Source organism: Muntiacus reevesi, chromosome X, assembly GCF_963930625.1.
Source record: "Muntiacus reevesi chromosome X, mMunRee1.1, whole genome shotgun sequence".
NCBI lineage: Eukaryota > Metazoa > Chordata > Mammalia > Artiodactyla > Cervidae > Muntiacus > Muntiacus reevesi.
In genome coordinates, this window is record NC_089271.1 from 9,119,398 (window position 1) to 10,171,655 (window position 1,052,258).

A 1,052,258-nucleotide genomic window follows, 5' to 3' on the forward strand; every position below is an offset into this window, starting at 1 on the left:
TGTGCTTGGGGGTGACAGCTATCATGGTTTAATGGATGCTATTTTAATCTTTAAAATATTAACATGAAAGTGTTACATAGTGTGGCTCTTCTATTAGCTCCAGGGTATCTACACTGGGTTACTGTGAGCCTCCTGGCTCGTGATTTCTAAAGCAATGTCAGTCTTTAGGCTTTAATCCAGAGAATATTTTTGGCACATCACAGAGAAGAATGGAGTTGGGGAGGTGGGGAGTACAGGACTTTTGATTCTGGCTAAAATGTACAAAGTCCTAGCAGAGCATCATTCTTACTCTAACCACCAAAATAAGCCTGATGAGCTACAAAAATCAAACTTTTATCAACTCCTTTCAAGAGTAGAGGATGCAAAGAATCCTAAAGGAACAAATTTCTAGAAAACAATGAGTTAGTCCCAAGTGAGAGGAGAGCCATTAAGTGTTCTCACTCACAGCAGAATGACAAGTGGAGATGAAATTCAGACGGAAAGCGTAAGGAGAAAGTAGCCAAGTTGCAGTGAAAGTTCAGTGGTCATGTGTGGCGGACATGTGGACGACATCAAGAGTTCAGCCACAGAGCGAGTCTATGCTGAGCCATCAAATCATTCCCATGGTGTGTCACCAAGTTCTCAGAAGTATTGTGCCAAAGGTTGGGGCAGGACAGAAAATAGATTCCCCATTGGAGGAATAGGGCCTTTCCCAAGGAAATGGCAACCCTCTCCAGTATTCTTGCCTGAGATATCCCATGGACAGAGGAGCCTGGCAGACTACAGTTCATGGGGTCACAAAGAATCGGACAACACTGAGCAACTGAACAACAAGTGCAAAGCAGCCATCTCCCATCTCCAAAAGCAGACCTGATTAAAGTATATCTGTGGCCCTCTGGTCTCTGAGGTCCCAAAGGCCTGGGGCTTGTCAGCTGAGAGAAATTCACCTATGACATTCCTGTTAAGTCAGCAATAGAAGAACAATAAGAACCTACAAATTACCAAGGAAATGTGACCTTAAATCCAAGCTGAAAAGACTGACATCAAATACTGGTGAGGCTAGGGAGCAACTAGAATTCTTGTACATTTCTCGTCAGAGTTTAAAACAGTACAACCACTGTGGAGAAATATTTGGCCATTTCTTTTAATTAATTACTTTATTTTATTTGGAGAATAATTACAATATTGCGATGGTTTTGGCCATACTTCAGGATGAGTCAGCCCCAGGTATACATGTGTCCCCCTCCCATCTTGAACCCCCTTACTTCCCTCCTCCTCCTAGCCTTCTAGGTTGTCCCCATTTCTAACAGTCAAACACACATCAGTCCTAAGAACCAACACTCTGCTCCTGGGTCATAATCTGAGATAAATAAAAATGTATGTCCAAAAAAGATTTATTTACAAATGACCAAAGCAGTATAACTGATGAGCTCGAAATTGGAGACTACTTGTGGGTTCAGCAACATGTAGGTAAAGTTTTGTGTGTTCACACAATACAATACTAGTAAGCAACCTGACTTACCCATACAATCAAAAACATAGATGATTCTCAGAAACATGCTGAGTGACAGAAGCAAAACATAAGAGTACACAGGTATCTATCCATTTATATGAAGTTCTAAAACAGGAAAAATAATGCATGGTGATAAAACCCAAGTTGAATTAGCCAGTGAGGGGCACAAGAGAGCTTTTTGGGATAATGGAAATATTCTATTTTTTTTTTCGGCTTTGGATGGCTAATACATGTCGTTGTCAAAATTTAGCTAAAATGAAGATTTGTGCAATTTACTAGAGCTTAATTATACCTTGCTTTTAAAAGGTATAAGGTTAAATACTGCCCTTTCCAAGTACGGGAATGAGTCAGCTCCAAACTGAGTCCATGATATCAGAGTTAAACGCCAGGTCCTGTAGGCCACCCAAGGTCAATATAAAACAATCACAGCACTTCTCTTATTCAGAGCTTTTGACAGTCAGGTGCAGACATGACGGGACATGCTAGAAAAAAGGCACAATCCCACACCTCATGAGTGATTCTCTCCTTTCATCTGTTTACGGGACATGCTAGAAAAAAGGCACAATCCCACACCTCATGAGTGATTCTCTCCTTTCATCTGTTTCTACCCAGTGTTATCTCATGCTGAGTTATCCAAAACCTGCTGATGTGTCACTGCTATAACCTCTCAGTGTCAGCCTTTAATTGCTCAGGGTCAGTCCTTAAAACACTGGGGACTCCCACTCTAACTGCACAGAGCTTATCAATGTATGGCTCGTTAGAGCTCTACTGCTTGCTTATTTTGTTATTGCCATTTCTGATCTTAACTTCTCCACACAGGCAAACACTTCCATAAGGTTCCTCTGACATGCTCCAAAATGACTCCTCCTAGAGATAGAAAGTGGTACTATGTTTCAAAAGAACAGCATCGGAATATGTATATATTATCTATAGTGAAACAGATCACCAGCCCAGGTTGGATGCATAAGACAAGTGCTTGGGCCTGGTGCACTGGGAAGACCCAGAGGAATCGGGTGGAGAGGGAGGTGGGAGGGGGGATCGGAATGGGGAATACATGTAACTCCATGGCTGATTCATGTCAATGTATGACAAAACCCACTACAATATTGTAAAGTAATTAGCCTCCAACTAATAAAAATAAATGAAAAAAAAAAAAGAAAGTGGTATTACACAATAGGGTGACCGGAGTTGAGAAAACAAGTATCTTGTCTTAATACTGCCTAAAATGGCACTTCTCACACTTGTTTGTGCATAGGAAGCATCAAGTAATATTGTTAAAATTATGATTCTGATTGAGCAGGCCTGGAGTGGAGTCCAGGGTTCTAAATGTCTAGCAAGTTCCCAGGTCCTGGGGTGTTGCTGGTCCACAGTCCACACTTTGAGTTTAAGGCCAAAGTTTTCCTTTCTCTTCAGTTTCTGGAAGGTGCCTCTCTCCATGTGTGAATTCTCAGTCCAGGCTTCAATTTTTGACTGTTTCAGGTTCAAACGTGCAAGGTACGGTTCCAGCAGTGGACCAAGGTTAGCTTTTGGAATTCAAAATAAACAACCTGGAAAGGCATTTTAGTTTTCATAGATTAACTCAAAATTATTCCATCTCTTCTCATGTCCTCCCATCATCCATCTGTAGGACTCCCATTGATCAGCAGCTTCCACAGAGTAGGCAGACCTTCCAGAAGCATCTAGGATCAGACAACAGGTCATAGGCAGGAGCTTCACCAAGACTTCAGCTCACATCAGGTAGGAGGTACATCCTGACTGACAGAGAAATAGGGATGCAGGTCAGTAAGTTTCTCTCTGGATTGGGTCAGAGCCTGCTTCCATAACCAAGTGGGGAAAACAGCTTCCTTACCCACTGAATCTGCTGGGTACAATGATGTTTCTCATATGGACACACAGGAAAAGAGACTTTGCCCCAGAGTGACCTTTTGGCAACAGCATTCTAAGAGATGGTAAGATTATAATGACAGCATGGTATTTGGCATCCAAGTTCTTGAATCATTCAAAAAATATTTAAGATGTGATCTTTACTCAAGAATTCCAGAAACTTTTTAAAAAATACACTTGAGACATTGAATCTAAATAATTCAGAATATTCATAAATTCCCCAACCATTTAAGCACTTGATTCATTATTTAGGAAAAACTTTATATGCAAAACAAGAAATAAACAGTGCTTAACATAATGGCATAGAAGACTTATTGCAACTGATCAGGTTTAATTGGATGAGTGGCATTAGTCCTTGACCACATGACTATTTTGTGAAAAAATAAATCACAAACAAACAAAACATACAAGGGGGCCACAGAGGATGAGATGGTTGGAGGGCATCACTGACTCAATGGACATGAGCAGACTCCAGGAGATAGTGAAGGAAAGGGAAGCCTGGCACGGTATAGTCCATGGGGTTGCAAAGAGTCGGACACAACTCAGTGGCTGAACAACAACATACACAACATGGCAGCGAAAGAAGTCTTCAATCTGCTCATAGTTTTGCTAAATCAAACTCTTAGAGCAAAACAGACAGAACACTCTCTGACATAAATCACAGCCAGATCCTCTATGACCCACTCCCAGAGCAATGGAAGTAAAAACAAAAATAAACAAATGGGACCTAATTAAACTTAAAAGCTTTTACACAATGAAGGAAAACTATAAGCGAGGTGAAAAGACAGCCTTCAGAATGGGAGAAAATAATAGCAAACGAAACAACTGACAAAGAATTAATCTCCAAAATATATAAGCAGCTCGTGCAGCACAATACCAGAAAAAGGAACAATCCAATCAAAAAGTGGGCAAAAGACCTAAACATACATTTCTCCAAAGAAGACATACAGATGGCTAATAAATACGTGAAAAGATGCTCAATATCACTCATTATTAGAAAAATGAAAATCAAAACCATGAGGTATCATCTCACATCAGTCAGAATGACCATCAGCAAAAAGTCTACAAACAGTAAATGCTGGAAAGGGCATGGAGAAAAGGGAACCCTTTTACACTGTTGGTGAGGATGCAAACTGGTACAGACACTATGGAGAACAGTGTGGAGATTCCTTAAAAACTGGGAAGAGAACTGCCATACAACCCAGCAATCCCACTGGTGGGCATGCATCCTGAGGGAAACAGAAGTGAAAGAGACACGTGCACCCCAATGTTCACTGCAGCACTGTTTATAATAGCCAGGACATGGAAGCAACCTAATGTCCATCGGCAGGCAAGTGGATAAGGAAGTTGTGGTACATACACAATGGAGCATTACTCAGCTATAAAAAGGAACTCCCCTGAGTCAGTTCTAATGAGGTGGATGAAACTGGAGCCTATTATGCAGAGTGAAGTCAGAAAGAGAAACACAAATACTGTATATTAACACATATATATGGAATTTAGAAAGACAGTAATGATGACCTATATGCAAGTCAGCAAAAGAGACACAGATGTAAAGAACAGACTTTTGGACTCAGTGGGAGAGGGTGAGGGTGGGATGATTTGAGAGAATAACACTTAAACATTACCTTATGTAAAATAGATGACCAAGTGCAAGTTCGAAGGATGAAGCAGGGCACCCACAGCTGGTGCTCTGGGACAATCCAGGGGATGGGGTGAGGAGGGAGGTGGGAGGGTGAGTCAGGATGGGGGGCACATGTGTACCATGGCTGATTCGTGTTGACGTATGGCAAAAACTATCACAATATTGTAAAGTAGTTATCCTCCAATTAAAATTAATTAATTAATTTAAAAATAGGCTTTAGTTTCCAAGCTCTTCCAAGTCTCCAAGCTCTCAGCATTTCTCTTTGCCTTCTAAGGGCTTGTGGCTCAGGCTGGGGGCAGGGTGGCGGTTTCTGCTCAGTCAGAGATCTCCCTTGTATTGTCTTTTGGAAATGAAGTAAAGGCCCTTTCATTTCGGGTGAAATTTCTCTTGGTAGACTGGATCTAGGCTGGCCTTTGGAGAGATCAAGCTATGAGCCTTTGGAGTGGGAGCACTGACTCCAAGACCCTAGACTACTAGAGAACTAACTCTAGGAAATACCAAATAGTGAGAACTCACACAAAGGAAACCACTTGAATACAAGTGGTAATCCAAGTCTATGCCCTGAGCAGTAATGCTGAAGAAGCTGAAGTCGAACGAATCTATGAAGACCTACAAGACCTTCTAGAACTAACACCCAAAAAGATATCCTTTTCATTATAGGGGACTGGAATGCAAAAGTAGGAAGTCAAGAAACACCTGGAGTAACAGGCAAATTTGCCCTTGGAGTACATAATGAAGCAGGGCAAAGGCTAATAAAGTTTTGCCAAGAGAACGCACTGGTCAGAGCAAACACCCTCTTCCAACAACACAAGAGAAGACTCTACACATGGACATCACCAGATGGTCAACATCAAAATCAGACTGATTATATTCTTTGCAGCCAAAGATGGAGAAGCTCTATATAGTCAGCAAAAACAAGACCAGGAGCTGACTGTGACTCAGATCATAAAATCCTTATTGCCAAATTCAGACTTAAATTGAAGAAAATAGGGAAAACCACTATAACATTCAGGTATGGCTTTAATGAAATCCCTTACCAATATACAGTGGAAGTGACAAATAGATTCAAGGGACTAGATCTGATAGAGTGCCTGATGAACTATGTACAGAGGTTCGTGACATCGTAAAGGAGACAGGGATCAAGACCATCCCCAAGAAAAGGAAATGCAAAAAAGTAAAATGGCTGTCTGAGAAGGCCTATCAAATAGCTGTGAATAGAAGAGAAGTGAAAAGCAAAGGAGAAAAGGAAAGATATACTCATTTGAATGCAGAGTCCCAAAGAATAGGAAGGAGACATAAGAAAGCCTTCCTCAGTGACCAATGCAAAGAAATAGAGGAAAACAATAGAAAGGGAAAGACTAGAGATCTCTTCAAGAAAATTAGAGCTACCAAGGGAACGTTTCATGCAAAGATGGGCTCAATAAAGGACAGAAATGGTATGGACCTAACAGAAGCAGAAGATATTAAGAAGAGGTGGCAAGAATACACAGAAGAACTGTACAAAAAAATCTTCACAACCCAGATAATCACAATGGTGTGATCACTCACCTAGAGCCACACATCCTGGAATGTGAAGTCAAGTGGGTCTTAGAAAGCATGACTATGAACAAAGCTAGTGGAGGTGATGGAATTCCAGTTGAGCTATTTCAAATCCTGAAAGATGATGCTGTGAAAGTGCTGCACTCAATATGCCAGCAAATCTGGAAAACTCAGCAGTGACCACAGGACTGGAAAAGGTCAGTTTTGATTCCAATCCCAAAGAAAGGCAATGCCAAAGAATGTTCGAACTACCGCACAATTGCACTCATCTCACATGCTAGTAAAGTAATGCTCAAAATTCTCCAAGCCAGTCTTCAACAATATGTGAACCGTGAACTTCCAGATATTCAAGCTGGTTTTAGAAAAGGTAGAGGAACCAGAGGTCAAATTGCCAACATCTGCTGGATCATCAAAAAAGCAAGAGAGTTCCAGAAAAACAACTATTTCTGCTTTATTGACTATGCCAAGGTCTTTGTGTGGATCACAAGAAACTTTGGAAAATTCTGAAAGAGACGGGAATACCAGACCACCTGACCTGCCTCTTGAGAAATCTGTATGCAGGTCAGGAAGCAACAGTTGGGACTGGACATGGAACAACAGACTGGTCCCACATAGGAAAAGGAGTACATCAAGGGTGTATATTGTCACCTGGCTTATTTAACTTATATGCAGAGTACATCATGAGAAACACTGGTCTGGAGGAAGCACAAGCTGGAATCAAGATTGCCGGGAGAAATGTCAATAACCTCAGATATGCAGATGACATCACCCTTATGGCAGAAAGTGAGGAAGAACTAAAAAGCCTCTTGGTGAAAGTGAAAGAGGAGAGTGAAAAAGTTGGCTTAAAGCTCAACATTCAGAAAACTAAGATCATGGCATCCGGTCCCATCACTTCATGGCAAATTGACGTGGAAACAGTGGCAGACATTATTTTTCTGGGCTCCAAAATCACTGCAGATGGTAACTGCAGCCATGAAATTAAAAGACGCTTACTCCTTGGAAGGAAAGTTATGACCAACTTTAGACAGCATGTTAAAAAGCAGAGACAGGACTTTGCCAACAAAGGTCCATCTAGTCAAAGTTTTTGTTTTTCCAGTGGTCATGTATGGATGTAAGAGTTGGACTATAAAGAAAGCTGAGCACCGAAAAATTGATGCTTTTGAAGTGTGGTGTTGGAGAAGACTCTTGAGAGTCCTTTGGACTGCAAGGAGATCAGTCCTGAGTGTTCATTGGAAGGACTGATGTTGAAGTTGAAACTTCAATACTTTGGCCACCTGATGCGAAGAGCTGACTCATTTGAAAAGACCCTGATGCTGGGAAAGATTGAGGGCAGGAGGAGAAGGGGATGACAGAGGATGAGATGGTTGGATGGCATCACCGACTCAGTTGACACGAGTTTGGGTAACCTCCGGGAGTTACTGATAGACAGGGAGGCCTGGAGTGCTGCAGTCCATGGGCTCTCAAAGAGTTGGACATGACTGAGTGACTGAACTGAACTGAATACAATACCTGGCATCAACCAAACACCATCAGCACCCTGTGCAGGATGCCTCATCTAAACAACAAATAAGAAAAATACAAACCAAATCATCAGCAGACATGATTGCCACCTCACTCAACCTTGTCCATCAGAGGAAAAACAAATAAGCAGACAAAAAGTCAGCACAAATCTCACCCTATACGAAGCCTACACAAACTACTGGACCAACCTTAGGAGGGCAGAAACCAAAAGGAAGAAAGAATTCAACCTTGAAGCCTGGGAAAAGGAGACCTCAAACACAATTATTTTAAAAAAATAAATAATGAAGATAAGCCCCTCATAGTGTGAAGAAAGTTTAGGAGTTCTAAATTTGCTTAACCAGCTTAAAAATGTATAAATAAATTGTAAATGGAGGCATCCAGTTAAGTGCTGCCTCTAAGGTTCAGGAATCTACCTAAAAACAGAAATCTGGGGGTTTATTAAGAAACAGATCAGAGGAGTTGTGCTGGGATTTGTGGTACTCAACAACACAACTATATAAGCACTTACATAAGCAGTCAACTATTTTATTTTCATTGCTTTCCTTCCCTTCTAAAAGTCTAAAACTCTGCCATCCTAGGACATTATAACACTTGCTCAAGGTTGTGGGAATCTTTACTCCTAAAAAGCAATTCTGTATAACTTAACATTGCAATACTCAAGCATTCACTGAGCATTGGCCCAATATTTTGTTAGCAATTATAAAGTGTATATTATCAATCAAGCCTAGTTTTCCTAACATCACTTTAGCTGAAGCGTCAGGATTTCTCTCCAGACTCAAAATGAGTGATAAAATCTGCAGGTGATAGGATATCTGAGGATAATCAGAGTGAAACTGAATTATTACAGAAAATCCTTGGGTTCTTCTTCAGCATAGTATAATCACATTGTCACCCTCACTACAATCACCACTGTCACCCTTATACTACATCATTATAATCATCACCATTACTGTCACCATCATAAACTAGTGATAGCACAGAAAATATAGAAGTTTCATTGAAAATAATTTTGGCAGTAACTATTAAACCTTACAAATTTATATCCCAATTCCTCTCCAAGGTATCTGTATGACAGAAATACATGGGTACCAAAGAAAAGCATGGAAAAAATTATAAAAATGTGAATACTCACCAATAAAATTACATACTCCTAACAGGAATATTTCTAGGCAAATTGACTCTAAAATTTACATATAAATAGAAAATTGTTTGAAACAAGGAAAAATTACAAAACATCCTAAATAATTTCAAAGGCAGTTTACTTAACAAATGTTTATCAAGTAGCTATTGTGTCAAGTACCATTTTTAGACAAAGGGATGACTAAATAAAATCTTGGTATGTTACTACTGCAGAACACTGGGCTGCATGCAATAAGAATAAAAAACACCTAATCAACTAATGTGGGGAAAAAAACCTCTAAGACATGTGCTGTGAAGTTAAAACAAATCATGGTAAAATATATGCAGTACAGTGCAATTTGACTCCCATAATAAAAATCATCTCAATCTGAGCCTATAAAAATCCAACTAAATAGAAAGTAATCCAGGACAATACCTTATGAACAGGGATGATTACTTCTGGAGAGGAAAGTGGAATTGAATAAGCCATGGACAATTTTGGCTTTGTGTAATATTTGAATTTTTACCAGAAGAATGTGTTTATTACATGCATACCTAAAATTTACCAGGCTACCTGAAAAAATACTGATAAAGTATTACTTGTTAAAATCTAGTCTAGAACAAACTTAATAGGATGTTTTCAAATACCCTCATTGTTGGTCAATTTCCTAGGAATTCAAACTTTGTAGGCTAATGTCAGACCAAGTTTATTTTTGTTAAAAGACAGGAAGGCAAGTGGTAAGAGAAAGGACACACCAGGATGGTGTTTGCCATCTGTTAAATGTGGGTTTTAATCCCTATTCTGGTACCTGATAAACACATATGTTTTTAGAATGTATACTTTAAGTAGCAAGCAACATGATGCCTAACAAAAAGGGACTTAAACAACAGGGGTTTGTTCACTCACACAACTAGAAACCCAGAAACAGAACACTGACAAGAAAGAAAACTTTAACAGTTCTCACCTGACTTTTACCTCATAGTTGCAATATGGCTGCTACAGCTCCAACAAAACACCACATCCTTGTAAGACAGCAGTCCAGTGTAAGAAGGAACAAGGTCTTTTATATATGTAGGTCTCTACCTTATTAGGGAGGATAGGTTTTCACAACAGTTCCCACATTTCCCCCTTAGATTTAATTGACCAGAACCAAGTCATATAGCTACCTTCAAGTGAAACACTGGGAAAGAGAGAATAATGTTTGACTTAAGCTCAAACATAGTTCATATCCTGAGACTGAGCCCTCTGTCCCTGAGCACATAATTACCCACTGCCCACAGTAATTCTGGATTCCTCTGTTAACAAAAGAATGAAGAAACCACCACTGAACAGCCAGTCTTCTCAGGTGGCTCACTGGTAAAGAATCCACCTTCCAATGCAGGAGATGTCGGAGACACAGGTTCCATCCCTGGGTCAGGAAGAGCCCCTGGAGGAGGAATGGCAACACACTCCAGTATTCTTGCCTGGATCATCCCATGGACAGAGGGACCTGGTGGACTACAGCCCAGGGGATTGCAGACACCTGGACAGACTGAGCACGCATGCACGCACACACTGAATAGCCAGTGAACTGCTACAATAAGTAGTTAAAGATTCAGTTTGTTCATCTGTAAATTGGGGCAAATGACTTATTCTCAGAATTGCTTGGTACACTAAATGAGATAGTATATGGTGAGCACTTTGCTTATACTAAGTTCTTGATCAATGTCAGTTTTTGTCCACAATCACTTTCATCAATAATTATGGCATTATTTCTACACTGAGCCTTTTAAAAGATAGACACCAGGAAAAGTAGGAGCTGAAATACATAGATACAGTTCTCCATCCCTTGCATTCAGATATTCCTATGTACATAATATATATATATATATATTCTGCAACCAGAAATGTCATTATCTGTCTGAAATGCCAAATTGGTTTCTGCAAAGAGTCCTGTTTCCGTCCACCTGCAATGCAGGAGACCCTGGTTTAATTCCTGGGTCAGGAAGATCCCCTGGAGAAGGGATAGGCTACCCACTCCAGTATTCCTGGGTTTCCCTGGTGGCTCAGCTGGTAAAGAACCGGCCTGCAATGTGGGAGACCTGGGTTCAATCCCTGGGTTGGGAAGATCCCCTGGAGAAGGGAAAGGCTACCCACTCCAGTATTCTGACCTGGAGAATTCCTCGGAATACATAGTCCATGGGGTCGCAAAGAGTCAGACATGCCTGAGTGACTTTCACTTCAAAGAGTCCTGTACAAAGCAACACAGTTAAGTAATAGAAGTCATTAGAGGAGATATACCATCAAGGAAAGACTTTCTCAATATTAATTTCAAGTTTGTCTCTTGATGAACAAAGGGATCACCACATGGGTGCTAACTGGACACTATTACCTTATGTGGCAGAAAGGAAGAGGGAGCCAGGTCTCCCCGGCCCCTTCTGTAAGGGCACTAACCCCAGACTCCCGTTTCCCTCTCACAGCTAAGGAGGAGACCTTTACTTTCCCAGGAAAGACATCTTCTTGCCAATTTCAAAGCAGTAACGCCCCAAGTCCTTCGCACAAGATGGCAACTTAAAATTACTCCACTATAAATAATCTGATGACAAATTTGGCAGTTTGATTTTAGCCACAGTGGGAAGGGGAAGAGCTAAAGGGCCCAGAGTTGGGCTTCTCTCCTTCCAAGTGGACAGATTCACCTCGAGCAGCGGTTCTCACCCTTGAGTGTGTATCTGAGTCACCTGGCCGCTGCTGCTGCTAAGTCGCTTCAGTCAGGTCCAACTCCTCATGATCCCATGGACTGTAGCCTGCCAGGCTCCTCTGTTTCAAGGGATTCTCCAGGCAAGAGTACTGGAGGAAGTTGCCATGCCCTGAGTGTGTTACATCACAGATCTCTGGGTCTCGCTCCCAGTAGGTCTAAGGTGGACTCTATAGTTCTAATAAGCTCCCAAGTGATGCTCAGGATGCTCTCCTCTCAGAGAACCACTGCCTGAGGGATGCAGGAGTCATGCCTGTAAGCGACAGCATTGGCCTCTCCGTGAATCCCCACCTGTGAACTCAGGCTCAACCCCAGTCAAACAACAGAGAGCAGAGCATGCGAAATGTATGACATTTCTGAATAACTTCAAATTATTTCCAGCCTGCAGAACTTGAGACTAGACGACTTCATTTGGGGGTAGACCCCCTTCAAGGAAACTTGAAGGGAAAGGCCACCTATCCAAATAAGCCGGCTTCTCACTACCTCACGTGCTGACTTGCCAACAAAGAGAGAACAAAATCACATTCAAATTCTAAACGCTTTTAAGGGTGTACGGGTATTTCAAGTCCATGATCCTTTCCTTTCTTTTAGGTCTCAAGAGTGTAGGGCTTGTTGCCTCTTTGCCATCACAAAAAGCCAGGACTGCCTTGTGCACTGTCACAAAATGCAAGAGCGTGGCCCAGACGAACTGCCAGGCTGAGCCTGCTGTCAACTGCGTGGCCAACAAAGGACCAAAGAGCTGGATTAGACAAAAAATTTCTCCTGTCGTTTGAGGCAACAGATTTTTCCAAGCAATATTTTAATTTGCATACCAAGCCAGATTCCCTCTTGGAGGACGGATAGAGAACATTCCATCGTGTAAGACAATACTCATTCCCATAGAGTGATGTCAGGGCCCAGCGAGCAACGCTCTTTCTGAGATTCCTTTCCTGGCCGTTAAGGTTCCTGTTATAAAATTTTAACCACTTCAGAATCGGGCAAGAGGTTGCAAATCTCTGTTAGTGTTTTTACAAAAGCAAAAGAGACAAGGCTGTCATCAACTGCCTCATGCACAATTATTTAATGACTTTTCCCTCCTGGTATGAATAGGATTTCTGCAATCTATCTTCACCTCCCAGGACTTTCTTCTCCCAGGAATACCAATTTGGGTAGTTTATTTCTGCCAGCTTTTGACGTGCAGGGAGCAGTCTGATTGTTTGCTAAAATGATAGGAGGCATTTCAGGGCTCTAGGACTAAATCCTGGTAGGAATTTTGAGGTTAATAGGAAACACACTGGGCATTTTGCTAGTTAGGGGAATACCACGGCACAGGGAAGATTAAGGACAAAATGCTCTCTAACGCATAAATGATAGAAAATGGTGTGAAGAAGTACAGCACAGCAGGGAGATTCTGCCAAGAGCCTCTTCTTAGGGTTACTTGAAAAAATACCACGTTAAAAAGAAATACACTATTTCATCTACTAACTAATCAGGTATCATTTTCTCTCTCTGCATATGTATCCCATAATTTTAAGATTAAACAAAAAACTTGTATTCCATTTGAACTCTAACCATGTGCTACTTTTTCATTGTGAAAAAGTTACTTTTTCATTGTGAAAAAATAGATATAGGACACTGAGGGAAAAATCCAGTATCAACCAGCCTGAAATAACTGACTTTTAGTCAATTTAACAGTGCTAAGTTTTTTAAAACAGGAGTATAGTTGGTTTACAATGTTGTGTTACTTTCTGCTGTGCAGAACAGTGAATCAGTTATGCATATACACATATCCACTCTTTTTTAGATTCTTTTCTCATGTAGGTCATTACAGAGTTTTGAGTAGATTTCAATGCACTATACAGTAAGTTCTTATTAGTTATCTATTTTATATATAGCAGTGTGTGTCAATCCCAATCTAACAGAGCTAATTTTAAGATTAAAAAAAAAACGAATACAGAAAAACTTGAAATCCCCTTGATTTTTCCCCATGTCCTATTCACCTCTCACTATTGAATTTGTTGGGAGTCTTCCCTATACAGGGTTTTGTCCTTTTATTTTATATACATATATTCCAGAACAATGCTGAATATAGTGTTATATGTTTTCTAATATCTATAGGAAACTGTTACTCGTGAACCCATGGACTATCGCCTGCCAGGCTCCTCTGTCCATGGGATTCTCCAGGCAAGAATACTGCAGTGGGTGGCCATTCTCTTCTCTAGGGAATCTTCCCGATCCAGTGATCAAATCCAGGTCTCCTGCATTGCAGACAGATTCTTCACCGTCTGAGCCACCAGGTAATCCCAATATCTATATAGCTGCTATCAATACAGCACATATGATACTGAAACTTGATTTTTTTTTCATTCAGTGTTATATTTTTGAGCCTGTCTATACATAGAGACTAAGGTCATTTTTAAAGGCAGCATCACCTTCCCCTTCTATAAACACACTACAATTTGTATTTGTATTTAGCCAGCTGATAAAAGCTTCGAGTGTTGTCCATTTTAGACAATTACAAACAATGCTGCAAAGATGTGTCTCCTTCATTTTCTAGAGGCTATATTGGACTTCATCAAGGACAGAATGTTGGAGTTTCTGCACACTTCCAGCTTTGCTCGATAACATCAAAACACTCTCCCAAGAGGGGATCGCAATTAGTATTCTGATCAGAAGCACTGACAGTTTCTGTTTTTCCTCATTTTGGCAAAACTCCAACTATGTCATTCTTAAGTTATTCCACTCATCCAAGGATCCCTGATCAACAGCCAAGATGAGTTTCCTGCTCACAGCTAGAATGAGATGACAGTGGACAGATCTTACCTCTACCTCTGCCCACTAGCATCCCCTATTTCTACAAACAGAGCCTCTCTTTTCTACAGAGAACTGCCCTCCCACACTGAGTTGTTAGTCACAGTCACAAAGGAGCTTCTCTCTAGGTAGAATGACCCATCACAGATAGAGACCAGAAGAGAAACAACCAGAATTTCTCACGGGCAATGAGAGAAAATCTCAAGCTTACTTGAGATTTTAAGTAACTTGAGAAGGAATAAACTGTCTTTGTCTGCCTGTGGATAAATGAACAAAAAAGAAAGAGGAATCAAGGTTAGACAGAAATTTCTCTCCTAGGTATAGATCCACAAGAACTGAAGACAGGGGCTGGAACAGATATTTACACACCAATCTTTGTTTAGCATTATTCAAAATTGCCAAAAGATGGAAATGCTGATCCATGAATAGATGAGTGGATAAACAAACTGTGATATATCATGCAATGGAATATTATTCAGCCATAAAAAGAAATAAGGTACTGATACTTGCAATAAAATGGATGAACCTGGAAAGCATTACATTATGTAAAATAAGCCAGATACAAAGAGATAAATATTGTGTAATTTCACTTATATGAAATATCTACAATAGGTAATTTTATGAAGACAGAAAGGATATTAGAGGTTACCACAGGTGAGGGGGAAGGGGAAAGGCGAGTTACTGCTTCATGAGAACAGAGCTTGTTTAAGGTGATGGAGAAGCTTTTGAAGCAAATAGTGATGATGTTTGTACACATTGTTAAGGTAGGTAATACCACTGAATCACACACTTGAAAACAGTGAAGATAGTATATTTTATATGTATTTTATCTCAAAGCATTTAAAAAACCAGAAAACCATTGAGATGAAAAGAAGAAAAAGATTAGATATACAGACAGAAAGACAAACACATATATCTCCCAATGACATTGTTTGACTTCCTGGATCCCACCATGCCTGATGTCAGAACTAATTATTTTATTCCTTAGTTATATAAATCAGTGTATTCTATTTTTTTATTTGTCTTGTTTGAATTGGTTTTCTGTCACTGGGAATTGAAATAATCCTAGATCAAGCATAACAGTGTATGGTCAGAAAGGGAAAATATTTGATCTCCAAATCCACTTGGGTTCTAAACCTTTCTTTAAAAAAAATAACTCTGCTGTTTACAGGCAATCATTCCAATCTTATCCTAATTGAGCTTATGTGCAGGCTATTGAGGAGCTGGTAATAGCTTGAATAAATATGACAATCCTTTAATTTCCCTTCACTGCTTGATACAAGGTCTATCCTAGTCCAATTTGTTCCAGATACATCTCTCCTCTGGTTAATGGGCTAAGGAGAACTGGGTGACATGCTGAAGAGGATATAAAGGAAAAAAAGAGTCCACAACAATGAGAAGGTGGACATTCAAAAATGATTCTTTACTACCAAGCAGAAGAGAAAAGATCCAAGATCTGAAGGCAAAATAATTCTCCCATTTTAAGCGATCATTCTGACCTGGCGAGTGAGTGATTCCATTCAGAGTCACCATCCATTCCTAGAGGAAACAGGAGACCCCTCCTTTTTTGTAAAGACAAGTAAGGATTCTGCCTTGATATCACATTTCGCTCTTCAGTAAGGAAACTGACAAATCCTCAGTGGCAAAGAAGAAGGGGAGGAGGAGAAAGAGAATCCCTTTCCTTGTGTTTATCTCTTCATGTAATTTGGTATTTCTGTCTTCACATAAGTTTACCAACAGACAACATAAATATAGCAAGATAAAAATAATGGAATATGTGTAAAACGAGATGAGTAATTTTAGACCTTAAATTCATGGGAACAATTATACTTTGAATCCAACAGTTCCTCCTTTCTCACATATGGCAAACCTGACTAACTTGCCTGTAATCCTGCTCTTAATATGACTTTAAATGAAGCAAAAAAGAAAATAAAACTGTTTGCAAAGAGACAAGCTACAAGATTAAAAGTATTATTTATTGTAGAATTTCTTAAAGACTTCAATAGGAGAGGGGAACAACAAAACTGTGCAGGATTCCAAAACTAGTAATAAGTGTGATGAAAATCCTAGCAATGCAATGGTCGTCGGGAGAGGCAAGAAAGAAAGAAGAGGTTTCCCTGTGTGGAATAAGGAAAGGAAAAGCACATCGAGTGTAAACTGGAAGACCCTAGAGATTGCAATAGGGAAAATCCAAATATTAGTAAGAGACTACATTGCTTTAGAAGTCTTTTCATGTGTTTACTAGCCATCTGTATGTCTTCTTTGGAGAAATGTCTGTTTAGGTCTTTTGCCCACTTTTTCACTGGTTCATGACCTTTTTTGCAATTGAGCTTCATGAGCTGTTTGCATATTTTGGATATTAATTCTTTGTCAGTTGTTTCATTTGCTATTATCTCCCATTATGAGGGCTCTCTTTTCACCTTGCTTATGGTTTCCTTCATTGCGCAAAAGCTCTTAAGCTTAATTAGGTCCCATTTGTTTATTTTTGTTTTTATTTCCATTACTCTGGGAGTGGGTCATAGAGGATCTGGCTGTGATTTATGTCAGAGAATGCTCTGCCTATGTTTTCTTCTAGGAATTTTGTAGTTTCTGGTCTTACATTTAGGTCTTTAATCCATTTTGAGAAGACATACAGATGGCTAATAAACACATGAAAAGATGCTCAGCATCACTCATTACTTGTTCAGTCACTCAGTCATGTCCAACTCTTTGTGACCCCATGGACTGCAGCACCCCAGGCCTCCCTGTCCTTCACCATCTCCCGGAGCTTGCTCAAACTCATGTCAATTTGGTCAGTAATGGCATCCAACCATCTCATCCTCTGTTGTCCCCTTCTCCTCCTACCTTCAGTCTTTCCCAGCATCAAGGTCTTTTCCTATGGCTCTTTGCATCTGGTGGTCAAGGTACTGGAGCTTGCATTTCTTCACTCATTATTAGAGAAATGCAAATCAAAATGCAAAAATCACAATGAGGTATCATATCATACCAGTCAGAATGGCCATCACCAAGAAGTTTACGAACAATAAATGCTGGAGAGGGCATGGAAAAAAGGGAACCCTCTTACACTGCTGATGGGAATGCAAACTGGTACAGCCACTATGGGGAACAGTGTGGAGATTCCTTAAAAAACTGGGAAGAGAACTGCCATATGACCCAACAATCCCACTGCTGGATGTACATCCTGAGGAAACCAGAATTGAAAGAGACACATGTACCCCAATGTTCACTGCAGCACTGTTTACAATAGCTAGGACATGGAATGTCCTAGATGTCCACTGGTAGATGAATGGATAAGGAAGTTGTGATACATATACACAATGGAATATTACTCAGCTATAAAAAGGAACACATTTGAGTCAGTTCTAATGAGGTAGATGACTTGGAGCCTATTTTACAGAGTGAAGTAACTCAGAAAGAGAAAGACAAACACTATATATTAATGTATATATATGGAATTTAGAAAGATGGTACTGACAATCCTACAAGCAGGGCAGCAAAGGAGACACAGATGTAACGAATAGACTTTAGGGCTGAGTGGGAGAAGGCGAGGATGGGATGATTTGAGAGAATAACATTGAAACATGTACATTACCATACATAAAATGGATGACCTGTGCAAGTTCGAAGGAAAAAGCAGGGCACCCACAGCTGGTGCTCTGGGACAACCCAGAGGGATAGGGTGGGGAGGGAGGTGGGAGGGGGGTTCAGGATGGGGAGGACACATGTATACTTGTGACTGATTTATTGTTGATGTATGGCAAAAACCATCACAATATTGTAAAGTAATCATCCTCCAATTAAAATAAATTAATTAATTTTAAATAAAGAAGTCTTCACAGTGGCCAAGCACTACAAATGCAAATTCAAAAGGAAATTAGGCAAAGTATAACAAACTAGTCTCTGTTCCACATGAAAAGAAAAACACAAAGATAGAAAAAGAATACTGTGACATTATGGAATTTTTTTGTCCAACGTTTCTCTTCTTTCCTTTTTCTCCCCGCAGCTCTGGAACAGCTCCATAAGGACTGGAAGGAAAAGAGAGCAAGGGAACAAAGGAAACTCCTTTTGAAAAACAAATGGGGTTTCCAAACTTCATTTATACTGCTCTTCATCCAGTTTAGTCTGTTTCTTTCTTCTCTAAATGCTGACATGGTTGCTTTTTCTGCCTGGTATTCATAAGCAAGACATTTTTGAAATATGTAGCTTCATACCAGTAATGGGGTGGGGTGGGACACCACACAAAGGAGCCTGCCTTCCAAATATTAGCACAAAGAACTGCTTCTTGAAATATGTCACATTTCCAACTCTGGGAAGGCACTGCTAGCCGAGGAAGCAACAGGAATGGATGACAATGTATAGTTCATATCTCATTATAACACAATCAAAAATATGAGCTGCTATTTCCACTTCTGATACCATGTGAGTTTTCAGTTCGTTTCACATTCATGGAGGTTTAGTTGAATGAATAATGCCATAGAGGGAAAAAGCTATTTGGCAGAAAAGAGGTACAAGGAGGGGAAAGGAGGAATAAGTGACATGGCAAGTCATTTGATACTACCAGCTAAGCTCCAGAATTGGGGTTTTGAGGATAATTCCAAACAAAATCCCAGACGTTGGTTTGGAAACTGTTTCTCTAATCCGTGCTCTACTTTTGTGGCATTCCAATGAATGATATCCTCAAATTTTAAGTGTTTTCTTCAAACAGAATTTCCTGTGAATTGGTAACAAATAATTTAATTGAATTGAAGAAAACACAATTAATGTTGAGAAGGACAAGTTGTCTCTGAATCTGTTAGAGGAAGATCTATTCTGTTTTGGTCAAAGTATAAATGAGTTATAAAGAATTGTTTATACAGTTCTATAATGAATTTGAGGGCTTACTTAAAATACTGAATAATTAAATGTATTACAAAGAGTTGGATTCTTTATTAAAAATCCATATTATTGGTGGTTACCAGTGGGAAAGGGGAGGGGCAACAGAGAGGTGGGGAAGTAGGAGGCAAAAACTATTGAGTGAAAGATGCACTACAAAGATGTATTATACAGCACAGGCAATATAGTCAGTATTTTATAATGACTGTAAATGGGCTGCAACTTTGGAAACTTGTATAAACATTAAAAATAAATTTAAAATTCATTTTAATTCAAGGCCAGAGTCTGAATTTCCTTTCTGCAGTTTCTTAATCTCATTTACACAACTATTTCCTTGTATCCCTTCATTGGCTCACTCTTTTAAATGCTGAGATCTGTAAAACTGCTGATACATATGTTAATAACTATCATTTATTAAACAGCTAACTAGTCACTTCACACAATATCTAATTTTATCCTTGACACAATGTTTTCATCTGCATTTAACAGATGAGAAAGCAAGTCCCTGAGGTGTTGCTAACTTGACTAAGGCTGCATTTATTTTTTTTTTTTTTTTTTATTTTTTATTTTTTTAATATTATTTTATTAGTTGGAGGCCAATCACTTTACAACATTTCAGTGGGTTTTGTCATACATTGACATGAATCAGCCATATAGTTACATGTATTCCCCATCCCGATCCCCCCTCCCACCTCCCTCCCCACCCGACTCCTCAGGGTCCTCCCAGTGCACCAGGCCCGAGCACCTGACTCTTGTATCCCACCTGGGCTGGTGGTCCGTTTCACCATAGATAATATACATGCTGTTCTTTCAAAACATCCCACCCTCACGTTCTCCCCCAGAGTTCAAAAGTCTGTTCTGTATTTCTGTGTCTCTTTTTCTGTTTTGCATATAGGGTTATCGCCACCATCTATCTAAATTCCGTATATATGTGTTACTATATTGTAATGTTCTTTATCTTTCTGACTTACTTCACTCTGTATAATGGGCTCCAGTTTCATCCATCTCATTAGAACTGATTCAAATGAATTCTTTTTAACGGCTGAGTAATATTCCATGGTGTATATGTACCACAGCTTTAAGGCTGCATTTAAATGCAGATCTAACACCAAAGCCTGTGCAGTTTTCACTCTGCCACGCTATCTCCAACTGAAAGAAGATGGCCATACCACCATAAAGGAGATAATGCTAACATAGCAATGAAATGTTTATAAAGAATAAATAGAACAAACTATATCAGAGAAAAGACCTTTTCCAAAATATTAGTCACAAGAGCTTTCAAAAAAGTTCTAGAACCACATCTCTTTATTCCTAAATCATTAGTATTACTCCATTATTAACATTTATACAAAATTATATTAAAATTATTAAAATAAGATCTTTTAAAAGGTAGGGAAATACCAGGGCCCTTTTCTGGAAGACTGAATAAAAAAGGTCAATCAATTGGTTTAATGCTATTTCCCCAAGAATCCAAGTGAACTTCATTTTGACTGTGGGACTATTTTCTTTGGCAGGGAGGTGAAGAATCAGGTGAAAATGGTTATAAAGTTTTATGAAAATTACAAGAAATTTTTGAAATGTAATAATGAAGATAGATTTGCTCAACATCACAGCACTGTTTACAATAGCTAGGACATGGAAGCAACCTAGATATCCATCAGCAGACGAATGGACATATACACAATGGAATATTACTCAGCTGTTTAAAAGAATACATTTGAATCAGTTCTAATGAGGTAGATGAAACTGGAACCTATTATACAGAGTGAAGTAACTCAGAAAGAAAACCACCAATACAGTATACTAACGCATATATATTTGGAATTTAGAAAGATGGTAACAATGACCCTATATGTGAGATAGCCAAAGAGACACAGAGATAAAGAACAGACTTTTGGACTCTGTGGGAGAAGGTGAGGGTGGGATGATTTGAGAGAATAGCATTGAAACATGTATATTACCATATGTGAAATAGATCACCAGTCCAGGTTCGATGCATGTGACAGGGTGCTCAGGGCTGGTGCACTGGGATGACCCTGAGGGATGGGATGGGGAGGGAGGTGGGAAGGGGGTTCAGGATGGGGGACATGTGTACACCCGTGGCTGATTTGTGTCAATGTATGGCGAAAGCCACTATAATATTATAAAGTAATTAGCCTCCAATTAAAATAATTAAAAAACATTGCTTTAAAACATGAAATAAAGTTACAATCATAAAAGGGTATGGCATTAACATGAGAAAAGACGAAGAGGTTCAAATAAACATGTAAGAATGTAACGTCTGTTCAAGTGATTGTTTCAATTACAAAGGGCAATGCATTTGAAAGGAAGAGAAGGAAGGACGGGAATGGAACACTGAAAGGAAACTGAAATGCAGGTGTACATATGGCATGTTAAGGATTCAATGAACACCAACAGGAATACAAGAGAGTAGCTGGGGATTAGGGAAAGCACATAGGAGGTTTGCAGGCCAAAATCCCAGGCTATATTTAGGCTTTATCCAACAGTTATATGACTCAGGGAACTCAACCTGGGGCTCTGTAACAAGCTAGAGGAGTGGGAGGTGGGAGGGAGGTTAAAGAGGGAGGGGACACATGTATCTATGGCTGACTCATGTTGATGTATGACACAGGGCAACACAATATTATAAAGCAATTTTCCTTCAATTAAAAATAGATAAGTTTGGAAAAAAAAGATTCCTAAGAAAAAGTTTGAAGGAGACAGGGAATTAGCAGAGCAAGGGTAGAAGACTAATATGTATTGGGTTCTGACTGTTGTCCGAAGTGTTATCCTCAGAAACTGACATAGATCATTAAATCCTCGTCACAACCCTATGATTTTGGTATTTTTCAATTAGTAGCTTGCTGTGCTGGGTACTGTCCATTCTGTTTTTATTTTTTGTAGTAATATTTGTACTTTTTTGTATGGTTTTTTTTTTTTGTAATATTTGTCTTGTTATTTTGAATTTTTCTCGTAGTGTGCTATTAGTAAAACAAAAAGATTTTCCATTTAAGAGAATACAGTTATGAGTATAAAATTAAAGTCAAAAACTAGTATTGTTAATTTGAGTTGGAAATATGTATTATTAATATGAAATCATACATTTTAAAAATATGTACTGTCTGGTTCTGATGAGTAAAATGACCAGTAGAAATAAATGGCCAAACCTTTAGGTTCTGCCTCTAATTTTATCCCCCCTTCTGACATGGATCAGAGTTTCTTGGAGGAATGGCCAATTCAAGATCTGGTTCAGTGGCAGGGAAGATACAAGATGAACTCAGGATATTTTGTAGTGCCAGAAATCAAGGAAGATTTCAAAGACAAATAGAATCATTTCAAAAGGACAGTGGAACCACTTTAAAGAGGCTCCTACTAGTCAAATCTATGAAAATCTGAGCAAACAGTGACTACAGTTCAGTATCCACACTTTCTAAGTATTAACTGTAGAAACAAAGGCTGGGGGAAGTGAGATACTTTGTCCAAGAACATTCAGCCAGTAAGAAGTGAAGTTGATGCTGACAGTTTTCATGACTTCAAAGTGGTGCTCCTACCATATAACATGCTCCTTGACCAAAGAATGCTTAACTGAAAAGACAAGTGCAGAAGTGAGGAGCATAAGAGACAGCTAGAAAGAGGCAAGTAAGGAAGCCTGAACGCACTCTTCATTGGGAAAGAATTTTCTACTAAGTAGCTCCATGCAAAGCTACCAAAAAATGACTACAGACACCCAAGCAGTGGCTGGGTAAGATGGAGTATTAGAGAAACCACTCAAGTCCTTCCAATACTGATGTCCAGATGTACCTCATGGTGACATTTCCCTTTAATGTCCCTGTGTATGCTTGTGCTTGGACATGAGTTTGGGTAGGCTCCGGGAGTTGGTGATGGACAGGGAGGCCTGGCGTGCTGCAGCTCATGGGATTGCAAAGAGTCGGACACGACTGAGCGACTAAACTGAACTGAACTGATGCTTGTGCAAAGTCACTCAGTCATGTCCGACTCCTGCGACCCCATGGACTGTAAGCTACCAGGCTCCTCGATCCATGGGATTCTCCAGGCAAGAATATTAGAGTGGGTCGCCATGCGCTCTTCCAGGGGATCTTCCTGACCCAGGGATCGAACTTGCGTCTCTTATGTCTCCTGCATGGGCAGGCAGGTTCTTTACCTGTGCCACCTTCCTGTAATCGTGGTCAAATGCCTGCTCATAACAGAATGTTCTTGAGCTCAGGTATCTCTGGAGAAGGGAATGGCAAACCACTTCAGTATTCTTTCCTTGAGAACCCCATGAATAGTAGGAAAAGACAAAAAGATGGAAAAAAAATAGGAAAAGACAGTGAAAGATGAACCCCCTCCACCCCAGGTCGGTAGGTGTCCAATATGCTACTGGAGAAGAGTGGAAAAATGGCTCCAGAAGGAATGAAGAGGCTAAGCCAAAGCAGAAAGCAGGCTCAGTTGTGGATGCGTCTGGTGGTGAAAGTAAAGTCTGACACTGTAAAGGGCAATATTGCATAGGAACTTCAAATATTAAGACCATGAATCAAGATGCCTAATGGCGTGTTAATTATCCCTCAATTCACCCTGGTGCCCTTGGGGGCCTACAGCCAGTCCTGGAATTCAGTGCCCCATGACCTCCTAGTGTTTCCCAGAAGGTTACAGTAACTCTTCTCACAGTTTTGCCCACAACTTTCACTTTAACAAAGTGAAAGTCACTCAGTCATGTCCAATTCTTTGTGACCCCATGGACTGAACAGTCCATGGAATTCTCCAGGCCAGAATACTGGAGTGGGCAGCCTTTCCCCTCTCCAGGGGATCTCCCCAACTCAGGGATTGAACCCAGGTCTCCCGCAGTGCAAGTGGATTCTTGACCAGCTGAGACACCAAGAAAGCCCAACAGGGACCCTATCCCTCCTTTAATTTCACAAAGCACGGCTAAGACCAGGTTCTAGAAGTTAATCAAATTTTACTGGCTACATGAGGCTAATAGGAAGTTAGATGGGAACTAGTGCAGCTCCTGGTATCCACCATGTTATAGAGTAGAGCCCACCTTCCATTACTCACTCATCCTGGGAGGGGTTTTGACTGTTGTCTCCCCCATACCCCAACTCTCCTGGGACTTAGAGAGAGGAAATGCTAGTTTATCCTTGATTACCAGCCTCAGGTTCCCTTCCTGTGAGGGTTCAACTCCAGCCTGCTATGAATTATTATTATGCACATGGCTCACAGTTACAGCTTCCCTTTGGCATAACCAAAAAGTTTACTGTGGGCATTTTTCTTGCCACAACTGAAGAGCAATCATCCTCAAAGTGGAATCAACCATCCATCTCCAGCAACAAAATAAACCACAGAAACTTCAACACTAGCATGTCTTTTTCTCCCAAGGCTCAAATATCCCAGGACTAATTTCTTCAATTAAGGCTCAGGGTTAAAATTCTGGGACTGTCTTTTATCTAGATTCAGAAGTCTCAGAGAAAGAGAAGCTGTCCCCAAGCTCATGACCTAGCAGGCAAAAAGCAGCCTTGACATGAGGGAGGGAAGGATCCAGACAGGGGACCCATGTCCTCTCCAGAGCAAATGCCAAGAAACTGATGACTCTCACCTCCTCCCATCCATTTTATGATTCAGCCAGATCCAAGAATTTCACTCCATTCTGTGTCTCAACTAAGAAGTTGTACTTATGTACTATGACCTCTGGCGGGAGTGTTTTAGAGACATGCAAGGTGATCGAAAGGCAGGCCATGTTCCTCCTTCTCTCCCTCCCTCCCTTCCCCTCTCCTCTCCCTTTTTCTAAGCTCATCTGCCTACTGACAGTTTTGGACCCCATCCAGGAGCCAATCGGACAAGAGAAGATGCACACGCTCCACTGTTGGAGCCTGGCTCTGTACCCTTGGGGGCTGAGCTCTATGGACTACATGAATCAGCAGTTGCTCCAGATGGAGCCCTCTTCCTCTGCCATAAGCCATGTGGGCTTCTGCAGTTGAGTCAGGCACCAGCTCCAGCCCTGTGGGGTCCTAGGATGCAAGGAACAGACCTCATGGGTCTCAGCACGAAGCCCATACGTGTGTTCCTCACTGTGACAAGGTTTAGGGGCAGAAGTCCCCTGCCTTCATTCTTGGGGTTAGGAATGGTAGGACTCTCAGTGCTACTTCCTCAAAAAAAAAAAAAAAAAAAACAACTCCCTCACAAATGTATCTTTCTCCTCTATCCTCCTGACTATCATCTTCCATGTCAGTGACTCCTCTGTTCCGGGTTTCTTTGACTTATTCAGAATGATGGGCCTGGTGGGCTCTTGGAATGTGGTGTCCCTTGTCTTTGTTCCCCTGGAAGAGCCCCATTTTAACAACATAGGATGTTACAGAAATGCTTGAATATGTAAGATTACCTTTTCAAAGAATTCCAGTGGTGGTGTTCCTGGAGGGAAATGGATGGGCAAAGAAGGCCAGAACTGACACGCATTTTTCATTCTCTTGGGGGATTTTTGTATCATGTACATGAATGTTAGAGCTAATAGACGGAACCTAAGGAAACTGCCAACATTTGACAACTTTCAATCTACCATTTTCAGATGATCTTGTTTGTCCTCAACACAGTCAACTGCAGGAAATCAGAGGTGAATTATTTGATATTTCTCCCACCATCCAATCATGACAACTGTTAAGTGGCCTAAGCTGTCCTTCATCTCTTGCTCTCAAAACTTGACCCTGCTGTATAATTTTCCGGCTTCCATCTTCTACTCACCAAGTTTGCTTCTGGAAGCAGAAAAGAAGCAGAATAGAACCTATGGAAGACAGGAACATTCCCACTCTGTCCCTACGCTATGTCCAATACTCTCACCAAGGACCCAGACAAACAACCCTCTTGTTTTCTGCTGAATTTATTCTCACTGCCAACAGGCCAATGAAGAGAGAGTGTCATTACATGGCACAGATGCCCATTCAAGGATCTGCCACAGATTCAGCCTCATGTGTAGACATATCTGTCTCCCACATTACATGATTCTTTTTTTAAGGAAAAAGGTTATGTCTTTATCCCCCAAATGAGAACAGTGCAAAGATCAGGACAGTAGGTTCTCAACAAATGATTACTGAATGAACAAATGACCTTGTTATGAACGCTGGCATGATTTCATAGCATAAATGAACTCAGCAAATACTTGACGCCGTCAACTCCTTATTCTGGTTACAGGGCAAGAGTCTGTCTCAACGTGCAGGGGGATACAACTGTGAATCATTAGCGTATGCAGACTCAATTACTCAATGGGCCGTGTATGATAGATGTCTTGGATACACAGTCCTAGCACACAGAAACGCACTCTTTCTGAAAACATCTCTTGACAAAGGGTAGCCAGTAAGACCCTGGCTCCTACAGACGATAATTCCGTTATGCCTCACAGCCTCCAAATTTCTATCTTGCTTCTAAGTGATGAGGAATTTCAAGTCTCCAAGGAGGACAAATAACAGGAGAAAACTTGGTCAGGAAACTCCAGGCCCCCAGGGCTAGAGTTTAGAAAACACTTATGCAGGTGAGGCCGCTTTCAAGAAGTTTCGACTATATAAATTCCTCTTTGTCAGACTTACGCTGTATTAGTCTAAGACAGTTATTATATTTTCTTATTATAAGCATGCACTGTGTCCTGCACCTGGAGCACTTGCCAAATTGCAGATTTATTCCTCTTTCTATACATCTGTGAAAAGAATGTGTGTTCTGTTTCATCAGGGAGTTACTTGAAGTCACAGATTGCTAACTCCAAATGAATAGAAACAGTGATTAATCTTGGAGATACGAGCTCGCCACTATTCATGTAACAGATGTCCGTTATGATGAGTTACACATTTGTTCCATGTTTACAGTAAAATACAAAAAGAAGATTCAACTATTTTGTTTAAAAAAAAACAAAAGAAGGAAGGAAAAGAATGAATGGGGGAGGGGGGTAGGGAATTAGAACATACTGGAAAGTGTTTATTCAGGTGCCAGGTTAGATGCGATCTCGACATTCAGTACGTCCACAGGGTGGCAGGTAAGGAGGCAGGGAGCAAGGGATAAGCTGGGGTAAACGTTCCTGGCTTCATGTCAGGGTGTGGATATTAACTCAGTTCATCTCCCTTGGCTGACAGAAGCACTAATGCCAAAACCGGCAATTTCATCAACATCAGCTACACAGAAGATGGGATTTCAGAGGAAGGCATGAGAAAAGGGAGACTGATGTATGTAATTTTATTCAAATAATTAAAAACAAAGTTGGCAGTCTATCTTCCTGTCAAGAAGAATAAATATCAGACTATGGAGTTGGAAGGCCAAGTGTAAGAGGCTTCCTGCTGCTCCATCTTAACTTGGGTCCAATACAAACTTTAGAGTTGACTCTTCACAAAAACATCCATTCAAAGTGATCTTCCTCTGTGCTTTTGCAGTTACCCTGAGCAGAGCTAAGGCGGAGAAGAGGACACACGCAAGGGTTAAGTGCGGAGGGGGCTGCCCGCCTGAGTCACGTGAGAGCTGATAGTTCCATAGCCACAAACACAGGGTTTGTATAACCCTGAGCTATTTCTCTAAAATATAAAAGGATGAGTGCAAGAGAAGTTTCCAGAACTTTCCTTTCTCTCATTATTTGATTCCTGTCCTCACAAATCCAGAAATAAAGCAAAGCCTGCAATATGATAGGAACTAAGTACATATGTATACACACACACACACACACACACACACACACTTAAATGAGGTAAATGAGCATGGGCTGGACCGCACCAAAGACATGTGCACATGGATTATATTTATCAATAGATTAATTATCTTACATATTTACAGGCTCAATGGATTATAGCAGAGGCAGTATCACAAGAAGAATCTTTTCTGAGTGTTAAAACATGGCTGTAACATGTCCTGAACTATACCTCTCCAGAGTTTCTTTTTTAAAAATATATTGATTTATTTACTTTTGGCTGTGCTGGGTCTTTCATGTGGCACATAGGCTTTTTGCTGCTGTGTGCACTCCTCATTGCGGTGGCCTCTCTTGTTGCAGAGTACAGGCTCTAGGCGCTCAGTCTCAGTAGCTGTGGTGCACAGGCTTAGTTGCCCAGCAGCATGTGGAATCTTCCCAGACCAGGGATCGAACCTATGTCCCCTGCATTGGCAGGTGGATGCTTAACCACTGGACTACCAGGCAAGCCCCCAGAAGTTTCTTTTTAATAGCAATACTTTTAAGAAGAGAAAAGAAACTCCATTTTGTTATTTAATAAAGAGATGGGATTAGCAAGACCAGTCAGTAAAAAATGAATAATTTCAACAGACTCACTGAGGGTTTTGCTTTTAAAGCATTTTGATCACTATTCCTCTCTATTTCCAAGAATGTATCATGTGCCTGCTTAGTCATTTTGGTCCTGTCTGACTCCTTGTGACCCCATGGACTGTAGCCCACCAGGCTCCTCTGTCCATGGGATTCTCCAGGCAAGAATACTGGAGTGGGTTGCCATTTCCTTCTGTATCAAACCTCTTCAATTGCTCCTAACATGCTGAATTTTAAGATGTAAAAGACTCCAATTCTACATCTCAACCTTTCTTGTTATTATTTGAACATTATGAGAGAAGGGAGCAATCCTCCTTGCATTTGTGACAGTCACAGTTCCAGTTAGAGACTGGAAGTATCCTTCAGAAAAGTCCTCGTGCTGATGACATTTCTGGGAGCCAGTAAGGCAGCAAGAGCCTATCTGTCTACCTTAAGCAATGCAGAGAGGGACACACTGCAAAGGGAGCCAAAATAATTAAAGAATTCAGCTTACTAAAAATGACACATTGCTGGTTCAAAAGGACACATGAACCTCAATGTTCATTGCAGCACTGTTTACAGTAACCAAGACATTGAAGCAGTCCATCGACAAAGGAATGGATAAAGAAATGAAAGTGAAAGTCACTCAGTGGTGTCTGACTCTTTGCAACCCGATGGACTATATAGTCCATGGAATTCTCCAGGCCAGAATACTGGAAAGTCAGTAGCCATTCCCTTCTCCTAGGGATCTTCCCAACCCAGGGATCAAACCCAGGTCTCCCACATTGCATGAGGATTCTTTACCAGCAGAGTCACGAGGGAAGCCCAAGAATACTGGAGTGGGTAGCCTATCCCTTCTCCAGGAGATCTTCCCGACCCAGGAATTGAACCGGCATCTCCTGCATTGCAGGCAGATTCTTTACCAACTGAGCTATCAGGGAAACCATAGGAGATGAGGTATATATATACAATGCAGTATTACTCACCCATAAAAAAAAGAATGAAATAATGTCATTTGCAGCAACACAGATGGACCTAGAGATTATCATACTAAGTGAAGTCAGACAGAGAAATATTGTACCATATCCCTTATATGGTGAATCTAAAAAGAAATTATACAAATGAACTTACTCACAAAATGGAATGGGGGGAAGTGAGGAGGGATACTTATGGGAGGAAGAGGGATGAGTTTGGGATGGACATGTATACGCTGCTATATTTAAAATGGATAATCAGCAAGGACCTACTGTACAGCACAGGGAAATCTACTCAGTGTTATATAGCAACCTAAATGAAAAAAGAACTTGAAAAAGAATAGATACATGTATATGTATAACTCAATCACTTTGCTGGTCACCTGAAACTATCACTACATTATTCATCAACTATATGCCAATATTTTTTTAAAGTTTAAAATCAAAATAAAAAAAAATAACTGTTGCAATGCCATGTTCAAAGTGTTAGTAAGTAAGTACTTGGAGCCAGATGAAAGAGTCTTGTGGGCGTTCTCCATCTCTCTGTCAAATAAAATTGAATATTTTTATTTAGTCTAATCCCAGCAAGTGAACTAAGTTGATGACAGAGAAAGGAAGCTTCCATTTTTGAAGGCAGTAGGAATTACAATAATATAGGGGTCAGCAAGCTTTCTGTAAAGGGCCAAAGAGCAAATGTTGTTGGCTCTGTGTGCCAGAGGACCTTTGCTGCAGATAACTATCGTGATAGGGAAAGCAGTCATGGTCAAAAAAAAAAAAAAAAGGCAGAGCTGTGTTTCAATAAAACTTTATAAAGGTAGGTGACATGACAGGATGGATTTAGCTCCCAAGCCAGAGTTTGCTGACCCCTGGGATAAAACATGGATGTCTCTCCAAAACAGACTACAGATGCCAAACCTAAGGCCCCATTGAAAATTACAGTGCTTTTCATGCCCTGTACTTCTAAACCATACTTAGTACTACGTTTCTTGAGTGCATCTTCACAATCTTCCAATGGCATGTTTCTTAAATAAATCAGAGATGTACTTCTCAAACTATCTGCATAAGCTTAGATTTGACCAAGAAAATAAAGTCATTCAAAACATCCCAGCAATAAAGAAGTATTAGGGCTTGTATCAGGTTTGGAATATCTAGAGGTCAAGCAGGCTGATAACAAAATGGGAAAAAAAAAAAAGAAAGTCACTACCAAAATGCAGGAAAGTAGACACTTGAATCCACCAGCCCACCCCAGTAATATGGGTGGTTACCAAAAGCTCTATAGAAATCTGTTCCAATATCCAAGATTTTATGAACATCTCCTGCCCTCACCCCCAGCAGCTATCTCTGTCCACACCAGCAAAGCATCTTGGTCTCCAACACTCCCTAAAAAGCCACTGTGAGTCTTCTTCCTGCCTGACAGGAGGACATGCAGCTGCAATCACCCCTGAACATAATAACTTCTATTCCTTTCATCTGAACAAAGCTCACGTTACTCTCTTTGGCAGACTCTAACTCCAGACCATACAGGGAAGGGAATTGGAAGGGATGCTGTGCCCACCTGCTCTTCAGCGATGTAGAAGCGATCTTCAGAGGGGAAGTCGTCATACCTACTTGACAATGGCTAGGCCATCGCACTCCTCTCCTTGGTCAGGCAGCATCCATCCATCTCCCATTACTCCTTTTTAATTTACAAATAAAATAAACAACATAGTGTTTCTGTCCTACTTGTTGCAGGGATTCCCTATCCACCCCAAACTCACTCAAGCTTCCCCCACAAGTGGAGCCACCAAGTCCTGTTTGGTATTTTATCCACAAATGGCTGATGACTGTCCTTTAGTTCAATCACAATAGCTCTTTTCCTGGTGGCTCATATGGTCAAGAATCGGCCTGCAATGCGGGAGACCCTGGGTGCAATCTCTGGGTCAGGCAGATCCCCTGAAGGAGGCAATAGCAACCCACTTCAATATTCTTGCTTGGGGAGTCTCATGGACAGAGGAGCCTGATGGGCTGCAATCCATGGGGTCTCAATGAGTCAGACAAGACAGAGTGACTAACACCTTTACTGGGCAATGTAAAAACTGAAATACAGGTTTCACTCACTCCTTACTCCATAACAGTGGGAAGGAGGATGGATTTCATTGATATATACAGATATATCCCTTCAAAACAGGAAGAAAAATGCCTTAATACAACCCTCATTTCTACAACTGGTCACATGACCACTGTTAGTTCTTACACCTATCTCTTTTATTACTCACAGGGAGTAGCATACACCCAGAACACTCAAGTAGCATCACCATGGATTAAGAACACCCAGCTGGCATCTGCCACCCGCCTGCCATCATCAGGTGCCTGCCTTGCCTTGTGCATGAGTCCAGCCTCGGTTTCTCCAGCTCCTGGCCACCCCCCCCCAACATACCCTACAGTCTCACCCCCTTTAATGACCCACTTCTTGGCAACTCCCTGGCTCAAGGGAAGCAGAGAGATTAGAGCTGGGTGAGTAATGAAAGGAGCAAAGCCCATCCAGGCCACCATGTTTCTAAATCCACATGCTCCTCCTACCCCCGTGTTTTAACCTTTAAATCTGGTCTCTGGTCTTCTAGATGGGTACAGAATTGAACTTCACCTTCAGTTACTATCATCTCTTTCTTTCTCTTTTCCTCTCTCCCCTTCTCCCCCTCCCTCCCCTCTCTTTCTCTGAAATCTACTAGATTTTAGAGAGAGTATCCTCATTCAAATTACACCTAAAAGGCATGGATTAGCTCTCTTTGATCTAAGCTGGGTAGCTGAGTTGATTACAGACTGGGGTTCATGGATTTAGATTCGGCATGAACACATTTTGCTTTGTGCTAAGGAAAAGCCTATTTCAGAACTTCAAAGTCTAACTCCCCCAGCCAGCCAGCTCTCAAATGTGTGCTGGTGGTCAAGGGCAAGGATAATATGTGTGATGGTTCAGTGCAAGCGCTACCCCCAGCCCTAAGAAACTGATAGAAACATCTTCTCCTTAATGACAGGTGTTTTAATGGGCAAGGGATAATGAGGTTTTATTTCACAAAAAAAAAAAAAAAAAAAGGAAATAAAGGTCAAAATGTTAATATCATCTGAATAAGCTTTGCCAATAAAAGCCCCCACAATATCCAGTTAAGAATACCAGTTTCCAAATCCTCTCTCATTCTCTCCACCCTCCCTTCCCACGTGTGTGTACCCCCACATACACACCCACACATGGGCACACACACAATAATCAAAGAATTATGTAAGACAGGTCAAAATGGATTTCAACTAGTATAAGCGTTGCTTAAAGGGTCAGAAGGACCCAAGTTCCAGTTTTGCTCTGCCCTTACTATGATTCCCTTATCATGCTATTTAACATCTGTAAGCATCAATTTTCTCCATTAGTAAAGTGTGGATAATTTTAATTTTCTGAAGAAAATTATCACCAACTTTGAGTGAGGTGATATAGGCTGTGGCATGACCTTTTAAAATCTTACTGAAGCACTAACCTGCCTACTGAAGAGTTAATTATCTAGGGAACACATGTCTGTTTGATTTTCTTTTATTTGATTAGAATTCACATGCTCTGAAGTCATATATTAATACATTGATTTTTATCCAGTGGTAAAGATAACCTCAAAGGTTATGGTTTTATTGCCCTGTAGGATTTTAACCAGTTTTGAATCTACCCTAGCAATATTATTCTAACACGCTATTTTCCCCTCAAAATGTCTATAAATATTGAATTCTTCAAAATGCCCATGGCATCATCTTAACCCTCTTAGGGTTTCCATCATTAATGAGTCAAATAAATTCTTCACAGGCATTCATTCTCTATTTGTGTGAGACTCCTTTTTTTCAGCTCTTTAAAAATTACACACTGACAGTACCTATACCATGAAGTTGCTATGAGAATTAAATAAAATAATGCAAAAAAGTCCTGATATTTTAAGCAGTTAATGAATATTAACTATTATCGTTAGCTGTAATTAAATGCAGTATGATGCACAGGAAATAAAAAATGTAGCATACTCCTAACTTCTCCCAGAGATACCCATGCAGTTAAAATAAAAATAAAGAGAATATTCATTTAATATTCAGCTCCACCTTGATCTCCCTTGGGACTTTTGAATCCTCTAGAATCTAGACCAGTGAATTAAGCTTTTGAACTAATAGCTATTTTCATGGATGATGCCAGCCCTTATAATTGGGTGGATCTACAACTGTGTACAGAATAAAGAATCTGTTCCACAAAGAAAAAGAACTTCCCCACTTCACCTGGCCAATAGTAGATAATAAAATTAAAGTTGGGATTAAAGTAAAAATAATTTTTCTTCTCCATCCTCCTTTGATATACCCAATCATTATTCCTCATTTTATTTCCTTCAATTTTAGTGGGTTATTTTCTCTGGCTTTTACATCCCCCCTATCTTCCTTTGTCTGATTTCATTCAGTAACTGCTGAAAATAATGGTGTTTGCTCACACAAAAAAACCTGGTTCCTCTAATTTCGCTATGATTTTGGTTGCCATTCATACACAAACGGCTTTTTCAAATTATAAATCTTAAAAAAGCAAACTCAGATTATTTTTAGTTTTTGTTTTTTGAATTTTTTTTTGTTTGTTTATCCATTTTTTAGAACTTGGCATAGGAGTTAAATCAGCTTTGGCTCAGAGGAACCAACTGAATTGAGTAATTCTATAAGTGTTGAAACAACACTGCAGAAGCAACACATAACCTTTCCATACTGATGTCGAGAGAAGAATAAAAAAGCATCTATAAAAATAAACACAAGTACTGGGGCACAATTTCCACAGAGAAGTACAAGGGCAACAAATGGAACTGGGATTTACTCTGAGCTGTACACAAACCACAGAGAGCCTGGGTCATCAAATACTTTTTAAATACCTTCAAACACTGAAACACAATGCAGAAACCTACTGCACTCATTTTAAAAAGCAAACAAGGGAACACAGGGACTTAAATCAAGATTAAACATTCAGCTGTTGTTCCCTTCCAGTGAACCAAAGAGCAGCCAGTTGAATTTGAAGGAAAGTGAAGAAGATAAATAACACATGTAGCACTCAACAGTTCTATTTGCAGAGCTTACTCATGTGTCTAGACATGATCAGACATTTTATACACACACACACATACTTCAGATACGTACTCATGTGTGTTATGTTGTGTTGTCTACCTGTCTGTTTCATATACTGATTTATTCATACCAACACACATTTCCTAGCCTTTGAAATGGGTGAACACCACCACTAAGCAAGTGAAGAAATCAGTTGAGGCAGCCCTCCTGCATGATGACTCTGCCGCTGCTGCTGCTGCTAAGTCGCTTCAGTCGTGTCCGACTCTGTGCAACCCCATAGACGACAGCCCACCAGGCTCTGCCATCCCTGGGCTTCTCCAGGCAAGAACACTGGAGTGGGTTGCCATTTCCTTCTCCAATGCATGAAAGTGAAAAGTGAAAGTGAAGTCGCTCAGTCATGTCCGACTCTTAGCGACCCCATGGACTGCAGCCTACCAGGTTCCTCCGTCCATGGGATGTTCCAGGCAAGAGCACTGGAGTGGGGTGCCATTGCCTTCTCCCATGATGACTCTAGCCCCTGCCTATTCCAAGTGTGGTCCCTATATCAGTAGCACCAGCACCACCTGGGAGCTTGTTAGAGATGCAGAGTCTCAGATTCCACCCCAGATCTCATGAATCAATACCAAGATTTTAACCAGATTCTCTGGTGGTCTGTATGTACAAATTCAAGTCTGAGAAGGACTGCCCTAGATCCACGCTATCCAGTACAAGTGGCGATGAGCCACTTGTCTATTCAACTGACATGTGATTAGTGAGACTGAGAAATTGCCTTATTATAATTATTAAAATGTAAATCTAAAATATAATACTTTATTCCATTACTGGAATACTTCTAAATATGTTGGGAACAACTCTGATATATGAATCTAAATACAGGTCAAGTATTTCTGGAAGAAGCACAAGCTGGAATCAAGATTGCTGTGAGAAATATCAATAACCTCAGATATGCAGACGACGACACCCTTATGGCAGAAAGTGAAGAGAAACTAAAAAGCGTCTTGATGAAAGTGAAGGAGGAGAGTGAAAAAGTTGGCTTAAAGCTCAACATTCAGAAAACTAAGATTATGGCATCTGGTCCCATCACTTCATGGCAAATAGATGGGGAAACAGTGGAAGCAGTGTCAGACTATTTTTTGGGCTCCAAAATCACTGCAGATGGTGACTGCAGCCATGAAATTAAAAGATGCTTACTCCTTGGAAGGAAAGTTATGACCAACCTGGATAGCATATTTAAAAGCAGAGACATTACTTTGCCAACAAAGGTCCGTCTAGTCAAGGCTATGGTTTTTCCAGTGGTCATGTATGGATGTGAGAGTTGGACTGTGAAGAAAGCTGAGTGCCGAAGAATTTATGCTTTTGAACTGTGGTGTTGGAGAAGACTCTTGAGAGTTCCTTGGACTGCAAGGAGGTCCAACCAGTCCATCCTAAAGGAGATCAGTCCTGGGTGTTCATTGGAAGGACTGATGTTGAAGCTGAAACTCCAATACTTTGGCCACCTCATACGAAGTGTTGACTCATTGGAAAAGACCCTGATGCTGGGAAGGATTGGGGGCAGGAGGAGAAGGGGATGACAGAAGATAAGATGGCTGGATGCTATCACCGACTCGGTGGACATGGGTTTGGGTAGACTCCGGGAGTTGGTGATGGACAGGGAGGCCTGGTGTGCTGTGATTCATGGGGTCGCAAGGAGTCGGACATGACTGAGCGATTGAACTGAACTGATTTCCAATGATAACCTAGTATCTGAATTGAGAAAGTGCTCTAAATGTAAAATACATACCAGATTTCAAAGACCTAGCATGAAAAAAAATGTATGCAACATGGGTCACTGATCATTTTCTAGAATGATTCGAGGTTAAAATACAATTTCAGATATGTTGAGTTAAAAAGTTCACGTGCTTCTCTTTTACTTTCAAAAATATGACTACTAGAAAATAATGTCTCAGGTATTATTTCTACTGGACTGTACTGTTTTAGATCCATGGGTCTCAAACTCTAAAATTACTGGTGCCTGGGTTTCAATCCCAGGAATTCTGGTGAAATTGGTCTGGGGTGAACCTGGGCATTAGAATTTTTAAATGCTCCCCAGTGATTCTATCGAGCTGCCAAGATTGAGAACCACCACCCCAAGTTAACATAGATTCATTAATCGTAACTGACAAATAATGACCTCCTAAGGACCTTATGTCTTTTAAGAGCTTCCATCATTCCTCAACTCAAAGGTGGAACTGGAGAAGTACTGTACTGCCCGTTTCTTACCTGGAGGGCAAAAGCGTCCCCATGGGTGTTATCAGGGCCAGTGGCTAGATGAGATTATTCTACCTCAACTCCAAGCAGAATCAGACAGACCAAAAATATGAAAATCAAGGTCCTCTCAGTTATCTCCAGAAATCTGTCCCCAGCAATTTCAGCAATTCATTTCTACATCCAATGCACTGGGTCTCCAACTTCTTTGTACTTAGAATAGTAGGTTTAAAAGCAGAATTGCTGGGCCTGAGTGAGTCCCAGAACTCTGTGGTAGGGTTACAAATCACCCAGGATTGCCCAGACTGTCCCATTTGGGTTTCTAGCACCACATCCTGGGAGCAGCTCAGCTCTGGGCCAACCAGCCCAAGAGGACATCCTACCTCGATGTAGTGTGTGTGTAACAAGTGGTCCAGGTGACTGCTGTGGACACCAAGTGTGCAGTTTGAGAACGATGCTGAGAAACACGGGTTGTTGAATATTTTCTAGTGACATCCTTTCTGGATTAACCAACTGCACTAAAAAGCAGCCATTGAAGTGACACAAATAGTTCAGCAAATAACTACTGGAGAAAAGCTCTCACCTAATGAAATTTATCAGTAAGTTATGTAAAACCATATGCAAGAGCAGCTACCAAAGAGGTCACCCTGGGTAGCTTTAAAGGGAATGATTTCAATGTCAAGAATTCAGCAGCTAGGAGCTGGGGAGGCCAAGTCAGTGTATGGCATGAAGGCATGTCAACCTGAAGTTTGATCACTGCTTCTGTCATTTGCTAGCTGTGTGACTTTGGTAAAGTTCCTTGATGTCTCTGTGCCTGACTGTTTTCTTCTGGGATGATGAAATGAGTCATTCATACCAACACTGAAACTTAGACATCAGAGTAAAAAACAATGCATGTGGCAGACATATTCCAGTTGAGGGACACCCTACAACATACCTGACCAGTCCTCCAAGGTCTTGATAAGCAAGGACAGCACGACCAACTGTCACAGCCAAGGGAAGCTCCAGGGGACAAGATGATCTACTGTCATGTGGCATCCTGGATGGCACTCTGGAACAGAAAAAGGACATGAGATAAAAACTAACAAACTTCCGGGATGTCCCTGGAGTTTCAGTGGTTAAGACTTCACCTTCCAATGCAGGAGGGTGGGTTCAATCCCTGGTTGGGGAACTAAGACCCCACATGCCTCGCTGTGTATCCAAAAGATTTAAATAAATAAACAAAAGGAATACGAAGAGAAAAGCTTTATTTAAAAACAAACAAAATTCAAATCAAGAATGAACATTAATATTAATGTATCAAAGTTGGTTTACTTCTTGTGACAAATGCACTATACTCATGGGAGACAAGAATAGCACAAACTGAGTGTGGCGTTAAGGGAACTCTCTATGTCTTTACAACTTTTCAGTAGATCTAAAACAACTCTAATTTTAAAGGTTTATTATCAAAAAAACGCCTAGCATGGGAGCACACAGGTCAGAATTACACAGTTAAAACCATAGTCACTATTATTGTGGATGATATGTGTGTGTGTGCGCGCACGTGTGCACTTAGTTGCTCAGCAGTGTCCGACTTGTTTGTGACCCCATGAACTATAGCCCACCAGACTCCTCTGTCCATGAAATTCTCCAGGCAAGAATACTGGAGTGGGTCGCCATTTCCTCCTCCAGGGGATCTTCCCCACCCAGGGATCGAACCCACGTCTCCTGCATTGGCAGGCAGGTTCTTTACCACTGAGCCACCTGGGAAGCCCTATTATGGATGATACCAAAGAAGAAACCAGCATCTTGATACAACATTTTCAAGAGAAACTAGGAGCTTGAAACCTTGGAGATGGGTTGAAAGAAGATGAGAGTGAATATGCAGAAGCCATAAAGATGGTTTCTGTCGTCTACAGCCAGACCCAGGCCTGTAGCTCCTGTCACATGACCCTGCTTCTTTTCTCCCTGATATTGCTCAGAGGCTATAATTACTTTCTTCACTCAAATGTTCCCAGTTCTGAGCCCAAACTCCTGTACCCCTCTGCCTGTGCACACACATGCCAGCTAGAGGGTCAGCATCAAATAGTGGAGGAAAACCACTATGGACTAGCCAGAGGTGCCTCAGATGGTAAACAATCTGTCTGTAGTGCAGGAGACCCAGGTTCGACCCCTGGGAAAAGAAGATCCCCTGGAGAAGGAAAAGGCAACCCATTCCAGTATTGTTGCCTGAGAAATCCCATGGACAGAGGAGCCTGGCGGGCTACAGTCCATGGGGTTGGACATGGCTAAGCAAATAATACTTTCACTTCACAGAACCAGAACCCTTTTCAGCCATGTTATCTCCTCCAAGCCTCCTTGCTGCTCCTCTACCTCTCAAAAAATAAAAGCACACAAGCCAATAAATGCAAACACCACCACTCCACTGACCAAGTAACCTCGCTTGGTGGGGGCGGGGAAGGCCTCATCCTCAGGGTTCGGTTATATTTGCAAATACAGGTGATGGAGCTTAAACGAATACTTTAATATTTACCTGGACTATACTGTATCTTGTGTTTCCGATTTCATTTAAGCTTCAGGGGAAAAAAAAGCTGTCAGATAAGCAGGGCAGATGTTTTTACCTCTATTTGGGTGATGTAAAAAGTTTCCCAGAGAAAGGCAGGAAGGAAGGAAGGGAGGGAAGAAAGAAATTTCAGGAGACAAGCGGATTCATACAGTTAATTTGTGGGTCCCTGTATTAAGCTACTGGGGCTGCCCTTATATCACGGGCTAGGGGGCTTAAACAAGAGAAATTGGCTTCCTCACAGTTCTGGAGTCTGCAAGTCCCAAAGCAAGGGGCAGTTGGGGTGGGTTTCTGGTACAAGCTCTCTTCTTGGCAGCAGATGGCCGCTTTTGCTGCGTCCTCTCCGGTGGAGAAGGAAGGGGCTGGGTTTCTTCGTCCTCTTCTTCCAAGAACACCAGGGCTAGTGAATTAGCACCTCTCTCAGCTGGCCTCACTTAACTTTAATTACCTTCTCAAAAAAAAAAAAGAAAAAAATCCTTCTCCAAAGGCAGTCACAGCTGAGGCTAGGACGTCACCATTGAATTCGGCCGGGGTGGGGGAGGTAGGGGGCAGGTGTGTAGGTGTGTTAGTTGCTCAGTCATGTCTGACTCTTTGCGCCCCCATGGACTGTAGCCCGCCAGACTCCTCTGTCCATGGGATTCCTCGGCAAGAATACTGGAGTGGGTTGCCACGCCCTTCTCCAGGGGATCGTCCTTACCCAGGGATCAAACACAGGTCTCCAGCACTGCCGGAGGGTAGGGAATGGCACCCCCCACCCAGAAACCCAATTCCATCCATAAAAGGGTGCTATCTGACCAGGGGCAGAAGAGTTCATTGGATGACAGGGATGAGCTAACTCTTAGAGGATGGGAAGAACAACCAATTGGACTAGAGGTCAGCTCACTCTGGCGATCGGGTCAAATTCAAAGGTCATCTTTGTTAAGTCAAGAAGCTTTTATTGGAGCTCCATCATGCCCAATCATCTGCATTTTGCCCAGGGCTGCTTTCCCGCTAGGCTGGCTGAGTAGACTAGGGGCTCCTGAAGCCCCGGACATGAACTTTCCTGTCTTTTAAAGAAAAAGTGCACCAGCTCCTGGGTTAGACCAATCTGTGATAGTTGGTGCCATCTACAAGATGATCCTTACCTCCTTAGATTGGTAATCCTGCCACTTCACTGGGAGCAGAAGTGACTTCCAGAGTCACAGTCCACAGGCACAGAGCTCAAGAGAAGAACTCGATCGAGGGAACAGAAGGTTCACAAGACTGTCTTTTCCAGGCCACCCCACTGCAGGGCCTAAGGCTTTTCTTAGACCTTGGAACTGTGTGTTGGTATCAGCCCTCAGCACTGTGGCTTCCGACAACCCTCATCCTTACAGACTCTTGTCACTCAGGCCCAAAAATGACATGGCTGTTTCCAGTCATACCCTATCCGTGTTGGCTATGAGTTATTGTAGGCGCTCAGTTCCTTGAAATTTTATTTTGTTTCAGTTTTGCATGTGTTTTGTATGATTAGGATTTCCATAGAAAGCAGATCACTTGAATTAAGGGAGCATTGCAAATAATTATGGAGACCTTAAGGGGTTTCCAGGGAAAATTTCGGGACCGTTAATCCCAGATGCAATTGTGGGTCCTTTTCATTATTAGACAGTATGTTCCCTTTTCTTTTCAACATCCGATATTGAAGTCATGGTGTTTTCCTTATTGTATTGATTATAACCCGGGTTCCTTTTTATAGAGATATTTGTCAATAGAAAACATTTCTTAGATCCTCTTTGAATTAGTAGAGACATTCCCCAAATTATTTACTCAAGAATCCAGAGCCTTCTCATTAGGCCTATGGTAGGACTTAAGGAGGCAAAACTACAATTGGGATAAATTTTACTGTTGGCAAATGGATCTTGTTATTATTTGACTTACTGATCTTCCTGTCCATACAGACAGATCATTTGCATGTAGATTCCTACTGCTTTAGTCTGTCCAGTATCACTTGCTCTGAGGGACATCCTGTCTCCCATTGCATGTAGTCTTGTGTGGGCTATCAATTGCAACACTCCAGGCTGCCCGCAAATAGTATTACCCTGTTCTACCCCTTGACATAGTCATCCATTCAAAAGAAAGTATGTGACCTGATAGGAGCTGATTAACCAGGATGTTAAAGAAGCTCTGAGAGAGGCTGTCACACAGAAGGACACCAGGCTGAGAGAGGGAGGCAGAGTCCCCAGATCCAGACCTTCCTAAAGCCTTACCCAGCCCTGGACTTCCTAGGAATGTGGACCAATAAATTCTTTTTTCTGTTTGACTAATTCCAGTTGGGCTTCTCACTCAAAGCCCCAAATGTCCTCACTGATATAACACACTTCCAGATAGATTTCTAAGTATTCTCAGGAATATGCATAAGCAAATTTCAGAGGGTGCAGGGCACTGAGCACTGGGATCCATGAGTCCTAATCCCAGCTGCAACCTTAGAACTCCCAGGCAATCCCTCTGCCAGCTTCAGGGGCTTTAGAAATGGAGAACCTATGGGACATGGGATCCAACCCAGTTTCTTGGATATATTGGGATGGCCAAAAGTTTGTTTGGGTTTTTGTAACAAGGAGATCAAACCAGTCAATCCTAAAGGAAGCTAACCCTGAATATTCATTGGAAGGACTGATGCTGAAGTTGAAGCTCCAATACTTTGGCCACCTGATGCAAGGAGCCAACTTATTAGAAAAGACCCTGATGCTGGGAAAGATTGAGGGCAGGAGGAGAAGGGGACGACAGAGAGTGAGATGGTTGGATGGCATCACCGACTCAATGGACATGAGTTTGAGCAAGCTCCAGGAGGATGGTGAAGAACAGGAAAGCCTGGCGTGCTGCAGTCCATGGGGTTGCAAAGAGTCGGACACGACTTAGCAACTGAACAACAATAACACCTGAATGAACTTTTTAGCCAACCCAGTATTTATGCCTTCTCTTATGCACAAAAGTACATTCTGGACTTGCTTTCTTAAATTCCATTTCTCCCTGACCTTTGGCCCTTCTTGGCGTGGAAGGCAGACAAAATCCATGAGCATGTAACACTGATGGTATCAATCTTGGGAAAGAAGAGAAGACCGAGTAGGTTGAGTGGCTGGACCTCCACCATTGATAATGCTTGACAGGGTGGTCAGGCTAAAGTCTGGGGCCAGGGTTGGACGCCAATCCTACCAGTGGTCCCAAGCACCACAGAGGTAACCAGGAAGGAGAAATAAACCACACTCCACCACCAAATGGCTGCAAAATTACCCCTTCAGTGAAGACCCATGGTTTTCTCCTTTGTTTTCCAGAAGATACATTTCTAAACCCATCCAAAGTCTGCCTCACTAGATTCTTTAACTGTCACCTGAAGTGTTAGCTATGACCCAGTTTCTGGAGATAAACTCTACAACCTCCCTCCTCCCCCAGGAAAGTTCCTGCCCAAGGCCCATCCACACCAGCCAAAATTCTGATCCAAGTGGCTGGCAGTTACCTTAATGCCAGTGATACTGGGCACTTATATGTGTTTGCAGGTCATGATAAATAAGTACCCTTCTTTGTTGTCTTGTTTCCTTGCCGTTTACCTTGGCTTCCTCTGCTTCAAACCGATAGGAACGAAAGTCAGTTTTTAAAATGCACAAGAAAGGGAAAACTCTTTAGGTTAAAGGCGGTCCACCAAGGTGCTAATTCCATCTTTGGTAGGTTTTTCCCAGGACTGTGTTCCTCATCCAGGAATTTCCCTGAGCTTGGTGGTTTGCTGGTCCAAATTCCAGTTTTAAATAAATAAACCAGCTGAAGTGCTGGGTTGCCCCAGGGACTAGCAGGCAGTTTCTGAACTTCCATCGCCCCCCAGTGGCAGTTTCTTAAATCATTGTGTTAGTTACTCAAAAGAATTTAGGTAATGCCTTTTCCCTCCAAAGTCATCTTAAAAAAATGGGTTTTTTTTTAATCTCACACTGCAGATTATCAAATGTTTGTGTGGAGATGTGTTAGTAATGTTGAGTTTATAGGTGCTCTTTCGCAGGGTCATCAGTTCAGTTCAGTCGCTCAGTCGTGTCCGACTCTTTGCGACCCCATAAATCACAGCACGCCAGGCCTCCCTGTCCATCACCAACTCCCGGAGTTTACCCAAACTCATGTCCATCGAGTTGGTGATGCCATCTAGCCATCTCATCCTCTGTCGTCCCCTTCTCCCACAGAGCCATAGATTCATGCAATTGACAAGAATCATGCAATTGACAGATCTCACCAATCAGGATGCCCTTTGGAAAAAGTTCTTACCTATCACAGCTGTAGAGGCCAATATTAAAGTGATTACCCAAACGAGATTTTTTTTTTTTAATTTAGAGGATCCAAATTTGGGTTTCCACTTTTCTGAGTCAATTAAATCACTGTCATTATGATTTCTAAACTCATGCTATCCCTTTGTAAATTTTTCCACCATAAAATGTTTTGTAACATTGTCTGAGAAGGCGAGAAAACATTTAAAGCCAAAAACTATGAAGATTTTTGAACCACATATATATATATACACATATATATGTGTGTGTGTGTGTGTGTGTATATATATATATATATATATATATATATATAAACTTTGTAAAAGCCAGCCTCAAACTCATACAAATAACTAGAAATTATCACTGTGAGGTTGTCAAAACTTGTAGCAGATGAATTAAGACATGAAGTCGCAGAATCAAAGGAATAAAAAAGTTTTAGTGATTTCAAACCTCAACCAGATTAAACTCAGAACTAGGTGATAGAGTTGCCCTGAGTCATCGCATGGAGATGTTTAATGATCCTGAAGAGTCTCCATGGTCAGTAGGAACTGATGAACCACATTTAATCCATCTCCGCCCCATCCACCCACCCATCACCCCATCCCCTTATCCTTTCACCCACCCACCCATCCGTCCACCCTCCCACTCATCTGTTTAGGCAGGTTTAGAAAGATACTGTGTGGAAAACAAAAGAGAAAAAGTGTTTCTTCACTGCAAGAATAACTTTGCATCCACTTGGCCATGTGCTATGGGCTTTGTTTCTCTGCCCTGATTACCTCCATCCAACCATCTAAACATTAGGTATGTGCCAGACGTTCTGTGACTCCCAAGGCAAGAAGATGGATAAGATGTACTACCTGTTGTCATGGTTTTCAAAGCAAATGAGACTTTCAAGATTTTTTCAACATGGTCTCTATTCTAAGGCTTCATTCTCAGAGAAGGTGGGAATAACCAGCACCAAATCAATACGTTTTGAAAAGACCTTGAGCAGGTAGCATCAGGAAGCCTAGAGACTTAGTCAGCCTTGACTGCATGGGTTAGAGATGAGAACTCTGCCCTCCATAGCCACTGAATGTTTTCTCTGAAGAACAAACTGTAGGCTCTGTGGGATTCTAAAAACACAAGCTTTTATGAGATAGAGAGCGAGTATATGTATGGAACAGCTGAAGAATATTTTTATGGCATCATAAGCTCAGAGCCTCCTGTCAAATGCAGTCAATGCTTTTTGGTGGCTGGTATAAAGTGTTTTACCTCATGTTTGAGCAAAGGAGGAAGTGGAATTTCAGAAAGCAAGTCCAGGCAGAAGAGGCTTATTTTCAACTCATAAAAGGGAAGGTTCTTGCCTCCCTATCCTAGCAGTGGAGTTACTACTTCTGCTTATTTTTTCTGATCACAGTAAATTCTTTGGGTTCACCACCTGCTAGACCCCACCCCCACTCTGCTTTTAAATTAGAAGCTGGGTTTATAGTCCTTTAAATAATACTGACCTCGTGCTGACCCCCTACACATCAAGCATTCCTGCCACTCCTAAATCCGGAGTGGAAGTGTGTGCCCTTCAGCTTCCTTTACTCAGATCCTGACTTCTTTCCGGCCAAAACAGTCTCTTCCTCTGGCCACCTGTTCCCCTCACCTTTGCTGGATAAATTTCATCAAATCTCTTTTGCTCAAGTATCCTGAATCCTAGTGATCTGAGGGCCTCATTGTTAGTGCCAAAGTCTATCATTTCTTCCTTTTTCATGTCTAGCATAATATCTTGCACGTGTGTGTGAGTTCCGCTCAGCCGTGTCAAACTCTTTGCAACCCCATGAACTATAGCCCACCAGGCTCCTCTGTCCATTAAATTTTCCAGGGCAGAATACTGCAATGGGTTGCCATTCCCTTTTCCAGGGGGTCTTCCCAACCCAGGGACTGAACCCAGGTCTGCTGAGCTTCCCTGACAGCTCAGTTGGTAAAGAATCCAACTGCAATGCAGGAGACCCCGGTTTGATTCCTAGGTCAGGAAGATCCGCTGGTGAAGGGATCGGCTACCCGCTCCATTATTCTTGGGCTTCCCTTGTGGCTCAGCTGGTAAAGAATCCATCTGCAGTGCAGAATACCCGGGTTTGATCCCTGGATTGGGAAGATACCCCGAAGAAGGGAAAGGCTACCCACTCCAGTATTCTGGCCTGGAGGATTCCATGGACTATAAAGTCCATGGGGTCGCAAAGAGTTGGACACGCCTGAGTGACTTTCACTTTCACTCCTGCACAACAGATTCTTTACCATCTGAGCCATCACGGAAGCCCCCTTGTACATAGTAGGTGCTTAATAATTTGTTAAAAGCAAGGGAAGGGGGAGTAGCAGGGGGAGAAAGACAGAAGGAAGGAGGAAGGACAGAAGGAAGAGAGAGAGTGAGGGAGAAGAGAAAATAATAAAGAAAGAAAGGAAAGGCAGAGTAAAGAATTCTTTTACAAGGGCCTACTATCTCTCTGGGCTCCCCTGCTGGCTCAGTGGTAAAGAATCCACCTTCCAATGCAGAAGACGTGGGGTCGATCCCTGGTTCAGGAAGATCCTCTGGAGAAGGAAATGGCAACCCACTCCAGTCTTCTTGCCTGGAGAATCCCATGGACAGAGGAGCCTGGTGGGTACAGTCCACAGGGTGGTAAAAGAGTTGGATATGATTTAGCAACTAAACAATAACAGTTCTCTCTCTAGTAAACACCACCCACCAATTAAATACCCACTTTTTCTTAATGTATGTCCTAAGCAAACTTTTGCGGAGAAGGCAAAGGCACCCCACTCCAGTACTCTTGCCTGGAAAATCCCATGGACGGAGGAGCCTGGTAGGCTGCGGTCCATGGGATCGCTAGGAGTCGGACACGACTGAGCGACTTCACTTTCACTTTTCACTTTCATGCATTGGAGAAGGAAATGGCAACCCACTCCAGTGTTCTTGCCTGGAGAATCCCAGGACGGGGTAGCCTGGTGGGCTGCCGTCTGTGGGGTTGCACAGAGTCGGACACGACTGAAGCGACTTAGCAGCAGCAGCAAGCAAACTTTTGAAGTTTGTTTTCAGTGATGTGACTTTACACAAACGTAATCTCTTAGATTTAATACTTTAAAGTGATGCTTTTCAGCGTTTTCTCGTGGTCCTTTGGAGTAAAGACTGACCTGTTCTCTGTTAAAATAAAATAATGCAACCCCGCGCACAAACACACACAAAATTTTCAGGAAATCATTAAAGTAGCAGATAGAAAAGTCTTCAATGTAGCCCTTTTCCTACCACACAATTCTTACCTACATTGTCTAAGTGTTCGCAGAGAGCAAAGCAGATGAACGCACAACAACACAAAATTCAAAGATGTTCCCAGAAACAGAATTTCCCTTAAGCATTTAACAACTAGTATAATACACAATCATTTCTGGAATCTGCGTGATTCAGTAAAGGATATATTTTGTGCTGTTTCCCGAGGAATAGTAGCCCATTTTTTTCTGTTAGTCACTTTTTGGTGTTAGAATTTCCAGCACCATAGCAGACTCACCCGAGGATAAATATATCTGGATGGGGGAGCCCTTGGAGGTGATCCTCAAGCTACATGAGTGCAGCCCGATCCTTTCTCAACTCAGAGGGCCCAGTGCTCAGTGCTGCTGCTGCTGCTGCTAAGTCGCTTCAGTCGTGTCCGACTCTGTGTGATCCCATAGACGGCAACCCACCAGGCTCCCCGTCCCTGGGATTCTCCAGGCAAGAACACTGGAGTGGGTGCTCAGTGCTACTACCCTGAAAAAAGCAATGGAATTGAGTATGAGGCCAGTATGAGAAATTATAAAGGAATTTTAAAAAATGTATCAACTACATTATTTTATTGATAATTACTTTTGAACTTATTTTGATAAAGCTAGGGGCTAATTATATAATGATTGTATCAATAAATGGTAGAATAGTCATATTCATCTCGTCTACTCACTAGATATATTATAAAGCTGAATTAATTGGGGGTAACTCAAAACTTTAGACAAACGTCCTGCTTCCACATGAGATGAGACCTAAGCAATTTTCCCTCACAAGGAGGTACTTTAAAGTAATGCTTCTTGAAATATCTGCAGTGAAGTACTAGTTTTTTTTAAAATTTGTAATCAATTGCCAACCAATATTTTGGTTAAAAACAAAAACCAAAACAGTACTAATGGGATGAAATAAAATGCAAACATACAAAATGTACCCCAAAGTTCTTTATTATCAGATTCATGAGATGTAAAATTATTCTCTTAAATGGCTATCCAAGTTTTTCTAAATGCTGGCTCTCAATTTCTGTACTTCTTTCCAAAGATAACACATAGGGGAATTGAAAGTCTTACTGTCAAAGTGTGCTTCTTGGACCAGGAGCACTGGCATCACTTGGGTGCTTGTGAGAAATACAAATGCAGACTCTCACACCCCATGAAGGCTAATGGAATCAGCATCTGCATTTGAACAGCCTTTCTGAAGGATATGTACACCCAGTAAAGTGTGAGACACACTGGTCTAAACTAGAAAATCCAAGGCAATTGTACACAACTCAGGGAACTCAAACTGGTGCTCTGTGATAACCTAGAGGGGTGGGATGGTTTGGGAAGTGGGAGGAAGGCTCAAGAGGAAGGGGACATATGTATACCGATGGCTGATTCATGTTGATATATGGCAGAAACCAACACAACACAATATTGTAAAGCAATTATCCTCCAATTAAAAATAAATAAAAAAAAAAGCAATTGTATAGATACACAGACACACACATATAACTTTAAGACCATAGAATGTTTTATTATCAATTCACATTTTGTACAATATTTATTTAATAGTATCACCCTTAACCAAAGTGTAAGCCTTCATCAGCTAGGCCTGGCCTTCCTATCCCCCCAGGGCTCAAGATCTGAGTCACCTGAATCTCCAGGTCCTGGGAAGATCAAGTTTCCCTAAGTCACATGGTGCTTCTCAGAGATCTATGTTCCTATGGTCACCTCTGCCTCTGGACTCCTCTTTCTACCTGGGCTGACTGAGTTCACATTGACCCAGATGAAAAAAATCAACCCTTCTATCATCTTGTATGGAAATCCATTTGCCAAAGCTTTTGTTGATTTTGTTAAAACTCAGAATAAAACACAGCTACATGGATATTTCATGAACATTATTTAAAAAAAAAACTACATGCCAATCTAAAAATTTAACCCAATGCTTAATGGATAAATAACACTAGACACACTGCCCCCTTCCCCCCCCAAAATTAGGAATATCCATAGCAACTTCCCTGAGTTAATATTTTTATTTTGCTGGAAAGTCCTAACCCACATAATCAGTAAAAAATTACAGGCATTCTAGTTAGAAATAAGGAGGTAAAATTATTATAAGTTGAAATTATATAACAGAATCCCTAGAAAATCTGGAAAATCAAAGATAATAAACAAAAAGTAAGACTAACAACAACCTGTGAATTCAAAACATAAGGCAAATGTAGTCAAAAGCTTTCATATGGCGGATTCATGTCAATATATGGCAAAAATCACTACAATATTGTAAAGTAATTAGCCTCCAATAATAAAAATAATTGGGAAGAAAATAAATTTGAAGATATAAAAAAGGAAAAGATCTCCCTGACATTACAAAAACAAAGTTTAAATAACAAGTAATAAACTCAGCATTTTTAAATGATTTTAAGAAACACTTTAAAATCATAGTGAGGGACACAAAAGAAGACTTGAACATTTGGGAAGGTACTGCATGTTCATGTATAGGATGACACATTTTTCTAAAGAGTTCTAGTTTTCCTAAATATATAAATTTAACATAATCCCAGTAAAATTACCATCCAGATTTTCAACAACAACAAACAACCTTGACAGCCAACTTCAAATTTCATTCAGAAATATAAGCAAGCAAAAGTATCAAGAAAAATTCTGAAAAAGAATAATGAGAGGAGAATTATGCTAGATGGTCCCAATACTTAAACTAACATGGTACTGGTGTGTTTGTGGACATAATGGCTCAGAGTACAAAGTCCAAAAATAGATCCACATACACGTGGGAATTTAGTGTCTTAATAATGAGCATGCATGCATGCTCTGTTGCTCAGTCACGTTCGACTCTTTGCAACCCTATGGCCAAATTCCTCTGTCCATGGGCTATTCCCAGGCAAGAATACTGGAGCAGGTTGCCATTTTCTCCTCCTGCAGTTCTTCCCGACCCAGGGATAGATGATGTCTTAAATCTATGTGTGTAGGGGGATATGGGGGGATGATTTATTGAAAAACTAGCCCTGACACAATTGAGTAAATGAAAAAGATAGAGGGGAGATTAGAGCTGTACTTCATTCCTTACACCAGAATAAATTTCAAACATATTAAGGGTTTAAAGTAAACAGGTGAAATTTTTTTAACCTGAAAAAAGAGAAGAATTCATTTAGGACTTAAATGAAAGTACTAACCATGCCCCAACACCTAGAAACCATAAAAGAAAAGGCTGTGAAATTAAGGTACATAAAAATTACTCAAAGCAAAATTCACCACAAAGAAAAACAAAAGAAAAATGACCAACTGAGACAATATCTCTAGCTCATCATTATGAACTGAATTGTGCATTTCCCCTCCAAATTCACGCGTCAAAGGTCTAACCCAAATATGACTATATTTGGTGTTCGGGTCTTCCGGGAGGAAATCAAAGTCAATTAGGTCGTTAGAGCCCAGCCCTAATCTGAAAGGCCGGGGGTCCTCACAGGAAGAGGCACCAGAGAACTCCCTCTCTGCACGTGCATGGAGAAGAGGCCAAGACGGCAGCTGTCTCCAAGCCAGGAAACCAGAAACCAACCCTGATAGCACCTTGATCTAAAGCTCTAACCTCCAGAACAAAACAAATTTCTGTTGTTTAAGCCCTTCAGTCTGTATTATTCTGTTACGGCAACTCAAGCAGACTAATACACTCATACTTTAGAAAAAGAGCTAATTTCTTTACTATGTAAATAGGTTCTACAAAATCAGTAGCAAAAAGAGCAATACATTGTATTGATGAAGGTGTAGGGAAACACATGCATTCCAGGAGGGACGGGTCAACTGGTATAACGACCTATTGATGGTAATTTGGAAATACCTATCAAAGATAAAAGCAACTTCCTCTTGACCCAGTCATTTTGATTCCAGGTGTTTATTCCACAGATGTGCTCACATGTGAGAAACAATGTATAAATACAATATTACTCAATGCAGCATTGTTAGTAATGGGAAAGGATTAGAAACAATCTAATTTGCTGTTCACTAATAAGAGACCGGTTATGTAAAGTATATTAATCTATCCAATGGAATAGTGTACAACTGTTAAATAACAACAAAAGGGAACACTGTACACATCAATGTGGAAAACCTCTAAGATATCTTAACTAAAGGAAAAAGAAAATAGGTATAATATTGCATCTAACAGGTCTGATACACTGCACTAACTATTAGCCTTTAAAGATCAATTCATGGTGATATTTGTATGTTATAAAAGTACTTAATGCCACTAAATGGCACCCCACTCCAGTACTCTTGCCTGGAAAATCCCATGGACGGAGGAGCCTGGTAGGCTGCGGTCCATGGGGTCTCGAAAAGTCGGAGGCGACTGAGCGACTTCACTTTCACTTTTCACTTTCACACATTGGAGAAGGAAATGGCAGCCCACTCCAGTGTTCTTGCCTGGAGAATCCCAGGGACGGGGGAGCCTGGTGGGCTGCCGTCTATGGGGTCGCACAGAGTTGGACACGACTGAAGTGACTTAGCAGCAGCAATGCCACTAAATTTTACACTTACTTAAAAGCAGCCAAAATGGTTTTTCAAAAAGACAATTCAGAGGTCATCTCCTCCAGAGTAAAGGCCATAAAATGAAGTTTCTCAGTCATGTCCAACTCCTTGTGACCCCATGGACTGTAGCCTAGCATGCTCCTCCATCCATGGGATTTTCCAGGCAAGAGTACTGGACTGGGTTGCCATTTCCTTCTCCAAAGGATCTTCCGGACCCAGGGATTGAACCCGGGTCTCCTGCATTATAGGCAGATGCTTTACTGTCTGAGCCACCAGGCTAAACACATTTTCTTTATACTCCCACAGTAAGTTTATAAAGTAACCACAATGAATAAAATCACCTGAGGATGTGTCTGTCTCAGCACCTAGAGTACTGGTGAGGTGGCAGGGAATGTGTCCCACCCATCCCATAGCCTCCAAGACTGGCCCCACATCCAGCATGTGGTAGCAGTTCAGGAAATATTTCCTTTGCTGATTTCGGACTCAAGCCTGCAACATCAACTTCTGCTGAGTGTCCAGCCTGCTGACCTGCCCTGCAAATTTAAGATTTGGCAGTCCTCACATTTCTAAGGATATAGCTAGTTATATCTCTTATTGGTTCTGTTTCTTTGGAGAACCCTAATTTGGGGCAAAAGAGAACTCCTCAGATGACCTCACACATTAGGCTTCCTACTAACATGGCTGCCTCTGCTTCTGATGTAACATCAAGGAAAGTGCAGCTGAAGAGGAACCTTGAGCAAATTAGTAGAGCGGCCCCAGAGAAGAAGAGCAAGAGTATTATATTTTAGCATTTATGTTGACAATTTATTGCCTATCAGGCTCCTTTGTCCATGGGATTTCCCAGGCAAGAATACTACAGTGGATTGCCATTTCCTATTCCAGGGAACCTTTCCGACTCAGGGATTCAAACCGTGTCTCTTGAGTCTCCTGCTTTGGCAGGTGGATTCTTTACCACTAATGCCACGTGGGAAGCCCCTTATAATTCACAGTATATTTCTTTGGCTATAAAGCCTTATATAGCCATCGCTGGAGAGAAAAGACAGAGAGACAGACAGAGAGAGAGAGAGAAAGAGAGTGAGAGGAGAGAAAATCCAAATCTTTGCTATATTCTATCTTTTAAATATGTATACCAATAACTCTGCACTTAGAGCCTGCATATCTTTGGTTTTTATTGTATAAGGAGACCATGCAATAAAATAATATCACAAACATCTGTACCTAGGATTCAATAGATAAAACATGAATTTTAATATCCCCTGAAGCATATTTCTTGGAAAACTGTGTCTGATGTGGTGGTGGTAGAAGAATGGTTTGTCAACTTTATCCCCACTTTCCAGTGAATCCAAACCACTTGAGAGAGCCTTCCCCTCCTTCTCTTATAGCCACTTATAACTTACCTTCTTGACTTTCCTTCCATTTTTACTTTTCTTCTCTCCAATTTATTAATTCATAATGCTTACAATAACAAATAAAACTGATGAAGAGGCAGGAATACGTCTAGGCGGTTGAGCCAAGCATGCCCTTCTCAGTAGGGAAGCTCAGCTAGTCTGAAGGCTCTTTAGTAAATACGGAATGATAACAAAGAAAAAAGCCTTGGAGACGACCACCATTCACATTTGTGGTTTTACCAGTCAACCACGCCAGATGACTTACAGTTTTTTATTTGCAACCAGCACTTACTTTCCTGAGTTTCAGTTCTATGCTCTGAATTGCTTCTTGGATTTCACTGCTCATAACCATTGTCATCACAACGGCAGTGTGTCCAACATTGAACTCATCTTGCCCTGAAATCTACATATTTCTCAAAATCAGCAGCCATTTCTGATACTTCCTCTCATCTTACCTTCTTACCCCTAGCTTTCTCTTTACACAGTAACTTGGTAATTTCAGACATAGTCTACCATATTGTTGTTCCCCTTCAAAAGAAAAATTATGTTACATGGTCCTTGGCTATAGTTTATACTTTAGAAGTGAACAGCAAATCTAACACCTGCAGGAAATTTCATTAGCATAACCCTATTATTGCTCCTAGAATGTGAAGTCAAGTGGGTCTTAGGAAGCATCACTACAACAAAGCTAGTGGAGATGATGGAATTCCAGTTGAGCTATTTCAAATCCTAAAAGATGATGATGCTGTGAAAGTGCTGCACTCAATATGCCAGCAAATTTGGAAAACTCAACAGTGGTCACAGGACTGGAACAGGTCAGTTTGCATTCCAATCCCAAAGAAAGGCAATGCCACAGAATGCTCAAACTACTACACACACAATTGACCTCATCCACACGCTAGTAAAGTAATGCTCAAAATTCTCCAAGCCAGGCGTCAACAGTACATGAACCATGAACTTCCAGATGTTCAAGCTGGATTCAGAAAAGGCAGAGGAACCAGAGATCAAATTGCCAACATCTGCTGGATCATCGAAAAAGCAAGAGAGCTCCAGAAAAACATCTATATCTGCTTTATTGACTACTCCAAAAAGCCTTTGACTGTGTGGATCACAACAAACTGTGGAAAATTCTTAAAGAGATGGGAATACCGACCACCTGACCTGCCTCCTAATAAACCTGTATGCAGGTCAGGAAGCAACAGTTAGAACTGGACATGGAACAACAGACTGGTTCCAAATAGGAAAAGGAGTACGTCAAGGCTGTATATTGTCACCCTGCTTATTTAACTTATATGCAGAGTACATCATGAGAAACACTGGGCTGGAAGAAGTACAGGTTGGAATCAAGATTGCCAGGAGAAATATCAATAACCTCAGATATGCAGATGACACCACCCTTATAGCAGAAAGTGAAGGGGAACTGAAAAGCGTCTTGATGAAAGTGAAAGAGGAGAGTGAAAAAGTTGGCTCAAAACTCAACATTCAGAAAATTAAGATCTGGTCCCATCACTTCATGGCAAATAGATGGGGAAACAATGAAAACAGTGAGAGACTTTTTATTCTGGGGGCTTCAAAATCACTGTAGATGGTGATTGCAGCCATGAAATTAAAAGACGCTTGTTCCTTGGAAGAAAAGTTATGACCAACCTAGACAGCATATTCAAAAGCAGAGACATTACTTTGCCCACAAAGGCCTGTCTAGTCAAAGCTTTGGTTTTTCCAGCAGTCATGTATGGATGTGAGAGTTGGACTATAGAGAAAGCTGAGTGCTGAAGAATTGATGCTTTTGAACTGTGGTGTTGGAGAAGACTCTTGAGAGTCTCCTAGACAGCAAGGAGATCTAACCAGTCCATCCTAAAGGAAATCAGTCCTGAAAATTCATTGGAAGGACTGATGCTGAAGATGAAGCTCCAATACTTTGGCCACCTGATGCGAAGGACTGATTGGAAGAGACCCTGATGCTGGGAAAGTTGAAGGCAGGAGGAGAAGGGGACAACAGAGGATGAGATGGTTGAATGGCATCACTGACTCAATGGACACAAATTTGAATAGGCTCTAGGAGTTGGTGATGGACAGGGAAGCCTGGTGTGCTGCAGTCCATGGGGTCACAAAGAGTTGGACATGACTGAGCAACTGAACTGAACTGAACTGATTCTTGCTTCATTTTTCTTTGTGGTAATTATTATCTAGTGGTAAAGAATCCACCTGTCAATGCAGGAGACACACAAAATGCAGGCTTGATTTTGAGAATAGGAAGATCTCCTGGAGTAGGAAGTGGCAACCCACTTCAGTATAATTGCTTGGAAAACCCCATAGACAGAGGAGCCTAAAGGGCTACAGTCCATGGGGTCACAAAGAGTTGGACATGACTGAGCGACTGAGCACACACATACATGCAATTATTAGTAAACTAGATCCATTACCAATTATTTCCACAGGGAAGAAAGGATGAAATCTCCCACTCCTCAAAGCAAGACTATCCTGAGGTTTCCTGCCTAGGCGGGTGGTAACTCACAAAAGCTCCTCTCCAGAGAAATGTGCATGTCACCCGCCATGACCAGTGTTACTCCATTACTTCCAGTCTACCATGTTAAATCTGCTCACCAGTAATGGCACACTTGTGATGTGACAACAACTGGCCTAATAATTTAATCATAATAACATAACAATAATAAGTTGCTGGTGTTAGCAAGGGAGTTACATATTTTTTAATTGGTTATCACAATTAATCAAAAGAATCTCTCAAGGTTGTAAAAATTTTACCAGACCCACTCCCACAATTAACATTTTAGGATAACAGGATTTGAATTTAACAACAGAAAGATCCTACTAGACCCACTCCCATAATATACAGTCTAAAATATCAGGATTGGCCAGAAGGTTTTCAGGAAGGGGAAACTGTCCTCAAGCAGGATACATTGTTGGTATATAATCCCCAATACAGAGTTTAAACTGAGTTGTTTATTGTGTTCTGTGTTGTTTATGTTGTTATTGTGTTTATTGAGTTGTTTATCAGTTCGAGGCTTAAAGAAAAAAACGTTTCTTGTGACTAAGACTAAGGAATGTGGGGGGGTGCAGGAAATTTGTCCTTTCCTCCTCCTTGAGAATTCCAGACCCCTATCTCCTCCTCGAGAACCCCAGACCTCTCTCCTTGGGGACCCCCAGACTCGTTATCAATCTGCCTAGGAACTGACTCTCTCAAATCGCTACCTCTAGTGTGACAACCAAAAACGACTCCAGACATCGCCAACTGGATAGGATGAGGGCACCAGAACTCCATCTCCGCTGGAGAAGCACTGCTGTAGACGGAAGCAAGGGCCTGCCTCCTATCAAACCTCATACATGATGGAGTCCCGAACACAGTAAAAGGCTGGGCGTCTCCCTGTCAGCACTCATCAGAGGACAACCTGCAGTTTTTTTTAACTGGTCCTGTGGCAGGCCTGTCAATGCCCTCCCAGGCAGGTTTCAAGGAGAGTTCAGTCTTAAATAAGTTCCGCTATAAATGACAGAAACTTTTTCAAACAGTGACGCCCTGTGTACCTCTGGACACACGGAAGTAGAGTTCAGAGAAGTTGGGAGTGATCCACAATAAAAGGTGGTTACCTATAATCAGGGAATTAATTCACTTTTTAGAGGTTTATGTTAAGAGACCCTGGTCTCATAAAAACTAAATAAAACACACACACACACACACACACACGCACGAGGCCTGGAACTTATTAGCGATAATATAGTCTCTGAAGTTATTACAATAGTATTAAAAATATTAAGCGGGATCATAACCTCCAGTAATTGAATTTTACTGGCAACAAATTCCTTTGATGAAAAGGGGCATTGATCTCAGAGAGTGCGAGGCAGCCCTGGCCCCTGAGACAGACATGACGTGGACATGGTCCCACTGAGCACAGATGTGGCGAGTCCCGGTGAATCTGGGCAGACCTCTGCAGCCCTGAGCTACAAGGATGCTCACCAGCTCTGTCTTAGCAACTTGCCCTCGTGTATTCAGGCCTCAGCAAAGACAGTGAAGGTCACGAGCAGGCTGCCAAGGGATGGTCCCGGACCTTACTGCAGAGCGGTGAAGAGTGAAGTTGAGAAAAGCAAACTTCTCCCTGTTGTCAGGTGAGTAATTCTTCGTAAAACCCTCCTCTGGCTTCACATCTCACTTAGAAGAAAATACACCACCCCCTGCCCCCTGCTGCTGTGTCCTGTGAAATCCAGCTCCCATATCCTCTCCTACCTTCTGCCCTCACTCACCCCATGCAGGCCCCACTGGATTTTCCTGGGTCATTCCAATCACAGGACCTCTCCTGTGCCATCACCACCGTCTGGACCACTCTTTGTCCTCATTTTACACGGCTAGGTCCTTCTCATCATTCAGGCCTCAGCTAAAATGCCCCTCCCCGCCCCAACCACTAAAGAGAGAGGGCTTCCTGATGCCCATAGCTAAAGCTGTATTCAGGATCTCCATCTGTCCTGTGCATGCCGATCTCCTGGGGAGCCTGCTACAATGCAGACTTGGACTCAGCAGTGGGGGGATGCTATTGAAGCTGTGATTCTACATTTCTAACAAGCTCCCAGGAGATGCAAATCTGCTGCTTCATGGACCACAACACTTTGAGTAGCAGTGTCACCCTTCAATTCCCGCCATACTGTGTGCTGTGCTAAATCACTTTAGTCATGTCTGACTCTTTGGCACCCCATGCATTGTAGCCCGCCAGGCTCCTCTGTCCATGGGATTCTCCAGGCAAGAATACTGGAATGGGTTGCCATGCCCTCCTCCAGGGGATCTTTCTGACCCAGGGATCAAACCTGTGTCTCTTATGTCTCCTGTATTGGCAAGTGGATTCTTTACCACTAGCGCCACCTGTTTCATTTTCTTCATGGTATCTCTCATACTTTGAAATCATCTGTTCATGTATTGGATCGTTCATTGGCTGGTTGATCGATTTGTTTACTTAGAAGGTAAATTCTGTAAGAGTCAGGACTTTGTCCACTGTGTTCACCTTTGTATTCTCAGCACTTAACACAAGCCCTGGCATATCACAGATGTGCATACATCACAAAGCACACAGATGCTCTATACATACTGTTGAATAAGTGATGTTGTTCAAGATTCATTGACTCTTTCACCCTTTCAGTGCCTGCTTACTGGCTGCTTCAGTGACTGCTCATTTATAAACCAGTGTCTAGGCTGCAAGTAATGGGACAGTGCTAGCCATTCAAATGCCAGGCAGGAATTGCTAGTTCCAGGTCCAAGCTGAGATATGAAGTTTGTACTAGAATTTAAATCTGCTGTCACTAAGCACAATTTTAGTGGATATGATGTATTTTTCATAGCAAGAGGTTCCTGATGAAGGAAGCAATGCCTTACTTTTCCTCTAGTCCAAGCTCCTCATCTCATGGCAGACTGGTAACAATGTGTGAACCAGACCCATTGGGGTGACACATTTTGAGTAGCACTAATATAAGGAATAGAAACCTTAAAATATATTTTCTAATTTCTTTTTTAAAAAAATAATTTTTTAATTTTAATTGGACGCTAATTACAATATTGTGGTGGTTTTTGCCATACATTGACATGAATCAGCCACAGGTGCACATAACCATAGGTAGGTAAAATAAATATACTTTAAAATACATAATGACGAAATATTTTTGTCATGTACTGCAATAATGTATTGTATGAGAGACAAGAAATTGACCCCCTGTTCTTCCCTCCTAGCTATGCCCTCCCAGGTCACCTGCACTCCATCATAACCATGAATTTTTCCATTTTTTCCCTGATGGAGTCTTCCTGCCACTTCCACCACACCCTTGCATGTTTCCATGCCCATCCCCCACCCCCACATGACCGTGACCCTCCTTGCTGCGTGGCCTTACATGCCTCATCTGGGTCACAGTCCTCCTGCCACACCCCTGTTTTCTCCTTGGCCACATGGAATTTTTTACACACATGGATATGAGGAAGGAACAGAATTCTGGGAGTTAAGCAGATCTATGGGAAAGAATATCAGATTTTGAGAGACATGGAACAATGAGAAAGAACAGATGGGGAATATGTGTAACTCCATGGCTGATTCATGTCAATGTATGACAAAACCCACTGAAATGTTGTGAAGTAATTAGCCTCCAACTAATAAAAAAAGTTAAAAAAAAGTTTAAAAAAAAGACTCATAGATACAGAGAAGAAATAGGTGGTGCCAGAGGCTAGGGGTTGGGGGCAGGGTAAAATAGGTGAAATGGTGAAATGATACAAACTTCCGGTTATAAAAAAGTTCTCAGGATATAATATACAGCATGACAACTACAGTTAATAGTACTGCATTATATATTTGAAAATTGCTAACTGAGTAGATCTTAAAAGTTTTCATCACAAGAAAACACTTTGTATCTAAGTGTGTGATGGATGTTGACTGGACTTATTGTGGTGATCATTTCCCTGTATGTACATATACTAAATCATTATGTTGTATACCTGAAACTAGCACAACGTACACCAACTTTATCTCAATTAAAAAAACAACCCCTTCATCACAAAAGTAATGGGAAAGATGGAATTATGGGAGAAGCAGAGAATTGTGGGGGGAAAATAGAATTGTGAGAGAGGGTAATTCAGGAAAGAATAAAGAATTGTGGAAAGCATAGGGAATTCTGGGAAAGAACACAGAGATGTGGGAGACACAGGGACTTGTGGGATAAACAAAACTGTGGGGGGAGGGAAAGTGGGTATGGGGAAAATTGTGAAAGAAATCAGAATATTATGAGAGAAAAGAATTGTGAGAGAGAATGAATAATTGTGGAAGAGATGGGGAATTATAGGAGAAATGGAAGTATGGGAAAGAAAGAAGAATTGTGCAAGAGATGAAGAACTGTGAGAGCTCTGAGAACAAAGTAACACTTTGTAAACAGAAGTAATTGCAGGTCTGGAAAGGAGACTCATTTTACCAGGACCAGTCATAAATTTTGTTTGTAAATCTAAAAGAGATTCAGCTTTTCCTCTTTGCTAAACCCTGGGTCTGACAGTAGCAGTTCATTTCACATTACCATGGATTGGCAAACCTGTTTACACTGCCTGAGTATGTGCATGCACACACACACACACACACACACACACACACACACACTCACACACAAAAGCACACAAATGCACACATGCATATACACATACACACATATAAATACACACCTTGGAAATTTCATATGTGAGCAGAAATAACCTAATAACATGGCTGGGAATTTTTTTTAAAACCTCCTAAAAATAAAGCAAAATGGAAAAGTGATAGAAAATGAGAGAAAATATAAGAAAATTATACTGCCAGTCTAGGAATCTAACATATGAGTAATAGAAGCTCCTTAAAAGAGAGAATGAAGAAAGATGAGGGGAGCAAATTACTAAGAAAATTAATAACATAAGAAAATACTGAAACAGAACAGGACCCTGTGGTCCTTGCTCCCCTACCATATCCTCTGCCTTCCTTTTGCCTGTGGAAAACTTTAGTCAAAGAATAAGTTTAGTCAGAGAATTGAGAAATGCCGAAACAAAGGAAAACAGTCAAAGGAGACTAAATAATAATAATGTAGTCATTAAGCATAGTCAAGGACCTTTGGTTCTTTCTCAAGGGCTATAGATAATATTCTGAGCCATATTCTGTGAGCTGTCTTATAGATACCAAAACAATTCTGAGAACTGACCACAAAGAAATGGGAACAAGTGGACCCTGGGACAGAAGATTAACTGTACCTAAAACAATCAAGATGATGCTGGTCAGACCACTGATGATCAATTTGAAGATGACTGTTAGAGATGACTATGCTGTCTCTGCATGTAACCCCGTCCCCCACCACATCTGTCTATAAAAGCTCTCAACTTTTATAGACAGAGGGAATCAACCTTTGGACAGATGTCCCCCACCCTCCCCCTCAGTTGCTGGCATCTAAAATAAAGCAACCTTTCCTTTCCACCAATCTGGCCTGTTCATTGACTTTTGAGCGGCAAGCAGCCAGAGCCACCATAAACTCCTTTCAGTAACAAGATCTCTAACATGAAAGATATGAGTATTCAGAATGAATGGGCCCATCAAGTGCAAAGCCAGTGAAAGCAAAGAGCACATCTTTTCAGACCACTATAAAGAAGAGAAGATCCTAAAAATATCGAGGAAGAAAACAAAACAAAACAAACAAAAAAAAAGAAATGACATCTGATTTCTCAATATCAACAACGGAAACTAGAAGATAATGACACAATTACTTAACAACTTGGAATGAAATGTTTCTAAGCCTAGAATTATATATCCAAGCTACCCGTCAAGTGGGAGGGTAAAACACAGACATTTTGGATTTCCAAGACCTTAAAAACTGATGTGCTTCCAAAACAATGCAAAGAAAAATACACAGCATCCAGGAACCAGAGATCCAAATCAAGACAGGAAAAGGTTGACAGCAAGGTCCAGGAAGACAACAGGCAGAAGTCACTTCAAACAGTCTAGAACTGGGCAGTGGCAGAGGTGAGGTGTTTATCCAAGAGTGAAGACTCAAGGGGGTGGGGGAAAGAAAACATATACAGTAGTTATTTGGAGAAATAAATGGCAATCCACTTCAGTATTCTTGCCTGGAAAATTCCATGGACAGAGAAGCCTGGCAGGCTACAGTCCACAGAGTTGCAAAGAGTCGGACACGACTGAGCGACTGAGCGTACATATAGAGTGAAAGCGAAGTCATTCAGTCATGTCCGACTCTTTGCGACCCCATGGACTGTAGCCTACCAGGATACTCCATCCATAGGATTTTCCAGGCAACAGTACTGGAGTAGGTTGCCATTTCCTTCTCCAGGGGATCTTCCTAATCCAGGGATCCAACCCCAGTCTCCCGCATTGTAGGCAGACGTTTTACTGTCTGAGCCACATATAGAGTAGTTGATATATTTGAATGCTGACAAGTAATCATTTAAAACTAAACAAAGGGGAAAAAGGAAAAACAAGGATTAAATTCTAATGGAAATTTTGTACAAGAAAAACTGTCACCAGCAGTCATTACAAATATTTTTATAGTCATAATAATGTAGATACTAAAGTCCTAAAGGAAATCAGTCCTGAATACTCATTGGGAGGACTGATGCTGAAGCTGAAGCTCCAATATTTTGGTCACCTGATGCAAAGAGCCGACTTATAGGAAAAGACCCTGATGCTGGGAAAGACTGAAGGCAGGAGAAGGGAACAATAGAGGATGAGATGGTTGGATGGCATCACCAACTTGATGGACATGAGTTTGAGCAAGCTCTGGGAGTTGGTGATGGACAGGGAAGCCTGGCGTGCTGCAGTCCATGGGGTCACAAAGTCAGACACGACTGAGCGACTGAACTGAACTGAATGTAAATAGTAAACATGATTTATCCAAAATGGTTTATAACTATTGGTAGAAGGGAGGGATGCACGTGTATGTGTGTGCACGTTTGTGTTAGCATGTTACTTAGAATGTGGAGGGACAAACAAGAAGAAACAATTCAGAAAGCGGAAACTGAGGCCGAAGGTTCCTGCCACAGTCTTGTCACCCACCTACTGCTTTTCCTGTAACTCCCAGCATTAGCATTAGTAGCGCCTTCTCTATAATGAATTCTTCTACTTACTCCTTCCTTTCTATCCACTTGCTGCACATCAACCTCACAATAGTCACTTCTTCCAAAAGGCCAGGAATAATCTGCACATCCATATACTGAGATGCAAATATGGTTATTTGTCTGCATGCCCATCTCTTCAATTACCAAAGGTTCTTGCCCTCTTTGTGAAACGTGCCCCTTTGGAATCTGGTGAAGTGTGTTACCTTCTCAAAACAGTATTTTTACGTGTATAAAACAAATTACAAAAGAAGCCAATTACAGTCGCTCCTCAGTATCCATGGGGGTGTGGTTCCAGAACCCACCACAGATCCCCAAACCCAAAGAAACTTAAGTCCCACAGTCAGCCTTCCATATCCATGATTCAACCACTTCCAGATTCTAGTATTTATTGGAAAGAAAAAACCCGCATGTAAATGGACATGTGCAGTTCAAGCCCATGTTATTCAAAGGTTGACTGTATATTGAAATATAGTTATTAGTTATCAATATAGTAAAAAAAACAGATTGTGTAGGTTAGAGGCTAGGTTCCCCAGGAAATACACACCAAAGTAATATAGTTATTTAAAATGATGTCTTGATGCAGTTTTGAGGCTCTGGCTAGAGGCTGGTCAGTTCCCTGACTTGAGCATCTAAGCCCACAGCCCCCAGTCACCTCCCTTACTGGGATCTCATATTCTGGGGCACTATCTACCTGCCCTCATCACCCCTGGGCCAGGTACCAAACAACTGGGGATAGCTCCTATGCTCCAGAGTCTGCTGAAATTATTCAAATCTGCCAATCCTCAACCTGCTTGCCCTGCTTGCTGGCTACTCTGTCCCTGTGATTTCCCAGGCAAGAATACTGGAGCTGATTGCTGTTTCTTCCTCCAGGGGATCTTCCCCACCCAGGGATTGAAACTGTATCTCTTGCATTTCCTGCACTAGCAGGTGGATTCTTTACCACTATGCCACACTGGAAGCCCTCTTTCCTATGGAAATCATAATAAAGGCTCATGCCCACAGTTCCCTTCTCCATCCCTACCTAGTGGTCACCCAATGCCCCCATGTGTGGCACCTCATGGTGTGATACGTACTCTGACTCTTGGGATCTGTGAGTATAATAAACTATCTTTTTAATAGTAGTCATTTTCTGTCATCAAATCTTAGTAAAATTACACTTATTAAAAAGGCTGAGATTCCACAAGATTTGTGCATACAAATGTCCTCATGAACAACTTTGAGAGTGATGGAAAGACAAGGCAAAGGGAAAAATCGAACTGATGCAGTCAGAGTGGGAGCCTCAGCTCATCCTAAGAGCAGCTCTGAAACTGCGATGGCCCTTCTGAGTTGTCCCCCTTGAGGCTAGGGGCCTGGGCTTAGGTGCGCTGCAGCCTATCCCCAGAGAGGGAATATGATTTTGCCTGAAGCAGTTCTCTTAGGCACGGGGCAATTCCCAGAAAGAGACTTCAGAGATGCACTAAGGGGATACAGAAAGACATAGGCTTTTTATTTACATTTTAAATAACAAGATAAACTTACTTTAATTTTAAAGTAGTAATGAATAGTAGTATTTTGAGACAGAAATAACAATTATATGTAACATAATTTCTCTGTAATTGCTATCAGTGCCACATATAGCTAACACTATCAGGATTTGTCGCCTGCCTTCCTGATGGTAAAAAATACTTTCTGTTAGAGGCAAGCGAAAATACAGACCTTCAAATCCACACAGATGGTTGGATGGCATCACCGACTCAATGGACATGAGTTTGGGTAAACTCTGCGAGTTGGCGATGGACACGGAGGCCTGGCGTGCTGCAGTCCATTGGGTCGCAGAGTCGGACACGACTGAGCGACTGAACTGAACTGAACTGAAATCCACACAACCTGCTAAGACCTGCGGAGCCGAGAACTTTTGTTCATTTCTGGACCTCCAGATTCGGCCACAGCTCTGCATACCTACTGATGTTTCTTGAGTCATTACTATAATTAAAACTGACGGGTTACAACTTAAAAGGTAGAAATTTTAAAACTCTTCCAATGCAACGCCTCCGCAGCTTAAAGCGCCTCTCCCTACGGAAAGTCTCCGTTCAAGCCGAGAGGGCTCGGTCGGTTCCGCCAGGAGGGGCGGGGCCAGAGAGGGGCTTTACCTTTATAGGCCGAGGAGGACAGGAGGGGCGGGGCCTACTCCATTGTGATGGACAGAAACCCTCCCCCTTCTGCCGGTGCGCCCGCCTCCCACGCGCCCGGAAGTCCTGCCTTCGGAAGAGGAAGTAGCGGCGTGAGCGAGAGCCGGCGGTGACCCGGGCAACAGCGGTGACCGAACGAGGGGAGGGGAAGGTGGTGGCGGCGGTTTAACGCTGCCACTCCGCGCCGGAGTTGGCGGTTAGAGGCGGGACCGGTAGCCGGGTACAGGAGTCAGGTGCGGAGGGGCAGACTGGCTGAAGCAGAGGCCGGGGGCGGTGTCTGGGATTCCCGGACTCGACGGTGCCACGCGCGGGGACCGTGCGAGGAAGATTGCGGCCGCGCTGTGCCCTCCGCTGACCTTTCCTTCCTTCTTGGCGTCTCTTTTCTGCGCCATACTCTTCCCAGTCCCCCAGCCCCTTGCCTACCCCTAGTGCCGCGGGTCTAGTCTGGCCTCGGTGGGTTTCCTCTCTCATCGGATCACCACCTCGGGACCCTCTTTCCTCCAACCCCGGGCCTACAGCCCCCACGCTATGACATGGTTTCTCAGGGACTGTCTCACTTCACCCGCCAAGTCCGCACACCCTTAGAAACGTCCCCCTAAAGGTGTAGATTTCACACTAGTATGTCCCAAAGGGGGTGATCTCTTAAAGCTGTCCCTCATCAAAGTGGAGGGCGAAGTGGAGCCCCTGCCCAGTACATTTCTATAAAGGTGACAAGAAGGAAAAACAAGGGTTGGCCAGATTAAGAATACTAAGGGAGTAGGGGGAACCCAGGCATCAAGCACTCATCTCTCTGGTTTGGCCTGTGTGAATTTAGAATCGCTTGGATTCAACACTGCGAGTCCCACCATGGGCTTGTCTGCATCCACCCCTGCTGCTTCGGTTCAGACCTCTACCCCTGCTGCTTCAGATCATCAGACAGCAGCCCCAACGTCTGGATGCCCAATGCATGAAGGGAAAGTGAAAGGTAATGGACCATTTATCTAGAAGATAAAAAGAGAATTCTCAAAAAGAACTCTGAGGAGGCGGTATAGCATGCTGGTGAGGCTCCTAAGGCCTGGGAGTGGGGTGACCTGGGTTTGGTCCTTCTGTTGTTACTACAGGGTATGTGACTGTAGACAAATTACTTCTCTTAAGTCTTAACCCATCATCACCTGTAAGCTGAGGATATAGTATTGCCCAGGGTTATGGTCATGACTGAAATTGTGCATAAGCGAGGAGGGATTGCTCCATACATCAGCCCCCACTCCAACAATTTGCTATTGTCTACTTTAGTGGGTTTTTAAGCTGGGGAGGCAAGCCCCCCTCAGCCCAGAGGACACTTGGCAATGCCTGGAGGCCTTTCTGCACGTTGTAACTCAGAGGGGAGGATGCATCTAATGAGAAGACAGGAGTGCTGCTAAATATCTTCCAATATACAGTGCAGACCCTGCAACAGACAGTCACCTGGCCCCGGATGTCGAGAGTGCCCAGGCCGAGAAGCTTTGGTCTAGATCATGTTGTCTTTCTTTATCCAGACAGCTTTACTCCTCCCTCTGTTGGATTACTCTCTGTGTAAAAAATAAGTCATTGTCTGATGGACTTGCTGTTCATTTTTTTAGTGCAAAAGTGAGACTTGAAATGCTTTCCTTTTTCATTGGTCCACCTGCCGCTTTAGACTGTCTTTGTAAAAGTATGTCCTGAATCCACCAGATGTGTGACTTCTTGTTTCCAGACATGAGGGCAGGAAGCAGTTAGCATGCTTACCTAGTGCTGACGCTTCCTGTGTTACAGCTGTTCATTCCTTCGATCGGCCCACAAGAATTTGCTCCCTGCCCACCGTGTGCCAAGCACTGAGTGGTTTTGTGTTTTTTCCACTGAGAGAACAGCAGTGTCTAAAACAGACAAAAATCCTTTGCCTAGTGGAGGTTGCATTCTCATCCTCAAAATCCTGGATGGTACGCCTCCCCCCCACCCCTTGTTTCGTAGTTAAGGAAACTTACAAGTCACACAGCTAGTAAGTGGCAAAGCCAGGGAAAACTCTGGGGCCTTGAATAAAGACCAGTCCAGAGCTCTAGGGTTTCTCCTTACAGGCAGAATGGAGGCAGACTTGGAAGAAGCAGGTGTGTGTCTGTTCTGAGCATCCCCAGAAAGCCACACAGCCCTGTCTAGGCTCTGATTTCATTTGCTGTGTTCCTAGGAGAGCTGTCAGATGAATTTGCATTAGGAAAGATGGGTATCTGGAGGACACTGAAGGGGCTACTGGTTCTCTGATATGAAAAACGTAAACAGGATTTTCTTTCCAACACCAGTTGGGACCAGTGCACCAGAAGAGCCTGGCGAGGAGAGGGGTGGAACAAGTCTCCCTCCACCCCTCAGTAGATAGCTCTGCAGGGTCCTCGCAGAGGACCTTTTGCGTGTAGGGCGCCCAGAGTTCCGTGTCTCCTTGGTGTTCACTGTTGCTGCCTAAGATAAGGGTTCCTTTACACCAGCTGTCTTTTCCTGGGCCATAGCTCTCCCCTTGCCTGCCCGCCTCCTGTGTCTATACCGCTTTCCCGGCCCACACACTTGTTTCCAACAGCACCCGGGATCCTTGGGCATTGACTCCCCCGCCTGCTGCTGTTCTCGAAGTGGCATCTGGATCCCATGTGGACTGGGGGACGTTTTCTTTAGTGAGTGCCTTTGCTTGATGAACTTGCTATCCCCTGACAGTGAATCGCGCCTTGGCCAAGTGGTCTAGTTTTCGTCCTAGAGCAGGACACAAGCACAGCAGCATCCTGAATCTTCTCCACGGCCCTTTTGGACGGCTCCTCTGCTCATTTTTATCTCCTGTCCCCAGTCCCTGAGAGGAGACGTCCATAATGGAAGCCTGGCCTCCTGTGCCCTGGTGGGAGTTGGGTCTTGTCTGGAACTGGGGAATAGAAACGTCGGGGAGGCCCATTCACGGGGGGCCCTGCCCCCAGAGGTACCTCTGTAACAGCTCATAGCAATTCCCTGCTCCGTTTCCTAACACCCTGCTGTGGGCAGTACCTACTCTTGCCAATGCTGAGACTCTGGGGCTTTATTTTTCTTGGGAGAGTAACACAATAGGAGAATGGGTACCCATTTCTTTTCCAAGGGGAAGGTTAATTTATGGAGCCTCTTCCTGGTCTGTAGGATGTTAGATTGTCGGCCGGCTTAGCTCTTGGTAGCTGTGACCAGTAGAATCCTGACTTTGGCTGTGCTGGTGATCCCCGGTCAGACATTTGACTTTTGGGGGCCCAGATTGAGAGCCAGATGTCCTGCCTTTGTGGTGACAGTGTTTTCACCCTTCATCTCTTTCAGGCTGTCCAGTGAATGCCGAGCCGTCGGACTCAACCTGTGGGAGCAAAACGAGCTCTGTGCCTGCACACCAGGAGCGCGCCTATGAGTACGTGCAGTGTCCCATCACCGGCGCCAAGGCTGGGAACAAGGAGAACCTGGATCCTGCTAACCTGGTAATCCTCGACCAGCCCCTCTGCCCAGAAGTTTTTAATGTAGGGATGCTCTTACAGGCTCCCTAACTACAGGCTGCTACGATTGATCCTTCTGTCCTTTTAAAACGGAGAAGTCTGATTTTTCATCCATAGTGAAAAATCTAGACTCTGTCACTAAGTGTAGTTTCAGAGAGCGCCTGGGAAAGCGATGGGCTGTCCCCAAGTGCCAGACCAGGCTTACCTGGAATCAGCCACACCAGAGGATGTTGCTTTGCAGGTAGAGTATTTGGTGGGCGGGAGATCTATTAGGAGCACGGCTAGAATTCGGAAAGGTGTTGCTGGTTTGGGGAAACACCATAGACACACTGCAAGATTGGGGTGCCTCTTAAGGCGCAGCTGGGTGCCAGCCGTGTGTGACTGCCAGTGACAGAATGCCATCGAGAAAGTGGTGGTATTCTGTTTTGTATATATATCAGTACACATACACATCTATCGCCCCATCTTTTCCAGAAATTTGTAGCAGTGCCTGCCCATCATGGTATTAGTTTTTCCTTTCTAATCCTTGAGAAAGAGACCAAATGTTTGACTGTAGCATGTATTTACTATTTATGTGAAGTCAACAAGGAAAAGATTTTCTGGGCTCTGACTTTTCACAACTGAGAGGCCTGAAACTGATGTCACTGGTTTAATAAGAAAACTGGGCTGTGTATGTGATGCCTTGCTTGCCAGGAAGTAATTATGTTGCTTGTTTCTACTTTGTATTTCCAACCTTTTTTTTTTTTTTTAAACCCACTTATTTTACATAGATGCCACCTCCTAATCAAACACCAGCCCCCGACCAGCCGTTTCCACTATCTACTGTGAGAGAGGAATCGTCTATTCCGAGGGCAGATTCAGATAAAAAGTGGGTTTATCCTTCTGAACAGATGTTCTGGAATGCAATGTTAAGGAAAGGGTGAGTGAGTGAACATATTCCTGAGGCTATAAATTTGCTTGTGAATCTAACCTTTTTAACATTTAATTTTTAGATGAATCTAATCTAAGAATTAAATGTTAGAGGTTTTATCCCCCAGGTGTACAGTAAATTTTTATACTAACGAACTGATTTTTCAGACTTAACCAGAATATAAGTGCAATGTATTAGGATTCTTCAGAGAAACAGAACTAAAAAGATATATATATCTTACTATATGTATAGAGATTTATGGTAAGGAACTGACTCATAGTTATGAAGGTGGAGAAGTTCCACAATCAGCTCTGCAGGCTGGAGACCCAGGAGTCTATATTTCAGTTCAGGTCCAAAGGCAAGAAGAGAAACCAATGTCCCTGTTGGAAGGCAGGCAGGCAGAAGGAGTTCCCTCTTGCAGAAGCTCCGCCTTTTTGTTCTTTTTGTTTTGTTTCAGCTTTTAGAGCTGGGCCGTCTCTGCCCATTTAAATGTTAATCTCATCTAGAATAATGTTTGACCAACTATCTGGGTACCCCATGGCCCAATCAAGCTGACACATAAAACTAACCCATCACAGCCAGTAAGTTTTTTTAAGCACCACTGCTACATAAAATACTTAGAAAAGGGGAATTTGTGATACTAATTGAAAAAGTGTCACTTGAAAAATCGAGGGATCCTTGATATTTGGATAAACCGGATTTTTGGTGACACAGTGAAATGAATACATGGCGTTCTCAGTAATCTTTGTCAAGTTTTACCAAATGTTCTTTCCTAGGTGGAAATGGAAGGATGAGGATATTAGTCAGAAAGACATGTATAATATCATTAGGATTCACAACCAGAATAATGAGCAAGCTTGGAAAGAGATTTTGAAATGGGAAGCCCTTCACGCTGCGTAAGTATGTTTGAGAGCTTAAAAAACCATTCTTCCAGCATCATTCTGATTTCATAGCTGCTTTCTATGAAAGAAATACAGAAGAGCTTTAGTCCAACACTGTGCTATTCTATTAAAACATTTTAGGTAGCAGGCCTGTCTCAGTGACTTGGTGACAGACTGCCCCACTCAGCCATGTAAAATGCCAACTATTTAATTATGCTCGTGGGTTCAGTGAGTCCCAAGTGCAGAAAGGACAGAGCAGGGATGGCTGCTCTCTGCTCCCTGATGCGTGGGGTCGCAGCCACCAAGACTTAGTGGTCAGGGATGGCTGGACAGCTGTGGGCTGGAAGCCTTCGAAGGCCCCATTTACTCCCCTGGTAAGTGATACCATGCCAGCTCTCAGCTAGGACGCCTGCCCATGGCCTCTATGTGGCTGCTTTGGCTTCTTCACACCATGGTGACTGGGTTCCCAGAGCTAGAGTTACAGAAAGCTCCAGGGACACTGCATCTCTGTGATGACCGAGTCTGGGAAGTCCCATGGTGTCACAAGCCTGCCCAGATGCAAGGGGAGGGGCTTAGACCCCAGTTCTCAACAGGAGGAGCATCACAGTCCATTCCAGGCAGAGCACAGGGGCTAGAAACTCTAGAATGCTCTCTGCCCCAAGGGAGCTGGGGAAGATTTTGTTCACATAGCAGCATGTATTGAATCCCCATCAGGAGTAAACATCAAGAGGCATCTTTGCACATGATCATTTTTTTGGGGGAGATGAGGCTTCCCTGGTGGCTCAAATGGTAAAAAATCTGCCTGCAATGCATAAGACCCAGGTTTGATCCCTGTGTCAGGAAGATCCCCTGGAGAATGGATTGACAGCCCACTCCAGTATCTTGCCTGGAGAATCCCATAGTCAGAGGAGCCTGGTAGGTTGCAGTTCACGGGGTTGCAAAGTTGGACACGACTGAGAAACTACACACTTTTTCTCTAGGAGACCAGCTAAATGCAGTGTGAGTTAGGGGCGATGGGCCATCAGTCTGTTCAGAGCCATGGTCCTCACGCCTGAGCTGCCTCAGCATCACCTAGGGGTTTGTTGCAATACTGAGCGCTGGGCCCCGCCCCCAGGGTTTCTGATTCAGTCGATCTGGGGTGAGCATTTCCAAAGTGGTGCCTGTTTGAGGGCTCCACCTGGAGAAGGGTAGGGGATGGGGGCATGTCTCCATGAAGCCAGATATCATCATGATTGGTGGCTCATGTTTTTAATTCATGGCAAAATGTGATTAACTTCTTGGACAAAATCCACTTAATGTGGAGACCTATGCTGCAGGTGTGCTGTTGTTAAAGCTGAGAATGAAAGGAGCTTGGCTAGTCCTCAGTTGGGGGCCCATCACACGTGGGATGCTTTGCTCCAACCCAGTTCATTAAAGAGACCTGTCTAGGCCAAAGTGTGTCTTTACAGTGACAGCAGCTGCCAAGACAAGTGGCCTCTTGTATTTTCCACTCCCCCTGCAGGGGACAGTGCTGTGTGCCTTATGCCAGACGACCAGGAGACTCCCCCCGCCCCACCCCGGGCCCCCGTGAGTTTGGGGGTTGGGGCTGGCAGGGCATCTAGAAAGTTCAAGCCCAGGGTCTGCCCAGAGAGTGAGTAGATTGTCTCAGCAGGACCCTGTGCCCCCACCCATCAGCTTGTGTACAGTTATTTAGAGAGATGGTCCAACACTGATTACATTAGTTCCTAGGGAGAGCAGCAGTTTTCCTCCTTCATGAAGGTTGCTTGTTGGTTTCAAACGAGAGAGGCGTATAGGGTTTTCTTACATTCATCTGGAAAAAACCCCAGCTGCTCTTTGTGCAAGAGGAGAGTTCCTGCCTGATACCTGACCTTTTTTCCTGCGAGTACACCATGTGGACAGGCCCTGACCCCCGACTCCTGCCAAAAGCAGCAGATGCTCAGAGGGAAGGGGAGGGAGTGGCATGCAGTTGATCCAGAAGTTAAAGCACAGCATTTTTTTAAGCAAATAGGGATATTTCTGTGAGGTTTTTCAAAGTTACCTTTCTCTAATATTATGTAAAATGTATACAGAAAAATGTGTGTCATGGAGAAACTGCAACGTTCGTTCTGTTTTTCAAGGGAAAGAGAGTTATCTTAATAGATACTTCTTCTTTGGGGATTTCTAGTGAGTGTCCTTGTGGTCCATCCCTGATCCGGTTTGGAGGCAAAGCGAAAGAGTATTCGCCACGGGCAAGAATTCGCTCCTGGATGGGGTGAGTGTCTGCAGAAATGTCCTGTTCCTGAGGTCACGGTCTGCTTGCTCTTGGCATTAAAACCAGGCAGTCGAAGAACGGCAGTGCCGTCTTGTGAACCAAGCTTCACTTTCAGCTGCAGACCTCTTGTGCTCCCTCCAGGTGGCGCTGGCGGGCAGCTCGCGGTTACTACCCGTCGACTTCTCATAGGCCTGACCGGAGTCACCTTCTCTGTGTTCTGGCGCTGTCCCCTTGCTCCTCCCGCACTCCAGCTCTGTCCGCCTGTGCACGCCACGCTCCCTGTTGTGGGGTTCACAGCTCCCACCTGCTTCCCTGGTGGCTCAGCTGGTAAAGAATCCGCCTGCATTGCGGGAGGCCTGGGTTCGATCCCTGGGTTGGGAAGATCCCCTGGAGAAGGGAAAGGCTACCCATTCCAGTATTCTGGCCTGGAGAATTCCACGGACTGTATAGCCGATGGAGTCGCAAAGAATCAGACACGACTGAGCGACTTTCACTTTCCCCTGCATTTCTGCAGGCGCCGAGCTGACCTCCCCAGCCTGGCTGTGCTTCCTGCCATTGACCTTCTTCCCTTGTAGCAGATGAGCTGTCCGCTGATGGGGGCGCCTCCCGCTTTCCAGCCCTACCTTCCCACAGCACTGTGGACCGTGCTTATCGAAGTCTCACCTTTCTTCCGAGGTGGACTCCGAGAGCCAGCCTCCCTACACACTGCCCTGCTGGCTTTCTTGCCGCCCAAACCCCGCTCAGCATCACACAGGCGTTGTAACCCCCACCAGCATGTCTTCATTCCAGGTACGAGCTGCCTTTCGATAGGCATGACTGGATCATCAACCGTTGCGGGACGGAAGTAAGATATGTCATTGACTACTACGATGGTGGTGAGGTCAACCAAGACTACCAGTTCACCATTCTGGACGTGCGGCCCGCTTTGGATTCTCTCTCGGCCGTATGGGACCGGATGAAGGTGGCCTGGTGGCGCTGGACTTCCTAAGCACTGCGTTGTCAGAGATGAGAAAATAGAAACAATTTTTTTTTCTGAAAAGTACATTAAACTATTTTCCCCAAACTGAATTGCACTCCTGATGTAACAGGGATGTCCAGGGGGTCACCCTGTCTTCCATGCCACTTAGCAAAGGGTACTCAGCACGTGCTCTTCTGAGTTCCGTTTGTACCTTACAGTTGACGGCACATCATTTTAAGTTTTCTTCCCATGTAGAGAAGTGGTAGGCCCTCCGAGTTTTTCCTTTAACTGCAGTATTGTCTGTGTATTTGATCTAAAAAGTCTAAACTTCTGCAAAAGACCTTTGCTGAAAATATGGAGAGAGCTGGTCTTTTCCCTCCCTGTTTTATTTTATTTTTTTTCCCTCCCTGTTTTAAATACTGATGCATAGATCTGAAAGCCCACGGGATGCTCAGCTTTGACCTGGTCCAATATTTTATTTAAAAGTGTTCTGTTAGGCTTTTTTATACAAGTTACCAGCATTTCTCAAGTCCATCTAATATAGTGGTGACCCCTGAAGAAAATATAGCCACACACTGGCAATGTACTCAGCCAACCTAAGGTGTGTGTGTCTTGCTCTCCAAATTCTTGCTGTTGTGATTTTTTTTTTCAGACTGGACCTTGATCCAGAATAATTTCAACTCCCCTACAACTTGATGGCATAAGTGTGTTGGGAGTATGTGTCTTAACTTTTTAAGTATTTTCCTTTTAATTCCCATTGTTCTGACATGTAACTGTGTTCCATGTAAGCAGGCTTCACTGTTCTGGCATTTGACAACTTACTCCCATTCTGGAGTTCATCCCTTCCCCTGCCTAAAGCCTTCCTCTTGTCCGCCTCGCCTGAACCTTGAAGGTCTGGCTGAAGTCACAACGCTAGGGATGGTCCTGTTCTAAAACATGGTATTTTATCCATTGCTAGAATTCACAAGAATATTTTTCCCAAATGTAGAATGGTTACATCAGCTCACTCTCCGTTCACATCTGTTTTTTAAGAGATTTCTGAGTTTGCCACTGAAATTCTTTGTATCAGTCACCCACACACTGGTTGTTCAACTTACAGCAGCATGATACGACTGTTGGTGGTTTTTGTTTTAAGTGTTTATAGTATTAACTCATTTATCCTGAGTATCGTGGAGTTAAGTTAGTACATGAACTTAGCAGTCTGGAGTGATTCATTTGGTATGAATGGTGTGTCTGTGTGGAGTTTCAAAAATCCAACAACCTTAAACTACGTTTCAAAATATTTGTGTATTTTCAAAGAAAATAAAACTGATACTTAACAGGTTTTGAAAATCTATTAAGAGTAATTTTATACTTCATCAGACAGAAATAATCTTTACAGAAATGACAGCTATAGTCTTTCTGCTGGAGGTAGCCATTTTCGTGATTGAGCACATACTTTTCATTAGCTGAGGAAAGGAGTTACTGTTGGCATGTTTTTTGGTTCTAAATGCCATTGAGTAAGTACAGGTTAAGGCATTATTATGAGAAACCAAGTGTTGTATCTGGAAACTGAAAATTGACCCACTGGCGAGGAAGCACCCCTTTTTAAAGGATTCTAATATTTCTTGAGAAAAACTACCTCTAAAGTAAACTGTCTTGTGAACCTGATGACAAGATACACCCTCCACCTGGGGAGAAAAGGGTGCAGCCTATTGGATGTTAGAGCTGCTTGGTGTCTAAATTATACTTGATCAGATCCAGGGATCAATACTCTGTTCTGATAGGAGATTCCATTTATAACTTGAAATCATTTTGGATATTCTCCAGGCTTTTAAGGTACGACTTTCGTCATAGGCTATTGAGGATTAGAACAAAGTACTGCACTCGAGGCTAAGGATTAGCAAACAAGGTGGGGGTGCCAGCTGGGACTGCAGATGAAAATGTAGTAGTGTTCCTAGTAGTGCCCTGACTCCCGTCCACTCTTGAAATGTTTATGACACTCTCCATCCTATCGGGAACACAAAAATGCAAAAGGTCCAGCCCCCACCTGCAGGGGACTCATAACCTTAGGGAGGACAGTCTATAAATGCAATGCTGATTTAAAAAGAGTTGTGTTAATCCATGGGTTAAATGCAAGTTCACTTAAGTATTTTTTAATATATATTGAATATACAGTTACCAATTTTTTAATGAGACACAAGTACGGTTTATCCCCCATCAGCTACTCCTCCTTAACTGAAGAGTTGCACATTTCACACCTTACCGCTGCAACAACTATGGGAGTTATACCATGAATCATTTTTGTCACCATAGGCTTGAGGCTGTGTGTGGTGATCAAGAATACTTTCTCTTGAAAAGATACCTCCACTCCACCCCACCCCACCCTGTTCACTGCAGCATTATATACAACAGCCCAGAACAACCTGTGCCTGCTCATGAATGAGTGGATAAAACATCATATCATGTGTGTGTGTACGTGCATACATGCTAAGTCGCTTCAGTTGTGTCCAACTCTTTGCGACCCTATGGACTATACCCTGCCAGGCTCCTCTGTCCATGGGATTTCCCAGGCAAGAATACTGGAGTGGGTTGCCATGCCCTCCTCCAGGGGATCATCCCCACCCAGGAATCAAACCTGGGTCTCCTGCATTGTAAGCAGATTCTTTACCATCTGAGTCAGTAGGGAAGCCCAATTAAAGCTCAATTTTTTTAAAAAAAAGGAAAAACAAACCCGTGTCCTGGGGGCAGACGGCTGGTTTAGAGCCACGTCTCAGCCCTTCACTTGCTATGTAATCTTAAGGTCTCTGGGCCTCAGCTTTCTTGGCCATAAAAAAAACAACTGAGTGGTTTTGTTTGTTTGGGATGCTGTTACAAATACCATCGACTGGGTAGCTTATAAACAACAGAAATTCATCACTCACCGTTCCCGAGGCCAGAAATCGTCAGAGTAAGGCGCTGGAAGATTCTGTGTCTGTAAGAAGGACCTGCTCCCTGGCTCAGAGATGGCGTCTTTGGGCTTGTTCTCGTGAAAGGGGAGAGCATGGGGGTCTCTTACAGGCTGATAATCCCATTCCTGAGGCTCCACACTCTTGACCTAATCACCTCCCAAATGACCTGAACCCACTGGGAGCCCACAGCCTGGAAAGGCTTAATGAACATCAGCTGGGCCTAGTCATTCACGAGGAAAAGGCGCGGCTAGGAATCAAAGAGGAACTGAGGAACAGTACCCACCCTTTGCCTTGCTTCTCCCAGATGAGTCTGTCTAAAGAGGGAGCAGAAGGTCTCCTTTTGATTTTGGTTACTCCTAAGAATTAGCTTGCTCTAAAGGAGCCCGTGTTTTTTAAAATTGCTAAAGGGAAACAGATGGGTAGCACTCTTTGACCTTTTAAAAACCATAAACATGACAGGGTGACATTTGGTTTTGTACTATGCCAGATCCGCTTGACAAAACTAAAGATTATAATTAGGCCGTTGTGCTTCTTAACCTGAGATGTAGCTCATGGTGTCCTCAGGATGACAAAGGTGTCCCCTCCATGAAAACTTCAAAGGTGCATGCCTGCTCAGTCCTGTCTGATTTGATTCTTTGCGACCTCATGGACTGTAGCCCACTAGGCTCCTCTGTTTATGAATTTTTTTACAGGCAAGAATACTGACCTGGGTTGCCATTTCCTCCTCCAGAGGATCTTCCTGACCCAGGGATCAAACTGACATCTCCTGTGTCTCCTGCATTGGCAGGCAGATTCTTTACCACAGAGTCACCTGGGAAACCCAACTTAATATGTCTTCAGATTAAAAACATTACAAGGTTATGTTTACTGCAAGTAAAAGGTATGCAAAATCAATTCAAAAGCAATGCATCATGTGGAAAGTATTCTAATATTTTTTTTCTGAAATCATGAACATCAGCTGTGCCTAGTCATTCACGAGGAAAAGGCACGGCTAGGAATCAAAGAGGAACTGAGGAACAGTACCCACCCCTTGCCTTGCTTCTCCCAGATGAGTCTGTCTAAAGAGGGAGCAGAAGGTCTCCTTTTGATTTTGGTATTGAAAAATAAAGTTTCTAAGAAAAGTTTATTTGTGGGGAGCCTACATCTATTTGGGCAATGAGGCTTATGTTTATAGTTAGCTTTTACTTCATGCTTTAACATATACATTGTCACATGTGACGAGGGCTGCAGAAACTTCATATGGAGTGGTATAACACAGGAATTGTGAGAAATGATTTCACCCGTTAACAGTTGAGTGGAGTCCTGATGGATGATTAAAGGATATTATCTTGGAGCTCTGTGCAGAATCACCTGTTTTTTAAAAAGATTTTTTATGGCCGCACACTGGGCCTTGGTTGCTATGCACCGGCTTTCTCTAGTTGCAACGAGTGGGCGCTACTCTCTAGCTGCAGGCTTCTCTTGTTGTAGAGCATGGGTTCTAGAGCGTGGACTAGGGAGTTGCAACACTCGGGCTCAGGACTGGTGGCACACGTGCTTAGCTGCTCGGCATGTGGGATCTTCCCAGACCAGGGATCGAACCCGTGTGCCCTGCATTGGCAGGCAAATTCTTAACCTTCAGACCACCAGGGAAGCCCCAGAATCATCCTTTAAACACGTTGCTATTCCTTTTACATTTAGGATGAGTTACTGTGACGAGTTCCTGTGGCCCTTCAATGGCTGGGTGCAGAATATTATCAGGATGGTTTTGGGGGGCAGGTAACAGACCCTGCTGGCACTTGCAACATTGGGTGTGTGCCTGGTCAGCTGTACCTCTCCAGACGACTCTGCCTTCCATGCACAATTTCAACTTCATCTTCATAGGTTTCCCTGGTGGTTCAGATGGTAAAGAATCTGCCTGCAATGTGGGAGACCTGGGTTTGATCTCTGGGTCGGGAAGATCCCCTGGAGGAGGGCATGGCAACCTACTCCAGTATTCTTGCCTGGAGAATCCCATGGACAGAGGAGCCTGGCGGGCCACAGACCACGGGGTCGCACTGAGTAGGACATGACTGAGTGACTAACATTTAATGGGCTAACTCGTTTCATCACCATCAGATGGCTTCTGTTAACAGACGCTGTCTGAGCTTTAGATCCTTGCTTATGGCTAGTAGATAAGAGGTGGGGTGGGAGGGGGAAGTCTCCCACAACACATGGAAAATAAGGTTTCTCTTTAATCATTTGGGTCAATTTGGTACTAAGCCTGTGTCCTCATACCCCTCCCATTTTACATTCCCAGGAGAGTGCCTGGTGCTTAGATTAACCAGAGGAATCGTCTGCAGAACACTGCAGTGCCCACTACAGAATTATATCACTAAACAGTGATAAAATCCCAATGATAAAATGAAAAATAACTTCATTATTTTTCCTTCACTCTCGTAGATAGGCGTTTCAAATCTGGAGGTGGTGGCTAGTGTAACAGAAGAAGACAAGCTTGGGGATCTTCATTTCTGTATTGACTCTCTGCATTGGCTAAGGGGTTTGAACAATCACTTTAGGTCTATAAGGCTAACTCACTTCATTCTTCATATGGCATAATAAGATTCCATTGTATGGATGGAGTACATTTTTTTTTTAAATCCGGTCATTAGTTGATGGACTTTTGGGTCTTTCCATAGATCCTCCTAAAGGTTCCTTTATGACCATAATTGTAGGTTTTATGTGGCCTATTTCTCTCACATTTGATGGACTGGGTGATGCTATGTTTTAAGCTAAGGAAAAATAATGTGCTTTGAAAACCTACTTCAGACTAGTGAAGTGCAGTGGATGCACTCTTAAAATTTCACACCATTCCTGGTTAACCAATGCTTTCTTTTTCCTCTATAAAATGGGCTTAGAAACAAACCAAAAGTCCATCAACTAATGACTGGATAAAAAAAAATTGTTGTCCATTCATATAACGGAATCTATTCAGCCATACAAAGAATGAAGTACTGATTCCTGCTACAAGATGGATGAATCTTGAAAAGAACGTGCTAAGTGATACAAAGGGCTGGAGACTGTTTGATTCTATTTATAGAAATGTCCAGCATAGGTAAATGTATAGAGGCAGAAAGTAGATTGGTGGTTGCCATAGTTGGGGTGAGGGAGGAATTGGGAATGAGTGCCAATGGGTTTAGGGTTTTCTTTCAGGGGTGATGAAAATGTTCTAAAACTGATGCTTGTGCAACTGTTACTCTACTGGAAACCACTGAAGTGTACACTTTAAATGTATCAAATGTCTGGTTTCTCATTATAGTTCAATAAATTTACCTGAAAAACAGGGGGAAAATGTGCTAGCTGATCCCTCTATTAACTGCCTAGTCAGTCTACCAAGAGTCAGTAACTCAGTTAAGTCAAACAAAAGAAGATGTGATATAAATGCATAAACCAAATCCATACCTACTAAGGAATGATTGATAAGAGTTGAAAGCAGAATCAGTACAAATACGGCCATGAAATTGGAAAGGGTTGGGGAAATACTGTAAAAATCCAGGAGAACTCTCGGTTCATTGTTTCACGGTGGTTTCTTCGATTTGCTGCAAAGAAACTGGAAGTGGGATGTTAGACAGTGGCTGTGGATGGACTAAGAATGCAAAGCTGGGCCCTCCCACACCCAGAGAAAGAAATGGCTTCGGCTCCACAGTGGAAACTTAGTAAACGGTGTCTGTTTATGTGCTGTTAAAACATAAGACAAAAATCATTTTATGATCTCCTGTTTCACCTGACTTAAAAAAATATGATTCCATACTGTTCAGGCAAAGTATTGCATTAGAGCAACATTTTGGATCTTGCTGCCTTTCCCCCTCTCCACCTCTCCCTCATCTGTGGTCTCACCAGCTAGATGCTCCTCAAAATTTTGTGGAGATCAAATCCCCTGGAGGGCTTGTTAAAATGCAGATTGCTGGGCCCCATCTCCAGGGGCCTGATTCAGTCTCATGAGAATTGGCATTCCTAAGAGGAGAGTGTGCCCAAGAGATGCTAACGTTGCTGACCGGGGTCTGAGCTTCACTGGACTCTGCATCCTTCAAATCCTCTGCGCTTCCACGCACCCCATCTTCACGATGTATTTACAATTGCCATGTATTTACAATTGCCACGTATTTACACAGCCATGGGTCAAAGTCCCAGGTAGGAAATGGGAAAGTGAAGGTTACATGTAAATGCCACTTGTCCTTTGTGGCTTATTCCCAAGGGTTCCTTGACCTCCTCCTGCTCTCCTTGGTTCTGAATGTTGCACAATCCCACCTTTGTCTTGTTTTCATAATGAAAACCTTTCCTTAGAAAGTTCATCCTCTCACATCACTTCAGTAAGCGATGCTGGGGTGGGGGGGGGGGGTTGTGGGCAGAGGACGATGACAATGGGGTGAATGCAATGACCTCTCAGCTGGGACAGAAAACCCCTCTGTTAGTGGGTGCTCTTTCTTTGTGAGTCGTGGTCTCAAAAGGCAAACCCTCTCCTGGTGGCCGCTCCCTTGAGCTGCAGAGGTGTTCTGGGTGGTCTCTGCTCCTTGAGCTCTGTTCATCATATTCAGTTGCAAGGGCATAACGAACTGCCACAATCGAAGTGGTTTTTAACAATAGAAATGGATTCTCTCACAGTTCTGGAAGCAACAAGTAAGATCAAAATGTTGACAGAGCTGTGCCAAAAGCTGCTAGAAGGTCTATTTCAGGCCTCTCCCCCAAAGTTCTGGCAGTTCTTGGCTGGTGCTAGAACTTCAGTCTTCACAAGGTGTTCTTTCTGGGTACATGTCTGTGTCCCTATCCAAATTCCCCCTTTTTATTAGAACAACAGTCTTACAAGATTAGGGCCCACCCTAATGACCCCATCTTAACTTGATCATCTGCAGAGAACCTGTTACCAAATGAGGCCATGCTGGCAGGTACTGAGGGCTAGGACTTCAGCATCTTTTCCATAGTGGACGCAACTCAACCCACAACATGCTCATTTGCAGAATGGCTGAGATTTCTCATGGGGGCCAGGCAGCCTGTCCCCCTGGCGTCTGAGAGCTGTCACTGCCGAATGGCTTCTTTGCACACTTCGCTCAGCAGTGACACGGCACACCAGCACCGCCCTGGTCCCCAGCAAGTCTCTGCCCTTCGGCCAAGCTTGGCTGTGCTCAGGGCCACAGTGACATCTGCCCCTCCAGATGGGCTCAGCGGCTGATGGAAGTCTCCTGGTGGGAGGCCAGGGAAAGGGCAAGGCAACCAGCTCACCTCCTGCAAAGTGCCAGGAAGGAAAATGAAGCAGGCGACCCACCTGCCCACAGCCTCCCCTCATGGCAGACTTTCCCAAGCAGGTTCCCGACCCAGATTCTGAGTCTTTGACCAAGTAAAATGATTTGAATTTAGGAGGACTCTGAACACTGATTTGCTGTGATCCTTTCCTGCGTGATTAAACATGTTTCTGATTCATTCTCTAAGTCATTTCCCCTGCTGGAGAAGACCCACTCAGAACCCCAGACATGGCATCAAGACGGCTTTAAGCTGAAGACATTTGAGATTCAACAGATGCAGAAAAAAACCTTTTAGAGCTTGCCTTATCTGACTAAAAGCAACTTGTGGGAAATGAAGCTACTATAAATCCCCTCTCTGGGGGAGTTTTATGGTTCCGAGGGAGACAGAAAGACTGCTCATACCTGTATAGACCATCCTTATCACAAACTTGCTTATCTCCTGTCTGGTTTCCTGAAAACTCGTTTGTTTTTTCAAACAAACCTATTTGCTTTGCCCTTAGAAATTGTTTCTCTCCACTGCCTTTTCCCTACTAGGTTAGGTCTGTAAACCTTTAACCATTTAAGGAGCCAGATACTTCCTTTGTTGGTTTCTGTATGCATGTGAAATAAATCCTTTTTGCCAGGCGATTAAGAGGGTATGGGAAAGTTTTTTCCCTTCAAACCCACTCCAGTATTCTTGCCTGGAGAACCCCATGGACATAGGAGACTGGTAGGCTACAGTCCATAGGGTCGCAGAGAGTCAGACACGACTGAAGTGACTTAACAGGCTCACACATACACACACACACACACACACACCCTCTAAGCAAAGGTGGGCATCTTGTTTGTAGAGAAACAAGAAAACAGCTTTGCTCCCGGAGGTTCAGTTCAAACAGCAGGTCTGCACACTTGGATGCACGCATGCTCAGCTGCTTCAGTCGTTTTCAAATCTTTGTGAGCCTATGAACCACAGCCCGCCAGGCTCCTCTGTCCGTGGGATTCTCTAGGCAAGAATACTGGAGTGGGTTGCCATGCCCTCCTCCAGGGGATCTTCCGACCCAGGAATTGAACCTGCACCTCCTGCATCTCCTGCATTGCAAGTGGATTCTTTACCCACTAGCACCACCTGGGAAGCCCCACACGTGGATGGCCCACCACCAAATCCTGGTTCTGTCACCTTCCAGCTATGCAACCTTGGGCAACTCATTTGATGTCACTCTGGGTCTTTCGTGCTCCCTGGAACATGAGGATAGTCATGATTCCTGTCTACTGCTTATGAGGGGTGAAAGAGTTAATGTGAGTGAAATACTTAGACCAGAGCAGGTGTCGTTAATAAATGTTAGCTCATCATGCTGCATAAAAACCACTGGTGAACAGATGTTGGTCAAATTGAATTGAGAGACTCTTCTGACCTTTCTGTGACATCGGGGGGCCTGCAGTTGGGGCTGCTGTTGTGGGCACCATGGGGGACCGCAGGCCACACCAGGCCAGGGGTCCGAACTTCCAGAGACCAGTGTCTGGACCTCTCCACCTTCACGAAGTCATCCTATGCCAAAGAATTCCAAGCTTTATCGGAATTTTCCTTTGTTTTTGATTTTTTTTTTCTCAAGAACATTTGCTGCTGATTTAGTCTTGTTTTAAAATTCTGTCCGGTCAAGATGTTGACTTGTTTTCATCTCAGTGTGACTCTTACTCAGTCATTTCTTTTTTTCTCGGTTCTGGTGCCTCCTGCAGTTTGCTTATCAGAGTGATGTACACATGGGCCTGGACGGGGACCTGGTATCTCCTTCGATTTGATCCCAATGCTGTTTGTCTGCCGAGCAGATGTGTATTAAAATGTGCATAAGAAAAAGAAGCAAGCTGGGCTTATTTAGAAACTTCTTCAATTTGCACAAACTCCATTGGTAGAAGAGATTTTTTTTTTCTATGAAAACCCACAACACACGTATGTTAATAGCCACTTAGATTAAGACAAATTCCTGTTTGGCCATTTGGGTCCTATCATTGTGCCTCATTGCCAGACACATAAAAATAGTGATTCAGTATTCAAAGATGCAAGACTTTTGTGTCACCAAGTAGCTTTCTTCTTGACTGTAGGATCTCTTTGCTCCTAGGAATTAGTGACCTCTACAGCCTTTTAAATAGTTTTGTCCAACTTGAAAGAGTTTATTATTTTTTTTTCTTGTCAGGTATTCTATCACTTACAAGGTGTTAGAAGTGACTCCACCTTTGACTCGGGTCTTTGTGCCTTGTGTGTGTGTGTTTTAGAACAGCTTATTTTCAAAGTGATAAAGGCATCTGAGAAACAAGCTTTCACTCACTGAGTTAACAATATGGCCGCTGGCCTAAACCATCTAGAGAGGGAGAGTGAATATTGTTCATTACATGGACATACATGGGCATATATTGGCAGAGCACACACACACACACACACACACACACACACACACACACACACAATTGCATTACATAAAAATATTCTGAGCCATGTTTTCTGGACTATTCTAGATCTGACCATTAATAGATAAACATACTTTACCTTTTAAGACACAGACATCTACCTCAGGGCCATCTGATCTGGCAGTTTTAAAAAAATAGGACTGTTAGGGCAAAAACTTGGCGGTGGGGTCAGGGCAATCCCATATATCAGGTAGTTGAGTCCAAAAAGGAGAAAGAGAACTAGCCAGACGTGGGTTAAATTCAAAGCCAAGAAAATACAGCGTCAACAGGAGGAGGACAAGGGGAGGTGGCATGGGAAAGCAACCTGTGATCTACAATCAGGCAGCATTTGCTCTGGGGCTTGTTTGCAACTCTGGGCTGTGTGGGGGCAGCCAGAAAGAGCCAGAGGCCAGCAGGCAAATCCTTCCCACATTCCTGCCAGTGGTAGAAGTGCTGGACCCAAGGGCAGAGCCCGAAGACACCTATCACTGCCCGCCCACCCGGGCCCCAGTTAAGAAATGTCAGACAGCATTGCTAGACTTCATCATTCCAACCCTGAAACAGAAGGAGCATCCAAGGCCTGTAGTGTAGATATAACATACAAGGATTGTGTTGAGAAACACTTGTCCACCATGTGGGAAACCACCCGAGTTCCCATCTACTTCCTCATCAACAACTGAGTTTCAAATGAATGACAATCAACCTTCACTTGCAACAAATATCAATTTCACTGGGTTATGTCTCCAAGCCACCTACGACTTTTTATTAGCTCTTTAGTTGTATGTGGATTGGAGAAGGCAAGGGCACCCCACTCCAGTACTCTTGCCTGGAAAATCCCATGGACAGAGGAGCCTGGTAGGCTGCAGTCCATGAGGTCACGAAGAGTTGGACACGACTGAGAGACTTCACCTTCACTTTTCACTTTCATGCATTGGAGAAGGAAATGGCAACCCACTCCAGTGTTCTTGCCTGGGGAATCCCAGGGACGGGGGAGCCTGGTGGGCTGCCGTCTATGGGGTCGCACAGAGTCGGATGCGACTGAAGTGACTTAGCAGCAGCAGCTGTATGTGGATAGTACTGCCACTATTCATTACATTTGGACTTGTAGATAGGGAAGTGTGTATGTGGAATGGTGTGTGGGTTCATTCATGAGATTTAATGCCATTGAACAAAGCCTTTGCTTTAACTTTTTATTCATTATGGCACAAGTAAGAACTTGAAGAAACACCACTGAAAATGTCATCGCCAATATGAAAATTAAGAGTAGCATGTTTTATAAAAAAAAAATCTTTTTCTATGATACACATTCCCTTATGAAGTGAAAAAAAAAAATCTCATAAAATACAGAAGCAAATTGCCACCTGCTGGTCAAAAATTGCTTTGCAGTTGAAAAACTTCAAATTTACTGCTGAAGTATGGTAGGAACATTTTACATTACACAGAAAATTACCAAAGAAAACATTTCCTCAGCCTTTGGCACAGTGTAAATACAGAGCTCCGTTTTTTTCCAAATATGATTTACTTCACAAAGCACTGCATATAATTTGGTTAATACTGATGATGGGGCAAAAGGAAAAACCATGTTCTGTAATTTGAATACTCTCTTTTCACTCAAACACTTAATAGTTGGATTCCAGTTTATAGTTTTGAAAAATACATAGAAATCGTACATTATAAATATATATTATATATGGTCTATATAAAGTTGAATTTGACCTAAAATGGGAAGGACAAGTTCTTAATTATTCTTTCTTTGTCAGGCACGGCCTTTCTCTTGTTTCATTAACTGAATTCTTTCTAAACAGATTCTAAAAATATATTCCATAATGTATCAAATTTAATATTTTCCTTAAAACATATTCAATATGAAAAAGCATTCAGTGACTATATTCTTTTTGTATCTCACTACTATATAAAAATATGGCTTCTCATATTCTGTTCTATTTTGCTTTGTTAGTGTTATTCTTAGGCATTGAAAGAAGGGCTGTCCCCAGTTAAAAGCTATGGCAAAAGCACAGAAACCCGCTTGTGCATATTCTAGAACATTCTATAGAATCTCATTACTTAGAATAAGTGACTAAAAAATGTGTTCCTTCTGTTTTCTGTGAATATAACATATAGGATTATCATACATAATCTGTTACAGAATATACAGGAGTCAAAACTGAAGACACATAAATACAATTAAGCTATACCAAAGCGAGAATTTTATCTTATACAGAGCCAATGTGAATAGCTTTTAGATCGGACGTTAGCATACATTTTTGTTTTATTCTGAAGGCTGGCTATGCAATAGAATCTTATTATAAAGGGTCAGGGTCCTAGGGTGCTCTAACTTTAAGTGAACTGACTTTTCTCGTGTTTATTTTTTAAAGTGTAAAAGAAGAAAAACAAGTAAGTGCCCAATTGTCCAACACCCACTTTTTCCCCTACTGAGTGGAAGAAGGCTGTTTGGGAGGTGAGGGGTGAGCGTGGGGGGCTCAGACCAGCGTTTCCGGGAGGGCATCGGGGTTGTCGGTGGACAGGAGCTCCCAGATCTGCCATCGCTCCCTCTGCCAGTCGAGCCAGTTGGGTTCCCCCAAGGTCTTACTGTTCTGATCACCGGCGGGACTGGGGTAGGCGCTGCTCGCTTTCTGCTGGGCGGCCTGGTGCCCTCGCTGCGGCTCGACTGTTTGACTTCCCTCCTGCGAAGCTGTTCCGGAGCCTTCTTCCAGCCTCCGCGGCCTCCACAGCGGTGGCTCGGCGGCTTGGTGGGCCGGGGATGCTACGGTTGACTTTCCTGGACCAGGATAAGGAGGAGGAGGCCGCTTGTCGTGCCTGGTACCCTCTGCAGGTCTCTGGGGCAGAGGCTTGGCTCTCCTCTGCGGCCAGGCCCCCTCCGGCTCGCTCTCGGCGAGGTCCTCGGCGCTGCTCAGAGTCCAGCTCGGCTCCGGCCTCGGCCTCGGGGTGGGCTGCCCGCCGCCCTGGATGTGGGGCGTGCTGCAGACGCGGGCCACCGGGGCGTGCGCCCTCGCCTCGGCCGCCGGGCTCGTGGTCTGAGTCCTCTGAATAGCCTGCGCACTGCTATCCAGTTCTGTGGGGCTCCCCTGCCATCGGGGCCAATTGGGGGACAGGTTCCCTTGAGACAGGGAGCAGGGCCCCGGGCGGAGGGAGCTGCTTTCAAAAATGTCGCCGTAGGAACCTGGGAGCCAGAGAGAAGGACGAGAAATGCAATTGGTTTGTAGCCTCCCTCTTGGGGTGCCTTGCCAGTTGCAAAAAAATTTTTTAAAGCACAGGACACGCTTAGCTGTGGCTGACTACAGTAGAAAACTTCCTTGTAAGAGACCAGACCAAGAGGCCTTGATTATCCGCACGATTCATGTAACAGCTCCAAAGACAGATGCCTGAACTCGGGCAGCTTCACTGTCAAATGAGACTAAAGAGTCCTGTGCCTTAATTTCTGCCTTTGGAAAGCCCCTCTCTGCCGTGCTTATGGAAACTTTTCTGAACCTAGAAGGTAAAAGGAACGTTCTCTTCCTGTTCAGTGCAACTTGCAATCCCGAGGAGACATACATTATAGTATTTCCATGTTTATCTTGTGTCAATCAAAGCCGTAGGAATAAATGAATTGAATTGAAAATGCCCCATTTAGTGCCAGAAGCTGAAGGCAGCAGCCCCTGTGTATATTCTATCCCTACCACTTTGGGGGAGACTGGCTCCTCATTCACCCATCATCCCCTTTTTTTCCTGGATGATATTTCCCAGCCTCCCTTGCAGTTAGGACAGCCACATAGATAAGGTCTGGCTAACAAATGTGGAGAGGTGAGATGGAAGCCATTTCTAGGCCTGGTCTAGTAGGAAAAACACCAAATGCACTCCTAGTTGTCTGGACTTGCTCTCTTCCCTCAACTTCTAGCCCACCATGGAGCAACCATGGAAGACTCTGAGGCCTCTGAGGATGGGGGAGCCACTGGCTAGATCGAACTTGAGCTGAGCCCCTGCATGACTGGAGCAGAATATTCCCACCCCTCAGTACCCTGCACAATCCACATTGGACTGGGTAGTGAGGATAAATCAACCTGTGAAAGGTTAAGCCACTGACATTTAGGAGATGTTTGTAACCTTCCCCAACAGATACAACTTTCTTCAGGAAATTGAAAGGAGAGCAAAACAGTGTGTTTCACAAGCAAATGAGTTCCTGGGGTGTATGTCCCTATGCTGCCTGTCTCCTGTTGATTTGCACTATCCTCTCATTTCTTAAAAAGTAAGCAGGGAGATCATTTTGGGGGGAGAGGGGCATATAAGCATTTACACAGGGACAGATCAGACTTGAGCTAGCAGAAGGAAAACAGAGCAGGATATTTTGGAATAATTTATCCTTGGGGAAAAAGACAGTAAAGCAGTTCATGGGATAAGGTGAGATGTACTTAGATAATGGATCAATACTCAAATACTCAAACTGGAGTAGAGGCCATTAAAATAAAAATGCACCATGCTTTAAAAATGTAATATGGGAGGTATTACAAAACAATGAAAAAGGGAATACACACACACACATACACACAGGGAAACAATAAAACAATTCACACACTTCATATTATATGCCCTCCTCCAGGAGATCTTCCCAACCCAGGGATCGAACCCAGGTCTCCCACGTTGCGGGAGGATTCTTTATCATCTGAGCCACCAGGGAAGCCCTCATATTATATATTAACATATATTCCAGATGGATTAAAGAATTAACGGTTAAAATAATGAAATATTGTGACAGAGAAAAGTGTATAGATGACTAATTCGCCAATGCTTAAGTAAAAGTTAAGATGAATTTTGTGAAAGAATTCACACACAAGAGATAGAATTACTCATGTAAAACTTTAAAAAATGCCCAGATATGCAAAAAGGGAGAAAATGCAAGGAATATCAGTGGCAAACAATGTGGTCAAAGGGTTAATGCCTTTATTATAAGAAGAGTTTATAAGAATCAATTTTAAAAACACTAGCATACATAAATAGCCAATGACATAAGGATAATCTGTGGGTGAAATTCAGCTGATTAATAGAAAAATTGAAAAATACTGGTGAGAAATACAGGCAAATGATAATAAGAAATACAATTTTGTTTTTTAAAGAAACCCAAATGCAAAGCTAGTGATTTGCAATACCAATGAGATTAAAGTGACATGGACAATACTGTGAAATGGCGCTGCCACTATGGCTTATGGAACACAAGCCACTGTATCCTCTATGGAATGTGAAGTGGCTATACCTCTGAATTCTTGGATAGGTTCATTATATTTTGACCCACTTTCTTATTCTGTTTGTTTGTTTGGTTTTCTTTTTTTTTGGCTGCATCACACAGCTTGCAGGATCTTATATCCCCAACCAGAGATGGAACCCAGGTCCCCAGAAGTGGAAGCACGGAGCCCTAACTACTGGACCACCAAGGAATTTTCCTATTTTCTGACCTTTCTATTTTAGATTTATAACTGGCTTTCTAAAATTTTGTGAACTTTTTTTACAATTTAAAATACAAAATCCAAAAAGTACATAAAAGAGGTCCCTGACATTAACTTATTGCAATATCACTAAAAAAATGGAAACAACCCAGTGGTCCCAACACTGGGCTATAAACTATGAATATGCATCCAAAATACTACACAGCCCTTAACAACAATAATGGAAAATAACTGGAGAATGAAAGGTAGACAAATCATATAAAGGTACACAGTCAGAATGATTATAACTATCTTTAAAAACTCTTGCAAATGAAATGAAATAAAGTCAAAGATTGATGTACTGTGGTGCAAAGGTATAGCTTTATCTCCTTTCCCCCTATTTCCAGCTGGGAAATGGGATATTTCCTGTTATATCAGTAAACAAGGATGTCACAGCCCTCAGTGACTGTAGCCCTCCAATGTGAGCCACCCTGAAGAAACTCAGGGAAAAAAAAGAATACCTGTCACCTAGAAGCTATCAGATGGTGGCCACTTCCTGCAGCCACTCCCTGTGGTGAGCCCTGAGGAAGCTCAGGACAGGAAAATACAGGATACTGGCCCCAGGTAGCTGAGGTGCAGATCAAAGGAATGATTTCAGTGGCCCCAGGCACTTGCATCTTCCCAGACAGGGAAAAGTGCTAAATTCCTTAACTCGAGATATCTGGTTTCCTTTAATTAACAATAATCTGTTGACACTCAGACTACCTACCCTTTGTTACAAACGTCTATATAACCTGGCTCCTTCCCTTGCCTCCTCAGAGCAGTTCTTTCACACTACTCCAAGTCTCCCCAGCTTGGAGTCCTAAAAATTCCCCCCAAATAAAATATAACACTCAACTTTTAGGTTGTGAATATTCTCCCTAAGTCGACACAGCATTTTTCAAATAATATCTGAGAAGCGTGTAATATGATGATAGTAAGGTGAAAAGCAAAGAAAGTTAACTTTAAAAGTAAGTGCAATATTAGTTTTAAAATATAATCCTTTACCTGTCATTCCTGGGTCTTTGGATCCACTTTTTAATGTTGAATGCCAAGTTCCCCAGATATTGAAAGCCTCCTCTGCCATATCTAGGAAGAAGTGTAAAAAAAAAGGTATGTAACTCAAAATGAAAACTGAAGATTAGAAACAAATCAATCAATATTTTTATGACACCTCTTCTACTCAAAGTACTATATTCGAGATTGTGATGAATACAAGACAGAATATGATGCAGACCTGCCTTTTAAGAGGCCTATTCCATTTGAGGTTCACAAAAAGGCTCTTTCTCTGTGATGGCTGTGGTAGACAGAGTAAGTCATGATCCCCAGAATCTGTGAAGATGTTACAGTGAAAAGAGTCTTGCAGGTGTTCCTAAGTTCTGGATTTTGGAATGAGGAGATGATCCTGGATTATCTGTGTGAGCCGAGTGTAATCACAAAGGTCTTTATAAGAGGGAAGCAAGATAGAAGATGCTATGTTTCTGGCTTTAAAGATGGAGGAAAGGGCCATGAACCAAGGAATGCAGGCAGCCTCAGAAGCTGGAAAAGGCAAGGAAACAGATTGTTCCCTAAAGTCTCCAGAAGGAACACAGCCCTGTGGACCCATTTTAGATTTCTGACGCCTAGAACTGTATGATAATAAATTTTTGTGTTGTTTTAAATCACTAAGTTTGTGTTCACTTGTTATGGCAGCCCTAGGAAATGAGTAGAATTGTCATGGGTGACAACAGCTCCAACCGCATCAACATAGAGACAGGGGAACAAGGGTTATAGTTCGTTTATCTTGCCTAGGGAATACTCCTCTGCGGCATCAGCAGACTCACAGTCCTGCATGTGTTTATTCATACACTCCCCCTAATCTGTCTGTAAATAATTACAGACAAAGGTTCTATCTTAGGTGTTCCCACCATCTCACTTAATTCTTACTACAATCCTGAAACCTAAGAGCTTCCCAGGTGGCTCACTGGTAAGGAGCCCACCTGTCAATGCAGGAGACATGGGTTCAATTCCTGGGTCAGGAAGATTCCCTGGAGAAGGAAATGACAACCCACTCCAGTACTCTTGCCTGGAAAATTCCACAGACAGAGGAGCCTGGCGGGCTACAGTCTGTGAGGTCACAAAGAGTCAGACACAACTTAGCATCTAAGCAAACTAATTTGGCAATGTGATGATAATGACTATTTCCAGAAGCAAATGTCTAGCGGTGCTTCCCTGTGTTCATGGGTACATATGCATTCATTCTCTCATTTAATCCTGAAGAGATGTCCCTGAGTCCATTTCACGGATGAGGCAAGTACTTTCACATTTTAAAAAGAAATTTTATGCCTGATAGAAACACCAATTACTGTGTTCACTGTAAATTAAAAGAAATTTTTGAAACAAATACTTGTGAAATAAAAATAAAGCTGCTATGATTAAACACACCAAAAAAAAAGCAGCTCTTTCAGAGTGACTCTTCAGATAAAACTATATATTTGTGATACAGCAGCAAGAATTTGTACTGTGTCTTCCAATGATCAGTTAAAAAGTATCCTGTGAATCCTGACCCTGAGGAATTGTTCTGTGGAGGGGGAGTACAAATCGAACATTCAATGGTCAAACCCATTTGAGAAAACCATCCCCTCCCTCCCACTGTGGAAATTCATGGTGCCTGCTAGCAGTGTAAAGGTTTTGGGTTAACTCAGCCTTTCCCAAATGTATTTGACCATGGAAATCTTCTTTTGCCTAAAAGTCTTCATTGGCATGGAGACTTATTTGGAACATGCCTGCTCATTATATAGTGAGTTCAGCTTGTTCTCTGTATAAAAGTAACAGCAATGGTGGGGTGCCATCTTAGATGAAAAGATATGTACCCAAGCCCACAGGCCAGGAGCCAGCAAGTTCCTTGGATGCTGGACAGTCAGTTGGGACTGTCTGGGGCTCACCCAGCTGGAGACAGCTTCCCACCTAGCTGGGTGTGCAGGGACTCGGACCCAGGATCGGTGTTCGGCAGATCCTCAGTAAATGCTCATTGAATTAGGGAAACGTGAAACAAGGAAGGGTTGGAGACCAGGTCCGAAGCACCCACACCAGGCCACATGCAATCAGAGGGACTGGATGAATTACCTTTGCCAAGCTTTGGCCCAGGAGAACTCTCCCTCGACTTCGAGGAGGGCAAGAGGCCCACCCGGCGCACACACGGCTCCGGCCCTTTGTAAAGCTTCTCTGAGCCCCCCGGCACCGCGTCCTCTTGCATAGCCAGCAGGGAACGCTCAGACAGCACAGGGGAGTTGTTGTCATAAGGGGAGAGGTCTCCGCTGGAGGCCTTGTTGGAGTCTGTGGACGAGTGCCTTCCTCCCATGGAAAAGGAGACTTCTGACCTCAGCATGTCAGGGCTTCTGGCACAAGGAGACAATTACAGGCGCGTGAGTGTGTTAGCAATGAGAGACCATATTCAAACCAGCGGACAGGTTTACAAATGACGGCAGGAGAATGTGTGGACACAGGGGCTGAAACAAAAAGAGTTTCTGAGCAAGGTTCCAAGACTCCTGTGTCAATCAGGTGAAAGCGTTTCTATGAAATGGCCAGCAGATGGCAGCAAAACCCAACAGATGTCACAGGAAACGGCAGGGCGAAGTGATGAAACCCTTTCTTCAAGGTGCATTGCTGAAATGCCTGTTGGATCAATCCCTGTTTCCATTTAAAAATTAAAATCTGATGCTCACTATCTGTTAAATAGGGAAAACTGTAGATAACTCTAGCTTTCCTGAATATCCTGAATTAAAAGTAATTCAGACAAAACTATGATTGAAACGTTACATGCAATTTATGGACACCTTTTCTCCTTTCACCCAAATACTAATGTAAATCAATCCATCCTTCCTGACAACGATGATGATGGTGGTAGTGGTGGGAATAACTGTTTTATGGATAAAATGGTGGCTAAAAAGATAAATATATGACCGTCACTGGAGTCCATAATATTTAAATACACCTGGAAGGATTCTACAAGGCACGAGTGCTTTTACAAATTGATGTAAAGCGTACTTATGAGCACATCCATTAAGTTTTATATGAGCATGAGTTGTCACAGCAACAGAAATAATGGTGAAAATGTGAGCCGAACAGGAAAACAAGAACATCAGGAATATGACAAGAGTGTTTGAAGTCTTACCTGGGAACATCTGTATTTTCTACTTTCCTCAAAACAGTGGCCCTGACAACATCTTAAAGGGAAATGATCACAGATTGATTAAAAGTTCCCAAACCTGCTTCTGCCGCCCCCCACCCCTCGCCCCACTTCACTTCTCTTGCCTTTACTTTCCTTTGGATTCATTTTTCAAGACAAATCCTTGGTGATCTTATAGAAGGTAACCCTGTGCCTGAGCAAGCCCTTTCTAATCTAAGGGTTCTGTGCATGCAGGAGGAGAAAGGAATCTGTCAGGGGGTCCGACTTTACTGGGGGCTCGGGCAGGGCTTACTGCCAGGGGAAGGCAACTCAGCTGTGACATGCTTTCCCTGTCACCGAGGCGGTCAGGGCCCCAAGCACTTTCTGCTGAGGGACTTTCTTACCCACATGGAATAAACAGTCCTTTCCTTGCCCCCCTTTATTTTTTTTTTTTTTCCTTGCCCCCCTTTAAACCAATGACTGATGACCTTATGGGAAAGAGCCAGAGGACAACCACGAGGATTGTTTTCCAGAAACTTTAGGCTTCCAATGAATGAAGGAAAAATAAAAGGAACTTACTACTTCGGCTGGAAAAGTGGAGGAAAAAAACGATTTAACTGCCATCATTTAATTAAAGGGTAAACTCTCCCTGATTCTATGGAAGGAACACAGGACAAAACAAACGAACCCTTGTCTGTCATCATGGGGTTTGACTCTCATTGAGGACACTCCACTGTGAGAATGAGCAAATACAAATGTGTTGAATTGGTAGTCACACAGAGCTTAGCTCAGAATCTGGGTTCTACATTCCGACCAGGGCTAGACATCAAATTGCTGGGCTAATTTCAGTTGTTTTTCCCTGTTTAATTGACATTTCTCCATTCATTAATGAAAGCGTCTTATGTCTACTCGGCAAGAATAAGTCACAGTGTTATTTCGATAAGAGTGGGCACATAAAACCTGCTTTTATGAGCTGTTTTAAAGAGAGTCTAGTCAATTCCTTTGCCAAATTAAAATAACTATCAGGGCCACAGATGCTTTTGGGCTCCCTTACAATAGGAAGAGAGTTTTGGAAAGGCCATATTGTAGCTCATGGAGACACAATGGTTTGGTCTCATATCTTGCTCATCTGTCTTACAAAACATACAGAAGAGAATATATAGTGCAAAACATTTTAAGTTGCAGATTCAGTCAACAGTTATGTGCATCAGGAAAAAACCCCCATGAAAGAAATTTCTTGAACATCTCAACTACTAGGGACAGTACTTCTGACATGGCAGTGTCCCCATCACCTGGGAAATGCATCGCTGGTTGGAAATGTGAATTCGCAGGCTGCCTTTGGATGTCCTGATGGGACTGGCGATCACAAGTAGGGCCCAGGGCCAAGTAAACCCGCAGGGCCCCACAGTGAGAATAATGACTAGAATTTCAAGATGCTGACAGCAGATCATTAAGCCAAATGGGTGCTGCTTCTGAGGACTGAAAGGGAACCTCTGGGGCAGGGCTTTAAAAGCCCTCCAGGTAATTTTGATACTTGGGGCAAGTCAGATACCAAACCTGAGATACCAAGCCTACCTGCCCTCCCTCACCGCATAGATGTGCCCATGGGCTATGGATCTCCTCGGAGGCAAGTCAGCAGAGAGATCACAGATAATGGTCACAGCCTCAGCCCCGGCTGGCAGTGGGGGAATGGGGTGGTTCTGACCTCAAGCTGGCAGGGCTACAGTGGATTAGAGGAGAGAGCACACCCATCGCAGTCAGCTCCGGCCTGCAGGAGCCAGATCGCTGAATGCCATCTGGTTATGGATCAGAACATGATAAGGGGAGGGAGGTGGGCAGGAGGGGCCAAGCTGCCTTTCTCTGCTCTTCGGTGTCATTCTCCAAGTCAAGCCACCGAGGTCACCACAGCTGCCGCCCCCATCAGGGAGAAACTGGAGAAGGAGGCCAGAGCTAATCCCTGGGGGTGGAGGCGAAAGCAGCAGACACAGCCCATGAGCCTCCTCGGGGAGGGGGGGTGGCTGGGTCACCCCCAGGAACATGGGCAGGTGGGGGATCCCTCTTTCCCCAGCCAGTGTACTTAGCCATGGAAGCTGATGCAGGTTGAGTGCACATGGCAAACAGCTTGGGGTAGACTCTTGTGTGAAGCAACCCCTTGGCCTGGCAGAAGCACATAAGTTGGTGTTCACATAGAATTCATTGTGTGGCAGCAACTGGATGAAGTTACTGTTAACAACTCTGATCACATGTCGAGAAAGGACCGAAAAAAATGAGGGGATGGTGACGTTACATGGGGTCGAGACTCTGAGAATGTATTTGATAAATACTCTTTAAAATCATGGGCTTCCCTGATAGCTTAGCTGGTAAAGAATACGCCTGCAAGGCAGGAGACCCCGGTTTGATTCCTGGGTCGGGAAGATTCGTTGGAGAAGGGATAGGCTACCCACTCCAGCATTCCTGGGCTTCCCTGTGGCTCAGATGGTAAAGAATCTGCCTGCAATGCAGCAGGCCTGGGTTTGATCTCTGGGATGGGAAGTCCCCCTGGAGAAGGGAAAGGCTACCCCCTCCAGTACTCTGGCCTGGAGAATTCCATGGACTGTATAGTTTAAAATTATTCAAAATCAATAGTAAAATGCCTTGTTTCATGCTTACAGTTGGTGGCTCTTTTGTATGTTTAAAGTATTTCCTGTTTATCATTTTAATTTCTCAGCAGAGGTCAGTAAGGTGGTGGCCAAATTTGCCTAAGAACCCACGCCCAGGAGTTGTCTTTCCATGTGTGTGCATGTGTGCTCAATCATATCCGACTCTCTGAGACCCCATGGCCTATAGCCCACCAGGCTCCTCTGTCCATGGAATTTCCCAGGCAAGAATACTGGAGTGGGTTGCCATTTCCTCTTCCAGGGGATCTGTCCAATCCATGGATCAAACCTGCGTCTCCTGTACTGGCCGGCAGATTCTTTACCACTGGGTCACCTGGGAAGCCTTGTCTTTCCACACAAGAGCCCACCAATTAATGAAATAAAACAATGATATTTACTCCTCAGAAGTCTCACTATAATATTGGCAGTTCAGAGTTTTCAAAAATTGTAGTGTCACTCCATTGCTTTATCATTAAATCAACTGGAAAGAAATCAAGGACCTTCCCTGTGAGTATCTTTGAACAAAATGAGACAAGCTGTCACTGATGTCGTCTCTAAGATTTGCCTCTAAGATGATTCACCTCTCGGAAGACAGTTCAGCGCTCCAAGTAAAGGGCTAAAATATTCATGTGTTTATTTATATAAAATATTTACTCTAAGCAGTGAGAAATCGTTGAGAGGCGCATGGTGTTCTGTCTCTCTAGGTGTCCGAATTTCATGGACTGAGGTGGGGAATGCTGAGTGGGTACACTGCCAGTTGACATGGGTTTGCCTCCATGACTGGAGAGCTTTCCCATGAGCCCTGAAAGCCTCGGGACCATCCACGGCATGCATGGCCAGCCTGGCCAACCAAACAAGCATGAGATGGACACGGAGAGCGAATTGCTTTCTCACCCTTAGCTGGTCCTTCCAGGTCAGGGTGTAAACACGCTGGCAGGGTACTGTGGGCAGGCCTGCACTGCAGCCGGAGGCACAGAACTCGTTCTGTGGATAGATGGAAAACTCCGGTTCAATCACCGGAAAGTGGCCGGCCTGGCCCCTGGCTGAGCGACCCCAGTGAGAAAAATCCTTAGGGATTTCAAACTTGCTTTGGTTTCATGCTTGGCTCAGCCGTGAACTGATAAACCTCCGTCTGTTGGAACTCAAAGCACATAACCATCGTTGACACTGTTAATTGTAATGGGAAAGGAATCCAGTGCCACAGTCACTCTGGATTTATGGAAGATTTTCACATTCATCATGTTCACTTCGGCAAAACATCCCTTATGCAGAATCCTAGGGACAAAGGCAGCCCGCTCCAAAGAGAAGCTGACATGGATCTACACTCCCACCAGGAGATAAACCTGGACATTAGAACTTGCCCAGGTCTTCTAAAATTTTTGTTGCCATTTTGTCCATTGGAGATCTTTGGCGATTACCTTGGTTTTTAAAAATTGCTACATTTAATTGTTGTTCATTCTGATGATTGTTTTAGCACACCCTTAAAACTTGCACCTCACTTTCCTCACCCTGGTCCCAGCCCTGCTCTGTTCTGTTGCAAATGCCTGTGTTTACCACACCTTGTCTTCTTTGATTCTGTTCTCATCCCCTATTTCCTTACATCCCTAAATCAAGGAGGGGGGCGGATCTATTCTAAGTATCTTTGAAAAAAAAAAGAGCATATAATTCCAATAAATATACCAGACAAGCAATTAAAAAACTAGAAGTCTTGCCTTTTTAGTAATATAAATCTCTTCTAATCTCCTCTTGGCATTCCATTTTGGTTGAAGCCAAAAGTGTAAGTAGACAAGCACAAGGAGAAGTAATGAATCCTCCTTTCACTCCCCTGGTTCTGTTGTCACATACAGAAGAGGAAACAACTCAAATGGAAACATGAAATTCCCAAATATTACTAAATGTTTCATCTTTCAAAACAGAAATTATGATGAGTATGTTCTTGTTCTAGGTTTCACACTATTTTGAAAACTTACTTGTCCACTCCAATTAAAATCTTATGTGGTTTCCACGTGGGGCACAGGAACCTAAAACCTTATTTAGGTATGTGAATTGATGGCACAGAACAGAAGCTTCAGGAAATAAATCAAAGAGTTGGAAGAGAATAATGAGGGAGCTTGTGCATATCACTGCACTTACGGAGTTCATTTTAGAAGCTACTGTTGCTTTCCACTCTGTGGTCTTCCTGAAAATCCCTTCCATTCTTACCTTTTATAGCCCTTGTAGCTGAGTTTTCACTAAATAAAATCTTCAGAACAAGAATTCTGTCCATTTCCATTGTGCCACAGCTTATCCAGGTTCTCCACCTCATGACCTGCAAACGGAACCGCTTCCTGTTCCTTTCAAATTCTACCTGGCCTGATGCAATCCGGTCATCTTCCCAACTTCGGTGCCTTTCATCCTCACCCCTCTGTCTATTCCAGAACCATGCCATCCATCATCCCAATGCCAGTTAGATCAGGTGGGCTTTGCCTTTTCATATAGTGCCACAACTTGACACGGATGGGTTCTCTCGTGCCACAATGCCTTCATAAGTTGCTGTCTCATGGATAGCAAGGCAGAATCTAGTGACATCCCACTTAAAACTACTTACAACTACTTACCAACTCCTACTTTGGTAAGTAGTTATAAATGAACAGAATGATGAAATGCCAAGCAATGTGATAATGATCATTAACAAATACTAAGCATTTATTTAAAGCCAAATACTGTTCTAATAATACAGCCAAATAACTATAAAGTTAGTATGACTTTTTCCTCTTTTTTTTTTTTTTTGGCCGCATGAGATCTCATAAGATCTTAGTTCCCTGACCAGGGATCAGACCTGCAACCCCCCTGTATTGTAAGTGCGGAGTCTTAACCACTGGACTGCCAGGGAACTCCTCATCGCAGTATGACTTTTTATCTCTAGTTTACAGATGAGGAAACTGAGACAGAGAGAGAAATTGATTTACCCAAGACAGCACAGCTAACCAGCAGTGGAAATGGGATCTGGACTCAGGCAATCGGCTCTGAATTCAAACCTCATGACGAGCGTGTTGTATCATACAAGGGTGTGCTATTGATGGGTAATTGGCATGCCAGTGTTGCCAGCACTGGGGTACTGCAATTTGTCACCACTGTAATCTATCATGACCACGATCTCTCATCACTCTAATTCTTCGCCACTGCTTCTTGGTTTAGGCACCACCGCTAAGCCTGCCATTTAAGGCTTCTGCCCTCTGTGCTGGCCAGCTTTTTTTACCGTGTCCCCAGCCAGCTGACATATTTACTTTTATGACCAGGCCCTGGTTCAAGCTCCCCAAACATCCAGGCCTATTGACAACCTCTCCAGCCCTACAAAGTTCCCTTCAAATCCTTGCTCTTCTCAGAAGCTATCCATGAGACAGCAGGAGACATTTCTTTCTCTCCTCCAAAGTTCATGTGGATTTATGGTCTGGGGCACTGGCTGCCTTCTCTGTCAACACAGAGCCCCCTTTGGAATGTAACAAATCACCTAACCTCAACTCTCTGGATGACAGGAAATATGTAGTATCTACAGGGGCAGCTCTCAGCTGGCAGTTCTTAGCCCGGCCACTTGGGAGAGAATCACACGGGAGCTTTGAAAATCCCGGTGTCCAGACTGCACCCCAGAATAAATGAATCCGAATGTCTAGGGGGGGCACCCGGATGGAGTTCAGGTTCAGGCACTTCAGGTTCCCTGGGTGATCCGAATGGGAAGACAAGGCTGAGAACCAGGGGCCCAGCACATACCATTTGTCCCTTGGAGGCCTACTTCAACAAACCTGCAAGCTCTTAAAGATGTGAGCTTTTATAAATAGGATGGATAAACAAGGTCCTACTGTAGAGCACAGGGAACTATACTCAGTATCTTGTGATAAACCATGTTGGAAAAGAATCTAAAAATGAATGTATATATATGTATATACATATATATGTACATATGTGTGTGTGTACAACAGAATCACTTTGTGGTATGGCAGAAATTAACACAATGTTGTAAATCAATGATACTTCAATTAAAAAAAAAATTGAAAAAAAATTGCCTTGAGATTTTAAGCTTTTGCTCCTCAAAGTGTGGACCATGGCCCAGTCACATAAGAGTACCATCTCAGGGTCTGTTAAAAATGCAGTTTCTCAGGCTCCCTCCCCAGACATACTGATTCAGAGAGTCTTTTAACAAGAACTCCTGGTGATCCAGATGCACAGTGAAGTGGAGAAGCGTGCTTTAAAGCCTGCAGAGACTGTCTACAGCTCGAGGGTTAGGACTGGCAAGCCTCAAACGACCATTAAAAATCCATATTTATTTTTTAACGTATGTGTTTTCATTTCCTGGCAGCATTATCACCCTTCTGAGCTGCTGTTTGACCTGTATCCAGAGAAAGAAACCAAACACTCACTTCTCCTCCTTACTTAGCCAGTCTTCTCCCAAAGATTTCTGTTCCATGGCGCTCATCTGTGACATCTTCAACGCTCCTGTGAGCTCACCTCCCTTTCCTTGAAGCCCTGTCACTCACCTAACATCTTGGAATGGGGTCAGCTTGCAATTCTTATTCCTATGGGGACAGGCAACAGAAGAGGCTAAACCACTCTACAGCTTGGGATGGGCTTAATATGATTCCTCCTTTTCCTAAGAGTAGAGAAAGAAAGGCCGATTTATTGGCATTTATATGCAAAGAATGTACTTGAAAACCACACAGAAATAACTTCTGTTACCTATTCTTCAACGTATAATATTCATGTACTTTTAAATGCCATGTAAAAGCAAGAAATTCAGCAAGTCAAAAATCAGTGTTTTTTTTTAGGTGTGTGTTTTCTAGCTTTCCCACAGAGAAGTGGTTTAAAGGCAACTTAACAGGGGATTCACTGAGAGAAGGCCACAATGTCTGTTCTCTTGCACAGGGGAAGGAAATAAGTAAGTTCCTTTAAATTCTGGTGGCACAAGATCTACTACGAAGAAAAGCCCTGTGTTACTTTAAATTGGAATCTACACCTTGATGATAGCTAGGTATCTCGGGAAATTTTAAGAAAGCCTAATTCTCTGATATGAAAAGCAAGACCATGAAATGCTAGCCCATGTATATCATTTGAATTAATTTTTATTCTCTCCTTGCTCTTAGGGCTTGAATCTAGGCAGAATGTCTTACTTGAAGCAGAAATTATCTTGATAATGATTGGCACAGAAATGGATTTTAAAAAGTGCTCTTGAAAGGATGATCCACTTAAAATTTCTTCCCTGCTCTACAGGACATAGAGTGAAACTGAAGTGAGCAGGGTAATTAACGTAATGACCCAGGAAAGAAGAAGGCCTGAACAATGTGCAATTTCTTTCCACCAAGTTTCTGTAAAGAACATAATTTTTAAATATTTGAAATAGTTTTAAATGAAAATTAGTACATCAAATCTAACATCAGTATAAAAGAACAATTTAATGCATGTCCATTTTTCCAAGATACCACTGAATAAGACAGACCATTACAGTATTTATGTATGATTAAGAGAGAAAATGCTATGACTTAACTGAAGACATGTCAGTGATTATAAGATTAACCTCAAACTTATGGATACCAAGGAGGGGAAAGGGTGGGATGGATTGGGAGATTGGAACTGACATATATACACACTACTATGTCTAAAATAGATAACAAATGAGAACCTCCTATATAGCACAGGGAACTCTACTCAATGTTCTATAATGACCTACACGGGAAAAGAGTCTGAAAAAGAGGGGATCTGTGTATACGTATAACTGATTCACTTTGCAGTACACCTGAAACTAACACAACATTGTAAAGCAACTACACTCCAATAAAAAATTAACAAAAAAGATTAATCTTAATTTCAGAGATCATAAAACCTGGGGAAAAATGTGTCTTAGAAGTGTTGAAATTCGGCAGATTAAAAAGCACAGCATAAATGACACTTTTACGAAGGATCACAACTTCCTGTCACAAATTTAGGGTTTGGCGCCTTGATGGCAGCATCACACCTGGTTCAGGATGCAATTTTGTCCCCTTAACTGGCTTTGTTAAATGTTCGGCACCCTCCATACACTCTGCCTCTATAGCAAATGGTGAAGAGCAATCATAAAATCTAGCCAGCAGGAAAAATTCAGTGCTTCTCCTCTGGGGGAAAAAATGGTGGCAAACCATAGCCTACAGCAAGGCTTGTTTTTTCCTCATTGCAAACAAGGGGGCCTGTGGAGATCAGTGTGTGTTTCTGTCAAAACGATGCTAGCTGTAAAGAGTGGGCAAGTCGAGAAGGTGAGCATGTCTCATTTCAAATGGCCACCTAGGCCTTGGCTGAGGCGTGTCCTGTGGTTTGGTGATGTACCTGTCCCTCTGGTAAGTTACACAGGTAAGATGCACCCAGGCGCATCACTGGGGGCTGCTGAGCACAGTTTTAAGGATTGTATAAGTGGAATCACTGATGCATATCACTGTCAGTTCCTGCGCTTCCTGCCAGTGTGATTTAGTGGCTTTTTTTTTTTTCTGGTAAACACAGTCTCAGGGGGCTGGAAAAAGACAAAAAATGAAACAGAAAATCCCCAAAGGCAGTTTCTAATTTGACAAGTGAATTTTCTTTTTAGGGGGACAGATCAGATTTGCTGGGAAGTCACCAAAATTCCACTCAAGTCACCCTGCGTGGAGTTATGTAAACTTTTCTAATTCTTTGGAAATGGAAACAAGACATCCCCGACATGATTTAAGAAGATGGAAAAACGAGCATACTCACGAAGACTGGGAGGCCTTCCTTCTGAGTAGATAGTCCACCACATCCGGATCGGTCTCTAACAGGCTGATCAGCACTTCATTCTGCAGATCCGGGGGAACCTGCACAGACCAAGTGTCGAGGCATAAATAAAACCGCTCCAGCAAGAGGCAAACTGTGGTCACTGGCAGTCTGACACTAGTGTCTAAAAGGATGCCTCAGAAGTTATCTACAGTCCATGGGGTCACACAGACAACAAAAGGTGTAAGAGAACAGAGGGATTTGTTGGTTAACACCAAATCTACACCAATCCATGCAGCCAGTTTCATTCTTAGAACAAACTGGATGATTACCAGAGTCATGCTCACTGGGCTTCCCTGGTCACTCAGACAGTAAAGAATTTGCCTGCAATGCAGGAGACTCAGGTTAAATCCCAGTGTTGGGAAGATCCACTGGAGAAGGGAATGGCAACCCACTCCAATATTCTCACCTGGAGAATTCCATGGAGAGAGGTACAGTCCAGGGGTCACAAACAGTTGGACATGACTGAGTAAATAACACTTTCACTTCACTTTCATATTCACTACTCAATTCAATTCAAGTGGGATGAACTGTCACTCCACTCGTGACTGGAGATAGAGCCTAACCACTTGGAAACCTCTGTTGCTTGGATTCGATTTTCTTGACTTTGAATGAGCAAAATATTGTGGTTAACAGTAATGGTGTTCATAACTTCTTTTCCAAATGGGGACACTTTCTAGAGTTCATATTTATAACTAAGCCCAGGCAACAGGCAGAAATGAGGGTTGTCTTGGGCGGTTCTGGAACATATGATTAGTTTATTGGGGACAGACCCTGCAGCCAGAGGCTGCTTGTGTTTGAGTTCCAGTATATGGCTGTGGGGCTTTGGGCAATGGACCTAACCTTTCCCGGGCTCAGGCTCTCATCTGGAAACAGTAAGAGGACTCACCACAAAGGGCTGATTGATGTGGTGATGCAAAGGACTTATGACATGTTGAGAACTTAGAACAGCACCTGGCAGATAGTAGACACTCCAAAAATGCTGCTACTACATTTGCAGATGTCAGCTTGTCATTCAATGCCTGCCTTCACTTGTTTCTTGCATCCTGGTCCATCAACAATTAAGAGATTTTTGCTTCACAATGGGATGAGGCATGCTCTAGAATTTTATAGATAAGCATCATGTGTCTCCCTAAGCTTAATCCTCAGGGCATGAGAGGATGGCCTTCCAATCCTAAATCACTCGTGTAGGACTTTTCTAGAAAAAAAGATTGAACTCAGCTCCAGTGGTTTTCTACCCTGTAGATGCTCAACCAAAGGAAATTTCAACAATTGAGGGAAAATACATTTTCATTCTGATTTTCTCATATGTGGGCTCGGAGACAAGACTCTTAAAATTTGTGGGGACAAGTCTTCTGAGAGTAAGTGGTTGGTGGAAGAATTTGCCTCCTGCCTCTTGCAGAACTCAATTCATCTTGAGCTCTAAGAAGCTGGAAACAATTTTATTAAGAAGAACAAGGATAAGAGAGCAACAAAATGCTTTCTTCCTCTCATAAATCTGTTCTTCCTACTTCATTCTGAATCTTCATTAATGACATTGCCAAACCCTAGTCACACAGGCTAAAACTCTGGGTTGTATTCAAGCTTCTCTGTGTCCTTTCCCTTCTACATTCAGAGCCCACTTGATTTCACCTCCAAGATGCCTGTTACTTCTTCCCTCTCTTTTCCATTCCAGCTGCAATGATCCAAGTTTGACCCTCATTATCCCTAACTGCTCCCCAACCTTCAGCTTGAGGGTGAGGTGTACCCTCGCCTAAATCAATGATTCTTTCATTCCCAGACTGAAGCATGGGCGCTTGAGTGATGAGCATGCTTCATTAGAAGCATGAAAAGCAATGAAAAGCTGTGAGAACTTCCCAGGGGCTTTGGAGAGACAGGATACAGTGCTGACAACTGAAGAAACAATTCCAAGAAGTGGAGAGAAAGAAAAGGGGTCTCGACATCATTTAGAGTCCCAGGTAAAGCCATGCCTGAAGCCACATTTGCTCTTGGATTATTCAGCTGTGTGAGCCCCCAAATTCCTTAAGCTGGTTTGAGCTTTTAATTGAAAACAAAGATCCATCCTGATGGGCCTTTGATACAACAGTTTGCTAACCTGTTGTCGTTCAGTCGCTCAGTGACGTCTGACTCTTTGACCCCACGGGCTGCAGCACACCAGGCTTTCCTGTCCTTCACTCTCTCCCGGAGTTTGCTCAAACTCATGTCCATCGAGTCAGTGGTGCCATCCAACCATCTCATCCTCAGTTGCTCCCTTCTCCTCCTGCCTTCAATCTTGCCCAGTATGAGTCTTTCCCAATGAGTCAGCTCTTCGCATCAGGTGGCCAGAATACTGGAGCTTCAGTTTCTAACTTGCGTACTCTCTATCTCCCTTAACACAGACATCAAATTTCTTCTCTGCCTGGTTGTCACAATGCTCTGATCAAGACACTTGACCAAAACCATTTTTAATCAAAGCCATCCCCTCACTTGTTTGCCTCAATCTGTTTCCCATCTTTGCGCCTAGCAGTCATACCCACACACATTCTATTTCAGTACCACTGTGCTTCTCATTCTGACCTTTTCCCACCTCATCCCTTTAATTCATTACATAAATATTTGGTGAATGCTTCCCAAGTGCCAGGCACTGGATTCTGGGATTCAGCAACAAACCAAACAGACAAGAATTCATGTCTCCTTGAAGCTGACAGTGAATATGGGAAGACTGGCACTAAAGAAATAAACAGAAAACATAGCAAGGATCACTTGGACAAAGATAAAGTCAAGACAGGGAACAAAGAATCCTGGGTGGGAGCGTGCCATTTAAATGGAATTGTCAGAGAAACTGACATTTTAGCAGAGAACGGAAAGGAGGAAGGAATTGGAGAAAATCATTCCAAGGAGAAGGGAGAAAGAAATAGCAAGATGTTGAGTCAGGAGCAGTGAGGAGGCCAGGGAAGTTGGAACAGAGTGAGAGGAAGAAGGCAAGTGGTAGGAAGTAGGTCAGGTAACCAAGGCCAGATGTTGCGGAGTCTTATAATTTCTGTTCTCAATCTAAGTAGGCAGGGAGCCTCTGGAAGTTCTGAGCAGAAGATGAACACAACTTGTCATCACTCTGGCTACCGAGTTGCTAGGAGATTGCAAAGAAGCAAGGGGTGAAGCTGGGAGCGCAGATGGGGGAATTGTGGATACATCCAGAAGAGAGGTAAGGGAAGGCAGAGCCAGCATGGTGAGTGGATGAGAAATATTTGGATCCTGGAGACAGTGAAAGTAGAGACCACAGCAGCAGCTAATCGACTGGGTGGAGAGAGAGAAGGAAGAGGAGAGGGAGCAGCAGATGAAGAAGAAGAGAGGCTGACGTCAACGTCCCCAGGAAGGATGGGCTTGCTGTTAACTGATACAGAGAAGTTGCAGGACCAGGAGGAGGCTGGGGGTAGAGCCTAGGGCTGTGGCTTCCCTAGAGACTCAGACAGTAAAGAATCTGCCTGCAACGCAGGAGACCCAGGTTGGCTCCCTGGGTGGGGCTTATCCCGGGAGAAGGGATAGGCTACCCACTCCAGTATTCTTGCCTGGAAAATCCCATAGACAGAGGAGTCTGGTGGGCTACAGTCCATGGGGTCACAAAGAGTCGGACACGACTGAGTGACTAGCACTTTCACTTCACTTTGGTATAAGAGTGAGAGGCCTGTGAGACATCCAAATGAAGGAAAGCTCTAGTAAGTGATCAGGAATAAGGATCTGGGGTTCAGGAAGAGTCCTGGGTTGAACATAGAAATTTGGGGGACACACATATAGATAGTTCTTAAAGCTCGATGATCAAGTGCAATGGCCTAGGCATGAGAATGAAAGGAGAGGAGAGGAGCAGGACTTTTAGGTCCAGAATGGGAGTATCTGTTCTCTTACTTTATTGAATACATTAAATCAATTAAAAGACTGACAATGTTTACAAACAACATGACCCAACAGATATACATGATTCCATCAGTTTTTCCAGAAGTAAAATTCAAAGGGTGAAAATGAGAAGAGAGAGAACTCATTAAAAAAAAAATGAACTGTGAAGCAAAAAATAGGCCAACAATGTATACAATAAATTTTTTTTAAAAAAAGAAACTTTCACAAGCAAATTAGAAAAACTATCTGTATTTTTGTCCAGTTAGTTTAATTTAAAATTTCCTATGCTTAGACATGTAATAAAAAATTTTGCTCCAAGTGCCAAATCCATTCCCACTAAGAATAAACAACTGGATTGGATGGCCTCCGGAGTGGTGCAAACATCACAATATCAGTTCTCTGATCAGCCCAGATTCATCATTAGAATAGCTTACAGGAAGGATCATTATTTGAAAATAACTTTGCATAAATTTTCAAAAACCATTCTGCAATTCAGAGTTTTACTCATTCAACTAGGCTTCATTCCTAACAAATTACAATTTTTGACGTTTATTTTCTGTAGCATATGTGACCTTTACTTACTAGCCAATGCAAATAGAAAGGGTTGGTGCTATAACCCTATCTACAGTTCCTTTCTAAAAGACTCTTGGTACTATTTTGCGTTGGAGACACTATTTACAAATGACTGGGTAGATAGCTTAAATAGGTATGGATCTGTGTATTGCAGGAAGGGTAGGTACTATTTTCCTATGTATTACACAAGACTGACTACAGTGTATAACACATAATCCATTATTTTAATTAATTTATTCATAGCCCAGCTTGTTACAAAATGATTTAAAGCAGCTTTCAAAATTCACATGATAAAACCACGTTTGTTTAAAAAATAAAGGAATAGTTCAGAAAATTGGAGCCAGTGGGAAAATGAAAGTAGAGAATTTGAAATGATGCCTGGAACTGACTTTTAATATTCATACAACAGCATCCAGTGCTGTTTTCCCAATAATTCCTCTTATCTGTGTCCACATTTGCACATTTCATTTCCTACTATTTAATAAAAATTTTGAATTACTGGCTCAGTTCAATAGGATGAGTATTCATTTTCTATTAATTTAGATACTTAATAGAGAAACCAAAGTGAAGAGAATGAACTGACAGGAAATAGCAACTCACAGCGAGGAAGAAGAAATACCCAGGCAGACCATCCACACATACATTCCTTTTCAGTAATTAGGATGCTGTTGAAAGAATATCTGGCCAAGAATCGATAGCTCCTGAGCTCCAGTTTTGGCTCTGCTGCTTATAATTAACATAAACTTAGGAAACATCAACCATCTTCTTTAGGAATCTCTTCCTGCATCTGGAAATCTGAACATAACCTATCTGTCCCCTTCTCCTTTATGGGGATGTTATGTGGATCAAAGGGCTAACAAATTTGAAAGTACTTTAAAGAACTTTAGAGAACTTTAAAGAACTTTAGAGAATTTAAAGAACTTTAGAATAAAAACTGTATTGGAAATAGACAAAATAAGTCAAACACTTAAAAGAAAAAACTAAAAGCAGATCACTTGGAGATGTGAATATTTGTTCTGAGATTTTTTTTCTTGCCTAACAGCCATCAATTTCCACCTCTTATCCTGGGTGCTTGCAAGGAAACATTACATTCCTCTTCTCTTCTGCCTAACACTTCTGGTGGGTAACGAAGTTCTGGGATTTCCTCTAAACCTGTCTCCATTCTTGACTTCCCCTTGAATTTCTAGAGTTACACTATATGACCTCTTGAAGCTAGACTCTGTGTAGCTTCTACCTTTTGGCTTTTTCTCTTCTGTCAGACCTCAGGTCTTCGGGCTGGTCACATTGTCAGAAAGCAGGGATTATCTGACTTGACTGCCTGGATCTTCGAGAGGTTGCGGTTCTCTGTCAACTGGCCTCCTTTCACAGCTACGTCAAGATCATATGGGCCAATACTGGCCATGGGACCCCAACGGGGGTCTTATAGAAGCTTCTAGAAAAGGCTCTCCTTCTTATTGACAAGAGATACAGGAGATAAACCATCTCTCTTTGTGACTGGATATGATCATGGCTGCAAGAGCTGCTGAAAATGATTGTGGTCACTTCAGCTAAAGATGGCGGACCAGAGAGAGGATAAGTGCAACTGAGCTGCTAAAATTGTGCCCCCAGGCTTGTTATTATGTGAGATAATATTGAATTGGTCAAAAAGTTCATTTGGGTTTTTCCATAACATCTTTGAACAAATTTTCTGGTCAGCCCAATAAATCTGGATGTTTGCCACCACCTATAGTTGATTGTTCTCCACCTTGCTGTTGGAACTCCTACCAGCATATCCAGGACGGTTCACCCACTCACTCATTTGCTCACACACTCAATTTTATGCTCTTTCAGAACACAAGCTAGGTTGGTGCTTCCTCTGCAATGGATACTGAATGAATGTTGTTGGAATGGCTACTACTACTAATAAAAAATAACCAGGATTACTGGTCTTCATGGTGTACACTGGTGTAGTTGTTTCTCTCTTCTTGGAAGTGGTACCAATCTCAGGCTATAGGAAAATTTCCTTGTTACTCATTTTTAGAGTTGGAAAATAAATTTCCTTTTCCAACTGAGGATCACTAGAATTTTTCTAAGTTCTTAAACTACTGTTGCCATCAATACAAAAACTCTAAAAATGAAATGTATGACTCAATAATCAAAATTTTTTTCTTCTGGGACTTTGTATATAGTGAAACGGAAACTAAGGAGTAGGATCGTGAAAAGCATATTACTTTTTTTAAATCAATCAATTCTGAACGTTTAAGTAAAGGAACCAAACCCATCCCAAAGGGCTTCTTCCTTTACAATTTATTGTTTCAAAGCAAAATCTCCATTGGGTTTTACTCGAGTATTTAGCAACTTTAGATATTTTCTAAGTGTACCATATATGGTTGGGTTTATTTGGAAACTGAACTCCTTAGATTTTCATATGTTCCTTCAAAGGAAAATGCTATTTCAAAAATCAAAAGAACTTTGGACTCTCCTGCTTGAAAGAAAAAATGTAAACACTGCACATATGAAGGAATAAAACTGTCACAATTAAAATCCACCCTATCAAATTAAAAATGAAACCTTGAATGATTGCCTCGGGTATAACTGCTATGATGTATTTTATTCCATAAACCACAGAGAGGGAAAAATGGTTTGAGTTTTCTCCATTTACTAAGTCACCATAACAAACCATTAAGGGCATCTGAAAGAGCAGTTCCCAGGACCCAGTCCTACTCTTCTAACTTGCCACTAGGTGTCCCACACCAATTCACCACTTGGCACTGAGCCAAAAAGGATGCTTTGAATTGAAAACTTTTTAACACTCCCCAGCAGAAGTAGATGTCACTGCAAGTTATGAGGACATTTCTTTTCAGCTAACAAACACACTCAAAGAAATCACTTTGGCTATTTATGGGAGCAAAAGCTCAAACATGGGCAGGCCAGCCTTGGACCTTGGTGCAGCTCTGGTTTGGAGGATGGCTTAATATTATGTAAAGAGGTCTCAGTGCATTTGAAGGGTCAGAATGCATTAAGAAATTCAGAAAATTTTTCTCACGTGCCAACCCATGCCAGGCAGCGTTTTTGGCAATTAGGAAGCATTCATGAACAAATATAGTCTAAGAGCCAAGGATTCATGGAGCTATGATGGGGGATGACTTGTGGAAGATGAAGAGCACAGAGCAATCTTTGCTCCATGGCAACAGGTTACAGGAAGTAGAAACAGATCAGGTGTAATACACATCGGCTTCTCTCCCCCTGCGTGTGTACCAACAGTGTATGTATTCTGTCATTGCAGACAGGGACAAAGTGAGCTGGCTCCAGCACGAACACACACTGGCTCTTGTAGCCATCTGCTGACCCGGACATCGAGTGGGCCAGTGTTATGATCAGTTCAGAAGGACTGATGCTGTTGAAGGTCCCCTTTACTCCCCATTTTCAAATTGGCTAAAATATTCTCCCCCACCCACCCCTGGCCAAATGGACTCCAAATATGAGACATCATATTAAAGTACCTCATCTTTTGTGTAGGGGAGAGTATCACACTGTAATAATAGTTCACTTATAGTTGTTGCATCACTTGGGCAAACACTCTTGGCTTACTTCTCATGAAATCATGGTGAAATTTAGAATAAATTATTATGATGTACATAATAACTAGCCCAACTCCTGGCACACGAACAGTGGTTATTTAAAAAAGAAAAACAGTGGTTATATAAAAAGGGAAGTGGAAATCACATATAATTATCTAGCTATGTCGATAGGGGGTGGTCTCTAGTTTGATGATCTGGGTTGCTGCTTGACTCCTTTTGACTTGGCATGCAAAAGAAATTTTAAGAAAATGTAATTTGTGCCGGGAAAGAAGAGAACACAGAGCAAAGCTTGGCTTCTGAGCTTGGAATCCTCATCACAGCCTCTGACCCTTGCTCCCAGTAGTTCTCATTCGAAATTTCCCACGTGTGCTGTGCTGAGTCCCAGCTAAGGCTGACCAATCAGCAGGGTGGGAACGCTCTGGCGTTCCCACGTCTCCACTGTGCTCGGCACTTTCCATCAGCCCATAAGGGCGGTGCCTTTGCCTCTTTCCCTCTCTTCAAAAAAGAAGCCCTAGTAGTATCAGCCCTGAGAGGGAGCGGACTCCACTCTGCTCTGAAGCTCTTATTAATTCCAAGCACCACGGTGAATTCTCCCTGGCAGTCCCAACATCAGTTACAGAAGCCACAACTTTCAGAACAATTAATGGGTCCCTGATGGAGTCGGTGAATGCTTTCTGCCTCCCAGTGATACTACTGGTCATATGCATGAATCTTCGCTTTGATTTTCAGTGTTCCCAGAGAGAGTATGATTGTGTGTTTTCAATTTTTAGATAGTTACTGATATCAGATATAGAGGGTTATGATTTAAAGGTTGGGGAATCTAAGGTGTATGAGTACTGAATAAAAAACAAACAACAAAACACATTTTTTCTTACCAATACAGTATTACAGTAAGTATTTTTTTAAACAAATAATTACTGAGCTCCCATTTTCTGCCAAGTACTTTCTAGGTGCTGTGGATATCAGTGAATAAAACAAGGAAAAATCTCTGCTTTCATAAAGTTTGCATTCTATTAGGCTTCAACAAGCATAATAAATAAATACACAGTGAGTTGAAGGTGCTAAGTGCTATAGCTGAAAGGAAGAGAAGAATAAAGGGCTTGGAGTAAATATATGTGCGAGCATGTCACAGTGTCACACGCGTGGTGCAGATGGGCATCACTGCCAAGGCAACACCTGGAGGTACTTTGATAGGGCAGGCACCTGATCAATTTCATGTAATAATAGCAGTGATTTCTCTCTGTTTCTGAAGTGTCTGTGTGTGTGTGTGTCTGTGTGTGTGTGTGTGTGTGTGTTAGTTGTTCATCCATGTCTAACTCTTTGCCACCCCATGGACTATAGCCTGACAGGCTGCTCTGTTCATGGGGTTTCTCAGGCAAGAATACCGGAGTGGGTAAGATACCTTCTCCAGGGTATCTTCATGACCCAGGGATTGAACCCAGGTCTCCTGCATTGCAGGCAGATTCTTTACTGTCTGAGCCACTGGGGAAGCCCTTTGATGTACCTAGTATATGCTGTTAAGTGCCTTAAGATATCATTTGTAATTCTCAAAATAATCCTGTAAAGCTTCATCTTTTATTTATTTTTTTTTTGTTTCCAACAGAAAAATGAAGACTTAGCATAGGGCCAAGACCACATAGCAAATACCTGGCTCAGCAGAGATTTGAATTCTGAGAGCTGTTTGTAAAGCTCACAGTCCTCCCACCATTTGGGGAGTTTCCCAAGATGTGGTTTTCCCAAGGTGTGATTAGGAAACTAGCAGAAAGCCCTGGAGGCATTCATTAGTGCACAATTCTGGGCTCCATCTCATTGCTACTCAGTTTGATTCTCTGGAGTGCAGCCCAGGAATCTGAATGTCTGACAAATTTTTCTTATGGCTCTGCTGCATGTCCAAGTTTGAGAACTGTGATTTTAATCGGCTGCTTTGGTCTTTTCATAGAGTGATCATGGTGGTGGGTGTTATCATGACCTCTTTCCAGCTGGATGATTTCTAACCCAGTGTCTGAAAAGCAAACATTCAGTAAAAAAAAAAAAAAGACTGTCTTAGCCACACTCTCAAACTGAAGATTAGCCTCTAAAGCTGGGTATCACTTCTGTGTTCTGGGACAAAGTCAGGTTCTTTATGGCACTTTCCCATTAAGTCAGATACTGGCCACTTGGGAAAGGCAGTGTCAACATGTGGAAATGAAGGACATTATAACACTCAGAATAAGCTTTGGGTCCCTGCCAGGCCTTTGTGGGTTTTTATATCCCTTTCATCAGTTCTATGGAACCACTGCCTCCAGAATGCATTTTGCCTTGAAGGACGAACTCACAGCCACCTTTTCTAACAAGTCTTCCTTTCTGAAGCCAATGGGAAGTGATGCCTCCCACTCTGACCTCGTAAACACTTCCAAGAACTGTGAAAGAGTACAAACTGCTAACCACCTTTAACCATTAGGTTCTGTCTAGCTTCATCCTTTCTTGTTTGGAATTACTGCGCTACGTCTGAAAGCTTCTTAAAATAAAACAAAATGAAACAGCTATATACAGGAATGAATTTCTGTCCATTCACACAGACCAGCTTTGCCAACCAGTCACCAGCTTCAGTATAACAAACTAGATTCTGAAATGCCAAATATTCCAAAAAGCATCTGCGAGTGAGGAGATTAATTAATAAAAAGAGGTGAAGCTAGGGCATACAACTGTGCAGATTTTAGAACTAGAAGGGGTCTTGGTTATTATTCATTCTAACCTAGTCCTTTGATAATTAAAGAAATGGAAATCAAAGAAGATGAGGTCTCAGAGCTAATGTATAAGTGTTAGTTGCTCAGTCGTGTCCAACTCTTTCTGACCCCATGGACTGAGCCCACCAGGTACCTCTGTCCATGGGATTCTCCAGGCAAGAATACTGGAGTGAGTTGCCATTTCCTCCTCCAGGAGATCTTCCTGACTCAGGGATTGAACACGGGTCTCCTGCATTGCAGGCAGATCCTTTACCATCTGAGCCACCAGAGAATCCATGTATAGTAAAGAGAGGACTACAGCAAAGTCAGTTTTCTTTTTACTGACCTATGCTAGAGATCTTTGTCCTGTCCTCCTCCTTCACTGTCCCTTTTCTCAATATATAAATCTCATAGGCTGTCTAAGGAGATCAACAGTGCTTACAAGAATGGTTAACTTACTCTGAGAAAGGTATCCTTAATTCCTCCATGCCCATACCTTTTCATAAGGAGTAAGGATCAGTAATACGGAAATCATATGCCACAGAGATACCACTGAGTCATTCATTAATCCAACCAATATTTCTTGTGTTTCCACCATGTACCAGGTGAAACGGTAATGCAGTAAAGAAAGTAAATGGAAATGAACAAAAATTCACTCCAACAGGAAGCTTATATTCTAGTGGGGAAGCACAAACAAGAGAAATGAATAAAGCCCTTAAGAGTAATGATGAGTGCTAAGAGGAAAAAGCAGGGAGTGGGAATAGGAAGTGAGGATGTGCGTGCATGGTGGTGGGCTGTATTTTAGACAAGGTGGCCACAGAAGGCCTTGTTGAGAAGTACAGATCACAACTGGGGAACGAAAATATGGGCTACTACCCAAGAGAATTCTGACATCAGTCTCTACAGGGAATGGCAGACAGAGATGAGATCTGGAAAATGCTGGGAAAGATTTAAGTATTGACATTCTTCTGGTGCTGTTAATAATCTAGGCAGTGGGAAATAGAAGTAGAAGAATGGAACAATTAAAATGGTGGCAGACTTTGAAGGAGGACATGAAGCAATTTGCTAGTATCTGAGTTGAAAAGAAATGTCTGATGGTTTGTGGTTTCACATAAAGAACTTAGAATACAGAATTTAGAGAATGGAATTCAGATTGACAAGAGGCATTATTATTATTTTTTTAAATCTACAGAGCATGAAGCAATGCCAAGACTACTTGGCAAGATGATATGTGACTTTAAATTTGATGAAAATGTTGAAAAATTCAAACATCTGATTCACCCAAAGTGAAAGAAAAATTGAAGTCGCTCAGTCGTGTCCGACTCGTTGGGACCCCATGGACTGTAACCTACCAGGCTCCTCCATCCACGGAATTTTCCAGGCAAGAGTACTGGAGTGGGTTGCCATTTCCTTCTCCAAAATATGTAATTAATTATGAGGATTTTGGCTGAAGGGTGAAATTTATATTGTTGTTGTTGTTTAGTTGTTAAGTTGTATTAAGTCTTCTGTGACCCTATGGACTGTAGCCTGCCAGGCTCCCTCTGTCCATGAGATTTCTCAGGTGAGAATACTGGAGTTGGTTGTCATTTCCTCCTCCAGAGGGTCTTCCCAACCCAGTGATCGAACCTGAATCTCCTGCATTGGCAAGTGGATTCTTTGCCACTGAACTACCAAGGAAGCCCTGAAATTTATATAGAGTTCATGAAAATTTCCGTGCTTTTTGAGAGTCTACTGCATGCAACACATAGGCAGTGCCTCAGAGACTCAAAGAGGAGCAAGACACATTTCTACCTCAGTGAACTTTTCACTGCAGTAGATCCATTTTCACTTCCTCCTGGGCATCCAGAAGGAATTCATTTCTCCACTTCCCTTGCAGTGAAGTACAGTTTGTGGCTTCCATTTCCCTTGCAGTGAAGTACAGTTTGTGGCTGAGTTCTGGCCAATGGGATTAGAGTGGGCAGGATGGATATCCCTTCTAGGTTTGGCCCATGAAATCCTAGGGGATTGAAGAGTCTCAAAATGCAAGGAACTGGGGCCCCTATGTCACCAGCAGGAGGCCTGTCCACTAAACATCCAATTAAAATTTATGTGGTATTTGTGTCTGTTGTGCTGAAGTGCTAACATCTGAGCCAATTTGTGTTACCCAAGTCATACAATTATTGATGAACATTAGTATAGAATTTTACAGTTTGCAGAATGCTTTCACATATCAAAGGATTCTGGGAACCGCCCTGGGAAACAGGTCATATTTTAATTTTTTCTCCATCTCCCCAAAACTGAAATTGATGCTTATTGAATACTGAATTACTTGGTCATGATCGCAAAGGTGCAACAGAGACAGCAAATATTCTAAACCACTGGCTCTCAAATTTACAAAAATAACTGATATAAGACAAGGATGGAAATAAATCTAATGCAAGGCCTTTGATAAACATAGACAAAATATTAGGGAAATTCAAAAGAGGGAACTAGCACACTCAGCTGAAGAAGCCATTAAAGGTTCTAGTGGAATAGGTAAGATTTATAGTGAGCATTTGCAAATTCAAAAAAGAAATGTGTGAAGAACCATTGAGAAGATTCCTGCAAATTTTGACATGTGCTACGAGTGGTGAATAGACACAGAAGAGAGTTGGCATTTGTTCTAATGATCCAAGGGAAGTGGGAGCTAGCAATGCAGTTTTTCTGAAGGAAAACAGGAACCAGTAATTCAATACAAATCAAAAAAATATTTACTGAGTGCCTGCCAGATGGAGAGCCTTCCAAAATTGTACAGAGGATACAGAGAGGAGATAACAAGGGCACAGCCTGTGTTTTAAATGCGTTTATAGTCTACTGGGGGAAATAGCCATACATGACTTCAACACAATGTTAAGATAAACATCAATAGGAACAGTAATAGGGTTCAAGGGACAGAGAAGTGACTTGGCAGAGTGATGTGAGAAGGACACAGGGAAGATAGGTAGAGCTTCATGCAGGAAGCAGAATCTCCAGATTGACCTTGGAGGAGGGGCCATTGCTGAGGATGGTTATTTATAAATACATGAATTCATGGGGGCCACATGTAATTCCAAAAAGAAGTCTTTTTATCAATGTTGGGGGCAAGGACACTGCTATACAATTAATCAAATGACTCCAAAACATGACAATTGTTTAGGAGACAATGAAGTGAAATTTTTAATTTGGATATATTTGTTTAAACCTGGAATCATAAACTTACAGTGATGTCATAGGTATGTACGTATCTATTCCTATTGAAATTGCCTGGCTTCCAGCGAATTCAGTCAATGACCAGTACTATGAGCCAAAAGATGGTGTGCCAGTTTCATTATGCCACCAAAAGGCAATCAAAAGGCAGCTTACTGAGATGTCCTGCCAAACACGGGACACTCACCATGAACAGGGCTTCATAGTTTTCAATCATTTTCTGCACCACAGCGATGATGGCTGTGCTCTCTTCAGCGCGGGCCGAACTCTGCACTGAGAACTCTTTGTCTGATGACTTCTGCTTGTGCAGCAGGTTGGGTCCAAATATGGTGGCCAAGTTTAGAGATGTCATTTTGTTCCCAGTGACCTACAGAAGCAGAGGATACAAGGATGGTTGTGATTTTTGCTTTTCAAAACACTGAGTGGTTAAATAATCAATAGAATCCTTTTACTTTCTCATTTTTTTTTCTGCAAGGACCACATCATCTCTGTCAGAATCCATGAAGGGCATCATATTTTCCTTTTGCTTCATATCTTGAAGCATAGCTCAGTGGTCATCTCAATAGCATACTGAGTAAAATTTTAGAATGCTGTTTTTGTGAAACTGGTACTGTATAAAATGTCTATCCTGTCTGCTCTCAAAAAATATTGATGTTCATCCATTCAACTGACCATCTATCCATCCCTCTATCTATCCCTTTATTCATCAACCCATCATCTCTTTATTACTCCATCCACTCAGTACCCACCATAGATAGGCATTTTTCATGGATTCTAATTACTCAAAAGTTTTTTCAACAAAGACCACAAACCACTCCTTATTTTAAAGGGTTCACATTCTAGAGGAGAAAAGCAATTGATCAATTACAAGTAGTCAAGAAGATCCCCTGGAGGAGGGCATGGCAACCCACTCCAGTATTCTTGCCTAAGAAATCCCATGGACAGAGGAGCCTGTCTGGCTATAGCCCATCCATGGGGTCAGAAAGAGTCAGACACAACTGAACTGACTGAGCACACACGCACGAGGATAAAGTTTGAAACTATCAACTCTGGAGGCCCCAGGGAAGACACTCCAAAGAGGAGGCAACATTTGCCCAAAACCTTGAAGGAGAATAGAGTTTGCCAGGCTGAAAAACAGAGGAGCTGGCGCAGGGGGCACCTTCACAGTGGTGAGAACACTGTGTGCAAAGACAGAAATAGATAAAAAATGCCAAGGCACCCCAGGAAGCTCAGCGAGGCAGAGGGTGCTACAGGAAGGCCTGGTGAGGGCCAGGTGAAAGTCATTGCTACGTGTCCCCTGGGGGGCAAACCTGCTCCTAGTTAAGTACCACTGATCTAGGCCAGTTATTTCTCCTGTTGAAATCAGTTGAAAACCTATAAATGCCCAGGTAAGGGTGGCAACTGTGGCTGCTTGGGGAGGCTCCTTTGCCTGGGAAGGTCTGCACGGCCTTCGAGAAGCAGTTGGAGGCACAGCATAAAATTCAAACACAGAATCAGTTCCTGACTCACAGCTGAGATTCAGCCTCTGGAGTCCCCATCTTGTCCCATGGAGCTCTGAGCGGATGGCTACCCAGCCCCGCAAGCCCAGCGTGGCGCTTGCCTGCGTGGGTGCTCAGTAGATCAGTCGTGTCCGACTCCTTGCGACCCCATGGATTGTAGCCTGCCAGGCTCCTCTGTCCATGGGATTCTTCAGGCAAGAATACTGGAGTGGGTTGCCATTCCCTGCTCCAGGGGATCTTCCCAATCCAGGGATCGAACCTGAGTCTCCTGCGTTGGCAAGGGGATTCTTTATCATTACCACTAAAGTAAAGATAAAGGGGTGCGTTATTTTTAGAAGGCGAGGCCGTTTTCAGGTTTGCCGCCAAGTGTAATGATTTCATGTGGTAAACACTGGGAACTTTTAAGAAATTGCCCTTTATGTACAACGGTTCAATTCCATTTTTCCTTTGTTTCATTTCATTGATATAAAACTTGACAAGTTTTCATGTTATTTTTCATTTCTCTTCCTGGAAACTCATGGCTGAGGATAAAACCAAATGTGCTCTATTTTCAGATTCATCCCTTTAGAACTCAGAGGCATTTGGAATGCTTCCCTTTCCCCTCTTAAAGTAATATTGGGGTTTTCTAATTAAAACAACAACAACAACAACAACAACCACACAGTCAAATAGAAGATTTTGTTTTCTTTGAAAAGAATGTTTAGTACAAGGACAATCCAGAACCCTGCTTCCACTTGCTCGCCTTCTCCTGGTGCTATTTTGGGAATACAACACAAGCCCGCTGTTAAAATGCACCAAGATTCCAGCTGCAGACCACGCTGCTGTGGTTTGTTAACGCTTTTTTTTTGTTTTGGTTTGGTTTTACTTAATCGTCTTTTAAACTGGAAAGGAGATTTGCTCACAGACGGCATCCACCTTTGTCGCCCATGTTACAGCATCTCTCGCGTGCACGCTTGCCGCCATCACTTTTCTCTATGACTGGCTAATATAATGTGCACTTGGGCTTGCTCCGTTATTTATCAGAGAATTCAAGGAAAACATTTATCTCTAAATAAGCATCCTAGATCATTTCTAGGCCAAATATGAATAGCTCACATTTATTAAAAGTTCAGCATGTCGGTGAGGGAGAGAAGGATTGGGAGTTTGGGTTTAGCAGAAGTAAACTTAAACATAGAATGGATAAACAACAAGGTCCTACTGTAGAGCTCAGGGAGATATATACAATGCGTGCTCCTGTGTGCTCCATCACTAACTTGTGTCCGACTCTTTTCTAACCTCATGGACTGTAGCCTGCCAGGCTCCTCTGTCCATGGGATTTTCCAGGCAAGAATACTGGAGTGGGTTGCCACTTCCTTCTCCAGGGAATCTTCCTGACTCAGGGATCGAATCCAGGTCTCCTGTATTGTAGGCAGATTCTTTACCATTTAAGCCACCGGGCAAGCCCTACTTGAGCCACTACCCTGTAATAAACCATCCTGGAAAAGAATATGAAAGAGAATGTACCTATATGACCAAATTACTTTGCTGCACAGCAGAAATAAACACAATACTATAAATCAGCTATACGTCAGTAAAATAGAAAACTTCTTCAAGTTTAGCACATAGAGTCACTGGGCTAGGGGCTTTCCACAGATTGTTGTGATTCCTTCTCACTACTCACAAGACAAAGCCACTGCTGCCATCATCCTTATTTTACAGACAAGGGAAGGGATGCACAGAGCCTGGTTCCAGGCAGCCTCTGCCCCTCACTCTTGCTGGCAAAGCCAGCATAGCGGGCACTTGGGAAAACTGACTCCAAAGCCCGGCCAGGGTGAGGACAGTTAGGTACTGACTCTGCTACAGATCCAAAGTCAAGCTTCCACTTCCTTGAGGTCTGTATCTCATCAAAGGCCCGTAATCCTGGCCCTGTGTTGGTGGTCTGTAACTTCTTTTTGCCTCGTAAGATTCTCTGAAGGACTGGACGCCAGCTATGGATCCTCTCTCTCTCTCTCACACACACACACAAAGTATACACTCACACCACATATTCCATGCCATGCCGGGGAGTTCTTAGATAACCTGAAAACCACTGCTCTAGACGTTTCCATGATGTTCCTGCAATATTCTCTCTAGAGGAAATGAAATCTTTCTTACATTTGGGAATTTCTCTTTTCCCCTAAGGAGCAAAGCAAATAGCAAAATGGAATAAAGCAAAACAAACCCAAGATAGCAAAACATTTGATAAAATACCACTATTTTTCCCCCTAAAGCACTCATTTACTGGTCAATAGTTTTTCTCATGCCCTTCTTTTAGACATCTTTAAGATCCCGTCACTGATGCATGGGAATTTAGGCACCTATTAGGAAAGAAATATTACATTCATCTTATAAAAGAGGAAGTTCAGATCTCCCCCTACCCCGACTCTATTTTCCCTCCTCTTCCTCTGTTTTATAAAAACAATTTCATGTAGTAAGGTGCTGGCAGAGCCTGTGTGGACCTCCAAGCTCCTTGACACTCTGCATCATTTTTCTTCCTTTTGCAATGCGTAATAACTGCCCAACAGACAGGTAACACACCTAGCACGAACTAACAAACAGGTAAGAGCAAAAGTTGAAAACTGCTTTGTTTCTTGACTGTATTTTACAGTTGAATTTTTCTCTCACTCCAGTGTGCTCATTCTGAGTTTTCTACCTGCTCATACCAAACCAACTTACATCATGAATTAAGAACCTCTCTCTCATTCCTCCTCCCTTACCCTTCTTTTCTACCAGGAGGGGTTTTCAGCTAACTCCCATTCCTAGGCCATACTTAGGTGGCCTGCTTACTTAACTCCTGCACACTCTTTGATACGGAGTTTCAATTCAATCTCCTCTGCAAAGCCATTCCTAACTTTTCTGGTCTACGTTCACCACTTCATCTCTGGAGTTCTGTAGTGACTCTCTGTTGAGATTTCTAATTCTATATTTGCCTTGTGTTTTTACCCCCTCCACCTTCTAGGATGCCATGGCATTCTGGGAATATGAATGAGAAAATTCCTGAACGATGCTCACTGGTTTAGAGGAACACAGAGTAGGTACTCAGAACATACATGATTCAGATACCAAGGCCACTCTCATATGGAAGCATTTATAATGTGAAGTGCTACTTTCCACATTGCTATTCCTACGAAACCTTCCTGACTCACTGTCTTCCTGTCTCAAACCAATCTACAACATAGATTATATCACCTTAGTCAAATCCTTCCAAAGATTCATGGCTTAAAAGAATCAACTACCTACCGCTGACAAAAGCATTCAGGACTCTGGGAACTTAGCCCAATTTCCTCTCAGACCTCATCAGTACTTTCCCACGATGCAGCCTCTAGTCCATGATGGCTGTGTGGGCTACATCTTCCTGTAACTTCTGAACATTTCATGGAAGCAATGCTCTCCTCATATTTCCTCTGTCTCTCTAATTTTTGGTTACTGGTCCTTCATTTTGACTCAAGGTTTAGGTTAAGAGTGTCTAGAAACCCTTATCATCTCTTGCGTCCCATACAACTTTGCTGTTATCAGCAAATTTTTCTATGTCTTGTAATAAACTAGTTTTCTCAATGACTGTGCAGTACCAGTTGAAGAAGTTTTGTTTCCAAAGTTTAGGTAAGGAAATCCAGGTTTAGGAGGTTAACAGATTTGTCCAAGAACACAGAATCAGTGAGCTATAAAGCTACTAAGTGTTCACAACCAGGGTGGGCTCCCCATGATCCCCGAGGAAGGGGGGACTTCCCAGGCAGCACTAGTGGTAAAGAACCTGCCTGCCAATGCAGGAGATGTAATACATGTGGGTTCAATCCCTCGATCAGGAAAATTCCCTGGAGAAGGGCATGGCAATCCACTCCAGTATTCTTGCCTAGAGAATCCCATGGACAGAGGAGCGTGGTGGGCTACAGTCCATGGAGCCACAGAGAGTCGGACACAACTGAAGTGACTTAGCACGCACACACACAAGGATGTTTTCTTTTCTTTGCCATAGGCAATGCAGTCTTGTTCAGCATTTGGACTGAAAGAAAGTCTGAAAATGATTCTAAAAAGGCACAAGTGAGTTCCACTGGACATTTTGCTTTCCTCAATGCCTTCTCAATCACCTAAAACCTGACTTTCTTCGCACATAGTACTTAAGAAATGTCAGAGAGGCGTTTCATGTACCTAGGAACCCAGACAGGGCTCTGCCTTAACCCAATGATTAGGCAGATGATTCTATAGCTTATAGTCAATAAAGGCTGACACCCAGTCGGGTAATATAACTACTTAACAATTATGCGAATTACAGTATATCCAGTGAAGAGCAGTGTCTGCTGAAGGAAGGTGTCAGTGTCATATTATGAAACCTGAAGCCAGCAGAGTTTCACTAATAACTGCTATGAAGATAAACAGCTAACTCAGGGAAGTTCCATTCTCACACTGATAGGGATGAGGAGGATAAGAAAGGTAGAATTGCCTTTCTAGATTAAAGCGAAAAAAATTACATATGAGCATGGCCTTAGGGAAAGGAACCTGACAATTACAGAAATGAACCCATGACACAGCTGAGTTCTGCTTAATAGGATTTAAAATAGAAAGCTCCTGAGGTAAGTAAGCTTGGAATGTCTTTGGCTCCTTCTTATTGATTTACAATGCATGTTAGCATGGTGAAGGGCCTGATATCTCCTGGGGAATAAAAGGTCAGGGAGAAGTATGTGCATGGTTTCCAAAAAGGGAAGCAGGTCTCTTGTTAGGGTTAAGATTAAATAAGTTGCTTGCTAATAGGTCACTTAAAATTGAGGCCAGCATTTCTTCTTTGTTCAAGGGAGAAAGTGGAAAATACCTTGAAGCACCAAAGAACACCAAGAGCCTAAGACCTCAGATTGGGGGCCAAGTCCAACAAGAACATTCCAGAGGCATCCAGAGGACTGTGGAGAACCTGTCTTTAGCAGCTGATACCAGGTGGCACTGAGATATTGTTGTTTAGTCACTCGGTTGTGTCCAACTCTTTGCAACTGCATGGACTGTAGCCTGCCAGGCCCCTCTGTCCATGGGATTCTCCAGGCAAGAATATTGGAGTGGGTTGCCACGCCCTCCTCCAGGAGATCTCCCTGACCCAGGGATTGAACCCACGTTCCCTGCCTTGGCGGGCGGATTCTTTACTGCTGAGCCACCAGGGAAGCCGCCTTATTCTTTTTTAGCTCTGCCTTTCCAAACAGGAAAAAGGAAGAGGCGAGCATGCGTGGCAGCGGCGGGGTGCGCACCTCTTGGCCGTCCTTGCTGACGTTGTCCTCGGCGTGCCTGGCCACGATGGACAGGAACTGCAGCAGGCGGTGGAGCGTGTCGCAGTTGCAGGGAGGTAGCAGGTAGATGAGGAGTTGCAAGGTGCCTAGCTGTTCCTCTGGCTCCAGCACTGAGCAAGACAAGAAAAGGGGCTCTAAGTAAGCTAAGGCGGAGGGCACACCCTTCCGGCTCAACTGTCTTCAGAAAGGGATTAACAAGACAAGTCACCTTTCATTCCTGCCCCCCGCCCTTGGTTTAGCAATTCAACAGTAAGGTTCTGAGGGATAGAAAGATAAACGCGACCTGGGGAAATGTAACACCCACAGAGATCATTCTAATCCTGGGTAGAAAGGTAATTTCCCTTACTTTCTTCTTTTTCCTTCCCTTGGTGGAAATCCTCACATACTTTAGGGATCACAGCCCATTTGCGAACCATGTGGGAATGTTCTAAAATCTGAGTTTCTAACAGATCGAAGGCCCTGGTCGGTTCAGCAGGACACAAGAGGTAGACTTTTTGTTGACAATAAGCGAGACCCGGTGCAAAGTCAGGGTCTTCTCTCTTGTGAGCCTGTCACCTGCAGCAGGAAGGAACGCACGGAGGCTCACAGAGTTCTGCCCACTTCCTCCTCCCGGTCGCCTTCCTGTTCTCCTTTGGGGATCTGTGTCTCTAGCCCTGAACCAACCACATTGCAAGTCCCGGTCCTGGGCTCTACCTGGAATATTTCCCATCTCCCTTTCTCACTCTGGGTTCCAGAAATGCAAACTCATTTTTAGGCATGGACTCAATCCTCTCTGTTACTCCAAAGCATCAATTTGTAGCACTTTCTACTATCCTAGAGTCATCTGAAGGCATCCCCAATTTTTCTTGGCTACTTCCATTTGTTTCATGGCAACTTTCTTCCTGCCAATTCTCCCCAGGATAAGTCTCACAAAATTCCCCCAATAGCCCGATCATTAGAGACAGATAAGTCAGGTCAAAATAGCTATTAGGAAACATATGCACAAGGTTTTGATGAGTGAGTGGGGCATCCCATAAGACATTCCTGCAGATGGCTGGATTACATACAGAGGGTGTTGATGAAAGCCGTGTACAGCTCCCTGGTGAGCAGGGGGTCTGGCATGTCCCTCAGGAACTCCTTCAACAAGGCAGCCACATCATGGACGCTGTGCTCCTCCTCCAGGGAGACATCAACCCCACGGTCAAACTCCTCACGTAGCTGGAAAGACAATAGTTCCAGTGGCAGTCTCGGAACAGTACACCTCAACGTTCAGTACCCAGCAAAAGAAGTGCTGTGACACACAGCCCCGAGGAGTGGGTTTACCCAGACCCCGGGAAGGAGAAGCAAACAACGTGTGACCTTGATCTACAGCATCTATGCAAACCCAGCCCTGAATATATGAAGTGAAAGTGTTAGTTTCACAATATATATATGTATGTATGTATACACACACACACACACATACACACATATATATAGCCACCAGGGAAGCCCATTTAAGTCCATATATATGTGTATATATCTATAGCCACCTGGTGGCTAAGACTACAAAGAATCTGCCTGCAATGCAGGAGACCTGGGTTCGATTCCTGGGTCAGGAAGATCCCTTGGAGAAGGGAATGGCAACACACTCCAGTAGTTTTGCTTGGAGAATCCCATGGACAGAGGAGCCTGATGGGTTACAGTCCAAGGGGTCACAAAGAGTCAGACACAACTGAGTGAATAACACTTTCACTTTTATATATATATATATATATATATATATATATATATATATATATATATATAAACACATAGGAAATCCATTATTAAATAAAAGTATCAGTGGGTTTACTGTTAATGACACAAGAAGCAGGGCTTGATAATGACATCCAGAAGGTTGGGAGGAAGAGCTAAGGGGTTAGGTCAACTCTAATCGTGGGAGGGAGGAATTAATCCATTGTATAGCAGTTTTGCATGTCAGCAATTTTACCACGTTGGAATTCTGACATTTTCCACAAATACTAGACAAGGAAGCAGAGAGATTTTTCTGCAAACGATGAAATTAAACACCCTAAGGAACCATTTCTTACTCTGAGGCTTGAAGGGTGACAATAACTGAATAAAATCTGCCTTAGATTTGTCAAAGTAGCTTTATTAACATTTTCCAGGAAGATTGCCTGCCTTCATCATTATCCTCACTTCTTTAGCATTTATCACAGTAGGGAAACACAATAGCCAGAAGGAAGTCATAACTCTACACCCTACTTTCATCTCGGGCAGCTCAACTTCTCTTAGGTATTGTTCTCTGCTGTTAAAATAAGTTAGCGAGTTTATGAATCTGCTCTAGGCAGTAAACTTCTGTAAGTGTTTATGTGCTCTGTCATTCATTCAAGAAGGATGTACCTGCTGTGTACCGGGGCCTTCTTAGAGGTCCTCAAAATATGGTGATGAGTCAAGAGGCAAAGCCCTTCCCCTCCTCCATCTCTCAGACAGGTGATAAACTGGTAATCCCATCACTCACTAATTAGCTCTTAATACTATGACAATTGTTCTGAAGAAAAAGTGTAGGGGGTTATGAAGTGATATAACAAGATCAAATGGTGAGGTGGAGCATACAGATGCTTGAAATCTGACCACTTATTTTATATATATATATATATATATGTATATATATATATATACACACACACACACACACACACACACACACACACATATATATATAAATATATATATAGCTTTTTTGGAGAGTCCATAAATAAATCTCCATGCAAAGGTTTTCCTTTGGGTGAATAAAGATATAACTGAGGAATAATGTCTGTCACTAGCCACCTCTCCACCTGATAAGAATACTCTCCTGAATGGCTCATCAATTCCAGATTACTCATCCTTAGCGTGCACCAGGCAGCCAGAACGAAGAAGGCTTCTATTGGCACCACTCCTATTCATGACCATTCAAACATACCATGTTTCTTTTCTGAGCGAGAACACACACACACATGCATGTGCATGCTGAAAGAAAGGATTGTGGAAAGAGCCTGATCTAAACTGTGTGCCTTGAATTAAATGTCTTTATCTCTCTAAGCCTCAGAAGTGGGTGAAAAGGGCTTGTCTCTCAGCTGGTGGGCGAATTCAGTGAGGTAACGTTTTTGAAAATATTCTGCAGCTCTGCACAGGAGGCCTAAGAAATGTTACTATGCTATCTTCTTCCTGCTAGTCCTATTGTGAAATGTGAAATGTTGTTCAATAGTCTTTAAAGTGACTATTATAAATAAAAACCAACCAACCAACCAACCAAACAGAAAACATACTTCTTTTGAAAACACCCTTTTGTCTGGACAAAAGAAGACACAAGAAGGCATTTATTTCACTTAGTTTCAATAATATGAACAAATATCTTTTCTTCAGCTTCATCCAACTAAAATTTTTTTTCATTTGGCTTCAGTTTTGAATTGCTGGGTTCCTTACTTCTTTCTGTTGGAACCAACAGAGGGAAAATAATATTTTCATTTTCTTTTAGCCAACATATGAATTTTTTTCTCAAAGGAAGGTTTGTCTTTTATGAAGCTGTCATGAACACTGATATCTGCCTAATCATAGGAACCTGCTTCTGAAGCTCTAATTCCAAACTTCTCTTGCAAGAAATCTGGAAAGTGTTGGAGGAAACTGAAGGGTACAATCCCCACATGGAAGATGAATTGGGGAATCAATGGTTCCATAGAAAATGAATACAATTATTTTTGAGAAGTTAAAGCTATGAAAAGCTGTAGCATTTTCACAGAAGAGATATTAACAGGATTACTTATATTGCATGTTGGTAGAAGTGAGTACTATATAATTGTTTTCTATTTATTTTCACTTACTGATCAGGTACTCTCTGAATCTCCTGCATTTACAGTGTCAATAAAATGTTTATAAATTAGTTTTGTTTTGTTGTACATGCCATGGGCACGTCTAGACATTGTGCTTTCAATTGTATGATCCTAAATCTTTCTGAGCTTCTGAGTTTGCCTTTTACTTTTTGGGACTCAATTATACCATAATCAGTGAGATGGTGCAGAAAAGATACTCAGAAATGAATTTGCGTAAGCTCGAACTTTGCACAAGGTAATTCACCTAGAAGTCAAGTGAAATGGACAATATCATCTCCACTTTTCACTTACTTGTCTCACTCTCTTTTTTGAGCTTCCAACTCGGAATATCCCCACTGTCTGAAGGCCTGCAAATGAGGAAACAAAATCTTCAGTCCTGTTTTATGGTTTCAAACTGGAGCAAATCAAAATAGATATAAAACAAAATGCCAATACCACACTGCAACATGCAGCATAATGGTGACTTGACAGCATGCATTAATGCTTATTTATGCCATGCTAGATTCACCAGGTACCTAGAAGTTAGCCCTGCTAGTACCAGGATCATTTTACATTAAACTCCTCTTATTAAAAATTGTTCTTGTGATATTATGTATTTCCACACTTCTTCCATATGAAAAAAATAATGTAACATTTTCTTCATTATTCAGAAGAATTAAACACGAGTTCTCTATGAATTTCCAGCCCTTTATCAATTTGAAGATAGCTATTTCTTGTCTCACTGATCATAATTAAAGCATGTACTTATGAAAGAAAATCTATAATGTGCAGAAAAATGTAAAAAATAATATACTTTAAAAATACCTGGTGCAGAAGTAATGATTTAATATTTTGATTTATTTCTGTCCAGTCTTTTCTACATGAAAAAATTATATATAGAGAGAGGAAATACTGCTGCATTTACTTAATATTATGTCACAAGAATTTTTTAAGCCAATAAAAATTCTGTGTAAATGTTACTTAAAATGGATGCAAAATACTCTATTGCATTAATGTGTCTTAGAAGTGGGATTATGGGGCCAATGCATCAAGAAGATTTATCTAGTCCTAAATGTCAGTAGTGCCAAGGTTGAGAAGCCTTGCTCCAAAAAATTAGGTATCGTAAACAATCGATCACAAATTAGAAAGGTCAACAATAGTTCCTCAGTATCATTAAATATCCAGTCAAAATTCAGATAAGGTTCATAAACTGTGAACTGATCACAAACTGTGATCAGTTGGTGCACCTTGCACTCTCTTAATGTGTATGTTTCTCCCCTCACTGTTTATACATTTTCCTTGTCATAATTGGTTTGATGAAGATATAGCGCTGATTTCCCACTGTAGATTCCCTCACTGTTTGGATGAAGACACTCTGCAGTGCCATTTATATGTTCCTTTCTCCCCTTTATTTCCTCTAAAGAGACAGTGTCAGTTTTCTCTTATTCCGCTTAGAATTTGGGGGCAAGAATACTTCACAAGAGCTATTACGCACTTCTTTTAAGGGGGCAGAGAATGTCTGAAGGACTCATTTTCCTATGCAAGCCATCAGTCACCGCCACTGCTGATCATCACCTACATTCACTGTTTCATTGCTGGCTCACTTTCTCTTCATTTGGGATACTCGTTGTAAGGGCAATGCCAGATTGTAGCTGCCCATGGCTGTTTTGCTGCCACATGAAGAGGGCTGGGTGTGAGAGTCAACAGACCGTGAAAACATGGTAAATGCACCAGCAAACAGACCCATGCACTCATGGCATCATTTGCAACCTGAATCTGCCTGATCCTGAATCTAGATAAGATTTTCAGACTCCCAGTATGTAAATAGGATTGGAGGGGGGGTGTATGCTTTGCTTAATCTAGTTTTATCTGGGTTCTTCTCTTGCCACTGAAAGAGTTCTGACTAGTCCAGTATATAATTAAATTGGAAAGAGTTTAAAATCTTTATAACATTATTTCTTTCCATCCTGAAACAAAGTAGACATCTTATTTGGTTCTTAATTCCTTACTGTCTCTTGGTAAAGCTTTGCGGTTTTTTTCACAGAAATTTCTTACTTCTTATTTCAGGTATTCTAGCTATACTGTACATTTGATATTAATATAAATGAATTATTTTATTGGTATAGTACATAATATTATTGCTCTTATATAAGATGTGGATATATTTTTGTATATTTATTTTATGGTCTTGCCACATTGTGTATTATGTATAAGACTTTTAAAATTGATTTTCTAGAGTTTCTCAGTTAGAAAATATAATGTCCAAAAATATCTAAAAATATAATACCCCAAAAATGGGCTATTTTTATCACTTTTATATCTTATATTTGTTACCCTGAATTTCCAAAATAATTTGAGAGAATCATGCTGAGAGGCTAGTCATTGCTGATTTGCTCTTGGGTGGAGTTTCTGCTCTGCATCAATTCTCAAAAGACTTCTGTTCCTTCCTTGTTGTTGCCATCAATTTGTCTGTCATATAATTGAGTCCAGTCAACCCCCAGCCTAATTTATTGCTTCTACCTCTGTGGGGACTTGAAAACAACAGAATAAAGATATTAGAATCAAACACAGAATTATATGTCTTCATCTACAAGCTGAGCATAATAAGTATCCACCTCAAAAGTTGTTCAATGATTCAATTAATCAATGCACATAAAATATATAGACTTGTATATGGCACCTACAGAGAGATACAGGCCCTGACTGGTCTAAATGAGAATCTCCATGCAAACAGAAAACTTGACTATAACAGTGCTGTGCTGTGGTCAGTTGCTCAGTCATGTCCGACTCTTTGTGACCCCATGGACTGCGGTCCACCATGGGGTGGACTCCATCCATCCATGAGTCCACGGCTCCTCCATCCAGGGGATTCTTCAGGCAAGAATACTGGAGTGGATTGTCATTTCCTTCTCCAGGGCATTTTCCTGACCCAAGGATCGAATCCGTGTCTCCTGCATTGGCGGGCAGATTCTTTACCATGGAGACACCTGGTAAGCCCTTATTATAATAGTATGACTTCACAATTTTAATTTTGGCTGCATTATTTTCTTGTTGGTTCAATGGTTTCCAAATAGCTGAAATTTCTACATAAGTGAGATATCACATAAGGGCACTTTCTTCCCATGTGAGATTATTCCTTTGCTTGAATTCCTCCAATCTGGGCAGAAATGTCTATTTCTATGTCATTATTTCCTCAATTATAGTACTTTTCCACTCAGTAAATGTGACCGTGATTTTGAAAATAACTATTAATAGCTAGTGATTGATTACTGTAATTTCTATGTATCAATTGGTTATAATCTAAGTTTTTAATTAGTTAATTTTTAGGCAGAGCAGATGACAACCTTCAGATAGCCAATGCCATTCTCTGACATAAACTTTAGAGTCCTTTTCCTCAAGAAGATGCAGTCCAGGCATTCAGTAACCTTGACTTGAGACAGTCACTGAGAAAAAACAGGTGTCCATCAAAAAAGTCATAGATCTGGCAAAGAAATGGGATGTTGCTGGACCCTGTCCCAGAGATTGATGCTATCATTTTTCTCTCCTTTTCATCAGAAGCTGGAATGGAAACTAGACCCCAGGCACCTGAATCTCAGACAGGGAATTCAAGTAACGAGGGCAGGCATAATAAATCGAGGGCACCACCTTCAACTCAGCCTAAATCTGAGAGACAGAAGAGAGTCTGACTCTTTGTTATATTGTCTGGTTTCTTTGTTTGTTTTTGTTTGAAATGTGTGGTTCAGAGAAAACAAGGATGGTTAAGGAATTTTGGCCTAATAGTAGAGAAAGCATTTGGTGAAGTAAAAGTGGGGAAGGGTAGTGTACACGAATATAGACAGAGTCAAGACTACTGTCCAAGACCGTTTGTTTTTTTCCCGTCTCTCTCCCTTTTGTTTTGTTTTGTTTTGTTATTGTGTGTGTAAGTCCAACACTGATTTGAGAGAGAATGAAAAGATCTTTGACAAATATCTATAAGGCCAAAGTGACTCAAACTCTCTGCTATCCATTTCAAAAACTGGCAAATAAAGTCTTACAAAAATTGCTTTTGAAGTTTGCTCTTTTTTGTGATTAAGATTAATATCTGTTTGAATTTGAGCCTGTCTCTTATTTTTTCCAGAGCCATTTGGTCTAAGCATCATGGAAACTCAGAACAGAATCAGGGCCTTGAAAGATCATGCAGGTTATCCTCTTTCCTTTAGGCCCTAAAGTGCACTGTAACTACTTCGCACACCACCCCTGCCCTAAGAAAACATGAACTGCCCTGTTTTTCAGTAATCTTAAAGGAAATGCTATTTCACAAATTAAAATTCATGAAAATTTATTTTCCAACAGAAAATATAAAGACATGCCAAGTTTTCTTTCACAAAAGCAGTTACTCAACCTGTCACTGCATTTTTGCATGATTGGAGCAGAATTTTCTCATTTAGAATTCTTTAAAGTGCCTACACTTCACTCTCTACATTCTTTACAAGGAAAAATTATAACTATAAAAGTATTAGTCACTTTTTCTACCTCGTAGTCAAGTATAGGCTGAATTTATATATTCATGGTACTATACTCTTTACTTGCTAAGCTATTTTGAAATATAATTTTGTTTGTGTAATACTGATTAAACATTTACATTGTTATCATGATACTAAGTTTTGGGAATTCCAAATGTCTAAGATATTTTTCTTGATGTCCAGTTTATCTTCTAAGGAGAAGAGGTAGATAAACAAACACACGAACATACACACATACATCTACATATTAAAATTTTGTATAAGCAAAGCTTTAATACATATTAATTATATTAAGTCACTCATATGTTATCTAGTGATTTCCATATATAACGAGTTGATTAATTTTTGTAAAGCCCCTCTTTTATTAGAAAGGAATGGATGAGAATGTTAATGCAGTTATGTGTGTATATCTTCAGGATTTATTTTTCTGTTTCTGTTTTCTTTATTATGATGAGTACATCATTTTTATAGTATAAAGGTAATTACAGTGATGTACGTGAATTATTTCTCAATAAAACTGGAAAAAAGAAGCAATTAATAAACTCCTCTCATTCCATAAAATGCATGTTAACATTATAGCAAACAAATTCAGGTTGTAGACATGGCAGTTTGATGAGCCAAAAATCTAAAGTTCAACAAAGATTCTAAAGAACCGTACATAGCTTTAAAGTCAGCATATTAAGTGGAACTGAGTTGCCAAGACCACCTGACCTGCCTCTTGAGAAACCTGTATGCAGGTCAAGAAGCAACAGTTAGAAGTGGACATGGAACAATAGACTGGTTCCAAATAGGAAAAGAAGTACGTCAAGGTTGTACATTGTCACCCTGCTTATTTAATTTATATGCAGAGTACATCATGAGAAACGTTGGGCTGGAGGAATCACAAGCTGGAATCAAGATTGCCAGGTGAAATATCAATAACCTCAGATACGCAGATGACACCACCCTTATGGCACAAAGTGTAGAAGAACTAAAGAGCCTCTTGATGAAAGTGAAAGAGGAGAGTGAAAAAGTTGGCTTAAAGCTCAACATGAAAACTAAGATCATGGCATCGGTCCCATCACTTCATGGCAAATAGATGGGGAAACAATGGAAACAGTGAGAGATTTTATTTATTTATTTATTTATTTGTGCTCCAAAATCACTGCAGATGGTGATTGCAGCCATGAAATTAAAAGACACTTACTCCTTGGAAGGAAAGTTATGACCAACCTAGACAGCATATTAAAAAGGAGAGATATTACTTTGCCAACAAAGGTCTGTCTAGTCAAGGCTATGGTTTATCCAGTAGTCATGTATGGATGTGAGAGTTGGACTATAAAGAAAGCTGAGTGCCGAAGAATTGATGCTTTTGAACTGTGGTGTTGGACAAGACTCTTGAGAGTCCCTTGGACTGCAAGGAGATCCAACCAGTCCATCCTAAAGGAGATCAGTTCTGGGTGTTCATTGGAAGGTCTGATGTTGAAGCTGAAACTCCAATACTTTGGCCACCTGATGCAAAGAGCTGACTCCTTTGAAAAGACCCTGATGCTGGGAAAGATGGAGGACAGGAGGAGAAGGGGACAACAGAGGATGAGATGGTTGGATGGCATCACTGACTCAATGGACATGAGTTTCGGTAGACTCCGGGAGTTGGTGTTGAACAGGGAGGCCTGGTGTGCTGTGGTTCATGGGATCACAAAGAGTTGGACATGACTGAGTGACCGAACGGAACTGAGTTGCCAAAAGGGGCACTATGAAGAAATTTTAAGTGAACATCTTTCCCCAAAAATGCAAATAACAATACAGAAAACTATTGTCCAAAAGTACATATTTTCTATTCACTTAAGGAATGGTTTCCTGATCTTTTTTTGTAAAGAAGTTGATTCTTTCTTTTAAAGGAAGCCTTGAGTAACCTCAACATATAAAGAACATAGAAGTAGATCTGCTTTGTTTAAAGGAGGTCCTGAGGATAACCCAGCCCAACATACCTTATCCTCCCTTCAATTTCCTGTCTCCAGTGTCACTTCTGAGGACTCTTTGGCTCTAGGGAGTTTGAATATCATCAAGTTTATCCCCACCTCATATCTTGTTTATCCCTACTGGGGTTATGCCAACACTGTGTAAACTTTCTTCACAAAGGAAGTTTCGACATAGAGCCTGATCAAATGAGTATAGAATTGAAATTGGGTGTTTAAATGAATAATGCTTGAATACATGCAAGTACTTGATTGCTGACACACAAGTCGGCTTACCATGTTTTTCAAGATGTTGACAGCAGCTGTCCACCAGCCTGGGGACCTGCCTGTAAATAGGATTCAGGCTGAGTTTCTTATCTCTGGCTTTTTCTTTTTTATTTTGAGCCTCAGCAGGCAAGGAGAGCTGTAATGCTTCCAGCAGTCGAGACTGATTGTCATCAAGATCGGTGATAGAATCCACTGACATTGCACCCTGCAAATTATACACAGACATGAACAAAGAGGACAGATGGAGAAAATAAAAACTGCTTCCCCCAATGCTGTCCAATAAATACTTTGGCCCACTTGAAATTATACTGTTTAATTGTGCTGTTTCTATTTTAAAAGGAAAAAAACCAAACACCTTTTGAAAAAGGAAACCTTCACGACATAGGGTAAGGTACTGACAGTTACAATTTCAACAATAGACAACTTTTTCCAAATGGAAGACAAGAGATGGCAAACATACAATTAAAATAGTTTGACCCAACCACGTCATTCCTTGAAACAAGAAAAAAAAAAATCACATACTTGATGAATGAGGTAAAGTCAGAGAATGCTTGTGAATTAAAAAAAAAAATTCAACTATGGCTCTAGAAAGTAGATTTTAAAATAGGATTCCATAAACAATCTTAGTTTGGTTTTCCCCAGAAGTGGCACAATGTACTTTATTAGGGGAACAGTCCCAGGAGACGGCTGTAGGGGAGTGGGGAAATGAGAAAGGGAAGTGAAGGCAGCCAGCGAAGGGAGCCTCGCCAAGCCCGTGACAAGCCTGTGGGCATCTGGAGCCCAACTTCCCTGGGAACCTGGACGATCATGTAGGTCACGTACCTCAGAGCTATTCCTGCTAAGGAGTGAGGGAGCTGAAGTATTTATCACAAGTCTCCAGAGTCATTGATTAAGGGCAACTTCTGGTAGGGGTAGGGAGGTGACATTAATGCCTTGCTACTTGCAGGCTGTCATCTGCATGGGTGGGTGTCTCTGGCCATCAGAGAGAGCCTCCAGCCAAGAGATGAGGTTAATGACAGGTGGAAAGAGGGCTGGCACGCTAGGAATGGTAAGAACTAAGGGTAAGGGCACAGGGCACCAGTGATGTCTGTATGACCACCGACTCTTTGATGAAACCTAGAGGAAGAAGTTGGCAGCTGGTGTCCTAAGGCCTGGACAGAGGGGAGGGCATTGGGGAGGCTCATTGCCTGGGCTCTAGAGTCTCAGAAAGCTCATACATGGCATTTTGGTGTCATTGCCTTGTAGACTTATACACACAGTCTGAGAGATTGTGATGGGACTGGAAGAACACTTCCATCATGCAAATGCAAATATTCTTGGATGCTGTCATTTCTTCAGTTTTAAACATAGGGAAACCCTGAAAACAGCGATGGGTAGCTCAGGTACCCCTGAATCTTGGAGAGGTTCTAAATGTTGGAGGCTGACTGAGCATTGTGGATTTTAACTGGGAAGTGTCTGGGGTTTTAACTAGGGTAGGAGTTGATGGCTAGAGATGGCAAAGATTTGCGCTTTCAGGCAAGAGGAAAAGGAGAGACCTCTCAATGACCCAGGAAGTTTCAGAGATATTTATCTCCTGATTCAGCTAATCATCAACCAATTTGCCTGGAAACTCAGCTTTCCTGGATTGAAATGTGAAATCTGAAGTGCTAAATAACAGCACAGTGCCTGGAACATGGTATTCACTTAATAAATGGAGTCATATTATTGTGTGCTGCGTGCTAAGTTGCTTCAATTGTGTCTGACTCTTTGTGACCCCATGGACAGCAGCCCGTCAAGTTCCTCTGTCCATGGGATTCTCCAGGCAAGAATACTGGAATGGGTTGTCATGCCCTCCTCCAGGGGAATCTTCCTGACCCAGGGATCAAACCCATGTCTCTTATATCTCCTGAATTGGCAGGCGGGTTCTTTACCACTAGCACCACCTACCATGTTATTACAGTATTGATTTGAAAAAGGATGTGTGTGTGTGTGTGTGTTTCTACAGTTATGTTGGGGGAAAAAAACATGCCCTATTGGTAAGAAAAAAATCTCACTGTTTATGAAATAAGTGTAAGTAGGTGTTAGTCGCTCAGTCCTGTCCGATCCTTGGCGACCCCATGGACTGCAGCCTGCCAGGCTTCTCCGTCCATGGGATTCTCCGGGTAAGAGTACTGGAATGGATAGTCATTCCCTTCTCCAGGGGATCTTCCTGACCCAGGGGTCAAACCTGAGTCTCCTGCATTGCAGGCAGCTTTTTTATCATCTGAGCCACCAGGGAAGCCCTGTTTATGAAGACCAGTAGCCAATTTACTTAGCCAGGCATAGTTCTTAGATGAGATGAAGACATTAACAAAAACACTTGGCCCTGCCCTCAAGCCTCACAGTCTCACAGGAAATTCTGGTAACAACAGAAGATCACACTAGAGCAGGGTCAGTGGTGATGTTGTAGAATGCTCTGAATATCATGGGTAACTAAGGAGAGGCACCCAATACCTTTGAAAGGGGTCAGGGAAAGGTTGTGAGGGTGTGTCATGTGTCTCGGGGCCAGTGCAAATTCTCCCTGAATGGGGTTGTTGACAGATACTTGGACACAAACTATATTTCCAGTTTTCACATAAGCCAAGACTCAGAGAATAACCTTAGAACTCTTCCGTTGTCCTAACTTCAGTGTCAGAGAAAACACTGGCCAACTCACCCTCCTCCTGGCCCGAGGAGCCGGCTCCGGGGTATTGGGAGACGTTGACTCATTTGGTGTTTCTGAGGTGGAGCTGAGAGATGAGTTACTGCTTGAGAGTTCTTTGTTTTGTCTTTTATTTCCAAATGGGAGGAGGGAAGCCACAAAATCGGAGGCATCCTTGTGCTCGTCCCTCTGCGAGTCCTGCTTGAGTTTATAGGCCCGGTCATTTGCGATAACTTGGGATAAGGGCATTCCAAACGCCTGCGGGATGAACTCTGGAATCAAAAGAACAAGCATTCACTTTCAGAGGAAGAGCAGACCAGGGAAGACTCTCAGTCATGTTGCAGATTGAAGGGCAGACATATTCAAATGACTGTTTTCTGAAGAACTGATTCATCCATCAAAATATGGACATGACTTGGGTCTGTCAGAGAGGCCAAAGTTTCTATCTCAGTAAAGAAAGTCAGTTTGTTTAAAGAACAAGGGTTTTAGAAATCTAGGCTACCAGTTTTTCTCCATGTATCTCAAGAACGCTTAAAGGAAATAACTTTACAGAGAAAGGAGACATTTCTGATAGGATGAACATGGTCTATACAGTCCATGGAATTCTCCAAGCCAGAATACTGGAGTGGGTAGTGTTTCCCTTCTCCAGGGGATCTTTCCAACCTAAGAATTGAACCTAGGTCTCCAGCATCAGGCGATTCTTTACTAGCTGAGCCACAAGGGAAGCCCAAGAATACTGGAGTGGGTAGCCTATTCCTTCTCCAGTGGATCTTCCTGACCCAGGAATCAAACTGGGGTCTCCTGAATTGCAGTCAGAGTCTTTACTAACTGAGCTATCAGGGAAGCCCCCTCATAGGTACACCATTTTACAAACTTAAGTCTTTAATTGATGTCTCAAGAACCCCCAAAGCTGACAAGGCCTGAGAAGACTGTGCGTATACATTCATTCAACAGGCACTTACTGAATATCTATATGTACTGTGTCAAGCTATGCAGTGGGGATTATGCTCTTGCAGGCTTCAGAATGTGGGGTGGGGTGAGGGAGTAGGGAATCAGATACATAAATAATTATAATTGGGTCTATCATGTGCTATAGTGGCTTCCTTGGTGACTCAGTGATAAAGAACCCGCCTGTCAATGCAGGAGACCCGGGTTCGATCCCCCCTGCATCGGGAAGATCCCCTGGAGGAGGGCATCGTAACTCACTTCAGTATTCTTGCCTGGAGAATCCCATGGACAGTGGAGCCTGATGGGCTATAGTTTACGAGGTCTCAAAAGAGTCCAACACAACTGATTCACTAAACCACCACCACACGGGCTGTTAGGAGAGAGATGCAGAAAGCCTGAAATTCAAGTAAGTGGTTACACTTCAAGTCTCCAAGTCAAAGACCAGCACCTGAGATGACAACCCAAGAGGCAGAGGAGCAGCTGGGGAAGGAGTTTGTTCAGTTCTTTCTTTGTGTTTTTTGTCCCCACATGCTGCCTCCAATTGCTGGGTTTGTGCTGTCACTCTCATGATCTACATTCAAGCCATTCTCCTGGCCACACGCAGAAGTGGATTCTCACCACCAACTATCTGGTGAAGGGCCCGGGATATAATTTGTTACATCTTCCAGGAAGGACAATTTTGGGGAAGGAGCATCATGGAGATGCAGACAGTTGCATTCTGGGTCTCTAGAGTAAATCCATTTGTATACACATATATTGTAAGCACACCAGTCCTTAGGGTCAGGCATTTTATTGGCAATATTTTAAATTCATGCTGAAAAGCATTAATAATTAAATTAAATGGATCATTCCTTTGAGGCTCAAAATTATACCCCCTAGCAGCAGAAACTGGAGTCTAGCCTCGCCCTTGTTTTTATAACCCTTGTGAATAAAACCAGAATGATCAAGGGAAAACAATTCAAAGGTTGAAAAGGCGAACATTAAATCAGGTGGAAAGAGGCTCTAAAAGGTTTTCCTCTTTGATCCATGGCAACAGCTTGAACATCACCGGGCCAGTACTCAAATCTGCAGTAAAAGCAGAAATGGCACTTGAGAAGTCTGCACCTCTTGTTCTGTCAAAACATGCAATTTATTTTGAAGTGAAAAATCAAAACTTCCACATTCTGGATTTTCAGAGGATGCTTCTAACCCTCTATAACCAAACTAGTCAGCACACGATGGTACAAAAAATAATTTAGGCATGTGTTTTGAGGATCAATGTGGACAGGATAGTAAGATCCAATAGTCACTACTGGTAAAAGGTCATTTTCACCACTAGCAAAATTAGAAACCAAAAGACGCAGCTCAGGATTTATTGTGTCTATCAGTGCTATCTTGTCTATGGGAATAATCAGTTTTCCTTCCAAAAGGTTGGGGCAAGTCTAGGAACATGTGTATGGCAAGGCTGATAGCTATTTGGAATACATAAAAACTTTTGGAGAGTAATAACAGCAGAAAGGACATTGATAAATGTATCAAATGACCTGTGTCTGCTCAAGTAGGCATATTCATAGCAGGGATTTAATATGACATGAGGAGTATTGATTTCTTTTCGAGACATTTTATCCATATAAAGGGAATCAACCAGCTTCGGCTAGATATTTCTAATATCCTTGGCAAAAAAGAAGAAATATGGTTTCCCTTGGTATCTCTCATTTTTCATATCTAAAAGTTTGCTGCTCTACTTGTAAATTGGAATAATGGAATACAAATGTAGCAGATGGAATACATAAAGTCATTCTCCCCATTCAAGAGATGTAGCCACCTGTAACAGATTTTTATTTCTCTCTAATAGGCTTTCTTCCCTGGCTGAGTTTATTTATTTTTTCAGTGGTAGTGTTTGATCTAATCTCTTTAATTTCTCACTGCTTTCTCTGGAGAACTCTCACAAGCTTGAGAGAAGAGACAGATCTCTCTATGCCCTGAACTTGTGTCTCAGTGTCTAGTTGCTGGAAAGTTCTCGGCAGGCTTCCTTGAATATGATTGCTTCTCGAAATGTGGTTATTGTAAAATTGAGGATTCAGCCCAACTGGGTTGAGCAAAACCTTCCTTTTTGTGTAAATAAAGTGCTGGACACAGGCTTATCTGTGGGCTCGAACATCATCTGTTGGGGGGAAAAGGGAACCTACGGACTCTGTGCTGATAGCTGTTAATAAAATTGATAATGGGTTTTGCAAACCATAAAGACATTAACCAAGAGTCAGTGTTCTGGGCCCAGGGACAGTGTGTATCATGTTCTGATCTATTGTCTGCACTTCCTAAGGAGATGGCATCCACTGCCGTCCTTACTGCAGAGGCTGTCTCCCTTCCCTCCCCGTGGTCCTGGGGCCCTGGAGGTGGTGTGCTGGTCTCTCAGCTCCCTGCAGCCATTTCCAGATCCTTCCCTCCCACTGCATGGCTGAAACCTGAGGCTGCAAGCTTCCTTGGCACCCCTGCTCATCGCTCTCGTCTACCCTGGCAGTCGGAACCCTAGGCCACCATCATCCCAGGTGACGTGGATGTCTACCTAAATGACCCATCTGATTCTCTGTTCTCACATCTCCTTGGCTTCCTCCTCCCCTTCTGTTTTCCTGCATGCCACCTTTTTTCACCAGCGCCCTCAGTCCCATCCTGGACCTTACCTTCACCAGAACTAAGTGCAGGGCAGCAAAGGAGACACAGATGTAAAGAAGAGACGTTTGGACTCAGGGGGAGAAGGAGCAAGCAGGATGGTTTGAGAGAATAGCACTGAAACATATATATTACCATATGTAAAATAGATAGCCAGTGGGACTTTGATGTATGATGCAGGGCACCCAAAGCCAGTCCTCTGGGACGATCTGGAGGGGTGGGGTAGGGAGGTGGTGGGGGCTGAGGTTCAGGATGGAGGGGACACATGTATGCCAATGGTCGATTCATGTTGATGTATGGCAAAAACCATCACAATACTGTAAAGTAATTATCCTCCAATTAAAACAAATTTAAAAGTTAAAAAAATTAGACACACAAAAAAGTGATCTGGCATCTGGATTCAGGCTTCCTCCCTCCACTGTTGTGTCACAACCCCAACCCAAGATCATGTTTTACACTGCGGTGTGACAGTCCTTTCAAAGATACCATTAAGCCATCCCTCCTTAATTTAAAGAGTAGTAACAAATACTTGATGTTTCAACCGTTATTTAATATGACACAGAATGAAGTTGTATCAACTATTCTTCTATAGGGCTACTTCACAGCTCACTTGTAGTAACACATCTAGACAGGGAGGGACAATTAAACATGGCATGATATCATTTCAGCATAAAGAAAACTCTGAACTATCACCAGAGTTTATGTCGATAAACATATGGCATCATCCGAAAGTATCCTATAGAGTGGGGACCTAGCTTCCAGACTTAGGCTATGGTAAAACCTATTCCCCTTGTGCTCTGATTAGGAACAATATTAACTGGAACAAAGCAGCTATTTTTAAACCTTTTTTTTCCCCAAAGTGATTCTTTTTGGCAGAAGAAAAATTTTTTGAAGTTCTGAAAGTTGAAAATACTTTTTGGATGCCAAGTAATTTAACTAAGAGAAATGAAGGACTTGAAAGTATTCTGTATGAAAATTCATGTTTTTGAACCAGCATCAATCCTGAATTGGTTTCCATATGGAAATCAAGTCATATGGGCACTGCTTAAAGTGGCAGGAGGGACACAGAAGTGTCACAGGATCTGCTGTATATTATGTTAAGGCAATTCAACAAAACACAGGACATGATTCATTCTGATTGAATCAATTAATATAGCAGCATATCAAACATTTAATGAGTCACTCTATTGGGAGGGCAATTTGATTCTAAAAAGCTTCTCCTATCTATTTTTAGATGACCTAATCCAAAAGGTCATTTAGAGTTTCCTGTTTTCCTTCTTTTACTCTTGAATTCAAATGATTGCCATTTTTCACATGTGCAGCTGTTATGAACCCAAATGGTAATATTCAAATGGAAGAAAACAATGTGAACTGACCACAACTGTGAGAATCCTGCACACTGCTCGATCATACCCTGGTTCCCAGGACATCCATGTGATGGGTGTGTGGACATACATAGGACTTTCTAGTCAGAAAAAAAATGCCATGTCATTAAGCTTCACTTAAGCCTAGGATATCATCTTGTTAACTATCAAAGCTACAAAAAAAAAAAAAAAAAAAAAACACCACAACCACCTCTTATGCCATATATCTTGATATTTCTTTCCTTAGTTGGATGCGTGATGTATCTTTTCCTTGGAATCACCAGAATCTGCCTTCCTTTTCCCAGCCGGCACCCCGTGCAACCTCATACAACACTGCCAAATTTTCAGTGAGCCTATATAATATCTAAATACGATTTGGTCTGAAAAATGTATACTAGCCCAGTGCATACTGGTTGATTACTTCCCCTGGCCCTTCCTGCCCAACCCTTACTTCCTGCTGTTTTCTTGTATAGAGAGGCACACATACATCTCCCTCTGCTGAGGGAATTAAAACATCTGCAAAAAAAAAAAGAAATGCTCATTGTTTCACTTAACACGAATGGGCACTTCTGAAGAATCACCTCAAGTCTACATTATGTGTGTTCAGATCCCAGTACCAATATCATCATCCTAGAATAAACAACTTTAAAGACAACACATTACTAATATCAGTCTGGATGATCCCTTTAACAACTCTAAAACACCGAGGATTACTCTAACCTAACGAGATAAAGATGGCCCATGGCAGGAGTAGGATGAGTAAAAACTCTATTTTAAAAAGCTACCCTGGCTACTAATATTCATTTAAAATATAAGGGCATGAATTTATGAATTAATTGAACAGAATACAATTTTTTCAGACAATGATGGGTAGCTGAAGAAGAGTAAATATCCTTTGCATTCACTATGCTAGCATTAGATTCTGCTACAGTAGACTGTGCCCTGATGAGAATACTGGTTAACATGGACCAGAGTTCTCATCTTAGAAGGTGCACGTTGGTAGTTATAAAACGACTCATGCCCAGTACCTCTAGAGACCAATGGGGTCAGATTTTCTGAGGTGGGGACATTGGAATATTTAAAGGTTTCACAAATTATTCTATCAATACAATGCAGTCAGGGGCAGGGATCCTTGATGTTTTCATGTCCTTTCCTCCAGCTGGAGGTAAACATTTGAAATGTCTGGAGATATTTTGGTTGGGTGTGGTGGTACCAGCATCGAGTGGTAGAGACCAGGGACGCTTATATTAAACATCTCAGACAATGTACAGGACAGCCCCCACAGCAAAGAATTATTCCGTCGAAAATGTCAATAGTCCCACGATTGAGACATCCTGCTCTAAGGGAAGTAAAACATTAGTTTTCTATTCTCTAGAATTCTGTTTTAAATTTTATTTTTAAAATTTATCTTTTAATTGGAGGAAAGTTGTTTTACAATATTGTGATGGGTTCTGCCATATGACAATGCAAATCAACCATAATCATACATATATATCATATAAATCACCTCCCGCTTGAGTCTTCCTCCCCTCCCACCACCCCACCTCTCTAGACCATCACAGAGTGCCTGCAACTTCTCACCAGCTCTCAGTTTTATACATGGTAGTGTATAAATGTCTATGCTACTTTCTCCGTTCGTCCCTCTATTTCCTTCCCTCACTGTGTCCATAAGTCTGTTCTCTATATTTGTATTTCCATTCCTTCCCTGCAAATAGGTTCATCAATACCATTTTTGTTCTATGAGGATTCTTTATCTCTTTTTAGTCCAAGAACCAGATGTCATGACCCTTTAGGCACAATTCAAGATATGGGTGTAGAGTCTGGGATCAGTGGTGTATCTAGGTCTTGTCTAATACTTATCACAATGCATTTATTTTTATACCTTTGATTTCATTGCCTTTCATTGCCTTTTCAAGCAGAAATTTGATCATTATATAAAAGAACTCCAAGGCAAGACATAAGGCCTCCCTTACTCGACACTCATTCACTATGACACATAAAATGGAAATACATTCATATGACCACACCACTCAGCAGTCATTTCATATGAAGACGTAGAATCAAGCCACAAAAAGATGTACTGGGCTAATGGGGCCCAGGTGCCCATTATGCAGCCTCAATGAATATTAGTTAAAAAGGAACACAAATACCTCTGAGAGAGTGGCTAAACTATTGGTTTTCTAAATATCCACGGAAGGGGACAGTATGAAGAGAGTCAACCATTCCCAAAACACACAGGGCAAAAAAAAATGAGCATGCTGAGATCTAACATTACAATGCTGACAACAGCCCATCGTCACTAACCATGAGGATGAGACTATTTCTTTCCAGTAGAAATGGTAGGCAAATCCAAACTCTTTCTCATTCAACTAGCCCTGCCTAACTATCTAGATTTGCCAGACAGCTGGTTAGCGTTAGAGATGCTATCCATGACTACTCAACCCAGGTTTTCCTTATACATTGCTAATTGGCCAGCTTCATAATTGGAACCATGAACTTGGCATGAATCATACTTTGCTCAAACCAACTGAACTCATCAATTCAGTACAGGGCCACTTGAACACAAAAGAGTAGACCCAAACAGCCTTTAATGGCATTCCACTGTAGAAATCCAGTTTACATAATAGAGTTGAACCACGTAAATCAATGCAATTCAAAAACCCCAGCAAATTCAACCAGTATGCTCTATGGAAGACACATTTGCTTTAGTTCATTCTGTCTTTTACCTCTGTCTTTGTTTTTCTCCTTCCCGAGTGAATCCAGTTTCTTTCTCAAAGATTTCTTTCTCTTTTGTCCATCTGTAAATATTAAAAAAATGAAAAGTTGTAAAAACAAGCAGATAAATGACAGTTTACATTTTCAATAAATACATTTGAGCAGAGGCATGACCTTTCACTTTACTCATAATTTGGCATTTTAAACAGAGTAATGGCCTTGAAAATGCGTGAAAATTCTTAACTTGGGTTGAACATATAGCCAGAATCTTGGTGTATGCTCTTTAACTCTATTTCAACCATGGAAAGTACAGGAAACTTATCTCTTTCAGAAGCCATTTAGTTTTGACACTTAGATATGTTAACTTTTACTATTACATGAGTCTTTTCATATGTATGCAACCTAATGTCATCTCAAATTAAATCTCCATGAGAGGGGAGTCAACAGTACACACAGCTTTGACATCCATGAGCTAATAGAGTGTAACTGAATAAGGAAGTGAATTTGGGGTCCGTAGAACTCAAATTTAATCATTGTTACACCATTTACTAATCCTGTGACTTTGGATAAGTCTCAGGGTCCTCATCTATAAAATGGGAATTTCATGGAGTTCCTGCGAAGATTAAATAAAATGTTGCATATAAAGTGCTTAATGGGGAGCCTGACACATTCCATAAATTCAGATCTACTCTCTTTTGGGGGAGGCGGGTTTCATAGTATTCCATAGTATGGCTATACCATAACTTAACCATTCCCCATCACCCCCACTGATGGCCATTTGGGCTGTTTCTAATTTTTACTAGAATAAATAAGGCATTTATCCTTTCAGCATCTTATATATGCACTTGCAACAAATGTACTTCACTGATTAACTCACTAAAGAATATAGATACCTCCCATATCAGTAGGCAGCTGCAAATGAATTCCTAGTATGTCACCATAAAATATTGGCAGTTATCATAGTGAGAATGTGTTTTGGAATAATGCAGCTATCAACTTCATGTGTAGGAAGTGCAAGTCAGGACTCTGCACTGCTACCCATCAGTAGAAATGCAGCCCATGCTGCAAGGAAACTTGGGTTTAAAAGGGGATTAAGAATTGTTATTTTTCACAAGATATCTTTAATAGTGTAGTAAAGCAAGAGATTGAGTCCAATACAACTTAAAGGCAAGACTGATATCAGGACAAGACAGACTAGGCATTCGTCAACAGAAATGAGCATTCCTGGGATCCTCATGGGGCTGCAGATGTTCCCCACGCCTCCTCTCTGAATTTTTGGAGTCAGAAGACATCACGATAAAATCAACAGGCACACGCAACCCCTCTTTCCCTTCAAAATGCAAAGGAATATGCCCATTAAACGAACATAGTTCATGAGAGTCTTCACTTCTGCAGTTATGAAATATATAGGTGAAAATGATGTAAATCAGTTGTGATGTGGCAAAGAGCCATCAATCTCTTTCATCAAGTGTATGTTCTTATCTTCAGTGTCTAAAAGATGATCTTACCACAGGGCCTACCATGATCTGTTACATCATATAAACATTAATCTCTATATGTTGCATCATATAGACATCATATACATTATCATATAGATATATTATACCATATAGACATTAAGCATACTAACTGCACAAGAATCTAATCTGTTCTTCAAATAGAACTGACATATCTTTTACTTTGTAATGCTGTGGCTACCTGAAGCAAAGAGCCAACTCATTGGAAAAGATCCTGATGCTGGGAAAGATTGAAGGCAAAAAGAGAAAGGCCAGCAGAGGATGAGATGGTTGGATGGTGTCACCGACACAATGGAGATGAATTTGAGCAAACTCCGGGAGATAGTGAAGGACAAAGGAGCCTGGTGTGCTGCTGCAGTCCATGGGGTCACAAAGAGTCAGACATGACTTAGTGACTGAACAACAACAACACTTTGCTCATCACTAGTTCATATCACCAAATATATTTGACTATATTAAGAGCATATTCCTTTAAAAATTCTAGCATCTCTTCATTTTAATAGTTGAGCCAGAAGAATAACTAAACCATATATTAAATCCTAAGGGATTTATTTTTCATAACCGGTGGACATATCTTAAATTTCAAACAAGTTGTCAAAGAACCAGAATATATATAGGATAGGAGACATTTTCTTTTAAGATAGAGCAAATTTTAAAATTTTTTTTTAATTAGAGGATGTAGGATATGTGTAGATGTATATAAATATAAATATAAATATAAATATAAATATACAGTGTAAGTAATAATGAAGAAGTCAACTCTCACATAACCAGCAGCCAAGTTCAGATGTAGACTACTGCTAGTACCCGAGAAGCCTCCAGAGAGGGAATCATACTGAAGGTATTCTTTCATGCCTCAATTACATATTTCATTCATTAATACTTGCTAAAATTCACCCTGTTGAGGCAGGTAGGGAAAGTGTTAGTCGCTCAGTTGTGTTCAAATCTTGGTGAACCCCACCAGGCTCCTCTGTTCATGGAATTCTCCAGGCAAGAATACTTGAGTGGGTAGCCATTCTCTTCTCCAGGGGCTCTTCCCAACCCAGGAATTGAACCCAGGTCTCCTGCACTGAAGGCACATTCTTTAAAATGCCCCTAAATAGACAGAGGTGAATGTTATTAATAGGCAACTAAACAAAATGATGGATGATGTGCAATAACGTGTAAGGAAATTTCTCATTTAAAATCCTCAGGAAAAACAAACAGAGCTGTGCAATAAAACTGCTCACTCCTTCCTTGCGATCCATCAGTAGTTTGCTGATTGATTCTTCAGTTTTTGAAGAATGTCTTTTGTTCCCATAGAGCACAGACAATCTGCTCAAGAGACTGCCGTACCATGCGCTTACAACCATACAGAACAGTTTATGTTCAACCCATCAGTCCTCGGATGCCAGAAAGTGTGATAAGGGCCATTCCATCTTTGAAAGTAATTTAAGCTTCCTGACTATCCATACTGCACAGTAATGTTTTTACAATGCAAATAGTGATGAGCATATGCTTAGAACCAGACATGGAACAACTGACTGGTTCCAAATTGGGAAAGGAGTATGTCAAGGCTGTATATTGTCACCCAGCTTATCTAACTTATATACAGAGTACATGTGAAATGCCAGGCTGGATGAGTCACAAGCTGGAATCAAGATTGCTGGGAGAAATATCAACAACTTTGGATATGCAAATGATACCACTCTAATGGCAGAAAGTGAAGAGAAACTAAAGAGCCTCTTGATGAGGGTGAAAGAGGAGAGTGAAAAAGCTGGCTTGCAACTCAACATTAAAAAAGAAAAAAAAAAAAAACTAAGATCATGACATCTAGTCCCATCACTTTATGGCAAATAGAAGCAGTGACAGATTTTATTTTCTTGAGTTCCAAAATCACTGAGGATGGTGACTGCACCGTGAAATTAAAAGAAGCTGTGACAAACCTAGATAGTGCATTAAGAAGCAAAGGACCTTGCCAACAAAGGTCCGTATAGTCAAAGGTATGGTTTTTCCAGTAGTCATGCACAGATGTGAGAGCCGGATCATAAAGAAGGCTGAGCACCAAAGAATTGATGCTTTTGAATTATGGTGCTAGAGAAGACTCTTGAGAGTGACTTGGGCAGCAAGGAGCTCAAACCATTCAATCCTAAAGAAAATCAACTCTGAATATTCATTGGAAGAATTGTTGCTAAAGCTGAAACTTCAATACTTTGATCACCTGATGTGAAGAGCTGACTCATTGGAAAATAGCCCAATGGTAGGAAAGACTGAAGACAAAAGGAGAAGGGGGTGGCAGAGGATGAGACAGTTAGATAGTATCACTGATTCAATGGACATGGATTTGAGCAAACTCTGGGAGATACTGGAGGACAGAGGAGCCTGGTAGGCTGCAGTCCATGGAGTCACAAAGAGTCGGACATGACTTAGCAACTGAACAACAACAATATGCTTACTAACTGGTCCCAGAGTGGGTACCATCTTATGGGCTACAGTGACCTGGAGAGAAAATTGGGGTCACACATCCTGATCAAAGGCATCTTGGAACAAGCACTAGAGGATTGCCCTCCATGTGCCTGCAGGAGACCACATCCTAGATGGGAGAGCCCACAGACATACATGAAACAATAGCAGGTGGCAAGACAGCAAGCCTTCCACATCCAAGTGACCACAGAGCAAAGGAGTCATTGGTATGGAGTGTGGTTAATCTAGCCCTCTTGGGAGAGGCCAGTACCAAACAGGGTCTCTGGAGAGTTGAGAACAACAAAACATGAGCTCGTCCCTTAGGAGAGGCTTTTCATGGTCTCACTTGCTTTCAGGTAGTGGTGGTTTCTCTAGCTAGATGAGAAGTTCTCTGAGGGTAGAACCGTATCTCCTAGGCTTTTGTCCCCCTCCAGGTAAAGAGCACAGACCAGGGCACGCCAAGAGGACTTGTCAGCACTGTCTATGACCAGAAGTCAGACGGAGGTTTTGGGTTGGTTCCAGGGAGAGCCCAGGGCCACTGAAGTATACAATTCCTAATTTTAATCAGATAAGATCAGATTCAGAGAATAGAGGTTATTAAAGAGTATTTTCCATATTAAGTTGATTCTAGAGATAGTAAGGGTAAAAAATATTGTCCAAGGAAAGACTCATTTTTGGTGACAGAAGAGTAAGGGTTGCTTTTGGGGGATGGCGACTGACTGCAAAGGGGCACGAAGGAGCCTCCCGGTGTGCTTGGATTGTTCCTTATCTTGATCTGGTTGTTGGTTGCATGATCCATGAGCTATACATATTAAAAACCCATTGAGTTGTACATGTGGACATTCATATTTATTTACATTACTATATATATGTTATTCCTCAATAAAAATAACAAAAGACTTTGTCATGTTTATGGAATGGCACCAATGTAAAAATTACACTAACTGAATGGGGCTGCAAACTCAGCAAGAAACTCCTGAACCACCAGAAAGTTCTCACACCTCTAACTTTTCTAAGTTTCTGAATGCCCATGATCTCATCCAGCAAGCATGACTTCCTTGTGACACAGGCATACAGGGACAATGAAGAGCTAGTGATTTTGGAGTATGTACTAGAAGTTGAGCATCCTTGGTCTCATTCATTACATTCTCATAGCAGCTCTACAAAGCTCACACTATTATATTTTGGGATTTTATAGATGATGTTAGGAGAGGTTAAGTAACTTGTCCAGGGCAGAAGTTGGTAAGGGATAAATTTAAACTTGCACCCAGTACTAGCCCACACCAAACTGGTGCTCTTGATTTCTCACTGTAGGGAGGAAAATATGGTGTCTGTTTGAGGGAGGAGACATTAAAGACCAGATACTGGGAGCACCATGTCCAAAGTAATACAGAGTTATAGAGGAAAGAGAAACTAACAATATTTGAGTTCTAAATGTTCACCAGGATGGGCATCAATTATTTTTGCATGTATGATATCATCTAATACATATCAGCATACAATCTACTCATGTAGCCTTTTGATCTATCCATCTTGCAGTTGAGAAAATTAACATCAGAGAACTAAAGGAAATTGTCCCCAAATCACAGGACTGGTAGGTGGTAGAACTGAAATCCAAACTCCTAATACAGCTCTTTCTAAAAATCCTGACTCTGTCTTGAGAGGGGTGACTAGGAGAACTCAGATACTTGTGATGAGAAGCTGAAAATCCTTTGTTTAAGGTCACTAGGCCTCTGCATCATGGGAGATGGTTCTGGAGGTATTTGTAAAACAGTGGCGGTTCATCTGTGAGGGTCATTTAGACTCTGCCCTACAAGAAGTCTGAGTGATGGGCAAGAACATGCTAAGGCCCATTCCTTAGTGAAGCAATAGCAGAAAATGGATGTAGACAGCCAAATTCAGAGATGCACCTGGATATGGGACTGGGCATCAACATTTAAGTCCCTTGAAATTCCTTCACTCACAGAGTTCCATAAAGATCACATTACTGGAAAGGAGAAGAAACTGCCTGTGCAAATTGCCTGAGACATGAAATGAAGTCAAACAGAACTAAGTGCAACTCTGGGGACAAAATCCTCTTCTAAAACCCACAGAACTAGTCCAGTGGGTTTGACATGACCATACCCAGATCTTCACCCCACTACTCGGGTTGTTTAGCCTGCACAGTGATTAATTGATTGATTTAATTGAAGTATAGTTGATTTACAATGTTGTGTTAGTTTCAAGTGTAGAGCAAAGTGATTCAGTTATACATACATATGTATATATATATGCATGTGTATGTGTGTATTCTTTTTCAGATTCTTTTCCCTTATAGGTTATTACAAAATATTGAGTAGAGCTCCTTGTCCTATACAGTAGGATCTTGTTCATAATTTATTGTATATATCAGTAGTGTGTATATGTTAATCCCAAACTCCTAATTTCTCTCTCCCTTCCTTTCCCCTTATGGTTCCCCATAAGTTTGTTTTCTATGTCCTTATATCTATTTCTGTTTTGTAAATAAGTTCATTTGTACCTTTTTTTTAAAAGACTGCACATATAAGTGATATCATATGTCTTTCTCTGTCTGGCTTACTTACTCAGTATGATCATCTCAAAGTCACATGGAGATTTGCAAAAACTTAAGCTCTAAGGTGAAATCTTGGGAAGTTCACATATGTGTCTGGATTCCCGACCTCTTAAGGAAGGTGTGAGAACTGGCAGCACCAGTCCCGCAGTCCTCACACTCCCCGCAGGCCAGCAGAGACACCCATGCCCCTGAGCCATGGCACACCTGGCAAGCCTTGGAGTTTGCAACTCCATCCTAGCCTAAAAGGGAGGTTCTAGCTTGCTTCAAATCTTCAAAAAAATTCCTGCGGAGAAAAGTTGAAGGAATGCTTTTTGGCAGCACCTCTCCCACTTTCCCCAACCACAGCTGCCTCGCTATTTACTTGCACCAGAAAAACAGTCTCTTAGAGAACGCAAACCAAAGGAATTCATAGGCAGTGAGGGGAGCTCAGTTACAGAGTGAGGAAAAAATGACATAAAAAAGACACACTTAGGTGGCAGAATGGGAAGTGGCCCTTTAGAAACTGCAAATAATTTATGCCACACTTTTTCAGCCTTGGCATGAATGACATGTGGGGCTGGATAACTCTGTCCTGAGGGGCTGTCCTCTCTACAGGGGGGTATTTAGTAGCATCTCTGACTTTAGTTTATCAGATGCCAGAACACCCACCCATTCTCTGTTGTGACAAATGATAAGGCCTCTGGACATGACCAAGTGTCCCTCAGGGACAAAACCACTCTGGTTGACCACCAGTGGTCTGTGCATAACTCTATCTAGAGAATAGCTATGGGTCAAACCATGTAACATCTGAACTAGAAAACATTGTCATTTTCCGACTGGTCACAATACTCAACTTTAATCTCAGTATCTCTTTTTAAAAGAACAATATAAAAATGTTTACAAATCAATGAGCCTTTATATATAATGATGAATTTTGGACACAGTAACAAGTTCCATTAATTTATAAAGAAACGTGAGTCTGCCTATAGCTATCTTTATACCAAAGTCCTGATTACAGGTAGGGGGATATAGCAAACTCCGTGAGTCAACAACTTTTTATTTCTTTCCATGATGTTTTTTTTTTTTTTTCTCCTCTGATGGGGTTGGGGGCAGGGAGGGGGACACCAGATCGTGTCATCTGGTGGGGAACAGTTGTGTGAATGGAGCATCTTTAGCATTCAGGGAAGACTTGGGGAGACCATTTCTTCTTCTTCTTCTTTTTTTAAGAGGGCTAAACATGGTGGGGGTGAAGAGACCTACTGGCCAGCCCTTCATTGGCCAGAACTAGGATTCGGGAGGAAATTGTAGGAAGACACTTTTGGGGGTAAATGGAACTGCTCAGCAGTGGAATGTGTAGCCTCACAAAAAAGCGCTGCTCCCTGTGGCTTCACTCTTGGACGCTCTCTGTCTTGGGGCCCTCACTCTGAGGCAGGGGGGAACCACGGCATGAGGAGCCCTTTGCAAAGGGCTCTGTGGTGAGGAAGAGGAGTCTCCAGCCAGCAGCCGGGTGAGCGAGCCTGAACCATGATCCTCCAGGCCAGTCACAGAGGATGACTGCACTCAGATGACTGCAGCCATGGGTCAGCTGGATGGAAACATAAACCAGAACCTGAACCGGAACAACCAGGGTAAGGTATTCCCAGAAATTATAACATAAGAAATGCTTGTTATTTAAAAAAAAAGAAAAAGAAAAAATAATGCTCAGCTAAATGCATGTAGTATCCTGAATGGGATCCTGGAACAGAAAAAGGATATTATTAGTGGGGAAACTGTTGAAATCTAGTGTGGCTTCCCTGGAGGCTCAGACAATAAAGCATCTGCCTGCAACGCGGGAGACCCAAGTTTGATCCCTGGGTTGGGAAGATTCCCTGGAGAAGGGAATGGCAACCCACTCCAGTATTCTCTCCTGGAGAATTCCATGGGGTTGCAAAGAATCTGACATGACTGAGCAGCTAACCCAAACAAAGTCTGTAGTTCAGGTGAGAATAACATACCAATGTTGGTTTCTTGGTTGTGATAAGGGCACCAAGGTTATAAAAGATGCTGTCATTAGGGGGAATTGGGTGAAGGGCATAGGGGGACTCTATTATTTTGGTAACTTTTCTGCCAATCAAAAATGACTCCCAAATTAAGCATTGTTTTGTTTTTTTTTAATGCCCTTTCCCCCCGGCACTAGGTGAATTCAAGCAAAGGCCGAAGACTCATTTGTCAAGCATGTGAGAAAGTGGAGGCTTGTAGTGCTCATTTAAGTACTTCTGAAACACACACATAAAGCTGAACTTTATGGGAAGAAGGTGACTCACAAGCCAGTTTCTGACCTAGCTGCAACTATTGAAATAATCTTCCTAATCATATCCCTCTGATCGGAAAGAAAACATGTGTCTAGGCCAATATAAAGAATCCATTTATCTGCCATTCTGTGTAGCATGTTTTCTGGAAAGGGAGTGGACAGTTGAGAGGCTTGACCAGATCTGTTTTTATGGCACTGGTGATGTTTTCATATGTGGCTAGTTAGATGATCTTTAGATACTTCCTATTTCTTAGGTTCTCTAAATCGTTTTTCTTTTTAAGTTTATCTAGACTTTGTACCTGTCATGTGCATCCAAGAACACTGATTAGTACAGAATCTGTTTACTTTTCATGTTCTGATGCCTATTCTGATAAACCAAAATGTAGTTTTAAATTGGATGTGTGAAAGTACATTAGGTGAGTTACAATCCACAGTTACAATCTGTGGATGTCTTATAAAAGCAGTTACTAAAACTATGTTTAATCCTTCACTAAAACTAAAATTCATCCTTTGTTCTCATCTGCATCCCCTTTCGATGGCTCTCAAGCCACAGATCTCCCCAAAATAAGGCAAGTGAAAGACTATACCAGATAGTTTATTTCCAGTTTGGAGCTCTGTCAAAGAAGTAATAATATTATTTATGGTCCCTGGCACCTGAAGGCCATTCGTTGGGCCCACACTCCAAGTCTAGTGTTTTTGGATAACTAATCTCATTGATGTAAGTTAATTTGGCTAAATAAATCAGCATTGGAAAATGATATAGGAACTGATGAGAGCTGGGCAACCAAAACGCTAGTCCAGATCATATTCCAGGAAAATTCAAGCTGGACAATGGAACCAGTTACTGCCACACGCATGTGCAGTGGAATGAGTTCAAAAGAGCCCCTGCCACTTCAAGTTGCCTGCTTCATATTCAAAGTACATCAAAAGAAGAGGAAAGGAGAGCAGCCTGGACAGGAAAGAGTAGTAATTACCAGGAAAGTGGCCACCTCTGCTTCTTGGCCGGAAATGTGGCAACAATCCTAGGATATGGGAACCACTGGAGCCAGTGAGACCCTCTGGCCTAAGAGTTAAATTGGGATTAACCCCAGATATTTAGGACAGGAGCCAAAGGAGGGCTCTGTCCTCTATTCTAAAACAAGTAACCTCCGTAAGGGATGATGCAGGGTGCACTGTCCAGGCTCCAGAGCTCAGGCCCAGTAGTCGTGGCGCCTGGGCTTAGCCGCTGTGTGGCATGTGGGATCTTCCCGGATCAGGGATTGAACATGTATCTCCTGCATTGGCAGGTGGATTCTTTACTACTGAGCCACCAGGGAAGCTCCTCAAATTCAGTCTTAAAGGATGAAATTACCCTTTTCAGGAGCCTTTGAATTTTGGTGGGGATTTCTCCCAATATATCACATGGTGCCTGCTGAGTCTAGGAAATCCGTTCTTGTCCTAAGTCTCTTAGTGTTTTATTCCTAGTAATCCAAACTTTTATCAAGCAAGTGTTCTACTGGTGAAAAAAGATGAGAAAATCTCAAATTCAGGGGGGGACCCTGATAGTTTCTCTAGTGGGAACTACGGCTCTAGAGAGTGAAAAGCAAGAATTCTGGAAGAAAACAATCTACGTGGAAAAAGTGACAAACAATGTGTTGGAGCACAAACTGGCTCTGCCTTTCAGTCAACTTTGAATCTCACTGTATATAGAGATATTCATGCTATTTTCAAGAAATATTTCATGCAATGGACTCTTGGTTATTTAATCAAATCTATATAGGTTAAAGTTTCCATTTATGTATCACCTTATCCTTGGCATTTTTTCCATTAACCTTGATTGAAATGGAAAGCAGGTAGAAACCGGGTCACTGAGTCATTCTTCTTGGTTTAAATTCCAATCTATCCAACACTATTTCTTCATCCTGCTATCACCTTGTGGATTAGAGTTTTCAAAATCTAATTTCCAAAGTGTCTGTGTTTCTTGGGGAAGGAAATATTTACGGTATTCTTAAGCAATGCTGATGTCTCCCTTAGGGCCAAGGCTCCCCAAAGTACTTGAGAAATGTAGTAATCCCCACAGTTTACATGTTGAAGTGGCGGTGAAATTATCAAAGCTGTGGTCAGAAACTAAGAACATTCTGTGAGACTCACTGTTGTAAAGAAAGACAGCTCTTGGAGGTCACCATGCTTCCAGCTAAACTAAACACTAAGAAACCTTTCTCCTTTCGTGTAAATTATTTGGCAAGGTAATTAGTTCTGAAATTTTTTCTCAAGAGGAAAAAAAAAAAGACCTTGTAGATTCTTGAACCTCAAAACAAGTAAGGTTCTAGGACAGAAAACATTGAACTATTTGACTTGTCCAGCATGTCTCGTTATTCTACCAAAATGTGAGGTAGAAAAGCTGTCTGCATGGCTTGGATGCCATGGGCTTAAAAGCTCAACTATGGTTTTTTCCTTAACCAGGCATTCTGTGTAATCACTGCTTACTGTAATAACTGGTCGTGAACAAATTATACCCTACAAGGACCTTTTCCTTGCTGTCATTTTTTCCACTTTCAAGTACTATGAGTTAAGAAAAAAATAAATAAATAAAGGTATAAGCTCGTGATCCAAAAGAACAGCTCTGCTGTTACCTTCTCTCAAACTAGGAGCTAGTCTGCCCTTCCAGGCTCTTGAATGTGCAACTCTTATTGTGCATACATTGAGTTGAAAACAGTATTTTTAACTTAGTCTATGGAGGTATTGTATTTGCAGAAACAAAAGTGTCCAAATATCAGGACAAGAAAAATGGCTTTTGGCAAGTCATTTCCTTAAGTTTTATTTTTTTTCCTGGAGCGTAAAGGAAAGCAAGGAGGTAGGAGAACAAAAAGACAGAAAGCATTCATCCCAAAGAAATACCCTAGATCGGTAACTCAAGGATATAAAATTGCAAATTAGAGGTGTTTCAGCATTACTTGTTTTAAAGCCAAAGCTTGCAGGTCAAGTTGAAAAGACTCAGACAAGGGCATTGACATATGGTGTGATTTTTGATCTCTCTAAGGAGCTAATGCTACCTACCTTCTCTGGATAGATACCATTTCATAATGAATAAGCAAGAAAGGAATCAATTATCTTTAAGTCATAGACTTTAATCCTTGGAAACGCCTCCAAATTTCTGCCAGTTGCTGTCATGAAAACAGCTGTCATAGATTCAGTCACTGGCTCAATGGTACAATTGGATGAAGACTATTAAGCTCCTCATCCTTTCCTTTCCCATTCCTATTTTTGATTATTCTTTGAACCATTTGAGTAGTTCTTTATGATATGTATGCTTGCTAAGTCGCTTCAGTTGTGTCCAACTCTGTGTGACCCCAAGGACTGTAGCCCACCAGGCTCCTCTGTCCATGGGATTCTCCAGGCAAGAATACTGGAGTGGGTTGCCATTTCCTTCTCCGGGGGTCTTCCCAACCCAGGCATCGAACCTGGGCCTCCTGTATTGCAGGCTGATTCTTTACTGCTGAGCCACCAGGGAAGCCCCTTATGCTATAGAAATACCATACAAGTAACTGTGCTATGATTAAATCTTTAATCCTTTCCATTCAGCTTCTTAATTACTTCCTGAGCAGCAAAAGCAAAACACTGTTAGACACGAATGCAAACCAATTTAAGAATGGTTTCCTCCCTACTGCTTGTTTGCGATGGCAGATGACATTGCTGTTATGGACAAAAATAGTTTCTAATCTAAACCCATCTTTATCCTACTCCACCCCCCATCCAATTGTTTCTTCCCCTGTTTTGTTAGGTGCTCACCCTCTGTGTGGTCATGCATCCCGAGATGAGTTCTCACCCCAGGCTCAGGAAAGGAATCTTAAGTCTAGTTCTTTCTGCCATACTGATTTGGGCACTGGCAGGTGTTGCAATTCTAGGGGTTGAGAAGGGAGGGGAGCCTGCTAGGAGACAGCAGCGGAAATCCTTTTTTGCTATTAAAAAATACTTGCTGAAGGGTCACTGCTCTTCTCTGCCTCTTCATGCCGCCACCGAAGCAGTGATACCGATGCCACCACAGTCATTTTTTGACGAGGGAAGCCAGACAAAGAAGGAAGTGATCCATGACTGGGGCAGAGAGAAAAGGTGGAAGCCGCTGAATTAATAAGTCCTGGAATCAGCCTATCTGTGGGCTCCTAGTAAAGAAATATAGCCAATTGCTTTGCTATATGTCACTTGCAGCCAAAGCATCTTTAATGGTGGATTAATTCAAAACTGTAGCAGGATGTTATATTTACACTAGCCTTGTCAGATAATGCAGGCAGTCCTAGAAGATTTGGATTTGAAAGGCATCTGAGATAAGGAAGGAGGGCAGGAACAGGAAGATTAGACTACAAAGAACTGCAAATCTGTAAATAAGTGAAGTCCTTAAAGACAAAGATAGCTAAATGCTCAGTTATCAAACCAGATAGTAATAATAAGGCTAAAAATCAACCCATGCTGGAGATAAACATTATTAAAGTCACCCATCTGATGCATAACTTACATTCCTATAACTTGCATGGTGGCTTCAGTTGTGTAAGCAACTCATTAAAATATTGACATTTCTTTCTTGTTTAGTTTCACCAAAGGAATTTATTACTCACTTTGAAGAAAAAATATTTGATCACATATAATATAAACACTAAAACATCTGAGAGTTATGAAGATCTGATAACTAAAAAAAACACTCAATTATTGAAAAATAAAACTAAGATAGTGAAGAAAATGAAATGAATGGGATGGTATAGTTGACCAATCACATGGATAATAACTGTGAATTACAATATCAAATTAATTAATGTTAATCTCTTAAATCAGAGGTCAGCAAGTTTTTTCTGTAAAGGTCTAGCCTGCAAATATTTTTGGCTTTGTGGGCCACATGGTCTCTGCCAAAACTATTCCACCCTGCTGTTGAAGCACTAAAGTAGCCTTAGACAATACAGAGACAAATGAGTATGCTGCATTTTAATAAAAATTTATTTACAAAAACAGGCAGTGGGCTGAAATTGGCCTGTGGGCTGTAATTTGCCCTTTCCAATTTTCAATGAAGACCTCCTTAAACTACTTTCCCACAGCTTTCCACTTACAAATATGTTAGAGACATCCACTGATTGAATTTTTAAATCATCTTGAGGGCTCAATTTCAAATTATCTAGAAAGCTTGATGGATTTAAAAAAAACACTCAGTATTTAATTTCAATTAATACTTATTTGCCTTTGTTTTGCCCAAAGGGAAACAAAGAAAAAAGCAAAAATGGAAGCTCCTATTCATATTTCAAGGATGGGACATTCTGGGTAATTATCAAGTTTACTTTTGGGCCATGATCCCAAAAGAGAAAACAGTGTAGTCTTGAAATGTTTGAAAGGTGCCAGAATATTTCAGAAAATGCAGTGACAAAAGTTTTGTTCAAGATGCCAAAGCCTTGTGCAGTAATAGCTGCTACTCCAACAAAGATATATCCATACATGTAAATGTAATCAGTAGGGACAAGAGCTCAGATAGAAACCTATATTGTCTGAGAACATGAAGGAAGCCATTTGTGAACATGAAGGCACAAAACATATGGCTTAAATACCCACTGACTATTGCACTGACTTGCCTGCTTGGCACCAGAACAGAATCATAGAGCAGCACACACTCGAGAATTTGACGTGGTAAAAGCCCTGGGGTATAGAGGAGAGCATCCAAGAAGAAAATTTCAAAACAAAACAAAACAAAACAAACCTGCAGCGAAACCTGGCTGTCACTTCTGGGTTTTCCTGGAATAGGTAGATAAGGCAACTTCTATCTGTCAGGGCCTCCACAGGTCACTTGGATAGGATGCTATCCCTTGCTCTGGGTTTTAACACAGTTGATGTATCTGTGCTTTCTCTAGCAACAGACTAAGAACTCCTTGAGGATATGGACTACTTTTTTTTTTTTTAACTTTTGGCTGCCCTGGGTCTTTGCTGTTGCACACAGGCTTTCTCTAGTTACAGTGCTCGGGACCTACTCTCTAGTTCTAGCACGCGAGCTTCTCATTACAGTGTCTTCTCTTGTTGTGGAGCTCAGGCTCTAGGGTGCTTGGGCTTCGTTAGTTGTGGTGTGCAGGCTTAGTTGTCCTACAGCATGTGGCATCTTCCCACACCAGGGATCGAACTCATGTCCCCTGCATTGGGGGAGGTGGATTCTTAACCACTGGACCACCAGGGAAGTCCCTGTGGATTATTTTTGACATGACATTATAGCTTCTGTCAGAGGTTTCTACCTCTTCAGAACTTAATACTCCACATAGACCCCTCCTTCAGGCTGTACGCCCAGCTTGGTATAGGTGAGGGAGCAGTGAAGTGGCACGGAAGCCCCTGGGTGACACTCCACTGTTGGGCTCCAGGTAGAGAAGGCACTAGATGCTTAGGCCGAGGATCTAGCCTCTTTCTGTGGCCCTAGGGAAACTGACCCACCCATCTTACCAAGGCCCTAAGGACCACAGTAACAAACAAGTGAAAGTTTTCTATGCTGACATTTTTTTGTTCTTTGTGATCATCTCTTCTCCATTCCATCTGCTTTGCAAGATTGCATTATTCAAACTGTGGGTCATAACTTATTAATGAATCATGAAAATTTAGTGGCTCATAGAAGAGAACATTGTAGAGGTGTATCTCAGATAACAATAAGCATCATTTATTTGGCTTGTGTGTTTGATGGGCTGAGATGTAAAACGTATTTCTCACTATAGATTTTGGACAAGAAGTTTGAAACCTTCTCCTCTAAGACAAACTTAAATCTGTGGGGCATGCTCAGCCCAGGCTACAAACCGAGTGGATTCCTTCTTTAAGTGAAAGAGTATTGCAAATAGCTTTGATAGTAACCTCAGTAGGCAAGGGGGGCCTTGGGAGTTGGTTTTTCAACAAAGGAATAGATTCTGTGGTTGAAGATTACTCTGCTGCTTTTTAGGTGTAGTGGGCAGAATTGGAGAGAAGTCTTGAATTGAGGAAAGCAGAGTCTATGGTTATAGTTAAAGTGAGACATAATGACAGGGTGACCTAGGATTGAGGGTAGATACAAGACAAAGTGATATGGTGATTATATGATAATGATGATGATGACGAATGACTTTTCTTGAGATTATAAAACGTTGGGCGATGTTTTCAGCTCAACATGGTTATTACTTTGCTCAAATATCCTGTCAACCCTGTGGGACCATCAATCAAAGTCGGAAACTGGGCATAGGGTGAAGCAATAGGGAAGCACTGCCATTTCAAAATCATTACTGAGGATCCTGTAGAACACAAGAGAAAGATGATTGGTGGTCTTCAGAGAGGTAGGGAAGAGGGAAGTCAGGAGCTTACTTTTAAAGGTAAATATACAGGTATGCATACATGTTTTCATGCATTCCTCAAAGATTTTGCTGAGAGTCACTGGAGCATTGCGCAGTATAACCAGTGTTCCAGATTCAGAAACAAATAAGAAATAGCCTCATCCCATGGGAAATCACAACTCTCTGGGGCGATCACAGCATTGATGACTGTGAACACATACATAAAAGATGCAACTACCTCTACAGCTCATACACTAGAGACATTTGCTGAGCCCAGTGGTCTAACATTATTTTTTGGTCACCCTATTTGGTGATTGTTTCCTATCAGCATTTTTACCTACACTGGAGTTTAGGGATCTGAAAGTAGGTTTCAACTTCATTTTTATTGGGTTGGGCAAAAATCGCAAATGAATTTTTCAAGCAACCCATAGTTACACAGAAAGCTCTGATAAACAGTTCTAGCATTTCACCTCTTCAAGTGGACAACAGCAGCAGGGATAATGCAGAAATTGAACAGTTATAGTTTCTGTCTAGTGTTGTTACACAAACACCCAAGATCAATTGCCTTGTCCACCAGGTTGCCCTTATTTTTTAAAATCAACATTCAAATTACAAACCAAAGACAGCTGCAGTGTTAACCAACCAAGAATGTCATTCTCTTGATTTCATTGAGTTGTTTATTTGGGTTTTACACAGCCTGAGGGACAATGGTGAGGGACCATTTCATAAGGAAGCCATATAACTGAGCAATTTTGAGGCATCAGGGTACTCTTTTATTAGACTATTGTCCACATTTTCTTAAACCATCAGCTATTCCTCATTCCATGATACTGTTTTCAAAATATGTAAACAAAGCCTTTCTCAATGTTGATACCAGAAATTAAGTGAAGAAAAAAACAGTACTGAAGAAAACTTGAATATGTATTTCTCTCTTGTGAAACTATTCAGCTTTAAATATTTAGTTTCCATTATAATGAGGTTAAGCCATATCACCTACACTAACCTCCTTTACATACTGGGCATCAACCAGTCACTTCCTTTCATTTTACCTTAGAGCAGAGGTCAGCAATTTTTCTTTCCTGTAAAAGGCCAGATAGTAAATGTTTGACACTCTGTGAGGCATAAGGACTCACAGCTATTTAACTCTGCCACTGATGCTCAAAAGCAGCCATAGGCAATACGTAAATGAATAAGCATAGCTGTGTGCCAATAAGATTGTATTTACAAAAACAGATGGTGAGCTGAGTTTGGCCAGTGGGTGCCAGTTCACTAACCCTTGTCTTAGACCATTTGTATTAAAATGCTATCTAAATTGAATATCCATATTAACTGAACCTAATACATAAACACAACTCAGTTGATGCGACAAGTTCGTGAAAAGCATTGTTGCTATTGTTGTTTTTTAGTTGTTCAGTCATGTCCAACTCTTTTGCGACCCCACGGACTGTAGCCTGCCAGGCTCCTCTGTCCATGGGAGTTCCCAGGCAAGAATACTGGAGTGGATGGCCATTTCCTCCTCCAAGGGATCTTCCTGACCCAGGGACTGAACCCCGATCTCCTGAGTCTCCTGCATTGGCAGGCAGAGTCTTTGGTACTGAGCCATCAGGGAAGCCCGTGAAGGCCATTAGATGTTTAATTTCTTGATCATGATCTCTGCATTTGTCTCCTGGGTCTGCTGTTAAGGATTAACCCATTTATAGACTAGACAGTCTGATTCAAGAGCCTATGCCAAGAGCAGCCTTTGACCAGGTAGAAACATTCCATGGTTGCCTCCATGGGAAAATCTCAAGCTCACAGGAAAACTCTACTGATAGATACGATCCCTCCCACTGAAAGACACCCTTATTTCTACACTAGGTTCTCTATAGCATCTTCAAAATTTCCTCATTGAATGGCTTAAGTCTAGATGGGGGTAACAAATTAAACTCATCAGTCATCTTACAAGGTTTATGTAAATCTTACTCATTTTTATTGTGTGTGTCTTCTGGCTGAATAGATATAGAGAAGGGAGGAATCACAAGATTGGAGAATCCTAGGTTCCTGCATGACTGTGTGGCGGACAGTCCACTCTCCTGATCATTATGGCCAACCTGCATTAGATGGTGCCTGAAAGACACTTTTATACTATTAAGGTACTAAGTGGTTAGCCTATCTCGACTAATATATATATAGCCTATCTTTACAAGTATATATCTGTGAGATACATTTGTGGAAGTAGCTTTATTGGGTCATTTCAAAGTTGCATGCATGCTAGCTAAGTCCCTTCAGTCGTATCTGATTCTGTGCAATCTATGGACTCTAGCCCGCCAGGCTCCTCTGTCCATAGGATTCTCCAGGCAAGAATACTGGAGTGGCTTGCCATGCCCTTCTCCAGGGGATCTTCTTGACCCAGGGATTGAACCCGTGACTCTTAGGTCTTCTGCATTGGCAGGCAGGTTCTTTACCATTAGCACCACCTGGGAAGCCCAGCGTTGTCAAACTGCCTTGAAAGCTGCTGCAACAATTAGATTATCAACAGTATATGAGAGTCTGTTTTCTGAGAAAATATACTATCCAACTTTTGGAGTCATTCCAATCTAAGAGGAAAAAATAATCTCCTTGTTGTTGAGCTTGCATTTCCTAAATGAATATGAGGGTGAGAGCACCTTTACAGATATTTATAAATCATTTGAATTTCTTTTCCTGTGAGATGCATATAATTTGTCCACATTTTAATTATTTTCTTTCTCATATTAATTTGTAATAAAGCTTTTTATCTTAGAGAAGTTAGCCTTTAGTTTTTCAAATGTGTTATACATTTCTATTTATTTGTTTATTTACTTTTTTCCCACACAGATGATTCTATTCTTTTTTAAATGTAGTGAAACAGGTCACTCTATGTTTTCTGTGTAGTGACTTCCTCTATGTAAAAATATATTAATATCTAGCTATGTTTTGTTTTAGTGCATTCATAGTTTCATTTTTTAAATCTTCAAATCTTTCTTCCACATCAATTTATTTTGATATAAGGAGCAAGGTCAGAATATCAATTTTTCCTCTCAATGGTAGTCTCATTGTCACAAATACAATAATAATCCATCATTTCTCCCTGATAAGAAATGCAATGTTTATGTCATAAGTTCTCACATTTATTTTAGCTCAATTCTGAACTCTATTATCTTCCATTGATCTGCCTGTTGTGAAGCAGTACAATATTCTTTTAATTGCTTTCGTTTTATAACATTTAATAAATGGCCAGGGATAATTTCTGCTTGACCTCTTTTTCAGAGTTTCCCCCGTCTACTTACTTTCATATACTTTCATTTGCCAAGATGATGTGTGGATCAATTTAGTGATATTGCAAAAATTAATTCTTTAAGTATGTTTTCCGGAACCATGTCCAGTTTACAGATAATTTAGGGCATAATTGATATCTTTATATAATTGATTCTTCTTAAGAAAAATATGTTTTTTACATTTATTTCTAACTTCTCTTCTTATTCAGCTTAGATTCCATGGTCTGAGACTATAATCACTGTCTTGTAAACTGTAAAAGTTTCTTACAGGTGCTGTAACAGATGATCACAAACTTAGTGGCTAAAATGACTTAAATTTATTACTGACATTTCTGGAGACCAGAAGTCTGAAATGAGTCTCACTTGCTAAAAGCAAGGTGTCAGCAGGGTTGCATTCCGTCCTAGAGGCTCTAGTGAGAATCTGTTTCCTTGCCTTTCTTTAGTTTCTAGAGGCTGCCTGCATTCTTCGACTTGTGGCCCTTTCCTCTATCATCAAAGCCAGCAGCAATGCATCTCTCTGACTATTCCTCCAAAGTCATATCTCTCTTTGACTACAGCTAGGAAAGTTTCTTTGCTTTTTAGTACTCATGTGATTAGTTTTGATCCTCCCAGATAATCCAGAATAATCTTGCTGTCTCAAAGACCCAAGTTGATCACATTTGCATAGTTGATTTAGACATGTGAAGGAAATAGTCAAAGATTCCAGGCCATCTTTGACGGGTCTAGGATTCTTCTTACCACAGATTTCTCAACTGCCATGTCCCTTCCTACCATGATTGAACTCAACTAGAAAATCCTAACTCCACTGAGAGGAGATTTGGATTAACTAAGGCTGGGGAACTCAAAGTACAAAATGGTGTGCTTGCTTTAGCAGTGGTTAGCTGCCCTGATGCTGGAAAAGATTGAGGGCAGGAGGAGAAAGGGGCAACAGAGGATGAGATGGTTAGATGGCATCACTGACTCAATGGACATGAATTTGAGCAATCTCTGGGAGATAATGAAGGACAGGGAAGCCTGGCTTGCTACAGTCCATGGGGTCACAAAGAGTCGGACATCACTGAGCAACTGAACAACAAAAACAACAACAAAGCTGCCCAGATGTTTATTTTGCAATTTAAATTCCCAGCATCTAACCCCGAATAGACCTTTTGGGCTGCCCCACAATCCTGCAACACTGCTGGTCCATTCACTTCCTGCTTTTCCATTCTTTTCCTCTTTCCTCAAACCTCCAGGACCTCCTTCTTATCCCCACTCCTAACAGATGAAATCATTTCTTATTTTGCTGAGAGAGGAGAGGCAATCTGGAGTGAAATTCCACATGCTTTCCCATCATCTAATCTGCCTGCATCTGTATCCACATAACCCATGTCCACCTTCTACTAAACCTCAGGAGGAGCTCAAACTCTCTACCTGTGGCTTTGGATCCCACCACTGCAGTCCACGCTAGGAAATAACTCCAGTAATTTCCTAACCCTCAACCTTCAGTACTTCCCTCTCTATGGTGAATCCCAGCAGCTGATGAATACATTATATTATCAATCATTCGAGCCATGGAAGCACCAGTCTCATAGAGGAAGACAGTCCTCCAAACATATCCATAAATAAATTCCTATAGTCATTCCAGAGGCTTCCCAGGTGGCACAGTGGTAAAGAATCTGCCTGCCAATGTAGGAGGTACAGGAGATGTGGGGTTGTTCCTAGGGTCTGGAAGATCCCCTGGAGAAGGAAATGGCAACCCACTCCAGTATTCTTGCCTGGAAAATCTCCATGGACAGAGGAGCCTGGCGGGCTACAGTCCACGGGGTCGCAAAGAGTTGGACGTGACTGAGTGATTGAGCACGCAGGCGCAGTCATTCTAAGGTAACAAAGAGCAAAATTGTGAGCTTGAATATGTTTCCATTTTCATTGTACCCACTATCTCAGTAGGCTTTATATCATTAGTTTAGGTTCTAGACCGTGGCGTTTGTATTTATTTTCCTGAGTAAATTCATACAGTGACTCTGACTCTGTTTAGAACCTCTATTTAGGTTTTTGCATGGAACAAAAGCGGCCAGCCTCAGACCAAAGCTGCCATCACAGCACTCAGCACCGGCCATGCATTTGATCTTGGTAAATATTCAATGTCTATAATCATCTCACCCAAACAGTAGTTTTAGAACTCTTGGGTGATGTCTGTTTTTTCCCACCCAGCCACACACTTCCTTCTCTCTTTCATAAGTAAGAGATGATTTGCAAATCATTAGCTCCCATTTTGATAGAAACTGTCAAAGTAACTCCTGTAGCCCAAACAGCTTTGAACATCTTGATAGAACAAATCTTTCCCTGAATGTACTAGGACCCACATAGTCGCAGAAATAAGCAATGGAGACAGAGCTTCTAGCAGATAAGTTCTATAAAATTCTCTGTTTGTTAAAGGTTATTTATTTAATGGACTCTTTAAAGAGCAAGAAAAAAGAGAAACATCAAATTAACGGATTTGAAAACAAAATTACAAAGAATATTTATTTCTTGTTATCTCATCTGATATGTCTCAAATCTGGGTTTCACATAACTTTTTAGAGTCATCATTTCCTTCACTATAAATTGTGCTTGCCAACATTTCTAATAAAATTTTTTCTTAGGAACTGAAAGATCATCTGTTCTTATAAAACAGAGACAGGGCTCTTGGATCCCACTTGGGCCATCTTGTTAATTAATAGGGAAGCAAGGGCAGGTTTCGTCTCCACCTTAAAACCAAACAAAGACAAGATGAGGCAGAATGAGATTGTCCTAGGAAGAAGCAGCAACCCGGCCTGATGGCGATTAATACTCATTTTTCACCAACTGCCAAAGGGATTTTCTTCTTACTTGAGGTGAGGATCTCTGTGTCACATTAGCATGAAAAGATATAACAAGGCTAGGAATTTCCTCCTGGGAGGAACTGGCTACGGTTGTGGTGTCAAGTAGTGAGGTGAAGTCACTCAGTCGTGTCCGACTCTTTGCGACCCCATGGACTGTAGACCCCCAGGCTCCTCCGTCCATGGAATTTTCTAGGCAAGAGTATTGGAGTGGGTTGCCGTTTCCTTCTCCAGGGGATCTTCCCAACCCAGGGATCAAACCCGGGTCTCCCTCACTTTGGGCAGACGCTTTACCGTCTGAGCCACCAGGGAATCAGAGTATGATGCAAAAGCCACAGGAGCCATGCATCAGTCAGTAAAATGTGCCTGTCCCACCAGTCCCTTGGCCTAACCTACATCTGTCTTCTCCTGAACTCTTTCATGGCCTTCAACAGAGTCCAAGATACCAGTTTAAAGAATAAAAGTGGCCCCTCTTGCCACTTCTGTTTAACATAGTATTGGGAGTCCGAGCCACAGCCATCAGACAAGGAAAAGAAATAAAAGGCATCCAAATTAGACGGGAATAAGTAAAACTACCACTATTTGCAGAGGACATGATATTTTCTATAGGAAACCCTAAAGTCTCCACCAAAATAGTATTAGAACTAATCAATGAATTCAGTAAAGTAGCAGGATGCAAGAATAATATACAGAAATCAGTTGCTTTTCTATACAATAATAATGAACTATCAGAAAAAAGTAAAAAAAAAATTCATTTAAAATCACATCAAAAAGAATAAAATACTTGGGAATAAACTTAACCAAGGAGGTGAAAAACCTATACTCTGAAAACTATAAAAGATTGATGAAGAAAACTGAAAATAATAGAAAGAAATAGAAAGATATCCCATGCTCTTGGACTGGAAGAATTAATATTATTTAAATGGCCATACTACCCAAAGCAATCTACAGATTTAATGCAATACCTATTAAAATACCCATGACACTTTCCACAGAACTAGAACAAATAATCCTAAAATTTGTATGGAACCACACAAGACCTGGGATTGCCAAAGCAATCTTGAGAATAAAGAACAAAGTTGGAGATATCACCTTCCCAGTCCTTAGACTACAGTAATCCAAGCAGTGTGGTACTGATACAGAATTAGGCACATAGAGCCCAGAAATAAACTGACACACCTCTGGTCAATTAGTCTATGACAAAGGAGGCAAGAATACACAATGGAGAAAAGACAGTCTCTTGGATAAGTGGTGCTGGGAAAACTCAACAGCTACATGTAAAAAAAATGAGATTAGGACTTCCCTGGTGGTTCACTGGTAGAGAAACTGCCTGCCAATGCAGGGGACATGGGTTCAATCCCTAGTCTGGGAAGATTCTACATGCTGCAGAGCAACTAAGCCCATGCGCCACAACTATGGAGTCTGAGTTCTGGAGCCCGCAAACTGCAACTACTGAAGCCCACGTGCTCTAGAGCCCATGCTCTCCAATGACAGAAGCTACTTCAATGAGCAGCCTGTAGGCCACAACTAGAGAGTAGCCCCCAGTCACCACAACTAAAGAAAGCCCAGGGGCAGCAACAAAGACCCAGTGCAAGCAAAAATAAATAAAACATAATTTTTTTTAAAAGAGTCAATGCAAACAAATGAGATTAGAACACTTTCTCATGCCATATACAAAAATAAACTCAAAATGGATTAAAGACCTAAATATAAGACTTGAAATCATAAAGTTCATAAGCAAAACACTCTTCAACATGTCGGAGCAATATTTTCTTGGATCTATCTCCTAAGGAAGAAGAAATAAAAGCAAAAATAAACAAACAGGGTGTAATTAAACTTAAAATTTTGCCCTTGAAAAAACAAAAAGATAACCTATGGGGACTCTCAGTGGTTAGGAATCCATGCTTCCAATGCAGGGGACACAAGTTAGATCCCTGGTCAGGGAACTAAGATCCCACATGCCATGCAGTAGAGAAGAAGGGGAAAAAAAAGACAACTTCGGAATGGGAGAAAATTTTTGCAATGTGACCAATAAGGGGGTGTATGTATCCAACATACAAAAACAGCTCATACAACTCAGTATTAAAGAAAACAAATAACGCAACTAAAAAACAGGCAGATGACCTGAATAGACATTTTTCCAAAAAGGGAAATGCAGGTGGCCAAGAGGCAGATAAAAAGATGCTCAGCATCACTAACTATCAGAAAAATGCAAATCAAAATCACAATGAGATATCACCTCACATCTGCCAAATGGATGTCATCACAAAGTCTACAAACAACAAATGTTGGCGAGGATGTGGAGAAAGGGGAATCCTTCAACACTCTTTGTGGGAATGTAAACTGGTGCAGCCACTGTGGAAAATAATATGGAGGGTCCTCAGAAAACTAAAAATAGAACTACCATATTATCCAGCAGTTCCACTCGAGTATAGCCTAGAAAAAAACACACATTCAAATTGTTTCGTTGCTAACTCATGTCCGACTATTTGTGACCCCATGGACTGTAGCCCATCAAGCTCCTCAGTCCATGGGATTTCCCAGGCAAGAATACTGGAGTGGGTTGCCATTTCCTCCTCCAAGAGATCTTCCTGACCCAGGAATCTAACACGCGTCTCCTGCATTAGCAGGCAGATTCTTTATCACTGAACCAAGGCACATGTACCCCAATATTTCATGACAGAATTATTTATAATTGCCAAGATATGGAAGCAACTGAAGTATTCACAACATATGAGTGGATAAAGAAGATGGGGTATATATATATATATATATATATATATATATATATATATATATATATATGTATATACACACACACACAATAGAATATTACTCAGGAATAAAAAGAAAGAAATTCTGCCATTTGAAGCAATGTGGATGGACTTAGAGAATATTATGCTTAGTGAAATCAGTCAGACAGAGAAAGACAAATACTGAATGATACCACTCATATGTGGAATGCAAAAAATAAATGAATGTATATAGCACAACAGAAATAGACTCATGGATATAGAAAACAAACTAATGATTACAAGTTTGGAATGGGAAGAGATGGGCAAGACTGGGATATGGGATTAAGAGGTATGAAGTACTATGTATAAAATAGATAAGCATCTAGGATATATTGTACAGCACAAGGAACCATAACCATTATCTTACACTAACTTTGGAGTATAGTCTGTAAAAATACTGAATCACTATGCTGTATACATGAAACTAATATAACACTGTAGACCAACTATACTAAAATTTTTTAAAGAATTTTTTAAGGAAAAGAATAAAAGCGGCCCTGAAAGTCATCATCCAGTGAAAAATTCTGGGGGGTCAGTGTTTTTGTCCTGCTCTCTCTAGTCAATGAAACTGAACCTCCTACTAGAGAGGTGAATTACACAAGCTCACCCGTGGAGGGGAAATGACCAGACAAGTCCTCATGTTCTAGTCTTCAGACTCCCACGCTAGTACTGTTTCCATTAGCCACAAATAAGCCCAGAAAATAGCCCCATCGGCACTGTTGTTGACGAAATGTAAGCACGTGTGTTCATGTGTATATTCAGGTTGCTCAATCTCTACATTTGGGCCCTTGGGACCTGACAATGCTTGCTGTGAGGGACTGTCCAGTGTATTATAGGATGTTTAACAGCATCCCTGGCTTCTAACCCCTAGATGTCAGCTGCATCCTTCCTCTAAGCTGTGAAAACTGAAAGTGGAGCCAGACATTGCTAAATTCTGGGGATTTAAACCTGAGGCTGCGGGAACCATCCTTGGTTGAGAACCACGTATCTACGTGTATGTGCGTATGCATGATATGAATTATTTTATGAATAACTATTCATGAAGCATTCCCTCGATCCCTCAATAAAAGAAAACAAAGGAGGAGTTCTGCAGATACTGAAATCTGTCAAAGCAATCTAGCTTTTATATATAAGTTTTAGGCACAGCAGCCAACACTCTTTTTATGTCAGGTTTACTCTATTTGTGTAGAATCACAGCTTTTCACTTCACCTCAAATTACCTTTCTGTATACGCTAACGCATATTTAAAAGTGCCTTTATAGAAAATAGAAAACATTCAGAAATAGGCTTTACAGATCAAAGGCTTTCAAATATATGTTTCCCATTTTTACCAGAATCAGGATCTGTGTTTGTAAAAACATCAGACAACTAGGTCTGCACTGGCTTCAGCATTATAATGGTGAACCTTAACAGAGAATGCCAGGTGGATAAAAATGAGTTAACATTGGTATAATAACTGATTCTGGGTTTGCATAAGGTCAAAGGATGATTTTAACAGAATTGCTAAACCATTTAACTGGTTATTTTGAAATCATATTGAGATGGTTTTTCTTCTAATTTTTTAGGTTGACTTTTTTGAAACTTCTTTTTAACTGGTTGTGCTGAAGCCACATAGACTGTTGAGATGCACGTGGCTTTCCCCTTTAATGCTCCAAGTCAATCTTCTTTTTAATAAACATATTAGTTGACATGTAAACTGTCCTATTGAACACATCTTTCAAACCGGACCCCAATGCCAGCCAATGACCCCAGAAGCTGTAGCTTCCTTCCTGGATCTGTGGTGGGGCTGAGACGAATCTGCAGCTTGTAACTCTGGCAGAGCTTTTGTTTGACTGGCAACACCCCCCACGGAATGGCAAAATGGGGCCTTACCTTTGGGAATGGTGATCTGACAACTCAGGTCACAGTCCTGCTGCAGCTGATAAAAAGCCACTTCCTGTAGGCGGGCTCGCTCCAACTCTGAGAGGCTCTGGATGGGCACTGACCTCAGCCGCACGCTGCGGCCCGACATACTGTTCCAGGTGAAATCACCCTGCAGACCAAAGGGGGAAACATCAACGGTCACACAGTGATCTGCGACTCACAAACCTCAGCCTCTCCCTCAACTGGTCATAATGTCAAGCAAACTTCATTTTTGTGTTTCAAAATCAGCTCTCAGTCCGTAAAATCCAACCCACTCTTGGTTAACTGTGGATTTTCTCAGTCAATTGCAAACATCCCAGTCTGGAGAATCTTCTAGGTCACCCGATCTCATAAAATGACACAAAAAAAACCATGTGGAAAGATACTTCAAGATACTGCTTCCTCTCTTTTATGGGAACACATGCAAACTTTTTCATTTTTATTTCTCAGTAACAGAAAACACTACTGCTAATTGCCATCATGCAAAGGCTAACAGAGTTTTGCCAAGAGAATGCACTGGTAATAACAAACAGCCTTGTACAACAACACAAGAGACGACTCTACACATGGACATCACCAGATGGTCAATACCGAAATCAGATGGATTCTATTATTTGCAGCCAAAAGATGGGAAAGCTCTAGACAGTCAGCAAAAATAAGACCAGGAGCTGACTGTGACTCAGATCATGAACTCCTTATTACAAAATTCAGACTTAAATTGAAGAAAGTAGGGAAAACCACTAGATCATTCAGGTATGACCTAAATCAAATCCCTTATGATTATATAGTAGAAGTAACAAATAGATTCAAGGGATTAGATCTGATAGACTGAGTGCCTGATGAACTATGGATGGAGGTTCATGACATTGCACAGGAAACAGGGATCAAGGCCATCCCCAAGAAAAAGAAATGCAAAATGGTTGTCTGAGGAAGACTTAGAAATAGCTTAGAAAAGAAGAGAAGCGAAAGGCAAAGGAGAAAAGGAAAGATATACCCATTAGAATGCAGAGTTCCAAAAAATAGCAAGGAGAGATAAGAAAGCCTTCCTCATAGAGGAAAATGACAGAATGGGAAAGACTAGAGATCTCTTCAAGAAAATTAGAGATACCAAGGGAACATTTCATGCAAAGATGGACACAATAAAGGACAGAAAATATATGGACCTAACCAAAGGAGAAGATATTAAGCAGAGGTGGCAAGAATGCACAGAAGAACTATACAAAAAAGATCTTCATGACCTAGATAACCACGATGGTGTGATCACTCACCTAGAGTCAGACATCCTGGAATGCAAAGTCAAGAGATGGGAATACCAGACAACCTGACCTGCCTCCTGAGAAATCTGTACACAGGTCAAGAAGCAACAGTTAGAACTGGATATGGAACAATGGACTGGTTCCAAATCAGGAAAGGAGTACATCAAGGCTGTATATTGTCACCTTGCTTATTTAACTTATATTCAGTGTACATCATGTGAAATGCTGGGCTGGATGAAGCACAAGCTGGAATCAAGATTGCTGGGAGAAATATTAGTAACCTCAGAGATGCAGATGACACCACCCTTATGGAAGAAAGTGAAAAACTAAAGAGCCTCTTGAGGAAAGTGAAAGAGGAGAGTGAAAATGTTGACTTAAAACTCAGCATTCAAAAAACTAAGATCATGGCATCTGGTCCCATCATTTCATAGCAAATAGATGGAGAAACGATGGAAACAGTGACAGATTTTATTTTGGGGGGCTCCAAAATCACTGCAGATGGTGACTGCAGCCATGAAATTAAAAGATGCTTACTCTTTGGAAGAAAAGCCATGTCCAACCTAGACAGCATATTCAAAAGCAGAGACATCACTTTGCCAACAAAGGTCTGTCTAGTCAAAGCTATGGTTTTTCCAGTAGTCATGTATGGATGTGAGATTTGGACTGTAAAGAAAGCTGAGTGCCAAAGAATTGATGCTTTTGTACTGTGGTGTTGGAGAAGACTCTTGAGAGTCCCTTGGACTACAAGGAGATCCAACCAGTCCATCCTAAAGGAGATCAGTCCTGAATATTCGTTGGAAGGACTGATGCTGAAGCTGAAATTACAATACTTTGGCCACCTGATGTGAAGAACTAACTCATTGGAAAAGACCCTGGTGCTGGGAAAGATTGAAGGCAGGAGGAGAAGGGGATGACAGAGGATGAGATGGTTGTATAGCATCACTGACACAATGGATATGAGTTGGAGCAAGCTCCAGTTGGTGATGGACAGGTAATTCTGGTGTGCACGGGGTCACAAAGAGTCAGACACAACTGAGTGACTGAACTGAATTGCCATCATGCACGCTAGACATGGGAATGGAAACATATGTTGATAGCCTCCCGTGTACCAGTGATGGTGTCAAGGGATTTTTAGTTACTCCTTCAAACAACCTTAAGAGGCAGTTAGCGTTTCTGACCTTATCTTGTATAATATTTAATAACAACTATATAATAATACAATCTAGTATATTTATAATATATGACACAATGCATTATTATTATATATAATATATACTTATGATGCATTATCACAATGTTTACTTAGGCTACATTATGTTGATATTATAGTAATATATAGCAGGTATAAATATAATATGGCTTCCCAGGTGGCTCACTGGGTAAATAATCCACCTGCAATGCAGGAGATGTGGGTTAGATCACTGCATTGGGAAAATCTCCTGGAAGAGGGCATGGCAACCCACTCCAGTATTCTGGCCTGGAGAATCCCATGGACAGAGGAGCCTGGTGGGCTACAGTCCACAGGGCTGCAAAGAGTTGGACATGACTGAAGCGACTGAGCAAATGCAGCACACAAATATAATATAGATTAATTGAGGCTTAAGAAGGTTAAGTAATTTCCCCCAAATTGTAAAACTTACAAGACTTGAAATCAACCAGGACTTAAACTAAAAAGACTTAGGCTTCCTCGGTGTGTATGCCCAGAAGTGGTATTGCTGGGTCATATGGTAGTTCTATTTCCAGTTTTTTAAGAAATCTCCACACTGTTTTCCATAGTGGCTGTACTAGTTTGCATTCCCACCAACAGTGTAAGAGGGTTCCCTTTTCTCCACACCCTCTCCAGCATTTATTGCTTGTAGACTTTTGGATAGCAGCCATCCTGACTGGTGTGTAATGGTATCTCATTGTGGTTTTGATTTGCATTTCTCTAATAATGAGTGATGTTGAGCATCTTTTCGTGTGTTTGTTAGCCATCTGTATGTCTTCTTTGGAGAAATGTCTGTTTAGTTCTTTGGCCCATTTTTTGATTGGGTCATTTATTTTTCTGGAATTGAGCTTCAGGAGTTGCTTGTATATTTTTGAGATTAATCCTTTGTCTGTTTCTTCATTTGCTATTATTTTCTCCCAATCTGAGGGCTGTCTTTTCACCTTACTTATAGTTTCCTTTGTAGTGCAAAAGCTTTTAAGTTTCATTAGGTCCCATTTGTTTAGTTTTGCTTTTATTTCCAATATTCTGGGAGGTGGGTCATAGAGGATCCTGCTGAGATTTATGTCAGAGAGTGTTTTGCCTATGTTCTCCTCTAGGAGTTTTATAGTTTCTGGTCTTACATTTAGATCTTTAATCCATTTTGAGTTTATTTTTGTGTATGGTGTTAGAAAGTGTTCTAGTTTCATTCTTTTACAAGTGGTTGACCAGTTTTCCCAGCACCACTTGTTAAAGAGGTTGTCTTTTTTCCATTGTATATCCTTGCCTCCTTTGTCAAAGATAAGGTATCCATAGGTTCGTGGATTTATCTCTGGGCTTTCTATTCTGTTCCATTGATCTATATTTCTGTCTTTGTGCCAGTACCATACTGTCTTGATAACTGTGGCTTTGTAGTAGAGTCTGAAGTCAGGGAGGGTGATTCCTCCAGTTCCATTCTTCTTTCTCAAGATTACTTTGGCTATTCGTGGTTTTCTGTATTTCCATACAAATTGTGAAATTATTTGTTCTAGTTCTGTGAAAAATACCGTTGGTAGCTTGATAGGGATTGCATTGAATCTATAGATTGCTTTGGGTAGAATAGCCATTTTGACAATATTGATTCTTCCAATACACACCGAGGAAACCAGATCTGAAAGAGACACGTGCACCCCAATGTTCATCGCAGCACTGTTTATAATAGCCAGGACATGGAAGCAACCTAGATGCCCATCAGCAGATGAATGGATAAGGAAGCTGTGGTACATATACACCATGGAATATTACTCAGCCGTTAAAAAGAATTCATTTGAATCAGTTCTAATGAGATAGACGAGACTGGAGCCCATTATACAGAGTGAAGTAAGCCAGAAAGATAAAGAACATTACAGCATACTAACACATATATACGGAATTTAGAAAGATGGTAACGATGACCCTATATGCAAAACAGAAAAAGAAACACAGAAGTACAGAACAGACTTTTGAACTCTGTGGGAGAAGGTGAGGGTGGGATGTTTCAAAAGAACAGCATGTATATTATCTATGGTGAATCAGATCACTAGCCCAGGTGGGATGCATGAGACGAGTGCTCGGGCCTGGTGCACTGGGAGGACCCAGAGGAGTCCGGTGGAGAGGGAGGTGGGAGGGGGGATCGGGATGGGGAATACGTGTAACTCAATGGCTGATTCATGTCAATGTATGACAAAACCCACTGAAATGTTGTGAAGTAATTGGCCTCCAACTAATAAAATAAAATTAAAAAAATAAATAAATAAATAAAAAATAAGAAGACTTAGGCTTTTAAATTGTATGCTAAATTGTAACCACTGAGTTTCTATTTTATAGCAATCTAATGAGTTATTTTCATCATTGTAAGTATACAGGTATGATAGATAAAAAGTACACATACATATGGACATGTGATGTGAAAATACTCCATATAAAAGAATCAAAGCAGAGATTCCCACAATCCTGGGTTTGTTTGTGTGCACACATACACACCGCTGATTCCACTGAGAGTGAATATCTCTACCCTTGACACAGACAGTGAGAAAGTGATGACATAAGAAACAATACCTCGCAGTCCTCTGAAACCTAATGTCCCCTCACAGAGAAGGAATTCCTAGGAATCACAGATATCAGCCAGGGTACAACAGCTTTGATGAGGTAGCTATTGTTTCCTCAACAATCAAGAAAAGTTCTGGGAGAAGGAACAGTGTTGGGCCCCACAGACACAGCCAGGGATTTGCTGTGGATGCGGGAAACATTAAGGAATCCCCAAAGAGTTCATCACTGTCATTAATTATTCACCTGAAAGAAGAGAGACAGAAAGACTGGCCCCAGAAACTATTAAGACACCTTTCTTCCATACTGGTAGCAAATTCCTGCCTAAATGGTTTATTCCAAAGAGTAAATGGAAGTATACTAATTCTTGGATTTTTTCCCCTCTTTATCTGGGATTTCACTGATTGATTTATTCATTGTTTTAGCAAATGGAGACATCATACTCCGGTGTGCATCCTCAGTTGCTCAGTCGTGTCCGACTCTTTGTGACCCCATGGAGCCCGCCAGGCTCCTCTGTTCATGAGATTTTCCAGGCAATAATACTGGAGTGGGTTGCCATTTCCTCCTCCAGGAGATCTTCTCTACCCAGGGATCAAACCCGTGTCTCTTCCTTGGCCAGTGGATTCTTTACCACTGAACCACTTTGGCAGAAGTAGAAAATAAACCAGGGTAAGCAAAGAATATAGTATGTTGAATAACAACAGCTAAGGATGGGGGAGGGAAAGCAGGGAAGGGGTCGGCAGTGTTAGCAGAGGACAAAGATTTACAGTGTTAGATTGGGTGGGGGGGAGCCGCTGGGAAAGACCTCACAGGGAAGGCTATGTTTCATTAAACATGCACACACAAGTGCATCTCAGATGGGAAGTTCCAGATGAGTTGGTTATTTCTTTTTTTTTTTTTTTTGGCTTTACCACAAAGCAAGTGGGATCTTAGTTCCCCGACCAGGGATTGAACTCAGGTCCCCTGCATTGGAACTCCCCGGGGATTTTTAAATATGAAGTTTAGGTATCAAATGGAGCCCATTGCTACCTGAAGTGTCAAAATGGAATTACATACCTATTCTTTAAAAGCATTTAGAATATATGCCCTCCAATGGCTCTGTTATCTGTAGCAGGGGTTGGCTATCTTTTTCTGTAAAAGGCCAGAAAGTAAATATTTCAGGCTTTGTGGGCCACGTGGTCACTGTCAAAACTACTCAGATCTGCCTTTGTGGCATGAAAGCAACCATAGTTTATAAGTGAATGGGTATGGCTGTGTGCCAATCAAACTTCATTTACAAAAGAAGGTGAAGGCTGGATTTGGACAGTGGGCCACAATTTGCAACCTATGTATATTAGTTTATGGCTCAAGTGAAATAAACCAATCCCTACAAGATACTTTTTTTTATTTACTATGTCCTCCAGGGCTTCCCTGATGGCTCAGTGGTAAAGAACCTGGGTATAAAGCAGGAAACATAGGTTCAATCCCTGGGTTGTGAGGATCTCCTGAAGAAGGAACTGGCAGCCCACTCTAGGATTCTTGACTGGAAAATTTCATGGACAGAGAACCTAGCAGGCTATAGTTCATGGGGTTCATGGGGGTTGCAAAGAGTCAGACATGACTGAGTAAACAACAACAAATGTCCTGCTGCATAATTAATTTGAACAAAATGTAATGAACACCTATTACATGCTAAAAACAGTACTAGGCTTGAGATTATCAAAATGACAACAGTCCTTGTCCTTAAGGAGTTGAATTTTGGTACGAAGAACACACTCAGTCCATGAAATACAGAGATGGTGATATTAGAAGTAAGAGCCAAATGCAATGGGATGCCTAGAATAAAAGGCTTTGATATCAATCTGGGGATGAAGGAAAGCTTTATAGGAAGGCAGTGTTTCACTGGAGGCTTGAAGTTGAGTAAGAAGAGTAAGGGTTTGCTCAGTAGAAATGCAACATTGAAAAAAAAAATCAGTGGGTGCCAAGGCAAATGAATTTGAGAGAACAGGCTTGTTTGGGGGAAATTACAAGGCTAGAAGAAAGGAAACAGCAGGAGGTAAAGCCACATAGAAATCAGGGCCAGTTCCTGGAGAGCTATCTCTGTAGGATTTTACTCAGCCAGTGATGGCTAGTCATTAAGGAACCTTGGTTAAGAGAGGAACATGATCAGATTTGCATAAGGGAAAGGTGACTGGAAACACAGTTAGTTCTATAGGAATTGAGGGAGAAAGCAAGCCGAAGATGCAGAGATCAGAAGAGACACTGGACTAGGTAGGATGCTGGTTGAAATTGGAATAGATGGAGAGATACTTAGAACCACAAAGATGCTTGGGGACAAACTGTATCTAGTGGGAGGTTGAGAAGGGGCAATCTAGGATGACTTAAACATTTCTGGTTTGAGCAACTGGGAGGATGATACACTAAATCACCAAGATGAGAATGAGCAGAAGGGAATTAGGTCTGGTGTGTGTGTGTGTGTGTGAGTGTGTGTGTGGGGGCATGTGGAGAAGAAAGATGTTCAAATTTTGAAAGTGATATTTTATCTCTAAAAATAAATAAATAAAACACATTCCCAAATCTGGCAAAATAGAAGCCGGCCAGTTTACATCTTTCTTGAGTCTTCTTCTCTCAACTACATTAGTCCCTTTGCAATCAAGTAATACATAGTTTTGGAAACTGTTCACAAATGACTACACTTAGCATAATAAAAAACGAAGTGTGGTGTTTTAAATTCCTCTGAGTCCATTATACATCATAGCCCATGACTCTTAACTTTGTAGAATTTGTAACTTCTTTGGAAAATTTGGAATTATTAGCCAAAAGGGAGAAAAGGCTTGGTCTATTTGTAAAGACTTGAATGTATGGGGTTGCTATCTCCTGCAATTTTAGTTCTTGCAGCAGTTGATGGTTCCAGAGAAGGCTACAGACAAACCCAGAAAGAGGAAAGAATGGGGCACGTTCTTGAAAGCACAGCAACTGCATTGATCAGGCTTTGGAAACGTCATTTCTCAAAGGAGATGAAACTGTCCCCAGAATCAATTGGTTCTTAACCCCATCCTTAGGACATGGCTGAAAAAACAATGTTCCTAGGAGAGAAAGTTATCAAATAATAAATGAACAGGGACTATGAAGACATCTCAAAAGCTGTGTATTATCAAATGTGTGACATCTTAAAAATATCATTCAGTTACATTTTTGATTATGGGTAATGGACCAAGTTGTTTCATAATCACAAACATAATGTACCAGAAACTTGAATAATTGAAGCCGAAAGAGTTCATTCAGACTTGGAAAAGCCTGTATGGGCTACTTCAGTTCATCACCCTTCATCCTCTCCACCATCCCATTGTCTTTTGCTACTACTTGCCAATCAGCAGTCATAATACATCAAATAATCTCCATCTTCCCCTAGGTCCCAATTTTCTCAGTGTTCCCAGTTTATATTTCCACCATTGTGAATTTTTCATGACTGTGTTTCAAATTAAGTACGTGCAATTTCAACATGTTTTTTTAAAGTTGGAAACACGAGGTTCATTTTGGGGAAATTATAAAATGAACACAACTCACAGGCTAAACCCATATTCTTTCACAATATCTTGTGATAAAGTCAGGAGGTGTGTGACTGGTCTAAATGACCTAGAACAGTATTCTTCATTTTAATTTTTATCCTTAATGCAGTAGAGACATTTTGAGAATAAGATGTCTAATTTCAGAGCCAAGCACACATAGAGCAAGGAAATGTCACAACACAATGGCTGGGAAAGCTGCAAACATGTCTTAGAATTACAGTTGGATTGCTTTTTAAGGTATGATAATTTAGTGATCCAGGGGTCAGGAAGATCCCCTGGGGAAGGAAATGGCAACCCACTTCAATATTCTTGCCTGGAGAATCCCATGGACAGAGGAGACTGGTGGGATATGGTCCATGGCGTCGCAGAATCAGACTCAAATGAGCGACTAAATAACAACAACTGTATAGAGTACAGTAGTACAATATCTTTATTTCAAGTCCAGGATGTCCAGAGACAAACATAAAGGCTTGCTATTTTTTGTGTTTGTTTGTTTTTTATGTATTATTTGTATGAAAAGTATTATAAACTTATTACAGTACAGTACTATATAGCCAACTGTGTTAGTTGGGCACCTAGGCTAACTTTGTTGAACTTAACGAATAAATTGGACTTCTGATCTCAATCTTGGAACAGAGCTCTTTCATATGTAGGGGACTTAGGATACTTAGTTGAATGCATCCACCTTCCTTGTCTCAATCCACATCATCCTTTAAACTTAAAGAACTTTTTCTCAAAACATTCATCCAAGGTTTATGCAAGTTATCCTAAAGTTCAAATCAGAGTATTCTCAATGAAGCATTCTCAATGAAGTCTAAAATCAGCTTTTTTTCTTCCTGCCTCCTCACTTCTTCATTCAGGTTGCTACAGCTTAGGACAGAGTCCCCAGATGCGGCGCCCATGGGAACCATACAGACTAGTGTGTGTGTGGGGGGGGCAGTCCATGAGCTTTCCACATCTCCTGGTTGCCTCTTCCTAGAATCCCCAGAATCACAGTGCTTATGTGTGTAAAATATATTTGCCTTTATATTATGAAAACTGTCAAATATGAGCAAAGACAGAGACTAGACTAATAACCTCACAGAAGTTTTGGTGCAGTATCTGCTCTGCAGTTGAGCACATATATTGAGCATATATATGGTTTTCTGATTGGCCCACGCAATCAGGATTGAGAATCACTGTGGTCAAATGTTGACCAGATTCGGGTTGGGTTCTAGTAAGTCTGCTCTCCCTAGAAAATTCAAGACACTCACTACCACCAAAGAAAGATGCAACTTTACCAGAAGATGCGATTTTCTGAAACAAAATGTGAGCTTTAAGGCACCCAGCAGTAAGCGTGTTCTGCTTTCTTTTATTGAACAAATGCAGTGATGCCATAACCTCATTCATTCCTCATTCATTCAACAACCACAACAGCAAATGACTTGAACCTGACACTCAGAGATGAAAGCCTATACTCTTAGCCACTACAACATCCTGGCTGGTGGATACAAAGCTTGAGAGATGCTCTTCAGCCTGCAATCCGTTCTGCGGAGGCAGAGAGAAGTATAGTGCGGAGTTGCTAGACAGAAGGTGTGGCAGCCAGAATAATAACCCCTGCCCCCAAAGATGGCCACCTCTTAATTCCTGTGACTGTGTTGCCTTACCTGGCAAAAGGGGCTGTGTAGATGTGATTAAGTTAAGGGATCCTGAGACAGTGAGGTTATTATGGATTATCCAGACGAATGCACCATCATCAAAGAGTCCTTACCAGAGGGAGGAAGAGGTGGCTGTGTGTGTGTGTGTGTGTGTGTGTGTGAGAGAGAGAGAGAGAGAGAGAGAGAGATTGATTTGAAGATACTAGGCTGACACCTTTAAAGATGGAGGAAAGAGCCATAAGTCAAGAAATGTAGGCAGCTACTGAAAGCTGGAAAAGGTAAGGCACAGATTTTCCCCCAGAGCCCCCAAAAGGAATGCAGCCTTTGATCTCAGTAGAGTGAGACTGACATTCAAAACTGTATGACATTAAATTTCTGATGCTTTCAATTTATGATAATTTGTCACAATAGGAAACTAACAGAGAAGGAATAGGAGGGAGCATTAGAAGAGAATGTTGGTGAGGTCAAGGGGACTGAGTTCAGATGACAATAAGCTCCCAAACACTGTAGAAGGTAGATCAAGACCTGTCAGATTTTTATCTCCTGGTGCTAAAGTGCTACTTCACACTATAGGTATCCCACCAATGATTTAAGCTGTAAAGTTTCCAAGACTGGAATCCTGAAAGCACTTTTTCCACTAACTAGAATTTTAGAAAGTTACACATAGTAAATATTTCAGGCTTGTGGTTCATATAATCTTTGTCACAACTACTCAGATCTGCCAATGCAGCACAAAGGCGGCCATAAACCACATGTAAACAAAAGCTCCAATAAAATTTTAGTCATCAGTTCAGTTCAGTCGCTCAGTTGTGTCTAACTCTTTGAGATCCCATGGACTGCAGCATGCCAGGCCTCCCTTTCCATCACCAACTCCTGGATTTTACCCAAACTCAACTCCATTGAGTCGGTGATGTCATCCAACCATCTCATCCTCTGTTGTCCCCTTCTCCTCCTGCTGTCAATCTTTCCCAGCATCAGGGTCTTTTCAAATGAGTCAGTTTTTCGCATCAGGTGGTCAAAGTTGAGCCACCAAATATCAGGTGGCTGAGTTTCAGCTTCATCAGTCCTTCCAAGGAACACCCAGGACTGATCTCCTTTAGGATGGACTGGTTGGATCTCCTTGCAGTCCAAGGGACTCTCAAGAGTCTTCTACAATGCCACAGTTCAAAAGCATCAATTCTTTGGCGCTCAGCTTTCTTTACAGTTCAACTCTCACATCCATACGTGACTATTGGAAGAACCATAGCCTTGACTAGACAACTAGACGGACCTTTGTTGGCAAAGTAATGTCTCTGCTTTTTAATATGCTGTCTAGGTTGGTCATAACTTTCCTTCCAAGGAGTAAGTGTCTTTTAGTCATAGACACTAAAATTCTAATATCATATAATTTTCAAGTTACAAAATAATATTCTTCTGACTTTTTTCAACCATTTAAAAATGCAAAAACCATTCTAGGCATGGAGGTCATACAAAAACAATTTGGCCCACTGACTGTAGTTTGCCAACCCTTGGTATAAAGAGATTGGATCCTATGCATATTTATTTGGCCTCTACTCTCACGTGGTCAAGACCCAGTCCCTAGCACCCTGCATCATGAGCTATATATATCAGCTTGATTCATGAGAGCAAGAGCCTTGTCTGCTTTACTGACCTTGGTGTTCCCAGTACCCAAGATAGTACCTGGCAAATAATTATCACTGAAGAAGAAATAATTCACAAATAATAAATATCTGTCAGTCTAAGGACTACATGAATAAGGTACATCATGAGTCCAATAGGAAATTGGAACCTCACCAACTCACGTAATACTGTGTCTATGAGGGAGAATATCTTCTGGATTTGAATAAATTGCTAAGAAACAGTCTTTTGAAACAAAGCCTGTAGATGAGCCCCCAAATGCCAGAATATGAGGGCAGAAAATACGTGTAAGAATATCAGACCTGTGGAATAACGAAACTATGACACTCACACATCAGATCTCTTATGAGCAGGAAGACACAAACACAAAGGTCAAATGTTGCCTTGTGACACTCACTACACGGGCCACGAAGCAATAAACAAGCACCCAGAAGCATGCCAAAGCCCACCAGCACAGCCTAGATGTTTCTGGCTGTTCCTCAATTCTGAAATACACACTCCAGGCCAGCATTTTTCTTCGGTGACTGTTTATCTCCTAAGTGGATGACTCATTTTAAGGCTCTCCAGATCCAGTTTTTGAGAGGTTGTCACAGGATTTTTTTCTTTTAGATTGAAAGTGGAAGATTTCTAATTTACTTTCATTTCATAAATGTGAGGTTGAAAGTGACCCAATGTTTCTGGGTAGACAAAAGATCTTGATTTTATAAAAACATCCTTTCATTCTGGGATACCATGGGACAGCATTAATAAAGGGTAACAAAAGGATATAGCAGAGTGATTCTTGGGGGTGATTTTGCCCCCTCAGGGGACATTTGGCAATTTCTGGAAACATTTTTGGCTATCAGGACTCTCGGGTGGGGTTTCCTACTAGCAACTAGTGAGTAGACATCAGGGATTGGCTCAACATCCTGCCATACAGAGGACAGCCCCCTGTGCCCATAACGAGAACTACCTGGCTCCAAATGTTCATGATACAGAGATGGAGAGAGCCTGGCCTAGCGTAAGTTAGGTCTGCTGTTAGGTCCAAATCACACACAATCTCCTTAAAATGATGGTGTCAGAAGATATTAACACTCATGTATCAGTTTTGTTTATCATCAAAGGTATGCACCCTTATACATACCCTTATGCCTGCTATCCATGATTATGTATATTATACATGTATTATTCTGTATATCATATAAATAAACAAGCAGAATCCTAGAAGTTATTTAGAATTAGCATTAAGAAGCACAAGCACCACAAGTCAATTTAAAAGAGATAAACAAAAAAGCCTCAAATCTTCATTAATTGGAGAACAAATCACCGAAAGCATTAACTAAAGAGATTTCCTTCCCACCAGAAGTATATGTCTCCACATTGAGAAAAAAGAAGCAAAAGGCAAACTGAAAAACCAACCATCTAATATCTGTGATTTATTCGGAAAAGTCATTCTTTTGAGCTAAATCGCATCTTTACAAACAGACTTGATTTTCCCATGAAACAAAATTGATTGAAATAATTTTGGTTTTGGTCTATACCACATTGTTTTCTTATGCCCTGGAGACTAGTCTCTAATTGCAGCATCCCTTTAACCTTATCCAACTGTAAACTTCTCAAAGCCCAGTGAGCCAACAAGTGATGCAAGGCTGCTCAAAATATAATCTGTAGACCTGGGGCAGTGGAATTACCTGGGCAGATGATTCTTGTCAACATGTAGCTTTGGGGGCTCTAAGGCAGATTCAGGGAATTAGAGTCACAAGGAACAGGACCCAAGTACCTTGCCATAAACCAGAATCCTCAGGAGATTCTCATCTTTGCACAATAAAGATTGAGACCCACTGGGATGGCAGTAAAGACTTGGATTCACATGGTTATGAGCTCTTTGGCTTGATTCAGAACATCTCTAAGCCTCAGTTTTCTCATAAATAAGATGGAGCAAAGAATAAGACTTACTCCCAGGTTTGTAGTGATGGTACAAGACAATGGAAGTGAATTGCTTGCTGAGTATGATGAGTTCCCAGCAAGCCCTGAATACATGGTAATTAAAGTTATAATTGGACTTCACTGGTGGCTCAGATGGTAAAGAATCTGCCTGCCATGTAGGAGACTGGAGTTTGGTCACTGGGTTAGGAAGATCCCCTGGAGAAGGGAATGGCAACCCACTTGAGTATCCTTGCCTGGAGAATTCCATGAATAGAGGAGCCTGAAGGGTCGCAAAGAGTCAGACTGGACCGAGTGACTAAGCATGTTTACACACACACAAAGTTATAATTAATTTTAACCATCATTCCTCTAAATTGGTCTCCCTTTCAAAAACTTAGCAGTTTTAGTGATACCAAAAACTCTTAAGAAATGTATGTTGAATTCATGAATAAACGATTCCACTATGAGTAAGATGGAGGAGGGTGTGGCAACCAACTCCAGATTCTTGCCTGAAGAATCCCATGGACAGAGGAGCCTGGTGGGCTACAGGCCATAGTGTTGCATAGAGTCGGACACGACTGAAGCGACTTAGCATGCATGCATGCACAGCTGAACTGTGATTCCGCATAGGTGAGAAGCAGAAGAAAAGACCAGATCAGTAAGTTAAGGGTGGGAAAATTGGCATGCCACTTAGATAAACCATGCCTGGGGCTGAATTTCTTTTGTTTTCTACTGTGGCCACCTGTCATTTACTAATAATTAATACTTGCTGAAGTATGGCGTAAGTTTAAATACCAGGCTCACAACCAACATTTCTGAAAAGGGCTGCCTAGTTCTTTATAACTCCAAAATAAACACATCTCCAGTGGCAAGGAAATCCCTTCCTCATGAGTTTCCGGGCAAAGTTGAGGGTGTTTGCATAGCTGTGACACTCCTGTTTGGACTCTTCAAAGAGGTTATTCCCTTATGAACTCAACAAAATAACTTTTGCTAATTCTTCTTCTCTTGATTCTTCAAGTACTCCTTCTCAACAGATCTTTAGGAATATTTAATACTTCTAAATGGTAACCCACTCCAGTACTCTTGCCTGGAAAATTCCATGAATGGAGGAGCCTGGTAGGCTGCAGTCCATGGGGTCGCAAAGAGTCGGACACGACTGAGAGACTTGACTTTCACTTTTCACTTTCATGCATTGGAGAAGGAAATGGCAACCCACTCCAGTGTTCTTGCTGGAAGAATCCCAGGGACGGGGGAGCCTGGTGGGCTGACGTCTATGGGGTCGCACAGAGTCGGTCACAACTGAAGTGACGTAGCAGCGTATCTCGGTTAATTTTGTATTATTTATCTATTCTGCATTTTTTTTTCAAAAACAGAAATTCTAGTAAATTTTGAACATTTGGTTGGTATAACAGTGCATTTTTACTTTTTGCCTTAGTCTATTAGCTATCGATTGCTAGTACAAAAGTTGCCAAAATATGTTAGAGTAACATGATGGAAAAATGGACTTCACTCATTCAGCAAATATTAACGAGCACCTTTGATAAGCCAGGCACCATTCTAGATACTGTGGATTCACTGGGGAACAAAACAAAGAGCTCTTCTGTCATGGAGTGTCCAGGCCAGTGGAGGAAACTGATAAGAAATAAACATAATCAATGAGTCGATTACATAGCAAGTTAAAAGGTGATAAGCCCCAAAGAAAAAGAGAAGGTAGAGGAAAGAGAGGGGCATCAGGAATGTTGAGAAGGTTTCCAGGGCAACCTTACTGAGAAGGTGATATTTGAACTAACTCTTATAGAGGTGAGGTAATGAGTCAGGCAAATTTCAGGAGATGAGCATCCCAGACAAGGATGAGTTGACACAGGGGCAGCTTGGGGCAGTGGCTAAAAGCAAAGGTTGGCAAGCTTGGCTGCCTGGGCTTGAGTCCCAGTTCTGCCACTTTCCAGCCATGTGGCTTTTCACAAGCTTATTTTCTTTCTCTCCCCATGCTTCGTTTTCCTAATCTATGAAATGGGGATGATGACAAGCCAGGGCCTGGCAAATTATTGCCTGTGAACCAAACCCCATCTACTGATTGTTTTTGCAAATAAAGTTTTATTGGCACATAGCCACAGTCATTCCTTTCAGAACTGTCTACAACTGCTTTCACACTACAATGGCGGAGTTGAGTGGTTCTAACAGAGACTGTCTGGCCGGTCAAGGTGGAAATATTTACTATATGACTTTTTATAGAGAAAGTTTGCTGGCTCCTGGACTAGACTAAAAGTAAAGGCACGCCTATGATTAGGGTTTCTCTTTGGGATCATCATTCTCCTCTCCTAAGATTTTGTTTCTCTGAGCAACATCCCAAAGAACCTATAAAGAGATCATATGACACAGTAAGACTTGGGGATATTGTAAAGTATGTAAAAGCTAAAGTGAAATAAAAGTGGTTCTCTGCAAATGGCCTATTTGTCTGGATTACCGATAAACCAAAATTGAAATGAACATTGTGAAACCCAGTGCTGTGCTACCACCACTCAAAAAACAATAAACAAACAAACAAAAAAAAAAACTCTCAAATGTCACTCATCACGTACATCTTGTTTCCAGTGGAAAAAACCTTTGACAAGGAAGAGACACAACCACATATTTGAAGTTCCCAAAGGCGAAAACGTCAAAACAAAAGGCCAGTTTCATCTCTGTGTATCCTGAGTTGAATTGTGGACTTGTCTACCAGCCACCAATTTAATTCTGAGTTTTAAGCTTCACTTGAATCTTGGATGGGGAAGAGATAAAAGAGCCTGCACAGATCCCAAGAGTGTGGAAAAATGGAAATCCTTGCAGGAATTAGAAACTTCTCAATGACAGCTCCAGCAGCTGATGGTTTTGCTTGTCTTTCTATAATTAAATTTAGTTCACTGAAATTAGAATGACAGACCTCCAGAGATGGATTGGACCTTGGAGATATAGCTAACATTGTCCACTCTCTGCTAGCTACTGTTCTAACTCCTTTATTTATATTAACTCATGTAATTCTTACAACAACTCTAAGAACTTTGTTACCATTATTATCCCCATATTTCAGATGAGTCAAGATCACGCACCTAGTAAATGGCAGAATTGGAATTTGAAGCCGGGATGTAGATTCCAGAATCTAGACACTCACAACCACATGTATTTCACCACTTCTCCTGATGAATCAATCTGATCCCTACCTTTACAAAGGAGCGAAGAAAAATCCAAAGAAGTTAGGTGACCCCTGCAGTAGCAGTGGGATCTGCATTGTAAGAGTCACAGTCTACCTTTTCCACCACCGAATCTTTTCATTCTGAGACATACTCTTGTAACAGTATAAACCAGAGATTATGTAAAAATGCTAAAGCTTAAGGTTTTACTCTTTTATAAAGCAGAGCACATTTGATTTATGATTAGGCTTATCTAATGTCTGAGCTGTTCTGCAAAGCCCATACTTATCATAGCCACGGCAACTAAAATATTGCCCTGAGTTTAAGAAGTCTAGAGGGGGAAATAAGCTACTTTTACCCTTTCAGACCTGAAAACAGCCTGTGCTGAATCTTTGTAGAAATCAGCCCAGATTCACTTCATCACGGCATGCTCCTTTCTGGTCCGATTTGCCCATTTCAAGCTGCTCCAATATCATCAATCAATCTAAAAATAATGTTCCCATAAATCTCCATTGGCACAGGCAGACTTAGCTGTCACACATCTCAGACACTGATCAATCCACTTTTCTGCCCAAATCACAAGACAAATGTGGAAGAATCACAACATTATATCACAATAATCTGGAAAAGAGGAAGTATAGATATTTATATTGCTTACCCATGAATTACATTCAGCTGTGTCTTTGCTGTCCTCTCTAATTTCACTGAGCTAAGCTTGGAGTAGGAACTTGAGTCTGTTTAAAAAAAATTATTTTTTTGATGAAAAATACATCCTGAAATGGCAGATTGCAGCGAGTGTCTGAGAGATGGCCCAGCTGGCATAGCTGTGACTCCCACGATACCTTTTGTTGCCAGAGACCTCCGCTACCATAAGTCTTGGGACCAAAAAAAAAAAAAAGTGCTATCTTTTCATCGAACCATTGAGAAGTTCCTGTCCCTTCAGAATGGAGGCAGGCTGTGTCGCTGAGTGAGTGAGTGAGTGAGTGTGCCAGTGACTGAGTGTGTGTGTGTGTGTGTGTGTGTGAAAGCAGTGCTAAGGGGGAGGAACAAAAAGAATGCAGAGAAATTGAAACTGGATTTCCTGATTTTTATTTTAATAAGACTATTTTGAAGAGATATTCTGGAGTTAGAAAAGGATTCCTCTAAAAAAAAATCCCCTTTTCCACAGGGATCTACAAATGGTAATTGGACTGTAACTGTGCAAACTGTCCTTATTAGGAATCAACCAAAGAATGACAGAAGCCTCGGGTGAAACTTCTGAGAGCGTGATAAAGCACATAGGGTGTTTTCTTTGTTTAGGATAAAGTCTCAATTCTTACATTCCATTTTAAAAACACTGACTTCTTCATTTTTCTAACACTAGTAAAAAAAAAAAATTAAAAAAGCAAAAAGGTTTCATTCTCCCTTATACTGAAGCACAACACATGCTCTGAATTTTACGCTCTTTGTAAAACAATAGTCCTTGAGAAGTTGTTCATTTCCTGCACGGGGGTGTGGAGGTCAGAGTGGGTGTAACCACTGCGGCCCTGTTTAAGAGGGTGCAGGTTGGGGGTGGGGGCAGCGGGGAGACAGCCTTGAAGAGCAGAGAGAAAAGGAAAGATTAAAAACATATCCTGATCACTAATTACCTTGATCTCCATGTATTCCACATGGCACTGAACCAAAAATAACTCAAAAAGACATCTTTGTTTTCCAGTCAATATGAAGTTATAGTTCTCCTGTGGTCGCAAGTGAGTTCCAACAAAAGAATCACTGTGATTATAACTGACAAACTGAGAAATGATTTCATGGAAGAGCTTACTGACTCAAAATTTAGGGACTCGGTACATTTTTTACTAGGATTCTGTGAGGTTAATCATCACTTGATATAAGCCACACACAGCTTCTGTTGCTCCTGATATTTATTTAGTGAGAGGAAAGAATTTAAAAACAATAAAATACATCAGATGTTTTTCTTTACTAGAACAATTACACTTACAGAGAAATGCAGAGTGAAAATTTACCTGTTGTAGCATATACCCTCACCCCCACTACCCTCAAAACTCAGATATTGAAAAGTCATCATTTCAGCAGATAGTGAATAAGGTTCAAGTAATCTGAATACTCATTTATGGAATTTAGACTCACCAATCAAGTTATTTAATATAATACTTTGCATGGAAATGATAAGTATGAGATTCATTTGTCATTGTTGGGCAAGTGGTCTTTCAGTTTATGAATAGATGGAAGCAGCCTGTAATCCTCAGTGAGTCCTTATTAATTGTCAGATATTGTTCTAAACATTTTATGGGCATTGACTCATTTAACCGATGAAAGAATTTTAAAAAGTAGTTTATATTTTTATCCCCATATAATAGATGAAAAACAGAAGCTCAAGAGGTTAAGTAACTTACTCCCAAATTCACAGCTCATAAGTAATGCAGCTGTGATCCCAATTATGAAATTGGCTGGAAGACAAAGCCATGGTTCACAAATAGCCGTAGTCGGAGCCATGTCATGGTGTTCAGTAAGAAATAGACACAGGGATTTAATGAGTACAGTTACCTAAGCCTGGAGTGGCCTGTTCATTTGATGGAGACATACACAGTCAGGTCCATAAATGTTTCATGAGAAAGTGAGCATTTCTTCAAGTGGCTAATCTCAAATAATCTCAAGAGACAATGTCTTGTGAAATTCCTAGTTTTGCACTTTCAGGGCAAAAATATTATAGAAGCACTCTCAAACTTTTGGAGTGAACAAATTTCTGATGATACCACCGTTTTGCTTAAAACCCTTTGATGTATTCTCTTTAGCTCATGGATAAAGTTTTAAGAGTGGAACCAAGTCAAGCTTTGAGAGGATATGCAGAAATAATAGAGAAGTTGTGTATCTCTGGCATTCTTTGGAAAAATGCATTCAAGCCAGAAAAACAAAGGAATCTTCTTTAAGATTCAAATATTCTTTAAGTAGAACCAAGAAGAGGCCAAAAAGTCACCCAAACAGCCTTTGAAATAAGTATCAGGAAGTAATCATAAGGTCCAATCTGTGGAAGAGTTTTGCCACCCAGAAAAAAATGCCAGGAGCATGGTGATCTTTTACCCACTTAACTCTTGATTAGCCAAGGATACCAAGCAACAATTTACAGCCTCAAAATCTAAGCCATTAAGCATTTACTCCTGACTCTTACTCTGGATTATTACTGTTTATATCACTGGGGACATTTTGCACTTTCAGGGCAAAAATATTATAGAACCACTCTCAACCTTTTGGAATGAACACACTTCTGATGATACCAACGTTTTGCTTAAAACCCTTTGATGTCTCTCCTCTTTAGCTCATGGATAAAGTTCAGATTCCTCAGCATGGCATCCATTGCCATGTGTGCTGATTTAAACAGAATAAAATCAAATATTCATTGCAAAACAGAAAATAATAACAATAATTGAAAATACTGAGCATGTATTAGGTGATATGCACTACACATGTGCTATGTATTCACTTCCACAATTGCATTTTACAGGTGTGGTCATGGAGCAATAGAAACAGAGGAAAAGACTCACAGGCTGCACAAAGACTTCTTCATGGGCTCTCAGCTAGATGACCCATCCCAGTCTCCTCTGCACAGAGTAGAGGTCATATGACTAAACTCTAAGCAATGGACTGCAGGAGGAAGTGATAGGCTTCATTTCTAGCCTTGGCCCATAAAAACCTGGAGACAACATCTCTCAAAGCTACATGAGGTCACCCCAGGCATGGGCCACACTTCTCAATATTCATGCCCGAGTGTCCCCTGCTCTTCAGTTCTGACCACCTCTGCGATGACCACCTCTTAACCAATCAAACATGGCAGAAATGACAGTGAGATAGTTTTGGACCTAAGACTTAAGAAGTCCTGGAGATTTCCACTTTTGCATTCTTGGGACCCTGGAACCACCATGTCTTAACTGTGGCTACTCTACTGGAAAGACCACCTGGAGAGGCCACATGGAGTGTGAGAAGAGCTTAGCTGTCCCAATGTCTCAGCTCAATCCAGCTTCCAGACAACTTCCCAGTTGAGTGAAGTCTTATGAGTGACCTCTGTCAAGGCCAGTAGAAGTGTTCAGCTGAGCCCAGATCAGATTGCAGGACCATCAGCAAATAAAGCAGTGGTTGTTTTAGGCTATCGAAGCTGGGGGGGGGGCGGGGAAGGTGGGGGTTGTTTTGAGGCAGTGAATAGCCAAATCAATACCTTCTTGTGTTGAAGATAGTGGAGCAACAGGAAAAAACAGCTTGGGTCCTTGAAACCTTTAAACGTTGTTTGGAACACAGCCATCCTATCAATCATAGAGACTATGATTGATACTATACAAAAGTGAAAGTGAAAGAGAAAGGCACTCAGTTGTGTCCAACTCGTTGTGACCCCATGGACTGTTCTCCAGTCAAGAATACTGGAGTGGGTAGCCTTTTCCTTCTCCAGGGGATCTTCCCAACCCAGGGATTGAACCCAGGTCTCCTGAATTGCAGGCAGATTCTTTACCAGCTGAGCCACCAGGAAAACCCAACAATATGAGTGAGTAACAAACTTTATGGTGAGATTTGGGAACATTTGTGGTATGGCAATCAACCTCACCTTTTTAAACTTCTTTTGTACACACGGATCACAATTCTAAACAGTTTGAATCTGGATTCTTACCCCTGGAACTTCTCCTGTACTTCTCCCCACTGATCCACGTGGCAGGTCATTCCTTCAGTTTCTACATTTTCACATGGAAAGAGAGTAGCTGATCAACCAGATGATAAAGTAAAAACTATTCTTTATAAGTCATTTTGCAGAACATGTAGAAAGTCTTTTATGAACAAGAGGATAAATATATGTTTAATGACATCCTCCAGGTTTTAAATAATAGCAAATATTTAGAAATAGGTGATGCTTCTATCTTTTAGAATTATGACTTGATATGATGAAATGGCATAGTGAAATTTCATCTAGATCATATTTATTACTGATAAACGTTTGCTGGTCCAATTACCTTCTTTTGACCAGTAACATAGAACTGGCCCTTGAGGTGTTAATATTTTTTGTGATGGTACATAAAAAATGTGAAAAATTGTTAAGGACATTTCAATCCTTCTGATACTGTACAGAGTACAGTGAAGATGTGATATCTTTTAGTTGCATTATCAGACTCTACCTTTATATTGGGCTTCCCCGGTGGCTCAGCAGTAAAGAATCCACCTTCAATGCAAGGGTTTTATCCCGGGGCCAGGAAGGTCCCCTGGAGGAGGAAGTGGCAATCTACTCCAATATTCTTGCCTGGAAAATCCCATGGACAGAGGAGCCTGGTGGGCTACAGTCCATGGGGTAGCAAACGAGTGGGATATGACTGAGCGACTAAACAACAACAACAAGTAAAAACACAGAAGGACGATTCTGCATTCTCTCATGGCTATCATTCATTTGCTTCCCTAACAATACATATCTGTCCTCTTCACTCCCAGCACTTGACCTTTGTCTAATTTCTAGTATCCTCTTGCTCCTACTGTCACCCACTTGCAGACAGACAAACTTTCAGATCCTTCGGATCTAAATATCTACCATCAAGGCCAAGTATTAGATATCTGGAAAGTTACTAAAGGCCACAAATCTGAAACAATCAAACCACAACAAAGAATCTCTAACACCTGGTGGTGGTGGTTTAGTCGCTAAGGCCTGTTCAACTCTTGCAACCCCATGGACTGTAGCTTATCAGGCTCCTCTGTCCATGGGATTCTCCAGGCAAGAATACTGGAGTGGGTTGCCATTTCCTTCTCCAGGGGATCTTCCCAACTCAGGAAATGAACCCAGGTCTCCTGCATTGCAGGCAGATTCTTTACCGACTGAGCTATGAGGGAAGCCCAACACTTAGTTAGGGCTTACTGAATATTTGCTATACTACTCTAGGAGGCAGGTACTAGGATTGTTCTCCTTTTGCAGACAAGAAAGTAACTTGCTTGAATTCACACCCAGGCAGCCTGTTTCCAAGTGCAATGGGTTTAACCCTCAGGCTATATCACAGCATGCCAGGGACATTTTCTTCACGAGTCTCTTGGAAGACACGTGCGTGAAGTGAGTACAGCACAAAGCCCCTGACAAGGACTGGATGGCCCCTCCGTGACTGGGAGAAATCTGGTAAATGCATGGAGGGCAGCCGAGTTCCCAAAGCCTTTATGAAACAGAGGGACAGAAATGTGCACACACAGAGGCAGGGCAGCTACAAGAAACAAACAGAAAGCTGAGGTGGAGATTACCTCCGGGAGCAAGAGTGGGAGACTGGTGTCTGAAGGAAGGACACACAGGCATTTTAGAAAACCTTCCGGGTCATATCCTTTACAGGTCAGAACACACACGCCAAGTTTTGGGATAGAGGTGTGACACAGTGAACGGGGTGCTTGAGGAAAGATGAATAACGCAACCTGGTGCACGACAGGAAGGGAGAGCAAGAGGAAGTAAACATTGAGGTCTAGAGTGTGAGTGGTAAAGGGAGGCTCTGCGCATGGCACCAACTGACAGAAAGGGCCTTTGAGCAGTGTAAGAAATCAAAGCCTAAAGCGGTCCACTTTCAAGGACAACTAACCTAGAGTGACAGCCTATTGGTGTAATAGCCATTAGGATGCTCGCACAGGAAAATCCAGACAAAGGGAGAATGGAATGCCTAGGATTTTCACTCGGGCTCATTCTATTGGTGAATTCAAAACATACGAATGGGAAGAAGAGTGCAAGGAGAATAATAAATCCAGGTGCCATTCGGGAAGATTGTTAACTCCCTAGTACTTAACCAGTGAGGAACTGGGGAGGGGTTAGGGTGCCTGATGAAAAACCCATTGTAACCACTCTGGGTGTGCCTGCCCACGGGCCACCCTATCTTGCAAGACCATCATTAAAGCCTTGCTTCCCACTGCACCTCGTGTCTCCAAATCCATTCTTTGGGTTTGGGCCCATGGGTTTTATTTCCCACAGGAGCAATAAAGCAAGTAGTGCTTAGAGATGTTTTCTTTATGATAGTCCCTCAGTTTGTCCAATAAATGTGGATTCCCCAGAGAGTCGGATCCAATATTACACTGGGAGAAACACTTTCAGGGGCACAGTGAGATGTTCGCATCTCATTTTCAAGTATATGCCTCTGTTACTAGACTACAGAAAAAAAAAGTCTAGTTTTAACAATATTCTTGGAATATTTGCTACAAAAGCAAAATCAGTTCAGATGCAGGTGGTGACAAATTTTAGAACAAACTCTACAAGGACTGCCTGCAATGCGGGAGACCTGGGTTCTATCCCTGGGTTGGGAAGATCCCTGGAAAAGGAAATGGCTACCCACTCCAGTATTCTGGCCTGGAGAATTCCATGAACTGTATAGTCCATGGGGTTGCAAAGAGTTGGACACAACTGAGTAACTTTCACTACAAGGACCAGTCTTTCTCTAACCTGGCTGCACATTAGAATTACTTGGTGTATACCTCAATTAAAAATAGAAAAGAATTACTTGGTGTAGTTTTCAAAAATACTCATGCCCTCGACCCCCTCCAGACCAGAGAGGTTCATTAGACTTTTCTGTGATTATGGAAATTTTTCTACTGTCTGATATGCTAGCCACTAGCTCATGCTAATGAGCTCTTGAGATGTGACTAAGCAGTCACTGAACTTTTAATTTTCTTTCATCTTCATTGATATAAATGTAAGTAGCCACTGTGGTGAGTGGCTATCATATTGGACAGTGAAGGAAGAAGTCAAATCAGTGAGACTCTTCAGGGTTGGGTTGCAGGTACAGGCAGGTTTACAAAACTCTCCAGGGGAATCCAATGTGTGGTCCAGGATGAGAATCATTGCAAAGATCTGCGATTAAGGAAATCATCAGTGGTGGCAAATTTCTTGCACTTTTTCTATAAGGCATTACTTTTCTCCAAATTCCACTTAGTGTGTGCCATGCACCGTCACCTCTCTTCCTGCTGTCCCCACTTCTCCCTTCTCACATCCTGCCACACTGCCATGTGAAAGATACGCTGTCTAGTCCTTTATTTACTGACCCTGCCAGATTTCCCTGATACCAAGGGTAGATTCTGATCCTTTTCCCTTCTCTCTCAGGGGCGGCAGAAATAAAACCTAATAATGCTACCAAGTAAGAATTCAGTCCCCACATTTGTACACCCATAATTTAAAAATTGTTTTCCCTTGCACAGGCTTGATCCAGATGCCACTTTCTATGATTACTGCCATGGACATGATGAGGAATATTTTTAATGGTAGCACAGTGAAGCAGCCACAGTCTTTGAGGTGTGATAAACAGGTCTCATCTGCTCATTTGCCACTGTTTCCTTCAAATGGGATGTGGATGACAGCACAGTGGTTGCAGGGCAGGCTCTGTGGTCCCTTTGAATCCCAGTTCAGCCCACAGCTAGCCATGTCTGTATCTAACCACTCTAAGCCTCAGTTACAGGGTCCTGTGGGAGACCTAGAGAACAAACTAGTGGTTACCAGTGGGGAGAGGGGATGGGGAAGGAGCCAGACAGAGGTAGGGGAGTAAGAGGTACAAACTATTAGGTATAACACAAGCTGCAAGGATACTTTATACAACAAGAGGAATATAGCCAATTTTTTTGGTAACAACTATAAATGGAGTATAACCTTTAAAATTGTGAATCACTCTATTTACACCTGCAACTTATATAATATTGTACAGCAACTATGTGAAAGTGAAAGTGTTAGTTGCTCAGTTGTGTCTGACTCTGCAACCTAAGAGTAGCCCACCAGGCTCCTCTGTCCATGGGATTCTCCAGGCAAGAATACTGGAGGGAGTTGCGGTGCTCTCCTCCAGAGGATCTTCCCAACCCAGGGATCTAACCTGGGTCTCCCACATTGCAGGCGGATTCTTTACCATCTGAGCCACCAGGGAAGCCCACTATACGTTAATTTAAAAAAATAGTCCTGTGGGGAGGATTGAGCAATGCGTGTAGTATGCAGGATGAATGAGACATGTGCTACACACACACTCTCCTACCCCCAGATTTTGGCACCATACCCTGCCATTTTGTGGTGAGTAAAGCAAATAACAGGACAAACTTTTGGGAGGAAATCATTCATAAAAGCATGTTCCAAGCAGTGATTAATTAATGTGGCAATATGAAGACAATTTGGAAAATGGTTACAAGGAAAAATAACATGATTCTGTGATTTTCAAAAAATATTGAACTTATTTATTCTAATGAGTCTTCACTCTGATTGATTTCCATACCACCAGTTAATATTAATGGGACAAGGAAGTATGTGCTAATAAACATAGATAAATAATTTATTCATAAAAATTGTAAGACTCAGAATTCCAGGGTTCAGTGATATCAACATCAGAAGCATACTGTACAATCTCCAGGCACATTATCCCTTTGTCGAGCTTTCTCAATGTAGTCTAACAACATGTTCCAATATTATTTTCAATTAAAAACACTATTGATTGATTTTCTACCCTGAGTTTTCCTGCCTTCTTCCTTGTTAAATATCTATGGGTAGAAAAAATATTTAATGTAAGAAAACCTAAAATTACAATCCATTAGCATCATCAGAGTTTGTAGTCAACACAACTATCAATGGTAAGGATTGCTTGTCAGTGACTCACAGCACAGATAAGATAAGCAGGGAGCTATGCGCCATCCCCAGGGAATTTAGATAGGTGAGGAATAACTAACATTTCTTGTGGATGTAAATATGTGTGTGTGTGCTAAGTTGCTTCAGTTGTGTCCGATTCTTTGCGATCCTGTGGACTGCAGCCCACCAGGTACCACTGCCCATGGGATTCTCTAGGCAAGAATACTGGAGTGGGCTGCCATTTTCTTCTCCAGGGGATCTTCCTGACCCAGGGATCAAATCCACCTCTCTTATGTCTCCTGCATTGGCAGGTGGGTTCTTTACCATTAATGCCACCTATAGCCATCATTATTCCTAACCCTAATTATGTATTCCTTGTTTTAATCATTAAATAATTTTATGAGGTAAGGTATATTAATATGTATTCATTTCACAGATAAATAAATCAAGCACTAGGTGATTAACTTGTCCCAGAAAATAGATTGTAAGTGACTGAGCTGGGATTCAAATTCATGAGCCTTAACCCCAGAGTTTGGGGTCTTAACCACCCCACTATGCTACCTCCCTGTGAGTACCAAACTCTTTTCTCAAAGTATGGGCGGTATGACTCAAAAAGTACATCAGAATGACTGCATGAGGGCACTTGAGGCTGATCTCAAATCCTCTCTCATTTAGTTTTCTTACAAAATAAAATTCTGAAGTTTCTAAATTATCTGATATCAAAAATAAATTTCTCCTAGCATTGATTCAGGCATAACTTGACCTTGAGGTGGCAACTGTCGATCTAGAGGACAGGTGGATGGACTACAGCCCTGGCTACATCCAGCCCCTGCTTGCTTTTGTAAACTAGAGCCCAGTCAAGGTCCATTCATTTCCACCTTGTCTAGGGCCATGACTGATAGAATGGCAGAGTTGAGTGGTTGCACTAGAGATGTGTGACTTCCAATGACTAATATTTACAACTTCACAGAAAAAGTTCGTTGATCCTATTCTAGACTCATTGAAAAGAAATCACCAGACATGCAGCACAGGAAATGAGAGTTGCAAAGGAATCACATCTTTTTACAACTCCCATTGCAACATGTATGTATGTATGAGCAGATGAATCTATAGATTGCTCAATAGTATAGTTTTCCTTTGTCTCTTTTGAGGTCCCAAACGACCTAAACCCTGGAGCTACATAGGGAATAACTTGTGATGTCTCACTGTGGAGGGAGGGAAGAGAGGATGGGGAATGTTTAAATGTCAGATATTTTCCCAGAAAACTCTAACTTCATAGGCTGCCTCCCTCCTCTGCAACTATCACACTCACCATTCCGCCCACCACATTTTAGCTAATTTCTTGACATTTTAAACATCAGAAATCTATTTGACTCTTTATATTTGGGCCTTTTCACTCTGCCTAGATTGCACATAGACATGGCATTTCGAAGAAATAGCACTTACATTTTGTGCTTTTGCATATTTGTTGATTGAAAGAAAGCTTTCGGGAAAGTACACTTCTGAGTCTAAACTGAAAACAATTTTGTGTCCATTAGCAAGGAAACAACAAGACTGGCAGGCAATACTTATATTTAGGACACTTGTTCTAAAGTAGCTAAAATCACTTCCAATAAAAATGAAAAAATCTTACTTTCTGGCTTTTTACTATTAAGTGTCAGAACATGTAAAAGGGGCAACTTAATTTGCAGAACAACACAAAATGCCAGGTATTACATAAAAACAAGCCATCTGCACTTACTGGCACAGAGGTGACTTTTTAGTTGCCATGTTTCAGACTTTTTTTCTTCCAGAAATGTTTTCTCTTCAATATACTATGTTTAAAATGATAAAAAGTGTTTCACAGACCTGTCTAAATACTTCTGCTTTGACATAAGGAACAAATGCTTCCTTTGAGCAATGAAATGTACAGAAACTGAAGTCTAAAAAGTAAATTATAGTAAAATATTACTGGGGCTTGAAGAGGTAAAACAAATGGATGCATTTTTAATAGACTTTACTTCTTAGAGCAGTTTCAGTTTCCTAGTAAATCTGAGTAGAAGGTTCAGAGACTCCCATACAACTCCTGCCCCTACTCAGCAGCGCCTTCCCCATTCCCAGCATCCTCATCAGAGGGGCACATTTGTTAGAACTGACAAACCTGCACTGATATGTCACCATCAGGCTAAGTCCATAGTTTACATTAGGGTTCATGTGTGATGTTGTATGTTCTACTGGTCTGGACAAATATGTAATGACATGTATTCACAATTATAGTATCATCTACAGTCATTTCATTGCCCTAAAAATCCTCTGTGCTCTACCTATCCATCTCTCTCTTCCCCTACCTCTGGCAATCACCGATTTTCTCATTGTTTCCATGGTTTTTGCCTTTTCCAGAATATCATCTAGTTGGAATCATGCAGTACATAGTCATTTCCGATTGGCTTTTTCTACTATGCATTTAAGTTTCTTCATGTCTTTTCACGGCTTGATAGATCATTTCTTTTTCTTTTTTTTTGATAGATCATTTCTTTTTAGCTGATCTTGAGCTAATTTTGTGAACAGTGTAAGGTCTGTGTCTAGAGTTGTTGTTTTGCTTGTGGATGTCCAATTTTTCCAGCACCATTTGTTGAAGAGACTAACTTTTCTCCATTGTCTGGCCTTTGCGCTTGTGGGAGAGATCAATTGACTGTATTTATGTGGGTCTCCTTCTGGGCTCTTTATTCTGTTCCACTGATCTGTTTGTCTATCCTTGTGCCAATACCACACTGTCTTGATGACTGTCATTTCATACTAAGTCTTGAAGTCAGATAGTGTCACTCCTCCAACTTTGCTCTCCTTCAATTGTGTTGGCTGTTCTGGGTCTCTTGTCTCCACATATAAATGTTAGAATCAGTTTGCCAGTATCCACCAAAATGACTTGCTGGGATTTTGACTGGAATTGCCTTGAATGTGTAGATCAAGTTGAGAAGAACTGACATCTTGACACCATCAAGTCTTCTTATCCATAAACATGCAGAATCTCTCCATTTATTTAATTCTTCCTTGTTTTTATTCATTGAAGTTGTGTAGTTTTCCTCATATAGATGGTGTACAAATTTGGTTACATTTATACCTAAGTCCTTCATTTTGGGGGCTGCTAATATAAATGGTATTATGGTATAAGTTTAAATTCTACTTGTTGAATGCTGGTATATAGGAAAGTGATTTTGTATATTAACCTTGTGTCCTAAAACCTTGCTATAATTGCCTATTAGTTTCAGGAGTTTTGTTGATCGTTTTAGATTTTCTATGTACATGATCACATCATCTGTGTACCTGGTAGAGATCCAGGAGGTAAAAACTTACAAAAGTGTGGGGACCTCCCAATGATTGGGTCTCCCGGAGGTTTTTAACTCTCAGAGTTATTCACACTGAGTCTCCAGCAATTCATCAATGCATTCAGGTTTCCCCACTCCAGCATTGGTTCCCTTAGAGATTGCTGCTTCAATAAGTTGTGATTCTCGGTATTCACCTGTTGATCTCTCCAATTTTTAGAGGCATCAGTGTGTCCTCTGACTTTCCTTCTCTAATGGATCTAAGCAGAGTTGTTGACTTTTCAGTTTGTTCAGACTTGTACTTGTTAGGTGGAGGGGTGTCTTCCAAGCTTTTTACATGTCAGACCAGATACCCAAAGTTTTGATACAATGTTTTAAAGATAAAATTTACATACCATAGAAATCATCATTTTACAGTATATGAGTTAGTGGGGTTTTTTTTTAGTATATTCACAAATATATGCAACCATTACCATTATCTAATTCTGTAATATTTTAATCACCCCCAGAAAAAACTCTATACCCATTAGCAGTCACTCTCCACTCCCCCTTCATCTCTGGTCCTGACCACCACCAATCTACTCTATGTCTCCATATATTTGCCAATCTTTGACTTTTAACTTAAGTGGAATTATACAAAACGTGACCTTTTCTTTCTGGTTTCTTTCTCTTAGCATGTTTCCAAGGTTCATCCATACTGTAGCACACATTAGTACTTCATTCCTTCTTATGACTGAATAACACTATATGAATATGCCAAATATTGTATAACCATTCATCAATTGATGGATATTTGGGTTGCTTTCACTTTTTGGCCATTTTGAGTAAAGCTGTACATGTATTCATTTTAACATGTTTTCAATTCTCTTGAGTTACATGCCTAGGAGTGAAATTGCTGGATCATATGATAACACTACAAATAGCCAAACAAAAGCAACAACAAATACTTAAACAACATGAGTTCGAACACCAACACTTTAAAATATTTTTAATGTAAAACTCATTTTTCAATTCGTTCTTTTCATGTGAAATAAAATATCAAGTACAAGCAAACCTATACAGTACTTCCACTTCATATAGATTCGCTTTGGAGCTTTTACTAAGCAGTGAGAAGGAATAAAATTCTTCAATTTATTTTCTTTTCACAGGCTGATGATCATGAGTGGCTTGAAAAATTTAAACATTTGGAGTGTTCATTTTTTTTTTGGAAACTGAGCCAGGTAATGGCTATATCAAAAAGAGCAAGTAAAGTCTTAATCCCTTTATGCTCACATTTTAATTCCGATGACTAAGTGTTGATATCTAGCCTGGCAATTTTACGTGTTTAAAAAAATAAACTACAGTTCAGAGTCTAGTTCCTTTCAAGGAGATATTCTTGTCTATATAAGGAGAGAAGCTAAAAACAAAATAACTGCACAGAATAGCTCATTAGCCTTGTTTTAATTACCCTTGTGTTCTTTGATTTTATTGTTCTTTGGGTGAGAAAAAGCCAGAAGAGCTTAGTACCTCTTGCAAGGTAGTCATTCCATCCTGCAACATTTAATAGGGCCAGAAGCAAATAAATAAGAAAGATAATCAAGCTTTCTTTCTGACTCTCAGAGCTTCTTTTTGGCTCTACAGAACAGTCCCTCACAGCCTTCATTGTTGACAAATGGAGAAGCCACTAGACAGATAATGTGGCTGGCAGAATAATAGCCTCCCCAAAGATGTTCACACCCTAATCCCTGAAACCTGAAAATACAGTTAATCCTTGAGCAACATGGGTTTGAATTGCGCAAATTCACTAACATGCAGATTTTTTTCCCCAAAAGTAAAAACTACAGTACTACATGATCTGCAGTTGGTTGATATGGAAGCATAGATGCAGAGGAATTGCATTTATGGAGGGCCACTGTAAGTTAGATGTGTATGTTCAACTGTGCAGGGGGTCACTGCCCCTGATGCCCACTCTTGCACTGTTCAAGGTTCAACTTATGTTGCCATGGCAAAAGGGACTTTGCTGATGTAATTAAAGTAATGACTTTGAGACGTAGCGAGGCCCTGGATTACCCGAATGGGCCCAATATAAATACCTGGGCCTTTGAAATAGAAGCACATTTTCCAGCAAATTTCACAGTGATAGAGAGATATGACTATGGAAAATTGGTCAGAAAGATGCAATCTTGTTGGCTGTGAAGTTGGAGATAGGGTTCCAAGAGCCTAGGAATGTGGGTGGCTCCTAAAAGCTAGAAAAGGCAAAAAAAAAAAAAAAAAAAAAAAGGATTCTCTTCTAGAGCTTCCTGAAGTACTGCAGCCCTGTGGATATTTTGATTTTAGTCCATAGTGACCTGTGTCAGGTTCTAACCTACAGAGCTGTAAGATAATGTGTGTATCATTGTAAGCCATTGATTTTGTGGTAATTAGTTACAGCAGCAATAGAAAAGGAATCCAGGGGGAGTCAGAAAATGTCTATGCCTTACAAGGGACACATAAACTATTTAATGCAGGATTTCCCAAACTGTTCCATGATCAATTAACTTTGAGAAAGTTGTTCATGTGAGCCCCACCTTAAAGAGTCACAATTACTATAACTAAGGAAAACTTGAGAAGTCCCAAAGAGGGAGCATGGTAACTCAGGGTATCTTTTAAATGCACTTGCTATAATCTCACCTCTTTTTCTTTTTTTCTTTTCAGAACATGTCTTCACACCCCTCAGATTCCTCTGAACAGACCTGGGAAATGCTGAGCTAATCCTACCTGCTCAGCTGAGAACCTGAGACCGAAAGGAAAGAAATGACTCGCCATGATGGCACTTTGGCAACACAACGGCTCAGCCCAGCATCACAGTCCTCATCTAGAACCCTGTTCAGAAAACCACTCTGTCCCACTGACAAGAAGACAACATTCCCTGGAATCCAGACTATGAGGCGAGACTCATCCCAACAAAGCTCATAACATAAAATTCTCTCCTCAATAATAGCAAAAACAACATGGCTGCTTTAACACTGAACTTAATTTTATTATTTAAAATAAAAGGGTTTAACAAACTATTGAAAATTTACCAATTTCATATTAACAAGAGGAACACAGTAAAATACTTCCCCCACGGTGACTCTATTCCTGAAAATGCCTAACTTTGCTGCCGGAGTTCATTTTCCACAAACTCTGGTTCCCATGAAGGATAATTTGAGAAGGAACAGAGGTACAACCAAATGCTGCTGTTTTCCTCCCTAGCACTTAAATAATGCTTTCTCCACATTTCCCACTGCCTGTTCCAAGAGCACTGTCCTTTGATGTTTTTCAGATACACATTATCCACATCCTTTTCCAGAAAGTGAATACTTTTTTCCACCACCTAGGTTTTTAAATAATAATAATAAAGATTACAACTGATAAAGCTAACAACTCAGAATGCTCATTTTGTGCCAAAGTCTGTGCTACAAGCTTCATGTGAGGAATCTCACTTAATCTTTATAACACCCGATTAAGTTAAGTATTACTATTAATATCTCTGTTTTTACAGATGAGTCAACTGTGGCACAGAGAATCTGAGTGCTCTGCCCAAGGTCAAGTGACAGGAAGTAGTGGAATCCTCCATGTAATCTGACTTAGAGCCAGGGGCCTTGTAAGCGGTAGTCCAGTGGTTCTCCACTGGGGGTGGTTCTACCCCTCAGACTTTTGGCAGAGGCACTGTTGGTTGTCACAACTGAGGGGTGGAGTGCTACTGGCATCTCATGGGCAGAGGCCAGGGATGCTGCGAGACATCCTAGAGGACCCAGGACAGCCCCCAAAGCAAAGGAAGATTCCGCTCGAAGTGTCAAGAGCTCCAAGGTTAGGAAACACTGCCCAAACCAAATGCCTCCTCAGGACAGGGTATTCTGAGTGCGCTAATTGTTGGTAGGACGTGTGCCTTCTCATTTCTAGGTTAGAACCTCTATCTGGGAAATGAGTTTATCTCAACCAGGGATGGGGCCACTTAGAATCACAGGGTCCACTTGGTGCATCTTCTCATAGCGTCAATTTACTCAATAGTTTCAGCTGGTACTTTCACACTCTGCCCTGCCATCCTGGAATACTACACTATTTTAATTTTGTCCTTCAATGGCCACGTGGGAAAAGCAGTAGCCCACCAGGGCATGAAGATTTGGCTTTTCATTAGCCTTGTCCTTATAGTCCAAAAGACGCAACAGCAGTGTCTGTGTCACAGGCAATGCAGATAGCAAAGGGGTGCAGCCACAACTGGGTTGCTTGGGATGTAGCTAAAATATTTTGGGAGAGCAGTTTTTGTATATCTACTCAGAATATAATTGTGCATACCATTTGATCCTGCAATTCTATTTCTAAAAATGTATTTTGTAGAAATACGGAATGTGCAAGATACATTTACAAAGATATTCACCTCAACATCAGCTCTGATAGCAAAACACAAACTCCATAACAGTAAAAATGTTTGCCTATGTTCACCAAAACATGCATTCAAGACTGTTCACAGCAGCGTTATTTGCAACAATCAAAGTCTGTAAAGTACACAAACACTCATCAAAGTAGAATGGATAAATTGTGGTAAATATATCCACACAATGGAATGCTGTGTAGCAATGAGAATGAATAAACAAACTTCCACCACCTACAACAATATGGATGAATTCCACAGAAATCATTCTGAGCAAAAGAAGTCTGACACAAAAGAGAACATACTGTATAAAACCCTAAATGCAAAGCATAATAGGCAAATCTGTGCTGTAAAAAGACAAATCAGGAGATACTGTAGGTGAGAAGTGACTGGAAGGGAGTTCAAGGGGAGCCCAGGGTGCTGGTCATGTTGTTTCCCCATATGGTATAGGTGTGTTCACTTTGGGGAAACAAGAAGTTGTAAGCTTATATATGATAGATGCCCTTTTCTACATGTGTGTTCTATTTTATAGGGGCTTCCCCGGTGACTCAGTGGTAAAGAAAATGCCTGCAATGCAGGAACCGCAGCAAATGCAGGTTCGATCCCTGGGTTGGGAAGATCCCCTGGAGGAGGCATGGCAATCTACTCCAGTATTCTTGCCTGGAGAATCCCATGGACAGAGGAGCTTGGCAGGCTAGAGTCCATGGGGTCGCAAAGAGTCGGATACGACTGAAGCAACTTAGCACTCACACACCCGCATCTATTCTCTCTCTCTCTCCCTCTCTCATATATATATATACACACACACATACATACATACATATATAAACATCAGCAACCTAAATATCCATCGGTGAGTAACTAGCTACATAAGCTACAAAATGGGATATCTAATCAATGGAATTCTATGCAACCATTAAGAAAAGTGAAGTAGCACTCTCTATAAAAACTTTGGAAAATGTCCACGCTATATAAAGGCAAACACGAAAGTTGCAGAACAGCATGATGTCTATCATAAATTTTATAGGAAACACATGTGAGTGTAAGCACTGAAAAAGCAGAAAGAATATTCTCAAATGGTTAATAGTAACTTTTGCTTGAAGAGGGGCTTCTTAGGGATTTTTACATTCTGCCTAATGTATTTCAATATTGTTTGAGTTTATTTACTAAGATGTATTATGTTTGTACTCAGAGAAGAAGGGCATAGAGAAAATTAAAATGAACAAGATATGCCTTACATTTGAGACAGTTATTATGTCATCACGTGGGAAGTAAGGGGTTTTGCTGGATGAAGGCAATGCTAATGAGATAAACCTAGTGCCTTGCTTGCAGGGTTCCTAATTGAATCCAGTGAGGGTAGTCACTGTTGGTTTGTTGCTGGCAATCTTAACAATTGATTCAAATTAACACTTGTTTGCTGGGCTGCTCCACATCCAAATCTAGTTGTGGTGTGGCCACCGCAAACGGGATTCTTGGCCACACAAAGAATATGTCTACAAAACGACAAAACAATTGGATTTGTTTGATTACATGAACAAAACTGTATATTCAGAGGAAGGAAAAATCAAAACAGCTACACCCAAAGTAACCTACCCAGATGGGTGGTTCATGAAATTCACTCACTCATTGAATCAACATTTTAGCAGCCTCATGCGGACTCTGTGAGAGAATCTGTTTGAAATGAAATACTCGTAGATAAACCAACAGACCATGGAAAACACTTTTTTCTTGAACCATCATCAACAAATATTTTCTGAGTGCCCACCGTGGGTTTGTCGTCATGCTAAAACTCAGTGGGTCCAATATCCCTATTGTTTTTTAAACTTTTTATTTTGTGTTGGAGTATAGCTGATAAATATTGTGATAGTTTCAGGTGGACAGCAGAGGGACTCAGTCATATGTAAACATGTACCCCTTCTCCCCCAAACTCCCCTCTCATCCAGGCTGCCACATACCACTGGGCAAAGTTCTCTGTGCTGTAGAGTTGGTCCTTGTTGGTTCTCCATTTTAAACATAGCAGTGTGTACTGACACTATTATTTTATAACCAATTGCAAATGTCACTGTGCTGAATGTACTTAATTCCACTCATGGCACTGAAAGGAACTTCACTTAAAAGAAAGAACCATTGATTTGGGTAAAGTTGATAGAACTACAGCTTTTCATACACAGTAAATGTCTACAAGACATATATTAACAATTCATAAGCTAGACTAGATTATGTCCCATGGAATTCAACCCTGGCTGCACATTATATTCAACTGAAACAGAATTTCTAGAGGTGCCATCTGGCCACCTATGGTTGTAAAAGCTCCCCAGGTCATTCAAAACCACGACGAATTGGAGCCATTGCTCAGACCAATTAAATCAGAAGCTAGGTGGAATGGGACACAGAGTGTTATTTAAAAGCTACCCAAGTGGCTCTAAACTATAACCTGCACTGAAACAAATTTCTTCTAAATTTATATTGTAAAAGAATCAGAGATGGCCCTTCAAGAAGCATTTTGTAAAGGGACCCAATATGACTTATGTGAAATGGAGTATTTCCTGCCATATCAATAAATAAGAATGTCACAGCCATTGGTGATTCTAGCCTTCCAAATGTGAATTTTTGAGTCCGGAAAGTGCTGAGGAGTGGGGTCGGGGTAGGGGTGGGGGTAGGATGGGTGAAAAAGCGTCAGCGGCAGCCATCAGCCCCAGGCTGAGATGCATAGGAAAGGAATGATTTCAGGGAACCCAGAGTCTTGCGTCTATCCATACATAGAAAAGTACTAAATTCCTTAACTTCAGATATCTGGTTTTCCTTAATTAACAATAATCTTTTGATGTTCCGACTATCTAGCCCTATTGCAAACTTCTATATAACCTGACTGACTCCTTTCCCCACCTCCTGGGAACAGTTCTCTCAGGATTACTTGAGATGCTGTCTCCAGGTCTTGAGGTCCTAAAAATTCCCATCTAATAGAACATAACTCTCAAGTCCTAGGCTGTGACTACCTTTTTTGTTGACACTTGGTTTCAGTGTGTGCAGTTTTACTAGAAAGTTGATCACAAAGTGGTATTCTACCATGTTATGGATTCAGATGTTTCAGCTAATGTGTATATATGAGCTAGCAGTTTGTTAAGTGCTTAACAGGCTTAAACACTAGTCCACGTGTTTGATTGGCATTATTTCATTTAATCTTCATAATAATTCTATAAAGAACTGAGTGGGAAGAGTCTGATAACACTGTCATACACAGGGCATCAAGTCCTAGACAGTCAAGGTTACATAGACTCAGGCAGTTTGAGAAAACACTTCCTTAAAATTGAGAGCAGGAAATGGGCCAATTATTATCTTCATAACTTTAAGATTCCCACTCTGACCAGGGCAGATCTTGAGAACTAGCATTCATTTGTAAATGGGTTACAGGGAGGAGGAGGGCCTCGTCCACTCACCGAAAAAAGGTCACGCTTATAAACTGACTTTCTGAAGTGTACACATTTCTGAAGCCACGTGTTTCCTCTCTTTATTCATTCCTTAGAGTAAGTTAGATTAGTAGGATATGATTTAAATTGCGATTGCCTGCTTGTTTTCATTATCCACAGTTTAAATCAAATCTCATGCTTCTTTTTGCTGTTCAAGGGGTATTTATAATCTGCAGTAGAATTTTAAAGCTGAGTTAAGCATAACTCTCTGAGAACGATTAATACAGTGTTACAATTGTAGCATAGAACATGCCAAATCCAAATTGATATACATTTTAAATTATTGGCACCATGATTCCAAACATGCATATTGAAGGTGAAGACCACTGGGATATACCATTTTCTTTTTTAAATAACAATTTTAATCTCTTTTAATACTCTGAAAAGTGGGTGGTTTTTCCCATCAGATATTTTTTTCAACAGAAATTTTTATCCAAATAACTCATTTCCCCTATTTATCTCTTCACTTTTCTAAAAGAAATCATAGAATTTTAAAACTCGGGGTTCATCATTCAGATTGTCAAAGACCCTGAAACAGTGGTTTTTCCACCACAGAAGCTGGGTGCAGGTATCCACCCCACTTTCTACACCTCTACACTCAGCTCAATTCTTAGGTAAGTATAGATTTGTGGTTCTCAACTGGGAGCACTTTTGTTCCCCTTCCTCCCCAGGGAACATAGGGCCATGTCTGGAGACATATTTGTCTATCACTGGGAGAGGAGGTGGTTCTGGCATCTGGAGGATAGAGGCCCGGGATCCTGCTAACATATTACAGTGCACAGGACGGCCCCCACAGCAAAGAATGATCTGGTCCAAATGCCAAGGATGCTGACCCTGAGAAACCCTGCTAGAGAGGTTCTTCAAGATCCATTTTCCAACCACATATTGTATGATACCAGTTATATGAAACGTCCAGGATAGACAAACCCATCCAGACGGAAAGCAGATTGGTAGGTGTTTAGGGCTTGGGCAAATGGAAATAGGGAGCAATTGCTAATGAGTATGGGATTTCTTTTCAGGTGATGAAAATGTTTTGAAACTAGATTGTGGGGATGGTTACAAACTTTGTAAAGATACAAAAATATAGTAAAGCCCACTCAGCTGTACACTCTAAACAGGTAAACTTTATGATATGTAAATGCTAGGACAATAAAGTTATTAAAATTCTTTTTATAGACCTTTCATTAAGTAGCTTTTATTTCTGACTAAGCAAGGGCATTTTTGAATAGCTCTAGGTTTGGCTGGAGAATATTCTGTGGCAGCCCTTATTAAATGCAATTCTGTATTTTATAGGAAAGATTACAGACTTTCATTTTTTAAATTAAGATGTTCCCAGAATGTTATTGTTTTTTTCCATAATATTATTTGGCCTGGGATCCCTGCAGATATTGCATTTATCTGTGAGCTAATAGGTCAGGAGTGCCTGGGACAGGGCGGGTACCCAGGGGTCTGGTCTACTCTAGCTCTCATTGTGATGTTGAAGTCATCTCATTGTGATGATGAAGTCAGCCAACCACTTCCCACTTCAACTTCCTCATTCCTGACAAACTTTCTTGTTAGAAACCCAAGAAAAAAAAAAGCGCGGTGAAAGCAAATGCATAATGCTTCACTGTAGCCAATTGTACACAACTCACATTCCTTGCCCTGGCATCCAGGTCTCTCTCTTCCCACCAGCCACTTGTATCGCTAATTTTCAATCTCAAATCCCTGCTCCTGCCCAGGTGGTCTTCTTCTGCATACCCAAGTGCCCTCTGCATTTTTCCATTTCTGCTGTTTCCAGTGACAAAGCCCTGTGGTGGAATAGCCTTTACATCTATCCAAATCCTCTGCATTCCCAAAGTCCAGACACCCTTCTACATTTTTCCAAAGCCTCTGATTCATGGTAAATGACAGCAGGTATTTCAGGTAAGGAATTGTACATTTAACTGCTAAGAGCATGGAAGCACAACGAGATGTCACCTCTGGACCTTGTCTTATACTCCAACTTTGACCTCACACTATATGCAGCAGCGCTGGCTTCCTGCCAGTTCTCCAACACGCTGAGCCTGCCTCCATGTTGATGCCTTTGTGTTGGCTCTCACCCTAGAGATGCTCAGGTGTTGGTTAAAACTGACCACCCTATTGTAACTTGCAACTCAGCATTTTAATGCCCCTTAGCCAGCTCTGTATTTCCTTAGCCCTTCTCATCTTTTAACATATCTTTTATTTATCATATCTATTGTGCATATTGCTCTCTGCGAGACTGTGAACAGGGATCTCTGTCTTTAGTTCACTGATACACTCCATGAATGTAGAACATGCCTTGCACGTGGAAGGTAATCTATTATTTAAACATGTTAAATGCTAGAACATCAGATGACACTTAATAAATTTTAGTTTCATCATCATTGCTGTCGTCACCATCAACTGTATCATCATGGGGCAACTCTTATACTTTTATTCCATACCACTGCACTGTGTTTAGCCTTTCCTGGTTCTGTATTTTATATACTGTATAAAGATGGGGTAAGCTTCTTAAGGGGAGAGACCAATGGCATGTATATATTTTTGATATGTCTTCTTTTCCGATTGAGATATAATTCACTTGCCATGAAATTCACAACTTGAAAGTTCACAATTGAGTGACTTTCAGTATAGTCAAACGGTTGTACAACCATCACCACTATTCTAATTCCAGAACATTTCCATCACCCTCTTCATAAAAACCCCAAACCCGTTAGCAGTCCCTCCTCATGCTTCTCTCCCCCACATCCTGGCAACCAGGAATTTAATTTCTGTCCCTATGGATTTGGTTATCTTGGCATTTCGAAAAGGGAATCATACAATATACGGTCTTTTGTGTCTGGCTTCTTTCAGTTAGCATCATGTGTTCAAGGTTCAGCCATGCTGCAGCACTTGCCAGGACTTCATTCTTTTTTATGGCTGAATAATATTGTGTTGTATGGATATCATGCCACATGTGTGCTAGGCTTTGAATATTACAGATACTCAATAAACATTTTATCCCAATGATTTAAAAATTCTGGAAGCATATGGAATGCCTCTGAGAAGAAACTCAGCACAGGACTATGATTCTCCTAAGAGCGCATGATGAGATGATGCATGAGGTAACATAAAAAATAGAGATTTTATGATTTTTCAAGCTGTGTTAGCGTTATACTGGGGCAAATGTCATCTACAATTAGAACAAACTTGTACTCACTCCATTGAATTCTGTGATAGGTGACTGCATCTCTTTAATTTCAAGTAAAAATTCCTATGATAAAATGGATGTGAGTAGAATTATTGGCTTCCTGGTGGTGCTAGTGGTAAAGAATCTGCCTGCCAATACAGGAGACACCGGAGACTCAGGTTCAATCCCTGGGTCGGGAAGAACTTCTGGTATTCCTGCTAATTTATTTCCTCAGAGTTATAGCAACTTCAAATGTAGTTAATATTCCAGACATACCATTCATGATGTGACCTTTTGAATAGAAGTTTGGAAATAACTCTCAACTACTATCACTGAATTTTATATAATTGAGGGATGTGATAAAGAAAACACTAGCTGAAAGGCTGCTTACAGTGCTGTCCATGTTCAAAGGACCATGAGCTAAAACAGTAACCAGAATGGATGCCAGAAATGACAACACAACCAGAACTGTGGACATGGCCTCCACTTAGGTTTTACCATCTATTTCTTGTTTCCTGTAGAGTTAGCTGATCATAGGAAAATAGTATTCTAACATTTTACACTTATGTCCTTGTGGGTAATTCCTTAAGAAATGAACATGAAAGATATCCTACTGAATTGTAACAAAGTAAAAATTTTCTGTCCAAGAACAATAGAAGAAATTCTGCATATCAAATATGTGAGAATGATCATCTCCAACCTTTTGGGTGGTGAAATGTTTCCTTTGCTGTGCCTCCTTGAGCAAGTCGTGAAATAGTCTTAACATTGGAAATCATGTTTAGGAAGAGTCAATTGTATGCTCAAGACATTACCAGCTTCCTGTTACTGATGTTTCCCCATTTTCCAGGTAGTGAGGTAAGCATACAAGAGTCAAGAACACTGGTTCAAGTCAAGCATCATGGCTCAATGGCCCAACCATAACTCTAACCTATGCTGTCCTTTGCCAAAGGCACGTTCTCTCCACCATAGCATATTGCTTTTGTTTGGAGACTACCAATCTGTGTATGTGTACATTGAATTCCCTTAGGAAAGTGCAACTTACTTTGGTGTATTTTGCTCAATAAGCAGAAATAAAAATGCTTGTTCTTATGTTACTGTGTTACCTCTGTTAACACAGACATAACATTTTCACTCCCGACAATTACCAGTTAATTATAACCCAAACAACATACTATCCATCTGCATATAATTTCCCTTACTGAAAACTGCCCCACCAGATACTTAGGAAATGCTTACAGACCTGACAAATTACAAGCCGTTCCGTGTGTGCTTATATTATTCAGATAGCTTTCACTAGTGATCTAAAAGGGACCCTATAGCTTTTTAAAAATCATTTCTTTTGTCTTTGATTTGTATGTTCAGCTTTTATTCCCCCTGAGAATGATTATTAAATAAACCTAGGGCTTGTGAAAGATCCAGACCTATCACTCAGCACTCTCTGAACATGGATAAGCAATATTATACCCTAAACTTCTTGTATCTCTCCTGTATTTGTTCTGTTCACCAATTATTTAAAAGAAATAAAATCTTGGTTTCCCAAAAGCTTTCAGGAACTTAGATAACTACTCTTAATATTTTCGTGACCATCTCCCGAACTGGAGAAAGGGAGAGAGGGGGAAGGAGGGGAAGAGGAAAGAGGAGGAGAAAGAGAATCATTTCAGAGCCAAAGGACTTTAAAAACCTTTTTTTCCCACTTAACTATGTCGCGAAGAGTTGGACACAACTGAACAACTGAACTGAACTAATGTATCACAAGCATCTTTCTATATCACCAAATACAGATGGATACCCTTTATATGTGCCACAGTGGATTTGAACCAGTCCCCCATTGGGAGGCATTTTGTTCTAGATATCGGTTCATAAACACTTCTATCTACTTTATATTGTCCTTGGAAACAGCAGGCACTGCCTATAACTGAATCTTTCCCTGGTGATTTAGCACATGGGTATCTGCTCATGTCCAATCACTGCAGGACCTCAGGCTGAAAGACTGAAGCAATCCCATGGAAAATTAATATGCCCCTCCCCAGTCCAGCCAGAGGACTCCTGGAAGACTCTAGGGGGGCCGCCTTTCCCACAGCCCCCGCGTCTTTTGGGGTCACTGTGCTCCTTCTCCTCTCTCCTCATCCCTTTCTCCTCCACAAGCGCAGACAGAGGCGGAGAGTGTATTCACTTCCTGAAGGTGAGAAGGACCATCTGTTCCAGCACCCTCTCCTAGCATTCTCCACCCCGATGCAGAGTGAAGAATACTTCTAGGAACTGTGAGCAGTTTGAGAATTGGGCCACTGGCCTATTCATCCTTGTCCTCCAGCGCCAATGAGTGTGCTAGGCACACACGAAGCGCTCAGCAATGGCCACTGAAGTCAGATCACAGCTTTGGCCTCTGAGGGATGAGTTAAGATTTTAGGGTCCTGGGGCCATCTCCCTTCACTGCAGCACTATTGTATTTCCTGCTGCTTCAGTAAAGTCTCCTTTTTTCATTTCAGGACTCTTGGGGCTTGCTGAGCCAGTCACCACCTTTGATCACCACCTTGAATACCAACACCAAGCATTTCTGTTTTCTTATATGCGCCATTCTTCTTTCTAATTCTTCACCCCTGTTACTGATGCTTTTTTTTAATCCCAAGTCTACTCACTTACTAAATGTTGTTAGCCAGTAAGAAGATTCCTGTTTTTCCCCATAGCTTCAAAGGACCAGCCATTAAACATAGTTGAGTTCAGGATATTCTGGAATATGTACTGATGGCTTGGAGTCAATAAAATATGTGAATATGGGTGAGAGAGGTTAGGTTTTTTTGCAGTTATTCTTTTTAAATTACACCTTGTGCTGAAGTCTAAAAAGCTAATAATAATAATAATAATAAAACTATTATATCAAGCAAATTAACGCAGTTTCAAATAAGGAAAAAAAATCAATTTTATCTATCATAGTATATTACAATTTAAACTAACAGGTCAGAGCCAAATATAATGAGGATGTTGTGATAACTGATTCTAAATCCTTTACAGCATCTCCCTTTTTAGCTCCTTATCAGAGGCTGTTTGCATGAAAGTCCATAGGAGCACTGACAGCAATCCCGAGTTATCCATCTTAGTTGTTTAAAAGCTCAGCTAAATTACTGCAAGATTTCTCTGTTTAGGAGACTCCACATAGATTAAGGACATTTGAAATATTTTCATTATATCATGGGTAACTTCTCTACATTTTCATCAATTAATTGACACATTTATCCAGCACCTACTTTGTAAAAGAGATTTTTCTAGTTACCAAAGAGCTTCCAAGGAAGTATGACACAATACCTGACTTTTAAAGGTTGCAAAGGGAAGTCAGTGTGTTTATTGGAATCAATGAGTGATGGTGTCCCTGGGTTCTGAAGAGGGTACAATTCCACTCCAGCAAGGCACCCAAACAAAACAACCAGCCTGGAGAATATTTTCTTTTAAGTAAATGTCTACAAAAGAAACACTTAAAATCTGACTTTAGTTCCAGCTACATAAGAAAATCCACTCCTGAAATTATTCTAGAATACTAGACAGTTGTAGATCTGCTTTAAAAGAAGATTCAAGAAATGGGCTCCTATAGATGATAAGAAAGTCTTCTGGAACTCATAGCACCTCACTTATCCCAATGTCACTTGCATACCTCAACCACTGCTGAAAACCAGGAAGTTGAGCAAAGCGGTGAAATGCAAAAACAAAACAAAATATCCTCCCAGCATTCAAAAACCAAGGTCACAATACTGCAAGTTCTGAGCTTTTCTCATAAGTGAGCCTCCCAGGCCACCTCAGCTTAGAGCGTCTCTTTACTTACGGTTCACACATATTCCTAACACGCTTGGCCATGTGATTTTCCAGCATACTGTAAATCAGAAGATTACAAGGGGAGAGTTGCTAGGATACGGAACGTGAGAACAGCAAAATGTGATGGGTTGTAAGTCAAGAAAAAGAATAACTACGAAAAAATGGGCAAAAGAACTTATTAAAAAACTATAAAGCACCACGTGAAAATTTTCTGTATGTATGAAATTTGTTGTTGAGTATCTAACTTTTTGTCTGAGGCCAGGCATTGCAGGAAGTGAAGACATTTAAGATATGCTTCTGCTCAGAGCTCAAGGGTGCTTTGGCTCTTGACTTCCATGGCTTCTCTTTACTAAAAGTAGTTGATTGGGACAAAGTAAGGAGTGTGACGACAGTGGGTTAGATTCTAGTTGCCTTGGATTAACCTATGCTTGGCTCATCTCTTTTCATACTCCTGGAGTTGGTGATGGACAGGGAAGCCTGGAGTGCTGCAGTCCATGGGGTCGCAGAGTCAGACATGACTGAGCGACTGAACTGAACTGAACTGAACTGCCTTATCTCTGACCACTGGCAGGCAGGGACCATTTGGTTCTTGATTTGTGCCAAAATTCCAGCCTGAGGTCCTTCCACATGAATTGCATGTCCTGCAGCCCCTGCTTGATTCCACAAAATTCAGGAGGGAGTTAGAGCAGCTGTTTCTGGGCCAGAAGGTGTCTGAATGTAATGTTTTTATAACCCTTTCTTGGACCTTCCTTGTTCCCATTAAGCAAGAGTGGGAACCTATATGGGCATTTATTCACTAGTCATTTTGGAGAAAAGCTTTTGAAAACAAGAATAAAATCATTCATGTATCAATATTTGTCCCCTAAGTAATACAAACGGTCCTAGGTTCATAAGTATTCAACATATATATTTGAAATGAATGCATAAGGGGATAAAGACACATCCTGGGGTCATTCTATCACAGATATTCCATGGATATTTCCATAGAGGAAAATATTTTATTTTTGTGATGCATTTTTGAAATAGTGATTTTTTTTTTAAAAAAAAGAAAATACTTGATGTCAGAGAATAAGAAAAACAATATCACAAATACTTTGGAAGTGTTATAGCCTCTACCTAACAAAATAAGCCTAATAAGTTCAGTCTAGTAAGTTCTGTTTTATAAAGTTAACTTATTCATAAATGAAACAACTGCTCATATGAAAATTTTTTCAATTGAAAAACATTGAGTAACTGTTAAATTGCCTGTGGGACCTAAATTAGTGGAAGAGATTTTAAGCATAGGGATCCATAGTTTAGTACCTTGTGACTTGGGATATTCAGTGGGGGGAAATAAATAGAAAGAACCACATTGTTTCTATTGTATTTGCCATTACACTGAACAAGTACCCATGGTGGACTGGCAATGACTCACTATCTGATGGACGAGAGAAATTAATGCCATAATAAAGAATCATTTTGCTGATCCTTGTAGCCAAATGTATGACACTTTCTCATTGTTGAAAGGCGAAGCAAAATAATGAGACATATTTTGTAAACCTACAAAACCACTATTAGTTCACAAATGACTTGTCCTTATTCTTTTCAGGCACTTCAATATACGTAGTTAAATAAAATGAGGAGAAAGATTGCGAAAGCATATAATATGGTCTACATTTCCCTTCCTCTCCCTCGTACTGTCCCTCCTACTCTCCCTTATCTCCTTGTCACACACCTCCCACCTCCCCTCCCTCCAAGTAAGCTGACATCACTTCTCCATCCATTTTGCAACTTCCTTCAAAAGGAATCCTTCTTACCTTTGACATATAATAAATACACTCATGAATAAATGCAAACTATGGACACAATTGACTTTTAGAAGCATATTCTATGTTCCCTTTCAATCACATACTTGACTCTTTTAACTCTCCACTTTTTCTTTTGTAATTTCTGTCTCTCTGGTTGAGGGGTCTACCTTACCTTTCTTCATAATGGTTGTTCATTTTCTACTAATTCATCCCCAAGGCTTATCTTAGAATCTTATTTGTTAGCATTTTTAAACATTAACTGTGTGCCAAGTGCTGGGGCTGAGGAAGGTGATAACTTTCCATTCCCACCAGAGATGTCTCTCATTTAGTTTTTACACGAATCCGCTTGGTAGGCTCTAGAATTGTCTTAATTTTACTGATGAGGAAACTGAGGCTCAGATAGGCTACATATCTTCTCAAGTCAATCAACCCTTGGTGAAGCTGGGTTCAGGACCCACAGGTAAATCTAACCTCCAGTTCTTAATACTATATTGCCTTTCATGGATATTATCTCCTTGAATTTAATTTAGCCAATGTGGAGTATCAATATAAAGATATATGTACATGAACAAGCTTTAGAAATATTACTTAAGTAGTCAAAAAGATCCAGCTATACTGCTAGCAGTATCTGGGCATATAATGAGAATTTCCTTTATTGATCAATAATGATAGTCTCCTCATCAGCTACCTCTTATCATAGTCACAAATTTTGTTTTTTAAATATATTCTTCTTTTTAAATATTCTTTTCCATTATGATTTATCACAGAATACTGAATATAGTTCCATGTGTTATACAGCTGTTGCTGTTGAGTTGCTAAGCCATGTCCGACTCTTTGCAACACCTCGCTCAGCTCCTCTATCCATGGGGTTCTCCTGGCAAGAATACTAGAGTGGGTAGCCATTTCCTTCTCTGACAAATTTTGCTTTTTTACTGATCATATTTTAGAACAAAATAAAAATCCATATGCTTTACTAAGGTAGAAGAATAAAAAAATTTAATAGCTAGATTGGAGGTCCTCTCAGAACAGGGCTTTGGTTATTGTTCAGGCAAAGCAAAGGCTGCTGTGAACATGGGGATAAGACAACCAAAAGGACAGTTAGGAGTCTCTGAAAGAAAAAAAAAGAATAGAATTCAGATTTGCTTATGAGAGAATGTGGGATTGGACCAGAAGGATGTAGGTTAAGAAGGGCCATCATACTAAACGAGGCTGAGCTGCTGTGTGGGGTCGGGGAGCCAGGACAATGCTTCCTGTGATATACATTTGTTTGCAGGAATCAAAACGTGTTTTTAAGTGTGTGGTGTGGTATGTGGTATGTCCCTGGCCTTGTCCTTCAAATCACGAATAAAAGTTTGGTTACTGGGAGAACCTTGAGTTCATGGTGGCTTGGATGGCAGATGGGTTACAGAATCAGGCCAAGGAGAAGGGCCTTTATCCTCTCTTTTGGTGGACACCAGAATGGTGATAAAGGTGATTCCTTTGTCACTTTTATCACCATAAAGGTTGATAAAGGTTGGAGAAGGTGATAAAGGAATTTTCACAGAGAACAGAGAAAATATCTTCAATGGAAGTAGCAAAAAGAGCAGTGGTGATCCTGAAATTATAATTCCTCAGAGAATTATTGGCAAGAGCTTTGGGATTTTACCAGAATGGAGATTTCAATCAATTTATCCTGATCTGAGGGCTGGGGAACTCTAGAGGACACATCGATTAGACTTATAGAAACACAACCATCTAACATTTTTTGGTAAAGAACAATGTTATGTTCGTTAGAACCAGGGAACAGACAATGACATGGCTGTTTCTTAATAGTAAATCTGAAATATCAGCATGTGCAGTCAACTCATTTGCTGACCTAAAAACAGACTGATGAATTTTTTTGCCTGTTAAACCTATTATTGCCTATAATGAAAGACTATATGCACTAATCACAACATACAGTCTTATATTTGATCACAGCTTCTAAAAGTCATGATGCAGGGATTTTTAGTTACACTCAACACATTTTTCCTTCAGAAACCTGATTGGTTGCTCTAGATGCTGTGAATGGTATAAAATGAGCTCTTAGTTGGAAGAAATCTAAAGAATCAAGCATCCCTGAGTTTCAGACAGAAACTTACTGAGTACGTGTGTTCAAAGGTATGTGGATTTTATTCATAATTTGGTATCCTTTCTATTGTACTTACTTCTTTTTCTGCATTTCATGTTCAAAAGATGCAAATGTGTTCTGCATTTCTCATAACTTATGGTGTCAATATTCAGTTGCTTCTTCAGCTGGACCATGATTAAATTAAACTGATTACTTAAATGAATTGTTACTTTCTCATGCAGCAAAATGTTTGTCTATATTTCTTTAAATTTTAGGTCCAGAATCCCAAAGCATTTTTCAGGACCAAATTTCACAGCAAAATATTTAATTACTTATCAATTAAGGCAAAAGTAATTTTTCACAGGCTGTGATACATTACTTAGGAAAACATTTCATTTAATTCCATCAAACAGAACCATCAACAAAATGGTTTTCCTCATTAATGCAAACTTCAAAAAAAAAGACAGATTTAGGAGGTAAAAATGTCAGTGTACTTCTCATAGCCTGCATTATTACACCTGATACTCATTTCCGATGCAAATTTAAGGCTTTTCTTCTGACAGTTCTCAAAGTTAGCCAGTAATTTGCACCACAAGGCAATGTATTTTAGGATGCCTTGTTTTGCTTCATGTTCCAAGGGTCTTATTTGTGGAATAATTACAGTGCAGTGTCAAACAAAAGGAAAATGTCATCATCTAAATATGGAATCTTTTCAATAAAAGTCATTCAACATTCAGAGAATAATCACAGAATATTAGCACCGTCCTCTCCCCTCTCTTCAACCACATCTTTTGCTCCACATCTGGAGCTCAAGGATGTTATCTGAGGGTCTTAAGTCCTTTCAGTCAGAAGACCTGAAATTAAATTCCACCCCTTCCTTATTCTATTTTCTCAGATGACTGATCTTTAACAGTATCACTGCTCAGGTGGACGGTACCAAAACCAACCTTTCTGTGCCTCCTGGTTCTAAAAGTATCAAATAGTATGCACCTTGATGATCTCAATTTTTAGAGTTAATTCTATTTTTAATCATTTTAATTATAACCTACATTTAGCTTCTATGACTCTACAGGCTATATAGGTATAGGAAAATGGCCTGCAAATTCATGTCATTTATGTCCCTAAAGCTTGTTCAGCTCTCAGCCTAAATGAAAAACATCTTTATTACCACTGTAGTTCCAGAAACAATAAAATGGGTTGAGAACTGGAATCATATAGGAATGACGTAATCTCACAAGAAATGGTCCATCCTTTTTATTAGCAACAGACTAATATAGATTTTTATGTGGGTTTTATGAAGCATTAATTATGTCCTTCTTTGAGAAGAGATAAGAAAAGTGGATGTTGACTTGTATTTCAGGGCTACCAAGAAATGGGGACCTGGATTTTGTTTGCCTGCCTCCTGGGAGCAGCCTTCTCTATGCCTGTGAGTAAAACCCCTCCTTCAAAAGTAAATGTCCAGTTTCACAAGCTTGAAAACAAGTCTGCCCCACAGTGGGTAAACATTAGGGTTTAAAACAGTACATGATCAAATTTCCTCAAATGTCTCTGTGTTTAAGAAGCACTTTGAAGAGCTTGTTATAAAAAATGGATTCCCAGATGCTTCTGTCAAAGATTCTGATTGAGTACAGTTGGGGTGGGGCCCAGGACTCTGTATTTTAACAAGCACCCCAGGAGATTCTATTGGAACAGTTAGCCTGTAAATATCATCACCCATCTCTAGATGGAGGAAACTTTTGGAAGGGACCCTTGAAAGGCCTCCAGAGAAAGTATTCAACCAGCCTTAGGCAAATATTACAAAAATGTCAGTTTTCTCTAGAATTCAACTTTTCACAAGTATCCAAATATTTTCCTGCTCCCCCATGTCCACTGCTGTTGACCTTCAGAGGGTAAGATTTTGTGTTAGAAATTCCTTTCTTGAAACATCTCCCTGTTCTAAGAGACCTCATCCTTTTGGGTGTACCTGTTAAGCGTAGGACGTCCATGTGCTTGTCTGGAATCCAATCTATGCTCAATACATATGGATACATGTTATATTCAGATGTACCAAGGGCTGGGAGGTCTGACCAATTTTCTCTAAATACAGGTACACAAGAGATTAGATCACATGCAGGCAAAGCAGGATCCATCTGTTTTTCAGTGGCCTAAAGAGCAGTTGATACAACCAGAAGCCAGCAAAGCTTGAATATCTGCCTCCTCTCTTCCTCTCTCACCCATAAGACCAAGATTCTGTGCTCTGCCTTCCTGAAATCCTGCATTGTGGCAATTCCTAGGTCCCTGAGGGCCCTAGCATTACAAATTCAGTCCCTTTTCCCCTCTTCAATTTACCCCTATTCTCTGAGGGCTTCTATCAAGAATATAGAGGAAAGGCAGTTAACTAAAAGGAAAACAATTCACATTCAGATGAGAGGAATAAACCCTCTTATTAAATTTGAGCATTTTACAAGAACAGAGCCTTAATCAGCTCACAGCCTGAGGGGGATGGTCTGAATGGTCCTCCTCTCCCTCTTCCCCCCACCCCCCAGGGCCAATCAGAATTCCACAATGCAGGCATCAATCACTTGGCCTCCACTTTTGACAAGACAGATAGTCCTGGTTTCAATAATTATTCAGGTTGTTTTTTATTTTGAGCTTCAAAATGTTTCTACCATAGAAACATTGACAGACTCATAAAAAGATGACAGAATAATAAAAAGAATCAGCCAAAACTTCATAAATCAACTCTTTTATTTCCCATGGGATTTATACTGTTTCCACTGTAACACACCCATCTTGTTTTCACATTCATCGATTCACACATAGTTGTTTCTTTTGTTGCTGCTCATGTGTTATTTACTTAGCATACCAATTATGAGTAATATCTTTTACTTAACCACATATCCACCTCCTGATTTATAAGGGAATGTTCGTGAGACAATTCTCTTCTTGCTGGCATTTTGCAATTGTGTAAGAAAAACATATCCTTCTTCCCAACTGGGAGACGTGGAATATTGCCTGCCACATCAGTAAACAAAGGATGTCACAGTCATCAGTGATTGCAGCCCCCTTCAGGGTGAGCTGGTGAGCCCTAGGGGACCTCAGGGGGGAAGGAATACCTGCCATCTAGAAGCAAGCAGATTGCAGTCACTCCCAAAGGTGAGCCCTGAAGAAACTTTCAGGAAAGTAGAACACAGGATGCTGGCCCCAGATAGCTGAGGTGCATATCAAAGGAAAGATTTCAGTGAGCCCAGACTCCTGCACCTTCCTATATACAGAAAAAGCACTAAATTCCTTGAGAGATCTGGTTTTCTTTCATTAACAATAATCTTTTGACATTCAGTCTACCTGCCCTTTGTTACCAAATTCTTATACATCCTGGCTCCCCACCATTGCCTCCTCAGAGCAGTTTTCTCTGGGTAACTAGAGATGTTGCTTCCTGGTCTTGAAGCCCTAAAAATTCCCACTGAATAAACTATAACTCTCAACTTTTAGGTTGTGAATATTTTTTCAGTAGACAGCTTCATCAAGAAATAAAATGATGGGTGGGCTAGAGTAAGACTGATTGACAACATGGACGGAGAAGATCAGGGGAGGATAAATGTATGCTGGTTTCTGTTCCTAGGACATCTAGTTGTTCTGGACCTCTTTAAAATAAGAGGGCTCCTCTTCTACACAGGGTACATGTTCAAACTAAAAGTAGACCTCAAATATATTCTGCACTATATAGATTTTTTAAAAGTAGCTGCAGTCTCTCTTAATGTGAAAATTGCATATTGACTTAATCTCTTTCCCTCTCTCTCTCTCTCTCTCTCCCCCCTTCTTTCTCTCCCCCTCCCTCTTTTCTTCCTCTTTCTCATTCTTTTTCTTCTCATTTCCCCCTTCCTATAAAAGCTACCACCTCATCCTGGGCACCCTGGTTATATCAACTTCAGCTATGAGGTAATTTTTCTCTTTACTAATTTTGACCATTGTTTGAGTTAACAATGCCCTGGGCTCTGTAAAGAATAGTGTGTTGATTCTTCATTCAAGATGTTTCTCAGTCCCACCTTTTCAGTTCTCACTACCAGCTTCCTGGTTTAAGCCCTGGTGGGTTATCCCAGCCTTCATTGCCCCATAACCCTCCTACCTGGCCTCTCTGACTTAGTTTCTCCTCCTTATATGGCTATAAAATTTATCTCCCATGAACTACCACTCAGGGGGACTGCACGGTAGGGCAGAAATGAACTCTGGCTGAACAGCTTTGTTCTATCCCAGCCTGTAAAACATGGGGAATCAGGTAAGATGTTATTTAAGATCCTTTCCAACTGGAAAACTCCCAATTCTAAGATATTCATACTCTGTGTATCTCCCTCATTTGTCCTTACTGAAATATTAGTGACCAAGTGGTCTGTGAGAGCAATGGAAAGCATGAGATTTCTGGAAAGTGGGTTTGAGGCTCTCCTCACCCCCATACTTACCATGAGACATTAGGTCAATCATTCTCTCTCTCTAGAACTTTGGTTTCCTCATCTGGAGAAGGGAAATAATGATAATATCCTGACTTCAAAATATTGTTTGGGGAGCAAAATAGTTAAGCAATATCAAAGGTGCTTTGTTAAGTATGACTTGAGCAAAGTTAATAATTGTTTATTGTATTGATATCAAATACCATACTACTATCTGAAGGAGTCGTTGGACCTGAGGTGAACCAAATACATACTGCTTAGAAAGAAGGAAAAATCTTACTTTTTTCATAGGTTCAAATGACAATCCATGAGTTTGTTTACTCATACAAACTGACGGAAAGCGTTAATAAAAATTTGAGGCAAGATTTTCTATTATATCTTAAAAGGATGACATATGTGACCTGAAAACCTGTGTTTCTAGTATAAGGGACAGTGTTTCTGCCTCCTTTATTTTTTTCCATTGTTACATCACATCAAAAAAGGATATAATTAAAATTATATCACATTAATTTTCTGTTTTTTCTCTTGTAAAGAAGAGCAGGAGCTGAGGAATTAAACAGACTTACAACTTTTATAATCTCAGTCAAGCTCATGAGCCTCTTTAACTCTCCATGACCTTGTCTGTAAAAGTGAAAGTGATGATACTTGCCTCAGAATATGTAAGAAAACATGAAAAATGTGTAGGATGGCTGTAAGGTGGAACCTCACACGTAGGAGGCACCTAACAAATGTTTACCTTATTCTTTCTTCCTTAGAACTCCTATTTTCAGGGTATCAGTATTGACAAGACTGCATTAGTGAGTCTTTATTCCATGCAACGAAATTAAAACAAATGTATTCTAATCTCTCTTTCTCTTAAGGTGCTCACCCCTCTGAAGTGGTACCAGAGCATGATAAGACACCCGGTATGTAGATGTTTTGGTTCTTTATTCCCTTAAAATATTAAGCATGCATTTCAATTCCCTTTTTAAGTGAGGCAACATATCTATGCCACATATAGACACTAATGGGAAATCTAGGTGGTAAGCGGTCAAATCTGTATACACAGTTAGAAATTCTTGCACAGGGAAAAAAAACTGAGTAAATATTAATATTGCCATAATGACAAAGAAAACATTGCTGCTTCTCCAGTTGGAAGTCAATGGAGCGGATGGTAAACCTGACTCTTTGTTTCTCACCAGTACACTTCCTATGGTTACGAACCCATGGGTGGATGGCTGCACCACCAAATCATTCCCGTGGTGTCCCAGCAGACTCCCCAGAATCACGCCCTGCAGCCTCATCACCACATCCCCATGGTGCCAGCTCAGCAGCCCGTGGTCCCCCAGCAGCCAATGATGCCAGTTCCTGGCCAACACTCCATGACTCCAACCCAACACCACCAGCCAAACCTCCCTCTGCCCGCCCAGCAGCCCTTCCAGCCCCAGTCCATCCAGCCGCAGCCTCACCAGCCCCTGCAGCCCCTGCAGCCCCTGCAGCCCTTGCAGCCCCTGCAGCCCCTGCAGCCCCAGCCGCCCGTGCACCCCATCCAGCCCTTGCCGCCACAGCCACCTCTGCCTCCGATATTCCCCATGCAGCCTTTGCCCCCCATGCTTCCTGACCTGCCTCTGGAAGCTTGGCCAGCAACAGACAAGACCAAGCGGGAGGAAGTGGTGAGTACACCTTGAAGTCACTACAACACTTCTCAAAACGGGCGCGCGAAAATGGCCCCCCAGAGCTTGAAAATCTCTCACAGTCCAGGGTCTACAGTTTCAGCTCAGCTCCAGCTCAGTGATTCTCTGAGTCCAAGTGTGTGTTGTAAGTTTATATTATAAACGAGCTCATCTATATGGCTGAGTAATTAACACAATAGCTTTTATGGTGGATGTAAACTCTATAATTACTTTGAATTCCTACCAGAAGATCTATTATTGAAAGCTGTTAATTTGACAGACAGTACTATAAGGGAACATTAGTTCTCTTTATCTTTCAAAGGTTTGACCAGCAAGAATAGGCTAGAACTGAACTGGAGATTTCTTTTTAAAGGGTAATTGTTGCCAATGAGGGGATGCAGATATTTGAACAGGTAGGTGGGAGATCTCTTTGAAAACCTAAAGGAAAATTACTTGTTTAAAGTGGTTTTGAATCTAACTTGGAGGAAGCTAAACTAGACAGATTGCTAGATTCTTTTTCAGTGCTGGGATTCTGTAGATTTTTTTAAGCAATAAGTCTTAAAGGACAAAATATCCTTTCATTACAGAAAGCTCTTTCCCACTCTTCCAAATGAGTGGGAAATAGTCATTAAGTGACCCTTATCCATATATATAAACCCTCACTTTTGTGTATAAGAGATTATGTAATTCTACTGTATGTATGTCTTCAAATGTAATTCCAAGCTATAAATGTTATTAATGATTTTCTACTGAGAAAGTGAGGGGTGGGGTAGAAATGACCTGGATGGGGAGCCGGGTTACCTGGGTTCCAATTATAACTCTGCACCTAAAAAGGAGATGCTATTTAACAAGTCACTTCAACTATATGGGTGTTTTCCCTTTAAAATGAGAGAAAGTAACTAAATCCGATAACTTTCAAGCCTTTGTCTAAGAACAAATACCATAGTTTTCCAATAAAATTATATGTTATATAAGGCTTCAAAATTATGGGCATATTTGTGGAGAACACAGGCATATTTGTGGAAAATATGGAGCACATTTGAAAAATGATTGTATTCCAAATAATCTGGTGCCTACAGTTGATTATTCTAGTCTAAGGTACAGGTTACCTCTTTGTATAGAAAATGTGTTTATCTCAAAAAAATGCATTTATCTCTTTATTAATAGTTAATGTCATGAACTTTATAAACCTTGTCAGAGCTATTCACCGGAAAGGTGACTTTGCATAGGTAGTTTGCACTCTTTAAAACTCCCATCTAAAATTAGAGTTAAATAGTGATAGCATCTTAGAGTTGTCTTAAGAAAATAAAGTGATGAGTTCAGAAATGACCATGCAGAAAGGACTCAACAAAAGGCAGCAATTGTTATTTCATTATTCGATAATTGTTTTAAGTATTCTGAAGGCAGGGGCCTCCATCCTGGACACCTCTTATCTAATGACTATGAGACAACAAAGAAAGTTTGAAAATTATAGAGTTCAACTTCAATGGCTATAATATTGTTTTGGCAAAATTGAAGCCATATTTGTTACTATAAATGGTATTCACTAAGAATATTTGTAAATTGCTTTACTTGCTTGTTTTGCAATTTTTTTCCAGGATTAAAAGATCAGAAAATGAGAAAAGACCTGAAGTAAATACTTCAGTTGCTTTCAGAAAGACACAAGAACACAAAGATTTTTTCCTACCACCACCTTACTTAGTAAATTCTGTAACTAAAAATAAGCAAACAATAAAAAGTTTTAAAAATCATTCCTGATTTTGTGCTGAATTAAACTTAAAATTTCATGTAACTGGAAAGAAGATATTATAAATGGATCTTCTTGAATAAGATAGGAACTGCTCATTTACACCTACAAATTGACCATTCTGCAGGCAAATGAGGACTATATTTCTTTTTAGAGACAATTTAAATTACACCATCTCAAAACTTTTAAAAAATAGAAGTTTACATAGTAGTTGTAATAGTTGGTAATGTGAAAAATTATGAACAAGTATATAGTCACTGAGTCAGAACAAAATGTTGTTGTTCAGTTGCTCAATGATGTCCGACTCTTTGTGACCCCATGGATGGTAGCCCACCAGACTCCTCTATTCATGAGATTTCCCAGGCAAGAATACTAGAGTGGGTTGCCATTTCCTCCTCCAGGGAATCTTCCCAACCCAGGGATCGAACCTGCATCTCCTGCATTGGCAAGAGAATTCTTTACCACTAAAGCACCTGGGAAGCCAGAACCAAATGAAGGGAAGTTTATATGAAGAATTCTTTACATTAAAAATATAAGCTTTTCTGAAATGTTTATATTACAAAACAACTGAAAACTTGGAGCAGTGGTTTTATACCTCACACCACATTAGTAACCAAAATCTGGTCTTTTGATCTCATTCTACTGAAAGCAATTTTTTAATGAAATTATGTGACACATAAAATAATGTACTGAATTTTAAATCTTTGAGGCATTTTCCTAAGAAAACTTTTATTAAATGGAGCTTCAAATAGGGAACCACAGCAGTTTTATATACAAGTCATTTCTTTCACTTCATAATCTTTAAGATGATAAATTCTACTGTATAGTCTTCAAAATGTTAACAGATGCATAAAATGGACTCAATACAGTTTTACTTTCCCACTTATATTTATATTTGAATTCTTTTCTCCTCCTACACCCAAACAGAATTGTAAACAGTTTTTTTAGGGTTTATATTACACAGTACCCACAGTAACTTTATTCCAATACCTTTATGATTAAGACCCCTTAATCATTTTCTGAAATGAATAAACATTACTGGGAGGGTGTCAATATTCAAGCAAATAACCTGATTTTAAAGAATTTAGAGTAAATTAAAAAGTCAGAAATAAAGCTTTTAATCAACTGACATGGGCCAATTCTAATCAATTTAGTATATATTTATTAATCACCCTCTAGGGTAAGGCACTATCCCGTGTCCTGATAAAAATGGTAAGTCCCCATCCTTAAGGAATCTAGAATCTACTGAAGGGCTAAAATAAGCTCACAAATAATGATAAGAGAAAGCCTAATAGTGTTAACACCATGACAGAGGTATTGTCAAAATGCCTTGGCAAATATGAAAGAAAGTGTTAGTCACTCAGTCATGTCCAAGTCTTTGCGACCCCATGGACTGTAGCCCGCCAGACTCCCCTGTCCATGGGATTATCTTGGCAAGAACACTGGAGTGTGTTGGCATTTCTTTCTACAGGGGATCTTCCCGACCCAGGCAGGCATCATTAGCCATGTGTCCAACAGTTTTCTTCACCACTCGGTCCTTGTTGGCAGTGCTGGAATTAATCCCAGCATCAGGCTTTCCACAAATTCAGGAGGGAGGAGCCCCCTCCCCTGTCCCACAGAACAAATACTCACTCCTCCAATTATAGCATCAATTACTACAAAATACCATATAACCACACCAAATGTGGCATCTGTTTTCCTCCTTAGTGATTGGTTTAGGGATTGGTTGTGTTGGAACCTGAACAATGAATGAGGCCAAAAGGGAAATCTAATAGGAGAGGCGGAGCTTCTGGGGAAAAGAATTACTCCCTAATTAAAACTGTGTACCTAAGTTGTTACCGAGCCTATAAAGCAATTATCCTTCAATTAAAAAATAAATACATTAAAAAACCCCAAAAAACTGTGTATACACATGCTAGGGCAAAGTGCTGTTCTGTCTTTGGATCTATTTGTTTGAGGATGTGATAGCTGGAGTTGTGTCTGCCGTCTCGTAACCAGGGGGGACAAGTAGAAAGGCAGAAAGTCTCTAGGTCTTCGGTGCCCCTGAAATAACCAACCTTGGAACCATCTATCTCTAGATGAATGATGCACTCTATTTCCATGCTAGTGTCTTTCAATTGTGGGTAATAATTGATTAGTGGGTCATGACATCGACATCAAGAGCCTTGTCATTTATGTCATGACAGCCAACTTTCTCTTCCAACAATGTAACGCTTATATGATCAGGACTAAGGAGAATTGTTTTGTCAATGACTTTCCTGAAAAAAAAAACATCTAGTAGAAAGATAGAAATATATATCCTGGTAGAGTCTCCAAAATATATGCCCCCAACACACTTGTCTTCCACGGCTCATGAAAATATTGCCATTATGTTTATACATACTGAAAAACATTTTAAGGATGTAAGGAATGATGTTACTTGAAAACTATGTGTGATATTGAAAAGAACACAAAATTTCAAATCAGACTCGAGTTGCTTTCAAGTTTTCTGATATAAGAGGATTCTCTATTTGGGAAGGTCACTGACAAAATTATTCTAGTTTTAAAATAATTCAAATTATATACATATATTCAAATCACATATCTGAATTACAGGGAAAAGTTCAGGCTCTGAACTGAGGACTGCTCACTATGGAATGAGGCGTCCTGCGTAAGTGACAAGAAACTGAAACTTCTGTATTAAATGCCCAAACATATGTTTTAACAAACCATTTTCATCATAGTCTTCTATAATGGACATGCATGTTAACCACAACATAGGATCTATTTGATGGTCCAGAATGAGACATATGAACATCCCATCACTGAAGTGAGTTGTCTTGGAAATTTAGAAGCAATAAAGCTCTGATGCCTGTTTTAAATTACCTGATATTAGGTTGTCAGTCTAACCATTCCTTTCTGCTCCAGGCAATTCCTTCTTTTTGTTAGTGTATATTTACATCTTCTAATATGTAGGTTACTTTGTATTCATTTTCTTCCTAACAAAATAAAGTACATTGACCTTTGGATTGTTATTCTGGTCACTTTGAGGTTATTTTATTTCCTGATTGCCTATATGTAGCAGATGACTGCAGTCGACAATTGACATGTAGATGTGTGTGGCTACCTAGTGTAACACAAAGTATCACCACGGAATGTAACAAAACTGATGTAAATTAAATAAAAAAGAGCATTTCTAATTCATTCAAACTCAAGCTTAGCTGCCCAATGTTATATGTTTTTGAATAAAATATGGAAGAAAAATCACTAGATACTAATGACTAAGACTCAAAGTATAGGCTGAAATAAATAGCAACACTGATCATAAACATACTAATAAACACAAACATATATAAAAACTTCTTAAATCAGCAAAAAAGAAACACAAGAGTATATTATTGACAAAGGTGTGCTATGTCTTTGAAATTAAGCTAAAAATACAGATGAAGTTGAGTATATAACCTCAAGGAAATTCTCATCTCACCATAACCACTCCCATGTCACTAATACATTTAAAATCTGTTCTGCTCTCATTCACTCCTTGTTGGTGAGGGCTTCAATATGCATAACTTTCCCAGGGTGCAAATATATGTCTAGGAATTACCCAAAGAGAGTCATCAAAATGTATGGTAAGACATGTTCAAAGATGATGATTATGTATTCTACTGAGAACCTGCATCTCTGAAATTTGTCTGTATGTATCTGAAGGAATTATGTGGTAAAAAGTATCTCTAGAAGAAAATTTATTAGTGGAAAAAATGTGATAAAGTAAAATCTAAGACCAAGACTGTATATCAAATGTGAACATTACGTGTAGCCATAACATGTAAACAGGGCTTCCCTGGTGGCTCAGACCATAAAGAATCTGCCTGCAGTGTGGGAGACTCAGGTTTGATCCCTGGGTGGGGAAGATCCCCTGGAGAAGAGAATGGTAACCCACTCCAGTATTCATGCCTGGAGAATCCCATGGACTGTAGCCTCAGACCTTGGGATCACAGAGTCGGACACAACTGAGTGACTAACACTTCACTTTTCATAATGTGTAGATAATCTGAACACACATATATAAATGTGTGTAGAAAAAAACTAGAAGGAAGATACATCTCTTTGTATGAAGATCCAATTTTTCTACAAAAAACATAATAAATTACTTCTGTAATCAAGAACAAATTTAATTTTTCAAGTTTGTTTTCCCTTTTTTCTGCTTCAATTCAGACATACCTCCCTTCAGTTCCCTTTGATGTGAGTTTTGGATCTTAGTGAGTCCCCTTCAGGTAAATTCCCAGCAGAAATCAGTTTATATGTACTTGATTTTTCAGAGAAATATTTGGACCAAAGAAGGGTGAAAGGAATGAGGCAACTGGCTTTAGCAGGAACAAAAACGAATAATACAGTCAAACAACAAAGAAGATATGAGCATTGTAAAGTTAAGGAAAAAGAATTTAGAAACAACAAAAATAAAGTAAAATAGAAATGATCACCAAAGCAGCTCCTACTGAAATTCTATCAGAGATTAGCTGGATTCAAAGAGCAGGCAGGTCAAAGAGAAAACTCAGTGTCTAAGTCCTAACCCCTTAAAGAGAGAAGGCTTGTGATGACTTCAAATTAAATGGGTTAGTTCTCTTTTGATTCAAATAATACCTAAACTACTTGCCCACTTAAAATTAGTCAATTATCTAATTTTACTTTTGGGCTTCAACTGGCTATAATGTATATTTTTCTCTCCTATGCTTAATTACATCGGGTCTGAATCATCTGAAGAGTTCAACTTCAGTCAATACCCATTCCAATTAACCAGAAAATGCTCACAGTTCACTTATTAGAAAGGGCAAAGGAAAATGCAGTTTAACATGCTAATTTCTAGGCTCTATTTTCATAACCCCCTATTTTTTTATGGAAGTTTGGTTTTATTAAATTGAAAACAATTTGAAAGAAAACCCAAGATTGGCATCTTAAATTCATGAGTAATGCTTATTACTCCTTGCCAGATATATGGCTCTTGGATAATGAGCTATTTGGAAGGCAAGAGTCCTTTAACAATACTGTGCAGCAGCAAAATTAGAATAAAAGTGTAAGACATGTTATTATAATATATGCATTGTTAGCATGCAAAGAGGATGGGAAATGAAGGATTACCTGGAAGTAATCGTCACTTAGTTAGAAAGAGTAATAGTTGTCACATTTTACAAATCAAAATTTAAGGTGATAATATAATGAAATATTTAAAATCAAAGACATATGCTGACTGGTAATTATGCTCTACACTTGGCACTGTTCAGTAAAGATCCTCAAGTGGCTATTCAAATTTTTTTTAATGAAAATGAAATTAATTTTCAAATTCAGTTCCTCAGTCACACGAGACACATGTGGCTAGTGGCTACCACATTGGACTGCAAAGATGCAGAACATTTCTTTTACCACCCAGAGTTTTACTAGACAGTGCCTCCTGAGGTAGAAAAGCAACTCCTAGGAATTCAAAGATTTTAAACAAAAGATGAAACAAACAGACTTGCCGGTTAAAAGTGAATATCTCAACTATCCATTACAAGTTATTTTCCAAGCACTCCAGGAAGTATGATCCTGTATGGGAATTTTCTAAGAACCCTAGAAACACCCTTCTCTTCCTCAGGCTGAATCACACACTCCAAAATGGTTTCCTTTCTAGTGTTCTTTTAATATAGACAAATCCAGAGTTCAGCTAAATTGATTTTTCTGCTTGTAAGAGACACTTTTAGTTCCAAAAAAAATGGTCATTTATTTCCAGTCCTCTACCAGCCACATCCACACTGGAGGTAGAAGGCGGGGGCTGCCCTTGACCTAGGGTTTCACTGGAATTAGGCCAAAGTGTAAGCTGATGGAAAGATAAAGAAAAAAATAACAAACTTTCGTCCATCCCTGAGAGTGGCTGACTGCCTGTAAGCGTTGGGAAATATTTACATTCTTTTCTATTTTGTGGTTCAAACCAACAGCACAACATAGGATAAATGGCTACCTGCGTGCTTGAGAGTACACACACAGACAGACACACTTGCATGTCCACGAAGTTTACCTCCAGTAAAAGGACATGTGCTATTTGAACAATTTGAAATTTGAAATAAAACTTTTCTCCATTCCAATCGTTTAGAAACTATATGGCCATTGTACTAATCATCATTATCAAGGCATATTATATGTCTTTCAATACAAAAATACAAGGGGAAAAGATCAAGTTGTTCATTTTATTTACAAACAAAGTCAAGTTGACCACTTCCTCTCACAACTCAACACAAAAACACTGAATTTTCTCCCATATCTGACGTTTGCCCCTTAGCAATAAACACTTGCTAAAAAGACTGAGTTTAAGGTCAAGGCTTTAAAAAGAATACAAAATAGCAAGGAACTGTATTGATTTTTCTTAAAAGGGATTTGATTGTGGCTCAACATGGGGATCACAAGAGAAAAATGATTTCAACCAGTTTCCCACATTTCCAGAACATAGTGGCCTCTAGCTGTGTTCCACATTGCTTTAATAAAACACCCATCAGCCTGTGTTTGTTGTGAAATTCTCGTTAATTGGAATTTTTAGTTGTTGTTTCATGATTTGCCTTACAATTCCCTTTGCTCCCATTTGATCTAGAGCCTTATCAGTAGGGAGTCACTAGCTGAAATTTACTTATTCCAAAACACTTCCCTGCTGGGAAGAATTCATCCTGTCTTCATCTGAAACACCTGAATCTTCTAGAAATAAATAATACTTGAGAGATAAGACGGGCTTCCCTGGTAGGTCAGACAGTAAAAAATCTGCCTATAATGCAGGAGATGCAAGTTCAATCCTTGGGTCAGAAGATCCCCTGGAGAAGGGAATGGCTATCCATCTAGTCTTCATCTGAAACACCTGACTCTTCTAGAAATAGATAATGCTTGAGGAGTAAGATAGGGCTGGGAATGGTGAGGACAGGACAGGTTGGGGTGAGGGAAAAGAAATGGTCATGTAGGTCCCAAAATACCTCCCTCAATAAATCATGCCTGAATCACCCATCAAAAAAATCAAGATCAGTGAAGGCCCCTTACAAATAACAGGCACTAGGGTCAACAAAAAATAGCCCAAGGTGCAGCATTTATTTTCTTTTTCTTAATCAAAAAAATTTTACAACAATGTTAAATATCTCCCACAGAACAGCCAGATCTTGTTTTCCTCTTCAAAGAATTTTCCATGCTTCGAATTTGTCTGTGGAATGTGGGGGTTCTGGGGTCACAATTGTGACCTTGGCCTATCTGATGTGGAAACTTGGATGAGTTTCTTGCCTCTCTATGCCTCAATTTCTTCATCTATAAGTAGTACTAACGTCCATCTCTGAGTCCTTTTATGTCAACACGCTCTACCACTCATATTCAGAAAGGGGGAGCCTTCTTCTCCTGGCTTTATAGACCCACAAAGGGAACACTACACAGGTGGAAGCAGGGACTGATACAGAATTTGAAAGTATGAAAGCTTTCTCTGCCAAAGGCTCCAAAGTCGAACACAACTGCCTTGCGTCAATGGGCCAGCTCTGACATAGAGCCAGCTGAACACCTCTCTCACTATGGCTGTGCTCCGTGGCCCCTGCCTTCTATCTGACACCCCCCAGAGGCTGTTCTCTGCCACCTCTAAGATCACTCTAAGGGCAGAAGGAGGGTAAAGCCACCGGGAGGGCAGCATGAGCTCACCGGCAGCCAGAGCACTAGAAAGTCTCCCTCGGAATGTCTTCCTTTTACCTTCTTTGTAAGGCCTGGCCCCCGTATATAGCAACTTCCAACTCTGAACCTCTCCTTGCTAATTCCACTCCAGGCATTTCTTTACCGAATTGTGTTTCTTTAGAGCAGGGGGTACTCAACCAGGCGGCAGTGGTTTCTAGGGCACATATGGCAACGTCTGGAGTCACCATGCGGGGATGCAGATAGGCCTGAAGTGGTACTATCAGCATCTAGTAGGGAGAGACCAGGGATGCTGCTGACCGTCCTCAATGCACAAGACAGACCCCCACAACAGAGAATGACCCAGCCTTAAATGTCAGCACTGGTCATGTTGAGAAACCCTACTCTGGAAAACAACACCAACACTGAGTCATGCTGTGTGCTCAAAACCTAAGATATAGAAAGAATGAGACTCTGGACAAGTGTCTGAGTCTGTATGCATTTTAAAAACATCACTGAGAAAGAAAACCCAAAAGCTCACATCTCAAAGTTAGCAAACTTGCTATAGGACCTCATACAAAAGGATTTTCACTTCCTGTATCAACTGCATCAGAAAACTCTAAACAGCTTGGGGAGTGACCAGGCTGTTAAAGAAAACGTGCAAGATGAAGAGATGGTCACTCTAGGATTAAATCAACTGATTTGTCTAAATCAAGGCAATTCTGCAGAAATTAGAATAGTTATTTGCTTCTTCTGAAGTTACATAAAAGTGGTTGTGTTAGCCAAGTGAGAAAGGAGGAGAAAAATAATCAGATCATTAGCCATTAGAATAAGCACTGAATTAGAGCTTATTGGTTTGTTTGGGAAACATCTGGTTTTTAAATTTGCTTGAATTTGGCAGAATAATGAGATAAGTAGTTGTGTGCAAAGAGTGGACAGGAATTTAAGATGCCTTAATTCTCACGATTTTCAGAACCATCACTCTCCCAATATTTGATGAGTAAAGTTTTGGTCACAAAATTATTACCAAAAGCCTCTGACAATCATAGGAATATAAAGCAGTGTGATGTAAGTAAAGGAGACCTACTTTGATTGAGTGCAGACCTTGGGAAACCTACAATATTTGAGAGAATCAAGACACAGAACATCTTATCTGTGCAAATATCAAACTCAAGACACTCTTCCAAGTGTGATTAAGGCCCTCCCTCCTGGCCTCCATACACCACAGATCAGGAGAATGACCATACATGAGCTTCAGTTCAATGCCTCCTCATCTGGAGACCTTTTCTTGTTGGTCTACACAGGCTGGAGTGCTCAGGCCTCGAGGTTTCCCAGGATATATGTTGGGTGTGCCTCTATTTCAAGAAACTACTTGTTTCTACTTTGGTCTCTCTACTAACTGGCAAACTCCTTGAGGGAGATTTAGAAAAATATCTGGAGGCTGGTCAGTATGCTTAATATCTACTCAAGGAACTGTCATTTGCATTAAAAAGTTACCACACAGTCCTATAAAAGTAAAGATGATAATAATAACACCAAACATTTACTGGACTCTTGTTATAGTCTAGGCACTGTTCTAAGCACATGACATGTATTGGCTCCTTCAATTTTCACAACCTTATAGAGGAAACCTTGTCTCTGTACTCAGTTTATAGATGAGGAGGTGTTCAAACATTCAACTTGAAAAAGAAATTAGGTATTTCTTAAAACACAAACCCTGTCCCATGTTTGATGAGTATCATTTTAAAGGTTAACTAATTTGTCATCTGCCCCTAGGATCCTAACTAAACCAATTTATATTGCTAAGAGCAAATAAAAATTCAACTGATCAGAGTCATAAAGCTTGTCTCCTCTTGCCACTTAATTTTTCCTGTCCATTTGACCTCCCAAGGATGTGATAAGGAGTTCATTGTAAAGAAAGCTACAGAACTCTCAATCCAATAACTCCTCTGCAGTTGTGGTGAACCATCACACATGGGGAGGAAAGCTCTGCAAATATGGGCAAGTTTCCCCACTCCAGGGCAGCTTTGCCATGGCAACCAGGAGAGACTCATCCATCCCGCCTGTGAGTGTGAACCTGAGCATGAACGGCCCTCACCCTTTCCTTGGCTCCAAAAGGTGGATTGAAAACAAACAAACACAAGTCCAGACCTTATGGGAACAGCTAGGTGCTGTCTTTCATTGATTCATTCAGAGAAAGCTACAGTGGGAACCAAGGACATTTAGGAAATTCAGGCCTTGGCCCTACATTATCTTGCTTCCCAGGAGGCGCACTGAACTCATGCCCAACACGTATGGAGAGGCCATTTCAAGTGGCATCCTAAAGAATGGTCAGAATAGGAAGGTTGCTGACATATTCTTCTCAGGACATTAACTCAGAACTAATTGGCTGGCATACTTTCTCTACCCGGCACTTGATGTCCAGATTAAAATACATGAAAAGGTTCAGTATCTCAACAGCCTCCTGCACTGAAGCCTCCACACATCCTAGCTATCGAGGTGGCACTCCCAACTGGCTCCCCCCACAGTGTGCTGACTAGAGAAGGAAACGTTTGTGAATTTGCACAGTGACATGCAGAACAAACTCAGGCTCAGAAGGAAGATTCACAAAATCCAATGTTCGCCCTGTCATGAGGAACTTGGGCTCAACCTTGTTTCCACAAATACTCTGTTCTTAATCTGGAAATATCCACAAATGAGCAACTGCAAAAAAAATTTTTTAATAGAAAAAAACAGTGATGGATTTTTAACCATATTTACTGAACATTGCTTAAATGCACAATTCCTATCAGTAGGATTTCCGAAGAGAGTTGGAAAACAAAAGGGGATTTACTGCCTGTGTGGCTCATTTTCCCACAGGTAGAAAAAAAACTGTGTTGGATGAACGGTGTTAGGTAGCTTGGAACCTGTAGTCACTGCAGCCTGAGTTGATTTCTGTTATTGCTGCTAATACTGTAAATAACCAGAATTGCAGTATTTAAGTCTTTGCCCTCTTTCAAAATGGATCATTCAACAGATTATAAATGACGGTGACTTAAGACAAAAATAAATTTTCTCCAAAAGTAATTTGGTTTTTAACAAATTAAATAATTTTCATGTATTTACAATACTTTTAACAATATATAGATAGTGGCAATGTGCACACGATAGAGAGAGGAAGAACTCCATATATGAATTGAAGTAGATGGTCATGTAGTTTAAGGTAAGAGACTGCTGATCTGTAGGAAGGTCTGTGGCTTCACCTTCTTGGTGTTAAAAACATTCATCAAATAAGCTAATGTTTAATATGATGCCTTCTGTTCCTTTAGGAAGGATTCAAAGAAACCTTTACTTGTAGCTATATAAAATGAGCAAGTATCTAAGCTCTGTGAACACTTTCGGAATATTCTAAATTTTTAGGTCTTTCTCTGAAATCATAAAAAGCTGGAACCACAAAAAACAAGGTTTGTACCAGAGGTTGCAAGCAGCAAAACCAAGGCTTTCTGCTTTTCTCCATCAGTCATCTGTCTTTGCCGCATGCAAGAGTCAGACCACATTTTGTGGTTTCACATCAGTACCCATTCTGCCTGTAAATGTCATAGAATCTTCATCCTCCATTGTACTGAAGGGAAGGGCACGATTTGCCCTTTTCCCGAATTTTCATGATTTTATGGCATCCAAAGATCCAGACCCAAAGAGAAGCTCAAAAGCAAAGGTACTTAATCTCGGTTCTACCACAGGTTAGCCAGGTGACCCTGCCATCGTCAAATCCGTCCCTACATTCAGTTTCTCTGTTTCAGAAAAATATTGCAATCAAAGGCCACTAAGATGCATGCAACACTAACAATATAAGCCAATGTGCATTGCTAAAGTCAAATTGCATCCATTTTCAAATACTGAGAAAACAGCCAAAAGGAAAGGTGCCGAAGAAATGGCAGGTCCTTACTGAGATTTGCTTTAAGTGTTCAATAAAAATGAGTGTCTTGGCAATGATATGTAGTGTTTCAGTCAGCCTGGCTTGAAAGCTCTGAACCTTCTCCTAAAGCAACAGGCAGAGACATCTGAAGTGTCATTTGAACCATCTGAACTTTGAAGCTGAAAGAGACTCGGGTGCTGGCACCAGCTAGTCAATCCCTCCAAAGTGACTGCTTCTCTCACCCTTTCCTGCTTGTGTCTACCTTCCCCCGTTGCAGCTCCAGGACTATTAGCCCATGAAGCCATCCACGATCTTATTGGCTTGGGTCCTGCTGCGCTTCAGGCAGGAGACACAAACACAGACAGCCTGAAATGTACACACCACATCTTCTTACCTCTGCAGGGTCCTTACACCTCAGTAGCAGCAGCAGCTCCAGGCAGAACTGACCTCCCATCCTCCCCACGCAGAGCCCCTGGCCAGTGTGGGAACAGAGAAGGAGGCTGGAGACAGGGATACTGCTTGGGGAGCTGGAGGAGCCGGGCAGGCAGGCTCCCCAGCTGGAATGCGTAGCTAGAGGCCCTGGGAGGGAGAAGGCCTGGGGTCACTGTGATCCTCTGAGTCAGACACCCTGGGGAACTCTCAGCTCTGAAAGGCCTCCTTTGGCACACGAGGCAGAAAGGCACCGAGAACTTACTAGGGGGAAAGTTCTGAAAGTTATAAATCTGAGGTAAATGGTTACACGGGCGTATACCAGTTTAAAGTAAATGGTAGAGGTGCAATATGAATGCTGGAGGGGGCACATCATTTACATGATATGCTAATTCATATATCTGATAAGGGACTTGGACCCAGAATATATAAAGAAATCTTACAGCCCAATCATAAAAAAACAAATACCCCAACTTTTAAATGGGCAAAGACTCTTAATAGACATTTCTCTGAAGGAAATATACAAATGGCCAATAAGGATATGAAAAGAAAGATGCTTGACAGCATTAGCCATCAGGGCAATACAAATCAAAATCATGATGAGACACTCCATTACACCCACTCGGATGGATACAAAGAACTGTTGGCAAGGATGTGGAGAAATTGGAGCTCTCACACAATGCTGGTCTGAATGTAAATGCTTTGAAAACAGTTTTCAGTTTCTCAAAATGTTAAATGTGAAGTTATCAAGTGACCCAACAATTCCACTCCTAACTATATGCCCAAGAGAAATGAAAATATTTATCCACACAAAAACTTGTACACAAAATGATTCACAGCAGCATTACTGATAATAGCCAAAAAATGGAAACAACCCAAATGTCCATCAACCAATGAATAAGCAAACAAAATGTGACATACCTATACAATGGAATTACTCAGCCATAAGAAGGAAGAACTGATACATGCTCCAGTGTGGATGAACCTTGAAAACATTACACTGAATGAAAGAAACTAACCATAACAGATGACATATTGTGTGATTCCAGTCCTATGACGTGCCCAGAAGAGGCAAATCTATAGAGTGGCAAAAGATTAGTGGTTGCCAGGGGCTGAGGCAGACGGGAGCACTGGGTGCAGCAATGACTAAGAGGCACAGGGTTTCTTTTGGGGCTGATGAAACTTTTAAAATTGATGGCGGTAGTCTTTGCAAAACTCTGACTATACTGTTAAATTATACCCATTAAATGAGTGAATTGTAAGGTATGTGAATTAAACCTCAATAAAACTGTTTCATTCAAAAATGAAGTGTTAAAAAAAATGAAGTGTTAGCTCTTGCTTATTCCCATGCCAGAACCCTTCCCCAATTACCCTGGGCTCCTCTGAGATCACCATGACTCGGGCAGGTTCACCTACGTGGCTTGCCAGGGGCCATGGCGAGACAGGGCTTCTGTCAAGCATGAGCTGTGACTCCTGGCCCCTGGCAAATCGGGACCCTTCTCCTCAGCTTCCTTTCTAGGACACTTCTGATAAGACTTCTGCTCCAGCTTCGTGGTTTGGCCCCTCTCGGCCCTGACTCCTTCATTCCCTGGTGGTGACTCCCTTCCTAGCACACCCACGGTTCCCATTGGTGAGAGTCCTTCTGAACTTACACCTGCTCCAGTATCACATGGAGCAACCCACCCTCTCCAAATACATGAGGCGTGACTTAAGCACAGTGGCCCTGACAGCACAGTCACTTTTTCATAGCTGAAATTCAGTAGTTAACTGCTACTCTTCACCTTGTTTTTTTTCTTGAAGAAAAAGGAGCTTTTTTTTTTCAGCATTTTAAAAAATAATGAGTATTGCCTCTACATGCTCTTGTGCATTTTTACAATTATAAGTAAAAATGAAATTATCAGGTGATGCCAATGAAGCAAGCAATTCAATGAGGAGAAAATCACAGTACTCACTGGGTTAAAGAGATTCAACATTCTTATATAATTTTATCATTCACAAAGAGAACTACATTAGAGTTACTGACATTTTAATTAATGATACTCATTATTATTATTATTTGCTTATTTCTATAGCCTTTATCTTTCCAAACTATTCTTGGGCACAATATGCCAGTGCCCAAGAACATCATTTTCTTCATGATAACTAGTTACACCCTATCCCCTGCTCAAGATTTTGTTTGAATCAGAGCATTCTGATATTAGGACAAAAGTCTTAAGGGAAAGGTTCACGAGAGGCCCCAATTAATAATCATGCGTAGTGTTTGGAATTTATCACATTTTGGACCAACGTGTGATTTTTGTCTACTTGGATTTGTTGGAAATTTTTCAACCTTTAAAGGTCCTTAAAACTTTTCATTTTTATGTAAATCAAAACTGCCATGAAGTCCCACCTCACATAGGTCAGAACGTCCATCATCAAAAAATGTACAAACGCTAAATGCTGGAGAGGGTGTCGGGAAAAGAGACCCTTCCTACACTGCTGGCGGGAATGTCGGTCGGCGCAGACACCATGGAGAACAGCGTGGAGGTTCCTCAGAGAACTAAGAATAGAGGTGCACGTGACCCTGCAATGCCACTCCTGGGCATATATCCAGAGAAAATAATAATTTGGAAAGATGCATACACCCCAATGTTCACTGCAGCACTTTTTACAATATCCAAGACATAGAAACAAGCTAAATGTCCTTCAACAGATGAATGGGTAAATAAGATGTGGTGTATATATATAATGGAATACCATCAGACATAAAAATAATGAAATAATGCCATCTGCAGCAACATGAGTGGACCTAGAGATTGTCATACTAAGTGAAACAAGTCAAAAAGAGAACGATAAATAACATACATTATCAGTTACAGGTGGAATCTAAAATATGACACAAATGAAGTTATCTTTGAGATGGACTCACAGACATAGAGAACAGACATGTGGTTGCCAACGAGGAGGGATGGATTGGGAGTTTGGGACTAGTGAATGCAAGATAACAACAAGGTCCTACTGTATAGCACAGGGAACTATATTCAATATCGTGTGATAAATCATAATGGAAAAGAATGTGAAAAAGAATATATATATATGTATAACTGAGTCACTTTGCTCTAAAGCAGAAATTAAACTCATTGCAAATCAACTCTACTTCAGCAAAATAAATGTTTTAAAAAATTATTCATTTTTACAAGTTGGTACCACTGCCCTCTGAAGAACATCGGTGGAGGAGAAGGCTTTTCCATCTGAGGATAAGCAAGGTTGCAAATGAATGCTCACAATAGACCCCTTCTGTGTTAGTTCTGTGCCGAAATGTTCATACAGGCTTTTTCTCAAGCACATTTGAGTGCTGTGGGTAATAGATGTCATATAATAAAACTCAGAGGCACACGCTTATGTTACTTTTTAAGGAAAAAAAAGTGGGGGGGGGATCAAAGGGTTTAACAATTTTATTCACTGGATGATATTCAGTGACTCTGAAAATTTGGCCACTGCTCAGGTTTGTGAATTTCTATGGAAAACGAACTGTGTTTGGCAAGCTTGATGAAATATGAAGCTGATAAAAAAATGTTTCATGCTTTCTCAAGACCTTATGCCACTAACTGTGTGGGATTGGAAAAACTGTTCAAATGTCAATTTAAATGTCACTTTAAACACTGTAAATAAATGACTTTCTATACCCATATGAATTAATATAATTCTGTTGATTTCAGATCATAACTTGAACTGAAGTTTCTTTGAGTTTTAACTAGGAAATGTTTCATGGAGAACATGAACTTCAGAGTAGGCAAGTTGAGCTCAGTTGAGTTCTAATCAGAATCCGAAATGTTCATGCAATGCATTATTTTACACTGTGGAGAATTGACTGAAAACTCAATTGACACAAAGGTTGTTAGGAAGCAGGTCCTGAACTCAAAAAGAAAGGAGTAGGCCAAAAGAAATAAAACATTATTGGAACAGCCCAAATCATTATGTAAAAGAACACTGTGGTGAATTCCGTTGCAGAGTTCATGACTCGTGAACATTATCTCCAAACCAGTCATCTCTTGAGTTTTATAGAGTTGACTCTCCAACTGCCTTCTTGACCTTCCATCTGGTATCTCAGGGTCATCTCAAACTTCACTTATCCAATGCTGAACTCTTGACTTTCCTTTCTGGCAAATGTCTTTGTACCTAAGCCTCCCACATCTTAAAAGGTGTTTGTAAAGCATTTATCTCTGTGCCTGGCGTGCAGATCTGCTCAATAAAGGTTGATGACGATGATATTGATGATGATTGATAGTAATGAAGATGATTTTTATGCATCCAATTAGTTGAGCCAGAAACCAAATGGCTTTTCTTAATTCTTTTCTTCACTTCATGCCCCACATTTAATCTATTCCCAGTTTCTGTCAACTCTGCCTTCAAAAAAAAAAAAATCAGGAAACCAACCCCTCTCTCCAACTCTGCTGTCATCATCCCACCTCCAGCCTCCATCATATTACTCTTGAACAGCCTTCCAGTCAACCTAACTATGTCCACTCTTGCCCTTGCCCTTGTTCCTTCTTCCCAGAGGGGAAACCAGAATGATTTTCTTAAACACAAACCTTCATTACCAAAACATATATGGTGCTTGGGTCTGGAAGATTCCTTGGAGGAGGGCATGGCAACCCACTCCAGTATTCTCATCTGGAGAATCCCATGGACAGGAGAGCCTGGCGGGCTATAGTCCATGGGGCCACAAAGACTGGACATGACTGAAATGACTTAGCATGCACCATATGGTGCTTATCATGTATTTATTAAATATGTTAAACATCCTAATGAAGTAGGTACTATTATTGCTTCCATTTTACAGGTAAGGGATTGAGTAAGGAGGGCAAAGCCACAATTCACACTCAATCAGTCCGAGTCCAGAGCCAGGCTTTCAACTGCTACACAAAATACCATTCCATACTCAAGCTTTTAAAAAATAACAAACAAGCAAAGCCTGTCAATTTACTTCATTTAAAGTACAGTCCATCTGCACAGGACTGCCCTGAGCAAAATGGTCTGGGCTGACTTCCTCAGCCAACCCATCTTTCCTCTTTCTTTCCTCCTGTTGTCCTGACCCTCATAAACAAGACAAGCTGGGTACTGCACAGGGCTTTCTACCCGTGCTGTTGTTCCCTGAGCCTGACCTGTTCTTCCCAGGAATTTTCATAGGCCTGCCTCCTCCTTCTTTATTCTTTAATCCCACTCCCTTGCTAAAGGCTTCTCTGAGCTTCTCAATCTTAAATCAATGTTCTCTGGTTTCTTGATCTCAACATTCCGTTGATTTTCTTCTCAGCACTTATCTCAGCTTGTAATTGCTTTCATATGCTTGTCCATTTGTCTATTGACTGTCTCTCCCATTGGTCTGGAGGCTTCACAAGGATAATATTGTTCATGACTGTATTTCCACCACTGAGCATATTGCCCTGCACATAGTGGGTGCTGAGAATTTTGATAAAAGATTGGATGAAGACAAGAAGGCTTTGGTAATATGAAATATCCACTTAGACCACTGGTTCTCCAAGTGTGACTGGAATCACCTACGAATGCTTTTTTCAAATCAAAGTAGAGCCCCAGGACCGTTATTTTAAGCACTTACTTTTAAGGCCTATCACAGTCTTGTAAAGAATTTTTATAATTTTGATTTTGACATGATTTGGCAGTGAGTACTCATAGAATTCTTGTTTGGCTGTTATTTTTAAGTGATCATTGTATGTTTTCAGGAATACTTGCTAGGAGAGAAAAATGTACATTATAAATCGCTTTTACATGTGATAAGATTGTTAAAAATACTGACGGAGAAATTGACATACTACATTTTTAGGTAAGAAATTACATTATTACCTTGGGAGCCAATAATTTCCTTTTCAGCTTGTAGACATTTGTGGGGGTTCCTGGAGAGCTTGAAGTTCCCAGGCCCCATAATCAGATAATGGTGTGTAATGGACAAAATGGACCTGCTGGAGTCAGCCCTGAATCTACCACAACAGGATTACTGCCCAGGAATCTGCATTTTAAGAAATTTTTCAGGAAATTCCTATGCAAATAAAATTTGAAAGCTATTTTTTTTCTTTGTCTAGACTTATGTGTATTGTTTTAGAAAAATATACAACAGAAAGCAGTGCCCACTCTTTAAATCTGTGGTTTAATTATGAGAAATCCAAGATAATGTTTCACATAAAGGAAAAACATACACTACTAATTGATGTTAAGCTCATTACGTGTTGGGAAATGCAGATTATCAATAGTTTTTTCAGGAAAATGAATCATCTTTGTTAAATATCTTTTGTGAGCCTACAGGTCCACAGGGGATGAAAGGGACTGGCATTTCTCACCTGGAGGGGAAGGATGAATCATTTGGCCAGATAGAAAGAATAGGAAGGTAAGTGTCTCAGACCATAACTTGACTGTTTTAAGCTATAAGTGGATAGTGTTAAGAACATTAAAATTGTAAGCAGGAGGGCTTCCCTGGTGGTCCAGCAGTTAAGAATCTGCCTTGCCAATGCAGGGGACATGGGTTCAGTCCCTGGACTGGGAAGATGCCACATGCTGCAGGGCAACTAAGCCCAGTGCTCCACAGCTACTGAGCCCCCGCACCTAGACCCCATGCTGGAGATGCTGGAGATGAGTTCCTGCCTGGTCCACCGTGACCTTCCTCTCTTCACATGGCCCTTCCCTGCTCAAAATCCTTCCACTGTTCTTCAGTCAACTGAGATCTTTCGGCACAAGACCCTAGACTTTCCATGAAAGTGAAGTGAAATCGCTCAGTCGTGTCCGACTGTTTGCGACCCTGTGGACTGTAGCCTACCAGGCTTCTCTGTCCATGGGATTCTCCAGGCAAGGATACTGGAGTGGGTTGCCATTTCCTTCTCCATGACCTGACCCTAGTTCAGGCTTCCAAATCCTCTTGCCCTTCTTCCCAGCAAAGCCTGCACTCCAGCTCAACAGAACTGCTCACTCTCCTGCTTTGCAGATTCTCTCTTTGCTTTTCTCATTTGCCTTCTCCAGGGTTCCCTTGACCCTCATATTTCCCATTAAATATCCCATCTGCTATTACTCCCTAGTTTATGTAGCCAAGCAGGACCTTTCTTTCTGAATTCCCTGACTGCTTCAACTGCTTCCCAACCTCCCTCTCTATGGTTTTCCCCAGCTGAGTCAATCTAAGTTCGTCCCTCCAGTGACTCAGGCGAAAAACCTTGTCTTCCTATCACCTCTGACTCCGTATCGTACCCCACAGCCAATCCGTTAGTGAATCTCACTGTCACTATGTTCAAAACATGGTAGAATCTGACCTTTTCTCTTTGTTTCCACTGTTCCACTCTGGTCCAGGCTAAAATCATCTCTCACCTCGATTAATAATACAAATTTCTAAATGACTCAGCATAGAAAGTGGTTCTGCAAACCCTCCCTAAAATACTCATTTCTCATTCCTCCTCATTGAAGATAATTTTCCCTGAGAAAGTCTTCAGATTGTTAGTGAGTCACTTCCAGTCTTATCTTTTTCTAGAAAGGTATTTACGTAGATGACCCTGAAAAAAAAAATAGGGGTGCAGAAGAGCTCTCCCAAGTCCCACAGTGGGGACTAGGACTGCTACAGAGAGTGGTTATTCTTTGGCAGTTCACAGGATTCTTAATGAGACCTGAATTACCCTTTTTTGCTCAGAACAAAATAGTACTGTTCCATGAAGTATGTTTATTCTTCACGTGGACACAGTGTGTAGAGTGGGCATTCGCATATATGTAAGGGCCAGATGAGCTGATCTTGGTAATATCACCCTTCCGGCCCATAACTGATCCTGGAACCCAGATGAAAGCACGTGAAGGAAAGGTATCTGGAGGCTTCTGCAAAATCTTGCTTTGACTGTTAGCGAGAGACACAGGAAGACGGAAAGCTTTTCTTCCTCTCTGTCAGGGTTTCTCAACCTCAGCACTGTTGACAGTTGCGGTCATCTGTCATGGGGACTGCCCATGCTTAGCAGCAACACTAGCCTTCACCCACTGGATGCCAGTAGCATCTCTTCAGTTGTTAGAATCAACAACGTCTCCAGACATTGTCTCCTGGGGATGGATTACCACAAGTTGGGAACCACTGCCCTAAACATTGTCAGATTTATCCCCAGACTTCCACAGGTTCTCTCAATAAGAGCTTAGAGATATTTAGTCAATCAGTCAGTGGCTCAGTCATGTCCGACTCTTTGCGACCACAACGACTATAGACTGCCAGGCTCCTCTGTCCATGGGATTCTTCAGGCAAGAAGACTGGACTGGGTAGCCATTCCCTTTTCCAAGGGACCTTCTCAACCCAGGGATCAAACCCAGGTCTTCTGTATTGCAGGCAGATTCTTTACAGTCTGGGCCACCAGGGAAGCTATAGAGATGCTTAGAGAAACATAAAGTCAAGAGAATTGCAGGAAAAAGACCAGAGTCACTGAATGAAACCCGTCATACTTGTGAAATTTTGGGTGACACAAGCCTCTACAATTCCTAATTATTTAAGCTGGTTTAAGTGGGTTTTCCTATTATTATCAGCGAGGAGCATCAAACTGATCCAAGGTCCACCATCACAGTTCACAGCACATTGCTTTATTCCAGGGCATCCTACAGCTTGGAGAAATGAGCCAAGTCCCAGCTTGGGGCACAATTCTATGGGTTCAGCTTTATGTTTAGGACAGAAATAAAATGGCTCATTTTCCCATTTGTTAATTACTGCTTATCCACATTTGTTATGGAATTGTATAATTTCAAAGCAGGAAGTGATTTTAGGGAAGGAGAATTAAGCTAAAACCAACGTCTATGTTTATCTTCAAAGGAAGGCTTTCCAAAGAGGATTAAGCCATGTGCCTGCAAATATCAGGAAAAGAGCCATTATCCACTTCAAAACACTTCCTGAACATGACGAGTCACCATCCATCTTGCGTAAAAAGCAAAGGGAGACATTTTCTTATGGTCACATACACTTGAATATTCCTTCTCCTTAAATAGGAATTTTGCATGGTTTCAATGACTAAATCAATTATTTATTTACAGTGAACTTCCTGTCATTTCTGTGCACAGATCTGTCATTTAATTTTACCATCTATTTTTTAAAATCTGAAAACTGATGCACAAACTAGAGCTGGCATAAATAACAGACTATTCCATTTGGGGTATAGTGAGGAGGAGGAGAAGATAAAAAATTGTAATCCATTTCTTATGACTTTTATTTTTATGTACTATTAGTTTGCATTATTGTTGCTTATTATAAAAGCAATGCAAGCTTACAATTATAAAATCAGAAATACAAAAAATAAACAAAAGGAATAATATCTAATAATCCATAATCCAAGAATCACTGATTATATTTTAGTGAATATTCTCCCAAATATTTTTCTTGCATATTGAGATATTTCTTCCCAAATAGTATCATTTTATTTTGAAATCTACTTTAAGGTATTTTAAAACTTTCTTTTTATTAGATGTTTAAGTTGTTCCTAACATGTCCCCATTGTAAACAGTGCTTCATATGAATGGCTGGTTGAAAATGAGTTATACATGCTCAAAAATAAAAATGCAAGAATAAAACACAAAACAAAAAAATTCTACAAAATGGACCGAATATCACTGGCATCAGAGTTCCGCTACCATTCACTTGTACATCCAATCACAGAAAGCAGCCTCAAAGAGGACAAATGAGAAAGAAGAGAAAACCAGCTTTGCAGCAAAGGAAGCTACCCCTGAGACAGATGTGGTAGGACAAACACTAAATGAACCTAATGGAGAAGCATGTCACAAATGAGTCCCAAGCAGAGTTTCTCAGTTTGTAAGTCATAAAGTCATTACCTAGCGAAAAAAAGAAAAAAGGCTGTCTTCAATCATATAATTGTGAAAAATAAATAGCTTGCTCCTTAAAATCCTGTGATGGCAATTCCAAATATCTAGATTTGCATATGTATCCACATGTCTACGTTTATTTATATTTGTCTGCATGTATATCTATATTTGTATTAATATCTGTATTGATGCCTATTACCTACGTCTATATCTATAAACATACCTGTAACTGTACCTGTATATCCATCCACCTATCCATCCGCTGCCCATCTACATACCAGTGGTTCTCAGACTTGAATATGCATCAGAATTCCCTGGAGGGCTTCTTGTTAAAACCAAGGTTCCTCTATCCTGTCCCCAGCTTCTGATTCAGCACGTCTTTGACACAATCTAAGAATCTGCATTTCTAGTAAGTTCCCAGGTGATGCAATGCTGCTGGTGTGAAACCTACACTTTGAGAAGCCCTGCTTATACTTTATCTCTCACTACCAATCTATATTTTAGTGAACATATGGTTATCCCCACATGCTTGAATTTCATTATCATAAATTGTTAATAAAAACCCTAGTGCTACATACTATACAAAACAGATATTATGGTGCTTTCAAATTCTTTCCACGTAATTCAATAAAAAATTATAATATATAAAAATTATCACCATGTACCTTCTTCCTCCTAGGAGAAAAGTTAAATTGTGGTACATTTCTTGCTTTTACTTGGTTTTCACTGCCTTTGGCTTTTAACTTGATGTATTTACATCTTAACGATTCAGATTTATTTTCCAAACAGTGAGATGAAACAGGGACGACGCAAAGGCAGCTTCATTTTGAAATTGGCCAAGCTCTTGTAAACAACCTCTTGACAGATCAATTTATAATTCTCTAAACAGTTGGGGAAAATATCACACAGAAAAGCAGATGTTTTTCTCCTAACTTCTCTCTCTCTTTTTCTTTTTAGGTCTACAGTACCGAACCAACCATATTATCCTGAGTAAATTTTGGCTTTGCTGGATGTCAACCATGTTAGCCATACTCAAGATGTGGTTCAAAGAGCAAAGCTTCTCAGACAGTTCTGTGGCCTGCTTCCTCATGTTCATTTGATAGCGCTTGATTTAGGGGTTGTGTTGGCTCATGTTTGCAGCATGCAATGGGAACACAGTTGCCCAAATGCCAACTTTAGCCTAAATAAAAGCTAGGCCTGCATTTCTTCAGGGTTAAGTTAAAGAAAATGGGCTGTGCTGTCTCAGACCCCACTGGGTACCAATTAGTGGGAGGCAAGATGTATATACAAGGAAATGTAATTGGTGACTTTAATGGGTAAACAATTGCAGGATTGAGAAAAAGAAAGTCACTTTGCTCTGGTGCAGTTGAGAAAAACCTCATATTCCATTTGTTCAAATCCTTGAGAAACAAACATTATTTCTCCATAAAGTGAAATGCAGTTATTGAAAAAGGAGGCAAATTTTTACAGAAGAGGTCAAAGCAAAGACTGTCTGAAGGAGGAGTTAATATGTGACAAGAGAGGAAATAATCCCAAGAATGATGAATGCCACTACTGAAATGATTATAAATTACAGGCCACCCACAACCTATCCTGAATGTCTTTCATGGTGGGAGAACAGGATAGATGGAAGAATGGGGGAAAAAAATCTTGTGCCCTAATGGAGAAAAAGTAAGATGTGTGCTTTGACCAGTTCAGAGAAAGTCTCTTTTTCCACCTCAATATATCTGTAGATCGACAGATGTGTGTGCATGTACACACTCACATCAAACTTTATGGAATAATTCCAATTTATCTGTAAGATCCTCTCATTCCCATTAAGCATTCAAAATGCCCCTAACTGCAAATGTTTCAGCAAATCGCCGCTGAAACAATGATACAGTCAGCAATCATTGTTTAAACTCAACATTAAAAAAACTAAGATCATGGCATCTGGTCCCATTGCTTCATGGCAAATAGATGGGGAAACAATGGAAACTGTGAGAGACTTTATTTTCTTGGGCTCCAAAATCACTGCAGATGGTGACTGCAGCCATGAAATTAAAAGACACTTGCTATTTGGAAGAAAAGCTATGACAAACCTAGACAGCATACTAAAAAGCAGAGACATTACTTTGCCGACAAATGTCCATCTAGTCAAAGCTATGGTTTTTCCAGTAGTCGTGTATGGATTTGAGAATTGGACCATAAAGAAAGCTGAGTGCCAAAGAATTGATGCTTTTAAACTGTGATGTTAGAAAAGATGCCTATTGGGCTTCCCTTGTGGCTCAGCTGGTAAAGAAAAGATGCCTAAGAGTCCCTTGGACTGCAGGGAGATCAAACCAGTTCATCCTAAAGGAAATCAGTCCTGATTGTTCATTGGAAGGACTGATGCTGAAGATGAAGCTACAATACTTAGGCTACCTGATGCGAAGAACTGGACTTATTGGAAAAGACCCTGATGCTGGGCAAGATTGAAGGCAGAAGAAAGGGACGACAGAGGATGAGATGGTTGGATGGCATCACCGACTCGATTGACATGAGTTTGAGCAAGTTCTGGGAGTTGGTGACAGACAGGGAAGCCTGGCGTGCTGCAGTCCATGGGGTCACAAAGAGTCGGCCATGACTGAGTAACTGAACTGAGTCAACAATACTGAAGTAAAATTGCCACTTAAAAAATGTCAAAAAGAAATTACTCATAGGCTGTATAATAATACAAATATCTGCATTTTAACATTTACAGCTGTATATGTGTTAGGTTGTGATTTTTGTGTTAAAGACATGCCCAATATAAAAAGATAATTTATTGCAAATTGTGAAGATAATTTACTGGAAGCATTACAATAGTAGAAATGGTGGCTATAAGAGTTTTCATATGCAACAGTTGGCCTATAGTTTTAATTTGTTTGATTAGGCACAAATTGAGTTGCAAAATGCTATTTTGAAGTAAAAATTAGTACAAAAGATGCAGTAAGTAAACATTTTTCAAAGTGAGTATCTTTTCTAAAGATGTGTAATCTTTAAAGAATAGTAACTATGCTACTCACAAGGAACTTCTTAATACAGTGAATGCATGCATGAATAGAAGAATACATTTTAAAAAATCTGTTGGTTCTCAGATCTTAGCTCCCAGAACTTCAACAGATATCACACACACACACACACACACAGACACACACACACACACACATTTTCAAATTGAATGTAATCCTATTTTTTTAAAAATTGTGCCAAAAGAAGTTATTTGCCATCACACCAAAAGATGCAGTTTGGCTATAGCCATTATAGCAGCTTCCACATTGTTCAAATTAAGATTTTTAAAGCACAATAACACACAAAGCAGTTATCAAAACATGTTTGCTTCAGAAATTCAAAAACACTTGTCACAGGAATTGAGTGAAACTTTTTATTCCCGTCGTTAATATAAACTGACCATAAATATCAAAGCTGCTGGTATCTTAGCGGGAAATCCTTATGAAGGAATTGCAGTTAAAATGATAACTAGAAAATGAGATAAGTGACCAACTAAGGAATTATCTTTTCTTTGTACTGTGATGAGACATACATGAGTAAAACAGCTGGCATCCTCAGTGAAACACTAATGTCAACTTTAGAGATGCAAAATGTCCCAGGTCTGAGGAGCATCTCAAAAAACTGTTGGAGAAAAAGAAAAATATTCTAGTGAATCATCTCCTGTACAGAGTTTCTCAACCTTGGTATTCCTGACATTTGAGGCCAGGTCATTCTTTGTCATGGGAGGCTGTCCTGGACATTGAAGGATGTTGAACAGCACCCCTGGTCTCCACTCCCTAGATGCCAGAAGCCAACCACCAACTCCCACTTCTGACAACAAAAATGTCTCCAGACACTGCAAAAGTGTCTTGGGGTGGGAGTGAGGGAATTCTTCCAGTTAAAAGCATTGACAGCACACATTTATATAAACTTGCTTGATCAATTGTAGTAAATACTATAAAACTGTTCAAAAGTTTATATTCATACAGAACTCATTTTGTTAATTTTGCCAAAGTGCTGTATACAAATTTTTGTATTTTATCACAACAGATTGACAAATCTGGAGCAACTGCTTTTTAGACATAGACATTATTAAAATCCACTAAAATACTTCTGATTATCTTGAGAAAATTCTAAAGATTCTCATGCAGAATTTGTAATTTGAGGCTTAAACAATGCTCTCTCCAGAATGGAAGCACAGATTGTGTTATCATTGGAAACTACGTGGGAATGATGTTGCTTATGTTATACTTTAAATGAAGGAAAACAATCTGTTTCTCCTATTTGGACAGAGTCTCAGAGTAATATTACTGAGGATGGTATACCTTGAAATTCTAAAATTTTTACATTAGTTATCACATATAGATAAATATTGATAATTTGTATTAATTACTCAGGAATCAGCTGGCAAAAACCCTCCGTAAGGAGATTATTTCAGAAATAGTCAATTACAATAACCATTTAAGTGAGATTTTACCCTTAAAATTTGTCTTAGTAGCACTTGCTAGTAAAATGAACAAAGAAAAAGTGTGCAGGTCAAAGGTGGTTGACTCTACTTAGTTTTTTAATCTGCGGAATTAATTTTCCAAATAAGGAAAATGACAAATTTTCTTAGCCAAATCTATTTAAAAATATGTGACTACATTACTTAATGATAATAGATCCAGAGATTAAAATACTTATCAACAACTATGAAAATTATGATTTATTCACTGACATTGCAGACGAATTATTCAAATTTGACAAGAAATGTCAGGAAATTTTAAGAATAATTATTGAGCAAGTCAAGTGAGGACAAACTGCCTACTTCAATAATAAGACAAAATATGAACGGTCTTATTATTTTCTAAATTGTTTATTTCTTTCTCATTTCTTTTTATAATTTTCTGAGAAAGATGATTCATTTATCACTAAGTGTAATCATATTATCATATCACCAGAAGAAATTTCATATAATTAAATGCATATCAGAATAAAATCTTTGTTAGTCTGTACAATAAATTATTGGTTCAGAAAATACTGCCACTCTGTTATTCACATTCCCACACAAATAAACATCTCAGACCTAAATTTTCATTTTGCAATTATTTGACATTTATTATTGAAATTATAAAAACTGAAATTATAAGAGTCTAAAATAGATTTCATTTGAAAAAGGAAAACATCCCAGATCAAAATTCTTTAAAAAAATACAGCTCTATTTTTCTTGCTAGATTAGTAGTTCTCAACTAGAGTGACTTTCCACCTTAGAGGACATTTGCGGATATAAGGAGGCATTTCTGGGTATCACAACAAGGGGAGGTACAGTACCACTGGCATTTAGAGGGTAGAGATCAGAGATGCTGCTAACATCCCACAATGTATAGGACAGCCCTTCATTAAAAAAAAAAAAATCTGGTCCCAAAGATAATAGTGCTGAGGCTGAGAAGCCTTGCTCTAGATGAAAGTATTTCTTGGTTTAATTTGTGTAACAAAGCAAGAATCACCCAATTCAAATATGATGAGAATCCCTTATTGGAGAGTATGTTATTACCAAAGACAGTTTTCTTCCTCCATGGAAGGCAGAAATTTAACTACCCTTCTTGCTATTGTTGGCATCTTTGGGAACAGGAAACAAAATGGAAGATTGAAGGGACAGTAGAAACAGTCTGAAATGAGTAATCCTTACACTGCTATTCTCTAATTGAATGTATCTTATTTGAGCAGAAAGTAAGTATTAATACTTTGATACTGAGTGAGAAGCAATGCCTTCACTGCAAAACAGGAATCGCTTGACATGATAAGAAAAATGCATCATAAAAACTAAAACAGCTAAAGCTTAAGCAATGAGTTTGAATAACTGTCTTTTTCCCCACCCTGATGTCAGCCATAGTGATATTCTGTACTGCTTAGGATTCACTATAAAAATCAAACTTTTAACAGCCCTAAGTAAACATCTTCATTTTCCACAGACCTAAGTGATGGCAGAGTAATATGATTGCTTACAGCTGCAAATGCCTCATCATGAACTAAACACTTGTTAAACTCTGGCTAAAATTTCTCTTCAGTGTCTTATTAGTGTCTTTTCCAAATAAAATCATTTTTTAAACTGATTCACTCAATAATGCCATGGTAGAAACCCTTAATTAAGTCATGAATAGACAATGCAAATAATCCACGGATTACACAATAAATGCACATTAAATTAAAACAAAACAACCTATGTTCCTAAATATAAATTACTTTATCATTTATACTAGGGACTAGCAGTGTGCAAATTTCTCATGTTTTACTCCACCCAAAGGAAATAAAAATAGAAAACATCATACTATGAAGGGAAAAAGAAATTTCCTGTGTGTTTACTTTTCCTGGGTGTCTATGAGTTTTTAGGTTATGGGTCACCACCATTTCAGGAAATTGGTGTCAAGTTTCAGAATGGGTTAGGAGTGAGAAGGCAAGGTAAGCAAAGGGCATCTGGCATTCATTGCTACTAAGAAAGAAACAAAGTCTTGCTCACACAATCTATTGCAAAGACTTGAAAAAAAAACATTCCTTGTGAATTGCAAATAGTTCAGGACAAAATATATCAGTAATTTACCCTTCAGTATGAATTACTTTAATCATATACTTCTGTTCTAAAGCCAAACTGAGTTCAGCCGTTTTAAGCTTGGGAGAGACTTGATGTTGCTGGATGTTTTGCAAAGTACCAAATAATTTTGGAAAGGTAAACACCTCTGGGAAGGGTACACAAAGTAAGCACCATAATCCAAAAGTATTATCACTATTGGTGAGTATAGAGGCATTTGGATACCCAAAGAAAAGCAAGAAACATCACTTCACCAAAACACAGATATTGTGGGTTCATTTAGTGACTACTTACCAAGCCCTCTACTAGGTACCAGGAATGCAGGTGCTGGGGTAAAAACAAAGGATAAACAACAAATCCTGCTGTATAGTTCAGGGAACTATATTCAATATCCCAGGATAAAGTGTAAAGGAAAAGAATATAAAAAAGAATGTGTATATATATGTATAACTGAATCACTTTGTTATCAGCAGAAATTAACACAACACTGTAAATCAATTATACTTCAAAAAAAAAAAAAAGGAATAGTTGAGACTGAGCCTAACTTCACATTGCTTCCTAGGAATTTTGAGTCAAATATAACCTGTTTCTGAGTAGTACCTTATGCTAAAGAGGAAAACAGACTGTTTATCAAAACAAAAGGACTTCACCTACAACCAGCTTAGTGACCAAGAAGTTACCCCAGACCTTTGGTTAATTTACTCCCTTACAAGGCAATTTACAGGAATGTCCTAAAGCATGAATATAGGCATTGCTGATTTAGTCAGAGCCTGGGGGCATGCATTAACTTGGCGCCCATTCAAATATTCACTGATAGTTTACATTGAATCCCTGACACTAGAAGAAAATCACTCTTGTGTTGTGAATGCTGTTGTTTTGGTATTAAATTGGTGATAGTGTCCTCATTTTACTGAAGGAAGAATAATTAGGTATCGAAAGTCATTTCCAGACTTTGTATTGTTCATCCCGAAACATCTGAGTAGTATTACTTTGAGGCAGTGTAGCTATGGTACAGGAATGTTCAGTTCAGTTCTGACTCTTTGCGACCCCATGGACTGCAGCACGCCAGGCCTCTCTGTCCATCACCAACTCCCAGAGTCCACCCAAACTCATGTCCATTGAGTCAATGATGCCATTCAACCATTTCATCCTGTCATCCCCTTCTCCTCCTGCCCTCAATCTTTCCCAGCATCAGGATCTTTTCAAATGAGTCAGCTCTTCGCATCAGGTGGCCAAAGTATTGGAGTTTCAGCTTCAACATCAGTCCTTCCAATGAATAATCAAGACAGATTTCCTTTAGGATGGACTGGTTGGATCTCCTTGCAGTCCAAGGGATTCTCAAGTGTCTTCTCCAACACCACAGATCAAAAGCATCAATTTGGTGCTCAGATTTCTTTATAGTCCAAATCTCACATCCATACATGACCACTGGAAAAACCATAGCCTTGACTAGACGGACCTTTGTTGACACAGGAATGTACCCAGCGATTTAGAGGACCAGCATTTAGTGGACCAGATTGGGTGGAAAGCAGTACAAAATCTTTTTAGTACAACTTATCTCCCAAGTCAAAAGTTAGTTTGGTGCCCTGGAGTTGCCAAAAGTCATCTAAAGGTTCTTGTGTACAAAAATTCTACTGTCATTTAATTTTCAACCCATTCAATCCAAAGAATATTAACCCACAGCTAGATTGGTCTTCAGACTAAATAACTGAATGTTCTCTACAAATTCTCCCAGGACTATAAAATAGCTAATCTGTCAAAGGAAATTGATTTGATAATCATAGAGGGATGATGGGGACTCATTAAAACAGGCAAGTGGTAGAAAGGTGCTTTTCCTCTAAATGGCAGCTCTAGATTCTTTGTAATTCAACTAATCCCATTAAACCTACACAAGAGTAGGTTCCTCACTTTAATAATAAATTTCAGGAAGGCTGACAGAGCTGAGCACTGTTGACACCAGGATTATGCGATCATTTTGGGAAGTTCCTGTAGCTGCTGGTGGGAGACTGATTTATTCATTCTGTCTCTATTGGTAAAGATTTTATGGATCAACATTGGAGTAGTCTTTTTTTTCAACATTGCAATTTAGTGATTAAATAGTCCTAATTAACCTTTTGCTCTCTATCTCATTTCTTTACAATAAGTTGTTCAAAAACTCCATCTGTGTCAAAAAAATGTTGGGCTGGCCAAAAAGTTCATTCGGTTTTAAGTTCAAAAAGATTTTTCACTTTCACAAAGAACTTTATTGAACAACATATTCATGAACCAAACGAATTTTTTGGCCCAAGCCAATATATTCTCAGGTAGATTCTGGCCATCGTTTTATAACCACCACCACCAGCACCTCCACTACAATAACAACAGCAACAACTAAAGCTAACAATTGTTTAACACTTACTACTGATGGGCTACAGTCAGGAGGCTGCAAAGAGTCAGACATGACTGAGTGACTGAGCACATACACAGAGGCCAGCTACTCTTCTAGGCATAATTCTAAGCCCAAGGTGCACCACCATGCTGGCTAAAAGTCCTAAGGAAATTTCTCAAGGAGAAATTTCTCAAGGAGGTGTGGGTTCGATCCCTGGGTCAGGAAGATCCTCTGGAAAATGAAATGGCAATCCACGCCAGTGTTCTTGCCTATAAAATTCCATGGACTAGGATCCTGGCAGGCAACAGTCACAAAGAGTTGGGCACAATTAGGAATGCATGCTCAAGATACACATGTGTCTTAGAATTCCAGAAAGTATAGTAACTACCATTTTGGCATCTCTGAATAGGATAGCCTAATGTTGAAAAAAACAAGTGTCATCCTTCGTGCATTCCACAAATAGTCACTGAGGGCCTCCTATGTGTCAGGCTCCAGATATACTCACTCATTCAGTCATCATGACAACACCAGTGTCCCCACTCACTGTCCAGGCAGAAAGGTATACAAACTTGCCCACAGACCCACAGCTAGCAAGTGGCAGCATCAAAATGAAGACAATAGATCTGATTAATCATTCAAGTCACTTGGTGAATGTGGTCACCATTCATGTTGGCACTCTAGCTGGAATCTTCAGGATTTCCCCCTTCCTGCTCTCCCTTATTACCACCACTAAACTGGCCAGTTCTCCCCAGTGACCTCTCTTCCTTATTCCTCTCCATTCTCACACTCTCGCCTTGGCCCAAGTCCAAATAAGCTTTTTTTTTTCTTTTGGTTTTATATTGAGGCGAAGTTCAACAAAATCCAATTAGCCATTTTTAAAGTGTACTCTTCAATGGCATTTACTACATTCACAGTGTTGTGCAACCATTGGTCTAGTTCTCAAACAGTTTTACCATCCCATGAGGAAAGTCAGTAGTAGGACTAAGTAATCTCTCCTCATTCTCCCTCTCTCCCTCCAACCCCTGGAAACCACTCAAGCATTTTCTGTCTCTATGGATTTGCCTATTCCGGATGTTTCCTATAAATGAAACTGTATAATATGTGACCCAATGTTTCCAGGGTTCACCCATGCTGTAGCATGAATCAGTGCTTCATTCCCTTTAATGGCCAAACAATGTTCCATTGTATAGCTAGACCACATTTTGTTTATTCATTCACCTGTTGATGGACATCCAGCTTGCTTTCCCTGTCTGGTTATTGTAAACAGAGCGGCAGTGAACATTCACGTATAAGAATTGTTTTGAATATCTGTTTTCAATTCTTTTGAAACATACCTCAGAGTAGAATTGCATCTTTTAAGCATCTACCTAGGGGTGGGATTGCTGAGTCATGTGGTAATTCTAAGGTTTACCTCCTTGATGAGCCCCTCATAGGCTTTTGAATGGACTCATGTGTTAGGATAGTCTCCCTACCCGCAGCCTCCTGTTCTCTAATCCCTTCTGCTCATTGCCAGCAGAAGTTTATTGATGCCATTCCATAGCTTATAAACTTTCAAGAGTTACCCAGTATGTGAAAGGACAACTGACAATCCTTCAGGGCTTTGGACAACCTCCTGGCCTGAAACATGCTGGTTTCATCCTACCTCTCAGTCTATGCCCCATTTTCCTTAGACTGTCTGTTCCTTCCCCCTTCCTCTCCCCTCCATACCATTACCCTAGTCTCCAATCATAGCACATACACTTTTTCAGGAATATGGCCCAAATAGACTAGCAAGATGAAATTTCTTTCCAAGTATGAACACTGCCTATCCTGGAGACTCACTCAAACGACATCTCTTTCAAACTGATTTCAATAATCCTCCCTTCCTTTCCCCAACTGGAAACCATCACTGCTTTATCTGCTCTCCCCTAGACATTTTATCTGGACCATTGTCAGGACATTTGTCCCAAAGACTTTTCTTCCTAAAGACTTATGTGTAAGTCTTATCTCTTGTATAACATGTAAATTCCATGAGAGCCAAAATCATATTGTGTCTACATTGCCAATCATAATGCTTTGAACACAGTGAACATTTAAAGGATGCTTGATGAAGGACTGAATGAGGGAATAAAGCCAGAGGGAATGAATACAGTCACATCTGAGATGTGAGCATCTCTTTTGCATGACTTAGGACTCCAGCTGAACATGAATTAATGGCTTGATCATAGAGACTGGTATGTGGAGGCAAATCCCAAAAGCAAAGCCTACTTGACTAGCTATGTGACTTTGGGCAAGTGAATTAAACTTGCTGTGCCTCAGCTGCCTCATCTGCAAAATGCAAATAATCTAGGTTTGCTTTGAGTATTAAAATGAACTAATATTTATGATGCTGTTATAGTGCCTGGCATATGGTCAGTAGTTTAGAGAGCTTGTTAAATAAAATAAGTAAAATAAATGAGCTAACACTAAGCAAGTAAAACTGCTTAAGACAGGTAGGATGAGCACAGGGTTCTGCGAGCTGCAAAGTAAAGGCAGTTAGGCCCACAAACCAAACTATCTGAATTCAAATGCAATATAGGTGGTGTTCATTTACTATGTGTTCTTCTTTCATTTGATTAGATTTGGAGGTCTGCAGCCATCATGGGGAAGCACTTTTGGTCTCATCCTGGTATTCCGCCTCACCAAGTGTTGTCTTGGGGAAGATAACTGATAACTATTGGTTGACTGGACTTCCCTGGGCAAATAAAGTGATTAGCTGTAACCGAGGATGGCTGACTTTAAAATCAACTGTGAAGCTATGTATAAACAGCTAACAAAATTCAGGGTATTGCTAAGTCAATGAGAGTAAAGTACCTAAGGACAAGAACATTTCCAAACTGTTTACTTCTGATTGTAATCTATTCATTTCAGTTTCTTTAATAGACTTTAAAGGGTTAGCTAAGTGGGTTCTCACAAGTACTAGAGGCATCACTCACACTCAGCAAATGTCTTTCTGCTACCCTTATTTTCAACAGGCTTCTTTTAGATATATCCCCTAGAAATAGGCCTTCTCAATTTGAGTAAACTCAATTATCTAGGGTTTTTTTTTTTTCCGTACTTGCCATCACAGAACCTCCCAATGACACCTGGTTTACTCTTGTATTTAGAGTGCTGATGAATCTTAGAGATGTATGTATTCATGTATTCACCTTCATTTGTAAATTTTTAGGGTGCAAACTAAATTGTTCTAAAGAGCACACGCATTCCCTTGTGCACAGTGCAGAAACTTTACCTCCTGATACACATGCAGTGTATGTGTAATCACTGGTGATTTCAGAAGGCTCCTCCATCCCCGAATCGGGTGGAGCCTTTCTTCCCATGTTAATAAACAAGGTTTGAATCAATGCCAATGGTTTTGAGAAAGTGTATTCTTTAATTAAATGGCTTATTTTGAGACAATTGTAGATTCATGTTCAGATGGAAGAAATAATACATAGGGCCTTTTTGTACCCTTTACCTAGCCTCCTCCAGTGGTAATATCTTGCATACAACATCACAACCAGGAAACTAACACTGATAGCATACAAAGACTTTATTCAGACTTAACCAGTTTTACCTGCACTCATTTGTGGGTGTAAAGGTGTATGTATATTTCATTCTATGCGATTTTATCACATGTGTAGATTTATGTGACTACCACAACAGTCGAAACACAGAACATTCCATAGTCACGAGGATCCCTCCTGCTACCCTCTTTATGTTACTCTCACTTCCCTCTCAATCCACCACCTTCTTAAATCTGGCAACCACTAATCTGTTTTCCATTTCGATAATTTTGCCATTTCAAGTATGTTACATAAATGAGATCATATAGCATGTAGTTTGTTGGGAGGACAGGCTTTATTCACTCAGTATACGTTCCCTGAGACCCACCCAAGTTGTTGAATGTATCAATAGCTCATTTTTTTATTGTCAAATTATATTCTAGAGTATGACCCACTACCACAGTTTATTTAACAAAAATGCATTTTGGATTCAATGCAATCTTATTAGCTGCACCAATGCTACAGAATATGACTTGACAGGGGACTTACATAAACTATCTTGTTTTTATTACAAGACCTCCACTATGAAGTGAAAAATGAAACCAATTCCTTGTATATTTTAAATGAAAGCTTGCACAGGTGTTTCAGTCAGCTAAATATTTTAGCCTGGACTATTTTAGCTCTAAATTATTCAAATAATTATCTCAAAAATTTCTATGTAATTTAGCATGCAGAGAATACTTCTGTTTGAGGGGGTGGTATATTCCTCAATCAGATGTTATTTTTCTGCTAACACTATACCATTTTTACTAGTGATCATAATTATCGAGATTTAGTCTTCTGGCGATTTTCTCCTTCAGAATTTACAAGGAGCTTACAAAAGTTCAAATGCACTGTATTTTTGGCAAAGGACCCTCATGCTTTGTCTGCATTTTACTGCTTCCTTTGCACCTGGGAAGAGCTATTTTAGGACTGTCTAGACAATCACCCCAGCTTTAAAGGTCTTTTCCTTTCTTGTCACATAATCGCTGAGTATGGAGGGTAATAAATAGAAGATGCTGGCACTCTCTCATCAAATATACTGTTCAAATAGAGTCAGGAACAAGAATGCCTTTGGTCTGGCTCACAAAACTGAGAGGCTTTAATATATGGTCCCATACTTGCACCAACTGATCCATCTTTAAACCAACAAGAAGGTCTCCTGCCATCCACACTTTTGCACTTTAGTATCAGAATTACACTTTTTGGTTGAACTGTATGAAATGGTTAATTTTTTTGTACCATTTTGGATCTATAAAAATGGCAATTTCAAATGATTCAACTCAAGAGATCTGGGAAGGAATCTAGACATGGTCTGGTTTCATTTCCCTTCTCCAGTTCCCAGGAAACACTAACGCTGACTCTAGTGGTGACCCAGAATGCACAGCTTCTGCAGGCCACTCTTGCCATTACAGGAAACAAGTATGATCCCTGGACATTCTCCACATGCTTGTTCAATCTAATTCCTCTGGGTCAGTTAGTAAGATCCCAGGGGCACATGCACAGATTAAGTCTACTTCACCTCTTACAGTCCTTTCTTTCAAAAGGTGACAGACAGCTTTCAAGTTCTCCACACGAGTCCTAGAGCCCACTATCTCCAGGCCCCTTAATGGGTCCTGAGAATGCTTCCTCTTGTCTGATCCTCCAGAGAATCTTTCTACTAACAATCTCTGATGATAACAGTATTTCTTTTTAGAGGGAAAAAAATGCACCAGGATGGAGATAAATAGACGAAAAGGCAAATATAGATATAGATATGAAACAATAATCAACCAGTTTTATTTACTTCCTTATGTTTTGTTATTAGAATATTTATTTTTCTATAAGGTACCAACATACGTTATTTTACTGCAAACACTATACCATTTCTAATGTCACTTTCAAATGCTTTCTCTACCCTTACCTCTCTGTTTTTCCCATTTTCTCCACTGCTGTTAGTGAAAGTCGCTCAGTCGTGTCTGACTCTCTGTGACTCCATGGACCCCACTTTTGCTTATGTGCACCATCTTCCTCATTTCTTCCTTCATTAGCCACTTGATCACGAGCTTCTTTGCTGCTGCTCTTCCTCCTTTCAGGCTCTAAATGGTGGCACTCCTCATGGCCCTGTTCTAGGCTAACATCACTTAAATCAAATCTTCTCAAGACGTGCCCAGGGTCTGTGAATCTCTTGAATCAGATTCGTCAGAAATAAGCTCCATGAAAGAAGCAAACTTTTAACATGAATTACTGAATTCTCAGCACCTGGAAAAGTCTCAGGCCTACTTCCGTGCTCAATAAATATTTGTGGAGGAAATGGATTACCTGAAGTGCTTGTGGAAATCATGTTCCTGGTAAGTACTCTTGGACTCCTAAACTGGAATCACAGTTTATCTGGCATTTGAGAACCCAAATTTCTGCTCTTCTATTACATGACCTTTCATCCAATACCCTCTCCCCACTCCTCATTCTTCAGTGCTCTGAGAAGCCTTTCCAGAACCCAATCTCTGCTGAGACTAAGTCAGATCTCTTTATTATGCTCTCTCATAGAATCCTTTTCTCTGTGAAACTTACTGTCACTCTAATTTTACACATATGTGTGAGACTGTTCAATGAAGTCCTGTCTCTCCTGCCAGTTTGCCTCCAATCTTGTAGGTTCCTCTTTAACATTATATCCCTACTTCCTCATCTGAGTCACACTCATTGTGGGCCCTCAATAAATAGAAGTGAATGAATTCATACTTGTAATATGGATTGAAAGTGAAAAGTGTAAGTTGCTCAGTTGTGTCCAACTCTTTGAGACCCCACGGACTTATACAGTCCAAAGAATTCTCCAGGCCAGAATACTGGAGTAGGTAGCCTTTCCCTTCTCCAGGGGATCTTCCCAACCCAGGGACCAAACCCAGGTCTCCCACATTGCAGATGGATTCTTTACCAGCTGAGCCACCAGGGAAGCCCTCTACCTCTAAAATGTATTTCAAATCCATCCCTTCTACATCTCCACAGTTGCTGCCTATCAGCAGTCAACTGGATGGTTGCTATGGTCCAGTAACTGCCCTGTGTCCATTCTCACTCTATAACAAACAACTTTCTACACAGAACTCAAAACATCAATCAAATCATCTCCAGGTACAGACTTACCTGATGGTGTCCTGCTGCAAGGGAATGAAGTTGATAGGCCATAGCTAGACCCTGCCTATCTGTCCGCAGAAACCTCATGCCATTGCTTCCTTCTCTCTCTTGGGACTGCTGACCCCCGTTTTCCATATAATGTTCCTTCCGCATGGAATGATTGCCCATGTGTCCCCACCCCTTGCTCATTTCACATAGCTGGCTCCTTCTTCGACTTCGGTCCTCAGATATACTGCCAGCTTCTCAGAGCCACCTTTTCTAACATTCTGTCTAAAATGAGGTTCCATCTTCTGATACTTGTTATCATAGGGATCTGCTTATTGTTGTTGTTCAGTCACTAAGTCATGTCCGACTCTTCATGACCCCGTGAACTGCAGCATGCCAGGCTTCCCTGTCCTTCACTATCTCCTGAAGTTTGCTCAAATTCATGTCCATTGAGTCGATGGTGCCATTCAACCATCTCATCCTCTGCTGCCCCCTTCTCTTCCTGCCCTCTATCTTTCCCAGCATCAGGGTCTTTTCAAATGAGTCAGCTCTTCACATCAGGTAGCCAAACTATTGGAGCTTCAGCTTCAGCATCAGTCCTTCCAATCAATATTCAGGGTTGATTTCCTTTAGGATTGAATGGTTTGATCACTTTGCTGTCCAAGGAATTCTCAAGAGTCTTCCCCAGCACATTTCAAAAGCACCAATTCTTCATTACTCAATCTTCTTTCTGGTACAGCTCTCACATCTCTACATGACTACTGGTAAACCATAGCTTTGACTATACAGACCTTTGTTGGCAAAGTGATGTCTCTGTTTTTAATGTGCTGTCTAAGTTTGTCATAGCTTTTCATAGGTATGTCATAGGAGCAAGCAGGATCTGTTTACTACACAGCATTTACTACACATTGGAATTACAGATTTACTTTTGTTCATTATCTTGTTTCTGCATGGAAAGCTCCATGTAAATCTTATTCACTATTTCATCCCCAGAATCTCAAACAGAACCTAGCACATGACAGACTGTACTGTGAATGAATGGAGAAGGAAAAAAATAGCTAAAACAGAAGAGCACCAACAGATTTTTGATGATAGGTCCTGGGGCGGTTCAGGGAGGGGTTGGCTATGAAGGGGCAGCAGGAGGGAATCTGTGGGGTGGGGGGACTGACAGAACTCTTCTGGGTCCCTATTGTAGTGGTGGTTAAACAATTTTATGCATTTGTCAAAACTCAGAATTGCACCCCTCCAAAAGATGAATTTTACTATATGTAAATTAAAAATAAATTAATCATATTATATGTTTTTGAAACCTGTCATTCCAGAATAAATAAAAAATGGGTCAAAGAACTAAACAGACATTTCTCCAAAGAAGACATACAGACGGCTAACAAACACATGAAAAGATGCTCAACATCACTCATTGTCAGAGAAACGTAAATCAAAACCACAATGAGGTACCATCTCACACCAGTCAGGATGGCTGCTATCCAAAAGTCTACAAACAATAAATGCTGGAGAGGGTGTGGAGAAAAGGGAACCCTCTTACACTGTTGGTGGGAATGCAAACTAGTACAGCCACTATGGAGAACAGTGTGGAGATTTCTTAAAAAACTGGAAATAGAACTGCCATATGACCCAGCAGTCCCACTCCTGGGCATACACACCGAGGAAACCAGATCTGAAAGAGACACGTGTACCCCAATGTTCATCACAGCACTGTTTATAATAGCCAGGACATGGAAGCAACCTAGATACCCATCAGCAGATGAATGGATAAGAACGCTGTGGTACATATACACCATGGAATATTACTCAGCCATTAAAAGGAAAACATTTGAATCAGTTCTAATGAGGTGGATGAAACTGGAGCCTATAATACAGAGTGAAGTAAGCCAGAAAGAAAAACAGCAATACAGTATACTAATGCATATATATGGCATCTAGAAAGATGGTAATGATAACCCTATATGCGAGACAGCAAAAGAGACACAGATGTATAGAACAGTCTTTTGGACTCTGTGGGAGAAGGCGAGGGTGGGATGATTTGAGCGAATAGCATTGAGACATGTATATTATCATATATGAAACGGATTGCCTTCCAGGTTCGATGCATGAGACAAGGTGCTTAGGGCTGGTGCACTGGGATGACCCTGAGGGATGGGATGGGGAGGGAGGTGGGAAGGGGGTTCAGGATGGGGGACACATGTACACCCATGACTGATTCATGTCAATGTATGGCAAAAACCACTACAATATTGTAAAGTAATTAGCCTCCAATTATAATAAATAATTTTTTAAAAAGTAAAATAAATAAATAAATAATTGTTGTATTGTCAAAAAAACAAAACAAAATAGAATAAACCTAAGAATCCAAGTTTCCTAGGTTTGGGGCTCTTTTGTGGGGTCAGTTAACTTCCTGGTTTCGTGGTCAAGTAGTGACTCAAACCATACTTGCCCTATTCTCATTTATCAGTTTAAAGAAAGGAAATGGGAAATAAAGATGTGGAGGTTAAACAATACAAGAAAAAACACAGTGGTAAAATAATATTTAAAATAATAACGTGATAAAATGTCAGCATTTATTTGTGACATCTGGCTCTGTTTTTATTGGCTCACCACAGTGGTGCCTCCCACACATACACCCATGGCTGACCTCTGCTTGGTACAAGTGATAATGACTAAACTTCACATATTATGCTGGCATAATCTATCCCTTCCCTGGAGGGCTGTCGCACACAGGGAATTACAGTTTCACGGTCGAACAATGTTTCTTTCTCAAAATATACCACAGTCAACTTTCATTAGAACGAAGTTATACAGGCTGATAAATTGTTGTTTTTTGCCAAATCATTACTCATATTCACCCAATATTTACCCAATATAAGCCACTGACAAACCCCATTCAATTGGGGGAAAGCAGGATGCAGAGATATTAATAGATTCTTTAGATGTGAGTTGCATTCTCTAAAGTAATCATATGACATACAAATTTCATCTTATGACCTTCCTACCCACCCCCACTATTGACTTTCATCCATTAGAACATGTTGATGGATATACCATCTCAACATGAAATATTTGGATATCTGACTGATTTAGGGAAAGGGAAATGGTGAGATAATTTCCTCTTTTATCAAGCTGAATCACTGAGTTCGCTCTGTTGCTATGCTCACATAAGTCAATGCCATAGCAACTTCTCGGTTTGCTCTTAAACACTGGAGCAGAACGATGCTATTAGGTATATTTTTTTCAATTCTTAGATTTTATTTGTTCCATTAGAAGTGTAGATTTTATATTTTACAGTACAGGGCTATTTAGTTATCCTTTGGAAGTCTTATCATTGTTGACTGCCATATATATCATCAATGTCAGTACAACAGAAGTGCTTACTTGTTGGAAAATTCTCCCATAGTTTCCCTTTATTTTTCTCAATCCCTAGCTCATAATTAAAGTTTGTGCTTTGAACAGTATAGACTGGATCTTATTTGGGACTTTTTGGGTGAGGATCCTGAATTTAAATGGGACTGAAATATGCAATATAAAATTCATGAAATACAGAAATGCATGAACTTCTCACAAACCCACTTGAGTAAATTCAGTAAAAGCCTAATTATCCCTTGGTATGTACTAGGAAGTGTGCCAGGTTCTAGAAAGAGATCAAATCTTCACTATCAAGGGATTCAGAAAATATCTAAGAGGCAGAGATAAGAGCATATTCTAGTTTCTATGAGCTCTTGCTGTGGAAAATGAGGGACATGTACTTTGCTTCTTCAGGGTTTAGGTTTTTCACCTACAAAATATGCTGTAATATCTAACTTAAGGCTAGTTTATGAAAATCACAAACCACATCACCTTTATTGCTGCTATCTTTAGAGTGTCATGGGCTGATGAACTGGAAAAATAATTGACTTGTTTCTGAAATAGGTTTCAGATTCCATGTTTAATTCTATGATTATTTAGCCACCTATGTCAATATTCTAATTCGTTAGGGAATTAGGATTTGTTATTTGATATAGGAAATAAATTTCACTGAAATTTTAGATATCCATCCACCATCCTACAATCATGTGTTAATGTATCCAAAACTAGGAAAATTCTGTTCAAGTCATTTTTGATTTAGACATCTCCTTATAATTTGAAGAATGTGCATCATGTACCTTAGATGCATTTTAAAATGTCTCAGGGTATTGTCACCTTTTTATTTCTGATAAGGGGGACAGCTGAATGTTCTTAACACTGGACTTGCTCTGGACAGGAAGTTTACTGAAGCTAGCACCTGTTGCTCTTAGAAGTGGGCGCAAAAGGTTTAATTCCATAGGTCTGTCCTGATTGTAATCATGAAACTGGAAGGTTCTTGTACTTACTGATGGATTATATTCTAAAATTATGTGTACACTACGATGAAATAGTGATTGCATTCTTAGGAATATTAACTTCTTGCCTTCATAGATAGTCCTGAGGTTATGCATTTGAGAAGCTATTACACATTTTACATCTGTAATTCTCAGTGTGTTCCCAGGTCCAGAAGAGTCTGTCTCCGCTGGAAGCTCTTGTTAGAAATTTAGAAATTCAAGTGCTTAAACACCACACCAGACCTAGGGAATCAGACACTCAGGGTGGGGACCAGCAGTCTGTATTTTAACAAGCCTTCCAGGGGATTTCAATGCATGCTCAATTTTGAGAGCCACTGCTTTACATAATTCACATTTTTTATTTGGGATCATACATATACTTAGGTTGAGAAATAGTTGTTTTCTTTTTTTGATGTATCCTTTGTGGCTATTTGCTTGTTTTTGTGTTACTTTTGGTATTCTGAGAAAAGTAGGATTTCTGCCTATTCTAGTGAGGTTAAGACACGAGACCACCTAGTTCCTGAAAAAGTTCAAAGTCACTTTAAAAATGCATTATTAGAGAAATAATAAGAGGATGACTAATTTGAATAATTTAGCAATTTGGAACTGAAGAAATAACAATGGCTTAGAGTCAGAGGGACTTCAGTCCAACACTTAGAGGTTAACTAGGAGTTTCTGAACCTCAGCACAACTGACATAGTGGCATTTGGGGCTGGATAGGGATTTTTTGTTTGTTTTTTTCTTTTTTTCTCATTCTTTTATTTTTGGCCACACTGCACAGCATGAGGAATCTCAGTTCTCCCACCAGGGATCAAACTCATGTCCCCTTCAGTGGAAGTTCAGAGTCTTAACCGCTGGACCTCCAGGGAAGTCCTGGGGCTGAAGAGTTTTATGTTGAGAGGTGAGGCAGTAGGATGTTCTGGCAGCATCCCTGCTTTCTCTACTCACTAGAAGCCAGTAGCATCCTCAACCAACATGTGCCAATCAAGTGTCTTATTGTCAAATGTTTCCCTGGTCGGGTGGGGGGTGAACAAATAGCCCCCATTGGAGAACCACAGGGTTAAACAACTTTAATCAGTTCCACTAGTCCAGCAGAAGTTCTCAACCTTGGCTGCACAGAAGAATCAATTAAAAATGCTAACACTTTCGGTTCATTCCAGCCTGGTCATATCAAATCTCTGTGGGTAGGCTCAGGGATCCACAGGTTCTTTACCAAAGCTCAACCAGTGGTACTAAGGTTCAGCCAAGACTTTATAAGCACTGCAGTGACATCACTGTGCCTTAATTTCCTCACCCAGGAGACGACTGCAATACTATCTGTTCCAACCACCGCACGGGACATTCCAAAGATTGAATGACAGAATGCGGGAGCATTTGTTCCACAAAGCATTAAATGTGTCAAGGGCAGCAGAGAAAAATAATGCATTTGAATAAGTCACTATAGAAATGAAAAGCTGTCTTCAGTCCTTGATTATGAATTACGATGATTTATACTCACTGTCTCTTAATCATACATCTCATTTACCACATGGAAGAGATATAGGGAATTTGCAAAGTCTCTCTTGGAAGCAAACTCATAGCATTAATTTAGTCCTGAATGGACAGAAAAATGTATCAAATCAGGTCAAATTCGTCTACTGTGTACCAGTGATAATTTGCACATCTAAAATCAATTAGCTAATCTTTCCATCCTTTTGGCTCTCAAGAAATTCACTTTAATAAGTAGGAAAAATGCAGATCCATCTAAGAATAAATCGCCTCTTTAAAAATTGTTAGAATGTGGAAAAATCATACACATTAAAAGTCTGGTATAGGCTTCGACTGTGTTCATATGTATTATTTCTTTTTAAAAATGATTTAAATATCTGAATCAAACTGAGGGACAAATATTTGTTTTTTTCTGCACTTTTCTTTATGTTTGAAATATTTGACTAAACCTAAAAGTGAAAGCCGCTCAGTCCTGTCTTCTCTTTGTGACCCCATGGACTATACAATTCAAGTAATTCTCCAGGCCAGAATACTGGAGTGGGTAGCCTTTCCCTTCTCCAAGGGATCTTCCCAACCCAGGGATCGAACCCAGGTCTCCTGCATTTCAGGCGGATTTTTACCAGCTGAGCCACCACGGAAGCCCTAAACCTAAAAGAGGATGATAAAATTGGTTTGGACAAAGAACAGAGAATACTCCAAAGGAAAATAAAGTTGAAAATGTATGCTTCATTTGGTGTCAGGTGACCAAGGACACTCCACAAGGATGGAGAAATCAGCTAAAGGCAAAGGGGATTTATCTCACCGACTCAGGTCACATTGCTGGCATATTTGGGTAGGGGATACCAGGCCTTTGACACTGAAGTTCAGTCTTGAACTTGCCCAACATGTAAGGAATAACAATATGTTATTACATATTTATATGTACATACATATTACATATGTTATTACATATTATATGTAATAACAAAATGTTATCAGCTTATTTTTGTCAAATGTTCTACTAGCTTTTAAACTAAGCAGTCTATCATGAAATGTCTGCTTCTACCCTCCTGTGCATGTGTGCTCAGTCACTTCAGTCCGACTCTTTGCGACCCCATGGACTGCAGCCCGCCAGGCTCCTCTGTTCATGGGATTCTCCAGGCCAGAATACTGGAGTGGATAGCCATTCCCCTCTCCAGGGGATCTTCCCAACCCAGGGATTGAATCCGGGTCTCCAACATTGAAGGAGGGTTCTTTACCATTGATCCACTAGGGAAGCCCTGGAAAACTTCAGCCTGAGGGCCAAATCCAGTTTGCCATCTGTTTCTATATATACGGTATTAATTTAATACAGCTTGGTGTCTCTGGACGCTTTCAGTTACAAATTCAGAGTTGAGTAGTTGCAATAAAAATCTGTGTGGCCCCAAAACCTAAAATATTTACCATCTGACCTTTTACAAAAAACTTTCCTAACTCCTGTCCTAAAATGTTAACATATAGAATTTTCCTTTAGATCAAAATAATTGGACAAAATAAAATGTTTTACAATGATTTTTATATTGTAGTCATGTGGTAATATACAATTTATACTATATTTACCTTTTAATACCAATAAACCAATTATAAAGATTACAGTGTTAATTACCACATTTTCTCTTTAAAAAAACTAATGTGGTCTACCAAAAAACTTATCAGAGGATGTGTTGATGATTAATTATTTAATATGTTGTTAAAATATCACTGTTTGATTGTTTCTCAAACTGGCCCTTTCCTAAAGTAAAACTATTTTTCTTGTATAGCTATTTTCAGTTTAATAACTGAATAGGTAAAAACATTTATGGAAATTTATTGACAAAGAATTCTTCACTTTTGAAAGAAACGAAAAGTCATATTTGCATGCTAAGGAGAAATGTAAAGTAACAATGTCTTTCAGTCCTTATAAATAATTACCTTAGTAGAGAGTAACGATGACATGTATGTGTCAACATAAGTAATAGCTTATTTTTAGTTCATTTCACATGCCTAGACTTTCCAGTGCTTGGGGAAATTTTAAGAAAAGGAGATACGTTTGTAGCTACATAAAATTGTATCATTCCCAGAAGCCTCAGAAACTGAAAACGAGACTTTAATGATCTCCTCAAAATGACCTCAATATAGGAAAATGATAAGTAATAAAACAAAGAGAATACAGAACTATGGTTGCCAAGGCAACCATAATCATAATTCCTTTGAATTTTAGTGAAGCATGCACTGCAGTTCAATCTAAGTTCATCATTCCTTAAGAAGCTTATATAAATTCAAACTACTTATTATCTACAGCAGTATCATTCTAATCAAGCAGATAATGACAGGCATGTAGAACAGGAACTGGAATGCCCATGGCATTCACGTTATGGAAGAAAGATGGGAAAACGACACTTGCTAGCATATGCAATGGCCAAGAGAACAGTTCTTTCCATTCTGTTCCATTCAAGACACACTTGTGGTACTAGGCTGGCTGCTGCCATGTATGGAAATGTGAGTCTTATACATAGATAATGGAATAAACACAGATTAAATGAGCTACAATCTCCTTGTAGATTCCCATAGCCCTAGAGAGCTACAACAAACTATAGAATGGCTGGTAAGCACAATCCACAGATTACCATTTGAAGACTTTTTCCCTAAAGGTAAATATGTGTGACCATCAGTTTGCCGTCAGAGTGAAGAAAATAAAATCTTTTCCGTAAAATTTTGAGGAAGCTATTATTGCTCATTTGTATCTCATTTGATGCCATCTTTAGGACTGAAGAGGATATTGTTTACTCCAGGCAATTGTCAATATCTGGGAGGTTGGGTAGCCAGAGTTTGCCTTGATGGATGCTAAACAATCTCTGCTTGTATTCTCCTACTCAGACACTCCCCAGTCTGAAAGTTTGTAAAGATGGCTGGATGTTTGAAAGTCTAAATGCATTTGCCCATGGAAACAGTGGTATACATAGTTGTTTTGGTCCCAAGGCCAGCTGATATAGTCTCATTTAATCCATAACACACTAGATATGCAGAGTGGGAAATATAAGTGGGAACACCGTTCTTCTCAGACTCTGGAAAAGAGAGAAGACTGTCCATCACAGTATGCATAAATTAGCACTGGGTAGGGTACAGAGGTCCCTGTATGTGCCCCTAGGTCAGAGAACATCTCCTGTGAGTACTGCTTCCTGGATCCATCTCAGTAGCCTGGCCCACTGTAGAGACTCCATCCATATCTTGCTGGATAAATAAAATAATGAGCACTTTGCCATGTAATTCTGTGCTAGTCATTTTAGCATTTCTGAGATTCTCCTTCCCTGTAAATTAGATATTTGGAAAGAGTAGCCTAGGCACTATGCTTGCCTTGTTCTCCATTTATGGGTAACTCATTTGACCCCTGTTTTCTTTTTTTGATACTATGGGGATAACAATGGTTCCCACAAAGGGCAGATGGGAAGATGCATCATGAAGATGGAGATGGAGTTAGAATAAGCCTTTTACCACTGGTAGAGAATGGAATATTATGGTTTTGGAAAGGACACTGCTGAAAAAAATAGACACCTTCTAGCTTCTTTCACTGGACCAATAATGCAATAACACTCTCCAAATACATACTCACAGCAAAGCCCTTTTTTTAATAACTCCCATCCCATCTTTCTAGTGTCTCCTTTCCTTGATTTTTTTTCCTTTATGTCTTTTTTTTCTTCGACACTTAACCACCATCTCCCTTACTTTATTTTCCGCTGTCTATTTATTGGCTATCCCTTGGCAAATAGATGGGGGAAAAGATGGAAACAGTGACAGACTTTATTTTCTTGGGCTCCAAAATCACTGCGGAGAGTGACTGCAACCGTGAAATTTAAAGATGCTTGCTCATTGGAAGCAAAGGTATGGCAAACCTAAACAGTGTATTAAAAAGCAGAGACATCACTTGGCCGAATAGTCAAAGCTATGATTTTTCCATTAGTCATATACAGATGTGAAAGTTGGACCATAAAAAGAGCTGAGTACCAAAGAATTGATGATTTTGAACTGTGGTGCTGGAGAAGACTCTTGAGAGTCCTTTGGACAGCAAGATCCAACCAGTCCATCCTAAAGGAAATCAACCCTGAATATTGATTGGAAGGACTAATGCTGAAGCTGAAGCTCCAATACTTTGGCCACCTGATACGAAGAACTGACTCATTGGAAAAGACCCTGATAATGGGAAAGAATGAGGGCAGGAAGAGAAGGGGGCAACAGAGGATGAGATGGTTAGATGGCATTATCAACTCAACGGACATGAGTTTGAGCAAACTCCAGGAGATGGTGAAGGATAGGGAAGCCTGGCGTGCTGCAGTCCATGGGGTCACAAAGAGATGGACACAACTGAGCAACTGAACAACAACATTAAGCATGCAATAACATTATGTCTAAAAATGTACGTATCTTTATTTTAAAATATTGCTAAAAAATACTAACCATCACCCGAGCCTTCAGCAGGTTACAGTATTAATAGCAACATCAAAGGTCACTGATCACAGACCACCATCACAAATATAAAAATAATGAAAACGTTGGAATTATTGTGAGAATTACCTAACTGTGAGACAGGGACACAAAGTAAGCAAATGACGTTGAAAAAAAACGGTGTAGATAGACTGCCTGTCACAGGGTTGCTGCAACCTTCAATCTGTGAAAAAAAGCATTATCTATGAAGCATGATAAAGTGAAGCTCAAAAAGATGAGTGATGCCTGTAAACTTGTAGAAAAATGGAATGCTGCTTGGATTTTAGGCTATATACTGAAGCCAGGGAGCCACCCTGGTACAGTGGAAAACAGCTCAAGGCAGGAGATACCAGACCCTCAGAATCAGGGGGTATGTGTTTGAATTTTTGCTCTGCCTCCTAATGCCTATTGACTTTGAGCAGTTAGAGAACCTCCCATGTTTCAGTTTTATCATTTTAAAAACTGGAATATGATCCATGCCTTGCAAAACTGTTGTGAGAGTTAAATGAAAAGATGGAAATAAACCCAGGAAACTGAAGGCCTTTAACAGGTGACAGACATTCTCACTGTTTCTCATCACACTCTTAGCTCTGCCCTCACTACAGCAGCCTTACTCAAGTCCCTTAATTCCTCTGGTCTCCAGTTCCCTTTCCTACACAATAAACAACTGGGTTAGAATGATTCCAAATAGACCTGCTACTCTGAAAACCCTATACACTTCCTTTTACTTTCCCAAGTATGTAATTATCAGACTGGGTGAAACAGACCTTTTAGAGATAATCTAGATTGATCTAGAGAGGCTTATTAAGTATGATGAATTGTCTGTGTTATAATTCTATACTCATAATCTTAAAGTATCATTTTTACTTAAAAAAAAAACCCTTCTGGAAGAAAAGTTTTCCATGTCTCAGCAATTCCAACTCCAGATAGTTTTTCAATGCTTGGGAGGGGCTGAAGGGGCCCAATAATATAAGGATAAATGTCGTTAGGTGCTGAAATCTTCCTTTTGCATTTATGACTGTGTCCCAAAACAGAATCCTAGAAAAGAGAAGTGTGGTTCATAAATACCGAGAGGCCTCCTAGGGATCCAGTAGGATTTCATGTACATTTGTGATTTATATTTAAATTTGTTATTCATTGACAAGTTCCCACAGGCTACAGTCCATGGGGTCTCAAAGAGTCAGGCATGACTCAGCGACTACTACTAATACTACATTTATAATGCCTCGAGCGGGGTGAACTTAACAACTTGTGAATCATAAAAAAAGGAAGAAAATCAAGTTACTAAACAAATTATCTTCCCTTTGAGTCATATGCACCCCATAAGATAACTCTGACGTAGCACTTACATCACAGAGATATTTACTTATGATGAATAGGAAACAATTTCCTTGCTGCCATCTAGCCTTTAAAAATCCTTTTTAAAAATTTATATATTCAAAGAGCTTCTAGGGGAAAAAATCTTTTAGGTCTGTAACTTCTGCAGGAAATAAATGGCCTGAAATATTTCCAAATACACTACTGAGAAAGAGCTCTCTTGAGTACAAACACAATTTTTGAAATCTTAGAGCATATCTTGGTTTGAACAACACACCTTTGGGTCATATTCAAAGTACACAACTTTGGGTCAAATTCAAACTATGCACGCACACGCACACAAACACACACACCACGGTACCACCCACTTCTCTTATTTCCTCTTACAACCAGAAAACGGAATGTTTTACTGCAACAGCACACACCCTTTCAATTTGCATAAATATAATGCCTTTAACCCATTAAAGAAGCACAAAAACATCATCAGGGCTGAAATCAGTCAAAATGAATAATACATGTTTAAAATAAAAATAAACCTGCAATTTTAATGTAAATTTTACATGGATAAATAGCTACTATGTTAAAATAAACATCTGCATCACACAATTAAATATAAGTGACCTAGGAACGCCCAACTTACAAATATCCTGTACATGGGAATAGTCAACCCAAGCGAGCGGACCAGGACCAGGGCAGGCTCTCCCCAGACTTGAAGTTGGGAGAATTCCCCTAGGATTCACCTTAGTTTCTTCCTGCTGGATACCGACGATGGCAGTGGTCAGAGAAGGGGGAAATGGGTAGCCATGATTATCAAGCCACCACAGCACTCCCTTCCCACTATGCTCACCAAGGAATCCATTTCCTATAAATGTTACAAAGAGTGCCTGGGTTCCCAGGCCGGTCCATCAGAAGTCCACTGGACCCAAAGTGCAGCTGGAACTGTGCTATTAATACCAGGCTGACTTCCCATCTGGAAGCCAACTCCAGTCCTGACAGTGCTCGTCAGCTCTGTTATGGTTAAATGGATTTGTAGGCGGTCCTGGGAGCCTGCCAGTTAGAACATCCTTTCTGTGGGAAAATTCCTGTGAGGCCCAAACAACTCACTGACAAACACAGTTGTAGTAGACCACATGTTGGGAGACCCTTAGGCATTGACAAATCAATCCTCACCCTTTCCTTCTGGAAATGCCTGGGTGAATACTATAATAAACCCTTGCACAAATAAACATATGGCAAGACCAAGAGTCGGCACATGACCTGCTCCATGGTAACCAGTGGGTATTTTTGCTGCCAACATTAATGTGAAAACAGATCTACTCCTCCCCTGATGCACACATGTACATGCATATAGACACCTTACACACATGCACACATACACACACTCCACTATACAATGCTCCATGCAAATATGTTTCCATCTATACAGAAATGTCTTTGTCTTCTCCTGAGGAAAAGATGAACCATAACCCAGCCCTGAGCTCTGTACTCTAAATGTTGTTCTCTTGCCTGCACTTGATTGTGGGGCTTGATTTGCTCTTGTTAATCCTCATTCTCAACTGACTCTCCCAAGTTCAAAAGACAACTTTGGGACAACCAGGCAAAGTATGGGACAGGAAGTGAAAGAATCATAATCAAGATTAGTGCGTGCATGCGTGTGCTCTCAGTCGTGTCTGACTCTGCAACCCCATGAACTGTAGTCCACCAGACTCTGCTGTCCATGGAATTTTCCAGACAAGAATACTGGAGTGGGTTGTCATTTACTGCTCCAGAATCAAGTTTAGACTTGGGACCTAAACAACATCATGTTCAAATCAACTGAGAAACTCACTATTACATAATAGTTCTCTTAAATTAGTGAAACGTGTGCAAAAGATACTGCTCTCATCAATGGCAGGAAGAATTTGGTACAAACTGATAAATTACAATTTCAAATGGTCCCTCCCTCACACACACAGCTAATAAGGCAAAAGAGGAGATGTTGGATAATTACACTAGGAGATGAAGGGTATTCCCAGCCTAGGCAACTTAAAAACACATACTGTTAACCAGTCCAAATGAAGCAATGGACCTACTGAAGCAGGCACATCTGGTATATCCTCAGTTGATCCAGCAAAAGAAGCCAAGGGCCTTTATTATTTATCTAAAGACAGCATAGGAATCATTGAAGGTCAGGGTAGTGTATGAAAGAGCAGAGGGTCTTCCAAATGCTCAGAGTCACTAACCAAAGGAAAAGGACAAAGATAGGGATCAAGCTCACTATGGTGACTTGCCTTCCAGGGAGAGGGCCAGAAGAGAGATTTCAGTACCCTGAATCAACTCCCTTAATTCTCCAATACAGAGCCATAAATGACACTTCAGCTTTGTTGTTATATCTTTCTTACTTAACCATCCAAAGGATAAAATATTCTAGCACCATGGAGAATCCAAAGTGAAGTAAGAGCAGGCTTGGGTTTATTTCTTAAAATAAGTGCCCAAGAATGATCTTTCAAGTTGGCATATCAAATATCAATATATGTATACTTTGTACTAAGTATACATACTATGTTTACTCAGGTGGATGTATATATACTGTGTATATGTGTATGAATACATACTATTTTTTCCATACAACATATATATTAACCCACTTGAAAAATGCCTTCAAAGTGTATTAATGAGTACAGCCATCCATGGGTAGCTAATTAGAAATTAATGCCTTGCTAATTAACATGTTTCCAAACTGAAGGTAAGCTATAAGTATGCACATCTGCTTCAGTTGTGAAATGCAATATCCTTTGCACTATTGCACACGTTTCAACAAAAATCTGCCCTCCAGGGTAGACAGAGCTCCTTGAAATATTCAGTCTGATCAATACACAAAGGTAAGCCCCACCCCTCCAAAGGGGTTCTCTTAAGACATTTGGAAAGACAGCAAGAAAGAATTTCCCCATCCAAGTTAGGTTAACTTGCATGGTGGTGTGGAGTTGGAGAAGGTATTAATTTCACACAGTGCTTTCTCCCAGGCAAAAGTATTTTAAAATAAAAACAGTGGGGAACAAAGTTTTAATTTCAAGTTACCCTGAGAACTAAGCTCCTTCTTTCCAGGGAATTTACCCAGCATGATCAGTGCTTAGAAGTCTTCAGTGTTGATGTATTTGCTGGAGTGTCCTCATTTGACCAGAAGCAATCTGTCTCAGGCAACAGTAAAACTCACACTGTACTGAAGAAAACAAATTATGGGTGGCATGTATGTCAACCTGGGATCAGGTGCCCCAAGGGCCACATTCATTTCTCGACAGTTGATCACATCAAGTTTAGGATGAGTTTGAATAGCTGGCATGTGGCCCAAATGAATTTTACCCTGACTCCCTCACTCCTTGTTTCAATTCCGTCTTCTCTAATTGTTCCACTTCCTTTTTGGTTAAGTCTCCTTGACCTCATCATTGGGGAAGGTGTGCCCATACAGTGGCGCACCTTCGCCAATAAAGGGTCTAGGATTTCTTATGAGACAATCATCTTTTGTGACGGCATCAGGTATAATTTTCATGCAACTAACACCCCAAAATTATGTCCTTTTCATTATAGGGGACTGGAATGCAGAAGTAGGAAGTCAAGAAACACCTGGAGTAACAGGCAAATTTGGCCCTGGAGGACAGAATGAAGCAGGGCAAAGGCTAATAGAGTTTTGCCAAGAGAACTCACTGGTCATAGCAAACACCCTCTTCCACCAATACAAGAAAAGACTCTACACATGGACATCACCAGATGGTCAATACCAAAATCAGATTGATTGTTATTTATAGCCAAAGATGAAGAAGTTCTATACAGTCAGCAAAAATAAGACCAGGAGCTAACCATGGCTCAGATCATGAACTCATTGTCAAATTCATACTTAAATTGAAGAAAATAGGAAAAATCACTAGACCATTCAGGTATGACCTAAATCAAATCCTTTACACTTATACAGTGGAAGTGACAAATAGATTCAAGGGATTAGATCTGACAGAGTGCCTGAAGAACTATGGACAGAAGTTCATGACACTGTACAGGAGACAGGGATCAAAACCATCCCCAAGAAAAACAAATGCAAAAAAGCAAAATGGCTGTCTGAGGAGGCCTTACAAATAGCTGTGAAAAGAAGAGAAGTGAAAAGCAAAGGAGAAAAGGAAAGATATTCCCATTTGAATGCAGAGTTCCAAAGAATAGCAAGGAGAGATAAGAAAGCCTTCCTCAGTGATCAGTGCAAAGAAATAGAGGAAAACAATAAAATGGGAAAGACTAGAGATCTCTTCAAGAAAATAAGAGATACCAAGGGAACATTTCATGCAAAGATGGGCACAATAAAGGACAGAAATGCTATGGACCTAACAGAAGAAGACATTAAGAAGAGGTGGCAAGAAAACACAGAAGAACTATACAAAAAAGATCTTCACGACCCAGATAATCACAATGGTGTGATCACTCACCTAGAGCCAGACATCCTGGAATGTGAAGTCAAGTGGGTCTTAGGAAGCATCACTATGAATAAAGTTAATAGAGGTGATGGAATTCCAGTTGAGCTATTTCAAATCCTGAAAGATGATGCTGTGAAAGTGCTGCACTCAATATGCCAGCAAATTTGGAAAACCCAGCAGTGGCCACAGGACTGGAAAAGGTCCATTTTCATTCCAGTCCCAAAGAAAGGCAATGCCAAAGAATGCTTGAACTATTGCACAATTGGACTCATCTCACATGCTAGTAAAGTAATGCTCAAAATTCTCCAAGCCAGGCTTCAACAGTGAACCGTGAACTTCCAGATGTTCAAGCTGGATTTAGAAAAGGCAGAGGAACAAGAGATCAAATTGCCAACATCCATCGAATCACTGAAAAAGCAAGAGAGTTCCAGAAAAACATCTATTTCTGCTTTACTGACTATGCCAAAGCCTTTGACTGTGTGGATCACAACATACTGTGGAAAACTCTTAAAGAGATGGGAATACCAGACCACCTGACCTGCCTCTTGAGAAATCTGTATGCAGGTCAAGAAGCAATAGTTAGAACCGGGCATGGAACAACAGATTGGTTCCAAATAGGGAAAGGGGTACATCAAGGCTATATATTGTCACCCTATTTATTTAACTTACATGCAGAGTACATAATGAGAAACAACTGGGTTGGATGAAGCACAAGCTGGAACCAAGATTGACGGGAGAAATATCAATAACCTCAGTTATGCAGAAGACACCACCCTTATGGTAGAAAGTGAAGAAGAACTAAAGAGCCTCCTGATGAAAGTGAAAGAGGAGAGTGAAAAAGTTGGCTTAAAACTCAACATTCAGAAAACTAAGATCATGGCATCCAGTCCCATCACTTCATGACAAATAGATGGGGAAACAATGGAAACAGTGATAGACTTTATTTTTCTGGGCTTCAAAATCACTGCAGATGGTGACTGCAGCCATGAAATTAAAAGACACTTACTCCTTGGAAGAAAGGTTATGACCAACCTAGACAGCATATTAAAAAACAGAGACATTACTTTGCCAACAAAGGTCCATCTAGTAAAAGCTATGGTTTTTCCAGTAGTCATGTATGGATGTGAGAGTTGGACCATAAAGAAAGCTGAGCGCTGAAGAATTGATGCTTTTGAACTGTGGTATTGGAGAAAACGCTTGAGAGTCCCTTGGACTGCAAGGAAACCCAACCAGTCCATCCTAAAGGAGATCAGTCCTGAAGATTCACTGGAAGGATGATGCAGAAGCTGAAACTCCAATACTTTGTCCACGTGATGTGAAGAACTGACTCATCTGAAAAGACCCTAATGCTGGGAAAGATTGAAGGCAGGACGAGAAGGGGACAACAGAGGATGAGATGGTTGGATGGCATCACCGACTCAATGGACGTGAGTTTGAGTAAACTCTGGGAGTTGGTGATGGACAGGGAGACCTGGAGTGCTGCAGTCCATGGGTTGCAAAGAGTTGGACATGACTAAGTGACTGAACTGAAGTGAACATGTACTTATACACCTGGAGGAGGGCATGGCAACTCACTCCAGTACTCCAGTACTCCATGGCAACTCTCATGCCTGGAGAATCCCATAGACAGAGGAGCCTGACGGGCTGCAGTCCAATGGGTTGCAAAGAGTCAGACATGACTGAAGCAACTTAGCACGTACACACACACACACACACACACACACACACACACAGTGATAATGGTGGAGTGGTAGGTAGCCTTTACCATTTCACACTTCTTTAGTGGTTTCTATTATCTACCAAAGAGAATCTAAAAGTTGTGAATGCCCAAACTGGTGAGGGTCAGTGTATAACACCTAAGCCTACAACACTGGTGTGATGATTAAATGAGATAATAATTGCCAAGCATTTAAGACAGAACCTGGCATCTATAAAGAGACACAACCACCATCACCACAATCACCATCATCATCATTACTATCATTATAATCATCATTATTACCACCACTATTATCACCATCATCATCATTTTGACTATTAGTTATAGGATTTTAGTTAAGAAAGGAATGTGCTCTATGATAGAGTAAACTCAAAGGTAAACACAGTAATATATAGTTCTTGTATTAACAGGGGTGCCCCAGTAGGGTATCAGCCTCGATATATTTTCCCCATGGATGACTCCAAAAGGTTTAGGTAAATGACCAATTTCAGTGAAGTATTGGACAAATTTTTTCTGGAAATTTACCAGATATAACATGTAGCAGAAATGGTTACACATTCAAATGGATGTGAAAACTATGAATATCGTGTACTAACTACTAGGAAGAATAGATAATAGGAAAAAGAATTAGAGTTTTAAACTATAGTTTAAACTTATAATAATTTAATTAGATCAAAAGTTTAGAATGAGACTAAAACAAAAAGATTCAAAAAATTAGAGAGAAGTCTGCATTTAAATTGTAGCAAAATTAATCTGGGATAGAGAAGCAGTTTGAGAAAGAGGCAGAGCTCTTAGATTGTCCACAAAGCTCAAATGAAGTCTGACAAAAGTGCTCAACCAGGTAATGGAAACTTGGGCAGCATGAAAAGAACTTTAGAATCCAACCTGATAAAAATGGTAATGCAATGTATCCCATTCAGGTCAGGGCACTCCTGGAGCATCAAACTCTGTTCTGGAGGCCACATCTTTGGAAGACATTGACCCATCCAGCAAACCCTGAAGGGAGCAGTGTGGATGGGGGAGGGAAAGTTCTAGATATATCATCACTTAATAAATCTATTAATTTCACAAATGGATATGAGTCTGTTTAGTCTGGAGTGGTGGGACTTCCCAGGTGACTTAGAAGGCAAACAATCCGCCTGCAGTGCAGGAGACCCGGGTTCGATCCCTGGGTTGGGAAGATCCCCTGAGAAGGGAAGGGCTACCCACTCCAGCATTCTTGCCTGAAGAAGTCCACGGACAGAGGAACCTGAAAGACTACAGTCCCTGGGGTCGCAAAGAGTCATACACAACTGAGAGACCTTCACACATTACAGTCTGGAGTGGCAGAGACTGCGGGGTACGAGAAATGCTGGCTTAAAATATTTGAGTGGCCATCAAGGCAATTCAGTAGTACCTCTGGCCTATCTTTCAAGAGAGCAGATTTCAAAAGACTGGATGGGAATTTCTGGGGGTAGGCCTGGACCTTTCCCCAGGAGATTCCTTCTAAAGAAAACATTAACCCAAGGATAAGTGGCTTGGGGGGAAGAGAACTCTTTAAATTCAGAGGTTCCTGTAGCTAACCATTTGATTATATATTACCAGTGTGGAGAAAAAGGATTCCTACTTTGGGTGAGAGGCCAAGTACATGATCTCTGAGGTCACACCACCAAGATTCAATTCTCCTACACTGTTTTGATGAAATATTAGAAGAACAGGTATAAAAAACCCCAGGGCTTCCCTTGTGGCTCAGGTGGTAAAGAATCTGCCTGCAATGTGGGAGACCTGGGTTCGATCCCTGGGTTGGAAAGATCCCCTAGAGAAGGAAAAGGCTACCCACTCCAGTATTCTGGCCTGGAGAATTCCATGGACTATACAGTCCATGGGGTCATATACAGTTGGACATGACTGAGCGAGTTTCACTCTCCTTCATGAAGAAGAGGCAAGGGTTCCTTAAGGAAGAAGAGGATGCTTAGAAATGAGAGAGAAGAAATTTATTGATGGCTTTGGGTGGCTGAGGTGTGTAGCAAGTGGTGTAGTCTCCATGATAAGTGGATTCATGCTAATTAATTAATAAAGGCCTGAACCAAACTTTAGAATTTTAAGACTGGTCCTAGGAATGATGCCTTATGTTTTTTCATGTTCCCTACAGTATCTGAGGCAGTAGGCATGTGGCAGGTGTTCACCAACCACTTGCTGCTTGGTTAACTTTCCATTTTTTCTTCAGGGGATTCAGGTTAAAGAATGAGGAATAATTAGCCAACAGTGGAAACTCTGGTTTGTTAAAGTGGCTATTTGCTTGACTCCTTTCACTAGGGTGTATGATTCTAATCTGACTGGAAGTATTTTGATGTCAGAATGATAAAAATTGCTTTGGTTGTTTTGTGGCAAAATATCATAGTATCAATATGTTTGTTTGTTTGTTTTGGCCATGCCATGCATTCAGTATGTGGGATCTTAGTTCCCCAACCATTTCCCCTTCAGTGGAAGCATGGAATTCTATCCACTGGACTGCCAGGGAATTCCCTGGGGTTTTTTCCTTAAATACTTTCATCACTGCTAAATTTTTTGCCTTTTGAAAAACATTGTTATACATTTTTATATCTGGTGGGACATTAATGAACTTTGCTAGACTGTCATTCAATATTGTAGTGATTTAATATAATTACTTGATATAATATTCTAAGATATGTGGCATATATTTTATTATGTGCACATTTTAAGATCTAATAAAACTTTCTAGGAGATTTACATCCATCTATGCACTATATAGTTAAATTACACCAAAAGAAATTGAGAATTTATCATATAATTAAATAACATAAAATATCCACCTTGCCTTGACCCAGAAATGAGGGAAATGATGTTACAGTGTTAAACAAGTATAGAACATGATCGCAGGGCATATTTGCTAGAAGGCATAATATCTTCAAATATTCCCTTTTCCTCTTTATTTCTATGTTGGTAATACACTTAGTACTAACTGAGACTGTGCCTCTAATTAATTTGTTTTCACCTTTTGTTCCTGGGGAATTTCATCATAGCTATATTACCTGCCAGTAGATGATAGTTCAGGTCAACTGAGAATGCCACCACGATCTCTCCTGCAGTCTCTGAGTATTTCATTGTGGATTTTAATTGCAATAGCGTGCTTATAACCCAACCCCAAACTGCACTGAATTGGGAAGTCATATTCAGTCACCTTTTATAATTAATATCAAAATAACAGATACATACACAGTGCATCATTCTTCACATTTCATCATTGGACTTAATCACTGCCAGAGCATTGAGGATGGATAAAATCCAAGGGACTCTGATTCACAGGATTCTTGACTTTTCTCTCATTCAGTTGGTGGGAAATTCTCTTCAAGTTAGATGAGGGATACAGTTAGAGAAATCTGCACCCTACACTCTCATGATTTGGCTCCTTTTCTTATTGGTCTTCAAATCTGATATGTATTTTGGTCAGTTGATCAGACTTCTAATTCTATCCATTGCATTCAAATAGCTATAGTACTTTTTCTCCTTTCTTCTCCCAAGTTTGCAGTATTCTCATGTATGGAGTCCTTCTGGCTAGTGGCACAGGACTGTCTGAACACCACAAAGCATCTTTCCTCTGTGCTAATAAGTCACTTAAAGCCCAAGTAGTGTCTTGGATATTTATAAGTCATGACCAGTAGTGTCCTAGGGACACAGTGATTTCCCTAATAAATATCTGCTATATGAACAGAGGAACTAGAAGTACCAACCAGGTATGCTTCTTCTCAAACTTGGGTCTTCACTATGATTTTTTTAAAAAATTGAGATATAATTCACATACCATAAAATTAACCAATTTGAAGTGTGCAACACTTCATGGCAAATCGATGGGGAAACAATGGAAACAGTGACAAACTCTATTTTTTGGGGCCCCAAAATCACTGCAGATGGTGACTGCAGCCATGAAATTAAAAGACACTTGCTCCTTGGAAGAAAAGTTATGACAAACCTAGACAGCATATTAAAAAGCAGAGACATTATTTTGCCAACAAAGGTCCATCTAGTCAAAGCTATGGTGTTTCCAGTAGTCATGTATGGATGTGAGAGTTCAACCATGAAGAAAGTAGAGCATTGAAGAATTGATGCTTTCGAACTGTGGTGTTGGAGAAGACACTTGAGAGTCCCTTGGACTGCAAGGAGATCCAACCAGTCCATCCTAAAGGAAATCAGTCCTGAATATTCACTGGAAGGACAGATGCTCAAGCTGAAACTCCAATAATTTGGCTACCTGATGTGAAGAACTGACTCACTGGAAAAGACCTGATGCTGAGAAAGATTGAAGGCGGGAGGAGAAGGGGACAACAGAGGATGAGATGGTTGGATGGCATCACCGACTCAATGGACATGGGTTTGGGTGGACTCCGGGAGCTGGTGATGGACAGGGATGCCTGGTGTGCTGCAGTCCATGGGGTCGCAAACAGTCGGACATGACTCAGCGACTGAACTGAACTGAAAGTGTGCAACTCAATGGGTTTTAGGATATTCATAGACTTGTGCAACCATCACCACAATCAATTTCAGAACATTTTCATCACCCCTAAAAGAAACCCATACTTAATAACACTTACTCCCCATTCCAATCTCCCCCAGTCCCTGGCAACCATGAATTTCCTTTCTTTGTCTGTGGATTTGCCTGTTCTGGGTACTGCATATAAATGCAGTCAAACAGTATGGGCCTTTTGTGTTTAGATTCTTTACTTAGTGTAATGTTTTCAAGTCTCATCCATGTTGTAAAATATATCATTCCTTTTTGGGACTGAATAGAATTCTATTATATGCATATATCACATTTGCTTATCCATTTATTGATGGATATTTAGATTCTTTTGATTTTGTGGCTATTATAAATAATGCTGCCATGAACATTCATATACATGTTTCTGTATGGACATAGGTTTTCATTTCTCTTAGGAATACATTCAGGAGTGGAATTTCCAGGTCATATGATAATTCTTTTCTTAATTATCTTGTTTTCCTCAGAGAGCCATAAATGATCTCAGTCCTTTTGTAAATTCTCCCATAATTTAGTAATTCTATTGCTTTTTTATAAGAGAAAAATCAGTTCCAGTTATTTTATTCTGTTTTATCATCATAAAGGTCATCCATTCATGTCTAGTAATGGTTTAATGGAAAGTCCTGCAGAAACTCAAAAATTAAATCCTATGTATTTATCTTCCTAAAAATAAATCCATCTTAGTTTAGAAAAAATCTGTATGTAACAGAATGGGTAAATTCTCCATTGATTAATAATACAAATGGACCAACCTGAATTAGTGATGTCATAAAAAACTTTTTTTTAATTTATTTATTATTTTACTTTACAATATTGTATTGGTTTTGCCATACATTGACTTGAATCTTACATGTGTTCCCCATCCTGAACCCCCCTCCCGCCTCCCTCCCCATCCCATCCCTCTGGGTCATCCTAGTGCACCAGCCCCGAGCACCCTATCTCATGCATCAAACCTGGACTGGCGATTCATTTCACATATCATAATTTACATGTTTCAATGTCATTCTCCCATATCATCCCACCCTCAGCCTCTCCCACAGAGTCCAAAAGACTGTTCAATACATCTGTGTCTCTTTTGCTGTCTCGCATACAGGGTTATCGTTACCATCTTTCTAGATGCCATATATATGCATTAGTATACTGTAATGCTGTTTTTCTTTCTGGCTTACTTCACTCTCTATAATAGGCTCCAGTTTCATCCACCTCATTAGAACTGATACAAATGTATTCTTTTTAAAACTTTTTATGTGCAACTTTTTTAGAAAATATTCAGGAATACATATAATCACTCAGAATAAAAGAAGAAACTTAATTAGAAAATAAGAGGAACATTTATAATTAACAAGTTCATTACTTCTGTAAATATCTCTTAAAGGAAAGGTAACCAAACAGTCTTGCTCATAAATATTAAAATTATAACCTCCAAATCTCATTTAACATATACTAAAAGGTTTGCTCAAAACATATATCAGCAAACTTCCGAACACCATATTTCAATACATTCACTATTCCAAGCCACCTTAGTATAAGCTAATTGCACACTGCATTGCTTCACACTTTAAAACAATTTTCCTTCCCTTGTCTTCTAAGATGCTTCAATGAAATCATTTTGTAAAAATCCACTGGGATTGAAGACCATTAGCAATTTATCAATCAGTCACACAGATAAAATGTGACTTTGAATCTTATACAAATACCATTCACAAATGCAAACTGTTTTTCTACATCTTTAGTTGATGAAGAGAATATACAAACACAGTCCCTCTGATACTTCACTTTGAAGGTCCTCTTAAAATAAAAAGAAAAAAAATCATAGAAAATAAAGTTGAGGTACAAGATCTTTGAGCAGTGTCATCCCTACTGATTCTGCTTTATGAGATGGCTACTGAGCTCCACAAATCACTATCAAGTCCACTATCCTTAAAATCCAAGTGTTATGCCTTATCCCGAATGGATGTTAAGCATGTTAAGGGAAATGAAATCTCTAGGGTCAGCATCAGGAGTGTTGACAAGGAAATCCACAAGCATGGTGCAATGTGGATTGTTTTTCAAACTGGTTCCAAACTATAAAAAGCCCACAAACACACATTAGAGCTGCCTTCCTTTCACAACTTGAAACAATCCCAGTTCACATAAATCCTCACTCTGCCCAGTTTCCGTGCTAGGAATACCGGCTATTTTAGCATTTACCTCAGGCAAACGACATTAGCAAGGCAAATTACTACTTGGCCGAGTACACGACTCTGAGGTGGTCTGCTCTGCCTGCTGTTTTTCTGTGTGCAGGTAACAATTACATGGTGGTGGTTTAACTGGTAAGTTGTGTCTGACTCTTGCAACCCCATGGACTATAGCCTGCCAGGCTCCTCTGTCCATGGGATTCTCCAGACAAGAACACTGGAGTGGGGTGCCAATTCTCACCAATGCAGAGGTAACTGCAAACCATTTATATCTTAGTAAGAAGGAAGAAAGTAATAGATGTTGGGGTGTCATTTCCCAGATATGTATGAAGTTTCTTTGTAGTATCAATGACAAATTGTCAACTAACCTCAGCTGGTAAAGTCCACTGAACTTGCTTCTAGACAACCTGAATTGGAAGTTCTCTTCTACCAATATTTATCCATGACCTTGGGAAACTTACTTAACTTGGTTAGCAGCCTCTATTGCTGATCCAACAGTCATTTCCCCTTCCCCACTCCTTCCAAATAGAGGCCTGACACTGTTTGGCTATTTAATCTTCCCCCAAGTGACAAAGGGGAGATGACCCATCTCATTGTCAGAGGGGTCCATCTGACAGATCCTCACTGTTTTTAGTAAGTTGCAATTATACCACTGCATTTGCCAGGATTGTTTTAAGAAGGGAAATGGATAGCAGATTAAGTTAAATTGCATGACAATTAGAAAAAGAGCAAGACACAGAAAGAACTGTGGCTCTCAATAAGATGCAAGTATAATTCCCTCTATGGGAAAAGAAGTTGCTGTTAGGCAACCTGGGGCACTGCCACTGCACAGGGGTGAAGTTTACATGAGCTTACTTGACTATCAGGTCCAACATGGCTGCTTGAGCTCTGGACGGTATATTTGCCAACAGGAAGCCCTCATTAGTGGGGGCTTAGTTACACGGCCACAATTAGTTGTATGGGAGGCAGTGAAAGGTGGGCGGGGAGAAGGGGCAGCAACTGGCAGTCATTGCCACAGCATGTGACCAAATTTCAGCTAATGAGATATGAAGAAGCTTCTAGGGAAGTCTCTAGCTAAGAAGGAGAAAGGAAGAGATGGCCTGTACTTCTTCTTCCAGTCACTGTTACTGTCAATTTGATGTCTGGGACTGAGGCAGCCATCTTGCTGCAAGCCCAAGAGTAAAGCCAACACATGGAGCAGGCCAGAGCCTGCAGGAGGAAAGATCAACCACTCTAATATTCTGTCCAAGGATCCCATGCCACTCTGAAATTCTTATTATGTTAGACTGCAATCTCATTGCTATTCCATTATGTTGGAGAGACAGTATTCTGGTACTTGTAGCTGAATCCCTTCTAATTCATTCAACCTGGCCCATAGACCTTCCTAATTTGAAGACAGTTATTTCTTCCTCTTGGTCTGTACCTTCACAAGCTAAAAATTCTAGTGATATAAACAACCAACCAATTGTTGTTTAATCACTATTATCAAAATATACTTTGGTTACTCCTTCTTTTAATTTAAAAATGAATACAGGAAACCATACTGCATTCATTTACTCAGGTACACAAATTTGTACTAGAAAACATAACAGTTTTGAAATCTTGGCTTCACCATTTCTGGCACAATGATCTGGAGCAAGTAATTTGGTCTCTGAGAGCCACAGTTTCCTTATATGTTTAAAAAGAAAGGAAAATACCATCTTTTTTTAGGAGTGTGTGAATGTCAGAAATACACATAAATGACATAATGTCAGATATACAGTAGGTGCTCAACAACTGGCAACTGTTATATTGAGAGTACTAACAGTCTCAGTCAGGAAGCTGGGGGTCCCTAAGCGGCAGGAGGAAATAAAACTGCAAGTGGCAGATGTTTTTCTTCTTTTCTCCTCTAATCCTGTGTTGTCATGGCGACACCTATTTCCACCTGAACTTACTTTATTTCAAATCTTGAGCTAACCAGTGCATTTTCCTTATGGAAATGTCTTTCTTAAGCTATCTTAATGAACTATGCATTTGCTTGGAAATCTGCCTTTTTTCAAGATTCATGTCAAATGTTTTATGGCCCAGGATGATTCAACTTGTGCCAATGCTATCTCAAAATGCATGTTGTTTGTGAGGGGCCTGGTGCAACTCTCTAAGTTCTGAGGCATTTCCTTTCTCTAATTAGCAGCTTGCTAATAGGTATATAACTCTTTGCTAAAAACTAGCAAGGGAGCACTCTTTTTGTCCCCTTCTGATGTATATGTCAGAAGCTTTCACTATCTCTCTTTTTTTTTTTTAATTTTATTTTATTAGTTGGAGGCCAATTACTTCACAACATTTCAGTGGGTTTTGTCATACATTGACGCGAATCAGCCATTGAGTTACACGTATTCCCCATCCCGATCCCCCCTCCCACCTCCCTCTCCACCCGACTCCTCTGGGTCCTCCCAGTGCACCAGGCCCGAGCACTTGTCTCATGCTTCCCACCTGGGCTAGTGATCTGATTCACCATAGATAATATACATGCTGTTCTTTTGAAACATCCCACCCTCACCTTCTCCCACGGAGTTCAAAAGTCTGTTCTGTACTTCTGTGTTTCTTTTTCTGTTTTGCATATAGGGTCATCGTTACCATCTTTCTAAATTCCGTATATATGTGTTAGTATGCTGTAATGTTCTTTATCTTTCTGGCTTACTTCACTCTGTATAATGGGCTCCAGTTTCGTCCATCTCATTAGAACTGATTCAAATGAATTCTTTTTAACGGCTGAGTAATATTCCATGGTGTATATGTACCACAGCTTCCTTATCCATTCATCTGCGGATGGGCATCTAGGCTGCTTCCATGTCCTGGCTATTATAAACAGTGCTGCGATGAACATTGGGGTGCACGTGTCTCTTTCAGATCTGGTTTCCTCGGTGTGTATGCCCAGAAGTGGTATTGCTGGGGCAAAATAAATGACCCAATCAAAAAATGGGCCAAAGAACTAAACAGACATTTCTCCAAAGAAGACATACAGATGGCTAACAAACACACGAAAAGATGCTCAACATCACTCATTATTAGAGAAATGCAAATCAAAACCATAATGAGATACCATTACACGCCAGTCAGGATGGCTGCTATCCAAAAGTCTACAAGCAATAAATGCTGGAGAGGGTGTGGAGAAAAGGGAACCCTCTTACACTGTTGGTGGGAATGCAAACTAGTACAGCCACTATGTAAAACAGTGTGGAAATTTCTTAAAAAACTGGAAATAGAACTGCCATATGACCCAGCAATATCACTATCTCTTTTATACTTTGAAAGTGAAAGTCACTCAGCCGTATCCGACTCTTTGCAACCCCACAGATATACAGTCCATGGAATTCTCCAGGCCAGAGTACGGGAGTGGGTAGCCATTCCCTTCCCCAAGGGATCTTCCCAACCCGAGGACTGAACCCAGATCTCCCACATTGCAGGTGGATTCTTTACCAGCTGAGCCACCAGGGAAGCCCCTTTTATACTTTAATAAGACTTTATTACCCAGAAAACTCTGAGAGATCAAGCCTCATCACTGGCTCCGGGTTGAATTCCTCTCCTCTGGAGGCCATGAATCCCAGTGTCATTCATGGCTCCTAACAGCAACCTTTCTATACCATGGGCAGCCACTGAGGACACAAAGATGAAATGGATTGATCTCATTCAGAGTTGCGTTCCTTCCTTCTTTCCCTCCTTCTTTCATGTCTTTATACACATGTACATACATATATATTCCACCAAGTTTCAGAAGGCACTGAAAGCAGTCAGAGGGCAAATATACAAATGACAGCAATGTTTTACCTTAGAGAATAAAGAACTCAGAGAACTATGAGTTGTCAAAGACAGCAGAAAGAAGGAAGCAGCAGATGACACAAATGAAGAGAAACCTTGAGGGAAAGAGGAGAGTCAAGCTATTAGAGACTAGAGAGAAGAAATGGTTAAAGAAGAGAGAGGGTGGTTGAGGGGGGTTGATGGGAGAGAGGCAAACGGAGGGAGATTAAGCAAGAGACTGAAATAGTGAGTGGGTAGGTGAAGTTGAATCTACAGCCTGGTAAATGTCTACCATCATTAAAGACTCAAGTTTTTTGCACAGTGATGAGTTCCTTCTGGGTCATGCGTGGAGTGGTGTTACATTGCTCCCAAGTATTAAGAGGTTTTTCTCCTCTTCCATTCCTTCTCTTGTAACTTTATGATGAATTTTTACTATCTGAAAAAGCATGTCTCTATTCTCTGAAATACAAGTGATCCTGAAACAAAGTAAATGGTAGCAGAGCCATGGAATTAACACGGTGAAGGGAATGTGAGTACAGTGTTAAGTGAAGAGGGCTGAAATGAAAAGGTATTTAAGAGCAGCTGAAGGAAAAGATGCCTGCAAAGGAGATTAAGATGTATTGCTTTGAATGTAGGGAGAGAAATAAAGGAACTATGGAAAAGAGGTTGCCAGGGAGAAACAGAGCTGAATTCAAAGGTCACAGGGCTTAAATGCAATAAGGACTTGTCTTTCTGAACTGGCAATGAGGTTGTCCATAACCTTGGAAAAAGCAGAATCAAGAGAGTGATAGGGTTAAAGTCAGCTGGCAGAGGATTGAGAAGTGAATAGAGATGAGTATGTGAAGTTGTTTTGAGTATAAACTACCTACATGCAAGGTGTAGCTATTTAAAAAAACAGATAAGATGGTTTTCAGGAGAGGTTTGCTCAAGGAAAGGTTTTGATATGAGGAGATAATTAAGTGTGTAGAAGAGAAGCTGAAGCTAGAGGAAAGTGAGATGATACTATTTGGAGCTGACCCTGAGGAAGCATGACTGCATGGAATTTGGGTAGGAAGACAAATTCTTTACCTCTGAGATTGAAAGAAATAGGGCCTGGCAGCTTATTTGAATTTCATTTGTGATCAGTCTTTTGCCACAAGACAAATTGACACAGTGCTTTCAAATGGAACTATCTAACAAAGGAATAGTTCAAGCTTTAAAGTAGCTTGGTTTAAGCTCATGAAGTATCATGCATAGACAATATGACTGTCCATAATTTGCCAATTATTGTCTTTTGCTCGGGATCATAAGCCCATTTCATAAGAGCACTGCTGGGGCTGGGTTTCTGGAAGTGATGAATCTCACAGTTGTGGCTGGTCAATGAATCACCCAGGAAGTTTGAGAGACCAGGATGTTGTTACCTCCAGATCTTGAAGCTTCCAGGCTTCAACCCTATCAGGAAGGCACATCTGCTTCTCCAAATGAAGGAAACAGACAAGAATAGAAGAGGCAGTTGGCAAAGCCTCCAGGTTAGCCTCTGCCCTCTCCTTTCTTATTTCCTGTGCTGACCCGGAACCATCTATGTGAGCGGTCTTGCAGCAATTCTGCACTCTGAGAGGAGAACTAAAACAGGAATGATGGCTAGTGCTTTTTTTTTCTTCAGCATCTCTGAAAAGCCAACTGATTCATTTACTCACCCCACAAATTTTAATTGATTCCCTACTATGTACTAGAGTTATTCCAGGTGCTGGAAAGGAGTGCTGGTAATAAAATGAATTTCTTATGTAGTATACAAGGCTATGGGTATCACATATGGACCAATTATTAATAAAGAATCTTGTATAGCACAGGGAACTGTACTCAATATCTTGCAATAATCTATCATATAATGGAACAGAATCTGAAAAAGGATATATATATATACATATATATATACACATATATATGTATGAATCACTTTGCTGTACACTTGAAACTAACATGACACTGTAAATTAGCAATACTTCAACTTAAAAAAATAAGTTTAAAAAATGTGGTGCTTCTAGAGGAGAAAAAAAAAGGATTCTTATGTTTTATCTAAACGGATGCATCTGTAAATCTCACTAAGCATATTGCATTACTGTTTACAAAATAATGAGGTTGTTGTTTATTTTTCAGCATGGAAGATGCACACGTTGTGCTTTTCATTTATGAGGTACAGATCAGGGTGGACAAACCCTTAAGATAAATACTCCATTCTGAAACCCACAAAAAATAATGAACTTTCAAAAGCTTACATGTATTCAAAGTTTCATCCTGGCCCATTTGCCTAATGGTTCCATATCTGTCAGAAGATCCAGGTGACACATTAGAGAGGGCAAGTTTATTTTCTTATCATCTAAAACAGCATTCTTATCCCTCCTCCAATACTAACTTCTAACTTGCCTTAATTATCACATTTGGATTCACTTCCAGTAATCTGTTTGAAATTGTTTTAAGATTTTTAAATTAAAAAAAAGTTAGACTATATCACTTCTTTAAGATATAGGACTGAAAAAAGAACAAAGATGCTTTCAATTTATGACTCCCATAAGGTTAACTCTTATTCTAAAATCATGCTTCCTAATATTGCTGTTGTCAAACTTAAAGGGTATTATCTATTCTGTTATGTTCTATAGTATTATGTCTACCTCTCTATCTCCGTAGCCTACAAAAATACCTGACAAAGGATGAAAAGGTTTAATAAAATAATTTAATAAACAAGTATTTGTCACCCTTTTAAAATTTGTAGGCTTGAAGCTTCCCATCTCTTTGCTTCCACTTTTTACAGACTAGAGAAACCTAATATTTCCAAGGATTCTCAACATACAAGACTTAGATGCTATAACTGAGGTGCCCATATGCCCCAGTTGGCTTAGGGTCATTCCAGTTTATGCCTAATATGCCAGTGTCTTGACTGCTAGTGGTGTTTCCAAAGTGTCCTGGTTTAAATGAAACTGTATCCACTATTCCCCTGGGTTCTCTTGAGGCCCTCTATAATAGTCTACATGTGAATTTCAGGAACAGGTGAACCCTTTCTTGTCCATTGCAGTAATTTGTGTTTGTTTTGTTTCTCAGTCCTCTTTCTGATGTTTCTATGGATCTTCAGACTATTCAGTAGGGATTGTCTATGAAAAGTCTAAGCCAGCCTTTTTCAAATTTTGAAGTGTAATGTATCACCTGGAGCTGTTGTGAAAATTTGGATTCTATTCAGCAAGTCTGAGATGGGGACAGAAATTCTGCATTTTCAATAGACTTCCAGGTGATACTGATACTGCTGGCCTGACGGTCACACTTTGAGCGGTGAGGGTCTGCAAGTATTCCTAATTAACCACAATGTAGAGACCAGCCACTGTGATATAGTATCACTTAGAGCTTATGAGCTTGTGCCATGGATGTCACAGCATTGAAGACAAATCCTGACTCTATCACTTCTTACCTATGTGATCTTGATCTCTCTAAGTAAGCCTCAGTTTTCTTACAGGTAAGATAGAAAGAATAAGGTCTATCTTAGGGGAATGGTGTGAGGATGATATGAGATAATATATGTTAAACAATCCTGTTCTCATCCCTTGAAAATGTTAAAAAATGGTGGCAGTTGAAACTGTTGTCATCATAATAATTAAAATGCAGTTTGCCTTCTTCCCCATTCCACTCTACCCAGTACTTCCTTGCCATTTCTTCCATTTTACTCAAAGCTTAACATTAGAAGGTACTCAAGATAAACATCAGAAAGTAATGAAGACTATGAATCGTTCCTTAAAAATGGACGTGTATACTAAATTATCAAGTTGTCTGTACAGGCAGGAGTTACAGTCAGAGTTTGGACAGATTCACAGGAAAGCAGGAACAAACATTTAGCTGAAAGTTGGTGATAAACTCCAGTTCATGGATGTGCAATCGGCACTGGGCAGCTTCAATTCTCCACACCATGGCTGCCTCCCTGAGTTGTCAACTGTCAGTAGTGGCAGCCATGAGCAATCTGACTGTAATACTCTTCTAAAACCCAATATTACCAGCAGAAGAAACAGTGAATATCAGAAGAATGAGGGGGGGGCGGTGAACAAACAGACTCTTCAAATGAGATCTTGGTTTAAACTTTGTCCCCCTTTTTTTCCTAAATGTGTATCAGGAGGCAAAATTCCAAATATTTCAGTTTCACTTTCTTTCCTTTAGTCTTTGGAAAGTCACATAACCGGAATCTTTGTTTTAACTATCATAAAGTGATAGGATTGAAATAGAATTTTGTAAACAATAACTTGCTATTTAAATGAATGCGGTCACAATCATTCTTGGAGCCATCAAAATTATTATCCTCTTCCTCATCTTTAAGGTCATCTACAGCTATAAACATTTCTCTTTCCTCTGATGTCAGTCCTAATGTAGGACTAATGTTCTTTCTCTGGGTAGAGTCAACAATGGAAGGGAAAAAGCAAGATCAGAAACTCGGATAATTCTCTCACTGGAAAAGTTATCTCTGACTATCTGGTCATTGTAAAACTGGATGATGAATTCAAAATCACAATGTGCTGTGCTTTTACCTCCTACAATCCAAAGCTCACTGTAGACTATACTTTTCTATTGATTCATCCATTGACTTATTCATTTAACACCAGACTTTACCACAGTAACTATGGCATGAAGAGCATAGGAAAATGACTCTCCCACTGAGAGTTCAAAGAGCTACCTGGGAATGTTTCCTGAAGTCTATCACTATCTGCAAGCTAATCATGCTCCATCCTGAGATAACTATCTTGGCACCTGGACGCCAGGTCATTTTCAAAGGACATCTACAATAGAAAATATGCTCATAATAAAGACTGGCCCAACTATCAGGAAGACTGAAATAGGAAATGTATTTATTAAGATGATCAAAATTAACATATTTTTCCACCACAGTTGCACTTGGCACTGACATCTCATTTGATGCCTAAATCTCAAAAATTTCTTAAGGTCTGTGTAGACAGGGAGAAAAATCTCTAGCACATTTCTATTATCTTATTGAAGGGATGGCTGTTTCCTAAAGAATGGACAGCAAGGACATGGGCAGCATCAAAATAAAGATGTTCACTCAAGTGTTTCTCTCACCAAATTGGTTCAACAGGCATACAGCTGTCTATCCTCTAAGCTAGCAGCTGACAAACTATGACCCATCAACCAAACTCAGTCCCTCTTGTTATTGTAAAGTTTAATTGGAACCCACAATGCACATTCATTTATGTATTTTTAGGGCTATTTTTTATGCTAAAATGATAGTGTTATAGCAGAGGCCATAAGGCCAAAAAAACCTAAAATATTTACTATCTGGCCCTAACTAACTAAAATGTTGTTGTTATTCAGTTGCTAAGTCATATCCAGTTTTTTGCAATCCCATGCATGCCAGATTCCTCTGTCCTCCACTAAAATAATTCAACTTGCCCTGACAAATAATTGACTTAAATTGAAGCATTCATAAACATCTTCAATAATTTAAAATAATTATAATCCTTAACAGAGACATTAAAAGCTATTACAAAGAAGTTTTTATTAAAAATTTCGCTATCAATATCCCTTTGGTATATAGTTAATCACTGACAAATGAATCAAATATTACTTGTGAGAAAGATAATGCCTAGTTTTACATACTGAGTGGGAAAAGACAGGTAGTAACATAGATATTCAGTATCTTTGATTTCTGCAAGTATATTGTAAATACTAGTACTTGAGTTTATGCTCACATCCTAAGTATCAACATAATAATTTGGAATAGACAAATACATCCAAAAGACTTCTCTGTAACATAAGAAATGTCCCTGTATCTACTCAATTTAGATTTAATGTATCTCATTAAATATTAAAAAATGCAAATGTATAATTATTTGAGGACCAAGAGTCAATATGGAAAAACTAAATGAAAAAAAAAACTCGGTGTATTGCTTTTAATTTTAAGACATGAATACTCACATTTGATAAAACAAAAAGGGAAACACGACCATCTGCCATAAATAATTTGCAACTTAACATCCAAACTGCTTTTGAAATGTTCCTTCTCTCTCCTTCCAAAGGCCTTCAAGTATCTGCTACAGCTTTATTTTCATGATGTCTGGATGTGTCATTAAAATCAGATGGGAAATTCAACAAAAGTGTATTTTTCTAGGTAAATGAAGTACATAATTAACATCTATATTTATTTATTACCACTTTTACTATCTCTTGCCAATATGTACAATTAGATATTATTTTTCTTACTACAAATACTTTCCGATTAATGAATCAGTGATTAACTATACACTATAACTATATAAGTGGTTAGTGATAAAGAATGATTTTATTTTTTAAAATCTCCATGTTTAGAGTATTAATCTCATATTCCTCATTTCGTGTGCATCTTAAGAGTTAAGAAATTGTTAATAACTTAATTAAAGCAATGGTTTACAATTCTAATTGTACTGAAAAGCTAAGAAATGACTTTGGAAATACAAAAGCCAAGACAACTATTGTTGCTTTATTCCTTTCTCTTTTATCAGGTGCAAAAAATGACTCAAGAAATGCTTACCATATGGAGATATTGAAATAAAAATTATTCATAAAAATTCCTAAACATGAAACTAAAGGTTCTAATATTCTGAATTTTTATATGAATGAGTTCTAGTTTCTTTTTTTACTTCTATATATATATATTTTTAGTTAGAATGTTAAATCTCTGCCTGTCAGTATTGACCCTGTAAAGAGCTTGTGGTAGCCAATCCTCAATTCCAGAATATGTGAATGTTAGTAGGAGAGAAATCAGCCCAACAAATTCATGTAAAACAAGAGATCATGTTTTTTCCACTTTTGCGGAAAAAATGCCACATCACTAGCCTTCTCAAATTCATAATAATGACACCAAAAAGAAAAAAAAGAAGAAAAGAATAAAGCAAGAAAGAAAATGGTAGCAACGTTTGCCCAGATTTCTAAAGCACAAGGTTTAACATTTGACCAGAGAACTTTCTAACTTTTGAAAATTAAATCCTTCTCTCTGGATTTAGATAATAGGAAGTTTGCATTTCAAGCACATAAACAACATAAGGAATTCTGCCTTCACTATGAAAAGCAATTTACCAGCACTCCCCAAGATGTGACATTCTGAAGGTCATATTTTGAGGATGAAATTTAAATGAAAGGCATAGATACAGCTTAACCAGTTTTTCCCAACTGAGCTTCACTGGAATGGGATGACTGAACATCTGTGAACACCATAGTAACATGGGCACAGGTAGTGTTGGTGAGGTAAATTTGATTTGTGATTTATTTCCTTTGCGGTGGGACTGTGAATGATGAAAAATAAGACACGGCGTTTGTAACCAAACTTCTCTTTCCTCTAGGAAATACAACTGGGACTAAATTAATCAGCATTTGACTAAAAGAGCAGCACCCACCCTTCTGATTACTATTTCAATGTTCAAGCAATTTCTTGTTATTAATTGAGACCAAGCAATTATCTGCCTTTCAGCTGTGTAACATAAAATACCAGAGTCAAGGCCAATTACCCATGGAAATTATCCAAAGATACAACCAGAGGGCCCAAAAGATATCTCTACAGCTTGGCCTGCTGAGGCAAAGGGCTGGGGTTTCAAGAGGAGCCCTCTTCTCGGAGTCACCACAGTCCAGACATGCTCTCCGTGGTACTAGACACAGAGTGAGTCAACCCAGGGCAGCTTTAAAATCCAAAACTGGATTCAAGAGGACTGCAGCTTACTTGGTAAGGAACTTGGGAACCACCACTGAGATATTAAGAAAGTCTGTCTCTAGGTTAGAGATTCTGTCTTTCCAGCCCTTGGGGTGTTTCAAACAACAGGAGCTTGGAAAACCTCTAAGGAAGATTATTTACTAGGACAAAGCAAATATAAAACACCTCCAGCATCACAAACAATGCTGTAAAAATTTAAAGTGTCAGTTTTTAAAAATTTCCTTTGCAAGACTGATCTGCAATGATTTTTTCTGTCAATTCCCCAGAAGTGGGCAATCTAATACAATCTTTGGAGCTATGGTTTTAACGGCTAATCACATGTTTGTTTAGTCAAATTGGAAAACCAAATAACTTTGAAAGAGTATGTCTTCCCTGGAATGTGCTAATTTCTAGTTACTCATGGCTATGTGTAAGAATTTAAACTAAAATCTGCTCGTCACATTAACAGACAAAAAGGGCTTTGTCTATCTAAAATGACTTCCTACGCAGGAACCTAAGTGATAGCAAGATGTTACAACAGTTGACTCATTCTTTAAGAATCAGCTCCTCCATTATGTCACATCTCTGATGAAATGTCACCTTCTGAGAAAGCTTTCCTTAGCATCCTACCAATTCTGGTCCATCATTCTGTCTGCTTATTTATTACCATCTGGCACATTATGTATTTATTGATTTGTTGATTTGTTGTCAATCTCCCTATTCTGTGTAATCTCTAAAAAGGATGTAACCTTTTTATTCACTGACATAGCTATCATGTCTAGAAGAGTAATTCTGTTTTTTTTTTGTATATGCTCAGTAAATAATTATAGAATGAGTTTATGAATGGAATCTCCTGAAAATGAATATAGAATTTTGTGCATGAGCATTTCTATGGAGAGAAAAATGTATAACTTAGATCTTATTCTGTACAGATTAGGTCTGTGGTCTAAAAGACAAAAAAACCTCAGTTACACATGTGTAATTCCATTCCATTATCAGTAACATTATTATCAGCAATATCCATAAATAAAAAAATTCTGCAGCTGACCAAATGCTCACTTTATTAGAATTCTACAACATAAACAAGGATAAATTGAGGAAGCAATGATATAGAATGTTTATATTTTAAAAGTTTGTCATTGTTGTTGTAAAAGTGGTAAAATTTACACTGAAAATATTTTAATCCATACTAAATATTTTAGGTCACTCCAAATTTTATTCTGACCCTTCCTACTGAACACATAGATATATTTACATACGTGTAATCAATAACTATGTACTTTTTGTCTGTCAAGGTCTCCCTAAGAAATTTTAGCAGGAGCTCCAGAAGGTCGAGTTCGGGTGTAGAACTTGGGGCCTTCTAAGGCAAACTGATACAAGCCTAGGTTGTGAGTCTCAGCACCAGTGACTTCTCCCTGATATGTCTCCTTCTTCACCTATCTTGTCTGCTCAAATTTAAACTTCATTGGCCAGAGCTGAAGGAGTCACCAAAGTGAAACAATGTGTGTGCATGGAGATAAGAATTGTGGATTAGAGTGAGGGTTAGGAGGGGAAGTTGAAGAAAGACAGAAAAAGATTGGGTCAAGAATGTACAAAAATAGAGACCAAAGGGGCTTGAAGAAAAGTGATAAGAAAATTAAATTAGAGAGAAAAGAATAGGAAGATAAAACAAGTTCAAAACAGCCATAAATAGCCAAATATATAAGAAATGCAAACAAAATGGTAAAGAAAAGGAAAGAATTATAATAATAAAGAAAAAAAGAAATATATGGTAAAGGAAAAATAGAATGCAAAAGGGGAGCTAAATAGAGATACACCATGAAAAGAGAAAACAAAACATATATGTATGTATGTATACACACACACACACATACATATATAAAATCAAACTGATCACATGAACCACAGCCTTGTCTAACTCGATGAAACTATGAGCCATGCCGTGTAGGGCCACCCAAGATGGATGGGTTATGGTGGAGAGTTCTGAAAAAACGTGGTCCACTGGAGAATGGAATGGCAAACCACTTCAGTATTCTTGCCTTGAGAACCCCCTGAACAGTATGAAAAGGCAAAAAGATATGACACTGAAAGATGAACTCCCCAGGTCAGCAGCTGCCCAATATGCTACCAAAGAGTGGAGAAATAACTCCAGAAAGAATGAAGAGACGGAACCAAAGTGAAAACAATGTCCAGTTGTGGATGTGACGGGTGATGGAAGTAAAGTCCAATGCTGTAAAGAGCAATATTGCATAGGAACCTGGAATGTTAGGTCCATGAATCAAGGTAAATTAGAAGTGATCAAACAGGAGATGGCAAGAGTGAACATCGACATTTTAGGAATCCGTGAACTAAAATGGACTGGAATGGGTGAATTTAACTCAGATGACCATTATATTTACTACTGTGGGCAAGAATCCCTTAGAAGCAATGGAGTAGCCCTCATAGTCAACAAAAGAGTCCGAAATGCAGTACTTGGATGCAATCTCAAAAATGACAGAATGATCTCTGTTTGTTTCCAAGGCAAACATACACAGAGAAGGGAGGAAAAAGAGATGGTCATGTGCAAACACTCCCAAACCTGGAGGAGGGTGATGGGGAACACAGTACCAGAAACACATCCACTGAATAGATGGTGTGGTGGGCACAATAACAGCCCCCTAAAGAGGCCCACACACTAACCCCTGGAGCCTTGTAAAGGGGACTTCACAGCTGCAATTAAGTGTACGGGCCCTGAGACAGTGATATTACCCTGGATTATCCAGTTGGACCTAATCTAATCCCATGGGTCTTGAAAAGCCAGAGCCTTTCCTAGCCTGGTTCTGTGATGTGATGGTGGAAGAAAGGCACAAAGGCACAAAGAGATGCCACACTGCTACTTTGCTAACTGTGAACCCCCAATTCACAGTACATTCTTCCACTCCCTGCCCGGCCTTCAACCTTGATCCTTGCCTCAGATGAAGCTCCAACTCTCAGCAGTAAAATCATGTGAAGACTCTCTTAATTCAAGAGTGAAATGAAGGAAACAAGTATTATGAGCACCAGAAATCTTAAAACACACACACACACAAAGAGGTGATCAGAAAATTAAAGTATGTGGAAACATGTCTTTTTGTTCTTAAGATTCCTAAAAACATGCATAGAAGGAATCAAAGGCCTCCCTTCTTATCTAGGCTCTGTCATTTATTAGATGGTATGATCTTGGTTAACTATTTGACTCTCTTCTATAAACCAGTACTAGTAATGCTTACTTGTTTTCCCCACCCCACAAAGCAGAAATAGTTAATATGACTATTACATAATAGAGTCTATATACTCTACACCCCTGTACAAAAGTAAAATCTTGCTACTAATCATTGGTTCTAGATCATTCACTGTCCTCTGGCCTTAAATTATAATATTCTGAGACACTGTACCTTTCCTAGAGATCAATAAACATTGATAACATTTTAGCATTCCTTTTTCCTGCCTACCAAACTACACAAATGAGCGGCTGATTTCTAGTGACTTACTTGAGAATTGAGGGGAAAATGTGTCCTTGAAAAAAAGTGAGTGATTCCTGTTAGTGAAACAACAAAACATCCATCGATTTTTCTCATAAATTTCCTACAGATTATCTCTCTTAAAATATGTCCCACCTGAGTACAAGTGACCTCTGACCCAGTGTTTACGACAAGTTCCATGCTATATGTTGTAGAGCCTTTGAATGTATGACACAGAAAAGCTCGTGGGGAAGTCCTGTTTTGTTGCCATGATACCCCCAACTCAATGTGTTGTCTTCACACTGGAAGGATCTAAACAGACAGGAGGTCTTAGGAATGCTCCCTGTTTTTCTTAGGCTGTCATTCAGGTTCCCCTATATTATCTCTTGGTCACTGCTCACTTTGGCATTGTTATTTTAGTTGCTCAGTCGTGTCCAACTTGTTGTGACCCCATGGACTGTAGCCCACGAGGCTCTTCTGTCCATGGGATTTCCCAGGCAGGAATACTGGAGTGGGTTGCCGTTTCCTTCTCCAGGGAATCTTCCCGACCCAGGGATCAAACCTGCATCTCCTGCATTGAAGGCAGATTCTTTCCCGCTGAGCCATGGTGGAAGCCCCATTTTGGCACAGGAAAAGATAAAGTAACCCAAACTCTGGAGTCTACAAGAATTCTTCAGAAATGACAAGGAGGAATCAGCAAACAAGTTAGGTTCCTGCAGAGCATACAATTCTATGAATTCTCACCAGAAATAAAAATGTGTGCCATGAGATTTAACAAATAAAATCCTTTAACAACAAATAGCAATATTTATTCCTTTGGACCCTTAAAAAATTATGACTGACATGCCTCCACTTTTTTGTTTGTCTGTCATGCAGGGGCTTGAACTATTCAGACAATCTTAAATGTGGAAGGAAACCCAAAGCTTTCCAGTGAACTTTCCTCTCAAGATGGGGAAGCTCTGAGACTCCCTCTGGCCAGAGTTGATGAGCTTCATATCGTGTTTCTAACTAAGGTTATTTAATGAGCACGGTTCTCTGGTTTCCTGTGGCAGCCTTAAACTCTGCCCTTAGAGCCTGTGAGAGGAGGCCGTGAAGACTGTGATGGATGAGGGGAGAGAGGAAAACCAGGGAGAGGAGCTCTACCGTCCTGAGACCTCTGGGACTCTGCAGACATTCCTGCACACCTCGGGGCTCTCTGAAGACCTCCCGATTACAGCAAGAGTTCGTTCCGTCACAGCCACAGTGGAGAAGCAGATACATGGGGAAAAGAGACACATCTTCAGAGGCCCCTGTGTTCAGAAACAGCCTGTTGCAGTTCCCCATTCTCACGCAGAGCAAACTAGCCCTCATTCTGCAGCTCGGTGGAGCGGTTCATGCCCCAGCCTCATGCTCTGAACACCAGCCCCTCAAAGGCCGGAAGTGAGTGGCTTAGTAACATCTTTGCCTAGCTCTGGAGGTGGGGTAGATGTGCTATGCTACTTCTCAAAATGACACTTTGTTCACTTTTCGGTTGTTACGTGAATAACGTTGAGGAAAATGGAAGTCAATACATACACGGTAAAACTTCACTTCTTTGGAAAACTCCCACATCTATTTCCCAACCTCCCTTAGCAGTGTCTGATCAACGAGCATTCTAGAGTGCGTTCATCAGTGATGCTGCTGTCCCCAAATCCTCAGGTTGCCACGTGGTTTGACCTTTCTTTTTCTACTTAGCAAAGTCACAGCAACTTTGTACAGAGATCATATAAATGCCTTAGTGAATTGTTTTATCCTTTATTCACTTGCCAAATCCTCTACTCAATAAGCATTTATCCTTATTGAACTTTTTGAACTTCTGGGCTTCCCTCGTGGCTCAGACAGTAAAGAGCCCACCTGCAATGCAGGAGACTGTGGTTTGATCCCTGGGTGGGGAAGATCCCCTGTAGAAGGAAATGGCAACCCACTCCAGTATTCTTTCTTACCTGGAGAATCCCATGGACAGAGGAGCTTGGCGGGCTACAGTCCATGGGGTTGCAAAGAGTTGGACATGACTGAGTGACTAACACACTTTTTATTGAACTTCTCTATATATATGTTAGCCTATAGGTTTAATGATTTTTACTTTTGACCACTTAACAACAGAATAAAATATTTACAGTAAATATTCTGCCACCAAAATGATATAACCATAACTAAGATGCATCAGTTTGATTCCTTCACATCAGGAAACAATTGATGCTGAAGACTCATACTCTAGTGTTGGCTCCTAAACTTGGCTGTTTTAAAAAATATAGTTTCACTCAAAACACTGTAATGACCTATATGGGAAAAGACTCTAAAAAAGAGTGGATATATGTATATGCATAACTGATTCACTTTGCTGTACACTTGAAACTAACACAACATTGTAAATCAATTATACTTCAAAAACATTTTTTAAAATATATGGTTTCTGAGTATCCCAGCTACTCAATCCTGGACCCAGGAGAAGCAGATCAGGGAATCTGTCTACCACCCTGAGTGATCTGAATGCAGCCAAACTTTACAGACCACTTTAGGAGAATACTCATTTCTTCTAACTTTAATATAAATGGTGAAGGAAAAAATAGATGAGTTAGAAAACCTTCTCTAGGTTTTACAAAAATTTTAACCTTCTGAAATCAAAGGAGTCCATCAGTAAAATGACTAAATTAGAGGATACTGTGCTTTTTTCAAACTTTAAATAAATACTATTTTCTAAGTTCTAGCAGTGTTGTTTAAGGAACGAGGCAGAGAATGGTGTGGCACTGCAGCACAAACTACCTGAACATGTATGTATGTCTTGTCTGAAATGTTTATTCTTTACAGTGTATTCTTGCCTGTAATGTATTCCCCATACAAATCACATAAAATACCAAGTAATGAGCAACTTTTCTGAAGAGAGACCCAGATCAAAATATTTATTCCACTGGCTCTCCAAAAAACAATTTATGGTCCAAAAAAGTGTACATACAGAGTTGAAGACCTGTTTGGTAACTGTCAGTAAATCAGAAATTCATGCAATTTTCAATTTAACACTTTGGGCTTTTATCCTCTTCAACAGGTCATTACTAAGTTCAATTGCAAGCCTAATTTTAGATAATCAAACCCAAAACCAAACCAGTGCTTAGACTCACATTTTTTTAACTTGGACTGAGTCTCCAAGACTTCCCTCCTTAGGCTGAGAAAACAGGAAAAAAAGAGCCCCCTAGACTTTCAGCTGGGCATGGTTCCTGGGTTTGTAACTCTGCTGATTTCCCCATGAGTCACACTTGTTCCTAGTAAATGCCAGACTTTCCCCTTTTGGATGCCTGCAGAGAAACTTCTATTCAACAATGGAACACTGAAAGTGATGAGGAAACCATACAATTGTGTCCAGCTCAATATAACACACAATGGCCTGGGGTTTCACAGCAGAGCTTGTCCCACTTGAGTGTGCAAGAATGACGGAGAAGACGTGTTGAAACACATATTCCTGGACCCCAGTTCCAGAGTTTTCTGTTCACTAGTTCTAGTATGGGGCCCGTGATTCTGCATTTCTAACAAGCTTCTAAGTGATTCAGAAGATGTTGGTCCAAGTACCACATTTTGTATAGCATTAGTTTAAGGCAAGTTTCCTCTGCCTCAATACTATCTACCTTTGGAGCCAGATAATTCTATGTTGCGAGGGCCATTGTGTGCATTATATGATGCTTAGCAACATCCCTGGTCTCTATCCACTAGATGCCAGTACCTCCTCCACAGATGTGACAACCAAAATTGCCTCCAGACACTGGCAAATGTCCTTAGGGGTCAAATTGCCCCCACTGAGGACCACTGGCTTAGAGAACGAGTTCTGAATAAAAAAAGATCTGAGTTGGGGGTGGAGGAGGGATAGAGTCGAGTCTGGGGCTAGGAGATACAAACTACTAAATATAAGATGGATAAACAAGGTCCTACTATAGAGTACAGGGGACTACATTCAATATCCTGTGATAAACCATAATGGAAAAGAATACACACACACACACACACACACACACACACACACACACACGCATAGGGCTTCCCAGGTGGCACAAGTGGTAAAGAATCTGCCTGCCAGTGCAAGAGACATAAGAGATACGGGTTTGATCCCTGTGTCACAAAGATCCCCCAGAGAAGGAAATGGCAATCCACTCTAGTATCCTTGCCTGGAGAACCCCACAGACAGAGGAGCCTGGAGGGCTACAGTCCGTGGAGTTGAAAGAGCCAGACACAACTGAGCATGCACACGCCACATCACATATGTATAACTGAATCACTGCACTGTGCAGCAGAAGTTAACACAATATTGCAAATCTACTATATACTTCAATTAAAAAAAAAAAGATCTGAGTTGAAGTCTGACTGAACCATTTTCCTATCCATGTGACTCAGTGTAGCAATGTCCAGATTGTTAAATCAAGAGTGGGATAGTCCAACCCCACAGAGTTGTTGCAAGGACGGATTGACCCAGGATGTATGTGATCATGAAGCATGGAGCCTGGCTCTCAAGCAGGGTTCAATAAGAGGTGGTGGGTGTGCTTTTTTTAAAAAAGACAGTGTTTGTGTGAGTTGACACTCTCCAAACTCTGTTTATCACAAAAGGGTAAATTTCTGTCTACTGAGTTAGAGAAATTAGTGTTCAGAGGCAAAAACAATAAAATAAGCCCAACATCTATTTCTATAGTCATGAACTGTGCCAAATATGCCGAACACAGTGTTGTGATCCTGAAATTATCTTGATTTAAGACATAGTTGGGTTTCTCAAGTTCTCTCTAAAGCAAAATGGTATGCCCGTTTGTCAAATCTCTTTCATCCCAATGACCTTAGAAGATAAGGACGACTGTTGTCCAAAAAGCAAAAACAACCAAAGGTGTTGAGACAAGAATTTCACAAGAAACTGGCTAAAAAATGTGCAACATTTACACATCTCATAAGCTATCAACACTGCTATGAGGAACTCGATTGTTAGTTTTTCTCTTTCGCCACCAGGAGGAGTACAGAACTTTCTCACAGGGTCACAAGCATGTGTCAGATATGCATTACAGAGGCTGGCGGAGTTGCGTAAAGCTTTTAGTTACTTCCTAACAGGATAAAAATATCTCCTGGCGTGAAATCAGCAGAAAAGTCTGTACAAACCAGTTCTGGATATAAGGTTCTTTAAAGTTTTTCTATTCCAAACACTGCAGCAACAGCTATTTTTGATCCTGGGAGGCAAGAAATGACAAAGTTAACCATTTCCTGGTGCTCTTTCTTTCTTTATATTTAAGATGAAGAATTAGGAATAAGACAAGTAAAATATAATGCTACGTAAAAGAAAGTTCTGCAATTTAGAGATAAAAAATGCGTATGGCCAGTGGCCAACAATTTATTATGAAGAAGAGTATAGAAAGAGGTGCACTTAAAGAATGTAAGTGGAAACAGCCACTTGGCTCCCTTTAGCATCTCTGAACCAAGTATTAAGATGATGCTATTCACATCCCTACCCAGTTCTTTCCACTTTTATCTATTCCGTCAGCCAGTAGCAGACATGTTATCAATATCTTGGTAATTCTGTGAGCAAAATTTCTCAAGGCTTTTATTTTCACAGTGTATTTTAATATCCCAGTACAGTAATTTTTATGGCTTTTCAATGAATAATGAAATCCTCCAAGATAGAACAACAAGCATTTAGGCAAAGGAACCACAATGGTTTTCAGATAATCTCTATGTTCATGGAATAATTTGAAGCTGCTTTGAATGTCTCTATCTATACAAGGTCAAATAGTAAGATTGATGATAGCGAAGATGATGGTGTGATCATGTTGGTTGTTGTAGTGACGGTGGTAATGATAAATAAGATGATATTGGTGATGAAGATGCTAATTGACTTTAGCTCCATTTCCTGAAAGCCTACCACCATAGAACTGGTACTGGGCTAAGCAATTAATATCAAGAGCTAGTTAAAACTTCTCCCAACCTAGGGTTTCCCTGATGGTCCAGTGGTGAGGCTCTGCACTCTCAATGCAGGGGCTCTGGGTTCAATCCCTGGTCGGGGAACTAGATCCCACATGCAAAACAACTAATAGTTTGGATGCTGAGAACCCACAGGCCAAAACTAAGAGCTGATGCAGCAAGATAAATAAACAAATATTTATAAAACTTCTCCCAACCTTTGGAGGAAAGTATGGAGCTGTCTTCATTTACTTGTTTTAAAGCTAGGGTATCCAGATAATTCTCAAAAACCTTTCAGTGCCCTAAAACACAAGTAAATAAGTGAACAGATAGATATAAAAATTTTTGTTAACCAAATACTAAATTGGGCTTCCCAGGCAGTGCTAGTGGTAAAGAATCCACCTGCAATGCAGGAGACACAGCTTTGATCCCTGGGTGGGGAAGACCCCCTGGAGAAGGAAATGGCAACCCACTCTGGTATTCTTGCCTGGAGAATCCAATGGACAGAGAAACCTGGCGAGCTACAATCCATGGGGTCACAAAGAGTCAGACACAACTAAATCGACTTAGCACACACACACACACATTCTAAATTAATGATTATTATGTAGAAAATGCTTTTATGTTCAAACAAAATTCCATAAAGCTGTGTTTGTGAAGGCTGGCTCTGCTCTGGTGAGTTACTGGCCCATTTTCATTGATGTCCATGTAAAATGAGGCAGGAATATGCATACCATATGGATTCTGCACAGAAGTTTTTCTTACTATGATGCAGTCTTTATAATTTTCTCTATAGTTGTAACATTTTTACAATGAGCATGTGCTGTGTGTTCAACCAAAATGAATACAGCTTTGTCATCTTAGAACAAACAAAAGATGTAGCTTCCAAGGATATTCTCAGAAATAATCACTTGTAGTTAAGAGTCTGAAACATGGATGTACATATTTATTAAACTGTTTCCTAAGTCATTAAAGAGTCACTGAGTTTTTACCAAAACAAGTAAAAGTACAAGTGAAACTAACAAAAATACTAATGAAAATGCACCTGTAACAAAAGTCAAAAATAGTTAAGTCCAAAGAAGTCTACACTTATATCAAATTTCACTTCAATTTATCTATTAGGAATTTACCTAAATGGAGATGTGGGTGTGACATCTATAGTCATATTATTAGCAACAATAATTATTATTTTATATCTGGATATGTGAACTCTGTATTATTTATTAGATTCTCTATTTCCTCTTGTCTAAAATGACTTTAGGGCTTGAGCCAAAGCCACCCCTAAGTAAAAGACATGAGTCAGATTAGCATTTACCAGAACATTCCAAAATCAATAAAGCATGTATTTTTAAGAGCCTTTTTTTGCTGGTTATCTTTAGGTCAGCGAAGGAAAGAGTTTAAAGAACTAGGACTAGGAGTTCCACAAATAAACAGTCTACTTCATGGTTCCTTGTGGAGAAAAATCTGGAAACTCTCAAGGGGATTTTATCGCTGATCTTAAGTGACTTGACAAAACTCAAGATCTCAAATGAGGGAAATCCTTTGGATGGTGAGGGTTTGCCTACTATCTTCTCAGAGTGAATTCTAAAACTAAAATTTATTCTAGATTTACTGTATAGCATAGCAAATTATGCGCAATATCTTATGATAAACTATAATGGAAAAGAACTGAAAAAATAATATATGTGTATGTGTGTGTGTAACTGAATCACTTTGCTGTATACCTGAAACTAACACACTATTGTAAATCAACCATACTCTAATTTAAAAAAAGACTTATTTTAACAACAAGTCAAGAAGATTACAAAAGGACTTTGCTGGATATTACCTCTTTCTTCCTATACCTTCTCTACAAAACAATACAAGGTGAGTATGAAGCTCATGAAAAATAGCATTTATGTGGTTTTATTACTGATTCTTGTTTGTGGTCCCTGCCATTAGTGACTGTGCTGTTCTCATCCCAAATTTCTGACCCATATCCTGAATCTGTAATTTCAGACACAAATGATCAGCCTGAGATATGACTGAGAGGATAAACCTGCTCATTCATCTCCACCTCTCTTAAAACAGTAACAAAGTTGTTATTTCCTATCATTTCAGAGAAAGGTCCACTCTCCACTTTGTGTATAAAATTCAGTTGACTATGGCTTATGAAGAAATAGGCTGAGGAGTGATGAAACTTGAGAAAATATGAGGACTGGAGAAGGGAGAAATTATCAAAACTATAAAAGGAAATAGAGCTTGGGCCAGAAAGAGAGAAGGGTGTTTCCCTCTGTCTCTGAGCATAAATTAGAAAATACCCAAAGTCTATTCACATATTCCTCTGATTCATAGTTGAAACTTGAAAAGATAGTAAAATAAAGGAGTGAAAGAGTTTTAATGCTTGACAAAAAGGGCAAAGAACATTGCAATATCAGTTTGATGGGAAAAAAATATACAATAAGGGAAAAAACTCATAGGATAGCCAATGAGATAGACAAAAAGCGTATGAAAAAAAAAAGCAAGAAAAATCAGGATCGATCTGTTATACTTTGTTGTCACCAGGAAACATGAATGCTTTCAAGGATGGTGCTACTGTTTACAACAGCTAGGACATGGAAGCAACCTAGATGTCCAGCGGCAGAGGAATGGATAAGAAAGTTGTGGTACATATACACAATGGAATATTACTCAGCTATTAAAAAGAATGCATTTGAGACAGTTCTAATGATGTGGATGAAACTGGAGCCTATTATACAGAGTGAAGTAAGTCAGAAAGAAAAACACCAATACAGTATATTAACACATATATATGGAATTTAGAAAGATGGTGACAATGACCCTATATGTGAGATAGCAAAAGAGACACAGATATAAAGAACAGACTTTTGGACTCTGTGGGAGAAGGTGAAGGTGGGATGATTTGAGAGAATAGCATTGAAACATGTATATTACCATATGAGAAATAGATGACCAGTCCAAGTTCAATGCACGAAACAGGGCACTCAAAGCCAGTGCACTGGGACAGTCCAGAGGGATGGAATGGGGAGGGTGGTGGGAGGGGGTTTCGGGACGCGAGGAAACATGTGCACCCGTGGCTGATTCATGTCAATGTAGTGCAAAAACCACCTCAATAAAATAATTTAAAAATAAATTAAAAAAAAAAAAATAAATAAAGTTAAGTAAAAGGATGGTGCTAAATGGACAAATGAGGCAACTGTGAGGAGTTCTGACTGATGAATTATGACAATTTAAGCAACAAAACAAAAACATAATTTTATGAAAAGCCATGAGAACACATTCTCATGAGAACACATAAGGAAGCAGCTGCAGAGGAAGAAGAAGAGGAGCTGGAGAAGGCGGGAGCCATAGGCGGGATCCTCGCCATGGGGCCATGGACCTAAAACGGTGGAAGGTACTGGCCAGAACCTGCTTCTTCCCGTGGGCCCTGTGGCTGAGGACTGGCTGGACTGCCGGGCCCTGTGCCCCAGCTGGAAGCGCCATGAGGTTTTTCACAAGTCAGGTGCCACCTGTGGATGCTCAGACACCTACTACCAGGGTCCTTACACTGGATGGCTTCCTTGGTGACTCAGATGGTAAAGAATCTGCCTGAAATGCAGGAGACCCAGGTTCAATCCCTGGGTCGGGAAGATCCCCTGGAGAAGGAAATGGCAACCCACTCCAGTATTCTTGCCTGAAGAAGTCCACGGACGGAGAAGCCTGGTGGGCTATATAGTCCATGGGGTCGCAAAGAGTCAGACATGACTGAGCAACTAACACTTTCACTTTCATGAGAAAACATTAATACTCAAAACAAGTGACATGATATGCAAGAAAGGTGTACATTACTGGTGGTTTGGTCACTAAGTCATGTCCAACTCTTGTGTTCCCAAGGACTGTAGCCCGCCAGGCTCCTCTATCTACAGCATTTTCCAGGCAAGAATACTGGAGTGGGTTACCATTTCCTTCTCCAGGGGATCTTCCCGACCCAGGGATTGAACCTGGGTCTCCTGCATTGCAGGCGGATTCTTTACCAGCTGAGCCACCAGGGAAGCCCTAATTGCCCCCAGGAATATTTACTGGAAATGCTGTACACTGATGGACCCACACACACGCTTATCCAGTTCAAGATTTGCTGAATCCCATTGGGTGAAGATGAGCAGTGAGATGTCGCACAAGGTGTTTCCAACTAGATAGGGAGTGCAGAACAGCGGTTCTCAACCCTGGCTACACATGAAAATCATTTGGGGAGATTTTTTAAAGTATCAGTGCTGGGGCACTACCTGCAGACCAATTCAATCAGAATCTCTGGAGGTGGGACTTGGGCTCTAATATGTTTGAAAGTTTCCCATCCCAGTCTAGAGGGGCCAGAGAACCACTGGTCTAGAATCTAGGATGACCAGCCAGCCTGGACTTGCCTAGTTTTAGCTCTGAAAGTCCTACGTCCCAGAAAACCCCTCAGTCCTGGGAAAACAAGGATGATAGATCATTTTTTCCAATCAGGCAATAAAAAATTGTTGCAGATATTTTCAATGAAAATCAAATAAGAAAATACTGATCTGAAGTAAAATTCTTGGATATAAGTAACCAAAATCCACCAGATTGCAGGAGAAGGTTGAGGCTCAGAAAATACTACTGCTCTATGAATGACTGTAGCTCAATAAAGGCCACTGAGGTTGTAGCACCAGGTTGGCAAACTCCAGTTCTTGGTGTCTTGGTCCAGAAATTGCTCACTGAAACAGCTGAATTTTAACTTTGGAGCCACATTCTCAACCAATAACTCTGTATCCACAATCTCTGTTTTCCTCATTTGGGTCAGTAAACCTGGGGTCAGAAATTCTGCAAAGTACTCAGTTCAGTTCAGTTCAGTTGCTCAGTCGTGTCCGACTATTTGCAACCCCATGAATCGCAGCACACCAGGCCTCCCTGTCCATCACTAACTCCTGGAGTTTACTCAAACTCATGTCCATCGAGTCAGTGATGCCATCCAGCCATCTCATCCTCTGTCGTCCCCTTCTCCTCCTGCCCCCAATCCCTGCCAGCATCAGGGTCTTTTCCAGTGAGTCAACTCTTCACACGAGGTGGCCAAAGTATTGGAGTTTCAGCTTCAGCATCAGTCCTTCCAATGAACACCCAGGACTGATCTCCTTTAGGATGGACCGGTTGGATCTCCTTGTAGTCCAAGGGACTCTCAAGAGTCTTCTCCAACACCACAGTTCAAAAGCATCGATTTTTCGGTGCTCAGCTTTCTTCACAGTCCAACTCTCACATCCATACATAACCACTGGAAAAACCATAGCCTTGACTAGATGGACCTTTGTTGGCAAAGTAATGTCTCTGCTTTTTAATATGCTGTCTAAGTTGGTCATAACTTTCCTTCCAAGGAGTAAGCGTCTTTTAATTTCATGGCTGCAATCACCATCTGCAGTGATTTTGGAGCCCAGAAAAATAAAGTCAGCCACTATTTCCACTGTTTCCCCTGTTTCCCCATCTATTTCCCATGAAGTGATGGAACCAGATGCCATGATCTTAGTTTTCTGAATGTTGAGCTTTAAGCCAACTTTTTCACTCTCCTCTTTCACTTTCATCAAGAGGCTTTTTAGTATACTAATCACTAATTCTAAGACTAAGGCTAATGCTAACGATAATGCAGGTGCTGGTACAACTAATAATGGTAATTCTATTAGTAGCAGTAACGTGAATACTAATGCTGATACTGGTACTAGAACAAACACGAACAAAAGCACTAGTACTGCTGTTAAAACTGATATTAATGTTAATATTATTGCTAAGTATTAACATCACTAGCAATGCAGCTAATAGTAGTACTACTAATACTAACACTAGTGCTGAGCCTAGTATAACACAAAAACACTAATATTAGTCTGAATACTAGTATTAGTACTAATAACAATGCAAATACTAATGTCAGTGCTGGTACTACTATAATGCTAATGCTAGTACCAATGCTAGCACTGATATTAGCATTAACAATAATAATTAGCAAAAAATAATATTAACACTGGTACTAGTACTTATACTAGCACTACTACCAGTACTACTTACACTAGCACTAATACCAGTACTCCTATTAGCACTAATACTTGTGCTAGTGTTAATTGAACTTAAATATTATTGCTATTGCTAGTGTTAGTATTGATAGTAGTACCAGTACCAATATAGGCCCTAGTTCTAATACTAGTAAAATACATAGGGCTAATAAAGAGATTAATACAACTTTCATTTAGATACTATTGAGCTGAGTATGATAGCCTCTGGAGTCAATACGTTAGGATATGCACATTTCATTTGTGCTTTGCAGTCTTTGAAATGTATGGAAGAATCTGACATATTAAACTTATGATTTTAATTAAAATACTTAGGGTTTAAGGACTTAAGTTTGTAATCACTGGTCAAATATTCGAGAAAAATCTAATGTATTAAATTTGGAAATTTAGACTTTTTAAGGATTATTTAGTTGCTCAGTGAAATTTTAAGGATTAAATTTGGAAATCTCATTGGCTGGTATTTAAAGGATCAACAGAAAAGCAGTATTTCTTTTTACATTGATGCAAACCTGTTAAGATTTACAAGTGAAATGAGATTTATAAATTAAACTTAGAGGCTTTAAAATGGTGTTTGGAAAAGTACAACTGGGTATGGATATACTGGGTCTTTCGTGAAGCTGGAGTCAATGTTAATATTCTTGTATACACCATGGAATATTACTCAGCCGTTAAAAAGAATTCATTTGAATCAGTTCTAATGAGATGGATGAAACTGGAGCCCATTATACAGAGTGAAGTAAGTCAGAAAGATAAAGAACATTACAGCATACTAACACATATATATGGAATTTAGAAAGATGGTAATGATAACCCTATATGCAAAACAGAAAAAGAGACACAGAAGTACAGAACAGACTTTTGAACTCTGTGGGAGAAGGTGAGGGTGGGATGTTTTGAAAGAACAGCATGTATATTATCTATGGTGAAACAGACCACCAGCCCAGGTGGGATGCATGAGACAAGTGCTCGGGCCTGGTGCACTGGGAGGACCCAGAGGAATCGGGTGGAGAGGGAGGTGGGAGGGGGGATCGGGATGGGGAATACGTGTAACTCTATGGCTGATTCGTGTCAATGTATGACAAAACCCACTGAAATGTTGTGACGTAATTGGCCTCCAACTAATAAAATAAAATTAAAAAAAAATATTCTTGTACCTGGGCACACACAAACAAAAGCTCAGGCTTTGAAAATCAAAAGTCAGGTGATATTTCTGGAACAGGTGTGGTGTTGTGGTCTCAGAGGGGACAAGAAACCAAGACTATTTGTGTAAAACTAGAAGAGGGAAAGGGACATAGCAGGCACAATGAATCCATCCTTAAGTTTGAATGAAAAGGCCGAAGGGAGCCCACACATATATTGTGTTGTGGGAGCCTCCACTGCACCATCACTGGGATGAATCCAAGGGGCCTTTTTCTGCCATGATTCAGATACTAGGATTGAGAGCATGTGGCATACATTTTAGCAGCGAGGCAAGTTACGAATTATTTTGGAAGAACTAGCTGAAGGAACAAAATGACAGCCGCTGGTGGGGCTTAGTAGAAATACCCTCAAGCAAGCCAAGGAGAAAGACTCTTTAGATATTATTTAGAAGTGCAACAGCGACAACAGGGTTTAAGGAGAGGCTGGCTCCTGGGTTACCAGGCAGGTGAGCTTGTCTTGTGGGAAGGGGAGAGGTGAATCCAGACGTGACGAGATGCCTGAGGCCTGGGTTGGTCTCCCTGGCCCAGAGCCACCAACCATAATAGGAACCTGTGAGCCCGGCAGACATGAGGTGTCACTCTGAAATGCTCAGGTGGGGCCAACAGGGACATAAGAGCATCGATCTGAAATAACCAGTGCACAAACAAAACACACGAGCCTCAAGTTAAAAATAACAGGCGGGTGAGGATCAAAAAGGCAAAGGGAACAGCGTCAAGTGAAACATACGCTCCCAGCATTTTAAAACACACTTAAGAATCCACAAAATGCGAGCATGTCATTTAAGGATGGAAAAATGAGTAAGACGGGGCACAAAGGAAAGAAAGAAAATTAAGCTGTAAGGAGGAAAAAGAGGCAAGTAATAATGGGAAACATAAATGGGGATTGGGGATAATGATCTGCTGGCAAAAGAAGAAATACCCGTTTTAAAACAATAAAGGTTTTTCAGGTGGAATGAGGTTAACAGTTGAAATGAAGGCAGCAGTCAAAAGAAGGTCATGAATTAAGTGGACTAGACTGAGCCAGTTGTTTCCTTGCAAGTCCAGGTCTGAGCAAAGGAAAAACACTGGGGAAAAATCATTTGGTTAAAAAATAATAATCGAGGATAGGCAAAAGAGTTTGGTCAGCACTGTGTAGATAGGAAGAAAGCAGGCCACAGGTAAATGTGGGGAAGTGATGGATGAAGAAGGATAAAGGAGTGGAGCTGGATCTCCTTACATCAGCAGATGTCAACCCTGGCTGCACTCTGGAATTACCTGGGCAGCCTGAAAACATACCTATGCCCCTCTTGAGACAAGTGAGCTGGCATGTCTGGGGCTGGGACCTAAGCACAACATTTCTTCTGCTCCAGTGAGCAGCCAGGGCGGAGACCCACTGCTTTGCACAACCAGAGTAAAAGTGTGAGGTCCCCTGTCTTGAGATTAGCAGGCCAAAACAGGCACTTGCACCTGCAGCACTCCAATAACTGTGGTCAAAGTAATTTTCTTAATTTAACTTGGCAGATAAATGACTTGATTTTCCACTTGACTTAAAGAGCTTAAAAATTCAGAAAGGAGAAAGTTTTCTCAACTAATTACTGTAAATATTTGTAACCATCTCTAAATAGAAATCCAATGTAGTAGTGCTCTTCACACTGTTATCAATTCACCCAGCCACAAAATAAAAACTAGCAACACTGAGAAATGAAGTGTCTTATTTAGATCATAAAATATCTGTAGAATCTTTTTTTAAAGTGAAGCATAGTTGATGTACAATGTTGTTTTAGTTTCTGGTGTATAGCAAAGTGATTTCGTTTTATTTATATATATAATTACATATATATGTATTATGTATATTTTACATAGATTTGATATATATACATATTTTTCCATTATGGTTTATTACATGAAACTGAATAGTTCCCTGTGCTATACGGTAGGACTTTGCTGTTTATCTATTTTGTATATAGTAGTGTGCATCCGCTAATCTCAAGCTCCTAATCTATCCCTCCCCCGCCCCCTACCGCTTTGGTAACCATAAGTTTGTCTTCTATGTCTATGAGTCTGTCTCTGCTTTGTAAATAAGTTCATTTGTGTCACATTTCCCATACCACATGTAAGTGATATCATATGGCATTTGTCTCTCGCTCTCTGACTTACTTCACTTAGTGACGCAAACGGCATTATTTCATTCTTTTTATGGCTGAGTAATACTCCATTGCATATATGGACCAGCTCTTTACCACTCACCTGTCAATGCACACTTAGGTTGCTTCCTTGTTGTGGCTATTGTCAACAGTGCTGCAGCAAACGTTGGGGTTGTAGATGCATCTTCCTGAATTAGGATTTTCTCCAGATATATGCCCCGGAGAGGGATTGCTGATCATGCAGCAACTCTAGTTTTAGGTTTTTAAGATACCTGGATTATTTTTCCTTCATTTCTACCTTACATCTTACATCAGTGGTTCTCAATAGGGGCAGTTTTGCCCCCTCAGAGGACACTGGGCAATGTTGCAGGCATTTTTTGATTGTCACAACTGGGGACATGCTACTGGCAGCTAGTGAGTAGAGTCCAGGGATGCTGCTAACAGCTTAAAATGCACAAGACAGCGCTGGAAGCAGCAAAGAACAACTCAGCTCAAAATATCAATGGTGCCAAGGCTGAGAAACCCTGCTCTAAACAATGAAGTTAATGTTTCCACAAATAATAACTAATATACACTGCCTTCCAATTTCAGCACAAATGAAACAATTTTCAACATGCACAAATTATATGCCAAAATAAAGAAAAACAAAAATGCCTGCCACAGAACATTAAACCACTAATAAAATCATTTGGTGGGTTTACCACAGTTAAAGATGGAGGACTAGAGAATCAGTATGCTAAAATGAAAACTGGGTTTCCAATTGAATTTGATTTTGGAGTTTACATTCAAACTAGCTGAAAGTCCTTTAAATGAAGACTTCTAAAGAGCACACTTTATTATCAATATTTAACAAATGGTGCCTGAAATAATATACCCACATTGAACATTACATTTTAAACTCCTCATATCATATATTTGTAGGAAAAAAAAAATGAAGTTTTTTAAAGCCATACACTTATATTTATTTCTACCAAACCACTTAGTAAATGTACTCATTTTATAGAAATCAAAATGAATCTGAGATAATAAGATGATTTTCAGGACAGCAAAGCAAGTAGATATTGAGAAGTAATACAACTCCAAACAAGGAAAGTGGGTGAGGCTAGAGATGAAGAAAAAGTCTTACCGGGCTTAAAGACAACTGAAACTAATCAGTTATCTCCAGTCCCTGATCTGTGGTAACAATTCTAAAATGTAAACTGAAGACTATTTTAGAGGAAGATTTACAAATTATTAAGACTATTTGTAGTACGTCAGAAAACACTGAAACATGACTGGGTGTTCTAAAACAGGCGATTTAAATTATTGATGAAATCAAGTACTTGGTACATGCATTCATGCTCAGTTGAGTCCAACTCTCTGCGACCCCACGGACTGTAGCCCACCTGGCTCCTCTGTCCATGGGATGATTCCGGGCAAGAATACTGGAGTGAGTTGCCATTTCCTCTTCCAGGGGATCTTCCCAACTCAGATATCAAACCCAAGCTCCTGCAGCTCCTGCACTGGCAGGCGGACTCTATTACTGTGCTACCTGGGAAGCCCCGAGTACCTAATAGTTATCCATTATTGAGGGCCTATGAATGGGAAATACCAAGTCACTGGTTGTCAAACTTGGCCCCACAGTCTACTCTGATCAACTGAAGATTGGAGGTGCTTTTCTTTAAAAATGATGCTTGGGCTCTTCCCAAGAACAAATGAATCAGAATCTCCAGAAGTGAAGATTCTCCTGGCCTTTGGCATGATATTGTATAGCACATCTCAAACTTCAATGTGTATGTAGATTGTCTAAGGATCTTACTACAATGTCAATTCTGATTAAGTGAGTCTGGATGTGCCTGAAGTTTTGCATTTCTTGAAACCAATAGTCCTGGTCTAAGGGCCACACATTTGATATAGAAGTGCCGAAAGTTTCCTGGATTCTAATTTGCAGCCAGCATTGAGAACCATCAATAATAGTTGAGCCCCTAGCTTTGGGCTGGGCGCTATGTGGGCATAGAGATGAAGCAGAAAATTTTTTAAAAAGCATTCCTCAAGTAAGGAATTATTCCATCCTAAATCAGAGCTTTCACTGTTATGCAATCCACATATCTTTATCTTAGCTTCCAGTGTGGGCTAAAACAACCCAGTTACTCCTTTGGAAGGGCAGCCATTCCATGTTGATTTTATATCAACACAGGCAACAGTCATCAGATTTAGCATTTGCTGTTCTCTCTTCTGGAATGTTCTGATTTCAGCAGAGTTCTACATGGTAGGCTCCTTCTTCTCTCAAGGTACTACTCTCAACCCTACACCATCACTCTCATTTCCTTATCCTGTTTTTCTTCTTCAGGTATTGACTATTGATTAACTAATCAATAATAATAACTGATTGGTGAGCTCAAAGAAACCCACAGCCATTCCAAGCCCTGCTGAAACATGAAGGTATCCTGATTGTTCATCAGTAGAGGAGGGTTGGGGGAGAGAAATATTAAAGGGGTAGCAAGTAATAAACAATCTTAGAAAACATACTGGCTCATACTTGGGGGGGGAGTCTTTACATTTATACAATAACCTCTCATCAATTATCTCATTCAATGCTCAGGAAAAACTTATGAAGTAGAGTAGGGATTATCCCCATCCTCAAGATGGGAAAACTGAGCTTTTGAGATGCCACCGAGCATCTCAAAAATAACAGAAATAGAAACAAAGACCCCTGGATTCCAGGGTCCCTTAGCTTCACCTAGATGCCTTCTTTATTTGTTCAACACGCTCTGAAGAACCAAGGATACAATCCTAAGAATACACACACATTTGAAATGAATATTCAGAAAGTAAATTTTACCCCATTACCATCTAGAATGAGAAAGTAAGGGCCATGAGCTCCATCCAACAAATGTGTTCATCACACTCCTTACTTTCTCCTGTGATTCCTGATGGGGCCATTTCCATTGCCTAAGTGTAAAGTACTAGGAATTTTCTGATAAAGACACTGCCAAATTCATGAAATAGTCAGTCCCCTTGGGTTACTCATGATTTTAAAGCAGTCACTGAATTTTTTATTTAAAGGAAATAGAATTTCAAATTGTTATGGATTCTGCTGCTGCTGCTAAGTCACTTCAGTCGTGTCCGACTCTGTGCGACTCCGTAGACGGCAGCCCGCCAGGCTCCCCCGTCCCTGGGATTCTCCAGGCAAGAACACTGGAGTGGGTTGCCATTTCCTTCTCCAATGCATGAAAGTGAAAAGTGAAAATGAAGTCGCTCAGTCGTGTCCAACTCTTAGTGATCCCATGGACTGCAGCCTACCAGGCTCCTCCGTCCATGGGATTTTCCAGGCAAGAGCACTGGAGTGGGGTGCCATTGCCTTCTCAGGATTCTAATCTCTGGATTCTAAAATTTATAAAAGCTGAGTAATAGCACTATAAGAGATCATATAATAATTACGAATCTGTCAGAGAACAATTTAAGCTTTTGAAATCGTGACTTTTTCCTACTTAAAAAATAATAATGTTTGTCTTAAAAAATAAAGAAGTAAAAAGCAAAAACCAAAACGCCAGAAATTGACTGTGAAAAGAGGAAATCCTCTATAGTTCCACTCCCTAAAGAGAGTCAGTGTAGGAGAAGGAAATGGCAACCCACTCCAGTGTTCTTGCCTGGGAATTCCCTTGGAGAGAGGAAGGAGCCTGGCTGGCTACAGTCCAAGGGGTTGCTGGAGTCTGGGCTGCACTAAACCATCATCATCAACCTGCATTTAAAAATTATTAGAAAGCCAAACAAGGTGTTTTTGAAAAAAAAAATTGATGAGTTTATCTCTATACTCTTTGTTGTTATGACCAAAATACAAAATACTAAAATGGTTTGTTTCAAATGTTAAATCTTATAAAGAGACTCATTTCCATTTTAGTGCAACAATAAAGAGAAAGACACTGAGAGGAAAAAAAGAATGTAGAAACTGTTTATGATTGCCCTCTTAGGTCATCTTTTTAAATAAACTCATGATTTCACTGAAAAAAAAAAAAAAAAAAGCCAAACAAGGACAATTTGAAATATTGGTCAACAAAGCTTTCTTTAATGGAAACCATGCACTCCCCAACCCCCATTAAGAGGACATTTCCAATAAAAATTTTCCCTTAAGAAAAAAAAAGAAAGCCAGTGTAAATGATAATGATAGAAATAATGATAAAGCTTTACAGAAAATTGAATCTTGGAGAGATTAAGTAACTTATTTAAGGTCACAACTTTGAGTAGTAAACCTATGATTTCACCTGAGAGTTGTTTGAGTCCAGAGCCTGAATTCTAATTCATGGTATTTTTACTTTGTTTTTAAGCTAAGAAAACTGTATTTTTAATAGTGATGAACATTAACTCAAAAAAGCTTCTTTATAACTGCCAGAATATCTTTGCAATTGAGTGATAATTCCAGAAAGTGTACTTGGTAATAACTGAAATCAAATATCAAGCTCATGTAGACTTTTAGAAATAGAGTATAATAAACTTTCATAGGAGGTGGAGTAAATGGTTGATCTGGAAGTGCCAAATGGTATGTGGGAAGATGTTGAAAAATAGGGATCCTTTGCAATTCACTTGGGTTACCTTTTCTTTCTAAATGGAAATTTGGGGTAAAATGAATGTGTACTCACAGATAAGAACAGTAGAGATTATTTCCCCTGCACAAACCTCACACATCATATGAATCTTTGCCTGAAAGTGTACATTTATGTGCGATATCATGGATGAACCTCAAAAACATGAAACTGTGTGAATGAAATGAATCACAAAAAGGTCATATACTATATTAGTCTACTTATTTGAAATGTCCACAAAAGGCAAATCTACTGAGATAGAAAGTAGGTTAGCAGTTGCCAGGGGCTGGGGGTGGGAAGAGGGTGTGAATGCAAATGGGCAGGAGCAATCACATTGGGGTGATGGAAATGTTTTAAAGAAGATTGCAGGACTGTCTGCACAGTTGTGTACATTTGTTAAAAGTCATTGTATCATACACTTAAACTGGGTGAATTTTGTGATATGCACCTAATATGTTAATAAAATTATTTTAAAAGTATGCATTACTAAGAGAATAAAAAAGTACTTAGTTGCAAGGGAGGAAAATACACTCAAACTTAAGATAAATTATTTACTATTATATTTTTCCTTTCTAGGGCGTTCTCTTAGAAAAATCAAAATACAATAAATGAGAACACCATCATTTTTTTTTTTTTTTTTACTACTTACTCAGGATTTACAGTGATCTGACCAAGCATTCGTCTGTGGTTGATATAGAAATATCCCATTGCTAGACACCAGACTTCTAAGAAATTCAACTTTCTAAAATCAGAAGTAAAACAGACATCTGAACAACTATCAGGATTGTCTACATAATTTATGGGGCCCTAAGCAAAATGAAAATGCAGGACCTCTTGCTCAAAAAGTATTCAGAATTTCAAGATGGTGACTGCAGAGCATTTCGCCATGCATGAAGCCCTTCTGGGCATTGGGCCCTGAGTGACTGCTCAGATCTCATGCCCATGAAGCCAGTCCTAGCAATCAAACTAGTTGTCATAAAAGATCTGGGCCAAGGCTTTACTCACAAACTTTATTCTATTAATATTACAGAACTCCACAAACTCTCATTTGTTTTTCTTCAATATGCATACCTAGTGACCTTGTTTCTCTAAGTCACAGGCTGTAATCAGAGTCAACAAATGAGAAGTGAGTGAATGCTTTCAAAAGGAAGAAGCCTCCTGATGGGAAACATGAAGAAAGAGACACTAAAATCAAACACAGATATATGAATCATTAAAATGAGGCCAAGGAAGAGTGACTTTTTCCATCACATCTTCTGTTTGTAAAAAGGCTGACATTTTAGAGAATATTTATCCAAAACAAAAGTGAGGACTGAGTGGGGCAGCAGTGTGCTGGCAAAATGCTTAATAATTAACTCTGGGAGAAAGCCCTGATTTGCAGCCTTTGTCAATTTCCATGGTGTAAATACTCCCACTGGGGCAGACTTCAGGGTACCAAGGTAGGGAAATAGAACATGGAGCTGGAAAGAGATACACACAATTGGTTTTCCATCCAGTACAAGCCAGCTCCAGCACACTGCTGAAATGGGGGAAACATCAGGTGCTACAGAAAGTGAAAATACAAGACAGACCCAAGGCTCAGGAGGAGAAATAAAATTCAGTTCTGTTTCCTAATAAAACATTTTGTTCTAAGAGTTAGCAAAGAAAGAGATGGTAACTGTTGCTATTTGTTAAAATGGGATTTTAATTCCAGTGGCAAAATCATCATGGATAATCAAAAACTGACTACATAACTATTTCCCTTGTCATTTTCCTCCCCAAAATAATTATGATTTCACAGTTAAAGATTGTATGCTTAAAGACAATCAATTGTGAAAAGAGCTGAATGCTATGCCAGTGATATGGTTTTTTAAAAAATAGTATTTGTTTTTAAAAAGAAGAGCATAGCCCAGTAAAAATATTTCCTCTTTTCTGTTCTAATGGTTTAACCTACGAATCACCCTGTAGGAGTATTATCGTATCAGAAACATGGAACTCATACTCTTTATAGCAAAAGCATAAGACTTCACCATCAGTTTTAGTGTTAGTGTAGTTTTAGCTTCCAATATAATAGAGGGTAGTCTTCCCTAGTGACTCAGACAGTGAAGAGTCCGCCTGCAGTGAGGGAGACCCAGGTTCGATCCCTGGGTCAGCAAGATTCTCTGGAGAAGGGAATGGCAACGAACTCCAGTATTCTTGCCTAGAAAATCCCATGGACGGAGGAGCCTGGTGGGCCCCAACCCATGGGGTTGCAAAGAGTCAGACATGACTGAGAGACTAGCACACACACAGAAAAGAGGGTAAATGGGATACTGAAAAGTAAACACTTCAAATCACAATAGGTTATGTTGAGAATCACTAACCCGCACTACAGCTCCCATCTCAGGAGAACTCTAGAACCTCTTAAGAGTCAAGAGAACTCAAACTGGGTCTCTGCAACAACATAGAGGGGTAGGATGGGGTGAGAGCTGGGAGGGAGGCTCAAGAGAGAGGGGACATATGTACACCTATGGCTCATCCATGTTGATGCATGGCAGAAACCAACACAATATTGGAATTATCCTTCAATTAAAAATAACATAAATTAAGAAAAAAAAAGGACAAGAAGTCAACCAAATTCTGGCTCTGGGCATGACGCCACACAAGACACTTCCTTGATGGTATCCAAGATGGGAGCCATCTTGCTCACCCAATGCTCCACATTTCTCCAGCCCCTTCTCATTTGTCCTTCTTTTACTTAGAGGTGACAAAAGACAATCCTGAGTGATTGCCCCTCTTATAGTAACTGCTCGCTCCTTCAAAGTGAGCAGAGGTCAAAGTGATCTCGTTCTGTGTGCATGTTAAGTCACTTCAGTCATGTCTGACTCTTTGTGACCCTATGGACTGTAGCCTGTCAGGCTCTTCTGTCCATGGGAATTCTCCAAGCAAGAATACTGGAGTGGGTTGCCATTTCTTTTTCCAGGGGATCTTCCCAACCCAGGGATCAAACTTTCATCTCTTATGTCTATTGCATTGGTAGGCGGGTTCTTTACCACTGCTACTGCTGCTGCTGCTACTGCTGCTGCTGCTGCTGCCGCTGCTGCTGCTGCTGCCAAGTCGCTTCAGTCGTGTCCGACTCTGTGCGACCCCATAGACGGCAGCCCACCAGGCCTCCCCCGTCCCTGGGATTCTCCAGGCAAGAACACTGGAGTGGGTTGCCATTGCCTTCTCCAATGCATGAAAGTGAAAAGTGAAAGTGAAGTCGCTCAGTTGTGTCCGACTCTTCGCGACCCCATGGACTGCAGCCCACCAGGCTCCTCCGTCCATGGGATTTTCCAGGCAAGAGTACTGGAGTGGGGTGCCATTGCCTTCTCCACTAGCACCACCTAAATCTTGTGATAAAACTGTAGTCAGTCCACTTATTCTTTCAAAAGTATATATTGAGTGCTTATTATAACCAGGCCTGTTCTGGGACTCATAATTTTGTCATTCTTGGTAGATACTGATTCAGTATGTAAATTCAGAGAGAGCACTTGGAAGGCAAGGTAATATACTATGCACCTAGCAGCCCATTTGAAAATAAGTTCTGGGATGAATCCCAAAATGAGAAACACTGACATATTAAAGAAGCCTCTACAGCTGCGATTATACTCATTACATCTGTTTAACATAAGCTCTATTTTTTAAAAAATATCTCAGAGCCTGTCTGGAAATTTTAGTTTCAATCCAGTGTCTTCTCTGCCTTTATAACTTACTGTCATGAGTACATGTGACATCCTACTTAATTTTACATCCTTTAAGCATAGAAGATTTGATAACACTCATTATTTTAGCCCACTAAAATACACACACACCACCACCACCACCACCACCACCACACCACACACCCTAAATGATTAGTTGAGGGGGAACGACTGCCAGTAGGAACTGCTCATAAATGGCGCCAATCTTTGGGAAGCCACTACCCAATAGATAAATACAGGTTTGCCATTCTTGGGAGAAGTTGGTAATACAAACCACTGCCATGAGATATCCCCTGCATGTCAGAACCATGACAAGAAGAGCTGCCTCCAGAGCAGAAAACTTACTGTCAGGCTGCCCGGCTGTAGACAGGCTCAAGGTCTTTGAACCTCTCTTCCATGATCCATGCTTGGCCTCTAGAGAAAGATCAACATTGTTGATCTTTCAATATACCAAGAAAGAACAATAACTCCCAAGAACACTAGTAGCATAGAAGTTCCTAAAAGTTTGAGAAGGGAGGATTGGGGATGGAGAGCTCAAATCATTATCAAGGCCATGGAGGCACACAGGAAAGGGTAGCCTAGCCTGCAAGGGGCTAAGTATGTATGTATGTGTAGAATATATAAATATACATGCATATGTGCATAACATACAATATGAAAAGATGTAATATGAAAATTGTAATACATATGTTCTATAATGTAAAATGTTACAATGTATATATTTTATCTCACATACTTAATTTCATTGCTATCTTAGACTGCATGAAAATTCCTGCAGCCAGCTGCCCTCTGAAACCTGGAATAATGTCAGGCCCAACAGAATTCTCATCTTTATTCAACTTAATGAGTGTGTTCTTTGAGAGACAGACTAGAGTAAGCACTCTAGTGACAAATTGCATGGGATTACACTAATTACTTGGCTGACCTCAAGCAAGTTACTGAAACTCTCCATTTCCTCATCTATAAAATGGGGACAATAACTGTATGTGTTCGCTAGTGTTTTTAATCAAGATTAAACAGGTTAGTAGTTGTAAAAACCCTAAACCAGTGCTTGGTAAATAGTAAGTGTTTTGTAAGTGCTAATAAAACCTTGAACCCATGGGAGAATCTCATTGTTCTTGTATGTTCACAGAGTCAATATGAATTTCACTCATCTGTATTTAATATGAAGACACAATTCACTCTTAGCTTCTTAGTTTTCCTTTGGAATAAACAAACCTCTTTTCAGAGTCCAAACAAACCACAGAAGAATTTTTAAGTCAGTTTTAAAATTGATATGATTTACAAACTGGAATAGAAGTGCCAATCTCTCTCCTTGAGCACATCAAGTGATCAACATCTTCTTCCTAAATGCAAGCCAGTTCCATCCACACATGCTCTGGCATTGCTGATTTGACATTTTTATATTATGTAATTAAGAAATCAAATGAAAACCATTTGATACTACTGTTAAATCACTAAAAGGCACACTATAAGATGTGTTTTAATGATCATATTCTTATATTTGGATAATTATACTTTCATATGGCATAAGAAGTCTTTTATTTCAACAGTCTGTAGTTTGATTCTTTTCATTCTTAACATGGTTTAGGGATTCCACATATCTTAATTTCTCTTGACTGGTAGTTGAAGAAAGAAAAACATGAAACCAGACACACTGCAGGTGAAAGCAACTTATGGACAATTTATTTTTGAGTCCAGAGGACTTAAACTTTTAGAAGGTTCCTTGTCTCTCTTTAGCCTAGAGTCTCAAGCAGCTTTTATACTGACAAGTCAACAGATTAACATTCTTGATGATTCACTGTTTCAAAATAACTCACATTGTACTTCCAAAGTTACTGCTAGAAATATTGCTGGCATTTATTTTCTTAAGCATATTTGCTAAGTGGTACTGAAACAAAAAAGCCCAAGAGAAAAATCAGACCTTCTACATTTGGACAAAAGGAGGACACACACAGAGTTCTGTTCTTTCTCTAAAATAGGATGGATTAAATAATAGGCTTGAGTGGTGTTTTTGAGCATGACATTGTGGGAGGGAGACAATCAATATGAATTCTGAGAAGCAAAGGCTGTTCCTTGAATAGGCGGTCATTACCACACCTGTCGCTCAGAAATGGGCTATTGTGATTGTATGCGCCACCTCCACAAAACAGAGCTTTTTCATATTCATAGCCTTAGGACTTAGTAGTTCTTGGCACCCAGTAGGAAATTAAGAAACATTTCCTAAGATGATGACTGAACAAATGGATCGCTGTCTTAAGAAGCTTGTAGTCGAATTTGGGAAGTGAGACTAACATGTGTGAGGGAGCTCATCCTGAAGACAAAACGTGACATCAACAGGCTTGTGCAGCTCAAAATGTCTAAGAGGATGTGGACAAATCAGAACCTTTACATGCCACTGGTGGGAATGTAAAATGGTGCAGCCACTTTGAAAGCGATCTGGCAGTTTCTTAAATGGATAAACATAGAGGATGACCCAGCAATTCCACTCCTAGGTATATTTCATTTCAAGAGAAAGGAAAACATATGTCTACACAAAATTTCGAATGTGAATCCTCTTAGCAGTATTATACATAACAAAGAATGGAAAAACCCAAATGTCCATCAACTGATGAATGGATAAACAATTGTGGTATACCCATACAATGAAAGATAATTCAGTCATAAAAAGAAATGAAGTTTTGATACATGTTACAGCATGGATCAACCTTGGATCAACCTTACACTAAGTGAAAAAAAGGCAAACACATATTGCACATTTCCACTTATATGAAGTATCTAGAGGCAGAAAGTAGGTTAGTGGTTCTCAGAGGTGGGAGTGGGTGTGTTGAAGGGAAATGGCAGGGAGCTGACTGCAAATGGAAGCCGCATTGCTTTTTCAGGTGATGAGAAAATGTTCTCAAATATGTGGTTATGGATGCACAGCTCTGTGAATGTACTAAAACCCACTGTATTGCCCACTTTAAAATTGTGTATGTAATGCTATGTGAATTCCATTTTTTTTAAGATGCCAAAGAGACATGGGTACAGGAATTCAGTAGAGAGAGAAATCAAGCTTAGAAGACCTGCAGAGACTTCCAGGAGAATTAGAAAGCTGAACTAGGTCTCAGGAATGCACTGGATTTAGGTGGGAGGTGGGAGGTGGGAGGGCATTTTGGATGAAAGGAAGAAAATGCAAAGTGAGGCTAGTCATTGTTCCAATCATGAAAAGAACGGCCAACACATGTTGTAACACGATTGTCAGTAAACTTGTGCTTTCCCTCACCAAAAAGTACATCTGCCTCTACTTCAGGTGGAATTCATAGCTGAAGAAAAGGCAGCCAAAATGCAAACCATGGAAGCCTCTATTTTCACTCCTGTGGCTTAGCATTTTAAGACACTAACTTTTAGATTTCTACATTAGACTCAATGTTTAACACTAACCTAGCTTGACCTTTCACTGTATAATGATACTTGTCTTATGACTGTGCAGTATTCTATTTCTTTCCCAATATGTGAGGGTCTGAATTTCAAGAAGGGGGATGTCTATGTATACGCGGGGAAAGCAACTGCAGTTCCTAGTCATGTTAGGAGATTTGGAAATCCCTTGTGCTGTTTGTTTTGATAAGTTTTCAATAGTTTACTATTCGACATTAGAGGTCATGCCTCCATTTGGAATCAGCTCCACTCAGGAGACTGTATCATGGTGTTGCATAGCAGAATGCTATTTAAAAATAACAATCTCAGCACATTCATCAACATTCCAAAAATACTCTGCTTGGCTCTAATGGCAGGATCTGAGAACACGCTGGTCATGATGACCACAAACTTTGGGAGGGATTCTTCCTGAAACACAGCTCGGTGGGGCAAAAGAGAAAAAGTATTTCTGGGATCAGAAGGACATCTAAGGGAAGCTAAGCCAGCCTCGCACCCTCATTCTGACAATTGTTATAGGTAGGCATCACCTTGACTTTAACACCCACAGTTTTATGTCCAGCCAGCACAAAACCGAACAGTTTTTACCTAGACGATCCTAATAGCCTAGGCAAAACCTTGAATGAAAAGAGACTATATAAACTCTAGAAAAATACATGTCTAGAGTAGGCTTCTCAATCTCATACCCTTGTCATTCAGGGCTGGATAATTCTTTGTGGTGGAAGCTGTCCTGCACATTGTAGATATTTAGCCAGCATCACTGATCTTGAACCAATATACTCTAGTAACACACCACCCCTACCCCACTAGTGAAAACCAAAAATGTCTCCAAACATTTCCAAATGTCCCCTGGTGGGGGAGGGCAAAACTGATTGAGTGAGAATCAACTGTCTAGTATGTAAATGACACTGGGTGAGCAGATTTACCAAGGTACATCTATTAGGCATATATTATTAAAATTCAATGAGTTCTTTTGACACTTTACATGTTTAAGTGATTTTTAAGGGTATTTCTCTATAAGCTGGCATACTCTGGAATGCTGATACCCTCTCAGACCACAACCAACAACTGTTTCTAAAAAACAAAAACTACCCTGGCTGCAAAAAGGCAAAGTAATCAACATTTACCTGCACACGGTGGAAGTATCATCATGGGTGTTGTTTCATCTGTACACATGAACATTGACACTATATGATAAAAGATTACCATCCACTTTGATTTCAACGTCTCTGAATGTTTCCCAAACACTAAAGACTGTGAGTCATGCTTCAAGCCCATGTCTAATTTAAGCAAAACTTTATATAGCAAATGAATTAACAAAATAGATGAGCTCTCTCTCCATTTTACAGGAGGAAATGCATCATACAACTCAGGCTTTATGACATAGGAGTCGCCTCTCCCTTAGGATGACTTTGTCTGAAATCGTGTTTGTATCAAGAGGTCTAGCAACCGCTGGCTCACTCTGTGAGTATCAGCTCCAAGATGCTGCCCTGGCAACCGAGCCACACTTGCAATGTAACAAACCCTGAAACTGGAAGCAAAAAGAGTCTTGCATCTAAGCACTGGGTCTAAATGTTTCACACATGAGCACTGTTTGAACTATCTATTCCTCTTTCGCCTGCCACTTCCCTTCTACCCAGGGCCCTATTACATAAAGGCTTAGGTGTTCTGGGGAATAAGTGGGCGTTAATTGTGGCAGGGTGTGGGAGGATGCCTAGGTTACCTCCTGTATTACACACTCTATTTAGGAGGTGGGCAATTCCTATTTATATAACCCCTGATGAAGATACACCCCAGCAATTTGGGAGCGGGGGGATGGCCAAAACAAGTACGTAATGTCACTTGAACACCTTGTGCTAAGTGCGAATCTGATTACTGCTTTCACCTTCTTAGAAAGAAACAGGTATCACTGCAAACAATAGTTTGCGGTAGCTGCCCAGTGTAGGAAAGCAGGGGGCTGAAATTCAAAGCCAAGTGGGACACCAGCAGAGAAAAGTAGCTAGGCTTTACCATGCAACATGAAAACACGACTCCACCCGCACTGCACCTACCGAGACTCTAGATCCTGAGTGCTTCAGTAGGAGAACAGAAAGGCAGTCCTGGGGTGCCCAGAGCTGGTCTGTAGGATGGGAGAGAGTGGAGAGGCCCACTGATTGATATGAAAACTTCCACAGCAGAGAACTGAGTCAAATCTGTTGCCTTTTGGGTTCTAATTCAGTCCTCTAAAGCCTTAATGTCAAATACAGTAGCCACTGGCCTTCGTGGCTATTTAGTGTTTGAAATGTGGCTAGTCGCAATTAAAACATGCTAGGAGTGCAAAATACATGCCATATTTCAAAGATTGAAATGAAATATACATATATACACACACACACACACACACACACACACACACACACACACACACACACACACATATCCTTACTAATTTTACTACTGACTGCATATCAAAATGGTAACAGTTCAGACGTTAGGTGAAACAAAATATATTACTGTTTCTTTTTACCTTTTTTAAAAAAACATCTAATTTTTGTGAAAAATTTAAATTACCTATGTGGTTTGAATTAAATTTCTACTGGATACTGCTGGTCTGAAAGCTGAATGTTACTTTAAGGCATGATTTATGTTGAGCTTGGAGACGCTTTCATAAGAAAGTGTTGCTTGACTGAGCTTGGCTATCTACTGCAAAATGTTAACTTCAAACATCCTTGAAAACTAAAATTTCATTCACTGCCTCCTTGGCAAAATCTGTCGGATAAACAAATCTGATGTTTTGAGACATGAAAGCGATGGTTAACAATGTAAGTAAATTTTCTTCCTTTGCAGACATACTTAAACCATGTTAAAGTAGAGATGAAACAGGCTCTAACATTGAAACGGACCTATAATTAGGTGCTAATGTTAAATATCCTGCAATGTTTCAAAAAGACACATAGATGGAGAAAGGCCAGGCCTATACAAGGCAGGAGAGGAGAAAATGTTGAATATATGAATGCAAATATGTTACAGATATCTGAGTTCAAATACTCTATGTTTTCCAGGTACTACTTGCTTTTTGGCCCCTCCTCTCCATCTTCACCACCACCTGGATGATTCACGGGGTCAGAGGCAAAGCCATTTTCTTCATCTCTCAGATGAGCCTCTCCACCCGTGGCATCTCCCATTGCTCAGCTGTATTGTACCCCACCAATGGAAACCACCCTAACTTTTGTCTCCAAGAAGTCTTCAGGTTGGCAACAAGGTCACCCTTGCATCAAAGCCTTAAATTTTAACTCCACATATCTCACCTGAGCAAGAGTCTAAAGATGAACATGAGGCTCATTAAGCATCAAGACTCCCAATCTAGTCAAGTCAATCTTCAGTCCTTTTAATGGAATGTATAGATTAAAATATAAAATAATCCTTTTCATTTGCATTTGTTCAATTTATCTAGAAACCATTCTGTGTAGTTAAAACTCAATGAAAGTAATAGCGCCTGCCAACAAGAACCAAACTTTCTTTTCAGTTTGTAAATTTTATGTCCCTGAAAGCCTCTCCTTAAGAAATTTTGTATTTGTGGGTGGTTATAGATTTTTTTTTTTTCTAATCTAGACCTCAAAGAAAATGTGGTCAAAGGATACCGCTATGGGTAACCTCAGGAAGGAAAAATGTCTCCAAAAATATTTTTTATAAAGAGTAGGTCACAGCTCTTAAGGCCCAGTACAGCAAATCCTCAGAGACCCTGGATCATCTGGGAATGAGTCATTCCAGATAAGCACACATCCTGGATAGCCCAAAGTTTATGCTCTAACCATCTTCTTGGAAGAGCTTTCATTTTTCTGCTGGAGACATTTCTTGTTTTTTAGGCCACTGAACCAGTTAGTCTTATAGACATAATTAGAGGTGAAAATGCAGATCCAATACAGAGCTGAGTGAGTCTGTCATGGTATAACCACATGAAGTGAGGGTGTCTCCAGCCATCCACAGTGACAATTATTGTGACTGATGTCCTTTCAATGTGGTGATCAGTGGCCTTAGGCCATATGGGGCTGCTGGCTGCCTCTCCTGCGAATGCTAGAGCAGTTCTTGGTTCTACCTCCTTACTGACTTTTCTCTTTTCCCCTGTCAACAGTATGGGCAAATTGCTATCCCACTGTTGAAAGTCACCTCCACCACTTAAGGGGCCGTGATGCCCACTTTGAGGTCCCAAGTGACCAGAATGTTGCCAGCACATAATCTCTACCATCCTTCTCCTCTTCACTGCCCCTTCTTTGTCTAAAATTGCTTTTTCACACTTACTATTTCTCAAGATGAGTTTCTCATGCATCTATTACCAATCGGGTAACATGTCCTTTCCTTCTATAAGACAAAATTCATGAAGAATGACACCACCGGGTAAAAGCACATGCTCTCCAGATCCCAGCTCAACTTCTCAGAAGAATTTCTTTTCCCTTTTCTTCCTCCTTTCCTCTCTTCCCTCCTTCATTTCCTTTCTTTTTTTATCATTAGTCATTTCTGCAGGCTTGTATCCTAAAAACTAAGGGCTTACTATATGATTTTATATAATCACAGGGAAAAACCCAACTAACTTTAGAATTTGAATGGTCTGGCAAGGATACTGGAAATCCTTGGTTCCTATACTAAATACTGAATTGCTGTACAATTAATTTCTAGTCAAATAATCAATTTCTGCTCCAGTTTTATTAATGATGATAATTAAGTCAATAGCAAAAGAGTAAAGGGTATTGTTTCCCCTTGGAAAGATGAAAAACAGTTTAACATGAAGGAGTCTGAATCTGGTCTTTGGAGTCGGCTAACAGAAATTCAAAACCTAGTGCCACCATTTAATACCCTGTGACTCTGGGAAAGTTACTTAGCCTCTGCAAACCTCAGTTTCCTTATCTATAGACTAGGATAAAGAACTCCCACTAGAAAGTTGTTCTTTTTTTTTTGTTTTGTTTTGTTTTTTTTTTTTTAAATATTATTTTATTAGTTGGAGGCCAATCACTTTACAACATTTCAGTGGGTTTTGTCATACATTGACATGAATCAGCCATATAGTTACATGTATTCCCCATCCCGATCCCCCCTCCCACCTCCCTCCCCACCCGACTCCTCAGGGTCCTCCCAGTGCACCAGGCCCGAGCACCTGACTCATGTATCCCACCTGGGCTGGTGGTCCGTTTCACCATAGATAATATACATGCTGTTCTTTCAAAACATCCCACCCTCACGTTCTCCCCCAGAGTTCAAAAGTCTGTTCTGTATTTCTGTGTCTCTTTTTCTGTTTTGCATATAGGGTTATCGCCACCATCTATCTAAATTCCGTATATATGTGTTAGTATACTGTAATGTTCTTTATCTTTCTGACTTACTTCACTCTGTATAATGGGCTCCAGTTTCATCCATCTCATTAGAACTGATTCAAATGAATTCTTTTTAACGGCTGAGTAATATTCCATGGTGTATATGTACCACAGCTTCCTTATCCATTCGTCTGCTGATGGGCATCTAGGTTGCTTCCATGTCCTGGCTATTATAAACAGTGCTGCGATGAACATTGGGGTGCACGTGTCTCTTTCAGATCTGGATTCCTCAGTGTGTATGCCCAGAAGTGGTATTGCTGGGTCATATGGCAGTTCTATTTCCAGTTTTTTAAGAAATCTCCACACTGTTTTCCATAGTGGCTGTACTAGTTTGCATTCCCACCAACAGTGTAAGAGGGTTCCCTTTTCTCCACACCCTCTCCAGCATTTATTGCTTGTAGACTTTTGGATAGCAGCCATCCTGACTGGCGTGTAATGGTACCTCATTGTGGTTTTGATTTGCATTTCTCTGATGATGAGTGATGTTGAGCATCTTTTCATGTGTTTGTTAGCCATCTGTATGTCTTCTTTGGAGAAATGTCTGTTTAGTTCTTTGGCCCATTTTTTGATTGGGTCGTTTATTTTTCTGGAATTGAGCTTCAGGAGTTGCTTGTATATTTTTGAGATTAATCCTTTGTCTGTTTCCTCATTTGTTATTATTTTCTCCCAATCTGAGGGCTGTCTTTTCACCTTACTTATAGTTTCCTTTGTTGTGCAAAACCTTTTAATTTTCATTAGGTCCCATTTGTTTATTTTTGCTTTTATTTCCAATATTCTGGGAGGTGGGTCATAGAAGATCTTGCTGTGATTTATGTCGGAGAGTGTTTTGCCTATGTTCTCCTCTAGGAGTTTTATAGTTTCTGGTCTTACATTTAGATCTTTAATCCATTTTGAGTTTATTTTTGTGTATGGTGTTAGGAAGTGTTCTAGTTTCATTCTTTTACAAGTGGTTAACCAGTTTTCCCAGCACCACTTGTTAAAGAGATTGTCTTTTTTCCATTGTATATCCTTGCCTCCTTTGTCAAAGATAAGCTGTCCATAGGTTCGTGGATTTATCTCTGGGCTTTCTATTCTGTTCCATTGATCTATATTTCTGTCTTTGTGCCAGTACCATACTGTTTTGATGACTGTGGCTTTGTAGTAGAGTCTGAAGTCAGGCAGGTTGATTCCTCCAGTTCCATTCTTCTTTCTCAAGATTACTTTGGCTATTCGAGGTTTTTTGTATTTCCATACAAATTGTGAAATTATTTGTTCTAGTTCTGTGAAAAATACCGTTGGTAGCTTGATAGGGATTGCATTGAATCTATAGATTGCTTTGGGTAGAATAGCCATTTTGACAATATTGATTCTTCCAATCCATGAACACGGTATGTTTCTCCATCTGTTTGTGTCCTCTTTGATTTCTTTCATCAGTGTTTTATAGTTTTCTATGTACAGGTCTTTTGTTTCTTTAGGTAGGTATACTTCTAAGTATTTTATTCTTTTTGTTGCAATGGTGAATGGTATTGTTTCCTTAATTTCTCTTTCTGTTTTCTCATTGTTAGTGTATAGGAATGCAAGGGATTTCTGTGTGTTAATTTTATATCCTGCAACTTTACTATATTCATTGATTAGCTCTAGTAATTTTCTGGTAGAGTCTTTAGGGTTTTCTATGTAGAGGATCATGTCATCTGCAAACAGCGAGAGTTTCACTTCTTCTTTTCCTATCTGGATTCCTTTTATGTCTTTTTCTGCTCTGATTGCTGTGGCCAAAACTTCCAACACTATGTTGAATAGTAGTGGTGAGAGTGGGCATCCTTGTCTTGTTCCTGATTTCAGAGGAAATGCTTTCAATTTTTCACCATTGAGGGTGATGCTTGCTGTGGGTTTGTCATATATAGCTTTTATTATGTTGAGGTATGTTCCTTCTATTCCTGCTTTCTGGAGAGTTTTAATCATAAATGAGTGTTGAATTTTGTCAAAGGCTTTCTCTGCATCTATTGAGATAATCATATGTTTTTTATCTTTCAATTTGTTAATGTGGTGTATTACGTTGATCGATTTGCGGATATTAAAGAATCCTTGCATTCCTGGGATAAAGCCCACTTGGTCATGGTGTATGATTTTTTTAATATGTTGTTGGATTCTGTTTGCTAGAATTTTGTTAAGGATTTTTGCATCTATGTTCATCAGTGATATTGGCCTGTAGTTTTCTTTTTTTGTGGCATCTTTGTCTGGTTTTGGAATTAGGGTGATGGTGGCCTCATAGAATGAGTTTGGAAGTTTACCTTCTTCTGCAATTTTCTGGAAGAGTTTGAGTAAGATAGGTGTTAGCTCTTCTCTAAATTTTTGGTAGAATTCAGCTGTGAAGCCATCTGGTCCTGGGCTTTTGTTTGCTGGAAGATTTCTGATTACAGTTTCGATTTCCTTGCTTGTGATGGCTCTGTTAAGATCTTCTATTTCTTCCTGGTTCAGTTTTGGAAAGTTATACTTTTCTAAGAATTTGTCCATTTCATCCAAGTTGTCCATTTTATTGGCATAGAGCTGCTGGTAGTAGTCTCTTATGATCCTTTGTATTTCAGTGTTGTCTGTTGTGATCTCACCCTTTTCATTTCTTATTTTGTTAATTTGGTTCTTCTCTCTTTGTTTCTTAATGAGTCTTGCTAATGGTTTGTCAATTTTGTTTATTTTTTCAAAAAACCAGCTTTTAGCTTTGTTGATTTTTAGAAAGTTGTTCTTATGATTAGAAAGTACACATAAAGGCACAGAGTAAAATGTTCAATACAGAGGAGGTATGTGGAGAAACATCTTTTCCTCACTTCGATCCCCTGGCAATAGAAGACTAAACTGGACCTCAGCAGAGGAGGGTAATCCTTGAACAACTGAGAGCAGGCAAGAATGCATTTTCCAAGATATTAGTCTTTCTTCCTTTAGAGGTTCATGGTACTGTTTGGCCTAGGGCATTCTGACTGAGCTTGCTATAAACACGCGCGCGCGCACACACACACACACAGAAAGTAAACACATACAAACACACCGCCCCCCCTCACACACACCATCACCACAACTACCACACCAGTTAAACAGATTATGCTACATTTGCCTACAAATGTCCACATAAAACGCACCCTAGTTTCCTGTGGTTGGCAGTCATGGTTGCTCCCAGCATGTTGGCCCTGATTATTGTGTGGGATATGTGGGTTTGGGGCCCTAAAATATTCCCAAGTTTTCAGTGAGAGGCCACACTATGCTCTCGTCAACAGTCCTTGCTCATTCTGTTTCTCAAAGCATAAAATAAACTGCCTGTCATATATATTTTGAGTAAACTGAGAAGTTTCTTAAGTACATGTATGGCAAACCAACTCATAAATATTGGGCTAGCAAAAAATTCATTCGAGTTTTTCCATAATGCAAACGAAATTTTTGGTCAATCCAATAGATAACCAAGGAGCTTTTGTTCCATAGGTAAATGTCCTTAGACAATGACCTTACCGTGGAATACATCATTCAAGTCTGGCATTGGTTGGCTTTATCATTATTTTTTTTTGGCTTTATTATTTTTATAACTACTTTATAAAGATAAAATTCACATACTATATAATTCATGCATTTAAAATGCTCAATTCAATAGTTTTTAGTATGTTCATGGGGTTTTGTAACCATCACTACAACCATTTTAGAGCATTGTTGTCACCTCCAAAAGAAACCTCTTAAATATTAGTAGTCACTCCCCATTATCTCCCACACAGTCCTAGGGAAGCATCAATCTACTTTCTGGCTCTGTGGATTTGCCTATTCTGGACCTTTCAAAATAAATGAAATCATATGACGTGAATTTTTGTGTCTGGCTTCTCTCATTTAGCATGATGTTTTCAAGGTTCATCCATGCCATAGCATTCTTCATTCTTTTTATTGCAGACTAATATTCCATTATGTGGGTATACCAACTTTCATTTACTCATTCATTAGTTAATGGACATGTGAATTGTTTCTACTTTTTGACCACTATGCATAATGTTGCTATGAACATTCATATATAAGTTTGTATGTGGATACACATTTCACTGCTCTTGGGTAGATATCTAGATGTGGAATTGATGAGTCATATGGTAATATTATATTTAACTTTTTGAGGAACTGCCAGACTGTTTTCCAAAGTGGCAGTACCATTTTACATTCCCACCATCAAGGTATGAGGGTTCCAATTTTCCCATCTTCTAACCAACACTTGTTATTATCTGTCATTTTGACTATTATCATCCTAGAAGTTATAAGATGGTTCATCCCTGTGGTTTTGATTTGCATTTCTCTGATGACTAATGATTTTGAGCATGTCTTCCTGTCCTTATTGGCCAACTGTATGCATGTTACATATGTTTACTGGCCATTTGGAAGTAAATGGGGTGGAGGCATATGATGAAATTCAACAGAATTGTGAAGGAATCAGATATAGGAATGTATCTTATAGTTCTTTTCTTTTTCTTTTTTTTTTTTTTTTAATTTCTGCTAACACAGTGAATGTCCTAAGGAATTTGTGAGTAACTATACTCCTGAGACTGGAATTTGTGAGCTAACCATAAATGACTTAACCAAAACATGATGAAATGCTTTTCAACAAAATGCTGGAGGAAGCAGTGAGATTAATAACTAAAGAAAACAAATCACTTCAATAACATAACTTTAAAAAAAAACTATGAAAATAAAGCTATACGTCATCCAACCATTAGGTGAAGGTATTATCACTGGTCCTTGTGTCAAAGATGAAGACCCCAATCTGGTAACCCGTCAAGCAGAATCTACTGAAGTGACATAGTGTGTGGGGGTGGGAGGAATGGGATGATTAATAGCAAAAATAACAACCAACTTCTCAGTGCACACTAACTGAGAAGCGTTGTTGCAAACAGTGAGGCAAGCACTGTATGAGTTTCACCTACAATATCTGTTGCCCTTGCCACAACTCTGTAAGATATTCTAATTGCTGTTCTTTGCAGAGGTTTGCTGAACTATTACTAAGAAGGGCAACACAATTCTCTCCATGCCCACATTCATCTCTGCTGAGGTTGGCAGCCGCTGGAGGCTCCGAGAGCACAAACTTCCCTCCAGGTAACAAAAACCCACCCTTACCCATATCTGATTGGTCCAGGGGTGTTGACTGACCAACAGTCACTGAATAGTAGGGGTCCATGAAGAGACATGCTGGCATCATTCTCCTCGCACAGATGCCACTGCTCAAACTGAACTAACTAATGGGATTCTCTCTCTTCCTAGTTACCTGAGAGATGTAGTCATTGCTGCTCAGTGGGTGACAGAGCAGGAGGATCCAGGAACAGTCAGAAGTAGACATTAAAGTAGTAGAATTCCAAAGTGAGTGAGTGAGTGAAAGTTGCTCAGTCGTGTCCAACTCTTTGTGACCCCATGGACTGTATGTAGCCTGCTAGGCTCCTCTGTCCATGGAATTCTCCAGGTAAGAATAATGGATTGGGTAGCTGTTCCCTTCTCCAGAGGATCTTCCCAACCCAGGGATAGAATCTAGGTCTTCTGCATTGCAGGTGGATTTTTTACCATCTGAGCCACCAGGGAAGCCCAGAATCCCACAGTAGTCATCCATGAATTCTTCCTATTGGAGTTGACAAGATATGCTGGGCTGGAGATCCTGTGGATATCCTGGCAATAAAGAACCTCCTATCTTGAGTATCCAAAGGTTCTAACACAACTTCATCATGTCTTTTTTTATGTATGAGGAAATTGATCACAACACACACACACACACATCACACCATTTAAAAATTTTCAATAGCTTCTTCTTGGTCCTAGGCTATAATCCAATATTATTCTATGGCCTATAAGACCCTGTCATTCTTTTTGCCCACGCCCATCCACTTCTCCAAATGTTTCTTATGTTCTCTCCCCCTTACTCACTCTGAACTTTCTTCATTCAGTTATTTGAACCTGCTATTCCTCTTTGTTCAGGGTCTTTGCACAAACTACTCCTTCTTTCTGGAGGGCTTTCTCCCTCTCCTGGTCAACCTAATATCTCTTCAGCCTGGATATCTTGCCATAAACATCACTTCTCCAGGCATAAAAGATATATGTGCCACAGCCAGCTCGATCTGGTTCCACAGCCCTCAGAAAAGAGTAAGGGTGGGCATCTCTGAATTGTACCCCATGATTCACTGGAAGGGCTTCCTTGGTGGCTCAGATGGTAAAGAATCTGCCTGCAATGCAGGAGACCCAGGTTTGATCCTTGGGTTGGGAAGATCCCCTGGAGGAGGAAATGGTAACCCACTCCAGTACTCTTGCCTGGAGAATTCCATGGACAGAGTAGCCTGCAGGCCACAGTCCACAGGGTCAAAAAAGAGTCAGACATGACTGAGCGACTAAAACTTTCACTTTCACATTTATTGGAAACCTAAGTCAAGTGTGTTCACTCAGGAGCATGAACAGGGACCTATGGCCACATACCCTCTGGCCTTCTCAGAGTCTTGCAGCCAAGAGCTAGGGCTAGAGTGCTGTTGAACTTGGGGGCCCCTGTCACATCCTCCCATGAAGCTGCAAACATAGTGCCAGGCCTTCATACTCACAGAGACACACAGGCCTAGGCAAGGAGAGGAGGAGGGACCCTTGGGCATGCACTTTGCTTTCTGTAATGGATACTGCTGGGATGGAGTGGAATTTTATTTTTTTAAGGATACTGCTCTAAATAAATAATGATTTTGTGATTGCTAAAAGAGCACTACAGAAAATAGTGTTGTAAAGCAAATAATCACCTTCTAATGTGCCTTTGTTTAAAACGGAAATTAACAAAACTAAGATAGCACTTTGCTTAGAAAGTTGAATTTCTTAGAAGTCCAGAGTGTCTAGTTCAGTAGGATGTTTCTGTGTTAACCACAAATGTATGCTTGCTCAGATGTGTGTGAACCCCAAATAAAGAATAAAAAATTGGGCTTTGTCTCATTTCTTACATTTTTATTTTTCTAAGTGGGTGGTCTAGAAGGGAAAAAGATGTACTATAATTTTACTCATGTATTTCAAGTCTGGCTGTGTAAGATTGATTTCAGTCCTTCATTTGCAAGTATATACTTTCTGATTCTCTTATTCAGGCCTACTCTTTACAAATAACTTTATTGAGATGTACTTTGCCTATCATAAAATTCACTTATAAATTTACCAAAATCTGCAACCACCACCACAGTCCAGATGGAGCACATCTCAGTCATTCTAACAACATTCCTGGTGACCATGAGGAGTCATTCCCCTTTTCCATTCCTAGCCTCAGGCAACCACTAATCTACTTTCTATCTCTATAGATTTGTGGAAAGTATTATATCTTCCACACACACATACGGAATATAAATCAAAAATACATCTCTTTTTAACAAAATCCTACTTATACACCAAGATTTTGCTGTTTGCAATGTTTAAAGTATTTTTAGTAACAAATAAATGAAAGGTTGCAAAGAAACCTCTGAAAAACAGTCCTACAAGCAACATGTTTTTCCACTGTAAAATACTACTTTAAAGCTTATGACAACCAACCAACAGACAGCATTTTTCCATCATGCAATGTTTTCCTCATTAAAGTCAAAAGTGTCCATTTTACTCTCTTCCAGTATTCCTATCCCCTCAACCCCAATCAAACTCTTCACAGGTTTATAGCACATATTCTTAACTTCATGTGCAGACAAAACCCTAGAGAAGTTTAGTCTCCTCCAAATTTGGATCACGAGCTGAAGCAAGCAAATGAAACTTCCCCAAATGACATCCTGTTCCATAGCTTTTAAGAGCTATGATAAAGTTTCTAGACTCTCTTTAAAGATATTCTGGAAATTCATCAGACTAGTCATAAAGCCACTAACTTCCTTAGCAACCCGGTAATATTGTGAGCTTTCCAAGTTAATTATAGATCTTGTTATTTTAAGAAACAATCATTAATTGAGATCTTTTAATTAAATTAACAAGAGGTTTTTAAATAGGTTCTACAAAATAACCCTTTGCCCCTTAACAACCAATGAAAAAAATTCTTATCATGGTAAGTTAAAGAACTGACCATTGGTCAACATGACAAATGTATGAAATTAAGTCATTTCCCCATAACTCTCCAGCCCAGCACAACTGTGAAAGTAGATAAATCACGTTTCATTTGAGTTTGTACCACCCAGTTTACTGCCCTAAAACACAACAGCCTTGTTCGGGCCAATTCACAGACTTCTGACAGCAGCCTTCACAGGCCCCAGGTCGCCGGTTTCTGAGTCTAGTACACTGGTTCTCACAAGGGTGCTGACCTGGTTTCTATTTTCAACTGGAATTTCCTCCTCTGGGGTGACAGGATCCCCACCCTCAGGGGCATTCACCCGGTTTTCTGTTCAGTGCCGCTGTTCCATAACTTGCCCCTCACTCTGGAACTGAAGGGAATTCCAGGCTCGCCTCCTGCAGAGTCCAATGACAAGAACACTCTCGGACATTATGCTTCACATATGGCGAGAATCGGGTTTTGTGAGCGTCCCAAGTTCCTCTTAGGAGACACCAAGGTGATATTTACTCAGGAAGGTGCTGAGATCTAAGACAAAACCTGCAGGAAATGATAGCGGGGAGGCCAGGTTGTAGGGCTAAAACTGTAAAGACATCTCCATTCAAAGGGTCACAAGAATGTGGAAGAGTCAGGCAAAAGAAACATCACAAAGCATAAGATGGGGCCACATCCCTTGGCAAAACACTGGCTGCCCTGGAGGACCAACAGCTCTCTCACCACCCAGCTCTTGTGGCTGCACTCAGCAAGCTATATAGATTTTAAAGAGTTTAAAGAAAAGGGCATTGGTGTTTTTAGGGTCAGCCCTTGGAGGCCCTTTACATTCTTTGCTCTGAGGGAGTTCTGGACAAACTAATGTAAAAATCGCAAATGCAAAACAAGAGCCAGCACTTTAAACCAAGGAGTAAATGACATTTTTCCGAGTTCAACTCTCCATTTTGAAGGGGTAAGAATAGCAAGGTTTGCGAAAATTTTTCTGCCGAGAATGTTTACAAAATAAGCTATGTGCTTAGTCCCTCAGTCGTGTCCAACTCTTTGCAATCCTATGGACTGTAGCCTGCCAGGTTCCTCTGTTCATGGGACTCTCCAGGCAAAAATACTGGAGTGGGTTGCCATGTCCTCCTCCAGGGGACCTTCCCAACCCAGAAATTGAACTGGGGTCTCCTGCATTGCAGGCAGATTCTTTACCAGCTGACCTATGAGGGAAGATATGAGAAAACACAACTTTTAACTTAAAACTTGCAGAGGGTTTTCTGGTGACTTAGAGAAGGAAACGAAGAGGATAGGTTTTAGACACTATAAGCTATATGTGAATGCATCGTACTTTTTAATTAAGAGGAAGTCTGAGAGTAGAATCTAGACATTATCCTTTTTCGAAATTTTCCTTTAGCACTGGACTCACATCTGGTTCTCCACACATTCTAGTGAATAAATGAATTTTCAGTGTTATTGTGCCCTTATCTGAATACACTCAACTTTCTTCTCCACACGGACCATATGTGCCCCCTTTCTTTTGCCCTCGCTCTTATATAATAGTGAGCTTCCCTGGTGGCTTCAGACGGTAAAGAATCTGCCTGCAACACAGGAGACTGGGGTTCAATCTCTGGGTCAGGAAGATCCCCTGGAGAAGGGAAGGGCTACCCACTCCAGTTTTTTTGCCTGAAAAATCCATGGACAGAGGAACCTGGCAGGCTATAGTCCATGGGGTCACCAAGAGTTGGACATGACTGAGTCACTAACACACTTATAACAGTAGATCTATCTACAGCATCTGTGGTCATTTGAGACACAGCTTCAGACCAGAAATCCACAAACTTTTTGGGTAAAGAACCAGATAGAAGATATTTTAGAGTCTGCATGCCATAGAATCTGTCACAACTACTCAACTCTGCTGGTATAACCTGAAAGCAGTCATAGTTGATATATAAATGAAAGGGCATGGCTATTTTCATGGACACTAAAATGTTTATTGCACATAATGTTCACATGTGATGAACTAGTCCTCTTTGGATTTTTTCCCACTATTTCAAAATGCAATACTTCTCTATTCTTACCTTGCAGGCTGCTAAAAAAATAAGGCAGGCAGCGGCCCAGATTTGGCCCATGGGCCACAGTCTGCTGGCCTCCGATTTAGACAACTGAGTGACTGTGACATGCTAGGTGCTCTACTAGGTGTGACCACCTACAGAGCAAACTGAAAAACAAAATGGGATTTGGCAACTGTTCAGTCAGTTGATTTGCTAGAGGAAGACAGGGCAAAGGTTTGAAACTTCAGAGAGGAAACTCTGTGTGTGTGCATTATTTTTAATTTCGTTTATCCATGTACATGGCAAAGTTGATCAAACTCATCAGCTAATTTCCAAATGTTAGCTCTGATTTGTTTGAACTACGGTATTAATATTTGTTTCTTCTGATTGTAAATGACCTCATCCACAACCTCAGAAGAAGGTTTTAAAAACGGGAGCCAAATTTATAAATCTTTGTAAAGTGATACTAGTAAATTAAAACGAATTAAAAAATCTCCTGGGAGGTGAATGTTTCCCTTTTAATATATTGAGGAACCAGTGTTGCTAAGCCCAAGGAAACAGGGGAAGACTGTGATGAGTCTGTTTAAATGTTAATAGATTCAGTCTATTTCTATAATATTCCCTCAACATCTATTCAGTATATATCCAATCAATGTGGATTTGTGGAGACTGGTATCAGAAAGATCATCCCATTATCCTGCCTCTCTTGCTTAATTAGGTCATAAGGAAATACATATTGATATACATAACAGAAAGGAATCATTGAGCAAATAGGAAAAAATTGAGATAGATTTGCATCTTCTTAAAAATGTCAGTATTTTCAAATTTTGATTACATACTGTGGGAAAGTGAATGATTTGCCCTATTTCTTCACCCCTTACTGTGGTCACACCCTTGCCATGGCCCCATCATGGAGGAAGTCTATTTCCTCACTCAGTGACATCAGGCTTGGTCATGAGTTGCCTTGGTCAATGGTAGACCAAGAGATGAGACCAATGGGTAGAGATGAGAGTGCACCTGAGCTCAGCCTGCGCATTAAGAATCCTTAGTCAATTCCACTTGTCATGTTGTGCATCTGCACTTCTCCAAATAAATGCCACCCCACCAACCTAGATCCTAGAATAAACACATGTAGAATGGAATCGTTAAGAAGTCAAGCCCTGTAGGGCTGGCAGCTTGACCTCGGCTCCTTTAGTTGAGTTCTGCCCAAATAAAGCCACACATCTGTGAAAATAAGTGATGGTTGTTTTAAGCCACTGATTTTCAAAGTAGGTTTCTTATGCAGCAATTTAGTGTGTCAATAGCTAACTGAAAGAAACACAATTCTACATTTTTGATAACACAGCATAAAGCACCATTTTGTGTGTCTGTCTGCACATGTGTATGCATGGCCGGAGTTCTCTATTTCATTCCTTTCTAGTGATATCCAAAATAAAATAGTGTCCCCCAGTGCTGAAATCTCCTGGAAGGCCCCATAGCTCTTCATACCCAGGTTCTTCCTACAGTCCCTACAATGGGATATGAAGGACCCACAGGGTAATGAGGGCCTTCCCTGCCTATTGAATTGAAAGCAATAGGTTGGTCTAAGAGGTTTTAAAAAATATTTTCTGTTCTAATAAAGATCAAGGGAAATCATATAGTAAAACTGATAAGTAGTAAAAACCAATAATTCAAGTATCCAGTAAGAGTGGGCCTATGTTAGAAGAATCAGGCAGCATCAGCTCTTTTTACAACTTTTTTTAAAATAGTGGGAACCAAATAAATGCAGGAAGTCTTTAGAACTGTGTCCCGAATGATAAGGTTTCACTCTGCAGCCATCCTGAATAAAAACAGCTATTGAGGGTTTTTTTTGAACCAGCTAATCTTGATAAGGTTCAAACGTTTCCCCAAGAGAGGTCTATGAACTGCCACTCCCTTCGAATTGAATGAATAAAAATTCATGTGTACCATTAACATCAGGGTTTATATAACGCTTGTGCTGCCCAGCTGGGTTGTGGCTACTGCAAATGCATGTGGGACTTGTGTTTATCCTTGTTCATAAATACCTTTGTACGGTACAGTGCCTGCTCTCTTGTACCTTTTCCAGGCGGCTGCAAGTTCAACCATGCAGTTGTCATTCCTGAAATGGATGTTCCACTAGAACAGCCATGCAGAGAAGGAGCATGGAGCATTCATGCAGGAGCTAAATTCTGTGCTGTTTCAAGTAAAAGCACTTTGCTAAAGAAAACACAACAGTTGGAATTACAAAATAACCACAATGCTCAGCTAAAAATACCAAACAGGATGTTCTTTATTTGTGGTTGTATATGTTACTAACAACAAGAACATCAAAATCCTCTCGGATCTCATTGTCAATTCACCTTAAGTTTCTCCTGTTAGGTCTCTGGACCTTTCTGACATAAATGATCAATGGAGACAAGAATGTTCCTGCTGTGCCAGAAGGACAGAGGAAGTAATTTAAAAGGTGGCATTTTATGAAGAACGGGTCAGTGGTTGCCCGGATTAGAGAAGGAGGTAGGAGGTAGTGTGGGTGTGACTACAAAGGGGTAGCATGAGAGAGCTCTTCTGTGGTGATGGAACAGTCTCATATCTTCAATGTGGTGGCAGATACGCCAATCTAGACACATGATAAAATTGCCCAGACATCTCTCTGTCTCGCTCTCCGTCTCTCTGACTGTCCCTCCCTCCCTCACAAAATACGAAGGAATGCATGTAAAAAACTGGTGAATCAGGAACAATGTCTATAGTCAAGTTGACAGCATTATACCAATGTGAATTTCCTGATTTTGAAATTGTTCTTTGTAATTATGTAATTGTAATTATGGAAGATGCTATCATTGAGGGAAGCTGCATAAAGGGTATATGAACTCTCTTGGTTTTACTGTACTTTTGTAACTTGCTATGACTCTAGAATATTTACGATTTATGCAAAGCTTTTAAAACTGTCATTTCAAAGGTAACATCTCAACCCAGTGCCATTTTGCAGTCAGCCACCATGCAGTGGTTCAAGCACCGAGACTCGGCAGTCAAACTGATGAGGACTTGAGTCCTGCTTACTAGCTGTTGTGACCTTGAAAGAGATCTAAACTCAGTGCCTTGGTTTCCTCATCCTATAAGTGGGAATGATAATAGGACCTACCTCACAGGGGTCTTTAAAGGATTAAATGAGATACTACAGGTAATATGTCCAGAGTTCATGGAAAGCATTCAGTAAGTGTTGGCTGTTATTATTATTAAGGCGGTAAATCAGTCTAAGTACTTCTAAGAGCATTAAGTTCTTGATTAACTTGGCTGACATTCAAGCCCACACTAAGTGCCAGGCACATGCTTCATGTGACCAGGAGATGGAGCCTAGACATGGGCCCTGGGTTTGGTCTCTGTCCCTATGGGTTTTTCAGTTCTATAATGAATATGATCTTTAAAGATGCAATTTACATGCAAGATGGATGTTATGAAAGTGGAAACACAGAGGCCTTGAGGAGGAACTAACTTAAGAATGAGAGGCCCTTTCTGCAGTCAAGGTTGAAATGGGAGCTTTCTCTCTGCTAACTTACTGGAGTACAGGATGGTTCAACTGCAGTGTTCAGCTGCAAGCACTCCTTTACCAACAGACAGAAATGAGAATAAAGCACAGGTTAACCCATTGGTGTTGATGTATAACTTTAATGGTTAGAACTCTTTACCCATCAACCAGAAAAAGACTAAATCCATTCTTCCTTTATCGTTCTTTAGAGAAGACATTAAACTATCCCCAGGGGTATAGAGGAAAAGGAACTTATTATAGTTTAAGTTTGTTTTAATAAATTTAGATCAAAGCATTTCTGAATTAAGTATGGAGTTTCTTGATTTTAAATTAATTACAATACCTATGTAAATACATCACTGTATAATACGTGATAAGTAAGGGCTTTAACAAGCTTTGAATATTAAAGGCATGCACATCATATACAGGTGGAGTTGGCATGACACATTACTAGCTTAAATATGGTAATATAGATAACCCATGGGGAGAGGAAAGAGCCACTGTAAGCAGTTTGGGAGTCCTCTATATACTCAGGAATTTAGGGTCTTTCTTAATGCAATTAAACTTCAAACAAGACTGACATGCATATGATGAATTTTCTATTTGCCAATTCTCCCCCATGTCTGCCAAAACAAAGCAAAAAATGTCCTCCCTTTTCTGTGTTGGCCTTTGCCCTCTGAAACTGATCTCAGTGGATTTTGTTGGGTTTAGTACTAGAAGGAGATGAGTGAGCAGAAGACCAAGAGGTCAGAGTGTTCATCTCTCATCCCACTCCACCCCTGCTTCTCTATATTTTGCCCTTGCTGCAATCCTCACTGGGTACCTTTCCAGGGTCCCTTCCTGCGAGGTGGGCTGTCAACGGGTTTTGGTAATGGTGGACCCTCTCTGTCTCCCTGTGGTCATGGCTTCCCCACTGCTAATTTCTCTGTACCTTACCACCCTTGTTGATTCTGGTTAATAGCCCTTTCCTTAGGCATTTTTGAGTGTCCCATCTGTTTCCTGTCACATTCTTATGGATACAATGCCCTTCTCTGTGAGTCAGTAACTAAGGTGGGAGAACACCTTATCTTTTGAGATCGAAGTTAAGACTGTGGTTTACATTTTGCTCAGACCATCAAACTGACATCATAATGGAACTGTTACAGGTCATGTGCATAAATACTCACATAAATAATACTACGTGTGACCATTTTCAAATTCCCTCAGCAAACCTGACATCCCATTTTCTTGGGAAACGATTATTACTCTGTGGATTGAATTAAAACGGCACTGCTAAATAAGGACTTCAGAGCGATATCCAAGAGCCCTGTCCACAATGGGCGGAGCTCATGTCCTGTGTTCCCTGGCACGGGGGAGCTCAGCAAATACACAACTGACGTGCTCCGCACACTGGTGACATACTTTTAGCTTCTTTATTTCACTTGGATGGACACCTTTCTTTACCAAGATCTCAATCAGCTATAGAAAGGGGTCATTCAAAAAATATTTTTAAAATTGATTCATCTGAACATCTTTTGCTGTTTCCATGGCAACTTCCCCCAAAGCCATAACTCTAAATTCCTCTGAAAACTTCATCTCAGAAATCTAATGTATTTGGCACTCCAAACACTCAAATTTTACTATACAAATTTAACTTGGAAGAATTCTAATACTGTGTCAAACAACCAAAAAAAAAAAAAGGAGAGAAAATCCTGACCAGTTTTTATTTTCATTTCAAAGGACCATGACATCTTTCAAGGAAAGAGCCCTCATCAACACTGCTCATATTTGAGCAAAGTAGTCTCGTACTTTGTGTATAATTTACCCAAACTGAGATGTATCCCACAGCCACATCCAAGCAGTCACCATAAAGACAGAGAAAGCAGTACCATATAAGGATGGGTGGTAGTCCTTATTGTTTCATTTGATCTATCTTTAAGTTTTTAAGTATTCAGAAAGTACTTAAGAACAAAACAAATCAGAATAGTTGGTCTTCTGAAAATAAGATTAGAACCAGAAAATCTGAGAAGGTACATTAAAAGATATTAAATTAACTGTATTCATTTGTAAACCTTGGCGATCTTAGTCCAAAATTTTGCAAGCTCCTAAGACTTTTAAAACTATTTACTCCCCCATTACTTCAGAACTTACAGTCTAAGACAGGCCATGCTAATTAACATTCACTGATGTGGCCAGGACTTGAGAAGGGGCCCCACAGTCCTTGTCAGTGGCAGATAGAATGCCAACACACCTGCCACCCTGGGCTGATTGGGAGTTCTGTGGGTTGTTGTTGCTTGTTTTTTTTTTTTTTTTTTTTTTTTTTTTTGCAGTTGACATTTGTTCATTTATTAACCCTTCATCATGCAAACTGCTATTTCAAGGCAATATATCATTATATAGAATTATTGGCCAATAGTCCACATCTCTGACTAATGGGAGACCTTCCCTCTCCCCCTTAAAATTAACATGAAATCAAATAACCTGTTCCAGCCAGTCAAATGCTCCCATGTAAGACTTTGCCACTCCAAGAAGTAATATAGAGAAAGAAGGATAGTTAGAAACCATTTAAGTCTGAGTACAAATCATAGGATGATGAAGATCATAGCAAATAATATAATTTTTAAAATTCTAAAGGAATTAAGCACTTATTATGTTAAATCCAATGCCTTTGAATCAGTTTGCCTCCTTAGCAATAGAAGTGGACAATGACTCAAATCTGACTGATCTTGTCACTCTGTCCTCCTGGGTTGTCGAGGGGCCCACACTGGACCAAGGAGGTGTGTCTTGACTGGGAGATTTTTAACCAGGATGGAATTGAGAGAGAAGAGCTGAGAGAAGCTAACTTTCTCCTTCTCACTTTTGTTTTTCTTTCAGTGCCTTTGCATTTTCCCCAGAGCAGGCCAGTCTGCATCACATCCTCAACAAGTGATTGTTGGAGAGTGGTGGACCCTAGCTCCCCACTCACCTACAGTCATGGACTCAACATCCAAGCATGCAGGCTTTGGGAGAATCCCTCACATCCTAGTTGGGAGATGATGATCACTAGTTTTAGAGCATCACCGACTTGATGGACATGAGTTTGAGTAGGCTCCGGGAGTTGGTGATGAACAGGGAAGCCTGGCGTGCTGCAGTCCATGGAGTCACAAAGAGTTGGACATGACTGCGAGACTGAACTGAACTGAACTGAATTCTAGAGCCATGACTACCATGTTTAATAAACTGCTATTCCAGCTATCTCAGAATAGAGGTAGTGAACTGAGACAAGATCGTTAGACACTGATGCATCAAGAAGTCAGCTGAAGTCTGACACAAGAGAGAAGACAGGAAATGTTTAAAAACAAGATCCAAGATGACAAAGGGCATCAGGAGTTGAGGAGTGAAGAAGCAAAAAGCCCAAGGCAATGAGGCTTCTAGAAGGTCCACCATCACCCTTCCCCCACGGTGTGAAACATGATGCTCATAGCCATGACTCACTCACATCTGGAAGAGGTAACTCACATTTTGTCTCACTCTTAAACAGTAGGGAAAGACATACAATTCTTTTGAGAGAGCACAATACAAAATGAACCTCTCAAACAGCAAAGATGTTGATGTCTACAGAGATAAATCTAAGGCAAAGTTCCTTAATTTCAGCACTACTGACTTTGGGAATGGACAAAGCAAACTCAGGTCTCTACCTACTAGGTGCCAGTAGCATGTCTTGCCAGCTGTGACAACAACAATGCCTCCAGACATTTCTCACTGTCCCCTGGTTGAGAGCCACTGGCTTAGACTGCCTAGAAAACAGATGCTGAGGGACATTTTTGCCCTCACACTATGGGAGAGGAAGCATTCCTACGCCTCTTGTACTCTTAGCTCATTCAGCTGAAATGAAAATGTCAGGTTACAAAACGAAAGACCTCTCTGAAAACTGGTACTCCATTACCTCAGAGTCACCTCAGGAGAAGCCCTACGTTGAACTCTCTGGATCCCTTTTACTGCTGAATCTAGACTTTGTAGAGGCTTCTTGAACAATATCTGGTCCACCATGTATTTCAATCATTTGGTGGTTTCCAAACATGGCTGTTGTCAGAATCACTGATGCCAAGCCTTAGGCCTTGAAGAGTCTCATTTAGTGGAAATTGGGTGAAGCCCTCAAGCCAGTACATTCTGCAGTCATCAGCTGATGATGAGCGAAGTTTTGAATCCACTGTGGATTGTGGTGTGTATAGGTGAAACCACTCAAGTAGCCAGATTCATTTCTTCATGGATGTTTATTGTGTGCCCATTCTGTACCAGGACCCATTCTAGGCAGTGGGAATATAATGGGAAAAGAATGATGAGGTCCTTGCCCTGAATGTAGGGAGTCCAACACATCTAATATAATACTAAGTAGTGGAGCAGACAATGAATGCAGCATCTAGTGTGCTATGATCAATGGATTGATGGAATCAGAAGCACTTTGGAGTGAGCAGTCGAGGAAGTGAGTTTTTTCCTCCGCAACTTACAGGATACACACACACACACACACACACACACACACACACACACACACAACATCCAAGGCAGAAGAGACAGCAGGAACAAAGGTCGAGGGCAGGAAAGAACTGGTCACATTTGAGGAACAGAAAGTACACTGATGTGGCTGAGCAGTGTTAAGCTGAGGGAGGGTGTCAGGAAGCAGGGAGATTTACACAGGAGGACTTGGAAGGCCAAGGTCATAGATGAAGGTATTAGTCTAAGTGTAATGGAAACCAATCAGAGAGCTTTAAGCACTGAAATGTCACAATCTCATTTTTTAAAAAGATCTCAACTGGTCCCACGACTGGACTATAGGGTTACCATGTTGTCTTAGTGAGGATGACGGATGCTGTGTGTTCGGGTTTAGATGACAGCAGTGCAGGTGGAAAGAAGAGGATGAATTTGGAGAGTGCTATGAAAACAGACCTGGCAGGGCCAGGTTCAAGGTGGGGGATGCAGGAAAGGGAGGGCTTCAGGATGACCCCTAGGTGTCTGGCTTGGGCAGCTCACCAAGTCACTGACCATTTACTGAGGTAGAAAAGGCCAAGAGTGATACAGGTGAGGGACAGGTGAGAAACCAAAAACCCAGTGAAGAGTACATACAACTGGACAATAATATCACGACCAAGTTGAGACTCAAGTGAATTTGGTTCAGAGTTATCCCCAGGTGGGGAACAGAAAAAGTAAATAATACAAGTTTATGATCAGAAAGGACTGAGGCCAAGGGTAGTATCTGTTTTCTTATGATTAACAGATATCTCTGCTACACAACATGCAACAGGAATACGACTGTTTATCAACTAGCACTGGTGCTTAACAAGGGCTTTGAGGGACTTTCCTGGTGGTCCAATGGTTAAGAGTCTATCTGTCAATGAGGGGAACATGGGTTTGATCCTTGATCTGGGAACGAGGATCCCACATGCCACGGGGCAACTGAGACCCCTCACGGCAACAATTGAGCCCGCATGCCCTAGAGCCTGTGCTCCACAACAAGAGAAGCCACCGCAATGAGAAGACCACACACAACAACTAGGGAGTGGTCCCTGCTCACCACAACTAGAGAAATCCCAACAGGCAGCAATAAAGAGTCTGTGCACTGCAAGGAAGACTCAGCACAACCATAGTCATTAAATAAATAACATTTTAAAAAAGAAGTGTTTTGAAGGATGGGAGATGTGGCTTCCTAAGATGATGAGAGTTCCAGACCAAAGAGGTTATATTCAGGGGAAACTCAGGGCAGCAGGAAAGAAAGTGTGTCGGGAGGTGGGGATGGGGAATGGAAAAGGTATCCACCATTAGTAGAGGTGTTAAGGTGATTCAACAATCTCCCACTGATTTGCAACTTGCAAAATCTGGGTTTTTGTGAGGAGACAAATGAGTAGCAAGCAGAGTATTATAAAAGTGAATTCTGAGCCATGCAGCAGGCCAGTACAAATTCCACTGAATTTCCTAAGATGTCTACACTGGCAGAACTGATGGATGATGACTGATCCATATCAGATCAGTGCTACAAAGGTGCCTAGTTCTGGGTGTCTTTGGAATACCAAAGAATAGCCTGTAATCAGGAGCTTCCCGGCAGCTCAGCAGTAAAGAATCCTCCAGGAATGCAGAGAGACGGGTTCAATCCCTGGGTCTGGAAGATCCCCTGGAGGAAGACAGGGCAACCCACTACAATATTCTTGCTTGGAGAATCCCATGGACAGAGGAGCCTGGTGGGCTGCAGTTCACAGGGTCACAAAAAGTCAGACATGACTGAAGCGACTGAGCACGCACACACTCATCCTGTAACCAACACCACTGAATTATTAAGCAGACTTAATGGCTTTAAAGTCTTTCAAAATCAAATGTTCATAGAAAGCAAACTTGGAAACTTTCATAATAAGACCTCAACAGATTTGGGTGAGGAAAGGCTCCCTGCCAGGGTAAGCAGCTTAGCCCTTCCAGTGGGTTCCTTAGGGAGGAGGAACCATAAGCAGAGAAAGAGTCAGTGTTTAGTAACGAGGCCATGGTCAAGAGCATAGAGGATGCGGGTCTGCACCAAACAGGAAGTGATGTCAGCAGCAGAGAAGCTCAGAAGTGGACCAGTCCAAGGGACGAAAATGGCTGCATGTTGACAGCTAGACTCCATGGGGGGATATCCCAAATCAGAGCCTAAGTCCCTTGCTTTTTGCCACACCTCAGTGAACAGAACACACGTAACCCATCCATAGACTTATCTTTAAAGGCAGCAACATGAAACATTATTGTTCCTCTTTCACAAAAAGAGGGTGAAAATAAGTGAGTGCCTCCAGGGAGATGCTGGGGATAATAGTATTCCGTAAGTTGTTCTAAAACGCCTCCGATAAGTTGTTCTAAAACTAATACTCAGTGTAGTGATTCTACTGAAGTCACCATACTTAATTGCACAGGTTGTCATGAAATTAGGCATTTGTCACAAGATCTTGGTAGATGATCAAGGTTTGCAATATTCTCTTTGGAGTTAATGGAAGAAAGCATATGAGGACTGTTGGGAAAGGCAGATTAAGGTAATCTTTAACTCAGGCCAAGCGACCTGACTTTTGGGGGCTCAGCAAAAGGGGGAGAACATTGCTAAGGCCGCGATCAGTGAAACTAGGCTGACTCATTCTTATACCCCCAGCACTCGGGCTGCATTTGAGGCTCTTTCTGAACCTCTGTGTTGGTCTTTCTCTGAAGTTCTGCATGTTCTTTGAATAGAATATATATAATATTCAGAACATTTACTCTGTCTTCTCTTTCTCAGTCTCACTACACAGTAAATGTTACATCTTCTTAAAAATATACATGAAAATTAGATAGACCAGGGGGTCTCCAGTGGGAGCAATCTTGCCCTCTACGGGACATTTGGCCCTGTCTGGAGATACATTTGGTTATCACAGCTGGGGGTGGGTGGGGCTATGGTACTGGTATCTAGTAGGCAGATATCAAGGATGCTGCTAAACATTGTTTGGAGTACGGGACAGCCCCACAACAAAGAACAATCCTACTCAAAACATTCATTTTGCCGAGGCTGAGAAACACATGATGAAATGGCATTCAACTTAATGGATGTGCAAATTTGGGGTCTTGTCTATAGCAGTCCAGTTAAAGAGCTATCAGGCTGTGTAATTCAACCATATGAAGGGTCACATTAAGTCACTGAAAGTAGGATATTTGATTGTTTGTTTATTCTGGTGACAAAAGAGGAAAAAGGGAGGAAAATTTGGCTCTTTTAACTCAATTTTCTGAGTCAAATGAGCTCTGTGGGATCAGGGCACGTGCATAAAACTCTCTGTTCTGTCAACAACTCCACATGTGCCACCTTGAACTCCACCACTCTAAACTTGGATTTCTTCAACCACAAAATAGAAAACCTAACCCACCAGCTGGATTTGAGGCTGAAATTGACACAGACAGCGTCCAAACACTTTGCAACGTGTGTAGGACAATAACAGTGAGAAGCTGCAGTTTCTCTAGGAGTGCTGCCAGGCAAGCACTGATTTGCGCATGTCATCCTTGACCCTCTATAGCCCCTCCAAATGCAGTCTGGCTGGCTCAGTATCCTAAGCATCTCTAAAATATGCTGACTGCACTCAACCTCCAGCTCAGTTCAGGTAGAGAGCATCTCCTCTCATGTCTCCCTGCTCCAAATGCCAGGAAGCACGCACTTTGACGCCTCCTCACCCTCTACCCCATCCTGGGACCAAAGGAGGATTTTCAAAATGCAAAGCTGACCAAGTCACCAAAACGCATCAAAGGATGACACCCAGCTGGGAGGATGGAGTCACCATAAACTCCATGTGGGAAAACCGTGGGAGGAAAGGTTGGGAGGAAAATGTTGGCTGCATTTTTGTTTTGATGATAAAACAAGACGGTTGTGCTATACTTCAGGAAAGTGCTAACTGATTTTATAAATGCAGGATGCTCTTCTCTGCTTAAGTGTTTTGTACTTCTCTCTTTGTCACTATTAGGACCATTTGAAAAGATGAGTGAAGAACTCAGCAATTCTTAAGATTTTCACTATTTAATCATCTTTGGAAAAATGGCTGAATACCTGGCCCACAAAAATGTTTAATGAACATTTGAGTAAAATGTGAGCCACTGATTTCTTAAATGCAGTCTCCCCTTGGTCAAATGAAAAAAAAAAAGCACTGAAGAAAGAATATTACTTGCCCCTGGATTAGATTTCAGAGGAGGCAAGAGGTACTGAGGACACCTGAGGATAATTCTTTTCTAGAAGATACAGACAAAAAAAAAAAAAAAAAAAAAAAAACAGCCCCCAGGACTCCAGGATAATACACAATGGGGCAAAACCAAGTTGGGCAAAATAAGAGGAATATTTATGCAAAAAGGCAAAAGAAGCTCTTGGATTTACCTCAATCACTGTGGGGGAAGCAGACAAAGAGTGCAGCGTTAGAATAGACCTTAAGCCATAGAGGGTTATGTTAATATGAAAAACAATGGGTCACACTTAATAAAGAACATTCTTTTGACTTGTGACTGATACAGCGCTGCTGAGCGCTGCTGCTTTGTCATTCTAAAGTATGCTTCAGAGGACCGGGGTGACTTCTTCCGACCAGAGAGCCAACATATTCTCTCTGGAATCTTCCTTCTGAGTCTTAACTCAGAAAATATGTATGTAGTGATCTGTGCTAGAATACAGGGCGATTTCATCAGCATATCTTCAGAGAGCAAGAGGAGGTTTTAACATCTGCCTGACTCTTAAGTTTTTGCTTTTAGGAAAATGAGACATCTGATTGAAAATAATTTTTAATTTGTTTCGTGATGCATTGAGTGTATTTGCATAATTAAGGCAATAAGATTTTTTTTTAAGGAGTCAGTTCTCACCTTTCCTCCCTCACCTTGTAAATGATATTGACACTTCAGATTACAATTCAAAGGGCACCAGCACACAGTTCAAAATCAGAAGAAGGTAGTGGGATGAGATGCTGATTAGACATAATGAGCACAGACCCTAGATCTTTCTGGGCAAAGAAACCTCTGCTGAAAATGGGTTGCCCTTAATACCGCTTTAAAAGGCAAATCGCTGAGCGCTAGTGTCTCAAAAAAAAAAAAAAACAAAAAAGAACAGGCATTAGTAACTTACTAGTGTCTCCCCGGGCATTTCAAGGCAAGTAACGCTGGCAAAACTAGAGAAAGAGCCGTCATAGGTTCCTAGAACGGGTGCCTGAGAAGGGACCTTAACGATTTCCTAATTCAGGCCCTCATTTTTTTTTTTTTTCCAGCGCAGCAAAGTGAAACCACAGAAGGTCGCGGTGAGCCCAACCTGTCGTGTCCCCCCCACCCCGCCCCGCCCGCAACCAGCCACTCTACTAAGGCCCCGGGAACCAGTTGGAGCAGCTCCCCGGGACCTCTGCACCTACCACCCCTGTTCACCTCGACTCCTTCCTTGAAAGCTTTCCCTTTTCTAAATGTGGAGAGTGCATTGTGGAGTTCACGAATTCCCAGCAGATAACTGCCTCTGCCTTATTATAAATATTGATGATTCCTAACTTTCCGTGTTAATTCTCCCCAGTTTTGAAAGCTGGCCCCCAGAATGTCCCATCTCAATAGTGAAAATCATGTCAGGGAGAACTCAGTAAAGCAGCAGATGCCAGAACAACTGCAGTGCCCCACGTCAAAGCCACACATCTACCACAGAGACATGTCCAAAGGCTGGGGTAAATTAACACAGATGCCTGTTGGCTTCCTGGAGGCGGCGCTCAGAATCTTCACAAGTAGTACTCATTCCTCAGAAACATCTCTTGGTTCAATGGACTTTTCTTTCTTAAGTCTTCTCTCTTTCTCAAAAAGAATCTCAGTCTACAATCTGGATCTGGTCGGTCCCATCACTCACCTAGAAATCTTGACTCCTTCTTTAAAGGAGGCAAACTCCCCGAGTTTTATGTCTGGTGTGCCCTGCCGCCCCCCGCTCCGCGCAGTGTCTGGCATACAGGAGGACCCCAAGAAATGTGGAATATTTGAGTCAACAGGAAGGGAGGCCGCCGACACACGACACCCTACCACCTTCTTATATTAAATCAGAAAGCGTGCAATCTTGTGTCCTGTTACAAACTCCTAGGGAAATGCACGCCCCCTTTCCAAGGAGCAAACCGGCGCACCCCAAGGCGCCCTGCAGGGCTTCTCCGGAGGGTCCACTGGTCACACGCTGGGATCGCCAAATTTCCCTGCCTCCCGTCCAGTTCTCTGTGGGTTCTTGCGGTGTATATCACCAAAGGTTGGGTAGGCGAAGCTGGGCCCAGCCCCGGGAGTCCCATTTCTCAGCCTTGGCCAGAGAGGCGGCGGCAGGGTCCAGCCCCCGGCCCCAAACGCAGTGACCACTGCGCGGGGCAGACGACCACGGGCTCCGGGACTGGGGGATCCCTTTCCAAGGGGCACTCGAGTTTCTGAACAGGTGACACTCGGGGTGATGCACGCGGCACTCTCCAACCCCCTCCCCCGAATCACACACCGAGGACCTCTGCGGAGCCCCGGATCCTTTTAACTCCGCGCTGTCCCCCCAGGTCGGCCGCGTGGCGCCCCCTGTCGCCTCTGCGCGCGCCGGGACACTCACCGCATAGTGCAGCTGCGGTTTCTCGCGGTTCACCGGGTCCCCCATGTCGCCACCGGGGGAGGAGTGGCGGGCTCTGGGGCTCAGGCTGGGGTCGTGGCGCCTCTCTGGGGTCCCCCTATTTTACCGCCATCGTCGGGCAGCCCCTGGACTCGAGCCCTGCTCCCTGCGCCCGGAGCGCGGTGCAAAGCGTCCGGGGCACCAGCGTCCCGCCGCGGAGCCGGTGGGGACAGGGAGGAGGCGACGGCGAAGGGGAAGGAGGAGGAGGAGGAGGAGGGAGAGGCCGAGTCAGATTCGATGGGCGGGCGTTTAATTCCTTCCGCTCCTGCCGGGCCCCAGTCTCGACCGCCGCCGCCAGCTGTTTGGGGGCTATAGCGACCGAGCGCGCCCACGACAGGTGTCAGGGCGGCCGGCGCTCGGAACGCCTGCCACCCCGCCCCTCCCCGAGCCCACGGGCCCCGGGGTGCCAGGGCCGGGGCTGCTCACGCCTTCACCACCAGCGAGAGGGAGAGCGCTTGGGTCTCCAAGAAAGAGACTTTGACTAACTTTGAAGGAGGTGTGGGCCTGACGCCGAAAGCCGATTCGGAACCGGCCCCCGGCGAGGGTGGGGTTTCGGTCTTTGGAAAGCCTTCCTCTGAGAGAATCTCAGTGGCGGGAACCTTAGGAGCCGGCAGGCCAGAGAGGGGCCAAGTCAGCTGCCTCGGGGAGCTGTTGAGGAGGGGGAGGCCGGGCTGGAGGCTTGCTGGGCCACGCCACTTCGGGCCAACTGAGTCCCAGAGGGCGTGCGGGACCTGGGCATGTCTAGGGAACCCGGCGGCACGGGGGAGTCCTGGAAAATCTGCAGGAACTCAGCTGGCACTGAGGACTGGCGTGGGTGCCAGGATGAAGCTGAGTTGGGGGTGGGGGGAGTGCTCGGAACCCTCCTTTCTTTGTCTTAGCAAATCAGAAAACAACACAGCGAGGATTTGGAAAGAGAAGAAACACACACTATTTCCAAATGCTGCCAGATTAACCGAATGATTTTAGCACACACTGCAGATTCACAACGCCACCTAAAACGGACTTCTACTTCGTAATCCCCTGGTGGAAGCCTACACTTTGAGCGCCAAGGTCCCTCCCCAAGCCTGATATTCTGTGATTTGCCAGCAGCCTCTCACAAGCTACATCCAGATAAAGGTAGGGATTGGGACCAGAGTAGAGAAACTCCAGACTCTGTGAAATCATTCATTCCAAGCCCAAGACGGGTGGCTATCAAGTAGAGGATGGATTTGTGGGTGGTTTGTGTCAATTCCGGGCTTCCCAGGTGACTCAGTGGTAAAGAATCTGCCTGCCAATGCGGGGGACACAGGTTCGATCTCTGAATAGGGAAGATCCCCTGGAGAAGGAAATGGCAACCCACTCCAGTACTCTTGCCTGGACAGTCCCACGGACAGAGGAGCCTGGTGGGCTACAGTCCTTGGGGTTGCAAAGAGTCAGACACAACTGAGCATGCATGCAGATGTGTCAGTTCTTCACAGCTGTGAGAATGTGAAGCCAGGGGTGCAGGTATCCTAAAGAATCTACTACTAGATACCATGACAGTTCATCTGCCTGGAAAACTGTAAGATTACATCTTCTAGAGTTGACCATATGCCTACCCTCTGACCCCATTCGTAAATATATAGAGAAATGGGTGCCAGTGTCCTTCTCATGTACAAGAATGTTCATAATATCTTTAAACAGAATCACCAACATGGAAACTATCCAAATGCCCATCAACTGGTTGGTGTGTGATGAACGAACCTTGGTCCCTCCATACAAGAGAACACATACTGCTCAGCAATGACAGGAAAATGCTACTGTTGGACATGACGACATGGATTATTCTCACAAACGCTGTGTCCAGAGAGAGAAATCAGACTGAAAAAGAGAACGTACTATAAGATTCCATTTATTTATTCAGAAGTTGAAATTCACATGTTGAACATGAAATTCACATGTTGAACATGGCGATAGCAACCAGAATCATGATTTCCAAGATGTGGAGGTGGTACTCACTGGAAGGGGATGCAAGGGAACCTTTTAGGGTTCTGAAAATGTTCTGTATCCTATTCTGTATGACAGCTACCCAAGGACACTCATGTGTAAAAATTCACTGAGTGGTACAGTTCAGATATGGGCAATTTACACCCTTCTCCATGTGTATTTTATACTGTGATAGCAAAGAAACAAAAATAAATTTAAACTCAGCCCCCTACCCAAACCAGGAACTTCCAGCCAGAGTGCTACCAATCTTAAGAGAAAGTCAGTTTCACCATTTGCCCAGGTCTCCTCCCTGCAGCCTGCCTTGCTCAGATCACCTTTGCCTCTACAGAGTGGGTGAAGAGAGTGAACCCAGTCACCTGGGAGGCCCTCCCTACTCTCAGACACATCCAGGCAGAGCTGGAAAAACAACACATTAAAGTCCCCTCTTCACTTTCACTCTGCTCCGCTGCTGAAAGCAACCCTAAGAGCTATGTCATCAAAGACCCTCAGAACAAGGAGAAGCAGTACAAGTTTCGCTACAAGGCACCCTTAAGAGAATGCTGCTAGAGCGGCCAAAGGAGGGCATGCATATGCAAATGCCCCACGTCGGACCTCTGCTTCCTGGTGCTCTATTTAGAAAGAGGAACTCTCTAGCCTAATGACTTCTTCCTCTATTACACCTGTCATTAAGCCCTCAAAGCTAAAAATCCCTTTCCCTAAAAAAAAAAAAAAAAAAAAACTGTTTCATGATCTATCTATCTATCTACATATACACAGTAATATTCGGGTCCCTGGATTAAAAAAAAAAAAAAACTTAAACATAGTGCTTTGATCATTACCCTTGAATATGTCACCTCCAGGTCAAAATTGGGTTATCTTAGATCTTGGTTTGTTTGTACTCTGTCTTTGAAAAATTTATTAAGTCACTAAACAGCATTGCTGTAAGCCAAAAATAATTCATCACTCCCCAAACTGTGTACTTACACTTTTGGAATGACTTCTGTCTGCTAGCAGATTTCTTGCTAAATTGTCATTGTTAAGTTGGACTTAAATTTTCAAGGGCAACAGGGTTGTTTCTTTCTGTGTTTGAAAGGTTTGAGGAGATAGGACAAAGCATCTAAGAAAAGAAATCATCAGTCCATGCTGCAAGACTCTTCAATTCATCTCTGAGTGAGTTATGCACCTCTTCAGTTCTCAATCCATTTCTTCAAGACTTGACAAGGGATCTAGAAGATTGTGCAGAACTCTAAGAGGTTTGCTAAATCTTGAACAGTTTAATCATATGATATCCCTCTTATTCAGTTCAGTTCAGTTCAGTTCAGTCACTCAGTTGTGTCCGACTCTTTGCGACTCCATGAACCACAGCAGGCCAGGCCTCCCTGTCTATCACCAACTCCCGGATATATGGAGTCTTAAAAAATGATAAAAAGGAAATTATTTACAAAACAGAAAGAGTAGAAAACAAACATGGTTACCGAAGGGGGAGGGATAAATTAGGAATTGGGGGTTAACAGATGTATACTACTATATTCAATACCTTGTAATAACCTATAATATAAAAGATTCTGAAAAAGAATATATGTGTATGCATATATATGCATAACTGAATCACTTTGCTGTAACATTGTAAATTAATGTTACACCTGAAACATTGTAAATCAACTATAATTCAATAAAAATCTTAAACAATTTGAATTCCACACAATATTTTTATTTGAATCTATTTCAAGGTATATTTTAAACACCACTCTAAGAAAAAATTCTTTTTTACACATCTCTACTTCCAAGTATCCTTCCCATGTCACTAGGTTACTTATTCAATGAATATTCTAAGTGTGTATAATTTGCAGTTATTGTTCTAGGTCATTTAACCTATTCACTAAATGGCAGGTGGTTTCAAAATTCAGGTTTGATCTTTTGGGGTGATGGAGGGCGATGAAAAGAACATATAAAAACCTCACTTCAGAAAAGCCTGAAGTTCATATCATTCACTGGTTAGGTTAAGAGCCTGCTGAGTTAATGCTCTCTTTTGGTTAGTCATCTTTTTTTAAAATAAATTTCTCTAATGTTTACAATTTTCCCCAGAGAGGACTCAAAAATAATCTCTAGGAGTTCCTCTACTAGCATCACTTTTAAGAGAAAATATGTCACGCTATCAGTGGCATTTTCATGACTTCCTATCCCCAAATATTACAGCATTTCCAGTACTGACAGCTGCCCTCTCGGCCAGGACATTTAAATTAAAATCCCTGTTTGCATTTACTCTGCCTGCCTATAAACTGAGTTAATATTTTCCACATTTCATGCCAACCCAAGGGTGATTACATTTTTTAAAGGAAAACTTTTTCTAAATCCATGAAAGCAAATTCAGCTTAAGGGTGTAGGAGGAGCTGAAGGCCCACATGAGAACTAAAATGCACTTAGATCAGAGGACGAGGCCCTTCTTGCACACCCAGCCCTGTCGTTGACAGAGCAGGTATGGGACCTTCTTAGATGGGGAACCTCTTCCTCCAAACCCACTTCCTATACTCTTCCATCCTACTTACCCTGTCAACTCACCTCCAACAGTGTTTTTAAATTTTTGAAACAGAAAAATTGATAACATACAATGTGTAGCTAAATGAATTATTGCAAAACACACACCCATCTAACCATCACTGAGATCAAGGAATAGAATATTGCTCGTGTCCTTCAGCTGCCTTATAACACCCTCCCTTCAACCCTAAACCAGGGCAGACACCGTCTTGTCTTTTACAGAGCTATTTGCTTCCCTTTTATAGCAGGGTTTCTCAATCTCAGCACTACTGACACTTGGGGACCAATAATCCCCCCACCGGCTTTACTGAGCTATACCTGACATGGTGCAAATTTAAGGCGTACAATGTGGTAACTTGATACACACACACAATGTGAAATGATCATAAGATTACTTAACACCTCCATCATTTCACACAGTGAACAATTTTTGTGTGTGTGATGAGAACATTTAAGATCTACACTCTTAGCAGCTTTCAAGTGTACAATACAGTCCTGTTACCTAAAGTCACCATGCTGCACATTAGATCTCTCAAAATTTATTTCATAACGGCAAGTTTTTAATCCTTTGACCAACATCTCCTCATCCCCTCACTGCCGGTCCCTGATAACTAGCCATCTATTCTCTATTTCTGAATTCAGTTTTTTTTTAGATTCCACAAGTAAGTGAGATCAAACAGTATTTGTGTTTCTCTGCTTTATTTCACTTAACAGAATTCCTTCAAGGTCTATTAATGTTGTCTCAAATGGTAGGAATTTTTGTGGCTGAATAACATTCCATTGTACATATATGCACCATATTTTCTTTATCCATTCATCCATGTAGATGGACACTAACATTGTTTTCATACCTTGGCTATTGTGAATAATGCTACAGTGACCATGGGAATGCAGATGTCTCTTAGAGACCTTGATTTTAATTCTTCTGGATATATACACAGAAGTGGGATTGCTGGATCATACGGTAGTTCTATTTTTAATTCTAAATTTTTTGAGGAACCTTCGTACTGTTTTTGACAATGGCTGTGCCAATTTCCATTCTCACTAACAGTGTACTAGTGCTCCTTTTCTCTACATTCTTGCCAATCCTTTTAATCTCTTGTCTTTTTGATAACAGCTATCCTAACAGGTGTAAGGTGATACCTGATTATGGTTTTTATTTGCATTTCCCTGATGGTTAGTGATATTGAGCATCTTTTCGTGTGCCTGTTGGCCATCTGTATCCCTTCTTTGGAAAAACATCTGTTTGGGTCCTTTGCACATTTTTTAATCAGATAAATTTTTGTTTTGCTACTGAGTTCTTAGAATTCTTTATATATTTTGGATATTAACCCCTTATCAGATATGTGGTTTGCAAGTATTTTCTCCTGTCCCTTAGATTTCCTCTTTGTTTTGTTGATTATTTCTTTCGCTGTTCAGAAGTTTTTAGCTTCATGCAGTCTCAATAGTTTATTTTTGCTTTGATTTTGCTTGTGATTTTCGTGTCACACCAATAATTCCATATTGTGGAGGCCATCCTGTGCATCACAGGATGTTTAGCAGCATCCCAGACATCTACCCACCTGATGAAAGTATTATCTCCTTCCCGCAGTTGTGACAAGCCAAAGTATCCCTGGACACTGAAAATGTCCCCTGCACGAAGAGAGGCATGATCACCCCTATTCGAGGAACACTACTTTTTAGAAAGTTATATGTTCACAAATTTTAGAGCTTAGCGTTGCCTTCTTTCTAATTTTATATAAATGGATTCATAATAATATTTTTATTGCATCTGGTTTCTTTTACTCAACATCATGTTTCTAACGTTCTTCCACGTTGTCATATGTAGCTATGGTTTGTTCATTCCCACTGCTGTCTAGTAGTCCATTGTCTATGTTTACTGCTGGCGGACATTAGTGTCCTTTTCAGTTTTGGACTACTGAAAACACACAGCTTGAACATCAGTATACCTATCTCCTTGTGCACATGTGCCTGCCCTTGAATAGGGTACAAACGTGGAAACAGAACTGCTGGCTCATAGGCATGCATACCTTCAACTTTACTGGACAATGCCCAAGAGTTCTCCAAACTGATTGTACCAATTAGAATCTTTATTTACACTACAGTATAAATAGACTGAACATAGTTTATATAAAGGCTGAATACAGTTTAAAATTGTCTCTTTTCTAGGTTTTCTCATGGGGCTATGAAGATAAAATTCAGGAAATCAAACTCCAGGATTGGGAAGGAGAAATGGGGAAGCAGGCTTAAGGTCCTTCTTGTCCAAAATCACATGTCTCTTGCAAATGAAGAAAGACCTACCAGCTATGCCAGGGTCATGGAATTAGAAACACTATTGCTGAGTCCATCCACATGTATGGGTAAAAGTAACGGATAACCAGTTAATCTTCTGAGTGAAGGAGGTTATATTTTTAGGCAGAAGTTCAGCATACAGTATGGTGGGGGCAAACCTCAGCAACCAAACTGTAAATAAAAGTGACACTTAAGGAATTACCATTTTGCTCCACAGCCATAATCTTCCCCCTTTACTTTTAACCTTAACAGGGATATGGGGATGGGACAGATCCAAGGAAGAATGAAGTACCCCATTCCTTTCTCCAGGCACACTAGAGAGAGATAATGCCAGCCAAAAACAGACCTGGTCCAATGACCAGTGACTAAGCAATTCCTGGAGGTCCCAAGAATGATGCCTAGGGCTGTGGTGATACAGGACAGAGGAGACAGTATCACTCTTGCCCTCAACCTTGACCCCTACTACAGAGAATATCAAGAAGTTATGCATCAACAACTGGAACTGCGAATCTGATGATCTGTGGATGCAGGGAAAGAAGGTGCGGGTGAAAACAAAAGTGACCATTACTTTTGTTCACTGGTTCAGTTTAGTAGCACTGATTTGCCCTTTTCTTGCCATTTTGATATTTTCACTGAAGAATTGCTACTCAGTGACTTGGAGCCAAGGAGAGTGCCCTTAAAAAGTATCCACAGAGAGATGTTTCTAAAATAAATTTTCCATTTCAGGCTCATTAGGCAAAAAACAAAAACAAAAACAAACAAACAAACAAACAAAAAACAGAGACATTCCCTCTAGTTATGACTTCCCAAAAAACAGTTGGAGAATCAAGAAACTACTTTTCACCATATCCATAATTTAATGTTATTCTATTATCTCCACCCAGCCAATTACAACCTCCTTTCCTCTGCACGGTGTTACAAGCATGTAAAGCCTATAGAACACTCATGACAATACCAATGCTGCAGGTGCTAATTTGGGATGATATCAATTCCACTAATTAGTGAGCACCAACATCACTGGCCCTTTGTTCAACCAGAGGCTTTACAAATAGCAAATCTAGATCCTCAGAATAATTGTGTGAGGAGAGTATGATTATCTCCATTTTATTCATGAGAGTACTTCACTTGTTTCACACATCTGGTAAATGGTGGGGCTGAGATGTAAATGAAGTTGGGTCCAAATCTCTTCACAGGCCATTCCAGTGTGTTTCGAAGTAGAGACTCTTTGATAAGTCAGATTCATTCATTAGATCGCTGTGGTGTCTTCTTATGAAGAGGGGAGACAGATGCTGTCAGTTCCCCATCCGTACCTCCTAGGCCAGTGGTTCTCAGCAGGGACACAGGTAACATCTGGAGATACTTTTTATTGACCCAACTGTGTGGGGGTACCACTTAAATCTAGTGGGTATAAGCAAGGGATGTTGCTAAACATCCTACAATGCACAAAATCCCCACTCCGGAGAACTAGCCTGCCCAAAACATCAAGGGTACAGAGGTTGAGAAACAAATATTTCATAGACATAAGAAATTCGCTCTTTAATAATTTCCACTTAGCAGTACACCTCACAACAACAACACATTTTCTTTTAGTGGAGTGGGTCTTGTGCCAACAAAGAAAATAAGGAAACATTTTCCTAGAGTGGAAGACTAGGACTGAGGTTTGGAACTTACATGCAAGTGGGTTTCCACTCAGTATGGCTTGTCAGAAGGCTAACAGATGGTGCAAAAAACTGACCATTTGCGTGATCAAAACTGGCAGCTATTATTAGAGTCATTTAGAGCACTTGACTAGTCACCCAAGGAAACCACTGTTACATCCTCAAAAATCCCCGGTTTTGGAGTTTCAGCAGTATTATGAATGATGACACCCATTTCAAGCAATTCCACATGTATCAGTCCCCTCCCCTAATTAATCTATTTTGTGATTATGATTTCCATTTTTTATAGGGAGCAGAACATATAAGGCAAATGTTAAGAGTTCGCTGTTAGGAGTGTAATAAAATGAGGAGAATGAAACAGAGTGTCCTTTGCTTGCCAAGTCACCTAACCTATCTGTATCCCATTAATCCACCAAATAGAGAGCATGGGCCAGAGTTTCAGATCTCCAAGGAATGCTTGGCACATAAAGGTTGAATATCAACAGTTTAGCATTGCCTTCTTTGCCTTGCTGTGCAATGGAGCTAAGTCTAATTTCTTGATTCTTTTCTTTGGGACCATGCTCTGAAAAAGTCTGGCAGGGTCTGGAGACACACTAGGGGATGGCCTATTGGTAATCAGTAGGTAGTGGCTAGTGATATTTAATTCCACAGTGAACAAGACAATCCCTACCCCCCACCAACACACACGTATGCAAAACAAAGAATGATCTGGTCCCAAATGCTTATACTGCCAAGGTTGACGAACCCTACTTTATGGATACAATTGTCCTTCTGGTCACAATAATCCTAATATATCAGAATTCTATGTGTTAGACTAGGACACTTGCTTATTTCAAGCTTGGTTGCCATCTTTCTTCATGTTCATAGACACAACATACATGGAAAGATATTACCTGGAGAGACAATAAGACTTCCTCTCCCTTTCAGCAGAAGATGGGACAAAAGGAAAAGGGATCAGGAAGAAATAGCTAATCAGTGTTTCTGAAAATATGGTCTTTAGGAACACATGCATCAGAATCACTTGGGGTGGGATTTAAAAAAATAGATTGTGTAGACCTCCCCAAAATATGTTAAATCAGAATTTCTTAGAGCACCACCTCAGGAATAATATTTTTAGCAAGATCCCTTGATTGTTGTCATGTACAACATAGTTGGAGAACCAGTGCCATCCTAGGAGTAAGATGCAGAAAGAAATGCTTAGAAAGGCTGAGTGACTCGTTCAAGGTCAAGCGGCGGGCATACGACAATGTCAGGACCCACCCAGAGCTCTGGATTTAATGTTGAAAAAAGGTGGAAATATCTCTAAATGTTTGAAAAAACAAGCAATAATCAGATTCGTAATTACTGAAGAATAGATGAACATAACATTTGACCTCACTGATCATAACCCAGAGCCTACTGAGAGACTTGTAACATTTTCCTGTGGTTTTGTCAAGTTTTCTCTTCAGTGTCTTTCTGACTAACAGTAAAAAGAATGCTACACATTATTGACTTCAAAGCTCTTAGGGATAACTGATCTCTGTTAAATTTTATTTTTCAAGACCATGGAACTCTCTTTCTCACATTAACATGTCCAGAAATGACAAATGTGTATAAATTACACAAATTGTTAGTCTTTTTAGATATTCCAAAGGGAAAAATTCCTTCACATACTATTGAAAAAAAAAAAAACAAACAACAACCTTCCTACCTAGAAATAATTCTTTGTCTCCCGTCTTGGCAAAGCAAAGTTGTCAGCCACTAGTTCCTTATGGTTGATGGGACAGTCTGAGATTTGGAACAAAAGAGAGCTGTTTTGTACATCTTAACAGACAATATGACAGCTTCAAGGCTATAATTTTGCATTTATGTGAAGTCACATTTTTACAGAGGTCTGATCAAAAGAACAAAGAAAATTCAGTCTGGGAAAGTTGAAGATGCACATGAGGACAATGATGAACGATTTGAGGAGAGGTCATGTGTAAGAAAGGAAAGCTTGCTCAGCTTTCTCCAGAAGGCTGGACTAGGATCAAGAGTGGAAATTATGAAGAAACAGATTTTGGCTCAGCATAAGAAACAACTTTCTATATTTGACCTGGCAATTCCACTCCTAGGTATACAACGAAGAGAAATGAAAACATATGTCCACACAAAAACTTGTACACTTATGTTCACAGCAGTTTTATTTATAACAGTCAAAGGTAGAAACAATTCAAATGTTAATCAGCTGATGAGCGGATAAATCAAATGTGGTCTATCCATACACTGGAACACTATTTGGTCATAAAAAGGAATGAAATGCTGTCATATGCTAAAACATGGATGAATCTTGAAAACATTATGCTAAGTGAAAGCATCCAGTCACAAAAGACCACATATTACATGATTCCATGTATACAAAATGTTCATAACAGGAAAAGCTACAGAGACCAAAAGTAGGTCCATGGCTATGTAGGGCTGGGGACAGAGGGGTTGAAGAGCTGAGAGGGTTGATAGCTAGAGGGCTCACAGTTTCTTTTTGGGGTGGTGACAATGTTCTAAAATTAATTATGGGGATGGTTTCACAGTTCTGAATGTATGAAAAACCACTGAATTATTCACTCTAAATGGGTGAATGTATGAAATGTGAATTCTGTGCTGTGTGCTCTGCTTAGTCACTCAGTCGTGTCCGAGTCTGTGTGACCCTGTGGACTGCAGCCCTCCAGGCTCCTCTGTCCATGGGGATTCTCCAGGCAAGAATACTGCAGTGGGTTGCCATGCCCTCCTCCAGGGGATCTTCCCAACCCAGGGATTGAACCCAGGTCTCTGCATTGCAGGTAGATTCTTTTCTATCTCCATAAAACTATGAAAGACAGAGACAGACACAGAGAGAAGGGAGAGAGGGAAGAAGGGAAAGGAAAGGAAGGAAAGAAGGAAGATCTCTATAATAAATTGACTAATGCAAGAGAAGGAGGCAGCTATCCTGGGAGGTATGCGCTCTTCCCAGTGATATTTAGAATGAGCCTGTATGGCCATCAGCTTAAGGGGCTGTTACCATGTAAGCGGGTTCACTATAGGATCTGCAACTCTAAAATGTCAGCTAGTGTTTTATCCCTTTCCTGTTTCCCTGATGATCACATGTGTGGTTCAAGGTTAAAGACTGGCTTCTATTCATTCATTCAGTTCATCCTTTCATTCATTCTTTCAATGCCAAATGAAGGCCCTATGCTGTCTCTCTCTTAATAACACAGTTGCTTCTTGCCTTAGGTAGAGTTCCTCAGAAACAGTCACTAAGACAAGTATTCATGGGTAAGTGATTTATTAAGGACATGTTCCCAGGAGGAACTGGTAAAGGGTGAGAATAACAGGGTATGAAAGGGGAGGGAGTCAAGTAATGGTGTGATTTCTGGCAGTCTCAGTCTCAGTCTGATCCTGAGGGGAGCTTTGGAGTTATCCCACCTCAAGCCAAAGGAGCTGAGCTTACATATTCTCACAGCCACCAATCATGGGCTATGGGATGCCCCAGGGTGATGTAAACTCCCAAGCATTTCCTGTTCTTTGTGGGCACAGGGAAACTGCTCAAGAACCCCAAGGGAAATCCTCAGAAGAAGTTCACAGATGTTGGTCATTAGAAGCAAACCACACAGAAACAGGGGGATGAAACAGACACACAGAATGGTAAAAGATCTGAGATATTCTGGGCAGAGTACCAACAGCAAGCATCCACTACACTTTTTGGTTGAAAACTTGTTAAGCTCTAAAAGCTGTTTATGACTGTTCCTATGTCCAGATATCCTGAGCAGAGTAGAAGCTGGCAGCCCCCAGATGTATTTCCAGTGAAGTATGAATTGATCTTCCAAGACTTCATATTCCAGCTTGCCCCCTTCCTGGCTGATAAATACTATATCTGGCATCTTTGCCCACAGTAGACTTACTTCATTTCATATGCTGAAAATCTTCTGAAGTGATTAATCTGCTCATACAGGGAATTTCTGCACTATGGGGAATTTCTCAGCAGCTTTAGCATCTCCAGTTGCCATTTAGTGATGGACTTTAAGTTTGGATAAATTTCAAAAACTGCAAAACCATGGAACTATTCACAACTAGTTTATTTTACTTATTGGATTTATTTCTTTCCCTTGGATTATTATAAATAGGTCTAAGATGGAAACAACCTAAATATCCATCAACAGATAAATGAATCAAGAAGATGTTGTGCATATACACAGTGGAATACTACTCAGCCATAAAAAAACAAAAGAATGCCATTCGCAGTAACATGGATGTACCCAGAGATTATCATACTAAATTAAGTAAACCAGACAGAGAACAAAAAAATACCACATGATATCACTTTTATGTGGACTTTAAAATATGACACAAATGAAGCTATCTATGAAAAAGAAACAGACTCACAGACATAGAGAACAGACCAGACTTGTGGTTACCAAGGTGGGGGGTGAGGGATGGGTGGGAGGTTTGGGGGTTAGCTGATGTAAGCTATTACATAGTGAATAGATAAACAAGGTCCTACTGTAGGGCACACAGTAGGAACTACATTCAGTACCCTATGGTAAACTATAATGGAAAAGAATATAAAAAAGAATGTATATATAACTGAATCACTTTGCTGCACAGCAGTGATTAACACAAAACTGTACATCAACTATACTTCAACTCAAAAAAATAGGTCTAAAATGTTGATTCCCCAGACATACAGTTAAATCTTTCTCTGCTTCATCAATCATTTTATGACATCATTTGTTGATTACCATCTTTTTCTGGGGACTAAATTAGTATACATGTGTGTATTTATTTAGCAGTTAGAAACGTGCTGGGCATATATAAACTCTATATCAGCTGTTTGCTATTATCACATAGGGATAGAACTCTCAGGTTGCATGATGAGGTTTTTGTCCTCAAAGCTATTCTTCCTGCCAAGAGACTTGCAACAATTTTTCTGACCTATTTGGATTTTGAAAAATTGTTCCTATCTTGTATTTCTTTCTGCTACTTCTTACTAGCATTTTCTTCTCTCACTTCCTCTGAGGTTATCATACAAGATGGGGTTAATGGCAAAACTCAGCACCAAACAGAAGTACTGTAAATATTAGGTAAATTGAAAAACAAGGTTGGGGGGGGAAGCAGAAACAAAGATAGCTCCCAGAACCTCTTAGTGCATATTTTGATGATGAGGAGAGAGCCAGAGAGCTTTATTCCAGAGTATGGTTTTGTTTGTATCTATGAAAGCGCACAAACTGAAATTCCATAAATAGAGGAGCTTCTGTACCACTTTCTATTGCTAGTATCTTTTATTCCTCTGAAGTCTGTCCCCAGGATTTCAGTTCATGATGAGCATTTAATATATGCATGACAGCTGATGTTAAAATGTGTTACAGGGGCACAAAGCATTCTAGCAGGGGCATAAAGCATCAGAGAAAAATCCAGGAAAATACCAAAGGTAGAAAACCATCACTCAAATAATTTACAAAAAAACCTGAAAAGGAAGGCATGTTGTACTTTAACATTTTTTTGGTGCAAGGGGAGATGTTTATCTCAGATCTGGCATAGGAGTAAGAATGGTTTTTATATTTCTAAATGGTTGAAAGAAAAATCAAAAGAATAGTATTTGATGACTTTCAAATTATGTGAAATTCACACTTCAGCATCCATAAATAAAGTCTTTCTGGAGCACAGTCATATCCATTCATATATGTATTTATCTATGGCTGATTCCAACAGCCTAACACATTTGTTCTGTTACAGAATTTTTTTGCTGACCCCTGACTTAGAAAACTAAAATAGCACTTTATTTCGTTTGCTCTTTTTTCTCCTTTTAGTATTCATCTTCTCCCTCCTGGAGTTTTATAAGTCTTTCCTTTGGACTTAAAAAATGTATCTTTCATATATTTGTTTCTATTAACATCTCAATTATTTTATTTCATTTGTAGCCCTCAAGTAGACAGACAACTTGCCTAAGATAAACCAGCCTGTTTAGAGCAGGCAGACTTCCAAACTGGATTCTCTTTTTCCGCATATCTAAGCTTTCAGAGACACACCTTTGTTATTTCTAGAAGTCTCAGGTAAATGTGTGTGGGATTCATTTGGTGTGCAGAAGGCAGCCCCCACTCCCATTTTTTCTACAGCAATATAAATCATAACCAAAAGCAAACATTCCTTCGTTGTGTTTGTATTCACTAGTCTCAAATCATTTGTCAAAGTATTTCCCTCTCATTGATTGGGGTTTTCAGCTGCTGCTGCTGCTAAGTCGCTTCAGTCGTGTCCGACTCTGTGCGACCCCATAGACGGCAGCCCACCAGGCTCCTGGATTCTCCAGGCAAGAACACTGGTGTGGGTTGCCATTTCTTTCTCCAATGCTTGAAAGTGGAAAGTGAAAGTGAACCTGCTCAGTCTTGTCCGACTCTTAGCAACCCCATGGACTGGAGCCTACCAGGCTCCTCCATCCGTGTTCCAGGCAAGAGCACTGGAGTGGGGTGCCTTCTCCGTGGGGTTTTCTAATTCTCATTAAAAAAAAAGCTTTTCCTGTGCCCTCGCCTTGCAAGTATAAACCTGTTTTTGGATACATGCTGTTTCTCCAAAATCACCCCAAATTTGAATAGACTTTGCACATGTCTACACTGGGTTCAATTATACACCACATCATGTGTTCTGAGATGAGAAAAGCAGAAGATTCTAGAACACTCATGTCTACATTTGGCCCATAGAGTCTGACGATTTTGTTATGCCTTAAAAGCCTTATGACATTTCAAGGAAGCAAACTTAAATTGTTATTTATTTTTATGGCATCAATTTTTTAACAGCCTGTGACTTCTAAGTCTTCTGAGTACCTCACATATTAGCTCATTTAGTCTGTATGACTTCCCTGGTGGTTCAGTTGGTAAAGAATCTGCCTGCAACGCAGGAGACACAGGTTCGATCCCTGGGTCGGGAAGATCCCTGGAGGAGGGCATGGCAACCCACTCCAGTACTCTTGCCTGGAGAAGCCCATGGACAGAGGAGCCTGGCGTGCTGCCGTCCATGGGGTCACAAAGGGCGACTGAACTGAACTGAACTAATCAGCCAAAAATTTGGGTAATTCTTTAAAAAGACCTGGCTATTTCTTCTGAACTTCTCCTTTAAAAGCTGCCTGAGTTTCTGGCTTTGGAATAATACTTTAATCCTTTTTAAAATCTAAAATTGATGTTTTGGAGAAGTGCACACATCTTAAGCAGCTTCCCACACAAGACTGGGCAGCCAGCCAGAATTCAAGAGTGCAGTTGAGGCAGACAACACAGCATACAAACAGCTCCCTCAGTCTCCAGCGCCTCTTTACAACCTCACAATGTTAAGACTAAACAGAAATGGGGGGAAAATCCTCTTTCCAAAAGGCCTTCCTAGGATCCATGAAATACATATTCAGCTGACCTTGCAGCCTTCACTTTCTCCTTGGGCCAGAAAGCCCAGGGGCACAGGGTCTGCTCAGGAGGTTAATCCAGTGCAGCTTAGATACAACCTTCTTATCCTGGGCAGGGGCTGCTTGCAGCTGAGACCACCTAGGCGGCCACACTGTCAGGGGGATGTAGTCTAATGCAGAAAGCCAGAAACAGAAAATGTGTCCCATTTGTTACTGAGACTAGAATGCAAGCATAGTCTCAAACAAAGGGCTGGACCTGTTGTGGAGACTCCTGAGATTGTACGAGGAAGAACACATCATCTAGGCAACATTTTTAATAGAAAACTGACTACTCACTGCAAGGTTTCCATCATTTAAAGGATATGGATTTTTTATGGGGGGGGGGGTGGTGCTCCTTATTGAGGCATAATACGTATATAAACTGAACGGTATTGAATTCATAAGTGCATAACAGTGCATTTTGCAAAGTGAACATCCCTGTTTAATGACTACTTAGAACAAGAAAAAACCTGCTCCCAACCTTTACTCCATAAAAGGAACCACTCTCCTGACCAACACCATCATAGATTTTATTTGCCTTTTTTCTGAACTTTGGATGAATAGAATCCTGCAGTAGACAGTCTTCTTTTTTTTTTTTAATCTGGTGTCTTTCATCACTATTGCATGTTACCAGTCTAGGGTTATTAATGAATAGTGCTGATAAGAACATTCTAGAACATGGTTTTTGGTGAACATAGGTAAGAATTTCTGTTGGGTATATACCTGAGAATAGAATAGCTCCATTATAGGGAGTACATATATTCTGCTTTACCAGTACTGTCCAGTAGTTGCCCAAAATATTGGTACCAACCAATACTGCTACCAGAAATGTATGAGAATTCCAGTTGTCCCATATTAATGCAAAACTTGATATTATCAGTTCTCACTCTTCCTTAATTAGAGCCATTCTGATGGGCACTCAGTGGTACTGTACTGTGGTTTTAAATAACGTCTCCCTGATGACTAATGAGTTAGAGCACTTTTCATATGTGTATTGGCCTTCAGAGATCCCTTTTGCAGAGTCCGTTCCATTCTTTTGCCCATTTTTCCATCCGGTTATCTGTCTAGAATAGGGGTTGGCAATGTTTTCACATAAAGGGACAGATGGAAAATATTTTTGGTCTTGCAGGCCAGACAGTCTCTGTCACAACTCAACTTGGTTGTGACAATGCAAAGCATTCATATACTATACATAAATTAATGGGTGTGGCTGAGTCCCAATGAAACCTTTTTTACCAAAATAGTCAGTGGGTTAAATTTAGCCCACAGGCATTTGTCCACCTCTGGCTTAGAAGATCTACATGGTTTTGATTTTTCAATATCAGCAAAAGTGGAATTGTATACCAAAACTTACTATCTATCCAGTATCCATTCTTCTATTATTTATTTGTACCATGACAATGAAGAGGTGCCAATTATGGCAGGTATTAACCTGGCTGAAAAAATTAAAGATAACAGAGACCAAGCATTGGGTGGAAGGCTTCTAAGAAATCATTAAAAGGAAACTCTCTCAGCAAGGATGACCCTCTGAGCTCCACTTTTCCTTATTCTTTCTGTCCAAAATATGGATGTGATGGCTGGATATATAAAAGACAGTTTGTGATCACGAGACAATCTTGAATAGGAAATCTGGCACTAGGAATGACAAAACAGAAAGAACTCAAGACACTAATGACTTTGTAGAACTGCTATACTAGCCCCATCCTTTCATTTGTTTTATGTGTAAGAAAACTTACTACCTACCTTGTCTAAGACATTCTTCTTTCAGTTCTGTTTCTGACAGCCTGTTTCTAACAATGTAATTCTTAATGGATCGGGATGGGGAATACGTGTAACTATATGGCTGATTCATGTCAATGTATGATAAAACCCACTGAAATTAAAAAAAAAAAAAAAAAAAAAAAAAGAAAAAAATAAACAAATAAAGTTGCTATCTGAAAAAAAAAAAAAAAAAAAAGAAAACTCCCATTTTTTATTGTATTTTTTTTCCTACTAACTCCTGACTGAAATTTTAACCTTCAGTTTTATTGTTTACTATTTCATCCATTGTCATTGAAGGCTTAGTACATGCTCTTTTATCTTTTTGTACTTTCTCACTGCTTCTGTCCTGTTTCCTCCCCTTGATCATGTCTTGTTCATGGAGAAGAAATATTCCATAATCCTCTGTGCCCACAGCACTTATGCGCATCATACAGTTAATGCTCCAAAAAATAGTTCTTTGTGATGAGAATGGTTATGCTAAAGATGACAAAGAACATTCTTCATTCAGCAAAATGATAGCATATTTTTGGTGAGAAAGACAGTCAAAGAAAGGAGACTTCGGGGTCTGAAGGCAAAGGGCAGGGCTCCATAGCCTCTTAATAGGCACTGAGGCCTATAATACTAATATTTTAAACTTATGCAACTCAAAGTTACACTACTTGGGGCATTGTTTACTCTCTGGTACACTACTGTGAAACTGACTTCTTATATTCTGAGTGCATTTAAGCTGAGGTTCAGGTGAATCTCATCTCATATAGGATGTTCCCTTATAAGACAACAACCTGGTTGCTGTCGCTTGCAGTTGTGTAGAGCCAGGTTCACGCTCTCCTTAAACACGATATCCTAAGACAGTTTTCTATTACTATATAACTTGAAAGTATGAGTATGAAATAGATTTTTCAAAGCATAATCTAATTCAATGATTTTATAAACAATCACTTCTACCATGTTCTCTATAGTAAGTTTCCCTTAGTTGATAAGGGGTAATTATTCTGAGCTAAAGACCAGCTTTGGAGATAATCGTTTCAACGGAAGGCTACTGACTGACAACCACAGGCAAATACAGCACAGTTGCCAACTTGTATTTCACAGTCAAGACGGAAAAGCAACAAGACTCAGGAAATACTTGAAAAATCTACTGAAATCCAATTGAAGAGAAAAACACAACCTTCATTAAAGCGTTAGAGACAACACCCACTACAATGTTGATGCCAGGTGTACCCGGGGAGAAAAATCATCCCAGTATGAAGTCAAGGAGATTGGGACAAGGACTTGTTAGTAGGTGAAGCCACCTGGCCTTATTTTGTTTCCAGCCAGGGAACTATAACTTTGGCCCTCCAGACCCAGAGGATTTGGTCTGGGTTAAAGGGAAGATAAAGGTTCTAGGAGGTTGAAAAGAGAAGAAAAGTATGGGGAGGGAGGGAGATTGTACATCCAATATCTCACATAGATTCCATGAATTTGTATTACTTTAAAAATCAAATCTCAGCTGACATTGAGTTACAGATAACCAAATTAATGCTGACCTTTGAAATGGAGTGTTCTCACACAATTATCTTGCCTTCACTATGGATTGAAAATCTTGTCTTCATATTTTCAGGTAGGAGGCCGATTCTGATTACAGGTTAGAGTGCATATAACTACCTGGAGATTTTCTGTGTGCTTTTTTAAGCAAAGGTACATGCCAGGAACCACACAATCCAAACGTCCACTCAAGGCTTTAACAAGCAGTCTGTCCTATGTTTGACAGGATTTATTGAGGAATAAAAAAATGTTTTTCCTTATTCTTAAGACCAAAGGAATGATTGCTTTTCAAATCACCTCTGATTTCTTCAACTCCCTGCTACTGTAGCCCAGTCTGTTCTAACCTCACTCTCTTCTGTCTGAAGTATTGCAAAGCACTTTTCCAAGCAGGAAGCCTGATCCCAGTAATAGTGTGATTGTAAAAGTCAGTATAAAAGCCATTATAAAATCAGTCTCAGCTCTTTCTTTACTTAGAACTTCAAGCTGTCTCTATTGAGAGAAGAAAATTCTTTTAAAAGCATCATTCTTTACCCTATTGTCTGAGCTCACATTGCCTAGCTGGTTAAAAACTGAAGTCGTTAGGAGTTAAGACTTGAGTATGCAGTCCATGTAGGCATGAAATAGGCAAATTTCCAGATTCCAAAACAGGACAGGAAGGAGTCAAAGACTTCTGCAGAGGAAAAGAGCCTCTTGAGATTGTAGAAGTCTTTAAAACTCATACCTATTCTCCAAAGTCAAAGTGCCCCAGAGGGCAAGGGGGCTGGATAATTTTTACCCCTATTTGGACATTCTTTCGGGTGATGCTACTTAATAATTACATCCAGGCAAGAGGCAAAAACTCAGCTATTCCAGACAAATCTAGATGTGTGCACACCCTACACATGTACCCTCTTCCTTATACCACTCATTGCAAAACAAAGATCGAACTTGCACAAAGAAGCCCAAGGTGGCACTGGCATGTAGCCAGTGCTTTTTAGAATATCAGTTAAACGTATTCCCCATCCCGATCCCCCCTCCCACTGATTCATGTCAATGTATGACAAAACCCACTGAAATGTTGTAAAGTGATTGGCCTCCAACTAATAAAATAATATTAAAAAAAAAATAAAAATAAAAAATAAAAAAAAAAAAAGAAAAAAAAAAAAGAATATCAGTTAAATGATACCAAACTAAGGCTGTGCTATATCAAGTCAAAGCAGCATTATTCAATCAGGGTCATTGCCTCCCCAGGGATATTGGGTAATTGAGACATTTCGGTTGTGATAACGGGGAAGGGGTGGAGTGGGAGAGGTGGAAGAGTGCCCCTGGCATCTAGTAGGTAGAAGCCAGGGCTGCTGCCTAACATCGTACGTTGCCTAGAACAGCACCCACTACAAAGAATCACCTGACCCCAAATATCAATGGTTGCTGAGGTTAAGAAACCCTGACTTACAGAAAGAGAAAAACAAATATCGTATATTTGTTATCGTATATTCCACATACATATGGAATCTAGAAAATGATACTGATGGATCTATTTGCAGGGACGGAATGGAGATGCAGATGTAGAGAATGGACTGTGGATACAGCAGGGGAAGGAAAGGAGGGGATGAATTGAGTGCGTAGCATTGACATAAATACACTGCCGTGTGTAAAATACATAGCTAGTGGGAAGCTGCTATGTAATACAGGGAGTTCAGCCTGGTGCGCCGTGATGACCTAGAGGGGTAGGATGAGGGAGGGGAGGGAGGGGAGATATACATATATATTGAAGGCAGGAGGAGAAGGGAACAACAGAGGATGGATGAGATGGTTGGGTGGCATCACTGATTTGATGGACGTGAGTTTGAGCAAGCTCTGGGAGTTGGTGATGGACAGGGAAGCCTGGTGTGCTGCAGTCCATGGGGTCGCAAATAGTCGGACACAACTGAGTGACTGAACTGATATATTATGTATGTATATATACATATATATACACACACGCGCACGCACACACACACATATATATATAATGATGATTGATTCACGTTGTTGTATGGCAGAAATCAACACAACATTGTAAATCAATTTGCCTTCAACTGAAAAATGAATAGCAAAAAAAGAAAAAGAAACCCTTACTTAGAATGAGAAGACGCTAGAGCAATACCTAAGATGGGTCACACCCATTCCAAAGCACACTGGCATGACATTTAAAACACATACACTACTTGCTATGCCCAATGAATGTGCAGAAGGGAGATCCTGTCGCAAATTGGCATGGTTAACTTTTCATCACAGCACGTTAAGGGTTTACCAGTTGCTTCATGCAGAAGGATTAATAAATTGAGTGTCAGACTCCTGTTACTGTATATGTTCAAGTAACATTTTGAAATCAACTGTAAATCTAATTTATTGCATCCAGAAGCTAATCATTCTTAATGAATTCTTTTGGCTTTTACTCTACAATCTGGGATAAAAAGATCCCTTCAGATATTGTTCCCCGCAGTTGTCCCAACTGATCACTCTGATGAGAATTTCCATGTTCAGAGTGAGAAAAGCAGATCATGCTTTCTGTTATCTTCTTTCACAGTGAGTCCTGAATAAGGCCCATTTCATCTGGGCATGTACCAAATAAACAATTCATTAAGTTCAGTTTTGCTTTAAAAAGAAAAAGCTGTAACCAAAAAGTGCTATTTGGTACCCATTTTCCAATGGGAATAGGACCAACATGGATATAAACGGTTTTTTTTTTTTTCTTCTTAATTGCTTTTCACTTCTTTTTTTGATCCTTTCCTAAGATAGATTCTCCATGTGACTCATACTGAAAAGAAAAAATTTCTTTCAGCCAGAAGAGTCGTTGGCAGAAAGTTGACATTCCATTCCTTTCCTGTCCTACCAACGTACACACATCTAACTCCAAAGAATGACTGATCAAAAACAGCCCTTCAGGGTCCTAAATGAAACATCAAACCACCTCAGAGAGTGGCAACCTCAGTAGTAAATATTTAATAAGCCTTAATACTAAGTATTTAAATATATTCAGGGGACAAGGAAACCACAAAACTCTGACATTCTAAGGAATATTTATTTGTGAGAAGTATCCTTCTACTTCATTATGTCTGTTAAGTCACAAGAGGAACATTAAGTCTTGACATCTTGTCAGAGATATTTTTGGTCAAGCTATAGTTTACTAGGGGTTCCCTGGTGGCTCAGATGGTAAATAGTCTGCCTGCAATACAGGAAACCTGAGTTCAATCCCTGGGTCTGGAAGATCCCTTGGAGAAGGAAATGGCAACCCACTCCAGAATTCTTGCCTGGAAAATCCCATGGACGGAGGAGCCTGGCAGGCTACAGCCCATAGGGTCACAAAGAGTCAGATATGACTGAGTGACTTCACTCACTCACTCATAGTTTACTATCAAGAAAAGGTGCTTATTAATGAAAAGTCTCTAAAAGCTGGGAACAGATTTTCAGTCCAAAATACTGAATTTCCATGAGGAAATATTTTAGAATACAGGCATCAGTACAGCATGAATTACACTGTTTGCCTTGTGTCTATAGATTACATCATTGAAGGGAATGGCACTGCAGTGTCAGATACCCACATTTCTTTAAGACCAGGGAGGACATGCTTGAGTGTTCAAGGAAGCAAGTTAAGATGACAAACCTGACCACTGTCTACAATAGACTATCATGATCTACTTGTTGTTGTTATTTAATCACTAAGTCATGTCCGACTCTTTGAGACCCCATGGACTGTAACCCACCAGCCTCCTCTGTCCATGGTATTTTCCTGGCAAAAATACTGGAGTGGGTTGTCATGTCCTCCTCCAGGGGATCTATTCGACCCAGAGATGGAATCCACATCTCCTGCATTGGCATGCAAATTCTTTACCACTGAGCCATCAGGGAAGCCCATCATCATCTATCAGGTTTCCATAAACGATCCATCCCTGGAGAAGGACAAGACAACCCACTCCAGTATTCTTGCCTGGAGACTCCCCATGGACAGAGGAGCCTGGCGGGCTATCTACAGTCCATAGGGTCACAAAGAGTCAGACATGACTGAGCACAGCAAATGATCCATAGTTTAAACTTTCCACATGTCATCTTCGTTTACAAGTTATTTCCCTTCTATAGAGTCAAAGCAAGCTATAGTATACCTGTAAAGAAAAAGGAAAAATTGAAAAGTCAAGCCAATTAAAATCTGAACTTCAGACTTTCTCACAAAATTCTACAACATACAGGAGTCTTTTACTAACTTAGATTAAGTCAACAAACTACAGCCTGTGGGCCAAATTTAGTCCATAGCCTGTTTCTGTAAATAAAGTTTTACTGCAACACAGCCACAATTCATTCTTGTATTGTCTATATCTGCTTTTGGCCTAAAAAGGCAAGGTCAAGTTTTTGTAACAGAGACCTTCTGGCCTGAAAAGCCAGTAATATTTCTGGCCCCTTACAGAAACAGTTTGCTTACTTCTGCCTTAGATCTTTGGCTTCTTCGAAGTGGATGCTTTCATAGAGGGTATTTGTATATATAATTAATAATCTTCAAGAAAGGATGTTATCTACAGACTTAACAACAACAACAAAAAAACAGGCAAACAATCACAAGTCAAAAGCACATGGTTCTAGCAAGAAAGATGTTTCTAAAGGATGCTGACTCTGCAAAGCATTCACTTGAAACCATGCAATTTGCATAAACTATTTGTGATTGACAAAAAGAGTTGGATTGATATATGCATTTCCCAATACAGGAATGAGAGGTTTTAATTTGTTGTGGTGAGTGTTTTTAAATAATGGAGACCTATCTACTTTATAGAATATAACTGTCCTAAAATTCTCCAAGGTCACTGTGAGATAGCTCTTATGTTAATGAAACTGGCAATAACCAAGACAGATTTCTAGAAGAAAGGAGTACAGAGGAGTGAACACATATTTCTCCATACATATGCCTTCTTAATAGCAATGGCTTTCACTTCCAAGCAAATCCAGTCACCCTCTCTCCTGCCTCCACCCTAACTGTACTACTTTGGAATCTTAAACTCAAATATTCCAGTCTTTAAGCACCACCTCCAATCCTTCCTCTTGTCTTGATTTTCTTCCAGATAATCAGCCCCCTGTCAACTTCAGATAAGGACTCTCCTTCCTTATCTAACCCGGATACCTAGGTCAGCTGCAGAAATTCTTCTTGCCCTTCCTTTGTCTTCTTGCTGTGATTCAGCTAACTCCACTCCTGATCAAATGGACCACACCTCCTCCTTCCTGGAGAATACTAAGTACATTGGGAAAAAATTGCACTAATGTGTAAACTGCATTATGCTAAGTGAGATAAGTCAGACAAATATTGTCAGATCTCACTTATACGTGGAATCTGAAAAAGAAAAACCAAGCTGATACAGAGAACAGACTGGTGATTGCCAAAGGCAGGCATTAAGGGTGGGAGTAGGGGGAATGGGCGATGGTGGTGGTTTTAGTCGCTAAGTCATGTCTGATTCTTGAGACCTCATGGACTGTAACCCGCCAGGCTCCTCTGTTCATGTGATTCTCCAGGCAAGGAAAATTGCAGTGGGTTGCCATTTCCTTCTCCAGGGGATCTTTCCGACCCAGGAATCGAACCTGGGTCTCCTGCATTGCAGGCAGATGATTTACTGACTGAGCTATGAGGGAAGCCCAGGTGCCAGTGATACCTCTAGAATTATATACACAGAACTGTGGTTTGGGGTGGGAGACTGGGAGCAAGCTATTTTGACTTGGTTTCCAGGCTAATCTGGGGTGGCTAGGAACAGGATGCTTTTGAAAATTCTGAGAAGCCAGAAGCTTTTCATGCCACTGCCAGCTGAGGCACCATCCCCACTTTCCCAGCCCAACAAGGCACCAAGGCCAGTCCACCCTACATCAGAGATCTCTCTCAAGCCTATTACTTTTGGTTATCACCACCAATGAAGGGTCTCTTCACTGGTCTCCCTGGCTTCAGCCTCCTTCCGCCACCTTCCCAAGTCCCCATCCACATATGCCCTTCTCTGCTTCCAGAATGGTCTTTCTAAAATGCTGGATAGACCCGTCACATCTCATAAGCAATGGGATCCAAACATCTGGGCAGTCATTGTATATTGCATGTGAGCCCTTGGAAGAGACCTTGCTGTTCTCTTTCCACATCTGCATCTCATTCTCCTCTCCACCGAGGTACATTCTCACCGGGGCTTTATGGCCGAGCTTCCAGGTCAGCCCTCCTCTGACATGCACATGCCGCATACCCATCCCTCCTTGGACTACTCCTGGCCCTGTACTCCTACGCTTTCTCTGGGATGAAAATCCACTGGATGTTCTCCATTTGCACTTTCCTCCCCTGACCGAGTTCTCTGGAAAGCAGGGACCACACCTTCTGGATTCCCAGATCTGCATCCTGGGGCCCATGGTCTGGCGCGTCTCAGGAGGTGTGGTCATAAAGGCTTAGTGAATTGACAGGAGAAAGTCCGAGGATTCAGAAGGATTTCAGGGCGATTTGTATCTGACTGACATCAGTGACCGCAAATGCTTTGGGCAGATATGCTAGTAGACGCTGGTGGATGGACATGTCTGGAAAGCCTTGGCTCAGAAAAAAACTGACAGGCCGTGAACCCCCAAGAGTGCCACTGGGAAACACTTAGAGACGCTTACACAGGGGTGTATTATTTCCCTGTGACAGGTGAGGTATTCACCCTGACAGCCATGGCGAATGAGTAAGCACATTCCAGAGTTGTGTACACACACACGTGTCAGAATGGTCCCCAGATACCAATAACAAGGCAGTGTGCTCTTGCCTCTTTAAGGGAGGTTTTCCAGAATATTAAGAATTAGTCTGACATCTAGTTGATACTTACACAGAACCTGAAAAGTGATTTATGTTCAAAATCTCCAAGATTTTGCACATGTACATGTTTTTATGTGCATGTGTGTTCATGTTTGTGTGTGTGTTTTTTTTAATTGATGTATAGTTGCTGTACAATATTATATGTTTCAGGTATACAATATAGTGATCTCAATTTTTAAAGGTTGTACTCCATTTGTAGTTATTATAAAATATTGGCTATACTCCCTGTGCTGTACAATGTATCCTTGTAGCTTATTTTATACCAAAGAGTTTGTATCTTTTAATCCCTGATGCCCTCCCTTTACCCCACTGAGAACCACTGGCTTGTTCCCTGTGTCTGTGAGTTGTCATCACTAGCTGTGTTTTCTTTTGCTATCTCCTATGTGTTTAATCCCAGGTTGATGAGAAGGGTGATTAATGAAATTCTCTGGAAAACAGCTTGCTGCTCTTGCAGCCATTTCAACACATGATGCTCAAACAAAGTACAACCAACGTGTCATTTCCATGTGCTCTGCTACCTACGTGAAATTCTAAACAAGTCATACAGTGAGAAGCGAAAGGAATTTATTTCTGAAATTGAGCACCTGAGCCTCTCGGGCTTCTGAGTCACGAAAGCTTCCAGCTGAACGAGGCTCTCAAGAGGCTGCAGTTAGTAATGCACCCGGTTAGTAATGCACCTTCTTCCACGGTGGACCATCTCTGACCATCCCATGAGGAGTCCAGAAACTTCACCCTGAAGATTCAAATCCATTTCACGGCCTCTTATTCATACTGACTATTCTTGCATTGTGAAAGCTAGCTGTTCCAAAACCATGTACTTTATGGTCTAAAGTACGATTTCCCAGCCTCGGCACTATGAACACTTGTGGTTGGACAAGTCTATGTGGTGGGAGCCTGTCCCATGCACTGGAGGATCTTTCACAGCATCTCTGGCTTCTACCTACTAAATGCCATTAGCATAACACCTTTCCCAGTGTGACAACCGAAAATGTCTCTTGTGTGTGTGCTCAGTGGCACAGTCATGTCCGACTCTCTGCAACCTCATGGACTATAGCCCTCCAGGCTCCTCTACCCATGGGGATTTTCCAGACAAGAATACTGGAGTGGGTTGTCATGCCCTCTTTCAGGGGACCTTCCTGACCCAGGGATCAAACTCGCCTCTCTTGTGTCTCCTGAATTTGCAGGCGGGTTCTTTACCACTATCACCACCTGGGAAGCCCTAGACTTTGCCAAATATGTGGGCAAAATCACCTGCCCACCCCACTCCCACACTGAGAACCACCAAAGGATGGTGTCTGGCTGGGGAATCATCAAGGAGGCCGTCAGTAGAGATCCCAGGTGAGAGACTCAGACATCCACGGATCCAGCTATGCAGCACAGCTCAGGTCAGCCCTCCTGCACCTTACATTCAAAGGTCTTTTCCTAAGGCCAGTGTCACACAGAGAGCTACCATGGAAGAGCTACCAACAACACTTTGCACCTTCCAAAAGCCCATTCTGATCCCTTTAGTAGATGCGGGGATATAATTCAGCTCTTAAATGCAGAGACAAACACCAAGTCATTGCCTTTATTGCTTTCTCAAGTTTTTTTCTTAATCACTCCAAGAGAAAATGTTATCATTGTGGCCTATGCTGGAATCAGAAAGCAAGAGAACCACTTGTTGCCATAGCAGCAGAGCTAAGGCGCATTTCCTGTAACCCTCCGAGTTCACAGTGCAGTCTCCCAGTGCTATCTGACTCGACTGCTTTAATAGAGGAATCAATGTATGCAGGCATTACAATTAAAGAAATTAAACTTCAGTTAGAAGTGATATGAATATTCACACATGTGGTCCCTAACACTTGTACTTTGTTGGTGGGGATGTAAATTAGTGGAGCCACTATGAAAAACAGTATGAGGTTCCCTAAAAAAACTAAAAACAGAGCTACCATATGATCCAGCAATCCCACTCTTGGGCATAGAGCCAAAAAAAACCAAAATGCTAATTCAAAAAGATACACACACCCTAATGTTCATAGAGGCAGTATTTACAATAGCCAAGATATGGAAGCAGCTCAAGTGCCCATCAACAGGTATCTGAATTAAGATGTGAGATACACACACATATATATTTATGAATGAATGTTATACAGCCATATAAAAGAATGAAATAATGCCATTTGCACCAACATGGAGAGACCTAGAGAATATTATACTTGGCGAAACAAGTCAGACAGGTTCCACGCTTCAGTTGTGTCTGACTCTTTGCGACCCCGTGGACTGTAGCCCGCCAGACTCCTCTGTCCATAGGTTTTTCCAAGCAAGGATACTGGAGTGGGTTGCCATTTCCTTCTCCAGGGGACCTTCCCAACCCAGGGATCGAACCCGGGTCTCCTGCATTGCAGGCAGATGCTTTGCCCTCTGAACCACCAACACTCCCTCTAATGAAGGGGGGCTCTATATATGGAGATCAGCTCAAAGGAAGCACCAAGACTCTTTGTAGATGGACTTAAATTCTGAGTGAAGGCAGAATCTAGGAACCCAAGTGAATGTTCTGAAGAGCAAAATTCTAGCAACTAACTATCCCAACAGTTTGTCCTCTCAGCTCAGCTCTCCTTTGGTACCTCTGTCTACAGTGCCTCCTTCATCCTGCACAGGGGTCACCTCCTTGAGTCCCCAGGTGAAGATGATGCCTCTTCTCCATGACCAAATAGCATCTATTTATAAACTGCCCCATTGTAGGGACATTCTTTTATACGTCTGAATTCACCACTAGACTGGCAACTCCTCGAAGGCAGAGGTGATATCTTCCCTGATATTTAATAAAGGTTTAATAAGTGTCTGCTGAAGTGAAGGGACCTCTTTGATTCACAATTAAGAAAAGATGAAAACCAAAGGATAAGAAAAGAAACTCACACAAGAATTTAGAAAAGCATGAAAAAGAACAATTATGAATCACACCTCCACTTCCCACCTCAGACTTCTGGCAGGAGATTGTGGTTAGTTGAGATGTAATCTGAAATTCTAAATTTTCCATTGACTGATTCAGAGTACCTATTATTCATTCATCTATCCATTCATTTGAAGGATATCTGCTTGTATGTCTATGATGCCCTGAGCACCCAGCAGGTGAGAATAATAATGTTTTATACTTACATAAGGTTTTATACTGTATGCAATAGTTTCATCCACATAATCTAATCAAAGGCATATCCAGAAACTCCTTGAATGATTTTCTTTCCTAAGATCATACAAAGTGAGAGATCCACTTCTCCTGACTAAGGCTATGCTTAGTGTTCTTTTTATAGCTGTTTACATTCAGAATAATACCTCTGAAGAATTATATGCTTCTCAGTAAGCAAATGGGCTTCCCTGAGAGCTCAGTTGGTAAAGAATCTGCCTGCAATGCAGGAGACCCCAGTTCGATTCCTGGATTTGGAAGATATGCTGGAGAAGGGATTCACTCCAGTTTCCTTGGACTTCCCTTGTGGCTCCGCTGGTAAAGAATCTGCCTGCAATGCGGGAGACCTGGGTTTGATCCCTGGGTTGGGAAGTTACCCTGGAAAGGCTACCACTCTAGTATTCTGGCCTGGAGAATTCCATGGATTGTATAGTCCATGGAGTGGCAAAGAGTCGGACACGACTGAGCGACTTAAATTCAGTAAGCAAATAATTAAAATTCCAAATCTTCAAAATTTCAACATTTAGTTCACACAAGAATCATGGTAGTTAATCAGCATTTTACTCTAAGGAGACTTGTCACAGAAGCAGCAATTTGAACACAAGAATCTCTCTCTGTGGCAAAGTCCCCTGAGCTTTGTCCAAAGGTGGGAAGCTCACTGAGTTTTTAAGACAAATAGCAAAGGAAGCTATGCAGAAGCTAAATGGATTCTACATTTTTTCTTAGCCTTGTAAAGTTGTCAAAGCCAAGTTTTCCAAAACTGCTCCTCACCACTATACTCTGAAAGGTTGACTTACAAGCATCTTTATATGGGCATTTATAAAAGCCCCTATTCAAAGTAAGGTGATGCTACTGTGGGTTTGAAAAACCCAGAAATAATTAGATACCCTTGGGTCACTCAGAACATAGAAACAGACAAGCTACAATTTCATTTGGGATGTATTAAATTTATTTGCTGAAATTTTATGTGAGGGTTAAGTATATTTTTACAAGGTTTTAAGAGTGTTCTTAGATATTCCTTTCCCCAGCATGCTAAAGATCTTCTGATTTGTCCAGCTTCAGGATGTGCCTGCCCTGGCTTCCAAGGGGAATTGAGCCTCACAAAAGTGGTTATTGAGGATCTGAGCACTTGATAAGTGGCATGGATCTGGTTATAGTGCTTGAGGATGGTGGATGGAAAAGGAGAAAGACAACAAGTAGTATTTCTGGTTGAATGTTTGTTTATTTCCAAGAAGTTTAAGTAAATTACTTGAGTTATTTCAAAATTACTTCTGGTTGTATCAACAGTATTCTTTTTACTCTTCCAAAACTGAGCCATATATGAGTTACGTGACATATCTCCAGCCCTCTGGAGGTATGCCGTTGCTTAGCAAGGCTCATAAAAGCCTGTCAATCCACATTTTTACTTTGTAATAGTATTTGCAAAAGAAGAGTAAGCACAGCAGCATGTAGAGCATATGTGTCAGCTCTCATTTTTGATAATTGTTCCATTTTCATGTGCTTTAATTATACATCTTCCAGAGCCATCCCCTGTGATTTTGCATTTCACGTGGGGTTCACTGTCACCCCTTGGTTTTGTCTCATGCTGTCTCTGTCATGCCAGAGTCTATAAAAAGGGTCAGTCTCAGAGGCAAACTGTTTACTGAAGGTTCGTGAAATGAGTGGGCTCTCATGGAACCTTCCATGATGGACTTCCTTTGTTATAAAATCACACTTCTGAAATACAATCTCTAAAATACTTTCCCTGAAGCATTCAGAGTACCAGCAAAGAGAAAGGAGGCCTAATTTGCAGCCCCTGAATTAAAACTAAGGGGATCTTTTTTCAAAAGGAAGTAACTGCCTGAATAAGAGGGATTTATTTTTCTGGAGAAGGCTTTCCAACAATCTGGGATTTGAATTCACTGGAGTATTTCCTATAGTAAGTTTCCATATGGGACTGCATTGGCAAGAACCAGGGAGCGTGGTTTTCAGGTCTTGGAGCTGATTAGGCTTCTGCTGTGTTGTGTTTACTGGTCATACTGCCGATCCAGTCCCTCCTTACTGTGAGTCACAGCTGCAAGTCCTGCTTACAAATTCTCAATTTCTACTTCCATGTGAAACAGATGGTTCAACTGGGGAACTTAAGTCTTTGGTCCACACTGGGCACTTAAGATAGCATTTGGAATGGGAGGGACTTTATGATGCAGGCCACATATTATGCAAAATATTTTGTGTTTAGTACACACACCTCAGTCCAGTTTGGCCTCATAACTGGAATTACTGCAGACTATGGACCAATACTGTACTACCTTGGAATAGGAGCTATTTGGCTTTATAACAAATAACATTTTTTTTCAAGCACAACTTGGGGAGATGCCAGATCTTTATTGTAAACATGGAAACCAATACTTAATCTTTCATGAGTTTTCCTGGATTCAATTTCCTCATAATTCAATGGGCAGATTCTAATATATCTTCTTGACATTGGAGAGGAAACATATTCTCCAAGGTAGTAGAAGAAATTCCTATATTTACCAAATGGAAATTCCTCCATTTGCTTTCCAGGCCTCTTTTGAAAATAACCACAGAAAGAAATGGGATATACTCTTTCAGAACCCAAACTCTAAAGTACTTTTGCAGATTCTGCAGCGTGAAGACAAAACAAGAAACTGTGACCTTCCACCTGGAATAATGGTTAGGATGACATAAACATGGCTAGACTCACTGGTGACATCTTTGTCATTCTCCAAAGCATTATGACAGGCAGAACAGTTAATGATACCCATCCCAAACACTTAGGAAGTGACCATCTGAAACTGGAGCAGCCCGATCTTGCCATGGTTGTATAAGTGCAGCCAAGGACTTCATTAGCCCAGAGCATTGGGGCAAAAGCAAAATGTTAAAGTTTTAAAGTAAACATAGCAATAATATTAAACCTTGCAAACTGGGCAGGGAGGGGGAGAAAAAAGTTTTTAAGTCTCTATGGTCAATAAATCAAAACCTGGCCAATTCATTATATTTTGACGTTCACATGGTAACTGAACTTATTTTCCTCTTTTTCACCTACCTTCACTATCTGTGACTTCTCTCTGATTGTAATTTTCATCATCTTTTCATGCTGAGTGATTTCAGGAGGCATCACATGATATGAAAAAAGAGGTCAGGAGACTTGATTATTCCACTTCAGTTACTTGATATCTATGGTAGAGCACTTAAAATCTTTGGATACATTTTCTCATTTCTAGGATGGGATAAATATTTGCTCTGGGAGAATCAGATGGCATAATATATAAGAAAATGCTTAAAAATTCTAGCTTATTGCATAATCTGCAGATGATATAACTGCCTAGATAGGTAACTCAAGAGATTCCACAGATAAATTATTAAAATTAACAGGTGGCTGCAATAATTTCAATATGTAAAAACAAATCACATTTTGATACACAAAGTTAGCAGTTATAAACTGCAATATTAAAAAGTGTGCCATTTATAATTGCAAAATAATATATAATGTACTCAAGAAAAAAGCTATCAGATTATACAAGAGCTTTAAGAAAATTACACATTTTAATTATTGAAAGCCACTAAAGAAGTCCAAGTAAATGGAGAGAAATACCATATAAAGATAAAATGAGTAAATGTTTCAATATCCCCCAAATTTTAAAATAGAGTTCATAAAACTCTAAGCAGAATCTCAACTAATTTTTTTAATGAAATTTGATAAGAAAAGGCTCAAGAATGCCTGAGATTTTCTTTAAGAAAAAAAAATCCATGTAGAGTGACCTGCCCTATCAAATGTCAGTAAGAGACTGTGGCAAGGGTGACAGAATAGACAAAGAAAACTGAAATAGAACAGAATTTACCTACAGACTCACATATTTATGGAATTTTGATGTATGGCAGACCTAGTGTCTAGGAATAAAGAATTTCAGTTTCCTTGTCAATGTGACTAGAGGCAGGGGGTGGCAATGGGTTAAGCCCATTAATGTCCCCTAGGACCCAGGTGAAGATGAACCTCCTTTGCATAAAACAAAACATGAAAGTATTCCTTGAAAAGGGGAACAACATAAAACCTTGGCTCCAAAAGACAATCAGGGTAATTATCCAACATGTTCGACATAATTCAGAAATAAAGGAATTATGACATTCACTAACTAGTGAATCTATTCTGTACAAAACTAGGAGTGCCTGGCCTTGAAGAAATGAATATGTGATGAGTATTCAATAGGCAGTACGTTTTTACATGTTCAGAGATTTTCCCCAATGTTATTTTTGTTGCTGTTGTTATCCTTAACAGGGGACTAGTACTACCCATCACTTCATGGGAACTAGATGGGGAAACAGTGGAAGCAGTGTCAGACTTTATTTTTGGGTGCTCCAAAACCACTGCAGATGGTGATTGCAGCCATGAAATTAAAAGACACTTACTCCTTGGAAGGAAAGTTATGACCAACCTAGACAGCATATTAAAAAGCAGAGACATTACTTTGCCAACAAAGGTTCGTCTAGTCAAGGCTATGGTTTTTCCAGTGATCATGTATGGATGTGAGAGCTGGCCTGTGAAGAAAGCTGAACACCAAAAAATTGATGCTTTTGAACTGTGGTGTTGGAGAAGACTCTTGAGAGTCCCTTGGACTGCAAGGAGATCCAACCAGTCCATCCTAAAGGAGATCAGTCCTGGGTGTTCATTGGAAGGCCTGACGCTGAAACTGAAGCTCCAATACTTTGGCCACCTCATGCAAAGAGTTGACTCATTGGAAAAGACCCTGATGCTGGGAGGGATTGAAGGCAGGAGGAGAAGGGGATGACAGAGGATGAGATGGCTGGATGGCATCACCAACTCGATGGACATGAGTTTGGGTAAACTCTGGGAGTTGGTGATGGACAGGGAGGCCTGGCATGCTGTGATTCACGGGGTCGCAAAGAGTTGGACATGACTGAGCGACTGAACTGAACTGAACTGAACTACTTAGAGGAACACAGTGCTTAGCTCTGAGGCTCAGTCAAACATAGAGAATAAAATAGAGACTTAGTATTAATACTATCAAGGCTAATACACTATCAAGAGAAACACTGCATGTACTAGTCAGAGTTTGAATACTGTCCACATCCCCTATATCCACCTTGGAGACCCGCCAGAACTGTGAAAGGTCTGAGATTCAACCTTACTAGCAAGCGAACAAGTCTTGCTGCCACAGTTTCATGGGTGCTGGCAGAAGACATGAGACATGGAAGTCAGAGGCTCACAGTGTGGAGATGTCATGGGTAGTTTACTCCTCACAGCAGTAGTGGTAGCCAGAGTATCGGCTCTGGCCCCGGTTCCGCTTTCCACTGAGTCCCACAGGCAACCTGAAGAGATTCAGTTGACACCTGTGCACATAACGGATTGCACTGCAGGAGAGGAACCCTGAGCTTTAGGGAACATAAATTTTTATAATGAGCAGTGAGCCTGCCTGAACTTTGTCCCAGAGGGAGATACTATCTTTATTATGCTGGACCACAAACAGACCTGCCCTTCCCTCTAGGGGAAGACATGAACTTCATCTCTCAAGGATGTTCACTATACAAATTTTTTTAAAAAAAATATTCCAAAACACAGGTGTTTTGCCCCATTCACAATACGTATGAAATATGAGAGACACAGCGAGATTCGTCTTTCAACAGTGGTCACTTGCAGACAGTTTCCTACATTCAGACAGCTTCCTGTGTCTGCCTCGGGAGAGTCTCTTGGCCATGGGAGTGCTGGATCACTTGCACAGGCAGACTGGAAATGCAGAGAGGCTGAGGGCCCAGAAAAGATTCCCAATGCTGGCATGTATACCCCCGCTTCATCATGCCCCAGTGGGACATTTCTGAGGTGTGTTCTATACAGTTTCTCAGCAGAACAGAGCTCCAAGTTCCCACAATAGTTATCAGTTCATTAACATATCATTTATTGGCTTCCCATTTTTCTATGTATCATGTTCCTGCTCCCTCACTGTGCTCCTGGCATCACATCCAAGTAAACCACCTGCACTCAATTTCCAGTCTCAACGTCTGGTTTGGGAAAACTCATACCAAGGCAGATAAAGCAAAGAAACTAAATGTATGCTGAATTTTCAGGTCCATAACTGACATCTTTACTTTGTGATGTCTAGACTTTACATATCTCAGTATGAAAATAAATTCTTTCCTCTAATAGGATGGTCTTTGATTCACAGAGTTATTAAGTAGTAAGTTAGGTCGCTCAGTCGTGTCCGACTCTTTGCGACCCATGGACTATAGCCCACCAGGCTCCTCCTTCCATGGGATTCTCCAGGCAAGAATACTGGAGTGGGTTTCCATTTCCTTCTCCAGGGGATCTTCCCTATCCAGGAATCAAACCCAGGTCTCCCGCATTGCAGGCAGATGCTTTAACCTCTGAGCCACCAAGAAACCCACAGAGTTATTATGATGACTTAAATCTTGATTCTTCTGAGGCCCCATTTGTAGTAAAGCAAGATAATCCTAAACTTGATGGAGTCCAACCTTCTGCAATAGATTTACTGAAGACTTTGGCAAGGCTGTAGGCCAGGGAATGAGCTCATTCTTCAGAAATATGCCTCTGCCTTTCGCCATTCCAGTATTTTGAAATGTGGCAAAGCAGGAATAAGGAATTAGCTTGGCATAAGCAAGTGTGTAAAACCCAATGTGTGTAAACATACAAATTGCTTGTGAGTTCCTAAAGCTGGACAATAATTCCTGACTCATCACCTCTGCCCTCAGGCTCCTCCATATGGCACACCACGCCTAAAAGAGCATGTTTTGGAGCTGTACCAACTAATTGTGTGTCTTTTGACAAGTTACTACATCTCTCTAGTATTTGCTTTCTTAATTTATTAAATGGTGGTGATAACATCTACATCTCATGATTTTGTTGTGAGAATTACATGTGATAATATATATAAAGCTCATGCTACAGGTGTCCATTTCATTCAGCAAGTATTTACTGAGTGTTGTTTATGTGCTAAACATTATTCTAAGAGGGTGGGATAAATAAGCAAACAAAGTAGACAAACATTCCTATCCTGGTAGAGCTTATATTCTAGCAAGGAGAGATAGACAATAAACAGGAAATAGAATATACAATTATTTAGAATACTAGATGCTGATAAATGGTAGGGACAAATTAAAAGTACAGCAGGCCAAGGTGGGAGGAGAAAAGGGAACCCTTCTACACTGTTGGTGGGAATGTAAATTGGCGAGGCCACTATGGAGAACAGTATGGACATTCCATCAAAAACTAGAAATAGAGTTAGCAAATGATCCAGAAATCCCACTCCTGGGCATATATCCAGAGAAAACTCCAATCCAGAAAGATATATGTTACAATAGCCAAATACAGAAGCAACCTAGATGTCCATCAACAGAAGAATGGATTAAAAAAAAAAAGTGGTGTGTATATATATATATATATATATATATATATATATATATGTCTGTGTGTGTATTTATTTAGACATATATGTGTGTACATACACATACAATGGAATATTACTCAGCCATAAAAAGAATGAAACATTGTCATCAGCAGAAACACGAATGGACCTAGAGACTATTACACTGAGTGAAGTAGGTCAGATAAGTATTATATGATATCACTTACATGTGGAATCTAAAAAGTAATACAAATGAACTTATTTACCAAACAGAAACAGACTCACAGACATAGAAAACAAACTTGTAGTTATCAAAGGGGAAGGATGGGGAGGAATTAATTAGGAGTTACTATAAATTGCTATGTATAAAATACAAACAACTATATGTAAAATAGATAAACAAGGTCCTACTGTACAGTACAGGGAGCTATATTCAATATCTTATAAGAATCTATAATGAAAAATATGAAGAATACATGTATATATATGTATATGTATAATTGAATCATTTTGCCATACACCTGAAACCAACACAACAGTATAAATCAACTATACTTCAATCTTAAAAAAGTACAGCAGGATAGGGAAGCATCAAGAGGGAGGGAGTAGGGTGGGGCAATTTGCAATATCAGATAAGGTGTTTAGAATTCTCAATGAGAGACTGAGATTAGAGAAAATGGTAGCAGAGGAGAAAGTTAGAGAATTGATATTTGGGGAAAGAGTGCTCTAGGCAGAGGCATAAATCGACTTTAATGTACATGAAATATCTTCCATAAGCCATCTTTATAAACAGCTCTTTAATTGAAGCAAGCAATGCTGACAATAACAATAAAAGAAACACAGCAAACATTTATTTAGTACTCACTATATGCTAACACTATTTATGCTTCTCATATATTAACTAAATTGCAGCTCTTTGATACAGCAACTATCTTTGAGAGAGATACTGTCCTATTTTGAGATGGTAAAACTGAAGCTGAGAGAAATTAGTAAATTGTTCAAGGTAACACAGCAAGTATGTGGTCAAGGGAGGAAGCGAAGTGAGCGAGGAATCAACTAGTAAGTGCTCAATTGCTACCTCATAGTGCCTTTCCTTAATTAATAGCTAAAAGGATACCGGGGCTTCCCTGGTGGCTCAGCAGTAGAGAAACTACCTACAAGGAGATGTGGGTTCGATCCCTGGGTCAGGAAGATCCCCTGGAGAAGGAAATGACAACCCACTCCAGCATTTTGCCTAGAAAATCCCATGAACAGAGGAACCTCATGGGCTACAGTCCCTGGGGTCGCAAAGAGTCGGACACGATTTGGCAACTAAACAACAACAATATAGGGGTACTGGACAGGTTTCCTGGGATAGGAATTGAGGGTGTGGATAGGAGTCTAGATGGCAAAGGGATATGAGTGACCTTTTGGGAGTAATGGAAACGCTTTGCTATTTTTCAGTGGTGGTTGTTTCACAACAATTATCAAAATTTATCAAAATGTACACCTGAAACAGATATAGTTTATTGTATGTAAAATTATTCTGCAATGAAATTGATTAAAAATTAGTTTCACTTATCTTGAAATCACCATTCACCCCAGTCATCGTACAGAACATCTCTCTTTAATTAACCATGTTTGGTAGTCTACAAGTGATTTATGTGTTTTCTCTTAACTCTCTTATTTTTCCTTGAGGTAAAACTTGCATGGGCTTCTCAGGTAGCTCAGTGGTAAGGAATCCACCTGCCAATGCAGGAGACATAAGAGACGTGGGTTTGATCCCTGGGTAGGAAGATCCCCTGGAGAAGGAAATGGCAACCCACTCCAGCATTCTTGCCTGGAAAATCCAATGGACAGAGGAACCTGGTGGTTTACAGTCCACAGGGTCGCAAAAGAGTTGGACAGGACTTAGTGACTAAACAACAACAAAAATTTGTATAGACTATGAAATTTGAGTTTCTCCACAGTAGCCAATGAATCTGACTAACCAAAAAAAAAGTATAACAGTTTTTGTTTGTTTACTGCTTGTGGTAGGCAGAACTTTAAACTGGCCTGCAACATTCCCTGCAATATACCCTGTATACCTCACTCCCATTGAGTGTGGGCAGGACCTGGGGATGGGATGGGAACTATAAGGTAAGGTTATAGATTACATTACCTTATTGGGTTACCTTATATAACAAAGGAGATGTTACTCCCCTGATGACATGATGTTATATAAGACCCTATAGTAGTTGAGTGAAGAAATTCTCTACCATGCTGGCCTTGAAGCAGTCAGCTGCCCTGTTAGGAAAAGGTCTATGAGAGGGCCATGTGGCAAGGGACTTCTGGGGGCATCTAGGAGCTGAGAGCAATCCCTGGCAGTTTATGGGACCAGCAAGAGGGACCTCAGTTCTGCAATGATGAGGAACTAGATTCTTCCAACATGAGTGTGGAAGAGGACTCTGAGCTCAAGATGACACTCTCTTTGCAGTTTTATCTTATCCTAAGTAGAGGATCCAGTTAGGTATCTAAACTGCTGACAGAAACTGTGAGATAATCAATGGGTGATATTTTAAGCCACTACATTTGGGGTCTTTTGTTACCCAGCCACAGAAACAGAACACACTGCTCCTTAAAAAGATGTACTCATTCACTTAACATTTATTGATCCCCTGCTGTGTGTACTGCCCAGAACAGCTCCCTCAAGCTGGAAATTTCCACTATTCTTTTCTTGGTTTAACCTACTAGTTAGATTTAAGCGCATCCGTCTGTGTTCCTTGTGCAGCTTATGATGGGGCTTAGAGCACAGTTCTAGGAGCCAAACTACCTGGGTTTACATCTCAGTTCTGCTTACCAGCTGTGTGACCTTAGGTAAATTATTTTCTGGTTCCTCAGTTTCCTTGTTTGTAATGGGGGATAATAGTTTCTGTTGCATTTAAATGGGCCGTATGAGTCAGAGTGGGCTAGGTTATTCCAGGGCAACAAATTAACCATGGAATCTCAGTGTTTTATGAAATGAAAACATTTTTTACTCATGATAGGTGTTCAATTTGGGTTTTCAGGGGGCTCTGCTTCTCCTAGTTACTCACGGGACTCCAGCTGATGGCAGGCCCTCCAAATTGTGATGTGACCATCTTAACGTACGGCTTAGAGAGAGCTGGAGGGACATTTACCACCTTGGGTGTTAAGTAACAACATTAGTTTCGCTCACAGTCCATGCTTTCAAACGAATCGTTTAGCCTCACCAAACTCGTTAGTCAAGAAGAAGCTTGGACACAGGAGAAGCCCACCATGTGGAAATGGTCCCAGGTGGAGAGAAGAGGCAATAGAGAGCTCTGAGGAAGGAAGGAATGATCTACTCAAGGAGGATTAAGAAGCCTCTGTGACAGCTGTGTGGTGATTAAAGATGAGAAACCACTGAAGAGGCAGGGGGCAGGGAGGAGATCATATTGGATCTTATCATGTTTCAAAGTGTGTGTTAGTCACTCAGTCATGGCCAACACTATGCAACCCCATGGACTGTAGCCCCCAGGCTCCTCTGTCCATGGGACTTTCCAGGCAAGAATACTGGAGTGGGTTGGCATTTCCTACTCTAGAGATCTTCCCGACCCAGGGATTGAACCTGCACCTCCAGTGGCTCCTGCATGGCTGGTGGATTCTTTACCACTGAGCCACGTGGGAAGCCCTTTTCAAAGGGCAGCGGCTCATTCTTCAGAAACAGATTTCTATCTCCGAGAGTTTTTGTTGGCTTTCTCCAAAATAGCATCCCCATTTCTCTGATGGCCCCCGTTCCTTAGCCTGCTTTAATTGCCTTCACTGTAGGTACCTGTAATTCTATCATGTATTTCTTACTGCTTCCCTACAGACTCCCCTTACTAGAGAGCAAAGTGAGGGTAGAGATTCCTGTCTTGATCCTTCTCTCCTCGACATTTAGTACAGTACCTGAACCTAAAAGACTTAATAAATGCTCATTGAATGACTAAATGGAGGAAAGTTTAATTTCACTTTGCTTCTACACACCAAAATTGATGAGTTCAGTGAAGGAACACACTGTCTGCCTCAAAGGCCTTTCCAAGATAAAATTTCCATTTAGATCCTATAGGAGTCAATCCTATAGGAGAATGTTAGTCCCTCCTAGGAGCTGATGGCAGGAAACACGTCTGCACCCTACTTCTGAGAACCACAGTGCTTCAGCCCAGTTAAAGGAGCAGGCCTGCGCAGGAGTGAGTGTCACTTGGCTCTTTCAGTGGGAGTTAATCATACCTAGTACAGAGGGGCTGAGGACCTGAGTAGTGCTGGAAGCCACATCCATTCTCAGGCAGGCCTTCCCTCAACAAAAAGTAGATGCAACATCCTTGAGTATTTGGAAACCCAAACTTTCTTCTTTTAGAGTCTTTCAAACAGAGTTACCCAAATAAAGCCAGACTGCCTAAGATCAGCTTAGTTTAAACTAACTTTCCTGAGTAACATGTATGTATTTTTCATTATTAAATATCTTTTAGAATAATTTCTGAAAGCCTTATGTACTTCTATTTATTTTTTCAAGTAAGTTTTATTTTCATCCTTTGAACTGAGATATAATTGAAATATGTCAACTGTAACACAATACTAACATGTAACACTACATATTAGTTTCAAGTACACATCATCATGTTTCAATACTTGTATATGTTGCCAAATAATCACCATGATAAGTCTAGTTAATGTACATTACCACACAGAGTTACATGTTTTTTTTCTTGCGATGAGAACTTCTAAACTCTACTGTCTTGGCAACTTTTAAATATGCTATGCAGTATTATTGACTTTAATCACCAAGCTGTACATGACATCCTCAAATATCATATATCAGCCAGGCAATCAACAAATTAATTAAATTTGCCCTCATGAAAATATCCACTATAGGTATTAACATCACCATATATAGATAAGGCAACAGATCTAGAGAGGTGAAGCCATTTTCCCCAAGTTTACCCAGTCAGTAAGGCGAGAAGAATTTGAATGTGTATGTTCAGGTTAGTGCTCATCATATATTCTATGACTAGAGGTAATAAACTGTGCTATGGCTTCCAAACTGAATCTTCCTGCCCTTAAATCACTCACTTTGTTATAAAGCACTCACTTATAAATACTTATAAATCTGTATTTCACCAAGAAATTCCATCTCTAGGTATCTCTATGATAAATGAAGATATATGTCCTTCCAAATATTGGTACACAGTTGTTCACAGCAGAATTATTCACTACAGTCAAAAAACCCAGGAACAAGCCAAACATCCATCAACTAGGTACTGGATAAACCAAACATGGCATATTCATAAAAGAGAATTCTACTCAGCAATAAAACGGAATGAAGTACTAAATCATGCTACAACATAATAAACCTCAAAACGTATAGGAAGTGAGAGAAGCCAGACAAAAAAATATCATGTGTTGTATGATTTCATTTATACAGAATGTCCAGAATAGACAAATTTTTAGAGACAAAGTAGATTAGTGACTGCCAGAGACTGGAATGAGCAACGGAGAGTGACTGCTAATGATGAGGGATGTTATCGGTGTGATGGAAATGTTCCACAATTGAATTATAGTGATAGCTGCACAATTCTGTACGTTTACTCAAAATAACTGAATTGTAAACTTACAGTGAGTGAATTTTACAGTATATATGTTATACTCTAATAAAGCTGTTTTTAAAAAGAGTGAGAGAAAGAGAAAATGCCTGTGTCTGTGTTGCCTCTAGAGTATTACCTATGAAGGTAGTGGGTATATGTATTTTTCACTTTGACACCTCAAGTGCCTAGCATGTTTGCTAGACACAGAGAAGAAACTCAAAGCTTCACTTAGTGAATGAATAAAAGAATGAGGTGTCAGTGTTGACAGATGTGCCCCACTGAATTTTCTTCCCCAGATCTTGCCAAGGTACAGATTTCTTTGTAACCATCACAATCAGGCTCTGGAAGCATATCTCAGGGATGATGAAACAAAGTTTCTTGCATGCAAGACAGCTCAGCAGAATGTTATCAAGGAAGCCTCATTCCTATCTTGGAGGCTAACAATGGAGTTGAAAGATGTGACTGGAGTTTAGACTTCCTGCAGGCAGAAAATCTTCCCTGCCACAGGCTCTAGTGGCTGAAAACCAGGAGCCAATGTCAAGGGGAAAAAGATCAGACTTCACCAGAAACCGATCAGAAAGGATGCCCCTCAGACTGCTCATACCCTGGGTCTTTAGGAGGAAGCCTGGAGGAGGGACAATAGCATTTCTGGAAGTCAAAATATTTTCTTTTACCCAGTTGCCAACTGGGAAGGAAATTAAAGCAAAGCTGTTTTCCCAATTTAGGGCAAGGATATTTTCCATATTTTTGCAGAAATATTTTATTTATGAGACACAAAATGAACCAGGGGCAATCAGAAAGCAACAGTGTCTGCTGGCCTTTTAGCACAAGATAGGTTGCACGTTTCCTTCTAGTGCTTTTTAAAATGTTTTAAAAAAGAAAGTCCAACTTGTAAAATCACACACATCTAATTCTCTCTGAGAATTAAGGCCAAGAGATGTGACCTGAGCTGAGTCACAGCTGAGTCAAAGGGAACTGCCTCATCTCTGCTCCACCCACAGCAGTGTCCTCTCCATAAAAAAAATATTAAACTGTGTTTGTCCCAGATTAAGATTAAACCTTGAGAAGATGTGGGAAAATGACCTTTTACTTTATTTGTATGGTGTATAATGGTGTCCTTGTGTTTCCTCCTTCCCAACTCTCTGAAAACACGTTCCAACAATAGGAATCTAGCAATTTTGTCACTTTAATGACTCAATCAAGAAAGAAAACATCACCACCATACCGTGTTTGAAAATTTACTCCAAACTGATTCACTGAATTTTTATGAGATTTAGAATGACATTCTGATCCCCTCAAATCTTAGGAAGCAGCCATTTCTTTCCCCAAATCAACCACAACAGCTGTGCCAGGGTAAGATTGGAATTCGCAATTTTCTGTGGCAAAGACTCTATGATATATTTTCTCCCAACTTTCTAACCTAAATCCTATGGCGACACAACAGGAGATCAAACAAACAACAGCAGCAAGTGTTGGACCCATGCTGGCACCTTGCTGAACTTGTGTAGGTGTTTCTACTAATTGCGTGGTTGATTGAAATGTTTTGTCTTTTTTTTTTAATGGAGTGGTAAGACCCTTGGAAGGATGTGAGAAAATGCTCCCATCTCTCCCCTGCTGTCTGCTCAGTGGTTGGGAAATTCACCACGGTCTATCCCAGGCTGAAATCTGGGCGGCCAGCTCACTACCACGTGATGGCAGCAATTTACATGTCTCTTGTCAGTGGCATGAGTAGATTTCTCTCTTCCTGCTCAGTTCAAGACTGCAGCGCCCACAAGAACCTGAGCAGAGTGGCAGGTGGCGTTGGGTGAGTGGAGAGACAGGTACAAGTCACACAGTATGCAGAAGAATTTGCCTTGCATTCAACCATAGGAAATCCAGAGAAGACAGGGAAAGGGCATGCAGAGAAGGATGAGGGAGAGGAAGAGGTGACAGAGGCCACGAGCAATCATACTCTTCATTTAAATATTGAGTCCAGACTACTTTTCATTCAATGAGAGTGTCCCCCGGGGATGGACATAACTTAGAACAAAGTCAGAATGGCTAACTCTGTTCTGTATCTGTCTTCGCCTGGCTCCCAAGGAGGCAGTAGCTTGTCGAGCTGAGCTGGACTTAATGTTCAAAGTCACTCACTTTAAAATATAACATAGCCCTCAATTGGAAGCCAGCTAATTCAGACAGTGCTTACCCAGAGAACCAGAGATGAGCTCTTCTGGCAGAAAATAAATCAGCAGGGGAGACAGAAATAGAAGAGACAGAAAATTCCATGTAAGTCAGGAAGAACAGGATTGCTTGTAAATAGATCAGACTTTGGGCATCAAACTGCTGACCAGTCATTGATCAGGGAAAGGACATGACCCACGGGGTAGATTGTGCTCTCAGGGGGTTCAGTTGTAAGAGGCCATTACTAGTTTATAGGGAAGGGACTGTTGGTTCCTTGGTTAGAGAGCCCCTCTGTCCTTTGGGGAGGACAGTGTGTTCAGCCAAAATATTTTTATTTTCCAGCTTCTCTCAACCTCGAGCATTGCGAAGTCAATAGGTGCAGGCCAGTGAAACACAAGCAACAGTATGAGATGATTCATGGGAAGGCTCCTGACTAGGCCATTCCTTCATTCATCCTTAATTCATTTACTCATTTATTAATTTCTCATTCAGAAAGCATCTATTGATCACTTACTGTGATCCAGTCACTGACCAAGGAGCTGGGAAAGAACTCTGAGACACAGTCCTTACCCCACAGTCTAGTGGGAAAGGTAAACAAAGCAAACAGGCAGTCAGGGTACAATATGATGAGGGTTACCTACCATGGGGGTGAGTACTTGGTGCTGTGCAGACAAAGAAGAAGAAGAACATGGACCCAGCCAGGAGTCAGAGGAGGTTCACTTGAGTTGGTGACAAAAGGTGAAGAAGTGCTAACCAGCTGAAGGAGAAGGACACTTTGAGCAGGAGGAGTGGCATATCTAATAGCCTTTGGTGTACTCCAGGGAGCTCAGTTAAAAGTTTTGCAATTGAGAGACTCTCTGAAGGAATAAACTTTTGGAGCAAATGGTCAACTTCAATTAATGACTAATAGAAGAGGACAGAGATTCAACCCTTTTAAAAAATCATCTAGTCATGTTGCTACACATATATTCAACCTGGCACTTTGAACTGCTGTGTCACATTTCCTAGTGTGTGTCTAACCTATCTGTTCCCCCAGGGATGAACAACTGGTTGCCTGCAACTCCCCACTGTCAAAAAATGCTCTGATGAACATCTCTGTGTTGTCGCTGATGGACCTGTTCAAGAGTTTCTCCAGGATATATATACTCAGGAGCAGAAGTGCTGGGTCATGGGGTAAGGTACTTGAATTTGACAAAGTATAAAAAGATTCCCTCCCTGAATGGCTGTACCAGTCTATACTCTGACAGTACATGAAGAGTCCCAGATCCCCAGGTCCTCACCAACACCTGGCATTTCCAGCTTTCTAATTTTTGCCAATATGTTGAATTTAAAGTGATGTCTCATTATTGTGTTCATTTGCATTTCTCTAACAACAAAGGAGCTTGAGGATGTCTTCATATATTTAATAATAATAATCTCCCTTCCCTTCCCTTTTCTCCCCCTTCTTACCTCCTCTCTTCTCCACGTCTCTTCTTGTTTGTTTTTTCACTCCTCTGGGAATCGACAATTCATATCCTTGCCTGATTATTCTGATTTTTCTATTGGTCTTCTCTGATCCTAGCATTGCTGCTAAAGCCTGAGTTGGGGTAAAGCACTCACAGTGACTGTTAGCCACCCGGGAGTCAGCATAGAGAAGTGCAGGGGAGTTCAGCAGGGTGATTAAGGACATGGACTTGTAGCCAGACTGCCCTGACTCGCTTCCTACTTCCTCTTATAAATGGGTGACCCTGGACAAGTTACTTAACTCCTCAGCACCCCAATTTTCTTACATGTAACCCACCTCATCAGGTTCTTGAAAAGATCAAATATATGTGTATATATAAAAGGGTTAAAACAGAACATGACATGTAGGAACTATATACAAATGTTAGCTATTATCATCAACAGACAAGATGGCAGAGTAGAAGGAGGTGCGCTCATCTTCTCCTGTGAGAACTCCAAAACTGTGACTAACCGCTGAACAAACATTGACAGGAGAATGTTGGATACCACCAAAAAAAGATACCCACGTCCAAGGGCAAAGGAGAAGCCCCAACAAGACAGTAGGAGGAACAGAATCGCTTTTAGAATCAAACCCTATACCCATCAGAGATGCTCAGAGGGCTCAGGGACCCAGGGACCCCAGAAGAGACTGAGCCAGACCTGCCTTTGAGTGTTTGAGTGTCTCCTGAATAGGCACAGGTCAGCAGCGGCCTGGGGACAGGGGCTCTGGCTGCAGTAGACCTGGGAGGCATGGCATGTGAACCCTACCATAGAGTCACTGAGCAGACAACCCACAAACTGGAGAACAATTATACCAAAGAAGTTCTTACACTATTGTGAAAGTTCTAGAGTCCACGACAGATTTCCCAACCTGGGGATCCGGCAAAGGGACTGAGAACCCCCAGGGAGTTTGAAGGCCAATGGGATTTGATTGTAGAACTTCCACAGAACTGGGGAAACAGACTCTTGGAGGGCACATGCAAAACCTTTTGTGCACCAGGACCCAGGAGAAAGGAGCAGTGACCCCACAAGAGTCTCAGTCAGACTTGCCTGTGAGTGCCCAGGGGTCTCTGGTGTAGGCATGGATCAACAGTGGCTGCTATGGGGCCAGGGGAACTGAATACAACAGTCCTGGCATAAGCCCTTTTGAAGGAGGTCACCATTACCTCCATTACCCCTAACACAGTCAAACTACAGGGAGGGAACACAGCCCCACCTATCAACAGAAAATTGGATTACAGATTTACTGAGCTTGGTCCTGCCCATGAGAGTAAGACTAAGATTCCCCCACAACAAGTCCCACCTGTCAGGAAGCTTGCGAAAGCCTCCTATCCTTATACATCAGAAAGCAGACTTAATATAAACCACAATCACAGAAAACTAACCAAACTGATCACTTGGATCATGGCCTTGTCTAACTCAATGAAACTATGAACCATGCCGTGTAGGGCCACCCAAGATGGACGGGTCATGGTGGAGAGTTCTGACAAAACCTGGTCCACTGGAGAATGGAATGGCAAACCACTTCAGTATTCTTACCTTGAGAACCCCATGAACAGTATGAAAATACAAAAAGATATGACAGTGAAAGATGAACTCTCCTGGTCAGTGGGTGCCCAATATGCTACTGGAGAAGAGTGGAGAAACAGCTCCAGAAAGAATGAAGAGGCTGAGCCTAAGCAAAAACAGCATTCAGCTATGGATGTGACTGGTGATGGAAGTAAAGTCCAATGCTGTAAAATATTTCATAGGAACTTGGAATGTTAGGTACATGAATCAAGGTAAATTGGAAGTGGTCAAACAGGAGATGGCAAGAGTGAACATTGACATTTTAGGAATCAGTGAGCTAAAATGGATTGGAATAGGTGAATTTAATTCAGATGACCATTCCATCTACTCCTGTGGGCAAGATTCCCTTAGAAGAAATGGAGTAGCCCTCATAGTCAACAAGAGTCTGAAATGCAGTACTTGGGTGCAATCTCAAAAATGACAGAATAATCTCTGTTTGTTTCCAAGGCAAACCATTCAATATCACAGTAATCCAAGTCTATGCCTCAACCGCTAATGCTGAAGAAGCTGAAGTTGAATGGTTCTATGAAGACCTATAAGATCTTCTAGAACTAACACCAAAAAAGATGCCCTTTTCATTATAGGGGATTGGAATGCAAAAGTAGGTAATCAAGAGATACCTGGAGTAACAGACAAGTTTGGCCTTGGAGTACAAAATGAAGCAGGGCAAAGATTAACAGAGTTTTGCCAAGAGAATGTACTGGTCATAGCAAACACCAGAGAAGACAACACAAGAGAAGGCTCTACACATGGACATCACCAGTTGGTCAATACCGAAATCAGATTGATTATTTTCTTTGCAGCTGAAGATGGAGAAGCTCTATACAGTCAGCAAAAACAAGACTATGTAACTGTAACTCAGATCATGAACTCCTTATTGCAAAAATCAGACTTAAATTGAATAAAGTAGGGAAAACCACTAGACCATTCAGGTATGACCTAAACCAAATCCCTTACGATTATAAAGTGGAAGTGAAAAATAGATTCAAGGGATTATATCTGATAGATAGAGTGCCTGAAGAACTATGAACAGAGGTTTGTGACACTGTACTGTACAGGAGGTGATGATCAAAACCATCCCCAAGAAGAAGATATGCAAAAAGGCAAAATGGTTGTCTGAGGAGGCCTTAAAAATAGCTGAGAAAAGAAGAGAAGTGAAAGGCAAAGGAGAAAAGGAAAGATACAAGCATCTGAACGCAGTTTCAAAGAATAGCAAGGAGAGATAAGAAAGCCTTCCTCAGTGATCAATGGAAAGAAATAGAGGAAAACAATAGAATGTGAAAGACTAAGATCTCTTCAAGAAAATTAGAGACACCAAGGGAACATTTCATGCAAAGATGGGCTCAATAAAGGACATAAACGGTATGGACCTAACAAAAGCAGAACATATTAAGAAGAGGTGGCAAGAATACACAAAAGAACTATACAAAAAAGATCTTCATGACCAAGATAACCACAATGGTGTGATCACTCACCTACAATCAGACATCCTGGAATGTGGAGTCAAGTGGGCCTTAGGAAGCATCACTGTGAACAAAGTTAGTGGAAGTGATGGAATTCCAGTTGAACTCTTTCAAATCCTAAAAGATGATCCTGTGAAACTGCTGCACTCAATACGCCAGCAAATTCGGAAAACTAAACAGGGCCACAGAACTGGAAAAGGTCTGCTTTTCATCCCAATTCCAAAGAAAGGCAATGCCAAAGAATGTTCAAATTACCTCACAATTGTACTCATCTTACACACTAGCAAAGTAATGCTCAAAATTCTCCAAGCCAGGCTTCAAGAGTACGTGAACCGTGAACTTCCAGTTGTTCAACCTGGATTTAGAAAAGGCAAAGGAACCAAAGATCAACATCTGTTGAATCCTTGAAAAAGCAAGAGAGTTCCAGAAAAACATCTACTTCTGCCTTATTGACTATGCCAAAGTCTTTTGACTGTGTGGATCACAACAAACTGTGGAAAATTCTGAAAGAGATGGGAATACCAGACCACCTGACCTGCCTCCTGAGAAATCTGTATGTGGGACAAGAGGCAACAGTTAGAACCGGACATGGAACAACAGACTGGTTCCAAATAGGAAAAGGAGTACGTCAAGGCTGTATATTGTCACTCTGATTATTTAACTTATATGCAGAGTACATCATGGGAAATGCTGAGTTAGATGAAGCACAAGCTGGAATCAAGATTGCTGGGAGAAATATCAATAACCTCAGATATGCATATGACACCACCCTTATGGAAGAAAGTGAAGAGGAACTAAAGAATCTCTTGATGAAAGTGAAAGAGGAGAGTGAAAAAGCTGGCTTCAAACTTAACATTCAAAATACAAAGATTGGGGCATTTGGTCCCATCACTTCATGGCAAGTAGGTGGGGAAACAACAGAAACAGTGTCAGACTTTATTTTGGGGGGCTCCAAAATCACTGCAGATGGTGACTGCAGCCATGAAATTAAAAGACGCTTGCTCCTTGGAAAAAAAGCTATGACCAACCTAGACAGCATATTAAAAAGCAGATATTACTTTGCCGACAAAGGTCCATTAGTCAAAGCTATGGTTTTCCCAGTAGTTATGTGTGGATGTAAGAATTGGACCATAAATAAAGCTGAGCACTGAAGAATTGATGCTTTTGAACTGAGGGGTTGAAGAAGACTCTTGAGAGTCCCTTGCACAGCAAGGAGATCCAACCAGTACATCCTAAAGGAAATCAGTCCTTCATTGGAAGGACTGATGCTGAAGATGAAGTTCCAATACTTTGGCCACCTGATGTGAAGAACTGACTCATTGGAAGAGACCCTGATGCTGGGAAACTTGAAGGCAGGAGAGAAGGGGACGACAGAGGATGAGATGGTTTGATGGCATCACCGACTCAATGGACATGAATTTGAGCAAGCTCCAGGAGCTGGTGATGGACTGAGAAGCTTGGCGTGCTGCAGTCCATGGGATTGTAAAGAGTTGGACACGGCTGAGTGACTGAACTGAACTGTTTATCAAACTACTGTCTATCTCCTAGCCATGCTCTGTACCCCTCACAAATATATACTTGTACTAGTAGGCAGTATGAACAAAGCAGAGAGAAAGCAGCTCTTAGCCTAGGATCAGAGTTCTCCATTTGTACTCAAATGTGTCTCATGGTCTTGGGCTCTCAGCTTGGCTTTTCCTACCTGGCAGGCTCTTTAAAGAACCTTCCCAGAAATCTACCAATACTGCCACGTTCACCCAGCCTGTGATGTGTCCTTATAATGCTACTACAGTAGCTGTAGCAGTTATCTTAGACCACAAATCCCTTTAAGGAGAAAGACAGGCGCTGGGAAGATGGAGGAGGGAGACTGAAGGAACATTGGCCCCAGGTAAATGCAGATCTAGCCTCCTTTAAATAATTAAAAAAACCTTCTATCTTTATGAGCTATTGTTATTTGAGTTTTCTGATATATTCACCTAAATCTCATATTCATTTATGCACTGTTTAAAATGTAAAATTAATTCCACCTTGAGAATATCAAAAGCATGACCTCTTTGTGGCCAAAGACAGTGGGGCTTTCCCCTAAAGAGGAATATTTACAAAGTTATAATTCACTTTTCTTTATTTTGAAAGAAATCACTGTGCATTCACTTCAAATATTTCTTGCTGAGCTTTTTTGTTTAGCATTTTAAAGATGATGTGATTATTTTTACTGATGTCTACCTCACATAGACATGAAAACTGAAACTAAATCACAGATAAACAAGGAGTACACATAGCAATATATTAAAAGGCACAGAGACAGCTGTCCTAATACTCAAACAATTATTCATAAACTATAATTAGAGGGGAAAGGCACAGGATGTTCCTACCTGTTTACAAAAATTAACAAATGTCAGTCAAACCCTCCTTCTTTTCCTTATCTTTAGTAATTATCAAGCAAAGCTAAAAAATTCACCAATTCTTTCTTTCACGAGTTTACATCTCTCTGATACACTGTTTGTTTTCTTCAATATTTCATCAGAAGTTCCTGAGACCTACCTTTAGATAAATTGCCCCTTTTTATTTAACTGAAGCAGGCCTCACACACAAAGCAAAACCAATATTTATGAACAATTTGCCTTCCGCTTCTTTCCCACCAAATTAAGCAACTGGCCTCAAAGGCGTGTGTCATTGTTTAGATGCTAAAAAGAGGCATGGCAGGTGACCTGGCTTTCCCACCTACACCCTGTCTATTCATGGTAAAGTTAAAACTGCCTTCCAAGCCTAGAACAATCCTCCAATTTCACCTTTCATCCATCACCTGCCATCTTCTTTCAGCTTCCTTAGTTGCATTTGCTGATTCACCACACCATCACTCTTTATTACACATTGATCCTTCTTACCACCCAAGCCATCACATATTTTATGAAATCAGGCAATCTTATTGTTTCTCCATTTTCTGCAGAACTTGACTCTCTTCCTCTTTATCTCATTAAAGAAGAACAATGACACCCAGTTATTGAGCCAGTTGTTACACACACGGGCTTTGCATGAAAATTAATTTTTCCCTCTAAATACTTGTATGAGGTAAGAACCATAGGAGATAAGGAAACCTAAGCCCAGAGAAGTTAACTTGCTAAAGTTCCTAGGACATTCCCACTTTATGTTCCAGCCTTCCTCTGTTTTCAGCACTGTTCAACAGAAATATGATGCAAGAGAGACTGGTAATTTTAAATGTTTCAGTAGCTAGATTTAAAAAGTATAACTAGACAGGTGAAATTGATCATAATGATATATTTTATCTAACCTGAATATCCCAAAGAGTATCATTTCAATGTGCAATTAATATAAAAATAATGATTAATAAAATATTTTGCATTGTTAGAGCATATCTCAATTTGGACAATAAATTTTCATGCAAATATTTGATTTGGATTTAGATTTCATAAAATGAACAGTTGAAAAATTCAACTCACATACCCAAGTTGTACCAAACATATTTAAACGTTTTCCAAACACTGAACATAGCATGATTTTCTTTTAGTAAAGTTTAAATTTAACTTCATTATAATTACATAAAATTACAACCAACATCCCCGGTGGCTCAGATGGTAAAGAATCTGCCTGCAATGCAGGAGACCTGGGTTCGATCCCTGGGTCAGGAAGATCCCCTGGAGGAGCGCATGGCAACCCACTCCAGTATTCCTGCCTGGAGATTCCATGGACAGGGAGCCTGTGGGCTACAGTCCATGGGGTCACAAAGAGTCAGACATGACTGAGTAACTAACACTTTCACTTTCAACTTTCACAGTCAGTTTGTCAGTCCTACTACACACATGTCAATTTCTCAGCAGCCATGTGGGGTCAGTGGCTGCCATATTGGACAGCACAGTTCTAATCTAGGAATGTGTCCTTACAGACAACTCAACTATATGCTCCCATGTGAGCTCATGCAGTATGTCTCCTCTTCCTCCAAAAGAAAAGCTCATCATTGCCTACCCTCCAGAGCTCAGCTCAGATTGTCCTCCTACACTGAGACTTTCCTGATCCACTCAAAAGGAATCCAAAAATTCACCTCTCCTCTGAACTTGCAGAGCACTTTCTCTCGACCTCCTCAATGGCAACCATTATTCTTCTCTTTGCATAATAGATGTTTCCTTTTATTCCTGTTTCTGTACTCCCATCTTTGGTCTAACTCAAAACTGTGTAAAAAGCAGTTCCTTAAAAATATTTTCTGCCTGAATCACCCAAAGTGATTTGTGGAGGAATATTAAAAAGAAACAAGCCTAAACTTTTGAAATGGACATATTTATAGTTGTCCTCACAAGCAAAACCAGAAGAAGAAAATTATTTTAGCAAAAATTATAATCTCCTTGGTGTCCTTATATAAGTTGAGAAAGAATATGGATAAAAGGAATATCAGTGTACCTCATTTTTTATGTTTGGTCTCAAAAACCAAGGGGCATTTTAGACATACATATTTATTTATTTATGTTTCTTACAGTAAGGCAGAATAAATATCAAGCTGACCTTCCACAGAAAACATCTATAAATGCTGGATAACATATTTAAAATCCATTAAATTGCATGCATGAGTAGACAAGGAAATAAGAAACACCTAGGTCTCAAATAACTAGACAGGACATTGTAGCTCTATAGCCACTGTTTGCCTAGAAGCAATTTGTTGAACCTGGTGAATCTAAGTTCTAGTTTTCTGGTCTCATGGATTCAGGAGGTGAAATGCAAATTCCAGAGTCTGCCCAATTTGTGGCAATTTGAATAGTACATTCCTTCTCATAAAGCTGGAACTCCAACAGTATATAACCTTGTGGCAAAGGGAAACACCCCTCTCTCCAGTCATAAAACAGGAAAATTTCCTACCTTAAACCTGGCCAGTGGAAACAGTTCCAGTGTACATCATCAAGAGAATGGGTACATTGTGGTATACACGTAGAAGGAAGTATGACAGATGAACGCAACACTGTGAGTGAACTCACAGATACAACAATATGCAAGAGAACCAGACACAAAAGAATACGAAAAGTATGATTCCACTTACATAAAGTAGAAAAATGGAGAAAGCTATTCTATGGTGACAGGGATCAGAATATAAGTTAACTTGGAGAAGGTGGTTTAGAGAATGATTAGTCATCAACCTTAAGCAGCATTGGTGGGTCAGATGGTAAAGAATCTGCCTGCAAAGCAGGAGACCAGGGTTTGATCCCCTGGAAAAGGGAAAGGTTACCTATTCCAGTGTTCTTACCTGGAGAATTCCATGGACAGAAGAGCCTGGCAGGCTACAGTCCACAGGGTTGCAAAGAGTCAGACACAACTGAGCGATTAATACTTTCATTTATATATATAATATATATTAATTTTAAATATATAACATTTGGGCTTCTTTGGAAGCTCAGTCAGTAAAGAATCCGCCTGCAATGCAGGAGACCTGGGTTTGATCCCTGGGTTGGGAAGATCCCATGAAGGAGTACATGGCAACCCACTGCAGTATCCTTGCCTGGAGAATCCCATGGACAGAGGAGCCAGGTGGGCTACAGTCCATGGGGTCACAAAGAGTCGGACACGACTGAGCGACTAAGGACAGCACAGCACATATATCATTTATGTTTTAAAGTTATTTATATATTTACATAATTATGTGTTAATATTTATATACATTTAGTTATTACAAACTTATATGTGTTTCAGTTCAGTTCACTCAGTCGTCTCCAATTCTTTGCTACCCCATGAATCGCAGCACGCCAGGCCTTCCTGTCCATCACCAACTCCCGGAGTTTACTCAAACTCATGCCCATCGAGTCGGTGCCATCCAGCCATCTCATCCTCTGTCGTCCCCTTCTCTTCCTGCCCCCAATCCCTCCCAGCATCAGGGTCTTTTCCAATGAGTCAACTCTTCGTATCAGGTGGCCAAAGTGTTGGAGTTTCAGCTTCAGCATCAGTCCTTCCAATGAACACCCAGGACCTATCTCCTTCAGGATGGACTGGTTCAATCTCCTTGCAGTCCAAGGGACTCTCAAGAGTCTTCTCCAACACCACAGTTCAAAAGCATCAATTCTTCGGCGCTCAGCTTTCTTCACAGTCCAACTCTCACATCCATACATGTCCACTGGAAAAACCACAGCCTTGACCAGATGGACCTTTGTTGGCAAAGTAATGTCTCTGCTTTTTAATATGCTATCTAGGTTGGTCATAACTTTCCTTCCAAGGAGTAAGCATCTTTTAATTTCATGGCTTCAGTCACCATCTGCAGTGATTTTGGAGCCCAAGAAAATAAAGTCTGACACTGTTTCCACTGTCTCCCCATCTATTTCCCATGAGGTGATGGGACCAGATGCCATGATTTTAGTTTTCTGAATGTTGAGCTTTAAGCCAACTTTTTCACTCTCCTCCTTCACTTTCATCAAGAGGCTTTTTAGTTCCTCTTCACTTTCTTCCATAAGGGTGGTGTCATCTGCATATCTGAGGTTATTGATATTTCTCCTGGCAGTCTTGATTCCAGCTTGTGCTTCTTCCAGACCAGCGTTTCTCATGATGTACTCTGCATATAAGTTAAATAAGCAAAGTGACAATATACAGCCTTGACGTACTCCTTTTCCTATTTGGAACCAGTCTGTTGTTCCATGTCCAGTTCTAACTGTGCTTCCTGACCTGCATGCAGGTTTCTCAAGAGACAGGTCAGGTGGTCTGGTACTCCCATCTCCTTCAGAATTTTCCACAGTTTATTGTGATCCACACAGTCGAAGGCTTTGGCATAGTCAATAAAGCAGAAATAGATGCTTTTCTGGAACTCTCTTGCTTTTTCGATGATCCAGCAGATATTGGCAAATTGATCTCTGGTTCCTCTGCCTTTTCTAAAACCAGCTTGAACATCTGGAAGTTCTCAGTTCATGTATTGCTGAAGCCTGGCTTGGAGAATTTTGAGCATTACTTTACTAGCGTGTGAGATGAGTGCAATTGTGTGGTAGCTTGAGCATTCTTTGGGATTGCCTTTCTTAGGGATTGGAGTGAAAATGGACCTATATATGTTTAGTTATATAATAAATATATATATTTGATTTATGCTTATATCGTCTCCATAGAATGCTGACACAGCTTCCTATAACAGTCTCCTGGAGACTTTTAGAAATTCCAAGCCACTAAAACCCAGCCAGAAATTCTGAGTGACCTCTTTACACTCCAGGAACTAGGGTCCTAGAATGGCAGGATGTAAAGTACTAGGTCTGCACACCAGCTACACACAGAGCACACACACAGGGAAGAGAAAGACAGCAGAACAAAAGGCTTTCCAGTCATTCTCAGCGGTCATCTGCCCATTTGCTTTCAGTGGGAATCAGTTTCCAGAAGCCAGTGGAACAACTCCTGTGCATCAAAAGAGAGAGGAGAGACAGATGGGTGCATCTCTCCTAATGAGTGGGATGCTATTTCATAGAGGAGCCAGTCCCTGTGCTGTAGAAATAGGAGAAAGCTGCCACAGATTCAGGATGCCTTCTTAGATGTGGTAGTAAGGGTAAAGAAACCACTTACCAATGCAGGAGACTTATGAGATGCATGTTTGATCCCTGGGTCAGAAAGATCTCCTGGAGGAGGGCATGGCAACCCACTCCAGTATTCCTGCCTGGAGAATCCCATGGACAGAGGAAGCCTGGTGGGCTACAGTCCATAGGGTCGCACAGCATCGGACACGACTAAAGCGACTCAGCATAGCATGGCACTAGGACACTAGTGCAGAAAGAAGGGTGTGTGTGCATGACTAGAGGTGTATAGTCACACTGAAGATCGATCTGGGTGTGCGGCTACCTGGCTAGGTCAGTTAAGAAAATACAGTAAGTTCCTTACATACAAATGAGTTCTGTTTTGAGACTGTGTTTGTAAGTCCAATTTGTTCGTTAAGTCCAACAAAGTTAGCCTAGGTATTCAACTCACACAATTGCCTATATAGTACTGTAATTTAGTAGGTTTATAATACTTTTCACACAAATGATACATAACAAACAAACACAAAAAATAAAGGAAACATTTTTAACCTTACAATACCTTAAAAAGCACAGTATGACAGCTGGCATATCGGAACACATTCACATCTTTGAAAGTTTGCAAATTGAAGGTTCACATGTAGGGGACTTATTATACTACAAGTAGACAGCATGCCCTCAAATTTCAAAATACAATGGTGCTGAAGGTTGATAAATAAAAGATGGAGCTAAATCAATTTCCAGTTGTGTATTTTCCAGATACTTTCACAATCCCAGCTTCCCAAGAACTTTTATAGTTCATTTCCTCATAGGTATTTTTGTGATTTCATCAGAAAAGACTGGCTGATAGGTTCCCTTGTGAAAGTGTCCCATTTGGACAACTTAAATGAGTAAACCTGGTTAAAAAAACATATTCACCAAAAGCCTCTCAGCATAAGGTACAATTTCCAAGCAATCTTGGCTACTTGTAAGTATTATTGGAAAGCACTCAAAACAAACACTCCATTTGCCTGATCTTCAGCAAAGAAAATATCAGCCTGTGTGAGCTAATGCGGATGTTATTTTAGAATTACCTTCGCTGCCATTTCAGGGTACCTAATACCATTGTCCTCAACTTAAAGTCTTCTGAAGTGAAATTTAGAAGGTGGGCAAGCTGCAAGGCTTGTGACCTGCAGTATGGTTCTAGAAAAATTCAGATATGAGTAGACCTGGCCTGGTTATGCAAAAGACTTTCCCTTGACCTGCTAGGTATTGAGACCATGGAGGAAGTTGAAATATTGATTGGGACAGTCAGGGTTGGCTTCATGGGTGTGCAACCCAGGCAGTTACCAGGGCTTGGCACTGCAAAGGGCCCCACAATTTGTTTAATCCTCTGCTCTCACCATCTTGAAATTCCTAGTAAGTCTTGAACAAGGAGCTCAGCACTTTTATTTTGCATTGAGCCTCCCAAATTATGTAACAATCCTGGGAAGAGTAGTGCGGCCTTACCTCCACCCCCTTTCTAGACATTTTTCTTTCTTGTCATTTGCATATACAATATTTTCTGCTCAAACTAAATTAAAAATTTACATTTCAGCAATTGGGTCTCTTTGAATAGTATGTCTCACCACAAAGATGAAAAAGAGGATCAAAGAAAAGTAATGTGGAAAGACAACATCAGAGAGAATGCAAATTGGTTCAGGGCACAAGGGAATTCTCTGCACAATTTTTGGAACTTTTCTGTAAGTTTTATCCCAAAATAAAAAGGCAAGCTCATCACAAATTTACAAAATAAAATAAATAGTTTTAAAAAGACAGTTGTAAAATCATAAAAAAACAAAACCCTTTCACAACTGAAAATTAAAATAAAAAAAGAACAATATTCTTCTAAAAAATTACTGTATCAAAGAAAAATCTCAATTAAAATTATAAACTTGACAATATAATGCTAATGTCATTTTAGAACAATTAAAAGATTTACTTTAAATGTTTTGATATAGCAAAAGTGAAAGTGTTAGTCGCTCAGTCGAGTTTGACTCTTTGAGAACACATGGATTGTAGCCTGCTAGACTCCTCTGTCCATAGGATTCTCCAGGCAAGAATACTGGAGTGAGTTGCCATTTCCTTCTCCAGAGGACCTTCCTGACCCAGGGATTGAACCCAGGTCTCCTGCACTGCAAGCAGTTTCTTTACCATCTGAGCCACCAGGGTTGTTTAAATATCAATAGCTTATTAAACTAGCAACAATAGCAAAACTGAAAATCCCTTTTATAATTGTCACAAAAACTATAAAAGAGCTATGATTCAATTTTGTAAGAAATTTGCATTAATGATATACATGTGTGTGAATGGACAATAAAATTTCATGAAAAGATACTAAAGAAGACTTGAATATATGAAGAACCATTTCTGGATGGGAAGATATAATTTTGTAAAAATATCAGTCTTCCCCAAATTAATATAACAAAATAAATTCTCTTAGTAATTGGCAAAAAAGAACATAAAGAAAACTCTCTCTAGCCCCTTAAGTGGTGAGAGTGAAGGAAAGGATCCTGGGGGGAAGAGCAAGTTCATAGTCTAACCCCTGAGCCCAGGTATCCAGAGCCTGCCTAAGACTGGAGCTGAACTAGGTCAACAGCGGTTTAATACACTTAGAAACACATTTAGTTGAGTATCTCTTGTGTGAGCATGCTCTAAGATGTGTTATGGTCTACAGTAAGAAGAATATTCCCTGTCCTCATCTCCAAGGAGTGTGTACTTGAGCAGGAGAGAGAATTTGAGCATGGCTACAGAGGTAAAGTGAAGCAAGAGTGCAGAGCTAAGACAGCAAACTCAGGCCAAGGTGAGGGGGAGAAGAACTTTTTCTTTTCTAAACATGGGAAAGGGAAAAGGACATGGAAGCAAAAGTTTAGGGCAAAGGGGAAATGTCAACTCCTGTGAATCGTGGGCTGCTGCTTACCACGGATGCTGTTCAGTATCTTAGAAGCAATTTTCTCATTTATTCAGTCAATAACTAATAAATTAGGCACCTTTATGATTCTTATTTTACAGATGAAGCAACTGAAGCTCTGAGAAGGGAGGCAAGGTTCCCAGGCTCAAAAAGTCAGATGCACAGCTTGAAGCTATTCATTCTTTTACCAATCAATGATTTTTTGAGCACCAATCATGGCCTGGGCATTGTACTGGAGACCAGAGATAGAGGAGTGAATAAAACTCAAGCCAGAACAGGGTTTTGCCGTCTTGGGATGTATGTTGAAAAGGGGGGTCAAACATAGGTAGAAAATAGAAAAGCAACAAATATATCAAAGTTTCTCAACATTGGAGTGACCTTGGCATTACTGACACCTGGGGCCAGATAAATCTTCATTTTGGGGCTCTTATATGCATTGTAGGGTGTTTAATGGCATCCTTGGCCTCTAGTCATCAGATGTAGAAGCACCCTACCTTCACCCCCAAGGGATGACAACCCAAAACATCTTCAGACATTGTCCAATGTACCTGGGGGTAACATTGGTCCAGGTTGAGAACCATTGAAATAAACGAACTTGATAATTTCAGGTGGTGATAAGAGACAAATAAAATTGGATTTTGGATGGAGAGTGATGGGGAGGCATGGCTTTAGACAGAAGGATTACAGAAGGTAACTTCAAGGAGTAGAGGCCAAGAAGCAGACATCAACAACTTGGGGGAACAGTTCCAGGTGGTGTAGAGACCCAGAGAACCAGAGAGTTCCAGGTGCAAAGTTGTGAGGGGGCCAGGAGCTCGGTATGCTAAAGCACTGTAAACAAAACAGAGTGGCTAAAGTATAATGACAATGACGTGGGGTGGATGGGCAGGGACAATATCATACATTGGCGTGATTCCCATTGTAAAAAGAGAACTTAGTGGCCCTCTGGAGAGCAGTGTGGATGGCAGGAGAAGAGGGAATTGGCTATCTAGGAGAGTGTTGACGGAGGCTGGGATAGGGCTTCCGTGGAGGAAATGGGAAGATACTGAACAGCTGTACAGGGAGCTGTAGAGCTGAGAGGCCCAGCTGAGAGACTGGATGTGAACAACAAATTCCCCTTCCTTTTGCCTGTCTGCCAAGGTGGATCCCAGTTTCCATATTTCTGCATATCTACCCCATGCTTCCCACTGCACCAGACTTGCGCGTTTGTTTGCTTGGACTCAATCTCTGGTTCTTCGTCCCTCTCTGGATCGTCATCTTCTAGGATGTCACGCCTCGGACCTCTGTCTAGATCAACTCCACGTTCAGGGGCCTCATCTTCCCTTAGCATCCCTGCCCTTCCCTCACATCCACTTTCCCGCCAAACGCTGCCAAAATTCTAACTCTCTTGGGAGCTAAAGCTGAACATTCTGTTTCTATGAATACAGAAACGCACGAACCATCTCCATTACAAATTCCAGAGAAGGGCCTAGGGGCTTTCCCAGAGTCATCCTATGAACCAAGGACAAGGGAGGTAGAAATGCAGGGGGTCAGAAATGCAATAAAGAGGAATGAATTTCAGCTTAATGGTACAGCATAGCAGCCAAGGAGCGATATTTGAAGTGATGTTTCTATTGCATATGCTTGTAGTGGGCTGAACTGTACTCCCCCAGAAGAAATGTCTAAGTCCTACCCCCCAGTGCCTGTGAATGTGACTTATTTGTAAATAGGGTCTTTGTCGATGTGATTAGTTAAGTTAATCACAATGGATGAGAGTGAGCCCTAAATCCAGTGACTAAATCCTTAAAAAAAGAGAAGAGGACACATCCTGATGCAGACACACACAGGGAAGAAGGCCACATGACAACAAAGGCAGAGATTGGAGTGATGCAGTTATTAATACAAGACAAGGAACAGCAAGGAAGCTGGGAGCCACCAGAAGCTAGGAAGAGGCCAAGAAGGATTCTCCCCTAGAGCCTGCAGCGGGAATGTGGCTCTGTTGACACCTTGATTTTGCTCTTCTGACCTCCCAAGCTGAGAAGAATGAATTTCTGTTGTTTTAAACCACACTGGTTGGGGTCATTTGTTTGGCAGCCCTAGGAAACAAATACAATACTCCAAATGCTCATTTAGACAATTTGGGCTAAAAGGTACCTTTTATCTACATGTGACTCTTCTGCTGAAAAATGGTAACACAGAGTGTTTGAAATATGAAGATGAATAAGAGAATTCCCGCATTAGACCTGAGTTCAGTTGACATGTCACACATGTGCCTTGATTAAACTGCCTTTCTGATAACTCCCTTTAGCTGCACAAAGTCCAGTGCACACCCTCAGGATGCGGAAGCTGGTATAACATGGATGGAGGTGCCTCAAACAAGGTTGACCAAGATTTTGTACATTTTGATTATTCCTTCCCACAGGCCAGAAGCTTGACATAGGCCCACATGACTCCAAAAAGACCTGGGCACAGGCTTCTGGAAGTGCTGCCCTCACACCAAACCTGAGTCAGCCTTGGCAAAATGCCAGGGAGTCCAGCAGTTTCATCCCCAAGTCCATCTACAGCTTCACCTGTGGGTGCTCCTTCGGATCCACATCCCCCTTCCCTAGATCAGGTAAGTGTTTCTTGTTGACATCTACTTCTGTTTCCATTCAAAGGGAATTTAAATGGAAACACGAATCTCCCCAAATTATAAATCACCCAAGGCACTGTAGCCCTAATGATAGAATACTAAGCAGTAAGAGAAACGGTTTGGATAGGAGCTCTTCTCTGTCACACTTTCAATTCATAGGCAGGGACTAGCTACCCCTTTTCTTAGACATACAGAAGAATAAAGACATGAAATCAGAGGAACACATTAAAAGTACAAAAGCAGCAACAGATGGTAACTTAAAAACATTTTCTAGCATGAAACAGATGTTCTTATTGTAACACACTGACTCCCGGCTATCACTTACCTCAATGCTTCCCCTTTCCTTACACTCTATTCTTCTAGAGACAAAATTTTAAATATATACAATTTTTCCTGGAATACATGTGCTTTAGAAACAAGAATAAGCACAAATTTCTGGGGTAAGAATGTAGGTATCTGTGTGTGCGCACACAGATCAAAAGACTAATAACCTATAAGCTCAATTTTCTAATTCATCTTTCACTTAAAATGTATATGAACATCATCTGTGGCACTGAATATTTTACAACATCATCTTCAATGGTTAGACAGTTTTCCATAATAGTGGCATATGACAATCTAATCAATTCACTATTAGACTGTTTCCATTCCTCCTTGGAAAGGTTGTAATAACACATGCTTGAAGCTACTTCTGCTTTATTGACTATGCCAAAGCCTCTGACTGTGTGGATCACAACAAACTGTGGAAAATTCTGAAAGAGATGGGAATACCAGACCACCTGACCTGCCTCCTGAGAAACCTGTATGTAGGTCAAGCAGCAACAGTTAGAACCAGACATGGAACAACAGACTGGTTCCAAATCGGGAAAGGAGTATGTCAAGGCTATATATTGTCACCCTGCTTATTTACCTTATATGCAGAGTACATCATGGGAAATGCTGGACTGGATGAAGGACAAGCTGGAATCAAGATTTCTGGGAGAAATATCAATAACCTCAGATATGCAGATGACACCACCCTTATGGCAGAAAGTGAAGAGGAACTAAAAAGCCTCTTGATGAGAGTGAAAGTGGAGAGTGAAAAAATTGGCTTAAAACTCAACATTCAGAAAACCAAGATCATGCCATCTGGTCCCATTACTTCATGGCAAATAGATGGAGAAACAATGGAAACAGTGATGGACTTTAGTTTTTTGGGCTCCAAAATCACTGCAGATGGTAACTGCAGCCATGAAATTAAAAGACGCTTGTTCCTTGGAAGAAAAGTTATGACCAACCTAGACAGCATATTTAAAAGCAGAGACATTACTTTGCCAAGAAAGTTCCATCTAGTCAAATCGTCGGTTTTTCCAGTAGTCATGTATGGCTGTGAGAGTTGGACTATAAAGAAAGCTATGCACTGAAGAATTGAAGCTTTTGAACTGTGGTGTTGGAGAAGACTCTCAAGACGCCCTTAGGCTGCAAGGACATCCAACTAGTCCATCCTAAGGGAGATCAGTCCTGGGTGTTCATTGGAAGGACTGATGTTGAAGCTGAAACGCCAATACTTTGGCCACCTGATGAGAAGAACTGACTCATTCGAAAAGACCCTGATGCTGGGAAAGATTAAGGGCAGGAGGAGAAGGGAAAGACAGAGGATGAGATGGTTGGATGGCATCACCGACTCAGGGGATATGGGTTTGAGTAAGCTCTGGGAGTTGGTGATGAACAGGGAAGCCTGGAGTGCTGCAGTCCATGGGGTGGCAAAGAGTCGGACATGACTGAGCGACTGAACTGAACTGAAGCTAAATTTGGGCACACATCTAGGATTATTTTCACAGAACAAATTTCTGAATGTGAGGTTTCTGGAATTAACATTTTTCATTTTAATGCTTTTGATTCCTACTGCAGAATTAGCTCTTTTGTATACCAAAAGACTGCATGCATTTGTATCACCAGCAGCATAATGATTTGTTTCCCCACCTAATTGCCAACATTATGTATTATACATTTTTATCTTTTTCAAATTTACATTTGAAAAATGGTGAAAAGTCTTTTCAATGTTATGTAAATTAAAGAAAAAATACACACATAGCTTTTTCAAAATAATCATAGAACTAATTGTAAAAGTCAAAATTTAAAAGCTTCTAGAAGAATAGAAGCTTCTAGAATATTTTTATGAATTTGGAATAGGCAAACAATTCCTAGGACAGAAAATCTGATAAATTTGACTTCATCTCACTAAAACAAAATTTGCTTATAAATAGACACCATTGCTGAAGTGAAAAAGACATGTCACAGACTAGGAAAAAGGTTAACAAAACATATATCTAACAAAAGACTTGTATTCAGATATATTTTCAAAAGGTTCTACAGATAAATAATGTAAACAAACAATTCAATAATGAGTGGAAAATATATAAACAGGAAATTCTCAAAATAAAATACTCAGATGGTCAATAAACATATGAAAAGGCATTAAACAAGGAAATTCTTTGCAAAACCATAATGAAATTCATTAAGAGGTCATATATAGTGCAACAAGACAAGCAAAAGAAACACATTGGAAACAAAATAGGCTAAATTCATTTCCAGAAAAGATAATCATGTATTAATTATGTAGGAAGAAAAACCAGAAATCTATGCCAAAAAGTCACTGATTTATAAGTAGATTTAGCAAAATCTCAGGATGCAAGTTCAATGTACAAAAACAGTTATATTTCTGCTTGCTAAACCAAGAACTGGAAACTGAAATTAGGAAAACAGTATAGTTTATGAATATAATTAATTAAAATTTTATCCAAAATGCATAAAGCACTCAGGGATAAATGTACCAAAATATATGCATAATCGAAAAACTAAAAATTTAAGCATATTACTGAGAAAATAAATTAGGCATAAATAAATTGATTAGTTCAGTACAATCCCAATTAAAATTCTAGCATCAGTTCTTGCAGAAATTAACAAACTTATTATAAAATGTTATAGAAATGCAAAGAGCCAAGATTCGCTAGCACAGTTAAACAAAACAGAGTTAGAGGACTTATATTACCTGATTTAAAGATTTACTCTAAAGCTACAATAATCAAGACAGGGTGATACTGCATAAAGAAAGACATACACAACAAAATATCAGAATAGAGAATCCTCAAACACAAACACACATAATGCAATCAATTGATTTTCAACAAAAATGTCAAAAAGTAATTCAATGGTCAAGAACAGAATTTCAATAGACTGTACTGGAAAAAGGTTTTTTTAAAGAAACACTTCATGCTATATAACTATCTATTTATATAGATAGACAGGTAGAACATATACATAAATGTAAATGTTAAAACTATAAAAACATTTTAAAGAAAATACGGAAGAAATTCTGCACTCTTGTGGTAGGCAGATTTCTTACCATACAAAAAGCAAAAAGCCCAGATGAAAATATTAAAAATTGAACTCTAGAAAAGTTAAATACTCCTCCTCTTTGAAAAAAGTTATTAAGAAACGAAAAGGCAGAGAAATGCAAATCAAAACCACAATGAGGTACCATCTCATGCCAGTCAGAATGGCTGCTATCCAAAAGTCTAGAAGCAACAAATGCTGGAGAGGGTGTGGAGAAAAGGGAACCCTCTTATACTGTTGGTGGGAATGCAAACTAGTACAGCCACTATGGAGAACAGTGTGGAGATTCCTTTAAAAACTGGAAATAGAACTGCCATATGACCCAGCATTCCCACTCCTGGGCATACACACTGAGGAAACCAGAATTGAAACAGACACGTGCACCTCAATGTTCATCACAGCACTGTTTACAATAGCCAGGACATGGAAGCAACCTAGATGCCCATCAGCAGATGAATGGATAAGGAAGCTGAGGTACATATACACCATGGAATATTACTCAGCCATTAAAAAGAATACATTTGAATCAGTTCTAATGAGGTGGATGAAACTGGAGCCTATTATACAGAGTGAAGCAAGCCAGAAAGAAAAACACCAATACAGTATACTAACACATATATATGGAATTTAGAAAGACGGTAACGATAATCCTGTATGTGAGACAGCAAGAGAGACACAGATGTATGGAACAGTCTTTTGGACTCCGTGGGAGAGGGTGAGGGTGGGATGACATGGGAGAATAACATTGAAGCATGTAAATTATCATATGTGAAACGAATCACCAGTCCAGGTTTGATGCATGATACAGGGTGCTCAGGGCTGGTGCACTGGAATGACCCAGAGGGATGGGATGGGGAGGGAGGTGGGAGGGGGGTTCACAATGGGGAACACATGTACACCCATGGCGGATTCATGTCAATGTATGGCAAAACCAATACAATGCTGTAAAGTAAAATAAATAAATAATTTAAATAATAAAAACAAACAAAAAAGATCAATGAAGAAAAAAAAAAGAAATGAAAAGGCAAGACACACATTAGGATAAAATATCCACAATACTTGCATCTTACAAACAACTTGTTCCCAAAATATACAAAACGTTCTTACAATTTAGAAATAAATTTTTAAAAACTTAGGCAAGTTTTTAAAACTAGGAAAAGCATTTGGAAACTTTACAAAAGAAGATATATGAATGACTGATAAGCACATGATATTTATCTTCAATAGTCATCAGGAAATGCAAATTAAACCACAATGAGGATATCACTATAAACCTACTGGAACTGAAACATATTGTATGATTACAGTACTGAACAGCAAATGTTGGCAAGAATGTAATACAGCTGGAACTCTCATACATTGCTGATAGGAGTGTAAAACATGAAAGTCCTTTAGAGAACTGTATGATAGCTTTTTACAAATTAAACATACACTCACCATATGACATGGCCATTTTACTTCTTGATATTTACTCATGAGAAATGAAAACATGTGTCCCCTGTGAAAATTGTACACAATGTTTAAAGTAGCTATATTCATAGTTGCCAAATACTGGGAAAACTCAACTGTTCCTCAACAGATGAATAGGTATAACATATTATGATATGTTCATACAATGGAATATAATTCAACAATAAAAAATTACCAAAATACACAAGAATATGCATGAATCTCAAAAACATGCTGAGCTAAAGAAAATACATCAATGATTGCCTGGTATGAGGAGAGAAGGCACTGACTGGGAGGAGCCATGAAGGGATGCTGTGGTGATAGAAATATTTGAAATATTGGACAATCAATACTTGATTGTTGTGGTGGTTATGTGGAGATACACACACACACACACACACACACACACATATATATATATCCATCTATATCTATATATACATATAGATAGATAGATCCATGCTCAGTCCCTAACTCATGTGATTGCCTCTGGAAAGGGGAACTAACTGGAAGAGAACATAAGGAAACTTTCTGAGGTGATGGAGATGTTTTATATTTCAATCTGCACAATGAGTGTGTATGCTTCTCAAAATTCATCAAGCTTCCCTGGTGGCTCAGAGGGAAAGCGTCTGCCTGCAATGCAGGAGACCCGGGTTTGATCCCTGGGTCAGGAAGATCCCCTGGAGAAGGAAATGGCAACCCACTCCAGTATTCTTGCCTGGAGAAAGCCATGGACAGAGGAGCCTGGTAGGCTCTAGTTCACAGGGTCGCAAAGAGTCGGACACGACTGAGCGACTGAGCGACTTCACTTTCACTTTCATACATGAACACTGGTGTATTTTATGGTTATAAATCATACCTTGACAAGGTATAAAGAAAACAAAAATAAAATCTAAAGCCAGGAAGATTGGGGGTTGGGGAGATCTTCAGAACTTGTGTTCACTTGTACTTATTTTCTCATTTTCTTAGAGATTCCAAATATGTCACTTATCAAGAATATCCTTGATAAACAACAAAATTCCTCCTAGGGCAAAGTGACACAGAGCTCTAGTTCTCTGAGATTCCAAAGAAACAAAAACAGGAGCCTGCTGAGATGTGGAAGCCCCAAATCTTTGAACTCACAAAAGAACCAATTCTAAATTGGGAACCCAAACATTTTCTGTTTCCTAGCAAAAACACTCATGCATGCTAAAGCTTCAGCAGGCAACGAGGCTATTGAAACAATGATCTGGTCATCACAGATATCTTAAAATGCATTTAGAATCAACTTCAGTGCCCACTTTAAACAAATGCAGCTTTCTCCCAGAGTTACTCATAACAACCCGTGCACTCTGCAATCACAGTTAATCTGACTTGCAGGGTCCTGAGCTTGAGGGCCATGTGTGTCAGAAGATTGCTCATATGCCTTTGGACAAGTGGAGCTTGTGCGTGACTGTACAATCAGCAAAGACCTTCCCAAACAAGGGCAACATCACAGTCCAGCTCCTTGCACCACATCTCCAAAGATTCAGTCAAAAAGATTTAATACTGGAGACATCTACTTGCATACACATCAGACAAAGTAACAGCTTTCAGATCAACAGGTCATGGTGGGTGTTCAGTTGCTCAGGAAGCATCTGCAGATGTGTGATTCTGATTATAGTGTGGTACCGCATGGCAGATGTAATCTACAAATTCTCAAACTTAGGAGAACTCTATTCAGGGCCAGCTTCATGGAGGGGGGGCTGATGGTGAAACCTGTGCACAGGGCTCCATCCTCAGAAAGGCTCTGAACATGGGTGAATGCTCAGCTGTTTCCATCTTGAGATTCTAATAACTTTTTCAAAAGCAGCCTCACATTTTTTATTTTGTACTTGGCCCACTGCAATATAGCTCCAAAATGGATCACAGATCTAAATGTAAAAGCTAAAACCAGAGTTCTTAGAAGAAAACATGGAAGTAAATCTTCATAATCTTGGGTTAGGCAAAGCCTTCTTAGATACAACACCAAAAGCACAATGAACCAAAGAAAAAATAGATAAAATGAACTTCAGTAAATTAAAAACTCTTGTTCTCAAAAGACATAAAGAAAATTAAAAGATAACCCAAAGAATGGGATAAAAACATTTGTACATCATATATCTGATAAAGAATTTGTGTTCAAAATGTAAAGAATTCTTGCAATGCTATAATAAAGAGAAACACAATTTCAAAAAGTGGAAAGGATATAATAGACATTTATTTAAAGAAGATATTCCAATCATCACTCAGCATGTGAAAAAATTCTGAATATCATTAGCCATCAGGTAAACACAAATCAAAACCACAGTGAGATACCATATCACCCCACTAGGAGAACTATAATCAAAAAGACACGTAGTACCAAGTGTTGGCAAGAAGGTAGGCAAATTGGAATACTCACACACTGCTAGTGGGAATTAAAATGATGCAGTCACTTTGGAAAATAGTTTGGTAGTTCCTCAAAATGTTATATATAGAGTTATCATAGGATTCAGCAATACCACTCCTAGGTATCTATCCAAGAGAAGTGAAACATATATTCACACAAAAACTTGTATAATACATGAATGTTCATGGCAGCAATATTCATAATAGCTAAAAAGTGAAAACAACACAAATGTCCATCAGTTGATACGTGGATAAGTAAATTGTGGTATATATAACAGAATATTATTTGGCAATAAAAAGAATTAAGTTACTGATGCATGATACTACATGGATGAACTTTGAAAACATTATGATAAATAAAAGAAACCAAAAACAAAAGACCACACTTTGCATGATTCCATTGATACAAAATGTCCAGAATAAACAAGTCCATAGAGGCAGAAAGTAGATTAGTGGTTATCCATGACTAGAGGTAGGGGTGGGGGAAATGAGGAGTAACAGCCAATGGGTATGGGGTTTCTTTTTGGTGTGATAAAAATCGAATTGATTGTGGTAAAAGTTGCATGATTCTGTGAATATACTGAAAGCCATTTAATTGTACACTTTAAATGGGTGGATTTTATGGTGTGTGAATTATGTCTCAATAAAGCTGCTTTATTTTTAAGTAATGTTTAAGTAGTTGTTAAAATGTTAGCACATTAGCTGCTTTTTTTCTTCTGGTCTTTTTAGTTGAATGAACCAAAATAACTCAGAAAGAATACAGAAATACATATACTATAACCCAAGCCCGAATTCCCCTGGGCTACTAAAGGAACAGACATGAGTTATGTGAGTCACTTGGATGTGGGATTCGCATGAGGTTGCCTCCTGCATCTTTGCACTCAGCTGTAGTTCTCTAAGCCACCAAAAGTTTACCACTGGCCTTTCTAACACAGAACAGAGTTAGCAAGTCTAAAGGAGATGACAAGCAAACACTTTTTCTTATTTTTTGACTTGCTTTGTTCAAACAACACAAAATTTAGCTGCTTTGTTAGGCCATGATAATATTAACAACCAAAATCTTTTTGAAAAATCATCCAAAGCATGTGCAACATATCAAAGGTTAATTGTATCTGATCTTTAAAAATACAAACTAGGAGGATGTGCTCTGGAGTGTTATTATTTACAGAGGATTTTTTCCTCTGACTCTATTATTTTCATGAGTATACTAGCTTTCTGAATAGGGGCTAGTGTGGAATGCTGAGAATTCTTTCCCCAGGATCCTCCCTGGCTGTGTGTGAATGCTTAGTCACCTCAGTCATGTCCAACTCTTCGCGAACCCATGGACTGTAGCCTGCCAGGCTCCTGTGTCCATGGAATTCTCCAGGCAAGAATACTGGAGTGGGTTGCCATGTCCTCCTCCAGGGGATCTTCCTGACCCAGGGATCAAACCCAGGTCTCTTATGTCTCCTGCATTGGCAGGCAGATTCTTTACCACTAGCACCACCTAGGAAGCCCTTCCATGACTGTGTTATTCGGTTATTCCATTCCCATGGGCCTCTCTTAGGGACAGTAATTATTTTTTTCTCACACACATGCACATCCACACACAAATGCATCAGGCCTTAAAAACTCAAGTCCATTGTGAGGAGTTGAGGGACAGTCACAAAAGCTGAAGAAGGAAAGGTCAAGGGACTATGGAAGTGGACTGTGCTTAAGTGTTGTGATAGAAACAGCCTAAGTGGTGAGGCTGTGGTGAATGGAGCAGAGACTAATTAGGCAGCAGAGCTAGGATTTTGTGGTGAAAGAAGCCGAGTGCATCAGGAGTCAGTAATGGCGGGCATTTGTGTGCTGGGGTCCCTGGAGCGGGAATGTATCAAGTACAGCTGTCAGACAAAATACAAGCCACTTAGTTCAATTTCAGATAAAGAACACATACTTCTATAGTACAAACATATCCCCAATATTGCATGATAGAGTTACACTGAAAAATCATTTGTTGTTTTCTGAAAATCAAATTTATTTGCTAAATCTGGCAACTCGAACTCTAAGGGAAGAAAGCCTCAACTCGGGCCATGCTGGGTGAGCGTGAGCAGGGAAAGGAGACTGAATCCAGACACAGTACTCCTCCCTTAGAACAGGAGAGACGAGACTCAAGTACCACATCAACTCATTAAATAACACAAAATTAAAGAGTTGTGGCACTAAATCTGACAAATTCACATGACGTCTGTAGAGTTCCACCAGTGGAGGACATTTTCCCCAGGATAGCAGGTGAAGTCCTGCAAGCCAGAGTTCCAGGAGCCAGTGTTTGAAGCCAGTGGTCCTCAACCGAGGGCAATTTTGCAAGGTCTGGGGGCCATTTGTCATGAGGAGGGGGAATGATGGTAGAGGCCAGCAATGCTGCTAAAAAGTCGACAGTTCACAGGACAGACCATCACAGTAAAGTATGATCCAGCCTCAAATATCAATAGTTCTTGGGGCTGAGAAACCCTACGCTTAACTAAAGAGAGTCAGAGGAACCTACAGCAGGAAGAGAGGAGCCGCGGTAGAAGGCATCACTGACAGCAGGGGTCCCTGCAGCAGCTAGCTTGAAGATAAGACCCAGGCTGACTCCACTGTACCTGTAGAGCCAACATTTCTGTGCATGTGCAAGACCCCTGCATTGCCCTCCTGAGTCAGGGAAATGTGCAAAGGGCTTACAAAGGGGTGTACTGAGATGCTGACCTCTCAGCACTCACCTTTCCATTGAAGCCATCCTCTCATGCCCAGAGTGCTCCAGTTCACTTGGCAACCACTGAGTAATGCCCACCCACCATCTGGCTCTGGGTGCATACAATGCAGGTCTGGACTCTCATGGACGCTGTGGCAGATGCCCTCAGGGCTCTGTTCAGTCCCTCCAATCCCTTCCCTGGTGTTGTGCTGAGTAGCTCTGGACTCTTGTTGTTCCCAACAGTCAGTCTTGTGTCTCCTAATTGGAGGCCCACACTCGAGTTTCCACAACCACCTTCGCCTGTACACGTGGAGAGCACAAAGTACCCCCCAGGGTTGGGGGCACAAACCCAATGGGCACAGCAGCGCTGAGTGGGATCTGCACTGTTCCCAGTGCTCCTCCATGGGGATGAGCTAAAGTTACTCTCTGGAGAGGACTTTATGGACCTCGAACCCTTGTGGAGCCTCCTTCCATTCTCTATCCCACTTCCCTTACTGTTTTGTCCTGGTCAATCCCTTTCACATTAATCCCAGTTTCAGAGTCCATATGTGGGGAACACCATCAGAGGCAGAACTTATCCATGATCCTCAACAGATCTGAGGGATGGACATGAGACCAAAACGGGCTATGGCTGACACTGGCCGTCCATCACCTTGCGTGCACGTGTGCATGTGACTGAAGTTGCTTCAGTCATGTCCAACTCTTTGTGACCCCACAGACTGTGGCCTGTCAGGTTCCTCTGCCCATGGAATTCTCCAGGCAAGAATACTGGAGTGGGTTACCATTTCTTTCTCCAGGGGATCTTCCTGACCGAGCGATTGAACCCACGTCTCCTTCAGCTCCTGCATTGCAGGCGGATTCTTTACCACTGAGCCACTGGGGAAGTCCCAGCCATCACCTTACCAATGACCATCTGCACACACTCCCTCCTGCCCAGGGAACCTGTGGTGTGTTCAGGTTGAAGGTCAAAAACCGTTGCTATCAGGGGAGCTGTCCCTTCCCTTAGCCTTAGAGGCTGAGTCATGACTGTTCCAAGCCATTCACGGTAACTCCATCATCCCAAGCCACTGACTGGTCTCAGATGCACATATGACCCACTTGGCCAATGGGATATAAAAAGAAATCTCCATGAATCAGCCATATACCCACTGAAATGTTGTAAAGTGATAGGCCTCCAACTAATAAAATAATATTTAAAAAAAAAAAAAAGAAAGAAATCTCCAGTCAGTTTAGAGAGTAGAGATCAACTCCCCAAAATAAGACTGTTGTGGACAGAAGGACCTCTTTACTAAACTTCTTTCCTACTATGACTGACATGAAGATGTGATATTTGGAGCAGCAACAGTCACCTTCAACTCTGAGTATAAACTCAAAAGATTCACAACACACTGCCCAGCTCCTGATTATAGTAAGTCACTGAATCAACCCAAGAGTACCCTACCTTCAGACTTCTAGATCTGTGAGATAAGCAAATATTTTCTTTTTGCTTAAACCACTGCCGATTGCTTGTTTGCCTGCCAATGAAAATACCCCAAGACAAAGCCCAATTATAGTCCTCTTGTGAAACTGGTCAAGAAATTGGATGCCACAATAGGGTTTCACTTCCTCTGGGGCCGTGAGCTATAAGGATGGATGTTTCTGTTGGCTGTTGATCATCTTCCATGACTATCGGGAGAAAGAGTAGAAATTGACTACATCTGTAGTATGAGAAAACAAACCCTCAGGGAAGCAAAAAGAACTGAGAGACTGCACCTACAATAAAGCTAATTCTTATAGTGACACTGGCTCCAACTCCCTTATCTGTAAACTGGGAATAATAATTCCAACAATGCAGAACTGCTATGAGAATAATTTGAACTAATATTTATAAAATGCCTGGTTTCACTTCCCTTAAATTTAAAAACCTTGGAGAATGAGGTATTCCAGCCTTATCTGCAAAGAAGCTTAATGTTGATATTTGATAGTGTTTGGGTTGCATCCTAGAAGTCGAGTGTGCCTGAGCTTGAAAACTGGCTTCCCTTGAAAAAGACCTTGGCACCCGATTCAACTTTGCTTTGGTCTGTGCCTCAGCTATGCTCAGAGATGGCAAAAGTGCGGGTGGGGTAAGGAGAGAGGGAAAGAGAGATGATGTGGGTAGGGAAAAGGAAGAAGAGGGAGGGAGAGGAGCAGCAAGAAGAGGAAAGAAAGGAAGAGGGGGAAGAGGGAGGGAGGAGAAAGAAAAAAGGAAAATAGTTTTACAACAGATTGGAATTCCAAAAAGCTTCATGGAAGTTTCATTTATCAAGTATCTGTTCAGCTCCATTCCATTAAAAAAAAAAAGCTAAAATTTTACCTACTGTTTATCATCAAGAAACCCTCTTTAGCATTTGATTTTCAGTATTGCATTTAACACTCAAAAAGAAAAAAAGAAAAACTATTAAATAGGGCCTTTTTTACATTTGAGAAAACAGAAGCTCAGGGAGGTTTTATAAATTGCCCAAAATCACACAGCTAAGTGGCGCAGGAATTCAGCCCAGGTGTGCCTAAGTTCATTGTTTCGCTGTTAGCCATTCTTTTATTAAAGGCTAGTTACTAAAAATGAAAAGACACATAACACATCACTCAAGACTATCATGAGCTAGCAAGTGTAATTACTTCAATTCTGTACACTTGAGACCCTTAACATAAAGAAAAAATAAAACAAAATGAAATGCAACATCTCCCCATCTGGAAATTCACAGCCCATGGTGGATACAGAATGTAAATACATAATTTCATTGAATGATAATTGTTCTAAACTCGCAGGAGAGCTGTTGGAAATTTCATAAAGAAAATATTCTTCATTATAGGATGAATGAGGATTTATCAGGGAAACATTTTAGAAGAAAAGAGGGAGGAAAGAAAGAAATCTTTCAAAGGGCATGCAAGGCACAAGGTGTTTTGAGAGCAGTTGAATGCATTAGAAGTAAAATTGTAGGAAATGCCATTTAACTTCTAAAAATATTCTGAGTCTACATAATGTAGTCTGCCTTCTCAGCCCCTGAAGCACTTCTTAGTTAAGAAATAAACATTCTTTTTAAAGGCCCATCTACCTTTTCTCTCTTCCACACACATAAGTATAAAAAACTCAGAAATTACACAGCATTTTGTAATATGTGATTTTTTTTAGGAAATTAGTTATAATAAATGCTGTGCTAAGCCACTTTAGTTGTATCTGACTCCTGGTGAACCCACTGACTGGGGCCCACCAGGCTCCTCTGTCCATGGGATTTCCCCAGGCAAGAATACTGGGGTGGGTTGCCATGCCCTCCTCCACGGAATCTTCCGAAATCAGTGATCAAACCTGAGTCTTTTATATCTCCTGCATTGGCAGGCAGGTTCTTTACCACTAGCACCACCTGAGAAGCCCCCTATAATAAATGTTAAGTGAAGTGAAAGTCGCTCAGTCGTGTCCTACTCTTTGTGACCCCATGGATTCTCCTACTCTTTGTGACCCCATGGGATTCTCCAGGCCAGAATACTGGAGTGGGTAGCCTTTCCCTTCTCCAGTGGATCTTCCCAACCCAGGGATCGAACCCAGGTCTCCTGTATTGCAGGCAGATTCTTTACCAGCTGAGCCACAATGAAAATGAGATGAAAATTAAATGAAAATATAATTTTAAATTGCAATGCTCATTCATATACATTGCTTATTTTCCTTGTGACGACTTGGGGTAGGGGAAGTGAGCATAGTAGCTGTTATGTCTCCCAAGCTGGCAGGTTCAAAGAGGAAGGTTTTCCCACAGGAATTACCAAGCTGGTGTAAGGATGAGACTGTGCCTCCTGATTCTGGAAGCATCTGGATACCTTACTGCCTTCTCTCTCCAACTCATTACTCATATCATTTGCAGAAGTGGTCCTCAATTCTTTCTTTCTGTGTGTAGAAGCAGCTTTACTGAGCACATGTCTTCTTGAGTAACACTTTAATTCTGAGACAGAAGCAGCAATTGATTGTGATTGATTTTGCTCTCCGTGTATCAAAATGTCCATTAGGCCAACTATTAAGCCTGCACATAGGATGGAAGCAGGAGAAGCCTGGGAGGCATGAAATGTGAGCCCAGCACAAACACAGGAGCTGCCTCCTAATAAGGAAAAATGATGTTTTAGCCATTCTCTTGCAAGGAAATAAAAGGCTGAGTTGTGGTGACCGGAAAATAAACTTACACCAACATCAGGCTAGGTCAAGTAGGAAACCCAAAACAACCACTGGGTTACCATGGGTGAATTCTACATCAAAATTAAAATGAGTTCAAGGGATAACAGGAAAGAAAATGTTAAGCTTGTTAGGATTTATTTTCAGGGGGTGAACCAGCCTAAGTTTCCATGTATTCATTGCTCACTCATTCACTCACTTATTCATTCAATGTATGCTTGAATGCCTATTTCAGGGCACTATGTTCTAGGTCTTGGTAACTTACCAGTGAATGGAGCAAATGAAGAGGGGAAAACAGACAATGAGAAAGTAGATCAATTATAATATCATGTGATGAGAAGAACGTGACAGCTTCCTTTCCTCTTTCCCTTCCTTTCTTTCTAAATATTCCAATCTAAGAGCAATGAGGTGGGCCATGTGGGGTACGTAACTGCACAGGGTAAGGTAGAGGTGGCAACTCAGCAAAGCAAATCAGAGCTCAAGTAAGTTGAGCAGGGCATTTGCTCCAGGCTGCCTGATCCTGGCAATTAGAGCTCAAATGCCTTGAGGAAGGCCCACACAGAGAAACAACAGTGCTGGCCCAGTATGGGTTTCTGGAGTCACAAAAGGGGTGAATAGGGTGTTCATGTGATATAAATAAGCAAATAGGGAGAGTACAAAGCTTGTCCATATAGTGGAATGCCAAATAATATTTGTAGAAGGACTGATGGAAACAGAAAGTTATCATGTGGCAACTATCACAGTAATAATTTAGTCAAGAAACATTGATGGATGCTGAAATTAGTGGGAAAAAGTTTGATGAGGAGTGAGATATTTATACCTTTAGTGCAGTATTTCTGACAAAAACAAAAAACCTAAACCTAATCATGAGGAGGGCTTCCCAGGTGGCTCAGTGGTAAAGAACCTGCCTGACAATGCAGGAGACATGGGTTCAATCCCTGGGTCAGGAAGATCCCTTCCTGGAGAAGGAAATGGTAACCGACACAAGTATTCTTTCCTGGAAAATCCGATAGAAAGAGGAGACTGGCAGGCTATAGTCCATGGGGTTGCAAGAGTTGGACATGACTGAGCAACTAAACAACAATAACAACAACCATGAGGAACTATCAGACATACAAAAATTTAGGGATATTCTACAAAGCAATTGGCCTGTACTCTTCAAAAGTATCAAGGTCCTGCAAGTCAAAAAAGAATGAAGAACTGTTTCAGATTGAAAGAGACTAAAACAACATAACAACTAAACCTAACTCATGATCTTGGACAGGATCTTTTTGATACAAAGGAGAGTATTGGGACAGTTGGTAAAATGTACATAGGACCCCAGGAGTAAATGGAAGTAACATATCAATGTTAATTTCCTGAGTTTGCTAATTATATTGTGGCCATTTCTTAGACGAATTACACACTAAAGTACTAGCAGTAAAAGGGTATCACATTGCAACTTACTCTCAAATGGGTTAAGGAAAAGTTCAACCTTTTTGTAAGCTTTTATTTATTTAAAGAAAAATTTTAAATATAGCAAGCTCCGGGAGTTGGTGATGGGCAGGGAAGCCTGGCATGCTGCAGTCCATGGGGTCAGAAAGAGTTGGACATGACTGAGCGACCGAACTGAACTGAAAAAAATATCACCACAATTAAAAATAACATAAAATAGAGCAAAACTTTACTTTTTTAAATAGTAAGACAGTTTGTCATACAGACTTATCAACAGTGTGTGTTTCCTATACCTCCTTTCCAGCTCAGTCTAATGCTAAACATTTTATCAGATGCAAGGTATATGACACACTTCTTGGGTGCAATGATTTTATGATCTACAGAGGCTCCAAGGCTTACATAGGGTAAGAGAAAATGATTAAATCTGTACAATTTATGAGAAGTGCTAAATGAATTACACAACAGAGGTCAAACTGAGTAAAGTCTTTGAGCTTGTGTTTGCTGTCAGCCTGCCTGGGGAAGATGGATTTCCATTAAGGAGCACAGGTAAAGAGAGAGAAAAAAGAATTTGGAACCAAATAGGAAAGAGCCTTTGATGATCAATCAATAGCAATCCGACAAAGGCTCCAAAGGGGAGAAGATCTAATTAGCTTCTGGGTCCCAATTAGGAGATGACTGTGTCAATGAAGGTATATGGTAACAACAGAGTCAACTAGGGTGAATATTGGCAGAAGGAACAGGTTGGAAAAAATAGGGGCTACTGAAATTTCAAATGAAAAAGAAACAAATTTGGTCTTCTTTATTCTACAGCACAAGTGGGTAAATGTTTTCTATAGAGTCAGACAGCAAATATTATCAGCTAGACTTAGCACATAGCACAAGTCAGTCTCTGTAGCAGCTACCGAACTCTGCCACTGAAGTGCAAAAGCAACCAGAGACCATACTTAAACAGATATGACTGTGCCCCAGCAAATCTTCATGTACAATAACAGACATGTGAATCAAATGTGTCCCACAGGTCATAGTTTGCTAACCCCTGGTTGAGAGAAGTCCAAGATGACTCTCTGGTTTTGACTTCAGATGACTTGAAGAATGATCACACCATTAAGATGAGTAGAAAAGTTAGAAGGAGGAGATACTAAACAGAAGAGCTTCATTTTACCCATGCTGTGTTTGAACACTAAAGGAGGACTAAAGGGAACACTAAACAGGGCCAAGGGATCATTGACTTGACCATAGAGAAGAGAAGATCATGGAGACAGGCAGAGGGATCCATTTTGTGGAGGTGTTGGAAATGCAGGGTAAAAGGTATTCAGGAAGCAGGTGAGAACTCGGATAATGTGCAGACCAAACAGGTGGAGGTTTGAAACCAGGCACCAAACAGGCATCAGAGGAGCACTGGAGATCAAATGGAAAGAAGGCAGAGAGTTAAACCATAAAAGCAATGTGGCATACACACCTTCAGATGACCCCTAATGAGTCATATCCTTGTGTAGTCCAGTCCCTTTGTGTGTGGCAGAGCCTAGAACTTAACTTTGAACCACCTGAATATGACAAAGGTGATGGGATGCTACTCCCATGATTATGTTCCACTATATATATGGTGCTAGTGGTAAAGAACCGCCTGCCAGTGCAGGAGACATAAGAGACACGGGTTCAATCCCTGGAACAATAAGATTCCTCTGGAGGAAGGCATGACAACCCACTCCAGTATTCCTGCCTGGAGAATCCCAAGGACAGAGGAACCTGGTGGGGTGCAGTCCATAGGATCACAAAGAGTCAGACACAACTGAATCGACTTAGCGCACACACGCATATATAGCTCTATCTTAGCAGACTAGAGCAACACACTCTCCCTAGCCAGCTTTGAAGTAAGTTGCCATGTTAGGAGGTCTGTGAGAGACCTTGTTAAAGAACCATGTGGCAAGGAATGTGACTAGATTTGAGTTGAGTTCCCTGCCAACCACCAGCAAGAAAACCAGAAACTTGGTCCTATACCACAAGGAACTAAATTCTGCCACGTGAGTTGGGAGAGGTCTCTGAGTCCCAGAAAGAAATGCAGCTGGGCCAACACCTTGACTGCAGCCTTGTGAGACACTGAGCAGAGGACCCAGTTAAGCCATGCCTGGACTTCTGGCCCAGGGAGACTGAACTTATTTATCAATGTGTGCTGTTTTAAGCCTCCGAATCTGTGGTAAAGAATTAGGCAGCAATAGGAAACTAACACAGATGATTTGCAATGAGTTGTCCCAGATGGTGGCAGTGTTTCAGATGGCAATTGATGCTCAGGTATGCTTCTGTTTGACAGTTTATGACTATTCATAGTCTTAGGAAAACCCAAACCTAGAGGTGCCTCATGTATTACAAGCTTTCCACCTTTTCTTCTTTCTTATTCAAGTGATTGATAGAGGTGGAAGGAAACTATACTGAAATTGTTGTGCTTAAGCACAGATTCGATTTTATGGTAAAAACTCATTTATAGAATGTCAACATTGAGATTATCAGACAAAAGCCCTGTCAGTTTTTCAGAAAGAATACTTAATGTTAACACTGTAATGCCAAAGAACAGTGAAGGGGGGCTGAAGCAGTGAAGGTCAGAACTGAAATGGGCATCATGTTATTCTTCAGCCATCCTTGCCTCTTCTGAGGTATGTCAACAGTGTAAAAGTAAACCAGCAACAGACATCACAGGAATTCAGACTTGTCTCCAGTTCTTGGAAAATAGAATACAATGTGCTGTGTATCATCTTAATTACCCTTGTTACTTAACAGTGCAATAATAACAGAAATCAAAACTGTAGTCAGAAATCTCTTCCAACAAACAAAAGCCCAGGACCAGACAGCTTCACAGCTGAATTCTACCAAAAATTTAGAGAAGAGCTAATACCTATCCTACTGAAACTCTTCCAGAAAATTGCAGAGGAAGGTAAACTTCCAAACTCATTATAAGAGGCCACCATCACCCTAATACCAAAACCAGACAAAGATGCCACAAAAAAAGAAAACTACAGGCCAATATCACTGATGAACATAGATGCAAAAACCCTTAACAAAATTCTAGCAAACAGAATCCAACAACATGTTAAAAAGATGACACATCATGACCAAGTCGGCTTTATCCCAGGGATGCAAGGATTCTTCAATATTCACAAATCAATCAATGTGATACACCACAGTAACAAATTTAAAGATAAAAACCATATGATTATCTCAATAGATGCAGAGAAAGCCTTTGACAAAATTCAATACCCATTTATGATAAAAAAATAAAACCCTCCAGAAAGCAGGCATAGAAGGAACATGCCTCAATATAATAAAGGCCTTATATGATAAACCCACAGCAAACATTATCCTCAATGGTGAAAAATTGAAAGCAATTCCCGTAAAGTGAGGAACAAGACAAGGATGCTCACTTTCACCACTATTATTCAACATAGTTTTGGAAGTTTTAGCCACAGCAATCAAAGAAGAGAAAGAAATAAAAGGAATCCAGATTGGAAAAGCAGAAGTAAAATGCTCACTGTTTGCAAATGACATGATCCTCTACATAGAAAACCCTAAAGACTCCACCAGAAGATTACTAGAGCTAATCAATGAATATAGTAAAGTTGCAGGATATAAAAATAACACTCAGAAATCTCTTGCATTCCTATACACCAATAATGAGAAAACAAAGAGATTTAAGGAAACAATTCCATTCACCATTGCAATGAAAAGAATAAAATACTTAGGAATAAATCTACCAAAAGGAACAAAAGATCTATATATATAAAACAATAAAACACTGATGAAAGAAATCAAAGAGGACACAAACAGATGGAGAAATATACCATGTTCATGGATTGAAGAATCAATATAGTGAAAATGAGTATACTACCCAAAGCAATCTATAGATTCAATGCAATCCCTATCAAGCTACCAATGATATTTTTCAGAGAACTAGAACAAATAATTTCACAATTTTTTCAGTTCAGTTCAGTCGCTCAGTCGTGTCTGACTCTTTGCGACCCCATGAACTGCAGTACGCCAGGCCTCCTTGTCCATCACCAACTCCCGGAGTTCACCCAAACCCATGTCCATCGAGTTGGTGATGCCATCCAACCATCTCATCCTCTGTTGTCCCCTTCTCCCCCTGCCCTCAATCTTTCCCAGCATCAGGGTCTTTTCCAATGAGTCAGTTCTTCGCATCAGGTGGCCAAAATATTGGAGTTTCAGCTTCAACATCAGTCCTTCCAAGGAACACCCAGGACTGATCTCCTTTAGGATGGACTGGTTGGATCTCCTTGCAGTCCAAGGGACTCTCAAGAGTCTTCTCCAACACCACAGTTCAAAAGCATCAATTCTTATGCACTTAGCTTTCTTTATAGTCCAACTCTCACATCCATACATGACTACTGGAAAAACCATAGCCTTGACTAGACGAACCTTTGTTGGCAAAGTAATGTCTCTGCTTTTTAATATGCTATCTAGGTTTGTCATAGTTTTTCTATAAACATTCTATATCAGAATGCAAACTTCTATGCTAAAAGAGAATGACTGAAGAAAAGAAAACCTAACTGGTCATTCAAAAAGCACTACTGTATATTGGCCAAGTCCTATTTGTGCTGAGCTTTCGATCACAGTTTAAACTGACTGAAGTGCTCAAACAAGCCCCTTCATGGGGAAAAATTACACATGTGCCTTTTGAGAATCAAAAATACACAATCCACACATTCAAGTTAACAGTTCTTTTAAAAGGATACATCTTTATATGTACAATATTCAAGTTAGAGTTTTTACATGATGTGGTCCTATTTATGTTGAGAGAGATAGAAACAAAGTGCCCAGCTACACTTCAATCCTGGCCCCCTTTGCAGTTAGGCATGGCCATACAACTAGGTTCTTGCCCAAGCCTGTCCTTTAAGTTAAGTTGTGTGCCTTCTTCAGGTTGCATTGCACTCTTTGTCAATAGGTGGAATGGTGACTCCCAGAGGGACCTGCAGGATCACGTGCTGAAGGTGGCAAAGACACAGTCATCCTACATCCCCAAATGACTAGAGTAGATCTGCCCACCAATCTGGACTACACACATCAGGCCTTGACGTGAAAGAAAAATAAATCTCATTATTCATGAAACCACTGAATTACGGGAATCTGATTACAGCTTAGCCAACTCAAACTTGCATGTGCATTATAATATAAAAAGTACATCATACACTATATGTCTGTATACGCATTGAAAATGCTTGCAAAAATAATCAACAACTTGTTAACAGTAGTTATTTCTGGGGAAGTGACATGTTGATGGGGGATAGGAATTACCAGGTGGATCAAACATGTGAACCTCCTGATTTTCAGCCCATCCCTAAAGCTCAGACTCAATCATATGCTCTTGACCAGCACTTTGGATCTGTAGAGAGTGACAGAGGATCACAGGGCAATGAGAGATTATTCATGGGGACAAAAGCACTGAGTCCAGCAGGCGTGGTGGCAAGTGCCCACAGATGCGGCTTTCTTACCTGACTATTCCTTGGTGGGACCCTGTTTGTGCTCTCAACAATCAATGGTTTGGGATATGGAGAAAAGATTAAGAATCCTAAGGGTGTTGGCAGGGAGTTCAGCTGTGGGGGTCCAGATATAATAGCAAGAATTGCTCCAGAGAGAAATGAGACAAAGATGTGGAGAAATACATCAAGACTTGGGCTCCACATTTGCACATAAAAATATTTAATAGAAATTCATATAAAATTGCCCAAATAAGGCTATATAAAATTTCCCATACAAAGGCAGAGGCCATTTCTTAAATCAAGATTTCTCAACCTCGGAAGCATGAACCTTTCTGGTCAGGTTATCTTTTGTTGGAGAGATGCTGATGTTCTATGTGCTGTATTTATCAGCAGCCTGGGATCTATCCACTAGATAATAGCAGTACACCCTCCCTCCCCATTGTAACAACCAAAAATGTCTCCTGACATTGCCAAATGTTCTCTGGGGGCCGAATCTTCCACTCCCACCCAGGCTGAGAGGAGAACCACTGCATTAAGGGAACTAATAAAAATCTCTGCTTTCCCTCTAGCATGTTTTCTTTTAAAATCCCACAAAATGGTCAGACCATTTGGGACATAACTGAGCACTGGATCAGTCAATTAATATGCCTGGACATGCTTTAAAAACCTGTGGCTGACACAACACTGAGCATTACAGTAATTGAGGGAGATTATAGAAGCGGGCTTCAGAAGGTCATCGCAAATGGGCCTAATAAATATGACTCAATTCGAAAGGAATAAAGAGAGCTTAGTCACTTGAGTCCAGACCACCAACAGCAAATTATAGGATGGAAAGAGACATGATTTAGCTTCTTTAAGTATGAAAAGAAGTTCTGCAAGAGCAAACTGCAATGTGACTACCAAAAGGAGTGGTATGACAGGAGTAGAGTCATTTTAGGCAAACTGGTCAAGTTGACTGTTGTTAGATTCACCTATGGGAAGTGATCACCAGGCTTTGAGGGACTTGCAAGGAGTTCTGGAAGGTGTTGATGGTCACAGGCTCCAGCTCTGATCACAGAGGATATTTTTGCAATGAATCCACATTTTTTGTATTTATCTGGAACCTTTTGCTGAAGAGGTAGGGGTGGAGGGTAGATCAAATGCTCGTACTACCACCTGCTTTTCTTTTAATGATTATCTTTGCATGTCTAAACCAATGACTTAGATGAGTTGAAGTTAAATTTAAAAACTAGTCGTTTGGGTTTGAAATAAAAAAGAAACATAAACATTACAAACATTTTTCAAATAAGAAATCTGAGAATAAAAATTTTATAACTAGCTTACTAATTTATTCAGGAAATACTGGGATAAAAACAATCATTATAGGGAACTCTGAGCAGCTTCAGAACCTATGTTTGCATTTGTTTTCCAAAAATATTTCAGCCAAGTAAAACTTCAATGACATCACAGCACACTATATGAATAAACATCTGAAACAAGGAGATCAGAGAAAAGAGGCAGAGAATTCAGCCATTATGTGAAACAGGTCTATTGACACATGTCCCTGAAAAAGCCTGTCCCTTAGTAACTGTTGCTGGTTGTAGATATTCATTGCCTCCTCAACAGCAAGTCTCCAGCTCCTGCCCTCCACATACCTTTCCTTGTTGGCAGAGACTTGTCTCTTATTAAGGGTAAAAATGTCACATGCTCACACTTAACTTTCCCAGACTCCTTTACAATATCTATATGGGCACATGACTCAATACTGACAAATGAGACCTCAGGGGAAGTCTGCCAGGAAAGTCTGACTTTCTAGAAAAGCCTTTCTTTCACAATAATAAAGGTATAAATGTCCTCTTTCACTCACTGAGTGACCTGAGGTGCCCATGTGGCAAAGAACTGAGGATGGCCTCTGGTCAACTGCCACAGAGAAACTGAAGTCCTCAGTCAAACAGCCCTTGAGGAACTGAATTCTGCCAACAACCAGAATGAGCTTAAAAAGCGATCCTTCTCTGGTTGAGCCTTTGGATAACACTCCAGCTCATGCTGCTACCTTGATTGCAGCCTTGTAACGAACTCTGAAGTAGAGGATTCAGCTAAGCTGTGTCTGCATTCCTGACCCATAGAAACTGTGAGATAATAAATATGTATTGTTTCAGGCCACAAAGTTAGTGGTAATTTGCTATATAGTAATAGATAAGTAATACAACACCTAGGTGAAATTCAAATCTTCCTTACTGTTTAAGCAGCTTTCAGTCGTATATTCTGAAATATGCAGCCAAAAGCAGTCTGGTTGATATACAGGGAGATTTCTTATGTGGATCCTGTCCTTCTGTACTTATAATATGTCATTATCATAGTAACAAGCTCTGCCTATTATAAGATTTATTATGCTATATCTGCTATTATAAGAGTCACAAGAAAGCTACTGTGTTAACTTTATATTCAGACCAATGAGTGAGATTCACAGAATCACCATGTGTTCTTTATTAGCACTGACATTTGAGGATGATCCACTTTGGTTAAGTGCATTCTGATTATTTTAAACTAGCAAAAAATATTGTACATATTAATACCATTTTTACAACATTCATACATAAACAGACATCTACACTTGTGTTATTGAAACCAAAGCACATAGTTGGGACCAGGTCCAGTGGAGGCATCAAGGTAAAAAAAACCATTAGACCTTCTTTAAGACCTGTCTGTGCTCTCCCTGCCTAGACATCTTTAGGCTACTCATTTCACTTCTTGGAACTTTGTTTCATCATAATGATAGTGTGGTAACACTCATCCCACACACTAAACGATAAAAAGTAAACAGAAGTTTGATTATATCAAAGCATTTTTGGGGGGAGGAAAATTTTTTAAAGGTAATGTATTGTCCAACTTCTCAAAGAAATTTTTGTTTTGTTGAAATAAAAGTTGACACACATAGAAAAAGTGACCTAACACGTGCACCCCAATGTTCATCACAGCACTGTTTATAATCGCCAGGACATGGAAACAACCTAGATGCCCATCAGCAGACGAATGGATAAGGAAGCTGTGGTACATATACACCATGGAATATTACTCAGCCGTTAAAAAGAATTCATTTGAATCAGTTCTAATGAGATGGATGAAACTGGAGCCTCTTATACAGAGTGAAGTAAGCCAGAAAGATAAAGACCAATACAGCATACTAACACATATATATGGAATTTAGAAAGATGGTAATGATAACCCTATTTCAAAACAGAAGAGACACAGATGTACAGAACAGACTTTTGGACTCTGTGGGAGAAGGCGAGGGTGGGATGTTTCGAGAGAACAGCATAGAAACATGTATATTATCTAGGGTGAAACAGATCACCAGCCCAGGTTGGATGCATGAGACAAGTGCTCGGGCCTGGTGCACTGGGAAGACTCAGAGGGATCGGGTAGAGAGGGAGGTGGGAGGGGGGATCGGGATGGGGAACACATGTAAAACCATGGCTGATTCATGTCAATGTATGACAAAACCCACTACAATATTGTAAAGTAATTAGCCTCCAACTAATAAAAATAAATGAAAAATAAATAAATAAATAAATAAATAAATAAATAATTTTAAAAAAAAAAGAAAAGAAAAGAAAAAGTGACCTAGTTATTCCTGGCCATGTTGTGTAGCCACTTGGTAAAATAACATTTTCTGGAAGCTTTTTAAAATGAATATACTTAGCTGTATTTGGTCAGGGTCTCTAGCAATTTCTGAAAAAGATTTTAAGAACCAGCGGTATCCATTGACTGAGTTATATCTAGGAATGCACTTGTCCCTTTCCCTGTAACTAAAATAACATCTCAGAACGGGATACTTCTGTTATCATAATATATTCTGGCTGTGTCTACAGGATGCCAAAACAAGTGAAAACTAAAACGTTCAGGCAAAGCAGGTACTTGGCACTTTAAGATTTGGTGTTGTTTTATTAACTTAATCTTTTCTCCCCCTATTGCACTGAGTCAAGCCGACTTTTGTGTGTAGACATAACCTTGGTGTTTGTAGTTGAATTTGAGGTCATTCATCTTTAGTCAGTCATGCATTTGATCTGAAGATATTTGTGAAGTTTACATTTATGAAAGTGTTTTCTTAAGTTCATCAAGCAAAGTTTTTCTTCCTTCTAAACATATCTTATGATTCTTTTCCTATTAATTCATTTATCTTCACAATAGTAATCCTGTGCTTCTCCACTACTTTCCTTTCTTAATCAAAATGGCATGTCCTTATTTTCCTTCTCAATGTCCTTCCAGGGCCCTCCAAGATTCAGAGATTCTCTAACTCTTTTTGTTTTGTTTTTTATCAATAATTCTTCTCTTGAGAGCAAAGGTTCCCCTTTTGGGTGTTTATGAAATGACCCGTTTCCTCACATCTCCTTGCTACCCTTGGCTTCAGGTTCCCTGACCTCTGGTTCCCAGCATTAATGTCCTTGTTTTGCCTCCATCTCACTCTTACTGCCTGAAGGGACTCTGATCCCAGCCTCTCCGAGGCACTGCTGGATGCAAACGGGAAGAGGAAGGAGCCACATGGAGGTCTGCTCCTGGACAAAGGCCATCTTTACATTCGGAGGCATCTGGTTTTGCCAAGCATGACTTCAGCTGGAAACAATCTGGAAGCAGGAAGATTTACTGAGCTATATTCTGCAGTTCATGTGTGTGTGCACCGGCTTTCTCCTCAAAGACTGATTCAGACCTAGGTTGTTGTGGGTTGTTTTATTTACTTACAATTTTCTTATTAGAAGAGGAACAGTACTTCCCAACAAAGTCTTTGGCATAGGAGGATATCTGAAGAAGGGAGAAAATTGCCTTATCAAATGTAAAAACTTCCCTGTAGGTGATTTTACAAAATGAGAGAATTTGAAAGAATATTAAGAGTCACCTGGTCCACATTTTTTTCTTTTTATTCAGATAATAAATACTCACGGGGCCCTTTCTTTCCTTCAAAGGTCCTTCCCAAGACTCTCCATTATCACTGCTTTGGTCTACCTGCCTCATCTGTGGGGGCTCCCTCTCTGTTTCTGTGCCTCCCATTGCCACATAACTTACTAGCCTACTATGCTGTAACCTGCTGAGTTTTTTTTCCTAAGAAATGTTTTGAAAACATTTTATTAAGCCCCACAACTTAAGAGTTGGAAGCAAAAATAAACATTTTTTTCCCAAAATAAATGTGTATACTGTGTTCATGCTAAGTTGCTTCAGTCGTGTCTGACTCTTTGTAACCCTATGGACTCTAGCCTGCCAGGCTCCTCTGTCCATGGGATTCTCCAGGCAAAAATACTGGAGTGGGCTGCCATTTACTAAGCCTCAGTAATTCCATTTCTATGTATATACACATAGCAGCATATAAACGTGGTCACTAAAAAACATGTACAAGAATATACATAGAAGTACAACTTATAATAGTCAAAAACTTGAAATAAGGTAAGTGTTCATCCATAGTAGAATGGATAAATAAATTGTGGTATATTCATACAATGGAATACTACACAGTAATGAAAATGAATGATTTATAGTGACAGATGAAAACCTGGATGAATCTCACAAAAAATGCTAAAGTCAGACACAAAATAAAATGTAACATGTGACTACACTTATACAAAGTGCAAAACTAAACTATATGTTTATACGTTGGGACCATAGCTGCTTTGGGGGGAAGATAATTACTTGAACATGGGGTGTGAGGGGTTTTTGGGATTCTGTTTCTGGTGATGCTCCATTTCTTGCTTAAGCACTGGTTACATGCATGGGTCCACTTTGTGAAAATAGAGCCAGGGATGTATTATGATTTATATACTTTTCTGCATGCATTTTATACATCAAATGTTTGCAGATAAACTCTTTAAAGAGTTCTTCAATAACCCACACAATTCAAACCTCACTTCCTCACTGAACCTTCTGCTATACCCCAGGCAGAACTCATTACTTGCTCATGTGAGTTCTTATGGCACATTGCACATTCCCCTACTATGTATACTAATTCATGATTATTTACATATCTTCATGCCAGGGAAGCACACACAAGACTTTGCTACTTGAGGACAGGGAGCACATTTTAATCACCTTTGTGCGCCTGAACACCAACACATTGGATGATAGAAAGGAGACCAAAAATAAATATCACTGAATGAGCTCAAGTCAGCCCTTCCGGTGCTCATCAGACAATTCCACCATGAACTGATTACTCTTTAGCCCTTGCAAAAAACTCACTGAAGTCACTTGATAACCCAGAGAGAGAATCCCACAGTCTGATGGAAATGTCAGCCATCTCTCTCAGATCCTCAGGAACTGAAGATTTGACTGATTCGTTAGATCAGAAACAAAGACAATACCCAGATCATACTTGTTCAGTTCTTCAAAGAAATGCCTTTAATTTCACAAGATCTGATGTCATAACCTCTGTTATTTTCTGGTAAAGAGCTGAGATCAGAAATATCCATTTGTGTGTACACACATAAGCACACACACAAACACACACATACACACACACACACACACACACACAATCCATGTCTGGTAAAACCACAGTTGAAAATGTCTATTTTATTACACAATGTTCCATACATAAAACCCTATGGGATATATTTCTCTTTGAATTCAGTTAGAGGGTGGGGAGGTGGTCTTTGTTTATTAACTTTTTTATTAAAGATTGTTTTGGAAGCCCAAGAACTGTCTCTTCCCTTCCCCGCCTTTTTTTCATTTGTCAGGAAATTCCAAACTTAATCAAATATTTAGCCCAAATGACGAAGTCACTTCAGGACCATGGTGACATCTATGCTTCTGCTAATTTTCCTTCAGTTATACTTTTATTGGTAATTGCTCTTCATTTATTATCTTTAATTTTTATGGAAATCAGGTATATATTTTAAGTCAGCATTTCTCAATTTCAGTCCTATTTACATTGTGGGACAGATAATTTATTTTTGTAAGGTTGTCCTGTGCATTGTAATACATTAAGCAGAATTCCTGACCTCTACCAACCAGATGACAATAGCACTCCTACCCCAGTTGAGACAACCAAAAATATCTCCCCAAGTTAAGAACCAGTGCCTTAAGTTTATAATTAAATATTCTAGAACTCTGCTGGTTGTTGTTTAGTTGCTAAGTTGTGTCCGACTCTTGTGACCCCATGGACTATAACCTGCCAGGCTCCTCTGTCCATGGGATTCTCCAGGCAAGAATACTGGAGTAGGTTGCCATTTCTTTCTCCAGGGGATCTTCCTGACTCAGGAATCAAATCAGGGTCTCCTACATTGCAGGCAGATTCTTTACTGACAGAGCTATGAGGGAAGCCTAGAACTCTGTTAAGTCCTTTTGTCTAAACTTGCTTGTCCATTGAACAAGATGCACTCTAAAGCATTGATTAAAACCCAACTATATCTTTCACCCCCATTAAGTGCTAAACTAGTAGGTCTTTAGCCAAATGAGGAAAACACATACACATTGCTTACTTAGCCAGGAGACATAAGGCTGAGAAGAGATTCAGGAAAAGACAGTGAGTGGGGGATGGTGGTTTCATGCTTTCCTGGAGGTAAACACATAGTGAAAAACATGAATGGAAGTAGTTAACAGCCACAGACAAAGTTATAGAGATATTTCAGATGCCACAATGGGAAAGTCTTAATGGGGAGAGCAAACCCAAAGGTTAGTGGGTGCTCCTTTTTATACTTCTCCTTAGTCCTGGTAAATTAAGACATCTGGAAGAAAGGTGGATTTTTTTTTTTCAAAGTAGAAAATGACTGATAGGTCTGTCTGGATGGCTCTCATTCAACCAACATGGAAGCTTCCCTAAAATCCCCTCCTCCCCAAAGAGCAACATATGAGAGAAGGACTAATGGAGGTGACAAGCCACTCAATAAGACCAGTGTAGTGCATCCCACCTACGAGCTCTCGTTTACTCTCTGAGGTAGCCTAGACTAGTTAGGTTGCATTACCTTCATTTTATACTGGGATAAATCAATCATATAAATGGCACAGAGTCATGAACTTGAGAATAAGGAAGAACTTGACTGGGGATTACCTTAATTCTATACAACATACAAACCCCCAATGCATGTCTCATCCTCCTACAATTTTTCCCTGATTATCTCCAACCCTCAGTCAGAAGTTTCTAGTTCCTCTCTTTAGCCTGTGTCTTTCGCTCTTTTATTAGTGCTGTTTATGTGCAAGCTTTTTCTCCCTACTCTAGCATGATGTGTGGTAATCATCTTTGTTTTCACCACTGTTTACCAAGCACAGAGCCTTGTAGGACTCTAAATACTTGTTTAATTGAGCCTCATCTATTAATACACTCCTGAATCCCTATGGGTTACTCAGTGGTGAAAGTTGAGTATAAATATAAAAAACCTCATTCTAAAGGGGAGAGGAGTTCCTAAGAACTATCTGGCGGTCCGTGACTCAGTCATCTGCTACAAAGGAACACGAATGTTTATGATCAGGGAGGGGGAGCTGACAACTGCTCTTTACAGGGTGAATTCCTCGCCTACACTCTCCACGAAGTGACCTTAGGGTGGCACATGGGATGGTGAAGGCAGCACAGCTTTTAAGCAGTTTCTAGAGGGTACACTTGAGCATGAAAGATTCTACATCTCACTGTACACATCTTCCAAACCAGAGCTATCTGTTCAGTTGACAGGAATATCTATCTCTGGGGTTTCTACCATTTCTGTGGTATGGAAATTTGCTTTTGTGTCTTCAAAAAGCATGGCATAATTATTTCTAATATGCGTTTTCACTTACATGGATTCTCAATCCTTTAGCGTGCCCCTGAGTTACTGATTTTAACCCCCATTTCTGTAGGGGAGAAACTGAGGTTCACAAAGACTGAGTACCTTCCTAAAGCCACTCAGACAACGACAGAGCAGGCCATCTGATTGTCAGTATAGGGCAATGGGTCTCAACCAGGAGTGACCGTATCCTTCAGGGGATATGTGACAATATCTGGAGACAGTTGTGATTGCCACAACTAACGTGTGTGTGCGGGGAGTGGGGGAAGGTGCTTCTGCCATCTAGCTGGTAGAGGACAGGGATGCTGTGAAAGAGCACACAGTGCACAAGGCCTTATCTGCCTCTGAGTGTCAACTGCATTGATGTTGAGCAACCTTGGTGTACATTGACTGACTTCTCTCTCTCTTCTCTCTCTCTCTCTCTCTCTCTCTCTCTCTCACACACACACACACACACACAATCTGGGTGCAACATTGACACCTAAACCATTTAAGCCACCTGACACACAACACACTCTACCACTGCAACTACAGAGTCTGTAGAATCACCTGGAAGATCCATAAATCTAGAGGCTGCATGGTCCCCCAGCCAACACTGGCCACCAAATGAAGCAGGGAGTATAGAATAAACAGGGATGCTAATCAGTAATTCTCATAAAGGTTTTCAGGTTAAAATCTTTCACCCTATGATAGTGACCACCATTTTCCGAATCTTCAAATCTTTGAATATGTAGAGTCAGGTTAGGAATATTTTTCTACCAAGAGCAGCTATAAAGGTGTCATTAGACAAATTTCATTGACTCACAAATTATTTCCCCATCCCTGTGCCGAATGCTCAGAACTGAAACAATCTTGGTATAATACTTCAAGCTTCTAGGTACCAATATCTTTTAATATTTTCTCTCGTTTTTTAATTTTCTTACCTCTTAAAATGTTTAGGATCATTTATTCTTTGCCTCTCACTTAAGTAAAACCTTTTATTTTAAACCATAACCAATTTGACCTAACAGCATTGTACAATGTACTTTTAGGATCACAAAAGATCTTTTTTTTCCCTAGTCTTCGAAAAGTCACTATATAGATCTAATCCAACTATTTCTAGACAGAGGAAGAAGCAAGCTCCAGGGAGGGAAGGTGACATGCTAGCTCAAGTGTATCCAGTGGCAGAGTCACAGCTGAGGTCCAGGCATCTATACTATCCACTCCCTACCCCTCCTTTGCCTGTCACAGTCTCAACATTCCTGCCTTTGTGGAAGAAACAGCAAGGTTTTCACAGAATCCCCCAATCACATATATAAGTTATCACATAAACTCCAAATGTTTCCCCCTTTTTCTAATTTTGTTTGTATGGATGAATTCATTTCATGATTTTCTATGCTTACTTTTATTCTATTTATCAAACACTGAGATCATGTGCATTGTGTGTTATATGTTGTTCTAGACATTTTACAAATATTAATTCATTTAATATGCATAGCAACCTTATGAAGTAGATGTAATTATTTCCCCCTTTTTACAGACCAAGCGTAGAGAGTTCAGGCAACTTGCCAACTCACACAGCCAGTAGGAAGGAGAGCGAGGATCTAACTATTCCACGTTTTGGCCCCAGGGTTTCCCCTCTCAACCACCATGCTGCTTTCTTGAAGGTTTTACTACTAAACATATCACAAGAAGTCTTACCATAGTTGTAGCTATGGTACACAACATATATATATCATTATAGATCAAAAGGGAAAGTATATTTTCTTTTGGATCTGTTCTGTGTGATATATCCAATACTATTTCATGAAGGTGTTTATAAATTCCTTCATGTTATTAATTATGAAAATGTAAAGTTAGGGAATCTCCCCTGTCCTCTGTGTGTGCACACAGAGAGAATGAGAAAGAACAAGCTCTCTGATATTTCTTTTTATAAGGACACTGATACTATTGGATCAGGCCCCACTTTTATGACCTCATTTAACCTTAATTACTCCTTACTCCGAATACAGTCATACTCAGAGTCAGAGCTTCAACATACGAATTTGGGGGAGACATACATTTGTCCATAAGAAGTTCCTCAAAGACTCATATCATCTTACCAGGTAAAGGAAATAAAATTGGAGATTATGGTACCTAGGATCAGGAAAGGGCTTCCCTCATAGCTCAGTTGGTAAAGAATTTGCCTGCAATGCAGGAGACCCTGGTTCAATTCCTGGGTCAGGAAGATCCCCTGGAGAAGGGATAGGCTACCCACTCCAGTATTCTTGAGCTTCCCTTGTAGCTCAGCTGGTGAAGAATCCGCCTGCCATGCAGGAGACCTGGATTCGATCCCTGGGTTGGGAAGATCCCCTGGAGAAGGGAAGACCCACTCCAGTATTCTGGCCTGGAGAATTCCATGGACTGTATAGTCCGTGGGGTCGCAAAGAGTCAGACATGACTGAGCGACTTTCACTTTCAGGATCAGGAAGAGGTGGGGGTAGAAAAGAAGGGAAGAAGCTGAGAGATGAATAATAATGTTCTCTGGTCCAATATATGGCCTCTATCCAGATGATAAAAATAACTTTTTGGAATTTTTATCTCAATGCTATACAGAATTCTAGCTTTGTGCTTTTTGTGATACCTCAGAATCACATAATTTCCAAGTTGGGATTGACTTTAATGTTCAGATGCAAACACTGAGGTCTTGCAAAGCTAAGTGACCCTCCTAGCCTGGCCAGGTGGACTGTGTGCATTCTTGGTCTTCTTGATGTTCTGCTGCAGAAAGATGATTGTTCACTTATTTATTATTTTTAAAATTCAGGATACATGCTTAAAAAAGAGGTGTTGTTTTGAGAAATGTTCTATTCAGGAATTTAAATTCACAATTTTAAAATGCAGAAGGTTATCAGAAAAAAATCCAGAAAATAAGAAAGGTTAGAAAAACATAAGACACTTTGTCCTGTGTTAAAAGTTGCATCAACAAATGGTGAAGTGGAAGGAATGTGGCTAAAGGCGAGAAAAAAAAAAGCTATGTGAAACAGCCCTCAATCAATGATGTGGGTACAACCATTGCAGGAAAAGGTCCAGTGGTTTCATAGATCCCACTTCCAGGAATAAACTCTCACCTCCTGGTGTGCAGAATAAGAGGAACTCCTGGGTAACAGAGACCCTTCAGATGCTGAACAAAGGCTAGTCACAGACAGCAGTTGGCAGTTTGAAATTCTCTCACAAAAACAGTTGATTGACCTTTAGTATATCAGATTAGGTCGTGGAATGGCAAAAAATGTGTAATGTGTATTTTCCAGTAAAAGAGATATCAAATGAGGGCAAAATTATAAATGACATTTTCCTGAAAATGATTAAGAGTAATAGTCACAGGAAGCTATTCTCTCCGGAAAGAATCCAAGATGGGGTGTTGATTCCTTTCTTTTCCACCTTGAATAAAGTTGGAGGAAAAATAAATGGAGACCATTACATTACACCTTTCAATAAAGGAAAAGAAATGTGACTGGTTGATGACATTAATAGTCCCATTTCCTGAAATCACACTGTATGGAGTTGCTCTCACTAAAGAGTATATTTTCCTGCCTGTTGATTTCAAATTCCACCAAGTGGCATGTTCTGAGCAATGGAATGTTGGGCTGCATGAGGCAACCAAAGTGCCTGGATGACTAGGCTTGCTTTCTTGTGCCATGATCATGAACAGAGCCTCACCCAGGAGCTGCTGCCACTAAGCCTGAGCCCCAGAATGAACACACAAATGAGAATGTGAGCCTTCACTTGGTGAGAAGCCAAGACGAACTGGATCCAGACCCTGAAACAAAGTCACTGGACCCGAGTTTACATCGATCCACCACACCCTCACCGACCCTGAAAACTAACGAGTAGTAATGATCATCCTTTTAGGCCAGGAGACCATGAACTCTGGCCTGCAGACCAACTATGGCCAGTTGCCACCTAACTCATCCACCAGCCAGCTATTTATGGATTTTAGATTTTTAAAGGGTAGAAGGAAACAGCATAGGGAGATTTTGTGACACTTATAAATTATATCTAATTCAAATCACTGTGTTCATATATAAAGCTGGATTGAAACACAGCCACTGCCATTCATTTATGTATTGCTGAGGGCCGCTGCAGCACTACAGTGGCAGACATGGATATTAGTGATACAGACCACATGGCCCACAAAGCTGAAAAGACTCAATCTGGCTCTCTCCAGAAAAATTTTTCCACCTCTCTTGGAGGCAGTGAGTTTTCAAGTGGCTTACTATGTAGCAAAATGTAAGTGATTACCCTTCCCAAACAATAAACTAGTAAATAATAAGCAGTGATTTCCTCACAGGAAATGAACATATTTAAAATAGCACAAAACTAGCAGAACCGGAGGATCTCCTGCATTGAGCTATACAAGCCTCATCAGTTCAGTTCAGTTTTGTAGCTTGGTCATGTCCAATTCTTTGCGACCCCATGAATTGCAGCACGCCAGGCTTCCCTGTCCATCGCCAACTCCCAAAGCTTACTCAAACTCATGTCCATTGAGTTGGTGATGCCATCCAACCATCGCATTCTCTGTCGTCCCCTTTCCTCCCACCTTCAATCTTTCCCAGCAGCAGGGTCTTTTCAAATGAGTCAGTTCTTCGCATCAGGTGGCCAAAGTATTGGAGGTTCAGCTTCAGCATCAGTCCTTCCAATGAATATTCAGGACTGATTTACTTTAGGATTGACTGGTTGGATTTCTCTGCAGTCCAAGGGACTCTCAAGAGTCTTCTCCAACACCACAGTTCAAAAGCATCAATTCTTCAGCACTCAGCTTTCTTTATAGTCCAACTCTCACATCCATACATGCTTCATACCACCTCGTATTGTCAAGGATTCTTAAGTAAACTGGTGATTTTTCCTGTGCTTCTGTGGATTACCTTATGTTGAAATGCAGTTACTAAAACAGAGGAGGAAGACTATGCCAAGCTTGCAACTCCAGAAGAAACAGGCACTAACCTCCTTACCTGCATTAGACTAGACACTGGGCCAGAAAAGAGACCAGAATAGGTGGATGAGAGTTCCTTCCCTAACCCCAGGGAGGATAGGGACCAGGCCATATATGACCTCTATATCACCCTCAGCGCCTTGCACATTTCAAGACAGTGGGCACTTGATAAACATATGTTGATTGGAGACATAACTTTGAAGACAACATGGTTTTATGGAAAGTGCATGAGATTGAGAGTCAATAGGTTTGTTTTCTATGCTTGATCTTGCAAATAAGTGGTGAGAGTCACTAGACTCATTACTATTTTGGTTTACCACAGAAGATCCTAGTCAGCCCACCCGCTGCTGGGTTACAGACTGTAGAGGTGGGAAGCCTTCAGTCCAGCCAGGTGGGGCCTGGGGTAGCCAGAACCTCCAAGGCTAGTCCTCCCAGCCATAAGCATCCTTGTCCTTTTACTCTAATGTGTCACGAAATTATTTTTTTCTATGTACTATGACTGAAAATGGTTAGAATAACCCAAGGCAAGCTGATCCAGGATTTAACATATAAAGCCATTAGCTTTAGTCTGAAAGACACTTATTTTTAAAGGGCGGGGAATACACTAGAATTTTAATTAGTTCTTCACAAATCAAGTAATAAATCTGGCCTTGAAATTATTCTAAGAATGTCATTCACTATCCTGGAGCTCAGGATGCTCAAAAGTGCACAAAGCAAGGATAGTGCTTGGACTTTCCTTGCTAAATAGTAACCTCCTTCCACACTGTGATGAACTGATTGTATTTGATGGTGCTAATAGCCTCTCCATATCCACATGCTTTGAAACGTGACTTTGCAATGACTGTTATTAAGAGTTGGGTCTATTTCCCCACTTTTGACTACGAGCTGGTCCTATCCATTGTTTTGGCTAATAGGCTTTGGCAGAAGTGATGAGACCAGTTTTCAGCCTAAACTTTAAGAAGTCTTGAGTACATCTACTCTCTCATGGATCCTTACCCACACCATGAGAAAAGTTCAGGATAGTCTGATGGAAACCATACATAAATGAGCCCAGTTTTCTCACCATGACTATCTTAAACCAGCCAATTTCTAAATATATGAGAGAGGTAGCCAAGATCATCAGAGCCACCTCTGGGAACCACAGCTGACCGCATATGCACAAGGCAGCCCAGACAAGACCAGAAGGATCGTTCATCTGAGCATAGGTATGTGACCAATGGTAGATGTTTACTTTTTGGAACCACTGAGGTTTAGGGTGGTTTATTATGTGTCAATAGCTAACTGATATGCAGATATGTTAGCATCAGGTTGCTTTCTATTCTAGTGAAAAGAAAAATTATTCTTTTCCTCATTTCTCTTATTGAAACATACATTGCTGATCTATTTCATTCAACTAAATATATTAATCATCTGTTCTTTGCCAGGTTGTGAACTGGGCTCCAAGGATATAGCAGTGAAATCCACTCAACTGATGGGAAGATCTCACATGCTGCAGAACAACTAAGCCCATCCTGCTCATGCTCAGTAGTGTCCAACTCTTTGCAACTCCATGGACTATAGCCCACCAGGCTGCTCTGTCCATGGGATTCTCCAGGCAAGAATACTGGAGTAGGCTGCCATTTCCTACTCCACAGGATCTTCCCACCCCAGGGATCCTGATCTTTGCCAGGTTCTGAACTGAGCTCCAAAGATATAGCAGTGAAATACACTGAACTGATAATTACTGCCAAAACTACATCTCCAATGCTGCACTCTTATCTAATATTTTAGGGTCTGGTTCTATCAGAACATTTTACCATTACTGAAAACTCGTCATGTTCTACATCTTTTTGTTTTTTTATTTTTCAGTGGGTTTTGTCATACATTGATATGAATCAGCCATAGAGTTACACGTATTCCCCATCCTGATAACCCCTCCCACCTCCCTCTCCACCCGATTCCTCTGACTCTTCCCAGTGCACCAGGCCCGAGCACTTGACTCATGCATCCCACCTGGGTTGGTGATCTGTTTCACCATAGATAATATACATGCTGTTCTTTCGAAACATCCCACCCTCACCTTCTCCCACAGAGTTCAAAAGTCTCTTCTGTACTTCTGTGTCTCTTTTTCTGTTTTGCATATAGGGTTATCGTTACCATCTTTCTAAATTCCATATATATGTGTTAGTATACTGTACTACATCTTAAATCATCATTCTCTCCTCCAGGAGATGCCAGCAAAAAACAAAGCACCACCAGCACCACCACCAACAAAGCCTTTATTCCTACCTTCTTTATTTCTACACATCTGTTCAATCATGCATGAAACATGGACAGTGAACTATGACCAAGTGAGTTGAGATTTCAAAGAAGAGTAAGACTCTTGACCACCTTCAAAGAGACATAGTTCTTCTTGGGCACAGAACTAAAGCACACTTCTCAGCCATCTTGCATTCAGGGGGGGCCATGACTAGTTCTTACCAAAGGGATGTGAGTGGAAATGATGGGTCACTTCTGGTCCTATGTACATAAGAGCAAGTGTAACTTCTCTACAAACACACTCTCCTACTCATCCCATGACTACCTCCGTGCCTACATGTAAAAGACAATGACTTTACACAGTGGAAGGTGCCTGAGTCCCTGAGTGGTTACTTGAAGAACTCCCAGGACTGCCACTGACCTAAACCACTTGTTTTGGTCTTTTCATGAGCCTGATAGATATCTGTTAAGTTGTTGAGATATGGGGTTATTTCTTGCATCAACTAGCCTGTATCAGGGTCACCAACCTCAGCCCTACTGACATTTTGGGCTGGAAAGTTCACTGTTGTGGAGAACTGCCTACAACATCATAGGAAGTTTAGCAGCATCCCTGGCCTCTACCACTAGAAACGAGTAGAACGACCCTTTCATTAGCTGTGACAACCAACAGTGTCTCCAGACATTACTAATGTCCCCTGTGAGGACCAAATTGCCTCCACATGACAACCACTGTTTTATACTGCCTAATACATAATACACCCCATTTCTGATCTCTTTGGTATGTACAGTTTTCTCTCTTCTAGCATATCAGTTCTCCATTCTTATCAGCAGAAAACTAAACTCCTTTGTGTCATTTTTGATATATTCATAATTTGACCTACTCTTATTGTCCAAAGTTCTTTTTTGTTCTAGATTCCATTCATCCATAATGGACATTTAGGGTGTTTCCATATTTTGGCTATTGTGAATAATGTTGCAATGAACACTGGAGTATCTATTATCATTTCCTAAAAAACAGGACCATGTTTCACATAGGAGGAAAAATTGTCTCAGGTTCTCAGATAACAAAATATTAGTTCATAGGTCAGTAAGGGCACAGAGAAATTTTTTATAATCATTCCTAAGCCTTTTACTAATACATTCATCAAGAAAGAAAAGTTGCATTCTAATGCAGTGATTACCCTAGGCTCTGTGTTAATCACACTGTCACGTTAGGGAGTTGTATTTTTTATTTCTTCAAATTATGAATTTAAGTAGCAGCTATATACCTATTAGGGCATAAAAATATACCTCTCCTTTTTTGATTACCAAAGCTTTCTCTCAATAATTTTGGCCAAATTTATGAAAAAAGGTAAAAAAAGAACTTTTGGCCATGGAAATTTACATCTCTTAAAATATTTTTTGGACATCTGCCTGCTAAATGTTTCACTTTTATTTTTCTTTTAAAACATATTTTGTATTAAAAGAACAAAATGTGCCATTGTCGTGGGCACAAAATCATCTTGTTTATTAAAAAATGATTCATACAAATTAGTAATGGAAGAAATCTGTTCCCTTCCAGGAGCAGTAAACAATTTATTTGCTCAAAACATTCTTTAAAATTTATTTGAGCTTTATCTCAAAACTTTATGTGATTCATGAAATTTTACTGGCATTTCAAAAGCAACAAATGAAAACTAAATTATTGAGATGGAGTCAAAAGTCCCCATGAGCCTCTGCATTGCCAGACCACCCTCAAATACAAAATCCCCAATGGAATGTACTATTTTTCCTATTAAATTTTACTTTCTATGAAGACACATGGACCATCCAGGTTACCTGTAAATCTTATGTGGCTATTTCTAACCCTATTTTTGGGGAACTCTGAACTCTCTCTGCGCTCATATTTTCACTTACAAAAACAGTTACTGAGTACTTACTATGTCTCAGATCTAATACTCACTGGTCAAGAGGCTACCTTGTGGATGCTATATCTCTTATATCTGCCATCATCCTGGCCAAACATCTCTTGACTTCTACCCATGCTTCTACTCCCCTGTGTTAGAAAGTCTAAAGAAGATTTGCCTATTTCTCCCCAATGACAAAAGTGTAACCAGCAACTTGTGGGGGTGGGGATTAGAGAAAGGCAGGTTCTGGTTCGACAGAAGAAATAATAACTAGGATACTCAAGGAGAAAATGAGAATGGGAGTATAATGCGTAGGGTTCAGATTTTAGAATCAGCCTGAGTTTATAACTGGGCTCTGACACTTACTAGTTGAATACTTTGGAGAAATTATTTAACCTCTCATGCCGCAGTTTCCTGAAATGTAAAACGGAGATAATAAGATGTACCCCATTAGGCAACTGTGAGAACTAAATAAGTAAACACACAAAATGCACACAAATTCAACAATTAAGTATTCAACAACTAAGGATATTATTCTCATTCTCAATTTTATGATAAAGGAAGCAGTACAACTGCTTATTAGAGCAGAGAATACTAACTAATCAGCAGTACTCTTTCCTCTTCTTTCTAGGTAAATAATTAGTCCATATTTCTCAACTTGTCCTGCAGTTCGGAGTACTCACTGACTGATTTCCAGCCAATGGAACATGAGAGGAAGAGCTGTGTGTTATTATTCAATTCGACCCACATAAACTTCTCACATGCTCCTCCATACCATTCCCCTGTTCTAGCCAGTTGGAATGGAGGGACCCTAAGTGTAGTCCTGAGAACAAAATGTTGAAAAAGAGAGAGAGCATCATAAGATGGCATCCTTACATGGAGAAGAACTGGGTCTATCCCTTTTGACTTCTTCAACTCCATCCTAGTCCAGCTTGAAGCACCCTAAACTGCTATGGAAGCAAAAATAAGTAAATCTCTATTGTTTTGAGCCATAAGATGCTTTGTTCTGTTTGTTAGCTTATTCTGGCCCAGAATTTGTCAACCTTGGCGCCAATGACATTTGGCACTGGGTAACTCTTTGTTAAGACTTCCCTGATAGCTCAGATGGTAAAGAATCTGCCTGCAATGCGGGAGACCCAGGTTCCATCCCTGGTTTGGGAAGATGCCCTCAAGAAGAGAATGGCAACACACTCCACTATTCTGGCCTGGAGAATCCCATGGACAGAGGCGCCGGGCAGGCTATAGCCCATGGGGTCACAAAGAGTCAGACTGAGTGACTAACACACACACACACACACACACACACACACACACACACACACACACACACCCCTCTTTGTTATGGGGGTTGTCCCGCGCACTGCAGAATGTTTAGAAGCATCACTACTAGGTGCCCCTCGTACTCCTCTTCCCCAGTTGTGGCAACCAAAAATGTTTCCAAATATTGCAAAATGTCCCCTAGGAAGCAAAAAATAACCCTCAGAACCACTATTCTAGTCTATCCTAATAATATACTTATTTTCAGAGGTATTCAAGGTACTGCAAGCACGCCCTCTTTCCAGCGTGGCTGAGCAGGAAGGCTTGAGATGTTGAAGTCTGTCCACGATTGCATCCCTTTCAAGTCTGCAATTTACACTAGAATTTGGAGTGGTGAAAGAGATCATACACATTTATTGATGTGTGGATTCTTAGAGATAATTCAGTCTCTAAGGAAATTGGACCTGGAGATGTTTTAGGACTTCCCAAGGTCATGCAGAAATCAGGGCTCCCAACTCCCAGATTAATTTCGCTTTTCTGCCCCACACTGCTTGGCATGAGACTGAGTGGATACATTTTTCTATTACTACACAATGTTTTCACCAAACAAAAGCATTTAATTTATCTTCTATAGTTTAGTTCAAGGAAAATGCCCCTCAAAAAATGCTAGGAAGGAGGCACTGAAGGACACATTGTATTTTTAAAATCTGTCAATTATTTATTTACAATGACCAAAATTTACAGAGGAAAAAAAATCTACACAAGAATAATGGCATCAGGCTCTATTTACACATGTTGTTAGTAACTACACATCCCCTCTGTCGAGAATTGATATTAACCAGGCTCTCCAACCTACTAGCTCTCAAAACGCTAGACTCATTCTCAAGCCACTGAATATCAAAAAAAGAACTGAATCTAATCTTGAAACTATTGGTACCTACAGCAGAGTTTGAAAATATAAAAAATAATTTCTTAATTCATACCTTAACCTTGTGTTCTCCCAGAAGCAGATAGTGAGATCAGAAAGTATGCAAGTAGTTTAATTCAGAGGTGGTCCCAAATAGCATTTGGACAGGAGGGGAGAAGTGAGACAAGGAAGGAAAGGTGGCTAATTCAGAGCACATTAATGAGCAGGTGACTACTGTGGGCAACTGGGGCTCAACCCTGCTGGGCCCCGTGGGGTACTGCAGAAGGCTTGACTTAAAATCTGCCCACCCAAGAGGCAAGGAAGGTCATGTTAAGGGTTGCTTCCTGGGTGGAACTCCCTGCCATTTCCAGATTCCCCTGCTATTGGCTGAACACACGAAGTAGGGAGGGGTGGCAGAGAAAGGCTTCTAGTAAAGAGTTTCATGTGATTTCAGTCTAAAGCCTCCTGGTGGATGTGGGTAGGGCACCAGAAGTATCTTCTATGGTCCAGAATCAAATCATGGACACTCCACTTCCCTGCCCTTTGCATTTATCCCCATCTTCAGTAGCTACCTTTGAGTTCATTTCTGTATTCAGGAAAGGGAGCTCATTCATTCTGGGTCTAAGTTATTTGCTCTAGTTTACAGATTCCCAACCAGTGGTACATAGACACTTGGAGGCAGGGGTGCGGAGAGTCTCAAATCATTCAAAGTAATCCTCAAAACTTTATTCTCACCAAACATCATTTGTAGAATAAATAAGTGATCTCAAGAAATATAATTTAACATTTTTCATATGCTGTTTGCTGCTACTGTGAAATCATATATGAGTTCACTTTAAAGCACAAACATCATTATGTCATTATGTGGGAGTTTTTTAGACAGCAAAAACTAAAACTACCACAGTTAGTAATCTGAACCATGAGATATTAAAATAAGGGAGGGGAATCATCCACAACTGAAAAGTTTGGAAACCGTTGATTTAATGATTGGAGAATACTAAAGGAGAAATACTCCAGATGAAACTTTACTGATATGAAAGACGCCCATGCAAGCATGTGTGTGTGTATGTTTCTTTTAGTTCATCTGCTTCCTAAGTATTATTATTACTTGACACCTGGACTGCAATGAAGTATTTAAAAGCCCAGGCCAAAGTTAAATGTGAGCTTGAATGTCAGTTCTACAACTTAGTAGATGTTTGATTTTAGACAAATGACAACTTCTCTAAGCCTATGTTTCCACATTTGTAAATGATATGTCTTTCTTCTATGAGTATTGTGAAAGTTAAATGAGATATATGTATAAAACTCTCAATTCAGGACATGGTAGATAGTACTCAATGCATGATAGTTATCTTAGCTTAACCACTCTCTTCTGGTGCATCTTTTTATCTGTCCCCACAATTTTCATTGATAACACAGGTAAACTTGAATTTTAGAAAACTATGTATGGATGTGAGAGTTGGACTGTGAAGAAAGCTGAGAGCTGAAAAACTGATGCTTCTGAACTGTGTTGGAGAAGACTCTCGAGAGTCCCTTGGACTGCAAGGAGATCCAACCAGTCCATCCTAAAGGAGATCAGTCCTGAGTGTTCATTGGAAAGACTGATGCTGAAGCTGAAACTCCAATACTTTGGCCACCTCATGTGAAGAACTGACTCATTGGAAAAGACCCTGATGCTGGGAGGGGTTGGGGGGCAGGAGGAGAAGGGAACGGATGAACATGAGATGGCTGGATGGCATCACCAACTTGATGGGCATGAGTTTGGGTAAACTCTGGGAGTTGGTGATAGACAGGGAGGCCTGGCGTGCTGCAATTCATGGGGTCGCAAGGAGTCGGACATGACTGAGCGACTGAGCTGAACTGAACTGAACTGAAGGAATATTTTTCAGTATAAGTATGTCCAAAATATTGCATGGTTCTAGATGGGCTGGGGACAGTATTCTTTTTAGAAGCCCTGGAATTCACAACCTTATTGTCCATTGTAGTCTTTTCAAAGCATTGCATGAGGCATACTTACACTAACTACCAAATATTGCAAGAGATATAGTTCTACTAAGAAGTACATTCTCTGTTTTACTGAAACTCAAACTGAACTGGGTTTCCTAGATTTTTATTAGCTGCATTACATGACTATGCTTGATCACAGAAGCATAAAAGCCTTAAGGATCTGTGGATATGAGTTTCAGATCAGTTTTACAGCTTCTATTAAAAATTTTAAGAAGCATGTCTGGATTTCTTTCGGGAGTCTTAGTCTAAAGGTTCATATTCTTATATGAGTAATCACTACAGAACCAGGACCCTGAATTCTGAATCCCTATTTGAGAAGAGATGGTCAATTGCACTATTTACTCTAGTAGGACAGGGTTTATGGTGCCTTTCTATGACACATTTGTATGAAATATTTGCTAACCTTTCAGCACACTGCCAGTGAGTCGACCTTATTATCTAGGGCACATCTTCCCATTCCATTCAAGCACACATCTGAGTTAGTCCAGACATGACTTTGGCTCCACTGCTCATCACATTTCAGTGCCTGCATTTTACTAGCAGGACTGCCCATGAGGATCGACAGAGTTTCCAAATACAGGAAACTACAGAAGAGGTGGTGTGTCCCTTTAATCTATAGAATGTTATCACTGTGCATTCTTTGAATGCTTTGAAAAGACCACAATGGGCAATGAGGTTGAGAATTCTAGGGCTTCTAAACAACATACTGTCCCAGTATACCTAGAATGGAACCGGCTACAGCGAGATTTTCATGCAACAAGACCCAGATCCTGGTCACTAATGGCTTTGTCCTGGGGTCAAGTACACCAGGTTTCCTGAAGCAAGAGCCTCTATTAATCTTTTGAGTTCTCCATCAGGTCTCCAAGGCATATATAAAGAAACAAAGTAACCTGAAACCCTTAGCCTTTCCTGTACCCATGTATGAGTTTAATGGTTTAAATTCTCAAAACATTACTAAAACCAAGACAGTATTGAGAGAGATATAATGTTCAAATCAGCACAACTGTCATTGGTGTGGTTGGCATTCTAGACTTTCTATCGTTGTGCTCTGTCGCTCAGTCGTGTCCGACTCTTTGTGACCCTATGGACTGTAGCCCACCAGGCTCCTCTGTCCATGGGATTCTCCAGGCAAGAACACTGGAGTGGGTAGCCATTTCCTTCTCCATGGGATCTTCCCAACCCAGGGATTGAACCCAGGTCTCCCACATTGCAGGAGGATTCTTTATCAGCTGAGCTATAATTCCTGAAAGAAGTCTGGCTGGCACAGACCAAGAACACCTGTAATTTTCATGGTACCTCCTCTCCCCACCACAGTTACTACTACTATTGTTTTTCTCCATCCCTTACTCTAAAGAATAGCTCTCAAGTTTTTGGCATTATGTCTGGAACACACTGGGCTTCCCTGGTGGCACAGATGGTAAAGAATCCACCTGCAGTGCAGGAGACCTGGGTTCAATCCCTGGGTTGGGAAGATTCCCTGGAGGAGAACATGGCAACCCACTCCAGTAATCTTGCCTGGAGAATCCCATGGACAGAGAAGCCTGGTGGGCTACAGTCCATGGGGTCGCAAAGAGTCAGACACGACTGAGCGACAAAGCACAGCTAGAACATAGCAAGTGCCTCATAAAAATCAGCTCTCAGAACTATTAGGAGGTACTGCCACCTGCCTGAAGTTTGAGGCTTATGAACTCCAAGCTAAATCTTCCATGTGTCTGACAGTTCAGACTTCGTGGGACTAAAAGCAGTCCACAGATCACACACTCTATAGCAATGTTCCTCAAATGACCTGTACTCAAAGATCAGGTTTTTTCATTTGAATTCACTGCAGACTGATGTCTTTGGAAAATGCAATAAAAATAAAATAAATTACATATAAAATTATGCTGTCAAATTTCCATTAAAGTTTTTAAATGTGTATCCTCTCACTTGGTTTGCTTATCTCATAGACCTTCAAGGATTACACAAGGACCAGCACTGGTCCAGGGAACACACTTTAAGTAGCAGAGATCTAATAGTCACTGCACATACACTTCACTGATAAAAGAGAGAGAGAGAGAGATTTTTGGACTGAGAGAATATTATTGCTTTAACCAATGAGTTGACTTGTGGTTTTTTTTATTAATAAGAGAAGAATAATTCTGAGAAGCCAAAGTAATGTGCTAGGTTTGAAATTTTATGTAGTAGTAGTTTCCCTGGTATAATTAAATTTCAATTATATATAGCTTTTAGGCTAATGTTAAAATTTGTATTTTCCTAAACACACAGACTGTCAACAGGTGGAAGTCTGTTCATGGAATATGACTTATCTTTGTTAAAAATATATTGTGAATACTACAATATACATATAGTATATAATATTCCTCAAAGAAGGAGAAAAACCCCAGAAGAGCTAAAGAGTATGGATTTATTACTTCAGAAAGCTACTACTTTACCTGCATATGGCACTTTTAGGTTTACAAGCCCATTTCATCAAGCCATGTTGTGTTACTGTTTGGAATACTTTTCCCACTCCCAAGTAAAACTCTGCTTATTGTGTGTGTGTGTGTGTGTGTGTGTGTGTGTGTGTGTGTGTGTGTGTGTGTGTGTGTGTGTGTGTTAGTCACTCAGTCGTGTCCAATTCTTTGAGACCCCATGAACTGTAGCCCACCAGGCTCCTCTGTCCATGAGATTCTCCAGGCAAGAATATGGCACTGGGTAGCCATGCCCTTCTCCAGGGAATCTTCCCAACCCAGAGATTGAACCCGGGTCTCCTGCATTGCAGGAGGATTCTTTACCATCTGAGCCACCAGGGAAGTCCCTGCTTATCTTAGTCAATTCAGATCAAGAGTTACCTTGCCAGTGCTTTCTCAACATCCATTCATTCATTTGTTATCCATTAATTCATTGGTCCAGCAAAGACATATTGCCAGGCATGGTTCTAGGTGCTGGAGGTATCACAGTGAACATGCCATCATTCCTATCTTTCTGGAGCTTGTGTTTCAGTGAAGACAAAGGAGAGAAAAACAAATAAACAAATATATTCATAATACAGTATCATAAGTTAAGAAACTAAACCACAGATTCAACTTGCTTCCCTCATCAGAGCACAGAAAGTGATAACTATTTCTCAAGTTTTCTAAATATGATGCATAGCTATTATCATTCTAGACCCATAGGAGAGAAGTTAATTCATTACACACAAAAGGATGCTTTAGGGACAGGGTCTTAATTCTCAGACTGAAAGAAAGTGCAATAGAGAGGGAGATGCTATTTCGGATAGTGTGCACAGAGGGGCCTCTCTAAGGACTGTACAGGTGAGGCAAGACCCAAAAACCAACTCCTAAGAGTGAGTTCTGTAGATAACTAAGGGAAGGGTACTCAGGCAAGGAACTGAAAACACAAATCCTTAAAGAAGCCAGGAATTCGTTGAGTCTAAATAGCTGAGAGGTCTGAATGATCAGAATGGAGTGAGTGAAGGGCAGAGTAGTGAGAGATGAGGATAACAGGGCAGGGCTATAGAGTAGACAGGTGCCCGGACCAAGCCTCACCAGTCTATCCCTTTATTTGCAGCCCAGTTATAGCACCACCATCCTGTTTCTATTCAGTTAGCAAAGGATCGTTTGGAAGCAAAGTCTGTGTAATCCTCATCTTTGGATTTTGGCATCCAGAACTGTGACTATTAAGGCTTAAATGCATTGACGATGTGAAGAGATGAATGAATAAATGGACACAGATTATTTGACACACTTTGAGGAGGCAGCTGGTATTATTACATCTATTTTACAAACAAAGAAATCTACGTTGTTCATAAACTTGCTTGCAGACACAGAGTTGCTGAGATCTAGGGCAGACATTCCAAATTCAGATCTGTTTGTTTAATACTCTTTGAATGCATCAAGCTTCCAATTATGGTCAGTAGAATGGTGAGTTGATGTAAGCTTAAAAGAAAAATCTCTGAAAATGGTAGGTGCAAATTTGAAATTTAATTTTGCTAGGTGATTTTCAGTGTGGGGACTGGCTGCCCTCTCCTGGCAAGATGAAAAATAACATGAACTAAAAATTTTAGGTCAGGACATCCCATCCTACCCAGGACCACTCCCCTATCACTCAATTTCCTTTCTTTTCTGGATATACTGTTGATTCATATTTGTCAAGTTCATTTAATGACAGGGGTTACTTTTTTGTGCTATGAGATTTATTTTAAAACCTGAACTGCATCAGATATTTACTTTCCATTTGTCATTCTTGCTTTAAAATTTGTTCAAATTGGTGGCACTAGTGGTAAAGAATCCTCTTGTCAATGCAGGAGACGCAAGAGATGCAAGTTTGATCCCTAAGTGGAGAAGATCCCCTGGAAGAGGAAATGGGCCTCCCCTCCAGTATTCTTGCCTGGGAAATCCCATGGACAGAGGAGCCTGGTGGGCTACAGTCCATGGGGTCGCAAAGAGTCAGACAAGACTGAGCGACTGAGCACAGACACCGGCAGATGATTTCATTTCACTCTATATTTAGATGGAGCACATCTTATACTAATATTTCCTTTCAGTTTTAAGTCTACAATGTACAAAGGCCTCATATGTTGTTCTTCCTTCATATGTTGTTGTTGATCATGTTTCTTCATTAATTTCAGGTGTTCAGAGTATATCTGCTTTGATATGTATTACTTTTGGCTAGAAATTATTTTTACTTTCTAGGAACATTATTAGGCATTGGTAAATAAACTTAGATTCTCCACAAATATATGACAAACTCTGAATATTGTTAGGATTTTAACAATAAGTTAGGTTTTCTAGCACTTCTGAAGATGACTATATTTCAGTGAAAAACATCCTAAATATTTTCCCACATACTGAGTTAATTATTATAGAAACAAGAAAGTGACAATGATATAGTAAAATTCATTCTCAAAAAAGATCTAGCCAATAGAGATTAGAATGAAATCAATGAAAATGTGCAAATATGAGAAGTATTTAATATGATCATCCTGTGGGATAATAACACTACAATACTCAATACTTCTTGCTTTTCAAATGTCCCAAAGTAGACATCAGGGAAAAGCAGAGTATTTCATTAATTCTGCCTGATCATTTCAGTGGTATAAAGTTGGGCTGCACTCTCACCACTACTATTCAACATAGTCTTGGAAGTTTTGGCCACAGCAATCAGAGCAGAAAAAGAAGTAAAAGGAATCCAGATAGGAAAAGAAGAAGTGAAACTCTCGCTGTTTGCAGATGACATGATCCTCTACATAGAAAACCCTAAAGACTCTTCCAGAAAATTACTAGAGTTAATCAATGAATATAGTAAAGTTGCAGGATATAAAATTAACACACAGAAATCCCTTGCATTCCTATACACTAACAATGAGAAAACAGAAAGAGAAATTAAGGAAACAATACCATTCACCATTGCAACAAAAAGAATAAAATACTTAGAAGTATACCTACCTAAAGAAACAAAAGACCTGTACATAGAAAACTATAAAACACTGATGAAAGAAATCAAAGAGGACACAAACAGATGGAGAAACATACCGTGTTCATGGATTGGAAGAATCAATATTGTCAAAATGGCTATTCTACCCAAAGCAATCTATAGATTCAATGCAATCCCTATCAAGCTACCAACGGTATTTTTCACAGAACTAGAACAAATAATTCCACAATTTGTATGGAAATACAGAAAACCACGAATAGCCAAAGTAATCTTGAGAAAGAAGAATGGAACTGGAGGAATCAACCTGCCTGACTTCAAACTCTACTACAAAGCCACAGTCATCAAGACAGTATGGTACTGGCACAAAGACAGAAATATAGATCAATGGAACAGAATAGAAAGCCCAGAGATAAATCCACGAACCTATGGACACCTTATCTTTGACAAAGGAGGCAAGGATATACAATGGAAAAAAGACAACCTCTTTAACAAGTGGTGCTGGGAAAACTGGTCAACCACTTGTAAAAGAATGAAACTAGAACACTTTCTAACACCATACACAAAAATAAACTCAAAATGGATTAAAGATCTAAATGTAAGACCAGAAACTATAAATCTCCTAGAGGAGAACATAGGCAAAACACTCTCCGACATAAATCTCAGTGGGGTCCTCTATGACCCACCTCCCAGAATATTGGAAATAAAAGCAAAACTAAACAAATGGGACCTAGTGAAACTTAAAAGCTTTTGCACTACAAAGGAAACTATAAGCAAAGTGAAAAGACAGCCCTCAGATTGGGAGAAAATAATAGCAAATGAAGAAACAGACAAAGGATTAATCTCAAAAATATACAAGCAACTCCTGAAGCTCAATTCCAGAAAAATAAATGACCCAATCAAAAAATGGGCCAAAGAACTAAACAGACATTTCTCCAAAGAAGACATACAGATGGCTAACAAACACATGAAAAGATGCTCAACATCACTCATTATTAGAGAAATGCAAATCAAAACCACAATGAGGTACCATTACACGCCAGTCAGGATGGCTGCTATCCAAAAGTCTACAAGCAATAAATGCTGCAGAGGGTGTGGAGAAAAGGGAACCCTCTTACACTGTTGGTGGGAATGCAAACTAGTACAGCCACTATGGAAAACAGTGTGGAGATTCCTTAAAAAACTGGAAATAGAACTGCCATATGACCCAGCAATACCACTTCTGGGCATACACACCGAAGAAACCAGATCTGAAAGAGACACGTGCACCCCAATGTTCATCGCAGCACTGTTTATAATAGACAGGATGTGGAAGCAACCTAGATGTCCATCAGCAGACGAATGGAGAAAGAAGCTGTGGTACATATACACCATGGAATATTACTCAGCCGTTAAAAAGAATTCATTTGAATCAGTTCTAATGAGATGGATGAAACTGAAGCCCATTATACAGAGTGAAGTAAGCCAGAAAGATAAAGAACATTACAGCATACTAACACATATATATGGAATTTAGAAAGATGGTAATGAAAACCCTATATGCAAAACAGAAAAAGAGACACAGAAGTACAGAACAGACTTTTGAACTCTGTGGGAGAAGGTGAGGGTGGGATGTTTCAAAAGAACAGCATGTATATTATCTATGGTGAAACAGATCACTAGCCCAGGTGAGATGCACGAGACGAGTGCTCGGGCCTGGTGCACTGGGAGGACCCAGAGTAGTCGGGTGGAGAGGGAGGTGGGAGGGGGGACCGGGATGGGGAATACGTGTAACTCTATGGCTGATTCATATCAATGTATGACAAAACCCACTGAAAAATAAAAAATAAAAAATAATAATAATAAATAAATAAAATATATAGTATAATATATCACCTTATCCCCACTAGGGGGCGCATAAGAGCTTTTACACTTTCAAAACTATTTCAGGATCATCACAAGGTTTTTGACTTAATTGATAGCTGGTATCTAGCAAAGTGCACTGTGTATTCAGTTATTGCTGGAAATACAGAAAAAGATAGAAATCAGAGCTCTTTTCTCCAAGTATTGATCGTTTGTAGAACAAACCTGTAGATTTAAAGCTAAAAATGTTTCAAGTAAAACGTAAGCTGCCCCAACCCCCAAATGAAAGTGTTCTCATTTCAACACACTTGATGCTGGTTTGATAACTATTTAAATCTTCTAAACGTGTTTTCACCCACATGGTCACGGGTCCCACTCTACATTAGCAAAATACTGCCCCTCAAATATTTGTTTACAGGGAAGAGTGCCATCATTAAGCCTGTCCATTAGATACATTTCTATTAATGACAGTCACTAACGTAATGCTGTGAAGTCACTTTTAGTTCTTAGTACAGACCCAAATACATTGTGCAGACTTAAGAAAAATTCCTTGAATCCAATTCATAGTTTCTAACCCACGACAAAGAATGTATCTGAAGGGTAATTAAAGAAATATTGAAAGGTTTAGGGTTTGGGGAAAGATCACTGTGGCAAGAAAAGAACTGGAAGACGGAAGTGGTCAATAGGAAACCAGTGAGGTGACTCGACTAGGAAGGTGGGCTTCCTGATGGACAGAAAGAGATGGTGTCTGGAGACTTGAACTTTTATCTAAGTGGTTACAATCCTCGTCCCTGTGGTGGATAAGGCTCAAGCAATGGAGTTAGATGGCTGCGATTCCAACCTGCCTCCCCCTCCCTAAGTGCAATTGATCAGTCAAGTTCCTTGAGTTCCTTGAGCAATGTGATCAGTAAATGTGATCAAGTTCCTTGAGGCAATGTGATAAGTAAAATGGAGATATTCCCGATCTCACTAGTGCTCTCCTGGGGATTAAATAACACCAACAGAATCTATTTAATGTACCGCCTGTTGATTCACAGATGTACGGCAGAGGATGTTATTATGGGTCTCACTGTCTCCACTCCAGAGAAAACCCTTACACGCTCACACTTCTGTTGAAACTGTAGCCCCTTGTTGGGTCTCCAGGCACCCTATAGTGATGGCAAGGGCAGAGTTTCTTAGCCTTGACACTAATGACATTTGATGTTGGATCATTTTTGTTGTACAGGGTGTCCAGGGCATCTTGGAGTTCATAGGATTTAGTGAGATAATTTAAGCAAAATATCCTTGTATCACCTGAAGTAAGGTATCTCAAATTCGGCACTATTGACATTCAGAACTGGATAATTCTCTGTTGCGGGACTGCCTCTGATTATAGGAAGTTTAGCAGATCTCTGGCTTCTATACACTAGATACCAGCAATATTCCTTCCCCTCCAGTTGTGATGATCAAATATGTCTCCAGACATTGCCAGATGTCCTGTGGAGGGCAAGAATCACTCCTGGTTGAGAATCACTGGTGCAGAACACAGAACATGTATTGGACTGGTGTGGAAAAGTCCTGTCCAATACAAATATAATACGACCCACAGTTGAGAGCCACTATGTAACTTAAAATTTTCTAGTAGCCATATTAAAATGTAAAAAGCAACAGATGAAATTGATTTTAAATTATATTCTACTTAACCCAATATAGCCAAGATATTACCATTTCAACACACAATCTACATAGAAATTATCAATGATATACTTTATGCATTTTTTCATATTAGTCTTTGAAATCCAATGCACCTACTTAACTCACAGCACATCTCCATCTGAATTCACCACTTTTAAAAAATCGTTTTTATTTTTGGCTGTGCTGGGTGTTCCTTGCTGTGGGTGGACTTTCTCTAGTTGCAGCGAGAAGGGACTACCTTCCAATCGCAGTGCACAGGGCTTCTTACTGCAGTGGCTTCTCTTGTTGAGGAGCATGGCCTCTAGGGCACGTGGGCTTGTGTAGCTGCAGCTTGGGGCTCAGTAGCTGTGGCTCCCAGGCTTCAAAGCACAGGCTCAGTGGTTGAGGCACATGGGCTTAGTTGCCCTGAGGCATTTGGGATCTGCCCAGAGCAGGGACCAAACCAGTATCCCCTGCATTGCAAGGCGCATTCTTAACCACTGCACCACCAGGGAAGCCCCGAACTCAGCATTTTTTAAGTGCTCAATAGTTATGTGTGGTTTGGAGCTACTGTATTGGACAGTGCAGGTACAGAATCTTTTAGTGTATACTTCTGAATATTGATATCCTGTTTTTTTCCCCCACCCGCACCATTTCCCCTTCATATTCCTCAATCTTATTAGTTTTATGTTTTTAACCACATACTGTGCCGCTGATGTGTGGTCCCCTGCCCCCACTCTCTACTGCCCACAGAAGTGTTTCTCTCTTCCTCATGTCCCTTGGCTCACTGACCAACACTTACTTTCTAGAATCAGTCCCACTTACATGAGGCTCAAGGTAGCCATACTGTCTTCTTCAGTAGATTGCTTCAATTGATGTTCTGCAAATAGTGTGGTCTCAAGCAATATCTGCCAATGAACACTGGGCCCTTACATGAGGCTATTTGGTTTACTTAGGCTCAAAAGCAGGGCTTCCCTGGTAACTCAGAAGGTAAAGAATCTGCCTGCAGTGCAAGAGACCTAGGTTCGATCCCTGGGTCGGGAAGATCCCCTGGAGAAGGGAATGGTAATCCACTCCAGTATTCATGCCTGGAGAAATTCAAGGATAGAAGAACCTGGTGGGTTATAATCCATAGGGTAGCAAAGAGTCAGACACGACAGAAGTGACTTAGCACAGCACATGCTCAAAATAATAAGCATTCTTGCTGAAATTAGCAGGCCACAGTGGTACAACAGCTTTGCTGTGCTGTAAACGAAGCTTTCAGGGCATGTGCGCTTCTTCAGGTCACCATGTTGTTTCCCCACATTCCAAAAACACCCACCTTCTCTCATCTCCATGCCCATCTGTGTTGAAGCAGACACTGATTCTGGGGCTGCATTCCAGACGCTCATTAGCAGAGGTCTGGCTAACATCTGACAGTAAGTATGGTGCAAAGATGTCCCTGATTAATGTCCTAGAGGGGATGGATCTGTGATATGTTCAAGTTAAACGACAGCAAAAACATTCAACTTCCCATTGCTGTTCTGCAGATCTCCTTTGAGGTGGAATGTTTAGCTGTATTGCTATGGTTCTTGCAAACTAGTTTCATGTTTTTGTTAAATTATGTGTCTTTGTGATCATCAAGTTGATGAAATTTGTGCATTTATTCATCCAAGTATTCTGTTAGCATCCTTTTGAGGTCCTGTTTCAGCTGGTTTTCCTTTGCTTAGCCAACCTCAATAATCCCATAGCATAACATAAAACAAGGCTGGTGGGCCAGAGCCTGGTGAGTGAGCCAAGCCAGCTGATCAGCTTATAGGGTGGAGCAGACACAGTCAGTGCTCGCCCTATTGCACACATCTGCAAGCACCTGCCTGAGGGCTTTCTCTTAGAGACATAGCACAGGCCACAAGGGCTGGGGAGTTCGTGTCTCTGGATGTAGCCCAGAGCCAATGGCATATGAGAGTTGGAGGATAAACAGCCAGCTTCTTTGCCCTTGGGTGGGATAACTCTGACACATGTTCTATACTGACTCTCAGGTTCCTTGAAGGGACTGTAGTCCATTGGCTAAAGTGGAAATTTGTTTTATAATACACTCTTTATTGGATTTCTTCCTTCTCTGTCTCATGTTTCTTCTCTACTCCTCCCATCATATTCCCCAAATAACCTCCTAGAACTTGAATCCTAGACTCAGATCCAGCTTCTTGGAGAACCTCATGCAAATCATGCTAACTTGAAGAGATAGATTTTCTTTGTTGTTTCTTGTGGACAATGACCATTAAGAGAGAGGATAAAATTTTAATGAAAAATGAAAAATAATTTAGCTATTGGTGTGTAAAGAAACACAAGAAAACATATTTCTGGACCAAAATATGACTAGGAGAAAGTAAAGAGTCTGTACAATTATTTTCATATTTGCTCCTGATATTTGAATTTTACCCACCAAGGATAAATGCTGTATTTTAATTCTCCCAAGTAACAGCATAATAGGAGCTTTGCTTAAAAGAAAATTATGAGTTAGAATTTGTTTCTTTGAAAGAACCTTCAAATTTCTAGACCCAATACTTTAGCAAAATCCAGCGACTTGTTTTTGTCTTAGGGTGATAGAATGCACCATCTTAATCACAAATATTTCACACATGAATTCTCTCTTCATGAATGATGGAGGCTTGGAGTTGCCTCTTGATACTTGTTCTCTTCTGAGGATTCAATTTAAGCTGGCATATATCCAGCTAGACTAAAATGTCATGTTACCCAGCCTCCTTTACAGTTAGGAATGGCCATGTAACTAAATTCTGGAAAATAGGATGTGAGTAGAAATGTCCTATTGCGACAACAGAGCCTTTAGAGATAATCCTCAACTGTGGTAATTAGCTATTCAGGGGATATTCACAAATGTCTTGAGACATTTTTTATTGTCACAACCGGAGGTTGCTACTGGCATCAAATGTGCAGTGTCCAGGGAAGCTGCTAAACACCCTGTAATGCACAGGACAACCTTCACCACAGAGAATGATCCTACCCAAAATGTCAATACTGCCAAGATATCAAAACTCCAAATTAGACACTGCATTTGAAACAATAACTCAGAAACAACTGCTTCTGGTTTTCTCAAGCTCCTCACAGAATCCAAGCGCCTTTTGCTACCCTGATATCTACAAAGTAATAAGAGATGATGCTGGCTCATGCCATTAGCCATGCTATTTGAAGTATTCTGAGCCCTGATTTTTTGTTTAACCTGATTCATGTTCTCTGTCATTCACTAAAGCAGTGGTTCTCATAACTTTCTGGCCTCAGGACCCCTTTAAGCTCCTACAAAGTAGTTAGGGCTCTAAATGCATGCATTTATGTGGTTTTTATGTATACTATTTATTGATTTAGTAATTAAAACTGAAAAAGTTTTAGAACATAAGAACACACTCCATTAGCTGACAGTGTAATGACACGATCAATCATCACACACCATGTAATCTTGTGAAAATTTTACTGTAGACTCCTAAAAGAACGAGAGTTAAATACACAAGTAATATTTTCATATTATAATGAAAGTAATTTCGACCTCAAGGAACTCCTGAGACTCAGAAACCCTAAAAAGTTCCTCAGACCATACTTTGAGAATCATAGGACTCACGAACCCAATTTAAAGACATAGATATAAATAAAAATTCTAGTATCCTTTGTGACAGAAAGGGGACTTTCTCCTTGTAAATATATGCTCATCATTTCTACAAGGTATGGAGAGTTCTTTCTCATCGCTCTCTAAAGCCCAAGGTATATACAAATAAAAGAGATAAAAATTAATTACGGTATGATTAACAGTGACTTTTGATATTTTTTTCCATTTATTTTTATTAGTTGGAGGCTAATTACTTTACAATATTGTAGTGGTTTTTGTCATACATTGACATGAATAAGCCATGGATTTACTTTTGATATTTTAAATACTGAATATGTACACTGAACTGGCTCACTGGTTTTGCAGATCACTTGAGAAAAAGAATCAGTCATACTAAATTTCTTCTAATCTGAGACATCAGGAACTATCAGAATATCATGCTTTCATGTTTAAAGAGTCCAAACCCAATTAAATCTGGTAATGAAAAGGGACTCTGAGATCTTGAACTATATTTCTCTTTGCTTTCCTTAGCCCTTTGTGGTTGAGCACCTCCCAATAAAATTTATCTCTAGGAGAAGAAGAGCAACAAATCTGTTCTCAAAAAGTCAGCTGCCCAGAGAGGAGACCCAGAGGCTTTTTAAATGAAGATTGTGAGAGAACTCAATATTTTTGTAACTTTTTTCTCTACTTGATAAAGAATTAATGTCTCAAACATGTACAATAGTAACCAATGACTGAATTTCTTAAAGGCAGAAAGAAAGAAAAGAAAGTGAAGTCACTCCAACTCTTTGTGACCCCAAGGACTGTAGCCTACCAGGCTCCTCCCTCCATGGGATTCTCCAGGCAAGAGTACTGGAGTGGGTTGCCATTTCCTTCTCCAGGAGATCTTCCCAACCCAGGGATCGAAGCTATGTATATAATCTCAGTGGTAAGACATCAATAATGAAAATCATTTGGCTTTTCAAAAAATGTTTATAATTTTTTAAATATGAATTTTAAACAATCATTTTCTCCATTTCTTAATATTCTGGACACTCAATTTTCAGCATAGATTCCTGGAAACTAATCCAGTTGTTCTGTGTAAATAAAGATCATCATTTCTCAAACTTGGCACTATTGATATTTGAAGCCAGATAATTCTTTGCTGTGGGGGCTATCTTATATATTGTGGCATATTTAGGAAGATCTCTGGCCTCCACCCACCAGATGCCAGCAGCACTCTCTGAGTAAGAAATGAAACATTGAGATAATTTACTTATAACAAGCAAGTGTAGAGAGCTTGAGAATATTACTCTACTTTCTTGGCAAGATCCATGTAAGGGCTTTGTTTCATTTCTATGTATTAAACTTAAAACTATTCCATTGATTCCAAGAAAGTTAATTTATCTGTAATTGTGCTTAGCTGCTACCCTATTGAACAGATGACCCTTTAGCCACCCACATGGACATAAACTTAGACACTTGGGGGTAAACATTTTCTTCCCATTCTTTCAGGAAATGTTTCCCAGAGATCCAGACCACAACTCCCACTTTTTAACTAGCCTAAGCGATCTAACATCGGAAAACACCCTCATTCAATTAATGTTAGCAGAGTACCTAATCACTGACTGTTTAGGTGCTGAGGATACAGAAAGGAATGTGACTTAAGGCCTACACTGACCTGTAATCACAGTGTACATATATTCATGCTTTCCCTACACTCTGTTTCCAGCCACTATCCCTTAATTTAGTCTCTAAGATCTTTTAAATTCATGTAGGGTGAAAATCAATAAGTGTTAGGGAGATAACTAGCCAGGGTAGACCAGTTAGCTCTAAGCTTATTGGGTATCTAGGGACCAAAACAATCAGCAGTTGCAATATTTAAAATAATTTAGTAAAAGCACCATGAGAATCAATACTATAGCCTTAGGAAAAAAAGCTGGTAGGAAAAGGAAGGGACTCTCTGCTACAAAAAACTTTACATTTCCTTCTACTCTTTCACCCAGTTCTAGAATCTTCTTTTCAATAATCAAGGTAAATGTTCACCTTTTGGAAGTTGGGAAGAGTTCCACAAGCTAAATTATTCATTTGACAGATAACTGTCTTTCCTCGACCAAATGAAGTCTAGTTCAGGAGAGTCTTAGATCCCACGCAGAGGCCTCTAAACGTGATCAGTTCCCAACCAGTAGCTAACAGTGGCTTTCATCATTGGAAATGGCTAATTGCCACCAACACGGCCCCAAGAGAATAAGCAGTAAATTCAATAAAGACTGTTTCTTTAAACAAGGCACAGTGATCCTTCAGATAAGGAAGGGACAAAGCAATCACTCGGTGTTGGAAACAGTTTATAAGCGACACTGTGTGAGCAAAGTGATGGCTCTATGTACTGCAGTTTATGAACAGTCATCTGTTACACAAACCAGGGCAGTGGGGAGCCAAACTGAGTTTATGGATGAACAATGGTATAAGAATGGCATTTTGTGGCACACTGGTACATCTGAGTGGCCTGAAAGCAATGTCCAGCAGTGCTCATCTCCCGTGTGCCTGTATGGAGCTTCATGGGCACACAACTGTTTTTAAAAGGAGATATTATTATTATTTAAGTATGCTGCTGCTGCTGCTGCTGCTAAGTCACTTCAGTTGTGTCCAACTCTGTGTGACCCCATAGACGGCAGCCCACCAGGCTCCTCCGTCCCCGGGATTCTCCAGGCAAGAAGACTGGAGTGGGTTGCCATTTCCTTCTCCAATGTATGAAAGTGAAAAGTGAAAGTGAAGTCACTCAGTCGTGCCCAACTCTTAGCGAACCCACGGACTGCAGCCTACCAGGCTCCTCCATCCATGGGATTTTCCAGGCAAGAGTACTGGAGTGGGGTGCCATTGCCTTCTCCATTCAAGTATGGTGAAGCCAATAGATCAGGAGAGAATTGCCATTGAAAAGATAGTTTGTGACTCACAGGTTCCCAAGAGTTAGGTGCACACCATACTACACAAGGCCACACAGGGAAATACTAGAGTCAGTCAGGAGGCTGAGAGAGCAAAGGGAAAACGTGGGCAAGAGCCTTTACTGTGGTTTTCAAGGAAAGGAGTAGGCTAGGCATTGTAAGCAGCCTTAGAATTAGCTAGTATAAATAATTTAAATAGGTTCAGAGGATGCAAGACTGTCTCTAATGTTTGGTGTCTGCCCTGGGGTGATTAGGGCTGGGAAGTAGGGACCTGGAGCATGAGAGCCCTATAAAAGAAATGGTTGGGGTCCAAGCTCTGCATTTTCTAGTTTGCATATGAAAGGCATGCTTGCAGGTGAGTTATTTACTGTAATTAGGAATTGACTAGGCCTGGGAGAGGCATTTCCCTCCAGAGACAGCAAGGTTCCAGAGGTCAAGCCATCAGAAATACAGAAAATAAAAACGCAAGTTTAATAGCACTGCACCACTCTATCACAACGACTGGGGGGGGGTGGGAGTGGGGGAGGGGAGGGGGAGGGGCACTTCCCTGATGGCTCAGCGGTAAAGAATCCGCCTGCCAATACCAGAGACGCAGGAGACGCAGGATTGATCCCTGGGTAGGGAAGATCCCCAGGAGAAGGGAATGGCAACGCACTCTAGTATTCTTGCCTGGAAAATCCCATGGACAGAGGAGCCTGGCAGGCTACAGTCCATGGGGTCACAAAGAGTTGGACATGATTGAGCATACTTACACACATACACACACACTCCATCACGGTATTAACAATTTAGAGGTCTCCCATAAAACTACAGTCTTCTTATCTCTGTTATACAAGGTTTATCACATCTGGTAGCTGCTCAATAAATAAAACTCCTGGTGCCACCACTTACTAGCTTTATGACGTTTGGCAAGTTACTTAACCTCTCTGTGCCTGAGTTTCCTTATGAGTGGAATGAGGATAAATAATAATACCAACCACATCTATTTAATATGTTGAATTGGTGTTGAATTGGCTAACATTTATAAAAATCTCCATAAACATCATATAACTGTTTGGTTTCCAATATGTCAATTCAACTGAACTAAAGGCATATCAATGCAAATGTTGAGCCTTTTGTGAATTATGTCTATCTTAAAGTTGTGAGACTTTCCCCCACTTAGACTATTTGTTTGTGGAGCTGTAAATAATGGTGGGGAAAATCACTATTAAATTCTATGCCTGTCAGATCATTCCCCAGAAACCAGTCCTCATGCCAATGGAATCAGAGGAGGGACAAGGGGAGAGAAAAGAGGAGAGAGGTGGACAAAATCTTCTATAGTTTATGGACCAATTTATTCCATGCATGTACCCCTAACCTCCCAGTTCAAGCAATCTACCCAAATCCAAGTCTCAGACTGGGGCTAGACATTCAGAAAGGTATGATGGGAAGGCATGAGAGTAGACTTCATTTTCCGAAAAGGGGTTTACTTTCTCCACTCCCCTCTCATTTCCACCTCAAATATATGCTATCTATGAGATCTGAACCTATAGTTAAGGCTGACAAGGAAAGACTCTCTTCGAGGTTGAAGAGACTTTGAGTCTAAGATGCAAAGTTAAAAATTCTTTGGGCTTGCTGGAGGCAGACTCAAGGGTCAACCGGCACATATTAATCTTTTTAGCAATGATCATATTTAAGTCAACATATAGACATATTAAAATATGGCATAGACATTGTAACAAAGAGAATAAAATATCTAGGAATAAACATACCTAAGGACACAAAAGGCCTGCATACAGAAAACTATAAGACACTGATGAAAGAAATCAAAGACTACACAAACAGATGAAGAGATATACCATGTTCTTGGATTGGAAGAATCAACATTGTGCAAATGACTATACTACCCAAAGCAATCTACAGATTCAGTACAATCCCTGTGAAATTACCAATGGCATTTTTCACAAAACTAGAACAAAAAATTTTCTACAATTTGTATATAAACACAAAAGACCCTGAATATGGAGCTGGAGAAGTCAACTTGCCTGACTTCAGACTATACTACAAAGCTATAGTCATCAAGACAGTATGGTACTGGCACAAAAACAGAAATATAAACCAATGGAACAAGATAGAAAGTCCAGAGATAAGCCCGCAAACCTATGGGCATCTTATATTTTACAAAGAAGTTAAGAATATACAATAGAGAAAAGATAGCCATTGTGGTGCTGGGAAAACTGGACATCTATGTGTAAAAAAAAAATGAAAGTAGAATAGAATACTTCCTAACACCATACACAAAAATAAACTCAAAATAGATTAAAGACCTAAATATAAGGCCAGAAACTATAAAACTCTTAGAGGAAAACATAGGCAAAACACCCTTTTACATAAATCACAGCAATATCCTTTGACCCACCACTTAGAGTAATGGAAATTAAAAACAAAAATAAACAAGTGCCACCTAATTAAACTTAAAAGCTCTTCCACAGCAAAGGAAACTGTAAGCAAGATTAAAAGACAATCTTCAGAATGGGAGACAATAGTTGCTAATGAAAAAATTGACAAGGATTAATCTCCAAAGTATACAAGGAGCTCATGCAGTGCAATACCAGAAAAACAAACCACCCAATCAAAAAGTGGGTGAAAGACTTAGACATTTCTCCAAAGAAGACATACAGATGGTCAAAAAACACATGAAAAGATGCTCAACATCACTCATTATTGAAAAATGAAAACCAAAACCACAATGAGGTATCACCTCACACCAGTCAGGATGGCCATCATCAAAAAATCTAAAATCAATTATTGCTGGAGAGGGTGTGAAGAAAAGGGAACTTTCTTGCACTGTTGGTGGAAATGTAAATTGATATAGCCACTATGGAGAAAAGTTTGGAGAGTCCTTTAAAAACTAGGAATAAAACTATTATATGACCCAGAAATCCCACTACAGGGCATATATCCTGAGAAAACCATAATTAAACAAGACATAGGTACTCCAGTGTTCATAGTAGCACCATTTACAATGGAAGCAACCTGGGTTTCCCTGGTGGCTCAGCAGTAAAGAATCCACCTGCAATGCAGGAGCTGCAGGAGACGTACCTTCAATCCCTGCATCAGGAAGATCCCCTGGAAGAGGGCATGGCAACCTACTCCAGTATTCTTGCCTGGAGAATCCCATGGACAAGGAGTCTGGCAGGCTACAGTCCATGGAGTCGCAAAGAGCTGGACAGGACTGAACTGACTTAGCACACATGCACAGAAGCAACCTATATGTCCATCGAAAGATGAATGGATAAAGAAGTTGTGGTACATATATACAATGAAATATTATTCATCTATAAAAAGGAATACATTTGAGTCCGTTCTAGTGAGGTGGATGGACCCAGAGCCTGTTTATACGGAGTGAAGTAAGACAGAAAGAGAAAAACAAATATCATATATAAATGCCTGTATATGGAATCTAGAAAAATGGTACTGATGAACCTATTTGCAGGCCAGGAATAGAGATGCAGACATAGAGAATAGACTTGGGACACAGTGGGATAAGGAGAGAGTAGAACAAATTGAAAGAGTAGCATTGAAACATATATATGACCATATGTAAAATAGATAGCTAATGGTGGCTCAGATGGTAAAGAATCTGCCTGCAATGCGGGAGACCTGGGTTTGATCCCTGGGCAGGGAAGATTCCCTGGAGGAGGGCATGACAACCCACTCCAGTATTCTTGCCTGGAGAATCCCCACAGACAGAGGAGCCTGGCAGGCTACAGTTCACGGGGTCGCAGAGACACGACTGAGCGACTAAGCACACATAATGGGAAGTTGCTGTCTAACACAGGGAACTCAACGCTGTACCTGTGACAACCTAGAGGGGTGGGGTGGGAAGGAGGTTCAAAATGGAGCAGACATATGTATACTTATGGCTGATTCATGTTCTTGTATGAAAGAACCCAACACAATTACCTTCCAATTAAAAGAAATTAAACAATTATCTGCTAATTAAAATAAATGTTATAAAAAGATATGGGGTAGAAAGCATCTCTTTCAAGTAGGAAAGGAAATATGTATAGGGGGAGGTAATAAAAAAGAATAGCTTTTATTACCCGGGGTTTCAAATGAGAGATGAAGTAATGATTTGAAAAATGGAGCTAGTAGAATTTACACAGTGGTGATTCATTTTCGATACTAACAGAATTTCAGGAGGGAAGGAAATGTAGACAGAAGACCCTCGGGGCTCTTAAAGGGGATTGGGAGTGCTTCTGCCTGGTGCAGCTTCTCAGTTCAAATGTCCTTAGTGGCTTGATTCATTCCAAGGTTCCTTCTCTTCAAAGGCTTTGAATGGCTAACAGTTACTTTGCTTTATCAAAAATGAGAGTGTTTTATTTTTAGAGCAACAGCTCCCAACTTGAGCAAGTTTTACTTCACAGAGGACATCTGACAGTGTTTTGAGACATTTTCAGTTGTCACAACTAGAAGTGAAGGGGGCAGTGAGTGGCTTCTAATGGGTGGAGGCCAGGGATGCTATTCAACATCCTCTAGTAAGTGCCCAGGATGGTCTCACAACAGGGAATGATCCAGCTCCAAATGTCAGTAGAGCCAAATTTAAGAGACCCTCGTTTAGAAGATGCAAAAGTATTTTGGTCAAATTATTTAATTAAATCCTAACACTCAAAGGTAAGTGTTATCCTCCCCCACTTTGATGCTCACATGAGGATGGGAGCCTGCCAATGTCAAAAGTGGGTGACAAAGCTGAATCTAACTCAAGATTGCCTAACTCCAAAGACAGTACCCCTAAACAGTGTGCTATATGTGCAGTCCTTAAACCCTACAAATAATTGTGTGTGTGTGTGTGTGTGTGTGTGTGTGTAGGAAAGGGAAGGGGAAATTTCAAATTCTAGTGCTAACATTTAAATCTGCTTAGTTTTAAAAATCTTTGTTGTGAGGGTGGGATGATTTGAGAGAATAGCATTGAAACATGTATATTATCAAGTGTGAAACAGATCACCAGCCCAGGTTGGATGCATGAGACAAGTGCTCAGGGCTGGTGCACTGGGAAGACCCAGAGGGATGGGATGGGATGGGAAGGGAGGTGGGAGGGGGGATTAGGATGGGAAACACATGTAAATCAATGGGTGATTCATGTCAATGTATGGCAAAAACCACTATAATATTGTAAAGTAATTAGCCTCCAACTAATAAAAATAAATAAAAAAAAATAAAAAATAAAAAATCTTTGTTGAAATCAAGATTCCCTAAGGAACTGAGCAATGCAGTCAAGTCCATATACTCATAGATAGAGTACCAATTTTCAAAGAATAAGAATACAGGAAAATTGCTTTAATGCTAAGACTATATTCAGTTTAACTAAATCTTTGATGACTTAGAAGGTTCCTTCAGCCTTGGGGCTTCCCTGGTGGCTCAGATGGTAAACAGTCTGCCCACAGTGCGGGGGACCCCGGATTCAATCCCTGGATCGGGAAGATCCCCAAGGAAATGGCAACCCACTCCAGTATTCTTGCCTGGGAAATCCCATGGATGGAGGAGCCAGGCAGCCTACAGTCCATAGGGTCGCAAAGAGTTAGAAGCAACTAAGTGACTTCACTTTCTTTCTTTTTTCAGTCTTAGGGCTGCCAACAACCCTTGTATCTAGGCTGGTTTAAATACTTTTAGACATTTGGCATTATGAAGCATTCAAAGTGATACATAAAACTTCCGAAATGTGCACTGTCCATGTGATGGATAATGCTCAGTAAGGGGGAAGATAAAGAATAAATTAAAAGATAAAAAAATTTATATATGACTATAGGATATACATCAACAGCAGGGGTCTGTAAGTCAAATTAATGTTTATTTCAGAGAGCATAAAATGTTTGAATGCTTAAAATCCATGTACAGGGAAAATTTCACAGGCCAAACTTTAGTCAGAAGTCAGGGATTTACTATATGCGGAACAGAGTGGAAAATGTTTAAAGCATGCCAAAAACCTGAGTGGCCTTAAGAATATGACCAAAGTTCTAACCAGCCCTAGAGGCTGGGTTATCCCTATCATTTAGAAATTGACTTCATAATCACTTTATTTTGAGGTTGAAAAATCTCACACCCAGAACAAGAGTCTTTTTAAGTTTTCATTATACTTGTTGGTATTCTGTTTGGAATGGAGTTCACTCCATCATTCATCTTGTTTATTTGTTTCAAGCAAGGGTCAATATCATATTGTCAGTTCTCTGGTGGAACTTAATTGCACACTGACATGTTGGTCATTTGCATAGTGTGATTTCTATCTTGTGAATAAATGATCAGCCTTTCTGAATCCAGCCTGTTCCTATACAGTGGTAAGAAGAACAAACATTTCAGCAAATAGAAGAAATGATAAATATTTCATGCTCGATTTACATAATCCAAGTTTTCCAATAGGGCTGAAGCTATTTGGCAGAAATTAAAACATTACCTTAAACAAATAAACAAGAAAAATCTTTGAAGAAATGATCTCATCAACCTGAAACTTCCTACCAAAAATATGTAAATAGCTCATGATTATACTTAATGTTCAGCTGGAGATCGATCTATCACAGTGTCGAATAGACAACCTCTCAGGTTTAACTCATCTCAGATGGTAGCAAGCTGTGTAGCTTGGAGCGAATGCTTTTCCTTCTCCGATTTTCTCATCTATAAAATAAAGGAGGAGGGGAGTGCTCTACATAATATAGGAAGTTGTTTTTGGCAACTACAAATGTTCCATGATTCTATTACATATATTGTCAGGAATAAGAAACATCCTATTTGGCAAATCAATATTCCATTCTCTAAACTATGACACCTTTCAACAATCGTTGACTTCAAGTAGATATTGTGCTTATTTGTAAATATCAGATTGAATAATAGCCCTATTAAGTTCAATAACCCTTAAACTTAAAATATAAAAATTCGGGGAGCTGTATAGCTTCCTTCCTTCAGACTTTTTTCATATAGGAGCTAATTCTCTCAGATAAAACTAACACTTTTTTATAAAACAGATTTGGGTTTCAAGATGGCTCATCACCTATGAGTCCCAGATTATAAAACAGACAGTGTACAAGTCAACATTTAGAAACTTAAACCTGGGGGTCAAATGGACACCCTGACTGGATCCCTTCATTTCTAGCTGAGATTTGTTGAAAATTATACATTAAATCCAGTCTCAACATCTCTCAAATAGGAATAAAAGTTGCTCTGAACACTGCATGAACTGATGTTGGCTCAATGTAACACCTCAAACTGCAGTCAGGAAATTTTAATAAGTTTATTATTCAAAGAGTATCTTACCATCAATTGCATATTTCCTTCCAGTTTAAAAAAGTGAAGTAGCACAATGTAATAATGATTACATTTTTGTGAGAAGAGGTAAGAATTTAAGAAGGTAAACTTGGGTGATGTCCATCTGGATATGCAGGAATGGAGACACTGTGATTTGCCTGCCACCAACCTTCTGTTTTTATTTATTTTGAAGTCCTGCCTTCAAAATAATAAAGAAAAATATGAAACAAGGGCCTTCTCCTACTGGAAGAATTAAGAAATTAACTATGATTTAAGGATTATTTTATTGTCTTCTGTGGGACTCCTGATTTATATATTGTTTTTGCCTTTTATGCTGGAACATTATCTTATTTATATTTATATCCCTAATGCCCAGCATTTATTGGGTTTACAATAAAATATTACTCCCTGTACGTAGATGTCTTTCTCCATCCATTAAGCCCTTTAAAATGATCATGGTGGGAAGAATTTAATTATGGTAGCAAGACTTCTTCAAATATGTATCTATAAAACGCTATAAGCTATAATAGCCCAAGGATTAAGAAAGTATTAAGCCTAAACTCACATCTGTTTTTTTCCCAGATTCCATGAGAGTGTTGCTTAGTGTTCAGAGGGTTACAAAGCAAGGAATAATGAAGCACATTTGGAAACCACTTTCGACTAATTCTATTAGACTTAAGTAATTTCCTTCTCCCATGGCCTTTTTCTTTTCTTTGAAGGAGCATGTGTTGCTGGGGGTTTTTGTGTTTTTTTGTTTTTCACACTTGCTCTTCCAGGCTTCATGAACTGTCTCAGGTGGCTGCCTGCTTATTTGTTAATCACTTCCTGGCAGCTTCCACACTCCTCTAGCAGAAACTGAGGAAACTTGAACCTCCATCACCCCCTCTTTTTTCCAGGTCTACATTCAATGTTCTTTCCTATCTCAAGCCCCAAGAAACATCTGAACTGGAGATGATGACCATCTATAAAATGTTATGCATATAAAATCCATTTCTGGTTCTGTTTCTCAGATAAAACAGTGCCAGGAAACATGACACATCTTGGTAAATGAAGGTGAGGGGCGGGGCGAGGAGCACAGCGTATTAAGTGGGACATAGTAATGCATGGGTTTCTTTAGTTAGTACAACGGGCTGAACTCAAGAGTAAACACCCAAGACATTATTTCAAAAGCAAGGGTTACAGGAAAATCTGAAATGTTTCAGCCTCACATTTTTTGAAGTCATTTGGGCAGCAGAATCTTTGGCCTGTCCAGAAAGCCTAAAAATAGCTTGTGGCTCGACATGATGGCATCTAGGTAGTGACTTTCCAATGGAACATGTCACAACAGTTACACTGCAGTGTGGAAATGGATGTTTGAATTCCCAAGTGAAGAATGTGCCTAGACTCTTGGTGGTCTTCCCTCTGTGGCAAGCCTACCTAACATGGCATCAGAAGCATCAGGGGTGTTACAAAGCTGTTCCAGAAAGAAAACTCTGTCTTACAGACCACCACTTCTCAAAATTTAGAGTGCATAGGAATCACCAGTGAATCTTGCTGATTCTTTGGGTCCAGGTCGGGGTCTGAGATGCTGCTTTCTGATGATTGCTTAAGGTGTAGCGAATGCAGTTGGTCCATGGCCCACATTTGGAGGAAGATACTGGAATATTTCTAAACAGGATTTATTTTCCAGTCCCTTCTCTTTCTTTAACCAATTGGGGCAGTCTGAGCTGCCAGGGGTAGAAATTGAAACACTAAAAAGTTGAGGTGAGTGGGCATCAGTGTGGACCTCTGATAGACTTTCTCCTGTGCTTCTCCTTTTTATCAGGGAGAGAGCTCCTCAGCACCATGCCCTTACATCTTACTGGCCAAAACTGGGTCACAGGGCCATTTTTAAGCCACAAGGGAGGCTGGAAAAGACAGTATCTGGTGTTTCCAGACACTTTCCTGGGAGCAGACTCTGCCCTTAAAAAGAAGAAGGCAAAGGATAGCTGCTGGTCTTCACCCCAATGAAGTGTGTGCAGTGTGCTCCAATGCACACTCCGGGATCCAGCCCAGTTTAAAAGACAGCTCTTGAAACCACATTTTAAAGATGAACCTGTTCAAGACTTTTGGACTCTGTGGGAGAAGGCGAGGGCAGGGTGATCTGAGAGAATAGAATTGAAACATGAATATCATCAAGTATGAAGCAGATCGCCAGCCCAGGTTGGATGCATGAGACAAGTGCTCAGGGCTGGTGCACTGGGATGACCCAGAGGGATGGGATTGGGAGGGAGGCGGGAGGGGGGATCAGGATGGGGAACACATGTAAATCCATGGCTGATTCATGTCAATGTATGGCAAAAAACCACTACAATATTGTAAAGCAATTAGCCTCCAACTAATAAAAATAAATGAGAAAAAAAATAAAGATGAACCTGTTCAATTTCACAAACTGTTATGCAAAGAAGGGTGAAGGACCACTGACCCAAGCAGTCCTCCTAAAACTGCCCACCACACAATACTCTGTATTTGGTCCTGACTTTCCTAAGAGATGGGAAGGGAGTATCAAATGAGTCTCTGTAAACCTAAGCTGATTTGAGGGTTAAAGCAATGGGTTAACCACTTTTCTGGGCTTCCCTGATGGCTCAGTGGTAAAGAATCTGCCTGCCAATGCAGGAGATGCAGGTTTAATCCCTGGGTCAGGAAGATCCCCATGGAGAAGGATATGCAACCCACTCCAGTATTCTTGCCTGAGAAATGGACAGAGGAACCTGGCGGGCTACGGTCCATGGGGTCACTAAGAAGTCAGACATGACTGAGCAACAGCAGTCACTTTCCAGGACCTCTTAGATTCTGAATCACTCAGCACTGGTTCTCACGGCTGTTTCTCACAGTCACCTGGGGAGTTATAAAAAATACTGATGCTTGGATACCAACCCCAGAGATTTTAACTTAATTTGTCTGGGATACAGCTTGGTCAGTGAAATTTTTTAAAGCTCCCAGAGAAATCTAATATGCAGCCAAAGTTGAGAGCCACTGCACTGATTTGTCCTTCTCGATCTGTATGTGCATCCAAGTCCTCTAGGGATCGAATTAACATGCAGATTCTGACTCAGCAGGCCTGGGCTAGGACCCGAGTTTCTGCATTTCTCAGAAGCTGCTGGAGATGCTGGTGCAGTCGGTCCACAGACTCCACTTTGTCTGGCAAAGTGCTAGAGCAGAGGTACTCAGAGTGGGATCCATGGACTACTGTATCCTGAAAAAACTAGTTTCTGCCATTCCCATGACAAGTGAAGAACCTGAGAACACTCACTTAGAAACTTTTATTCAACATTGCAGAGACACCAAAGAGCCGAATTTTGTATTTTACCAAAGTAAAACAGATTGGAACAGAACACCTGGTCCTTGCCCAGAAAATCTATAAAATGTCAGCCTACAGCATAATCCCTCCACCAACATGTAAACTTGAGGGCAGGAATGTCATCTTATTAGCCCAATGCCCACTACTTGGCCATAAAGGGTACTTGGTAAATGTTGGTCGAACAGATGAACGAATGAATGAAGAAAATTCTGGCCTTCTGGTTGTGGTTGTGGATATTTTTATTTATATTTATTTATATTAGGAGGTAAGCCTAAGTTTACATGGACTTCACTGTGCAGAGGAAAACGTGGGAAAGTTGTGGGTAGGTAAAAATTTAGTTGTTAAATATTCACTGAGAATCTTTACAGTACACTTTGGAGACACAGTGATGGGCAAAATGTGGTCCTGGATCTCAGAAAGCTCACTCTATCACCCTCAGACCTGCTGAATTTCAGAGTCCGCATTTGAACCAAGCAATTACTGTATACATTAACACTGGAGACCTGCTGCTCTAAATTGGTGGTTCTCAACCTTGGCTGAACATTAGAATCACTTAGGGAGATTTTCAAATTTTTGATGCACCTCAGACTTATTACATCAGAACTTCTGGGAGTGAGATCCAGGCATCAATAAATTATAAATTTCCCCAAGTGGTTTCAATGCACAGCCAGGACTGAGAGCCACTGGTTTGGAGCTCTAGCAGGTATATGAAGATGAAATGTCAGGCTGAGGAATTTGCACTCATTGAATAGGCAACTGGGGAGGGGAAGACCTTGAAAAATTTTGAGCAGCAAATTGAATTTTGAGAATCATGCATTATAAAGATTATTCAAATAATTTCACCTTAATCAAATCAGACAAGGTAGAGACACGGAAAAACTCTAGGAGGCTATCACAGTACTTATCTCAAGATGACAATATATTCTGTCAAATTCCCCACTTTGTGGAGAAACTAAGGGGGTCTGTTCTGTGTGCTGGTGGGTGGACTTGTTAGCAGTGGTGACCTAGCAAAGGACTGCCCAGGGTGGCCCAACTAACTACTTGATTTGAGACAGTGAGAGCCAGTAGAGTATATCTAAGACAAATTCTTTAGGGGAGGGTGAGTGAAGAAATTCAGAGAAGGGACACAAATGCAAAAGAGAGATGCAAGATTCAGGAGCTGGAAGAGTGATTAGAATAGGGGAAAAGGGACCTATACAAAAGTCACAGATAATACTAGGGTATCTTGATTGTGCATTATGGGCAGGTGAGTTTGTGAAATGGAATGTGGGCCTGGATGAAGAGTGCAAGGTCAGGATAGAAGTTATAAACTGAACGGAAAGTCTGTTAGTCATCAAAGTTTCAGTAATGTATATTCTAATGGAGGAATCTGAGCTGTTAACTCACAGTGTCATCTACAGGCTAATTCTCAGTAAATTAGGAAATTCCATCTGTTACAGCCTTTCATCCTATTCAGATGAAGTTTTACTGTATCTAAAGAGTCAAAATTAAAGATTTGATAAAGAAGAAAATGGGTTCCATTTACTAAACCCAGAGTTTCCATTTTCAGAAGATGAGTGTTAAAGGGTTGTTCTAAGATATGCTGGAGTTCTTACCCCCAGGACCTCAGAATGTGACCTTAAGAAATAGGGTCTTTACAGAGATAATCCAGTTAAAATGAGGTAATTAGAGTGAGTCCTAATCCAATATAACTGGTGTCCTTGTAAAATGGGGAGATTTAGACACAGAGACGAATGTGTGTAGGGAGAACACCATGTAAAGATGGAAGACAGAGATACAGCTGATGCACATACACGCCAAGAAATATCAAAGATGGCCCAGCAAAGCACCAGGAAATAGGAGAGACACAGGGAACAGAGTTTCTCTCACAGCCCTTGAAAAGAACCAACCCTCTTAACACCTTGCTCTCAGACTTGTAGCCTCCAGAACTGTGAGAGAAAAAACTGCTGCTGTTTTAGCCAGCCAGTTTGTCCTGCTTTGTTATAGCGAGGTAATCCAACGATCTGTAAGAGAAGATAATACAAATAGAAGCAAAACCTGGAGGAGTTTATTTGATGTAATATTACGACAATACTACTAACAAAAATGACAGCTATTCGTTGAGGATATGTTTTGTGAGGAAGGATGTGAGAAAGTATGTTTTCAAAGTTTTATTTGTGATAAATCAGGCTTGGGAGTAGAAAAATCCAATCTCAGGCAAACAAAAAGGAACTTGCTTAAAACTTTTTAAAATAAGACTTATGACAGAACAAGATTCTCAAGAAATATGAAAAACAGTCCTTTCTGATTTGAAATGCAGAGTATTTTTATCCTTGAGGCAATTTACCACTAGGTTTACTAAAGCAGATAATAGATTCCAAAAAGCCAACAGGGGAGGGAATAGAGGGAGTTGGGAAAGGAGGAAGGAGCCAAATGGATGAATAAGGGAAGGAAGAACAGAGAATATCAACATGTATTGCACAATCAGTTCTTGAAAAATGTGTCAGCAAATACCAGGCCAGCTTCAGCTGGCAAGTGACTGGCCAAGTTCCTTTGGGTAAGGGAGGCAGTGATACTGAGTTCAGCATTAATATCAACATGGGTTTAACTATTTCAGAAAGACATTTCTAGGGCATTGAGTTTGTGGAAATGTACTATATTCAAAAGCTGCCAAAAATGCTTAAAAAAAAAAAAAAACTATGGCAAAAATCTAAATGTAATCACCCAGAAATTCCTTTGAAGAATCATCTTACTCAGTTTTTTTTAAAGTTAGAGATTTGGGGTTTTTAAAAAGAGGACCTGCATTTCATCAAAAATAGAAAAAAAAATACTCTCTGACTTCTATAACCTTCTTGGTAGTTGGTCTTTGGTGGTATGGATAATACAAAATGAACCTGAGCCCACCTCATTTATTTGAGAGTAGGGGTACAAAAGCTTCTGTGTAACCTCCCTTTCCCATAGATACCTACAAGGGAAAAGACGTATGAGGACCTGGCAAAAACACAAGAAGGAAAACACGGAGGTTGGAAAATGTGGTGAAGCGGGGCAAGAAGCAAGGACAATCCTGGCAGGAAGGTGTTTTAGGCAACCTTTCAATGAATAAGAATTTACTGAGCAACTACTCTGCAAATGAGGCTGCCCTGGGCTCCACTGGGGACAACAAAAGTTTCTGATGGAATCTTTGTCCTGAAAAGGCTCATACAACCAAAAGGGTGATGAGAAGGACAAACCTAGAAAGGTGTCTCAGAATACAAGCCTGTTTGTAAAATATGTTTTTTGATGGTATAAACAACTCATTAATTTATTTCAAATTCATCTACCAAAATTTACAGATGCATGCCTATGTACCATGCACTGTTTTAGGTTCTGAGGAAATAACTCTAAAGAAATGAAGCAGGTGCCCTCATGTAGTTTACGGTCAGTGGAGACACAGTGGGAGAGAAAAGGAAGGCAATAAATAAATACCCAAACAATGCATGCTATGTAAATGTTACAAAGAAAAATAGAGCCAGGTATCTTAGTTTGAGCTGCTATAACAAATACCATAGACTGGGTGACTTAAACAATAAACATTCAGTTCTAACAGTTCTGGACATAAAAAATCAAGATCAAGATGCCATCAGATCTATGTCTGGTGAGAGCCCTCTTTCTGATTTATGAAGAACTGTCTTCTTGCTGTATCCCTACATGTTGGAAAGGGAGATCATCTTCCTCACGTTTCTACTTATAAAAACCCTATCCCACTCATGAGGGTGCCATCCTCATGATCTGATCACCCCCAAAGGCCTCACCTCCAAATATCATCATAGTGGGAATGAATTGGGGCTTCAACATATGAACTTGAGAGGAACATATTCAGCTCATAGCTCCAGATAAAGGGACATGGGAAGGAAGCAGGGGTGATTCCTTTTTATACATAGTGGTAAGGAGAAACCTCTTTGAGAAGGGGACATTTGAGCAGAAATTTGAGAAAGAAAGGAGTGAGCCACAAGGCTAGTTGGTGAAAAAACATTCCAGCAGATGGGAGAGTATGTGCAGAGAACCTAAGATGGGAACATATATGAATATTTGAAGAAAAGCAAAGAAGCCAGTGTGTCTAGGGAGTAGTAACAATACAATTCAGGGTGATACCAGAGGAGCAACAGAATGCATAGACCAAGGCAATGAAGATGGGCGTTAATGCTGATGTAATGGAAGTCCACTGGAGGGTGATGAACATGAAGGGTAGCAAGCTCTGTGTTACCTTTTAAGAGAGAAACTGACTGTTCGTTCCATCCTTCAACAAAAATTTTGAAATCCCTACTCTGTGTCAAATACTAGAAATGCAAGAATAAATAAGGAACAGAGCCTGCTCCATTATTACTGTTATCATATATCCTTACAATCAAGAGCACCAGCAGCAGCACTACCGACACTTCTAGCATTATCATCTCCATCATCATCATCAACATCACTATCCTCACCATCCTCCCACTCCTCTTCTTTCCTCCTCCTCCAAATGCTATTATTTATTACATAATGAATGCTCAGTACACTTTTCTGAGTAATGGGTTAAGATCCAACACCTTTCTTTCCAGGGGAGTGAGGTGCATGGAGTCAAGAGTTAGTGGTACCTCTGACCTTCAGGTGGCTCCCAGGGCTCATGAGGTGATTTGAGTTGCAAGGAAGAGCCAAGAGGCTAGGCCACATTGCCAGTGCAAATTGGCCAATCTGAGCCATGCCATGGCAAGGCTGCTATTTAACTGGCCAACACTCCACTGGGCAACTTCCAGCAACAGACCCATTCTTTGTAAATAGCAGAGTTTCTCAAAAAGTCTCACACCCCCACATCCCCCAGCCCCCAGAAAGCAAAATGTTCCTTATTTTGGGTTTCCCACAAAAGTAGGTTTTTTTGAGGACTAAAACAAAGGAGTTTCTCGAGAATAGGACACCAGTTATTATTAGGATAACAAACTGTAGCTAATTGTGCTATGGTGTAATTCCAAGGTTGCCCTTGTTTTCATGAATTTAATATTAGAACCTGAATTTCTTCTCCAAGAAATGGCTCTGCTTTCAGAGTCTTTAGTGCTTCTAGAATGTCCTGCTTATCGCTTCCTATATTATACTATATTTATATGACTATCACACTACTAGGTCCACACATTCCCAAAGACAGAGACCATGTCTTATCCATGTTTCTGTCCCAGTAACTTGTTCAGAGTCTGACACATAGTAAGTGCTCATCAAATCTTCATCAAAATAAGTTCTTTTTCTTGCTTCTCCCCTACAACAACAATCACGTTTTCTACCCTAGGGCATTGTTACTGAAAAGAACAAAGACACTGTGATTAAAAGGAAGCATAAAGTTATTGCAGATCAAGATTTACTAACAGGAAAGGAGGAGAAAAGGGAGGAGGAGAAGATGGTGCTAGATGTTTTGTTCCTTCCAAGAAGTTAATACCTGTTATTGAGTTGACAGTTTCCTCTATAAATCCTATCACTCATGTAAAAGTCTTTTCTGGAAGCAGATCAGAAGCTTTGAAATTATGCTGTCAGAGATAGCATGACAGCTATGAATAGAATGCAGCACGAATGTTAGATTACTTATGATGAGAAAGATAGCAGCCCCAATTCTGAAACAGAAATAAAATGCTAAGAGCCTGCAGGGATCACAAATGGTACCAATAGACTGCAAGTTTTACCCCCAGAGCCACAACAATCTCCTGAATTTCAGAAATTTCTTCTTTATTTCTACTGAAATGCAAAAAGTATACAGAAAAAAAGACACAAACAATAATCCTATGGAAAAAAATGAATAGAGATATGACAGAAGCCAAAGCATGAACAATATCCTTTCAGGAATAATCCTTTCAAAATGGGAAGAAGACTGACTTTTTCCAAAGATGAGAGTTTTGATTCAATCCAGTGTTAATTATCATGGAAAAACCTGTATGCATGAGAAACTTCACCCAAAATCCATCCCCATGGTAGGTAACATCAAGTCATCCTTAGTTAGAAAAATGTCATGAGTACCACGATATAAAATGAGAATTTGGGATCAAATCATAAGAAAGGAGGTATCTAACCTCTTACCTGTTAATCAAACCCAGGCTTTCTTTTGAGCATATCTTAACTCCCAAATTATACCCAAGGCTAACATGGTTTCCAATATTTTGTATGGATGAGAAATGACCCAGACTGGGAGCAGACTTGCTACATCACTCTCAACAGAAATGGCTTGTTGACACACCACGGTGCACACTCAAGTCACCACGTTAAAGAAAGCTGGAATGGGACCATCACCAGGAATCACTGGGATGGAGTTACCATTCCCAAGTCTGTAGGCTCCATGTTATTTTCTGTCAAAATTAAAATCCAAGCAATGTGCTGGGAACAATGAGGCCTGCCCATCAGGACAGTTTAGAGGGGGCCACGGCATGACCTTGAGGCATTATTTATTATTGGTGTTTGCTTATTTCCCCCCCCAAAGGCTGTGGTTTATCCACAACATCTGGGCTTCATCGTTGACTGGGAAGCTTATGAGGGCCCTCGTGCCGAGTGAGGCAATGGAAACAGAAACTGATGTCGGAGGATTGTCAACAGGCCTTTGGACATTGCCAAATGGCATGCTCTTTTCCAAGGAACATTCAGGATGCAAATAAAAAGCAAATAACACTTCTTCTTGGCAAAAGGATACGCTTAATTTGCTTTTGTTTTCTTCTCTCTTGCTTTTAACTTGAACTGGGCTGCAGAGGGTTATGAAGGCTTTATCAATCCTACTTGCTCTCCTAAGATAAAGAGCTTTAGTTAGATGTCCCCCTCAACCATGGAGAATTCTAGAGTAAAATCATGCAAACTCCCTCTACCTCCAGGTTAACTACTTTGGGGATTTACTGGAACCTGTCATTTTGCCTTTGGCAACTTGTCTGCTCTGGCTATACCTACTTTTCAGCTGAAGAAACAAACCTTATCTTACTTCTCTTTGAAGAGTTCAGAGATGGCAACAACTCCAGAACATTAGAGTCCTTCATGTTCCAGCAATTTCAAGGTCAGGATCCCTTGACAGCTAGTGGCAGTATGGAAGAGGAGGCAATACTTTCACCCACGCTAGTACCACCCATGCTTTTGATCCTTTTCTTTGTCTCTGTCATCCCTTCTTTCCTTATTTTAGAGTGGTTAAGACCTGAGCGGTTTTGTGCATGCTAAGTGTACACTCCACCTGGCCTGAATGCCTTCCTCTTCCTTCCTTGACCTACTCCTACACATCCAGCAAAACTTAGCTCAAGCTTCATCTTCCTGCATTGGGAAGACTTCACGGTCTTCCAGGATAATATGATGGCTCCTCCCATAGCAGTCTCTTCAACTTCTGTCACTTAATATAACCACTGAGTCATTTATCTGTGTCAACCATCAGGTGCCAGGTTTTTTAGAACAAGAAATCAATCTTATTTGCCTTTGTATTTCGAGGCTTGAACATAGTAGGTGTTCAATAATTGTCTGCTCAATAAAAGAGGAGTTCACTGTGTGAAAAGACAAATCAATGATGCCTGTTCTATAAAAACTAAGAAACAAGCCTATTTCAAGGTCTCAGTCCAAAAAAAATAGAAGTAATCCCCTGCAGCTTTAGAGCAGAGAGTGCCAGATTCTCAGGTGAGAAAAGAATCGTACAATCTCCAAGAGGATTTGGCAAACTTTTTCCATAAAGAGCCAGATAAGAAATAGTTTTGGCTGTGTGAGTTCTACAGTCTCCGTTTCAACTACTCAGGTTATAATGTGAAGGAAGACACAGTCAACACATAAATAAGTAGGTATGGCTGTGTTCCAATAAAACTTTATATTTCCAAAAACAAGCAGGAGTTTGGATTTGGCATGCAAGACTTAGCCTGCTGATTCCTGATCTACAACTTCAAATGAGTCCAAGGTATCAAATTTAGTGTCTAATGAAAAGGGAAGCTAGCATATGATATCTAGGATCCCTCACAAGAGAATGAGGAGAAAGTCATGAAGGACATGAAGATGAAGACATTATGGGAATGATAGTCATTTTCAAGAAGATAAACTTACTCTTTGAAATGAAATGACTTTAAGGACCACAAGTCACGTCATTGGACCTGGTTCTGCAGGTGATTCTGAGTTTTCTGGTGAGACTGAGGACCCATAGGGCAGGAAGAGAGAGTAGCAGTGCTCGGAGGAGTCAGACAAGTCCTTCCTCCATTATATAATTTTCTCATTACTGTTTATTGCACTGAAAAAGAAATCAAAGTACCACCTTAAATTTTTTTTTAAACACCAAATGTAAAATGTTGTTCAAGTCATGCATTTTCCTTTTAACTTTTTTGACACCAAGATGTCTTGTTCAAGTCTTTCATTGTTTAGCATTCTCCTTATTGCTAATAAAAAATTTCCAGACAACCTATCAATTAATAAACAAATATCTATTAAACACTTGCTGAAGGCCAGTCACAGTACTTGGTGCTATAACCGTGCTTGTTAAAATAGTCTGATCATCCAGAGCAGGAGCCAAATCTGGCCTGCTGCCTATTTTTGTAAATAAATTTTACTGAAACCCAGTCACATCCATTCATTTACATATAGTCTAAGGCTACTCTCATGATATAAGGACATGGTTGAGTAGTTGTGACATAGTCTGCATGGCCTGCAAAGCCTAAAATGTTTACTACTTGTCCTTTAAAGAAAGTGTCAACCCTTGATCCAAAGCAAAGGACCCCAAATAACATCAATAGGAAACAGGTTAAATACAATAAAGGACCTGAAGAGATATGAAACTATAACTATCTCCAATGAATGTCAAGTGCAAGAAATTGTGTACAAATAGTGTACTAAAATTTGTGTGTGCTTATATATGTGTGTGTGTGTGTGAGAGAGAGAGAGAGAGAAAGAGAGAGAGACATGTATGCTTATAAATGTATATACCAACACAGGAAGAATGTAAATATTTGCAAGAAACTAGAAGGTGATGGATGTTAAAACAGATTTATCATGGTGATCATTTTACAGTGTATACAAATATTAAATCATCATGCTCTACACCTGAAACTAACATAATGTTATATGTCAATCATACCTCAATTTAATTTTAATTAAAAGAAACTGGTATCAGTTGTCATCTCTGGATCAGTAAAATGTTAGACTCAGGATTGAGATGGGAGGGAGACCTTTAAAAGGCACATACTGTTTTGGACCATCTCAGTTATTTTAACCATAAATATATATGATCTGTTCAACATTGATAAGTATACAACAAGGAAATAATATATTTTAAAAATGATACATTAAAAAAATCAAGGCTGGCTACTACTCCAAAGGAAATAGTTATATTTGGTGAAGCCAAATTTCCTATAAGCTCCCAACAAAAACAAAGTGAAATCGATTATTTTTTTGCCACTGTAATACCAACAGTGACCTTCCCTCTGGCTCCCACCTTTGAAATGCAATGTCACTCAAGGTTCACTGGCTATTTTGAGTATAAGCAAATCTAATTACTCAAGACGTTTGCAAACTCACGACACTGAGAAAAAGTTAATGCCTTTATGTTAATTTGATTCACTTTCTATTTTTGGAACTTTATTACTTTGAACACATGCCAACTGTCATATTTCTAATTTAATTGCTGTTGTGAAATTTCTATGTCATCTGTTTGTACTGACTAATTTCTGCTTTGGGGAGAAACCCCACAACAAGTAAAAGTTATTTTAAAAAATGTAATGACCATTAAGCACCTGGGATAAATGCATCGTTATGGCCACATATTAATATCATTTTTTAAGGGACTAAGCTGAAAAGAGAAAAGGAAATGCTCTTTTATTAGAAAACTCAAAAGATATGAAATGAAAGCCAAAAAGATATGAAATGAATATATTATTTGAAATAAGAAATTTCAATATTAAAATTCCTGAAAAATTAATTACCAACTGTATTTAAATGAGCCAAGAGTTGGAATATAGTCTTATTTTAAAAAAACAGAAGAGAACCAATTTAAAAATAATAAGATGTTCAGGTATATAAATAACATGGGTTACAGAGCAGGCATATGGAAAGATGTCTTAAAGAAAACTGAGTGTTATTGTTCTTCCTGGCTAATTTTCAGTTTTATGAAATCCCACAAGATATATATAATGAGAAGCCAAAAGTAAGTATTCCTCTCTTTCTTACATGCATGCATGCACAAATAAGTACACACCCTTTGATTAATCAGAAAGATACTCCCACAAGCCAGAACAATAATGCATTTATACAAAGATTGGAAACATACTTTGCACATATTTCTCATTTATAATAATTAAACACTTGATTACAGTTAACAGGTCCTAATTTCATGTCACAACTTAAGTCTAAAAGGAATTGCCATAAATTCACATTTATGTTTACACAGTAAATCAAAGTAAAGTTAAATTCTGGAATAAATAAATATTGGTATCCTTAGCTTCTTGTACAACTGAAAAATAATGCTGTTTGATAAGTCATTGTTTATCAGCTTAGAATGATTTCTAGCTGGCCTTATTTTCTGTACTATGTCTCTTAGCATTTTTAGTTTTGACTTGTCAAACTTTACACTAGTTTCAAGGACTAAAACATCATGCTCTAAATGTCATAAAGAGTCAGATGCAGCCCCTAAACCTACTCTCTTATAAAAAGTTTTGTTTACATATTACCTTATCACTGTCAACAGAAAAATCAAATGAAGTCTAAAAGGTGTTTTTACTCCAAGAAATAAATTAAAATAAAATGATAGATAGCAAGAAGAGACAATAAACCAGGGTTCAGTGCAACTATGGGACATCTCCAAAATATATAGAAAGGGAAAAAATACAGCTTCCAATTAACTAACTCTCTACTTTGGAAAATAGATTTAAATTTTAATACTTTCACTATTAAGTTATTATGCCTTTCTGTTTGCCTGCTAATCATTATCAAAGAAACAAAATTTCAATATTATATATACATATATATCTGTAAAGTACTTTGCAATCAGAATTTTTAAAATTTTCAGGACAATATTCATTATAATTCTAATACAAATTTTCTATAAGAAATGGAATAGAAGCATTAGATATCAAGGTATTAAGACTATTTAAAGCTAATGTTCAGTTGGATTAAATCAGGAGTTCCTAGATGCTTAGGTAGAGTATTTTTTATTTGGCTCATACAAAAAAAACAATTTATTTTTACAGAGGCCTGGTTTTATAAGGTGCTCTCAAGGAAAAAAAAACACATCATAGCTTGATGTTTATTATTAATTAATCTAAGTAGAGTAAAATTGCCTAACAAAACCTAATCATAAATGTGCAAAGACTATTTTACATTACAGAAAACCAACAGCTAGCATTCTATGAGGAATAAATCATATATGAGGAATAAATCAGATTCCATCACTCGTAAGAGGCAGTAACATTTTTAAACAGCATTATGTCAATTTCATGGATGCTTCTGCCTGCCAGTCTTGTACCCAGGCCAAAAGCACAGCTTCTAGAAGCAAATGTTGTGAATCAGATGACAAGTAGAATATACCACAGTGGTTCTAGCACTCCTGGCCAGGTCCCATGACTTGTAGGACTGGTTTGATAGAGCAGGTATATAATGATGATCCTCTGCCCAATTCCCACTGCCTTCTGGAGACTTTTTCTAAGGCCTGTCTCTGGCTGAACAGATTTATTCAAGACTCTGACCTTGGCATACAGGAGTAGAATAGACACCCAGCCAGTCGATTAAAGTGCACAACATATTCACCAGAAAGCAGGAAATCTCAGAGTCCAACTATGCACAGTATAGTAGCATATGGGTACGACATTGCCCCACTTGCCTGGTAGCTCTGCCTCAAGCCTAAGTCCCATTATCCTCCTATTTCACATCAACAACTATCACAACTATTACAAAATCTTAATTTTAAGGGCCACTATCTCTCCAGTTGATTTCTCCCTTTTTTTCTATTGACCTGTCCCAGATCATAAATATTTTTCTTAGCACTTTCAATTTTGGAGAAATAACATCCTCTTTTTGAATGCACCAGTCTCACAGAGCAGCTTCAGAAAATCTCTAGAGGCAGGATATGGTCTGAACAGTAAGTTACTCAATATCATATTCTATCTTTTATGCTGTTTCTTATATCCCAGGGGCAAGAAGTCTGGGAGCTACATTTTCTAGACTCTCTGCCATCATAGTTCACAGTGAGGTAACACAAACAAGATACACTTATAAGGCAGAAGAGCAAGCCCAGTACCTCCATGAGCATTATACAAAACCCTGCACTAAACAAAGGAAGTGGAAAGTAAGTGTGTAGGCTTTGGAGAATGCCAAATGCAGGTATTGCTAGGTGCTTCCAGGTTTAGCGGGTTTCCCTGGTGGCTCAGAGGTTAAAGTATCTGCTCGCAGTGCGGGAGACCTGAGTTTGATCCCTGGGGAGGGAAGATCCCCTGGAGAAGGAAATGGCAACCCACTCCAGTATTCTTGCCTGGAGAATCCCATGGACGGAGGAGCCTGGTGGGCTACAGTCCACAGGGTCGCAAAGAGTTGGACACGACTGAGCGACTTCACTTCCAGGTTTAGCAGGTAGCTGAGATCATCAGCGGTGCTTTCTTAAAGGTACCATCTTTCTGAATTCTAGCATGTTAGTTGCAGTCCTTCTCAGTTCTTTAGTAAGCCTCTAACTCTTGTATTAAATCACTTTCTTTTTGAAACATCTAAGAGTTTTCTGTTTTCCCATCTGATTCCTGGTTAGTGCAGAATGGCTTAATCATAACTGGGGCTCATTGTTGGGGGAAGGGCAAGGCGAGTTAACTGGGTACCATAAGAGTGAGCAACAGGCAAAGGTTCGAAAAATCTAATTGAGCTCAACATCAGTGGCTTTGAAGCTCAACATCATCCCCCCCTGTCAGTGGGGACTCTGACTCAGAGCTGAATATCAGCAGCAAGAGTCAAGTTACTGGAAGGAACAGAGTCTACTAGCTTTGGACTTGACCTCAAGATCTGTTGATATTTTAAATAGTGATGCATTTCCTCTTCACTGCAGGTACAAATTTTGTGCAAGCAAGACAGTGTGTGAACCAAGACAGTGGTGCCTCTGGGCTCTTGCCTAATAATGCAGAAAAGATGGACTGTAACTTTAATTATGCCAAGAAACCACTGGAGACTGAAGGCAATAGTGGAGATTTCCAGGAGGTGAGAAAAGCACCTGGGAAAATGCTGCTTTTTAATCTCTGACTCACTAGCATTAATTTTATCAAAGCATGCTAGCAGAGAGTGCTTGCTTCCCTCCCGGCCAGGAGAATATGGTCAATTAAAAGTCTAAAAGAAGACAAGATCTACGACCAATGCTGAGGTCTATATCCTTTCACCCTCAAGCTCGCCACATCCTACAGCTTGCTAATATATGTCATGTTTCTCTTGGAGATTACATTCTCCTCCTTTGTGTCTTTGCAGAATGCTGAATACACTAAGTAAAGTTTTTTGTTAATTCAGGAATAGTTGAAGTGCTAAACAGAAACTTGCTTAAACTCTCTGTAACTTAGTTTCCTCTTTCATTAAACTGTGATGATAATCCTATTATTCAGGGTATGTGTGAGGATCAAATGAAACACTATATGTATAAGAACTTTAGAATGCATATTTTATCAGAAAAATTCATTGCAATCACATCCATATAAAAATGTCTATGAAATACCTCCATGAACATCATGCAAAGCCTTGCATTAAACAAAGGAAGTTAAGGCCTTTAGAGCAGAAAAAGATTGCAAAGCATAACAAAAGCCAAAATTAAAAACAAAACTGTTTTTGTTTCTTTAAAAATAATATCACCAGCCAAACTGTTTTACTTTCAAAGTCATGACTTAGAGCATGCTCAAACAATTTCTAAAATGTGGAAACATTTGTGGAACTTGTGGGAAAACACAATTCCCAAAAGCTCTACTCAGAACAAACCCACGAGAAATAACAACATCCACATCATCAGAGACATACACATTGGTGCACACCCTGGCCCACCCAGGATGGAGGCCTTAGAGCACTTGGTGACAACACCGATCAACAGCATTTCACAGGCAAATCTCTGCAAATTAGCTCACGATTTCTCTAAACATATTGAATTGCCATGCTTGGAACACAGAATCTCAGTTTAGGTTCCCTGGCAAGTAGACCCGGAGACAAGGATTTGAGTGTAAATAGTTTATTTGGGAGGTGAGTCAGAGAAAAGAAAGAAATCAATAGAGGTGTGTTATCAAACCAGTTACTTCTGTGGGAACTGACATTTAATCCCCCCCCCAACCCCCAGGGAATGCTGGAAGACAGTGGAGAACACTCCTCAGAATTGTTCTGGTTGAGGCACTATGATGCTGGAGCAACTAACCACCAACTTCCCATTCATCACTGGTTGAGGGGTGCTTTCATAGACATTAACTCCCCAGAACTTCCTATCATGAGAAAATAAAAAGCTTGCACATGGAAAGGTTCAAGTGTTTCCAATAAGCAGCCTTCTGATGAAGAGTGAATGCTGAAAGGGCAACAAAGAATTATCTGGTCCCAAATATGGTAAAGAATCTGCCTGCAATGCAAGAGACCTGGGTTTGAACCCTGGGTTGGGAAGATCCCCTAGAGAAGGAAATGGCAACACACTCCAGTATTCTTGCCTGGAGAATTCCATGTACAGAGGAGCCTGGTGGGCTACAGTCCATGGGGTCACAAAGAGTCAGACACAACTGAGCAACCGACTAACATTTTCACTTTGAAATATCCACAGTGTTACTGAGAAATCCTGTTTTGCACAACAAGAATACTAAAAGGTTAACTTGTAAAGCAAAAGAGGCCTGTCACTTTGTAAAGGATGTCCAAGGTGGCTAGTTTAGGTACTGAAAGAAGGTAGGAAGGCTAGAAGGATTTCAAAGTTTTATTAATTCAAAATTCATCTCCTCTTACATTTTAATAACACGTGGACTCCTCGTAAGGTGATCCAAATCTGAGTTCTGACTCAGGCACCAATTGTAACACTATTGTACCAATGAGCATTTCTATTACTGACTTCAGATTCATGTCTGCACTGTGGCAGCCTCTCCCAATCACATCCTCCATCCTAATTGAGCCCCACATTTTCTTTAGTATATGCTGCTTAGAAATAGCCTTGGGGCTTCCTCCTGAGACTTCTGTCCTTCGTACTACTTCATGCAAATGTCTGCCTAAACCATCCAGGGGTCTCAAGCTCCCTCCCACAGAGGACTCAACAGGCAGTTCTGTTGGCTGCCACAAAGTCTTCATTCCATGACATTTATTTCTCTCACATTTAAAAAGCTGGCTTAACAGAAGCTTAGGAATGTGGCGAAAATGCAGAAAAGAAAAGCTCAGAATAAAATGCAGAGCAAAAAACCAAAAATAAATTTCTTGTTTACAGCAAGCTTGAGTCTGGAGTAAAAGTAAAATGAAACATATGTGAGAGACCTTCCAATAATGGGTCTTGGAGCAAGAGGGAACAGGAGAAGGGCAAGGTAAGAGAAGTGCTCTGAAAGTGACACTAAGTCAAGTCTCATGAGTTTTGACATGAAATATATCCATTTAAGCTACTGGCAGAATCAATACCGAGCGGACAAACTCTAAATTACCGGAATAGCAGAGAAAATATGTCCTCCTCTTTTCTGAGTCTCCAAGAGACCAAAAAATTACTGTCTTACATTTATTAATCTGCAGTTGAGATTTCAGAAGAAAATGCAAGCTAAAAGTGAGATCATAGGCATAATAATTTTTTCTGCTCATATGATAAATGAGCATGGTATATTTTATATGTTATTGATATGAAACTACAAATATTTGATACTATGTTTACTACATAGTTACCATCTGAGCTGAAGGTAGGCTATAGCAATATGAGGATGATAATGATGGTGATGGTTAGCAACTGAATGCTTATATCGCCTCAGGAACTATGATAAACATCATGTAAGTGTCATTGTTTCAGTCTCTCAATGCAACTCTAAGATACTATTCAGTTCAGTTCAGTTCAGTTCAGCCACTCAGTCGTGTCCAACTCTTTGAGACCCCATGAACCGCAGCACGCCAGGCCTCCCTGTCCATCACTGACTCCTGGAGTCCACCCAAACCCATGTCCATTGAGTCGGTAACGCCATCCAACCATCTCATCCTCTGTCATCCCCTTCTCCTCCTGCCCTCAATCTTTCCCAGCATCAGGGTCTTTTCCAATGAGTCAGCTCTTCACATCAGATGGCCAAAGTATTATTATTCCCATTTTACTGTGCAGAAACCGAGGCTTAAGTTTTCTGAGTAAGTGGCAGCTCTTGGAATTTATCCAGATCTGTCTGTGTAGCCCACATTTGTATCAGCTCTGTGGTGGTGCCATTTTGAAAAGAGCTAGTATTACTTTGATGCACAGCTTTAAAACACTGAATCTACAATTTTAAAATTGTAAGAATTATTTAAATTACATGCTTCTCGGTTAGGAATTAGGCTTGGGCTTTCCTTCTAGGAATTCTCTTTGGTTATTTCCCACCACTCATTTCTGTAGAGGGCAGCCTAGTAGCTGGAAAAGGCATAGACTTTCATGCTGCATAGATTGAGTTCCAAGTCTGTGCCTCACAACTCTCTTGCTGGGCGAACTCAGGCAACTTAGTTACTGTGGCAGACAGAATTCTGAAGATGGCCCCTCAAAATTCCCATTCCTTGGTTAAACAATCAAACACTAATCTAGATACTACTTAAGAAGGGATTTTGTAGATATAAAGTCCCAAGTTGACCTCAAGATATGGAGATTATCTGGATGGACCTATTCTAATCATATGACTCCTTTAAGAGGCAGAAGAAGACAGAGAAACTGAAAACCTGAGAAAGATTTGGCATGCAATTTCTGGCTGTGAAGATGGAAGGACCACAAGTCAGGAAATGCTGATGGCCTCTGAAAACTGAGAAAGACCCCCAGACAACAACAAGCAAGGCAACAGAGACCTCAGTCCTACAAGCATGAGAAACAGAGTTCTGCCAACAACCTGAATGGGCTCAGAAGTGATTCTCCCCCAAGAGCCTCCGGTACAGAACACAACCACAAGTTTGCAGTAATTTGTCACATAGCAATATAAAACCAATATAGTTACTTCTGAGTTTGTTTTCTCATTAATCAAATAGAGGTAACTGTGCGTGCCTTGCAGGGTCACCAGGAGGATTAAAACAAGAATGTACTTAACATACCTAGAGTGTACCTGACATAGAATAGGCAATCAGTAACTACTACTAATGATTTCGTAAGTCAAGGTCAAGGGACAATCATACTTAACATAGACAAAACATGAAATCACATAAAACCACAAGTATAAATTTGAATTAAAGTATGATAAGGCAGAAATTAAATTAAAATGAACTCAATAAAGCTTATAGAGAAAGCTACTAACTTAGCAGCTGACTTTAGGCCAGTGGTTTGGAAGTGGATAGGCATTTTTCCATAAGAACAGTGTTAATACCTGGTGATCAGGGGTTAGGTCCTTTAAACCCCACTAACTTATTGGGTACCTAACTGTGTTCAGGAGAACCAAATCCTAACAGGCAACAAGGTTTCTTTGAGGAGAACAATCCTTCTGATTTATGCCACACTTCTTCCTCTAAAAGGAATTTCCATCTATTACGCATTTTAACCCACATAGCAACATTTTGAGGAAAGCATAGAGAGGCAGAAATGGCAAGCTGATGACTAAGAACCTGTGCTAAACCATGGGTGCACATCCGTCCAACCCACCCCCACTGTGCAGCTAAGATGGGGCCACATGACCAAGTTCTGGTCAATGGAATGGAGACAGAGCTCCAGGTCATGCCATTCCGGAGCACACAGACTGAAGACGGAGGTACCACAAGGTGGAAGAAGACTGAGTCCTTGAACGCCTGCATGGAAGTCTGCCCTTCAAATGCCTGGTTCAATTCCAATGCCAGCACAAAAAAATCAACTTTTGTTGTGTGAAGCCACAGAGATGTTCAGATTGCCCTAGCAGTTAGCTTTTTGTCGCAGCAGTTAGCCCACCTAGAAGAGGTATGTGAATTTTACCATGGGGTGCTGCTGTAACCCAGACCCGACACTACTACAGTAAGTAGAATTGGCTTAGCCAGCGGTAACAGGCAGAGAGGTGATAAATATCAGTGGTTGAAAAAACAAGTGACATGTTATGCAACAGTGAAACATTTACTCAAACTGTCACCTGTGATGACCTGGAGGGCTGACCACTCACCTTTAGAATTAAAGCGGTAACACACACTGACTGCATTTAGGACAAAGGGTTGAAAGAAAGGGGAGGAGATCTGGGAGAGAATGTCAGCTATGCTCACAGAAATGAAAGGAACAGGATTCCAAAATATGATCCTAAAAGGTTGGAGTTTACTCTCTTAGATACCCAACTATATGAAGCAGAGAAGGGCTGTGAACATTAGTGTTTGCCAGCCTCCATAAGCCAATTAGCTGTGGAACTACCCTCATTTACCAGATGCAGTTCAGAGTAGTTAACACTTTTGCCTGAGATCACATGACTTTATGAACTGACAGATCCAGAATTTGAACTCATATCTTGTGCATCTGACTTCAACTTTCAATACATTTCACAGCCAAAATGCTGCAGCAGGTTATAATTTCTTAAATGTGTTGATGGTTCAGGAGTTAAACAACAGTGAATTTCCTTGGGAACAAAATAAACTTTCCATGCTTCTTACGGGAACTAGAAGGTGAAATCAGTGCTTCAGTTTCCCTAAAATGGGATCCTACATTGTTTTCACTTAGAACTCCTTGTTCTCCTTTTTTTTCTCACCAACAAAATGAGATTGGCCTCTTCTAGGAGGGTACTGCCATTTTATTGAAAATTAGATCTGAGAATTTGCTTTTTGGTTGGCAGTGACTATAGCATATATGTATATATACTATTGCTCTGATCAATGTTCACAGTGAATACTTATTAAATACTTATGGTTATGTGACTACTGAGAGAAAAAGCATTAAATAGGCACAGGGGCTTATTTCCACCAATACACTGTAAGCTCCTTGCAAGGAAGAGCTGAGTTCATTTCATCTTTATGACTACAGAATTACACAATAACTTAATGCTTACTGATAATTAAAAAGCATTAATATTTTAAATTAAATAGAAATAAGTATACAATGTGAGATTGGGAAGTGTCTTAATTGGGGTTACCCCAGAAGTAGAGGTCAAAGCAAAGATTCATCCTGGGCAAATAGTTTACTTAGGAGGGTTATTAGTTTCCTATTACCACAAATTTAGTGGTTCGAAAATGACACATTTAATATCTTAAATTCTGGAGGTCAAAGTACAAAATGGATCTCACTGGGCTAAAACCAGGGTGTTGGCATGGCTGTATTCCTTCTGGAGGCTCCAACAGAAAACACATTTCCTTGCCTATTCCAGCTTCTAGAAGTCACCTGCATTTCTCAGTTTGTGGCTCTTTTCTGCATCTTCAAAGCCAGCAGCATAGCATCTTCCAAACTCTATTTCTGTCATCATCTCCCCTTTTCTGAATCTGAGTGCTCTGCCTCCCCTTTTCACCCATAAAGACCCTAGTTAATTATACTGGGCCCACCAGGATAATTCAGGCTAATCTCTTAGCTCAAAGTCCTTAATTTATTCCACAGGTGCAAAGTCCCTTTGCCATGCAAGGTAGCATATTCGCAGGTTTCAGGATTAGATGCAGGCATCTCTTAGGGGCCATCCCCTGTGACTCAGCTGGTAAAAAATCTGTCTGCAATGTGGGAAACCTGGGCTTGATCCCTGGGTTGGGAAGATCCCCTGGAGAAGGGAAAGGCTACCCACTCCAGTATTCTGACCTGGAGAATTCTATACAGTCCATGAGGTCACAAAGAGTCAGACATGATTGAGCGACTTTCACTCACTCACTTGGGCTTCCCTTGTGGCTCAGCTGGTAAAGAATCCACCTGCAATGTGGTAGACCTGGGTTCAATCCCTGGGTTGGGAAGATCCCCTGGAGAAGGGAAAGGCTACCCACTCCAGATTCTGGCCTGGAGAATTCCATGGACTGTATAGTCCATGGGGTATAGCAAAGAGTTGGACACAGATGAGCGACTTTCACTTCATAGGATGTGACACCAGAAAACAATGGTAGGGGAGTGAAGAAGTAAGGCAGGGAAAAGAAAGAAGCCAGTAAAATATGAGTTCACCAGACAGATGTCACCAAGGACAGGCAATGGTCAGTCCTGCAGGGAGACTCTATGATACAGGGCAGAAATGCTTCAGATTTATCTCAGAAGACAGGTGATTGCCTCCCAACTGGTCATCCATCACCATCTGAGGACTGCTCCCATAGTCACTGACACTTCTGGCTTGCCCTTTGATGGCAGTGTGATCCCATGACCAGAAAGAAAGCACTAGGAAGAGAACTGGAGGTGTTTTCCCCATGCGCTTGCCATCAGGAGGAAGTAACTCTGGAATCATCTAATTCAACCATATCAGAAAAGCAGAGGCCCAGAATAGTGGAGGGATTACCCAGGGTCACATGACCAAAGAAGAACACTGATGGTGGGTTCCATTTAGTTAGCACCTCAGGCTGCTGTGTATCAAGGGCTGTATCCAGGGCTTGACATGTGCTTCCACATTTATTCTTCATAGTGACTCTCTGACAAGAGTATCAGCATTGTCCTAACATCCTTGGCCAAGATCACACACCTAGATGTAGACTTACATGTAATGAGTGGCTGTTACATGTAACAGAAATCTCTGGAGCATGAGTTGGCACACTACAGGACACAGACAAAATCTAGGCTTCCCCCTATTTTTGTACAGCTCATGAGCTAAGAACTAAATGCATTATTCTAATTATAGTCTCAACCAGCCTAAAGTACAGCAGGACTACCACTTCCTTAATTCTAGATGCTATACTTCTGTTAATGTAACCCAAGAAAAATTTTATTCTTTGGAAATTGCCTCAGCAAGTTAGCTTCTACTACCAGCTTATTCTCAGCTGAAACACAAAAACATTCTTTTAAGTTGTATTCCCTCTATCCTGGTGGTTTTTCTGCATTTACCCTTTTTAAAAGAATTTTTATTTATCTTTGTTATAATTTATTTTGTTAGATTCAGCCCATTGACCAAGGCAACCTAAATCTTTCTCTCAACCTCTCTTCTCATCTTTACAGAGACCTACAAGGCACTTTATTTTAAATGGCTTCCTAGCTCTTAAAAATCAACACAGCCAAAATGGAACTCATCATCTTTCTGCCCACACTTGCACTTCCTCCTTTTCAGTCTACAGCTTATGACTGTCTCAAGGACCACATCAAGATCATTATCTCAAGGGAGTACTATGTTCTAATGTCTGGCACACTCTCTAGAATGTATGAGTGTTCTCACTAAATTTTGAAGGAAAAAAAAGAAAGAAAGGGAGGGAGGGAGGGGGAGGAAGGAAGGAGAAAGGGGCATTTTTACACTTTTAAAGGAAGAGTTAAAGGAGTGGAGGCTCAGTATGAAAAAGATGTAAAGGCAACACTGCTGTCAGCAGTCAGGCAAGGACATTGCCCTCAACTCCAATCTCCTAAGACCAGCTGGCAAATAACATGGTGGAGATTCCACCATCTGAATAATGTGACTGTACTTCACAAATGGGGGGTTATCAATTCAGTACTGTCGGTGCATGTGCGGGATCTCTTTTGCTTTCATGACTGAGGATGACTCCTCTATTCATGGGGACTTTTCTTAGAGAAACATTTGAACAGTCATGGGCCCACTTGGAAAAAGTAAACACTTGCAAGAACTGATTACGGAGCATCTCCACTTGCCTTCTAAACTAAGAAATAAAGAGAAGGTTACAAACCCTTGGCCTCACCGTATTATCTGTATAGTAATACTATGGTGCTACCATAGCATGCCACTATAAATCAAAACCATATTATTGAAGCTAAATTTAAAAATTATAGTCACATTACTTCAGAGTAGATACTTTCCAATTTCATCAATGTGTGTATACTAAATGTCAGTTATTAAAGGAACAAGATCTTGATTAAGTGACTGTATAAATGAACCCACCATCCATCACTCCTCTCACCTAAGGATACGGCAAATTCCCTAAGGCCTACTTATCTGAGGGCAGAGATCTTCAGCCTAAGTTCCCTAAACTTACATCCAGAAAATTTCCAGTGCTTCTATCTGCTTAAAAGATATCTCTAGATAAATTATTATAATTCTTTACAGCTTACGGGTTTAGCTGTGTTTTCAGAGAGAAATCTCAAATTCCAAAGAAGATTACTTCATCTGGGCAAATATTTTACTGTAAAAGGTACGAGAGTCAGCACTTGTGAAAGTCTCATTGAAAACTGTGTCAGGAGACAAAATTTCCCATGAGGAGGGGCAGAGAAGAAGATGTTTACAGGTTCATTATGAGCTCTAACAATGTATGTGCATTCCCAGAGAAACCATTTCTGGCCTCATATTTTCCATTTTAATGTCTCAACAGCAGAACAGAAAGCGCCTCTAAATTATACCACCAGCCACTGCAACTAGCCTTAACTACTGTGATGACTCATTAAATGCCAGAGACATCCCCTCGGAAGTGAAATAATATGTTCAATAGGGTAGGTGAGGAAACTATGAGGATGATGACTACCAAAAAAAAAAGCAACTCATTTGAACAAACCCATAGTGTTCACAATTAACTTCATTAAATTGCATTTTTCATTTCCAGTTTCTTTTCTGAACTCATGTTTCCTACAGTTCTTTCACACTGTGGAGGAAATTAAGCCCCTGGAAATAACATCCTTCTTTTATACTCAAGTGGGCTCTATGGGATGCAAAACTACCTGGGAGCTAATGGGAAATGTAGATGCTCAGGTTCCCTACAGAACCTAGTGAAGCAGAATCTGCATTTTAACTGGGGCCCCAGGAGACCTATGTATACAGAGATGTGAGGGCAGCAGTGATCTATCAGAGAGTAAGAGCTCAATAAAATCAATCAGTTGTTACAACTCAATAATTGAAAACAACAACTCAGTTTTTAAAAATGGAATCCAAATGGACATTTTCCCAAGGAAAATATACAAATCGCCAAAAAGCATATGAAAAGATGTTTGACATCATTCATCATTAAGGAAGTACAAGTCAAAGCCACAATGAGATACTACTTCACACCCACTAGAGTGGCTCCAAGATGATAATAAGTGTTGGTGAGGATATGGAAAAATTGGAACCTTCATACACTGCTAGGGAGAATGTATAATGGCACAGTCACTGTGGAAAATAGTCAGACAGTTCCTGATATTGAATATAAACCAACAACTTCACTCTTAGGTACGTGTGTGTGTGTACATGTCTGTGTGTTAGTCACTCAGCTGTGTCTGACTCTTTGCGACCCCACAGAGTGAAGCCCACCAGGCTTCTCTGTTCATGAAATTCTCCAGGCAAGAACACTAGAGGGGGTTGCCATTTCCTTCTCCAGAGGATCTTCCTGACCCAAGGATCGAATCCAGGTCTCTTGCATCACAGGCAGACGCTTTACCGTCTGAGCTACTAGGGAAGCTTAGGTACATACCCAAGAGAATTGAAAACACATAATCACACAAAAAGTTGTATGCAAATATTCACTGCAGCATTATTTCTAATAGCCAAAATGTAGAAATAACTCAAATGCTCATTAATGGGTGAAATGACAAAATATGTTACACCCACACAGTGGAATATTATCCAGCCATAAAAAAGAGTGAAGTACTGATACTTGCTACAACATGGATGAATCATGAAAATATTAAAGTACATGAAAGTAGCCAGTCATGAAACTCCAAATATTCTATGATTCAATTTATATGAAATGTCCAGAATGAACTATAGCAATTTAGGGGTTACCTAGTAGATTAGTGGTTACCTAGGACTAGTTAAGTGGATACAGTGTGTGCAGAGAAAGGTTGAGAGCCAAAAGGTATGAGGTTTGTTTTGGAAGTGATAAAAATGTTCTAAGATTCATTGTGGTGATGGTTGCATATGTCTATGAATACTCTGAATATACTAAAAAAACCAATTGTCTTAAAACAAAGAGTTAATTCCCCTGCTGCCAATCTTCCATATACAACATGCTGCCTAACTGGAGATATGATGACCTGCTGAGTAGAACAAAAAGAACTGATAACAAATGTGTTTGTGTTAAATGATTGACTTCATTGTGTTAATGATTGACACCATGGATGGAGCACTTCCTGTGTGCAGGGTTCTATGTTGTTCCTGCACAGGGATTTTCCCTTGAAATTCTCCCCACAGCCTGGGGAATTAACTACTATTATCATCACCATTTTATAGAAAAGAGAACTGAGGCATTGGAAACATACCCAAGGTCAACTGGCTGGTGAGCAGTGGTGAAGCTCAGATCTGAATCCAGGAAGTCAGTCTGGGAACAGTCTGCATACAATCTCAATCTCTTCATCAATCAATCTCTCTCTCATTCCCCAAAAGATACTTTGGCTAAGTCTTAAGTGTCCTAGTGCACACACAGGTGGTAGAAGAGCCTTGTTGAGAACAATGAGAGGTGAGAGTTATCCCTTGCCACTCAGAACTCATCTTCCCCAAATCCCTTTTCTTGTTGCTTACAGGTTGCCAATGTTTGATGATTTTTCTCTTTGTATCAGTAGACAGATCGTCTTATTTTGATAATCAGCCTCAACCTCATCTTTCTGAATTTTCCAAAACGTAAAATATTTTGGAAAAATCATCCAGCCCTTTTTTATTGGAAAAACAGTCAAACAAAACTGCCTATTTTCAGAAATGCCTTGAATAAGTAAAAGACTAGTCAAATTCCAACATGGCATGCTCACATGAGTCATATATAAGAAAAAAATTTCTCATGTGTGATTATAAGATACCGACATCTATAACTAAATTAACAGCTCTGACTTGATTATTTAAAATCACAGCTAAAACATAACAGTCACCAAGCTCTGAGTACTATTTTAAGTGTTTTATATTTACTCATTTAATATTCACAATACCCATAAGGTACTTTAAATAGTCCCGTTTTTTAAATGATGAAATTGAAGAATTAAGGTTTTCACAGCCAGTTAATGGCAGAGGTTGGGTGTGAAGCCAGAAGTTAATATTCTTAACAGCTATACCTTCCTAACTGCTCTTGGCAAATAATAAAAGAAAAAGCTATAGTCTCTGCAACCAGAGATTGCTGGGCAAAGAGTAATGCAACACATTTAAATCAAGTAAATGTCAGGAGTTTTGTCAGTAAGTAATGCTTGTTGCAACTTTGGTGAACTTGAACAGGTTGTTTAAACATACAAAACAAACCACACAGGCTACTCAGTGTTAAGACATCCGCTGAATTACCAGGGAAAACATGGTCTACACTGCCAAGAAGTCATTTCTCTTTTATGATCAAATTCTACTGCTCATGTCTGCATGGAATGGAATTATTCAGAAAAAAGTGATTATTATAGCCAACTAATTTATTTGTATTTCCTGCTAATAATTTAAAACAACTTCATGGTTCATTAGATATTTTTATGTACTCAGCCAATAAGTATGTTTTTATGGAGAATGATTACAAAGCTAAGTAAATAAAAAAGTCCATAATAATAAATCATGATCAAGTTGGCTTTATCCTAGGAATTCAAAGAGGTTCAACATTAGGATAGCTGTTAATGGAATTATCTACATTTTTATATTAAAGATCAAAGAAAATAACATTTTCATCTCAATAGATGCTAAAATATATTTTACAAAATTTCAAAGACTTCTCAGATTAAAAGAAAAATATAACTATTGGTACTAATAAATCAAGATAGAAACTGCTTTATATTAGTCAAGGATATCTACCAAAACTTGTTAGAAATCATCCTAAGTTAACAGTACAAAGTTAGAAGTGATCCCATTATTCCTAGGAGCAGGCGAAGATGCCCATATTCAACACTGTACCAGAAGTCTTCATCAATACATAAGATGAGAAGACAAAAAGGAGCTTAAATATGGAAAAAGACTGTGTCAAACTGCTATTATTGGCAAGAAATAATTTCCTATCTTCAAATACAATCCTGTGAATTTACAATTTATTAGAATTAGTACAAAAAGCAATAAGTTAACTGGCTATAAGAACAACATATAGATTAATAGATTTCCTGTATACCATCAATAACCAAATTGAAAACATAATGGAAAAATATATTTCATCTAGATAAGGAAAACAACAAAGAAACAAACAAAACTAAATCTATAAAGTATTGAGGAATAAAATTAATGAGAAATGTGCTATTAAATCTGTATAAGAGTTTTGCAAAAATGAAAATCTGCTAATTGTGTTTATTACTTTGATGGATAATTATCATTGAATGGGAACATGCCAGCCACTAAAACCCCATAAGAGAGAGATGCTGAATTACTCACTTTGGCTAATCAGGTCTAATTTACCAAGTAATTGATATTTTGCCAGTCTGACCAGCTTCAGAGCCAAAAGAAGACTCCATTTCTTGGGCATTTATCCTCCTTCTCTGGAGTGTTTATCAGCCCCTTAGAGAGTCGCAGGTCCCAGTGATGCCTTCCTAGCCAGTATTCTATCATACGCCATGTATGTCAAGTTGCTTCAGTCGTGTCTGACTCTTTGTGACCCTATGGACTTAGCCCTCCAGACTCCTCTGTCCATGGAATTCTCAAGGTAAGAATTCTGGAGTTCATTGTCTTGCCCTCCTCCAGGATCATACCCCATACAGTACCCCAAAGAGGAGGGTATGTTCACAGGTTGCTGTGTGAGGGAGTGTTGTGAATTACCTTACTGTTTCAAGGAATATAAGCAACTTCATTTATCAAGCAAGAGTCTACCTGGATTTCTTACACATTCAGACCATTTTGCTGTCAAAACTGCCTTGCAGTACTGAACCTTCATGTGCACAGCCCCAAAATGTTACGATTATAATTCCTGCAGATGGAAAGACATGAAATTGCATAAATTTTAAAGCAATGTGTTTGGTAATCCACATGAAGAATACATGCCTGTCAAAGAAAAAGGGATTCTAGATAAGAATTTGTGCTGGAAACGGTATGGAGGGAAAAAGAAAAACCTCCTACAATGTTGGTAGGAATGTCAACTGGTAGAGCCACTATGGAGAAAAGTATGGAGTTTCCTCAAAAAACTAAAAATAGAACTACCATATGATTCTGCAATTCCACTACTGGGCATACATCCAGACAAAACTAAAACCCAAAAAGATACATGTACCCCAGTGTTCAGAGCAGCACTATTCACAAGTACCAAGACGTGGAGACAACCTAAGTGTCCATCAACAGAGGGATGGATAAAGAAGATGCAGTACATATATATAATGGAACATTACTCAGCATAAAGAAGAATAATTAATGCCATCTGCAGCAACATGGATGGACCTAGAGATTGTTATACTAAGTGAAGTAAGCCAGATAAAAAAAGACAAATATCATCTGATATCACTTACATGTGGAATCTAAAAGAATATATACAAATGAATTTATTTACAAGACAGAAATAGACTCACAGACATAGAAAACAAACTTATGGTTACCAAAAGGGATAAGGGGGAAGAGGCAGATAAATTAGGAGATTGGGGTTAACATATACAAGCTACTGTATAGAAAATATAAATACTAGATATAAAATGGGCTTCCCAGGTGGCACTAGTCATAAAGAACCTGCCTGCCAATCCAGGAGACATAAGAGACGCACGTTCCACCCCTGGGTCAGGGAGATGCCCTGAAGAAGGAAATGGCAACCCACTGCAGTATTCTTGCCTGTAGAATCCCAAGGACAGAGGGGCCTGACGAGCTATAGTCCATAGCGTCACAGAGAGTCAGACACAACTGAAGCAACTTAACATATATATGAAATAGGTAAACAGCAACGACCTACTGTAGAGCACAGAGAACTATACTCAAAATCCAGTAATAATCTATTATGGAAAAGAATCTGAAAAAGAATGAATATATATATACATAAGCATGCATGCTCAGTTGCTCAGTCATGTCCCACTATTTGTGACCCCGTGGACTATAGCCCACCAGGCTCCTCTGTCCATGGGACTTTTCAGGCAAGAATACTGGACTGGGTAGGCACGCGCTCCTCCAGGGGAGCTTCCCGACAGAACCACCATTTCCCGTGTCTCCTGCATTGCAGACAGATTCTTTACCACTGAGCCACCTGGGACACTCATATCTGAATCAGTTTGCTGTACACTTGAAACTAACAGAAAACTATAAATTAAACTATGCTTCTTTTTTTTTTAATACAGGGAAAAAAGAATTTGGAAGATAATTATAGGCCTAGAGGGTAACCTGAAAGAAGACCCTGCATCAAGAATGGTTAAAGGGTTCCAAAAACTACAGTCAGTAATAAAGAATACTGTGATTGGAGATAGGAATGCAGTTATAAGCATAATAAATGCATGGTTCTCAGACATCGGTTCCCAATCATTTAAAACAGGAAACAAATCTGGGATTTGCTCTCTTCAAGAAAAGATTTCATAGGGTCAGTCCTGAGGAGAGATCTGCTGGGAATAACTAGAGCAGAACACATATACTGGTGTGTGTATGTGTATGTGTGTGCATGAGTGTGTGCGTGTGTTGTGTGTATGTGTGTGTGTGTGTTCAGTCATGTCTGACTCATTGTGACCCATGGACTATAGCCTGCCAGGCTCCTCTGTCCATGAAATTTCCCAGGCAAGAATACTGGAGTGAGTTGCCATTTCCTTCTCCAGGGGATCGTCCCGACCCAGGGATCGAACCCACATCTCTTGCATCTCTTGCATTGCAGATGAACTCTTCACCAGTGAGTCACCTGGGAAGCCCTATGATATTGTTGAGGGACTAGAAAAGTCAGTCTTTCAGCAGAAATGAATTTCCTGAAAACACTAATCCCTTAATATACTGCAAGATGGAAAACACTGTAAAAATCTCTGGGCCACAGGACTCTTCACCCCCACTGAAAGAACAAATGAAGAAGAGTTGATTTCATTTAATAGAATAAATCCTTATAGTAACATAATTTTAGTGGCATGATGTTTTCTATATATTTAGCCCATCTCCTTGATTTTCAAAATGATGTGTGTTCACTGTAGAAAGAATTAACATTTTTTGCTGTTAAAAACAGAAGTATGATTTTTACAGATGTTTTTCCATTTACAGAATTGCATCTTGAGATGTTCATAATTTGAGGTAGACACACCGATTACCCCAGGTAATGGACATTCTTAAGGAATGCTAGACATTCTTAGAGGAATCTGAGAGGGCCTCATATCTGGAACGAGTCAACATTTTGAAGATTATGGACTTGACTTATTAGCTTACACAAAAAATGTTAAGCTCTCTGGGTCACCATTTCCTGATCTACAAATGTAGATAATCATCACTATCCATGATTACTGTGAGTTTAAGAGAATACAGCTGCTTTGCAAAAATGGTTTGTCAGTTCCTCAAAAACGTGAACAAAGAGTTACCATATGACCCAAAAATTTCCACTCCTAGATATACACTGAAGAGTGGTGGTGGTGGTTGTTGAGTCGCTAAGTTGTGTTCAACTCTTGCTACCCCATGGACTTGTAGCCCGCCAGGCTCCTCTGTCCATGGGATTCTCCAGGCAAGAATACTGGAGTGGGTTGCCATTTCCTTCTCCAGGGAATCTTTCTCACCCAGGAATTGAACCCAGGTTTCCTGCACTGAGGCAGATTCTTTACCGACTGAACTACGAGGGAATCCAATATACCCAAGAGAAGTGAAAGCAAATGTCTATACAAAAACTTATAATGTTCATAGAAGCATTGTTCTTAACAGCCAAAAAAAGTGGAAACAACCCAATTGTCTGTCAGATGATGAATCAATCAACAAAATAGGGTATATCCAGACAATAAAGAGTATTCAACATGGAAAGGAAATGAAATACTGGCATGTGCTACAACACAGATGAATCTTGAAAACATTAGGCTAAATGAAAGAAGTTATCTCAAAACACCACATATTGCATGATTCCATGTATATGCAATGTCCAGAAAAGGCAAATCCATACAGACAGAAAGTAGGTTAGTGGTTTCCTAGGACTGGGGAGGACAAGGAGGAATGAGCAGTGATTGCCAAAAGACACAGTGGTTCTTTCTGGGGCAATGCAAATGTTTCAAAATTAGATAGTTATGACAGTTTACACAACTCCAGGAATATACTAAAAATCCCTGATTTGTGTACTTTAAAAATGTGAATTTTTGGTATGTTAATTTCTCAATAAAGCTGTAATTAAAAATAAATCTGTAATCTGTTGTTTATCTGTAGTCCTATTGTCAATAGCTGTATGTAGGATAATAAGATATATTCATCTGCTGCACTGAAATTTGTGTTGGTTTGTTTCACCACAGTTTTAAATAATTAAGAACTTTTATAACTGGTTTTGTTCTCATGCATGGATATCAGGCAAAACATTGCATGGAAAGGGGCATACTATACTTCTAGGAGTTTGTGAATAGATTAAAATATCAAAAGCCTGGGAAAATATACTCACTTGGAAAGCCTGCCTCTGAGAAGTATTTCAGCAAGCTCTTCTTGTTTTCTATAAAAACAGGGAACTTTTCTGGGTGAAGGAAAGAAGGTATTTAGTTACTATCTGCTGAAATGCTGAGTCTGAACAAAATTATCTAATGAGGAACCTGATAGGCTGGTTTGGAGGGGAAAGGTTGATACATGAGAGTGACAAAATCCAGACCAGCCCAGTCATGTGGTGATGTCTCATTAAGAGACTTGCAGAAAAAAGAGAGAGAGAGACGTGCAGAAGAAAATTTACCTCATTGCAAAAACTTTTGCCCTCACTTCCCAAGTCCCCCTTGATCTGTGTGAATTGTTAACTTATCTCTAGCTTATGAGAACCAAGTATCTCAGCCTGAAACTCAGTGATGAGACACTCAAAACGCTCCCATGAACATCTTTTTAAAAAAGTAATCAGCTGATGTTGAGAAGAAAAAATAATTATAAGATTAATTGGGCATGCTTTTAATTATCAGCCTTATTTTGGAGAAGTAGAGGGGTTGATAAAAGAGAATCAGAAGGAAGCCGAAGACAAATAGAATGAGAGAAAACACAAATTATACTGACTTTCTGTGTTCTGAGGGCTCTATGGCCCTGGATGGGGATTTGATACTTTAAAAATACACTACAATGATAATAAGGAGGTTTAAAAAATCCATTCATGTTTGAGAAAAATCTAGATCACACCTCTACAAAGACAGAGTCTCTTAGCAGTCAATTACTATAAGTCTTTACAAGAATGTGGAGAAACTAGAATCCCCATACGCTGAAGCATTGTAAAATAGTTCAGCTGCTTTATAAAACATCTGGACAGTTCCTCAAAAACTTAAAGAATTACCATGTGACCCAACACTCCTAGGTATATACCCCAAAGAATTGATAACATATGGCCAAAGACTCACAGATGAATATTTATAACAGTCTTATTCAAAACAGTCCAAAAAGTAGAAACAACTGGAATGTCCACCAACTGACAAATGCATAAACAAAAGGAGGTATATCCAAACAATGAAATATTATCTGGTAATAAAGAGGAATGAAGAACTGATACATGCTGTAACATGACTGAATCTCAGCAACATTATGCTAAATTAAGGCAGACACAAGAGATCACACATTTCATGATACCATTTATATGAAATATCCATAATGGGCAAACTCATAGAGACCGAAAGTAGAATGGTGGTTGCCAAGGGCTGGGATGGATGAAAATGAGGATTAATGTCATTTAAATGTGTATGACATGTCTTCTTGGGGTAATGAAAATGTTCTAATACTAATTTGTAGTGATGGACAGACTACTTAGCAATTTACTAAAAGCTCATTGAAATATATATATTTGAAAGGGTGAACTATATGAGATGCAAAATATACCTCAATAAAATTGTTTTTATTCATTGAAAAAAGGCTGACAGTGAGTGTCTTGGGATAGGAGAATTGTGTGTGATTTCTTTCTTGTTCTCTTTTTTTTTACACCTTCAATGATCTGCAAATTTTCTGCATGAGCAAATTCCTAGAGTAGGTTCCTCAAAGTAGACCTGAGGGGAAGAATAGTGTGAAAATGATTCATAAGAAGTATTCCCAGGATGAACAATAAGCAAAGTGGGAAAGTGAGACCAGGAAAATAAAGATGCCAAGGAAAGATGTGTTATCAAGCAAAGATTCTGGGAAGGTTAACTATGAATCAATCCACAGGACTGGGGGAAGTTGGGGAGATGGTGTGGGCTCCTTATTACTCATCTCATCAAGGAGCTGGAATATTTAAACACCACACATGCGCACATGTGTATAGCCACAACACCAATCAGTTGCTGGCTGCCCCAACATGCCCCACTCACCTGCCAAAAGGAGTAAATTCCCAGGAATTTGTGTGCCTGCTAAGTAGTGGGACCCACAGCCTAAGGGTTGGTCCTCCCAAAAAGAGACACATGTACTGGCTGTTGGGTGTGAAAGCCCCCAGGAGCCAGTGTGCGTCATGGATGATTGGAACAAGAAAGCAAAAAAATATGGATGAAGTTCCTGCAAAATGCAACAAGCATGTTTTTATTGTACAAGGAGAAAAACCCCTCAAAACTATTCACAGTATATAATATACACAGAAATATAGTATATGAATGATACAATCCACACACACATAATAAGAAAAGCTGATGGAGAAGGAAATGGCAACCCATTCCAATATTCTTGCCTGGAAAATCCCATGGACAGAGGAGCCAATGCAAGGGGCACGGGTTCATGGGGTCGCAAAAGAGACGACTTAGCGAATAATCAGCAGTCCTCCTCTCTGCTTCGTTTAAGAATCTTCCAAGGTTAGAGGAGTAAATAGGTACATCTTACATTAAAATAGAGTTCCTAGGAATTCCCTGGCTATCCAGGGGTTAGGACTCTGCACTTCCATGGGTTCCATCCCTGGTTGGGAAACTAAGATCCTGCGTGCCACACACACTATGTGGTCAAAAAAAAAAAAAAGTTCCTAATTTGTCATCTACACTTGGTCATGTATGTAAAATGTTGTTTCTGCCCTCAAAAGGCTACAGCCGAGGGGACTTGTCTGGCAGTCCAATGGTTAAGACTGCACTTCCAACGCAAGGGTGCAGGTTTTATATCTGGTCGGGGAACTAAGATCTCACATGCTACGCGTAGCAGGGCCAAAAAATAAAAAATAAATAAAGTAAAAAAAAAAAAAAGAAAGAAAAGCTGACACATTCTAATATCAAATTTATAGAAATGCCAAAAAAGATGCAGTTTTGGGTTTATTTGAAGAAGACAGAATTAAAGTCCAAAATGGCACAGAAAGCAAGGAGTCATTAGCTTAATGGAAACTGTCAGTGGAGAGGGCTATACTTTGGCAAAAGCGTGGCTTGCAGAGTCTCTGGTAAATTTGTGGTTACATAGAAGATGATCCTCAAAGGCAACAAGCATCCTGTTAGAACATATTTGCACCTTTAATCCTTGTCAGTCCCCAGAAGTGATGTCACTAACTATAAACGTTTGGCATGCACAATAGTTTACTGTCTGGGGTCTAAGGAGTTATATTTAACAGGTATCTTTGGCTAGTAGTTTTCTAGAAGTTAATTTCCTTAGGATCTGCAATGAATGGCTAGTTGGTTGATAAGATTTGGCAACTCTGTGAATACCCTGCACTAATCTGGAAACATAAACTGCCTGAAGAAAACATCAGAATAAAAATTGCCGCATCCATCCATGCTTTCTTCACATTATCACCCAGGAATATCATGCCACTGGAATGTTTATTTGTCCTTTAACCCTCTAAAGTTGATTACCCCTGAAAAACCTCCTGTTCTCATTATTCCAGGAGTAGAAACATGACCTTTGGCTATTATAGAGTGGCCTGTAGAATTATCCAAAGTTGAACAGGGGGAAAAAAATTACTGAGAGGAAGCCAACTGAAAAGGCTACATACTATAGGGTTCCAGCTATAGGACATTCTGGAAGAGGCAGAACTATGGAGACAGCAAAATGATCAGCTGTTGCTAGGGTTTAAGAAGGGTGGGGAGGGACGGATGAACAAAAACAGCACAGAGGATTTTTACAACAGTGAAACTATTCTGTATATTACTATCATGGTGGATATATGTCATTATACAATTGTCAAAACCTATAGAATATACAACACAAAGAGTGAACTATAAAGGAAACTACAAACTTTGGGTGATGATGATGTATCAACATAATTGTAACAAATGTACCACTTTGGTACAGGAGTTTGATAGTGGGGTAGGCTGTAGGTGGGGGCAGAGGGTATATGGGAAATCTCTGTACCTCCTCCTCAATTTTGTTGTGAACCTAAAACTGCCCTTATAGTCTGTTTTTGTTGTTGTTGTTGTTGTTTAAGCAGCTAACAGGAAAAAAAATGGTCCTTTTAGCATTCAGTAGCCATGAATTCACCATGCTCCATTTACCTGGAGCCTTGACCAGAGCCAGGTACATAATTGGCAGGGCCCAGAAATGAAAATACAGGACGCCTCATTCAAAAATCGTTAAGAATTCCAAGATGGTGACAACAGAGCCTTAAACCAAGTGTGGACCGCTCTGAACACTGGATTCTATGTTACTGCACAGGTTACATGCCAATAAATTGGCTCTGGCTTTAGCATATGGTTGCCATTCTCCTGCTTAAAACACTTAAGAGCCCCCTATAAACAATGAGGAAGATGTCCAAAGTCCTTAACCAGTTCTACATGTCCTTCAGGACTGTACTACCCCTCTTAAGCTTCATTTCTCTCAGCTCCATCTTACTTTCTATGTTCTAGTCATCGAGTGCTTCCTTTAATTGCTTGAATTTTTCACACTCTCTTAGCCTCAAGGTCTTTGCATGTATTTCCCTTACCTGGACTTTAACTCCCTGTTTTTTCATCATAGTAACTGCTATTGATCCTGCAGCTCCCAGTTAAGCAGAGAAGTGATAGCTAAGTAAATCAATGTTCATATTATATAACAAATAATGTTTCCCAAATTTAAGACTATTTTAAAATACTGTTTTAAACACTAATTTAGGAAAGAAATATATCTTTTAATACAAGAAATAACCTTTCAATTTTTTGTATATGTAAATCTATATTTTCACAAAGCAGTTTTACATAAAATAGGGTAACCTGGTAGTTTTCAATACACCTAGTAATATGGTGAATTGTTGAAGAAGCACAAGTTTCTGAATACTTCCTTTTGTTGCAAAGTAGAAAACAAAACCTGCAATGATGTCTTCTGGATGAATACAATTTCCTGCCAATTTCTCCATCCTCTTAGAAATGAAAGATCAAAACAAAGCTTAGACTACTCCTCCAAAAACATCACTTTTATTATATGGTCGCTTTGGTTAAACTTGTCCCAGATTATCTAAATTAGCCAAAATTAGCACCCAAGCAGTTGACAAATAAGGTCTGGCCCCTCCAGGCTTGGAATATGGAGGTTGTTCAAATTTGGCCTATTATCCTGGTCTCCCAACCTACACCTATTTTCAAGCCCAGGTAATCTAGTTCTTGAGACACTCTTTGAGATTTCATATCATGTTGTCTTTGATCGGGTTATTTTCATGACTTATGAATCTCTTAATATTTCTTTGCCCACATGATCCAAGCATTTAATAAATCATTTTTTTCCTCAAAACTAACTGTGAGGTGCTTTCTATAAAATGGAGTTGCTATGAACCCATATTCTGATATATAGCTAGGATGATCAATCCATCCTGGTTTACATGGGACTTTCTGAATTTACCACTAAAAATTACATCTCACAGTCCTCCCTCTCCTCCCACAAGACTGAGCAAACAGGGATGGCTGGTCATCCTATAAACTTTGATGTAATTTACAAGCTTATCTTGCTTTACACAGACTTAACATGGGCCTCAAGGGTAATGTTTACTCAGAAATACATTTGATTAATTTCAATTGCATGCATTTGTATCGCTGTTTTTTAAGCAGCCATTTTCAGAAGTGATTTTCTGCAAATCCATCATAAGGTCCAAGTACTGTTATAATTAGACAAAATGGTCTGTCAGTTCCTGGCAACCTAGACATGAAGAGAAAAAGAAGTTTGGAGCCAAAATGTTAATAGCTTTTAAAAACATGGTAGAGCTAGGAAAATCCATGTTAACTTAGTCTATAGCTTGTCTATGACCACCAAGAGACACTCAGTAGGATTGAAGTTTGAAGCCAATTAATAGAGCTGATTTACATCTGTTCTACCACCTTTATTCTTGATGATAATGGCAGGGTATTGACTCTTGCTTTTTTTTTGTTTTCAAATATATTACATTAAACATTACTTTGAATCCCTGGGGGGAGGCAAGTATCATTCTGTAAGCTGTAAGGAATTATGGAGTTTATCACTGTTAATATAAAAAATGAAGCCAAAGTCAACATTTTTAATCAAAAACTGACATCAGGTCAGGGCTTCAACTTGTCTCTTGAGAAAAGCAAGCAATCAAGGCTAAGCAATAATGTTCCAGGCAGAGGGGAAAATGTGTGTAAAGACTTAAAAGTAAGAGACCACAAGTGTATTTAAGGAGCTGAAGAGTTTATTTTGTTTGAGACAGAATTCAAGAAGAGGGTAGATAGTGATAGACTAGTGATGAAGAAGTAAAGAGGTGGATTCAGATCCCCAAGGGTCTTACAAAAAAGGTCATGGAGTTTGGATTTGATTTGAAGAGCAATAGAGAAATATCAAAGCATTTCAATAGGGAAGTGGATGTCAGATTTTCAAATTTCTGAAAAACAAAAGGAGACAGTGCTCTGTTGATGGGTCAAGTTGAAGGCAAAGAGTCCAGTCCTGAGGTTGTCACAAGCCATGGTGTGACTGAACATAGGGCAGTGAGGGTGTAGAGAGGGAGAATGAAGAGAGATTTAAGAAATAGAAGACATGGCACTTGGCAACTGATTGGATGTGGGACGGGCACAAGGCAGAGAAAAAGGGCTGAAATTGACATTCGGGAGTCTGGCTGCAGCAATCAGTGTACCTGGTGCTCTTCACAGGTATGGGAACTCTGAAAGAGGGTTGGGTTGAAGGAGTGCAGAGATGATTAATTCAGCTGCTTTATACACGAAACTGACAAACACTTAAAGGAAGACCAATTTATAGTGCCATGTTTATAATCCAAATAGATATTTTCATTTAAGAAACACAGTCCCACACAAAAGTTTCCATTTGTGAAAAATAAAGACTGCGGAAAGTAAATGGAATAGAGGTGTCAATTTGTAATAAGTCTAGGCTTTCAGTGATCAAATGTCTTGAGGCCTAGGGCAGCTTTTTTTTTTTTTTCTATAAACTTTCTTGTAGGTAGATAATCAAGATATGCCACACTCTCAGAAACCATTAAATGAACCCAGGCCAGGGTGCTGCTCATGCATGAATTCATGAAAATCTAGGGAAAGTCAAAGGAAAACAGGATGCAGAAGGACAGTTGTAATGTTGGCTACATAATCCCAGAGCCTATCTGGATGCTAACACACCAGCTCAATGAGGTTGTCAAGCAACTAGATGTTCTCAGTGTTTAATATGGGGGTAAAATAGTCTTGCATTCTATTTCAAGACTCTAGACCTAGAAACAAACAGTAAAACCTCTGTGTTGTGGCAATATAACAAAATCTTGTACAAAAACTAAACCCATAGAGCAGATACTGCTGACACTTCACCCTTGACCTTGACCTTCAACTCTGCCCGTTGAAGGCTACCTACCAGGAATACCTGTAAATCTCTGCCTCAGGGCTTCTTTCTGGCTGAAGGAGCAAGACTTCCTCGAGGAAGGCAAGTTGGAAAATACCAGAAGGTTAATGCCCCTGGAAGCAGACCTTGCTGATGACAAATGAGGTGTTGGGGAGCAAATACTAATACAGTGATCTCCCGGGCCCCCAGTTAGGATGATTCTGAGGGATGTTCTACAGTCTCCCAAAGGCTTCTGTCAGGATTGATCTGAGTTATAGGTAGTGAGCAAGCATTTGAGTGCATATAATTTATTTTGGAGGTGTTCCCAGGAAACTAGTAGCGTATGAAATGAGACAGCAAAGGGAAGGTGTTCAGTAGTGCAAATTATCAATGTGAGCAACTTGGGTTTGACCCCACTGGGACTTCTGGGAGACAGTGTAGAATATGCCTCAGAGTTATTCCAACAAAGCTAAGGAAGTTGGTGTGTGTATGTGCTAATATCCATTCGTCATTAGACTAAGGGTTGATCCTGGCAGATGTGAACTGCTTGGCACTTCCAGTTGGCACCATCACGAGGCCAGGCAGACTGCAGCGTCCAAAGAGGTAGAGAGCATGTGCAGGTAGATGGAAGGCAACAGGTCACAGTGAGGAGGGATGTCAAATGCTCAGGGGCACTCACAGCATCTGCTACAGAGAGGCACGAGCCCCATAGACTGTGCGGGACTGGTGAGCTTAGGTTCTGAAGGGCAAGCAGGAGTTAGCAGGGTTGGGGCGGGGCTGTGGGAGTGACAAAGCACTGGGTGGGAGGAGGGCCCGACTGAAGGAGCCCCATTATGTGGGAGGCTTTTGGACCTACCCAAAAGAAAACTGGTACAGGCTTGAGGCAGGAAGAGGAAGTAGAAATGGAGAGAGATGGAATCAATAGGACGTGATGAATAATGTGAGGGTAAAGAATCCTGAAAAGAAGGTCAGTCTTAGATGTCTGCCTCAAGAGACCAGATGCCAGGGACACAGAGGGACAGATCACTTATGGTCCAGAGTAAGCATCATTAAATTTTTTAAAACATATTGAGTTTGAGACCTCTGGAGAATCCAAGTAGAGATATGCTATGAATGTTACTGGTCAGGAACCCAGAAGCCATCTTTGCTGAAGGTAGAGACTTGACACCATCAGAATATAAGAAACAAAGTTAACTCCAGAAAGATTTTTTAAGATCTCTACTATGTGCCAGGTACTCTGTTAGTATCTACAGATATTTAGAGATGAATATGAAGGAAGGAATCCTTTCCCTTTTGGAGTTTTCAGCACAGTACAGTTTTTACCAACCTTAAATGTTGACAGAAACCACAGTCAACCATGGTGGCTGATAAAGAGGTCCAGGGAGAGTGTCAACATTGAGAACAGAACAACTCTGAGCAATATCTGAGGAACCATCACAGAATGAAAGCATTTGAAATAAACCAAGAACATATGTCCATCTAGTCAAGGCTATGGTTTTTCCAGTGGTCATGTATGGATGTGACAGTTGAACTGTAAAGAAAGCTGAGCGCCAAAAAATTGATGCTTTTGAACTGTGGTGTTGGAGAAGACTCTTGAGAGTCCCTTGGACTGCAAGGAGATCAAACCAGTCCATCCTAAAGGAGATCAGTCCTGGGTGTTCAATGGAAGGAGTGATGCTGAAGCTGAAACTCCAATACTTTGGCCACCTCATGCGAAGAGTTGAACCACTGGAAAAGACCCTGATGCTGGGAGGGATTGGGGGCAGGAAGAGAAGGGGACGACAGAGAATGAGATGGTTGGATGGCATCACCAACTTGATGGACATGAGTTTGAGTAAACTCTGGGAGTTTGTGATGGACAAGGAGGCCTGGCATGCTGCAATTCATGGGGTCGCAAAGAGTCGGACACGACTGAGTGACTGAACTAAACTGAAGAACATATGTCCAGTAGAGTAGAAAAAATACAAAGATGATAAAGATTGAAAAGAATCTACAACAGCCATGTGGTTTTGCTGGTCATAGTAGTGCTGTGTATATTGGGTTGGTTGGGGTGGGTGGAGGTTGCTGAGCAAGGATGTAAATGTAGTGAGTCCAAAATGTAATTAAAATTTTTTTAAAAACCTGGAAATATTTATATCATAAATATTCCCTATTACTAGACATTTTACTACAACATTAAAGTGCAGTTGATACTTTTAAAAAGGCTAATTTTGAATACTTCAAAAATATTTCTAACTTATTCTTTTTTTTTTTAATTTTTATTTTTCAGTGGGTTTTGTCATACATTGATATGAATCAGCCATAGAGTTACACGAATTCCCCATCCCGGTCTCCCATCCCACCTCCCTCTCCACCCGATTCCTCTGAATCTTCCCAGCCCAACAGGCCCGAGCACTTGACTCATGCCTCCCACCTGGGCTGGTGGTCTGTTTCACCACAGATAATATACATGGTGTTCTTTCGAAACATCCCACCCTCCCCTTCTCCCACAGAGTTCAAAAGTCTGTTCTGTACTTCTGCGTCTCTTCTTCTGCCCTGCATATAGGGCCATCGTTACCATCTTTCTAAATTCCGTATATATCTGTTAGTATACTGTAATGTTCCTTATCTTTCTGGCTCACCTCACTCTTTAGATAATGACATATCACAATAATAAAAGCAAGAGCTCACATTAATAAGGCACTTTAAAGTGTATCAAACAAAATGTATGTCTGTGTATATGCTAGGATTCTTGGTTGCAAGAAACAGAAACCTGACTCTGACTTTAAAAAAAAGAATATATTGCAATATATTGGAAGAATATCACTGTTTTCAAGTCAAGCTTGAAAATGCACAAGAAAGAAAGGAAGCTACGTAACAAAACTATCCTAGATATCTGACACTGCCACAATGCCTGTGCAATATCACTGCCATGGGACCCAGTGCCCCCTCAGCCTGCTAGTCATCTCCAGGCCTTTGTCTCTCCATCACTCACTCAAGGGAACAGCTCAGGCAGAAGAATCTGACTAGTTGAGTCTAGGTTACATGGCCTTGCTATGCCCATGATGGGGCGGGAGAAAAAAGATGTGCCTTTAGCCTCCACAGAGGAAGGTGTGAATCTGCTTTACATCACAACTCACCTAATGGGTATCACCCAGGTCTAGGAAAGGGATGCTGATGTGGTGAAGCCCACTGTCTACAATCTCCAGGTATGCTTATATGTCAGCTCCAAGCTCAGTTCCTACATTCAACATCTTTCAGCTTTACTAAACTTCTATGTGGTGAATTATCATTGTCCCCATTTAACATCGGAGGAGACTGAGAATCAGAGCAGTGATGTGCAAGCATAAGCACCAGAATTCAAACCCGAGTCTTCTAGATCTAAATAGACATTTCTCCAAAGATGACATACAGATGGCCAAAAAGCACATGAAAAGATGCTCAGTGTTGCTAATTACTAGAAGAATGCAAATAAAAACTACAGTGAGGTATCACCTCACACTGGTCAGCATGGCCATCATCTTAGTGTCTACAAAAAAAAAGTGCTGAGGAGGATGTGGAGGAAAGGGAAGAGGGAACTCTCTTATACTATTGGTGGGAATGTACTTTGGTTACAGTCACTATGGAAAACAGTATGGAAGTTCCTTCTAAAACTAAAAACAGAACTACCATATTATCCAGCAATCCCACTCTTTCCTTTGTAATTTTTTTTCATTTATTTTTATTAGTTGGAGGCTAATTACTTTACAATGCTGTAGTGGTTTTTGCCATACATTGACATGAGTCAGCCATGGATTTACATGTGTTCCCCAACCTGAACCCCCCTCCCACCTCCCTCCCCACCCGATCCCTCTGGGTCATCCCAGTGCACCAGGCCCGAGCACTTGTCTGATGCATCCCACCTGGACTGGCGATCTGTTTCACACTTGATAGTATACATGTTTCAATGCTATTCTCTCAGATCATCCCACCCTCGCCATCTCCCATAGAGTCCAAAAGTCTGTTCTATACATCTGTGTCTCTTTTTCTGTCTTGCATCAGCAATCTCACTCTTGAGTATATATCTAGAGAAATAACTGATTCAAAAAGATAAATGCATCCCAATGTTCACTGCAGCACTATTTACAAGAGCGAAGACATGGAAACAACTTAAGTGTCCATCAACAGATGAATGGATAAAGAAAATGTGGTACATATATACAATGGAATACTACTCAGCCATAAACAAGAATGAAATAATTCCATTTGCAGCAACATGGATGGACCTATAGATTATCATAAGAAGTGAAGTAAGTCAGACAGAGAAAGACAAATATCATGAGATATCAGTTATATGTGGAATCTTAAAAAAAAAAAGATGCAAACGAACTTATTTACAAAAGAGAAGTAGATTCAAAGACTTTGAGAACAAATGCATGATTACCAAAGGGGAAAAGTAGGGGAAGGGGATAAATTAGGAGTTTGGTATTGACATATATACACTACTATACATAAAGTAGGTAACCAACAAGGACCTACTGTATAGCACAGGGAACTCTACTCAATATTCTGTAATAACCTATGTGGGGAAAGAACCTGAAAAAGAATGAATATATGTATATGTATAACTGAATCACTCTGCTGTACACCTGCAACTAACACAACATTACAAATCAACTATACTCCTATATAAAATAAAAATCAAATTGAAATTAAAATCTGAGTCGTCTAACATCAAGCTACAAAAATTCCCACTGGGTGGGGTTAACTCAATTCACCCGAGTATTTATGGACTCATGCTTTGCCCAGAAAATCAGGATATATATAAGAACAAAGAGTAATGTGTATTAAAAGTTCCCAATGACTGAGAGCCAGTGAACTGGCCCATGTGACTTTATGACCAAGGCAAAGAGATTGTCATTATGCACATTCATTGTAGACTTGATTTGGGCTGTGTGCTCAAGAAATCACCAAGAATATGATCTTGGGTCTAAAGTATGGAGTGGAGTTCCTGTCCCAGAATTTAACACCAAAGTTCTCCAGTCCATGCCATTGGTAGTGGCTCTCAAGCAGCATTTAGGCCCTGAGCAGAAATTGTGAAATTCCTAAATCAGTTCTCAGGTAACTCAGTCCCCTAAGAGTATAATTTTTTTTATACTGGGAAATAGTGAATGCTATTCAAATGAAGAGGACCTTAGATGTGAAAATTCCGGTCCTGTTTTTAGTGACCAAACTTCAATATGAAAGCCTTTTTGTTTCTCACAAAACAAAGTTACCAAAAAATGCTTGAGTGTGTGTCTTACTCTCAGTCAATTGCTGCTTTGGCTTACAAACACAGGTGGGGTGTGTGTGTGTGTGTGTGTGTGTGTGTGTGTGTGATGTTTATACACCTTGTTTGGGTATATGTGTGTGTGTTGAGGGATACTTCAAATACCTCAGACTTGAAACATCAAACGGCCAGTGGTTTCTGCAACTCTAATACAAGATGTTGTTTGGTTTATTAACAGGACATTTTTTTATTCATTCATGTTGTGGGGAAAGAGGGATTATATATCTGAATATAATTTACCAAGAAAAATGCTGTAATTTATACTTAAGTAAAAAAGAGAACTGTGGATAGAGGACTTAGGTTTATGCATAAAGAACAAAATCTTCTTAAAGGTATATTTTTTAGTCATACTCTTTTAGTCCACTCAGGTTGCTATAACAAAAATAGCATGAATTGAGTGCCTTATAAATAACAAATGCAGTTCTCACAGTTCTGGAGACTAAGAAGCTCAAGGTCAAAGCACCAGCAGATTTGGTGTCTTGTGAACGTTTGCTTGCTGATGGACTGTCTTTTTGTTATAACCATGGATCTTTCTGGGGTCTCTTTTATAAGGGTACTAATCCTATTCACCTGCTCTCATGACCTAATGACCCCCCTAAGGTTACACCCACCAATACAACTGCCTTGGGGGTTAGAATTTCAATATATGAATTTGTAGGGGGAACTTAAACATTTAGTCCACTGTAAATATGCCTTATCGTATTCCTTTGATTTAACAAGATGAAAGAATATGATAAGTCAAAATGGAAATGAAAAATATTCATAATTTTTTAATGGATGAAGCCACTAAAAATACTAACCTAACTAACTGAGTTGCAGGTACGTATTCAGCATTGACCAACCCATCCAATCTTCATAAGGATGTCAGTGAGATGGGCTCCTATCCTGGAAATGAGCATTGAGGTTGTCTAGTATATCCCATTGGTAGTGGCTGTCAAGTGTCCTTTAAACCCTGAGCAGAAGTTGTGAAATTCCACAATCAGTTCTCAAGCAATTTCAGCCATTGATAAAAATAATTTTTTATCCTGGGAAACAGCAAATGCAATTCAGATTAAGAGGATCTGTGCCAAGGAACATTTGATGGGAATATTGTTCTCTTTTGACTCAGACTCATAAGTTGAGGAGACTTGTTAAAGAGTACAATGTTCATTTCCTTTGTTGTGTAATATCTCCCTATTCCCCAATATGAGATCAAAATCAAAGAAAACAATATTTTCCTTGAATGCTTTTTCAACTTCTTCCTTTGGATCAACTACTCTGGCTGTAAACCAAAGTTCTTTTATGTTAAAAGAATTCTAACCAAGTGGGATTAGGGTGATCATTTCCCAAACTTCAGAGAGTGACAGCAGGAATGAGAGATCCAGGGATTTTCAGCTACTACTCTTGATACCTGAAACACCCAACCTGGCACTCTCTGCACACAAAGGGACAGTGGAGGACTGGTATCAAGGACCCGTAAATCCAGGGATGAGGTTCAGGGGTGCCTATGTGGGCTTGATAGGCCTACAGAGTTCTAGGGGTGAGCAAGGACCCTGAAGTGCTCATACCAACAGCTGCCACGGACATGAAGTTCAAGTTCCAGAAACCTCTGCATTGTCAGTCTTTTGACACTAGCCCTACCATTTTAATCCAAAGTCTTAGAAAGGATCTTGGCCCTTCAAGTGAACGATGCCTCTCTACAACCCCTGCCCAGACACACAGATTAACCAGGTTACTTCCTCACCGGTAACACTGTGTTACTGGCGACCATGCTGGTCAGGCTTCCAATTGTGAATCCCCAAACATTTACCACTAACGTCTCCACCTTTCATTCATGCCAGTATCTTTCTGTGTCACTGGTGACTAGTGGCTGCCTCCAAGACTAAGCTATAAACTCCATGATCACACGGATCCTGCTGCTTTGCTTATCACTGTATTCTTCAGTGCCCAGCACATAGCAGGGGCTAATTCAATGCTTCTTAAAGAATCACAGAACCTGAAATATGCCTTGTCTTCCCTGACTTGCTCATGTAGCACTTCATGCATAAAGCTTTCTCAGTCTATGCCAACCCAAATGACTTTGTCCTTTATCCCTTTTATGCCACATATAACACCACTGAAATACATGGAAGTACAACAGGGAAAAACAGGACTTTGGGGCTCAGACACTCAGAGGCTGAACCAAGGAAAACCATAAAGTTCAGAAGAGGAAAAGGAAGAGAGGTTAAGATGAATTAAGCAGAAGAATGCCAAACCACGAGTAGAAAAATACGGTATGTGTTAGTCAGCTGTAGCTGCAATATTACCTAACAAACAACCCCAAAACTCTGGAGCTCACAAAAATAAGCATTTTCTTGCTCACTTGCAACTCTGTTGCAGACTAGAGTCAGCTGGGTTTGGCTCTGGACTTCAGGTTGGATCTAGATCTGTTCTATAAAGCCCAGGCTAAAAGGGGAATGTTCTAGGGCATATTCTAATCAGTGCAATATTAGGAGACCAAAGGCCAAACTTAACCATGTAATCATATGTAAGACCTGTACTTGCATCACATCTGCTAATCTTCCATTGGCTAAAGCAAGTCATATGGCCGAGCTCAACAACAATGGAGTGTGAAAACATACTTTACCCACTCTGCCGCTGCTGCTGCTAAGTCGCTTCAGTCGTGTCTGACTCTGTGCGACCCCATAGACGGCAGCCCACCCGGCTCCCCCGTCCCTGGGATTCTCCAGGCAAGAACACTGGAGTGGGTTGCCATTTCCTCCTCCAATGCATGAAAGTGAAAAGTGAAAGTGAAGTCGCTCAGTCATGTCTGACTCTTTGCAACCCCATGGACTGCAGCATATCAGGCTCCTCCATCCATGGGATTTTCCAGGCAAGAGTACTGGAGTGGGATGCCATTTGGGGATAGGCTTCCCTAATAGCTCAGTTGGTAAAGAATCCGCCTGAAATGCAGGAGACCCCAGTTCGATTCCTGGGTCAGGAACATCCCCTGGAGAAGGGATAGGCTACCGACACCAGTATTCTTGGGCTTCCCTTGTGGCTCAGTGAAGAATCTGCCTGCAATGCGAGAGACCTGGGTTCAATCCCTGGGTTGGGAAGATCCCTGGAGAAGGGAAAGGCTACCTACTCCAGTATTCTGGCCTGGAGAATTTAACTTTCACTTTCTTTCACTTTCCTATTTGGTTGGGGCGGGGGGGTTGTTGCATTTGTGTTTATTTGATTGTGATGCCCAGTTGGACAGGACAGGAAGTGGTTTAGATGTTCTAAGTTATATAAATGAAGTGAGAGAACTAATAAAACTGTGCAAGAATGGAGGTACAACACTTAGTGGGTGTCCCTGTGATGGCTTTCAAAGAGTTGTCTTACATTTCATGAAGCTCCCTTGCTGTGTTATTGACTTTTGACAGCCCCAAGAAGGGGCTGCAGCTTCCACTTATTCATAATTATGTGTATGCTTTATAATCTCTTTGAGGGCAAGGGTTGTCCATGGAGATCCAAGGTGATTGGAAGATTTTGGAGAGCACAGGATTAATGATTGAAACCAGAGAAAATGAATAGATGAATCCTGATGGGGTCGCACCATCAGCTAAAGTAAAAATGAAATCAATAACCAGAATCTCCCTTAGGTAGTCCAAGAACATTAGGGGAAAGTGCAGTGGGAGTATCTTTTCAGTGTGAAAGATACCACGAATTTCTTGAATCGCTTTTAGACCTCTTGAGGCTTGGTTTTACTTTTTAAAATCTTACAATCTCCATCTGAGCCTGAGCCAGTTTAGTCATTTTTTAATTTAGGTGCCACTTTCAATTTTTCACCTTCGAATGAAACCTCTCTTATCAATGGTAATTTAATAAGATAAATATGTTAGCAAGACCTTCAGCAAAAAACAAATGTGCTCAAAATATAGTGATTAAAAATGCCATAATGAAAAATCACCTCATTCAATGCTTAATTCTGATTCTTATTTCAGGTGCTCAAATACTTCTCCCTCAGCAAGTATTAATTCGATTAAGTGCTTACAGTTGCTAATTCATGAGCTATACACATAATTCCTATAATTTTTCTGTATTACATTTAGAACAATATTGGAAGAGTCCTCATTATGATTTCTAAATACTTACCTGTCACTTACAGACAGGTAGAATTATAATCTGTATAAATGTGTTCCTCAGCAGACCATGGGGTTTTGTTTTTGTTTTGCCTCTTTGCATTTTGACAACATACAATTCTCACTTTTCCCTACATTCAGTGCTTCTTTATATATTAAAAAAATCCTTATTTCTACTTATTTCTATTATCATAGTTTCCACCATCTCAAGAGATAATATCGACAGAAGTCTAAAAAGATGGCTGCTGCTACTGCTAAGTCACTTCAGTCGTGTCCGACTCCTCGTGACCCCATGGACTGCAGCCCACCAGGCTCCCCCATCCCTGGGATTCTCCAAGCAAGACACTGGAGTGGGTTGCCATTTCCTTCTCCAATGCATGAAAGTGAAAAGTGAAAGTGAAGTCGCTCAGTCGTGTCCGACTCTTCGCGACCCCATGGACCACAGGCTACCAGGCTCCTCCGTCCATGGGATTTTCCAGGCAAGAGCACTGGAGTGGGCTGCCATTGTGACTATGCACAATTTACAGAGCTTATTCACAGGCAGCATTTTCTGACCAGAGTTCCCTGAAAAAGTCAGTTCTAACAATGAGTGGATATAAAAGGAGGATCATTGCTGGTGATTACAGCACAATAGTTGGTTCCAGGCTGTTTAAATAAAAGCAAGCTAAGGAAGATATTCCCACCGTTACTTAGTGTTCAGAGACAGGTCAGGTGATTCTTGAGTTGCCCAGAGGAAAAATTCAGGAAGCTAACAAACTAGAATTAAAGGCAAAGTAACTGACAATTTGAGATTATGCTCAGGGTTTTAAAAAATCTCCATCCTCCTTTATAAATACATAATTTAAAAATAGCAATGAAGGAATGTAATCTAGTTCTTATTGCTGGCTGTTTGGTTACTGTTAAGTTAGGTATGAAAATATACTTGTCACAATGACCTTATATTGTAGTTTAAATTTATGTTTAATAGTAGCCCCGAAGCCGGGCTAATAAACAACTTGTAATCTTCTGGCTTCTCTCAACGAAGTTTTAAGTGAACCAATACAAGAGCTTAAGAGCACACCCGACGCCACAGGCTACAATTAAAAAATCAGGGAAAATAATCACATTTTGGTTCTTTTTAGGATATTTACTTCAGAAACACTAATTCAATAATTAAATGTGCAATCTGTATGAAATTATACTTTGTGCATAAAAACAGACTATTAGTTAAAGATGTTTGGTCCTCCTCACTGGAAAAAATAGATAAGCCTGCTTTTCATTAATCCCCCATTTACTACCATTTCATAAATAAATTTCAGTTTTATGAAGTGATATTTCACAACTACAACTCTAGAGAAAGTAATGGATTATCATGCAAAAGTGGCAGGGCTGTGTGAGCAGAATGACTAAAATGACACTCTTACAAATATAAATAAACTTAAGTAACAAAACAATAATATAAAGGAGAAAGTTATGATTCTGATATATTTTAGTATTTAAAATATAAAGAGATGCTATTTTCTTTCCTACAAAATTGTGAGATGTATTAAATATGACAACATGACTGGTACACAGGACCCTGATGAGTTAGTAAACCATGACCACCAAAGCTGCTGCCACCATCATTGACATCATCATCATCACCATCATAAATACCCAGGAGAAGCCTGGGGTCCTAGGAGAAGGGACCTAATCTTCAGAGCTGGGCAAGGCTGGCTGTGATGATTTCCTGTGCTTTCAGCTATGTGGTTTTTGCCCACCTAGGTCTCAACTGGATATCTCTGTGGCATCATGAATGGCAGACTTCATCACAGTTAAGAAACTCCTGGCCTCTAACAGTAGTCATGGTGATGGCTGGGAGACAGAATGCCCTGTAATCAAACAGAGTTGGGTTGCAAACCTGGCTCCCCTGTTTACAGCCAGTGAACCTAGGGCAAGTTCCCCAATTTCTCTCAAACTTGTGTTTTTGCATTTACAAATCTGTTATCTTAATTTGAGCTCCACCAAAAGAAGACTCTGGAGAAAAATGGATCTGCAGGTAGTTTATGTGGGAGGTGATCTCAAGAAGCCCAAGAGAGAGAGAGTGGGGAAAGTAAGGTAGAAATGGCAGAAAAGCCAATGAGAGGTACGTCAATGAGCGGGTTCCTGCTATAGACAGGAGGGGCTCAAGTCTTCTCAGAGACACTCTGAGAAACCACAAAGAACACATCTGAGAATCACCCACTACAAAAGAGAAGACGGTAGCATTTTTCTACCTACTTCTTTCCACCACTGATTGAGGGATGGCCTGTGGAGTGTGTGTTCCCCTCAGCATGTCCAGGTTCCCTCCACGTACAACAAAACAAGCTTGTGGGATGCTAAAGGAAGTTCCCTCCCCCAGCGGATGTCAAGAAGGAGGAGGAAAAAGAGAAGAAGAGATGACAAAGATGACAGTGGCAGACTTCTTGCAGTGAGAAGCTATCGGCATGCCCAAAACTGCAGCTGTGGGTAACATTAGAAGGTTACAGAGGACACGGGGAAGGGCATGACTGCACCTGTTATTCTCAGGACAACACAAGTTATTTTTCCAGGACATCATGAGGATCAGCCACAGGAACATAAAGTGCTTATTTCATAACAGGGACTCAGGAAATGGGAGCAACAGTGGCAAAGATGGCCTACAAGAGGAGGACAGGCACTAACAAACTGAGAAACCAACCAGTAACCTCATCTGGCCAATCCAGAGCTCCTCTTCACCTCTAGGTGGATGCCTCCAGGTGTGTGAAGTGAGCTGCGCTGCACAGGCTGCCTGCCCTGTTGATAAATTGCTGGTGTGGTTTTACAGGAAGGTTTCCTTGAGTTTGTTTCCCTGGTGCCTCAGACAGTAAAGAATCTGCCTGCAATGCAGGAGACCTGGGTTTGATCCCTAAGTTGGAAAGACTCCCTGGACAAGGGAATAGCAATCCACTCCATTATTCTTGCCTGGAGAATCCCATGGACAGAGGAGCCTGGCGGGCTTCAGTCCATGGGGTCGCAAAGAGTCAGATACGACTGAGCGACTTATGCTTTCACTTTCCTTGAGTTTGCAAAGCAATAAGATAGACTCAGCCCATGTCACTGAGTTGCCACATTCAATTGCACATGATGTCTTCCCCAGGCCTGAGGCAAGCCTTCATGGGCCCTCTCCTTCACAAAAAAGTATATAGTACATATTTTATGCCATTGGTATAAAATGAATACATTAATATTATACATTATTAAGACATTTTCCTGGACCTAAAAGTATATATTTTTTCTTTTGAGTAAAAGAATTGAAACCATTCTGTGGGTCCCTGAAGTACTATGGGCCCCAGGTGCTGTGCCTGCTCTGCCTAATGGATCATTGACTTACATATATTATTTCATTTCATTCTTTAAAAAGTGCCAAGAGGATTTCTTATCCCCATTTTTCAGATGAGGAACTGAGGCTGAGAGAGGTGAAATGACCCATTCAGTTTCACACAACCAATGGCAGAGCTCAGGATTCTTACACACATTCCTCCAGCAGTCGTATGGAATAAAGGCCCACTATAAAGATTCTTGCTGCATTTGCCAAAACCAGAAAGATCAAAAATATGTGCTAAGTATACATACACAGAAATATGCATAGATACACACACACAAATATGCCTTTAATTTTTTAGCAGCTTTATTGAGGTATAATTCACATGTGATGTAATTCAACATTTAAAGTATACAATTCAGTGGGCTTTAGTATATTCACAGAGTCATGCCACATTCACCACACTCAATTTAAGAATATTTCATCAACCCAGAAAGAAACTCCATTCCCATTAGCAATTACACACATTCTCCCATGCACCTTTCCCCAGCCCCTGGCAATCACTAATCTATTTTCTACCTCTATGGATTTGCCTATTCTGGACATGTCATACAAATGTAATCATACAATACGTAATGTTTTATGTCTGGCTTCTTTCACTTCAGCATCATGTTTTCAAGGTCCATCCATGTCATATCATCTATCAGTACTTCATTGGTTTTTATTTCATTTCACAGAAGTACCACATTTTATTTGTCCATTTAGCAGTCAATGGATATTTGATTCCCAGAATTTATTAATCTTATAACTGGAAATTTGTGCCCTGTGACCAACATCTCCCCATTTCCCTCACCCCAGACCCTGGTAACCACCACTCAACTTTGCTTCTAATCCTTCTGCATTTTCACTCATTCCCCTTTAGATTCACAGTAGGTATTTATAAGAATTCTGATTTAAGAATTAAGAATGAAGCCTGTAACTAAAACTTAAATCAAGTTATTATTCCTTGGTTATGTACCAACCAAGCCTACCAGTTGTAGGCTTAAAACAAGGAAAGAATATTGTTTAAACACTCAAGTTTCCATTATTCAAAATGCCCATAATTTCCTGAAACTGAATGGTTTACCCCAGGTGGGAAAATCAGTGATCGCTGCCTATAAACAGACACTTTTACAAGCCAACAATTCGTTCCTCTTTTCTCTGGGACCTACAATCTACTTGCTTACGCAATCCACTCCCACTTTAGGAATTGGCCTCCAGAAGCCATTATTTGTTTGGTTAAGCTGACAAAACTGGAGCATTCATTCCACCTAAGCAAGCCCAATCATATTTTTGCCTCTGGGAACAGGAACTGCAAGGCTAAAGGGTTGTGGATGGGGAGCAGGGCCCATTTGACATAACCTCCAACAGCAGGCTACCTTTTGGTCACCATGGGCACCAAGAAGCTGAGAAGGATGGTGAGCAGAGAAAGATGAATAAAGCAGATGTTAGCAGTGAGAGTATACAGAATACTGCATGTATAATTCTAATTTTAGGTTCCAAACTTTTCCTGCGATCTAGCTATATCCCTGCTCTTAGAATCCATGGGTAGTCCTATAATACTTTCATGAAATGTCCTTAAGCTAGTTGAGTCAACCAAAACCCTAACACACAAAGTTATTAGAAGCCCTGACAGAGCTTCTTATAAATTTGAGGGTTCCCTATACTTTTTAACTGTCATTTTACTATCTACAATTAAGCCAGAAAACTTTTGAGCATCAGTCCTATCATACTTCTGGCTCTATAGTTTGTGGCCAGACTGCCATTCTTTGGAAAAGAGGAAATACAATGACACTTTTAGGAAGAGTCTGGGTTGGTTGTGTATGATACCTCTGGATTAAATCCCGCCTGCCATCTACCTCTAATCCCCCACTCCCAGGTTTCTGAGAGAGCTCTATGCATGAAGAAAAATACCAAAAGAGAATATAAGAATGTACTTTATTTTTAGTTTGACCTGTTTCTAATAACCCCAGATCAAGCCAGAAGTGCTTGGCAAGATTAGAAGGGTTTTGGTCTCAAGGCCATCATGGTCCCTCACCCACGGTCCATGTACCACACGGTCCACTGGAGGGCAGGAAACTTTGCCGGCAGCACCACTCCCCTAGATGTCAAGTTTGGCAAACAGAAGCTTTTACATGGCCCACACAGTCAGCTCCACCTCAAGCCCTGCCTCAAGCCCTGCTGGGCAGACACAGGCACACAAGCAGGGTCACCGTGTCTGTGCTCCTCAGACTCTCTGCTTCCAGTCTCTTCCCTCAAAAGCTGATAAGGGAGTTGTTTTCAGGGCAGCCCTGAAACACACAATTATTGGTAAGGCCTTTATGAATTAGGGGAACCAAGAATAAGAACACAATTCATCAGTGATGGGTTTAGTGCATGCATTCTCAGCAGGGTGACATCATCACCAAGAGGGTAAAAATAGAGTATGGAGGGAGAAGAAAATTTACTCTTTGTTATGTATAAAGTACAGATATACATGCACTACATAAATAAATATCTATACTATTGAAATTTCATGTGGGAAGGTCAATTAGGGAAAAAAGTCTAAAAATGGCTTCTACTGAATCACTATGTTGTACACCTGAAATTAATATGATATTGCAAATCAATGATATTTCAATTAAAAAATACTTTTAAATGTTAAAGCCTCCTTAGGAAAAAAAGGTTGAGGGACATCAGAGCCTATAGTGGATGCTGTGGTACCATTTCCAAGCTCCCTCACCCTGGGTGACCCATTCTCAGCATTGCGTGTGTTAGCTCCAGTTGTCTCTTCCCTTTCCAGAAGGGGACCCACTTTTCTCAGGGAGACTGTGCTCCCACCTTCTCCTTTTCTACTTCATTCCTCCACGCTGTGCTCCCATTTCTGTGAATGTTGATCCATTCCATGGATCCATGCGCTTTTTCATTTTGCACCTTTGTCATCCCTCCCCCCAATTCACTGCTTGTTTTGCAAACTGAATCTTCTCTTTATATTGCCCTCTTTTCAAAGCACTTCTGTAGTGTCGATGCCTTTTCTCCTACTACTCCTGTAAGTAATCTGAGGGACAGAACCTTGACTCATTTTCCTTTCTATTCCCAGGACCTAGCGCTGTTCCTAGAAGGAGCAGATGTTCATTAACTGCTAGATGGATCAAAGTAATTTACAGAACATCTGTGCAAGTTCTATGGGCAGGCCGCACCCTGTGAGTATTGAGAAGGCCACAAAGCAACTCCTAGTTATTTCAAAGATGGTCCTTCACTAAAAAGACCCAGTCCTACTTATTTTTGCCCTCTCACAAGCACCAACAGCCAAGAAAAAATACCTAAAACATCTCTTTCAAGCTATAATCTAATTGTCATAAATAGAAACATTTTTTAAAAGTCAAATATTATGAGACAGTGTTTCAGTACTGAACTGTTAATAGCTATACTTAAATTCAAGTGCTAAACATAAATAAATATAAAGAATGCTGACTTCTTACAGAACAACTACAGTTTATAGACTTGTTTTATCTATACTGTCCCTTCTGAGGTTCGTACAGCCTAAAAACCATTTTACTCATTTTAAAAAGGTTGAAATATTTTAACAGGTTCAAGTGACACCATCAAGATTGCAAAGTAATGCATGGAGGACAGAATTCAAACCCAAGCCTTCTATGCCTACCTAGTCCAGCGGTTCTTAAGGAGGAGCAGGGAAGTTTTGCCCCAGAGGGGACTTTTGGCAATATCTGGAGACATTTTCTGGTTGTCAGGACTGGAAAGAGGTGCTATTGGCATCTAGTGGGAGAGAGCAGGAATGTTGCTAAACATCCTACTATTTAGAGGACAGCTCTCCATAACCAAGAATTAATTACCTGGCCCAGAATGTCAGTTGGGCTGAGGCTGAGAAACTGGTCTGGTCTAATGTGTTAGCCATCATAATACATTCCTTTGAGTGGACAACCTGGCTCTTAAATGGGTAGGGAACTACAAAAGCTTTGGCCACAGAGTTGCTGACACAGTTTTAGCCTACTGATACCCATTTCAGATATCTGACCTCTAGAACTGTAAGTTAATAATCGTGTGCTAAAATAATAATAATAATAATAATACTCGTGTGCTGTCTTAAGCCACTAAAAGTGAAAGTGAGTAGCTAAGTCATGTCCAACTCTTTGCAGTCCCATGGACGCAGCCCACCAGGCTCCTCTGTCCATGGGATTCTCCAGGCAAGAGTACTGGAATGGGGTGCCATTCCCTTCTCCAGGGAATCTTTCTAACCCAGGGATAGAACCCACATCTCCTGTATTGCAGGCAGATTCTTTACCATTTGAACTACCAGGGAAGCCCCTTAAGGCACTAAGTCTGTGGTAATTTGTCATAGCACCACAGGAAAACAATACAGCATTACATATACATATAATTGGGGCTCCCCCGGTGGCACTAGTAGTAAAACATCCGCCTGCCAAAGGAAGAGACATAAGAGACTGAGTTCGATCCCTGGGTTGGGAAGATCCCCTGGAGGAGAACATGGCAACCCACTCCAGTATTCTTGCCTGGCAATCCCTTGGACAGAGAAGTCTGGCAGGTTATAGTCCATAGGGTCGCAAAGAGTCAGACACGACTGAAGTGACTTAGCACACACATAAATGGATTATGTTGCACATCAGCTTTCCTTCAAAATGGAAGATTCTACCAAAGCATATGACTCCATTTTAATAAGTAGAAATCTCAGCATATTAAAAAGCAGAGGCAGCAAATTAAAAAGCAGAGACATTACTTTGCCAACAAAGGTCGGTTTAGTCAAAGCTATGGTTTTTCCCGTAGTCATGTATGGATGTCAGAGTTGGACTATAAAAAAAGCTGAGCACCAAAGAATTGATGCTTTTGAACTGTAGTGTTGGAGAAGACTCTTGAGAGTCCCTTGGACCACAAGATCAAACCAGTCAATCCTAAAGGAAATCAGTCCTGAATATTCATGGGAAGGACTGATGCTAAAGCTGAAATTCCAATCCTTTGGCTATCTGATGCAAAGAACTGAGTCATTGGAAAAGACCCTGCTGCTGGGAAAGACTGAAGGTGGGAGGAGAAGGGGATGGCAGAGGATGAGATGGTTGGATGGCATCACCAATTCAACGGACATGAGTTTGAGCAAGCTCTGGGAGTTGGTGATGGACAGGGAAGCCTGGTGTGCTGCAATCCATGGGGTCTCAAAGGTTGGACACGACTGAGTGACTGAACGGAACTGAAAGACTAAACACATTCATTGACAGTTGATATATTCTATGGGTTATATCATTTCCACATTTGTAATATCATGTATTCTATATAACACTTTACCTAATGATTTATTGTAAATTGTAGTGGGCCCATACATGGCTAATTGACATGGACAACATACATGTGCCACAAGTAGAAATCACCAAAAAGAAGAGGAAGTGAAGAAATAAAAAGTGCTTGCTCTATATAACATACTTCTTCATACACAATATTATGTCCTGTGGATAAATAGATGGCCATTACCCAATCCATGCTATTGAAATTCCAACATAAAATCAAATTGCTATGAGTGAACAACAGCTACATATACAAAGAAGACATTTCATCTACACCTCTAAGTACAAGCATTGTCATTATAAGCCCCTCTCCTTTTCTACAACATTTAAACCCAGACAATTACCAGGCAAACAAAGATTTTCAAAATGCAGACCATCCCTATTCACAATCCTCTCTGTCTGAGGGCATGGCTGGAGAGTTAATCCTTTGGATAATATCACTTTTCAAGGAAGGTGGGCTTTAGTAAAGAATTTTTTTCAAATAGGAGGGATTAATAATACACTAATCTCCTTAGTAACTGAAGCTAATTTATGAGAACTATAAACTTTAATCTATTTCCAACTTTAAAAGCAGAGAACATAAGTCAACCAGAAAAGTATTTATGGCTAGCGACCAAAATTAAAATTGATTCTCTTTGGGGCAGAAGTAGCAAGAGCTCTGGATTAGGAGGAATACATAGGATCTAGTCCCTGTTCTGGAACCAAGATACTCTGCAGCTAAAACAAGTTCCTTGAACTCTCAGATCTTGGTTTTCTCCTCTACAGCACTGAAATGTTGGATCGGTTGTCTGTCTCTGAGGCTCTTTACAGCTCGAAAACAATCTGTGTTTAAACATTAATGCAGGATTGCCTCATTAACTTCATTTTGTTAACATATAAAAGCATAATTTATAAAGGCATTTAAACCTTAGGTGGTATCCATGACAATGCACATCTGGTGACTCAGTGAAAAAGACCAGCATGATTTGTTCTACAGTTTATTCAGTCTTTAGGGACTCGATGTCTTTACTCGGCTTGTAGTGAAAATGTTGACATGGATGACTGCCGTCTAATAAAACTAATTTTCATTATGTTTGGCTAGAAGTCTGTGTGTGATGAAGGGCTGGATCCAAACAACAGATCAGCTATCAGCTTCGGCAGTTTGCCTCCTCCCTTCCTCCTAGCAGTCCCCTCCCCCACTCTCCTATCCTTGTCCAACATCATTAAATAAAAACCAAGGCTTAACTATAAATAGATACTGGACTTGACTTAACTAACTTTAACATGGAGGGACAGGGCCTGAGTAGGTTCCAACTTGGCTACATTTTGCTTCATTCCTGAAGATTTTCCAGCAAGGTCTAAATCTCCTGCTGCCCTCTTCTCCCTCACAGACTTCAACGTCCTTCTGCATTGTAACTACAGGCAGCACTTTCCTTTACTCCTTACTTTGTAGGATAATCTTATTTTCTTGATTTGTAACATGCAATGCCTATTGTCGGTCCCAAAGAGATAATATATAAAGCCATAGAGATGTCTGCACAAGTCATTAAAAAATATCTAGAGGTTTTATTTAGTCTGATCAATACTCTAAATACAGGATTTGACTACAAACAAAACAGGTTTATAGTGGCTTTTGTTATAAATTTTAAAAAAGACGAAAAAAATCATAATCAAGCTGGGACAGGGAGGTAACAAAAAAGCATCTAAAGGAATTGAACAAACAGGAAAAAAAACCCTCAAATTCAAAGAAAAAACTTTAAACTCTTTTTGTAAAACTTTCTTCTATGACTTTCTTTCCGACTGTTGGGCTTCCCTGTGGCTCAGAGGTAAAGAATCCGCCTGCAATGCAGAAGCCGCAGGAGACTCAGATTCAAACCCTGAGTGGAGAAAATCCCCTGGAGAAGGGCATGGCAACCCACTCCAGTATTTTTGCCTGAAGAATCCCATGGACAGAGGAGCCTGGCAGGCTATGGTCCATGGGGTCTCAAAGAGTCGCACACAACTGAAGCAACTGACCATGCGTGCATGACTTGTGGGTAAGAAAGAATTTTAAATTTAGGTTGTAATGTGTCCCCTCTGTTTCATATAGATAATTATGAGAGTAAAATATAAAAGGAAAATACCAAAAGACAACAGAAAAATACAAACTACGATATACATCCTCAGAAACTAGTAGCAGTGAGTATGAATTCACAGTCTGCTGGATGCTGGGCCCTGAAAGGGGCAGGGGCAGAAATTTCTTTAAGAGTGGGGGATTTAAAGTCCTCTATTTAATATGAAGCACTAAACATGGGTCATGTTCTAGGTGTAAAGCTAGAACACTGCTTGTTAAAAGAAATTAAGTCAATTATTGCCAATTGGTCCCGTGACTTACAGGTTATACCACTGGTTATCAAGGAGGAAGATATTACTTTGTTCTCCAAAGAACTTTTGTCAACGTATGGAGACATTTTTGTTGTTAACTAGAGAGAAAGAAGTGCTTCTAATGAGTATTTAGTGAGTATAGGCTAAGGATGCTGGTGAACATCCTATAATGCACAAGACGGTCCCTCACAACAAAGAACCATCTGGACCAAAACGTCAACAGTTTTCTTATTGAGAAATCCTGGATTATAAGTAGCTGAAGACCTATGGAAGCATGAGGCATCAACACAGTCTGCCTAGACCAAGATCTGAACCAAGCTGCTACTGGCTGAAGACTGGCTCTGTATTATTTCAAATCTCACTATGGAACAGGAGCTCCAAATCAGCATATTAATGTGGTTGTGTTCTGGGGACCCAGGTAGAAGAAGTCAACTGAAAAATGCCAGACACAATGAGATCCCATTAAAAAGAGAGAGAGAGGAAAGAATGAAAAAGAACAAATGAGTAAGAGAGAGTCAGAAAAATACAAACAAAACATCCCACTCAAAATTAGCCTGTGAACCAAAATTATAAAACATGTGAAGAAATATAACACTGAAAAAGACAGCCAATAGTATAAATATTCAGAATGTTAGTTCACTCTGACGAAATTAATTTTATAAAATAGCTTGAAAAATACTTTTTTCTTTTTTTAAAAAAATTTTATTATTTATTTTAATTGGAGGCTACTTTACAATATTGTAGTGATTTTTGCCATACGTTGATATGAATCAGCCATGTGTGTACACGTGTCTCCCATCCTGAACCCCCCTTCCACCTCCCTCCCCATCCCATCCCTCAGCATTGTCCCAGTGCACCAGCCCCGAACCCCCTGTCTCATGCATTGAACGTGGACTGGCGAACTATTTCACATATGGTAATACACATGTTTCAATGCTATTCTCTCAAATCATCTCACCCTCTTTAAAAGAAGTATGTTTAAAATGTTCAGGAAAATAACAGATGAAATCACATCTGCAAAAATAGAAGAAATTATGACACAAAATAAAGCAGAAGGGAAGAAGAAAAGGTAACTGTAAAAAGAAATCAATTGAAAATTGGAAAAATATATAGTTTTTAAAATTAAAAACTCAAAAGATGGGATAATCTTTAGACCTGAAATAGTTGAAAAGTAAATTAGTAAATTATATTTTGGTAGCAAGTAATCTGCCCAGAAACCAGAGGAAAGAGAAAAAAATTAAGACTTGTGAAAGACCATTTAAGGAAAGAGTAACATGGAAACTTACATTACCATGTGTAAAATAGATAGCCAACGGGAATTTGCTGTCTGGCACAGGAAACTCACACAGGGGCTCTGTGTCAACCTAGAGGAGTGGGATGGGAGGGAGATGGGAGGGAGATGGGAGGGAGGTTCAAAAGGGAGGGGATATGTGCATACCTATGGCTGATTCATGTTGAGGTTTGACAGAAAACAGCAGAATTCTGTAAAGCAATTATCCTTCAATAAAAACTAAATTAATTAAAAAAAAAAAGAATCAGGGTGAGTGGTTTGAGAGCCTCCACCTTTAGACATTTATTAGAGATCTGCTGCTGCTGCTGCTAAGTCACTTCAGTCGTGTCCGACTCTGTGTGACCCCATAGATGGCAGCCCACCAGGCTCCGCCGTCCCTGGGATTCTCCAGGCAAGAACACTGGAGTGTGCTGCCATTGCCTTCTCCATATTAGAGATCTAGACCCTCTTATTAGGGATTCTAAAAAGAAGGCTGGATCAGCTAAGTCAGGAACAGTTATTTCTAATAACTCCTAAAGTTTTGTACTAATTGTATGTCAAATATATCAATGGTGCCTGACCTATGATATATTCTCAATGCATTTCAAAAATAAATAAAACACAAGAAAAACAGACTATAAGAGAAAAGTAGATACTGATGAAATAGAAAATAAGATATAATAAAGATATGTAAAGCCAAAAGCTAGTTTTCTACTGAAAAAAACTAATAAAATTGAAAATCTTAAGATATACTAAGAGAAAATACACATATACACAATATCAATAATATAAATATTTATAATTAGCAATATAAATATTAATAATTGATCATATAGAACTTAATAATTAATAATACAAGTACAGTAAAGTTTCTAACTCATGAAAGAATAATATGAACGTCATGAAATGAATTTTTAAATTTGGATAAAATGAATAAATTAAAAGAAATTTAAAAATTGTGAAAATTGTTCAAGAAGACACTGGGAAGACCCAGAGGGATCGGGTGGAAAGGGAGGTGGGAGGGGGAATCGGGATGGGGAATACATGTAAACCCATGGCTGATTCATGTCAATGTATGACAAAAACCACTACAATATTGTAAAGTAATTAGCCTCCAACTAATAAAAATAAATGAAAAAAAAAGAAGACACAAATCAGAATAGATAACCATTAAAGAAATTTGTAAAGTAATTAGCCTCCAACTAATAAAAATAAATGAAAAAAAATTTTTTTTAATTTAATTGACAATTAGAAGTGTGCCCCTGAAAATGTCAATCAGGCCCAGATGGTTTTGTAGTTTGTTCAAACAACTTCAGAAAATGGGGAAATTAACCAATTCTCTGAATGAAGCCAGAATGTTTTTTATACCAGTTTGATAGGGGTGAATAATTTTGCATGAATAATTAAAATTGTAGAACTACCTGACAATAAAAATAGATGTCAAAGTCTGAAAGAAGTTTTAAAATCTAGCAGGTATATCAACAATGCAAGGATGGTTCAAAGTAAAATAGAGCTAAAAATATAATATACCACATTATAGTAAAGGAAAAAATCCATAAAAATCATCACTCATACATTATTTTAAAAGCTCTTAGCAAATAAGAATTAAAAGAGACTTTCTTAAACTGATAAGCATTAAAAAAAAAACCCTCAGACAAAATGCTAGATCACCACTGTCACTCCAGCCTTTTCTGAATGCCATAGTCAATATAAACAAAAACAAAACAAAAGTTAAGAAATATAAGAATTAGAAAGAAAGAAATAAAACGTCATACATGGGTGATAATATGATGATCTTTCATAGACAGCCTGAAGAATTTATAGACAAATTATTAGGACAAATAGGAGAATTCAGTAAGGTTGCTGAATCAAGTTCAACACCCAATAGTCAATGGTCTTACCATATACCAGTAATAACCAAATGAGGAAGAAAATACATCATACAAAATATCAATAAGGCTATAACTATAAGGCTCCTAGGAATACATGTAATAAAATTTGCATAAGGTGTGTTTAGAAAATTTTTAAATGCTAAGAAAAGAGAATATCAATTTACTAAGTGAAGAAGCGGTGCAGTGGTAAAGAATCCATGTGCCCAGGAGACTCAGGTTCGATCCCTGGTCAGGAGGATCCCCTGGAGAAGGAAATGGCAACCCACTCCAGTATTCTTGCCTGGAGAATTCCAGGGACAGAGAAGCCTGGCGGGCTACAGCCCACGGAGTCACAAACAGCTGGACACGACTGAGCATGCACACCACACAAATGAAGAAGTACACCATTTTAGGATAAGATTCAATATCATATATGTCAATTTTCCTAAATTAATATATAAATTCCAAACAAAATTTCAACATGATTGTTTAGAACTTCAAAAGTTTATCATAAAATTTATATAAAAGAAGGGTCTAAGAACACCCAAGAAAATTTTGAAGAAAATGCTGTTCATCAATAGAAAAAGATAAAGGAATTGATATTATACTCATGAAGTATTTAGTAGAATACTATATAAAAGTTAACAAGAATAATTCAAAATATGATGTGCAAAGAAAACATGTTGCAGAATGATACCTAAAAATCATACCACTTGTAGAGTTTTTTAGAACATATAAAAATGCTGAGGTTAGTCATAAATACATAAACATACAGGTTACAAATAAATTCTTTATTATCATGTTTCCCTCAGAAGTAACAAACGTCACAGTGGCAGCTACAGCATAATTAGGTCAAAGTGATTGGGAACACAAACCTGGCTGCAAACATTGGCTCTGCCCTTACTGATTTCATGACATTGAGTATATTATCTAATCTCTGGGCCTCAGTTTTCTCATGTGTAAAGGGAGGTTTAACAGAATTTACACAAGATTAATGGGAGGACAAAATGTAATTATTGATCGAATTCACCCAGTACATAGTCTGATAAGTAATAATCCCTCATTAAATGATGATTGTTATTATAGAAATCATCTTCCCTGTGGAGTGCAGAGACTGGCATTTGCAACCTCCAAGTTTTTGGGGAGCATGCCCCATTTAAAACAAAGCTACTATTTCCACAAAATTCAAATTCTAAAGATTATTTTTTCCAGTCAACTCACTTTCTCTTTTTCCTATTTTTAAAGCCATAGGTAAACTTGCATTAAAGTGAAGTGAAAGTCACTCAGTTGTGTCAGACTCTGCTATACAGTCCATGGAATTCTCCAGGCCAGAATACTGGAGTGGGTAGCCTTTGCCTTCTCCATGGGGATCTTCCCAACCCAGGGATTGAACCCAGGTCTCCCACATTGCTGGTGGATTCTTTACCAGCTGAGTCACAAAGGAAGCCCAAGAATACTGGAGTGGGTAGCCCACCCCTTCTCCAGCTGATCTTCCCAACCCAGGAATTGAACCAGGGTCTCCTGCACTCAGGAGGATTCTTTACCAACTGAGCTATCAAACTTTCGTTAACAATGTGATATAAAAATGTACTGAATGTCACTGTAAATTTGAGAAATAATGAGACAAAGATGAGCCATTTTCTTTGCAATAAATCACTTTGCTATCCAATTGTTTACTAAGCCACAACTTTTGAAAAGAACTGGCTTGTGTAATATTTGAAATTTTAGAGGAAAACAAAATGTACGAGGTGGATCTAGCTGCCACCTAAAATGTTTGACTTGGGGGAAATATTTATGATTTTGCTGTCATGGCTAAACTTCTGAAAGAGAAACCACAAAATTATTTTTCACAGACAATTATCTGAAAGCTACAGTGAAATTACACAACTATTACAACTGTTACAGTCCATGGGGTCGCAAAGAGTCGGATTCGACTGAGCAACTTTCACTTTCAAACAGCAGCGAGACTATGTTTCCTTCTGTGGTACTCTACAGCAAGCTGATTATCAGAGCATAAAGAAATTCTAGTCATACACAATTTTAGGTATGACTGTGAACTGGAATAATGATAACCACTTCCTCCAAAGCTCCCCTGAAAATGCCAACAAAAATCAAAGCAAGCAGGCAGTGAATAGATGAACTCTTCTTCCCTAATACGGAGCATCTTCAACAAAATGAATATAAAGACAGTTTGGCAAACTAGAATTGTTTTCTCCCTGTTTAAATATTTCAGATGTGTATAAATATTTTCTGTTTTGTTATCAGTGGAAAATAATTATGTGTACTAATCATTCCATAGCTCCCAACCATGGCTAATTTTGGCCATTTGCTTACAATGACCGTTTAACTATTATTATTGTCATGTGATCGTCTGAGATGCTTCAGACACTACTCTGTGTGTGTGCATGTGTGTGGGTTTGCATGTATGCACGCACATGAATGCATACAAGTTGGAGAGTGGGTCTTGTAGGTCTTACATATATTTCTACATCTATACAAAATTAGTCAATTCATCCCAAGAGAACTACAAAAGGAGGGAACTTGCCTACTTTCCTCTATCTTCACCTTCTTCTTACCTGCCATTACCTTTAATGATTTCAGCATCTGTGCAACCCATAATTTCTCAATTTCCTCTGGTCCAGAAAACTCCGTATTTATTCCAAGGTCACCTCACCTTGGGGTATCTTCCATCTTTTGGAAATTCTTAACCTACAAATGTCCTCTGACTACAAATATCTACTCTTCCATTTAACCTATGTCTTTAATCTTTCTAAACCTTCTCTTTATCATCATTTTTAATTGATTAATTCACTTAACACATATTTATTATTTATGCCAAGCACTGAACTTGGAGCTGGGGGTACAGGAATGAATAAGACCAACATGGTCACTGAACTAATAAGACATTCTCCTCTGTAGAACATTGAATTCTGGGGGGAAATGCTACAGTCACTCCCTAACTCCCAAAGGCAGCATTTCATTATTAAAGCACATAATCCCACAAATTGGAAGGCGAAGTCATTCTTTCTGGGCCCAAGAATAAGCTACTCCCCAAGGCACCAAGTGGCAGCAGGATGCTGGGTTGAGGTTCCTCTTCACACACCCTGAAGAGTTCTCTGCCAAATCTGACCTCATGTTTCAACCACAAACACACAGCTAATAATAGCTTCTGCTCTTAACTTACAAAATACAATTCTTAAAGGCAGTGTTTGAGAACCAGCCAAACGTCTGAAAGGAAAATTTACAGAGCCTAACCAGTAACTACTACCAAAACAAAACTTCTCCCAGGAGCCATATGGCACTTCCAATTTCACCAGAAAACTTCTTTGAAGAGAATCTGAGGCTCCCCCAACCAGTACCTAATGTCTGTTTAGCCTAGAGGTCAAGTCTTTTAATTACCCCCTGCTTGCTTCTGTTCTATCAAAACAAGTAATAGGTGAATATCTTTTGGAACAAGATCAAGAAAAATGTATAACCAAAGATATATGTGGTGGTTAGTAGAATTTGGCAGCTCTGAGGCAAATACTTATGTAAAGTGTTACACTTTTTTTTTTTAAAGCTAATGTCTGACATATTTTTCATCGTCCAATTTAAAATTAAATTATAACATCTTTATTCCACTCTTTAGACTATTCATAAAAGCAAGATATTCAAGAAGTCCAATCAAGTGACATCTGAAAGGGCAGGTGGTAGACTATGTACACATCCAACTCCACATGTGATGGGGGTGCCTGGGCCCTAGAGATCTGTAGGCAAATAAAACTCATCTTCCATGTGGTTCTGGTAGGTGAAAAAGGACTGCAACCTCTATGAGGACAGGGACCACATCTCTTGTGCTCACAACTGTATGCTTAATGCCTAGTGCAGTTAGTATGATGATTGGCATGGACTAGGTACTCAATAAACATTTGATCTTTGGTGGATAGATGGATGGAAAGAGGGATGAATGCATAGATACTGTTTTCTATTTGGATGAGTGGAAGAAGAGTATGGGGTAGAAAAAAACGAGTTGGGGAAAGATTTTTGACCCATGTTAATCATATTCTTCCTTTAGCAATAAGACAAAATACTTTGACTGAAGCTTTGCTATTAGGTGAATTAAGGTATAGATTCTGGAGCGATCTTTGATTAGCTATGCAATGTTAAACAAAAACCATCATCTGTGGGGGCCCATTTCCTCACCACTAAAATTGATACACAAAATTTATTTGGGCTCTTGAGAGGATTAAATGAAATAACAATGAAAGAGTCCATTGAACTACCTGGTACTGTGTTTTTAAAATGCTGAAAACAGATAAATTGAAGAGAGTTACTGACCTTTGTGCTAAAGGACATGTCACTCACATAGAGGGAACCGAAATAACACCTCAGATAATTCTGGCCTCTGGAAATCTATGATCATTTTAAATAGGCACAGATAAAAGATCTTATGCTGTCTGTGTTGCAGTATTATATCATTAAATAAAAAATTCATCAAGATAAACTGTAATCATCTCTTCCTTAAAAAGGTAAAATGAACTTCTTTTCACATTGCATGATTCCCCATGTTGTGTGTGTTCTAGTGTTGTTTTAAAAGATCACAAAGTATGGACAAAGAGATTCATGGAAGTCTAGAGCAGGAGTCAGCAAACATTTTCTATAAATGATCAAATAGTAACTATTTTAGGCTTTCGGGGGGGGGGGTAGAGTCTCTGCCATAACTACTTGATTCTTGTGTGATAGCACAACAGCACCCAGAGACAATACAGAAATAAATGAGTATGCCTGTTCCAATAAAACTTTATTTATGGACACTGACATTTGAATTTCATGTAATTTTCATGTGTCACAGAATAATTCTTCTGGGTTGTAAGAAAAAAAATTGCATGCAAGGCTGAATCTGGCCCATGAACTGTAGTTTACTGATTACTGGTCTAGAGAAAACAGTTTTACTTTCTAATACCTGACTAGAGTCCTTTAATGAATCAAGAGTATTTACTTTAAATATGACATTGATATTCTCCTGATGATCCAATGCTAAAGGTTAAATTACTAATATTTAACTAGAAATGAAGCACTATTTTCAAGCTACTCAATTAATGAAATTTGGGAATAGTTAAAACATGCAGACACTTGCTGCTGGCCACAGATTAGCTAACATATATGTTTTCGAGCAAAGACATCAAGTTAAGAAAATAAAAATAAGAGAAAACAACTTTTGTCAGGTTTTGCTTAATCAATTTTTAAAGTGTGTTTTAAGAGTGATAACCATTGGAAAGGCATATTTCATTTCCTAATATAATACATAGCAATTTCCTATCCTGCTGGTATAAAACCTGTGGGATTATTATTTCCGTGTCTTATTAAAACCTGCCTTTGAGGCAGAGAATTGAAATGCCCAATCACAGGTTAACTATTATCACTTGCAAAGCTCCAATTTGGTTTGAACAATAACTCTCTAAGCTAGAGACTTGAAATTATTTATCTTCTTTATTTTCCCTTAGAACATTGTGTTTTTAATTGACCTAAATCTCACTCCCACAGATTCTGCATAAGTGATCACAGTGTAAAGAACTAAATACAATTTCTCTAATTCTGTTTAACACATTAAGACTTAGCTGGAACCACAGCTCAATTGTCACATTAAACCCCTTCCGGTTCTCACAAACACACTACTGACATGGACTCAATCCATCCTTTGATACGTTGTTGCTATGGACTGAGTGTCTGCGTCTCCCCCAAATTCATACTGTGAAACCACAACCCCCAGCTGACGGTATTTGTGAGGCCTTAGGGAAGTAATCAGCTTTAGGTGAGGTGATGAGGATGGGGGCCCGCCCAGGAAAAGACCAGAGTTCTCTTTCTCCACCACGTGAAGACAAAGGGAAAGGTAGCTATCTGCAAGCCAAGAAGAGAGTTCTTACCAGGAGCCAAATCTGCCTGCACCTTAATCTTGGATTTCCCAACCTCCAGAACTGAGAGAATTAAATGTCTGTTGTTCTGCTATCAGTTCTCTTGCCTGGAAAATTCCATAGACAGAGGAACCTGGCGGGATACAACCCGCAAGGTTGCAAGAGTCGGCTATGACTGAGCACAAACACGCGTCCAGCTACCTAGTCTATGGTATTCTGTTGTAGTAGCCTGAGCTAGGACAACCGAATCGCCAGGCATAGAAACTAACATGCTTTCTTTAACTGTGCTGCCATCAGCAAGTTGCTCATTGCCTATTTTCAATAAAATGAGGATTATAGTAGTACCTATCCCTGATGGCTCAGTGGTAAAGAATCTGCCTGCAGTGCAGGAGACCCAGGTTCGATCCCTGGGTCGGGAAGATCCCCTGAGGAAGGGAATGGCAACTCACTCCAGTATTCTGGCCAGGAGAATCCCATGGACAGAGGAGCCTGGCGGGCTATAGTCCAGGGGGTCACAAAGAGTCAGACATGACTGAGCGACTAACACTTTCACTTTCATACTTAGAGTTGCCAGGAGGATGAAATAATATTCATAAAGCACATAAGGAACACTTTATAGATGTTCACTTACAAACTTTCTCATATATATATATTTATTTTTACATTTGGTGGTTTAAGCTATATACATGGCAGATTATTTTCATTTAAATGTTGAGTAAGCTTTAACCAACTAATAGTCATGTGAAAATAAAATGAGATAAATAGAAATCAAAATAACAAAATGATACTATTTCTCAGGTTGGCTAATTTTTTTAACTATTCAATGTTGCACGTGAAATACACAGAGGCATGTTTAATGGCCTAACCTTTCCAGAAAGTAATTCTGCAATATTCCTAAATTCTTAACATTATTCATAACCCTTGAATCACTGATTCCTCTTTTGGCAACGCTTCTTACTGGAATAATAAGATGTGGAGTTAAAGTTGGATATGTGAAGATATTTACCACAGCATCATTTATAGTCAACTTCTCAAACAGGAATTTCTTCCCTCCTGACTTTGGGCACTGCGGTGTTTGTCAGTGCTTCAAGGAGACAGTCTCTGCACTCAGGAAGCTTACATTCTAAATGGTAAGAGAGAGCAAATACACTTCAAATAACAGCACATAATTCTTTCCTAGGTACGTAAAACATTCTAATTTCTGACATGCTTGGACCACTGATGCCTCAATAACTCGGACAAAGGAAGGACAAAGTACTCCAAAGATCCTTCTTGGAAGAGAGTTGATCTGGCCCTTCTAAAGTGGGTACCACTTGAATGCCGGTGGAAGGGAGGAGAACAAGACATTTCAGGTGAGGTTTGATCAGTAGTTTTATGTTATGCTTGTTACTCTGGTGTAATTATTCATAGTGCACCTTTTCACACTCCAAGGTGTCCTAATTTTCTTTTATTCGTACACCAGTGTTCAGTGCAGCACCATTCACAGTAGCCAAAAGGTAAAAAGCAACACAAGTGTCCATCAACAGATGAATGGATAAACAACATATTTATATAATGGAATATTACCACATATATTAATATTATTCTACTCCATTACATATATAAAATAATATATATTATTATATATAATAAAGTAATATATAAATGTATAAGTAATATTATTAAGCCATAAAAAAGAAATTCTGATACCTGCTAAAACATGTACAATCTTGAAACACCACAGACATAAATAATAACACAGACACAAAACTATAATACAGACACAAAAGGACGAATATTGCAAGATTCCATTTATGTGAATATAGAATAGACAAATTCATAAAGACAGGAAAAATACCTCTGTTTTTACCATGGACTGGTAGGGGAGGGGAAATGAGTGTTATTGTTTAATGAGTTCAGAGTTTCCACTGGGGATGATGAAGAGTTTTGAAAATAGTGATGATAGTTGTACAACATTGCATATCAAAGTGTCCTAATTTTTACAATAAATTATATGAACACCCTAAGCAAAAACACTCTAAGTAGTAGGCATTCATGTTCATTAATTGGTCAATCAGCTCAACAGATAGTAATTTTTACTAGCATCAGCAAGAGATCATTTGTTCATTCAGATTATTTGTTCATTTAGATTATTTGTTCATTTATTATTCAACATGAATTCAACATAAAATGGCAATTTGTTTTAACTTTTTACTGTTAATGCAGAAAGGGAGCCAACTAGAGAAATGGACTGTAAATGAGAGTCGTCTTTTTTGCATAGTTTTTTTCCCCTTCTTTACAGTTATCAGGATACTAGAAGAGATATCAGAAAAATTCCTAAAGCTTCATGGTAACAGGCACATCTAGAGTTTGTAGAGTGAACAAAGATCCCCAATGGCTTAAGGAAGAAGATTATGGAAATTTTCCAGGATTCTTCAGGACAGGGATTGGGATAAGGTTTTTTTCCCCAGGTTTATCCTCAGAATTAAGTCTAAGGCTCACAGAATTAAAAGACTTGCTTGGTCTGAAATCAACTGAGATTTGGGGAAGGGGCTACTATCTCCATGCTCAGTAAATCAGACCCCAGTTGAGCATCATCATTTCTGTCCACAATGTGAAATTGGAAGCCCTAAATCATGTGAATGGCTGACACCAGAAAAAAATCACAATCACTCAGTATTCTTGCCATCACAAGAAAATCACAGCTTGTTACAGAGAGTTCACTGGTAACCATGGAATATGAAATACAAATTTTGGTCAGGCCAAATTTAACAATAACTTCAGTCAGTTATAAACTGGAATTTTCCAGTTTCTATGTTATAGATAATTTTATGCTATGATCAATTTGATAAAAATATCTGCATGAAAAGCTCTATAATACCAAAATTGAACTACTTTCTAATTAAAATATTGCTTTAAGGTAGTGCCTTATTAGCATACTTATAAGCTATAAATTTAAGCAGAAAAATTTGATGCAAGAGGGAAAAATAATTGATTAATCAATATGCAATTAACAGTTAGCAAGATAGAGATTTTTCTGAAGAAAAGTCACTTTTAAAAAGTCCTTATTACATAGCATTCATTACTCAGTACATCATGGGTTTTATCGTGGTCTGATTATGCCAGCAGCACACCTCAAATATAAGAGTTGAAACGGTCAAGTTGATGTTTAGGGCAGGCAATTTCATTAAAATATAGCAAAAGGGAACAATGGTAATATTTTATACAAAATCCTGCCACCATCCAAGACTCTTCTGGGACCACAAAATAAAATCCTAACAATTCCAACCTTAAAAAAATTATTCTAAATTTTGCTTTCACTTTCACACCATCAGGATTATTCCCCTAATAATGTGTGGAAGCAAAAATCACTAGGCTAATTATTTCAGCTCCTATTTGAGAGAAAACCCTGTTACACCAATAGAGGAAAAAGAAAACCTAACTTTTGACAATTAGCAGAGTTTTCATTCAAATGTCTCTCCATGAAAGACTCAAAAAGTCACTTCACTAAGTTTAAATATATTTCTGTCCCCCCAACTTCTTCTCAAACCTAATTAAACTTTTCTGTAATTGTTTTTACCCCTTCCTCTGAAGTATTAGCTATAGTAAATAAAAATTTTGATAATGTTTTTATTGGCATTTTTAATCCTCCTAATTATCAGTGGTTGGGTGGCTTAAGTCAAAATGATTCTTTTGAGACTCTCTGAAGTTAGTTTTTGAGTAGTTCCATCAACATTCAGATAATAAAGTGATTAATTTCTCCTTACAGAGAAAGAAAAATGAGAAATAATGTTCATAAACAAAGAAGGTTGTTGTTCCTGACAAAACAATATGGCCAGAGCTACAAGAATGACAGTTTTCAACGAAGTCAGGAAAAAACTTACTCTGAATTCCCATAAGGAAGCAAATCAGAGGACTGGGCAGATAGGGACAACAATTAGTGCAAGTTTTTCATACAGCGGTGGGACAACTATTGAAGGCAAAATATAAACAATACCATGAGAAGAAAAAAAAGTGGGAAAGAGAGCCTTTATTAGGCAATTGGTATCTAAGACTATCTACTTCACCATAAAATAAATTCTGAATAATGTTCACAGTTAGACTGAAGAAAATGACAAAGTCAAAAAAGAGCAAGCATAACACTGAAAAATACTGACAGAAGCAGTGCAAAATCAGTGGTCTGAGGTAAATCTGCCAGAACTAAATCTTCGAAAGTTGCTGGCAAGCTGGCAGACATTCAAAACTGAAGATTGAAATAATGTTCGGGTTCTGTGTGCAAATAACCAAATTTCAGACATTTAAATGAATTGTCTGCACAACCACACAACTAATTTGACTGCACTGTTTAGATATTTTTAGTGAAAATTGCTATCTAAAATTCACTCTAGGGTAGAGAGGAAGGTGGGAGGGGGGATTGGGATGGGGAATACATGTAAATCCATAGCTGATTCATGTCGATGTATGACAAAAACCACTACAATATTGTAAAGTAATTAGCTTCCAACTAATAAAAATAAATGAAAAAAAAATAAAATTCACTCTATACCCTCCATTAAAATCTCCACTTGTTTTCAGTTGTAACAATAACTCTTCCTGGTATCTGTCCACTGAACAAGGAGTCAGTTGGCAGACAGAGAAAATAGGGCCAAATTACTACTCTCCTAATATTAAATTCAAGTTTTGATTTCCAGCCCAAAGGAAGAAAATAATCATTTTCAACAGATGAAAGAAAAATCATATGTAGCCCCAGACTAAAAGACTTACATTTTTAAATTGAAAATATTATTAGCTAGTAAGAACAAAAGGTTAAAGCACTAATTTGGTATACTAAAATGAATACGATCTAATGGATAATGAATTCTATTTTTAGACAAATGTTAGACTGCAGAGGAATGCCACACTTGTAAATGGGAAAGTTTATAATTTAGCTAACCTGAAAATTAGAGGTTTTAGGAAGCATGAATTGAAAGTCTCATCTGAAGGGATTTCTGAATGCCAAAAATCAGGAATGAAAACCCAGAATCTAAGAAATGTGAAAGGGGAAAAGACTGCCAAAGCAGCAGGAGTGGAAGGGGGCAGAAACATAGACTGAAATAAAAAAGGGACATTGGTACAGATTACAAAAATAATGCAAATTATTTTAAAGATATTCCCTCTGAATTAGACACCTGTATGATGCTGTGGCTTCAAAATAAATTTTCACAGGATTTTACTTTTGTCATATATTTTAGAGAGTGTGTGTAGTAAGAGTAAGAACAAGAGAGAAAAGGGAGGAGGGAAATACTGACAGATCATCACCAACCTGCTACAGCACCAACTCCCAAATCCCATTGAGTTCTAAAAGTAGATGTGAACTTTAATTATGATTGTTTAAGCTCCCTTTTAGATTTAAGCCAATTTACATTAAGATTTTAAGTGATCTTTAATAAGCAAATGGTCAGCCCTACAGCTATGATTTTATGCTAGAAAAAAATACACATTTGGATGACTGCTGATGTTAACAGAGGACTGAATCCTGTTGTTAATCATATTCAATGTGTTGAACACTTACAGCAGTGTTTTTGATAAGCTTCTGATCCCATAATTTTAAAATCCAATAAAATGTAAAGAAGACAAAAGCAGTGCCCTGGAAAACCGAGTCTGCATTCTAATTCATCCTCACTGCTCTCTCATCAGGCAAGCTGTTGATTCCACATCCATCACTCAAGAAAGCAAACCTGTCATCTGCATTATCTTCTAGGTCCATGTCTATATTTTACTTCCCATCTGAACAAACAAAAACCTAAAAGGACTAATCTTTTCATTGAATTGAAGACGGAAGCTCATACATGGAATTGGGTGTTCATCCTAGCTCTGCTTTTGTTTGCTTCATGGCATTTTTCAAATTGAATATATACATGCAAACAGTTAAAAACAGTTTTTCAGCTGTCCCTGAAAAACTAGCTTTTCAGTTTTTCAAAGGACCACAACTGTCCTTGTCCTTTGAAGAATCTTCTATTGAAAACATGTGATGAGACCAACAAGGAAACATCAAGAAAGTAAAAGGTTTGCTCAGGTGCTTACAAACCAGCTTTCTTTGCTGCTTTATCCTATAACTGAAACTCCAGTTATAATCTCATGCATGCAGGGACTGCTTCTTCCTTGGAGCTGTTGTTCAGACTGCTTCTCTCTCTGAGCCATTGTTCTTATTTCCTCCCCAACCTCAGAAGCCTGGAAGAGTCTCCACTTCATATATTGACAGTCTATCTTCTTCCAGAGCCAGTTTAAGGTCCCCTGCCTTCTATGAGGTCTTTGTTAATCACTTCTAATCATTCCAAATTCTCCGTCCTCTCAATTTAGATGGAATTATCAGGTATTCTCTAACTTGTCCTGTGTCCTATCTAATCAGAATGGTAATCTGTATGAAAGCTGAGGCAGGTTTTTTTTTTTTTAATTATTACAAGGCTTTGAACAGTGACAGAGGCACGGGCATTTGACAAATACTTGCTGGTGGATGGACTGAGGGATCAATTCTTTTCTTGGCTGGTAAATGGAAGAGAGTATAGGGAAAAGACTTGTCTCTAGGATAAACAGTCACCTAACTACCTGGTTTCATAAAGGATCAAGGCATAGCAATCATATTATGCCTAAAGAAGAATTGGGGGGGGAGCCCCCTTGTTTTACATTCATCATATCCTTCAAGTTGGCAGCACCCGTGAATTAACAGTGATGACAAGGACTTGCTTAAACTATAATCACAGAGACAGGGGAGAGTAAAATCTATTCCCTTGCATGGAAGAAGGGGACAGTTGTGGTTCCAAGAAGATTGCCCAGTTGGGAGAAAACTTCTTCCAAAGTCGTTTATCTTATTCTTCAGCAACAGTGGCATGAAGCCTGGGATTTGGCACACCGACAATTATGGTAAGTAGCTCAAAGCATCGGCATTTAAGAAGGAGGAGAACCTTTTAGTTGTGATATGCTGAATGGGTGCTTTCAGCCTGAAGAAGGTTACACCACATGTGATGGATGATGCAATAAATTTGGTCTTATACACACTGAAAAACTTTAGAGAAAAATTAAAATTAAAGCTTGCATTTAAATTATATGAATAAACTGATGTGTACATTATAAATATTTCCACAACCTGTCTTTGGAGCATTTCAGCGAAACATGCATTCCGCATGCTTGAATAGACTCCATAGTCAGAACAAGGCAATATTCTCCTTGTTCAAATAAATGCTCTTAGGCTGAAGAATTTTAACAGCCCACAGGGAGAAAGCCTAGAAACTGCTTAAGCAAATTCTAAGCATGCCCACGTGGTTTCTGCTCAGCTGCAGGTAATTATCAATCATATCATTCTGGCAAAAGCTTGACAACATCACTTGCTTTCTCATCTTTTTTTCTCATTATGCTTTTCTCCCAATAGAAAAATACCATTTTAAAAAACAACAAACATCCATATATTTCCTATAGTTCTTGACAGAATGGATAGTTTATAACTTTACCTTTTCTTTTACTCATTTTCAGTCCATGGGCATAGAGCCATTTCATCTTTTCCAATTCATCATGTATGTATGGTAATAACAACTATGTGCAATATATCTTACATTCAATATTAAATATAAGATTAAATTTCTTATATATGTGGTATATCTTGGAAACAAGCAGCAGAATCTGCACATTTGCTTCAAACACTCACCTAAAGATGCCGAGCACTTATTCCAACTTTGATCTTGTTGTTCAGAAGCATCTGTAGAGCTGCTTTTTGGAAACTCTCCTCAGATATTTACATGTAACATGCCTTAGAATCACACCTTGGTTAGGCAAAAAAAAAAAAAAAAAAAACAAAAAAAAAACTACCTTTCCAGCACTATCCATTGTCATATTTTCCAAATGAGCCTAAGCAGTGAATTTCTTTAAACCTTAGTGTACACCAAAATGCCACTCCTAGGTATATACCCAAAAGAATTGATAATATATTTCCACACATAAAGACTTGTAAAAGAGAATCCATCGCAGCATTATCCAAAGAGCCAAAAAGCAGAAACAACCCAAATGTCCATCAACTGATGAACAGATAAACCAGATGTGCTCTCACATTGGAATATTCACACGTTGGAATATTATTCAGTAACAAAATGAAATGAAGTCCTGATACATGAACCTTGAAAAAATTATGCTAAGTAAAAGAAGCCAGAGATGAAATGCTACATATTGTATGATTGTATTTACAGGAGATGCCCAGAATAGGCAAATCCAAAGAGACAGAAAGAGAAAGCAGATTAGTGGTTTCCAGGGGCTGGGGACAAGGAGGAATGGGGAGTGATTGCTTAATGAATACAGAATTTCTTGGGGTGATGAAATGTTCTAAAATTGATGTTTTCACAATTCTGGGCCTATATTAGAAACAAATGGATTCTACATTTTAAATCAGTGAGTTGTGTCATATATGAATTAAATTTCAATAAAGCTTTTCAAAAAAAATCTAAAGGCTATAACTGAAATCTCCTTAATAAAGGGTTTTCCTGTAGAACTTCCCTACATTTTTTGTGAAGAACAACTTGAGACTTTCCAGAAAGCGCTGAGAAAGAAAATTAGTTTTCTTACCCATTACCTCAATCACAGATCCATCATCCGGCCATTCATCCAACAACAGTCAAACAGAACAGTCCACAGCACAGAGTTCCTTCTCACATGACTCCAGTCCCCCAGCTTAAGAGCTAAGAGGAAAATGTCTCTCCTTTTACATTCTTACTTCTTGACAGCTATTGTGAAAAATAAGTACAAAAACATGTAAGGTTTGGTTTAAAAGCAGAGGTTCCCATGCAAAAATGGTGCATTTAAAAGTTTATACCAAAAAAAAAAAAATCTAAACAAGTTTACCCCCCAGTTCAGTTCAGTTCAGTCGCTCAGTCGTTTCCGACTCTTTGCGACACTATGAATCGCAGCATGTCAGGCCTCCCTGTCCATCACAAACTCCCGGAGTTTACTCAAACTCATGCCCATCGAGTCGGTGATGCCATCCAGCCATCTCATCCTCTATCATCCCCTTCTCCTCCTGCCCAAAATCCCTCCCAGCATCATGGTCTTTTCCAACGAGTCAACTCTTCGCATGAGGTGGCCAAAGTATTGGAGTTTCAGCTTCAGCATCAGTCCTTCCAATGAACACCCAGGACTGATCTCCCCTAGGATGGACTGGTTGGATCTCCTTGCAGTCCAAGGGGCTCTCAAGAGTCTTCTCCAACACCACAGTTCAAAAGCATCAATTTTTTGGCACTCAGCTTTCTTCACAATTCAACTCTCACATCCATACATGACCACTGGAAAAACCATAGCCTTGACCAGACAGACCTTTGTTGGCAAAGTAATGTCTCTGCTTTTCAACATGCTGTCTAGGTTGGTCATAACCTTCCTTCCAAGGAGTAAGCGTCTCTTAATTTCATGGCTGCAGTCACCATCTGCAGTGATTTTGGAGCCCAAAAGAATAAAGTCTGACACTGTTTCCACTGTCTCCCCATCTATTTCCCATGAGGTGATGGGACCAGATGCCATGATCTTAGTTTTCTGAATGTTAAGCTTTAAGCCAACTTTTTCACTCTCCTCTTTCACTTTCATCAAAGAAAGCTCAAACTACTGCACAATTGCACTTATCTCACACACTAGTAAAGTAATGCTCAAAATTCTCCAAGCCAGGCCTCAGCAATACGAGAACCGAGAACTTCCAGATGTTCAAGCTGGAACCAGAGATCAAATTGCCAACATCCGCTGGATCATCAAAAAAGCAAGAAGTTCCAGAAAAACATCTATTTCTGCTTTATTGACTACGCCAAAGCCTTCGACTGTGTGGATCACAATAAACTGTAGAAAATTCTGAAAGAGATGGGAATACCAGACCACCTGACCTGCCTCTTGAGAAACCTGCATGCAGGTCAGGAAGGAACAGTTAGAACTGGACATGGAACAACAGACTGGTTCCAAATAGGAAAAGGAATATGTCAAGGCTGTATATTGTCACTCTGCTTATTTAACTTATATGCAGAATACATCATGAGAAACGCTGGGCTGGAAGAAGCACAAGCTGGAATCAAGATTGCTGGGAGAAATATCAATAATCCTAGATATGCAGATGACACCACCATTATGGCAGAGAGTGAAGAGGAACTAAAAAGCCTCTTGAAAGTTTACCCCTCAGAGAACTACAATTTACAGTTCTTGCTATCTGGGAAGAAATGTTAGCACCTTCGTCAGAGAGAGAAGTAACCACCCCGTCTTTTATGCTCCTGTGCATGCTAAGTTGCTTCAGTTATGCTTGACTGTCTGCAACCCTATGGACTGTAGCCTGCCAGGCTCTTCTGTCCAGGGGGATTCTCCAGGCAAGAATACTGGAGTGGGTTGCCACACCCTCCTCCAGGGGATCTTTCCGACCCAGGAACTTATCTCTTATTTCTCCCACATTGGCAGGCGGGTTCTTTACCACTAGGGCCATCTGGGAAGCCCAACACACTTTTACAACAGGTTGCTGTTCCTCTTCAGTCGCTAAGTCATGTCCAACTCTTTGCAACCCCATGGACTGCAGCACACCAGGCTTCCCTGTCCTTCACCATCTCCCGGAATTTGCTCACTCATGTCCATTGAGTTGGTGATGCTATCCAATCATCTTATCCTCTGTCACTCTCTTTTCCTTCTGCCATCAATCTTTCCCAACACCAGAGTATTTTCCAATGAGTCAGCTCTTCACATCAGGTGGCAAAAGAAAGTACTGATGCTTCAGTTTCAGCATCAGTCCTTTTAATGAATATTCGGGGTTGATTTCCTTTAGGATGGACTGGTTTGATCTCCTTGCAGTCCAAGGGACTCCAAGAGTCTTCTCCAGCACCACATTTTGAAAGCATCAATTCTTCAGCACTCAGCCTTCTTTATGGTCCAACTCTCACATCCATACATAACTACTGGAAAAACCATAGCTTTGACTATATGGACCTTTACTACTATAGTATTCTGGCCTGGAGAACTGAATGGACTGTATAGTCCATGGGATCGTAAAGAGTCGGACATGACTGAGTGACTTTCACTTTCACTTCACTTTAAATAGATTTTAAAAAAACAAGAACATACTGTATAACACAGGGAACTATATTCAATATCTTATAAAAACCTATACTAGAAAAGAAACTGAAAAAGAAGATATATATATACACACATATATGTATAATTGAATCACTTTGCTGTATACCTGAAACTAACACATTATAAATCAACTATAGTTCTATAAAAAATTTTTTATAATTATTGCTTAACTTATACAAGTAATACATGCTTGAGATGAGTGAAAATACAAAAATGCAAAAAGGAGATTTCAATTCATCTAGAGAGATAATTTAATATTTTGATGTATTTCCTTCTGAATTATCTTTTTATACACACTCACTTCAAAATTCCAAGTAACTTAATATATAGAGTGCACTGATTACTGAATTGGGCCTTGCAATGTGGCAGAAATTTCCATTAATAGGCAGAGTCTATGCCCCTATTCTTTGAATTTGGGTTGGCCTTGTGGCTTGAACAATAGCAGACAATTGATGGTATACAGTTTGCAGGTTATGCCTCAAGAGACTTTGGAGCATCTTCTCCCTGTCTTACAACCCTGTCTCTGCCGTGAGAGTCTGCTGGAGAATGAGAGACAATGTGGACCCGAGATGAAGCCTCTTTTGCCAACATGCTACATAACCACATATGCATAAGCAGCTCAGCAGAGATCAACCAAGGTCTGCCCACATTAACAGAACTACTCCATCAACCTACAGAAGAAGGGACAAAAATAAATGTTCCATGGTACACAAAGCCAAGTTTTGTGGTTGTTTGTTAAACAGTTTATTCTAGCCATAGATAACTGGTGCAGTATTTAATTCTTGTCTAAGTTCTGAGAAGCTGACTCCAGCTCATCAGAAATGTAGTTGAAAAGATATTGGACACCTGAGGATCATGGAGAGGCTGAGAACCAAGTTTTCCAGAACAATTTCCAAAAGGATTTTAGAATAGCATAGTGCTGACCTAATAATTAAACTGCATTTGATCCTCCTCCAACTCCAGATGCTACAGTTTATGTTCCTTCCAAAATCTCAACCTTGCAGCAACCACACTATCACCAGACAGATGCCACTCTCACCAGAAACTCAACCTTTCTGACACTGCTGCCTCCCAAAGCTATAAGTTTCTGCTTCCATTGGTGCAAGAAAATGGATGCTTTCATTATGCTCTTACCTAGAGAAACCTAGGGAGCATTTTACCTTATAAAAATGTTAAACATAGGCAAAGGACTTGAACAGATACTTCACTGAAGTGAATATAAGAAGGGCCAATATGCACATGAAAAGATGTTAAACATTGTTCATTCTTAGAGAAATGCAAATCAAAACCATGGTGAGATACCACATGTACCCATATTGGAATGGATAAAAATGGAATCCACCAACACCACCAAATGTTGACAAGGATGCAGAAAATCTAGAACTCTCACACACTGCTGGTAGGAATACAAAATAGCACAACCATCCTGGGAGATAGTCTGACAGTTTCTCAGAAAGTTAAACACATATTCAATGTATGATTCAGCAATCCCCATCGTGGAATTTATCCTGGAGAAATGAAAACTCGTGTTCACACAGAAATCTTTTCACAGATGTTTATAGTAGTTCTAGTCATAATCACCCCAAACTGGAAGCCAGCCAAATACTATTTCCCAGGTTAATAGATAAACTATGGTATATCTATACCATGAAATTTACTCTTCAGCAACCAAAAGGTACAAACAATTGATAATGGGTGACAACCATAGGAAGAGTCTATATGACATGATATTTTATCTTTAAAAAAATTTTTTTTATATTTTGTCTTACTTGTAACAGGGACTACATAACAGGGAATCAAATGATAATATTAGTGCTTAAAGAAGAAGAAAATATGAATTGAAATGAGAAAAATTTCATTCAGGAAGCTAGTTAGAAGGACTAGCATGAGAGATGAGGGTCAGTGTCAGGATGGACAGAGAGAAAAAGATAAGTATGACCACTGTGTAGAAAGAAGGATAAGTCTTCCCTTATATGGGGACATATGAATATAGAATATAAAAGAGAAGGAACAGTCAAAAATATTTTCAAAGTTCTAAGGCTACAAAAATGGTTATCATGGAATAAAATAGGAAAGTTTAGAGAAAAAGCTGGTTGTGATATGTTAATTCACTTAGTTACTATTCCTTTTCGGGGAGAAAAGATCACTAATTATTTGAACATTTAGAGTTTGAAGTGAGATGGAACCTATAAGGAGAACTATCCTATAGGCAAAAGGAAATATGGGACTAGGATTCAACTAAGTAAGGAAATAATTATTTGCATCTCTAAAGGACAGAAGTGAGAGCTGAAACTAAGACACAATATTAACAAGTGGACAAAATCATGAGAAAACCCATTTCTTCCATTTGAGTGAAATTTTATTTGACAAACATGAATATCCAATTTAATCTACAAATTTCTACCAGGAAAGCACATTACAAACATCTGTTTTAGTATTGCTCAGTTTTAAAGAAACCTTATGTTAGATTTACCTTGTAAAAGCTACTTAATTAGTCAGTATCATAGAAAATAATGGCATCAACTTTTGTTAACCAAGAGAAATATTTTAAGTTAAAATCAAACTGAAGGGTAACAAGATCAGTATATTCAAGGAATGCAGTATAAACCAGGTGTATTCCATTTTTCTCTACAAAGCACCTCGCAAATTCATACTTTGCTCTTTGGAGATATTAATGTAATTGCTGAGGATGTTGGCCAATGGTATTTTTTCTAACGGTATTTATTATAAAACAATCTTGGCAAGTGAAAGAAAACAGCACACACTGCTAATATTTTAGTAGAATTATGTGTTTATTCTAGCACTGTTAACAAGAGAAAAGTAAGCACTGGACGAGTACAGAGGAATGCTGCTGATGTAAATGAATATTTATTCAAAGTTCATCTCTTCCAACCCCCTCTGATAGGGGAATGACAAAGAGCATTTTGATCTTGGATTTCTCCCAGTCTCACACGCCAACAAATACCACACCCAAAGAAATGCTTGTTGATGGCCCAGGGAGGCAATAAAGGCAGACAAAGCAGTACCCTATGAGAGAGTCTCTGATGTGATGGAGAAGGGTGGGAAAATCCAGATTAGAGAGAAAGCATATGGCTGAAGGGCCAGTCATGTACGTTGGTTGCTAGTGCTGTCACTGTTAGGATGTGGCTTTCTTTAGCCCCTTAGCCAAAGTCTATACCCTCAGCATTTCATCTGCTCAACAACCATATGACCATGCTACCATACAGGCAGGACGGGAGGATGTGGCTGATCAGTTCAAAAGTATCACTCTTAACAGACATATTATGTTTTACTAATGTAGATGAACAGTGACCCTTGGTGTTCAAATGATGTTGCATGTATTCTTCCCATCACCCCACTTGAATCATCAGAAAACATCAGACAAAGCAAAACTGAGGAACATTCTACAAAATACCTGGGTGGCACTTTTTTAATGTGGAAAGATCATGCAAGACTGCTTGGAAGAAAGTAAGTCGTGCTAACTTAATGGGATCTTGGAACTGGAACTGAAAGAGAACATTAACGTGAAAAACAGTGAAATCCACACTACTACTAATATATATAAAAGAGATAACCAACAAGGGCCTGCTGTATATCACAAGGAACTCTACTCAATATTCTGTATTAACCTACTGCAGAATCTGAAAGAATGAACCTGAAAAAGAAAGTATATACACATATATACATACATATGTATAACGGAATCACTGTGCTGTACACCGAAACCAACACAACGTTGTACATTACCTACCCTCCGATGGTGGCTCAGAGAGCAAAGGGTCTGCCTACAATGCAGGAGACCCAGGTGCAATCCCTGGGCTGGAAAGAGATCCCCTGGAGAAGGGAATGGCTACCCACTCCAGTATTCTTGCCTGGAGAATTTCACAGACAGAGAAGTCTGGCGGGTTATAGTCCATGGAGTTGAAAAGAGTCAGACACAATTCAGCGACTAACACACTAATAAGTAAAAAAAATTTAAGCAAAAAAAATTTTTTGTAATAAGTACACACACTGATAATATTTTAGCAGGTATTGCCAAATTACTCTATGAAATTTGATACCTATTTATAAGTTGGTTTTTTTTCTTTTTTTGCCAACTTGCTAACTTTGAGAACTGATCATTTTTACCTTTGCCACTTTTACTGGTGAAAAATATGAAGCCACTCGATTGACAGGTACATACTACTACAACGAGTGTAAAAGATGACCGGTAGGATGCACTGTATAGCACAGGGGACCCTATCCAGTGCTCTGTAATGATCTAATGGGGAAGGAATCTAAAACTGAGTGGATATATACGTATAACTGATTCACTTTGCTGTATAGCAGAAACTAACACAATGTTGTAAATAAACTATACTCCAATTAAAATTTCATTAAAATAAAAATGACCTCAGTAATATTTTAACTGCATTTCTTTAACCAAACAAATGTAAAATAATTTTAGTTAGCAAAAGAAAATGGTGAAATCCAAGTAAGTTCTGTATTTCTTTTTTTTTTCCATTTATGTTTATTAGTTGGAGGCTAATTACTTTACAATATTGTAGTGGTTTTTGCCGTACATTGACATGAATCAGCCATGGATTTACATGTGTTCCCCATCCCGATCCCCCCTCCCACCTCCCTCTCCATCCCATCCTCCTGGGTCTTCCCAGTGCACCAGCCCTGAGCACTTGTCTCATGCATCCAACCTGGGCTGGTGATCTGTTTCACCCTTGATAGTATACTTGTTTTGATGCTGTTCTCTCCAAACATCCCACCCTCGCCTTCTCCCACAGACTCCGAAAGTCTGTTCTGTATTTCTCTTAAAAGTACCTCAGTTAGCATTTCCAAGATTACTTTGGTAACAAGCCTGTCACCAAGGTGTGTTTCTTAGTTTTCATAAATGCACCATGGTTATATAAGAAATTAACGTTAGGCAAGCTGGGTAAAGGTATATGGGAGCCCTCTGAACTATCTGTGCTGCTGCTGCTGCTGCTAAGTCGCTTCAGCTGTGTCCGATTCTATGCGACCCCATAGACGGCAGCCCACCAGGCTGCCCCGTCCCTGGGATTCTCCAGGCAAGAACACTGGAGTGGGTTGCCATTTCCTTCTCCAATGCATGAAAGTGAAAAGTGAAAGTGAAGTCGCTCAGTCGTGTCCTACTCTTAGCGACCCCATGGACTGCAGCCCACCAGGCTCCTCCATCCATGGGGTTTTCCAGGCAAGAGCACTGGAGTGGGGTGCCATTGCCTTCTCCAACTATCTGTGCTACTCTCCTGTAAATCTAAAATTATTTCAGGAATTCCTTGCTGGTCCAGTGGTTAGGACTCAATGCTTTCACTGCCAGGGTCCAAATTTGATCCCTAGTAGGGGAACTAAGATCCCGTAAGACACGAGGCAGGGGTCAGGTCAAAAAAAATTTTTTTTTCAAAATTAAAAGTTAAAAAGATAGTGTGTATTTATTGCTTGTCCTGGTTTTTTTTTTTCAATCTTCAAGGATGCTTGGGTAAGAAATTAACTCATATGCAAAACAATTTAAGAATTCATGACCTACCTTCCAACTGTATCACACGATTTTTAGTTTCTGGATGCTGCCCTGCTTACTAATTCTTTCATATCTCTGCTCATTCTGTTTCTTCTACTTGCCTTCCTCCCCATCCCTGTTGCCAGACACATTCCTTATTTGAAGACTGACCTCAAATATCATCTCCGTAATTCCTTATTTGAGGAATGACCTCAAATATCATCTCCTTTGGCTTCCTCAGGCAGAGTTTGACTTTCCCTCTTAACCATTCTTAGAGCATCATCTAGAAATCTCTGTTTTATCTCCTGTGATAAAGTTCTGCATATAGCCTATATGAAGTGCTGGTTATAAGTCAGAGATCTAAAAACAGGCTATCTGGATTCAAATCCTGACCCAATCTCCTACCAGCTGTGTAACTTAGAGAAAATTACTTAATTCTGTGTCTAAACTTCCTTGTCTAGATAATTGGGCTAATAAAAACATCTCATGCAATTGATATGAGAACTCAATGAAGTCATGCAAATACAGTAATTCAGAGTTTGACTCAAGTAAGCACTCAATAATTGTTAGCCATTATTATTGTTATTACATGTCCCTCTAGATTGAGAACATTGGGAACAAGGACCACATGTTATTTTCTTTTCCGGGTAGAATTCTCAGAGCCGGATTTAAATCCTCCCTTTGCCATTTTTTGGCTTCAAACTTCCTAGGATTACTTTGAGGATTTAGTGATCCATCGCTTTTTTTTTTTAATGCCAAAATTTCTCAAATGGAGGTCTGCACACAGGCAAGTCTTACTGTGAAAACTAAGACATGAGAAGATCCCCCACTGCGTCTGCCCTCCAGAATGGGGAGAGGAGGGAGGAGGCCTTAGGGGCAGAGGACAAGAGGGGGAATCCAGCCATAGGAAGGGGAGGGTCCAGGTTGGATGGTGTGAATTGACGTTTTAAGAAAAAAAAATAACAATCTATTCACACCCAGGGGCCAAGGAAGGGAAGAGGAGCAGGGCTGCTCTGGTTCTATTTACAAGGGACACAGGAGGGGAGGGAGGTTGAAGGAGGTGGAGACCTGGGGGAAGGGAGTGGGCTGAGGGGTAGAAAGTCCTCATGCCCACCCCCATCCTCTGTCCTTCCTTCTATTCCCTCCCGGCGGTGGGGAGAGGGACTCATTACCTCTGCCCTCTAGTCTAGGTGCCCAGTCAGGGCAGGAACTTGGTGGGCTATGGCCCCCATTCCCAGCCCCCTTGGGGTTCCCAGATGGAAGGGGTAGTTGGTGGTGCCCTCAGGAAGAGTTAGTGAGAAGAGCTGTGGCATCAGTCAACTGCCAAGTCCAGGCCGGTCTGAGGTTCACTTCAAGTTTGCGAGGATGGGGTGAGGAAAGAAGTGCCTGCTGGGGTCCTCAAGTGAGAAGAGATGAGAACAGTGTTGAGAGATGGTTGGACAGTGAGTTGGACAGGACTGAAATTGAAGAAAGGAGAAGTGGGCAGTTGCTGGGGAGCTGGGTTCTAGGACCTCACAGATCATCGAAGAAGCTTTGGGCACAAGCTTCCAGTGTGAGCAGGCTAGAGTGGGGTGCAATGGCCCCAGGGGCCATTCGATTTGAATATCTTTGTCTGGGGGTGAGCTTTAATCTGGGGAAACTGGAACTCTGTGTAGCTGAGATTCATCTCTCAAATCGCTTCCCAGGTTGGTGTTCCCAGCACCTTGATGCTCTCTACCAGCTGGTCCACCCCACTGTCCCCAGGGAAGATGGGCTAGCCTAGGAGGAGCTCAGGCAGTACACAGTCAGCTGACCACACACAGCGATGAATGAGTTTCCCTGTGGCTCAGCTGGTAAAGAATCTGCCTGCAATGCAGGAGACCTGGGTTCCATCCCTGGGTTGGGAAGATCCCCTGGAGAAGGGAAAGGCTATCCACTCCAGTATTCTGACCTGGAGAATTCCATGGACTGCATAGTCCATGGGGGTCGCAAAGAGTTGGACACAATTGAGCGACTTTCACTTTCAGTGGTTCTGAAGATCAGCTCTGGGGCCCAGTAGTATTGAGAACAGATGTATGAAACACTGGGCTCCCCTCAGACCAACTGCTTTGCAATGCCAAAATCGCAGAGCTGGAGGACAGGGGTGACAGGATCCACCAGCATGTTCTGGGGCTTGATGTATGGGTGGCACATACCCTGAGCGTGGATATAGGCCAAGCTCTGGAAGAGCTGGTGCATGTATACCTTGACATAAAGAGAGAGAGAAGTTGCTCAGTCCTGTCCGACTCTTTTTGACCCCCATGAACTGTAGCCCACCAGGCTCCTCCATTCATGGGATTTTCCAGGCAAAAATACTGGAGTTGGTTGCCCTTTCCTTCTCCAGGGGATCTTCCCAACCCAGGGATGGAACCCAGGTCTCCCACATTGTAGGCAGACGCTTTACCATCTGAGCCACCAAGGAAGTTCATACCTTGACATAGATGATAGCAATGGTCAACCTGGCCTTAGTAAAATGGCAGACCACCCGGTACACTGTCTCAGACACATATTCCAGCACCAGATTTAGGTAAAGCTCATCCTTCTTCATGGAAAACATGGGGAAACAGTGACAGACTTAATTTTCTTGGGCTCCAAAAATCACTGAGGACGGTGACTGTAGCCAAGAAATTAAAAGATGCTTGTTCCTTGGAAGAAAAGCTATGATATAATATGCTAGATAGCATATTAAAAAGCAGAGATCACTTTGCCAACAAAGGTCTGTACAGTCAAAGCTATGGATGGCATCACCGATTCAATGGACATGAGTTTGAACAAACTCCGAGAGATGGTGAAGGGCAGGGAAGCCTGGTGTGCTGTAGTCCATGAGGTCACAAAGAGTCGGTCATGACTGAGCGACTGAACAACAATGGTTTTCCCAGTAGTCATGTACAGATGTGAGAGCTGGACCATAAAGAAGGGTGAGCGACCAAGAACTGATGCTTTCAAACTGTGCTGGTGGAGAAGAGTCTTGAGAGTCCCTTGGGCAGTAAGGAGGTCAAACTAGTCAATCCTAAACGAAATCAACTCTGAATATTCATTGGAAGGACTGATGCTGAAGCTCCAATACTTTGGTCACCTGTGGTGGAGAGCCAACTCACTGGAAAAGATCTTGAAGCTGGGAAAGACTGAGGGCAGGAGAAGGGGGTGACAGAGGATGAGATCATTGGATGGCATCACTAAATCAATGGACATGAGTTTGAGCAAACTCCAGGAGATAGTGAAGGCCAGGGAAGCCTGACATGCTTCCATGTAGTCCATGGGGTCACAAAGAGTCGGACTTGACTTAGCAACTGAACAACATCTTTCTTCTCCCTTTTGAAATAGAAAAAGCATCTCAGCCTTGCAATATTGCAGTGATCTAGCTTACACATAATCTGCAGCTCTCAGTTCTTGAACCTCATGTCCTGGAGAAACTTCTTGATGGCCACGAGTTCCCTGGTGTCTGCCAGCCATGCCTGGTACACGACCCCAAATGAGCCACTGCCAATCACTTGGAAGTCTGTGTAAGCCACTTCCTGGGAGCACTCTGGGCCTTGGCCTAGAGTGGCTACCACTGTGGTCACCTTCCCACTGCCACTGCATTGTGGCAGCCATGTGTCCCTAGGTGTGCCTCAGAAATGTAGTCACAGCCACTCCATCAGTGAGTTGTGTAGGTCTGATGCACTCTGGGAAACAGAGTCAAGTCACTCACTTAGTTTATTGGCTGGACGCCCGATCCATTCCTTTTTAAAGCATGTAGTAGGATATGCTCAAGGCAAGCATTCAAAAATATTAGTTGTAACAATTATCATTTTGGTTTTTTTTCCATTTATTTAACAATTATCATTTTGATAAAGCCAGAGTTCAACGCTTAAGATATGCTGAATTGTTTGATGAATGAGTTAATTGGTAAGAATGATTGATAATACTCCAGTAGCTGATATTGATTATCAACTAATGATAACAAAAATTAAATTTCTTCATTTGCCACCTCATGCCTCTAAGCTTTAGAAAGCCTGTTCTAACCCAAGATACTTGTTTGTGTTCCTCTGTGTTTTATTAACATCCAGTCATTTGGAAGGATCTCAATGGAGTATACTGAAAAGTTCTAAGAAAAAGTAGCTTTGCACAATGATACTTTAATAACCAGTTGGGGGCTAAGGGATATCACAGCTGCAGTTACTGCCAACTAAAGAATATGTGGAAGTTCCCTAAGAGCAGCAGATAAATCAATATAATAACTCTTACCTAAAGAACAACTATATCTCCTGCAATTAGCAGGTGACTTCTTTACCACTAGCATGACCTGGGAAATTTGTTTTGTAGATGGGCTCATTTGTGTCATATTTTAGATTCCACATATGATATCACACAGTATTTGTCTTTCTCCTTCTGGCTTGCTTAGTATGGTAATCTCTAGTTGCACCCATGTTGCTGCAAATGGCATTATTTTGTTCTTTTTGTGGCTGAGAATTTTCCATTATATATTTGTACCATGTCCTCTAATGGACATTTAGGTTGTTTCTATGTCGTGGCTACTGTGAATACTTGCCTGGGAAATTCTAGGGGCAGAGGAGCCTGGCAGACTATAGTCCGTGGGGTCCCAAAGAGTCATACACGACTGAAGCAACTTAGCACATGAAACAGACTCAGACTTAGAGGACAGGCTGGTGGTTGCCAATCAGCTGGAGGGAGGTGGGGGGGGATGGGGTGGGAGGCTGGGGTTAGCAGATGTAAGCTTTTACATACAGAACGGATAAACAACAAGGTCCTACTGTATAACATGGAGAACAATATGCAATATCCTCTGATAAACCACCATGAAAAAGAGTATGAAAAAGAATATATATCTTATGTACATAATTATATATATAACTGAATCACTTTGCTGTACAGCAGAAATTAACACATTGTAAATCAACTGTACTTCAATAAAAATATATTGATTGAAAAAAGAAATAAAAATAAAATCATTAATAAAAAAATAAATAAAGAACAACTACCACAGGGTTGGATATATAGTCTTAACTTCTTTGCCCCAACTCTGCATAAGAAACGGCGTATTTTGCCATTTACTCATGGGTATATGTATATGAAAATTGACAGGAAATAAATAGCACTCTTTTTGATACAATTTTAATTACTGTACACAAATCTTAAAACCTAATATGTAGAGGAAAAACTTCACTGTAACATAGTTGCCTCGGGTACTGCATATTTTCTTAAGACTTTAAAAAGCCAAAAATAGTATTGTTGCCTCTTTTCCTCTGAAAGCATTATAAAATCCATGTTCTCTGCCTATAACAGCATTTAGGAATGAAACAGATGGAGTAATAAACAATAGACATAGCTGTATGACACCTCATGGCCCATGGGGCCTAAATGTATTCACCAATTGATTTCACAACCTCCTGCAAAGAGAATACAGCTGTATTCCCTTTAAAGGTGAAGACACTGAAATTTGTACCTTGTAAGTAGTGGCTCTGGGATTTGACCCCAGGTTTACACACCTCCAAAGTCTATGATTATACTGTCCTTCAGTTAAATAAGATTGTAGTTGACATTCTACTTGCTGCTCCCCATGAGCCTGTGCTAAAATTTTTTAATTTGGCTAGGACTGTGCTGGGAAGTTAGTTCTGTTCAAGCTCACACTGAAGTTCGTGCTCCTAGTGATTCATCTCTAGTGAACACTCGGTCGTGTGCAAGAGGTTACAAGGTTCAACCAATTCAGGATAGAAACCAATGGAATGACTTCCCTGGCAGTCCAGTGGTTAAGACTTTGCATTCCAGTGCAGAGGGATGTGAGTTTGATCCCTGGTCAGGGAGCTAAGTCCCCTCCTACCTTGCAGCCAAAAAATCAAAAGGTAAAACAGAAGCAATATTGTAACAAATTCAGCTATATATGCTGTCTACAAGAGACCTATCTCAAAACAAGGGACACATACAGACCAAAAGTGAAGGGCTGGAAAAAAATATTTCACGCAAACAGAGACCCAAAGACTTTTTAAAGAAAGATACCAATCCAATGGAGACATTCTCCATTTCCCCATATTTTAGCTTGAAACAAATCCAAGAAGGCCACAAGTGATTTTTGCTTCTCCCATCAACAGGTGGAATCTATTTCCCTTGCCCTTGAATCAGGGCGGGCCCTGTGACTCATGCTGACCAAATACCATGAGATTACCATGCAGTGAGGAAGCCCTAGCTCTCCTCTCGGGGAGAGGGGCCACATGGAGGATCACCAACGCACCAGACATATAAGTGTAGACATCCTGAACTTTCCAGGCATCCCAGATACCAGCTAAAAGCAGCCAAATGAGTGAGTTCAGCTGATGCCTTGTAGAGCAGAACTGCCCAGCTGAGCTGTGATCACTTAATTCCTGACCCACAGAGTCATGCCACTAAGTTGGGGGATTGTTTGTTATACTGAAATAGATAACAGAAACACAGGTAGATGATTCTGAGAGGCATGGTCCTACTGGAATCGTGGTCATTCTTTGTCCACATATTTGAATTTTATGACACAAACTTATAATGACATTTCATTTTTTCTTCGTCATTCCTGCTTCCCGGGATCATCTCCCAAGGAAACTGCATTCACCCAGGTCCTTTCTTTGGTGGAACTCAAACTAAGACACAGAACTTCTACCCTTCCCACAATTTGTTTCATGAAGTTTTAAAAGTTTTGATTTTTATGAAAACAATTTATCCATGTTCCAATTATATATGGCAACATCTAACCAATCATTTTTATTTCTAAAGCAAGGTGTTATCATGAACTTAAAGCTGTATGAATAATTACATACAGAATACAGTCAGAAAAATTACACTAAAACTCTAAAACTCTGAAGAAGTCATTCCAAATAAAAGAAAAAATAATTAATTTTTCTGCCTGGTAAAAAGTTTGCATGTGCTGTGCTGTGCTCTGCTTAGTCGCTCAGCTGTGTCCGACTTCTTGCAACCCCGGGGACTGTAGCCCGCCAGGCTCCTGTGTCCATGGGGATTCTCCAGGCAAGACTACTGGAGCGGGTTTCCATACCCTCCTCCAGGGGATCTTCCCAACCCAGGGATCAAACTGGGGTCTCCTGCATTGCCAGCAGATTTTTACCAGCTGAGTTACCAGGGAAGCCTAAAAATATTGCATGGTGGTGGTGGTTGAGTTGCTCAGTCATGTCCGACTCTTGCAACCCCATGGACTGTAGCCCACCAGGCTCCTCTGTCTAGGGGACTCTCCAGGCAAGAATACTGGAGTGGGTTGCCATTTCCTTCTCCAGGGGATCTTCCCCACCCAGGAACTGAACCTGGATCTCCTGCCTTGCAGGCAGATTCTTTACTGACTGAGCTACGAGGGAAGCCCAAAATATTGCATAGAAACATTTCATTAATAACTCAAAAGGAATCTTTGTAAGTATGCTAAGTTAATTTTCTTCTTGACCATTCAACTTTCTTACTCTGAACTCTGAAAGTAAAAGTTCTTACTTTGAACTTTTAAAAAATAACTTTACTTTTTAAAATGATTTTAGATTTCAGTGAACATTTACATAAGTTATATCTTCCATATCTTTATATAAATTAGAAATGATACCTTATGGAATCAGTAAAATACATTATTTAAACATTTCCTACAAAAGGGATATTTCTAGATGAGGAAAGACAAACTAGACAATGGTGACATACTGACTCTTCTGCATCTAGCTTCTATCCCTCTCCCCTGGGGAAAAATGAAACTCTGAATAATATTGCAAAGAGAAATAAACTATTTCACTTTCTAAAAAAAATCTTGTCACTCTGAATAACCTTTTTCAGTTAAAAGAACCCTGAACAAGAACCTAAATATCTGATCGTTTGCATAGCACTTTTTACTGATCTTCAAAAGGGCACCTCAGTGGAAAAGTTATTTCCAATTTAATCATAAATTATAAGATTAAAATGTTGTCATTGCAGCAGAGTGACAATATATCTGCTGAGTTCATGACTCTGAGCTTCTGAAGTTAGCCTGGGACTCATATCACACTCCATGACATTCAAGGCTGCTTACTATTTCCATATCACCTTTCGCGTTTATTTTATTGGTGTTTTGACAAACATGTTCTGACCACACCATTTTTTGACAATATATTTCCATTAGAAGACAGATTCAACATGCCTCTTTGGGGGCTTGCTGAAAGACCCAGAGCCACCCTCTGTGATACAATATGAAAATTGCACCTGTCTTTGAGTTGTCTTATAAATCATCAAAGGAAGAAATCTGACTCACTGGGTTAGCAGCAAGAACCTAGAGACAGAAAGTTCTAATCCTGGATTTCTCTAAGTAGTTTGCCAGATACATTCGGGTCAATAGTTTAATTTTCATGTAAACAATTCTTCAATTCTGGTTTGATATATCCATGATTTTTCTCTGTCAAAGAGAAAATATGACCAAACTTTGTGCTGATGCTCAGAATGAAAGCTAACCTATACTTCCTTACTGACAATAATAATACAATATTTGTGATAATCTGTGTGAGAGGAGAGGCAGAATTCATTTGTAGCATGATAAAAGTCCTAGGGAGGCTTGTTTTGAACACAATTCCAGGAAGAATTAACCATGTCTATGATAATCTAAAGGCAGAACTCTGAAGGTCTCCGTTGGGGCAGGGCCAGTGCTGGGCATAAATTGGAGATGTCATAGACAGGATTTAAGCATCACAGGGATGTCTTGACTGGATAGAAAACCTTTAAGCACTCGTCCATCCCAACATTCTGTTTTGTTCACAGAATGCCAAAGTCAGTCTAGAAATGTTAAAGGGAGTTATGGTTAGATTTTGCACAAAAAAAGCATCTGAGTGTAGATGGTATTGTTTCAACTTAGTGATGCTGCCTTGTAACCCTTGGGAAGATGTTGATGAGATTAGCCACGAACAATAGTCAGCTTGAGCTCACATGATAGTAGTAGCATGAGTAGTGAGAACATCATGCTTCAAATGAGAAAGTACACGGCATTTGCCAGCTAGAGAACCAGGACTGAATTGGGAGCTATCCAGTTTCCAACATGCTAAGTATTCTCCAAACAAAAAGTGTCTGATGCAACGAAGTTACTGGGACTAGTGTGTGGGAATGAAGGCTACCCCCTGGCTTGTTGGCATATCTTGTGTTACACCAAATCCACAATGCAAGTCCGGCAAATTCCTGTGTTCCAGTCACTAGTCCAAATCCCCGGGGTGACAGCCTCCAATGCCTATCATGAAAAGTATACCTTACTTAACAACTTCAAGATAAAGTTTCAATTACCTTCTGCTGTTGTCCAACTCAGTCAGGTCTATTCATTCATTTGATCACCTAAGCCCTCTTTGAGTGCCTTGGTGGAAAAGGTTCCTGAAACACACTGTAGGTGCAGAATAAATATTTTCAACTAATACTCTAATTCAAGCCCTACTTTTGTTGCTTCCTAACTGTGTGACCTGGACACATCTTCCATTTTATGTAACCTTCCTCTACTAACCATCTTTTATTACTTCCTATGTGCTGGGCACTTTCCAAGTAATCAGATCATGAGGTCCTCACAAAAACTCTTTGAGGTAGGCACTTTAATTAACCCCATTTGACAGACGATGAAACTGAAGCAGAAAGATGCTTTGTAATTTGTTCAAGGTCACAGAGCACAGCTGAGATTTGAATTCAGGTGGTGTGGATCAGAGTCCAGCTCTAACCCAGTCACTTCATTTCTTCTCCAACTAAGTCTGGCTGCCTCTTAATTGGAGCCTCAGTGTCCTTATCTGCAAAATGAAGGTTGACTCTATCACCCCACAGAGTTGTTGTAATAATAATAATAATAAACTGCTGAGCATTCTACAAACACTATTAATAATTGTTATTTCACTTATTATTATCATCACCTATGCTGCTGTCTCAGTGATAAAGAATCTGCCTGCCAATGCAGGAGATGCGGGTTTAATCCCTGGGTTGGGAAGATCCCCCGGAGAAGGAAATGGCAACCCACCCCAGTATTTTTACCCAGGAAATCCTATGAACAGAAGATCCTGGAGGGCTACAATCCACGGGGTCATAAAAAGAGAAGGACATGACTCAGCAACTAAACACCACCAACAATCTGAAGCAAACAACTGAAATAAGTGGGCAAGGAATCAATAGGAAGTTCCATTATAAGCACAATGCTACTTTGCTCAAAAGCCAGAAAATCTGGTGGTCTGGTTCAGGATTTCCATAAACCAAATTATTAACTATAGCAGAAGTCTTGTTAGAATAAACCCAGAGGCAATGTGGCTACTGTCACCTAAGGTTTATCTTTCCCATTCCCCATCCACCTTTGGGTCTCAGCTTGCCTAAGTGTTGCTCAACCCCCAAGAGACGAAATTATTGGCAATGCAAGCTGAGAACTGATCTGATGCTTATTCACACTTCAGCTTCTGTGCATGCGTGCTCAGTTGCTCAGTTGTGTCCAACTCTTTGCGACCCCATGGACTGTAGCCCACCAGGCTCTTCTGTCCATGGGATTATCCAGGCAAGAATAATTGGAGTGGGTTGCCATTTCCTCCTCTAGAGGATTTTCCTGACCTAGGGATCAAACTGGCATCTCCTGCATCTTCTGCATTGGCAGGTATCTTCTTCTACCACTGAGCCACCTGGGAAGCCCTTCAGCTCCTATGGGTAGTAATAATTCACCCGTTTCCACAAGTGTCCAGGTATACCAAAGGAAAACCATGTTATTTATCTTGATCCATGGGGTCACCCAACTCAATTCATTTCCAGTTCAGCCTTCTCCTCTTGGGTCCATCGGCACAAGACTTGTTGGGTAGTTTGTCAATTTGCTTTTAGCTCTAATGACTCCTACAAATCTGTGGCTATCCAATAGCTCTGGTGTGATATGGCCAGGCAATTTTTCAAGACTGTAAGTACATTTTAAAGTCTTTGCCTATTCTGAAAAACAATCTTTTAATAGCTTCTCTGCACTTGCTTCCAAAGCATACTAATCAGGACACAGAATTTCCACAGTAACCAGTCTCAGAAAATCCCAGGTTGGCTGTTGACTCCTCCATTGAATCTGTTAGAGCTGTTACCACCTCCTTGTTGCATCCTCAAGGACAGCATTTAATACACATTATGCTTGGGCCTGCTACATAACTCTCTTCATTCAAGTTGATGTTTTACTGAAAAGATGATGTAGCAACAATATTGATATATTTTCTTTAAAAGTCATCAACAGTGTTCTTTTTTTAATTGATATTGAAGTTTGCATACCATAAAATTTGCCCTTTTAAAGTGTACAATTCAGAGGTTTGTAGTATATTCCCTAGGCTGTGCAAACATCACCTCTATCAAGGTCCAGAATGTTTTCATCCCTCCAAAAAGGAACCAGGTATCCATTAGCAGTCACTTCTCATCACTCCCTACTGCCAGCTTCTGGCAACCATTAACCTATTCTCTATCTCTAGAGATTTGCCTAGTCTAGACATTTCATATGAATAGAATCACACAATATATGGTCCTTTAACTAGCTTTTTTCACTTAGTGTAATGTTTTCAAGGTTTATCCATGTTGTAGCAAGTATTAGTACTCCAGGCCTTCTTATTGCTGAATAATCTTGCATTGCATAAATATACCATGTTTTGTTTGCCCAGTCATCTGTTGATAGATATTTGATTGTTTCTACCATTTTGGTCATGATGAGTAATGCTGCTATGAACATTCATTCACTTACAATCTCTGTGTACACATGCATTTTCAGTTCTCTTGAGTAGATACCTAAAGGTAGAATTTCTGGGTAATACGGTCAATGTTTAACTTTTTGAGAAACTGCCAAAGTATTTTCAAAGCTGCTGCACCATTTTACATTCTCACCAGCAGTGCATGAGAGTTTCAACTTCTCCACATCCATGTCAACACCTGATATTATCTTTTTTATTATAGCCATATATATGACTATATTGCCATATGAATTAGTATATCATTGTGATTCTGATGTGTATTTCCCTAATAGCCAATGAAAACATCATTCTTTACTTGCTAACACAATACCTAATTCCATTTCCACATATTTCTTTCCATTCTTGCCACATTGGAACATAGTTGCAGTTAAAATCTCAGTCTCTTTATCATAAGCAATGGCCCAAAGAGGATGAAGTAAAATTTAGACTAATACATCAAGCCTCAAAGGTGTGTCTCAGGATTTGAAGAATCACTGTCAGAACACAGATTCCCTCAGTCATTGAATAGATTCTGATATGAAACACTGTCCCCTACGCAGGCTTAAAAAAATTACAATCTAGCTATGGAAAGTTGAGCTCACATTTGTGTAAATCATGAATTTGTATTTCTTTGGAGGTGACATCTGGTTAAGTCATAAAGTATGATGGAGTTTTCTCAGATATGGGACCAGGCAACCAAAAGCAGAATGAGGAGAAAAAAAAATCCCTGCAGAGACTTTTACATTAAATCATAAAATCCTGAGCTGTATCATGAAGCTCAAGGCCCAGCCAGACTCATGCTTCTCCATCTTCCTACTCCTCTAGGTGCTTCCAGTTGGATTTCTCTAAGTTCTTGAAGCATACTATGACCTTCTTAATTGCATACCTTTCTATCTTTTCCCTTCTTTTTTGTTTGGCAAAAGCCTCCTTATCTACTGGTTTCAGGTGAGACATCCCAGACCTCCCTAGTACTTGTATCAGCTTCCTATGGCCGCTGTAACAAATTATCACAAATACCACGGCTTAAAACAACACTTATTTATTCCCTTACAGTTCTGGAGAACAGAAGTCTCACCGGGCTCGGAGAAGGATGTTGGCAGAGCTGCTGTCATTGTGTAGACTCGAGGGACAATCTGTTCCCTTGGCTTTCCCAGCTTCTAGAGGCTGCCGCATTCTTTGGGTCATGGCTTCCCTCTCCATTTTCACAGCCAGCAGTGTAGCATCTTTGAAATCAACCTGTGTATGTGTCTGTCTGTCTCTGTCTCTTTCTACATCTGTCTGTCTGTCTGTCTCTCTCTGGCTGATTCTGTTCTCATATCTTCTTTAACTCTGACTTTCCTGTCTCCTTCTCATAAGGATCCTTGTGATTACATTAGACTCACCCAGATAATCCAGTATCATCTCCCCATCTCAAGATACTTAACTTAATCACATCTGCAAAGTCTCTTTTGCCATATAAGGTAATATATCCATGGGTTCTAGGAATTAGGACATCCTGGGGGCGGGCATTATTGGGTCCACCACAGTCCTCCTATCATAATGCCATCACATTCTGAGGAAGTGCAGCAATTTATTTATTGGAAATGATTGCTCTCACAAAGGTGTAAGCAGCTTGTAGGGCCATACCTATTTACTCCACAAACTTCCAGTGTTGAGGGCCCAGCCGGCACTTGACAAACAATGTAGTGACGACCTGGCTAAGTGGCTAGTTTGCTTTTGTTGGATGAAAATTCCTAGGGAAAGGGGAGGAGGTCAGCTAAGATTATAGTGTAAAAGACTTTGAAATGACTGGCTAAGCAGTTTGGATTTCATTCTGTACACACTAAGTCCCAGCAAAGGTTTTTATTCAGGCAGTTAATGTGATTACAATCATTTCTTTGGAATAGAAGGCCCATAAGCCAGATGGAAAGAGGGGAAAACTGAAGGCAGGGTGACCAAGCAGGAGGTCACAGAAAATGAGGACCCAAACTAGGCAGTGGCAATGAGAAGGAACAGCTGGAGAGAGATGTAAGAACTTGGATACATTCCTCTTCAAATCATTTCGAGCATGGAGCAAATGAGAAATAAACACAACAGGATTTGATAACTTATTGGAGACGACAGGAGGGGAAAAAAAGAAGGGGAAAACTGAAGACATTTCTGGCCTGGTAAAACTAAACTGGCCTAAGAATGGTGGCACCAACCAAGAATAAGGAATATGGAAAATGAAGTGTGCTCAGAGAAAAGGGGATTGATTTGTTCCACTTCAGACATGTAGACCAGGAGGAGTCCAGTGGGCATCATAAGCAGATGTCTTGCAAGAAATTGGAATAGATGTTAGATGCTCAAGCACACAGAATTATGAGTGTCCCCGAGAGGGATAATGGCTGAAGTCACAAAAGTGAATGAGATCATCAAGGCAGAATGATCTGAAAGAAAAACACAGAACTGTGGGGATGTGTGGATGACAAGTGCAGAAACAGAGGAGCAGGAAGAGACATTACAGACTGAGAATCAGGCAGTGGGGAGGGGAGTGGGACTCTTCTGTGCATGGTGGGGAGGGGAAGAGGGGGCAGTAGTGGAGTAGAGGAGTAGTGGGGGTGGGCAGAACAGTGCTGGCACTTCTGCCCAGAAGTTCAGCCAAATGAGGTCTAAGAAAGTCATGGGATTTGGGCAACTTTGAGGAAATTGTTTCCTTAAGTAATGGGGCTAGAAAAAAGGATTGCCAGAGTTGTAGATTTTCATGGTTGCTTACTTTTTCCAGAAGTTTTGCAGTTCGTATTGAGAGTCAAGGAGGATTTCAGGGTGGTTCTGCCCTCAACTTGTCTGAGTTTGAACTTAACTCTTTCAATCCTTGTCTTTAACTGGAAAGTAAGGAGGCTGTGACTAGATGCTACCTAAGGTCCTTTCAGAGTCTAAAATATGCTCTTGCCAATTGTCAAATTCCAAAATCCCGGTGAAAGTTCAGTTCAATCTCAGAAGAACTTGTCTTAATATTATCCTCTATTCAAGTTAAAAATTACCTTAGAAATGAAATGAATTCTAGCAGAGAAATAATCCAAGAGAAAGCACATGAAAAGTGAATATTTTCCCAAGTTATAAATTCTTAGGGCATTATGCTGATTTCAGACATCAGTTCAGTTCAATTCAGTCTCTCAGTAAGGTCTGACTCTTTGCGACCCCATGGACTGCAGCACGCCAGGCTTCTCTGTCCATCACAAACTCCCAGAGCTTCCCAGACATCACAAATGCATGTCCATTGAGTCGGTGATGCCATTCAACCATCTCATCCTCTGACGCCCCCTTCTCCTCCTGCCTTCAATCTTTCCCAGCACCAGGGTCTTTTCCAATGAGTCAGTTCTTCCCATCTGGTGGCCAAAGTATTGGAGCTTCAGCTTCAGCATCAGTCCTTACAATGAATATTCAGGAATGATTTCCCTTAGGACTGACTGGTTGGATCTCCTTGCAGTCCAAGGGATGTGTGTCCCGTGAGTGGTTCTCTTGGAAGGGGGCAGGGGTGGTCCAGACAGTAAGAGAGGCGTGCCTGTTCCCCACCTCTCGGTGGGGGCCAGGTGCTGCCTCATCCGTGGTTGTCCTCACCACCTGCCATGGGGAACTGACTTTTTGCTGGGGCACATGCCCCATGTCCCCTCCCCATTTGTGGGGGTTGCACGCAGGCGTGGGAGCAGTTGTGGTGAGTTGGGGCGTGTGAAGGGGGGCCGTCGGGCTTCTCACGCGTGCCCCCCATCCAGAGACCAGCAGATTTCAGACATAATTCCTTGTAAAATGCCCTTTGTCAATTTTCTGTCTGAAGGTGCCTTACTCTAATTCCTCTTTTGACATGGGTGAGCCTCTATTTTTAATCACAATATTCCTCTCTGCCCATGTTTTAACTTTTAATACCCGTTTTCATATTACATATTTACAATTCAATTCTTTCTTATACATATGTTTAGATACTCCATATTTTTTCCCTATCTTCATTACCTTTTGAAATGGCATTTTTCCCAATTCAAAGCTTTGGTTGACATAGAGCAGGAAAGAAGAAGAAATGGCAGAGTAAAGCCAGAAACATGAAAGAAAATGGTACCAAAAAGCAAAATTGAGAATTCAGTTTTTTGTATAAAGTAGTACATTATATAGGGTTTCTCAAACTCGGGGCTATGGAAAACTGGAGCAGGAGAATGATTTGTTGTGGCAGTCTGTTCTGTATAGTGTAGAATGATTAGCAGCATCCCAGGTCTCTACCCATCATGCTGTTAACACACGTTCCCAGCCTCAGCACTGGCAATCAAAAATGACAATAGGCATTGCCATATAGTCATATATCATAAAGAAGGCTGAGTGCCAAAGAATTGATGCTTTTGAACTGTGGTGCTGGAGAAGAGTCTTGAGTCCCTTGGACAGCAAGGAGATCAAACCAGTCCATCCTAAAGGAAATCAGTCCTGAATATTCATTGGAAGGACTGATGCTGGAGCTGAAACTCCAATTCTTTGGCCACCTGACATAAAGAGCCAACTCACTGGAAAAGACCCCGACGCTGGGAAAGATTAAGGGCAAGAGGAGAAGGGGACAACAAAGGATTAGATGGTTGGATGGCCTCATCGACTCAATGACATGAGTTTGAGCAAACTGAGAGATGCTGAAGGCCAGGGAAGCCTAGTGTGCTGCAGTCCATGGGGTTGCAAAGAGTCAGATATGACTGAACAACTGCCACATACGTCCAGGCTGCAAACCTACCCTCTGGTTGAAAACCACTGGTTTATTGAGACCAAACTATTAAACGTAGCTCAACAGTGCAAGAAACAATTTGGTAAAGTGGAAAAGTAAGAAATACTTAAGCGTTATGTTTCTATGCCAACTCCCATTTATTTGCAGGATGCTTGGCATGCTTGGCCCATGTTCATCGCAGTACTGTTTATAATTGCCGGGACATGGAAGCAACCTAGATGCCCATCAGCAGATGAATGGATAAGGAAGCTATGGTACATATACACAATGGAATATTACTCAGGCATTAAAAAGAATTCATTTGAATCAGTTCTAATGAGATGGATGAAACTGGAGCCCATTATACAGAGTGAAGTAAGCCAGAAAGATAAACACCAATACAGTATACTAACGCATATATATGGAATTTAAAAAGATGGTAATGATAACCCTATATGCAAAACAGAAAAAGAGACACAGATGTGCAGAACAGACTTTGGGACTCTGTGGGAGAAGGCGAGGGTGGGATGTTCTGAGAGAACAGCATTGAAACAAGTATACCATCAAGGGTGAAACAGATCACCAGCCTAGGTTGGATGCATGAGACAAGTGCTCAGGGCTGGTGCACTGGGAAGACCCAGAGGGATGGGATGGGGAGGGAGGCGGGAGGGGGGATCAGGATGGGGAACACATGTAAATCCATGGCTGATTCATGTCAATGTATGGCAAAAACCACTACACTATTGTAAAGCAATTAGCTTCTAACTAATAAAAATAAATGAAAAAAAAGAAAAAGAAGAAATACAGAAGTGTTATATTTCTATGCCAACTCCCATTTATTTGCAGGATGCTTGGCATGGTTACTCCATGCTTATCTCCTTTGAGTATCTGTCCTCCTGCTTGTTTCATTCTATTGATGCATGCTCCCCACAAACACTAGAGTGATCTCTCTAAAACACATATTGAATCACCTTACACAACCAAGCTTAAAAATCACCAATTACCCCATTCTCCACCACAGGGTTTCTCAGCCTGGGCACTCTTGACATTGAGTTAACTGAGATCATTCTCTGTTGTGGGCGGTGTCCTGTGCACTGTAGAGTGTTTAGCAGCAGCCCTGGGTTCTTCCCAGCTAGATGCAACTAGCACTTCCCCTCCTAGTAGGCAGAAGAATGTCCCACCAAAGATATCTATGTCCTAGTCTCTGGAACTGGTGAATATGTTAGTGTACATGGCACGTGGGAATTAAGGTTGCAGGCAGAATTAAAGGCTGCTAATCAACCGACCTTAAAGCAATGGGATTACCTGGGATTATCCAGGTGAGCCCTATGTAACCGCAAGCATCGTTAAGAGTGTCAGAGGAAGAAATGACTAGAACATGGCTGGCATTAAAGACTGGGGATGGGGACACTTGAAAAGTAAAGGAAACAGACCCTAGAGCCTTCAGAAGGAACATGGCCCTGCCAACACCTTGACTTTAGTCGAAGGGGACCTATTTCAGACTTCTGACCTCTACAAGTATAAGGTAAGAGATTTGTATTGCTCTAACCCATACGTTTGGGGTAATTTGCTATAGCCACAAAATGAAGTTAATACATCACCACCCCCAGTTACGACAAACAAAACTGTCTTCAGACATTGTTAAATGTCTCCTGGGAACAAAGTTGTCTCCAGGTTGAGAACTACTCTTCTTTGAAATGCTGAGTGCAAACTCCTACCCAACCTGTTCAATGCTCGTGTCCAACATACAGTGAGATATAGCCTGTGCTCCAGGCACACCAAACTTCTAACTTCAAAAACATCCTTTCACTTCCCTGCAGATTTGATGCCAAAGGGTGTCTTGGAGGATGGGCAACGTGCTTTGGCCTTGCTGCCATTTTTATCCAAGCCCATAGATAGTTATTATGCCCTGGAGGAGGGTACGGCAACCCACTTCAGTATTCTTACCTGGAGAATCCCCATGGACAGAGGGGCCTGGCGGGCTGCAGTCCCCTGGATGGCAAACAGTCAGACACGACTGAGTGACTAAGCACAGCACAGCAGGCCTCCGAGAATGTGTCTCATCTCTGGTTTCATTAGGCTGTTATACTAAAGACACGTGGCTGCTACATATATTAAACTTCAGATATCTTAACCTCCTCCTCCAAACAAACGATTGCACTTAAGCTCTTCCAAGTCCTTTTTGTTGGAAACTCAGGCATCACCAACACCCCTGTGCCTTTGCAGGTCCATTCCTTTCTGTTTCATCAAGGAATCACTTCCCTTCTTCTTCTGATAAGTGACAATCACCCTTGAAGAACAAGTTCAAGTGTTTTCTGCACAGTGAAGTTTTATAAGACTCCCCAAAGCACTGTGAATCACATTCCCCAGTCCCTCGCTGTGCTGACCCTTCTGCACTGCAGCTATTGGTTGAGTCATCCAGGTTCCTCCTTAGACTGTGAGCTCTGTAATGGGTGACGCCATAATTTAGCCTCTCTTCATTCCTGGTACATAGAGAAATGCTTGTGCTCAAGAAGTTCTTGTGGTGTGAATGAAGAAAAAAAGAATTCATGGATAGAGGCTGGCAAACTCCATGTCAGTTCACCTCTGATCCAAAATAATTAGAACCCCAGGGTTAGAATGAGACCTTACTCCCTTGTTTATAATCAGAGTAAAGGACAGAACCTGGCTGCCAAGAACAAAGCTGAGACGTGTGCACCAACTGTATCACCATGTACCATTTATCCCTTTGTCTTCTCCCTTTTTCTACTCAATAGATATTCTACCCAGCATGTCCATGATCCAGATTTTGTTAGAGCAATCCTAAAACGCATAGTAAGGAAATACTGACTTGTAGCTGACTTTGTCTAACACTTCCTCGTTTTAAGCCATAAAGTTGCCATTTGTGAGCTCTGAATGAGCAGAAGGCATAGAGCTACAGGCATTTAGGGGAGTCTGGGTTGGGAAGATCCCCTGGAGAAGGAAACAGCAACTCCAGTACTCTTGCCTGGAAAATCCCATGGACAGAGGAGCCTGGTAGGCTACAGTCCATGGGGTCGCAAAGAGTCAGACATGACTAAGTGACTTTACTTTACTTTACTTTGGGAGCAGAAGCCATTGTTTGAACAATTTAGTTTAAAACCAGAGAATCTGTTCAGAGAACTAAATAGATGGACGTGATCCATTACTGGCTACATCTGAATGAAGATGAATTCTCATGTTTGCCCATGGAGTCAATGGAAGAGAAACTGAAAACTGAATAAACTATAAGAGATCCATGGAATCTGTAGGCAAGACTCAAGAGGGATCTACATGGTTTCAGAATCGGAAGAGGGCCCCAAAAGGAAAGTTTCTGCCAGCTGAAAGCACTTCTGTGGACAGTCAAGATGGCCATCCTGTGGGGCTACATTCAACTCACTGGTGTTGGAGTTCTCAACTGGAGCAGTTTTGACCCCCAAAAGACATTCAGCAGTGTCTGCAGACATTTTTCACTGTCACACTGGTGGGAGGGGTGCTATTGGCATCTAGTGGGTAGAGGCCCAGGATGCTGCTGAACATCCTACAATGCACAGGACAGTGTCCAGAGCAAAGAGTCACTCAGCCACAACTGTCAGTGGTGCAGAGGCAGAGAAACCCCAAGCCAGAGCGACCAGGAGAAGCACAAGAAAGAACCAAGTCTGTACAATCCAAATCTCCTTTCCAGGACCCATAAGTAATCTTGCAAGGTGCTCATATGCTGGACTTTTGACATCATTAGTAAAGATTCTTTTTTAGGACAAAGGACCCAGCTTGCTTACAAGTGAGAAGGACAAGCAGTGCTCAATAGGATGAACTTCCTTGGTTTCTGAGAGGGTTCCAGGGCATTAAACCTTTGAAAGGTAATCCAGGCCATTAAATTCCAGACCCTGGGGTTAAGTTAGGATATCTGGGATTCAAACAAAATCAGCCTTGGACTTTGATGCCAGGATTCTAACCAATCATTCCACGTTTGCCTCAAGAATAAAGGGATTACACACACACACACATGAACATTTTATGAAAAAAATTTTGTTCTTTTGCTAGATGGCTATGTACTTAGTTTTAACCACTGCAAAAGAGGTGAAAGTCATGGTATGTGAGCCTGCAGACTGCCTGTACACTGCATAGAACAATTTCAAGCTACCCAGTATTGCTGAAGTTCATATACTTGTCCATTGATGATGAGATTTTAATGGATAAGAAGAAGATTTCTAACCAGTTGTGATCATCCACAGTAGATTGCCTTTTCATCATAATAGTGATAAACAGCATCTGCATACTATATTCCAAGTACATACAGTTGCAAAGAAAAGCAGAGACATTCTTAATAATACAATAGGTTTAAACGTGAATGTCAGTGATTATCCAATCCAAGAACTTGGCTTGCTTTTTGCATTTCTTTCTCTCTCAACTTCTACAGACTAATCTGCTAATGTGTGTTTCTGATACAGAGTAGGAATCCAGGCTCCTCTAAAGACCAACAGATATTCAACATTTAGATTCTTGACCCTCTTTCTAATGCTGAGTTCTCTGGTTTGGAGAGAATCTCTCCCTCTCCTACTTGACTTTTCTCTCTACTGTCTACCTTCCTCAAGAAAATGGGCAGGACAGTCAATAATGTTTGTTAGTATCTGTAATCCATGCTCCCCACCCAACACCAGCAGTTATTTTTGACACAGTAACTAATATTTTACCAACCCATGATGCAAATATTTCTGCTAAATATTGCTGATTTTTCTAAGGAGATCTGATAAAATCCAAAATGTCATAATTAGTTGTCTCATGTTAAGAGAGCAAGGTATTCTGTTGGACACTACTTTCCAACTGTTTTTATTGGTTGTGTTTTCTTTCTTTAGTCTAAATCTCCAGCAATTACATGGTGTTGTACTCCATTTCTGTAATTCTAACTGTACTTTAAAATATTTAATTACAATGGATGGAATCTCCCCTTATGGAAACAGACCCAAGGCAAATCTATAGAGTTTGTGAACTGAACAAGAGTTGTTCATTTTTAGAACAACTAGTATTTACTCTCTAAAAGCATGCAGCTTTCCAAGTATGCATCAACCAGTTTCCTATTACTTCTGTTCTCCATTCTTTTTAACCAGCAAACATTTTTAAAGGTACCAGTAGCTCCCTCTGAGTCCCTTATTTGCTAATGATTCTTGATTCATGTAGCTAGTGAAATAACTACTAGTTGCCCTTAGTGGAACTGGGGCATATTTCCATGATCTTTGATAGCCTTAAGCAGAGATTTTTTTTCTCCAGGATTAAACTAGTACTTAATACCATAGATCTCTGATATTAAACCTTTAAGGAGAAGAAAAGATCAAAACTAGAGAATTCTAGTAGCCACATCCCCAAACACACAGACCTACACACACATACCAATATCACCCTCAAGAATAATGTTCCCGAATTCTCTGTAAAACAACCAAATGACAGAAATATTTCAAAATATGATTTCCTCCAATCCTGACAAACAGCTTAGAACTAGACCATTTTGAGTACCAAAAAATATCAATATTGTGTGAAGGGATAAGTGACCCTTTGAAATCACCTGCCGCACAGAGAGCATCTCTTCCCCAGCTCCTACCACTGCTCCGAGTGGAGCCAAGGAGTCCTAAAAAGACACATGCGGGTGGCCACTAGGGACGTCCCATTTCCAGACACCATTTCACCAGCCACAGAGGAACAGCCACAGCAGGAAAACCCCTCAGTGGTGCTCTGGCTGTGTAAATGAAAAGTAATTAAAGAACTGCCCAGGTGACCAGCCTTGGGCCAGGAGGACACGCGGCACCGGACCCTACCTCGGACTTCCACACGACATAGGGTTGGCCGTGGCTGTCGGGTGGGGACTGGAACTTTCTCTGCTGGAGCCACCTCCTGGGAGAAGCGAAGATGCCGTTGGGGCCTCCCCCGGAAGAGCAGAGGATGGCGCTGCGACCACTGCCCGGCCCGGCTAGGACCGAAGGCAGGTCCCACACCATGCTCTTCTTGAGTCCGCCGCGACCCAGGGGGACCTCATAGTCAAAGTGGAAGCTGCCAGACGGCGACTTCTCCTGCGGGGTGCTGGGTGTGGAGAAGGACGAGCAGAGGGGTCTGGGGGTCGGGAGGCGGTTGGCCCGAGGAGGTGGGCCCCGGGGAGAGAACGCCGAGCGAGGGCTCAGACCCTCGGCCAGGGACAGCGGGGGGCAGAGGCGGCCCCCGCTGGTCCCTCGCGAGCCGCCCTCTGCGCCCGCCTCGCCCCCGTAGCCGCCGATCAGAGCCGGGTCCAGGCTGCGGGTCTGGCGCAGCTTCCTCTTGGAGAAGCCCTTGGCAGAAGCCGCGCTGCCCGAGGCCGGCGAGGAGCAGGAGAAGACACTGTGGAGCAGGCTCTGCGCGGACATCCCGGCGGGGCTGTGCCTGAGGGCCACCCTCTTCCAGCTCTCGGAACTGCTAGTGATTTGGGGCCCAGGAAGCAAGGGGGCTCGGGCGAGGCTGCAAGGCGGCGTCGGCCCGAGGCTTGCCGAGGGCGGTAGAGGGCAGTTCCCGGCTCACGCGCCACCAGCGCGCTCCAAGTGCCCCGGTGGGGGCAGAAGCAGGAGATCCATCACCAGCCTTCTAGGAAAAGGGGTGGGGAGGGAGGACTCCTTCGGTCGCGAGAACCTTCCCGCAGAGCCTAAGTCCTGAAGAGGGTAAGGAAGAAGAGGAGGAAGGTCAGGCGCTCGCTGGGTTCCCAGCTCCGGCGGCCAGCGCCACTCCCCCTTCCCAGCTGAGGCAGGAGACGCCGCGCTCCGGCTCTCTGGCTCTGGGCAGCCTCGAAGTCTCCAGCAAGCTCCTCCTCGCGCCCTAAGGACGGTCCCGAGGGCTGAGGAGGAGGCCTCCTGGGCGTGCGCCCAGGGCGCGTCCCTCGCTCTCTGCTCGCCGTGAGAGAGACTTCCTCCCGCGCTGGAGCTGGGCACCCGATCTGCGCCCCAGGGCACCGTCGCCGTATCCGGGCCCCTGAAGCTGCGCGTCTCGCCACCACTCGGCTTCTGCGCCCACTCCTCTGACTGGCTAGGCGCAAGAGTGTCTCCAAGCTCCAAGCTCCCCTGAGGTGCTAGTTTCTCGCTACAAAGTGGGGACACGAAACGCGCAGCGCCCAGGGCCTTCCAAGTGCTGAGCGGCTACGGTGGGAGAGAATTCCTGGCTGCGCTCAGGGAGCTAAGGGGAGAACCCCAGGGTCGGCTGTCCATGACCTGCCGGAGAGGGACTCGTAATAGTCTCAACCCACCTTGGGCCCAGGGCTGGCGCGGGGATGTCCCCGCACGCTCGCGCTAGAGGCAGCGCGAAGGGGGCGGCCCGGACGGGTAGGGTGGGAGAGAAGCCAGGTCTGGAGCTGGGGCGGAGCCAGAAGCAGGAGAAAGCAGAACGTGGAGTTTTCCAGGCGCCAAACCTGGGAGCGGCGCAGAGCGAGCGCTGCTCACCACTGATACTGGGTCTCCTGGGGAGAAAGCCCCGAGGACGGAAGTGCGGACCTTCTCCCCGGTCTCCCCTCCCCCAGAGCGAAGGGGGCGCCAGCTCCACTCACGTTTCTGGAAAGGAAAGGAAGTGTCAGATTGCACCCCACCCACTGGTGTCAGATGGGCAGCCCAAGACGGTTGCTCTGAAGTTGGAGTTAAATCTCCTGCCTTCCCCCCCCCCCCACCGCCCGCTGTTTTTGTTTTTTAAAAATGAAGGATAGAGATTCAGTCCAAATGCAGTGGCTGCGATGAATGGGCTGGAAATGGGCCCTACTAAGAAAACTGGGGGGTGGGGAGGGGTCCTCGCCGTGTAAGGGTCGCGCAGTAACTCTACTCGAGGAGGAGGGGTTCGTGGGGCCGAGCAGGCGGCAGGCACCCCGCGCAGCTCCGGCCCACAGGCTGCGGGGATTGGCGCTCACAAAGCGATCAGTCTCCGAGTTCGGTCGTGGGACGCCTCTGGGCGCTGAGCGCTGCGGCCACATTCCTGGGAAGCTGGAAAACGCTGGCGATGTCCATGTTCCCTGTTGAAAACAAGTCTGGGAGCACCTTAGAATATAAAATTCAAAGCCACGCCTGCTTCTGCGAGGCTTCTATGTTTCTGACCTAACATTTATGTTTTGTAACGCATCTCACAATCATCTCAGCAGGGGTACAGAGAAAACGCTGGAAATGCCTGAGTACTTTAACTGTGTTCTTGTGCCCTCTTTTACCCCTTCTGGATGAAGAGGATTTTAGGCAAATAGGAAGGTGGCTTTCCTCTACGGTTACTTTTATTAAAGAAAAAAGCTTACTGTGAACTTTTAAATGCAGATGTTTGACACCAACATTCGCCTTGTTGTGTATCATATCAGAACTGTCCGACATGGATTTTGGAAAGTTTGTTTTATTCCCAGTAAAATTTTCAGGGGAAAATTTAATGTCCTTCTTGTCTTAAAAAGTGTGTTAAACAGTCCTAGGTATTTGACTGTCTAGGAAGGGTCACGTCATGAAATCTAATTAACAGAAGAATTCAACGCTTCCACAAAGGGCTTCATTCGGACCCCAGGATCTCTGACGTACCCACTTTTGTAAATGCAGCGGGACCCACTGCACTCAGGGAGTTCCCTCCTGTAGCATTATGATCCATCTGCCACCACAAGACAAAATTAGAAATCAATTTCCTCACACCCTCCCTGCCGCCCAGCTCTTCTCACCCTGAAACATAAGCACACTCTCCGGTGGCTGTTGATCAGGTGTGCCGTGGAGAGCCACAGACTTTCAAACTGCTGCCTTTCCTGCCTGACTACACATACCAAATTACATGTGGGGGACTGTTGTCATTTGCTTTCTTCCCTCCTCAAACAAATCCCAGAAGAAGGGAAAGACAGAGGGTCTTGCCTGACCTTTCCTTAGTTCACAATATCATGTAACTTGTCACTAGCAAAGAAAACAATGTCTTTGCCATTTGGAGACCCATGCAAGGAACTGGTTATGCTTTGTTGGATTTTGGCATTTGGAGTACATGGTTAGCAAAGTCACAGTTCACGGGATTACTTATAATTCCAGTGGTTGGGCAAATGTAATTTATAATTCATATATGTTAAATATTTCTCTAACCACAAAAGATGACCATGGGGTTGAAAATGCAACCCTGCCACAATGACGTAGGACTAATAAGAATACTGGCCAGGCACAAGGTCATACAGGCTTGGTCATGGATGCTGGGAAGCCAGTGAGCAAAGGGACTCTTCTGTTGCTACTTCAGGCTTAGAGCAGACACATCCAGTTCATTCATCATCTTGTTTTCAACAGGTCCTGACTCTCCATCAACCTAGAGCTTGCCTCAGCATACAGAACAATGAACAAATTGTTCTAAATATCCATAAAATTAAGCCCTGGCTCCCTTTTAAAAACCTGGTGTAAGTATATGTGCTTTTAAAACACATGGGGAAAATGTAATGGCACTTCTGGAAAGAAAGATTTTATAAGATTGCTTGGATTTTTTAAATGATTTTTTTTAAGTATTATGATTTCCAATCTGACTGCTATTTGTCTTATTTTGCAGTCATTGTGGTGCATGGCTTTTTCATTCATTCTCATTTAACGCATCCTATTTTACTGTTGTTTGTTATATAATCCCTTTGCTTATACAGACCCAATTCACATTGGCCTTATGCCAGGCTTGATTAAGGAAGATCTGGGTTTCATTTACCAATTTCAAAAATGACTGGTTTTGTTATGTTGATCCCCAGAATCTTTCTTACAATTCATTAGCTGCTTCAGAAGCAATATAACTGAAAGCCTAGAAAGAAATAGTTTTGAATACAAGGCTTGCATGCTGCAGTCCATGGGGTCACAAAGAGTCAGACACAACTGAGCAAAAGAATAACAACTTTAAAAATCAGGTCTCTGAAACTTTGCTCATTTATTAGGGCATTTGATGTTGAAAAGTAATGTCTGTATTTGTTTTGGGTTTTGTTTTTTCCTCAGTTGAAGTTAATCAAGCCTTAGGATACCTTTTATTAAAGGGCAGAACAGTGTGTTCACTATCATGTTATAATTATCCTACAAATTCATGATAAAAATATATCTATTCCATCTGGTCATGGCACAAGAATATTCTAATGAAAGTTCTAGAGACCTTGGTCTGACATCAAGCTATCCTCTTATCAAGGATCCTTGAAAATACATCAGTGTTCTTTCTATTCCCTCGAGACACTGTTCTACAAACATACATCTTATTACCAAGGAATATATTCTGTTAAACCTAAATTTCCCTTTTCTTAACTTTATCCCTTGAAATTTTTCTTATCTCCAGCCAAGATTCCTCTTTCCCCTTGGTGTCTAGACCCTCAAGCTATCTGTAGATTTCTATCATGCCCCTTGGGTCTGACTTTGTGGTTTGGCTACACTATAAAGTTCATATTTTGCTTTAAAACCATCACTGTAGATGATCTCCTCTGGACACCCTCCAGTTGCTTATTTCTTTTCCATCTTGAGGTCCAATATTCCAGGTTAGGGCATCCTATTTTACCCTTGTTTGTTATATAATCCCATTGCTTATATAGTCCCAAATCACATTGAACTTCCTGATTGACTGCCATATAATATTTCAGACTTCTATCTGATTGGCTTCCAATAAGTCTTAAGCAGCATCACTGATTTTTGTTTCATCCTGCCTGTGTCTCTCAAACTGACTGTGATTCCTCTGATATAATTTCTACATTCTTAGTGGTACCTAGAGTAAACAGTTCACAGTATCTGACTATCCCATAGAAGTCAAAGGTTCTAACTCCAAGCTCCTGAAATATGAAAAGGAGGACATGATTTTAATCTGTATGACATGGAATATATGAGAAACAGGTGAAGAACTTTTACAGAACTTAAGAATTCTAATTATATTAAATAGTCATACTACCCCATGCCTAAAATTCTTCTTGATTTTAAGCTAGGATTTTTTTTCTTTTTTGCAGCTGAAGCAAGAGTGTTTTTTTTTTTAATTCCTGTTCTAGGATCTCCCTGAATGAATGTAATAGCCAAGAATTTAAACTACAAATGATGGATGTCAGTGGAAACAAATCTCGATTTGCAGGATAATCTTATATGGGTAATATCAGCAAAAACTCACTTTGTTAAACACCAACCCAGCACTGAGGAACAATGATCATTTTCAAAAGATGAAAATGGTGTCATAGTTATTCTCTAGATAGGGAATATAATGATTTACAGGATAAAATGGTATTTGAGAGATTGAATCCTAACTGGTACTGTGAGGTGAAAAGACTAAGATATAAGTTTGACTCTACCTTAAAGGACAATTTAATATTATAATACCAAAAGAGATATCCAGAAAAAATATTCATGCCAACACTAAAGGGAAAAAGCACAAAGCACCAAACATGTCCATATTATTTGGTAACTTAAATTTAGTGTTATATTCAACATTATCTACTCAGCTTGCTCCTAACCCTTTAATCAATTGTTATTATAACAATATAAGAACAAGTAATAGTTGTTGGAACTTCCTATGTGGCAGGCACTGGGGTGAAATTATGCATGCACTACCCAGATCAATAGATACACACACCCACAGCTGTAATAGTTAACCTCCAGTTCTACAGATGAAGGAAACAAGATCTAGAAGCATCTAACTCCCTAGTTAAGTGGCAGAGCTAGTACACAGATTCATGTGATCTAACCTCAACTACTAACTCTTGGAGGACAAGAATTGCAGATTAAGAAGCTTTTCAATTTGGAAGTGCTTTGGGGCCATTTCTGGATGCATTTCAAATTGTTGATTCGCTATCTAGCTATATGACCTTGAGCACATCACTTTACAACTTTGATCCCCACTTAGCAGTCTACAAAATCACGTTCACTTCAAAAGGCTGAGTATGAGCAAAGGACCTAATACATGCAGCGTGCCTAGCACGGAGCATCCTGGAGAGAACAAGCAGAGTGATGGCAGTGTACTGTCATCTATATGAAACCAATATTTGTGAATCACTTGATGAATCCAGCTATACTGAAGGACCATCCCTAATGTGAGTTCACCTGGTCTTACACTCAAAGGATCTACTCAAACCCTTCTAATTTGCTAATGAAACCTTTGTTTAAAACTCTTAGAAAAAGACTCATAGTCAACCCAGTGAATAGTCTAGCTAGGATTTTCACCTCCCTCTCCAAGATTTAGAGGTGTTGTCAATATCAACTAAATAATACCAATATGGTCTTTCAAGGCAGGGCACTTTTTAAGTTAAGTGAAAGACAGTTTGGGTTTCTCTATATACAGAGCAGAGTGTAGAAAATTCTTTGCCCTCTATTACATTTATATACAAACAGGTCAGTTTTTTGACTCAGTGTTTTGAATCAGTTTCACATTGCCCAGAACTAGAACCATGAACTCTCTCTCTTTAAAACAGGCACACAGTTGCCTTTAAAATACCTTTAAAACTCTTTAAAGTTTTAAACTCTTTAAAACACCTTTAAAACTCTTTAAAAGGCACCCAGTTGCCTTTAAAACAGGCACCCAGTTTTCATACTCATCTAGTTAACATCAAGATCTATGACAATTTCTTCAGACAGTATATTCAGAAACCTAAATGACTATTCTTATTCATATTTCTCACTTTCCCCCAACTTTGTGTGTCTAATTCCACCATCTCTTATCAATTATGACCTTTTAAAAAAAAAGCAAAAATAAAAAAAAAAAAAAAAAAAAAGCAAAATTGATGAAGAGAAAAAAATGCCTATTTCTGTGTTACCATCTACAGTGAATACACAAAAAGCCACTTTTAACACCATTCTGTCATTTTCTGTGCAGATATTAGCAACATGGTCTATGTTTTCTGGGGCTTCCTTGGTGGCTCAGATGACAGAGAATCTGCCTGCAATGCAGGAGACCCAGGTTCGATCCCTGGGTGCGGAAGATCTCTTGAAGAAGGGAATGGCTACCAACTCCAGTATTCTTGCTGGGAAAATCCCATGAACAGAGGAGCCAAGTGGGCTACAGTCCATGGGGTTGCAGACTTGGACATGACTGAGCAGCCAACACTTTCACTTCTATGTTTTCTAGAGTTTCATCTTTATCCTCTCAACTTTAAAAAGCAAATTTGCATAAACAGATTGTTCTACCCTGTTACTTGTTTATTTTTCCAACTGATGTGAATACAGTATTTCTAAATACCAACTCTTCTGTTTTCAGGATACCCCCTAGCGAGGCAGGTAAAAAGCAAGGTTATATAAAAATCTTAAGTCAAGTTGCAGTTTAGATGTGCTTAGCCGAGTCCTAGGGACCAAAGCATAAAACAAACAATTGTTGTTTACCTGCAACTAGTATTTGAAAGAATTTTCCAACACCAAATCTGAAATGGGTGACCATCATCCCTTTTGTTTTTGGCTTTGAAATGATTCAAGACACTTTTAATAACAGCATAAATATAAAAGTTTACTGACAACTAAACTTAATTTGGGTTTATAAACATTTTTGAACATACATTTTTGTGCCAATGGCATTCCTTCCTTGTTTTACTTTCTTCTGTCTTTGTGGGTGAAGGTGCACTTGGAGTCTCAAGGTAAGTTAATTTTTTTCTGAACATGGTACATGGTTCAGCTGTGGTTACTTAAAGTAGTTTTTAAAACCTTTCCATAGCATATGTTTTAGAACTACTTTTGAGGATGGAGAATTATATAATAATGTAAATAATTTTTAATATTTTGTTAATTAAAACATTCACAGTCCAAATATTTGTCAGTATTTCTGACAAATGGAATGTTAATAATAATATGGATTATTAAATAATAAAACTAAATAATATGGAGTTTTTCCTCTGAAAATTTTATTTTTTTCTCCAGGATTTTCACTTCTCTATATTGGATGGAAATGGGAGAACCTATTTTTCCAATATGTTTTTCTACTGACAAGATGGGATGGAGCATAGAAAAGAAAGGAGAAAAGAAAAACAATTGATATTGTGCCTCAGGGATATATTTTTTCTTACCTACTTTATTGAGGAATAATCTACATACAATAAACTGTACCAATGAGCTTTGATAGCTATGTGTACCTATGAAACCACCACCATAATTAAAATACAGAAAATGTCCATCACCTCCTGGGTATGCTTTTATTAACATTCCATGAACACTAACCACTAGATTTTGCATTGTATAATGATTCAATTGTGCCTTCAGTCAGTATAGAAAAGGAAGGAAAATTAAATAGAGAGCAGGGTTTTTTACCTCCTGTACTGAGTTGAATTGTATCCTCCCCCAAAAGATATGTTGAAGTCCTAACTGCTCTAATCAGTGAATGTTATTATTTAGAAATAGGGTCCTCAAAGATGCAATTAGGTTAAGATGAGGTTAGACTAAATGAGGGTGAGTCCTAAATCCAATGGCTGCTGTCTTTATAAGAGAAAGGAGAGGAAAATCTGGACACACATATACACACAGGGGAAAAGACCATGTGAAGATGGAGGCAGAGATTGGAATGGTGTGTCTACAAATCACAGAACACCAAGGATTACCAGCAGTCACCAGAACTAGGAAAAAGGCATGAAATATATCCTCCCTTAGAGCCTCCAGAAGGAAGCCATCCTCTTGACACCTGGATTTCGGACTTTTGGCCTCCTTAACCATGAGAGAAGAAACTTCTGTTGTTTTAAACCACCCAGTTTGTAGAACTCTGTTACACTACTTAAGCATCAGTTCAGTTCAGTCACTCAGTCGTGTCCGACTCTTTGCAACGACATGGACTGTAGCACGCCAGGCTTCTCTGTCCATCACCAACTCCCGGAGCTTGCTCAAACTCATATCCATTGAGTCAGAGATGCCATCCAACCATCTCATCCTTTGTTGTCCCTTTCTCCTCCCACCTTCAGTCTTTCCCAGCATCAGGGTCTTTTCCAATGAGTCAGTTCTTCACATGATGTGGCCAAAGGATTGGAGTTTTATCTTCAGCATCAGTCCTTCCAATGAATATTCAGGACTGATTTCCTTTAGGATGAACTGGTTGGATCTCCTTGTAGTCCAAGGGACTCCCAAGAGTCTTCTCCAAGACCACAGTTCAAAAGCATCAATTCTTCGGCACTCAACTTTTTTTATAGTCCAACTCTCAAATCCATACATAACTACTGGAAAAACCATAGCTTTGACTAGGCAGACCTTTGTTGCAAAGTAATATATCTGCTTTTTAATATACTGTCTAGCTTGGTCATAGCTTTCTTCCAAGGAGCAAGCATCTTTTAATTTCATGGCTGCAGTCACCATCTGCAGTGATTTTGGAGCCCCCCAAAATAAAGTCTCTCACTATTTCCATTGGTTCTCATTCTTTCTAACAACTTGATAAAACCCAGAGCCAAGAATTCATTGAGCAAAAAACAATCTCAAAGATTTTAAAAACAGGGCAAGAGAATGGCTAAAGAATGCTTTTCAGTGTTTCATTTTAAAAGAAAGGGGAAGAAGGATCCATGGCACATCCTGCCTAGGTGCTAAGCATGGTGACATCATTGTCATAGCAGCAGCTGAGCTGCAGCTGGGTCCCCCACATGGGTCTCTTTCAGAATGGAGTCCACTCTGCCCCTCAGGAAACTTCTGCCCTTGGGACTTGGTTATGTAACTGATGAGCAAAACACAGAAGTGTATCACAGGCTCAAGTCAGAAAAAGACACTAAGGTCTGGAGGGCTCTGATGCTTTAGGGTACCTTTTTTGGTGTTTAATTCACTCTGCATTAAAGTGGCTGAGCACACACCTGAGACACAAATAACTTCACAGAACAAACCCAAGAGAAATGCCTTTGGTGGGAGCTGATCAAACTCCTCAAAAGTTATGTAGAACCAAATCCTGGTAAGGTTTGCTCTAGAAAGAACCTCCAGGAATCTAGTTGAAAAAAGAGAACTGCTCAGGTTCATAGCTGGATGCCCTTCATTTGCCTCCTGTATGATTTACTGGGAATTCCTAGGGTATTTTTCACAGTTCACTGCTGTGTGATGACACACATTAGAGACATACCAAAGAACTCCCACCCCGTCTTTAAAAATACAGGAATGGAAAGAAGACACTCAAAGATAATAAGTAGGTTGTGAATCAGGGAGCCAAATCTAAGGGATTTCCTCCCTTTTTAAATAGAAATGGTTTTATAAAGCAGTGTCATGGAGTTGGCAAATGCAAACTGTCAGAACTTGTTGATTTATAGAACAGTGAGAGAAATCCAGAAATGAGAATCATAGGTCTAACGTATAATTCAGGTTTGGCTACTAACTAGCCCAGTCAACTAAACTTGAGCAAAATAAATCCCTTCTCACCTTCCAGGTCTCAGTTCAAATGTCACTCTTCTGAGAAGTTCTCCTTGATTTCTTCTCCTTTCTGGGCTAAATTAGGTAGATGTTATATGTGCTCTTACTCTCAGACTTCTTCATCATAGCACTTGTCTAAATGCTAGTTATATGGTATTTATTAATGCAATTATGTATGTTCAAACTCTGACATTGCCAAGATTAAAAGTTTCATGCAGCAAAAGCCATCACTTATTGGTTTCCCCTTATATTCCCAGTGCTGGAACATTTCATATCACATAAGACTAAGGGCTCAATCAATAATCATAAATCAACATCCCAGCCCCATTCTAATTATCTGTAATTTGGCTTTTCAGGTCCCTACTGGCTCTCACCCTGTGCATCTCAGAAAACTTGGAATTATCCTCAGGCACCAAAGGAAGGTATTTTTGTTGATTTAACTTGTTGTGGAAGAACTAAAAAAAGCAATTATGATATATGCATCTGCTTATCAAAACTATTGCTGTTTCATTAAATGCATAGCCTTTGAGTTGGACATGGTCAAGTTTGAGTCCTAGGGGTGTGTGTGTGTGAGAAAGAGACAGACAGACAGACAGACGGAGGGAGGAGGGAGACCAACCAACCTTGGGTAAAATTATTTGCTCTTCAGAGACTCAGTACTTTCTCTGATACATGGACTTAATAACTATGAGATATCTATGGGCTTCCCTGGTGGCTCAAAGGGTAAGGAATCTACCTGCAATGCAGGAAACCCAGGTTTGATCCTTGGGTCGGGAAGATCCCCTGGAGAAGGGAATGGCAACCTACTCCAGTACTCTTGCCTGGGAAATCCCATGGATAGAGGAGCCTGGCAGGCTACAGTCCATGGGGTTGTAAAGAGTCAGACACTACTGAGTGAATAACACACTGATATATAACAAACACATAATTATTACCTATTAATAAAATTTATTAGCATGGATTACAAAATAAGGCATATAGTATGGCTTGTCTAAGCGTGTCTATGTACCATCACAAATCAAATACCTAATAATGTAACAATGATAGTAATAAAATCCAACCCTTAATATGCATTAAGTACTTTGTCAAGTGTATTACATGGGCTATCTTATTTAATCCTGGGTAGTTATTATCTTCATTGTCCAAATAAGGAAACCAAGTCACTAACAGGTTAAAAACCTGCCTAAGTTACCTAGTAAATGGCAGAGCCAGGATTTACACAAGCTAAGTGGTCAATGATGGAGCCAGTAAGCTAATCCCAACACACAATATGAACTGGATTTTTAAAATATATTTTCCATGGAAGATGCATGACAAATAATGTCACACTAATCTCCGGATTCACATAGTCTAGACCAGCCATCCCCAACTTTTTTGGCACCAGGGACCAATTTTTCCACAGACTAGGGGACAGAGGGGTAGTTTGGGGATGATTCAAGTGCATGACATTTACTGTGCACTTTATTTCTATTATTATTATATCAACTCTACCTCAGATAATCAGGTATTAGATCCCAGATGTTGGGGACCCTGATCTAAACCATGTAGCCAAGACTGGGAGTATCTGGGTATGGGAGTGAGGTGTGGAAGAAAGGAAGAAAGGGGGCTTAATGTTTTAAAAGCACCTGTTCCATGCCAAGAACTTTACACCGATAATTTCGACACAATATTATTGTGATGTGAATATTCTTATTACAATTTCATAAATTAGTGATTCACACCCATACCTGTCCAATGTCAAAACCCATCTACTTCCCACTTGCACTTCATGAATGTTGAATCTGGCTAGTGAAAGTCCCTCAGTCATGTCTGACTCTTTGCTATGTTATGGACTGTAGCCTGCCAGGCACCTCTGTCCATGGAATCCTCCAGGCCAGAATACCAGAGTGGGTAGCCTTTCCCTTCTCCAGGGGATCTTTCCAACCCAGGGGTCGAACCCAGGTCTCCTGCATTGCAGGCAGATTCTTTACTGTCTGAGCCACAAGGAAATATGGCTAAGAAGACGAAAAGATCACAGTCATCCCAAAACATGAACGGGAATGTCATACATTTAATTTGAACTTGCCCTTCATATTTTCTGAATGCAGATGGGAATTAGGCAGCCAGAGCTGTGTTTGTTGTGCATATTTTCACTTATTGAAAGAGTTCTAGGTTTTTATTCCCTCCAGGATAAATCTTTAAATGTTTTTCCCAGTATCACTATCTAGTGCTTTAAACATGTTCATTGGAGCACTTTTTACCTACTACATGTTCCTCTTAAGTTGTAAACCCCAAACTGGACACAATACTCTTATGAGAGACATAAACAAGCTGTGTTTAGTTTGATTCATGTGTACTGAATAAGAAATTGAGTTCAGTTCAGTTCAGTCGCTCAGTCATGTCCAACTCTTTCCAACCCCATGGATTGCAGCACGCCAGGCTTCCCTGTCCATCACCAACTCCTGGAGCTTACTCAAACTCATGTCCATTGAATCAGTGATGCCATCCAACCATCTCATCCTCTGTCATCCCCTTCTTCTCCCGCCTTCAATCTTTCCCAGCATCAGGGTCTTTTCAGATGAGTCAGTTCTTTGCATCAGGTGGCCAAAGGATTGGCATTTCAGCTTCAGCATCAGTTCTTCCAATGAATATTCAGGACTGATTTCCTTTAGGATGGACTGGTTGGATCTCCTTGCAGTCCAAGGGACTCCCAAGAGTCTTCTCCAACACCACAGTTCAAAAGCATCAATTCTTCGGTGCTCAGCTTTCTTTATAGTTCAACTCTCACATCCATATCTGACTACTGGAAAAACCATAGCCTTGACTAGCAGATGGACCTTTGTTGGCAAAGTAATGTCTCTGCTTTTTAATATGCTGTCTAGGTTGGTCATAACTTCATAAGAAATTGAGTAGAAGCCCATTATTTGCTTTTTGTGATTTGCTTGATGTCCTTAGAGTGGTGGTAAGCTCATAAAATTCTTGTTATCTATAAAGTGAAAGAAGGCCAACCCTGAAAAATTGGGTTTTAAGGTTATGAGAAGTTACTGTTACTAAATTCCCTTTTCTTACTCAGAAGGGCTCCTCTTGCCCAGATGAGTTCTTGTCAATGGAAAGTCAGTGGACTTGAGCCAGATGATCCCTGAGGCATTTCCAAATAGATGTTGGAGCAAATGGTGTCTTTTTAGATGGAGATTGAGTTGATAAAGCAGAGAGGGCCAAGAAAGAATTTATTTGGCTCCGACAATGTGACAAAATGTGGATCATTAACAAAATAGAAAAAAATATGCTTAAACTACTCAAGAGCCTGATTTGAGGAAATAATCCACTTTGATTTGATTGCATAAACCTTTTATTCAAAAAGTCCTGAATTAAAAAATAATAACATACTTTATTGACAGTAAGCACTTACAGTTCAGCAGTGCCAAGGCAATCTTTTATGCATTCAGTATGTCCTCAAATCTATGCCTCTTTCTTTGACCTAGTTGTTACTATCTCCACCAGCAATGAGACTCATACAAGGAGAAAAGCACAGTATCCAGTCCATTTACTGAAGAAATAGAGAAATCTGTGGCACAAAAATGACAAATGATATGCCTATGATATGGGATATTGTATTCTATTCATTGTGTATCCTCAGAATATTCTACAGTGCCTAATACAAGATAGGCACTAATTTAAATGAAAAAAAATGAGTAAGTCAGTGAATGAATAAGAGATTACTGGAGCTAGAATTCTTGCCACCTCATACACCAAAGTCATCCTCTGTAATGTTATTCTGAATTGCATCTGTGACATTAATTAGCTCAGTTCATCTTTTAAAACATTGTTACTGAAATATGAGTCACATACCATAAAATTCACCATTTCCAGCTCAGTTCATTTTAACTCAACTGAGCCAAATAGTTCTGAGATATGTGTGTGTGTGTGTGTGTGTGTGTGTGTGTGTGTGTGTGTGTATTTAAAGTCTCTTTCAAGATTTGTTGAGAGATGCAGTGAATATATACAGCTAAAACTAGTTTTGGAATCCATGTCTTAATTATTCATTAATGCATCCCTTGAGACCACCAACTAATTGATCCAAAATATATATTGACTATAACTAAAAGAGGGGGTCTTTTTTGTACATTTTTAACTTACTGGAGAAATCATTGCAATGATGAGAATATTCTTTTTTGAGTCAGAATCTTGCTAGAAAAAAACTTTCCAAAGGAGAGTCGTGGGATTTTCAGATGATTGACCAGATCCAAAGGCTAAGACTTCTAAGGAGAAGCCAGATGGATTTATTATTACTGATTTCCAGCAAGATAAAGTATTTGTTTTCACAGATTGCTTCAGTGTCCTGGTTTGACATTTACTGTTGTTTTAAAAGGCAAATTAAAAACACTGGAAATGAAAGGGCCAGATAAAACTTAATCCCAAACTACCCTAGAGGGATAGAGTAATTGATAAAGATGACTGAGGGCCCTTTCATGCCATATTTTGTTGATGCCTCTTTTTATTTGAAAAGGTTTAACCCATGGTCAACTAGCTTCTTTCTCTTCTAAGGCTCAAATTATTAGTCTAATGCAGAACATCATCAACTTTTTAAAGGTAGACATTGGCTTTGTAGTAGAGTCTGAAGTCAGGCAGGTTGATTCCTCCAGTTCCATTCTTCTTTCTCAAGACAGTATGGTACTGGCACAAAGACAGAAATATAGATCAATGGAACAGAATAGAAAGCCCAGAGATAAATCCACGAACCTATGGACACCTTATCTTTGACAAAGGAGGCAAGGATATACAATGGAAAAAAGACAATCTCTTTAACAAGTGGTGCTGGGAAAACTGGTCAACCACTTGTAAAAGAATGAAACTAGAACACTTTCTAACACCATACACAAAAATAAACTCAAAATGGATTAAAGGTCTAAATGTAAGACCAGAAACTATAAAACTCCTAGAGGAGAACATAGGCAAAACACTCTCTGACATAAATCACAGCAAGATCTTCTATGACCCACCTCCCAGAATATTGGAAATAAAAGCAAAACTAAACAAATGGGACCTAATGAAACTTAAAAGCTTTTGCACAACAAAGGAAACTATAAGTAAGGTGAAAAGACAGCCCTCAGATTGGGAGAAAATAATAGCAAATGAAGAAACAGACAAAGGATTAATCTCAAAAATATACAAGCAACTCCTGAAGCTCAATTCCAGAAAAATAAATGACCCAATCAAAAAATGGGCCAAAGAACTGAACAGACATTTCTCCAAAGAAGACATACAGATGGCTAACAAACACATGAAAAGATGCTCCACATCACTCATTATCAGAGAAATGCAAATCAAAACCACAATGAGGTACCATTACACGCCAGTCAGGATGGCTGCTATCCAAAAGTCTACAAGCAATAAATGCTGGAGAGGGTGTGGAGAAAAGGGAACCCTCTTACACTGTTGGTGGGAATGCAAACTAGTACAGCCACTATGGAAAACAGTGTGGAGATTTCTTAAAAAACTGGAAATAGAACTACCATATGACCCAGCAATACCACTTGTGGGCATATACACTGAGGAATCCAGATCTGAAAGAGACACGTGCACCCCAATGTTCATCGCAGCACTGTTTGTAATACCCAGGACATGGAAGCAACCTAGATGCCCATCAGCAGATGAATGGATAAGGAAGCTGTGGTACATATACACCATGGAATATTAATCAGCCGTTAAAAAGAATTCATTTGAATCAGTTCTAATGAGATGGATGAAACTGGAGCCCATTATACAGAGTGAGGTGAGCCAGAAAGATAAAGAACATTACAGTATACTAACACGTATATACGGAATTTAGAAAGATGGTAACGATGGCCCTATATGCAGGGCAGAAGAAGAGACGCAGAAGTACAGAACAGACTTTTGAACTCTGGGAGAAGGGGAGGGTGGGATGTTTCGAAAGAACAGTATGTATATTATCTGTGGTGAAACAGACCACCAGCCCAGGTGGGAGGCATGAGTCAAGTGCTCGGGCCTGGTGGGCTGGGAAGACCCAGAGGAATCGGGTGGAGAGGGAGGTGGGATGGGGGACCGGGATGGGGAATTCGTGTAACTCTATGGCTGATCCATATCAATGTATGACAAAACCCACTGAAAAATAAAAAAATAAAAAAAAATAAAGGTAGACATTTGATTCAATGACACTTTCCTTTGATAAGACTGAAAAGGGCAAAAGAAAGCAACCTGCTGGTGATAAAGACCTTTTCTCCTCTTTTTTCCTTTGTCAGCCTTTAGGGTCTATTGCTAATGGAGATGAAACTTCTTCCAACATGGAGCCCCCTTTGTGTGGCAACCACAAGACACTTTAGAAATGCTGATTTTCACACATGATCTTTCTAGAGAAAGAAATTTTGGCACAAATCTCTTGACTGACCTGTCTCAAATTAGTCAAATAGTTTTCATACAAATAGTTGTCAGTAGGTGTGTTTGAACCTCCAAGTTCTAGTCAAAGCATCACTTGAAATGTTTTGCCTTAAAATGCGTGATCATGGCTTTATACATCTATTCAAACAGTAAACAAATATTTATTGAGCAACAACTTATGCACCAGGAATTCTGCTCTGTGCTGGATATATAGCAGTAAACAGAAAAAAAAAAAAAAAAGCATCCCTGCCTTCAAAGAGCTTATCAAATTATAAAGGGAGGCACATGGCAAATACATAAACAAATTAATATATAACTTCAAGGACTACTGTGTACTATAAAGAGTGGAAAACAGAGGGACTGTGGGCTGCCTTAGCTACAGTGATGAAAAAAGACATTTCTGAGGAGGTGGTAGCCCATTTGATTTCTATTTGCCTATAGAAAACTCAGACTAAGACAATAATTAAAAAGGCAAAGGGGGCTTCTGGTTCAAGATGGCACAGTAGAAGGATGTGCACTCATCACCCCCGTGACAGCACCAAAATTGAAACTAGTTGTTGAACAACCATCAACAGGAGAATGCTGGAACCCATCAAAAAAGAAAAAATACCCCACGTCCAACAACAAAGAAGAACCTGCAGTGAGATGGTAGGAGGGGCGCAATCACGATAAGATCAAATCCCATACCCGCCGGGTGGGTGACCCATAAACTGTAGAACAATAATATCAAAGAAGTTCTTGTGCTATTGTGAAGGTTCTGAACCCTACATCAGGCTTCTTAGCCTGGGGAACTGACCAAAGGACTGGGAATTCCCAGGGAATCTGGCGCTGGGAGCCAGTGGGATTTGATTATAGGCCTTCCAGAGGACCGGGGGAAACAGAGACTCCAGTCTTGGAGGGCACAAACAAAATTTTGTGTGCACCAAGACCCAGAGGAGAGAATCAATGACCTCACAGGAGACTGATCGAAAACTACCTGCTAGGGTTAAAGGGCCTCCTGTGGAAGCATGGGTCAGCAGGGGCTCACCACAGGGACAGGGGCACTGGAAGGTCCCCCTTGGCATAAGCCCTCTTGGAGTTTGCCATTAACCCTACCATAGAGCCTGTAGATCCCAGGGCTGGGTTGCCTCAGGCCAAACAACTACTAGGGAAGGAGTGCAACCCCACCCATCAGCAGATAATTGGACTAAAGTTTTACTGAGCAAGGCCCTGCCTACCACAGCAAGACCCAGTTTTTCCCATCACCATTCCTTCCCATCAAGAAGCTTACACAAGCCTATTAGCCTCATCCATCAGAGGGCAGACAGAAGAAGCAAGAAGAAATACAGTCTCACAGCAGCAAAAACAAAAACCATATTACGAAAGTTAATCACAATGAAAAAGCAGAAAGTTATGTCCCAAATGATGATCTTTTACTTTCATCTAGTTTGTTTCACTTTTTCTATTTCGTATTCAGTGCTTCCATTTCATTTAGTTTATATTCTCCAATTTTTCCATCTCTTTTTTTTTATGTTCTTTCTCAAGCCTTTATCAAGTGTAGTAGAAAAGCCTTTGTATACATATATATAAATATATACAACATATATTTTAGAAAACTTATGAATTTTTGCCTAACTAAAAAAATTATGACATTTAGATTCCAGTTGTTTGACTTAGTATAAATAGAATGCTAGATTCTAATTAAAAATAGATATGCAGCAAGCAACAAAGATTTACTGTATAGCACAGGGAACTACAGTTAATATCTTATAATAACCTATGATGGAAAATAATCTTAAAAATAATATATTTGTATTTGTATAACTGAATCATGCTGTGCACCTGAAACATTGTAAGTAAACTATACTTCAATAAATATATATATATATATATTTGTTTTTTTTTTTTAAGGCAAATGGTGGTGACCTTTAAAGCCCTGAGTAACAAAGGCAAATGTGAAGAGTAAGCTTTAATAGACTTGAAGTTTTCCCCAAGGCTCACTTCACTGTCCTTATGAGAGAAGTAAAGTCTGGCTTCTCTTAAGAGACATGTTAGAGGCTTTAAAAATATTTCCCTGATTGGCAATGGCATTTACTTTCAGGAGACCAGGAGTTCCTATTCAATCCATAGATCTATAATCTCTGAAAAGATAGTACTTCTGTGATTTCAAAAAAAAATCTTTGTAATAAAACTTCACTTACACTGAAATTATAGTTTCCAAAACTAAATATAGTTTTGGCACATATGCCATTGGCTGACTTCCCTGCATTGCATTTGCCTTTAAGGGCATGTGTACTTTCTAGTTCTCATGCTTTCAGACACTGCTGTCAGTTGGGTTCATAGCCCTGCAAGTGGCAGTGTTTCAATGACCTTTCATGTTTTCATTAATTGTTAAAAAACCTTACACAAACAGTTCTTTTCACATTAGATTTTGCAAACCTTTGCCCTTTTGCCTTTTTCTCTTTCACAAAATCCTAAATTTGGTGCTTAGACTAATTTGACCTCAAAATATATCATCTTTTAAACAAACAGAAGACCTGACAAGATCCAGAAACTGGTGCTGAAATGGAAGTCAGGATCCTCTCCAGTTTTCTGAGGCCAGGTCAACAGAGTTACAATTATGTCAATAACTCAACAGGGAAATAAAACACTCTATCTGGGGTAAGAAAAACAAACAAACAAACATTCAAGGGGAGTATCTACTTGGGAGGGAATTCACGATAGAGATCTTGATTGTTACCTGAATTCTTTAGCTGCCCAAATCTGAGGTATCTTCTAGAGCCTATATCACATTGGGCTATGAAGATCAGCCCCAATGTCATGATTTCTAGGTCAGAAATATCTAAAACAATGCAAATGATCAGCAGTAGATGGACTAATTAAACAATACTCCAAAATTCAAGGGGTTATTTCTAACTCCAATTATGTTACTCTGGCTAAATCTCTAAACAATCGCAGTCCTTTAACTTGCTAGTCTTATGATGCAGATGCTAATAAAAACCCACTCATGTGTCAGGCATCCTTGTTCACTCACTCATCCACAATGAATTAGAGCTACATAAATACCAAATGACAACGCCATAGTAGTAAAATCAGTTTTTAAAAGAAAATAAGCGTGTCTTATAAAGCAAAGCTTAAACATGTAACTTTCATTATTTGTTAGGCTTTAAAGGAAATTTTGCAGAACACAATTTCTAAGCCAGTTGCCTCATTATTTCCACAGAAACCACAATGTGAATTAACTAGGAGAGCTGAGCAGTTATACAAATAACTCACATGGAAAAACAACAGTTTTTTTAATGAATTTTTTGAGTATTGCAGCACTGTACAGATGATAGAGGAATTCTTTTAAAAAGTGGGACTGAACTAAGCAAGATTAATTAAGATACTAGCTCTTACAAATTGAAAAAGTAGCATAGACATATATAGACTATCATGTGTAAAATAGATAACTAGCAGTAAGCTGCTGTATAGCACAGGGAGCTCAGCTCCGTGCTGTGTGATGACCTAGAGAGGTGGAACCAGAGGGGGAGGCTCAGGAGGGAGCGCTGTGCTGTGCTAAGTCACTTTAGTCGTGCCCAGCTCTGTGCGACCCCATGGACTGTAGCCCACCAGGATCCTCTGTCCATGGGATTCTCCAGGCAAGAATACTGGAGCGGGGTGCCATTTCCTTCTCCAGGGGATCTTTTCTACCAAGGTTTCGAACCCACGTCTCTTATGTCTCCTACATTGGCAGGCAGGTTCTTTACCACTAGCACCACCTGGGAAGCCCCCAAGAGGGAGGGGAGATTTTATATATATATATAAAATTATGACTGATTCATGTTGATGTGCGGCGGAGATCACCACAACACTGTAAAGCAATTATCTACCAATAAAAAAAGAAGATACTAGCTCTTGTAATATAAAAAGTTTATGCATATCAGTGGATCCATCCTGGGACCAGGTTCTTTTGCCTGATTATCTATGAGACTCATACCTTCATCATTCCTGGAAAGACAATACATAGTTTAGAATCAAGACTGAGAGCTGAGGTGGGGAGGGGGGAAGGAATTCCATCAACCCAGACTGTTTCTTCTCTGTCCAACGGGGCTTTTAGGAATAGAAACATAGGAAGGAATGGAAATAAAAAAGGTGGTGGGTCAGAAACTGCACACTGACAGGTTGCAAAGGGGTTTGTTTGCACCCTCTCAGGAGGGGTGTGGAGGGAAGCAGGGAGCAGTGACAAACAAGAAAGCGCTCTTAGCTCCGCTGTTACAAGCATCTCTGGCTGCAGTGTTAGAGTGCTTCCCTTGTTTCCTTCTTCATGGGCCATCGTCTAGCAAATCATGCACATAGCAAAGACATATCTTAGAGGCAATGGGGCAAGGCGTGAAGAGCACAGATGCTGGAATCAGGGCTGCATTTGACTTCTGGTTCTGCTCTTTCCCAGCTCTGTGTCTCCATTTCCTCCACTGAAAAATGGGACAATAGGCATTTTTGTTCCTGGGCTATTATGAGAATTCAATGAGTTAATACTTGTAAAATGCTTAGGACTGTGCCTGACACACGGTGAGCACTCAATGAGTATTTTTTAAATTAATAAGTATAATTACACTTAATCCATTATTTTGTATTTTGGTAGGTGTATCAGCTGATATAAAACAGGAAGTATTTTGAGTGCTCATAATTCATACTTCAATTTCCTTCTTTCCAAGTGTATGTGTTTATAAAGAGCAACTTGTTATAATGTTTCCATTAGTTTTTACAATTTTTTAATCCTGGAAAACTTGTCTAATAGAAATTTCCACTCCCCCAATTTTTTTTTCCTGAAATGAAACTGGTCTTCAGAAAGTTGATTAATTTCACAATGGCCACCCAACATTTTTTTCCTGCATAACATGTACACACAATGCATTATAGGAACTGAATTTTTCCTCCTCTGTGAAGTGCCTTGATTTTCTTTCACACTGGGGCTTCCAAAGAAACCATCTGTGATTTTACAGAAATTTTCACAATGAATGGTGCTGTTTTGAAGTTGAATACATTCATTCTGTGGAGTAAGTAACACAACATGGAGAAAAACAAGAAAATTTTGAGAGTAAACCAAAATATTTATATATTTATCCACAAAGATGTGCACCAGTAATCTTTGGATATATAGGAAAATGAGCTTTGCCCTCAATGCTAAGACCTACATCCATTTGCAACAACATAAAAGATGCCATAAGCTTTTCCTTTGTTACTGGGTCACCACAAAAATGTGAGCTGGGTGAACTGAGTGTGTTCTTAGCACTATCTTTAGCTTCAAGTCTGGTGGTCTTTTTTGGAGTCAGACTTCTCTTGTTAACTCAAAATTGTTTTGGCAGTAAAATAGCTGCTTTATTATTCTTCATGTTTTGGAAAAGATAGTTTCAAGTTAATACTACTCTTTGAAATTACTCTGTTTCTTACATCACCTCACTTTATCTAGTTACTGGCATTCTTACACCTTCAATTTGAATATTCTGTAAATGATTTATATTTGATGAATTTTATTTCCTCACACATATTTTAATGCAAATTTCCTCTCCCCAAAAGAAAGTACTTTGAATAGAATTGTACTAAATTTCAGCAAAGGAACTGAACAAAATAATTGTTTCCCTACAATAATTTTTAACAGGTTAATTTAAAGGAATTAAATTAATTTACAGGTTAATTTAAAGGAAAACTTAATAGATTTCTCTTCTAAATAATAATCTACAATGTATCCCAATAATTTTTATGAACACTCATCAGTGCATATGGCAACAACTGCATTCTAGGGAATACAACTACTGAAGGGAATTACAGACATTAAATAAAGTATATTTTCTTTCTACCACTGGCTAGAAAAGTACATACTAAAAAGCAAAATACTTTTTCTCTACAACTACTCTTTTGTCTGTTACAGAGTAGAGACACAAAGATGCTTTTATTATTGATATTATAATGCAATAGTTACTTACAGCTGTTGCACAACTATGTTTTTTTAATTTTAGAAAATAAAAGTAGTATATGTTTTGCCCATATCACTTTTGCCACAATGAGAAGAGACATAAGCTTCACAGTAAAAGTTATTTTGAGAGCAATCTCAAGTCCACAATTAGGGAAAAAAGCAGTAGCCCTGAAAGTCTGGAGGTGAAATAAGTGGTCAGCTGAGAAAAGGTGCTTAGAATTTCCCAAACTGTCATAGAGAGGCACAATTCATTTAAATTGGAACCTAGGGGGGAGACATGCTCTTTATTCTAGAACTTACAAGGCCCTGGTAAAAAGAAGATTAAATCCCCTCTAGCAATGAACTGAACACTTCAAGCCATTTTGAGGTTTTAAAAATGCAGTATTTCCTTCTTTGTAGTTGCATAAAAAATTTCAACTGATTGAAGATTTGGAGTGTGAATAAGGCACATTCCCCCATTTAAGTGAAATAAAGGCAGCAGAGAGTGATTGAGGAAAAACACCAAGAGAAGACATTTGACCCTGGCGTACAATGTGGTGAACCAAAACAACACTCTGAAAACCACTTGCAAGACTGACCATGTTAGTCAGCACCTAAGGCAGCCAATCAGGTCAGTTTGGAGTTTTAGACTCAGAAGTTAGCTCGGACCCAGTATAAGCCAGCTTCCCTCGGTCACTGCGGAAACACAGGCCACTGGGCACACCAGGTTGGGTTCAGTCTTCGTGTCTAGGGTTCTGGTATGAGCGGTTATCTCGTGACTGGAGTGCCCGAGTCTCTGACCTGCTGAGTTACCCTTCCCTTCAGTTTCCAATTAAAGTAACTGAAATCTAGGCTCTTGTCCACTTCACCAGCCCTGAGTGCTACTCAGGTACTTTTAAGGATTTCTGGGTGTGTCTGTGCTGCAGTGCTGCACACCTGTTCCTCCTCCCCTGAACTCCTGGGCCCTGCCATCCTCAGTTACCTCTCCAGGCTTCTTCTACCTTTGTCCTCAAACCACTCTGCCCCAGGCCGGATGCACAGAGCCTCCTCTTCTTCATTGTCAAAGTGCAACTCAAAAAAGTGCTGAATTCTATAGTAGAGGTTATCAAAGATTGAAAAAACTGGAGAAGATTTACCACACAGTCTTAGAAGTCATTTGAAACTGGCATCAACACTCCTGGGTTTCCTCAGCCATAGCTGTTACAGAGAAACCTCTTACTCTCTTTCCACAGATTTCAGTCTCGCTTCACTTCCCGCCAGTTTTGACAGCTCAAATCTATTTTTTCCAGAACACAAAGCAGACAACCCTATCTTCCTCAAACTCCTCATCTGTCACTAGGTCCTGCAACAGACCTTTACAGAGCCCAGAGGCCCATCAAGTGTTTTCCTAAGCCAGACAGAAATTTTCTCAAGTTCCATACAGGACTGCAGCCTTAAAACAGCACCACTGTTTTATTAGGTCATGGACATATTAAACAAGTAAGAACCAGACACTCTGCAATAATCAATTTAGAGGCCATCTGCTCAATTTCCAGAGCCATTGGTGGTTTACAAATGTTTTTTGCTCCCGGATACCTCTCCAATCCATCCCCTCCTCCACCTCACCACTGCCATTGCTGTAAGCCCTCATCATCTCACCCTTGATTCTGACAACTGCCTCCTAATTTGTCTCCCTGATACCAGCTTCCTCCTCTTTCAGTTGCATTCATCTGGCCCAAAGTTTTACTCCAAAAATTCAAACTTTATGAGGGTCCTCTCCAGTTGAGCACCACAGTGACCAGTGCCAGCTCTCAGAAGCATGTGTGACCTTACCCAGTCATAGTCTAACTTGGCATTTTATACTCACACCGTTCCTCTCTCGTAATGGCATTGCCTGGCTGCTATTAAAACTCACCTCTTGTCACATCTTGGTATCTTAAAGAGGCCTTTACTTCTTTTTGGAATGTGACCTCTAACCTCCTTAAAAATGTCTAACACTTACACCTGCTTCAAGAATCAAGGCCCAGTTGAACTTCACTTCTATGAAGTCTCTTCATGGGTTTTATAACCTTCAGCATGTGCCTTCCTTACTGCATTTTCTATAATATGTTGTTAGTGTGGAAGTGTCTCCCCTACTAGACTGTAAAGTAAAAAGGAACATTGGCTTCAATTCATCTCACCTTCCCAGTACTTAGCATGATATTTAGCTCTGAGTAGGTGCTTGAGAAATGTTCATTTAATTGAATTAAATAGACTTACCTAGCCAAATGAAGAAAGAAAGCAAGATATTTAAGCATTTCAATTAATTTCAATTTAAATTTCTTTAAAATAAGGGGGGAGAGAGGAGCCTGAATAATTTCATTCAAAACCAATGACAATAATGTTTCTTGGATAATGTTTTGAAAACTGGCTCTATTTATAAAGAAAAGTAATTTGGACCACTATCTAAAACCATTGTGTACAAGTGACCTCAAAATAAATTAAAAACACCAAAATGAAAGTCACCCATAGAAAACAAAGCAGTGATTAGAAGCAGTAAACTGAAAGTACACAAAAAAGACTGATCTTAAAATTATAGAGTTAAGTAAAATCATAAGAAACAGAATCAGACCTTGAATACAACATCATGTATGTAAATTAAAATTTTAAATATAAAAATGCAAAACAACAATGAATATTTTCCCAGAATACATTCTTATTCAAAGATATATATTAACTGTGTTAGGGTGTATGCCTAAGACAGGGTTCAGAATGAAGAAGAAAATAGACAAAATAAAATCAGAAAGAGATATCACCTGGACTGATGATAACAGTGGACTATGAGAGAAATTTTTTCAAGACTACATGCCCATGTAAAGAGACATATTGAACCTGTCAGGGTAGCATAATGTGAGAGGAAAATAAAGGGGAAGAATACATGCTTTAAATGGTAATGAAGGGGGTCATATGTTATGCACTGAGGAATATTAGTAACTCATTTGTGGATCTAAGGTCTAAATATTGAAACTAAAAGCTTAAAAAATGCAAAAGAAAAAAATTAAAAATGCAAAAGAATATTCAAAGTTTGGTCTCACAAAACAATAGATGGATAGTGTTTGTCTTCATGGAGCAATATCATGTTCTGACATCTGATGATCAATTGCTGGCTTCTTTCTGAAGGCAATGATGTAGAACAGGCCAGGGGTAAACAAAGATTCTAGTTCCTGCTCTGTCTTGGACTTGCTGGCTGATCCCCACAGACCACTCCACTCTGAGCCTTATCAGAATGTCACAGATAACGATACCACAGAGGGCTGTGAGAGAGCAAGTAGAATGGACTTCACCTTACAAGTAACTCACTTCCCTCCAGATAGCAACTCCGTTAAACAAACAGTGGGAATGCCAGCTCCCAGGTGGACAGTGGTGCCTGCCACTTACTGTCAGAAGCCTGCGGTCACTGGGTAGGATTTAGGCAGGGAGGGAAGTGCTAAGGAAGAGAAATGGCCAACCCATGAGTCCACATGACTCTTGTCATTGGATCTGTTGAAGCTCCCTTAGCCATCCATGTGTCTGGGGGATCAACCCAATCCTGTGAATCTGTGGTTAATATAACCTGGACCTTCTCAATTACTGAACACCCTTGGTCCCTACTTCATCTCTGGAGAATGGGGTTGGATGGAGGTCATGTGATAACAGTCTGTGATCTACATTTCAAAGGCCTGAGGGCAAGATGGTCCCCATGCCGGAGGGTTGCCCCCAAAATTCCCTTCCTGTTTTGACTGAAGAGAAATTGTTAACTGCTTTTGTGGGACCAAATGGAAGGGTCACCTGTTTCACTCATCTGCCAAAATAAACAAAGAAAATCTTCATTCTTTTATGTGAAACAGCACATCTGGACTTATGAAATATTATTGCTATTTTGACACAATTTATAGTTAGCATGTTCCGCAATTTAGGCTGAAGGAAAATATTTATAAAATGCAGAAAATTAACTTTTAAAAAACTCTAAAATTACTCTCTTTGAATAAGAGAGCAATACATTTGTTTAACCATGAATAGTTTGACATGAACTCTTCCAGAAGTACACTTAAGAAGACTGACACTGAAGTCTTTTCTTGTAATGCTATTATTTGTAATGCTTCTCGCTAGCTTTCTTCCTAGAAATCTGGCACTGGTTTCACACCATATTTTATGTGACTATGTAACTTGCCATGCTGTGGTGGCAGGTGAGTGACCAGTGAAAAAAGTCTTGGAACATCAACTGCTGAAATTACTCACAAGACATTTCAAGAGTTGGGCCTAGAACTCAAGCCTCTGACTTGAACTTAGAAATTTGGGTTGAACTTGATGGCTTTATGATGCCAATTATTCTGTCTCTGCAGGAACAAAAAAGATTGATGCAAAAATATCTGACTTGGGGCTAAGCATGTACTCACTGTTTTGTAAAGGCTTGCTCCTCTTTTGTCTTTAGTGTGTCTATGTCTGTGTGTGTGTGCGTGTATGTGTGTCTTGTGATGCAGTTCAACAGTGTTCACATGAAGATAAAGTAAGCGAGGAGGAGGGGGCTAGCAGGAGAAGAGAAGTAACTTTATCTTTGACCTATTGAGTGGCTTTTTGAAACCTGAGTCATCAGTTTGGTGCTGTCCCGTGGGAAAGGGCCAGGAAGTGATAAACAAAATAAATGATGGACTCCAAATGGAAAAGCACTGCTCTGTGAGCTCTTGGCTGCATAAAAAGGAAGATGGGGTACAAATGTTTATTCTACCAACATGAATATGGTACTCAGACAAATCAATTTCTAGACTGAATGTATATTCATGTAATCTTTTGTTTATTCTTTCTGTGCACAAGCCTTATGATGACATAAACTTAAATTGATTAATAAACTTTCTACTTCCCACTAAATTTATAGTCACATTTTGATGACAGAAAAACATTTTTGTATTATAAAGCATCAGGAAAAGAACAGTAGTGACATAAATTGAACTAGACAAATCTATGGATCTAGTACCACTGATGATATTGGTACCATCAGTGTAAGGAAAATTAACCCCTAGTTTCCAGCTTATTTAATTCAACTCATGACAAGATTACCCCATTCTGGGAGGACAAACACAGAAAAAACTTTAATAAAGAATAGTGAATTAATCATCTAATTGGAATTGGAGAGATCTTTTGATTATTATAGATAATCTTTTGATTATTATAGTTTCTTTAAATATAATTCATATAGTAAATCTTAAATAGTTAATTAAAGAAATCAATGCATACCCCAGTCTATTACTAGTTTTGTTTAAAGGATCATCGAGAAATGTACTCCTCAGAGTAGGGACTATATGTTCTCTTTAACATATATATTATAGTAAAGATATTAAGCATTGACAAAATAATTGCCATTTTTGAGCACCTATGAAATACCAAGTGGGTTTCTTAATCTGTTTCCTCAATTCAAAAAAAAATTAAATGAGTAATTATCCTGAGTAAGGTAATTCAAATTTTCTTTTTAAAGACCTGCCAGCTGAGTGAGTACTCCAACATAACCACCCATGGAGATGGTGTGTATTATTATTGTTTGGAATATGTGGAAATCCTTTATACAAAGGGTTTCTAATGCCATTTAAGAAGCAAATAACACTTGTTTCTGTAAAGTTACAGATTATTTTGGTTCAAAATATGTTTTTCACCTTAATTCATCTTTCTTTTTTTTCTTTATTTTTTATTAGTTGGAGGCTAATTACTTTACAATATCAGGGTTGATTCAAGTGGCTTTTTAAACTGAGTTGAAAAATTAAATGTTTTCAAAGCACTCACCATGATGGTGCTAAGCATCAGAGGGGTTGCCCAAATGCTCTGGCCAAAGGCATCATGACTACTAAGTTACATGCCTCCCAAGTCTTTGTCAAAAGAAATACTTGTACTTTTTTTTAGAGGAATAAATTCTGGTGAAAAGGTATAAAAGTGATCAATGACAGTGATTTGCAGGATAGTCAAGGAGCTATACCTTGTTGCTCAGATGGTAGAGAATCTGCCTCTAATGCAGTAGACCAGGTTCGATCCCTGGGTTGGGAAGATCCCCTGGAAAAGGGAATGACTACCCACTCCAGTATTCTTGCCTGGAGAAGTCCATGGACAGAGGAGCCTGGTGGGCTACAGTCCATGGGGTTACAAAGATTTGGACACGACTGAGTTACTAACAACACTTCTTTTCTACTTTTAAGGAGCTATAAGTTCCCTATCTGCCTTTCTCATTCTTACTGAGATCCCTGTTTCTTAGTTCACTGTGAAAACCAGAAAACTTCCTCCTTTCTACCTCAGCACTCAACCTATGCTATATGCTCTTTCTTCTAACTTCTCTCTTGCATAAAACCTGTGCACAGTCTAAGCCAATCGTTCTCATTAGATTTTGGATCTCTGCGGCATCTGTAGTCAGTCCTTTTTATATCCTTAATACTGTTTTGTGGGCTATTGGCTTTTTGATTTCTCTATTTTATGAGTTTTCTCAGTTGTTTGTCACTACTGTGAATCTTTTAAAATAAATGACTTGGCTTTTATTCGAACTATTATATCTTTCTTTTAATTTATGTTATCTATTATTCTCATCTTTCTACATTCTTTGAGCTTATTCTGTGATTTTTCTAGCTTTCTAATTTGGAGGTTTCACTTATTTTTAGTCTTCTAATATAAGAAAACTGAGTGCTGAAGAACTTATGATGTTTTTGAACTGTGGTGTTGGAGAAGACTCTTGAGAGTCCATTGGACTGCAAGGAGATCAAACCAGTCCATCCTAAAGGAAATCAGTCCTGAATATTCATTGGAAGAACTGATGCTGAAGCTGAAACTCCAACACTTTGGCCACCTAATGTGAAGAACTGACTCACTGGAAAAGACCCTGATGCTGCAAAAGATTAAAGGCAAGAGGAGAAGGGGACAACAGAGGATGAGATGGTTGGATGGCATCACCAGCTCGATGGACACGAGTTTGAGCAAGCTCTGGGAGTTAGTGATGGATAGGGAAGCCTGGCGTGCCACAGGCCATGGGGTCACAAAGAGTCAGACACGACTGAGCAATTGAACTGAACTAATAAAGCATCTGAGTCTATAAACTTCCTATTAAATATCACATTAGTTGCATCCCCCAAATTTTATAAAAAGTATTTTAATATATTTAAATTATAAGCATTTTCAAATTTCCAATATTTCTCTTTTGAACTATATATATATTTCTTAAATTCCAAAGGTGTAGGGTATGTTTTTGTTTTCTATTGTTCTGTTCTTGATTTCTAATATAGTTGTGATCAGAAAAGATGAGATGTATGATAGTGTTCTTTGACATTTGTTGAGATTATTTTATGTTCCAGTGTGTATTCAAATTTTATAAGGTTCCACATGTGCTTGAAAAGAATATATAGCACAGTTGTTTACTATAATCAACCTTTCTTTCTCTCTCTCTATATATGTGTATATATATACATGTACATTCAAGTTTGCTATGACTTCTATATCATTATGGTTTTCTTCACCTATGAATTACTGAGAGGGAAAAGTGAAAATTATTCCAATTATTGTAAGTTTGTTATTTCTCCTTATAAATTATCAATATCTATTTTTACACAATTTGAAGCTCTATTATTAGACAAGTTTTAAACTGTCAAAATTTTTTACTCATTAAAACTTTTATTGATATTTAGTGGCCCTCTTAGTAACATATTTTGCCTCAAAGTCTATTTTGAGGATATATGCATATATCAACTTTATTTAGATTAATATTTATCTGATATAATATTTTTAATTATCTTAATTCCAATACTTCTGTGCTTTTTCACTGTAGACCTTTCTTGCAAATGATACAACTTAGAAAAAAATTTTTTTTTAAATTCTGGCTGTTGATCATTGCTTTTTAACTAGAGAGTTAAGTAAAATTATTATGACTATAAACTATTTGGGTTCCTTTTTCCATCTTATTGTATGCTCTTCCTTTGTTTCAATTTTTTCTTTTCTGTTTTTCCCTCTTATCTATTTCTGCTGTCCTTTGGATTAAGTTTCCTCTCTCTCTTATTTTTCCCCTCTCCTAGGGTCTAGTGTTCAGTCCTGCCAGATTTCTGTGCGTTCCCCTAGAGACCTGCACCCTGGCCGCTGCTGTTTTCTTCAGTTTCCCCCCCAATAAACAGTGCTTCAGCAGGACTGGAGTATATCTGTTTGGACAGTGCTTATGTTTGCATAACAGTAATTCTAGGTAGTTGGATTACCGGTTCTTTGAGGCAGGCACCTTCACATTCCCAAAACTTAGCACACTATCTGGTATAGTAGGCTTAATAAATGCTGAATGAACTTGTAAACGAATGAAGATTAAGGAGAAGGAGTGAAGGACTATTTCAAAGAGCAATGGGAAAGAGCAATGTTGATGCCAGGGAGACAAAGCCTTAATTTCACAGCTATAGATAATTATGTCAGTTAGAAGTAAGTTATGACACTCCATAAAAACCAAGTCTAGAATTTTATATTTGAGAAGTCTTAAAATGTGGAATCAGTAAGGACAGTGGAAAAGAAAGGTGATAAGAGAAGATTTTAAAGATGAATTTGGAGAGGGTGTGGAGAAAAGGGAACTCACACTGTTGGTGGGAATGCAAACTAGTACAGCCACTATGGAGAACAGTGTGGAGATTTCTTAAAAAACTGGAAATAGAACTGCCATATGACCCAGCAATACCACTTCTGGGCATACACACCGAGGAAACCAGATCTGAAAGAGACACGTGCACCCCAGTGTTCATCGCAGCACTGTTTATAATAGCCAGGACATGGAAGCAACCTAGATGCCCATCAGCAGATGAATGGATAAGGAAGCTGTGGTACATATACACCATGGAATATTACTCAGCCGTTAAAAAGAATTCATTTGAATCAGTTCTAATGAGATGGATGAAACTGGAGCCCATTATACAGAGTGAAGTAAGCCAGAAAGATAAAGAACATTACAGCATACTAACACATATATATGGGATTTAGAAGGATGGTAATGATAACCCAATATGCAAAACAGAAAAAGAGACACAGATGTACAGAACAGACTTTTGGACTCTGTGGGAGAAGGTGAGGGTGGGATGTTTCGAGAGAACTGCATGTATATTATCAAGGGTGAAACAGATCACCAGCCCAGGTGGGATGCATGAGACAAGTGCTCGGGCCTGGTGCACTGGGAAGACCCAGAGGAATCGGGTGGAGAGGGAGGTGGGAGGAGGGATCAGGATGGGGAATACATGTAACTCTATGGCTGATTCATGTCAATGTATGACAAAACCCACTGCAATGTTGTGAAGTAATTAGCCTCCAACTAATAAAAATAAATGGAAAAAAAAATATGAATTGGTCATTAAAGTATAAAACTTAGAGATTTCTTCTGCCAATAACAGCCATAATTGCACATCAAATATTAATCACATTACTGAGTTTTCTATATTATAGGATTTCTATAAGATATGTGCTCATCAACTCATACTTTTTTATATACAATCAAGTCTTTACCAAAGAACTGTGGGGCTGGAGAAAACTTTTGAGAGTCCTTTGACAGCAAGGAGATCCAACCAGTCAATCCTAAAGGAAATCAGCCCTGAATATTCATTGGAAGGACTGATGCTGAAGCTGAAGCTCCAATACTTTGCCAGCTGAGGTGAAGAGCTGACACATTGGGAAAGACCCTGATACCTAGAAAGATTGAGCACAGGAGGAGAACAGGGCGACAGAGGATGAGATGGCTGGATGGCATCATCGATTCAGTGGACATGAGTTTGAGCAAACTCCAGGAGATAGTGAAGGACAGGGAAACCTGGCATGCTGCAGTCCATGGGGTCACAAAAAGTTGGACACAACTGAGTGACTGAACAACAAGTCTTTACTACCAGGGCTGGTCTAAGTATGCTCTCTTACTTTTGGAGTCCCCATTCTACATTATATAAAACATACTAAAACAAACCCACATCCCAAAGGAAGCATAATTCATTGTTGCAAAAAATTTAATGATTTTATAATCATGTTTTATGATATTTGGCTACAAGTAACTTCTGATTTATGAGCTGGTTATAATTTCTCAGCAGTCATCATGCACACACACCAACTCTCACAAAGTGAGAAAATATAACTTACTGATGGTTTTCAAAAATACTGAAATGTTTATGGATACTAAGTTTATTAATTACTGAAGTTGACATAATGTTAGGCTTTGTGGACATTTAATTAAACATTTACTCATTTTACAGTTTTCACTTTGTATTCTTGAGCCTATAAATTTTATTTTGTGTCTTAAATATTTTTTAAATCCCTAAAAAGCCCCAAAGCCTTAATCATATGCTCAGAGGATATAATGGATAAATTAGCCCTACTTCTATCCCTTGCCTGCTTTAATCCTGCATCAAAAATATGATCAATCATTTTTATGATCTTAGACATAATAGGTAACAATGATTACTGTGTCACAGAAAAAGAAACCAGCCACTTTGATATTGCTGTAATGGTGAATGTGCCTGTTTTGCTCCCAAACATCAAGTAGAAAGTTGCTTCTCATTTCTGCAGTAGTAGCATACCCATTTTCTTTGGAAATGATCTTTGCCGCCCAAATTCTCTCTGCCATTAAGACTTCTTAAGTTCAGACACTAATTGACAAGGATTCTTAAAAAGATGTTATTTAACCAAGTATGAAGCCAAACCAGCTGTCCTTGAGCCTAAATCTAGTCAATGGAATTAATCAGCTCTTAATTATCTGTACTATGGCCAAATTTGCTAAAGGTTGAGACTTTCAAACAATCAAAGAGTAGAGGATTGTAAAAGTCATTCACATTTGCTTTTGGATGTTATTTTAGTATTTATTTCAGATGTCCTGGGGACTTATAATACTTTAAAATAATAGAGTCACTCTGTTGGGCTTTCACAGTCTCTTGCCTCCCATACTTTCCCTCAAAGCACCTTTCTGATAATCTAGTATCTGAAATCCAAGTAACAGAAAGCAGACTGAGTATTCTCTGAAAGGTACAGAGAAGGAAAGAACACTTTTGAGGGCCTACTGAGTGCTTGACACCCTACCTATCCTCTCACTTCACTTTCAGAACAATCCTACATGGTTCACATTAGTAACACGGTGTGGAAATAGTCTAGCATCAGTCAGCTGAAGAAGGTGGCAGGTGAATGCTTTAAATCCAAATCTGTATCTGAAGTCAAAACCATATCTTTGCACATCATCTCTGGGGACAGATCTTTTTTTTTGGTTCATGTCATACTAGGACACAGAGGTAATTATGTTTACTTAAAATTTTAGTCTATAGTCCCTAACAGACTAGTTAAAGACCTCATGTATATTGACTGGTTCAGTAAATAAAATGAGTGAAAAGTCAATATAGTCTTGAGTAATTGAAATCTGATTTTATTATTGGTATCTAATGTTAATGAAAATTAATTTAATATTAATATTATTTTTAAATTTCTCATTTCCTAAGAGTTGGCTCAATTTTCCTAGAAAATAAATCTGCTTGTCTCTTCATATTAAGAATTCTTTTTCATGCAATTTTATTAGACATCCACTAATTTATTTGTCACTAAATACATTACTATAACATGCATGATTTCTTAAAATAGAAGCGAGAGTTATTTTTGCTAAAATAATTCCTCCTTAGAAGTCCCATTTGCAAAAGCCTATTTCAGGCATGCCTTTTGAACTTAATTTTGTTCTGTGTTTACTGTGTATCACTAGTCTTCTATTTATAGTTAAGGGATTAACATTCCCATGTTCCCTTTGACCTATTATTCCTAGCATCTAATTCCTTCACTGAGACCTAATTAAATATAAATTAAAGTATTTAAGAGTCTGGATTACTTAAGTGACGTGGTCTATGTTCAGTAAGAATCTGAACATTTTCTTAAATAATTGAAAGCTGACTTTATTTACCCACAATTATATTTTCTGTAGTCTTGAAGATCATATTAGTCTTGTGTGATATAAGAGCTATAAAAAGCAGTTGACCAATTACAGCAGCTAAGTAAATCTTCAAAGAGTTACTGTCTTAGTGTGTTAGGGCTACTATAACAATACCTTAGACTGGGTAGCTTACAAACAACAGAAATTTATTTCTCACAGTTTTGGAGTCTGAGAAGTCTACATCAAGATACCAGCAAAAATTCAGTGTCTGGTGAGGGCCAGCTTCCTGGTTCATAAAAGGCCATCTTCCTGTTGTATCCTTACACTGTGGAAAGAAAAAGTGATCTCTCTGGGGTCTCTTTTATAGGGGCACTAATCCCTTTCATAAAAGCTCTGCCCTTATTACCTAATCACCTCCCAAAGGCCCCACCTCCAAAAGCCATCACAATGGATATTAGGTTTCAACTTATGAATTTCAGGAGAACATATACACATTCAGACTACAGAAGTTATTAAGAAAATTTTAAGTATATATTAAGAGGTCAGGTATCAGAGAAGGGCTACATGGAAGTTATTTATCCAAGATAGGATGAACATAGGGCAGACTCTGCTAGTTGCCCACTCAATACCCACTCTCTCTTTCTTCCTAGAAGACTCATTTTCCCATGCTATCTTGGAGCAACATTGGCCATGTGACACCAAGATGATACTTGTAACATAAGATAAAGTTTTCAGAGAGTTCTGAAAAAGCTTCTGCTCTAATGACTAAAGAAAACAGCTCGGCATGGGCCTTCTCCCTTCTTGGTGCTTTGAATGTGAAAATGAAGCCTGAAACTGAAGCACCCATTTTGTGGTCACTCACCAATAAACATGAGGGGAAATTAAGATATCATGGAATCACAAAAGTAATGCTAGCAGCAATCAGCCACCTCTAGATTTATTGATGTGTGAGAACAAAATTTGATAAGACACTCTTAGATGTTGTATTACATGTAGCTGAATGCATTCCTAACACTATCTTTTCAACTTTCCTTCTAACACTTTGCCACTCAAACCATGTTCCATGAACCAGCAGCCACAGTGTCACCTGGGAACTTGGGAAAAAAAAAAAAAGACAGCATCTCAGGCCCACCTCAGACTCTCTGAATCAGAATCTGCATTTGAACAAGATCCGCAAGTGATTTGTATGCGTATTAAAGTTTGAAAATCACAGTTCTAAGATGTTATGGAAACGGAGAGAAAAAAATAGCCTGGGTACACAAACAGAATAATAGCAATTTTTCCAAACAAGGAATTATAGGGGGAAGGGGAGTAATGTGGTGCTTAGTTTCAAACATTTGTCTGTATATCACCTTCTATGTGCAAGGCATTCATTCATTCATCCATTCATTTATACACACACATACATACATATACATACTGTGGTTTATAGTCATTACATTATTTAAAGTTCAGATATGGTAAGCATTTTGTCAGTGATTTACATGGAAGAAGAAATGAGGCTTAAAAAGTGAAATGATCTCCAGAGCCATCCAGATAGAGCTGTTTTATGAACCTAGGTCTTCCAGACTTCAAAGTCCACTTCTTTCTGCTATACTGCAATGACTTTCTGGCTACAAGTTGAAAGGAGGTGGAAAATGAACAAGACTTTCGAAGGAAAGGAAGATGTACTTTAATGGTGAGAGACCAATAGAACGAACTGCTGGGATCTGTATCTCAAGCAGAGTTTAGGAGATTATAAAATTGACTTGCTCCAGAAATCCTGAGCCAGAATGCTAAACTCACGCAGTTGTTTTCTGGCAGGATGTTCAGAAGATCATTTCTTATCTGAAACACTCATTTCTGTTCATATTTACTGTCAGTTTTTGCTGACTATGCTGTTGGCTTAACATTGCCCATCTGGTCACAGGGTGCAGGGTTGGCGGGGAGCTCATTTGGGCAAATCTGCACTGCCTAAAATGGTGTTGATTCATGTAACCTGTGCAAACACAGACTGAAATCAATAAGCATTAGGAATATTTATTTTTCCTTAAGAATGATAACATTCAGTGGAAATGATCATGAAGGAACATGGACAGTGTATGGGTCAAGAGAACACTCCCTTTCCAAAGTGCTGGCCTCTTCTGCAATGTTATCATTAACCAAAACCCCCAAAAGAAACTTCCTGTTGACCTATATTGGAAAGGTAACAACTTGCTTTGAACTCACTATTCTACTTGGATCAAAATCTCTATCATTAGAGATCTTCTTAACTTACAAAACAAAATTAAAGAATAGTCTCCAGAAAAGCTCCATTCAGTAAATGTTTTATAAAATTCATAAGAGGTGATGAGGCCAGGAGACTCCTCTTTACCACTGGTGTTTGCGTGTTTATCAAGTCAAGATAAATGGAACTTCATCAAGACATGGTTTTGATAGTGTTATTTCCTTGCTGTAAAAAACACATATATGTAATCCAAATGTGTCCACAGCCCTCAATCATCATCTTTCTCATCATCCTATTTCATTATTTTCACCATGATTTCAGTAGCTAAAATGATCTTGTTAATTTGCTTTGTAGTTTATCTTCTGTCTTCCCCTTCTACAACAAAGGCTCCAGGGCAGCAGGGGCTCTGAGCATCTTAGTCACTGCATGACCAGCTCCTCAGGACCAGGCCCAGCACTCCATAAATACTTGGTGAATGAATAAATGGTGCCCAGTATGGAGAAAATAAATGGCAAACTTGTCCCTATTTTCAAACTCAAGACCTTTCATTGGCTGACTCCAACCTCAGTTTCCCAGGCTTGCTATTTTCCTCCTTTTATGTTTGACCCCAGCCACACTTGCATTGTCACTGGCCCCCAAGCAGAATGACTTCTTCCCCTCCAAGGTTTCTTATTAAGTATCTCCATGACTGCTGACCTTCCTTACCTTCTGCTCACCCAAATTCTGTCCATGGCCTATTGCTGTCTTTCCGTCTGTGTGAAGCCACCCAAACTCACACCCATATACACCTTGATCTTCTCTGCATCGCGCATGGTATCTGTTCACTCCGTGTACTGGGCAATCACATGGATCCTACCTGAATTCTCCTCCTCTTATATTGGTACACTTCATATGATCCATTTCATATGTTACTGTTTAAATTTTCATGTATTTCTATTTTGTTTCACTACATGTATACTAAGCAGAAATACACTTTTCACTTTGCTTCTCAAACAGCAAATTGTACAGGGCTTTTCACATAACAGACTTTTAAAAAATATATAAATTGAATAATAGATTGAATTAGCTGATGAACACTTAGAAATCACAGTTATAAGGAACTGAGCAAAAGTTCCTCGTGATATGGGAATGTTACAAGAGCAATAAAAGAGGAACTTTTGACTGGTGTTACTCTATAGACTAGGGAAAGAAAATAAATTTCCTTTCGAAGGCCGCATTGAAAAACAGTTCTCAAAAAACAACTTCTTATACCATTTTGCTAAAAGTAGCAAAATCAGTTTCATTTAAAAATCAAGCTAGATTTTAAATGAGATTATTCTGGTGACTATCACAAAGATTTTAAAAGTCATACATGCTACATTTGGCCCTCAAGACTTGCCAATGTATATTACATGGAAAACAACTAACAGATACTCAATGAAATTGTCAAAGATTCACCTGTGATCATCTCACCCTCTAGCTCATTGGGAAATGTATCTTATTATAGATAATACTTATTCAAAAACTAGTGTTAGCATGACCAAATCATTCATGCTAACAAATGTCTGAACAGATTTTTCTTTCTGGCACACCATCTAATTTATTGATTGCTCCTCATGTTTCATTATTTCCTACACAATGGGATAAAATTGCTGAATGTATAAATGATATAAAGTCAGTGCTTTTTATCAAGATGAATAGGAAAAGAATCTGATATACTGACTTTCAGCCTCTTGGCTTTTTTCCAAAGGTTGCCACCTGTATCTCAGCTTTGCTACAGGGTATGAACACGTGCAAAACCGACAACTTGGTTTTAAAAACTGTAGATTTTTAAACCTAGGATTAATCTAAGATTCCTTTGAATTAAGACTTTTAAATTAAATTTATTATCAGTCATAAAAGGCTGATTGTTTCCTGTTAAATGTGAAAGTAAAAAATTAGCTCCTTTTGCATGTTTGAACTTTAAACTGATGTTGAATATTTCTACTTCGCTGCAAAGTATGTTGCTTGTGCTTTCAAATTTTGACATAGACTAAGTATAACTCAATAAAACTTCAAAAAATAAATTTTCTATGACAAAATGCTTTGTTTTACTATTGAATGTAAAATTACAGAATTTTCACCATTATATGAATCTTTAATAAACTTTAAAAAGAAATGTATCCTCATTCAAAATATTGAAAAAAAGAATTGCACTATGGACACTGACATTTTTCTTTTCTGCAACTGCTAAGTATTTTGATTCCAAATGAGTTTTCTATAGTATATTTTCTATAAATTATGGTTTTAGAACCTAACAAATACGTTTCTTTACTCTGTTCATTCTGAAACCATTCTGAAATATCTGAAGCCATACATCTATGTGAGTTGTGTATATGTTTTCTTTACTCACTGACATTTTGAAATTCTACTTAGATGTTTCTTCATGTTTAAAAAAACAGATGAAGCAGGGGACTGATTAACTAAATCCTCTTGCTTCCACTAATGGAATACTATGCAACTGTAAATCCAAGAGTCAGAAAGTTTCCTATGTTCCAGTGTGGGAAGATACCCAGGTAACACTGTTGAGTAGATAATGCAACATATATAACATTGTATATAGAATAAAACCTTTTGTGAAGAAAAGGTGGGAAATAAGAATAAATATTCATAGGAATAAAACTTCTCAAGGAATAGCATTTCATATATTTGTCTTTTGAACCAGGTAAATATATGAGCTATTCAAAAATAGCAATAAAATGAAATAAAATAAAATCTACTAAAAATCAAGTGAACACCTTGACTTCAGATTATACTACAAAGCTACTGTAATCAAAAACAGTGTGGTACTGGCACAAAAACAGATACATAGATCAGTGGAACAGAAGAGAAAGCCCAGAAATAAACCCACACACTTACAGTCCATTAACCTATGACAAAAGGGAACAAGAATATACAATGGGGGAAAGACAATCTCTTCAGTAAGTGGTGCTGGGAAAACTGGACAGTTACATGTAAATAAATGAAATTAGAATATTCTCTAACACCATATACAAATACAAACTCAAAATGGATTAAAGACTTAAATGTAAGTGCTGTGCTTAGTCGCTCGGTCGTGTCCAGCTCTTTGCAACCCCGTGGACTGTAGCCCACCAGGCTCCTCTGTCCATGGGGATTCTCCAGGCAAGAATACTGGAGTGGTTTGCCATACTCTCCTCCAGGGGAATCTTCCCAACCCAGGGAACGAACCCAGGTCTCCCACATTTCAGGCAGATTCTTTACCATCTGAGCCACCACTGAATACTATAAAACTCCTAGAGGAAAGCATAGGCAGAACACTCTTTTACATAAATCATAACAATATTTTTTGAATTTATCTCCTAAAGCAAAAGAAATAAAAGCAAAAATAAACAGGACCTAACTAAACTTAAAAGCTTTTGCACAGCAAAGGAAACCATCAACAAAGCAAAAAGACAACCTACTAAATGGAAGAAAATATTTGCAAACAATGTGACTGATAAGGGACTGATACCCCCAATATATAAAGAGCTCATACAACTCAACACCAACAAAACAACCTGATTGGGGCTTCCCCGGTGGTTCAGTGGTAGAGAATCTGCCTGCTAGCACAAGAGACACGGGTTCAATCCCTGATCCCGGAAGATCCCATATGCTGTGGAGCGACTATAAGCCTGTGCTCCACAACTATTAGGCCTGTGCTCTAGCGCCCAGGAGCTGCAACTACTGAAGCCCACGTGCCCTAGAGCTCCTGCTCTACAAGAGAAGGCACCACAGTGAGAAACCTGCACACCACAACCAGGGAGCAGCCCCCACTTACTGCAACTAGAGAAAAATTCTGCACAGCAACAGAGACTCAGCATGGCCAAAAATACAGAAACTTTTTTTTTAATCTGATTTTAAAATGGGCAGAAGATAGATTAGATATTTTTTCAAAGAGGAAATGCAGACACATGAAAAGATGCTCAACATCATTAACCATCAGGGAAAAGCAAATCAAAAACACAATGAAATACTACCTCACACCTGTCAGAATGACTATCATCAAAAAGAACACACACAAATAACAAATATGTGTGAGGATATGGGGAAAAGGGAAATCTCCTACACTGTGATGAGACTGTAAACTGGTGTAGCCACTGTGTAAAACAGTATGGATGTTTCTCAAAAACTTAAAAACAAAACATACACACACACACAATTAAAAACAGAATTACCATGTGACTCAGCAGTTCCACTCCTGGGTATGTATCAGAAAACAAAAACACTAATTTGAAAAGACACATGTACCCCAATGTTCCTAGCCACAATATTTAAAACAGCTAAGATATGGAGGCAACCTAAGTGCCCATCAACAGATGAATGGATAAAGAAGCAGTGGTATATATATATACACAAAGCAATGCTGGTCTGTCATAAAAAGAATGAAATTTTGCTATTTGCAGCATCATGAATGGACTTGAAGGGTATTATGCTAAGTGAGGCTTCCCTTGTGACTCAGATGTAAAGAATTTGTCTGCAATGCAGGAGACCAGGTTCGATCCCTAGGTTGGGAAGATCCCCTGGAGAAGGGAATGGTAAACCACTTCAGTATTCTTGGGCTTCAGAATAGCGCTTCTTCAGGTGGTGCTAGTAGTAAAAAATCTGCCTGCCAATGCAGGAGACTTAAGGGACATGAGTTTGATCCCTGCGTTGGGAAGATCTCCTGGAGGAGGAAATGGTAACCCACTCCAGTATTCTTGCCTGGAGAATTCTATGGACAGAGGAGCATTGTAGGCTACAGTCCGTAGGGTCACAAAGAGTCGGACACGGATGAAGCGACTTAGCATGCACACACATGCTAAGTGAAATAAGTCAGATAAAGACAAAAACTGTATGTTATCACTTACATGTGGAATCTAAAAAATACAACAAACTAGTGAATACAACAAAAAAGAAGCAGACTCACAGAGAACAGACTACTGGTTACCAGTGGGGAGAGGAAATGGGGAGGGACAGGATAGGGGTAGGGGATTAAGAAGTACAAAGTAGGGACTTCCCTGGTGGTCCAGTGGTTAGGACTCAGCATTTCTGGTTCAGGAGATGCAGGTTCAATCCCTGGTCTGGGAACTGTGATCTGGCCTGCTTCATAGAGCAGCCAAAAAAAAAAAAGAAGTACAAAGTATTAGGTATAAAATAAGCTACAACATGGGGAATATAGCCAACATTTTATAATAACTATAAATGGGGTATAAACTTTTAAAAGTATGAATCACTATATTGTACACCTGTAACATATAGTATTACACATCAGCCATATTTCAATGAAAATAAAAAGTCACATGAAACAGTTTACTAATTTCATTAACAGAACATAAGATGACGATTAAAACATGAGCTAAAACTATGATTCAAATTTCTTTAAGTGTACAAATGAATGGTTTTTAGTATATTCACAAATTGTGCAAGATATGTACTAACTCTAGAATTTTTATATTGCCCGAGAAAGGAAACCTGTGCAGTAGAAGTCACTATCTAGTCCCTTAGTACACTAGTTTTTAAATTGCAAAACATTCAAACACAACAGGAATTCCAAACAAAACTCAAAATTGGTTTTTAAATATCACTCCTTAATAGTAGCACTTGTGACCAATATCCACAATATGGTTTCTAGCAGGTTTAAGTCAACTATTAAGCTGCTCTGTTAACTCAGTATCTACTTCTCTACTACTATTCCTCCTCCCCTACTCCTGTCCCCCCTCCTCTGCCGCTGCCAATGTTGCAGCTTTTTCCTTTTCCTCTTCCTCTTCCTCATTCTGAGGCCAGTTTGAGCCCTGCAGAAGCACAATGCCCCCATTCACACAGTGTTGCCAGACCCATCTCCCACCTTTAGGTCTTCACCAAGTTCTCATCTTCTCCTAAAGGCATATTTGGGAATTTGCACATTCAGTATTAAAAATAACTAAAAACTTTGCTGTCAATTCGCTTTTGGTTTTTATCTTTTAATTAGAATGTCAAAGTTAATTTCCCCAAAAAATAGAAGAAAAAGAAAAGAGGAAAATAAAAAGTATGCCTCCCATTCATGAGATATTTTCATATGTGACACAATAATTATCTGTAACAACTATAGAGATTCAAATGTTATTAATAAAACTGAAGTGAATTCTTTTTCTAAAATAGAGGCGTGAGAATAGCAATTGAAGGTTAACCTAATTAAGGAAATCATGCAACAAATACTTATTGGATGTCTTACATATCCAAAGCACCATAAGAAAGTGACAGGAAGAGGGCCTCTAGGGGACAGAGACAAGGTGAAATTGCCTCCACCCACTATTTCGATATTTCTCATTTTGTCAAGGATCTTGCATTCAGTTGCCATTTCCCACTTCTCCCAGCTTTGGGTGCTGTTTTTTTTTCCCTTGAAGATTACTGTTTTATTTATTTATTTATTTGATCATGCTGGGTCTTCATTGCTGTGCATGGGCTCGCTCTCTTCATTGTGGTACACGGGTTTCTTCAGGCTTCAGTAGCTGTGGCTCTAGACTCTGGAACACTGGCTTGTAGTTGTGGCACACAGGCTGAGTTGTTCCACAGCATGTGGGATCTTCTCGGACCATGGATCGAACTCATAGCCCCAGAATTTGCAGGCAGATTCTTCTCCACTGTACCACCAGGGAAGTCCTAAGGTTTTGTTTTGTTTTGCTTTGTTTTTTTGGTTTTTATTATTATGATGTTGGGAAGCTTGCATATCCTTTTCTCCACCTTTACAGCCATCACCTTGGTTCATGGCCTTACCTTTCCCCATCTGGATAAAGAAAAGACTCCCCACTTGGGTCTCACTTAGCCTCAGATTTCCTTCTCTAATCTGACCCGTTCATGGCTACCAGAAGTATTTTGCTAAAGCACAGACCTATTCATGCCAGTTCCCTGATTAAAATCATTCAATGGCTTCCTCTTGGCTGCAGAACAAATTTTATTCCTTAGCCCAGCATGTGTGTGTGCTCTGTCACCCAGTCGTGTCTGACTCTCCGCGACCCCATGGACTGTAGCCCGCCAGGCTCCTCTGCCCATGGGGACTCTCCAGGCAGGAATACTGGAGTGGGTTGCCATGCCCTCCTCTGAGCATGGCCACAGCCCATGTTTCTCCCATGGATAAGCACATATATTGCCCCCACACGTGCATTCCAGGGCAGCCCACACAACTCATTTCCCACAAAGCATCCCCCAGACATGTCTTCCTCTCCACTCCCATCCACCTAGAATGCTTCTGTCTATCCCCTAAGATCCAACTCAAATAATACCTCATCTCTGATGCCTTCTTCGGTAAAAATGTACCACCATCAGATGCAACTCTTTTAGATGGATTAAAGACTCTCACAGAATGTATTAAGTACTCTCTTTGAAAGCCCTGACATTCAGGAGCAGAGTTGAGCTATGCTCTGAGGATAATGAGTTTTTATTTTGTGTGTGGTTGCTCTAGATAATAGGGGAGAATGGTTGGGCATCCAGTGATGTAGGCTAAAATAATTATGATCACTCATCCCTTATGAACTTAAGGGAGTGTTTGATAAGTTTGAAAAGGAACTGAAGGATGTCACCAAAAACTGCCCAGTGGTTTGGACAATCAAAAGACACGCTGTAAAAAGATTTCCACCGGTGAAACAGAATGTAATCCCATACATGTGATGTTATTTTAAGTCGGCCTAAAGAAACCAGGTATAAAATAGTAGACTCTAAACAACAATACGTAAAGCTTCATCTGTTTTCTGGTTAATTTTCTGGTAGTTTTGTTTCTTAATAGAGTTCAAGCAGTGTTGAGACTTACATTTTTCATACTTCTACATATTGCAGATGAGGATAAAGAACTACACTGTGGCAATCATTTGTAAAAGATTTAATATTTCAATCAGGGTCCAGTCAGGAAAATGACAATCATACCGGGTATTTTAACAGAAAAAATTAAATATAAGGAACTGGTTGAACAGATATAGGAGTATTAAAGGGACATGAAGCACCCACTGAGGTAAGACAGACATAGTAACTGCAAGAAATAATTACCAGTCGAGGGCTAAGGAAATAAAGAGAAGAGCTTGGGGATATTGGCGCCTAGGAGATCAGAGGAGGTCAGCAGAGAACTAGTACCCAGACCTCTGGAGAGAGGGCGCCGGTTGGCTGGTGCCAGTACCTCTAAGGCAGTACAATGAGGGTGGGGGAGAAGCCTAGAAAGCTGAAAACAACTGCCATTACCAGGTAGAGAGTCACTGCCAGGGTGACACTGACGGAACAAGAAGCCAACAGTAAAGGGCGGGCCCCTCCTGCCTCCTTCAGCTCTGCAGTCTCCCCTGCGGCACCCTCCGTGCCAGTACCCTCCTGGCAAAAGAGAAATGCAGTTTGCAGATTCTCAGTCCCAATATCAAGAGGAAAATATAGAAGACTGAGTTTGGGCTGACAGAAAATAATGATCAGCACATTTCCTACTTAAACATTCCTACTTAATGTTTAGTTTCATGTTTAAATATAAGAAAAATTCCCATGTAGGAACAAATGAATGCAACTTTAAATTCTAAAAATCTATTAGTTTTTACAGTGTCAAGTAAATTAAAAGTTACATAGCTTGCATGTTAATGTCCTGGATTCCTGATTTCAAGGCTCCTGTCAATTCTCAGTAACAGATAACTTAAAAATTCTAAATCCATTTTGGAAATACAATCAGTGTCAAGAACACACATATCTATTGAACACACATTTCAAAATTAGTATCCCTGGCCTCTACCCACCAGATACCAGTAGCATCCCTCTACCAAGCTGTGACAACCAAAAGCCGTCTCCAGACATTGTGAAACAGCCTCTGGGGGTGGGAAATCACCCTGGCTGAGAACCACTGGTCTGCTACCGCTGGACTACAATGTCGATTAAGTGTTTTTGATAATAATAAAGAGAAATGAGAAATGACCCTCTTTTTACCATTCCTAATTGGAACAGCCTGTCTGCTAACTCAGTGTGAAATTTGTAACTAGTTTTCAAATGCCTGTCAGTTTAATTTTGGAAAAAATGATTTCTCATCTTTGAGGAGACCATTCCTACATTTGGGCCAGAGTCTTTTCATCTATGCTTGTGACTGAGCAGAGAAGATTCCTGAATCTGAGTGTGCCTTGCTGCATTCCCAAGTACAAAGCTCAGAATACTGAGGTATGGTTTTTGACTGTTCCATTCTATTTATCTTAAGCATCTGTGGTCAGAAGCCAGAGTTCGAAGAAGTCTGAGTTGTGAAAGATCTCAAACTGAAATTTTTTTAAAAGGTAGCTGGAAGTTGGAATTAATTTCTCTCAACAATCTGTTTTTAGATTCATAGGTAAAGGAACCGTTAAATACAAATACTAAAGACACAGGAATTTTTCTCTGTTTAGCCAAATACCTAAGAATGTTTGAAATAAATATAGCTAATATTTGAAATGCTTCTTTTTCACACACCTTCAAAAAGAAAATCGAGCAGAAATAGACACAGCATTAAGGAAATGAAGACTTTCAAAGCACATTTGGTTAGGTGAACTAGTAATTAATTTTGCTTAAATTTCTTCAAATATGGAAAGACGGTAATTTATCCCATCACAGCTATTCCGTATAATTAATAAATTTTCTATACAATCAATTATGTACAATTAATGAAGTCAATATTATCAGTCATAAATAGTTCAATCAAAAGCATGTCTCTATTCACTGAATGTGTTAAGTTTCCATCCAAGGACATTCTGTCTCCCCCTCTTTGTTCTCCTCCCCTCTGCCTTTTGTAGTGCATAATACACATTCAATGTGGAAAGTTTATAAAATAACCAAAATAAAGAAACTTACCTCAAAAAACAATAATATTTTAGTATATTTCATTCATTACAACATTTTTTTCTCTCCACTATTTTTGTCAATGCATTCATTTATAAAGAAAAGTATCACTATGAATTGGAATCATACTTTTATAGCTGAATTTTTAATTGAACATTGTATCATGTACATTTTCTCAAAGAGATAAATATTCTTCAGAAAGATGAAGCATTCTCAACATGTTCATGTTGGAGTAATTATATGCTTAACTGTGTTTATGGGTTTTTTTCTAAAAGCATTAGCACTCATGGAATTAAGCTTCTTTGATGATTTATTCAGTCTTTCTATGATTTTTAAATTAAGTTTTATTTATAAATAAATTTAATGTAAAAAAAGTTGCAAATTCTCTATTCTCATCTCAATTTTGTGCATCAAAAGCAAAACTGAGATCTGGGAATTTGTAAGTCACTCTTGCTTATATAAAGCAGTTATCACAGTGCTTGGCACACGATCAAATTTTACAGAAAGTTAGTATTATTCTTAGAATTCTCAAGATTATTCTATTTGAAACTTCAGCTTTGAGGATAAAGCAAATGCCAAAAAAGGATTACCTCAATATGAACTATTTTTACATGTTTTACTCTACGTCAGGGTTTCTCAACCTCAGCATGACTGAAATTTGGAACTGGGTAGTTCTCTGCTGGGGGATTGACCTGTACATTGTAGGATGTTTAGCAGCTTCCCTGGTTTCTACCTACTAACTGTCAGTGGCACTTCCCCCGAACAGTTGTCACAGCCAAATCTGTGTCTGGACATTGTCATCCTGCCCGGGGGAGGAGGGTGCAGAATCACACCAGGCAGAGAAATTCTGCTCCAGGTAATCTGTCTGAACCAAAAAATATATACATATATATTCCTTTATAAAGACCTTCTGCCATCACCAAGCCTTTGGCATGAGTGTTTTATTCTAAGATCTCCATACAGAGTGAGATTGCTTTTTCTCCTGAGAAGTCTCTTAAGCTTCCTTAGGTTCGTGACATTCTAAAGTGTGGATGGTGTCAGGACTAGTCACCAGAGATGTCTGAGCCAACAGGACTGAAGAAAGGGACACGCAATGAAGATATCTGAAAGGCTGAAAGGCTGCGCATTTGGAAATTAAAACATCCTTCTGTTTCCATCCAAAAACCAAGGCAGAATCACACGATGCTGGAATAATGAATGAAAAGGAAATACCCATAAAGAACACACTGCCTTCTCCATCTCCTTAACCTTCTCCTTACTTGTGCAGTATAATGACCATGACTTACTTCACTATTAATAGCAGCATAAGTAATAAAAAATTAGTTTTAAATTTAAATTACTTTGCTGTTGTTTTTCAGTTGCAAGTCATGTCCATTTCTTTGTGACCCTGTGGAGTGCAGCATGCTAGGCTTCTCTGTACTCCACTATCTCCTGGAGTTTGCTTAAATTTATTTAAAATTCAATTAATTTAAATTCAATTAAATTATACTTAAATAACTAATATATCTGGAATATACAAAGACTTTCTACTTTGGGGTAAACTAATTATATCTGCAATGACTCTATTTTTTTTTTAATGAATTAACTTATTTTGGCTGTGCTGGGTCTCCATTAGTGCACATGGGCTTTCTTGGTTGTGGTGAGTGAGGGCCACTCTCTACTTGTGATGTGTGGCCTTCTCATTGTGGTGGCTTCTCTTGTGAAGCCTGGGCCCTAGGGCACGAGAGCTTCAGTAGTTGTGGTACCTAGGCTCTAGAGAACAGGTTCAAATGGTTGTGGCACATGGGCTTGGTTGCTCTGAAGCATGTGGGATCCGCCCAGATCAGGGATTGAACTCACGTCTCAATTGCCTGCATTGGCAGGCAATTCTTTACCACTGAGCCACAAAGGAAGCCCCAAAATGACTCTATTTCTAAAGTACATTCTGAGGTACTGGGTGTTAGAACTTCATATCTTTTGAGGAGACACTTCTGAACCTACAGCAATTACTAAGTTTTCTTTTTTCAAAGTGCTTTGAGTTAAAGATGTATATTCATTATGGCAGAATGCTAGCTGCCCACCAACACTTGTGCTCCGTTTCCATTGTGAGGGGTGATCACTGCAAAGCAGTCCCCACATCTGGCACTGTTTTCGGCTGCCCTTGCTTCTTATGTGACTATGCCATGAGCTCTCACCAATGATATGTAGATTGGACTAAGCTTGTCAGTTCAAAGTAGGTTTTCCTTTCATTATATTCTCATGGAAGTTGATATTCTGGTAAATATACCTTTAAATGCCAAAATGATTTTAAGCTAATAATAGAAGGAAAGCAGTGTACATGTTATCCCAACTTTGGACAAGCTATAAGGATAGATATTACATACTATGGAAAAAAACACACAGGAATCATTGACCAAGAAGTGAGCAGTGAAGTAACACAAACCTCTGTATTCCCCATGCTCCTGAAGGAAATTAAGTGAAAAGAAGGATCAAGGAGGCAAGAATAATATTGGATTTTGTTTCTTTTAAAATTGAACTTAATTCTTTATTTTCATGGCCATTTGTTGAGTACCCATACCAGTTCCTCACTGTGGTTCTAAGACAGAAAATCAAGGATTATGTACCTAAATGTCGATGAACCTTTGCACCATCATTGGAGTTGCCATCTGGTGGTCATCGTGAGGAATGGCATGTTTTCCTGAGGAAATAATAGTTGGTGTTAAGTGGGAGCATTTTAGGTATTTCCTTGGTATCTGAAGGTACTGGCAATCACAGCCTTTCTTTTTTATTTTGTGTGCTCTGAGTTTTCTTTATATCAGCAGAGAATTTTGACATACATCTTTGGAGTGTACTTTCACTTTCAAACAGGGATGATCTAGCCTGGCAAAAGTTTTCTGTGGAGGCCTAGAAAATAAACACTTTCCGTTTTGTGGGCCATATGTTCTCTGTTTCACTTACTCCACAAGGTCACCACAGGGTGAGCACAGCCATAGACAATATGTACACAAAAGGGCACAGTGCGTCCCAATAAATCTTTCTTTATGGACACTGAAATTTGAATTTCATGTCATTTTCACATCACAAAATGTTATGTAGTTTTCAACCATTTTAAAATTCCACCATCATTCTTAGTTCACTCAGTTTGCAAAAATAACCAAGAGGGGGATTTGGCTCATGTGCTATAGTTTTCCAACTCCCAGTCTAGTCTACAAACCACTTGCTAGACTTCCTTCAGGATGACTGTGAGGGATATCTGCTGCATACTTGCCCTGGGTGTCTCTTGTTCATGCCTCCACAACTAAAGAGATGAAGGGCTATGAGACTAATATTCCATCTGGACTAGAAACTTCACACTCTGTAGACTCCTGACAAAGATAGCCATGATAGGCAAATAATAGGCTGATTAAAGGACCCCTATAGAAGATCATTTCTTCTAAAAATGAGCCCACAGATAAAATTTATAAAGCATGTAAGGAAATCAAATTTCATAGAAATAACAAGAATAGATAATAGATGAATCCAATTTGATGATTATAATAAAGGATTCAGTAAATAAGTTGAACAGTAGGGTGGATACAGCTGAATAGATAATTGTGAATTAGAAGAGAGAACTAATGAGATCAGAGAGCAGAAGGATAAATATTTGAAAATTTCTCAATAGGGGCTTCCCTGGTGACTCAGATGGTAAAGAATTTGTCTGCAATGTGGGAGACCCAGGTTTGATCCCTGGGTTGGAAAGATCCCCAGGAAAAGGGAATGGGTACCCACTCCAGTATTCTTGCCTGGAAAATTTCATGGACAGAGGAGCCTGGTGGGCTACAGTCCATGCGGTCACAAAGAGTCGGACACGACTGAGTGACTAACACACACAATAGGAGCCAAGATACAAGACAGATGAAATGGTGGGCTCCAACGTACAATTAACAGGAGTTACAGCTGGAAAGATGGACAGAAGGGGAGAGAAGCAATAATGGAAGGGATAAGGGCCAAGACATTTCTTGCAGCCATGTGTGAATTTAACTTCAGTATAGTGGGGGGGGGGGGTTGAAAACATGACCTTTGGAACCAGAGATTTCAGTTTGAGAGTGGTTCCATACTGGAAATCTTGAGCTCTCAGGCAAGTAGCTTAAGCCTTGATTTTCTCATCTGTCTCTCTACCTTCCAGAGGAAGATAATGTATTGCGGGGGGAGGTGGGGGGGTGGTACTTAGCACAGAGGTTGGCTCTTATTAACCATCACTGTTACTGTAACCTAGAAGCACATGAAAGAGCTCAGTTAGGGTGTGGAATTGATTTTGGAACTAAGGGGGCAATTAACACACTAAGGTGGCTCTTGGATTTTTTTCACTTCAGTTCTTGAAGTGTTGTTCTTTCCCAACAATGTTCCTGCATAAATCATTTTTATTTGCCTTACTTTCTCTCTCTTCTTTTGGAGGGGGTGTTTTGTTTCCTTTTTACTTTCCCTGCCATCTCACACTGAAGTTCCCATAATGGCCAGATTCCCTGGTGAAAACTGTCTCTGTATCATTATTGAGGTATTCATTTAGCTCTTCCAATGCCACTTGAATATCTGGCATTTTATATGTACAGGGATCTTTGTCTTTGTTTCCTCTGTTCTTGAAGTTTGAGCTTCCTGGGACCTTTAAGATAAGAAGTCCATGTCCTCCCCCCGCAAAAAAAGAAGTCCACGTCCCTTAGTGATCCTAGGATAGCAATTAAAAATAGAAATGTGGTTTTTTAACACCAAGTAGTCTCTCACTCTTAAGTGACTTTCCTACTTTATTTATTTTCTTTTTACAGTGCTTGCGGTAATACTACTCTATCTTATTCTTGTCAATTTCAGTAGGAAAAGATGCCTGGCTCACAATGAGGAACTGGTTGCCTTCACTGTGCCATCATCCCTAAATTAGTACTTCTGCTTTAATCCTTCATGCCCATTTCTCCCACCCCAAGGTCTTCTATAAACCAAGATTATTCTTCTGCAAAAAAAATCAACTAAAGTTTTGTAGACTGATAGAAAAAAATCTGTGTCATAACATTGCAATTTTACCTGATAATGGCAACACGATATCAGTTTGAGTAAAACTGACATCAGTAAAAACAAAAAAACAAACAAGAAAACCACCTTTGTACATTATTGAAAATCAAACCAACAATAATGGCTTTGGCAGACTTGGACCACAATTCTCTGATACTTCACCTCATATGGAGTTGAAACTGGAGAAGTCCTGAAAATCATACCACCTTCATTCCTTACTTTGCAAATGCAGACAGAGAAACTAAGCACTGCCCCCCCCCCACCCCACCTCCTCCTCTCTGCACTTAGGCTGCTGTTCCTTTGCTCTGTCTTATTCTCTGAAGAACGCATATTTAGATACTTAATTAGTCAAGAATATGATGTATCAGTACTTAATAGTGATTTTGTCTCACCTCCCTTTGACAGCTGCAGACTTTGGAGTTCACTAAAATGAGGTGCATTCTTATAGCAAGTGCATTAGCTTCCTACGGCTGTTGTAACAATTTACTGCAAACTCAGTGGCTTAAAATGACACAAATTGAATGTAGAAGTAAGAAATCCAAAATGGGTCAGTAGGACTGCTTTCTTCTGGAAGCTTTAAGAGAGAATTTGTTTCCTTGCTTCTTTCAGATTATAGAGATCGTCTGAGTTCCTTGGTTCAGGGCCCTGTCTTACTCTGATCCCCTTTACTCCTCACCTCTCCTGCTCTGCCTCTGACCTTCCTGCCTCCAACTTAGAAAGTCCCCGTGATACCACTGGGTCCACCCAGATAATCCAAGCTAATCTCTCCATCTCAATAGCCTTAACTTAATCATACCTGACAAGTGTGATGTGTCGTGCAGGGTACCATTTTAGTTTCCAGGGATGAGGATGCAGAGATCTTTGAGGGGAGGGGGTTGCATTTTCCTGCCTAGTAAAGAAGTATTGGCTGTACCTGTCACCAACAACATGTCTTGTTGTACAAGGAAAACATTTTTATTGCCATCTAACCTTCTGAAGTATGTCTTCTTGCCACCATCATTAGTGCAGTTTCCTGGAGGGTAGACTCTTTCTTAGGCATCTTTTGTACCCTCCAAGGGCAGGACTTTACACATGCTTGGTAATATTGATGCCCTCAATGTGGGTTTGTCTATGAGTACACTACATTAGAGGATGATCCAGGGGGTAAGTCCCTGATAGTTTCTTCCATAAAACATATGCATCAACTTCAAAAATATATATAATGGTTAGTGCCAACAGAACATTTACAAAATCAATGTTACTCATGACCCTCTTAAATGTTCTGAAATAAGTGGGAGAAAAGAGAGTCTTAGAAGAGATTGAAAACGGCCCCAAAGCTTGCACATATGCAAAATGGATTTCTAAACAACGACCAGAATTTGGAGAGCCAGTGAGGAACTCTCTCTATACTCAGGACACCCCAGTATCTCACCTCTACTTTGATAAAACTACATGCAGCATTTGTCAGACAGACTAGCACCTCAATAGATTCTTGGCTGCTTAGCATTGGGGCTGGTGGAAACTCATGCTGGCCATCTGTGTCCTTTGAGAATCTTTTTTTCTTTTTTTTTGAGAATCATTTTAAATATATACATATAAGATATATATAAGATATCCTCCCCTTTGCATATGGTGATATATATATATATACATACACATATACATATATATACATAAGATATATACACAAGGTGTGTGTGTATATATATATACGATATAGATATGAGAAGGATGCATTTAATGACCCCTTTCACTAAAGGGTCAGTTGAGGATAAGTGGTGGCACTGATTCACCATTGTCTTTTTGCTCCTTCCCATTTGCAAACAAAAATGTGGACTTTTCAATGATAAGCTGGGATCCACAAAATGTAATAAAGGGAAGCATACCTGGTCCTGTTGTTGCTTAGCCTCTCTGTCACATCTGACTCTTTACAACCCCATGGACTGTAGCCTGCCAAGCTCCTCTGTCCATGGGATTCTCCAAGTAAGGATACTGGAGTGGGTTGCCACTTCCTCCTCCAGGGCATCTTTCAGACCCAGGGATAGAACCCAAGTCTCCTGCTTGGCAGGCAGATTCTTTACCACTGAGCCCCACCTGGAAAGTCCTATACCTAGCCCTGTCCTCGGTCACTTCAGCTGTGTCCAACTCTTTGAGACCCTATGGACTGTAGCCCACCAGGCTCCTCTGTCCATGGGATTCTCCAGGTAAGGATACTGGAGTGGATTGCACACCCTCCTCAAGGGGATTTTCCTGACCCAGGGATCAAACCTGTGTCTCCTGCGGCTACTGCATTGCAGGCAGATTGTTTACTGCTGAGCCACCAGGGAAGCCACCACCTAGCCCTATTTGATGTCAAATATAGACCTTTAAAATTCACTAATACTTTAATAAAATCTAAAATAGAATATGAAAAAAAAGGATGAAAAGAATGTTCACATGTATCTGTTAAGATATATAGTGTCTATGTTCCCATGCATACACATATCTCACAAACCAATTCAAAAAATAAATTGATTAATTTATAGGGTTCTATCAATTAACCTTTGTAAATAATGCAACCAAGAAAGATGACAATAATGCTGAAACTCAAGACACTACCAGTTTATATGAATATCTGTGCCTAAAAATGGGCTTAGTTGTAGAGTTCTCCTCAAGTTGCTTTAAGAGTCCTTAGCTCTGGCATAACATTAGTCAACATAATTCACCCCTTCCACCAGATAAATCCTCTCATTTTGGGATACCAGACAAACTTCCGGAGCTATATGTTACAAACTCCTAAGTAGAACTAGTCAGAGGTCAATAAGCATCATTTTGCTAGCCGAGAACCTGACACAGGTATGTTTTGCTTTCCAATAAATTAAGAGGGAATTTTGAATGATTCGGGCCCTACCTTCTTACAAATAAGTTTGACTTTTGAATAAAATGCAAATTAAGGCAGCTTTTTCTGCTATCTATTTTCAGCAAGATTTCTTTTCTCCCACTTCTCTTCAACTCACGAGCTATGTTCCATTCTAGTCTGGTTCATCTCCATGTTAACTGGTGGCTCAGATGGTAAAGAATCTGCCAGCAATGTGAGAGACCTGGGTTTGATCCCTGGGTTGGGAAGATTCTCCTGGAGGAGGGCATGGCAATCCACTCTAGCATTCTTGCCTGAAGAATTCCCATAGATAGAGGAGCCTGGTGGGCTGCAGTCCATGGGGTTGCATAGAGTCGGACATGACTGAGCCGCTAAGCACACACACCATGTTCTAATAAATTGAGTTAGCTGAGTAAGTTGCTTGAGGAACCTTGAATAGAATGTTTTGTGGCATAACAGGAAGCAAAACTTCTAAAGTGGCCATTAGGGTGAAATGACAAGAGTTAGAGTGGACAACAGGGTCCTCTCCAGAACCCCTGAAATCATTCCATGTACACCATATGGTAGCTGCCTCTTTCACTGGTCCTAGAATGTGGTTATCGAAAGCAGACCTGTTTTTATTTTTAATGTGCCTCTAGGAACATCTAGTTAGAGAAATTACATTCTTTTCTTATATTACATAAAATAAAGGAAAATAGTAAGTTTTATACATTTTTAAAACTTTTGGAATTCCTTCTGTGTTCCAACTACCTTCTTCATTCTCTCATTGAACCTACATTTTTCTCTAAAAGAGAATGATGTCGGTAAGTGACTGGTTGGCATGTACAGACTCAAACATCTGCATGCCAGAATGTAACAGATGTTTTTTATGGATCCTGTTCTGTAGCAAACTCGAGACCAATTCATTTGAAGTGAATTAAGCAGAAGACCCAAGAGGAACACCAGTTGAGGGGGACACAAAAGTTCACAGCAAAGGTTAAATGTTTTTGTTCGCTGTTTTTGCCTGAGAAGGAATCTTTCTCCTTATATTTCTGCTCTTCTTCTGTCTCTCCTCCTTCTTCTGTTTGTAATATTAGATCACTTTTCTTCAGTGATAATGAGTACTTCATTCAACAAAGGATTTTTTCAGGCAGATGCTTTGTACAGAACATTCTTCTCTTGTGAATTCTTCCCTCCTGTGCACTTCAGAGTACAAGGTTTCTCGTGTTGGCACTGTTAACATTTGGGCTGCAAAACTCTAAGAAGCTGTGCTGTGAACTGTAGGTTGTTTAGTGGCATCCCTGGCCTTGTCCCATTAGATGGCAGCCTCCCCCTCAGATGTGACAAACAAAAATGTCCACACATCTCCAAATGGCCCTTGGAGGTCAAGGGGAAGCAAAATTGCCCCTAGTTGAGAACCACTGATTTAAAAGAATATGTTTTTATTATTCACCCAGGGTTAAACTAATTAAAGACATAAAATTTCTACTGAAAGCCTTGTGCTGCAGCTGACTATTTTTAATTCTTAAATCAGAAGTGGTTTCATATCATTTCAAGTATCCTTAACTGTCTTTCTAGTCTAATATGTAGGCCTTATAATGTTAAGAGTGTCATAAAAGTTCACATCACCATCAGGCTTGATGCTCTTGTATGGTAAAGCCATAGTCCTAGCTGCCTCTTCTCCTGTAGCTCATGTGCTAAGTTGCTTTAGTCATGTCCAACTCTGTGCGACCCCATGGACTGTAGCCCCCCAGGTTCCTCCGTCCATGCGGATTCTCCAGGCAAGAAAACTGGAGTGGGTTGCCATGCCCGTCTCCAGGGGATCTTTCCAACCCAGGGAATGAACCCGCATCTCTTACGTCTCCTGCACTGGCAGACGGGTTCTTTACCACTAGCGCCACCTGGGAAGTTTGCACATCAATCTATGTCACAGTCACAATGCAAACATCTGGGCTTCTTTCCCTGCTCTTTGAATGCAACCCCATCTTCTATCTATTTTCCATTCTGTCTTATTCTAAACTTTTTGTTTTGTTCTCTAGCCAATTTTTCCTTTTCCCATGGTTCTATCAAGCATCCCTGCTGTCTTGGGTTTAAGCAGCCCATTAGATGGAACATTATCAAAGGCTTTCTGAAAATTGAGATTATCCATGTTGCGTGCATTACCATTCTTCGATGTCTGTAAGCTGCTCCAAAGTATACAAAAGAGCCAGTGAAGTTAGATAGATAACATCTTTCTACGTAAAATCCCCTCACTCTGTCTTCTTGAGGCCAAAACACCCATCTGAAAGGGAGAAAAATGCTTTGTCGAATATGTTTTGAATGCAGTCCAAATATTTGGATGCTTGGCATCATGTCGACAGCCATCTGGAAGGCTGATAAAATTTTTCTTCTAGATACTTTGGTGGTGTGTAGCCAGAAATTCTGAGTCTTTTTGGAATACTAGTGATTGTGATGGGTTCAGAGTTAACTAACACTTAATGAGCCCTTTCTAAATATCACACAAAGATAACTATTTGATCCCCTTGAGTCGTGCATAAGGTATGTATTTCTGTTCTGATATTACAAATAAGAAAAATTGGCCTTAAAGACTTAGGTCACAAAATAAGCGGTGGACTTGAACTTGGGTGTTCTGACGGCTACTCTAGTCTCTGTCCTCTACAACACAGAGGAAGAGCACAGAGTCCTGTGCCCAACAGACGAGTTATAACTGTAAGTGAATTCCCATCATCACTGCTCAAGATGCAACCCTTGGACCTGCAATGTCAGCAACATCTATCAGCTTGTTAGAAATGCAGAATCATGGGATCCAGTGCAGACCTACCGAATCAGAAGCTGATTCTGACCCCCAGCTGATTTCTGTGTACTGATACTTAAATTTTGAGAAGTGATGCTCTCTGGCTCTATGAATATGGAAAGGCAATCACCTAGTTGGCTACTGTACTGCATCCCTTTGCAATTACATGTTGAGCAGCTCCTCAGCCTCTTCCTGTCACCCCTGCCTATGTTCCTCCACTTTGATATCCTTACATTTTCCTGGACATGACAAGAGGCTTCAAGTCTTTGGTCAACACCAATGAACATGCAGTGTTTTCCGAGAGCTTTGTGTTGAGGAGGATTCTGCTGTTCTATCTGGCTTAAAGTGGTAAGAGTCTGATGTTGGCCACAGGTTTGGGAAGTGAAAGAGGAGAACACATATGCTTTAGATTTGCCATTCTTATTCCAGACATTCCCTTCATTGTTCTCACTATCAATACTTATGCATTTATTATCTCCATTGTCACAACACAGTTCCACATAACTGCATAGAAAATCTGATAAGACAATTCCAGCTAAAAGTTTATTAGCGATAATGAATTATTTCTAATTCTCAAATAACTGTGCATTTTCCTAAGACCCTTTAATTATTTGCTACAAAAGCATAATTAATGGCAGAATTAGGACACATTGGGCCTTTTATCATTTTTTATTTCAATAAACTTAGGGTCACAATATGCTGGTAGGCACCTCAGCTTCCGCATCTTCTTGTAAATTGGCAGCACTGATGAGGAAGGACACATTGTAAGAGAATACAAAGGACCAGTTCACATCCATCAACACTCCCAAGGAGAAAGAAGTAGGCCCTGCTTAAGGGGAACAAAATAAAAGGTTGTGAGGGACAACGACTCAGCTACAGAAACTGGACCCACCACCAAGAGCAGTTCAGGAACTCAGTCTCAGCCTGTCACACGAGACTGAATACTGTAATTACAGATCACATTTGCACAAAGTGCTAGCATGTCCAAAACACTTCCCTATTTTCTCTACTGATTGATTCTCTCAGTTCTTTGGTTATACTTTACTTTTTAATCAACATCATTTTTTATTTTCCATATGTGTGCATTAGGCGTATAGTCAGGGCAATGGGATGTGACTCATTTAAGGTATGTTTTTATGAAATTAACAAAAGGATTCATTGAGAATTTGATTCGATTCTAAGAAGTAAGTGAATAAATGGTATGGGAATAGTAATAGACACACAGGGGCCACAATGACTATAAAAGCTCAAGTAGTATTTATACACTCCTTTTATATTGGTCAGGGTTTTGCAGAGAAATAGAACCAATAGGGGAAATGAATGTGGAGGTATTTATGTGTGTATATATATATATATATATATATATATATATATATACACAAATATTATAATAAATCTCATTCTAGATATCTATCTCGAGAGAGAGAAGGTGAGAAAGAGAGATCTAAAATGAGATTTACTATAAGGCTCATGAAATTATAGAGACTGAAAAGTCCCAGGATTTTCCATCTGAAAGCTGGAGATCCGGAAATCTACTGGTATCAATTCCAATCTGAGTCCGAAGGCCTGGGAAGCCAGAGTACCTATGGTGTAAGTCCCAGGCCAAGGGTAGGAGAAGACTGATACCTCAGCTCAAGCAGCCAGGTAGAGACAGAATTCCGCCTTCCTCCACCTTCTTCTTCTCTTCAGATCCTTAACTGGTTGGATGATGCCCATCCACCTCAGACAGGCAATAGGCTTTATTCAGTCCACCAATTTAATCTCTTCTGGAAACACTCTGACAGACACACTCAGAAGCAATGTTTAACCAGATATCTGGGTAGCTCATGTTCCAGTCAAGTTGATATATAAAATCACCCATCACAAGGCCACACCTTGTCAGCTTGACACCAATGTGTATCTCCTTTAACCATGCTTAATCTCCAAACACAATAACAAGGTTATAATTCCACCTAACATGATCTGTCTATCCTGTGTATAACCAAAAACATACTAACGCCTTTCCCAGATGAGGAGATAAGTCCTTAAGTGATGCTTACTCTTTCTCTTAATATCCCATAACTTAAATACTATGATGCAGAGTCACTATATCATATGTTACATGATAATAGAATAAGAGAAAACAGATCCAATGTGTGTTCATGTGGGCATACATAATTACAAGGAACTATTCTAGAACCAGAGGAATGAAGACGAATAAGAGTTGCTTCTCCTTGTATATTCGTGGTATGCCCTGACTCTACTCCAGACTCTTTCATCATCTTAATATCTAATGGCTCTTTTTCCCTTGATATTCCATCTCTAGGCAGATTATACTCATCCATGTAAAGGCATCATTTTCTTCCTTTTATCTAGGTTGATTTCAGTGCTATTTTCTTGATGTTGAGGTTTGGGGGTCTTTTTTATCTTTAGTTCCTCAACATTCAGCTTCTCCAGTACAGACATTTTCTTTACAAATTTATTTTTAATTACATCATGACTACATTGGCACATTTTCATTTGTAAAATGATCAACCATACAGCTCCATTCAAAGTCACCTTAGATATTCTTGCTACCTATGCCCACTCTGAGGTCCCACCACAGTGGTGATGACTATCCTCAGTCATTTTGAACTCAACATCCCTTTAGCAATTTTTGTTACTATTTGGATTTCACCAAACATGAAAATGCATCTGGCTTGGCTAACATCGTCTGTCAATGCCTTCTAAAAACAAACAAATGCTGTCCTTGACTACAGTTAGAGAATGATAGAACTCTTTGGCTTAAAGGAGCAGGGGACTGGGGTTAAGGAAAGAGATCTTCAGGAGCAAGTGTTACTAAAGGTTCTTTCCTGTGGCCTTGAAAGGAGTCTGTCAATTTCAGTTCCACAGATTCCCCTGGACAGCAAGAGGCTGGAGTTATGAGTTGACCCTGGTTTACAAATTCTGGTTGTCTGACCATATTGTTGCAGTCACACTATCTCAGTGTGGCTTTGGGAGTCAGATGACACGGGACCAAGCTATACCAGGCACCCATTTTCAAGAGTTGAGTGGTGTCTTAATCTGTTCAGTCTGTTACAACAAAATACCACAGACCAAGCAGCTAATAAACAACGGAAATGTATTTCGTACAGTTGCAGGGGACTGCAAGTCCAGGATCAGGGTGCCAGCATGGTCAGGTTCTGGAGAGAGCCCTCTTCTGGATTGCAGACTGCTGGCTCCTCCCTGTGTCCTCACATAGTGAAAGGTATGAGGGAGCTCTCTGGAGCCTCTTTTATAATGGCACTAATCCCATTCATGAGGGCTCTGCTTTCATCACCTCCCCGAAGTCCCCACCTCTTAATAACATCACTTTGGGCATTAGGCTTATAACAAATGAATTTTGAGGAGGTACAAACATTCAGGCTATATTGCACGTGCTAGATTCAAACCTGCCTTGGCTAGTGTCTCTCCACCTTTTCTCCTCTGCCCCCAAGTTACACTCAGCTCTAGGTTTCTAATGCTCAGTGTGTTCTTACCTTTGGGCATGCCTCACTGCCATTTTCCCTTCTGCTTGAGAATCTTTGCTTACATTTTCCCCCTATTTGAGAAACAGGGACATAACTAGACATTTCACACATTGACAGAAAGGTGTTGTATGGCACAAGGTGCTGAGAATCTAAAAGACAAAGAAGGGAAGAGTGCCAGATGAGAAAAAAGAGTCAAAGTTCTACAGATTTCCATCTCTTTCAGTTCCATCATCTTTTTCAGTAATGCCCCAGTTGTTTGCAATTTTAAGGTAACAGAAGAGAGCTGATCTGCAAGTCCAGTGCATTTTTCCTTTAACTTTACATAAATGTATCCCATTAAGACGGACTTGGATGCTGTATCATCTTTGAGCTACTTTGTTGCTGCCTTCCCAGTGGCATACCATGTGTTAGCTTCCTATTGCTATGGTAACAAATCACCAAAAAATTAGTGGCTTAAAAGAAGACAAATGTGTTCCACTACAGATCTGGAGGTCAAAAGGCCTGTATGAGTCTTAAAGGGCTAAAATCAAAGTCCCTGAAGCAAGGTTGATGCTTTCTGTAGACGCCAGAGGAAAATCCACTTCCTTGACTCTTCTAACTTCTAGAAGCCATCTGTATTCCTTGGCTCCTGGCCCCTTCCATTATCTTTAAAGTACATCATTTCAATCTCTACTTCTGTCATTCCATCTCATTCTTCTTTGATCTTCTTGCTCTCTTATAAGGATTCTGATGATTACCCTGGGCTCCATCAACTTTGGTATGCTCATGTCTGAAGGTAAAGAGAAGGATCTGACTGGACACTTGGGGGTAATGAATATTCATAAAGTAACTGAAACCATATTGGATAATGGACACATACAGAAATGGTTCTTAAGGTGTTTTTTTTTTTTAAATAATCTAATGGACCCTACAGATGTTTGCTTCAGAAAAATGAAAATCCATGTACAACTTCACACCCGATTTCAGGACTTTAAGTGCTCTATGCATTCATGAATGCCAGGCTAAGAATTCTTGATGTGTAGTCATCAATGCTAAATAGCCAGTTAGATTCTTATTTCATACCTCTCACCAAAATACATTCTGATCAATCAAAGATTTTATCCTCACAAAAGAAAACATGAGTCTTTAAAATAACCTCAAGGCAATACGTTTTTCTAAACATAGGACAATAATCTCTAATTTATGAAACAAAAGACTAACAAAATCAACCGGATAAAAATATGTGTGTGTTCTGTAGGGAAATTAATTTATAAACAAAAAGGAAAACAACAAAATGGGGGAAATATTTGTAAAGATAATCGGTTAATTTTCTTCCCGTTAAAGACATTCTTAAGTTGATAAGAAAAGACCAGTAATTCAATCGATGTATAACACATGTTCAAAGAAACTGATGTAAAATCATTTTATTTAATCTGAAAAGATGCTCAGTTTCATTCATAAAAAAGAAATGCTATTTTCAAATATTAATTTGAAACATATTAAGAAGACTGAGCACAGTCTTAGTGAGGATACTGGGAGAATACCATACGTATATTGCCACTGGGATTTCAATATGTACAATCCCTATCCTGGTACTAATCAAACTGAAATGTGTACACAAACCCTTGGGAATCTTGTGAAAATGCAGACTCAGGTTCAGTGGGTTGAAGGTGAGGCCTGAGATATTGCATTTCAAACCAGCTCCCAGGTGATGCCAATACTTCTGATCCACAGAACACACTCTGTGTGAGTAGCAGTGCTTAATAGAAATTTTCAACACGCGTTATCTCTTAAGCCAACAATATAATTCCTAGGATATGTGAGAAATGGTGTGTGCATAAAGATACTCCTCGTAAGACTGGGTGTAATGACAAAAGCCAAGAAAGAACATAAATGTCTGTGATAATAACTGTGCTAGCACAGAACTTCCTCATGACCTTCTTTGTTACTACTTTGAATTCATGGGGGCTTAGAGGGCTAAAAACTACATTTACCGGACTCTCATACAGCTAGGATTTGTGACATGATTTAGATTTCATCAGTAAGCTGTATGTATATGAAATTTAAAATAAAGAGAGACATCTTCCTGAAGCTTTGGAGTCTGAAAAGTGAAGTTAACATGAGCAATTGCATACCTGTGCACCCCACACTCCAGGGGCTACTTACTAGCTCCATGAATAAGAGGCTCAGTTGTGGTGGTGACAGCGACAGTAACTGCTTCCTGACTTACTAATCACAGCGATTATGGTGTGATCTTTAAACCATTAGCCCTCCTGAATTCAGCTCTTGCCTTGTTTGCAGTGAGTTTTCTAGCACCTAATTTTCTGTAGTAAATTCCTTCGTACTTGAAATATCTAGTGTTTTGTTGTTGTTGCTTTCCGCACATAACTGACTAAAACGGTATTTGGCACCAAGATAGAGAACTGGGATTAGAATTCTAACCTGTTTGGTTTTCATGGCAGTGGTAAATTCATCACCATACTGGGTGACATTATCTCACCATATACACAATTCTAACCAGCTGAATTACTATTCAAAGGCAAAAGGAAAGACATTTGTAAACAGCAAATATAACCCCATGATTAGTTGCCAAATTGAGGAATATTGTAGCTACAGATATTTTTTCCTTGTCATTTTATGTATATATCTTTATATACTAACCAAATTTCTTTTCCTCTCTCCTCCTTTCTATTATTATTTTATATCAAGATGCGCAAACAGTGGTTGCTTTTATCACTTAGTCCTTGGGTTATAGTATATAAAAGTCCAATTGTGACTAACAATTCACTTTTTGTTTACTTTTTATTGGAGTATAGTTGCTTTACAATGTTAGGTTAGTTTCTGCTGTACCGCAGAGTTAGTTATACACACATCCCCTCCTTTTTAGGTTTTCTTCCCATTTAGGTCACCATAGCGCATTGAGAAGAGTTCGCTGTGCAATACAGTAGGTTGTCATTAGTTATCTATTTCATATATAGTAGAGGGTGTGTGTGTGTGTTAAGTAGTTTAGTCGTGTCTGACTCTTTGCGACCCCATGGACTGTAGCCCACCAGGCTCCTCTGTCCATGGCATTCTCCAGGCAAGAACACTGGAGTAGGTAGCCATTTCCTCCCCCAGGGAATCTTTCTGACCCAGGGATTGAACCCGAGTCTCTTATGTCTCCCGCATTGGCAGGTGGGTTCTTTACCACTAGCGCCACCTGGGAAGCCCATAGTGATGTATATACATCAACAATTGTGACTAATTATAAAAAATACTGTGCAAGCTGCAAACAGTCAGACAGCTATGAGTCTGTGTGGCTGCTGGCCTCCATCTTCTAGGGTCTTCTCTCCAGCTTCACAGGTATGAATAAGCAGTGACACTTGTGGCTATGACAACCGAAGCTTCTGCAACTCCAGATCCTGGCTATGGTTGTGTAACTGAAATTAGTAGTACAGTTGCAACTGCATGACTTTAACTCTCCCATCCTTTTCAATTATTTCATTGTCCCTTAAATCCTTTGAACAAACCTCTTTAGGTCAGAAATAGGATCAGTTCAAATGGACTCTGAAGATTCGAACCATTTTGGAGCCCCACACATACTGCTAATACATACATACTAATAAATTGGTATGATTAAAATGCCTGTATGTGTGCTGTGCTTAGTCGCTCAGCCATGTCTGACTCTGCAACCCCATGGACTGTAGCCTGCCAGATCCTCTGTCCTCCTCTGTCCAAGGGGATTCTCCAGGCAAGAATACTGGAGTCAGTTGCCACACCCTCCCCCAGGAGATCTTCCCCACCCAGGGATTGAACCCAGGTCTCCCGCATTGCAGGCAGATTCTTTACCAGCTGAGCCACAAGGGAAGCCCAAAAATACTGGAGTGGGTAGCCTACCTCTTCTCCAGTGGGTCTTCCCAACCCAGGGATTGAACCGGGGTCTCCTGCATTGCAGGCAGATTCTTTACCAACTGAGCTATCAGGGAAGCCCACATATATACCAGGGAAGCCTGTATATATAAAATGCCTATATACCGCTTGCTAAATGAAATTAAGCCACTTAGGCAGAGCAGCCATATTCAGTGAAACTTAGAACATACCTAACATAGCTTCCGTAAGGCTCCCTTGTGGCTCAGCTGGTAAAGAATCTGTCTGCAATGCAGGAGACCTGGGTTTGATCCCTGGGCTGGGAAGATTCCCTGGAGAAGGGAAAGGCAACCCACTCCAATATCCTGGCCTGGAGAATTCCATGGACTGTATAGTCCGTGGGGTCACAAAGAGTCGGACATGACTGAACGACTTTCACATTCACACAACATAGCTTCCTAGGGACTAGCTTGCTTGTCCAGTACAACCTGACCTTTATCTCCAAATTTTAATCCTAGTCCTTTACAACTGCCTTTATAAAGTCTTTAAAAGGTTGATGATTGCTACTAATTTGGAAGGTAATAGGCATGACTACCTTCAGTTTATACATGGAAAATGAGATTAAAAGGATTAATGTGTCCTCTAAGTTAAAGAAAGGGCCATTAGGAAGAAATAGGGATGTTGTGGGTTTTAGATTTATGTTATTTTGATTTCTTCCAGTAAATTCATGTTAAAGCCCACTATCCCCATTTGTCTTCCAGAATAATTACATAACTCAGAGTTTATCAACCAGTTTTTTGCCCCTTGAAACTTAAAATTTTAGTATAAACAACATTGATATGGATAGTCAATGATGCATAAAATTTTAATTACGTAAGTTTAAATATATTTATAGGCCATTCTATAAGTTTATCACCCTCACTTATGAAAGAACCTAAAAATTAGAACACTATACATTTTGCTCTTTTCATGCTCCTTTTGGAAGGTCCATTGGTCTCAAGTCTGTAAGAGACTTATCTGCAAAATAATCAGTTCTCATTTAAAAGTTGCCTGGAAAATGTTATAAAACTAATAAAAGTGAATTAATATTTAGGTCTAGTTGAAATGACACAGTTTAAACAATGAGTAAAGAATGCATGACTTGTCCCAAGTGCTATTTTACAACATCAGTTTATTATAATCCTAAAAACTGTTTTTTAAACATTGTTGGATGAAAATTGTTAAAGATTTCCAAAAAAGGGAAGTTTGATAGCACAACTCTATTTGGTCAGAGACACTGTCTTTATAGGGAATCTAGGAGCTTTCTGTTTATAAAATAAATCCAGTATTATTTGTATTTTTTCCTTTGGGATATAAACAATGAAAAAATGGTAGAAAAGATTCAATACAGTAAACTATAACGTTATCACATTTAATCTATCAATCTCAGTGAGAAGTCCCAGAGCTGTTCATAAGATAAGTGACTTAGATCAGCCACAATCCAACATAAGCATTTAGAAAACATGGCGAGCTAATGTGATGCATTTGACCACATTTTCCCATTGTCCACTGTGGTCAGAAAGACCACACTGGGCATTGAGCAGCCCCCAAAGTGCTCTCTGATGTCTAGACTTCAGGCAAAGTCAGCTTTGGCCACATCTAAATCTTTGCCTCTGCTTTTCTGTTCAGCTCCACAACTAATGTTTCCTCTACAGTCATTCTCTTTCAGCATAAATTCTCCTGTAGAAGGCCTTTCTGTGACCTTCAGACATGAAATTGCTCCTCTGGCCCTCTGTATTTCCTTTATAATTACATTATTTTTTCACTGAGTTTGTAAATTCATCTATATAACTAGTCTCTAGTTTCATGAGGCCTGGAATGTGCTTCTGTGGTTTCATCTCCTTAGTAGTCTCTCTTCTAGGATGTGATGCTTACTAATTTCTTTTTTGATGAGGTAGTGATCAGCAATGACCACACTGCATAATCTTCTTTCCCATTTCTGTTGTCTCTCTGTTGCTGTGTTTCTCCTAGGATGCACATCTCTTTCAAAATGCAGAATTTATACTACAAATCCATTGCAATATATACTTTTCTCCTTTGTGTAAAAGTACTGGGGGTACGAAAGATTTAGGTCTCTTTAGGACTCTCAAGCTCTGAACTGTGTGCCCTCTCCTAAACTTTTACATGTTCATTTCAATATTACATCAGGAAACTGTACATGTGTTTTGTTTCACACACCGTTTGTGAGTTTGCTGGCTCATACTTTCTTGCAGGAGATGAATTAGATGTACCAGGCACTGTTATAAGTACTTTAGATTATATTATTTAACCTTTTCCAACAATTTTATGAGTCAGATATGAATATCTTACTCAGTCTACATACGAGGAAACTGAAAGGTATGTGTATACACACACATTACACAGACTCTGGAACCAAATGACCTAGCGCAGAATACAGGCTCGCCTCATGCCGCCTCTGTGTGCCTCTCAGAACAGAATCTGGCATAATGGGGCTTTCTGGGGGCTGACCATGCTATGTTTCTGCACCTCAGTCTTGGTTTTCGAAGCATTTGCTTCACAACAGTTTGTTAAGGTGTATGCAGTTTTTTTTTAATAAATATAATATTTTACAATTTTAAAGGCTGAAAGAGCACAAGTAGGAAGGGTAGGAAGATGGAAGAGAAGGGGAGAAAACAGAATGACAAGAAGGGAGCAGGAAAAGGAACAGACTGACAAAGAAAGCATTGTATAACTGTCAGCTACTATCATCTGAAAACAATCCCCAATGCTTTTGGCTGTACTTTTGAATGTAGGAACAAGATATTGATCAAGTTAAGTGTCATCAACACACATGTATAACTAGCTCTTCTTTTCAGAGAGGTTTACTTTTGTGGAAAATAGCCCAGTGTTTCACCTTTTCTTCTGGCTAAAATTTTACTATGAAATATCACAGATACACAGAAAGTTATAGAAAATAATATAACAAATATTTGCATGCTTACCACACAGTTTTATAAATTCTTTATATTGTGTACTATTTGTTTCAGTAATTTTTAAGTAAAAAAAATCACTAGTTACACATTTATGCAATGGGAAAACCCCCTCCCTGATATGTGCCCCTTCCCTCATCCTGTTTCTCTCCTTTCCTGGAAAAAGAACCATCATTATGAGTTTGTCGTTTCTGTGCATTTGTATACAAATATCATATACAATATTACATGTTTTTAAAATTATGTTTTACTAACTACTATGGTTTTGATATAATGGCTCTGTGTTATTTTATTTGTTGTGTAGTATTCTATTATATGAATATATGCTATATATTTTATCCATTCTCCATTTATCATATATTTAAATAATTTTCATAGGCTTTTGCAAGAACAAGTTATTCTATAAAGAACATTCTTATTATGCTTGTCTCTGCTACATAAAGTTAAGAATTTTTCTAGATAGCTCCCTAAAATTGGAACTAGTGAATCAAAAATAGTGCATCTCCAACTTTATGATCTATGGTCAAATTGTTCTCCAAAGTGGTTTTTCTCATTTGTACTCCTACCAGCATGTAAGAAATCTCATCTCCTAGTACCCTTACCAGAACTTTGTATTATCTAGGCTTTACATTTTTGCCAACTTGAGAATGTGAAATTTAAAATTTTTATTTGGAGATACATTTCCCTAAACACTAATGAGGTTATGCATATTTTCAAATGTTTCTGCCAAATTTCTCCCATGTTAAGTGCTGTATTGCTTTGCCTGGCTTTTTCTTTTGGGTCATTAATCTTTTTACTTATTGATTTCTAAGCATTCTCTAAAAATTCTTCTCTGACATATTATTTTTCATGCCTGATAAACAAACTCTAGGTAATTTTTAAAACTGACATACACAAAATGTTAAAGTACAGCACAGCTCAGTCACTTTTCACAAAAGGAACCAGTGACCATATAACAAAGTAGAATATTCCTAGAACCTAGAATATCCTCTTTTGCCCCTCTTCCCAAGGGTAAACACTATCTCAGCTCTTAACCACTATATACTTTCCCCCCATTTTTGAACTGTAAATAAATGAAATTATCCACCAGTACTATTTAGCATGTAGCTTCCTTCATTCAATAATAACCTCAAGAGAGAAAATACCTGCAAATGATGTAACTGCCAAGGCATTAGTATCCAAAATATACCAACAGCTCATACAATTCAGTAACAGAAAAGCCAGACAGCCCAAACGAAAAATAAGCAGAGGGCCAAAATAGGCATTTCTTCAAAGAAGACATTCATACAGGTGGCCAACAGACACAAGAAAAGATGCCCAGCATCACTAATTATTAGAACAATGCAAATAAAAACTACAATGAGATATCACCTCATACCGGTCAGAATAGCTATCATCAAAAAGTCTACAAATAATAAATGCTGGACAGTGTGTGGAGAAAAGGGAACTCTCCTACACTGTTGGTGGGAATGTAAGTTGACGCAGCCACTATGGAGAACAGCACAGAGTTTCCTTAAAAAACTAGAAATAGAGCTAACATATTATCCAACAATCTCACCCCCAATCCAGAAAAGATGACAACTCTAATTCAAAAAGATATATCCACCCCAATGTTCATAGTAGCACTATTTACCATAGCCAAGACAGGAAGACAACCCAAGTGCCCATCAACAGTTGATTGGTTTAAGATGTGGTGAGTATACACACAATGGAATGCTATTTGGCCATAAAAATGAATGAACTATTGTTATGTACAGTAACATGGATGGACCTGGAGAATATAATACTAACTCAAGTCAGACAAAGAAAAATATTATAAGATATCACTTACATCTGATATCTGAAGAATACAAATGAATCTATATATAAAACAAAGAGACTCACAAATATAGAAAATAAACTTACAGTTACTGAAGGGGAAAGGAGGAGGGAAAAATTAGAAGTATGGGATTAACAACATAAACTACCATACATGAAATACATAAGCAACAAGCATTTATTACATATCACAGGGAATTCAATTTCTTGTAATAAGCTATAATGGAAAATTATATACATATATACACACATAACTAAATCACTTTGCCAAACACCTAAAACTAACACAATATTATAAATTAATTATAATTCAATTTTTAAAAGTAGAAAAATGATTATATCCTTGAGAGATTCACCTTTGTTGTTTGTCCTCTGTGCTATATTTTATTGTATCAATATATTACAATTTATCTATCCAGTCTACAATTGAATATTTGTATAGCTGATAGTTTAAGTGCTATTACAAGATTGAGGGTCAGAGGAGAAGGGGGCGACAGAGGATGAGATGGTTGGATGGCATCGCCGACTCAATGGACATGAGTTTGAGCAAGCTCCCGGGAGATGGCGAAGGACAGGGAGGCCTGGCGTGCTGCAGTTCACAGGGCAGAGTCGGACACGACTTAGTGACTGAACAACAACTATGAACCTTCTTGTCTTTTGGTAAACTTATGTATGCATTTCTGCCGGGCATAGAGTCAGGAAAATAATAGCTGGGTCACAGGGTATTGCATGTTAAACTTTACTGAAGCCTTCCAAACAATTTGCGAAAGTAGTTGTTTCAATTTATAGTCCTTCCTGCAAGGTATGAGAGTCCCAGTTGCTCCATAGTCATGCCAAAACTTGGTATTATCTGTCATTTCCATTTTTTTTATTTTAAAAATTAATCTATTTATTTTAATTGGAGGCTAATTACTTTACAATATTGTGGTGGTTGTTGCCATACATCGAGAAGAATCAGCCATGGGTCATTTCCACTTAAAGAACTTGCAGGCATATGATAAAATCTTGGTAATTTGCATGCATCTGCTGAAGTCAGTCACTTTGCAAATATCCTCTCCCACACTGACCACGTTTTTTTCACTATTTTTATGCTGACCTTTGATGAACAAGAGTTCTTAATTTCAATGTAGTACACTTTCTTTTTAATTAGTGCTTTTTGTGTTAAAAAGCATTTTGCTACCTCCAAAGTCGTGAAGAAAATTTCTTAAGATTTCTTCTATTTTATTGTTTTTACCTTTCACATGTGTGTCTACAATCCACCTGAGATTGGTTTTGCAGATGGCTGAGTTAGGGGGTCAAGATACCTATTTCATATGAACATGCAGTTGACTCAGCATCATTTATTAGAAAGACCATCCTTGCTCCACCACACTGAAACAACTGCTTTTACTTAATTCAAGTGACATGTGGGGGTCTCTCAGTGGACTCTATTCTATTTGTCTGCTTGTCTATTCTTACATAATTCCACAGTATCTTAAATACTGTAGGTTTATAATAAGTCATGATATCCAATATCTTCTAATTCCTCTAGGTTTTTTATTCTTCAAAATATTCTTGACTGTTTCTAGCCCTTTTCATTTCCATGTACATTTTAGAATCCACTTGTCAACTTTTTAAAACACTGCTAGGACTGCACTGTATTTATGAATCTATAGATCAATTTGGGGAGAACTAAATTACAATATTGAATCTCCCAATCTATAAACATGATATAGTCCTCCATTTATTTAGGTCTGTTTATCTCAATAATGGTGTTGAAGGAGGAAACAGAATAGGCTCCATCTTGAAAGCAGGACTCCATCTTGGGCCGGACTGTGGACTTTGAGCTATATGCCCAGTATCTATGGAAACCACATACCAACTAGAAAATCAGGCCCCCGGAAGGAAGAGCCCCAGGGTTCTCCATTGCTAAAAGAATACCCTAATTATCGGTGTAACCAAATAGAATCATACATTCTATTATGTTTAATGGGGTATGACCACAGGCCTATTGATAATTGTCCACTGTTAACTACCTAGGCTTAAGGCATATGAATCATGGGTTAACTTTGATTGTGAGGGAATTTGGGGAGGTGGGCTTGTGCACAGTTAGGGTGTATAGGGTTTTCACAAAAACTGGTCAGGGTCCTTGGCTAAGAGGAGACTCTGCCTTGGGCTCACCAGTGTAATAAATTGCACTCCACTATCTGCATTGTCCTTCTGAGTGAATTTGTTTCCCAGAACATGTGGCTACAACAGTGTGTTTTTTGCACCTTTTATTAGATTTTATTCTAGGTATTGGGCATTTTTGATGCTACTGTAAATGGTATTTTAAATTTCATTTTTGCTTATTGCTGGCACATAGAAATAGAACTGATTTTGTATGCAGTAATCTTATTAAATGCATTTATTAAATAATTCTTATAGCTCAAATACAGATGGAGTGTTAGTTTTGTTCTTTTTTTTTACATAGATAAATGTCATTCAAAAATAATGATAGCTTTATTTTTTCCTTTTCAAACATTTTCTTTCACTTCTTTACTTGCCTTATTGTTCCAGCTAGTACCTCAGTACTGAATAGGAATGAGGTATAATGGGCATTCTTGTCTCATTCATGTTCGACTCTTTGTGACCCCATGGACTGTAGTCCGCCAGGCTCCTCTGTCCATGGAATTTTCCGGACAAGAATATTGGAGTGGGTTGCCATTTCCTTCTCCAATCTCAGAGGAAGAGCTTTCCAAATTTACTGCTAAGTGCAGTGTTCTACGTTCCTTTTTTTCTGCAATGATTTTTTAATCCTCACATCTGTAATATTCATTACCTAGGTAGCCTGCTTCATTTAAAACTCAATTCCTCTTTTTTTTTAAATGTAACTTTGAATTTTTTTCCCTGATGAACAGTTAATACTTGATAAATTTCTGGGATGTGATTTCCACTTTGAGTATCAATGTAACTTTTACCAAAATCTGTCTATCTCTATTTGCTTGCTTAGGCCTTGCCTTTTTATTACACTTTAATAAAAGGAAAACAAAAATATATAGACTTGGGTTTCTATTAAAGCTATTAGTGTCATTTATCTACATTTTAAAATTTTTATTAAAGTATAGTTAATTTACATCTTTGTATTAGTTGAGTGTACAATATATTAATTCAATACTTTTACAGATTACACTCTATTTAAAGTCATAAAATATTGGCTATATTCCCTGTGCTGGACATCTTTGTATCTTGCCTATATTTTATAATCCCCTACCCTCACCTTGCCCCTCTCCCCACTGGTCACCACTAGTTTGCTCTCTATATCTATGAGCATATTTCTGTTTTGTTATATTCATTTGTTTATCTTTTAGATTCTACATATAAGCGATAACATATAGTACTCATCTTTCTCTGACTTAATTCAATAAGCATAATACCCTCCAGGTCCATCCGTGCTTTTGCAGATGGCAAATTTTCATCCTTTTTTATGGCTGAGTAATATTCTATTACACAGTCTCAATTTAAATTAAATTGAGATCAAGATGACTTTTGAAGGCTAAAGATTCTTTTTTCTTTTATTCAACAAGCAATTCTGGAGCAGTTGAGATGTATCAAGAACAATGCTAGGTTCTGAGACCTTTGAAGGCTGAACATTCACTAATTAACTGACCGACTGATTAGTTCACTTGACAAGCATTTTTGGAGAAATGATGGTGTACCTGAAACTGTGCAAGACCCTGAAGATACAGAGGAGTTCTCAAGGAGGTCACATTACACAGGAAGAGATGACTCAAATGGGGGTGGTAGCAGCTTGGAGGGAATAAAAGATATACACTGGAAAGCTATTTAAGTGCTAGGACTTGGTGTATGATTACTGACGGGGCTGAGCAAGCAGGCAGTTTAGAGACAGGAGTCTGACACTTGGGAGTAAAGTGTCTGGAGTCATGATTTTGCAGGTCACAGCTGGCCCCATCAGTAGGGCTGAGGTGGCCATCTGGGGAAGTATCATCATGAAGAACTAGGGTTGCAGGTCTGACCATCTAATGCATTAATCAAAGTCCAATCTCTTTTTAGTCACATGTTTACATAGCCACAAAACAATTCATATCTTGTCGGTGCAACTTCACCAGGTGTAAGTTACAGCTCTTCTGAGAATCAGATTCACTAGTTTTCCTCCAATGGAAACCAAGTATTGAATAAAGAAAAACAGAATTAGTTTCACATTTCAGCCCCTTTTGGATCTTTCTGTTCTTAGTTGAGAACTGGTCTTTCACCATCCTTTCTAGCCTCCTCCTGCGACATACCAACAATTACATAACAGTATGCGCAAGTCAGGAATGAGTGTTACCACACTCAGAAAAGCATTTGCAAACCCAAGATGAGATTAGAATACTTATTACAGCTAATACTTATTTTTCTTTTATTTTTTATTACAGCTAATACTTATTTTTCATTATTAAAACTTTAAGTGAATGCTAATAAAAAGAAAAATAAAATTTGGTACAAGGTTTGTGGAATAAATCCTTCACATTAATTTCCAACTCTGATAAAAAATGTGTCTTAAATAACTTGGCTTACTTTATATATAAATATAAAATAGTGGCCACATCAGCAAGTTCTTAGCATATTGACTGTTATACTCATTAGGACTCTTGGTTGCAAGTAACAGAAACCCATCTGAAAACCCAAGTTAAAGAAAAAAGAATGCATTACCTTAGATTGAGTGAGCTACCCAGCTATCATAGGAAAAATCTGCAGAAACTGAGAATTCAGGAAACATCATCATCAGGACACTTTACCCACTAAGATTTCAACTTGTTTCTGCTTCTCTTTATGAGTTAGCTTCGTACACTGTTATGAAGATCAACCTCTCCATCAGGTGGGGAAGATGTCACCCTAGTCCCAGTTTAGTTGCTTCCTTTCCACTTAAGTTGCTTCCTCTCTGTGTCCAAGTAGCAAGAAAGAAGAGGGAATGATTCTCCCTGACTTTGAACAACAACTGAGATGAAGGTTTTTTGCCTAATACCTTGGTGGGGAGATGAGATAATACTACACTGGGTCAACCCTGAGTCATGTGTCCAGCCTGTGACCAAAAAGAGAGACCTTCTCCCAGAATAAGGAATATGGCAAATCCTGTGAGGCTACCCAGATACAGTCACTGCCACACAATCTACATGACAATGATGCCAAGAATCCGATCTTTTGGATAGCATGGAAACAGATCTGACAATACCTCAGAATCATCATTGTGAATGATAATCCTCATTGGAGAGTATTGTGTACATAGAGTTTGGAGGCTGACTCCTATGTGTCACTGAACATCCCTAGAATTTTGAATGTTCTTTTAAATATCATATTTGTAGTAATTGATCTCTGAAAAATAAAATATGAAAATAATTTTCAGTTACTTTTGAGCCCAAAGTTTCCATTTTTAGTATAATATAGGATAATCTAGGCCAATGATTTTTAATTTGATGATTATGCCACTTTTTTCATGATCCAGTCATCATATACTCATATGGTATTCTCTTCCTTAGAGTCTTAAAAACAATGTCAACATGACGTCTTATAAACAATACTCATAGATTTGAGGAAAGGGGAAGTAAACCAACAGCCATGACTCCTGGGAGAACTTAAAGCTAATAATAAATATCTACTGTACCTCAATTCTCTTTACCATTCTCTCTTCAAACACCTAAAAAACAAATTAATTACAGGGACTAAAGGGTCATTTTTCAAACATGATAAAACCAAAGAACACTGCTTTTCTTCTAGATCCACTGATTGGAATGTGAACACTTAAATGATCAAGAAACTAATAAGTTTCAGAATATGGTTAACAGCAAAATTTATAGCTTATATGAATTCTGTTCCCCAGTCAAGTTTCACCAATTCACAATATATAATTGACATAAGCAGATTTTATTATTTATAACACTGTCATTTTATTGAAATTAGTCAAGAATATAGTTATTTGTCTCAGAAACATCACATGAGCCTTAAGTAAAACAAATTTGAGATAAATAAAACATTCAATGCTTCTGTTGAAATTCTTACGCAAACTTCAATAGGTTTTAATATTTCAGAGGTCTTGGCACTCTCATTATTAGGTCAAATTAAGAAAACCTGATTTGATATTTTGGCCCTTGTATAAAACTATTTTCTGTAAATTTCTCTGAAATTCTAACTGTAAGGAGACTCATAATCTGGCAATTGTAGCTGGTATGACTCAATATCCTGAAGACTGAAATGATTCTATGACTGTAAGCTCAGGGTCTTTTTTCATGCAAATGATATTCCCTATGCAAGTCCTAATTTGATATGTCACAGGTGCAGAGAGCAGAGATCACATGACGGCATAAAGACAAGAGACATTTAAAACTTCTTTAGACTTTTGCATGCCTTTTTCAAAGCTTGTAAAACTCAATGGGAAGTTAACAAGTAAACTGAGAAAATAGCAGGACATGGGAACTGCAATCAGAGTGGAAGACAGGTTTCCTGACGTGCCACCTTGGCCAAGTCCCTAAAGGTCACTGAGTCTTGGTTTTATTGTTTATAAGTGGAGATAATAGTACCTACCTTAGGGTACATCTCTGGCGGTCCAGAGGTTATGACTCAGTACTTTCACTGCAGGGGGTACCCCTGGTCAGGGAACTAAATTCCGGCATGACATGTGGTGTGGCCAGAAAAAAATAATTGTACCTACCTTGGAGGACTGTTTATGGGGCTAAAGAAAATGACACATAAAGAACCTGGCACATAGCCACTTCATGCTGCTAAGTCATGTCAGTCGTGTCCGACTCTGTGCAACCCCATAGACGGCAGCCCACCAGGGTCTCCCGTCCCTGGGATTCTCCAGGCAAGAACACTGGAGTGAGTTGCCACTTCCTTCTCCAATGCATGAAAGTGAAAAGTGAAAGTGAAGTCGCTCAGTTGTGTCGCCTCTTAGCGACCCCATGGACTGCAGCCTACCAGGCTTCTCCATTCATGGGATTTTCCAGGCAAGAGCACTGGAGTGGGTCTCCAGTGCCTTCTCCGATAGCCACTTCATAAGTGGCTGCTATTATTATCTGGTTCTGTTGCAAGGAGTAAGCCTCAGCTTTGAACATTCACTCTTGACTAAGAAGATTGAGAAACAAAAAAAATTTTCTGGACTTGTTACTGGGGACAAATCTAATACCAACAGTGACTTTACTCAAACTTGCTGATTGATATAACCACCTGTGCCATCTTCAAAAGTACCAACCGAACCTAAATAAGGGTAAAGTCCATAGAGAATGTTAAACAGCCATGTTCCACAGCTCTGAAATCATCAGAACCCAACTGTAAGCTGGGTGTTGGTCATGAATGTTCTTGGTCACACCACAGGAAAGCCTGACAAATACCTGCCTCAGTTAACCCCTCAAAACACTAGGCTTAAGCTGTTCAACAAGAGTTTGAATTCTTGGGTGCACAGATGCTGGAAGCCCACCATCAGTACTTTGTCACAGGGGGTCTAAACTGCAGGTTTAAAAAGCTCCTTGGGTGAGCAGAAATCCAAATTCTTTCTGCAATGCTTTTTGTTGTTACTATATCATTAATATTTTTCCATGTCAATAAGTATCATTATACAGCATAATTTTAAAAGGTTTCCTAATACAGATGTGCTGCTGTTATGTTTTTTCATACTTGTGATTCGTTTCAAATTCAAGCTAGACTCATAAATATTAATAGCCTTATTATTTATAAAGTGACCTTGACTTAAGTCTGATCGCCCAAGCACAGTCTTATGGTTTTCTGGGAAGGAGTGGTTAAGAGCACTGTGGGCTCTGGCGTCAGGCTGAACTCACACCCCAACCTTGGACAGGTCAGTTACCTATGCAGGCCCCAGTTTCTACATCAATTCAATAAGTATAATCAGAATACCATCTCATAAGGTGGTGGGCATGATTCAGTCTGAAGTGTAAAGTACTTAGTACCCTGCCTACCACAGCAGAAACACTCAATAAAACTTGTGCTTGTGTGCTTAATCACTCAGTCATGACCAACTCTTTGTGGCCCCATGGATTGTAGCCCGCCAGGCTCCTCTGTCCACGGCATTTTCCAGACAAGAATACTGGAGTGGGTTGCAATTTTCTCCCCCAGGGGATCTTCCCGACCCATGGATTGAACCCATGTCTCCTGCATTGGCAGGTGGATTCTTTACCACTGAGCCACCTGGGAAGCCCCAATAAACCTTAGCCACTAAGGAAAAAAAAGAAGAAGAAAAGCAGTCTTTGACACCCAGGAGCTGGTCAGGACTTCACAACTAGGCCTGGTTCTTCTCCTCCTGGCCTTAAACAATGTCACAGAATAGCAGAAAAGGCCACTTTAGGGACCTTGGTCACTAAGACACACACTCTGTAATCATGCCTGAACAGACAAAACTCAAATACTGTCCAAACCCAAAATACAAAACAGTCCCTATTCAAGCAAAGAAGTGACAGCTATGTCTTTGCCAGTTACAGCTTCAGCCCCAGTCGGATCCCCCTCCCAGTTAAGATGTATTCAAATACCCGGTCGTGTGATCCCCTCTTCCAGACGGCATCCAACCCTAGAACGAAGCTCCCCTTCCTTAACCACTCCCCAGATCACTTAACATAAGCCCAAGTTCTCTAACAAGGCTCCCCACAGTGCACCTTCTCCCGGACTGAAGCAAAGCGATAAACTGGTTCCACTCAAGCTGAAAAAGTGTATTCCTGGTGGGTTTTGGCTGGCAGTCATTGACAGTGTCACTCTGGAACTCTTCATAATGAAACCACATGTAAAGAGCTGAATTTCACGTTGGAAGGACATCTCTATATCATTCAAAACACCAAGGGTGGGAGCCAAGAAGCAAAGGTCATTCCCTACTTGACCTGAGAAGCAGCAACTGAGGATTAAGAATTAAGACACGTTTCCACTTTTGTAAGAGAGTCACTACAACTTTTTATCAGAATATTCCTTAACCACACAACACATTCTTAGAATGCAAGTCTGCATATCACTAGAAACAAAAATAATGAAAAAGTTGCAACATCAAAACTATTAAGGCCAAAGGCTGTTCCAGATAAGCATTCAAATTTTTCTCCAAACATAAAAGAGCAAATTCCAATTGCAACTGTATCATAAACGGTTGTTAGGTTTACCCTTCATTCACAAAGCCTATTTAACCCTGAATACACTGAAGGACTACTTCAAATTCACCATCAGTTATGTCTTTATGCCCTGTTTTTTTTTTTAAATGCATTCTCGGGGCGGGGGGGGGGGTCATTTAAGCAATAACATTAAAATGAGTACAAAGATCATGCTAGGTGCCAAAAACTTAACTGTCTGCAACTGCACAAGAGGCGTGATCAGGATAGTTTTGGTTGCACCAGTCTACAGCATAAGAAGAAGCCTGGAGTCAGGCAGCGGGGCTGGATAATTTCAGGGAGTCACACGCAAAAACGTATCAGGGACCCAGTTAAGTGATCCCGCCCTGAGGCTTTGCCCTCATTCTCAGAGCACGGAAAAGACTGACTGCAGCATTTAACCCACACTCACGCCCAGATAATAAAACCCAGTGAATAAAAGGAGAATTTATATCACATTCATCTCTCTCGGAGGGCAGGGGGGAGGGAAGCCTCCCTTCTAGATGCACCCACCCCCGCGCTTTCCCCTCACCATGAAAACTTCTTATTGGTGGGACTGTAACCCGTGTACATGCCCAAAAGCAGTGGCTGCAAGAGGCGTGGTCCTCGCCCCCACCTGCACATTGGAATCACCTGGGGGCTTTGGAAACCACGTTTTTACGCTAGGCAACCATAGGTTTTAAAAGTTCCCCAGCTGTTCCAAATGTATACTCAGAAGCCAGCCCTACGATCCATCTCTGGACGGTTCTCTGAGGACTTGAGAAGGCAAAGACCTGCACAAAACTGGGGCTCTGCTAGCAGCCACGCAGCTGGACCAGCCAAAGGCCATGTGTGAACAATGCATAAATTTGGCACCTGGACATACCTTGCTACAGCCAAGAGAAGGGATCTCTGCAGCTCAATCTAGATGACCTATTACAAGAAATTTTTAAAAATTCTGTTATAAGAGCTTGATGGTTATCTTAATCCTCTAATGCCCTGCCAAAAACAAAACAAAAAAGAGCAAAACCCAAAACCTGGAAAAGGAGGAAGATACCTTATAAACTTATTGAATTAATTAAACAAGAAGGCCATTTAATAGAGGTGACTCTAACCCCTTGGAGGCTGATATAAGCAAATCAAAAGAAGAACCTAAGCCTGTAAATGCCTCAAGGTCACCAAATTGAAACCTAAGGACAATTAATACCAAGCAGCCAACTAGACTTGAAACTACATCCCATCAATAATTTCCTTATTTTGGTTATGCCTTTTCTCTATAAAAAGCCCTCCCACCCACTCCCGCAAGAGGGAGGTGACAGAGCTATAATTATGGCTGAATTGCGCTGTTGTACGGCAGAAACCAACACAACATTACAAAGCAATTTCGCTCTAATTAAAGAATAAATTAAAATAAATAAAATTTTAAAAATCCTCCCACACCCCCCGCACTTCCCATGAGCAGCACACCCCTAACCACTCCAGTTTGGTGCTGCCCAGTTCTAGCTGATTTTGCTTAGAAACTCTACGCATTTTTAATACACCTCAGATCACCTTTCAACAGCTCTGGTGTCAGCACAGGGAACCAAAGGAGCCCCGGGAGCCCCCAGGAGCAGTGAGCAAACAGGCAGAGGTACCCGTGAAGTCGCTTGATGCGCGGCCCACTCGATGCCTCCTGAGGTGACGGGAGAGTCCCTCTCAGAGCCTGGACCTTCAGACTTTGTGCGTTTCTTTTCTCAGATTGGGCCCAGAAACTGCTCAGAATCAGACTGGATCCAACTTAGAAACCGAACTGAGTCCGGGGACAGACTGTGTCCACCTTAAAAACCGGGCCAGGGCAGACCAGGTCCGACTTAGAAACTGAACGAGGTCCGATGGTGAACTGGGTCCGGCAAAGAACTGGGTCCGAATTAGAAACTGGACCCGGTCCAGGGACAAACTGGTTCCGACTTAGAAACCAAAATGGGTCTGAGGACAGACTGAGTCCAACTTATTAAAAGAAACCGGAAACCTGGTCCAGGACAGCCTGTTTTTGTTTTAATGTTTTCAATTGTGGTTAAAAGTCGCATAATATAAAACATACCACTTTAACCGTATTTAACTGTACAGTTCAGAGGCACTACGTACGTACTTCCACATTGTCATGCAACTCACCATCAGGACGGACTGGGTTTGACCTAGAAACTGGACTGGGCCTGGTATGAGGCCTCAGGTTAACAAAATGTTGTCTTGAAATCAACCTTACTGGACTTCCCTGCTGGCCCAGGGGTTAAGATTCCCAGTTTCCAATGCAGGGGTGGCAAGGGTTTTATCCCTTGCAGGGAAATGAAGATCCCACACGTCTGGTGGCACAGCCAAAAAATGTAAAATTAATAAATACAATTTTTTAAATGAAGTTAATTTTAGCAAAGATAATCTTGAGTTACAGTGGCTGCAGTGGAGAACTTTTTTTTTTTTTTAGTTCTACCAGTTTATTGCTACCAACCCATCTCCCTCCACCCTCATGTACACAGGCTCAGTCATGTAACCCCATGGACTGCAGCCTGCCAGGCTCCTCTGTCCATGGACTTTTCCAGGCAAGAATACTGGAGTGGTTTGCCATTTCCTTCTCCACACAGTGGAGAACTTTTAACCATCTGAGATGACCTTATCCAGTTACGAGGTGCCCTAGAGAAAAGGGTCTCAGCCAGGAACTCACTAGGAAGGGTCAAGAGAGTTACTTTTCCTCCTTCACGGTTTCTAGTGACCAGGATGAGACCCACTGGGACACCCCACTTGCTCGGAATCCTGCAGATGGCATTATGAGGAAACTGGCACAAGCCTGGCAAAGGGTAACAGTTCTTACCAAGGTCAGATCTCCCGGATCTGTGGAGCGTGGGTAAGAGAGGAAGGGGAAATTTGATCTTGTCCCTTCCTTTCCAAATTCACTTTGGCAGGAAAACACATTGGCTATGGATTCTTTCCCTCCCAGGGAGAGCTGTGAGATATAAATGATGTTTTACCTGTTTTTTTCTAGGAACTCAGAGGCATCTCGTGAAATGCAAACTTCAGAGAAGTCATGCTTATCAGGAAAAAAAAAGAAAAAGCAGCAGCAACAGCAGGTATTTGGAAAGTGAGTGAATGAAGAATCTTAAAACTTTTCCCCACTAATATCAGTAAAAAAAAAAATAAGCCATCTGAGCAAGTAACCTTATTCTGTCTCCCTGATACACAATTTAGATCCAACCATTCTTTTATAAATTAATGAATTTTGCCTTATTGTATGTATCCCATGGCTAAAAATGTTAAAACCTGTACGATCTCTGCATCTGTCTGTATGTTTATGTATATGATAGATGTGTGATATTTTCCTACCTTTGGATAGTATAGCCAAAATTAATTTGTAAAGAACTCTAATAGGCTGAAAAAACAAACATTTATATAGATCAAGTATGTGCTAAGAAATATAGAAACCAACCCAAATGTTTTTCAAGTTCACATGGTCTAGCATAATCTTTGATAAATGAAAGCTAGTTTAAGTGTGTTGGTTTAAATAAAACAGGCATCTCTTTAGACTCATCAGTATTAAGTTGAACATTTTTATTCTACCAGAGTTAACTACTGTTAAATTATGTAAATGTAAAGTAAAGTTATGTAACCTCTGTTTTGTCAGCAAGAATGGTAACTTAAGATGATGGCTGGCTGTTCAATGTCTCATGAAAATTTCATGTAATCTAAACATAATTGTTGAAAACAGGTAAATTAAGGAGATGTAAGTAAAAGTTTTAAAATGTACTTTTCAACAATAATCATACCTTACAATATGTTTACTTAAGATTAGTTTCCAAAGTCTTCTTGGTAACTTAAAACCTTAAAGTTGTATGAGATAAGTTAAATGAGTCATTAAACATCTAGATCATTTCCAAGTAAGATAAATATTTCAGTATTTTAGTAAGATATTTCAGTAAGATAAAATACTGAAATATTAATTACTGAACACAGGTTTATTCACTTTTGGCTTTCTTTGGTAGAGGAACTAAAGATACTCACTTCTAACCAGTAAACATGTTTTGTGCCACACTGAAAAATTACGAAGAGGAAGAATATGCTTCTAGCAATTGTGAAAGGTATTTATAAACATGCCAATCTACAGAATGCTAGGATAATAGTCCACACTGCTTACTTCTTAGTTTTCACTAGGAATAAAGGATTCTAAGGGTCAAGAATTTAAATAAATATATGTAATTAAAACTACATAGAAATAATAAAGGTGAGAGGAAACAACTGTACCTGTAAACTGAACTGGATCCTGAATTCTTTTAGTTTCCTCAAATATCTGCTACGACTCTCCAAACTAGTGTTTCCAGTTTTCACCCATTCTTTTGATTTGGAATCACTGAGAACAATGACAACCCTTGAACCTCCTTGGAAGGGATGATACCAAGTCCTTCTCACTACCCAGTTGGCAGCCAAACTTCAGGGAACTCAACCTGGGTACACATCCCCCACTTAAAAAGGCTTTTTCCAGACCCTTGGAACTGCACACCAGCTGGAGATATAAAATTGACTAGGGAGGTTTCTCCCCAGAAGCAGATGGCATCTTGAGGGAGACAGCTCTCCCAAGATCATGGATCAAGATCTTCATCCCCAATATGAAATCTTTATCCCTTTGCCTTCCTGCTACTTTCATTTTCCCTCTGTTAACTCTAGGAAGACTATGCCCCTTAACCCTGAGCACTATCGATACATCTGGGGCTAAGGCCATAGCGACACAACAAAGTCCCAAGACTATCTCGCTAAGGTGGTTAAGATACTATAATTGCCATAGATTATTTGTTGGCTGAACAAGAAGTCTGTACCATAGCAAGTATCTCCTGCGGTACCTGGATCAACACCTCTGGTATTAGAGCAAATGCAATAAATTAACCAAGCCACCTGGCTAAAACAGGTTGATGCTCCTTCCGGTACATTCTTTGATATATTTGATACCAATTGGTTTGATTCATGGGGGCCCTGGTTAAAGTGTATACTTCAGGCTCTTGGTGTTACCCTCCTAGAGTCAGCACTGCAAAGCCCCTGATGAGCTGTGTTCTCTCAATGGTCTTAAATGCATGTTCATGGCCATCAGCAGTGTATCTGGTGGTCTCACTGCACTTAGAGAAACAGAAACAAGATGAAAAACGAGATGAACATCAAAAACAGATCTTTCACGGATCTGACATCAAAACCTGTGAGTTTCACAATGAGACAAGAACAACTTAACTGTTAGTGACTGAGTGGCACTAATACCAAATTGTCAGTCAATCTCTCCTGCATGAGAGGATAACCAAAAGGGTGAATAAGTTTAATCAATTAAACAGAGAGGCCATTAGACTGAGGTGGCCCTAATGCCTTGGCAGCCTAGGTAAGCAAACCAAAATCTAAGCCTGTAAGTTTCTCACTGTTACGAAATCAAGATGCTAAGGACAACCAATCAGAAACAGCCAACTGGTTTACGCTGTGGCCAATCACCACTCTCGTTACTTCTGCCTTTTCTCTGTGAAAGCCTCTGGGGAGCTCCTCACAGTGTAGCTCTCCTAACCACACCTGGTTTGGTGCTGCCAGATTCCAATAGGTTTCTGCTCTTAACATGTTTAATTATCTTTAGTTTATCGTTTAACAAGAGAACTTCCAGTCTGGAGCTTTTTCTGACACTCCCCTCCTCCTAGAGAGAGGTAAGCCCTTGTGTCTGTCCTCTTCCAGGGCAGCTTTACCAGAGTACCCACGAGGCTTGTATTTGCTTGCATGCTGCTCTGCCCCTCCGGAAATGTATCCTCTTTGAGGCCAGGGGTCATATCTGTATCTTAACTTTCTGTGTCTAGTATCCAGCACCCAGGAGGCTCAATAAATATTTGTTGAATGAATTGGGGACAAGGAGAAGTGTTCAAGAAGTGCCTGATATTAATAGCAAGCATTGACCCATCACTTCTTATGCACTACACAAAGGCATATACACTGAATAGACTGATTTATTCCTAAAACAACCCTGAGGTAGAAGCCACTATTATTGTCACTTTATGAAAACTGCATCCCAGAGAGACTAATCAGTTGTCCAAGGTTACACACAAACTAGGAACTGACAAGTGTGGGACCAGATCCCAGAGCCCACCACGTTCTTTGACTTTAACCCGCGAGGAAAAGGATGCTCCACCCGCATTAGACATGGAGGCCTCTCTAGGGGTCCTAATCTGGATGAGGGCTGCCAGGGGGTGCTCCCATTAGTGGGATTTGTAACTTTTAGGATCCTGAAGCCTTGTGCATTCTCGGACTTTTTTAGGAAGACAGGGAAAAAGGCATTGCTCAAGGACATAAGGGGTAGAAATGGAGAGAAATAAAAGAGAGCATCCAAGTTTTGCTCTGAAAACTTAGAGTCTGGAGAAGAAATCTCCATTTACCAGCAAGAAAATGAAAAACATTAATACTAAATTATGGCTTAAGTATGACATGCAATTATTTGTGCCCAGAGGTCCTCCTGCCATTTATGGGGAACACCATCGTCAAGATCTCATCCCCGATAAACCACAACCTGAAGAGGAATCATAGCTCCAGTTCTGGCTTCTCCACTGTATTATCCCAACAACTGTTGTTGTTGTTTAGTTACTAAGCCGTGTGTGACTCTTTGCGACCCCGTGGACTGTAGCCCACCAGGCTCCTCTGTCCATGGGATTCTCCAGGCAGGAATACTGGAGTGGGTTGCCATTTCCTTCTCTATTTCATAAGTCTGTAATCTAGTCAATCAATTAATCACTATTCATTATGTGCCAAGAGTATGCATTGGCAGGCCTGGCTTCCCCGATGGCTAAGCGGTAAAGCATCTGCCTGAAATGTAGGGTGCAGTTTCCATCCCTGGGTCAGGAAGATCCCCTGGAGGAAATGGCAATCCACTCCAGTATTCTTGCCAGGAAAATCCCAAGGACAGAAAAGCCTGGCAGGCTGCAGTCCACGGGTTCGCAGTCAGACACAAGTGAGCACCCAAGCAGGAGTGTGTAACGACGAGCTGGGTGAGATCCCCTGCAGCCCTGCCTTCCCAAACTTCAGGAGTGGGGCATCTTAAAGACACTGACCAAGTAAACAGCCCTTCTACTGCAGGGCAGTAAATGCAAGAAATGGGTAAGTAGAGGGCTGAGAGGGAATCCCTGGATGGGTGTATCATCGTCTAGGGAGGCCGGAGGGGTTTGCTCTTGCCTGTGTCCAAACTGAAACGTGAAGACTGTGCACCAGGAACCCAGTGAAGGAGGAGGCAAGTGTGCGTTTCTGGAAGCAAGAACAGAGCCCTGAGTGTGGAGGACTGGTAGTTCACCACCACCTCAGAGTCAGTTTGCAGATGAGTCTGCTACACTGCCTAAAGGCTTTCCACTCCTCAAAAGAAAACAAACCCAGCACCATCTTTCCTGTTTGTAGAGGTCTGCCCTTCAAGAAGCACCCTTCTCTTCCCAGCATCCGCCATGCGTCCTGAGCCTCCCCTACCTGTCGGTACCTGCTAGTATCGGCCTTAGAACAACTCTCAGCTGTAGGGAGTTTTCAATGTGTTGGAGAAGACAGACCTCCAGGGAGCATCTCAGCCAGTTGTGGGTGTTGGAAAACCACGGGGGGAAGCTGAGACGGGAGATGTTAACGACCCTGGTAAAGACCCATCAGCCTTGCCGCCCACTGCTCGCCCGCTGTCACCGGCGTGCTCCAGAGCTGCCACCTGCTCCTCCTGGCCCCGCTTTAACCCCGGTGCTTGCATCTCGCTTCCACCACGCTTCACACCACCCCCCCGACCCCGAATCAAGGCCACTGCCCCTCTAGACCCGACTCCGGCCCGACGTCCTGCCCGCGGTGCCCACCGCGTTCTGCTAAGGTGGCCAAGGCGGCGCAGCCAGGGAGCTTCCCCGCCGCCAGTGCGCACCCCAGGTTCTCCGGTCCCCGGAGCCGGGAGGGCGCGTCCGGCACGTTGACCTCGTGGGCGCAGCCCACTGCGGCCGCCTTTCCCAGGAGGGCTGGAGGGGCCGCGGGCTGCCGGACTCGCAGCCACCCGGGAGCCCGGCGGCGACTCGCAGGGACGCGCTCGATCGGGAGCGCGCGCGCTTGGCCGCTCCGAGGTCCAGCGGTGGCGCGGGGCGGGCAGAGGCGGGGCCGAGGGCGGGCCGGCCACAGCCTCCGCCAGTCCCCGCTCCCTCCCCGCCACCCCCGCCGCCGCGCGCCACCTCCCAGCCCCCACCCCCCTCCCCCACCGCGCGCGCTCCGCCCGCCCCGGAGCCTCGCCCTCCGCCACGATGAGCAAATGAGCGCGAGCGAGGGCATGAAATTTAAATTCCATTCAGGGGAGAAAGTGCTGTGCTTCGAGCCTGACCCCACCAAGGCGCGAGTGCTGTACGATGCCAAGGTGCCGCCGCGGAGGGGCAGGGAGGAGGCGCGGGCCGGGAACCCCGGGACGGGAGGCGAACGCGGATGCGGGTGCTGACGGCGCCGCGGAGCGGGGGAAGTGGCGGGGCTCGGCGCTCCTTGCTCGCGGCTCCTCGGCCTGCGCGGCGCCGCACGGGCGGCAGGGGGCGCTCGCGGGGCGCCGCGCTGGGGAGTCGGGGCTGGGACGCTTCCGCTTCCGCCCTGGGCCGGGGGCCGCGCCGGCGCTGTAGGAACCCTAGCGCTGGCGCTGGCGCGCTGCAGGAGCCGCGGCGTCGGTTTGGGCACCTGAGGGCGGCGGGGACTGCGCGTCCAGGAGGCCGCTTGCTCAAGGCCTCTGTCTGGAGGTTAACTCTCCCCGTCCTGTGCGGTCTAGGGCCGCTTGGGCTCCCGCGCGACGCCTTAATCGAGCGGCCCCGGTCCTAATCCATAGGTAGCACCCCAGTGCCGGCTGTCAACTGGCGACGCCGTTGCCCTGGGCCGGTGGTGGTCTGGGCTCGGCCCCTCCCGTAGGCCCGGATCCACTCTCCGAGAGCCAGGTTGAGCGGGTGTCCTCCAGGGCCTTGCACCATTTACGTTTTCAGTCGGCCGTGTCTCGTCCCCTGCCTGTCCGCCTAGGTTTCGGAGGTTGGGAGAAAATGGAGCCACATCAGTAGCTCCTCCGGTCTAGGTGGCGTGAGGGAGTGGGTCTCGCAGGTCGGGGGTGGGGGCTGGCCCCAGCGCCCCTCCGGGCTTTAAGTTTTACTTTGGGGCTCCACCCCCGCTGCCCCGGCCTCGGGTTTGTGTTTGCCGTGCCTCCTCCCTCCCCGCCTTGAGTCTCCCCAAGGGTGACACGCCCCTTCATTTGCCCCCGAATTTCCCCCTGGGGACACCGCTAGGCGGGATGGCAGAATCTGCGAGCCCAACTGGCCCTGGGACCCTGCGGAGCCCAGGAGACTACAACTCCCAGAGGTCTATCGGCAGAGGCTCGCTTGTCAGGCCGGGGCTCTCTTAGTTAGTGACAACTCGGCCGACTAATGGCTTCAGAAGCTACACCCGTTCTCACACTCAGAGACCAATCAGGGGGTGGTTGGAGGGATGTTTCCTATTTTGAGGCATCCACTCAGGGGAAAAAATGGAATTGAAAGGAAAAATGTTTCAACCCAGCTCTCCGTCTAAAAAAGGAGAGAATTCTTTCCTTTCTTTTACAGAAAAGCCCATGATCTAGTTTTCCTAATCCAGCTTCTGATATTCTGTATGTTCTATTGTTTGTGGACGATATTTTCTGATTTCAGATCGTCGATGTTATTGTTGGGAAAGACGAAAAAGGCAGAAAGATCCCAGAATATCTGATCCATTTTAATGGTTGGAACAGAAGGTGAGTGTACTTGTTAAACCGGACTGAAAATTGATCATCTGTGCACAAGAACACTGCAAACTTCTTTGCTAAGTTTTAGAAACACTCCTAGAAAAGTTTCATTTCCTGTTATTGCTTTTTTGTCAAACCTTGCCTACTCTGAAAAATGATTACTTCTGAGTCGACTGTATTTGGAGTCTCTATGGGTGCTTTTGGAGACTCCCATTGCTTCTGGGTCTGAATGAGTTGTGGTTACCCTCTTTGTGATTTAAAATATTTAAATAGTTTTCTGAAAGGTAAGTAATTTTGACACACATCTGTTCCTGTGTGGTGCTTTTAACATTTGTTTCATGTCAAACTAAAATACTGAATTTTACACTCTTTTCCTCTTTTGTTCCTTTAGCTGGGATAGATGGGCAGCAGAGGATCATGTCCTTCGTGACACTGATGAAAATCGGAGATTACAGCGGAAATTGGCCAAAAAAGCTGTAGCTCGCCTGTAAGAATACCAAAAACATGAATTTTGCTCAGTGTGTTATTCTTTTAAGGTTTAGAATTTTTGTCAGAGGAAAGTTTAAAAATCTGACAAACGTGGCTTATCAAGTCATGTAACATATTTAAAATGTAGTAGCAAATAGTGTTTCTATTGTATTGGAAATAACTGCTGTGCTTTCAGAGAGATTATCGTGTAGTATTCTGAAATGGAGGTTACCACTTATGTTTTAAAATATAATTATATCTTCGATACTTAAGAATTATTGTTACTGCATTTTTTTTTTGTTTTGTTAACCTCAAGACCCATATCAGTCAACATTTCAGTGGTATTTATCCATTTCAGGAGAAGCACAGGAAGAAAGAGGAAGCGCTGCAGGTTGCCTGGTGTGGACTCTGTCTTAAAAAGCCTCCCTGCTGACGAAAAAGATGAAAACAATGAAAACTGTGAGTGGCTTGACTTATTGTCTCTGGTTAAAAGGAGTTTTACTTAGTTCTTTTATACTGCAGGATTGAGGGGAAAGATTCACTGAAATTTTAGACAAGGGAACATTGTAAGCTCATTTCATAAAACATTTGCCCATTTGTTTTTGAAAATTAAAGTAGCATTCAGAAAGTTCCTAATTAGACCTGGTGGGTGTTGCACATGACCCCTGCCTTCTCAGTGTCTTCAGTAACCCCTTAGAGCGCCATTCTCTGTTTTCTTCTTGGTACCTCGCTCCACTTGTGAATGTTACAGGAAACGATAAGATCCTAGGTGACTGAACACTTGCAGATCATTTACTTGTGTGGTTTTTGCACCCCTTGAGGTTGGTACTATATTTTTTCAAAATAAATTTCTATTCTGAAAGGTCCGATATTTGTGTTCGGCGTTTAAACTTTGTGCTGGACAGTAGTTTATTATTACTAGCAGTAGGACACCCATGCCACCCTAAAGAACTGTGAATGTGAGGGTTAAGGAAGTGAGTAATGCAGGTTTGCCTGCTGTTTTTTGTTTTACCTAGCAATAAGCAGTTCCTCTGACAGTGAAGAAAAGGATGGAGAAATAAGTGAAGAGGGTGATATTGAAGAAAAGACTGAAGTGGTATACAGTTCTTATTGTAAAAACTCTTTGGCGTATATTTTGGTGGTAAAATTTTCTAGTTGTGAAATGTTTTGTAAAAATCCATCTTTTAAACCAAATACAATAAAATTGTACTTCATATACAAGGGGAAAAAACCCTTTTTATTGTAAAACTTCTCTTTGGCTTTTTATACCATGAAATGTTTCCACAAATCATTTCACCTCTTTCTTTCCAATGATATTGTGAACTTTTTATAATGCTGATTGATTTTTAAATGGTGTGTATCAAGAGTTTAGCATCTTCTGTTTGCCTGAATACAAAGTTAACATGAACCCCACTGGTAAAGTTAAATTAGGAAGAAACGGAATAAGCATTTGCAATGTCATTAGTGCCCTAAACAAGTTAACTTTTGACCTTTAATATACTTCTCATTAGAACACGTGACATCATTACTGGTGTAAATGTCAAGGATTAACTGGTTTGTTTCATTGTAGGCTGTGCTTATGTTAGTCCTTCTTTGGGTGTAGACTTTCTGTTTTAGGTGGTTAAAATGGAATTGTGATATTGCAGAAGGAAGGACCAGAGGTGCACGCAAAAAAGGAAATGGAAGAAAGAACAATAACTATAGAAATCCCTGAAGTTCTGAAGAAGAAGCTTGAGGATGATTGTTACTATATCAACAGGAGGAAACGGGTAAACAAGGAGAATACATAAAACATGGGTTTGTAATAGAGCCATATTCTGCAATCACAGGAAATCGAGAACCTTGGAAGAATGAAACTCAGGTTCTGTACTGAGTTGGGTTTTAAAGTTCTCTGGCAGTAGTGTTCTCCTGATGGAAGTGTACACAGTCTTTTCCAGCCCTGGCTGCCTGTTAGAACCTTCTAGAGAGTTTTGCAGAGTCCTGATGCCTGGGCTTCAAGCTTAAGGTGAAAACTGATCTGTGACGTTTAGGGTGGCAGCTGTGGATGTCTTAGAGGTTCCCCAAATGGTTCTAATGGGTCCCTAAGCTGAGAATCATTGCTTGCATTTATTTTTAAAGTTAGTTGTTAATTAGCGTTAAATTACTATTGTAATCTACATGAGGATATGGTCAGTAGAAGAAAAGTCAGAGAGTTTCAAAGCACATTTACCTAAAGAATTATCTTCATACACAATTGACTTTATTTTTGAGCTTCAAAAATGACATACACAAGACCACTGTTTCTTGGAATATATGGTTTATCCAATGGAATATATACATCAAATATTTATGTTTTTGTTAACAGTTAGTGAAACTTCCATGCCAGACCAACATCATAACTATTTTGGAATCGTACGTGAAGCATTTTGCTATCAATGCAGCCTTTTCAGCCAATGAGAGGCCTCGTCACCATCATGCTATGCCACATGCCAACATGAATGTGCATTATATCCCAGCAGAAAAGAAGTAAGTAGGGGAGGGAGGGTTGGCATTTCATGGTTCACTCTGGCTATTAGAGAAGAAACTTCCATTTAGAACAGGTAACACTGTCTCTGTTTCAGTTACTATGAATTCACATACTGTTATACTTAATTCATACAGTAATCAGTTAAGTTTCAAAATACTGTTCTTTTTTTGGAATGTTCAGTAACTCTTTAGGATTGTGATATATGAATCCATTGAGGACATGCACTGCCTCAACACTAGAAGAAGTTTTCAATGATGTAATTTAGGGAGCAAACTCTGTTTATTTTTGTTTTTTTTTTTTTTTTGCTTTGAGAAGTACCAGAATGGGGAATGAGAATTTTGTTGAAACTTGTTTACAAACAGGTCTTTACTCTAATCTGAGTAATTGTCCCCATAGCTTGCCTTGGGAATGTGACCCAGCAGGAGTGGAGTCAGACAAGTAGATTGTTCCAGTTTAAACAAGTGTGTTAGTTCATCATGACCGCCCCCTTCAGCTGGGGTGTGTCTACTTTCCGTAGCACAGACTACTTGGACTCCTTTTGTGGAACTGAGCATATTCACTTGTGTTCGGTGTGTAAGTTAAAATCACTTGCTTACTGCACTCTATATTCTAGGTCTGTGCTTCCATTTAATTCTTTATTGTTAGCACCTACAGACTTTGCGTTTTGCACACTTAGGTGTAATATATAGTGTTTAAAACTCTTCCTGTTTAGAAATGTGCACCTTCATTGTGACATTTTGAAAAGTTCTGTTATTTTATTGCATCTCTAATCTCTTTAATCCTTCCAGCGTTGACCTTTGTAAGGAGATGGTGGATGGATTAAGAATAACCTTTGATTACACTCTCCCATTGGTTTTGCTCTATCCATATGAACAAGTTCAGTATAAAAAGGTGACTTCGTCCAAATTTTTTCTTCCGATTAAGGAAAGTACCACAACTAATAGGTAAGTTAGCTTGCAGTTCAACCGTCAGCTATCAGAAATCAAATAGTTGGATCTGTTTTTAAAGATTTCTGTTGGATGCTATGGGGCCAACATGTTTGGAGGAGGGAGTAGATTGCCAACATGTTTGGAGGAGGGAGTAGATCTCAAACCACCACTTCCTGGTGGTTTTCTTTTTTCTTGGGTAAGCTTGAGTCATCATTCACTTTCCAATGTTTCTGGAAGTTTTTACCAAGTGAAGATTTCAATATAGAGAAATTGGCTTTAGTGTAGCCAGTGCCCTTCTTTCCAAAGACAGTGGGGTGAAGAGAGAATGGCCTGAGAAGGTTGGGTGTGGGTTTGATTTTGTGACTCGGTGAGTTGTCATCTGAGTCTCTTGCTTTTCCTCTGAACAATGGAAAGAACATTTGCTTCTGTAGGTGGTTGTTAAATGAGGAAGTGCATGAAGGGCCAGCTGCCTTAGGCCTTCAAATAAAGGTTAGTCTCTTTCCCGCTCTGCTGTGTCACCACTGTCTTCCCTCGGTGACCAAGCATTTCCAAATCTCCATTCTTGGGGTTCAACAAAAGTCCCCCCAAACCTGAGTCCATGCCTATCTGTGTAAGCTACTTCCTTATCTGCCTCAGGCCCATCTTCCCAGGAGAGTGGTCTGTTTTCATGATTTCCACCCCTGCATCTCCTTTTGCCTGTTTCCCATCTATCTTGGTCTCCCGCCTCCCTCTGCTCCCCAAAGTCACTGACAGCTTCCCACTTGCCGCACCAAGCATTGCCCTCCTTTCCCCTCACCCCCTTGCTCCCCTTACTCCTCAAGTCCTGTCTGGTAACTGTCTGTCTGCCTTATGACTATCTCTTCTTTGGCTACCTTCTTTCCCTGTTGGTCCCACCCCATTTGGGTGGCCTGTGTGACTCAGTGGGGACCTATGTTGATGCCCCCACGCCCTCCTCCAAACCTCAAGGTTCCCAGTGTCTAGAGTGGACTGCATGTTTCCACAAAATGTGGCCAAAGTTTGTGGCATTCTAGCCCTATCAGTAGTTACACTGTGATGAGATGATGTTGTATTCTTAGTCTCGCCACCATGGTTTCTCAGCCTTGGCTTGACCGATGTTTTTAACTGCATCATTGTTGGTGGCAGAGGCCGAACTATGCGCTGTAGGATGGCAGGCAGCATCCCTGGCCTCCACCCACTGGATGCCAATGGCACTTTGCCAGTTGTAACCATCAAAACTGACTCCAGAAGGTGTCCGTGTTCCCTCCAGAGTGGAATCACACCTGAGTTGTGAACCACTGATATAAAACAAGGACAAAGGGTATCACAGCCTTTAATGCCAGTGTGCCTTGAAGAGTTAAAGGGTGAAAATGGTATAATAATGTTTAGGTACCTTTTAAGAAAGTATTTGTTTTGGCACGTCTGGAAGTGAAAGTTTCTAAGCCTCCTGGAGTGGAGTGGAGGCTGTGTTTTCTGTCTGAAGAAGGACATTTAGGAACCCCTCCAGGCTTTGCAGAGATTCTGTGGGCCAGACACGTGTGACACATTCCCCTTCCTTCTGTAGGAACCAGGAGGAGCTCTCTCCAAGCCCACCTTTGCTGAATCCATCCACACCACAGTCCACAGAGAGTCAGCCAAACTCAGGCGAACCAACCACCCCCAAAAGGCGCAAAGGCGAGCCGGAAGCCTTGCAGTCTCTGAGGCGGTCCACGCGCCACTCTGCCAACTGCGACAGGCTGTCTGAGAGCAGCGCCTCGCCCCAGCCCAGGCGCCGGCAGCAGGACACATCTGCCAGCATGCCCAAGCTGTTCCTGCACCTGGAAAAGAGTAGGTTTACTGCCTGCAGGAAGGGCACGCTGGGGAGAGCTGACGCTGACTCTGTGCTTGGTCTGGGTCAGGCACTGTGCTCTTGAACCCAGTCCAGCAGGAGATGGGACCCCCCCGCCCCCACCCCTGCGCCTTCAGCTCTACAGTCAGGATTCCTGGTACTGACCAGTTTCACGCTGGCTCACCCATCTGTTGGCAGTCCCTCCCTCCAACCCTGAACTAGTTAACATCCTGTACCTATGGATCTGCCTCTTCTGGGCATGAATTCATCAGTGGAATCATAAAATGTGTGGCCTTTTGTCCGTGGCTCCTTTTACTTAACATACAACGTTTTCAAGTTTCATTATGTTGTACGCAGTTTATCTCAGTGAAGTGTGAAAATGAAAGTGTTAGTCGCCCAGTTGTGTCCAACTCTTTGCGACCCCCTGGACTGTAGCCCGCCAGACTCCTCTGTCCATGGGAATTCCCGGGCAAGAGAACTGGAGTGGGTTGCCATTCACTTCTCCAAGGGATTGTCCCAACTCAGGGATCTAACCCAGGTCTCCTGCATTGCAGGTGAATTCTGTCTGAGCCTCTAGGGATATCTCCGAACTTGATTCCTCTTCTTTCCTTTTTTCCATCAAATAATATCCCAGGTATTGTCCTTGACAGGGAAGTCTTATTGGTAAAAATTAATAACTTCTCTGCTGTTTGTAAAGGTCTTCCAGCAATGTTTAATTCAGTAGCTGTATGATTAATGGATAATTAATTAATTAGTGACTAATTAAAGTCTTTTCCTTTTAAAGAGACACCTGTTCATAGCAGATCATCCTCGCCTGTTCCTCTGACCCCTAGCAAGGAAGGGAGTGCGGTGTTTGCTGGTTTTGAAGGCAGAAGAACTAATGAAATAAATGAGGTAAAGCATTAGTATTTGTTGTTCACCCCCAATGAACCCTTCCTTTGGGAGGTGGGATGGGAGATCGGGATGGGGAATTCGTGTAACTCTATGGCTGATTCATATCAATGTATGACAAAACCCACTGAAAAATAAAAATTAAAAAAAAAAAAAGTCTTACAAGAGGAAATCCCGTTTTCATAGAAGAAACATTGTGTTACTCTTGCTGGGGTTATTAACAGAATTGTTTGTATGATGTGTAACACTGTATTTGTGGTTTCTAAAATGAGGATTATAGCCCTGCACTTCCATTCCTCTTTTATTTCAAAGAAGTCCAAGTAGCCTTGTGGGCTACCTAGTGACTGTCGAGACGCCCCGGCTTCAAGGCAGCCCCAGACCCTGTATGAACGAGTGAGTGTGCTGTGTGCCAATGAGACCGTGTTTATGGACACTGACATTTGGATATCAGACAGTTTTTCGTTTATGTGATATTATTCTACTTTTGGTCTTTTCTCAACCATTTAAAAATATAAAGCCCATCTTGAACAGCAATATTAATAGCCATCCCTTTGAGGGAATGCTGTATGCTAGCATTGTGCCCGGTGCTTGATCTAAATTACCTCAGGTTCTTGAGAATAACCTTGCCCCCAGACTTCCCTTTTACGGATAGGAAAGCTTCAGTTTGAAACTGCTTTGAAGGCCAGTTAACTGAGATACATAGTGAGTATTTCAGGAGTTCAGGAGATGTCTTAGTCCACTGGGGTATTGTATGAATCTTGCCTAGCAAGTGGGCTTTCCTTGTTTCTGTGCATAGGGGAGGATGGCTTTACAAGACAGAATGTTTGGTGAGAGGGGTCAGCAGACTTTTCTTATAAAGGGTCAGATTGTAAATATTTTCAGGGTTGTGCATCAGCTTGTGAAAGTGGTGTGAATAGTTCACAAATGAGTGTGCTGGGTGGCCCCAAAAGTCATTCACGTGTGCTCAGTCTCAGCTCAGTCACTCAGTCGTGTCTGACTCTTCGTGACCCCGTGGACTACAGTGTGCCAGGCTTCCCTGTCCATCACCAACTCCTAGAGCTTGCTCAAACTCATGTACATTGAGTCAGTGATGCCATCCAACCATCTCACCCTCTGTCATTCCCTTCTCCTGCCGCCTTCAATTTTCGTAGCATCAGGGTCTTTTCCAATGAGTCAGTTCTTTGCATCAGGTGGCCAAAGTATTGGAGCTTCAGCATCAGTCCCTCCAATGAATATTCATGTATGCTAGTAATCAAATTTCATGTGATTTTTATATGTCTTGAAGTAGTATTCATTTAATTAAAAAAAAAAACATTTAAAAACAGTTGTTTTTAGCATGAGGGGGGTTGCTTTGGCTCAAGGGTTATAAGTTGACTGACCTCTGCTTGAAAACCCAGTTCGTGTTCCAGTGATGTTGAGAAAAGGTTAGGAAATTCCTAGTGTAAGCAGTCCCTAATTTTCCTTTTTTCCAGCCTGGAAAGCCCTGCAGGTGTTTTTATTCAAGAAGAATCCTGTTTCTTACAGCGGTCCCCAACCTCCGGGATCTTAGGCTGGATGAGCTGAACTGGAGCTGGTGTAATAATAGAAACACAGCGCACAATAGATCTAATGCACTTGAATCATCCCCAAACTGTCCCCCGCCCCGGGTCCATGCCACAAAACTGGTGCCTGGTGCCAAAAAGTTGGGGACCCCTGGAAGACATCTGAATATTGAGGCACAGCTGTTCCCACTCTGGTCACTGGTGCAATGCCGCCATCTAGTGGTGATAGTTATAGCGACAAGCTCTAGTGAAAAAGTGGTTGGAGTTGGACAGGCTCTCACGATGAGACCTTGAGTGCATTCCGTCTGCATAAAGCCTCCGTGGCAGCATGTTTTCCCCAGGGCCCTGCATCCTGATCACCTGAGACTCACTCTCCCAATGCCGTTTGCTGCCCAGCCGCACCAGGGAGGGTCTGGACTGGCGTAGTCCTGGTTGAGATCACAGGCGGTTCCTGTGCACACCCCAATTGAGACTTCCCCCACTGGAAACCTGTTCTTTCCCCCCGTAATGCATCTTTGAGAGAGCTGATTCACTACACTGAGCGACAGAATCGAGGGAGGGAAGTAGCCAGGCTCGCTAACTAACCACAGGATCTGCTTTTGCACGTGAGTGTGCCCTTCGCGCCTCCAGTGACAGTGGATTCCCCCATGTTCACTTTGACTGTTGCTGTCAGAACAGTTCCTGCGCTGTAGCTGTGTGCACGGCGGAGCCCGGTGCTAGGGGTGGTAGAAAGGGGCAGGAGCTTACTCCTGCCCTGGGGCTTGTATACCGCACAGGCGTGGGGCTGGTGAGGCGCGGGCTGAGGCCTGGGCCTTCGGCATGGAGACAGATGGAACCATGGTGGTGCTTGTTAATGTCTAAAATTTCATTTGATTAAATTGACTACATCAGCCTTTCTGGGCTCATTTTGGCATCCTTCTGCTTTGTTTTATAGAGGGCTTCCTTTGACCCAACTATTTCCAGATTAAACTTGGCAGATCCAAAAAGCAAAGCAGCAACTAGGTAGAATAGACCTATAATTTGCTGAAATATGTCTCTGGAAGCTCATCAGAGAGTTTTGAAATTCAACTGTTAATTTAACAAAAGCCCCAAATTCACCCACACTTCTGGAATTCAAAGTGAAGGAAAAGCAGTCAGTTGCCAGGACTGAAGTCTATTTTCACTTGATTCAGTGGGTGAAATTAGTTTCCAGAGTGACTGTAGCATAGCAGAAACTTCGAGAATCTTGACACAGTGGTAGCATTTCTCAAAACATCTTTTATTGCTTCATTGTCTAAAACAGCAGAATTTCCAATAAAGCAGAAGGGGCCGAATGACAAAACAGTTACAGCTAATTTACAGGTAGAAGCTATTGAAAATTAGAAAATCGAATATTTCCCCAATTTTAAGTCCTCCTTCCTTGTTTATTTTTATGACTTTGTGTTTGTTTGATATAGTGGCATATTTTTTTCATCTGCACACAGTCTGTCATAATTTTAGGTGATTAGAACTGTCTCCATGTTGCCAAGGAAGAGAAGATGGCTTTAGAACCTCCACATTGCTTTCTTGTCATTGTCCTGTTCCCTCTTTGGTTTCTTCCCTTTTTCTGGTCCAGCTGTGAGGCAGCTCCAGCGGTGCCAAATGGATGGGAAGCTCCAGGGTAGAAATGAGACCCTTGATGAGCCATGTCTTTCTGCCGGCCTGGGAATGTCCAAGTGTGTGTATTTCTGCTGGAGTTCCAAATGTACAGTGCTGTGGGTAATGGAGTGTGAAGATATAACAGCAAAACATTCACTGTGCTTTTCCCAGGTCCTCTCCTGGAAACTTGTACCCGATAGTTACCCTCCAGGTGACCAACCACCTCCTCCCTCTTACATTTATGGGGCGCAACACTTGCTGCGTTTGTTTGGTAAGAAATCCTGGTCTCTGCTTTCTTCTTACCTTTTTTATTTTCCACTTTAATTTTAACACCTGTAGGCTTAGGTACATCTTGTGGTAATTTGGGGGTCTAAGAAAAGTAATTGAATGTTGATCTCTTAAAAACAATGAATCTTAAATTTCATTTAAATTGTGTTTGTAATATTTGTACTTACTACTCTGAGTTCAGTAAGAGTTTTGGTTTTGTTTGGCAGCATAGATGTTAATTTCAGTTTGAATAACGTCACGGGGACCCAGAGGATCCCTGAGTGTGTCCTACTGATCGCCAGATTCTGCTGATTGTAAATGATTTTGCTTTTCTTTTTAATGCAGTGAAACTTCCAGAAATCCTTGGAAAGATGTCCTTTTCTGAGAAGAATCTGAAGGCTTTACTGAAGCACTTTGATCTCTTTCTGAGGTATTGTTATTACTTTGTCAAAACTTACTCTGCCTCTGTATATATGACTTTTCTGAACTTGTCTTCAGCAGATGTATAAGCTAGCTCTGGTATTTTGAATGGTAGCAGTATTACCTAACTGTGGTTGGTTCTAATAGTAATTGTAATATGGGGAGTTGGAACTATTTCATTTTTTCATAGTTTATCTGGCTTCTAAGCAAAGGGTTTAGAGGTAAAATTTTTTTGTGTCACCAGAAGAATCCAGTTGGATAGCCATGTGAGTAGAAAATTAATTTTCTAAAGAAGTGATTGAGATTGATAACTACTTAATTTTATGTATTTTATTCAGGAGTACCTTAAGCATGTGACTTTTCTTTGTTCCATGTACATACATTTGTAGGTCTGGTTTTGACGTCTACTTTGGAGTTAAGAGAAATGGTGAATAGTCTGTGCTGATAGTTTGTGAATTTGGAGAAAGGTAGTGTTTCCTTCACCTGACAGGGCCATTTGGTTACAGGGTTGGATCTTTTGCCCTGAGGCTGTGCCCTCTGCTTACCTGGGGCCATAGACCCCAGCCTCCTTTACGCCTGTGGCCCAGTTCTCACACCTAGATGTCTATTGACTGGTTTCTCCTGGTGTTCCAGGCTGGTTGCCACTCTGCCTCACCCAGTGTCCCATCTACCTGACCTTGTTTCTTCTTTCTCTTCAAGAGGATACTTTTTCCTTGTATTTAGGTCCCAACCTGCAAGAGCTAGTCAAGTAGGATTTACTGGAGTGGAGAGCACTCCAGCCAGAGAAATGAGTCTTAGAGTTTGTAAAAGATACTTTCGTCTGGGTATTTCCAATAATGCATCAAATGAGTGGAATTCAACTTTAAAACATTTTATTAGAAACAAGTTTCAAAAATGCCCTAATCTCCTTCAGCCTTCCCCTCAAACAAACCTACAGCTCTGTTTTGTAGAAACATTTTGTTACAGCAAAATGAAATAATGCCAAATGAGACAGCCACTAGTTAGCACAGGTGAGCCTTCTAATTCTGATATATGCCCAAAACAAAATAGAAATTAGGGTTTTAGGAAGTTACTTACAAAGATTTACAAATAAAATAGTACAGCTGACCCTTGAACAACATGGGTTTGAACTGCACAAATCCATTTATACGTGGATTTTTTTAAATAGTAAATACTTAACACTACATGATCCACGTGGCAGGTTGTATCTGCAAATTTGGAGGAATAGTGAATATGGAGGGCCCAACTAATAAAATCCTTATACAAGGATTTTCAACTCTGTTGAAGGTTGCCACCCCAACCCCCATACTGTTCAGCTGTAATGGGTTATGAAAATGTATCCAAACATGTCAACTATAGAATCAGTGGATCAAGAGTTGCTATAAAAAAGGTACAATCAAAGAAGAAAGAGTTACCTCAAATGAATTTGACTTGGTTTTTACTGAAGAAGGTATTGCAGAGGTTTATCCTTACCTTTTTAGGAATTAGGACAGTTGGGAGGAGGCCAGGGAAACAAACAGGAAGCTAGTTACTTAGCATACTAGTTAATGTGGCCCTCGTGAGCCTGTTTTAGGCCTTCATGGTGAAATATTTGATACTTCAGAGTCAAGATAGTGTCTATGTTGCAGATTCTTCAGTGCCTGGCTATATTTCAACATCAATCCATAGTCAGGCATAAATCAGTCTTAAGTTTTTAGTACTAAGCTGGAACTTGCAGCATCTTTTGGCAACTGCAAAGTAGAACTCAAAATGCTCTTTACTGATTAAACCATTCAGTTCTGTTTTAACTTAGCCTGTGTAAGTACTGTGAATTTCTCAGGTGACATTTATTGAGTTAATAATTTATTTTTTATAGTTTGTTTTTTAGAACAGGAAAATGTAGAAATACTCGGAGGCCTTTTTGAATGGAAGTGTTTAGATAATCAACTGCCACCTAGTGGAGTTTAGAAGCTATAGAAATAGAAATTTGTACACTTGCTAGTGAAAGGATTCCAATGAAATAGTCATTAACATAGAAGCTGGGTATGTACAATGAACATAATCAGTATATTGAAATCAAGATTATATTATTTTTTTCTACCTAATACAAAAAGAGTGAAATGTTGCAGTTGTGGAAATTCCTGTTTTGCTTCCTGGTATTTAGTCTTTACTGTGGTGATCATAGGGGCTATTTTTTTTCCAGGTTTTTAGCAGAGTACCATGATGACTTCTTCCCAGAGTCTGCCTATGTTGCTGCCTGTGAGGCGCACTACAGCACGAAGAATCCCAGGGCGATTTATTAAGGTTTCGATGGTCCTAGAAGAACAACTTCTCTAGTTCTCAGTTCCCAGTAAAGAACTAGGGAGTCAGTGGGCCTTCTTTATGCAGAAAGCAAATGTGACACCCACCCTGGGGGGCTTTGGCAGAGGTGGGCCCATTCGTTTGAGTTGCTTACCTATTGTAGTTATTTCTGTTAAGGGTTACTTTCTCGGTGCCTCGATGGCCTACAACATCTAACCCTTGCCACCGTACACATGGTTTGTGTTGGCAGGAAAACAGCAGCTGTGTTAACAATTAATTGTTCATGAACATGTGCTTAGATTGGGCTGTTTCAGTAGACGGAGGTACTTGTTAGTAGTAACCACATCTTTTAGTTATTTGTTAGCATTGAACAAAATTGTTTTGCAAACTGTTTTCATTCTTGTGATAAGGTTGAGCAACTCTGTCCCACAAATTCTAGTTTTGCTTGGAACCTGCAAAGTAGTCCCTGAATATTTTAGAGGAGGGAGTCGATATTGATGGCAAAAGAAAATTTGCAGCTATACATTTGCTTGTTACAGTTCCTTTTCTATAAAACCTTATTTTTGGTGATTTAAATAAAGCATTGCCTGAATGTTTGAGATTTTTATAGCTACACTTGGTTGTGTAATATTATGGTTCCTTTTCTGTAAAATGTTATTTTTGGCCATTTCAAATAAATCATTTCCCATCTTACTGGAAAGAACCAGGAGAGAGTTTTTACTCTGGTCTTGTCCTTTTCTCTTTATTTGTTGTGGGAAACAGTAACGTAACTTTGATTCCTAAATTTTGTGTTTTATTTTGCTTTCCCTTTGTGCCTTTTTTGTTAAGGACTTTTGTTTTCCTTCCCTTTCTTTGATTTTCCTACCTTGGCTGCCTAACTGGAAGGTGCTTCCTGGAATTTGGTACAGCCCATCGCTGTCTTTTTGTCTGACTCTGGGCTGGTTTGGGGCCAACATGTTTATTGTCTTCCATCATTACATAAAATCTAGCAAGGTGAAGTTAAGGGGCTTGATATCCATTGGGAAAATGGGTTTCAATAGATTAAGATTAAAAGCAGTAATTTGGGGAAGTCATGTTTACACCCCAATGAAATTAGACTCTTCAACACACCAGTTAAATCTTCTTTTTTTTTCCTTTCTTTCTTTGTTAGTAATTGGACAGACTTTTTTTAAGCTTCTGCTTCTCTTATGCTTAAACCAGATTCCTCCAGATGTTCATTTGGGACAAAGCCTTAGTGCATTTTTAAGCTGATTGAATTATGTTGTGTCTACTTACTTACTTTCAATAAAAATAATGCTATTTTCTGTGTCTCTCTTTCCTGGAATACATCTTCTAAACTCAAAGTGAATTTGTAAATGACCATTTCTTTGCTTCAGCTTTCCTCTGATTGGTGTAAATAGTGGGACCAGTAAGCAGAATTTATGTCCCCAGTGAATATCTTCAACACATGGGATGATGCTTTCCCAGCTCTACTCCTTTGGCATGTAGACTGGCGCATCCAATAGGGGCCTGGCCCAGATCACCTTGCTGTGGTCGGAAATGTTGCCAATGTACCTCTGGCATTGAAAGCATACGTATTATATCTGTCCTCGCACACCAACAAATACAATTACAATAAATGAGTGAATAAGCAAGAGTTCATGTGTTGAACAGTCCGATTGTGGTCTCAGGGGATGGTGGATATTTCTGAGGACCAAAGGAAAAGCAATGAAGGGTCTGCTTCCGAAAAAGAGGATTGGGGCATGTTTGCTGGGGGACTTACAGTGTAAACCTTTCTTTCATCACCATAAGTGACCGTGGCCAAAATGTCAACTGTTCACTTATAGCTTGAGGAGATAGATGTGTGCCTTTGACCTTTTTGTGGAGGTAGACTGCCAGGCTAGGACTGACCTCCAGTTAGGCAGGGAGAGAGCAAGGATCCCCCAAGAGTTGGTAACACCAGGTTCGTATGTTCTTTCACTCATCAAAAGGGGTCTAGCAGGAGGCAGATGCAAATGACCACATATGATTCCATCTGTGACGTGTCCAGAGGAGGCAACCTATAGAAACAGTAGATTAGTGGTTGTCAGAGGATGGGGAAAAGAGGGAATTGGAACTGACTGCTAATAGGGCTGAAGTCTCTTCAGGGTGATGGAAATTTCTGGAATTAAGACAGTCATGATCATTGTCCCACTCTGTGAGTTTACTAAAAAACACTGAATTTTATATTTTTTAATGGTGAGTGTTATGGTGTGTGATTTACATGTCAGTTAAAGCGTAGAGATCTAGGGACTGGCTATGCCTAAAACTCAAGAAAAATTTTCCACGGAAATCCATTTTTGAAAGCCAAATGGCTGGCTATTTGATCTAATCATTCACATGTCTTCTTTCATGCATCATTGCCCTAGGCAGGCGAAACTCCTTTCCTCACTCCACTGACTTTACACTTCACCCGAAGGTCAGGAGACCCAGGGCCATGGCTTCATACAATGTCCTTTATAGGAAGATGGGAAGTTGGCAGATCTTCAAACTTCTCTGACTCCCAAATTCTTCTGCATGGCAGGGCATGAGGAATAATGATATATGGATATTCTGATATAAACCAAAAAGGTTAACAAACAGTTTAGTGACAGCAAAAGTAACATGGATTAAGAATAATGCAGACCATAGCCAGGTCGTCTTTACAAGTCTTCCTGTTTTGGAATTTCTTTGCAACATCAATCTTTATCCTTCTAAGAGGTCATAAAAAAGCATAAGTGGTAAAGTGCTTGACTGTGTTTTTCTATTGATTTGTACTTTTCTCATTCAGATTTACAACTTTCAGTGGAATGATTTAATAAGTCATTTTGGAGCTCTGCTTTGACACAAGGTAAATTACACCAGCCTGCAGGTTCTATTTACTGTTCAATCTTCACTGTCGTAAAGGTGACTTTTGAGACAATTTCAGGTCGTCAGCCTCTATTAGTTACCCATTATTATCCAGAAAATAATTTTGAGTGAGACGATTTGTGAGCTGTATAGAAACACACCTATTAGAGTCAGGATGAAGGCTGCTTAAATGTGTTTGGGTAGTACATAAACTGTGAAAACAAAAATGCTCTATTAGAGGGAAAGCCTAGTAAGGTTTTCTTTTCTTATAATCCATTTTACCTTTTATATTCTATAGTTCATAAAACTTAACCAGTCATAGCATTAAAACCCTGATTTAATTTGGTGGTCTAGAAGAAGCCATAGTATGGTAGACAGAATGAAGAATGTTTCTAAATCTTTACATACACACCATCTCCATGTCCCTAACCCCTGAAATGTAAATTTGCAGTTTCTCTTATTACGAGATAGGATCTAACATTTAATACTGTAAATCAACTGTACTTCAGTTTTAAAAAGATCAATTTTCCTTTCCCCTTGAATTTGGTCTGGGGTGTGTGTGTAAGACTGACTTTGAGTAGATCTCAACGAGAGAGCTGTTTCCCTGCATAGAAAACACCAACTAGGCTGGCTTGGGGACTTGCTTTGGCCAAGAAAATGTGCCAGAATTGATTCACTTCCCTTCTCTTTCTTAGATGTGGACAAGCCTGGGCTAACCTGCTGGATGATAAGAAACATGCTGCCTAGGTATTCTCATTACTCAGCCAACAGCTAGCCAACTGCTCAACATGTGAGTGAAACCATTAAGGACCGACCAACCAACCCCCAGCCTATACCAGCCCACCACAGATGCGTAGACGAGTCAGTCAAAATCTGCCAAGCCCATCCTAGGTTAACAGAACCACCCAGTTGACCCATATATTACAGACTGAAAATAAATGCTTATTGTTTTAAGTCACTGTTTGGGGGTGGTCAGTTATCCAGCAAAGTGCCTATATATTTTGCACACTCTCTATGGAACAGCTCGAAGTCCATTGCCTTGGCTGAAATGGCTGAAATTCTGGCATGTTCAGAAGCCATCAGCTAACCAAAGGAACATGTACCTGCTCTTGCTTCTAACCAGGTACCAAGTGAGAGAATGGACAAAGACAGCAACGCACCTCAAGATCCCAGATCGTGTAGCTAGCACAACCTGGGTTTTATTTTGTAAAAAATTTAAAGCTTGCAAGAAAACTTGAAAGGAGAATATAATAAAATACACTTTCACCATAAAATTAACTTTATTGTGTAAGATTTGTTTCCAGCCACTGTTTGAAAAAGAAGTAAAACATTTTGGATTTGGCTAAAATTCTTTTTTTACCATTACCTGAATCTTAATCCTTGATCCTTCTGAGTTTAGTGTAGTGTGGACAGATATTGTATACATAGAACTTCCTGCTCTTAGACTCTTCATCATATTTTAACACATAGATTCGTATTTGCATGTATAGATACATGTATAAATATACATTTGTACCTATACAAAACTGCATCAATTTGTGTTCTCACACAGACACACATTGAGTCCTGTTAATTGCTGTGTAAAAATCTGTCATGTGCAGAAATATATATCAATGGAACAGAATAGAAAGCCCAGAGATAAATCCACGAACCTATGGACACCTTATCTTCGACAAAGGAGGCAAGAAAATACAGTGGAAAAAAGACAACCTCTTTAACAAGTGGTGCTGGGAAAACTGGTCAATCACTTGTAAAAGAATGAAACTAGAACACTTTCAAACACCATACACAAAAATAAACTCAAAATGGATTAAAGATCTAAATGTAAGACCAGAGACTATAAAACTCCTAGAGGAGAACATAGGCAAAACACTCTCCTACATAAATCACAGCAGGATCCTCTCTGACCCATCTCCCAGAATATTGGAAATAAAAGCAAAAATAAACAAATGGGACCTAATGAAACTTAAAAGCTTTTGCACAACAAAGGAAACTATAAGCAAGGTGAAAAGACAGCCCTCAGATTGGGAGAAAATAATAGCAAACGAAGCAACAGACAAAGGATTAATCTCAAAAATATACAAACAGCTCCTGCAGCTCAATTCCAGAAAAATAAATGACCCAATCAATAAATGGGCCAAATAACTAAACAGACATTTCTCCAAAGAAGACATACAAATGGCTAACAAACACATGAAAAGATGCTCAACATCACTCATCAGAGAAATACAAATCAAAACCACAATGAGGTACCATTACATGCCAGTCAGGATGGCTGCTATCCAAAAGTCTACAAGCAATAAATGCTGGAGAGGGTGTGGAGAAAAGGGAATCCTCTTACACTGTTGGTGGGAATGCAAACTAGTACAGCTGCTGTGGAGAACAGTGTGGAGATTTCTTAAAAAACTGGAAATAGAACTGCCATATGACCCAGCAATCCCACTTCTGGGCATACACACTGAGGAAACCCAGATCTGAAAGAGACACGTGCACCCCAATGTTCATCGCAGCACTGTTTATAATAGCCAGGACATGGAAGCAACCTAGATGCCCATCAGCAGACGAATGGATAAGGAAGCTGTGGTACATATACACCATGGAATATTACTCAGCCATTAAAAAGAATCCATTTGAATCAGTTCTAATGAGATGGATGAAACTGGATCCCATCAAACAGAGTGAAGTAAGCCAGAAAGATAAAGACCTATACAGTATACTAACGCATATATATGGAATTTAGAAAGATGGTAACGATAACCCTATATGCAAAACAGAAAAAGAGACACAGATGTACAAAACAGAATTTTGGACTCTGTGGGAGAAGGCGAGGGTGGGATGTTTCGAGAGAACAGCATTGAAACATGTATATTATCTAGGATGAAACAGATCACCAGCCCAGGCTGGATACATGAGACAAGTGCTCGGCCTGGTGCACTGGGAAGACCCAGAGGAATCGGGTGGAGATGGAGGTGGGAGGGGGGATCGGGATGGGGAACACATGTAAATCCATGGCTGATTCATGTCAATGTATGACAAAAACCACTACAATATTGTAAAGTAATTAGCCTCCAACTAATAAAAATAGATGGAAAAAAAGTCTGTCATGTGGATATGCCATTCTGTATTAATTCCTTTCCCAGTGTTGGACATTCAGATTGTTTCCAAGCCCCCGTTAACTAACAACGCTGCAAAGAACCAGCCCTTGTGCATCGTCCTTGTATTCAAACCAGTCCTTCTCTAGGTCATACAGCCAGAATTGTGGGATGCTTAGACACGTGGGGTTTTCCCCCCCACATTTTCTAGAGTCTAAAGTTACCCCATTAGACAGAGACTTGGCTTTACTAGAGTTCCTGGGTATTAAATTTCAAGGAGACTGTCCTGTGAGACATTTAAAACACAGGGAGCTAAAGAAAAGAAAATGGATGGAAATTTGAAGTCTCTTTGAAACTTTCTCCACATTACCTCATCTGACATCGAGCCCTCCCCCACAACAGTGTTTTTAGATGGTACTGGGGATTGTTCTTTGATGGGCTTATAGAAATTAGAAATAAAAACTTAACTTCACAGTGGTAAAAAGCAGAGTAGGAGGTGATGGTCTGCTACTTTGCTCACTCATTGGTTCCCAAGCAGGTATTATGGAAAGGAGGTGATTGGTCACCTGAAAAATATTTCAAATATTGTGTTGAATTGGGCAAATGAACCACATTAGATAATTTCTGAGGGGCCATGGGTTCCTTAGTCCATAGGGCAAGCCAGTTCTTTGGTTTTCTCAATTGAGAGGGAGGACAAATTTTAAAACCTGTTTTTTACCATTCCGAGACATGATATGGTAAATATACCATGGTACTGAAGAACTGATGCTTTGAACTGTTGTATTGGAGAAGACTCTCGAGAGTCCCTTGGACTACAAGGAGATCCAACCAGTCCATCCTAAAAGAGATCAATCCTGAATATTCATTGGAAGGACTGATGCTGAAGCTGAAACCTCAATACTTTGGCCACCTGATGCAAAGAACTCACTCACTGGAAAAGACCCTGATGCTGGGAAAGATTGAAGGCAGGAGGAGAAGGGAAAGAGAGAGGATGAGATGGTTGAATGCATCACTGACTCAATGGACATGAGTTTGAATAAACTCCGGGAGTTGGTGATGGACAGGGAGGCCTGGCATGCTGCAGTCCATGGGGTCGCAAAGAGTTGGACGTTATTGAAGGACTGAACTGAACTGAACCATGGTACAATCAAGGTTAGGTCAAACAATATTCTCTCTGTAGCCAGGAGAAAATCAACAATACTCCTTGTTGCTTACAGAGTAAGTAGCTAAATGTTCTTAGATTTTACACATCCCCTGTCAAAAGTGCATCAGTCCACAAGAAGCCTATCCTCCCAATAAATACTCTTCTCAACAAATTGTGTGTACCCTTTGTCCTTTGGGTTCAGTCCAGACTGGCAGATCATGACAGGATGATGTCAGCACCACCCTAGGGCTTTCAATGTGTAACCATATCTGAGAGCCGCCTGAGGTTTTTTGATTTATGCCAGGTTACATTATAGTCACTCTAATACAGCTGCTAGTTTAAAACTCTTATAACTGGCAATAAGAATTGCTGGTTTGTACTAGAAGTAACAGAAGTAATACGCCTTCATGCATTTTGTATAGAAAAATGAGGAAAACTAAACTACTGGAAAGCTACATCTTTGTCCTTAAAACTTCCAAGCCATCACTTCTCGGCCTTTTGGCTAAGATCAAGTGTAAAACTTCCAAGTCAGAACGATCACATCATGATTAAAATCATAATGAAGTAGTAAACTGCTTGCACCCAGAAATCACTCTAAAAGAAACACCTATATATCTATTTTTGCTCACTCATGTCTGATTCTCTGTGACCCCCATGGACTGTAGTTCCCCCCACCCCCAGGCTCCTTTGTCCATGAAACTGTCCAGGCAAGAAGAGTGGGCATCCAGGGGATCTTCCCAACCCAGGGATTGAACTGGCATGTCCTGCATTGCAGGCAGATTCTTACCCTGTGCATCACCAGGGAAGCTTGTTCTGCCCTTGAAGATGTTTGGAATCAAGGCTCTGGTTTGGTAAATATCCAGCACATCTTGTACCCTTAAGGAAATTTTTTAAAAAGGGTTTCAAGTGTTGCCAGTTTTTCAGTGTTTATCTGGCAATTTCAAATGCACCGCTTTCTGCTGTCCTCTGTTTTGCTGAAAATGGGGCTTGGCAAACCACCTTTTTTCTTGTGCTGGCTTTGCTTCCTGTTGCCGCCAGTAGAGGGCACTGGAGAGGGAAGACGGAGGTGGGCGGGGCTTCGTCCTGCTGCGCTCGCTTTTCCCGTCTCTCGGACGTGAGGGCGCCTCGCCCTGGCAGCCGCAGCGGGTTGCAGCCTCCGCCTTCTCTCGGCACTTTCCAGAAGCATCCTTGTTGAAGGTCTACCCTCCTTCAGAAGCCCCTTCTCAAACCCCTGGTCCCAGCAGCAGCCGAATAGCAGCGCTCTCTGCTCCACAGGTATCAACACGTTATACACGTTTGGAAAGTTCTTGAAACATTTGCCAAATTGCTTTCCAGACGCATTATTGTGATTTACACTCTCACTGGTTACGTGTGGAAATGCTTCTAGAAAGCCCGCTCCCATGCATGTGTTAGCCTTAATTAACTTATCTTTGTCTTTTACCCACAAGGACTTAAATATGTATTATCTGTTGCTTTACAGGTAAAGTTTACGAAACCCAATCCACATTTTCAGATTGTGCCTGCCTGTTTGTTTACATTTTCAGAGTTATTCTTCAGTAGTTGTCGTTAGGCCCATTTACTTTTATTTAATTTTTTGCTTTTTGACGGCACTTCGTGGCATGTAGGATCTTAGTTCCCCCACCCGGGATGGAAGGTATGCCCGATGCAGTGGCAACAGGAGTTTCAATCGTTGGACCACCAGGGAAGTCCTCTGTTAGGCTCATTTTAACACTCATAATTTATTTCGGAGGCATTTTCCTCTTTTTAAAACTGATTTTATTTGTCAAAGTGACCACTTTTATGGGGGAGGGGGGTTTCCCACAAGAAATTTGCAGTTAGATTGATCAATAAGGCTCTGTTTTTCTTTTCCAATATATTTCTTTTTATGCTTAATTTTCTTCATCCTTCTTAGACTCAAAAATCATTTTCTAAAAATGCTAAGGTTATTATTAATTTTATTTTTTGAATTGGAGTAAAGTTGCTTTACAGTGTTTTTTCTGCTGTACAAGGAAGTGAATCACCTATATATATATATATATATATATATATATATATATATGCATGTATCCCCTCCCTCTGAAGCCTCCCTCCCACCACCACCGCCATCCCACCCCTCTGGGTCATCAGAGCTCAGAGCTGAGCCCCCTGTGCTAATTATAGAGCAGTTTCTCACTAGCTGTCTGTTTCACACGTGGTAGTGGATGCATGTCAATGCCACTCTGTCCCGCCCACCCCTTCCCCTGCTGTGTCCACATGGCCCTTCTCTAGTCTGTGTCTCTATTCTTGCCCTGCAGATAGGTTCATCTATATAAGGTTATTATTTTGTATTATTAAACCAACCTACCCCTATTTTTTTAATCATGTGATACTAACATTTTTCAGCCCCCCAAATAAAAACCAAGGTAAAAACTGAAAGGCAGAGACATATCAAAGCACAGTTTCAAAGGAGGGGGAAAGATATCATCCATCCTCCCACCACTATAGCAGGTGCCACAGTCATTTTGGATTTTTTTCTTCCAGCCTCCTCTTTGAGGCAAGGGTATTTCAAAGGTTAGTTGAAGTCCTTCTGTTCTCTAAGTCATGTCTGACTCTTTGTGACCCCAGGAACTGTAGCCCCCCCCCCCACCCCGGCTCCTCTGTCCTTGGGATTTCCAAGGCAAGAATACTGGAATGGGTTACTATTTCCTTCTCCAGGGGATCTTCCTGACCCAGGGATGGAACCAGAGTCTCCTGCATTGGCAGGTGTATTCTTGACCACCGAGCCACCAGGGAAGCCCCTGTTCTATGACATTTAAATTATATTTGCTTAAACACCATTTTCCACGTTCCCTGGGAAATCTAATTCCCTGCTCCACGTTTCTCTGACCCCAGGTGGACTGTCCTCCTCATGTCTGTATCAGTTTCTTCTCCATAGCCTTCCTTTTCTCCATTGTTTTCTCTTTTTTTCTGGGAGGAGTTATCAACTTTGACCCTTTTATCACTAGTCAATTACAAGTTGCCTCTCATCAGCTGACTTATTCAACAGCTATGGTTTTGGTTTCTGTGAAGTGTTTGTTTCTCCTGACCTGTTTTCTGTTTAATAAGACAAGTAGAATGGGAAAAAAAAAAACTTTTCTTCAAACATGAGATTCTAAAACCCCTGACATAAGATGATGGATTAAAAAAAAATCTTAGCAGTGTTAGGGTATGATTATATTTTATGTCTTATTGCTGTTGCCAGGTTATTTCACTCTTGCTTAGAGAATTCTCCATGTCTTACTTGTAGTTTAGGAGAGACATTTTTCATCCAACCTGCTCACACTGCCATCTGAACAGAATGTTTCTTGCTTTGAAGATATATTTTAAAAAAACATGATGGAGTTGGCTTGTTTGAGAAATCTTTCAAAGTAGCTGAGTTTTGAAATACCAAATGGGACATCAGAACAGTAAGTTGAGTGCTCTGATTGCTGTGTAATGACAAAGCTTGGTGGTTTCAAACAACAGTATTCCTTCTCACCACTCTGTCTGTTACCTAGACTGTCACATGGTTCCCCATGGTGCTGGCTGGCGCTACTCCTGTGACTGCCTTGAGCTGGGAGCTCAGGTGGGGCTGAAAACACCAAGCTTCCCTCAAGCCTGGGGTGCCTGGTCGGTCTGGGGGCTGGTGGCTCCTCTCCAGCAGGGGGGACACTTTGACATGGTGGCTCATGGTGCCGAGAACAAAGCAGAAACCACCAGGCATCTTCTACCACATTCTGCTGTCAAAGCCAGTCACAGGGCTACTCCAGATTCAGAGGAAGAAAAAGCAAACTCCGTGTCTTGGTGGAGAAAGCAGAATGCAACACAGGTGAGGACGGCATGACGGCCCCATTTGCAGACTTTCTGTCAAAACTTAAAGTAAATCCCATGAATTACGTTCAGTTAAATGACACCCTAGATACTGAAATGTTACCTAGCTGGTATTTGTATGTGTATTTGTGTGTGCCTTGGGGACAGTGAGGATAAATAATGAAATTTCTAGTGCATCAGTCAGTGAAGGGCCAGATAGTAAATAATGCAGACTTTCTGGGCCATACAATTGCTGCTGCAGCTGCTCCATTAGATAATGAAAGCCCACAGACGATGTAGACATGAGTGGATAGCTCTGGGTTCGAGTACAACCATCTTTGCAAAAAGCAGGTGGTGGGTAGGATTTGTCCTACAGGCTGTTTTGCTGCCTCTGGTCTAGAGAAATTCTGTAGTGCTTTTCCTGCTTTCTAAAGGACTTTAAGTTAATTATCTAGGAAGGAGATTTCAGATGCTGATAATACCCACATAAACTATCTGAAACTAACTAAAGTTAATATAATAATGAACAAGTAGTGAGTTTGTACTTGTTATTTTTATTCCGTTAGCATCACCCCCATGCTAATAGCATCAAGCACCATTTGTAGAATCTGTTTATGACTTGAGAGTGATACATGCTTTTTCCTTACTTGATTACCATTGCCTTTTAGATTCTATAAAATCACTTAATGTCTTCAGGGAAAGGGTATTTGATAATGTGAAATCCTGTTTGGTAAGCAGAAGGCAAACAGAGGGATAGTTGCAATTTTCAAAATACACTCAGTAGCTTTCTATCCTTTGACTCCAAATAGTTGAGTTCTTGGGCTCTCAAATAATGAAGCTAAAGGAAAGTCCCAAAACCCTCTTGCCCACTTTTTTGTAGTGACTGATTTTTTTTTTTTTGACTTCTGCACTTTTCTGTAATCCCTCAATATCTCATATTTCATTCATGATACATTTCTGCTGTATGAGGTCATGGTTGGTTTTTTTTCACATCCACACATGCCCATATGTGGGTAGGAATTGTGGAGAGTTTTTCATTAGTATGCACACCATTTTTTTTTTTTTTGGTTTGTTTTTTGGGAGGGGGTTTTGGGGGAGTTTTGCATGCCATTTAAAAGTACAGGGGATTTCAGGGAAAGGAATTTCATTCCTCACCACCAAAGATACTTCTTTTCATCTATTTTTATGTGTCTGCATTATATAAATCAGATATACCATTCTTCTCATTGCTGCAATGTGACCTACATTAAAGCCACAGCGAAGTATTTCCTTTTGAAATTAGAATAGGGAAGCAAAACACTATGCAATCTATTAAAAAGTAAATATTTTAACTGTTTTTCAAGCGGATCATATTGCCCTTTACAGCCATTTCATTCTAGGTCATGGTGGTTTCTTCTCTACCTGTGTCTGAGACACCAGAACAGAAAAGCTCGTGCTGCCTTCTGGGCTTCCTTCTCAGCCTGTAAGAGCTCTGGCGGTCTTGTCCTCACTGTTTGCGTGTGCCCCCGAGATCAGACTGTCACACCCTCCCCTGGAGGTGTGTGCTTATTGTATGCATGAAGGGGGTCGAGAAAACCCACACTTCACTGGAGAGCAGCTGTGACTGTCTGTTTTGTAAGTGTGATGGAATTCCTTCAGCTTCTCCCACGAATCCCTCATCGTTTGATTAGAATAGCATTGGGCATGCTATGGCTTTGCATAGACAACACGAGAGGTGCTGTAGGTGGAAAATTTCAGCATGGCTAGGATAGCAGTTGTTGCCTCCTCCTCCTGCCACAGAAAGTGCCTTCTCAGTTCCTGCAGCCACCACGAATCTCTCCAGGAACTGTCTCAGAAATGAAAGAAAAATATATAGAATTCATTCCTCACACCTTTTGTCTGGAAGTGGTTTTGCCTTCCTCTTTGGCTCTTTCAGATTGGTGTTTCCTATGTATTATCTTCTCGTTTTCTGATTTTTTTTTCCTTCAATTCCAGAGCACTCAGCCTGAAGGTGGGCTCTGCTCTGCCCCTCTGATTGCGGAGATCAGGCTTCTAGAACCCAGCACAGAGCCTGGATCTCTGCGAGGGGCTGTTTCTCTTTTCTACTTCCTTAAGGAAAATCAGTCCACGGTAATGCACAGACCTTATTCTATTTCATCCACCAGCCAGCTGACTGGCACTTTTTTTTTAGCCATATGAAGTTACCATGCATTGGGTTAGTTTCTCTAAGCTTCCTTTTGAAACCATCTCCTTTGATTCTTGTCCTATTTCCTTTTCAACCATCTGTTGAAGTATCTTCTTTAGAGAGACTAAAATTGAGACATTAAATATGCTTGTGAAGCTGATGGCTGATACTGGCGATTCAAGGCTTGAGAGAGGAATCAAGGATCCACTATGAAACAGAAAAACCCTCTTCCTATATTTTCTAAAAGGCACAGAATGGTTTGAAAGAGCCAGTAATGAGTTTTTTGAAGACTTAGAAATGACAGTTATTTCATTTCAATTTCCTAGATTACTGTGGAAATTGCCCCCTCATAAAGATGTGGACCTTGACGGGAAAATGAACACGTTACAATTGGCTGTCGACTTTTTAGCCTAATTGCCTTCATAGACACATCTAGAGGCATTCCGTGGACACCTCCCAGTCTATCTTGTTGAGAAATTATTTTTCCAGTAGACTGTTCAATACTTCCAAACCGATGATTTTATCTTTAGCATCTCATTGTAAACAATAATCTTAAGGGTATTCTTTTCCTAAGGATAGTTTCCTGTTTCCCCCATTTCCTCTATCTAAATGAACCAAATCAAATCTTTTCCAGGGACACACCACAGAATTAGTGTGCTATCAGGATATGCAAGAAGAGCAATATAATGCATATTGTTTTCAGTGTTGATGACTGAATTGTGTATTTTGATCAAGTCAGCCAAAGAGCATCTGAGCAGATTTTAATCATCTTAAAATAGGGTTTAAAAAAAATGAAACAGTAAAGAATAGCATTATTTAAGGCAGCGTTACAGAAATAATACATAGTGATTTGTGGCAATCACATAGGTTTTGCTGGAGATTTGCTAAATCGTGGCTTGGCCTCCCATCAGCTTGAGTAACATCACATGCTTTCAGGGCACATGGCTCCTATTGGCCTTCATGATGGACAGGTTGACAAAGAACTGATGCCTGGGCCCCTCTGATGTGGCACCATTTTTCATAGTTGGTTGTTCTGTAGCTAATTTGTCAACATGGAGTCTGCTCTGCATCACATTAATTTAAATGGTCTAACTGGGCATTCATTGCTACACGATTCTGTAATACTCATTTTGCATTGGTATAACAAGGACATTCTTTCCACATAGGACTCCAACATAAATACATGTTTTCACGGTACCTCTTGGACAAAGGAAGAAGAGAAAATTTGTCCAATGATATATATTTTATGTTTTATAACAAAAGGATGGTGTAATGATTTTTCAGCTCAAATGAAAATTGCAAAATAAGTATTTCTAAAAAATTTGACTTATATCTAGAAAAGTCAAGTAGAAAATGTTTATTTTTAAGTGTTTTATTATGGGAAATGTTGAACATATACAAAAGTTGACCCTGTAGAGTACTGAGCCCCCGGGTATGATCATCGGCTTCAACCATTATCAATTCATAGCCAATGTTTTTTATCCATACTTTTACCAGCTTCTTGTACTGCTGTCAGAGTTTTTGAAGTAAATTCCAGCTATCACACCATGTAAAAATGCCATGACAAATGGAAGCATTTAAAAATATTGGACAAAATAAAGTATAAACAGGTACTAGGTAATAGCAACTATTATGTCAACAGAAAGCAAGAAATGGAGTGAGGTCCTGCCTTTAAATGTCAACCTGATGGCAGAAAACCAGACTTTTCCAAAATAACAAATTAGGTATAATTTGAGAGCCAGTCAAATTTGAAATGTTCTAGTTGGTTAATAAGTATTTTGTCTGAATGCATGTTTACATATGTATACAAAAAACATAAATCACTGAAATTTTAACCTCATTTGCTTTTCTGGTGTTTCTTGTTTTACGAATTTCTTGGAATGAGATTTATTGCTTCAGGAATAATTGTGGAAGTATTAAAAATGATTTTGACGGCATGCAAGCTATTGTACAAAGTGCCAGACAGAGGCAAAAAAATCATAGTAGATTATATCTTGTTCTCAATTCGTCATTACTTTGGGTCGGCTAGATCTGTACTCATAGAAAGCCAGCATGGCAGGCATTTTTGCTTTCTTCTCCCTCCTTTGTTGCCCCTTCCTCACATTTCCTGTGAGGGCCACCCCACTTCCTTACTGCCTGTCCCCCGTGGCTTGTGGCTTGTATGTGAGATGAGTGAGTTCCTCTCCAGCTCCAAGGTTGGGCAAAGGACACAGACTGGCCAGTCAGCTCCTCACGGACTCTTGGCCATCATGGTGCTTGGTTGAGGAGGAACATGTGAACAAGGCAAGCCAGTCCAGTAAGACCTTGAGTGGAGTAGATACAGGGAAGATGTAAGTGTGGGCAATTACTCAACAATTTAAACACAGAGGTACCATGGGACTCAGCAGTTCTACCTCTAGGTATCTACCCAAAAGAAAAACATATGTCCATACAAAAACTTGTGCACAAATGTTCATAGCAGCATTATTCATAATAGCCCCAAAGTGTAAACAGTGCAAATGTCCATCAATTGAAAAAGAGATGAACAGATGTGGTCTATCCATACAATGGAGTATTATTTAGCCATGAAAATTATCAAGGTGCTCATACATGCTACAATGTGGCTGAACGTTGAAAACATCATACTGTGTGAAAGAAGCCAGTCACAAAAGAATGTATAGATTATATGATTTCATCTATAAGAAATATCCAGAATAGGTAAGTCCGTAGAGACAGAAAATAGATTTAATAGTTGCCTAGGGTAAGGAGGGGGACATGGGTGAGGGGGTTGGGCTCTGGGAAGGGAATGCTAATGGATATGGGATTTCTTTGTGGGGGTGATGGAATTGATCTAGAATTAGATAGTGGTCATAGTTGCATAACTTTGTGAATATACTAAAAATTGCAGAATTGTGTGCTTTAAATGGGTGCACTTTATGATATGTGAATTATGTGTCAGTCTAAGTAATGCTATAGAAATAAGAATATTGAATCACACCAAAAGAAAGTAAATGGATCTACTTTGACACTAAAAGCTTGAAGAGTTAGGGCAGGAATATTAATCATGAAGGTAAGATAGTGATATCTTTTGACAACATCTGTTATAAAATTAAAGCAAAGAAGATAAGAGCATTTATTTGGTGTCTTCTACCCAAGTCAAACTTCAGATTATTTGACTCAATCATTTTTTAAATTAATTAATGAATTTTATTTTTGACTGCCCTGGGTCTTCATTGCTTTGTTCAATTGTGGAGAGCAGGGTCTACTCTCTAGGTGTGGTGCCCAGGCTTCTCATTGGAGTGGCTTCTCTTGTTGCAGAGCACAGGTGTGTGGGCTTCAGTTGTTTTGGCCTGCAGGCTCACTAGTTGTGGTTTGCAGGCTTAGCTGCTCTGTGGCATGTGGAATCTTCCCAGATCAGGGATCAAACTTGTGTACCCTGCTTTGGCAGGTGGGTTCTTACCCACTGGACCACCAGGGAAGTCTTAGTTTTTTAGGCTCCTCCAGTTCCTACTAATGTAGATGGGAGCAGAGACTTCATCAGATTCAACTTCAGATTGTTTGATCAGACTACTTCATGGCTGCTGCTGTTACTTCAGTGGTCCCTCATATCTGGTCTTGTCGCTCTTGTGATGTCAGTAGCCATGCATGATTGTGATGTCCTTCTGTCCTGTATCAGAGTTGGTGTACATGACCCCTACAATATGAGAGAAGTCATGGTATGCCACTTGCGATGCAAGATCTTAAAAGCTAAAGTGGCTTCTGCTTCTCTTTCTTGGGCCCCTTGCTCTGAGCAAAGCCAGTAGCCATGTCAGGAGGACCAGGGGGCAAGGAACTGAGGCCTCCTGACCACAGCCCCACAAGTGTGCTTGGAAGTCAAGGCTTCACGTAGTGTCTTGATGGCAGCTCCTGGAAGATGCTGACCAGAACCTCTGGCTGAGTCACTCCTGAAGTCCTTTGTTTTTTTAATTTTTGGCTGTGCTGGGTCTTCATTCTCTAGATGCCATGCACAGTCTTCTTATGTTGCGGCTCGTGGGTTACGGCACATGAGCTCAGTAGTTGCGGCTCCCAGGTTCTAGAGCTCAGGTTCAATAGTTGTGGCACATGGCCTTAGCTGCCCCTCAGCATCTGGGATCTTCCCAGACCAGGGATTGAACCCGTGTCTCCTGAATTGGCAGGAGGATTCCTTACCACTGAGCCACCAGGGAAGCCCCACCCCTGAATTCTTGACCCCTAGAAACCATGTTGTTTTCAGGCACTATGTCCTGGGGTAATTTGTTACTCAGCAAAGGTAAGTAGTTTGGTGTTATTCTAATCTAATCCTTTCATTCAATCTTCATTTATTACCTAGAATACTTCTATAAAATGAAACTTTCCTTCAATGACTATTTAATTACTCTGTGGTATTGTTGGTGGGCTTTCCAGGTGACTCAGTGGGAAAGAACCGGCCTGCCAATGCAGGAGACTTGGATTTCATCCCTGAGTTGGGAAGATCCCCTGGAGGAGGAAATGGCAACCCACTCCAGGATTCTTGCCTGGAGAATCCCATGGACAGAGGAGCCTGGTGGGCTACAGTCCATGGGGTCGCAAGAGTCAGACACAAGTTAACAACTACACCGCCACCACTACTGTTGGTATAATAGTTATTCTTTTAGTTCAAAAGTATAACCATACCACATATATGCTTTTGTACATACACATATAATTATACATGTTCACATATGTGTATATATATATGTAGATGGATAAATAGATTGATAGATAAATTTAAAGAATTTAGAGAATTTTCTTATTTTTACAGGTTGTCCTAAACATTGTATGATCCTGGTAGTGTAACAGTCCACTGAGTTTATGTAACCATTCCACTTTATTGGAAACTTGATTTGTTTCCAGCGTGACTGCTAATAGCCTGTCAATTGGAAATATGTTTTTAAGATTGTGTTGTTAGATCAGATTCTTAGAAGTACAATTGCCGAATCCCACATCAATGGCATTTTAAAGATCTGATCCATTTTTCTAAATGACTTGCCAAAAAGAAAATAGAATTTCTACTGGCTCCAGCAAAATCTGTGTGGCCATTTCACTGTGTTCCTGTCAGGGATCTGTGTCGTTTATCCATTCAGTATCCCTACAGCAAATGCTTGCCACGTGCCAGGCACCGTTCATAAAACAAACAAAGGAACACAAACTCAGTTTCTTAATTTTGGTCCAATAGTACCTCACATATCTTGTTTGAAATTCTTAATATCTGCTAGTAAAATATCACGATACCTCTTCGTTTTTCACCCTCTGAGTCAGGCAGGGGTTTATTGTGTCCACTCACCACTGTCATCATTACCCACTACATTTCTCACCCTGCTGTCTTCATCCTTCCCCTGTTCCACTTCTCTTCTCTCCTGTAGGCTGTGAAGCCAGATAACCACCCTTGTTAGGACAGTGAATTAAATGAGGTGACTTTGATTCATGTACTGCCACGTACCAGTCTCACAAATGAAAGTATAAATCCTTTTTTAGGCCATCTTTTATTTAGCTTGATTTATTCTTTCTCACAAAAATAGCTTTCCCTGAGAGTCCTGGAGGGAAAACAACCTTGTCAAGATGCAACAAGACATTTTCTAAGAAAGACTGTTTCGTAACAGAGACTAGTATCCTCTAACCTAAAGAAACACAGACTGGTTTCTCTCTCAGCAACATTTAGGATGAGAAAATGAAAGCAGAGATTAGCTTTCCTTTAAAACAAGTATCTCATAGATTACACCTTTGAAGGAATGGGTGGTTAATTCCAGACCACATCACTAAGTAGATTGGTTTCTTTTGAGGGACTTCCATGTGCTTGGTTTCCCACTCATTTTATTTTATTTTAAATGGAGAGGATCTTTTTTAAGAAGTCTCTATTGAACTTGTTACAGTATTGCTTCTGTTGTTTTTGTTCCGGTTTTTGGGCAGAAAGGTATGTGGGGATCTTAGCTCCCTGATCAGGAATCGAACCTGAACCTCCTACATTGGAAGGCAAAGTCTTAACTACTGGACTGCCAGAGAAACCCCCATGTTCATTTTAGATAGTAACTATCCCCTTCTCCATTCCAAGGGAAAGGAAGTAAATTGACAAAGTCCAAGAAGTAGAAAGAGGAAAATATCCATTGCCTACAGCCCCACCACTCTGACAGAGATCAGCAGCAAAATCTCAGCCTATATCTGTCGTTCCTTTGGCTGCCTCCCGGCCGTTCAAGATGTGGATTAACTGGATGTTATATAGTATGGGATAAGGAGTACGTCCTATAGGGAAAGGGCAGATTTATCAAGCCAGGGTTGACAAGAGGTGTGAGCACCCCATCCTCCCAATAAAAAGGAGTCTGGCTTTTTGCTGTGTATGCATCAGAGGTCCACGTCCCAGGAGAATCACCTTGCCCCTTGTGAGTTTTCCTTCTTAGAAGAGAGCCTGAGAGCAACCATGTCAAAGGTGGAATACTCCAAAGGTTGGTACTCAGAAGTCTACATTTGGATGTCCAGTGTTTGCAGGACTTGTCCAGAAATGTCAACTATACAAGACCCAAGGCCTTCAGAGTCCCTGGGGACTTATGGCCCCTTCTGTCTCAGGAAGGGAGTCACTGGACCTAGAGGGAGCTGTGTTCAGGTGAGGCCCCTTTCAGTGGAGAAAGAGTGTAAGAGGCATGCTTCTTACACAAAGCGTGAGTGCAGCCTGATTTTAGTCCAGGTGATCCAGCTGGGGGTGGGGGTGGGGTCCCGGGCCACTATTTTATCCTAATTTCCTTTTAACTGGTTGTGTGTGTGTATGTAGGGCACTAGTGGTAAAGAACCTGCTTGCCAATGCATGAGATATAAGAGAGGTGGGTTCGATCCCTGGGTCATGAAGATCCCCTGGAGGAGGGCATGGCAACCCACTCCAGTATTCTTGCCTGGGAAATCCCAGGCACAGAGGAGCCTGGTAGGCTACAGTCCATGGGGGCGCAAAGAGTTGGACACGACTGAGCGACTTAGCATGCACGCACACGTGTGTATGTACATGTCTATTACTGCTCTCTCTCTACACAGATACCCACACACACAAAAAAACACACACACACACATTCTACAAAGTTTCCCAAATGAATTCTAGCTTTAATACTTTCATACACAGAACTCTTCATTCTACCTCCATGGCTTTAAAGTAGCCCATCAGTTCTGCTTTGTTTTTAGCAGGTTCTTGATTTGAAGTAGTTCTGCTAATGGCTTATTCTTATTTTTTCAATGAAAACAGCAAATACTCACCTTGAAGTTTAAAAGTTTTCGTGTGTTTCTGAAAGGTGCACCTTTCCGGGGATGGGTCGTTCCTGTGAATCAAGCTGTACATTCTGCTCATTTCTACTTCTCTTGTCAGGTCTGGCTGCTTCTCAGCTCTGGGGCATAAAAATGAGAGAGGGTAAGGTCCTGGCGAGGGCTCCGGCATTTACATCAGCTTATGTCAACACTGGGAGTTTTTCCACGGAAAAGCATGGGATAATTATAAAACCATTCTCTGATTTCTGTTTAATCCCTCATAGAGGGAACAAAGCAGGGCTGAATTATCTGGCAGGAGATTGTAGAAGTTTAGAGGCAAGGTCAAGGAGCAAATCTTGGCTAAGTGCCCTGTGGAATGTCTGCCTGTGTGATCTGGCTGGAGGCTTGTGCCAAAAGGATGCAGGAGGGGGAGGAGGGCTGGTGTTGTCTTGCCTGTGGACCAGAGCCTCAAGCAGTCGTGCTCACTTCAGCCTCCCAGCAATGCCTGGGGGGACCTGAGTCCCTGCTGAGCTGACCAGAGACTGAGACACAGAGACAAATAACAGGCCACCAAGAAGGCAAACGCAGGGATCTGAACCCAGATCTGTCTTCCAGAGGCCATGTATCTCCCACGACCAGGGCGGATGATGCCTTCATGGGCCCCATCTTCCACCAATATGTAGTAAAAATCATATTTTGCTACAGTTTTCCCAGAGGCCGCTAGTGGTAAAGAACCTGCCTGCCAGTACCAGAGACATAAGAGATGTGGGTTCAATTCCTCAGTCGGGAAGATCCCCTGGAGAAGGAAATGGCAGTCCACTCCAGTATTCTTGCCTGGAGAATCCCCATGGACAGAGGAGCCTGTCAGGCTGCGATCCATGAGATCACACAGAGTTGGACATGACAGAAGCGACTTAGCACACAGTCACACACTCTTTTGGCTTAAAGACAAATCTAGTCCAGGCTGGAGTCATTTTTGTATGGTATTATTATACTACTTTTTTCTTCTGATTTGAAAAGAAATGAAAATGCAAATAATGTGTGTGGGCCTCTAGACATACTGTGAGTTCTGGACCCCGGGTTTATTGTGTCCAATGGAGAAGGTGGCCTGGTCCCTCTAACACGATTCTTCCTTCCGTGTCTTTGTTTTCTAGAAGAAGGGAAGTTAAGGGAAGCCAGAGCTCTGTGGTCAAGAGAAGGGGGATTGTCACAGAAAGAGAGAGTATCTGGCACTGAGCCAGGAATGAAAGTCACTGTGATCCATTGTTTTTCAGATTCTTTCATTTTTGCTGGAACCCTTTGTTGTAAAAAGATATGTATGATATGTAGCATCGCTACAGCAGGCCCTCTGTTTATCTGGTTCTGCATCCGCAGATTCAATCAGCCATGGGTCGAAAATATTCTGGGGAAAAAAAAATGTCCAAAGAGTTCCCAAAAGGAAAACTTAAATTTGCCATGCACTGGTATCTATTTACATTACATTGTATTTATACCTGTTTATGTAGCGTTTGGGGCTTCCTAGGTGGCACAGTGGTAAAGAATTCACCTGCTAATGCAGGAGGTGTAAGAGATTTGGACTTGATCCCTGGGTCAGAAAGATCCCCTGGAGAAGGAAATGGCAACCCACTCCAGTATTCTTGCCTGGTGAATCCCATGGACAGAGGAGCCTGGTGGGCTACTGTCCATGGGGTTGCAAAGAGTCGGACACGACTGAGCAACTGAGCACATAGCATTTGCATTATGTAGGTATTATACATAGTCTAGAGCTGATTTTAAGTAGGTATACAGGGGGATGTGTGTAGGCTTAAGCAAATACCACACAATTTTATATAAGAGTCTTGAGCACTCTTGATTTTGGCCTCTGAGGAGGGTCTTGGAACCAGCCTCCTGTTGAATATGGAGGGACAACTGTATATAAAATTGGTCAAAGTGGGCGAGTGCTGGCACTCTCATTCCCAAACGCCCTGCCATTCTGAAGGGCTCTTAAGGGACCCTTACTGACCCTGAACGTGCTTTGAAACAAGTTGAACCTCACCTCTTTCCCAGGGGAGTTCAGTGAGACTCAGAGAAGGTGAGCTGCTCACGGCTTCTCAGGGGTTCAATAGCGTTTGGACCCAGGCCTGGGAATCTAGATTCTGAGCCTGGGGTATTTCACTAGCTTCCTCCTTCTGATTTCATTAGCCTGCCTGTTACACAGCCTAATTCAGTTTTGACTTCTCTAAACATGATTCAGCTAGAAGGTAAGAGAATATAAGGATTGATTAATGCTAAAAATGAATGAAAGAACAAATGGGGAAGACATTCCAGCACCAGGAGAGGATTGGGGTTTTTTGGCAGAGTGTCCTTTGGGCTTGAAGTTCAGGCCATCAGGTCCTTATCCTCCCTGTGATGGGTTCAGTTGACCTGTGAAATTGGTTCCTGGATACCTTGAGAATAAATAAGAGGCTGGAGAGGAAGATACTTCATCTGGGGAAGGGTAGAAGATTCTAGAAAGTTTGTACAGACTTCCACAGATCCCTCTGTCTCACTATTCTGTCAGTGCCATTTCTGCTCTGGATTTCATTCTCTTCTACATCTAGAAGCTTCTCAAGAGAAAGTGAGGTGTGAGTTTCAGAAAAAATAGGTTCAAATCCTAGCTCTGCTGAGTAACCCTGAGCGCTGTATGTAATCCTGGACATTTCTTTTGTTCCTTATTTACAGTCGAAAACAATGATGCTGAATATCTCATGTTATTGCTTTGAAGACCATTTGTGATAATATCTGAAATAGCCCAGAGTAGTCTGTCTCCTGGATACATGTCTCAGGGAAATTCTCACACAGATATAGAAGGAACATTTCCTAAGGTGTTCGTCATGACATTTGTACTAGTGAAGTGTTACAAACGCCACCACTGATGGGAGTGGGGGAGACTATTAGTTAACTGTGGTGAAAACATACTCTGGAATATTTCTTAGCATGCCTGTCTCTTTTCTTAGAGAAAGAGCATACTGGATTCACACACAGCAGTGTGGGTCTTGAGAACAGTGCTGTGTGCAAAAAAGTCAGAAAGAGAATGCTGTGAACTTAGACCCCAATGCCAAGCACGTACCATCAAATACATGTACACAGCACCATGATAGTTCCAAGACACCATCAAAAGACCAAAAAGTGGGTGGGGGCCCAATTCCTAGGAATCTGCACCCCTTCTCCCAAACAGTTGGAATAGTCCTCCCACTCATTACCATCCCATAAAAGCTAACCATGTCTCATTTTGAGGCTGCTGCACTCGCCCTCTGTGATGGCCCACACTCTGGAGTGTGTTTCACTCTGAATAAATCCACTTCTTACCTAAAAAAACATACATGTACACAAACACACCACTAAGTGCTATCCAAGGTCATATACAAATAAAAGATACACATCAAGTACATTAGAGTGGTTGAGTGGGGGAATGGGTATAGAAAATAAAGAAAATCCGGCCTTGTAGAGTCCAGTGATGAGAATGTGCCATAAACCAGGAACTCTGATGGATTCAACCCTCTGCATCTGAGATGCTAAAATAAAATGGCCTGTTAATAAATAAATGACTATTAAGCCATTACCAGGTCACATAGTCGGCCTGGTTATACCTAAGTCCGGAGCAGAATTTCTCAATCTTAGCACGAGTGACATTTTGGGCTGGATCATTCTTTGTCATGGGGATGCTGGCTTCTGTGCATTGCAGGACATTGAGCAGCATTCCTGGCCTCCAACAACTAGATGCCAATAGCATCCCATCCCAAGTTGTGTCAAAATATCTCCAGACATTGCCCAAGACCCTAGAGGTACAAAGTCAGCTCTGCTGGAGAACCACTGACTTACAGAGTAGTGATCAAGAAACTGAGGCTGTGCTAATAGAAGAATGGTCTCGCTGATGTGTGCTGGCAGAAGTTAGAGGTAAAAAAAAAAAATCTGTATTTGGTATGAGAAAGTTATGTTCAGTCAGAGAGGCAAAGAAAGAAATAGGAAGAACAAGTTACCAACAACAATTAGACCTCTATCACTAATAGAGTTCCCTTCTGAGGGCACTTGCCATGGGAAGGCACAAGCATATTCCATGAGGTTAGGGAAAAACACTTCATTGTTAAGATGTGGGTATGCGTGTGTGTGTGTGTGTGTGTGTATACACACACATACATACATACATATATGGTGGTAGTTTAGTCGCTAAGTCATGTCTGACTCTTGTGACCCAATGGACTGTACCCCACCAGGCTCCTCTGTCCATGGGATTTCCCAGGCAAGAATACTGTAGTGGGTTGCCATTTCCTCTTCCAGGGGATCTTCTCGACCCAGGGATCGAACCTGCGTCTTCCCATTGCAGGCGGATTCTTTACAGCTGAACCACCAGGATGTATATACACACTCACATATACGATTCTCCCTTCACTTAGTCATAAGACAATAGTATCCTGAATATCCTTACTTCTTCCCCATTGGATCTGAGTATGGTGAATTATTATACTTTTCCTTTTGAGTCATCTTCTAAACAGGTAGTCCATAATTTGACAGAGTAAAAGGTTATTAATTCTTCAGGAGAAACTTGGAAACTTTCTATCATATAGCAGGTGTTCAATAAATACTGACTAAATATCTCCTGTGATATTGTCTGCTCTGTGGTACACATTTTAATGCATCCTTGTGTACCTTGTATTCTGTCACTTGTAATTTATGTCCCCTTGGAAAAGTAGCTCTTCAGTGTAAATATATTATTAACATCCCTTGAAAACATCTGTTTTGTAAACATCCCATCAATTCTGTTTCCACGATGTGGTGATGATCAAATTGGAATATATTGGAAGAGGTAAAGAAAAGGGGAATGAGGATGTTACAGCTTTCTAAAACTCTGGCTGGTGTTAATTGAAAATGAAGGCACTTTTATTCCCCTTGTCATTTTGATGTATCTCCGAATTTTTGTAAACGGATTTTCTTTTAAGCTTCAGAGATTACAAGCTATGCAGTATTCCACCTCAGCTGCTGTAATTGATTAGCCACATCTTCCATTTTAACAGTGCAGTGGCCAGGGTGAAGAATAATAGATGATAGTTCCAAGCTTCTAAATTGAACTTCAGTCTTGAATTTCAGCCTAGGACAAAAGAGTTTCCTGAGAGGGTCTAAGTTTCTCTTTGACCTCAGTGTTTTCAAGTGTGATGCATACTTAATTTTGCAGAAACTGTTCTTTTCATTTCAGTCTATAAAGATGTGCTTCTTGGGTTTTGCTATATATAAACTAAGGCTAGTTCCAAACAAAACCTCTTTTAGGCAGTAAATTTGCTCAGAGTCAATACATGAATTTGAAAGAAAGTACTTTTGTCAGATAACAGAAAAGGTCATCATTTTCTCAATCCAGCCCTTTATTTATGAAAATGTATTAGTATTAGTATCCCATAAATGTGGGTATGTGTATGTAGCATTATAGCATTTTAAAGAAAATTCCCATTCAGATATATACCTCAAAACACCAAACTGAGAAAAGGATTTCAATATATCAAAATTCCAGTTTGAGCTGCCTGCCCAAAGTTTTACATAGTTCAGTTCAGTCTCTCAGTCATGTCCGATTCTGCGACCCCATGGACTGCAGCACGCCAGGCTTCCCTGTCCATCACCAGCTCTTGGAGTCTACTCAAACTCACGTCTGTTGAGTCGGTGATGCCATTCAACCATCTCATCCTCTGCTGTCCCCTTCTCCTCCCGCCTTCAGTCTTTCCCAGCATCAGGGTCTTTTCCAATGAGTCAGTTCTTTGCTTCTGGTGGCCAAAGTATTGGAGTGAATGGTATGAAAAGGCAAGAAGTTTTACATAAAGTAGGAATTTTTTCAGTTACATTTACAAAATAGGAAAATTGCTAAATTGGGGATAGTGTAAACTTGCTATTCTTTGAGTTCTTTGAACTGTTCTCAAGTGGAAGCTTTCCCATCAACATATTACTAGTTGTAGTCATTCTTCAGCCTCCATTCAGAGTGATCAGTGGTAGTGGAGTGATGGCCCCATACCTGGATCTGGGGTTGGCCCTGTACCTGGGCCAGGGTTTGGAATCTGCAGGGTGAAACATGGAATGCTGAGAGGCAGGTGGCCTATTAAGGTCCAAGCCAATAGGGAAGCAGCTGAGGGTCAAACTCCTTGAGGGTCAGATTCCCCAAACAGCAGGCATGGCCAGAGGGTTACAGGTGGACCAGGCAGATGTCAAGACTTCACAGTTCAGAGCCCAGTAGGGATTAAATCAGAGGTTTGGGACAAAGAAGAATGGAGGAACCATTGTGAAAATAGCCCCTTGCATGCTTTCAAATTGTCCCCCAGCCCGAGTTCATAGGCATCCGCCATAGTTGTAGGGAGCTGCTTCTTCTGCTGTTAAGTCGCTTCAGTCATGTCTGACTCTTTGTGGCCCCGTGGACTGCGCCCTGCCAGGCTCCTCTGTCCATGGGATTCTCCAGGCAAGAATCCTGGAGTGGGGAGCCATTCCCTTCTCCAGGGGATCTTCCCGACCCAGGGATCGAACCCACGTTTCCTGCTTGGCAGGTGGATTCTTTACCTGAGCCACCTGGGAAACCCAATTGTAGGGAGAGTGGACTGGAAATACGAATCTTTTTTATGTATTGGAGAGCACCCATGTGCTGCTGGAAGACAAGGAGTTCTGCTTGGATTGCCTGAGGTGGGGGGGGTCACTGGAGAGGCTTAGGGGGCCACAAAGCCAACATTTTCAGAGAGGATGACAGCCACCGGGACACAGCCCCACAGCAGACTCCTGAGATCCACACAGCTGTCATGATAGAACACAGACTCAAGATGACGTGACATACCGGAGCCAGTGGGACTTCACTTCTGAGGACAGCTGAGCTGCAAAGAAGGAATGCTGTTAGCTCTTCCTTAGGTGACCTTGTGCCTGTATGCTGTCCATGCTGTCATGGCCCACTTTAGCAGAGAGCAGAGGATTCAATTACTACTGTTACATTCTGCCTCTTTTATAGAAGCTAAACATTAGTAGAACCATGATAGAGCAGTTGCTGTAATATTTTTGGATGTTGCTCTATTTGGAGCCTTTGAAAACAATCTCACTTACTTTTGAAAATTGTGATTGTCCTATGTAGATTCTGGAAATTTTCTTATGAACGGGGGAAAGCAGGGAAGCAACAATGTATATTGCCCATGAAGAAGAAATTTCTGATAAACACAATGTATAGGCAGTAAAAGGCAAAGGTCTTCAGTGCACAGTTCAGGGAGTTTTTACAGAGGAATACATCCATGTATTCCTTCCCAGGTGGTACAGTGTTAAAGAACCTGTCTGCCAATACAGGAGATGCAAGAGACACAGGTTGGATCCCTTGGAGAAGGAAGTGACAACCCACTCCAGTGTTCTTGCCTGGGAAATCCCATGAACAGAGAAGCCTGGCGGGCTATAGTCCATGGGGTCACAAACATGACTGAGCACACAGACACAGCAGTTCCTTTTAGCATCTGGATTCATGTACTTTGTCATGGATTGTGTATTGCAAATCTTATCCTAGTCTGTGGTTTGCCTTTTCATTTTCTTGATGGTGTCTTTTGGTGAGCAGAAATTTTTCATTTTGATGAAGTGTGGTTAATCACTTTTTCTTTAGTGGTTAATGCCTTTTGAGTCCTGTTTAAGGATATCCTTGCTTACTTCAAGGTCAAAGAGATATTTTCCTGTGATTTCACCAAGAAATATTAAAGTTTTTGCTCTTACATTTAGTCCTATGATCCAGTGACAGTATTTCTCATTTTCTGCATATGTACAAATGTCAGGGACATGAAAACCAATTTATATGACAAAACATCTCTTTGTGAAAATAATGGCATGCAAAACATATGTCCTAAAAATAAGTTATTCATAGCAGCCTATTAAGTTGCAATCGTGTATTAGTAAGCAAGTGATTTAGAAAATCAGCTGCCTTTCATTCTGTTGGGAGAGCTTGCTAATTAATGTAAAACTTGCTTTGTAATAATATGGGAAAGATTATCTAGCTGAATTCAGTTTTGCTAACAAAAGAATGTGCAGGTTTTTCCATACTTTTCTTTTACACAGATGCATTTTGCAATTTGAAATAATTTCTTATCAATGGCATATTGTCTCTAGAAATCTCTTTTCTCAGCTTCTGTGCAGAACAACTCATCAGCCCTTTTCTTTTATGAGTGTCTCATGGTGAGCCCTCCAAGAGGTGCTGAGGATAGTCTGTATCAGCAGTAAGACCAGCTGCTACAACCTTCCTCTCTATTTCCAAGCAGAGACTCCAGAAACATTCACTTTGCAAATGGAAATTCCTCCTTCCCTTCTTCCATTCATCAAAATTTGAAACATGTCAGATGTACATGAAGTAGGGTACATAATTAGAGGAGCCCCAAGGTTACTTTTTGATCATTAATTGTAGTTTGCATATTAATTTTTGCCTGCAAGTAATATGGGAATAATTAACTGTATCAGTCTCTCTTTAATGCTAGAGGAACAGAAGCAATAGGATATATCTGCATGTATGTGCATTATACATCCATTTCTATATAACATATATTGAAGAGATTTATTTTAAGGAATTAGCCCATGTGACTATGGGGCTGCCAAGTCTGAAATCTGGAGGGGCAGGTCTAAATGTGTAGGGTAGTCCAGCAAGCTAGAAACTTGGGCAAGACTTCTCTGTTAGAGTCTTAAAGCAGAATTCCTCCTCTGGGAAACCTGTTATTGCTTTTAAGAGCTTCAACTGATTGAATAAAGTCCACCCACATTATTGGAACTCATTATTGGAACACATTATTGGACTCATTGGAAAAGACCCTGATGCTGGGAAGGATTGAAGGCAGGAAAAGGGGACGACAGAGGATGAGGTGGTTGGATGGCATCACTGACTCAATGGACATGAGTTTGAGCGAGCTCTGGGAATTGGTTTTGGACAGGGAAGCCTGGCGTGTTGCAGTCCGTGGGATTGCAAAAAGTCAGACACGACTGAGTGACTTAACTGAACTGACCCACATTATGGAGAATACTTACCTTTACTTAAAGACAACTGATTATAGATGTTAATCACATCTACAGAATACCTTCACTAGACTAGTATTTGATCAAGCAACCAACCATAGCCTAAGCAAACTGACACATCAGATTTAACCATCATGATAATATTTAGCAGATTCCTAACTAGTAAGTCATTTGAAACCAAAATATTTTATAATAAAGCCCAATTTTTGAAAAGCAATACAATCATTAATTCTTGAGTCAGGCTTTTGTGACTTGGGAGGCCTGGGAGACTACATCTTTTTGACAGAGAAGAGGCAGGCAGAGGACATAGGGGGGAGAGGTCTGTCCTGGAAAGGCTTCATAGAGTCCTCCTCGGTTACATAACTCTGGCCCTGGACACAGTCATGTCTCCTGTGGACCATTGAACTACCTTCCTGCTGTTTCTCTTTTTGACCTAACAATCCATTCTCCAGTTGCATATTATTTTAATAACTATAGGACTCTGACTTTACTAGATACTAAGGATACAAAAAGACTGTAGGGTTCACTCAAGCCTCTAGAGCTGGGGGAAAAGGTGTTCAGTATCTTCATGAGGCAAATATAGTCAAAACCTCATCATTTAGATTTGGGGAAGGGATTCCAGGCTTTTATTGGCAGACTCAAGAATCCGATTACATGGAGTAGAGCTGTGAGACCACCCCATGTGGAGAGCATTAGTATCTCAGCTATAAAGAGTCTTCAGTGTGTCCCCTGAGAGTTATGTGTGAGCATCTGTTCATGAGGACTGAGGGAAGGGCCTCTCTTCAGGGAACTCCAAGACAAGCCTAAACATCACCTGGAGAGGTAACCCAACATTCTTGGGAGATGCCGTAACTGCTTGAATGAAAATATTAAGATGCTCAATGCTTAAGGAAACAGTCCTTTAATCCAAGGAAAAGTTAGAATGTAGAAAAAAAATTTTAAGAGAATGAAAATTATAGCATTAATATTTTTGTGGTTAAGAATAACTGACAAATATTTGCTATTTGAAGTGTTTTTTTCCTTTCTTTTTTTGCGGGGATGGGGGCATGCCACGTGACATGTGGGATCGTAGCTCCCCGAATGAAAGCATGGAATCTTAATCACTGGACCCCTGGGGAAGTCCCTAAGATGTTTTCAATATTTAAGAGAATTTCCCCTATTAAAATAACCAGTCAGCTTTGTGATACCAATTCAAAATCTATATTTGTTATTGATTTAATCTTGTTATTTTTAGCTTGAAATCTTATGAAGTTTATAATCAATACTGAAATAGAGCAGAACCCTATGGAGCCCTTCCTGGTACAGATTCTTTCCATGTCCTGACCCCCACCCAATGCCCCACCTCCGTTTCTTATTTGCAGGAAAAAGGCTTCAGCCTCCTTGACCTTTCCTGAGTTCCAAAGGGCAGATTGGAACAGTTGCTAATCAGGGAAGGGAGGGAATGCAGAAACAAAGGAGGAACAGTCAAGAAACAGTAGTGTAGCAAAAGAGGAAATCACAGAATAGAAGCACAAGGAGGACTCAGTACATGAGAAATTCTGCATTGCTGGCTTGAGAGGGGGAGTCATGTGGATAGGACCTAAGACCAGCCTCTAGGAGATGATATCAACCCCTTCCAACAGCCAGCAAAGAAGCTGAATTCTGCTACCTGTAAGAATGGGTTTGAAAGCGTGTATTTTCCCCAGAGCTTCCTGAAAAGGATCCAATCCAGTCAAGAATTGGATTATGGTCTTGTGAGACCCTGAGCAGAGAACCCAATCAAGTTTGCCCAGACCATGACTTACAGAACTGAGTTAATAAATGGGTGTTATGAAAGAAAGAAAGGAAGGAAGAATAGAGCAGCTTTGGGGCAGAGTCCTGCATCCTTTGCAAGGAATATACGTTAACAATATCTCTGACTTCTGTGGGAACTCACACAGGTGGAGGATGGTAACTTTTGACTGAGCTCAAGATTCCTGGACCACCGCCCTGTTAACTCACCCCCAACCAACCAGAGGAAAGTCACATGCCCTGCAACCCTCACCCCAAATTTTGCCTATAAAAACCTCTCCCTGAAAATCATCTGCAAGTTCGAGGTTTTTGAGCACGAGCCACCCGTTCTCCTTGCATGGCCTTGCAGTAAACCCTCTGCTCCAAACTCCCACATTTTGATTTGTTTGGCCTGAATGTGCATTGGGCATACCAACTTGGGTTCAGTAACAGTATTAGAAAATTCAGGAAAGCTTGAGTTGATCAGCATATTTACAAATTTAATTCATTAGATTTATAAACATGACAAGTACTTGTGAAGATTTGTTACTCAAACAATTGAAGCTTGTAAAAAAGACATAGAATGTATTAAAAATGTAGGTGCTCTTTAATATACTAAAGAGAGTCTAATCAACTGCATTGGTGATGGGAACAAGCATTAATTAATGATCCCCCATGAATGATTGTTAAACTTTGGTAGATTTATAAGTACAATAATATGATTAGTAGATTGACTGGAAAAGCTGAGAAGAATTAATTTTTGAGTTGGAAACTTTAATAAATTGTTTTTAAATATCAAAGGTAAGTTAAAACATTTTTGTGGGTAAAAGCTGATATGCTGTGCTTTTCTTAGTCACTCAGTCATGTCCAAATCTTTGTGACCCCATGGATGGTAGTCTGCCAGGCCCCTCTGTCCATGCAGATTCTCCAGGCGAGAATACTGGAGTGGGTTGCTATGCCCTCCTCCAGGGGATCTTCCCAACCCAGGGATCGAACCCAAGTCTCCTGCACTGCAGGTAGATTCTTTACTGTCTGAGCCACCAGGGAAGCCCACGAATACTGGAGTGGGGAGCCTATCTCTTCTCCAGAGGGATCTTCCCTACCCAGGAATCGAACCATGGTCTTCTGCATTGCAGGAGGATTCTTTACCAGCTGAGCTACCAGGGAAGCCCAAAAACTGATATAAGAATAAGCAAAAAACATTTATTGATATTTAATAATTAACCTTACTACTTTCAAGTAGTCAGGAGCTACGCAAGGATTGTAGGTCTGCCCTTAACATAGGTATGTGAACAAGAAGGCTCATGTAAATGGTCCCTCAGACAGCAGGGTCAATTGGAAGGACAAATAACTGCAGCAATTGAGGTTGCAGATTTCTAGAAGTTTGGGTACTGCTTCTAGTCAGCAAATATTCAGAAATATTGAGGTTGAGTCATGGGGCATCTTGCCATACTGTCAAGAGGTGTTTTTTCTAATGATGTGAAAATAATAGCTTGTTTAACTCACCCAATAACCTTTAAAGTAAGCCTTGTTATTCTCCTTGTTGTCCAAATGAGGAAGGAGAGGTTCAGAATGTTTATGTGACTTGCTGAACAACACAGCAAGCAAAGAATGAAACGAGATTCACCCTCAGAGCTCCAGAGAATGAGATCTTAAGTGTCTACCTTAGTATTTCTCATTGTCTAGAGTATGAAGCCAAATTCCAGCAGTAGCTGATCAATTACTGAGCAACTGGAAGCCCTACCTGGGCAAAACTTTGGGGACATTGGAGTCCAGTCAACCTAGCTCTCATCCTAACCCTTTTGTGTCCTGTCAACCTAAATAAACCTAGGAGGCAATAATCAAGCAAAGAATGCAATTTGGGGCACACAGATTTGGGTAGCAACCCAAACAGTGTCCCACTACGGAGTAAATGGATGTGAGAGTTGAACTGTAAAGAAAGCTGAGCACTAAAGAATTGATATTTTTGAACTGTGGTGTTGGAGAAGACTCTTGCAAGTCCCTTGGACTGCAAGGAGATCAAACTGGTCAATCCTAAAGAATAATCAGTCCTGAATATTCATTGGAAGGACTGATGCTGAAACTGAAACTCTAATACTTTGGCCACCTAATGTGAAGAACAGACTCATTGGAAAAGACCCTGCTGCTGGGAAAGATTGAAGGCAGCAGGAGAAGGGGACGACAGAGGATAAGATGTTTGGATGGCATCACCGACTTGATAGACATGAGTTTGAGCAAGCTCTGGCAGTTGGTGATGGACAGGGAGGCCTGGCATGCTGCAGTCCATGGGGTCATAAAGAGTCAGACACGACTGAGCGACTGAACTGAACTGAGGGAGTAAAAGTCATGAGCTTTTAAAGGCAAAAAAGGAAGGTTTGTATGACAAAGAATTTTGTAATTTTGGAGTTGGAGACAGAAGCTAGTCTTGGCTAAACCTAATTGAATATGAAGGCTGTTACTAGAGGGAGGTGAAAGTTCCTTACTGTGACAGGTTGCAGAGTCCTTAGAGTATTTGTGGTTTGACCCAGTTCAAAAGTTCATGGCTCTACCCCATGAGAATGTGCTTATGGTCCACATCCTTAATGGCCTCCCAGCTCCATTTTAAAATCCCTTAACGTAGTGACTCCATTTTATTTCATATTTCACAGTCCTTTCTCCTAATTCTCTTGGAATCTATCATCCTCTCCCTGCATGAGAAATTTAACTCTGTGATCTTAGACTTCCCACTGATTGGGTTAGTAAACATTTCCATTTTCAGCTATATCAGTGTTTATTTCAGTTGTCGTTTTCTCTGTTGTCCTTTCTCTCCAGATGTGGCTTTCGCCTCAATACTAAAACAATTCCAGCCTTCAGGAAACAGGTGGATAGATATTTGTAGAGTGAAAATGTTACTAAAAATCTCAGATAATCCCCTGTTTCCTGCCTGAAGCTTCTCTAGCCCATTCTGAAGGCTTATAGCTGGACCTCTTGGCAGTTGTCAAAAAAGGAATAGTTTGCGTTGCTTGTCATTGGCTTTTTACAGGAAATGAAGTTTGTCTTAGATCTACTAGCAAGCCCATTCTGGTCTTTGTCTTTTCTCTCTTGCCTTATGTGATGTTTTAAAATATGTCCACAAATTCTTTAGCTTGTTCTTCAAAAAGTAAAACCTCATTACTTTCCCCTGAAGTGTGGCACTGACTCAATGTGTTGCTTCTAATAATTCATGTAAGATAGAAAGGTAATACATGACTTCTGAGATGATGTCGTAAAAGGCATTGTGACTTATTCCTTGCTCATTCTTGGATCACACACTGGGAAAAGCCAGCTGTTACTTAATCAGGGCACCCATGCAGCCCTGTGAACAGGTCTATGAACAGGAACTGAAGCCTCCTGCCAATTGTCAGCATCAACTTGTCCATCATCAGAGCCATTTTGGAAGCAGATTCCTCATCCCCAGTCAAACTTTCAGATGACTGTAGCCTAGCCAATACCATGACTGCAGTCTCATGAGAGACTCTGAATCAGAACCAGTCCCCTAAGTTGCTTCCAAGATTTGTATCCACAGAAACTACAAGTAATACTTGCTTGTTGTCCTAAACTGCTGGTTTTTAGGATAATTTGTTATGTAGTGACAGATACCTAATATACTTTTCTTGTTTGAATCCCTATCAGCATTTCACTTACTCCTAAATAACTCCTTCTCACACTGACTTACTCAAGGCTCCTAAGAACATACCTGTTTTTTTTTCTATCATGTTTGAATATCTCATATTTAAGATAATATTTATATCACAAACTCCCTTATATTATGCCTTGGACTGATTTTTATATGATCAGTGTTATATTTCTTCTGGTATTAGAGGTTTAAATAATGAAGCCTATTGTTGGAAATCTTTCTCATTCTTCACAGAAAGATTTCTGTAATTTTGGGGTAGCTTAAATATATTATGTCTATTCTACATTCTCCTTCTGGACATTAAGAGCTTAATAGACATGACTTCATTCTGAAAAAGCCCCTTAGACATGCTGGAGTCTCATCCTCCTACTTTGTGGTCTGTGGTTAATAAAGATGAGCAGATACATTGTATGCTGTATGGTCCTATTTTAGATCAGTAGTGCTCAACATTGCCTACATATTAGAATCACCTGGAGAGCTTCATAAAGATATAAAGCAATATTTCTGTGGGGATGAGGACAGGAATCTGTATATGTTAATAAAAGACTTCAGTGTCTCTTTTAGGCAGCCAAGGTTGGAGACAACTCCTTCAGATCATACCCAGTGTAGAATACAGACTATCAGTCCCAGCTCTAAAGAAAGCATGGTGCTGGTGGTTTTGATACTGTTTAGCCATACAAGTGTTAGGAAAATAGAAAGACTTCACCTCTCTGGACATCCATTTTCTAGGGTAGAGCAATGATTCTAAACGTTGGCTCTGGTGCTGGGGAGCTTTAAAACCACTGATTTCCGAGTATCACCCCCAGAGATTTCTAAAGCAAGTGTTTGGAGGGATGCTCTGAGTCAAGATTGAGAACTAGTACACAGATCATTGCTAAGGTCCTTCCCAGCTCTATTGTTATTTTTAGTGTCTGTAATTTGGGTTGAAATGATCCATAATATTAAAATATTTTACACTCATGGGGAGAAGGAGTTCTCAAGCTACATAGTTGACTCGATATATATGGAGCATTATTCATGAGGAATAATTTGGAGTTTTCCAATAAGTAGAAGAGTTGGAGCTGGAAAGGGTTAGCCTTGGAACCCCTTCAGAAGAGTTAAGTTTTTAGTAAAGTTTAGGAAGTCAGGAAGAACTATGGAACAACTAAGATGCATAGCTCTTCTGACACCAATATTCATGGCTGATCCATGAACATAGACTAAAGGCCAACTTACTCAATTTTTCCAAAACTAGACATTGTGACTTTTATTACTGTTCCCCTAACGACCTTATTGTCTTGCCACTGCACCATGGCAACAAATAAAGTACACATCATCTTTTATTTTTATTCCTTAAATAATGTGATGGAGGAAAGGTACTTTCATTTCTAGAAGCAGGAACGGAAACAATTCTGTGGTTGCTTCACAAAGTGCTTGTTGCTGGTTTGGAATCAGTGATTTCAGTAGGAAATGCTTGCAGGAGATGTAAGCAACTCAGAGTATTCTTACCTAGAGAATCCCCATGGACAGAGGATCCTGGCAGGCTATAGTCCATAGTGTTGCAAAGTTGGACACAACTGAAGCAACTTAGCATGCATATCACTGTGTGTGTGTGTGTGTGTGTGTGTGTGTGTGTGTGTGTGTGTGTGTGTGTATGCTTCCCAGGTAGCTCAGCTGGTAAAAAAATCTGCCTGCAATGCAGGAGACCCCAGTTCAATTCTTGGGTTGGAAAGTTCCCATGGAGAAGAGATAGGCTACCCACTTCAGTGTTCTTGGGCTTTCCTGGTGGCTCAGACAGTAAGAAAACTGCCTGCAATGTAGGAGACGTAGATTCAATCCCTGGGATGGGAAGATCCCCTGGAGGAGGGCATGGCAGCCCACTCCAGTATTCTTGCCTGGAGAATCCGCATGGACAGAGGAGCCTGGTGGGTTATAGTCCATGGGGTTGCAAAGAGTCGGACACAACTGAGTGAGTAACCACAACATATATGTGTGTGTGTGTGTGTATTCTTTTTCATGTTCTTTTCCATTAAGGTTTATCACAGGACATTGAACATAGTTGCCTGAGCTAAACAGTAGCACCTTGTTGTTGATCCATTCTATATATAAAAGTTTGCATCTGCTAAATCCAAAGTCCCAATCCATTCCTCCATCCCTCTCCTCCTTGGCAACCACTAATCTGTTCTCTATGTCTGTGAGTCTGTTTTGTAAATAGGTTCATTTGTGTCATATTTTATATTCCATGAGTAAGTGATATCATATGGTGTTTGTCTTTCTCTTTCTGACTTACTTCACTTAATAGGCTAAGTGAAGGTCCTCTAGGTCCATCCATGTTACTACAAATGGCATTATTTTGCTCTTTTCATGGCTGAGTAGTATTCCACTGTGTATATACACCTCATCTTCTGTATTCATTCATCTGTCAATGGACATTTAGGTTGTTTCCATGTCTTGGCTATTGTGAATAGCACTGCCATGAATATTGGGGTACATGTATCTTTTTAAATTATGGTTTTCTCCAGATATATGCCCAGGAGTGGGATTGCTGGGTCATATGGTAGCTCTTTTAAATCTTTTAAGGAACCTCCATACTGTTCTCCATAGTGGCTGCATCAATTTACATTCCTACCAACAGTGTAGGAGGGTTCCCTTCTCTCCACACTCACGGGCTGACTTTAAGCCAGCTGTAGAGGCCAGCATGGTAAGGAACTGAGGAGAGCCTGTAGGCAACTGCCTATGAGGTCCTGAAGCTCTCAGTCTAATGACACTTGAAGAAGTGACTCCTCCCAACAAGCCCCTGAGTGAACTCAGAAGTGGATCCTCCCTCCTCAGTCCTTCAGATGAGCCTTACCCTTGAGTGCAGCCGTGCGAGAGACCCTGAAGCAGAGAGCTCAGTTAAGCTGTGCCCAGATCCTTCATCGACAGGAACTATGGGATAACAAATGCGTGGTGTTTCAAGACATGAAGTTTTAGGGTCATTTTTTAGAGAGCAGTAGATAACTAATAACAGTGCTGATGGCGAATGTGGCTGGAGAAGTTGCAGGCTATGCTCCTTTTTGAGACAAGGAGCTCAGTGAAAGCGATGGTAACAGTTGAGTTCAAACAAGGTTCACCCCTCCGGAGGTGACTTCAAGGATCTGATCCCTCATAGGGTTTGTCATTCAGCAATCAGGCTTCTTTCCTCCTGTCGTGAATGCTTTTCTTGAAAAGTCTATAACTAGAGAAGTTTTACCACTTACTAGAGAAGTTTATCACTGGCAAAAGGATAATGGAAAGAAGGAAATGGAGTGCAGGCTTGTAAGCATGTGCTCAGCATTTGACCCAAACATTAGTCATAAGTGTAAGGTCAGTGGTTTTCCCATTTTTCTAAGGACAACACAGGCTCCTGGCAGTTATGTCCCTTGTTTGGACCCCAACCTTCACTTTCTTAGATATGTTTTTTTTCTCCATCACATCAAGCTGTGTTTATAATTATCATTGGGATCTGAATGAGTCATTCTCACCTATAATTACTGCTGCAAAAATATGAAAAATGACCTCCCTAACATACACCAAATTTTTGCTGAGTTGTAATCATCACCCTCATTGTCATCATCATGTCTATAATTTCTATGGAGAGAGGAAGAAGCACTGCAGCATGTTTTTTGACTGTTAGTTCCAACTTCAGTTAGAAATAGGTTTCATTTCCTTTGCCAGTGCCAATGGATTGGTAGTGATTGCTGGAACTCAACAGGAGGAAGACTCCTGGGGCCAAAGTTTAGGCTTGGTCAGAAGACAGTTGTGATCCATTAGACATTAGTTGGGAGCAAAATAGACAGGATTTTTTTTCTTCTTTTTCTTCTTGGCCACACCACATAATATGCAGGGAACTTAGTTCCCTGACCTGGGATCGAACCCATGCTCCCTGCAATGGAAGTGTGGAGTTTTAACCACTGAACTGCCAGGGAAGTCTCTCCATTGCTTTTTCTAATAAATGTCCATCCTCACATTTCTAAATAGGATGACTAATTCATCCTGGTTTGTCTAGAACTTTCCTGGTTTTAGCCCTGAAAGTCGTGTATCTAGGCAACCTCCTCAGTCCCAAGCAAACCAGAACTGTTGGTCACCAGTGACATATCTTTCTGAAAGCCAGGTAGACTGGGAATTGGAGGCATTGTAGTGCCTTGCTACTCAAACGTGATCCAGGGACCAGCACAGCAGTATCCGCTGGGGGCATATTTATAAGGCATACTCTCAGGCCTTAGCCCAGACCTACTGAAGCAGAATCTGCGCTTCCTCAAGATCCCCAGGACACATGCACATCAAACGTCTGCCCTGGGGCATTTGGCCCTGCTCAAGGACCACTGCTTACCCATCAATGGCTTCCAGCCCTTATCAGCTGAAACACCCGAGGCTCCCCAGGTTGCTCAGTGGTAAAGAATCTTCCTGCCAACACAGGAGATGTGGATTCGATCCCTGGATTGGGAAGATCCCTTGGAGGAGGAAACAGCAACCCACTGCAGCGTTCTTGCCTGAAGAATCCCATGGACTGAGAAGATTCACAGGCTACAGTCCATAGGCTCACAAAGAGTCAGACATGACTGAGCACGCATGCACACTGCCCTCTTTGAATGTCTGGGTGGTATTCACTCACTATTCTGCCAGCCTACTTTAAGTTTTCTTTTATATATTTTCTTCATCAGTTGAAAACCATATGTGATAGACAATAATGGCCTCTCAAAGATGCCCATGTCTGAATCCCCTGAACCCAGTAATTTGTTAGGTTACATGAAAACCTGGAAATTAACATTGCAGATGAAACAAAGATTATTTATTGCTGGCCTTAAATAGAAAGAATATCTTGGATTTTCTGCGTGGGTACAACGTGTCATCACAAGGATCCTTAAAAATGGAAGAGAGGCCACCACTACTATTCAACATAGTTTTGGAAGTATTAGCCACAGCAGTCAGAGAAGAAAAAGAAATAAAAGGAATCCAGATTGGAAAAGAAGAAGTAAAACTCACTGTTTCCAGATGACATGATCCTCTACATCAGTTCAGTCCAGTTCAGTCGCTCAGTCATGTCCGACTCTTTGTGACCCAATGAACCACAGCACGCAAGGCCTCCCTGTCCATCACCAACTCCTGGAGTTTACCCAAACTCATGTCCATTGAGTCGGTGATGCCATCCAACCATCTTATCCTCTGTCATCCCCTTCTCGTCCCACCTTCAATCCTTCCCGGCATCAGGGTCTTTTCAAATGAGTCAGCTCTTTGCATCAGGTGGCTAAAGTATTGGAATTTCAACTTCAACATCAGTCCTTCCAATGAACACCCAGGACTGATCTCCTTTAGGGTGGACTGGTTGGAACTCCTTGCAGTCCAAGGGATTCTCAAGAGTCTTCTTCAACACCACAGTTCAAAATTATCAATTCTTCTGCGCTCAGCTTTCTTCATAGTCCAAATCTCACATCCATACATGCCCACTGGAAAAACCGTAGCCTTGACTAGATGGATCTTTGTTGGCAAATTAATGTCTGCTCTTTAATATGCTGTCTAGGTAGGTCATAACTGTTCTTCCAAGGAGCAAGCATTTTTTAATTTCATGGCTACAGTCTCCATCTGCAGGGATTTTAAAGCCCAAAAAGATAAAGTCTGTCACTCTTTCCACTGTTTCCCCATCTATTTGCCATGAAGTGATGGGACTGGATGCCATGATCTTAGTTTTCTGAATGTTGAGTTTTATGCCAACTTTTTCACTCTCCTCTTTCATTTTCATCAAGAGGCTCTTTAGTTCCTCTTCACTCTCTGCCATAAGGGTGGTGTTATCTGCATATCTGAGGTTATTGATATTTCTCCCAGCAATTTTGATTCCAGCTTGTGCTTCCTCCAGCCCAGCATTTCTCACGATGTACTCTGCATATAAGTTAAATAAGCAGGGTGAGAATATACAGCCTTGATGTACTCCTTTTCCTATTTGGAACCAGAATGTTGTTCCATGTCAAGTTCTAACTGTTGCTTCCTGACCTGCATACAGGCTTCTCAAGAGGCAGGTCAGGTGGTCTGGTATTCTCATTTCTTTCAGAATTTTCCAAAGTTTATTGTGATCCACACAGTCAAAGCCTTTGGCATAGTCAATAAAGCAGTAGTAGATGTTTTTCTGGAAGTCTCTTGCCTTTTTGATGATCCAGCAGATGTTCACAATATGATCTCTGGTTCCTCTGCCTTTTATAAAACCACCTTGAACATCTGGAAGTTCATGGTTCATGTATTGCTGAAGCCTGGTTTGGAGAATTTTGAGCATTACTTTACTAGCGTGTGAGATGAGTGCAATTGTGCAGTAGTTTGAGCCTTCTTTGGCGTTGCCTTTCTTTGGGATTGGAATGAAAACTGACCTTTTCCAGTCCTGTGGCCACTGCTGAGTTTTCCAAATTTGCTGGCAATATTGAGTGCAGCTCTTTCACAGCATCATCTTTTAGGATTTTATATAGCTCAACTGGAATTCCATCACTTCCACTAGCTTTGTTCGTAGTTATGCTTTCTAAGGCCCACTTGACTCCGCATTCCTGGATGTCTGGCTCTAGGTGAGTGATCACACCGTCATGATTATCTGGATCATGAAGACCTTTTTTGTATAGTTCTTCTGTGTATTCTTGCCACCTCTTCTTAATATATTCTGCTTCTGTTAGGTCCATAGCATTTCTCTCCTTTATTGAGCCCATCTTTGCATGAAATGTACCCTTGGTATCTCTAATTTTCTTGAACAGCTCTCTAGTAGTTCCCATTCTATTGTTTTCCTCTATTTCTTTGCATTGATCGCCGAGAAAGGCTTTCTTATCTCATCTTGCTATTCTTTGGAACTCTGCATTCAAATGGGTATATCTTTCGTTTTCTTCTTTGCTTTTCACTTCTCTTCTTTTCACAGCAATTTGTAATGCCTCCTCAGACAGCCATTTTGCTTTTTTGCATTTATTATTCTTGGGGATGGTCTTGATCCCTGTCTCCTGTACAATGTCACCAACCTCCATCCATTGTTCATCAAGCACTCTGTCTATCAGATCTAGTCCCTTAAATCTTTTTCTCACTTCCACTGTATAATCATAAGGGATTTGATTTAGGTCATACCTGAATGGTCTAGTGATTTTCCCCACTTTCTTCAAATTAAGTCTGAATTTAGCAATAAGGAGTTCATGATCTGAGCCACAGTCAGCTCCTAGTCTTGTTTTTGCTGACCATATAGAGCTTCTCCATCTTTGGCTGCAAAGAATATAATCAGTCTGATTTCGGTGTTGATCATCTGGTGATGTCCACATGTAGAGTCTTCTCTTGTGTTGTTGGAAGAGGGTGTTTGCTAGGACCAGTGCATTCTCTTGGCAAAACTCTATTAGCCTTTGCCCTGCTTCATTCTGTACTCCAAGGCCAGATTTGCCTGTTACTCCAGGTGTTTCTTAACTTCCTAGTTTTGCATTCCAGTCCCCTATAATGAAAAGGACATCTTTTTTGGGTGTTAGTTCTAAAAGGTCTTATAGGTCTTCATAGAACTGTTCAACTTCAGTTTATTCATTCAGTGTTACTGCTTGGGGCATAGACTTGGATTACTGTGACATTGAATGGTTTCCCTTGGACACAAACAGAGATCATTTTGTCGTTTTTGAGATAGTATCCAAGTACTGCATTTCAGACTCTTTCCTTGACTATGATGGCTACTCCATTTCTCCTAAGGGATTCCTGCCCACAGTATTAGATATAATGGTCATCTGAGTTAAATTCACCCATTCCTCTACATAGAAAACCCTAAAGACTTCACCAGAAAATTACTAGAGCTAATCAATGAACATAGTAAAGTTGCAGGTATAAAATTAACAGACAGAAATCCCTTGCATTCCTATATACTAAAAATGAGAAAACAGAAAGAGAAATTAAGGAAACAACTCCATTCACCATTGCAATGAAAAGAATAAAATACTTAGAAGTAAATCTACCTAAAGAAACAAAAGACCTATATATAGAAAGCTATAAAATACTGATGAAAGAAATCAAAGAGGACATAAATAAATGGAGAAATATACCATGTTCATGGATTGTAAAAATCAATATAGTGAAAATGAGTTTACTACCCAAAGGAATCTATAGATTCAGTGCAATCCCTATCAAGCTACCAGTGGTATTTTTCAGAGAACTAAAACAAATAATTTCGCAATTTGTATGCAAATACAAAAAGACTCAAATAGCCAAAGCAATCATGAGAAAGAAGGATGGAACAGGAGGAATCAACCTGCCTGACTTCAGGATATACTACAAAGTACCAGTCATCAAGAGAGCATGGTACTGACACAAAGACAGAAACGTAGATCAATGGAACAAAATAGAAAGCCCAGAGATAAATCCACACACCTATGGACACCTTATCTTTGACAAAGGAGGTAAGAATATACAATGGAGAAAAGACAATCTCTTCAACAAGTGGTGCTGGGAAAACTGGTCAACCACTTGTAAAAGAATGAAACTAGAACACTTTCTAACACCAAACACAAAAATGTAAATACACAAAAAACTCAAAATGGATTTAAAGATCTAAACGTAAGACCAGAAACTATAAAACTCCTAGAGGAAAGCACTAGACAAAACACTCCTAGACAAAACACTCTCTGACATAAATCATGCAGGATCCCCTATGACCCACCTCCCAGAGTAATGGAAATAAAAGCAAAAATAAACAAATGGGACCTAATTAAACTTAAAAGCTTTTGCACAACGAAGGAAACTATAAGCAAGGTGAAAAGACAGACTTCAGAATGGGAGAAAATAATAGCAAATGAAGCAACTGACAAAGAGTTAATCTTAAAAATATACAAGCAACTCCTGCAGCTCAATTCCAGAAAAATAAGCAACCCACTCAAAAAATGGACCAAAGAACTCAGCAGACATTTCTTCAAAGAAGACATACAGATGGCTAACAAACACATGAAAAGATGCTCAACATCACTCAGTATCAGAGAAATGCAAATCAAAACCACAATGAGGTACCATCTCATGCCAGTCAGAATGGCTGCTATCCAAAAGTCTACAAGCAATAAATGCTGGAGAGGGTGCAGAGAAAAAGGAACCCTCTTACACTGTTCTTGGGAATGCAAACTAGTACAGCCACTATGGAGAACAGTGTGGAGATTCCTTAAAAACAGGAAATAGAACTGCCATATGACCCAGCAATCCCACTGCTGGGCATACACACCGAGGAAACCAGAATTCAAAGAGACACGTGTACCCCAATGTTCATCACAGCACTGTTTACGCCAGGACAAGGAAACAACCTAGATGTCCATCAGCAGACAAATGGATAAGAAACCTGTGGTACATATACACAATGGAATATTACTTAGCCATTAAAAAGAATACATTTGAATCAGTTCTAATGAGGTGGATGAAACTGGAGTCTATTATACAGAGTGAAGTAAGTCAGAAAGAAAAACACCAATACAGTATATTAATGCATATATATAGAATTTTAAAAAATGGTAACAGTGACCCTATATGTGAGACAGCAAGAGACACAGATGTAAAGAACAGACTTTTAGACTCTGTGGGAGAAGGCAAGGGTGGGAGATCTGAGCAAATAGCATTGAAACATGTATATTATCATATGTGAAATAGGTCGCTAGTCCAAGTTCAATGTATGAGACAGGGTGCTCAGGGCTGGTACTCTGGGATGACCCTGAGGGATGGGATGGGGAGCGAGGTGGGAGGGGGGTTCAGGATGGGGAACACATGTATACCCATGGCTGATTCATGTGAATGTATGGCAAAAAACACCACAATATTGTAAATTAATTAGCCTGTAATTAAAATAAATAAAAAAGAAAAAAAACCACAATGGAAAACCACTTCACACCCATTAGGATGGCTGTCATCAAAAAGTCAGATAATAACACATGTTGGTGAGGATATGAACAAATCAGAACCCTCATACAATGCTGATAGGAATGTAATAGGGCAGCTCCTGTGGAAAACAGTCTGGTAAGCCCTTGGATAGTTAAACATAGTGTTACCATATGGCCCCCAGTGCTTGGCTCACCCCACTCTATTCTTAGATAGAATGAAAACCCAAGAGAAGTTAAATCATATCCACAAAAAATCTTGTACGTAAATGTTTATAGTAGCATTATTCATAAAATCCCCTGAAACAACCCAAATGTCCACGACTGATGAATAGATAAACAAAATATGTTATATACACATACTGGAATATTACTCATCCATAAAAAGGAATAAAGTATTAATACTGCCACAACATAGGCAAACCTTGAAAACATTATGCTAAGTGAAAAAAAGTCAGTCACAAAAGACTGTGAATTGTGTGATTCCTTTTATCTGAAATGGCTAGAATAGGAAAATTCATAGAGACAGAAAATAGATGAGTGTTCATCTAGGAATAAGAGCTTGAGGGGGAAGGGGAAGTAACTGCTAATGTTTATAAGGTTTCTTAGCAGGGGTGATAAAAATGTTCCAAAATTGATTATAATGATCATTACATAACTCTGTGAATATGCTAAAAACCAATGACTTGTACACTTCAAATGGGTGAATTGTATGACATGTAAATTATATCTCAGTAAAGCCATTATTTGTGAAAAAAATGGAAGAGAGGCAGAAGACGAGTCAGAGGGAAATGTGACTCTGGAAAGAAGTCAGAGTGCGGTGATGTGAGAACAACTCAATTGGCCTTTGCTGACTTTGAAGATGGTTGAAAGGGCCATCTGCCGAGGAATGTGGGTGCCCTCTAGAGGTTATAAAAGGCAAGGAAATGGATTCTCCATCACAGTTTCCAGAAAAGAATGCAGCCTTGAGGACGCCTTGATTATAGCTCAGTAAGACCTATGTCAAACTTCTAACCTCCAAAATTGTAAGATAATAAATATGTGTTATTTTTAGCCAGCTAAAACTGTGGTGATTTGTTACAGCAACAATAGAAAAATAATGCGCCATATCTTTCATAGTCTTGTCCAGCCTAAATATTTTTTAATGTTGCTATAGTTTTATAATTATTCAAATGGCCGTCTATCATTCCATGGAGCTGAAGTACTCTCGTTCCTTAACCATACCCTTATTTGAACTTTAGATGTGAGAATAGCTCTCTGCATTTTCCTTTTTTAAATTTCATTTTTGAAGCATGTTTTACCAGAAATTAAATATTTTCTATATTTAACTTTAAAAAAACTCTTAAATCCATTTGAAATTTAACTTGATATATAGCATAAGGTGAGAGTGTCTTTTTTCCTAATTTGTTTTTTCAACAACATATGGTAAATGATTTTTTCCTTTCTGTTTTATAATGCTTTCTTTATTAAATATTGAATTTTGTACAAAAAAGCTCATTTTCTGGGCTGCTGATTCTCTTCTGCTGACTGATTTCTGTCTGCTCTTAAGCCAGTATTTAACTGTTCGAATTCTTACTCCTTTTTAGTATGTGTAAGTTCCTGTGAGGACTAGTCTTCTTTATTGCACTTCTTTTAAATAGTACTTACCTTTAAAACTTATTTTTAAATTTTTTATTGAGATATAATTGACATATGTGTGTGTGTGCGCTAAGTTGTTTCCAGCTCTTTGTGACCTTTGAAGAGGAACCTGGCGGGCTACAGTAGCCTGCCAGTCTCCTCTGTTCATGGGATTCTCCAGGCAAGAATACTGGAATGGATTGCCATGCCCTCCTCCAGGGAATCTTCCTGACCCAGGGATTGAACCTGTGTCTCTTTCATTGGCAGGCGGATTGTTTACCACTGAACCAACTGGAAAGCTATAATCAACATCCCAAGTGGTGCCAGTGGTAAAGAATCCACCTGCCAATATAGGAGATGCAGGAGACACGGGTTCAATCCCTGGGTCGGGAGCCCACTCCAGTATTCTTGCCTGAAAAATCCCATGGACAGAGGACCCTGATGGGCTTTAGCCCAAAGAGTCTCAAATAGTCAGATGTGACTGAACACAAGCATAGCTATAGTATAGATATGTAGATATAGATATCTGTAGATAGATACAGATAGACGTAGATGTATATCCTCTATACATGTACCCTCTATAGGTGACATACAACGTTATATTAGTGTCAGGCCTTGTTACACTTTTGTTTAATTTTTTTTTTCATTTATTTTGATTAGTTGGAGGCTAATTACTTTACAATATTGTAGTGGTTTTTGTCATACATTGACATGAATCAGCCATGAATTTACATGTATTCCCCATTTTTAATTTTTTTTTCAGGTGAATTTTGATGTTTTGTTTCCAGCTCCTTGGCAAACACCATCAAAACCAGTCAGAACCCTCAATCACCTGACCCTACTTCTATTTCCATTTTCACAAACTTCAATTATAGTGGAGCCATTTCTTTTGTATCTTCCTTATGGTTTCTTTTTCTTTTTATGAGTCTTTGGTATTCTTTTTTCAGTCCAGGTTGCACTTCTTACAGTGAAACTATCTATGATTTGTCTTAGGTATTCTTTTTTCAGTCCAGGTTGCACTTCTTACAGTGAAACTATCTATGATTTGTCTTAGGAGCTTTTCTCAATATCTTGCTGTATGAAGAGTTGTGAGCATTGAAATCAGACAGCCCTGGGCTTGAATTTCAGCTCTGCTACTTACTAGCCATGTGGCTTGGAATGAATCACATACCTTCCTTGCACATCAGTTTCCTTGTTAAAATGAGGTTAACAGTGTCTTCTTCGCAGGGTTCTCAACTGAATCATAGCTAATGTATACAAAGAATCTCATGAGATCCCTGGCACATAGTAGACTATCGATGAATATCACTTTATATTCATCTCATGGTTTTATTATCCAGCCTGGTTAAACCATAAATTCTTTAAGAATAAGGGCCATGTATTATTTTTACATATATATCCTATGGAACGCAGGATACAATAAGTGTTTAATAAACATTTACTATTTCAATTTCCTCCTCCCTTTCCCTTTCATTCTCTAAGGCTCCTGCTGCAGCCCCATCTCCTTTATGACTCATCCTCACCACCTTCACCACACCCAGACTAGGTGGGTGAGTGCAGCTGAATGATGTAAAATGGAGAACAAGGGACAAAGATACAGGTTCATGGGAGACAGTTCATTAGATTTCTACCACTAACTTTTTGTATAATTTTTATATTTTATGGGAAAGGAGTTATTATTGAGTTCTCGTTAATGTGCCCCAAATGTTGCACATATGCTAGGGCTTTTTATCAGACCATTTAAAACTCAAGTCAAAGTGAGAAAATATTTGCAAAAGACATATCTGATAAAGGATTGTTATCTAAAATATGCAACAAACTCTTAAAACTCAACAGTCAGAATATAAACAGTCCTTTTTTAAAAAATGGGCCAAAGACCTTAACAGGCACTTCACCAAAGAACACATACAGATGGCAAATAAGCATATGAAAAGGTGCTCCACATCATATATCATCAGGGAAATACAATTAAAACAAAAATGAGATACTGCTAGATACCTGTTAGAATGGCCAAAATTTAGATACTGACAAACACCAGATGCTGACAATGTCATGGAGCAACAGGAACTCTCATTCACTGGTTGGAGGGAATGCAATTGTACAGCCATTTTGGAAGACAGTGTGGTAGTTTCTTACAAAAGTAAATACACTCTTACCATATAATTCAGCAATTGTGTTCCTTGGTATTTACCCAAAGGAGCTGAAAACTTATGTCTACACAAAAGCCTGCACCCAGATGTTTACAGCAGTTTTATTCATAGTTGCCAAAACTTGGAAGCAACCAAGATGCCCTTCAATAGGTGAATGGGTGAATAAACAGTGGTACTTTCAGACAGTAGAATATTCAGTACTAAAAAAAAGTGAGCTATCTAGCCATGAAAAACCACGGAGACACCTTAAATGCACGTGACTAAGTGTTAGAAACCAGTCCGAAAATACTATTCCAACTAGTTGACATGCTGAAAAAGGCAAAACTATGGAGACAGTGAAAAGAGCAGTGGTGCCAAGGGTTGAGGGGAGGGAGGGATGAACAGGCAGAGCAGGGAAGATTTTTAGGGCAATCAGAATACTTTGTATAATACTATGATGATAGATACATACCATAAGCACCACACCAAGAGTTGAACCCTAATGGAAACTGTGGACTCTGGGTAATTGTGCTGTGTCAGTGTAGGTTCATCATCGGCTGTAACAAATGTGTCACTCTGGTGGGATGTTGCTAATGCATGTATGGGTGGGCTCAGAAGGTAAAGTGTCTGCCTGCAATGTGGGAGACCTGGGTTCAATCCCTGGGGGTAGGTTCATCAGCTGTAACAAATGTGTCACTCTGGTGGGATGTTGCTAATGCATGCATGTATGGGTGGGCTCAGAAGGTAAAGTGTTTGCCTTCAATGCCGGAGACCTGGATTCAATCCCTGGGTCAGGAAGATCCTCTGGAGAAGGAAATGGCAACCCTCTCCAGTACTCTTGCCTGGAAAATTCCATGGATGAAGGAAACTGGTAAGCTACAGTCCATGGGATCACAAAGAGTCGGACACGACTGAATGACTTCACTAGGCATGTATGGGGTGGGAAGTATATGGGAATTCTTTGTATCAATACCTTATTCTCAGTTTTGCTGTGAACCTGAAACTACGCTTTAAAAAAAGTCTTTAATAGCAACAACAGCAGCAAAAAAAAAAAAAACCAAAAAAAAAAACAAAAAACCAATGCCCAACCCTCACCATATTATACTCATTTTTCAGACAAGGAAATGTAGAAACAGTAAAGTTAAGTGGCAGAACCAGGACTTTTATCTCAATTTCTTTGCCTTCCAAGCCCATGATCTTTCTATTCTATCACACTGTAGTGATGCTGACAGTGGCCTGCCAGTGACCTCTTGGTCCTCAACATTCCCATACATGCCTTCAGCTTCCTACCCGGAGCCCGTGTGCCTCTCCTTCTCAGATGGCAGAAATGTACATGGTCCATTCGCCAGACAGGCCAGAAGGACCAGGAGTTGATGTGCTGGGGAGCAACCCTTGATGACAATAGAGGTGTCAGTGGGTAACAGCCTCAGCCTCCTCAACTAGTAAGAGAGACCATGGGGCTATAAACTGTGGTGATGGCCTTGGCCGAGATCAAGGACTCCACCTTTCTGTGCTAACTTAGCAGAAGTTCAGAGTAAGCATTTAGTAACTTCCTAAAGCAACTAGACCAAGATATTCTGTGTCTATTGATTTTAATTAATTTAAAAAGACATACTTTGTATGCCTGTTTTTTAAATTTTGCTTTTCCAGTGATTCATTTTTGTTGTATTTACAAAAGTCTTGTTGTTCAATGGATTGGACATTTTAAAAAAAAAATGGGTCCTTCACTACGAGAGTTTGAGAAACACTCTTCTATATAGCAAGGGGTTGACGAACTACAGCCATTGGGTTGGCTGCCTGGTTTTGTAAATAATGTTTTACTGAGACACAGACATATCCATTCATTTACATATTGTCTCTGGCTGCATTTTTTCTACAATGGCAGAATTGAGTCATCGTGACAGACATTCAGTGGCTCCCAAAGCCTGAAATATTTACTCTCTCCCCTTTATAGGAAAAGTTCGTTGACCTCTGTTCTCCTATCTCTCCCACTTGCCCAGCCGAGTTGAGCTGCAGGCCTGCTTGCTTGTTAACATACCTTCTATTGCCTTCTTTCCCTCCTTGGTCTCATTTTCTCACTCCCTGCCAGTGCTTGTTAGAGCTCCTCCCAGATAAATGACTTGTACTCACATCTGTGACCCCAGGTCAACTTCTGGGGGAACCCAGAATGCACACCTCCTGTCCTCATTTGTCCTAATTTTTGGCCAGATTTCCTAGCAGAGAAGGGGCCACTTCCTAGCAGCATCACCCTCAGCACAGCAATTAAGCTGTCAGTCTTGTCTCTTCTGCAGCACAGGGTGAAAATTCATCTTTGTGGGTGTGCATTTTTCTGATTCATTTACTCTATTTTATCAAATGGCACCTCTGTGCCAGGGAAAGGATAAAGAGAGGGAGGAGGAAAGAAAATCCCATCTTGCCCTACATGGGGATGCTGTCTTTGTACCACAGTACCCTGCTTGGAGCCGATCCCGAGGTGTCCACACACCTGAGTCTCAGCCTGTGGTGCTCAGCCTCACAGGATGTGGCCAAGTCATGGCCACCCCCTGCTTTCATTTGTCTCTGTCTGCCTCTCCTAATTACTTAGGTCACTTCAGACTTTAATTCTGTCTCCTAAAGTGTAACACTGCCATAATTAGGCCGTATGTTAATTAGCAAGATGACGTCTTGTCACTCATGAGAAATGTGGATCATCCCAGAAGGTATAGAAAGGGGCAGTCCAGTGGAAGGAGGAAGTGTGAGGAGGCTTGAAAGGACCCTGTGCTCAGCCAAAATACCTGGAGAGCCGGAGAAAATGGCGGGATGTGAGAGGGGGAAAGGATGGGGTCACACAAAGAAAAAGAGTTAGACTTGACCTCTTTTCCTCTCCAGGAATGAGATGTAAGCCAGGAGGCAAGCCTGAGGCCAAGAAGCCCCCAGGGATGGCCGAGTCTCCTGCAGGACTGGATGTGGCCAGGGCTGAGGTCAAGGCCCCGAGGGCAGCCGTGGGCAAGGTGAGTGTCAGCCGTGCTCCCGTCTCTTATCTTTGGAAGCCTGTGGGGGATGCCAGTCCAAAACCACAGCGAGGCTCTGCCTCTCTGGCCACACGCAGTGCCCTCTGGGAAATCTCAAAGAGTGGAGTCCTGGGGGTTTGGGGGCTGTTTCTACATGCTCTTCACTAACTTAATGTTGGTTTCCCCATTTTCTGTTAACTTATTTTCTGACAGTCTTGGGATAAGAAATTTGGAAAAAGGATGGGGTAGGTCTTGATGATTTTCTCTTTCAGGTAGTGTCACCTTTATTCCTCAGGAGATGACTTTTCCAGGAATTCACAATTGGGCACAATGTCATATGAGTTATAAAGATATTAACCACCTTCCAGCTTGTTACCAAAAAACATAATGTGCTGGGTACTTGTTCTGTTATCATGCAACTAATGGTTGAAAAGGACTAGGACTTTTAAGTTCCATGTTTGCCTGGATTTCAGAAGGCATTTGACACAAAATCTCTCAAAGCGTACCAAAGAGGACATTTTGAGGGGTAAAGTTTGTGGTAATAATAGTATTAATAAGTATTATTATTATTTTTGCTAGTATTTGTTGAGTTCCTCCTAGTGTACTCCAGATCGTTACAAGTATTACTTCTAATACTCCTAAACAATCCTTTAAGGGAAGTATCATTACCCCTATTCAACATGAGGCTCACTGACGTTGGAACATAGTCAAAGATCACATTGCGGTTGAAATGAAACTGAAATCCATGTTTGTTTGTTTAATTTGGACTCATAATATACTGAGGCCACTAACCTTGCTCTATAAAGGGCCAGGTATTTTCAGCTTTACCTGTCATACAGTGGATGTTGCAGCTTCTCAATTCAGCTCTGTAGCATGAAGGCAGCCGTAGATAAAACATTAATGAATGTGTCTGTGTCCCAGTCACACTTGATTCACAGACACTAGCATTTGTTTTTAATGTCAGTTTCATGGGTCATACATTATTGTTCTTTGAATTTTTCCCCCCAAATATTTAAAGGTGGTAAAATCATTCTGTTCATGAGCCATATAAAAACAGATGGCAGCCCCAGATTGGCCCTCGGGCTGTGATTTGCTGAACCTGCATTGTACGAAGCTCTAACATTGACTTCTGAAAAAAGAGAATGCAACTGAGCTATGTATTTTACCTGAGGGGCTAAGTCAGCTGACTGGCCCCAAAGCTGTAGGAAACAGTCTTTCTCATTCTGGCTCTACTACCAAGTTAAATGTGTAGATGTAGGGACATCTCAAAACTTCTGGGTCTTGCTCTCCTCGTCTCCCAAATGAAATCCCTCACAGCTCCACTGTTCTTTGATCCTAATCAGAGTGTTCTGCAGTCAGAATTTGGGTCTAAGATGACTACTTTGCATGGTTTCATTATCAGTACGGGAAGGACTAGGGGAGAAGCAGGTTTGTGGATGCCAGTACATTCGGGTGTGAACAAGTGAAGTTTGAAGCACATGATAGGTTTAAGTGGAGGCTGTTGTGTATAAGCACCTGGAGATGGGGGAGAAGACAGGACTGGAGATTGAAACCTGGGAGTCATCAGCATGTGGACTGAATCTGGGCATAGTGTGGCACTGAGTAAGGTCTTTAGGGCAAGACTTTATGACATGGGGGCTGTTGGCCCTGTGTGCTTGTGCTTGTGCTCAGCCACTCAATTGTGTCTGGCTCTCTGATTCACCATGGATGTAGCCCAGCAGGCTCCTCTGTCCATGGGATTTTCCCAGCAGGAATACTGGAGTGGGCTCCCATTTCCTTCTCCAGGGGATCTTTCCAACCCAGGGATCAAACCTGCCTCTCGTGCAGCTCTTGCATTGGCAGATGGATTCTTTAGCACTGAACTGTCTGGGAATCCCCAGTGACTCTTGGAGTGGGATAATTCTTTGTTGCAGGGACTGTTCTATCCTACAATATACACTGTAGGGTATTTATCAGCATCCCTGGCCTCTACCCACTAGATACCATTAGCACATCTCCCACCCTTCTCCCCTCCCACCCTGTCCCTCAACTAGAAATGTCTACTGACAATCCCAATTGGCTGCTGGGGTGAAAAATCACCCTTGGTAGAGTATCAGTATTTTAAGGAAAAGACTCAGGTTGGTCTCCAAGGACTCTGGCTTTGGAGGTCAGAAAGAAGAGAAGGAGATGGGAAAAGAGACTGAGAAGGAGAGGCCAGAGAAGTAGGAAGAAAACTCCTATGTGAGGTCCCAACTTGCTTAGGCTGGACTTGGCCGAATGGTTGCTGAAAGGCAGAGGTGAACATTAGACAGGAGGTATTGTTCCCTAGCCCCAGTGAGCTCTGCCGTATTTCCTCTGTGAGCCCCGCAGTGATGGCGGAAGGGCCGGGGCACAGGAAGCATGAAGCCACGTTGAAGACAGTGCAGTGGACACAGCGCTTTCTCATAGGGAATGGTAGTTAAACTAAATACCAGGTTAAAAGTAATGTTAAGAAACCAAAGATAGAGACCTTTACGTGTTTCTTCTTTCACATTTTATTTTTAGAATAATCCTCAGAGGACAAAAACACTATTGTCTGGGTGCAAGAGAAAAATAAGAACAGAAATAGAGTTGCTGTGGTTTTGAGGAAAAGCAAAAGTGACTTAAGACCTGGAACTTTTGCCATCCTGAACTGTAGGATGGACTCTCTTCTATGATCTCTTCCCTCACTTCGTGCCTAAGGGTAGTATTTTTAAGAAGTGAGTAGATTGTGTGGACTTTATACATTTGAAAATTGGAGAGCTACGACTTAAGAAAGGTTCATTATAAAAGTTAAAAGAAATAAATCCCTCACATTGAATTTAGTGTCATTAGACAGCAGCGTCTCTTTGCCACACGCCTGATACTAAAAGACAGAAAAAAGGGGAAAAGTCTGTTTTTTCCTTTTTATTTAAGTCTTTCTCCAAAACGGAGACAATAAATTTACCTCATGAAATTGTTAAATAAGCACAACCAACAGTGCTTTGTGCATAGCTGGACTTCCATAGATGTTTAAAAATAATAATAATGTGTATCCTGGTTGTGGTGGTGGTTATACATGTCTAAACGTAATAAAATGCCACAGAACTAGACACTGCACTCTCACCTCCAAAAAAGTGAGACAAAGGAGTGAAATCCAAATAAGATTATTATTTGAGTTAATGTCAGTATATTGTCTCAGTGTCAGTTTCCTGGTTTTGGCAATGGACTATAGGTACTAAGGATGTTCTCACTGGGACAAGCTGGGTAGAGGGCACACAGATGTCTATATTTTTTTTGTAGCTTCTTATGAGTGTTAAACTTTTTCAAATAGCAAGTGTTAAAAAGAAAAAAATAATTAGGTGTGGAAATAGATTGGAAACATAGCATGTTTTTGACAATTTGTTGCTCAAAAGCATTGTGGTTTATTTTTATTTTAATGGCGACTCATCTCATGAGTAAACCCAATTATCAGGTTTTATTTATAAACAACAAAACAAAATCTAATCAATACATGTTGAAGCTAAGGCAGTAGGTTATAATCCAGACCATGAACATAAATTGATATTAACTATGCAGTCACAAAGCCCAATGAAAGGAAGAAGTCTGAAATGAAACAGGATTATCATTTATCTTTAGTTTGGGCATATTTTATCTTTGGATAGTCCAGAATTCATCTAAATTTGCCAGAGATTGAAATCTTTGCCCAACACATCCTTAAATTCCCTGAGAAGTATAAAGTAGAGGTGGCTTGCCTACTTTTCTGGTGAGAATTTCTACTTCAGCAGACTTTGGGGAGGGCAAGCCTCCTCTGTCTTGCTGATATGCGTAAGATGTGATCTATTTATATTACAAACCATATGCAGAGCCTGGCAAGCCTCTCTGTAAATGAGATCATTGGCTCTGCCCTAAAATAGAAGGCTGGGAAGGGGGCGCCAAAGACATTAGGGGACCTTTCACAATCATTATGCTTCTTGGTGCTGATGGAACCGGAAGGATGAACAAAATCTATGGGTTCTGATAAGAAGGATAAATAATAAATACCCATCAAAGAGAACAAGATGCCCTCTTTGGTCTTTTTTGCAGGTTGTCAAAGTCAAACTCTTAAGGCTCGAGTACTTTTTAGTTGGTTTTGCTTTGTGTGTGTGTTGCACAAATGCAACTGCAGATAATTTCAGATTTATCATACTGATGGGCCTCCTTCAAAGTGTGATGAGTTTTATCTAGAGCTTAATTCAAAGCAACCAGTATTTTTAGAACATTTATCCAGTGGTAAGTAATTAGATTTATCTGTAAGGAAATAGAGAAGAGCAGTTGCTGACCTCAAAATGCTCCTAGACAAGTAGGAAAAGATGAGAAAACAAAGAAGTATATCACAAAATGACAAGCACAGCGAGAAAGACACATATAAGGTTCAAAGAAAGATATAACTATTAACTATTTAGGACAGCATGGCTTAAACTGGGTCTGAAAAAAGATGTATTCTTGGGCTGTGTTGAGTTTACTACAAGAATTAAAAATGTCTGTGTTCTCATTTATTTTTTAAAAATATTTATTTCTTTGGCTTCACTGAATCTTAGTTGTGACAACTTCGATCTTTATTATGGCTTGTGGGATCTTTTTAGCTGCTGGGTTTTCGTTTAGGTGGAAATTATATGTTTATATATATACATTTGCATATATATTTTTCCAGTTATCTGGCTAAATCTAACTTAACATTTTTTATTATCGTAAGAACATTTAACATGCGGTCTACTCTTTTAACACCTTTTTAAGTGCACAGTACATTATTGTTAACTCTGGTGCTGTGTTGTACAACAAAGCTCTAGAACTTCTTTATCTTCTGTATTTGAAACCTTATACCCATTGAGTAGCTCCTCCTGGTGTCCCCCTCCTCTCAGTGCCTGGCATCACCAGTCCATGGAATATTTGTCTTTTTGGGACTGACTTATTTCTCTTGGCATAATGTCCTCCACGTTCATTCATGTGGTCCCATTTCCATATTTTTAAGGCTAATATTCCATTTAAAAAAATATTCCATATTTTAAAAAAATCAGTCCTGAATATTCATTGGAACGACTGATGCTGAAGCTGAAACTCCAATAGTATGGTCACCTGATGCAAAGAACTGACTCATTGGAAAAGAACCTAATGTTGGGAAAGATTGAAGGCAGGAGGAGACGGCGACAACAGAGGATGAGATGGTTGGATGGTGTCACTGACTCAGTGGACATGAGTTTAAGTAAACTCTGGGAGTTGCTGATGGACAGGGAGGCCTGGCATGATGTAGTCCATGGGGTCGCAAAGAGTCAAACACGACTGAGCGACTGAACTGAACTGAATATTCCATTGTGTAAATAGGCCACATTTTCTTTATCCATTCACTGTCTCTGGATATATAGGTTGTTTCCACATGGCAGTTACTGTGAATTGGATGAACCTGTATCTTACTAAACACTCATGGCCACGTGGTTTCAGTGCATTTACATCTATGTACTGTTGCAGTGAGTGTTTTGCTTTAGTTTGAAAGTAGGTAAGAAAACTGAGTCATTCCAGAGCACAGGGTATTTGGGAACATGGAATTGAAAGAACCTGGACTAGAGCATTAGTAGTATATTCTGAGCACCTATGGATGTTTTGCATATATGCCATCTTTTGCCTAACTAGCAAAACTTCCTTAATAGGAAGTGTAGTGGTATGTACATAGGCAATGAAAAATTTGTGTGCTCCTAATTTCAACCACAACTAGATAAGATATCCCTTGTGCCTGAATAATGCCCAGTGCTTTCAGTGAACACAAAAGCTGAACCTGTGACAAATCCTTTCCCCCTTCTCCATGTTGTTGTCATGAGCAAGGCAGCAGCAATTTAAATATTTTAGTGAAAAAGCCAAAGGAGCTACAGATACACTGGCAGTGTATCAATCAGAAATTACATTCAACTACTAGTAATAAAAACCCATAAAAGAATGGCTTAAATGACAGTTTTTATTAAGTCTGGAGTCCAAGACTGTTATGGTGGTTATATATGATTTAACCAGGGACAGATGCTCTTTTGACTTTGTGCTTTGTCTTCCTGATCCTTCTCTTCTCAAAATGGCAGTCAGAGCTCCAGCCATCATAGTTTCATTTCAGGCATAAAGAAGGGGAACATCAAAGAGAAATGAAGGCATATGCCAGATGTGTGAACCCTTTAAAACTGCCTTCCTGGAAGTTCCCTTTAGTGACTTTTACTTACATCTCACTGCTAAGGAGCTTTCTGAAATACTCCTAATTGTAAAGTGAAAGTGATAGTTGCTCGGTTGTGTCCAACTCTTTGCGACCCCATGGACTATACAGTCCATGGAATTCTCGAGGCCAGAATACTGGAGTGGGTACCTGTTCCCTTCTCCAGGGGATCTTCCCAACCCAGGGATTGAACTCAGGTCTACTGCATTGCAGGTGGATTCTTTACCAGCTGAGCCACAGGAAATTTCATTTTTAGCTTGTTACATCGTCCTTTCAGATAATCTCAAGGTTCATGTAACTCAGAAAAGATAAAATGTTCGATAGACAGCTAGTAGCCTCTGCAACATGGAGATCTTATTATCACTGAGCTCTTGATCCAGCTTCAGTGACTACCCACTTCCAGATGTCTTGAAATAAACTCCTAATCATTTGCTGCTGCTGCTGCTGCTGCTAAGTCGCTTCAGTCGTGTCCAACTCTGTGCGACCCCATAGATGGCAGCCAACCAGGCTCCTCCATCCCTGGGATTCTCCAGGCAAGAATACTGGAGTGGGTTGTCATTATCTTCTCCACTCCTAATCATTTAAGGTACTGTTATTTAGATGTTTGTTATTTGCAGCTAAACACATTCCTAACTGAAGCCAATATAAGCACCGCTTATTGAAGTTTAATTTTTAGAATGGACTCTTTGAGCAGGAATCGCAAATTCAAATATATTCAGAACTATAGGTGATGTGAGTGGGTGATAACTGTTGAGGAGGGGGCATGGTGAACTGGAGAATGAGTGTCCCACCTGAAGTGGGCCCTGCTACTATGGAGAACAGTATGGAGGTTCCTCAGAAAACTAAAATAAAGCTACCATATGACACAGCAGTCCCACTCCTGTCATATATCTGGACAAAAACATGATTCAAAAAGATAAATGCACCCCTATATACATAGCAGCTCTATTCACAATAGCCAAGACATGAAATCAACCTAAGTGTCCATCAACAGAGGAATGGATAAAGAAGATGTAGTACATATATACAAGGGAATACTACTCAGCCATAAAAAAAGAACAAAATAATGCCATTTGCAGCAATGTGGATGCAGCTAGAGACTCTCATACTAAGTGAAGTAAATCAGAAAGAGAAAGACAAATACTATGCAATATCACTTGTATGTGGAATCTAAAATATGACACAAATAGAAATAGAAATCAGACTCATGCTTGCCAAGGTGGGGGGTGAAATGGGAGTTTGGGGTTAGGAGATGCAAACTCTTACATTTAGAATGGATAAATAACAAGGTCCTACTCCATGGCACAGGGAACTATATCCAGTTTCCTGGGATAAACCATAATGGAAAAGAATATTGAAAAAAATAATGTATATATGTGTAAAACTGAGTCACTTTGCTGTATAGCAGAGATTGGCATAACACTGTAAATCAACTATAGTTCAATTTTAAAAAGCAGAATAGAATAATAATGTGGGCTGCCGCTGCTGTTGAACTGAGAGGCTAGTTTTCATACAGGACTGCCAACCTTCTATTACCAGATTAAAAAAAAAAAAGAATTAAGAGAACTGGAAGGCTAGATCTTTATGCATATCATGGAGTCAGAATTTTTTCATACCACAGTATAGATAGGGAGAAACAAAATCTCATTTCATACTTTAGTCTGTAATTATGGCCTCTCCCAATCTCCCTTTTGCTGATTAGAGGAAAAACCCAAGAAAATAACACCAACACCCAAAAGGCAATCCTGTGTAAGTGCTAGTCCCCTCTGAAAATTTGGAAAATGTTGCTGTCTTCTTTTTTAAATCATTAACGTATAACTCAAATGCCATACTATTCACCCTTTGAAAGTTTACGATTCAGTAGTTTTTAGTATTTTCACAAAGTTGTGCAACAACTGCACTGTCTAGCTCCAGAACATTTTATCACCTAAAAAAAAAAATTAGAGCCTTTAGGAGTCACTCCCCTTTCCCCAGCCCCTGGTAACCACTAATCTACTTTCTATCCCTGCAGATTTGCCTACTCTAGACATTTCATATAAATGGAATCATATATTGGCTCTCTTTGTTTGGTTTCTTTCACTTGGTATAATGTTTTTAGGGTTTATCCATGTGTTACATGTATTAATACTTCATTCCTTTTTATGTCTGAATAGTATTCCACTGTATCAATAGACCACATTTTGTTTATGTCAGTTGATGGACATTTGGGTTATTTCCACTTTAGGGCTGTTACAGATAATGCTGCTCTGAACATCTGTGCACAATTCTTTATATGAACATATGTTTTCACTTCTCTTAGGTATTTACCTAGGGATGATATTACTGGGTTATATGGGAACTTTGGTTTTGACTTTTTGAGCAACTGTCAAACTCTTCCCTAAAGTGGCTACACCAGTTTACATTGTCATTAGCAGTGTATGAGGGTTACAGTTTTTTCACATTACCAACTCTTGTTATTATCTGTCTTTTTTGATTCTAGCCATTCTATTGGGTTGCTGTTGTTCAGTCGCTCAGTCATGTCCAACTGTTTGTGACCCCATGGACTGCAGCACAACAGGCTTCCCTGTCCCTCACCATCTCCTGGAGTTTGTTTATTGTGTCCGTTCAGTTGGTGATGCCATCCAACAATCTTGTCATCTGTTGTCACCTTCTCCTCCTGCCTTCAATATTTCCCAGCATTAGGATCTTTTCCAATGAGTCGGCTCTTTGCATCAAGTGGCCAAAGTATTGGAGCTTCAGGTTCAGCTACCATCCTCCCAATTAATATTCAGGACTGATTTCCTTTAGGATTGACTGATTTGATCTCCTTGCTATCCAAGGGACTCTCAAGAGTCTTCTCCAAAACCACAGTTTGAAGGCATCAATTCTTTGGCATTCAGTCTTCTTTATGGTTCAACTCTCATATCCATACATGATTACTGGAAAAATCATAGCTTTGACTAGACGGACCTTTGTCAGTAAAATAATATCTCTGCTTTTAAATACTCTGTCTAGGGTTGTCATAGCTTTTCTTCCAAGGTGCAGTTGTCTTTTAATTTCATGGCTACAGTCACTGTCTGCAGTGATTTTGGAGCCCAAGAAAATAAAGTCTGTCACTGTTCCTATTGGTTCCCCATCTATTTGTCATGAAGTGATGGGACTGGATGCCATGATCTTAGTTTTTTGAATGTTGAGTTTTAAGTCAGCTTTTTCACTCTCCTCTTTCATTTTCATCAAGAGGCTCTTTAGTTTCTCTTCACTTTCTGCCATAAGGGAGGTGTCATCTGCATACCTAAGGTTATTGATGTTTCTCCCAGCAATCTTGATTTCAGCTTGTGCTTCATCCAGCCTGGCATTTCACAAGATGTACTCTGCATATAAGTTAATGGTATAAAGTGGTATCTCCTGGTGGTTTTGATTTTTATTTCTTTAATGACTAATAATGTTGAACTTCTTTTTGTGTGCTCATTGGCCATTTGTGTATCTACTGTGAAGAAATGTCTATTTAAATCCTTTATATCTTTAAAAATTATATTATTTGTCTTTTTATTATTGACCAGTATGCTTTTAATACAGTTTGAAATGTATGTTGTTGTCATATTTTGTAGGTCACAAATGGTTGAATCTGGCAAGTAAAATGGTTCAAACTAGTATAAAAAGACCCAGTCTCCTGTTTTTCTCCCTAGAAGAGCCTTGAGGTATGTGGGATAGGGTGTTGCTTTTGTGACCTCCTAGTAGGAGGGAAGAATTAGGCTCTTTGGATATTCTTCTGAGCTCCTGAAGCAATGTTCTTTGTCCACTTGGGTGCTGCTCGCTTGGCTGGCATTTGTGGCTCACAGCTTTAATGGAAAAACTAGTGATCTGGCTACTTGTGGCTCTCTGAGGGTCCTGCATTGCTCTGGCTGCTATAGCCTCAACCTTACCTTCTCTCTTGTCACTTCAGACCCCTCTGAGATCTGACCCTGGCTTCCACTTGTCCTTGTCTCAGTCCATTTGGGCTGCTATAACAAAATACAGTAAGTCATCTACATACGACCAAGTTCTGTACCAAAAGCACATTTGTAAGTCCAATTTGTTTGTAAGCCCAGTTAGCTTCGGTATCCAGCTAACACAGTCAGTTACATAGTACTGTATTGTGCTACTGTGCTGTGCTAAGTCACTTCAGTCCTGTCCAGCTCTTTGTGACCCCATGGTCTGTAGCCCACCAGGCTCCTCTGTCCGTGGGATTCTCCAAGCAAGAATACTGGAGTGCCATGCCCTCTTCCAGGGGATCTTCCTGACCCAGAGAGGGTCAGCCTTTTTGTTCTATTCAGGCCTTCAACTGATTGGGTGAGGCCCCACCATGTTGAGGACAGTCTGCTTTACTTAGTCTACCAATTTCAAGTTCAGTTCAGTCGCTCAGTCATGTCCGACTCTTTGCGACCCCATAAACTGCAGCACGCCCAGCCTCCCTATCTACCACCAACTCCCAGAGTCCACCCAAACCCATGTCCATTGAGTCGGTGATGCCATCCAACCATCTCATCCTCTGTTGTCCCCTTCTCTTCCTGCCCTCAATCTTTCCCATCATCAGGGTCTTTCCCAATGAGTCAGGTCTTCACATCAGGTGGCCAAAGTATTGGAGTTGCAGCTTCAGCACCAGTCCTTCCAATGAACACCCAGGACTGTCTCCTTTAGGATGGACTGGTTGGATCTCCTTGCAGTCCAAGGCATTCTCAAGAGTCTTCTCCAACACCACAGTTCAAAAGTATCAATTCTTCGGCGCTCAGTTTTCTTTATAGTCCAAATCTCACATCCATACATGACGCTCTCATCTAAAAACACTCCCACAGAGTAGCATGGAAGCATACATTACCATATGTAAAACAGACAGCCAGTGGGAATTTGCTATATGATTCAGGGAACTCAAACTGAAACTTGGTAACAACCTAGAGGGGTGGGGTGGGGAGGGAGGTGGGAGAGGTGTTCAAGTGGGAGGGAACATAGGTAAACCTATGGCTGATTCATGTTGATGTTTGGTAGAAACCAACACAATACTGTAAAGCAATTATCCTTCAATTAAAAATAAATAAATTTTAAACAATAAAAATAGAAACACTCCCACAGAAACACTACGAAAAACATTTGACCAAATATCTGGGCATCCCGTAGTTCAGTCAAGTTGACACATAAAATTAACCATCACAGAGGACTTTCCCTTAACTTCTGGTATAATTAGGATGACCATAAAATGTATCATCTGATCTGGGACACACTTGAGAATGAAAGGAGACCCTAGCTGGATTGGATGTATGAACAAGTATCAGCTGGGACTGTCCAAGTCAAACTATGCAGTATGGTGACTGCACTTAAACCCTGCCTGTTGTAGCTAATGTCCTCCTAATGTAGCAGAGACGAGAAGACTACTTCTTGTCCAGCTACTCTCGAAATCTATTAGGCTGGTTCCTTGAAGCTGGTCCTTGGCAAACTTAAGAGGGACCTAAAGTAATCCAGAATATCCTCCCTCAAGAAGAGACTAGTTTTAGAGGATTAGTTTCCTCCTTCATAAGCTTATTTTTGAAGATCAGAAAATGAATAGTCACTTAGACTTTCTCTTTGAATTTCCTATAAAATGGATTCTGGTTTCTTTCTGGGCAGCTGGATGACTGAGCATTCTAGGGTGAAGGAAATGTAATTGAGAAGACACAAAAGTAAAGCCTTAAAGCAATATATGGAGAAGGAAATGGCAGCCCACTCCAGTATTCTTGCCTGGGAGATCTCATGGACAGAGGAGCCTGGTGGGCTACAGTCCATGGGGTCGCAAAGTCAGACATGACTTAGCAACTAAAACAGCACAAGCAATATTAAGAAAACACTACCTGTGTTAAACGGAAAGTCTCTCACTTTAAAATACAGGGGCATGAATGTAATGGATAAATTTCTATTTAAATTGAACAAAACACAGCTATGTAATTTTTCATCCATGGCTGGACAAATCGCAGATGAGTTTTATTACAGAATCAGTGTGGTGGGGACTAGAAAGGAGTGGTGGAAGGAAAGAAAGAACATTACTGCCTCCCCTGACAGAGTGAAGAGCCAGGCGACTTTGCCTTTGGTAGGAAGAAGGTGGACTAGAGACACAGGTGTGCTTACTGATGATCACTGGAGGTCTCAGTCTGATGGCACAAGTAGAATACATTCCCAAATATGAGCTAGTGGACCCCGACTATAGGTGAAATCATTATTTTCCTAAATGAGAAAGTTGAAAACAACTTCTGTTTTCTCAACTTGAATATATGATATTTAGGGAAAGAGTTGAAATGGCCAAATGTCTACCTATCATATTTCAGTTAAACTTTAATTATATAAATACATATTTTAAACACGTATTCTAAACCTTGTGTTATATCAAATATATTGCAAATATATTGTTTTACAAAATGGCCTTTTTTTGTTTGTTTGTTTGTTTTTTGGTATGCTGCATGGCTTCTGGAGTCTAAGTTCCTGGGCCAGGAATCAAACCTGGGCTGAGGCAGTGAAAGTGACAAATCTTAACCATTGCATCACCAGGGAATTCCACCCAAATGGTAGAATTCCACCCAGATTCTTTTCTCATGCTCACATTTGATGATGCTTTTTTTTCAAACTCCCATACGTGGACATGGATGTACACTTCTCTAGAGCTGCTTGAAAACTGTGCCATGCTCACTTCCAATTGTTCACAGCACTGTTTGAATCTGAGCATGATGCCGCCAATAGAAATTTTTATCATAATTCATGTATTAATGTGTATTAAGCTCCACAGCATAAGCACTTAATTTATTGTAACAAGCTGATTTTTTAAAAAAAGCTTGTATGCAGTGGCACCTAGAGCTGCAGTCTGAAGTTGTTTCTCCACAAGTGATGACTCAATCTGTGTTAAATTGATTTACCTTCCCTACATCATGTCAAGTGACCTCTGTAAGCTTTCAGACTGAGTTTGACTGAGGTCATTTCAGGTTAATGTATCTTCCCCACATAGAACTTTGCTATTCAAAATGAAGTATTTGAGAGACTGCCTGTCATATGAAAGGCTTAATAAGGACTTCATTTTTGATGGGATAATTTTGAGAAAAAAATCTTGCCTTAGATATGACTATGTGCAGAATTTTGGGAAGAAGGGTTTCTGGGAATTTGGGTGAGGGAAGTAGGTTAAATCTTCATCTGCAGTAGCAAAAGATTAATAGAAATTTGATTTTGATAAACCAAGATATTGTGACATAAAGCATGCTATATAAAGATGTTGAGGAAACTACTAGATGGTCAAATACCAGTAATCATCTCAGTTAGCAGCTGCCCTAAAAGTCCTCTGTGCTCTGCCTATTCATCTCTTCCTCCCCATAACCCTGATAGCAACTGGTCATTTTACTGTTGCCATACTTCTGTTTTTTCCAGAGTGTCATCTAGGTGGAATCATACAGTATGTAGCCTTTTCTGATTGGCTTTTTTCACTTAGTTATGTGAATTTCCTCCATGTTTTTTTCATGGCTTAATAGCTCGCTTATGTTTAGCACTGAATAACATTCCATTGTGTGGATATCCCACAGTTTATTTATCCATTCACCTACTGGAGGACACCTTTTTTTTTTGACACCTTTTTAAAAAATTCATGTATTTTTAATTGAAGGATAATTGCTTTACAGTATTGTGTTGGTTTCTGCCAAACATGAACATGAATCAGCCGTAGGTATACGTATGTCCCTTCCTTCTTGACACTCCCTCCCACCTCCCTCCCCATCCCACCCCTGTAAGTTGTTACAGAGCCCCGGTTTGAGTTCCCTGAGTCATACAGAAAATTCCTATTGGCTGTCTATTTGACATATGATAATATGTGTTTGTTCATAGTGATGCTTCCTAAGGCCCACTTGACTTTGCATTCCAGGATGTCTGTCTCTAAGTGAGTGATCACGCCATCATGGTTATCTGGGTCATGAAGATCTTTTTTGTATAGTTTTTCTGTGTATTCTTACCACCTCTTCTTAATATCTTCTGCCTCTGTTAGGTCCATACCATTTCTCTCCTTTATTGTGCTCATCTTTGCATGAAAAATTCCCTTGGTATCTCTAGTTTTCTTGAAGAGATCTCTAGTTTTTTTCATTATATTCTTTTCCTCTATTTCTTTGCATTGATCTTTGAAGGAGGCTTTCTTATCTCCTTGCTATTCTTTGGAACTCTGCATTCAAATGAGTGTATCTTTCCTTTTCTCCTTTGCCTTTTGCATCTCTTCTTTTCTCAGCTATTTGTAAGGCCTCCTCAGACAACCATTTTGCCTTTTTGCATTTCTTTTTCTTGGGGATGATCTTGATCCCTGCCTCCTGTACAATGTCATGAACCCCAGTCCATAGTTCTTCAGGCACTCTGTCTATCAGATCTAATCCCTTGAATCTATTTCTCACTTCCACTGTATAATCATAAGGGATTTTGATTTAGGTCATACCTGAATGGTCTAGTGATTTTCCCTACTTTTTTCAATTTAAGCCTAAATTTGGCAATAAGGAGTTCATGATCTGAGCCAGAGTCAGCTCCTGGTCTTCTTTTTGCTGACTGTATAGAGCTTCTCCATCTTTGGCTACAGAGAATATATATATATATGTGTGTGTGTGTGTGTGTGTGTTATATATATTTATATAAAAATAAATATATTTTTTAATTGGAGGCTAATTACTTTACAATATTGTGGTGGTTTTTGCCATACATTGACATGAATCAACCATGGGTGTACATGTGTTCCCCATCCTGAATCCCCTTCCCATCTCCCTCCCCATCCCATCCCTCAGGGTCATCCCAGTGCACCAGCCCTGAGCACTGTCTCATGCATTGAACCTGGACTGGTGATCTGTTTCACACATGATAATATACATGTTTCAATGCTGTTCTCTCAAATTCATCCCACCCTCGCCTTCTCCCACAGAGTCTAAAAGTCTGTTCTTTATATCTGTGTCTCTTTTGCTGTCTCCCATATGGGGTCATAATTACCATCTTTCCAAATTCCGTATATATGCGTTAGTGTACTATATTGGTGTTTTCCATTCTGACTTCACTGTGTATAATAGGCTCTAGTTTAATTCACCTCATTAGAATTGATTCAAATGTATTCTTTTTAATGGCTGAGTAATATTCCATTGTGTATATGTACAACAACTTTCTTATCCATTTGTCTGCCGATGGGCATCTAGTTTGCTTCCATGTCCTGGCTATTATAAACAGTGCTGCAATGAACATTGGGGTACATGCGTCTCTTTCAATTCTGGTTTGGTAGGTGTGTATGCCCAGCAGTGTGATTGCTGGGTCATATGGCAGTTCTATTTCCTGTTTTTTAAGGAATCGCCATACTGTTCTCCATGGCTGTACTAGTTTGCATTCCCACCAACAGTTTAAGGGGGTTCCTTTTTCTCTGCACCCTCTCCAGCATTTATTGCTTGTAGACTTTTGGATAGCAGCCATTCTAACCAGTGTGAGATGGTACCTCATTGTGGTTTTGATTTGCATTTCTCTGATAATGAGTGATGTTGAGCATCTTTTCATGTGTTTGTTAGCCATCTGTATGTCTTCTTTGGAGAAATGTCTATTTAGTTCTTTGGCCCATTTTTTGATTGGGTTGCTTATTTTTCTTGAGTTGAGCTGCAGGAATCACTTGTATATTTTTGAGATTAATTCTTTGTCAGTTGCTTCGTTTACTATTATTTTCTCCCATTCTGAAGTCTCTCTTTTCACCTTACTTATAGTTTCCTTCATTGTGCAAAAGCTTTTAAGTTTAATTAAGTCCCATTTGTTAATATTCTGGGAGGTGGGTCATAGAGGATCCTGCTGTGATTTATGTCAGGGAGTGTTTTGCCTATGTTCCCCTCTAGGAGTTTTATAGTCTTTGGTCTTATGTTTAGATCTTTAAATCCATTTTGAGTTTATTTTTGTGTATGGTGTTAGAAAGTGTTCTAGTTTCATTCTTTTACAAGTGGTTGACCGGTTTTCCCAACACCACTTGTTAAAGAGATTGTCTTTTTTCCATTGTATATTCCTGCCTTCTTTGTCAAAGATAAGGTGTCCATAGGTGTGTGGATTTATCTCTGGGCTTTCTATTTTGTTCCATTGATCTATGTTTCTGTCTTTGTGCCAGAACCATACTGTCTTGATGACTGCGACTTTGTAGTGTAGTTTGAAGTCAGGCAGGTTGATTCCTCCAGTTCTATTCTTCTTTCTCATGATTGCTTTGGCTATTCGAGGTTTTTTTGTATTTCCATACAAATTGCAAAATTATTTGTTCTAGTTCTGTGAAAAATACCATTGGTAGCTTGATAGGGATTGCATTGCATCTATAGATTGGCTGCAGAGAATATAATCAGTCTGATTTTGGTACTGACCATCTGGTGATGTCCATGTGTAGAGTTGTCTCTTGCATTGTTGGAAGAAGGTGTTTGCTATGACCAGTGCATTCTCTTGGCAAAACTCTATTAGTGAAGATGGTGATGGAATTCCACTTAAGCTATTTCTAATCCTAAAAGATGATGGTGGTAAGTGCTGCATTCAATATGCCAGCAAATTTGGAAAATTCAGCAGCAGCCACAGCACTGGAAAAGGTCAATTTTCATTCCAATTTCAAAGAAAGCCAATGCCAAAGAATGCTCAAACTACTGCACAATTGCACTCATTGTACACACTAGTAAAGTAATGTTCAAAATTCTCCAAGCCAGGCTTCAACAGCACATGAACCGTGAACTTCCAGATGTTCAAGCTGGATTTAGAAAAGGCAGAGGAACTAGAAATCAAATTGCCAACATCCATTGGATCATCAAAAAAGCAAGAATGTTCCAGAAAAACATCTACTACCGCTTTATTGACTATGCCAAAGCCTTTGACTGTGTGGATCACAACAAACTGGAAAATTCTTAAAAGAGATGGGAATACCAGACCACCTGATCTGCCCCTTGAGAAATCTATGTGCAGGTCAGGAAGCAACAGTTAGAACTGGACATGGAACAACAGACTGGCTCCAAATAGGGAAGGAGTAAGTCAAGGCTATATATTGTCACTCTGCTTATTTAACTTATATGCCGAGTACATCATGAGAAATGCTGGGCTGGATGAAGCACAAGCTGGAAGCAAGATTGCCAAGAGAAATATCAATAACCTCAGATATGCAGATGACACCACCCTTATGGCAGAAAGTGAAGAACTAAAGAGCCTCTTGATGAAAGTGAAAGAGGAGAGTGAAAAAGTTGGCATAAAATTCAACATTCAGAAAACTAAGATCATGGTATCTGCTCCCATCACTTCATGGCAAATAGATGGGGAAACAGTGGAAACAGTGACAGACTGTCTTTTTCGGCTCCAAAATCGCTGCAGATAGTGACTTCAGCCATGAAATTAAAAGATGCTTACTACTTAAAAGAAAAGTTATGACCAACCTAGACAACAAATTAAAAACCAGAGACATTACTTTGCCAACAAAGGTGTGTCTAGTCAATGCTATGGTTTTTCCAGTAGTCATGTATGGATGTGAGAGTTGGACCATAAAGAAAGCTGAGCACCAAAGAATTAATGCTTTTGAACTGTGGTGTTGGAGAAGACTCTTGAGAGTCCCTTGGACTGCAAGGAGAGCCAACCATTCCATCCTAAAGGAAATTAGTTCTGAATATTCATTGAAAGGACTGATGCTGGTGCTGAAACTCCAATCCTTTGGCCACCTGATGCTAAGAGGTGACTCATTTGCAAAGATCCTGATTCTGGGAAAGATTGCAGGTGGGAGGAGAAGGAGTCAACAACAGAAGATGAGATGGTTGAATGGCATCTCTGATTAAATGGACATGAGTGTGAGTAAACTCCGGAAGTTTTGATGGACAGGAAGGCCTGGCGTGCTGCAGTCCATGGGGTCGCAAAGAGTCAGACACGACTGAGTGACTATACTGAACTGAATGTATGTTTCCATGTTACTCTCTTCATACATCCCTCCCTCTCCTTCCTCCCCCAACACCGTGTCCATAAGTCTGTTCTCTATGTCTGTGTCTCTACTGCTGTCCTGTATGGAGGACATCTTGATGGATTCCCAGTTTTGGTAATAATGAATAAAGCTGCTATAAACATCTACGTGCAGGTTTTTGTATAGACGTAAGTTTGGTATTTGGGTAAATACAAAGGAGTAGCATTTGCTGGATCATATAGTGAGAGCATGTTTGGTTTAGTAAGAAACTGCCAAGCTGTCTTCCAAAGTGCTTGTGCCATTTTGTATTCCCATCAGCAGTGAATGAGAGAGTTCTGGTTGCTCCACATCCTTGCTCACATGTGGTGTTTAGTGCTTTGAATTTTGGCCATTCCTTGGCTTCTGTTTGAATGCTCAGACAATGGTAAGTCACTGGCAGAAATTCAGAACATGTATAAGAGCCAGGCAAGGAAGGCCTTACAGGGTGGTAGGCTGGAATAAAGAACGTTTGTGGCACCTCCGCTGGGCAGTGCACCCTCCTACCACACTGATACTATCCCTCTCCTCCCCTGTATTTCCTGGCCTCTCTCATAGTTAAGTTGGGGCCTGTGACTGAGCCCTGGCCAATGGGAGTAAGAGGAGAGGTGAAGCCTAATTCTAGGTGTGAATAATTTAAGAGTCTGTGTACCCCTGCCTCTTTCTGTTCCTTATATTCAGAGAACTTGGAGCCTCTGTGACCCAGATGAAGCAGCTACAAGGCACCAGAGTTCTGTGGACTTGGACCCCAGAATGCCTGTGTGGAACCGAACTCCCTACCCACCTGCACTGGGACATGTATTTTGAGCAAGGATAAAGTCTGTCATGTTAAGCCAGTGAGATTCCAGGTTACTTTGTTACCTCCATGTAGTCTAGCCTAACCTAACTAGTACACCTCTGTTTGGTCATCTTTAAGGTCGCTCCACCCAGTCAGAATTCCTGTCCATGCCTGTGCTAAACTGTCCTTTCCAACATTTTTATCTTTCTTTGGCCCCTGACCCATCTCAATAAGACTTTGGGGATCTACACCATGTCAATAAAGCTTCCCAGGCTCCCACTTCATTCTTTGTCTTTAAACTTTGTGGGAATCTCTATGGGAATCCAGTCAGTCCTTCCACGGGGTCTCCACTGATCTATGAGTCTCACCAACATGAGGGCTCCAGGCATGAACTCCTTCAGTGACAATGCCCCTCACTTAATTACTGAACAAGGCAGTCCATTGTACTTTTAGAAGGCTCTAACTGACATCAAGTTTTTCCTGAAGTAAGTTTGCTGTGCCTGATGCAAATTATCTTGTATTTGTTCAACTACCATTATCTGAAGTTGTGAAAACATCTTCTCCTTCTATGTGGTAGTTTTCTAGGCAACTGAAGATGGCAAGCTATCATGTTCCTCCTAATTTCTTCTCTTATCTAGAGTGTCTCATTTCATCCAGGTGAATATATACATCTTTTACAAAAATGAAACTTTCCTGATTATAAGAAAAAGGAATAATAAGAGGATATATATGTAGTTAAGTACATAAATGCAGCTAATATTATACTTTTAACACAAGAGAGATGAGCTTGTTTAAAAAAAAATCATAACACATGTGTAGGCTGTACTATTATACCTATAACCCATCTGCTTTTAATACATCTTTCAGTTTTTTTGGTAAGATTTCACTTGGTGTTGAAACTTGGCAAAGCCTTAGTCTGACAGCATTTTTTAAACGATGGAATGTGAGAAAAGGAGAAAAGGATATGTCATATTTTTCAATTACAAAGGCACTAAAGCAAGGAAGAGTTTCTTTCACTTCTTTTCCTTTTCATGAACTCAGGAAGTCAAAAAACAGAAGGTTGAAAGAATAAGAACCCTAGAAAGTTTCAACTTAAAAAACAAAACTTGCTCTAGGTATTTAAATGAGTGAAGTAACAAGGACTTCTCGGAAGTCAAGGAAGCTGCTGTAATTTAAAATACACTCAGAAGAGCCTATTTAGCCATGATATTTTCCCCAGTGTTTCTTGTCTTTTAAAACTGGAAGGACTGTGTGTTTCTTTCAAAGTTTAGAGGGGCCCCCGGAGCCTGTTCTTGCCATCTTGTTCCATTTAGCTCAAATGCATTTTCCTATTTCCATCTCGTCACTGTTGGGCTTTCCCTCCCCTTCCCTTCTCTTTTCTCCTTATCAGAACAGCCAGATTACTCCAAGGCAGCAGGCCCTACACAACAGTTATGTATGTAAACAGAGTGGATGAAGACCTGGGAGGTCCCACGTGGTGTCAGAGGAAGTGGAGTGGGAGGTGGGGCGTTGGGAAGGCAGCATGGAGCCAGGATGCTCGAGCGTCTGGTGGCTGGAGGAAAGGTCAGCTTGGGTCAGCCAGGTGATGACTTTCTCTTCTGTCTGCCTTCCTCCTTTTCCTGTGTTCTTTCCTTGCCTTCCATTTACTTCATTTTCTCTCCTCCTTTCAACAATTGTCTCCTTTCTCTGCTTTCCTCAGTTCTGATTATTCTCCTTTCCTGTAATTTCTGCCCTCTTTGCCCAGTTTATCCCTTGCCAGGTGTGCAGGGAAGAGTTGACATAGCTGGCTTGAGGTGGCTGTCTTTAAATGGCTTGCTTTACAAGGTTGGCCCTTGGTAGGTACCTGGGAACTTTGCCTTTGAGGCGTTCTCCAGGCATTAGGATGTTTGGCCTATCTGGGCTCCTAGACACCTACCTGCTTCCTTCTGGGAATCTGGAAGTTCAGTAGTGGTGGAAGGTCATCATGCCTAAGTGACCAAAGTGAAAGTGAAAGTTGCTCAGACATGTCCGACTCTTTGCGACCTCATGGACTATACAGTCCATGGAATTCTCCAGGCCAGAATACTGGAGTGGGTGGCCTTTCCCTTCTCCAGGGAATCTTCCCAACCCAAGAATTGAGCCCAGGTCTCCCTCATTACAGGCAGATTCTTTACCAGCTGAGCCACAAGGGAAGTGACCAAGGCCTGATATAAACTCTGGACTCTGAGTCTCAAGCAGGCCTCACTGGACAGAAAACTGCCCATCTGTTGCTGCATCTGGTTTTTAGAAGAAACACATTCCTACCTGGTGCCAGGAGAGAACGGAGGAAATCTGGACATGGATTCCCTCAGACTCCTCCTGCTGTGTTTTTCCTTTCAGTGATTACTCTAATACCCTGTAATCATGGGCCCAATGGCTTCTGAATTTTGTGAGCTCTTCTCGCACATCAAAGAATGTATGGGCAGTCTTGGGACCCCTGAAACACGTGCCAAGGCTAATGGTTTTCCTGGCCCATCTTTGCCTCCTTCAAAATGGCATTCAAAAGTCAGATTGTGACTTCCCTGGTGGTCCAGTGGTTGATACTCTGAACTGCCAATGCAGGGGGCACAGGTTTGAAATCTGTTTGGGGAACTAAGATCCCACATGCTGCACAGTGTGGCCAAAAGACACAATAACAACAGCAAATATATATATATATATATATACATATATATATATATATATACACACACACATACATATTTTATGAATATATATGTATAAACTGGGAAGAAATATTTGTAACATATATAATTTTTAATAATTAAAAAACCAAAAGTCTGATAAGAACTGCTGGCTTTTTTGTTACCTTGTGAAAACTATTACTATTTCTCATTGGGAAGAGACTTATTTTCAAAGAAGTGAGAGTGAATGGAGACTATTACACACCAGGCACTGTGCCAAGTGCTCTATATTTGTTGTTGTTGTTGTTCAGTTGCTAAGTCATGTCGGACTCTTTGTGACCCCATGGACTGTAGCCTGCCAGGCTCCTCTGTCCATGGGATTCTCCAGGCAAGAATACTGGAATAGGTTGCAGTTTCCTTCTCCAGGGGATCTTCCTGACCCAGGGATCAAACCCACGTCTCCTGCATTGGCATGCAGGTTGTTTACCACTGAGCCACCTGGGAAGGCCAAATGCTCTATATACATTGTGCCATCTAAATCAACAACTCTGTGAGGTGTTTATTATCACCCCTACTGTGGATGTAGGAAGCTGACTCAGCAAAGATTACAAAGATGGAAGTTGGAGGAGGCAGGACATTAGTGGTTTCAGTTCGGTTCAGTTCAGTTGCTCAGTTGTGTCTGACTCTTTGCGACCTCATGAACCGCAGCACACCAGGCCTCCCTGTCCATCACCAACTCCTGGAGTCCACCCAAACCCATGTCCATTGAGTCAGTGATGCCAGCCAACCATCTCATCTTCTGTCGTCCCCTTCTCCTCCTGCCTTCAATCTTTTCCAGCATCAGGGTCTTTGCAAATGAGTCAGCTCTTCGCATCAGGTGGCCAATGTATTGGAGTTTCAGCTTTAACATCAGTCCTTCCAATGAACAACCAGGACTGATCTCCTTTAGGATGGACTGGTTGGATCTCCTTGCAGTCCAAGGGACTCTCAAGAGTCTCCTCCAACACCACAGTTCAAAAGCATCCATTCTTCGGTGCTCAGCTTTCTTTGTAGTCCAACTCTCACATCCATACATGACCTTAGTTCAGTTTAATGAACAAGCAATGTGCTAGGCACGAGAGCGAAAATGATCAGTGATGCCAAGACCCAACTACAGAGTTGCTCACTATTTAAGGCAGAAACAGACAGATAAACCTAATTGTTAGGCTCTGGTGAAAGCTTAGGACAAATATATGGGTGGGGTGATATGAAATTTGAATCTAAATATTTTCGATGGCAGAATTTAGGCTTTTTCTTTTTAAAATTCATTACTGATATAACACCACCCCCATTCCTTTCAGGGGAAATGCATATGAGGAAAATGAAAAAGCCCTATTTTGTTCTTGAATACTTTTATTAGGTTTTGAAATGTAAAAGAAGTATATTTTCATGAAAAAAAAAAGGTCTGACTGTTCAAAAAAGTACTGTGGAAAGTTAAAATCTGCAGCCATTTTTTTTTTTTGCTTTTTTAAAAAATTGGAGTATAATTGCTTTACAATGTTTTGTTAGTGTCTGCTGCACAATAGAATGAGTCAGCTCTAAGTGCACATGTATCTCCTCCTCTTGAGCCTCCTCCCACCCCACCCCCCACCCCTCTGGGTCACCCCAGGGCCCCAGGCTGTGCTCCCTGTGCTGTGCAGCAGCTTTTGGTGTGCTTGCTTTTTGTCCAAGAATCAGACACTTTTTTGATACAGAAAGATGCATCTTTCCAATCAATAGTGACCCTGGCTGGGTTTCCACTCTTGCACATTCCAGATAATTAAAAAGGAATAAAGTCAATCATCAACCAGTATTCAGGGTGTGGTCAACTTAATGTGATATTAGCTTGTATCCTTTTTCTTGCTGTATTTTCACCCACCCCTTTCTAAATACACAAGCCAGCATTGTGTACTTCTTTTTTTTCTTTTTTCTTTTCATTGTGTACTTCTTTACCTAAAAGGTTTTGGCCAAATCTAAAGAAAATTATCTCAACACCTTTCCCATAGTGTTCCCCAGAGAGACTGTCTTTTTCATTTTCCCATTATCCCACTCATTCTCCAATACTGGGAAATATCAAATAAAAAGGTATGAGCCCAGCAATACTTAAATTTAAACCTTAAAATAATAAATCACTTTCCTCAAAACTTTTTTGGATAGAGTTAGGGCATCCTGACTGCTCATTGCCATGTTGAACTGAACTTGTATTTCAGACTATGAATTATATTTCTGACTATAAATTATGTTACTATGAATAATATTTAAGTTTATATTTCACTTCATTTTTAACCTGAAAAGGAGTTCTATGTCAATGCATTTCTTTTTTATTAGAAAAAATCCTACTGGTCAATTCTTTAAGTTAGAAATCTCAAATATTTATGTTGATGTTGGATTTTGAGGAAATTATTTTGAAATGTTCCTGGATTCAGGTTTTATTTTTAAGCTGAAATTGTTTCTTCTATGCTAGATCTGACAAAAATATTACTTTCCTAAGGATCTGGTAGAAGAGTGAGGCAAAAATGGACTCGTGCTCAACTGCTACAGAAATAGGTAATAGTGGGTAGAAATGATAAATAGTAGTCAGGAGTAATACGGAGTTGAGATTTATGTGGGCTTCCCTGATACTCAGTTGGTAAAGAATCCATCTACATTACAGGAGACCCCTGTTCTATTCCTGGGTCAGGAAGATCCAGTGAAGGGATAGGCTACCTGCTCCAGTATTCTTGGGCTTCCCTGGTGGCTCAGCTGATAAACAATCCACCTGCAATGTGGGAGACCTGGGTTCGATCCCTAGGTTGGGAAGATCCCCTGGAGAAGGGAAAGATTTATGTTAGATCCACAAGGAAACTTAGAGCTCACCCAGTCTGTCCCCTCGCTATGGACTCTCCGTATTGCTGGGGCTTCCCAGGTGGCGCTAAAGAACCCATCTGCCAATACAAGAGACATAAGAGACACTGATTTGATTCTTGGGTTAGGAGGAGCCCCTGGAGGAAGGCTTGGCAACCCACTCCAGTGCTCGTGCCTGGAGAATCCCATGGACTGAGTAGAAAACTAGAAATGAATATTAATTCCCAGTGAGAGGAGTCTGTGATTTGGCTTTTGTTTTTAACCTAGAGGCTATTTTTTGTTTACCCCTGGATACGAGTATTCCTGTGTATGTTTGGGGAATTTTCAGTAGTACAAGCTGAGTAATTAATGAATTAAAAAGCCACTATGTCAGATCTGGGCTTTCCTGGTGGCTCAGATGGTAAAGAATCTGCTTGCAATGCGGGAGACCTGGATTTGATCCCTGGGTTGGGACGATCCCCTGGAGGAGGGCATGGCAACCCACTCCAGTATTCTTGCCTGGAGAATCCCCATGGACAGTGGAGCCTGGCGGGCTACAGTCCATGGGGTCAAAAAGAGTCGGACATGACTAAGCGACAAAACACAGTGTTAGATCTGATTCAGGAGAATGGCTCAATCTCACCAAGCTTATTTAAATCAAGTCAATTCAGTTCAAAGTAACTCATCAAGAATCTAGCACAAATTCTTGCCCTATATTCTAAGGCATATTCTTCATTCCATGAGAAATAGGATCCTCAACATAAAAAGTTAGAAATCATTGTCAGAGTTCAAATATGAGACAGCAAAAGGTGCTGGAAGACATTCATATGTTTTTATGGGCTAAAGAAGGCACTTTTCTTATTTGTAAAATAAAGATTTTAGATTAAATGGACCCAATGGTTCTCTTTTTAATTTTTTGTAAGTTTCATAGAATTGTGTAACCATCATCTCAATCTTGTTTTAAAATTTTCCTATTATCCTCAAAATTTGTCTTGAGCACATTTCTAGTTAATTCTTAGCCCTTCGCCCCAACCTTCACTCCTACCTTTATCAGGCCCAGGCAAATGCTGACCTGCTTTCTGTAGCTGTAGATTTGCCCTTCTGAAATTTCTAATACATGGAATCATATGATATACAATCTCTTGTGTCTGGTTTCTCTCATTTAGCACAATTGTTTTTTGATTTTCATTCATTTTGTAGCATGTATCAGTAGTTTGTTTCTTTTTATTGCTCAGCAACATTCCATTGTATAGATAGAGGGCCTTGAGTTTATGGAGTCACTGGTCGATGGACATTTAGGTTGTTTTCACCTTTTGACTACTACGAATAATGCTATTATGAATATTCACATGCAAGTCTTTGTGTAGACGTGGTTTTATTTCTTTTGGGTAGACTCCAGCAAGTAGAAGTGCTGGTTTATATGGTAAGTTTCACTTTTTAAAGAAACTGCCAATTATTTTACAAAGTGGCTATACCATTTTACATTGCCATCAGCAGTATATAAGGGTTCTCCTTTCTCCAAATGACTAATGATATATATCATTTATATGCTTATTATTTACCTGTGTATCATTTTTGATGAAGTATCTATTTAAGTCTTTTAAAAAATGGTTTGTCTTTTTATTATTGAGTTACAAAAATTTTCTGTGTATTCTCAGTGTAAAGAACTAAGAAATGAATTGTTAATTTTTAAACTCTTCTTATAGATTTTGCTGGGCTTCCCTGGTGGCTTAGGCAGTAAAGAATATGTCTGCAATGCAGCAACCTGGGTTCAATCCCTGGGTCGAGAAGATTCCCTGGAGAAGGGAATGTCTACCCACTCCAGTATTCTTGCCTGGAGAATCCCATGGACAGAGGAGCCTGGTGGGCTACAGTCCATGGAATCTCAAAGAGTCAGACACGACTGAGCGACTAACACACATGGATTTTGCTAACATAGGCTTTGGGGAAATACTTGGCTTTAGCTTGGGTATGATAGCAGTAGAAATATTTGAGAATGGGTAAACTAACAACTTGGGTATATCTTCCTTTTCTCCTTTGCCTTTCACTTCTCTTCTTTTCTCAGCTATTTGTAAGGCCTTCTCAGATAACCATTTTGCCTTTTTGCATTGCTTTTTCTTGGGGATGGTGTTTATCATTGCCTCCTGTACAATGTCACGAACCTCTGTCCATAGTTCTTCAGGCACTCTGTCTATCAGATCTAATCCCTTGAATCTATCTGTCACTCCCACTGTATAATTGTAAGGGATTTGATTTAGGTCATGTCTGAATAGTCTAGTGGTTTTCCCTACTTTCTTCAATTTAAACCTGAATTTGGCAATAAGAAGTTCATGATCTGAGCCACAGTCAGCTCCCAGTCTTGTTTTTGCTGACTGTATAGAACTTCTCCATCTTTGGCTGCAACAATATAATCAATCTGATTTCAGTATTGACCATCTGGTGATGTCCATGTGTAGAGTCTTCTCTTGTGTTGTTAGAAGGTGTTTGCTATGACCAGTGCATTCTCTTGAAAAAACTCTGTTAGCCTTTGCCCTGCTTTGTTTTGTACTCCAAGGCCAACTTTGCCTGTTATTCCAGGTATCTCTTAACTTTCTACTTTTGCATTCCAATTCCTTTTAATGAAGAGGACATCTTTTTTGGGTGTTAGTTCTAGAAGGTCTTGTAGGTCATCATAGAACCATTCAACTTCAGCTTCTTCAGCATTACTGGTCGGGGCATAGACTTGGATTACTGTGATATTGAGTGGTTTGCCTTGGAAACCAAGATCATTCTGTTGTTTTTGAGATTGCATCCAAGTACTGCATTTTGGGCTCTTTTGTTGACTATGAGGGCTACTCCATTTCTTCTAAGGGATTCTTGCCCACAGTAGTAGATATAATGGTCATCTGAGTTACATTCACCCATTCCAGTCCATCATAGTTCACTGATTCCTAGAATGTCAATGTTCACTCTTGCCATCTCCTGTTTGATCACTTCCAATTTGCCTTGATTCATGGACCTAACATTCCAGGTTCCTATGCAATACTGCTCTTTATAGTATTGGACTTTACTTCCATCACCCGTCACATCCACAACTGGGTGTTGTATTTGCTTTGGCTCCATCTCGTCATTCTTTCTGGAGTTACTTCTCTACTGATCTCCAGTAGCATATTGGGCACCTACTGACCTGGGGAATTCATCTTTCAGTGTCCTATCTTTATGCCTTTTCATACTGTTCATGGGGTTCTCAAGGCAAGAATACTGAGAATTCTCCAACATGACCCATCCATTTTGGGTGGCCCAGCACAGCGTGACTCATAGTTTCATTGAGTTAGACGAGACTGTAGTCCATATGATCAGTTTGGTTAGTTTCCTGTGACTGTGGTTTTCATTCTGTCTGCCCTCTGATGGAGAAGGATAGGAGGCTTATGGAAGCTTCCTGATGGGAGAGACTGACTGAGGGGGAAACTGGGCCTTGTTCTGATGGGTGGGGCCATGCTCAGTAAATCTTTAATCCAATTTTCTGTTGATGGGCTGTATTCCCTCCCTGTTGGTTGACCTGGGGCCAAACTATGGTGGAGGGCCAAACCTCCTTCAAAAGGTCCTATGTACATACTGTTGCACTCAGTGCCCCCGACCCTGCAGCAGGCCATCACTGACCCACACCTCTGCCGGAGACACCTCGACACTCACGGGCAAGTCTGGCTTAGTCTCTTGTGGGGTCACTGCTCCTTTCTCCTGGGTCCTGGTGTGCACAGGGTTTTGTTTGTGCCCTCCAAGAGTCTGTTTCCCCAGTCCTGTGGGAGTTCTGGCAGCTCTGTGGTGGGGTTAATGGCGGCCTCCTCCAGGAGAGCTTGTGCCACACCCAGGTCTGCTGCACCCAGAGCCCCTGCCCATGTGGTAGCCCACTGCTGACCCATCCCTCCGCAGGAGACACTCAGACACAGTTCTGGCTCAGTCTCTATGGGGTCTCTGGGTCACGGTGTGCACAAGGTTTGTTTGAGCCCTCTGAGCATCTCTGGTGGGTATGAGGTTTGATTCTAATTGCTATTTTGCCCCTCCTACCATCTTGCTGGAGCTTCTCCTTTGCCCTTGGACATGGGGTATCTTTTTTTGCTGGGATCCAACATTCTTCTGTCAATGGTTGTTCAGCAGCGAGTTGTAATTTAGGAGTTCTCACAGGAGAAGATGAGTGCATGTCCTTGTACTCCACCATCTTATAGATATAGCCATCTTGTAGACAAGGAAAGATATCCATTTGAATGCAGAGTTCTAAAGAATAGCAAGGAGAGACAAGAAAGCCTTCCTCAGTGATCAGTGCAAAGAAATAGAGGAAAACAATAGAATGGGAAAGACTAGAGATCTCTTCAAGAAAACTACAGATACCAAGGGAACATTTCATGGAAAGAGGGGCACAATAAAGAACAGACATGGTATGGCCCTAACAGAAGCAGAAGATATTAAGAAGAGGTGGCAAGAATACACAGAAGAATTATAAAAAAAAAAAAATCTTCATGACCCAGATAACCACGATGGTGTGATCATTCATTTAGAGCCAGACATCCAGGAATGTGAAGTCAAGTGGACCTTAGGAAGCAGTAATCATTGTGAACAAAGCTAGTGGAGGTGATGGAATTCCAGTTGAGCTATTTCAAATCCTAAACGATGATGCTGTGAAAGTGCTGCATTCAATATGCCAGCAAATTTGGAAAACTCAGCAGTGGCCACAGGACTGGAAAAGGTCAGTTTTCATTCCAGTCCCTAAGAAAGGCTATGCCAAAGAATGCTCAAACTAGAGTGCACAATTGCACTCATCTCACATGCTAACAAAGTAATGCTCAAAGTTCTCCAAGACAGGCTTCAACAGTACATGACCCGAGAACTTCCAGATGTTCAAGCTGGATTTAGAAAAGGCAGCAGAACCAGAGACCAAATTGCCAACATCCATTGGATCATCAAAAAAGCAAAAGAGTTACAGAAAAATATCTACTACTGCTTTGTTGACTATGCTAAAGCCTTAGACTGTGTGGATCACAACAATCTGTGGAAAATTCTGAAAGAGATGGAATACCAGACCACCTGACCTGCCTCCTGAGAAACCTGTATGCAGGTCAGGAAGCAACATTTAGAACTGGACATGAAACAACAGACTGGTTCCAAATCCGGAAAGGAGTACATCAAGGCTGTATATTGTCACCCTGCTTATTTAACTTATATGCAGAGTACATCATGCGAAATCCTGGGCTGGACGAAGCACAAGCTGGAATCAAGATTGCTGGGAGAAATATCAGTAACTTCAGATATGCAGATGACACCATCTTTAGGGCAGAAAGTGAAGAATTAAAGAGCCTCTTGATGAAGGTTAAAGAAGAGAGTGAAGAAGTTGGCTTAAAACTCAACATTCAGAAAACTAAGATCATGGCATCTGGTCCCATCACTTCATGGCAAATAGATGGCGAAACAGTGGAAACAGTGGCTGACTTTATTTTCTTGGGCTCCAAAATCACTGCAGATGGTGACTGCAACCATGAAATTAAAAGATGCTTACTCAACACAGACATTTCTCCAAAGAAGACATACAGATGGCTAACAAACACATGAAAAGATGCTCAACATCACTCATCATCAGAGAAATGCAAATCAAAACCACAATGAGGTACCATTACACGCCAGTCAGGATGGCTGCTATCCAAAAGTCTACAAGCAATAAATGCTGGAGAGGGTGTGGAGAAAAGGGAACCCTCTTACACTGTTGGTGGGAATGCAAACTAGTACAGCCACTATGGAAAACAGTGTGGAGATTTCTTAAAAAACTGGAAATAGAACTGCCATATGACCCAGCAATACCACTTCTGGGCATACACACTGAGGAATCCAGATCTGAAAGAGACACGTGCACCCCAATGTTCATCGCAGCACTGTTTATAATAGCCAGGACATGGAAGCAACCTAGATGCCCATCAGCAGATGAATGGATAAGGAAGCTGTGGTACATATACACCATGGAATATTACTCAGCCGTTAAAAAGAATTCATTTGAATCAGTTCTAATGAGATGGATGAAACTGGAGCCCATTATACAGAGTGAAGTAAGTCAGAAAGATAAAGAACATTACAGTATACTAACACATATATACGGAATTTAGATAGATGGTGGCGATAACCCTATATGCAAAACAGAAAAAGAGACACAGAAATACAGAACAGACTTTTGAACTCTGGGGGAGAACGTGAGGGTGGGATGTTTTGAAAGAACAGCATGTATATTATCTATGGTGAAACGGACCACCAGCCCAGGTGGGATACATGAGTCAGGTGCTCGGGCCTGGTGCACTGGGAGGACCCTGAGGAGTCGGGTGGAGAGGGAGGTGGGAGGGGGGATCGGGATGGGGAATACATGTAACTGTATGGCTGATTCATGTCAATGTATGACAAAACCCACTGAAATGTTGTGAAGTGATTGGCCTCCAACTAATAAAATAATATTAAAAAAAAAAAAAATAAAAAAAAAAAATAAAAAAAAAAAAATAAAAGATGCTTACTCCTTGGAAGAAAAGCTGTGCCCAAGCTAGACAGCATATTAAAAAGCAGAGACATTACTTTTCTGACAAAGGTCCATCTAGCCAAAGCTATGGTTTTTCCAGTAGTCGTGTATGGATGTGAGAGTTGGACTATAAAGAAAGCTGAGCACCAAAGAATTGATGCTTTTGAACTGTGGTGTTGGAGGAGACTCTTGAGAGTCCCTTGGACTGCAAGGAGATCCAACCAGTCCATCCTAAATTAGGAATTCCGTCCTGAATATTCATTGGAAGGACTGATGCTGAAGCTGAAACTCCAATACTTTGGCCACCTGATGTGAAGAACTGACTCATTGCAAATGACCCTAAGGCTGTGCAAGATTGAAGGTGGGAGGACAAGGGGGTGATGGAGGATGAGACAGTTGAATGGCATCACTGAATCGACGGACATGAGTTTGTGTAAGCTCCGGGAGTTAGTAATGGATGGGGAAGCCTGGTGTGCTGCAGTCTTTGGGGTCATAGAGAGTCGGACACGACTGAGTGACTGAACTGAACTGAAACTGATCACGTGGAATGTGAATTATATGCAGTGTACCCACAGTGACTTAGGTATAAAGATATACCAGAAACCCCCTCTAACAGATATACAGTGAGATTTTGTTACGAACTTCTAATTCTTTATCACAAGGAAGTTAGTGAAACATCTTTGTCTGGTATGCCTGGGGAGACAGTCCTAGTTTTGGTGGCAAATCTGTTTTTTTAATGGGTGTTAGCTGAAAATAAGAGTCCAGCCCATTGGGCAGAAAAAGGGATGATGGGTGAGTTGGGGATTGGGATATTCCCATTCAGCCATTTTGTGCCATCTGGACCCCACAATCACACTTTCTGTTTGGGAATTACTTATGTGTAAGGAGGAGGAGGCACCAGACTTCATCAGTAAAGTGGGTTACACTTCAGTACTTTCTCAGAGCCTATGGTGAGAACACATTTTATATGATCTCAGCCTTTTCAAATTTGGGGGGATGGTATGTTGGCCCTGTCTGTAGTTTCTCCTGCAGAATGTTCCATGTGTACATTAAAAGAATACTTACTATGAAGACTCTTGTAGAAAAAAATAAGTTGATTCTGAAAAGAAATATTCTGTGAAATGTACTTTGAATCAGTGTATAATAACCCCGTGTAAATGAGCCTTCTTCCTGTCCTAAGATAACTTTAACAAAATGATGCATATTTATAATATAGATTATTAAGAACACAAATATACTTGCAGAAATCCTTAAAAATGTAGCTGTCAAAATAATTTATTTTTTCTTACCCTGTTTCTAATAAAGTTGAAGATGTGAAAATATTATTTGTTTCTTCACCATGTTCTTCAACACTTGTGTACATAATAGAGATTTATTAAGGCCATTCCTATGCTTAAACTGAACTATTTGACATTTATTTAATTAAAATAGTATTCATTTGCGGCACATGGGAAGAAATACACTCGCAGACAAGGACAAAATTATCCAGGCCATCAATTTTTATTGTCTGCAATATGAAGTTGATAATAGCTAAAAAGAAGAAGCATAAAGCAGGAAAGTACAGCATCATGCAGTGTTTTGAGGTTTTTCCTGCAGTGTTAAAAAGGAATTTCAGGCTTTCACATAAACAAGTTTTACAAAAGATATTCACTTCTGTTTTTTTGAACTTGGAATGATCCTTTGAGACAGAATCTTGAGATGGAGTGGACACTTCATGCTGGAAGAGATTGAGAGCAGGAGTTGAAGGAGACTACAGAGAATGAGATGATGATGGCATCATCAACTCAGTGGACATGAATTTGAGCCAACTCTGGGAGATGGTGAAGGACAGGGAAGACTGGTGTACTGCAGTCCATGGGGTGGCATAAGAATCGGACACAACTTGGCGACTAAACAGCAACAACTTTTGCCTTGCAAATTACTGAGTATTATTGTTGACTTAGATGAGTCAAATTATCAATTAAATGCAACAGAGACATTTCTCAGGACAATATGAAAGTAAGAACACATTTCCCAGAACACTGGCAATCTACAACAATGGGCATATATTTTGGAAAGAAGAGTTTCTCAGTTTGTCATCTTATCTTTTAGAAGGATTGCTGTGGTTCTTGGTTATCAACTTTAAGCAAACTTACTACACATGGTTACTATCTCTTGGGTTAATCATGTTTTGGAGATTGGGTCTAAGGAGAACTTCTTGCTGGCAAATTTTCTATGAAATCTTGGCCTGAAGTTCAGCTTCTTCCAGGATGTATCTGGACTGTGTGATTGAAGCCATACCATGACCCAGGTGGCATTTGCAACCCTGATTCATCTCCTGCCAAGCAGCTTATTGAGGCCAGAGAATGTCTCCTGATTATCATCAAAGTTCCCTTTGCTTAGATATCCTTGGTTTTCCCAGGAAAGAGAGTTGGCAACTTCGAGTCAGTTGGCACTTGACTAGCTATTAGTAATATGTTCTTCTCCCTCTGGATGTCTGATCCTTAAGGGCTCCTTGCCAATCATGCTTTAATGACATTTAAAAGAGACAAATTGTCTTGGAGAAATGTTTCTGCCTTGGAAGCATCTTATGAGGTTCTTGAAACCTGATTACAAATGAACTCATGAAAGAGATAACAATTTCATAAGTCAGTTGTATTCTTCCTGCACCAACTTAGGAATAGATGATTCTTTCTTTGTTGCAGGTAAGGTGAGATGAGTTTTAGGGGCTTCCATAAAGCTCAAATTCCTGGCTATTGTCAGATATGAAGATTTATTAATCATCTTTTACTGCTGGTTGTTTTTTATTGAAAACTGCAACATTCTCTGTTGTTGTTCAGTTGCCCAGTTGTGTCCAACTCTTCACGACCCCATGAAATGCAGCACGCTAGGCCTCCCTGTCCCCCATCATCTCCTGGAGTTTGCCCAAGTTCATGTCCATTGCATCAGTGATGCCATCCAGCCATCTCATCCTGTGATACCCTCTTCTCCTTCTGCCCTCAATTTTTCCCACAATCAGGGTCTTTTCAAATGAGTCAGCTGTTTGTGTCAGGTGACCAAAATATTGGAGCTTCAGCTTCAGCATCAGTCCTTCCAATGAGTATTCAGGGTTGATTTCTTTTAAGATTGACTTATTTCATCTCCTTGCTGTCTGAGAGACTCCAGTCACAATTCAATCTCTGCTATGGGACACTTAAACAACTTAAAAGCATTTAATGATTTTATTTCCTTGTATTAATCATGGGTATACAATTGACTCTTGGACAACAGAAGTTTGAACCACGTGGGTCCACTTATACCAGATTTCTTTTCAATACATATGTACTACAGTGCTACATCTGCAGTTGTTTGATTGTGCAGATAAAGAGCTGTGGATACAGAAGGCCAACTGTAAAGTCATACTTGGATTTTCAACTATGCAGTACCCTTAACCCCCACATTGTTCAAAGGTCAGCTGTGCTTGGTACAAAGGAAACAAGAGTCACAAGTTCAAATAGGAGGTTGACTGTAATATCTGAGAGAGTGAAAGTGAAAGTCATTCAGTCATGTCCGACTCTTTGCAACCCCATGGACTATACAGTCCGTGGAATTCTCGAGGCCAGAATACTGGAGGGGGTAGCCTTTCCATTCTCCAGGGGATCTTCCCAACCCAGGGATCCAACACAGGTCTCCCGCATTGCAGGCGGCTTCTTTACCAGCTGAGGCACAAGGGAAGCCCGATAGTTGAGATAAGTGATACCTGAAAAAGAAATCAAGAAAAAGGAGATAGATAGATTAAGAGGTATTATTATTATTAAGATTGTTGAACAATAAATTGAGACATATTAAACATTTTGAGTTTTTTTGAGCAAAAGTCAGTTGGAAGATGGAAGCCCCAAACTGGAAGTGATTAGGAGTATTCCACTAACAGGAACTCTGGGAGAGGTTTTTATAGAGAAAATGGAGAAAGCAAGGTAAAGAAAGTATTGATTGGCTATTAGTTAAAGCCTAGCTGGCTGTTTGTGATTGGTAGTCCATAGCATTTTGATTTCATAACCTTGAAAAACTTACAAGCTTAGACTTTGTTTGCTTAACTAGGCTACCAAGGCATTCGAGCCACCTCAGTTCTAATAATGTTTTCTTTTTAATGAAGCTGTCCCCTCCTTTTGGTCATCCTCTCATGCGGGAGACATTGACTTAAAATTTGGTATTAGAGCCATTTTCATGCACCAGCAGACTTAAGTTGCTCTTGTCTCACTGTGAAACTCATCAGTTATGATGTCTGATCTGTGGGAGAATTATTTTTGATGATCATCTTGTTTTTGTCTCTCTTAAGTGCAGTAGACCATATGATGTAGTGCTGATGGCTGTGAACACACATTTGAGAACTTTGAGAGAACACAGCACATCAGGGGCTCTGCAATGCTGACTATAGGAGGGTAGTTCCAAGAGCCTGAAGTTTACTTTTTAACCAGGGCTTCCATGAATCAAACCAATTGGTGTCAAATACATCAAAGAATATACCCAAAGGAGTATCACCCAGTTTTAGCCAGGTGGCTTGATTAATTTATTGCATTTGCTCCAATACCAGAGGTGTTGATCCAGGTACAGCAGGAGATACTTGCTATGGCACAGACTCCTTGTTCAGCCAACAAATAATCTATGGCAATTATAGTATCTAAACCATCTTAGTGAGATAGTCTTGGGACTTTGTTGTGTCGCTATGGCCTTAGCCCCAGATGTATCGATAGTGCTCAAAGTTAAGGGGCATAGTCTTCCTAGAGTTAACAGAGGGAAAATGAAAGTAGCAGGAAGGCAAAGGGATAAAGATTTCATATTGGGGATGAAGATCTTGATCCATGATCTCGGGAGAGCTGTCTCCCTCAAGATGCCATCTGCTTCTGGGGAAGAACCTCCCTAGTAAATTTAACATCTCCAGGTGGTGTGCAGTTCCAAGGGTCTGGAAAAACCCTTTGCTAAGTGGGGGATGTGTACCCAGGTTGAGTTCCCTGAAGTTTGGCTGCCATCTGGGTAGTGAGAAGGACTTGGTATCATCCCTTCCAAGGAGGTTCAAGGGTTGTCATTGTTCTCAGTGATTCAAAATCAAAAGAGTGGGCGAAAACTGGAAACACTAGTTTGGAGAGTCGTAGCAGAAATTTGAGGAGACTAAAAGAATTCAGGATCCAGTTCAGTTTACAGGTACAGTTGTTTCCTCTCACCTTTATTATTTCTATGTAGTTTTAATTACATATATTTATTTAAATTCTTGACCCTTAGAATCCTTTATTCCTAGTGAAAACTAGGAAGTAAGCAGTGTGGAATGTCTGTTATCCTACCATTCTGTGGATTGGCAAATTTATAAATGCCTTTCACAGTTTCTAGAAGTATATTCTTCTTAGCAATTTTGGTCACAAAACATATTTACCAGTAGAGCCAAATATCTTTCTTTTCTGCAAAAGAAAACCAAAAGTGAATAAGCTTTTGTTCATTAATTAATGTTTCAGTATTTTATCTTATTTGGGAATGATCTTGATGTTCAATTAATAGCAATCATTTAACTTATCTCAGGTAACTTTAGGATTTTAAGTTACCAAAAGTATTTTTGAAGCTGTTTGTATTGAAGTATAGTTGGTTTACAATGTTGTGTTAGTTTCCGGTATAGAGTAAACCCTCCCCTCCCTTTACTCTTTGGTAACCACAAGTTTGCCTTCTCTCTCTGTGAGTCTATTTCTGTTTTGTAAATAAGTTCATTTGTATCAGGGCTTCCCTCATAGCTCAGTTGGTAAAGAATCTGCCTGCAATGCAGGAGACCCCGGCTCGATTCCTGGGTTGGGACCTTCCAGTGGATCTGGAGGGATAGGCTACCCACTCCAGTATTCTTGGGCTTCCCTTGTGGCTCAGGTGGTAAAGAAGCCACCTGCAATGTAGGAGACATGGGTTCGATCCCTGGGTTGGGAAGATCCCCTGGAGAAGGGAACGGCTACCCACTCCAGTATTCTGGCCTGGAGAACTCCATAGATTGTATAGTCCTTGGGGTCCTAAAGAGTCGGACATGACTGAACCACTTTCACTTTCACTTTTCATTTGTATCATGTTTTAGAGTCCACATATAAGTGATATCATATGATATTTGTCTATCTATCTGACTTTATTGACTATAATCCTCTCTAGGTCCATCCATGTTGCTACAATAGGCATTATTTCATGTTTTATGACTGAGTGATATTTCACTGTATAAATGTACCACATTTTCTTTAGCCATTCATCTGTCAGTGGACTTACAGGTTGCCTTCATGTCTTGGCTATTGTAAATAATGCTGCTATGAATATTGGGGTGCATGTATCTTTTCTCATTAGAGCTTTCTTCAGCTACATGCTGAGGAGTGGAATTGCTGGTTATATGGTGACTCTGTTTTTACTTTTTTATGGAATCCCCATGCTGTTTTCCGTAGTGGCTGTCAAAGCTATTTTTAAGTAGACATACCATAAAGCATGATTGTTGTTGAAAAGTGCATTTACAAACATTTATGTTACTCCTGTTTCTTTAATTTAGTTGTTCTTAATTCTGTTTAGATTCAATTCAGTTCAGTCACTAAGTTGTGTCCAACTCTTTGTGACCCATGGACCGCAGCACGCCAGGCCTCCCTGTCCATCACCAATTCCCGGAGGTTACTCAAACTCATGTCCAATGAGTCAGTGATGCCATCCAACTATCTCATCCTCTGTCATCCCCTTCTCCTCCTGCCTTCAATCTTTCCCAACATCAAGATCTTTTCAAATGAGTCAGTTCTTCACATTAGGTGGCCAAAGTATTGGAGTTTCATCATCAGTCCTTCCAATGAGTATTCAGGACTGAATTCCTAATTTAGGATGGACTGGTTGGATCTCCCTGCAGTCCAATGGACTCTCAAGAGTCTCCTCCAACACCACAGTTCAAAAGCATCAACTCTGGTGCTCAGCTTTCTTTATAGTCCAACTCTCACATCCATACATGACCACTGGAAAAACCATAGCTTTGACTAGACAGGCCTTTGTTGGCAAAGTAATGTCTCTGCTTTTTAATATGCTGTCTAGGTTGGTCATTACTTTTCTTCCAAGGAGCAAGCGTCTTTTAATTTCATGGCTGCAGTCACCATCTGTAGTGATTTTGGAGCCCAAGAAAGTAAAGTCTGTCTCTGTTTCCATTGTTTCCCCATCTATTTGTCATGAAGTGATGGGACCAGATACCATGATCTTAGTTTTCTAAATGTTGAATTTTAAGCCAACTTTTTCACTCTCCTCTTTCACTTTCATCAAGAGGGTCTTTAGTTCTTCTTTGCTTTCTGCCATAAGGGTGGTGTTATCTGCATATCTGAGGTTATTGATATTTCTCCCGGCAATCTTGCTTCCAGCTTGTACTTCCTCCAGCCCGGCGTTTCTCATGATGTACTCTGCATATAAGTTAAATAAGCAGCGTGACAAAATACAGCCTTGATGTACTCCTTTCCCAATTTGGAACCAGTCTGTTGTTCCATGTCCAGTTCTAACTTTGCTTCCTGACCTGCTTACAGGTTTCTCAGGAGGCAGGTCAGGTGGTCTGGTATTCCCATCTCTTTCAGAATTTTCCACAATTTGTTGTTATTCACACAGTCAAAGGCTTTGGCATAGTCAATAAAGCAGAAGTAGATGTTTTTTTCTGGAACTCTTTTTCTTTTTTTTTTTTTTTAGTGAGGAAGAGCTATTTTAATTTTGATATTAAATATTCTTCCAAAAACATTATTTTATCCCACATTTTACTGAGTTATTAGAAATGACATTAGCATTAGAAAAACTAGGAAGATAAATGTAGTTAAACTAACATATGAAAAAGGAAAATTATAATTAAGAATGTTATTAAATTAATACAAGATTATAATTTGAAAACTGTGCACCTCAAAGCAAACTCCATTCACTGAATTACTTTCAAAACAGCATTTTGTGACTCTTACACACTGATTTTTTCAAGAATAAATATCATTTAAAAATATTTTTATTTTAAAAAATAGGCCTGGGTTCAGTGGTAGATTTTTACTCCCAAGCTTTGATCACATTTCTTTGATTTGGGAAGAAAATGCCACTTTGATGGCGTGAAATTCAAATTTTTAAAGTTTATTTTTTTAAAAACAAAAATCCCAGTACAGAATTTTAAAAATTATCACTGGAAAATATATTAATGTCATTAAATGCACAACATTAGTTACTGGTCAGCTAATAATGGTATTTTGTTTCTTCCCTCATTTTCCCAAGGAAAACTTGAAATTTCAGCAGAATAATCTTCAAGTATACGTTATTAGCAAAATGAGAGCTTCTGTTTACATATGTTTTGTATTTTGCTATTTCTATCTTTATTCTAAAACTCAATTTTACCCCCAAACCATAATTACCACATTAACTCTGTAATGCACAGTTGTTTGCAACTCAGCAAAGCAGTAGCAAACCATCAGGTTCTATTCACCCAGTGCTTAGAAAAAACAGAATTGATCACACCCATTTAAAAACAAATCTCATGCTATTTCCCAATGTATAATTTCAATCTAAGTTCTGACAATGAAATATATGGATATATATCTATATATCTCATCTTGATCTTCAAAGGAGGCAAAGGGAGTTCACAACTTAGCTTTGCCAGGCTGAAGCTGGAGATTTTGTAATTTCATAGCCAGACCCATGTTGCCGTTGATTTTCAGTTTGCCTTGAAAGAAGGCCGTCTGAGGATTCATTTTACCAGTCATCAAAGTCAATAAGTCCGAGTCAGCCATTGTGATTGTGCAGTCAGCCTTCTTATCTGAGTTAGGCAGCACTGATCCTTTGCAGTTCTTCACGTCCACCACCCAGGTGGCTTCTTTACCCCCAGGGCCATCCTTCACCTTGAAGGCAAAAATACCACCAATTTTCTTCACAAACTGCTCTCCTTCATCTTCAAGCTTCTTCTCAATCTCCTTAAAGACAAGATTTGCCTTAAATCCATCAACAGCAGAGCTGGTTGGAGCAGCCTCAATTTGATGAGTTCTAAAAGAACTGGCAGCTTCAGGAAAGCCCATCTTGTACAGCTCCTCTGAGGAGTAACAACGACAGCTCCTCCGAGGCCTAAATTATTCTTTTGCTTTTTCGATGATCCAACGGATGTTGGCAATTTGATCTCTGGTTCCGCTGCCTTTTCTAAATCCAACTTGAACATCTGGAAGTTCTTGGTTTATGTACTGTTGAAGCCTGTCTTGGAGAATTTTGAGCATTACTTTGCTAATGTGTGAGATGAGTGCAATTGTGCGGTAGTTTGAGCCTTCTTTGGCATTGCCTTTCTTAGGGGTTGGAATGAAAACGGACCTTTTCCAGTCTTGTGGTCACTGCTGTGTTTTCCAAATTTGCTGGCATATTGAGTACAGCCCTGTTTAGATTAGTTGTGAAAATTTCTTGAGACATTGAACTGCCAACCATCATCTTAAATTACCTTTCTTGCTGACAAATTATGTAACCGAGATTACATCATTGATTTCTAACTCTGTGTCTTTGAGATGTTTTAATAAATCCTTCCACCATGGCTTCAGAATGTTTTTCTTTCCCTTTTGGTGCATAGTGCTGGGCAGAAGGCCTAAAAAATGTTCTTACCAGGGTCTGAATATCAGCTTCCAATTTGGCCAACTTCTGACCATAGAGCTACTTAGAAAAAACAAAGAACAACAAAAAAACCCACAGAAACTTCTTGAGTATATTGTCAGGAGATTTCAGCTGATCAAAGAGTAAATATTCTCAGCACGTTGAACAACCCCATGGGTACAAGGGAGGTTCTCAGCGAGGATGTAAATAACACTACCCTCTGGAGATCCAGAGCCACTCCCCACAATAACCAAAAGAAAGAAGGACTTACTTCCTCTGACAGCTGGCAAGTCAGTATTTCTTTCTGGCTATATGTGTAAGGTCCCCAACCTGACAGTTGGCCAAGCTAAGTTCTCAGGGCACAAAATGAGACAAACAAGAAGGCAGTAGCTATTCCTGGGAAGGAAAGGATCAATAGCCAATGTGTTTTCCTGCCCATGTGAATTTGGAAAGGAAAGGACAACAGGAAGTTTCCCCTTCCTCTCTCGCCCACGCTCCACAGATCCAGGAGAGCTGGCTTTGCTAAGAATTGTTACCCTTTGCCAGGCTTCTCCCAGTTTTCCCATAATGCCGTCTGCACGATTCCGAGCAAGTGGGGTTTTCCAGTGGGTCTCATCCTGGTCACTAGAAACTGTTGAGGAGGAAAAATAACTCTCTTGACCCTTCATAGTGAGTGCCTGGCTGAGACCCTTTTCTCTAGGGCACCTTGTAACTGGATAAGGTCATCGCAGGTGGTTAAAATTTCTCCACTGCAGCCACTGTAACTCAAGATTATCTTTGCTAAAATTAACTTCATTTTTTAAAATTTGTATTTCTTTATTTTAAATAATTTGGCTGTATCACAAGGCTTGCAGGATCTTCGTTCCCCTACCACGGATCAAACCCTGGTCCCCCTGAATTGGAAGCTGGGAATCTTAACCCCTGAGCCAGCAGGGAAGTCCAGTAAGGTTGATTTCAAGACAATATTTTATTAACCTGAGACCTCCTACCAGGCCCAGTCCAGTTTCTAGGTCAAACCCAGTCCGTCCTGATGGTGAGTTGCATGACAATGTGACTGTACATAGTGCCACTGAACTGTACAGTTAAATACGGTTAAAATAGTATGTTTTATATTATGTGACTTTTACCACAATTAAAAAAAATTACAGTCTCTCCTGGACCAGGTTTCCAGTTTCTTTTAATAAGCTGGACTCAGTCTGTCCCCAGACCCATTTCGGTTTCTAAGTCGGAACCAGTTTGTCCCTGGACCCGGTCCAGTTTCTAATTCGGACCCAGTTCTTTGCCGGACCCAGTTCACCATCGGACCTCATTCAGTTTCTAAGTCGGACCTGGTCTGCCCTGGCCCGGTTTTTAAGGTGGACACAGTCTGTCCCCGGACTCAGTTCGGTTTCTAAGTTGGATCCAGTCTGATTCTGAGCAGTTTCTGGGCCCAATCTGAGAAAAGAAACGCACAAAGTCTGAAGGTCCAGGCTCTGAGAGGGACTCACCCATCACCTCAGGAGGCAGCAAGCGGGCTGCCCGTCACGCAACTTCACAGATACCTCTGCCTGTTTGCTCACTGCTCCTGCGGACTCTTGGGTTTCTTTGGTTCCCTGTGCTGTCACCAGAACTGTTAAAAGGTAAACTGAGGCATATTAAAAGTTTGTAGAGTTTCTTTGCGCAAAATTCAGCTGGAATGGGGCAGGGCCATGTCAGAAGTGGTTAGGGACATTCCGTGGACAGGAGCTTGGGGAAAGACATAGAAAACAAAAGCAAAGTAAGGAAATTATTGATTGGCTATAACTTCAGGCCTAGTTGGCTATTTCTGAACGGTCATTCTTAGCATTTTGATCTTGTAACCTTGAGGCATTTACAAACTTAGATTTCAGTTTACTTAGGTGGGCCTCTAGGACATTAGCGCCACCTCCATCTAATGGCCTTGTTTAATTAACAGGATTCTATATTTAAACCTCTCACAAAATAGTCATTTATTGGGTCAACTTCCTATGTCAGCTTATTTTACTGAGTGTGTTTCTCTATGACTGCAGCTGTCCTTTCCCAGGTCTATGGGATTTTTAGCCTCAAATGTTAGAATCGATATTGTTGTTTTTATTTAGTGGCTAAGTTGTATCTGACTCTTTTGCAACCTTGTGGATTGTAGCCCACCAGGCTCCTTTGCCCATGAAATTTCCCAGGCAAGAGTACTGGAGTGGGTTACCATTTCCTTCTCCAGGGAATCTTCCTGACCCAGGGATTGAACCTATGTCTTCTGCATTGGTAGGTGGATTCTATACCACTGAGCTACTTTTGGGTTTAATAGTTTCTGTTTATCTTACAAAATTAAAAAAAATCAGCACAAGCATAGAACTTAAGGTATAAAGAAGGTGTTTTAGCTTTACTTTTAGACCTGGGTTGTTTAAGATATACACCAGGCCAGAATTGGTCTTTCATTAATTAATTCATTTATTCAATTTTTTGTGTAATATTACAGGAATACACATTTGAAGTATGTGCAATCCTTCCAGGGGTTTGTGATGGTGATAAAATTTATAACAACTAAAGGCAATGGACAGTGCTTAATGTTCTAAATGCTCATGTCTAAGTAGGTGAAATCCCATGAAGGTTCCTAGAGAGGAGAGAGAACCTGTCAATTTGGGTGGAGGTTGAGCAGATGGAGTGGGAGCAAGAATTTTGAGGACAGTCTTAGTGGTTGATTGACATTTCATATGGCCCTTATAGAGTGGGTAGGATCTTGAAAAGAGGGTTTGAGATGAAGAAAATATTAGAAGGAGGAAATAACATGAGGGAAAGCATTTTGGTCACCTGTGGGGCTCATAGACAGATGAAAATGGTACTTAAATTACTAAAAAAGGTGTCTAAAACAACATACTAGGAATTGTTTGCAGGTGGGTTAGTTGAAAATTTGAGGCTCAAGATTTATTTTATAGGTACAAACTTGAACTTCTGTGTAGTAGTGGTACATTAAGCCCTGGGAATGCACCTTGTAGACCTTCCTACACTGTGGAACAGTTGTCCCAGCGCCCCTGCTCCTACAGTTCAAATCCACTGTGGATCTAGCTTCCCAGAGGCTGCTCCCCAACTGTGAACGAGCAGGTTGAAGACAATAAAATAGTTTCTGCCTCTAGTTCAGTGCTTCAGACTCAGAACTGATGTCTTAAGTATTTGAGAAAAACAACTTAAAAATTCTTTTCTCTGTTAATTTATTTCTCTTCAGTATACTTTTAATACATTTTATCAGGCATTATGACATGGCCATACAATTTCTTAATTTACAGTGCTCCTTTGTATAATTTGTGAAACAACTCTTTGCCACCCAGAAACTAACTCAATTTAATATTAATGAAGACATATGTTAAAGCATGTGCTTTATTTGCCTGTTCCTCAGCTTTGTGTTACGCTTTGTCTTGCATTGAAATAATTCTATGTTTAGGACCTTGCCGTTGGTTGCCTTGGATATCATGGTACTGTCACAAGTTTAGGCTGTGACTTTACTGCAGGTGCTAACTAGAGGAGACAATAGTCTGACGGGCAGAAGCAGAGGAAGGGAGAACTGGATTCCCACACATGCTGCGGCCTTGGCAAGTCACACACTTATATGCATCTGTGAAGATAATTTATACTGGGAATACGTGCAATAAATAAATGAAGACTGATCAGATAGTTAACAGGAGTGAAGGGATGTGGGAGCAAGAGGAGCCTGGGTGCTGACTGAGGGCACTTGAAGAGCTTTGCATTGGCAGCACTAAAAGGATGGCCAGGCACACTGAGGGGCAGGAACAGAGGAAACTACCCAGAGGATCTAGAGCAGTCCTGAGAGTAAGCCAAGACTTTGAACAGGGTAAGTGGAAGGGAAGGGGGAAATGGCCAGTGGTTTTGATTTGCTTGCATTATTGGAGAATAGGAGCTTTTAGTATTCTTTGGAGAAAACTCATGCTTTCTTCTGAGTGACTGAGGGGTTATTTAGCAAATGCAACAGCAGGCAGGCCTCTTGTTTTTATATGTAAAACTATCTTGTCATTCTTTTGTTGCTCTGGGATTATTCTAGAAAATTGGTACCTCATTTATCCACGAAGACTTTCACTCATCTGCTAATCCCCTGGCACAAAGGTGCATTCCAAAATTGGAAGGGATTTAATGGACACTTTCTATTGACCTTATTGCTCTTTGATGTTGATGGCAATATTGATTTCTGCTTATAGTAAAATGGGTTTTTCTCTGGTAAATGTTTACTCTTGTGCAGAAAAATGTGAAAGAAACCCTATAATTCATTGTCCTCAGTAGTTTCATGAAGTTAATCATTATTTAAACTGAGGGTGGTAGAGGTAGAAAAGTCTGAAGAACATCCATCTGTGACATTCCCAAAAGAAGGATTTTACCAGTGAGTAAAACTGAGCAAATCACACTGTTCTTTAAAAATGCATAATGTGTTTTGTGCGAAGAAGATAGTCAAACGTGATATCATTTGTCTCATAGGTGGATGGAAATGAGACCAAGAGAAAAAAATAAGTGGCTTCATAACCTCAATTCCAGAAGTGGAAAATAAAATGCAAGATTCCAATCCCTGCCCTTCCATTTCATCTTTGAAAAATACAGGTGAATGTTTATGAATCATTTTCAAAGTTGACCTAGTGTCTATGGAAACAGAAAGTGACCAAGACAGCAGTGCTGATCTGACAGAAAGATTGTTTTCATTTTCTTGCAAACATCATTAGGATAGTATTGTTTTCTTATTTGTGAATGTAAAAGTATGTGACTTGATTTTTTTTTCTCTTGACAACAAAGAAGAATGGCAAGGGTGTGGGGAGGTGGTCCAGGCTGCCAGGCTAGTCTGGAAGCAATATGACCAATGACCAATGCTTCCTGTATTTGAGCTCCTCTGGGAGATTCTTCCCAGTCCTTGCCTCTTCCCAGTCACCCACAGTGAATGTCTGGCCATCTGAGGGCCACCTGGCCTGAACGCTGTGTTATACTAGCTTGGCAAGAAATGCCACCCTCGCTCCCGTGGTAACTGGCGTTGGGAAGAAGAGCTGTTTGCTGCATTATTCTGCAGGATGCAACACTGGCAGTGTACAAATCTGTGTGCTAGGGAGATATGAGGCTACAGCCCTGAGTTACAGGTGACCAGCCAGCCCATCTGACTCTCTCTGCCCAAGTCTCCTGGGCTTTCCACTCTGAACCTCTGGTAGAAAGCAGAGGGTAGCCATGTGCCCCCGCAGTGTTCTCCTGTCATCTGCCACACCTTCCCTGCTTCCTCTGGCCTTCCAGGATGTCATCCTCATCTGGTTTTCATCCTACCCAACCCCTGTGCTTGCTGCTCCTTCTCTGCTTCATTGCTGCCTTTCCCTCTGCCAGAGTGCCAGAGGCTGAACTCTCCCACGTACCTGGCTGGGAATTGCACTCACTACCAGGACTCTAGACTTTAGAATTTTGTGTGTATGTATATTATGTATTATATGTATTATATAATACACTCAAAATATTCAAAGCCATATGTGTATAACATATATGTGTATTTATTTAAATTCAAACCTTATGTACATATAGATGGACATATTTATTTCTCTCCTTCATTTTTTTCAACTTATTGCCCCCAGGGTCCATCTGTGTTGTTACAAATGGCAAGATTTCATTCTTTTTTATGGCCAAATAGTATTCCATTGTGTATTTATAGTCCAGTTTCTTTATCCATTCACTCATTGATGGACACTTAAAGGGTAGTTTCTGTATCTTAGCTGTTGTAAAGAATCCTGGAGTAAACATGGCCGTGCAGATATCTTTTTGAGTTAGTGTTTTCTTTTTCTTTGGGTAAATATGAGAAGTGTAATTGCTGGATCACATGATAGTTCTATTTTTAAATTTTAGGAACCTCCATACTACCTCCCATAGTGGCTGCACCACCAACAGTTTACATTCCCACCAACAATATACAGGAGTTCCCTTTTCTCCACATCCTCCCTAGCACTTGTTTCTTATCTTTTTGATAATAGCTATTCTAACAGTTGTGAGGTAATACCTCATTGTGGTTAGGTTTGCATTTCTCTGATGATTAATGATGTTGAGCATCTTTTCATGTAACTGTTGGCCATCTTCATGTCTTCTTTGGAAGAATGTCTATTCAGCTATTCTGTGCACTTTTAAATTGGATTGCTTTTTTTCTATTGAGTTGTATGACTTCTTTATGTATTTTGGATATCAGTCCCTTATCAGATATATGCCTTACATATATTTTCTCCCATTCTGTAGGTTCCCTTTGCATATTGTTGATGGTTTCCTTTGCTGTGGAGAGCTTTTCTGTTTGATGTAGTCCCACTTGTTTATTTTTGCTTTTGTTGCTTTCACTTTTTGGTGTCAAAAAATCATAGCTGAGACCTGTGTTAAAGAACTTACTGCTTGGAGGGAGGTGGGAGGGGGGATCGGGATGGGGAATACATGTAACTCCATGGCTGATTCATGTCAATGTATGACAAAACCCACTGCAATGTTGTGAAGTAATTAGCCTCCAACTAATAAAAATAAATGAAAAAAAAAGAACTTACTGCTTATGTTTTCTTCTAGAAGTTTTATGATTTCAGGTCTTATGTTCAGGTCTTAACTCATTTTGAGTTAATTTTTGTTTGCAGTGTAAGATAGTGATCAAGTTTCAATCTTTTGCATATGGCTGTCCAGTTCTCCCAGTATCATTTATTGAAGAGACTCCCCTTTCCCCACTGTATATTCTTGGTTTCTTTATCATAAATTAATTGGCCATTATGTGTGGATTTACTTCTGTGGTCTATTTTCGGTCCCATTTATCTATGTGTCTGTTTTATGCCAAAACCATACTTTTTGATTTCTATAATTTTGTAATATAGTTTGAAATCAGAGACCATGATACCTCCAGTTTTGTTTTTTTCTCAGGATTGCTTTGGCTATTAGGATCTTTGGTGCTTTCATTCAAATTTCAGTTCAGTTCAGTTCAGTCTCTCAGTCTTGTCTGACTCTTTGCGACCCCATGAACCACAGTATGCCATGCCTCCCTGTCCATCACCAACTCCCGGAGTTTACCCAAACCCATGTCCATTGAGTCGGTGATGCCATCCAACCATCTCATCCTCTGTCATCCCCTTCTCCTCCTGCCCTCAATCTTTTCCCAGCATCAGGGTCTTTTCAAATGAGTCAGCTCTTCACATCAGGCGGCCAAATATTGGAGTTTCAGCTTCAACATCAGTCCTTCCAATGAATATTCAGGACTGATCTCCTTTAGGATGGACTGGTTGGATCTCCTTACAGTCCAAGGGACTCTCAAGAGTCTTCTCCAACACCACAGTTCAAAAGCATCAATTCTTTGGCACTCAATTTTCTTTATAGTCCAACTCTCACATCCATACATGACCACTGGAAAAACCATAGCCTTGACTAGATGGACCTAAATTTAAGGATTGTTTATTTCTGTGAAAAATGCCATTGGACTTTTGATAGAGATTGCATCGAATCTGCCTACTGCTTTGGGTTGGTATGGACATTTTGACAATATTAATTGTTCTAATTAATGAGCATGAATTGTCTTTCTAATTATTTGTGTCTTCTTCAGTTTCTTTTATTATTGTTTTATAGTTTTCATAATACAGGATTTTTACCTCCTTGGTTAAATTTATTCCCAGGTATTTTATTCTTTTTAATGCAATTGTAAGTGGGATTCTTTTCTTAATTTCTCTTTCTGATATTTTGTTATTAGTGTATAAAAACACAATAGATTTTTGTGTATTAATTTTATATCCTGGAGCTTTACTGAATTCATTTATTATTTCTAACAGTTTTTTGATGAAGTCTTTAGGTTTTCTACATATAATATGTCATCTGCAAATAGTGATAGTATTATTTCTTCCTTTCCAATTTGGATGCCCTTTATTTCTTTCACTTGCCTAATTGCTCTGGCTAGGACTTCCCATACTATGTTGAATAAAAGTGGTAGGAGTTGGTATCTTTGTCTTGTTCCTGATCTTAGAGGAAAAGTATGATTTTTTTAAAGCGCATCTATGACAGTTGTATACACCATATGAAGATGTGCTACACAGAACTGAATCTCCACAAGAAAATGATAGCCATAACTTATGGAGTACTCATTCTACACTGAGCAAAGTGCTAAAGTACACTCTATAGATTTTCTAATTAGCCCTTATGCTGGTTTTCCCACTATCCAAAAGTCAAGTGTTCCTATGAAACTTTTCATAAGCTGAAATGATGTAAAGCGAAGAGGCAGTTACCTTAGGACACATCTTGCTAATGCATGCACAAAATAAGATAAAGCACAGATGCTCACAGTCTTAGTTCAAGACTGTGTTGGCTTGATGCTGAGGTGCTGAGTGTAGTTCCTGAGGAAGGAGGTTGGTGATACCACTCTCACTGCTTGGGATTCTAAGGACTGCTACAAAGCAAACGATGAGCACTGTTTTCACTTTTTGGCTTTTTTTTTTTTTTTTTTGTAAAAGCAGAAATTTTCATATTTCTTTAAGTTGGTGAAAACATGTACCATTGTAGTGTAAAGCAAACTTTTGAAAAGCAGAGGATCCCTGTAGTAGGATTAATTAGAGTTATGTATTTTCACTATTTTATGAATATGGAAACAGGTCTAGAAAGGCTAAGACATTGACTGAGGTTCATATATCTAATATGACTAGACTTATCTCTCCCCAAATATAGTTCTAACTAGAGTAAATTATGTAACTGATAAACTGAGTGTTGACTGGGATACACCAAATCCTTTCACACAGGTGATTTTTTCTAAAAGGATATCCAGATTGTAGAGTAAGTTGAATCAAAACAAGGCAAATCATAAAAGGGTCTGGCCTGAGAATAACTACTACATGGCCTACTCTTTAGATGTCTTATGTCCATCAATTACTTGCATTGGGGAAAAGGATTTCACAGTGTGGGTACATGTTCCAGGCTAGTAGTTCAGGTAATAAAGGACTGCAAACATTGAGTTTAGGCAGTAGTAGGAGAAACAAGGTGGAAAATCACAGTTTTCAGTTCTAGAGTCCTGAAGATCCACAGATGAATACTGAAGGTGCAGGGCAGACAATTCTGTGAGCTATAATGGTGATCTCCAAACTTATTTAATGTTTGTATATCACCTCAGCCAAAAAAACAATGATAAGACTATCTATATATGCCTGTGTCTTTATATGTCTATATATATTTACAGATTATATATATATATATATACATATATATATTTAAAGAGATTTTTAAGTTTAGTAAGATTTTGTTAAGTAACATATGAGTATTGTCTCATTGTTTTAATAGTACTGAAAAATATGGTAGTGGTTTATTTTGTGGTCTGGGTGTTTGCATGCATGCTAGTTTTTAAAATATTTTGTGAATTCTGATGACTTCATTGCTATTATTAGCCAACTTCTAAAGGGAAAAATATACTTTTGTGGTGAGATTGATGGTTAACAGTAATGGAGGTCAATCCATATTTAGATAGTCTCAACTCAGTTTTGTGTGGCTGATTTCTCCTCAGATCTGACTGTGTTGGTATTTTTCAAACTTCATATTGCAACCTATTGGTAGATTATAATATTAATAATAGCTATCTCATTATTAATAAAACATTAGAAGACAGAAGATAAAATATCAGAGTATATTACTAATAAGTATCATTTTGATACCCTCTTATTTCACTTATATACCTCTATCTACGTATCTGTGTATAGTTACAGGGCTCTATATACATATCTAAATACTGAACCATGATGTGAAATGTGGCATGCAAACACTTTTGAAAGTATTGAATTAGATCACTATTGTTTTTACCCAGGAGTTGTTGCTATTAAAGAGGTTATACTAGGGAAAGGAGAAACAATGTAAACTGTACCATTTTCTTATTAGTTGACTTATTTTCAGTGATTGATCCCTTTGCACAGAGCTTTTTAAGTATTCATGTATTTATTTCATTTAGTTACAGCTGAAGAATATAATCTACATTCACTTAAGGCACACATCAACTGCAACAGGACAAAAACATTGCAGGTGTCCTGCAGACCGTTTGAAAACTCTTTTCCTTTGGAAAGTTTCCAGTAACATACCTGGTTCATGACGTTCAGACATCCTGACTAAGAGAGAGCACCAGTGGCAGTTTTATATGACCTACTAGCAAAGCTTAATTCCTTTCCTATTATTTTAGATAGAAATGTATTCAAATAAAAATGCTGATTTCTTTATCCCTCACCCCGTGGATGGTCTGGGGTCCTACCCTGTGGAACACGTACCCTACTTTGTAGACACTGACTCATAGGCACAGTGGCCAGGGGTTGCACACCGCTGCCCCCCATTCTGACATCATCTCACACTATTCTCGTGCTTACCCACTTTCTCTAGTCTAACCACAATGAGCTCACACCAAGCAAGTTTCTGCCTCAGGACATTTGAACTCAGTGCATTAAGAATCAGTTCTTATTACCATGATTCTTATGAGTCTGGCTCCTTGTCACCATGTAGCATTTATCCCAAATGATACCTCTTAAAAAAACCTTCCCTGATCACTGCATATTATATAGCCCCCTTCTCTTTCTCTCCACAGCCCCCATCCCTCTGCATTCAGTTACTCTCATTTATTTATTTTCACAGGACTTTTCACTGTTTAATGTCCTCCAAACTCTACTTTAAGTCCCTCTGGGAAGGGATTTTGTCTTTACAGTTCAACCCAGTATGCCCAGAATGTTGTTGGGACTTGTAAATATTTGTGGAAAGATTCAAAACTTTTCTCCTGTCCTCTGCTTCACTTGAACCAGTGCCTTTGGATCATTGGTTTATGAAACTGGTTCCTCCCCATGATGTCCTTTGGCAGAGACTCTGTATTAGAAAGAAGGAGTTGGTGGTAGGGTGAGCCAAATTCTGTGAAAACTCACTGGAAGAAATGCTCATGATCCAGCAGGAGGGTAGGGGTGCTGATCGTGGAAATCCTGATGGCTTGTTTCTGGGAATAAAATTATCAGGCCACCTATGCATTTGAGAACAGAGACTTACAACTGCAGGTGTATTATGCTATTAGCTCTAAAGGAGATCAGATTTTTGTGTCTCATAGACAGTTTCAATGATCAAAAATTTGATCTCCAAATGAAGATGTTTTCTTGAGACACAATTAGTAGAGACTGCTAAATTTTATCCTTGTAGGCAAAATATTACAGTCTGAACTTGGGGTTGTTCAACTGTACCAGAATGCCCTACCATTCTGCCTCATGTCTGGCACTCGGTATACTCTTAGTAGGTATTAATTAGATGACTAAATAAATAAACATAGACGGTTATTTAAGCTGAGCCTGGCCTGGCTATGACATTATTCAGCTGTGCAGTCTAGGTCAGGGTTTGGCAAATTACTGCCTAGAGGCCAAGTCCAAACTCCCACTAGTTTTTGTAAATAAAGTTTTATTGGAACACAGCCATGCTCATTTGTCAAAGTATAGTCATCCCTCAGTATCCTTGGAGGATTAGGTCCAAGACCCCCATGGATATGAAGATCTGAGGATGTTCAAGTCCCTTATGTAAAATTGTGTCATATTTGTATATCATATACACACATCCTCCCATATACTTTAAATCATCTCTAGATTACTTATAATACCTAATACAATGTAAATGACATGTATATAGCTGTAAATGCAATGTAAATGCTATGTAAATAATTGCCAGTGTGCAGTAAATTCAAGTTTTGCTTTTTGGAACTTTCTGGAATTATTTTGTCTGTGAATATTTTAGATCTGTGATTGGTTGAATCCGTGGATGTGGAATCCATGAATATGGAGGGCCAACCACGTTGCCTTTCACACTACAGTGAGAAAGCTGAGTAGGTGTGGCAGAGACCATAGGACCCACAAAGCCTAAAATATTTACTATCTGGTCCTTTACAGTAAAAGTTTGCTGATCCTTGGGCTGGAGAACATTACTTAACTTCTTTGGGCATTGATTGTGTCATTTGTAAAGTGAATTCAATGGACTCAATGGTGTGCAAGATCCTTTTCAGAGCTCATGTCTGAATTCCCTAGAATTTAAGGCACTGTGTCCATTATGGCTGACTCACGTTGTTAAATGGTAGAATCCAGTATGATATTGCAAAGCAGTTATCCTCCAATTAAAAATTAAAAAAAAGATTAAAAAGACATTATATCCCCAAAGAAAACTCAGAGTGATACAGACTTAAGGTTATACTCATTGTCTTCTTAGAAAGCATTTGATTTCAAGAAATAAAAGTTCTCATTAAATAGACATAAAGATTTTATCACAGATATCTTGAAGATATACAGAGCTTTGCAGGTTGAGCTCGTTTCTATGGTTTGGTGTTTAGTGCTTAGAGAAGAGAGTTATTATCTTGCTACTATCTCACTGCTTTCCCCAACTGCTTTACTAAAGTAAGAGTAAAGACTTTGTAAAGTGACTCTGATAAGTGACTTCACTTACAATCTGTAACGCTTTAAGTGTAGGTCTGGCATATTGAGTTAAGAAGTGAAAAATAATGTTAAATATGACATTAGATCCCAGTCCAATTTCCTTGACCTACTGTGAGGTCATTTATGGACCAGATAAGAAAATTATTAGTTTAGCTACATATGGCTGGAGAAATTAGCTACATATGGCTGGAGAAAAATTCTAAGTTAGAATCAATTACATTATTTTGGTTAGTTAGTTTTCTTGTTTTGGTTTAAATTATAAATGCTTTAATTTATTTAAATTAAAGTCTCATGGATACTTTCCAAAGACAGATCTGTCAAAATTTTCTTCAGGTCATAAAGTTTACATTGGGTATTTCTTCCGATATTTGCCATCCTCTTCCTTAACTACTCATCATACAATATATATTGGTTACACCCTCTGTCCCAGGCCATGGAATATGAACATCACCATCAAATCATATAGTCAAGGGTTCCTAGCAAACTGAGCAACAAGTGGAATACATTTAGTTTTCAGTGAGAGTAAGCAATAAGTTGCAGTTCAAGGATTCTATCATTCATTCATTAAACATTAACTGAGCATCTACTATGTGGCAGTTCTGTGCCAGGAGCTGGAGTATCTATTTTATGTTATCTTTTGTAGATTGCAAGCCTATAAAAATTTAGAGATTTCATACCATGATTCCACTCAATTTTCACCCCAAATTTGGGAGGGAATCAGAACAAAAATTCTGTCCACCCCTAAAGTTTCTATGGGACCACTCTGAAGGAATGCTGAGATGATAGAGTAAAGAGGTGAGCCTAAGCTGGCACTCCTGGATAAGTTCCATCTTTCCTCAGGCAACTTTCATTATATGAGATCTTGGTGTGATCTGGGGAAGACCAAGCATCTTGTTGACCTGAGCACTGTTGTTGTTTTTGTTGTTCAGTTGCTAAGTCATGTCTGACTCTGCGACCCCATGGACTGCAGCACACCAGACTTCCCTGTCCTTCACCATCTCCCAGAGTTTGCTCAAACTCATGTCCATTGAGTTGCCATCCAACTGTCTTCTCCTCTGCTGCCTGCTTCTGCCCTCAGACTTTCCCAGCTTTGGGGTCTTTTCCAATGAGTCAGCTCTTTGCATGAGGTGGCCAAAGTATTGGATGGGTGGGAAACAGAAAAAGGGTAGTGACCTGGCTCTAGGACAGGGTGACCTCTGCATACAAGGGGACTGATTCCTAATTCATACCCTACTCTATTTCCCGGATCCAAGCAGGAGGGTGGCTTCTCAGTTCACAGTGAGGGGGACCCTCTGAGTCTACATAATACCCAGGTCACTTTGGTCCTTGCTCAACATCCCACTCCTGACCAAGCTCAAAGAGCTTCTTCTCCTTTGGGTGTGAAATGGTAGAATCTGGGTCATGAAACATGAAAATTCTTTACAACTCATTCATCACTCTTTGATGGTGACCTACAGTAATAGAAACAGCATCTTGGACCTGCCAAAAGGTAACTCTTTCCTTTGGATAAGAAGCTCAACGTCCTGATCTGTGAAGTAAGGAATTAGTCTAGATTATCTTTGAGGTCTTTCCCAATTCTTACTTGCTGCGATTTTTGGACTTAGGTTTGATTCCCAAATTAACTCGGTTTATACGGGGCTCACCATCCAGAGATACCACGTGGCAGATGCTGTCACGGCAGTGCCTATTCCTGTCTGCTTGGCATTCACCAACTCTGCTGGCTTTCCTGCAAGCACCTATCACTCTCTGCCAGAGGCTTTTAGCTGACTGCCCAGACATGCTTGGCTGGAAATGCAGGGGAGTTAAAATCCCCAGGAGTGATCCTTAACTGATGCCAAACGTGAGCTGATGAACAATATCGCAGCATTTCTGTCTCCTGGGGGACACATCTCTCAAGTGGGTTCTCACTTCTCCAGAGCAGTAACTTGTTGGTTAATGCACACTGTTTTGGATTCCTTCCCTGCCCTCTTTTATGTCACCTCCCAAATAAACCACTTACACTCAGATTCTTGTCTTAGGGTCTGCCTCCAGGGGAACTCAACCTAGAACCAGTCCCAAGCAAGTTCTGCTGTGATTCCTCTGGTAGCATGCATGTTAATTCACAATGGTCAGTTTCTTGAGGGATGTATTTTGTTTGTTGTGACTAGGGTTGCCAGATTAAGCAAATAAAAATACAGGATTCCAGTTACATCTGAATTTCAGATAATATCAGATAATTGTTTAGTATGAGTATGTCCCATATGAAGTATTGTATGGGATATATTTATACTAAAAAATTCATTGTTTATTTGAAATTCAAATATAATGGGAGTCCTAAGTTTTATCTGTCATCCTGAATCCCAGCTTTCATTGGGAACATTGGGCATTACAGCTAGACAGAATTTCAGAGCCGGAAAGAAAGTGGAGAGTGATTGAGACTGGCTTGCAAGATACAGCATGTGGAAGGAGTGCTATTTAGCACACTTAAATAGCAGTGCCCAGGGGTAAAGGAAATGGCAGTCCACTCCAGTATTCTTCCCTGGAGAATCCCATGCACAGAGGAGCCTGGCAGGCTATAGTCCATGGGGTTGCAAAAGTCGGACATGACTTAGTGACTAGACCACCGCCACCGCCAAAGCCGGGTCAGGAACCAAACAGCAGATGGATGTGGGGTGGTAGATAAGGAATTATTGATTTGAAGGGCTCAGGAAAGGAAGCAAAACTACAGCCAGCAGTCTCAAACACTGCAGGGAGGGAATGCTCAAGTCTCTGCACTTACCCAGACATTATTCATTTCTCTAGCCCTACTGCCTAACACAATGCCTAGGTCACTCTTGGTAGTGAGTAGATATTGAAAGATGGGAAGGAAGATGGATGCAAATAGGAAATTCTGCCATTATGAGTTTTTTGGAGAAGGGTGCCCAACGAAAAATGCAGATCCTTTTTGAGCAATGACTTGCATCTGATTATGGATGCATAGAAAACATGAATTGCTATGTGAATTCTAAGTAATGAGCTTTTCTAATCTTTTCCTCATTTTTCATTGCAGGTACAATTGAACTTACTTAAATCTTTCATGGTTAGACAGGTTTTTGAATGCCACTTGTATATTCAAAGCTAATTTACTTAATAACCGACTTATCTGAACCTTGAACAATATTACTGGGAGCATTTAGATTGAGAGAGTTTGGGAAGAAAATTTTCCCTTCAATTTCAAAAGGCTGTAATCAATTTATGTTTTTAATGACATTTCCTTTTCTTTATGCAGGAAGGATAAAATCTCATTCTCTGTCAATTATTTCTAACTATAAGTTCAAAGTTGAAAAAGACTGTTCTTATCCCAGCAAGTTCTGTGGTATTTTCCTTACTCTTTTACAGAGAAAACAACAGAAAATAGAAAAATAAATGACAGTGTATAGATAACAGGAAAGTAGTGTCAACATTTCCTCAATTTTCATTAAAGTCAGCTTTTTATTGTTACTGGAGAAAAGCATTTTTACAAAACACCAAGGAAGCTGCTCTTCAAAGGGTAGTTTTAACTTAATTTATTCTGTGGATGATTTATTTTTAGAGTTAACATGTTCATTTCATGTTAACACCATGTCAACCACATGAGAAGGGCAGAAATCTGTTTAAGGAGAGGTACTAAAAATGAGCATAGGAATTGAAAATAACATATTTTAATGTAAATTTAAAGATGTACTTGTTCTTTGCATTCTATCAAAAGTTTCCCCAGATGCTGTAGAGCCAGTGAGATTACTTTGAGATTTATTGTACCAACTGTGTGTGATATTGTCATGGAAATTTGTTTCTTTCTTTTAAAAAAGCAAAAGGTCTCCTGCTTCTGAGAGTGGCAGGGTCAGTTATTGAGACCAATTCTGTAGATTAAAAAGTTTTTTTTAAAGCTTAAAATTACTGAACAGCTTACAAAAGTATAAAAGTGAAGGAAACTGTAAAATAACAAGTGTTGGTCAGGATGTGGAGAGTTGGAACCCTTGTGCATTGCTGGTGGGAATGAAAAATGGTGTAGCTGCTGTGTAAGATAGTTTGGTAGTTCCTTCAAAAGTTCAACATAGAAATACCATGTGATCCAGCAATCCCGTTCTTAGGTAAATATTCAAAGAATTGAAAGCAGAGACTCACAGCATTAGTCACAATATCCAAAAGGTGGAAACAACCCATGTGTCCATCAGCAGATGAACTGATAAATAAAATGTAGTCTATCCATACAGTGGGATATATTCATCCATAAGAAGGAATGAAATTCTCATACATCTTACAACATGCATGAACTTTGAAGACATTATGTTAAGTGAAATAAGCCAAAGACAAAAGAACAAATACTGTACTGTTTTACTTATACGAGGTACCTAGAATAGGCAAATTCATAGAGACAGAAAGTATAATGGTGATTGCCAGGGGCTGGTAGGCAGTGATGGAGAATTATTGTTGAGTGGATATAGAGTTTCTTTGGTGGATGATGGAGAAGTTCTAGAAATGGATAGTAATGCTGGTTGCACACTGCAAATGTACTTAGTGTCACTGAATTGTAAATTGAAAAGTAACTTTAAATAGTAAGTTTTATGTTTATGTATATTTTACCACAATAAAAGAAAAAAATGAGAAAATTGGCAGGTAAATGAGCACAAAAACTGCTTTTGACCTGAGGGTGTGTGCCATTTCTCAGACCTTCTCTTTACAGCCTCCTGCCACAAGAGAGACAGAAATCAAAGCCCAGTGTCTTTTTGTTGTATTCTTAATATTTGTCTTCTTTAATTTTATCCTTAATGTGTTCATGAGGCTTTCTGAATCAGAGACAGACTGTCGTTAGTGTTACTTGCCTAATAATTACTACATTGGCCCCCTTGCCCAGACCTTATCCCTGGGGCATCACAATGAAAGTCACCTGGAAAAACCTCTTATGTGAGGGGTCAGATAATCCAAAGGTGAGGAATGGAGAAAAATGGATTTTCTTCTGCTTGTGTACAAGAGAGAGAGGCAGCTGCCTCCCCCTCTTTTCTCAAAAAGAGGGAATAAAACTTTGGCTCCTCGGATGTAGGATGGAAGAATCCTGGGTTCTTACTCTAATCTTTTAGAATGTAGTGAAATATTTTGACGGGCCACATAAACTTAAATGTCTCTGGCTCTCTAAGGCCCTGAGCCTCATTTTCCCTTGAAATGTAAACATATACCCCTAGAGTTAGGTTCATCTCTATGGAGTTCTCTCAGTGTGTACCTAGTTTTAAATTACTGTCCCAAGGGTTTCTTTTAGCTCAGTATCCCAAGTTTTCACCAAAATTTATTCAGAAACAGAAAAATGTTTTCCCTACCCCATACACTGTTGAAGAACATGTTTTTTGAATTTTCATAAATTTTGGTTTATTAATTCTTTGTACTACTTAAGAATGCTCTTCCCATAAGTTCAGGAACAGGCAAGGATTTCCACTCTCACCACTTCCATTCAGAATTATACTGGAGGTTCTAACCGGTGCATTCAAGCAAGGCGACGGTGGGGGATGTGGGGATAAAGTTTCGAAAGGGAAGAAGTAAAATTGATTTCATTTGCAGATCAGTTATATAGAAAATCCTAAAGTATCTGCAAAAACCATATTAGGACAACCAGTGAGTTTAGCAAATTGAGCACAAGTCCCTGCAATGGAAGGTAGAGTGTGATAGCTGCTTTTACAGAGGTACCATGTCCTTTCGGTTTCCCAGGTGGCTCATTGGTTTAAAAAAAAAAAAAACCTGCCTGCCAATGCAGGAGACACAGGAGATGTGGATTTGATCCCTGGATCACGAAGATCCCCTGTAGAAGGAAATGGCAACCCTCTCTAGTATTCTTGCCTGGGAAATCCCATGGACAGAGGAGCTTGGTGGGCTACAGTCCTGGGGTCACAAAGGGTCAGACACGACTGAGCATGCGTGCCTACACCGTGTCCTTTATAAATACCCAGCGGGGAAGATTAATTCTCCTGGAGAAAGTGAAATGCATCATAGGAGATGGGCTGTGAAACCGGTGTTTGGGGGAAGAATTGATTTTGGTCAGGAAGAAGGGAATTGGTGTTCTAATGGGAAGGAAGAGAACAAACCCCAATGTCTGGAGATGGAAAATCACAGGGTGCTCATTTCTTCCTTTAGTGTAAATAGCACGGAATGTATGAGTAAAAGCAGGAGAGAGGCAGGACCAGAAACGAAGGTTAGAAAGAGATGGCAGAAGCCCTGAATGTCAGACCCAGAATTAAGGACTTGATCTGAACAACTCTAAATAATTCTCAACACCTTCCTTTAGAAGAGTATAAGATTATTTTCTCAACTCTCAAATAGTAATCTTACTTCTTTTTGACTAGGCAATAGAATATAATCTTTTTCTATTGGCTAGTCAGAAAAGATGATTATGTTCATAATTTTAAAGTCATTCGAAGTGTACCTTTAGTTTTTTAAACTAAGCAAAGCAATTCAACTTTATGTAAAAACATAAAATGAAAATATGAATTAAAATCTTTCAAATCTGCTGCTCTTGGATATTTATCATCTCTCTCCAATCCTCAAATGTAAGGTATTTGAGGATAGCAGCATGTGATCTGTCTTTCATATTTGCCTTTGTGCAGGCTCTTTGGTAGGTATTTAATAGATCTTTGGTGTCCAGCTGTAACATGGATAAAAGTTCTGTACTCCAGTTGGTAGCTCTTGACATTATTAAGGAGTGTTTCCAAGTTTTAAAAAAAGAAAAGAAAAATCCACAGCACCCAATCAAGGAATAAATATGAGAAATCGACTAGAAATAAAGAACTTTTATTTCCCAAAGCACCTGCTTCTGGGCCCCAGTGCTCAGGTGGAGGGTCTTTCCCCCATCCAGGCCACATTGAGCACCCTGGACAGTTACCACGGCACCCAGTTTCCTCCTTGCACAATCCAGTCCATAAAGGGGGATGTGGTTTAACCATCTCAGAAGGCCCTTCTGCTTTATTAAAAACTCTTTCTCTGTCTTATCCCAAAGGAAATGGGATGCAGCATCTCTCTTTCCAGACCCACTCATACCCTTTCCCGCAGGAACCACAAAGCACAAACCTCCACCTTCAGAGATGGACCCCTCCATGCTACCTTCCACAGTAAGACCCCGGGGGTGGACAGCCAGCCATCCTGACACTGTGCCACGCGAGAAATGTGTCTTCCTCTTGATCATTGCTCCTACGCAGAAAGGAAGTTCTGAGGCTCTGAAGGTTGTTCCTTCTCCCATGACAACTACCCCATTGCAGGGTTTCTCCTAGGCATGCCAGTCTTCTTAATGAGAGGTCCACCACTACCTGTGGAATGACTGCTCTGTGCTTTGGCTTTTGAAACCATGCACCTACTTTTTCCCAGTGTTGAATTTAAGTAGGCTGCTATTATTGTGTTTACAGGCATACCTCATTTTGTTGCATTTCACAGATACTGCATTTGTTTTTTGTTTTTTCAAATTGAAGGTTTAGAGCAACCCTGTCTTGTCAGATGATATCATTTTTGGGGCAATAAACTATTTTTAATTAAGGCATGCACTTTTTTTTAAAGGTATGATTCTATTGCACACTTAACAGACTATAGGATAGTATAAGCATCACTCTTACATGTACTAGAAAGCCAAAAAATTCATGTGTCTTGCTTTGTTGTGATATTTGCTTTATTGCAGCAGTCTGGAACCAAACCCACATTATCTCTGAGGTCTGTGTGTGTGTATATATATACATACAGAGATTTATTGACTGATTATAAGGAAAGGGGTCACACGATTATGGAGGCTGAGAAGGCCCATGACCCGCCATCTGCAAGCTGGGGACCCAGGAGAGCCAGTAGTGCAGTTCTAGCCTGAGGGCAGGAGAAGGCCCACGTCCCTGCTCAGAAACAGGTGGAGAGTGAATTCTCCCTAGGATGAGGCCCACCCGCATTGGGGAAGGCAGTCTGCTTTACTCAGTCTACTGATTCAGATGTTAATCTCATCTAGATGAAATCTCACACATCCCAAATAATGTTTAACCAAATATGTGGGCACCCCTTGGCCCGGCCAAGCTCACACATACAGTTAACCATTACAAGCAGTGAGTAGTTTGGCAAATGTAAATGTAGACTTTGTATTCCCCACTTTATTTATTTATTGTTGGCCACTTGTGGTGTCTTAGTTCCCCAGCTAGCGATTAAACCCGTGCCCCCTGCAGTGGAATTGCAGAGCTCTAACCACTGAACAGCCAGGGAATTCACTGTATTCTCCACTTTGCTGCTGCTGCTATGTTGCTTCAGTCATGTCCAACTCTGTGCGACCCCATGGACTGCAGCTCACCAGGCTTCTCCATCCATGGGATTTTCCAGGCAAGAGTACTGGAGTGGGGTGCCATTGCCTTCTCTGATTCTCCACTTTAAATACCCATTAAGACAAATCAATTGGCCACCTGCATGTAAGTCCTTGGGTTAACCCACAGCCTTGACTATTTACCTACCACCTGTCTTTGGCATAAGCCTATCTCAAATGTAGATAACATTCCTCCTATTTTGAAAAGCTTTAGTTAAGAATTGGGTCTAGGACTTCCCTGGTGGTACAGTGGATAAGAATCCGCCTGCCAATGCGGGGGACATGGGTTTGATCCCTGGTCCCGGAAGATTCCACGTGCTGAAGGGCAACTAAGCCCGTGAGCCACAACAACTAAAGCCTGCATGCCTAGAGTCCATGCTCTGCAACAAGAGAAGCCACCACAACTAGAGAAACCCCGTGCAAAGCAACGAAAACCCAGCCCAGGGCTTCCCCAGTGGCTCAACAGGTTAAGAATCTGCTTGCAATGCAAGAGACACAGGAGACGTGGGTTCAGTCCCTGGGATGGAAAGATCCCCTGGAGGAGGAAATGGCAACCCACTCCAGGATTGTTCCCTGGAGAATCCCAGGGACAGAGGAGCCTGGCGGCTGCAGTCCATGGGGTCTCAACGAGTCAGACACACTGAGCAACGAAGCACAAGCACAATTTAAGAAAAGAACTGGGTCTATGGCAGTGGTTTTGACCGGGGTGATTCTACCTCCCACTGGATATTTGGCAATATCTGGAGATATTTTTGGGTGTCACAACTGGAGGTGCTGCTGGCATCTGTGGGTAGAGACCAGGGATGCTGTTAAACATCCCCTAGTGTACCAGGCAGCCTGGCAACAAAGAAGTATCCAGCTGAAAATGCCAATAATGCTGAGGTTGAGAAATCCTGGTTAGAGAAAGAGACATTCCACAGCACTCACCACAGTGGGCCCCAAATGTCCCCATCTGTGTCATTGGAAGCCGATGCTTTCTGAAAGCTTTCTGAATCAGCATTTTCCCACTGAGTTTAAATTACCAGTTAGGCTCTAGCATTAACATTGGCACCTTCAAATGGCTTTAAGACAGTCGTGTTAAATCTCAAATTTGGATGAAACACAAGAAGCCATGAGAGAAGTTCACAGCACTTTGAAATCTACGAGAGCTGTGAGAATTGCATGCAGGTGTGGCTTCATTCCAGCTGATAGTGCCAAATAGCCCATAGTGAGTTTTCAGATGGGGAGGAGCAAATATTCATTTTCATCAGAGGCAGATGCTGCAACTGCAGTTATGGCCTCTTCAGAAGGGGCTGCTTTATTCCCATCACTTTGATTCTAAACGCACAGAGTTGTCCTGATTCATACGGGTCAGTGGCAGAGCTCAGATCAGAAATCTTGTTCCTTGGCTTGTCGATTTATGTACTCCCTGCCAAACGTGATTGCTTTTTTTCTGAAATGGGTAACATGTGAATCTTTGCTCATGGTTTGGAAAAAGGTCCCTGTTAATAATTTACAGAAGACAGAGCTACTCCTCTTTTGCATCTTCAAATCTCTCAAAGCACGTGATTATCTCAGCATATCTGGTTTCCAAGTAGCTGAGTGATGAAATACGATTGGCCTCTCAGCATCGATTCCGCCTCTCCTTCCCCCTCACTCTTCTTGTCTAGCAGTTGTTTATTATGATACAAACATTCTTCTTATAAAAGAATCAAAAACTGAGTTCTTTCTTTCTATCTTTAGGAAGAGGTGGGCTGTTTTGGCTTCGTACCATGGATAAGGATCTTGAAGGAGGAACTTGGCAGACCTTCTCCATTCCCTGGGGCTTCGGCAAGGCAGTAGAGGAGGAAGGAGCACACATATGCCAGTGAGTAAGAGTCCTCAAGTGCAAATAGCAGGGGGCTTAGCATTGTTTTCAGAGATTAGCTCGTACTTTTTGGTTGGACGAATTTATTTGCACAAGGGTTGAAAGCCATGTGTCAGAATTGTACAAGAATGATGCCTTTGATAGAAAAGTGATGAGATGTTTCTGAGTTTTTGTCCAGGAAATTCTAGTATTTCAAAAGAATATTGCAGATGAGGTGGGAGTATCCTGTAAAAGAAAAGTACAAAACTCTACTCAACTCTGGTTATTTCCATAAGACTGAATGTTCAAAGGCATTTTGAGGAAAGAAAAACTGATTTCAGACGCTCGTCCTTAGATATGGTATTACAATAGGCTATAATTCAGTAAACTTTGGACTGCCCTTTTTGAAAGGGAAATTGGATTATGTTGTGTTTATTTTCTTTTTAAAAAAGGTGTCTTCTCAGAGACAAATGTATCTGTCTGGTTGAAAAGTATTGATTTTTAAACAGAAAATGCTATGTTGGCTATGCAAATTGGTTTGTATTTAATCTCTGTGTTCTGTGGTCTTGATAAATAAGGTTTCTCCTTTGAGAAAAACCACAATTTACAGCAAGTTCAGATCATTGCTGAGTGGATTATGGTTTATATAAATATGAAATTCTTTCTCGAGGTTGTCAAAATTTCAAGGATGAGAAATTTGTCAGTAATGAATACATTTTGGAATGCTGATGGGAAAGTTTCCAGTCATTCTGCTACTTAATGCTTCCTCATTAATCACTGGTACTGTGTATTTTAAGCCACTTACGAATTTATTTAAATGATATTCTTTCGGTAGACCATGTGATAATTGAGTGTTTAAGCATTGCTATAGGAACATTGTGTGGAGGCCCGACTATAAAGGAACTGCCACCGGTTAAAGAAGCTCTCCAAATGGATAAAATTCATTACCCTTGACTTCTACTACTTGGGACTTTGAGCCAAATATTTTTTAGAGTTGTTGTAATTTTCCACAACAGTAATCACTTGGTGGCACTCTTCCTTTTAAACCAGTTTAACTCATTTGCATGAGTGCAAATGAAACCTCTCTCTGTTATGTAGTTCACTGTAAGGAAAATTTAGAAAATTATGTCCTTCTGTGGGACTAAATCACACAGAGCAGTCTGACATTTTGGAACTAGCTATTATGCCCTCCAAACTATTGTTTGCTTATGACATAATTTCATCTGGTAACTTTTTAGTGCACACATTTTCCTGTTGATTTCATTCTTGAAGGATGAAATGATTGAATATTTGGGCTAAGGAAAGTGACTCCTTAAGATATAGGATCCTGAGACTTGTGTCTCTTTCTGGCCTGGTTAATAACATAAAAAGAAATAGATTCAGCTCCAAGCTCATTGAAGCATATTGTTTATGAGTTTGGGAGAAAGTAGGTAATAAAAGAGGTAAGAAATATTTTAAGTAAAAACTTCTAAAGCTGAACCACTGAATTCCAATTTGATGGTTTGTTGGCCAGAGTTTTAACTCCATGCATCCAGTGAAAAGTCTAGTATGTCTTGTTTTATTAGAATTGTTAGATATATCTCTAAGGACTGAAGTTCTGTGTTATCCCTGGATGTGCTTAGTCATTAGATGATTCAGGTTAGTACATTACTATTTTTATTTTATATGTATACATATATAATTCCATTGTGTTTTTATGACTCAACCTAAAACGCAACCATTATTATAACTTCAACTCATGTCTCTTGTGGAGGATGCTCTCAAGATTCAGGGGATGGGGATAATTTTCATAGAACTACAAGTGCTGCTCACTTGAGTCCCACTCCTGCTACTGGCTTCACAGGAATAAGATCTAAAATCCTGAGTCTGTCCTCCATTCAGGCGGAGCACACTTCCCAGACTGGGGGTCCCTACACCCCTCATCCAGGTGCCTCATTGTTGATCTGAAGGATCAAAAACTCATTCTTGATTATAAGACTGATGTGATGAGGAGAATGGTTTGCTTTCTTGAACTTTGATAATCCTTCAGATTTTAAGTGACTTGAGATAGTTTTTGTTGTTGTTTAGAGAACAGCTGGTTCCTTTGCCCAGGAGAGCGAGCCACACAGGATGGGGGTTAGGACTATGGTTTCTGGAACCAGCCTGACCTGGGCGTGTACCCTGATGCCTTCTCTTATTGGCTGTATGACTTTGGGCAAGTTTGTCAGCTTCATTAAACCTCAGTCCCCATGTCTGTAAAGAGAGGGTAATACCTATCTCATGGGGTTGTTGGGATAAATGAGTTACCATAGGAATCACTCCTAACACAGTGCCTGGCTCATCCAATTATCTGATAACTGATGGTGATTCTTATTGTTAGTACTAGTAGTGGTGATAGTGAGCCTTTCAAAGCAATCTTGTTGGCAGGTCTTTAAGTTTGATTTATGTCTGCGTGGAAGTTATAGATTATATCACTATATCAATCTTCAAAAAGGAACCGTGGTTCCTCTAGGACTGGGTAGCAGTGAGTATAGGAGGGTATGAGGGAGCAGCTTCTTTGGTTTTAAACACAAAGCTTTCATTATAGAAAGTATAATTAAAATGTTAGTGAACTTGAAACATGAGTAAAAAAATGGGATGTTTATTTCAGTTCGGTAAATACTTATTGAGGATCTACCAATGTGCTAAATGCTAGGGTACAAAGATAGAAGTCTAGGCTACAGTGAGAAACCATAACACACCTAATAGAATGGGAAGAATGAAAAATGCTGCCAATGCCAAGTGCTGGAAAGGATGCGGAGCCACCGAAAGTGTCATGCATCGCCAGTACAATGTAGCAACAAAACAGCATTGCTGCTTTGGAGACCATCTGTTGGTTTCTCATGAAAGCGTATGTGCATTTGCCATAGAAGCCATAAGATCCCACTCCGGGGCATCTACCCTAGAGACATGAAAACTCATGTTCACAGGAAAACCTGTCACCAATGTTTAGAGCAGCTGTATTGGAAATTGGCCCACACTGGAGATAGCCCGTATATCTTTCAGTGGATGAATGGATAAACAAACTGTCTTAAATGCACACAATGAAATATTACTCAGCAATAAAAAGGAACAAGCTATTGATATACATGACAATTTGGATGAATGTCAGGCACATTATGCTAAGTGGAAAGAGCCAGTTTCAAAAGGTTTCATACTGTATGGTGACATTTTTGAAAAGACAAAAGTACAGTGACAGAACAGATCAATGAGGGTTAGAGGTGGAAGGAGGGTGTGATAGAACCCTGTGTGATGGAACTATTCAATGTCCTAATTGTGGTCATGGTGGGAGGATTCTATACATGTGATAACAGTTATAGAACTATACATCCAGAGAAAGGTCAATTTTAGTATGTGATCATTAAAATGTAAAAAATGAAAATACAAAATTCTTGCCCTTGAGGAGTTCACAGGTGCAATGAGGGACAGACACAAACACAGATAATCATAGTACAACGGGGTGCATGTAGTGACTGTGCCATCCTGACAGCAGAGTTATGAAGCATGGTGATGTGCCATACTGGAATACAGTGACTCAATCACAAGTGTACCTGAATGGTGCTTCACAAGGACTGTGGTGGACTGAGACTCAGGCTCAAGCATTTTCCATGTGTACCAAGATGTGAAAAAATTGGGGAAGGCCTGGCTGGGGATTTTATGAGGGAACAGGAGAAGAACACTTAGCCTGGTTGTCTGGGAGGAGATGGGTACCGGGAAAGGCTTCGTAGGGGAGATAATACCTGCAGTGGAAATTAAGGGATAAGAGGGAGCTAGCTAGATCAAAAAGGGCTTTTCCAGGAGAGTGGAGGGCATTCCAAGTAAGCCATTCCTTGCCTGAGAAAGGTACAGAGAAGAGGAAGAGTGGGATGTGAGGTGGGAGCTCTAGGGTATTCAAAATTATAGGAATACAGAGTGAACAGATTTATAGATAACTTTGTATAATAAATTAACATTTTGTTTTATGATAATAGATTTTGAGCATATTTAGAGGTTAATGGGGATGAAGCAGCAGAGAGGGTGATTTCATTCAAGAGAGGAGGCTCGAGGGCTGAGATAATGAGAAGAGGTATAGAGTTCGATGTTAACTGTCAAGTGCTGGAGAACCCTCTTGTAACATGTGGAGCATTACTGGAAGACTACCTTCTGAGAAGATCTTTTCATTCATTCATTTTCATTCAACAAATCTTTATTGAGCACCCACATGCATTCTAGGCAGTGTTTTAGGTCCTGGGGATTCAACAGCAAACAAAACAATATTTGAGCTTTTATGGAGCTGATATTTTAGAGGCTAAACGAGCTCAGCTTTGGACAGTGTTGGAGTGTAAAGGGCCTCTGAGGTAATAATACCTAGTAGATGGGAACTGTAAAGAGCAGTCTGGGCTGAAAATACAAATCAGGACTCACTGGCACAAAGATAGAAATTAGAACCTGAGAAGTTGGTTAAATAGTCAATTTTTATACCTTAATAAAGCTGGGAAAAAGTTCTAATTTCTTCACCAAAATTCTCAATAATTTGCTATCAGGATTTGTCCTTACATGAGAGAAAGAAGCGGTGCATCTTGAGTATGCTATAACTCAAGGTTTCTCATCCATCCATATTCCTTTTTTATGACATCCTGGTATAGGGCTCTCTAATCTTTCTAGAAGATAATTACATCTTAAAATTTACAAATACTTTAGATATGCACAACATAATACTAATGTGTTGGTGGAGAGTGGGCAAAGAGGATGGAACAAAAAAAGAGTAGACCTAATATCTCTTCTAAAAACACTCACAGTCTACACAGAGAGAGTGCCTCCGGACTCCTTGTAAACTTTCTGAGTACCTGAAAACAGCCCTAAGCAAACAAGTGCAAATTCTCACTGGCTAAGGGGACTGAATCTTCGAGGCAGAGTTCTAAAGTAATCGAGTACACTTCTAAAAGCAGTATGTTCTGAAATTAGTTATTGATGACATGAATCCACAGTGGCTTGGAATACCATAGCAAGTTCTTGGGTTTCTCTTTGAACAATATAAACGGACACTGGTGTTTGAAGAGATTGCATTATTGAAGCAATTTAGACCCAACTGTGTTTTAGAGCTCTTGTGACTCAGGTACCTACTGATGTCATGGTGTTGACATGACCCCAAGAACAAATCATTAAAATTCCAGCTGTTTTGATAACTGAGAAATAAACCAATGGATGCCCTTTCTCCATCTAGGGTCTCATCTTGCCTGTGGTGGGCTTGAGAGAAGGTGGGAGTTAGAAGTGAGGAGGTAAAGAGTAGGTTCAGCATCTCCTGGCAGGCAAACCACCCATAACAGGGAGTCATGTGTTAACTACTGTCCTTGGCTCTTAAAGGCCAGTCTCCGCTGAGTGACTACTCATTCTTGGAACTAACATGGATATCTTGAATAGTCTATGTGTGCGTGCTCAGTCCCTCAGTCATGCCCGATTCTTTGCGACCCCATGGACTGTAGCCTGCCCGGCTCCTCTGTCCGTGGGATTTCCCAGGAAAGAATACTGCAGTGGGTTGCCATTTCCTTCTCCAGGGGATCTTCCCAATCTAGGGATCAAACCTGTGTCTCCTGCTTCTCCTGCCTCTCCTGCCTTGGCTGGTGGATTCTTTACCACTGAACTCCTCATGTTAATTAATTTCACCTATAAAATTGCAGTGGCCCTACTTTATTTATGTTCAACAGAGGCTTATACATACTCAACTAAAAATCTGACTTGTTTCCTTTTCCATTTGATAATTAAAGGATATACATCTCTGATATTTGGAGGCTTCTTGAGCAAACTCAATTTTATTGGTCAGTGTTATGTTGGATACTAGGAGAAAAAGGAGGAATTTGTGTTCCTATTCTTAGCTCCACACTGCACAGAAAGTCATCAAATAAAAGTTTCTAGCAGATCTTTTAATATATTAGAATATATATATATTCTCTCTATATAGAATTCATTTCCCAATATTCACATTATAAATTTCCTTTGAATTGATGGTTTTAAGAGACAGTTGAGAAACCATTAGATATTTAGTTCTAACAGACTTTAGATAATCTTTATTGCCTTTTTATTATAAAATTAATGCATATTTATAAAAATTTAAAAAACATGAATAAAGTAGAAAGTGAAATTCACATAATTATGGAGGGTTAAGTATAGAATGAGGTACTAAAGAGCCTCTTGATGAAAGTGAAAGAGGAGACTAAAAATGTTGGTTTAAAGCTCAACATTCAGAAAACTAAGATCATGGCATCCAATCCCATCACTTCATGGTGAATAGATGGGGAAACAGTGGAAACAGTGGCTGACTTTATTTTTCTGGGCTCCAAAATGATTGCAGATGGTGATTGCAGCCATGAAATTAAAAGACGCTTGGAAGGAAAGTTATGACCAACCTAGACAGCATATTAAAAAGCAGAGACATTACTTTACCAACAAAGGTCCGTCCAGTCAAGGCTATGGTTTTTCCAGTGGCCATGTATGGATGTGAGTGTTGGACTATAAAGAAAGCTGAGGGGGAGGAGCCAAGATGGCGGAGGAGTAGGACGGAGAGACCACTTTCTCTCCTAGAAATTCATCAAAAAAAATAACTGAACGCAGAGCAAACTTCACAAAACAACTTCTGATCGCTAGCTGAGGTCATCAGGCGCCCAGAAAAGCAGCCCATTGTCTTCGAAAGGAGGTAGGACAAAATATAAAAGATAAAAAGCGAGACAAAAGAGCTAAGGACGGAGATCCGTCCCGGGAAGGGACTTAATAGAGGACGTTCCCAGACACCGGGAAACCCTCGCTCTGGCGGGCCTGGGGGAAGTGTTGGAATCTCAAGAGTTTGAATCTGACTGGGAGGGATACAATAAATAAAACCCACAGATTAAGAGCCTAAAAGCAACTCCCAGCAGAAAAGTACCCCAGACGCCCGCATCCGCCACCAGCAAGTGGGGACGGAACGGAGAGGAGCGGGCGGCATTACTTGGGGCTGGATCCGGGCCTGAGCACCCTGAGGACAATCAGAGGGAGCTTTTGTGAGTTGCCAACTTGAACTGTGGGACAGCAAAAGAGACAGAAAATTAACCGGCCCGAACACACTGCCGGCCGTTCGCAGAACAAAGGGACCGAGATTCTGGGCGGCCGAAGCCCGCCGGGAGGGTCGTGGCGAGACGGAGGGCGCGGGCGCCCGACCGGCGCGGGCGGGAATTGCGGCTGGGGACACGGAGGGCAGAGGGCGCGCGCTCCCGACTGGCGCCGGCGGGGACTGAGACTGGGACCGCGCGGGGCAGAGGACGCGCCGCACCCGGGGAGAGAGCGCCCGTCAAGCGCCTGGCTGCCTGGGCCGCTCGGGCGGCGTGGGGACGGAGCGCGGGCCCGGCTTTGTGTGCCGCGCTTTTGTGAATCGCCCGAGGGCTGGAGCCGCGCGCAGCGTGGCGCGCGCTTCAGACGGAGCAGCCCGGAGCCTGAGCAGCGCAGACCGAGAAAAGAGCGCAAGCCTCTCCCGGGAGCGCCGGTCCCTCCCCGCACAGCCCCTCGCCGCAGCGCGACGGAACTAGCTACCTGAATAAGAATCCACCTCCGCCCCGTGTGTCAGGGCGGAAATTAGGCGCGGAAGAGAGACCGGCAACAGAACCCAAATAAACAAAGGGACCGGTGTAACAGATTAAAATCCCCGAAGAAACCACGGACTGACTACACCGGAAGGGCCTGTAGATATCGAGAAGTGTAAGCTGGAACGAGGAGCTATCTGAAGCTGAGCCGAACCCACACTGACCGCAACAGCTCCAGGGAAACTCCTAGATATATTTTTTCTTTTTCTTTTTTTTTTTTTTTTTTTCTTTTTTTCTTTTTTTTTTTTAAGTAAGGAAAAAAAAAATTTTTTTTTTCTTTCTTTTTTCTTGGTTCTCTTTTATTTACCTTTAAAAATTCCTTATTACTCCCCCATTACTCCTTAACTTTCATTTTCATAGATTTTTACGATTTTTTTTAATTACGCAAAACAATTTTTTTTCTCATTCTTTTTTCTTTTTTTTTTCTTCTTTTTTTCTTTTCTTTTTTCTTCTCTTCTATTTTCTTTTTCTTTTTCTCTTATTTCTTTTAAAGCCCTCTAGCACTCCTTTTACTACGCCTTAATTTTCATTTTCAATCCACTATAACCTTACAGAAGAAAGAGAAAGGGAAGAAAGGAAAAAGAAAAAAAGAAGAGAAGCCCTATTTTTATACCAAACTTCATATATATTTCTAAAATTTCTTTTGTGTGTTTTGGTTTTTGTTTTTAATATAGTATTTTTAAGAGTCTAACCTCTACTCTAGATTTTTAATTTTTGTTTTTCAGTATATGATATAAATTGTGAACATTTAAGAATCCAATATTCAGCTCCCATTTTTATTCACGAGTGTGTTGATTATTCTCTCCCAATCTTGACTCTGTTTTCTACCTCAGAACACCTCTATTTCCTCCTTCCCCCTTCTCTTCCCAATCCAATTCTGTGAATCTTTGTGGGTGTCTGGGCTACGGAGAACACTCTGGGATCAGACAACTTCGTAGATCTGTCTCTCTCCTCTTGAGTCCCCCTCTTTCTCCTCCTGCCCATCTCTATCTCCCTCCTCCCTCTCCTCTTCTCCATGTAACTCGGTGAACCTCTCTGGGTATCCCTAACGGGGGAGAAACTTTCCACCATTAACATAGAAGTTTTATTATCAGTGCTGTATAGTTGGAGAAGTCCTGAGACTATAGGAAGAATAAAACTGAAATCCAGAAGCAGGAGACTTAAGCCCAAAACCTGAGAACACCAGAAAACTCCTGACTACATGAATCTTTAAGTAATAAGTGACCCTACAAAAGCCTCCATACCTGCAACGAAACCAACCACCACCCAAGAGCCAATAAGTTCTAGAGCACGACATACCACGCAAATTCTCCAGCAACGCAGGAACATTGCCCTGAACGTCAACATACAGACTGCCCAAGGTCACACCTAACACATAGACCCATCTCAAAACTCATTACTGGGCACTCCATTGCTATCCAAAGAGAAGAAATCAAGATCCGCACACCAGAACACTGACGCAAGCTTCGCTAATCAGGAAACCTTGACAAGCCAATCGTCTAACCCCACCCACTGGGTAAAACCTCCACAATAAAAAGGAACCACAGACCTCCAGAATACAGAAAGCCCACTCCAGACACAGCAATCTAAACAAGATGAAAAGGCAGAGAAATACCCAACAGGTAAAGGAACATGAAAAGGGCCCACCAAGTCAAACAAAAGAGGAGGAGATAGGGAATCTACCTGAAAAAGAATTTAGAATAATGATAATAAAAATGATCCAAAATCTTGAAAGCAAAATGGAGGTACAGATAAATAGCCTGGAGACAAAGATTGAAAAGATGCAAGAAATGTTTAATAAAGATCTAGAAGAAATAAAAAAGAGTCAATTGAAAATGAATAATGCAATGAATGAGATCAAAAACACTCTGGAGGGAACCAAGAGTAGAATAACGGAGACAGAAGATAGAATAAGTGAGGTAGAAGATAAAATGGTGGAAATAAATGAAGCAGAGAGGAAAAAAGAAAAAAGGATCAAAAGAAATGAGGACAACCTCAGGGACCTCTGGGACAATGTGAAACGCCCCAACATTCGAATCATAGGAGTTCCAGAAGAAGAAGACAAAAAGAAAGGCCATGAGAAAATACTCGAGGAGATAATAGCTGAAAACTTCCCTAAAATGGGGAAGGAAATAGCCACCCAAGTCCAAGAAACCCAGAGAGTCCCAAACAGGATAAACCCAAGGCGAAACACCCCAAGACACATATTAATCAAATTAACAAAGATCAAACACAAAGAACAAATACTAAAAGCAGCAAGGGAGAAACAACAAATAACACACAAAGGGATTCCTATAAGGATAACAGCTGATCTATCAATAGAAACCCTCCAGGCCAGAAGGGAATGGCAGGACATACTGAAAGTAATGAAAGAGAATAACCTACAACCTAGATTACTGTACCCAGCAAGGATCTCATTCAGATATGAAGGAGAATTCAAAAGCTTTACAGACAAGCAAAAGCTGAGAGAATTCAGCACCACCAAACCAGCTCTTCAACAAATGCTAAAGGATCTTCTCTAGACAGGAAATGCAGAAAGGTTGTATAAACGTGAACCCAAAACAACAAAGTAAATGACAACGGGACCACACCTATCAATAATTACCTTAAATGTAAATGGGTTGAATGCCCCAACCAAAAGACAAAGATTGGCTGAATGGATACAAAAACAAGACCCCTATATATGCTGTCTACAAGAGACCCACCTCAAAACAAGGGACACATACAGACTCAAAGTGAAGGGCTGGAAAAAAATATTTCACGCAAACGGAGACCAAAAGAAAGCAGGAGTCGCAATACTCATATCAGATAAAATAGACTTTCAAATAAAGGATGTGAAAAGAGACAAAGAAGGTCACTACATAATGATCAAAGGATCAATCCAAGAAGAAGATATAACAATTATAAATATATATGCACCCAACATAGGAGCACCGCAATATGTACGGCAAACACTAACGAGTATGAAAGAGGAAATTAATAGTAACACAATAATAGTGGGAGACTTTAATACCCCACTCACAACCATGGATAGATCAACTAAACAGAAAATCAACAAGGAAACACAAACCTTAAATGATACAATGGACCAGCTAGACCTAATTGATATCTATAGGACATTTCACCCCAAAACAATCAACTTCACCTTTTTCTCAAGTGCACATGGAACCTTCTCCAGAATAGATCACATCCTGGGCCATAAATCTGGTCTTGGAAAATTCAAAAAAATTGAAATCATTCCAGTCATCTTTTCTGACCACAGTGCAGTAAGATTAGATCTCAATTACAGGAAAAAAATTGTTAAAAATTCCAACATATGGAGGCTAAATAACACGCTTCTGAATAACCAACAAATCATAGAAGAAATCAAAAAAGAAATCAAAGTATGTATAGAAATAAATGAAAATGAAAACACAACAACCCAAAACCTATGGGACACTGTAAAAGCAGTGCTAAGGGGAAGGTTCATAGCATTACAGGCACACATCAAGAAACAAGAAAAAAGCCAAATAAATAACCTAACTCTACACCTAAAACAATTAGAGAAGGAAGAAATGAAGAACCCCAGGGTTAGCAGAAGGAAAGAAATCTTAAAAATTAGGGCAGAAATAAATGCAAAAGAAACTAAAGAGACCATAGCAAAAATCAACAAAGCTAAAAGCTGGTTTTTTGAAAAAATAAACAAAATTGACAAACCATTAGCAAGACTCATTAAGAAACAAAGAGAGAAGAACCAAATTAACAAAATAAGAAATGAAAAGGGTGAGATCACAACAGACAACACTGAAATACAAAGGATCATAAGAGACTACTACCAGCAGCTCTATGCCAATAAAATGGACAACTTGGATGAAATGGACAAATTCTTAGAAAAGTATAACTTTCCAAAACTGAACCAGGAAGAAATAGAAGATCTTAACAGAGCCATCACAAGCAAGGAAATCGAAACTGTAATCAGAAATCTTCCAGCAAACAAAAGCCCAGGACCAGATGGCTTCACAGCTGAATTCTACCAAAAATTTAGAGAAGAGCTAACACCTATCTTACTCAAACTCTTCCAGAAAATTGCAGAAGAAGGTAAACTTCCAAACTCATTCTATGAGGCCACCATCACCCTAATTCCAAAACCAGACAAAGATGCCACAAAAAAAGAAAACTACAGGCCAATATCACTGATGAACATAGATGCAAAAATCCTTAACAAAATTCTAGCAAACAGAATCCAACAACATATTAAAAAAATCATACACCATGACCAAGTGGGCTTTATCCCAGGAATGCAAGGATTCTTTAATATCCGCAAATCGATCAACGTAATACACCACATTAACAAATTGAAAGATAAAAAACATATGATTATCTCAATAGATGCAGAGAAAGCCTTTGACAAAATTCAACACTCATTTATGATTAAAACTCTCCAGAAAGCAGGAATAGAGGGAACATACCTCAACATAATAAAAGCTATATATGACAAACCCACAGCAAGCATCACCCTCAATGGTGAAAAATTGAAAGCATTTCCTCTGAAATCAGGAACAAGACAAGGATGCCCACTCTCACCACTACTATTCAACATAGTGTTGGAAGTTTTGGCCACAGCAATCAGAGCAGAAAAAGACATAAAAGGAATCCAGATAGGAAAAGAAGAAGTGAAACTCTCGCTGTTTGCAGATGACATGATCCTCTACATAGAAAACCCTAAAGACTCTACCAGAAAATTACTAGAGCTAATTAATGAATATAGTAAAGTTGCAGGATATAAAATTAACACACAGAAATCCCTTGCATTCCTATACACTAACAATGAAAAAACAGAAAGAGAAATTAAGGAAACAATACCATTCACCATTGCAACAAAAAGAATAAAATACTTAGGAGTATGTCTACCTAAAGAAACAAAAGACCTATACATAGAAAACTATAAAACACTGATGAAAGAAATCAAAGAGGACACAAACAGTTGGAGAAACATACCGTGTTCATGGATTGGAAGAATCAATATTGTCAAAATGGCTATTCTACCCAAAGCAATCTATAGATTCAATGCAATCCCTATCAAGCTACCAACGGTATTTTTCACAGAATTAGAACAAATAATTTCACAATTTGTATGGAAATACAAAAAACCTCGAATAGCCAAAGTAATCTTGAGAAAGAAGAATGGAACTGGAGGAATCAACCTGCCTGACTTCAGACTCTACTACAAAGCCACAGTCATCAAGACAGTATGGTACTGGCACAAAGACAGAAATATAGATCAATGGAACAGAATAGAAAGCCCAGAGATAAATCCACGAACCTATGGACAGCTTATCTTTGACAAAGGAGGCAAGGATATACAATGGAAAAAAGACAATCTCTTTAACAAGTGGTGCTGGGAAAACTGGTTAACCACTTGTAAAAGAATGAAACTAGAACACTTCCTAACACCATACACAAAAATAAACTCAAAATGGATTAAAGATCTAAATGTAAGACCAGAAACTATAAAACTCCTAGAGGAGAACATAGGCAAAACACTCTCCGACATAAATCACAGCAAGATCTTCTATGACCCACCTCCCAGAATATTGGAAATAAAAGCAAAAATAAACAAATGGGACTTAATGAAAATTAAAAGCTTTTGCACAACAAAGGAAACTATAAGTAAGGTGAAAAGACAGCCCTCAGATTGGGAGAAAATAATAACAAATGAGGAAACAGACAAAGGATTAATCTCAAAAATATACAAGCAACTCCTGAAGCTCAATTCCAGAAAAATAAACGACCCAATCAAAAAATGGGCCAAAGAACTAAACAGACATTTCTCCAAAGAAGACATACAGATGGCTAACAAACACATGAAAAGATGCTCAACATCACTCATCATCAGAGAAATGCAAATCAAAACCACAATGAGGTACCATTACACGCCAGTCAGGATGGCTGCTATCCAAAAGTCTACAAGCAATAAATGCTGGAGAGGGTGTGGAGAAAAGGGAACCCTCTTACACTGTTGGTGGGAATGCAAACTAGTACAGCCACTATGGAAAACAGTGTGGAGATTTCTTAAAAAACTGGAAATAGAACTGCCATATGACCCAGCAATACCACTTCTGGGCATACACACTGAGGAATCCAGATCTGAAAGAGACACGTGCACCCCAATGTTCATCGCAGCACTGTTTATAATAGCCAGGACATGGAAGCAACCTAGATGCCCATCAGCAGATGAATGGATAAGGAAGCTGTGGTACATATACACCATGGAATATTACTCAGCCGTTAAAAAGAATTCATTTGAATCAGTTCTAATGAGATGGATGAAACTGGAGCCCATTATACAGAGTGAAGTAAGTCAGAAAGATAAAGAACATTACAGTATACTAACACATATATACGGAATTTAGATAGATGGTGGCGATAACCCTATATGCAAAACAGAAAAAGAGACACAGAAATACAGAACAGACTTTTGAACTCTGGGGGAGAACGTGAGGGTGGGATGTTTTGAAAGAACAGCATGTATACTATCTATGGTGAAACGGACCACCAGCCCAGGTGGGATACATGAGTCAGGTGCTCGGGCCTGGTGCACTGGGAGGACCCTGAGGAGTCGGGTGGGGAGGGAGGTGGGAGGGGGGATCGGGATGGGGAATACATGTAACTATATGGCTGATTCGTGTCAATGTATGACAAAACCCACTGAAATGTTGTGGGGTGATTGGCCTCCAACTAATAAAATAATATTAAAAAAAAAAAAAAAAAAAAAAAAAAAAAAAGAAAGCTGAGTGCCGAAGAATTGATGCTTTTGAACTGTGGTGTTGGAGAAGACTCTTGAGAGTCCCTTGGACAGCAAGGAGATCCAACCAGTCCATCCTAAAGGAGATCAGTCCTGCGTGTTCATTGGAACACTCCAATACTTTGGCCACCTGATGCAAAGAGCTGACTCATTTGAGAAGACCCTGATGCTGGGAAAGATTGAGGGTGGGAGGAGAAGGGGATGCCAGAGGATGTGATGGTTGGATGGCATCACCGACTCGATGGACATGGGTTTGGGTAAACTCCAGGAGTTGGTGATGGACAGGGAGGCCTGGTGTGCTGCGGTTCATGGGGTCGCAAAGAGTCAAACATGACTGAGTGACTGAACTGAACTGAAGTATAGAATAAGGTCAGGGAAGTCTGTCCTATGCATGACTTGGTAACAGAATGCCAGCCATACATTTTGAAAAGTCCCTTTCAACAAGGGACGTGATTCAAAATTGCTGAGTCATAGGTGGCTCAGTGGTAAAGAATCCTCCTGCCAGTGCAGGAGATGCGGGTTCGATCCCTGGATCAGGAAGATCCCTTGGAGAAGAAAATGGCAACCTACTCCACTATTCTCACCTGGGAAGTCCCATGAACAGAGGAGACTGGTGGGCTATAGTCTAGGAGATCACAAAGAATTGGATGGCTTATTGACTAAATGATCACAACAAGTGTTCCTTGTGTCAATAGGACGCATAAAAATAGCTCCATCAAAATCACTATGTAATTCAATTTCTGGGTATGCATCCAAAAGAACTGAAAGCAGGATTTTTTTTTCATTTATTTTTATTAGTTGGAGGCTAATTACTTTACAATATTGTAGTGGTTTTTGCCATACATTGACATGAATCAGCCATGGATTTACATGTGTTCCCCATCCCAATCCCCCCTCCCGCCTCCCTCCCCATCCCATCCCTCTGGGTCTTCTCAGTGCACCAGCCCTGAGCCCTTGTTTCATGCATCCAACCTGGGCTGGTGATCTGTTTCACCCTTGACAGATTACTTGTTTCAATGCTGTTCTCTCAGAACATCCCACCCTAGTCTTCTCCCACAGAGTCCCAAAGTCTGTTCTATACATCTGTATCTCTTTTTCTGTTTTGCATATAGGGTTATCGTTACCATCTTTTAAAATTCGATACATATGTGTTAGTATACTGTATTGGTGTTTATCTTTCTGGCTTACTTCACTCTGTATAATAGGCTCCAGTTTCATCCATCTCATTAGAACTGATTCAAATGAATTCTTTTTAATGGCTGAGTAATATTCCATTGTGTTTATGTACCACAGCTTCCTTATCCATTCGTCTGCTGATGGGCATCTAGGTTGCTTCCATGTCCTGGCAATTATAAACAGTGCTGCGATGAACATTGGGGTGCACGTGTCTCTTTCAGATCTGGTTTCCTCGGTGTGTATGCCCAGGAGTGGAATTGCTGGGTCATATGGCAGTTCTATTTCCAGTTTTTTAAGGAATCTCCACACTGTTCTCCATAGTGGCTGTACTAGTTTGCATTCCCACCAACAGTGTAAGAGGGTTCCCTTTTCTCCACACCCCCTCCAGCATTTATTGCTTGTAAACTTTTGGATAGCAGCCTTCCTGACTGGTGTGTAATGGTACCTCATTGTGGTTTTGATTTGCATTTCTCTGATAATGAGTGATGTTGAGCATCTTTTCGTGTGTTTGTTAGCCATCTGTATGTCTTCTTTGGAGAAATGTCTGTTTAGTTCTTTGGCCCATTTTTTGATTGGGTCATTTATTTTTCTGGAATTGAGCTGCAGGAGTTGCTTGCATTTTTTTGAGATTAATCCTTTGTCTGTTGCTTCATTTGCTGTTATTTTCTCCCATTCTGAGGGCTGTCTTTTCACCTTGCTTATAGTTTCCTTCATTGTGCAAAAGCTTTTAAGTTTCATTAGGTCCCATTTGTTTATTTTTACTTTTATTTCCAATATTCTGGGAGGCGGGTCATAGAGGATCCTGCTGTGATTTATGTCGGAGAGTGTGAAAGCAGGATCTTGAAGAGATAACTATACACTCATGTTTATGGCAAAATTGTTTACCACAACCAAAAGGTGGAAGCAAACCAAGTGTCCATCACAGATGAGTGAATAAGCAAAATGTGGTGTATACATCTGGCTCCCCTGGTGTCTCAGATGGTAAAGATTCTGCCTGCAATGCAGAAGGCCCAGGTTCAGTCCTTGGCTTGGGAAGATCGCCTGGAGAAAGGAATCAAAACCCACTTCAGTATTCTTGCCTGGGAAATCCTATGGACAGAGGAGCCAGGTGGGCTACAGTCCATGGGGTCTCAAAGTCTATACTTGCAATGGAACGTTATTCAGCCTTTAAAAGGAAGGAAATACTGATGAATGCTACAGCAAGGGTGAATCTTTAGGAGATTATGCCAAGTGAAATAAGACATGTATGCTACAGCAAAGAAATTCTGATCCTTGCTACAGCAAAGGTGAACCTTTTGGACATTATGCCAAGTGAAATAAGATAGACACTAAAAGATAAATACTCTTGTATGAGGTCCCTAGAGTAGTCAAATTCATAGAAATAGAAAATATTGATAGAACAGTAGTTCCTGGGAGGGAGACGGAGGTAAAATGGAGAGTTGTCCTTTTGTCTAATGCATATGGAGTTTCAGTTCTACAACATGAAAAACTTCCAGAGGTTGTACAGCAATGCAAATATAGTTGAGACTACTGAACTGTACACTAAATAATGATTATGATGGTGAATTTTATGTTATGTGTATTTTACCACAATTTAAAATTTTTTAACGTTAAAAAAAGCTGTATGTCAACATGGCCTGCTTGAGTATACACACCACCTATAAAAATCAAACTTTTCTAGTGCCCAGGAGTCCTGAGGTGTTACTGTTGTCACATTCATTGTCTTCCAGTGTCTGTGAGGCATGGGGGCCTCAACAGCAGACCCAGGAGATTCATAAACTCCTCCATACTTAATTCAGATTCTTATTTGTTTAAGCAGTTTTTTTCTGAGGAAATTTGTTTAGGCATTTCTTCCTGAGTAAAAGGACATTGCTTTCTTCAGTTTCTCAAAGAGATATACAGCTCCCTCCCCATTACAAAAGGCTTGGAAGTGTTGCCCAATAGATTGTCTCTATTTAATAGACTTTATTAAATTAACTGTGCACGAAAGCTATTATGTCAAAGCTTTGAGTTGAATATATACTCAAATAAAGCAAAATCTTATTAAGGCTCATTTGTGTGATTGATTATTCCATCTACGCTTTCAGTAGCTGGGATGAATTTATGGTTAAATACTTATGAAACCAGGGTGTCCCTCTGAGATGCCCAGATTAGAGAGTGCTTTACTCTGCAAAGATGCACCTGACCTGAGAAATCGTATTTGTCTTTTTCTCAGGTCTTCTGACACAAATCAAGAAAGTAAATCCAATAGTAATCAATAATTCAAGCCCCACCAATGCATACTCCCCATTCATAATTTTCCTCAAAATGTACCACTATTTTCTGAAGATACTTTAAGATGACAATTAGGGAGTCTTCTACTGTCTCAATAAATGGGATTTCTAGAAGGAAACAACTGGGAAACATGTTGGAATTATAGAGAAGAGATCGATTTAGACAAATCATTTTTTTTCTGGTTACAAAGCCCAGACAAACTCAGTGTTTTGAAAAGCAGAGATGTCAGAAGGTCTTTCCCGAGGCAATTCAACATGCACTTGAAGGACCCTTCTCTGACAAGGACTGTGCTTTGCCTTTTCAAAGCCCACTCAGGTAAAGATGGTTATCCTGTATTATAGATAATGGCTGACAGGATTGAACAGAATCCTCCCAGGGGACTGAAGCTAATGGGTTGAAAGTTCTGTGTCTTTAATCTATTTGCCCCGAGAAATGCCATCTCTCCTTCCTAATACAGAACTCAAAATCCCAAAGTGGATAATATAAACACATACACACACACACACACACAAAACCAGCTCCAATTGTCACATCTTTGATTTTTTTATTATTTAACTTTTGGCTTATTCTTTTTCTCTAATCTTTAGTATTAATTTTATAATCTGTTAGTCATATCTTTATAGAGAGTCTCTGACTCAGGATTTTGGTGCTAATGGCTCCCTTTCTCTGGAATGTTTTACCACTCTGCTCAAATGTCTCCTTCTCAGATACAAAATTTTCCTGAACACTTTACTTAAAAATTGTTCATGCTCACTGCCCTCCTCCTCTAAATGCAGCTTTAATTTTCTTCAGAGTATTTGCAGTCATTTAGCATTTCATAAATGTATTGCTTTGTCATTGTCTGTTTTTCCCCTGCATAGTATAGGTACAAATAAATAACCCTTCATTTAAAGTTTAAATTACTGTGGATTTTCCAATATTGGCCTTTTGGCTTCATTGTTAACTGGATAAACGAAAGAGTGTTCGAAGGATTTAACTATCAGAGGTTGAGAAAAAAGCCCCCTCTCTCCAAAGCTGTCTTTGAGAAAGCTTGCATGCATTGACATGTGTTCAGGTAGTAACTGTTGAGTGCTGACTGTGTACCTGGCACTGATCTACACGCTAGCAGGAGAGTAACGTTATACCCTTACTAAGCTAGGCTTTGTCTTTGCGAATGCTTGAACACTCAGCTATGATTTTGGGTTCGAGCTTTCGTCTAAAACAAGCACTATTCTGAGGTCTCATATTACTAGTATATCAGGATTCTGTTCTTTCCCCTTGGGTTTTCATGGGGAAAGAGGTAACAAAATGATAACATAGATAAATGGAGTTTTGAGAGGATGCCTAAAAGATTAATTTCTTGTTCTAAAAAAATAGATTGGTTGATTTATTATCCAGTACAGTTAAAATATGATTTTAAGTGCACAATTTTCTTATAGAAAAATGCTTATTAAAGAATATTATTAAAATAAGTATAATTTTATTTTCCTTACATTTTATCCTTAAACACTGAACTCATTTTATTGAAATATTATTGGAAATTTTTAATTCTGAGGTTTCACATTGCCAATAACAGCCACTTAATAGAAAATACTTTTCAAAATGAAGTGTATTACTACTGGGATTTGGATGAGAGAGCTAAAGATGGTCACTATATACATTGAATCTTTTATTTTTATTTGTCCCAAGTCTATTTTGTATACACTTTTCACCTTTAAAGTTCTGTGTCATCATCTTTTGGCTTTCACACTATTCCATCCCAATTTTTACCTGTATTACATCTCTGATATTCTATTATTGTATTTCTGTCACATGTATTCTATAATATTTTTGAATCTTCACAATTTAATAATTTAGTGAAATTATACATGTCATATGTCATAGCAAATAATTTCAAAGGTCTGTTTAAAATTGTCATTCTCTGTATAAAGGACTTTGAGAACTTTCTAGAATGCATTTGTCAATAGGACTGAGTTTTTTGTTTTTGTATAGCAGGTTTGAACACCATTACTCAATCTTTACATACCTCTTTTTATTCCTCCACTTATCCAGGCCTAAGTTGTATTTCATCTAGTAAATTGTTCTGTGATAACTCTAGAATACATTGACTGAATTCCTTTTAGGTATCCATAGCATTTTATTGTTGATATTAAAATATTTTGATTGTCAAATTCAGGCTTCAGTTCAGTTCCATCGCTCAGTCATGTCTGACTCTTTGCGACCCCATGGACTGCAGCACGCTAGGCTTCCCTGTCCATCACCAACTCCCGGAGCTTACTCAAACTCATGCCCATCGAGTCGGTGATGCCATCCAACTATCTCATCCTCTGTTGTCCCCTTCTCCTCCCACCTTCAATCTTTCCAGCATCAGGGTCTTTTCCAGTGAGTCAGTTCTTCACATCAGGTAGCCAAAGTTTTGGAGTTTCAGCTTCAATATCAGTCCTTCCAATGAATATTTGGGACTGATTTCCTTTAGGATGGACTGTTTGGATCTCCTTGCAGTCCAAGGGACTCTCAAGAGTCTTCTCCAACAACACAGTTCAAAAGCATCAATTCTTCGGTGCTCAGCTTTCTTTATGGCCCAACTCTCACATCCATACATGACTACTGGGAAAACCAAAGCTTTGACTTGATGGACGTTTGTTAGCAAAGTATTGTCTCTGCTTTTTAATATGCTGTCTAAGTTGGTCATAGCTTTTGTTTTCAAAGAGCAAGTGTCTTAATTTCATGGTTGCAATCACCATCTGCAGTGATTTTAGAGCCTCCCAAAATAAAGTCTGTCACTATTTCCATTGTTTCCCCATCTATTTGCCGTGAAGTGATGGGACCAGATGCCATGATCTTAGTTTTCTGAATGTTGAGTTTTAAGCCAACTTTTTCACTGTCCTCTTTCACTTTCATCAAGAGACTTTTTAGTTCTTCTTCACTTTCTGCCATAAGGGTGGTGTCATCTGCATACCTGAGGTTATTGATATTTCTCCTGGCAATCTTGATTCCAGCTTGTGCTTCTTCCAGCCTGACATTTCACATAATGTGCTCTGCATATAAATTAAATAAGCAGGGTTACAATATGCAGCCTTTCCTGATTTGGAACCAGTCTGCTCTCCCATGGGACTCAAATTCAGGCTTAGTGTACTATTATTAATTGGTGCATGTTTTCTTGTTGTTTTCTTTGTAACATACTACCATTCCCAAATATATTGCAAGTTTCTTGAAATTATGTCTCTAAATTCTCTCACAGTAGCCCTGAGTATGTACTTATTACATTGAATTGAATATAGAAGAGAGATCTCTAAATGTACAAGTCAACTGTTGGCATACATTCTGCTCTCCAGTTGGTAAGCATGTTTCTTTGTAGTTATTCCAGCAGTTCTGGTTTTGAAGGCTGTATTATCTCCTGTGGGAGTAAAACATGTATACCAACTGTCAATTGCTATGTAAGAAACCACCTCCCAAAACACAATGGCTTTAAAAATAGATTTGTTATTTCTCATAATTCTGGGTTGGGCTCAGTAGGTTGGTTCATCTGCTGCATGAAATCTTCAGCTGGGGTCACTTGAATAGCTGCATAAAGTTAGGTGGTCAGCTGGGGCTAGAATGTTCAAGACAGCTATACTCCCATGTCTGGCCGCTCAGCTGCAGTACTTAGAGCTGGGGCAGGTGACCTCCCCCTCTTCTCATACCGCAGTCTAGCCTGAGCTTCTTTACATAGCATCTGGTTCCTAAGAAGGCAAAAAGGAAAGCTGCTAAGCTTCCTCAGGCCAGAAACTGAAAGTCATACAACTTGATTTCTGCCACATTCTCCTGGTTTAGGCAAGTCCCAGAACCAGCCAGATTCAAGGGAAGGGGCTCCACCTCTCAATGGGAGGGGCAGCAAAGTCATACTACTGAAGAGCATGTAGTGTGGGAGGAACTGTAGGTGGCCATTTTTCAAATAATCTATCACAGCATGATAGCATGAAAGAAACGTGACATCATCTAGATAAACTTTAAAAATTGTACATCTAAGAATGCTGAAGCTTAGAAAAGTTAGACGACTTACCCAGGGTACCACAGCTGTTTTCCTAGACCTTTGCTATACAAATTATAGTTCCTGGACCAGTAGCATGAACATCACTGGGAGCTTGTTAGAAATACAGATTCTCAGGCTCCCCCAAACCTACTAAGCCAGCATCTGTCTTTTCCCACAATCCTCAGTGGCTCTGAATGCACATAAAAGTTTACTGAGAAGTGCCATTGCTCTTTTTACTTCCAAAAATTGAGACAGAAAAGCTACCACCTACAAAAGAAGGTTTTACAGTCAGAGGCTTGACTCAGCATGAAAAAGGCTTTGTTTACTTAGTACTTATTACGTTTTTATTTAAAACACTGCCCTTAGATCTTTGCAATTACTCTTGAATTTAATCCTCACAACAGCCTTGAGGGGTAATTATGACTTCCATTTTACAAAAGAGGAAACTGATGCTCAAAGACCTGTACTTGTGCCTAGTGGAGCAGAATTCAATCCTAGGGTTTTCTGATTCCAAACTCCATGCTCTTAATTATGGGACTGTATATATTGGCAACTGCCATATGGCAGCAGTGAAGGAGTCTAAATGTTTAGAGGAAGAGCCCGTTAGAGGGGAGCCGTGGTGTGTGGCTGGCTTGGTGAGCTGCCGCTTTTCTCCTGACGCCTCCCACTCCCACCATGCCTAAAGCGAAGAGACTGGCATGGGTGTGTGACAGATGGTACAGCTCCGCTCTGCCGTATGTGCACTGCTCCTCATTCCTGGGCACACAGCTGCTTGACACAGGCCTTGCCTGTTGGGCAGCTGCCTCTCGAGGTGTCTCCAAGAGCCATTGCTCAGAGAGTGCAGTCCAGCGTTTTCTCTGCTTTCCCTTGCAGACACATCTTCCTGCCACTCCTCGGGTCTCCACCTGTAGCAGAGAGCCCTGTTTGGGCTCTGACAGGGAGCCAGTGCCAATCCTTGAGCTGCGCATAACAGGTGGCATGTGGATGAAAGTGCATCCAAATGTGGGCGAGCCAAGGCGAGGAGCAGGGAACAGCTCCTCCTGGAATCCCGCTTCTGGGAGGGCTCGGTGCCTGCCAGAGCTTCCTTCCACCAGCTGTGCGTGGGCTGGAAAGGCAGTTTCCTCCTTGCTGTTCCCTTTCCAGGAATGAGAGAGGAAGGAATGAAGAATGAGAACCAAGTGCAGGCAAGGGCACTCCTCTTCCCAGACCCAGAAGCCATGGGAAGAGAGAGCAAAGAAAGAAAGCTCCAGAATTCTTCCACATTGGAGTAAAAAGCAAGATTCATATTTGCTTTGGTCCCATCAACACTTTATGCCACCACAGGATAGGTTAACAGTTGACATCTAATGCTAGTTGTACAGTATTAGCCCTGGTGCTATGATTACCCTCTCTGGATTCAAATTTATGTGCTGTCAGTTTCTTTGGGTAATTTACTAGATCTTGATGAGCCTCAGGGTTCTCATTTGAAAACTAAGAGTAATAATTTTATCTCCTCATATGGTTGCTGTGAGTAATAAATGAAAAAATACTTGTAAAGGGAGCACATAGGCCAATAACTGGCAATTACTATGTTTTTGATAAATGTTATTTAGTAATGCTAAAGTTTTTGTGAGTGTAGAAACTTTGACTCGTCCACTGTTGTATCCCCAGCTCCCAAGACAGTTCCTGGCACATAGTAGTTACTTATTATTTGATAAATAAATGAATTATTTGATGAAAGAGTTACTGACCAAATACTATAATATTTTGTGTGTTATTTCTGTGCTTGATCAGACTGCTCAGTAGCTCTAGGTAGAGGGTTGAGCACTTCCATATGTATGTATGTATGGGTGATTGTGTGTGTGTGTGTGTGTGTGTGTGTGTGTGTGTATGTGTGTGTCTATGAGAGTAGACAGATTTTTTCAGATGCTGCTAAGTTGGTTGAAAATGATACTACTTTTTTTTTTCCAGAAGCTAACTAACTTTCCTCCTTCTCTCTTCCCCTTCCTTCCTTTGTTTCTTTTTCTTTTTATTTCCTGTTCTTATTTTGGCTTTGGCATTTAAATCCTGCCTCAGGGCCTATCTGAATAGATTGCTTTCATGCTCACAGTAGAGCAGAAATGAATAACATAGATGGAGACCCAAGGTCTTTGCCAAGTGAAATAGTACAACCTTTGTGCTCTAAAGATAGTTTTTCAACAATGCGCTTGCCTTTGTTGCCTTTGTTGCAATTCAAACTAAGCGCCAGGATAGTCCTTCTGCGGCCCTCCTTGGGAGAATGAGCATCTGAGGGAGTGGAGCTCCTCCCAGTCTGGGCTGTTGGAGGCCTGAAGGCTCTGACAGCCACCTGCCCCTTCTCTCCTGCACGTGCTGGAAGGAAGACAGGACGAGCAAAAAGACATGCATGCAGGAGGACACAACCAGAGGCACAAGAATCAGTACATAATAATCTACTGTGCAGAGAATGGAGTTACTGTGCTCAGTAATTAAGTTCTGAGATGGTGAGACTGAGGGACCTTTCCATAGTTAAAGAAAGGGCCTAGAATAAAAGACTAGCCTTGCATTTCCTAGGGGTCTTCTATTTTAGGTTAGAGGTTGTGGAGCCCAACAAGGATCCTGGGCAGACATTGTTCTCTTGTCCCTCAGGTATCCTCTCTTTTCCGGAAGGAATGATTTTATAACAAGAACTGGGAACGGCATACTTCCCTGGTGGTCCAGTGGTTTGGACTCTGTGCTTGCAGTGCATGGGGCACGAGTTCCATCCCTGCTCAGAGAACTGTAATACTGTATACCATGCAGAAAATAAAAGAAATGGGAATAGGATATGCTCTTTCAGAAATGAAGCTGGGAAGACTGTCAGTCCTGGAATCAGTGACAGTTTTGTCACTGTACACATGTCTGGGCCTCAGGATTTTGATCAAAATTCCTGGAGGATCATTCAGTTTTGTTTATTATTTTATTAAATAACCCTTTTAATTTTAGAGTAATTTCAGATTTACAAGCATATTGCACAGATAGCCCAGACAGCTTCCATGTAGCCCTCACCCATTTCCTCTCAGTGTTAACATCTTAGATCTCCATGCTGCAATGGTATTTCTATTAACCAGACTTCGGAGTAGATTTAGATTTCACCAGTTTTTCTACTACTCCTCCTTCTGTTCAAGGACCCCATTGAGATACCTCGTGGCATTTAGTTGGCATGTCTCCCCAGTCTTTTCTGTCCTGTGACAGTTTCTCTGTGTTTCCTTGTTTTCCATGACCTTGAGAATCTTGAGGAATCCTGGCTAAGAGTATATTTACTTTTTAAAAGTTTGGAGTTGACTCTTGACTATAAAGGGCACTTTTGTTAGGAACTCCTTTCTATGCAGGTGCTTGAGCTTGCATTTTATTTTGCATATATTTCCCTCCTGAGTTCTTTATTAAGCTTTCATACTGTCTGTCAAGAATCTATGACATCTTGATGACAAATAATCTATTTTTGGTTAGGGATGAAAATATGCTTTAGTTAATATAAGTCAATGTAAAATTGAAATTGAGAATTTCAGTTTCAAAATATCAAAATGCATTACATGCACAAGCAGTTTGGTATAAGAATCTTGGACTAAATAAACTTTTATGGCTTTGGTAAGGATAATTGTCACACGTGTTGAATACTAACCATGAATGAGGTACTATACCTGGTGAGCTGGATGTCATAAGGCATTTAATTTGGCCTGACTTTTTGGATGTGTCACCTTGACTAGGCTCAACTACAGTCCAAGGAATGTGAACTCAAAGGACCATAAAGATTCCCAGATAGTTGTTTTGGACCAGATGATTCTTGCTGTTGCTTGGATAGCAGACTAGAGGAGAGCATGGTTTCTTAACAGTAGCACTAATTGATATTTGGAACCAGACAATTCTTCTTTGTAGGGCTATCCTATGCATTGTGGGATGTTTAGCAGCCTACACTAAATTCTATTAGCACCCCCAAGTTGTAACAACTAAAAATGTCTCCAGAAATTGCCAAATGTGCCCTGAGGGACAAAATCACCCCCAGCTGAGATCCACTGGAATAGATAGAAAGTTAGCACAGGGATGTTGCACTTGGTTTCAAGATGAAATATTTCAAGCATAATGAAAACTATTAGGAAGAAAGAATGAATGACAGATCCAATCACTGCCCTGGGAGCACTTGGTCAAGGGGAAGAAGGAGAGGAGTACAGAGGGCCTTGGGTTCATCTGATGTATCAAGCCTGACCCTGTTAAAATCAACAAAAAGTTTTCTGAACTTCAAAGTTGGGCAGTTTTAGGGCAAAACGAGACTATCTGGCTGCTGGTGGTGACACTGCAGAGATCAGTGGATGGGCGGATAAACTGTTGCGGTGTGTAGGTTCATCTCACCTTAGGTTAAAATGGGGAACGTCTGCCTTTCAGTCTTCCATTGGTGCCTACCCAGGGACTGTGTGCCTTGTTGTTCTAGAAACCTCTCAACCATGTAATTGGGAGAGCTCCACCTTGCATAGTCTGTTTCCTTCCTGCAGCTGGGTCAGTGTTTATGGTTCTGACAGGGTTGTGTAAGCATTCTGAGATTTTATAGCCATTTTAAAGTCACTGTTTATATTTGCACCTGAATCCTTTCCAGTATTTTGTAATCCCCTGTAATCAAGCTACTCTTCTGCTTTAGGTAAATATGTAAGAATTCAAAGATTCTTTCCTCTAAAGAAACTGTGTCTTATGGATGCTCTTTGATGTGATTCCTGCATTTCAGACTGTCAGCCATTGAGTTCTGAATGATTTCCCCTGTGTAAATGCACAGACACCCTTCTTGAGCTCTTTAGGCTATCGTGGTTTAGATAATTCAATTAGCTTTCCTAAATCTTAGTGGTAGATGTATTTTTAAGAAGGAAATTAAAACTTGACTACATTAGTTACTTTTTCCCGCAGTGTTCCTGCCTGATCTTTCTACTCCCTGGTGCCAAACTGGTGTTTGCAAAGAGGCCAAGGTGATGTTAGAAGTCCTTGCTTATTAGTTCATGTTAAGTGACCAGCGCAGTGAGCCCTGACACAACAGTCTGCATGTGACATGAGAATAGGGCTACTGAACTGTTCCCCCAAAGACTACTTAACCAGGTGCTGCTGAAACTAGAGGGTGTCCTGGGGATCTTGTTGAAATGTAAATGCTAATTCAGTCAGTCTGGGGCAGGGCCTGGGATCCTGCATTTCTAGCAGGTTCCCAGAGGATGCCAGCACTACTGGTCCCCAACAGAACACACTTTGGACAATGAGGATTTAACCCTGTCTTTTTGTGGTGGAAGTTTGAAAGCTGCTAAATTCAGTATCTGACTTAGTCAGGGTGTATTCCAGTGGTCATGTATGGATGTGAGAGTTGCACTATAAAGAAAGCTGAATGCCGAAGAATTGATGCTTTTGAACTGTGTTGTTGGAGAAGACTCTTGAGAGTCCCTTGGACTGCAAGGAGATCGAACCAGTCCATCCTGAAGGAGATAAGTCCTGGGTGTTCAGTGGAAGGACTGATGTTGAAGCTGAAATTCCAATACTTTGGCCACCTGATGCGAAGAGCTGACTCATTTGCAAAGACCCTGATGCTGGGAAAGATTGAGGGCAAGAGGAGAAGGGGATAACAGAGGTTGAGATGGTTGGATGGCATCACCGACTCAGTGGACATGGGTTTGGGTGGACTCCAGGAGTTGGTGATGGACAGGGAGGCCTGGCGTGCTGCGGTTCATGGGGTCGCAAAGAGTCGGACACGACTGAGGGACTGAAGTGAACTGAAGTCACTTAATATTTACTGCGTCTTGTGTGTGTGCTCAGTCTCTTCAGTTGTGCCTGACTCTTTTGTGACCCCATGGACTGTAGCCCACCATGCTCGTCTGTCCCTGGGATTGTCCAGGCAAGAACACTGGAGTGGGTTGCCATGCCCTCCTCCAGGGGATCTTCCTGACCCAGTGATGGAACCCTTATATCTTATGTCTCCTGCATTGGCAGGCAAGTTCTTTACTGCTAGTGCCACCTGGGTGACAATTGCTGTTCCAGTTCTACTTTGAAGTATGGTATGAAACGTGGGTGAATTGCGAAAACAGTATGTTGAGCAAAGAAGCCAGTTGCAAAAGAGTACATAGAGTCCAATTCCATTTGCATGAATTTCTAGAATAGGTGAAATTCAGCTAGAGTGACAGAAATTAGATGAATGGTTTCCTGAGCCTCTGGTGATGGAGGGGTTGTCTGGATTTGTTAGTAGTGATAATAGTCCTTGTATTACATTTTAGAGATAATACTGATATGTTTACAAATAAATGATATAGTTCCTGAGACTAGCTTCAAAATAACCCACTGGGGAAATGGATAGAGGTATAACTAAAACAAGAGTGGTCATGTGTTGATAATTGTTGAAGCTTGGTGTTGGATACATGGCCTTCATTGTCAGTTCAGTTCAGTTCAGTCACTCAGTTGTGTCTGACTCTTTGAGACCCCATGGACTGCAGCACGCCAGGCTTCCTTGTCCATCACCAACTCCCAGAGCTTACTCAAACTCATGTCCGTTGAGTCGGTGATGCCATCCAACCATCCAACCATCCAACCATCTCATCCTCTGTCATCCCCTTCCAATCTTTCCCAGCATCAGGATCTTTTCCAGTGAGTCAGTTCTTCGCATCAGGTGGTCAAAGTATTGGAGTTTCAGCTTCAGCATCAGTCCTTCCTATGAACACTCAAGACTAATCTCCTTTAGGATTGACTGGTTGGATCTCCTTGCTGTCCAAGGGACTCTCAAGAGTCTTCTACAACACCACAGTTCAAAAGCATCAATTCTTCGGTGCTCAGCTTTCTTTATGGTCCAACTCTGACATCCATACAGGACTACTGGAAAAACCATAGCTTTGACTAGATGGATCTTCATTGTACTATTCTCTATTTCTGTATATGTGACTATTTCCAGAACACAAACTTTTTTTAAAAAGTGATTTTCTCTTCAGATTTTTTTTTGTCACAGTGAAAGCTTTCCTTCATATAGGCGGTATTATCGCCAAAGACTGCTTTCATTCAGTTACTCAACATATGTTCCTTGTGCCCTGCACTGTGCTAGGTAATGGGGATCCATCAGTGAATGGAGCTGAGAAAATCCCTGCCTTCACAGTGCTTGCATTCTGGTGCAGAAGACAGGCAGTAACTGGTTTAGGTAATAAATAAGTAAATAGACTGTACAGTGTGTAAGATATAAGTGCCGTGGGAAAGCTAGAAGAGGGTAAGGGGAGCAGAGTGGTGGAAGGTGCGAAGGACAGATGCGGGCTCACTGAGGAGCTGGGTGCTGAGAACAGGCCTTCCTGAGATGACATTTGTATCAAGTTCTGAAGGAAGTGAGGGACAGAGGACGCATATGTTGGGACAGAGCATCCTAGGCAAAGAACAACTGGTGAGAAACCTCAACAAGAGCAGCCTGAGGCTCAAGCCAAAAGGAAGAGGACCTTGTGAGTGAGTGGTGTATGGGGAAGAGGGAAGACGGAAATAAGAGAGGAAATCAGTCAGTGAGGGTCCAGACCAGTCATTGTAATGACTAACTTGCTCTCAGACGAAGGCCACCTGTGGGTTTTAAGCAAGACATGGTTCTATCTGACTCTTGGGTTGAGAAGAGATGCTCAGAGCAAGGGCAGAAGTAAGTGGGGAGGCAGGCAGGCAGGTGACTCCACTAGCCTGGACTGTCTCCAGTACCTTTTCTCACGTGCTGTGTGTCATTGGCTCCACATCCTATTATTTACAGCCAAGGATACTCTCCTGTTTTCCAGTCTCTCCCCCTCTCTCCAATATCCTTCCATTGGAAACACACCCCAGAGCCTGGCCACCCAGGTGTGGTCCCTGGATTGGTAGCATCAACTTCACCTAGAGGAGGAGCCTCAGACATCCCCCATCACTAATCTGGGTGAGAGACTGTGGGGGTGTTGGACACAGTGGCAGCTCTGGAGATAGGGAGAAGAAGTCAGATTCTAAAAGTCATCTGAGAGGAGAGCTAACAGGGTTTCCTGCCCAGTTGTGTATGGGTTTTGAGAGTACCAGTGAGCAAAGGGTGTCCCCAAGTTTAGAGTCTGAGTGAAGGGAAAAAATGGAGTTGCCTTTGACATAAGTATATTGTCTGAGTAAGGGTTTAGAGGTAGTTTGACAGACCCTCCACTCTGCAGTGAACATAACATCTACCTGCTCTAAAGACAGACTTAAGTTTGTGCAACAGCTTCATACAGATGACAACATGGCTTTTCCATTGTACTGAGGAATGCAGGAAGCCTGAACTATAAATTTGTAGGACATGTCTGTGATGTAGCAGCTAACGGCATCATGCTGTACATTTCTCTCCATGGTACTCTAATTGTTCATGCCAAAAATGCACCTGGGTAATAGAGAGTGTATTTGTTTCCTTTCAGGCTATGGCTGGTGACTGTAGCAAGAGGCATGTTGCAGAATAATTTGTTAGTGCAGAAGAAAATGGCTGAAGAGTTTATTGTGGACTAAAACCTGATGTCAATCCTAATCTTATTTTCACTTGCTGTGACTCAGAAGTGATGTTGACTTTCTTTGCAGCTGACACTTTGTGCTATCATCCTTCACTTTTATTTCTTTATTTTTGCTTTTGATTGTCACCCTCTTGACATCTTTCTCTTTCTTCTCATGAAAGCTAAGGTTTAAGGCTGAAATGATAGATAATATGTTAATGATTATGTTGTTGTCATCACTGAGTTACCTGATAATACTTTTATTTTCAGGAGGAGTTTTGAACATGAGTACACATGCACTTAGATGGACTACTATGTGAAAGAATGTTTATGGGTCATTTTGTACTAAAAATAGAGAACACAATTCCAAATGGACAATATTCCTTCCTTTCCATTTATTTGCTACCAGTATAGCATCATCCTTCCCTGAATCATTTTCTGCTATTACCATAACCTCATAATAATATAAAAATATTGGGCATTAAAGAATTATCCAAATGGTTGGTCTTTGGAAAAATACTCTGTTAGTGACTCAGGGGTCCAAACCACTGAATGATAGTCTTCAGGTCTGACGGATGCCGAGTTCCTTGTTTATCTTTTGTTTTTTTATCCAATCATAAGCAATCCGATATAAAAGTTATGATAACAGCTTATTAAATTTCCTTTCAGTGAGATTTGTTATTTAACTCTCACCCCAGAAAAATAGAATTGGTAGGAATTTACTTTGTGTCCACCCGTACTTGGCATGGGAGATCATCTTGTTAAATGGAATTGAAATGGAAATGGTAGTGGCCTCTTACTTCTCTCTCACACCCACTATGAGGCAGAATTCCCTGAAGGAAAAAGAGTGGGTGACAAAAGGGTAAAGGTAAGGGTCAGGAGATTGGAGGTTATTGCAAGAATCCAGGGGAGTGAATAGGGAGGCTGGAGCCATTGGCCTGGTTGTGGAGCTTATGGAAGATGGGTGGATTCTGGGCATGATTTTAATATGTAGCTTACAGGATTTGCTGATAGGGTAAATATCATGTGTGGGTCTAGGATAACTCTGAGGTTTGGGGCCTGAATAACTGGAAGAATGTAGTTTATAAGCAGGGCACTCTTGGAGGCCTATAGGAAGGAAACTGAGGAAGGCAGGATTTGGAAGGCATTGTGCAGGAGATAGTTGCCATTTTTCATTTTGTTTATAGTCTTTGAGTGTGATTACTAGTCTAATGTACCACTGGATATCTTCCAAATCTCTCTAGTAAATGAAAAAGGCTGCAGAGATGAGTGGTATGTGTTTTATATGTCAGTCCTGAGCACAGACATCAACCCCAAAATGGAATATATTGCCTTTGTTTTCTAAACTGTAATATTTTCTATTTTAATATTTATTCTAATATAGCACATTTATTGAAAAGTTAAATGAAACTTTGGTTGAAGAGCAAATTAAAACCACGTTTATATATATAGTCTAAATTCCTTGACCCAGACATCCATTAAGTGAAACATTAAGCTATTGCAGAAATGGTGTCATTTATTTTGAAGTGGTCACACTTATCCTCTCTGTCTTTCTCTTTCAAATGAGTAGGTATAAATCGTTATCATCTGGTTTAAACCATTGTCATTTTTTGCTTATTACAATATCTATTTCGATGAAAACCAGACAGGACTCTTCATCATGAAAGGTAGACTTCATAAAATGCTGTCTTATTCACTTAACTCACATCATTAAGAAGAGACTTTGCCACTAAGCCTGAGGCTAAGGAGGGTGTCTGTCTCTTTTATCAAATCCTGTTGATCCTTGACCTTTTCAGATGAAGGATAAGGAACAGTCTTAAAATATTGGCTGTAAGGAAGGCAAGAGTTGAATTTGGGTTTTAAATTTAGCGTTCGATTTTGCCCTGCCAACATCAAGTCAAGTGGTTTCACACAATTAGCTGAAACCAATATTGAGCTTCCTGTCTTGGTCCTCACTTTTACCCTTCTCAGGAAGCAAGTTGGAATTGACTCTCCATCAGCCTTGACCTCCAACACTCACGGGAGGTCAGTACTCATCAGCACCTTTTCGGAATATCAACAGTGACCATACTAAGACGGAATTGTTATTGATCCTGTGATTGCCGCTCTCCGTTTAATGTTAGGGCTCTGAAGTCTTGACCTTGTCCTCACAGCTTCTGAACTTTTATATTATGATTAGGTTTAAAGATACACAGTATTATTGACATGTACAGAGTAAGTCTATTTTTGGTGATAATGGAAGTAACTCCTCAAGTAACAAGTCTGTGTTTTCTTCTCCTACTTTCTGTGGCACGCTAAGCTAATCTATCCAAAATAGTAGTGCCCCCTTTCCCTTGCCACCAAGAACTCAATTTTACTTAGATGGCAAAATATGTACCATACAAGATGAGTCTCAGAAAGTGGTCTAAACTGGTGGTCTAAATAAATGCACGGTAATTCCCTTTCCTTTGGACAAATATTCCCTTTCTCAGCCCCTTTTATTAACTAGGTGGCCATGTGACTTTTGAACAATGAGATGAGTAAGACTACTAAGGGATATCCAGGAGAGATTTTACTGCCTGGCAAAAGAGGGAGCTTGGAAAGACACTTCCTGTACACTGCACTTTCCCCCTTTTTCCTGCCTTGAATGTGGTTATAAGATGTAATACCTGGATTTGTAGCATCCATCTTGTAACCACAAGGTTACAAACTAAGGCAAAAATGCTGACAGTGACAAAGTGGAAAGATAGAAATGATCCTGGGACCTTGGTGATTTTGTTGAACAAAATCTAAGGCAACAAGCTAAGAACTCCCTACCTTCTTTTATTGAGGTAATAAATTATATCTACTTTCACATGATTAATAATTCTATTCCACAGTAAGAAACCTTCCTTATTGATTCAGCTTTTGTCATATTCTTCAGGCAAATCATCCATATACTCTACTTTGAGCTGGTTTTAAACCCCCTACAGTGAAAGCAGTATAGAGGCCAAGGTTAACAGAATCATTCAAGTACTCTAGGAGACCCTGGAGTAATTACAGAAGCTTTGTAGTGCAGAATGCCAAACTGTGACACAATGTTGGGGTGAAGGGCTTCTCCATCCTTCTTAATGGACCCCAACTCCGTGCTGACACTTTAGAGAGCAGCCAAAGAGAGACACTTTGGCATACTTTTGGTGGGACCTGATAGGTACTGGCATCAGGGAGGCTTCTTCTGGAGACTCAGTGGGTAGGGTACAGAGACCAGGTTAGCAAGAGTGTGGAGCACAGGGTAGACAGCCGGGATGGACTGTAGCTGGCAGCCATTTCGGGGATACATGGGGACTGAGAGCTACTGTGATGATAATAGCAGGAGAGAGAGCTGGAGACTTCAGTGCAGCTGCTTCACAAATGAGTGCTTTGAGCATGAAGAAGGTTAACAGTGAAGAGAAGAGGGGAAGGCTTTCCCAGGCTATGTCAGTTACAGAGGTGGGCTCCTCCTCAGAAACCACTAAAGAGAGAAAAATCATGGCCCTTGGTCTTCTCAGTAGAAGCTGACAGTTGGGGGAAAGTGAGTTTCTCGAAACCACTTCCAGCCTCTTGTTTTATTTTTTGCCTCTTAGTTTGAAAGTTTTAGTGTAACCATGTTGGCCTCACATCTTTATATTTATCTCAGCCTTAGATGGCTCAGGAGGTAAAGAATCTTCCTGCAATGCAGGAGACAGGAGTTTGATCCCTAAGTTGTGAAGATCCCCTGGAATAGGAAATGGCAACCCACTCCAGTATTCTTGCCTGGAAAACTTCATGGACAGAGGAGCCTGGCGGGCTACAGTCCGTGGGGTCACAAAGAGTCGGACATGACTGAGCATGTAAGCAAGCAGCCTTAGAAGGTTACCCTTGGAAATGAAAACTCATGGTTAACACAGGACAAATTGTTTTCTCTTCTGGAGATCAAAAAGATCATTTACCAGAAAGATGTTTTCCTCCTGTCTTACGTCTAAATGATTGACACAGTGAACAGACAGCTTTAGTTTACTACTGCTCTGGTAGGTTAGATAGCAAATGACTTGTTGGGATAATAACACACACAAAAAATACAAAGGCTCAGATTCCTCCAAGGTCAAAAATGCCACTTGACAGTTGAGTCCACTGGCCCGACAAGCTAGTGAACTTATCTTGATCTATGGAGTAAAAAAGTTCTATGTATACATGATGACAAAACAAGATTTGGGACCCTGCCTGCAGATTTCTTTTGGTCAAACAGACAATTTAAAAATACTCCATCAATCCTTGCAATATTTCTAGATGTGGAAGTACTTTGTTGCGCAATCACGGTTGTAGGACTTGACTCCAAGTTGCTTGTTTTCTTATATTTATGGCAGAATAAATGAGATTACACAAAAGAGGCTGCTTCTAGACAATGGCAAAATGAGGAAGGGAATTTATGGATCACCAACTCTGTGATGCTGTGGCTTTATAACGTATTATTTCCTTTAATTCTGAGGCCATTACCTTTATCCCATTTTAGAGATAAAGAAACTAATGCTTAAGAGATTAAGAAACTCACCTGTAAAGGGGGCCTGTAGCTTTTAAGTGGGCAAGTTGAGATTAATACCCATATCTGCCTCTAATGCCAGTGGTCCTTGTAGTTCTATACTTCTGTCTAGCCTGTGCTTTATAGTTTTACTAGGCCTACTTATTTCAGAGAGAGCTGGGCATATGCAAATTCCTGAGCCCTGGCCCCAGATATCCTAATTCTGTTGCCCTTTTGGAAGTATAGGTAGAAATTCCGATTTTCTTGGGCATCCCCTCCCACTGTGATGCTGACTGTCTGAAGCCAATACTTGGAGGAGTGCTAGTCTGGACCTGAGGTTCTCCATGCTGGCTGCACATTGAGTCACCTCAGTTACAAAGTGCCAGTATTTGGTGCCTCACCTCAGATTCTCTGGAGTGGAGCCCAGGCATCAGTATGTTAAAGTAAAGTCCTGCCCCTCTAGGTCATGATCATTTTGATGGGCTTGAGGGTTGTGAATCTCTGGTCTAGATGTTTCTGATCTCAGTTTCAGTAGGGAGTAACTACATGATCACTAACTGTCCTTGCTCCTTCATAAGGCATGGGACTGGGATGGTTAATTTTATGTGTCAGTTTGACTGGCTCAGGGATAGCTGATAAAACATTATTTCAGATTGTGCCTGTGGTGTTTCTGGAAGAGATTAGCCTTTGAATCAGTAGATTGGGTAAAGAAAGTGTGCCCTCACCACTGTGAGTGAGCAATATCCAATCTATCAAGGGCCCGAATAGAACAAAAGGCAGAAGAAGGGTGAATTCTTGGCCTGCATAACCTCATGAAACAATTCCTATAATAAATTTCCTATTATCTCTGCATATCCTATTGGTTGTGTTTCTCTGGAGAACCCTGACCGATACTGAACTTGACCTTCAAGATCTCTTTGAGTTACCTGAGTCTTAGAGGAAAACTAGTTGATATTGGATGGTTCATGGTTCAGTAAATATTTGAATAGATTGTTGCTTTCTGGAATTAAACATTTTGATGTCATTTTTCCTTTGGCAAATAAGGAAAAACTCAGTATTTGCATGTTTCAAACTGATTGTGTTTCAGCACCTCCTGTAGAAGAAAGATCAAGAATTTCCCCCAAAGCTGTGAAGTAGGAGAAAGACAGCAGCTGAAGATGGTAGATTGAGTGAGTGAGCAGAGGGGTGGTGAGACCTGAATTCAAGTATCCTGTTTCACTGGGATTCCCAGCAAACACTGGAGAAAACAGATGTGGAGGAAAGAAAATGGGAGGGATTAGTAGATTTGATAATTATAATCATTTTAACTACTGTAGACATCCATGCCAATACATCCCAGAATTCTAGTTCTAGGATTCTGTGACTTGAAGAACATGGGTCTACAATTCTGTATTCTGTAAATATTTCCTGGATGAATCAGTTCCTCCAGATTTAGAGAAGGTTCATAAATGCAGGAAGTGAATTTGTCCTTTTTGTTTAAAAGATCAATAAATCTAACTTGGTGAACTGATGGTGTGTTGCATCTGTGCAGCACATTACACGATGTCCTTCAATTATGATGTCACTTGAATAATAACTAGGTAAGAATAGGACTGCGGGGGGGAAAGTGGTGGGGTGCTCTGAGTTAGTGGAATACCGCCTAGCCAGGTGTTTCAAACGTAAATGCCTCCAGAGGGCCAAACAGCAAACTAGATGGGAGTACTGAACAGATATAAAGCAAAAAGGAATGGTGGGAACAATGAAACATTTGAGCATTCAGGTCCTATCTGAAAGCATTCAGATAATACATTTCTTAACAAAACATTGTGTGGGTGAAATAAAATACATCCCAGGGCCATCACTTTGTAACCCCTGATTCAACAAAACCATTTAGTATCCTGTTGCAGGCTTATGTTATATACAGCTTTAAAGCCACAATCCTTTGATTATTGGAAAATTCTTTACAATTTTTAACAGTCACGTTCTTGGCATCTCTCTTCTCTCCCTGATAAAGAAAACAAAACTCAAAACATGCAAACAACCCTGCCTGTTCTTTAAACTGTAGCTAACCATATGGGAAAGTTATTTCTATGGATATTATTTTTCTCTGTGTACTGTGCTGAATGGGGGAGAAGAATTAACCTTTTTTTATGTATACATTAAATAACATGGTGAAGACAAAACATATGCTGCCTTTGTCACTTAGATATTTTCACACTGATTTGTGAATAGTGTTCAGAAATTTAATTTAATGTTATTTATTGATATGGATATCTGCCAAAGTTAAGCATAAATCTTCATGGGATATGGTGATATGTATGTATATGTATACACACACACACACACACACATCCATACAAAAAGTAGAGAGCCTTCTAGCAATGCAAAACAAGTAGCTTTAAGGATGTACTTGTGTTTACTGCAGTTGACTTTCATTTCCTATTCCTTGGTGCTGTGTGCTGACCTTAAAAATGTTATTAGATGTTGACCTGTAAATATAAAGAAGAATTGTCAATAAGTGGAATTGTATTTCTGAACACAGAGGTCGGATTCTCTTCTAAGCTGCATGTGGTTGCTTTGTGAGCTCATGGTATCAAAAAGTAATAAAACAGCATTTTTGAGAAACATTTTCAATTAGAGTGGTTAACCAAATTTTCTAATAATAGGAAGTACGTAGCATATGCTGCAGAATGGAACTCAGCAAAACAGTCTTGTCCCTCATTTGTAGGGGTAGAAAGGCTGCACTATATTTTTATGGCAGAAAAGAAAATAAGTCTATTTCAATCAAACAAGCCTTGAAGCTGGGCCCCTTGAAGCTGGGGCACATGAACTAGCTGTAGTCTCTGCCCTTATACGGAGAGGAATACGGTACAGGGCCATGTTGTCCAGTATGGTGGCCTCTAGTCACATATTGCTGTTTAAATTAATTAACTTAAAATCCAGTTCCTTAGTCACCCTGGTCACATTACAAGTGCTCAATACTCTGTGTGGTTAATGGTTACCATATTGGACAGTGGAGATATGCAATTTGTCTATCACCATAGAAAGTTCCATCGCACAGTGCTGGTATAGAAATGATGAACTCACCTCGGGACTCACTGACTGCATTTGAAACCAAGAAGAGTTCTTGAGATCGCTGTGCCTCAGCTTCCCCCATTGTTAAATGGGTGATAATTATAGAGAGGGCTGCTGTGAGGATTAAATGAGTTTCATATAAAAGACTTTTATAAGTACCTGGTCCATTGAAAGTGTATATTAGATAAGTGAGGAAATTCCTCAATATAGTAGAGGTTCAGCAGAACATTCTAAACAATCTGAACACTCAGAAGAGGCAGCACATTAATTCTGCCACAGAGAGACTGAGGAAGCTTCATGGATATGGAGACATTTAAGTTGGACCTAAAATGACGAATTTTAACAAATAAGGGAAATGGATGGAAAGGAAAGACAAGTAGCCTGTGCAAACGCATGGAGGCATGAAATTATGTGGCATATCTGGGTAATAGCAAAATCGCCCCATTTTTCTGTGCAAAAGCTTAAAGGCAGAAGGTGAGGCTAGGAAGGCAGGTGAGGAAAGACTGCAGTGCCCTGTCTGGCACACCAAGGAGGCCAGATTGTATTTTATTTAAAAAGTAAAGAGTCAGCAAGCAGTTTTGACATGACCCTATCTAAGGTTTGGAACAATAACTATGGAGGTAGTGTGGAAGATGGATTAAAGTGGAGGGGCCCAGCAATCAGGAGGGAAAGTGGGGATGAGATCTTCAACTAAGTCTGTGATCTTGAATTAAGACTGAGAGTATGGAGGTGGGAGAGAGAGGAGTGCAGACACATAGTGGGGGTGAGTCACATGTGGGGAGGTGGAAAGAGGGGATTCAAAGACAACTCCCTAGGCTTCTGACTTGGGTGAAGGTGCTCTTTCTAAAACAGGGATTTCAGGACAAAGGTCAGGCATGTATCTCCTGTGAAGCCTTCCTTGGCCTGTCCAGCCAGTGCTGACAGCTCCTGTTTTGTTTTGCCTGCTAGCTCTAGATGGCAGCAGTGGCCTTGTGCTATTCTGATTCTTCCTGCCATAGGCTGTGAGTTTTCTGAGGACAGAGACAGGCGGTGTCTACACTATTCTATGCCTTCTTGTGGAACCTCCCAAGGCCTTGTCCTTGCCAGCAGACACCCCCACCCACTAAAATGCCAGAACCTGTGTTCCCTGCCTCCCTTGCCACTAAGGCTTAGACACAGACATGTGATTCAGTTCTGGCCAAAGTGACCTCAGGAAACTATTGGGCCTGGGACTAGACAGAAACTTCCTTCCTTGACAGAGGAGCATATGGAAATGGAAGGCTTCTCTCTCTTTCCTGCTTTGAGACATAGTTCCATGGAAATATAATAGTTGGAGCTGTGGCCGCCCTTATCGTCACAGTGGGGCAAGTGTGACTAGATCATAGAAGCTGACACTGAATCCTGATATTGTTGAGGCTCTGGACCAGGCATGGACTGCCCCTCTCCTCAGAATTCCCCTGACTCTATACATCCTCTTACTCTTGTCCCCTGCGAGGCAAACTTGTTCCCCAGTTGGGAACCGCTGCTCTAGGTAGATGCTGTGGTTATATATCAAAATCTAAAGGGCAAATAATAGGAACTATGCAAATGTCTGTTATGAATCACTGGTGAATACATAAGAGTTCATCAAACAGGATTGCATGGTGGGGAGGACAGGGCCCATGGAGCGTGGGAGGCTCTCCGCAGGGGTCGGGGAGCTAGGTAACATAGGTGCTGCAGAGGTGTGATTGGTCTGGCTGGGATGTTTCAGAAAACTCTTAGGAACTCAGGGCCAACAGTGGGAACCAAGTAATCATGTTTGGCAGTTACCATTGGCGGGGTCCCGTGACAGTTCTTGCCTACTTGAAGCGTTGAGTTTGAGGATAAGTGACTGAAGAAAACACTGCCCAAATCAGAATTCCGCTACAAAAACCAGTTTATGCTTCCACTTCAAGACTGTTGATTGAAGCTGCCTCATAATATCCCATTCTCTAGGTTTTAAAGCTAAACAGTGTAGAGCATCTTTAGAAAAAGCCCTCCGCTCCTCCTCCTTGCTCCTCTTCAGAGTGTCAGTTTATGCATGGTCCGGAGCTCAGCATCTGTGACAGCACTGTGTTATCTGCTGGGTAGCTATTAATATTAAACTGGTCGGGAATTAGTACTGAATTACTGGAGGACAATATGGCCATGAAGAATAAGGAAATGGATATTTATTGGCGAGTAAATCTCTTTTTAGCCCTATAATTCCTGAATTAAAAACAACACAGCTGGCATCCTTTTATGAAGCGTTACACAAACACACCAAACTCTCCTCCCTTCCACTGTCTAAATTCCTTATATAATTTCCACACCCTGCTCATTTTGTTTCTAATAAAAATAGAAAAATTTCCTTCCGGACCATTGAGATTCTACATTACTAAGACCAGGGGAAAAATAAGGGAGGGAAAAAAAGCCAAGTATGTTTTCAGCTTATGCAGTAACTGGAGGTTTTAATCAGAATTGATGATTAACACTAACATCTTTATTTAAATGCCAGCTTTGTTATGACAAGGAAACTCCAGTCAGCTACACAGTGGCTCTGTTAACCAAATGCAGTGAACCTGTCTTCTGGCCTGCAGGTTGGCTCCAACAGCCTCCATTCTTCCTTCCCCATCTCCACTCTACAGTCCCCATGCAATTAGTCACAATATCTCTGTACAGTAATTAGTCCTGTTAAGATGAGTTTTGATTTAAAATAATGATTTAGGCAGCAAAAGAAAGTGTCTCTTTTGATAACACTGATACATGCTAAGCTTTAATTTCCCCTCAGGATGAATTTCTTCAGTTCCTAAGAAGGACATAGGAAGAAAACAAAATAACATTTATTGAAAACCTACCCTGTGCTTGGATTTTTCTCTCCTTTACTTCTCACAGCAACCCTGGGGCACAGTTATCAGTGTTATTTGACAAACAGACAAAGTAAAACTCCAAGGCTACAGACATACAGATGGAAAAAAGAGAAAGCAAATGATTTCTTGGGAAATTTTAGTGGAAAAGCCTAGAAATGGAATATACCATTCTATTTTCATTTCTTTGATGAGAATTAATCTCATGGTCCAAACTTAAATGCAGGGGAGGCTTAGAAACAGTTTTCCAGAATGCCCAGGAAAAGAAAATATTGGTGTGCATTTTGTCGCCCACTGTATGAGCACCTATACTCCAGTGATATGTCCCCATAAGAAGAGAAGAACTCATCTACACAGAGAAGGCCATGTGAGAATAGAGGCAGAGATTGGAGTGATACAACCACAAGCTAAGGGATGACTGCAGCCACCAGAAGCTAGAAGAAGCAAGGATTCTAAGAATCCTTGCACCTTTGAAGAGTGCACAGTCCTACAGACACCTTGATTTCAGACTTCTGGCTTCCAAAACTGTGAGAGACTAAATTTCTATTGTTTTTAGGCCATGAAGTTTATATATAGGTAATTTATTATGACAACCACAGGAAACTAATACATGAAGATGTGCAGAGTCTGTTCTGTGTCTTCCTGAGGAGTTTGGACATCATCCTGGGAGCAGGGAATGGGCACAGGAGGCATTATTGATAATCTTCAAGATGGAACTCTACTAACACAATATTGTAAATCAACTGTACATCGATAAAAAATGAAAAGGCAACGCTCATGGCTCGGAAAGGTATCGGACAGTTACTGTAAGTCTGCTTGTGCTTGGGAGAGGGGGTGATGAAGATCTGTGGGTGAGCCCGAGGTACAGTGGAGCTGAAGCTGTGCATCTGCCTCTAGAGACACTCACTGTGCCTCGGCTCTCATGTCCCGTAGTCTCTTCCAAACAGTGACAACCCACCACCCTCTTAGGGGATGTCTAACAGGCTGCCTTTATGTAGCTCCAGAATAGCCAGTTCATTACTAGAGGAAGGGGAAGTCATCCTTTCCAGTGAATCTCTTCTGTAAAAGGCAGAAAGTTTGTAACCCTCTGGCCACACATTGGCTCCTCTGGAATACTGACCTCAGAAATACTCTGAGTGCAGTGTCTGTGCGGGAGTGTCTCATTGGTGAGCCGCCAGGTTCCACTGAGGGTTATTTCATTATTTATTACTGTATAACCAACCATTCCAAAATATAGGGACTTAAAATAACAGTCCTTTTATTGTCTCTCATAGTTCCGTTGGTTGACTGGGCTCAGCTGTGCAGCTCTTCTGCTGGCCTTTCTTGGGGTTTCTCACAGGTGTGGTCAGATAATGCTGGGTCTAGAGTCACCTGGAGGCTCACCTGGGACTCCGGGGTGGCCAGGCTTCTCTCCCTCCCCACGTTGTCTCAGTACCTCTCCCCTCCACTTGGCTTCTCCATGTCTTCTCCCCGGAAAGAGAATGGGACTTCTTGCATGGTGACTTGGGGGTCGTAAATGTGAGAGTTCTAAGAGAGAGAAAACAGAAACTGTGAGTACTCTTAAAAGGCAAGTCTGAGATTAGAATGGCTTGACTTCTGCTGCATTCTTAGTTAAAGCAGTGACAGTAAACCAGATTCAATGGAAAATGAGAAATGGAGAAATAACCTTCATTTCTTGATGAGAGAAGACCAAGAATTGGTAGACATATTTAATCTGTCTCAAGGCTATTTTTTTAAAAACTTGCACTTTTGTCATTTTCCTTAAGCAGAACAAATGGGAGAAGAAGAGGCACAGGGTAAGTATTCAGTTAGCCTCCAACTAATAAATGAAAAAAAAAGTATTCAGTGAATATTTGATTAATAGATTTATGACTACATGAATGCACACATGCAAACAGTCACTTATGTTTCAGAATTCCCAAGTCACTTTAAAAAGATTTGATCATAACAAGGACATTGTAATGAAATTGGCCAAAAATATTAAGTGTTACATTAGAAAAAAGGGAAAAGCTTCTTGTTCTGGTGTGTGTGTGTGTATGTGTGTGTGTGTGCATGTGTGCTCAGTTGTGTCTGACTCTTTTCGACCCTATGGATCTTGTCCTGTTAAGAGTATGATAATCAGCATGAAGTAGTGTTATTAATTAAATCATGTTGTTAATTTCAAGATGGCTATATACATCACAATTCCGAGCCCAGGGAAAACACTGTTTGCCCCTTGCCATTAGGTGGGAGACTTGTTATAAGGGGATATTAATGACGTTTAGGTCCTCTTTTAAAAATGAATTCTAATCTAGCAGGTAAAACTACTATAGGCATGAGTTAAGAAAGATGGAAGTATTCACTGAAAAACTTTATGGAATTAAAAAGCTTTTAAATCAATATATACGTTTTCATCTTTACTGAGTAATTCTATATTCACAATCACATTATTTCCATTGCTTAACTTTTTCTAAGCTTTACCTTTTTCTCTTTCCTGTGATAGGAATCCTAGAAGTCATAAATTTTCTACTTTCAGATATCATGATTGCTTTATTTTTATGAATTAAATACTGCCAGTTATATTAGTGATTCAGGCAGCATACAAAAAAGTTTATCAGCAACATCAATCAGTCGTACTTCAATAAAGTTTTTTAATTGATAAAAAATAGTTTTTAGGTATATCAAAATGCTGGTGGAATATTAATAACTTTTTGGGAAAATGTTATTCAAATTGAGAGATTGGTCAACTGTTCAAATGATTATGTCATTTTAAAGCAGGAATCTCCAGCCATATAATGTGTAATGAAATTCTTCAACATTCACTACTTTGAGTAGAGTGTCTCAAACCAGGTTCCAGGTATTGAATACCCAAAGCAAGTACTGTTCTCCTCTCTGAGCAAATGGAGGTCTCCTGAGGACCAGAGAATAATACAAGAAACATTCAAAAAATGCCTTGAACTTGACATGCATTTTCCTTGGTACCTTTGTCCAGCCTACTCTTTGCCCATATCCTCCTCTCCCTGAAACTCACATCTTTGGCAGGACTAGCCCCTGATTCCATTCACAGGCCTGCTTAAATTCTGCCTGTAGCACCAGAGTTACCTTTCCTGACTACCCTTGCTAAAATATCATCCCCATTATTCTAAGTCTCTTCTTGATGTATACATTGAATGATTGGTTTCCTCTTTATAATTTGTCTCTCTCCGCTGAGTGCAGGGGCATTGCTTTCCACTGCCACCGTATAGTTCCTGGCATATAGCAGCTGCTCAGTGAATATCTATGTATTATTCATAAGACCAAATCCCCAAATGCCAGCACAGGGGTTGAGGGCTTAGACACTCCAAATTCAGGTACATGTTTCCACAAACGAGAAAGATAAACGCTGCCAGTGTAAGTCCTAGATTCTAACATGGAGACATCTGCCCCAATTGTGAAAAAGACTGCCAGTTTCAGATTGGCCTCATTATTCATGGATCATAAAAAAGAATTGTTTCTTCCTCTTGGAAGATGGCTTGTCAGCAGTATTTATTGTTTTGTACTAACCATCCCCTTGCAATGCTCCTCATGAAGATGGGCTTACTGCCTTTCATAGCAGTCCCCTCTCTTCCATTAGCTGTTCTCCTTTTTTGTATTTAAGCTATGAGCTAATCTCAGCAACCTCAAATGATTCGTTGGAAATATCTTTCATTTGGATCATTGAAAGTTTTCCAGATGTGTGGAGTTGCAGTAAACCAGGAAAAAGTCAGCAGAAAATCAAACATTATATTTTATTGCTGCAAAATGATTTTCAATTCTTCCTACACCCAAATCACTGCCCAGAAATTCCAGAGAATCAAAATCCTTACTGTTTCTCAGTACCTCCACCATCAATTCTATTTCAGAAACCAGTTGTACCCACCTATTCTCAATTGGGGAGAATAATTGTGTGCATTTGTAGGACTGAAACTGAGTTTCCAAAATATTTGGTGACATTATTGAAGTTAGTTTTGTTTCTTTAGGGATGATCAATATAATGCTAGAATAAATGTAGCATCAAATTACTTTATTTCAGTAGCAGAACTTCTAATTATGATTCAGTTGATCAGTCTGGTGCTAAGCATGCAATAACCTTGCCCTTTTGTTTATGTTTGCCTCTGTGCTAATTTTCTTTTTAAATTAAACTCTTCAGTAGAAAGCTTAAGGTGTGGAATTTTTATTTCAGTTAAGTAGTCCTGGCTTATTCATGGCATATACCCAGCTCTCCTGGCCCATTGCCAGTCATACTTAAAGGGGGATGAGCTTATCAAGATGGTTTGACAATGCCAGGCAACCAGTCTGCTGTCTGATAGTCTTAATTTCAAAGAATTTCAACCAAGAGGTGTGGATTTAGTCTGCTGTGCTGGTAAGATGAAAAGAACCCTGCATGCTGACTGGGTCACTCAGTCAGCATTGGGTACTCAGACTTGAAATTGCAAGGATTTTGTCTGTTTGCTTACCTTATTTGAGTATACCTAACTTTTAAAATAGGAAAGTGTGCTTGAGTTCACACTTAAGCGTGGTTCTGCCAACCTGCATGGCAGTTGATCTAAAACAGAAACAGGAAATTTGAAGCTGGAAGGAACATCTTGACATTCAGCATCTCCAAGCGCAATACCAGTACATAATTTGTTGAGAAATGAAGAGCATCTCTCTGGCTGCTTGAAACAGTGGTTTCTAAACTATAGCTCTACCCCCTCCTCACCCCCAGGAAAGTCTCCATGGTAAGAGTGGTTTACTTAACTCATGAGCGAGACTGACTTTCATTATAAATGTAAAGAGAGCATTTGAGGAAGTGTTTTCTGTTCCCACATGAGAAAGTAATGTGTTCTTGATAAACATAATTGGGTAGTATGCAGTATTTTGAGACTGTAACTTGATGAAGGAAGACTTTGTCTTTTCTAAAACAATTATTTGTTTGTAATTATTTACATATCTGCAAGCTTATAAGCTCTTTGAAGTTATGAACCATGACTATCTCTTCCACTTCTGTATCCCCAACCTAGGACAGACAAATTACTTGCAATGTGATTGGTCTCTTCTTGTGAATGCTTAAGGTCAGGTTCATCCACATATACAAGTTTGCCAGTAAACTTTGGCCCTTTATGCCACTGAATTTTCAGCAGTACAATAAAGTAGTGTTGAATTTTTTTTACAGTACGTTCAGAAGGTTTTAGGAGATGATTATTATGTGCAGTGCCATATGTTTACCTGTAGGCCATTCTGGTATTTGCTAGTAACTGCATTCCCCACAGCCCCGAACACTTGATGAAATATAGAAACATTCTGCCCGTCCTTCCCTACAGTTAGCCATATGCCACTTCAGATACATAGGTAATTCTTACACATCATCCCTTCCTGAGAAGGAAAAACAGCTTACATATATGAAGGCTTATTCCAAAATGAGAAGCATGGATGGTGTTTCATTTGCTTAAGAAACATTTCAGCCTCAAGTATTCAGAATCTTAAAGAGAGCAGTACCTTTGTTGGAAAAAAATCTAGTGTTCAAAGTTTAAAGAAATCCAGTCAACTTCAAGCAAGCTTCTAGATTTATCCCCTAGTTTAGAGGATTTAGGCAAGGGAAATTGAAGGCATGGCAGTTATTTTTAGCACTTATTATGGAGGGATATCTTTATCCCTCTGTAGGTTGAGAAGGCTTTTCTCCTGTGGTGAGACTTCAGGTCTTCTTCCTTCCTAAGGCCATGCATGTGAGGCCAACAGGAGCCCTGTTAAATATCAATCCCCAATAGTCAGTTGTGACCAGAGGCTTCCAGGAAGGACATGTGTGGTGAAGAAATGAGGAAAACACACCACCCAGATGCATATGAATGCTAAACCTTTGGAAGTGAACAAAGGCTAAACATTATTGCAAATTGGCTTCTAGTTTTGATGCATATAAAATAGCAAGGGTAAATCTACTACTGATTCTTCCCAGTGTAAATGTATCTTTGAAAAGTTTTGCTGTAGCAGAAATTTATGCTACATTTTGCATTTTAATAGTAACTTTGCTTCAAACTCTTACCCTGTGGAAATTTTCTGGATGATTATGTTGATTTGTAGTTGCAAGATGCATTTTAAAATATATCATTACCTAAATAATCAGTTCAGTTCAGTCTCTCAGTTGTGTCAAACTCTTTGTGACCCCATGGACTATAGCACGCCAGGCTTCCCTGTCCATCGCCAACTCCAGGAGCTTACTCAAACTCATGTCCATCGAGTCGGTGATGCCATCCAACCATCTCATCCTCTGTTGTCCCCTTCTCCCGCCTTCAGTCTTTTCCAACATCAAGGTCTTTTCCAGTGGGTCAGTTCTTTGTATCAGGTGGCCAAAGTTTTGGAGTTTCAACTTCAGCATCTGCCCTTCCAATGAATATTCAGGACTGATATCCTTTAGGATGGACTGGTTGGATCTCCTTGCAGTCCAAGGGACTCTCAAGAGTCTTCTCCAACACCACAGTTCAAAAGCATCAATTCTTCAGCCCTCAGCTTTCTTTCTAGTCCAACTCTCACATCCATACATGACCACTGGAAACACCATAGCCTTGACTAGATGGACCTTTGTTTGCAAAGTAATGTCTCTGCTTTTTAATAGGCTGTCTAGATTGGTCATAACTTTTCTTCCAAGGAGCAAGCGTCTTTTAATTTCATGGCTGCAGTCACCATCTGCAGTGATTTTGGAGCCCCCCAAAATAAAGTCTGTCACTGTTTCCATTGTTTCCCCATCTATTTGCCATGAAGTGATGGGACTGGATGCCATGATCTTAGTTTTCTGAGTAATATTTAATTTAAAAAGCATTAACTACAAATTAAGGCACAAAAGAAGCAAAGTAGAATTCTGGCTATAGTAGAATTAAGGTAAAATAGTAACCTCCTACCTCATAAAATCTACTGGAAATGAGAAAATGGAAGCTCCCCCCAAACATAGTGAGATTTGTTATCCATTTAGGATCAGATTTTTGTGTATAACAAAGGGGTGTTAAGGATTAGGTTGTCTTCAATAATCCTGGTCTCTTATTTTTAGAATAAGTAAAAAGAAATCACATAGGATCCATTTTTTTATTGTAGCAAAATTTGTAAATAATGACATTTTCATTCACCAATTTAACCATTTTAAAGTGCACACCTCAGGGACATTTAGTATATTCCATCAGATTGAGCTAGTTCAGAATGTTTTCACCATCCCCAAAGGAATCCCCGTATTTGCTGAGCAGTCCCTTCCTCTTTCCCCCTCCTCCCAGCTCCTGCAACTGAGTATCAAACTTCAGCAGCCAGTAAAATATGCTTTCTCTTCGGATTTATGGATTCTGAACATTTCATGTAAACGGATCAACTTTTTAACAGGAAAATCTAAGCCAGCAATCATCATCCTTTGATAAGTATGCTAAAAGCGAATGGTTAGATTTTGTGATCTGGGACTTTTTCTTCTGCCAAAAGTGAAGGACCAGCTGGAGAATCTTGATAATTGAGCAGAAAGTGATGCTAGAATACCTAGGTACTGTGGATGAAACTAGAATTTCAGGTGAATTCCTGTGTCACAAAACTAGAAATCTGGGCAGAATTCCATACTGGAATCTCAAATCATTACAGTGACTTGAGTATGGCACATGAAATGACCGATGGTGAGCTGAGAAGTCAGCTTTCTCCATGTCTCTTACCCTTCCCTCCTTATTTGCTTTTTTCAAACAAGTGTTATTGAGCACATAGCACAGTCAACACTATGGAAACAATGATGTACAAAGCAGGCATTATCTCTGCCCTCACAGAGTCTACACTTGTGTGGAGAGACACAATAAAATAAATAGCTTCACTGTGGTCTAAGTGTTAGGAAGGAAGAGAAAACCATAATACAAGTGAGAATAATTGAAGTAGGAAGCTCCTTTAGACCAAGTGTTCAAGAGTGGCCTCTCTGAGGATGTCATATTCAAGCTAGGACTTGAAAGATACAAAGGAGGCAACTGTGTGAAAGTGGAGTACAAGAGTTCCAGGTTTAAAGAAAAATGCCATGTGCAGTCGCCCCACGGCAAGAAGGATCATAACACATTCTACGAAGAAGAGATCAGAAACTTAGTGAGTGAGGTGAGGCTGGAGAAGTAGCCAAGGGGCCATTGTGCAGGGCTTCGTAGCCCACGGCACAGAATTGATTATGAAAGCAATGGTCGGTCATTGGGCAGTACCAAGGAGAAGATTGACTTGATGCAATTTTTTTCACTTGTTGCTGTGAGAAGATACGATTAAGCAGGCAAGAGTAGAGTTACGAGGGTGATGAAAACATCTGGGAGCAAGATAGTGGTGACCGGACAGGGTCACCTGGCTGGTGACCCTGGTCACCTCTGGCTGGAGTCCGACAACTGTGCCAGGCAAGATGGAATGAGCTTGGGTGTTCATATTCTTGTCACATTTTGTCCATGTAATATTCCTCTAGGGGACTTGGAAACAAAGAAAGTACAAATCAGGAATAAGGTTGGTAATTTGCTGCAGCTTAATAAATATTTATTGATTGTCTCTCTGTGCCAAGCAGATGGCACCATTTTCCTTTAGAGCTTTGAAGGCATTGCTTCCATGTATAACTTTCAGGAGCCGGTACTGCTGTTGGGAGGACCAAAGCTGTTCTGATTCTTCATTTCTTGATTTGACCTGGTTTTTCTCTCTGGAAGCTGGAGGGATCTTTTCTGTTCCACTCTTTGATGTTGACAGGCCTTTGTTTGGGTCTCTGGTCATCCATTTTGCTGGGCACTCACTGGATTAATTCATTCTCAACATTCATTCTCTTCAGTACCTGATAATTTAAAAATAATTTCATCAATGATTTCCTGTCTCCCATTTTCTTTTTACTTTCTAGATATCTTATTATATTCAGATACCAAACTACTAGACTGTCCTTTATATTTTTCCGCTGGTTTTGGAACATTAAATCTTATCTTCTGACCCATTCATTGAGCTATTTTTAATTTTTATGAACCTCCTTCCCCTTTTGTATTTAATCTCTGGATGTCCCTTTTGCACAGGATCTGGGAAACTGGAAATCTAATTGCTTCTTAAACATACTTTTAACCAATCATCTTTTTTATTTTTTGTAACTTCACCTTCTCACCAACTCCCTGAGGTACTAGATACTGCCAGTTCCTGACCCTCTGGAGTAATGTATGATGGGGATCAGCAAGCTTCTCGAAAGGGGCAGATAGTATCTTAGGCTTTGTGGACCATATAACTGCTCAACTATGAAATCACAGCTGCTCAACTCTGCTGATGTATCATGAAAGCAGCCATAGACAATACTGAAAGAAATGGGCATATCTGTTTCAGTCAAACTTGATTTACTGACCCCTGGTCTGTGATATACATTGAGCTGCATTGTGGCTTTTCCCACTGTCAAGTTAGGATGGAGTGTCTTTCGGTCTGCTAACTTTCTGACTTCTTACCCATCTGCTTTCCAGCTTCCAGAATTTTGTTGCTGTTGTTTGTTCCCTGTTCAATTCTTGCTATTTTGAGATTAGTTGCTTTAAATAGTTTTTACAGTGCTTTTATTGGAGTTTCAGGAGTGAATGTAAATAAATATTGCAATATCTTGTTTCTACCAACACCTTTACCTGAACATGGCAATTAAACATTAATAAAGGGTAGTATTAGGGGTTTCCATTTCTGTAAGTTGACCCAGATATTGTAGGCCATTTAAATGATTTTATTTGTTTCACCCTTTTGCAAGGCTGATTAATTTGGGGCTTATAATCATTGTTTTCCTTTCTTGCCATACAAATTTTACTCTCATTTCAGCTTTTATCAAGAAATCTATTTCCAGCAGTTGGTGGGATGTAATTTCGCACAAAATTAATAGGACCTAGATTTTAGGCCATGCATTTGTAATTTTGTACAAAATTAATAGAACATAGATTTTAGGCAGTATGAGGCTAACTTGCAAATGGCAGGTGTGAAAAACAGCTCTCCCAGGGAGAGGCCAGGAGCAGCAGAATATGCTCAGATAATCCAGAGGCTGCTGCTTCTACGACCACCCACCAGGGATAGAACTGAGGCCACCAAGAGCAGTTGCTAGTCCTTGTACCCTGAATCTTGAGCCATGGTGGCAAATAGGACAGAAAGCCACTCTCTGAACCAGCACCTCCCAATAAGCCAGAGCAGCACCACGTACGTCCACAAACCACAATTATGCTCCCAAACTCCCTCCCTCCCTCCCTTAGAGGAAGACACAGAAGCTTTGTGTGCTGTTGCTGAGGAAAGAGAACTAAAAAACAAATACACTGTTTTTTCCAACTAGAGAATGCTGATTTCCTGTTTCAGGAAATGCCATAGGAGCAGCAGTTTTCTAATGGGACTGTACCTTGGCATCACTTGGGGAGCTTTGCAGAATTCTGATGCCCAAGCCCCATCCCAGATTATTGATACTCAAGAAATAAGTAGCACATCTGGAAGTCCACCTCCAGGGTTCAAGGTCACCACCACACTCCCTCTACATTTAATTTTGCAAATAGACACTGCCTTTATGGAAAAGAATCAAATTATAATAAAGTAAATATAAAACTGAGCAAAAATAGAAATTTGACCACAGCACATATCTACTGTCCTTTACATCTGAAATGCCCAAAACTTGAAAAACAGAGACTTTTGTAATTTTGGCCCCCAAAATCATTTGTGTACAAGACCTGAACTGAACCAATATGAGGTCATACATCATTTCTTTTTACAACCACCCCCCAGTGTAAATACTCAGTTTTTGTGGCACAAATATTGAATTTTCTTATTCCTTGCTGTGGCAGACTCTGCTACATAATATATAGTATGGAAATCCAAAGGACTTTGTAACAGACATTTCCTGTTCTTCACTCTTTGGGCACATTGTGAGACTGGCACTTTGCTTCCCCTTGGAAGTTAGGTTTCACCGTGTGACCTGATTTGGCCAAAGAAAAGTGAATGGATGTAATCTATGTCACTTCCGAGTCAAAGTTTTAGGAGAGCGTTTGCAATTAGCTTTCGTTCTTTCCCTCTACAACTCTGACCAGCAGTGCTCCTGACAGTCTCTGTTCTGACCTGAAAAGATGGAGAGCAGAGCCCCCATCAACTTACACTTTGGAGATATTCATTCCTGAGTACAATCTAGTCTATCCTGACAAGTATGGTGGTATAAGTACCACCTTACCTTTCGAAAATCTGAGAACTTCTAAATTCTGAAACACATCTGGCACCCAGGGTTTCAGATAAGATATTGTGGATCTTTATTTAAATACGTGAAGTTGGATGCTTTCCCCAAGAAAATTTGAGCTGTGTCAATTCTTTGAGCCCAGCAGTTTCCTAAAATGAGCAGACTAGCATCTGGGCAATGTCCTCTGGACTGAGCTCTTGGAAGTCAAAGATTGTCTTGGTAGCCTCAATGCCTGATATGAAGGAAACACTTGGTAATTAGGCACAAAAAAATTAATGGCACAAAGACAGATAATACCTGGAGCTTGAGGCTCTGAGAGAGAGAGAGAGAGCAAAAGCGGAAGATAGGAGGTGAAGGCAAAAGTTATCTACTTCATCTAGTTCATGGTTTTGCCTTGTTCAAATAATGAGCTGGAGGCAGAGCAAATCTTGTTCGAAAGGATTGTATACTGGCTATAAGTTAACGCTCATGGGTGGATGTAAGATTAATTGAGGTAATTTGAACAAGTAAGGCTCTTAGCACAGAACTGGTTTATAGTTGTTGTTTTAGTTGCTGAGTTGTGTCCAACTCTTTACAACCCCGTGGACTGTAGCCCCTCAGGCTCCGCTGTCCATGGGATTTCCCAGGCAAGAATACTGGAGTGGGTTGCCATTTCTTCTGTAGAGGATCTTCCCCACCCAGGGTTTGAACTCTTATCTCCTGCATTGGTGGGCGAATTCTTTACCACTGAGCCATCAGGGAAGTCCTGGTTTATAGTTAACATGTAGTAAATGTAGCTATTATTAATATTAATTAAAAATACATTGGGAGTTAAAATAGATAGCCAACAAGGACCTACTGTATAGTTGTAAATAAATAAATAAATCCAATTCGTAAAAAATTAGCAATCCCCCTGAAACTGTTTTGGAGAGGGGAAACTGGCTAATAATTATGGCTTTCAAATTGTACTTTCCTCTTCAATGGATTCTGAAGCACCTCTTTCATACCTCTAGGGTAGATTATCTCTCAACCCTGGAGAGGGGAAGGGGCAGCTATGTGGGTAGGGCCTGAACCATCAATGCCCACTCCAACCTCAACAGCTCTGCTTTGCAGCCATCATGGGTTAGTTTTCACATAGGACTTTGATTGAAGAAGGAGTCCTGTAGATAACAACAACCTTGAAGATCATTAAATAAGATATTTATATATATATATGTGTGTGTGTGTGTGTGTGTGTGTGTGTGTATAAACTGAATCACTTTGCTGCACACTAGAACTAAGACAATATTGTAAATCAACTATACTTCAATGAAAATAAAAGAAAAATATATTTCAGAGAGACCTTCAGCAACTAGTGTTGAAAACCAAGGCTTTTTGGTAAATTTCGTTTTAAAATAAATGAATTAACAAATTATTCTTGGTGTCCTGGTATTCTGGCTAATTAAGGTTTTAATGTAGCACTTTGACATACCATTTTTAAAAATATTTGATGCTCTAGCAATCATGAGCATTTGAATCCTTACAACATTTTCCCTGTGTTCTCAAAAAACAAATAATAGTCTTGAAAATGTGTAAGGTTAATCATATGAGAGCTCTGCTAAGCTGGAATTTAATGAGATATTACCTAAAGTTCCTAGAATTTCCTCCTTGGCTTGTGAATTAGTTCTCTGAGGGGCTATCAGTGTTCCACTTTAAGGTATAGTTAGAGGCTTTGAGAAAAGACTGTTGGAGATTCTCTTTATGAAGTCCCACTAATATGATAAATGTGATGTCATTGAGTAACAGAAGCCCAGTCTGGCTTTTGAATTGTGTGGGCTGTGAGGTGTAGGTGTATGTACAGATGGCTGTCCTCTCATGCACTGACTGATCCATGAAGTCTCATGAGAAGATGCTTTTCCTACTCATCCTTCTTCACTGTTGGTACTTCAAGGATTCCTGTTCTTGGGAGCCCTTATGGGGAAGACAAAAAAGAAACTGGAAACTCGCAGAGTGTTTGTTCAGAAGGGAAAGAGTTGGGGCGAGGGGCAGCTTTCAACACCTAATCCAAGTTAGAGCCTTGCAGGGAGATAGATGGCAAGTTTCCAAAGAAGAGATCAGATAATGTTGACATTTCTAGAATGAACCCTGTAAACCTGTGTACATATATGGTGGTGAAGGCTAGCTGGGGGGCAGGGGGCGGGGGAGGGGACAGAATTTTTCTCTTTTGCTCTTTCCTCATATTCAGAATGTGTCTTATTTCCAGAACTCTTAAGTGAGAACAATATTATTATAAGTTTACTTGGGGTCAAGGATAGATAGGCTCAGCAAGAACTGTGGTTGGCCTTGGACCATGATCACTCTGTGCAAAAATATTGAGATATAATTCACATACTGTGAAATTCACCTTTTTAAAGTGCCCAGTTCAGTGGTGCTTAATATGTTCACAAGATTGAGTCTTGGGCACCAAGCCTCATATGCCTAATGAGTGAGTCAGTCCTGCTTTCATGAATAGTCTGGCCACTGGTTAGTGTTTCAGGGGGACCCACAGCCTGTGGGAGCCTATCCCCCTAACGGGAGCTTTAAGAGAATAACAGGATGCAGACTCCTTCCCCATCAGACTAAGCTTGGTGCTTTTATTTCTTGAAGCTACAAAATCGACACTTCTTGGTACATCAGAATGGGAGCATTAAATCACAGCTGGAGCACACAAGGGAAGTCCTGTTTATCAGGGTAACACCTCCTCAAATTTATCGCAGATGCTACAGTTTGCATCCCAGGGGAGCAAAACCTAATCTGCCTTCCCCAGAGCCCAATTGTAATCTTTGAAAGGCAGTGGGAACTGGCAGCAGTCCAACCAATGCCTCCTTTCTCCTCCCATTGTAGGCAGTAGATGCTTGAGATTGAAGCCGTTACTCAAAGCTCAAAAAAGTGTATTTGAAAGGCCTTGGTGTTTTGCATTTCTTCCTGTCCTAGAGATTCTAGAAGGGTGAAAAGCTAACCCTGAGGATGTATTTGCAGCCATCACCCTACCCACTTTCATACAGCATCTCCTCTGTCACCAACAACTCTCTTGCAGATGGCTACCCTGGCCAAGGGGGTTGGGACTTCCTGCCTGAGGATGGCAAAATAATGAATAGAGTCAAGGTGGGGACCATCAACAGCACCAGTATTGCCCTGAAATTTATCAGGAATGCAAAATTTCAGGCTCCACCAAAATAAAAAACTGAGAGTGATGTCCAGCAAGCAGTGTTTTAACAAACCTTGTAGGAGATTCTTTTTGCACATTTAAATTTAAAATGTAGTGAGAAGACCAAGATCAGGTGGGGTTTGGAGTGCAAGACATAATGAGATGGCTCTGAGAGCTGGTACAAAACCAACAAAAAGAAATCAGGTGTCATGAATCCAAACCTCTGAAGCTTGCATATATGTGGCCACAAATAGGCACCCACTGTACCATTTTCATTTAGGCTAAAAGTGAATGAGACTTCCTCTCTCCTACCTGCCTCTGTTAGTTTATCGTTTGTGTTAATATCCTTCTTCCTTCAAGAAGCACTTTATTGTTAACTTCATTGCAAATAGATAAAATTAAGAAATAAAAAAATAGTGGAGAGGGTATAAAAAGAAAGGGAATTGTTTTTGGTTCCTGGAATTTAGGAGTCAAAGATTCTTTTTTTTTTTTTTTCATTTATTTTTATTAGTTGGAGGCTAATTACTTTACAATATTGTAGTGGTTTTTGCCATACATTGACATGAATCAGCCATGGATTTACATGTGTTCCCCATCCTGATCCCCCCTCCCACCTCCCTCCCCATCCCATCCCTCTGGGTCTTCCCAGTGCACCAGCCCTGAGCACTTGTCTCATGCATCCAACTTGGGCTGGCGATCTGTTTCACACTTGATAATATACATGTTTCAATGTTGTTCCCTCAGATCATCCCACCCTCGCCTTCTCCCACAGACTCCAAAAGTCTGTTCTATACATCTGTGTCTCTTTTTCTGTCTTGCATATAGGGTTATCGTTACCATCTTTCTAAATTCCATATATATGCATTAGTATACTGTATTGGTGTTTATCTTTCTGGAGAACAGTGTGGAGATTCCTTAAAAAACTGGAAATAGAACTGCCATATGACCCAGCAATCTCACTCCTGGGCATACACACCGAGGAAACCAGATCTGAAAGAGACACGTGCACCCCAATGTTCATTGCAGCACTGTTTATAATAGCCAGGACATGGAAGCAACCTAGATGCCCATCAGCAGACGAATGGATAAGAAAGCTATGGTACATATACACAATGGAATATTACTCAGTCATTAAAAAGATTACATTTGAATCAGTTCTAATGAGATGGATGAAACTGGAGCCCATTATACAGTGTGAAGGAGTCAAAGATTCTTAACCGTGGTACTGTTTAAAACTTTTACCCAGAATACTCTTGTCAAATAAAAACCAAATCTGGATTTAGGTAAGGAAAGACCTTTATTCAGGAGGATTATTATAATAAGTGGAGGGGACCATTGCATTAGGGAAAGAGAACTTAACAATAGAGAAAACAATCTGACTATAAGATCTCAAAGGCCAGGGAGAAAATAGTTTTCTTATATAAGAACAGGTAAATAAGGCTAGAAAGAACCCAAATATTGCAAAGAGGGATGAGCAAGTGGTGTGTTCCAGTTGCTGAGCAGGAAACGTCTTTCTCTGGGGTCAGCCAATTTTCTTGAAGGGTCAAGAGGGCTTGGCATTCCGATGCTGTCGGCAGGCATTTTGTCCAGATCAGTCAGTGGTAAAACCAGTCCAGCTAATCATTTATGGCAATGAAAGGAAATGTGGAGGGTCGTGTCTGGCATTGTCCTAGGTAAATGCACAAGTCTTATGGAAGTCATATGGGGAAGCCATATAAAGTAAGCCATTCCCTGGAAAACAAAAGGATGGAGGTATTTCTTAACCATTCCTGTATTCCTAGCCCCTACGGCTCAGGTGAAGTCTAATGTTGTCACTGTATGTGACTGGAACATTTAAAAACAAGCCTCTTAGCATTTATTTAATAAAAAGATTCTCTTTAATACAAAACGCTTGTTGACTTTTGTTCAGTTAACTGATGTATTTTATAGTTAAAGAGATTTTGCTTTTTTGGGTGAATGCTGAATTTCTCTTTTAAAAGAAGAATCAGTAACCAAACTTAGCATTAAACACATGCAAATATATAGCATAGATTTTTAAAAAATAGTTTGAAGATAGATAGAATTGAGTGAACTATTTGAAGCTGAATGGAAGAGTTGCAACTGAAAAAGGTATTACATAATTTTTCCCATGTCAGTGAATCTGGTGTACACCAATATGTGATTCTGGTGAACAAAGAAATGCTGGGAAGTCATTAATTATAGTAATGAGAGAACACTATGGCTAAGAGGGTGTTCACAGCTTGTCGCATTATCACCTCCTAAAAATAATCATCATGGCTGAAGTGCTTTTTTATATGAAAAGCTTAATAATTTAAGAAAAACAACTAAGAGCAGGGGAATCTTTCAGTGGAGGTGAGGGAGGAAAAAAGGGTAATTTTTTAACACCATATTTTTCAGTGCTGTGGTCCACTATGACTATCAGCTGACTACAGCTTCTATAAAACAATGCAGATCCATTTTAATATCATCCTGGAGTCTTGACATAGTGTTCTACACTTTGCACTGTTGTTTGCTATCATTCTGTCTTTCATTATAAGATCATGAATTGCTTGTAGGAACTGCTGATTTCCTTTGAGAATTTGTTCTTACTCTTGTTCGTGTCCTTGGCAGCTTTTTAACAGAGTAGGAACCCCTGGTGGCTCAGATGGTAAAGAATATGCCCACAATGTGGCAGACCTGGGTTCAATCCCTGGGTCAGGAAGGTCCCCTGGAGAAGGAAATGACAACTCATTCCGGTATTCTCGCCTGGGAAATTCCATGGACAGAGAAGCCTGGGGGGCTACAGTCCATAGACTCCCAAAAGAGTTGGACATGACAGTGACTAACAGTTTCACTTTTTTCTTTCACAGGAAAGTCTTATCACCAAGGAGGCTACAACTCCTCCCAAACAACCACAGTGACAGCAATAACAAGAAAACCATGTATTAACAATCAGCCAGACCCTGTCTTAGGTAGTGATAAAGTTAATTCTTATACTGGGCCCCATACAATGGAGGCTGTTCACATGGCCTGATCCCCGTCACAAATCTAAACCTAAGTCAGCCTGCACTTACATGCCTCATGGTCAAGGAAACCTCATACCAATCACAGACCTCCAACTCAGCTTTAACTAGTTTACCTTACTAGCAATTTATACATTTTATTTCATTTAAACCTCACAACCTATTTAGTGGATATTGTTTCACTCCACAGATGCCAAAATGAATTTCCAAAAGGATAGTCTCAGTCTTATCACTACACTACAGGAAACTTCTAAAACACATGGCAAAGAAAGGTGTCCCCTTTTGAGCCTAGATTTCTGAAGGACAAATAAGGGGTCAATGTGGGGGTGAAGGTATTCCCAGCTTCTCTCAGCTGTGGGCGTCAGTGGCTTCACATTTCAGGCTCATCTTTGCCAAGTTGCAAAATCAACTGTGACAGAGGTAGGCAGTATGGCAGTGTTACAGGGTTCAGGACGTGCATACATGCTAAGTCACTTCAGTTATGTCCAACTCTTTGCGACCCTTTGGACTGTAGCCTGCCAGGTTTTTCTGTCCATGAGATTTCCCAGGCAAGGATACTGGAGTGGGTTGCCATGCCCTCCTCCAGGGGATCTTCCCAACCCAGAGACTGAACCCGTGCCTCCTGTGTCTCCTGCATTAGCAGGTGGGTTCTTTACCACGAGCACCATCTGGGAAGCCCCCAGGGTTCAGGCTATTCTACCTCAAACTATGATACCTCGGCATATTGAACATTTTAAGCTGAAGAAATTTGAGAAATGGCAGGAGCAGGAAGGCCTCTGCCCTTCCCCTGAGTCAGGTCATAAGACCCTCAAGTGAGAGGTGTCCCCTGCCCCCATACCGGAGGAGAGCAGCGTTTGTTTCTCTGCAAGTGGAGCGATGCTGGAGGGAATCTGAAGGAACAGTCCTTGCTCAGTTTCCTCCAGTTGACCACACTTGGCTCATACACTTTGTCCTGTCTCATTTCCACAACTTTCCATTCTTCATCAGACCTAGTATGAAAACACTTCGGTAACTATTTCTGAAATGAAGTAGGACCCCATGGGGCCCTCCTGAATACAAAAGGTTTTCTGTGTCCCCCATTTCTTGTTTACTGGACAAAGGTGTCAACCTCCTAGACCTTCTCTGAGTTCCAAAGGGCAGATTCAAACAGTTACTAATTAGAGAAGTGAGACGATGCAGAAAGAAGCAATAGTGCAGCCAGTGGCACCTGGCCTGGTCCTGTTTCCTTCTCAAGGATGTGCATAACAATTTGATACATATCTGTGAGTTCTTCTACAGGGATGCCGGCCTCCCACTGAGGTGGAGGATGGTAACTTCAGGCTGAACACAAGTAAGCGCATCTCAAACCTGTTGGAACCAGAAGACTGATAGTTGAGATTTCAGGAACACCACTCTTTTACCTCCCCACCAACCAGAGGGGGGTTACACACCCTGCAGCCCTCCCTTGAGATTTTGCCTATGAAACATTCTTCCCTGAAACCCATCAAAGAGAGTTCAGGTCTTTGAGCATGAGCCACCTGTTCTCCTTGGATGACCCTTGCAATAAACCTTTCTGCGCTCCACACTCTGTTTTGGTTTGTTTGGGCTCTCTGTGTTGGGCTCTGGAACTTAGTGGTTTGACAACATTTCCTCATGTCTTTATTTCCTTATGAAGGCTCCCAGGTCACATAAAACATAAATGTGGGTGCTTTTCTCTTGTTAATCTATCTTTTGTTATGGTGACCTCAGCTGAGAACCTAGAACAGTAGAAGGAAAAGATACTTTTCTTCCCATGCAATGGCTCATGCCCTCTAAAAGATGTGCTTTATTCTTACTGCCCACTATGTGCTTGATCACTGGTGTGTCCACAAAGCTTCCACTCTACCCAGCTCTCTGCATGCATTGAACTCATTGCCCAGTTCTACTCCATGTCTAAGCATTCCACTTCCCCCAATGAGACTGGAGGCTACCTCCACTATGTATTCTATTTATTGCTTTCCAAAAGATGGTATTGTAATAAATTCAATTAAAACTGTGCATGAGCTTCGAAGAGAGGAGGACGGCTTTAGAGATATTAGCTACTCAAAAATCGTGTAAAGTCATTACATTAGAAGATGCTGAATATAGTAATAAACTTTGTTAGTTTTTTGTTAGTTGAGTTAGATTGACCCTTACTGATAGTAGAGTTAGATTGACCCTTAGTGGAATTCATGGGTGCTGTGGTCCTATGATACATGTATGCACATTTTGAATTAGTCCCTAGTGTGACCTAGCTCTTCCTTGCTTGTGGACGGTTCCTTTTTTATCACTATGCTTTCTTTTGTGTAGAAAACTCTTTGAAACATTCTTCTGTACCAGTTTTAAATAGCATCTTTGTTCTCCTCTTCATCTTTGGCCTTTCAGAAAATATACTTAGAATATTTCAAGAGCATTAGAAAAATTTTTTCCATGTTAAAGTTAGAGAACTGCGGTTGAATTGTTGCCAAAGAAAGCAGGCTGGCTACTAACATATGTTCTAGTATCTGGCTCTCAGGTTTGGAGTTTCAGAAATGAGGCTTGTGTGGTACTCAGAGTCAATCAGCCTTATGTGTAGCCTAATCATACTCATGAGAGAATGATTTATCATCAGTCAAAATTTATTTGTTCACACTAAGAAATCCAGTTTGTTAGAAGATGAGAATGCCTGTTGTATTGCATTTTCTCCCTTACAGAAAAGCTGTGATTGTTGGCAAGTCAGAGAACTAGGGCAATAAAAAGGTAGATGAACTCACTGGCTGGTGTCATCTCCCTCTCGAGCTCTTGACTAGTAACAACTTCCTTCATAGAACCTGTTAAAGGATAATTTTAAATAAAAGGTAAAATCATGACTCATACAAATATAAACTGAACATGTAAAATATTTTATGGAACTCATTAATTAAATGAGAGTCCCAGAAAGATGTTACAGCCAATTCAAATTAGCATTAGTGAACTACTGATATGTACGGAGTAAAGAAATGTTGAAGCGAATTTACAAATGGACACAAAGTTCGCTTATTTTTGAGGGATGTGGTTGAGGGAGTCAACTGCCACCAGACAATTTATTTGCATGTCCATAAGCAAGAATTATTTTACATTGCTGTCATCTACAATTTACTGTTGTAAAATAGCTCAAAGAAAATGATAGGCTAGAATCAGATAACCCAGAAGGTGGTGTTCTTCTCAGTTCATAGTTTTCCCACTGGAGATACCCAGTAATCTTTTTTGTTTTTTTTTTAGATTTTCTTGTATACTTGTCTGGCATCTTCTTTTGATGGACAGTCATCATCTTGAAGATCAGTTGTAGAACTGATTTCTCCTAGCCTTTATGATGCAGTGGAAGGGAAATATCAAGCTTCTTATATACAGGCTTATATGCTAACAAGTGGCATTCCTTCCCTACATGTTACTTGGTACTCCAGAATAATTTTGTTATGGATATTTTAATTAGAAATAAGACTCATCAATTCACTATGAGTCACCTCAGTGTCCAAAAAGATATTATATCTGCTTATTTATATCAATTCACATGCTACCCAAGGTGTTGTCATTTACCACATATTCTTCCCATTGTTTGATTCTATAAGTGTTTCATTCCTTCAGGAGTCCCTGGGCTGTCTGGCAGGATGAGTCCAGCAAAAGCATCCTCTTGTTTCATCATTGTTGTTGGGAATAGAAATTAGTATTCTTGTGCTGGTTGTACATGGTTCTTGTCTGTTGCTTTCTACTCTCTCAGCATCTTAAATTTAAAATAAAAATCAAACAATACATGAATATAAAAGAAAATGGTGTTAGCTCTTTTCACCCCAGTATGGAACTTGAATAGTGAACTTGAATAGTACCTTGATTTGATTGCTATTTAGAAGCAAATTCCTTATGTTCCATAGTCTTGCAATGCAAGTTCTTCCCTCTCTAACTAAGGGGAAAATAATAGTTTTCTTATATCTTGTCAATGAAAAACTTAAGTAGTCGCTCTTAAAAAAAGAAATGGAAAATTTTATTCAAGTCAAATTGAGGATGGCAACCTGGAAACAGCATTGCAGAAAGCTCTGAGAACTGTTCCACTTATTAGGAGTCAAAGCACAGATATATGTTTTTGAGACAGGGCTGTATATTAATGATGAATTATTGACAGTTTACACAGTCTAACAGGTCATGGGTCATCATGGGCCCTTATAATTTCAAGAAAAAAGATAATTTTTTAAGGAGTTGTCTTGTTGGTGCTAGGAGAAGTTGCCCTTTATGTCTGAGCAGGTGTTTCTACTGATGGGGAGGTTTGGTAAATGACTAATGTACATACACAGTGCACAGTAGAGGTGAATGAGGGGGCCAAAGGGCAGAGAAATTTTTTTTATGTTTAAAGTTGTCGACTGAAAAACTGCACAACCTAAAAGTGGAGTTTTATGTTTTGTTTGGTGGACTTTCTGAGGACACAGATATCTCCGAGGAAAGAGGTAAGAGGAGGAGGATTTACAGGAGTTTTGCAGCAAAGACCAGGTAGTCAGAAAGTCAAAAGATTATTGTTAATGAAAGAAAACCTGTTATCTCAAGGTAATGAATTTAGCGCGTTTCTTTGTATGGGGAGATGCAGGAGTCTGGGCTCATTGAAATCATTCCTTTGATATGCACTTTATCTAGGGTCAGTATCTTGTTCTTTCCTCCTCCTGAGTCCCCTTGGGGTACACCACTAAGGGGTGACTACAGTGGCTGAGGGCTTGGCAGCCAGCAGCCCATTTTTCTCCTACTGAATCCTCTCAGGGCTCACTGTTGGGGAGGCCAAAGCAGCTTGATGGCTATAGCATCCTTTGTTTACTGATAAAGCAGGCAACATTTTTCATTCACAAATTTTTCTTGTCTTACATTAAAATATGAAATTTATTTCACGATCTCTCACAATATTGTCATACTTCCTCAACTCTATATTTTGTATTTAGTGACTCAGTCAGGTGGTATTGTTTAAGTGTTGTGCTTGAAAATCCATCTAAGACAAAAATCCTGCCCAAAAGAGACTTAAATCAAGTGAAAACATATACAAAGTTGGAAGGAAAAAAGCTTTTATACAAAGAGTAGAATGAATGAAACCTTTATATAGCATGGACACATTTGCATCTAATCATAATAATGCTATTTTAGCCTTAATTTTTCTCAATTGACCATGGCAATGGGTTGAAAAAATAGCATGGATATATGAAAATAATTTGTGATTTCAAAATGCTTTAACCAAGACTTAATTTTTCACGAATCTAGTATTTTCTAAAGCATAATCAATAAGTAACACCAGCTAAGTTGAATTTGCTTTTTTTCTTTTTTCTTTCCCGTAATGCCAAGTGACAGTCCTTTAATTCACACAGACTCTTGCTTTGATCCATAATCCTCCTGAATGCTTCATCCTTTATGTCTCTACTTTCATTTATTTTTAAGAAACTGACATATGAATACAGCTGATTTTTTTCAAGTAGGATAGATTAAATATTCTGCGTGCCCACAGTTATTTGGATTACACTGGAGGATTCTCTTCTAATTGTGCTCATTTCAGGTCCCGCTTCCCCAGCCATCAGAAAGTAAGTAGCTTGGGAGTGAGTTTTAGTCATTTATCTGGGTTTCTTTTATGTTTTTCATGGCAAAAGGTAGCAGCCATTTAAAACATAAAGTGCTCTTACTATTCTGGAATTAGAACTGAGCAAAGACTTTAGATGTAAATATGTCTCATCCATAGTGGGATTTCTTCCCAATTCATTGCCTTCAGAAATTGGAGACATCACCTCCCGCCACTCCCATTACTGCTGAAAATGTACAGCATCATGAACTGGTTTTGCATGGATAGTACTGTTATATGGTGATGACTTGTGAGACTGATGGATGCATTCCTTAGTTTAGCTTTAGAGTCGCAATTTACTGTCTCAATTAGAGCTGTGCCTCTCAAGAGTCCCTGAATGACTTTTATTTGCACAGTGCATTCATAGCAATAAGGGTATGAATTTGTAAATTTCTGGTGCCTTGCGCTCTTACTGTGGGCCTTGATCATTTGCATTTTTACAATGAACACCTGGCCTTGCAGTGCATCAGGACCAGAACTGATCTTACAGACTCAAGAATGGAGGGGAAGCTCTCCAACTTCCTTCAGCTTAGACCCAGACTGACAGGAGCCTGGGATACACTGACAAGTGGCTGACTCCTGGGCATTGTGGTTTCTTTAAGAAGACTGATGAGTGGCAGGCGGAGTGGGTTTGTTTGTTGCAGATGCTACAGTAACTGACCTGTTGATTTTTCTCTTAGAAGTGGAAGATTCACAGGAATCTCCACTGAGGGATGTGGTCAACATCTAGAATTATGTGTCCTCTGTTTTCTCTGTTTGACCGGGTAGGTCCACCGGCTCTTTCTACTCCATCTTCTCTGCTCTTGCATTCTCTTTTCCTGTGACTAGCTGGGGACAACCAGTTCCCAACACCTAATTTTTGAGCCTTGAGTCTCGTTCATGGTGAAAGTTATTGTTCTATGCCAGACACTGTACTCATATTTGCAACAGCCCAATGAGATGCTAATACTTTTTCCTCTTCCATCTTTTTTCCATAATAAAGTAACCAAGGCACAGAGAGGTTAAGAAACTTGCCCGAAGTTAAAAATGCTTACTGAGTGGCAAAGAGAATTCAAATCCAGGCCGCCTGGCTCCAGCACCCATGTTTTCAACCAACAAGCCACTCATTCACTTAAGCTACTTGCCATCTCTGCCCCATCCTTCTCAATTATGGGAAGCAGTAAAGCCATTACTTTTGCCATTAGCAGTCTCTCCCATCAGGAAGCTTCTATAAGCTTCTTATCCTTCTCCACCAGAGGGCAGACAGAATGAAAACCACAGTCATAGAAAACTAACCAAACTGATCATATGGACTACAGCTTTGTCTAACAATGAAACTATGAGCTATGCCATGTAGGGCCACCCAAGACGGACGGGTCATGGTGAGTTCTGCAAAACGTGGCCCACAGGAGAAGGGAATGGCAAACCACTTCAGTATTCTTGCCTTGAGAACCCCATGAACAGTATGAAAAGGCAAAAAGATAGGACACAGAAAGATGAACTCCCCAGGTCGATAGGTGCCCAATATGCTACTGGAGATCAGTGGAGAAATAACTCCATAATGAATGAAGAGATGGAGCCAAAGCAAATACAACACCCAGTTGTGGAAATGACAAGTGATGGAAGTAAAGTCCAATGCTGTAAAGAGCAATATTGCATAGGAATCTGGAATGTTAGGTCCATGAATCAAGGCAAATTGGAAGTGGTCAAACAGGAGATGACAAGAGTGAACATCGACATTCTAGGAATCAGTGAACTAAAATGGACTGGAATGGGTGAATTTAACTCAGATGACCATTATATCTACTATTGTGGGCAAGAATTCCTTAAAAGAAATGGAGTAGCCCTCATAGTCAACAAAAGAGTCCAAAATGCAGTACTTGAATGCAATCTCAAAAACGACAGAATGATCTCTGTTTGTTTCCAAGGCAAACCATTCAATATCACAGTAATCCAAGTCTATGACCCAACCAGTAATGCTGAAGAAACTGTAGTTGAACGGTTCTATGAAGACCTACAAGACCTTTTAGAAATAACACCCAAAAAAGATGTCCTTTTTACTATAGGGGACTGAAATGCAAAAGTAGGAAGTCAAGAGATACCTGGAGTGACAGGCAAATTTGGCCTTGGAGTACAACATGAAGCAGGGCAAAGACTAACAGAGTTTTGCCAAGAGAATGCACTGGTCCTAGCAAACACCCTCTTCCAACAACACAAGAAAAGATTCTACACATGGACATCACCAGATGGTCAATACCGAAATCAGACTATTATATTCTTTGCAGCCAAAGATGGAGAAGCTCTACATAGCCAGCAAAAACAAGACTGGGAGCTGACTGTGGCTCAGATCATGAACTCCTTATTGCCAAATTTGGACTCAAATTGAAGAAAGTAGGGAAAACCACTAGACCATTCAGGTATGACCTAAATCAAATCCCTTACGATTATACAATGGGAGTGATGAATAGATTCAAGGGATTAGGTCTGATAGAGTGCCTGAAGAACTATGGACAGAGGTTCATGACATTGTATAGGAGGCAATGATAAACACCATCCCCAAGAACAAGAAATGCAAAAAGGCAAAATGGTTCTCTGAGGAGTCCTTACAAATAGCTGTGAAAAGAAGAGAAGTGAGAAGCAAAGGAGAAAACGAAAGATATACCCATTTGAATGCAGAGTTCCAAAGAAGAGCAAGGAGAGATAAGAAAGCCTTCCTCAGTGATCAGTGCAAAGAAATAGAGGAAAACAATAGAATGGGAAAGACTAGAGATCTCTTCAAGAAAATTAGAGATACCAAGGGAACATTTCATGCAAAGATGGGCTCAATAAAGGACAGAAGTGGTATGGACCTAACAAAAGCAGAAGATATTAAGAAGAGGTGGCAACAATACACAGAAGAATTATACAAAAAGATCTTCATGACCCAGATAATCACGATGGTGTGATCACTCATCTAGAGCCAGGCATCCTGGAATGTGAAGTCAGGTGAGCCTTAGGAAGCATCACTACAAACAAAGCTAGTGGAGATGATGGAGTTCCAGTTGAGCTATTTCAAATCCTAAAAGTTGATGCTGTTACATATAGTGCTGCACTCAATATGCCAGCAAATTTGGAAAACTCAGCAGTGGCCACAGGACTGGAAAAGGTCAGTTTTCATTCCAATCCCAAGGAAAGGCAATGGCAAAGAATGCTCAAAGTACCACACAATTGCACTCATCTCACAGGCTAGCAAAGTAATGGTCAAAATTCTCCAAGCCAGGCTTTAACAGTACGTGAACTGTGAACTTCCAGATTGTTCAAGCTGGATTTAGAAAAGGCAGAGGAACCAGAGAACAATTGCAAACATCTGTTGGATCGTCAGAAAAGTGAGAGAGTTCCAGAAAAACATCTACTACTGCTTTATTGACTACGCCAAATCCTTAGACTGTGTGGATCACAACAAACTGTAGAAAATTATTAAAGAGATGGGAATACCAGACCACCTGACCTGCTTCCTGAGAAATCTGTATGCAGATCAAGAAGCAACAGTTAGAACTGGACATGGAACAACAGACTGGTTCCAAATCGGGAAAGGAGTATGTCAAGGCTATATATTGTCACCCTGCTTATTTAACTTATATGCAGAGCACATCATGTGAAATGCTGGACTGGATGAAACACAAGCTGGAATCAAGATTGCCAGGAGAAATATCAATAACCTCAGGTATGCAGATGATACCACCTTTATGGCAGAAAGTGAAGAAGAACTAAAGAGCCTCTTGATGCAAGTGAAAGAGGAGAGTGAAAAAGTTGACTTAAAACTCAGCATTCAGAAAACAAAGATCATGGCATCTGGTCCCATCACTTAATGGCAAATAGATGGGAAAACAGTGAGACATTTTATTTTTTGGGCTCCAAAATCACTGCAGATGGTGATTGCAGCCATGAAATTAAAAGATGCTTGCTCCTTGGAAAAGCTGTGACCAAGCTAGACAGCATATTAAAAAGCAGAGACATTACTTTGCCAACAAAGGTCCGTCTAGTCAAACTTATGGTTTTCCCAGTAGTCTTGTATGGATGTGAGAATTGGACTATAAAGAAAGCTGAGCACCAAAGAATTGATGCTTTTGAACTGTGGTGTTGGAGAAGACTCTTGAGAGTCCCTTGGACTGCAAGGAGATCCAACCAGTCCATCCTAAAGGAGATCAGTCCTGGGTGTTCATTGGAAGGACTGATATTGAAGCTGCAACTCCAATACTTTGGCCACCTGATGCAAAGAGCTAACTCATTTGAAAAGACCCTGATGCTGGGAAAGATTGAAGGCAGGAGAAGGGGATGACAGAGGATGAGATGGTTGGATGGCATCACTGACTCAATGGACATGAGTTTGGGTAAACTCTGGGAATTGGTGATGGACAGGGAGGCCTGGCGTGCTGTACTTCATTGGGTCACAAAGAGTCGAACACGACTGAGCGACTGAACTGAACTGAACAGAACATGTCAATTCATTCTTACTGACATCTGTCAAGGTAATTAGCTTTCTAGATTTAGATGGTCACTTTAACCACTTTAACCCCATTTCTGTCTCTCTCTACTACCACCAACCCTCACTGAAATATATAATGTACAGTTAGTTTTACTCAAGCCATCTGCTTCCTCATGCCTGAGTTACAGTAATAAGCTATTAATTGTACATTTCTTCTCCATCTCAGATCCAATAAATGTGATATTTGGGATTTCTAGGATACTGTAGCAAGACCAGAGGCAGATATAACTTGCTATATTGCAGGAAACCTTACTAATTTTATGATGCCTATTGGAACCAAGAGAGTAGGCAACTTTGGTCTCTAGCCCAGATCAAAGAGATACACTTTTCTAAAAGTGTATATCAAGTCTCTTCTCCATTTGCCTTTCAACTCCCCTTACTCTTCTTGTTACTATAACAATCTTCATCCCTAATGAGCAGTGATTATCAGGAGAGTCTAAAGAGGAGAGCTTTTCCTGGTGTCTTTTTTTTTTTCTCTTCCTGGGGCCCATCAGGTGATCTGATCTTCTTGCAGGCCCTTGGCACTTTCTAGTACATAGATGTCATATCGGCATGAGACTTGCCTTCCTAGATGGAGTCTGATGCTGCCACATCGTGTGCAAATTTTTGATCACTTTTGCCTCATCATTGCCAAGAATCCACATACGGTGATCAGGATAAATGCCTAAGCACACTGGCTGCCTAGAAAACAGGGGAGAAGGGCATGCTCTCAGCACTCACCAACCACATCTCAATCACAAAAATTAACTAATAGCGCTCTGTACAGATGATCTGCAGGATGCCACTGTTCTTCATAAATAGGAGGTATATAAGAACCACCAGGGAACAGAAAGAGTAGCTGTCAGGAGGAAAATTTCTGCTGACTGCAAATCTCTGCCACTTTGGCTGGGTGAAATGATTTTTCCCGGAAGGTTTTGGTGATTGCCTAAAGCACTTGCTAGATTTGCTAATGTGGTTTGACCTCACTGGGGCTCTCATCACAAATGCCTGTTATTTATCTCATACTATACACAGCTGAGACAGAGAATTTGTTCCCAGCCAAGAATCTCATAGAAATTGGATAATCATCCTTTGGCTCAATCCAATTCTGTTTTATTGTCCCCTGGTTTAAGCTTCCCCTGAAAATAAATATAGTATTGATCTGATAGTCAGTATGTGTAATTGGCAATTGTTCTTCCCTTCTTCCAGATCATTTGTGTGTCTCACATGGTTTATAATGGCTGAATTTGTCAGGGGTTTTTCCACTGGGCTTCCTAGATATCTGCAGGTCATGATCTGATACCCAATGTTTCTTTATTTCCTTCCTTTCTGGAATCTGTGAGTCACTGAATGCATCTTAGCCATGGACGGGACTGCCATTCTTACTCCAAAATTGAAATCTGAGTTGCTGTGTTACATGCCCCAGATTTTGTTAGAGCCAAGGAGACATGCCTCCTTCTCTTGCAGCAAAGCTTTTGGAGTATAAGATTCCATGTAGCACTTTATCTGTGGCCTGGCCATTTCCTTTAGCTGATTATTATCTGATTATTATTGGTAGAACATGACTCCAGAGTTATTATAATGTTGTAATTGTATTACTTATGTAGAAACATATGTATATGTAAAATTTAACAATGTAATAGCAGCAGAGAGTATGAGCTGGTCAGTCACAATGTCTGTATGTCAATTATTTATATTCTAGCACCTTGAAGAATACCAGCTCATAGTTGAAATTCAATAAATGCTTTCATTTAAGTGAATAAATAAATGATGGGATAAAAGAATGAATAACTTAGCACTAGACTTTTCACGTTAGTACGTGCCTAGTAACTTAAAGAACATTTCAATTGTCTTCCCAACATTCGTTCCACCCTCCCTCATGGGAACTAGCAGTAATGCATTTGGTACAAGGATTGAGGCTGCCATGGCTCTGGAGATCATTCCTGACTGGTTAGTCCCAGTGTTAGTTACCAAAAAGGACACAGTATTTTAGGAACCACTTCCATGGTGACTCAGATGGTAAAGAATCTGCCTGCAGTGCAGGAGACCTGGGTTCAATACCTGGGTCAGGAAGATCCCCTGAGAAGGGAATGGCGACCCAGTCCCGTACTCTTGCCTGGAGAATTCCATGGACAGAGGAGCCTCGTGGGCTCCATGGGTCACAAAGTCAGACATGACTGACAACTAACACTTCCACTTTTGAAGAAAAAATGAGGAAAAACCCTGACCTAACTATATATGAGTTGTAAGATGTATTTTTAGCAATACTTCAGAGATGTTACAATATGAAAAACATGCATCTTATAATGGGTTCATTATAATGAGTTGGTTCTATCAGAGTGAAGCTCAGGACTTTGATAGTTTGGGGAAGAGATGGTCTTCCTTTCAAGTGGAAATGAGGAAGCAAGTAGCTATGAGAGTTCCTGGCCATCCACATCCTAGAACTCTTAAGTGGGGCAGGCCCCAAATGTGGTCAGCAATCTCAACAACAATGTGGAATGCTGAAAAGGAACTGGGTCCTTGACCCTGTCCTGTCTTGGGAGTTTTCAGTTATGTGGATTAATATAGTCCCTTTATCATGTAGGGCTTTCCTGGTGATTCAGATGGTAAAGAATCTCCCTGCAATGGGGACACCCAGGTTTGATCCCTGGGTCAGAAAGATCCCTTGGAGAAGGGCGTGTCTACCCACTCCAGTATTCTTGCCTGGAGAATTCCATGGACAGAGGAGCTTGGCAGGCTACAGTCCATGGGGTTGCAAAGAGTCGAACACAACTGAGCGACTAACACTTTATCATTTAAGCCAGTTCCAGCTGTATTTTTAAAATTTGGATTCCTTTTACGTCTTTTTCTGCTCTGATTGCTGTGGCCAAAACTTCCAACACTATGTTGAATAGTACTGGTGAGAGTGGGCATCCTTGTCTTGTTCCTGATTTCAGAGGAAATGCTTTCAATATTTCACCATTGAGGGTGATGCTTGCTGTGGGTTTGTCATATATAGCTTTTATTATGTTGAGGTATGTTACTTCTATTCCTGCTTTCTGGAGAGTTTTAATCATAAATGAGTGTTGAATTTTGTCAAAGGCTTTCTCTGCATCTATTGAGATAATCATATGGTTTTTATCTTCCAATTTGTTAGTGTGGTGTATTACATTGATTGATTTGCGGATATTAAAGAATCCTTGCATTCCTGGGATAAAAGACGTAAAAGGAATCCAGATAGGAAAAGAAGAAGTGAAACTCTCGCTGTTTGCAGATGACATGATCCTTTACATAGAAAACCCTAAAGACTCTTCCAGAAAATTACTAGAGCTAATCAATGAATATAGTAAAGTTGCAGGATATAAAATTAACACACAGAAATCCCTTGCATTCCTATATACTAACAATGAAAAAACAGAAAGAGAAATTAAGGAAACAATACCATTCACCATTGCAACAAAAAGGATAAAATACTTAGGAGTATATCTACCTAAAGAAACAAAAGACCTATACATAGAAAACTATAAAACATTGATGAAAGAAATCAAAGAGGACACAAACAGATGGAGAAACATACCGTGTTCATGGATTGGAAGAATCAATATTGTCAAAATGGCTATTCTACCCAAAGCAATCTATAGATTCAATGCAATCCCTATGAAGCTACCAATGGTATTTTTCACAGAACTAGAACAAATAATTTCACAATTTGTATGGAAATACAAAAAACCTCGAATAGCCAAAGTAATCTTGAGAAAGAAGAATGGAACTGGAGGAATCAACCTGCCTGACTTCAGATTCTACTACAAAGCCACAGTCATCAAGACAGTATGGTACTGGCACAAAGACAGAAATATAGATCAATGGAACAGAATAGAAAGCCCAGAGATAAATCCACGAACCTATGGACACCTTATCTTTGACAAAGGAGGCAAGGATATACAATGGAAAAAAGACAATCTCTTTAACAAGTGGTGCTGGGAAAACTGGTCAACCACTTGTAAAAGAATGAAACTAGAACACTTTCTAACACCATACACAAAAATAAACTCAAAATGGATTAAAGATCTAGATATAAGACCAGAAACTATAAAACTCCTAGAGGAGAACATAGGCAAAACAGTCTCCGACATAAATCACAGAAAGATCTTCTATGACCCACCTCCCAGAATATTGGAAATAAAAGCAAAAATAAACAAATGGGACCTAATGAAAATTAAAAGGTTTTGCACAACAAAGGAAACTATAAGTAAGGTGAAAAGACAGCCCTCAGATTGGGAGAAAATAATAGCAAATGAGGAAACAGACAAAGGATTAATCTCAAAAATATACAAGCAACTCCTGAAGCTCAATTCCAGAAAAATAAATGACCCATTCAAAAAATGGGCCAAAGAACTAAACAGACATTTCTCCAAAGAAGACATACAGATGGCTAACAAACACATGAAAAGATGCTCCACATCACTCATTGTCAGAGAAATGCAAATCAAAACCACAATGAGGTACCATTACACGCCAGTCAGGATGGCTGCTATCCAAAAGTCTACAAGCAATAAATGCTGGAGAGGGTGTGGAGAAAAGGGAACCCTCTTACACTGTTGGTGGGAATGCAAATTAGTACAGCCACTGTGGAAAACAGTGTGGAGATTTCTTAAAAAACTGGAAATAGAACTACCATATGACCCAGCAATCCCACTTCTGGGCATACACACTGAGGAATCCAGATCTGAAAGAGACACATGCACCCCAATGTTCATCACAGCACTGTTTATAATAGCCAGGACATGGAAGCCACCTAGATGCCCATCAGCAGACGAATGGATAAGGAAGCTGTGGTACATATACACCATGGAATATTACTCAGCCGTTAAAAAGAATTCATTTGAATCAGTTCTAATGAGATGGATGAAACTGGAGCCCATTATACAGAGTGAAGTAAGCCAGAAAGATAAAGAACATTACAGTAAACTAACACATATATACGGAATTTAGAAAGATGGTAATGATGGCCCTATATGCAGGGCAGAAGAAGAGAGGCAGAAGTACAGAACAGACTTTTGAACTCTGTGGGAGAAGGTGAAGGTGGGATGTTTTGAAAGAACAGCATGTATATTATCTATGGTGAAACAGACCACCAGCCCAGGTGGGATGCATGACTCAAGTGCTCGGGCCTGGTGGGCTGGGAAGACCCCGAGGAATCGGGTGGAGAGGGAGGTGGGATGGGGGACCGGGATGGGGAATACGTGTAACTCTATGGCTGATTCATATCAATGTATGACAAAACCCACTGAAAAATAAAAAATTTAAAAAAATAAAAATAAAAATAAAAAAAATAAAATAAAATAAAAAATAAAATTTGGAAGCTAAAGCATCCTGAATATGACTTTTAATAAAGGATACTGAGCTCAGAGAAGACAGACTATACTCTGAACAGCAATTAGTATTGTAGGGCAAGAATTCCAAACCATAATTCAGTATAGAATATGTATGAAAGAACCACAAGTAGGGAGAGTAAAGTGTCCCTTCTATGTTCTCTCTTGAGCTTGATTCTCAGATAATATTTAGTTCCTGCTCTTGAGTTCACTTGGAGGACTTTTTATTAGAATTCCAGAGGAGTCTTCCAGGGATGAGAAAATACAGTGTAATTTCCACCCCCCCCCTTTTTTTTAAACATGTAATAATGAAGAGGCAGGATAGTAAGTGGGAAACTTTGGGCTAGAGTCATATGCCTGAGTTTAAATCCTGCCTTTGTTGCTCACTCCTGAGACCTCAGGCACATTCCCTGCTCTCCCTCTCTTCTTTCTTCATCTGCTAGATAGGACTAAAAGAGTATCAACCCTTTGTGTTGTTGAGAGAATTAGCTGAGACTGATTCACAGAAAGCACATATAGAATGCCTTACAGATGCTAGCTATTGAGATTCAAAAAATTTAGAATATTTTCAATTATATGCTATATCTAGAAGAGAGAGTAATCAGGTGGTCCTAGCCTTATGAGTATGTAAGATAAATTAGTTCATATTAAAGCTCAAGGATTTAGGTTGATTAAAAAAAGGGAAAACTTTTCAGCCAGTAAAAGCTGCCAGACCTCAATAAACAAGTAAGATTTCCCTGTCTAGATTCAGTCAAGTCCTATCTAGACTTAGCCCAGTGCAACACTCTGAAATGGAGGCTTGACTTTGCTTCCCTCTCACATGGGGTTGTGTCCTTGGGGATATTTTATTCATTAAGCACCAGGATTCAGTAACTTCATTTGTTCAGGTTGCCCAGTAACCGCCACTTCAATGCCTCACTTTCTCTCTCCTTTCTCCTCCCCTTGTGGAAAGAAACAACCACTTTGTCTATTAATTCAGGCTCCCATCCATAGCTAGGAATACAGAAATCATTGTTATGTTTGAAAACATTTGGTTTTGTTTACATGTATTCTGTAAAATGTGGTGTTTCTAAGATGAGGGCTAAGGTTTGAATCAGAGACTAGGGCCATTTAATGTTGCATATCCTGCTGAAGGAGGAGGCCGGGTCTACATCCATCCCCTGATGTCGCTAGATCTAGGGCTTCCCTACACAGATTGTAGGCCTTGATGTAGCCATCACCAGGGGCCTAGTAGAAACACACCTCTCCCCATTCACCTACTGAACAAGAATTTGCATTTTGACAAGGACCTGCAGTGGTTCTGAAAGTGAGAGAAGCAATGCTCTCCAGGGCATATCTGAACAAAAGTGGAGAATTGACTGTAAAGCTCATCTTCTAACTAGAAGAAAGTCTGTGTGTGATTTTTTGCTGATAAGTTTTCATTCTCTGTCTTTAGTGTTATTCTCCTTTGTCATTGAGAGAGAAAGCTAACCACTTCGTAAGAAAGAAACTGGACCAATAGAGATGCGCTTGTGATAAGGAATCCTATAGAACACTAGGGAACAGGCAATAAAACTTGTCATCTGCCAAAGAAAGCTCACAGGCTCTCAGGATGGTGGTTAAATGAATTCTCAACTCTTGAGAATTAGGATTCAGTCCAGCAATTGACAGTGATAGAAGTTTCCTTAGATGAAAGGGAGTTGGGCTTGACAGACCTGGGTACAGCTCAAAGGGGTGAGCATAGACACAAGTTCCGGGGGGGCTGAAAGCTGAGAGTCAGACTTGAACTAGAGATCTGGAGTGATTTAAAGTGGAACACAGGTCAGCCAGGAGGTGAAGGATTTGCTGATATAAAAGGTCAAAGTCAAGAGACAGAGAGTTGCAAGTGGTCTAGGAAAGAGCAAGCTTCCCCGGTGGCTCAGACAGTAAAGAATCTGCCTGCAGTGCAGGAGATCTTGGTTCAGTCCCTGAGTTGGGAAGATCCCCTGGAGGAGGGAATGGCTATCCACTCCAGTATTCTGGCCTGGAGAATTCCATGGATAGAGGAGCCTGGCAGGCTACAGTCCATAGGTTTGCAAAGAGTCAGACACACGACTGAACGACTTTTGCTTTTTAGGAAAGTGAAAAGGTAAAGGTTAAAAGTCCAAAGTAATCATCAGAAACCAGGAGATCCATGGGAGCTGAAAGGTGGACAAAATCATGTGGGAGGTCTGGGGGGCAGCCCTCTGAGCAGCTTTGCTAACGAGCATCTCTTTCTGAGCCAGCCACATGCCGTTGTACGTGCAGGACGTTGAGTCCTGTGTGTGGTTTGCCTGGAATCTAGGCTGTAATTAAGTGGGAGCTTCTGGCTGGAGTGAGGAGAGAGGGTCACACAGAGAGGCTGCTGCTGAGCGGGAGCTGTTGACCCAGGCCGACCCCTGCCATGTCGGTGGTGGGGGGCAAGACTGGGCGGGAAAGATGAAGTCCACATGGTCAGAAAATCTAGAGCAGGAAAGATTAATGGAGGATGTCTGGTTTCCCCAGTGCACCAGGCTGAGAGGCAGAGCTCCTCAAGGGCTGCTGGGGGCCAAGAAAACCACACAAGGTCATCAGCTCAGGTCAGGAAGGTAAGCGCAGTCAGGAGAATGAGGCTGTTGGCTTGGGATGCTGAGATTTGACTGTTGGTTCTCTGCTTTATCAGGGTCCGATGCGGCGCTGATGACCCTGAGCATAAATTGCATCACGAAGGAGGGCAGAGGCCTGTGGAGAACATGAGCAGATGCCTCGTGTCTATGAGGCCTGTGTCTCCGCCTAGTGCTTTCAGTCGTTTAAGCCTTCATCCAAAGAAAGGGGTACCATTTTGAATATAGGACAAAGCATGCTCTCGAGAAAATTTGCAGGCATTGCAGTCAGACACACTGGGGCTTTGGAAAATTATCTTGGAGCTTTAGTTTCTGGTTCCATAAAATTGAGAAAAAGGCGACCTCCTTTGCAGACTTGTTGGGAAGGTTTCAAACATTTAGAAAATGTAACTCAGAAACACCAGGCACATAGTGGAGCCTTTTATAAGATCCAAGTAAATAGCCATGGGGCAAGAAAGCAGTCATACTGCTGCCTGAGCCTTCTGCCTACTACTCCTTTAGCATTGTTTCTCTGCGTGCTAAGTCACTTCAGTCTGACTTCTGACTCTTTGCCACCCTATATGGACTGTAGCCCGTCAGACTCCTCTGTCCATGGGATTTCCCAGGCAAGAACACTGAGTGGGTTGCCATGCCCTCCTCCAGGGGATCTTCCTAACCCAGGGATCGAACCCGCATCTCCTGCAGCTCCTGCATTGCAGGCGGATTCTTTACTGCTGAGTCACTGGGGAAGCCCACCTTTTTGCATTGAAAGAAAGTGAAAGTGTAGTTGTTCAGTCATGTCCAACTCTTTGCAACCCCATGGACTGTAGCCCGCCAGGCTCCTTCTGTCCACAGAATTCTCTAGGCAAGAATACTGGAGTGAATTGCCATTTCCTTCTCCAGGGGATCTTCCCGACTTGGGGATGGAACCTGGGTCTCCCGCATTGCAGGTAGATTCTTTACTGTCTGAGCCACAAGGGAAGCCCTTTTTTGCATTGGGGGATACTAAATTTGGGGGCATTCACTGCACACAGAAGATGAATTCTATTTCTGATGGGTAATGCATGAGGACAAATATAATTCCTAGTTAAAAATATAATTGATAGAAAGTTGAACTCTACCTGGAAGCCATGCGCAGTACAGCCTTACTTCGCCCGCTTCCCTGTGGGTGAGCAGAAAGCCTGGAGGGAAATAAGTCTTTGATGCAAGCTCTGAAAATCCATGTCTATAAAGTGCTGGCCAGTTTCTCAGCTGAAATAGAAGCGTTTCTAGTTATGTGATGAATTACATGAAGTTAGTGGGTGGGTATAAGTGAGTACCCTTCCCTCTCCAGACATGCTGTTTGATTTTATCAGGGTATTCCAGAGAAAAAGACCACCATACACAGAAGTGGCTCTTACACTGGGAATTGTTGAGGCTGTGGCAAAGCCATAGGGACAGGGAGACTTTGTGATATCCCTCTCTGTGTTACTCCTGAGTGTTCCCTCTTTGGGTGAGTGTCTCTTCTGCCAAGTTAATCCTAAACTTCCCTGATGTTGAGGTGAGGAGTAGGTTCTCTTCAAGTTTTCAGGCCTGAGATGTTAGGTCTTGCAACAGAGGTGTCTGAATAATCTGTAGCTTATTACACAAAAAATTTAAAGATAAGTTCTTCATGAAGAACTAAGTGACAATAGAGGAGGGCCTACTGGCCTTTTGATAGTGAATACCATGAAAGATAAAGGTGCTTTCTCTAAAAGCTATTCTTTTCTTTAAAAAAAAAAGTCATGCAGTCTTGATCTGGTACTGTCTTTTTTGACTACACATCCTTTTTGCGGTAAGCTGTGGCCTTGATCAGTAAACTGATTTTTATTTAAATGGAAAGGGAAATCTACTTTCTGGCCAGGGCATCAATCTGTTTGACCCTTTGAATGTGTTAATTGGAAGACATAGCTTTAAATGTTAGATCAATTTACCAAATATAATGATTCCTCAGATCACATACTTCCGTTGTGTATCAAACAAGCCCATCACTATTCAATTGTTGCCTAAAGAGAATTACCAATGACTAGCCAATTTAAGAGATTAACCTGGCTCAAAAAGACCCTGAATGGCTGTGATTCAGCATCTTTATTAGACCCTGTTTATTTCCTCCTTATTTGCCATGACTCATCAGCTTTAATGGGACCAGTTCTGTGATCATTTTCACTTTATTTTGTCCTTTGTCTTGGATTGCATCAGATTTTTATTTTAACTTTCCATTGCACAGGATCATATTTATCACAGAGGTTTTTTTCTTGTCAAACAAACCAACAAACAAAGCAGGATAAATCCTGGTACCTGGATTGTACCTGGAAACAGTAGCAAACTGTACTTGACTATGAAGCAAATAGTATTTTTTTCTCATGTATAATGAATAAAAAATGTCAAGAAGGCATTTAGGTCGATAAATTTTGCTGCTGCTTCTTATTAAAAAGTAGCTGGAACCGTAGAAAACAAGCTCTGAGCAAATGGCTGCATTTGTGTAAATTTGCTTTTTGGCGTATCCTGGCATGGTCCTGCCATCTCAGAAATGGAACCTGTGGGCACAGCGGACTCAAGGACATCTGTCAGCCCACGCGTTTTTGCTCCCTGGGGTTCTGATGGGTACTCAGAACAGTCTGGTGTCATTGGGGCTTCTCAGGTTTTATTCCTGGAAAACCTCTCCAAGGCTGATGTCCTTCTCTGTGATTCAAAAGGGTAGAATGTGTTAAATGGTGTTAAGTGGAGAAGTAAGAAGAGAACTCTACCCATGAATATTGCAGCATAGCTACTTGAGCAAGATTGAGCTATCCAGAGCATTGTACATCTTAAAAAAAAAGAAAAAGAGGAAACAAAGTACATTTGGAATTGAAAACCAATTCAAAGAATATATGCTATCCATCTTAGAGAGGGAGAAAAAGAAATCTTTCTGGTAATTACTTCAGGAGACATCTAAACTGAATCACTGAAGTAATGAAATGGTTATTATGAGCAACATAAGTCAGGGCTGCTAGAAAAAAATGGAATCTTAATGAGTAGAGTGTGTTTGTAGAGAATAAATCACACCCCACAAATACAAAAATTTGTTTGGAAACGATTAGAAAACTTGGGACAAAAAGGAATAGCTCTAAGATGGAAAAAAATTGTTTCCAGCTTTATTGAGATGCAGCTGACAAAAACTGTATATATAAAGTATGCAACATCATATTTTGATATGCATTGTAAAATTATCACCACTGTCAAGCTAGTTAATACATCCATTGCCTCACATAGTTACCATTTTGTGTGTGTGTGGTAGGAATGTTTACTCTTAGTAAATTTTAAGTGCTATACAGTACCATAACTGTCATCAGCCTGCTGTGCTTTTGATCTCCAGAATGTATTTATCCTGCCTAGCTGAAACTTTATACCCTTTGACTAAATTTCCTCATTTCCCCAGCCTCCCAGCCCCTGATAATACCATCCTATGCTCTGCTTTTACGAATTCAACTTTTTTATATTCCCACATAGAAATGAACTCATGCAGCATTTGTCTTACTGTGTCTGGCTTATTTCACTTAGCATAATGTCCTCTCTGTCCATCTATTGTCACATATAGCAGAATTTCCTTCTTTTTTTAAGGCTGAATGATATTCCATTGTATTTACAGTTCACCCTTGAACAGTGTAGGGATCGGGGTGCTGAACCCTGCACAGTTGAAAATAAACATGTAACTTTTGACTCCCCCCAAATTTAACTACTAACATCCTATCATTGAGCCTTACCAATAATGTAAACAGTCAATTGACACCTATTTTGTATGTTATATATGTTATGTACTATATTCTTAGAATAAAGTAAGCTAGAGAAAAGAAAATGTTATTAAGAAAATCATAAGCATGACTTCCCTGCTGCTCCTGCCGTTAGACCCCACACTGCCACTGCAGGGGGTGCCAGTTCAATCCCTGGTCGGGGAACTAAGATCCCACATGCCAAGTGGCAAGAAAAGAAGGAAAGAGAGGATATCTTAAAGAAGAGAAAATACATTTTCAGTATTCTACTGTATTTATCGAAACAGTGAGTTTACATTTGTTTCCAAAATGAATTGTCAATACCTACATCAGAATTGTCTTACGTTCTACAAAATACTGTAGATGTTATGTGTATTATTAACACTAGATGTCAAAATGAAAAGATAATGTGAAAACTCATGTTTATTTACAGAGGTAATGATTGATAGTGAATAAGCAGCAATGTGATTGCTTTATGGTTGTCTTGTGCAATCAATATGATTGCTTTGATACGGTAGCACTGTACACTAATGAATGAATCCTTATAACATTTTTGTGCCATACAGTATAAATCATATTTATAGCACAGTATTGAAAACACTGTTACATTTACAATACACTTCTAATGATAGGCTGATACATGAGAAAGACAGACAGACAGATATACTATATAATAATGTACTTCTTCGAAAGCAAAGTTGCAAAACAGCAAGAAAACTAACATTTAATTTTATATTCAATATCACCTTATATCTATATAAGGATAAGCAATCCCCTTCAATACAAGTCTTGCACATGATGGTTTTTACATGTATTTTTTATATATTTATTGAAAAAAATCAGCATATAAGTAGATCCATATAACTTCAAACTCGTGTTGTTCAAGGAACAACTGTGTGTGCGTGTGTGTGTGCGTGTGACATTTGCTTTATCCATTCAGCTGTCAGCTAACACTTAGGTTTGTTCCATATCTTGGCATCTTCAAGACCTTAATTCACATTATGGTCAGTGCTTTTTCTTTAAACTTAGTATATGTAGAACTGTTGTATTTTCTGCTCTCCATAACACACACTGCCAATACCTCACACTAGAATAGGTTCCTCTTTATTCTCAGAGTACCTTATTTTTTGTAGCACTAAGCGCCTGTATAATTCTTACTGATTTTGAAAATGAATTATGGTGAAATACGCCAATTCCAAGAGGGTGGGAATCATTGTGGGTCACCTTAGGATCTTTGTGTCACAGAATCTAATCCTTAACAACATTTCAAAATAAGGTCCAATGTTTCAAGCACAGACACAAAGTATGATTGCATCAAGTAATTATCATATAAAACAAGGAGCCAGCCTTTTATTGTTACCTGTGCAGATCCCATGTCTTTGAATCTATTTTATCTTTTTCTCGAAACATAAATGATAAGATGCCTCAATAAAAGGCCATGTAGGTGCATACTGAAGCAGAATTCCTAACTATGTACCTCTGTTCCAACCACAGACAGGGATTTAAATTTACACACTAATTGCTGTTGAATAGACTATCAGAGTCAAGCTTACAGATAGTGACTGCTTCTAAAATGTCCATCCTTCTTACATCCTCTTGAATCTGAAATACTTCTGTGCTTTGAACAGTAGGAAAAATGATTTCCTTTACATTTTAGTCATTTACCTTATATTCACCTGAGAACATTTTCAAATTTGCTCCTTTAAACACAAAAGGAGGCAACCACACCTTTGACACCAATAAGGCGTGCATCTCAACTGAGATGCATTGTATTAATACGAACTTAGAATTGATTTGGGATTTGCTTGCCCAGATTACAAAGAGTGACAATTGAAATCATATTGAAGTTTTCTTACAAGTGCACTCACATCCAGATCACAGGGAGCCATTTTATTTTTATATCTAGACTACTATCCAATGATTTAGAAGATAGATCTGCTCTAATTTTATTCAGTGTATTCTTTTTGAGTGCTATAATAGGCTTTTGTTTGCATGCAGGCACCTAATTAAGAGAGGGAAAAAAACCCGTTGTTAAAATCAGCTGGGAATAATCAGAATAATCATTCTGAGGCTTATAAATATTACATGAGCAATATGGGTGCATCCGTAATATATAACTGTTTTCCAGTTCCACTTAAAACTTTTTGTTCTACAAGTCTCCAAGCCCAGGAGAAGACTGGTGCTTTAAATTTTTACTCATAAGAAGAGCTCCCAAGATTTCTATTTGCAGAGATTTGGTTTATTTATATACTTTCAAGGATTATTACAAAACCCAACATGTTATTGCTGTTGCCATGTGTTTAGTCTCTCAGGACAGGAATCTGGTGTGGCTTACCCAGAGTCCGAAGGAGATGCCTGCATTTGGTGGGATATTTCACCACCACCTGTGTTTTGTACCTTAATATTTTGATTGTCCTCTGTTGAGTTTCACTGCCTTTAGAGAATTTGGAACAACGTGATAGAATTATATAAATCTTCAAAAAGAATTAAGTGGGATCAGAGCTCTCATTCAAAAATTTTAGCTGGAATTCCTGAAAAGAGCTGCAGAGAAAATAAATTCATGGTGAAGAGATTTACTTAAAGAGGGAGAAAGATTCTAGCCTCACTTGAGCACTCTCTCTTTTTCCTTACCCTGCCCCCACTTGATTTCTGTTTATTGCTCTCTGTCCCCACCCTCTAGCATTCCGCCTCCTTTTGCCCTGGGGAGGCCCTTCAGCATTATTGGCTCTCAGAGGGTAGAGGGTGAGGAAAAGAACTTTAAGCGCCCCTGGAGGTTCAAATGTATAACCAACAGATACCAGGTTCCTTGTTTTTTGCAAATGTTACAATTCATCCTTTGAAAAGATAGGATTTTATTCCAACAAGACTTTAATTTTTTTTAGTTTACTAAGAATGCTTTAATCAAGAAGAATAAAGTTATTTCTTTGTCTTCTCTTTCCAAAAAATTGTATTTTTCAAGTAATAGATGAATGGGGTACCTCCAGTAGCTGTATCCCTATCCTAGGCAGCATGGTGATTAAGCAAACAGAGAAGATGTGGGTACCATCTCTTTCCCATAGGTTGTAACCAATCAGGGGCTGTGTCCAGGAGTTCTAATTACGTGTCTAGACTGGGATTTCTCAGCTTTAGTACTACTGACTTTCAGGGCTGGATAATTGGGGTGGGGGCTGTTCCATGTATTATAGGATGTTTAGCAGCATCCCTGGTCTCCATCCACTATATGTCAGTTGCATTCCCTCTTCTGCCACCTCTAAGTTGTGATAACCGAAAATATCTTCAAACATTGACAGATCCCTCACCCCGGGGGAGGGAGGCAAAATTGCTCCCAGTTGAGTCCTACTGAACTCAGGAAACCATCAGGAATGGGGATGGGGAGTACCCCTGAAAAACTTAAGCAAAAATAACATTTACTTAAAAATCAACATATTCTATAGACCAATGTGTCTAACTTGAGCCAGAAACATGTATTGTACAAGTCAGGGATCTAATATTAGCATTTTTGCAAAAACAAAGCTCTGCCTCTTCATATGTTCTTAAAAGTTATTTTTTCATTCCATCTGTTTTTGTGATGCAGTAATTTCAAAAGCCACAGTGAGTCTGAAGGAATATAGTTGTTTGCCCTTTAATATCTTTTCAAATAGGTATTTGTAAATAAGTCTGAAGGCAAGGAATGTGATAATGTATTGAGTCCTTGCTTGAGAATATTTTCATGTGTAAATTTCTCTTCAGTGAGATAAGAACAAAAGCTCTTGACTGGAGTCCAATTCTGCTAATTATTTTGTGATGAGCAGGTTTCCTGTGTTGTTTTTTGTTTTCTAAAGAGTGATAATATGTACTAACAGCAACTGCACAGGGATAAAAACCACAATCTGAGGCATTGAATTTTAAGATGATTGGTATTTGCAAGTAAGGCCTGCCTTCACATAAACCAGTGCTTCTCGGCTGGATGATTTCGTCCCCCAGGAGACGTTTGATGATATCTGGGGATTTTTGATTTTCAAAACTGAGTGAAGGGATGCTATTGGCCACAGATGCTGCTAAACATCCTACAGTGCACAGCAGTCTTCTATGACAAAGAGTTCTTCATCCCCAAATATCAGTGGTGTCAGGGTTGGAAGAGCCTGGGATATACATGCGGGAAAGGAGAGTTTCATCACATAAGGGAGCTTGAGGGTCAAAGGAAGGTTACTTTTCCTCCCAGTTCCTCCCCTACTATCTGTGGAGCTCATTCCTATGAATCTAGCATTGACTTTTTATTCTCTTTTAAAGGTTGATAGTCTTCGGAGATATAAGATGTTGAGTTACTAAATACAGTGAGAACCCACAGATGGTTTGCTCTTATGATGAGAAGATAGCAGGATAGAGCAAGTTTAACAATATTGTTTGAATAGCACGTTTGAGAGTGGGAGAGGTCTTTCAAATGAGGGAGAAGCTGCCAGGAGAAGCCGCCAAAAGGGGCTATGGAGTCTGTAAGGTTCAGCTCTGTCGCTTTGTTTCCTTGTCTTCAGGAGCATTCTTAAATTCACAGAGACACAAATGGCAAACTGTGTTCAGTGTGTGTGTGTGCGTGCAGGAATTGTATTTTAGATTAAATCTAAAAGATAATTCCTATAAAGTGAGATTTCTATGCTTGCTACTTCTCTAGAGAATGAGTGATAATGGGGAATATTCATCCCGATAACTCAGGCAACCTAAAGTTTACGTTTAGGTCATAGACGTCTAGAAGACATCAATTCTGTAGGAAGCTCTATGCTTAGTCCTTCATTCCAGTTTGCTGTCTGTGTTCTTTCTTTTCATTCTTGCATGTTTAATGCCATATGTCTGCTCTGAAGTCAGCCCAGAATAATTTGAAATACTGGTATCACTTTTAAAAAATCCTTTTTTCCCAGTCCCTTTTCCACTTAACACTCAAAAATACTTGCAACAGCTCTCCCTTTTCTCTCAGAACAGCTTGAACATGTGGTCTTTGGACCTTTTCTTTCCCCCAAGATTATGTATTTTGTCTTTGTCCTGAAATGTTTCTCACTGCTAAATTATAGTTCTTTACAAAGAAAGTTGGGTTTAATTAAGAGTTTAGAAGAGACTTTCAAAAGTAACTGAAGATCAAAGATGATCATCAAGAATGTCACACTATAGTGTGGTACTCTGAAGCACCACTTCTGCTCAAGTTTGGGTTTTCTGACATCTGTTTCTTTGCAGTGGCATACTGTAACACTTTTTTTTTCAGTCACAGATCAGACTGGAAGAGGTCCCAGAGAAATTTAATTTTATCATCCCAATCTTTCCCACTCTTGCCTGAGTCCTGCTATCTTTATTTTCTTAGGTTTCCCATTTTAGTTGCCAGGGAGCTGTAAATAGAGTTGTCTTAAACATTTCAGGTTTCTTTCCTCACCAAATAGTCTACTTTTCTTGGAAAATGCTCCTTCAAATTGAAAGATTGAGAATTGAAGACAATGAATTTTTGTATGCTCTTTTGCCAGTTAGATCTTTAAACATGTAGTTATTTGAAGTATTAAGAGAAACTCAGTGCTCGCTTTGGAGGCACATATACTGAAATTGGAACGGTACAGAGAATAGTAGCATGGCCCCTGCCCAAGGATGACACGCAAATTTGTGAAGTGTTCCATATTTTTTATAAAACTCTTAGAGGAAAACATGGGCAGAACACTCAATGACATAAATCAAAGCAAGATCCTCTATGACACACCTCCTAGAGTAATGGGAATAAAAATAAAAGTAAACAAGTGGGACCTGATGAAACATAAAAAATTTTGCACAGCAAAGGAAACTATAAGCAAGGTGATAAGACAACCCTCAGAATGGGATAAAATAATAGCAAAGGAAACAACTGACAAAGAATTAATTTCCAAAATGTACAAACAACTCATTCAACTCAATACCAGAAAAACAAACAACCCAATCAGAAAGTGGGAAAAAAACCTAAACAGACATGTCTCCAAAGAACACATACAGATGGCTAACAAACACATGAGAAGATGCTCAACATCACTCATTATTAGAGAAATGCAAATCAAAACTACAATGAGATATCACCTCACACCAGTCAGAATGGCCCTCATCAAAAAGTCTACAAACCATAAATGCTGGAGAGGGTATGGAGAAAAGGGAACACTCTTGTACTGTTGGTGGGAATGTAAATTGATACATTCAATATGGAAGATGGCATGGAAAGTCCTTAAAAAACTAGGAATAAAACCACTATATGACCCAGCAATCCCATTCCTAGGCATATACCTGAGGAAACCAAAATTGAAAGAGACACACTGTTCATTGCAGCACTATTTGCAATAGCTAGAAAATGGAAGCAACTTATATGTCCATCGACAGATGGATGAATGGATAAAGAAGTTGTGATACATATACACAATGGAATATTACTCAGCCATAAAAGGGAACGCATTTGAGTCAGTTCTAGTGAGGTGAATGAACCTAGAACCTATTATACAGAGTGAAGTGAGTCAGAGAGAGAAAGATAAATGCTGTATTCTAATGTGTATACACGGAATCTAGAAAAAATGGTACTGAAGAATTTATTTACAGGGCAACAATGGAGAAACAGACATAGAGAATAGACTTATGGACATGGGGAGAGGGGAGGAGAGAGTGGGATGTATGGAAAGAGTAACATGGAAACTTACATAACCATATGTAAAATAGAACAGGAATTTGCTGTATGGCTCAGGAAACTCAAACGGGGGCTGTGGATCAACCTAGAGGGGTGGGATGGGGAGGGAGACGGGAGGGAGGTTCAAGAGCGAGGGGACATGTGTATACCTATGGCTGATTCATGTTGAGGTTTGACAGAGAACAGCAAAATTCTGTAAAGCAATTATCCTTCAATAAAAAATAATTAAAAAAGAGAGAATTAATACTTTATTAAAATCTCACTGTGTCACCGCAAATTAATGTAGTTATCCTTCTTGCTTATTAGAAGGCTTTTACCCCATGATGGTGTCATCTCCTTTTCTGATTTGTCATCTGTCATAGCCAGGGACCTTCATGGTCTTCGACTAATAAACATGCAGGTAAAATTTTTGACTTATGTGGTTAAATATCCACTCTCATAATTAGTATCAAATTGCATCTGAAATGTCCAACACTGCAATTCTTAATGTTCGCTAAAATGTGGTTGGCAACTATTAAAATATCCAGGACATAGAAGTAACCTAAATATCCATAAACAGAGAAATGAATAAAGAAGATGTAGTACATATATACAGTGAAATATTACTCAGCCATAAAAAGGAACAAAAGAATGCCATTTGCAGCAACACAGATGGACCTAGAGATTGTCATAACAAGTGAAATAAGTCAGAGAGAGAAAGACAAATATCATATGATATCACTTATATGTGATATCTAAAAAAGGGTATAAATGAAGTGAGTTAAAACAGAATCACAGATGTAGAAAACAAACTTGGTTACCAGGGGATAAGGCAGGGAGGGATGAATTGGGAGATTGGGATTGACATACACAGTAAATAAAACAGAACTGATAAGAACCCACTGTATAGCACAAGGAACTCTACTTGATACTCTGTAATGGCCTATATGGGAAGATAATCTTAAAAAAGAGTGGCTATGTGTATACGTATAACTGATTCATTTTGCTATACACCTGAACTAACACAATACTGTTACAACTGTACTTCAATGAAAAGTTTTTTTAAAATGTGGCTGACATACTGGAGGCTGCAAGTGGTCCTCAATTAAATTTCACTTTTGGTAAATGCATCAAGACTATTTTTCAGAATCTTTTGGCAATTTTACTTTAAAATTCTGTTATTGAGTTCTAGTTCATAATCAATAACAGGACTTTAAATTTTACCCCAAATGTGCCAGATATAAAGATGTAGTTATTTAGGTACTGAATCTTCATTTATAAAAAGAAAAAAAAAGCAGAGTTTATACCTAGAAAATAGAATTCCATTAATTAGTTCATTGATTCTGTAATGTGAAACACTGACTCTTAGATAAATTAGGGAAGTTGCTACATCTTTGTCAGATGATGGGTGGTAGAGAGGAGACTTGTTTAGTAAGCTGGAAGACTATAAATAGTGTGCTTTAGCAGAAGATTCCCTCCCAGATGAACTTTTGGCTCCTCCTCACTGCCTTTGTGAAAAAATAAGTAGGGATTGACAATCATGTTCCCAAAGTGGTGGCAATTAGGTTAGGAGAATTCTCTGGGTAAGACATGACTGTGACTTCAACAAGTGCATCTTTCATGCTCCTCTTTCATCCTTTTAGTCTGGCAATAGGTATAAATTGTTAAAATATATACAACAAATGAAACAGGATTCGTTCAGAGGAAAACAGTGATGCTTCCTTTTGTATATTTGTTATTGCTGTAAATTGTAAAGCTTTTGAGGCCATAGGTAATGGCTTGTTCATCTTTTTTCAGCCATCACATATAATGCCTGGTACATGAGTAGGGGCTTAATCAATATGTATTGAACAAATGAAAACTTATTTTAGGGTATCAAACAGATTTCCATTGCCTATTGTGTCCAGCCATTCCACAAAGAGTTTGGCAAGGGGACAAAAAAATGTAGTAAAATTTTATGTAGTTCTGGCTTTTTAGAAGATTTCAAGGTAGTTGAGAACGTAAAATACACATGTATACAAAGTCACTGCTTGACTACAGTCTCCTGGAATATAGAGTAAAAATGTCATAGAAACGTGTAGTCCTTGCAACTCTTAAGAAGTCTGGGAAGGGTGATTACTACATGGAAGAAAGGTGGCGTAAAATGAAGCTTTGTAGATGAGATGAAAAGAAATAGTGAATATTCTAAATGAGGCTGAGGGGGAGAAGTTCTGCCTAATAAAGATATGGCATAAAAGATTACTTTGGGGTACAAACAGTGAATGAATTAAGCTACTTGATAGTGTTTGGAAACATCTGCATTTGAAGCTGTAATGCTGTGTAATGGGAAGTCTTGCAGATTTTGACATGAGATACGATATGAAGGTGGTGTTTAAGAAATGTAGTCTAGACTTAGGCTTCAGGATGCATGGGAACCGAGCAAAACCAGACTCAGAAATATTGATTAGGATGCTGTTCCAGTAATACAATTCTAATGAAGGACTGTAAGAATATCACCCTGATATTTGAGATTTGGAAGGAGTAGAAGGTTAAATACAAGGCAAAAATTGTCATATTTCCCAACATGCATGTGTTATCTATTGCTGCAGTAATGCTGTGTAACATTCGCAAATTTAGTGGTCTGTAACTAAAAGCATTTGGGGCTTCCCAGGTGGCTCAGTTGGAAAGAGTCCGTCTGCCAAGCAGGAGATGCAGGTTCGACCCCTGGGTTGAGAAGATCTCCTGGAGGAGGAAATGGCAACCCACTCCAGTATTCTTGCCTGGAAAATCCCATGGACAGAGGAGTCTGGTGGGCTAGTCCATGGGGGTCACAAAGAGTCAGACACAGCAACTGTACCGACAACAACTAAAAAACATTTCTTTTTCTTGCTCGTAAATCTTTGGGTTGGCTATTATGACTCTTTTCCAGGCTGCAACTTGGTGGCACTTGGTTTCATGTTTTGGAGTCCATGGACCAGGCTTTGAACTCCAGGCTTCACATCTACAACATGGGTCTCATGGCCCAGGCTGAAGGGACAGTGGCTTCCTAGAGCATGCTCTTCACATGGCCATCATAGGACAAAGTGTACTTCAAGCTTCTGTTAGAGTTGTATCCCTTTGTTCAAAGTAAGATACAAGACAAAAGCCAAGTCAATGGGGCAGGGACGTATATCCTCCAAGTAGAAGGGAGGTTCAGCGAATATTTTCTGAGCAATAATCCGAAGTTTCAAAACTGGTATAATTTTTTTAAATGGATCTGGACAAGTCATTCAGGTGATTCCCTACTGGTATAAAGGTCAAACTTATTAGCAGATAGAGTTCTTCATGGTCTGCTCACATTCCCATCCTTGTTCTGCTAGGTTCCTATATCTGTCTTGCCTTCTAATTCCACTGTGTATGTGTGCTAAGTCACTTCAATCATGTCTGACTCTTTGCCACCCCATGGACCATAGCCCACCAGGCTCCTCTGTCCATGGAATTCTCCAGGCAAGAATACTGGAGTGGGTTGCCATGCCCTCCTCCAGGGATCTCCCTGATCCAGGGATTGAACCCGCATCTCCTACATCTCCCTGCATTGACAGGCAGGTTCTTCACCACTAGTGCGCCCTGGGAAGCCCCTGACCCCACTGACTCATTTGCAGTTCACCATGAAATCTCACGCTTCCTTTTCATACCTGTTCCTTCCTGCCAGGAGTGCCCTCCTCTCCTTTGAGTCCTTTGAGTCTTGACCTAAGTGTTGTCTTGTCTCAAAGGATCTTCTGGCCTCCCTGAAAGGCTGTGATGGATGCTGCTAATCTTCATTCCCGGATACTTTATGCAGAATTTTGTCACACACCTATCACATTTTAATGCTGCTCTCCAGAGGCTGGCCATGTGGCTTATCCATCTAGATCTCCCTTGCACGTGTTGACTGAATGAGGTTACGATAACGGTGGGATCTTTAGAAGGAATTGGAAACTAGGGAGGCAGAACCAAATGTTTTCTTTGTTTTGTTTTCATTGCTATTTTTGTATGGGTGAATGAGCGATAAGAAAGTGAAGAGTTTTCCCTTTGGGCCTTTTCAGATTTGAGGTGAGAGCAGGACAGCCAGGTGGCTCTACATAGCTCAGAGTTTGGGGCTGGAGCAAAGATGAGAGGTCTGGGGTGGCAAGTCCAATTTGGTGACCATGTGTATTAACCTTGTACTGAAATCTTGACTGTGATCATATGGTCTTTTCTGCCTAATTGTCATCTAAAATCCTGTTTTTTAAAGTTCTGCCATAAAAGGACACCTTTAAAATTTAGAGCCATTTTGTGGTAAATCCATACATTGTATCTAAGTCATAGGAAATGTGATTGCTCATGCTCAGAGGAGAAATGATTGTTTTGTCAGCTTGACACATCCTACCTCCAAAACTTTCATTTCTTAGGATTCATGAAAAGTTATGCAAACTTTGAATGCTTCTTTAGGAAACATCTTGTCTTTCCAAACAGCTTGCATCGGGAACAGCTGCACAGTCACTTGAAAGAACTAGTTGACTAGTGCTTTTCCATTTGTCTGGGAAGACTTTTCTTTTTTTTAATAAAAAAGAGAAATCTGCTTTAGTTTTTTAATGTAGGGATGGTTCAGGGTCCCTATCTAGATGGGCTATGGGTCTTTGTGTAATTTCATCTGTCTGTGTGACATACAATAAATAGCAGTTGATTATCTGACTGCTGGTGTATGAGGATCTCATGGAGAAAGCGCTTCCGCCTGCTGCTTCTTGGAGAGGCTTTGGAAGATGGTCATCTGTGGAACTACCCCACCTAGCACATCACTTTATCCGAGGTGCCCATAGCCTACCTCTACCCTTGTCCTCAAGGTTCCCTTGAGAGGTGCCGTATTTGTCCATGGCCTGCCATTCGATCCAAAAGCAATAAAGACATCACTGTGCCAGACCAAAACTGAATAGTTTGGCTTTTATGGTAAGTGTTCTAAAGAAACTCAAGGGAGAAAGAGAAGCGGAAATGGCCCTACGCCATAAATGAACATAGAAATACTAACAGAAAACTTTCAAGTTGAATAAATGTTTTATTTTAGCCCCCGACAAAAGAATGTACATGAAGACAAATAGCATCAGGTGTATTGCAGCCTCAAGAGGTCATTAAAGCCTGTTTGAAACCTGATGGGACACGTTACGGAAGTCACTGACAAATTCGCCACTGGCAAGATGAGTCCGCATAGGCACAGTGCCGTGTGCACCTGTAACAGTCTCATGGGGACTGGATCTGTGTCCCCCGCTGCTGATCACATCAGAGACTAGAAAGGCAGAAAGCAAGTCTGAATGGGAGATTACAGAGGAAGCAATTAGCAAATGGAGCACACCAGCTCCACCAACTAAAAACCTCTTCTTCAAATGGTTATGAGCATCTGTGCACGCCGCTGATGGCTATGTCTGTCTTTGGAGCCCATCAGTGATATTCAGAAAGTGGTAAAGATGAGCCTTTCCTTGTCAACACTCAAAGCACATCCTGAAAAGATGTTCTGTGCTTTGAATGCTCTACTTTTTGAGAAAAAGATCTCCACTTTTACTGGCATTTAAAAGGTCCATGTTTGAGAGTTAAGCTTGAAGTGATAAAATTATATGCCTCCTCAGATTTATTACTTTTGAATTACACCAAATCGTATGTTCCAATGATAGTTTTAAAAACCCACTTTACTTTTTATCTTACCTACTTCAGTTCTTTTACCATCTCTGCTATGCCCTCCCTCTGCTCCAACCACATAAAATCTTTTCTGTAGGTTTTGATACAAGTTTGGATTATTCTTCTCCAATTAGTTTGGCATAGAGTAGAGCTGTGAAAATATCTGTGAAGATTTTGAGTTACATGGAGATAAGGTGACAAAAAAACCTATAAAGTATATTTGGATTTCAATTCTTATTTTAAAATATACCCAGAACACTGGTTAGAATCACAGGAGAAATAAAGATAAGGTCCAGTAAGAGCCTAATAAAAGGCAGTTCAGTTCAGTTCAGTCACTCAGTTGTGTCTGACTCTTTGCGACCCCATGGACTGCAGCATGCTAGGCCTCCCTGTCCATCACCAACTCCCAGAGTTTACTCAAACTCATGTTCATCGAATCAGTGATGCCATCCAACCATCTTATCCTCTGTTGTCCCCTTTTCCTCCTGCCTACAACCTTTCCCAGCATCAGGGTCTTTTCAAATGAGTCAGTTCTTTGCATCAGGTGGCCAAAGTATTGGAGTTTCAGCTTCAATATCAGTCCTTCCAATGAATATTTGGGACTGATTTCCTTTAGGATAGACTGGTTGGATCTCCTTGCAGTCCAAGGACTCTCAAGAGTCTTCTCCAACACCACAGTTCAAAAGCATCTATTCTTCGGCGCTCAGCTTTTTTTGTGGTCCAACTTTCACATCCATACATAACCACTGGAAAAACCATAGCTTTGACTGGATGGACCTTTGTTGGCAAAGTAATGTCTCTGCTTTTTAATATGCTGTCTAGGTTTGTCATAGCTTTTTTTTCCCCAAGGAGCAAGCGTCTTTTAATTTCATGACTGCAGTCACCATCTGCAGTGATTTTGGAGCCCAAGAAAATAAGGTCTGTCCTGTTTCCATTGTTTCCCCATCTATTTGCCATGAAATGATGGGACCGGATGCCATGATCTTAGTTTTTAAAATGTTGAGTTTTAAGCCAGATTTTTCACTCTCCTCTTTCACTTTCATCAAGAGGCTCTTTAGTTCTTCTTCATTTTCTGCCATAAGGGTTGTGTCATCTATGTATCTGAGGTTGATAAAAGGCAACTTTGACATATAAAATACTGTTTAACAGAAGAAAAGTTCAACATCATAATAGAACAAAAACAGTTGGTTTACTTGTAGCCAAATTGTCAAGCATGATGCTGAGTTCAGCTTCTGAGTATCCTTTCTCAGTCCTTCCTGACCACAGTAGCTGCCTTGGAATACATTTTCCTTGCCCAGGACATTCATCCATTTCTTCCCTTCTTCAGGTTACATTCCCACCTTTCAAGACTGAGATTGGGCATCGCCTTCTTCTGGAAAGTTTTCCCAAACTGCAATAGATATCTTTTCTCTCTCTGCACCCTTAGCACCCTCTGACTAGCTCTGTTGTCATACTGAATTATCATTCTTTTCACATATGTGAGTTCCTTCCCAGGAAATTGTGTTATTGCTTCTCAAACCCCTAACTTCTTGAAAATTTGTTGAATTAATGGTTCTGTAAATCCTACTTTTCACCTTGATTCAATTTGTAACTCATCGGATGCATTTTAAAGACTGACATAAACCTTTTTATAGTTTTTGTTTCTCTTGCCCCATGTGAATACTCATACATTTAGCTACAGGAATGCAAGTATGCTCGAAGATCAGGTGCTATTCTGGACTCTGCTGATGGGTTATGTAATAAATGGTATATGCACTGCTTGCCTTTCTAGAACAGAAGAATGGCTTCAGGCATGCCTCCCATCCTGAGTTCACTCCACATGCACAAGCTCCACAAGCTCCACAAGCTCCCTGATATAGCAGCTACACTCAGTGAGCAAGCATTCTCTTTAGTTAAGGTTGATCATGACAACTGCTGTAATACAGTCTGAGAGACAACCATATCCAGTGTATTATTCCTTATATTCATCTGAGATAGACCACATGATATTGTACTGAGCTGAAAATGCAGGAGTCTCAGTTAGTTGTCTTTTCTGATGATTTACTTAGCAGTCATACAGAAACATAATTGAAAATTTAGGAAGGTGATAGGTAATAGTTTGCATTAAGAAAGAAGGCAACCTGGAGAAATAAGAGACTATATAAATGATCATCTATTTCTCAGGTACTTTATGATTGTGGACAAATGTTGATTTAGGAGAGCAGTGATACCGTATCATCTCCTAGAGGCCAGAGTGCCTGAAACACAGAGAGACATTGTTATTAATAAAAAAACAAAACAAAATAATCACGCTATTAGAGAGGAGGAGGAAAGTCATCTGGTACACACAGAATACCAGTTTTCATTTCTGAATCTTTCCCCTGAGTTAGAGGCTTGCTGGAATGACTTGACCTGAAAAACTGATGCATTTTCATTTTTGTAATTAAATAAGACTTTTGAAATTCCTCCCCATAAGTGAATTTTTCAGAATGGCCATTGAATTGATTATTTCCCTATCATCTTTTCCCAAAGATTATTGGTTTTTAACACCCTATGAACAATATGAAAAGGCAAAAAGATAGGACACTGAAAGGTAAACTCCCCAGGTCAGTAGGTGCCCAATATACTACTGGAGAACAATGGAAAAATAACTCCAAAAGAATGAAGAGATGGAGCCAAACAAAACAAAACAAACAAACAAAAAAAACACCCAATTGTGGATGTGACGAGTGATGGAAGTAAAGTCTGATGCTATAAAGAGCAATATTGCATAGGAACCTGGGATGTTAGGTCCATGAATCAAGGTAAATTGGAAGTTGTCAAATAGGAGATGGCAAGAGTGAACATTGACATTTTAGGAATCAGTGAACTAAAATGGACTGGAATGGGTGAATGTAACTCAGATGACCATTATATCTCCTACTGTGAGCAAGAATCCCTTAGAAGAAATGGGGGTAGCCATCATAGTCAGCAAAAGAGTCCGAAATGCAGTACTTGGATGCAATCTCAAAAAACAACAGAATGATCTCCATTTGTTTCCAAGACAAACCATTCAATATCACAGTAATCCAAGTCTGTGCCCCAACCAGTAACGATGAAGAAGCTATAGTTGAACAGTTCTATGAAGACCTACAAGACCTTCTAGAACTAACATGCAAAAATGATGTTCTTTTCATTATAGGGGACTGGAATGCAAAAGTAGGAAGTCAAGAGATACCTGGAGTGACAGGCAAATTTGGCCTTGGAGTACAACATGAAGCAGGGCAAAGACTAACAGAGTTTTGCCAAGAGAAAACTCTGGTCATAGCAAACACCCTCTTCCATCAACACAAGAGAAGACTCTATACGTGGACATCACCAGATGGTCAAACTGAAGTCACATTGATTATATTCTTTGCAGCCAAAGATGGAGAAGCTGTATACGGTCAGCAAAAACAAGAGCGGGAGCTGACTGTGACTCAGATCATGGCAAACTCCTTATTGCCAAATTCAGACTCAAATTGAAGAAAGTAGGGAAAACCACTAGACCATTCAGGTATGACCTAAATCAAATTCCTTACGACTATACAGTGGAAGTAACAAACAGATTCAAGGAATTAGATCTGATAGACAGAGTGCCTGAAGAACTATGGACAGAGGTTCGTGACATTGTACAGGAGGCAGTGATCAAGACCATCCCCAAGAACAAGAAATGCATAAAAGCAAAATGGCTGTCTGAGGAGGCCTTACAAATAGCTGTGAAAAGAAAAGAAGCGAAAAGCAAAGGAGAAAACGAAGATATACCCATTTGAATGCAGATTTCCAGAGAAGAGCAAGGAGAGATAAGAAAGCCTTCCTCAGTGATCAGTGCAAAGAAATAGAGGAAAACAATAGAATGGGAAAGACTAGCGATCTCTTCAAGAAACTTAGAGGTACCAAGGGAAATTTTCATGCAAAGGTGGGCACAGTAAAGGACAGAAATGATATAGATCTAACAGAGGCAGAAAATATTAAGAAGAGGTGGCAACAATACACAGAAGAACTATAAAGAAAAGTTCTTCATGACCCAGATAACCAAAATGGTGTGATTGCTCACCTAGAGCCAGACATCCTGGAATGCAAAATCAAGTAAGCCTTAGGAAGCATCAGTACAAACAAAGCTAGTGGAGGTGATAGAATTCCCATTGAGCAGTTTCAAATCCTGAAAGATGATGCTGTGAAAGTACCACACTCAATCTGCCAGAAAATTTGGAAAACTCAGCAGTGGCCACAGGACTGGAAAAGGTCAGTTTTCATTCCAATTCCAAAGAAAGGAAATGCCAAAGAATGTTCAAACTACCACACAATAGCACTCATCTCACATGCTAACAAAGTAATGGTCAAAATTCTCCAAGTCAGGCTTCAACAGTATGTGAACCGTGAACTTCGAGATGTTCAAGCTGGATTTAGAAAAGGCAGAGGAACCAGAGATCAAATTGACAACTTCCACTGAATGATCAAAAAAGCAAAAGAGTTCCAAAAAAACATCTACTTCTGCTTTACTGACTTTGCTAAAGCCTTTGATTGTGTGGATCACAGCAAACTGGAAAATTCTTGAGATGGGAATACCAGACCACCTTACCTGCCTCCCGAGAAATCTTTATGCAGGTCAAGAAGCAACAGCTAGAACTGGACATGGAACAACAGACTGGTTCCAAATTGGGAAAGGAGTACATCAAGGCTGTACGTCACCCTGCTTATTTAACTTATATGCAGAGCGCATCATGTGAAATGCTGAACTGGATGAAGCACAAACTGGAATCAAGACTGCCAGGAGAAATATCAATAACCTCAGGTATGTAGATGACACCACCCTTATGGCAGAAAGCGAAGAACTAAAGACCCTCTTGATGCAAATGAAAGAGGAGAGTGAAAAAGTTGGCTTAAAACTCAACATTTAGAAAACTAAGATCATGGCATCTGGTCCCATCACTTCACAGCAAATAGATGGGGAAACAATGGAAACAGTGACAGACTTTATTTTCTTGGGCTCCAAAATCACTGCAGATGGTGACTGCAGTCATGAAATTAAAAGACACTTGCTCCTTGGGAAAAAAAAGCTATGATAAACCTAGACAGCATATTAAAAAGCAGAGACATTACTTTGCCAACAAAGGTCCATCCAGTCAAAGCTATGGTTTTTCCAGTGGTTATGTATGGATGTGAAAGTTGGACCATAAAAAAAGCTGAGCACCGAAGAATAGATGCTTTTGAACTGTGGTGTTGGAGAAGACTGTTGAGAGTCCCTTGGACTGCAAGGAGATCCAACCAGTCCATCCTAAAGGAAATCAGTCCCAAATATTCATTGGAAGGACTGATATTGAAGCTGAAACTCCAGTACTTTGGCCACCTGATGCAAAGAGCTGACTCATTTGAAAAGACCCTGATGCTGGGAAAGATTGAAGGCGGGAGGAGAAGGGGATGACAGAGGATGAGATGGCTGGATGGCATCACAGACTCAATGGATGTGAGTTGGAGTAGGCTTCTGTCCATTACCAGGACAGGGAAGCCTGGCGTGCTGCAGTCCATGGGGTCTCAAATAGTTGGATGTGACTGAGCAACTGAACTGATTGTTTTTGAATGAAGATTGACTTGCCATTCTTGGCAGACTGGAACAAACACCTGGGCTTTCAGAAATATGATCTGGAATGGGCCATACATGTAATGTCTGTGTGTAACTATAATTAGGGAGTAAATAGTAGTATTTGTATCTGTCACTCTTTCCAGGGGCCAGTGTAACATCCATTGACATACAAATTCCATGTTAAACTCAGGATTAGGTGGCTCCTCAGAGACCTGTTCTCAGTACTAGAAAGGAAGATGCCAAATGCAGCCTCAGAGCACTGGACTTCCTTTTCAGTTCATTTTGTAGAGCATATATTACCCAAATTTTGAACAATGAAGAATGTGTTTTAATTAATTTTATGGATCTCCAGTGAGTCTGTGGGCCCCTCACTCCCCTTTATGTGGCATGAATGATACATAGAAGCAATAGCCTGCCTGCTTATGCTCATGTGGGTATGGGAATCTGTTATCTTCTTAGGTTTGTTCATAGGCAGGCAGCTTTGATTGTGTATCAAGTCAGCAATTCCGAGAAACTCAGTAGTGTTTCTCTTAGAATTGTCCATCTAATCACAAGACAATGTGATGGACTCATTTAAAGCAAGTATATAATAGAAAAGCCAAGTTAAATTAAGCAGTGTTACAAGTCAGAAGTAGTCATAGTACATTCTTATTCCTCTCTACCTCATTCCTGATTTTTAAGACCTTAATCTGAATGCAGTAGAGTTGATAATTGAGAGCCTTTGTTGGTCTTTATTGTTGTATCTCCCATGTCCTGGAATTGTGCATTGTACACAGTAGATGCTCAATATGAGTGAGAACAATCTCTTGGAAACTGGAGAAGGAATCCCTTGTGGGGTCAGGTCTAGATTCATTCATTCATTCAACAGACCATTGTTAAGAAATTACTGTGTATCTTATAGTATTAGGCCTTGGGAATGCAAGACTGAGTCCTTTGTGTGTGAGTTTCTCAAGGCTAGAGAGGTGGGATTTGGAACATAAAGACACACTGACATAATATCTATCTACCAAAGTTGCCATGGTAATCATATATTTCAGTAGTCCCACTAACAGAGAAGGTGGGGATTGGAACTTCTTTCCCAAAGACCCAGGCCCTGAGATGCTACTGGGTAGAGTTATAGTAAAATAAGCGGGGACTGAGTAGGTGTCGACTAACTATTCTAGAGGCTACTTTGACTTTAAGTTACTCTTATCAACCCCCCACCCCCACCTATTCCAGGAACTCAAACTCTAAAACCCAAACTGCAATGGCCCAGGAGCAGCAACAGCATTGAGCTGGGTTACCCCTTGGCATTCCTCCTACCTGTTGTAGCCCAAGTTAGTGGAAGAGGGCCTGAGATCTGAAAGGACTGATTTGCTTTACCTTGTGTCAGCCTTGATTTCTTAATCTGTAAAATAGGGATATGCTAGGGTTGACAGAGACAGTCACTGGACTAAGGGAAGTGATCTGTCACAGCTTACTTAGAACCTGGTACATGAACTCTCATCCATTTCATTCAGTTCAACAAATACATATTGAGATTCTACTGAGGAACTATTGGTCCCCTTCCCCATTTGTCACCTGGTTCCTTTCACTGGTTCCTCTCACTGTGCCTGTTTTATCCACCCATCAACACACAAACATACATTATTAACATAAAATGTACAGTTATTAAAACTATACCCGATGTCAGGTTGCAGACACAGGTCTGAGTGTGGGTGTTTCAGGCACACGGGTTCCCAACATAATTAACTTATCTGAGGTTCCAGTCATGTGTCTATCCTGTCTCTCCTTCCCCTATCTCCCCAAGGCAGGCTTGGATTCAGACCCCCAAACCCTTATATTGTTTATCACCTTGGTGTTGAACCACTTAAAAATTTAACCAAACTGGAATAGGTTAGATATAAAGCTTCTGATTGTGTTTCTGCTTGCTCTCCATGATCTACACTTGCTGCCTTATATCCTGTGGACTCTGGCTCTGCTGCCTCTCCCTGCCAGGGGAACATGCTCTGTCCAGCCCAGCCTAGCCTCTTGACCTTTGTACTGGGCCCAGGTGTTCCTCTGTCCAAGGGGCAAGACCATGTTCTGCTGGCCCCAGCACTCTGCCTAATTTCGTCCTTGTATCACCTAGATCCTTAAACCCCATACATGACTTACATCACTATTTCCTGAAGTATGGAGTACACTTTTAGTAATTTGGGGATGAATGATTTTTATAACTGATTTGTGAACTTGTCAAATTTACTATTAGCATTTACTCAAATCTATTAGCATTTACTCAAATCCTATCAAACTTAAGGCAATTTCCTAAGTACCTAAATAACACATGAATTATGCCTCATTTTTGTTATGCATTCTTGAGAGTTAAGCCTAAGTCAACCAAATGTCTATTTTGTAATTTTTCCTCTCTCTGCAATCTGAGTTGGGGCTTGTTGCACACTAGTGTGCTTAAGAATCATCTGGAGGGCTATTGCTGGCCCCCATTGCCACAGATTCGGGGTCTTTAGGTCTGGGATGGAGCCTCAGAATTTGCATTTCTAACATATCAGGTGATGCTAATGCTGCTCGTCTCATGGACCACACTTTGAGTAGCAGTGGCCTCAATAATGGACACACCATCTTGGGTTGACAGTTTATATTTGAACTTCAGCTTGACCATTATTGAGACTCCCCCACACAAAGAACTTGTGACAAGCTAATCATTTGCTTGGTTCTTTTTATTTTACCATTATATATATATATTTTTTCCAGTCTGGACAGAGTCCATTTTATTTCTCATGTTTAGTTTAATCCCAAAGTACCTAGAGATGCAGAGCCATTCTGTAGAATTTTATTGTCCTAGTTTTTATCCTGATGAATCATCTTTTAACAGACATGTGAGCCTTCACTAAATGCATTATGTCATCCTTCTGAGCTCTGCAGAGAGAAGAATTGATATGCCTTTAGGTCTGATGTGAAATGATGGCTTCACTGTGCCCATCCTGAAGCAACTATGACTTGGGAAGGTTCCCAGAAGTGTGACAGAAAACTCTGTGGCTGGTGCCGAGTGGGGAAAGGGTGGCTTGTGACCCTATTACTCAAGCCTCCTACCTCCATGCTTGTGGGAGCAAGTCTGTCTCCTCCCAGGCTGCCACATTTAAAAGTGGGATTTATTTTTAGAGAAGAAATCATTAGTCATTAAACTCTCTCATGCTTCCTTTTTCCCTTTGGGTAAAATTTAAGAACCTGAGCTTTATAAGAAAATTTTCAGTCTGTTAGAAGAAATAGCCTTGGTACATTGAACCCCCTTGCCTCTCTTCCAGACAAAGGCAGACTTCTCACAGGAGTCACCACTATCGGTCCCTACATATAAATCAGCTTTATCTTTTAGCTTTATTTGAGAATCCTCTGACTCTTTTGATTTTCTGGACCCTTCAAACCTAGGATTTAAAAAACTAATTTTATCATATATTGAACATTTGCTCTTTAAGCCCATTATAAAATCTCATAATGGAAATTGGCTGTTAGCAAAATAGCCCTTGGGCTTAGGTATGTACACTTTTTCACTTAATAACAGAAGCATTTAATAGATATGATCTATATTGAAGCAGAAATAACTGAAAACAAGATTTCTCTGATATCTTTAAATTCAGGGTTTTCTTGCAAGGACTTTTAACATGTCTCCATTGCCTTGGACTAAATAAATGTTATGTGGATAGTTTTACTACCAGAAAAGCCATCAAAAAAGCAAGTCTTATCTGTAATTAAGTTCTATCTGTAAATATTTAGTTGAGAATGTCATCATTTTGAAACATAGCAAAAATTCAAAGTCACCTGGTGGCCAATAAGGTCCAGGATCCCCTGAGGGGAACACTGTACATTTAATTGCATCTCTCCCTCCATCTCTATAGCTGTTACATTTTGCTTTTACAGCTTAATCTGACTTAGTGAGACAAAGACCAATTTTAGGGCAGCAAGAAGTAGATTTTTGCAAAGAGGTATCAGTACCCCCAAAAGGAAGGGATTCTAGTACATGCCAACTCAAAGTCCGAAGGGTTTCTGTGATCTTGAGGCTAGAGAAAGGGCTACATCATTATGAGGTAGCCAACTGCAGCTCCTTTCCTTTGCTGAGGTGATGGAGAAGGAGCAGAGAGATGCTATGTGAATCTTAATCTACTTCAGACCATTGAGTGTGGCAAGTTAAGATGGCCACAAACTATTTGACACACCTCTCACTGGAGGATGCTTCTGTGTCCTCTCCACTTGTACCTGAGTAAGCTTGATGATGGCTTAACTGGCAGGCTACAGTGGCCTGTTGCTGTGCCAATTTCTGGGCCTGAACCTTAAAAGACATGAAACTTCTATTTCCTGTCTTTTGGGACACTCATTCTTGGAACCCACCCTCCATGCTTTGAGGAAGCCTAAACATCTCTGTGGAAAAGCTCACATGGAGAGGATTGAGCCCAGATTACTACTGACACCAAGGTTCAGCCATATGAATAAGCTGTGTTGGAGTTGGACTCCCTAGCTTCAGTAGAACTGCCCAGCTGCCAGTATGTGGTTCAGAGACAATCCTTCCTGCTGAGTCCTGCTCACCCTACAGATTCAGGAGCAAAATAAATGATTGTCATTATTTTAAACCACTAAATTTTGAAGTCATCCTTTATGTAGCAATAGATATCCAGGACAATTGGCATCTCCTTTTTTTCTCCTCCTCCTCATTGCTTCCCCAAGAGTCAGTTGCTCTCATGCCAGGGCCTTTTACACGAGGTCCCTGCCAGGATTTCCGAAGCCCAGAATGCCCTTGTATGTGCCTTCCCAGTTCTTTTCCCCGGCAATGCTGTAGGCCAGAACGCTCTCTGTACCTTCCCTCAGCTCCTTCATTCACACAATGCTGCCTTCTGAGCCCACTGATTAACCAGTTTGTTTGGAGTCAAGAGACAGAAGTAGTGGAAGATTTGCAGCACACTGTTACTCATCATGCCAAGAGAAAGCTTTTATCAAGGTTAAAAGCTGCTCAATTTTCTATATCCTTCTTTACATGATAGAAATATGCCCTTAAGGGTATACCTAAAATCTCTGATACTCTTAAATTCTGAATGGGGATTGGTGACAGTCTTGCTGGCCTGTCAGTGGCCACAGTATGGGACCCTCCCCCTGAAGAGCACTAGGATGGTGAGGACACTCAGCACTGACAAGAGGAAGGAGAAATATACTGAGAAGGAAACAGGAAATGGAGATGGCATCAAAACAAAAACAAAAACAACTCATGTGGTTTATCCTGACTAAGAGAGATTACTTTTGAATCACTATTTGCCAGGCCAATGCTGAAACTTTAGTATGATTAGTACTAATACTCCTTCTTGATGGCATGGTGACATTTTCTTTGTGCCAGGTACTGTTCCAACACCCTGTGTAAATTAAGGTGGATGTTATTTTAATATCCCTTACTTCAGCCTGAGGAAACTGAGGCCTCGAGTGGAGGGGACACTTGGCTAAAATCACATGGCATGGCACTGCAGAACTGAGTTCAGAACCAGGATTCGATTGCAGGGAATCTGGCTCCATTATCTGTCACTGCTGACATCAGAACTCTAGGCGCAGAGGCTTTGGTGAGCTCAGTTTGACCAAACAATACGCTTCTAGTCTTTTTGGTTCATGTAGTGTAGCATGTCACACAGGGTGAGAGATGCTTCATCTTTTCAAAACATTTTAATCTCAAATATGTATGTGCTTTTGTAGTCTGCTTGAAGTCATTCTCAGAAGGCAGAGTAAAAATAAATGAATACCCAAAGATAGGTTACAAAAGCAAATTAAAAAAAGACAACAGAGTAGCTCTGTGTAGTAAGAATTAAAATCTTGGGGTCCCCAGCCAGCCCAGTGGCCTTTACTTGATGAACCAAGAAAGGAGGTCACATCTGTATTAGACATGTGTTCCTGAGTTTGTAGACATTCTAATAGCCCTTATTACAGTAGTTTTAAAAATATTAATTTTTGGTTTTTTTAAAAAAGTGTTGGGCTTTTTTTAGTCTACAAAAATTTATTGCTTGTCCACAGAGAGTTGAATGTATACTTGATGACATATATTTTGCCAAGACGATAGCCTCCAGCTCAGAGAACCACCTCCTTATATTGAAACCTTTCATTTGCATTAAATTGCATGCATAATTTAAGCTGACTCTAACACCTCAAAGAGGCTCAAAAGGAATACACTTTTTCTTACTGGGCAGAAATAAGTAGGCTCTCTGTAACTATAAAGAATGTGACCCATTTCAGAGAAGGGGGTATTTCTTTAAAGAATCCTATTTGTGTATCAAAAACAATGCAGTTATCTAGTATAAGTGCAAAGACATTACAAATACTATTTAAAAATTCATGAGTCTAGTGTTTAATATATTCAGAGTAAAGTCAGACGGTTTTTACAGGAAGACATAAAACAAATGTCCTGTATTCTCGCCACTCTGCTTTTCTTCCAGTGTTTCATATTGGATGTGTAAACAATCAATACTGAAGAGTAAAGAGGTGTTGCTGAACAGATAATGGATTTGAATTAGATAAATTTGGCCTGTGCAGACTGAACATACCAGTGGGGCATATGAGTCTTGCTTATGGCTAAATCTGATAGGTACTATTTTGAAGTCAATAGCTTTAAGATATGGAATGAAAAAGAAACTGCCTTGGTAAGGAGGACAAGCAGAGCAGGGAGAGGCAGTGTGACCAGCGTGGGAAATGTCCATTTCCTCTGTCTTCTGAAGTTTTGGAAAAAAAAAATTGAGGAGGATTATTTTCTGTAAAGTTTTTTATATATTAATTGTTTTTAATTATTATTATTATTTGTTAATTTGAGCAGGGTGGAGACTGTGGTTTGTGGGATCTTAGTTCCCCCACTAGGGATTGAACCTGGGCCCTCAGCAGTGAGAGCAAAGACTCCTAATCTCTGGACTGCCAGAGAATTCTCTAAACTTAATTTGTAAATAAATTTTTTAATTTTTTTTTAATTTTTTTATACTTTAAATGACTAGCTCTCATAAAAATAGTTGCAATTCTGTTAAAAATGAGCATGATTTACCTGAGACATGATTATTAACTTACTCAGTAGATACATGGGCTTCCCTGGTGGCTCAGTGGTAAAGAATCTACCTGCCAATGCAGAAGAAGTGGGTTCACTCCCTGGGTCAGGAAGATCCCCTGGAGAAGGAAATGGCAACCTACTCTGGTATTCCTGCCTGAGAAATCCCATGGGCAGGGGAACCTGGCAGGCACAGTCCATAGGGTTGCAAAGAGTCAAACACGACTGAGTGACTGAAAAACAATACAACAACAAGTGTTATTTGGGGTTCCACCAGCATCTTAGGTCAATTCTGAGGAAAGCAGGTAAGCGCAGAGAGGCAGAATAAGATGACTCAGAGTCAGAGATCAGAAGATCTGGGTTTATGACCAAGTTTTGCAGCTCTCTTTACTAGCTGTGACCATAGGCATAAGTCTCTTTGTGCCTCAATTTCTCATGGTATAAAATGTAGATAATGAGATCTACTTTTTCTGTGTCAGGCAGCTGTATTGATGAGTAAATGAGAAGTTGTATGGAATAATGTTTGCCAATAGAAAATTGATATACATAAGCAGACACTGTTAATTCTGTATTAACAGAAAATTCTTAAAATATTTATGATGTTACTGCTATATATAGGGCAATACTGTAGGTCTTGAGAAGATTAAAAAGATAAATCAGATATGGTTCTATAGTTCATTACAAAAGCTTATAGTGATACAGGATCAAACAACTTGCTGTGAGGAGCCAAGTGGGAAATATATAAGGGTTTGAGGGACACTTTGTTGCAACTAGTCAACTCTGTCATTACAGGGCAAAGCAGCCATAGAAAATATGGCTTTAAAATAGTGAGCATGTCTCTATTACAACAAAGCTTTATTTACAACACATGCAATAGACCAGATTTTGTCCATGAGCTGCAGTTTACTGACTGGGTCTAATCAGGGAGAAGATGTGTACATAAAACTATAATATGTGGGTAGAGTACTAAGTGTTGCAAATGAAATAGTTGAAGAGTGAAGGACATCATCTAGCTGAGATAAGAAAGTGTTCCAGGAGATTATAAATTTGACTTAAGCCTTGAAGGATGTGGTCATACTTGGATTTGTAAGATGGAGCAAGACATTTCTAGCAAAAAAGATAGCCTAAGGAAAAGTATAAAGTGGAAACATGAAGGAGGTATTTAAAGAACAGAAATTCATTTAGCAAATCTGTAGTGGTAGAGTTAGAAGCAAGAATTCACTGGAGTGGGTGTAAGAACAGAAAAACATATATAATCATTTAAACATAAGGTATGTTATTTCTGACCTCATCCCACCCCCTTAATGAAAAGAAAGCTGTAGTTTTTAGGAAAGCATTTCTTCTATTTTTGGTTGGTTAGAACACTCCTACATGTTTGTATGTTGCCGAGTCATTGTATGTATTTCTGAGGATATACAGCAACTTGTAATTATTCCCAAGGATGGTTTGTCTCTCTTTGTACTTCTATATATATTCCTCATAGTCAACAACCAATTGCATATAGGTTGGTCGCTGTGAGACTAGAACCATGAGGAGGAGTCTCTGATTTAGTTCAGTTCAGTTCAGTCACTCAGTAGTGTCCAACTCTTCACGACTCCATGAACTGCAGCCTGCCAGGCTTCCCTGTCCATCACCAATTCCCAGAGCTTGATCAAACCTATGTCCATTGAGTCAGTAATGCCATCCAGCCATCTCATCCTCTGTCGTCCCCTTCTCCTCATGCCTTCAGTGTTTCCCAACATCAGGGTCTTTTCCAATGAGTCAGTTCTTTGCATCAGGTGGCCAAAGTGTTGGAGTTTCAGCATCAGTCCTTCCAATGAATATTCAGGACTGATTTCCTTTAGGATGGACTGGTTGGATCTCCTTGCAGTCCAAGGGACTCTCAAGAGCCTTCTCCAACACCACAGTTCAAAAGCATCAATTCTTCGGTGCTCAGCTTTTTTTGTGGTCCAACTCTCACATCCATACATGACTACTGGAAAAACCATAGCTTTGATTAGATGGACCTTTGTTGGCAAAGTAATGTCTCTGCTTTTTAATACGCTGTCCAGGTTGGTTATAACTTTTCTTCCGAGGAGCAAGCGTGTTTTAATTTCATGGCTGCAGTCACCATCTGTAGTGATTTTGGAGCCCAAGAAAATAGTCTGTCACTGTTTCCATTGTTTCCCCATCTATTTGCCATGAAGTGATGGAACCAGATGCCATGATCTTAGTTTTTTGAATGTTGAATTTTAAGCCAGGTTTATCACTCTCCTCTTTCATTTTCATCAAGAGGCTCTTTAGTTCCTCTTTTCTTTCTGCCATAAGGGTGGTGCCATCTGCATATCTGAGGTTATTGATATTTCTCCCAGCAATCTTGATTCCAGCTTGTGCTTCATCCAGTCCAGCTTTTCACATGATGTATTCTGCATGTGATTTAAATAGACAAAGTGACAATATGCAGTCTTGACATACTCCTTACCCAATTTGAAACCAGTCTGTTGTTCCATGTCCAGTTCTAACTGTTGCTTTCTGACCTGCATACGGGTTTCTCAAGAGACAGGTCAGGTGGTCTGGTGTTATCGTCTCTTGAAGAATTTTCCACAGTTTGTTGTGATCCACACAGTCTAAAGCTTTAGTGTAGTCAATGAAGCAGAAGTAGGTGCTTTACTGGAATTCTCTTGTTTTTTCTATGATCCAACAGATGTTGGCAATTTGATCTCTGGTTCCTCTGCCTTTTCTAAATCCAGCTTGAACATCTCGAAGTTCTCAGTTCATGTACTGAAGCCTAACTTGGAGAATTTTGAGTATTACTTTGCTAGTGTGTGAGATGAGTGCAATTGTGCAGAGGTTTGAACATTCTTTGGCATTGCCTTTCTTAGGGATTGGAATGAAAAGTGAACTTCTCCAGTCCCGTGGCCACTGCTGAGTTTTCCAAATTTGCTGGCATATTGAGTGCAGCACTTTCACAGCATCATCTTTCAGGATTTGAAATAGCTCAGCTGGAATTCCTTCACTTCCACTAGCTTTGTTCGTGGTGATGCTTCCTAAGGCCTACTTAACTTTGCACTTCAGAATGTCTGGCTCTAGGTGAGTGATCACACTATCGTGGTTATCTGGGTCATGAAGATTTTTTTTTTTTTGGTATAGTTTTTCTGTGTATTGTTCCTGCCCTTCTTAATATCTTCTGCTTCCGTTAGATCCATACCGTTTCTGTCTTTGAGCAGGGACTAACTCTCTAGAGCTACACTGTCCAACATGGTGACCTCATGTGGTTATTTAAATTTAAATAAAATTAAAAATTCAGTTATTCAGTCGTACTAGCCACATTTCACGTGTGCAGTACCCACTTGGCTCTGGTGGCCACAGTATTGAACAAAGCAGATACAGACCAGTTTCACCACTGTAAAGTTCTTTTGGACCATGCTGCTCTTAAAAGATAAGAAACCAAGCAACTTTTATGCGTTGATTTAGAGTCCTGGAGCTGGAGATTTGGGTGACAGTTATGATATTTAGTAACTGGCTTCATTAAAAAAATACATCACTTTATAAGTATTAGTTTTGTCACTTGTGATGTGCATTAATAATAGTACTTACCTTACGGGTGGTTATGAAGATAAAATGATGCATAGCTCTTTGGAAGCTGTAAAATGCTACAATAATATATGACATTGGTATTATTTCAGTGATACCATCTCTGTACCTTTGGGTAATTTCCATTGTTTTCCTCGTTTGCCTCAATGTACAAAATCATGTCATTCACAAATAAAGATAGTTTGACTTTTTCCTTTTCCATTCTGGATGCCTGTTATTTCATTTTCTTACCTAATTACTCTGATGAAAATCACAGTACAGTGTTGAATAGAAAATGGTTAGAACAGACATTCATATCTAGTTCCTAATCTTAAGGAGAAAATTTTTAGTCTTTCACCAGTAAGTATGATGCTATCTGTAGGTTATTTGTAGATACCCTTTATCAGGTTGAAGAAGTTCCCTCCTTTTTTTAAAATTTGTATTGGAGTATTATTGATTTTGGAGAAGAAAATGACAACCCACTCCAGTATTCGTGTATTCTTGCCTAGGAAATCCCATGGAGGAGAAGCCTGGCAGGCTGCAGTCCATGGGGTTGCCGAGTCAGATATGACTTAGCTACTAAGTAACAACAGAGTTGATTTCCAATGTTGTGTTGGTTTCAGATGTACAGCAAAGTGAGTCAGTTACACATGTAAATATACCCACTGTGGGTTTTTTGTTTGCTTCTTTTCTCACGTCAGCTCTTCAGAGTATTGAGTAGAGAGTTCCCTGCGCTGCGCAGCAGGCTCTTACTAGTTATCTGTCTTACTCGTCACAGTGTGTTTATGCCCAGCTCAGCCTCCCAGTTTATCCCTCCCCACCCTTATCTGCTGGGAACCAGAAGCTTGTTTTCTGAATACATGATTCTACTTCTGTTTTATAAATAAGTTCACTTCTCCCCTTTCTTTTTTGCAAGTTCCCTTCTTTTCTAAGTCTCTTTAGTTTGTCTTTTTTGTTATCATGAAAGTGTGTTGGCCCTTTCTTATACCCTTCTGCTCATTCAGTTGCTTATCACATTTTCTTTGCTCTTTCACTTATTTTTTTTTCTCTCCTAGCTCTTTATAGGTGTGGAAACCAACTATGTCACTGGCTGTGCCTAGCATCCCACAAAGAATTTTCTTCCCAGGAAGGTCAGACTAGAGTATATGGTTGCGTTAGACAAATCCATTGCACCTACATTAAGGCTGGTGCTAAAGAACCAATACAGAATTCATGTTCTACTTCAGTGGGAATTGTTATTTCTTGGCATACGACCCATATAGCATTGATGTTTGCTATTTATTTATTTAGCCACATGTGCAGCATGTGGCATCCTAGTTCCCTAACCAGGGATGGAGCTCATGTGCCTACAAGGGAAGCACAGAGCCCTAACCCCTGGACTGCCAGGAAATTCCACGAGAGTTATTTATAGTTACTGATTTAGCAGTGTATTCCCGTGTTTCTTCAGGAAAGATAAACAGGTTTTATTGTGGCCTCCTTCCATTTTATCCCCAGCCTTCCCTTATTTTCTGTGTATTAGTCTGAGGAACATTCAAGCTCATTATATCCATGGTCAAAGAGAGATTTTATAGTCTCCCAGAGATCTCACCATTGTGGGGTACACAGTGAACATCATCTACAGGGCCCTTATGTATTATATTCCTCTTTATCCAGTTCAAACTTCCTTTGTTTTCATTGCAGTGTCAATTTGCTGACTCATATTTAATTTACTTGACCAGACTATTTTCTCAAGCTCTGGTGATGTCAGCCCTATTCTCTTAACTCTTGCCCATCTCCCCTTTCTGAGACACTGACCATTTTTACAGTTCCCTCTACCTCCTATGTATCAACCTTCATCTAGCTTCCTTTTGATTCCAGAGAAACCTCACAAATGTACTTACACTGAAATATGAGAAGCTTCATATGTGATCTTTCCCCAGAGAGCAAACATTTAAAAACAGCTTCTGACATGGCGCCAGGGAACTCTGTCTCGTGGTCTTCACTCACTTGTGTGATTCCCTCCTCTTGAATGTAGAACTGACTTAATGACTTGCTTCTGTTTTCGAACAAGGGCTGGGGTGCCCGTAGGACATGTAGGAGAAAAATGAGACCTAGGTCTACCAGGACTTTTGGGGTCTAGCACAGTTCATGCTTCTCAAGAAAACTAGGAAAATATTAAAATAGTTTAAATAATATATCTGATTTGAGAATAATTTTCAAAGAAGTACTAATGTGTGATTTATATTAAGTTATTTCCAAAGTGATTCATTCTCCTGCACCAGGATGCTTTCTCTTTGCATGTGCCCGTAGCACAGCAAACTCTGACAATAAGTGTTTGCAGCAAAGTAAGGGTTTTGTAGCAATAGATAGTTAATACCAGGGGACAATATGTACTCCGAAGTAATGACTTCTGGATGGTGAACATCCAGATGTGCAGAAAAAGAAAGAGCAATATTTTGGAGCAGCAGCTGTCCCTAGCTCTGCCCTATGGAGACAACCGCCTACTCTTAAACATGAGGTCATCTTTACTTGTAGCAGCTAAGAACCTTACAGTCCATAAAACCAACTCTTCAGGATCTGCTTTGCTCAATTTACAGTTACTGGTACTATGTGAACCTGACATAGGCCAGTTTCTGAGGTCATTAGTTTTGTTTTTTTCTTTATGATTTGACCCAGATAAGTTGTCATTGACCTGCACCAGGATTGTCCTCTTGCAGTTCTCCAACTTGTCAGAATTACTTCCACTGCTTCCCTCTAGCTGTCAGCAACATCCCCCAGCTTGGCACTATTAGGAAAATACTGTGTGAGTATACTCTTTAAGCCCATTACCTAAATCATGAAGAAAGCATCCTGGTGTAGGAGCACGAATCACTTTGGAAATAACTTAATATAAATCACATATTAGTACTTCTTTGAAAATTATTCTCAAATCAGATATATTATTTAAACTATTTTAATATTTTCCTAGTTTTCTTGAGAAGCATGGACTGTGCTAGACCCCAAAAGTCCTGGTAGACCTAGGTCTCACTTTTCTCCTACGTGTCCTCCAAGCCAAGCTTGGAAAGGTGTCTGCTGGGTTTCCCTCATACCTTCATCCGGAGGATGCCAGATTCAGATCTGACAGCACAAGTCTTGGCTGTCAACAGTGCAGTCATGCAGACAGGAAACAGTGACAAGAAACTGTGCGGGCGGCGGGGGGGAGGGGAGAGCAAAGTGAGGGAATTTCTCAGGGTCTGTCTCTCTCTGCTTAAACAAAAGAGGGGACAGCTGCTGCCCATGAGGGATGACGCTGCTGTCCCTCTCATTTGTGGTGTTCAGCATTCTATTCTATGAGTAGTAAATGGCCTGTCTCTGTAACACTGAGATTTTACAATGCCAAGTGGATGCTACCTGACGTATAGTTACAAGTTATTTTGAATGCCGCGTTCCAGTTGTTTTGTGAGCTGGAAACTTACTTCCACAAATTCAGAAGTTTGACAGTGTCTGACTTGCATGGTAGGATAATAGGTATCCCTATCAGCTCGGTGCCTAATTTGCAAATAATTAAGCCAGATAGTGTAGAATGAAAGAAAGAAAGAAAACAAAAGATAGTATTCTTCCATCAGAGTTTCCAGTACTCTAAAGAGGAAAGAACAGAATTTTGAAAGCCTATGGATCCCCCAAAATAGAAATATACACACACTTGTGTGCATATATGGTGTGAGTGTGAATGTGTGTGCCTATTGAAGAAATTCTAGACAGAGAGAGCCGTGCCAGAATGGCTGCTGAAAATATACAGAATCAAGGGCTCAGTGAGTTTATTAGAGTGTAAGCTTCTGTGGAAGTAGTAACTTACAAGGATGGTAGAGTGTGATGGAGAAATGGGATAAAGGATGTAGAAGTGCAGTTGTCATGATTAAATTGCAAATCTCCCTCTATTTCCCAATGGGTCACAGTAGAAAATAACATTATAGACAATAAAGGACAAATGCATTAGCTTAATGAGGGCTTTGTGGTTGGACCCCAAGATACGTAAAGAAAGGCAAGAATACATGAGTTTTCTAAACTGCGTTTCTATAACTAGCAGCACCATACTGGATTTTGAAAAAAGAAGAAAAGAATGTTGGCTTCTTTTTCTAATTCCAAGAGTGAATTCAGACAAAGGGATTGGTTTTCACGTAGACTAACCTTGAGAAGATTGTTATCTCCAAGTTCAGGAATTTTAAAAATATATGCACCCCCCCACCCATGTTATAGTTCATTTCATAATAAAGTTTTTTTTTTCTTTTTTGATTGTGTGGCATGTGGAATCTCGGCCATGGCTCAAACCTGTGCTCCCTACAGTGGAAGTGTGACGTCTTAACCACTGGACCCCCAGGGAAGTCCCTGTTTTATAGTAAATTTTAAAAGCTTAAGTTTCCAGTTTTGACTCTTTGGTCATTTCCCCAATTTGGAGGTTGCAAGGAGAGAACACAGTGCCCCCTCATCTAGTTAAATTCCTATTTGTTTCTCAGGTTTCATTTAATAGGTTTTTCATGAATATCTCATGTTCCACACACTAGACTACTCTGCTTCAATGTATGCTCTCATATCAACTTGACCTTTTTCATCTTACCATTTATCAAAGCTTGTCATTGTGTATTTTTGTACTTATTTCTTTTGCCTATCACCAGATAGCTGATATTTAGTGTCCTCCCCTTTTTAAACTGAGAAATAACTGGCATATAGCATTGTATAAGTTTATGGTGTACAGTGTATTGATTTGATATGTTTATATGTGGCTATGTGGTTACCGTCATAGTCTTAAGTAACTTTTCCATCATGTCACATATTTAGCATTTCTTTTTTGTCATGAGAACATTTAAGATCTAGTCTTGTAGCAGCTTTGAAATGTATAGTGCAGGGTCATTTTCTATACTCACCATTCTGTACATTAGATCCCCAGAACTTACTCACCTTCTAACTGTGAGTTTGTGCTCTTTGACCAACATCTCCCTGTTTCCCCACTCCTTAGACCCTGGTAAACAGCATTCTCATCTCTGTTTCTATGAGATCAGGTTTTTAGATTCAACATATAAGTGAGATCATAAAGTATTTATCTTTCTCTGTTGGGTTTATCTCACTTAGCATAATGCCCTCAAGGTCAATCCATGTTGTTGCAAATGGCAGGATTTCCTTCTTTCTTATGACTGGATAATAGCCATTTAGGGCCTCCTTGGTGGCTCAGACAGTAAAGAATCTGCCCACAATGCAGGAGATCCAGGTTCAATCCCTGGGTCTGGAAGATTCCCTGGAAAAAGAGGTCATATCTCATTCTGGTTTTGATTTGTATTTCCCTGATGATTAGTCATGTTGAGCACCTTTTTATGTATCTGTTGGTCATTTGTATGTCTTCTTTGGAAAAACATGTATTCAGGGATGTTCTTTAAAATGACAACTGATAGCTGACTTGGGTGGCTTTTGCTTGTCACATTCCCTTTTTTCCTGCTTAGGGCATAGTTATAATATTGGAAGAGAAACAGCCACTTCGCAAACATAAGGCAATAAACATTAAATGAAAACCACTTTCTATGCTGAGTCTGAGCAAAAAGACAGATGTGGCATAGATTTCCAAGTGGCATCACACAGCCGCCATACTGCTTGGGACTTTTGCACAAGAAAAATAACCACTTTGCTGATGTTCATGGTGTGTGTGTGTGTTTTGTGTTGTTTTTTTTTTTTTTTTTTTTTTTTTTTGCAGTTTCTGCTGCAGTAGTATAGAAAGATAAGCAAAGAAGGAATGATATTGACTACTTTACCTAGAGAAGAGAGCTATTATTAGAGTTTTATTAGACTGGGGTGTGATGTGAGGGGAAGTTATACTGCTTCCGGGAACTTGTGATTGAAGAAGCCAGTGGAAGAAAGTTGAGGGTGAAGCCAAGACCCCACTGGAGAGAAAAGTGTTCATTGAATAAGTTAAGTCAAAGGAAATGGAAGAGAAATTACGAGAGTCTGTGGGATATCTAATGTGCGGCTTATTACATGTGGTTGAGTTGGAAGAGAAGCTCAATGTGGTTAGTATACTTATTGTGGTGCATTGAGTAGACCAGAGTGCATTAAATGTGGAGTGAATTGATTTTATGTAACTATTCTCTGCCATCTTTTAAGCAAAATAATGACTAATACAACGCTGCAAATGTGTTTCTCCGGAAAAGCTTTTGGGTAAAGGAGATTTCTTTTGCCGAATCCCTTTCATTTATGTCATAGATGACTTAGTATACTTATTTGACCTTGAGATCTATACTTTTGTTAAAGGAAGATAGTTAAGGGAAGGCTCATCTAAAAAGAATAATTACACTGAGCATTAGCCTTACAAAACCAGCTATTTAGATCAATTGTTTCTACTTCTAAATATATAGGGTACAGTACCAAAAAAATAGAAAACTCTGGTTTGCATTAAGAGGCCCACAACATGGCTCTCTCTCTACTCTTTCCTCTGGAAATACCTTGTCAAATGACTCTAGCCTGGGTCTCAGATTTGTCCAGACTCAGGAGAGGCCAGCCTTCTCGCGAAGCCGGCCAATACCTCTCATTGGAGGCAAACCCTGGTCTCACTTCTTCAGAACTTGCATCTGACCTCCTGAGTTTTACACGGTTCTTCTATTTTCTCCATTCACTAGGCTACTGTTCGCCTTAGAATAGTGCTTGCCCCATATAGCAGGACTATTTATATCGTGTTTCTCACTGATTGACCTAGCTTTGGAATCCTTACTTGCCCTGATCTTTGATGATTGTGTGCCCTTCCTCACTGACTTGCCTTGTGGCTTCTGGTCCATTTCCTGCTCTGACTTCCAGGACTTGCTCAATCAATAGCAGATACCCTGTCTCTGCTTCTCTGCTTCTCTGGTTCCTTGGCCAGGCTCTTATAAACTGTTGAGTTCTTTTACAGGGTTAAATGCTGAGAAACAGAAAGAGATGAACTGTTAGGCAGGAAATTCATATGAACACATAACCTTCACCTATCTCAACCATATGGGAAAAGCCAGACTTCCTGCCTGTGACTGTATTCATAGCATCTCTTTCTTAGTCAGTCAGGAACTGGTTAACCCCTGGAAGCTGATTTTATGGGCAGGCTTCACTGAGATGTCAGCATTTCAAGCCTCTAACAATCAATGCCTTCTCTCTCTTTTTTTAACACTTATCTAAAAGAACATCAAATTCAGCCCTCATAGAAAAGCTCGTTCAGGCTGAATAAATGGTCAATGAAGGGTCAAGGGTCTACTGTCCAAAAATAAGGGAAAAGTTTATGTTACAACACTATTACTTTCTCTTACATGTTTTTAAAACTATTTTTATTAAGACTTTTAAAATAAATTGGTTGTTTATTTCTTTACTTGGCTGTGTTGGGTGGTAGTTGTGCCATGAGAGACCTTGGTTGTGCCGCATGCATTCTGTAGTTGTGGTGTGCAGGCGCAATGGGTACGGCGAATAGACTTAACTTCTCTGCAGCATGTAGGGACTTAGTTCCCCAACCCCGGGTCGAACCTGCATGCCCTGCAAGCTGTATTCTTAACTAACAACCAGGGAAGTCCCAAGACTATTTTTCTTAAGAGCAATATTAGTTCACAGCAAAATTGATGGGACAATACTGAAATCTCCCATATACCTCCTACCCCTACACTTGCACTGCCTCCTCCATTATTAACACACCCACCAGAGTGCCACATTTGTTAAAATTGATGAACCTATATCAATGTATCATCATCACCAAAGTCCATAGTTTACATCATAGTTCACTCTTGATATTGCACATTCGATGAATTTGGACAAATGTATTCAGAGACACCAAGGGAACATTTCATGCAAAGATGGGCACAATAAAGGAGAGAAATGGTATGGACCTAACAGAAGCAGAACATATTAAGAAGAGGTGGCAAGAATACACAGAAGAGCTATACCAAAAAGATCTTCATGCCCCAGATAACCACGATGGTGTGATCAGTCACCTAGAGCCAGACATCCTGAAGTGCGAACTTATGTAGGCCTTAGAAAGCACCACTATGAACAAAGCTAGTGGAGGTGAAGGAATTCCAGCTGAGCTATTTCAAATCCTGAAAGATGATGCTGTGAAAGTGCTGCACTCAATATGCCAGCAAATTTGGAAAACTCAGCAGTGGCCACGGGACTGGAGAAGTTCACTTTTCATTCCAATCCCTAAGAAAGGCAATGCCAAAGAATGTTCAAACCTCTGCACAATTGCACTCATCTCACACACTAGCAAAGTAATACTCAAAATTCTCCAAGCTAGGCTTCAGTACATGAACTGAGAACTTCGAGATGTTCAAGCTGGATTTATAAAAGGCAGAGGAACCAGAGATCAAATTGCCAACATCTGTTGGATCATAGAAAAAACAAGAGAATTCCAGTAAAGCACCTACTTCTGCTTCATTGACTACACTAAAGCTTTAGACTGTGTGGATCACAATAAACTGTGAAAAGTTCTTCAAGAGATGGTAATACCAGACCACCTGACCTGCCTCCTGAGAAATCTGTATGCAGGTCAAGAAGCAACACTTAGAACTAGACATGGAACAACAGACTGGATCCAAATTGGGAAAAGAGTACGTCAAGGCTGTACATCACCCAACTTATTTAACTTATATGCAGAGCACATTATTCGAAATGCTGGACTGGATGAAGCACAAGCTGGAATCAAGATTGCTGGGAGAAATATCAATAACCTCAGATATGCAGATGGCACCACCCTTATGGCAGAAAGTGAAGAGGAACTAAAGAGCCTCTTGATGAAAATGAAAGAGGAGAGTGATAAACCTGGCTTAAAACTCAACATTCAAAAAACTAAGATCATGGCATCTAGTTCCATCACTTCATGGCAAATAGATGAGGAAACAATGACAGACTTTATTTTCTTGGGCTCCAAAATCACTGCAGATGGTGACTGCAGCCATGAAATTAAAAGATGCTTGCTCCTTGAAAGAAAAGCTATGACCAACCAAGACAGCATATTAAAAAGCAGAGACATTACTTTGCCAACAAAGGTTCGTCTAGTCAAACGTATGGTTTTGCAGTATTCATGTATGGATGTGAGAGTTGGACCATAAACAGAGCTGAGCACCAAAGAATTGATGCTTTTGAAATGTGGTGTTGGAGAAAGCTCTTGAGAATCCCTTGGACTGCAAGGAGATTCATCCTAAAGGAAATCAGTCCTGAATATTCATTGGAAGGACTGATGCTGAAGCTGAAGCTCCAATACTTTGGCCACCTGATGCAAAGTACTGACTCATTAGAAGAGACTCTGATGCTGGAAAAGATTGAAGGCAGGAGGAGAAGGGGACAACAGAGGATGAGATGGTTAGATGGCATCACTGACTCAATGGACATGAGTTTGAGCAAGCTCCAGGAGATGGTGAAGGACAGGGAAGCCTGGCATGCTGCAGTCCATGGGGTCGCAAAGAGTCAGACACGACTTGGCAACTGAACATAATGAGATGTATCCCTATTATAGTATCACACAGCATATTTTTTACTACCCTAAAAGTCCTCTCTGCTCTGTCTATTCATTCCTTCCTGCCCTCCTAACCCCTGGCAACCACTGATCTCTTTACTGTCTCCATAGTCTTGCCTTTTCTAGAATGTCACATGGTTGGATTCATACAAAATGTTACCTTTTCAGACTTCCTTGTTTTGCTTTCACTTTTATTCCTTTTCATGGCTTCATCATTCATTCCTTTTTAGCACTGAATACTATTCCATTGTCCAGATGCCCCACAGTTCATCTATCCATTCACTGCCTAAAGGACATCTTGGTGGATTCCAAGTTTTGGCAGTGTTGAGTAAAGTTGCTATAAACATCCATGTGCAGGTTTTGTGTAGACATAAGTTTTTACCTCTTTTAGGTAAATATGAAGGAACTTGTTTATTGGATCTTATGGAAATCATGCATTTAGTTTTACAAGGAACTGCCAGACTGTCTTCCAAAGTGACTATACTGTTTACATTCTCACCAGCAATGAAGGACAGTTACTCCCCATCCTCATGAGGATTTGCTGTGGTCACTGTTCCAGATTTTGGCTGTTCTAATAGGTATGTGGTATTGTATATGATTTTGTTTTGTTTTGCTATTAATTTCCTATTGACAATGCTTTTATTGTTACTAGGGAATAGAAAGTAAGGATTATGTGGTTGTCTATTGCTAGTTCAAATTCAAATCTACAGGTCCTAATCCTCTCTCAAACATTTAAATTGGAAAAAAAAAAAGTGACTCAGTACATATAAAGTACTTTGGAAGGTGCAATATAAGCCATGTCAATGTGTGGCAGAACCACTACAATATTGTAAAGTAATTAGCCTCCAATTAAAATAAATAAATTTATACTTTAAAAAAAGCACTGTGTACTGTTTGCTATTATTTTAACTAAGAATCCATCTGCACTCATGAAAACTGCTGGCAGCATGTATGTCATGATCCCATTTGGTAGCACAGGAAACTTGCTGAGCTGAATCTTTGTTGGTAGGTAGGCCCCACTCATTCCTTGGTTAAAAAAAAAAAAAGGCAGGTGTACACATCAAAGATTTTCAACACTGGGATTTCTCTCAGAAATGGACCACTTAGCACCTTCTCTTCTCCCTTAAGCAGGAGCAGCTCACTCCTGGGTCATTGTGTGTTGTTAAATCACCATGGAACTTGGCTGGAACACAGCACCCCAGGCTTGTCACCCACGCTCGAGATACCATCAGCATCATTATGTCTCTGGAAGCCCAGATCTGTTTATCTCCTTGGTCATGTCCCTTAGGATTTAGACTCTCTCCTGTACTGATGCCTTTAATTATAGCATTCTTCACAATTTTTCCCAGGTTAAGCAAGAGTCAGGTACCAACAACATATTTCTTCTTCTATCAGTTCAGTTTTGCCTTTCAGTAGATTATTCAGCTCAAACTCTTTTTAAAACCTAATCAGAGTCAAGGAGGAGCCCTTAGGCTCTGGATGCAGCTGTCTGGACCACTGTGCTTCCCCCATCTCTTCCTTCCCTGCTCACACTTAGTGGCCTTGATGCCACTATCACTGTGCCTTGAAACCATCAGATCAAATCTCATCTTGTCCTTCATCCTGTTTGAGCCAGGATTCACAAAAAGGAGTTCAGACTCCCCAAGTCATCCTTCATTTCCTGGCCTCTCATCACCATACTTATTACATGTCACAAGTCACCTTATTAGTGAGTGTGTCCCTGCTCATGGGATTTTTAATTCCCAGCCCTTCCCCCCTAGTGCTCATCTGCTTTATTTTTCTAAATTAGTACTGATTATAATTTCTTTCATTGCTTATTTATCTGTCTCTTCCCACTAGAATCTAACCTTCACGCAAGCATAGACTTTGTCATGTTGGCCATGTTTTCCTAGTGCCAGGACAGTGCCTGGCATGGGAGGAACTGAAAGACAGTTGTTCGAGGCTCTCTGCCAGTAATGGACACATTGTACATGGGGAAAGGTTCTTAGGACCTTGTGTTCCTGAATCCATCTTCAGCAGTTCTGCTCTATTCCTCCTTCTCAGCATCAACTCCCTTGAAATTTCTGTTCAGGGTCTCTGAGCTTAGTTTGCCTTTCCGATTCTAGTCATAACTACCACGATCATCTTCTTTAGGCTCCTGTGTCAGTCCTTCTTTTTTTTTAATTAAGCAGTTACTGAAGAGATGCCTTCTCTCTTTTTTTCCTTTATGCTTTTTTTGGGAGGGCAGTGGTAGAAAGGGTAGAGCTGGAACACTGCTTTCTTTTGAAAGTCGAGTAACTACAGTCAAGCCATGAAGTTTGGCTGGCTTCTGAAGATCTTTTTTCTAGTTTCTTTGTACTAACACAGATAGATCTGAGTACCACTTGGCAGTATTCCCTGCCATTTTCTTCCTCCTTCCATTTTCATTTCTTTTCTCTGTAATCTACATTCTAGCTAAACTCTGAAAACTCTGAACAATTAATTGTCTTTTTCAGTCCTCACTGTGAGGGTTGAATTATAGCTCTGATTTATTTATTGCCTGCAATACATTCACCAATGTATGCATATATATTTGTGTGTTTGCATGTGTGAATATGTTCATATATCTGTACACACACATACACACCTGAAGCTGTAGTTCCAATACTTTGGCCACCTGATACAAAGAGCTGACTTATTGTAGAAGACCCTGATGCTGGGAAAGATTGAAAGCAGGAGGAGAAGGGGACGACAGAGGATGAGATGGTTGGATGGCATTACCGACTCGGTAGACAGGAGTTTGAGCAAACTCTGGGAGGTGATGAAGGACAGGGAGGCCTGGCATGCTGCAGTTCATGGGGTCACAAAGTGTCAGACATGACTTAGTGACTGAACAACAGCGTACACACTTAAGCATGCATGCACACACACATCATTTTACAGATGAGAAAACTGAGCTTCAGAGAGGTTAAATAACTTCTCCAAGATCACTCAGAGGGTGAAGTCCAGCTTCTCAATAGAAGAAGTTACCCTTTCTTAACTCTCATTTTCTCTTTAGCACATTTTAAACTACTCCATTTAAAGCTACTTTTAAAAGGTTGCCAAATCTTGTGGATTTTTGTTATTTTAAAAATTTTCATTATGAAATATTTTAAATATATAAACAGAAAGAGAAAATTATATCAGTGATACTCATATATTATCCTACAGTTGCTTCAGACTTTCAAAAGTACTAATTTGTTACAGAGCAGGTGATGTCTGCTGTCTGTATACTTTTTTCTGATTGCATTTTCCCTACTCCTTCCCCAGATATCACTGCTTTCAAGAATTTAAAAAAATAATTCCTATGCTTACTTTATATTATTCCTAAATACAAATGGATCTCTAAAACTATATACTTAGTTTTAGATTTGTTTTAACTTTAAAATGATATCTTTGTAACAATTGTTTTTTTAAATCTCAACATTAGGTTTTTGGGATTTTTCCATTTTGACGGGAGTGTCTCTCTTTTTCATTCATTTTAATTACTCAGAGTGTTCCATTGCATGAATATACCACAATCTATTTTCCTGGCCTCCTGTTGATATATAGTTAGATCTTTTCTATATTTCTTTTTGGTTTTTAAAACTATAAAATCACTCTTCTGTCATCATCTTATGCCATGTCTCAGCAGCATTTTCCATAGTTAGCCATTCTTTATTCTTCTACACTTTTCTCTCCTGGTTCAGTAACACCCAGAGTCTTTATTTTTATCCTTCTCCTCTGGCCACTCCTTTTGAATTTTCTTTCTCATCCTTCCCTCTTCTATTTAAATTAAAATTTGGGGGTTCCTCAGAACTTGGTATCAAGCCATTTCCTCTCATCTTTCTTCCTAGATGGTATTATCTATTTCTATGACTTAAAATATAAACTGACAGTGCTCAAAGTGCCATTTCTTGCCCACATCTCTGAGCTCCAGACTCATGACAGTTACCTACTTGACACATCTTCTTGGTTATCTCAGAGGCCACTTAAGTTCAAACTTAAGACATTTTAGGGAAAAAAGAACCTCTTTATTTTTCTGTCTCTACTTGTGGTAGAGAGTTTCCAATATGGTTCCCAGCAATCCCGCCTCCTCATAGTCACATCTCTGTGTCTCCTCCCTTGAGTGTGGGCTAAAACTAATGACTTGCTTCTGATAAACAGAGCAAAAGTGATGGAACATCACCAACAGTGTGAAGTTATACAGACTGACTTCCATGCGGCTTGCATTCTCTCCGGCTCTCTGGCTTCCTCACTCTGTGTCGCTGTGTTGTGAGCTGCTGGACGGAGTGGCCTGCATGACTGAGAGTGATCATGGGACTGAGAATGGTCTCTGGCCAACAACCACTGAGCTTCTTTCTACCAAAAATGACATGAGTGTGCACTTGGAGGTTATTCCTGCCACGGCTGAGCTTTGTGATTGCCAACACTGACTGCTTGAGTCCTTTCTTGTGAGAGACCCCGAGAGGGAGGATCAGCTAAGCTATGCTAGGGTGCCTGGCCCACAGAAACAATGATAAAATACGTGTTTGTTGTTTTAAGCTTCTAAGTTCGGGAATAATTTGTTACACAGTGGTAGACAACTAGTACAAATCCTGTTCATGTCCCAGTGGTCCTCATAGCGATAAACCATCCTCTTGGTAACTCAGGTTATAAGCTAGTTTACCTAGTCTCATTCCTCTTCGTCATCCCCTATAGTAACGCATTTGTTAGTCCTGTAGCTTCTATCTTCAAAATGTAACATACGTATCTCTACTTCTATCTCCATCGACATATATGAGGCCAAGTCACCTTCAGCTCTTGTCTTGATGCAGAAAGAAGAGGTCTTGAATGGGCACGTTAGGAAATGGTAAAGTCATTTTATCTTCCTGACTTTTGTGTCTTATTATTTATTTGCCTATTTAACAGATTTTGATTACTGATGTACTTTTTTTAATATTCTGGTGATGGTGATCAAAATTTGACATCATTCCTGAGTCATGGAGTTTGCAATAAAATAAAGGAGACAAATATTAATCAAATTAACTGAAAAATGTAAGCATTCTCTGAAGAAGGGATAACTGGTTCAATGAAAATAAGATCATAGTATTGCCCATTGTACTTAGGATTTCTCAAGAAATTGATATTGAGGATTATTCTTGATCAGAGGTGCTTTCCAACATGTTAGAGGTAGAATTTTCCAGTCTGGTGCAGAACATGATGGTTGATAATGGTATGCACATATCATTGTATTCAATTATCTAATTATTCTCTTTCCTTCCTTAATTCCCCTCCCCATATATGAATATCTAGGGATGGGGCCTTAAATACCAGAAACTGTGGCTGGGTGTTCTTTCTTCCTTCACCATTAAAGAGTTTGAGCAAACTGCCAAGATTTCATTTTACCTAAGGAAAAAGGTGTAAATTTTTTCCTGTAATATGTAAGTGATGTATATATCATAAATCGTGTCCTAACCTAGGCATATAATGGTGTGGAATATCTCTTTAAATGATTACATCTTTTTTCTTAAGAATCATAAAAACTCTTAGAATTGAAATGGGGACTTTTGTTGTTCTTTGGGTTCACTCACCCATGTAGTGTGGGGATTTGCCCTATAACTTTCATAACTAGTGATATTCCAAGCTCTGCGTAATCATTTCTAGGAGCTGGCAACTGATTATCATACAAGACAGCTCTTAATGGTTACAAAGATGAGATTGTTGTAACCCTCTTACATTGATTTGGATTCTGCTTCCTTTTGATTTGTCTTTTGAGCCTTTTTACTTCTATAAAAGCTGGGTAATTCTGACTTAGGGTTCATTGCTACTCAGTAAATTCATCTTATATTAAACTCCTCATGACTAAGGTTTTTTTCAATGGCTTGTAATTTTAGGTCTTCAAAGTTAACTCAGTTTGTTCTCACATCAGTCCAATGGATTCTTTACAGCAAGAGACAATCTTCAGATCTTAAATTGAGGAGCTGTAATTTCCTCAATCATATAGACATTTGATGTAATCATCTAATATGAGTGAGCAATCTAAGAGAGGAAAACTAGAATCGGCCTGAAACAATACTTTCCTGTTCATGGAGTGCAACAGAGTGATCAGCAAAAATTATTCATGAAAGTCAGCACTCATTCCTCAGTCCTAGCCTTCTGAAAACAGATTTGCTGGGGTGTAAATAAGATAAGCAGTAAGTAAGTAAGAAAGATAGTCTTAATGCAGAAAAAGTCAAACAGAAACATCTCAGCCTTTGCTTATAAATAGTGAAAGGTGCTCAGTTGTGTCTGACTCTTTGCAACCCTATGGACTGTATAGTCCATGGAATTCTCCAGGCCAGAATACTGGAGTGGGTTGCCATGTCCTCCTCCAGGGGATCTTCTGAACCCAAGGATCGAACCCAGGTCTCCTGTACTGCAGACAACTTCTTTACCAGCTGAGCCACCAGGGAACCCCCAAGAATACTGGAGTGGATAGCCTGTTCCTTCTCCAGTGGATCTTCCTGACCCAGGAATTGAACCAAGGTCTCCTGCATTGCAGGTGGATTCTTTACCAACTGAGCTATTAGGGAATCCCTAAATAAGTAAAAAAAGATAGTCCCAATGCAGAAAAATTCAAACAGAATTTTTTTTGTTTCTTTGTTTCTTATGAATTGGACCTTGTGGTGCATTTATAGCTATCTAAATACTTTGGCCACCTGATGCAAAGAGCTGACTCATTTGAAAAGACCCTGATGCTGGAAAAGATTGAGGGCAGGAGGAGAAGGGGACGACAGAGGATGAGATGGTTGGATGGCATCACCGACTCAATGGGCATGGGTTTGGGTGGACTCCGGGAGTTGGTGATGGACAGGGAGGCCTAGCGTGCTGCAGTCCATGGGGTCACAAAGAGTTGGACATGACTGAGCGACTGAACTAAACTGAACTGAATGCATTATTTTGAACTAAATTGTGCCTCCTTTCGCTAGTCAAAAGAAATGTTAGTAAAGCTAGTATCTGGGATGTGTTACCTGTACAGGTAAAATTATTCCTGATTAATGGTCGTGTAGTCTTAAATGCATTGGAATCATTTGCTTATAAACTACACAGTCTTTTTCTCTTGTTGGTGTTTAAAAATTGGCCACATCTTTGAAGTTCCCCTAGGATGGAAAAAGCAAACTTATTAAGTAGTTCACTAGTCCCCTGTTGCCAAACATTGAATTTTATTTCTCAATGTTAAGGATACATTAGCTTTCAACTCCTGCATCATAAATTGCCACAAACTTAGCTGATAGCTTTAAAAACATGCAGTCTCTCTGAGTCAGGACTCCATGTACAGCTTAGCTGGTCTCTGTGTTCAGTGTTTTACAGAGTTGAAAGCGAGATGTTGCCTGGGCTGGGTTTTTCTGGAGCTCTGGGTCCACTTCTTCATTCACGTAGTTGTTGATGTAATTGAGTTCCATGTGATTGTATCACTGATGAACCCACTTTCTTCCTGGCTGTTAGCCTAGTGCTGCTCTCAGCACCTAGAGACCTCTGACCTTCCCACTTGTTTTTTTCATATTTCTTACTTTTTCAAAGGCAGAAGGAGAATCTCTCTGAGTCCTTGACCCCATTTAAAGGGCTCACCTTTTTGGTCAGGACAACCCAGGATAACTTCCCTTTTAATTAATTTAACATCACCTGATTAGGGACTTTAATTACATCTGAAATACCCTTGACATTTAATGTAATCTGATCATGGGAGTAACTCTCCCATCATATTCATAGATCATGTCCACATCTAAAGAAAAGGAATTACATGGGGCCTGTACACCAATACCATGGGAATGTTGAGGATCATCTTAGAATTCAGCCTTGTACATCCCATTTGCTAATTTATGGTCCTAATATTTCTGAGCCTCATTTGCTCATCTGTCAAATGAGAACTATTGCAGATCAAATGAGAATTGTTACAGGTATTAGGACCCCACTCCTAGCAGGAACTCTGTCTTTCTCATTATGCCATTGTGGTAAAGATAGAAACCAGTCAGATGTACAGAATCATAGGAAACTTCCCAGACTTCATGAAGCACACTGGCATCCTGCAATGAAAATGTTAGTCTTGGAGATCATCTCCAAAGAACGGGCTTTCCAGAAAAGTTAGTATCTATACTGTATCATCTTTTTTTCCAGTTTTATTTATTCATTTATTTATTTTCTTTACAATATTGTATTGGTTTTGCCATACACTGACATGAATCCACCATGGGTGTACATGTGTTCCCCATCCTGAACCCACTTCCCTCTGTATCCCATCCCCCTGGGTCATCCCAGTGCACCAGCTTCGAGCACCCTGTCTCATGCATCAAACCTGGACTGGCGATTCATTTCACATATGATAATTTACATGTTTCAATGCCATTCTCCCATATCATCCCGCCCTCGCCCTCTCCCACAGTATCATCTTTCACAGTCGTCTAAGAAAGCTTGTTCAGTGCCACTACCATTAGCACAATGTCCCACAATAAATAGAACACCCAAATACAGGATGATGGAATAAATCTCCAGATGAGACCTTCTTCCCCAGGTAGAGCTATTGGTGCTCGGGATTCTTTCTAATTGTTTTGGGGCCTCTTGATTATGACCAGCAACATGGAAAGCCTCATCTTGAGCTGCTCAGTGAGGCCTGATTTCATGGTAGTTGAAATCTCTGTAAGTCCGGCACTAATTGATTAGACAGACAACAAAAACAGCATTTATTTTCTATGGCAAATCTGAAAGATGACAACAAACCACAGGCATCTAACCACTCCTTAGTTACAAAAGGAATATGGATCATTCTAAGACAAATGGGCATGAAAGTTGTGTGTGTTAGTCACTCAGTCATATCCAACCCCTTGAGACCCCATGGACTGTTAGTCTACCTGCTCCTCTGTCTATGGAATTCTCCAGGCAAGAATACTGGAGTGGGTTGCCATTTCCTTCTCCAGGGGATCTTCCTGACCCAGGAATTGAACCCTGGTCTCCCACTTTTGCAGGCAGACTCTTTACCGACTGAACCACGAGGAAAGTTTTTAGAGAAAGCACTATTCATTAGCTATTCATTGGGAATAAAAAAAGCACTATTCATTAGGGAGAAGAAGAAAGAAAAGGAAAAAAATCAAGTTGGAGCTAGCCATTGACTTACTCAAGACAAGGAAAGTCAGAATGTTAGTTGAAACAAAACAAAGGGGCAAGAAATGAAGGCAATGTTTTGACAGCAGACATTTCCCTCTTAAGCTGAGTGCCTGTTACTGTATTTCTCTCCCCAAATCCTGAGCATCTCCTTTTCTAAGATACCCTATGGATGTCAATAATGCTTCTATAGAAACGTTTTGGTGAGAAACATTGATAATATTTGTAAAGTATCTACCATAATACCTGACAAATAAAGAATGCACATAACAAATGTTAACCTGTAGTGGTTATAGAAGAAATAGTAGGAGTGGTCCACAGCGTAATCTCCCTAGAGGGAAAACTAGAGAGTACCAGCACCAGTAATTCATGGTAATTTATGCAAGGACTGGAGAGAGGAGGAGTAAATATAGAAAAGCATATTTCAACATGCCCGACAATTTTCAGTCGCAGAAGTGGTTGTGCTTTCTCCTACGAGGTCAGTTTTCTGATAGAAACAGTAGTGAATCGTCTGTATCATCTGTCTATATGATGCATTCTACTCAGAGCAAAGAATTATTTATAAAAATGTTTTGAAATGAAATCTGCAAAGGCTTTTTGGCAGCTGAAGAAGGAATATGGAGGGATAGAGGAATGGCAAAAACAAAAGCTCAAAATGTTGAAGGTGGCAATGTCCCTCATGGTGAATTTCCCACAAGGCCAGTGGCAAGGTGGAATTGATCAGTGTAGACGATGGACTAGGAAGGTGAAAGCTGAGGAGTCATTTGGTTTTAATTTAGTGTAGGTCACTGGTTCTCAACCAGGGGTGAATTTGCCCCTCAGGTGGCATTTAGCAATGTTTGAAGACAGTTTTGCTTCTTATGACCTGAGAAGAGGAAAGGCAGTGCTACCAGCATCTAGTGTTAGAGGTCAGGCGTGCTGCTGAACATCCTACAATGCACAGGACAGTCCCCACACAAAAAAATTATCTGGCCCTAAAAGTAAACGGTGTGGACTTCCCAGGTGCCTCAGTGTATAGAATCCACCTGCCAGTGCAGGAGACATGGGTTGGATCCCTGGGTCGGGAAGATCCCCTGGAGGAGGAAATGATAACCTTCTTCAGTATTCTTGCCTGGAAAATCCCATGGACAGAGGAGCCCAGTGGGCTGCAGTCTATGGGGTCACAAAGAGTTGGACACAACTGAGGAACTGAGCATGCATACAAAGATAAACAGTGCCATGGTGTGAAACCCTGCTGTAAGTATTTTAATTCTATTATTGGATCAAGTTGAACCAGCAAATGTTATATTCATGGACTCAGTTTAGCCCCCCCATGGAATCATAGAGTTGTAATTCAGTGTTTTGCTTTTTACCTTTGTCAGAAGCCACCACTACAAATAAACATACAAAATTTAACATGGTATTTGTCATTTTAATAAAAAATGTTGTTTGTGACCTAGTTGAGACATTTGATTTTTATTTCATTGCTAGTAAATAAAAAGAATACTCTTTCGGGAGGAATTTCCACAAATTGCCTATTCAATAAGATTCGTATAATAGATCTTCTTTCTCTTTTTGCCTTAGTAACCATGAAATTTGGGGGAAAGTTTAAAGCTCAATCGTGATTTTTGAGCATTTTGAGTATTTTTGAACATTATTGCTAGAATAATTTATATGTTTCTATTCTTTGGTTATGATTTTCTTCTTACATTTCCATGGAATTTACTGTTCATGTATATGAATACATTTATTTATATATGATTTTTCTCATAATCAGACAGAATCTCCCTTGCTTTGTAGAGTTTTTAATCATTCTTAATATGAACTATCTGGATTGTTAATATGTAAGTTGTTATTGTGAGTTCCTTCTAAGCAGTGTTCATTCTTGCAGTTTTGTGCATTAAATACATTATTGGAATGTCAGACATAGCAGTTACATCTGAGAGTTGCTGCTGTGGGATCTGAATGACCAGAGAAACACAAAGGATTACTAGTCAGTGGAGTTCTGGGGCCCGTTGAAGGCTGACTTCCTTCAATATGATATCACGAATCCATTCTGTTTTGAATTCTCTAGAGCAGTTGTCAGCATCTAGTGAAGGTGGTGTCAGTGTAGGGAGTTGGGTTTATTAGGGCTAAGGTTTTGGCCAAGTGGATTTGAGAGGAGTGAAAGAAGGGTATTGTGGAATAAATGTCCATAAATTCATATTAAGTGGAGAAGGAAGTGACAACAGGGTGGGGATGGGGAGAGTGGATAAGGAGATCGGTACTCCTCTTGCTTATCCTTCCTTTTGAGCCCCAGTCCATCCAACTCTTGCCTTCTGCTATTTCCTTAGGGTGGGAGATTGATTTAGCTGAACACATTTTCATCTGGTACATAATCCTGTTTTACATGAAGCTTCAAGTGCAGTCACTAGCTTTACCAATGTGTATATAAGCGCTTGTGAATAGAACACCACTTACATTATAGCTGGACCATTTGCCGTCACCCTTTCAGATTCTTTCACTGGAAGTTACACACAGCTACTATTCTGGTGGTTCATTCAAGAACTGGATTAGATGAACTCATAAATCAACATGTAGTCATTACTTGAAGGGAGTTACTCTTTGGTTAACTGATATGTTTCATTGCCAGACCATTGTGTGTACACACACATGTGCAGATGTGGCTGTGTGTACACGTGACTGATAAAAGCAGCCAGTACTTGAGTGTTCCCCATAGCCTTGTGTGTGTATCACTGTAAAAGGTAGGCAGTAAGCTCACAACCCAACGTGGCAGCTGTTCTTTCTTAAACTGTACTTCATTCCCTGAAGTCAGCATGGAAAGTAGTCAGTCTCTTGAGCAGTTTGTTTGATTCTCGGCATCATTACATTCCAGTTCCCTTCAGTGTTGCTTCATTTGTACAATCAGGATGCTCCATTTTCAGACATTCAAAGCTTTGAAAATTCTTTGATCAATAGGTTTTTATTCAGCATCAGATCTAAGTTGAATGATTTTTCATGGGGGAAGTAATAATAATTGTATTTTGAAGGGCATTTATCCCTCATTGGCAAGTATCTGTGCTTTATGATTTTCAGAACTCATTAATGTTTTGTTACTTATACAACCCTACAGAGCTGATACTGTGAGCCCCAATTTAAAGATGAGTAAATGAATTTTTAGAAAGGGAAGTGAATTACCAAAGGTTAGGTTTAAATGATGGAGTTAAGATAAAAACACTGGCTGTTTTAAACTGTAGGGCTCTTTCCGTTATAACATGCCAACTTTAAGCCAGTGGAGTTTCTAGTGGGTTACCAGTTTGTATTGTAACAATGTGTGTCTAACTTGATCTCAAACCATATTTCAAGGTTTGCACTTCATAAATGGAACTAAATCATTGGAGCTTAGGCAGGGGGCTGGAAGTTTGTTTATTGATCCAATCTGGCCTCTTGGGCTTCTTGATGTTTGGTGAGATGGTACATTTGTCAGTACATTGGAAAAGCATTTTGTTTCCTTCAGAATGAAGAGGACTGCTCTTGAATTTTAAACAGGAGAAATGACTGTCCAACAGGGCTCATGGGCACAAAGCATAAACAATAAGCCTCACTTGGTACCAGAAGAAAATAGGCAGTTTCTATAGAGCCCTTCTATCCACATCTACTGAAATCTATGCCTTAAAAATAATGGGAATATATGATAACCTCTGAAAATCTGTATGGTAAGTAAACACATCTTTCTCTTCCAAAACTATACCAAATGAGGCTAAATGTGTTTCTTTTTGAAGATATTATGCCTTACAATGTCATATTTTAGTATTAAAATAGATGTAATGGAACTGTTATGAACTATCAATGCATTTCTACATGAGTTATTTATTAATTACAAAGGATAAAAGATTCCTTTACCGCAGAAAGGTCTGATGGTTACCGCTTAAGCTAAATGATCCAAATCAACACCCCCAATACTAGCACAATTGAACGTTCCTTTCCTTCTGATGTGATGTAGCATGGCCCGTGTATATCAGGTCTGTGAGGGACCTGCCGAAAATGCTTGTGCTGTGCTCTGTCATGCTTGACTCTTTGCGACCCCATGGACTGTAGCCCCCAATGCTCCTCTGTCCATGGAAATCTCCAGGCAAGAATACCAGAGTGGGTTGCCATTTCCTTCTCTGGGAGATCTTCCCAACCCGGGATCGAGCCTGCATCTCTTGCAGTTCCTGCATTGGAAGGTGGATTCTTTATCACTGCACCACTTGGGAAGCCTACCTTAAATGCTTAAGCACAGTCTAATCATTAGAAACCCAGATTGAGGGATATTTTGCGACAAAACTGACCCCTTTCCTCTTCAAAACGAAAATGTCATGAAAGAAAGGCAGAGAAACTGTTCCAGATTGAAGGAGTTTGAAGAGACATAACAGTTAGAAGCAATGAGTTACATCTGGATTAGAAAAGCAAAATTGCTATAAAGGATATTATTAGGAAATTTGCAAAGTAAAAAGTTGAACAAGAAAAAATAGTGAATCATTGCAAACAATTGAAAACTGTCTGACATTTCTTTAGAAATAATATGAATTGATTTGAATTTTGGGGGAAAACAATCAAGAGCTAAGAAATGAACAATTTGTAGAGAATCCTTGAAGTTTGCTTCATTATTGCAAAATGCAATGAAAATAAGAAATTCTGCCTACTTCAAGTGAAACAAATTTATTACAGAACCTTATTTCAGCTCAGGCTTTATCTTACTTACACAGATTTTGTTTTTACTTGCATAGAATTTTAAGATTTGTTAAAAATTCTCTATTTTGTAAAGTTCTGTATTTTCTCTCTATATAGAGAACTATATCCGCAAAAGTTCTCTATTTTGATTTGTCTATCTGTTTTAATCTCTAAGTGAGTCATTTGAAAGACAGGTTGTTCTTTATACATGATCGCTTTTTAAAGTGCTTGTCTGTTTACTGATTTGGCACTATAATTATGCACAAAGATTCTCAATCATCCAGGCACTATTGACATGGTACTGTGGGGAATTAGATTAATTTATAGACTCCTTTGTTTTTAGACTTCACCATTTAATATTCCACCTCCCCACCTGGCAGAGTGTCTGAGTTTGGCCAAGTATCTTTGTTAGAAACCATTTACCTGTCCATTTGCTATACAAATGTTTATTAAGAAGCTATGAGATTATGGCCATTTGCTGGGTACTGGTGGAGAAGGAAATGGCAACCCACTTTAGTATTCTTGCCTGGAGAATCCCATGGACAGAGAAGCCTAGCAAGCTACAGTCCATGGGGTCGCAAAGAGTTGGACACAACTGAAGTGACTTAGCACACACGCATGCTGGGTACTGGGACTGTACAGATAAGTTATACCATATCTTTCCCCTCACACAGCCAATGCACTGACTTATGGAACTTCTGAGTAGTACTCCAGTGTTCTCAGCTATATTGTTAGAGTTTGTATTTTTATTTTTCGTAAGTCCCATTCATTTACTCGACAAATATTATATAGATACTAACTCTTTGGCAGATGGAAAAGTAGACTTTCAAATTATATATATATTCAATAATACAGAGACAGAAACACACAAATATGTTTGCCAGTATATGTGAGGATAAACAAACAGGTGATGCCACTATATGTGAGGAAAAAGTAAAGAAAAATGGAGAGGATCAGGATAAGACAGTAGCCAGCTTATTTTGGAGGAATATGGATGGATTCCTTATTAAAGACATTTTTCACTAGAGACTTGGGAGAAATTGGGGGAAATAGCCATCCAAATTTCTGGTAGTAAAATTTTCACAGGGAGTGAACTGGATGCATGTCTTAAAGTAGGACTATAATTAGAGTGGCCAAAGAACAAAAATTATAATAATATTACAAAATATAAAGAATGGCAAACTTTATATGTATGTATAATTCCCCCATGAAGTCATCCAGTTCTAGACTTTTATTTGTAAAGTTATTTTTAAAGAGGTTTTGTATGTGTGTGTGTGCGTGTGTGTGTGTGCTGTGTGTGTAACAGATTCTATTTCACCTTTAGTGATCAGCTTGTTCAGGTTATTCATTTCTTCTTGATTCTGTTTTGGTGGGCTGTATCTGTCTAGCACGAACTTTCCCCGATGGCTCAATGGGTAAATAATCCACCTATAATGCAGTAGACACGAGAGACACAGGTTTGATTCATGGGTTGGATAGATCCCCTGGAGTAGGAAATGGCAACCCACTCCAGTATTCTTGCCTGAAAAACCCCATGGACAGAGGACTCTGGTGTGCTACAGTCCAAATGAAAGAGGAGGAATAACAACCAGTGCCACAGAAATTAAAAAAAAAAATCATAAGGGAATATTATGAACAACTATATGCCAACAAATTGGAAAACTTAGAGGAAATGAATAAGTTGCTAGACAGATGTACTAGTTTTTAGTTTGAGAGGATGAGGGGACCTACTTCTAAGCCTGTTTTCTCATGAGGATGATATTTGCTGATAATCTTTTTTCCCCTTTTGTACCTATTTAAGATGCATGCTGACAGATATATACAGTCATGTAACCATCATCACAGTCAAGATATAAAACATTTCTATTATGCAAAAAAGTTCTCTTATGCTGCTTTATGCCTGTCTCCTCTCCCTGTCAGCCCTGGCCCCTGATCTGATTTCTGTCCTATTGTCTTGCATTTTCTGGTGTGTGACCTTTTGAGTTTAATTTAACATAAAGCTTTTGAGATTCATCCATGTTCTTGTATGTATCAATAATTTGTTCCTTTTTATTGATGAATGGTATCTCATTGTATGACTGTTCTATTGTTTATTTACCAATTGGTAGGGTGTTAGCATTTCTAGTTTTTGAGTGATCATGATTAAGTTCATTATAAATACACATATGCTAGTCTTTTTTGGACCTGTGATTTCATCTCTCTTGGGTAATTATCTCAGAGTGGGATTTCTGGGATATATATTAAATATATGTTTAAATTTTCTGTTCAGTTCAGTCACTCAGTCGTGTCTTGACTCTGTGACCCCATGGACTGCAGCATGCCAGGCCTCCCTGTCCATCACCAACTCCCGGAGTTTACTCAAACTCATGTCCATCGAGTCAGTAGTGCCATCCAACCATCTCATCCTCTGTTGTGCCCTTCTCTTCCTGCCTTTAAAATTTTAATACATGTTAAATTGTTTTCCAAGGTGGCTACATCACCTTGCATTCTCATTACAGTGAATGAGAGTTCCAATTATTCTGTATCCATGCTAGCACTCAACATTTTCAGTCTTATACATTTTAGCCATTCAAAGAGTTGTGTATTTGTATAACATTGTGATATTAATTTTCCATGCAAATGTCTTATTGCTGGCTTGAGTTATAATAGTTCTTTATGTACTCTAGTTTTGAAACTTTTAATCGATGTGTTTTGGAAATGTTTTCTCCCAGATTTGTGGAGTTCTTGTTCATTTTTTAATATTGTCTTTTGTAGAGTATAAATTTGATGGAGTCTAGGTCACTACTTTTTGTTATACTGTGTGCTTTTTATTTCTACATATAATAGATCATTGCCTAACTTCACAAAGGAATTCTTCTATGTCTTCTCTTAGATTTGGTTTCAGCTCTTACATTTAGGTCTATCATTGGAATATCTTCTTAGGAATTTGTCTACTTCAACTAATTTGTGTAATATATTGGTATAAATTTGTTCATAATTCTTCTTATTCATTTAACTTTCCTAGAATTGGTAGGAATATTCAGACTTTCATTTCTGAGTTTGGTTTTGTCTCTTCTTTTTTTTGGTCAGGCTGACTAGAAAATTATCAGTTTTTATGATTGATTTTCCTTTTTGTCTTTCTACTTTACATTTGATTGATTTCCTCTATGATCTTTCCTCTATGATTTCCTTCTTGCTGGGTTTGGATCTAATTTCTTTATTTTTCTAGTTTATAATGTTGGGAACAGATTATTGCTTTGAGAATTTTCTTTTTTTCTTAGGTAAGTCTTCAGAACTATAAATTATCCTCTAACACTTTAGCTATATCTAACAAATTTTAGTATATGTAATTTTGTCTTAATTCAGTTCAAACACTTTATAATTTCCTTTGTGATTTCCTCTTTACCTATATAGTATTTAGAAAAGTATTGCTTAATTTCCAAGTATTTGTTGATTTCCTAAATTCCTTTCTGTTGTTTTACAATTTAATACCATTGTGTAGAACATACTTTAAAGTATTCATTCCTTTTAAGTTTATTGAGATTTCTTTTGTAGGCTAGGATATGGTCTATTCTGAGGAAAGTTTCATGCATACTTGAAGAAACATGTGTAGTATATTGCTGCTGAGTAGCATGTCCTTTAAATGTTAATTAGGTGGGTGTGGTTGATGTTCCCTCTGCTCATTTTTTCCTCTAGTTGAGATTTTTGTCCTGGATATCCAGACCTCACTGCTCTATTTGGATAATATAATACTGAGGCAGTGACTGGGCTGTCACACTCCACCAGTGAGTGTGTGGGTTGGGAGCACATTCAGACTTCAGGCAATTTTAAAGTCTGGCCTCGACTTTTACTTTCCACTGGGCACTTTCAGCTCTCCTGCCTATACATGTAATTTGCCTAGTCAATTGGAGATGTGTGGAGAGCTTTTCTTGTAATGCGTTCTCATTTCTAGGACTACCTCCTTATTAAATTCCTTCCTGGCTTCCCCTCTGCCCTGGAACCTGAGGCTAGCAGGACTGTAGCTTTTCCCTTTTAATTTCCTACAGAGTTTGCTGCTTTCACTGACAATACTGGGGGGAATGGGTTTTCAGCCCTGCTCCAAATCAAGTGAACCCTCTCTTGCAGTGAAGCTGCTGATTTTCAATCTAGCCTTTTCGCTAGAGCTACCATTACTGTCTGCAGAACCAGGTAGTGGAGATGAAAGCAGCTCTGGGCAAGCAGCCCATAGACTCCCATAGTTCTCTCCTGAAGTCTTGGGAGATTTTCATCAATAAGTGCTTCTCTATTTGTTGTTTGCCTTTGATCAATTTTTGGAACTCTGAAATAGTTGTTTGTGACTGTTTTGTCGAGCTTTATTTGTGTTTGTTGGTGAGAGGATTTGCCAAAATCTTCCCAATGTCCCTCTTCCATTTATGAATGGAAGTTCTGCCATATAAGCATTTTAAAAGAAAACCATATGACTTTTTTGTGGTGAAAGACATGATATATGGATAATTTAGTGAGCTAGTGATGAAAGCCTGTAAATCAAACAGGAAGATAATTGAAATTGATAAAGATGCAGATTAGAAAGCAAATTCAATATCAAGTTTAAGAAAAAGAAAACTTAGAAGCTTCTTAAAGAACTGTCTTTGGTGACTCATTATGAGGCTTGTTATAAGGAAGAGAAGTATTTAATATATAATGATGCAGAAAAATAACTTAACTTCGTTAAAAAGAGTTAAAAGAGATCTTGGATATTGTCTAATTCAGTATTCCTCAAACACTGGACTTTTTGGATTATTAGAGCTTTGGGGATCTCTGAAAATCTTTTCTCAAATCTGCAGAACAAATAAAAAATAGTAACTATTTAGCCTTCATTTTAAAAGTTAAATCTATTTAATCTAAACGATTGCATTTTGGGGAATTTCCTGGCAGTCCAGGATTTAGGACTTGTGCTTTCATTGCTATGGCCTAGGTTCAATCCCTGGTCAGGGAACTAGGATCGCAAAAGCTGCAGGTGCAACCAAAAATTCATTTTACAAAAAGGACTGCATTTTAAGTGGTATAACATTGTTTTCCTACACTTTGGTGTTCGTTCTCATCTATGAAGTAGTGGTAATAGAGGAATAGACTTATCATGGTCTTATTTAGAAAAATTAAGATTTTTGCACTGCATGTCAACCTCTAGCATTTTGAAAATGTACTGCAAGGCCTATGAAGTTAAATGCTTTTCTCAGTTTCACTCAGTTTTTTTAAGAGGAGAAAATATTATGAAATTAGAATACAGTTTGTTTTTTGTAAGAAAGGCTTTTTATACAACTGACAGGAAAAATGAATTACTGCTTTCCCTTCTGTATAATTCAGCTATTTGAGTTAATTTTTACCAGTTTTCTGAATGATAAAATCTTATTTGGACCTGAGAAGAAATTTACCCATAGTTCTTAAACGTTTATTTTAAAAATCAATTTAGGAATGATTAGATGACTTTAACTGGAGAAGACAATGGCAACCCACTCCAGTATTCTTGCCTGGAAAATTCCATGGACAGGGGAGACTGGCGGCTGCAGTGTATAAGGTCACACATATTCGGACACGACTGAAGTGACTAAGCAGCAGAAGATGGCTTTATAACCAGCAGTCTAGAGACATACTGAGATAATTTTGTTATGCTCTCATCACAAGATTTGTGTTCTAAAGATCTTGAGGTTTATATGGATATGCAAGGGATTTGCATATCATACCATTCTTCTCCTATTGTCTGAGAAATGACTAGCTCATTCTTACTCTGTCAGTCGGTCCTGCCTACTGGAAATATATGAGCTTTGCTCTATGAAGACCACAGCCATTCATTTAATAATCTTTAAATGAGCCATTTCCAGGTGTTGGCTTCACTGATGCAGTTATGAGAGATAGGAGGGTGAATAAGGAATGTTCGAATGAAAGAGAAAAGCAGTGCGCCGAGAACTGTTAACAGGGAGTTTGTGCAAAGAGCAGAGTGAGTTCAGACAACAAGGGCATTAACCTTGGACAATTCAGGGGAGGGTCTGTGAGGAAGTGACCGAGTTGAAAGATGAGTAGGGTTTTTGTATGCAACTCTCCCAGTGTCAGAAATGGATCAAGTCACTTAAGCATTTCAGGTCTCAGTCACTGAAGTCCTAGTTCTAAAGTTCTGCTTTCCCAGATCAGTGCTAACTCAACCATCTTATTCAATCAGTAAATAGGAGGCTGCAGTCTTATGTACTGTGAGCTATTTGACTTTGTCCTAAGTGGTATAATAAGAGGCTACTGTTGGCCAGTTTGTCAGCTGAGAAAATTGCTATGGAAACAAAAGTATCCTTTAAAATAAGTGATTACTAATGCTACTTGGTTTAATTATAATAGCAAACAGAAACATTGCTTTTTTTGTATTAGAAAATGTTCTAAACCAGGAGTTGGCGATCTTTGCCTGTGGGCCAAATATGGCTCTCTGCCTCTTTTCAGACAATCTAACAACCAAGGATGTTCTTTACATTTTTAAATGTTAGAGAAAGAAATAAGAATATTTATTGACATTTGGAACTTATATAAAATTCATATTTCTGTGTCTATTACTAAGCTTTTATTGGAGTGCAAGCATAATCATTCATTTATGAGTATCTGTACACTTGGAAATTTAAAAGTACATTTTAAATTTACCCATGGATCAAAGAAAAACTTATAATGGAATTAGGAAACATTTGTAATTAAGGAATGACCAAAAAAATACTGTATTTCAGAACTGGGGGGATGTAGCAATAGTGGTTCTTAGAAAATAAACAATCTTAAATTCTTATACTAAGGAAAAGAAGAACCTAAAAATTAAAAAGCTAAACATTTCAGTTAAGAAGTTAGAATAAACTCAAAGAACTTAGAAAGAACTAATAAAGAATAGAAATGAAAGAGAAAACAAAGATACAATAGAAAAAATCAACACAACCAAAATTTTGTTCTTTGAAAAAGGCTACACACACAAATATATAAACACATATGTATGTGTATGTATATATATATATATATATATATATATATATATATATATATTCATGTAAGATTGGTCAAGTACATCCAAGCATGTAGAATTAAACCATTTTTACAATATGAAAAGCAAAACTTTAGAATTTCTATATATTACAGAAAATACAGGAGGCATAATTTGAGGCTTTAGTGTAGGGGAAATTTCTTAAATAAGATTTCTAACAAAGCACAAACCATAAGAGACTAGATGAACACATTAGCTACATTAAATGTTAAAAGCTTCTAAGCATCAAAAATACTACTTTTGTAAAGAAGAGAACAGATAAGCTACAAACTTGAAGATGTTTATTATACATAAAATTGACAATAAATTATTTAGAATATATTAATAGGAAAAATGCCACAAATAACCCAGTTCAGTATGACCAGAGTAAAAACAGGCAATTCACAGAAAGAAACCCTAAATAAACTTATTCTTATTAGTAATCAGATGACTGCTAATAAAATAGCATACCAGTACATACCATTGAGATTAGCAAAAATTAAAAGTTGATAATATTAAGTATTGGTGAGGATGTGAAATGACAAGAACTTTCACATGTTGCTGGTGGGCATATATATTTGTACACTCACTGGAGAGCAGTGTGACAATATTTAGTAAAGTCAAAGACATTAATTTCCTGGGACCTTGTAGTTTCAATCCCACCTAAAAATGATTCACACTTGTGCACAGGTATTTATATTTGTATACAGTGTTCATATTGACATTGCCAGAGTCAAATATTATAAACTGCATAAATAACCATCAAGAGAAGAATGGATAAAGGAATTGTGGTACATTACTATAATGGAATATTACACAGCAGGAAATATAACCCATAACCCAGCTAGAGCTCTATGTGTCAACATGGAAAAAATCTCATGTTGAGAGACAAAAAACACATTACACAAAGATCCATATAGATAATACCATATAGTACAATATCATCTATGTGAATAAAGTTTAAAATGATGCAAATAGTACTATCTGTGATTTCAGGATACATGTCTGTGTAGTCAAAATATAAAGGTGGGCATGGAAATGATGAACAACAAATTCAGAATTATCCAAACTTTAGAGGGTGCAGACAGAAATGTACACATAGAACTTTAAACATATTTATAATATTTTATTGATATGTATGATGGATACACAACTATGTTTTACAATAAATGTTATACTTTTGGGAGGTAGACTGGGTAACAAAAGAAACCTTGCTATGAAAGTGTGTGCTACTGTTTACAATAGCTAAGACAAGGAAGCATCCTAGATGTCCATCAGCAGATGAGTGGATAAGAAAGCTGTGGTATATATACACAGTGGAATATTACTCAGCTATTGAAAAGAGTGCATTTGAATCAGTTCTAATGAGGTGGATGAAACTGGAGCCTATCATACGGAGTGAAGTAAGTCAGAAAGAAAAACACCAATACAGTATACTAAGGCATATATGGAATTTAGAAAGATGGTAACGATGACCCTATGTGCGAGACAGCAAAAGAGACACAGATATAAAGAACAGACTTTTGGACTCTGTGGGAGAAGGCGAGAGTGGGATGATCTGAGAGAATAGCATTGAAACATGTATATTATCATATGTAAAAGAGATCGCCAGTCCAGGTTCGATGCATGAGACAGGGTGCTCAGGGTTGGCGCACTGGGATGACCCAGAGGGATGGGATGGGGAGGGAGGTGGGGGGGGGATCAGGATGGGGAACACCTGTACACCCATGGCTGATTCATGTCAATGTATGGCAAAAACCACCACAATACCGTAAAGTAATTAGCCTCCAATTAAAATAAATAAATTAAAAAAATGAAATAAAACATATTCCTTTGCTAAAAAGGGCCTAATCAATATTGGCTCTTTGACCTCCCAAAATGCCATTCTTTTCCTTCCTTTCTTCCCTCCTTCCTCCCCCCCCTTTCTTTCCTTTTCTTTCTTATTATATACAATTGGTAAAGTTTGCTTTCCGTTTATAGTTATTACAAAGTCCTGGCTCCATTCCCCATGTTGTACAATGCATCCCTGAGCTCATCTTCCACGTAACTAACACTGCGTGCCCCCCACTCCCCCACCTCTGTATTGCCCCTCCCTCTTCCCCTCCCTGCTGGTAACCAGTAGATGCTTCTCTATATCTGTGATCGTCCATTTGTATCATATTCTCTACTTTGCGGTATTTTAGATTCTATAAGTGATATCATATCTGTCTATCTCTGTCTGAGGTATTTTACTCAATATTCTACCTTCCATGTTGCTGCAAATGTCAGTATTCCATTCTTTTGATGGGGCAGCTCCTTTGTATGCCTTTTTAGCAAGTGGCACTGCCCGCCCCCCCCAGGCATGACACAGGTCCCCAGCTAAGTCTCCATCTCTGCATCTCTGCACTCACACAGAGAATCACCAAGTCCTCTTCCTCTTCTCCATGGGAAGTGTGTCTTTGAAGCTCAGTCTGGAACCAGTGCTTCCCCCTACTTCCTGGCAACCTGGACCTTCTGGCCCCATCTCCAACTCCACAGAACCCATCTCCCTCCCTCCTCACACACTTATCCCTTCCCTGCCCTCTCTGCCCCCCACTATCAGAGAACTCAGAGACAAACATAATTTCACATCATGTTGATTTTATTTTTGTTATTAATGTATGCAGTTGCTATAATATTCAGCATCTGTACTGTTGGCCAGTACTCAGCAGCGAGACCCCCGAGCATTTCTGAGGTCTCTAGCCATGCTCCGAAGTCACTGGCTGTCAACTGGTCCAGCTGGAATGGCAGGGGTCTCCATGGTCTCTGGGATGTCCTCTGGTTCATTCTGATTAGCTGGAATGGCAGGGGTCTCCATGGTCTCTTGGACCTCCTCTGGTTCGTTCTGATTAGCTGGAATCGCAGTTGTCTCCGTGGTCTCTGGGACCTCCTCTGGTTCCTTCTCATTGAGTTCTTCATTCACCTTGGAACTCTGGCTACAGAGCTTTGAGCCTCGGATTTTCTTAAGCTTTTTTGTGGTGGGAGTTTTCTGAGTTTTCTTAGGCACCTTTGCCAGAATGGGATTATTCACCCTCACGGTTGCCCTGGCCACCTAGAGAAAACAAGAGAGGGAGCAAAGAATGGCACTGGTTTAGGGAAGAGCGTGAAGACAGGTGGGAACGATGGCTTCAGGAGAAGGGGTGTGGGCAGAGAAGGCTTATGTGCCAGGCAAGGACACAGGAGGGTGTCTTTTGGGGTGGGGTCAATGGGCAAGAGGAATTTGGCTGGGTTCAGCTCACCTTGACACTTTTTCTGGACCTCAATTGATAGGAGATCTTCATCTTCTCCTGAGTAACAGGAAGTTGATGTTCCATCACTCCTCTGGAGCCTTGTGGCTTCCCAGTCACCTTAGTCATTTGGAGGACTCCCAGTGGTCTGCTCAGAGCCCCTGAGCACCCCTATATATACCCGCCCCCATGGAGCCTCACCCTTATGCTTTATGAGGTCAGCAAGTCTCTTCCCCAGCCAATGGTGGCCCTGGGTGAGCTTTGACATCACAAAGCCCCATCCTGACATGTCTAGCGGGGGATGGGGAGCAATTCAGATGATTTGCTGGGAGAAATGAGGCATTTGTAATGCCCCTAATTAAGATAAATAAATTAATTTAAAAAAAGAGAGTGTGTGCTAATTTAAAAGGAAAACCATTGGATGAACTCTTATATGGTGCTGGTGGTGGTGACGTGTTATAGATATCGCAACCATATAACCATTCATCGATACATCTGTCCATGAACTGAGTAAATGCTCAGTGTTGTAGCAGTCACTGGGACTGTTAGGGTAATGTTCCTTGTCCTCCAAGTCTAGCAGAAAGGAATATAAGAAAGTGGTTACAACCCCTTGTGAGTAGAAATATATTCCAAATGCTTCAGAAGCAGAAAGAGAGAAGTGATATCTTGGTCAGTAGAGACAATTTTAAGCTGTGCAGAGAATGTGAAAGAATTCTTTTCATTAAATGGAGCCAGCGATTTTGTCTATTAATCATTTAGACATATTTTTATGGTGTACCTGGAGAATTCCATGGACTGTATAGTCCATGGGGTTGCAAAGATTGCACACGGCTGAGTGACTTTCATTTAAGGATTTTTAAAAATTTTTTGAAACATAAGATTTGTTGATTAAACATAGCAATAAGGTCGAATGGCATTTTGTCATTTTGATGTGTTTTGCTAATCAGGATATCAAAATTTTACCAGGATCCATATTCTTGAGGTTATTTCTGCTACTTGGAGGTAAATTCAGATGAGTCCTGTGTAAATCACTATGTCAGATTTATAGAGAAGGGAAGCTTGTAAAAGCGTTTCTTGTGGTCATTAAATGCCCTTTTTGTCTTCTGCCTAGCTTGCTGTATTGATGGTCTAACCAACACATCAAAGAAATTTATGGGATTGTAGCTTTGATCTCACTTGCCCAGAGAATCAGAAGGGCATGGGGAGGAGAGCATCTGAATGCTGAAACAATGTCTTTACATATTTCCACAAATAAAATATTTGGTGTTTGAGTAGGCAAAGGAGTGTATACTTGCCTCATAACAAAAGGGAATGAAGGGAATGGAAAGCCCTGAATTGAAAGTCAAGGAACAATTAGTTAGTTCTGTTACTCTTTGACATTGGGCAAGTATGAGCCATTCCAAAGCAGTCACTGAGTATCTCAACCTCTTTATCTGTTTCTCCCACAGCCACTCAGTTACCATGTATTCAGGATTCCCCAGGGTTCGCAGTCCTTTCCAGGTCTCTCACTTAGTCATTCTCTCAGTTACTTTAGGACTTCCCTGGTAGCTCAGCTGGTAAAAAATCCACCTGCAATGCAGGAAACTCTGGTTCAATTCCTGGGCTGGGAAGATCCCCTGGAGGAGGGCATGGCAACCCATTCCAGTATTCTTGCCTGGAGAATCCCCATGGACAGAGGAGCCTGGTGGGCTACAGTCCATGGGGTCGCAAAGAGTCAGACACAACTGAGCGACTCAGCATAGAACAGTTACATTAAACAAACGACAGTGACAAATAGTCACCTATAATAAATCAACAATAACTCCCCAACATTAGTATTAATAAAACCTGAATATGGCAGTGTTTAGGGCCACAATCCAAGGTATCCAGGAAGGTAGAGAAGTGGTTAAGGAAGATGAAAAGTTTACTCAACATAAGGGTATTCTAGCTTGGACCATATTTTCTCTTGCTACATCTATGACATATTGCGAGATTACAGGTTCTTGTAAAACACTCTCTTAAGAATTGAACTTAAGCTATGTATTTAGGTGGGAAACAGATTCATGTGAGAGCAAGGTCAATTAAGACCTACACATTACAAAGGAAAAAGTCCAGAAGAAAATATTTAGGTCAACAGCCTAACTGTGGCCAGTTCTTAATAGTAAGCCTCTCCAAAGTCTCTTGACGCATTGCCTCTCAGTTCCAATTACGGGCTTGCAGTGAGGGGCCTGTCTGCATTTGCAGAGCCATAGACAGTGGTTTAAGGGACAAGCAAGTGGAAATAGACCACAGACATCTCCCCTCCCACAGTCCAGCACCCTCCCGCTGCACCTTGGACCTGTCCTCAATGTGATGGTGAGTCCTTGATTTGTCCTGGCTCCTCACAATTTCCTTTAGTTTCTCTAAAATCTAAGTGACTTGTACACTCCCCACCCCCAACTTCTCATTACCATGTTCTTCTCTTCCTAGTCCCACTCCAGGTAATTTACTTCTCTATTATGTCTGTTGTTGAAGCCTTTGCCTCATCTCCCTAGAGTGTAATCTCTTTGAGAAAATCCATCTTCATCTGGTTGCCTTCTTCATTTTGGTCACTAAGTGGTCAAGAGAAATTTGTTGAATTAAGCTTAATTAACTCTAATCAGATGAAAATGGAAAGGTTTGAACTGGAAAAGATCCTGCTACCAAGAAGCAAATGGAAAAAAGTACATATCAAAAAAAAGTTAACCTAACTAAAATGTGTTTGATATTAAAAAATAAATTATAATAGTGTGATGTGATAAGTCATAAATTATTATTGTGTAGATGCTTCCATTCTCTCTGCTCAAGTTTATTCAAAGTGGAAAGAAGTTTACCTCAATTGGCTAAGAGTTTCTTAGGGGTTTTTGGATTAAACCAGAGAATCGGTAGGAGAAGATGAAGCCTGAGGGTTTGAGTCATGGGGGCCAGGAGAGACATGGTAAAACAAGCCACATAAAAGGCCATAGGGCAGAAGAAGGGTAGTGGACTAAGAGGATAGAAGGGGAATGTGATTCCTATTTCTGAGGGTTTGTACTTGAATCTGGTTTGACGTTTGCAAGATGTGTAATTAGATATTTTAGAAATTAGATTGAAAATGAAACATTTTATACATTATTCTGTATCTATGAACCGTGTAGATTCAGGATTCATAAAGATTATAATGAATAAAAGAGGTACCTCCTCCTTATTCCTTCTTCCCAGTGTAATCTTCTCTTAGCAGTTGGTTTTGCTAAATCTTTGTCATTTTATTTTCACAAACCTTATATTTTAAATCTTTCTTTGCACAAAATGTAAATATGTACACAATATTTTTAAAAAACAATGTCTTCAAACTGTATGTATTGTGTTACAACTTTTTTCATTCAATAAAACATTATGGGTATGTCCATGTCAGTAAAATCTGACAAACGTTCTTTTTAATGACTACATAACATTTATTCCATAACATAAAAAATATTAAACAATCCCATATTGATGAGTATATGAGGTGATTCTGTGTTTTATTATAACAAATAATTTAATGGTCATTCTTACATATTTTATCAGTTATGCTTTGTCTATTCAAATGACTCCTATGAGATATGGTCTAAATAGTAAATAAAACTTATTTGGGAGTAAATTGTTTTTTTTCTTTTTTCTTCCTTTTTGAAACTGTGTAAGTTTAATTTCTCATGCTTATTTTTAGAAAAAAATTTTTTGATACTATAAAATTCTTTGAAGCAAAGAATACAAATATCAAACAGTAATTGTATGATAAATTTAATGTGTACATAATGAAGACAGGCATTTATTTTAATTACCCAAATTTTGGCAGATGTCCCTTCTGCTTTCATTTGTCAATTAGTTACATTACTGATCATGGTGTATTTGAACAGAGCATAATTTAGTCTCATCAGCATCACTGAAAAGAGTCAAAATCAGAGTTACTATTTTTAGTTATTTCTCTGGTGTCATTTCTTATCTTTGTTGTAAATGGAATATATTAAAAATTTAGATTAGATTTGAGTATACTATCATGGGTTATGCATTAATGATACATTTTAACAGGTGGTGAAATGTTCAAACTGCCCTCTTCTCATCAAGCCTTTGTTGGGGCCTGAGCTCTTCAAAGAGAATAAATTTCCAGGTATGGTCACTGAAATTTAATTTTTTTCAGGCTCAAATAGTTTAACCATTTTAGTGAAAGTTACCCTAAATTAATATTAGTCACCTCCTACAGTATTAGTTTTCGGTTCTGAGTAACTATAAGCAATGGCCTAAAACAATGGGTCAAGAATCCAGTTGTGGGTTTGTTGGGTCCTCTGCTTAGGGCGTCTCCAACTGCCATCAAGAGGGTGGAAATCATGGAGGTCACTTTAGATTTCTGCCTTCTCAAATAGACCATATTGTACTCTATTTAATATTTCTGAAAATGCACAAATAGTATTATGAATATCCATTCTTGTACTTTGCTATTACACAGATATTAGAATTATGCTAGAGAACAGTTCGATATTAGCTTTTGATTCATGGGGACAGTTCTTCTGCCTCTGCTTTATCTTTGCTTTCAGGTTCATTTCCAGAGGCCTGAATTTACTAGACTGTTTATCAATAGATAAGTAAGAAATTCTTGTTCTCAGGCTGGTAGGAAAGAATGTCCACTTCCTCTCAGAGTATTTCTATAAATCCTTCCTGTTGTCTTGCTCTCACATTTCAAATCCTTCCTAGCAATGCAGTCAGGGCCAGTAAAATGAAATTATACAGGGAATACAGAGGGTGACATCTGTCATACACAAGTAGAAATTACTTCAAAAAAATATCACTGCAAAATAGAAGAATAATATTTTATATAAGATTTAGTCATCAAATAAAATGACTAAGCCCATGAAGAGTAAATAGGAAAATAAATGCTGATAAATAAAAATGGTATACTGTAATAAGGTATATCATTTTTAATGTATATATACTGTAATATGGTATGTCATTTTTAATGTATTTGATTCATAAATAATTTTTATAAAGTATAATACACAGGGGTAACATAGTATTGGTGGTATAAAAACACATTTTACCTCCAAAGGAGTGTGTCTTTGGCTCAATATTGCTGGAGAATGGAACAAGGGTGCATTTTTTAAATGTCCATGCCTTCTGATTGAATAATGCAACCTGGGAGTTCGTTTTAAGGAATAATCAGTTATCCAACCAAAGAACTTTGTACAAGTGTTTCTTCTTATTTATCATGAAACAAAAGATGATGAAAGTAAAATGCCTAATTAGATGTAATGCTTGAATTAACTTATTGTATGTTGTGAAAGTGAAAGTGCTAGTTGCTCAGTCACGTCAGACTCTTGCGACCGCATGGACCATAGCCCACCAGGCTCCTCTGTGCATGGGATTCTCTAGGCAAGAATACTGGAGTGGGTTGCCATACCCTCCTCCAGGGGATCTTCCTGACCCAGGGATTGAACCCGGGTCTCCTGCGTTGCAGGTAGATTCTTCACTGTTCGAGCCACCAGGGAAGCCCACGTGTTGTAATATTTTAAAATCATTAAAAGATGCATTTAGAGAATATTTCATGACAAAGGAGAATGTTCATCATTTTGGTAAGTCACTGATTTTTTAGCCTGGGGCAGTTTTGCACATGCTCCCCCACACCTGGAGGTATTCAGCAATGTCTGGAGACATTTTCGGTTGTCCCAGCTAGGAAACAGGGGTGCTGCTGGCCCTAGTGGATAGAGGCCAGGGACACTGCTAAACATACTATAATATATAGTACACAGGACAGTCCCCTACAACAAAGAATTATCCAACCCAGTGGTTTATAGTGCCGGTCAGTCGTGCCAGGACTGAGAAACTTTGCCCTTAGTGAAAATAGCCTGCAAACCTATGTTAAATGTGATTCCAATGCAGTGGGAAAAAAGTCCTATTTTCTGTGCTATATCTATGATAGATTATCTTTAAAGGATAAAATTGTTTTCCCTTCATCTGTAAGTTTAAGCAAAAAACATTATTTTACATGAAAATTGGTGGTGAGTGGATCATTGGCCTGGGAAATCCATGCGAAGCCTCTGGCTTTCCTTCCTCACTCCTTCTCACCTGCTTTGTGGGCTCCTTTCTCCCTTCTCCCTGTTCACCTCAAATCTGGTTTAAGAGAGTGTATTTTGTGGTCATGATTCTCTTATAGTTATGATACCTATTTTGTCTTTACATGTCATGAGCCAAGATTATGTATGCAATTTAATATGTTTTATATCGAAATTGGCCGCCGCATGTTTCTCTGACTCTGCTGTCTGGGAATAATAGCAGCTCACATATTTTAGTGCCTGATATTTGCTGTGTACCTTACTTAATCTTCCTATGTGGTGGGTAGGGGCTTCCCTGATAGCGCAGATGGTGAAGAATCTGCCTGCAATTCAGGAAACCTGGCTTCAATCCCTAGGACAGGGAGATCCCCTGGAGAAGGAAATGGCAATCCAACCCAATCTTCTTGCCTGGAGAATTCCATGGACAGAGGAGCCTGATGGGCTACAGTCCATGGGGTTGCAAAGAGTTGAACATGTCTGAGTGACTAACACTATCATTTTTCGGTGTTTTTATACTCAGAGAGATGAGAAACATACAATTTGTTTGTGGTTTGCTTGTATCTGTATATTTTATGTATATTTTATTTTGTTCTTGAAGAATCAGTTATGTGTTTGGTATACTGTTTCTGAACTAATTTTGGGGAATTTGAATCTGAAAGTATTTAGAAGCTAGTAAACAAGTTCTAGAGCTTCCCAGGTGGCGCTAGTGGTAAAGAACCCATCTGCCAATGCAGGAGACATAAGAGAGGTGGGTTCGAACCCTGGGTCGGGAAGATCCCCTGGAGGAGGGCATGGCAACCCACTCCAGTATTCTTGCCTGGAGAATGCCATGAACAGAGGAGCCTGGTGGGCTACAGTCCTTAGGATCGCAGAGCCGGACATGACTGAAGTGACTTAGCACACACATGCACAAACAAGTCCTATTGTCTTTAATATCCTTAAAGTTTTTAATTAGAAAAATAAAGCTTGTTGTAAAAATCTGAAGCGTGCAGTCATAGGCATAAATTATAATTCTGCTTCCCTGCCCTCATCCTATCCCTTCTACTCTCTGTGATACTATTTACATACAACCTCTAGCTCTGTGTACAAACAATCACGAAACAATGTCTCTTTTGCATTAATGAAATCTTTCTGGGAGACATTTCACTTGACTCCGTATCATGGTTATTTGTCTTGTCAGTGCATATAAATCTGTTTCACTTTTTTGTAGCTTTATGGTTTTCCAAGATATGTATTCTTGTTTAGTCACTCAGTCGTTGTCTGACTCTCTGTGATCCCAAGGACTGCAGCCCATCAGGCTCCTCCGTCCATAGGATTGTCCAGGAAAGAATACTGGAGTGGGTTGCCATGCCCTCCTCCAGGGGATCTTCCCAACTCAATAGGTTGCCATTTCCTTCTCCACCAAGATCTGTAACAAATTTAATCATTAAAATAGATTATTTTGGTGAGAAATGACTATTCTTGTTGATATTGAGTCTTCTTTTCCAAGAATATGGTCAGGTCTCTCCATTGCAATCTTCTTAAAAACACTTCGATGATATTTTACAATTTTGTTCATATGCATCTTCCACATTTCTTATTGAGTTGATTCCTTATTTTGTAGTATTTGTTTCTTCTTTTTCTTCATGTAGGTGGGTGAGTGAGTGGATGGATAGATGTGTGGACCAGAGTTGTTTGTGCAAAAGCCCTACCTATCTTACCTAATTATATTTTCCAATTAATTATTGGTGGTATATAGGAGCACTTTGGTTTTGTAAGGGTTTTTATCTCACCATGTTGCAGATGGAGATTGCAGCCATGAAATTAAAAGACGCTTACTCCTTGGAAGGAAAGTTATGACCAACCTAGACAGCATATTAAAAAGCAGAGACAACACATGAAAAGATGCTCAACATCACTCATCATCAGAGAAATGCAAATCAAAACCACAATGAGGTACCATTACACGCCAGTCAGGATGGCTGCTATCCAAAAGTCTACAAGCAATAAATGCTGGAGAGGGTGTGGAGAAAAGGGAACCCTCTTACACTGTTGGTGGGAATGCAAACTAGTACAGCCACTGTGGAGAACAGTGTGGAGATTTCTTAAAAATCTGGAATTAGAACTGCCATATGACCCAGCAATACCACTCCTGGGCATACACACCGACAAAACCAGATCTGAAAGAGACACGTGCACCCCAATGTTCATTGCAGCACTGTTTATAATAGCCAGGACATGGAAGCAACCTAGATGCCCATCAGCAGACGAATGGATAAGGAAGCTGTGGTACATATACACCATGGAATATTACTCAGCTGTTAAAAAGAATTCATCTGAATCAGTTCTAATGAGATGGATGAAACTGGAGCCCATTATACAGAGTGAAGTAAGCCAGAAAGATAAAGAACATTACAGCATACTAACACATATATATGGAATTTAGAAAGATGGTAACGATAACCCTATATGCAAAACAGAAAAAGAGACACAGATGTACGGAACAGACTTTTGGACTCTGTGGGAGAAGGCGAGGGTGGGATGTTTCGAGAGAACAGCACGTACATTATCTAAAGTGAAACAGATCACCAGCCCAGGTGGGATGCATGAGACAAGTGCTCGGGCCTGGTGCACTGGGAGGATCCAGAGGAATCGGGTGGAGAGGGAGGTGGGGGGGGGATCGGGATGGGGAATACATGTAAATCCATGGCTGATTCATGTCAATGTATGACAGAACCCACTGCAAAGTTGTGAAGTAATTTACCTCCAACTAATAAAAAGAAATGAAAAAAATAAATAAATAAATAAAAAGCAGAGACATTACACTGCCAACAAAGGTCCGTCTAGTCAAGGCTATGGTTTTTCCAGTGGTCATGTATGGATGTGAGAGTTGGACTACAAAGAAAGCTGAGTGCATAAGAATTGATGCTTTTGAACTGTGGTATTGGAGACGACTCTTGAGAGTCCCTTGGACTGTGAGGAGATCCAACCAGTCCATCCTAAAGGAGATCAGTCCTGAGTGTTCATAGGAAGGACTGATGCTAAAGCTGAAACTCCAGTACTTTGGCCACCTGATGTGAAGAGCTGACTCATTTGAAAAGACCCTGATGCTGGGAAAGATTGAGGGCAGGAGGAGAAGGGGACGACAGAGGATGAGATGGTTGGAAAACATTACCGACTCAATGGACATGAGTTTGGGTAAACTCCAGGAGTTGGTGATGGACAGGGAGGCCTAGTGTGCTGCGGTTCATGGGGTCACAAAGAGTCGGACACGACTGAGCGACTGAACTGAACTGATCTCACCATGCTACTGATTTTTGTTGTTTTACTGGTATGTCTGTTGAGCCACTAAAATTTTCCATGTCGAAAATTGTATTAGAATATTATGCCAAAAATATTTGACAGCTTTATCTGGCATTGCCCATTGTTTATGCTTCTTATATTCTTTATTGCATTAGATAAGACTTCCAGTCCATTGTTGATTAGTTGAGATGAAGAAGTTGAGAGTATTGCTTTACTCATGGCTGTATGGGAATGTGTCCAGTGTTTTACCACTGGGAATGAAGTATACTATAGTTTTCTGGTAGATATAAATTAAGGAAGTTTCCCACCATTTCTATATTATGTAGATTTTTTTACACAATAGATATTGACACTTATCCAATGCTTTGTGTTATCTATTGAAATGTTAATATGCTTTTCTGCTTTAACATAGTAGTGTACTAAATTCATTCATTATAGGATAACCAAATCTACAGAATGACATTTGTCAGTATTTTACTTCATAACTTCGTGTATACAGTAATAAGTGGAAGAGATCTGTATGTAATACTCCTTATTTTGTGCTGCTCATTTTCAGAGATGGTTGGTCTAGTAAAAAGAGAAACATTCACTTTTGCCTCTATTCTGGACTACTTTGAGTAATAGAAATATATGATCATTTTGTGTTTGTTGGTTTTTTTCTGTACAACCATCTATGTCAGGAATTCCCTGGCAGTCCAGTGGTTAGCATTTTCACTGCTGGGTACCTAGGTGGGGAAAGAAAGATCATGAAAGCTGTGCAGTAAGCCAAAAAAAAATAAAAAAAATCTATACCTTTATGGAGGTTGATTTTCATTACATTTTCAAATTCTTTTGTTGATAGGTGATTCCCAGTATCTATATCTCATTGGGTTAATTTTTAAAATTGATATTTTCATAGAAAATTATTCAGTTCATCTAGATTTTCAAATTTACCAGTGTTATGTATCAGTTCAGTTCAGTCGCTCAGTCGTGTCTGAGTCTTTGCGACCCCATGGACTGCAGCATGCCAGGCCTCCGTGTCTATCACAAACTCCCAGAGTTTACTCAAACTCATGTCCATCGAGTCGGTGATGACATCCAACCATCTCATCGTCTGTCATCCCCTTCTCTTCCTCTCGCCTTCAATCTTGCCCAGCATCAGGGTCTTTTCCAATGAGTCAGCTCTTCACATCAGGTGGCCAAAGTATTGGAGTTTCAGTTTCAGTATCAGTCCTTCCAATGAACACCCAGGATTGATCTCCTTTAGGATGGACTGGTTGGATCTCCTTGCAGTCCAAGGGACTCTCAAGAGTCTTCTCCAACACCACAGTTCAAAAGCATCAATTCTTCGGCGCTGTGCTTTCCTTATAGTCCAAGTCTCACATCCATACATGACTACTAGAAAAACCATAGCTTTGACTAGATGGACCTTTGTTGGCAAAGTGATGTCTCTGCTTTTTAATATGCATTCTAGGTTGGTCATAACTTTCCTTCCAAGGAGTAAGCATCTTTTAATTTCATGGCTGCAGTCACCATCTACAGTGATTTTGGAGCCCACGAAAATAAAGTCAGCCACTGTTTCCCCATCTGCATCCCATGAGGTGATGGGACCAGATGCCATGATTTTAGTTTTCTGAATGTTGAGTTTTAAGCCAGCTTTTTCACTCTCCACTTTCACTTTCATCAAGAGGCTCTTTAGTTGTTCTTTACTTTCTGCCATAACGGTGGTGTCATCTGCATATCTGAGGTTATTGATATTTCTCCTAGTGCTCTAGATTACAGCTTGTGCTCCCTCCAGCCCAACATTTCTCATGATGTACTCTGGATATAAGTTAAATAAGCAGGGTGACAATATGCAGCCTTGACGTACCCCTTTTTCTATTTGGAACCAGTCTGTTGTTCCATGTCCAGTTCAAACTGTTGCTTCCTGACCTGCATACAGATTTTTCAAGAGGCAGGTCAGGTGGTCTGGTATTCCCATCTTTTTCAGAATTTTCCACAGTTTATTGTGCTCCACAGTCAAAAGCTTTGGCATAGTCAGTAAAGCAGAAGTAGATGTTTTTCTGGAACTCTCTTCCTTTTTCGATGATCCAGCTGATATTGGCAATTTGATCTCTGGTTCCTGTGTCTTTTCTAAAACCAGCTCCAACATCTTGAAGTTCACGGTTCATGTATTGCTGAAGCCTGGCTTGGAGAATTTTGAGTATTACTTTACTAGTGTGTGAAATGAGTGCAATTGTGCGGTAGTTTGAGCATTCTATAGCATTGCCTTTCTTTGGGATTCAAATGAAAACGGACTTTTGCCTGTCATGTGGCCACTGCTGAGTTTTCCATATTTGCTGGAATATTGAGTGCAGCACTTTCACAGCATCATCTTTTAGGATTTAAAATAGCTCAACTGGAATTCCACCACCTCCATGAGCTTTGTTCATAGTGATGCTTCGTAAGACCCACTTGACTTCACATTCCAGGATGTCTGGCTCTAGGTGAGTGATCACACCATCGTGATTATCTGGGTTGTGAAGATATTTTTTATACAGTTCTTCTGTGTATTCTTGCCACCTCTTCTTTTTTTAATTTTTTATTTTAATTGGAGGCTAATTGCTTTACACTATTGTGGTGGTTTTTGCCATACATTCACATGGATCAGCCATGGGTGTACATGTGTTCCTCATCCTGACCCGGCTTCCCCACTCCTTCCCCAGTCATCCCTCAAGGTCATCCCATTGCACCAGCCCTGAGCCCCCTGCCTCATGCATTGAATCTGGACTGGAGATCTGTTTCACATATGATAACATGCATGTTTCAGTGCTATTCTCTCAAATCATCCCACCCTTGCCTTCTCGCACAGAGTCCAACAGTCTATTCTTTACATCTGTGTCTCCTTTGCTGTCTCCCATATAGGGTCATCATTACCATGTTTCTAAATTCCATATATATGCGTTAATATACTATATTGGTGTTAGGGTTAGTCTTTCTGAGTTACTTTGCTCTGTATAATAGGCTCCAGTTTCATCCACCTCATTAGAACTGATTCAAATGCATTCTTTTTAATAGCTGAATAATATTGCATTGTGCATATGTACCACAGCTTTCTTATCCATTTGTCTGCCGATGGACATCTAGGCTGCTTCCATGTCCTAGCTATTGTAAACAGTGCTGCAATGAACATTGGGCTACATACACATGTCTCTTTCGGTTCTGGTTTCCTCGGTGTGTATGCCCAGTAGTGGGATTGCTGGGTCGTATGGCAGTTCTATTTCCAGTTTTTTTAAGAAATCTCCACACTGTTCTCCATAGTGGCTGTACTAGTTTGCATTCCCACCAACAGTGTAAGAGGGTTCCCTTTTCTCCACACCCTTTCTAGCATTTATTGTTTGTAGACTTTTTGATAGCAGCCATTCTGACCAGCATGAGATGGTACCTCATTGTGGTTTTGATTTGCATTTCTCTGATAATGAGTGATGTTGAGCATCTCTTCATGTGTTTGTTAGCCATCTGTATGTCTTCTTTGGAGAAATGTCTATTTAGTTCTTTGGCCCATTTTTTGATTGGGTCGCTTATTTTTCTGGAATTGAGCTGAAGGAGTTGTTTGTATACTTTTGAGATTAATTCTTTGTCAGTTTCTTCATCATTTGCTATTATTTTCTCCCATTCTGATGCGAGAATTTTCACCTTGCTATAGTTTCCTTCATTGTGCATAAGTTTTTGCGTTTAATTAGGTCCCATTTGTTTATTTTTGCTTTTAACTCCATTACTCTGGTAGGTTGCCACCTCTTCTTAATATCTTCTGCTTCGTTAGGTCCATACCACTTCTGTCTTTTATTGAGCCCATCTTTGCATGAAATGTTCCCTTGGTATCTCTAATTTTCTTGAAGAGATCTCTAGTCTTTCCCATTCTATTGTTTTCCTCTATTTCTTTGCACTGATCACTGAGGAAGGCTTTCTTATCTCTCCTTGCTCTTCTTTGGAACTCTGCATTCAAATGGGTATATCTTTCCTTTTCTCCTTTGCTTTTGACTTCTCTTTTTTTAACAGCTATTTGTAAGGCCTCCTCAGACAGCCATTTTGCTTTTTTGCATTTTTTTTCTTGGGGATGGTCTCACTCCCTGTCTCCTGTACAATATCACAAACCTCCTACCATAGTTCATCAGGCACTCTGTCTATCAGATCTAGTCCCTTAAATCTATTTCTCACTTCCACTGTATAAGCATAAGGGATTTTATTTAGGTCATACCTGCATGGTCCAGTAGTTTTCCCTACTTTCTTCAATTTAAGTCTGAATTTGGCAATAAGAAGTTCATGATCTAAAGAAAGAAAAAAAGAAGTTCATGATCTGAGCCACAGTCATCTCCTGGTTTTATTTTTGGTGACTGTATAGAGCTTCTCCATCTTTGGCTGCAAAGAATATAATCAATCTGATTTCAGTGTTGGCCATCTGGTGATGTCCATGTGTAGAGTCTTCTCTTGTGTTGTTGGAAGAGGGTGTTGGAAGATACATATCACTTTTGTTATGTATAGTGATATGTATAGTGAAAAACTAAATGGATTTACTTTTGTTTCAATAAAGACATCTGAATTCCACCCGGACTATTACATGTATAACATTTTCTTTATTGTTGATGATGTTGACTATTGATACCATAGTGCTATTTTAGTATGCACAATGTGCTATTGTCTCAAATATTAGAGAGTGATCAAAGATCAGGATGAATGATTAGTTTAGCTTTCTATCTATTTTATACCGATCTGGCAGACCATATTGTTACTTGACCATTCACTTAATCCAGGCATTTTTTTTGTTCTAGATGCTTTATGTAAACATCTCATTTAGTCCTCTAAACAACCCTATAAAGTAGAAAATCACATTGATATTATGCTGATGATTAAGTTTAGACTTCTGAGATTATTGCATTTGCTCAACATTCCAGGACAAGTTTGTATGAGAGTTCAGGTTCTGACCGAATTCTGGGGTAACAGGAGAAAATTTATGAGACAGTACTGTATAGAAGGAATAATCTCTTCCTCTACCTATTTTTGGTTCTCCAGTTGGGGCCCTATAAATGAGACTGGCCAAAAACAAATTAACAAGACAAAACAAACAGGAGTTTTTTAATGTGTGACTTGTGGTGTACACAAGGGAGCAGTCAGTTGTGAATAATCCAGAAGAGTGGTTAGAATTTGTGTTTAAATACCAACAAAAAGGTGTTTGGGGCTTTTGTGTAGGAGAGGCAAGTTAAGGAAGCATGACCAGGGGAGGTATGGTGAACAATGGTTGTTTAATAAGGTTTGTTCAGCAGATTTAGTTTGGAGCCTTCTCTCTGAATAGGTGTTGGTAAGAGTCCTTAGCAACTGGTAAGGGAGAGGGAGACATCTCAATGAATGGAAATTTCCTTTGTAAATGGACATTTCTTTCACAAAAGGAAAATTTATGCCCTGTTTTTATAACTTGGACTGGTTCTCAGTGGCCTTTAGCTCAAAATAATCAAAGTCAAAGTCAAAATCAAAAGTCAAAGAGGCATATTTGGGGGTAGCATAATCTGGTACCTTCCAGTACCGTGTCTCTGGCACAGATTTGAATTGTGATTCAATTTTTTTAGGGATCTAGATAAATCAATATTCCCAGAATATGCCTCCCTGTTCCCATTTCAAACCTGACGAACACATGACCAAGAAATATGTCTAATGTGTGAATTACTGGTCAGGTGTCTTTTTCTGGACCTGAATCAAAGCATGTTTTAAGTCTATCACTGAAAATTCTTAAATGTATAAGTTTGGAACTGTTAATCATCACAGTCAGATGCAGAAGAATGGAGTCAGGAATGGTGATGCTAACCTATGCAGGAATAAGAAATCCATCATCTACCTTATTAGGTGATTTCTCCAGTACCTAAAAAAAAGTGAAAGAATCTGCCTTGCACCCTAGAGCTCTCGCATCCTAGAGCCCCTGCTCTGCAACAAGGAGAGGCCACTGCAATGAGAAGCCCATGCACCGCAGCTAGAGAGTAGTCCTCTCTCCCTGCAACTAGAGAAAGCTTGGGCACAGCAAAGAAGAGCCAGCACAGCCAAAAATAAATAAATAATTTTTGAGTGAAAATCAGTCTTAAGAATTCCAGACAGTATATCCCAGGAAAAAATTTATTCTAGGGCTTGATATAGTAATTAGCAAGACCCTTTAAAAATTGAAAAAATAAAGTTTTTTCGGTGGATTAGTCTGTTTTTAATAAAGATCACTAAGATTTTTCTGTCTGGTTTAACATAAATGAGCTAATTTGTGCAGGAGGTTGCATGATTTGAACGCTTCAAGTTAATAATAAGTACACAGAATTCATACTGTTTTTAAATGTCAGTGTGCGTAATTAATAATCTCCATTTACTAAATGAAGATTAGGCACTTAACATGAAAATAGAGTAATTAGGCTTCTGTAGTTTGTAAAAGGCCATAATGATTCCTATTTGCAAATACTGTTGAATTTTAAATCATTCTCAATTGGCAAATTGCGTGGGTGTTGACTTATAAGAAGCTAGTGAATATTGGAAGGAAATAAATCATTACATCTCTAAACAGATTTCTGTGTGACCTCCAGTTATTCTGGTTTATCCCTTTCAAACAGAGCTATCCTTGGCCAGGCTCAGGTACTGAGCTACCATGAGAAGCGAGTAGCTGGAAATGCACAGTGACTCATGGTGGCAGAAGACAAAGAGAGTGTGTCTTCAACCAATGCCAGTGACTGGTAACAATTTCATATTGTAATCAGGGGAATCAAGGCTTGTTCAGACGCCTATTTCAGGACCTTGGACAGTTCCATTCAAAAGGTGCAGGCTGGCAGGCTAGCTGTGTACATGGATCAGGCCCTGGCCGTCTGATCCTGATATTCCTCCTTCCTCCCTCTCCACTTCCATACCTACCCTTGTGGCGGCATATTGAATGTGAGTATCTCTTCTTGCTTTGTATACGTATAGCTGCAGCAGTCTACCTACTGTGGCTGCTCTTGTTTCTGTTTTTGAGTTTGTGGTTTGAGGCTACGTTTGATGATTATTTTAAACAAAATATTTCCTGAATACTATATTACAGCAGAAGATGGGGACATAGACACAACTTATGATTTGCCCTCTGTTCGTATACCTTGAGGGATGGCTCTTTTTGTATCAAAGTAATTTTACTATTTGTGTTTAATAATCCAAATTTGTACCCTGAGACTGTGTGAGAGATTATTCATCTTTTTCAGTCTATATGAATCTCATTATGCTATATTTCTAGTCTCAAACTCATTGTTAAGGTTTGTAAATCAGCCACAGTTGTTTAAACATATAAATCTAACTAAATCTAACTATATTCCTCCCCTGGGAGCTATATTATGCCACAGCCATTGGGTTAAACTAGGAGATATTTCATGTGTTTCAGAAATTTAAATCATTTGGTTTGGGTCCAAGATTAACCTGCTAGAATAACAGTATCCTGCAGAGAATCAAGTTTCAGCAAATTTCCAAATTTGTTTCTTTTTCCTGCTATTTATATTAACTTAAAGAAATTAAATTTCCTTCCAAAGAATAATATCCACCCCAGATCCTTCTTTTAGGATGCCTGTTCAAGTCATCTTCTGTCCCTGAAATTTACAGTATATAGTTTCAGGATCTTTATCCGTGTGTAGGAGCAAAATGATGAGACACAGACACCAGATATGAAGAGGTGTTACCTAGGAAACAAATCAAATTCTAAGACTGTCTTTTCTATAATCGTCCATGATTGGAGACAAACCCTTGAAATTTAACTTCCTAGGAATGTGTCTTTTTTATGAGCATGATGTGCACAGAAACAATTGAAAGGATCAATTAAGCAAATATATTTGATGAGATATTCAGTGTTTCTTTTTGCTTTTTGCCCTTTAAACAGCTTGAGTTCTGTTTGACCTTTAACAAATGTAACTACTTTGGGCTTGTTCACAAGGAAAGAAAAATTAATTTTGGAACATTTAGGTTTTTTTAATATTTGAGATGCTTGAAGAGCAATAAAGATGTTGGATTCATATGTTATAGATGACCTAAGATCCTAAAATAATGCTTTGTTATAATTTTCAAAATTCTGGATTTTTTTTACAGAAGCAGCATAAAGGAAGCATTATTTGAGGGGAAACACTATTGTAAAAGTCAAACTCTAGTTCCTACAGTTTATAACTCCAGGAATCTTACAGAGAAAAACAGTATAAAACACAATTACAACAGCAGCCCCAAGATTTTGAAGAAGCACTTAGCTCCATAACAAGTTTCTTGCACAGTGAACTTTCTTCACATAAGATGAGAAGATCAACTCACATCCTTGTCTCCTTTCTTCTACTCATTTGCAGACACTGACCAGGTCCCAGCAATGCTCATGACCAGTCAGGGCTGCCAGTGTTCATCCTTTCTGGCATTGGCCACTCAAAGCCAAGTACCAAGTGAAGCATGTTTTATTTTAATAATTTCTAATATTCTTAAGTTCTGCTGTAGTTTTGGCATGCATAAGTTACTGATCTGATGAGTCAAAATACTACATCTTTTCCTATTATTTTCATAGTGAATGACTATTTTAGGCAGTATAAGGTCCCTCTCCAAAAGATGTCCGTGTCATAATCCTGAATGTTATTTCAGATGCCATAAGGACTCTGCAGTGTGATTAAGTTAAGAATTTTGAGATGGGAGATTATCTTGAATTATCTGGATAGACCCAGTATATCCACAAGGGTTTTACAAGAATGCATGAGGGTCAGTCAGAGAAGGAAATGTGATGACAGAGGCAGGACAGAGAGAGCGAGAGAGAGAGAGAGAGAGAGAGCAAGAGAAAAAGAGATTCATTGATTTTTTTCTGATTATAATAACAAGCTCAGATTTTTTAGAAATATTTATTCTTCAGAAGAGTATAAAGGGAGGAAGGAAGCCATCACTTGGAGAACACAGCAGTCGTACTGATGACTGATCTGTGTCCAGACCTTCTGATCCTCAACTTCCCCCCAGTCCTTACTGTCAAAGTCTAATGAACACATTATGCCATAATGGATTTTAGTTATGGAACTAGACTGCTTATTTTTCTAACTTTAACTATGAGTTCTTGACTTTTAGCAAAATTCTTTACATGCAATAAGTTCACAGTCAGTAATTGCCAAACTCATTGATTAGTTGATTAATTGATGGAATGCCATTAAAATGTTGTACTCTACAAATCTAATGATAATTATTGAGTATCTATTGTGTGGTGGACTCAATCTCAGTCACTCTATAAAAAAAAGTCCCTGCCCCTGAAATGTTTATGTTAAGAGGAGATATATAGACAACAAAGAAAGAAACAAAACAAGTGAATATACAGTGTTTCCAGCAGGGACCAGTACTTCAAGGAAAAATAAATGACATGCGAGATGGAGAGTGTTGGGTTGGTGCTGTTTATATAGGGAAGCAAAAAAGCCACACCAGCTGGCTGACATTTGAGTAGAACCTGAAGAAAATGAGGAAGTGAGAACTGTCACTGTCTCAGCTAGGAGTGGGAGCCCTGAGCAAGGAGGATGTTTGGCATGTTCAATGAGATACAGAGAGATGCCTGTGGATAGAGCCCAGTGAACAATTAGAGGACTGCTGGCAGCGTATCAGAGAGGTAAATTGGGTCAGTCCTGAGGGCCGTGGCTAGAACTTGTACTTTCACCCTGAGTGTGATGGGAAACTTCAGGAGGCATCATGAGCTGACAGTCTAGAAGTAGCATTCTGGCTGCCAAATGGAAATTGGGCTGTAGGTGGCAAAGGTAGAAGCAGAATAGGAATACAGCCTAGCAATAATGGTAGTTTAGAACCCAGCTGCCATGGCCAAGCTGGTGAGAAGTTGCTCTGTTATGGATATATGTCTAAGAAAGTACAAGTAGGATTTTCTCATGGATTGAGTTTGAGATATGGAATGTGAATCTGGATTTCTGAGAAGAGGTCCAGTCTGAAGACACAAATTTTGGCAAGGTCAGTGGATAGATGCAGTTTCAATCCAGACGATTTCATGAGTTTACCTAAGGAGTAAGTGTGCAGAATACGGAGGTCTCTGGGCGCAGAGCATCCTGATGTTTGGAGGTAGAGGAAATTAAGAGATCAAGAGATTAAGAGATTGGCCACAAGGGAGAGGAAAACCAAGCATGGAGTCCCTGAAGTCTGTGAGGAAAGTGTTTAGAACAGAGAGGGATCCCCATGTCAAATCTGTGGATAAATGGCAAAGATGGGAGGGGAATGTTGATTATGGGAATTGGCCTCAGGGTGGTCACTGAACTGCCACAGAATTCCTAGGAAAGCTTTATTTTTGATACTGGAAACATTACAGGATGTTTGAATGTGGATGGCAATGATAAAATAGAGAGGGGGGATTGAAGACATAAGAGATGGGTGACAATTACTAAAGTGATGTGCTTGAGTGATCAAAAAGCGGGATGGGGCTAGCATTGCTGCTAAAAGTCTAGAAGGCTTATTTTCTTAGTGATTTTTAAAAATATTTTGAATGAGGCTTGACACTTCTAATCCAATTCTGAGAATACAAAATACTGTATTTAAAAAATAAAAACAGGAAATTAACATGTGACACAGTATTATTTTTTTCCATTTATTTTTATTAGTTGGAGGCTAATTACCTTACAATATTGTAGTGGTTTTTGTCATACATTGACATGAATCAGCCATGGATTTACATGTATTCCCCATCCCGATCCCCCCTCCCACCTCCCTCTCCACCCGATCCCTCTGGGTCTTCCCAGTGCACCAGGCCTGAGCACTTGTCTCATGCATCCCACCTGGGCTGGTGATCTGTTTCACCCTTGATAATATACATGTTTCGATGCTGTTCTCTCGAAACATCCCACCCTCGCCTTCTCCCACAGAGTCCAAAAGTCTGTTCTATACATCTGTATCTCTTTTTCTGTTTTGCATATAGGGTTATTGTTACCATCTTTCTAAATTCCACATATATGTGTTAGTATACTGTAATGGTCTTTATATTTCTAGCTTACTTCACTCTGTATGATGGGCTCCAGTTTCATCCATCTCATTAGAACTGATTCAGATGAATTCTTTTTAACGGCTGAGTAATATTCCATGGTGTATATGTACCACAGCTTCCTTATCCATTCATCTGCTGATGGGCATCTAGTTTGCTTCCATGTCCTGGCTATTATAAACAGTGCTGCGATGAACATTGGGGTGCACGTGTCTCTTTCAGATCTGGTTTCCTCGGTGTGTATGCCTAGAAGTGGGATTGCTGGGTCATATGGCAGTTCTATTTCCAGTTTTTTAAGAAATCTCCACGCTGTTCTCCATAGTGGCTGTACTAGTTTGCATTCCCACCAACAGTGTAAGAGGGTTCCCTTTTCTCCACACCCTCTCCAGCATTTATTGCTTGTAGACTTTTGGATAGCAGCCATCCTGACTGGTGTGTAATAGTACCTCATTGTGGTTTTGATTTGCATTTCTCTGATAATGAGTGATGTTGAGCATCTTTTCATGTGTTTGTTAGCCATCTGTATGTCTTCTTTGGAGAAATGTCTGTTTAGTTCTCTGACCCATTTTTTGATTGGGTCATTTATTTTTCTGGAATTGAGCTGCAGGAGCTGCTTGTATATTTTTGAGATTAATCTTTTGTCTGTTGCTTCGTTTGCTATTATTTTCTACCAATCTGAGGGCTGTCTTTTCACCTTGCTTATAGTTTCCTTTGTTGTGCAAAAGCTTTTAAGTTTCTTTAGGTCCCATTTGTTTATTTTTGCTTTTATTTCCAATATTCTGGGAGGCGGGTCATAGAGGATCCTGCTGTGATTTATGTCAGAGAGTGTTTTGCCTATGTTCTCCTCTAGGAGTTTTATAGTTTCTGGTCTTACATTTAGATCTTTAATCCATTTTGAGTTTATTTTTGGTGACACAGTATTATTAACTAAAGTCCAGATTTAGTTCAAATTTCACAAAATTTTATACTAGTGTCCATTATTTGTTTTCATACCTTATTCAAGATTCCAATTGTAGTTGCATTGAGCAGCTTCAGCAGCATGCAACAAATTCTGATATCTTCTCTTTTCATTTTTATTGTGTTACAAATATTTTCTAATTTTTATTGTTATGGCTTCTTAGATATACCCATCATTTAAAAGTGGACATTTAATTTCCAATTATGTGGAGTTTTTTTTAAAGTATCTTTGATTTAATTTCTTGTTTTGTTATTAATTTCTCATTTAAGTGCTTTTTTCTCTGCAGTCACCCTTTGTTTTCCAGTCTTTTAACTTTTTTGAGGTTTTCTGTGGCCAAGTTAAAGATCTCTCTTGGTAAATGTCACATTGCACTTGAAAATGTGTGGGTTATTTTCAAATATCTTTTGGTATTGATTTCTAACATAAATCCACAGTGATAAGAGAACAGACTCTGTATGATTTCAATACCTTTAGACCATGAAATTTTTGCACCTTGCTTTATGTCCCTGGATATGTTCCAGTGTCTCCTGGTTTACAGTCCATGAGAACTTGAATAGAATTTGTATCCTGATGTTGTGTGAAGATTGTATAAATCTTGATTATGTTGAATTGGTTTGGAGTGCTTTTCAGGTCTACTATATCCTTCTACTTTTCTGTCTATTCATTCAATAATTTTTGAGAATTTGCTATTGAAACCAACTAAAAATCTTAATTTTTCTACTTAAAAAATAATTGTAATATGTAGTGGAACTATATGTAACTTTGTTTTCCAAGTCTCTTGTAAATGTGTGATCATATTTTCATAATTTAAAAAGTTAAAAAAAAAAAAGGGAGGGATGAAGCCCAAGGATCCTGTGAAAAGCTTGGTCTTAAAAATGGTAAGTGGACAGGTCAAATATTTTCTGAACAATTGATAAGGACATATATATATTAATTGAAATATAGTTGATTTATAATGTTGTGGTAGTTTCAGGTGTATAACAAAGTGATTCAACTATACATTTATATGTATATATGCATATTCTTTTTAAGAGTCTTTTTCATTATAGGTTATTACAGGATATTGAGTATGGGTCCCTGTGGTATACAGTAGGTCCTTGTTGGTGATGAGGATATATATTTAACAAAGAATTTTTTATGCTACATTTTAGTGTTTGGGGCATTTCAAAATATGTGGTTTTGATGCAAAAAAAGGGAAAATTAGGAATTTCTGGAAATTTTTATGGTTTAGAGGGGACAACAGTACAATCTTTTTGTAAAACCTGGGCATTTCACAGAAAATCCATATATATGGACAACTGTCTATTTGAGCAGTAGTCGTTAATATCATGTCTGATTTGTTTAACTCCTTTTGTTAGAATGTTAAGTTGAGGCCATGGTTCAAGGCTCCAACTCAGTATAGTTCTGCTGGCTTTAAACAGATAAGTGATTGTTCTGTAGCTGTGAATTGTACCACTAAAACGAGCCATATAAATAAAGGTTGAGGGAGCATGAGTATACGGAGCTGATTCATTGCAGTAGCCTTCTCACTACTGGGGGTGGGGGGGGTGGGAAAACCGGTCCAATGACAGAGCATCAGCAGCATTAGCTCACATAAAAGATGGTCCTTTAGGCCAAAAAACAGATATATATTGTGGAACTGATATTGTCAATGTAATGAAACAACCTTTTCAAAGATGAGATACAATTGAACTAAATCATTTAAAGTGTGAGCATTAGAACTTCTTGGACATCTGTGTTGCAAACCACTCTGTTTCTTCACAGCAGTAGGCTGTATTGGTCATGAAGACCGTTCAGGGGAGTGTGTGCTCTGGATTTATTTTGGAGAGTCAGTTTCTTGTCTTAGAAAATTATTTGGCAGTTTTTTTGAGAGACTGGTTCAATTATCTACATATTGCAGGTGACAATAGTAAGATGGTTGAGTTACCTGCCCAGAGCCCATAAACAGAGCTGATAGAATGGGTCCATCGGTATTGATGAGACCTGGTCAAGATTTTCCTTTGGGGGCCTTAGGCAGGCTTCACTTTTCTCTTCTCTTCACTTTTCTCCCCTCTGCCTTCTCTTCCCTTCCTCCTCCTTCCCTGCTTCCTTCCTAACATGCCTCTCAACCTTCTTCCTACTTCCCTTCCTCCCCACTTCTCTTCCTTCCTCCACCTCCTTCCTCCTGCATCTTTCCTGCCCTCTCCAGCCCTCTCTCTCTTCTTCCCTCCCTTCCCACCTCCCTTACTTTCGTAAATCCTACAAAACATGGCATAGACCACACAGATCAGTGGAAGTGGCTTCACTGAGGTGCACGTGACACAAATCAAAGCATCTGGTAGAACAGCTAATATCTTTATAAAACCTAACCCTTTATGAAGCATTTGGCAGAACTTTTCCTTTAAAACATTCCACAATCCTGTGAGAAAAGTACTTAGCTTTATTAGCTTATGATTTCATTCATTTGGACTTGGAGAGGACAAGATGCTTACCCAGGGTTGCACAGACAACAAGTGGCAATGCTGATAACGAAATGCAGGTCACATGGCCCCAAGTCTCTTGCCCTAATACTGCATAATCTCTGTTCCTTCTCGTCTCCTCGTTAGTGAAAGCAAACAGACTCAATCATGAGGTTGAGAGAGCCTGACAAAACACCCATGTTCCCCACTTTCCCTTTCTCCATAAAATTTTCCTTACAAACTGGTGAAAACTTTGTTAATACTCCATGTCCACCCTTACCAGCCAAAGAGAGGGCCTGTCAGGCAGGCATTTGACCCAGCAGTGAGGGATAATACAAGCACTGGAGTTTCTATGAATGCTTTCTGGCCCCAGCAAACCTCAAACTCTCCAATGTTAAGACAGATGCTGCAAGTTCCCCACCACATCTGACATCATTCTTGTTAATATTTGATCATGCTTCATAGCAATGTCCCTCTTGACTTATAGACAGGAACAGCACATTTCTGTTTCTTTTCCTGATACTGTGGTTGGAAACGAAGCTGTCTCTTCACTCAATGTGTTTGAGAAATGCACACTTTATTAACAGAGGGGTAATTGGGAGATGGCTCACTCCTCATGAAATATATTGCTGTGAATTCTTTTCCATTACCATCTCTGTTCCAATATTCATAAAACATTTGTCTGGGGTTACAGCAATTATTTTGTCACCCATACCCTAGAGTGTCAGCATAATTAGGAGGATAGTCAAAGAACAAGGTTTACGGACTATGTAATTAATCATGCCCACTGGTGTGCTTCTCCTAGCATCCAGCAACACAGGGCTGATACTGAGCAAACCTGCATGACTTCCTGTCCCAAGTGTTGTGTAATTCAAAGGGCATTTATAGAAAAGGTTGTGATCAGCTGAAAATGTGAACAATTAGAAATAACAGCTATTGGCATAGTCTTGTAACTTTGAAATATTATTTTAAATTGTGAAAATACTTCCTACATTTCAAAGATATAGACTGCATTGCAATCAACACACATATACATATAGCAAACACATTGAGTTTCTTTATTTCCTACCAATACTTGTTTTGAAGGCAATAGAATATTATAGTCACAGATGAAGGCCTCTGTCCCACTCTCCTCTTACTCTGCAGAAATAATTGGCATCCTGAGGGTGTGTATTTCTCCTTCTCATCTTTTATATTTTATTCTCTATCTCTCTTTATGTATATATCTATACACCTTATGCTGTATCATGTAGGGTATTTTTCAGAATGTATGTAAATGATTTTATACTGTATCCTTTTGCAGCCTTTTTCCCCCATGCAACATCAACTGTTTGACGTTTATATTTAACTTGTACATGTAGGTCTGTTATTTTAAAAAAGAGTTCATTGTGTAAATATGCTAACATTGAGTTATGCATTCACTGTTTTTTTCTCTTTGAGGTCCTGCTTTGAATTCTTTAGTAAACATTTTTTTTAAGTTTTAATTTGTATTTAAGTTGGAGGGTAATTGCTCTACAGTGTTGTGTTGGTTTCTGCCATACAGCAGTGTGAATCGGCCCTAAGTATAAACGGATCGCCTCTCTCGCGCCTCCCTCCACCCCACCCCCATCCCACCCCTCGAGGTCCTCCCGCAGCACTGAGCTGAGCTCCCTGTTCCAGCAGCTTCCCACTAGCTGTCTGTTTACACATGGGAAGGCGTATATTCCAGCTACTCCTTACCCTCTCCTTCCACCCTCTCCTTCCCCTGCTGTGTCCACAAGTCCGTTCTCTACATCTGCGTCTCTATTCTTGCCCTGCAAATAGGTTCATCAGTACCATTTTTCTAGATTCGATATATATGCATTAGTATATGATATTTGTTTTTCTCTTTCTGACTTTCTTCGCTCTGTATAACAGGCTCTCGGTTTGTCCACCTCAGTTCAACTGACTCAAATTCTTTCCTTTCTGTGGCTAATATTCCATTGTGTATATGTTGCATATGGATATGTTCTTTACCCATTCATCTGTTGATGGACATCTAGGCTGCTCCCATGTCTTGGCTATTGTAAATAGTGCATGTGGTTACATCTTAATGGGTATTCACATTGCTCCCCATTTCTTTCCATTATAAACAACACTTCAGTAAACACTCTTGCACATCTTCCTTGCATACATCCAAAAGAGTTTCTCCAGGGGCAGGGTCTGCAAATTATTTCCTGTAAAGGGCCAGATAGTAAATATTGTCAGCTTTACAAGTCAGATGGCCTCTGTCACAACTATTGAGCTCTGTTGTAGTAGCATGGACACAATCACAGTATGTGAACCAGCAGGCATGACTATGTACCAAGGAAACCGTATTTACAGATGCTGACATGAATTTCACTTTATTATTTCTTTTGACTTTCTTTCTTCCTTATGAATATTCAAAAAAGTATTTTGAGCAGTGGGCCATACAAAAACAAGCTTTGGGCCTAATTTGACCGAAGTCATGATTTGCTGACTCTTGCTCACGCTTGTCTGAGCTGAGCCCAGCCTTCTGATTTTCCATTTGTATCTTCCCTCCAGTCCCCATCTCTCAGAATGGCCCCTTCCTCTCAGTCTTCTGTGCCGCTTCTCTTATGTGTCCTATTAAATCCTGCTCCCAGGTTCCCAGAAGAAGAAGTGTTAGTTGCTCAGTCGTGTCTGACTCTGTGCAACTCCATGGAGCCCACCAGGCTCCTCTGTCCATGGGATTTTCCAGGCCAGAATACTGGAGTGGGTTGTCATTTCCTCCTCCATGAGATCTGAGGATTGTACCTGCATCTCCTGCGTCTCCTGCATTGCAGGCAGATTCTTTACCCCTGAGCCACCAGGCCCCCACTTGGATACAAATCCCTGATACCTGTTTAGAGAATTTTCCAAAGAGATCAATGTCTTAAGCTAAAGGGATAACTGAATAATGTAAAATTTCAAGCCACAGTCAGTACAAAAAGAGAGTTTTCTTAACTCCCTGAAATCAAGCAAGTTGGACTGCTGTAGACCTGCCTTCCCATTGCAAGATAAATGAGATTATTCCTTCCACACAGCATATTATTGATTCAACATATGGTTCTTGTATTCTATTAATGAGATTTGAGATAATAAGAATTTGTAAATGTTCCAAAAGTGTATTACATGTTTTGCTAGCTTTTCTCTAGTGATGAGAGATTGAAACTGTATTTGCTCTGCATGGGTCTTGCACCATGTCGAGTAACATAATTAAGATAATCTCTTTTATCCTATAATTCTTGCAACAATGTTTAGAGTTATTCTCCCCCAAATGCTTTAAATTATGGTTTTCCGAAAGAGAAGTGCAGTCTTTGTAAAGGGGATAGGAGCTAGCAGCCTGTGCAGGAAGAAGGTTGTAACCAGTGATAAAGAAGCTGAAGAGTTAATAAGCTTGCAGAAGACAGAGGCAATTTAGTTGGCCACATTGTGTCAGAAACTAAGTGAGTTGATCTGATGCCTATGCAGGCTGTGATTCGAATCCCTCTTTGAGCCCAGTGATCAGGGATAGTTACAACCTGGAGGCAGTCCATGGCTTTGCCTGGGCACAAGGTGAACCAGCCGATGCTTCACTTTGCTCTTTTATCTTTTGAGTTGGAAATTATTGATATTATTGGCCATGCTGCAGAGCATGCGGGATCCCAACCAGGAATGGAACCCATGCTCCCTGCGATGGAAGTGCAGAGTTTTAACTGCTAGACTACCAAGGAAGCCCCCCAAATTATTATTTTTATCTGCCTGTGCTCACTGAGCATGTGAGAGGTGTCTGGAGGTCAAAATACAGGGAACTCTGGAGAGGAGGAACATTGGAGCAACTGAACTGTCAGTGATACGCAACTTTGGGCGGGCACAGGCTGCCGTGGGAATGCTCAGGGGCTGTTACCTGGGGGTTTCTAAAAAGAGAGCAGCAATGGTGATGATGAGCTATGTGAAGAAACCAAAGGCACCCTCCTGAGAAATCCTGCCCACAAGGAAAGAAGAATCACACACTTAAGGACCACAGGTTGGAGAGAAAAAAAAATGGAAGTCTGGGGAAAAAACAAGAATAGATCTAAACAGATTCTCTCCTCTTGGGTCAAGGAAGTTCTGGATACCACCAAGCAATCTCGAGGAATGAGAGCAGCAGGACTGTCCAGCCCGAGTCATAGAACGAAGGAGAGAAACAGCTCAGCAGCCTGAACTGAAAGGTCAGAACAAAATACAAATGTTCATGGTAAAAACTACATGAGGACCCAGGGAAGACGGAAACCACTCCTTGCAGTGGCAGTCACATGGCAGGGAAGTGGAACTGGAAACCTTTAGACTTCTCTAGGTTTAATGTCTGTATCAGTGGCCTGGTGCTGGTGGTGATACAGTGGATGCTATTGGTGATTGTAAATGAGGACTTCCAAGGGAGGATGGGCAAAACCTTACAGCCACACAGAAAATATAGTACCAGAAGTGCTGAGAATGAAATAAAGAGTAGCTGTGCCTGGAAAGATAGGACCTATAACAGCGACCCAGGGATTTCATAAGAGAAATGTTCAACACAAGTGATGTCATCAGATATGGTTTTGAAATGGAGACTTGTCACTTCTTCACCAAAATTATGCTTCCTTCCCATTCGGTCCATCTAACTTGCTGTTATTAAGAAAGCTAGGAGAGAAAGACAGAGTCCTCTCCCTTCATGAACTCATAGTCTAGAAGAGGAGATAGATAAAGAAATGCATAACGACAGTCCAGTGGCACAGGTGCTGGATCGGAGCCTGCTCTGGGGCTTTACTGCTGAAATTTCTCTTGCTCCTCTCTTCTAAAGCACTCCCTACCCCACCACACACACCCATGTGACGAGTGATTCTTTCCTCATAGATCCTACCATTGGCCAAAATAGCCAGGTTAGGAAGATATTTTTGAAAGCCCTGATGGTCTTCTTTTGTAAAATTCAGTCACGTTATCAACATAAGCAATTACATCTACAAGGAAATAACAGTTTTGACTAATATAGTAAAGTACTAATAACCTGCCCAGTGCTGCACTTAAAGTCTGCCATTTAATCCTTTCATGTTTTAAAGCAGGCCCAGTGATACCTCTTAACTTTATCCTTCACTCATTTTACTCTCTTTGTTTTCAAAAGGCGAGGAAAAGGAGGCATAGTCAGTTTAAGAGACTTGTTGAAGAAAACACAGCTAGTGGTGGTCAGAGTTGCAGATCTGTATCTAATTGCTCTAAAATGCTATAGCACCAGTGATGCCACAGGTGTCCTGGGTCTCCCTGCTGCCAGCCAACCAGCATTGTGGGGAAGTTAGCTTTCTTAGCCAGAGATAATGATAATTGCAGAGCAGCAAGTCACTTTTCAGACTTTGTTTCAAATAGCAAATTAACAGCAAAATAGCCAATGACCACAGTGGTTGCTGAGTTAATTTGCCTGTACTGAACTGAGCTTCCCATGGGTCTTGATTGCAAAGAGCACTGGAGATTGAATCTGAAATTGCAAAATAAGACATATCCTACTTGGCTAATCCTCTTCTTTCCCTACAATGCTGTTAGTAGTACTTTAACCCCAAACTCTGGCCTCTACTTCATAATAAATATTTCAGAAAATTATTCTATGAATTCTTTTTGGAACTGTGATTTGTCTTTTTTTAAAAACATCACTGTAAGGAATGTTTTTCATCGCTTTCTTTTCTGTACTGTATTAGGAATAGACACTTAGGGTAGAGAATTAAGAACATTACTCAGTTCTGTAGGAGGTTGGCTAAAGTATATCTAACACATGAATAAAGCATTTTGGTTCCTCTTCACTGGCTCCATTTCCCTATGGAGAGTAGCACCATTTTCCATTGGCAAGTTAGTAGTCCTTAGATGGGATGATACTGGGGAAAAGCAGCAACTGCAGCTTAAATTCTTGAGAGAGAGAGAGACAGACAGAGACAGAGACAGAGAGAAGCCTCCTGACCTGTTGCCAGGATTCCTAAGACAGCTTACTATCTCAAGGCAGAAATCTCATCTAAAAGACTCTAAAAATTACTCTCAAATCAAAAGTCCCTTTGTCAAAAGGAAGGGTGGTCGGCAAAGACTGCTCTTAGCAGCTTAAGACTCCAAGTTGAAAACTACAGATGATCAAATACACCCCTGCTGTTCTCATTTTGATCTGGGAAGTTCAGATTTCCCCTTGGCAGCCCATCAAGATCAAGGACCCGCAAGGCACCACAATGGAAAGTCCTGTGATTTTTCTTCCTTTGCAGAGAGAAAATTTCCCCCCTCTTGGTCTACTCATTGATGACCTTTCCTTAGCACTTAGCACTTGACTCTGACTGCCCTTGGATCTAGAAATCCCTTGCTCAAATTCCTCAAAGTAGTTCTGTATTCATTCACTTCCTGCTTACTAAATAAACCTCTTTTTCTGCATCCCTTCTCTCTCCCCTAAATCTGTGCTCATTCTTTTCTATCCTCACTGCCTCCGGCCTTAGATAAGTTCCTATCACCTCATGTATGTTATCTCAATAAACATTACCATTGCTGCCCCTGTCTCTAGTGCTCTTTTAGTTACACAGTGTATCATTTTTCTTTTTAATTTATTTCCTCAGCTCTGCCAGCACCCTTTTCTTCTCATTCTGTTTTTTTATTAATTCATTTTTTCTTATTATTTTATAGAATCTGTTTTCTTTCATTTCCATCAGTCACTTAAAATATTCTTATGTTTACTTGAATAAATCTTCCTCTGATTATTCATGTCACTTGCTTTCTCCATCCAAAATTTATTCTTTCCATTATAAGCACTTTTGTTTAGATCCCACATTTGCTGTGTGTGTGTGTGTGTGTGTGTGTGTGTGTGTGTGTGTGTGTGTGTGTGTGTGTGTGTGTGTGTGTGTGTGTGTGTGTGTGTGTGCCCATGCATGTGAACATACTTTGAATTGGGACAGTTCTGTTTGCATCCATCCCCCTTTATCCCTAGTGAGTGTCACTGACAGAGGTTCTTTGATTCACTTCTACTTTCACCTGAACTCTATTTGAATCTTCCTCCTGAAACCCTAGATGAAGGACTGGGCACCCCTGCTTATTAATCTATGTTCAGTCCCTCTAAGGGCAGGAGGTGGGCTGTGGGATTTTTGCAGCTGGAAATGGAGAATTTCTTCTCCTTGAAATTGCCTTCCCCATCTAGTAAAACTCTATCAAGGGTTCCTATGGCAGGTCAACACGTGGTTGTTTCTCACAGAAAAGAATCTCATGTTTCTTCCCACTTAGGGTTGGATGATCTGGTCACTTTGGAGAGAAAATAAGTGAAGTTGAAATCTGGAGGCTTTGCATAATTGGTTTGGTGAAACAGTATGGACTTTTCAATATGTGGCCCCCTTTGATTCACTGCTGCCAATTGGCCTTTAGATGTCATTTCAGAGTGATACTAATCCCAACATCACCTCAGACTCTCTCTGTGTGTATTAGGAAGTCAGATTAATAAAGAGTAGCACACGGTGCATACTTTCTCTTCAGCGCCACAGACGGTACTCTTCCATTGTGAGTTCATCCTGGCACTGAGTAACACATTACCACAACTCAAGATGCTTAAAACAACACACGTTATATTATCTCACTGTTTCTGTGGATCACGTTGAAACACAGCCTAACTCGGCCCTATGCTCAGGGTCTCACAAGCCTGCAAGCAGTTCTGGGCTCAGCCAGAGCTGCAGTGTCATCTGAAGGTCAACTGGGGCAAGATCCTCTCCCAAGATCCCCCAGATTGTTGGCAGGTTAGCTCCTTGAGATTGTAGGACGGAGGTTCCTGGTTGCTCACTGGCTGTCAACTGGAGACTATCCTCACATTGTAGAAACCTCCTATAGCTCCTAGATACATGACCCACTTCACAGACAGTTCACAACATGGAAGCTTAATTCTTTAAGGCCAGCAGGATAATGTCTTACTCCAATCTTCTAAGAGTTTTATACAATGTAGCATCATCATGAGAATAATGTCCCATCTACTTTTCCATGTTCAAGCAACTCACACATTCCAGTCACTTTCCAGAGGATGGGATTCCACAAGGATGTGACTCATTGGAGATAATCTTAGGCTATGAAGAATGAGACACTTGCCATTTCTTCTTACCTAGGCAGCTCAGAATTTCCTCCTTTCCTTCCTGTGCCAGAAACACATTCTAAAGGTCCTGCAACCCTTTGAATAAAGAGCAACAAGCTTCAGATGGATTACATTCCAGTAGTTGGGAAACTAATTGAAAAGTATCTTATTTTACAGCCCATAAGCATCAACCTAAATTGGATTGGGTGACTTATCAAATGGAGGGATCCATTCTAGGAAGTCACTTCAAAATACACTGCTAATGTTTAGGGCAGGACTGCTCAACTATAACACTATTGACATTTGCAGCTAGATAATTATTGTTGGAGACTGTTCTGTGCATTGTAGGGTGTTTGGCAGCATCCTTGGTCTCTTCTCACTAGATGCCAATGGCAACTGCCTACACCTACCCCCAGGCCCAGGTTGTGTCAACTGAAAATGTCTTCAGATATTGCCAAAAGTGTCCCTTGTTGGGGGGAACATAACCAACCCCAATTGAGATCCACTAAACTTGGGTCTTTCCCTCAGGTTTCCATTAAGGAGTCAGTGGGCATCTTCTGATTGCAATAAAATCCATGCAGTGTAATTTCATGGAAATGTAATTAGGATGAAATTGGTATGAACACAGCTGTGAGTTTATCCAGCTGCATTACAACTAATGATGTAAGGCAGTGGGAAATTCAGAGTCCTGCTTCAGGCAGCTTAATAGGTTCTAAAGGGTTGCAGGTCTCGTTTGGACTAATTCTCTATACCCAGGGCACTTCATCTGTAACATAAGCTGAGTCTTCACACCTCTGTAAAATATAGGTATTGTAATCCTAGAGATGGTACTTTGATTTGAAAAGTGCTGCTGTATCCATTGAATGCTTCCCCCTCAACAGTGCGCCTGGCAGTTGAAATATCTGTATTTACCATTTACAGTCTCAGGATATTTCTTTGAGCTGAAGAAAGAATGAAATTTCACAACTTATATAATTAAACTGTAATAAAACCTCTTGTGAAAGATACAGTTTGCTTATTGAATCTCTGCACACTATCCATTTTACAAATGTTTGTTTATGTCCCCATTTTCACACTTTAAGACTCCAATTTTCCAGCCCTTCAAATGATAATAAAATGTACACAACTGGAAATGAAAGTCCTCAGACACATGTTTGGCAATCCATTAGAAATTGTGATTTGTATAGATGACCCCATAAATCTAAATTTTTGGCACTCATGAAAGATTATTTCCATTTACTTTGTTTTGTTATGTAATATTTTTCATTCAGGCTTAGGTAGTTTTAAGTCCTGCCAATTGTACAGATATAACCTGATGATTTCATTTGTTTTGTAAGAATCTGTGGTCTTGAACCCACCTCTTCATGTCATTCTGCTACTGGCAGTGTTAATTGAAATATATTCCACAGCCAGCTTCTTAAAATAGAGAAAGCCTGTTAATAACCATGACTACAATATAAACTGGCTGGAAACATGAATATCTCTTTACATTCCAGAGTTAAATACAGAGTAAAATCGAAGATATATTGTACCTTAATGTGCCTTTTGGATCATTAACACATTGATGCAGAAATTAAGTTCTTATATCTTAAATTGTTACTGAACTGATGACTTTCAAAAACTCTGGGAGATCAGGCACCATATCCTTTCGATCAGTAATGTGTTTTATTCTTTGAGCACAGCTAGAATGAGGACTTCCTCCCCAATGAGGAGAGGATAATCATATTATTTACCAACTATGCCTTTCTTTTCCCTCCCCTCCACAAGTTAGCAAATTCTGTTTCTTGCTTCACTTCAGCTACCCAAGGAACAAATTCACTATTTCTAACTTTAATATCTAGAATGGCCATAGAATGTTTGCCCAGAACATCCCTGGTTTACATCTGTTTTTTGGTGTCCTTATCTCCACAACCCCCACTTACTCTCAAAAGAATTCTGATTTGGTCAGTAACATATATGGTCCTCCTCTTAACCATCCCTTCTCGATTGAGACTGGAGGAAAAGTGCTCCATATTTCTTTTCAGGCGGTATCACCGAACATGTCCACCAGGGAGTGCTCTTGTTTCTGGCTTACATTCCTCAGCCAGAGAAGATTTTTTTTTTTTTCCTTCTAGCAGATTGTAAGAAAAAGAGAAGAGAAGCTAACTTGTGGGTATCTGTGAGAAGACGTCAGTTGGGCAGAAAGCTCTCAGTAGCACTTCAAAAACTTGGAAGCCAAAAATAAAAACACAGCCTATGCTGAAAACATCAGAAAATATCAGACCCTGAAGAAGGAATAGAAGACAGTTATTGCTGAGAGAAGAATGAGATAAGAGGAAGAATCTAGAATTCTAAAAAAATTTTATGGTGTGATTATTTGGGAATTATAATTCAAAAGGAATTTATGAGCACTTCCCTTTTAGTAGTGATTACAGTTGCTTTTCTAGGTAATTGTACAAGGTCAAGGCAGTATCATCATAGATTTCTTGAGCAACCCAGCTAAAACAATGCAAAGCTGAATTATTTCTTTATATAGGCATATATATTGCATTTTATTACCTTCTGAAAATGTGTCAGACTCAACTCGTGTGAATTATTTACTTGTTTGCTTTCCTTGCCTTCCATTTAAATGGCTGCTTATTTAAAGTTCCCCACAGGAGACTTTATCATGGCAAATCTTTCCTGGTTTTCTCATACTGGTTCTTTTCACAAGCTAAATCCCCTTAGACAGAGTGGACTTGCATGTGATCAAAAGGTGAAGTTGTTCTGGTGAACCAGGGCCTTCTGCTCGGTTCCCTCACACACGGAGAGCACAGAGGATGAAAAGAAGCTTTCCTTTGCTGCATTTATTTTTATCTCGCTTGTGGATACAACCTGTGTGTCATCACTTGGTTAAGGTTAATGCTGACAACATTTCCTTCCCTCTAGGATAATGATATCTTTCTTTTTTTTTTTTTTTGCCTTTACATATTCTTTTTTTTTTTCCTTTATTTTTTGTTAGTTGGAGGCTAATTACCTTACAGTATTGTAGTGGTTGTTGCCATACATTGACATGAATCAGCCATGGATTTACATGTGTTCCCCATCCTGAACCCCCCTCCCACCTCCCTCCCCACCCCATCCCTCTGGGTCTTCCCAGTGCACCAGGCCTGAGCACTTGTCTCATGTATCCAGCCTGGACTGGCGATCTGTTTCACACTTGATAATATACATGTTTCAATGCTATTCTCTCAGATCATCCCACCCTCGCCTTCTCCCATAGAGTCCAAAAGTCTGTTCTATACATCTGTGTCTCTTTTTCTGTCTTGCATATAGGGTTATCGTTACCATCTTTCCAGTGAAGTAAGCCAGAAAGATAAACACCAATACACTATACTAACACATATATATGGAATTTAGAAAGATGGTAACGATAACCCTATATGCAAGATATCTTTCTTTTTTAAAGATTTTCCCAGAAGCAATACTGTTGGAAGACTTAGAGTGTAATACCAGCAGGGTGGTCTTAGTCAGGCAGTCTTCGTGGTTTCTCTGAGTGGTGAACGTGTCACTACTGGTGATTTCTGTTTTTCAGGGCTTCTTTCACAGCTGTGAATTTGACCATTGTCTTAGCTACTTCTAAGTACTTAACACAGAGGAAGAAGGCTCACACGTTTAGTAACAGGCTGAGAAGGAACAGCAGAGCTGCCCCAAACCTTTCCCATGCCTGATGTCACTTGGATTGCTGCTTTTAGAATGCCAGTTTCTTTTACTTAATGCTTTCAGTATAATTTTAGATTCTAATGGGGAGGGAGAAAAATATGACTGTGGACTTGTGCTTTTCATTTTTTATTACATTTGAAATCCCCTAATGTCACTAGAATTGACAGAGCCTACCTTCGAAAATTTCATCAGTATTCTTCACTGTGTATGAGACAAATTTCCTCGTTCCTGTGAAATTTATGATGCGAAGAAGGAGCTGCCATAAATATTCTTCCCTCTCACTGTGACATTATTCAGACAGTGGGTGAGTTATACTTGTGAAATTACCTGATGTAGCCCAATTCATGATGTTTTTTATTTGTTTCTTCCAGGAATCAAACACAAGTCATTTTCTAGAGGAGATTAATTAATTGTTAAAGCAGAATGAGATTTTAACCACATGGAATGATAATATGAAATGCAGTTAATTCCTTATTTATTGTTTGTTGTTTCTTTGAGAAAAGCTAATTGATTTATATGTAGTTTTGTGTGTGTGTGCATTCTGAAGCACCCTTCCTTTTGCAAAAATATGAAAATTTCACATAATTACTGTACTCTGAAGGAGTGATGGGGAGTTTCTGATGTTAATATTGAGTCTTATTTTTGATCATCAAAAGAGAGTTAGACATTTTGGTGGTTCACTGTATAAAATAATGAACAATTTCTGACATATCAGAAAAACAAATAAGCAATGGGCTTTAAATTTTCCTGCCTCACTGTGAATGATGGTAGAATGGTATAATGAGTCCTTAAATGAATCTTCTTCTGTCATAGGAAACTTGCAGGAGAGAGAAGCCACATTGTGGAAGCTTTGGAAAGACCAGTGGCTTTAGCATGAGATACCCTTGTGTGTAGGGATGTCCCCAGTGGCTTGGCAGTAAAGAATCCGCCTGCAGTGCAGGAGATGCAGGAGTCACGGATTCAGTTCCTGGGTGGGGGAGATCCCCTGGAGGTGGGCATAGCAACCCACTCCAGTATTCTTGCCTGGAGAATCCCATGGACAGTGGAGCCTGGCGGGCTGTGGTCCAGGTACTCACCAAGAGTCCGATGTGACTGAGCACAGCACAGCACACCTGTGTGTGTGGAGGACTCGGCAGCACAGATTCAGATGGGAGAGCATGCAGATTGGCGACATGAGAGCCTTAAGACAAGCGCATAGAGTAGTGTTAGCTGCTCAGTCATGTCCAACTCTTTGCAATCCCATGGACTATAGCCTGCCAGGTTCCTCTGTCAGATACCTTGAATTTAAGTAGAGCCAGAAGAATGTTGGGGAAAAGTGTTGCTGTTTGTATATCATCAGTTCAGTTCAGTTCAGTCGCTCAGTCATGTCAGACTCTTTGCAACCCCATGAACTGCAGCACGCCAGGCGTCCCTGTCCATCATCAACTGCCAGAGTCCACCCAAACCCATGTCCATCGAGTTGGTGATGCCATCCAACCATCTCATTCTCTGTCGTCCCCTTCTCCTCCTGCCTTCAATCTTTCCCAGCATCAGGGTCTTTTCCAATGAGTATTTTCCAAAGCGAAGGTCTTTTCCACCTTTGCGTAAGGTGGCCAAAGTATTGGAGTTTCAGCTTCAGCATCAGTCCTTCCAATGAATACCCAGGACTGATTTCCTTTAGGATGGACTGGTTGGATCTCCTTGCAGTCCAAGGGATTCTCAAGAGTCTTCTCCAACACCACAGTTCAAAAGCATCCATTCTTCGGCGCTCAGCTTTCTTTATAGTCCAATTCTCACATCCATACATCACTACTGGAAAAACCATAGCCTTGACTAGACAGACCTTTGTTGACAAAGTAATGTCTCTGCTTTTTAATATGCTGTCTAGGTTGGTCATAACTTATCATCAGGGGATCACAAATAATGGAAGAATAGAAAATTAAAAACAGTGGATAAAATGCTTATGGTCTCCATCCTTATATTTTAATACTTGGTACAGGGGATAAAAGAAATAATGAGATGGCAATCTCAACTAAATAATTAGCTCTGTTAATGGTGTTTGCTTATGTCCCATAATAGCAGATATACCACCAGATGGTAAATTTTACCCAATAAATGTAGCTTCAAAGAGCTCAATTAAACGAAACCTTCTTGTGGGTCTACCATACAGCAATTATTCCCCTAAACATGTGTATTTCAATTTATAAGAGTTGAAGCATAGTTTAAATATATGAGGAAATTCATTTTTTATAAAAACTAGTGAGCATCCTTTGCTTTTTGTTTGTTTCGGCTGTACTGCGCGGCTTGTGGGATCTTGTAGTTCCCCGACCAGAGGTCGAACTCCGGCCCTTGGCAGTAAAAACGTGGAGTTCCAACTACTGGGGAACCAAGGAATTCTCCAGTGGGCATCTTTTGAATATTGAAAAAAAATTAATTGATCTGTTTTATGAATAATCACCCCTTAATTTTGTAAAAAGAATTTCTAGGTTGAGATGATTAATGTTAGCTATTATTCCTAATTTTTTTTACCTTTTAAAAACTATTTGCAAGCAATAAAAATTATAGAGAAAAGAAAACACCCTTAAAAACCCATTATTGTAGAAGAACTTCTGCTATAACTATTATCATTTATAGATTTTCTATTTGAGTATATTCTCATCATTTTGTGTGTGTGTGTGTGTGCACACTCTGGATTGGTATCCTGTGAAATTCCACTCATGCACACCAAAAAGTGAACGAGGAAATGGCTCTGTAGTTAAATAAGTTACAGAAATGCCATATGCTTATCTTCCTCTTGTAAATGAAGGAATTTGCTTAACTTTGCTTTGCTCAGCATTTCCCAAAGATATTTGACCTCAGAACTTTTTTTTTTTTTTTTTTTTTTTTGCTGTTTTGTTTTGTTCTATAGCAGTTGATAAGTCAGAGACTACATCTGGAAAAATTCTGAAGTTTTTTTTTTTTTTTAATTTTTATTTTTCAGTGGGTTTTGTCATACATTGATATGAATCAGCCACAGAGTTACACGAATTCCCCATCCCGGTCTCCCATCCCACCTCCCTCTCCACCCGATTCCTCTGGATGAATGGATAAGGAAGCTATGGTACATATACACCATGGAATATTACTCAGCCGTTAAAAAGAATTCATTTGAATCAGTTCTAATGAGATGGATGAAACTGGAGCCCATTATACAGAGTGAGGTGAGCCAGAAAGATAAAGAACATTACAGTATACTAACACATATATACGAAATTCTGAAGTTTTTGAGTGAACAGATGACAGGGTTGATTAATGTCTAATTAATAACCTATTAGAGATTAATGATTAATTTCTTTTAAGGGTCTGGAAAAATCAGATAGTTTGGATGTTTGAGGAAGAACCTCTTTCAAAGGTGGGACAAAGAGGGAGGTCTGAGTGGGATGTGACTTGAGGTGCCCTGAAAATTCAGGCAAATCCTGAGGGTGCTGTATTTGTTTTCTTTTTTCCTCCGGATTTACTGACATGTAATTGACATATAACATTGTGTAAGTTAAACATGTACAATATATTGATATGTTAATATATTGCAGAATGATTGCCAGTATAACATTAGCTCATCCATCATCCCATCACATAATCACCATTTCTATTTTGTGTTGAGAAAATTTAATATCAACTCTCTTAGCAACTTTTGAGTATATAATATAGCATCATTAGTTATAATCCCTATTCTGTGCAATAGATCCCAGAACTTGTTGATCTTATAACTAAAAGTTTCTTCCCCTTGACCAATATCTCAACATTTCTCCCACCACCACTGGTAACTACCACTCTACTCTCAGTTTCTCTGACTTCAGCTTTTTTAGGTTCCACATATAAGTGATATCATGCACTATTTGTCTTTCTCTGACCTACTTCACTCAGCATAATGTTCTCAAGTTTTACCCTGTTTGTCACAAATGGTAGGATTCCTTCTTCCTTGTCACTGGATAATAGTATGATTTGCAGGCGCACCTTCTTTTATTATACTTTGCTTTATTGCACTTTGCACATTTTCTGTTTTTTACAAATTGAGGGTCTGTGGCAACCCTGCATCGAGCGGTTCTTTTGGCACCATTTTTCCAACAACATTTGCTCACTTTTTGTATCTATGTCATATTTTGGTAATTGTCACAATGTTTCATACTTTTTCATTATTATTGTATTGTTATCTATAATCAGTGACCTTTGATGTTAACTATTGTAATTGTTTTGCCATTTTTTAGCAATAACTTCTTTCTTTTTAAATTTATTTTTAATTGAAGTATAATTGATTTACAATGTATTAGTTTCTGGTGTATAGCAAAGTGATTTAGTTACACATACATATGTATTATTTTTCATATTTTTCATTACGGTTTATTACAGGATATTGAATATAGACTTGTGCTGTATTGTAGGACCTTGTTGATTTATCCTTTTTTTTTTTTTTTTGGGCATGACACACGACTTGTAGGATCTTAGTTCCCTGACCAGAGATTGAACCTGGGCCGTGGCAGTGACAGTGCCAAGTCCTAACCACTGGACCACCAGGGAATTCCCTATTCATTCTATATATAATAGTATGCATCTGCTAATCCCAGATTCCCAATCTATCCCTCTCTGACCCACCTGCCCCTTGCCAACCCCAAGTCTGTTCTCTGTACCTGTGAATCTGTTTCTGTTTCATTTGTGTCATACTTTAGATTCCACATATAAGTGATATCATATAATATTTGTCTTTGATCTATTTCACTTAGTGTGATAATCTCTACGCCCATCCATGGTGCTGCAAATGGCATTATTTCATTCTTTTCTATGGCCAAGTAGCATTCTGTTGTAGATATATGTACCACATCTTCTTTATCCATCTATTAATGGGCATTTAGGTTGTTTCCATGTTTTGGCTATTAGCAATAAAGTATTTTAATTAAGGTATGTTTGCATTTTAAAATACATAATGCTATTGCACACTTAACAGACTACAGTATAGTGTAAACATAAGTTTTGAATGCAGTGGGAAGCAAAAACATTCATGTGACTCACTTGATTGTGGTATTTGCTTTATTGCAGTGGTTTGAAGCCAGAACCACAACACCTCCATGTATGCCTATTTGTAGACTTCCTTGGTGGTTCAGTGATAAAGAATCCGCCTGCCAGTGCAGGAGATATGGATTCAATCCCTGGGTCAAGAAGATCCCCTGGAGGAGGACATGTCAACCCACTCCACTATTCTTGCCTGGGAAATCGCATGGACAGGAGGCTGGCAGGCTATAGTCCATGGGATCACAAAAGAGTCAGACACGACTTAGCAACTAAGCAACAACAAATGCCTACTTGTATGTGTCTATACATATACACACATATACATCTCCACATCATCTTTATTGATTCATCTGTTGTGGATGGACACTTAAGTTGTTTCCATACATTGGCTATTGTGAATAACCCTTCATTGAATATGGGTGTGCCAATATCTCCTTGAGATTCTGTTTGCATTCTCTATGGATACATGTCCAAGAGGTGGGATTGCTGGAACATATGATAGTTCTTTTTTAACTTTTTGAGAAACCTCCATGCTGTTCTTCACAGTGGCTGCACCAATTTACATTCCCACCAACAGTGCATAGTATTCCCTCTCCTCCACATCCTCACCAATACTTGTTATCTCTTGTCTTTTCAAAGACAGTCATTCTAGCAGATGTGAGGTCATATCTCATTGTGGTTTTGATATGCATTTATTTCCCTTACAATTTGTTATGTCAAGTACTTTTTAATGTACCTGTTGGCCATTTATATGTCTTTTTTGGAGAAACGTCTATTCAGGTCCTTTGCCCAGTTTTAAAATGGTCTATTTGTTTTTTGCTTATTGAGCTGTATGAGTTATTTTTATAGTTTGGTTATTAACCCCTTATCAGGTATATGATTTACAAATTGTTCTCCCATTCCATAGATTGCCATTTGATTTTGTTGAGAGCCTCTTTGCTGTGCAGAACTTTTTAGTCCCGCTTATTTACTGATATAGTCCCACTTATTTATTTTTGCTTTTGTTGCTTGTGCTTTTGGTGTCATATCTAGGAAATTGCTGCCAAAGATAAATGTCAAGGAGCTTTTCTCCTATGCTTTTTTCCTAGGAATTTTATAGTTTCAGGTCTTATGTTTGCCTTTAATGCATTCCAAGTTAATTTTTGTGAGTGCTATAAGATAGCAGTCCAACTTCATTCTTCTACATATGATTACCCAGTTTCCCCAGTTTCCCAGCACCATTTATTGAAGAGACACGTTTTTCCTCATCTAGTATTTTTGGCCTCCTTATCAAATACTAGTTAATCATGTATGCAAGGGTTTACTTATGGGCTCTTAATCCTGTTCCATTGGTTTATGTGTCAAATTTTTATGCCAATATCACACTGTTTGGATTACTATAGCTTTGCAGTATGGTTTGAAATCAGGAAATGTGATGCCCCCAGCTTTGTTCTTCTTTCTCAGCATTGCTTCAGCTATTTGGGGGTCATTTGTGACTCCATACACATTTTTGGATTGTTTTTCTATTTCTGTGGAAAATGTTAGTAGAACTTTTATAGGGATTGCATTGAATTTATGGATGCCTATGGGTAGTAAAGGCATTTTAGCAATATTAATTATTCTGATCCATGAACTTGGGATATGTTTCCATTTGTGTCTTCTTCAGTTTCTCTCATCAGAATTTTTAGTGTGCAGATCTTTTATCTCCTTGGTTAAATTTATTCCTAAGTATTTGATTGTTTTTGATGCTGTTGTGAATGGGATTGTTTTGTTTCTTTTTCACATGCTTTGTTGTTAGTGTATAGAAATGCAACTGTTTTCTGTATGTTGATTTTTTTATCCCACGACTTTGCTGAATTCATTGATTAGTTCTAAGTTTTTTGGTAACGTCTTTAGGGTTTTCTATACATAAGATCATACTACCTGCAAACAAAGATAATTTTATTCCTTCTTTTACTGTTTGGATGCCTTTATTTCTTTTTTTCACCTGATTATTCTGACTAGGACTTCCAGTACTATATTGAGTAGGAGTGATGAGAGTGGGTGAATTTAACTCAGATGACCATTATATCTACTACTGTGTGCAGGAATGCCTTAGAAGAAATGGAGTAGCCATCATAGTCAACAAAAGAGTCTGAAATGCAGTACTTAGATGCAATCTCAAAAACAAAAGAATGATCTCTGTTCGTTTCCAAGGCAAACCATTCAATATCACAGTAATCCAAGCCTATGCCACAACCAGTAATGCTGAAAGAGCTGAAGTTGAACGGTTCTATGAAGACTTACAAGACCTTTTAGAACTAACACCCCAAAAAGATGTCCTTTTCATTATAGGGGACTGGAATGCAAAAGTAGGAAGTCAAGAAACACCTGGAGTAACAGGCAAATTTGGCCTTGGAGTACAGAATGAAGCAGGGCAAAGGCTAATAGAGTTTTGCCAAGAGAACACACTGGTCATAGCAAACACCCTCTTCCAACAAAACAAGGGAGGACTCTACACATGGACATCATCAGATGGTCAACACCGAAATCAGATTGATTATATTCTTTGCAGCCAAAGGTGGAGAAGCTCTATACAGTCAGCAAAAACAAGACTGGAAGCTGACTGTGGTTCAGATCATGAACTCCTTATTGCCAAATTCAGACGTAAATTGAAGAAAGTAGGGAAAGCCACTAGACCATTCATGTATGACCTAAATCAAATCCCTTATGACTATACAGTGGAAGTCAGAAATACATTTAAGGGACTAGATCTGATAGACAGAGAGCCTGATGAACTATGGACAGAGGTTCGTGATATTGTACAGGAGACAGGGATCAAGACCATCCCCATGGAAAAGAAATGCAAAAAGGCAAAATGTTTGTCTGAGGAGGCCTTACAAATAGCTGTGAAAAGAAGAGAAGCGAAAAACAAAGGAGAAAAGGAAAGATATTCCTATTTGAATGCAGAGTTCCAAAGAATAGCCAGGAGAGATAAGAAAGCCTTCCTCAACGATCAAAGCAAAGAAATAGAGGAAAACAACAGAATGGGAAAAACTAGAGATCGCTTCAAGAAAATTAGAGATATCAAGGGAACATTTCAGGCAAAGATGGGTTCGCTAAAGGACAGAAATGGTATGGACATAACAGAAGCAAAAGATGTTAAGAAGAGGTGGCAAGAATACACAGAAGAACTGTACAAAAAAGATCTTCACGAGCCAGATAATCACAATGGTGTGATCACTCACCTACAGCCAGACATCCTGGAATGTGAAGTCAAGTGGGCCTTAGAAAGCATCACTACGAACAAAGCTAGTGGATGTCATGGAATTCCAGTTGAGCTATTTCAAATCCTGAAAGATGATGCTTTGAAAGTGCTGCACTCAATATGCAAGCAAATTTGGAAAACTCAGCAGTGGCCACAGGACTGGAAAAGGTCAGTTTTCATTCCAATCCCTAAGAAAGGCAATGCCAAAGAATGCTCAAACTACCGCACAATTGCACTCATCTCACACGCTAGTAAAGTAATGCTCAAAATTCTCCAAGCCAGGCTTCAGCAATATGTGAACCGAGAACTTCCAGATGTTCAAGCTGGTTTTAGAAAAGGTAGAGGAACCAGAGATCAAATTGCCAATATCCGCTGGATCATTGAAAAAGCAACAGAGTTCCAGGAAAACATCTATTTCTGCTTTATTGATTATACCAAAGCCTTCGACTGTGTGGATCACAATAAACTGTGGAAAATTCTGAAGGAGATGGGAATACCAGACCACCTGACCTGCCTCTTGAGAAACCTGTGTGCAGGTCGGGAAGCAATAGTTAGAACTGGACATGGACCAACAGACTGGTTCTAAATAGGAAAAGGAGTACGTCAAGGCTGTATTTTGTCACCCTGCTTATTTAACTTGTATGCAGAATACATCATGAGAAACGCTGGGCTGGAAGAAGCACAAGCTGGAATCAAGATTGCCAGGAGAAATATCAATAACATCAGATATGCAGATGACACCACCCTTATGGCATAGAGTGAAGGGGAATGGAAAAGCCTCTTGATGAAAGTGAAAGAGGAGAGTGAAAAAGTTGGCTTAAAGCTTAACATTCAGAAAACTGAGATCATGGCATCTGGTCCCATCACCTCATGGGAACTAGATGGGGAGACAGTGGAAACAGTGTCAGACTTTATTTTTTGGGCTCCAAAATCACTGCAGATGGTGACTGCAGCCATGAGATTAAAAGACGCTTACTCCTTGGAAGGAAAGTTATGACCAACCTAGATAGCATATTAAAAAGCAGAGACATTACTTTGCCAACAAAGGTCCATCTGGTCAAGACTATGGTTTTTCCAGTGGTCATGTATGGATGTGAGAGTTAGACTGTGAAGAAAGCTGAGTGCCGAAAAATTGATGCTTTTGAACTGTGGTGTTGGAGAAGACTCTTGAGAGCCCCTTGGATTGCAAGGAGATCCAACCAGTCCATCCTAAAGGAGATCAGTCCTGGGTGTTCATTGGAAGGACTGATGCTGAAGCTGAAACTCCAGTACTTTGGCCACCTCATGTGAGGAGTTGACTCATTGGAAACGACCCTGATGCTGGGAGGGATTGGGGACAGGAGGAGAAGGGGACGACAGAGGATGAGATGGCTGGATGGCATCACCGACTCGATGGACATGAGTTTGAGTAAACTCCGGGAGTTGGTGATGGACAGGCGATTCATGGGGTCGCAAAGAGTCAGACACGACTGAGCTACTGAAGTGACTGACTGACTGACTGATGAGAGTGGGCACCCTTGCGTTGTTCCTAACCTTAGAAAGCTTTCCACATTTCACCATTCACTATGATATTAGTTGTGGGCTTGTCATATATGGCCTTTATTATGTTGAGGTATGTGTCTTTTAAAGGCTTGCCCAGTGCCTCAGTGGTAAAGAATCTGCCTGTAATGTAAGAGACATAGGAGATGCTGGTTTGATCCCTGGGTCCGGAAGATCCCCTGGAGGAGGGTATGGCAATCAACTCCAGTATTCTTGTCAGGAAAATCTCATGGGCAGAGGAACCTGACAGGCTCCAGTCCATGGGGTTGCAAAGTGTTGGGCATGACTGAAGTGACTGAGCACATGTGTCTTCTATATCCCATCTGTTGAGATTTTTTATAATGAAAGATGTTGAACTTTATCTAATTATTTTTCTGCTTCTACTAAGATACATGCTTTTGGTCTTTCATTCTATTAATGTGGTATATCATATTTATTGATTTGAATGTGTTGAATCATCCTTGCATCCCAGGGATAAATCCCACTTTATCATGGTATGTGATCCTTTTAATGTCCTGCTGGGTTCAATTTGAGAATATTTTGTTGAAAATTTTTGCATTTATATTCATCAGGGATATCTATATATATATTTTTTCTTGTAATGTCTTTACCTGACTTTGCTATCAGGGTAAGTGTTAGCCTTATTAATAAGTTTGGGAATGTTCCCTCCTCTTCAGTTTTTTGGAAGAGTTTGAAAAGGATTGGCTTTAATTCTTCTTTAAATGTTTGGTAGAATTCACCAGTGAAATCATCTGGTCTTGGAATTTTCTGTTCTGGGAGGTTTTTTTTATATTACTGATCAAATTTCCTTATTCAGTATAGAGCTGTTCAAATTTTCTTTCTTCCTGATTCAGTCTTGGTAGGCTACATGTTTCTAGAAATTTATTCATTTCTTCTAGATTATCCAGTTTATTGGCATATAATTGTTTATTAGTCATCTCTTGTGATCCTTTGTATTTCTGTAGTATCAGTTGTAAAGTCTCCTTTTTCATTTCTGATCTTGAATCATCTCTTTTCTTCTGAGTTAGACTAGCTAAAAGTTTTTCAATTTTGTTTATCTTTTTTAAAAAAGTTCTTATTTTTGCTAATCTTTCTAATGTTTTTTTCTGGCCTCTATTTCATTTATTTCTGTTCTGATCTTTTGTTATTTTATTCCTTCTGCTCTCTTTGGACCAAGTTTGTTCTTGTTTTTCTAGTTCCTTGAGGTATAAAGGCAGGTTGTTTATTTGATAATTTTTTCTTAATTTAGGCATTTATAATTATAAAATTCCATCTTATAACTGCTTTTGCAGCATCCCATAGGTTTTATTTTTCATTTTTTTAGCTTTTAATTTTGTATTGGGGTATAGCTGATTAACAGTGTTGTGATAGTTTCAGGTGAACTGCAAAGATACTCAACCATACATATACATGTGTCCATTCTCCCACAAACTCTCATCCCATCCAGGCTGCCACATGACATTGAGCAGAGTCCCATGTGCTATACAGTATGTCTTTGTTGCTTATCCATTTGAAATATAGAAGTGAGTACATGACCTTCCCGAAGTCCCTAACCATTCCTTCCTCCATCCCTCCTCACACCCCCTACAATCATAAATACCTTCTCTAAACTATGAGTGTCTGTTTTGTAAGTAAGTTTTTTTGTATCATTTCTTTTTAGATTCTACATATAAGGAATTTCATGCAGTATTTCTCCTATCCCATAGGTTTTAATATGGTATACTTCCATTTTCACTTCTTTTAAGATATTTCTTGAATTTTCTTTGGATTTCTTCTTTGACCTTTGGTTGTTCAGGGCCATGTAATTTAATCTCAACATATTCATGAATTGTTCAGCTTTCCTCCAGTTAGAATGTTTTTTCTTCTAATACTGTGTAACAAATTACCACAAACTTAGTGACTTAAAGCAATACACCTGTGTTATCTTACAGTTTCTGTGGATCCAGAATCTAGGTGTGGATAAGCTGGGTTCTCTGCTCATTGTCTCACGAGGCTGCCATTGTATATCAGCTGGGCTGCCTTACCTTGCTGAAGGCCTCTTCCGAACTCACCTAGTTGTTGGCAGAATTATTTCTTGGTACTGTGGAACTGAGGTTGCCAAATGTCTTACTGATGCCAGCTCACTCTCAGAGGCTGCTTGCATTCCTTGCCACGAGGCCATCTCACAACAAGGCAGCTTACTTTTTCAAGGCCAAGAAGGGAAAGTCTGTCACTCCAGCCTACTAAGATGGACTCTTATTGAATATCCCATCACCTTTGCCTTGTAACATAACTGAAAGGAGTGACATCTCACCATCTTTGCCACATTCTGTTGGTTAGAGGCAAATCAGAAGTCCTACTTGCACCCAGGAGGGTGTTATGCAAAGGTGTGTCTTTGAGGGTCACCTTAGGGTTTGTCCAGCAAAAGCACCAAGGGCCTAGGGGTGGGAGGTCAGGGTGCGGGGTGAGGGGCTAAGAGGCTAGGGCAAAATCAGAGAGAAAAGAGAAGTTCAGAATATGGCACAACAGGCTTTCCAGGCCAATTCCCCTCTTTTATAACTGAACTCAGATCTATGCTGCTCTGAAGCTTGTATTTAATGTACAAGTTTATGCACTCAGCGCTCTCCTCTTAGAATTCCTTGCTCATTGTTGTTATCACCCAGGGTCAGCATCGAGATTCAGGAGGCCTCCCAGGTAGACGGATTTGTTTACCCAGGCTGGGTTATGTAATACTTTGGCCTCTTTTGTAGCTTCACCTCCTTCTGGCATCAGTATGCACTAAGCAGGGAAGAGATACAAAAGCCTTGTTCAAGGAGAAACAAAAAATACCCACATGTTAATTTAAACATGTTTTCCTTGAATACAAAAATATAGATTTTTTTGGCCTTCAAAATGACAAGGCAAAAAACTGCTGCTTGTAAAATTTTTCTCATTCTTTCTCCCAAAGCACGTTAACAGTCCTATAGCACAATGTACCATGTAATTACTAACCAAGTACTAGGTTATGATTCTTCTGTTCAGCTACAGAAATTAGCATGTACATATAATCTGAGAGAAACAATTGGCTGCAAAGAAAATTAAGAAATGTATCCTTTCCTATTGGATTCCTGTCAAGTTTTCATGGAGAAGTGTATGGATAGCGAACTCCTGGGGCCTTTGCTGCAGGCATCCATCTTTTTTTGTACTCCAGTGATGGTCAGCTGCCCTAGGAGAGTGTAAACTCTGGACCTTCCCTGTGGAGCCTGCTAACTCCTAACCAACATAGGGGACAGGAGTACAGCTGGGAGTCAGGGGTTCTGGGACCAAGCTCTCGCCTTAACTGTGAATTGGCTGCATGGTGTCAGACCAACAACTTGACTCTTAAGCATCAATTTTCTAGCTTGCGAAGTTCTTTCCAATTCTCAAGTGCTGAGCTCTGTGTAAAGAATGACATGTTCTAGTGTGTTTAGCAAAAGACTGGAGGTGGTGAACTGATCTGGAGAATGAAAGGGTTTGTGACAGTGCAAGCAGAAAAATGGTTCTTATGTGTTATGAGTTGATCTCTCCAGGAAATGATGACTTTTGTTATCTAAATGCCACGTACAAAACAAAAAGCAGTGTCTGGAAATAAAGGAGAATATTGATATTTTACTCCTTTTTAAATCAACCAAATTAATTTTAACTTGATATGGAAGAACAGTCTACGTATTGAAGAGGGAGTATATTTTAATCACATAGCTCAATGAATTTCACAAATTGAACACATTCACCGACACTCAGATTAAAAAATAGAATATTAGCAGTCTTCTGTGAGAAGACCCACTCATACTCCCTTCTCCAAGAATAACAGTTTTCTTAACTTCTAACAGCATAGGTTTGTTTCACTAGGATCTGTGCTATATTATACTGGATCAGATGCTAGGTACCTTCTTCGACTGGCTTACCTCATTCCACATTGTGAAATTCATCCGTATTAATGAGATATTATATGTTGTTCCTTTTCTTTGTCGTGTCATATTCTATAAGAAGAAAATAGGTGTTTCTTTATTCATTCTACTATGTATCAACATTTAGGTGGTTTCCAGCTTTTGACTATTATGAATGGTGTTACTATGAGTATTCTAATTCTTACCTTCGAATTAATCTCTGTGTGTATTCCTGTGGAAAATAAACCGAAAAGTGGAATTGCTGAGTCATGGGATGTACTTTCGTTGAGATTTTATAGATACTGCTAAACAGTTTTACAAAATAGTTATATCAATCTGTGGTCCTGCCCAGTGTGTGTGAGAATTCAGTTGCTGTACTCCTTGCTCTCCATCTTTTTTAGTTTTAGACATTCTGATGGGTAAGTCATGATAGTAACATAAGGTTTTAATGTGCATTTCCCTGATAACTCATGCAGTTGAGTATTTTCTCATATGTTTGTTGACCATTTGGATAAACTCCTGTGAGCTATTTATTTAAGTTTTTCATCTGTTTAACCATGATGTTGTTTGCTTCTTCAATGATTTGTAGAATTATATCTATATCTATTTACATTAATCCTTCTTTCTTTTTTTTGGTATTGAACAATTATTCTAATTGCAGCCTAATGTTGCAGCTAAACATACAGTTTCTGGAGAGAGACTGTGTGAGTTTAAATCCTGCCTCCATCACTTATTAGAAATGTGACCTTGGACAAGTTGCTTAAACTTTGTAACCCTCAATTTCCTTACCTTTAAGTTGGTTTCATAGTACTTTCTACCTCATGTGCTCAGTTGCTCAGTCATGTCCCACTCTTTGCCACCCCATGGACAATAGCCTGCCAGGCTCCTTTGTCCATGGGATTTTCCAGGCAAGTATACTGGAGTGGGTAGCCATTTCCTTCTCCAAGGTACTGCCTCATAGAGTTGTGTGGATACATAATTTAATTATGGGAGTCCTTTATTGAATATAGGTACTATAAACAGTGTCATTTTTAATTAATTAGTTTGGTGCCTACTACAGGCTCCTCCTCTAAGCATAGTGCAAAAGGAGATACACGTGAAAAACACAAGGTAAGGTCATTGCCACAAGTCATTGAACATTTGATTGGGAAACAAGGTAGCCACATGAGCAGGCATTGAGTACCAGCTGCAGTGGCTATGGGATGAAAAGCCTTGTTGAGACATGAAGTCCTCTGAACCCTTCTGGAATTTGAAGAAGTAGTTTGGAGAACATGCCAAGGGTATGAGAAGAAAAGAAATACCTCTGCTGATTACTTTGCCAACAAAAAGGTCTGTCTAGTCAAAGCTATGGTTTTTCCAGTAGTCATGTATGGATGTGAGAGTTGGACTATAAAAAGCTGAGCACTGAAGAATTGATGCTTTTGAACTGTGGTGTTGGAGAAGACTCTTGAGAGTCCCTTGCACTACAAGGAGATCAAACCAGTCCATCCTAAAGGAAATCAGTCCTGAATATTCATTGGAAGGACTGATGCTGAAGCTGAAACTCCAATACTTTGGCTACCCAATGGGAAGAACTGAGTCATTGAAAAAGACCCTGATGCTGGGAAAGATTGAAGGCAGGAGGAGAAGGGGACGACAGAGGGTGAGATGGTTGGATGGCATCACCGACTCGATGGACATGAGTTTGAGTAAGCTCTGGGAGTTGGTGATGGACAGGGAGGCCTGGTGTGCTGTAGTCCATGGCATTGCAAAGAGTCGAACACAATTGAGCGACTGAACTGAACTGAACTGAACTGGTGCTAATACCTGGAGAATAAACAGGAATTGGAGAATCTCAAACAACCCTAGCACATGCTAGCAGGCAGGCAAGAATTTCATTTACTCTTGTAAAATGAGGCTCCAAGTCTAGTCACAGTGAGGGATTTGTGATGGGGCTGTATACACATCCAGGCCCACTTGAATGTATTTTATTACCTGAAAGCCTTCCTTTTTAGGAGTTTAAAAAATAAGACAAGGAAGGAGACAATGACAAAAAAGATAGCATAGCCTTCCTTCATCTGAAGTGACCTCAAAGTACTCAATCAGTTTTACTACAGATTTGTATTTCTCTTGCTGGATTTTCCATCAGATCCTTTAAACTCACATTTTGCAAAGGCCTTTGATTCTCTCCTTTCTTTGAAATTAGGTTATCAAGTATTAGTGAGAGATTATTTAAGGGAGGAGACTAATAAGTTTATTGAGATATGAGAGATTTTATTCTTTTCTGGGCAGACTTTACTGATATATAAATCAGTCCCTTAAAAGGTAAGATCACCATGTTTTCTTTGTTTCTCCTCGAAGAGTATTATAATGGCAAACACGTATTGAGTGCCTACAACATTCACAGAACTGTTCAGAGCACATCCCATGTCTTTATTCATTTAATCCTCACAACAACCCTGGGAGTTTGGCACCATTATCATCAGCCCTACTGACAGATTAGGAAGGTGAAGCACCAGGAGGTTCAAGGACCTTTCTGCAAAATGTACTCGTGATAAGCTGAAACAAGAAGCCTGACTCCAGAATCTATCTGTGCTATCAACCAGGGATCTCACAACTTTGTCTACAAAAGATCAGATAGTACATATTTTAGGCTTGGTGGGCCATATTAATCTCTGCCACAACTACTCAACTCAGCCTTTGTAGCGTGAATGCAGGTGTAGATAACATGGAAATGATGACCACATCTGTGTTTTGACAAAATTTAATTTACAAAAGCAAGGGATGGATTTGACCCACAAACCATGATTTGCCTGGGCTTCCCAGGTGGCGCTAGTGGTAAAGAACCCATCTGCTAATGCAGGAGACATAAGAGATGTGAGTTTGATCTTTGGGTCAGGAAGATCCCCTGGAAGAGAGCATGGCAACCCACTCCAGTGTCTTTGCCTGGAGAATCCCATGGACAGAGTAGCCTGGCAGGCTACAGTCCATAGGGTCACACAGAGTCGGATACAACTGAAGTGTCTTAGCACACACACATGCACCATGATTTGCCAAACTTCCACTGTAAACTACACAGCACAAAGATAAATAAGGATATATATACAAATGTTTTAAGGCAGATCTGCTTTTACTGCTATTTCCTGTTTCCTGGTCAGACATCAGTGATTCTCCACTTGGGGTGATTGTTCCTTCCTGAGGATATTTGGCAATGTCTACAAACATTTTTGTTCATCACAGCTGGGGGATTGCTGTTTGTCTCATCTGTACAGGCCATGGATAATATTCAAAATGTGTAGGGTAGCCACCTAGAGTAAAGAATTATGTGGCCCTGAATGTCAACTGTACCAAGCTTGAGAAACCCTCAACTAGTTGAATCAAATTCATCTTTCAGCCTATATAGTGTCCCTTCTTCTCTGTTTCTCTCAGCATGATAATACACTTCTCTCTTACTGCCCCCTAGGTATTGATAGATCAACCCTTGCAAATAACAGTGATGATGGTCGTGGTGGTGGTGGCAGTGGTGGTGACAGCTGACATCTAGTGAGCACCCATTATGGATTGAATAATTATACATATAATATGCTGCTTTTAAAATATCCTGTTTCACTCTAAAATAAATTCATAAGTAGGGATTATGATTTTGTTTCTTCACTAAGAAATACAAATGCTTATATGCAAAGCCTGGCTCTTTCCATTCTGCCTCACTGCCTCATTCTTATAATGAATTACATCTTTGGAAATAGGATTTCAAGATTTGGACAGCCCCCATGAGCACCAGCTGTGCCTAGAAAACAGTGCTAGATTTTGTGTCTTCAGGTTTTATTTGTAAGATCTGTTTTCTAACCATCATTAACTCGAAAATAGCTTTGGTGAAAGTCTGGGATTGAAAAATGGATGTTTGCCTCCTTTTTCCACATCAGGAAATAAGGTCAATGGTCAACCCTATGCCTTCTCTGTTGATAATAGCTTTTTGCCTTCCATTAGTACATGCAGGCATTTTCCCTTTCCATTGCTTTATCTCCTGCTTAATTTGCCTTGGGATCGAGCTCCCGCTGACCAGAAAGGGAGTAACCTGTGGACACAGGTTGAAAAGAGAAAGAGCTGAAGAGCAGAGCAAATATGAACCCAGGAGGAGGCATAAACATGAGGTTAGAGCAACAGCCCAAAAGCCAAACAGGAAAGGCAATGCAGCTTGAGGCTCATGAGCCTCACTCCAATCTCAATGTGCTGCCTTAGTTGTGTCCATTCATCCAGCAAACATTCATTGAGTCCCATGCTGCACGCCTGGCAGGCTTCTAGGTGCTGGGACACAGCAGTTATCAAGACAGACAAAAGCACAGACTCAAAGTGCCAATGAAGTAGAAGTAACTTGTATAGGGTAAGAAAGGCAGCAAGAATTATGTAGAAAAATAAATCAGCACAAAGGATGGGGAGTGCTGGAAGGGAGACTAGAGGTTGCCAGTGAGGTGGTCAGAATAAGTCTTCTTGTAAAGCTGACTTTTGTTAAATTTGGAGGAGGTGAGAGAGCAAGCCATTGGGATATCTAGGGGGAAAGTTCCAGAGGAGGGAACCACATGGGTCTAGACCCTGAGAATGAATAGTACGTGGTAAATTGGAGGAGCAGTAAGGAGGCTGGAATGGAGTAAGCCAGGGAAAAAGGTCAGAGAGGTGAGTGAGGAAAAGACCAGCCAGTATACTATTTATAGGTCATGGAAAGAGTGGTGGCTCTTTTTTCTTTTCCATTATAGTTCATTACAGGATGCTGAATATAGTTCCCTGTGTTATACAGTAGGACCTTGTTGTTTATTCATTGTATGTATTCTAGTTTGCATTGGCTGACTTAAAACTCAGTATTCAAAAAACTAAGATCATGGCATCCGGTCCCGTCACTTCATGGCAAATAGATGGGGAAACAATGGAAACAGTGACAGACTTTATTTTCTTGGGCTCCAAAATCACTGCAGATGGTGACTGCAGCCATAAAATTAAAAGACACTTGCTTCTTGGAAGAAAAGCTGTGACAAACCTAGACAGCATATTAAAAAGCACAGATGTCACTTTGCTGACAAAGGTCCATCTAGTCAAAGCTATGATTTTTCCAGTGGTCATGTATGGATGCGAGAGTTGGACCATAAAGAAAGCTGAGTGCCAAAGAATATATGTTTTTGAACTGTAATGTTGGAGAAGACTCTTGAGGGTCCCTTGGACTGCAAGGAGATTCAACCAGTCAACTTTCAATATTCATTGGAAGAACTGATGCTAAAGCTGAGGCTCCAGTACTTTGGCCACCTGATGTGAAGAATTGACTCATTGGGAAAGACCCTGATGCTGAGAAAGATTGAAGGCAGAAGGAGAAGGGGATGACAGAGGATGATTGGATAGCATCACTGACTCTATGGACATGAGTTTGAGCAAGCTCCAGGAGTTGGTGATGGACAGGGAAGCCTGGCGTGCTGCAGTCCATGCGGTCGCAGAGTCGGACACGACTGAATAACTGAACTGAACTGAATCCCAAGCTCCTTATTTATCCCTCCCCCTCCTTCCCCCTTTGGTAACCATAAGTTTGTTTTCTTTGTCTATGAATCTTTCTGTTTAGTGAATTTATATTATTTTCTTTGGATTCCACATATAAGTAATATCATATGATATTTGTTTTTGACTTACTTGACTTAGTGTGATTGATCATCTCTAGGTCCATCCATGTTGCTGCAAATGGCATGATCTCATTCTTTTTTATGCCCAAGTAGTATTCCATTGTGTATATGTATCACACCTTCCTCATCAATTCATCTGTTGATGTACAGGGTTGTGGCTTTTACTCTGGGCAACATGGGGAATCATTTGGAGGGTTATGAGCAGAGGAGTGATAAGCGCTGAATTCTTTGAAAAAAGGATCCTTCCGGATGCTGAGTTGAGAATGTCCATTTCATGGGAAGAGAAGGCTCTAGTTATATCAATGTCTTTCTCCTTTGAGAGTCAATTTGGGACTTAGATTTGGGACTTTATCCAAATCTCAAGACCAGGAGAGACGTTAACAACCTTTTCAACCTGTTCTCCCATTTTCCTGGTTGACAAACCAAAGACATTTTATTGTTATTGAATGTTCACTGGGAGCCCACAGTCTGCTCAGCTTTGCAGTAGTTGCAGACGAAAGCTTGACAAAGAAGTCTACCAGAAGAGCAAACCGACAATTCTGAAAGGGCGTATGTAGTATAATAGAGGTGCCCTTGGTACTCTTAAGGTACAGAGAAGAGACACCCAACTCATGCCGGATATCAGAGAAGTCTTCCTGGATGAGGGACCCAGAAATCAGTGTCCTGTTTCAATTCTGTACTGGGACCTCAGCCTAGCCAGCTCCCCTGCCTCATCTGTTGAGTCCTCTCCTTTCTATAACATGGTACCTTCTAGGAGGCAGAAGACTACCTTCATGTGGCAAGAAATCCTAAACACAGAGAGTTTATGCTCCAGTTTCTTAGAGAAAAGGCAACTCAGAATCTGAAATTGGTCCTGTCATTCCTGTGACAGAGTCATAGGTTGAGAGGAGTAATAAAGAGACTTCAAAGATTGTAGCTCTTTGGCTCTCCAAAACTTGTCCATCGCAGTGGCCATCACCACCTGGCATCCAGACTTGGTTTTCTAGAGGGTGGTAGGGATAGTTCTGAGAATAATTAATATACTGCTGTTTATTCAGAAAGTCTCTGAAAGACCAGGAGAGTAGCAATTTAACAAATGCAACAATAAATACAAATCAACTTCCCTGTTCGTTGACTTTTTTGTTTCCCTCTGCACACCTCAAACAGTGTATTGGCATTAATTAATTCACTCAACAACTTTGAGTGAGACTGGTGAGTATCAATACTACCCCTCATTTTACAGAAGACAGACAGGAGTAGAGCTCTCCCCTAGCCCCAACTCTGGGACAGGCACAGTGGAGTTTCCCTGCTTTTCTAGATTCCCCTTTAAATTCCGTCTTCCTACCTTTCTATGTTCATCTGGTATATCCTCAGTTCCAGAGGCTCACCGCTGTGCCCACCACCATTTCCCAGACTTGCCAGTCAATGAGCTGCCCATCTTGACCTTACCTGTGGCAGAGCCCAGCTCATCTGTTCAACTGACTTCATAATCAGGGGTGGGGCTGGGGGTGTTAGGTGTTAAGTGTCTAGCCTCCGGGTCAGATTGAACTCTGCTGCCAGCATTCATCACCTTGTGCATATGGGTGGGTTACTTAACAATTCTGTGCCCATTTTCCCACATATTATTAACACAGGCATAACCAGACTGCTTGCCTTCTAGGTTTGTTGCATACATTAAATGAAAGAATACACAGAAAAATGATTCTGGGGCCAGGCTGTCTGGGTTCAAATCCCAGTTCACCACTTTGTTGCTGTGAAACATTCTCTATGCTTTGGTCTCAGTGTTTCCTATTGTAATAATTATTGGGAAATTATGACGAGCTTAAAGGGACATGCCTTGAGGCTTCCCTGGTAACTCTGTGGTAAAGAATCCACCTGCCATTGCCAGAGACACGGATTCGATCCCTGATCCAGGAAGATCCCACATGCCGTGGAGCAACTAAGCCCATGTACCCTGACAACTGAACCTGTGCTCGAGAGTCCAAGAGCTGCAACTACTGAGGCCACATACTGCAATGACTGAAGCCCGCACGCCCTAGAGGGCATGCTCCACAAGAGAGCCCACTGCAATGAGAAACCTGCGCACCTCGACCAGAGAGTAGCCCCAGTCGCAACTAGAGAAAAGCTTGCACAGCAACGAAGACCCACCACAGCCAAAAGTAAAATAAATGAACTAAATTAAAAAGCTAGAGAACTAAAGAGGCTCTTGATGAGGGGAAAGAAAAGAGTGAAAAATTTGACTTAAAACTCAACATTCAAAAACCTAAAAGCAGTAGCTTTGACTAGACGGAACTTTGTTGGAAAAGTAACGTCTCTGCTTTTTAATATGCTGTCTAGGTTGGTCATAGCTTTTCTTCCAAGGAGCAAGCATCTTAATTTCATGGCTGCAGTCACCATCTGCCATGATTTTGGAGCCCAAGAAAATAAAGTCTGTCACTGTTTCCATTGTTTCCCCATCTATTTGCCATGAAGTCATGAGACCTGATGCCTCTAAGGGAACAGTTGATAATGTCTGGAGACATTTTTTTATTGTCATGACTGTGGGAAGGATGTTACTGACATCTAGTGGGTAGAGGCCAGGACTACTACTGTACACCCTACCATGCACAGGAAGCTGCCTCAACATCAATGCTCCAGCTCAAAGACCAATAGCGCTAAAGTGGAGAATTTCTGCTTTAACCAGTGTTCCTAAAGGTAGAATAATTACAGTCTCTTGAAATGTTTGTTTCCCATTATTTTGCTTCCTACAAGCAGATGCCACATTATCCCATGACTTCACACATGGTGTCCTAAATCAAGGGGGTGGGTGTGATGTCTGGGCTATGTATTTGTGATGATAATCTCCAGTTGATTCTGCTACTCTTTCTCCATTCCTTCTCTTTGCAACCCAATTGAAAACTGATTCTATGTATTGGGATGCTCAATACTTTGTAAATGCCTGTGGCCCATCTTTAAAAGAACTTAATGTTTATCATAAGTAATTGGAAGAATAGATATCTTCTTATTCCCATTTCTTGTCCTGTAAAGGATCAGTCATTCAGTTTCCTTCTCTGTGATGATGCATTGGATGTCTGAGGCAAATCTTTGGGTTATCAAAGCTCAAACAGGAAAATGTTTTTTAGTGTTTTCCAGAAAACTCAGGTCAAAGTTATTTTATGACATTCATATAATAATTTTTCCCTTGATTTTAGCAAGACCAGCTTCTCACTGGCATAATACCAACAAATCCTTTTGAGACTGTACATTTTACAATGAGCATGAGGCCTGGAATTTTGATATGTTCTATTTGAGTTATTTGGGCGTGGTTTGTGTTATGGAGCAATTGTGTGTTTAGTTGAGCAGAATTTCCCTCTGAACTATAAATTCTGCTTTTAAATGCTACCATGTCAATCACGACTAAGCATGGAGGAACGAATATGAGCTCTGGGACAGATGGTCCTACATTGAGATCCCAGGCCTGCCACTTAGGTGCTAAGTGACCCAGGACAAGTTGCCTGAGCACTCTGAGTAACAGTTTTTCTATTTGTAATTTGGGAATACGAGCTAGCTTAGAGGCAGACTGACTAGCACCCACTAGCCAAATCTGGCTTGCTTTTGTAAATAAAGCTTTATTGGGACACAACCATGACCATTAATTTACATATTGTCTAAAATTGCTTTTGTTACAGAGGCAAGGTTGAGTAGTTTGGACAGAGACTATAGGTCTGCAAAACCTAAAATATTTACTGTTTGGCCTGTTACAGAAAACGTTTGTCAACCACAACTCTCAAAGAATTGATGGACTTAAATAGAGTTGCTATATGTAAATCTCATGTCATATTGAATCTTGGAAAATAATAATACCTATTCCTTTCTAGACCAAATAAATTGTTTCTAACAACAATAATAACACTAAAGCTAGGATTCATTCAACATCTAATGAGTATATCCCTACATATAAGAAGATATTTAATTCTTACAACAGTCCAAGTAGGTATAATTCTCATTTTGTATATGAACAAGTGGAGTTTCAGAGAGACTAACTTTCTCCAGGTTATAGAGCTAAGTAGGAGACTTGGTGATAAAAATACGGATACCACAGATGTTTTGGTTTTTCGTTTTCCTTCTATTTAAACAACCCTGTAAAACTTCTTTCAGGACAGTTTTTGAAACATCAACAAAAGTAGGTCAAGATTTAAGCAGGTGAATAAACCTCAAAGGCCAGAATGTGAATTTATTTATTTGTTTTCTAACTGTGTTTTCAGTGTTCACTCTTAGTTGTTCTCTAAACAGCTTTATATGTGTATTAACTTGTTGCTGTCTTCCGTGTTCTCCATGCTTGATCATCCCTTGTTTCTCCTCTTTAATCTTGTGTTTCCTCCCTTCCACTTTGAAGCTCCCCTCTTTTTTTCTTAATTGAGAGCATTTGTACGGGAGGGTAAGGAGTGTCCCCTGCGTCTGTGAAGCCATAGAGCAGGTGGTTGAAAGGAGGAGCAGCTGAGTATTACCATGCAACTCTTCTGCAGCTAATTCTCACCGTGCTGTTGATTCCAAAGCATTCTTCATATTCATGAAACATTCTGTCCCTAAAGACATGTTACTGACTTCATAACTTGTTTTAGGCCATGTCTCCCAGCCCTGAAGTATCTTAAGGATAGAAAGCCAAGTTCATGGTCATTTATGAAGGGCTGTGAGCAGGAAGGACATTCAGCATCAGGGTGTGTGCCTTTTGTTAATTGGCGTCTGGACGTAGAATTCCATGTATTGTGATTGGCATCCGGGAATGTTTTCATGTATGGTCAGCCGGCATCTGGGGCGTTTTTATAGATAATCACCCTGCACCTGGGTGTGTGTTCCTATAGTTGGTCATCGGAGGGTGTGCCTCCACAGAGAGGGAGCGCTGTCAAGCTTTTTAGCACACTATCATTATGGGAAAGGATTTCCTCCTCTACTGAACCTTCCTTTCCTCTTCTGTCTGTTGGTCCTAGTTTCTCCTCTCTGAAACTACCCAGAATAAAGTTTCATCTCTTCTCTACATGGCTGCTCTTCACGGTATTTGATAAGTTTTATCTCACCCTTCAAAGCCTTCATTTTTTCCCATGATAAAAATTGCACAGCCCTTCAGATGTTTCTCCTAAGACAAGATTCTGACCTTTTGTTGTCTGGGGGTTGCTTATATTGATCTATTCTAGTGCATCAAGGTTTTCTTTTCCAAGTGTAAAGTAATTTTTTTTCAGATTTCTAAGGTAACAAATATTAATTACAAAAACCTTGGACAATATATACCTCCAAAAGAAAGAAAGGAAAGGAAGAACAGAAGGAAGGAAGAAAGAAAGGGAAAAAGTAACCCCATTACTCCACTGCCCAAATAAATACTTCAGAAACTGCCTGCCTGCTAAGTCGCTTCAGTCGTGTTTGACTCTTTGCAGCCCCATGGACTGTAGCCCACCAGGCTCCTCTGTCCATGGGACTCCCTAGGGAAGAATACTGGAGTGGGTTGCCATTTCCTTCTCCAGGGGAATCTTACAGACCCAGGGGTCGAACTTGCATCTCTTTATGTCTCTTGCATTGGCAGGTGGTTCTTTACCACTAGTACCGCCTGGGAAGCCCCTTCAGAAAGTGTAGTCCATAATTTTCCAGTCTGTGTGTGAGGGAATACTGTGCGTTTCCCGTAGTGTTCATGAATGTTGTTCTTAATGACTGCATTTCCCTCTGTTGTATGGTCACGCAGAAACTGATCTGGGTCCTTTTTGAAGTCTGACTGACAGAGGCCATCCCCATGTCAAGCTGAACTGACCATGGCAGAGTCGCTCTGTTCTGCACTGCAGGCAGATTCTTTACCAAATGAACCACCAAGGAAGCCATACAGACTAAATTAGTTAATATGTGAGGCACTCAGAAGAGTGCCTGGTGCATAGTAAACACTCTAAAGGTTTATGTTTATTTATTTCTATAAATAAGGCAACTTATGAATTTAATGACTTGTCCAAACCATCATAGGTCGGGAGGGGCCAACTTGTAGTAGGTATTCCAGAATGGGCAAGCCATGTTGAGAATTTCCTTCACACTGACACTCTGGGCTCAGTAAACTGTCTCTAAAGGGCCAAATGGTAAATATGTTAGGCTCTGTGGTCATTGAGGTCTCTGTTCTCCTGCTCACCTCTGCCATTGTGATGCCAAAGCAGCCATGGAGAGTACACAAACAAAGGAGTGTGGCTGGGTTATAGCAAAACTTCATTTACAAAAGCAGGGGATCATCAGATTGGAGTTTGCAGGCCCCTGCCTATCCCCTGCCTTAGATAAAATGAGATACTACTTATATATCTTCTGGTTCTTAATGCATATGTTAAGATAAATATGTTAGAAAATTTATAAATTATCTACAAACCAAAAAACATGTTGAAAATTAAAAGTTGTGCGTAGTTTACCTCCCAGCAATAACCGGAGTTTACGTTTTGGTGAACATTTGATAAATGTTCATCCAGTAAAAAGATATTCTTAATCTCTCCTGCTTGGAAGTCTCCCAGAGCTTGGTTTATGTGTGATTTCCTTATCACTAAGGCTTAAATATGGTCATTAGTGGGTGGGACTGCTATCTGGGTCTAGTACCCATGGCACTAAAGGCCAGGGAAGTGGTGCTGACGTAACATATTATAGGTTTTCTCTTTGCCCGAGTCATCTTCCCTCTTCACTGAAGAGCAAACTCCCTTGTGTGATTGTCACACTAGGTGCTCCCAAACTCTTCAGTATCTGTGGGGCCTGGACTTGTTTCATTTTGTGACACATCGACTAAAACCTTTTAAACCGTATCCCTTAAGTTTTATATGTAAATAGCTATATTGATGGATGATTATAAAAGTTAACGTGGAGTTACACACATGCCCTTACCTATGTGCCTGTCAGACGTATCTCTGACAAATATTAACTATTGCGCACTTCCTCTATACTGGACACCATGCTAAGCACTTTCCATGTGGCATAAGTTGAGTCCTTCCCAAACTCTATGATACAGACAAACTGCTTTCATTTTCCAGACAAGTAAATTAAGGCTTCTATAGGTTGAATTACTTGTTCAAGACAACAGAGACCCAGGATTCGAACTCAAGTCTGTAGGCTCCTTTTTAAGTCTGTGTACGTAATGTATCTTTGTCTGGTGCTAATTGTCCCTGTTTATTTTTATTTCAGACAGTGGCCTTCTTTAGCATAGGGTAAGTTACAATTCCATCACAAATTACTTTTATCACTTGACAGGCAGAGACATTGAAGACAGTGTCAGTTATTTGCATCAGCTGTTATGTGCTAATGAAGCCCCCCCCCCCCCCATTCACACTCGTGATTCCTTCCTTCTTGTTCAGCATTAGGTTTTGCACAGGAGAAAAGCTGTCTTTCTCTTCTGGAGGATGCTGAGTTTTTGTCTCTGCTTTTGTTGAGTGGAACATTGCAGTCCTGCTTTGTCTGGTACTTGCTCCCCCCTTTATGGTGTTGGCACAGACCATACCTGCAGCATCGTGTTACCCTTCTGTGCTAAAAATAACTGAGACCCTGGCTGAGACTTCATATATAATTCATGGTTTTGATTTATTAATCTCTCCATTAAGTCAGAAAATGACATTTTTGCTGGCCGCATTCCAGTCTGCATTATCTTAGACATCGAGATTTTGCATTAACTTAAATATCCTTCATATGTGTGTATGTTGTGTATTTATTTGTGGTTTTAGTAACATCGGAATCATCTCTGTGTATAGCTTCCTTAAACTTTCACTTAACCCCTGACTTCAGACTCTTTAACACAAAAGTAATGTCTGAAAGAAGCAAATAGCAAATGTTTGCTGATGATAATAAAGATACAGAACCAGAAAGAAAAACAAGAGTTTTGCCTCTTTTATATAAACTTGAAGTTAAAATCTAAGGCTTCATTGCTGGCTCAGATGGTGAAGAATCTGCCTGCAATGTGGGAGACCTGGGCTTGATCCCAGGGTTGGGAAGATCCCCAGGAGAAGGGAATGGCAACCCAATCCAATATTCTTGCCTGGAGAATTCCATGGACAGAAGTTACAGTCCATGGGGTCACAAAGAAGCAGACACTTCTGAGCTACTAACACTTTCACTTTCAAAATTAAAACTATATTCAGCAAGTGATGAACAACAGCACTTTGAAACCAGTTCATTCATTCAGTATGTATTTAGTGAGCTCCCCCTGACCTCTAGATCAACTTTCATGCTACCCAGTAAGTCTTTAAAGTGAATCAAAATCCTTTCCCACTGCCATATTCACTCCAGAGTTGGTTCCTTTCACCTGAGATTTAAAGGTATCTTGGAAAATGTGAACATATTTTTGATGTTCTCTAAGACAATTTTCTGAGAGCTACACCCCGAGGGGTCACTTCACCTTACCGGATTCCACACCCACCCCTTGGCCTTGGGCACAACTGGGCTCATCAGAACAGGAAGGGAGGACATGATTATAACAGGTCAATAAAAAGGAGGAAGTCAAATAATCAGAGTCCTGATGATCTGCCGTCTGATTCTACCAACCGTCAACTCTTTGGAATTCTTACACCCTGGCATCTCAAGCCCCCTTTGAACAGTGACCATGTCCTTAAAGGGGCAACCTCAGCTCAGGTTGAAAACAATGCCACTGAGACATTGCATTTTGCAGTTGTTTTACCTGTTATTAATGTAATAATTGTCCTCCTTAATGCTGAACTGCCAGCTTCACTTATTAATATAGAGTTTTTTAAGATGGGGATGGGAGAAGATAATTTAGTTTTATTTCCATTTTAGGGCTGAAGAAACACAGTCATTAGAGTTAAGGGGTTGCCCAAGGTGGCCTCAATGTTTGGTGATGGAACTAATATTTAAATTCTGGACTCTTGTCTTCAACTTCACCCCCTACTTCACTATACCTTTGCTGCCTTTAACCCACATTTATCAATTTATTGTTTTATCTCAAATACAATGTTTCTTAGGAAATGTCTTTTTTTTTAATTTTCATTGGAGTATAGTTGATTTGCAATATTGTGTTAGTTTCTGCTGTATAGCAAAATGAATCAGTTATACACATACATATATCTACTCTTGTTTAGATTCTATTCTCATACAGATCATTACAGAGTGTTGAGTAGACTTCCTGTGCTATACAGTAGATCCTTACTAGTTATTTATTTTATATATATAGGAAAGTGTATATATCAATTCCAATCTTCCAGTTTATCTCTCCCCCTTTCTCCCTTGGTAACCATGTTTTTTTTCTATATTTGTGACTCTGTTTCTGTTTTGTAGATAAGTTCATTTATACCGTTTTGTTGTTGTTGTTTTAGATTCCATGTGTAAGTGATATTTGCCTTTGTCTGACTTACTTCGCTCAGTATGACAATCTCTAGTTTCATCCATGATGCTTCAATTGGTGTTATTTCATTGGTTTCTATGGTTGAGTAATATTCCGTTGTATATATGGACCACATCTTCTTTATCCACTCTGCTGTCAATGGACATTTAGGTTGCTTCCATGTCTTGGGTAGTGTAAATAATGCTGCAGTGAACCCTGGGCTGCATGTATATATCCAGAGAAAACCCCTGGCTATAATTGGTTCAAGAAATGGATGGGCCTATAGCACCCAGGTCAGATTCTTGCCTCTGGGCTTTTCTGGAGCTGAGGCAGGGAGCTTTTGCTTTTCTTCTGAGGTTGCTAGATTTAAGCAGGGAGGCCATACAGTGTAACTCAAGGGATCCTCATTCATTGAGGATTAAGAGAGCCTTGAACTACCAGTGGTCTTCTTTTCTATGATGTGAGGAGGAACTGCCTGAAAATGAGACAGTACAGAAGAAAGCATTGCTTAGTACTTATTGTAATAGATTCTCAATGTCAGCTAAATCTTTGGATTAAAATGGGCTGGAAGTTAGTTATAGTCCTGTAACTTCTTAGTTGCCTGAGTGTCTTCATTCCCTATTGCTGCTGTAACAAATTATCAGGGGCTTTCTGGGTAGCTCAGCTGGTAAAGAATCTGCCTGCAATGTGGGACACCCCAGTTCGATTCCTGGGTCAGGAAGTTCCCCTGCAGAAGGGATAGGCTACCCACTCCAGTATGAAAAAAGAACTTCCCAAGTGGTGCTAGTGGTAAAGAGCCTGCCTGCCAACACAGGAGAAATAAGAGACTTGGGTTAGATCCCTGGGCCAGGGAAGATCCCCTGGAGGAGGGCATGGCAACCCACTCCAGTATTCTTGCCTGGAGAATTCCATGGACAGAGGAGCCTCATGGGCTGCAGTCCATAGGGTCGCAAAGAGTCAGACATGACTGAAGTGATTTAGCACACATGTGTGCATTCATTGTCTTATAATTTGTAGGTCAGAAGTTTAAAATGGCTCTGCCTTTTCTACCTCCTAGGGGCTGGCTGCCTTCCTTGGTTTATAGCTTCTCATCACTCTGACCTCTGCTTCTGCCATCACATCTTTCTTTGACTCTTTCCACTCTTTTCCCTTACAAGGCCCTTTGTGATTATTTTGGATCCACTGAAGTAATCTAAGATAATCACCCGATCTCAGAATCCTTGACTTAATCACATCAGCAGAAATCCCCTATGCCCTGTAAGGAGGCGTATTTTCCAATTCTGAGGACTAGGACATGGACATCTTTGGGGACCTTCCACAATGAATGAATTATTCCTTTTTGATTTAGGCTGCTCTGAGTTGGAACACTGTTATTTGCAACTAAGAATCTTGAAAAATACTGTATTAAAGAAAATGATTTTCAGGAGCAATTTAACAACATTTTATATAGATATTTGGAATTATAAAGCATTTTTGGAAATATGAAAAATTGTGCAGAGAACATTAAATTATACATATAACTTTAAATGACTCCAATATTTTCCTGTCCTTTAATCTCTTTGTACCTTTTTAAAACACTTTTTTTCACTTTTGTTATGCTACCAAATGGGAATTCTCTTTCACATACTCTTGTTCTCAGTCAAGTTCACCTTTAAAATATCTTCTTTCCTACAGCCTATTATATGCTACAGAGACTTTCTGCAATGTTTTTTCCTCCTGTTATTCATTTTTCTTCCTTCCTCTCAACTGTCACTCTTCTTATTTTTCAGAATATTCATCTTTGTCTTTCTTAAATTTGAACTGTTTTCCCTTGTTCACTGTTTCTGTGAATTTTTTTTTTTTTTGTATGTGTTTGGGAATAGGAAATAGGCTCAAAGCTTTTTTTTTTTTTTAATTGTGTGCTTCTGCTGTTCTAGAGAATGTTTTGTTATAATTCTCATGGCTAGTATCAAATAAACATGAATTCCCATTTCACAATAAATGAATAAATAAATCTCTCGCTTTCAGAGTGGTTCTTATTCTTTGCTGTTTCCCTATATTACTTTCCTGAAAAGCTTAGAAAAGGATATTTTTAGTCTTTAAGTACTCATTCTTATTTTAATCTCCTCTTTTTAAAATTGAAATATTTTTGCACCAGGGCGTTTTGACTTTGTGCTTGTAAGAATATGTAGGGGAGAAAATAAGTTTTCCTTAACCCTCTCGGTGTCCCTGGCTGGGCCTGAAAAGTAAACTGAGAGAGACAAATGCACAGGAAGAAAATCCTCCAAATTTATTTGGTATAAGTTTTACATGATACAAGAGCCTTCATAAGGAAATGAAAAACCAAAGAAATAGTTAGGCCTGTGTATTTGGATGCTAGCCTTGATGAAGATTAGACAGTCGTGGAGAAATATGACTGGTTAAAGGAGCAAGAAGTAATTGTCGTAAGCTAGGGGAGCTTAGCAAGGCCCGTTTGTTCAGATTCTTCTCAGCTTTTAGAGGATCAGAGTGTTCCTGTCCTTGAAATATGAGGAGGGGGCCTCTCACATGAGCATTTTATGACCTGTTTCAGGCGGAGGCCATAGTGACCTTCCTGCTTCTGCCAGGGGTTGCTCAAATTCCTTCAGGTTAAAACAGTCAATCTACTAAGGTGCCATATTTTCGGGTAGTAAATAGTACCCAGGAGTACTATAGTACACGGTAGTACCCGGTAGTACCCAGTAATAGTACCCAGTAGTTTGTCCAAACCCCATCAAGTACATTATACAAGATCTTCATTTAATCAGTGACATTTAACTATATTATCTGTGGCAATTTAATCCAACAAATGAAAGTTCTTTTCTCATTGTAATAACATATGACAAATAACTGGTTTATATTTCACCATCTAGCCATCTTTAAAATAAACACAAATAACTATGTTAATGGCTTCCCTGGTGGGTCAGTGGTAAAGAATCTGCCTGCCAATGCAGGAGACACAGGAGACGTGGGTTCAATCCCTGGGTCAGGAAGATCCCCTGGAGTAGGAAATGGCAACCTACTCCAGTATTCTTGCCTGGAAAATCCCATGGACAGAGGAGTCTAGTGGGTTATAGTCCATGGGGTCGCACAGAGTCAGACCTGACTGACCATGCACCTTTTATCTATGTTAATAGATAATCAAAGTCCAAAATAACTTTAGAATGTAATCTTATTTTTCCTGTAAGATTCTATGATCCCTTTCCAATTCTTGTGCTGGTACATTCAAGGTTTATTTTTTTCTTTTCCTTTAATCCATGTAAATTTTCTGTGTGTCTGCTGGATCCACAGTACAGTAAAATGTTGGAGCATAATACCTGGAACCATGTCCCAGCTGTGCTCACTTACTGGGTGTCTCTTCTGTTTGCTTTTGCTTTGTTTGTTTACACTATGGCACTATGGGTATAACCAGTCTTGAACACATTTTTAAGTGATTCCTTTGAATATATTCCTAAAGGTAGTAGACGAGGCCAAGCAATATGGTCATAACTAATTATCTCTAGTATACTTTTCACAATGTAAGAATAAATACCCCAGAGAGTAAATAAGACTTTGATGGAAAGAAGCTATCACAAAGAAGCAGAAAGATGAGGTTATTCTCTGTCATATGAACAAGATTGAAGAAGTGGTTTGGTTTTGTTTTTAATGAGCCTGGGCTCTGAGGGATTTCAGGGAGAAGAGATGAGATGTATCCCCTTTGGGATAGTTGTTTCTTGTTTTTGAGATTCCTTTCTCTATCTTAAGCGTCCCCTTCCTCCAGTGTTGCCCCCCAACCCCATGGTGTTGTGACATTTTCTTTTTGCCCCATCCCTCTGTTGACGCCTTTCCTCGTTCCACCCCTAACTCTGAGTATCCTCCAATGCTGGCCCCTTTGCTCTCTTCCTCACTGACTTCAGATAGTGCCTTTTTGTCGCACATAGCCCAATCATGCTCTTGGCTCAAGGTTAACTCTTGACCAGTTCCTTAGCCTGGTATCATTCCTACAATGTCTTCTCCCCACTGCCACTCCCACTCCTTTGTTGTGAAACCTTATCGTTTATCACCTGGATGATTTCAATTCATTCCTGGATGGTGTCCTTGCTCCCTGGCAATTTCAATCCTCACCCTTCCCTTGCAAGTTGTGCTAGTCTACAGTAGTCATTTAAACATTTCTGGGGCTTGATTTATGTACCTTGGCTCATGGATGAATAGCCCGCTGCTGCTGACATATCATGTATATAGTAGTTTCCTTACTCTTTGAGTCTTTCCTTCTTATAACTTATCCCTCATCAGTATTCCTATTGTGACAAACAAAGTCTGATCTTGTCACTCTAAAACTTTGCTAACTTCAGTAATTTTTCAGGACCTAGAGGATAAAGTCTAAACTCTTTGTTAGAACAGACCTTCAAGGCCTGCTCACATTTCCCACCTCATCTTCTGCCCTCAGCCCCAGTCTCACATCTCCAGCCCCTTTGCCCGTGATATCATTTCCAAAACAGGTCAACCAAGCCCTTTCAGCCTTCTGACTTTCCACGTGATGATCTCTTTTTGGCAGGACTTGCAAGCCCCCACTGATTTTTTTCCAAGATCAATTTTAAAGCATCTTTTAAAAAAGCCTTCCCCAACTGACAAAGAATTAATCTCAAAAATATACAAGCAGCTCCTGCAGCTCAATTCCAGAAAAATAAACGACCCAATCATAAAATGGCCCAAAGAACTAAACAGACATTTCTCCAAAGAAGACATACAGATGGCTAACAAAAACATGAAAAGATGCTCAACATCACTCATTATCAGAGAAATGCAAATCAAAACCATAATGAGGTACCATCTCACACTGGTCAGAATGGCTGCTATCAAAAAGTCTACAAACAATAAATGCTGGAGAGGGTGCAGAGGAAAGGGAACCCTCTTACACTGTTGGTGGGAATGCAAACTAGTACAGCCACTATGGAGAACAGTGTGCAGATTCCCTAAAAAACTGGAAATAGAACTGCCATATGACCCAGCAATCCCACTCCTGGGCATACACACTGAGGAAACCAGATCTGAAAGAGACACGTGCACCCCAGTGTTCATCGCAGCACTGTTTACAATAGCCAGGACATGGAAGCAACCTAGATGTCCACTTACAAATGAGTGGATAAGAAAGCTGTGGTACATATACACAATGGAGTATTACTCAGCCATTAAAAAGAATGCATTTGAACCAGTTCTAATGAGTTGGATGAAACTGGAGCCTATTATACAGAGTGAAGTAAGTCAGAAAGAAAAACACCAGTACAGTATATTAATGCATATATATGGAATTTAGAAAGATGGTAATGATGACCTTATATGTGAGACAGCAAAAGAGACACAAAGATAAAAAAACAGACTTTTGGACTCTGTGCAAGAAGGTGAGGGTGGGATGATTCGAGAGAATAGCATTGAAATATGTATATTACCATATGTGAACTAGATCGCCAGTCCAGGTTCGATACATGAGACAGGGTGTTCAGGGCTGGTGCACTGGGATGACCCAGAGGGATGGGATGGGGAGGGAGGTGGAAGGGGGGATCAGGATGGGGAACACCTGTATACCCATGGCTGATTCATGTCAATGTATGGCAGCAACCACTACAGTACTGTAAAGTAATTAGACTCCAGTTAAAATAAATAATTTTTTTTTAAAAAGCCTTCCCATATACTTGAACTCTCTCTGAGCTCCTGGAATTTTAAATCTTAAGCAAATGAGTAATAATATGGGAACAAAGGGCTTGCCTTGTGGCTTAGATGGTAAAGAATCTGCCTGCAATGCTTGAGACTTGGGTTCGATCCCTGGGTTGGGAAGATCCCATGAAGGAGGGCATGGCAACCCACTCCAGTATCCTTGCCTGGAGAATTCCCATGGACAGAGGAGCCTGGTGGGCTACAGTCCATGGGGTCACAAAGAATCAGACACAATTGAGTGACTAAGCACACATGGGGACAAAGGCAATGAATAGTGTGTGGCCAAGACCATCTTGGGGTGACTTCTGCTCAGCCCCCAGCCAGGCTGTCTCAAGTTTAGTTCAGTTCAGTCACTCAGTCGTGTTCGACTCTTTGTGACCCCATGAATCGCAGCACGCCAGGCCTCCCTGTCCATCACAAACTCCCGGAGTTTACTCAAACTCATGCCCATCGAGTTGGTGATGCCATCCAGCCATCTCATCCTCTGTCGTCCCCTTCTCCTCCTGCCCCCAATCCCTCCCAGCATCAGGGTCTTTTCCAATGAGTCAACTCTTCACATGAGGTGGCCAAAGTACAGGAGTTTCAGCTTCAGCATCAGCCCTTCCAATGAACACCCAGGACTTACCTCCTTCAGAATGGACTGGTTGGATCTCCTTGCAGTCCAAGAGACTCTCAAGAGTCTTCTCCAACACCACAGTTCAAAAGCATCAATTTTTCGGCACTCAGCTTTCTTCACAGTCCAACTCTCACATCCACACATGACCACTGGAAAAACTGTAGTCTTGACCAGATGGACCTTTGTTGGCAAAGTAATGTCTCTGCTTTTTAATATGCTATCTAGGTTGGTCATAACTTTCCTTCCAGGGAGTAAGTGTCTTTTAATTTCATGGCTGCAGTCACCATCTGCAGTGATTTTGGAGCCCCCAAAAATAAAGTCTGACACTGTTTCCACTGTCTCCTCATCTATTTCCCATGAGGTGATGGGACCAGATGCCATGATCTTAGTTTTCTGAATGTTAAACTTTGAGCCAACTTTTTCACTCTCCTCTTTCATTTTCATCAAGAGGCTTTTCAGTTCCTCTTCACTCTCTGCCATAAAGGTGGTATCATCTGCATGTTTGAGGTTATTGATATTTCTCCCGGCAATTTTGATTCCAGCTTGTGCTTCTTCCAGCCCAGCGCTTCTCATGATGTATTCTGCATAGAAGTTAAATAAGCAGGGTGACAAAATACAGCCTTGACGTACTCCTTTTCCTATTTGGAACCAGTCTGTTGTTCCATGTCCAGTTCTAACTGTTGCTTCCTGACCTGCATACAGGTTTCTCAAGAGGCAGATCAGGTGGTCTCATATTCCCATCTCCTTCAGAATTTTCCACAGTTTATTGTGATCCACACAGTTGAAGGCTTTGGCGTAGTCAATAAAGCAGAAATAGATGTTTTTCTGGAACTCTCTTGCTTTTTCAATGATCCAGTGGATGTTGGCAATTGATCTCTGGTTCCTCTGCCTTTTCTAAAACTAGCTTGAACATCTGGAAGTTCTCGGTTCATGTTTTGCTGAAGCCTGGCTTGGAGAATTTTGAGCATTACTTTACTAGCGTGTGAGATGAGTGCAATTGTGCGGTAGTTTGAGCATTCTTTGTCATTGCCTTTCTTAGGGATTGTAATGAAAACTGACCTTTTCCAGTCCTGTGGCCACTGCTGAGTTTTCCAAATTTGCTTGCATATTGAGTGCAGCACTTTCAAAGCATCATCTTTCAGGATTTGAAATAGCTCAACTGGAATTCCACCACCTCCACGAGCTTTGTTCGTAGTGACACTTTCTAAGGCCCACTTGAATTCACATTCCCGGATGTCTGGCTGTAGGTGAGTGATCACACCATTGTGATTTCTCAAGTAGGGTACCTCATTTGAGGCAGAGAAAGTGAAATGATTTGAGTGACAGATTTCTCAATTCTGCCAAAGATAGCCTATGACTAGTGCCATTTTGGATATATAGGAGAGAAGTTAAGTCACTATACTGTATATAATGCATGCTATAGGGTGGTAGAACTTAATTTTCTCATGAAACTCGGGTTAGAAAGACTGCTACAAGGCAATTTTGGATCTGCCAAATTTCTAAGCCTCGTTCTCTGAGTTCTCACTGATGCTGTGAGCCCCTGGCAGTATGACCCATCCCTTCTCCACCTGAGATAGCTAGATTCAGTTTTGGTTGCTAGCAGATAAAACCGTGTTCTACTAATACAGCACCAGAGAGCATGTATTTATTGCTGCCTGTGTTTGTTGAATGATTAATCAGATGAATAACCTTTGAAATTTCTCCATTTTCTTTTTTCCCTATATCAAAAGAGCCACCACACACATCAGTCTTTATTTTCAGCATCGCTCAGACTCTCCTTTCTTTACATTTCATGCCCACCCTCTCGTCTAGTATTTTATCATCTCAGCCCTCATTCCTGCAGTCATCTCTTCATGCCACCCTTTACCTCTTTCATGCTCTCCCCTTAAATGATACTGAACCCAGATCAATTTTTCCCCAAAACAGAAGGACACATTTTCATTCCTCTTATAAATATCATACCAAATGGCTTTGAAGTTAAGTTAAGCTCATGAGCCTAGCACTCCAGGTCTCCCATAGTTTGGCCCCATATTCTCCATCCAGCATGGCTCCTTCATTGCACTCAGAGATGGTGCTCTTCTGTACATACTCTTTTTCTTGTGCTATACCTATCACCCTTCCCTCAATGCAACCTATATTACTGACTTAAAAAATTCATTGTCAGATCTTACCAAATGATCCTCCCAATATGCACGTGCCAATTATTTTGTTTCCTGAACATCGTAAGCCATATTTACTGCTTCCTTTCCTGCTCCCCACATCACATTTCACCTGGATAATTCTTTTTTTTCATGTTTAAAATACTCTTATTCTCAATAAAACCCACATACAGTGGTTAGGAAGAATAAGCAAACAGTGAATTACAGTGTTCATTTTTTTTTCTTAATTATTATTGATTTCTAAAACCCCTAGTACCACTTCAAAATCTACCTCCTTCCAAAAGCCTGCTTGACTCTCTTTAACCTAAATACTCACTCTTTCCTGATTTTCATTCTTACAGTCCATTATTGCCTTGTCCCCATACTAGTAAGTGGAATTATCCACTGAGACTCTCCTCATCAAGAAGAAATAATTAGCCTGTTAAGTATACACTTGCGTGGACAGCAAGGAAGACAAGAAGTATTCTTACCTCCACTTTCTTTCCCTTTTTTATACCGAATTGCTGGATACTTTTTATTTTTAAAAATATAAAGGTCCACAGTAGGTCACTGCTGACTATTAACAAACTTCAGTTCAGTTCAATCGCTCAGTCATGTCTGACTCTTTGCGACCCCATGGACTGCAGCACGCCAGGCCTCCCTGTCCATCACCAACTCCTGGAGTTTACCCAAACCCATGTCCATCGAGTCAGTGATGCTATCCAACCATCTCATCCTCTGTCGTCCCCTTCTTCCCCTGCCCTCAATCCTTCCAAGAATCAGGGTCTTTTCAAATGAGTCAGTTCTTCATATCAGGTGGCCAAAGTATTGGAGTTTCAGCTTCAGCATCAGTCCATCCAATGAGCAACCAGGACTGACCTGCTTTAGGATGGACTGACTGGATCTCCTTGCAGTCCAAAGGACTCTCAAAAGTCTTCTCCAACACCACAGTTCAAAAGCATCAATTGTTCAATGCTCAGCTTTCTTTATAGTCCAACTCTCACATCCATACATGACTACTGGAAACAAACTTAGTAACAAGCAAAACCATTTCCAAGGTGGTGATGGAGCATCGGCATTGTCATTGGAAGCAGAAAGGCCTCTTGTGTGTCTGAGACAATCTGCCACTGAGAAGTGGAGGTGGAGCAGGGTTGGCTTGGATGTCCAGGGCTGTGTCACACTTGGAGCATTGTGCCTACCTTACCTAAGTCTTCAGTTCAGTTCCGTTCAGTCACTCTGTCATGTACAACTCTTTCTGACCCCATGAACCACAGCACGCCAGGCCTCCCTGTCCATCACCAACTCCCAGAGTCCACCCAAACCCATGTCCATTGAGTCGTGGTGCCATCCAACCATCTCATCCTCTGTCGTCCCCTTCTCCCCCTACCCTCAATCTTTCCTAGCATCGGGGTCTTTTCAAATGAGTCAGCTCTTTGCATCAGGTGGCCGAAGTGTTAGAGTTTCAGTTTCAACATCAGTCCTTCCAATGAACATCCAGTACTGATCTCCTTCAGTATGGACTGCTTGGATCTCCTTGCAGTCCAAGGGACTCTCAAGAGTCTTCAACACCACAGTTAAAAAGCATCGATTTTTGGCGCTCAGCTTTCTACACAGTCCAACTCTCACATCCACACATGACCACTGGAGAAACCATAGCCTTGACTAGATGGACCTTTGTTGACAAAGTAATGTCTCTGCTTTTTAATATGCTGTCTAGGTTGATCATAACTTTCCTTCCAAGGAGTAAGTGTCTTTTAATTTCATGGCTGCAATCACCATCTACCGTGATTTCAGAGTCCAGAAAAATAAAGTCAGCCACTGTTTCCACTGTTTCCCCATCTATTTCCCATGAAGTGATGGGACCAGATGCCATGATCTTAGTTTTCTGAATGTTGAGCTTTAAGCCAATTTTTTCACTCTCCTCTCTCACTTTCATCAAGAGGCTCTTTAGTTCTTCTTCACTTTCTGCCGTAAGGGTGGTGCCATCTGCATATCTGAGGTTATTGATATTTCTCCTGGCAAACTTGATTACAGCTTGTGCTTCATCCAGCCCAGCATTTCTCATGATGTACTCGGCATATAAGTTCAATAAGCAGGGTGACAATATACAGCCTTAACGTACTCCTTTTCCTATTTGGAACCAGTCTGTTGTTCCATGTCCAGATCTAACTGTTGGTTCCTGACCTGCATACAGGTTTCTCAAGAGGCAGATCAGGTGATCTGGTATTCCCATCTCCTTCAGAATTTTCCACAGTTTATTGGGATCCACACAGTCAAAGGCAAGAAGACAGGATACTGAAAGATGAACTCCCCAGGTAGGTGCCCAATATGCTACTGGAGATCAGTGGAGAAATAACTCCAGAAAGAACGAAGGGATGGAGCCAAAGGAAAAACAACACCCAGTTGTGGATGGGACTGGTGATAGAAGCAAGGTTCGATGCTGTAAAGAGCAATATTGCATAGGAACCTGGAATGTTGGGTCCATGAATCAAGGCAAATTGGAAGTGGTCAAACAGGAGATGACAAGTGTGAACATCGACATTCTAGGAATCAGTGAACTAAGATGGACTGGAATGGGTGAATTTAACTCAGATAACCATTATATCTACAACTGTGGGCAGGAATCCTTTCAAGGAAATGGAGTAGCCATCATAGGCAACAGACGAGTCTGAAATGCAGTACTTGGATGCAGTCTCAAAAATGACAGAATGATCTCTATTCATTTCCAAGACAAAACTAAGTCTTCATTGCATGGTAAATATGATCTTGGCTAGGAATTGTTTGGTTGCAAGAGCTAGAAATCTCAGACTAGCTCATGGAAAGAAGGGAGTTGTATTACATTTATACTATGCAATCACTCAGACACAGGAATCAGAAAGTGGCCAAGCTTCTTGAGAATGGAAGAAGATGCTGAGACTGAAATCTCTTTTTCTCTTTAACTCTTTTTCAACAACTGCAACACCTCTCCCATCTCTGCTTTTCTTGGTCTCTGCTCCTCTTGGTCTCTGCTCTCCAAAGATGTTGACTACTTGTAAAGGGCTCAAAGGGGCCCAATTCATATGACTTTACTGACTTAATCCATCATCTACTGTTGGCTGATTGCAGATTTTCAAGGGAAGACATTTGGCTAAACTTTGATTTGATATGATGGTTGACGTTAGGCCAAGTGTACATCCTTGGTCCACAGCACTGTGGGGCTGGGGGCACACATTATGAAAATAAACACTTGGTGCTATTTGTTCAAGGATGTTTTGAGTGAGTCACACATAGGTCCCCAAACTTCCACTGTAAAAAAGTTGAGTGTTATATATATATTTGAGAATCTTCATTGAGTAATATAAAAAAGAGTAACACCCCAGGGCTGTTCCTTTGCCTTCTTCTAATTTTAATAGCTAGTTCACTATGATATGGAAAATGAATCATTAATCTTAAAATTGTCATGTTACTGATGTCATCAATAGAAAATGAGGAAAAATTACGAACTAGTTCTTACAATCATATATATCATACATTACATGGTTAAAAAAATCAACCTTATTAGAAGTTCAGTGCAATTTTGGCCTACAAATTTAAAAGAGCGTATGGAAGAATTTGAGGGGGTCTAGACTGAAGGCAGCAGAAGGGAATGACAGAGAATGAGATGGTTGGATGACATCACTGACTCAGTGGGCATGAGTTTGAGCGAACTCGGGGAGATGGTAAAGGACAGGGAAGCCTGGAGTGCTGCAGTCCATGGGGTCACAAAGAGTCAGACATGACTTAGCAACTGAATAACAATAGTGCAAAACTAAGGAAATGATAAAAGAGAAATAAAATAGCATGTCAGTTTCAAATTAATGCTTATTTAACCTGGAGAAGATACTAATGATGTGAGAATTTCCCCAAACATGTGAAGGTGAAATAGAGATATAGTGAGATCACCTCTATTGCCCTGATATAATATGCAATAGAATATAGATTTTAATGACAGCATAAACTCAACCTTTTAGGATCGCAGAAATTCATGGCCTCTTTATTTATATAAGATGTATAAAGGTATTTGGGCTTCCCTTGTGGCTCAGCTGGTAAAGAATTAGCCTGCAATGTGGGAGACCTGGGTTCGATCCATGGGTTGGGAAGATCCCCTGGAGAAGGGAAAGGTTACCCACTCCAGTATTCTGACCTGGAGAATTCCATGGACTGTATAGTCCATGGTGTCGGACATGACTGAGCGACTTTCACTTTGTTTTTCACTTTTCATAAATGTATTTATAGGAGCAGATATGTGGTATCATACTCACAGGAGTATAAATTAGAGGACTTTGTTGAGATTGCCTCAAGCTCTATGAGCCTGAGGTTAGTTTTGTGAAACTCAGTAGAAATGAAAGACAGAAGTAAAAAAAGCTTTTGTCATCATATTTTTCTTAGTGAATGATTCCAGATGTGGCCAAATGAATTGTGCTCTCTAAGGGGCATTCAAAGGAGCAGCAGTAGTCACCAATAACTGAATTTTCTTTTGTAGAGTGGGAATTATGAACTAAGGGTGAAAGCTAAATTTTCCTTCATAATGAAGTGAGTTAGATTCTAGTGACAAGGTGAGAGAAGAGAGAAGGACAGATGAAGTGACCAGAAAGGTGGAAATAATGATGGAAATTTCAGTTAGAGGAATTAACAGACTTTCCTGTAAGTAATGTGTAGTGTGAGTCATCTTTATCCACCCCCTCCCTCAAGATTTCGCCAGAAAATTGTCACCAAATATCTGTCTCTGTTATTGAGTCAGGGAGTTGGATTTCTGTTAGGATGCATAGAAAATGCTAAGTATAGCCTCAAGTTTGATTGGACAAGAGCTGAGGTCACCTGTGAAAAATGTACTCTACTCAGATTATCTGTATTTATCACTATCCTCAAATTATCTGTATTTACCAACCCAAGAGTGAACTAAGTTGACATTTCAGTGTAGTATCAAGGCCAAGTAAGAATTTTGATTGGGTGGAAGATAACTCAAGGCTGGAATTTCAGAGAATTTTACTGTATGACCTTGGATGAACAAATAAATTCTTTGTGCCTTAATTTCTCCTTCAAATGAAGACAATGTATATACCTCATCTACTTCAAGATACAATAATGTTTGATTACTTACAAGAAAATATAGTCAATTCAGATCACAAGTCCTACAGTCCAATAGTGAGAACCATTGAGAACTGAGCAAGCCTTGGGCACTGAGGCATGGCCTACCACTTCTACTTGAAATGTCGTTTGGGGTCCTGAGGGTCTCCAAAACTCATTCAGAGGGGTTGCAAGGTCAAAATTATGTTATAGTAATACTAAGATTTTATTTGCTTTTTTTGATCTCATTCTCTCACGAATGCCTGGTGGAGTTTTCTGGAGGCTACATAGTGTGTGATAGCTCACAGATTGAATGCAAAAGCAGATATGAGAATCCAGCTGGCTTCTTTAAGCCAGATCTTAAAGAGATTTTCTAAAATATAAAACAGTCCTATTCTTCTTATTAATTTTTTCTTTTGGAAATACAGTTCTTTTTCACTTAAAATATTATTTGTGTTACCCTGATAGCTCAGTTGGTAAAGAATCTGCCTGCAATGCAGGAGACCCTGGTTCAGTTCCTGGGTCGGGAAGATCCACTGGAGAAGGGATAGGGCACCTACTCCAGTATTCTTGGGCTTCCTTGTAGCTCAGCTGGTAAAGAATCTGCCTCCATTAGCAGGCAGTGTGGAAGACCTGGGTTGGGAAGATCCCCTGGAGAAGGGAAAGGCTACCCACTCCAGTATTCTGGCCTCAAAAATTCCATGGGCTGTATAGTCATGGAGTCCCAAAGAGTCGGACATGACTGAGCAACTTGGACTTTCACTTTTGCTATGTAATGGGCTTATTGTTCTTATTTTAAAAAAATAAATATTTAAACACGTTCCAGTTTTGATTTCTAATATAGTAAATATCAATACACGTTTTTGTACAAACAAAAGACTTCTGAGGAACTTGCTTGGCAGTCCACTGGTTAAGACCCTGTGCTTCCACTGCAGGGGGCTCCAGTTTGATTCCTGGTTAGAGAACTAAGATCCCACATGCTGCTCGGAGTGGTCAAAAAAAAAACCAAACAATTTTTGAGGTCATTCATTAATTTTAAAAGTGTATTAGGAGTCCTGAAGCAAAATGATTTGAGAACCACTTCACCTTGGCAAAGTGACTTTGAGTAAGGTGATCCATGCGTGTTCTAACTTTCCCTCCTTCTGCCATGGTATAATGGTAGGTGGTGGGACCCTCAGGAGATGAATCCCTCACAGAGTACAGATATTTGGGAACCCTCTCAAACTGGCACAAGTTGAAACTGAACTGTGTGTGTGGTTCTCAGGCAGTACCATCATATCCAATTCTCATAACATATCCCATTCCTGTGCTGTATGGATTCGCCAGCGTTACTCATCTCTGGGTCAAAGACTGATGGCATTTTATGCTGAGGGGAGGGCCCTGGAGAAGCCCTGGACTTAGTGACAAAGCCTGGTCTTGTATCATTAGCATCAGTATGTCTTTCAGCATATGCATAATTGGTGTTCCACTATCAGCCTCAGAATAACTGTTATTGATGCTCATGACAGGTGAGACGTCAGGCTAGCTAATTTATGTGTATTAAATTTCGTAACACTCTTGGGAGCTAAGTATGCTTATTATGGCAGTTTTATGTCAGAGGAAACTGAGACATGCTATTTAGCTAAATTTGGTTAAAGTCTCACAGGTTGAAAGGAGCCAAAGTCAGATTCAAACACACATCATTTGACTCCAGGTTCTGTGGTGTTAAGGTCTGTCTGCTATCACTCTCCCGATGGTCTTGCTGATTACAGTTTCCTCTTCCAGTGTACTGGGGAGGGTCGGCTGACTGCTGTAACAGCCAGCCTAAAATTTACAGAAGATTCACATAAAAGTAGTGCCTTCGTGCTCCAGTGCAAAGCGGGTTGGTGAGGTTTTCACATGGTCACTCAGGGACCCAGGATCTTTCCATCTTGTGACTCCATCCTTCTGTAAGCCCTTGGAATTCTCTACCTTTAGTCAGTCGATGAGGATAATGGAAAACTGCACAAGCCAAGTCAGCACTTTCACCTCTATTTCACAGCTTTTAATCTCTCATGTGGCCACACCCAATGGCCAGGCATGCTGGGAAATATGGTCTAGCTGCCCAGAAGGAAAAAGGGAAGAGCTGAACAGTCACATGAGTACTGTAAAGAGTTTGATGTTAAGTAATAATGAGGAGATGGTAGGAATATCGCTGGAGTCTGAGCTCTCAGATCAACTGATACTTTAGAAGGTCTACCAATAATTGGATAGGGATTTGCAGGTGGCACAGTGGTAAAGAATCTGCCTCCCATTACAAGAGATGCAAGAGACACACATTCGATCGCTGGGTCAGGAAGATCGCCTGCAGTAGGGAATGGCAACCCACTCCAGTATTCTTGCCTGGAAAATCCCATGGAAACAGGAGCCTGGCAGGCTCCAGTCCATGGGGTCACAAAGAATTGGACATTACTGAATGACTGAGGACACCAACAAATCGATATCCGTGACATGAAAGTTTCTTTACTTTAATGCCTCCAGGGCCCAGGTCCTCAGATGTAAGTATAAATGGTCCTGAGATTAACTATCACAAACTTTAATATGATAGCTAAAACTAAGCAGCCCTTATAACATCCTAGTGAAAATAATAATAGAAAAGACTTTATTTTCCTCTGACACTTCAGTGTTAATTTTCTTCAGTGAAAATTTATGAGAATATTTTCAGAGCAAATATGCAGACCTATTATTAATATAATATGAATGATGCCCTCTGAAATTTTGCAGTACATGTTCTGTACAACTACAAAGATGGCCTGCCTTTATGCTCACTAAGGATTCCCAACCCTTTAGTGATTATAGTTCAGCCCAGGTTTCCAGTTGTCTTGCAGGAGTGCACCCAGAGAGCATAATTAAATCATTGCTTGCTTTTCTTTAAATGTTCCTCTTCCTGATTCCTTCAGTTTGTCCCATGCAAAATAGCATTTCTCATCATTCAGTTCAGTTCAGTTGCTCATTTGTGTATGACTCTTTGTGACCCCAATGGACTGCTGCACACCAGGCTTCCCTGTCCATCACCAACTCCCGGAGTTTACCCAAACTCATGTCCATTGAGCCGGTGATGCCATCCTCCTGCCTTCAGTCTTTCCCAGCATCAGGGTCTTTTCCAGTGAGTCAGCTCTTCTCATCAGGTGGCCAAAGTATTGGAGTTTCAACTTCAGTATCAGTTCTTCCAGTGAATATTCAGGACTGATTTCCTTTAGGACTGACTGGTTGGATCTCCTTGCAGTCCAAGGGACTCTCAAGAGTCTTATCCAACACCACAGTTCAAAAGCATCAATTTTTCGGCACTCAGCTTTCTTCACAGTCCAACTCTCACATCCATACACGACTACTAGAAAAGCCATAGCTCTGACTAGACAGACCTTTGTTGGCAAAGTAATGTCTCTGCTTTTTAATATGCTGCCTAGGTTTGTCATAGCTTTTCTTCCAAGGAGCAAGTGTCTTTTAATTTCATGGCTGCAGTCACCATCTGCAGTGATTTTGGAGCCTAAGAAAATAAAGTCTGTCACTGTTTCTGTTGTTTCCCCATCTATTCGCCATGGAGTGATGGGACCGGATGCCATGATCTTAGTTTTTTGAATGTTGAGTTTTAAGCAAACTTTTTCACTCTCCTCTTTTACTTTCATCAAGAGGTTCTTCAGTTCCTCTTCCTTTTCTGCCATAAGGGTGGTGTCATCTGCATATCTGAGGTTATTGATATTTCTCCTGACAGTATTGATTCCAGCTTGTGCTTTATCCAGCCCAGCATTTCTCATGATGTACTCTGCATATAAGTTAAATAAACAGGGTGACAATATACAACCTTGATGTACTCCTTTCCCTATTTGGAACTAGGCTGTTGTTCCATGTCCGGTTCTAACTGTTGCTTCTTGACCTGCATACAGATTTCTCAGCAGGCAGATCAGGTGGTCTGGTATTCCCATCTCTTGAAGAATATTCCACAGTTTGTTGTGATCCACACAGTCAAAGGCTTTCAGTTCAGTTCAGTTCAGTCCAGTTCAGTCGCTCAGTCAGGTCCGATTCTTTGCTTCAGAAAGAGTCAAAGACTTTGGCGTAATCAATAAAGCAGAAGTAGATGTCTTTCTTGAACTCTCTTGCTTTTTCTGTGATCCAGTGGATGTTAGCAGTTTGATCTCTGGTTCCTCTGCCGTTTCTAAATCCAGCTTGAACATCTGGAAGTTCATGGTTCATGTACTGTTGAAGCCTGACTTGGAGAATTTTGAGCATTACTTTACTAACGTGTGAGATGAGTGCAGTTGTGTGGTAGTTTGAATATTCTTTGGCATTTCCCTTCTTTGGGATTGTAATGAAAACTGACCTTTTCCAGTCCTGTGGCCACTGCTAGGTTTTGTAAATTTGCTGGCATATTGAGTGCAGCACTTTCACAGCATCATCTTTTAGGATTTGAAATAGCTCAACTGAAATTCCATCACCTCCACTAGCTTTGTTTGTAGTGATATTTCCTAACGCCCTGGAATTGACTTTGCATTCTAGGATGTCTGGCTCTAAGTGAGCGATCACACCAACATGGTTATGTGGGTCATGAAGATCTTTTTTGCATAGTTCTTCTGTGTTTTCTCATAATTACCTGCCCTTAATAGAAAAGAAAGAGCAGTAGATTATTCTTTGAGTGAGGGCCACATAGTCCTGGAGTTCCAGCTTATGAATCTGACAAGGTTGCTCACCATACATGGTTACTTAGTCTATATAATTATTCTGTTATCAGGGTTTGTAAACCTTGACACTGTTGACAGTTTAGCAGGGGTCGAGAGGGTGATTCTTTGTGGTAGGGCCTGTCTTGGACATTGTAGGATGTTTTGCAGCATTCCTGGTCTCTACCTACTCTATCACTCTCCCCAGTTGTGACAATCAAAACTGCTCCCAAACATTGCCAGATGTCCTCTGAGCGTCAAAATCACCCCCAGCTGAGAACCACAGGAAGCAACACAGTGGCCTGGAGTGTAGTTGTTATCTCCTGGGCTGGGTGGATTAGAGCCCTCCTCTCATAGGCTGTTGTGCTTGTAACACTTGGGTTAGAACAGTGGTTTCATTGTTGGTTTGTACCTTTCTTTATTCTCTCCTCTCCCACCATGGCCACCCACGTCTGGGAATATCAAAAGTGGACATGTTACTGCTGTTCTTAAAACACACTCTTACGACTTCCTTTGCTCCGAAGATAGAGGCTGGTATCTCTCCATTGACCCACAGGCCCTCTACCTCTTCTCCAACCCTCCCAGCTACCCCCCTCCCACGTACTAATTGTAATCCAACCTGGTACATCCCATGTTCTTTCTCTCCTTTGGGACATTGTGCATGCTGATCTGTTTTTCTGGAATATTCTTCATGAGTTCATTGCTCTTCCCCTAGTTTCCACTTACCCTTCAATGCTCAGAGCTTATCTTTTATTTCAGAAAATCTTGCCCTAAGACCCTTCTCATAAGACAAAGTTAGGTTTTGAGTTAAATACCAATAGAACATTCTGTCCATTCCTTTACTAGCTCTTATCATAATTGAAAATATGTGCGCTATTGGAAAATTAAGTAATTATTTTTTCTCCTACACTAGAAGGTAAATTCCATAATCTGGTTGCCCATTAGGGTGCTGGATCTCTTACACATAACAGACCAAACAGTAAGTGCCTTTGAGATTTTCAAGGGTGTATTTCATATTTTGCATCTGAAAGAAACAGATATTGGCCTCCAAGTTATGAAAATAAGATATAAATCAAAAGTAATAAATGTATCATTAAATGTCTACAAAAATTAACATCATGATGGTATAGCAACCAGTTGACAGAAACTCAATTCTTACATAGGTGCATATAAACAGAATTTGAATCACAAAAGCAAACTGAGTATTTTATTATGAATAATATGCATAATTATATTTTGAAATTAAATTTTTTAATTTTTGCATTTACATGTATATATTGTCATCTTTGAGTACACATAATTACTATGTATCCTTGTTTTCTCTTTTAATATTGGTTTTTCTGTATTTTCTTTTTTTCTGATTGATGTATAGTTGATTTACAATGTTGTATTAGCTTCTGTTGTATAGCATTGTGATTCAGTTATACATATATATACATATTCTTTTAAATAGTCTTTTCTATCATGGTTTATTACAGGATTTTGAATTTAGTTCCCTTTGCTATATAGTAGGACCTTACAATTTATCTCTTTTATATATATTGGTTTGTATCTGCTAATCCCAGATTCCTAATATATCCCTTGTCCATCTTCTTTCTCCTTTAGTAACTGTAAGTTTGTTTTCTATGACCGTGAGTATCTTTGTTTCCTAAGTAAGTTCATTTGTGTTATTTTTTAGATTCTGCATATAAGTGATACCATATGGTCTATGTCTTTCTCTTTCTGACTTCACTTAGTATGATAATCTCTAGGTCCATCCATGTGGCTGCAAATGGCATTATTTTGTTCTTTTTTATGGCTGAATAGTATTCCGTTGTGTATATATACCATATCTTCTTGATCTGTTCATGTGTTGATGGACATTTATGTTGTGTCCATGTCTTGGCTATTGTAAATCATGCTGCTATGAACATAGTGATGCATGCTTCTTTTCAAATTAGAGTTTTCTCTAGATATATGCACAGAAGTGGGATTACTGGATCATATAGCAACTCTATCTTTAGCTTTTTGATGAGTCTCCATACTGATTTCCTAGAGAAGGAAATGGCAACCCACTCCTGTATTCTTGCCTGGAGAATTCCATGGACAAAAGAGCCTGGCATACTACAGTCCATGGGGTCACAAAGAGTCAGACATGACTGAGTGACTGTCACTCACTCATACTGTTTTCCTTAGTGTCTGCACTAATTTACATTCCCACCAATAGTGTTAGAAGGTTCCCTTTTCTCCACATCCCCTCCAACATTTGTTATTTGTATGCTTTTTAATGATGGTCGTTCTGACCAGTGTGAGGTGGTAGGTACCTCATGGTAGTTTTTATTTACATTTCCCTAGTAACTAGTGATGTGTAGCTCTTTTCATGTGCCTATTGGCCATTTGTATGTCTTTGGACAAATGTCTATTTAGGTCTTCTGCCCATTTTCTGTTTGAGTTTATTGTTGTCCTTCTTGTTGTTATTGAGTTGTATGAGCTGTTTGTGTTTTTTGAAAGCTAAGGCCTTTTTGGTCTCATCATTTGCAAATATTTTCTCCCGGTATATAGGATGTCTTTTCATTTTATTTATGGTTTCCTTTGCTGTGTATAAGGTTATAAGTTTAATTAGATCTCATTTGTTTATTTTTGCTTTTATTTCTATTGTCTTGGTAGACCTAGGAAAATATTGGTACAATTTATGCCCATAATACCTTTTAGGAGTTTCACATTGTCATGTCTTATGTTTATGCATGCGTGCTAAGGTGCTTCAGCCATGTCTGACTCTTTGCAACCGTATGGGCTGTAGCCCACTGACCTCCTCTGTCCATGGGGTTCTCCAGGCCAGAATACTGGAATGGGTTGCCATTTCCTTCTCCAGGGGATCGTCCCAACCTAGGGATAAAACGCGTGTCTCCTGCACTGACAGGTGAGTTCTTTACCACCAAGCCACCTGGGAAGCCCAGTCTTCCCTTTAGTACTTGGCAAAAGAAGGGAATTGAACTTTTTTCCAATGAGTCTGCTCTTTGCATCAGATAGCTAAAGTATTGGAGCTGCAGCTTCAGCATCAGTCCTTCCAGTGAATGTCCAGGGTTGATTTCCTTTAGGATTGACTGGTTTGATCTCTTTGCTGTCCAGGGTACTCTCAAGCATCTTCTCCATACCACAATTCAAAAACATCTTTTCTTTGGCACTCAGCTTTCTTTATGATACAACTCTCACATCCGTACATGACTACCAGAAAAACCATAGCTTTGACTAGACGGACCTTTGTCGGCAAAGTGATGTCTCTGCTTATTAATATGCTGTCTAGGTTTGTCATAAACTTTTAATCTAAGGAGCAAGAGTCTTAATTTTGTGACCATAGTCACCATCCGCAGTGATTTTGGAACGCAAGAAAATAAAATCTATCACAGTTTCCAGTTATCCCCCATTTATTTGCCACGAAGTGATGGGATTGGATGCCATGATCTCAGTTTTTTGAAAGTTGAGTTTTAAGCCAGCTTTTAAACTCTCCTCTTTCATATTCAAAAGACTCTTTAGTTCCTCTTTGCTTTCTGCCGTTAGAGTGGTATCATCTGCATATCTGAGGTTGTTGATATTTCTCCTGGCAATCATGATTCCATTGTGTGCTTCATTCAGTCCAGGATTTCTCTTATATGTACTCTGCATATAAGTTAAATAAGCAGAGTGACAATATACAGCCTTGACGTACTCATTTCCAAATTTTGAACCAGTCTATTGTTCCATGTCTGGTTCTAACTGTTACTGCTGGTCCTGCATACAGGCTTCTCAGGAAACAGGTAAGGTGGTCTGGTATTCCCATTTCTTGAAGAATATTCCACAGTTTGTTGTGATCCACACAGTCAGAAGCTTTAGCATAGTCAATGAAACAAAAGTGTTTTGGGGGGAATTCCCTTGCTTTTTCTATGATACAAGAGATGTTAGCAATTTGATCTCTGGTTCTTCTGTCTTTTCTAAATCCAGCTTGTACATCTGGAGGTTCTCAATTCACGTACTTCAAGCCTAGTTTGAAGGATTTTGAGCATTACCTTGCTAGCATGTGAAATGAGTGCAATTGTGTCGTAGTTTGAACATTCTTTGGCCTTGCCTTTCTTTGGGATTGGAATGAAAACGGACCTTTGCCAGTCCTGTAGCCACTGCTGAGTTTTCCAAATTTGCTGGCATATTGAATGCAGCACTTTAACAGCATCATCTTTTAGAAATTTGAAATAGCTCAGCTTGAATTCCATCACCTCCAGTAGCCTTGTTGATAGTAATGTTTCCTAAAACCCATTTGACTTCACACTCCAGGATGTGTGGTTCTAAGTGAGTGACCACACCATCGTGGTTATCTGGGTCATTAGGACCTTTTTTGTATAGTTCTTCTGTATATTCTTGCATCAACATAAGTTGTATTAATTTTCTAGAAGATTCTCCTGGATCTTCATAATCCTGAGATATCAGGCATCTGGACTTAAAAGGATACCCCTTAGATTTTGCAACACTGGAAGGAAACCATATCTGGGAGGCTTTCCAGGGGTGTTACCAGAAAGAAAATGATCTCATTTTTGGCTAATCTCAAATATACAGAAAGTCCGAAGGACTTTGCCCAAGATTAGTTTTCTTACTGAGTAATCTTTCCACCTTAACAGTCAGCCTCTGATGGGTGGTTGAGAGATTTTCCCTCCCTGGCCACCCTTCTTTTAATTTTCCACCCCTGATTCTTTTCTGGAGCCTTCCTTGACCTTGGGGTCAAGTGGGTAGAGGCTGTCTTTCCCAACTCTGTTCTGGAAGGAATCCAATGAATCCTTTCAGACAGGATGAAGTCCTCCACAGATGTAGCTTTACATCCTCCGTCTCTTCAGAGTGAAATGACATAAGAAAAACTTTCCCTTTGCTAACACTGATAGCCCCTCATAATAATTCAAATGCCATTAAGCTTAAGCAAAGAAAAACAAAAGTGCTCTTAGAGTGAGGAGGCCAAGGATTGAATAAGGAGAGGGACACAGAAAACTCTGCCTTGCCATACTGAACAGCCCTAAAGAATCCAGCTTAGTGACCTTTCTCCATTCCCCATGTTCCTGTCCCCTGCCCAAAGTCCAAGGGCGTTCCCAGGGCTAATGATTTATGGAAGAATTTACATCGTTCCGTATACCAGTCCCCTAAACAATTGTGATGACATTTTGCTAGATTACTTCTGGGTGATGGCAGACAGGGCCTCAGTAATAATACCTTACAAGTGTAACATGTCTGTAATTAGACTGTCCTGTAATTAGTTAGCTGACAACTAAGCCACAGCTTGTCACTAGCCAGTGACACAGCAGGACACGGGAAGAACCATAGAGAAGGACATCTGTCTGCCAGTCGATGGCGAGGATTCCCAGGAAAGCCAGAATGAATGACACAATAATAATAACAACAAAAAGCCATAGAGAGGAGAAGATCACATTTCTTGCTCAGAGACAAAGCTAGTACCTCAGAAAGAAAGGGATAATGGATCTCCCTCCATTCTCCTGCTCTGAAGGATAGTGTGGGAGAGGTGGATTTTAGCACATCACAAAGCCAGGTACATAACTTAGGATGAATCTGGAATTTTGGTGGTGACTCCAGGAAACGAGGCAGAGGTCCCATGTTACATATGCAGACTGGATTAATGGCCCAAAAAGAACCCTCCGAGTGGTTCTGCAAGTCAGGGAGTGGGACAGTTTGATTTGATTAAATTAAGCATTCTTCCTAGAATGTGAGGGAGCAAGTGGTCCAATGATCTCTGTCATTCCCCTAAACTTGCTTCTACTGGATTCTCTGAAGTTTCTCATTTGGTTCCTCCCTTTTACACCATCTCCTGCACTTGGTAGATAAGTCCTACCACCATTCCAACTCCATCCTGTTTCTTCAATTTTGGATGCCCCAGCCCTACACATCACGAGCTCTCTTATCTGGACCGACTACTGCAGATACCCTCTTCCTGGTTTCTCTAGGCTCTCTTCTCCTTCATCTACCTATAACTCTGTTGATAAAACTCAATTTCCTTTTGTAACTGCCTCCATAGTCTCTCTTCTAGAGTTGCTAATAGAGTCCCATTTTCTACTAACTTGGAGTCCTTGGCATGAAATTTATGATCTGGTTTCAGAATTCTTAATGTCCCTTATATCTTTAGTTTCTCTCTAACTTCAATTGAAATACTTGTTCAGTGTAACTTGCATCTTCATAATATTCTCTTTTTCTAGAATGATCTTTCCTCTGATCCTTTTCTAAATCCCCACCCATCTTTTGGGCTTCCCAGGTGGTGCTAGTGGTAAAGAACTCACTTGCCAAGGCAGGAGACATAAGAGAGGCGGGTTCGATCCCTGGGTCAGGAGGATCCCCAGGAGGGCAAGGCAACCCACTCCAGTGTTCTTGTCTGGGAAATGCCATGGATAGAAGAGCCTGGTGGGCTACAGTCCATGGGGTCAGAAAGAGTCAGATACAAGTGAAGCGACTTAGCACGCACCCATCCTTTAGGGCCCAGCTCAAAAGGTGCCCCTTGTTCAGGTGGCTTCTGCTGTCTCCTTCCTCTCAGCATTGTTGTCCACTCCGTACCCTCTTCTCTCCACCTCTCATGGGGTTTCACCAGGCCCCTGGCTGTTGTTCTGGTTGAGGTACCTGTGGTATAGTTGAAAGCGCAATGCATTGGAAATTAGGGTGCATCTATTTGATGCTTCCACTTTGCTTGTGTGTGATGTCTGACAAATGATATAACCTCTTAGAACCTCTCTATTATTATTTTCAAATTGGAGGTAATAATCCTTGCTTCATAGGATTGCTATAAATCCTGAGATGATATATACAGAAACCTTTTCTAAATTGGAAACTATTATACCAGTCTGGGATATCATAATGGTTATCTATCTTATACTCTAGTTTTTGGCATAATTGCCCTATTGTATCTCTTCCATTATAGTTATCTTAGAAATTATTTCATGCCATCCTCCCACAACCAGTGTTAACCCCCTGTACCAGTTAGGCAGGTGTTCAGGTGCAAGTAACAGAATACATGATATTCACAGGTTTAAGCAGAAAAGAGACTTATTTATTTCATAAAATAAGAAATCTGAAGGTCAGCAGTCAAGGTAGGGTCTACAACTCAACGTTGTCCAGCTCCTACCCCACTGTCTTCAGTATCTTGACTTTCTATCTTCATGCTTATTGTCTCATAGTTGCAAGATGATAGCCACAGCTTAAGACTTGATGACCTCGTCTGGAGACAGGATGCACTGTTTGTGTGTGTAGGAGGAGGTACTAGATCAGAGGTGGATCCTCAGGTGGCCTTGAAAGGGGGCCTTATTTCCACTGAGAAGAGAAAAAGTGTGCATGTTGAGTAGGCAACAATGTCTGCTACAGTCCTTGATGCAGGAATCAAGTCTTCATCTTGATTTCCTCTCTGCAGTGCCTAGAATACAGTTGATGCCATATGGTAGCTGTTCAATAAATAGTAACTGAATGAACTAATTAATAAATGAATGATTTAGATTTCAAAAGCCTGAAATAAGCGGTTTCAATGCAGCCATATTTGTACATTTATCTTCCTTTAAGTTCACCCTCATGATAGCCTTCAGAACTAGAGCAATTTATCCATTAAGCAGAAGTGTTGTTATTCAAAGTGATTTAATTAGTTTTTGTCTAGTCAGGGGCCCAGATGCAGGAACATTATGTGAGAAAGATAGCATAAAAGTGAGTCCAGATCCAAGAGGTTTGAAATGAGTCTGAAATATTAAAATATGTCTCTGACACATGCGCCTTTATGGTTTTCTTTTTATACAAAGTTGAATAGGAATTCAAAATATTGTTGCAGGGTATATCATAGTAACAATCACATTCTGAAAATTATACACTCTTAGAATCTTTTAAATGACCTCCTCCCCCTTTTCTTTCCATACTTTATCAGACAGGAGGAGATTCAGTAGGAAAGCGGTAATTATGATCCTTCCTACTTTGACAGATTTTTGGTATATGCCTGAGCATAATGGGTGAGCGAGGGTGGGGATTAAAGATATAAAGAAAATTAGGTGACCTAATAAGGCCTACTGGAAGGTACATGTAGCAAATGTGGTTCTTAACTTTGAATAAAGTTCAACTCATAGGAGAATGAGCTAGTAATTTTCTATTTCATAGATTTACAATTGACTGGTAAAAGTCTCTGATCATAAATTTGTTCCTGTAAAATCTAGCCTTCTTGATTACAGAATTACCAAAGTAGATAGGATCTCAAAATATCACGTATCTATTGATCTTTAGGAAGGTGTGCTTGTATATCTGCGTTGCACGAAATAAGGAAGGGAATGGGAATATACAAATGTATTTTAACCCATAAAGTTTCCAGATGAGGAAGTCAACACTAAGAAAAGTTAAGTGATATTTCAAGGGTCACTTTTATATACGGATATGGGAGTAGAACCAAGAAATCCTACTGCCTTGTCTGTTGCTCTTTCTAATGCCCTATGTGGCACGTTTAGGTTTTGAATCTCCTTTAAGATAATCAAATATGAGATAAAAATTGAATTATGTTGGTGGAACTTGAGAGACTTTTATTCCACAAATATTTATGCAAAAGTCACCCTTCTGACACTAGACTTATTCCTAGGAATCAGTGCTTCTCATTAATCCTCATACTTTATAGAAACTATTGTCATCACTTAGCTTTTTTCGTCTTGCTTTTTGTCATCACCCAAATCGGATAGTAATAACTTTCTTTCTAACTTACAGGGTAATTTAAAGAACTAATAGGACAAAAAGAGTTTAGAAAAATGAAAACTTACAAATGTATGGCATGATTCATCATCTTATTTAATACTAATCAAAATAATAAACTTTAAAACCAGCTTGTCTTGCCTTGTTACCTCTAGTCCCAACACCCAACACCATAGACTACTAAGACATGCAAGGTAGAAAGTAAAAAGAAAAAGGAAGGAAGGAAGAAAATTAAAAGAAGCAATCCTTCCTTTACTGCTCTTATTAGTTTTTTAGCCTCATTTCTCAAGAATCCCTTTTATTTTAGTTGACAACTCCAGCTCTGAGAACATTGCTCAATTATTTACACCCACTATCTCCTGAAGAATTAACATTTGGTAATTAACATTTTATCATATTTTGTGCCTCATTGATCTGTCACAGGGCTTCCCTTGTGGCTAAGCTGGTGAAGAATCTGCCTGCAATGCAGGAAACTTGAGTTCAATCCCTGGGTCGGGAAGATCCCCTAGAGAAGGGAAAGGCTACCCACTCCAGTATTCTGGCCTAGAGAATTCCATGGAATGTACAAAGAATGATCTCTGTTCATTTCCAAGGCCAACCATTCAATATCACAGTAATCCAAATCTATGCCCCAACCAGTAATGCTGAAAGAGCTGAAGTTGAATGGTTCTATGAAGACCTACAAGTCCTTCTAGAACTAACACCCAAAAAAGATGACCTTATCATCATAGGGGACTGGACTGCAAAAGTAGAAAGTCAAGAGATACCTGGAGTAACAGGCAAATTTGGCCTTGGAGTACAAAATGAAGCAGGTCAAAGGCTAATAGAGTTTTGCTAAGAGAATGCACTGGTAATAGCAAACATCCTCTTCAAACAACAGAAGAGATGACTCTATACATGGACATCACCAGATGGTCAACACCGAAATCAGATTGATTATATTCTTTGCAGCCAAAGATGGAGAAGCTCTATACAGCCAGCAAAAACAAGACTGGGAGCTGACTGTGGCTCAGATCATGAACTCCTTATTGCCAAATTCAGACTTAAATTGAAGAAAGTAGGGAAAACCACTAGACCATTCAGGTATGACCTAAATCAAATCCCTTACCATTATATAGTGGAAGTGACAAATAGATTCAATGGATTAGATATGAGAGACAGAGTGCCTGAAGAACTATGGATGGAGGTTCATGACATTGTACAGGAGGTAGGGATCAAGACTATCCCAGAAAAAAAAATGCAAAAAGGCAAAATGGTTCTCTGAGGAGGCCTTACAAATAGCTGAGAAAAGAAGAGAAGCTAAAGGCAAAGGAGGAAAGGTAAGACATACCCATTTGAATGTAGAGGTCCAGTGAATAAGGAGAGATAAGAAAGCCTTACTCTGTGATCAATGCAAAGAAATAGAGGAAAACAATAGAATGGGAAAGTAGAGATCTCTTCAAGAAAATTAGAAATACCAAGGGAACATTTCATGCAAAGATGGGCACAATAAAGGAGAGAAATGGTATGGACCTATCAGAAGCAGAAGATATTGAGAAGAGGTGGCAAGAATACACAGAAGAACTATACAAAAAAGATCTTCATGACCCAAATAGCCACGATGGTGTGATCACTCACCTAGAGCCAGATATCCTGGGATGCGAAGTCAAGTGGGCCTTAGGAAGCATCACTACGAACAAAGCTAGTGGAGGTGATGGAATTCCAGTTGAGCTATTTCAAATCCTAAAAGATGATGCTGTGGAAGTGCTGCACTCAATATGCCAATAAATTTGGAAAGCTCAGCAGTGGCGACAGGACTGGCAAAGGTCTGTTTTCATTCCAATCCCAGAAAGGCAATGCCAAAGAATGTTCAAACTACCTCACAATTGCACTCATCTCACACACTACTTCCACTTCAGACAAGGAAAGCCCACTCTGTGTTTGCTTTCTGCATTGAGATTCTTAGAAATAATTGCTTTTAAATAAAAAAAAACATTATGCAATTAAAATTGGAAGCCCACTGACTATAAGATACAGCTCATGACCTGGTCCCTGCTGCCTCTCAAGGTTCATCTCTCTTCTCCCTTCTTCTCACTATAGAACAAGCAACACCAAACTGCCTACATTTCCTGCACACACAACACTTCCATGCCCCTGACTGTTTTATCATGCTGTGCCCTCCAACCTTGAAAGCCCCATCCTGCCTTTAGATAACTAAATTTCATGTATCTTTTAGGACTCAGCATTCCCAGGTAGCTCAGTGGTAAAGCATCTGCCTGCCAATGCAGGAGACGTGAGTTCATTCCCTAGGTCAGGAAAACCCCCTGGAGAAGGGAATGGCAACCCACTTCAAGATTCTTGCCTGGGAAATTCCATGAACAGAGGAGCCTGGCGGGCTACACAGTCCATGGGATGGCAAAGACTTGAACACAACTGAGCAACTGAGCACATACACACACACGTACACACATCACCACCTCCAGGAAGCATTCTCTCTCCCCCTAGTTGCTTTTTCTCTTTCAGAAAATCTACTATCCATTGTGTGCTAGTTCAGATGCGGGAAGCATTAGTTGACGTAGTGCAAAGAACACAGGGTTCTGATCCTTACTCTGCTATGAACTGTGTGTGTGACTCTAAGCAAGTCACTTCATCTCTATGAAATGTAATGTATTCTGTCATTCATTCAATCAACAATATTTCCCTTTTTCCCCTTTATGGAGCTCAGATTCTGGTAGGGGAAATAGGAAATTAAAAACAAATTTAAAGTATCCTATGATATGAAGCACTATGGAGAAAACTAAAGCAAAGAGGAATAAGGAGTCTGGAGGGTGGGGTATTTCTTTTTTTATTGATATATAGTTGTATGTATATTATATTATTTTCAGGTGTACAGCATAGTTCAGTATTGTTTTAATTTATTTAATTGTAGGCTAGTTACTTTACAATATTGTAGTGGTTTTTGCCATACATTGACATGAATCAGCCATGGGTGTACATGTGTTCCCCATCCTGAAACCCCCTCCCACCTCCTTCCCCATAGAATTTTTTTTGTGTGTGTTGTTCAGTCACTCAGTCGTGTCCTACTCTTTGCGACCCCGTGGAGTGCAGCACGCCAGGCTTCCATGTCCTTCACTATCTCCCAGAGTTTGCTCAAACTCATATTCATTGAGTCAGTGATGCCATCCAACCATCTCATCCTGTGTTGCCACCTTCTCCTCCTGCTTTCAATCTTTCCTAGCATCAGGGTCTTTTCCAGTGAGTCAGCTCTTCACATCAGGTGGCCAAAGTATTGAACTTTCAGCTTCAGCATCAGTCCTTCCAATGGATATTCACTGTTGATTTTCCTTTAGGATTGACTGGTTTGATCTCCTTGCTATACATACATACAAACTCATATGTTGCATGTGTATACATACATACAAAATGGTATGGCCACTTTGGAAAAGAAATTGGCAGTTTCTTATAAAATTAAACACAAAATTTGTCACATGATGCAGCAATCCCACTCCTAGGTAACATATGAAATGGAATGTATGTTCACACAAAAACTTATTCTCCATTTAAAATTATTACAAACTAACGGCTATATTTCCTTGTACTATACATTATATCCTTGTTGCTTATTTATTTTATACATAGTCATTTTTATTTCTTAATCCTGTACTCCTATCTTGACCCTCCCCCATCCCTCTCCCCACTGGTAACCACTAGTTTGCTTTCTATATCTGAGTCTGTTTCTGTTATGCTATATACATTTGTTTGTGTTATTTTTTAGGTTCCATATATAAGTAATAACATAGAGTGTTTGTCATTCTCTGACTTATTTCAATAAGCATAATATTCTATAGGTCCATCCTTGTTGCAAATGGCATTATTTCATCTTTTTTTATGGCTGAGTAATATCCCATTGTATGTATATACCACATGTTCTTTATCCATTCATCTCTTGATAGATACCTCCTTGGAGAAATCTTCTTTGACCATTGGATCTTAGTCATCTCATGACTTCCTTTCAATCAAAATGACTTTAAATCTCTGCACTTCACCATCTGCTCTTTTTCTATTTTGCTGTCTATCATCTATCTTCTCTACTAAAATGTAAAGTTTATGCAAACAGAAACTTGTTTTGCTGCTTTCTGTATTCTCCAGTGACTAGAACAGCAACTGGTTCATAGGAGAATTCCTTAAATAATTATTGAGTTAGTGGATACCTTGCTTTTACCTACTCACTTCTGTTTTCGAGACTGTGACCAGATGGCCAAGATGCTACAGTCCAACTGAGAAATGCATGGGGCTCTCTCTACTGTAATTTGCAGCAAAAGAATCCTCAGCTACCATCAACTACACAACATCTAGCCCAGTAGCAGATTCCTGACACTAGCTTAAAATAAGGTCTTAACAGTAGTGAAAAAATGCCTCCCTCTTTTCCCTGAGAAGCCCTCAGAGCAGAAAAGATACAACTGCTTAGGGCTCTGGTGACTGACCAGGAAGCAATGAGATTGATTTTTAGGCAAAACACCCATCTCTGATCAATCAAAGCAGATATTTTCCTCTAATCAATCTAAGCAGATGTTTTCACATTCAAAGTAATGATCTTATGGACTGAAACTTTTACTGCCAAGGCTCAAGACAGTTGTGAAAATCCTTCTGGAGTTAATAGTCATGTGCCTCAATTTACATGTAGTCAACTCTGAATTGGTGTTCAACCTCAAGGACTCATTCTAGGTAAGGTAGAAATACACATTTTCATTTCACAGCTGGGAAAACTGAGTCTCAGAAAAGTTAAATGTCTTACTCTGGATCTGATGCCCTTAAGTTTCTTATTTGTGAGTGTGTTTGAAAGTGTTTTGGTCTCAAAAATGACCAAATGCCACTTTGAGCCAAGTAAAGCAAAGTAAACAGATTCTCAAGGCTGGGTGGTACAGTTTCCAATGAGTTAATCTCTACAAGATATTTAAGGGGACTTAGAGAGTCTCCAGGTTGAAAATAAAACCTCAGAAAACCACGTGTATTCAAATGCCACACATTGGTTTTTGTTTGTTTTAGGCAGATCCATTTCATGCTAGACAAAGAAACCTACCCCAACCTCTGCTGCACACACCTGGCACATAGAGAGGGAACAAGGCCTGGAGACCAGTTACTCACATCTTTGTCTCTCTGCCAAGAGAGCTTAAACATATAAACTGGCTGTGTTAGCTTGTTTCAAGGGAGCAGATTCTTCCATTTTTATGTCAATGAAAAACAAAGGAGGAGCGGGGAAATCTCTTTGCTTTAAAAAAATATATATCAATCCATTAGAAAACATTTTAGATAATTAATGTACCAGAGGAATATAAAGAACTGGAGAAGCCAGTCGTTGTTTCCCCCTGTTGGCAATTAGACGGTGGAGAGTCGGCATCTGCACCATTCATAACTGTAGTGCGCAAATTGGCAAAGATTGAAAGCCCAACAGCAAGCTGTTCCAGGTAGACCAGATGTCTTGAAGGGAGGCTGTCTCTACAAGTAAACACAATTTCCTGACACTACCACTGTTGAATAACTAGCTATTTGATATTTGGCATAATTCTTGGTTAATAGGGTTATCTTTTTTAAAAGGGCATCTCAACTGTTTTGTTTTCAGAAGGGAGCACTTTTTCAAAACACATTCTCCCAAGGCATTGCTTCACTTCCCTCTCAAGAGGTGATCTTGTGCTGCCAGTTGATTCTTAGATGAAGGAAGGTTCTGGTGGCTATTCTCTTGGGGAAAGGTAGACAGGGTGAAGCAGATTAATTAGTGAAGACTATGAGGGCCTTCGCTGTTAAGTAAGTCAAAGGAGGATGAGGGATGCTGGGTATGGAGGAGTGGTGGGAGATGAACAGACATCAGCAATGAGGTCAGAGAAGGAGCAGTACCCAGTGGGGATGCTTGGCCAGTGCTGGTTTGGCTGTGAGTCTCACAAGCATAAAATTCATTCATTCAACAAGTATCTATTAAGGTTCTTCTACATCCAGGGAACTGTTCTAGGCATTTGGGATCCATCAGTAATGCATGGGGGGGACCCATGAAAACAAAAAAACAAACCAAAAAAGATCACTGTTCTTGTGAAGGTTTTATTCCAGCAAGAGAATCAGACAAGAAGCAACAGACATAAAAATAAATTATATAATATACTAGTGGGTGATAAGTGCTATGGAAACAAGGAGGAAAAACAGTTAATGAGGCCTCAGAGTCTCAGGGCGTGGAGGTCTTACCATTTTAAAGAGGTTTTCAGAGGTGGTTTTTTGGAAGGGATGTTTGTGCAAAGACTTGAAGAGGCAAAAGAGCTGGCCATGTAAATATCTGAGGGAAGAGCATTACAGGCTGAAGGAACAACCATTGCAAAGAGACAGAGGTGGGAGGGTGCCTGCAGAGTTGAAGAATGCAAGGAGGCCAGTGTTGCTGGGGCCTAGTAAGGGTGAGGGGAGATGTGAAGTAATTAGACGATGTCAGAGAAATCAAGGTCCAGGCATCTAGGGACTCACTGGTCATTGTAGGAGTGCGACTTCAGCTCAAAAAAAATGGAGAGCTTTTGCAGAGTTTGGATCAGACAAGTAATCTTACCTG

General features: G+C 40.3%; 4 protein-coding genes, 2 non-coding genes and 2 pseudogenes across 14 annotated transcripts; 4 read left to right on the forward strand and 4 right to left on the reverse strand.

Moving 5' to 3' along the window:
- The first annotated feature begins 64,987 nt into the window (after positions 1-64,987).
- Positions 64,988-74,708, forward strand: HCCS (holocytochrome c synthase). The gene is made up of 7 exons (XM_065916302.1): positions 64,988-65,138; positions 65,720-65,869; positions 68,206-68,357; positions 69,143-69,291; positions 70,059-70,178; positions 72,328-72,414; positions 73,204-74,708. The coding sequence occupies exons 2-7, from the start codon at positions 65,752-65,754 to the stop codon at positions 73,400-73,402; spliced, it is 825 nt and encodes a 274-aa protein (XP_065772374.1). The 5' UTR covers positions 64,988-65,138; positions 65,720-65,751; the 3' UTR covers positions 73,403-74,708.
- Positions 74,709-84,925: 10,217 nt separating this feature from the next.
- Positions 84,926-599,324, reverse strand: ARHGAP6 (Rho GTPase activating protein 6). Of its 7 annotated transcripts, none has more exons than XM_065915770.1 (13): positions 597,931-598,524; positions 171,421-171,580; positions 144,570-144,641; positions 136,898-137,154; positions 134,233-134,428; positions 127,809-127,864; positions 124,731-124,881; positions 123,646-123,794; positions 117,091-117,270; positions 102,938-103,035; positions 92,531-92,799; positions 90,434-90,514; positions 84,926-87,153 (listed from the first exon to the last, which is right to left on the reverse strand). In XM_065915770.1, the coding sequence occupies exons 1-13, from the start codon at positions 598,507-598,509 to the stop codon at positions 86,453-86,455; spliced, it is 2,949 nt and encodes a 982-aa protein (XP_065771842.1). In that variant the 5' UTR covers positions 598,510-598,524; the 3' UTR covers positions 84,926-86,452. The 7 variants fall into 7 exon arrangements, with proteins under 7 accessions (XP_065771842.1, XP_065771841.1, XP_065771844.1 ...); XM_065915769.1 differs by having other exon boundaries at positions 84,927-87,153; positions 92,531-92,802; positions 597,931-599,324; XM_065915772.1 differs by lacking the exon at positions 597,931-598,524 and adding an exon at positions 361,414-361,860 and having other exon boundaries at positions 84,932-87,153; positions 92,531-92,802.
- Positions 221,280-225,998, forward strand: AMELX (amelogenin X-linked). Its single transcript, XM_065914851.1, has 5 exons — positions 221,280-221,333; positions 223,778-223,825; positions 225,087-225,128; positions 225,192-225,236; positions 225,513-225,998. The coding sequence occupies exons 1-5, from the start codon at positions 221,280-221,282 to the stop codon at positions 225,996-225,998; spliced, it is 675 nt and encodes a 224-aa protein (XP_065770923.1).
- On the reverse strand, positions 576,669-588,633 carry LOC136153791 (glycogen synthase kinase-3 alpha-like; annotated as a pseudogene).
- Positions 599,325-684,559: 85,235 nt separating the features above from the next.
- MSL3 (MSL complex subunit 3) lies at positions 684,560-699,514 on the forward strand. Of its 3 annotated transcripts, XM_065915824.1 has the most exons (13): positions 684,560-684,702; positions 685,994-686,076; positions 686,459-686,554; positions 686,894-686,994; positions 687,552-687,631; positions 688,182-688,304; positions 688,880-689,040; positions 689,830-689,985; positions 691,532-691,794; positions 692,580-692,689; positions 696,016-696,115; positions 696,457-696,541; positions 698,714-699,514. In XM_065915824.1, the coding sequence occupies exons 1-13, from the start codon at positions 684,601-684,603 to the stop codon at positions 698,811-698,813; spliced, it is 1,560 nt and encodes a 519-aa protein (XP_065771896.1). In that variant the 5' UTR covers positions 684,560-684,600; the 3' UTR covers positions 698,814-699,514. The 3 variants fall into 3 exon arrangements, with proteins under 3 accessions (XP_065771896.1, XP_065771897.1, XP_065771898.1); XM_065915825.1 differs by lacking the exons at positions 684,560-684,702; positions 687,552-687,631 and having other exon boundaries at positions 685,753-686,076; XM_065915826.1 differs by lacking the exons at positions 684,560-684,702; positions 685,994-686,076; positions 686,459-686,554 and adding an exon at positions 687,287-687,356.
- An 89,711-nt stretch (positions 699,515-789,225) lies between these two features.
- On the reverse strand, positions 789,226-790,050 carry LOC136153620 (sterol carrier protein 2 pseudogene; annotated as a pseudogene).
- Positions 790,051-898,395: 108,345 nt separating this feature from the next.
- Positions 898,396-898,502, forward strand: LOC136154879 (U6 spliceosomal RNA). The gene has a single exon (XR_010660585.1). It is a non-coding gene; the product is annotated as a U6 spliceosomal RNA (small nuclear RNA).
- Positions 898,503-994,667: 96,165 nt separating this feature from the next.
- Positions 994,668-994,739, reverse strand: TRNAD-GUC (transfer RNA aspartic acid (anticodon GUC)). Its single transcript has one exon. It is a non-coding gene; the product is annotated as a tRNA-Asp (tRNA).
- Between the last annotated feature and the right edge of the window lie 57,519 nt (positions 994,740-1,052,258).

Bases quoted from the DNA above. Each gene is read 5' to 3' on its own strand.
- HCCS (XM_065916302.1), top strand. From the start codon at position 65,752: ATGGGCTTGTCTGCATCCACCCCTGCTGCTTCGGTTCAGACCTCTACC. The intron at 68,358-69,142 runs GTAATCCTCGAC...TATTTTACATAG, and splicing joins ACCTGGATCCTGCTAACCTG to ATGCCACCTCCTAATCAAAC. The intron at 69,292-70,058 runs GTGAGTGAGTGA...GTTCTTTCCTAG, and splicing joins AATGCAATGTTAAGGAAAGG to GTGGAAATGGAAGGATGAGG.
- AMELX (XM_065914851.1), top strand. From the start codon at position 221,280: ATGGGGACCTGGATTTTGTTTGCCTGCCTCCTGGGAGCAGCCTTCTCT. The intron at 221,334-223,777 runs GTGAGTAAAACC...TTCCTATAAAAG, and splicing joins GAGCAGCCTTCTCTATGCCT to CTACCACCTCATCCTGGGCA. The intron at 225,237-225,512 runs GTATGTAGATGT...GTTTCTCACCAG, and splicing joins AGAGCATGATAAGACACCCG to TACACTTCCTATGGTTACGA.
- ARHGAP6 (XM_065915769.1), bottom strand. From the start codon at position 598,509: ATGTCCGCGCAGAGCCTGCTCCACAGTGTCTTCTCCTGCTCCTCGCCG. The intron at 117,271-123,645 runs GTGCGCACCCCG...CTGCTTCTGTAG, and splicing joins TCAGCAAGGACGGCCAAGAG to GTCACTGGGAACAAAATGAC. The intron at 87,154-90,433 runs GTAAAGGATTAT...TCTGGCTCCCAG, and splicing joins CAAAGACCCAGGAATGACAG to GTTCCTACGGCGACATTTTT.
- MSL3 (XM_065915824.1), top strand. From the start codon at position 684,601: ATGAGCGCGAGCGAGGGCATGAAATTTAAATTCCATTCAGGGGAGAAA. The intron at 692,690-696,015 runs GTAAAGCATTAG...TGCTTTTCCCAG, and splicing joins GAACTAATGAAATAAATGAG to GTCCTCTCCTGGAAACTTGT. The intron at 696,542-698,713 runs GTATTGTTATTA...TTTTTTTTCCAG, and splicing joins CACTTTGATCTCTTTCTGAG to GTTTTTAGCAGAGTACCATG.